Consider the following 1,153,433-nt stretch of genomic DNA (forward strand, 5'->3'; position numbering starts at 1 on the left):
CTGCTCCCTTTTTCCTCAAAGCTTCTGGAAAGACTTGTCTTTACCCGTCTTGAGTTCCTCAATTCCAACTCTCTCCTTGACCCTCTTCAGTCTGGCTTCGGCCCCCTCCAGTCTACTGAGACTGCTCTTATCAAAGTTTTGTATGTGTATTTTTTTAGTGCATAAGAATATTACAAACAGGCTTGAGGTACCCAACGGCATTCTTCAGGCTTAGCATCATGTATTACAGTTGGGTAGTAGATAAAACTTGAACATTTTTTTAATATTAGAAACTGACAAAAATAACTGTACTAGGCTAGCAAACAATGGTTAAACCAATAAATATAAGACAGAGCTTATGCACTTAAGAGTAAGTTTAGCTATGTATATTGGATCGACAGTCAGACAATTAGTTTAACAGATAGCAGGTATTAAGAGTGCAGGAGCTATCCCCTGTAGTGAGTGAGCGAGTCCCCCTTCAGGCTTGCCTTCATCCTATGCCATTTCTGTAGGGTCTTAGGAACCATGTGAGTAGGTCCAGTGAGGTTTGGACCATGCTGATAGCTAATGCATCATGCACTGGGTACCCCTTAGAGTACCGTCCATGTTGTCGCAGTGTCCCTTCGCTAAGTGGGGAACAGAGGCGGGAGCTTACGTCAGTGGTGTGTTCTTTTGCCCAGCTTCGGGTATCTGCTCGTCTCGGCCGTAAGGCAGGAGTGCTGGCGTGAATCCGGACAGTGGGTGGTCTACTTCCTGGCGCACCTGTCTCCCCTCCGGCGAAGTGCCGGTAAACCAGCCGAGACTCTCTTGTTTTGTGACAGGAGGGTGGATTGTGAGATGCCGCGGACCTGGAGCCATATCCTTTGGAGGGAACAGAGGGCTCGGGGGCCGCTCGTGTGGTGAGTTATCGCCTGACTTCTGTGAGGAAGGTGCTTGCAGTTTTGTTTCATCCAGAAATCCTCAAAGATTTTGTCCAGCGTGGTTGCTTGCAAGGTTTGTGTGCTGGGCTGTGCTGCACACATGGCGTCCACCATCTTGGTTAGTTTGCAGTGTGTTCCGTTTTAGGAGGCTGCAGTGCTGTTGTGCCTGTCCCAGCAGGGATGCCTCCTAGACCGGGATATCCCTCCCTGGTCCAGAGGGGGGGATAACGGGGCTCCAGGAGATTTTAGTTGCTATCTGGGTGGTCACCGATGAGAGAATGGCGCTTCTCCAGGGCACACCAGGTCAAAGATTAATCAGTCTGCTCTCCGGGATTGTGTCTGCGCAGGGTAAGTTGCTGTCGCTTAGTTTGGGCTCAGGTGCCGCTAGATAGGGTTAGATGCCTTAGTGGGTTGTTTTTTCGTTGAGTTTTTGGGGCATAAAACCTCAATTTAGTGCCGAAAAGTCCGGAGCTCATTCAAGACACGTCCTTCCAGCATGGCAGTCAGGCCCCGCCTCTGCTTTTATCAAAGTAACTAACAACCAAATCGCAGCTAAATCCAAAGGCTACTACTCCATATTAATTCTTCTTGAACTCTCTGCTGCCTTTAACATCGTTGCTCATGTTCTCCTTCTTCAAACTCTTCAATCACTCAGTCTCCTCTCGTGACACCGTCCTCTCGTGGTTTTCCTCCTATCTATCCCAGCTCTCATTCGGTGTCTCCTTTTCTAATGATACCTCCTCCCTTCGTCCTGTGTTGGTTGGAGTCCCCCAAGGCTCTGTCCTTGGTCCCCTTCTATTTTCTCTTTACACTGCCTCTCTTGGCAAACTTATCACCTCACTTGGATTCCACTACCACCTTCACTCCGATGACACCCAGATATATTTCTTCTCCCCTGCTGTCCTGCAACGTGTCAGTGTTTGCCTTTCTTCCATCTCTGACTGAATGTCCTCCAGCTTTATGAAACTCAATCTATCTAAGACGGAACTCCTTGTCTTTCCTCCTCCTAATACTGATCCTCTTTTGCTCTCCCTTCAAGTTAGTGGTACCCACATCAGTCCATCCTTGCAAGAATGCTGTCTTGGCGTTATACTTGATTCTGGCCTCACCTTTGAGTCTTTGAGTCTCATGAAAAATTCATGCATGTATTTATTGGGGGCATATAAACTAAGCAGTGACTTTATTTTTTTATTCTTTTTTTATGTGTGTATAAAAAATATAATTCAATAAGTCACCTTTCACTCCTAAGTGTTTCCTTTCACTCCAATAAAAAGTTAAATATAATGTAGCGCTTCAGTCACAATAACTATTTAAAGAAACACTGCCCAAAAGGGAGATAAAAAAACAAAACCATAAAGTCACTGCTTAGTTTATATGCCCCCAATAAATACATGCATGATTTTTTCAGGCATGTATTCATTGGGTGTAAATCTTAGAAAAGCTTGAAAAGGCTGCAGATCTTATGAACTGAAGCCTTAGCAAGCACTCCTCTTTTTCCCTGGAAGAGACTTTCAATCTCTTCACAGGGAAATAACCAATCAGGGCTTCTCATTCAGAAGCCTCTGAATTGATGTCCACGTGTGCTCTGGCTCATTTGAGATCTGTGTGGGAGATCTGAGGTCTGAATAAGACCATGCCTGCTCCTTCTGCTAGCTCAGGGGAGCTAGCGGAAGGAGGCTAATAATCTCCCTGGCTGTTTGGTTGACAGTCAGGGGTGGGTGGGAGGAGGGGTATGGGGTGTTCCCTTTAAATCAGTGAAGATATGTACGAAGGGCTAGAATTGTTCAATGCTTTAAAGGTATAGATTAGTACTTTGAATTGACTCTTTTAGGATTCAGGAAGCCAAATGTAAGGACTGACAGAGGGGTGAGGTGTGAGAGGACCAACTGGAGAGGAAAGTCAGTCTGGTGGCAGCATTCATTACAGACTGCAGTGGGGAAATATGGCTTTTGGGAAGACCAATTAGGAGAGGGGTACAATAATCCATGCAAGAGATTACTAGAGCATGGACAAGGGTAGTATCTTGTGTAAGAAAGGGGCGGAATGCGGGCTATGTTTTTAAGGTGAAATCTACAGGATTTGGTAACAGACTGGACGTGAGACTCAAAGGTGAGGCCAGAATCAAGTATAACGCCAAGACAGCACATGGCAGGAGCTAGTTATGGCAGGTCAGGTTACAATTCTGAGCTACATCCTATCGTATGCATTATATTATGAGTTAAACGAGTATCCTCTCATTAACATGCAAAGATGCCTGTTATGCCTCAACAGCAGTGGTAAGCTTGGTCATATCAATATGGTATGCGGTATGGGAGTCTGCTAAATAATAAGCTTGGGTGTCGGAGCAGGCTTGGCGTGTTAAGAATAATGTCGCCAAGGTTGACAGCATAGGGTGTTAGTTGGTTAAGCAGGGTAGAGTTTCCTAGCTACTGTGTGGGCTTAGTTGAGCTAGCATTGGTATTAGGTAGCTGGAGCGTGAGTTGCCTAATCTGGTGAGGCAGTACCTATTGGTAAGTGCTTCATGAGAGTGAGTGGTGCAAGACTGGTGTGGTACAACAGCAGAGAAATCATAGTATTCTACATAGGCTTAAACAATGTGGGAAAGATAATTATAAAGGTAGAATTAACTCTAAGACAGATTAAGTGAACATATCAAATGAGCAAATCAAGTTAAATGAAAGGGTACGGTTGTTGCTCTTGGCGTTTAGTCCCACACTGTGAGCAGGCTGATAACCGGAACGCGAACAGCTGCAAAGCTTCTTCCGATGCCATGGATGTGCTTCAATAGATAGTCTGTTTGATAACTCGGTCTGGCATCTCTGTTCATCCTCCAGCTGGTCTGCGCCCAGTGCCGGTCCTCATGGTGTGCTCTCCAGCCTGATTTGTGTGTGCGGTTCTGTGGTGAGCGGTCGCTCACTGCAAATTTTACACTGTTTTAAAACTTTATTTTAATTTATTTCAGGCAGCAGGGGGACTACCTGTCAATCCAGGCACTCCCCCTGCTGGCACTGCTATGGACGGCTATTCCGTCCATATGATCGTGAGGTCCTCGCAAGGCTTTGTGGGCCGTCTGATTATCGGATCATTCACACATGGCTAATTGAGGGCAGGGTATTTAAACAAACTCAAAGGATTCCCTTTGGCCACTTTGCTCCTGACGACGGTGTCTTAGCACGCTGAACGCGCTTCGAGCTCTTTTATTTTCATTTTGCACTAGGGTAGCACTACGCACGTTAGAATTTTTGTTTTGAGTGTTCAGGGTTACTGGTTCAGGTAGGCATTAGCTCTGTGCGGTGACGAGGTTTATAGGGACAGTGAAGGATTTTTATGAATGAGGAATTTGTAGTACCTTTATCTTTTGTTATTACAGATATCAGTAACTTACTGTACCCCTACCCTCCCCAGCTCACTTTCCTAATGTGTAGCATGGTCGAGGCCACTAACTCTTCTATTAAATGGCCCCTGCAGCATCCATAAAATGTATGCATGTTCAGGTGGGTGCAGCCCTTTTGGTTTCATGTTTCTTGGTTTCTGGGCTTAAATTTGAAATTCACTTTGGCAAATAACCCTGCTAGTCTCATTTAAATTCGCACTGTCTTTAGCCAATTCTCATTCTAATCTACTGTGTTGTACCTTCACCGAAATTCCAACCAAGTCAAAAGATATACTTAGCCACAGAAGGGACTACTTTATCTTATTATTTTTCTTACATTTGCCAAAAGGTGGATCCACCTTCTGTCAAACCCATCAACCTCGGGATTGTACTCTTGTGCATACTGAAGTGCCAGTAGCTGAACAGGACTGGCAAGGCAAGGGCAGCTGCAATTAAATGTAACTCCCCTTCTCCTTCACCCTGAGGCAACCAAACACCCAGCTGCAAAGTCACCATCTAGCGTCTTTACAAATTGTGCAAAGACCCCAGATGGTAACAGTTGATAACTGCTATAAATAGAACATTCAGTTTATTTACTTGTTGTAATGATTAGAATATACCACAAGATGTCTCTGTGTGACTGATCTCACCGCTTCTACACAGGCTTCCGCAACATTTGACCAATTAATTTATCACATATATTTATATAAAAGCATTTAATTATAAGTTGGACAGTAGCATAATTCCCCTTCGTAGCACTTTTGGTCTGTTGACACAGCGTCAGAATCACTACTTTAAGAAAATGACAATTTATGTGTTAGTGTTATTTATTTTATATTTTGTAAAAGCTCTGTCTTTACCCAGTAAACTTCAAGAATGTAAACAAGAGTTTCTTATCAGAGGAAAGCTGAAAGAAAAAATACAATCATCACTCCAACTAATGTAAGCTTACAACAAGAATAAATGCAAAGGGTATTATATCAAGTCCTTGATAATATAGTTGAAGGTAATATGAATAACTTGCTAGTCTTTGGAAACCATCTATTAGTAGCTGCACACTTGTAAATTATGTTGCTGTAGCACACATCTCGTGTTAACAATATTGCATCTTAAATCAAACCGTAAAAACAATATAATGTGCGTAGTGTACTACAGTAACTTTATTTTATAGCATGCTTCAATTAACACCCTTACATTTATTTGGTGAGCCTTAGTTCTACACCCTTTACAATTACAATTATTTATTTAGTGCCAACATATTTCACAGTACTGCACAATATGTAAACTAAGACCAACAATTCTAAAAAAAACACATTTGCTTAGGAACTTTTGGCACGCCAGAATTATTAGAGTGGGCTGGGAATGGGGCCTAGCAGACCGCAGGTAAGAAGTCGAACTGTTCAAAAAGTGAGCTGTAGTGCTTATAAGTGTCTGGCATAGTGGGGCATATATCATTTTCTTACCCAAAATGATGCTGACCATCTAGTACATTATCTTGAAAAAATAAAACCACTGTACATAATAATAATACAGGCAAGCTTGGGGTGCCCCAACAGCAATCCTCAAGCAGATCATCCAGCAGAACATTTTGGGTAATTAAGAAAACATGCACAATTTTTGTAATGTAAACATGAGTATGTAGATATGTCAGTAGACAAACAACATTAAACATAAAGAGAACAAGCTATGCACACTGACATTAAGATTAGATAAAATTATATGATTTCAATGTCATATATGGTCTATGGATGGGTAAATGGTATGATAAGAGCCACCAGGTGTTTATCAGGAGTGCTGGTATGTTAGTTATTGACAAATTAAAGGCAATGCATCACAGAATTAGTTAAGCATAGTGGACATTAGACTCTATGTGAGAATCAGTAACTAAGACGAATCTGCTGTAATAAAGCAATAAGGCTTAACAAAGAAATATAAATAAAAGTAAGTCAGTGCTTCCAAAAGTATAACAAAAGAATTAAGGCTGTACATAAGGGCCTTGAAGATGAACAGCGTCCAGTCTTCAGCCTATACCACACTTAGGATTTAGTGGAGAACCAGCTCGGCCATCAGACAAGGAGTGCTGCATTGCTCCTTCACAGCTTCCGATCCTCTCTTGTGACTCCCACACGACCAAAGTATCGACATGGCAGTGCGCCAACTTCTCCGCTTACCAAGCATGGGCCTGTGTATAAGCCGATGACTTTAAATTACAAAGCCCTCCATCTCCAAAGATAGGGCTAGAGTCCTGCAGGGTGCCTGTAACAGTCCAACAGTGTTATGGACGGCTGAGGGGCATATCGTCCATCTTGGCTCTTGGCCCAGAAGACAAGCAGGTCGGCGAGGCTCCGCTAAAGGATTCCTCAGCTGGAAATAAGGTACTGACTCTGTCGGGATCCGATCCCAGAAGGCTGCGCAGATTGCGTCAAAAGCTGCATTAAATCTGGATTCCCATAGGGAGGTCATATGCTCTGGTGATATGGCGCCCATTTTAGGCATGCTGTGAGGCCTTGCCGATAATTGCTGTAAGTCTCTGTGCTTTTTGGCGTTTGTAAGCGTTCCCTAGGTGGGACTGTGTAGCGGAGGCCTGATCTTTCACACGTTAACTCCACTATAGATCCCAGTGAGGCTCAGGAACAAGTAGTAAAACACCATGGAGTAAGTAGTAATTTCAGCAAATAAAATAATCCACAAATATCCCCATACAGATCCCAATGACTGGATGACACACAGCATCAGGAGTAGAACTAACTTTTAATTCACACAGTCTCCTTTTAAGACATTATCCCATGCAAGGGAGAGATTTGCAATAATTAGGACAGTATCCAATAAAGTGACAGTTACCTCCCACACATTTCCTCCCCTTAGTGTGACACATAATCCCATTAAATGTGCTGTACTTTTCCCCAAAACCTGGATGTACCCTAAAACAAGCAGATGGCCTAATACTTAGGGTACCCCCTGGTAGCCCTGATCTGGGTGACTAACATATCCAAAATTCCCCAAGATCGGACCAGGGGTTCGGGAGTTAGGTGGAGGGTGATGTTTGACCGACCGCACACGAGGTAGTATCCGAAAAAGGCTCCATGTGTTTTGGCCCTGCGGTCGGTCTCCGTTCGGCAGTTAAATCACATAGTAATCCTTGCCATCCACAGCTACTATTACATTTGCCTTTATTCTCCTGTTCGGTACATTGTTTGTACCAAACGGGGGGCTGCCTAGTCCCTCCGTTCGGTAGTTATGGAGCTCTGGAGGTCTCAGCGGTGTTCGGTTGTTCGAGTGTCCGATTTGAGTTCCAGACACTTGCCGACCAAACACTGCTGAGACTTTTATGCGTAAGATGGCCGCCGCGCGTGGTTCGTATGCCGGACGGCGACCACACAGGCACTTAGAATGTATCAATTAGGCTTGCGTTTAGAAAGTGTGAACGCCTAACGAGGCGCACACTTCTCACTGGGGTGGTCTGATGGTTCGGTAGTTTCATTCGTTTGAAAACTACCGAACCCTCATACGAAAATTATACACACTTTTCCTATAGACATAGATACAATTATACAAATGCATTTTTACACTAATATACAGGACAGGCTTAATACAATCCGCTACAGACTGGGATATCCCCCACTGGCCAAAAGAGGGGGAATGGGGTAACTGTTCTCAGACGTGCTGGTGCAATTAGGCTGGGAGATAGGCCGTTTCTCCCCTCCAGGGATCACCCACACATCGTCTAGGCAGGAAATCAAGCTCAGGTCACATGTGCTTTAATAAAGCTGCAGACTTCCACCAAAGAGTACCTCAGCGAGCAAGAACAGTGTAATATAGGGTTGCATCTGTAAAATCAAGGCTGAAAATGAGGGTTAAGCAGCTACATTTGAGGAGCTCAGTCCAGACACATCTGTTCACCATGCTGGCCAGGCCCTGCCTCTCCATATTAAAGGACCACTCTAGTGCCAGGAAAGCATACTCGTTTTCCTGGCACTAGAGTGCCCTGAGGGTGCCCCCACCCTCAGGGACTCCCTCCCGCCCGGCTCTGGAAAGGGGAAAAGGGGTAAAACTTTTTCCAGCGCAGGGCGGGGAGCTCTCCTCCTCCTCTCCGCCTCCGTTCCTCCCCGTCGGCTGAATGCGCATGCGCGGCAAGAGCTGCGCGCGCATTCAGCCGGTCACATAGGAAAGCATTCATAATGCTTTCCTATGGACGCTTGCGTGCTCTCACTGTGATTTTCACAGTGAGAATCACGCAAGCGCCTCTAGCGGCTGTCAGTGAGACAGCCACTAGAGGAAATAGGGAAAGGCTTAACTAATTGATAAACATAGCAGTTTCTCTGAAACTGCTATGTTTATAAAACAATTAGTTAACCCTAGCTGGACCTGGCACCCAGACCACTTCATTAAGCTGAAGTGGTCTGGGTGCCTAGAGTGGTCCTTTAACATTATTATGTGTATGTCATTGCACAGAGTTGACCTTACAGAGCTGGGAAATTCACAAATACCTTGCTCTCAAACAGGTCTAAGGCCTAGATCACAATGCTTATAAGTGGACTAAACTGTCTATAACTTCTCACTTCTTTCTGCAAATTTTTCTAAAGGGTCTCCCCCATCTCTATGGTTTTGGCTACAACAACATAGTTAAAGGGTTAGTACAACATCTATTGCCACTTGCTTTTTGAAGTGGAGGAAGGAATTTGGCTGTGCAGTTTTTCTGCTTGAACCAGAGATACCTGTACTTGTGTGACAGGGTAATTGCAACCACAGCACACGTGACATTGTTCTGGGCTGCCTAATTTAAATTCTGTGCAGGCATTGCATGCTAAGGGAGTCTTATGCTTTCCATCCCACTCTATCCCCTCTATTAAGTTTAATTCAAAGCTGATTGGCCAGGGCTGTGTTTGACTTGTGCTGGCTCTGTCCCTGATCCGCCTCCTTGACAGTCTCAGCCAATCCTATGGGAAAGCATTGTGATTGGCTCAGAACAACACTTATGATGAAGTCAGCCAAGCAGGCAGATCAGGGGCAGAGCCAGCAGCTGCAGACTTAAACAAAAGTAAGATTTTACTATATTTATGGCGGCAAGGGGGGTGGGGAGGCAGATGGTGGTTTTAACACTATAGGGTCAGAAATATAGTTTCCCCTTCTCCAGCCCCTGTTTTAATACAAGTTACCATTTTGAAACACTAATATTTGTGTTCAGCAAAGTCTCCTGAGTAAAACAGTACCTTCCATGTACAGGTTTTATGGTGTTTTGGAAAGTTAGAGAGTCAAATAGAAGGCATGCATTTCATTTTTTTTCACATTAAAATTTGCCAGATTGGTTATGTTGCCTTTTGAGACCGTATGGTAGCCCAGGAATAAGAATTACCCCCATGATGACATACCATTTGCAAAAGTAGACAACCCAACGTATTGCAAACGGGGTATGTTCAGTCATTTTTAGTAGCCACTTACACTGGCCAAATATTAGTTTTTTGCTTTTTTCACACAAAAACAAATATGAACGCTAACTTTGGCCAGTGTTTGTGACTAAGTGGCTACTACAAAAGACTGGACATACCCCACTTGCAATACCTTGGGTAGTCTACTTTTGCAAATGGTATGCCATCATGGGGGTAAATCTCATTCCTCGGCTACCACATGGTCTCAAAGGTAACATTAGTAATCTGGCAAATTTCAATGTGAAAAAAACTGAAAAATGGAATGTGCTATATTTGACCCTTTAACTTTCCAAAACACTGTAAAGACAGTTAATGAGGGCTACTGTTGTACTCGTGAGACTTTGCTGAATCCAAATATGTGTTTTTCTGCAGTAAAAGCTAACAGTATTATGACATTTACAGCTAAAATGTGAGGCGGAACTACAATTTTTTAAATTTATTTACAATTTCTCTGTTTTTTTTTATTTTATTTATAATAAATTATGTTTTATATATAAATATTTGATATGAAATGAAAGCCCTGTTTCTCCTGAAAAAAATTATATATAATAAGTGTGGGTGCATATAATATGAAAGGGGTGAATTACGGTTGAACAGACATACAGCGCAAATTTCAGTTTTTGTTTACATTTTTTTTTTTAATCAGAGCGTGTACTATTGATTCCGTCCTGAAGGGTTTAAAATGGAATGAGGCAAAAAATGTGACTCCTTGTTGAATCCTTTGCGGTAGTATCATCACTGCAAATTTGTGTTTTCTGTGGGAAAAGCAAGTCTTATGGCTTGACCGGTGTGCAGATATTTGTATATACATATACACACACACACACAACACATTTTAATTATATAGAGAGATTGATTTGTTTTAATTTTCATTGGAGTTTTGAGTTTTCCTTAAATTCTAAAATTCACCTTTATTCCATCTCTAGTAAAGTCTTCTCACTGCAGCTTCAATCCTCCTTGTGACAAATTAGATGCCTCTCATGAAGAAGCAATGTTATAAAATATGAATGTTTCTCATAGAGAAGCACTAAAACTAGTGCTCTATGCATGTATGCTTTAGGGATATTAAAGGAACACTTCAGGCAGCTAAACAAGTTAAGCTAAAATTAAAGCGGCACTGTCATGGCCGAATACCGTTTTTTTTTTTTTTAACCCTCCTCCCGACTCCACTACATCGAATCGTTCCCCTGGTCCCAAATGCCCCCCAAACTTTTGCATCTTTATTTCGTGCCGGGACTTAGTCCTGGGCGCCGCCATCTTTGTGTGGGTAGATGAAGTCCCTGTGTGACATCATCTGCCCACACTAGATAGCGCTGTGAAATCCATGCGCATGCCGGTTAAACACTTGAGTATGCGAACGGGAATTTCATCAGAAAGACGAATAAATTAATAGAAATTTCAAACGAATGAACGAAGACCTCTTTGTTCGTTCGGTTTATTACAAGGAGAGAGCTACCGGCGCGCAGCTCGCTCCTTGTAATATGTAAAAATAGAAGCGGCAGGGTAAAGTGCTCCCCGACACTTCATAAACCCCCCAAGTCCTCCCTCACTCTATGGGGGTCAATATGACCCCCATAATAGCATAAGGGAGATTAAAATATCCGAATGCCTCTACTCACTATGCTGTGAGCAGGGGCATGTCTACTAAAAGTGAGCAGCCACTGGCTGTTCACTGTTGTAAAAATAAATAAAAATCTATTAACTAGCAGGGGGGGGGGGGAGGGGGAATAGTGTCCCCCTGAGCCTCAACCCATGCCCCGCAAGTAGGGGCTATGTAACTAAATAGGGGACATAGGGTCCGCCTTTGCCACCACCCATGAGCGGCGGGTTGGGGCCCTAAATGACAATGGGGGCACCTATTGCCCCCCCACGCATGAGCGGCAGATGGGGGCCCTAAATGAAAAGGGGGGGACCTATTGTCCCATCCCCCCCCCCCGTTCCCTGGCATCTGTGTGAGAGACTGGGGGAAGGAGGGAAGCTGCACATGGAGTAGAGTGGCAAAGAGTCACAGTGATATGAACATCTGAAAGGAAGGGGTCAGAAAAGGAAACAAAGAGGCTCTGAGAAGGTAAGGAAACTGGCTTTGACTGAGTTTGATAGTAAAAGGAAAGAGGTGCTTAATATTAAACAAAGGTATTGAAGAAAAGTGGGGAATGAGAATGAAGTTAAAGGTGGGTCTGTGATCAGAAACACCAATTCATAGGTTTTACATGGGATAACAGAAATTTTTACTTACCGTAAATTCTTTTTTTCTTAATATGGTGGCAGTAACCTCTGGGTTTTGCTCCTCCCTGTGGACAAGACCTTTAACAAGCTATTTTAAAAGGATCCTCCCCCTTTAGGTATAAGTACTGAGCCCGCAAAACCTACCCCAGTACTTGACAAGTAAAGAAACCAGACCAAGCAAACATCCAATGCAAAAAATTCTTTAATAAAGAGGGAGGGTAATAATACTGCCACCATATTAAGAAAAAAAGAATTTACGGTAAGTAAAAATTTCTGTTTTTTCTGGCATATGGTGGCAGTAACCTCTGGGATATAGCAAGAATCCCTCTGGGCGGGACCTATGCCACGACGGCTTGTAACACCTTACGCCCAAAAGCAGCTTCAGAGGCAGAGAATATGTCTAGCCGGTAGTGCCTGATAAAGGTGTTGAAGGACGACCAGCATGCCGCCTTGCAAATGACTTCTGGAGATGCAAGAGCTCTTTCTGCCCATGAGGTAGCCATGGCTCGAGTAGAATGGGCCTTGATTGTAGCAGGAGACTGAAGACCTGAGGAAGAATATGCCAAATCGATAGCCTGAATAAGCCAACGAGATATGGTCCCACGGGAAGCTACCTTGCCCTTTAGGTGACCCTGAAAATTAACAAACAGGTGATCCGAAACTCTGAACTCCTTTGTTCTGTTTAAATATATACATAACGCTCTTCTGACGTCCAACTTTTGCCATCTGTGCTCTTGAAGGGATGAGGGCGCACTAAAAAAGGAAGGTAAAATAATAGGTTGATTAACATTTTTTGAAGATAAAGAACCACTTTGTCCTCATGAAAAATGGTGAATTCATCTGAGGAGGATAGGGCGTGAAGTTCTCCCACTCTTTTGGCTGACGTGATGGCTACCAAAAACAATACCTTAAGAGATAAAATTTTTAAAGGAACTTCCTCCAAAGGTTCAAACGGGTTAGTACTAAGGGCCTGAAGGACTAGGGACAAGTCCCACGTCGGAAACACCGATCGTTTAGGAGGTCTCTTGAGGCTGATGGACCTAAAAAATCTTCTGACGAAAACATTGGCTGCCAAATCCTTAATAAGAAAAAAATTCAAAGCTGAGATTTGAACCTTGAGAGTTGAGACTCCCAAGCCTGCGTCAAAGCCGTCTTGCAAAAACTGAAGAATGTTATCTATTGACGGTTGTAATATCGAGACCCGGTGATCCCTACCCCAGTGAAGAAACTTGGACCAAATTCTGAAGTATATCCTAGAAGTTGATCTTCTAGTGGCGTGGAGTAAGACTGTTATTCTCTCATCTTGCAAGCCCTTGTTACGAAGGATCAGCCTTGCAGTAGCCAAGCCGTCAACCTGAACATTTCCAGTACTTTCAAGGGTAGGTTCCTGTTCACAATGAGATGAACTGAAATGGGAAGCTCCCAACAGTTGATAGTCATCTTCTTTAGGGCCGCAAACCAGACTCTGTTTGGCCAATAAGGGATTATCGCCAATATCCTCGCCTTGTCCGTTCGTATCTTGAGGAGGACCTTTGGGATCAGGGGCAGAGGTGGGAAGATGTAAGCCAGCTGAAAATCCCACCTTATCGATAGAGCGTCTATCCAATTGGGTTGATCCTTTCTGAATAGGGAGGCGAAGTGGAAAACCTTCTTGTTTGATTCTCTTGCCATCAAATCTACTTCTGGGACTCCGAATTTCCCAGTCAAGATTCTGAATACGTCTGGGTTTAGAGACCATTCCTTTTGGTCCCACTTCCCTCTGCTCAAATCGTCGGCTATTACATTGTCGCTGCCTCTTATGTAAACCGCTGCGATGTCTTCTAGATTTCTCTGCGCCCATTCCATAACTTCTGTACAAAGACTGTAAAGCCTTCTTGCTCTGGTTCCTCCCTGTCGATTGATATAAGAGACTACCGTGCGATTGTCTGACTGTATCTTGACCGCTCTTTGAAGTAGCCAAGGTCTGAGGTGATGAAGAGCATACAGAACCGCCAATAATTCTTTGAAATTTGTAGATTCCTTTGCTTCCCTGGAAGACCATTTTCCTTGGAACATGGTGGAGCCTAAGTGGGCTCCCCAACCTGAGTTTGAAGCGTCTGTGGTGACTATTAGCCAGACCTTTGGTAGAAAGGATAAACCTTTTAAAAGGCACTCTGAGGTTTTCCACCAATCTAGTTGCGTCTTCACCTGAGGGGACAGCAGGAATATTTCGTCCAGATCTTCCTCCTTCTTTGACCAGGAAGTCAGGATGTTCCACTGTAAGGGTCTGACCTTTGACTGCCGGGAAGGTGGCCGTAAGAAGACCTAACACACTCATGGCCTCTCTGAAGGAACAAGTTTTCATCCTTTGGAGGTTGGAAATCGTTTTTCGGATCTTTTTCCTCTTTCGTTTGGGAAGGAATATTGACATGGAGTCTGAATTGATCTCGAAGCCGAGAAACTCTATAACTCTTGTTGGAACGCAAACTGATTTCTTTAGATTCAAGATCCAGCCATGGTCCTGAAGAAACCTTATAGTGACCTGCAGATCCTTGTGTAGTTGATCCTCGGTATGTGCCACTAGAAGCCAGTCGTCTAAATATGGGATAATTGAAATACCCCTTTCCCTCAAATGAGCAGTTAGAGGAGACAGGATCTTTGTAAAGATTCTTGGAGCGGACGACAGACCGAAAGGCAGGGCCCTGAACTGGAAATGAAGGATGTGACTTCTTCTTCTAATTGCAAATCTTAAATATTTCCTTGAAGCGGTGGCTATCGGAACATGAAGATACGCATCCTTTAAGTCTATCTTTACCATAACGTCGCCTTTTTGTAATAGAGGAAAAATTGATGCGATTGATTCCATACGGAATCTGTGATAGGGGATAAACTGATTTATCTTCTTCAAATCCAGAATGGGCCGAAATGAGTTGTCCGGTTTTGGAACCAGAAATAGTCTCGAATAGACTCCCTGAAATTCCTGTTTTTTTGGAACTCTTTCTATAACCCTTTTGTGTAGAAGCAGCCTGGACTGATAATTTAGAGCTCGAGATTTTTTTGCAGACTGGTAAGTCGATAGTAGAAACCTTGATCTTGGTTTTTCCAGAAAAATAATCTTGTGTCCCTTTCGGATAATCTTTAGAACCCAGGGATCCTCTGTGGTCTGTTCCCACACCGGAAAAAAATATTGGAGCCGTCCTCCCACACCTCTGGCGTCAAAAACGTCTCCCCTTGTCTCTGAAGGATCTTTTGACCTCATTACTTTCAAATTTCCGGCTTTTATCCTTTCTTTGAAAAAAATGTGGTCTCTCTTGAAAGGATCTCCTACCCTTAGATTGGTAATTTCTGTACCCCGGTCTCCAGGAGAATTTTCTATCTTGCGGAAGTGCCTTCTTGGTTTCAGACATCTGTCTTATGATTTCCTCTAAGGGAGCGCCGAATAATTTAGATTTTTCCAGAGGAAGTTCACAAAGGACTGCCTTAGACGCTGTATCTGCCGACCAAGACCTCAACCATAGGGCACGTCTTGCCACAGAAGACAAACCCATGATCCTGGAGGCCAATTTCAGCACCTCAGCCGACATATCCAAAAGGAATTCATTCGCCAAATGCATGTTCTGAAACATGTGACTTAGATCATCGACATGACCAGACGATAAATTTTCATGTACTAAATTTAGCCACACTTCATTTGCTCTGGCTACTGCTGCTCCTGCCAGCAAGGCTTTGCATTGGAAACCGGCTGTCTGATAAGCCCGCCTACACGAGGTTTCGGCTCTTTTATCCATAGGATTCTTTAATGCTGCAGTTTCTCCTATAGGGATAGTGGTTCTCTTGGCAATCTGTGCCACCTGAACATCAACTTTTGGGAGATCTTTCCACATAACGTCGCTAGCCAGCCTGAAGACATCCTTGAAGTGTCTGGAAATAAAGGCACGTTTTTCCGGGTTTTTCCATTCCCTAAATATAAATTCAACTAGGCTCTGTTGCACAGAAAAGCCTTTCTTTGGATTTTCTGATCCCTGAGGTAGGATTGTCAGATTTACTTCTTTAATAAATTTACGGATTGCCTCAGAGGGAAACCCCACTGGTTCACTCGACGAGGAACCGGAATCCACTGATTCGAAAGAAGAAGAACATTCTCCCGAAGATGATTCAGATGAAGAAATTCTTTCTTTTATTAATCTTTTGTTGAATGGGGGCTTCTACCCTTTTAGATTCTTTAATCGTGTCCAAGGTCTGGGACAAATTCTCCTGGAACCAGGATAGGAAAGATTGCATATCCTTTTGCTTATCTCTTTCCAAAGAGTTTGCAGTACACTGACTGCTAATTTTCTTCCTAGACCCGTCTGGGAGAGGAGTTGCACATTCGCTGCAAACAATATGTTTGGACTTCACCGTAACCTTTCTAGGCGTGGGGGTTAGCTTTTCCTTATCCATATCTCAGGTGGACTAGACATATCTGTAAAATATAAATGGAGGCTCTTAGAATATAGACTCTTCTTCAGAAAGTATTTCAAAGTAAAGATTTCTCTATCAATCTTACCTCAAAATACCTCTGAGCCGTGTGGGGGGGCAGGTGACACGGCGTACCACTTCTGACCTGCATCCATGCTGTCAGTGGGTACCAGCACAGCTTTTAAATTCAAATTTCGCGGTTTTTTTTTTTTGTGTGTATATCTTTAAGCTTCCGTTTGCGCATGCGTTTTTGCGCACCCGGAAGCTTAGGTGGAACGCAAACACCACCAGAGCATGCGTTCCACCGCTGTGCGCTTGCTCAGAGCGAGCTCCGCCTCCCGGAAGCATTTTGCCGGAAACCTTCTCGGCATAAATTCAACAGCCTCTGTTCATTCCGTAACAACGGAGCATGGGCCACTCAGCTTACCACCCGGGCAGCTCTCGGACCGGATCCCCCAGACAACATCCCGTGTGCCTCACCAGACGACGAAAGTCCTGTCCATCCCTATCGGGACAAGAAAGAAGACTGGGGTAGGTTTTGAGGGCTCAGTACTTATACCTAAAGGGGGAGGATCCTTTTAAAATAGCTTGTTAAAGGTCTTGTCCACAGGGAGGAGCAAAACCCAGAGGTTACTGCCACCATATGCCAGAAAAAAATTATTTATAATGCCCAGTGTTTGAAATAAGAGCCATTAGTACAGATTTAAAGACCATGATACTAAATACATATAAAAAAACTTTCCCACAATACCATTAAACTATACCTCACGGGGGTGCAGCATCACAGCCTCACAAATTTCCTTAACAAGACTCCCTTCTTGTCATCATACCCCATCAAAAAAAAATCTTAAAGGGTATTTCTAAGGTTTCTGTTCCACTTATCACCACCAGACTACCAATAGATGGGCCTATCTTTAAATTACTCAGCAATCTACTTGATGAATCCCCATTCGATCCCAACATGAACCTGGTGATCAAGTCTGCTATCTATTTAGCTTTTTACGGGTTCCTAAGACCTAGGGAATTTACCGTTGTTTGTCAAGGAGATATCAAACACAGACTCAAAACCTCACAACTCACTAAAGAAGAGGATTACTAATCATTCACTACATCCCACTATCATCCCCCTCTTTCCAACAGATAATGCTTGGTGTCCGGTTAAGGCACTAGACCACCTACGGTCAACTCATAACACGCACTTACCAGACTCTCCGCTCTTACAAGCACAAGGGCACCCACTTACCACAGCTAAATTCATGACGCATGTTAGAATCTTATTGGCAAAACTGGTTTACAACCCGGCTTCGTTCTCTGGGCACTCCTTCTGCATAGGAGCCGCTTCATCAGCCTCTAGTACAAACACCCCCGTCCACATCATCAAGAGACAGGGTTGATGGAAAATCCTCCATATACCATACATACATACCACGACCCGAAATAGAGCTTTGCCAAGCCTTCAGGAACTTAGTTATGTAATAAATGCAATACAGCGTGTTTCTTCAAACTTCTCTTTTGCCCTCTTTTATTTACAGGCCCACTCGGACGTTGGTTTCAGCACACCACAACCAACTTCCATCTCAGACACTATCCATTACTTATTAAATTCCGAGCACAAGTAGAAAGGCCATTAGGCCTGAATTTGTGGGAAGAGTAAGTCCCCTACTTAAACTCCCAGCCCCTACTCACCTCTGACGTTCAAGTTCGAGTGTTCCCACCCACCTGCACCCTTAAAAACAATACAATTCTCCTTGGTGGGCCCTCTTTTATTTACAGGCCCACTCCAACGTTGGTTTCGGCACACCACAACCAACTTTCATCTCAGACACTATCCATTACATATTAAATTCCGAGCACAAATTGATTTTATGCTTTTGTTTTATTTGTTGTTATTTGTTTCAACCCATGATCTCAGCACAGAGTGTAGAGTGTGTGAAATGGAAGTGGAAGTCTATCATGTCATTGTGGGTGCAGGCAGAAGTGCATTGCACTCCAGTATGTGTGAATGTTTAGGCGTATTATATATTAGACTGCATAAATGCTGGGGTATATTTGTTTAGTTTGTGTGCATGAATGCAGGGGTATATGTGTGTGTGATATGTCTGTGTGCATGAATGCAGGGATATTTTTGTACAGTTTGTATGCATGAACATTTGTGTGATGTGTCTGTATGCATGAATGCAGGCATATATTTGTCTGTATGCATGAATGCAGGCGTATATTTGTGAAATTTGTCTTTATGCATAAATGCAGGGGTATATTTGTATAGTTTCTGTGAATGAATGCAGGGGTATGTTTGGGCAGTTTGTATGAATGATGCAGGGGTATATTTGTGTGGTGTGTATGCATGCAGGGGTATATTTGTGTGGTGTGTATGCATGCAGGGGTATATTTGTGTGGTGTGTATGCATGCAGTGGTGTATGGTTAAGAGTATGCTGCCTGTCTGTAAAGAACCTATAACTGTGGTGCAAAATACTACATTACATGACTACCACATTATACACAAACTAAACCATTATCAGTAATATAAAGTATATTTTTTTCTGTTAGAAATTAAATAAATGTGCCCCACCAATAATGAGGCTCTGTCTCTACCTCTGACTGGCAACACTGATACACATGGAGCATACACACACGACTGCACATAAAGATGGCTGCAAACAGACATATACATACGTGTGTAAAAATGTTATCATATTTACAGTATCATGTTTTTTTTTTGACGTTTTTTTGGGGGTGGGTTGGTTTAACCCCTTAAGGACCAAACTTCTGGAATAAAAGGGAATCATGACATGTCACACATGTCATGTGTCCTTAAGGGGTTAAATAAGTACAGAGGGCGGCACTTGCGAATTCTGTACAAAGTACAGATTAAGCAACAGTGCACAAATATTTGTTTTACGTTTTTTTAAGGCTACTTAAAATCACCTATCTTAGCAAACAAATATGGGGATTCAGTTCCACCATATGGCCATATTGTGTTAAACCCACCAATAGGTCACAGCACCCCAATATCGATGGGACCAAAACGAATTCCAAAATGGGAGCTAAACATGCTAACAGCAATACTTACTACTTAAACTGCGTCCAGAGACTCTCAACGTACGCTTTCCTGTGACTACTTAAAATCACCTAACTTAGCAAATAAATATGGTGATTCAGTTACACTATATGGTGCAAGCCACCCATCCATTATAGAGGTGGTAAAAATTGAGGAGAGTCTCTGGAAGTTGTTTAAGCAGTAAGTATTGCAGTTATCTTGTTAATTTCCCATGTTAAAATGAGTGTAGGACCCACTGATATTGGGATACCGTTGCCTTGTAAAATTTTAAACTTACATTTCTTAGATTTTCTGTGTGCGCTGTTCCTTAATCTGTATTTTGCATTTATGCTGGACTTTATGGCAGTACCACTTCTTAGAAATGCATGTTCTGGGTGTGCAGGTCAAAGTGCAGTGTATATAACATTTTTACTAGGTCCATAGGCTCCATAGCTTCCTTGCAGCAGGAGAGTTAAATTATCTGCAATTAAGGTCAGATGGCAGGGCCAGTATGATGGTGGCTGGCTCTCCTCTGTGGCGGACTACTGCAACTGGCACTGGCAGCACAGTCCGACACTTTCTGCTAGCGTGGAATATGTTGCTACACCTCCTCCAGCTTCCCTCGTTTACCTTTCTGTCCATCACTCAGGGGACACTTCTAGAATGGCACTAAGTCCACTGAATGAGCATTCAGGATAGCACGCTCTTCCAATCTACCCAAGCTGCAGTACAATCCCTCTATACAGCAAAACAAACTGTAAACAGTTTTTTTTTTGTAATTTAGGTAATTTTCCTCTTACAAATGTATTTTAAAGGAACAAAGATGTATTTCTAACACTAACATGTTCTTCAGTCCCCACATCCCCCTCCTAGCATTGTTAAGAGTTATATGAATTTTTAAAAATTTATTAAATTTACCCGTATTTATTTATAGTGAAACTGCAGTGTTTTACATTGCAGGACTAAAGGGGGCAGGGACTGCGCACTTAGACAACTTCAGTGAGATGAAGTGGTCTGTGTGCCTATATTGTCTCTTTAATTTGCGCTCACCTTATTCCTTGTGATGGCACGCATATATAATGGAGTAGTTGTAGTTTCGCCAGCGTTCTGTCTAAAATGACAGGACGTTCGGGAATACTGACAGAAAGCATCGCGAGATCACAGAGGAAAGTTAAGAATTGTGGGTAAATGTATCTGACCACAGAAAACTGAGCACACTTTGTTCCTCCGCTGGTCATAGATGGTCAGGCCTAGGAAACCTCCATAAGACAAAATAGTCCATACTTTGTCTTCTGTTTTAACGAAAAATAGAGCAGACAGGAAGAAATAAATAACAGATCCTGACAGAGGGAGAGAAGAGGAATCGATTCGTTCGGCATGACAGTGCCGCTTTAAAGCGAATAAGCTCAAAATACATGTGGTTAGTTCCTCTTTCAATTCTGTGTCGTATTCCTGCAGTGCAGTAAAATGTTTTGGTGTGTTCAGCAGTGTAATTCAGCCTCCTTAGCCACCAACCTCACATTTCAACATGTTCCCGATTCCCAGTCCCTGAAAGAAACATACCTTTTGCAGCCAATGAAAAAAAAGAAAAAAAAGCCATGTCTTATCTAGTGTAAGCAATGTTTACAACACAGACTGCACTGCAGCTACAGCCCATATGTTCTCCTCTCCCTCCCTTTAATGCAAGTACAGATATCCCAAGTCTCCTGGTAGGTCTGGGAGACTCCTGCATATCAAATGAGGTTCCCGGACACCTGCACACCACGTTTAATATCCCGGAAATCCCTCACACAATCTGACATACAATGTGTGTGTGTGTGTGTGTGCGCTTGATTTCCAGGATATTACACATTATAAATGCCCCCTACTCATTACCCACCTGATTGATATTGTTCTTGAACAGGAGCCCAGTCGGGTGCCCCGGCCCTTTAAGGGTCTGACCGGGTCCCTGCCAGCTGGGAGGAAGTAATATGATGTAATTTCCTCACAGCAAATAGACATCCGCGCAGGAGGAAGCTAGATGCAGCACTAGAGCATTGTATGTGTATTTGTGTATGTGCCAGTGTTGTAATATATTATGTGTGACTGTGTGTGGGGGTGCAGTCACCTCCATGAAAGGAGTTTTTGGATGTTGGGATGTCTGCTAGAAATATATTCTGCTCCAGTCCATGTCAGCCAGCCTCCCTACCAGAGGTTGCCTGGCAGGGAAGGTATTATTATTATTGCCATTATATAGCGCCAACAGATTCCATATCACTCCCTGCCAGTCCGCCAGCCAACCTCACTACCCAGTGTGTGCTAACCCCTTCTCCTCCAGCCCCTGTTAATCAACCTCCTGAGAGAGACATAGAGATAACACAAAGCTCTATAGGTATTTATGACTGTCTCTTTACATTTAATTATAATAAACATATGACACCATAAGATAACTAATGTGGTGAGGAAATGTCTGTGTGAGATATGATTTGTAAGTTCTAGGGTCTGAATGCTGAGGGCTCAGAGGAGGCTTGGGCAGACATTGTGGGCATGTGTTGAGCTGAGTGAAGCTCAGGAACACACAAAGGCGTGTCATTACGGATTCTGAGAGAATCACTGGAGCATGGCCATTGTTGGACAGACTGGCTGAAATACAAGAAACAGCGACATACGACATGAAATCAGAAGAGGAGCAGAGAATCTGATCATAATATAGATTAAAACAGGCACTTCTAAAGTTAATTTTTACACTATTGCGGGGGAGGGGGCGCATTTAGTGACGCTAGGTTTGCTGTTGGGGGGGATATGCATTTTTTTTTTTTTTTTTTTTATCTATACAGTTCCTTTAAGTAAATATTTATTGTCATGTAACAAGTAGATATGTCTTTGCATGTGAGTTTATGATTTTGAGAAGAAAAATAAAATAAACAGATTACTTTAACTTTCTCCACATTTTTATTAACCAAAACAGAAACAGAGTACAAAAAAAAGTAGATTTTTTTATTAAAGGCAGCACAACTTAAAGCATCTAGAGAAATTAACATTGCTCATGCAAAACCAGTATTACAGGTGGGAATGGTTAGAAGGTCCAAACCTCAGTATGATGATAGCTAGTAGAAACCTCGTCTAGTCTGTACATTTTAATAAACTGTTCTAGATGAAATAAATTAAATAATTTACAATAAATGTTTTACAGTTATATTAAGGTATAATTTAGCATTTAGTACTTGCATCACATCATACACACATTTTTACACAACTTCAGTGTCATGACAATGAAAACAAAAAGCACAGAACATTATAGTATAGAACAAGGCAGCAGAGATTGCAAATAAAACCATTCTCTGGTCATGGCTAGAACAGTATCCCTTTAATTCCTAAATAATGAAGATGAATATATCTAAGGCAAAATGGATACTGGGCACTTTTATTCAGAAATGTATACTGCATGTAACTCAACATACATTTGTATGATAATATACATATAGTAACACATATGCAAGGACACACTCCTCATAAAAATATGGAATGGATGCCAATTAAAAAAAATGATATATATATATATTTTATAAGCCATCTTTGCAAGAGCAGTTATAGGTTTGACTTGCCCATATTGCATTCTCTGGTTTTCGAGCAACATTAAAACCTTGGAAGAACAGAGCTGTAGGTAATTTTTATAATTTGTATCAAGGTACATACTAAATTAACACTAAAAAGATTGTCTCATTTTGGGATTGAACTGATTAAGCAAACTGTTTAAAGCAGGGCTGGCCAAAAAGATAGATCTTGTAAAACTATAACTCCCATGATGATTTGCATGCCTTTAGAATGACAAAGCATCACAGAAGCTGTCGTTTTAAAACATCTGGGAATCTACCTTTTGGTTATTCCTGTATTTTTCAAAGGCAGAAATCACTGCTTTAATAAAAAAAAAAAAAAAAGATATAGGCAGCATAAGACATTAAAAGACAGCTATTGATGATATAATGTGAGATACAGAAAAATGTTAAGGTGCGATAATGGGGTAGTGGATACAAAATAAATATATTGCTGCACTAATTGGCATATAATCATGGCATTTTGGGAAAACCATGCCCAAAACGATGCTTCATGTGCTTTCTGAACCACTTTAAACAATGTTATCGGCTTATTTTTTCATATTGCCAATTCTTGCGTAGAAGAAAAACTACCAGGCAATCTTGACAATAGATTAAAGAAAGAAAAAAAAAAAAGAAAGAAAAAACTCAATCCCACTGCAGTATAACCTACTTCCAGTTGGATTCAAATAAGGGTTATAAAATTAACAGCAAAAAGTTTGTGTAACTTTTCTTATGAGCTTATATGTATTGAACTGAAGTTTAAAGAGGCAGAAAAATGCAAAGGAAATAGCAACAGGACACAATGTTAAGAGTCAGGAGTAAAGTTCGAGACGTTTTGGATGCATTGCCAATAGCCACAAAACTAAAGGAAACACAGCCGCACTAGGAAAATCAGATTTTCACCAAAAATGTAAAACCTTTATTCTCTCCTTAATTTGGGGTGAAAGAACCTTATGCGTTTTGGGATGAAGAGCACACTACCAGACAAAGAAGTCAAGTAGTGAATAATCATGATGTAGTTACTGCTTGCTCCTGGGTATTTTGGACATTTCGCTGGCTCCTAAACACTTAAACATTTTAGAAATTCTGTGCTAGAGTATAAAACACTTTTAATATGATCTTTGTGGCAAAAACCCAATTTTGTTCTGTAAATATGGTTAATAAAGCACTTGTGCATTCAGTTTTGATTAGGTTATAATCTGTATATTACATAATTCTAGGATTGCCAAATCATAAAGTCAATACCTAATCACTAGCTCTACCCCATACAGAAAAAAGCATGTGTATTTTAAATCTACTTTACATTTAATTACAAACCAATGAATTGCTGATCGATCTACAGCTTACCCATTGAAAGAGATCAATGAATTGTGTCTTTAAAAAGCTGTATTCTGTGAGTTTGAGAGTAGGCAATGTCCATAAAACATAGTACAATCCTGGGGGGGAAGGCAGCTCTAAGCTACGTTATAAGTCAAGGAAGGATGCGATGGTCAAAACAATTACAAGCCAAAAGTAGGACTTCTAAGCTTTGAATAAGTCCTTTTGGATCTTAGAGAGCACAAGTATGGTCAAGGTCTAAATTAGATGTAGCCAAAGATTTAGTACTCAACTTAACATTAACAGACGTAAATATATCAGAGACAGAAACAGAGAAACATAGCACACTAAACTTCACATTGATTATTAAATGTCCTATAGTGCCTCTTCCATTAGCACTAGTAAACAAGAATCACATCTTCACTCAGTTAAATATAGGAAGAAGGTTTTAAAATAATAAATATATATGTATGTATGTTTCAGATCAGAATTATTTTGCACGTACAGGGGCTTGTTTCATCTGACCAATGATACAGAAAAATAAAGTGGCACAAACCAAAACATTTTACTACAAAATGTAAATCTGACAGTTCAAAATATCCTTTTGGTCTTTGTGGGTAATACAGATTTTAGTAAATGGATATTTACATATTTAAAAACACAAGTAAACAGATCCGCACACTACATTATCATGTGGCAAAAACATACTCAACTGCATTAAGGCAAGTGCAATAATCATAGGAGTCTCCAAGACCCACAAAAATAAAAGCAATGCTAATTGCGTGTACATTAGGGAGTGGGGGTACCAAACTTGTAGCACAGAAAAGAAGCAACAACCTTGCTAAACCAGTATTTGTAGTGTTAAAAATAACTATGCATTAGCAACTTTTCAAATGTAAAGATGATCAATTAAACAATTTGCACTGCATTTCTAACGGCCAGTATATAAAATCTACCGACTGATGGACTGATACTACCAGTATGCCTATCAAGAGTAACACCAATAGATATACTAGACACTACATATGCGCAGAGCTTTAATCAAGTTGAGAGAGATTATATAGAGAGATACACAGAGAGAAATAATGGTCATACAACTGGCAATCAAATGACAACCCAGAATTCAAAAATATATGAGATCCAGTACTTCCGTGGCCACAGGAAGTCCCGGTGGATTGAAACTTTGACTATTTGTACTAATAGAGCAGTATTTTGAGTTTGCACAAGACCAGAGAGTGCTCACATAGATATAGAAGAACTAGATATGCACGTAAAGAAGGACCTGGCAATTCTATTCACTCAAAAATTACTTAATTAAAAGATAAACGTCACAGGAACAGACAATAAATTTTGTTAAATGTTTCAAAACCCGGATTACTTTCAATATAATAACCATACATATTTACAGAAGCAACAAGCCCCTAATGAACCCGTAAATCTTGGACCCACATGTTGCTGCCTTGCAAATCATGAATACCTAAAGAGATAAGCCGTTTAGTAGGCAAATGATGTACTTTTACCCAAAGCAATGTACTGTGGTCCTTACAACAGTGCTTCTAGCACTATTCATAACGCTACATTTCTGCAACAGCAAATAGGCATCTGAAGAGGGAGCACGCTTCAAGTTACTGATTAAAGCAATTCTGTCACCTTTGAGCTTTTTGTAAAGACAATCTTTATAAAATGCTCTTTGTTTATCTCTGAAATGCAAACACAATCAAACAGCACACATGAGACAAAGCAAGGACAACTTTGTCTCATAAAACTGCTAATTTTTGTCTACAGGCGGAGTCTCCTCATTTCCCATCAACTACTGTTCAACATGTTGTGCGATGTGCAACATATGCCTATGGCACCTTACTGCGCAGCAAGAGATCAGCTATGGAACATCAAGCAGGAGCTTCCACAGTCCAAAATCTACTGTTCGTGCACATAGGCGAGCACTCTTAATTTTTTTTCAAATTCCACTTTAATACAGAACAAAACAGGCATCAAATATGTTTTGTACAAACAAAAAGCTCCAGTGAGCAGGTTGACGATATTTCTCCAAATACTGACTACTGAAAGAGGTCTCAAAAGTTTACTTATTAATTGGCAGCCCCGTTTTGCTTTTCTGCTCAAGACCAACATTTTTTTTTTTTTAACTGTATGAGATTTGCTATTTTACAAAGAAAACCAGTGAAGGCAAAGGTGTCTGAGAAGAGCACTAAAATGCCCTCAATCCATATAGGATGTGTTGTTCAGTATCCTTTTTCAAATGTGTGTAAAATATAGACGTGTGTGCCACAAATACTGTAAGAGACATATGTCCACCAATGTAATTCATGTATTCTTCAGCATTCTAGTTACACTAAAAATAATTCAAAGAATACATGGCATGTACCACATCACTTGTGCCAAGTACATGGGTTAGAGTGATGAACACAGACACTCTGGTGGGAATAAAACAAAACAAAGTATAGTTAGGACCATTAATTGCAGAAATACAACATTTACTGGCTTTAATTTGTCTTAGCAAAAACACAGTCTAAGATGCATTGTAGATTGTCTCCAAGATATGTTGAAGAGGAAACAATACAACGAGAGTGTGTGATATCTTACATGTACCAAATACAATATTATCCTGTGAGTTTGTTTTATATGAACTTACAATTATTTTTAATTTAATACAGGGATTTGAGATACAAGAGAAATGCATGAGAGTGTACAGGATACGACTTTACCAAGTAGAATACGTGCAAATACACTGCTTTCAAAGAGAAATGACTCACATTTAAGTGGTTTGTATTCAACAAGAAACATTGTTTCCCTTTAAAAATATTTTGGGAGGGTCCAATCCTCATTCTAACTGCACCTCTAATGGGATAGACGAGAACTACAAACCTGATCTGGTTAAATACAAAGAAAGGAAAACAATACACAAATGAAGGATAAATGCTTTTCACTTATACACTATTACTATTCCAGTTCTTACACAAATCTTTGGATTCACAGTTAACATTAGCAGCAATGACGTGCCAGCTTTTTCCCCCAAAATAATTTCTCTACACAATCCAGTCTGAACGCTCCCTCCCCTATGGCACATTAGTATATCCAGTCAGGTAATATTTGATTAGCAATACTTGTAACCATCACAATGTAAGCACTGCACATTAGTTAGCAGGGAACCGTCGCAATTTCTTAAGGCAGATAGTGTAAGCACAAAATTATTAATACAAGTGAGTATTATGGCAAAACTGAAGCGCCTGACAAAACAAATTGCAGGTCCCAGTCAACAGGATGACCTGGAATGTCTGTTTTATCCCATATAGATACCAAACTTGCTCAGAATCTTTGAGAAGCATAAAATGAAAAAAAACAAAAAAAAAAAAACATAGGAAACAATAAGCAATGCCCAGTTTTAAGAATACCTCAAAAGATAAAAAGGTCTGCAGTATCAAAAATGATACAACATAAAAAGAAACACTAGCAAGGATGAAAACGGATCTGCATCCTGTTTTCAAGACAGGACACGTTTAAATGCACTCTTAACACTGGCCTTAAACGGAATGGACATTTGAGACTGAAGGGGCACTAAGAGCTGAATGAGAACATTGTTAAAATGTTATCTGTTTGTTGATTCATTAACAACAGACCTGCCAGATGTTAAAATTCTTCTCAATTCTTCTCAAGCTACATAAAATGAGAGAGTCATCTATACCCCTAAAAGGTATATTTAAAAAAAAAAAAAAATTAATTAAAAAAAAAATCCATGTGCTTTATATTTTCGTATTATCCCTAGGAAAAGTGGCAAACCAGAGGGATGATAAAATAAAAATAGGTGGTATAACAAATAACCACATATGTTTTACGGAATGATGAAACATGGACTTTATACAACTTGCCACAATCAGAAGAGGAAAACAAATCTTGTTCCAAAGGGTCACTAAAGTGAAATTATGAATGACCCCAACTGAAGTTACACTACATGTTGCGGTTTTAGGGAGGTTCTTATCAGTTTGCCAAAAGTTACAGAATTATAATTAAATTCTGTATAGCCCGTACTTTCAGTGGGTGATATTCGGTTTAATACTGGCTCCATATAAAGTATTATTAAACCAATAGGAAACTCGCTGATTAAGGGATGATCAGTTTCCAAGGTTTCCTTTATGGCATCATTCAGCAGCTTACCAATAATTTTGAAAAAGTGTTAAGACAATTATTATTATACAGAAACAGTTCCCTCCTTTGGTGCCCACTGATTATAAAACAAGTTAAAATTCCGAGGAAGAATGGATTTCTTGCGATTTGTAAATACTGCTTTTCCTAGGAGAAATTCGGTAGGCCTAAGAGAGCACCGACAGCTCCAAAATAACCCTAGAAAGAAAATAAAAAAAATAAAAATGATTAAAAAAACACATTAAACAGCATGTTGTGAGGTCTAAATGCATTTCCTTGCAACATGACATTTTAATACACACCTCATGTTCCAAAAATAATGCCTTCAACTGGCCATTGGACCAATAATCCAGGGCATAGGCGAGAAGTTTCATTGAAAGGGTATTCACTCGAAGAAAATTCCCCACAAATATAACTTTGTTTATTTTCTAAAAAGCAAGTGAAAAGAAAAAGGTTACTTTTCATTCTTTGTAATTATCCAAGTTACGTGGATAAGAAATGAATATTAAAAGGAAGAAAGTAAAGGTAATACCAAGATACCCCCAAACACATTTTTATTAGTGGAATCACATATGCCAGGAGTGGATATGAAGCAGATCCATCGATTCCACATATTACATTTAGAGATAACACATTATTAACACAATAAGGAGTAAGCAGGCAGATAGCCGATAACTTACCGATATTCTGTACATTTACCATTTAAAAAAAAAAAAAAAACTAAAGGTAAATGTACAGAATATACATGCCACATGTAGTGGATGCAGTGTGTTTAGACATGTGAACTGTGTGTGTGTTTGTGTAGTGTGTGTGTGTATATAATGAATGCAGAGAGTGTATTTGTGTAGTGTGTGTATATAATGAATGCAGAGTGCGTGTGTTTGTGTAGTGTGTGTGTATATGAATGCAGAGTGCGTGTGTGTGTGTAGTGTGTGTATATAATGAATGCAGAGTGTGTGTTTGTGTAGTGTGCATATAATGAATGCAGGGTGTGTATTTGTGCAGTGTGTTTATATTGTGTGTAGTGTGTATATATGAATGCAGAGTGTTTGTGTAATGTGTGTGTATATATATATATATATATATATATATATATATATATATATAATGCAGAGTGTGTGTGTTCCTGTAGGTATGTAATTTGTGAAAAATGGGGGGAGGGCATTTTTTTGTATTAAATATATATATATAAAAAAAAAAGTTTGCCCCCCCCCCTACTTGTTACCTGGCCGGGGAGGGGGGATATAGCATTCCCTAATGGTCCGGTGGCATGGACTGTGCAGTGGGGGGCCTGCAGCAAGCTATTCCTTACCTTCTCTTCAGCTCCCCTGTTTAAATCTTGCGGGACTCGCAAGATTTACACAGGGGAGCTAAAGGGAGCTGCTGGGAAGGTAAGTAAGAGCTTGGTATGTATTATCGGCATCTTTATTGGCAGATACCAATATTGCCGAAAATACCGAATATCGGCCGATAATATTGTCCAGACCGATAATCGGTCGATTCCTAGTTTTAGTGTCTATAGCGTGTCCTTGCAGGCTTTTTAATGTAATAACTGCAGTTTCAGACAGAAGGCAGTGTTTGCATTGCTGCCTAGTAACACCGCTGGTCATCTAGACTACCACAAGAGGCGATTCCTAATCCAGTGCTGCACAGTGTGTAGCAATGATGTTCAGCGTCTCCACGCACTGCATGGAGACGCTGAATGTTCCCCATAGAGATGCGTTGATTCAACGCATGAGGAGATGCTAATTAGCACACAAGCAATAGTCACCCAATGCTTTGCTATGGGACAGCATAGGCTTGGCTGAGATCATTAAGATTGATTATCGTGGCCATGAAGGTGGGGCTAGCCATGAAGAGACCAGCACAGATATATATCCAGTACAATGTTAAACAAAGATCTGCACACCAGTCAAGCCATAAGACTTTCTTTTCCCACGTAAGTCTCAAATTTGCATTGATGTTACTACTACAAAGGATTCTGGGTGGGCATATGCAAATTAGTTTAACAAAGTCAAATTTGTGTCTCATTATTCCATTTTAAACATGGATTCCTTGGAGTCTGTGTTTGCTGTAAACAAAAGCTTTGAAGCACATCTAAGGAAGAGATGCAAAGCCAGTGAACCACTCATGGACAGCTGTTTTGTTGTTCATGCGACTCATGAGGTTGATTGCTGGCTTGCTATTGAGACTTGATGTTACTTGCAAAGCACAAACCAATAAATACATTTTACAATTATTTCAAGTTTAATCCACCCTGTAGTGGATAGATCAGCTTTCCCAGGGGTCCAGTGGGACTGCTGTAGTCTCTTGCTCTGGCGCAGTTTAGCGATGCAGTTGCAACGTCACATTCCGGCTCCCAGCATCACTGCAGGGTGTGCAAAGGAGCAGAGAGGGTTGAGCTCCCTCCTTCGCCGCCTCTGTCCTGCACAGCTGGCCACCTCCTCTGCTCTCCCACAGGCGACTGGCTCTCTCTGCCAGCCCCTGCAAGCTCCCCCTCATTGCCTAAACTGACCAGTTCACAAATCCCATGCGCCAGGAAAAAAAAAATTCTAGTCACCATGGCGCCCGGGATTTGTCAAGCCCTGACAGAGTCAATTCTAAAGAGGATTTAATGTACTGTCCAAGAGAGTGATTGAATGTTTGTATATACGCTTTCCAACACTGTAGTAACCTTTTGGTCCTTGGATTTTTATAGTGATCAAGTCTAACCAGTCCATTTTGTCCTTAAACAGAGAGTGATGGTTGGTAGGTTGCTACCAGGAACTCTTTGGGTATGGTACTCAGGATAAGTACTTAAATGTCTGCAAATGGTTTGGTAAACTACCCAACGTCCACCAGGCCCTGGTCTTTACATCTTCTGCTGCCAGAAACTGCAGCGCTGAGCTAAACTGACAGTGTAGGATTTAGTTCACCTGTTGCTCAGATGGCTCTCTCAGCTAATGATCTGGTGCTGCATGGCAGGGCTTAACTCAGTGGAGCTAACAGAAGCTCCTAACTGGAGCTTCAGAGATGGTGACTGGCAGACCCTATGTAAGTTGTCAAACAGTTTGTAAACATTGACCTGTTATCCTGGGAGGGTGGCAAGTCCACTCCTGTCACTACAGCAATCTGTACTGGTTATAGTGCAATATAATGCTAGAATACATAAAAAAAATTAAAAAAAATTGATTACATTTTTTCAAATTAAAAACAAATTCAATCAGGAGCATTGTTTGCGGAAAACACCATAAAGTCTCAAAATAGTCGATTTATAACATCAGGAAGAATCCAGAGGCCGCTGTTTAAAACAATGCCCAGAGTACAATGCGTTTTAAGTGAAGATATGACTCACTAACCTAATGACTAGAATACATATTGCCGACTATAAACAAAACAAAAAAAAAAACTTATTGGAGAATGTTTCCAACTGACATTTATACCTAGAATTTTGCAATGTCAATTCATTAAATCACCTCTTGAGAAAACATAAAATGATGGCACCTTATGGTTAGAGACCACGATCCAACACATCCCTTGTTATTGTGGCTGCCCTGGAATGTTGTTGATTTTAAAGGACGGCTGAGACAACAATACACAAAATAACACCATCTTTCACGAGTCTACTCTCAAAACCTTCATAGCCCTGTACAATGCTGCTTGAACCATATGCAACAAGGCAGCACTATAAAGAAGCCGAAGGAAATGAGAAAATCTGTGTCAGGCAGTTTTCTTGTATTATTGCACATCTACATGACTAGACTAAAGAAATAATGGTGACAATAGATGCATGCTAATGTATAGCTTAAAAAAAATTCCATCTCTTATGTGTCAAACACAAAGGGCTAAATGTAGACTTTGTGAAGCTTTTTTTTTTTTTTTTTAACCCGATGAATACATAAATCTTCCTAAATACTAAGCCTTCAAGGTTTACAGAAAGGCTCAAATCATTACTTCCCTTCCAAAAACACTTGTGCCCAGTACTGGTAACTTCATTTAGCTTCTTCCAATAGCTTACCTTTGGAAAATAACACATCATGATTATGTATAGTGCATCTGACACACGTATCTTTACCTAACAATACAAAACCATGGTGACAGCACAGATTGGAAAACCGGTTAAAGGGATACTCCAAGGACCAAAATAATTTTAGCTTAATAAAGCAGTTTTGGTGTACAGACCATGCCACTGCAGTTCTCAGCTCAATTTTCTGCCATGTGAGAGTTAAAGACTCCACACGGTAACCTACTTATCAAATACAAAAAAATCCACTGTTTAGTAGACCTAGTTCCAATTAAATTAATGCCTTCCAATGCATTCTTTAGGGATATATCTTAAAACTGCTTGCAAAAGCTGCAGTACTCAAACTGCAGTCTTTGTAAACCCCAACCCACCTTTTTTTCTTTAGACAAGAAATCAATCCTTGTGCACAGTCTGGGAGGACTTCTGGAGGGGGAGACAGGCATAAAGTAGAGTACATGTGCCACTTATGTTAGCTTAGGGGAGCTAATGGAAGACAAAAGCAAACCTCTAACGGTTTCACAGAGAAGGGGGTACATTATTAGAAAAGTGTGGTTTATGGAATACTTCTCACACATAAAGCACACCAGCAAGCTAAAGTTTCATGAGTGTGGAACGGTTTTAGAAGTCACTTTTGTTTTTGTTTACGCAGTCCTAGCCACACCTCTACTGGCTGTGAGTCACACAGGCTCCACAAAAAAGTTGTCATTTTTAATCAACAACAATCAAACTGTTTTTTTATTTAGCAAGTTCTTATCTCCTATGAACTTTAAAATCACATCCTTCAGCTCCAACAGGCAATTAAAACAGGAGATACGAAATTAAAGGGACATTATAGTCACTCCGATATGATTGAAGTGATCTGGGTGCAATGTCCCTGTCCCCTGGCTGTCAGTATGACAGAGTAAAATTTGGTCACATGATGAGAAACACCCTCCTCATTAAAAAGAATAAAATGATTAAAAAGCATGGAATCAAAGCTTTTCTATGCACTTTAGGTCCCCAATGCTTTTCTATGAGGAGCATTGGACTGGGCCATAGGCAGAAGAATCCTGCCTCATCCGTGATGGCGCTGGAGAAGAAGAGTTTAGCAGTGTTTAGAGAGTCTTGATCCTGGAACAAGGAAAGTTAATGTAGCACGTTGTAGTGTTCCTTAAAAACAGTGTGCAGTAAAGCAAGTTTACAAATTATATTTCTCTTTACAGGAAGTGCATAGGGTTACTGTTTAAGTCACATTTAAGGAAGCTGTGACTAGGGCAGCATAAAGAAAGATTTAACTCCTAAATGGCAGAGACTTGAGCAGTGAGGCTGCAGGGGCATGATCTATACACCCAAAATACTTCATAAAGTTAAAGTAGTTTTGGTGCTTAGAATGTTCCTTTAATGGCAGCCAAAAAGTGACATCAGCTCTTGGCATCTGGAACAGAAGAGTACCAGATGGAAGAGGATGGCAGTGCTCACAATGGTAAGAATAACGTACATTACACTGTCTCCAAAGTCCACAGCACCTCCAGTTAAGAAGTCACTGTTGCGGGTTTTAGCAAAGTATGCAAAGACCCCAGACAGTGACATAGCGGTGTTTAGAAGCATATTTTGGTACATTTGTTGATATTAATAAATTTACCTCATTTACTGCACACATCCTTGCTATGGAGCCAATGTTATTTGTTATGGTTACTAGAGTGGCTCTAGCAAGGTCTTCTTTACTGACAGATTCCCGTTTGTCTTTGTAGATCATGTTCCCAAAACTGAAAAGAGAATGGTTTTGCAATTGTAATGTTACTTATAAAATGCATTGAAAATTCCCCACCCCCGCCCACCCAAAATAAACATTTACCAAAAGAAACATTTTATATTCCCTGGAATTGTTGTATGAGAATGAGTGCAGTGATGTTACTACTGAAAGGGATTCTGGGTGAGCATATGCAAATTACTGAGTAGTGTTTCAAAGCTGTTGTGTACAGCAAACAAACTCCAAGGAATCCATGTTTAAAATCGAATATTGAGGCAAAAAAGGTGATTCTTTGTTGAACTAATTAGCATATCCCCACCCAGAATCCCTTGTATTAGTAACATCACTGCAAATTTGAGCTTTCTGTGGGAATAGTCTTGACCAGTGGGCAGATCTGTGTTTATAATTATTTAATACGCTGTTAAATACACATGTATACATATACACCCCCCTTCTCCACCAATCTGGTTACCCCCATTCTTCTTGTTATACAAAACTCATGCAACAATTCCAGGAAATGTACGTATGCATTGCCAACTAAACAGGCCTTGCATATAACAAACTTTATAATTTGTGCAAGATGTGTTCATATAGGAAATGGTGCAATTACCACAACTGTTACTTTAAACAAAAAAAAAAATATTATTCAACTGTATCTGTCATGAAACACACACACAACCTTAAAAGGAACACTGTAGTCACTTTAGCTGCCTCATCTCACTAAAAAAGTCATAGTATCTGGAATCCTCTAGTACCATTCTTTCGTTCAGCTTTTAAACATTTTAAAAATGTAATGCTAAACAAGAAAGTCCACAGACACAGCTCATTAGCCCATCACCTGTGCTGCTGCTAAGGAAGCATCAGTCTGAGCATCAATAAGCAGGTGTGATTGGCTAATGGAATTACCCATTGCTGGTATGATTTGGTATGTCTAGAAAGAAGTTGGTATCTCTGCACTAGCCATATCTCCAGTAGGGGCCATGGTGTGGCTGTCCAAGAACCTTTATTTAATGTCATATAGCAGCTATGATTGATCCCCTAACAAATGTAGAGTATACGAATAGGGTGACCAATGTCATGATGATCAAACATTAGTACAATGACAATGAAGTCACTGTATCAATCATGCAGGAGGTATACGGAGATGTGGCTCCCGTGGTTCCTGTACATTTCCCGGTATCAACAGTCGGAACAGCTCCTGGACTCCTCCATGACGTAGCTTCGGTAGCGTACCCCACTTGACGCGGATCGACCCATCCTTCCCTTTCTCTCGAACCTAATCCCTCTCACCCCCCCTCCAACTCGCCTAACACTGAACTAATGGGTCCCGGAGCCCGGGGGACTGGGGTCGGGGAGAGGCCTCACTAGCCTTCTGTATGCACATACTTTGCCTCCGGACGGGCACCCATTCTTCATGGGTTACCGATAGTTCCCCGTACTCTTAGAGAGACTTGAGATTGGACTCGATACACGCTCCTACTCCAGACTCCTAGATATGGGAGATGACACACACTTTTAGCATACAGCCCTGCATCTCGTAGACTTACATCATACACACCTCGCACTCCCATCACTACACATGTTACGGATATAAAGGCGAAACCTACACTAGACACTACCACTGTCAGCAACGACAACATGCACCGCTAGACTGGGGCCACCTACGATCCGGGTATCCTGCCGAATTAGCTAGCGCCCTCACCCTTGGCCGAACGCACTACCGAGAAAGGACCGGGGTTGTCCCTCATACGGGCCCACGACCACCGCTTAGAAACGAACCAGCATGACTGTAGCCCTGGTGGGATCTCAACACACACCCCGCTACACAGATGCTTGGTATCACACCGGATGACTGTGACTCTGGCGACGACACCTGTCCCGATCACATCACACTTATCCCACACATTGGAGGACACGTGATCACCCTAGGGTGGATCGAGAACCCGCATACACCGCGGGCCTGTGACCCGCTTCCCTTACAACCACTCCGATTTTGGTTCACCATATACAATTAGGGTATATCCGAGCTGTTCACGTTTTCCCATCATGGAGACTTACAAGTCTCACGGTCACACCCAGATAATTCTTGCATACATCAAACCCAATTCTGATGCTGATAATACTGTACGCAACTCCTGTGCTCATCCACACAAGGCCACTGATTGGTAAGGCCGTATAACTGAAAATGCTCATTCATGCCTCCTAAAGCCGTTTACTATACATCCTTGCTTATAGACGCACTACTTGGCACACGATGCGCAAATAGTGTTCTTAGTATAATGACATGCATGTTGGGGAGTGAAAACACTGTTTCATCACGTAATGATGTGGGTACACGCTTATGCTGTTAACTCTGGGGTAGATGGACACGTTTCTCCCCCCATGACTAATCTACTGTATGTTCTTATGCTTGTTTATGTTACTATGCACACATCATAGAGACCTGCGCGTCTCCTCTACTTGCCAAAAGCTGTTTCAGGTCCTGCGTGACCTATACTCTTGTTATCTTGCATTATTGAAAGGTTTCTTCAATAAAAATATATTTACTAAAAAAATCATGCAGGAGGTGCATTCTCTTTCAGGACATATGTCCTAGTAGAGACCATTGCGTTGCATGGGGTGTGAAATTATTGCATGATAGATTGTAAATAAATATTTTCCCCACGATAATAGAGCCATATGACAACCAAATCAATATCTATACACAAGTATTAATTTTAAGTTTTTGAAAAGGGTATAAAACAAACTTTGTAATTTAGTGAATATATCATGGATAAGCAAGTGCTTTATGATGCTCCTATCTCCTCTATTATAAAAGTTTTACACAAAAGGCAAGAAACCAAGGGGAGGAGGAAAAAAAAAAAAAAAGTTTTCTGACAGATTACTCCTACACAGAATGCTGACAGAGCATACATTACATTGTAAAAGAAAAACTATGGCGTAAATATTTCGGAGTTGGGATGTTATTTGTAGAAAATAATGCTTTCGAGGAGCTGGCACATCTTTCTCTAAGGGTTAAAAGGACACTATAAGACAGTGTTTACTTGACTGCCTAGTAGCACCTCTAGTGGCAGTCAGACAACCACTAGAGGTGCTTCCTGTGTCAGTGCTGCACACTAGCTTTCAGCATCACCACGTTCTGGATGGAGAAGCTAAACATAGAGAGAGTGTCCCTCTGCCCAGCAACCCATTGATTAAAAGTAAGTGAAATATTTTTTCACTTACCTCTTTCCAGCGCTGAGGTCCCTCTATGCTGGATCGATCTCATCCTGCAATGTAAGAGAGCCTAATATCCATGCACCATGTGCACATCAGGCCTTCCCCAAAAGAAAGCATTGAATCAATGCTTTCCTATGGGTATTAAGAAGACGCTAGATGTCCACGTGCAAAGGTTTTAACTCTGTGAATATGCAGGAAGCGTCTAGTGGCGGTTTAGACGACAGCCATTAGAAATTGTCTTAATCCTGCAATGTAAAAATTGCGGTTTATCTGAAACTGCAATGTTTTACACTACAGGGTTAGGAAACACTGCACCCAGAACATTTCAATGAGAATAAGTATTTTGGGTAGCTATACTGTCCCTTTAACAGTTTCATGAAGGGACTCCTTTTGTCTTACGTATTTTTCCTACGCCTGACTTCCTCTGATCAAAGGAGGAGGTTAAGTCAACTCCATTTCCGGGGTCAAGAAGAAGGGCGAGTAATTTCTCTGACATAGGAAATGGAGAGGACAAGCTCCCTTGGCCAAAAAAAGTCATGCATCTGAAAAATACGTAAGTCAAAGTAGTTTCTACTTTGTCTTATGTTTTAAAGAAAACTATTTCAGAAATAGGATGAGCATATTCAGAGAGAGGAGGTTTCCAAAAGGTAAGTTTGGTGTGACACTGCCACTTTAAGCATCTGTTGAATGACAAGTATGATCTTTTTCCTAAACAGATGTTTTCTCATGAGTAGAAATGTCAACTTTTTTATACAAAATATATCCTAGCTTGTATAGTAAAGATTTAGGCCAGCTTTAATTTATAAAAATCTTATTGTCACTGCAATAGCATCTATATCTGTATATATTAAGTGGTACCACTTACGATGCACGCCAAGATGTCTATCATTGCCTATTGTACAATATCTAGAAATATTACATACGGTTATAAATGTATTGTATGAATAAGAAAGAAAAAATAATAATCTAACACTATTAGCACAGTGAATATCAGCCTCAGGCAAATCAATTCCTCACAAGTAAGAAGTTTATCAACCAGCAGCAGCTCAGTCTCCTTCTTATCCCATAAATTCTTGCATAGCAGGAAATCATAAGTAACAGTTCCACACAGTAGGAGAGGAATTACTCTGTAGCTGAATGGAGTTATATTGCGAGTACAATCAATTAGCACACAGCAAGGCTGACTGGGTTTTACCTTAATCAGCAGATTTGGGAGGATCATGAGTCCTTTCAGCACATCTTACATGCAAAAACTGGACAAATCACTGCAGTTATATGACACGCTCTCCTATGAGAGTGGGTCCAGGGTACTCTCTGCACCAACTTTGCAAAAATGTAAAGTTGTATGGTGCTTTAAGCAATGTCTCACAGACACACATACATACACACACACACACACTTCACGAAAGTCAAGGAAACATTTCTATTACCTGGAAGCAACAGCCCAACCAGGAAGTCCAAATCTTTCATAGTCTCCTCCATAGATGTCCTTAACTAGTTTGTCGGCATGGGTGCTATCTCCAGATGAAGCCATTTCTAGAGCTTCTTCAAAGCTCTCACAGCCTGTCAGTAAACTGCAGAGGCCAAGGAATGTACCACCACCTAGGCTACAAAGACAATTAAGGACATTAGTGCAATAAAAACGCTGGCTGGTGTCCTTGTATAAAGATGGTGATTACCCATATTTGAACACTCAAGCATTACACACATTTGACAATTCTTACAAATAATAATTGATGAAAACTCACTACCTTGTTCCACAGACTCTTTTGTAACAATCTTTGGAATGGACTGCAAGTATACTGACTCCAGATCCAATGTTTACAACAAGTAGAGGATAAGGATCATCTAAATTGAAAGGCATCTTCTGGCATCTCTCAGGGTGGGAGGCATTTTCAAAATAGTAACACTCAGCCTGACCATTAAAACTGATAGAGTCAATGTACAACAAGCCTTTAACCAAGGAGTCCAGTTCATCCACTTTGTGCAACTGAAGATTTCCGATCTGCAAAGAAATTAGAATGGGAGTTGGTGGGGGCACATTAAAAGCAAATCAAAATACACCCATTACATTTATAAATACTACAGTATAGACATATGTGAAAAAACTACTGATGTACAAGAATAGGTAACAGTTTAGTAAATTGATTCCTAAAAGGGATACTATAGTCACTAGAACCATTACAGTTTAATTCAGAGGAAAAGGCAGTGTTTACACTGCTGCCAAGTAACACGACGGTCACTTGATGTGCTTTCTATTTTAGTGTGCATTGTGTGCAGTACTTGTATCAGCGTCTCCCAGCTCTGTATGGAGACACTTAACATTCCCCATAGTGATGCACGGATTCAATGCAAATCCACAAGGAAATGCTGATTGGCGCAGGGTGGCGTTTTACCGCACAGATTACCTCAGCCATGGAGACGGGGCCAGATGTGGCAATGGAGAAAAAGTAAACCTATTAACTCAACTCTGAGGGGACCTGGGTAGCTAAATATGTACTCCACCACTATAGTGTTAGTAATGCATGTTTGTATTCCTAACACCATGTTTCTTTAAGACCCACAGTTTCTGAAAGTGTCCAAAATATATAACAAACACAAACCTTAATCAAATACCAATCAGAGTTAAATTGTAAAATATTTACGGTGTTGGAATGTACAGTGCAGGACTCATCACAGAAAAATCATTCTGTATATCTGCACAAATATTTTGGATGCATAATGAGGATGGTGAAACTAAGGCAAGGATGTTCTGATCTTTACTCACAATCTAATAAGGCAAAACCTGTTTAGGAAAAATGGATAGAGATGGTATTTCCCAATAATTGATTCATACATTAATCTGTGTAATATTGCAATTTACACCGTACATTGTGTAAGATGCAGGGTTACTACATTTGACTTAATGACAGTATTGGCACTAAAGCCACTTTACCTTAACAAAATAGTTGTGGTGTGAAGATTATGTCCCTCCAGTTGCACTACTTAATTCTCGGCCACTTAGAAGTTAAATCACTTGACTCAGTTTATACAGCCCTTGCCATAAATCCCCTAGCTCTAACTCACACAGCCACCATAAAAAAAAAAAGTGTTTACTTTAGAAGTTCTTATGTCCAGCTTTAACTTAAATCACAGTAGAAAGCTACTGCAGGCACTCAGGCAATTAGTGGTGCAGGATAAGAAATTCTACATTAAACACAATATGCAATAAGAGAATCTAATTTTTTGAGTAAGTGTGTAGGGAGACAGTCACAGCCGGGGGGGTGTGGCCAGGATTACATATTGATTACATGTGATTTAACTCCTAAATGGAAGAGAAATGAGCAGTGAGACTGCAGTGACATGCTCTATACGCCAAAATGACATAATTAGACTAAAGCTGTTTTGGTGCTTAGCGTACGCCTATAAAGTGAAAAGGTCAAGTGAGAGTTCTGCACAGCTGACTAGTTAAAGGAAGACTTCTGTCCATCAAAGCACTTTAGCATGCTGCATTAAAAGGACCACTCCACACCCCAAACGCACTTCAGCGTGCCACATTTAGAATTCCCAACTGTCAAGCAGAGAGCCAACAAGGTTTCCTGCCTCACTCACTTTAAACTGTTGTCTGTTTCAATGCTTCTCTAAGCATTTTTGGCTAATCGCCGTGATTGCTGCACTTGTGTTGTGCCGATTGGACACAAGTCATAAGTGGTGAAGACTTCACAGGAGGTGGGTCACAGCTGCAGCGAGAAGACTAGCACTAGACTAAAGGTGATTTTTAACACTTATGAAAGATGCTTACATTGAATTGTTGTAAAAGGTATTATAAGAAATTAAAATATGGGTATCAGAAATTTGGCTCAATATAGGCCTTACTTGTAATGTACAGTTATGCCATATCTGTAATTTTATCACTCCAAAAATGCACTTACTTTTCTAAACTGAAGCTTAAACACAAAACTAGATAATATATTTTTGAAATACTAGATGGCAATTCTATACAGAAAAATACAAAAGGCATACCGTCCGAAATTCTTCTTCAAATTTATAAGCACCACCGCCTGTTGCACACAAGACTGTGTGCAAAGTTGAGAAGTTTTTGTCTTTAGCCATGTGAATGAATCTAGGAAGGTCTTGAGTTGGAAATCGAATGAAGTGCATATTACCTCTTCTACCAAAGAGAGTCAAGCCTTTTAATTCCAAATGTACATCTCGAATGCCTGTTGAACCATATGCTACATTTGAAGTTAGGTATTTACGAATGCTCTTTAAACTTTCTACTTCCTCCTGTTCTTCTTCTGCAGTAATGTCAATCGGTTCAAAATAAGCAAGTTTAACCAATGTTCCACCAATGTCCATACCAAACCATGGGAAAGCTGTGGATAGAAAATAAATAGTTAAGTTTCTACAATAAACTATTAGTGTTTATATGTTATAGCAGGGCTTGACAAATTTGCTTTCAATCAAGGAGCCAGCTTAAAAAAAATGAGGACAGTTTTTTTTCAACGTCAAAAATACAATTCTTAAAATGGTACCCTATAGTCACAAGAAACACTACAGCTTAATTTAGTGACTCTGGTGTCTATAACCTGTCCCTGTAGGATTTCCAGAGAAAAGGCAGTGTTTACCTTGCTGCCTAATAACACCTCTAGTGGCAGTCACTCAAAAAGCAACTAAAGTGTCTCCTATCTCATGTGCAGCACCTACATTCAGCGTAGAGGCGGCACTGAACGTTCCACCTAGAGATGCATTGCTTTAATGCTTCACTATGAGGAGATGTTGATTGGTAATTGATCATCTCCGTTACGGAGGCGGGCAAGCTGCAGCGAGACTGGCACGGCGTTGGAAAACAGGCGAGTAAAAACACCATTCCCATGCGATCGGAGGACACACACAGACACATACACTGACAGAGACTGATACACACACGTCCTCACACACTCACAAGATATTTATGATTTGATACACACACACACACAAAGAATCATAGATGTACACAGACAAATACACACACGCAGACAGACACACAAACATCCTCTCACACACAAAGAATCATAGATGCACACAAATACACACACACACACAGACTTACATGCAGGACAGATATACATACACACACACACACAAAAAGTGAATACATATTTTTAGCCACTCTGTTTCCTACCTTTTGGTTGCAGGAGAGTGGCTTCCCTGTGGTCCAGTGGGACTGGGCACAGCAGCAGACAGACTGGTTTGCCTGGCTTCGGCTAATGGTTGTGGGCTGCCGCTGGTCAAGACTCCTCTCCTGCACCAGTCTCAATCTCACGTGCAGCTCACTGTGCGCCTGGAGGAAGTGAAGGGATCTGCAATTACTTCCTCCAGGCGCTGAAGCTGCGCAGGGGAACGATTGTGCGGGCAGGTCTGTGAAATGGGGGCGGGCATTGGTTCTGTGAAATGTGGGCAGGCAGCAAACAGACAGTTTTACAAGTGTCCTGCTAGTTCTCTGTGAGACCGCAGCGCCGGGAGAAAGCAATTACAGATCACTTCCTCCGGGTACACCTGCACACAGAAACCAACGCGGGGATTGAAATACGAGTAGGAGTGAAGGGGCTGACCAATTCCAGGCGCCCAGGCAAAATTATTTGTTGACTACAGAGTGTTTTAGTGGTAATGGTGCCAGGACTTTCCTGGCACTCCAGAACTGCAAGAAGATCGTGTAAAAAGTTAGACTTATGGGGGGTGGAGCCTGACCGCTGATCGGATCAGATGTGCTTCGTATGATCTCCCACATTTGAGCCTGAAAAATCGGCGCTAACTGAGAGCCACAAGCAGACACTGACCCATATCGGTGACCAAAATACTCACCAGCCAACGGTGTACATGGAGATAACGCATATGACCCGGCACGGCATCGAAGCAAACCGATCGAGTCCGGAGGCCTACCAGAGTTTGAGCTGGGACGAGACGGCCGTTCTCCCAGTTCTCCGACAGACTACTCGCCGCCCCATCCCCCCCGGGCCGGTGGGGGATATCCCGGTCCCCGCCGACCTGAGCTGCCACAGCGTAACCCACCCCAGAGGACTCTGTACCACTCCGGACTTGATCGGGAGCGGAGAGAAACAAGATGGCGGACACACAATGCTCCTCTACACGCAACCTGAAATCACCACAGCATGACACAGCGGGCCCCAGCACATTGGCACCAGAGACTTGACAGATTCTGGGCGAAGCACTGCACGTACACTACATACAACTACTACCACTGGGAGCCCAAGATGGCGGCAAAAGGAGGAGTAGGAAACCTCCCAAATGCGCACACTTGTCCCCAGCTTCCACAACCAGCACACGCTGCCCACCTGGGCTGAGAGCCAAGAGGGTTTCCAACCGCAAGTACCGCCCACGCATGTGGAGGGCTACGAGACGCAATAGGAAACCCGCACCGACTAAAAGCAGTGCTCACCGCACCATCACTCACGAGCAGACCCTGGACCTTACAGGACACCAGGTTCATGGCATAAGGGTACCGGCTCTCCCGCAACCCCCGGGGCTGGAAAGGCACCCCCGCCTCTGCAGTCCTACACTGCTCCCCTTTACAGACTAAAACCACAATTGAGAAGCGACTCCCGCAGGGGCACCCTGATAAAAGACCAGAGTAGCGGCCAGAGGAGCCAGCTTGGTTTCCCACAGTCCGTGACTAACCTTCACCACACAGGACTCTGCTCCAAGATACACGGATCGGACGGCACTTCTTCGCAACCTGTCCAATGATCTCACCACGATGTGTGTAATGCCTTACTTTGCCAGACACTAGGTCTGCTATCCTTCACTCTCTTACTCTACCGTACACTAGACTCACTACACTACCTGGACAGGTGGACTTTGCTTAACATAAGCTTACTCTTATCATTATATCCCTATCTGATGTCAGCATAACCAGTCTACTTTTCTGCAATAATGCTCAATGACATACCTATCAATGCTTGTTTCTATTATAAAAATCGTGCTTGTGTCTCATATACCCCATATGTAATGCATATTGAAATGCCTGAGGACTGCTGTTGGGGCACCTCAAGCCTGTCTCTTAACTCCTTATGCACTGCAAGCATACAAAATAAAAAAAATAAAAAGTTAGACTTATAACCTGGGGTTTTCTAGGCACCATACCCAGCCTGCACTACAGCTACAGGAGAGCCAGAAGCTCTTGCTTCTGTTAGCTCTCCAGAGATAAGCCCTGACAGAGAGCTTCCGCATCCCGCATCTCCTAACAGAGAACTATATGCCTACTAACAATGGGAGGGGTTGCGGCGCTTAAAATATTCCTTTACCAACAATAAGTCTATATTATACAATATAAGGGTATATCAAAATCCCTGGGTGATTTGTTAGTGTGTATACATACATATATACACACACACATATATTCATGATGTTAATCAAGTGTCCAACACCAAGTCAGTAACAGACTGCACAAACGGTCCATCTACGGTTTGTAATAATCACTAAGGAGCAACAACAGGTCTACAATTACATTGTCACTTCTCCTGCCTGAACCTAGCATTCTGCAAGTCAAAGATGCCAGCATGGAAGAAATGCAAAAAAAGTACTTTGTCACCACCCACCAACAGCCTAGCATTAAAAGAGGCAATATGAAAGCAAACCTAAGCAACATAACTGATGCACTCCCTCCGGTTACACAATATGTAATATTTTATTGGACTATAAACTGTGTCACTAAAGAATAATTATGTACTGTAGCGGATTGGTACCGGGCTGTCCCACGACATGTATGAGAATAAGTGTATTTGGTCATATGGCTGGTTTAATGTGTATGTACATGTATAGAAAGCATGGTATCCGGGTATAATGACAGTTAAATGTATGTAAAGAATTGTATTCCTCTAGTTGTTCGGTAGAATCATTCAAATAAAACAAGGGAATGAAACTACCGAACAACCAGACCACCCAGGAATGAGTGTGCCTCCAATTACCGTTTGCAACAATGTTGCAAACAGGTAATTGGCAATCAGTGCAGTGTGGTCTTTGTCCTCTGGGTGGCCGCCATTCGGGAAACAAACACGTGGCGGCGGCCATCTTAAACTACCGAACAGCGGTGTTTTGCCGTCGAGTGTCTGGAACTAAAATCGGACACTTGACTAGGCAAACACCGCTGAGACCTCCATACTTCCAGAAATTCGTATGGAAACTACCGAATGACCAGCCGTTCGGTAGAAAGAGCCCCATAAACAAGGGAATTCATTCAAACCCTCTCCAGGCTCTATAACACAGGCAATTCGCCTGTTTTCATTCCCTTGTTTGTGACCGACCGCAGGGCCAAAATGCATGGAACTGTTTTCGGATACTTTACCCATGCGGTCGGTCAAATCTTTGGAACCCCATATCTCACGAACCATTCATCCGAATGGGCTAATTTTTAAGTATGTTGGTCCCCCAGAATAGAGCTATCTGGGGATGTTGGATTTGTGGATGTACCCCAAGTATTTAGGGTACATCCAAAACTCGGGGAAAACTGTGTACACAATAAGGGGATTATGATGCTAGAGGAGGGGAGGAGATCTGTGGGAGGTTACTGCTTAGAGATTGGATAATGTCTTAAGTGATAGAACCTCCTCCCTTGCATGGGAGAGGGCTTTATAAGGAACTGTGGAATAAAGCTTGTGAGACTACTCCTGAAACTGTGTGTCGTCCAGTTATTGGGATTGCGATGGGGATACTGCTGTATTACTTTACCTGCTGGAAACCTTGCCTGTGGACTTAACATCACCTTGTTCCTGAGCCTCACTGGAATCTCTAGTGGAGAATAGCTGTGCAAGATCGGCTCTCCGCTACATTGGTTGGCAGCGCTGGGATCCAAACTCACAGAGGAACAAGCGTAAATGGAGTACGGATGGAGATTGATTTTTCTGCGCTAAAACGCTCCACGCTAAAGGACCTCCTAGAGGCAAGGGGTATACAAGCCAGCAATAAGAAGAAATCAGTACTTGTTACAGAACTCATGGCAGAGTACAGAATGGAGGGCGATTCAGTTCCGGCACAGAGGGAGCCGGGAGGAACACCACAAGGATCGGAATTCCAGAGGCAGGTTCAGTTCAGGCTATCCTTTTATGGGGAAAACCCCCCAACAGAAATTGTTACCAGGACAATGGCCGAGGTACAAGAATTCATCCTAAGGACACAGGCACCAGAACAAAGCTCTGCAATTAATGTGCCACAGGAAGGTAAGCCTAAAATACCATACCAGGCTTTTAAAACATATGTGGAGGCAGAGGAAGATATAGACGCTTTCCTGCAAGACTTTGAAAGACTGTGTGCACTGCATAAAATTAACGCAGAGGACTGGGTACCTATTTTGGCCGGAAGGTTAACCGGGAGGGCAGCAGAGGCATATCGGACTGTACCTAATGACGAAATAAGGAATTACAGTAAAGTGAAAGAAATTATACTCGCCAGGTATGCTATAACACCCGAGGCATACCGGCGGAGGTTCCGGGATCTAAAGAAAACAGAGAAGGACTCGCACGCAGAGTGGGCATGCCGATTACAGGGGGCAGCGCTCGGGTGGGTGCAAGCTAGCAAGGCACGTTCTATGGAGGATGTAATACAAATGTTGCTGATGGAGCAGTTCTATGAGGGAGTAACCAATGAGGTCCAGGAATGGGTAAGGGACAGAAACCCTACTTCCCTTACCGAGGCGGCTAGGAAAGCGGATGACTACCTGGATGCACGCAGGTCACAAAAACCTGCAGCTCCAAAAGCAACCTTTAAAACATTCGGGGGAAACAACTACACCCCAGCTCCACCGAGACCGCTACCACCACCTCCACCACCCGCTGCACAGCCCCGGTTCAGACAACCCACCGCTGGCCCCTGTCATCACTGCCAGAAGTGGGGACATTATAAAAGGGAATGCCCACAGCTACGGGACCGTTCCACCTGGATTCGTCCAGGCCCACCTCCACCCAGGGCGGCCGCAGCCCACCACTACCAGGACCTAGTCACCACCCCATATGGTTCCGCAGTCCCCATTACTACTGTGGAACAATGGGAGGTACTGCACGAGGCAGATCCGGTCCAGGCCAATGTGGATAATCTACGGCACCATCGACAGACGGTATATCTGAATGGTACAGCAGTCCGGGGATTACGAGATTCGGGAGCCACCATCACTTTGGTACAGAGCCACCTGATTTCAGATCAGGCAAAACTGAACAAAACTGTTGCCGTCCGGGTAGCTGGGGGAGCAGTGTACCGGCTACCTACAGCAAGGGTACATTTACATTGGGGAGCGGGGGCAGGGGAAGTGGAGGTGGGGTTGATGCCACATTTACCGGCGGAGGTTTTATTGGGGAACGATCTGGGGAGGCTCACTTCTGCTTTTGAGCCCCAGTCACCCACCACAGGAGAGGTCAACCCTGTAGTCACCCGACAACAGGCCCGCACCCAGGACCACAACACACTGCCGGAGGTCCAGGTAAGCAACCCTACCCCCCCTCTAGAATGTGTCCCCTGGGCTCCACCTAATGAATTTGTAGCTGAAGTCGCAACAGACCCCACGCTTCAGGTGTATAGGGACAAGGTTGGCACGGGTTCCCCCGGGGCGGAGGGAGAGAAGTTTATCTGGGATAAACAACTTTTATACAGGGAAACAACCAAACAGATTACGGGGTTAGACCCGATAGCGAGGAGACAATTAGTGGTACCACAGCGGTACCGGGCTGAATTACTCCGGATAGCGCATGATATTCCGCTATCCGGACATCTAGGGGTTAGTCGCACCAGGTACAGACTAACCCAGAGTTTCTTCTGGCCAGGGATTAGCCAGGAAGTACGCAGATATTGCACGACTTGCGATACCTGCCAGAGAGTGGGAAAAAGGGGGGATCGCAGGAAGGCTAAACTTCACCCCTTACCCATAATAGAGGAACCTTTTAGCCGAATAGCGGTGGATCTGATAGGCCCCCTCAATAAAGTTAGCCCGTCAGGAAAACGGTATATTTTAACGGTCGTAGATTATGCCACCAGGTATCCAGAAGCAGTGGCTCTGACCAACATCCACGCTGAGACGGTCGCGGATGCCCTCATGCGGATATTCTCCCGGATGGGATTACCCAGGGAGATTATCTCGGATCAGGGTACCCAGTTTACCGCAGAATTCACCCAACACCTCTGGAGGATCTGTGGCATTAAGCCTATTATCAGCGCCCCTTACCACCCCCAGACGAACGGGCTCTGCGAACGATTCAATGGTACCTTGAAGCAGATGCTCCGAACCTTCGCAGAGACCCACAAGGACTGGGAACGATTCCTGCCGCACCTCCTATTTGCATACCGGGAGGTGCCGCAGGAATCCACAGGGTTCTCCCCGTTTGAATTATTGTTTGGAAGGAGGGTCCGAGGCCCATTGGATCTTATTAGAGAGCATTGGGAGGGAGACCGGAGCACAGATGGCACTCCCATCCTACCATATGTGTTGGCCTTTCGGGACCGCCTAGAAGCGTTGACCAAGACGGTACGGGAAAACCTTCAGGAGGCCCAGACCCGCCAGCGTACATGGTATGATCGGGGAGCCAGGGACCGTAGCTTTCAGGTCGGGCAGAAGGTACTAATTTTAAAACCTGTCCGACATGATAAGTTACAGGCCGCCTGGCAGGGCCCATATAAGGTGGTGGAGCAAAGATGCGATACCACCTATATTATCGGCCCCTGCACAGGGACTGGGGGGCGACGCATGCTCCATGTGAACATGCTGAAGCCCTACCACGAGCGTACTGAGGAGGTAACCGCCATCTGTGCCCCTAACACGGAAGAGTTTGACAGCTTACCCCTCCCCGATTTGCTGGGGGATGGGCAGCTGTCCGGAGATTTAGGGGAGGTTACGCTGGGAGATCGGCTGAGCCCACAGGAGCGGATCGAGGTACAGCAACTATTGGAAGAGAAACGCGACACGTTCTCTAATGTACCTGGATACACGCCTCTGGCAACTCACCGGGTCGAGACCCCAGGGCAACTACCCATGCGCCAGACGCCATACCGCATTCCAGAAGCGGTACGGGCAAACATGCGTAAGGAGATCGACGAAATGCTCCAACTGGGGGTGATTGAACCCTCAGACAGTCCTTGGGCATCTCCTGTAGTCCTCGTACCAAAGCGAGACGGTACGACCCGCTTCTGCGTGGACTATAGGAGATTGAACGAGAAGACTGTATCTGACGCCTATCCGATGCCCCGGATAGACGAGTTACTGGACAGAATGGCCAGGGGCCAATACCTCACCACTATTGACTTGTGTAAAGGGTATTGGCAAATCCCCCTGGCCCCAGACGCCATCCCGAAGTCGGCCTTTGTCACCCCATTTGGCTTGTACCAGTTTAAGGTCATGCCATTTGGGATGAAAAACGCCCCAGCCACCTTCCAAAGGATGGTGGATCGACTCCTAGATGGATTCCAGGACTATACATGTGCCTACCTGGACGATATTGCTATTTTTAGCAATACGTGGCAGGAACACTTAGCTCACATCGGAGCTGTACTAGATAGGATAAGGGAAGCAGGTCTGACCTTGAAGCCGGCCAAGTGTAGTATCGGCATGGCTGAGGTACAATACCTGGGACATAGAGTAGGGTGCGGTAAACAAAAACCCGAACCCGCCAAAGTAGAGGCTGTAGCCCAGTGGCCCACCCCTAGGACTAAGACCCAGGTTTTAGCGTTTCTAGGGACAGCAGGGTATTACCGGAAGTTTGTTCCCAATTATAGCGCCCTGGCCAAACCCCTCACTGACCTGACCCGTAAGAACCTTCCCCGCCAAGTAAACTGGACCCCGGAGTGTGAGCAGGCATTCCAACAATTGAAAAATGCACTGATAAATGCCCCTGTCTTGGCAGCTCCCAATCCAACTAAACGTTTTCTTGTTCACACAGACGCTTCTATGTTTGGATTGGGGGCAGTACTGAGTCAAGTCGGGGCCGATGGCGGGGAACATCCAGTGGCTTACATCAGTCGCAAACTGTTACCTCGAGAAGTAAGCTACGCCGCCATCGAAAAGGAATGCCTGGCTGTGGTGTGGGCCCTAAAGAAGCTACAACCCTATTTATATGGACAGCCCTTTTCCTTGCTCACGGATCACAACCCGTTAGTCTGGCTGAACCGGGTGGCTGGAGACAACGCCAGGCTGCTGCGCTGGAGTTTGGCGCTACAGCCTTTTGACTTTAATATCCAGTACCGGCCGGGTAAGCAGAATGGAAATGCTGACGGGTTGTCAAGACAAACTGACTTGGAGAAATGATCCGTGAGCCCCCGGACATCCCCAAGCCGATCCGTGTTGGATCAGACTGTGTATGCCGGCTTGTGGGCAAGGGGGAGCAGTGTAGCGGATTGGTACCGGGCTGTCCCACGACATGTATGAGAATAAGTGTATTTGGTCATATGGCTGGTTTAATGTGTATGTACATGTATAGAAAGCATGGTATCCGGGTATAATGACAGTTAAATGTATGTAAAGAATTGTATTCCTCTAGTTGTTCGGTAGAATCATTCAAATAAAACAAGGGAATGAAACTACCGAACAACCAGACCACCCAGGAATGAGTGTGCCTCCAATTACCGTTTGCAACAATGTTGCAAACAGGTAATTGGCAATCAGTGCAGTGTGGTCTTTGTCCTCTGGGTGGCCGCCATTCGGGAAACAAACACGTGGCGGCGGCCATCTTAAACTACCGAACAGCGGTGTTTTGCCGTCGAGTGTCTGGAACTAAAATCGGACACTTGACTAGGCAAACACCGCTGAGACCTCCATACTTCCAGAAATTCGTATGGAAACTACCGAATGACCAGCCGTTCGGTAGAAAGAGCCCCATAAACAAGGGAATTCATTCAAACCCTCTCCAGGCTCTATAACACAGGCAATTCGCCTGTTTTCATTCCCTTGTTTGTGACCGACCGCAGGGCCAAAATGCATGGAACTGTTTTCGGATACTTTACCCATGCGGTCGGTCAAATCTTTGGAACCCCATATCTCACGAACCATTCATCCGAATGGGCTAATTTTTAAGTATGTTGGTCCCCCAGAATAGAGCTATCTGGGGATGTTGGATTTGTGGATGTACCCCAAGTATTTAGGGTACATCCAAAACTCGGGGGAAAACTGTGTACACAATAAGGGGATTATGATGCTAGAGGAGGGGAGGAGATCTGTGGGAGGTTACTGCTTAGAGATTGGATAATGTCTTAAGTGATAGAACCTCCTCCCTTGCATGGGAGAGGGCTTTATAAGGAACTGTGGAATAAAGCTTGTGAGACTACTCCTGAAACTGTGTGTCGTCCAGTTATTGGGATTGCGATGGGGATACTGCTGTATTACTTTACCTGCTGGAAACCTTGCCTGTGGACTTAACATCACCTTGTTCCTGAGCCTCACTGGAATCTCTAGTGGAGAATAGCTGTGCAAGATCGGCTCTCCGCTACATGTACTATGGACAATCAGCATCTCCTCATAGAGATGAATTGAATCAATTAATCTCTATGAGGAAAGTTCAGTGTCTGCATGCAGAGGGAGGAGATACTGAATGTTTGGATGCATTTTAGGCAGCCATGACCCAGGAAGGATCTCTAACAGCTGAGGAGTGGCCAGTGAAGTTATCACCAGGCTGTATTGTAAACACTGCATTTTCTATGAAAAGACAGTGTTTACAACAAAAAGCCTGAAGGCAATGATTCTACACACCAGAACAAATTCAATAAGCTGTAGTTGTTCTGGTGACCATGGTGTCCCTTTAACCCCTTAAGGACACATGACATGTGTGACATGTCATGATTCCCTTTTATTCCAGAAGTTTGGTCCTTAATAGGTTAAAGGGACACTATAGTCACCTGAACAACTTCAGCTTAATGGGGTTGTTCAAGTGAGAACTATAGCTTCCTGCAGCCCCTCTCATGTAAACACTGTATTTTCTCAGAAAATACAGTGTTTACATTGAAAGCTAGGAACACCTTCAGTTGCAGTCACTCAGAGTGAACCAGAGGGATTTCGGAGTTGATGGAGGCATAATATGCCTCCATCCACTCAGATCTGCTGTCAGCAGAGCACAGGGCAGCACTGTGCACAGCATCCTGTGATTCAGTAACTCCTCCCTCTGCATGCAGACACTGAACTTACCTCATATAGATTCATTGATTCAATTCATCTCTATGAGAAGATGCTGATTGGCCAGGGCTGTGTTTGAATCATGCTGTCTCTGCCCCTGATCTGCATCTTTGACCGTCTCAGCCAATCCTATGGGGAAGCACTGTGATCGGATCAGGCTACCACATGTCAGCAGACTGCTTGTTTTTCTGAGTCTAACAGCATGCAGATTTACAGCTTCAGGCTTGAATACAGTAAGATTTTTACTATATTTATGGAGGCATGAGGGGCCCAGATGGTGGTGTTAACACTATAGGGTCAGGAAAACATGTTTGTGTTCCTGACCCTATAGTGATCCTTTAAGGATATTTACAGACATTTCAATGACACAGTGATTGTCTTCTATTTTGAAAGGTCATACAGGTACTGCTGACAAGAAGGCAAATTCCAAGAGTCAGTCGGTCACAACTTGGGAAAAAGAAAGATAGAGGAAAAAAAATAAATAAATAAGGACTTCAATAAAACTTTAAATGGAGAGGTTATGTCCAAAATGTGTGCCTAGTGTCAGAATTCTTCCAAGCCCAGTTTAGAAGCACAAACCCTGGTCCCGTTTCAGCAATGATATTTTGACTATGTTGTTGCGGTTCTTTACCAATATTTTTTGCCCAAGTTGGAAGCTTTAAAAACTGCACGTCGTGACAGTCACTGAAATTCCCACATTGCACAATTTCAGAAAGAGGAATACAAACTGTTCTTTAAAGTTCTGTCCACGCTTGTCAGCTGATAAATGTAAACTCTGTTTTTTCGCAAACTAATGAATGATCTGCATAATCTGATTTCACATGGGACGCAAGATTAATTTAAAGGTACTCATTTGTGTCTTGTTACAGTATAATAGATATGCAAAGATACCATGTTACGCAATATTATAATTCTTGTTTACATTTATTTTTACAAAGCTGTGATTAATACAAATATATGCGGTTTATTTCATCTGTATATCAAAAGATCACCTTGAGTTACACTCTGGTGAGAGTTCTGCCAATCACTAGGTGTATTATGTGTTATTGCAGTAAAATATTCATAAAATTGTTTCAAGAAATTCAGATGTCCTCTACTGAATCTGTACAAAAAAAACTATGCTTTTCACCATGTGAAAACTTAATGTCTATCTTGTACTTGACAATTGCCTTTAACAGTTAAAATAAGAAAAAAATAGGATTAAACCCCAAATTATGGACTTCTATTTTATGTAGTTAACTTCTGGCAAAATGTGGATTTTCAAACAGCTTTCTTCTGCTGCATGTGATCCTTTCCCATCACTCTTAATGGATGAAAACAGAAAGTCTCACTCAATGCACAATAAACACATAGCATGTCATCATGCATGCAGAAAAAGAAATCCTCTTAAATCAGTGGTTTTGGTGCACAGATGCAGTGTTTTTAAAACTGCAATGAAATCAAAATACCTCAAGTGACTGTCACTGGAGCAGCTTCCTCCTTAAAACATTTGAGAGTTTAAAAGGTATCCACAACTGGCATCACTGCACTTAATATCATGATGCTGATTGGTAAAGCAAAGTGTATGGTGCGCATGCTCCACATGTCATTATGATAAACATTGTACTGGATCAGAGATCATCAATGTTACAGATATTAATCTGGGCATATGGGGCTACAAAGAGGAGACTGTCTCTGTGATAGACAACATATTTTTATTTTAAAACACACACACTTACACTTTCTTTTCCCAACTGGAAACCAATAGGCTAAAAAATAAGCCAACAGGTCTCACCAGATCATTTAAGGTCAGGTGCACTTTAAAGCAGACACTACTGACAGCTATGACTCACAGGAGATAGTGCAATTTCACAACCTGTAAGTGTGTAGATGAGTTATAACAACAAAAATTCAGATTCTCCAGCTGTTCTATAATCTTATGAAGCTTAACGCGAAAGAAAGAAACATAACTTTTCCAAGCAAGTTTGGTGAATGGGGAGTCACTGATCAGCAGCGCTCCTGCCGGACAGCACTCTGCACCTCCTTAAAGTGACATTTCAGAAACCCGGGCTGGGGAGTGCGGAGATCACTGCTGGAGCCAACTTTGGAGTTAAACCATTCTAGAATGGTTTCACCCCTTGAGGTAAGAGTGCGCCCGGGTGCCTCCTGTCCCTATAATAACTTAATTTACATGAAGTTGTTTTGGTGCCTGAAGTGTCCCTTTAATATTCAATGGTTGGACCATCAATATAGGACAGCCAATAGACAGGCCCCAGTTATTGTAGTACTAACCCTGGCTGGGCATTATGAGACTTGTAGTTTTACAACAGCTGGGAATCCACATTGTGTTGGCCCCTCCTCTATACCCTGACAGGTGTTTGGCAGAGGATCACTACCTGGTGACAGGTCCCTCTATAAACCTTTTGTTTGCCCTTCCTCCTCTTTCACTAGCCACAGCCCAATCATTAAACAAAGGTGCCATCCACTTACACGGCTTCTTGCCATCCTTGATCTTCATGGTGTCTCAATGGACTCGGTTTCTTGCCTGTGGGAAGAAAAAGAAGATGCTCAGTCACAACCAAGATGGCTCTGAGGCTGGCAGTGTCGGTGGGGGCGGAGGAGGGGTGCGAGCTGAGCGCCGGGAGGGAGGAGAGGCTGGGACGGGGGAGATCCGGGGACGCGCTCTCCTCACACTACACACAGAGTCTCCGAACCAGACACCCGTGTGACTTCACCTCCCTGGAGCCAGCCCCGAGCCCCACCACACATACACCCAGCCCGCACATCATAAACAACCACAGCGCTCCTACTGGATCATACACACACGGAAGTGATCACAGCGCGCAGAGACCACCGGGAGCTGTAGTCTTCAGGAAAAGACACGCCCACCAACACACTGCGAAACGGGCCGGAGGGAGGGGAAATGGCGGACTACAATACCCTTCGTGCTTGGCGGTCGCGCATTACCTAGAGCGCTCGTTGCGGCAGATTTTGTCAGGCAGTGGGCTCCTCTTCGATACCTATCGCTGTATGATTGTAGGCGGTGAATAGAGAGAGAGAGAGACAGCCCTGACAGATCAATGAAGGCGAACGGGTGCTCTGCCGTACGTACCCTGACTGACGGGTCACAGGGGGGCGGGGTCACGCGGCTCACGCCAGGCTGATTTGAGCCAATGAGCGCGACTGGTAGCTGGTGTCAGCCAATCAGAAGTGGTGGAATGACTGGCTGTCGTTACTGTGGTATTGTGTGAAACAACTAGCAGCCATGTGCAATGTGCTCATCATTCCATAGTTACTGTATTACTGAATGTGAGAGCACTGTCATTATATGGTGCATTCTCACCTGGCAGTAATGTCACCAATGGTGCCAAGACATACCTTCACCTCACTTAATTAAATAATGTAAATTTTAATAAGTTACACATGTATTCATTATATACTCCAGCTAATGGTACTCTTTGGCCCCTGCTCTGAGCGGCGGGTGGGGGCCCTAAAGTAAAATAATGGGAGGGGAACCTATTGTCCTGAGCGGTGGGTGGGGGCCCTAAATACTAATTGGGGGTTACCTAATGTCCTCCCCCCTGGCCCCCACCCCCGAGTGTTGGGTGGGGACCTAATGTCCTCCCCCTGGCCCCTTTTAACCTGTCAAAGAGTTCGGAAATAAGTGGTATAGGGTAAGCATTCCATATGGTGTTTTTCTTAAGCGCCCTGTAATCAATACTAGGATGCAGATCAGTAGGTATGTGCATTGGCAAAAAAATTTGTTTCAGTTTGTCATTCCGAAATTCGGTTCGGCACTTCCGAAATTTGGCACTTCGGTTCGGTTCAGCACTTCCAAAATTCGAGAATTCTGCACATATGGTAAGTATAGGGGTAGGGTTAGGGTAAGGCTTAGGGGTAGGTGTTACGGGACCTCTTCCGGTAGCCCGATCTGTTACCTCCCGTTAGTTCCCTTCCTTCAGCTGATCAGGAACTCTTGCATGGTTAGGGGACTTAGCTCTATGCGCTCCCAGGCCGAGATGCCCATGGAAGGGGTTACAGGGTTGAAACCTACATTGCTAGATAGCCCTGGTCCCCATCTCTGATCCCTGGAAAAAGTGGGGTGGTCGGATGTACAGAGCCCGAGATATCAGTGTTGAAAGTCTGGGGCTCGAGGCTCTGTACATTACTGAAATTAGTTCCATGGAGTTGCTTGGTTTAGTCCAGCTAATTCAAACTTCGCACCTAAACCAAGCAACAACTAATCAGCCGAAAGGGCGCGAACCAAATCGCGCTAATCAGCATTCAGGGGAGGAAGGAGTTTCGCTGCCCAATCTGAAGAAAGGGCACGAATCTCGACTGCACCAATCGGTGCTGAAGGAGGAGAGGGACTTCACTGCCGAATCAGAAGGAAGGGGGCTAAACCCCATTTGAACGAGCCCTCCTTCTCCGCTTGGTCGCCTGCACCCTGCAGCGACCAATCAGCACTCACTCGTGCTGACCAACCAGGAGAATGTCGCAAACTCAGTTTGAATGGGCGTTCCCTCTCCCATTGGTCGGCACAAACTTCCATGCGGCCGTGAGACTGACTCACAGCTCCAGACATTCCCTGCTGGCGTGCGTCCCTCTTTCCGGTGGATATCCCCACGCAGGTATCCACCATAGAGGGCGCTCTCCTCGGCAGCCACGAGCCTAGCCTCGTAGCTCCCAGGTAGGGGAAAGGGACTAGTGACTACAGCTCCCTTGAGAGCAAGTAGGAAGGTCCCCGACACAGGGACCAAAGACAGGGTGCGCAGGCCGGTTCGGGATACTAATGCTGCCCCCTGGTGATGTTCGGCTATACGAACCTGCGCCGCTTGTTCCCTTGCGGTCTGTGGTTTTCACACCTCTTCAGCGAGGTGTGAACATTTTAACCACACATTCTAAATGGAGTATCGGGGTGGTCCGGCGCACGAAGCCCCTGCGTGGCTGAAAAGTAAAATGCACTGTACATTGTAAAAATACAAGTGGAAACACACAAATAAAACAATTCCATACAGATACATGGAGAACCATCGAGTACAAGGGGAATTGGTGGGAATAGACACTGGGGACACAAAATACAAGGCAAACACATAGGCATATACAGTGGGCATCATACTTAGTGGCGGTGTCCCGCCACAGTATGGTTAGGAATAGGGTTGGGTTAGGGTTAGGGTTAGGAGTAGGGTTAGGGTTGTGTTAGGAGTAGAGTTAGGGTTAGGTTAGGAGTAGGGTTGGGTTAGCAGTAGGGATAGGGTTGGGTTAGGAGTAGGGGTAGGGTTAGGAGTAAGATTAGGGTTGGGTTAGGAGTAGGGTTGATTTAGGAGTAGGGTTTGGGTTAGGGTTACGAGTAGGGTTAGGTTTTGGTTAGGAGTAAGGTAAGGGTTGGGTTAGGAGTAGGGTTAGGGTTGGGTTAGGAGTAGGGTTAAGGGTAGGGTGAGGAGTAGGGTTAAGGTTGGGTTAGAAGTAGGGTTAGGAGTAGGGTTAGAAGTAGAGTTAGAGTTGGGTTAGGAGTAGGGTTGGGTTAGGAGTAGGGTTACAGTTGGGTTAGGAGTAGGGTTAGGGTTGGGTTAGGTTTAGGGGTAGAGGTACCCTATCCCCACTCCTAACCCTACCCTTAATCCTACTCCTAACCTAACCCTACCTTAACTCTAACCCTATTCCTAGCCCAATCCTACCCCTACCCGTTTTGCCACTTTTCAGAAATCGGAAGCACTTTGGCACTTCCGAAAATTCGGCACTTCAGCAATTCGGTTTGGCACTTCCGAAATTCGGCCACTTTGGACATTCGAACGCCTCCGAATGTCCGAAATTCGTACGTACTTCCATTCGGACCGAACCGAATTGAACATGTCTACAGATCACCCTCTTTTTTAGATACAAAGAAAAACCCTGCTCCTGCTGGGGAAGAGGATCTGCGTATATGACCTTTAGTTAACGCATCCTGTATATAGTCCTTCATGATATTGGAAGTGGAAGTGTATCGGTATGTTCCTTGTTAAACACCTCCTTTACCTCCCCATATTGGGAGGGAACCATAGTGGACAATAGAGAGGCAGTAGAAACATTGATAGTACCCAATTCCTTTGTTATATGCTTTAAACATCCATCACGCCACTTTAGTATCTCCCCTTTCCTCCAATCTATACGTGGATCATGTTTGATTAGCCATGGAAAACCAGGTACAATGGGACAAGAGGTTGAGGAGATAACCTGAAAAGCAATTTGTTCCTTATGCAAGACCACTACTTGGAATGAAACAGATAAGGTCTCATGGGTTATGAGCGGATTCCTAAGAGGTCTACCATCTATGGCCTCAACGGCCAAAGGTGTTGACATCTCCCTTAGAGGTATTTTGTGTGTGGACACAAAGTGTGCATCAAGAAAGTTTTCTGCTGCTCCTGAGTCTAATAGGGTTTTGCAATTGACCTCAAGGTTGTGTAACAGAATGGAAATAGAAAGAAGAAGTCTTGAAAGAGGCATAGTGGGGGACATATACAGGGCCGGCGCGATCATAAGGCCTTTATTCTCTGTCATTTTTTCCCTTTGCCCTGTTTCAGTCTGTCCCACTAACACCCTGACCTCTAGCCCTGTGGCACTGTAGCCCTAATTCCCTCCCCCAGCCCTGTATCACCGTATCCCTTATCCCCTTCCCCTAGCCCTGTGTTACTGTACCCCTAATCCCATCCCCCTTGCCATGTGTCACTGTTCCCCTAATCCGCTCCCCCCAGGCCTGTCACTGTACCCCTAATCCCCTTCCCCCAGGCCTGTGTCACTGTACCCCTAATCCCCTCCACCCAGCCCTGTGCCACTGTACCCCCAATCCCCTCCCCCAGCCCTGTATCTCTGTACCCCTAATCCCACCCAGCCCTGTCACTATACCCCTAATCCTCTTACCCATGTGTCACTGTACCCTTAATCCCCTCCACCTAGCCATGTGTCACTGTACCCCTGTGACGAAGTGCCCTTCGCCACTTTGTCCTGGAGAGGCCTGCTTGCCCGCCTCCTCCCCTGCGACTATGGTCCTGGACTATATTGCACTGCAAACCCTGTATTCCGGCATATGGACTTGTATTAGACTGTCTTTTTCCCTTTATCTATGCTGTAGGTTTGGACTGCTAATATAACCTAACAGCCAGGGGATTTAGGCGAATATATTACATGAGAATGCCATTACTGGAGAATACAGCCGTTCGTATGATTTCATGCGAATTCTTTGTGCTCTGAATAGGTGGCCGCCATTTCGGGACTTTCCACGTGTTCGCGGCCATCTTGTGTGCGAACAGCGGTGTTTGCCTGTGAACGCATGGAACTGAAAACGGATACGCAAACAGGCGAACACCGCTGAATCCTCCAGACCTCCATAAGTTCGTACGGAAACTACCGAACGTCCCCTCGTTCGGTAGTTATATGCAATCATCTATGGGGATTCCAGCGAACCCCGCGATTCGCATGGATGGCCAGAGTATCATACTTTTTTACCGTGCGAACGGAGACCGACCGCAAGGCCAAAACTCATGGAACTAATTTCGGCTAGTTGGTCTGTGCGGTCGGTCAAAACTTTGGAACGTTGTATCTCCCGAACTGTACATCCGAATGGGGTGATTTTTGGATATATTGTCCCCCTGAAGGAGAGCTATCCAGCGCTACCGGATTTAAAGCTGTACCCCCTGTTTTTGGGGTACATCCAGAACTGGTGGAAAAATGTGGACACTTTAATTGGGTTATGTAGTTATCTGAGGGGAGGAGACGTGGGGGTGTTACCATGCATGTGATTGGTCAATTTCATCCTCCCCCTGGGAGTGTCCTGTATGTACCTGATCCTAATAAAAAGCAGGCTGGGTGTTCCAGTCCTGAGACCTCTTCTGACCCTCAATACGTAGCCTTGTCTCGTTATTGGAGGGAACTGCTATATCACACTGGGGATTGCTATGCGCTGCATATTCCCCTGAGCTCTTAATCACTTAGCTCTTTTAAGAGCTTGTTCCAGATACGCTCTCCTGGAGGAGAGGTCTTCCCCACACGGTCCTGGAGGACAGAAGCCGATCCAGGGTGGAAGGAAGACGGCGCGGCTCCAGTTAAGCTACGGCGGTTGTGGAGTCTGCGGTGGTTGTGGTGTCGTCTGCAGTGCTTGGAGTCCTCTGAGAGCGCTAGGAGCATCCATCAACGGAGGGTACTCGGTCGGGGTACACGGAGCTCCGTTACAGTGGTGGCAGCGGTGGGATGGCATCCTAGTGCGAGGAGAAGCAGCTCAGAGACACGGGTAACGTTTGGAGTTACAATTGAGGGCAACGCTAGCCATTGGGCAGCGCCCCTGGCTACAACAGGATGGCTTCCCTAGGGCGAGGAACAGCATCCTGGGAACACCCAGCCAAACTGGACTATTGGTATAGTCACGTACAGTTTGACGCTATGCTGAAGCGGCGGTTGGATATCTACGGGTCCCTTCTAACCGAGGAAATGATACCAAGAATGAGGAGAGAACTGGCGGAGTATCTGCAGATGGAAGCCGAATATCGGGCAGTGAGGGCAAAGTATTCCGTCCCTGCGCCCCAACAACAGCGTGAGTTACAGGGGGCCGAAGGGGCCGTCCCTTCCCCCCAGCAGCCGTGTGTCCTACAGAGAGCAGAGACAGTTGGTCCCTCTCTACAGCAACAGGACAATGGTAAGGGAGTGGAGACAGGCGGTCTCCCTCTCCAGCGGCAGTGTGTACCCCAGGGGGCCGAAGGTGCCGTCCTTCCCCCCCAGCAGCAGTATGTCCTACAGAGAGCAGAGACAGTTGGTCCCTCTCTACAGCAACAGGACCATGGTAAGGGAGCGGAGACAGGCGGTCTCCCTCTCCAGCGGCAGTGTGTACCCCAGGGGGCCGAAGGTGCCGTTCTTCCCCCCCAGCAGCAGTGTGTCCTACAGAGAGCAGAGACAGTTGGTCCCTCTCTACAGCAACAGGACCATGGTAAGGGAGTGGAGACAGGCGGTCTCCCTCTCCAGCGGCAGCCTGTGTTTCCAGGAGAGGAGCACAGCACCCCCTCTCCCCAGCGGCAGCTTCCCCCAACAAGGGGAGACACCAATCCTCCAGACGGCGCAGATGGGACCGTGGTCTCTGTGCCTGACCTACAGGGATGCTGGACAGCCTTTCCAGATCCCCAACTACCCTCACCGGGACACCCAGAGGAGGGGGTAAGTACAAATTCCCCTCCCCAGCTAACTCCTAGCGTGGCACCAGGGTTAACGGAGGCGATGCTAACCCCTCCTGACGTCCATGTTCCCTTGACTACTGAGCCGGACTATGGTCTCAGTACCCCAGCGGAAGAGCTGGCAGCTGGACAGAGCGCAGTCGGCCTCTGCCCTACCTTTGTCCCTGGTCCAGAGCCTGATGTCCTGCAGGCTACCCCAGCGGAAGAGCTGGCAGCTGGACAGAGCGCAGTCGGCCTCTGCCCTACCTTTGTCCCTGATCCAGAGCCTGATGTCCTGCAGGCTACCCCAGCAGAAGAGCTGGCATCTGGGCAGAGTGCAGTTGGCCTCTGCCCTTCAAGTACCCTCGGCATGTGGCCTCATTACCACAGCCAAATACCCAGGTGCAGTAACTGTGTGTTGGGGGTAGGCTGTTCCTGTACTTTGATGTTGTGGGGGGGCCACTCGGACATCTGTTTATTGTGGGTTGGTGGATCGACTAACGGAGGCACTGACCGACAGAAGGTCAGGTGCCTGGTTAGTCTTCCCCCCAAAGGGGAGATGTGTGACGAAGTGCCCTTCGCCACTTTGTCCTGGAGAGGCCTGCTTGCCCGCCTCCTCCCCTGCGACTATGGTCCTGGACTATATTGCACTGCAAACCCTGTATTCCGGCATATGGACTTGTATTAGACTGTCTTTTTCCCTTTATCTATGCTGTAGGTTTGGACTGCTAATATAACCTAACAGCCAGGGGATTTAGGCGAATATATTACATGAGAATGCCATTACTGGAGAATACAGCCGTTCGTATGATTTCATGCGAATTCTTTGTGCTCTGAATAGGTGGCCGCCATTTCGGGACTTTCCACGTGTTCGCGGCCATCTTGTGTGCGAACAGCGGTGTTTGCCTGTGAACGCATGGAACTGAAAACGGATACGCAAACAGGCGAACACCGCTGAATCCTCCAGACCTCCATAAGTTCGTACGGAAACTACCGAACGTCCCCTCGTTCGGTAGTTATATGCAATCATCTATGGGGATTCCAGCGAACCCCGCGATTCGCATGGATGGCCAGAGTATCATACTTTTTTACCGTGCGAACGGAGACCGACCGCAAGGCCAAAACTCATGGAACTAATTTCGGCTAGTTGGTCTGTGCGGTCGGTCAAAACTTTGGAACGTTGTATCTCCCGAACTGTACATCCGAATGGGGTGATTTTTGGATATATTGTCCCCCTGAAGGAGAGCTATCCAGCGCTACCGGATTTAAAGCTGTACCCCCTGTTTTTGGGGTACATCCAGAACTGGTGGAAAAATGTGGACACTTTAATTGGGTTATGTAGTTATCTGAGGGGAGGAGACGTGGGGGTGTTACCATGCATGTGATTGGTCAATTTCATCCTCCCCCTGGGAGTGTCCTGTATGTACCTGATCCTAATAAAAAGCAGGCTGGGTGTTCCAGTCCTGAGACCTCTTCTGACCCTCAATACGTAGCCTTGTCTCGTTATTGGAGGGAACTGCTATATCACACTGGGGATTGCTATGCGCTGCATATTCCCCTGAGCTCTTAATCACTTAGCTCTTTTAAGAGCTTGTTCCAGATACGCTCTCCTGGAGGAGAGGTCTTCCCCACACGGTCCTGGAGGACAGAAGCCGATCCAGGGTGGAAGGAAGACGGCGCGGCTCCAGTTAAGCTACGGCGGTTGTGGAGTCTGCGGTGGTTGTGGTGTCGTCTGCAGTGCTTGGAGTCCTCTGAGAGCGCTAGGAGCATCCATCAACGGAGGGTACTCGGTCGGGGTACACGGAGCTCCGTTACAACCCCTAATCCCCTCCACCTAGCCATCTGTCACTGTACCCCTAATCCCCTCCCCCCAGCCCTGTGTCACTATGTTGCCCTAACCTTGTGTCACTATGTCCCCTTGCCCCCTAGGCCTTTGTCACTGCCTCACCAATCACCTGCCCTCCTAGCCCAGTGTCACTATGTCCCCCTAGCCTTGTGTCACTGAGTCCCCCTACCCCTTGGTCACTGTGTCCCCTAGCCCTGTGTCATTCTGTCCCCTGGCCCTGTGTAACTATATCCTCCTGCCCCCTAGGCCTGTCTCACTACCCCACTAATCCCCTGCCCCCTAGCCCTGTGTCACTATCCCCCTAGTCCATGGTCACTATGTTCCCCTTCCCCCTAGCCCTGCTTCGCTATCCCCCTAGCCCTGTGTCACTCTGTCCCCCTAGGCCTGTGTCACTGCCCCACTAATCCCCTGCCCCCTAGCACTGTGTCACTATGTCCCCCTGCCCCCTAGCCCTGCGACACTATCCCCCTAGCCCTGTGTCACTGCCCCCCATAGCCCTGGGTCACTATGTCCCCTGCCCCCCTAGCCCTGTGTCACTATGTCTCCCTAACCTTGTGTCACTATGTCCCCTTGTCCCCTAGGCCTTTGTCACTGCCCCACTAATCCCATGCCCTCCTAGCCCAGTGTCACTATGTCCCCCTAGCCCTGAGTCACTATGTCCCCCTGTCCCCTAGCCCTGTGTCATTCTGTCTCCTGGCCCTGTGTCACTATGTCCCCCTGCCCCCTAGGCCTGTGTCACTGACCCCCTAATCCCCTGCCCACAGCCCTGTGTCACTCTGTCCCCCAATCCCTTCCCCCTATTACTATGTCACTTTGCCTTCCTGCCTTCCTCTGTGTCACTCTGTCCCCCTGCCTCCTAGCCATGGGTCACTGTCCCCCTAGCCCTGTGTCACTCTGTCCCCTTAATCTCCTGCCCAATAAACCCTGTGTCACTCTGTCCTCCTAATACAGTGTCCTCATAGCCCTGTGCTAATCTGTCCCCCTAATACCCTGCCCTCCTAGTCCTGTGCCACTCTGTCCTTCAAGCCCTTTGTCACTGTCTCCCTAATACCTTGTCCGCCTAGCCCTGTCACTCTGTCCCCCTCATCCCCAACCCCACTATCACTTTGTCACTCTACATCCCTAGCCCTGTATCACTTTACCCCATAATTCCCTTTTACTCTCTGCCCCCAACCCTTTGTTACTCTATCTCCCTTATGTAATTGTAATGCCCCGTCTCTTTTGCATTTTATTCCCTTTGTTTAACATATATTTTTTTCCAATATATTAGAAGTTCACCAATATAATAAATATAAATTGAATTCCTGGTGACCCGTAGGTGGAGAGCATGGTATGCACCTGTGTCTAGTGCAGACTATTATATTGCTGTCTCTTGGTTTTGGTGCCCAGTTATAAAGTCAATGCACTGACAATGGGATTCCTAGCCTGAACTCTTACTCATAACAAGCATTAGACTGGAAGAAGGAGTCTGCAGTGCACCAGTCATAAGTACAGGACATGTGTTTTACCACTGGGCCACCAGTGAATTTAGCTCCCTCCATACAAAAAAAAGTAAACAGGAGTAGAGGTAAAACATCTTTTTATTATATGAATTAAACATTTTCCGTCATTGCAGCACTCCCCTTAAGGACGCTGGACGGAAAATTTCCGTCCAAATTGAAAATTAACCCCTGATTGCCACAATCGCGGCAATCGTGTGGTTAATCTTCCTGTAGTGTGTCTCCATATCGGAGGCACACTACCATGGGCAGTTTCACTGATTCATCCCATGTGATCGCTCTGACCGGGAGTCAGAGCGATCACACATGCTGCAGTGAAACTCGATCTGTTTCCTTGCAGCTCCGTGTGAGCTGTGAACTGCAGAGAGACAGATCGGTGCTAATCTGTCTCTCCCTGCAAGAAAAAAAAGTTAGTTACAAAATCCCACCCCCCCTCACCTCTTTCAAATAAAATGTAACCCATTCCCTGCCCTTTGATCACTGCCTGCAGTGATCAAAATACAGATCACAGTATTTCATTGTGATCTGATTTTTTTTTTCTTTTAACTCCTGAGGGTTAACTTTTATTTTTTTTAATCATCAGGGGTTACATGTATCTAATTCATTAATTTAAATATTTTAAAATATTTATTTATTTAGCTAGGGTGGGTAGAAGTTAGTGGGAAAATTGGGGGATTTACGGTTAGGCTAGTTAGGGGTTAAAAGTAAAAAAAAAAACTATTAAAAGTGAAAAAAAATTTGAAAAGTTTAAACAAAGTTTTAAAATAGTAAAAAAAGTTGTTAAAAGCTAAATAAAACTTTTTAAAAGTTAAAAAAAACTTTTAAAAAGATTAAAAAAAAAATGTTTTAAAAAGGGGGAAAATGCGTATTACCGCTACACTTGGTACAGGTTAGAGAAAAAATTATACCACGCTAAGGTTTCAAATATGCCTTTTGAAACACCGTGGGGTGTCATCTTTAGGAAATCGTATGCCTTTGTGAAGTAATTGGAAAACACAACCTATTAAAAAAATTCCAAAGTGGGGCATGGACCCAGCGTAAAAATTGTAACTTAAATGGCTATGTCTCAAATGTGCCCCTTCAACGTTGTCATATACCTGGTAAAGGTACATACGGGTGTATTGATGTACTCAGATGACATAGCGGAGCAACATATAATGTATTATACTGCTGTTGCACATATAAGGTTTGCTAAATATATATTACAAACTCATTGAGTATGTCAAAAAGGCATAAAAAATGCTTATTACCACTACACTTGGTATAAGCTAGCGGAAAAATTATTTCACGCTAAGTTTCAAAACATGTCTTTTGAAATACCCTAGGGTGTCTTCTTTAAGAAATGGTATGCCTTTATGGTGTAGCTGGAATAATTAACCTACAAAGAAACCTACAAAGTGGGGTATGGACACAGCGTAAAAATTAAAAGTTTGAAAAAACTTAAATGGCTGTGTCTCAAATGTGCCCCTTCAATGTCCGCATATACCTGGCAAAAGTACATATGGGGGTATTGCTGTGCTCAGACGACATAGCTGAGCAAGATATATATACACATGTATTATATAGCCATAGCACACATAAGGTTTGCAAAATACACAGTACAAACTCACTGTGTGTGTCAAAAAAGCAGAACAAATGCTTATTACCACTACACTTGGTACAAGCTAGCAGAAAAATTATCTTCTTTAAGAAATAGTATGCTTTTATGGGATAGTTGGAATATATAGCCTGCTAGAAAACTGTAAAGTGGGGTAACAGCACAGCGTAAAAATTCAAAGTTTGAAAAAAACGGCAATGGCTGTGTCTGAAATGTGCCCCTTCAACGTCCACATATACCTGGCAAAGGTACATACGGGGTTATTGCTGTACTCAGACAGCATAACTGAGCAACATATAAAGTATTACAAAGCCGTAGCACACATAAGGTTTGCAAAATATACAGTACAAACTGTGTCAAAAAGGCAGAAAAAAATGCTTATTGCCACTACATTTGATACAAGCTAACGGAAAAATTATCCCACGCTAAGGTTCAAAATTTGCCTTTTGAAATACCCTCGGCGGTCTTCTTTAAGAAATAGTATGCCTCTTTTGGGTAGTTGGAAAAAGCAGCCTGCTAACATATTTAAAAATAGAATACGGACCCATTAAAACTCTCCATGTAAATTCACACTTAAAAACCTGAACTTGTCACGTCTCTTTCACAGCACTGTAACTTCACAAAATAGTGTCTAGGTCATACATTGGGCTTATTGTTTTACTCAGAAGAGGTAACTGAGCATACTTAGGGGGAATTTATGACAGTGGAACTTATCAAATGTAAGAAATACTCAGCGAAAATGCAACATGTATGTAAAAAAAATAAAAAAAAATTTCTCACCACAAAATTTGAAATAAATTGGTGAAACAATGGTGGCAAGTTAAGGTATAAAATATGCCTAATAACATACCCTGGAGTGTCTGCTTTCTCAAATGGAAGGCCTTTGTGGGGTTATTTGAACAGTCACATGGCTATAATGCCACAAAATCAGACATATGACCATCTATGAAAATTCCAACTATTGAAACTGAAATAGCATGGTCTCCTATATGGCATTGTAGCTTCACAGAATAGGGGCAAATGTATACAATGGGGTTATTGTTTTACTCAGCAGATGTAGCTGAACACAATAGGGGGTTATGTACAGGGATAGCACACACTAGGTTTATGAAATACATATTACAAAAACCTTGTAATATGTGTATATGCCAAAATAGAGAAAAACAAAAATTTTACTCCAATATTTAGCAGAGATTGGTGGTGAAACGGCTACGCAAAAAGTGTCAAACTAACCTTACTTAAATAGCCTGTGATGTCTACTTTATATAAATATATACTTGTGTGTGGCAATTTTGTTTCCTGTAATGGGTATTCTAAAATCGTTTCACATTGAAATCTTATTTTAGACCTTGTAGTTTGTGACCTGTAACTTTCAAAATAAACTGAAATCCTACACATATTATGCACTTTGTAAATCAAGACACATAAATGAATTGATTTTGAATTACTTTTCCTAAGCTGAACATATTATGCACACATTATTATTGCAAAAAATTGGGGGGAAAAGCATTTTTTGTTTTTTTCCACATTATTTTGCATTTTGTTGGTAAAAAATGAGAATTTATATATGTATATGTCACATCAAATTAAAGCCCTTTTTGTTGTCTAAAAAACGGTATATAATATGTGTTGGTACAATAAATGAGAGAGATGCAAATTGCATTTAAACACAAACCGCAAAAATTGCTTGTGTCCTTAAGGGTATGTCCAGCTTCTGAAGCTGTGTCCTTAAGGGGTTAAACACCCACTACACACAGCCAACACACGCACATGAAACATATCACATACAGACCATACACAGCCACCACACATTACATCACATTATTGTGTTTTTTTTTTTTATAGTGGAGCTCTGTGATAGTGTTATACAAAATGCACATTCATTTTATAGGTGTGGAGCTCTGTAATAATCTACTATGCACATTACTGATTTGTGATACACTCAAAAAAGGCATTTCTGTTTGTTTGTTTGTTTGTTTGTTTTGGGTTTTGTTTTTGCTGTGGATATCTGGGATTAACTCATACACAACACACAATACTGTGAATTGTAAGGCCCAAGATAGAGGTAAATGAGAAAAACCTAGTTCAAAGCAATACAGCTCACAGTATTGTGTGGCATGATTGAAAATCAAAAAGCACCAAAGCAATATTTCTTTGTGTTTGTAAGTATCGCCTCTGTATACATGAAGGGGGTGATGGGACGGCAAAATGCATCTCCGCCTGTGTACCTAAAAATTCTTGCACCGGCCCTGAGCACTAGAGAGTACCAGGAAAAAAGATACATTTTTCAGAACAATGTTTTTATTTAATGGCTTCAGTTTTAGACACGCTCAGCTGGAAGGAGGTGATATAGGTTAATTCAGTGCAGACACGATTCATCTCTCATCTATGGCTGAGGATATTTTGTATTTTTTATTATTAGAAAAATACCAAATACAAAAACATTTGGATATGTTGTAAGAACGGCTCAACATTTGTAGCAGCAACAAAACATGTGGAAGCAGGGGGGAGGAGTGATGATGTAACACGTGGTTACGCTAGCGGCAGTAAGAACAAAGGAAGCGAAGGGGAGCATGTAGGAACCGACGAGAAGACTGACAGAACGCGTGGCGTGTGCTCATCCCTTCTCTGGCTTAGGACTGCAGGGAAAAATCTTGTACATTGCAAGTGCAAATTGCAACCAACCTGCAACTAACGCTAAGCATCAAGGAGAGCAGGGAGACTTCATGGAGGTACTGTAATTGAGACATATTATATCTCGAGGGTTGCACCGTTCCTGTGGAACTCTCTTCCCTCCTCCGTTAGATGCTCACCCAGTCTCCACTCCTTCAAAAAATCATTAAAAACCCACTTCTTCATAAAAGCGTATCAATTAAACTCTTAATAGCTCCCAACTGATTCCTCTTCTGCAACTGTCACTAGTCTAATACTATCGTTACCTTTTGTGTCATTTTACCCCACTCCCTCTAGCATGTAAGCTCATTGAGCAGAGCCTTCAACCCCTCTGTTCCTGTGTGTCCAACTTGTCTGGTTACAACTACATGTCTGTTCGTCCACCCATTGTAAAGCGCTGCGGAATTTGACGGTGCTCTATAAATAATATAATAATAATAATAATAATAATAATACTGACCCAGGTTTTACTGGAAGGAGGAAATAACATAGCAGCGTGTGTATAGGAATCAATTACTATATTTTACTATAATAGGAAATATTTTGGATAAGGAGATCCTTCCTTTTTGGGACCTCTTGTGCTATTTTTTTTTATTTTTTTTTTGCATCAAAATTAATATGTGATTAATTAAGTGTTAGTAGTATTTACAGGCAGGGGGTCTCCCTTAACTCTTACAACTTGTTGTCTTTTGCTGTTTTTTCCCTTGTTTAAGATATGTGACTTAAACTAACAGTTAATAAAAGAGGGAGAACAGGGAGGGAAGAAACAAATAAGGAAAGCTAGTTGAAATCAAGCCAAAGTTTGTACTTAATTAAATGAAATTAAGGCTTATAATTAACTAGGCGCAAGTGGAGAAGGGAGTAACCTCCTAGGAATAAATCACCTGTACTTAACAGGAGGAAAGGAGGGAGGAAGAAGGGAGAAAAGGGGGGGGGGGGAGGGGAGGAAAGGAGAAAGACAGGAGTAACTCCAAATAATTGACATAATTATTCAATATAATTAAGATATAACTAAGATATAAAACCCAGGTGCAGGACTTTCTCTGAAATTTTATCAAACATCTAAGAAGAAGCAGAGAGATCGAGGATAGCAGTAGAGAGAGTAAGGGGTAAAGGATTAAGCCAAGCATTTGGTTGTGCTATAAATACCCTTGGACTTAAAGAAAGTGAGCAGAATATATTTGGAAAAGGGAAGATCGCATAAATGGCTACTAAAAAAAAATGCAGATCTAAAAAATGCAATGAAGAGAGATAAAAAACAAGAGAACAAACCAGAAAAACTACTCTCTTTTTTTCTCCCCCCAAACAAACAAATCAATTTTAGAAGGAAACGAATCGGAAGAAAGCATCATAAATATGCAAGATGCACCCCCAAAAAAAATCTTTCATCTAATATAGAAAAAGACCACAACGTTTTTTTGGAAGCTGCATTCGAAAAATGTAAAATTGAAATTAACAACATGAGAAAAGAAATTAAAGATGAACAACACCAAATAAAGATGCAACTCCAAGAATATGAATTGCATATGCTCCAACTGAAAGAAAAATTTCAACAACAAGAGAAACTAATTAAAAAGCAAGAAGAAAAAATGTCCAATATGGATAACAAAATTGCTGAGTTAGAAGATAGAACGAGAAGGAATAACCTAAGACTACGCATTATTCCAGAAAACATTACACATGAGCAACTAGCAAACTATATCTTGGAACTTATAAAAGCTCTTGATATAGATGTATCAGGGTATAACCATATCTTGGAGAGATATCACAGGACATTTAAACCCCCATAAATAAACAGTTCAAAACCATGTGATGTTATTATATGCTGCTTTTTATCCAGACTCAAGGAACAGATCGTGAAAGCGGTGAGAAATATCCATACGATTCCAGCAAACGCACAAATAAAGATCTACCCTGATCTTTCCCACCATACTAGATTAGAAAGAAGACAATATTCTGATTTGACCAAAATACTTCGAAATAAGTATATAAAATATAAGTGGGGTTTCCCCACAAAAATAATTATATCCTATGAATACAGTACAGTACCATTTGACTCTCCAGAAAAATTAGACAAATGGCTTAAAGAAAAAATCCTGCACAATGAAAATGAATAAGAGAAGATCCTAAAGCGTATAAATTACATCTATTCTTTCTTTCTTATAAAAAATTAACGGGTTATGGAATCTTCCCAAAAGGCTCTAGACCCTCTATTATTATATAATGCGGATATAAAAGATCAATAGGAAATCTACATGTGAAAATATCTTGAGCGATATATTTCTCTACAACAACTGACAACGCGATATAAAGAGAAATATGGGAATATAGGGATTTTTATTTATTTATTTATTTATTTATTTTCTCTCCTCATAATCTTAACTTGATGGTTTATGCTGAAAAGTTATGCACACATTTAATTCGAATCACTACTGGTACAAAATAATATTGTAAAGCACAATAGGCAAAGAATAGTATCACACTGAGATACATAGAAATCATAAAGAAGGTATAAAGTTATTAGAAGGGTTTCACTATTAGTCGGAAGGATACATGATAATATAAGAATATAGGATAAGATATCACCCAATACGCTCGAAATAATAGCGGGAATTATTGTAAATAATATATATCACGAAACACAGATGATTTACACAGACCAACAGTATAGATCCCACAACACTAAACACATACAAAATATACACTCTTTATTTATGAGGACAAAACAGAAGATATTAGATAGATAAGAAGGAAGAGAAGAGGACAAAAAGAAAGAGAAAGTCGACAGAGGGAGGCGAGAGAAAATGGAAGGGACAATTTAACCAGATAAGAAAGAACTGATTTAATAAAGATTAGGTAGATGAAGATCATACACTGGTCTTTCATAAACAGGAAATGGAGATGATGGGGAGAAAAGAGAAGAAGGGAAGAAGAATACTAGGTAGATATAGAGCAAGAGAGATGATGATCAGATATAGGGATTTATAAAGGTAGGATGAAAGAATAATTTGCTCCCCAAGCAGTTCTCCGTTCGGGTTGCCATATGCTAATGGCAATTATTAAGGTGCCCCTGGCCTTGGGTAGGGTGCCCACAGGGACATGTAGGTACCCCTATATAGATGGGTTTCTTTTATGTTATATGTGTGTATGTTTGCTCGACCTGCGATGGAATTGGAATTTTGTGTTATGGGCTCGGGGTGGGGGTTCTGATGGTTTGAAGAACGAAACAGTCAGAAAAAAGGAAAATTTGCTTCATACTTACCGTAATTTTCTTTTTCTGATCATTATTCATGGCAGCATTTACTTATGGGTTAGCTCCTCCCCTCACAGCAGAAAGGACAGGAAATAGAACTCTGAAACTGGTATAAATAGATCCTCCCCCTACCCATCAGGCAGTCTTAGTAACTAGCTTCACAACTCTTATAGTATATGGGTGGGACCGTAATGCTGCCATGAATAATGATCAGAAAAAGAAAATTACGGTAAGTATGAAGCAAATTTTCCTTTTTTCCTGACATTATTCATGGCAGCATTTACTCATGGGGAATACCCAAGCAGTATATATAGAGGGAGGGACAGAGTTCAAAAACAGCTAATAGCTATAAAACCATTATTGAGCTGCATACATCTTAGAAGTCTTTAAAAAAGCCAAACAAGGGGGCGGGGCCTGACCAGCAAACTGAACGGCTGCATGGCGGAGGAGCTCCCGCTACAAAAGCTGTTTATACGGACAAACCCGCTGATATAATGCCTCAAACTAGACCGGGGTACGCTACCCAAGCTGGGGGCACCCTGGTGAATCTCCCAATATCAAACTCAAGCATTCCTGAACCCAAGGTAGCAGGCCACGGCCTGCGGTGGACGGAGATAGGGGGAGACGGCCGCTCTCCTCGCCCCTACACCGGAGGTAACGAGCCACTGCATACCCGCTCCCCCCCCTCAGGACCGGCGGGGGTGATCCCGGTCCACCCCATCCAGGAAACAGGGCCACTACAAAAACAGGCGGAGGAGCCCCACAGGCAAACCCTGGCTACTCAGACCTCCATAATGGCGGACGCCACGTGTGGCCAACACTACCACATTGTAACAAGGCTGGAAGCCATACTCGACGCCTTCTGGGCAAAGCTGGCGCACAGAGCACGGCAGCCCAAACCACAGGTACACCCACCCAGCGGAAAACCAGCACGTACTTGCCACAGCCGCGATGACTACTGCCCGACAGGAGAAAAAACATGGTGCAGGCGGCGGAGACCTTTCCCGCGTAAACGCAACCGGACAAGACCGCGCTGCACAGTGATGCCCAACCAAAGGGGCACACAGGCTCCAGCCAGACCCCGCATGAAACCGAGACCCGCAAAGCAACCAAGAGAAGGCAAGTCCCCCTCTCAGCACAGAGCCAACACGCTGACAATGGGAACCCCAAAGACACAGTCAGGGACACTGCTCACCTGCAAGGTCAACACAGGCTCCCACAGCGACAGGCAGAGGGGACAACCACTGGAATCCACAAAGCCGCTTCTTGCTATGCCCCTGCAGGACTTACATGCATCCCTGACACCCTTCCCCATGAGGGGTATAGGCTGAAGGAGAACCTACATGCTGGGAAACGTGGAGGACCAGGCCTGGAGCCTCTGATACAAGGGACGCAAACGAAACCATACAGTAGCCTCCTAAACAGGGACTCGCTAATGTCAAGGGACTCCAACGTAATACCCAGTGTTTAGTGGTTTTATTTTATTTTTGTTATTCAGCCATGCTCTTTAGTTAAGCTTTGTTTAGCACTCTCATAATAGCCTCCCAATAACTGTATAAAACCTCAACACAAGCATCAGTTAAACACTCAGCCTGTAGCCTGCTAAGTTAAAGATGACAAGCCCGCCTGCCTGGTATTATCTATGTTCAGTTAAGTAACTTAGCGCATGGGTTAATCGCATTTACTAATTGACTGACATAATCAATGTTGTTCTCTCATTAGTTTTATTTAATTTTTTTTTTCTCGAACTCGAAAATCAGCATGTTTAAATCATACTTATAAACGTGATTGAGGCAGGCAGGACTAGGCACTGTCTAAACATAAGGTGAAATCTTACTCGCTCTCTAAACATTATGGCAGAATGTATAACCTGATATAATCACTTACCTGCCTTAAGCACGAAGTCTAAGCTAGAGTACAGCACCAGATAGATTAATCCTGCAAAACTTGGCTAATAAGCCTATATCTGTTAAAGTTGTAACTCATCTTCATTCATAAACCAAAAAATGCACTATTGTCAATGCCACTGTTTAGCCTGTTTAATATGCATATATATACGCTGTTGTGGCGTATGTCGTTGTTAATGTAATCAACTGTGCAACAAAAATAAAGAATTTAAAAAAAAAAAAAAAAAAAAAAAAAAAAAAGCCAAACAAGACATTAATAGGATATTGTCATACATTCTGCTCAGACAAGTAAATTAACCTAGAGGCTGCAAGGTCAGCAACCTCCTGGCATTCAATATCTGAAATATCCTGAATAATGATAGAGTCAGAAAGGAATTAAGGCCATGATAGCCTAAGTTAGATAAGGATAATGCCATTTTGATATACAATTTAAAACCAAATTGATGACCTCATCAGATCAGAAGAACCTTGACAAAGGCATAACAGAATGTTGGATGAGAACAGACACACCATGCTATTAAACACGGGGAGAATTACACTGAGAATCCAATTACTTCCTGGATGTAATTATTAAGGATGATTCACACTGCTTCCTCTTGCCTTGTTAACTACTTACCTGTGGATACAGGAAACAAATCAATACCTGCCTGTCAGAAAGAGGCAGAGCCTAGTAGAGAAATAAGTGTTATTAAAACACTGCAATAACGAATATATATATAGCAAAAATCAGACTCACAACAATACCTCACACCGTGGATGAATTGATACAGTCATGATCAGTCACAGGAGAGATATAAACCAATGACATTACTAGGCAAAGGCAAGAAGAATCATATACAGTTTAGTTAAGGATCAATCACGTCAGTACCTACATTCAAAAAAACATATTGTAAATAGTACAGATTATGCCAAACAGTATAATCAAATTTATTAGAGACAGTTGTGTAACATAAGTAGGAGATATGTAATTGGCAGGATACTGATGAGAAGGTGGTAACCAGAGGCACATGATCCATTGTGGCAACCGACACATAATAAGCAGGATAGTAGAAGATATTCAGTTATCCTTATGAGAACAAACAACCGCATACTTACTCTTACCTTATCTTCATATAGTGATGAAATACTAGTGGCAGAGCCTATGGCGATAATAAGCAGTTTGTATTATCTGTAAGATATCAACACCAATACAATTATATAATCCACAAATATTAAATCAATGCAATGTTAGGAGTGACCATAACTTATACCGATCTTGGTACAGAGACCATGAAAAACATATCAGTCAAATGTTTGTCATCAACAAGCTGCATTACATTATATTATGTAGGATGAATCAACCACTTAAAGCCATACATTGGTTGCGAATTCCAGATATAAGGACCCCTAGAAGAATCCCCATGAATATCAGAAGAGAGGACCGTAATGGAGTTACCTGTTAAGGGGTTTCCTCTCTTGTTCTGGTAGCAGGTGAATTTTACCTGAAATAGTAAGCCTGGTAGAATGGCCCGGGGACTAGAAAGACCTTCCAGTGTCAATTAAAATACTTGCAACACAAAGTATCGAAAACTTACCTGAATCATATGAGCCTAAAATAATTCCTCTTCACAACAGGGGAATCTTGTCAGAAATTTCTGAACATTAATTCCTTAAGAACCAAAAGCATGCCACCGCTGACATATCCTAAAGGGATTGCCAAACTCTCAGGACCCCAAGGGATAAAAGAGAATACTGCATATAAAAATTAGTACATTCTCCAAATTATAAAGATTACTCTTTAAGGAAATGTACTCAGTTCTAAAGAATATGTTAAACCAATTCCAGAGAATTGAGCAAAAAAACTGAATAAAAAGCACAAACCAAAAGCGGAAAAATAAAATGATACTGAAGTTAAGACCAGGAGAGAAACAAGCCAATATGAACAGCTTTTAAATCAGGTAATGGCTTCAATGTTACCGACTTATGAGAACGATTAATAGCCCAATTTGTGCTCCTGCAACCAGCATGATCTACTAAGCTGTGCATCAGGAACAGCATATATCTGAAGGTTAAACACTGCCACCAAAATTGAAAAAAACAAAACATTACCTTGATAAGAGAGGAGTGGATACCTGGCAATAGAAAAACTTTTGAGAAATGGTCTCATGTATAAATACATAGGAGTGCACACAAAAAGGCCTTAATTTAGTTAAACAGTACCATGCTCCATTTTGGAAATTCAGGTCTCCTTCTCTCCTGGGAGAGGCACTCAGACAGGTTCAGAAACACATGCAATCCATCTGAAGTGGTAAAATGTGTTAATTGCTTATCCTTAAACACATGTGGGAGAAGGAATCTAATACAAAGCCAAAAGCAGTATGTTTCCTTATCTACTTCATTAAAAAACTGAAATAGAAAATCCACAGTAGGCACTAGTTACTTACCTAGTACAACAGTGCATTTGCTAGAATTGGGCTGTATTACATTTCAGCGCAAAACAGACCTTAGATCATTTGTATATATTAAATCTACCAAGGCTGTGAATAAATTGGGGTTATATAATAATACCAACCTGCATACAGATTATATGAATCACATACATTGTGGATGTTTCTTAACAGCACCTTATGCACAGATATATCAGTTACATATACTGAGTCTGTTTAAACAGTAATCATACATAGCCTACCTCTGCTATATACAGTGACAATGTGCCTGCACCCATATTAAGATTATATGGGAGCGATAAATTGAGGCTGTGTTTTCAACAGAACTTCATGCACATATTATACCACTCACATATACTGAGGTTGTGACTAATAACCCACACATAGAACCATTATTAGAGTGGACTCATATAGGATGTGTCTTATATAATTTACATATATTGTGTTTCCACTAATATATCAAGCATATAGTGAACAGATCCACCGAAGCAATGTCCACACCAACTTACATATAACTCATACATAGACAATATAGTGGATATATATACTGAGGCGGTGTCCTCGCAGTAACTCATACATATCGCCTATAGTAGATACATATACTGAGGCCGTGTCCTCATAGTAATTCATACACAGAGCATATAGTGCATACATAAACTGAGGCTGTGTCTCCATAGTAACTCATATATATATATATATCCTATGGTGGATACCCATAGTGTAGTGTATAGTGTATACATAAACTGAGGCTGTCCCCATAGAAACTCCCACAGAGCATATAGTGGATACATATACTGAGGCTGTGTCTCAATAGAAACTCCTATATATATATATATATATATCATATAGAGGATACTTATACTGAGGCGGTGTACTCACAGTAACTCTTATATAGACCATATAGCGGATACATATACTGAGGCTGTATCCTAGTAACTCCTACATAGAGCATATAGTGGATACATATACTGAGGCCGTGTCCTTATAGTAACCCATACATGGAGCATATACTAGACACACTCTGTTCATACGTTAGAGCATAAAGTGAAAACATACCGATGCTGTACCACCACCAGATTATGTATGGATACTGAGGCCCCGTGGTCTCATATGCAGTATATACTTCCACTTTCTGGAAAAGCCTGCTTATTTGCGATAATGCACAGATAACAGCAATCAATGTCACATATCTTGATAGAAACAAGTGTGTGTGGACTTAGAGTTAGTTTTTTTAAAACCTATCATATACATGTGTGTACGTCAATCAGTCACCCAGGAAAGTTCTCTTACCTTGGATATTTCTCTGTCTTCAGGACTGTGAAATTCCAGCAGACTTTATACAGCCAGGATATCCATTATTAGCACTCTTTTTCACAATGCCTCATTGCTCATAAGCACTCTTTTTTCATAATGCCTCCTTGCATTATCAGCACTCTTTTGCACCAAGCATCCTTTCATGTATAAACTTACCTAAATGCTCACCACACAAACCTCTTAAATGTGACCTATTTGTTAGAAGGAAGCCTAATGTAAGCAGCTGGGAGGGACTGAAAGAACAGAGACCCAGGTGCCTATACTAGTTTTAATCTAAATTACTAATGCACTTACCTGAACAGCTGCAGGCCGGTGTTTCAGCGGCAAAATGGGGATTTGAACAACTGACAGCCTAAACTGTTTAAACTATAGGCTTCCACCTGTACCCCATATGCCGTCCATCATCACCAGTGGGAGGAGGTTTAACCAACCCCATACAAGGTGGAACACATAGAAATGGAATACCCAGGTAGTCACCTTATGGAAGTGCTGTTTACTGGGTCTTCAAGGGTAAAGGCTTAGACTCGGCTGGGCCTCATGTATGCAGTGGACAGCTGTCATCACTTCAGAGAGAGTGAGAGAGAGATAGGTCAGACCCCTGGTTTCTGAAGTAGGTACCCAGGCTGGCAATTCTTACAGATGTGCTGTTTGCTGGGTCTTCAGGGATAAGAGGCTGAACCCTGGCCTGGCTTCATGTAGGCAGTATATCACATTCATCCCTTGAGTGGGTACCCAAGCTGGTCTGTTGCTGGGTCTTCAGAGATAAGAGGCTGAACCCAGGCCTGGTTTCCTGTAGGCAGTATATCACATTTATCCCCTGACGGGGTACCCAAGCTGGCCTGTTGCTGGGTCTTCAAGGATAAGAGGCTGAACCCTGGAATGCAGTGGACCATTTTCATCCCTTAAGGGAGAGGTTGGGTCCGACCCCCGGTCACTAAAGGGGGTACCCAGGGTTGCAGTATTAACAATAGTGCGTTGCTGGGTCTTCAGGAAAAAAGACTGCCTGATGGGAAGGGGGAGGATCTATTTATACCAGTTTCAGAATTCTATTTCCTGTCCTTTCTGCTGTGAGGGGAGGAGCTAACCCATGAGTAAATGCTACCATGAATAATGTCAGGAAAATATGGTTAGATTTGCAACGATAAATACCCAGGGACTTAATTCCCCATTTAAGAGATCAATTTTAATAGAATATCTGAAGAAACAGAAAATAGATGTCTGTGGTGTCCAGGAGACGCATTGGAGGAAAAAAGATAACGTAAATTTAAGATCTAAATTTTACACAACGGTCCTCTCAGCATCTTTTGAACACAATAAAAAAGAGGGGTTGCTATATTGATATCTAGAAAATTGAATTTCAGAAGTATATATACAGAACAAGATATTGAGGGAAGATTTGTCATAATAGTTTGTGAGATAGATAACATTATATATACAATAGTTAATTTGTATGCGCCAAACCAATCTTCACTACCATTTATAGGTAGAGTTTTAAAAAGAATGGAATTGGTGAAACAAGGTATCCCGGTTATCCGGTTATTCTAGGGGATTTTAATGCAGTATGCGACCCACTTATAGATTAAAAAAAAAAAAAATTACGGGACAGATAACAGACAAAGGACTTTTTTTTATTTTTTATTTTTTTAAATTCTTTCTTTTATTTAAGGCATATGAGATGGGGTACAGAAGATAGAGCAGGGGAAATGTATGCATAGGTACATCATGGGGTCAATACATCAATAGCATTAGTGCAACACATTTCTAGGATAGAGATGCCTCTTTTTTAAATTTTGTTGTTTAACAAGGGCGAAACCACAGTAGATTTAGATTAACGAGGGCATCATAGCCCAGTGATGATAACATTAAGTAAACTCATAACACATGCATAGCTATAACGTAGATTTGTCAATGCCTTACGACTGCTATTCTCGTGACAGCACAGTTAGTGTAAGAGTAATATGCTAGGTATAGAAGCAGACTAGTGTGTGTGGACTATATAGTAATTGGGCATGGCTGAAGCACATATTCATCCAGCTGAGTTAGGCTATGTTCTTATGGCCTAGCAGGTAGTAGCGATCAGATTTCTGACCATGAGTCTATGCAAATAACTGCCAGCGGTCTATAGAGCTGTTAGTCATATCATGCTAATATATATGCCGTAACTAGAGTTAAAGAGCATGAGTATTTTCGGCATGCATAGCATTACAGGCATAGCGGGTGATAACTAAACTAAACATGCTATATAATTGAGTCTGAGCATTAGAAGCAAAACTTGTGAGGATCAGGCTAAGTAAATAACAGCAATTCTAACTGCACAAAGCTGGGCTGTTTAGCTCAAACAGGTGAGAGAATCTGGTGCACAACTAGCGTGAAAAATACAAGAAAAGTGTCAGGTATCAGATAGAGGGGGATGCACCGATGTGCGGTGGTTCTAGCAGGCATCAAACTGTACAGGTTGCAAAAAGGACTGGATGGAAAATATGGTACAGAAATGTAAGAATCCTGAAATGAAAGGTTGGATGTGCCAAAGTCCCATGGTAGCCGCGTAACAATAACCCAGGTGATGGTTAGTTACTGAGAGGGGGGACCTGAGTCTTGGTTAACCCTCGCCAGTTCTGGGTAGGTCATAGCCCCTTGGTGTGGTCAGTGTCCAAAGATCCTGCGGCTCAGGCGTGGCGATTTGCCATGGGTGAGTAGGGTGTGCGTTGAGGTGTATTGCCGTGTTCTGCACCTGATGGCTAGGGTTTTCCTTCTGCGATCTGGGATCCGACCTCTGCTTCTGAGGGTGTTGCTGGTTGTGTGGTCTCGGGGTGCCCGCCACTGGGGCCCACTTGAGCCTCCTCCGGTGACTGCTTTGCGTGGGTATAGGGGCTCGCCGAGATTGCGTGGTGCGGCTCTCGCTGGAGAATGCCTGCCTCAGTGTAGAGAGGTGAGCACGTAGAGAGGTGTTTAGAGCTCGGGGAGCGCATCGAGTCACTCACTGGGGTATGCTTTGGGTGCCCTTGGAGGATACTCTCCAGCTTCCTCCAGAATGCTTCAAAGTGACCCTGTATTTTTGTCACCACATCAGGTGCTTCTTCATTGGATCCTTTGCCACAAGCGTTATCTGCCATCTTGTGTGGAGGACCGTTCGCGCCCTCTGCTCCTACTCTCTGTTTCTCTGCCTGCTTTGCATTGTGTCTCTTTATTGGACCGGGAACACCCCCACCGGTCCTAGGGGGGGGGGGAAACAGGGCTTGCCTGGGCCGTGCACAGCGTCCAGGCAGCCCCAGGACGTGGGAGTGGCCGTCTCCCCTGTCCGACGCCTGCCAGGCCGACACCTCATTGAGTCCGACACCTCAATGTCAGCCGCGGCACCAGCGGGTCTCGGTTGGGTCTCGCTTTACCCCACTGCATCACACCCGGTGTGGGGGGCCTGTGGGTGTTCAGGTCGGTTGTTTGTCTCGCTGGAACCAGCTGTATTGTGCTTATCTCGCCAGGTTTATGCGGGAGCCTACGAGAGACACGTCTCTCCGCCATGATGGTTCGACAGAGGACTTTTTAAACGCTCAGAAAAATTTAGACAAATAATTCAAGATTATTCATTATTGGATATCTGGCGGATTTTCCATCCAACAGCAGATTTTACTTGTTTTTCAAAATCTCATTATGCATACTCTCGTATTGATTTAGTATTAGGAGACATTATTAAAATAAATGAGATCACATGGTCAGACCACAATGCAGTTATCCTAGATCTCAAAGATACCTTTGAAATCCCAAGACCAGAATGGAGGCTAAAAAACAATATCCTGTCAAATAAAAAGAATATAGAATTTATAAAGAAGCAGACAGAGTACTATTTTAAAGAAAATCAATCTGATCAAATCTCCCCTTCAGGAATCTGGTGTTCATATAAAGCGGTGGTTAGGGGCGTATTAATTAAATTAGCCTCTGAGAACCGAGATTATAGTGAAAGACAGTTAACTAATTTACAAATTCAACTATATAATCTCTCAAAAGATAACAAAATGGCCCCCAACGAACAGGTGACGAACAGAATTTCTAGTTTACAAGATAAGATTAATGAATTATTGTTAATGAAGGTTAGTAAAACACTTGAAAGATTAAAAGCAACCTTCTACTATAGAGGCAATAGAGCGGACAGATTGTTAACCAATAGACTCAAGAAAGAAATAAAGCAAAAAAAAAAATCTCCAAAATTATATAAAAAGGTGAGACTGAGTTTATCTCCAGAAAGAATAGAAAAGGTTTTTAATGATTACTATCATTCATTATATAACCTACCCCATAACCAATCTGATCCAATAGATTATTTTAAAGATAGAATAATTCCAAAAAATTCAGAAACTCAATTGAAAGAATTGAATGCCCCAATTTCCCTATATGAAATACACAAACCGATAGAGATCCTGGAGCCTAATAAAGCGCCAGGGCCAGATGTATTTACGGGAACCTTCTATAGACTATTTAAAAGGGAATTATCACCATATCTAGAGACTACTTTCAATGAATTTGTAGTAAAAACTAAAATACCACAGGAAATGCTTAAGGGCAAAATAATCCTAATATTAAAACCGGATAAGAACTCAGAGAAAGTAGAAAGCTATCGACCGATCTCTCTTTTAAATGTAGACATCAAGGTGTATGCAGGAATACTGGCTTTAATACATAGAGACCAGGTGGGATTTATTCCGGGACGGCTTTCCACTAACCATATAAGAAACATGATAGGCATATTGGAACAGGCAAGAGAAGAATGTATACCCATGCTGACCCTGTCATTGGATGCTGAAAAAGTTTTCAACAGGGTCAGCTGGGCTTTCGTCAGAGAGTCATTAGTCTCATTTGGATTTTCAGGTGAGATACTTAGTGCAATAATGGCAGTATACAGTGACCCTCAAGGCAGAATAGTGGGTCCCGGAATTAAGTCTAAATGGTTTGGAATCTCAAATGGCACACGCCAGGGCTGCCCTCTATCACCATTATTGTATATTTTATCGATTGAACCTTTGACAGTAGACATAAGATCTAATCAAGGAATAAGGGGGTTTGGAGAAAATAATAACCAAAAAATCAAGCTATATGCTGACCATGTACTGATAACTGTTCAGAAACCAAAAGACTCTATTGACCAAGTAGTCGATACCATCAGAAATGATAGCATTTTTTCTAATTACAAGCTAAATAATGAAAAATCTACAGAATTATATTTAAACACGCCCCAAAATAATATTCATAGTATAGAGAAAAATTATGGATTTAAACAAGCCAAAAGTTATTTTAAATATCTGGGTATAAAAATCTCTAAAACCCCAAAGAAATGGCTAGAGACTAACATTCTTCCTTTAATTAAAGAAACAAACCTTAACTTGAAGAAATGGAAAATTCTGGAAATCTCTTGGTCAGGGAAAATAAACACACTGAAAGCATATATCAAGATCCCATAAAGCTGGCTAGAATTAATTCAAACTTCATTTACCAAATTTATTTAGGAGGCATGAGTATCCCAATTATCCAAGACATTGCACAAGCTAATCTATTAGCGCATGTTCTAGTGATACATAAGGAAGACTCTGTAAATCAACATGACCTTGGGAGATAGGGACTATAGAACCCTCCTATGGTCAATGGACAAAGAAACAAATCAATGTATCAAAAATTCCAAATCATTGATAGTCCAACAAATATTTCCCACCTGGTCTTTATTTAAAAAACAAAAATTGGGCTAAAAAAAGAAAATAATTCCCGGCATAAATTTAAGAATACTGGCAGAAATGATGACAGATATAAATTTAGAAATTTGGATTATACATGGTTTAAAAACGATATCCAACCGTCTGTTAGAAAATAGAGTAAAATCCTTTGAACAACTCCAATCTGAATATAACATACCTAATAACGACTGGCTCAAATAAATTAGGGTAAAATCTTTTTTGAATATATATTTAAGATTTAATCCTCTAGAACCACCAGTTAAGCTTCTATCAGACTGATATGAGCAGTCAGACTATACCCATTTGGTAAATAAATGCCAAATAAGACTCAGAGAAAGTCTATCCCTCGGGCAATTATTAAATTGAATTATGACTTGGATAAGGATATAACCATGAAAGAATGCAACAACTCCCAAAATACGTTATATAAAGTCTGTCACTGTTTAAATATACATGAAACTCATTACAAAATATTAAACAGATGGTACAATACTCCCTACAAAATTGCAAAAATGTATCCAACAGCCCTACCTAATTGCTGGAGATGCAATGAAAGGATTGCAGACTTCAAACATATATGGTGGGACTGCTTGAAAATTAGACCTTTATGGGATGAGTTAAAGCAATATTTATCATCTTTATTAGAAGTAAGGATTGAGTTAACTCCGAGTATGGCTCTATTACATATGGATATGACGGGCATCAATAAAGAATCCAGACCCATTATTTTACATATATTAATGGCTGTTAAAACTTCAATAGCCAGGAATTGGAAATCTCCTATGGTAGATAATTGGGCTAAGATTCAAGCTCAAAGCATTACTCAATGCAAAATGGAAAGGACCATTACTAATTTTGCACCTAATAAGGGATTTCAGTATACATACTGGGATAAATGGATTTTAAAAATGGAGTCTAGGTAGGGAGGCCCCCCTTGCGATGAATTTCCCACGCGTTACATATTGTTTGGGCTCTCTATCTGCTATAGCTGCATGGACCACTTTTTATATAGAGAATTGTCTGGATTCCCCCCCCCCCCCCCCCCCCCCGAGAGCCCAACATGGGAATATATTTTTCTTCTCTCACACCGCGAACTGAGCAAATGTTTTTTTTTTGTGGTTTTTTTTTGTGTGTGTGTGTTCATCATTTAGTTTGTTAGTTTGTAAAAAACTTTGTAATAGTCTCATCTGAGGTTACATCTCATCTGCGTCTCATCTGAGGTTACATCTTTTTCTGAGGTTAGATCTTTTTTTAGATTTTTATTTTTTATGCTCTTCTTTACTTTTTACCCTTCCTTTTCCCTACTCTTACCTTTTCCCTTTCTTTCTCCCTTTCCATTCCCATTTTCTCTTAAAGACATACCAAGAGACATATAAAAATAAGCATAGACTAACAAAATTAACAATGACAAAAAAAATACAAATAAAATATTTTTTGGCAAATTGATGAATTGGCAGATCATGTGCAAACAGATGGTGATAGGTAGATGGGTATATGATATAATTTTAGTGTACGGGAAACTAATTCTCTATATTTTTCCACTTTATGGGAGAACTTTAACTGTGTGTTATATACCACAGGTTCACATCTTTCTTAGGTTAATATTTTTTCCTGACATTATTCATGGCAGCATTTACTCATGGGTTAGCTCCTCCCCTCACAGCAGAAAGGACAGGAAATAGAACTCTGAAACTGGTATATATAGATCCTCTCCCTTCCCATCAGGCAGTCTTTCTAGTCCAATGGGCCATTCTACCAGGTTTACTATTTCTGGTGAAATTCACCTGCTACCAGAACAAGAGAGGTAACCCCTTAACAGGTGACTCCATTACGGTCCTCTCTTCTGATATTTATGGGGATTCTTCTAGGGGTCCTTATATGTGGAATTTGCAACCAATGTATGGCTTTAAGTGGTTGATTCATCCTACATAAAATAATGTAATGCAGCTTGTTGATGACAAACATTTGACTGATATGTTTTTACATGGTCTCTGTACCTAGATTGGTATAAGTTATGGTCACTCCTAACATTGCATTGATTTAATACTTGTGGATTATATACTTGTATTGGTGTTGATATCTTACAGATAATACAAACTGCTTATTATCGCCATAGGCTCTGCCACTAGTATTTCATCACTATATGAAGATAAGGTAAGAGTAAGTAAGCGGTTGTTTATTCTCATAAGGATAACTGAATATCTTCTACTATCCTGCTTATTATGTGTCGGTTGCCACAATGGATCATGTACCTCTGGTTACCACCTTCTCATCAGTATCCTGCCAATTACATATCTCCTACTTATGTTACACAACTGTCTCTAATAAATTTGATTATACTGTTTGGCATAATCTGTACTATTTACAATATGTTTCTTTGAATGTAGGTACTGACGTGATTGATCCTTGACTAATCTGTATATGATTCTTCTTGCCTTTGCCTCGTAATGTCATTGGTTTATACCTCTCCTGTGACTGATCACTACTGTATCAATTCATCCACGGTGTGAGGTATTGTTGTGAGCCTGATTTTTGCTATATATATATATATATATATATGTATATATATATATTCGTTATTGCAGTGTTTTAATAACACTTATTTCTCTACTAGGCTCTGCCTCTTTCTGACAGGCAGGTATTGATTTGTATCCTGTATCCACAGGTAAGTAGTTCACAAGGCAAGAGGAAGCAGTGTGAACCGTCCTTAATAATTACATCCGGGAAGTAATTGGATTCTCAGTGTAATTCTCCCCGTGTTGAAAAGCATGGTGTGTTGTTCTCATCCAACATTCTGTTATGCCTTTGTCAAGGTTCTGATCTGAGGAGGTCATCAATTTGGTTTTAAATTTTATATCAAAATGGCATTATCCATATCTAACTTAGGCTATCATGGCCTTAAGTCCTTTCGGACTCTATCATTATTCAAGTTATTTCAAATATTGAATGCCAGGAGGTTGCTGACCTGGCAGCCTCTAGGTTAATTTACTTGTCTGAGCAGAATGTATGACAATATCCTATGGATGTCTTGTTTGGCTTTTTTAAAGTCTAATACGATTTATGCAGCTCAAGAATGGTTTTATAGCTATTAGCTGTTTTTGATCTCTGTCCCTCCCTCTATATATATTGCTTGGGTATTACCCATGAGTAAATGCTGCCATGAATAATGTCAGGAAAAAAGGAAAATTTGCTTCATACTTACCGTAATTTTCTTTTTCTGATCATTATTCATGGCAGCATTACGTTCCCACCCATATACTATAAGAGTTGTGATGCTAGTTACTAAGACTGCCTGATGGGAAGGGGGAGGATCTATATATACCAGTTTCAGAGTTCTATTTCCTGTCCTTTCTGCTGTGAGGGGAGGGGCTAACCCATGAGTAAATGCTGCCATGAATAATGATCAGAAAAAGAAAATTACGGTAAGTATGAAGCAAATTTTCCTTTATCTAAAATAACTGACTATTCCAGAAATTCAATTCTGACCTATTCCAATTGGATTGACTTATCACACCCCTTTCCATAGCACATCGTAAAAGAATCTGTGTTTTAATCTTCGGCCATGTTGATATTTTGGTTGATAACCAATTTCTTGCTAATAATAATTTGGTTGCTGTCAGAAAATTTAAATGTGGAAGAGCCTTTTCTGGGAGGATTTATTGTATGCTGTTCCAGTTTGACTGCTAGGAGTACAAACCTATTCGCATGGTTTGTCCTATTCGGCTGTATACAGCATTCATATGCTTGAGAGAATTTATATGTTTCTCCGGTTTGATAGTTGTGGTGTCTGCTGCAGTGCTTGGAGTCCTCATGAAGCGCTAGGAGCATCCTTCAATGGAGGTACCCAGTCGGGGTGCCCGTCAATCCGTTACAAAGATGTGTGACAATTGATTCCAATCCGGCCTTAATTCCAAGAGAGTCCACTCCTGACCTTGTCTGTAACAAGAAAGGTGACTGTGTTTTCCATCACAGAGAAAATCCACCTTGGTCCTTGTTTTTTTAAGATGTGTAGGTATGGTGTCCAGCAGGACTTAACTCAGAGAATGTCTTTAATTGCCCTTGTTATTACAAGATTGTGGGGGTAATTTCCGGCAGTCCTTAATTCAGAGAATATCAACTCTGGCCTTTTTGTCTACACTGGACCTGGTTTACAACAAGACACGTTGCAGTGATTTCCAGCCTGCCTTACCTCAGAGAATGGAAAATATTCTTTATTTTTGGCACTTCTATCCAATGCGAAGTCCACTGCTGCCTCGGTTTTTATTCATTATGTGGATTGATTTATTCTCACTTGTGGTGGTCACAACTAATTCAGGCCCATTGAGAGAATGATCTTATAAGGCATTATATTACTGGTTATTGTGACACTCAGCATGTAGGCAAGCAGGTTTAAAGGAGTATATAAGTTTTTTTTAGAATTAAATAGAAATGTTGTTCTCTTAAGATTACCTACCGTATATACTCGTGTATAAGTCGATCTCGTGTATAAGTCGAGTGCAGTTTTGTGACCAACAATTGTGAAATATGCTATGCCTCGTGGATAAGTCGAGGGTAAAACTTGGGCTATGAAATTCTGTGATTTTTATAATTTTGTCAGATTTTACCTAGAATGGAAGATTACCTTATTTGGGATTCTCATAAGTACATGAACTGGTGTGTATGGACAGTCCAGTCTTTAATATTGTCAGCCCAGTTCTTATTAAAGTGAAGGATGGAATATAACCTTTGTTTGGGATTCCCATTAGACTATCTGTATGTCTATCCACTATAACCTCTGTGCATAAACTGGTGTAAATTGTCAGCCCAGTTCTTATTGAAGTGAGGGTAAGTAACTAGATTTGGTGTGAGGCTTTACTTGCAGTATAAGGCATTCTATTTGTCATACCAGAAAGCCTTTGCATGTTGATTGCAGTTTGCAGGACACACCCGGTAACAGAATCTTGCAGTTCTAATTAATTACTTCGGATGCATTGCAGGTGTTACTGGGCCTTGTGAATTGTCCTGACACTAAAAACAGGAGTCTTGAGGTTAATATGGTGGTTTGCTTTCCTGTTATCATTCATGACTTTAAAAAAAACTCATTTGTATTTTTACTTGTATCAATATTTTCCTGAAGTAAGGCTCCATCAGAGAGTTTAATTATCTTGTATGGTGTCCTCAAGTAATTTGAAAATGCAGTATGTATATGTGTGGTGGAATCTCGGTAAAAATAAATTTAGTAGGCCGAGATTACCACGTGGCATGTGTACGTGCATATGCTGACGTATCGATCAGTTGGTTGCACGAGGCAAGATACGATCAGTAGTGTACGGAGCATGTGCAAGAATACAGGATGTAGTATTCCCCTCCTCCATTGTGCTGGACAAGCCATGCGGTCAAGCAGGAAGTTAATTCTTACTTGTATTGATTGGTCAAGAGAATGTGCGGGTGGAGCTTAATATGGGAGGAGTTATGTGCCTATATAAGGAGCCTGCACTATTGTCCGGGGCTCAGAACTTGTGGTATTTTGGTGACGCTAGTCCCTCTGAGTCCCGATCGGTGATCCAATAAAGAATCTCTTCCTTCCTGAAGAAACCTGTGTCCATCTCTCTGTGCTTCGCTTCCGTCAGTTTCTCCGGTATCATTTGGTGCATTGGCCGGGAAGCTCATCGTTCAACGGTAGCTGAGAGGCAGAGGCGTGAGACGGTCTATCTTTGCCCACGTTCTCTACGGCTGCACCCCTGAACTTCTGCGTGGACCTCCCTTTGTCTCGGCGCCACTGGTCTGTTGTCCAGGAGATCATCGGCCTCTACGTGAGAAGTGCTGGGGTGTCCCCGTCGATGAGTGTGAACTCAGGTTCAGGAACGAGGAGGTAAGACAACTGCTGTTTTAGACGGCAGACCCACTAGGGGTATACCGATTGTGCGGTAGGCCCATAAGGGGTTATTTGTGTATGGAATCTGCCCCCTCTGTCGGAGGGAAGGAGCGAAGGCGCACCGCTCAATCGAACGCTCTTTAGTCAGACCGTTTGATTTGGTTAGTCAGGCGGGGTCCTGTGTAAATAGCCCAGCCGGACACCGGTGTCTTGTCTAGACTAGCGTTCTAGGGTGTATATTTTGTTCGCTAGGTCGGAGGGACCGGGAGACTAAGCGGCGCCTGTGTAAATTCGGTTCGCTAGCTCTCAACCTATCTTGGCTAAGTGGGAAGGCGTGTAAATTTGGAACCCACTAGATTTTTGATAGTAATCGACTAAGAGGCGCCTGTGTAAATTCGGTCCTCTAGCTCGCTATATGTGGTGCTTGGGCAGTGTGGCTAACCAAAACGGGTGTATATAGTTTTAGGTAGTCCATCAAGGTACTGGCCAATAGTTTAGTTGGGAATTGTAAATGTGATAAAGATTGTTTAGTAAAGTGTATATCTTGTTAGATAGCTCGAGCTCAGCCGTCTAGCGAGAGTGTTAATAGTGTGTTGCTGTATTATAGTGCACGGTACCATAACCCTGTATATTTACTGACACTGTATATAAGTACTAATCATTGTCGTCCATTGCATGTTTAACACCATAACCACTAATAATTGTATTGTGACCTTAACTTGTGCTTTGACCTATGCTAACCGTACTGTAACCGCTATTTGTAAAAGACGATGTTACTGGGGTGTGTTATAGACGGGTAATTCGTATATAGAGAATTATAGCGTGGGTGACTGTATAGTTTCGCCAAAGGGCATAATATTGATTATCTAGTGACTGGTGTAACAGCTGTGTGTGTACGGGAATTCCCTGAGTGTTTATTGTGTTATTGTATACGTTTCACTTGGTAACCGTACCACGTGGTGCTGTTGCCAGAGGAAACGGGTGTGACTGTTGAATAGTACGCGTGCATAGTATTCGTTGTCAACGACGTTCCATTGATAAGTATGGGCGCGTCGCAGTCAACGATTCCGGATCCCTTAGGTTGTATGGTGAAGAATTTTAAAAAGGGATTCAAAACTTTTGGGGTTAAAATGTCTCCTGTACGTTTGGTCACTTTGTGTACTAGGGAGTGGCCTACTTTGGTTGCGGCATGGCCGCCACGTGGCAGTTTGGATCCAACTCTGGTACAGCGCTTACACGTGGCTGTATCGGGTAGGCCTGAACTTTACGGCCAGTTTCCTTATATTGATTGTTGGAGACAGGCCGTAAATGACTCGCCAAAATGGCTTCAGACATGCCACGAGGAGCAATGTCGCCTCATGGTAGCTAGGACTTGTTTGTCCACTAGGACTGGTGTTAGGCCCATTTTGGACACGCCCCCTGAGTCCGAGATCCCTTTGCCGCCCCCTTACTTTCCGTTAAGAGGAAGTGACGCAAATGCAGGAAGTCCTGCAACCCTTCCCTCATTGCCCTCATCCACTTCCGCTTCCTCCTCCAGTACAGAATCCACCCCCTCTCGTACTAAATCTCCCCTTCCGGAATCAGAGCCAACCCCCATTAGATCCGAATATCCTGATTTGGCGCCACTTCAGACTTCCGGTCAAGCTTCTTCTAGCTCGACTCGAAGTGTTTTATTTACAACCTTTTCCCAAAACCAAGCTCCCACATCCTCATACCCTATTTCTCCCCGACTGGAACCCATAACTGACGCCCCTTCACGTAGCCCCATACAAACCCGACAACTGACCGGTACCCAACAATTAAAACACTATCAGATGCCTCTTCGTCTGAATCCTGGGCCAGCCTATATCGATGCCGCAGGCCAAATGGCACATGCTGACCCAGTCTTCGTATATGTCCCGTTCACGACAACCGATCTCTTAAATTGGAAGACCCACAATTCCTCGTATACTGAGAAACCACAAGCTATGACTGATCTGTTCACCTCAATAGTACAGACACATAACCCGACATGGGCTGATTGCCAGCAGTTATTAATGACTTTGTTCAACAATGAGGAAAGGACAAGAATTAATCAAGCGGCCATTAAAGCGCTAGAGGATAAAGCCCGTACTTTAAACCAAGCCAATCAATCAGCATGGGCCGCAACACATTATCCCAACACCGATCCCGATTGGAATGTAAATGGTGCTGATATGGTTCAACTCAGAGCCTATAGAGACGCTATAATTGCTGGCATGAAAGCCGGAGGAAAGAAAGCCATTAATATGTCGAAGACAGTTGAGGTGATTCAGAAAAGTGATGAAGCGCCCAGTGTCTTTTATGACCGATTATTGGAGGCATACCGCTTGTATACCCCCTTTAATCCGGAAGACGCAGATAATTCCCGAATGGTGAACTCCGCCTTTGTCAGCCAAGCTTCCGGAGATATTAAGCGCAAGCTACAGAAGTTAGAAGGGTTTGCAGGTATGTCCATCACCCAACTAATGGAGGTAGCGAATAAAGTATATATGAATAGGGAAACAGAAAGTAAGAAAGAGGAAGAGCGCAAGATGCGTAGAAAGGCAGACATGTTAGCGGTAGCGATCGCAGGCGTAGATAGACGGGGCCCAGATAGAGGCGATAGTAGATGGAGTAGGGAGCCTTTGAGTAGGAATCAGTGCGCGTATTGCAAGGAAGAAGGGCATTGGAGGAACGAATGTCCACAAAGAGAGCAGTACGAGAGAGACCAACCCAGGGCAGGTTACGGAAACTTTAGAGGCAGAGCGAGAGGTAGAGGAGGCCCCGGAGGGAGTAATGGTAATAGAGGGAGCAATGGGAATAGAGGAAGTGTTAGGGAAGATAGGTATTTCCCAGCAGCGCAAAGGTCCCGCGATAGAGAAGGCAGGGACTTTGTAGGATTGGCTGACACGGTCATGGAGGACTATTGATACCGACCGGGCTCCATCCCCCTTGGTCGAGCGGAGCCTATGGTCGATGTATCAATAGGGGGAAAAAGGAGTGCGTTCATGATCGACACTGGTGCTGAACATTCAGTGGTGACTAATCTAGTTGCTCCTCCATCTGGAAGGACTATTACTGTAATAGGAGCAACTGGAAGAAGTGCTGAAAAACCGGTTCTTAAAAGTCGACTCTGTACATTGGGAGGCCACGTAGTAAAACATAATTCCTTTATATGCCTGAATGTCCAGTCCAATTGCTGGGACGTGATATGCTATCTAAATTACAAGCGCAGATTACGTTCCTACCAAATGGAACAACATCCTTAAAGTTTAATGGACCTTCAGGTATTATGACATTATCCGTACCAAAGGAAGAAGAGTGGCGACTTTATACAGCGTTGACTAGCCAAAACCCTAGGAGTGATGAGTCATTATTCAACATACCAGGAGTTTGCAGAGAACAACCACCAGGACTGGCCCGCAATATTCCACCTATTAAAATTGAACTAAAACTTGTGGTTTATCCAGTGAGCCTAAGACAATATCACATCCCGCAGAAGGCTAAAAAGAACATCCAATCTTATCTGGATAAGTTCATACGGTATGGTATCCTAAAATTCTGTACTTCCCCCTGGAACACCCCATTGCTGCCTGTTCAAAAGCCCGGTACAGATGAGTATCGACCTGTGCAGGACTTGAGAGCAGTCAATGATGCGGTTGTTAGTATACATCCAGTTGTACCCAATCCATATAACCTGCTTGCTTTAATTCCGGGCGGGGCTACTTACTTTACAGTCTTAGACCTCAAAGATGCCTTCTTTTGCCTCCGAATTGCCGCAGAAAGTCAATGTATTTTCGCTTTCCAATGGGAGAACGCTGTAACGGGCTCAAAACGCCAAATGACCTGGACAAGACTGCCCCAAGGGTTTAAAAATTCACCTACCCTATTTGGTTCAGCTCTAAGTCAAGATCTACTGGATTTCGAGTCCATCCCAGGAGAGTGTGTATTGTTACAATATGTAGATGACTTGTTGATAGCAGCAGTTACAAAGGAAATATGTCAGCAAGCAACGCACGATCTACTACACATTCTCTGGAAGGCAGGATACAAGGTGTCTAGAAAGAAGGCTCAGTTGTGTTTGCCAACTGTCAAATATCTGGGATTCCATATCTCTGAAGGTCAAAGAATTATGGGGCCAGAGAGAAAAGAAGGTGTGTGCCAAATACCGATACCCAAGAATAGAAGACAAGTGCGAGAATTCTTGGGGGCAGCAGGCTTCTGTAGGATATGGATTCCCAGCTACGCGATACTGGCAAAACCTCTGTACGCAGCTATCAAAGGTACAGAGCACGACCCCTTCTTATGGACTCAAGAACAGCAAACGGCATTTGAAGATGTGAAGAAGGCTTTGATGAGTGCCCCAGCATTAGGTCTACCTGATCACACACGACCATTCTACCTGTATGTACATGAGCAAAGAAGAATGGCTGTGGGAGTATTGACACAGTACTTGGGATCATGGCAAAGACCTGTTGCCTACATGTCTAAGCAATTGGATGCAGTGGCCAGTGGACTTCCACCTTGTCTAAGAGCCGTAGCTGCAGCCGCCCTGCTAGTAGCTGAAGCCGATAAACTCACTCTGGGTCAAGAACTTTATGTACGAGTTCCACATGCAGTACAGACGTTGTTGGATTACAAAGGAAATCATTGGTTTAGTAACAGCCGTATGACTAAGTATCAAGCAATGTTGTGTGAAAACCCAAGAGTGCATTTAGAGACTGTAAACACCTTAAATCCAGCTACCCTTTTGCCACAACCTACTGAAAGTCAACATGATTGTTTGGAAGTAATGGATGAAGTATTCTCAAGTAGACCAGATCTTCGTGATTTTCCCATCCAGAACCCCGATGTTCAATATTATACCGACGGCAGTAGTTATGTGAAAGAAGGGATCCGCTATGCAGGATATGCAGTAACAACAATAGACAAGGTGATAGAAGCTCGGCCACTGGCGAAAGGAACATCAGCACAAAAGGCAGAATTGATAGCACTGACACGAGCGTTACAATTGGCTGAAGGTTTAAGAGTGAACATCTACACGGACTCCAAATATGCGTTTTTAACCACTCATGCCCACGGAGCTTTGTATAAAGAAAGAGGACTACTGAATTCAGAAGGCAAAGAAATCAAGTACGCAGCTGAAATCCTACAACTATTGGAAGCAGTGTGGGAGCCGAAAGAAGTCGGTATCATACATTGTCGAGCGCATCTGAGAGGAGATGGTGATGTAACCAAAGGAAATCGGATGGCAGATAGTGCAGCTAAGCGTGCTGCTGAATCAGGAAGACAGGACTATGTGGGGCATATAGCTGCTCTTATACCAACTCCACTGTCCCAATGGACTCCAGTTTATACAGCTCAAGAAGAGGAGTGGTTAAAGACTGAACCAGGAAAGTATTTGGAGAACAAGTGGTATCAGCTAGAAGATGGAAGAATAGTCATACCAGCATCACTAGCGGTAGAAATTGTCCAAAATTATCACAACGGGACACATTCTGGGAGAGACAGCACAGAAGAATCTCTCAGAAAACATTTCTACATACCAAGATTGTCCAACTTGACTCAGGCCATTGTACGAAGATGTGTAACGTGTGCTAAAAATAATGCAAGACAAGGACCAGTAAAGCCACCACGAGTCCAGTTTATGGGGGGACTCCCCATGTCCGATTTACAAATTGACTTTACAGTGATGCCTAAATCGGGTGGACATCGTTACCTGCTGGTAATTGTGTGCACCTATTCAGGCTGGGTAGAAGCATGTCCTACTCGTACAGAGAAAGCAGGAGAAGTTGTGAGATTCCTGCTACGAGAAATAATACCCCGATATGGACTACCCTGTTCTATAGGATCGGACAATGGTCCAGCTTTTGTTCATCAGTGCCTACAACAACTGACTCATATGCTTGGTATAAAGTGGAGGCTTCATACGGCATATAGACCCCAGAGTTCTGGTAAGGTAGAGAGAATGAATAAAACTATTAAGAATCAGTTGGCTAAAATGTGTCAGGAAACCCAACTTAAGTGGAACGTTCTCTTACCCATAGCTTTATTGCGAATCCGCAGTACCCCTACCAGAAGGATGGGCCTCTCTCCTTTTGAAATCATGTATGGGCGACCACCTCCCGTACTTGGTAACTTAAGGGGGGACTTGAGTCAGTTGGGAGAAGGAATCACCCGGCAGCAGGTTGTAGAGTTGGGTAAGACTATGGAGGAGGTACAGAAATGGGTACAAGATAGATTACCTGTGAATATTTATCCCCCAGTTCATAGTTATCATCCAGGAGATCAAGTGTGGATTAAAGAGTGGAATAATGTACCGTTAGGGCCCAAGTGGAGAGGTCCTTATGTTGTTCTTTTGTCTACCCCTACAGCGATAAAAGTAGCCGAAGTGACTCCGTGGATACATCACTCCAGGGTTAAACCAGCAGCAGTCGATTCTTGGCAAGTTACAGCAGATCCAGAGAACCCCTGCAAGATCCGGTTAAAACGCACGACTCAGTCGGAGTAACGAGGAACTATTGTGGATTACAAAATTTTATTATTTTGGGGATTTGGTGCGTGAGTGAGAAGGCCATAATAAAGCCTGTCCACCCACCGACGTATAGTATATAAGCCAGGGAAAGTCTCGAAGGGACTCCTGTGAAGACGAGCAGAACTCCATTCCCTGCAGCCCTTACATCCTGGAAGCTGAGGTGCCATCGCACGGATGAAGACTGAGGATGACGGCGAAAGATGTGTTGATGATAATGTTTATTTATGTGTATTTCTATATTCAGGAAGGTAGAGGTACCGACACTCCTAGCTGTGAGGTATGCATTAAGACTACAAGAACAGGTAACCATATTTCCCAAACCCTAATTTGGCATTCACAATACGAGTGTAAAGGAGATGTATCGAGATGTAGATACCTAAATATAGACTATAGTGTGTGCCATTTAGGAATAGGAGAACCTAAGTGCTTCAGTCCAGAGTATCAACCCCGTACAATTTGGTTGACTCTCAGGAATGGAGATCCTCAGGGGACCCTAATTAATAAGACGGTGTTAGAATCCGTACATTCTTCGGGTGTTCTGCTATTTGATGCGTGTAAGGCGATATCAATTGGTAGAAAGCCGTGGAATGTATGTGGGGATCTTAGATGGGAGAGGACATATGGGTCTAATGATAAATATATTTGTCCCAGTAGTAAAAATAAATATGTGAGTCCTAGATGCCCAAATAAAGACTATAACTTTTGCCCATATTGGTCTTGTGTGGGGTGGGCGACTTGGGGACAGACAGTAGACAAAGACATGATAGTGACTAAGTTGCCTACCAGCCCATATTGTAAGTCTATGGAATGCAATCCCATCCATATACTTATAAATAACCCCGATAAGTTCTTAGACAAGTATGGCAATTTATTTGGGTTTCAAATATACGGGACGGGTTTAGATCCTGGGACAGTATTATTTATAGGGATAGAGACTGATACGGTATCCTCCCAAACTCATCAAGTATACCATTCCTTTTATGAAGAGATGAGCATAGATAATAAGATCCCCCATAATGCTAAAAACCTGTTCATTGATTTAGCTGAAAGTATTGCCGGTAGTCTTAATGTTACCAACTGCTATGTGTGTGGAGGTACTAACATGGGAGACCAATGGCCTTGGGAAGCAAAGGAGGTAATGTCCGGTTCTGAGGCAGTTGACCAACTAATATCTACACAAGCCGATTATCATATGAGTGTTAGAGGTAAATCTGAGTGGAGATTAAAGACCTCCATCATAGGTTATGTTTGCATAGCAAGGAAAGGAATAATGTATAATACTTCTGTAGGAGAATTAACTTGTCTAGGGCAAAAAGCTTATGATGATGATACAAAGAATACAACTTGGTGGTCGGCTTCAAATGTCTCAGAACCATCTAACCCGTTTGCTAGATACGCCAATTTAAAGGATGTGTGGTTTGATTTATCCATCACATCTACCTGGAGAGCCCCAGCAAATTTGTACTGGATCTGTGGTAAGAAAGCCTATTCGGAGTTGCCACAGGACTGGGAAGGGGCATGTGTGTTGGGTATGCTCAAACCATCCTTCTTCTTGTTACCGATTGAAACAGGTGAGACTTTAGGTGTTAAAGTGTATGATGTGAATCATAGGAAGAAAAGGGGACCCATAGAGATAGGCGCCTGGGAAGATGATGAATGGCCTCCCCAGCGTATCATAGATTATTATGGGCCAGCCACGTGGGCAGAAGATGGTACCTTTGGTTATAGAACCCCTATTTATATGCTCAACCGTATTATAAGATTACAGGCGGTGGTTGAGATTATTACTAACGAAACATCACAAGCGCTCAATCTTCTAGCGAAGCATAATACCAGGATGAGGACAGCAGTCTACCAAAATAGATTAGCCTTGGATTACCTTTTGGCAGTAGAGGGAGGTGTATGTGGGAAGTTTAACCTGAGCAATTGCTGTCTTCAAATAGATGACGAAGGGCAAGCAATAGCTGAGCTTACTAGCCATATGGTTAAACTAGCGCATGTGCCTACTCAGGTATGGAAAGGGTATAATCCAAGTAGTTGGTTTGGTAGCTGGTATGAGTGGTTTGGAGGGCTTAAGGCAGTGGTAGGTGGAGTCCTACTGATTTTAATGTTGTGTCTACTCCTGCCGTGTCTTATACCCTTAGTAGTTAGGTCTGTGCAAAGCCTGATAGAAAATATAGCAGAGAGGAAGGCTGCTGCACAGATAATGGCAATCTATAAATATGAGGCTCTAGATCAGGGAGAACCAATGCAGGAAGATGAGTGTTGAAGATTCACATCATAAGTTAAGTCTGGTCTGGTTCAGGGTAAACTTGCGGTGTATGCAAACTAAGGTTAAGTGATGCCTCAAGTAATTGTGAAATATCAAGAGGCATCAAAGGGGGGAATGTGGTGGAATCTCGGTAAAAATAAATTTAGTAGGCCGAGATTACCACGTGGCATGTGTACGTGCATATGCTGACGTATCGATCAGTTGGTTGCACGAGGCAAGATACGATCAGTAGTGTACGGATCATGTGCAAGAATACAGGATGTAGTATTCCCCTCCTCCATTGTGCTGGACAAGCCATGCGGTCAAGCAGGAAGTTAATTCTTACTTGTATTGATTGGTCAAGAGAATGTGCGGGTGGAGCTTAATATGGGAGGAGTTATGTGCCTATATAAGGAGCCTGCACTATTGTCCGGGGCTCAGAACTTGTGGTATTTTGGTGACGCTAGTCCCTCTGAGTCCCGATCGGTGATCCAATAAAGAATCTCTTCCTTCCTGAAGAAACCTGTGTCCATCTCTCTGTGCTTCGCTTCCGTCAGTTTCTCCGGTATCATATGTGTATATATATATGTATGTGTATAGCTGTATGTATGTAGTCATTAACTGATTCAATCCCATTAAGGTGGAATATTAGTATTTCTTTATTCTGGCTACAGCTGCACAGCTTGAGATATTGCGTGTACAGTACCTTTCTGTATTATGCTAGTAAATTTTGATATGTAATGGTAAACTCAGGTGGTGTATCCTACCTCAGTGTTAAAGGAGGGCATTGTTTTGTTAAAATGTTATGCACATATGTAGTTAATGTCACACTTTACGCTGTCTATATGTGTGTATTGATATTCATGATTTATTTCTATGCACTTTTTAGGATTGGTGCATTTAGCCCTTTACATTGAGAGAATATTTTCTAATTATAGGAGATCTCTCTGTTTATAGTATTCTATTATGGTGTGTGTGTATATATATATATATATATATATATATAAAAAAAATTCGAAAGGTGCTGCACTCACTGTTTGCTCCAATTGAATGCCCGGTGCTTGATCGGCAGAAATATAGAAGAGAGAATTAACAGCATTCCAAGGACTTCTTCATAAAAAATAACCTTTATTGTTCCAAATAAAAATATCAACGTTTCAGTCTAGCGATTCTAGACTTTCATCAGGACATAATACACATTCACACAACTCCTTCTTAAGTACCCACAGTTAACAATCAGTACACTCACCCCTCCGAGCGTCCCGGATCATTTTCGCGCCGAAAATGTCGGTCGCATTCTGATGACATCATCGTGCGCCATTGCGCATGCGTCATGACGCACGCGTCACTGCGCATGCGTCATTATTACAGCCAGTAGTTTACACTGGGTTACCATGGGGACCAGACGCCGAAACGGCCGAAGGCATAAGCTACAGCCAAACTTCAAAATGTTACATTCTTTCTAGCAATATATATCTATACTACTCACTACCATCATATTTAAAAACAAATTTACACTGTTGGCCAGAGGTTAAACAATCACAGGCTAGTATATTGCTGCCGGATTTGCTTAAAGGGACAGTAACATCCTATATTGTCCCACTATGACTGCTAAACAGCAACAATGGAGCAGAGCAGTCCCAGTTAGCTGCTCAAAACAGACCATATCCTTTGGAGAGTCCAAATGACCATCATAGGCGTGCGCACGGGGTGTGCCGGGTGTGCCTGGGCACACCCTAATCCCCATGGCACGCACTATGTATTGAGTCCTGCAGGAACAGCGTTCCTGCACTTTTATTTGAGCAGGAACGCTGTTCCTGCAGGCACTCAGTGCCCCCCAAATGCCCCCTTCCGGACCCATGTTCCCCCTGTCAAGGGGGGGGGGGGGGCAAGAGGTGATCGACCCCCCCCCCACGTCGGGTGCCTGTCTTCATCTCAGCCGCGGCGAGGGAGCTGTGTGTTCTGTCTGCTTCCTCTCGCCGCGCGCCGTTTGCTGATGCCGGAGCCGGAATATGACGTCATATTCCGGCTCCCAGCTACAGCAGACAGCCCGCGCGGTGAGAGGAAGCAGACAGCACACACAGCTCCCTCGCCGCGGCTGAGATGAAGACAGGCACCCGACCCACTGGACTCCCAGGTAGGGAGGCTGGGTGGACATTTTTTTATTAAAATAAAAATAATTTGTATGTGTGTGTCTGTAAGTGTGCCTGTGAATGTATGTGTGTGTGTCTGTAAGTGTGTCTGTCTGTCTGAGTGTGTGTGTGTCTGTGAATGTATGTGTGTGTGTCTGTCTGAGTGTGTGTGTCTGTAAGTGTCTGTCTGTCTGAGTGTGTGTGTGTGTGTGTGTGTGTAAGTGTGTCTGTCTGTCTGAGTGTGTGTGTCTGTGAGTGTATGTGAGTGCGTCTGCCTGTCTGAGTGTGTGTGTGTCTGTGAATGTGTGTGTGTCTGTGAATGTGTGTGTGTCTGTATGTGTGTGTCTGTGAGTGTGGGAGTATGTGTGTGCACGCGTGTATATATATGTGTGTGTCTGTGTATGTGTGTCAGTATATATATATATATATACACACACACACGTGTATATTATTTTTTTGGGGGTGGGAAAAGAGTTCCCACACTTTATTCCCCAGGACTTCTCCGGAGATCTCCGGATCTCCCCTGTCGGCTCACGCAGAGACGGCACTATCTGAGTGCCGGCTCTGCTCTTAGCCTCCATGGGATGGCGGGGAGATCTACCTCACTAACCCACAGCAACATGGAGGGAGGCAGGAGAGGACCCGGGGAGCTCTAGACAGCAGCTCTGCCAGGTTCCTCTCACAAGATCTGAGCATTGCCACGGCAACACTCAGATCTTGCGAGAGTTAACTCTAGCTCCGCAGGCTAGAGTTCACTCTCCACTGGACCACAAGGGATGGCGCATGGCAGCAAGGATCCCCCCTCCCTACATAAGGTAGGGAGGGGGGATATTTACTAATCTGCCCCCACCTCCACAATCCCTCCAAACATACAGCCCACACACACACAGCACCTAGACACATACAGCACGCTCACACACACAGTACACTAACCGCACCCTCACAAACACACACAGCACCTTTACAAACACACAACACCCTCACACACAGCACACTAACAGCACCCTCAGAAACACACACACACACAAACAGCACCCTCACAAATACAGGACACCCACACACATCACACAAACAGCACCCTCACACACACACAGCACCCTCACACAGCACAGTAACAGGACCCTAACACACACACTAACAGCACCCTCACGCCACCCTCACACAGCACACTAGCAGCACACACACACACACAGCCGTGTATGTGTATATGTATATATATATATATATATATATATATATATATATATACACACATGCGGCGTGTGTTTGTGCTTTAGGGTGCACACCCTAATGCAATAGGCTGCGCACACCTATGATGACCATCCTATCTACGGTCCATGTCCTGTTCTCATTTATAGCCACTATATATTACATATTTACATATTTACAGTTCTACAAATTTCCAAGTGTCACATCCTGTATCTCCAATCAAGTCACAGCTAGTGATGCCTATTATACTAGTCTCCAGAGATCACCATCCTGTGTACTGAGCACGAATCCTCATGGGTATATCAGACGGAAACTATAGTCAAGCCCCAATCTAGTCACTCACATATTTAAGATCCAATCCCCAGGGTTATACTTAATTAATGAAATTACCATAGAAACAAACTCTAGCAAAAACCGTAGAAAAAACCATAGAAAAAACGCCTATTAGTCTAGACGGTGCAACCAGGAACCACTCACTCTGACACCTTATCAGGACTTATACTACAAAAGTTTTTCCTTTAAATGGACCTATCTCTTCCAAGAATTTTATTCCCTTGAGAAAAAACTCATATTCGAGAGTATATACATCTGTGGGTACCATGCATGTAATTCTCAGTTACCCAACCAGGACCATCTACATTCTCCATGTACGGTCAATGGGTCCTTCATCGATAACTTATGGGACCCTTCACATTGGCCTCTCCAGCAAATGTTTTACTCGTCCATCATTAGGGTATTTTAATCCGTCGGCCTGTCTCCATTGTTGCTGTTTAGCAGTCATAGTGGGACAATATAGGATGTTACTGTCCCTTTAAGAAAATCCGGCAGCAATATACTAGCCTGTGATTGTTTAACCTCTGGCCAACAGTGTAAATTTGTTTTTAAATATGATGGTGTGAGTAGTATAGATATATATTGCTAGAAAGAATGAAACATTTTGAAGTTTGGCTGTAGCTTATGCCTTCGGCCTTTTCGGCGTCTGGTCCCCATGGTAACCCAGTGTAAACTACTGGCTGTAATAATGACGCATGCGCAATGGCGCACGATGATGTCATCAGAATGCGACCGACATTTTCGGCGCGAAAATGATCCGGGACGCTCGGAGGGGAGGTCCAGACACAGGAGGGGTGAGTGTACTGATTGCTAAGTGTGGGTACTTAAGAAGGAGTTGTGTGAATGTGTATTATGTCCTGATGAAAGTCTAGAATCGCTAGACTGAAACGTTGATATTTTTATTTGGAACAATAAAGGTTATTTTTTATGAAGAAGTCCTTGGAGTGCTGTCAATTCTCTCTTCTATATATATATATATATATATATATATATATATATATATATATATATATATATATATATGTACTTTCTTCTCTCATTGGAGGTTGTATGATGTTACTTCTTCCTAATTTTTCTTTCCTAGAATATCTGGTGTCTAAATATTTCATCTAGAAAGGGGAAATCTTCTGTATTACACAGGCTAGTGTATCTCTATTTATCTACAATAATTCTGTTTATGTGTGACACATTCTATAATTCTGTCTGTCTAAAGTGTTACTATAATTATGTATTCCTACAGTGTGACACATTCTATAAGTCTGTATATCTACAGTGTGGCATATTCTATAACTCGGTATCTATGAGCAGTATTCCATTCTTTTCATCTTAGATTCATTCATGATGGATACTGTTCCAGAATCGTCGTGTTATGCTTATGTTTCTTGTCCGAAATAAGGTCGGTTTCCTTCTGTACATTGATTCCCCTAATTCCATTCATATTTTTAATCACAAATAATGTAAATGACTCTGATGGGCTTAAAGTTTCTTGTTCTATGCTGCTGGCTAGACTTTAAGATAGTTCTACTGTCTCTGGTAAGTCCTATATAATTTACTAATAAGAAGTTAATCTTCTATCTATTCAAAATATGCTATTATTTATAACAAAGGAATATTTAAAGCAACAGGATATTTTCCAGTGCTGCTTGGTTTAAGTTGTCATACTGTTGAACAATTTAATATCTGGTATTATCCTGCCTGGTTATCCTATGTTGTGGCACAGACCGTGCTAATCTCTATATTCCAGGTTTAGGAGATCCAACGTTACCATATTTCGGATTTAATGTCCAGAGAATTTTCACATTATGTTTTGGATAGATGCAGTATCTGTTCAGACGATGTGTCTGTTTTTGCACTTATTATTTATCTACCTATTTTCATCATGTTTGATTAACTTTTTTCAATTGCGTTTTTTCAACCACTGTTTGACGGTTACCTGATACCTGCTGGTAACCGTATCTTGTCTTACCATTCATAATGGTTTTTGGAACAATCCAAGTATAAAGAGTATCCTCATATTTGCAATGCTTTGATATTTGAACTTAGCGTCATAAGGTATGTCTCACGCAATTTAATTTAACTGAATTGTTGCTGTATTTGTTTTCCAGTAGCAGCCAGTCAGTGTCTCCCTCCTTGAGAGAATGTTCTATTTTTTTTTATTTTTTTTTCAGGAGGTTGTTACAGTCTCTGATCTCTGAGAAACTGGAAGCACTAGCAGCTTCCCTGATGCTGTAGTTGTTCTCAGACTTGAAACTATTCCTGTTTAACCTGGCCTATTCACTCACGGTTGGTTTCTGCCACAGTTCCTTTGCTATTTTATATCTAATACCTTTTCCTCCCATTTTGCAATTAACAGGATGCCAATGCTTAGTTGGGGTAGAGGTCTGATTCCCTGTTCCTCCTATTGAACACTAATTTGGGTACCTCTGCAGTTGTCTTTGTCTGGGGGGGGAAGTGTTTTTTCTTAGTGTACATGATAATCTAAGATTAAAGGACCACTATAGTGCCAGGAAAACATACTCGTTTTCCTGGCACTATAGTGACCTGAGGGTGCCCCCACCCTCAGGGACCCCCTCCCGCCGGGCTCTGGGGAGAGGAATGGGGTTAAAACTTACCTTTCTCCAGCGCCGGGCGGGGAGCTCTTCTCCTCCGATTCTCCTCCTCTCCTCCCATTCGGCTGAATGCGCACGCACAGCAAGAGCTGCGCGCGCATTCAGCCGGTCTCATAGGAAAGCATTATCAATGCTTTCCTATGGACGCTTGCGTGCTCTCACTGTGATTTTCACAGTGAGAATCACGCAAGCGCCTCTAGCGGCTGTCAATGAGACAGCCACTAGAGGATTTGAGGGCTGGATTAACCCATTTATAAACATAGCAGTTTCTCTGAAACTGCTATGTTTATAAAAAAAATGGGTTAACCCTTGCTGGACCTGGCACCCAGACCACTTCATTAAGCTGAAGTGGTCTGGGTGCCAAGAGTGGTCCTTTAATTCCGTAGCCTGGTTTATTTCTCCTGCTCACTTGTTGGTATATCTTTCAGATCTGTATAATTCGATGCTGCTGTCCAGGAATGGACAGGTGTTAGATTCCTGGATATTGTAATTTGCTGATTTCATTATGATTTGGCAATCTAGAAACGGGTGGTTATAGTCATGTGACATCTATGGTATAGCCAGATGACTGTAACCGTTTTTTTGTTCTCTATTCAGATTTCAGAAATTTGGATACTCCAAGAAAGTGGCCTTATTTGACATTTTGGGAAGTTTCCCAGAAACTCTGCAGTCCAGAGTTTGCTTGTTCTTAACTGATTTTACAAATATTGGTGGGTGCTTGTTTACTTCCCTCCCATCAGATGTTGAGCTTGGGTATTACCCTATCGTAATGCTGCCATGAATTAGCCAGGAATAAAGAAAATGTCACCATACTTACCATAATTTTCTTTTCCTGGATATAACCATGGCAGCATTGCATCACTCCCTTCTGTATAAATTTATTTTTTAGGAGCTTGTAACTAGACTGGAGATCCGGTCTGGTAGGAGGAGTATTTATACCTTTATTTCCTGTCCTAAACAGCCAAGTGGGTGGAGCTAACCCTATTGTGATGCTGCCATGGATATATCCAGGAAAAGAAAATTACGGTAAGTATGGTGAAATTTTCTTTATTCTTTTCTCATTGAAATTTGTCAGATTGGTTATGTTGCCTTTGAGAGCGTATGGTAGCCCAGGAGTGAGAATTACCCCCATGATGGCATACCATTTGCAAAAGAAGACAACCCAAGGTATTGCAAACGGGGTATGTTCAGCATTTTTTAGTAGCCACTTAGTAACAAACTCTGGCCAAAGTTAGCATTTCTTGCATTTTTAACACGCAAACAAATATAAATGCTAACTTTGGCCAGTGTTTGTGACTAAGTGGCTACTAAAAAAGACTGTACATACCCCATATTAAATACCCTGGGTTGTCTACTTTAAAAAAAAATATGTACATGTGGGGTGTGATTCAGAGATTTATGACAGATAATAGTGTTACAATGTCACTATTGATACATTTAAAAATATATATATATATACATATTGAAACAGCAATTTCCTACGTGTACTTATAGCCATATAACTTGCAAAAAAAAGCAAAAAAGTACGTAAACACTGGGTGTTTTTAAACTCTGGACAAAATTTTGAATCTATCTAGCCGTTTTTTTCATTAGCTTTTGTAGATAAGTAAAAGATTTTTCAAGTAAAAGTCCAAAAACATGTTTGTTTGTTTGTTTTTTTTCAATTTGTCACCATATTTTTTTTTTTAAGTAAAATATATGACGGCAACAACAGACATAAACGAGCTAAAACCGACTGCTATACTCACATTAGCGGCACAGGGGGACCGGGGACTGATGCAGAGCAACATGCCAAACAAAACTCTACCAGCCATGCGGCCTAAACCTGAGCGAAGCCTGAAACCCGGGGAAGGCGGCCGATCTCCTGGCACGGAAAGAGCTCACAAACGAGAGCACGCTACAGCCCTGCTACCCCCCCCCCCCTCTGGACCGGCGGGGAACATCCCGGTCCTCGCTGGGGACGATTACCCCTATACCACTGCCTGACCAAGCAACAAAACCCTCAGCCAAACGGGACAAACAGGGCCTAGCCAAGATGGCGGCTCAGTCGCAACCCATGACCAAGCGACCGTCTACTCAGCCACCCAAACACATATGGGAGTTTGTTAGACGGCTATGCACCTACCTCTGGGCGAAGTTTACGGATCTACAAGCTAGCGCTGAAGGAGGTGATGGCGTGTATACGCCCGGCTACCCGACGCCACTTGCAAGGAACCCCACCCTGTAACTCCCGAGCGGACTTGCGACGGAGACAAAGCCTAAACTCATCATGGCGGGAACCGGCGCCAGGACCCTCGGATAGCGGCACTCATGACCCCAAGCTTCAGAAGAGGACCCGCCGGTGCACCCGACCAACCTCCTACTCAGCGACTCTATCAACCCTGAACCAGCAAAGCGCCTGGCAGATGCCCAAGACAGGTAAACCCAGCCCGGCACACAGATCGGGAGGCACTATACTCACCAGTCAACACTCAGGAGCTCTACGCTTCCTCGCACCGGGGAGAATGCATGAGCTGCAACTACCAACACTGGGGGCATCCATCCAGCCACAACAAGGCATCGGCTGACCCCAACGTGACCTGGACTAAACGTCGGGCAAAATTCCATTGTCACTCAGTTTCCTACGCCCCAATTGAACGTATGCCGGCTGGCATCTATATTCTATGTTTGACTTTGTTCTCTGGACTGCTCGCACGGGGGATCACAGGGGGGTATCATCTGTAGTCCATCGATTGAATGCTGAGTATACCTATGCTTAGACTAGTCCAGTTTTAAACGAGTACTATACTTTTATGTTAATTTTTTTTTTATACTTTACTTTAGTGCAATCTTACTAATATGCTACTTAGCAGTTAGGTTCCACGAGCTATGTTTAATCTTTGGATTACATACTTAAACTTGCATGCAAGCATTCCCTCCTCACCTTGTCGCCCAGCTTATTCTATCTGTGACATATTATAGAAACATAGAAACATAGAATGTGACGGCAGATAAGAACCATTCGGCCCATCTAGTCTGCCCAGTTTTCTAAATACTTTCATTAGTCCCTGGCATTATCTTATAGTTAGGATAGCCTTATGCCTATCCCACGCATGCTTAAACTCCTTTACTGTGTTAACCTCTACCACTTCAGCTGGAAGGCTATTCCATGCATCCACTACCCTCTCAGTAAAGTAATACTTCCTGATATTATTTTTAAACCTTTGTCCCTCTAATTTAAGTCTATGTCCTCTGGTTGTGGTAGTTTTTCTTCTTTTAAATATAGTCTCCTCCTTTACTGTGTTGATTCCCTTTATGTATTTAAATGTTTCTATCATATCCCCCCTGTCTCGTCTTTCCTCCAAGCTATACATGTTAAGATCCTTTAACCTTTCCTGGTAAGTTTTATCCTGCAATCCATGAACCAGTTTAGTAGCCCTTCTTTGAACTCTCTCTAAGGTATCAATATCCTTCTGAAGATATGGTCTCCAGTACTGTGTACAGTACTCCAAGTGAGGTCTCACCAGTGTTCTGTACAATGGCATGAGCACTTCCCTCTTTCTACTGCTAATACCTCTCCCTATACAACCAAGCATTCTGCTAGCATTTCCTGCTGCTCTATTACATTGTCTGCCTACCTTTAAGTCCTCAGAAATAATCACCCCTAAATTCCTTTCCTCAGATGTTGAGGTTAGGACTCTATCAAATATTCTGTACTCTGCCCTTGGGTTTTTACGTCCAAGATGCATTATCTTGCACTTATCCACATTAAATGTCAGTTGCCACAACTCTGACCATTTTTCTAGTTTACCTAAATCATTTGCCATTTGGCTTATCCCTCCTGGAACATCAACCCTGTTACATATCTTAGTATCATCCGCAAAAAGACACACCTTACCATCAAGACCTTCTGCAATTTCACTAATAAAAATATTAAAGAGAATGGGTCCAAGTACAGATCCCTGAGGTACCCCACTGGTGACAAGCCCAAGCTTCGAATATACTCCATTGACTACAACCCTCTGTTGCCTGTCACTCAGCCACTGCCTTACCCATTCAACAATATTGGAATCCAAACTCAAAGATTGCAGTTTATTGATAAGCCTTCTATGTGCAACAGTGTCAAAAGCCTTACTGAAATCTAGGTAAGCAATGTCTACTGCACCACCCTGATCTATAATTTTAGTTACCCAATCAAAAAAATCAATAAGATTAGTTTGGCATGATCTCCCTGAAGTAAACCCATGTTGTCTCTGATCTTGAAATCCATGTGTTTTTAGATGTTCAACAATCCTATCCTTTAACATGGTTTCCATCACTTTCCCCACTACTGAAGTAAGGCTTACTGGCCTATAGTTGCCCGACTCCTCCTTATTACCTTTCTTGTGAATGGGCACAACATTCGCTAACTTCCAATCTTCTGGGACTACTCCTGTTAACAATGATTGGTTAAATAAATCTGTTAATGGTTTTGCTAGTACACCACTAAGCTCTTTTAATAGCTTTGGGTGTATTCCATCAGGTTCCATTGACTTATTTGTCTTTACTTTTGACAGTTGAAATAGAACCTCTTCCTCTGTAAACTCACATGTAATAAATTACTCATTTATCCTTTTTTTTAACAGAGGTCCCTTTCCTTCATTTTCAGCTGTAAATACCGAACAAAAATATTCATTGAGGCAGTCAGCTAGACCTTTATCCTCATCTACATACCTTCCTTCTTTTGTTTTTAATCTAACTAATCCTTGTTTTACTTTTCTTTTCTCATTTATGTATCTAAAAAAAGTTTTGTCCCCCTTTTTTACTGACTGTGCTATTTTCTCTTCTGTGTGTGATTTGGAAGCTCTTATAACTTGCTTAGCCTCTTTCTGCCTAATCTTATAGGTCATTCTGTCTTCCTCACTCTGGGTTTTTTTATAATTACTAAATGCTAACTTTTTGTTTTTTACTATTTTGGCCACATCTGCGGAGTACCACAGTGGTTTCTTGAATTTTTTGCTTTTACTGACAATCCTAATGCAATTTTCTGTTGCCTTCAGTAGTGCAGCTTTTAAATAATCCCATTTATTTTGGACTCCATTTAAGTTGCTCCAGTCTGATAATGACTCCTTTACACATATTCTAATTTTAGAAAAGTCTGTTTTTCTAAAGTCTAAAACTTTTGTTTTTGTGTGGTGTGACTCAGTCACTGTTCTTATATTAAACCACACTGACTGATGATCACTGGATCCTAAACTTTCACCTACAGTAATATCTGATACCAAATCTCCATTTGTTAACACTAAATCTAGTATGGCCTCTTTACGAGTTGGCTCCTCAACGACTTGTTTTAGAGACAATCCCAGTAGGGAGTTTAGAATATGTGTGCTTCTGGCACAAGTAGCTATTTTTGTTTTCCAATTCACATCAGGAAGATTAAAGTCACCCATGGTGATAACTTCCCCCTTCATTGTCATTTTAGCTATTTCTTCAACTAGTAGATTATCTAACTCTTCAATTTGTCTTGGGGGCCTATAAATCACACCTACACGAACTACTGTGTGATTACCAAATTCTAACGTAACCCAAATGGACTCTATGTTCGTCTCACTAACCTTTATTAGGCTAGATTTTATGCTATCCTTCACATACAGGGCCACCCCTCCCCCTTTCTTGCCTTCCCTGTCTTTTCTATATAAAGAGTACCCTGGTATTGCTATGTCCCAGTCATTTTTTTCATTATACCATGTCTCAGTAACAGCGACTAAATCTACACTATCAGTTGCCATTATTGCCACAAGTTCATGGATCTCATTCCCTAAACTGCGAGCATTTGTAGACATGACTCTAAGCTTATCATTTTTTTAACACACTTGCTACAGGCACCTTCTGTCCTTGTTTTGGGGGACAATTGGATTGATGTTTTATCACCCTTTTGCCCCCCCCCCCTCCTAGTTTAAATACATCTTATTGGGGACTTAAACCTGTTTATAATATGTTTTAAGCTTGTATATGATATGCAAATTAAGTATCCTTATCCGAAACTGAATACATACATGACATGTTAGGGAACTTAAGCCTGTGTATAATATGTTTTTATATGCACATGTATGTTTAGAATCAACCTGTTATCAGTTTAATTTGTTTGTTTTTGTTACTAGCTAGAAACAGCTGAAACTGTCCATGTATAACTGCATAATGTAGAACCTGCCTAACATGTACTTCAACATCTGGCCTGTGCGGTCTTATAGCTACATGGCATGATATGCTGCAACAAGTCACTAAACTAGCCCGTTGAATACTAGCCATGTCTTAATGAATGCACATGTACTGAGAACAGCAGACCATACTGTACTCTAAACAAGTCTGGCGTGACATAGCAAGACAGCAAGGCACTACTTACAATGGTTATGCCACGTTTGACTCGTATCTCACCTCAGCCTGTTTATAAAACGCTAGCCTTAATCGACATACAAAAATAAAAAATGAGGCATTAATTTTTCGGAAATGTAATCACACAACGCTTTCGCTGTATTAACCCTAACCTGTAAATCACACGTGCATTTCCCTTTCTTTATTCTGTACCCATCATATATGCCTTAATAAAAAAGAGATTGACTAAAAAAAATAAATGACATGATACAAATAATGGTATGTAAAAAAAAGCCCTTCTTGTCCTGAAAAAAACAATATATAACTTGTATGGGAACCGTAAATGAGAGAGAGGAAAAGTACAACTAAACACAAACACCACAAGTTTTGAAACCGCTCTGGTCCTTAACGTACAACACCGCAAAAACAGGCCGGTCCTTAAGGGGTTAAATCTATTCCAATTTAGCAAGATATGGTTTAGAGGAGAGTCATTATCACATATGACCAGATGAGATTGGTGTACTTTAAAAGACCAAAATAACAACAACATATCTTGGGTTTCTGTCTCATTTATTTCAACTTTGTATCAGTTAAAGGGACAGTCCGTCCCGAGCGAGCAGCCCGGCGATTACTTACACACTACGCTGGACGCCAGTGAGACCAGCTTAACGGAGACACAGTGTGACAAGCTTAACGGATACACATGTCCAGCAACCAGAAGATAATTCATCTGGTGCACTTCCTGGCTTCTATACAAAGGGACAATTGATGTTACTCTCTACATATTTGAGAACCATTGGACCATTCACAGCTATTGCATAATCCCGTGGTCTAAAGCTTCATTTGGTGAGATCCAACCATCTCTGTATCATATGTACAGTGAACTTTCAAAGTATTCGTAATTTTTCTTTTTTACTTTTTTCCCTTTTCCCATTTTTTCTTTTCTCATTTTTTTGATTGATTTTTTTTTTTTTTTTGCATACTTATATATTTTTTTCAATCTTGTATATACACCTTTTTCAAAAGAGAATTATCAAGGAATGGATCCATCTGAACATTTATTAACTTATACACAGTATATATGTTGTATCTTATTAATGTATATAATTGTACATAGCCTGGGGTGTGTATATATATATATATATATATATATATATATATATATATGAGCTTTTTGTACCATAGATGAATTGTTAAGGAGTTTATTAGAACTCAATAGCGATTTACCTGTGTACCATATATGTAGTGACTAATATAAGAGTGATTTACCTTTTTTGATAAATTGGTTTAGACAACCAGTGAACTGTGAAGGAGATCATCAGAATACAATAGTGATTTATCAGTGTACCATATATGAAGTGACAGATACAATAGTGATTTACATGTTGTTGATGAACTAATTTAAATAACCAGTGTATAATAAATCAATTTCACTTTTTTTGGCATATTGAATAGAGACGCTCTCGTTTTTTTTTATGCATATGTTTATGCATATGAGTGCGGTATTTAATTGATGTTTTTTGTATATATTATTGAGGTCCTTGATGGGAAATACCTCTAATACCTGCACCATCCCAGTAACTGAGTGCCAACACAATCAATAATTTTGTATCAGTTTTCATTTATTGCTCTACTATTTTGCGATGCTATTGCATGTGCCAAGAGAGCTTCATTTCATATTCCTGAATAATTGGGATCCCCAGTTCTCCTTTTATTTTTAATTTTTTGGAAATTGTAAACCTAGTCTTGGTCTTTTTTCTAACCGAATATATTTTGAGAAGGCCATCTGAATAATTTTAAACAATGGAGGGGGTATTAACTGGGGAATAATTTGAAATATGTATGTGAACCTGGGTAATATATATATGCCACCATGAAACTTCAAGTGGTTTCCATATATTAAATAATCTATTGATCTCTTTTATTATAGGGAGTACATTTAATTGCTAGCCACTTAGTAGGGTATATTGATATTTTAATTCCCAAATAACTACAATTACTTGTAGTTTCCCATTTAAAATCATATTTATACTTTATACTGTTTATCTGTACTTCTGACATATTTAAAGGAATAGCAGTTGTTTTTGAGACATTTAATTTATAGTTTGATAAGGTACTATATTCTTTTATACAACTCATAGCATCTTTCGAGGTACAGGGATCTTGTATTGTCCATAAGATATTATCGGCGTATAGTTTCATTATTTGTGGTTTCATATTGGCAAATCATATGTTATTGTGATCTCTAATGTCTCTCACAAGAGGTTCTAGTGAGTGGACATATAGAAGTGGGGATAACAGACACCCTTGATGGGTGCCGTTTGTTAGTGAAAACCAAGCCGATTTTATTCCAGATCCTGTAACTCTACCTGATTGTGTGATGTGACGAGACCAATCTCGCCACATTGCATTGGAGGAGCCTGGTTGCCTGCCTGCTGCCTTTGGACTATGGACCAGACTTTAAAATACTTATTTTCCCTGCAGAAAGGCTGATTCGTGCCTTTTCTGCCGGTGTGTTCGGTAGACTTTATCTACCGAACAAACTACCGATTGCACGACCCCGTGGGAGCTGGAGTGTGCCGCCAATTGACCACCATGAAGTTGCGGTTAACCGCAGCTTAATTGACGAAGGCAGGGTGGTCTTTGTTCGTCAACCAAACACGCGGCGGCCATTTTACAAATCTAAACTATGGAACTATAAACGGACACTTATTTGCACGAACACCGCTGAGCCGTCCGTCTCCTGGTTCCCATTCGTGGGGATGTAGCCGAACAGCCGTACCTTCGGTATTTTTATGTGAACTGTGGTAACCCAGATAGCTATGCCATGGAGCCTATTCGTGTGATTAAAGACTTTGGCTCCATGGCGATTAAACTGTATTCGTGTGGTCTGGGTGCCATTCACCTAATAACTGGGGACATATCTGGGGATATGTAACATGTCTGTGTTTAACCCCTTAAGGACCAAACTTCTGGAATAAAAGGGAATCATGACGTGTCACACATGTCATGTGTCCTTAAGGGGTTAATGTAATAAAAGTAACTTTATATATTTTAAAGCATAATACTCTATTTAGGTCCCCACATGTGTAATGGAGTTTTGTCTTTGTCCTGGGAGATAATTGGATTACTTCTCCAATTATCTCCAGGGCAGAAGGGAGGAAGCCAGGATGCATTGTGGGGATGTTTTACTTCTGTTTGTCCTAAAATGCTAAGTGTCTGTCTTTTGTTACAGTCTTCCATTTGGTCCCCTAGGGGAGTGTCCACCAGGTGGGAGACCTGCATAAATACAGGGGCAGGTAGCCCTCAATAAACAGACCACTGCTTGACCCTCAACACGGAGCCTTGTCTCGTTCTTGGGGGGATTCACTGTATGCTGATAGGGACTGACTGCCAGGAGTGTAAGCTGCTTGGGAGCTTTTCCTGTTCGTCTGCTAGCAGCTATTCGTGAGGTTCCAGTTTGGAGTGCTACCTTATTCCCTTGTATGCCATTCGGGAGTTTGATGCATTCACCTATATCCAATTCGTGAGTTTTGGGTGATTCTGTGCCTGTCTGTGAAAAGGGGATTATCGCCTAAACGGATTTTTACCCCTTTTATGCTGAAACGGTCCGTTACATGTAATATAAAGGACCATAATAGCTTCATAGATATTGTCCTCTAATCCAAATGCCTCTATTGCTACTGCCATATATTCCCAACTGACCTGTCAAATGCCTTTTTGGCAACTAATGACAGGGTCAGAAAGGGAGATCTGTTTTTTTTTTTTTTTGTGTTTGTTGATATATATTCATAAGTGATCGCATATGATTTATTGAATATCTCCCTGAGACAAAGCCAACTTGGTTGTTATGGATCAGTGTTTTTAATACTGGTTTTAATCTTTCAGCTATTATTGCCATGTATAAGTAAATATCTTGATTTAAAATGGATATAAGTCTATAAATGGTGACATCCTCTGGGTTTTTACCTTTACTATATTTCCATGCAGAATCTCTTCGGGTATGTTTCCTCTCTTTGTAAATTCATTAAAGGTCCTTACAAAGTGTGGAGCTAATTCTTTTGCATATATTTTATAAAAGAAAGCACCAAAACCATCCAGACCTGGAGAGTCTTTTTTTTTTTTTGCATTTTTATCATTTTAATCACTTCTACTGAAAAAGTTTTTTTGTTTTTTTTTTAATGTTTCCTTAGAGGGCTTTGGGTATTTTTTTACTTTTAATTTTTTTTTTTATTTTACTCTCTCTGTAGTTGTTGTTGGTAAATTCTACAATAGTTGATAATATTTGTTAAATGTTTGGCCTATATCTTCTGGGTTTAGATGGACTATACCTTTGTATATAATCTTAGAAATGGTTCTCTCTTTTTTTTTAAAGTTTATATGATAAGATTTTATCCGCTTTATTTCCTTTGTAATAACAAGATATTTTCATGGCCTGGATTGTTTTGTTTATTTTTTCAATCAAAATATAATGTATTCTATTTTTCAGATCTAGTATAACTTTTGATATGGAAACTGTTGTTTGGTGTTTTTTTTTAAAACATTTTTATTTAGTTTGATATAATTTTAATATAAAGATCTGTTAGTTTTTCTTCTGAGTTCGTTTTTGCCTGTGCTCCTAATTTTATTAGATGTCCCCTGATAACTGCCTAAGCACACCATATTAATGGATAAGAGAGGTATTCTGTCATCTGCCTTATATGTTCAATATCTTCCTGGCTACACTTAGATCTAAGTTTTTTTAAAACTATATTTCATTTCAAGTTTTACAGAGTTATGGTCTAACCATAAGATTTCTTGTATTGTTGTTTTTTTAGTTTGTTGAACAGCACCTATATTACCAATTATCATATCAATACATGAATATGTACAATGTGAATTTGAAAAATAAGTATAGTCTCTGTCTGTGGTATGGAAAACTCGCCAAATATCTAAAAGGATATGTTTATCCATTAACGATTGTAATTTTTGTGACTGAGAGATAATAATTTTATTATGTCTCCCCTGTTTTAATACTCTTATCGAGTTGGGGGTTTAACACACAGTTAAAGTCTCTCATAACTAGGAGTGAACCTTGTTTTATTTTTTCAATTTCATCCAATATTCTAGAGATCAACTGGGCCAGAGCTTTATTTGGAGCATATATATTGACCCAAGTCATAATTTTATTATCAAACTCTCCTACTAAAATAATATATCACCCTTCCGGGTTCTCTTCTACATACTTAATATTGCTATTGAGTGTACTAGAAAATAGGATTGACACCCCTCTTTTTTTTTTTTTTTCTTTTTTTTGTATTTAATGAGGCCGAGATAAGTAATGGATATTTATGCGATTTTATATATCCATTACTTATCTTGGCCAATATGTCTCTTGGAGACAGCAAATATTGTTTTTCTTCTTTGTTCAAATATCTATATAGCCATGATCTCTTCTGGGGTGAGTTTAGACCTCGTACATTAAGTGTAAGTATTTTCATCATAGATCCTTATACTCATATCTTTCCCTCCCAATGTGTGCCACATGTCCGTCAATAAAAATAAATAATAATAAAAAACTAAAAAAAAAAAAAACACATTATATAAATACACCTAAAACTAACAGCCTTACATATTCCTTACATATTCCATATATGCAAGCCTGGCTCCGCATCTTGTTCCCTCTTGTGTGAATGTTAAGTGCCATAAATACTAATAATAATATTAGTTTTTAGTTTTTGAGCTCCCTTAATTTTTTTAACCCCCTTAAGGACCAAACTTCTGGAATAAAAGGGAATCATGACATGTCACACATGTCATGTGTCCTTAAGGGGTTAAACAGGTATTGGTAGAACAGGGAAAAAAATAATAAAATGAAAATAAATAAATTTGTGTGCCGTTTCTTTTATATAAGGTTGTCTAGCAAAATCTCTGTAGATACCGGAACTACAGGGAGTGCAGAATTATTAGGCAAGTTGTATTTTTGAGGATTAATTTTATTATTGAACAACAGCCATGTTCTCAATGAACCCAAAAAACTCATTAATATCAAAGCTGAATATTTTTGGAAGTAGTTTCTAGTTTGTTTTTAGTTTTAGCTATTTTAGGGGGATATCTGTGTGTGCAGGTGACTATTACTGTGCATAATTATTAGGCAACTTAACAAAAAACAAATATATACCCATTTCAATTATTTATTTTTACCAGTGAAACCAATATAACATCTCAACATTCACAAATATACATTTCTGACATTCAAAAACAAATCAGTGACCAATATAGCCACCTTTCTTTGCAAGTACACTCAAAAGCCTGCCATCCATGGATTCTGTCAGTGTTTTGATCTGTTCACCATCAACATTGCGTGCAGCAGCAACCACAGCCTCCCAGACACTGTTCAGAGAGGTGTACTGTTTTCCCTCCTTGTAAATCTCATGATGATGGACCACAGGTTCTCAATGGGGTTCAGATCAGGTGAACAAGGAGGCCATGTCATTAGATTTTCTTCTTTTATACCCTTTCTTGCCAGCCACGCTGTGGAGTACTTGGACGCATGTGATGGAGCATTGTCCTGCATGAAAATCATGTTTTTCTTGAAGCATGCAGACTTCTTCCTGTACCACTGCTTGAAGAAGGTGTCTTCCAGAAACTGGCAGTAGGACTGGGAGTTGAGCTTGACTCCATCCTCAACCCAAAAAGGCCCCACAAGCTCATCTTTGATGATACCAGCCCAAACCAGTACTCCACCTCCACCTTGCTGGAGTCTGAGTCGGACTGGAGCTCTCTGCCCTTTACCAATCCAGCCATGGGCCCATCCATCTGGCCCATCAAGACTCTCATTTAATCAGTCCATAAAACCTTAGAAAAATCAGTCTTGAGATATTTCTTGGCCCAGTCTTGACGTTTCAGCTTGTGTGTCTTGTTCAGTGGTGGTCGTCTTTCAGCCTTTCTTACCTTGGCCATGTCTCTGAGTATTGCACACCTTGTGCTTTTGGGCACTCCAGTGATGTTGCAGCTCTGAAATATGGCCAAACTGGTGGCAAGTGGCATCTTGGCAGCTGCACGCTTGACTTTTCTCAGTTCATGGGCAGTTATTTTGCGCCTTGGTTTCTCCACACGCTTCTTGCGACCCTGTTGACTATTTTGAATGAAACGCTTGATTGTTTGATGATCACGCTTCAGAAGCTTTGCAATTTTAAGAGTGCTGCATCCCTCTGCAAGATATCTCACTATTTTTGACTTTTCTGAGCCTGTCAAGTCCTTCTTTTGACCCATTTTGCCAAAGGAAAGGAAGTTGCCTAATAATTATGCACACCTGATATAGGGTGTTGATGTCATTAGACCACACCCCTTCTCATTACAGAGATGCACATCACCTAATATGCTTAATTGGTAGTAGGCTTTCGAGCCTATACAGCTTGGAGTAAGACAACATGCATAAAGAGGATGATGTGGTCAAAATACTAATTTGCCTAATAATTCTGCACTCCCTGTAGTTGGCAGGTGTAAGGTGTCTCCCCTGTTTAAGTTAATCGAAAGTGATGATTTCGGAGCCCTGGTACAATTGGTATATCCTCTGCAGGCCGCTCATTCTAAATTTCTGAAATTCCTGGCCGTCATACCTGGGGCAAATGCTCTATTACATTCTATTACGTAAATAAGGTATAAGGGGGAGGGAGAGGACGCTAGACCATATTTCTGCCCATGCCTAAGAGAGTTAATAATTGCTGGGTAGGTGACTAAATCAGGGGTCTGTGTTCCATTCTATTTCCACCCATTTTCTTTCGTCAGGGGAAGAGTGCCACATTGCAACCTGTGTCATTTGTGCCAAAAAGAAATAGAAAAATAAGTTAGGAGGGCCCAGGCCGCCCCTCTTCTTCAGGCATGTCTTGATATCCTATGTCTTTTGTTCTGCCATACAAAGTGACCTATCGCCTGTTGTAGGGGTGTAAGTTGCGCCTTGGTCAGGTGGATCGGCAATGCCTGAAACAGGAATAGGGCTCGTGGCAGGACATTCATTTTTACGGAATGAATCCGCCCTATCCAGGATATTGGTTTATCGGTCCACTGTACCATGTCTTTAATCAACGTGTTCCATAAGGGTACATAATTATAGGTATACAAATTACCTGGGTCAGCAGTTAAGTGAATCCCTAGGTACTTTAGGTAACATTTTTCTACCCGTATGTGATGTACGTCAGGTATCAGCGCTGTGTCAACCACATGCATTCTTATTGGAAGCGCGCTATGTTTCGACATGTTAGCCTTAAATATTTTACCGTATGCCTTGATAACCTCCTCCAAAGCAATCATAGATTCCTTTGGTCTCGTGAGCGTGAGGAGCACATCATCCGCGTATGCAGCCACTAAAAAGTCCCTGACTCCCATCTTTATCCCATGCATGTCTGGGTGCCTTCTAAGTGCTTGTAGGAAGGGTTCCAAAGACAGCAGACAGCCCTGTCTAGTGCCGTTATACAGTTGGAAAGGGGAGGGAGGAGCACCCGAGATCTGCACTTGTGCTCTATGGTTGCTGTACATGATCTTTACTAATGTAAGGTACTCTTCAGGGAATCCCAAGTGCTGCAATAAGGTAAAATGGTAATGCCATTTGATCCTATCAAAGGCCTTTTCGGCATTGATAGAGACTACCAAGGTAGGTGTATTAGTGGCCACCTGCTTACATATGAGGTCGATGTTTCTACGGGTATTTTCAAATAGTTGTCTCCCTGGAATGAAGCCAACCTGGTTGGCGTCAATTAGAGATGTTAAGTATGGTGTAAGTCGATAGTGTTTGCACTTAGGTCGGGGGTGTCGTTAAGTGCAAAGAATTCAACAATTTCATTATGTATTTGTTTCCTGGTCATAGGGTCTCGCAACAATGATGCATTAAGTCTCCATGTCCATGGGGACACCGAGCAAAGGTTCCCCAAGGTAACCGAGACCTCCGCGTGATCGGACCACGTAATGGATCCTACTGCTGAGCCCATGGTACATGCAAGACAGCAGTTGTTTACCAAGAAAAGGTCTATCCTGGAGTACGTATCGTGGAGTACATCGCTCGGATGATGCGCCCTCCACACGTCCACCAGGCCCGTGCCTTTCATAAAGTCATATAATAATTTGTCCTGTCTCCCCCTCCCCTGTGACCGAGACATACCTCTATTCGTGCTTCTATCTACTGCGGGGCTCGGCGCTGCGTTAAAATCCCCACCCACTAGGACCATGCCATGCGGTAAAGCCTGTATCTTGGAATTCTATGTGTCCCAGAACCCGGGATCTGGATGATTAGGGGCATAAACATTAATTAGGTGAATCAAGTGGGAGTATAGGGTCCCAGACACTATGATATTTCACCTGTCTGCATCTATGTCAGTCAAAGTTATTTGCATTGGGCAGCTGTTCTTAATCAAAATCACCACCCCATTGCGTTTACGGTGTGCCTGTGCTTCGTGAGTTACTGCAAAGGTATGATCCCTGAGTTTGAAAACCACATGTTTAGGTAAGTGCGTTTCTTGAATGAAGGCAATATCTGACTTCATCCTTTTCAATTTGCAAAATAGAAGGCGAGCTTTTTGTACGGGGTTAAGGCTTTTCACATTCAGCGAGGTAATGGTTATAGTCATGGGGTCAATCAGATTAAGGTGCTATCAGGTAAGTCAGCCATTGGGCCTGTATAAGTCTTGTCTGTCGGCCACCTCATCCGCAATCCACCCCCCCTGCCTCACCCCTGTCCCCCATCCCACCCACGCTCCCTGGCCCCAGGAAAAAGAGATTAGAAAAGAGTGGAAAGAGATAAAGAAAATTGGTACAGTGAGTTTGAACCATAAAGTGGAGATACCAGTCGCCAGAACTACACGGGGAACATGGTCCTGCTTCTTCACGGCGCACAGCGCTCGTGAGAGATGCGGTTCTATGAGCCAATACCTGTCAACGCTTCAGTGCTAGATTAAAGTTCAAGTCGCTATGTGACATTCAATCGTTTTCAACAAAAGACAGTACCCCAGGAAATAATACGGTATTCCACTACCTCTAATCTACCCTTTAACTTAATCAACTTGGGCATCGTATCTGAGCATGGCAGGCCGTTCGTAATCCATCCACCGGTGGCAGGGAAGAGACAGTTGCGTCCCTGTGGGGGAAGAAGGCAGAAGGGGGCATCCCAGGGATTCCTACGCACCTGCCACCGTGAAAGGGATCAGCAGCCCCTACGTACCCTGCCTCCCTGCAGTGTTTCGTGGTCGAGTTTGCATGCCCAGGACATCAGCCCATTCGGGCGATGCGTTTCCGGTCAAGTGGAGCCTGGGATGGACATTAAGACCCGTGTACAGAAATGGCAGCAGTATGCCAGAGATGCTACGCCAGCTTATATAACAGTAAATGCATTGGTGCTCTGCTTCTCAATGTAGGGCTAGCACCTGACCTCCCCTGATCTCCAGCAGGGGGACTATACTCATCATAGCAGTGGTACATGGGTAGTAGTAATGTAGATCTGATGGAATTAAAATTGTTATAGAGCCTCTTCCGTTAATGGCCCCTCAGGCCACACTGAGATAACAAATGCCCAAGTCCCTCAAGGTGAGGTTCCTCCGTTTTATAAAGGGTTAAGTAGAGTTCCCCCCAAAAAAAGCTTTCACGCCATGTGTGCTCCCAGGGGTATATATTGGCAGACACCCAACCCGGAGAAACACTCCTTCCCAACCTTTTCTTCCCAGTCGCAACTGGGCAAACCTATATCCCCTTCCATTATTGCTGTGGCCCCTCCAACAGATCCCCAGCATCCCCAACAGTCCTGGTGCCCCCACCTCCCCACTCCTCGGTGGTATGCATGCTTGTGCCCGGGGTAGGGACAGGTCTCCCCCCCAGAATACGATACCCTCCGTAGGTTTCAGTGTCCTCAAGTTCCAGTGTTGCGACATTCAGGTGGGAGGGGGCGCAGCTCCTCCGGGGCAACAGGAACAGCAAGCAGACTTAGAGGGGGCGCGAGGCCCAGATCCCCAAAGAAGCGCTGCAGGTCTCGCCCGACTGACAGCTCGTGGACTCTGCCATCTCGGAACATCATCAGATGAAAAGGGAAGCCCCACGCGCAGCTGATCCCCCTCCGTAATGGGCTTCCAATCTCTTCTGTGCTGGAGAGTGCTAGGCGCCAGTTCCTGGTACAAGGTGAGTGTGGCTCCACAGTGTTTGATAGGCCCTTTTTTGCCCTTCCGGAGCAAGGCCTCTTTACTCGGGAAGTGTAAAAACTTGACGATCATGTCCCTTGGTGAGTTGGTATCGGGTCGTCTTGCCCGGAGGGCCCTATGCGCCCTTTCAATATGCCACAGGCTGTCAGGGACGTCCTGCAGCAGAGGTTTAAAGATGGTGATTATTAGGTCATGTAGGGGCCCCTCACCTTCCTTCTCTGGGAGGCCTCTGATCCGAAGATTATTGCGCCGAGACCGGTTAGCAATATCTTCCAGCGCCAGATCTGCTTCGGCCATGCAGGTGGTTAGTCGGTTGACCTGGGTTACAACATCATTATGTGCCCTGGTGGTATCTTCCATGCATTCTTCCAAGCGCCCGGTTCTTGTGCCGAGGGCATGGATTTCAGCCTGCAGGACAGCCTTGGATTTAACTATCTCGCCCGCTAAGTAGGACCGGACCTCGGCTAGCTTCGCCAGGATCTGCGTGGTGTCTCCCTGGGCAGGCTCTGCGACCAAAGCTCCCCGCGGTGAGGCCAGTGAGAGATTGGGGCCTACCTCGGCGCCATCATGGTCTGTCGACAGCCTAGATTTTTGAGCGGTAAATATGTCCATTACTGTGGTTCTCGGCTCTGTACCCTTCTTGAGGTGTTTCCTAGGGTTCCTTTTCTCCATTTGTCAATAAGTGCCAGGCTAGTTTAATAGCTTTTGTATGCTTGATGCAGCATTGTAGGAGCACAACTCGGATGCATCCAGCAGCTCCAATGTTATGCCACGCCACCCTGTAAGTTCATTATTATATCATATTTAATCCCCTGCAGGGAGAGAAGGATAAAGAAAACTTAAGAGGACTAGAGAGGTGGAAGAAAGAGAGAGGAAAAAGAAGAAAAAAAACAACCTATTTCTCCTCTCATCCACCCTCCTTTCCGTCCTCTATTTTTAAATAAAAATAAATTAATTAATAAGAAATACATTATTAGAGAGACATCGTATTTCCAGCGTAAACCTCCCCCCCCCCCCCAATTTTTTTGTCCTCTTCCCCTCTCTTCCCCTTATGTACATCCTCTAATTTACCAGGTGGAAAAGAGAGAGTAAGAGAGAGAGAGAGAGGAGAAGAAGAATAAAAGTCCTTTACAAATTATATTGTATTTATAGGTGACAATTTGTACTTCATATATCCTTGTAAGTTCTTGAGAGAAAAAAAATTATAAGTAAATAGAAATTAAATCTGTTCTTCAATTCTTTCTTCGTTAGTTATCCTCCATCCAAGACTTTTTCCGGAGTATCAAATGATAGTTTTATGTGGTCATGTGTAAATATGACCTTCACAGGAAATCCCCATCTGTATTTAATGTCCTTTTTTCTGAGAATTGCAGTTAAAGATGCAAATGTGCTTCTTTTAAATATAGTAAAATTCGTATTTATTTATATGGCTCTGGTAATGAAACTTTTTTCATAGCTTTTACGATGCTCTCTTTTATTCGTGACGTTATACATTGGATTAATACATCTCTTGGTGGTTCTTCTGCTGAGGTTGGGAATCTTCCCGTCCTATGGCATCTGTCCCATATTTGGGGATGATCTGCTTGAGTGTTAATTAATTTAGCAAAAACCTTTTTTTTTTTTTTTTAAAGGACTCTAGATTCTCATTTGTGATGGATTCAGCAATTCCTCTTATCCTCAAATTAGTCCTTCTGGAACAGTCTTCCAGGTTTGCTGTTTTCTGTTTCATGGACTTTTTTTTCTTATTTGCATCTTTATAATTCAAAATGTGAAACTCCAGTTCCATTTTTTTTCTTAATTTTCTTTGACACTTGAACCTAAGGCCACTAAATATTTTTTTAGATCTTGTATATCAATTTCTATTTACTGTTTCATTTTCTGAAACTGTAAATCAAGTGCAGTAGTTAATTGATGTTGGAGAGCTGATTCTTTCTCTGCAGAAACTGAATTTTCTTTTCTTGTCTCCTCTGTTTCTTGGGGAAAATTCTCTCTTCTGGATCATTTAGTAAAGATTTCTCAATTTCTATATTAGTAGTATGGGGTGAAAAGAAGGACAATCGCTTTTCAATCTTAGTCTCTGTGACAAACTCCCATTTTCACGTGAGTTTGCCTGGAGGAGCCTGTTTGCCAGCCTCCTGCCCACAGACTATGGGCCCTGTAATATGCCTTGTAAAAGTCTACTGTTTGTGTATTTGGACCACCCGGGAGCTTGTTAAGCCTAATTGCTACTTTGTAGCAATTTCCACCGCAGTGTTCTAAGTGTTCGTCTGGGTGGCCGCATTTCCTATGGACGACCATTAGGTGGCGGCCATCTTGTTCGCACGAATGCAGGCAGCGGTGTTTAGTCGTCGAGTTCATGGAACTGAAAACGACACAGAAACTCCCGAACATCGCTGGACTTCCAGCATCCACCTGCGTTCGGTTCTACAACACATAGGAAGACACTGTTCGGTGGAAATGTTCCCCATAAACAAGGGAAACAAGCTCCAGGGTAAGAATGTTGACCATGTTCTGTAGTTTGTTCGGTTTTAATCTTGTGGAACTGTTTTTGGCAGGAGCCTTGTGTGCGGTCCAGGAAATTCCCCAAACCCCTGAACCGATCTGGGTGATTTTTGGATATGTTGGGAACCCAGATCGGAGCTATCAGGGAATGTAACTTTAACCCCTTAAGGACCAAACTTCTGGAATAAAAGGGAATCATGACATGTCAGACACGTCATGTGTCCTTAAGGGGTTAAGGGGGTTGTTATGTATTTTCAAGGTACTTTTTGGGATGTTTGTGAAATTTGTGTTTTTTGTGCCTGGAGATAATGGAGTTTGGTACCATTCCTGACTCCATTATCCCCCAGGCATAGGGGAGGGGTTATCCTGTTTTCTGTGGAAGTGTCATGGGCGTGCTTGTCTGTGTTCAGAAATGTATAAAAGCAGGCCATCTGGCCAGATTAATGGATTCCAGCTTGTACTCCCAGAACTATGTGTCGTCTGGTTACTTGGAGGGGAAAGGGCTAATCACAAATCACTGTTCCAGTGTGGAGGATTCAACGGGGAAAGTCCTTGTAAGGACTAGAGCTCCCAGGACTGAGTGTCGTCCAGTGCCTGGGGGATGCTAGAGCAAGTTCCCCATTCAGCTCCAGGAGGGAGCGGTTCCAGGACCCCAGTCAAGCCATGGCGACTGTGGGCAGAAGTGCTGCGGTTTGTCCCCTGTTTCAGCTAGGAAGCAGTTCTTGGCAGAGGTACCCAGCCAGGGGTACAGGGAGCTCCATTACAGCCTCTTTTTTTTTTTTTTTTTTTTAGCGGTAGGTTTATTTTCAGCCGTCACTTTTCCTCTTCTTTAATTTATTCCAAATCACACCTTACTGCAATTCTGTTTGACACTGACACTAGACTGAGAAAAATATTTTGTTTGTTTTAGATCCTTGCTTCTTTACATGGCAGAGTGGTTGCAAAAAGTTTCTCTTTTCAGGGATACCTACCCACTATTCATAAAAATCTGGGAGCCATGGGAAGACTACACGAACCGCTGACACCCACGAACACCACATCGAGGCCCGAGTTATACCGGATAGAACACACACAGTAAAGCACTCTAGTTACCTGCGGCAAACCCCCATGGGACGGCTGCGATCCCTTCCTGGCCCCCCTCCCCCACCTCCCCTCCTGACCTACTACTATCTCTCGTCTCAACCCTTCTCTCCCTTCCTCCTCAAAACTGGTGACCGATCATGCATGCAATAAACAACCCATTTTAGGGAGCAGTGGACACAAAGAGGTGATCCCTGAAAGCAGCATCACTAAACGCTCAACTAATGAACGCACACGGCATATAGCAGAGACATAGAGACATCACATATTACTGTTAGCGCACTATAACAAGCCATGAGAGCTACGTAACACCCTCTATACACTGCCCCCCCCTTAGTATAAAACGTACTACATGACCGGATCACTAAAGACATAGAAGAGGTAGAGAAAGGCATGTATTACATAGGCATTGAACAGCCACCTGCTCCACTGAGGAGCATGACCACCTCTTGAAACTTGTGTCACTCGAAACATACCATACACGACTTATGAATAATTTTCTCTTACCTTATGTTATGTTCTTATATGTTATTTTATGAAGTATAAAACTGACATAATCAGGAATGTACTCACTGTATAAGATAAGCAAAATATTATAATGCCAAAGTTTGGCTTCTGCGTAAGCCTTATATACATGAGACACAAATGCTACGCACTATGTCACGACCGAGTTTCTCTTTTTTTTTTTTTTAAACTCTTTCTTTCCCTTCTGTCTTTCCTTCCCCTCTTTTTTCTTCCCTTTTTGCTATTCTTTTTTTTGTTTTAAATATGTTTATTGTTATCATGTCTTGAATTCTTACATCAAACAGATTTTCATGAAAGTGAACAGTCGCCTGCGCAGAGGCTTAAGCATCGGTATAGAAGAACAGATGTAAATTGTCACCTGCGCAGAGGCGAATTGATCAGATCATTATATCGTACATAAACTTTGCAGGGGTGCATATGTCTAAGCTTAAATCTAACACATAACCACAGTATTCTGAATTAACGTTTCAACATACATGTCTAGAAGAAAAACAATTAACGACCTGTGTCCGGCTAGTTTCTCAGTTATGGTAGCTGGTGTGTGTGTTCGTGTCATGAGCCGATCACGGTTATCAGTCTACGTGCGACAAAAGTTAGATCTCAGGCCATTGCTTTATCGCGGTATGGATGCTGTTGCGTTAACAGGTCCAAATTGTGTTTTGCAAATAACAGTGTAGGATGGTTCTGAATAGGCCCTTATGAAAATGCAATGTTACAGTGAGGAGCATGTAAAGGCTTAGGTATGCTACCTAAGTGGATAATGAAAGTGCTATGCCTTTGACATTTCGCATAGCTATCCCGAGGATGGTTATGTGTGACTAATGTAATTTTGTTGCGAATATTATTATCAGTATCATGTCATAGGTGTAGTTTACGATTGCATGTACACATTACGGTCGATTGCCTGTGCAGATGCGTGTTTCTCGTTGTATTAATCGGAGCAGTCAGTTGCCTGCGCAGAGGCATTTCATACCTTGCATCTAACAGAGCGTTTAGTTGCCTGCGCAGAGGCGTGTTTCTCAATGCATCTATCATAGCGTTTTATTGCCTGCGCAGAGGCTCATTTCACATTGCAGCAGATGTGACGTTTAGTTGCCTGCGCAGAGGCTGTTCGAGCATGTCAATTGCATCCTTATTAGTTATCATAGTTTGTGTGCTGTGTATGGTTTGATGTGTGTGTGTGTGTGTGTGTTGTTCGGTGAGTGGGGTGCGTATTCCCGGTATCTATAGAGGAGTCTGTCTGCGCCGCGTGCGCATAAAATGTTCTTAGGGCTGTGTGTGGTTCAGTGTTGTACGGGTGTGTGGTGGGAAGGCTTGTTGCGTTTCAGGCATCTGGATTGTTATCGTTCAGACGGCGTTCCCGCGTGTATCGGTCGTGGCTCCTGTCTTATCTATTCTTTTTTTGGTCCTTTTTTATTTTTATTAATTCCTCTGCTACACACTGAACTTGTTCCTTCCACCTTTAGAACTACTTTTAAATCAGCTGTTGTGGCAGCTATTAGAGCAGGCTAATTGAATAGAATGGCGAACTTCATGAGAGAAAATGTTACCAGAGAGAAAAGTAAATTTGATTTGTAAAAAAACTTACTTCAGGGGGAGGTAGTTATTTAGAGAATATGCCCAGTTGTCTTCCTCGTTTAGTTGATTTTCCTTATTCGTTTTCCCTCTCTTTTTTTATCCAACAGTTTTTTTTTTTTTGGAGGGGATTCTTGTCTCCTTCCTTTTTAGGGAGGATTTTTCCTTTAGTCCCTTTAATTCCATTTCTTTGGGACAAACTCTTTAAGGTTTTATCCTCTGTTCAATTAAATTTTATTGATCTGCTCTTGGAGGAAAAATTACATTTTCATCTGCAATTAATGATCCGTCTTTGGTATCCCAGAAATGCATCAAATTATGCAAAAATACTTAAAGGACCACTATAGTGCCCTGAGGGTGCCCCCACCCTCAGGGTCCCACTCCCGCCGGGCTAAAGGGGGAGGAAGGGGGTTAAACACTTACCTTTCTCCAGCGCCGGGCCGGGGACTATCCTCTAGACTATCCGCTGAGACAGCCACTAGAGCAGGGTTGTCCAACCTGCGCCCCCCCAGATGTTGCTGAACTACAACTCCCATGATTCCCTGGTTATCTGTTTCATTGAAAGAATCATGGGAGTTGTAGTTAAAGGGACACTCCAGGCACCCAGACCACTTCTGCTCATTGGAGTGGTCTGGGTGCCAACTCCCACTACCCTTAACCCTGCAACTGTAATTATTGCAGTTTTTCATAAACTGCAATATTTACATTGCAGGGTTAACTCCACCTCTAGTGGCTGTCTATTAGACAGCCACTAGAGGTCACTTCCTGGGTTCTAGCACAGGTTTCCTGTGCTAGAGCGTCGCTGGACGTCCTCACGCTGTGTGAGGACCTCCAGCGTCGCTCAAAACCCCATAGGAAAGCATTGAAATGATTTTTCAATGCTTTCCTATGGGGAGACGTAATGCGCATGCGCGGAATTTCCGCGCATGAGGTCTCCTCGGCCGGTGAGCGAGATTAGTCTCGCCCACCGGCCGACGTAATCACTAGGAGGAGCGTCGCGGAGGCGGAGACAGCGGCGAGGGACATCGCCGCTGTCCCAGGTAAGTCACTGAAGGGGTTTTCACCCCTTCAGTAACCGGGGATTGGTGGGTGGGAGGGAGAGGGACCCTCCAGTGCCAGAAAAACTGATCGTTTTTCTGGCACTCGAGTTTCCCTTTAAGGAACATCTGGGGGGCCGCAGGATGGACAGCCCTGCACTAGAGACTGGATTAACCCTAATGTAAACAGCAGTTTCTCTGAAACTGCTATGTTTACAGCAGGCAGGGTTACCATAGATGGACCTGGCACCCAGACCACTTCATTAAGCTGAAGTGGTCTGGGTGCCTATAGTGGTCCTTTAAGTATGCTCACAATTTTCCAGCCAGAATATATTTATCAATTTGCACTTACCTGGAACTTTGTGTCCCCTGAAGTTGATCAGTCCGTCTTTCTCCTTACGTTTTTTTTTTTTCTCTCTGGCACCTGGGTTCAGTGGCCTTAGTCTATCAAGGTTCTTCCACTTTAGTCTCTCTGCACCCCTTATCAAATTGCCCGCTTGGATGTTGAAACACCTGTTAACAAATAAAGTGCTTCTGCTGTCAGGCAATCACTCAGAGCTCACTTCGGCGTGAGTTCTCTCCGGCACCATCGTCACAATCACAAAGTTTTCATCTCTCCAGCTCCACTTCTTTCATCAATCCACGCCCTCCAACCTACCAGCTGAGGATTTTTTTTATGTGGTTTTATGGTTAATGGTGGAGAAAGCCGTGGTTTTTGCGGCCAAAATATAGGTTTAATGGTTTTATTTTGGATTTGGGTAATGGTATTTGTGGGAGAACAGACTTCTCTAATAAATAATTTTGATTAATTTCAAATTGACTGGATGTTTTATAAGTTTTAATGTTTTTAATTAAGTCATTTATTTATTTAGGCATTATATCCCTTAACCCCTTAAGGACCGGCCTGTTTTTGCGATGTTTGTACGTTAAGGGCCAGAGCAGTTTTAACACTTTTGTGGTGTTTGTGTTTAGCTGTAATTTTCCGCTCTCTCATTTACGGTTCCCATACAAGTTATATATTGTTTTTTTCAGGACAAAAGGGGCTTTCTTTACATACCATTATTTGTATTATGTCATATATTGTATTTAAAAAAAATAATAAAATATGGTGAAAAATGTAAAAAAAATACATGTTTTTGGACTTTTACTTGAAAAATCTTTTACTTATCTACAAAAGCTAATGAAAAAAACTGCTAAATAGATTCAAAATTTTGTCCCGAGTTTAAAAACACCCAGTGTTTACATGCTTTATTGCTTTTTTTTGCAAGTTATAGGCCTATAAATACAAGTAGGAAATTGCTGTTTCAATATATATATATTTTAAATGTATCAATAGTGGCCTTGTAACACCGTTATCTGTCATAAATCCCCAAAACACACCTAACATGTACATATTTTTTTAAAGTAGACAACCCAGGGTATTCAAAATTGGGTATGTCCAGTTTTTTTTAGTAGCCACCTAGTCACAAACACTGGCCAAAGTTAGCATTTATATTTGTTTGTGTGTTAAAAATGCAAGAAACGCTAACTTTGGCCGGTGTTTGTGACTAAGTGGCTACTAAAAAAGGCTGAACATACCTCATTTGCAATACCTTGGGTTGTCTTCTTTTGCAAATGGTATGCCCTCATGGGGGTAATTCTCACTCCTGGGCTACCATACGCTCTCAAAGGCAACCTAGCCAATCCGACAAATTTCAATAAAAAAAAAAAAAGTAATTCAAGCGTTATATTTGACCCTGTAACTTTCACAAACACTATAAAACCTCTACATATGGGGTACTGTTATACTCAGGAGACTTCGCTGAACACAAATATTAGTGTATCAGAACAGTAAAATGTATCACAGCAATAATATCCTCAGTGAAAGTGCTGTTTGTGTGTGAAAAATTCAAAAAACGGGGGGCGGAGCTTGGAGCCGGAGCTGAATGGCCGCCATATCCATTCACTCCTGAGACAGCTGCTGAAAATCCGCAAACATCTCCTTACCATGACACCATCCGACCCTGTAACCGGGAGAACCGGCATCAGGACTCACACCCGCATCGATAGATGCCTTTCTTTCAGAGCCCGAAGACCGGGAGAACGAAACGGCAGACTCGGGCCTACCTCCCAGCGGCTTACCGTGACCTGGATATCCTTCTTGGCGGGACGCCTGAACGGAGCTGCACTGCATCACAGAGCCCACATACCTCTCCCGGCGACAAGACTCCGGTAAATATGGGGTGCCGCACGCAAAAACCACAATCAGGCCCCACAGCTGAGCATCCAGACATTGGAGCCATGCTACAACGGCAACCACAACCCAAGATGGCCGCCGCAGAGGCCCCAGCCACACTATCACAACCCCACTTGGGGGCTCACCCTAATACACAGCCCAGACCGGACCCAGCACAGGTCCAAGTACCCTCACTGGTGACTCCTGATGACAACTCACGAGCCACAAAAAGGGACTTACAAAACTGGATGCTAGACATTCAGAAAATGCTCTCTGCTGACATAGGGACCCTTAAAGCTGACATGCAAAAGGTTACAGTCCGTGTCAAGGCGACAGAGGATCAAATATCGGAAATCCACAATAATATGTCCAATATGAAAGACCACATGCAACACCTGCACGCAGTGCAACAAACCCTCACGTTGCAGATGTCCACCCAGGAAGACCGCGCACGACGCAACCATATTAAAATCCGCGGCATACCGGGTGACATAACTGCGGATGAACTGCCACACTACACCAGGAGACTCCTGGCCACCATTGTGCCCCGGCAACTGCCCGGAAAATCACCTTGGACGGGATATACAGTCTCCCAACTCCACCGACTGCACCCACCAACGATGCCAGAGACGTAATCCTCCGCTGCACCACATCGTACGAGAAGTCTCAAATTATGACAGCACTCCGCGGCAAAACACCCCTCACATTTGAGAACTCACATCTTTCCTTCTTCCAGGACATATCTCGAGCAACACTTCAATGGCGGAAATCTCTGAGCCACCTTACCAATCAGTTACGCACAAAGGGGATACAATACCGCTGGGGACTACCAAGATCCCTCACAATCACTCATGCCGGCAATGTCCACAAGATCACCACAGGGGCGGATGTCCCTGCTCTGATGTCCACACTGGGACTCACACCGACATCTACTGAGTTACCCCAGCAGACTGCCTCCTGGAACCCTGACACCGCAGTGACTTTTGTCCCACGGGCAACAGCATCTCTGGACTCAGCCACATGACTGGACTTAAAGTTGTCCGAACCTGCGGCAGCAACGAGAGCTGCAACACAGTTCCTATTTGTTCACATTTTTTGTTTACAGTTTGAGTTGTCATTTATGCTGTCATCTGTATTATCATTTGATGTTGATGCATGCTCGCACTAACTTGTAACCACCCCAAGCAGCCGTACACATACCATAATAGGTAACCCCCTCCACCCCCCGCTACTCCCTTGGTTAGGAGTACCCACAACCCACAAATGCCCTAGATACCACAAGAATGGTGCTAACAACCTGGGCACCACATATAGAAGCATTTGGGACCCCACACACAAGTGAGACCGCACACATCACCTGAACTCCCCTCTTGGCACATAATGTAACCGGTAGCGAACTACTACCATACACATACAGCCACAAGGTTCCACCCCACACCAGGAACGTGTGCACACACACCGACGTCTAAAGCTCCGAACACTTAACACGCAGCTTTACTCCTCACGATAGTGCCCACATATGGGGTTTTTCTCCAGCAGACAGTCTAACTTGTTTAAATATTGTTTAATTTTTAAGGCCGTAATGTGACATGTGTTTCATGACCGCAGACCTCTATGCTTTTACTAACTTACCATATACGGCGTACCAAACCTGTACCCTACTCCCATAAAAAGAGGCTGAATAGCAAAAGTATGATGTATGAAAAAAAATTTCCGTCAACACATTGTGAAAATTGTAAATATCTCGTGTACCATGCATATACATGATCATATTGTTCACTCAAATGCCTCAAAAATAAAGAGATTTACAAAAAAAAAAGAAAAATGCAAAAAACTTCAGTTTCACTGACAATATCATCGCTGTGATATGTTTTACTGTTTTGAAACACTAATATTTGTGTTCAGCGAAGTCTCCCGAGTAAAACAGTACCCCCATGTACAGGTTTTAGGGTGTCATAGAAAGTTACAGGGTTAAACACAGTGCTAGCAAATTAAATTATCTGGACTTTCGGCCTGGGTTGGCAGGCAGATCCCTCAAATTGCAATCATTAAAATTACTTAATTAGGTAAAAATATTACATAAATACGCACGTAGAATTTTAATATATATACATATTTATATATTTGACGTCTACGTGTATATTTATGAAATTATTTATGTAATTATGTATATGGACATATGTATATTTCGTATTGTTTTTATTTATTTATTTATACATAGATATATATATCATTACATTCTAAGTGTATTTTGATATAAATATATATATATAAATATCAAAATACTGTTAGAATAAAATTGCATATATATATTTTTTTATAATTATTAAAATGTATTTTTATTTTTTGTTATTTATTTTTATTCACATATTATTTGTATTTTATAATAATATATATATATATACCATATATATAGTAATTATATATATTGTATATATTCGTGTGTAATTTTAAATATAAGTGTATTTTTATATTAATATACGTTTTATATATAAAATACACTTAGTATGACATTATATATATGATACATATACATATATTATATATAGGTATATATAGATATAATACATGTGTATATATAGATATAGATATATATATATATATATATATATATATACATACATATTATTATTTTTTTACACTGATTGCTATTATTTTAACTTTATTTTATGATTTTCCACTTGCAGGGAGACTGCCTGTCTACACAGACACCTATTGCGGTCATGTGATCGAGTGATCACATGGCCGTGGGGTCCTGATCTGCCGAGGGGGGACTGCCCGGGCAGACAGGCAGTCCTCCTGGACCGGGTGGAGCACTGATCGCCGCCGTGGGACCGACGGCGATCAGGTAAGTAGCCCCAGACCGTCATGACGGTTCAAGACCGTCAGCGGTCCAAACGCACGTTTTACCGCTGACGGTCCTGAACCGTCAGCGGTCCTGAAGGGGTTAATAAATCAACCACAGCCTTATGACAAAATAATTTATTTATTGTATGCACTGCATATGATATCTCAGTAAATCACAGCAGTTCAACGAGAAGTCTTTACACGGCAGGTGGTCTGGGCAATTGCATGCCTGTTGAGCTTAGCTCCACTGAGCTAACCAAACCAGGAGGTCATAAGCCATTTAGGTCATTTACCAAGGGGCTGTAACAAGATTAATTTATAAAAGTGCCAATTTCTGCTGAAACCTGCTCTTTTTGAAAAACATACTTTTGAAAATACTTTCACACATAAAGTACTTGAACCAACGTAAAGTATTTTAGGGGTCTAAAGTCATGGCTCAAAAAAAGCTCATATGCTGTCTCTTTGCGTGGAATAAAACTTCACTTTGGTGAATTTGTGACATTGGGAGTTGTGCTTCAAATTAATTTTTTCTATGACTGCTTTTCATAATTGTTTAACTTTACAATCATATCTCACCATCAGAGTACATTGAATGTCTGTTATATATCAAAAAGTCAAATAATAGGAAGTCATGTACAGTGAAGAGCGCTGTTTTATCACAGAGAATCATCTGAAAACATCTTTTGCACATTTTGACAAATTATATTTTTATAGTAATATTTCAGATCCTGCGTAAAATATTGAAAGATAAATGATAATGCATACTGTCTATAGCTTTTCATTACCCCAATATTTATATCAGAGATAAATGAATACATAACAAATAAAAATTGTGTACATATTCATAATTACAATTTTGATCTTTTGTCTGAAAAGCAATCTGTACACTAAATTACTTGCATCATATGTTTATGTGCTAGCAGTGCACACCATGTATCAAATAACTAGTACGTTAATGGTTTTTCTGTTTTTTTGTTGTTTTTTTTAATGGTAGCGAAGTTAATTAATTACCCTAGTTTACACAATACTGACTAATGATTCTAGCCATTCCTAGGAAATACCAAACACAATACTCTTAAGCATAGTCTTTCAGCTAAGAGACATGTACGTCTGATGCCATCTAGTGGTCATTCTGCAGAATAACATGGGTACATTTTGAATGGAAGACCATCTCATAATTTGCAAACTATACAGTATTCCACTCCACAGTTAAAGAAACACTCCAAATATATAAAGCACTTTAGCTTCAGATTTCAACAGAAATTGGTACTTATATAAATTAACCTTGTCCTCCTGCCTGTCAATCAGACAACCGGTCCTGTTATTTTCTGGTAGTTTATCTCAGTGAAGCTAAACTCAAAAGGTAGAGCACATGCCTTGCAAAGACATCTCATTGATCTGCATTGAGAAGTCTTTGATTGAACAGCCACAGAAAGTCTGGATTGGGGAAAAAGGGGAGGATTTAAAATGGCTTCAGACACAAGATCTTAAAGGGGCACTATAGGCACCCAGACCACTTCAGCTCATATTTAAGGAACTATTCATTATGAGTAGAACTTTAATGGAAATCTATCTGTGCCTTTTTGCAAGTGATATATTTATTTGTAGTCTGACTAGACCCAGGCCTACCGGAACTGATTTTTTTTTTTTTTTTAATATCTTTTTTTTTAGATTTTTTTTTTATTGAGACATTAAAGGGACACTATAGTCACCCGAACAACTTTAGCTTAAGCAGCAGTTTTGGTGTATAGAACATGCCCCTGCAGTCTCACTGCTCAATCCTCTGCCATTTAGGAGTTAAATCCCTTTGTTTATGAACCCTAGTCACACCTCCCTGCATGTGACTTGCACAGCCTTCCATAAACACTTCCTGTAAAGAGAGCCCTATTTAGGCTTTCTTTATTGCAAGTTCTGTTTAATTAAGATTTTCTTATCCCCTGCTATGTTAATAGCTTGCTAGAACCTGCAGGAGCCTCCTGTATGTGATTCAAGTTCAATTTAGAGATTGAGATACAACTATTTAAGGTAAATTACATCTGTTTGAAAGTGAAACCAGTTTTGTTTTTCATGCAGGCTCTGTCAATCATAGCCAGGGGAGGCGTGGCTAGGGCTGCATAAACAGAAACAAAGTGATTTAACTCATAAATGACAGTGAATTGAGCAGTGAAATTGCAGGGGAATGATCTATACACTAAAACTGCTTTATTTAGCAAAAGTAATTTAGGTGACTATAGTGTTCCTTTAATGAGGACAATCAAGCATTATTTGCAATATAAACAATGGATTGTCAGCACATAAAATATAAACACACAATAGATACTTGTATACATGAAAAACATGTCTTGTTTTTTGATAAGTATATGAAAACAGGAGTGAGGTCTCAGGGGGTTGAACTGACGTAATGAGGGGACCCCCTGATATCATATGCATGAGAATAAATTCTTTCCACTGGGACTGGACTACTGATTAATATACCATTTAGAGAATGGCCCAGTGAGTCACCTTCGTCCGATTCCCAAAGTTGGGTGGCAAATGCAAATGGAGGAGGGTGATGCAGAAGTGGCTTGACAGTATGGAAATGTAAGACTGTATCCGCTGATACGCGGCTGAGAAGGGTTCTCCACCGGCCCCAGGTCTGAGTGAAGGCCAGTATTGTGGATCCATGGACTCCAATGTCTATTGGGGTCAAGTCCTTCCCCATCCAGGGGCAGCAGAGAGTCGTTGTGGTAAATGCCGGTTGTAGCTGGCAATCCTCCACCTGTGTGGCTGATGCATGGAGGCTTTGCCTCGAGAGGCTCTCAACCTAGGTGTGGCATGGTCGCCCAGTGGGGTCGTGCACTTTAAAAACAGTGTGCCTCCCCTGGTTCCATCCATCCTCACACACCTGGCATCGTGTATCCTGTGTTGGAGCTTTAACCATAAGTTGTGAAACAATATATCCAATCTTTGTTGGGTATCTTACCAGAGGTCTCGATGAGGTTCATGAGACAGGCATGAGCCATGTACGTTAAATGGGAAGGCAGCCTCCACCTTATATACTTGCCATCAGTGATGGGACACCAGAGCTCTCTCTAAATAGTATCGACCGATGTAGTCACACGCGGCAGTCCAGTGGGGACCTGGATATCCCCCTTTGGTCTAAAGGGGGGGGCGGGGGTGGGGCAGGAGATCGGCAGTAGCACTGTGTGGTCAGGGGAGTGAGGAGATCGGCTGTCTCTCTCCAGCTGCAACACATGTAGGCTGCTTTGATGTACCCAGGACTCCCAGTTATGTAGAGATCTGAGTAAGAGTTCTTTCAACTCCTCAGAGCATTCCCTGACTTGAGGATGCTCTTTGCTACTCGTGTCTGCTTCGTGACCAGGAATATTCCCAAATAATTGGCAAAAGGTATGGAAGCCCCTGCAGTTTGCGTCTTGTTGGCTTAGCAATGAATAGGTAACATAGCAGTATAAAATGACATGTATTGAGACTTCAGGTCTCAAAGTGAAGGTTATCAGTAAACCTAATAACATGAAACATTTAGAGACCCATAAATTACAGAATGTGAATTATGGCATGAGACACACATGTCTCCTTTTCAAAGCTGGAAATCTCGAATAACAGATGAAAAAACAAACCATATGCAGTTTTCTGATTTTGTATAAAAAGTTAGACATAAAGGTGACAGAGGCAGATTTTAGCCGACCTCGGATGGTGACTGCTGTTCAACACAGCATCCTTTGTACTGTTGCGTATGACATCACAAGTTGCCTTCCCTCCCCTTCTAGTGTTCCCTGTGGCACCCTCAGTGGCGGATCCAGAGCCTGATCTCGGGAGGGGCACTTGTAGATTATTTAACTAAATAATCCAGACACAATAACCACTACAGCTCAGTGTAGTGGTTATAGTGACAATAATGCCAAGACCCCCTCCCAGAGTAAGTACTCAAACTGTTTAAGAACTGTTTGACAACTTACCTGAGGTCCTCTGGGAAATGGGGCTGTAGTAGGGCAGAGGAGCAGTGGTATGTGTGAGTGGTGCAATGTGTGAGGGGTGCAGTGTGTGTGTGTGTGAGGGGGACAGTGTATTAGCAGTGTGTGTGTGAAGGTTGCAGTGTGTACGTGAGGGCGGCAGTATATGTCAGGGGTGCAGTGTGTGTGTGGGTCAGTATGTGTGTGGGGCAATGTATGTGTGTGGGGGCAGTGTGTGTATGTGGGGCAGTGTGTGTATGTGGGGGCAATGTGTTTATGGGGGGCAGGGGCAATGTGTGTGTATATGGGGGGCAGGGGCAATGTGTGTGTATATGGGGGGCAGGGGCAATGTGTGTGTATATGGGGGGCAGGGGCAATGTGTGTGTGTATGGGGGGCAGGGGCAATGTGTGTGTATATGGGGGGCAGGGGCAATGTGTGTGTATGGGGGGCAGGGGCAATGTGTGTGTATGGGGGGCAGGGGCAATGTGTGTATGGGGGGCAGGGGCAATGTGTGTGTGTGTATGGGGGCAGGGGCAATGTGTGTGTGTATGGGGGGCAGGGGCAATGTGTGTGTGTATGGGGGGCAGGGGCAATGTGTGTGTGTGTATGGGGGGCAGGGGTAATGTGTGTGTGTGTGTGTGTATGGGGGGCAGGGCCAATGTGTGTGTGTGTATGGGGGCAGGGGCAATATGTGTGTGTGTGTGTGTATGGGGGCAGCGGCAATGTGTGTGTGTGTATGGGGGCAGGGGCAATGTGTGTGTGTGTGTATGGGGGGCAGAGGCAATGTGTGTGTGTGTGTGTGTATGGGGGGCAGGGGCAATGTGTGTGTGTGTATGGGGGGCAGGGGCAATGTGTGTGTGTATGGGGGGCGGGGGCAATGTGTGTGTGTATGGGGGGCAGGGGCAATGTGTGTGTATATGGGGGGCAGGGGCAATGTGTGTGTGTATGGGGGGCAGGGGCAATGTGTGTGTATGGGGGGCAGGGGCAATGTGTGTGTGTATGGGGGGCAGGGGCAATGTGTGTGTGTATGGGGGGCAGGGGCAATGTGTGTGTGTATGGGGGGCAGGGGTAATGTGTGTGTGTATGGGGGGCAGGGGTAATGTGTGTGTGTATGGGGGGCAGGGGCAATGTGTGTGTGTGAATGGGGGCAAGGGCAATGTGTGTGTGTGTATGGGGGCAGGGGCAATGTGTATGTGTGTATGGGGGGCACGGGCAAAGTGTGTGTGTGTATGGGGGCAGGGGCAATATGTGTGTGTGTGTATGGGGGGCAGGGGCAATGTGTGTGTGTGAATGGGGGCAAGGGCAATGTGTGTGTGTGTATGGGGGCAGGGGCAATGTGTATGTGTGTATGGGGGGCAGGGGCAAAGTGTGTGTGTGTATGGGGGCAGGGGCAATATGTGTGTGTGTGTATGGGGGGCAGGGGCAATGTGTGTGTGTGTGTGTATGGGGGCAGGGGCAATGTGTGTGTGTGTATGGGGGGCAGGGGCAATGTGTGTGTGTGTGTGTATGGGGGCGGGGCAATGTGTGTGTGTGTGTATGGGGGGCAGGGGCAATGTGTGTGTGTGTGTATGGGGGGCAGGGGCAATGTGTGTGTATGGGGGGCAGGGGCAATGTGTGTGTGTATGGGGGGCAGGGGCAATGTGTGTGTTTATGGGGGGCAGGGGCAATGTGTGTGTGTATGGGGGGCAGGGGTAATGTGTGTGTGTATGGGGGGCAGGGCCAATGTGTGTGTGTGTATGGGGGCAGGGGCAAAGTGTGTGTGTGTGTATGGGGGGCAGGGGCAATGTGTGTGTGTGTGTGTATGGGGGGCAGGGGCAATGTGTGTGTGTATGGGGGGCAGGGGCAATGTGTGTGTGTGTGTATGGGGGGCAGGGGCAATGTGTGTGTATGGGGGGCAGGGGCAATGTGTGTGTGTGTGGGGGGGCAGGGGCAATGTGTGTGTGTGTGTATGGGGGGCAGGGGCAATGTGTGTGTGTGTGTATGGGTGGCAGGGGCAATGTGTGTGTGTATGGGGGGCAGGGGCAATGTGTGTGTGTATGGGGGGCAGGGGCAATGTGTGTGTGTGTATGGGGGCAGGGGTAATGTGTGTGTGTGTATGGGGGCAGGGGCAATGTGTGTGTGTGTGTGTGTGTATGGGGGCAGGGGCAGTGTGTGTGTGTGTGTATGGGGGCAGGGGCAATGTGTGTGTGTGTGTGGGGGGCAGGGGCAATGTGTGTGTGTATGGGGGGCAGGGGTAATGTGTGTGTGTGTATGGGGGGCAGGGCCAATGTGTGTGTGTGTGTGTATGGGGGCAGGGGCAATGTGTGTGTGTGTGTGTATGGGGGCAGGGGAAATGTGTGTGTGTGTATGGGGCAGGGGCAATGTGTGTGTGTGTATGGGGGCAGGGGCAATGTGTGTGTGTGTATGGGGGGTCGAGGCAATGTGTGTGTGTGTGTGTGTGTATGGGGGGCAGGGGCAATGTGTGTGTGTGTATGGGGGGCAGGGGCAATGTGTGTGTGTGTGTATGGGGGGCAGGGGCAATGTGTGTGTATGTGTATGGGGGGCAGGGGCAATGTGTGTGTGTATGGGGGGCAGGGGCAATGTGTGTGTATATGGGGGGCAGGGGCAATGTGTGTGTATATGGGGGGCAGGGGCAATGTGTGTGTGTGTATGGGGGGCAGGGGCAATGTGTGTGTATGGGGGGCAGGGGCAATGTGTGTGTGTATATTGGGGCAGGGGCAATGTGTGTGTGTATATTGGGGCAGGGGCAATGTGTGTGTGTGTGGGGGGGCAGGGGCAATGTGTGTGTGTATGGGGGGCAGGGGCAATGTGTGTGTGTATGGGGGGCAGGGGCAATGTGTGTGTGTATATTGGGGCAGGGGCAATGTGTGTGTGTATATTGGGGGCAGGGGCAATGTGTGTGTGTATGGGGGGCAGGGGCAATGTGTGTGTGTATGGGGGGCAGGGGTAATGTGTGTGTGTATGGGGGGCAGGGGCAATGTGTTTGTGTGAATGGGGGCAGGGGCAATGTGTGTGTGTGTATGGGGGCAGGGGCAATGTGTGTGTGTGTATGGGGGGCAGGGGCAAAGTGTGTGTGTGTGTGTATGGGGGGCAGGGGCAATGTGTGTGTGTGTGTATGGGGGGCAGGGGCAATGTGTGTGTGTGTGTATGGGGGGCAGGGGCAATGTGTGTGTGTGTGTGTGTGTATGGGGGGCAGGGGTAATGTGTGTGTGTATGGGGGGCAGGGGCAATGTGTGTGTGTATGGGGGCAGGGGCAATGTGTGTGTGTGTATGGGGGCAGGGGCAATGTGTGTGTGTGTATTGGGGGCAGGGGCAATGTGTGTGTGTGTATTGGGGGCAGGGGCAATGTGTGTATTGGGGGCAGGGGCAATGTGTGTGTGTGTGTATTGGGGCAGGGGCAATGTGTGTGTGTATGGGGGCAGGGGCAATGTGTGTGTGTGTGTGTGTGTGTATTGGGGCAGGGGCAATGTGTGTATGTGTATTGGGGGCAGGGGCAATGTGTGTGTGTATTGGGGGCAGGGGCAATGTGTGTGTGTGTGTGTGTGTATGGGGGGCAGGGGCAATGTGTGTGTGTGTGTGTGTGTATGGGGGGCAGGGGCAATGTGTGTGTGTGTGTATGGGGGCAGGGGCAATGTGTGTGTAGAAGAAGGATAGGGGGGGGCTTTTTTTTTTAATGTGTGTGTGTTTTTTTTTTTACATTTAATTAAAATTAATATATAATTTATGTCCCCCCTCCCTTCTTACCTTTACTGGGAGGAGGGGGGACATCTTTCTTTCCCTGGTGGTCCCAGTGGGGATTCCCTGGTGGTCCCAGTGGTAGGAGTGAACTCTAGCCCGCTCTCCAGGGCTAGAGTTCACTCTCGTGAGATTTGGATTACCACGGCAATGCTCCAAATCTCGCGAGAGGAGGACCCGGAGGAGCTGCTGGTAACAGCTCCCGGGTCCTCTCTCCCTCCCCTGCCGGTCGGCTGTCAGTAATGTGCCTGCGGACCAGGGAGGGAGATCACTGATCTCCCTCCCCGGTCCGCAGGCACATTGCAGGGCTGGCACTTGGTGTCAGCCCTGCATTAGCCGGCAGGGGAGAATTTCGGGGGGGGGCAATTGCCCCGTTGCCCCCCCCCTGGATCCGCCACTGGGCACCCTCTAAAAAGGTGCCAGGCAGCATCTAGGATCTGTTATCAACATGGTTATCTGCTACTTGTCAACTTATGTTGTGTGGAGGAAGAACATCAGAGAGCACAGTGTTTTTCCACTTCAGATAGGGACATTGTGTTTCATTTCAATCAAACCCCTCTTCATCTCCTTATTTAGTCATGAAGAGCATATATAAAACACAATATAACAAATTATATAAAAATCACAACAATTTAAAATATCAGCATCTTTGTCAACATCCAAGACTAGCTGGAAAATGAGTAATAGAATATGGTCAAGCTAACTACACTTAAACAGGAATAGACTATACATGGCCTGGACGTTATGCAACACTCTGAGAGTTCCAATCTCTCTCCTGTGGAGAGACATAAGAGGCTGTGTTATCTTGTGCCACAATGCGGCGGATCGCCCTTTGTCGGTACGGGAGATGCTGTAGGGTGAGTAGAGGCAGAAGCTGCAGGAAGGGCTATGCCCGAAAGAGATCCACTTACCCCCAGGTACTCCACCCAAATTCCTCTCTGAGGCTGTTGTGGGGCTGTTGCCACTCGCTTCTTCAGTTTTGCCCAAAACTGTGTGAAGAGTGCATCCAGCCGATGCAGAGAGACCTCGGCTTTAAGCACCAGAAACCACTGTGATCTACCTGCACTGAGCCACCAGCCAATGCTGTTTTGTTTTGAGGAAATCGGCAGAAAGGTTTGCCTTCACACTCCGGAATCCCTGTTGCGGTGTTCCACACACAACCCAACACCATCAGGCCAGTGACACTGCTACGGAAAACACAGAAAACATTGGCTAGAATGAGCTGAAACACCTATGACATGGCACCATGCTGCAGCGGCACCATGCACAATGTAGGTCGGACCATGAGGTGGGGTCCACCTGCTCAGTTATACTTATGGAGGAGCCCCTGGATTACCAAGCCCATAAGACTGTTACAGTGGTACTTACAGACACTGAGGCAAAGTCCCTGGCTACAAAGTAGGACATTCAAGACCTTCAGCACAACATGAGCTGATGTTTACGGCTTACATTAACATAATCGAGACTGAGATACAAGCAGTGACTGAAGAGTATATAATGGACACATAATGCAATGTCTCTGGCCTAAAAGACACCCTACATCAAGTACAGTCATCTCAGGCTACTAGGGCATTAAGACTAGACCAACTGGACAACCGCAGTAGAGGAGCTAACCTCAAAATAAGAAGTATCCTGTAACTGTTGACTTGGCTCAGATAACTCATTACATTCAACGCCGTGTTTAGCTACTGCCACCTGCCCAAGCTAAGAAAGTTGGATTAACAGATTCTTTAGGATTAATAAATCCTCACAGGCCTCTGCCTCTGCCTCCCTGGATTTGATTGTAAAAATTAAAATAGGTAGGCACACTCAGAAGTGCTGATAAGAAACAGAAGAGGGCTAAACCCAAATAGACAATCTAGTCATGGGTGCTCATATAGGGCTATATTCCCAAAGGCCAAAAATATTCCCAAAGAAGGGGCACACCACAAATATATTTGAAAATATATTTATTAAATGGGTCACAGTAACAGGCTATCTCATTAACTGTATCAATAAATGAAAAAGACATACAATGTCGAATGAGAAATACAATGAAACACCTGCAAATTCTGGGATAGCATATGGACAAAATATCCAATGCATAAATCACTGAATACAAGTCTACAGAGATAGCTGTATGAGATACCAAAACATTTGTTGTAAACCCCAAAATAATTATACATACAAAGAAAAGAAAAGCATACCCGACCTAGTGAGAAGGACAAGAGTCAATCAATAAGCCCCCAACGTTTCGACAAAAAATGCCTTTGTTAAGGGTCCCCGGATTTGATTGTCAGGTGCCAATCACTTTCATCATGGCTGCCATTCAGGACAAAAAACCCTTTGACTTTGAGTCTGCTTATCTTACATTCCATCAGGACTTATCCAGGAGCATGCTGCAATGGAGAAGGACTGTGAATCCTATATCTAACCAATTGAGAATCACAGGTACATCCTACAGGTGTTCTTATGGATGGCTCCTTCTATGTCAGAAGTTACCACCTTCCTTCAAGCCGTGGGGCTCCCGAGACACACACCAAACTCATCATCAGCTACTTCTCACACCTGGGACCTGAGAGAAAAGCGCCTTTCAAGGGTCAAATGTGGTGACCTGAGTTTCCATATAACCTCAAGCACTCTGCTGTTTCTCTGTTTTGTTATGCTCATTTTAGTTATCGGGGGCCCTCTTAGGAGGCAATGTATCTTTAACTAATAAATCACACAAATCTCCTGATAGACTCCTGATGGATAAAGTGCTTGGAGCTGAAAAAGAAAGATGGCAATGCTTTAACCCGAAGTTATGTCCCCTTCAGGAGTCTCTGCAAAATATGTATAATATTTTTAGAATATATTTATTTTTAGCATTTTATCATGGGTTTATACATGCATGCTGCATAGAGATAGTTGATTCAGAGCGACTTGTAAAATAAGATCATTACAAGTTAGCAATACAATTATGCACAAACAACACTAATATAAAGTTAAACTAGTGTATTGATATTTTAGCTAAATAGTTTTTAAACCAAACTGTTTATTTCAAGATTGCTCATTAATATAAATTGCAGTTAAATGAAGCTTGACAATTATTCCACTTCCTGTTTGAAAAAGTGATTATTTTTGTATATGTAATAATAGTTAAAAGGAGCAATCTAATCACCATAAGTTGATGAGCTTATGATGCAAGGATGTCCTCTGTCTCTGCACACAAAGTTTCTTTTAACAGCTACACCAGTAGAAAAAATATGTTTTAGTGCAGGGGTAAGCAACCTATGGCACGTGTGCCATGCACGGCACTCGAGGTATCTTGCCATGCTCGTCATTCAAGGCTGCTAGAGCCAAACAGGCCTCTGTTTGGCCTCTCTGGCCTATCAGGAGTCCCGGTGAAACATCAGATATCTGCTAATACGAAAAGGTGGTGAGGGACAATCCTCAATTTATGCATTGCAGCATGTAGAGTAAGTGATCTGAGATCACTTACTCCCAGCACTTGCAAATGGGAATCCGTACTGGAGTAGAGCAGCCTGCAGCAGCTTTCGCAGTTCCTGCCCTTGACCTGTACCTGGCCAGCACAGTGGACTCAGTGGACACTGGACCCCAGGGAACCCATCCATACTGCTAGATATACACAGAGATGCAGAATAATCCTCCCCTCATACAAATAATACGAACAGCTCACACAAAAACACACACAGTCCGCACAAACACAACACCCCTAACAATCTAAATACACGCACACAACAACACAAGCAGCCTGTCACATGCAATACCCTAAGCAGCCCCACACATACACACCAAACACTAATGTGACATGTCCATCAACACTCAATTGTGCAAGCAGCCCCCATACACAGCCGACATTCCTAGGTATCATACACAATACCACACACTACTCATGAACATATACAATATAGCAGCTCATATACACACAAATTCAACGATACAAAGCAACTGCAGTAAAAATAACACAAGCAAAATACGGCAACATACTTAAATTTAAAAAAAATAGGACTGGCACGCTATGGGATATCAATCTTATTTTGGCACAGTACTGCTAAAAGGTTGCCTACCCCTGTTTTAGTGTGTTCCACAATTCACTGAGGAAATATGTTGAAGAGGTGGGGCCGGAGCGCCGAGCTGGACGGTCACAAGAATGATCAGCTCCTGCAATTTTCTAAACTTTAAGCCTCTAAACCTACGAATTTCAACCTAAAAGCAGACCGATATCAGTGGTCCTTGGCCCAAAGGAGGCACTGGATCCTCCTCGAGCTTCAGTCCCCTGGAGGAGGAATCTTCAAAGCCCCAGATGGGGCCTACTCCGGCGGTGATTGGGGCGGACGGCCGCTGCCCCACTATCCCGCCTTACAATGCCTGACCTGAGGCCCAGAGCAGAGTGGAACTGGCCCTGTTCCCCCCCCCCCCGGACCGGGGGGTGATCCCGGTCCTTGACCTGGGACCCCAACCTCTACAACGCACTCAAGGCCCAGTAAAGAGACCGCCAGGATCGGTCACCTCGGCACCTCGTCCAAAATGGCGGATGCCATGTGCGCTGAAGGCAGAGGAAAGGAATACTCTTCCCCCGCGCTCAAGCCTGACAGCACAGATTTTAAGCACCAGCTGGCCAGGAACCAACAACATCTAGCCACCTGCACGCATTGCAGCGCCTTAGCAGCCCAGAAGCCGGTGAAGGGGGCACAACGAACCAGCACTCACCCCGTGGAAAAGGCAAGCAACACTCCACGGACGAAACCCTACCTTTCTGCCGAGATGGGGAACTGGTCTCCAACATAAAGAGCCACACGCCCCTGACGAAATGCCAGACAACCTTCCCCAGCCAGCCGCGATGCACACCTGACAGCTGGCATGCAACAGTAGCATGAGAAGCACACAGAGGACACTGGCTGAGTAAAACCTTAAGTGAAAGTTTCACCTATGTGCCCCGCCGAACTAAACCCGCACAATATGGGGACTACACAAGCGAGATCCAGCACCCATGATAAACTGACCTCACCAACTGAGCTAGAGCTTGGCCACAAGGGCCATTTTATCTCCCACTGCAAAGATGCAGTTCTGTCCCTAAATCTTTTACTTTTACCAGCCACCTGACAGGATAGAACTGTGGCTTGATGTCTTTATTATTATAACATGGTACAGCTGCAAAAAGTTAGACACCTACAGAACATTGTACCCTCAGTTTAACTCTGCTCAATCAGTATGCCTCTACTAAGCCTCTGTTAGCCACACCAAGTGCCCCAATCATTTCTGCAGCACAGCCTGGTCTCCCAGTGGTAATAACAGCTTGTACTTAACTACACTTTTACTAGCCTATTATTTTAGCCTGTAATAATGCAAGTCCCTAGAAAGCCATGTCTTAGATCTTACCAAAGTGATGCTAAACGCTTGGCCATCTCGACATGGTATAATAAGCATGTAAGTAAACGCTTGCGCTGCAACTAACTCTTGTTTTAAATTTTCAACCAAAAATACTGTGTTTATACTCTAAACCTGTATCATTCATAATGCAACTTAACTATATGTCACCTTCACGCAATGTTTGTTTCCGCTGCACTCCAAAAATAAAGAATATAAAAAAAAAAAAGAAATATGTTGAAAATAGTCGAAATATAATAATTATGCTCTCTCTGCTCACTTATCCGGCACTCCCTCGCCGCACCTACCTGTCATCTTGCGGCAGTGCCTCACCAACGTGCCGCAGGATCTTTGGCATGGCGGACTGTGGGCCGGAATATTTTCGGGAAGTGGAAGCAGTACCGTGACTCTCTCCTCCTTGCTGCGGCCCAGAGTCCATGTGAAATGTCTGCCAGCGTCATGGCCTGAGGTGAAGTCCTTTGTATTCCTGACCCCTGGCCCCTCCTTGCCCCATTAAATATTGTAAATACTTGTAATTATTCAAGAACTGCGCAGGTCCGCTTGTGGTGACACTGCCCCTGAACCACCTCCTTGGCTGAGATAATCAGAGTTGACAATCTCAGCCAATCCAATGCTCTCCCATAGGAAAGCATTGGATTGATTGGCTGAGATTGTCAATTCCAATGATCTCAGCCAAGGAGGTGGGGTGGGGGCAGAGCCAAACGCAACCTGGCCAATCGACATCTCCCTACAGAGATGGATGGAAGCACCTCTAGTTGACAATCTCAGCCAATCCAATGCTCTCCCATAGGAAAGCATTGGATTGATTTGCTGAGCTTGTCAATTCCAATTATCTCAGCCAAGGAGGTGGGGTGGGGGCAGAGCCAAACACAACCTGGCCAATCAACATCTCCCTACAGAGATGGATGGAAGCACCTCTAGTGACCCAGGAAGAACCTCTAGTGGTCATCTGAGTGCCACAGGGGGTGTCCCTAAGCAGTAATGTAAACACTATCTTTTCTTTTGTTTACAGTAAAAAGCCAGTAGGAACAGACTATCCTCACCAGAACATTAGGCTATAGTTGTCCTGATGACTATAGTGTTCCTTTAATCTCCCTCTTTATGCTACCTATGTCTCCGTGCTACCTATGTCCCAATAAAGGATCCAAATTATTTGCAAAACAATAAATATATCACTTTATTAAGACTAAGCAATTACTATTCTGGGTACAAAGTGCTAAATGTGGAGACAGAATATATTGGTTTCCATGACGATTGTTTACTATATAGCACTTTGTCCCACAAAAATAGCACATTTTTGCATTTCGCAACTACTCAGATCAGGTCTATTTTTACGAAATAAACATCAAGACTTGTGGAATGCACACAGGCAATGGTCACAGCGCTACTGCTAGGCAAACTAAAAAGCCACCTAGGACGCACCGGCATCATAACTATAATAATGTTTTTCATACAATGCTCCACATGTCTGTCCTATGTATAGAATTCTTCATGATGGCTGGATGCATTCTGTAAGAGCTCCTTTCTTAGCCACTTATTTTCCCGGGTTTATTACCTCTCAGGGTTTTTGCTCAGCAATTGTTCGAGACTTACTGCTATCCTGCCATGCATGGACTCTCCTGGAGCATTTGAAAATCATGCTTACCTTTGCAATCGACTAGAGCCGGCATACCACTCTGCATAAGCAAATTGACTCTCCTAAGCATCAAAAGCTGAGAGGCGGATTGTCCCAGTAGTTGACACTTACAAACATCGGGGAGAGGGCAGCTGCAACCCGACCAAGATGATGGAAATCATCATACTCCCTGACAATAAGGACTGAATCCAGTCAATCCTCCTGCCTGTGTCCTAAGGGACCGCACGTGGGACATTTCATGCTAACAGGCACGCATGAGGGGTCCTAATGGGCACCATTGGGCATCAACCCAGTAACCTCTCAAGTGGAGTATTGGACTGTATCTATGGTTCAAGCGGGACTGTGAACTGACGTCAGAGGGTATAGACTGAGTTAAAACATCCTACATTTGCTTCACGCTGCAGCTGGGCATTTGCTTTTTTTCTGTTTTTTTTTTTTCTCAATGGATTTAGTATGTCTTACTTGTTTTAACCAGGGGCGCCACTTGGTCGGGGGGCAGAGGGGGCCATGCCCCCCCTACATCATGCAGTGCCCCCCTGGTGTCCCCCCAATTGAAATTGAAGCCAGGAGCACTGAGACTCCCTTCACAAGCTGCAGCAGCAGTGCACAGAGGTTGGTGGAATTCCCACAAGTGACCAGAGGGGGCAGGGTGAGACAGGCAGCTGCTGATGAGTGTGAGTCATTGTGTGTGGTTCAGTCTGTGTGTGTGGGTGTGTGTGGTTCAGTCTGTGTGTGTGGGTGTGGGGGTTCAGTCTGTGTATGTGTGGGGGGGTCCGTCTGTTTGTGTGTGTATTGGCCAGTCTGTGTGTGTGTATTGGTCAGTCTGTGTGTATTGGCCAGTCTGTGTGTGGGGGGTCAGTCTGTGAGGGGCGGGGGTAGTCTGTGTGTATGGGTCATCCTGTGTGTGTGTATTGGTCAGTCTGTGTGTGTGTGTGTGTGTTGGTCAGTCTGTGTGGGGGTGCAGTCTGTGCGTTTATAGATCAGTCTCTGTGTGTGCGTATGGTCACTCTGTGTGGGGTGGTTGTGTATGTATTGGTCTGTGTGTGTGGGGGGGTCAGTCTTTGTATGTATGGGGTCAGTCTGTGTGTGTATGGGTCAGTCTTTGTGTGGGGGGGTAGTGTGTGTGTGTGTGTGTATTGGTCAGTCTGAGTGTGTGTGTGTGTATTGGCCTGTCTGTTTGTGTATTGGCCAGTCTGTGTGTGTATGGGTCAGTCTGTGTGTGTGGGGGTTCAGTCTGTGAGTGGTGGGTGGGCAGCGTGTGTGTGTGGGTCATTCTGTGTGTGTGTGTGAGGGGTCAGTCTCTGTGTGTGTATTGGTCAGTCTGTGTGTGTGGGGGGTCAGTCTTTGTATGTATGGGGTCAGTCTGTGTGTGTATGGGTCAGTCTTTGTGTTGTGGGGTAGTCTGGGGGTGTGTGTGTGTATTGGTTAGTCTGTGTGTGTGTGTGTATGGGTCACTCTGTGTGGGGGATATCTGTGTGTATTGGTCAGTCTGTGTGTGTGTGTGTGTCTGTCTGTGTGGGGGTTCAGTCTGTGTGTTTATGAGTCAGTCTGTGTGGAGGAGCGTCTGTGTGTGTATGGGCTCAGTCTGTGTGTTTGTATGGGTCAATCTGTGTGTGGGGGAACAGTCTGTGTGTGTATGGGTCAGTGGGTTTGGGGGGGGGGTCAGTCTTTTGTATGTATGGTTCAGTCTGTGTGTGTGGGAGGGCAGTCTGTGTGTGTGTATGGGTCAGTCTGTGTATGTGTATGGGTTAATCCCCACATACATACATACATACTTCACCCCATTACACACTGAATCATAAACACATACACACCCCATTATATACACACTTTCACACTACAGCTTCTTGATGAGCGCACAATGCAACCCCAATATAAATACACTCACACTGCAGGCCCTAGATGCATATGCACACACTTTACAAGCCCTCTCAGCACACACACAATCTCAAAAGCTCCTATACGTGAACATGTGCTCACACTACAGCTCCTAGTTGCACATAAACAGACTCCTATATACACACACTTCACCACAGCCCCTTCTAAATGCCATGGAAAATTACAGCACCCTTAGGCACACACAGAGCACCCTCAGACTCAGACTGCACCCTCAGATGCAGGCAGCACCCACACACACACACACACACATATATATATATATATATATATACAGGGCCGGCCTTAGGGGTGTGCGAGCTGTGCGGTCACACAGGGCGCCATGGCAACAGGGGCGCCCTGGCAGCCGACACAATTCAATGTCTGCAGCTTTCATGGGCTGGCTGGGGAGATCAGATCTCCCCAGCCAGCCCACAGCAGTACTTACTGCATGGTAAGCAGGCAGGCAGCAGGGACCCACACTCACTCATTCAATGCTGACCGAGCAGCACTTCCACTCCCTGTACTCAGTGTGACACCTTATCCCCGCCCCCTCCTCACACAGAACAAGCGGTGTGGGAAGCAGGGAGAAGTCTGCTGTGAAGGCAGGGACAGACAGCAGGCGCAGCATGGTAAGACCAAAGGGACAGGAGGTGGAGTAAGAGAAAAATGGACAAGTGGGGTTAGAAGGATAAACCTTTCTAGGAGTGTGGGAGAGAAAAAAAAGAGGTTTGTTAGAGGGAGAGAGGTGAAGTTTATGGAAGAGGGAGAAGCCTAATATGGGGTAGTTTGTGCAATATTCTTGTATGTGAAGGACTCAAGTCAATGTGTATCAGAGAGTGTGCATACTGTCAGTGAATGTCCAGGTTAATGTAGTGTGTGTGTATTTTTTTTTTTTTAATGGGCAGATGCTCAATGCACATGTCTGCTTTTACAAAAGAACTACATATTGCAAGTCTAAGGTGTTTTGAACAAGAACCTACAAACTAGCACCAGCACCTACATTGCCCTGCTTTGGGAAGTGCCCCAAAGCAGGGTAAATCAATCTAGATCTGCAGCTATTGCAAACAGATTTCACACATCCACAAAGAAAACATGCACAAAGAATTGCATGCAAATATTTTCCTTTGGGGGTACATCTACTAAATTGTTAGAAACAATAAACGGCCAGTTCCTTTAACTCCTTTAATGGGACACTATAGTCAGCAGAACAACTACAGCTTTAATGTAGTTGTTCTGGTGAGTATAATAATTTACTTCAGGCATTTTCATGCAAACACTGCCATTTACATTGCCCCCTAGGGACACCTCCAAGTGGCCACTGGAGGTGCTTCCTGGGGCAGACGCTGACATTTTCTAATAGACTCATCATTGAGTCAATGCATCAGAGATGCATTGAGTCAATGCATCTCTATGAGGAGGTACAGATTGGCCAAAACTGCGTTTGGCCCCACCTCTTTGCCAACTTTAGCCAATCCAGTGCTTTCCCTGGGAAAGTTGCAAATTTGCACTATTCTAAAAACTTTTTATGACCAGGAAGGGGCGCGGTGAAGATTTTTCGCACAGGGCGCCTAAAGCCCTAAGGCCGGCACTGCATGTATATATATATATATAATATAAAGAAATAAACTTGGCACTCACCCTTTTCAAAAAAATTTTTCTCAATGTTCTTGCCTGGGTGCCGACCTCAGCGTCAGTATAAATATTCCAATATGATAATAAGGTGCACTCACAGGACTTTTTTCAGTAACTTACTTTATTTTTAAGAAGTGAATTCCATGTGAAAATATCATAAATCGACGTTTCGACCCCTATAGGGTCTTTTTCAAGATCAATCTTACAGTGTAAAACCATGCATATATATAGGTGTTTACTAATAATCACTTACCTAAACGGTGTGTGTGAACGAAGCTCCCGCTCGAAAATCCGAAACCCGGAAGTGATTCTGTGCCACCACGTGACTGCGTGTGATGACGCGTGTGCGTCGTTGCCAGGCAACGGGTAAACAAAACATAGCCTCCAATGGAATACTTATTCCGCGGGCTGCGAACAGCTCTAGGGGGGCTCGATCGTGATCCTAAGTGCCAGTGACTGAGTGGTATCTGCCAATAGTAATTGGCAAGGTCCATCCCTGCTTCCCCATGGAGGATTACTGTAATACATTATCTGAACTGTCCGAGAATTAATCGAGGACTACAAACAAAAGTGACATCACACGTGAAAAATTGTGAAAGTGACAGTGCTGAAACATGAAAAATTAAAAATTCAAACGTCCTACCAAAACATCCTCGGACAGTCCTACTGAACATAGGTCTAGAGATAATATAGTGTTAATTCTTATATAAGATACTAAGTGCATAGATAATTTCACTTTATACACATGTATATTGTATCCTAATATGTAAGTGGAGCGTATAATACGTGCTACTATATGATAACAACTTAATCTACATAATGGTGCCCATCCAAACTTATGGACAAAATATGCACATAACGTGCTGCAAAATGTATACTGATAGCCAGTATAAGGCCATAATGCCCTTCTATTATGGGCCTATTAAAGGTGACAACGTAAACCCAGTTCATCTATGCTGGACACTGTGGTATGCCTGATAAATTCCTTACCTATTGTTTAATTTTAGTACTTAAGATAACGAGTCAATTATTGATTCACTAAATGAATTATAGTGTCCATGAGAAGCTTATTTACAAACATAACCCCAAGGATTACGGTTATTTGGTGACAAAAAGTGTCTCACAGCTAGACTGCCAAAACATGTCTTGAATATATGCCTATAATTCACAAAAACATAGAGTATGTGTTATATTCGTTCAAGCCACGAGGTGTGACAGTGTCCAAGGTAAAAATCCAATATGCTTCTCTTTGAAGCAATATTTTAGATCTGTCCCCACCACGAGGTAAAGGTGGAACATGATCTATCGCCATGAATCTGAGTGTAGGAAGTCTATGTGATGCTGCAAGGTAATGTTTGGCTACCGGTTTATCCGTCTTTTGATCCCTGAAGGCTGTCATAATGCCAGATCTGTGGCCTCGGATACGATCTCGTAGGGTAAGGTCCGTCTTCCCTACATAGGATAATCCACATGGACAGGTTATTAGGTAGATGACGTGATCTGTAGTACACGTGATGTAGTATGGAATTTTAATTCTTTTGCCACTATGAGGGTGGGCAAAGGAGTTGCCAGAGTTCATGTGGCTACACGTGACGCACCCACTGCATCTGTAGCATCCCAATTTCTTCTGTATGACATTTTTCTTATAGCTTTGTATGGGGTCATTCCGAATTAAGATGTCTCGTAAATTCCTATTTCTTTTGTAGCTGATGATGGGTTTCTTGTTGAATATGACAGGTAGTTGTTTGTCCGACTCCAGTATGTCCCAATGTTTTTCTATAGATTGTCGGATTTGTGTAGATCCAGTGTGGTAAGTAAGTGGTAAGTACATTTTGGGTATGTCGCTACTAACTTCCCCTTGTGTTTCTTTAGTCTCCTGTGTCCATTTTTCAAATGCCCGAGTTTTGGCTTTCTCAAGTGTTTTTGGCTGATAGCCTCTTTCTTGAAATCTGTGGGTCATATCATTCAATTGTTTCTCTCGGTTCTTTTCGTCACTGTTGTACCTAAGGACACGCATATATTGAGATATGGGTAGGGAGTCTTTGAAATGCTTCGGATGATAACTGGTGTTGGAGAGTAGTGTGTTTCTGTCGGTTTTCTTGCGATGGAGTGAATATCCAAATTTATTCCCTTCTTTATATATAGTGACATCGAGGAAAGGGATTGCGTCATCACTATGTGTCAGTGTGAACTTAACTGGTGATGTTAATTGATTGATATTGGCTACCATCTCTTCCAATTCTTTAGACGAGCCCTTCCATATCATAAGTACATCGTCGACAAAACGATAATAAGCTAAGATCTTGTCCGAAGATTGATGCAAAATATGTTGATGTTCAAATTGGGACATATAGGCATTGGCATAAGAAGGTGCCATAGCCGCCCCCATTGCAGTTCCAGTCAATTGTAAGTAAAATAAATCTTCGAATTTAAAGTAATTGCAGGTAAGTGCAATGCTTAACAATTCTAAAAGGTACTCTATTGGTGGTCCATGATATTTTTCTGATATTTCAAGTATTTCTCTGAGGGCCTTTATACCCCCCTCGTGGGGTATAATAGTGTACAAACTTTGTACATCTAAAGTGGCCAGTATTATGTTGTCTGGCTCATCCAGCGAGATCCCTTCCAACCTATTAAGTAGGTCTCTGGTGTCACGAATGCACGTCGGTAGTTCTTTAACACTATCTTTGATATGAAAATCCACATATTTTGCTATTGGTTCTAACAAACTCCCTCTGGCTGAGACGATGGGTCTGCCTGGGGGGTTGATGCTGTCTTTGTGGATTTTTGGGATGGTGTAAAGTACAGGATATATCGGGTGGTCCACAAATAAGTACTTGGATGTAAGCACATCCAAATATCCCATCTGTAGTCCCATCGTGATATGTTCCATGATCCTCTTTTGAAACTTAATGGTGGGATCGAACGTGAGTCTTTGGTAAGTGGTGGTGTCAGATAATTGACGCATAATTTCTGTCCTGTATTGATGGTATGACATTATAACGATGGCACCCCCTTTATCCGCAGCTCGAATGATTATATTCGGGTCTTGTTTTAGATCCATAATTGCCTCCCATTCACCTTTTGTTAGATTTTGTCTATGATCCAGGGGTTTCTTGGTAATGTTTTCAGTATCTTTCTTTAATGTTTGCATGAAGGTTTTAATTGAGTTATTTGTTGTCTTTACCTCCTTGATGTATTTCGGTTTAAATGGATTTATTAAATTGCCTGGTCGGATGTCCTTCCGGTGTTCATTATTGATGAGGGTTCGTTGTAATTTATACATCTCTACTTCCATTTTAAACGGCTCTGGTTTGGATACCGGTACAAATGTTAATCCCTTTATGAGTGCAGAATAGTGATCAGCCTTCAGAATTTTTTGAGAGAGATTAAAGACATTAGTTACCTCTTCCGTATGGGTGGTTTGCCCTTGGAACTTATGTGTCTGTCTCCCCTTCTGTCCTCTCCGTGGAATTCTGTTCTTTTTATGCCTCTGGTATCCATTCGGGATGTCCCTGGGGATTCTTGTGGAGCCGGGTCCCTTTCTAAAAAAGGTTCTGATCTTCCCTGATTTTTGTCCTCTCTAGTTTCAGCGTCCGACGCCGACTCTCCTGAACTAATATCGACCGTTTGGAACGAAGGTTTCTTAATCCGATATCTGTATCTGGGAACTTGATCTCTATTTGAAGACTGTGTGCCACTAAGCCACCTATAAACTTGGTGGTATTGATAATCATGATTGACTTTAGCCAATTTTTGCTTTTTAAACCTAACAAGTTCGTTTTTGTATTTATTAATGTCTTCCTGTAGTTTTAACATTTGTGTGGTTGCCGCTGAAGATTGTAAGGGTAATGCATTAGAGATCTCGAACTCCTGTATGGAGTGCTTCACCCCAATTAATTCTTTTCCAACCTCTTCCACCACTATAACCATCCAGTCCAAAGAACATTTGTTCGCAATATTCATCCATTTCTTGCAGAACTCTGGATTCTGTCTACCTATAGTTGGTGCGTTTCTTACTCTAAACCCTCTAGGGATCCTTTTGGCTCTGTAGTAATCGGAGATGAAAATGCCATGTAAATCGAGATCCACCTCCCGTCTCCTTAATTTTATTAAATCATTGTAAAGATCCTTAGCGGTGTTTGTGTGGGTTAATTCACTTGCAGTGAATTATATATATATATAATATACAACAACCCTCAGTGAGTTAACAGACAAAGAAAATTAGAAACATAGAATGTGATGGCAGATAAGAACTCCCACACACACACAGCACCCCTCTTACACACACACATGCTGCACCCTTCACATATACACACAGAATACCCAACACACTGCGCCCCTCACACATACAATACATCCAAATATACACATGCACCATATGCTTTCCTGGCCCTTTTGTCCTCTGGTATCCTACTTATGGAGACACCAGAGACAAATTTAAAGCAAACACAGCGCAAGCATGTTATTAAATTTGCTTGCGCTACGCAGCACAAATACAGGGCCTTTTTCCCTTGCTAGAGCTCTTCAGCGGGGCTCTGCACATTGAACCAACATGCTCTCTTTGAGAGGGGGCGTGCTTATCATTAGTGATGACAAAACACACACTCTATGGCCCCGCCTCCTTCTGAGGGAGCAGCTGTGATTGAAAAATGCCCTGGCCCAATTTTTTCCCAGTCCGGCCCTTAGTGAGCTTAGCGTCCGGCTTTAATGTTTCCTGCGCGGCTCAGCAAAGGTCTGAAAAATCCCAGGTGCCAGGGTGAAATGTTTAGTCGCCATGGCAACCTGGCACCTGTGATTTGTCGAGACCTGTGTGTGTGTATATATATATATATATATATATATATATAGTGTGTTCAGGTAGAGATTGTAGCCATATTAGTCAAAAAAAAAAGGTATTACAAGATACAAATTTTATCTTTTTTTTTACACACACATATATAAAAAAAATACAAATATATATATATATATATATATATATATATAATGTTCATAGGAAAAAGGCTGCACTCTTGGTCTTAGTGGATGGAGAGAGAGTGTGTGTATGTTTACAATATTTACTATTTGTGTGTTTGTATACAAACACTATCTATAGAGATATCTCTATATATAGTGTTTCTATGCAAACACACACATTTTGGGCTGAGGAGGGTTGCCGTAGGAGGGGGGTGGGCATAGACAGCACATGCGTTGGAGAGCACTGAGTTCATTCATAGGGCGGCATTCAATTCCGCTCTCTGAAGAACACGATTGATGCAGAGCACCAGATCGCTATGACGCTTCTCTAAGAGAATAAGAGAAGTGTATGATTGAGCCCTGCTACTTCATCAATTTGATGAAAAAGGGGGTGCGGCCTGCCAAGGAGTTCGGCGCTGGAACGGAGGTAAGTTTGATCTATAATAAGGACTCGAAAATAATTTTTAATAAGGGGAAGTTAATATAAAAGCAAGAAAGAAGGCTAGGGCACCTGTCTTTCTTACTTTTATATGTTGACTATAGTGCTCCTTTAATAAGAGTGAGTTAGTGAGTGTGTGTGGCATTGTGTATATACTTAATGATGGTGTGTGTTAGAGTGTGCCAGTGACATTGTGTATATACTTAATAATAGTGTGTTAATGAGAGTGTCAGTGACATTATGTGTATACGTAATAGTGTGTGTTAGTGAGTGTGTGTGTGTGTGGCATTGCATGTATATTTAATAATAGTGTGTGTTAGTGAGAGTGTCAGTGACATTATGTGTATACTTAATAATAGTGTGTGTTAGTGAGTGTGTGACATTGTGTATATACTTAATAATAGTGTGTGTTAGTGACAATGTGTGACATTGCATGTATACTTCAGTAATAGTGTGTTAGTGAGAGTGTGTAAGTGATATTGTGTGTATACTTAAGTAAGAGTGTGCATGTGACCAATTGTATTGGTAACACATATTACAGATTATATTGAGAATTTTTTTTTACTTACAGTGAACCTGTCAGACAGGTTCACTGTAACATTATTTAAATTAAACCCATTACTATAAATTAAATGTCACAATATTATAAATAAAATCCCACCAACTGAATTAAAACATAATTTATCACAGCTATAAATTATGTATTTAATGTAAAATGTATGCATTGGGCAGTATGTGTATGGATGTATGTATTAGTCACTGTGCGTCTATCGGTGTATGTATTAGGCAATATGTGTGTATGGATGTATGTATTAGGCAGTGTGCGTGTATGTATTGGGTAATATGTGTGTATAGCAAAATCCCCCTGGCTGTCCAGCATATTTCACTTCCATTTGTTTCCCCATAGACTTTCGTGTGAATTAAAACGTTTGTCTAATTGTTCCCCTAAACTGTACTGGAATACGTTATTCACCATACGAACACAAACTACCGAACACCGGACCATCTTGATGCATAAGTGTGCCTTCATTTAACCTCCCTGTTCGCTTCATTGAATTCCCCATTGAAAAGCATGAACTCGTTGTTAAAGTCCCTGGGTGGCTGCCATTTCGGGAGCCGAACACGTGGCGGCGGCAATCTTAAACTCCCGAACAGCAATGTTTTGCCGTTGAGTGTCTGGAACTAAAATCAGACACTCGACTAAGCAAACACCGCTGAGACCTCCAGAGCTATGGAAGAGACTGATAGAAATTTGAATCCCACGAACAAGGGGATTCATCTGAATGCAAACATAGCTCTGGATGACATTGAGTTCGGGACTTTTTAGCCACAGAAAAGAGACCAACCGCAAGGCCAAAACTCATGGAACTGTTTTCGGCTACTGTTGCCTGTGCGGTCGGTCAAAACTTTACACCTCCATAACTCCCGAACCCCTGGTCTGATCTGGGTGATTTTTGAATATGTTGCTCACCCAGATCAGGGGTGTACCTATCATATTTGGGGTACATCCAAGAATTGGGGAAAAATATGTACATTTTAATTGTGTTATCTGTTAAGCTGAGGGGAAGGGAGGAGATGTGTGGGAGGTAACGTCTATGTGATTGGTTACTGTAGTAATTATTGTGGGTGTCGCCCTTGCAGGGGAGAACCGCATAAGAGCAGGGGTTGTGGGATTAAAGATCAGTTCTACTCCTGATACTGTGTGTCGTCCAGTTATTGGGAAAGGTGATGGGATATTACTGGATTACCTTGCTGATTGTGCTTGTTACCCTATTGGATTTACTACTTGTTCCTGAGCCATACTAGGATACCAGCGGAAATAGGCTGTGGGAAACCAGCTCTCCGCTACAGTGTGTGTGTATGGATGTATGTGTTAGGCAGTGTGCGTGTATGGATGTGTATGTATTAGGTAATATGTGTGTAGGAGCAGAGAAGAGGTAGGGCAGAGAAAGCAGAGATGATCAGAGCAAGTAAAGGGGAGCAGAGCAAGCAGAGAGGAGCGGAGCAGAGCATGCAGAGAGGAGCAGAGCAAGCAGAGAGGAGCGGAGCAGAGAAAGCAGAGAGGAGCAGATCATGCAGAGAGGAGCGGAGCAGAGCAAGCAGAGAGGAGCAGAGCATGCAGAGAGGAGCGGAGCAGAGCAAGCAGAGAGAAGCAGAGCAAGCAGAGAGGAGCTGAGCTGGCAGGCAGAGCGGAGCAGGTATTGCAGCAAGTGGCCTGTGCCACATCTAGGTTCTGAGAAAAGTGAATTGATTGCAGTGATTACAGTGAGTGGTGTGAGTGTGACAAAAGTGACTTACCCCTGATTGCAGACAGTGAGTGGTATGACAGTGGCACTTACTCCTGAGATTGCAGACAGTGGTGTGACAGTGTCACCTTACTTACCAGAGATTGCAGACAGTTTGCAGTGCGGCCCCCACATAAAGTGTGAAACCTTACCTACCTGAAAGTGCAATTTGCAGAGGGACTGAGTGAGCGGAGCAGACACTCCAGACAGTGGCATCACTACTGTAAGTAACGTGAACTTTAATTGCAGCTTTTGATTAAATTATATGAATGTATCCAGGATTACATAGTGTGAGCATGAGAATGAAACAAGTAATTTTAGTTTGCGTTGGCATAGAATTCACAAACTAAAGATCAGGGAACAAACCTTAGTGCCAACCAATTGTTACAATGGCATATTTAAAGCAGATTTAACAAGGTTACAGGAAATCTGAATTTTGCTAACTTTTAAATGGTGTGTGTGTGTGTGTATATGTATGTGTGTGTATATATATATATATATATATATATATACACACACACACACACGTTTTATAATTTATAATTGCCCCCCTACTTTTGTCCCTGCCCCCCCTAAATATAAATGCTGGAGACGCCACTGCTCCTAACCTTCATGCCCTCAGGCATGATGTCTTGTTAATTTTGCATGTTTTATTTAAAAAAATTAGTGCAGTGTTTTTGCATGATAGTTGGATAGGCTTTAATGTCAATCTTTACTCCTTGAACTATATTAACAATTTTGTACATTTATCTTTGCACTGCAAAAGTAAAGAACACAAGTTAAAATAAATAAATAAATCTAATCCATGTATTTCCCATAAAACATATAAATGAGCACAGAAATATACCACACATTAAATATACTCTCATTATTTCTCACAGGGTTCTAGTATTAAGAAATAAATCCACCTACCCATTCTCATTCATTTTCTGTGCTCTACTCCTAACTCAGCTTATTTACATTAGGGACCACAGATTTCACAACTCACCTTTTATACCGCACCTCCCATGCCTCCCCTGTCTGTCAGTCCTTACACTGGCTTCCCATAAGATATAGGGCTCAATTAAAATTTCTGGTACTTGCTTACAAATCGCTGCACAACGTTGCTCCTACCTATCCTCACTGATACTCAAGTATGTCCTGTAATCATGCATCTGCTGAGCGGAAACGTCACATTTATTTTTTGGGTGAGGTGGTGAACCCACGAATAAACTTACCTTCGTTATCTTGGAGTGCTGCCTGTGTTCCTCTTCTTTTGATATTGCATTGGTGGATTCAGCGGTGTCCATCTTTTACACAGGGCGCCTCCTTGCTGGAAGGCCGGAGCATTCATGTGGAACTCTAGTGCAGGGTATACGGATTCAAGTATGTCCCGTCCAGGCCCCTACACTCTGCTGAAGATCTGCATCTATTCTCTGTTCCTACTTGCACTGAAGCCCTCCATGACTTCTTCAGGGCGGCACCATTCCTGTGGAACTCCCTTCCCTGTTAGACTCTCACCCAGTCTCCATTCCTTTAATAAATCATAGAAAACCCACTTCTTCAGGATAGCATATCAATTAAACTGTTAATAGCGTTCTCTCCCAGAACCTTGGTAACCCGCCCTGCTTCCTATCTCCTGCAACTATGTCATCCAATAAACTAACCCTTCACTGTAAACTATTCTAGTAACCTGCATCTTCCGTACATGAAATATACCCTTCCCTTACCTCTTGTGCCACCCTTACCTCTGAAAAGTAAGCTAGCTTGAGCAGGGACCTCAATACTCTCGGTTCCAGCTTGTCTTATTGCAAATACATATCTGTTAGACCACCTATTGTACAGTGCTACAGAATTTGTTGGCGCTTTATACATAATAATAATACCTTCCAAGCAAATATTGTGGTCTCATAGCATGGGACAAACGTGGTATGGTGCATTGAGTGTAACAATCAAAACAGATTCATTTTCCTCACATTGAAAACACACTCTATCTGATGCCCAACATTTCCTATCCCTACACTTATTAAACAGTGGAGCACTTTTCACAGACTACATACATATACATATCCAGGGCCATCTTTATCGTGGGGCAAACGGGGCAGGATCCCCGGGCCCAGTTACTCCTGAGGGGCCCGAAGCAGCTGCACCGTGGGCCCCGCTGGCCTCAAGCATTTCTCCCACCCGCCGTGTGCAGCCGCACACTAAGGAGGCCCACCGGGTGGCCGATGCACTAAGGGCTACCCGGTGGGCTCCGGTCAGCAGGGGCCCAGTCTTGCGCTGTGCACTTTAAGAGCGCAACCGGGCTCTCTTGTTTTTCGGCAGCCAGCTGGGAGGAAGTTACGGCCGCAAGTCACTTCCTCCCATAAAGAGAGGAGCTGCATAGGAGGAGGAAGAGGCAGAGCGGAGGGGGTCTGGGCCGAGCAAGCTTGTCATTGTGTGTATCTGTGTGTATCTGTGTATCTGCAAGTGTGTCAGGTGTGTGTATATGTGTGTCTGTGTAACTGCATGTGTGTCAGTGTTTGTATCTTTGTGTATGTCAGGATGTGTGTCTGTACGTGTGTCAGTGTGTATCTGTATGTTATTAGTACGTGTGTCTGTGTATCTGAATGTGTGTCAGGTTGTGTATCTGTGTCAGGTTGTGTATTTGTGTGTATATATCTGTGTGTCTGCATGTGTTTCAGTGTGTGTATATCTACGTGTGTGTTTGTGTGTGTATATGTGCATACATCTTAACATTCACACGCTAACTCTACCCAAAAATACACCCCTGCATTCAAGCTTAAGCACTACATATAAATACACGTCTGTGTTAAACACCAACATTATATGTATACACTATATGTATACACACCCCTGCATTCAAAAACTAGAAATGCTCCCCATAACAATTATCCATCCAATTATCTCCTATGTGGATATTTGTGATTAAAGGGTTTTATTTATTTGTTTTTTATTTACGTTTCGCTATGAAGCAGAGATTGCACTTCCACCAGCACCATAGGTGCGTTACTAGAGTTCCAGACTGACCAGTATCAATTCTGTGCAAAATTGGCATCTAATGCTCCCCTCGTCCCATGCAGCTCTCCACCTCCATTCAGTCCTCCATCCCCATCCCGCAAGGGGCAGTGACCTCAGTGAAGGAAGATTGGGCCGAGGAGGGAACTTGCCCTCTGCGCTGAAAAAAAAGCTAAGTTTATTTTTTCAGTATTTGCGGGGAGGCAGATCACCACAGAACGTGTTAAGGTAAGTATTTGCACTCACACACTGTTAAGTCACTAAGAAGTAAACTCAAACTTATAGGCAGGAATAGAAAGCTCCTCTGTGGTGATACAAGGACTTTCCAGCTTCTTATACCGCTTTACAGAACACCAAATACCAGCAGCAGCTCACAGCAAAAGCATCCAACTTTATTTAAAGCAGCGGTTATCTGTAGACTGGATGCACCTGCTGGAGCAACATGACCTCCTGGGTGGGGATAATACCACCAACGCTCTCCATACCAGAGCAAGTCATGCTCTGGATATTGTAAGTAGGATACCATCTTTTTATTCCTTTTATCTATGCTTGTGCATACTACACCATAAGGTTTTCTATTGTGTCTCCCCATATATACTGGAGGATAAGAACTGCAGATCCATATATATCCACAGACGGGGATTGTACCGTCCAGGCGATTATCAGCAGAGCTCTCCGTAGCTCAATCAATTGTGAGTGCGCACTTTACACACTTTATTTAACTTTAAATATTGCTGCTACATATTGCACTATTTGTGTATATTGTTTCTGTTTTTTTCAAAGATACTTTGGAGTCACAGATGTCATCAGATATATTAGTATATATATATATCTTTGTTTGCACTATCAGCACTGTATATTCACTTTATAGGGCGCGGTTTATCACTCTGTCTACCTATACATATCTTGTGCTATGGCACTCATCTGCTGCCCTTACCTCCCCAAGTAGGCACCACATCAGATTCACACCCTCAGACACCTTTTCCAGCATTTCTGACACCAGGCGTGGCATTGCTCACGCCCACTGACCATTTTGGGAGTGTGGCTATCAAGTGTGGCAAAATACCCCCAGGATTGTAGTTACTTGAGATTTACTTGAGTGTCCTCTTGTGAGTTTGGTTATCGTAGTTATTGATCTTGGTTTGTCTCAACTACTCTGTATCCCTGACCTTTTATATTGTATCTCCATTGCCCTTGACCGTGGCCAGTTATTTGGCATTTCAATCTCTGCACATTAAGCCCAGTAATACGTACTGCTATATACTGTATTTCCTGTACTTCTGTGACCTTATTTTGTGTGTTGGATTACCTATCCTGACAGGGAAAGAATGACAGACCAATAGGAAGGAGGAAAGCAAGAAATTCATAAAGCGAGTGAAAGAGTGTTATATGTGGTGAAATGAATAGGGCAAGGGACATGGGGAAGAAATGAAACCATGTCATAGGTAAGGTATGGGCCAGTCACATTGGGAGGGAGAGAGCAAGACATATAAATACATACTAGCACTCCCCGAAAGCTCAAATCTGCATGCACACTCTTCCTTCTGTGAGCAAACAGTGAATTCAAAACAAAAAAAATCTGTTTACACACACTTGTGGCAGCTTTTAAGCACAGCAATTAGCTCAGTAGTTACAATTTTGAGTTCTGAGAATGGAAAATGTGATTCTAGGGATGCAGCAATTACAAGTGAATTAAAGGCGTAATGGGCTGAAACCAATTGCTTGTTTTACAAGCAAATCTTAATATCACTTATTTTAAGTTGAAACACTTCATTCTGTTAACCCATACATTGTAAGACATAGTAAAACATATACAAATATATATTATGTTGTATTTATTTGCAATACAACTATATGCCAGTGCAATACAGAAATACTTTCGTCATGGGACACTAAAAAATGCATTGAAAGCTCCCAAAATTTCTAAAATCATTTAATACACAAAATGAAGTATTCTATTCCCCAGGAGGATGTATTTTTACAAACTCATTTCAATTTAGCAAATTCAAAATTATAAACCACAGAAAATGTAATGAATAGTTTCCAAGCGTTTCATTTTAATTTCTTCATCAAAATACTCACAATGAAGTACAAACTAGACACACCAGCATAAATTAATGCTTCTCTTTATGTTCCTAACATCTAAAAGTTCTCCTGCATCTTTGTTACAAAACGTTCTCTGTAACAAACACATTCACAGTTAAGAAAATATTTCTTAAGAAAAATATCCAGGGACATGAGTAGTAGTTAGATTCGCAGAATAACCAACGCTGTCAGACTGAGGCACATCCTTAAAAATCAATTATATAAACTTACCAATTATTTATTTTGTTAGGCTATGAATTATGTATTACTTTTTTGGTAGTATTAAAAAACAAATTACAGTAGAAATAACTATATGATACATATATCCAAGTGGTGTGATATTTTTTATATAATAAAGAATGAAAATAGTCACTTTCAATAATAAAAATAAGTTCTATTTTTTGTTTATTTTACAATATAGTAAATATTCTTCTCTTCTTGAGCTTCACTCTGAAAGCACACAGTTCTTTAACTCAATGCAGCATTTGCTTTTTGCTTGTTTGTTTTTTCCTTTGTCGTCTATTTTCCTGATGGTGGGTGATTTCACAAGCATTGTGAGCAGCCACATTCAATATATCGCTCCAGTTCTTCTGAAAAAGTGGATCCATCCAAGCACTGAAACAAATATTTCCGTCTCTTGCTACGCACTGGGACACAGCATTGGCCATTACTGCAGCTGCCGTTGCATTCCATCCTAGGAACTTTGGTGGTGGTGCTACAGGATGTGTAGCCCTGCTGTTTGCGGACTATTTCCCGGACAATCTCACCCTGGCAAAGATTCTCTGTGAAAAAAGAAAATGATCATTTTGTAAAGCCATTGCGACACAAATCAGTCTTAGCAGAATGACATTCTATGATGTTATCACAATCCCGTCATTAAAGAACAGTCTTGCTTCATTAGCTTAATGTGGCTCTGTCAGTTTTGCATTTGAGTATTCCCTAAAGATATATATTTTTTTTAAATACTCATGTTGACTCAATCAAAAGATATCAGAAGATGAAAACACACTACTTTTCTTCTATGCGAGTCCCAGGTTGACAAAACGATAAATGTTGGAGCTTCCGGTTGTGGCAATAGAGTATCTTCTCATGGCTCACAAAAGTTGGTCTTTGGAGTATCCTGCGGGATCGTAGGATCCTCTATTGACCTCATTGTTTTGCGTGCAAGAGTGACACGGCTCCTGTCTAATAGACTGCTTACTATATTACCATTGGGTGACTGTCACCAGCTGACAATGTGGAAGCGAACAGCAGAGATTGGCTGAGCCTACAGCCTAAACAGATACAAGATTGTGATCAATGCACAACATCCAGTATATTCATATGCAACATCCTTTTTAGCTAAATATGGTCTGCAACATAAATTTAATATTTGATTCTACGTAATACGTTTCCATGAAAGGATGAGAAACACTGGTGTAGGACACATCCAGGGAGGTGAGGCTAATGCTGCACAAGCAAAGCAATTTAACTCCTAAATGGCATAGAGACTGCAGGGACAAGATCAATATACAAAAACTACTTCATTAAGCTAAAATTGTTTCGGTGTCTGTAGTGTCACTTTAATTATCTATTACCAATTTCAGATGATAATTTTTAAGACAGAATATAAAAATTCCCATAAAAATAATCAAACGGTTTTACAAGGATGAACAGTTTCACGTCCTGGTAATACTTATAAAATGCCTCCATCATCAGATGGAACAAATTAATCTGCATTTTAGGAAAACAACAAGAGGGGGAAAAAAGCAAACAATTATTTGCTTGTCAAGTGTCCCGTCTGTTGCCTTGCGCAAAACACTTAGTGTTAGCCATTTTATTGTTTTGGCCAGCAACAGTGCCTCCACTCCAATTGGTACTATACAATAGTTTGGCTACAATGTATGATACACAATTCTGTTACATAGATCAAACATTACAAAATCTGCCAAGCATTTTTGCTAACTTTGTTGTGTTCATTATTTCATTTTAATTTAATTAGTTTTACCCTACCCACCAATAACAAATCAGCTACTTAACAAACATTGGAAAAAAGTGAAACAGACTTTCCTATATTTTTGATAACTAGAAATTGATATTGTATATATGGTAAACTTTGTTTTTTTTATGCAAAACTCATTAAGGTCTATGTCTCACCTTTCTCACAATGCTCTCCAATAAATTGTGGCTCACATTCACAGTATGGGTCACCTCTTTCAGAGAGTTTGCACTGGCCATGATTACACTTAAAATTTCGGCAGTAATTCAAAGATTCATTCTTCTTATCACAGTACATCCCTGTGTAGCCTTCACTGCATTTGCAAGTGTACGCACTATTCACCACTACACAGTTCCCATTTACGCACCTGAAAATAAACAGAAAAACTTTAAAAAGATGACAAAAAAAGCTTTATGCACATACTTTGTATTCAAAATGCCTCAATGTACCCCATACCAAAACTTTAACTGTGTCTGTGTTCACTGCAGCGACGTACAGAGAACTCCTATAAAACTTATAGTTTGGTTTCTACTAAATGGAGTCTGTAAGCAGCTTGGGTAGATTTAAATATTTTAGATTTCATCATGACCCTGCTGCCTTCTGCATGAACTAAATTGTTAATCATTATCTTTATTATTTTTATTAGTGATATTGCAGAAGGTCATGATGGTAAGATATGTCTTTTTGCTGAAGATGCTAAGATATGTAACAGGGTTGATGTTCCAGGAGGGATAAGCCGAATGGCAAATGATTTAGGTAAACTAGAAAAATGGTCAGAGTTGTGGCAACTGACATTTAATGTGGATAAGTGCAAGATAATGCATCTTGGACGTAAAAACCCAAGGGCAGCATACAGAATATTTGATAGAGTCCTAACCTCAACATCCGAGGAAAGGGATTTAGGGGTGATTATTTCTGATGACTTTAAGGTAGGCAGACAATGTAATAGAGCAGCAGGAAATGCTAGCAGAATGTTTGGTAGTATCGGTATTAGCAGTAGAAAAAGAGAAGTACTCATGCCATCGTACAGAACCCTGGTGAGACCTCACTTAGAGTATTGTACGCAGTACTGGAGACCGTATCTCCAGAAGGATATTGATACATTATAGAGAGCTCAGAAAAGTGCTTCTAAACTGGTTCATGGATTGCAGGATAAAACTTACCAGCAAAGGTTAAAGGAGCTTAACATTTATAGCTTGGAGGGGGGATATGATAGAAACATTTAAATACATAAAGGGAATCAACACAGTTATGGAGGAGACTATATTTAAAAGAAGAAAAGCTACCACAACAAGAGGACGTAGTCTTAAATTAGAGGGGCAAAGGTTTAAAAATAATATCAGGAAGTATTACTTTACTGAGAGGGTAATGGATGCATGGAATAGCCTTCCAGCTGAAGTGGTAGAGGTTAACACAGTGAAGGAGTTTAAGCATGCGTGGGATATGCATAAGGCTATCCTAACTATAAGATAAGGCCAGGGAATAATATTTAGAAAATTGGGCAGACTAGATGGGCCGAATGGTTCTTATCTGCCGTCACATTCTATGTTTCTATGTAACTGCTCATTGTGTGTGGATTTAAAGAAATACAAAAAAAATCACGTCTTGGATTCCATAGCCTTTGCCATAGTTTGGATATTTTAACAAATTGCTAATTCAGATGGCAGTAGGCTAAGTGCTCCAAACCATCAGTGACAATTGACAGCCTAAAATGGAGTGCAGGAGATCTTATACATAAGCACTCTCAATCATATCTCGTCCTCACTTGTTAATTTAAATAATACTCACTGCCTTCCCATTTCACTCTCCAGCACAATATATTAATAGTTGATGAAGAGCAAATAAAATAAATACAGTGGTTTTGTTATTTTACATTTACTACTGTCTCTGTCTTCCTCCCAGATGTAAGCATCATGAGAGGGAATACGCAAAAAGTAAATTTTAGGATATGCACCTTTGTCAATAACAGTTGTCTAATAATATTACATCCTCCTTTAAAATGAACCCATTTCAAAACATGTCTAATGCCTACACCAGTGGTTCACAAACCTTTTAGGTTCAAGGCGCCCTTAATATTTCTGTATTTTCCAGGGTGCCCCAAGTCAAATTTTCTAGGTTGTATATCTGAACAGCACTGCCGCTATAGTGTTGGTGTTTGAAGGGATGCTTGTATACATTTATTTATTTGTCTTTATGTGATGTTTGCGTTTGATTACAGGGGTGTGTCTGAATGTAATGTTTACTTTTAAATGTGGATGTACATTTGTGTGAAGTATTTGTGTTTAAATGAAGGGGTGTGTTTGTATGTAATATTTGTGTTAAATTGCAGGAGTGTGCTTATATGTTGTGCTGGTGTTTGACTGCTTGGATGTATGCACATACATACTTACACAGATATTCATGCACATTAACTCACAGATACATGTCCGTGTATTGATATGAATCTGTGTGTTAATGTGCATGAATATCATATACACAAATTCATATTGACACCGACACATAAACACATATAGATACACACTAACACATACACACACATAGATACAAACCAACATATACACACATGCACCCTTACACACACAAACATTGATACATGTCCACACCATGATACATATACACACTGGCATAAAAACACACACCATGACACACAGATGCACATAAGCACATTGATATATACATATACACACACAGATACACACACCATGACACACACACACTCACACTCACAGTCATACTTACCCACATACAAACACTCACACTCATACACACTCACTAAAACTAATATAAACAGTCATACACACTCACACACAAGTGGCTTGGAGTCCTGCTGCTGTGGAGGGTGGCTTGGAGTCCTGCTGCTGTGGGAGTGAGAGGTCTGGAGCTCTTTATGCTCCTCTCTCCTCACGCTGTGGCTGCCTCCTCTCTCTCCCGTGCTGTCTCCCTGCAGAATGCTGGGAGAAAGTGACAGGCTGTCCCTTCCTCCCAGCCAGCCGACATTACAGGGTCCCGGTCGCGGTCCTAAAGGACACTGGCACTCAACTGGGTCCCTGTTGAGCACTAATGTTTTCCCGGTGCTATAATTATAGCACCGGGAGGCGCTGCAGCACACAGTTTGGAAACCGCTGGCCTACACAATGAGTGTCAACAGAAAGCGTAGGGATTGAGGTTAATATTAGCCATATTGCTCAGTGAATATATAATACAATTATATTAGAGCATATTAACAAGAGGAATCCTAGGCCTTTCGCAGTCTTGTGATTCTCACGGGCCAGATTTAACACAGATTAACATGCTGTTATGCAACGGGAATAAAGAAGAGTTTTATTTTATTTTTTACATCTAAAAATGCTTACATTATCTATTGCAGTGAGCTTGGCAGTGCACATACATCATGGTATATTTAACTCTTTGTAAGTATTAGCTGTAACAATTTAATGGCGCTACCTGAGCTACAAAGGAATTATATTTCAATCATAACTTCTAATAGCATTCTATTACAAAAACAGCTCAATTCCGCAAGACAAGGTTTATTCTCCCAAAACGTACTTGTGGTTGACACAGACATCTCCGACTTCTTGATCACACAGAGGCCCAGTCCATCCTGGATGGCATTCACAGATGACACTGTTTTTTTCCATTGAGCGACAGGAACCGTGCTTACAAATATTGCAGGACTTGCACCCAGGAAATACACCTATGGAAACCGGAGGCAGGTAACTAAAGTCCTGCAGCTCATTGTTAATCCGGACATCGTGTATACATCCATGGAAACCTATGGGAATACGGTCAGTTCTCTGACGCATGGAAGATACTCCTGATGTTGGTGGGATTCCTTTAGAGAGAAGATGATGCATTACATTTCTAGATATTTTTTCTTCTATTAAATGAGCATGCTTTGTTGTATAACAGAACCAGTAGTTACTAGTTAATTATTAAGAAGAAAGATAATGTTATTTTTAAAGCAACACTCCAAGCATCATAACCACTACAGCTGTAGTAGTCATGGTGCCAGGAGTACCCTGGTGCCGCACCATTTAGGAAGTCGCACCTTTACTACTAATGCCAGAGAGACAGAAGTCCCTAAGGAGGAACATCTGTTAGCTCTCCTGAGCTAAGCTCTGCAATTCAATGCTTAGCTCATTATCTGAGAAGTGATCATCTAGCATTAGTAGGGAGGGAGGAAGGGAGAGGCGCCTCAGGGATTTCTGGCTCCTCCTTCACTCTCCCTGGTTCTGCCTCACTCCATCCTTTCAAGCTCGCTGTCTTGGTGTCATTTTTGATCCTGGCCTCACCTTTGTGCCTCTTGTCCAGTCTGTTGCTAAAACCTGTCAATTCCAGCTTTAAAACATTGCCCACATCCGCCCCTTTCTTACGCAAGATGCTGCCAAGGAGCTTGTTCATGCTCTAATAATCTCTCGGATGGATTACTGTAATTCTCTCCTAATTGGTCTCCCCAGAAGCCGTACTGCCCCCCTACAATCTGTGATGAATGCTGCTGCCAGGCCATCTTTCTCTCCTGTCACTCCTCTCACCCCTCTGTCGATCCTTACATTGGCTTCCTGTACCCTGCAGGTGTCAATTAAAAATACTAACCCTTATCTATAAAGCTCTTACCAACTCTAGCCCCTCTTACATTTCTTCACTAATCATAGGTATGCCCCCTCTTGGTCTCCCCGCTCTACTGGTGATCTTCTCCTGTCTGCTGCTCGCACCCTTACGGCAAATTAACGCCTGCAAGACTTCTCACGGGCGGCTCCTTTTCTTTGGAACAGCCTGCCTACCCCTGTCAGACTCTCCCCTAGTCTTCAATCCTTTAAGAAGTCCCCAGGATTGATTATGGCCTCCAAGAGTAACTTCTATCTCTCAAACCTTCCTCTTGCTTTCTCCTAAAATGCCACACTCCAATCTCACCTCCAGTTCTGTTATCTAATATGACACCTATAAGCTTGGACCTTGGAATCAAAGTAAATTCTTTTACACTACTTTCCCACCATGTCTATTTGCTGCCTCCCTCAATACCCTTCCTATCGTGTTTTTATACTCCACCTCATCTAGATTGTAAGCTCGGATCCTCAACTACCTATTGTTCCTGTTAAATTTTGTTATTGTCTCATTTGGTAAATTTCCCTTTTATTGTAAAGCACTGCGCAATAAGCTGGCGCTATATAAATACCAATAATAATAATAAGGATGGCAAAGTGAATTGGGACATCAAGGGATTACAACAACAGATATTCCTTGTTATTGTACACACTATTAAATAATTTGAAGCAGGAAACAAAGCATTAGTTACTGGGAAACATTTTTCTAAACAAAGAATAAATATGAGTTGCAAGCTGTCTTACAAAGCAGGATAGAATAGTACATTGTATATAAGTAAAATGTATTTACATTCATGTATAATTAATTAATGAATGTTATTTCAATTAATTTGCACAGGGTATTTATTTGCTCTCTAGGTATTTAGTTTAGTAATTTGTGTCTTTTTTTGTGCCCAGTGATGTATAACTCACGGAATTCTGAGTATTCTTACAAATGTTATAGTAGTTAGTAAAAAAAATACGTAATTGCAAAATGTTCCAAATTGAGCACTGTTCCTTAAAATTATAAACATCAACTTTACCTCCAAGATAAAGAGGAGTGTTCTGGTTCAACGATGGCTGTTTCTGCAGCTTCCCAAGGCTTTTAGGAGTTCCTTTATCTACAACTAAGCTAAGGCTCTGATTCAACATCACCAGCTCAACGGTATGAAATAGGCCATCATTGATGGTTTCCACGCTGTAAGATAAACATTGCAAACATACATCAGTATTTATATTTGTTAGGTCAATGGCTTTCTGGTCATTGAGATATATATATATATATATATATATGTGTAATTCAGTACATTTGTTACTCCTAGGTGGTATCAATTAAAATCAACTAATTTATTCACAAACATATAAGTATTCAGAAATGTTGCCTGTGATCACACTTTGGTATGTATCAAATATCATTTAGGTGGATGTTATAATTTACACTATAGTCACCCAGATCACTTCAGCTCATTAAAATGGTCTGGGCTCAGTGTCACTGTCCTCTTTAGTCCTGCAATGTAAAACATTGTAGTTTTAGAGAAGCTGCAATAATTACTTGCATGGCTATCAGACAGCCACTAGAGGCACTTCCTCGATTCTAGTGGACTCAAAGTCCTTTAAACAGCGCTGGATTTGCTCACGCTCTGCATGAGGACATCCAGCGTCCGTGAAACTCCCAAAGTTAAGCATTGAGGCAATGCTTTCCTATGGTGAGGTTTTAATAGACTGTGCAGCACTGCCCCAGGAAGCACCTCTAGTAGCCATTTCATGAGTGGCCAGTGGAAGTATACTCAGGCTGTAATGTAAGCACTGTCTTGTCTCTGTCAGTGCTAGCTGCAAAAAGAATGAAGGGAATGATTATACTTACCAGAACAACTACATTAAGCTGTAGTTGTTTTGGCGACTATATGTCCCTTTGAGCTAAAGTTGTTTTGATACCTGTAGTATTCATTTAATGTATTAGTGAGATAATGAGCTTCTTATGCTAAATCCATAAAAACACTATAGGCTTTAAAAACATATAAAAAAAATATTAAAAGCTGTTCAATTGATGATAGAATCAGCACAAACCAAGCACAGAAGCCTGGAATACGCTGGCATTTCATCCAGACATCTGGAGACAGTGGCTTGGCAACAGGGCAATAGGGAAACCCACAGGCAATTTATTACGTATTTCTTACATAAATCTTGAGTTTTCTCCAAGACAACGTAAACATAATCTTACTATCAAACTGCACAACAATGGGTTAAAGTGGTGTGTACACGTACACTAGCAAAAATAATGCACAAAGTTAGAATGAATGTGAAATTTAGGAAGATACAAATGAAAACCTGCACTGCAATTGTAATATATACATATTTATACAAAGGTGCATTGGAGTCACTATAACTACTTCAGCTCATTGAATTGGTTATGGTGCGTGGAGTCCCCTGGCCCTTTCCCACCATTCAGTATTAAACCATTTTCAAGCAGTTTAACACTGAATGACGGCCCCTGGCAGAGACGTAACTAGAAACCACCGGACCCTGGTGTGAAAATTGCACTCACCCCCCAGCCCCTCCATGTGTCTCTCCAATATCCCATGTGTCTCTCCCAACCCCTCCACTTTTCTTACCCACACCCCAGGCCCCTCTATGTGTCTCTTCCATCCACCCACATTTGTAACAGACATACACAATCACTGACAGACAGACACACACACACACTCACTGAGAGACACACACACTCACTGAAAGACAAACGCACACACTGACAGACACACACTCACTTACAGACTCATTGCCTCTTGGCGCCCCATCCTTTGGGCACCTCATGGTCGCAGGGGTCAGCAGTGCAGCCAGCCCCCCTGGAATGAGTAGTTCTGCCACTGGTTCCTGACTTTCCATAGCCCCGTCCCACTGGCTGTGTAGCGAAGGCAGAGATTACACACTTACTTCTAGCCATACCAATTCATATCACCCATGGGGACTATGAAGGCTGAATGGTAAGCTGACACACCAAGCCAATTACAGCCACCAATTACTGCTTAGGCTAATGCTTCCTAGGGAGAGGAGCTGCTGGGAACTCTCATATAGCATTAAAAAAACAGTTTAACACTGAATGGAAGGACGGCGCAAGAAGACTTTAGACACTGTAGCGACTTCATTGAGACGAAGCAGTAATAGAGCCAACAGTGTCCCTTTAGTTATTACTGATATTTTGTTATTATATGAGATCTGCCTCCCCATATAAACCTTTTGATCTGCACCTGTACAGGGTGTGCCTAGAATTTGAATGATGACCATACAGAAGAGGTACGTCCGTTTATGTGGTAAGATAATTTTAACTGCACCCAGAGAGAGTCCAATATGAAGGTCAGAGGAATAATGAGCAATGCTCGGTAGTTGTGTGCTAAGCAGGCGCCAAAAGGGGTGCTGGAATCTCTGCACCAATTTCCCAACTTCCTTGTGTACCCTGTATTGATGCTGGAGCTGCGACGTCACCCCACCCCCAACATCAGTACAGAGTAGAGGCGAGCTGGGCAATTAGAACAAATTCCAAGGATGAAGTTCTACAACAGCTCTCCCTTTCAATATATAGGATATAAGGTTTGATGATTGAGATGAACAAGAAGCATCCTAAAAGATTTTTAACCCCTTAAGGACACATGACATGTCTGACACGTCATAATTCCCTTTTATTACAGAAGTTTGGTCCTTAAGGGGTTAAAGAAAGCATAAATTCTAGAGTTGCAAGTCAGATATTTATCATAATCAAATATTGAATTGCATCCAATTGCTTCAGCTGTGAACTGAACTCCCAGTAATTTATAGAAATAAATACTTGAGTCAGCTGGCCAAGTAAGGATAATTTAAAAAATGAGTTTGAAAAATTGAACTTTTAGTTCCTAATAAAGGATTTAGTCAGAAAGTTATGGTCAGGATTAGTAAAAGTAACTAGGCTGATTCAGGATAAACAAATAAGAGCATCGAATATGCTGGGCTCTCTTGGTTGTTATATGTTCCCAGGGCCCCCAGATAATATTCCCTATGTAATGTGTTTGTTTATTAATTCATTTGATTCTGTATCAAGACAATGTATTGATTGATTCTTTTTGGGAGTACTTGAGAAATATGAAGGATTACCAAATCAAAGTAGATATTCTAAACTTCTAGAACAGAGAGAAACCAGGTTAAGAAAATGGGGCAAGCAAATTAATGCTCAAAAAGAGGGACATTTCTATAAATATGACACTAATTTTATATTTTATGCTACTACTTGTAGAAATCAGTCTGTATCTGCTGGTTCATTTTACTGTTAAAACCTCTTTAAGTTTAAGTGTTAAAAAGTCTCTTTAAGTTTAAGCCTCTTTGGAAATGTTAACATGAAGCCAGAAGTGTACGGGCACAGAGCCGACAGACAATTGTTTTCCTTCTCCTAAGTATTATTAGTGTCAGGCTGTTTGTTGGCCTTGGGTTGTGAAACTGGTTATAGATACATAAACACGCAAATTATGGTGAAAGTTAAACTGGCAAAACATGCTTTTAGTTTGCTTATTTTGCAATTTAAATGGGAAGGGGTTATTGATTTGTCAAACTCCTGAGAGATATAAGTACAAGTGGCAAATTATATTATAAATAGAAAATGAAAATAAAATCTCATGGAAATTACATTTGTTTTTACAATTGATTTTTCATAACATGTTTCTGCGGTATATTTTCATTAGTACTATCTGATGACTGGTATAACATTTGACATGTATAAATATATATCTTAAACTTGTGTCACCAAGATTGTTCAGAAACATATTACCTGTCAAAAAAAAGTTAAAAATCATAGGAACTAATGCTTTAGAGCAAGATGAGTACGGCATATGTGTAAATCAAGAGATCTATGTGTGACTGGATGGCCATGACACTGACCTTTTAGAATGTGCAGAATTTTGGAATATGTTACTTGATGCAATTTCCAAGAAGACCAGAATTCATAAAAGACATGCTTTGCGTAATTTATGTTTTGTTTTATAGTTCACATATTGGCTCTACATATGCATCTGGGTATATGATGTACAAGATTTATTTAATTTTCAAATACTTAATTTAACAGAATGAATACTGGTTTATAGAGTTGATCAGGGCATAACGTTAGGGGTTGTGTACATGGGGCTAAATGGTCAGATTAAAATTGCAGTGGTAGAGTGTAGGGCCTCACATTCACCAGCCAACACTGCACACACTGTTATATCATGGCTGTATAGTCATTTTGTTAAGTTGCTTTGAGAAATTTGTTAATGATTTGTCCAAGTGGGGGGGAGGGAAGGGGAGGGAAGAGAAAAGGTTTAGCTAGTCCTGATCTCATGCAGCCTAACAGATTTGCCCGTTTGAGTGAATATGTTGTGAGCATCAGCTCAGGAGTAGCTGTACTGCAGGAAGCTGTTCCTGCTAACAGCCGTGGGAACAGCCCCTCTAGTACGGGTGGGGTTGAGAGGGTAAGGAAGTCTAGACAGGTTGTGGTGGTAGGGGACTCTATTATTAAGAGAGTAGATAGGGTAATCTGCCACTCTGATCGACTCAACCGGACAGTTTGCTGTCTCCCTGGTGCTCGGGTCCGGCATGTTGCCGACAGAGTGGAGGGATTATTGGGAGGGGCTGGAGATGACCCAGCTGTCATGGTCCATATTGGTACCAATGACGAAGTCAGATGAAAATGGAAGGTCCTAAAGAATGAGTTCAGGGAACTAGGAAGTAAGCTAAAGAAAAGGACCTCCAAGGTAATTTTTTCCAGAAATATTACCTGTGCCGCGCGCTACAGCAGAAAGGCAGCGGGAGATAAGAGAGGTCAATGCGTGGCTAAAGTCTTGGTGCAGGAAAGAGGGTTTTGGGTTTTTAGAGCACTGGCCCAATTTTGCGCTTGGGTACAACCTGTATAGTCATGATGGATTGCACCTAAACGGAAGAGGGTCTGCTGTGCTGGGGGATAGGATGGCTAGAATGTTGGAGATTTTAAACTAGTGGTAGGGGGGAGGGTCAAAGCAATCTAGAAAATGGAGATAGGATGTAAAGGAGATGGGCTTTAGCTCAGAACAAAGGGGGTGGAGATGGGGGGAGGGGAAAGCTCAGAACAGAGGAGGTATGTAATATTGATAATTACCCAAAAAGTACAAAAGACTCATGATAATATTATATGTATGCTTACTAATGCAAGGAGCCTATATAACAAAATGGGGGAACTAGAGGCAATAGCATACACTAAACAATATGATATAATAGGCATAACAGAAACATGGTGGGATGAGACACATGACTGAGCAGTTAATTTAAATGGGTCCACATTATTTAGGAAGGATAGGAAAAACAAGAAGGGTGGTGGGGTATGTTTATATGTCAACCATGAGTTAAAGTCAAATCTTAGGCATGTGGAGTGTGATGAGGAAAATGTGGAGGCTTTATGGGTAGATATCTGCTTGGGGCAAACACAGGGAAATCAATTATTGGTTGGGATATGTTATAAACCACCTAATGTAAATATTAATGAGGAAGAACTGCTGTTAGAGCAAATTGAGAGAGCTGCAAATCAAGGTAACACGTTAATTATTGGAGATTTTAATTACCCAGACATAAATTGGGATAGAGGGACTAGTACTTCAGCAAGGGGAATCAGGTTTTTTAATGTGTTAAATGACACCTTTATGTCACAACTGGTACAAGCACCAACTATAAAGGATGCTTGTCTGGATCTCGTCATAACAAACAATGTTGATCTTTTAACCAACATTCAAGTAGGGAAGCATTTGGGAAATAGTGATCACAATATGGTAAATTTTGAAATAAACTCAAAAAAAGCAAAAGCAAGTGGGGTATACTAAAACATATAATTTAAAAAAAGCCAATTTCAATAAGATTAGGGCAGCTCTACAACATATCGACTGGCATAAACTCCTTAGTGATAAAAAACACTGAGGATAAATTGAAACTATTCAAACAAATATTAGAAAGGTACATTTCTCAGTATGTACCATTGGGTAATAAATATAAAAGAAACACATTAAAACCAATGTGGCTTAGTATAGAAGTAAAACAAGAGATTAAAAATAAGAAAAGGGCATTTAAAGCATTTAAATCAGACAAATCAGAGGCATCCTATTTAAGATATAAGGAAGCCAATAACGCTTGCAAAAAGGCAATTAAAGTGGCTAAACTAGCAAATGAGAAATTGATGGCTAAAGAATGCAAAACCAACCCCAAACATTTTTTCAAGTACATCAATTCTAAAAAAACTAAAAATGAAAGTGTAGGTACACTGGAAATAGAGTTGGGTTTATTAGCTAATGAAGACCATGAAAAAGCAGAAATTTTAAATAACAATTTTTCTTCAGTATATATTAATGAGGATCCTATGGCAAGAGATATGCAAACGATTGCTGCAAAAAACTTGCAGATAACTTGTGATTAGATAACTCGAGACAAGGTGCTACAGCTATTAAAGAAAATTCATGTAAATAAAGCTCTGGGGCCTGACGGTATTCACCCACAAGTACTTAAGGAGCTAAGTGGGGAAATAAGTGAACCTCTGTATTTAATTTTTCAAGATTCTTTTGTTTCAGGTGTTGTACCGGAGGATTGGAGGAAGGCAGATGTTGTTCCTATATTTAAAAAGGGTTCAAAATCCTTGCCTGGAAATTATAGACCAGTGAGCTTAACTTCTGTAACTGGGAAAATATTTGAAGGGCTATTAAGAGATAATATTCAGGAATTCATTGGGAAGAACTTTGTTATTAGCAATAATCAGCATGGTTGTATGAAACATAGATCATGTCAAACTAACCTAATTGACTACGAAGAAGTAAGTAGAAGTATAGAACAGGGTGTTGCAGTGGATGTGATCTACTTGAATTTTGCCAAGGCATTTGATACGGTTCCTCACAATAGGTTAGTCTTCAAACTAAAAGAAATTGGTCTAGATGAATATTCTTGTTCTTGGGTAGAACATTGGCTTAAGGATAGAGTACAACGAGTTGTAATTAATGGTAAATTTTCAGGCTGGACAAAAGTGGTAAGTGGTGTCCCTCAGGGTTCTGTTTTGGGACCACTTCTATTTAACATATTTATAACTGATCTTGAAATAGGCATTGAAAGCCATGTTTCAGTTTTTGCAGATGACACAAAACTTTGTAAAGTAATAAAATGTGAGCAGGATATTGCTTTGCTGCAGAGGGATTTGGATAGATTGGGGGACTGGGCACTAAAATGGCAGATGAAATTTAACGTAGAGAAATGCAAAGTTATGCACTTCGGGGTTAAGAATGCACAAGAAACTTACACACTAAATGGTAGTGAATTAGGGATAACCACACACGAGAAGGATTTGGGAATTGTTATAGACAACAAATTAGGCAGCAATATGCAATGTCAATCTGCAGTTGCTAAAGCCAGTAAGGTTTTGTCATGTATAAATAGGGGCATAAATTCTCGTGATGAAAATATTATTTTGCCTCTTTATAAATCGCTGGTAAGACCACACCTTGAATATGCTGTGCAATTTTGGGCGCCTGTTCTAAAGAAAGATATCATGGCACTAGAAAAAGTCCAGAGACGAGCTACAAAATTGATAAAAGGAATGGAGCATTTTAATTATGAAGAAAGGTTAAAAAAATTAAATCTGTTTAGTTTGGAAAAACGGCGCCTGAGAGGGGATATGATAACTTCATACAAATATATTCGGGGCCAGTACAAACCATTATCTGGAAATCTATTCATAAACAGGGCTATACATAGGACACGAGGTCACACATTTAGGCTGGAAGAAATGAGATTTCATCTAAGGCAAAGAAAAGGTTTTTATACAGTAAGAGCAATAAGGATATGGAATTCTCTGCCTGAAGAGGTGGTTTTGTCAGTCACTACAGATGTTTAAACTACAATTGGATAAATACTTACAAAAACATACAGGGATATAATTTCTAATTAGTGGGGTAATAGCTGCTTGATCCAAGGAGACATCTGACTGCTATTTTGGGGTCAAGAAGGAATTTTTTCCTAGTTTGTGGCAAAATTGGAAGCGCTTCAGACTAGGTTTTTTGCCTTCTTTTGGATCAACAGCAACAACATATGTGAGGAAGGCTGAACTTGATGGACGCAAGTCTCTTTTCAGCTATGTAACTATGTAAGTGGAAAAGGATCTTAAACCGATTCTATCACCTAAGCAGTGATTAATATGAAATCTAAGAAACTACAAGGCGCTAACGGAACTGCAACCAAATGCAGAGACAAAAACATTTGATATTTATTGAATTTTCTAGTTTTTGTTTCACCACCATCTATGTCAATAATTTCTACTCTTCCATAGTTGGCCTGACACAAGCCATAGCAAAGCTATCAAGATATTTTTATTCTTCATCTCTACATTAGCTTTATTATTTGTCTAACAAACGATATGACTTTTTTAACTGTTTATTCAAAGAAGCCTTTGTTTGTCTGTTTCTAGTGACATTTTTTAGAATGTACAGTTTAGTACAAAACTAATGAATAATAATAATTGATGCCCTTAAAATGTTTACTCTAAATTGTTGTTTCTCTACTAACGATATCTTAATCCCTTTTTACCCTTCCCTTTTAAAGCAATAAAAGATTAGTGTGACAATTCTGAAAAGGCCACCGTATTATGCAGAACCATTCCAAGCCTTACAGATCGCACAGAGCAAAGGTAGCCAATGAGTCATAAATCTTACAGTAATGAGATGTCAGTTCAAATGGAGACCTGCTCCTTGATCAATATGAAGGTCAGAGGAATAATTAACACAGTGTTGCTTTAGGAAGCAGATCCATAATACCCCATGATGAGGAAACTGGTTGCTGTCACTGTGTTATTGTTTAATCGACATCTAAGGGCAAGGGAAATCCTGATCTGTGACTTTGTGGCTATCTCCTGAGGGGCACCCTCCATCAATGGTAATTAGCTGTATGCAGAGGGCCATCATCAGCAGACCTGAACACAGCTCAATTAATTGAAAAAGATTTACATAACACATACACATAAAAAAAACTGGTTCATTTTTTTACAGCTGGTTCATTTTAATGAGCCTTTATAATTACATGGTGATTGCAGATTAGATTTAACCTTTCTCGTATAGAAATTTCAAATTTTACAAAAATTATAACACACACAACACATGTTGTTTTACTTTTTTAAGGATACATCATCTATCTATAAATAATAAGTGGATAATAAAAACATTACATGCATTGATTCCATCCTTTATCCTATACCCAAGATATCTATTTAGGCAGTTCTCCAGCCATTATTATAACAGAAGTTATTTTATTAATGTTGATTTAAGAATATGCATGTTGGTTTACTACATGTATGTTTAGTGTGGTCTATGAATACTTTGTTTCAATGGAATTAAACATACAAGATGAATTAAATACAACTGTATTACAAGACATCAGGTAGCTGAAGTTTTCCTCTAGTGAATGAAATGCCTCAGTGAGGAAGAGCTATCTGGAAAGAGCCAGTGTAACTGAGTATTAGCAGTTGTCCCTGTGCCACGCAGTCCCAATATGTGTGTGATGATACCAAATTAAACATTAGCTATCAATGAGGACAGTCCAGTGGATGTGAGATTACTGGAAGTGATGCCTGGTTGAGAGAGTTCTGATCGTATATGATGCTAATCTTACTCTGTATATCAAAGAATAAAATAGTACAATATAACATGGATCCACTCTTCAAATAAGCAAATGAAAAGTTGTCTACTTTTAAAAGCATGGCCTTTTTATGGGTTTAACTTAAATTGCTAAACTCCAAAAATAACAGCTTTACTTTTTTTTAATTTCCCAAAGGGCCCCTGGCATTCAAGGAAAATTAGAGGCCCAGTCATGTTTGGTGGTCTTATTTTAATTTTTTTTTAAAAGGTGACATCCTCAGTCAAAGTGGCCAAGGGGTGTAGCTGAAAGAGTAATATTTACCTGAAACTGACCCCCACACCCCACCCTGTTTGATTCCATTTTCTTTCTTCAGAGTGATGTAGAGGAGTGTGATTCATGATGTTTTGGTAACAATATCTTCTTTCTTTAGGTCCTGGCCCTTCATCTACAAATAGTTGCATCACTGCTATATTCACACATATGCAAGAATGCAGCAAAGAGGTCTATATAATGCAGCATTAAAGAGGTCTATATAAGAATGCAGCAAAGAGGTCTATAAGAAGCTAGATGGAGGTTGCTATGGTCTTGCGGGTTCTAACCCGCAAGACCATAGCAACCTCCATCTAGCTTCTTATAAAATAATGCAGAGGTTATCAGCGGCTATCTGAATTGACACCATTGACAGAGGACGTTCAGCAACTTCTCAGCTTTTGTCAGCCTGGACGTTGCCCACAAGAAATTTTTTTGTCTTATGATACGTTTAAGGCCGTAAGGCCTGTATTTGTGGGAGGAGTTAAGCGTTCCATATAAACGCTACTCCCCCCCTTCCTACCTGCCGTACGCACGCTGTTCACCTGGCCTGCTCACCTCCCTCTCATCAGCAACTTCCGGGTCCTCAACAGCACGCTTCCGGTCCCATCATTCCTTGCGGCTTTCCCACCGGCTTTCGGCCACACGCTCGCAACTAAAACTAACGAACGCCAGGTAATCAGCGAGAATAGCCGCTTTCGGGCTATTCCCGCCGTTCTTTTTTCCCTACTGTACCTACGATCACACGGACAAGTGAGACTGTAAACAGATGGCAATTCGGCTGTTTGTTCATTTTAATTCATAGGCACTATGACCTACCCAGAACATCCTGTACGTTTCTATGGCAAGAACTTGTTGTACTTACTGCCATATATGTTTGGACGAGGTTGCCTCACTTAAACAAAGGCCATCAGGCCTTAAACAGTCTCTGAGGTCTGTAAGGGCATAAACCAGAATGTACTCCTGTCCTGTCTGGTCTCTTAGCACATTATGGTCACAACAGTCCTTTTGAACGTGTTATAACTCCTTAATCGGTAGTGGTCTGGCTATGAGGTGGTACATTGCATACTGTCAGTGCCTGGTATATAGGTACTCTCTAATGAATAGCCCACTCACTTACAAATTACACCGTGGGCTGCGGGTCTAAGGCTACTTGGCTGGAAGTACTCCTATGCTTCTCAGCAGTGTATCTAATGTAATGTACTTTTCCCCCAGAGGGCTGACACCCCCATGACCCTCATGCTCCAATACCTCTGTGGCTGTCTAAGCTCACAATAATCTGTAGTACCAGGTCCAGCACCCTCCAAACCACCTGCAGACCTACCCTCAGGCTTCACACTGATGGGGAATTAGTCTCTCTATTACCGTTATACATTAGTCTCGCTAATTACTGTTTATGTTACATATTGTCATTTGTTGTCACTAGACAATCACTACTTCGCTATTGTCTAATTAACCATTCCTCGACCATGTTCCTCTCCTCTACAGCCCACGTTGCAGCCCCTTTCGTCAACACCTAGCACTCTGCACAAATACTTATGAATCGTTGGGCACGAACTTCTGTCATCTACTGTCATAATAACTAACTGCATAAAACCTATAAGCCTGAGCAAGCAGGCGATGTATTTATGGTTAATTACGCATAAAGCTGTTAGTGACACTTTAGAAGTAATGGGGCGTTGGCTAGTCACATAAAGTGTCAAGTAGGCCTCTATATCTTGCAATATCATCCTGAACTCCTTTGACACCTTTCATTCCTTCACCATTTTCCCCCCATTAATACTATCACTTTTAAGCACTATAATTTAAGGGTCCCCGTAGGGGAATTACTAATGCCATGTGATACTACTCAATGCCTGACACTATGTATGTACTGTTTTGTTGGGTCGAGTTAATCTAACAGTTAAACGCTGTATATGTTGGATTATTTTATCTCCCAAATTACACTGACGCTTGTGCACCTCCTGTTACACATGTATCGAATTACCTCAGGTCCAGGCGTTACCACCATTTGACATTCCCCGCTAATCACTATTAATGGTGCATACTGCCATTTGTTATTATTAGACTATCGCTAGTTTATTATTGTCGCCTGGTTCTATCAGGTACTATTAAGTCTCGTCCACATTTCAAACAACTGCCTCGTCAAGGCCACGTTGTTACACGATGGGGTATCAAACCAACAAACAACGAACGTTCAGGTAATCGGTGGGAATGGCCTCGTTCGGGCTATTCCCGCCATACAACGCCTGTACAAGTGATGACCTATATTTCATACGCTCAAACTCACTAACGTTCCAACTCATGAATGCTTGAAACTCACAAACTACACGATTCGTATGTGACCGGCAATCAGGTTACATTTCGGCAGACTATTTTGTTTAGTAATTAAATATCAATTATGTCCGTATATTTATGCGAAACTATGATCGTTACAGGTACCACTTCCATAGTTTCTTTCACATTTGCACCTATTACATTGCAACCTTTACACAGTCAGTATAATTGGGATTTCAGCGTTTTCCTTAGCGATTTTTGCAATTTTCTGTAACTATCAGTTTCACTGTTTTAGGCTGCAACCAACCACTGGTGTGGCACATTAATTAACATGGTTTAAACAGGTCAAATGTTTCTATTCATTTATTGTGGTCCTACATTGTAGGTAATTCCGTTAGTGTTTAAATCGCAGTTGCCTCAGACTGATCAACTGACAGTACAATTGCCTGTCTCAATTACGATTACGTAGGTTCGCAAATATTAATGTCATAACTAAGGTTATCTATTATTCAGCCGCTTCACCATGTGGATTACCATTCTTTCACTGTTATTGGACTGCCTGTCCTATCATTCCCAGCTTTGGCTAGGGTAGTAATTTTATGTAATACCCTCGTTGGGGGGACTACTCTGTAAGTTATACTGTGCAGGCAAGACTTTAAGGTAAATGTTTTCATATGTGTTATTGAAGGAAACAATCAAATGTTAGTTTCACAATTACTAGTGTTGTCATCTGCTATCAGTAGACAATTACTGGTTCGCTATTGTCGCCTGTTTCTAACAGGTATAAATGTGTTTTTTCGTTTACATTTCCTACAATTGTTACGCAATTGGCCTTTGGTCAAACGATTGTCACCGGTTTCTATCAGGTTTATTTTCGTTTTGTTTCCAAACAACTGCCTCTACTAGGCCTCGTTGTTACACGATTGGGTTTTGGGGTACGGGGGCTTGATTCCTGCCTTGCCTCATCAGGCCACGGCTCCACTCGACAACTCTTCATTCGTACTCGCTACCCGTAACAATCGTTTTGTTACTCACTACCTTGCTAATTTCACCCTCCTCTCTCCGTCAGCTGCTACAACGTTTTCTTGGCACAACGCCTTCTTTCATCTCCTGTCAGGTTTATTTAGTAACCATCACGAGAATCTTCAGCACCCTCAGGGTCTATCGATACTGTTCTATCAGCTATATCTCCATAGTGCTTCACTGTACGGCACATTATTTTCCTTCCCTCGACTTCAGTTCCTTTCCTCTTCTTTTTTCCTCCTTCCTCTCCCTTCGTTTCCTCTGTCTCTGTCTGGGAATCTCCTGGTACCTATCATTAACCGCAACTTGGGTTACTAAACACGTTGCGTTACCCCCTTATCAAGCCCCCGTCTAGGGTCAGATAACTGGCTATCTAGGGTTAGGAGCTGGCCTCAGCTGTACAACGTAGCTAGTCCCGCGAGGCCAACTCCCCAATCTCAACACGGAGATTTTCGCCCCTCGGCCCAAATCATAGTTAGAGCCTCGCATTCAACCACCTATCGGGTTTATAGTTAGGGCCTCACCTGACACGGCCACACGTTTTTGGATCTTTACGGTCACCGAGAGGCCACCACCCCGCCACCACGCTAGTGGCTCGAGCCCCACGCCCAAATCATAGGTAGAGCCTCTCACCAGCCGCTTGGCTACTAGCAGGGCCTCACTTGTCACGGGGTAGTGAGCTTTTCGCTTCGGCACTAGTTAGCCAGCCAGTTCTATTTTACTTAACCGTATTGTTGTTATTTGAGTTCATTGTTGTTGTCATGTTCTTTTTCAGGATGTCCTACAAAGGCAACGTCGGACGAGGGATTGCAGCATTTTTCGTATCTATTAGGGCCGACTATCCAAGAGTCGCTCAGTCTCGTACCTCACCCAACTCACATCTCAAGCATAATCCGCATTTTAGCATCCCCTTCCGGTCACTCGGCTGTTGGGGCTCGACACGAGTTATCATCTAGAGCATTATTCGTTTGCTCTGAGATACATATAACAGAATCGTGACATTCTTCCAAGAATCAGTGAAGCATGACTCTTCCACAGGCATACTGATCACCCTGTAGTCTTTTCTACATTTTTGCCACCTTTTATTCAAACCTTCATACGCACACGATCGCACTATTCCGAACTGACATACACGTTTCTGACAAGCCTTTCAAACCATACCCCATTTTACACAAGATATCAAAAGATAATTGGTTTATCGCTCTACAGTAACGTACGTACACAGATGGGAATACCGGGCAGTATCAAACTCCCTAAAACAGCAGTCACGCCACACAACCAGGTCTTAAATCTATGTGCCTGCAACCATACAAGGGTTCGGGAACCCTACAACTCCACGATCACAACTAATCAGACAGGTAAGTCATGTCTCCCCAAGGAAAAATTTAAGAAGGTACAAACACTACACCGCGTCACGTCAACATTCGAACCAGACAATCAAGACACTTGACCTACTAATCATTCCCTAACTACTTCTAAATACGATTCTACATTCACACTCCTGTCATTAGAGTAAGTAGGACCACTGGCTCCTATTTTTCACATCCATTCTATAAGCACGACATCCAGTAGCAGTACGCCGGAACAACAATTAGAGGCACTAGGAATCGGCTATATTATACAGGAACATTCCCAACGCATGAGTAGCAAGACAACGGATTTTATATAGTGCTATAAGTGTGTTTTTCTGGCATTTCCTTTTGCCCTCTTTTTCAGGCCTACCCTCTACGTCGGTTCCGGCACACCACACCGACTTAATTCCAATCACAAGGTATTTCACTATACGATATTAACCGACCACAAGTTTAAGGCCGTAAGGCCTGTATTTGTGGGAGGAGTTAAGCGTTCCATATAAACGCTACTCCCCCCCCTTCCTACCTGCCGTACGCATGCTGTTCACCCCACCCACCTCTCCCTCTTATACAATTCATTCAGGGGGGCCCTCTTTTTCAGGCCCACCCTCTACGTCGGTTCCGGCACACCACACCGACTTAAAGCGGCACTGTCATGCCGAATTCCGTTTTTTTTTTAACCCCCCTCCCGCCTCAACTACATCCAATCGACCCCCTAGTCATCCCCAAATGCCCCTATGCCCCCCACATTACCTATTTTTTATTCTTTATTTTCTGCCCCGATCTATATTCAGGGCGCCGCCATCTTTGTGTGGGTAGGTGAAGTCCCTGTGGGACACGTCATATACCCACACTACACAGACTGTGAGATTCCCGCACATGCCCAGTGAAACATCTGGACATGCGAACGGGAATTTCACCTATTCATTCATTCATCAGACAGACGAATGAATGAATAGAAAAATCAGACGAACAAACTAACACTGTGTATCAGTGTTCGTTTGTTTGTTTGTTCGGTTTATTACAAGGAGGGAGCTACCGGCGTGCAGCTCCCTCCTTGTAATATGTAAAGACAGAAGCGGCAGGGAGCAGTGCTCCCCACCACTTCATTAGCCCCCCAGGTCCTCCCCTCACTCTATGGGGGTCAATATGACCCCCATAATAGCACAAGGGAGATTCAAATCTCCCCAATGCCCCTACTCGCTATATCGCGAGTAGGGGCATGTCCACTAAACAGTGAGCAGCCTGTGGCTGCTCACTGTAAAAAAAAAAAAAAAAAAAGGGTAATAAGGGGGGGACGGGGGACCTACTGTCCTCCCCCGCCGGCCCCCACCCCTGGACGGCGGGTGGGGGCCATAATGGGAATGAGGGGGGACCTACTGTCCTCCCCTCAGGCCCCCACCCCTGGGCGGCGGGTGGGGGCCATAATAGTAATAAGGGGGGGGGGGACCTACTGTCCTCCACCCCCCGGCCCCCACCCCTGGGCGGCGGGTGGGGGCCATAATAGTAATAAGGGGGGGGATGGGACCTACTGTCCTCCCCCCCCCGGCCCCCACCCCTGGGCGGCGGGTGGGGGCCATAACAGTAACAAGGGGGGGGGACCTACTGTCCTCCCCCCCGGCCCCCACCCCTGGGCAGCGGGTGGGGGCCATAATAGTAATAAGGGGGGGGGGATCTACTGTCCTCCCCCCCCCCCCCGGCCCCCACCCCTGGGCGGCGGGTGGGGGCCATAACGATAATGGGGGGGGGGACCTACTGTCCTCCCCCCGCCCCCACCCCTGGGCGGCGGGTGGGGGCACTAAGTAAATCCCCCCCCCCCCCATCAAGGTGACTAGGGGTGCCCAAGCCCCTAGTCACCCACCCCCCACCCAAATAAAAAATGCCCCTACCTACCCCCCTCACCCTAAAAAATAGTGAGGGGGGAATAAAATTGCTAACCTGTAAAGTAAAATTAAACTTACCATTCGACGTCTTCTTTTTTCTAAAATCTTCATTTTTCAGCCCCAAAAAAGGCCAAATAAAAAACCATCATAGCCGTCGAACTAAAAATAAAATAAAAAACCCGAGCGCAAAAAAAAAACCCGACGAAAAAGAAAAAACCCGAGCGCACAAAAAAAATAATCCATCTTCACCCATGGAGGGCTCCGCGCAGACTGAGCTCCGCAGGGCTGGGCAAGGCTTATAAAGCCTTGCCCCGCCCTGCAATTAGCCTAAGAACACTCTGATTGGTGGGTTTAAGCCAATCAGAGTGCTCTTTGTCATTTTACAAGCGTGGGAAAGTTCTTTGGAATTTTCCCACGCTTGTAAAATGACACAGAGCACTGTGATTGGATGGCTTGAAATCCATCCAATCACAGTGCTCTGTGTCATTTTACAAGCGTGGGAAAGTTCTTTGGAACTTTCCCACGCTTGTAAAATGACACAGAGCACTGTGATTGGATGGCTTGAAATCCATCCAATCACAGTGCTCTGTGTCATTTTACAAGCGTGGGAAAATTCTTTGGAACTTTCCCACGCTTGTAAAATGACACAGAGCACTGTGATTGGATGGATTTCAAGCCATCCAATCACAGTGCTCTGTGTCATTTTACAAGCGTGGGAAAATTCTTTGGAACTTTCCCACGCTTGTAAAATGACACAGAGCACTGTGATTGGATGGATTTCAAGCCATCCAATCACAGTGCTCTGTGTCATTTTACAAGCGTGGGAAAGTTCCAAAGAATTTTCCCACGCTTGTAAAATGACACAGAGCACTGTGATTGGATGGATTTCAAGCCATCCAATCACAGTGCTCTGTGTCACTTTACAAGCGTGGGAAAATTCCAAAGAACTTTCCCACGCTTGTAAAATGACAAAGAGCACTCTGATTGGCTTAAACCCACCAATCAGAGTGTTCTTAGGCTAATTGCAGGGCGGGGCAAGGCTTTATAAGCCTTGCCCAGCCCTGCGGAGCTCAGTCTGCGCGGAGCCCTCCATGCGTGAAGATGGATTATTTTTTTGTGCGCTCGGGTTTTTTCTTTTTCGTCGGGTTTTTTTTTTTGCGCTCGGGTTTTTTATTTTATTTTTAGTTCGACGGCTATGATGGTTTTTTATTTGGCCTTTTTTGGGGCTGAAAAATGAAGATTTTAGAAAAAAGAAGACGTCGAATGGTAAGTTTAATTTTACTTTACAGGTTAGCAATTTTATTCCCCCCTCACTATTTTTTAGGGTGAGGGGGGTAGGTAGGGGCATTTTTTATTTGGGTGGGGGGTGGGTGACTAGGGGCTTGGGCACCCCTAGTCACCTTGATGGGGGGGGGGGGATTTACTTAGTGCCCCCACCCGCCGCCCAGGGGTGGGGGTCGGGGGGGGGCAGTAGGTCCCCCCCCCTTATTACTATGATGGCCCCCACCCGCCGCCCAGGGGTGGGGGCCGGGGGGGAGGACAGTAGGTCCCCCCCCTACTACTATTATGGCCCCCACCCGCCGCCCAGGGGTGGGGGCCTGGGGGGGGAGGACAGTAGGTCCCCCCCCCCTATTACTATTATGGCCCCCACCCGCCGGCCAGGGGTGGGGGCCGGGGGGGAGGACAGTAGGTCCCCCCCCCTACTACTATTATGGCCCCCACCCGCCGCCCAGGGGTGGGGGCCGGGGGGGGGAGGACAGTAGGTCCCCCCCCCTCTTATTACCATTATGGCCCCCACCCGCCGGCCAGGGGTGGGGGCCGGGGGGGAGGACAGTAGGTCCCCCCCCCTACTACTATTATGGCCCCCACCCGCCGCCCAGGGGTGGGGGCCGGGGGGGAGGACAGTAGGTCCCCCCCCCCCTTATTAACATTATGGCCCCCACCCGCCGCCCAGGGGTGGGGGCCGGGGGGGAGGACAGTAGGTCCCCCCCCTTTATTAACATTATGGCCCCCACCCGCCGCCCAGGGGTGGGGGCCGGGGGGGGGAGGACAGTAGGTCCCCCCCCCTCATTATCTTTATGGCCCCCACCCACCGCTCAGGGGTGGGGGCCGGGGGGGGGGGACAATAGGTCTCCCTCCCTTATTTTACTTAACGGCCCCCACCCGTCATTTAGGGGTGGGGGGCAATATTTTTTTTTTTTTTTTTACAGTGAGCAGCCATAGGCTGCTCACTGCTTACTAGACATGCCCCTACTCGCGGTATAGCGAGTAGGGGCATATTATTTACTAATACCAAGTCATTTTTACTTGGTGTTAGTAAATTTGGCTGAAAGACCAATTCAGGTCTTTCAGCCTTTTAGTAGATAGCTCCCTGATACCGTGGGAATTAGGGAGTTATCTACTAAGCGGCTGTAAGATGCAGCCACAGCAATGAATAGGATCGGAGTTTCATTCATTTGAATGAAATTCCGATCCGAACAAAGTACCGAATTGCATCCTAACACCAATGGAGAAACAGTGCTCATTCTGTTAGGATGCAATTCGGCAGTTTTGCCGGCGTTCTGTCTAAGTGACAGGACTTTCGGCAATACTGACAGGAAGCATTGTGGGAACTGGGAGAAAAGCTAGGGATCATGGGAAAATTGGTCTGACCAGCGGAAATGAAGCACACTTTGCTCCTCCGCTGGTCAGAGCTGGTCAAGCGGAGGAATCCTCCATAAGACAGAGTCCCTACTTTGTCTTATGGTTTTAAAGAAAACTAAAGAAGAATGGAAGAAAAGAATAACAGATCCTGAGAGAGGCGGAGAAGAGGAAGAGATTGAGGAAAGGTAAGTTCGGCATGACAGTGCCGCTTTAATTCCAATCACAAGGTATTTCACTATACGATATTAACCGACCACAACTATTGTTTCCACTGGAATTTAAGTGAAATTCCATCACAGTGATTAAGGGTATTTCAAAAATTGTTTTATTTTAATTGCTTTAAGACCAATGATTCAATGCTTCATCTCATGGGGAAATATATGATGCCAATCACCTGTCATCAAAATGGGTAAGGTAAATTGGAGGAAAGATTTCAGATAGAATGCAAAATCTAAAAATCCAGATATCCCTGAAAATGTTAAACTCTTCAACCATATAAAACCCTTCATATTCCAACATGAATGGCATCATAATGGTACTTATAAGTATTAAAGGAACACTACTAGGTCAAAAACACAAAAATGCACTAGCTAACCCCTCTGCCCCCCATAAATAGCAAAACCTTAGCTTTATTGCAGTCTGCAGCTGCTGGCTCTGCCCCTGATCTGCCTGCCTGGCTGACAACATTAGAATAGGTGTTCTGAGACAATCATAATGCTTTCATATTGGATTAGCTGAGCTTGTCAAGGAGGCAGATCGGGGCAGAGCCAGCACAAGTCAAACACAGCCCTGGCCAATCAGCATATCCTTATAGAGATGCATTGAATCAATACAACTCTATGAGGAAAGTTCAGTGTCTCCATGCACAGGATGAAGACACTGAATGGCAGTGCTGCGCAGTTAGCAGCACTGCCCCAGGAAGTACCTCTGGTAGCCATCTGAGGAGTGGCAGGTGGAGTATCACTAGGCTGTAATGTAAGCATTGCATTTTCTCTGAAAAGACAGTGTTTACAGCAAAAAGCCTGCAGGGAATGATTATACCCACCCGAACAAATAGAATAAGCTGTAGTTGTTCTGGTGAGTACAGTGTCCCTTTTTTTATTATTTACAGTTTTAGGGATTTTTACAGATGGATTATTTTTTAAACTGAAACACCTTGTGCTCCCAAGTACTTATTAAAGATTTTTGTTCTCCTAAATTACGTGCTTTATTCATAAGGTCTACAGGACCACAGTTCAACCCAAACATACCAAAAATGCAGTATGGTGACAAATACATTTGGACAAGCTGAAGAAGAAAACCTGAAATTGAATCCACAGTGACAATATAACGGACAGATAACTCCAAAACCTACGCACAATGCAGCACGATAATGATGTATATTGGGATAATAGTATGTAATTATCATATATTAGAGTTTATAACTAAAATAAGATATATCTGATATATTTCTAAAAGCAACCAGTGAAAATAAATAAACAAAGATAACCACAATTATTCACAATAATTATTTTTCCCTTTTCTTTGCCAGCGAGTATGCCAAAACAAATCAGTGTGGCTGGATAAATATGTTGTAAATAAGGATATTTTACGTAAAAAAGTGCATTTATCTGTGGACAAAATAAATATGAAATCAGATGCCGCCTGGGAAATCTGAGGATTGGCACTGGAGGTTCATATTGGGGTTAAACCGCTCGAGAACAACTTAACCCCTTAAGGTAAGAGTGCGCCTGGGGCCTCCTGGCACTATAACAACTTCATGCTTGTCCATGCTCTAGTAATTTCCTACATTGATCTTCCCACAAGCTGTATTGCCCCGCTACAATCTGTAATGAATGCTGCCACCAGACTGATTTTCCTCTCTAGTCGGTCATCTCACACCTCACCCCTGTGTCAGTCCTTACATTGGCTTTCATATATATATATATATATATATCCTATAGGAGTCAATTTAACCCCTTAAGGACACATGACGTGCGTGACACGTCATGATTCCCTTTTATTCCAGAAGTTTGGTCCTTAAGGGGTTAAAGTGCTAACCAATACCTATAAAGCACTGAACAATTCTAGCACCTCTTATATCTCTTCACAGATCCATAGGTATGCCCCTTCTTGGTCTCTTGGCTCTGCCCGTGACCTTCTCCTGTCCGCTGCTCCACCCGTACAGCCAACTCACGCAGGACTTCTCGCGGGCGGCTCACTTCCTATGGAATAGCCTGCCTACCACTAATAGCCTGCCTACCACTATTAGACTCCCCCTAGTCCTCAATCGTTTAAGAAGTGCCTTAAAACTCATATCTTTAGGAAAGCTTATGGCCTCCCAGAGTAACCTCTACTTCACATACCTGTCTCTTGCTCTCTTCTAAAGCACTTTATTCTCTCCTCCAGCTCTGCTTCACTCCCACCTTATGTGATTGCTATTTCCTATCCTAATGTGTTTTATACTCCACCTCCTATAGACTGTAAGCTCTTTTGATCAGGGTCCTCTTCAACCTATCATTCCTGTAAGTTTTTTTGTAATTGTCCTATTTATAGTTAAATCCTCTCTCTCATGATATTGTAAAGCGCTACGGAATCTGTTAGAGCTTTATCAATAGCAATAATAATACAAATTTAGATTAAATTGTTATGGTGCCTAATCTGTCACTTTAATTCTGTGAAGCAATTGGTCTGACATATCATTGCAACAAGATTTATAGGTTTTCTGCATGGGTTTCAGTATGTAGGCATGATAACATATGCTATTACATTTCTGCATTTTAGATTGTCATCGTATTGACAGAACATACAAAAAAGTGAAATAAATCACTGAATCACCGCCTCTCAACATTAGCAGACTCATTGAAACACACCTCATCTTGACCCTCCAAATTCAGTATACTTGCCGGTTCCATACAGCAGTCTACTTTTCCTTAAAGGGACACTCCAGGCACCCAGACCACTTCTGCCCATTGGAGTGGTCTGGGTGTCAACTCCCACTACTCTTAACCCTGAAAGTGTAATTATTGCAGTTTTTTTATAAACTGCAATAATTACCTTGCAGGGTTAACTCCACCTCTAGTGGCTGTCTACTAGATAGCCACTAGAGGGCACTTCCTGGTTCCTAGCACAGGAAACCTGTCCTAGAGCGTCGCTGGACGTCCTCATGCTGTGTGAGGACCTCCAGCGTCGCTCATTTCCACATAGGAAAGAATTGAAATGCATTTTCAATGCTTTCCTATGAGGAGCGCTAATGCGCATGCACGGCATTGCCGCGCATTGCGCATTAGGTCTCCTTGGCCGGTGGGCGGGTTCAGTCTCGCCCACCGGCCGACGGAGTCAGAAGGAGGAGCGGCGCGGAGGAGGAAGCAGCGACGAGGGACATCGTCGCTGCCTCAGGTAAGTAACTGAAGGGGTTATCACCCCTTCAGCTACCGGGGGATGGGAGGTGGGAGGGAGAGGGGACCTACAGTGCCAGGAAAACGGATGGTTTTCCTGGCACTGGAGTTTCCCTTTAACTAAATTCAAATAACCTGTTTAATCCCATCTTATTCCAAGGATTTGCATATCCTTTGATAATTGCATAATGTTACTTTCTTACTCACTTACTCTTAAGGACTGAATTCTCAATATGTACGTAAACACTTGTATTATTAGCCCTGTTTGATTCCAAAAGATTTTAAGGTTTTAGAATCTTATGGATCAGTTTGTGAACGTGCAGAATTTATATACTGTATTTATTAAAATCTAATGTGCACCTTTTTTGGAAAATAAAGTTTCCAAAAATGTAATGCGCATTAGATTTGATGGCACATTACATTCGGGGCAAAATTCAAAATTTTCCAGCAAATTTTATTTAGGAGAATTAAAACTGGCGAATTCAAACAGGCAAATTTTGTTTCTGAAAGTGGGCTTGACAATTAAAAACATCATTTTCATTACCCCCCTCCCTGCTTACTTTTGCCTGGGAGGGGGACAGTACAAGACAATCCCTGGATATCCGGTGGAGAAGCCCTGTTGGTCCATGTGGTGAGAGTGAACTCTAGCAGCTCCTGAGCTCCCCCTGGTCCTCTCTCCCTCCCTTGCCAGGAGAGGGAGATCTCTAATCTCCCCTTCGGTCCTGCACAGCTGGCAAGGGAGAGGAAGGCACAGTTCTGGATGCTATGATCATAGCACCGGGGAAATATTTTGCGGCTCCCCTGTGTGCCTGTCGCGACGCCCTGGCACACAGTTTGGAAACCGCTGGCTTAGGCCATCTTTATGTAGAGCAACAATTATTTGTTTCTAATCCTTAGAGATTTCTTTGCCATGAGGTGTCATTTTAAACTTCAAGTGACCAGTTTGAGAGAGTGTGAGAGCGATAACACCAAATTTAACACACCTGCTACCCATTCACACCTGAGACCTTGACACAGGGGAGGTAAAATGCCTAATTGGGCCCAATTTGGACATTTCTACTTAGTGGTGTACTCACTTTTGTTACCAACGGTTTAGACATTAATGGCTGTGTTTTGAGTTATTTTGAGGAGACAGCAAATGTACACTGTTACACACGCTGTACACTTACTACTTTACATTGTAGCAGAGTGTCATTTCTTCAGTGTTGTCACATGAAAAGATATAATAAAATATATACAAAAATGTGAGGGGTGTACTCACTTTTGTGAGATATTGTATATTTGCTTAATAGTTTTAACTGGAAACTATGTGAGGGTTGTATATACCTTTACACAGCAGGGTTTTATGTGATACAAACAGATGGATATCTTCCTTTGGGTATCTCTCCAAATCAACTTGTAAGCAAAGACCACAAGATGCAGCATGTATCAATCTAAAAATAAGCCTGAGTGTTTCATGATGCTCGATCATAGGCACACCTGCCTAGTATTTATAGTTAGACAACAAAATGCAAATGGTGCCCTTACTTTTGCAACAACTTACCTATATACGGTATTTGGAGAAGAACTTAAGGAGTCATAGATTAATCTCACATGTCCTTGATACAGCTCCAAAGCTAAGGGATCATTGTCTCCTTTATATAGCAAAATGCCATTGTCTTTATCTGTAGCAACCTGCAAATCAATATCATCAATATTGTATGAATGAACTTACAAACCAGCAATTATCTCCGATGAAACATCAAACACGATAGAAAACTGATCAATAGAAGTGCCACTGGTGAATATGTTAATTAATAAAACAGCAATCATTTCAGCACCACTTTGGAAAATCAAAGACATTTTGAATGGGATCATACCTGAACATGTCTGTATTCAGGCATGAGTCTCACGAGTAAAATAAATCCCTTGTCAAACCTATAAAACGTCTAAAAGACACACACATTGAAATTGTTAAGATGACTCCCATGCAAAATAATGTGGTGATGGATAATGCGGGGGAAAATATGTCAACTACACATTGTAGTCTAAACACACACCGTGTGCCAAAGTACAGCCACATGTTTAATTTGAGTTTCCCAAGGATGTTCTAGTCTGTTTAACAGCATTGCTCGTGCACAGTGCAAATATTTTTATTCCGGGTTAAGGGATTGCTATTTCTCTTTAATAACACCATATTGCAGAGTCAGTGACACTTCCATTAGGACAAATGAGCTATTCTTGATTATTTGTTTTACCTTCTTAACTGATCACTCAAGAATTAAAGTAGTAACCCCCTTGCTTCCTATAAAAATAACACATGCCTCTGGGGGGAAGAAATACATAATACAAATATTAATAAATGACTAAAAAATATTTTAGCCTTTGGAAACAAGATGCAATACTTTTTGTGAAGCAAGGAACTTTTCAAAAGAATTAAGGTTTTAATTGATCTTTTTAAAAAGAAAAATAGGTCAGGAGGTAATGGTGTGGTAGACATTTAATACGCTTTTTTTCATGCATTTTGAAATATCATGGGAATAATTAATCAGGCTCTTAAAATGGTTTTAGTGTTCAGGTAGCTGTGTACTACAAAGCCAGGGCCATACAGACGTTTGCAATGAATGCAGAGAAGCTTTGATTAATGGGAACTTTGATTCAGTGAAATGCTTTATAAAACGTAACCTTTTTATCAAGGGCTGCTACAGTTACTGATTCACATACTATAGTTGTTTGTCAGGAGATAAAGGGAGTCATGCTGCTGTACCTGTGCTTTAATAAACTGAAACAAGCAGAGTGCTTGATGATATCTTTTTTCACGATAAATATAATATCACATTAGCGAGCTGAGATGTTAAGGAGCGCAGAGCTAAGAGAGATGTTTCTCTCTCCTGCACAAAGCAACTCTACAATTTGCAGACAATGTTAGTGCCCCAGGGGTGTCCTCAGTTTTCTGTCATGACCTTGGTAAACTGTATTTTTTGAGGTGGCTACACGCATGCCAGACTGCTAATTTGAGAGAGAGGAATGCCATGGGTAATGGTTAGAACCTCAGACAGACATTTTGAAGTGAAATATTAGAGCTGCCAATCAAGTGGGGAGGGATAGGGGGAACGGACGGAGGTTCTTTGCTCATACCATACTTTTATTGAAGTCTACGTGCCTGCATGGCTCACATTACTCAATATTCTGGTTCATCAAGCATTAAAATGTGCTGTGTGTATATATCACCTATTAGTAGGATTATGAGGAAAATAAATTATATATGTACTTATATAGATGGATAGATGGGTGGAATGTGTACAATATTAAACAATTTATTACACAATTAATATGGATGGGTGATATGGCAGTATTTTTAGATACAGTTTGGGGCTTACATATAAAAAAATAAAATAAAATGCTTTTCTACCTAGTTTGTTGCAAAATTAGAAAGAGCTTCAAACTCTATTTGAAACATCAAGTTTAGAGAGAAAGGCTAAACTTGATGAATGTGTGTCTCTTTTCAGCTATGTAACTATGTAAACACTTTTCCACATATCATTCATTATATATAATGAACTAGACATACCTGAAGGGATATGTTTGCTTGGGGTCGAGCTTTAGAACCAGTTAATTCAACATAGGAGTCCTTGCCAACAAAGTTGACAGTGATGAGCTTTTCACATCTTTGTCCTGCAAAGCCAGCTAAGCAGCGGCAGACCGGCTCCTGCTGCACCACAATGCACTGGGCTCCATTTTGACACTCATAGTTATCGCAGGGGCTTGTCTGAAGTAAAACCATGGGTGGGGAGTTTTCACAAAATAGACCACTGTAGAGGGAAACAAACCAACTAAGGTAAATGAAAGTTTCATTTTACTTTCCTATTAACCATGATTGTTACTATATAATGTTTTTTTTTTTTTAAGTTTGCCTCTTCTTGTTTATCAGGTTTGCCATTATTATTGTAATCAGTAAGCTCCAAATCATTTCCACAAAGTGAATCCCTTAATTCTCAGGTACTCGGATCTATGACTTTGAATTTTTTTACTTTATTTGTACTTTTTGTTAACTTATTTGGGATTTCATCTAGATCACATTACTTATGAGGTCTGTGAGTACTTTCTGTTCCATGTTGCATATTTGTGGAATACTGGAGTACTTTTAAGGATCCACATTGTAGACATGATTTGGAGATTACTGATTACAAAGTGCGGTTCTTTTATGGAATTGTTACGAAGATGGAATATGAAACCATGGAACCAGCACCAGAAGCCTACCAGCTACAGTAAGTAACCGCTGTGTACTTAATTTTTTTCTCCATATTTATATCAGAGTTGCGACATAAAGGCTATTTTTTGTTTGGTTTTATATTCACTATTATTGTAGGTCAGCTTTTCTGAAAAGAATGAACTGTTCCATATTAGGACACCAATGGTTACAACACTATAAAGCAAGGCTCAATGTAATGTATCTGAGAAATATATTACTTTCCTAAATATTTACTAAATTAGTTTCTAAGAACAAATATCCTTTTTAATTTATGGAATAATTGCTAAATTGTCATCTTCACTTTTTAGGTAGGCATTTCATTTTGTCAGTGTATGTTTACCTGAAGCCTTGAGGGCAGACACAAGTATATCCTCCTATGTCATCCATACACTGTGAACCATGTCGGCATTTGTGGTTGATACAATCATCTTCGTTAACATCACAATGTTGGCCTACAAATCCAGGGGAACATTCACATCTGAAACACAAAAACAAATACCATAAGGGAACATTGAAGGAAGATAAGGTCACTCTAACCTTTATAAAAACCATAGATGGATGTGATGCCTAAGAGTATGCCTAAGAGTATCCCTTTAAATATTACACTGATACATATTTTTAAGTAAAACATATTGGTACCAACTTTGTTTTTAATATATTGCCAATGTAATGTAAGAAAGGGCTCACTTGTCTTAAGGCTTTATAGTCACTTTAATGGACCAGAATAAAATATGGAACTGATTTCCCATACTCCATGCTATTAACTTCATTTTGCCCATACAGAAAATAAAAAAAAACACTATGTGATATGATTAATGATATTTAAAGTACTATACCATTTAAACATCAATAATAAAAGTCCAAATATATATTTGTATTTCCTATTCGTCACTTTAAAATAGGCTATTAATATCAGCTGAGAGTAAGATATTGGCTCTGGAAGCACATTTTGGTTTTGTTTCATAGGTGACTGCTGACATTCAAGCATATTAATTGGTTCCTTCTAGGAGTGTTTGTTAGACTGGAGTCAATGAAGCATTTGGAAATGAAGTCAGTTTTCAGTACAGGGGTAATGAAACTGACAGCACACCTGTTTCTAAGAATTCGGCATGTGCCTGCCTGGAAAAAGTACAAACTCAAATTTTTTACACTTTCTATTCTTTCATTATTTTTATGAAGTCAGCCGTGGCCTAAGATAAACCACAATTCTAGCATAACATAAAAAAAAATAGAAGACTTTATTTAGACTTCTGTATCATTTTCTATAACCATGACTCCCTCTTTTTTCCCCCTTTTATGCGTTTCTATAAGTGAGATGAATGAAATTATTCAGTTTGTAAAAAAAAAAAAAGTATGCAAGGCTGAACAAAAACTAATTTGGTGGCAATTTATGGAATGCTGTAGTTGGCAGGCTTAACGATTCTCTGATGAGCACTAGAGTTACAGGTAAAAAAAAAATGAGCAAGTACTAAGCAAAAGTTGATTAGGCCCCAGCAGCCAACATTAACAGATGTAAGTAGCTGTACAGAGGTGGAAATTGGATTTTCTCAATGTGCTAGTTTTGGCAAAAAATTCCATTTTAGATTATGCAAGTCTTATCTCCTTGCACACACTGTCCTGTTTTTGATTATTAAGCAATTTATAGATGTTTAGGGACTACTAACCCTTAAACCTCTAACATAGCAGAGAAACTCCGGATGTCAAACACAGTAGTTCATATGGTTCTGTTTCTTGTAGACGTTCCTCATGAAGCTTCTCAATTTGGAAGCTTCAAATAACTTAACTGGGACTTATCAACTCACTTTTTATACTGATCAATAGTGCCATTAAAAGTGTATAATAGTTGGGGGCGGGGCCGGACCCCCGAGCTGAGCGGTCGCAAGTTTGAGCAGCTCCTGAAACTCACCAACTTCTAAAGCCTAAAAACATGAAATCCGAACTAACCGTAGACCGACAGCACTGGCCCTCAGTGCTAAGGGCACACTGGACCCAGGGCGAGGCCGGCTCTTCGAGTTTCAGTCCCCTGGAGGTGAGGTCTTCGATGTCCCAGTTGGGGCCCTTGCCGGTGGTGAGTGGGGCGGACGGCCGCTGCCCCGCTATCCTGCCTGACAGCGCCCAGCCAGAGGCCCAACACCAGGTGGATCCGGCCCTGTTCCCCCCCCTATGGGCCGGTGGGGGTGATCCCGGTCCTCACCCAGTGGCTAAGAAAAGCAGGCCCAACGACTCCACCGCCCCGATTGGGGGCACGGGCGCAGCACACAAGATGACGGACGCCATATGCGCCGAGGTCGATGTGAACGGCTGCTCTCCCAAAGAGCCCACAGCACTCAGTGAGGGTTCTGAACACCCTACAAAGCAAACCACCCTTACCTGTCCCATCAACGAGTCAAGCAAACCGAGGCACAGCCGAGCCGTCGACAGCCGTGGCACTGGACGGTCAGAACACAGCAAAGCGACTACTCCCGCCAGGGACTTACGACTATGCCGCCAAACAAGGTACTTTCACAGCGGGTCCGACCACATACCCACCGTGCACATGTCCTGCGGCGCAGCAGCCCAGAGAGGGGTTCCACGTGGCAACCGGCAACAAGCTTTCCTAGAGCTAAGCTAACTACTCCAACAGATCCTATCCTCCTGATGCCCAGACTTGGCTGTCTTGGTCCAACACGGCTTTGGCCCACAGGAAACCAGCAAATGGACTTTGCCCGGATCCCTACCCTGGTGGACAATCGCTCCCTGCCATACTGATACGATTGGGTATCGGCTAACCGCAAGTCAGTTCATATCGGCGAGATATCACGCCCGCCATACAGAGGACTCCCAAAGCCTGTACCAGAACGTGCATATTAGACCAGCCAGGGTGACATGCCACAAGCATGGGGCTCAATATACCAGCATTATCTCTTACCACACAAATTAGGCACATCAGGCAAATAAGCAGTTAAACTGGTTACTACCAATTGTTTACTGACACAACTTACAAGCTACTAATCTGTGCACATGCGCAAAATGTCAGCCACCACTGGTTGTTCTTCATGCCTAGCTCTTAGTGTGCCCCACTTTACTTGAGAGAAAAAAGAAAAATGTGTAATGTTTTCTCAATGCCATATCAGTATTGTTGTGTGTTTGTATATGTGCTTGCACCAGCTGTTGTGGCAGTGCAGACATAGATGTTCATTTCATGCACAAATAAAATAAAGAATTAAAAAAAAAAAGTGTATAATAGTTATCACAGGGGCTGGTTTGAATGAAAACCATGGGTGGGGTTTTAAAGGGGCCCGCCCGGCTAGATTCAACTAGCTTTAATAAAATGCATAGATAACGCATTAAACAAAGATACAATATATGATATTAAAAAGGTAAAAATATACTCAACTATGAGTCCAGCAAGTTTGCTGAAAATTTTCATCTTCGGAACTGCACATATCCTAAAAGGCTGGGGTTTACTCTGCTGTCTGAATAGTAATACCTACATTGCCATCTTTAAGAATATTACTATTCACTAAACAGAGTAAACCCTTATTCTACTGAAAAAAAGTCCAGGCCTAAGTATTTTTTGCACAGTCAATAAATTATACGGTGAAGTGTTTTGTCTTAGATTTTTATCTCCCCTCAGTCCCCAATTCCATATATCCCTGCCCCTCCATCAAGGGGAAGTGACATCAGTGGAGGAGAATCAGACTCCAGGGATAACTTGGTGCAACAGCACAATAATTTTACTGTAAGCAAAAACAGTGTTCTATGAAAGTGGTAAACAGCAACTGACACATTGCAGAAATCTAAAGGCTCTGACATTATCGTGATTTCCCATTGCCTGTGTAACATTTATATATATATATATACTAGGAGTATATGCACTTACATGTATCCTTTGTCAACTTGAATACATTTGGAGTCATGCTGACATGGGTTCAGCTCCGGAACACAATGGTTAATCACTTCATCGCAAAGTTCACCTAAGAGAGAGTTCAGCATGGACAAGATTATTATTGTAAATATTTTTACATGCACCAACTTCAATACATGGTATGGGTATTTTCGGTGGTCCTTGAACATTTGCTGTTGTAATGTGGTCATTCTATATTTTGATTTCATTCTGCAAATAGTCATAGGATGTCTTTAGTGTCACTGTAATTGCTTGAGGTGTTACAACTGTACTAGGCTCACTGTCTAGATAAATTGTAGAACTATGAGTATTATCTACTGCTATAATGGATTTAAATACATTTATAAAGAGAACCATGAGTGCACAAGAAGGAATTAAAGGCACAAAAAAAAAATACAAATTAAATTGTCTGGTTTGAAAAAAAACATTTCAGGGTCCCTTATACTCTGGGCAAACTGAAGGCTTGCCAAAATAGCTTACTAAATTGTGAAATAGAGGATATTAGTTATATGTGCATTTTCTGGACCCTTTACTGCAATTCTATTTTTTGGTTGACAGATGGTTATTTGTAAGATAAAAATTCCAAAGTTGCAGGGGGTCTTGTGATCCAACGCAAAAATGCAAAATACCATTTTTAGCATTAGTTATCATCATCATCTGGCTGCACAATGCAAAAATATAAACCTGACAGATTAGAGTTTGAAATGTTGACGTTCACCCTCTGGTAATATGCCTGTAAAACATTGGCCGCTGTTGATAAATTTACCTGTGCTCCTCTGTTTGCACTTGGTAGCTATAAATACACAGAAATTTTAGCCAATCAATACTAATTTAATTCAGTAGAAGTTTAACACCAATAGGCATCAGACAATCAGATTGTGTTTACGTCACAGTAATCTCAAGTTTTTACACCTTGGAACAATCTTTGCAGCTACACACAAAAACAATCCAAGAAAGTCCAAATGACTGTTTGTATATGGTTCTAAAATGATATGGCATAAAATATCAAGCAATATTACATACCATGTAAGGCTAAGATCCAAGAACCACATTTTGTAATACGTAGTCTCAAGTAACCTTTGACATATAGCTGAGGATCATATATCATTATTATTATTTTATTATTTATATAGCGCCATCAGATGCTGAAGCGCTGTACAATGGGTATATTATTATTATATTATTTATATAGCGCCAACACATTCCGTAGCGCTAGTAGCAAAAAAAAAAAAAAACCTTTACATATATATCTATATCTATGCATGTTTTCTACTATATTCATGTTGGTATTGATGAAATGATGTTGCATATATGTGGATGCTGAATGTATTTAAGTATTTATATTCTGAGAAAAAAAGGTAAAAAGTTAGAAAATACCCGGAAACCATCTTGATCTAGGTTCTAGAGCAGGGCTAGGCAACCTTTGGCTCTCCATGTGTTGTTTACTAGATCTCCCATGATGCTTTGACAGCATTATGACTGGAAGAGCTTTCTAGTAGATGTAGTCCACAACATCGGGAGTGCCGAAGGTTGCATGCCCATGTCATAAAGTCTAGGAAATAAAGGAGGAATAGATTGGGGAAATAGAATGACCTTTATCCATCTGGTTAACATTTTCAGCATGCAGTGAATAAAGATGACATAGTGGTGATTTGTCAGACAGACATTTACTGGCTCCCAGCAATCAGTAACCTGAACTATTGTTTGGAGATTTGGGCTGACAAATAAAGCTTTCAATGGCAGCCAAGTGGCAAGGTTAAAGACATCTGATGATGCTTGTGCTAAGTCCTAGCCAAGTCATTCTTATAACATATAATTATCTCTGCCTCATAGATAGAAAGGCAACAACTGAAATACACCATGACATTACACATTTATGCTCCCTCCCAATTTGGGATTAGAAAGTCATTAACCATTGGATGATAATGGAATTAGTACTCTTAAGAGTAAATGCCCAGATTTCATATTAAAATTAATTTGATAAGAATTTTGCATAGGATGGTATACTCTAACTCTATAAATCTGAACAAAAGAATGCAAACCTAGTTACAAACTACCCTGGGTATCAGAAACATTAGTGCAAATGCAAAACCCAGGATGTACACCAGAGCTACTGAAAATATAATCAATACTTTATTTACACAATAAACAAACCATAAACACAGAACAAAAGACACGGTGAAAAGGCTAGAATACGTACATACACCAGTAATAGTAGGGATCGACCGATTATCGATCTGGCATATATTATCAGTCGATATTCTGTATTTTCAGCAATATATATAAGGTATAAGCCAATAAAGATACCGATATTGCCGACAATGCAGACCAGGGCCGCCATTAGGGTCCTGGGGGGCCCAGCACACTCTTACCTTCCCAGTAGCTCCATTCAGGTCCCCTGTCTAACTCTCGCGAGTCCCGCGGCCTTCAGAGTGTTGCACACAGGCTGGGAGAATTAGACAGGGGAGCTAAAGGCAGCTGCTGGGAAGGTAAGAGTGTGCTGGGCCCCCCAGGGAATGCCATATCCCCCTACCCTTGCCAGGTAAGAAGCAGGAAGGGGGAACTAAAACAAAATGAATTTTCTTTTAATATATTTTTTTTTTAAAGTTACAAAAATAAAAATGCCCCCTCCCCCTCCATTTTACACACATTACATACCTACACAAATACTCACTGCACAACACAATCACTCTGCATTTATTATACACACACTACACAAACACACACTGCATTCACTATATACACACTACAAAAACACACACTGCATTCACTATACACATTATACAAACACACACACTGCATCCACTACATTATACAAACACACACACTACACAAACACACTGTATTCACTATACACACACTACACAAAGACACACTCTGCATTCATTATATATACCTTACATAAACGCACACTGCTTTAACTATACACACACTACACAAACACACACTCTGCATTCATTATATACACACTACACAAACACACATATATTCTTGAAAACATTCTGACTGGCATGTATAGTTTGTGCATTTACCTTAATTAAAAAAAAAGATTTGCAAAAAAATAAATAAATGATAAACAGTAGATTTGTGTAGAAATAGTTTATTTTCTTAAACTGGTAAATGTACAGAATATCGGTATCGGTAAGTTATCGGCTATCAACCTGAAAGTTAACAGATTATCGGTATTGGTATCTAAAAAATCATATTGGTCGATCCCTAAGTAATAGTTACCATCAACAGCCTACTAGGGCAGGACACAACACAAGCCACTAAACCATACGTTTCAGAACACTACAGGATGCCTTTCTCAATTCCCTTGTTCTGTCCTGGTAGGCTACTGATGGTAACAGTATTACTGATTTATGTACAGATTCTAGTCTTTTCACCGTGTCTTTTGTTCAGTGTTTATGGTTTGTTTATTATGCTACTATTGCTCTAATAACAAAACAAAGTAACATCCATAACTTTGTATTTGATCTCTTAAAGGATTTTTGGTTATCACAATACCATATTGTGCCATCACATTTATATGTAATACCCTATTTTCATACCTTCTGGCATTTTTATCATCATTTTTATTATCTCTACTCTTAAGAAATTCTAGGTGGGGATCATACCACCAACGCTATCATCATAGAGCAGTGAGCCTGCTCTACTCTTGTGAGTATAATTTTGTATTCATTTTTTACAATTGTATTGTTTTATTGAGAGCACTATTTGTTGCTTTTTTATTCTTTTTTGAGCATCTGGATACTTAATGCTGTGGCGCCCCTCATCATATGCTATAAGTGGGGATTGTACCACTGTATGCGACACACGCTAGAGCTGGCCATAGCTCTTTTTCATGTGAGTGTGACATCGCTACCTTGAATATACCCTTATATTGAGTTCTGACAGTTTGCCTTGTCTTCTTCTATTTACATACGGATACCAAAGAGATTTAGACTTCCCACATCCCCCAAGCACAAAAAAATTCAGCACCTACCGCTGCACTTACCTCTTTACAAGAAGCATCTTTGTATGTGAGAACTTTTATTGTTGGGACAAGACTTTTTAGCACATTCTGTTTAATTACATATTAATTGCTGCTACCGAAATTTAAATGCATTGATTATATTGTCAGTAGCTCTGGTGTGTATACTGATTTTTACATTTGATTGGTGTGTGTGTATGTATATATATATATATATATATATATATATATATATACATATATATATATAAACAGGCATTGCAATCACCATTATTACTCAGTTTAGTATAATAAAAGGAATAGTGAGAAAATAAACAATTATTGGTTATATCAGTGAATGAAGTTACCCAGTATCATATGATCATAAAATGCCTGGTTATTGAATCTATAGATTAGACAATGCATTTTATCTAATTTAACACAACTACTGCTCGAGTTTTTAAAATACCATTCTTCAGCATGCAGAAGGCCAAAATGAGGCTCTATACCAGGGATAGGCAACCTTTGGCACTCCAGATGTTGTGGACTACATCCCCCATAATGCTCTTACACCCATAATGCTGGTGAAGCATCGTGGAAGGTGTAGTCCAAAACATCTGGAGTGCCGAAGGTTGCCTATGCCTGCTCTATACTTTTTGCCAAGCTACAAAGCTCATGAATAGGGCAGAATGGCAGACTGCCAATAAAATGACTGACTGCCAATAAAATGACACCAGTGGTAAAAGAGTAAAAATAATATGGGAAGAACACCCCAGGACATACTTGAAAACGAGAGAAATCTTAATGTATCTTTCCTGGTAAAATAGTTTATAAATAATATTTAAAGATTGAATTAGTGCTTAGATGTGGTTTAGCAAAGTTACCAATAAAAGTAATTTCAACCTTGGGTGAAAATCACAGTGGTTGCAGATCAGAAACAACTAGAGATCTACCTTTTGAGAAGAAATAAAGCAAGAGAAACACCTCCAATGTATCTTTTTATGTGATCACATATGTGAATGGTTGACGTGTGTGAATTTCATCATTCATACCTGTGTAGTTAGGTGGACATAGACACACGTCATACCTGTGTAGTTAGGTGGACATAGACACACGTAGTTGTTAATGCCATCCATACACGTGGCATTATTTTCACAGTCGTTATCTTCACAATCATCCGGGTTTATCTCACATTTCTCTCCTTCGAATCCCAAAGGACAAGAACAACTGCGGGATTAAATGAACAAACATTTATATTAAAGTTCACATTTTATAGTTAATTTGTTTCCATCTATCAATGCAAAGAATTCAGAATTTAGGCTATGAGATAGATCTATTCAATGCATATACAAACTATACTTTTTCTAAGTGCTACTGTTTTTTTATTGTTGAAAGTAAAACATATGCAAAATTTACATTTTCTCATACCAAGTCACCATTAGTGTATTTTGAGTGATACCCCACAAGAGCCAATCGATTAAACATTGTGAATAAAAACTGTACCAAATTGCAATTGCCACAGAGTACTAGCTGCACTATGAAATTCTCCAGGATGCCCCCATATTCTCAAATTGACCCTTCCAGCCTGATTCACATCGTGGTTCAGAAGCCAAATCAGACCTCACAGAAGCAACATATCACATATTTAACAATGTGCCCAGTGATGTGCTTAGACAATTATTGGTTGGAAATCTTTGGCAAAATACAAACAGTTATAAATATTTTTACTTTGCTTTCGGTGTTGCTGTGTTTCCATAGCAACATGTTTTCTATGTCCTAACTTAATCCCAATAAAACTTGGCTATTTCTGATACGTCGTCTTTCCATTTATTTTTCTATTTTCATTTATCTTTATACTACATGTAGACTTTATTGTATAGCAGTCAGATACAGATCTGCTGTAGAGACAAAATAGAATTTCTACACAAGATTTGCAGATCACAAAAAAGGTCTATTTCTATAAGCCCATTCTGAAGATAGAATGGGCACATTTTTTTTAAAACAGGACAATTATTTCATACTGCATCTACAGTCATCCTATATAAAGCCAGGGAAAGTCAAATACAGTATATTTCATATGGCACCACCAAAGAGTTTTTAATAAAGATTGCCATTTACGGATGCTGAAATGACACACCATTTATTAGAAGGTAGCAGCAATACAACTTGTTTACAATGGCAATATTAAGGTAAGGGTGGATGTCAATGCTTAGTGTATCTTTAAAGCTGGGGTTACTGAAGGTTAGCAAGTTTAGGGCTAGGAGGGTTTAGGATTGAAAAAGGAATAAGATTAAGGGGTACCTGAATTCAAGATGCTGTGAACTGTGTTTGTAAGCCAGGCCCAGAGTTTTAGAAGTTACAGACAATCACATGTTACAGGCAGATATCCCTTAAAGGAACACTCAACACCAAAAATGTGTATAGTAGATATACCCCCATGAAAATATTTTTTGTGAATATATTGTGTATATCTAAAAAAAAAAAAAAAAGCTTGCAAACTCTGTAGAACTCCTCACTGCGACCTTTGCTCGCCTATTATTCTTAGCAAGTTCCATGAGCATGCGGTAAGGGCTGAGAGGAAGCTACAGCCTCGAGCAGGACGGACAAACAGATGTGCACATCCTGACACTTCTGTTAGCTCAGTGTAGCTAACGGATGTCGGAAGAAATCCTCTTTGGCTGTCAGACAGGTTTTTCATAAATTATTTACAAAGGGACCAATTTCTCATAGAAATTAGCACTTTTATGTACATTCATTAATATTAGGTACTTCTTACATACAAGCTGAAGTTCATTATGGTTGTGGTCATTTAACTCAAAGCCCCAAATCCTAAACCCCATAACCCTAGATAATCCTAAATAATTCTAAAATGTTTGCACAATGTAAATGTTGCACCAATGTGATTTGAGCACTGGGCACTTCAGTATATCTAATGGTGCAATTACACCAGCCATTATAAACTGCACTATAATGACCCCATGGGCAATATACCATTATAACAACCACTGTAACGACACCATAGGCTATATACTTTTATAAACTGCACTACAACCACATCATAGGCAATATACCATTATAGCAAGCACTGTAACGACTCCATAGGCTATATACTATTATAAACTACACTATAACAACTCCATAGGCTCTGTACTATTATAAACTGCAATATAACAACTCCATAGACAATATACCATTATAACAAGCACTATAACAACTCCATAGGCTATATACCATTGTAACAAGCACTATAACAACACCATAGGCTATATATTATTATAAACTGCACTATAACAACTTCACAGGCTATATATCATTATAAACTGCACTGTAATGACTCCATAGGCTATATACCATTATAAACTGCACTATAACGACTCTATAGGCAATATACCATTATACACTGCACTATAAAGACTCCATAGTCAATATACCATTATGCAACGAACTATAAAGACTCCATAGGCAATATACCATTATACACTGCACTATAACGTCTCCATAGGCAATATATCATTATATACTGCACTATAACGACTTAATTGTCAATATACCATCATACACTGCACTATAACGTCTCCATAGTCTATATACTATTATACACTGCACTATAACGGGTCCATGGGCTATATACCATTACACACTGCACTATAACGTCTCCATAGGCTATATACCATTATACACTGCACTATAACGACTCCATAGGCAATATACCATTATACACTGCACTATAACGTCTCCATAGTCTATATACTATTATACACTGCACTATAACGGGTCCATGGGCTATATACCATTACACACTGCACTATAACGTCTCCATAGGCTATATACCATTATACACTGCACTATAACGACTCCATAGGCAATATACCATTATACACTGCACTATAACGTCTCCATAGTCTATATACTATTATACACTGCACTATAACGGGTCCATGGGCTATATACCATTACACACTGCACTATAACGTCTCCATAGGCTATATACCATTATACACTGCACTATAACGACTCCATAGGCAATATACCATTATACACTGCACTATAACGACTCCATAGGCAATATACCATTATACACTGCACTATAACGTCTCCACAGGCAACATACCATTATAAAATGCACTATAACGACTCCATAGGCTATATACCATTATACACTGCATTATAATGACTCCCTGGGACGGCAACTGCAGGTGCTCCAGATGTTGTGTACTACATTTCCCATGCTCTTACAGCCATAATGCAAAGCACCAAGGGAGATATACACAACATCTGCAGTACTGAAAGTTGCCTACCCCAGCCACATGCTTTTGAATCGCAAAATTTAAATCACAAATTTCAGAGTTTCAGTCCATTATAAGTTGGGGATCTGGTATATGACTGCCCCAAGATATGTTTATACTGCATTTTTAGAGCACAGGAATTCATGGCCATCATAAATTAAAACATAAAGTAAAAAAACACCAAAACACATTTTTCATAATGGATACTCTTTTAAATGGTTCCAGTGTGATGCTGTAGGCACATAAGTAAAAAGTGATTTATATTTCTCCATTAACAGACTTGTTACTATCAGTTTTGCTAAATGATCTCAATTACTTTCTTGTAAACAGAACAGTCTACATAGATTTTACTTTGCAGGAATTTCTCTGCTGTCCATAAATGATTAACAGCTACAATACCTAATTCAATTACACTGTGTACATTATACAAACTTCTTAATGTTTCACAAGGGTTTCTGAGGATTCAATCAAAGAGATTTCTCTAAAGCACATTCTTCTAATTTTCAGAGACCGAGGAAGCTGTAAAATCTAATCACTCAATTTATTTAAGGATTATTTACATTGTCTCAAAACAGTGCTCATGAGATTCAACAAGAACACTTGTTTTTTCTATTTTAACAAAAATGGTATTTTGATATTCTACTGTCAAAACGTGCAATAGGCTTTGATTCAGTCGTATTGGAACATGGTGCTATTGGCACTTTATTATTAATAACACATTTATCATAAATATAATATAGGTTTATATTAAACACAGAAGGAAGGATGATTGAAAGTTTTAACATGATATCCTTTCAGCTTTCTTTCTATTAAAATGTTACAATATAACTCTAAAAATTATTAATACAATACCTAAGGGAAAATTACAAAATACATTTTGCAGACTGAGCCAAAGAAAGTAGGCAAAGAACGGACCTTTCTGTCTGCAAGCTTACAATTTAGATCAGGGATGGGAAAGGTAGATCTCTCATGATGACTCGCTAGCCTTAAAGGTACATTCTAGGCACCAAATCAACTTCATCTTATTAGGTGGCTATAGTGCCTGAGGTTCTCTGGTGCTGTCCCACAGTTCCGTGTTAATCCGTTTTTTACTTGTTTGACAGTGAATAAGCGTTGCTGGGTGTTGGATCCCTATGGCTTAGCCCACCACAGTATGTGTGGCTATGATGGAGAGTAACTCGGTATTAAACATGCCAAGTCACACCAGCAATGGATGGCAGTGATATGCTATGAGAGTTTAGATGATGCTCCCAGCCATTCACTGCCACCCATAGCTGCTCAGGTTAAAGTAGCATTTGCTTTATCAGCAGAGAGAGGCTGAGCTGTGGTTAACAAATGACTCTCCAGTCAAGATTAAATTGATTGAACTAGATTGAAAAAGGTGTAACACATTGGATTAAGCCAGGGGACTCTAACCACCATAAACACCTGAATGAGATGAAGTAGTTATGGTGTCTAGTGCCCCTTTAAGATTGGAAACAATGACAATTGTAGTTCTAAAACAGTAAATCAATCAGCCTCTGGCTACTACTTTCTAGACTCGTGAATACATGCAAATGACCTCAAGAAAAAGGTTAGAGTTTGCCTTTTTTTGCTTACGTTTTTAAAGATATTAGATAAGTACAATCCTCTTTGCGAATACAGCTTAGCTTGCCCTACTCATTTGCTTATTCTTAATAACATATAACTATATATCTCCAAAGGCTGACCTCAGATACTCAAAATGTTAGTACCCCAAGAGAACCAACTCAGTGGGCAACACATTATCCTCTCACCTAGAAGACTTCTTTCTTTTTTCTTCTCGCTTCTAATGTAGATTTATTGAAATTACTGCAATATGTTCCATTCAAGGAAATATATGTATTATATGTATATGCAGTAATGTCAATGATATCTACATTCATTTTTATTTTTTAAAACAGATTAACTAACAAATAATTTGAATTTATAGATGTTAAGGCACAGCCTTTTGACACTGTAATAAATAAGTGACAATACAGACTTCCTACATCCTTATTATGGGTGGCTGGCTCTTCTCCAAGATGTCTAATGCTAACCATTTCTAATGGTGAAAGAGGCATAGAGTGAATACTAAAAGCACTGTAATGTCTATCTCTTCACCAATGAGTAATTAATGAGGTAGCTTTCAGTCCAGAGTCATCATGGGAATATCTTTTTGAAACTTGATGTTTTTCATTTTGCCATTTCTACATATTTTATACATAAAGCAGATGAACAAGAACAAACATAATAATTGCACCCCAGGCATTGCTAAATTACCTGAATCCATCTTTGTCAGCGTCATTAGTATGGCAGGTCCCTCCGTTCTGGCATGGGCTCTGAATACAAGCATTGATGGGAATGTCACAATCTCGCCCCTGAGAAATGAAAACATTTTACTTGGTTTTCTTGGGTAAACAGTCAGAATTGTTTGTCATAATATTTGGAGAATCAGTTTTCTGTACATCTGTACGACTTCGCTGGACAGGGATGAGTAAGCTCCATTTCATACATGTTTGCATTTCTTATATTCAAGCATTGATTTTATATACCAGCAATTGGGTAATAGAACCAATATAAAAATGTCAATAATTTGCATGCCTCTTGAGCTAGCGCTGCTTAGCAGACATGGCATGTGTAACATTAGAAATTTGCCTGCACTTATTTTGTAGTACATTAAGAGAGAATTATACAAAGCCCATGTTTCTATTCAGATATAACTATAGAAGTACAAGGTGGGCAGTAGGCCTTTACTTCTGTACTGCTGGGGTCCTGCATGGAAGGAATGCATTTTTTTATTTTAAACTCCCTTACAGGAACACACCAAACACCTTAGGCACCAGAGTAAAACCATTTTAAGCAGTAAGTAGTAAGCAGTAAAACCATTTTAATTTACTTTCAGCCTTGTGCTTTAGGAGAATCTAGTTAGGTTTACATAGCTAAGAAGGGCCATTTAGGGTGCAGTGTGTAAGGGATGCATTGTGTGTTTCTGTGTACGTGTGCAAGGGATGCATTTTCTTTGTGTATTAGGGTTGCATTGTGTGTGTGGGTGTGTGTGTCTGTAATGCATGCATTGTGTGTTTCTCTGTGTGTAATGGAAGCATGGTGTGTTTCTGTGTGTGTAGGGATGCATTGTGTGTTTCTGTGTACGTATAGGGAAGTATTGTGTGTGTGTGTAGTGTGAAAGATAAATTTTGTGGGGTAGGACAGGGGCTGAGTCCTACCAGCCCCTTTGTGCTTCTCTTTCTCCCCTTCCTCAGCCTCTCTCCCCTCTTGTCCCTTACTGCTCTCCCCTCCCATCCCTTAGAGCTCTCCCCTCCTGTCCCCTAATGATCTCCCCTCCCGTCCCTTAAACCTCTCCCCTGCCCTACTGTCCCTTTGTGAGCTCCCCTGTCCCTAAGTGATTACCATTGCCCCCTTTCGCGTGGTGTGCTCCCCTCCTGTCCCTTATTGCTCTCCCATCCCTTAGAGCTCTCCCCTCCTGTCTCCTAGTGCTCTCTCCTACCCCCCCCATCCATTAGTGCTCTCTCCTACCCCCCTCCACTTAGAGCTCTCCCCTACCCCTGTCCTTTAGAGCTCTCCCCTGCCCCTTAGTGGTCTCTCCTCTCCCCCAACACATTAGTGGTCTCTCCTCTCCTCTCCCTCCCCACCCCCCTTAGTTGTCTCTACTCTCCTCCCCCTTTCCAATAGTGGTCTCTCCTTTCCCAGTCTCCCGCATAGGGGTCTCTGCTCTCCTCTGCCCCCTCCCCAGTGGTCTCTCTTCCCCCCTTTCCATTAGTCATCTCTCCTCTCCCCACCCCTTTCCATTAGTGGTCTCTCCCCTTCTCCCCCCCCCCCTTTCCATTAGTCATCTCTCCTCCTCCTAGTGGTCTCTCCTCTCCCTCCTTGTTGTCTCTCCTCCCTCCCACTCTTAGTGGTCTCTTCTCACCCCCCCCCCCCTAGTGGTCTCTCCTCCACCCCCCCCCCCCCCAGTGGTCTCCCTTCCCCGGTGTGCCTCCTACCTCCCTGTGAGCTTTAATTTCCTGTACCCGGCCAGACTGACAACAGTGTTCTCTCAGTGAGCACTTCCTGTCAGTCCGCCCAGGTACAGGAAACAGATCCTCCTGTACCACTGTCCGCTCTGCTCGGCCATGCTACACTGAGTTACTGGCAGCATGGGGCACAGTGCACTCATCTCCTGCCGGTCACTCTAATCTGGCGCCCCCCGAGCCGGTGTGCCCTAAGGCGGCCACTTGTGCCACCTTATGGACACGCCTGCCCTGGACTCAGGGTTAATAAAGGGTACAAACATCAAAATCTTCGGGAACCATGTTGTGTTAGTAATGTTCTTAAAAATAGAAGAGGTGATTACATTTCACAAGCTGCTGCTGTACCACCATCTAAACGCATAGTACTACTATTATATATAGATTTATATAGATTTATAGTCTCAAGACTTACTGGAAAAATTCATGCCATAAACCTAGTTTGCAGGATCAAGATTATTTCAGTAATCTAATTTGTTGAACCTGCCTTTGCTAATGCTTCAATATCTATGAGAAATGCAGTGCTGTGTGCTCCAAAGACTGGAGGTAGGAATATATGATTGTGACCTTCAAGAGAGTTTATGCCTATATTTTTGCCAAATGTATTACAATTTGTGACACAGAGCAATTTAAGACAATTTATAAAAAGCTATTTTGTGGCAAAGTACAAGTTAATCAATGTAGAGAAACCAATGGAATATTCCTGTTAGTTGCTCCCTAATCATATAACAACAGTTAGCGTAGTTAGTACTAAATCATGACAAGAATTTATATCACAATATAAGGACTATTAAGAGAGATACACTGAACTCTGAATTTTTGTGAATTAAATACGAATGGCAAAATTTAAGCAAAAATCGCCAAGCCACAACTATTTTGCCTACATTATGCGATTCTGGTTTACTTCTTCCCTAATGTTCTTCCTTAAGAATTTTGAAGACCTGTCCTGTGCCTGGTGATGGTGATTGTGGATCACAGCAATGGCAGTGATTGGGGTCATCTGATGTGGCCAGAGATCATCAGTATTGTGAGCAAATCAGGCTATAGTAGGGAATATATCTCAGTACTCCATTACAGATATGTTTTATGACTTTTGTAAATTTGTTTTGTTTTTGAAAAAGAAAAAACAATATTTATGTTTAATACGAGAGTGTTCAATAAAAGAGTGCAGTGCTTTAGATAAATAGGCAGTACAATCCATGTTGCTTTAAAGGGATACTATATTCTTAATGAAGCAGTTTTGGTGTATAGATTATGCCCCTGCATTCTCGCTGCTCAATTATCTGACATTTAGGAGTTAAATCACTTTGTTTATACAGCCTTAGTTACACATACATTGCATGTGACTTGCACAGCCTTCCTAAACACTTCCTGAAAATGTACATATTTTAATTTCCATTACTGTACAGTCTGCTTAATTTAGAATTTCTCATCTCTTGCTTTGAAAATAGTCTTCTAGATAGAGCCTGTATGGGCCTCCTGTGTGTGATTAAAGTTCAATTTACAGAGTAGGAGATAAAAACGTCTAAAGCACGTTACCATCTAATTGAAAATGAAGCCATTTTGTTTTCATGCAGGTTGTGTCAGTCACAGCCAGGGGAGATGTGACTAGGGCTGCATAAAAATAAACAATAGTGATTTAACTCCTAAATGGCAGAGAATGAACAGCGAGACTGCAGGGGCATGATCTATACACCAAAACTGCTTCCTTAAGCTAAAGTTGTTTTGATGCCTATAGTGTCCCTTTAAGTTCTCTAGGGACAAGATTGTATTGTCGGTAAAGTGTAATATTTAACTTGTGGTTAGCTAGATACATAAATATTACAGCTATAACAAAAACTGCAATAGTAGTGCTTAATATCTACTTTAAGACACAGGCATTTTGAGATAGCTTAACTGATGTTATTTAGTATTAGTTGCAACTTTTTCTATTGTGAAGTTTAGAGAACGATCAACCCTTTGTCTTTGCTAGTGGTAATAAAGTGGTAAATACATTGGCATATAACTTGAAATATTTGGCTTCCCAACCAACATCTATAAATACCGTAAGCTTTATTTGGCAATGAAGTCTTGTGATTAGATCGAAAGCTAGTCATTCCCACAAATTTGCAGTCAACAATGTTCTTACCCTGAACTTCTGTTTGCATACTTGTTTTATGAAAGCTAATAATTAAGGTCAGCCAAGTGATATGGGTTTGGGCAGGAGTACATGTAATACAAAAACAAGCAAGAAACACAAAACTCCAAACATATAGAAAAGGAGGTTATGTAATGGACAGGCCGAAACCAAATCACGGCTCTCAGTAGATGAAGATACACATGAAAAACCATATTAAGGACCTGATGGACCTGGTGCTGTAAATTTAAATGGGCCCAAAAGATCCTTTACTTTCCATCCTCACCTCTTAACCATTGTATCCCACTCTATCCTCTTTGCTTTTCCAACATTTTCTCTCGTCATCTCGGATGTGCATACTTTCCTGAACCTATGTCCCATAGCCTTTCTTTCCTTTGCCTCCCCACCTCAAATTGCCTTGAGTGTAAGTGTAAGTATAAAATGTGGATCTTATTTCTCCCCTCCGTTGTACTTTTCTTTTCTTTTTTTTTTTTCAATATATTATTTTATTCGCAACTTATTTTTTCCTGATGAACTAAAACCAAATGAACTTAAACACATGTTTGTACAAAAATTCCATAATTTCTTTACTTTGGCTACCAGTTTGCTAGTTGCTTAAAAGAAAATTCTATTTAGAAAAAAACAATGCTGTTTCTGGAGATGTTCATAAACCGCGTGAAATTTGACATTATATTTCTTTTCAAAATATAACTATACTGACCTATTGCTGCACTTTTATATTTTATCTTTATGGTGTTGTTCCACCTTTTAAAGAGAATAAAAATTATGAATATTTTCTACTACTACTCACCTGGAGTCCTGTGTCCCATTGGCTGCTCGACATTTGCAAAGGATACCAGTATCCCCCCATATTTCCTGGGGAGGCACCTTGAATGCTCTTTTATCTCCACTATCTCGTGAGTGCATCCATTTAAGCGCACTATTCACTGTATATACTGTATCACACTATTGTTTTTCTTTTTGTATGTTCCCTCTATAGACTGTACAGCCGTATCCCATTTCTGCTTGTGGTTCTATACATATATTACGATCGTTTTTGGTTGGATAACGATCTTGGGAGGCTACAGATTGATTGGAGTTAAGTAATTTATATGATATTTAACACTTAACAACGGTGTTGTTTTGTTTTGTTGTATAACTATACTGAACCTTAAATGTAGACTAGAAACAATGAATACTTATTTGTATAATATAAATGTATGATTAGAAATCCATAACTATACATGTCAACACTTTTTTCCTGCTAGTATTAACTAGTACTGACTAATTACTCTTTTTAAAAATCACAACAGATCATGTAAGAAAGCAAACTCTTCTATCTCCAATATAGGTCATTGCCAGAACCGTTACCTGCCCAAATCAAGCTCTGTATACTCTGTACATGAAAGTATACTTTCAGCATTTCTTATAAAAGCTTACAAGTTTGGAACCGAAGGAAAGCATTGTGCTACCACTGTCTCCCATCTTACATTTCAAACCACAAAACCTCCCTACCGCAGTTTCTTTTACTTAAAAAAAATGGTTTAAAGTAAACTGGATGTATTGCATTATATAAAACCCAATTATCCATTTGTTCAATGCCCGAAAAACATTTGGTTCTTGTAATACAGTAGATCTATTTCAACCAGGCACTCAATGCCATTATCTGCTATTATCATTTATGCCAGTGTGACTTTATCTGGCACACGATCAAATAATAACCAAGAACGGCAGCTGTACTTTTTAGTGACTTTCTTGTCCTTGTTAATAAATCATGACTTTCTGCTTGGTAGTAATTTAGCCCTGCTTGGCTCTCTTAAAATCTCATTTTTATTTATATCGAAATGATTTATGGCCACCCGGAGTATAATACATTGTCCTTTCACGTTTTATCTTGTAAAACGGATTTTGGCTGTGCAAGGCAGAATGTTGCTCAGTGATGTCAGCTAATATTAAACACATTCTGGTATAACGGTCTGTGATCTCAAATTGATGGAAAGTCACAAGTAAGGTTCATGATTATGGACAAATTATGGAAAATATCTTTCTGTCTCAAAGGTATTGAGGCTATAAACCTACATCCATAGTGCACAGCAAGAAAAATCATTTCAATGTCTACTTATCTGTAAAACCAATGACAAATTTTAGGTAAAAATAAATGCCTTGTGGGAAAAATTATCTTCCTTGGATCCTGAAAATGAATTATTGATGAAAGAATCCCTTAAAAAACTTGTGTTGCATCTGAAACCAGACCTCCAAAAATAGAGTATTTGAATGCCAATTTTATCCAAGGCCTTCCAATACTATGTTGCCCCTCCCCAGCCCCCTTTTTTGTCTTCTTTTTGATTACAACAATAAAGAGTGGTGTTATAAAAGTTGTACTTAAAGGACTTGAGTCTTTTTTCAACCTAGATTACTCTGTAACGGGCACTGTCCAGAAAGGCTGCAGGACCATTTTCAGCAGGGCCCCATGGTGTCCCCAGGGATACCTACTGGCATGCCCCCTTGTTCTCTCCCAGTCCTCTTTTACTGTCTTCGATTAATTGGAGTTATGAACATTTTTGAAAACTATTGAGCTCAGATCTACATAAGAAAATAATTCTGCTAAACTGGGCCAAAAGAGATTTTTTTTGCTGCTAAACTATAAGAACGATCGAAAAGTGTAAATATAAAATATATACCACGTCTCTTTATTTGAGAAGGATCCACATAAGTAGTACTCAATAAATAAGGAATAACTGTAGATGGTGCACAGTTTAAACATACTCCGTAGATGTAAATTTGTTAGGATTTAGATGATCTTTTTGAAACTAAAGTATTTTTATGAATCAGATATGAATAAAGTAATATATTTAAATATTAAATTTTTATTGGTTTATTGAATTTAAGCTATTTTTCCCCGTGTCCCATTTTTTTTTCCTGTTGAACGCCACGCAATTCATGATAGAGTCCTGTTAACAGTGGATTCCTGAAAAACTTTGTCCTTTCTTACTCCCCTATGAAAATACATCCACAAAATACTCTACAGATACTCTAAAGTACAAATACATAATATCTTAAAGTGAAAACAAAAGAATAAAACATAAGGACTGATTTTATTTTTCTTTAACGTGCAAATTGTTTGGATTTCCGCATCTGGGGTATTGTTTTTCAAATGCCCTTTATCTAAATAGCTATCTGAATTGAATACGAGAAGCTAAAAGAGAAGTAAAGAGCATAATCACCATTTTAAATCAGATACTTACTGGCAGTCTCTATAGACAGTTACTCAGATTCGAGGTCTGGCACACACTGGTGGATGATGTTGAGTGCCAAGAACAGTTTGGTAAAGCTTCTGTTTTTACTGACTTGGCTAGGCCATGTTGGGAAAAACCAAACATTTTTTTTCTTGTTTGTTTATATAACGTATTAAAGCAGTTCAACTTAAAATATAAATTAAATCAGCTTGAAGCAACTTTCATAGGATTCAACATTTTTTTTAACACACTACGCAGCTTCAACAGTACTGAATGATACATTCAGTCATTCTTCTGCATGAAGTTCTAAAATTCTATGATAGCCCCACATGTAATTATGCTTTCAAAAACTAGCTGATAAAGCTAGCCTGCCCAAATGTACCCATATCTCTTCTGAAGCACTCATATAAATAACTCTCAACCATCCCAATTTTGCCAGGACAGTCCCAATTTTGGGGTCCTGTCCTGCGGTCCCAACTTTGTTACCTGGGGTCCCGCTTTTGGGGACACTGTCAGGACTGACCTAACCCTAACTCACAAACATGGGTAGAGAAAGGACCTGAGTGTGTACCAGACCTTGGTGTGCTCTGCAGGCATTGAGAATAAATAACTGTATGTTTTGCAAGCTGACACAGAGTAAACATAAGAAGTCAAGGATAATAGATGTACACAGAATCGTAAGATAAGTTCAGAAAAACAGAGAACAGGAATAATCAAACAAGCTTAGGTCAATAAACAGGAACAAAAAGGACAAGGAAATAAGGATAGCAATAATGTATATGTACCCTACACAGGGTAGTGATTGGATATAGGGCAATGTAATGTTATAATTGTGTGCAGACATAAACAAAACTGCCCTGACATCAGAACAACGCACCACAATATTGGGACATGTGTGGAACGTTTTGCAGCCAAATGCACCAGGAATCTGTCCCCAAAAAGTATAGCAAGAGCGCATCATTAGACACACTCACGCTGCACTCAGGGAACTAGGATACAGTACTCTCTGGATGCTCCATTCAGGAAGGTCTGCCCTCTTTGGGCAGAGCCAGCGACACAGTTGCATCACTGGCCCACCCCTTTACACTCTTCCCAATGCATACAGGAAAAACATCCTAACGATGTGCTCACACTGTTAATTGTGTGGATTTTTCTCTCGTCTCCTCTAAAGTAGGACACCAGAGAATATTCCTGGAACAGGGGGACAGGGGGCTATATTACCAGATCAGTGACAGTGCTGAAATCCTACAGAGACAGTGTCTAATGGTGGTTTACTGTTGCATCATCAGCTGAAACATAATTTACTGGTTTGTTATAAATAGGCCGTGTGAGGTATGCTCCATATTTGCAATATATATGCCCACTGGAAATCTACTTAACTCTTCAGTGACCACTGATGGTCAAGTCATTATAACAGTATGATTCTCAAAGATCCTACTACAAATATGGGATGCCTTACTCATTTACAGTTAGACCCGGAAATGTTTTTAAGTGCAGTCTCTCACCTTTGTTTTTTACGGTTATTCACAGGCAAATTGGAGGAAGGGTTTAGGAATTACAGCTTTTTAATATGTAGCCCAATCAAAGTAATTGGACAATTGACTCAAAAGCTGTTTCCTTTGTTATTTCTTCATCAGCTAAGCAGGTAAAAGCTCTGGAGTTTGTCCAGGCATGGCACTCGTATTTGGATGCTGTTGCTGTGAACCTACAACATGCGGTCAACAGAGTTCTTAAAGCAAGGGAAACAGGCCATCTTTAGGAGTAGTCAAATCAACCGTTTGGTACATTATGAGAACACACTGGTGAGCTCTGCAACACAAAAAGGCCTGGGCGTCCACAGTAAAAAACAGTGGTGGATGATCATGGGATCCTTTCCATGGTAAAGAAAAACCCCTTCACAATATCCATCCCAGTGAAGAACACTCTCCAAGAGGTAGGCATATCATTTTCCAAGTCTACCATAAAAAAAACTTCACAAGACAAATACACAAGGTGCAAACTATTTATAAACCTCAAAAATGGAAAAAAACGGATGAGAATTTGCCAAAACACATGTAAAAAAGCCACAGCATTCTTTGGACAGATGAAACTGAGATCAAAATGCACCAGAATGATGGGAAGAAAAAAAGAATGGAAAAGGCTTGGAATGGCTCATGAGCCGAAGCATTTCACATCATCTGTAAAACACGGTGGAGACAGTGTGATAGTATGGGCATATGTGGCTTCCAATGGCAGTGGGTCACTTCATGATGTGACAGAAGACAGAAGCTACAGGATAAATTCTGAAGTGTATTGGCATAAATTGTCTCCTCGATTCATCCAAAGTCAGCACGGCACTCCACTTTACAGAATAAAACATACTGCGAGAGTAACCCAGGAGTTTTTAAGGCAAAAAAGTGGAATATTCTGCAATGGGCGAGTCAATTGCCGGATCTAAACCAATCGAGCATGCATTTCACTTGCTGAATACAAAAATTAAGGCAGAAAGACCCACGAACAAAGAACAACTGAAGACAGCTGCAGTAAAGGCCTTTGGTGATGTCCATGCGTTCCAGATTTCAAGCAATCATTGCCTGAAAATGATTCTCGACAAAGTATTAGAAATAAACATTTTATTTATGATTGTGTTAATTTATAAATTTACATTTGAGCCCCTCGGTTGCAATTCCTAAGCATTTCATACAATATTTTTGTTCATCCCCTTGAATTAAAGCTGAAAGTCGGCACTTCAATTGTATCTTGGTTTTCATTTTAAATCCATTGTGTTTCTGGACATTAGTGTATGAAGCTATTCACTAAACTTGAAACTGTGGATAATTGACCATGGAATTGCAAATGTAGGGCCAAAATATCTGAAAAAGATAAACAATCTGTAACTAAGATTTCGTACCAGCTTGAATATTTTACTCTAAACTCTTTACCCTTTACTCCAATTCCTGATTTAATAAATATCCTTAATTGTGCCTGAACGTGCTCCATGCAGATGCTGATGGTGAATAAGGAAGACATGGGACAGAATGTAATATTGGCATATAATTTATTGACCCTTTAGAAACTAAAGGGATTAAAAAGAGTTAAATGAATATTTTCCCACTAGACAATGTATGCATTTATCTGTTGGACTCTAGGGATTACAGATGTCCAGACAGCAGACACGGTGACTAACGTTTAAGAACAAACACTTCTTACAAATTATTTTGCAGTGTGGCTCTATGTCAGCTAAACTCTATTCAGAAAATCAGTAGAACATAGTATAATATTGTATAGCCTTATAAGTACTCTTTATGTTTTATTGTTTTTTTCTGAAAGGACAATCACCAGACACTATGGTCTATATATGGTCTGCTAGAATAGTAAATGTGCTTCCATTGCGGACTCAGAAAATTATGACAACATGGGTTAGTTAACGGTACATACAATCCCACGCTTCTTGATTGGTAATGAAAAGGAGTTTATTCAATGAACTGGTACTGTAAGTGTTAAATTGGCTCAATGTGATATGCCTCATGGAACTTAAAAAGGTAGAAGAGTACATCATTTTGTTAATTGATCTCTGAATGAAAGGATGCTATGCCTTTCGGTGACCACAATTACCAGTGAATATTGACAGGATCGAATGGCCTCGCCCCGGATACTTCAAATCACTGTAACTAAATGCTGGCAACTGGGAATACTTCCATGGCAAATCTTGTGGAGAAATGAGACCCCTAGCCATTGTTGTGTCGGGAACAATTGACCCTAACATGGAGGGTAGACAGAGGCTTGTTCACTCACTCACATTTAATACCTCCCACTCGAAGACCAGAGGTAGGGGGTGGGCAATAACATGTCCATACCCAATTGATTATGAAATATCCTCTATAGGTGGGAGCTAAGGAGGCTTGAGGATCCCCTGGTTATTTAGTTAATAGCCCCCACCCACCGTGTATGGATTGAGGCTGGAGGAGGACAGTACCTATTTAATAAATATCCCCCACCCACTGGATAAGGCCCAGCTCCAAACCATTATTTTGCAGGCCCTATTCCCATGGGATTCCCATAGACTTTATTTATTTATTTTTTACACTTTTTAATGTGGTGGCTGGATAGCAAGCGGTCAAATTATCATTTGTTTGCAAAAAGCAGATGAACAATAATTTGCAAATGTGCTGAACATATTCGGTCCCGACTGAGTTTAAAATAGGTGCTCTGTACATATTCAAAATCCTACACATTGTACAGGGTATCATGTGAAAAGCACTCATTTTAAACCAGACACTGAACACTTCTGACCGAGTGGCACAGATTTAGTGGGATTGACCAAATTCTGAAAGGAACTGGTGTTAGTAAATTGCCATTCCGATCTGAATTTGGACATTTTCACCAAATTTTCGACATTCTAACAAAATACAGTGTTTAGTGAATAACCCTGCTGGTATTAGGCCTGGTTGTGATTTTGGCATATTGTAGTGCACAGTAACAACTACTACTATATTACAACAGTATGAAAAAACTCTTACTTTAAATAGCTTAAACAAGCATATAAGTGCCAGTAGATGGCAGACTTGCTCTTTCAAACATACAAGCAGCAGGTAATTGGACTCTGATGTCTTAACTGGATATTATTGCAAAGCTGTCACAGTTTAGCACAAAGACATACACTCCTGTCTCCTTCCAATCACTTCATTTATAACCAGCCATGCACGTTATTTATCCAGAGTGGTAATCATTTGTCTCGTAGAATCCACATATGACCCTATTTATACTTACTTTGTCACAAAACTGACTTGCGGTTTTACAGAACCTAGGAAAGCATTGTGACAGATAGCTCACGGTACGCAAGAAATAATGTGCATTTTTTAAGCTAAAAAAGTGATGTATCACTTAGTAAAGCATGCTGTAAGAGTTTGTTTGCATGCCAGTGTGACATTTAAATAAAAAAATGTATACATATCCAACAGCGAAATGTTATAACCCTAAGGTTCGTATTTCGATGATGGTTATTTGTCATGAGTGGAAACCCTATTCCTGCTTTAGCAAATACACATCTTTGTGTAAAAAAAAAAAAAAAAAAAAAAGAGTCATGGTTATTCACTCAAGTGAGAATTCAAAGTGATTTTCAAATTCAAGCTTATATTAGCTGATCTATAAACATTCTCTAAGTTAACTATGCTTCCAGAGCAGCTGCGTTGGCCTCAAATTTTAAATTCACTTTGATTTCTCACTTTAGTAGATACCCCTGTGAGATCCTACACCGTACACGTTAAGAGTCTAGTAAATTTTAAAAATCAGGTTCTTTAGTTTTGATTTTGGAACTTTTTTGGTGTTCCTGGCTGATGATAGCAACGAGTGACATTTATCTTGCAATTTACATGAAATAGGACTTCTTGCAGTTGTTAGCATCTACAGCCTAATGTCACACAGCTTAATGTTAGAGTCTTTTCCATTTATTGATATACTCCTCCACATAGGTTTTCCCAAAAACGGACATCAAACAAGTAAAAACAAATGCATAGAGGGCAGACTTAGGACAATTTATAAAGGTCTTTGAATCATTTCCATATGGGGAGAATTGCACAAGGCTGTTTGGTGCAAAGGAAGCAAGACATTTTTATTGAATTAACCTGACTCTCTTTGGAGAACAGTTTGGTAGATATAGTATACTCTGCTCATATGGTTTACATCTAGAAGTGACAGTTGTAGTTTTACTCAAACCAGTTTGGTCATGAATTATAGTCCACTGAAGCTTGGTTAGAATGCTCTCTGCTTCTATTTGCAATGCTGTTGGTGTCTCATATTAAATGTGATAGAGAGAAACTATACAAATATATTCATCTTTGGTTTCCCCACTATAGACGTTTGATGCAATGCCAGGGCTACGTATTTTTTTTTTTTTGTGGAGGGGGTCGAGAGGGTCTCTGTGTAGTGTCATTTGTACACGTTGCTGATTGAGAGTTCTTTCTGGATTGGTAATTGAACTGATTACTTCTACAGCGCTTGAACAAAATTATGTCACACCTGAATTTCATTACATTATTAAAAAAATATATAAAAATTAAAAGAAAAAAGTATAGTGTAGATTACTGATATTTATGATGGAGTGTTTGTTACATAGTGTTTTTGGATGTAGATTCTGCCGTCAAAGTGGCACAATAGTTATATCATTGAGACTTCTCTAAGGATGAGGAATTTTAAACCAGTTTTCAAAGCCAGTGATTGGTGCGCTAAACCAACGTTTGACTCAAGTGCTTCAAAACACATTAAAGAGTTTTCATAGTTGTTTAACATGGACAACCTGTTATATAAATGATCACAACTGGTAATATTATATACGTATAACCAACATAGCCAATTTAAAGTGTTCATTTACTAAACAATCAGCTAATGTTGATATTTAAATATACAAAATATAAAAGAATGTTTATAATTAAAAATATTTACATTTATATAATAATATAAACAGTTTGACACCCATTTGATTTTGTTTCTAACTTTAGACTTAAATTTATAATAAAAAAATATAAAACTAATAATTTAGATTTTTAGCATTTGTGGCTAACTTGTTAGCATAAGACACAATTTAAGTCCAGCATGACCTAAAAGTAGTGTCTCCTATCTCTGCTCAGTTTTTTTCAAGGGCAAGGGCCATCAACACAGCTTATTATTTTTTAAACTGCAACTCGCATTAACCTCATCGCATAAAATGCAACTGAGGGCCCTAAGAGTTTTAGTTCAGCAACATTTGGCTCTCCTAGACAATAGCATAGTAACAGTACATTTTAGGGTATACAAAATGAAATACCTTGAAGCCATAAGGACATGTGCAGCGATATGATTCCATTGGGTCACTGTTGCAAGTCCCATTGTTCTTGCATGGGTTTGAAAAGCATGGATTACACTTCGCCACAATATTTATGTCTACTGGACCTGAGATTTAAAAGAGTAATATTAAATTAGGTAAATCACACCTTTGAACAAAAATAGGAATCACTTCCGAGCTGTAATCACATATATTAGATAAAAGGATAACAATCAGAATTGATTAATATGCGTATCGAGATATTTATAGTTGGAGCTTATTCAATAATGAGGAGTTGAAACCCATATATAAAATTAAGGCAAATTTAACAAATTCCAATAACTTAACTATTTGTAACGTTTTTCTCAGCTGATGATTTGGCACAAATTATACAATTTGATTGTGAAGTTGGAGGTCAGTAAATGCATCTCTAAATATTCAGTTGCATTTGAAATATGGGCTATGGTACAAATGTGGGTGAAGATTGTGATTTGTTGTGTTTTTTTTGCCATTTCCACTGTACTCGGTAGCTAGAACCAGTTATTGTCCTTATTACATAATACTAGATGTATCTTAACTTGAAAAAGCACATTCAGGTCTTATTTTGAGGCAGTTGTGGAACCAAAGGTCAGATATTTGAGAAATAATTTGAAATCAACAAAAGATCTTGTACAGTTGTTCATAGCTCCTGATTAATTAATTAAAAGTATAATTCAATGAGTCTCCCATGGTTGGAACAGGCACAGGATATTCATCACCAATGCGCTTAATAGTTGTCAACAATACACTTTTTATAGTAGCAACAGTGCCTTCCTATGTACCAGGGGAACCCTCTTTAACATTAGGAAGATTCTAAAGCAGGTGTCTTAGAGAAATAATTTCGTAACAAATTATACTCAGTGGAAGAATTGGTCACTGACTAATTGTAAAACTGAAGAATGGGTTGTTAAGCCAAAATCTAGTAGTTTGGGTCTCTGTCAAAGATTGTAATTGTCCTCATTGATTAGATGCTGTTTATTCTTGACCCCAGCTATAACTTTGAACCTTTGTACTAATCAATGAACAATTACAACATTACATCCAAACCAATGCGCTAGCATGAGAGGCAGGAAGTAACACATTTTGGGGAATATACCTTTCCACGAATAGGGAGGTTAAAATCTGCTTCATCTGTTTTGGTTTCATTGGTTTTTGTGTAATCTCTTTGTGTTTACATGCCTAATTTTTCTATTTAAAGTGGTTCTGTCACCTTCTGGAACCTTTGCATATTTTGCAAAGACCCCTGATGGTGACATCACCGATTGGTATGTGGTGGCCCAGTGGTTAAGTGCAGGTGATATATACTTACCTGAGGTTGTCTCCCACAAGCGCCACCATCTTTTTTCTTCAGGTCCTTGCAGCTTATCTGTCAGGAGCCCGCAAGATTACAAAACTGATGTCTATGGAGGATCCTGCGAGATGGCAGGTGCCTACAGAGATATTGTCTCGCAATCAGCAAGACAATGTATTTTCCCTACAGTCGTCACCAGTGGCAGCTAGGGCAATTGGGAAAACGTAACTGTGGTGGCTCCACCTTTTGTCAAGTTTTGTTAAGTGAAGGAAACATTCATAAGACAAAGTAGTCTCTACTTTCGTAATATATATTTTTACAGTGCTGAAATTTCAGTGAAATTCCAACAGTCGATGTGACTATGCCTTAAAGATTTATTAAACACGCCAATTTTTTGGGGTGGGGTGGATGCTTTAAAAGATATCAATTAATTGCACAAGGAATGGGTGGGTTTTTCTTCTTAATGGCAACAGATTCAAATGCCATTAAATATAACTGACGTCAACAAGTTCATATCCCTAATAATGGCCATTTGGTGCTTTTGCTGTTATAAAACTGAAGAATACAAAATTGTCATTTTAGCATAACTCTCAGAAGGACAGTTAAATTCTTTAACAGTAGTGACCTCACAAAACCGACATGGGAAGTAAAATAAGATGTTAAAATACTTGTCCTGGATTCTCACCAAAGTAAACCCAATTGATATTTGTTTTTAATCATACACACGTTTAAAAAAAATAAAAAAAATAAATGCATTCACTATCCATGTAATGCGATCCGTGACACATATGGCAACATATAAATGTGTATACAGGATGCTTTCTATTGAACAATTAGTATAATTGAGCTAAAATGGTTGGTTTGAATATTGCTCATGGCCAATCAGGGCACTTGGCAGATTTTGAAATCTAAATATTGTTGCCAAAATGTCAATTTAGCATTGAATATCAAATCAATTTAAAATTAATGTTTAAGTTTGAAACCACACACACACCTATATATATAATTTTAATTGTAAGCATCACATGCTGCCTGGTTAAGACTACTTCCCATATAATGGTTATAATTTGTCACATTACTGCATTAATTGATTGGGATTTTGAGCTATGACACAATAGCAGCACTATTCAAACGGCTCCAGCTGCTCCAATCTGTTCATAAAACCCTAGAAGCTCTGGATGGTTAAGCTAATTCTTTAATCAATACACCCCTAATTTTACACCAAATTATTAAACTTACCAGCAACATTATAATTCTATTAAATGCTATGAGGATTCGCCTTAATCCTCAGAGCACCCCCAAAAGATTCTTATAGAATTGCTTTATCTCTGAAACATTTTTCTTTTTTGTGTTTAATTTAAAAAAACAAACAAAAAAAACCTGCATACTGCATTCTATACTTTATATCAGTTATATATTGACTAACTGTTATTTTTATCTGTCTTTCTGATTTGTATGATGCAAATGCTAATGTCTCCTGGTGATGAACAATAATTTTATTAGCCCTTAATTTTAGTTTGGGACCATGTTGAAAATCAATTGACATACAGATCCAAATTTGGAATTCTTAAAGCCATCCTAGATGAACATACCTTGGATGGCTTGAGGACATCTGGAATTAAAGGGAATCATGACATGTCACACATGTCATGTGTCCTTAAGGGGTTAAGCCCTGGATCACATCAAGCTCATATTGGTTCTGTGACCCTTTTAATCCCTCCTTGCTCTTGTAAGGTAACATTTCCACAAATACAATCTATTAGGGGACTATACTACACACTAGTACAATTTAACAATTAATTATTCTCAGCTTCTGTTATGAGAGGAGTCAAGCCAGCATGGGACATACCAGAGCATGCTGTGATTATCAAACATGGCAAGTAAAGCATGGCTTTATGTCAATGTCTGAGTCTGCAGGCAAATGTTAGGGTCAGATACAGTGAAGGTCTTTGTCTGCATGTATGTGTTAGGAACACATGTTTGCGACTGAATATATGTGCTAGGGACAGAGAGCATGTGTTCATCTACCTAGACTGTAAAGGGTAAGAGAACACGTATGCACATAAAAAGAGGGATTATAAAACACAGGTGAGTAAAAATAGGGGTTAAGTAAAGAGGAGAGGTTAGATAATAATGAAAAAGAGGATGGAAATGGTAAAGAATAAAATGCATGGAGAGAAAACAAGGACAAGGAGTGGGAGGCAATAAAACATGGTGCATTAAAGAAATAGTGACAAACCTTTTAAAGAGAATGCAGAAACAAATGAGAAAAAGTAGGGGGAGAAAACAGAAACATAGCTAGAGGAGTGAAAAGCTACTGCAAAATAGGCAGTATGTGTAAGAATTATATGAGGGGGAGCTACAACATGAAAAAAGGAATAATATGATTTATAAAGAAGGAGATAGGGCAAGTGAGAGGCATGCATTGCAGTTGTGGAACCAGTGGCTGTGCAGCCAGAGTAAGGTCCAATATGTGACCCTCACACTCAGGATTGCCATCAGAGAATTAAAGGGCACTCTATAATCAAGGGCATGGTTAAGTGCCGGTGCCCTTTAACACTACGTGATTCAGCTGGGAATCTAGAAATATCTACCTGGACTGGGCCTCTGCCAGATTGGAAAAGCTTGGTTGTCGCCTTGACACACCGGATTCAGACATCATAGGAATAGGAAAATAGTTCAATTTTGCATGGAATTTTACCATATGCATGAATATTGCAAAATATAAATAAATAAATGGTTTGAATGGTATTTTGAAAAGGTTTATTTTTATTTGATCCGTACAATTTCTGCAAAGGTACCTGGCATGAGATATGTATATATAGAGCTAGATGAAGACTGGGTCTACAATGCAGGTGATAAGTTCAATCTTTCTTTAATTTTAAAAACATATACGGTATGTGTTTACTTAATGAATCTACATTTTTTCGAAGACATAAACGTGTTGCTTTGTGTCACTGTTTAGCACCATGTATTTTTAATTCTGTCTGCTATGCCATTCATAATTAAGTTGGTTTATTTTTTTCAATTTAAATTAATTCCAGGAGGTATTGATGTGAAAATGTATATTTAATAAGATAACAAATGCAGAATGACAAATCTCCTCACATTGTTTAGTGGTTTGTGTTTTAATCCTTATTAAACATTAATATCCCATGGAATTAATCTGTAATTATTCTACCTGTGTAATTTGTTTACATTAAGACAGCGAGAGTACTGTGAAAAGCATAAAATATTTCATTGGAACAGGAACAAAAAGTAATATACACTAGAACAAAAAGTAATATAAATACTAAAGTTGGCACCTCAATGACTAACCACGGGATACTGGTGCTGATTCTATTCATCAAATTATCCAGCCTCAGCTCTGTGCACTTACACAATGCCTGATTTGTCAGCAGGCAAACTATGCAACTGTCTAATGTGTGTTCTAGTGACCAAAACATTCACTCTGCAAAGCCTCCACTGAAATATGGCCTCAACTATCCCTTTTTTTTATTCATTATAGGGTAATCTGGTTGGAGTTCCCACTTACATTTTCATATATTATAGATGTAACATAAGGAGACACTGTCGGCACCCAGACCGCTTCAGCTCATTGAAGTGGTCTGTGTGCAAACTCCCAACACCCTTAACCCTCGAGTGGTAATTATTGCAGTTTTTATAAATTGCAATAATTACCTGCTAGGGTTAACTCCTCCTCTAGTGGCTGTCTACCACCACCATAGTCTGTAAAATCATTTTGGTATGGTTTAACACACTGTCTGGTATAAGAACAATGTGACCAAAAAGACTTGTAGAAATAGTACTGTGATTTTATGGGCTTTTCAGCTAAACCATGTTTTGTGGGTTTGTAATCTAATTTGGTTGGGTAACCTAAGGCTTCCCGTTTATAAATTGCTATTGTTGTGGCAACTTTTAAGGATGCGGGTGTTGTTAAGAGTGCTTTTTTATCACTATTATCAGTCTCATTGAGAAGACTTTGTGCTGGAGCTGCATGCGATTGTGGTTTTTCTAGGTTTCTCAGTGAGTTGTAATACTCTCCTTAGCAGGAGAGAAGTCAGGTCCCTGCGAGCACAGTGAGTGTGCCTGCCATTTCCAATAGCTCTGTGGAGCTAATGAATGCAGTGGAAGACCTCTTCCATTACTACTTAGGAACACCTTTAGTGGCAGTCACTCAGACGTCCACTAGAGGTGCATACTGGGTACTGATGTTGCTCTGCATGGAGATGCCGGTCGCTCCTCATAGAGGTGCATTGATTGAATGCATCTCTGTGAGAAGATGCCATTGACACAGCGCGGCATTTTGCCAATGGTAAATTATTAATGTGACTGAGATAGTCAACTTTGATGATCTCAGCCAAGAAGGTGGAATGGGGCGGATCCAGCAGTGAAAAGCCTTGCGCGGCACTGATAAAAGGTGAGTATAATCACGTATTAGTTTTCTAACATGGTGGCCTGACACCTAAACTATGTTTTTATAGCTATAGTGTCAGAAATACAAGTTAATATTGCTGCTGATTGTAAAGAAGAAACATTTTGATTGTAGTCCATAGTTTCTTCATCTTTTGCTGGATAAAGGATATTACAATGTCAAGTTGTTCAACAGATTTCTAAAAGGGTAACTGCATTGCTCAGATGATTAATATCTATATTCCAGTGTGAGGTCAGATAGCATGATATGGGTGATTATACATTCAAGCAGGAGAATTCAGTGCGGTCACTGAGACAGAAAAATATCATCTTTTTAGTACTACTATATAATCTGCTAAAATGCCCATCAAGAACTGACATTGTCACCCATAGAATCCTATAGAGAAAAAAAATAGTGAGGGCAAGAAAACATAAAATGTAAAACCTTTTCTGAGTCTGAGTTAAAGGGTTACTGCAACCAAAAACCAGTGTTTTGATAACACAATTGTTTTGGTCAGAATAACCCTTTCTAAAACAAATTTCCCAAAAATAAAAACAAAAACAAAAAAACAACCAACGATACTAAAACTTACATTCCATTGGTCAAGTAGCAGTTCTCCCCTAAACTCAATCCTCTGAGTCACTCCACCTCGCCAGAGAGTAAAGGAGATCACGAGGACGGACTGAGGGGAGTAAGAGGAGAACAAGCCTCAGATGTCCAGGCGTCAGATGCCAATTTTGCACAGAATTGAAATTAGTAAGCGCAGAACTTTGGTCTGGACTGTATAATGATGCTGCCAGAGGGGGAGTTATGCCTTCAGCAGCAAAGTTGTTCATCTCAGTATGTGCAGTGTTGCAAAGCAAAATTATGTACATCAGACTCCAGCCACCATGACCACTTAAAAACTGGGCTTGTAACATCCACTTAAAAAACTGGGCTTGTAATCTGCTGCATACCTCAACAACCTCTGAAACAAGTGTAGCAAACTCTGATCCCTCACTTAGCATGATCGAACTGTCTTTTATCCTTGCAGCAGGTCAGCAAACCATGCTTCTCCAAATACACAAAGAAATAAAGCTTACCTAGGACATGTTGTTGGGGATTAAGGCCCCCAGCCCTCTTGTAAAAAAAAACAAAAAACACTCCATTGCCCATGGCTATTGGGTTGGAGATATCCCAGTCCACTGGTCCTAAATTCCTAACCTGCACCCTTAGTCCAAAAAATCTTGCAACCCAACATTGCTTCAGCATGTCACCAGACCCAACTGAATAGTTGGTGACCATACCAAGTGTTGACAAGGTTGCCAAAAAGTTAATGATGCAAGTGTGTGTGATAAAGTCATGCAATTCCACTTGCAATGAATTGGAGAAGGTGTTGCTAACTTTGTCATACATGAAAAGTCCACTAAATGCTGTAATGTGATCTTTGCATTTTTCTCTCAAATATTATTGTATGAAGAAGGTTGAGAACTTCATAATATTTGCATCTTCCAAACCAGTGACCACATTTTCAATCTATTTCTGCTGGTTGAGTCAGTCATTCTGGGACCTCCATTTCCTTTTTATATTGACTTGAAACAAATGGTATTCCCACCTCACTATATTATATATTAAATTTGCAAAATGTGCTACAACACTCAGGGGTTTTAGTGTATTTTAAAATAGTATTAAAATGAGGAGGAACACTTAGCTTTTCAAGGGAAAAATGTCATTGTACTGTAAAATAAAAACATAATAAAGAAATTAGCTTTTCCTCTTTTATTTAAAACTTCTTATATAGTAAATTCCTGCAGGTTAATACTGATGCCGGCATGCCTACAATAATGGGAGCTATAAAAATGATATAGGTTTAGTATATGTGCTACGTGATTTATATGGATTTTATTATTTGTTTAATTAAAATATCAGTGAGTAGTGGCCCAATGTTCCGTGGAACAGGCTACTTCCATTGAATAACCAATGGTGAGACGGCATAGGGCTTCTGTTAAAATAGCTTCTTAAGTGTGAACTCCAGGGAGATGCACTGTATACAGACAAGGTTTTAATTTCCTGCTTTGGCTCGAAAGCCTGATACCATAAAATATGAATGAAGTAATTGCAATTTATTCCTGGGCAAACATTTCGATTACTTTTGTGTAAAAAAATGATTTCAGTTTAATTTCATGAAATGGAGGTAGAAATGTCTCCTGCACTTATGTGCCAGGGTCCCTTGGACTATTTTCATCTACACCAGCTCATTCTGAGCTTCGGATCATAAAGACAATAAAAAAAAAAAAAAAAAATGAGAAAAAAATATATTTGCTAGCTGGAAAAAATTATTACTTTATTTTCATTAAAATATGCAGATTACAAAATGTTTACTCGTATATACATACTCTAAGTTGTGCTTTTTGGGGTTTTGAAGCTCTCAAAAGCAAAATAATCTTCAACAGCAACAAAGAATTTACATGACACATTCAACAAAAAATTGCTGGACTTAATTGCCTCTCCAGACACTTCAGGATGTAATTATAAAATTGTTACAAGTGAAAATTGAAAGTTCACCTTGCAGTCAAAGTCTTAATTTTCCAGTACGTTAACCAAAGGTGAAGTGATGATAAATATAAGAGAGATACAAGCTATGTTAGTTAATTGATTTTGAACCCTAATAATTAAAGCAATACTGGACATTGAAAGGGTGATGATTACAAGAAAAAAAATGTCTAGGACAAGTGGTAGAGGTTAATTACTTATAAGAGCGTGCTTGGGATATATGTAGGACTATCAAGGACATAGCACAAGAGTGTGGACCACACAGGGTTTAATATTCGTAATATAAGAGGTAAACAATAAGGGACAGACAGTTACAGTTTCTTAAAAAATATTTTTGTAATTAAATTACAATTAACTATTATTTTATTAACCCATTCCTAAATACACCAGTACTGATCATCTGACATTTGCTGCCAATTCTTATTTATCCAGATAATGTTACATATTATGTGAATCTCCACTACACTAATCTTCACCTTCACCAAAAATAAAAAAGAGCATAGCTACTATTTTTGCAAAACAATTACCAATGATTTCACACAGTCACAAAATTATAATAATTTTTATTTACCTTGAGTGACAATTATCACACATCTGCACTAAAAAAGTCATCAGTCAAATTGTAAAATGAAACATAAATATAACACTGACTGTTAAACATAAACATTATACCAAGAATAGTCAACAGTTTCTTAAATAACTCCCAAAAGCATTTTGATGTGTCCATATACGTGCAGATTACTTTTTTTTTACTAGAATAGACAGGTATGTCTAAAAAGAATGAAGACTAATCAATTTCTGTGACGTTGTCAGGATCCTGAAAGTCATCAGTGTTTAAGATAACCAACTTTGAGAAGATCTGCTGTATTGCGGTCATTGACATATCCCTGTCACTCTTTACCTTTGCACTGAAATAGCTGAGTTGGAGTGGTTAAGAGCAGCCTATCAGTCATATCATCTGGTCCACTACACCGCGCAATGCCAGGTTCTTTGTATCCTGCTTTTACCCATTCCGATAACCAGCGTACATTGCAGTCACAATACAATGGGTTGGTTCCAAGGGCACTGCAAATAACACACAAGAAAACAGAATATTAATGTATGTATTATGGAATGTTTTTAAAGCATCCAATTGGAAAAACTAATATTCTGATGCCAATAAAAGCAAATAGAAGTGAGTAGAAGAAAAATTTAAATATGTAACATGGAGGCTAAATTATTGTTTAATAAGAATATATATTACAGACCATATGCACTAAGTTATAGAATAAAGGTATTCATTTTATTTCTCAGAACTCACAAACACATATTGTTAAATAAACACTATAGTTGTCAAGAATACAAACATGTATTCCTGACACTATAGTGCTGGTGTGGCTTTTAAGGTTCCTGCCTCCCCATTCATGCAGTGAAAGGGTTAGTGTACTCACCTTTTTTTCCCACGCCACGCCAGTCTTGCTGGGGCTGGCTCTGCCTCCGTGGCTGAGATCATCAAATTTGACAATCTCAGCCAATTTCCATAGGAAAACGCTGGGAGGCTATTGTGCATGCACAGCATAATGTGAATCAATGCATCTCTATGGGGAACGTTTAGCGCCTCCATACAGAACGTGGAGACGCTGAACGTCAGTGCAGTACCATCTGAGTGACTGCCACTAGAGGAGTAACTAGCCAGCAATGAAAAGGCAGTGTTTACAGTGCTAAGGCTGCAGGGACATGCTAAAGGCACCAGAACCACTACATTAAAGGGACCAAATACAAAATAAATAACAATTCCTGTTTAATATTTATACCCTAAATTAAAGCATGCATGCATTTAATTATGCATTTTTTTTTATTGGAATCTAAACACAGCTTGCAAAAACTGCAGATCTCTTGTCTGCTGCCTTTGCAAGCCCTCCTCATCGAACCCCGCCCAGACCCCGCTGCAGTGGTTCTGGTGACTACAGTGTCCCTTTAAATATAGCGATTATGTAAACATACTATACCAGGGATAGGCAACATTCAGCACCCCAGATGTTGTGCACTACATCTCCCTTGATGCTTTGCAAGCATTGTGGCTGCAGGAGCATTATGTGTAATGTAGTCCAAAACATCATCGAAGGATGCCTACCCCTGTACTATACACTATATGGCCAAAGTTACTGTGACACACCTCTTAATTATTGAATTCAGGTGTTTTAATCAGATTAAGTGCCACAGGTATATAAAATCAGACACCCAGCCATTCGGTCAGCATTTACAAAAATTTGTAAAAAAAATGGCTCATATGGAAGTGCTCAATGAATTCAAGCGTGGTACTGTGCCACCTTTGCAAGAAATCTGTTTGTGAAATTTCATCCTTGCAACTGTAAGTGGTATCATTGGAAAGTGGAGGCCTTTAGGAACATCAGCATCAGCAACTCAGCCACGATGTAGAAGACCCTGTAAAGTCACAGAGCAGGATCATCAAGTGCTGAGGTGCATGGTGCGTAAAAGTTTTTTAACCTCTAATTTTAGAGAAATCTAGATATTTGCTAGGAATTCTGCTAGCACAATGGAGAGATGCAATTTTATTCTCTATCATTTATGATCAAGTTGTATTTGTCATAACAGATACCATTTAAAGTTGTCTGTAGACCCTGTTATTTTTGTGAAGCCTTAGTTAGCTATGTAGGGCCCTAGGAAAATGAGTAGTCCGATTACATGAACTTTTAAAATTAGCACAATAATCTCAGCTATATCTGTATCAATGCATACTAATGTGTTTCGATTATACATCAACCATGGTTTTAGGTTTTAAAAGTAAGTTAAAAATTGCATCTAACAAATTCACATTTGGCACAGTCTTGGGAAAATGAATACATCCAGAAAAACTGCAGCAACAATTCATATGTATTGATTTCCCAACAGATTAAATTTTTTACCCTGTAAATCTTGAAAGTTGGTTCTGAAATTACAATCTGCTGTAAATAGACACCTGCATCATTTATTTAATTCTACTTCTTTGAGGAATTATTTTGATCCTTGACGGTACGATTGATAATCTAGAAGTCAACTAAAGGTAATATTGGTCTAATATGGCCTTCTGTATATGATGTCAATATCGCCCTCAATGTAAAAAAAAAAACAAAAAACACAAACCTAATTAGTACTTTGAATTTAATTTATTAAAGGCCCTTTTCACCTATTGTTCCCATATCATGTGTGCGTTGTTACAACTAAATGTTTGTCTTGTTTTCCTATGTTGGTGCTATATAAGGGTAAATTAACTTTTGGTCAAACTTTAGCTGTACGTGAATTGTGCGTATCATTTTTTGATTACACCAAGGACCTGTGCTGTGTTAACAGAATTTGACATAAAGGTCAAGAGTTCAATGTACATCCAGAGCTCACTGACTAACAATAAATTGGTGCAGGGCTGATGTGCGAAAAATACTTGGCCATTAATGTCTAGCATAAGGGAAAATAGCATTGCTGGAACCTGCTCTGGAAAAAAAATTAACCGCACAGCACAGGAGGACTAGAAAAACCACACAGGCTGAAATAATAAATACAACTCAGCAATTTGTATCCCTTCTTGCTCCTAAGCAGTATGATTCACTATAAAAATGGCACAGTTGAAATGGCCAGTACAAAATGACACTGTGATGCGACTGCACTCATAAATGTAGCATCATTACAGTGCCACTCATAAAGGTGCTTATTCATAGAGTGACCACAATGATGGTTTATCCCATAACCCTCTTGAACATTGGTAAATATTGTGTACTGCAACTCCCATTACTTTGTTGCAGGTGTCCCCTGGTGAAGAATGGTATGTGTTATACTATTCAGAATTTTGAGTGAAGGTACTCCATAATGTGGATTATTCTTTAACCCTGAGTGGCCTCAGGCAGTGTCGTTACAAGAAACTACAATATGTTAAATAGCTTCCATCTAAGCTGGCTGCAACTCAATAGTATAAGCTCTGTCCTTTGCACAAGGCAATCAGCATAAAGAAAGCATACAGAGAAGAGGAGAAATACATACAATGTATTTGCAATATTTGTTACAAAAAAACAATACAGAACATCTCATAGAAAAACAAAAATATTAATAGGCTACAGGTGATTTTCAATGTACCATTCAATGGTAAACATGGCAGGTCTCTGAAACTGCAATGTTTTACATCGCAGCACTAGGTGGAAAAGGGACACAGCACCCAGACAACTTCAAAAAACTGAAGTGGTCTGGGTGCCTACAGTATCCCTTTAATGGATACAGAGCAGGATACAAAATATAGACAAAATCTGGATATACACCAAAACAGATATCAAATGTATGTCTAAACTGGTGATTGGATTATTAGCAAGAATATAAAAAACCCTCTCATCGAAGAGGAGAACTAAACTGCATGTGGATTTCATATTTTAATAATCAGGATACTATACTTACAGATGTGATAGTGAGGTCAAGTCAGCAAATGAACCCTCCGGAACAGTCGAGATGTCATTACCATGAAGAGTGCTAAGGTTAGAAAACAAAACAGCAACAAAAATATATGAGTCATCTAACAAACATACTGATAAATGAAGGCTTCTAACAAAGTACAAGAGGGTAAAGGAAGACAAAAAGGGCAGTCATAGCTAGATCAAAACGACAGCAATTGACATTTTAAAGAGGGAACATTTTACTGACAGGAAATACTTCAATACAAAATTGGTTGTGGATACCCAGAAAAGGCTTCTGGCATAGGAGGTATGAATAAAAATGGAATAGTTCAAGACATTTGGTCTTGATAAGCATTTTGCGTGGAGAATGGACAGCCTAGATGGGTCAATTTTACGGTTATCTGCCATCAAAATCAAAGTTGGTATATCTTAGTAAGTTACAAATCCTCCTTTTATAAATATGTATATGAATATTTAGTTATATTCAAGATAGAGTTGCTACAGTCATGCTATTTTCTTGAACCCGTATTTCTTCATGCTGATGGGCACCGCTGGAAAAGTGCTTCAATTCAGCATGCAGCATGTATAGCATGCAGGATTATTCTATGATTGAGGGGATTATAACATGAGAACTCATTGTAGTGGTTACGTTTCAAAAAGTCTTTGGATGCAGTTTCCCTGTTTTTGTTTTCAAGCAGGTTGACAAAAACACTGTGTTCTCACAGCACTGAATGCCCAGTCCACCTGCTGTGCCCCAGACAGTAATATCCCAGTCCACATGCTGTGCCCCAGACAGTAATATCCCAGTCCACATGCTGTGCCCCAGACAGTAATATCCCAGTCCACATGCTGTGCCCCATACAGTAATATGCCAGTCGACCTGCTGTGCCCCAGACAGTAATATCCCAGTCCACATGCTGTGCCCCATACAGTAATATGCCAGTCGACCTGCTGTGCCCCAGACAGTAATATGCCAGTCGACCTTCTGTGCCCCATACAGTAATATGCCAGTCCACCTGCTGTGCCCCAGACAGTAATATGCCAGTCGACCTGCTGTGCCCCATACAGTAATATGCCAGTCCACCTGCTGTGCCCCAGACAGTAATATGCCAGTCCACCTGCTGTGCCCCAGACAGTAATATGCCAGTCGACCTGCTGTGCCCCAGACAGTAATATGCCAGTCCACCTGCTGTGCCCCAGACAGTAATATGCCAGTCCACCTGCTGTGCCCCAGACAGTAATATGCCAGTCAACCTGCTGTGCCCCATACAGTAATATACCAGTCCACCTGCTGTGCCCCATACAGTAATATGCCAGTCCACCTGCTGTGCCCCAGACAGTAATATGCCAGTCGACCTGCTGTGCCCCAGACAGTAATATGCCAGTCCACCTGCTGTGCCCCAGACAGTAATATCCCAGTCCACCTGCTGTGCCCCAGACAGTAATATCCCAGTCCACCTGCTGTGCTCCAGACAGTGATATGCCAGTCCACCTGCTGTGCCCCAGACAGTAATATGCCAGTCCACCTGCTGTGCTCCAGACAGTGATATGCCAGTCCACCTGCTGTGCCCTATACAGTAATATGCCAGTCCACCTGCAGTGCCCCAGACAGTGATATCAAGGCTGATGGGTTTTCCAAGTGCTTATAGCCCATCAATGCTGTCCGAGCTTGGGTGACTTTCTACAGAAAATATGGAGGTGAAAAACTATACTATACCATACTATCTGGGTTGAAGCAAATGGAGTGGGCTCTAGAGGCTAGAAGAGCCTTGCTTTTTACAAGCAACTCAAAAATGATTTGTCATAAAATGAAGAAGCAATCCAAAGCTCCATAATCTTTACAATGAATTAAGGATGTTATGTTGCTTGAACTGTCCCTTTAAAAACTTCTACCTATATGAATACTACAAGACCGTACTTAGTAAAAGTGATATGAGTCCAGGTATACATGGTGAATCTTAATTAACATACAATGAATACTGTATATAAATTAGCAATGTGTCCTGTGTCCTTCTTCAACCTCATCTCTTAGCAGTGTGATTTATGAAATGAGACAAGCAAACAATCATTATGATATATTGATAGTTCACCGCACTGCCTGTAGTAGATTTAAAGGGACACTATAGTCACCAGAACAACTACAGCTTATTGAATTTGTTCTGGTGAGTAGAATTACCTTCAGGCTTTTTGCTGTAAACACTGTATTTTCAGAGAAAATGCAGTGTTTACAATACAGCCTTGTGATAACTTCACTGGCCACTCCTTAGATGGCTGTTAGAGATCCTTCCTGGGTCATGGCTGCCTAAAATGCATCCAAACATTCAGTGTCTCCTCCCTCTGCATGCAGACACTGAACTTTCCTCATAGAGATTCATTGATTCAATTCATCTCTATGAGGAGATGCTGATTGGTAAGGGTTGTGTTTGAATCGGGCTGGCTCTGCCCCTGATCTGCCTCTTTGTCAGTCTCAGCCAATCCTATGGGAAAGCATTGTGATTGGATCAGGCCACCACTTCTGATGATGTCAGCAGACTGCTTTTTTTTTTTTTTTTTTAGGCAAACAGCATGCAGATCTACAGCTTCTGGCTTGAATACAGTAAGATTTTGCTGTATTTATGGAGGCATGAGGGGCTCAGGGGGGCTAGATGGTGGTGTTAACAACGCTATAGGGTCAGGAATACATGTTTGTGTTCCGGACCCTATAGTGATCCTTTAACTTAGGGACAGAGAGAATGGGGTTTGTAATACAGTCTGTACTAGGTGTAGACAGAGGTTCTATACAACCCAGTGTTGTATTTTCCATAGATAGAAGCAAAGAGCACAATGCATTGTACAGTTACCAAAATATACTGGGTTACTCACTGAACCCATGATTTATGCCGAGCTTACAAGGTAATTTTAAGCCATGACAATTGAATTTTAAAGTATCTCCAGCTCGTCTATTGATCACTTTATCAATTATTTGCATTTATTAGTCTAATGGGTAAACTCCTAAAAAGAAAATCACCTTGTCAACAGTAATGACTTTGCTTAATGCACCACAAAAGAGACTTTATTGAAAACAAGCAGGTGTATGTAGAGGTATACATAGAATATATATTATTATGGTCATTACCATAAAAAAAAAAAAAAAAAATAAAGTTCTGCCACGGCCTATTCGAGTGTTTGTTTTGGAAGACCACCTGTGATGATATTAATTGAGCAGGTGGCAGTGTTGCCTAAAACCAAATTGTTCCTTTACTTTTGCAGATTGCTTTACACATATGTGTATTCTATACCCAAAACGCTGAAATTGTTTTGCTGATGCTCTCATTTCCTGACTCCCTTGAGAACACAGATAATGAACAAGTGACAACAACAGATTGCATACTGTCACTCTGAAGCAATTTTCTCCTCTCTTGAGAATTGATTTTTAATAACAGTATAAATGACGTGTGACGGGACTTGTAGCTGACACCACATTCTCCTGGATCAGTATAAATCAAATCATTCTGGTGTGTTTCAGTTTTATAGAAGGGCTTGGTTTCACTAATGTTCCAAAACACAGACAGACGAGGTCTGGGGTTCTCTGCATTCAAGGCTTGGGGCAGCATCGTAGATTAGATAAAGCATGTCTGCTCAAACTCAAGAGACAGCATTAATGTGCCATAAATATCATGTGCACTGGGGTCACGGATTTCCTATTTGCCTCTGACTTCTCTGTCTACATTTAAATGTGACCTACGATACCTTGAGTTATTTTTATTTCAGGCAGAAAAATGTACGCAGCAATAAATTAAAGTTTAGGAACAATTTTATTCATGAGAAAACACATCTCAAGTTTCAGTCGGCATTGATGTTACAAAATCTCCGCTTTAAATGGGGACCAAGGAAAATATGGGGATGATGGCGATCTAGATAATAGCATTAATGAGTGTATAATTATTTACAGATTAATTCATACTCCAGATCCAGAGTGCATTGTGCTAAGTGAAGAATTTGATGAAGTTTGATAAAGATTCGTAACCAAGCTAAATTGGAACTGAAAATGTAAAAAAAAAAAATGATCAATGGTCAAATTTATCTTGCTCATTCATTAACAGATACATTATGCTAAAGGAGTTTCTGCAAAACAAAAAGTGATTTAAATGTACATTTTTTAATCAACTATTAGATGCCATGTTCATAAGGGGGTGTGTCTATGTAAGAACAACAATGGGGGTTATTAAAACAGGACAAGTGTGTAGATGGACCCAAATGAGGAGATTACATTTGTCAGGTCAACCTAAAAAGTTGGTTGGCCTGCTTGGAAAAAGCTTGTGTCAGTCTGGCATGTATTCTTTATAGATATGTTTATGTTGCTCTCATTGGGGATAATTCCCTGGTATTCCCAGATATGGGGCTCCAACCATAAGAAACAAACATGAGACAGAATGACAAAGTCCAAAATTCAAGACCCTGGCCAGCGTAGAAATATGTGATATAGAATGCATATGGTCTTCTGTCTATTTGGCAAACTCTGTGTTTTTCAGGCTTCAAAACGTTCACAATATCACGAGCCAGGAGTTCTGATCAAAATTCCCACTTGTTGCCTTGGTGGGTAGAAACTTGTGGTGAGTATGTCATGTACTCTCCAGACTTCTAATGGCAACTGGACAGTAGGTTTTAGGGCCTTGTGAGTAGCATAGGATTTGATATTTTTACTTGATACGTATTCATATGAACGTATGTATATTTTTCTTTTCTGGTGAAATAGGCTCGCCTTGTATCATATACACATATACATAGGTTCTTCTGAGTCATATAAAAATATAATGTGATCACATTTTCCTGTGTTTTCTTCTATAAACAGATTTATTATTATTGCTTTGTAAATACAAAGTCAGTTCTTAAAACAGCATTGATGGTAAATTGGCCAACAGCTGATGGTATACGTTGGACATTCAGAGTGTGGAGACACTCTGCCTTTGATGTTCTATGCCTCAGTGTCTGTGTCTCATTGTCTCTCCCTTCCACATATAATACCTTCTATGTACACACCATCAAAGTGTGTGTACAAGCATTACAAAGTCAGTTGTTTTGATACCATATTCTTGTAATTCTAATAACTCTATTAAGGCATCCCATGTTCCATGGACACTCAGAGAAAGAAAAGAGATTGCCACACGTATTGTCATCTGTTCATGTCACTCAAGATCAACCATGCCTCAATGCGAAATGCATGTGAGACGCATTTCCAAAAATAGAATATTTTACACAGAGAATTCACAGTTTTTAACCATAACTACCAAACTGGAAAAAAAAATCATCTATTTTCGAACTCGTTTTTTTTTTTGTTCTAATAATGCTATTCCATTGTCCGTTCCCCACAACTCTCAGTTTAATTAATAAACATGTCCTCTGCAACTTATTTTTGCTGTTCATTTAGTCATCATTAAAGATAAGCTAATGTTTAGGTCACAAAGATGGCCTGCTCTGCTCAACAGTCATGTTAAAAGGGTTTGTACGGTGGTCATCAGTCTTCACATGTAAATTGTCAGTCAGACTGCTGAGATTTTGAAAAAAGCATTCATATATCACAACAGACAAATCACATGGAACCTCACAGGCAAACAGTGGTGCCCAGTTCTCTAATTCCCAATGCAAATTATGTACCGTTACAATTTAATGCACCTACACATCAATAAACATTCCAGCAGGATTTCATTAGAACGTTATTTAAAAATAATTATTTAGAAAGCTTGTATTACCTACATTTGAGATAGCTACACTTTAACCTTGTATATGGTCCCGTAGGATCTATTTAAATATGGAAACTGAATATACACAGTAATTATTTCTGTGTTTAGATTTAAATCCTGCTGATATTTGTTTTGTTCGATCTAATTCATGTTGGAACTAACTACGAGAGCAGATCAGTAAATTGTGTAATCCTATTGCTGGATCATGCAGCTAACTATGGGCCATCTGCTCGTTAGGGTGCCGGCTGTCATATAAATATCTCAATAAATTGGAACCCATACAAACAGAACAAAAGATACTTACAGCACTCGAAGAGACTTCAGGCCATTAAACGCATGAACCGGGATGCACCTCAGACGGTTGTAGCTCAATATCCTAGAAAAATTATCAGGATGTGTTTTCAAGATTATAGGTTTTCAATTTATTTTATGAAACAAACATTATAATGAGATAATTATATATACCACAAACTGATTGTGCCCCCCAATGGCACCATTTGTCTCTATGGTTTTGAGACAGAAGTATTTAAAAAACTATTTTGGTTCACTCTCGCTGCTATCCACAGAGTTGTTCTTTAATTGGCACATTAAGTCATCACAGGAAATGTTAACAGGAATGAAACGAAGACCATGTAGCTATACAAGGACTTCAAATAGCATTGCACAGAAAAGTAGCAAACTGGTTAAAAATCTGAAATAAAAATTTGCAGCATTTGTAATAGTATATTCCCCGGATAAAATGTGCTATTAAACTTTAAACATTTAATCAGTACATAGAATATTTCACCCTAGCACCAGGCTGGACACATTTTTCCCCAACAATATTGGGCTAAAAATTCATTGACAGGGGATTAGACTAGTATGTATCTTCCTTAATGCTATAGTTTTATGTATGCACTTCAGGTTTAGTTGATAAAATGTTGATTGTATTTCACTTGATCAGAACTGAACTGCAAAATGCAATTCAATGTAGCAGAGTTTGAAAACTATTTTTTGAGATAATTTAGATGGTAATTTAGTTCACAGACGTACACCACTTTTCAAGCAATGATTTCATCAAAGGAAAATGTGTGTTTAAAAATCATAATAACAGCCAAGTAAGCTTACTCATAGGGTTTTTCAAACTCTAAATGGCAATACTCAGGTTGGTGTGTAGAAATACTACAGCTGAATCTGGGCACACTACTCTTAGTAAAAAGTTGCATCCCAGGCACCCCTAGAAAGGAAACCTTCCTGTGTATCTCCACGTCTTCATTAAGTTATAGGGAAATAAATTAAATAATAAATAAATAGCTTTATTATTTTTAGTAGTGCAATGGTGATAACTGAGCTCAACATACAGAAAACCAGGCATACTTTGACATACAGTGTTCTTCTGGAAATAGGTGGAGATTGCTCAGAGGATGGAGTTTAACAAAAAAAAAAAAAAAACCCAGTGGAGATCCCAATACGCATGAAGTTCTGTACTGTATGGTACTCATCATTGACTGATCTACTGATACACACCTCCCAAGTGTCCCTATTTTGGAGAGGCAGTCACAATTTTGGCCCCAAATCACTCTGGCCATTCTATTATCTCAGAATTCTTGGTATGTCTGAATCTATACTATAGCTTCATAGCAATAATACTCCCAGTCATGTGTCTTTGAACTACCATTTAATGTGTTTAGAAATGAATCTGTGCAAATAAGATTCAATGTTCTTGTTCTAAATCACATTTTAGTTGAATGTTGCTATTAGTAAGTCACCTACATTTTCCCAGAACAACCTCATCCCTGGCCACTCTCTCACCCGTAAAAATGTTGGGAGGTATGCTGATACCTTACTGATTACAGCGAAGGGTCTGAAAGAAACATTTAGCAATTTTCTCTTTAAAACATGGAGAATACACAAAGCCGTTATTGTATAAACTTAAAAATCCTTTGTTATAACTGTAAAATCAGAACAGCATTTTTTTTTTTAAATTGTGAGGATGCAAATTATGTCCCTTGCTTCTATTTAATCCATCTCTCTTGCATCTATTTAAAATCTATTTTAAATTGTGTCTACTCCATTCATGTATTCACACAGTGAATTTTAAATTTGGGAAAAAATTGCTTGGTTTTCAGTTTGGTTGAATTCCTGTTTTTTGTGAATTAACTAGGAAAAAAATCCGGGTAGATATATTCTCTTAAACAACCTATTTTTTGTTTAGAAGGCTATGGTTTCAGCTAATGATTTACAACATGTTAGCCAATGCAGTTTCCAGAGAGAGAGAGAGAGAGATGCTGTTTTAAGGCAGTCAAGGTCCATACCCAATGCCTCTCAAATGTATTTTTTGATTTCTGTCTAAATTCCACCTCTTCTTTGCTAGCAAAGACCATTAAATTATATTTTTAGGGTGTGGGGCGTATATGCATTCATTTTAGGGACTCCAAATATGTTAATTCATGCACTGATGCTAGTCACATGACTATCTCAGCTACATATGCATATCATAGAATGTCCAAACGGATTCATACTTACAGTGTAGATAGCTGGGTCATGTTGCTAAAAGTATAGTTGGCTAGCACACTGATGCTGTTATTGCTCAAGTCACTAGAAAGCCAAACAAACACATGTTAATGTATAATCATTACATAACAAATATTTACAATTACTTTATTACAGGATGATTATTCCAAAAGGACATACTATTTACTACCATTTATATAGGTAATAATATTACACTCAATGATCACTTTATAATCTGTTTAGGAACAGACATAATTTACCAAGGCAGTGATGTAGTGGTGAAACTAACGTAGAGAGGACCCTGGTGCAAGAATTTCACCCCCCCAACCCCCCCATCGCAAGGATGGTAAACGGTAGATCCCCATCTGTCGAACAATGCTCCAAGGCTTTGCCAGCTGGGGATTTACAATTTGTCCGTCCATGCAGGCTTGTATTTCCCATCTTTTGGGTGCATAAGTGTGGTTTCCCTCTGCTGTCAATGTCAAAACAATAGCCTAGGCCCTAGGGTAATGATGTGAATTTATCAAGGAACATAGGTGGGTCAGGGGGCTAGACTAGGGAGATCTCTCTGCATCCCACGGCATAGAAATGGAAAAAATATAAAAGGGGCAACTTTGAAAGTGGACAGGTCTGGCCACAAAAAAATCATAGTAACAGATTGTTCGAAACCAGAGACTTAACTAAATGGCCCTATTCTCACTAGCACATTTGGTTGTCCCCACAGGCCTCTAGACACTAAAACATTTCAACTCATTGAAAAGTGCCTAACGTTCTTAAACACTTTTTGAGCAAACTACCTTCCCCACCCCAGGGTTTGGCTAAAGCAGAGATTACACTCTTCCTTAGCCATATCAATGTTTACCAAAAATAAGTGGCTGTAATAGGCTGAGAGTTGAACAGCTGACTTTTTCTCATTAGCCGAAGAAGCACAGGGAAACAAGGTGCCAGGGAATCTAAGATTAAAAGTATTACAACGTTTACTGATGCAGTTACACTGCCTCGAGTGTCATTTTAAGTGTCACATTTGGCTCTGCTGTGGCAAACCTAAGCATGTAAAGCCATTAAACACATTGCAAATTAAAGTCCTCCGTTTTCCGTTTCTATAAAACTATCTGTGTTCTCATACACACAGATAGTTTTATAGAGACATGTTCAGATTCCTTTTCTTTGTTTTATTTTGCATTAACATTAATATAGTTAAGTGTGATACAAATAAAGCATACTTACATCAGCGTTAGGTGCTTGAATGAAGAAAGCTCTTTTGGCACAGATGTTAAATGATTGCCTTCCAGATATCTAAACAAATTAAAAAAGGACACTTAGAAAAGAGAAGGAAATAATAAGCAATAGTACATAATGTAAAAAACGACAGCAAGCAACAAAAGGAAATTAACAGTCAAGAAAGTGAAAATGCACTTTGAAGTGGAGGCCGAGGGGAATTGGCAAGAAGTGTTGAAAGAAAGGATAGCTAACAATTAGCTTTCATCAATGGGGAAGAAAACACGCTGTATGCCCTGTACTATAGGATGGTGTACTCGGCCAAAGTAAGAACCAAGGGAGAGTGGTTTTGTCTCCATGCCGGGACTGTAATTTTTATTTTGGCTGTCCTAGGTTTTGGACATATCATATTTGCAAATTCAAAGCTATACTGAGGTCTGCGGTTCAACTAACACTAGGCACTATTTCAGCTGAAATGAATGTACGTTTTCAGATTTTTCGCTTTTTATGTCAGTGTTGTGGAAAATAGGAGGAATACGTCTATGGAATGAACTACACTGGAAAAATTGCATCTCCTTAATTTATTACACAACATTTTGAGGATCTGACAAATGCACTCAAACTGTTGGGAAAGATAGTGCATGTGGTCTTGCACAGAGGGCCATGGCAACAAGACATCTGATATTTAACACTTAAGGACCAGGACCATCTAGACAACCATAACAACACGATGTTTAATGATCCTACTCCAAAACTGAATGTCCTACACATTTAATGACAGCAGGGCTGTGCAGAGCTTCTGATGGACATTCTGTGTTAAAATATGGTCTTCATGAATCAGAAGAGTGTGATAGGTCCTTAAAGGGTTAAAATTAACAAGCAACGTAGGTTAGTTAATTACCAAATACTATTAGCATTTCACATTATACAGAATTTTTTTTATGCAAAAAATATCCATGTGGTCAATATAGCAGATATTATTCTTCTTGGTCTAAATTTTGTCATTTGGGTTTCAACTAACAAAAAAGTCATTAGGTTCAAGGCACCTTTTAAAGGAAATTAGCTTCAATTTATGCTTTATTTTGCGACACTAACACAAGAAATGTGCTATTCTTACAGGCCTGTCTTTAACCCCTTAAGGACACAGCTTCAGAAGCTTGTCTTACCCCTATAGGCACAAGCATTTTTTGCTGTTTTGCGTTCAACCGCAATTTGCATCTCTCTCATTTATTGCACCAACACATATTATATACTGTTTTTAAGAGATACAAATACAAGAACTAAAATAAAATTTCAATTTGAAACAATTTTAGAAGTTGATATGTTTGTCTTGTAAGTTTAGTAGCCATCACAAAAAACAAAATTGCCACACAAAAGTATATATTTATCTAAAGTAGACATTGCAGGCTATTTACCTAAGGTTATTTTGACACTTTTTACATAGCCATTTCATCGCCAATCTCTGCTAAATATTGGAGTAAACGAATTGTTTTTAAATATTGTTTTTTTCTCTTTTTTGGCATATACACATATAACAAGATTTTTTTAATGTGTATTTCATAAAACTGGTTTGTGCTATCCCTATACAGAACCCCATATTGTGTTCAGCTACACCTGCTGAGTATAATGATACCCCAATTTTATGCCTTTGGCACTATTCTGTGAAGCTACAATACCATATAAGAGACAAGGCTATTTCAGTTTCTATAGTCTGAATTTTCATAGATGAATTTGATGGGCCTATGTCTCATTTTCGAGTATTATAGCAGTTTGGCTGTTCCAATAATGCCACAAAGGGCTTCCATTTGAGAAAGTAGACACTCCAGGGTATCTTATATGGCGTATATTGTGCCTTAATTTGTCACTATTATTTCACCAATTTATGTCAATATTTGTGGTGAGAAAAACAAATGGCATTTTTAACATACATGTTGCATTTTTGCTGGGTATTTCTTAAACTTGATATGTACCACTTTCATAAAATCCCCCAAATTATGCTCAGTTACATCTTCTGATTAAATCAATACACTCAGTGTATGACCTAGACACTATTTTGTAAAGTTATAGTGCTGTAAAAGAGACATGACAAGTTCAGGTTTTTAAGTGTGATTTTTCATAGATGGTGTTTATGGGTCTGTGTTCCATTTTGGAGCACTTTAGCAGGCGACATATTTCAACTACACCATAAAAGTGTACCATTTCTTAAAGAAGACATCCCAGGGTATTTAAAAATGCATATTTTGAACCTTAGCATGGGATAATTTTTCCGCTAGCTTGTACCAAGTGCAATGGTGGTAAGCATTTTTTTCTGCCTTTTTGACGCACAAAGTGAGTTTGCACGGTATATTTTGCAAACCTTATGCGTGCTACGACAGTATAATACTTCAAAGGTTGATCAGCTATGTCGTCTGAGTACAGCAATACCAACGTATGTACCTTTTTTTTTTTTAAAGGGTGAAGCAGATCACTGCTGATTAAAGTACATAAAGCACATAATTCAGTTCACCAACGCTTCTTTATTCTTTATTTTTTTACCTTAATATCACTTTTCGTGTTACCAAGAAAGAGAAAGTGCAGCGTATCATGATCGCTCATATCTAAAGCTTGTTATTTTCTCTCATGCTGTGTGTCATTACTGAAACATGTATTTCACTCTGCACTTCCAAAAATAAAGAATAATAAAAAAATACAATAAAAATAAATTTGCTATTCTATGGGGAAATGGTTTTCTCCAAATGTTTATTTCCCATTGTTTGTGTCACTTTCTTGGGATAATTTTTGAAAAATAAAAAGTCATAAAATGCCAAACTGAGATAATAGTGGCATCAAATTACACTCCATACAGTTAAATGTCTATGCTTGAAAACAGGCACAAACATACTCACTGAACATAGAATTGTCAGGAATGCAACATGAATTTGAAAATGTTAGGTCGAAATTGCCAAACCAAATACCAAGTTCACATAGCTTCACACTGCTGACAATTCCCACCTTATAACCTTTATTTATAACCCTACATGTACCTACCTATGGCTTTGATGTATTAACGTTTCCAAATGATTCAATATTGTAGAATAACTTTCCTAATGAGCTATCTGAAGAAGTCACCATTGAAAAGTTTATCTAACAGTATTGAATCATTTGAAAAACATATTAAATTAAGGTCTATGGGTATTCATTTATTTATGGCAGTGCATTCATCTCATCAAATACATTTTTATTTATGGTTAGTAATCTTATCTTATGACTTTGCAGAGAGAATCAAGCAAAGTTAAAAGTAAAAAATCTAATGGCATAATGATGGTAATATCTGTTTAAATTATTAGCATGTATATTCACAGCTCAGATTTACATGGACAAATCTACTACATATATCTTCATCATATAAATCTAGTTTCTATTTGTCTCTTGGTAACTTCATAAATAGATTCAAAACAGATCATCACCATCTTTAATCCTTGCTTAAATACTCTCATTAAATTATTCCATTTATTTATTTATTTTTCAAGAATTCCTGGATATATTTTACATGCAGCATTTTTTTTAAATCAAATCAAAGTGAAAACATTTACCGTATTTATCGGCGTATAACACGCACCTCATTTTTAGAAAGAAATTCCAGGAAATTTCCCCCCTCATCCCATAGTATTCCCCCCCCTCATCCCATAGTATTCCCCCCCCTCATCCCATAGTATTCCCCCCTCATCCCATAGTGTCCCCCCTTTCCATAGTATTCTCCCCCCTTTCCATAGTATTCTCCCCCCTCCCATAGTATTCTCCCCCCTCCCCTCCCATAGTATTCTCCCCCCTCCCCTCCCATAGTATTCTCCCCCCCTCCCCTCCCATAGTATTCTCCCCCCCTCCCCTCCCATAGTATTCTCCCCCCCTCCCCTCCCATAGTATTCTCCCCCCCTCCCCTCCCATAGTATTCTCCCCCCCTCCCCTCCCATAGTATTCTCCCCCCCTCCCCTCCCATAGTATATAGTATTCTCCCCCCTCCCATAGTATTCTCCCCCCCCTCCCCTCGTATTCTCCCCCCCCTCCCCTCGTATTCTCCCCCCCTCCCCTCCCATAGTATTCTCCCCCCCTCCCCTCCCATAGTATTCTCCCCTCTCCCCTCCCATAGTATTCTCCCCTCTCCCCTCCCATAGTATTCTCCCCCCTCCCCTCCCATAGTATTCTCCCCCCTCCCCTCCCATAGTATTCTCCCCCCTCCCCTCCCATAGTGTACTTTCCTCCCCCTCCCCTCCCATAGTGTACTTTCCCCCTCCTCCCCTCCCATAGTGTACTTTCCTCCCCCTCCCCTCCCATAGTGTACTTTCCTCCCCCTCCCCTCCCATAGTGTACTTTCCTCCTCCTCCCCCTCCCCTCCCCTCCCCTCCCATAGTGTACTTTCCTCCCCTCCCATAATTACTTACCTGTCCTGAAGCGTGGGCCGGCTTCACAGCGCGCACCGCGGTACAGGAACTTTAATTTAAGGTTCCGGTTTCCGGCGGGACTGAAAGGAAGTGTGCACACTATTGTGCACACTTCCTTTCAGTCCCGCCGGAAACCGGAACCTTAAATTAAAGTTCCTGTACCGCGGTGCGCGCTGTGAAGCCGGCCCACGCTTCAGGACAGGTAAGTAATTATGGGATATCGGCGTATAACACGCACCCACGATTTTTCCCCTATTTTCAGGGGAAAAAAGTGCGTGTTATACGCCGATAAATACGGTAGTTTTCTTCTCCTCATTCTTCTGTTGGTCGTTACATTGGAATTCTTTTATTGCAAAACGGGGGGAAGTGAAATATAAAATGACCTTATACAGCAGAGTAATGACTTCCAGAAATAAGAGCTTTGAAAAAAAATAAAAATAATAAGCACTAGGCCCCCAAGGCTAATTCTTACCAGCAGTTTGTATGCACATCTACACTCACAAACACATTTCAATCCAGAGCTCAAGCCCCAAACAGAAATGATATCATAACATGATCATACACACAGGGAAATCTTGCCAGCCTAGGGATATCATCAGCAAAATTATATATGGCTAAAATGCAGAATTATATATATACACACACACCACTCTCACCCATCCACACAGCGTCTTAAGCATGGATCAATCTGACACACCTGCACAGGGTAAGTGATTTCCTTGTTTTATGCCTTATATAAACTTAGAGTTTATGCTTGTACACATCTTGATAAAGACCTCCTGGGTCGAAACGTTAATTGCTTAAATAATACACAAATACAGCTTTGAAAAATCCATTGAGTGCTCTCTCTTCATTAATTTTTACTATATATATATATATAAACATATATAAAGTAAAATTTTTAAATCAAAAAGAGCGCTAAAGGAGGCATTCAAAAGAGAAAGAAAAAATGTGAAAAAACCCTTCTGAATACAACTATTGTTTGAACAATTATGTATTAATGTAAAAATTCATATAATGGACTGGATATGGTTATTCAGCTACACAATTTAGTGCCTTACACCCCCAGGGTAAAACCCTAGCACATATCAAATCAAGATAAAAAAAAATATGATAAAAAAGTGGAGTGCAAATATATACTTATACAGATGACTATTGCTGAATATTTTTGTTCAGTATTTACAGATGAAAATGAAGGAAAGGGGCCTCAGTTAGGAAAAATGACAAATTAGTAATTTGTTACATGTGAGTTTACAGAGGAAGAGGTTCTATTTCAACTGTCAAAAGTAAAGACAAATAAGTCAATGGGGCCTGATGGGATACACCCAAAAAGAGATTAGTGGTGTATTAGCAAAACCATTAAAACATTTTTTTAACCAATCATTATTAACAGTAGTAGTCCCAGAAGATTGGAAGTTAGTGAATGTTGTGTCCATTCAAAAGAAAGGTAGTAGGAAGAAGTCGGGCAACTATAGGCCAGTAAGCCTTACTTCAATAGTGGGGAAAGTAAAGGAATCCATGTTAAAGGATAGGATTGTTAAACATCTAAAGTCACATGGATTTCAAGATCAGAGACAAAATGGGTTTACTTCAGGGAGATCATGCCAAACTAATCTTATTGATTTTTTTGATTGGGTAACTAAAATATTAGATCAGGGTGGTGCAGTAGACATTGCAGGGTTGATGTTCCAGGAGGGATAAGCCAAATGGCAAATGATTTAGGTAAACTAGAAAAATGGTCAGAGTTGTGGCAACTGACATTTAATGTGGATAAGTGCAAGATAATGCATCTTGGACGTAAAAACCCAAGGGCAGAGTACAGAATATTTGATAGAGTCCTAACCTCAACATCTGAGGAAAGGGATTCAGGGGTGATTTTGTCAGATGACTTAAAGGTAGGCAGACAATGTAAGAGAGGAGCAGGAAATGCTAGCAGACTGCTTGGTTGTATAGGGAGAGGTATCACTAGTAGAAAGAGGGAAGTGCTCATGCCATTGTACAGAACACTTGTGAGACCTCACTTGGAGTATTGCATGCAGTACTGGAGATCATCTATCCAGAAGGATATTGATACTTGAGAGTTCAGAGAAGGGCTACTAAACTGGTTCATGGATTGCAGGATAAAACTTACATGGAAAGGTTAAAGGATCTTAACATGCATAGCTTGGAGGAAATACAAGACAGGGGGGATATGATAGAAACATTTAAATACATAAAGGGAATCAACACAGTAAAGGAGGAGACTATATTTAAAAGAAGAAAAGCTACCACAACAAGAGGACATAGTCTTAAATTAGAGGGACAACGGTTTAAAAACAATATCAGGAAGTATTACTTTACTGAGAGGGTAGTGGATGCATGGAATAGCCTTACAGCTGAAGTGGTAGAGGTTAACACAGTGAAGGAGTTTATGCATGCGTGGGATAGGCATAAAGCTATCCTAGATATAAGATAAGGTCAGGGACTAATGAAAGTATTTAGAAAATTGGCCAGACTAGATGGGCCGAATGGTTCTTATCTGCTGTCACATTCTATGTTTCTATAGTTCCATGAACATGAGTAAAAAGGAAGGAATAAAATACCGAAAGTGTAATTCTATTACAACTTTCACATAAAGTTATATAGCTATATATAATATATATATCAATGCTGTTTATAAAATAAAGCTTGTTAAATTGTTTAAACAGTATAAAACCAGTATGATCAGAGTATAATGCAAATACAATTATATTGCACATAGAATTAGGAAGAATGTGAGAATAGCTGCCTCTTACTGGGGATCGCTGGTGAGCATATGCGGATTATACCGCTACTCACAAAGTATCAGACCTTTTGGAGTTTTTTTTCCCATCAGCCCTGTTTTCCTCACCCATGTCAATGCTTTAGAACTCTCCCTTCCACAAAAGTAAAAGATCCTCACCCACCTCCCATCGAGTAACGGGATGAGAACTGCATTGCCTTTCCTCTGGTTTACAGAAGTGATGACTGTGGGAAAATCCACATTATCTCACTTGAACAGTGAAGCCAGCTTGGGAAAACAAAATCAGACAGAGGAAAAAACTTTGTGAATAACCAAAATCCATGTAACTAAGGATGGATTTAGAGCCTATTGGGTCTATTGCTGACAAGTATGATGGATTCTTATAGACATAAAGCACTAAAAGAGTTATATCACTCAAGTGTACTGTATGTGGTGGAGGTGGTGCCGCAGACAAACTCACAGGATGCATTTCCAAGAATACACATACCCTATGCCAGGGGCTTCCATGTTGTATTTACGTGTGTTTGGATTTTAAATGTGGATGTACATTTGTGTGTAGTATTGGTGTTTGAGTGTTAGTATTGTAATTGTAGAGTTTCAGTTCAGGGGTGTCTTTGTATGTCATGTGTGTGTTTATGTTTACAGGGGTGTGTTTGCATGTTGTGTTGGTGTTTGATTGTTGGGATGTCTGCACATACATACTTACACAGATATACATACATATTAACAAACAGAAACACATTGACACACACACAGTCATATGCACACTGACACACACACACACTAGCACATACACACACTGGCACATACACACACACACACAGATACCCACACTGACAGATACACACCGACACATACACACAGATACACTGGCACATTGTCACAAATATACACACACAGCCACACATATACACACATTGGCACATACAAACACTGACAGATGCACTGACACACAGATACACATTGGCACATACACACACAGAAACACACACCCACTGGCAAAAAGATACACATACTGGCACATACACACACACTCAGATACTCTGACACACATTGGCACATACACAGGGATACACACACTGGCACAAAGATACACACTGATAGATACACTGACACACACTGACAGATAAACACACTGGCACATACACACACTGAGATACACCCACTGACAGATACACTGAAGCACAGATACACACTGGCACATACACACAGTGCTAGGAACATACATATATGTCACATCTGGACACACAGATACACACAGTGACACATGGGTACACACACACACAGATCCTTACACATCTTCAGCTTCCATTGTTAATTAGTTCTTCACAAAATCAAACAGCAAAATCATTTGAAGAGTAATGCAATAAATTAAATATGTTTTTATTTTAATCAATGGACCTTTTCAAGAGCATGGGCCTGGAGCTTTAGCCTCTATGCAAATCTGGCCCTTCATGTAACAGCTAGTAAGCTGCTATTGACATCTTTATTAAATGAGTCACCAATGCATTTAGGCTGACAATTCAGTGCCTGTGCTTTTTCAGAGAAAAAGCATTACATCAAAAGGGATATGATACTGTCCCTTTAAATGGAAGAAATCGAAATAAACTAGTGTGTAATGGAAGAAAAATAAAAAATAATTACAAAACAAATGAGCAAAAAACAAATATAACAGTGTCCAAGTAATTTAGGGTTTTCACAAACGTCCTCTCGCTCACACAGTATAATTACAAACAAGTAGCAGAGAGTAGCTCAAAATAGGCATAAACGTGCCTTAAAGAAAATGAAATTCTTCCAGAGATGTGCATTATCTGCTTTTTCAAAGCAAATAAAAAGATTGCTGTGGACTTTCCATGCAAGGAAATTACATTTGACATTTGATTATTATGTATAATTTATATAATGATCAGTTTTCGCAACATGCTCAATCATTGCAAACACTGTTGGTTTTTCTAACCGCAAAAACATTGCAATTTAAAACAAAAACCTAGCTTCAACCCTCGCTCCTTTACAAATAACTATTTACCTTTCTAGAAATAAATAGGCTGACAGACTGCATTTAAAAGGTGAATCAAAATAGAGTGTTCTATGTGGAACGTATGACCTCACACTGTTTCCTAAAAATGATAGCTCAAAGCAACGATAACAAGCGGCACAATTGCTGCGTTAATTGTAACTCTGGGGCTTATGCACTAAACAATAAATAGTGCCAAGTAAAAAAAAAATGTTTAAGACATTTTGGGCAAATAGAAATTTGGAAAATGGTTCTGCTGTGATATAGCTTTCTCTATGATCCATTGTCATCTTCTAGATTAATATTGAAAATGTAATAACTTGAAATAGGATTCATAGCTCTATTCATAGTTTGAAATTAACCAGATCAGCAGTTGATAAATAGATTATTTTATTCATTGTAGCAGCACTAATTTTCTCTATCTCAAAGTATGGAATCTTAAAGGCAATCTGTCACTTGCCAGGGTTTTTAATATTATGTTTAATTATCCCTATATTTAACAAATCCTTTTTTGTGAAGTGTATACAACAGAATTAAATGTACAAATCCATAGCTCTTTATACTGCAACTGGGCGTCTCCATCTTAGTTTCCTGCCAATCATTCTTACAAGCACTGTCCTTTTCACCTGCACTCATCATATAGAAAGCATACAATGATGAGAAGGAATGAAATAGTTGGAGGTCATTTATCTCAAGTCTTCTGTTCTAAAAAGTGTTGCAAAGCTGTAAAGGGGAAGGAGTCACCAATGAAACGTGCCTGCTGTTTCTACTGGTTTCCATGATAATTGCCACACTTTCAGAACATTTGCAAAGTTTGGCCTCTCTTTGACTGTGCTGATCTGGATTGATTGACATTAATAAAACGTTAGCATCAGTTATAGGTGATTTTTTTATGTTTTACTTCAAATAAAAAAAGTAAAGAAAGAATGGTTAAGCCATCTCCAAAAATAAAGTTGGGTCAATTTATTTAATGCATAGCAAGAAGCACACAAACAGCAATATTTCAGCTCACATATGGGGATATCGTAAGTCTATACAGCACCTCATTTTAGTAAGTGTTCATCAATTTTGTGTTGTACATGGTTCAATTTTTGATGAATTGGCATAAATTTCCACTTACGTTATTAAACCTGCTTGGAATAGAACCTAAAACAAGTTCTACAAATGGTTGGAATTAAATCTGATCAAGTCCTACAAATGGTTGGAATAGAACCTGATCAAGTCATACAAATGGTTGGAATAGAACATGATCAAGTCCTACAAATGGTTGGAATATAACATGATCAAGTCCTACAAATGGTTGGAATAGAACCTGATCAAGTTCTACAAATGGCTGGAAGAACCTGATCAAGTTCTACAAATGGCTGGAAGAACCTGATCAAGTTCTACAAACGGCTGGAAGAACCTGATCAAGTCCTACAAATGGTTGGAATAGAACATGATCAAGTCCTACAAATTGTTGGAATAGAACATGATCAAGTCCTACAAATGGTTGGAATAGAACATGATCAAGTCCTACAAATGGCTGGAAGAACCTGATCAAGTTCTACAAATGGCTGGAAGAACCTGACCAAGTTCTACAAATGGCTGGAAGAACATGATCAAGTTCTACAAATGGTGCATTATAAGGACTCAGATTTACCACCTTTTTCTTGTACTATTTTTGAGTGAGTGTGGCTTGGGGGAGTGGCTAGTAGAGTAACTTTTCATGTGACCGTATTTTTGTAGTGTTTATTTTGCAATAAGGTTGAAAAACAAAATCACAAAACTATTTTTGCAAAGCACTGCAAATCTCCCAGAAACATTTATTTATTTATTTATTTAGACAATATTTTACCAGGATGGATACATTGAGATTTCTCTCTTTTTCAAGTATGTCCTGGGTTCATAAAACATTTCATTGTTACAATAGGATACAATATTAAAAAATATATATATAAAAACAATATATATATATATGATATTATACACACACATATATACATTTAATACATAACAGGTAATAAATATATTCAACCATGACATACTGTTTTTATATATTCGTTGGATACTTACAGTTCTGTTACATCCTTTGGAATGTTTTTAGGGAGGACCCGGAGTCCTTTGTTGCCACAACGAACAACAGAATCCACACAAGTGCATTGTTCAGGACAGCGTAGAACAGGTAGACAGCTACTTTCCTCGTTGCCTTAAAATAAACATGAAAATGTAATCAATATTTACATTTAGAAAAAAATATATATCATATTTATTCTTATGTAAAACAAGTATACTGGAAACATCAGTTATGTATTTGTCAAATATATAATGATGCTGATTCTGAAGAATGTTAAATTAAAAAGTTGAGAAAATAGATGCATGATTTAAAACAGTTTTAATGGAAAAAAAAATCTGTAAAAAACAGCTGTACCTGAGTAAATATTTAATCTGTAATCAGAAGTAAACGGGGCAACAAATATGTTTCACAAATGGGGCTTGTGAGAAATTGGGTTAAAAAAACAAGTACATATAAATGGGACTGGATGAACACTGTAGGCACAACATTTGAAGGCGCCCTCTGCTCCTCCCTCCTCCCCCCCAACGTTAGCATTTAAAGTATAAGGAATTTATTAATTGGACATTGAAGGCCTAAACACATAAAAACATACTCATATTTGAAAATTGCACGCGTATAAAGTATGTATGTGCATATTTCAGATTTCCTTGTAATGTACTGTGTTTAAATATGTGAGTATACTGAGTGTATGGAGCTGTGTAGATAATAATGTTAGAAGTGATTGGGTTAATGGGGTGTCTAAGGTTAGGAGGGGGTTAATATTAGAGTTAGATTACATATTTAGTGTTAAGAAGATTAACAACTTGAAAAGGGTGAAAGTTGTATAAAGGCTGTTTTGGAATATTACGTTTAGGGCTAGATTTGGTTATAACGTAAACAGATAGTGTGTAGGCGCTTCACAATTTAGATAAAAAAAAACCTTATCGTAGCTACAATAGTTAATAGGCAGTGTGACTGATATAATTGTGCTTCCCAAAAAACACTAAACAAAGAAACCAAACAATATATATACTATATCAGTATACACACCAAACCCAGTGAGAGTAGAAATATAAATAATACTACCATATGGAGTATAATAAGATGTTACCTAAAATATAAACATAAAATACAACAAACTCTGCCTCCCCACCTCCCCCCTCCCCCCCTTCTTTCTTTCTCGTCTCTGCACTCTTCATCTCCTCAACTCTTTCTTCTGTCCTTTACTTGTACGCTCAACCTTTTCCTTTTTATTATTTTTATATACTCTTAGTAACACCACAAGCTAGAATATGCTAAGCTGAGTAGTAGGCTACCAACCTACCTAGGCACTGTACACTGTATAAAGCTCACTTTCGAGGTTAACAAAGGTGACACCTTTATTGAGTTCTCCAAGGTTTATTATACGTTAATATGGTAGTACACCTCAACGTAATGTATGATGTTTTTCCAGTTATTGTTTTAAAAAAAAACAAAAACCTTGACACAGAGATAACTTGGGGCTTCACGGATTGATATTTGTAATTCGGAAAGCAGATGGCTGCCTGTGCCGAGCCTACACGGGCTTCTGCGTAAGCCGTGAGGCAAATATGTTTTCTTTAAGTCGGCGTAAGCCGTGATGCAACTGTGTTTATTCATGCTCTATATGTCAAGTGAAAAATAAAGAAAAAAATAAAATAAAAAATAAAATAAAATACAACATAGTGTGAACTGTATATATAGCAAAAATGTATATAGGCGCAGGACTACCACTCACATTTTCCAGAGCTGTACCAGGCTCTTTATAGCAGGCTCAGGGGTGCCAATATAGGCTAACGATTCCACTGGCAGTGAAAATATAAAATAAAATGTAAAAAAAATTGTATTTATCTTTTAGAAGGTTTTATACACATTTATTTGTATTCTATGTTTTATTGCACTGAGACAAAACATTTGTTAGTGTGTATTCACAAGAAGTTTTTGACAAGAGATTTATTAATTCCTGTATTTATATCTTATTCTTTATTTATAATATGAACTGTTTTGAGGCTCTCTCTGATTCCGGAGAGACAAGCCATTGTGAGGATTCACATTAATTGAAGGTCATTACCGGCTGTTAGAACTACATTATGAACACTGGAAGCGGAAGTGACGTCAGACGCGAATACCGGAAATGACGTCCCGTCAATGAGACATCACACACAGGTGATCGGCTAAGAAGAGGTATATAAAAGAAGACACTTGGGACTTAGAAACCAGCACTAGAAGAAGGCTTATCGTCGAAACACGTTTGCTGAATTTGGTTATTATATATTTGTCCTTTTATTTGATTTATTGACTCCTGGTAACTAACTATAGTGGTGAGTGGAACTCCAGCTTTTTTTGCCATATTGTATTTTTATGCCGGGTTCCACCCAGTACCACCAGTACCTTGAGCTGTGTTATATTTTATATTATATTTTCAATAAACCTTTTAAACCTATTTGAAGTCCCATCATCATCCTCTACCACTGCCAGTGGAATCGTTAGCCTGTATTGGCACCCCTGAGCCTGCTATACAGAGCCTGGTCCGGCTCTGGAAAATGTGAGTGGTAGTCCAAGCCTATATACAGTTTTGCTATATATATGTACAGTTCACACTATGTTATAATTTTATGTTTATATCTTAGGTAACATCTTATTGTACTCCATATGGTAGTATTATTTATATTTCTACTCTCACTGGGTTTGGTGTGTGTACTGATATAGTGTATATATTGTTTAGACTTGGATTATATTTAGTATTGGGGTACACGAGGTGTTTAGTTTTTAAGAGGAGTTAAACACAAGAATAAGGTAATGGTTTAATTTAGGCTTTGACTGCTAGAGTTTGAATGGTTATTTGCAAAGTACTCACTCTCCTATATCAATGATTATATTAGAGCTGCAGGAACTGTTCTATACAGTGTGCATCACTGAGAGCTTTCCTGTGACTCTTGCAATTACAAGTGAGCAGCCTCACACACCAACACTTGATTGCTCCAGTGAGAGAGCAGTGAGTTGTGCACACTCTATAATTGTTTCTGCAGGTCTGCTATTAAAGGAACAAACATGTATACACTATACTTTCTGTGTGGCTGTTTAGGTTCTTGGCCCCTCTTTAGATCACTCTGAAAAGGTGCGTTGACTGACCTTTTCTCCTGTGCTACAGTGGCAGTGGCATAGTTGCCAACTATCTCTTTTTGCCTGGACAGTTCCGGCAGGCTGGACTCTGTTCTGGGCAATTCACTCTCCCGGAACAGTCCCGGCAACTTGCATGGCCATGTGCTTTTATTATTTTCCCACGGGCTGTAATAATACAGGTCTGTGAATAATATCCTGGGACAGTCAGTGCTCCCTGTACAGTGCTGCTCTCTGTATAATAAAGGTATGTGTGTATAAATATCCTGGGACAGTCAGTGCTCCCTGTATAGTGCTGCTCTCTGTATAATACAGGTCTGTGTATATAATATCCTGGGACAGTCAGTGCTCCCTATATAATGCTGCTCTCTGTATAATACAGGTCTGTGTATATAATATCCTGGGACAGTCAGTGCTGCCTGTATAGTGCTGCTCTCTATAGAATACAGGTCTGTGTGTATAATATCCTGGGACAGTCAGTGCTCCCTGTATAGTGCTGCTCTCTGTAGAATACAGGTCTGTGCGTATAATATCCTGGGACAGTCAGTGCTCCCTGTATAGTGCTGCTCTCTGTAGAATACAGGTCTGTGCGTATAATATCCTGGGACAGTCAGTGCTCCCTGTATAGTGCTGCTCTCTGTATAATAAAGGTATGTGTGTATAAATATCCTGGGACAGTCAGTGCTCCCTGTATAGTGCTGCTCTCTGTAGAATACAGGTCTGTGTATATAATATCCTGGGACAGTCAGTGCTCCCTATATAATGCTGCTCTCTGTATAATACAGGTCTGTGTATAATATCCTGGGACAGTCAGTGCTCCCTGTATAGTGCTGCTCTCTGTAGAATACAGGTCTGTGTATATAATATCCTGGGACAGTCAGTGCTCCCTGTATAGTGCTGCTCTCTGTAGAACACCCGCAGACTCCAGGAACTAGAAGAATCCGAATCAGTGGAGTGGTGACTGAAGCCTCAATCTAAGACATTATCATGTTGAATTGGTGGCATGAAAAGGGGCTAATGGAATATGTGCAAATGTTTTCCTTTTGCTCCCATTTCTCTAGCTTTCATTTCCTATTTTCAGCTTTTTACTCCCCAATATAATTATTTTTGTGAACTAATGTATGTTCTATGGTGTAGACACAACTCTCTGACTAAAGCACAAGGTCTTCCTATATTTGTACTGACAGTGTCACCACTGATAAAAGTGATAAAATGTACCTGCCAGATATAGATGTTGTGCTGCGAAAGTATCTATCGCACACCATGGATGCATGGTACTGTTGATGGTAACTTGGTGATCTACTCAATAAAGAGAGAATTGCAGGGAATTGTGATGGGAATTTCAAACTTTAGGTCGAAATAGTGCAGCTAAATGGGAGAATTATTCCAACACAACTACTTTGGCCTTCAGTTTAAAATTACCATCCCAATTCCCTGCAATTCTCTCTTTATTGAGTAGACCCTGTAAACTGCACTATAAGTAGGCGGAGATTATTATGTGGGTTGGACATAGTGGGCGCATCTTTGCGGCAGTGGGTTTGGTCAATTTTCAAGGTAGTAATTGATAGCTGTGCTGCAAAGTGTTCCTGGAAATGTTTTTCAAATGTTGGCAACTATGCTACACCTGTCTTGCCCTGGCTGGCATCGCCGCCGAACCTGAGATCATCAGTTTTGATGATCTCAGCCAATCCAATGCTTTCCCATTGGGAGGCTAGTGCACATGCGCAACAAAACGTAGCTTGGCGCCATTCAGCATCTTCTCATACAGATGCTTGGAATCAAACTGTGCAGCACTGACACAGGAAGGACCTCTAATGGCTGTCTAAGTGACTACTACTAGAGGTGTTCATAGGCATTAAGTTGTTCTAGTAACTATAGAGTTCCTTTAAGAACTACAGATGGAAAAGAAAAATATCTACTATTGTGCAAACCAAACTCTGAATGACCCGACTTAGTCTCTAACTGAAGCATCTTTATATGACCAAAATATGTTCTGAATCATGGCCAAATAAATCACCCATAAACTATTTCCTGAGCTTGCTCCGTAAAAGAAAAATTCATAGGCATTAAATTGAATAAAAAAGGATATAAACCTCACGTGGGAACTATAAGACCCCTTAAAAAACATGAGAGTACCAAGACTGGGGTCCCTGGGAACTCTATTTGCCTCAGGATGCAAACACACTCCGGTTCCTTTATCCTTAGTATTTCTGGCATTACCTGACTTAGCTTTGTTTAATTGTTTATTCTGTATTCTGGTATACCTGACCCTTGACTCTGTTATACTTGTTTGTCTGTCTCCAATCCAGGCGTAGGCCTGTACCTGACAATTCTATATCCTATACCTTGTGTATATGTTAAGCCCAGCGATGGCATGTCACAAGAGAGTTCACAAGGGCGTCACATGGTGATGCCAAAATGAGAGCGGTGAAGTGTGTGCGACTTGAGTGAAGAGAGATAGAGGCTGAGCGTTCCGCATCATTGTAGGCATGGGAATCACCAGATCGGGGGAGAACGCCTAGGACCATTGGAGGATGTCTTGCTGGCAGAGCAGGTATGACAATAACCCACAAACGTCCCTTGATGTGTAAAGTCAACCAAACACATCTGTAAAATATTTTTTCTACAAGGAATTTCTTTCAGAGTACATAAGAACAAAATAGGCATTCTCCAAGGTTATTCTGTGCAGTATGAACACACCTAATAATAAGCTTTATAGGGACATTTCCCTGCTGTCCACAGAAGGGAGGACATGATAGGAAACCAAAAAGCCAAGTCTTTCTGGATGTCTTAAAGGAACACTATAGGGTCAGGAACACAAACGCTTATTTGTAATATCTGAGCCTATCACAATGCTTTCCCATTGGCTGAGATTGTCTGTTCAGAGCCAAACACCACCCTGGCCAATCATTCCCTCATAGAGATTAATTCAATCAATGCATCTCTATGAGGAAAGTTCAGCGTCTCCATGCACACTAAACGTCAGTGCTGCACATTATTCTCTGAAAAGGCAGTGTTTACATTGAAAAGCCTGCAAGGATATGTTATAGACACCAGAACAACTACATTAAGCTGTAGTTGTTCTGGTGACTGTAGTGGACGTTTAAGTTTCCTTGATGTTAGTAACATCAGACTGTAGTAAAGTTATTCCCCAGTAGATACATTAAAGGCAAGGAAAATAATGGTAGGGTGTTTCCCCCAAGTTTAGAATCTAAGTGCAGTTTTCAATATTGTCAATATAATTGCCTTTTGTTATGGTGCCAATTTGGTACAATAGTTATTATTGGTTTTTTTTTTGTTTGTTTGTTTTTTTTATTCTTTATTTTTGCTGTGCCGAAAAATACATAGTTGCCTGCAGTGCCACAACACCATATACAAGCTCAAACACATCATAAGTAATGGTATATAGGCATGGCATCTGGAAGGTCAGCACAATTTTTAAATTAATAATTAAGAAGGTAGGCTTGTTGTACTTGAATAGAAACTAAAGCTAGGGTAGGTAGTAGAGAAATCAAGTAGACATGAAATAAACACACGCAGGGAGGCCGCTGGGTTGCCAGTCGCCTTGTTAAAAATGGTTATTTAGTGCGAGAACAAGAAAAAGCATTTATCATCATGGTTATGACAGAAGGTAAGTTAGGATCTTGTTACCCACTATGACCGCTTTTGGTATTGATAGTGACACTAAACCTCAAGCCTAAAATAATATAATATTAGCAAGACATATAATAAAAGCCTATATCTTTTATTCCCAACTGAGAGAGTGTCCGCGGTACATGAGTAGGTCATCAGAAGTAGTCACCCGATTCCACAGGCAGGCAAGAGTAGAGAGTCCAGTTCCCCACCAGAAATCTTATTTCCAATCTTCCTCTCCAAGTGTGTCAGAGCCTGCGTCCTCTCCACTCAGTTCAGGCAGGCCTGGAGTATTTGCGGTCCCTCTGGATCAGGTTGATAGCGCTGAGGTTGAGGAGGGCAAGTGCTCCGCTATCGGTGCGAGTAGTGGCTCTTGCGTGGGTGTTTTAGTTGAAGTGCTGCCAACCTCTGCTTTGGTTTCCTGCGCTTTTTCCCTCCAACCGCCATTTTGGGCTTATTGGTGCGTGGAGCCGGCTGCTTGGGTAAGGGGTGACTGGATTGCTGACGGACTGGTTGAGCTGCCCAGCATTCCAGTGTTCGCCAGAAGGCAGCAAACATAGCGTCCAGCTTGGTCTGGATATCAGCCTGGACAACATGCGGACGGAGGGGACACGTGGCTTCCGCCATGATTGTTGAGTCGCTGGGCTGATTGTTGAGGAGTACAGTTGTGTCCTGTTCCTCTCTCAGGTCGGGGTGGCTTGCCTGAGTGGGACCGTGATCACCCCCAACGGTCCAAGGGGGGTAACAGCGTGCTTGCCTCGCGGGAGTAGTCGATGTGTCGCTCCGGAGCGGGGGATCGGCCTCCTCCCCCGCCCGTTGCCCACAAGCCGAATGCCCCTGTTGGTGTGGCAATAGGGCTCCCAATGAGTTGCCGACTCAGGAGTCTGATAAATTGCTTGTTGCTGCCCAGGTCGTGCTGTATGGGGCTGTGAAATGCTTTTTATTCCAAGATTGTGGAGGAGCTTGAGAGAAACACTTCTCTCCTCCATGACAGTCAGGCCCCGCCCCCAATAGTTATTATTGTTAACAACCTAATGACTTAGCTCACCCCTATGAAGACACAGTATAAATTTAATAAAAATAATGACTTTTTACGTATTCTGAGATCCATTTAATTTATCTCGTAAAAATATTCCAATAGGTAACCAAACCTGTTTGCCTGATTTTCCAAGAAGGATATTTCAAAATAAAGTGAACTTGATTAGAAGAGTAAACTCAAGCTGAGAATAGTAAATTTAAATTGATGAAAGTCATACAGTATACTCTAGATGGAATAACAAATGGCATATACACATGTTTTAACTCTATGGACATATTGAACAAATTAAGGTGTGAAATGCCATTAAGATTTTTCAAAAAGATCATCTGTTTCCATTACATAGAGTTAGAAGTCGGATATCTTGAAAATTATCTAATGGATTTGCTTTTGCATGTCAATTTCATTATTTTAAGGTCACATTTGTTGTGCTTTAAATTGACTGTTAATGTTACAGTGGGCCCAGTCAAATTAAACAATTGCACTGAAGAATTAACATTACCTGCTTTTTACATTTTCATATTCAGGGCAAATGGTAGCAATAGTTATAACAAGAGAGGATATAGACATAAAGCAAACTATCAAAAACAACCAATGTATATTATTTCCCTTACTTTTCTGTAAATTATGTCCTGGGACAAGCACTAGATATTTGGGACTCATGTCCTTCTGACCCATGTTTTATTTATCTTGTCCTACCTTCTGGTAGACACCCGAAATTAGTCAGCCACTATTCGTGTTATTGTGCCATGGAGAATACTTAAATTTTTGGAGTGTCTGCTGCTGTATATCACCGTTAATGTTCAATGCATAGCCTTTGTGCCTCCGTATCTGACTGCCCTCTTTCGTGGCAAGCGACCAATTGCGCCACACAAAGAGACACGTGATCAAAGGGTTACAGAACAATTTTCTCCTTCTAATTTACTGCCTGTTCCCTTACCAACCAATGGCCCTGATCATAGGCGTGCACAGGCTATTGCATTAGGGAACAGGGGCTATAAAAGGGGGGAAGGGGCATAAAATGGGATGGAATAGGCTGTAGAGTGGGAGCATGGGCTGTAGAATAGGGGGTATGGGCTGTAGAGAAGGGGGTATGGGCTGTGGTGGGGGGCACAGGGGCTGTAAAGGGGGCACAAGGGCTATAGAAGGAATGGGCAGGGGTAATAGAAAGGAAGGGCAGGTGCTGTAAAAGGGAGGGCATAGGAGCTATAGAAAGGGTAGGCAGGGGCTGTGAAAGGGGCACAGGGGCTACAGAAGGGGTGGTCAGGGGCTGTAAAAGGGGGCACAGGGGCTCTAGAAATGGAAGCAGGGGCTGTAGAGGGGAGCATGGGCTGACAAAAAATATCCCCCCAACCCTGAGACTTACCTTAGGCCTGGGAGGGGTGGACAGGAGCCTGGACCCAGCACAGAGCAGCCAGGGAAGTCGGCCGGCCTCTCCTGATGATGTCAGGAAGATGGGGCGTGCTCTTCTCCCAGACTCCCCAGCGGAGACAGCAGGTAATTCGGCAGGGGATTCGGATTTTTGTGTCGGCATTGCAGTGCAGCACAGAGCCTCAATTTTGAGGCTTGATTAGGGTGTTCCCAGGCGCACCCGGCACACCCTGTGCGCACGCCTATGGCCCTGATTGTTTGCCTCCTTTCCTGATAGATAGGCATATCTTTTAAAAAATATTCCCTTTTTAATATTCCTAAAGAAATACTATTATCTTACCATCACATGTGAAATCTTGTATAGCCACATCTTGAATTGGAATTTCTTTCAGAAAATAAGGTTTCTGACATCTGGGATTACCACTTACGATCCTCTTCTTTCGCAGCCACTTTCCAAGCCAAGCCAGGTGACAGTTACAATTAAATGGATTAGACAGCAAGTTTCTATGTAAAAGAGAAACATTGATAGAGTGCATCAGAGCATCATGCCAACTTCAGAACACCATGCCAGCAAAAAGCATGCAGGGACAACACAGGGCAAGGACGAACGCAACAGCAAACAGTCTTTTCTACAGAGTGAAATTAAATTACATTTTATAGCCTTTTATTTTGGCTTTGTTTATCACTTGTTATTAATTCAATGTATGTGACTCTGCACCTGCACTGTATTATATCTTTGTCTATTAAACTATTAGCTGGCATTTTACTGCTGATTTATTCCTTCTGTGATGTGTTCTTTAAGTTAAGTGATACCAAGGGAGACTGTGCGATGGTTTTATAACTAAAGTTAAACTTTACAAGACAATAAGAACTAAAGTAATAATATGCAAAGTGAAGCTAGGACTCTCTTCTCAAAGTATGCTCAGTCTATTGTTGTACATACCTGCCGTTTTACAATCCCAGTACACAGATTATTTTTCCACTCATATTCCAATATATTAATACTTTCTTCTTCATGCAAGTAGTTTTGGGATATTCCAACTGAATATCCTAATTTCCTATTTTTTATGGCAATTTTCTTTGAATCACATCCTAGCTGAGGTTTTCTAAGTTTTTACTTTTGGTTGTAGAATTTTATGTTGACTAAACAATGTTTATTTGAAATACTGCTCATGTCTCTCTTATTTGCATGTAATCTACTGGTCTATGAATGTATGCCATTACTGGCAAGATAAATGGTGGGTGGTTTTACATTTTCTGACTTTTATACTCAGAGTTTCTCTGTTTTTTTCTGCCATATGTTTTTCCAATAAAATAATACATTATGCAACTCTACAGACTGCTCCGGGGTCCATTTGAGGATCTGACTTGATGCATCTTTATTCTCAAATATATATAACATTGTTATAGTTTATATATATATATATATATATATATATATATATATATATATATATATATATATATTATATTATACCATTTATTGAGAAAAAAACAATATCATGATATAATTTGGCTAAACACAGTGCAACAATCAGAAAGCAATAAAAGCATTGGATGGACATATATTTGTTCACTTTCTCTGAAGTTCTCTGTCTCACAGTCTTACTGTTTCTGTGGACATTTCACTCATCTCAACCTTTATCAAACTATTTCTTTACTGATTTTATAATGCTAATGCTTGGCACTCTAACATATGCTCCGCTGCCATGTAATCGAATTCTTGCCTTACCCGACTAAGCCCTATAGCAGAGAGTACTTCTGCCATTTCAGATGCTGTGGACAACGGTCCCATGATGCTCTGCAAGCGTGACATATAGTCTAACACCATGATTTTTTCAAGTTACCTCAAAGTGTGACACGAACAGAGCTGTGACAGATTGCACCCAAGGCCAGATTTCTCATTAAAGGGACACTCCAGGCAGCCCTTTTTATTTTTTAAGCTGTAGTTGTTCACGTGACTATTCTGTCCCTTTAAGACCCATATGCTGTAGAGGGTGCCTATTTACATACACTCACTATACTCACAGATTAAAACACAATATATTGCAGGGATACATATGCACATATATACATATGCAGTTATCAAACTTGAATATTTGTTATGCCTTCAATGTCTTCTTAATAAGTTCATTAACTCACTTTATCTTTTTACGGAGGGAGCAGGGGCATCTTGGAATTGTATGCATGCAGGCACCTGACATGTAAATCTGGCCTGGTTGCATGCAGCCTTTAAACTGTGCTGTTTGAGAAGTATCAGCATTGAAATTGTCAATTAATTATCACTAATAGGTTACACGTCTAGAAATAAATCTCTGCATAAATCTCTATTAACATTTCATATAACATTTATAAGCCGCCGAGGAAACTAAAAAGAAAAGAAAATGTAGTTGTGCCTAAGACATTTTTTTTTTTTATTATTAATATGTGCCTTGGTCCAAAACCATTTTGGAATCTCTGGTGTAGCTTCTGATGTGTGACTGCATGCAAACATGACATTTTATTAACAAAAGCCTTAATTAAAGTGTTTGCATTCTTACCGGTAATTGTCTGTTTTTACATGCATCTTTGACAGTCAAGGACAAAATGGAAAATTGTGAGCTAAAGTATATGAAAACTGTCTGTTTCGGAGAAATGGCTCATGTGATGAGAAAAAATACTGTCTTTCCGTGTAAATAGCAGCTATAAAAAATACATTTTATATTTTAACTGTAATTTTCCCCCAGATATATACACCTCATGTCATAGAGCAACGTCTGAAAAAGATCCATAGATAGGCTTGTCAATAAAAATCAAACTACTTGACATTTATTTGGTTAATTGTAGTTTTTTTTCTCGTACACCTTTTTGTGCTATTTCCCATTTAGCTTTTTATCTAATTACAGTGGAATACTTGTGACCGAAAACCTTTTTTCATTGCATTGAAGGCAGTTGTCATAGAAACAGCTTGTGATGAGACAGTTTCTTGGTTTGTAAGGTCAACAGTATCTACAAATCACTTAGCTACCCATGTAGAATTTTATCTTTGGAATGAAATTTCAACTGATAACTAATTTGAGAACACTGTAAAACAAAGGATCAAACACATATAATGATTAAAATACCAATCAGTGCAACACACAAGAGTATCTTTTATAAAGTACATTTGTACAGATTGGAAGGTGAGACACAAACTGGCTTTTGGAATAGTAAATATAGTATCATATGATACAAAAAAACAACCTACACTTTTATTTATAATAAAGTTAGATTTCATTATTTTATTGCAGATAAAAACTAATATGATGTTCTTTTCATTTACAGATATATTAACCTTACTGCCTAAAAAAATATTATATTAGAGATTATGTACATCATATATAGTGTTTTTCTTACTAAACACAAAATTGTTATAATCGAAAAGAAAACTGCAAAATTGAGACAAGAAAAGCCATATTGCAAAAATAACTAAACTGAATACTTTTCCAGATTGTGTGTTTGGACCAATGAGTTCTTATGTTATTATTCCTTTAGACGAGTTTATTGTACCAGAAACAATCTATTTAATAGTCTTTAAAAATATTTTTTAAAAATTTCTAAGTACATAAAGCAAGTGGCATGTTATATATTATAAATTTATTAATCTGTGTGACCTTTTATCATATATAATACATAGACTGTAAGATTTAATTTATAGAAGATACATAGTTACAAAGTTATATGTTTTGACAAAGACTTAGGTCCATCAGGTTCTATTTTTCACATCCCACACATATTATATTGGATGTATTTATGTTGCATAACAGATCAGAATGTAGGCGCAAACTGACACCATCAGAAGACGCTTAACCCAGTCACCAGCACTAATAGGTGAAGCAGCCTTCACACAATTATTGCTGTTACACTGATGCAGTGAGTCACACTTAGTTGCTGGTTCAGTTAAAAAGTGTATATCAGTTTTTACCAACTGGCCAATTTTAAAAGAGCATTTTCTAACATTTGATAAAAAAAAAAAAAACCTCAATAAATGATTTAAAAAAGAGATTAATAAGTACTTACATTGTGGACAAGGAAACCAAAGTGTTGAAAGCTCCTGGAGTAATGGTTGTGATGCGGTTATCATACAACGAGAGTAACCGCACTGAGCTCAAATCAGTAAATGTGTCGTTATTGACACATGTGATCAAATTGCTTCTCATCATCCTACAAAGAAAGGTACAACATTATTAAAATACATTTGTTTAAAGTATAGAACTTGGGGGCTGTATGATGATTTAGAATAATTTAGAAACATTTAACGGAAATAGTGTGATACAACAATATAGGTATAAAAAAATAGCTTCATACATACAATTTTATGTGCTGACCCCATCACTACTGTATTCTTGTTGGTGAAATAAAATTGCACAACAATAACTTGGAATTTGATATAAATACCTAGAAAATTTACAATGGACTAAAGAACACCGACATACCTTAAAAAAATAAATTATGTAATTAAAGGGACACTCCAGGCACCCAGACCACTTCTGCTCATTGGAGTGGTCTGGGTGCCAACTCCCACTACCCTTAACCCTGCAACTGTAATTATTGCAGTTTTTCATAAACTGCAATATTTACATTGCAGGGTTAACTCCACCTCTAGTGGCTGTCTATTAGACAGCCACTAGAGGTCACTTCCTGGGTTCTAGCACAGGTTTCCTGTGCTAGAGCGTCGCTGGACGTCCTCACGCTGTGTGAGGACCTCCAGCGTCGCTCAAAACCCCATAGGAAAGCATTGAAATGATTTTTCAATGCTTTCCTATGGGGAGACGTAATGCGCATGCGCTGCATTTCCGCGCATGCGCATTAGACCTCCTCGGCCGGTGAGCGAGATTAGTCTCGCCCACCGGCCGACGTAATCACTAGGAGGAGCGTCGCGGAGGCGGAGACAGCGGCGAGGGACATCGCCGCTGTCCCAGGTAAGTGACCGAAGGGGTTTTCACCCCTTCAGTAACCGGGGATTGGGGGGTGGGAGGGAGAGGGACCCTCCAGTGCCAGAAAAACGGATCGTTTTTCTGGCACTGGAGTTTCCCTTTAATACAATTGTATTTATTTATTTTTTCATTTATTTGTGCATCCTTTTCAGAAATATTGGGGGACTGAACATAAAGTTTAACACAGCATTCCATACCTTTCAATATATCAGACAAGATAATCTCGCAATATTTCGCAAAGGCTCTGAAATATTAGCAGAGTGGTAGAGACGTGTGCAAACCCTGCTAAGAGTTGCATATGCTACAGGTGGTATAATAAATATTATTAAATGAAAATGGTCAAATAACTTGCTTATGGCTGTTTTTATGGATTAAAAAAAGAACATCAGTAAAAACACTTGTTTATACTATATACACATGTCATTTCAGGTTGTTAATGCCAAACTAATTGCCCATTGTACAGCACTATTGTTGGCGCTTTATAAATAATAAAATAATACTAATAAACACCCTGTGTACACATGGTGTTGGGAGAGAAGAAGGTAAAAAAAAAAAAAAATCTTTCAAATGATGAATCACAGAAGAAAGGGGGAATTCCAGGTCCAAAACTTAGAAGGGCTTGCCCACAATAAATAGGTTCAAAAAGACTAATTCGCTCTAGGACAAATAAAGGAAGTTTCCAGGTATGCTTATTATTGTAACTCCCATCATCTATTCTAAACCATGGTTTGTTTCCTGGTTTATAAACCAGTTATACAAAGATGGAAAGATTTAAAAAGATAGAAAAATAGGAAGCGTAACAGGAAGCTGGGAAATATCACTTTCTCTGCACATGAGACAGGATATTGAAGTTCCTGTGTGTTATTAAACATATCTTACAGATCTTTAAAAAAAAAAATGTAAAGCCATTAATAAAGACAATTTCAAGCATTTTATTTTGTAAATTACTTTTTTCGAATTGCCTGCAGTTAGAACCCCTGTATTGTGCATAACCATTGAGTATAGATATACTAAAATATTTGGACGTTTTAAAAATATCCATTGAGATTTTTTTCCCATAACAACAAATAAATATGGTAGATACATCTGTACTTTTACGAGTTCTTAAAAAACTGAAATTGAAATTAGAGTTGTGCTATTAAAATCGAATTACGTTCTACCTCTTAAAAACATTCTGAGGATGAGCAAAAAAAATATAAATAAAATGTATTTCTTTAGCTTAATATCCAACAGATGGTTCCAAATTGTGAGTGGGAAAATACAGCACAAGGGTTATTACAGCAGAAATGAGCACGGTGACAATAAAAACATAACAATTATATAGCTTTATCACTGCTCTAACTGTAACAAAGTGTACCATTTATTTAAGCGTGTATTTTAACAGGATCTTAAAGGCACAGCCTTGGCGAGTAACATATAAACAAGTAGGATTCAGTCATGCATCACCTTTTTATTAACAAAATCATTTTCAGCCAACAGAATTCACATATGTTTGTATTCTATAAAATACAAAAAAAAAAAGACAAACCCCATGAATACCTCCATATGTTTCACAGAGGATCCCCAAGCACACTGCGGTCTTTCAAACCTTTTTCTATATTCAAGGAAACATTATACTTCTGTTATTTGTTGCATAAAGGATGTTTAGAACAAAGTTAACATTATCCAACTGAGACACATCAACACTCCTTCAACATATATACACATGTTGTACTCACAGCGTCTTGAGTCCTACTAGGCCTCTAAACATTCGTCCTTGTGCATATTCCAGGAGATTTCCTGTCAATATGAGTTCTTGCACCCCAGTAGTTCCATCAAAAGCACCCTCACGGATATCTTTGATCTTATTATTACTCAAGTTTCTGGGTGAGAAATATAAGAGATAGAACATTCTATGAAGCAAACGTTATTAAAAAAATAAATAAAAAAAAAATAAAACTTATTCTAGTCTGATTGCCTGGATCATACAACTGTGTTTCTGATAACTATTTAGGTGCACCATGACATTATACCGTGCATAAAAATAGCTCTCTCTGACGTTATTTTTTACATAAATTATAGTCAATTTTTTTTGTTAATATAGAATAATTTAAAGGGTCATTCTAAGCACCATCACAACTGCATGGTTACAATGTTTTTGATGCATTTAACACTCTGGGTGTACATGGAGCTTTAATGGTGGCTTAGAACTGCAGCAATTTGCAACAATCACTGCAGTTCTAAGACAGCCCCTCAGACCTGTCAATCAGGCAAGCAGAATGCTCAGTTTCTGGCTGCTTGGTGTACATTTTATCCAATTGGGGATTACGGTGTCTTCCTAATATGAGTCTGCCAAGTCAATTCATTTAACAGTAAACTGATAGGAGCGGTTATACAGTGGCCATAGTGAGCATTTTTCCCAAGTGATGAGTGGTATAGCTGCTGATGGATACATACTAATTCAATCAATCCATTAAGTCAGCGACTGGCAACCTTTGACACTTCAGATGCGGATTACATAGATCATTACGGCTGTAAGAGCATTATGGGAGATGTAGTTTACAACATCTGAAGTGTCAAAGGCTGCCTACCCCTAATTTATATAATGGATTAAAAAGGTGTCATTTTCATGTCACACTTTCACTTTAAATAACAATTCTTTAAGGCAAAAGTGTGACCATAATGAAAGCAACAAAGAACAATAGAAATCAGCTGATAACGTTACTGAATAAAAAAAATAAAACAAAGAGCTTAGGAAAAGACAGAAAGCAAAAATATAACTTAGAGGACACTATAGTCACCAGAACCACTACAGCTTAATGTAGTTATTCTGGCGTCTATAGCCTGTCTCTGCAGGCTTTTTAATGTAAACACTGCTTTTTCAAAGAAAAGGCATTGTTTGCATTACGGTCTAGTAACACCTCTAGTGGCAGTCACCCAGACAACCACTAGCTGTGCATCCTGAGTCCTCATGTGCAGCACTGGTGTTCATCGTCTCCAAGCTCTGCATAGAGATACTGAATGTTCCTGAGATTGGCACTCAGCCAAGGAGGCAGAACATGGGTGGTTGAAGCCGCGGCGAGATTGGTGCGGCATGGGAAAAAGGTGAGCAAACTACCCTTTTCACATGGGGAGGGAGGCACTTTTGTATTCCTGACACTATAGCGTTCCTTTAAGCTATTGGACTATACTGGGTAATTAGGATTGAGAAGTTTTTGTAATACTCTATGATTCTACCACTTAGAATGTTTGTTTATAGAGAGGTGCTTGAAGTTGTAAGCATTATTGGAAGAAACCCTGATAACTGGCAAAATAATTTTATGTTAATTGATCTATTTACTGAAAAGAGATACTCGGGCTGTGCAGGAATAGTAGCTAAAGCATCTGGAAGCATGTTCAAAGACAGTAAATTAGCTAACACATCTCCACTTACATTTTCCGAAGGTTTGGCAACTTCTTGAATATTCCTGTAGCTTCTAGAACTGAGATTTCATTGTCATTCAAACGTCTAATAAATAGAAATAGAGAACTCATAAACTTACATGCATTATTCATCATGTATATCAACTCCTAATTCTTTTCATTTTTCCATAGCCTGCCTTTCTCAACAAGCAGTGGGTGGATGGAAATGATATTGTGACAATTCAACACAGACTGTTAATAGGAGAAAGTGTAAAATAAGTCTATAAAATAGACACATCTGCACAATGATTTATTTACAATAAAAGTTGTTTTCACATACTTAAATTAACAGTGAAACTTGCTATTCTATTATCTGGCTCATGGTTATTAGACGTGCATGGTTGAAGGGCATGTGGATTTGGCATATCATCAAATCAAGATACACTGTCTGAGGGATCTTACTTATTGCCTTCTGCAAAATCAAACATAGGTATTTTCTCATTTCAATCAACCATTTCCCATTTTATAGAATTCTGATCACATACGTGCACTATGTACACATTTATCATTTATTTCTTCCCTTGTTAGAAATGTCACAAACATGGTATTTCTACATTTACACAATAAGAACACACTTCTGAGATTGGAATACACAAATTTGGCATTGACTATGCTGAGATAGATGTATTAGCTGTATCTTGTAGCTTTAAAGATCTTTAGCGGGAATAAGAATAAACTCAATCATTCCCTGCAATAATCTTCATACTGTGTCCTGCTAGAAATTGGATCCTCTCATACAGCACTGTATCTAGAACTAGAACCATGTATGTGCCAGCAAGATCCAAGGGTTGTGCATATATGTATCCTGGGAATATCATTGTCTGTGTACCTGTTTGTCTATTTATGGCTACCCATCTCTCTTTCTTCCAATAGCAAAACAATGGTTACAAGTTCAGTAAGTTGCAATGCACTGAATAGGTACCTCCAAAGTGTGCCTATTTACTAGGAACAGTCTCTATTTTTATTTGCCATAATCCCTCTGTCCATATTTTCTATCTTAATGCCCCTCTTTTGTATATAGCATACATTCTTTATTAGATTATATTTAAAAAACAAAACAAAAACAGAAACTTACAGATCTGTAGTGTATTCTGGTAAATAACTGGGTATTCGTGTGAGTTTTTGATTGGAGCAGTCAACAATTGTCCCTTCACAGCGGCACTTTTCAGGACAAACAAGGTCCATAAAACAGTCACCACTGAACTTGCTCCTGTAATCTTCTGAGCCTGTAGAGAATATTCATTGGTTTTAAATTAAGCAGTAGAAATGCACGGTCTGAACTGTTAAAGTGTAGGACAGACAGAGAACGAAGAACCAAAATTGTCTTGTTTTAGTAGAAAATAAGATAAATGAGTAAAGGCAAACATAACACATACTGGTAACAATTTTTATGTTCATTGACCAACATGACAGGTTTAGCCAAGCACTGTGACTGGCCAGTGGTTTAAGAAGTCTTCAAAACTATTCTAAACATAACAGAAGCTTTGATCAAATCTTATTATGAACCAATGTTTGGTTTTATAGTGTGATGTTATAAGGCTTTATTCAACCTATCAAATGTCTATGAATGCTTGTCTACTAAAGCCTATCTCCTATGACCGATCGTCTGTTTAAATTCATTCCCCTTAAGGACACAACTTCAGAAATAAAAGAGAATCATGACTGAATATTTCCGTCATGTATCCTTAAGGGGTTAATACAGTATATATTCAACATTCAGAGAAAAACAACATTTTAATCACATGTAGCTCATTGGAAGCTGGGGCTGCCTGTCAATTGGCTAGCCACTTCACTCCCCGGCAGCGCATCAATCTGTCAAAGTGAACACTGCCTTGTGTGACGGGAGAAGCTACATAGGAATAAATGAAGATACAGCACTTCTTCATTTGCTTCTCTGTAATTTTTAAATTTCAAGTGCCCTGTATGAGTGATCCTGTACTTTTGACAGTGGTTCTCTGTTTACTGTAAGAAGTATGGGAACTCAGTTCCATCACAAATATAGTAAGGGAACTTTGTTTCCATGGGTTCAAACTGCACGAGAGCCTGGTCCCTGGATATACTTTACACAGAGGGTAAGTGAAAAGTCAGGAATCTGCTATATTCCATTAAGATAACTGTACTTTTAATGCACTGACAGCTTTGATCTTATATATAAACCCATTGATCTCTTACAAATTGTTAATGCTGAGGGAGGATTTAACATTAAAAGTCCTACAGAACTTGTATGGTTCCTGACTTTTAATTTACTGCATTTTCTATCTGTGGCACTTACCTCAAACTAGAGAGTATATTTGCCATTGCAAATATCTAGGTGAACAACATGCACACAATTTACATAAATTTAAGGTCAAAATAGCCAAATTAGAAAAATTATTTAAGTCAACTATGTGTCTACTTTGGCCTTAAATATGAAATTCACTTTGAATTCTTACTTTAGTGAATGTGTTTAGGATTTAATACTGTCTAAAAAAAATCCTACTACTCAAGCAGTGGTTATGGCGAACAGGCAGCTCCATATACTACCAGAGTCTTTTGAAGTGAAGCATAAAGAAGACATCATTCACAGGTTTGTGGGATACAAATCATTCAGTCAAAGAATAAAATCACATTTTAAATGCAAATTATACTTTCGTAGCCAGCACACATTGAAACCAGCATATGTGTGCGTACATTTTATTTGAGCAGCCTATCCTAAACTCATCCAAGCATTATATATATATATACGATAATCACCCATAAAGAGATGTTTTAGGTCAGGGAATATCCAATGTCACTTCCCTTCAGCACGGAGGACAGTGCTGACACATTAAATAAAGTGTGGAATATTTAATAGTACTGGCTTTCTCCAGAACCATATAATTGTTGTTGATATGTTTCTAGAGAATTATTTGAAATATGAAACTTAGGATACATTGGATGCAGTATAGATTAAGGCGATCTCTAGAGCTAAATTGTGGCCTGCAATATACAATAGTAATAAAACTCTTTTTAAAATATTTGAAACAAATGGGGTTCACTAAACCACAAACTGACAAGGGAGTTTCAAGGCAAAACAGCCACGCTGGAAAAATAACCGAGTTGGAAATGTTTCTATTGAAAAATTTTGGCCTAAAAATTGCAGTTCCATTGTCAATTTGCCACAATTTTCAGTTTTGTGTATTAACCTCAAATTAATTAACACATGATTGTTCACGCACGTTAAAAGCAAAGTGTTGCGTTTAAAATGATGCAAAATATTCTTATTTTTACTCAAGATTTATTTAAGCTGTCCCATTTTAGATGCTACTAATTATGTTCTTTGGAAGGTATATACCATCAGGTTTGGGAAGGGCTATTGGGGAGGTGTCAATGAGGAGGTTTATCAAAGTGTTCGAAAAACTGTTCGAAAAAGGTGTGCTAAAAGGTAAAAACTGAATGGGTCGACAATGCAATAAGCCTTTTGTTCCTACTGGTTTCCTTGGTTAATGCCCCATTCTTAATACTTTTTAGAGTAGAGAACGTTGAAACATCCCACCCCTCAGACATTGGCTAACAGCCTTGTTGGACAGCCCTCCCATGATTGCTCATGTTCACAACATTGTCTAAAATCTGTCATAATGACAGAAATGCACACAAAGACATGTTCTCTAACATTCAAGGACTTCAAGGAATTCAAGGGCTCTAAATCAGCATTCTCCTGACGCATTCAAGACAGTTGGAAAGTAAGCTCAACATTCTGCTAGCCAAGCAGTTAGAAAATAAATAAATTAGTTGACATTTAACCACTTCAGTTTCCCATTTCATTGACTGGCTTCACAGAAGTTCTGTGCGTTTGTGTTTGTTAAAATTGTCATCATCTAAAACATTTCTTGGATTGCTATGCTCTCTGGGCAGATACAGAGGATGCAGGAGGAAGCACATACAGAACGTCCGTAATAATTGTAAGATGTTTTGTGTATACATTTACTGGTCCAAAAAAATACTGTCAGAGGTATGAACAACCATGGAAACTGTTTGACACCCCAACATTTAGGCTAATTGGCAAGTTTAGTAACATCATGAGTTGAAACAATTATTGACAATTTTTACCAGTTTACATATTTTACCTTTAACCCCTTAAGGACCAAACTTCAGGAATAAAAGGGAATCATGACATGTCACACATGTCATGTGTCCTTAAGGGGTTAAAGGGACACCATAGGCACGCAGACCACTTCAGCTCATTAAAGTGGTCTGGGTGCAGTGTCCCTATTGCAATTAGCGTTGCAATGTAAAACATTGCAGTCCCAGAGAAACTGCAATGTTTACATTACAGCACTAAGTCTGCCTCCAGTGGCTGTCTCCCAGACAACCACTGGAGGGCTTCCTAAATCGTAACGGACCTTTGGTCCGGTAAATGACACTGGACATCCTCACACTCTACATGAGGACATCCAGCATCAGAATTTTCCACATAGGAAGTCATTAATTCAATGCATTCCTATGCGGAGGTCTAATGCACGCACAGCATTTACCGCGCATGCGCATTAGCGGAGCCGCAACCCAGCACTGAGGGGCATCGGCACTGGAATCAGTTAAGTAAATAAAGAGTTTTTAACCATTTATTGACCACCTTGGGGAAAGGAGAGGAAAGAGAAAGGGGGGTGGGGCAGAGGGAGCTATAGTGCTAGGAATACAGCTTTGTATTCCACGCACTTATAATATCCTTTTATATTACAAGTCAACTCTCCACTTCTCGTTGTTTTCTCCCTTGTGTTTTCTATTTTTATAGTAATTTGAAATGGGCTGAGGATGCTGTAGAATAACTAGTTACTAATTTGGTGCATTTGTATCCAGCATGCTTCTCTATATACATTAGTTCTTAATTGAACTACATTTCTAATAGTACATAAAATTAGCAACTAGCTTATCGAATTAATACATCTAGTATACTTTAAATATGAATAATTAATTTTTTTTATTAGTAGATTTTAAATAGGCAGCATGGAAAACCTACATAACTTTAGCTGGAGGGAGGAGGATCTTAAAAAAAACTGTGTAAAAGCCAACTATTTAAAGGCCATATTAGTGTTTAATTTAAAAAGTTCCTTTAATTTTTCAATGTTGTAAAATAAGTTTACTTATCACTGGCATCCTTTCAAAATGTCTGTGAACATAATTTATTTTTTGCTTTTTGACTAAAGTTTCAATCTGTTAGTTTGGCCATGTGACAGGAGAGAACGGCTTGGTTTTGTTTGCTTATCCTACACCTTCCCTATAAAAGACTTTCACTGGCTCGTTCCTCTACGTTCCGCACACAGAATATAGAATGGACATAAGGAAATGTTTTACTGATGTAAAACAATACAATGCATGGCATATGGATCAGCAGCAAGCACATCCATTATTTCACTCACAACCGGTGACAATGTACATTTTATGAAATGTTATTATGCCTGACTTGTTTATTGCAAAGAAATGTCCAATTAAGCACAAAGTAAACACATGAAGTGGGGCTTTGAGTAGTTATATTTTCACTCATCAGTGTAGGGAACACCCAAAAATCCAGGCATTTCGAAAATCTGGTGCACTTACAGAGAACATACTTCAAACCACACACTCTGTACCAAATTGGAAGTTTGTTTGCATGTTATTTTTTCCTTACAGAGGAGTATGTGGGTTTTTAAAATTGGACCAAAAAGAACAACTTTAGATCACTCATAGACTACATAAAAAAATTAGCAATTTCCAAAATACAAAAAAAAAAAATCTAAAGTGTAATTCTTTATCCATAAGGAGTGGAGCTTTTTTTGGGCTCACTCTGGAAGCCTTGCATGGTAAGGGACCATACATCCCCTTTATAGCATGCATAAACACTGGATATTCAATTATTCTTTACAAGTATATATTCTATGTATATTTATAAAAACAATTTTTTTTTTTTTTAAAAACAAACAAAGCATTAAAAATTACTTAAAGAAGTCCAATAATGCTCCAAACAAGATGGCGGTCGCGACGGAAAGCAAGTATGGGACATGTCGGGCTCCCGATCGAAGTGGGAGAGTACACAGGTGTCCCACCTGGCTCCTATATGGTAATTAAAACCCTTTAAAAAAACACAAGTTGACACTGAAGACTTCATCTGATATCTACCAGACCGAGGAAGCTGGATTTGTTAGTAAAATGCATATCAGGAATATGACTGGACTATTATAAGTTACATGCTCTTTGAGTTTTTAAAGTGACACAAAAAGCACAGTGTTGCACTTTGTTTACATGGTAAATATGTGTGTTTATATTTTTAAAAGTGACACTACAAGCACTGCACTGCACTTTATTGTTTGCATATATAAGCGCTGTACTACTCTCTGTCGCATTTGTTTTGTATGTGGAGAAAGATTACATACTGTAGTAGTGTGACAGCAGCTGCTATTTAAAATTTGTATGCAGTAATAAAAATCACAAAGGGAGAAAATTTACTAAATAGCACTTTTGCACGACCACTTTTTTGTGATTTTAATATGATTTATGTGCTAGATTATTCTGCTTTCTAGTGAATATATATATATATATTTAAATAATTTAAACAATTAAGACTGTAAGTCACTGAGCAATATCTCTACATATCAAAAAAACTATGTCTGTCGCCCCTAAGGATTGGAGATTGTCATATATGTTAGAGAGAGTTTCCTAGAAAACAAAACAAGCATCTTAGCATCTATATACCTCTTGGGTATTGAAGTCATTTTGGCACTTCACTCTGAAAGCTTTTTTTTTTTTTTTTTTTAAAAGCATTTTCTCAGCAAGTAAATAAAGCATTAATAAATCATAAGGATTTCCCATAAAATGTATCCGACAGAAATATGGCTGCCTCTTAAGAAAAATTACAGTCGCATGTTACCATATGTCAAGCCTCTAACATAAAATTCTGGTCAAATACCAATGTACAATGTACTGTGGCGCCTTCTATTATGAGATATATGCTACTCCATGGTATAAATCTATATAAAAAATGAAATATGCAATTGCAAAAGATGTGAGTAACCTAGTCTTATTCTCCATATGAATATCTTCTGTCATAGTCACTCATAAAGTAGACGCTGACATATCTCCACAGATTTCCATCCGGCGTGTTATTACAGATGTAAGGAAATATTAGTAAGAGCTAGGTTTTGAAGTAAAATTGGAGATTTTCAAACTTGCAAATATTTCGAGAAACCCACTGCTTACTAAAATATCCTTGTCTATCTGCCACAGTGTCATTTGTGTATGTATTATTAATTTTGCTTTTTTTAAGTGAATTGTGTTTGAATATCCATCCATTCTAGAGTTCATAACCTAGCTGAATTTATTCTTTTTTTTTTTTTTTACGTGAAAGTAAGTTCTGTTTAAACACTGTAAGACGATTAATGGCAACATGAATATATGGTTAGCAAGCTTGATTTTGGGGTTAAAACATTGCTGCTAGACACTGTAGTTCTAATAAAAATGCCTATGTAAGCCTTGAAGTGCCTGGACCTTTCTTTGGTGACTATTAACTATTTCGTGGGCTTTGGTGCTGGCCACAGGTTTAGAAGCACCTAGGCTTTTATTAATGGATTGAGTGCAATTCCACGTTTTGGTTCTTAGTAAATACAGCTATCTCAACCTGCCCTTTAATTCAATTAACACAGTCATTCATATTCCGTGTACAGACCAGTAACAAAGCTAAATGTTACTGATATAAATTTGTAGAAGACCACTCTAGACCCATTTTATAGGATTCGGGAGCAGCTATCAGGGTTACAATGAGAATCGTGTTATGTTTCTTTATATAATAAATAGTTAGCACAGAGATATGGAATTTTTAGAAAAAAAATGGGCAATTCCAGGCCAATACAAAAATAAAACCCCGCAAACTATATCAAGCTTGGAATCTACTTTTAATCTCAAATATCAATCTACTAAAAATGGATTCTGGAACTGGAACTGAGGTTTGACAGGTTGCCTAGCAGATTAAAGATAGCCCAGCTATGTATATGGATAGTTTAAGCTTTTTAATTAAATGTAAGCCAAAATATACTATCTTGTATGTGGCCCAGTTTTAAATCTTTAAGTAGGACTTAGTATCATATCCCTAAGAACGGAAAGGATTTTATCAAAATATATTGCATTTGTAGGAAAAATTGTAAGAAAACCCAGTAACAGAGATATCTCATTTTTGTATTTCTGCATTTCTCTGAAGAAATAAACATTCTGCTCTATCCCAGCACACATCAGCATGCCTTGCCTTCTCATAACAAGATTAACGAGCACCACCATATTTGAGGTTGTACAGGCCACTGCCCACTGTAGAGATAGTGGGTTCTTCCATACTGTCAAAAAATGATATCGCATTGCTTGTTGATTTTCATTATAGCCTGTCATTAAAGTACACTAATACAAGACGGGGCTGGCAACATTTGGCTTTGGCTGTGTAATTCCAAGTGATAAGCTATGTTTCGTGAGCCTCCACGTATTATTATCATTATTGTAGCGTCAACATATTCAGCAGTGCTTTACAGTTTTAGAATGAGGATATTTAGAGGTGAAGACGGCCCTGCTCAAACAAGCTTACAATATGTGAGAAATTGAGGAAGACATTTAAATTCCCAACACTCATACTCTCCCGGAGCCACTTGTAAGGATTTCTACTTCATATATGCTCATTAAGTATGGCAGCACCAAATACTGCACATACTACCATATTATGGGAAATTGTTTAAGGAAAAGGGGATTGTGGACCACCAGCATATGCACAAACCCACTCAGTGTTGGCTACCAAAGGCTCCTGCACGATTCCTGCCTGTTACCACACTGTCTAGCTTCTTTTAATGGTGCTTCGATTCTGCAGCCCACAATTCCTTTATGCCAGTGGACTAGCAGGCAATTGCCCCCCTACAAGTCCTCAACTGCCCTAAACGTATCGGTCAAAAGGATTCTGTATGGATGGAAGTCAAATGATTACAATTGTTCCAAAAAAGATTTTGCCTAACACATGTCAAATCTCATATCCTGTAGCCTGGTGAGAAAACAGCAGGGAGATACGAAATGGATGTTTTCACATGCATGAAAGAGCTTTTGATAAAAAAAAAAAAAAAGTAAAATAATATATTTTTAAGGAAGTCTCCCTTATAAATATGGACAGTGTAACTGCTACTGTATGGTCAAAACAAATAATGAGTTCTGTCTTCCGCAGTCACTGTCAAACCCCATGGGCAAATAAAATCTGGAGTACGTTACCGTAAATAAAACAAGATCACATTGAGCGATGAAGAATCATCAACATTACAACATATTCTTGTCAAGCACTCAAAGTCAACCATTTACTCTAGAAGGGAACGAAAATCACCAGCGTCATGACAAAATTTACAGTTTGATCATAAGCCTTGTAATCACTTAGACAGGTGGCTGGTCTATTAAGTTCTTCTCATCGGGGAAACGAATGTAAAATGCGACCATCTGCTTATAGGAATGGTTAAATGTGTATGTCCACCAGCCTGTGCAATATTTTATCTGTGTTTTACATCTGAGGATTAAACAGTTCATAGGATTCAAGAACCACAATTAAAGATTATGTTGTAATAGGAGTTCTGCCATCAAAAATATATATATAATTAATCTTAATGATGGATAGATAAGGTATTATTGAAAGTTACTGTGCACGCTTTCATTCTAGCTGTTCTGTTTTAGTCTGGTGCAAAATCTTAATAATGTTCATGTATAATTTAAAAGGCATCCAGTGGCCCTACATAGAAAATTGGATTTACTGTTGAAATGGACATTAAATATTCATACAGCATTATCTACTCTGTCCAGCAGTGACTGTAATATTATTCAATGTTAGATGAAGACTTCCACTGTTATGTTTTAAGTACAGTAATTTACAAAAAATTGCATTGAAAGTATACGGTACCATAAGATTATTATTTGAAGGCATATTCACAGCCTAGATATACACCAAAATTAACATGATAGCTCAATAAAATTTTTATTGCGTCTGGGTCAATATTTAAAATGAATTGATTTATTTGAAAAATGAAAGCACAATGGAGCAATTTAAAAAAAAAAAAAAAGATTTATTCAGCTATAAATTAAGGCACTGTCATTAGTACATGACCTTTCAAAGTGCTTTATGGACAACACTTTTATCGTCACATGCTTTCTCAATAGGATGCTGTGACGAAAGCAACTTTGCCACTGGTTTTTGGTGGGGCCTGTTTGCCAGCCTCCTATCCTGGGACTATGGGCCCTGTGATATCCCATGTTCAAAAGCACTGTTTCTGCCCCTTGGACTTTTAACTGGAACAGATTCAAACATGAGGCGGCGGCCATCTTAAATTGTCCAGCAGTGTTTTGTCGTCGAGTGTATGGAACGGTTTTGGGCATGGGACCATGTGCAAGGTGGGGCAAAAATAAGACTTCCAGGAAATTCCTGAACCCCTGCCGATCTGGATGATTTTGGGATATGTTGTTCAGCCAGATCGGGGCTATAAGGGGAATCATTTATCACTATATTTTTGATATGCGTTTTCTGGATTTTTTTGTTTTTTGTTATTCTGTCTCTCACTGTTAAAATACATCTACCATTAAAATTATAGACTGATCATTTCTTTGTCAGTGGACAAACGTTCAAAATCAGCAGGGGATCAAATACTTTTTCCTCTAACTGTAGGTTTTGTTTTGGTTCAGAACGTCTCGGTACTATTTGATGTATTGTAACATAAAAATGCAATAATGTCATTTGAAAACAAAACACAAATTCCAACCACCACAAAAATACCATTTGTTGCTGTTGATCACATAACACAAATATACATAAGGAATGAATATTTAACAATCTCTTTTTTTGGCTAATGTTTTAGTCACAGTATTAGTCTTGTAAAAATTAAATAAGTTTTTGACTATCTTAATTGTTTTCCAAAATTTGAATTTAAATTAAATATATATGGGATTTAATGTTATCGTGCCTAACTATTTTTTTGGGAACGTACGCCGTTTTTCCAGCAATGCAACAAATGTATCAGTCTTTCCTTTGTTCACTTCTTTTTTTCTGTCACAATATATTTGTTGATCTTTGGAAATAGATAGTCCTGTGAAAAATGACTTCAGCTGGAAAAACACACTTTTTTAGACCAGTTTAAGAATAATTTCATCAATGTGAACAGATAATGGACCAAAAATAAAAGGAATTTTTTTTCAGAACACTTTGAGAAATCTCCCCCATTAGGTACAGGTACAAACTAAATTTTACAGACAGCACAGAATGAATACATTATGTTTGAAAGTCTGTGCTCGCATGCTTACAAACTAAACGCAAAGCAAGTAAGACAGATACAATGTGAAATTGTGAATATAAACTGAGAGGAAATTTACACAGTATAATATTTATATATACTAAAAAATATACTTATGGAAACAAGTAAAGGTGTGCTTACAGTACAGTGAGCAGAGATGCAAAAGGACGTTTTATTGTTAAAGGGTAATAGCACAATTAAAAGTGATTACACAACTGAGCTACAGTGGATGTGTGAATAATGGGAAGCAGAATTTCGGTATCATACTTGTTTGATTGGGAATGTAATGATTGAGCTAGGTCAGGGATAGGCAATCTTCGGCTCTCCAGATGTTGTGGACTACATCCCCCATAATGCTCTTACACACATAATGCTGGCAAAGCATCATGGGAGGTGTAGTCCAAAACATCTGGAGAGCCGAAGGTTCCCCACCCCTGAGCAAGGTAATGTGGTTGAATCAGAAGTAGTTTTGCAGACACTGCGCTTCAGATCGCAATAGAAGACAGCTGTAAAGAGGCAGTTGAGATAAAAGGTCGGGTGAACAATTAGGATAAGTGGGGAGATATTTACAGAGTTATTTACTAAAAGGAGAATTCAAAACAAATTCAAAGTGAATTTCAAATTTAAACAGTTATGATAGTATGAAAGCATAGCTGACTTAGATGTTTTCCATTTTAGTTACCTTGACCTTAAAGTTGAAGTTCGCTTACATTTGACCTTGAATTCTCACTTCAGTGAATAACCTTGTAGGTGTTATCACCATATTCGTGAATTTGAAAACTTACATTTAACATGGTGATTGAAATTTCAGGATGTTATAACATTAGCACTGTATGACATTATTAACATTATACACAAAGATAATGAAGGTTCACGGAAAATATAGTAAATACAGAAAAGTATACATACAAAAAACAATCCTTCATAAACAGTTTAAATACAAAATTAACAGTAGACATACTATCTTTTGGTAAATAACAAAACATAATGTTCATTATCGGGCACTAATTTACCACATATCTAAAGCATTGAAATTTACATTGTAGGTTTTTTTTTTTTTAAGGTAACGTTGCTCTTTTTTTTGTAAAGTAAATTAATTTGTAAGAATAATACAGTAAGACAGTCAATGTGTCATTAAGTTGTTATGGAACCATTGGCTGGATTACAAAGCTTGCTCCTTAGGGCAATCTATGATTAGTAAAGTGCCAAGCATCCCATGGATTTCAGAAGAAATTTTCAGAGCTGATTTCTAATAGCAACCTGACTGTATATCAGTGTACATTACACAAGAACGATTAAACTAATGAGCGTTCACGCATTTAAATCATAATTATTCTTAAACAGATTTACATTGGTTTTGCATTTTATCTCTGCATCATTTCAATGCTGAAGAACGTGGTTTCATATTAACCTTGCTTTGAACAAGACACAGAAACAAAACAATAACTTTGTGAAATATAAAAGAATGCTGCGGGTGATCAAGAAATCATTTAGGACAATAGGGCTATGATGCTAATATGGTTGAGTTAAAAGCAGTGAATGAATAGTGATGGTGGGGTGGGTAAAGCTAAATTTGAATATACACTTTTTAACATTTATTAAGAAGATACGTTTAGAATATGGTTGACCAACAGTTATCTTTCCAGTCTGCATTGTGCTATGCCTTCAGTAATGTTCTGCCAGGCACAAGTTGGCAAACCATCAGGGGGATGTTGTTACACTAAAGCTGGTCATTACACGTTACTCTTAAAATTATGTTTTGCTTTCAAAATTTATAAATTTATTTTGACCAACATACAATAAAATCTAAAAATAATCATACATGGAAATTTCTCGCCCTACGTGGGTAAGGAGAAATGCCCTGGCAAAACTGGGCAGGCTAGAAGGAAAATAATTCACATTTGGATGAGCAATCAGGCAATGATGGGTTAGACTACATACTACGTCCTTGCCTAGAGAAACTCAGCTGCCAAGCACAGGGTAGAACACTGGCACATTCTCAGTTATGATACTTAAGTACCTCTGCTGCAATACAATTAATTCTCGTTTCCAGGTTGTTTCGAATGGATTTATGTATAAGTTATATATTTATGTATCTATTATCAAATGTACAATGTTCAATACTGCTGTACTTTCTGAAAACACTATTCCATTTCTAGATATAATAGTTTACCATGATAATGTAAAACGCAAAGCATGGGTTATGGTGTTTTCTGAGTGCAACCTGGAAAAAAAAAGTAGTTTGTGTTTATGCTTAGGGTTAAAATATATGTCTCACCTTCTGATGCTTCTCAAAGTGGAAGATTTCCAGCATGCCATGCGGCAGGATAGTATGTGGCCTTCCATGGTGCTTGACAGAACCATGTTCAATTTGTATTGTTCTACCACATGGTTAGATCAAGCACAAAGGAAAACCCCATTAAGAGTCATAGCCAGTGTTAGGCAAAGAGAGCAGAGCGTTGAGAAAAGAAGCACTGAGAAGCATAAGCTGCAGATTTTAGACAGTTGCTGACCACATCAACCATGCATCAATAGCTGAGATGGTCAATATTTCTGCCCTTTGTGGCAGCACCTTTTAGATTTAGAATCTGTTAGTGTATATGCACAAACAAAATATTCAAAAGCAGACTCTGCAATGGAGGACGGAGTGGTTGTGATTATCATACAACCCAAAACAAAAACTGCGTATTAACATTCACAATGCTAATAAATAGAACAAAACAACAAATATAATTGAAACACGTGAAAATAATTGTTTCACAAAACATTAAATCTGCTTCTGTTTAGAATAAGGACAACTAATCTGGAGTTTCCCAGGTCTTGTGAAAAAACAACTCTAATGACACATGAACAAAGGAAGGTTCACACAGAGCTCTCTGGCTCTCTTTGAGACTCGTTCTTAGATGATAGCTATGTGTGTACCATTCCCTTCATCATACAAATACAAAAAAAAAAGTCCTGTGCTCAAACTCCAATCACTCCCGGGGCGGCAGCAACGACCATAGTACACACAAGCCCCAATACATACAGTAAAAAACAAAGAAAAAAGTTATCTGTGCTCTTCCTAAATCCCTATGCATAGTTAAACAAATGGAGGTTATTTAGTTTCTCCAATGGCCATGAGAGAGATTAGCCCACCTGCAACATCAAGGCAAACCTCTCAGGTGGGTCTTAATCAAGGTGAATAGTGTAGGACCCACCTACACTTTAGCCCACCTGACATGGCAGGTGGGCTAAACTCTCTCATGGACATTGAAGAAACTAAATAACCTCCATTTGTTTAAATATGCATAGGGATTTGGGAAGAGCGCAGGTAACTTTTTTCTTTGGTTTTTACTATGTGTACAACAGTAGCTGTTAACCACTGGCATCACTGCTAACTGTATTGAACTCACATGAAGGCCTTCCCATTATTTTCTACTGCAAAACACAGAATGTACATTTAAAAACAAATGTAGAGATTTAGGTTTCCATTGACTATCGCAAAAAAATTCTTGATGGAAGTCAGCAACTGTTTATTAACGTTTGGTATACTTCGGTTTGTGTGGGTGTAAACCATGCATTTGGCACCGTTTGGCAAACATCTGGTTTATTATTTATATCATTCTCTATCTCAGTGCTTTGCAAATACACTGATGAGTGGGATGGGAATTTGTTTTCTGACTCCCACTAGACGATTACCAGAATTATAGCTCCACCCTTCTTGAAAACTGGAAAATATTCGTTGACATCGTTGACATCAAGGTAATTATGCCTCCTGACTAGTGATAGTTGTTCTGAACTTTGATGAAACTCACTTGTAAAGCACTACATACTCAGATGAATGCTTATTGTTTTGTAGATAGGATGATGTACTTGCTTTAGAATATATACTATATATAAAATAATATATTCTAAATTTCAGACATGCTCTTTAGTTTGTATTCAACATGAAACAGATGTCATAAATCATATGTGAAAATAGATGTATATAAGACAATTGATCTGTGTGTATAAAAAAAAACCACTCCATACACCATAACCACTAAAGTGTGGTTATGGTGCCAGGAGTAATCGTATGCCCCTTCATTGTAAGTAATGTAAGGTACTGCTTCCCGTCTCCACTACTTCCGATCGAGAGCTGTGAGCTCCTTGCTTAGGAGCTTCTGTCAGCTCTCCTGTGCACCACCAGCCTTAGATTATGCAGATAACTGCTGGCTTCAGTGAAGGCACAGAGTAAAAACATTTTTAAATGGTTATATTTGTATTGTTACCTACAATGGGGGGGCGCCAAGGCACTCATGCACTATAACTACTGCAGTAACAGTCTCGCGGGATCCTCCAGAGACCTCAATGCTGCACTCTTGCACATGCACGAGAGTACAGCAGTGACATCGGCTACAGGCACTGAAGCACCAGTAGTTGAAGAGGAGCAGAGAGAGCAAGATGGTGTGTCCGCGAGGGACAGGTTCAGATAAGTAATCTCACCCTTACCTGCAGTTGCGTTTTCGAATTTGACAAAGTCCCCAGACGGCGACAGTGCCACTTTAAGACAATTTTTTTACCGAGATTTGGTGAATTTACCCCAAACCACTGGAACTCAGATACTCATTTGTTACCAAGACAGTTATTTTTCAGAAAAGCTCAGGTAAGGCATTTTTTGTCACTTGTTATACAACATATTTCCTCAGTAAAAATGGAAGCAAAACAATTAAAATGTAAACCAATCTGTTATTTAGATTTCACATGTCTAATTATATACCCAACAATTATTAAATACAAGAGAGTCAAGACTTTGTCGAGGTTCATTGTTTTCCATTATTTTTATTATGTCTTTGAGATACAAATCCATCATCTCTTTCCTAAGCTAACATAACTTGTTGTAAGCTGAAAGGTTTGGTTTAGTACCGGGTTAAGCATAGTTACATAACTTGAGAAAAGATTTGTGTCTTTCAACTTTCTCACATTTTTCGCTACTATCCCAAAACTAGGCAAGAAAAGACAGTTTGAAGCTCTTTCCAAGATTTCAACAATAATTGTTGACTTAGAATGGGAGTCAGATCTCTCCTTGGATCGAAGGTGTTAACCCACATATTAAATATTATATTCCTGAATATTATATTTTTGGCAATAATTCATCCAGTTGATGTTTAAAAACCTGCACAAACTCTGATAAAACCACCGCTTCAAGTATAGAATTCCACATCTTTATTGTTCTTACTGCCTTTGCCTTAGATTAAATCTCCTTTCTTCTAGTCTAAGTGTGTGACCTCATGTCCTATGTATAGTCCTCATTATGTGTAGATTTCAAGACAATGGTTTGCACTTGCCCTGAGTTTATTTGTACAATGTTATCATATCAAATGCTATATCTAGACCCCTCCCTGCACTTTTTTTTCTTGTGTCATAATATCCTTTTTTTGGAACAGGTGCTCAAAAGCACATATCATATTCAAGGTGTGGTGTTACCATTGATTTGTAAACAGGCAAAAATTGCATTTTTCATCCCAAGAATCAATGCCCCTTTTTATACATGACAATACCTCACTGGCCTTAGCAGCTGTGTGTGTGTGTATACAGAATTTAGCACACTCACTCAACCGTAAACTAGCTTCAAAACCACAAAATATATGTTTAACTTATTTTATTTTACAATTAGATTTTCTTGCGGTTAGAGCACTTCTATTAAATTCATGTTCGGACTCTGGATTTTTCTTGTTGGCTTTGCCTTTGGTGTTTAAGGTGGTTTCAGTTTGTCATTGATCGAGTAACAAAGATCTCTACATGCAAGGCTGATAAAGAAAGTATTTTAACATGGATTTTTTTTATGCATCATTACCTAGTAAATGACTTATTGTGCCACAACACTTAGTTTTCCATTAAACAAAAACATTTCAGATAGGCGTATTATATTATTTTTGGCAGCCAACATGAAGTCAATGAATTACGACAAACCACCCATCAGCAGCTGCCGAAATTTATATTCTGAACGCCAAGCAGGAAAATTAATGGGAAAAACAGGTAGTAACGTCAGTCTTGGCATTGCTCACAGATTTTACAACTTTAAAACTGTGTTGATATTTCTATTGAGCATTGTGAACAGTACAAACACTGATGAGGCAGCCTGTCAAGAGGACAAGAATATCTGGGAGGGATATGCACTGAACAAATATACACTGAATTTATATTTGGCCTCTTTTTTTCTTGCAGCACTTCATTTGGCCACTAGGTGCACGCAAGACCCAGCACTATAATAATAAGACTTAAAACAAACAAACAAAAAATGACAACAGAATGCACACAACATTTAAGGGCTATGCAATCTAATTATCATATGTATATTAAAAAAGAATTTCAACATATTCCACAGTACAATCCATACCAATATAGTCCATTTACCTACCTGCTTGTCTAAATGCACTGATATTGAACACTGCTTACACACTTCTCAAAATTCAGTATGTTTATGTGTATGTTAATATTGAATTTTATTGCACATAGCAAATGCAATAAAAACACTGGATATAAGTACTTAATATATTATATTCAAAGGAATATGCAGTGTATAGGGTTATATATGTAAAAGAACCAATGCGATATAATAAGTCTATGTTTATATGGTTTATGTAGAATATGTAAATAGGTACACGTGTATACAACATGTGTATACTTGCCGTGTGTTTATGTATAATACATATACAAAAATACAGCATACTATAATTTATAAAGTGCCACACGTTCCGTAGCATAAATTATACAGAGAAAAGTGTTCAAAATAAAAACACTGAAAAAACAGTCATGTTTTCAAAGATCACTGCACAGGCGCAGACATTTTTAAGGGATTGAACTGTAGATGCACCATCTACAGTTCAAAAGTGGTAGTGCAACAGATGCATAGCTTCGAATTATCACTCATCAGCAAATATAAAGACACAGTTTTTCTAAAATAAAATTGCAACATATTGTGAAAATACAGATATATAGTTTACCTTGAAATATAACTGTAAAGCAAATAAATAAGACAAAACAAATCATACACTGAACAGTGGGTTGAGAACCGAGTTGCAAAATAGAAAATCAGTGAAAATTCTCCAACTTTGAACAACGATAACAAGAATAATTCCCCAGTCAGTTATTTACCCATCAGAGCTGATTAGAGAATAACCAAATATGGATTTGCTTAACTTTTACATTCTAATTGCCCAAAGTGAATAAACATGCTAGTCATTTATTGTAATTCATTATTTCTGACTTTTTCTTAATATATTCAACTGAAATAATGTGAAATACTGTAGAAGACATAGATGCTTAGCAGAGAAAGCAGTAGTTTCTGTTGTTTTGTTTTTTCCATCAGTATAATTGGTTTTGTCTAACCAGATTTGCCAAATGTGATTTAAAAAGCTGCCCTATAATATCCATTACAGAAAACACTGTCTTGCTTATTTGATTAGAGGGCTCTCTGGAATGGATCATATCTGAATAGAAAAGACAGTGCTGACCGAGATAAATTAATTACCTGTACAGCGGAACTTCTTGCTCTTGATTTGGCTGATGCGTTTGTTTGCGAGGCGACGTGGGCTGGTGCAACGGGCGCCGCTGGTCTCTATCGGATTATCTTGCAGGTATTCAGCAAGCCACTTCAAATGGCAGTCGCACACAAATGGGTTCTGAGCTAAATGTCTACAGGAGAGAAGAGATGTTTAGTCAAAGTTGACCTGTGACACTACTCTGCTACACTATATTCTGTCCAGGAGAAATTCTTTAAAAAAAAAAAAAAAAGAAAAAAAGAAAAAAATGGAAAAATAATTTCTGGAGACTCTTAGCCAGACCTTAAATATAAATTTAATTTAAAATACCAGATTTAATTTGTATTTATTTTTTTGTCACTCAGCTATTTTGGGCCTACATTTCCATATCAGTGTAAAATATGCATTATCTTAGTTCCAGTGTTCTGTGTATTTTCAGTTTGCTTCGAAACCTAGAGCATCAGTGGAATTATTACTGCGGCAGCAGCCAAATTCTCAAAAATTATTGCTCTGGTGGAGAACAGGCACCATTCTCCTTAAAAACACAGAGGAAAAAAGCAAAGCCAGGAATATCCCAGTATAGAATCATGACCTAGCATACTAAACCAAACAGTGACTTGTGAGGTGCTTTCTAGTTGCTTACATAAGTCAGGCCATATTAAAAAGCCAATTTAAAATACTTTCCAGCAGAGAAATCTTGAAATTTCAATTTTGAACTTGGGTAGACAAGAAAATGCTATTCAGCAGGCAGGTAGCCCTTATTCTGAATCCCTGTATTTTTTTATTTGTACATTTCGGTATCGTTATAAAATGACAAGTGGGACTTAAAGTAATACGCCTGAATCAATATAGCAAGCCGGCTATTATAATTCACATCCATATCAGGGAGATTTTCTAAGTTTCTCATGCAAGTGGATTCTCCAGCATTCCCATGCAAATGAATGAGTCGAAGATGCCCTTCAGCATGGCTAAGGTGATTTCAAAGCATCAGATACATTTTAATAAAAAGAAGATTGGCAATGTGACCGTTTCGAAGCTCGTAAATCCGGTCAACATCCCATCAATTCTAAAAAACTTTATGGCAAAATTACACATTGCAGTAATATTAGTCATCAAAGAGAATAGTAAAATCATGGAGGTGTATCGAACATAATGAGTGAAATAGTAGCATCACAAGAGATTATATGACTTCGAATAGAAGAGCCATTGTATGTAGATTGAAATGGCGTCTGACGTGCAGGCGGATACGGGGAAAAAAATACTGCACCTTGGAACAAAAAGAGAAGGAGGCATTTCTTCTCCAACAACTGAATAGACAAAGACATATGCAGACATTTTATTACATTTATTTTATTTTGTAAGAAATCTAAAGCACAGACCAATCAATGCTATTACTAACACACACACACACACATACACAAACTTTGTAGAACAATATTCAAAATATCTGATAGAACAGAGGGACATTTTATTATTTTAAAAAGGATTCATATTTCTTACACGCTAAAGTTCTCTATCTACATACAAGTATAATATCTCTTTTAAAAGTCCTTAGCCAAAACTAGTAGACTTACCATCGTTACTGCTAATAAGAGATCTCTCCATAATTATATTTTGCAGCACAAATAATTTAATTGGGAAAATCTTGATTCTGAATAACATGTACATGCCTTATATGCATAGATTTCAGTGGTAGAAAGAGTATACAGGCACTCCAAGTATTTTCAATTTTATTTATTTGGATAAATGAAACACGGGAACGTTTCGACCCCTGAAAGAGTCTTTGTCAAACCTTTCAGGGGTCAAAACATTGCAGTGTCTTACTTATCCTAATAAATACAATTGAAGATACTTGGAGTGCCTGGATCCTCTTTAACCACTGATATCTACTCCCTGTGGCTGGTGCTGGCCCTTGGTCCAGTTTAGCACCCGGATCTTCACGTGATTGGAGTGCGGTTTGTTTTTTTCTCTTTTTTATCTGCACAGATTGTCATAATAAAAATTTAGCTTAGTCACATTATGACAAAAATACTACTTTAAAAAATAAAATAAAATACTACAAAGGTAACAGCTATGTAAGGTAAATCTCTTGGCCCCTTGTGTTAAAAGAAAGAATTATATAGCATTATTTTATTATCTGACATTGTGCACTGTTTTCTACATTAACCTAAACCAGGACCTCTTGTTTATAAGATAACATTGGTTTACTTACAGAGTCTGGATCGATTGAAGAGGAGCAAAGAGACCCTTGCTTATAGTCTGTAGTTTGTTATCGTACAGCGAGAGCAAGTTCAGATTTTGAAGATCTTGAAATGTGTTTACTCTCAAGCAATTGATTTTGTTGGCGTTCAGGAGTCTGTGGAAAGAAAAAAGATTTAGATTAAATCTGTGATATGCATTAAGACAAATTCATTATTTTAATTTGCAGTTAAATGTTTGGAAGGAATTTACAACCTGGATTATGCAATTCAGTATATGTATTTATATATATTTATTTATTTAATTTATTCTTATTACCTATACCTTCTGTTCTTTGCTCTGCTAAATTACCATAACTCTAATTTCTCCCATTAAATTATATTTACAATAATTAAACGTGTCTGCAAATTTTATTGCTGTGATTTTTTTTTTATATATTTACCGGCTGCTGAATCTATTTAAATACAGTAAAACTCCAATAAATAGGATTAGTCTTGCATATATATGATGACACAATGATAAAATCCTATTTTCTACTGGTACATTTATTTTCGGTCTAACGTATTGGTGGCAGCTAAATCTCCACTACTTATTCTGCAATCTATAATTACCATGATTGCTAGAATGCACTTTTTTTTCCTTCAGAAAATAAAAAGTGATTTTCATTAATTTAACAAATTTGTTCAGTATTTTATTCCTTAAAAGCAATTTCCCATAAAGGGATTTCTAACATGCAATGTTGGATTTTACCTTGGTGCAATAATAAAAGCTGGCTTAGTCATTTAATCTTTATCAAATAGAAGTAATATCCTTCCATTCAACCAAAGAATAATTGTATGCGTATTATCCATTTTAAGAAGTTAAAACCATTCAAATAAAGATTATCTTGCAGATTTAGAGATGAAATGTGTAAAGACCATTCATCGCACGACTTTCTTGCAGTGATACGACAAAAGAATGAGCTGCATGTGTTAGACTTGACCTACTGTGTTGTGATTGGCAGACGTCTTGGCAAAAAAAAAGGATTCCAGGGAGTACTTGTAAGTTTGCCATTAAATAAAAAGGCAGGGTGTCCATATTGATTTAATTTATTCAGTGGCCCAAGAGAGTCATAACATTATAATATTGCCTTCTCTACTGAATATACTTGACTAAGGCTAGTTTTTATAGAATTATTTGATCTCTTTATGTCAGTTCAAAATTGATGCTATTAGTTCTCATTTGTTGTGACATGGCACTACTTCTGCAATCTAGTGAGGACTAGAGAAGCTGAACTTCCCATGCTTTTGCTTACTGTTAGAAGTTCAAGATAGATTAATTGCAGCATACTCTTGGCTAGGGTCCACATTAATTCTAAGATTGAGAGAAATTGGCTCTCATCGAGACCATTCTAGTTAAGTAGGAAAACATAACCAACTTGTGCGGAGTGGCAATTTTTTTTTTTTTTTGTGCAGGTGAGTACAAAACAATTTCTAAACGCCACAACAGCATACACATTTATAAACAAGCGAAACAGTGGCAGGAAAAGCTATGCACATTTTTATATTATGACCAAGTTTAGTGTTTTACCATGTCTCAGAGTAAGACAAGCTGGGTATCCGGAGTAAAGAGACATGTGGTCGTTTGGGAGTGGCGATTTTTAACCAAACTTTTAAATAACCAAATATTTAAAAAACATGAAATAGCTTATACATTTGTGAATATAACTTTTAATGACAGCACAGTTAAACATATAACAAAAAAAAGATAATAATTAAAAATAATGCTAACTATGCCGGCTCTAATAACAGCATTCCTAACAGTGTGTTTCCCATTTAATAAGATGAATCCAATCTACAGAGTTGTAAATTCTCGATTAAATCTAATCAGGATGCTTTACTTCCAGTTGTATAACAGCAGGTCGAAGAAAACCAAATGCAGGCTATCTACATTCTTTGCATCTATTCTAGGTCTTTGACATCTGCTCACTAAGAAAAAAAAGAGCATGTTCCTAACATAGGGTGTAGGAGGGGAGCAAAGATGTTCAGTATCCACATCTGTAAATGAAATCAAATGCCATTACAGAAACTAACAGCTTCTTTTCATTAAAAGAGTCAATCAAATCTTACTGACCTTGTCAATGTCACATGCACAGGGGACACATTGTAATCACGCAGAAAGATCTTTCACAGCATGAGATACTATCTGTCCTTACCAACAGAATAGATTGTCATTAAACTTAACACAGGTCACGTATAATGTGTTTGCGTACAATTAAATATCACAATAGAAGCCAGTGTTTTTGTCACTCAGAAATAGCGTTTTATACCATTTACTACCTTTGGGTAGCAAGTGAAGTATCCATAATTAGATGTCTCAGCAGGTTACTAGAGCAATCTTTGTACATTATAGCAGAGAAAGCTCTAGGGTATACTTATAATGTATGAGTGAAGACTAGACAACTCTTAGCAACTGCTGATGACAAGACCAAAAGATGCATGTTGTAAGAAATGAGTTTGATGTATCTAGACCATGGGTCGTCAACCTGGTCCCTACCGCCCACTAGTGGGCGTTTTAGGATTCCAGGTGGGCGGTAGGGATTTCCAGATTTTGACGACCGGGCGGGCGGGTGCGAGCCGGCGGTACTCCTGCGACTGGGTACCGCCGTGACCATTTGCGGCCCCGGCCCGCGCGGCAAACCGCCGGGGCCGCATATGGAGGGGTCCATCGGGTGGCCCATGCTGTCAGGGCCACCCGATGGATGTGGTTTGTGAGGGGGCCCGGTCAGCGCTGGGCGCTTTAACAGCGCAACTGGGCCCCCTGTGATGACATCACAGAGCTGGGAGGAAGTGATTCCCCGGTCACTCCTCCCAGCTAAAACTGAGAGCCGCGCGGGAGGAAGCAGAGGGAGTCAGAGTGGGAACTCTGACTCCCATCCACCTGAGCCACCACTGGACCCCAGGGAAAGTCACCCTCCTGCACCTTAAAGGTAGGAAACAGGAGGGTGACTTAAATATAATGTGTGTGTGTGTCTTTGTAGGTATGTCTTGTGTGTGTGTGTCTTTGTATGTCTTGTGTGTGTGTCTGTCTGTATGTGTCTTTGTATGTATGTCTTGTGTGTGTGTGTCTGTCTGTATATATGTGTGCATGTCTGTGTGTGTCTGTTTGTATGTGTGCCTGTTTGTATGTATGTGTCTTGTGTGTGTGTGTATGTGTGCCTGTCTGTGTCTTTGTGTGTATGTATGTGTGCCTGTCTGTGTCTTTGTGTGTATGTGTGCCTGTCTGTGTGTCTGTATGTGTCTGTATGTGTGTCTTGTGTGTGTGTGTCTTGTATGTCTGTGTGTGTGTCGTATGTGTGTCTGTATGTGTGTATGTCTGTTTCTGTTTTAAATTAAGAAATTCCAATGAATTTCCATTTGAAATAATCACAAACGCATGCCTCGTCTAGAAGTTTTCACAACCTAAAAATGTGAATTATTCCAGCCATATTGTCAACGCCATTCTGATATAAACCTCTTGGATATGTCTGCTTTGCTAGAAATTACATCTTAGAACATTTTTTTGTCATAGATAACCTCTGTGCCTCCATCTGCAGTAAAAGCCCGCCTGCACTTTGGGACAGATAATAACCAGAAGCCTTAAAAGCCATACAAAAACACAGTCATTGAAAATAAAAATGACCAGAGGAGTGCTATCTTTCGATGACGCAATACACAGCCTATCAAAAGTGAAATAATAAAAATAAGTCACCCTCCTGCACCTTAAAGGTAGGAAACAGGAGGGTGACTTAAATATAATGTGTGTGTGTCTTTGTATGTGTGTGTGTCTGTATATATGTGTGTCTTGTGTGTCTGCATGTGTGGGTGTCTATGTATGTCTTGTGTGTGTGCATGTATGTATATGTGTCTTGTATGTGTTTGTATGTGTGTATGTATGTGTGTCGTGTGTGTATGTATGTGTCGTGTGTATGTGTGTCGTGTGTGTGTGTGTGTGCCTGTATGTGTGTGTGTCATGTTTGTGTGTCTGTATGTGTGCCTGTCTGTTATAGTGGGCTACCTAGCTCAGCCTTCCTACTGGGCATTGCTACAAGGAAGGTTAAAAAATAGAAAAAAGGGAAAAAAAAGGTGGGGAGGGGAATTGAGGAGGGAGATGAGCTGACGCACAAATGAGAAATCATATTATGCGCAAACAGAGAAGTCGTCTGAATATCACTGAAAGAGACCTTCGTTTGTTCCTTACGAAAATCGAACCAGATATCAAATATTTAGTCTCGCAGCATCAACCTCAAGGATCTCATTAATTACTAGTAAAGGTAATTTCAATTTACTTTATAAAGTTAAAACCTTATAAACCTGCATTAAGTAGACATAAAAAGATAAATGTACGTACATATTTTTTTTTAAACACCCTCCTTTCTAAAAAATATTCTGCATTTGCGCGAAAACTGGTGGGCGGTAAGGACATTTTTTCAACCAAAAAGATGCATTAGTGGGCGGTAGGTAAAAAAAGGTTGACTACCACTGATCTAGACTTTTTGGGGGGGTACGTCCCAGTAGATTACTGGTATCTCTTTTATATTAAGCCCGGATGCCAATCAACCTAATTCACTGGCATAAAATATATTTGTATCATTTAGCTAGAAATATTTATTCATAATTTTATTATTTTGATCACTGTAATGTGCTGCGCTACTTTGGTTTCCTATGGGAATAAAATTAAAATAACCAATTTTTCCTAAAGATCTTGACCTCGTTATTTGTCCCTTTGTTTCGCAGATGCTCAGGCTAACATCTTGCCTATTCTTCTAAAACATTACATTAATATTATGGAAACTTTTATAATATTATGGATTTACTTTTAATATTATGTCTCCCAAAATTCAGAATAAGAGTTAAGCAGAAGTAGGTGAGCAGGCCTGGATGTCAATATAGTGTTGGTCCACCTGAGAATGGAAAGGGCTAGTCTGAAAAGGCAGCACATCACCATGGTGTCCTGAACCAGTCTTCCCTTAGACTCAGACACAGTGTGAGCATGTTTAATTATGCTCTTCTACAGCTACTGTCTGATGTATGTAGACACTTCCTTGGAGTACCCAGAACCAGGACAACAGGAAACAAATACGGAACAGGACAGGACATACAAACTAAAACTGTCCTTCCTAACCCGGGTTACTAAGGATGTACTATGGATGTGGAACAAAGTAGCATAGATCAGAATATGCTACTATATAGTTTGCCTATATGGATCAGGGGGGGCACAATGGAAATTCCCAGTAAGTGGGCAGAGTAACATACACATTTGGACCACCTGGTGCAACAGCAGTATACTGTTCAGGCAGATAACTTTTTGGCAAAAATAATATAACTGAGGGTCTGAGAGATGTGAGACAAGATTGTTGGGAAAACATATTCTGATTCTTAGATTAAACAATTTGGTACATGTGATCCTTTTTCACAAATATTGTGCCAGTGATGTAAGGACAACATATTAATTTTCAATATTTGTATTCAGTTTCTACTTTTGTTTTATTTTGAGGAACCATTCCAAAACCAGATTGGAACACAGGTAACTTTCATTTTTGCCTATAACAAAAGCCATTTTAAAGATGTTTTCCTTGAGAGTATGTTCCATAAACAAACTATTTTCCAGCGGTAACATCATATACACAATGACAATACTCACAGCAATTGAAGGGATACAAGGCCGTCAAATAGCCCCTTGGGAATTTCAGTGATCTTATTTCCATATAACACTCTGTGAGATGCAAAACAAGCACAAAAAAAGTGTTAGACAGCAGCTGTGTTATGATGTTTCTCCATTCCATATTATCATTTTTATTGATCTTGGGCGCTGTGCTCAGAATCCATGGTTCTACAAGCAGTCTTTCATTTAACAACTAATCTAATATTCATCCAAGGGAAGCAAGCTGTATTAAGTGAAATGTTATGATTCATATGTTGCCTGATGTCGTACACGCATTATAAACAGAGAGACTGATGTATTGCTCTGAGGTCTACTGAGTGCTCTTGGAAAAAAAATCATAAAACAAATGACTGCTGTTATCTATGCTCAAATGTGTCATAGATGATACAGAAAACATACTTTTAAACCCAAAAAACTAAAGTAACTACAAAAATTACATGCACTGTTTTTTTGTTGTGTTTAACTAAGCTTCTGGGCTTCCTATCAGCACATTCGGCTAAGCAGTAGTTGGGAATCTGACATTGAATAAAGTGACATTGCTTTTATTGTATAGGAGCTCTGAAAATATTACATTGCTTTCACGTTTGGTTAGATCACATGTCACCCTGTTGTGTTGGTATTAAAGAACAGATTGATTGCTTCAAGATTCAGAAAAAAAATATGAAATACAAGGCTGCACAATAACAAGACTGACACAGTTTTAATGCCAAATCATTTATCACAGTATTATACCTACAGATTACAAGAGATAAGCTCTGTTGCTATCTCATAACTAGAGTTCCATTACCTATTTTTTTTTGTCCAAGTCAATAAAATAAATATCATCGAGTTGGGTATCAACTATCATAGGACATACTTTGTATGATAGAACACATCAATGTTTAATCCTCAGCAAAGCATTTTATTATTATTATATATTCTGCCAAAGATGCGCACATATACACTACTCTGCTACTATTCATCTGACATTATAAGACCTTACGGCCTGTGGTCAATATTCTCAGGTCTTTTTGGTCAGATGATTTAACCCTAGGTACTAATGTTCTACAAGCTGTCCTGGTTCTAATGGTCTGATAGCAACATGTGCATCAGTAAAATAGCTTCCCATTCCACGTCGAATGAGCCTTTTGGAGATGGATTCTATAACCTATTTCTGTTTAAATGACAGTTACCTCCTTACAGTTAATATCACCTCTAAAGTAATTAACTACTAATCTTAACCTTTAATTAAGGATAGAACAAATACATATCTATAATACAAAATAAACAGATACGTGCCTTTTGTACACTCATTCCAACTCACAGCTGATCCAACTAGATGTGGGTAACTCGCAGCAATGATCTGAGATGCAATTGTTTAATTAATAATCTGTCATTGTGTGAACCATGTTTTTACAGTAAGTAAGAAGAAGTTACGGTTTGATTAATCAATGAGTCCCTTGTTAAGAGAAATAATGACAGACTCACTATGACCTACTTGGTGAAAATGTGTGGCTCGAACCAAATCTTAAAAAAAGATCTTGCCACAGGATTCCAATTCTAAGTGCTTAGTACGCTTAAAATAGGAGCTGGTTACAAGTAATTTTTCTAAATCATTGTTGTGCTTATCTGTCTGTCAGCTGAAACCTGTGCTTCAGCTATTTCATTCTCAGAAAATGCCTGCAGGACATTTTGGCAGTTATGACCCTATCACAAGATGGCAATATAAACCTACGAGTTATTTATTTATAATCCATCCAATTATACATTTCCTAACATGTTGAAGTGATATTGACATGGAAAGGTAAATCTTTAAACCATTAAACTGGTTCCAGCACTCTGAGAGAGACAGGTGGCACTGCCGCAACATGCAGCGACCCCGAAGGCAGCACAGTTACAATGGCGGAGGCCGCGTGCTTCCCAGCCTATCACAAAGCATGATCCAGCACTACAGCCAAACAGGACGCCCACTTTGATGAATTCTGGAGGAAGCTGCACTCCAGCCTCCTCCGGACTGCCTCACCAGCTTTGCTCCCTTGTACACTTGCAAAGGTCATCCAGCACACCCGGAACCAACAAGTGCCTTTGGACTGAATGGCGGCCCGCCTCAGGCGATGCAGACAGCATTGACGAACTCTGGCGAGGGTAAAACACAGGCCTGCATCGGGACAACGTACAAGCAAACATCAGGCAGAGTTGTATGGGTGGGCTGAATGGAGTAAAGGTGCCAAAGGTCCCAAAGCACTCCACATGGACCGAACTGTCCTACTGACTTTTCAGTACCTGTAGCACATGGCACTATACTGGGTGACTGTACCCTGCCACTGACAGGCGTAGGCTGAAACTACCCTATGAAGATATGCGGGCCTATAAGCCTGTCAGGATCGGGACAGGGATCCAACACGCAGAGTACAAAGAGAGGAAAGGTACGTATACCGGGCCTTAGAATGGCCGGACTAACGTACCGAGAGTAATAGAGAATAGTCAGAGACAAGCCGAGGTCGAGGGAACGAGAAGACAGATAAGCGAGAGACAAGCCGGGTCAAGGGATAACAGAGAAGCAGGGTAGTACAACGAGCCGAGTCAAAACCAATAGAGCAAACTAGAATACCAGAGCACTGAGTGACTAGACAAGCTAGAACCACGACAGGGCAATGAGCTGAAGTGAGAAGTAAGCTTAAATACCCTGGATCTGGATGATAATCACGCCTCTGACAAGTACCGATTGGATATCGGACACTTGAGTGACAGGTCGCTCGTGATAGCGTCATGACGTCACGTATTGAGCGTCCTGCTAGAAAAGGACGTGGATTCCTCGCGGCCGGTGTTTAAGTGATTGGATGAACCGCGAGGAACGGAGGAAACAGCTCGCCTGGACGGATAAACCACCAAGTCTCTACCTCCCTTAGAGGTAGAGGCCTCAGGTACCCTGACAGTACCCCCCCTCTCAGATACGCCCACCGGGCGGAATGAACCGGGGCGAGATGGGAAGCGGAGGTGAAATGCTCTGCGAAGGCGAGAAGCATGAACGTCCTCCTGAGGTACCCAACTCCTCTCCTCAGGACCATATCCCCTCCAGTTGACCAGATATTGCAATTTTCCCCTTGAAATTCTGGAGTCAATGATGGAGCTGACCTCGTACTCCTCCCGACCCTCCACCTGAACAGGACGAGGCGAGGAGACCTTAGAGGAGAATTTGTTGCAAATAAGAGGTTTCAACAAGGAGACATGAAAAGAGTTAGGAATGCGTAAGGCAGGTGGCAGAGCAAGGCGATACGCAACCGGATTGATACGAGTGAGAACCCTGTAAGGACCTATGTAGCGAGGAGCAAATTTCATAGATGGAACTTTTAGGCGAATATTCTTAGTACTCAACCATACCCTATCCCCAGGAACAAAAACAGGAGCCGCTCTTCTATGCTTGTCAGCGTGTTTCTTGAACAGCGAGGAACTATGTAATAGAATTTGCCGAGTCTGATCCCATAATTTCTTCAGGTTGGCGACATGATCATCAACCGACGGTATCCCCTGAGAAGAGGAAACCGAAGGAAAAATCGAAGGATGAAAGCCATAATTCATGAAGAAAGGGCTAGAGCGAGTTGAATCGCAAACAAGGTTATTGTGTGCGAACTCCGCCCAAGGAATCAGACCGACCCAATCGTCCTGGTGTTCGGAAACAAAGCAACGCAGATACTGTTCGATCTTTTGATTAGTACGTTCAGCAGCTCCGTTAGACTGAGGGTGATAGGCAGAGGAGAAGTTCAATTTAATGCCCATTTGAGAACAAAAGGATCTCCAGAAACGTGAGACAAATTGAGAACCTCTATCAGAAACAATCTCCGAAGGAATCCCATGTAGGCGAAAAACCTCCCTCGCAAAAATCTCCGCCAATTCAGGAGAAGTCGGAAGTTTAGGTAATGGCACGAAATGGGCCATCTTAGTAAATCTATCCACCACCGTGAGAATAACAGTCTGTCTCTTGGAAGCAGGCAAATCAACAATAAAGTCTATGGACAAACAGGACCAAGGTTTCTCAGGAATGTCCAAGGGGTGTAACAGGCCACATGGAGATGCATGAGGTAGTTTAGTCTTGGCACAAGTCTCACAAGCTGCGACGAACTCCTCAATATCTTTTCGAAGTGAAGGCCACCAGAAATCCTTGGATATCAGAGAGTATGTCTTGCGAATACCAGGATGACCAGCTATTTTACTTTCGTGAAAACATTGTAAGAGTTCCAGTTGAAGTTCAGGAGGAACAAAGTTTCTTCCCTCAGGAGTGTTTCCGGGAGCTAGATGTTGTGACTTCAAGATCTGGTCAAGTAGTGGAGAATGAATTTTGAGACTGGTATTAGCAATAATATTGCATTTGGGTACAATGGAGGACAAAAGTGGTTCAACTGAGGCAGAGGGCTCATATTGGCGAGATAGCGCATCAGCTTTAGAATTCTTTGACCCAGGTCTGTAAGTCAGAACGTAATTGAAATGGGTAAGAAATAACGACCAACGAGCCTGCCTGGAGGAGAGACGCTTGGCCTCTCCGATATAAGACAAGTTTTTGTGGTCTGTCAGAATGGTAACAGGATGTAATGTACCTTCCAATAAATGTCTCCACTCTTTCAAAGCCTTGATAACCGCTAGTAATTCTCTGTCACCAATGTCATACCTGCTTTCAGTACCGGTCAATTTTTTAGAGAAAAATCCACATGGATGTAATGGTTTATCAACACCCAACCTTTGAGATAGGACAGCACCTAAACCAGTCTCTGATGCGTCTACCTCAAGTAAAAAAGGCAGAGAAGTGTCGGGGTGAACTAAAATTGGAGCGGAAGCGAAAAGCTCCTTGAGAGTTTTGAACGCCAGGAGAGCTTCAGTAGTCCAATTCTTAGTATCAGCCCCCTGTTTGGTCATGTTAGTGATAGGTGCGATAATGGAAGAATAGCCCTTAATAAAGCGCCTATAATAATTAGAAAAACCAATAAATCTCTGTACGGCTTTAAGACCTTTGGGTAAAGGCCACTCTAGAATGGATTGGAGCTTATCCGGATCCATCTTAAATCCCTCCCCAGAGATCACATAGCCGAGAAAGGTTACCTGGGTCTGATCAAAGCTACATTTCTCCAACTTGCAGTACAAGCCATGCTGGAGAAGCTTGTGCAAAACCCTCCTGACTTGCTTGTGATGACTCTCAATGTCACTAGAATGAATGAGTATATCATCTAGGTATACAATGACGCAATCTTGCTGAAATTCCCTAAGAACCTCATTTATCAGATCCTGGAATACAGCTGGTGCATTGCATAACCCAAAAGGCATAACAGTATATTCATAGTGACCATATCGAGTATTGAATGCCGTCATCCACTCATGTCCCTGCTGGATTCTCACCAAGTTATATGCCCCTCTGAGGTCTAACTTGGTGAAAATTGTAGAGCCCTTCAAACGATCGAAGAGTTCAGTAATCAAGGGAATCGGGTAGGCATTTTTAATGGTTATCTTATTTAGGCCTCGATAATCAATACAAGGTCTCAAAGAACCATCCTTCTTTTTAACAAAAAAAAATCCAGCCCCGGCAGGGGAGGAGGACCTTCTAATGAATCCCTTGTCTAAATTTTCGTGAATATACTCCTCTAGAACTGAGTTCTCTTTCGTAGATAACGGGTATACATGACCTCTGGGCGGCATGGTACCAGGGAGTAGGTTAATTTTGCAATCAAAGGATCTGTGTGGGGGTAAGGTATCGGCTTTCTTTTTGTCAAATACAGCCTTTAAATCTAGATACTGAGACGGAATTTGTGTCTCTGTAGGATTGTCAGAGTTAGCCGATGTGTTGGTTAAGCCGAGGGGTGAGACTTTCCCCAAGCATTTCTCTTGACAATTCTGTCCCCACGAAACTATCTCCCCTGACTCCCAATTAATAATAGGGTTATGTCTCCTCAACCAGGAGTACCCCAGAACTATGGGAATAGAAGGGGAAGAAATGAGCAGTAAGGATATGTCTTCTCTATGTAGGATGCCAACAGTTAAGTTAATCGGTATGGTCTCATGGAAAATAACAGGCTCAAGTAACGGTCTACCATCGATGGCCTCAACAGCCAGTGGTGTCTCTTTTAACTGGGATGGAATAGCATGCTTGGCAGCAAAACCCTGATCTATAAAGCTCTCAGCAGCTCCAGAATCGATTAGTGCCATAGTCTTAACTACTCCCTTCTCCCACTTTAAAGAAACGGGTAACAGAAGCCTGAGCTCTTTGTAATTGTGAATAGAGGACAAAGTAGAAACACCCAAGGCCTGTCCTCTAGAGGAACTTAGGTGCGAGCGTTTCCCGAACGATTGGGACAGTTTAGGCGTAAATGACCCCTGACTCCACAATACATACATAAGCCCTCCCTTCTCCTGTACTGTCTCTCACTCTCTGTGAGATGAGTACTGCCTATCTGCATAGGTTCAGGAATACGTAAGTCCTCGAACTCAGAAATTTGAAAAGTAGGCGCTAGTTTAAAGGAGGGTCTACGGGTCCTATCTCGAGTGTTCAGCCTCTCTCTTAAGCGTTCATCAATACGAGATATAAAAGAAATTAAATCCTCCAAATTTTCAGGGAGTTCTCTAGTAGCGACCTCGTCAAGAATTACATCTGATAACCCATTCAGAAACACATCTATATAAGCCTGTTCGTTCCACTTAACTTCTGCCGCCAAGGACCTGAACTCTAGTGCATAATCCACAAGTGTTCGATTGTCCTGTCTAAGGCGCAACAGTAATCTAGCTGCATTGACCTTCCTACCAGGGGGGTCAAAAGTTCTTCTAAACGCAGCTACAAAGGCATTATAATTATAGACTAGTGGGTTATCATTCTCCCATAAAGGATTGGCCCATCTCAAAGCTTTTTCAATGAGTAGAGTGATAATAAATCCAACCTTCGCTCTATCAGTAGGATAAGAGCGGGGTTGTAATTCGAAATGGATGCTAATCTGATTTAGAAAGCCACGACACTTCTCCGGTGACCCGCCATAACGTACTGGTGGGGTAATACGGGAAGAAGCACCTACAGTGGCTACCTCTAGACCTGAGACTGCAGGAGAAATAGAAGGAGTACGTGTCTCCTCAGGTGGATTACTAGCACGAGACAAAAGTGCCTGTAGTGCCAAAGCCATCTGATCCATCCTATGCTCCATGGCGTCAAACCTGGGATCCGAAGAACCAAGCTGACTGTTTGTACCTGCAGGATCCATTGGCCCTGTCGTAATGTCAGGATCGGGACAGGGATCCAACACGCAGAGTACAAAGAGAGGAAAGGTACGTATACCGGGCCTTAGAATGGCCGGACTAACGTACCGAGAGTAATAGAGAATAGTCAGAGACAAGCCGAGGTCGAGGGAACGAGAAGACAGATAAGCGAGAGACAAGCCGGGTCAAGGGATAACAGAGAAGCAGGGTAGTACAACGAGCCGAGTCAAAACCAATAGAGCAAACTAGAATACCAGAGCACTGAGTGACTAGACAAGCTAGAACCACGACAGGGCAATGAGCTGAAGTGAGAAGTAAGCTTAAATACCCTGGATCTGGATGATAATCACGCCTCTGACAAGTACCGATTGGATATCGGACACTTGAGTGACAGGTCGCTCGTGATAGCGTCATGACGTCACGTATTGAGCGTCCTGCTAGAAAAGGACGTGGATTCCTCGCGGCCGGTGTTTAAGTGATTGGATGAACCGCGAGGAACGGAGGAAACAGCTCGCCTGGACGGATAAACCACCAAGTCTCTACCTCCCTTAGAGGTAGAGGCCTCAGGTACCCTGACAAAGCCTTAACCACCTTGGGTTTAGAATAGCTTAATTGATCTTACTTCTAATGGGGAGGACTCCCCAACCTATCTCATGGAGGCCTATGGGGTGGAACTCCTGTTGTTAACAGTTATGATTATGCACAACTAGCTAGCTGTTAACGGTTTTATTATTTTAAACTAAAGATCCCTTGACTACTATTCATCCTGTCTAGCTAGTCTAATATGCATTGTCTTCTATTCCAAGTTTAGATAAAAAATATAACGTGCTTCTCTTGCAATCCAAAACTAAATGAAATATGGTGCACTGCTTTCAAACTCAATTGTTCTTCCATAAATACTATTTTGCTTGTTTATGCTGTTGGGGCATTGCAGGCCTGTTATGTACCTTTATGCACTACAAAAATAAAGAATAAAAAAAAAAACACATCCTAGTCCCAGAAGATAATTCCAGTGGATAAACTCTAGGCGGAAACTTGCATTATTTTATCAGCCAATTGCTGGAAGAATATTTCCACATTGCTACGAAGATAACATTCCTTTCTAGAAGAGTAAATACTGAAGAAAAACTCTAGAAGGCTACAAATGATTGACTTATATTGCAATAAATGTATTCAGGTAAATCTAAAACAGCACAGATTGTCTCTGCTTTTGCAAAGTAAAATACAGCGTATATGTCATTTCTAAGACTTCTCGAAAAGATGACACTTTACTGCATCTTATGTAGATGGATGAAGCTATGAATTTACACTGCTTCCCTTTAACCAGTGTTTTATATATGTATGAGATAACAATATGAATGAAGATTGTGAATTAAAATTTAAAATAGTACATCACTTTAACCTGTGTTGGTAGTCCTACATCCAGAAATAACATTATACTGTAATATTACTCACTAAGTCATGGCAAGTGGATGGTGTTATACAGGATCACACTACATTTCTGCATATCTCAAGTATTTGTTAATCCCTCAAGAGTGTTTTCACCTTGGAATGATCTAATTTGATTAATCCGGGCCATTACCAGCAGTTCTGCATGTATTACGTAATCCAGACTATTCTGCAGATGACCACAGAGACCAATTAAAATTTGAGGCAGAAATTAATGGACTGTTTTGTAATTCCTTTATGGGCTATTTATGCAGTCGCTATAGTTAGTACCTGTTTTTGTAGGAATTAGGCATGCTGGGGCAGTTTGTGCACTTCATAAACATAAAATATGTCTGGGATACTGTAAAACGTAATTTTGATTACTATTTTGCTGGACCCATTGTGATATATTTCAGTCTACTCCTATGCTTATTGCTTCTACTTTAAGGCTGTCCCAAAGTCTACGCATTTTATTTTAATACTTGAAGGGTTTAGTCCAAGCACCATGACCACTTCAATCTTGGAGTCTGTATTTTAGCAAGAATTATATCTACATATACATAGATAATTAAATATATACTACTGGATTTGTAACTCCGCCTCTAGCAGCAGCATCAGTCAGCCCAGAATGAGAGTTACATACTGGCTACTGCTAGTTATGTGCATAAAAGATATTTGCCATCAGCACATGTAACGTGTTGGCAACAGATGACCAAAGGCTGCACTCTTCCCTTCAGAGTGTTCTTTGAGTCCCTACTCCTGCAATTTTGTGGAGTGAGGTTACTAGAGGAGAAGTGATCTGCAGGCTGTGGCACTGGATTGCAGTTAAATCTATTTTATTTTATTTTTTTCAAGGGTGGTTGCAGTAGAGTTTTAATAAAACAATTTTAACAAAAATATGTTTTTGGAAAAAATAAATAACTCTTAATGCGTATGAACCAAATAATTATGGATAATACAAATAATATATTAATAAATTAATACATAAATTATAACCTATTTACAATGTTACAAGTTAGGTTTCATTATATTATTTTAAAATGTGGCACATCAAGATTTAGACATAATTTGTGCATTATCACTTAGTTTACTACCCTCCAAATTCAAATCGCAACAACTAGATTTAGATCACCTCTATTTAAATGCCACTTGTTAAAGTTATCCATAAATCTCCTATGTTATATAAATGAGAGAATTTGCACATTCCCCTTCTCTCTTTCAGGTGTAAACATTAACACCAAGGAAAAAGTATCTGATTTTGTTATTTAATAAATGGCTAATAAAAATCTGTGACTCATTTAAAAAGTTGAATTCAGAGTATATATATTCAAAATTGGACTTATTGACAAGACGTTTTACTAAAATTAATACATTTAGTGCTCTCTTATTTTTTAGCATGTCCCAGTGAGCATATACAATATTTTTAAACAACAAGTATGTCTATATTACCAGGCTACATGACACTTACATATATTAAAGAGGTATAATACGTATGTTTTTCCTTGATAGATTGGCTTGAAATATGTTCAGCTTGGACTGATAAACTGTGGCTATACACCCTGTGGAACTATACACTGAATAAAATACACTAAATGCTTAGGCATACTGTGCAGCATTCTGTATCGTATTGCTTAGTGGCTTAGAATTTCAATTAAGATGTTACATTAAGTGCCTCAAACAAGAATGTTAAACTTCTTAAAATTCTAAAGAGCGCAAAAAAGAAAACCAGACATAGGGAGTTAGAGTTGATGCACTGACACCAGAAAAGTCTTTAATCACTAAACAATTTCTAGGTTGTTCGTGTAGAAAGGACTTTAATAGGGTTGTGCCAAGAGTTCTATTTTCAGAGGCCACTGTCTGCATGATCAATTGCTAATTTAATAGAGATTAGTTTGTCTTTAGAGATATGACAATAGCTTGCATAAATGCATGCCTATTTAGAAAGCCATTCAACATTTTTTGTTTTATTTGTAGCTGATACACAATGAGACTTTTAATTACAGAAATACCCATTTATGATACCTACAAATTCCTGAGCCTGATGCCTAATATTCGTGTGTGTGTGTTAGTTAAGAGGGCTTATAAACAATGAAAAGTAGAGAACAGTACTCAAAGAATAGGTCTTTGCAAATAAATGGAATAGTGTCCCCCCACCCCACCACACAGAACAAATATAACATCACAGAAAAAATACAACAGGGGAATTGAACTAAATGCCTTAGATATTTTGGACTGCAGCTCCCATAATTCTCTGCCAACCATAGACTTCAACAGCAGTGTGTAAGTTGTAGTCCAAGAACACCTCAGAGTAAAAACTATACTTAAAAGACCACAAAAGTGATTTTATGTCTGACACAATATGTCTGACACAATAATGGAGAGGCCAAAGCCAGTTCTTATATTCTCGCGTATAACTACTGTATTGAATCCAGATGTTTCAAACAATGCAAAAAAAAATGTTCTGTAGAAGAATTCAGTGGTTTAAAAAACAATCCTAGTCCCAGAAGATAATTCCAGTGGATAAGCTCTAGGCTGAAAACTTGCATTATTTTATCAGCCAATTGCTGGAAGAATATTTCCACATTTCCAATTGTAATTTTTGTCTTGCAATTGAAAACATTGCCATATTCTAGAAACAGCAATGGTTTTTATTGCAGGGCAAACACACCTCTAGTAGTTGTCTTCCTGACATCGACTAAAGGCGCTTCCTCTATGACTAATGAGTTTGATTCCAATTCCAATAATTATAAGAGTTTCTGAAAAGTAAAGTGATACTCTAAGTGACATAACCACAATGACTTCATGTAGTCTTTATAGCACATGGAGTATTTGAGTGCAGTCCATTCATTTTATAAATCATTTAATTGCCTTCAAAATTTGGAACAATTTGTATAGATAACTTTCACATTGTCTTGGTGGCAGCAGAAGCTGTGTTTTTTTTTTTTGAAGCTGCTTGAAAATGGTTTAACAGATAGAATACACCCGAAAACTGCTTGCACCGTAACAATTACGGTAGTTGCAGTGGATGTAGTGCTCAGAGTATACATTTAAATGTAAAAATTAACGTATAAAGCAATTTCACTAGCTCAATGTAGACATTGGATTCTGATCCCTTTTGAGTCATACCAGTTTTGAATGATAGGTTCACGTTTAAAAAGTGCACCTCATTTGAAAAAAACTATAGTCCATTAAGATTCGATCACTCTTCTCACAATAAAAATAAATAAGCACTTCCCCTACAGAAACAGAAACATCAATTTTGTGGCCCATTTCAATTTACCCAGAAAATGTGATATATAATTATGCTAGTTAAACATTGTAATTACACATAAACAAAATTAACATCCTTTTATGTACTTCTTTAAATGAACCAGGTTTTGTTACAGGGTGTCATAAAATGATTCCTCTGTTATTTTTTTATTAATAATCTAAGAGACTGTAAAAAACATTCAACACCACAAACCAAGTGAATTCACAGAATTAAACCATCCAAATCAGTGCATATGCAAGGTACATTCATCCTACAGTATATTCCATAGCCACGATGTAAACATACTTACAGTGAAGTGAGAGATTTCAATCCACCGAATGCATCTGGTGCAATTTCAGATATTTGGTTCTTGCTGATATCTCTGTGGCAAAAATAAACGACGTGATTAGTCACAGATTTCAGAGCACTTGAAAAATAGGTGTTAAGATAGAAAACATATACTTCAAAACTAAACTGATTTTACCTCACTGGTTAGTTAGAAACAACAACACAAAAACAAGACGTTGGATTGCTAATTGGCAATTTTAGCCTAAAAATGTAAATTAGTTTTGAATTTCTGAAAATTCACACATTGGTGACTAGCCATGTAAGTATCCAACTTATTTTATCTAAAATTCTGCAGGTTTGTTGGCAAGTCACAAAGCATAAACCACATTAAAAAAAATAAGACAAATGTAAACATGTTCATGACCAGAAAGTTAAGTCAAAATTGCCTAATTGGAAGAAAATCTCAAACTCAGCTATTTTCCCATCTTGACTACATTGACCTAAATTTTGCAATTCCCCGGTCAGTTCAGAGTTCAGTGAATAACACTGAAGGTGTAGAAATGTTTACGCATATTTGAAAATGTTAAAAGATAAACAGAATGACTTAAGCTAAAGATGACCTCTGACTGAGAAATCAGAAGCCAAACATAACAACAATGATCGTTGGTCACAGAAATATTTTTCTTTTTCAATTTTTAATATTCAACCCTTCATGATTTCCACAGCATGTGTTTTATGTGCTGTAAAACCTAAGGACAAATTTAACGCCAGTCAAGATCACAAGATTAATGCATAGATTGATTTTTCTTTAATTTATTTTTTAGAATCACATTTATACCCATAAGCAAGAAACAACTACACAAAATATTAATGCGTCCACTTCATTATTATGTGAACCATATTGCTGTTTTGGATTGTTTTCTTATATTATGTTGACTTTTTCATTCTAGAGTGCGGCTCATCATTTCAAAGGGAACTTGAGCGATAACTACTATTTCGCTAGCAGTATACTATGACCAAATTGCCCGTTCTAATAGCCTTTCCTAATGACACATGACCATTCTCAGCCCTCTGTCTCAGCATGCCTGAGATGATGTCCTTTTAGTTCATCAATGCTACTTTTCACACTTGGCAGTCTACATTGAACCTGTCTTGTGCTCCTACATTATTGATCTGTATTAGCTGTTCTATTTTATATCCTAAATCAATAGACTAAACAGCTTCCTCAAAGGGCTTGCTTAAAGTGAATCTTTTACGCGCAGTTGGGCCACAATGCAGTTGCCATGAACACTTTACACGTTTGTTTCATGGATTAATTACACGGGTTATTACCCATATTTGCTCTTGTAATAGAAAGCCATCTCTGCATTTTAAAAGAACACAAATATTAAAGGTCCAAAGGCTAAAAAGAATTTCAATGGAGAAAGTACTTTTTTTTTTTTTTACCTCTAACTGCATATGGATTTAAGTGTCTCTATTTTGACTGAGTTACCTTAGCAATAGGTTATAATAGAGATGGTAAGATTTTGAGGAATAAAGTACCGTATAGACTAAAATAAATAAAAATAACGTCAAGTGAGCTTTTCTTGTGCATTCCCAAACGCTTTGATTAGGACCATCTTAATATTTGTAAAATATGGACACTTGATGGCGGTTTGGGGACAACTCACCAAGTTGTTAGATGCAGGCAGAGGTCAAAGCTCTGAGTATTTAATACCTTGAGAATCAAAGATTGAAATCCATCTTGTTATAAAGACCCTGTATACATGGTACTGGGACTGTTAAATGTCCCTTTTAAAGTAAATATATCTTTAATTGTAAAATTACTTATCATACTTAAACAAGTCAGTATTCTTTATGAAAAACATTTACATTTAAAGTTTTGAACTAAATGTGATAAACATTTACTAAATTTTTTTTTAATTTTTATTGCAGTAAAAGAACATACAAACTAAATATTTCATTAGGATACCGCCACTTCAAATCCCTGCCTACAAAGATATATCATTATTGGAAGAAAAGTAAGTGAAAAAAGACTACATGCATTATAATGACATGATTTTCTTATGAAAGCAGGTTGGTAAATATGCCCAGAGGGACGTCAAACACATACATGCTGACACGTTCTTTACTTCTACACAAAGCTTCCTGCTGCTTATGCTCCCCTTGGATATTATCTAATATTATCTTTGACAAACGGTACTTAATAATAACTTAGGTGCAACATGTGAAACATGCCATGTGATAAGAAAAGATACTTGATAATTGGTCCCCATTGAGCATTTTGGTCCAAGTTGGCTCTATTAATTTAACAAAAGAAAATAAATATAGCATATGGTAGGGTTCTGTTTTCTGCATTGAATTGAATGAGTGAAGATAAATTGGTAGTTTTTAAAACTATATTTAACAAAGTTCATGTAGGTGTCACTATTTCAAAAAAGCTATGGTGGAATACACAAGTAGTTTTTAAATAAAGGTTTGATTGGCAAGACAATGCGTTTAATCTCGGCTTCGACAGAGTGTAATTTTAGTCTTCATTGATCTAACAATATTGTTGTCATTTATTCCGATCATGGCAAACGTTATTATGGGATTGGTTATTTGTATGCACGAGAATGCAGTGTCGGTAAAAAGCCAATCGCTATTAACATATAATTGATGTCACCTTAACAAAAAAGCTACACAATTAGCATAATTGTTTATGCCCAATAAACACCCTTTGCATTTATAACATTAAGTAGTCACTGCAGAGTCTAGATTTGTCTGAAAAACAAATAATATGTTTCAGGCACTACTGAAGACACCTCGTGAGGCTAAGCACGAAAAGATTTATTTTACTGTTAAAAGGCAAAATAACTGGCAACAATTCTGAACATTTGTGACATTACATCTTTCTTTCTGTGGGGTTATGGTTTTTTTTTGTTTTTTTTTTAAAGAAAGAACATATGTAGTCTTAATATTTTATATAACTTAATATCTTGCAAAGACACTTTGCTGGTTCCCCAAAAGGCATTTGAGAAAGTACAGCTGTGGATATTTTAAATAAATAATAAGCTGTAGATATTTTAAATAAATAAAATGTATGTTATTATAATCTGCTTAAACTTGCAGGGTATTTAACAAGGAACAAACGTGATTGCACAATGAAAACAGAACCAGGTTTGTCACATCAGTATGTTTATATTTATTTATCTATTTTTAAGAATAAAATATTACTTTGCTCAGTATAAATATATCTATATATGGAGATATATATATATATATATATATATATATATATATATATATATACAAATTTGGCAGAGGAAGCATTGTGGGAATTCAGAAAATGTAGTTCACAGACATCTATGAACCAAATCTACTACTGGAATATGTATATTTTACCAACATATATAAAGCATAAAACTGCCCAAATGCAACATTAAGATTTTCTTTTCATGTCTTTTATAGACTTAAAGGAATACAAAAGCGTTAGGAATACAAACCTGTATTCCTAATGAATTAGGGTCCCTGCCCCTAGTTTTAAAAGTCCCCCTACCTATGTGTGTACGAAATGAAAATTAATAAAAAAATGTTTTACTTATCTTTTTCCAGTGCCAAAAGCACCATTGGTATTTGCTGGCGCAATATAAATAATCAAATAATAATAATAATTACCTCTCCTTCTCCTCTCCTTCTCCTGCAACATCTTTGGTCCAATCCAATGCTCATCATAGAGGAGCTTTGGGGGCCTAATCTGCATGCAGAGCAAGCGCATCCAAGCTTCCCTATAGGAAAGCATTCAATCAATGCTTTTCTATGAAGGCCTCCCGCATTATATGACTAAGTTTTACTTGGTTAGTGCCGTTTGAAACACGTCTGGGGCTGTCATAAAGAGAGCCATTAGAAGTAGATTTAATTTAACCCTGTAATGTAAAAATGTCCGTTTCTAAAATAAAAAACTGCAATGTTCTACATTGCAGGGTTAAAAGGCCATGCACACTGCACCCACACTACTTCATTAAGATGAAGTGGACTGGAAGACTTTAGTGGTCCTTTAAAGATATTTTAATAAAAACATTGCAGTTACATTTCCTACCTTTACTGTATGAAACGTGATAATTGCAAGCATACATATTTTTGCCTCTTCCTCATTGGTTGCTCAATGTGAATATATTATTCTGTTTTATAGTTGGCACAAACAGATGAGTGCGGACACACACACAAATAAGTTGTATAACCTCTTGTAGGTCTTGATTTTTGGATATACATGTGAGATTATCTACATCTGTTATTTAATTAATTAAACTGTGTTTTAAACAGTGACATACAGACATAAACATTTGTGTACAACACCTAAGGCCCAAATTTGTACTTCGTGTAATAAGGGTTCAAATTAGGTTAAATTCCAATATGAAAATAATGTGAATTAATCAAAAGTTAGCCCAGAAAGTATTTGTTTTATGCTCTACCAATAAGTGTAACTTTTCTAAGGTGAAATTCTGTTGCCCATTTTAGTCTTAGGAGAGGGCGCCTTAGTTTACAATATACACTTTATGCATATAAAGAGAGTTGGATGCATGCAAGACTGTTAGGATTTCTCTAATTATTCTATAAACAAGCAATTAACATTGTTTATAAATGAACAATGTGCATTCAGAATTTTAGCCCTCGAGGACTGGAGTCGGACACTCTGGTTCATGTCTCTTTTGAGCAGTGGCACTTGGAAACAAAAATAACATGTCGATTATAATATAAACAAGAATTCATAATGTGCAGTATTACACGGTCATTATTAGGAATACATATGAACTTACATCCTCTTGAGTTTCTTATACTGAGTAAAAGCTCCAGCTGGTATACTCTTGATAGAATTCTGTTCCAGTCGTCTAGAAAAAACAAACAACATCGAAAGAGAAAATGTTAAAATATATTTAGGCATCTAAGGACAATAGTGCCCCCTTGAACCAAGAGCAATTATAAGATGTACAAATGAAGTCTAGAACTTTTTGTCAAACTTGTTTTTACTTATATAGTTAGAAAACAATATTATTTCGCCATCAAACAGGTCACTGGATAGTGTCCTGTGAGCTTTGGCAGAAAAATAAAGGTTTAGGTAATCTTAAGACTATGGCATTTTTTAATGCCATTTTACATGAAAATATAGCTTTGCTACTTCAACCACAAACAGCAGCTGACATTTCCACACTGGTTGCCTGGACAATTCATATTTGACTACTGGTTTTGTTGACATTATCATTAGAAACCGTAGCTTTAAATGTGATGGGAGGGACACTACTGTAAAAAATATTGTTTTTGTTCCCTTTACATAGGTTACATAGCAATACGTGAGTTTAAAATGTAGCTTTTCTTGATATAAAGAATGTGTAGTGTGAGGACTGTTATAAATAACCAGTCAAGTATTGTTTGTTCAGAAAGACAATGTTAAAAGTCTAGGTTAACCTTATTCACCTTCACTCAAGTCTGACCAGCCCAGCCCATTTTAATGGGAGCATACCATGTGTTCTGCCCACTAGCTACCAAAGATCAGCATTCCCTGGCCAAATATGAGCAAGAGTGAGGATAGATTAATTTTCATTTAATTTTCCAAATATTTTAACACCTAGCTCTTATTTACACACAACTCCAAACATCACCTTCCCACACTACAAACAGCCACCTCCGACAGGCACACTACATGCAGCCCACAACACACTAACAACATAAAGCAGAGGCTTCACATTGAAAAGCCTCTAAATCTGTGAACTCATGCATGCATATTTTGGCAAGCACACATATCTGGTCTGAGGTCTGTGGAAGCTTTGGAGTTGCTCAAGAAGCAGGTCTGAGGTCTGTGGGGGAGGAGGCAGGCACATGGAAGGAGTGTCAGTCAGGGAGGGGGGGTGTTTCATAATTCAATTTAAAAAAGCTGATTTCTCATAGAAATCGACACTTTTATTTACTGTGTTTAAAATATGATATTTCTCAGCCATAGAGCACTTTAGCAAGCTGATGTGCTTTATGGTTGTGGAGTGGCCCTTTAAGATAATAGAATCCGCTTCAATAACAGCATCCTAAGTATAGTATATGGAGCAAAAAGCACATTAAAAGAAGAAACTGCAGAGCTCCAAGCCATGGTAAATAATTAAATACTATAAAAGGCAAATAGTGCAGTCAAACTATATAATTTCATCTTTTTAACATTATCACCGCAAGAACAGGACTATAAAACTGCATGAACAGGGGTTTTTTTGTACAGGAGGTAAAAGATAATTATTTTACACTCACAGCCTGAAAGTTTTGTCTTTGGGAAACAAATTAGACTAAAGGACAAAAATAGAGAGAAAATGAATGCCAACTTAAAATTTCACTGCTAGGAAATATTCAGTTCAGCGGGACTTAAATAATTTAACTCCTACATTTTTCCAAGTTATTCACATAATATTACCTGTGTATCTCTAGAGAAAGGAATGACAGAGAAAGCTAATTGTCTAAGTACTAAGTAATGTTCATGGTATAATTATCTGAATGAAGAAAGGCATACCTATATGAATAGCTTATTCAGGTATGCTTAAAGATTGGACAAGGATCTAAAAAATATGTGATCCTGCTGCAGTGAATTATACATGAAGTAATTCTTTGATGAACAAAGTGGTTACAGGGTTATACTGTACATAATTTAAACCAAAATGGTAACAGATATTTTTTCAGAATAAATTCATAAATTTAAATATTTTATAGAAAAGTGCAACAAAACATTTTTAAAAAGAAAACTACACAAGTAGACTCAATTAAGAGTAGATTGATTTATGATGACTAAATTTAAACATCACAAACAAATGGATCAAACTAGACCAAATATTTGATTGATGTAATACAGTTATTTAAACCACTCTGCCAGGCTCTGAGTGCAAGATGACCAAAACCCAGATAATAGCACATTTCCAAGCGATATTTTAAGTGTAAGTAAAAAGTCATAATACAAAATACGTTATGGGGGTTTCTTTTTGTCTAAAATGTGCAATATGGTTTTCAAGTCATAGGCATTCGGAGTTTGTTTTACATCATTATCCCATAACAATGTACTGCCGAGGTCATTAGTTATTTCATTACTATAACATTATATTATAACAAGCATCTTCAACATGTCGTTGGCACGTATTGATTGAATCTGTGTAAAGGATTTGCTTTTAGAACGCACACCATTGCTATTTTATAGATTGCATTGAATTTCACAAGCACCGCTGTACTAGAAAAGCTTATAGCCCCAACAAAAGCTATTCAGTACATTGTGTAACTCCAGTTTAGAAAGCATGAAATAAGGTGTGATAAAAAAAAAACCTGACAAGAGCCTTGTTCTAACTTACAGGTTGGAAGAGATTACAACAAACTTGTTAACCAGAGACTGTGCCAGAAGAATACTAATCAAACCCTTCCTTTCACCCCATAGAGGCATGTGCATCCAAGATAAATATGCTTTTCATGGTACTTAAGGTAAGAATAGGTCAAGACACTGATTTACAATTGTAATGTAACAGCTTTATTTTATAAGTATGTGTGAATGGATGGAAATAAATATCTAAAACAATAGATCGCCACTATTCACTATAATAAAAAAGCCTGACTACACACCAACACATACACTTAAAAGAAAATGATCATAATTTATTGTGTAAAGAAGTACAGTTCAGGGATTTTTTTTTGTTCAAGACAAGAACATAAAAAGGTTCTGCAAGGAGCTAAATAGGAGTATAAATATATGTTATGGCAAAATAACAAGTGTACAAAAAATACTCATATTTGTGAAAATATGCTTTTGTGTTTCCAGGAAAACGGTACTTATTGTAAACATAATATTTCATTTTTTTTAGTTTTATCCTATTGTTTATAAATGGTTATTTGGCTCACTCATGTGTATCTTTGCAAAATAATATAGCAACATATTTTTTAACTATGTTTGCTATATTTGCTGCGATTTGCTGCGATTGTGACATAAAGCAAAATTTTGTAGACTTTATCTGTTGGAGAATCAATCTATATTCCTTAACATATATTCACTATGTGTATAATTCTTCTTTTAAAGCACTTTGGCCAAAGCATTTTTCTGCAAAGTCACAAAAGTATTGGATGATTTAATTTTTTTAATTTTATTTTAATTCTTTATTTTATCATGCACATAATATACAAAGAAGTAAGCAATGCCACAACAGCTCTTGCTCACGTGACGGTCAACGTTTAACATTTGTCTGGCCTATCAAAACTTTGCACATTTTATAATATTTTCAAGATTTGTCATGAGTTAAACTAAGATGTCAGCTTCAGGTTAAGGCATAATAGGAATAATCTCAGGTTGAGCATACTGACATTGAAGAGGATTATGAAAAATAATAAATGAACACGTAAACTGGCATTAGGATTAAGCATATAGATATGTATTATCCTGTGTTGGTGTTCATATGTTCACCGTAGGAGTAGTATCCCCCACTGATCCCCGGAGTGGTAAGTGTATTCGTCTGGTTGTTGAGGCCTGGTGGGTGTAGTTGCGTGGGGTAAGCCTATACACAGCTATAAATCTGCAGAGGTGTGTGTGGTGGACCTTTAAAGGGACACTCCAGGCACCCAGACCACTTCTGCCCATTGGAGTGGTCTGGGTGCCAACTCCCACTACCCTTAACCCTGCAAGTGTAAATATTGCAGTTTTCATAAACTGCAATATTTACATTGCAGGGTTAACTCCTCCTCTAGTGGCTGTCTAGTAGACAGCCACTAGAGGGCACTTCCTGGTTTATAGCACAGATTTAGATCTGTGCTATAGTGTCGCTGGACGTCCTCACGCTATGTGAGGACCTCCAGTGTCGCTGAAATCCCCATAGGAAAGCATGGATTGTTTTCCTGGCACTAGAGTGTCCCTTTAAGATTGTGTGTGGTGTGCATCCGTGTCAGAGGTAATGGCCCCAGAGTCTGTGTGGCTGCCCCAGCATGAAGTCCATCAGCCGATGCCCTGCGGGGTCTCGTAGGCCTCCAGGTGCGATGGTGTGCACTTAGATCCCTGGGGTCCGGTAGTGCAGGAGAGGAGAGTCTCAGTGCGGATAGATGGCCCACTTGGCAGGTAATGTATAGTCCCAGTTGTGAGTCCCACCGTTTGGTGTGGTCGCTGGTTGCGGCTGTTCCGGTGTAGTCGAAATGCCGCTGCCGCCATTTTGTGCCTCGTGTTCCACCGCATTCTCTTTCGATCGTGGAGGGCTTTGCCCCTCCAGGATCTGTGCTGAGTCACTGCTTGTAGGCGAGGCGGCTTTTGCTGCTTTAACGTGGGTGTCCCTTTGACTTTGATTGCGTTTGTCGGGCTATGTCTGCACTTAGTGTGGCTCCAGGCATCTGCTGTCGGGGCAGAACTTCTCTGGTGCTTGCCCGACCTGGGGAAAGAGTCTAGTGAGTTTGCCGTGTCCCTCTCTTGGGCTGACCATGGTGGGCCCTGTGGTGTGCCATTGGGCTGGGTCTCTAGTTCTGGGGCAACGTGAATGCCACCAGCTCTGCCCAGAATGAGCTGAATATGCCATTGAGTCGGATCTCCGTTTCCCTCCAAGCATTGCATAGGACTGCAGTGTGTGGGCTGTCTTCCATTCCTACTGTCAACTACAGCTTATATACCTCAACCACAGCTCCTATCTCCTCCACCACAGCCTTTGTCAACCCACTGGCCCATTTCCCTTCACCACTGCCTCTATTCCCCACTACAGCCACTTGCTCCCTACCTATACCCCTGTTTCCCCAACCACACCACCTCAACACACACTTAACTGCCACTGTCTCCCCCAATACACATAACATCCCTTTCACCTCAAAATGCACACTACAGACCCTATTCCCTGCACACTATTCCCTAGGGGGGAATAACTGGCACTATAACATTAAGAAAATAAGTTTGCATTCCTAATTCTATAGGAGAAATAGAAGATTGTTTCATTTCTGCATTTATCTGTGTGCTTTCTCTATGCTGACTGTAAGGCCAGGTAACAATGATTTACAGATGGAAGTTGCATGACAGATTGCATGATTAAGAAATTTGGATTTCTACATTTAATTTTATTTTTCACAGCTCACAAATAAATAATTAAAATTCGTATTTAAATACATTGATGAGATGTGCTATCACACTTCCACTTCCTTCCCCTACTGTTTTTCCTGATATCTTTTAGTATGGAGACCTTGTCTATAATTAAAGACATACAGGTGACCACAAAGGTCAGTAGACAGTGAGTTGGATGCACATTTGCAAACTGCACAACCTCAGTTCTCTGAATGTGAATGTGAATGTCTCTCAAGCCCTATTAATCCTGACGTACAAATAGTGTCCTTCATTGTATACAGCACATGTCTGGGTTTCACACTACACTAACTGATCTACTTCTTGCTGTGTGTAATGTTCTTTCATAGGCTTTACTTACATAAATAGAATTTACTAAATTCTAACACCCTTTGCCAACTTTAAACCTTGGAAAGCTGATTCATAAAACTGTAATAACGATCTGAGATAGGCATCTGCGTTAATGCTGCTCACATTTCTTTCCTAGTCAATTCAGTGCTACTAGCTCTTCTCTTAAAGTTTAACTACTTCATTCTATAAAGCCATTTAATATAGCCTAAATCATGAGCTAATACTCATTTCCTATAAGAGGAGCACTTTTTACACCCTGTAAGACATTTAGTACTGAAACAATGTATACCCTCCCTTTCATATTCCACACGCATGCCAGGCAGACCGTTCAAATTTCAGAGCGCATGGCACCATGCCCATAAAAAACAATGAAACCATTACAAAAGGCTGTGGATACCTTCCTTCAAACCTCAGTGCGAGCTCCATCAGTATACCTCCCACCTCCTTCGTCCCAACAAGTTGTTCACCAGTGGGAGGGTGTAAAGGGAGCGGGCCAGTGATGCAACCTAGTCACCGGCTCTGCCCAAAGGGGCAGACTTGCCCAGAAAGAGGAGGCATGTCCTCCCAAATTACTGTCATCTAGAGGGCAGACCTTAAAAGGAACACTGTTCTGTCAGTGCTCTCTGCAGGGTCTTAATGCCCTAAACAAAGCACAAGTACATCTAATGATGCACTTGCACTATGCTTGTTGGGGGCATATCCCGGGAAGGCATGTCTGGATCCATAAATTGGGACTGTCCCACAAAAATTCAGATGGTTGGGAAACCTGCAACAGGCCTTCTGGCTACCCACTGCACCATGCACCACATTTTACTCAGTAAACTCTTCCATAAGGCCTTATGAGAGAAAATTCAGCTGTAGCCTCAAAATACAGAAGTACTTTCTAATAGCAATATTAACATGTAATAGTCATTATCCCAAAGGTAGGGAAGCTGCCTTTTATTTATTAAAAAGAAACCAAAACTTTAGAACACTTTATTACATATTTTTTTATATTAAGTACTATTGCCCATTTATGACCACAGTTGTCTGAAATAATCTTTCTTTGTAATCTCTCGGATGTGAAATTTCGGACCTTTTTATTCATCATGTGGGTTTTAGCAGCAAGCTGGACATCACACGATTCACATTTGTGGCGAGAAATAAATTAAAGGGTAATGCCCAAAGCAAGGCAATAAATTCCTTCCTGCAGCACGAGTGACATTATAAACCATAAGACCAATTGTTGCGAGGTTTATCAATGTCAGCGCATCCCTCTGGTGGAAATTACTGCCACCTTTGATTGACACTTTGTTGAATGTTATTTGCTATTGTAAATGTCTACTCCCAAATCTACATTATACAGCTGAAGTTTACTTCATACTTTAAAGTTTAGTGATGGATTTCAGTATGTTATCGGAACTGTAAATCCCACGTTTCCTTCAAGAAACATATGGTCAAATATCTCACAATGCTCACTTTGAGGCTGACTGTGTTCTAAACAATAGGAAATACGTATTGAAATTCCGTTGTAAATGTGCCTTTATTACAGTCAGCAATGTGTTGATTCAAAGCTTGACAACTAGCCATCATAAACACTATATGCCGATATGTTGGCTATGGAGCTATAAGTGGTTATGTGACAGTTATGGTAGGCAGTACGTACCAGCACCCAGTTTTTGCTCAAACTATTTCGAGTGGTTTGACCGAAACTAGGCAAACTAGACTCCAGACACATTTTGAAATCACCAACTTTCATTCAATGGCTTAGCAGTTCAGCAGACATGACCTAATGGCACCATTAACACTACATCTGAATGTAGTGGTTATGGTGTCTATACTTTTGAAGAACTCACATTCATATTAGTCTTAGTAGGGAAAAAAAACCTAGAGCAGATTGAATATATTATCTACTACTGCTAAGATCCTACGGGGAAATCAGAACAAAACACTATAGCGAGCAAAATTATTTTTTAGCAATTAATATTTAAAGACCACCTGACACTCAAAATGGCAAGGGGGCACTTTATAGATAATAAAATGTAATCTGTAAATTTTGCTATCCAAACAGTGAATGTACAGAACATATTTTATTTACTAGTGTTGATTAAAGCTTATACCACAAGCCATACTAGCCTTATGAACGCTCCGAAAATGCTCAAGGCTCAACGCCACAACGGCATTATCCATGTTCACAGCCTAACAATGGGGTATGAGCAATAACCCACTTATTATTCCCCACTTATTATCTCTAATTAACAGCACAATACAATTTGTATTTAGTGAGTTACAACAAAGATTCATATGGATAATTTGAATATAACTTAATAAATCATTCAACCAATGTACTCCTATGTATGACTTTCTGCTCTAGTTTGTATGGTACCTACCACTTAATTACCAGTAATACTTGCCAATGCATAAGTTAATTAATATCCAGTATTATTGTGTTACTTGCACGCTTAGCATTATGCATTATACATATCAAGGTTCTATTCTGTATTATAATGCACGTATAGATGCCACATTGTTTTGCTCTTATGAAACCAAATGACCGAAGCAAAATCTTCAATTTCCCCTACTAATTTTCACTGACCAGTTCTCCAAATCTCTGTCACCGACCATTAATCAAGAGATGACAGAGTTATAACACACCTTGCACATTATGCTAAGTGACTATTTGAAGACAGAAGAGAATATGATTATTACATGGTGAACTTTAACAGGCTAGTACTGATTTCCCTCAAACTTTCCCAACTGGATATTTCAAAACATTTGTATTACTAAATTGATTTGTTTATGCTAAATTGAGAACAATATAGTTCTCAAACATAGTTGTTTCATCAATATGATGAAACCCAACCCCAAAAGTCTTCTTGCTTTTCATAGCAGATAGGTTGGGTTACAGGGTTGACCCCCAAGGGACTGTCATGCCTCCATGTCATTTAAATTGTTGAAGCAAGGGACTCTGGTGACTTTATTTCAGTAACACCATCAGGATTATTCACTGATGTGAGTATTTAAATTGAATTTCAAACTTAAAGGGACGCTATACCGTGTTCCTTTTATGATCAGAATTATCAAACTCTTTAAGTCAGCTTTGCTTTGCATTGGCTACTCTGGCCTTAAATTTGAAATTCAATTGGAATTCTCACTTTGGTAAAAAAAAAATTGCATATGTTACTTTAAAAATAATGTGCATTAACCCCTTAAGAACACATGACATGTGTGACATGTCATGATTCCCTTTTATTCCAAAGGTTTGGTCCTTAAGGGGTTAAATATTTTTATTTATGCATCCACAATAAAAAAAGTTTGACCTTACAGTATTTTAAATATGCTACTCGATAAAATAATGGTACCATTTTACTCTAATGTTAATGAAAAACAGACAACAACAAAAAATACATAAACAGTAGACAACCTTCATATGCATTATTTTCTGCATGTTTTATTTTCTTTATACATAATAAATGTGATGGTTTTCTCTTGCAACAGATGCTTTGTGCAGAGTAAGCTCAGTTTCTTGATAAACTTTTTATTTATACGTTTTATTTCCATAAACTCTTTATGCACTTGAAGTTGCTCGAATATTAAAATTAAATATTTAGTTTGTAGAATGGCTTTAGATCTGCAGAGTTCTCAATCAGAAAAACTACATATCTATTTAACATTTTTCTCCATAACAAACACAAACCTATATCAGCCCTCCACATCCAAACAATTCATCTGAGATTTATTTGATAAGAAATATAACACAGCTTTTACATTTATGGAAATCGCAAAGAAAGTTAAAATACAGCTAAAACATATTTTTCTAAAGAAAAGAACATGTTGTGCTATTCATGAATAAGCATACATCTTTGAAATTGTATGCAATGTTCTTTTTTCCCCCCACTACATCTTACTTCTATTCCCACTATATTCCCACTAAACAAAACAGGATGAGTAAGAGAGAGTTGGATAGCCCGAGAGACAGATATCGAGATAAGTATACAGACAGGTCGGCAGGTAGGTGCGTTGAAAAAATGTATGGACAATAAGAACATGATTTTAATATATATATTAAATGCTTAAATATCTTTAGGGCTCGAGCCAAACTTGGACTAGTGAGCTTCCCATGGAAGGCCATCTACAAAAAAAACGACTTATTTTTGTTCCTTCCAGTCATTCCCCCACTCCCCCACTAGCACCATTTCCTTTTTAGCCTGATCCATATTTTTTGGCTATTTATACAACTTTTGTTTACTATGTGTCTCATCTGGCTGAATATAAAAGTAGCAAATAAAAAGAAAAACAAAACATTATCTCACATGCTACTTATAAATCAAAGGTTGGTTTTAGGAGCCCTGGTGATCTGTTAAGCATGATCCATTGTCATACACTAATGTAGTGGTGTTTGCAATCAAGCCTAGTTTGTTGGACTGAATTATAGACATACATTGTAATACTCCTGTCTGACTAATGCTTTACTTCCACATATAAACAACAATATAACAATATCGAACATATTATTATTATTATTATTATTGGTATTTATTTAGCGCCAACCAATTCCGCCGCGCTTTACAATATTGTGAAAGGGGGAGAGGGGTGATGATGTCAGACGCTGGGAGGAAGTGACTGTCCTGGTCACTCCTCCCAGCAACCACCGGGAGCGGCGCGGGAGGAAGGAGAGGGAATCCGAGTGAGAACAGTGGATCAGTTTTGCACCGAGGCCCCATGGATTGTGTGTACGCAGCTGAGCAGAACTATAACTCCCATGATCCCCTGGGCATCTATTGCACTCAGAGAATTGTGGAAGTTGTAGGTCATCAGTAAGCATAACAACTCTTCCTTGTTGAAATTGAAGATGAGAAATGAAGCTCTGTTGCAAGAATGCGCCTGGCACTAAGCATTAAAATGAAAATTAAAATCAAAATGATGCTTGAAATATCTATTTAAATATATTTAATACTTAATGAATGGTAAAACAAATAAGATCTCATTCAGGCAGATCTCATGTCTCTGTGCTGCATGTGTTAGTTAAATCATTTTTCCATCTAGATATGATTTATGAGAGAAAATGAGATGGACCTATCTTCTTTTCTATAGGCCTTCTTGATTCCAAGCCAAGATAAGGTCATTTATCTTAAAGACTAATGCATGCGGCAAAGGATGAGCAAGATCAGTCTTCTATTTATTTTTCTTCGGCTATCTTCTATTAGTGTGAATGGTTTATTCTTTGTTACCATGTGCACTGAAGGAACAGTTTTTCCAGCAATTTTCCTATTTCAAACAACATCTAATGCATAATGGTTTGTCATGCTCTTCTATAACACAAACAAATCACAGTTGTGAAAAAGAAGTGAGGCATCACCACTGATCATTTTTGGCTGTCAAATGAATAGAGTCTACAAATGAGACAGCCACACTCTATTAACAATGCCTTTGTACTCTGCTTGAGATCTGTCATAAAATGGTCCTTTTTACATTTTCTAGCTTTGGAATTTCTTACTGGAGAGGTTACAACGTATAAACGGAATATTTTTCCATAGAGTCATCACAGCAGTAAAGAGAGAGGTGGCTACCTAGCCTTTTCATTATTTATTAAATATTGAAGTTACACATTATATATTTATATATTAATTCCCCTATTCTATAAAGCAGGGGTGCCCAAAAGGTAGATCCCCAGATGTTGTAGAACTACAAATCCCATGGTGCTTTGCACACCTTTAGAATATTTAAAGGACCACTACAGGCACCCAGACCACTTCAGCTCAATGAAATGGTCTGGGTGCCAGGTCCATCTAGGATTAACCCTGCCTGCTGTAAACATAGCAGTTTCAGAGTTAATCCAGCCTCTAGTTGCTGTCTCCCTGACAGCCACTAGAGGCCGCTTCCGCGATTTACATGGAGTAAATCGCACTTATTTGACGTTGGACGTCCTCACATAGGAAAACACTAAGTGATGCTTTCCTATGGACAAGTTTGAAAGCGCGCGCGCGCCTCTGGCATGTGCATTCGGCTCGACTCGGGAGCTGACATTGATGGAGGAGGAGATTTCACCAGTGCCGAGGGAGCCCAGCGCTGGATTAAGGTAAGCAAATAAATAGTAAATTAACCATTAATTAGCAGCGGAATGGGGCCCTAGTTACCATTTAGGTGACTAGGCCTCTATAGCATTAGAAATACATATTAGTATTCCTAACACTATAGTGTTCCTTTAAAATTACAAAGTATCATGAAAACTGTAGTTTAGAAATATCTGGGGATCTACCTTTTGGGCGCCCCTGCTATCAAGAGTCTAATTTTGTCATTGTTTTACTTGTGAACATAAGCGTGCGCACGGGGTGTGCCGGGTGTGCCTGGGCACACCCTAATCCCCGCGGCACGCCTATGTATTGAGACCGGCAGGGGAGATCTCTGCTCTCAGCCTCCCCTCACCGACTCACAGGCAGTGAGGGAGGCAGGAGAGAACCCGGGGAGCTATTGCCACACACATACAGCACCTATACACATACACAGCACCTATACACATACAGCACCCACACACATGCACAGCACCTACACACATACAGCACCTACACACATACAGCACCTACACACATACAGCACCTACACACATACAGCACCTACACACATACAGCACCTACACACATACAGCACCCACACACATACACAGCACCAACACACATACACAGCACCAACACACAGAGCACCCTCACAAACACACAGCACTCTCACACTCATTACACAAACAGCACCCTCACAAACACAAACAGGACCCTAACAAACACACACACAGCACACTACCAGTACCCTCACACACAAACAGCACCCTCACAAGTGCAAACACACAAACAGCACCCTGACACACAGTACATTCACAGCACCCTCACAAGCACGCACACACAAACACCCTCACCCACATAGTACACTACCAGCACCCTCACACACACACATCACACTAACAGCACCCTCACGCAGCACACACACAGCTTTGTGTGTGTGTATATATATATATATACATACATACATATATATATATATATATATATATATATATATATATATATACATACATACATACATACATACATACATACATATATATATATATATATATATATATATATATATATATATATACGCCGCGTGTGCTTGTGCTTTAGGGTGCACACCCTAATGCAATGGGCTGCGCACGCCTATGCTTGTGAATTTCCCTGTTTGAATGATTATAGGCTTACAAATCTCTTGGTGAGAATAATGAGAATGTTTTCTAGATGAACTATCGTGTTACTGTTATTTATTTTTTATTTCACAGTTTTTTCACTGTAGTATACAAAATCATAGTATTTAATAGACGAAATACAAAAATGTAATAATATTATGTATTTGTTAAATTCATTACACTAACCTATAGTGCAGGCATAGGCAACCTTCGGCACTCCAGATGTTTTGGACTACACCTCCCATAATGCTTTTTCAGCATTATGGGTGTAAGAGCATTATGGGGGATGTAGTCCACAACATCTGGAGTGCCGAAGGTTGCCTATCCCTGCTATAGTGAATATCACCATTTCAGGATCACCCTCCCCCTCCCCCCCCCCCCCCCCCCCCCATGACTACTCTCACTTATGATTTTGCAATCTACAGCATATTGCTATAGGTGTGCAATTTGTAGTAATGTTGGCTCCTCTAAGAAATATATGGCTATTTGCAAAAGTGCAAAGAATCATTGTAAAAGCAAAGAATTAACGTACATATACGTCAAACATGTTTTTAATATTGAACTGCCATTTGTCCATTTTTAAAAGCCATGCCTAAAACTCAAGATCTTAACCATCATTTCTTCTTAAAAGATGTAAGGTCAGTCATCAGTCACTGACATATAAGGTTATGGACCATAGCTGGCTATAGGGAAGATGCCACTAGAGGAAGCTATTAGGAGAGGTGAAGAGTAAATGGGGTTGAAAAGGATATTTCTGGGTATTAAATATGGACATCATGTTTATAATTCAAGGCAGAAGTGTCACTTGCAAGTGCTGCTTTACACAACTTTTGAATGCAAGGTAAATTCAATTTTAAAATACATTCTATTGCGAATTTTTGAACTTTGAAATAAAGAAATTCCTTAAAGGAACACAAGCACCTTAACCCCTACAGCCTGCCATCTGGGTTTTGTTGTCACTGTGAGGATTACCCTGGTGCAATTCCATTGTCTATTCTTTGAATGTTTAAGAAGGTTTAACCTCTTGCCTGGGCACAATGGTGGCGGCCAGGTCCTGTAGTACTGCAGTGCTTGGAGTGTGCCTTTAACCTCCATACACAACATCACCGATTAAGAACAAATAATACAAACGATAAAGCACATTTAAAAGTAGGCATAATAGTTAGGCCAACTGTATTTTCTGTGTTGTCTTTATTACACAAAAGTATAATATGACCACTATAGGCACCCAGACCACTTCAGTTCTGGGTGCCAGGTCCTTCTAGTTTTAACCCTTCAGAGAAACTGATATGTTTACACTAGGGGTAATCCAGCCTCTAGTGGCTGTCTCACTGACAGCCGCTAGAGGCGCTTCTGCGATTCTCACTGTGAAAGTCACAGTGAGAAGACGCTGGACGTCCATCGGAAAGCATTGAGTAATGCTTTCCTATGGGCTGTTTGAACGTGCGCCCAGCTCTTGCCATGCATGTGCATTCGGATCTGATTTCGGCAGAGGGAGGAGAGTTCCCCAGCACAGAGGGAGCCCGGCGCTGGAGAAAGGTAAGTGGGAGGGGTGCCCTGATGGTGGGGGGGGGGGGGGGGGGGAGGGGGGGACCTAATGACCCTATAGTGCCAGGAAAACAAGTTTGTTTTCCTGGCACTATAGTGGTCCTTTAAGAAGAATCTGCTTTAATATGACAAACAGTAGTCAGGAGATTATTATGGGCTAGTTATTTGTCATAAGTTTATTAAATAGCTGGTCATAAAATACCACCAAATAGACAATAGTCTGTTATAGCGTAATTCAGTGGGTGTTTAAGCTAAACAATGTAAGCTAAACAATGTAATTGTTTAAAGTACATATCCTTTAAATCTACATATGCGTAAATCTGTAAATTCTAACCTTCTAATTATTGTGTTTAACAAAGCAACATGAATGACAACTTGAATACCTGGGACCTGTAAAAGCAGACTAGCTGTGCAAACAATAGTTAACAATGCAACCACAAAACTGAAACAAAGCACCTTTCTGACATATGATTTCTGTGACTTTGTGTTTGTGAGTTTAGTTTTCCCGTGATTACGTATCTTGCATGGGAAATGGTGAGAGGCTGTTCTATTGTGTGCTATGCCTTATGTCAATCATTGCAGAGCTAATGACATTGAGATAAAATAATTTCTTACATCTCGATAATGCCTTCTGGTAAATTGGCTGGGATTTCTGTTAAGCCTTTCCCTCGACAGTCCACCACATTGTTGCTGCAGGCGCAGGCAGATGGGCAGCTGACTGCGTTGGCACTGCATGATGGAGGCTCATTTTGGGTTCCTGTAAAATTAAAGATGTGTTACAGTGTTAAATGTAAAATATTAGCATGATAGCACGCATTGCGCATATAAAGGCAGGGCAATACAGACACAGAGCAGGAAATAAACTGGTTATATTGAAGGCATTTTGACAAGAGAAACTCCCGGGATTGGATTTGTAATAAATAAGGATAATCCTGTTTAAACATTATGAAGCTAGTAAGAATGGGAAAATAAGTAAAGAAACCTACAACTATTCACCGAACAGAAAGTATTTGAAGTCATTCTCCTATCCACATGGTACAGTTTTTAACAGTCATCACGGAAACCAATAATATGTTTCAGCAAGATTCCTTCAAAAAGTGGTCCTATCATTTTAACCCTGCAATGCAAAATGTTTAGAAGAAACTGCCATGTTTACATTTCAGGGTTAAATACACCTATAGTGGCTGTTTTCCTAACAGCCATTAGATGCGCTCATTCCTCCAAAAGCAAGTGAAAATATGTAATGGAATCAAATGTTGCTGATAGCAGCATTCAATTAGAGTACTGTGGCATTTGCCATGCATGCCTAATTTAAGTCCATTGGAAGCAATGAATTGGAGGAGATTGTAGGTGATGTAAGTTTGGATGCTGACATCACCGAAGGAGGGGGTGGAAGCTGCAGCACAAGGTAATTGTTATTTAAAGGAATACTATGGAGTCAGGGACACAAACATGTACTTCTGACCCTATAGTATTTAAAACACCATCTAGCCCCCCCCCTGTCCCTCCTAAATATAGCAAAACCTTACCTTATAATTCAGTCTGCTGCTGCTGGCTCTGCCCCTGATCTGCCTGTTTATCTGACATCATCAGATGAGGTGTTCTGAGCCTATCACAATGTTTACCCATAGGAAAGCATTGGATTGGCTGAGCTTGTCAAGGAGGCAGATCAGGGGCAGAGCCAGCACAAGTCAAACACAGCCCTGGCCAATCAGCATCTCCTCATAGAGCTGCATTGAATCAATGCATCTCTATGAGGAAAGTTCAGTGTCTCCGTGCAGCACTGCCCCAGGAAGTAGCTAGTAGCCATCTGAGGAGTGGCCAGTGGAGGTATACCTAGGCTGTAATGTAAACACTGCATTTTCTCTGAAAAGACAGTGTTTTGCTGCAAAAAGCCTGAAGGTAATGATTCTACTAACCAGAACAAACACAAAAAGCTGTAGTTGTTCTGGTAACTATAGTGTCCCTTTAACTTTACTGTACTGAGGAACCGGGAGTGGACAGTTCTAACATAGCTATAAGGGAATATAAAGTCCAAAAATAACAATTGTTTTTTTTTTTGTACCGTATGTTCCCTTGGAATATAAGACTGCTGCTGGTGTTGTACCAAACATTTAAGCCTACTGGAATGATTGAGTTAAGCAAGATTTAATCACCTTGTTGGAAGTAAAAGTTTGCAACAATTTTTGCAGCTTAATTGGTATATTGTTTTCACACGTTTGGTCATTTTTTTTGGAGTGCATTGTCCGTACATATATTGCTGACATTACATACTTCTTACCACATTGTTTATTTATCAGTAACCGTCACTTAGGATTAAAACTGCGATGCAATTCCAAGTAACTGTTGTTTCATTGAAAGCTGTGTGGATTACTACACAGGAGTTATAGAAATATGGATGACAATAAATATTTCTCTGTTGGGATTAATAAAAACTGATTAACAAGAAGACATTTTTTGTGACACTTTAAACAATCGCTGCAGTGCTTTTTTTTATTTTACAAAAGGTGTTTAAGAGTTCCTCTTATTTTCCTTTCATCAATGGCCTCAGGAACTTGAACAAGTAATCGAGATTGCCTCAGGTAAACTCCTTGAGGCCAATAAGCTACGGTTGATCTCTGTGAGTGATAATGTTTTCAAGCAATTTGTCTCCCTCACTACAAGTGGAGGGTTCCAACAGTATATTGATGTGTGAAGGCACACTCTGTGACAGACATTCAAAATCCCCTGTACACTTTATGCCCTGCCAATCAAGCAGTCTGCTATAGTAAAAGCACAGTTAGCATTTTGTCTTGTGAAATACAAACTGCTGCATCTGAGGGTTGCTAAGCAGCAGGCAACAAGAGACATGTTAATAGAAAGGCTTCCTGCTTCATTCAGTAGTACTGTGGGATAACGGATATATAGACTCACTTTCAAAATTCATCTTCAAATAGCAACAGCATCATCAAAATGGAAAGCAGAATCTATACATTCTTCTTTTACAGAAGCACACAGGCTTACTTTTTTTGTTTGTTTTTTTGTTAGTTTTTCTTCTCATTTTTTTAAACATTCAATTAAACTTTTTCTTAAATTATGTATATTACATTTTTTGAGAAAATGTCACTTTTTTATCTGGCTGAGCAGGCACGTCGGGTCAGCTTCCACTTCTATTTTTTTTATTTTTTTGTAATGATTATATTTGTATAAGGCAAAATAACAGAGATGTACAATAGCAGCCAGGTGATATAAGAGGTATAATGTAAAAATAAGACTCGCAGCTTGATTTTTTTTTTTTTTTTTTTTTTTTTAAGAAACAAAAGTTTATGAAGAGTTTTTTTTCTGCTAAACTCTGAATTTGAATTGTAACATTTTTATTCTTATTGTTTTTTAAATATCTATATATGACCCATACATGCCATATCGTTATCTACTAAAGGAAATTTGGCACATTTAGAACTAAACTTAAACATTGCTGAAATAACGAAATATTTAAGCAATGTTTTAAAATATAACTAGCGAAATAGAGTGTGGGTTGCAAAGATACGCCCCTCCTTTCCCATCCCTCATGCTGAGAGGTGAGGGGTTAAATTGTGAAGTAATTGCCATTGGGAGGTAGTTCTGGAATTGGGATGGAATGTTGCTTGTGTGATGATACAGAATGGAACACTATGTTCGATCTTTGTTTTTTTTTTTTTTATGTTATTCATTTAATTGAGGCAACGTTTATTATATTTCCTTTCTATGTGTGCCTATTTGCTATTTCACAGCCTCATGGCCTTTACATGCATGGTATTTTGCATGTTATTTACTTGAGGCATACCCTGCTTGCCTCAATTAAGACCTTAATGGTCTGTTCCCATATAAAAGCTTTTTACACTACAGATTTGAGGTGCACTTTAGGGTTTCCTAGTATTTTATGTAATATCCTTAAAAACTCTCAATTCATGAACTACATTTTGTAAGTTTTTTTAAATCTGTATACATACACACACACACACACACACACACACATATATTTATATATAGTGTGGGCATGATAGAGAGCATGGCTACCCTTCCTAACCATGTATGGGGAAATAGTCCAGAAAACCTCAGTTTAAGATTGTTATGGGCTCTTTCACTTGTACTACAAATGGTTTGTTAACCCCAGAACCACATGCACATGCAGAGAGAAAAGAGGAGTGAGCAAGTTCATATTCCGGCCTCTCTAACTTATTGTTTTTGAGAATTACTAGAATTTTAGTTGTTTTTTTTAGATTTTTATATTGAATACAAAATGTAAATTTCTGAAAAGAAATGCTTAAAATGTTCATCACGATCTAGTGTAAATAAATAAAATGTAAATAATGTAGTGTAAATAAATAGGTAAAGTGCAAATAAAGCAAGCTGTACAGAATTCGAGATTGAGAAATCTAGAATGGCAAGCTGATTTTTGTTGTTGTTAGCGACTGGTCCTGTACATCAAGGGGCAAACTCTCCGGACAAAAGAAAAATAGAATTACTGAAAACCTAGGCCTCAGTTTTGAAAAATGTCAAGATTTCCACTGAGAGTTTGAGACTGTGTGTTTGAATTTCCATTAGCTCAAAGAGATTGCAGCCAATGGCCATTGCTCTTTTCATCTGTCAATATTATGTGAACTAGATGCAAACAGCCAGGGGAAAGAGATAGAGAACCATCACATATGGTTTATTTTTTTAGGACATTTGTGAACGTTAAAAAAAAAAAAGGTTGAACAAATACGTATTTTTATATGTGTATTATCACTTTTTAAATTTGTGTAATATGGCAGAAAAAGCACTGGAAACATTTCATGTATGGTCATACATATGCATTTTGGTTCGACTGCAGTAGACAGCGTGGTGTGAATACCAAACTGAATTGTAAAGATAGGTTATTTCTTGTTCAACTGCAGGGCACATTGTTGCTTAAACTCTGTAAAAAGCATAGTAGCTTAATAGACACACACTCACACACAGACTACCAGACACACAGTAAAACGTCACATTTGCCCATGAAAAGATGTTATTTAAAAACAAGTCAATAAGAATGTGATTTTAACATCTGATTAGCCAAACTTCACTGCTTGATTTGAGATTTTTGTTTACAGCTTAGCAACTATGCTAATAAATAAACATTGAATTGATTATGGTCATGGAATTCATTTGTAGTGACAATGCTTAGGGGGATGTTTACAAAAGGTCCTTGCAGAGAACACAATGGCCATGGGCAGGGTAAGGATGATGGGAGTTGTAGTTCAAAAGCATGTGGAATGACAAAAACTCTAGTTAATCCTCATGAGACTCCATATATAACCATTGTTATTCTATAAAGTGAGTATTGCCAAGAATTTAAAGTGAATTTCACATTTAAGGTCAAAATAAGAAAACTGGAAAAATTCTCCAAGTCACCTATGCATCCAGCTCAGCTACTTTGGCCTTCAATTTGAAATTCGTTTTGGATTCCCAACACTTCTCACTTTAGTGAATCATTTTGCATGTCTCCACATCCTTGCTGTGTTATTTTTCAATAAAGAGAATTAAATTTAAAAAAAAATATGATAGGTTTAATTAAGGCCTTTTACACATGTTTATGAATGTTGCATCTTTAGTTTCAATATATGATTGGAGAGAAAACGCCTCCAATTAGAATATTTCCTTGAAGCCATTGGGGTGTATTAACTACATTGGGAGTTGTTCTGAATTGAAAACTTTATTGCCATATTTGTGTTGCAAACAAAAAAGTTTCAGAAGAAAATGTTTTTTTCAGCCTTAATTGGGCACACATGCCCAGTACAATAATAGCGTCCACAGAGCTTAGCTGACACTGAAGATTTGTGACATGCTGCTGCTGCCAGAAGTTAAGCGAATCTGGTGGGGTTGATGGGGGGGGAATATTGACCAAGATTGTTAGTGACAAAGTTGACAAAGGATGTGGAGCTTGAGCAAAGTCCCACTATTTGTCAACTGCAGTTTACACATAAGGAAAAGTAGTCCCTGTTTTATCCTTATGCAGGGCCTTTGTAATCCTTAAGGCGGTTGAGGCAGAAACCTTAGGTTGCACTGGCTCAGGAAGCAAAATGTCTGGTGTCACGTGTAGCGCTGCCAAGTGGAGCGCGTTAGACGTCTTCTGTATCCTCTACCCGTTTAGATAGGAGATGATTGCTGAGAGCAACTAACAGCTTTCTGTTAGATGTGTAGAGTATACAGAAGATTCTCTACCATGGTATGCACTGCCACGCTACAGAAGGGGAAATGGGAAGGTATCCAGGCACGCAAGCGGGGAATGGGAAAGACACACAAAAGGGTCTGAGGGAAGGGGGCAAAGAGACACACAGAAGCCAGGGAAGGCGACAAAGAGACATACAGAGGGTCTTGGGCAGGGCCGGATTTTCCTATAGGCTAACTAGGCTTCAGCCTAGGGCCTCAAGATCAAGAGGAGCCTACATTCAAATTGGTAGCAAAATTAAAATTACATTATTACACTAAAAACAGTGAACACTAAAACACTGAACCGAAAATAAGGAGAAATTCTACGCATATGATATGACCAGTGGCGTACTAAAGAGGGGGTGGAGCCCCGGGCAGACTGCAATGCCCCTCCTGCCGCGATCGCCGAGACCGGCGGTCTGCAGCTCCGTAATGTGCAGAGCTGCAGACCATGGATCTCGCGTGCACTGCCCAATCAGAGCGTTGCCGCGGGTTACCACGGCAACGCTCTGATTGGGTCTCGCGAGATCCATGGTCTGCAGCTCTGCGGAGCTGCAGACCAGAAATGAGGGCCACCGGACCACCAGGGACCCCACCGGACCACCAGGCAGCCCCCACTGGACCACCAGGGATTTAAGGTAATTTTTTTAGTCACCCCCGCACTCCTCATCACCCCCCCTCCCTCTCACAATCACCCCCTTCTCCTCAACACCCCCCTCCCTCTCACAATCACCCCCCCTCTCCTCATCACCCCCCTCTCACAATCACCTCCTCTCTACTCATCACCCCCTCCCTCTCACAATCACCCCCATCCCTCTCACAATCACCCCCCTCTCCTCATCTCAACTTTTTTTAAATGTATTATCCGTGCCACATTTTTTATAAAGGTTAGTACCAATCACAACATGTTTCATTTAACATTTTGATATATATCACAGTAATGATGTATTTTATTGTCTCATGTAATTTACAAACTTAAAAATGGGAGGTGAGGGGGGCGGGGCCGGACCGCCGAGCTGGTCGGTCGCAAGCAAGAGAAGCTCCTGCAACACAAAACGCGAATTAAACATGCCTTTTCACTTCAAAGCAGACCGACAGCAATTGTGCCCAAGGCATGGGGAATACTGGATCCAGGGAGAGGCTGGCTCACCGAGCTTCAGTGCCCTGGAGGAGAAATCTTTGTTGTTCCAACAGAGGCCTTCTCCGGCGGTGAGTGGGGCGGACGGCCGCAGCCCCACTATCCTGCAACACAGCACCCAGCCAGAGGCACGAACCCGAGCGGAACCCGGCCCTGTTCCCTCCCTCTGGGCTGGTGGGGGTGATCCCGGCCCTCACCCTGTGACCCTGACCGGGCTGCCGCAGACGGGGTCGGAGAGCCGGACAGCTACGCCCAAGATTGCGGGCGCCACGTGCGCGGGAGGCAAGGGGAAGACCAGCTCCCTCCCCGTGCGCACAGTTATCATCGCATCCTGCCTTCCGACCCTGCCACACAGGGAGACGGGACAACCCTCGCCTACCTCCGCAGTGATCCAAACCAGCGACGACAGCGGCTCCACTGAGGGGTGGCACTACACCGCACACCAAACATTCCTGCCTGGAGGGACTGAGCCTACTGCCGACCTCTTACTCACCTCCCAACCAGCGTGCACCGAGGCGACACGGAAACCAGCAAACTCGAGTAGCCGACACCAAACCCCATATCATGGCGGTCACCAGCTCCCGGACGAACAAGAGAGGCAAGCGCAACCAGCTACAGCGGCAACCCGAGGGATTCCAGCAAGCAACCCAAAGCACAACATGGAGGGACTGCACCCTGATGCCTGCTTTGACGGAAAACAGAAACAGCAGAGCCGGTATCGGGTAGTGGCGGGACTCCTCCTGTCTGTGAGGTCTCGGGACCACCATGATGGCAGCCCTCTCCACTGGGGTGGTCCGTCCACTAAAGCAACCTAGACATAGCCTGAATATACTGCTATAATTTCAATGCATTAGCCTGTTAAACTAGATAGAGATGTGTACATGCTCCACTTGGAACGCTAAAAGTCTAGTTTATGCACTGACATAGCCTATGATTTACACCTACTCCTAAAATTGATTGCTTAAGCTTGACTATACCATAAAAATGTGCTTGATAATCCTATGCCCTGCATGTTGAGCGTGGAAATTGCTTGAGGACTGCTTTTGGGGCACCTCTCGCCTGTTTGTACTATCAATCTACACTACAAAAATAAAAAAATTAAGAAAAAATAAAAATGGGAGGTGAAAGGGCCTCATAAGTGGAATAGCCTATGGCCTCTTTTCATCTAAATCCGGCCCTGGTCATGGGAAACGGACAATAAGACACTCAGAAGGGCTCGGGAATGGAACACAGAGACACATTTAGAGGGGCATGTGAAAGGGAAAAAGACATACAAAGGGCTGTTGCGGAGAAAGAGACATACAAAGGGGCTTGTGGGAGAGACACACAAAGGGGCGGAGGAGGGGGAGAAAAAAACACACAAAGGGGCTGGGGCAATAAAGAGTCGTACAGAGCTGTTTGTTAGTGTAAAGGACTTAAGTAATATAGATGTATTTCCTGATTAAATGTATACCTCCAGTTATTTAAAGGGACCACACTATTTTAGACTACCTTTTGGTAATGTATTTGTATGTGTTTGTTTGTTGTGTATGTTCAAATATATTACCTAATAAAGTATATGACTCTTTTAACTGATTATACATTTGCTCTAGGGACCTTCTTTTTTGTACTTGGGGGGAGATGCATTATATATTTTAGTGTGGGGAGGGTAGTAAGAGACACACAAAGGGGCTGGGGGGAAGTAACATACACACAAAGGGGTAAAGGAAGAGACATAAAAGGGAGGGAAGTGGAGTAAGAGACAGATAAGGGCGTTTTAAGAGACACACAAAGGGGGATGTAAGACACACCCAAGAGGGATAAGCTACACGCAAAGCAGTAAGACATTCAAAAGAGAGGATAAGAAATTCATAAGGAGGGTTAAGAGACACAAAAATATGCTTTTTTGTGGGGGTGGGTGGCAAAGTGCAGCCACAAATCCTTGCACTGGCCCGGTCCTTATGTATAACTTTGAAAATTAGTGTCATAAAAAAAAAAAAAGATTAAAAAAACCTACAGAATAAAAAGGGGGAAACCACATACGAATGAAAGGAAAAAAACAAGTGACAGATACGCTTTAACTGAATCCAGCTGGAAACTATTCTTTAAAGTACTTTTTTTTATTAATTCAATGGAAAATCGAGGAGAATTGATAATGGAAATGGAAATGCAAATGTTAGGCCAAAATAGCAGAAGTGTAAAAATGGTCCATCTCGCACTGCAATTTCTTCGCCGCTACCAGTTTATAAAAGATGGGTATTGGGAATTATTGTGAAGTAAGGTGCAGGGATAAAAAAAATGTGTGCATTTATTTTCAATTGTCCTTTAAAAAAAAAACAAAAAAAAAAAAAAAAACATGCATTTTGATTTCTTTTTTTCTATAACATCTTCTCATAAACAAAAGAAAATCTAAAACTTTTGGTTTCCTAAATCATTTTGCAAAGTTAAATTCAGCAAAGATACTAATGCATTCATATAAATTTACCCTTACCAAGACCATTGCTACATAAAGAAAATTATGCAGCATAATTGAATATATATAACTCTTCACAGTTTGAGAAATAAATGAATATGTTGAACATAAGACAATATGTTACAAAAAGGAAACAAAGTGCCCCCCCCCACACCTTAAATTAAACACGTTACAGTCTTTCACCCTTTAGAAATGGTGCCATAAAATTAAATTTATATTAGAATAGGTCTATTACAGAGGGAGTATAAATGAATTTAAATGCCAAAGCCTTGATAATATGTTTTGCAAAACGTGAGCAAGACCAGCAATTAAGTTCTTTATGTTGACAATTACTGCACTTTAATTAAAATACATCTAAATTCTGCCAAGATTTAATTTTTTACTCTCCCATCTGCGTTAATTGCTTTTTATTATTGAAACTGTCCAGAACAACATGATTACCAACAAAGCTAAAAACGCATTAACACAAACGTCAGGATAGCAAATTAACCTGTCAAGGTTATATCTGTTGACAAAATGTTTCCTCACAACAAAGTAACTGCAAACAATCTGCCACAAGCTTGGAGGATCTAGCACCGACGGTGTAAATTTTCACACTTTAATGCACATGCCACAATCTTCGAGTAGTGGACGGGATAACAATTTGTTTATTTGTTTGCATTTTAACAAAAAAGAAATGGACACGCTACAGTGCATGCTTGTTTATTTTTCCTTCTAGCTTTTCTTGAAGAAGAAAACCTTTAAAGGACACAGTTTGAGCACTTTAACAACTCCACTGAAATTAGGTTGTCAGTATGATAAGAGGTCCCTAACATTCAAGAATGGTTTAACCCCAAAGTCAGTTTTCCAGAACCAGATTGCTCTGTCCCCTTCTCCTTCTGCTATCGTAGATAATGGTATGCTTGGGCAGTATCAGGCAGGGACGCCACTCATTGGCTTAGGTCGGTAAGCTGACGCCAAGCTACGCCAATCAATAGCTACCAATTCATAAAAAGAGGTAAGGGCCAGGTGACGGGCCATAGGGCAAACCAGGCAAATGCCCAATGGGCTGATGTAATGCAGACTGGAATGACTTATTATGAATTACTGAAGATGTTAAAAGAATACGCAAACATTAAAAAAATATTTTAATAAATAAATTTAGCGTATGCTAATCCCCACTTTTAAAATGAAAGGCACATTTTTTCTTATTCTTTTATCTCCATCAATTAACCACCTTTCCTCTCCTGAGATAATCCATCTCATTGGTCCTATGATAATCATCTCATTGTACATGCTCGGCAATCACTGCACTCAGGCAACTGGATGCTTCAAACCAATGCTTCTCTATAAGAAGCATTCAAAGAGTTTGGCCACACTTAACATGAAGGTATTCAGTTATGAAGAGGTTTCACTAGGAAGTGCCTGAGTGGCTGTCTAATTTATGGAATGATTGTCTGATTGACAGCCACTAGAAGTATTCTGATTGGCAAACGTAGGCATTGCCGTTTTTCACAAGCAGCATTGTTTACATTTGCCATACTGCAGGTACAGGGCGTATGCACCAAAACCACTACATTAATATCTAGCCCTTTTGGTGCTTAAAGTGTCCTTTAAATATGCTATAGCATGCCTAGAATAGTGCTGAGCTTCAGTGTGTGGTGTCACTACACTACCTACTGAAATGTTGATGGGCCAATGGGCCCTCGGAGGACAGTAAGAAAACAATCTCCAAACAACTGAGTTGGGAGTATGACATGGAGTACTGATAATGACAAAGTTCTAATAATCAAATCTTTATTACTTCACTCTGTATATAGTACAAGGGAATAATAAACACTGCACAGTGAATAAGCAGGTAGCGCATAAGGAAGATGGTAACTGAATGAGTGGAATTGGGTATTAAAAAGATTATTATTATTGTTGACATTTATATAGCACCAACTTATTCCGCAGCGCTTTACAATATTATAAGGAGGGGAATTTAACAATACATGAGACAATAACAAAATGTTACAGGAACAACAGATCTTACAATCTAAAGGATGGCAGGAACAAAGAGAAATGAAGTGAGTGACAGCATTAATGGGTGTTTAGGGAGAAGCATGATATGCATTGTATGCAGAGGGACATAAAAATAGATATGGAAGAGAAGGATGGGCACTGTATAGATGTGGTGGTTGAAAACAGACAGTAAGGAAGAAGTAGCATGCAATGAAGGGCAAGGACAAGACAACCAATGTCTAGGGAGGATGGGCATTATATGTGTGATAAGACTGTCATGATATGGCTGGCTTTACTTGAATATGAGAGGCATGAAATGAATGGCTCCAATAGGATATTACATGTATTGTGGGTTATGGGAGGGCATTAGGCAATTGGCATAGGGACTTGAAATGGAAAGCAAGGAACAAGTGGCATAGGATGGGTGGCAGAGGCATGTAATGTAGGATATAATGGACTATTTCTTGCTCCAGTCTGGCCTTTTTAACCAAGCAATCTATGTACCACAATTACTACATATCAGAGCAGAGGTTATATTGTATTGATTCTGTGGTTGTCCCCAGCGCTTTGTGTATGCCACCTCTAACCCGTCTCCATGTTTCTCTCAGCCTATCAGTACCTTTGGAGGACAGGTTCATCTTCAGATAGGTGTAGTTTTAATCTATACATTGTGCAGACAAAATTAATAGCAAGTGATTTTTTTTTTTTTAAAGAGGTGTTTACATTTATTGTAACTGCTATGGCTTATGAATGCATTTCTGCTCTGAAATTTATTAATATATATTAAAGTGCAAAATATATCCTGGTGCATTAGTCTAATGACATAAAGTAATAAAACTATTTACCATGGCAAACGAAGTCCTTCTTCGCAACATCTACCACATTGACACCTCTAAGGTGCACAGGTAACATGCACAATGTGAACTGGCCAATGGTACGTCTTTGACGAAGCCAATCTGTCAGCCAGGTGAGGTGGCAGTCGCAGTACAGGTTGTTTGAGTGGAGACGTCTGGAAAATAAAAACACACATAGACACTCTATTAGGTGACTTTCATAGTTGCAAAATAAAATTATACATTGAAAAATGTAATTAAATTATTGTACATTTAAAAATGGACGTTCCCTTACAATATTTAGATTCAGTTATGTTTACAACACCACAAACATGCTTAAAGTGATGGGCTTGCAGGAGGTTAAGATGAAAATTACCCTGTAGGCTGCTCTGATTACAGTATTTTGGGCCACACATTGTTGGCTCTTGGCAATTTCCCACATTGTCACAGGAGCATATCACAAGAAAGCTTTTCAAAATTATTCTGTTGAATCCTCTCCATTGCTGTTTTCAAGCTATGCTTCACAACAGATATTTCTCATAAATAAACTTAAACATTATGAAAAGCTGCCCATAAATGAAAATGCTTAAAGAATAAAAAGAGTAAAAAAATCCAAAACAACTAAAAAGCAACAAAAATGCAAATCATCGTAAAAAGATATGCCATAGATAAAGCACTAAAAATGTGGAAACATAGATAAATAAAAAGATACTCTCCACTAAAGGTGCACTCTACGCATTGTACTCACTATGGCCTGCTGTCGTGTTTATAGTACAGTTCTGTGTCAAATCGATTGTGGGTGGTTGGAAACATAGTAAGGATTCCCATTGCACCTGTGGCTGGCAATTCACTTGGCAGAATGCTACTGTAGAAGTTACACTTCCAAATTAACAATGTAATTTCCATTCAAATTGGGAATGCTTTTGTTGGCTGAGAGCACCAGTGGACACACTGAGCCAATATATGCCTTTCAAACATATGAGACATGAGCACTTCCACTTTTAATAGGATCGTTCCACCTTTCAAATAGGTAGCTTTATGCAGCATTTACTTGAGAGATTGAAGAAATCAGATATTCATCATTTCAGGTCTTAGCTAGACCCTTAGCTAGACTATTTGCCTTCTTAGAACTGAATCAATTACCAATACAAATGTTGTATTATTTTCTGTAGTATTTTTGTACTGAAATGTTTCCTTACCGAATTGTTAGAAGAACAATCGTTTTCCTCAATTGCTAGATCTGAGACTCTCATTACATGCCTCCAAACATTTCAAATGGACAAAGAGGGAAACTTTCATTTTAGGGGTGTGACTTAGGCTATCACCGCGGACGGGGCTGTTGTGTAAAATTTTTGGTGATATACTAATTAAAATTAGTCATTACTATAATGTAATTTACAATAAGAACAAGGTATTTTATTTACTAATTTCTAAAGACATTTATTGTAGTTTATGTAACTGTCAGTACTATTGATGTTGAGTTGTGTTGTATACTCAGGCACACTAACATTATGGAGCTGCCAGAAAAGAGGGACTTGAGGATCAAAGAGAATAATAGAGGAATTTGGTCCTCAAAAAAGGGACTGTCCCTTTTTAAAAAACACCACTTCAGAGGTCTGAGATTATACTTACTCAACCTGGCAGTCATATTAAAGGAACACTATAGTCACCTAATTTACTTTAGCTAAATAAAGCAGTTTTAGTGTATAGATCATTCCCCTGCAATTTCACTGCTCAATTCACTGTCATTTAGGAGTTAAATCACTTTGTTTCTGTTTATGCAGCCCTAGCCACACCTCCCCTGGCTATGATTGACAGAGCCTGCATGAAAAAAAAAACTGGTTTCACTTTCAAACAGATGTAATTTACCTTAAATAATTGTATTTCAATCTCTAAATTGAACTTTAATCACATACAGGAGGCTATTGCAGGGTGTAGCAAGCTATTAACATAGCAGGGGATTAGAAAATCTTAATTAAACAGAACTTGCAATAAAGAAAGCCTAAATAGGGCTCTCTTTACAGGAAGTGTTTATGGAAGGCTGTGCAAGTCACATGCAGGGAGGTGTGACTAGGGTTCATAAACAAAGGGATTTACCTCCTAAATGGCAGAGGATTGAGCAGTGAGGCTGCAGGGGCATGTTCTATACACCAAAACTGCTTCATTAAGCTAAAGTTGTTCAGGTGACTATAGTGTCCCTTTAAACTAGTTCAGAACAAACTAGCTTCACTCCATGTTCATTATTTTAACTGTCAAAGTTGTGTCCCCTAATACATTGTCTACCCAATCTTTAGCAAGACTTAGAATACCTAGCCAATATATTCTCCGTAGACAAAGATCTCATTACAGATATGATGTCCATCAACAGATTGTTTGAGTTTGGAAATATCATCTGCCTTCTTACACCGTGAAGCAGGGGAAATAGGACATAGCTACCCTAATAATAAAGGAGAATTCAGTAAACAATGTTCTGACTTCCCTTTAATGTTTAAGAATATTTTCTGAAGAGGAGACTAGGAATGATGGCGTATTTTGGTGTATCTGAATATTTTTAGTGGTTAGCATTATTTATCATACATTGTGGTTACCATGCACCAATGTATCATTGACTGATTTGACCCTGGGGAGTTATGGTCAGAAAGGAATGTGATGTAAGAAACATAGAGGTAACTGTAGGATTAGTTACTGTTGATTAATATGACCCGAGAGAGACTAAAGTCAGAGAAATGGTATTCACAGTCTTTAGAAGTGTGTCTAGTGTCACAGGCAGATGCAGTGAAAAAATATTCTACTAACTTGCCTTTAAACACAGAATGCCAAGATATTGATGGGAGGTATATCCACAGGAAGGATAGTAGGACACGCATACGGACAAAACATAGTCATTTTATATTGGTCAGGAGTCAGCCAAATGGACAATTCAATGAGTGAATAAATGCGTAGAAGCACAGGCATTGAGATGTACATTGATGGATGAATGCACACCTCCCAACTGCCCTATTTAGAAAGGACAGTCCCTATCTTGGGCCCAAATCTCTTGCTCCCTTTTTTCTATCTTAATGTCCCTCCTTTCTAATATTGTTGGTATGTCTGAGTGAATTACAATGCTACACAGAAATACTACTCACATTAATGTGTCTTTAAAGTACAATAAATGTGTTTAGAAATCAGTCTGTGTAATTAAGATACATTGTTCTTATTCTAAATTACATTGCAGCTGCATAAATAATAAGTCACCTAATATTTCTCTGGCAATACCCTTACTCACACCCCTAGAATTAAAGTGCTGCTCTTTGTCCATTTGAAATGTTGGAAGGTATGTGAATACAAAATATTAGACAGACATGTAGATAGTAAGAAAAAAAAAAATATTCATAGTCTGACGACTTCCTCTGCAATAATTTAGTATTTCCCCAATGTAAAGGCAACACCAACTGGCTGCCAAAAACTATGAAACAGTCATGTCATAGCAAATCCATGTATGGAAAGGGTTAAACTGACACAAAATTGTTTTAGAAAGGTTTAATATTTGCTATGTGTAAAGTGTGTTTCTCTGAATCCAATATTACAGCTTTGATTTAAAAGTCCCATTTATGATATCCTGCCTTTGTTTTCTCCTTTAATTACAGCAAAGAGGGATTAGTCATTGAAAGTCTCCAGGGAGCTATCTACAAAGCCATCTCTCCAAAATTAAACTAAACGGAGAATGGCAGCAGACACTCAGCCCTGGAAACAGACAGCCGTGATTGATCGATCTGAGGTAGCAGGATGAATATTATCAACCATTAATGAGAACAAAGGAAGAAATCCTTCAACTTAATCACTTAAATTAATTCTGGCTACTATTAATTCCAATCTTAGAAGAGGAGCGGTGTAAAAGGACATGGATGTAAATATAAATCAGTTGATACCACAGTCTGGGAATAACGAAGTCCGTTCTTTGCAGGTGAATGCTACCTTTGTTGAAGGAACACAGTAGGCACTTTGGCAACTTCAGCTTATTTAAGTTGTAATAGTGCCATCAGTGCGGGTCACCTAGTCCTACCCCCAAAAACCCAATATCAAACTAAATAGAAGGCTTGGAAGCGCGACTTCCAGCCACGCCTCCAAGGCCTCTGGGTATGATAACCTGGTTTTTCATAGGACAACATATTGTGATGCCACGCACATATGGGCACTACTATTGGCCATAAAAAAATATTGAGTACAATGATTGTCTATAGAGGAATTGTAGGCGCATCACGGCAAGCTCTGCACATGCGCCTGGTTCCGTAATGCTCCATCATGAGGCGCAATGGATTGGCCTATTATCCTGAAGGCACGCCTCCAGGATAACATAAACTCAAGGAGACTCGGCACAGAAGAAAAGGGGAGTTTGTTTATTTTTTATTTATTTTTCTGTGGTTTTCCTTATGTATGCTACGTTGTTCCTTTAAGCGTGTTTAAAGTATACTAATAAATATCTAGCAGATCACCATGATTTACATATCAATATCTATCTTCTCTACTTTGACTTATTTAAAAGGTGACTGTGACTTTACAGGATTTTTTTTTTTATATCATTAACAAACATGTATTTGCGTGGTGTGAAAAACAACATTAACATTTTTAAATCAACACCTTTTTATCTTTCAACTTGACATCTCTATCTTGGCTCCTTGTAAATCATTGATATAAGATAGCAGTCAACATCAATAAAGCAAAGGAAGGTAAGAAATTAAACAATGCTTATATTTCTCTTCCTCATTTAAAAGGTGTACCCTGGCTATGCCCCAAAAGAATTAGGTAGAGAGACATGTGTTAATTCTTTAATATAAATGTAAATGAAAAGAGAGCATTGGATGAAAAAACCCATTAACATGAGTTACAGATAATTTTCAATATTTTTTAATGGTATAATTTAGAGAAGTTACAGTTCCCATTTAACGGAACACTGTAGTGTTAGGAATACATACCTGTATTCCTAGCACTACAGTCCTGCTGCCTCTTGTTATTTAGGTTCCCCCATCTATATATTAAAAAAAAAAAATTAAAACAAAAGCAGACCTGCAAAGTCTACTCATACATTGATCTACTACTTTTAATGTCTGAATTGCACACTAGACCTGTGATTCTCATTGTCTAACCATATTACTTTCACGTGCTACCTTTGTGAAAAAAAACGATATTTACAAAAACAAAATAGATAATAATAACTCACCTTTTCTCCAGTTAAGTTTTTTAAGTGCCTACAGTGTCAACTGTAGATTTACTAATAAAAAACTGGGAGCACAACATCTTTTAACCACTCTTCTGTCCCCAGCACACCTCCACTGTGTGGATCAGATTCATATCACTAAACATTGTATTCTGATTGGTTCAAAACCAAACTGTTAAATTTAACGTAACATAGCAAATTGATTCTGCAACTGAGTTAAACATTTTTTTTTCAAAATCATCTATGACTAAACATGGTAATTTGTTTATTGTTTCATTACCATTCATTTAGTCAATGAAATCCCATTCATAATGGTCATTTTTACAGGAAAACGCACTAGTATGCAAATTGTCCTTTTTATAAAAGGTTTTCTGTAACTTTAAGCAATTGAGGAGATTTTAATAATACTGAGAAGACCAAAAAAACCTCTCTACGAAGAGTATAGCCACACTATTATGAATATATATATATATATATATATATACACAACATAATAGTAAAAGTATATTGTTTTCATTAAAAAAAAGATCTATTACATGTTTTCATCTTGCTCAATTTTTTATAGTATCATCAGCATTATTTTGTACATTTTCATTTTCCTACAAAATAATTAAAGGAGACTCCTCCATGTCAGACTTAATGTAGTGTGTCAGCTATTTGCATTGGCATCTTCTTCCTCACACTACTGCCTTACATATGCTAAATTGTAGATCTGTCTTACCCCCACCTATCCAATGCAGTTCGTAGTCTAATTCCTTCGTTCTGGAGGCAGGTGCCCATGGTTTGATGTTATGCAAAAATGCCCTCATTTGAACAACTTATACTGTCTTCATCAGACACTCAGTTGTGTTATATGAAGATTTGGTTCCATTGATCACAATGGTTGGCCCAATAAGCAGAGATCTGTGGATCTGTATCTTCCAGTTCCACTTCTTTACTGGTTTATTGGCAAACAGTTTGCTGAAGACAGCACACTAAGAACATGAATTACTGTAATCATGTCCTGTGGTCTGATAAGACCAAGATAAACGTATTTGGTTCAGATAGTGTCAATTGTGTGGGGCGGCAACCAGGTGAGGAGTACAAGAACAAGTGTGTTTTGCCTACAGTCAAGCATGGTGGTGGGAGTGTCATGGTCTGGGGGTCTGCATGAGTGCTGCCAGCACTAGGGAGCTACAGTTCATTGAGGGAACCATGAATGCCAACATGTACTGTTACATGTTGAAGCAGAGCATGATCCCCTCCCTTCGGAGACTGGGCCACAGAAGCCGTATTCCAACATGATAACGACCCCAAACACACCTCCAAGATGACCACTGCCTTGCTAATTAAGACAAAGGTAAAGGTGATGGACTGGCCAAGCATGTCTCCAGACCTAAACCCTATTGAGCATCTCTGGGGCATCCTCAAATGGAAGGTGTTGGAGCGCAAGGTCTCTAACATCCACCAGCTCCGTGATGTCGTCATGGAGGAGTTGAAGAGGACTCCAGTGGCAACCTGTGAAGCTCTTGTGATCTCCATGCCCATGAAGGTTAGAAAATAATGACTCTGTGGGCCCAATTTGGACATTTCCACTTAGGGGTGTACTCACTTTTGTTGCCAACGGTTTAGACACTATTGGCTGTGTGTTGAGTTTTTTTGAGGGGACAGCAAATTGACACTGTTATAAAGGCTGTACACTTACTACTTTACATTGTAGTAGAGTGTCATTTCTTCAGTGTTGTCACATGAAAAGATATAATAAAATATTTACAAAAATGTGAGGGGTGTACTCACTTTTGTGAGATACTGTATATATGCAGGGTCTTATGAATTAAATGACTTTGTGGAACCTATAGTACCTTTCTGTTTGAAGCCTAGAATGATGATATGACTCAACATAAGCTCTGCTAATGATTGCGTTATATTTCATTGCATTATCACATACATTTGTTTATTACAAATACTTAGACTATATTATATAGTAAACACAGAAAATTATACTTACAGAGTACGAATCTTGGGCATGTGGTTGAAACTTGTAAGTGGGATTCGTGAGATGTTATTGTTGTTAAGAGTACTGAAAGGCAAGAGAGATCAAACTTTATTTAATTTACTCAAACGGATACCTCGATTTAATACATTTGTTCTTTCACAGCAAAGGGCATGAGGTGTTGATAAATCTTTTGAGAACAATTTGTGAATTGTCATGTGAGGCATGTTTATGGCAATGCAGCTGAATATCACATAAATTGGCAGAGATCATTACTTGGCTTGCACACCTCTCAGTAACCCAGTAACAAGTCTAGCAACAAACCCAGTAACAAGTCTAGCAATGATCTGTGAGAATTTATTAGACAAGATGTAAAATTCTGTCCAGTACTGAAAAGCTCAGCTGAGGGATGTGTCAGTAATACACAAATGTGATACAATTGTACAGTTTGATATATTGACATTTTCTTGTATCATTAATATAGAACAAACATAAAAGGCACACTATATGCACCATAACAACTACAGGTACATTGCATAACTGTAAGTTACATTGTTTAAGGGGTCAGTGACCTCCTATGCTACTACCTATCCTACTACCATCTATTTGGCATAATAGGTTCAATAAACATTGCACAGAGAAGTTCACTAACTACGGATTTTAGATTTTTGCCCAAGAGGTATGCTACTCAGTGGAGGCTCGGCCATATGGGCACTTATGGCAGCTACCCACCAGATTTCATCTGGGAAAAAAATGACGTTCAGAAGTTTAGAAACACTAAGATTCTTTTTCTGGAGGGGAAGTTAGTAAGCAAAAAAATGGGGAAAAAATTGTGTCTCTTTAATTTTGTGATAGGTTTCAGTTCTGCGGGGCCCCTCCCAAAAAATGGGGCTGGTTTGCAATCTGGAAGGAATTTCCAGAATTTCCATTGTGTTGCAATTCGGTCAGCAGAGCAACAGCCCAAAAGTGGAGGCATGCTATTTTCCTCTCTATTCAGGGGCCATATGCTGATGGCACCAGAGAGATGGATTACAGTGCCCACTGGAGAGAAGTAAGAGGTCATCTTGGAAGTAACACAGGAATAGCACAGCATCAGCTCCTGGCCCCTGCCAAACTTTAGTGGATAATATTATCTTTGTCTATCCCCCTATAACCCCAATGATTGTCTGAGGGATGATTAAGCAAGGGAATTTACTAAAATGTATCATTATTATATAGAAATGCACTCTGCTGCCTGAAATAACTTCTTGTGCACATACCCACCAACTTCTTAAAGTGCTTAGACACTCTTCATCTGACACCCGATACACTCATGCTGTGGCTAGTTGAAAATTTGTGAAACTTCAAACTGAAGGACTGAGGCTGTGACACTGAGGACTGAGCGGATTCTGATTTCCATCTCTCTGAAACTGCAATTATTGTTGTTGCTTCTGAGACAGTGACTGTCAGTATTTTTGCTGCTTTAACCCTGTGTACGCTGTGTGCTAGGAGTGAGCTAGGAGTAGTTGAAATGGTTGGAGCCTATCAGTATCTTGATGTATTAACCATGTGTCACACTGCGTGCTGAGAACTAATGGAGTAGCTGACATGTTTTACAGAAGCAGCAATTATGAATTGAAAACTAAAGTTATCGTACCAGGAGCACTACTGACTACTACTTACTAAGATGTGATCATGTAAGGGAGAGCTAAGAAATTTATACAAATCTAGAGAGAGATCTAAAGCATTTTACATAGATGTACTGTGTGGGTATCTCTGCAGGGCCGGACTGGGGATACAAAGCAGCCCTGGAAAAAAAAATCTATGCCAGCCCCATAAGTCATTGCGCCATATATTGTCGCATGTAATATGTAAGGCTATGTCTTGCCACCCCAGATGATTGAGTTTATATATATATATATATATATATATATATATATATTGCTTTTTCTAATATAAAATATTGGTCCTTTCAGAGTAAAACATTTAATTATACAGTAAGCATACTCACATGCAGACACAGACAATCTCACTGACACACAAAAGCTCATTGATACACAGCCTCATAGACAAACAATTTCACTAATATACATAAGCTCATTGACATACACAAGCTCACTCACTAGCAGGCACACACACACACATGCAAGCAAGCTAACACACTAGCAGGCGCACACACACACAGCTTAATGTAGTGGTTCTGGTGTCTATAGCCTGTCCCTGCAGGCTTTTGAATGTAAACACTGACTTTTCAGAGAAAAGGCAGTGTTTACATTGCTTCCTAGTGACACCTCTAGTGACAGACACTCAGACGGTCACTAGAGGCGCTTCCTGTGTCAGTGTGGATTGGCTGAGATCATCAAGCTTGATGATCTCAGTCATAGAGGCAGAGACCAGCACGACGTTGGAAAAAAAAAAAGGGTGAGTAAAACACTATTTTTAAAAACACACACAGACACCACGACTGACACACACACACCATGACAGACACACACACACCGTGACACAGACAGACACACACACCATGATACAGACCCCCCGTGACACAGACACACACACACACATGACAGAGACACACACACCATGACACACACACACACACCCTGACACAGACAGACACACACACCATGACACAGACAGACAGACACACACAGAATGACAGACAGACATACACACAGCATGACACAAACAGACAGACACACACACACAGACAGACACACACACAGCATGACACAAACAGACAGACACACACACACACACACACACACACATCATGACACAGACAGACACACACACACAGCATCACACACACACATACACACACACACATAGCATGACACAGACACTTGTTGCTACCTGTGTGGGTGGGTGGGCAGACTGATAGGTGTCCTGCGGCCGCATGGAGAGCTTGGATGGCGGCCGCAGGGGAAGCTCTTCTGGCAGCCGCTGGGGGAGCAGGCTGTTCTGTCTCTGCTCCCCCTCCCTCGCGCGCTACAAATAGACCGGGGCCGGTCATAATCCGGCCCCGGTCTCATTAAGCTGCACGCGAGGGAGGGGGAGCAGAGACAGAACAGCCTGCTCCCCCAGCGGCTGCCAGAAGAGCTTCCCCTGCGGCCGCAATCCAAGCTCTCCATGCGGCCGCAGGACAACCACATGTCTCCCCGGCCCCAGGTGCCGACGGCCCACCGGGAAATTTCCCGGTAGCCCGGTGGGCCAGTCCGGCCCTGTATCTCTGTATTGAAGCTTTGCGTAATCAGGCACAGTGATCCTGGCTTTGTGGTATAGTTATGAGTATCTCCTTATTGTGCTCAGCTGTTTGTTATTTATCTGTATTTACTCAGCTCTATGTATTTTATAGATATCCTTATGCTGGGCCCAATCTGTTTTAATGTATGGAGGAATACATTTTTGTGATGAGTCTGGCACCCCACCATCTTAAAACTTCACCAGCTGCCTTTGATGCTATCTGTACTGTCAAATTTGAGCATCAAAAAATCTGCATTATAATGGTGTATAAAACAATGTTTAATGATTCATCTATCTATACTGTTAACTAACAACTGTTGAAAAACTATAAACTAACTAACAAAGTGGCGATAATGTGAGTGATATGTTGGTAAGATACACTGGTAAGACAGTGCTAAGTAAGTGACAATATGATGCTTAAATGCAATGTGAAAAGTTTAAACTAAGCCGGTTTGTTAAAAGAAAATATGCTGCTATATTCAATTTTCTAATTTTATCTATGCTGCCAAGCTGCATACCCTAAAAAAGACATAGAAGAAAAATGATTTTGAGCACTTTTATTTGGCAAACAGTAGAGTATTATTGTAAATGATGCTTTTGAATTGAAGTCCTTTTTTATTCAAACTTGTTACATGAATGCCTTGTCAGTGTATTCAGTGTGATTTAAATTATCATTAAAGACAATGGATTCTCTAGTCTCTTCTAGAACATATACCATTTATAATATAGGCCTCTATTTAATATAGTGTGTGTGGAGGGAGGGTGGGGGGTTGGGGGGAAGGGGATGCCTGGGCTGTCAGAACGTTGCTGTTGTACTTGCAATTCTCTGATACAGTAGAAGGAGCAGAACACTTAGTCTGTGTGTGGAGGAGGTGTAAACCAAGTTCTCCCTCCCCCTCCTCAGCATCAGGTTGGCCGTGCTGGTCAGGAACATCCTTGATCAACTGGCCTGGAGCCCCCTCTCTGCAGGGACGGCTGGATTATCCACTGATCTCGCTGGCTGGCATTTACACAGTTTGCCTGGTGGCCAGTACGGGCATAAGTTAGAGTAAGTGTTAAGCAGGGGCATTACTTGGTGTCACAAAAACCAAAGACTACAGCCCAAGGGTGAATTTTATGTCTCTTCCAACATATTTTGGCTAAAAATCACTCACAGACTGCCACCCTTGAGAATACCCTATGCACATCCCTAAACATTGATACGTTCAATGAATCACATTATGACACCAAATCTTTCTATGCATTCAGTGTATTAGATTAACATATGTTTTTAAACTGCACACCTCCTGTATTAAAGGATCACTGCACTCTTCCAACCCGCTCCCCAAAAAACCTGTTAGAGTCTTTCAGTCAATTAGAAGCCTCTGACATGGTCCCCAATGTGCACACGCGAGCCGGCTCATGCACACTTGTGCACAGTGACGTGCACTCGCGCATGTTCGTGCACACCCACCGCTTGTGCACTGCTGAAGCTGGTCTGAGGTCTGTTAGGGAGGGAGGGGGAGGCAGGCATGTAGAGCGTGCCTGCCACTTTCGTTAGCTCAGGGGAGTTAACGGAAGTAGGAAAGAATCCTTCCTGGTTGTTTGAAAGACAGCCAGGAGGGAGTTCCCCAGTTAATTTATAAAAGTGCTGATTTCTCATAGTTAAATGAGGGTACTCCTCACCGATAAAGAACTTCATCAAGCTTAAGTGCGTTTGGAGTGTGGAGTGGTACTTTAACAAACACTCATGTTGCAACCATGAACCTACAGCATTAGCACCAAACTTGCAGTATTAAACCTGTATAAACTGCATTAAACACATAGTAATGCTCTAACAGCATTATATATAATTACCTTTGCTTTGTTAATTTAGGAGTTAAACCATTTTTGTTTCTGTTTATGCAGTCCTAGCCACATTTCCCCTGACTGTGATTGGCACTGCCTGCATGAGAAAATGGTTTCATTTCAGATGTTAACATGCTTTAGAAGTTTTAAATCTCCTGCCGTGTAAAATTAAATGAAATGTTATCACAGATGGGAAGCTCCTGCAGGGTCTAGAAAGTTAAGAACAAAGCAGGAGACAAAAAAATCTAAATTAAACAACTCTCTTTACAGGAAGTGTTTAGGAAGACTGTGCAAGTTACATGTAGGGAAGAGTGACTAGGGCTGTATAAACAAAGTGATTTAATTCATAAATGGCAGAGAATTGAGCAGTGAGACTGTAGGAGCATGATCTATACACCAAAACTGCTTCTTTAAGCTAAAGATGTTTTGGTGACAGTAATGTCCCTTTAATGTGACATTAAAGTGGCACTTTCACAAATGCTCTAATTAGAGACAATTATTCTTTCATTATTACAGCGGATGGAGTGCCAAGAAGGTAAAAAATTAAATGTGGCTTTTTAGGATTCCACTTACACTGCAGCCTCAAGATGAGGGTACTTAATATATGTATATATTTATAAGAATCTAATCAAATAATTCTAAAACTTAAGGCAAGATAAAGAGAACAATGTAGTTTTGGTTTAAGATTTATTTTTATTTCATTTGTATTGCTTAAATGTTCCTACATTTATTGTTGAACATTGTCAGTCCACATTACTAAAGGATGCCTCTTTAAGCGTTGTCTTTAAGGTTCTTTAAGAAAGCTTTGTTGTATGTGTAATGTCTTTTTCCTGTTGAATATTTTATTACAGCATGGGGCACCAGGAATAGCAATAGCTTTTCAGCTTGCTTTTAGGTTTCCAATGAACATGACTGCTATGAACATGACATATTTGATTCACTACTCATCCTTGACATTCTTTTACAAATAAAAGAATTAAATATTGCAGAAATACTCCCTAAAACAATGTTATTCTTCAATAAAACCTTATTTTGAAACCAATAACAGTGTGATCATTGTGTGTTAAGAACAAAGGGCATATGAAGTATGCATCAAATATACATACACAGTAATCTATCACAGTGTACAGCGGAATTCTATGAGACAGAAAATCAATTTGTGACCCATATGTAACCATAGAGAATAAAATGTCAAACGTGCATCTCGCTGTTTGTGCGTATATGGGCAGATCTATTTATTTATACATAAACAGCATTTCTTTTTTCAGCACAATGTGTCTATGGTCAAAATGCAACAATTAAAATATAGCCAGTGATAGAAATGAATACCGTAGATCAGACACGTTAAGGAGTGTAACATTCTAAAGGAAATGTGTCTTGATTACTTTTACATTTGCAAATTGTCTCAGCAGGAGACATTTAGGCTGATATGACATACACTATAGTAGGCTTATTTATCTAAGTGATATTTGTCAGGTAATTCAAGGTGGATTTAATGTTTCAGACCTAAATAACAGAATTGGAAGCATAACTGGCTTAGAGTTTTTTTTCCATGTCATCTATTTTGGCCTTAAATTTGAAATTCACTTTGAATTCTCAACAATTCTCACTTTAGTATATAATCCTGTAGGTATTTCTCACCTCTGCTATATACGCTAAGAGTAATTATAAAAGCTTCCTCTGTTATAAACAACTAAGATTATTTAGTATTTCAGTAAGCATGTTTATCGCCCGTATTAACATTAGCGTAGGACCAACCAATATTGGGGTACTGTGATATATTGGTGGGCTTTACAGGATATGGCTATATCGTGTGACCAAATCTCCATATTTGTTTGCTAAGACCGGTGCTTTTGAGTAACCTTAAGTAAGAGTTAAGATGGTATTTTTTGTGCATGCTGTTCCTTAACCCCTTAAGGACCAAACTTCTGGAATAAAAGGGAATCATGACATGTCACACATGTCATGTGTCCTTAAGGGGTTAAAGGAACACTAGAGCGTTAGGAATACAAACATGAATCCCTGACACAACAATGGTGGATTAAATCATAAGGTCCCCAGGTCACTATCTGTTGAGATTAAAGGCCATTTTTTACTTGATGATCTCAGCTGGTCAAATGAAAGCATAGTGGGGCTAAAGTGCATGCGGGGCTAAATGTTGTGCTGCGCCAATCAGCATCTCCTCATAGCGATGAATTTAATCAATGCATCTCTCTGGGGAGCGTTCAACGCCTCCATGCAGAGCACGGAGGCACGGAGCCAAGTGAAGCACTGACCCAGAAAGCACCTGTAGTGACCGTCTGAGTGACTGCACATAAAGGTGTTACTAGTAGGCAATGTAAACACTACCTTTTGTCTGAATAGGCAGTGTTTACAGTACTAACACTGCAGGGACAGACTATACACACCAGAACCACTACATTAGGCTGTAGTGCTTCTGGTGAACACAGTGTCCCCTTAATCTGTATTTTGAAACTTAATCTTTTCACCAAGAAAATGCTTCTGACTGAAGCGGTTCTTTAAGAAGCCGTATAAAATGCAACGCCTTTAGCTATTTACAAAATGGCTAAAGGCGAAATGGTTTCAGAGATGTAAAAAAGCCTTGTTTTTGGCTTTATGAAACACTATGTAGGGTTGACATTATCTCATATATCTATCTCAAATAACAAAGAAGTGAAGCTGTTTGCATCTACAAAATGACATTTTTAGAATTTTACTGCTGCCATTATGCAATCACTGAACTTGCTTTGAGTAAATTTATGTACAGAATCATCTGAGTTATTGTTTTACTTCCAAGTGCAACTTGCAAGTGTAGTTTATCTAGACATGGAACTCGTCATTTTAGATATGCCAGTTTTAACACTGGTTTGTAAAGTAACCTGAATATGAGATTCTGAAATATGTGAAACATTACTTGTATAATTTAAAAGGCATCAATGTGGAATTGAGATGGCAAACAATACATGCATAACTTTACATATTCCTAGCACATCCATCAGCAGTATCTTCACAACTTGCATTTCTGTGGCTGGATTTAAATGCATAGGGAGCTGGTACAGAAATATTATACATGCAAGAAACATACATTTTCTACAGCAATAATACTCACATTCATGTGTCTTTGAACTACAGTAAATGTGTTTAGAAATCCGTCTTTGTAAATAAGTTACATTGTTCTTAATTACATTTTAGTTCTGTAAATTATTAGAAAATCACTCAAAATTGTCCCCTTGCACTGCCCTACTAACCCCCTTAAAATAATGTCCCCTTTGGATCTATTTGAAATGCTGGGAGGTATGCCACTCAGAGTACATAAAAATGCATCTCATCTACAGTTTCTCAATGTACTATTTAAATGTACAAAATAGAAAATAATAAAGTTCCTTTATTATTTAATAGTAACAGCCAAGCCATGAGTAAGATATTCAATTAATGTAGCCAGTGTACATTGGTGACTGAGTTCTTCACACTTTCAGGGGGTAATCAGGGTGCCTTGTATGTTGAATGCAACAACAACCACGATATTCTACAAAGCTAAGAACTCACTCACTACCTCAATTCCAGCCAATATTTAGAGTTATAAATAAACATATGAACATTCTATCTGGAGCCTCTATCTTTTTTAATGTAACTCCTTAACTACCACTTTTTGATAAAAAAAAAATATATATATATTAACGTAACTTGTAAATGAAGCAAGAGACACACAAAATAAATCTATCATGACACAGCCATTTTGTGTATATTTTGCTTCACAGACGGATATAAAATAATGTAATTTACACAATTTTATTTTTCTTATTCATTCAGCTTTGCCTTTCATAAAAATATTTGGGAACTGCTAGGAAAAGCTTCCAGACTGTGTACAGTAACTTGCAATATTTTACACAGTGTCTGAAATGTTAGTATAAAAGAAAATCTGCAATGTTTTTTTACATACAGTGGATATGACATAAATAGTCAAAAACTTTATAGGCAAGTAGCCTGAAGGCATTGCTAGGATTACAGCTTCCAACAAAAGGCATCAGAACATTAAACAAATGTCTGCATTTGAGCACAATACCCACATAAAGTTAATGCAGAAAACTAATATATTTTTTAAAATAAAAGGTGTTTAATACAGACATTAAAAACTTTGTAAATCTCTAGGCTTACATAATGCTAACAGTGAAATGGTAGAGTCATTTCACTCCTTCCCCTCCCTGGCCGTAGGCATCATATGACCTATTGAAACATCCTGTACTATTTGGAAGCAGCTTACATTTTCAGCAAATTTAAAGTTATTACACTTGTGACCAGTGGCTTCTAGTGGGGACATTCTCTTCTCTTCAGTCTGGGAATCATAACTACGGTGACACCATAAAACTTCATTTAAATGCACAAACTGTTTTTAATACAAGCAATTTTAATTTTAGGGCATTACATACTAAGATCTTGATTTATTATTGTTGGATAAGCTTTTCAGATTAGTTAAGATTTTTGAATAACATTTTAAAATTATGAAAAATATTTAGATTGTGTAATATTTAGAATTTTTTTATATATTGAAATAAAAATTATATATACGGAAATATTTTTAATATTTTGAAAAAAACATTCTAAAAGGTTATCCAAAAATATGAAATCATTTCAAAAGCTTATCAGGCTTATCCACTATTTAATCAGGGCTTAAATTTTATATCAAATGGATTGACCAAATAATGCTATAGGATATTTCATGGTCGTAAGATACACTACTTCAGATAAATTGTGGGTGAAGGTAAAACTTGTCTTTAGCCATAATAGAAATGGGATAGAGGAATGTGGTATAAATATTTGCACATAAGTTATATCTTATTTGTAAATGGGGAATGTGTATTATTTTTGGAAATATGTCAGTAATTTGTTTAGAATAAATGCATCTATTAAAGGACCACTCTAGGCACCCAGACCACTTCAGCTTAATGAAGTGGTCTGGGTGCCAGGTCCAGCTAGGGTTAACTAATTGTTTTATAAACATAGCAGTTTCAGAGAAACTGCTATGTTTATCAATTAGTTAAGCCTTCCCCCTAATCCTCTAGTGGCTGTCTCACTGACAGCCGCTAGAGGCGCTTGCGTGATTCTCACTGTGAAAATCACAGTGAGAGCACGCAAGCGTCCATAGGAAAGCATTATGAATGCTTTCCTATGTGACCGGCTGAATGCGCGCGCAGCTCTTGCCGAGCGTGCGCATTCAGCCGACGGGGAGGATCGGAGGCGGAGAGGAGGAGGAGAGCTCCCCGCCCAGCGCTGGAAAAAGGTAAGTTTAACCCCTTTTCCCCTTTCCAGAGCCGGGCGGGAGGGGGTCCCTGAGGGTGGGGGCACCCTCAGGGCACTCTAGTGCCAGGAAAACGAGTATGCTTTCCTGGCACTAGAGTGGTCCTTTAAGAAATAAAATGTTGGGCTTCACATATTGCTATAAATTATGTATTTAGAAGTTTATTAAATACACTGGAGGTTGCAGAGAATTGACAAGGCATCCACAATTTGACTGGAAAAAAATGAGAACTGAAAAATAAAATCTCGAATTTGATTATTACTCAAGCTTAGCTACTTAACTTTAAAGAATAACACTCTTATAATGCTCTATAGTGTCCTTGACAGGTCACACATGCCATATATAAAATTTAAGTCATAAAGAGGAGGAAGACATCAATGTTCCTTTCATAAGGTTAGACATGTCCCTATAAGTTATTTTTCACGTATGCACAATATGTCTGTATCAGTTCAGGATGACTAAGACTTGAAAACACCACTAAACAAAATCATTATCAGCAAAGGATTTTTAACATTTGTTCTTTTTAAGTGTTTTATCAATGGCAAAGGAGCTCAAACTATGGACTACTTCAGATAAGAGCTGCTTGAGTGCAGTCTGGTAAAAATAAATTCAGTGACTCACACTAGTGGCACATTAATATGAATATGGACTTGGAGATGCAAAACATTTCTGCATGTAATTAGAAAAATTAAGTTAAAAGGAAGAATCATCTAAACATATTCTCAACCGTTCTAAGAAATTTAACTTAATTGTATTCCAGCGTTCTAAATTTATTTGTCAATGAAAAATGTGGACAGGTCACGACATTGGTCTTCTTCTATAGACTTTATGTATAATTATTGAGTGTTATATATTCATAATGCTGCAATTTTCAACAATATGAATCATCTGACTAATGAGATTCTCACATTGTGACTTTTTGTACGGAACAGATAATTAAAGATAATTATATCCATAACATTTTTGTAGGTGTACCTTAGTTACATTCGTTGTCTATGTTTGGATTCTTAAACCGTGATTAGATCACTTTTGGCACAACTATCACAAGGGTTTTTGTTTAGTTTTTTTTTTTTTTTTTTTATAAATGAGAATGAACTACCACACATACTTTAACTCTGTGGCAATTTGGATACTTTTGTCAATGAAAAACACTTTTCTACGTCTGCTTCATTGTATCATTAATAGGAATTGCTTTATTTAAATATATCGCCAGAACGCTGAAGGATTAAGGCTCTATTTGTGAAGTTCGATAACAATTAAAATATTTCAAAAATATATATATTCTCTTGTCAATTATGCTCTTGAACAAACATAATTTCATGGTGAACAGTCAATATTTTCCGTTTTACCTACATAGAGAAATATTGACCTCTCCATGGTAAAACTTTGCTAATCAAATTAGTATGCTGTAAAATAGTTTCATAATCTACATTGTAAAAAACTTGGTAAACCCCATTCAGTTTACCAGTCTGCCTACATGCAATATATTTCAGAACATGAGTCGAATATTATTCAAAGGATAAATAAAAAAGTAAACTCACGATTATTTTATCTGTATGCTCGATTACAATTGTTATGCTAAAGAGACTTGGTTAATGCTTCATTACAACAATAGAATATATATTTTTGGTAAACGGAAGAAAATAGACTATTTAAAAATTTATTTTTGTAGTAACATTTTGAGAAAAAAAATTGAAAAATACATTGCTGTAGGACATTAATATATTTATATAACGAAATATATCAAAATAGAAAATATATACAGTTATGGAGATACTAATCACACATTAATTGTAAAAGACACATTCAGTACTATCTGTTCCTCTTTGGGAAAGTTAAATACACATATTATATACAACGTTTTGGAAACGTGTTTTTTTGGGGTGTACCTGCGAATAAAAATGACGCACTATCGCTATCACTTTTCATCTCGATTGCTGCAAAGCTCAGAACAGGGACATCTAACCTAGTTTTATGGTTGGCGTGCAAAATAGTTTGCTAGTGCATTCTAATAACCGCTGGAGGACCAAGGCTGGGCTGGAATAAAACAAATGCTGTGTTAAGCCGGTAGCCAATAACTGATTTGTTTTTAAATTTTGGAGGAATCTAGAAAACATGTTATATACTTGTGTGAAAACTATGCTTGACTACAAGTTTGATAATGCAGTTCAACAGTCCCAACAGTATAGCTCTGTAATTAAACAAACATCGGTGTGAAACACCTAGTTAGAAACTCACATGGTCCAAATGATAAAATAATCTGTTTAATAAATAGTAAATACAAGATCAGGTAATATCTATATTTAATATAGTTACATATACTGAAGTATGATAAAAGTTAAATGTAGATGAATGTTAAATGGTACAATAAAATAAGCTAAAAAGAGAATCCCAGTTAAAAACTTACTAGGATATATTTTTATGTCCTAGAATTAAACCTTGCTACTTTAATTTTCTGGTTAATATTGTACTCTATATATTAAATGCAGAGCAAAAACTGTTAGAAGAAATGTATAGAGTAAAAAGAATAAGTAAAATCAACAATGTTACAGTGTAAAATACTTTCCTATATATTGATAACAGGCCTTGTTAAAATTATCCACACATTTTTAAAGATATACACTAAAAATAATGACTAGTTTCTCATTTAAATCAAGGCTAAAAAAATAAGTTTAGCTATTTATAAAAAGCCATTATACAAATTTCTATTTTTACATTGCTTATATACTACTGTTGGAAAAAATAATTATTTGCTTTGTATGAATTTATATAAAAGCTCTAAGATTTTTAAAGATGAAAAATGTCTAAAATGTTTGCAAATTAAAACATTTTGATAAACTAAAGAAACGAGGTTGACTTTTTCCAGCGGATGTTATATTTTAAATAGATCTAGTCAAATAGATATATATACATAAAAACAGATATAAAATTTTTATTTAAAATATCTAGTAAGTAATGATCTACAATTATTGTAAAAAAAAAAAAAGGACAACCTAAAATAAGCACAATTTAATTTAATTAAAATTTAAAGATTCCCAAGTTGTTACGGCAGATATCTTACTCACCATGGAATGTATCCCATTTGAAAGACTTACTATATTGCTGCGATCACTACATCTTTTTATCTTGGTGCAATACCAGCTATTTAACGTACCAGACTTTTACTGGATTGGGCCATTCTGGGTCACATGTTTCTAAATATTTAAATACTGCCAGCGCATGACCATATTGCTGCTGCATTATGACAATTTCTCGCAAACTGTATCTTTTCCTGGATTTTATGCACTGAATTCTGAATTAACAAGAACCTGCTAATATTAATTTTCAATATGTGTAAGGTAATAAATTTGACATAGTTTATGTTATGCAGACCAATCAAATGTAAGTATTCCTCTGCAGATATATTTCCAGGGAGTCTGTATCAAACCATATCCCTGTAGGAATATCCTTACTTTACTTTATACAAAGTTGTTGTGTTAAATTTTCTCCATTTACCATTAGATAACTATGCTTTAATTTTCATTTTGAGCTTGGGTGCAGTGATACACTAGGAATGCAGAAATCCCATGGGCCTCTGATCTGATTCGATATATTAGTTATTCCATTTAGCACAAAGTTAATTGAAGGCTATAAAAGTAAGAAAATGTATTTTGAGAAGGCACTTTAATCAGATGTATTCCGAGTTGCATGCCAATGGTAGGACACTAAAGATTGACTTCAACCACTGTATCGTTTCTGTACAAATCAACTAAAAGGGTCATACGCTAAGAGGAAGACATTTTTCTCGTGCCTCATTTATTTCCAAGGCATACTGGGAGTGAAACCCACTGCAATGCGGCAAAACTGAGACAAGCGGGGTCTTTCAAGGTTCATCTAGACTGGGACATAAAAGTTTAAGAAACATACAGCTCAAGGTCATCGCTCTAAGCATTAGTAAACCTTACTCAAGCAAGAATTTAGTCATCATTAATGACTGAAGTCAGGTCTAATTGGAGACCTATTTGGAACATCTGGATTAGAATCTATGAATATTAGGCTAACAATACAAAATCTGCGTGACCTCTGGAAGCCCCTACTTTTTAATCTTGTGAAAGTTTCATGAATTAAGACAATTTATTTTGGTTCCTAGATTTTCTTTCACTAAATGGTTCTATAAATATAATTTTTCTTTGTTCTCATATGTCTGAAAGAAAGGGACCCTTTGTGTTTTATCGCCTCAGCTATCTAGGCTTTACAACACAGGTTTAATCAAATTACAGGCTGTTAATCAAAACAAATTATACCCAAGTATAGCACCAAAGTATGTGTGAGCAAAAAATACAAAATAAAATATCCAGTGTCACTGTATTTTGACTGCAATATCTTTTTATTCCAACAAATAAAAGTTTAAAACATATAAAAACCACACGAGAAATAAAATTGCAGTATTTCACATTATTTAAATCAAAAGAAAAAACAAATATCTTAGCTTTGCAGGCTTAAATTTTCAATAACGTAAAACACATTATTATAATATAATATAATATAAACAACAAAAAGGTATAAACAACATCACAGGAGATTAACGCATTAACTGGAACCAAGTCATATGATTTTTGAGAAATATATTTGGGCAGTTATTCTAAAAGAGTTCATATAATAAACTGAAAATTGTGATATACATCTCAGAAGACAAAATAGGAAGAAGCTCTACGACCGCTGGCAATTATGAACATGTGCTTACCTACATTACATCATAAGTTTGAAATTATTTAATCACTAGCGAACATAGTAAATACTTTATTTCTAAAATGGAGATTGTGTGGCTTTTTGGGGAAAGATGAATAGATATGTATTTTTCAGATTGGTGTAGCAGAAAATTTCAGCTTTTTAACATACACTCCACTGACTATTATTTTTTGTCATGACTCTGTAGTTTGATATTAATGCATTCTATAAAATTATTTTGAGGAAAAATATGTAGTCAACACATACTTTTCTTTTGTTTGGTTTGAGAGGTAGCATGTTACATTTACGACTGGTTCAGAATTAAGCTCATGCGATTAGCTCCAAACATAGAATTATCTCAGTGGTTAATTCCTCAATTCTAATACATAAGCCAATTCCGCACACCTTCATTAGACTTTTATTTTCTTAAGGATCTAAATTGTTTTGAAGAAGGCAGCACAAGCTCAGAATCAACCTATTGTGGGTGGTTTCCTGGGACATTCCACATATGTTGCGCTTCTTCAAAAACCAGATGACCCACTGAAAATCGTATGGTGATCTGGCTGTATGTGCCAATCTCAGAGGCAAACTGGGATAATATTATCCATGACTAAATTTGTATCTTACATATACATTAGGAGGATCAACAAAACTTTTTATGTGGCTACGCAAAATCAACCAAATGCACGATTTACAAAATGCTTTATGAAGTAGTAGGTATAAAACCATAGAATATTCTATCAGAAAAAATATAACATGGTAATGTTACAGAAAAATTTTCTATGATTAAGTTGCTATTTCATAGTTTCTGAACACAACAAAGACAAAACCATAAAGCATCAAGATTTAAAAGTAACTAGTTAAACATTATAGAGAGAATAAAACTACATGTGCACTGTGCCCGACAATTTAATTTGAGTTCAACAGAATTAGTTCACATTTAAGCAAAGATTAAGTTATTCTGAATGGCCATTGAAATTACTTAAATTCAGTCATAAGGAAATGATGGAAGCAAGAGTGGTCAGTAAATTTGCCAAAAATAAGAATAAAAGTTTATTAATGTCTAATGTTCCAATGACTACCTGAACCACAATGGTTTAATTTCATGAAAAATGAATGGAAACATAAAACTGATAGCTGCTAATTATTGTTTGACAAGTAAGAACTCGGGAGACCATGGTATTTCTGTTGGCACGCAACAATGCTTTTCTTCAAATGTACTAAGAGGAAAAGAATGTGCTGGATATTTTGTTGACTTATGTCATGTCTTACATTTTAGCGTAATTCAGTTCCAAAAGTAGGTAACCTCAGAGTTTCATCCTAGGCTCCCCTTCCCAAAGCAAAATCAAACATTAAATCAATTAGACATCCATAAATAGCTACATTGTGAGAAACACTATTAAAACGCATATGTTTGAAAGATTGTTTCTCTCAAGGTTTTTAGAAGAAAAGAATTCCTTTTTTCCGTGAAGGCCATCGATAATATATCAACACAAAGAGAAGGACACAGAAAATGTGTTATGTACACAACATATACTCAAAACTAGAATAAACAAACAGCTAGGCATAATACAGACATCATTTTGCATTATGTAAAATAAGAGATTAAATAAGTATTTTTTTAATACATTTTTTATTGGACTAACAGAAATTTGGAATCATACGCTTTCAAGACATTACACTTGAAAAAAGAAAGGATCTCACCAAAGGTTTTTTTTTTTTTTATTATTATTATTACTTGGATTTACAAATCTACATGATTTCCATATATATTAATTGATTAGTAAAGTAAAGGTGGATCGAGATTTGGACATTAAAAATGGGAGACCACAACAATACAAAAAAAAAAACCCACTCTTTTCTATATTTCCTTTACTTTTTTTGGTTTAGCGCGTTTAGCATTCTTACAAAAACTATTTTCTTAATGCATTAAAGACAACAAAATATCTTTGATATAACTTGATGCAGCCTCCGCCATGCCCCCAAAAGGCAATTGAATCTAAGTTTAAATAACCTCTCAGTCTGCACGGTTTGTCCGTGTACGTGCGCAGTTTCTCAATCAGCTGACCGCACCCATTCCCTTTAGAACATTCTGCACAATTTCAAGCTGCACTATGACTGTAAATATGTACAATTTCAGGCGTAGGTAATTGATGGTTTTCTACTTAATTATTTGTATTCTAAATTGAAATTCATAAAAAAAATTCATTGCTCAAAGTTAGGGAGCATTAAAAAGTCACTATTGCTCTCGGCTGCAGAAAATCTTGGCAATTCATTAATGCACCTTGACTGTTGTGTATATAGTCAAATATAATCCACTCCAAAAGCAAATACACCATTATTGTGTTGAACTATTAACGTTCAGCTATCTCTGAATAAAAAAAAAAAAAAATACAACAATACAAATATATCTAATTATGCAATTGGACGTAATATGGTAAAACCATTCTGATCTCAAAGAGACTTCCAACAAGGGCATGTCTATTGTTCGTATTCTTCAAATACTTAAACATTGAGAACATACAGCATATTCATTCTAGTAAATATTTAGATGGTAATCGTGAATCAGATTTTGTATTCTCCCTCTTTCTATATCTATCTATCTATCTATCCATCAATGTATTAATTTATATGAAATAAAAAAAGACAAAGAATATTTAGCTACATATGGATTTACCAATGCCGAATAGAAGGTGGATAAATGGCAAGAGGAAGTCCATTCAAGAAACAAAGAGTTCGGACAGGATTAAGGTGGAACATTATGAAGAAGGTAGGAGATAGGAGATAGAAGAAAGATGTGCTACTCAACATACATTGGCATTACACGTAAAATATACTCTGGAAAAGAGGTTCCTTCAGACCATCTAGTAAATCTCTGTAATGTAGAGTACTTTTCTCAGGAAAATGTATACAATGTTTTTTCAACATATCTTAATAATCTATAGCTTTGCCAGAGAGGGGTATAGTGATCAATAATATTACTTATTGATTGATATTCGTGATATAAAGGGATACAGATAATGCTGAGAATAGAATTCATTTTGATTTCACACTACAAAATGTTTAATTATCAAATTATACTAGCTAGATTATTCAGCATTAAGTCACAAAATAAAAAGGAGCATATTAACATAAAAGTTACTTAAATTGTCGGCTCATCGTTCATCATGAATCCCATCAGTATAATTATATGTTAAAAGACTGATATTTGAGATTATATTGTGTATGTGTGTATAAAGAGAAGAATATGGACAGAGATAGAGAGGGGGACATATTTAGCTGATCTCTAGAATTCATACTATATATTTATAGCTTGCCAAAAATGGGGTAAATGGGCATTGTGGCAGGCTTATGCAATATATAATAATATATTGTAACAAAAAAGTTGCTGTTTAGTGAATGAGTGAGTGCTCTGGAACTTGTGTTGTGTTTTTTGTTTTTTTTACATAAATTGTAAATATAAGAATACACAGAAGATTTCTAAATTCATAAATCATTTAATAATTTTGCTGCACACTGTGTTCCCTAGTTTAGTGAAGTGATTTTTAAAATATATTTACATGTATTGTTGAGAACAACCTGAATCCTTTTGTAAATTTTTACAATAGTATTGAAAATAGAATGTGTATACATGATGAATGAATGGCTTTTAAGAGGAAATGAATGCCATTGAGGGGTTCTAAAGAAATCATTAAAAACACGAGCCCTAAGAAAACACCGAGATGACAGAATTTTCTGCAAATTCACAGATTGCCTGTCTAAATTGTTTTCATTTTTAGGTCAGAATTAGTGCTAAGATAGTGTATGGGTTAATGGTTAGTGTTTGAGGTCTATAGAGTTTAATGGTTTGTGTGAGTATAGTATAGGAGTTAATAGTGTTGGTGTAGTGTAGGGGTTAGTGTAGTGTGTTAGGGTAATGTAGGGATTCATTTGTAGTGGAGTAGAGTGTGTAAGGCTAGTGTAGGCGCTAAGTCCTAGTGTTTTGGTGGCAAGGCTCAAAGGAGAAAAATGTACTTTAAAAGGCAGCTCTGCAAGATAAATACCCTAGTGCTAGCTTAGATCAGTGGAAGTCACAGTGCTTGTGTGTCCTGGTTCTGACCAAGATCAGGGCCCTCAGACTACATGTAGATGATCCATGGCTTACTATCCTTCATTATGGTGAATAATAGCAAGGATACCACCATCGTTAATGCAGTATGAGAGTCTAAAACACAATCTGGAAATAGATGCAAAAGCTTTCAGATCTTCTAGTGTTTAATATGCAATTGTAGCGGAACTCCACAATCATCTGATAGCCAATGACAATTAGCTGTGAGTTCTGTTCTTTAAAAGAAAATATCTGAACCATTTTACTCCCTTAATTTCCATCAAACAATTTTAATATGTTAATTTACATTGTATACCAGGCTCAGTCAGAGTATACCATTGAAATGAACTGTGCATGTATAGTACTACTAAATACGGCATTTCTCTACAGGTTTCTAAGTGCAGAGCCAATGCCTAGAGCTTGGGTAATTATTATTCTTTTAGTTACCACTACTTCATCATGCAGTAAGCATTTACTATTGTACAAAGCACTTGGGAGAGAGAGAGACTAAGGAAATTTCACAAGAAAAAAAGGGGCAATTCCACTTTAAAATAAACTCAGTAACGGATAATGAAACATACATTTCAAAGACCAATTAAATCTTCTAGTTTTGGTGAAAGAGCTAAAAAAAAGTTTTAAAAAAACTGAGTAATGTGAGTTCAGTTTAGTGAGAAGGACTTACTAACTGATTCCTCATCTAGGTTCAAAATATGTCGTTAGGAGCATATGGATTGCATCATACCGCCATCGGAATGAAGGTTGAGTCCTGATGAGTAACTCCCGCTGACTTTTGGGAATACACGCATAAATAGGTTGCTAATTAACGATTGAAACATCACAGCTGAATCGAATCACTGAAGGTTCGTAAAACAGATTACTGAATCTTTCAGAAATTTGCAGTGTGTGCAATTTTCTAATAAATGCAGGTCTGCTTAATTCACTAACAAAAAATTAATTAAATATATCCAGCATTATGCGTGTAGTTATTAGAATTCACTCAGAATGCAAAATATCACCAAATCTAAAGTGTAGCTATATTTTGCGTGCTAAATGCTGGTTATGTAGCATGATCAGAAGATGGAAGAGCTTTGGCCACCATTTTGTGGAGCAAAAGACACAGATCTTATCTAAGTGTTTCTAATATCCTGTTTGTGTAATTATCAGTAAATAGACGTAATCATAGATATATTGAGCTATATGTTCACCTGATTCAGGACTCCAAACATTCTTTTTGTTATTTTTTTCATATTCACAAACATATAAAAAATTCACATCTCTGCCATCTTTTTTGAATTGAATAATTATAATAAACATCTTTACAAAACTGTAATATTGCAACTGTAAGGCACATGGGAGATCATGGGTGGAAAGTCTTTGGGAATCTATCTATTAAGTTATCTTTTTGTCATTTACCAAAGGCATTCTAATACTTTATAATTCGGTTTAAACGTTGAACTACTTATCTAATTTATAAATATACCAATATGATAAACCACGTTAATGCTGGTTTTTAACAATCTTCACAAGAGTTATCGTAAGGGTGGGAACTAGCAAATAGAAAATCTCCACCACGAAGATTGGTCACCTCAAAATGACTAAAATAAAGGCCACTTAAAATAAACCATTGGTAGTACATTAATAAATGTTTAAGACATTTACCACATGGTTCATTAAAGCCACGCCTCTTAAACACTGCAGGAAATGCAGATCTCTTCATCTGAGGAAGTCATTTTACCAGATCTACCCCGTTAATAAGAGCCACATGATCTTATCTTAGAAGATCCTCAAAATCTCCATTATTAGGATGACCTGGGAATCCTGATTTTCTGGACAAGGTATCAAGTAAGTTTTGTTTTCGTTCATTTTTTTTAATCATACTTTTAATTATAATGTTGAGATGCAAAGCATACTTTTTTATAATATTTTAAATTGTATTACTTTTATGTATCGCATTTGTCACTGATATTTTTTTAATGATTCAGTGCCAAGACAATGAGCGGCGCTAAAGCACATTCTATATTTTGGCCTGACTCAAACACTAAACCTAAAATGTAATCTCAAAAATGGCTCTAAGCAAACCGTTTTAATAATCTCGTATTTCTGGTTTAAATTACTCTTGTTTTTGAAACCGTGCTGAAATATATACAGAACATTTTCACAGGGTTACATACTGGCAGGATACTCAGAGGCCTCTTTATATTATTGTATGTAGGTACAATTCAATGGCCAGAATTACAGTACCACATCTATAGTATGTTTGTGGCATTTTGCCACTAGACTAGGATCAGTTCACACTACATTAATGCCAGAGTGTTGGCCACAGACAAGCATATGGAAAATAACTACAACAAAGTGGTCACATCTGTTATGATGATTATGACCAAAGCACACTATTCAATACATTATATCACATTTTACGAGCTGAGCTACACTGATACAACACAATTCTTGCAAGTAATCAATGACTTACCATGCTTTACTATAGGGGTCTACAGAAGGGTTGTCAATCGGCTGTCTACCAATGGTTGTTGGACTACAACTGCCATGAACATCTTTCTGCCACAGATTGGCAAAGAGTTATTAGCGTTGTAGTCCAACAACAGCCTTTAGAGTCACCGTTTGAATGGGGTGTATCTGTCCCTTGCTGCACATAAGAGAACATTCTAGAATGTTGGCCAGAGAGGGATCTGTGATCTTTAAATTGTGCACATATAATACCCATTTTCCAGGCGCTAAGAAGAGGAATTGGGTATGTTTTTTTTTATCAAATTGCTGAGTAGTGTAATTTGTTAGCAGCATTGCAGTCACAATAAAATTGACTGAAAAACAACAACTTGTGTCACAGATATAGGTGAATTTATGATGGCAAAAATGAATAGTTTAGTGTTGTGGCCTGCTCAAAAACATAAAATAAGTTGTATGTGTTCACAAGACATCATTCCTTGCTGTCTACCAAGAAGACTAACAAATTTAAATAATCATAAAATATGGACTAAACAATAGATCCCCTAATTAAGTCAACTGCCTGTTATGGCATGCAAGTAAGTATTCCTTAGTATATTGGAGTTTCACTATTGTCAGTGTTTCGCACCGAGGCCCAAACAGTTCCTTGGCTGCTCCAGGAGCAAATAAAGCTCCAGAAATAATAAATTTATACAATAATAATTATAAAGCAGATATGTCACTTTACAGGTTTTGCTTTTAAATTTATCTTTGCTTCCCCTTTATTTTATTAGTAATATTATTATTGCCATTTATATAGCGCCAACAGATTCCATAGCGTTTTATTTCTACCTGGTATTATTTTGTAATTCTCCTCATTTTATTTAGTTATAGATAGGATAAAGTAGGGACTACTTTTTCTGATGGGGAGCATGATTTTGTCAATTTAGATATATGGGCGGGGCTTAAGCAAAATTCTATTTCAGTTGCTAAGCTAATTTACCCACAATTCATCAAACAAAGGAATTCCACAAAAGGGCAAACTGCAGACATCATGGGCAAAGGAGAACAAAATGGAGGAACCCAGATACTGAGATCTGGCAACAAAGAAAAGATAATAAATATAACTAAAGGCAAGTGGCAATGGAGGGGAATATAATTATTAATATAAAAAGGGCAAAGGCCAAGAAAAAAAAAAACATGACTATGCCACTTCATTTTTTTCATTTCAGGAAGACACTGAAAATTTACCAGTACGTTAGCTTAGGGAGATTTGTGAGAATATGGATCAGTGGCCCTTTGGAATGATCAGACACTTCTGTTTCATAGCAAAGTGTAAACAAGCAAACATACTGCACTGACCTCTAAATAACAATGTCCCATGAAAATCCTACTAGTCCAGACATAAAGGTTATTTTTCCACCCTAGACCTCTCACTTCATTAAAAAACATTAAACATTTTTATATAATTTATGAGATATGTGTAATATGTTCACCAACAGCAAAATTTGAGTAGACACAGTGTACAATTTAAGCTAACATTTCAGATTAACTGGCTTACTACCACATGCCCATACCAGATATACAACTGTATTATTGGCTATGTGCCTGCGTTTAACTCTCCGAGGACTGAGATTGATTTTTCTCCGCAAAGATGTGTTAAGCATTTATTTTCATTTGTAGATATTTTTTCCCCCTGTTAGAGACAATCCACTCATCCTATAGCATGTTCCACATTTTATTCTTCATTCAGGAAATAGTGGAAAGTTAAACGTCCACCAAGAACAATCATTGTACATTTACCAATCTAATACTGCCATTTATTTTGTTCTGGTAAATCATACTGGCAATCCCCTTTAGTTCCGTGAAAGAATGCTGAGTGTACTATAGATGGTATGGGGCATACCCACACAATGCATATTTAAACAGAAAGGTGTCACTTCGGGCTGGATAAACAGCAAGCTGTGTTTAAAGGAACACTCCATTGTGTGTGTGTGTCACAAGAATTAACCCTTTCACTGCACAAGGAATGTGCCCTCCACACAGCATTAGCATTTTTATCTATTCTGATGTACAGAAAAGGGCAATGTAATTGGTCTTTCATATAAAAATGTGACAATATGCAAAAGAGTAATCACCAAGTAAGTAATTATTACTGTAAGTAGACAATGATAAAAATGCATTGTCCTGTACAATTACGGTGGCACTTGCGTGGTACAGTGGCCTCCGCAAAACCTTTTTTTTTTCCTCACGTGTCCAATCCAAGGCCTTGCCAGCTGATTTTTTTTTAATTTTTTTTTGCACATGGTTTTATAGCACACAAAATGCACATTCCACCAATGTGTCTCTATATCCTACTACAACATCATTTGGAGACATAATCTCATTTTAAATAATAGGATTTCCTAAGTTACTAATATTTTCCTTCATGCAGATTTTCACATATAATAAAGACTCAGGACATAAGTTCATAAAGAGGGTACCAATGTTATCATTCGCTGTGAATCATTTAAGCATTATAGCGCCAATCTAACACAATCGTTTAATACAAATATAATAGACAAAAGGCTGTTGCTAGTGTGAAAACATGCATTTAAATTTGAATATTATGTGTGTTCACATAAATCTCCTCTTGCCAGAAGACACAATGCTTAGACAGAAGAAAGAGTAGTTTACTTCTGTCCGGTTTCATATAAAATTCTAGGTCACTCTGGGTGGTAACTGTTATTACACATCTAAGGATATATTCTCAACCTGTCATGTGAGTGCAACGCTTCTAAACAAGGCTCTGACTGTAGATTGCATGCGTTTCATGTGCTGGTGAAATCAATCTGTTTCGCACAGCTACAAATAAGCCATTTTTAAAAAAAGCTCATTCAAACCATTAGAAAGAAAATACTATGATGTGGTTTAATTAGCAGTAACCTCACTCTGTGGGAGGTGAGATAATTCACTTTCCTTGTTGAAATACTTTAAGCAGGGTACAAGAGCATGCAGAGGTGGGGAAAAAAATAAAAATAAAAAGATGTGTGATTTTTTTTTTCTTTCTCCCTGCTCTAGCACTGCAGCATGAACGGACGTGTACACACACCAACACACATATAAATACATACACAGACAAGAAAAGAAATCACAAAGTCAACTCACAGAATTTCCAAGTCACGAAGGGCTCTGAAGACACCATCTTCAATGCAGCTGATCTGGTTGTTGTCTAGTTGCCTGCAGAAAGGGAAGAAAAGTCAAAAGGATGGCTTGGTAACAAAGCTGCCTTGGAGAAACAGGGTCCAGGCATTCTTGTCACTAAAGTGTCCCTCCACCCCCTTTTGCAGTCTTTTGCTCGTCACCCAGGAGGGAGGCTTGGTGTAGACTGCTGCTCTCTCTGTTCATACTGACTGTCTGAGAGAGAGCTGCACACTATAGCACACTGAAGCCTGTCAGGTCTCAGTAAATATTAATTGCACATTTTTTTTAAAGGGAGAAGGGAGTAATTTCATTACATTAGGCCATCCAATCCATTACAAGCTTTTACCATCATGTCACTGAAACAATTTCATTAAGCTAAAGGCCTGTAAATCATGTGAGGTCACTTTCCTGCCCTCGGCGACCTCCCAGAATCCCTTTTTTCCCTTTTACTGGAAGTAGCAGTCCTCTGTCCTGACATAGTAGTAAATTTCAATTCTTTATCTGCACAAGAGCTGCATGGGTGTCTGGGGAATATACCAATACCAAATTAGACTCAACTAATCTCATTTTATAGTCTTTTATTATTCTAAGCACCAAACGTCTGAGGTGGTTCAGGGCCTCTATGTATTGTTGCTTGTCCCATGTGGGATCCTATTCTGTAAAAAAACTGTGAGAACAACAGCATCCTAACAAATGTGTGAAAAGGATGAATATACAATCCTGTGTGTGCATGTTTGTATAAATGTTTATATTTATATATTTATACTGTACATACACAAGCACATATATATATATACACACAAATATATTATTATTATTATTATTATTTATAAAGCTCCAACAAATTCTGCAGCACTGTATAGCTATTATACACACACACGTCTGTATGTATGTATATATCAATTTTGTTTATATATACACACATGTTTTTTTAATATATTATTTAGGAGGTAACCATAATTCTAATTAAATACACTAGTGAAACAGTATAGTGCACCTAACCAAAACAGAAAAAAGGGCTAAAATTCCACTTATACCACTTAAGTTATGTATTATGCATTCTAAATACATCTGAATATTGTAATTTATCTTGGATGTGTTTCTTGAAAAGTCTGTATGCAGAGGTTATTTCTATAAAAGTACCCTAGCTAATGGATAAATCGAGTCATGATGTAATGTTGCATTCTGTTCAGATACTCATGCTTTTGCAAGGTAAAGTGATTTATTCACTAAACATGGTTAGGTTTACATGTTTTACACAGTATTACTATTTTGGGATTTATTTTTCAATTATATCATAAATTATCAGCTTTGTATCTTTGTATCGTGTTTGTATATTCATATTCAGCAAAGCCACTTTCCAGTTCTTACTTATTCAGGTTGGGCAGCATTTCATCGCCTCTCCATTGACCATTGACCACTTTCTTTTTACCATTTCACTTTTTTTTTTTTTTTTAAGTTAAGTTCCTTTCAGTTATATTTCTGAATAAAGGTAGAGTGAGAATGGACACATATGAAAGCATTCATAGAAAAAGGTCAAGGGCCGACAGGCAACTTTTGGTGCAGGGGGAAGTGCCACCCAGAGGCCCATGGTGCTGCAACTTGGCCCCTCATTTAAATAAAAAAACAGAAAAAAAACATGGTGTTTGCATGCAAAGCTGTGTTTGTGTGCAGTGTTGGTGTTTGAATGCAGGGATGTGTGCAGTGTTTGTGTTTGAATCAGAGGCATAACTAGAAATCACGCGGCCCTGGTGCAAAAATTGCCCTGCCTTCCCCAATGTATCTCATCCCCTCTCCAGCCCCCCCACACGTCTCATTCCCTCCCCCATAGCTCCTCCATGTGCCCGGTCTCAGCAGCAATCTCTGCCACCGTGGCAGGTATGGCACTGGTTTGAATACAAGGCTGTATTTGTGTGCAGTGTTGGTGTTTGAATACAGTGCTGTGTTAGTGTGTAGTGTTGGTGGTGGAATGCAGGGCTCTGTTTGTTTGCAGTGTGGGTGGTGAATGCAGGGGCGTATTTGTGTGCATTGGTAGCTAAGAGTTGAAGTGGCTGGTGTGCCTGTTAGTAAATCCCCTTAGGACTCATTTTAGCCCTGCACCCATTCTTCCGCTGACTCCCTAGCTCTTCTTTAAAATGGAGTGCCGCACGCACGTGAGCTCATAGCTCAAAAGCAAAGTCTTCTTAATGATAAGCCACTGATTGGTCATTTACCTGTCACAGACTGGAAGTCGGTTCCCAGGGGGAAATAGGAGAGCTTGCAAAGGCTCCAGGCACAAGATACATGCATGTTTTTATTGGAGGTATATCTACTAAATAGTAATTTATTAAATTTTTTGTCAATGGAGTTTTCCATTAATGTTTAGATGTGATACATTAGTTTGTTGGTGGTGGTGGTGTGTGTGGGGGGGGGGGGGGGAGTTGTTTTTTTTAAAGTGTCAGACTTGTTAAAGGATCACTGTAGTGTCAGGAAAACAAAGCGGTTTTCCTGACACTATAGTGCTATAAGGGTAGCCCCACCCTCAGGGTCCCCCTCCATTGGCGCAGAAGGGGTTAAAACCCCTAAAGCTAGTTACCTTAATCCGGCGCTGGTGACCTCTCCTGCCCCACCGACGTCAGCTCCCGAGTGGAGCGGAATGCGCATGTGCGGCAATTGCCGCACGCGCATTCAAACAGTCCATAGGAAAGCATTTCTCAATGCTTTCCTATGGATGTTCTGCACGCTGGATGCAAATTTCGCACAGTCACTAGAGGATGGATTAACCCAACATGCCAACATGGTAACTCAACATGCCAACTCTCAGGTGGAGTGGGGATGACTGTTGTAAAGTGCAGTACATGTTTAAACATGCTTAGCAAATGGGCAGCACTGATTAGTTGACCTACCAGACACCTTGTCATTCTGGCATGTATGGTTAGTATATAATACATACAGACCATTACTAATGTTAAAACAAACCGACACACTACTACCTTTTCGACTTGTTCACGGAGGAAATATTTGTTTCACAGACCAAGTCATAAAAGTGAAAAGTAACAAACGGGGGGAGCAAAAAAAAAATACCTATATTTATATAGAAATAAATAAATAAATTTTATAGATTTTTTTTTTTTTTACTGGGGCTGTCCCCTAACTATTAATCATGTTTTTCTCCCATCAATAATCTATTTTTTCATGCCATGGTCAGACCTCTAAATCAAGAAACAAACTAAAGTTCGTCTATTATTCATTTAGTTTGTTTCGAAGTTACAGAATTTAGACGACCCACTGAACACCCAAAATTTTGATGAAATGCAATTTATTTGAAACAGAATGCACAAGTCTATTGGTTTTCTCAGAATTTCATTTTTAAAAAATTAAATACCATTGATTTGCATATCTTGCAACACTCCTGATGGACAAAGAGGGACACTTTTACGATTTTAAGGGTGTGAATCTGAGTGACAGGGGCTAGGGCTGGGGTTATTCTAATAACAATTAGGTGACTACCTAATAACAATTTATGCAATTTATGCAACTAAAATGTATATAGACTTATTTCTAAAAAAAAACATTTGTTAAGTTAAAAGGCACATTATATGGAGTTTTCAGACCCAAAATAAGGACTGAACCACCAAAATATATACACACTTGAGAGCTATGGATTTGGTGTTTCCTAAATTATATATCAATAAATAATAAACAATAATATACTGAGCTTGCAGAATGAGCCAGATCATTTGACATCAACTCACAAACTGATTTATTGATTGTATCTCTACAAAGTGTATAGGAGACCATTTCTTGTGTTGACATTTATACAGAGGTCAGTCACCAAAGCAACTTTAGCTTAATTAAGCTGTTTTGGTATATAGATCATGCTTCATGCAGCCTCACTGAATAATTATTTGCCATTTAGGAGTTAAATTACTTTGTTTATGCACCCTAGGCACCCCTTCCCTCATGTGACTTGCACAACCTTCCTAAACACTTCCTGTAAAGAGTCATCTAATGTTTATTCTGACTTTATTGCAAATTCTGCTGTGTTAATAGCTTGCTAGACCATGCAGGAGCCTCCTTTGTGTGATCAAGGATCAATTTACAGAGCAGGAGAAAACATCTGAAGTAAGTTAACAACTGATTTGAAATTAAACCATTTAGTTTCCATGCAGGCTGTGTCAGTCACAGCCAGTGGAGGTGTAGCTAGGGATGCATGGACAGAAACAATCGTAATTGAACTCCTAACTCCTAAATTGCAGAAAATTGAGCAGTGAGATTGCAGAGTTATAGCCAAGGGACGTGTGGCATACACAAAGTGATTTAAAGGAGCACTACAAGCACCATAACAACTACATAGCTCTTCAGTGATTATGGTGCCAGGAGTCCCTTGATGCTACACTACTGAATGCTGGCCAACATTCCCCATCTCCAATACTAACAATGGAAAGCCGTAAACTCTCTGTCTAGCTGTGCAGGGCTTAACTCATTGGCTGACAGTGAATTGCTCTTAGCCAATGAGTCCGTCCTGCATTGCAGATTTTGTCCAGGAGAGCTAACAGAGAAGACGTTGGGATGTACACTTGGCAGATCTAAGATACAAAATTATAAAAACAAAATAGGGTATCACACTATTCTTTTTTACTTTTACCAATTTTTTTCCTAGTTTGTTGCAAATTGGAAGTGCTTCAAACTGTTTTTTTTTTGTGTTTTTTTTGCCTTCTTTTGGATCAACATCAAAAAACACATGTGAGGAACTTGAACTTGATGGATGCAAGTCTCTTTTCAGTTATGTAACTATGTAACTTTATTCCCTTTACATATTTATATATTTAGGGGTTATATACTGTTTTGATAAAAAAAAAAGTGAATGATATGATAAATGTCTAGAAATATGGTAACCCTAACCATGGTGGTGCTTTTCTTGGAAGAAGCTTATCCTAGCCTTTTCCATGATGCTCCCATGTACTGTGCGGTTTCTTTAAACCCTTTAAACCCTGACCAGACTACTTTTCAATTTTCTTACCATTAACCCCTTAAGGACAGACGACGGATATATTCCGTCATGATTCCCTTTTATTCCAGAAGTTGTGTCATTAAGGGGTTAAGGACCAGGGCTGTTTTTACATTTCTGCGGTGTTTGTGTTTAACTGTAATTTTCCTCTTACTCATTTACTGTACCCACACATAGTATATACTGTTTTTCTTACCATTATATGGTCTTTCTAAAGATACCATTATTTTGATCATATCATATAATTTATAAAAAAAATTATATGATGAAAAAACGTAAAAAAAACAAACACTTTTTCGAACTTTGACCCCCAAAATCTGTTACGCATCTACAACCGCCAAAAAAAACCTGTGCTAAATAGTTTCTGCATTTTGTCCTGAGTTTAGAAATACCCAATGTTAACATCTTCTTAGCTTTTTTGGAAAGTTATAGGGCCATAAGTAAAAGTAGCTATTTCCAAACCATTTTTTTCAAAATGAAAGCAAGTTACATTGTAACAGTGATATCTGTCAGGAATCCCTGAATAACTTCACATGTATATATTTTTTAAAAGAAGACAACCTAAGGTATTAAACTTGGGGTATTTTGACTCTTTTCATGCAACCATTTTACCACCAATCTATGCCAAATAAAAAATAAAATAATTGGTGATTTTTTGACACACATAGCAATTCAAGAATACATGTACTGAAAACTTTAAGGGTTACTGCCTCCCTCCAGGCCCCATTAGACTCCATTGTAGTCTCTAATGGGACCTGGAGGAAATTCTTATATAGATTATATCCAATTACTATATGTACTACTATTTTGTTTAATTTATTTTTAAGGATTGAGATAGGAACTTAACTTAAGTCTGTTTTTTCCAACTAGACATTTAGGCGACATTCCCCTTCTCCTCTCTTGTAGTTCTACTTGTTTATAGATACCTACCTTTGATTAACATTTGATTGTTTCAGATATTAGTATAATCTCTGATAGCTACTTTTCTTCAGTCATTTGTTGTACTGAAAAGCAACTCATTCGCTTAACCAGGAATCTATACAACTGTAACAATTTTTTCTCCTTTACATACTAAATTCTCTATAAAGGTACCTATCTTTTGTTACTATTCTCAGTGGTGTATCTTGGTTTTGTGCTGCCCTAGGCAGGACAAAACTCAGACACCCCCCCCCCCCCGCGCGCCACCCCCACCCAACCCTTCCCCCCTGCCCCGCCTTCTAAATACACACACATTCACTGACAGATACGCATACACTAGCTAACAGACACACACAGTCAGACACACACAGTCGGACACACACAGTCGGACACACACAGTCGGACACACACACACACACTAACAAACACACACAGTCGGACACACACACTAACAAACACACACAGTCGGACACACACACACTAACAGACACACACAGTGAGACACACACACTAACAAACACACACAGTCAGACACACACACTAACAAACACACAAAGTCGGACACACACACACTAACAGACACACACAGTGAGACACACACACTAACAAACACACACAGTCGGACACACACACACTAACAGACACACACACTAACAGACACACACTGTCGGACACACACAGTCAGACACACACAGTCAGACACACACAGTCAGACACACACAGTCAGACACACACACTAACAGACACACACACACTAACAGACACACACACACTAACAGACACACACACACTAACACACACACAGTCACAGACACACACTAACAGACACACACACACACACTAACAGACACACACAGTGAGACACACACACTAACAAACACACACAGTCGGACACACACACACTAACAGACACACACTGTCGGACACACACAGTCAGACACACACAGTCAGACACACACAGTCAGACACACACAGTCAGACACACACAGTCAGACACACACACTAACAGACACACACACACTAACAGACACACACACTAACAGACACACACACTAACAGACACACACACTAACAGACACACACACTAACAGACACACACACTAACAGACACACACACTAACAGACACACACACTAACAGACACACACACTAACAGACACACACACTAACAGACACACACACTAACAGACACACACAGTGAGACACACACACTAACAAACACACACAGTCGGACACACACACACTAACAGACACACACACTAACAGACACACACTGTCGGACACACACAGTCAGACACACACAGTCAGACACACACAGTCAGACACACACAGTCAGACACACACAGTCAGACACACACAGTCAGACACACACAGTCAGACACACACAGTCAGACACACACAGTCAGACACACACAGTCAGACACACACAGTCAGACACACACAGTCAGACACACACAGTCAGACACACACAGTCAGACACACACAGTCAGACACACACAGTCAGACACACACAGTCAGACACACACAGTCAGACACACACAGTCAGACACACACAGTCAGACACACACAGTCAGACACACACACACTAACAGACACACACAGTCACAGACACACACTAACACACACAGTCACAGACACACACTAACACACACACACACACACTAACAGACACACACACACACTAACAGACACACACACACACTATCAGACACACACAGTCAGAGACACACACACACACATTAACACATTTTTTTTTTTTATTTACTCCCCCCCCCCCTACCTTTGGGAATGCTGGGGGTGGGGGGGTTCTCCCATTCCCTGGTGGTCCAGTGGCTGCAGGACGGCACTGGCGGGCAGGCTGGGCGGCCGGCGAAGGAGCTCTTCCCCTGAGCTCTCTGCTCAGCTCCCTCGCGCGCCGCCCGCAGAGTGAGGCTGGGAGGCGGAGCCGGAATATGACATCATATTCCGGCTCCCAGTCTCACTCTGCGGGCGGCGCGCGAGGGAGCTGAGCAGAGAGCTCAGGGGAAGAGCTCCCTCGCCGCCCGCCCAGCAACCAGCCCAGCATGTCTGTTAGCCGCAAGGCTAACAAGACATTTGCCTTGGGCATTTGGGGGCGGCGTTTTTTGCCGCCCCCTGGAAAATGCCGCCCAAGGCAAATGCCTTGTTTGCCTCGCGGCTAATACGCCCCTGACTATTCTTCTTGTATATATTTATTCCTGGTATATATTTCTTTAACCCCCTGTATTCCTGTGTCTTTAGGATATGTATTCCTTTTTTAACACATACTGATTAAACGTTATAATTTAGGAATTTACTTTTACTAGGACAGATTATGTTCTCTCGCTCTCTACCATAAAACCTGTACATGGGGCATATTGTTATACTCGGGAGACTTCGCTGAACACAAATATGAGTGTTTAAAAGAGTAAAACTTATCATGACGATGAAATCACCAGTAAAAGTGCAGTTTTCGTGTAAAAAAATTAAAAAAAAACAAATAAAAAGGCTAAGCTTGGCCAGCGTTTGTGACTAAGTGGCTACAACAAAAGACTGGACATACCTCATTTTGAATACTGTGGGTTGTCTACTTTTACAAATAGTATGCCATGATGGGGTTAATTTTCATTCCTGGGCTGCTATACTGTCTCAAAGGCAACATGGGCCCAGCAAACCAATCTGGCAAATGTAAATGTGCAAACATGGAAAAGGGGAAAGCCCTATCTCATTTGTCCCCTGTAAGTTTGCAAAAACCCATAAAACCTGTACACTGGGGGCACTGTTTTTGGCAGTTTTCTTTGCCCCTCCCCTCCCTCTCTCTTTTTAACCCCCCTCCCCTCCCTCTCTCTTTTTAACCCCCCTCCCCTCCCTCTCTCTTTTTAACCCCCCTCCCCTCCCTCTCTCTTTTTATCCCCCCTCCCCTCCCTCTCTCTCTCTTTTTAACCCCCCTCCCCCTCTCTTTTTAACCCCCCTCCCCTCCCCTACCTTCCCCTCCCTCTCTTTTTAACCCCCCTCCCCTCCCTCTCTCTTTTTAACCCCTCCCCTGTAGCGTGGCCGAGCTGCTCGCTGAGTGTTCACCTTCCTGTCTGTCCGGCCGGGTACAGGAAACAGAAACTCCTGTTCCGCGCAGAACAGGAGTTTCTGTTTCATGTGCCCGGCCAGACTGACAGGAAGGTGCACACTCAGTGTGCACCTTCCTATCACTCCGGCCGGGGACCGCGGACCGGCGAGCGCTACAGGGGAGGGGAGGTGAGAAGCTGCAGCCGCCTGAGGCTCTTAAGAGAGCGCTCAGGCGGCTGCAGCATTTAAAGGGGCGGGCGGGCCCCCTGATGGCGGGCCCCCCTCCCGGCCGGGCCCTCGGACCATGTCCAAAGTGCCCGACCGGTCAGTCTGCCCCTGACTATAAATACACTAGCTGAACTATTCCCTAGCGATCCCTCAAAAATCTTGTATATTTATAACATCCGATAATCAAGTGCAAGAAGAGAATCTAAGGTAAGTATAGTAACGGATGAGAGTAGGGAAGGGATGAATGTTGGGTAAGGGAAAGAAAAAGTTGCACAGAGCCCCGACGTGCGTTTCGCTGGTAAGGCAGATCTTCAAGGGGGAGTTTTTATGGAGTTTTGGAAAGTTACAGGGTCAATACCATTTTCAAATGTAGACAACCCAAGGTATTCAAAATGCATCTCCTCATAGAGATGAATTAAATCAATACTCCCACCTCTGATGCTTGCCTTCAAGATTTCTCGAGGGCTGCACCGTTCCTGTGGAACTCGCTTCCCTCCTCCGTTAGATGCTCACCCAGTCTCCACTCCTTCAAAAAATCATTAAAAACACACTTCTTCATAAAAGCGTATCAATTAAACTGTTCATAGCTCCCGACTGATTCCTCTTCTGCAACTGTCACTAGTCTAATACTATCGTTACATTTTTGTGTCATTTTACCCCACTCCCTCTTGCATGTAAGCTCATTGAGCAGGGCCTTCAACCCCTCTGTTCCTGTGTGTCCAACTTGTCTGGTTACAACTACATGACTGTTCGTCCACCCATTGTAAAGCGCTGTGGAATTTGATGGCGCTATATAAACAACATAATAATAATAATAATAATAATAATAAATAATAATAATAATGCATCTCTATGGGGAAACGTTCAGCGCCTCTATGCAGACCGCGGAGACGCTGAATACCACAGTTTGCAGCACTGACTCAGGAAGCACCTCTAGAAGCTGTCTGTAGTAATGTAAACACGGCCTCTTCTTTGAAAAGGCAGTGTTTACATGAAAAAGCCTGCAGGGACAGGTAATAGACACCAAAACAACTACAATAAGCTGTAGTATTCCTTTAAGATAGGTGCCGAGCCATTATGTCATCTTACAGAAGCCACCACCAACATAGATATACAGTGAGGGAAGAAAAATATAGCCTAGGGTCTCTTAATACTGAAACTAATTACAAAATCTATCACATTTCCTTCAAACCAAAGCACAGGCATAGCTTATTTATAACTCTTATGTCTCTCTTTACAGTATTTTCATCACCTCCATTCTGACTCCTTTTAATACACCTCAAGGAAAAATCCACAATGCAACACAAGAAGAGTCAAGCAGTTCTCATTTAGGGACTATATAGCCCAGGAGCTCTAGATTATGATGGACCCAATATTATGGAACTTCGATCAGGACGTAAATTAATGTGGTCCTGCATTTTGCATTATCCCTAAAGAAATTGAAGTAGTTTTGGTGCAAACAGATTGTGGGCACAACCTCTTCTGGTTTGTGCCAAACGATTTTGGAGTGGTTTGAAAAACAAAATTTGTATCTTAGATCTGAGTGCACTGGGGACAGCAGCGAAAACAGATTGTAGGTGCTAGTCTTAAGATTGAGCTGTACTTTCTGACTGCACTGTCTGGGTTATTAACCAAAATGTGTGAACTATCGGGAATTCAAAGAGAATTAAAATGGAAGTTAAAATTTTAGGATAGAATCACTGAATTGGAAAATTCTATTTATCTTTCACTATTTTAAACTAAAATTTTAAATTCACTTTAAATTTACTTTTAAGTTGTGGTAATTCACTCTTTAGCTAATAACCATGTGTGTATTGTAAAAACAAACAAACACATATACCACATATTTATAGGGTTATTCACTAAAATGAGAATTCAAAGATAATTAAAATTTAAGGCCAGAATGGATAAACTGAAAGTGAATTTAACCTTAAATTTAGTAAATAACCATATAAAGTGTGCATTGTTGGAAATTCAAAGTGAATTGAAAATTTTAGGTCATAATAGCTCAATTGGAAATTAGCTATATTTTAGTTTAGCTATTTTAGCTCAACATTTGAAATTCAAATCTCAATCAGTTCCCAATAATTTATACATTAGTTAATAACACTGATGGTATATTCTTTGTGAACTACCGTATTTTTCGCTCCATAAGACACACTTGTTTCCCCCTCAAAAGTGAGGGGAAATGTCTGTGCGTCTTATGGAGCGAATATGAAGCTTTACTTACCTGTCTTGTAGCGTGGGGGCAGCACAGCGCACACCGCGGTACTGGAACTTCAATTTCAGGTTCCGGTTTTCGGCGGGACTGCATGGAAGTGCGCACTCAGTGTGCACACTTCCTTTCAGTCCCGCCGGAAACCGGAACCTGAAATTGAAGTTCCTGTACCACGGTGCACGCTGTTAAGCCGGCCCCCACGCTACAAGACAGGTAAGAATTATGGGACACTATGGGACAAGGGGAGGGGGGGAGAACACTATGGGAAGGGGGGGAGAACACTATGGGAGGAGGGGAGGGGGAAAACACTATGGGAGGAGGGGACGGGGAGAACACTATGGGAGGAGGAGGGGAGAACACTATGGGAGGAGGAGGGGGGAGAACACTATGGGAGGAGGGGAGGGGGGGGAGAACACTATGGGAGGAGGAGGGGGGAGAACACTATGGGAGGAGGAGGGGGGAGAACACTATGGGAGGAGGAGGGGGGAGAACACTATGGGAGGAGGTGAGGGGGAGAACACTATGGGAGGAGGGGAGGGGGAGAACACTATTTGACAAGGGGAGGAGGGGGTTAAAGAACACTTGGACAATGGGATGGGGGTTAAAAGATCTCTATGGGACAGGGGAGGGGGGGGTTAAAGATCATTATGGGACAGGAGAGGGGAGTGGGTGGTAGGGAACACCATGGGACAGGGGAAAAAAAATATTCTGAACAAACTTTCCCATAGCAAGAAACACTATGGGACAGTTTGTTCAAAATATTTTTTTTCCCTGGGTTTCCTCCTCTAAAAACTAGGTGCGTCTTATGGTGTGGTGCGTCTTATGGAGCGAAAAATACGGTATATTATTTCTTTAATAGGCAGATACAATTTTTGCATCATTAATCACAGTTGTGTTTCTATATCAATGTAAAAACGCCACAGCAAATTCAAGCAGCTAGAAATATTTATTGAGGGCTATCTGATCTTCTTTTGCAGAAAAATGCTGGCTTAACATTATAAACAAACCAATAAACTAAATAATAGGTGTTATAAATAATAAACTAAATAATAATGCATTTGTACTTGACTGTGGGTGTAAGTGGTATTTTTTTATTTACTGTAGCTTTAAAATAGTACTAAACTCCATGAACTCTAGTTACCATTTAAAAAGTGTATTTTTCAAAATGGCAAAATATTAAAGTGGTAGATTGTGTAGCCCTGGGGAAATTTGAGGAGTGCTTTAAAGAAAGATAGATCGACCTTGGATTTATCCTTCTGATAAAGAACATTGCAGAAAATAAGGAAATCAGACTTGGAAAGTTTATCCTTCCTGTGCAAAAAAGTTGTGCAAAATTAAAATTTAGTTAGATGTTAATGAAGCAGGAAATTTTGGGGACCGAATATTTTGCCAGGTCTGACTGTAAGCAAACTGGGCAAATGCTCAATGGGCTGGATTGATCGTGAGCCAAGAGTCAAGACACCAAGGGAGCTCTTCAACAGGCCCAATAAATCATGGAAGCATATATACAGCTACCTTTAAAATAGGGGAAAAAATACATTCACAGTAGCTTCCATCCAATTGCTGAAGTGACTCTCATCCTCATTTATTAAATTGAATGGAATTGGCTCATGGCTATATTTCAAGCTCTCCTATCATTTGCAAGATGCATCAAGTGAGCAGTTACTGAGCAGCGGCTACTTTGTAATGCTTGGTAAATTTCAAATAGCGAGCAATTGATGGAGTGGAAATGTCCTTTTTGAGCAGGTGGCGAACAGCAAATCAGAACCTGGGGATACCTGCCAAATGCCCTGAGTTTTGTGGGAACATCTCAAATTTGGGATCCTGTCCCAAATTAGTACCCTAGTATTCTGCACTTAGGGATACCAAAGAAATGTCCACATTTAATGTAGCATTAGTGCATGTATAGATATCCTCATGTGAAGTGCTCATGCTGCACAGTGCATTTTCAAATGCTCTTGCTTAAAGGGATACTAAAGTTACCAGAACAACTACAGCTTAATGTAGTTGTTCTGGTGAGTATAATAGCTCCCTTCATGTATTTTCATGTAAACACAGCCTTTTCAGAGCAAAGGCAGTGTTTACATTGCCCCTAGGGACACCTCCAAGTGGCCACTCCTTAGATGGCCACTGGAGGGGCTTCCTGGCTCAGGGCTGCATAGTAAGCAGCCCATGCCGTTCAACATCCCCACGCTCTGCATGGGGACGCTCAATTTTCCTCCTAGATATGCATTGATTCAATGCATCTCTATGAGGTGGTCCTGATTGGCCAAAATGGCATTTGGCCCCGCCCCGTGCCAATTTTAGCCAATCAAATACTTTCCCTATGGATGTATGGATGCTTTGATGATGTCACAAAGTGGGCAGAGCCAGCGGCAGCAGACTCACGCGGTGCTGGAAATAAGGGGAGTTTTATGGGGGGGGGGGGGTGGGGCAAGTCACCTAAATGGTGGGTTAAACACTATAGGGTCAGGAATACATGTTTGTGTTCATGACCCTATAGTGATCCTTTAAATATGGAAACTTAAGAGGGATGTAAGGGAACAAAACTGGCTGACAACATAGTAGCCAACATTTGAAAAAAATAATCCACTTTGCAGCACAGCTATCAATTATTACTGTGAAAATTTACCACATAGAGTGCCGCAAAGCTCCGCCCACTATGTCCATCCCACATTATTCACCTCCACCTTTTTATAGTGCAGATTACAGGGTCTACACAGTAAAGAGAGAAATACGTAGAAGGAATTGGGATGGTAATTTTAAGCTTAAGGCCAAAGTAGCAGAGTTGGAAAAATTCTCCCATTCAGCTGCACTATTTCGACCTAAAGTTTGAAATTCCCATCACAATTCCCTGCAATTCTCTCTTTATTGAGTAGATCACCAAGTTACCATCAACAGTACCATGCATCCATGGTATGCTATAGATACATTTGCAGCACAACATCTATATCTGGCAGGTACATTGTATCACTTTTATCAGTGTTGACACTGTCAGTACAAATATAGAAATACCTTGTGCTTTAGTCAGAGAGTTGTGTCTACACCATAAAACATACATTAGTTCACAAAAATAATTGTATTTGGGAGTGAATATATATTTTTTTTAAAAAGCTAAAAATAGGAAATGAAAGAAATAGAAGGAGAATTTTGCAGAATGGAATTTATGAGAGAAATGGGAGCAAAAGGAAAACATATGCACATATTCCATTAGCCCCTTTTCATGCCCCCAATCCAACATGTTGAATGTCTCAGATTAAGGCTCCAGTTACCACTTTACTGTTTCTGATTCTTCTAGTTCCTGGAGTCTGATGATATTATACAGAGAGCAGCACTATACAGGGAGCACTGACTGTCCCGGGATATTATACATAGACCTGTACTATACAGAGAGCAGCACTATACAGGGAGCACTGACTGTCCCAGGATATTATACGCACAGACCCGTATTATACAGAGAGTAGCACTATACAGTGAGCACTGACTGTCCCAGGATATTATACAGAGACCTGTATTATACAGAAAGCAGCACTATACAGGGAGCACTGACTGTACCAGGATATTATACACAGACCTGTACTATACAGCGAGCAGCACTATGTATACAGGGAGCACTGACTCTCCTGTGATATTATACACACAGACCTGTATTATACAGAGAGCAGCACTATACAGGGAGCACTGCCTATTCTAGGATATATACTTACACAGACCTGTATTATACAGAGAACAGCACTATACAAGGAGCACTGACTGTCCCAGAATATTATACACACATAGACCTGTATTTTACAGATCAGCACTATACAGGGAGCACTGACTGTTCGAGGATATACACACAGACCTGTACTATACAGAGAACAGCACTATACAGGGAGTACTGACTGTCCAAGGATATTATACACACAGACCTGTACTATACAGAGAGCAGCACTATACAGGGAACACTGACTGTTCCGGGATATTATACAGACACAGACCTGTATTATACAGATACAGGACTATACAGGGATCACTGACTGTCCCATCATTTTATACACACACATACCTGTATTATACAGAGTGCAGCACTATACAGGGAGCACTGACTGTCCTGGGATATTATACACAAACAGACCTGTATTATACAGAGTGCAGCACTATACAGGGGGCACTGAGTCCCAGGATATTATACACACATACCTGTATTATACAGAGAGCAGCACTAGAGTATTATACAGATAGCTGAGCATATAACCCTTTGTTTCAATCTCTAGACTACTAGTACCTGTTAACAGCAGCTCCCAGACGCATGTAACAGGGCTGGGCAATGCAGGCTTAAATGTGCAGCAGCTCACGCATTTGTGATTCGGCGGTAAAGCACACCGGCCCTATAAGTCAAATATATATACACAGGCTCAAAGACAGACAAGCTCAGTGACACACACACGTTTACTACAGGCAAACTCACTGACACACACACGCTCATTAAATACAAGTGCACCGACACACAAAGCTCACTAAATACAAGCTCACTGACACACACAAGCTCACTACAGACAAGCTCACTGACACACACAAGCTCACTACAGACAAGCTCACTGACACACACACACACGCTCATTAATTACAAGCTCACTGACACACACAAGCTCACTACAGACAGGCTCACTGACACACTAGCTCAATATAGACAAGTTCACTGACACACTAGCTCACTACATACAAGCTCACTGACACACACACAAGCTCACTAAATACAAGCACACTGACACACACAAGCTCACTACAGAGAAGCTCACTGACACACAAGTTGTGCCATCTTAACGGCGTTATGGGCCCCCCCGGGCAAAGCAGTGCACTACACAATACAACAATTTTATCGATTATCAATAAAATTAAGCTTATATTTATTGGTACCTCCAACAAATGTAATACATATATACAATACATACACACACACACACAGACTTCTGTATACAGTCACAGACTGCTGAACACATTCACACACAGACTGCTGAATACACACACACTAACTGGTAAATAAACACACACACACCGACTGCAGAGTTCACACACCGACTGCAGAGTTCACACACCGACTGCAGAGTTCACACACCGACTGCAGAGTTCACACACCGACTGCAGAGTTCACACACACCGACTGCTGAATACACGCACACACCGACTGCTAAATATACACATACGGACTGCTGAGTACACACACAGACTACTGAGTACACACACAGACGGCAGAGTACAGACAGACTGCTGAGTACACACACACACATACAGAGTGCATACACACAGTACACTGAATACAGATACAAACACACACAGAGGCTGCTGAATGCACACACAGACTGCTGAATACATACACAGACTGCTGAATACACACAAGCTACGTTATACACACACAGCCTTCTGTATACACACACAGAGACTGCTGAATACACACAGACTGCAAAGAGGGGTGCAGTGTATGTGTTGTGTGTGTGTAGGAGTGTTGTGTGTGTGTGGGGTGCCGTTTTCAATGGGTGCTGTGTGTGGGGGGAGGTGCAGTTTGTGACAAGGGCGGTTTGTGATGGTTGCTGTGTGTGTGTGTTTGTGAGGGGTGCTGTGTATGTGTGTGTGGTGATTTGTGTTAGGGGTGCTGAGTGTGTGTGAGGGGTCCTGTGTATGTGTGTCAGAGGTGCTGTGTGTGTGAGGGGGGCTTTGTGTCAGGGGTGCTGTGTGTGTGTGTGTGTGGTGATTTGTGTGTGAGAGGTGCTGTGTGTTTGAGAGAGGTGCTGTGTGTAAGAGAGGGGTGCAGTGTGTGACGGGAGCTGTGTGTGCGTGAGGGGTGCTAAGTGTGCATGAGGGGTGCAGTGTGTGTGTGTAAGGGGGGTCTGAGGGGTTCTAAATGTGTGTGTGTGTGTGAGAGGTGCTGTATGAGTGAGGGTGCTGTGTGTGTGCTGGGGTGTTTTATGTCAGGGGTGCTGTGCCCTGGTGGTCTACAGAAAAGCTCACTGACACACACACACACACACACACAAAACACAAGCTCACTACAAACAAGCTCACTGACACACACACAAGCTCACTACATAAAAGCTCACTGAGAAACACACAAGCTTTCTTACTAGCAGACACACACACACATCTGAATATATCAAGCCTACCTGGCACTGGAGGCTGTTGCTGGGAAGTCAAGTAGCCATCTTCTGGCCTCTTCCAACTGCAGCAAGGTCTCCTGCTTAACAGTGGGAGTGGAGCTTGTCGACCGCATTGTAGGTGCGGAGCCTGCATCTGTGAGGCAGAGCAGGAGCCTGTGTGCAGGGGAAGCTGCTGGGAAATCCGAAGGGAGACTGTCAGTGCTCCCTCCGGCCCCCAGCAGCCTCAATGCAGCCCCGAGCATCTCTCTATAGCTCCCAGCACCTCTCTACTGATTTCCCTCAGACTGTAACAGGCTGTTACAGTCTGAGGGAAAAAAATAAAAGCACATGGCCAGCAAGTTGCCGGGACTGTCCGGGGGGATGATTTACCTGGGACAGACTCCAGCTTGCCGGGACTGTCCTGGGTAAAACAGGACAGTTGGCAAGTATGTGACAATGAAATTAGTTAAGGTAAAGCAGACTTTGCACACTATGCAAATGCTCTTGTTGCTTCAGTCTCTTTAACAATCTGGCATGGTCCCTTTCTTCTACACTCACTACATATATGTTTTCCCTGTCCCAGATTGTATAACAGGAGTTTCTGCCTGCTCGTATGTTAAGAAGGTTAGGAGAGAAGTGGACCAGTGAGTGCTATGGGGCATTCCTTAGAAAGCGTAGAGCGAGTGCATCATTAGATGTATTTATGACAAGCTCAATGTGTTGTCTGCACAGTATGTCTTGGTTGGTCATCCTGCATGATTGGCAGGCAGCCTGACGTGCATTCATGCCAGGCTAACCATCTAATTCTTCATGCAGACACGTTTCTTTTATGGGCATGTTTGTCCGTTTGGGTGGTTTTGGCTACATAATTTGCCTCAGTGGCCCACCCTTTTACCCCACCCACTAAAATCCGCTTCACCAGACACTGCTGTTAGGGAATATGGATTTACTTGAAAGATGAAAGCGAGAGATTAGTGTAGGGTATGCGTTTTCTGATATCCTGTGAGTCTCCCTCCAGCACCACCTCCATCAGATACATGGAGGTATAACGTTTTTAGTGTTTTCTGTCGATAAAATTCTGTAATTAGGTCCATCATAATTGTCAACACAATGGTCTCCTCAAATAACCCTGCCTGTCAGTCAGTCTGGCGTGCATGCAGCCTTAGCTGGAACATTCTTTTTTCAAGTGGATTTGGGCTGACCTGTCCCTCAGGTATGGTGCCTTAGGACCATACCTCCCATTGTTATGAGGTATCTCTGAGGTTGCTGCAAAACTCACCTACCCAACCACCCTTTGCCTATTATTGCATTCAATGCTGGCCATGGTTTGTATTTGATAATACAAAGGAAGTGTTACTTCTGCATTACCAGACAAGCTGTGAAAAGGGTGTGCTATGTGTAGCAGACAGATATCCAATGTCTTGTCAAACAACTCCCAACTTTGTTTAACAGGAAACTAGAGGAGAGTGTTTACAGCACCACAACCACTACAATGAGCTACAGTGGTTATGGTACTCAGATTGTCACTTTAAATGTTGTTTTATTGAAAAAAAAAAGGCTAAACATTTAGACTTTTCCCTACTTCTTGTTAAATTTATTTTATATAAATGAAGCGATCTATGTCTTTAATCTTTTAAATATATATAAATCACTACTCCTACCCTTTGACCTTCTTTCTGAGGGTTTGATATGTCCTTTTCATTGTGGTTTGACATTTGCTTTGACATCAGCTGGTAGAACAATTGCTATCTGTCTAATTCCACTAAACTCAGCTATTTAGCTAAAGATTCACCTGCTCCCCTTGGCATTATTGTGATATATCTAGAAACCACATGAGGAAAATACATTTTGGGGGAAAGATGTAACCTTTGCATATAAATATACCGTACACTTGAAATGTTTATTTATGTAAATACATTCTGTCTTATGCTATAGGGGTCTGCAGTATATGTAAAGTCTGTCTGGACTACGTGTTGAAATGTTTTTTTATGACCTGTGTAAATTTTATTGTTTTAACAGAGAAAACTGTTTTCAAAAAATAAATAGTAAATACAGTAAAACTAAAAGCCTACGACAGATGTTTCCTCTATATGGACTATAGAATACCTCTCAACTTCTAGTAACTACAGCGGTGTGGCAGGAAAGCATCCTAATATTGGGACTGTTCCGCCAAAAACACGACAGTGGGGAGGCATGCTATAGGACAAAGGAACAAGGATAATGGACAAAATGAATAACCCCAGCTGCTTTTAAACTACAATTCCCATGGTGCTTTGCTATAATACCCACAATGTTTTAAATTAATGCTGCAAGAGCATAATCTGCAAAATGTAGTCACACTGGAAAATTAATTACATAAATACAGATATCACAATCTGAAGAGTAATAAAAAATAAAAAACATTATTGCAGAACATTTTACAAGACTATAATTTTGTACAGAGGCATAACTAGAAACCCACACCACATGTGTCTCATTACCTCCAGCCCCTCCATGCATCTCATCCCCCTCACCTCTCCATGTGTCTCACCCCCCCAGCCCCTCCATTTGTCACATTCCCCCCAGCCCCTTCACGTGTCTCATTCCCCCCAGCCCCTCTATGTCTCTTTTTACCCGCCTAGCCTCTTCATGTGTCTCCTTTCCCCCCCGCCCTTCCATGTGTTTCTTTCCGCCCCCAGCCCTTCCATAAGCCTCATTCCCTCCCCCAAGCTCTTCCATGTGCATCATTTCATCCTCCCCATACCACTCCGTGTGCCTCATGTCCTTCCCCCTCTACACCCTCCCATCCTGTACCTGCTCAGCGTGGTACCCGGTCTGACAGGAAGTGCTCTCTCAGTGAGCACTTCCTGTCAGACCGGTCTGCTCGGCCATGCTACACACAGCGTCAGAAGGGGAGCAACACGTACACCTGGCAACCGCATGCACTGTACCATGGTGGCAGGGGTTGATAGGGCGTCACGGCTGCGATCCTGGTAGTTACACCACTGGTTTTGTAGGTATTATTAACTAAACTGGAAAATGTGAATACTTATGTAGAGAATTACAAGATTTAGACTAATATAGCCAAACTGAAAAACAATATTTCAGTATGACCACTATTCAAGCTAAACAACAATACACCTATATTCTTTATTTATAAAATATCTTACATGTATATTTGCAGAAAGGGACACTCATAAAATGCATTTAACTACATGATTGCTATTTAAATAAATATATAAATGACTTAGAACCTTTTTTATTTGCATAGCCTGCATTATGAAAAGATTTATTATAGTTTACATAGAACAGGTTCAGTAGGGCTGCATAGATCGGGTTCAGTTCTTTTGTCCCAGGTTTGTTCCCTGTTGTACTGAATAAGCCCATTGCATGCTCACCATTAGTGTGTTCAAGGTGAGCTTATCCTCACAGCACTTTTTAAGCATTCTAAGTATATAAAGCCCTAAGTGGGGCCGACCTGGGAGGCTGTCAGTTTTTGGATCAACCAACCCACTTTGGATTTGCCAATGAAGCATATTACATCGCTATCACACCTGTCCATAGGTCTGGCCACCTCTGTTATCACTTCGTATCTCTCAATATTGAGAGGTATGGGTTACATATCTAGTATTAATATATAGTGCTGTCTGTTGTATTACTGTGGAGTTCTAAAACAAATTGAAGCACTCCTCAGAAAGAAGCCCTACATAAGTACTTAGTGCACTGGACAGCTGGGCACTCCTTCACTCACACTATATCAGCTTGACATGACATCAGTCTGCCAGCTAGTATAGCTTGTTAGTATCTTAAACTAATGTGTGTAATGTACCCATTGGTAGTTTGAAGAACACTTAGACGTGCGCACGGGGTGTGCCGGGCGTGCATTGGTACACCCTTATCTAGGGTGCAGGGGTGGACTGAGCAGTATTGGATCAGTTGTGGAGATCGGTAAATCTCCATTAGAGCCCACATTACTAGCTGAGTGCCAGCTACAGGCATCCCAGACTGCACACACACAGCCTCTCACACTGCTTACCCTGCCAGCTGGTACACACGGGAGTGCTCCGTACTGCAGGAACTTCCTGTTTGTATGGGCTCTGGCAGGAACTGACATCAGAGTCCTGCTCACTCCACACACAGCTCCTCCAAGGATCTCAGCAATGTGTGCAGGGAGGATGGAGGACAGGCAGCAGCACCCAGCCACCATGCACAAGGTAAAGGCAAGAACAGAGGGACATGGGGAGAAAGACATAAATGGTGAGGGAGACTAGAGAGCAGAGGGAATTAGGAAGGGAGACATAAGTAGAGACTGGGGAAAAGAGAGAGAGAGAGAGACACACACCAGTGAGAGTTACTAAAGAGAGAGAGCAGACTTATTAAAGAGAGAAAGAGATAGAAGTCAGTTACTAAAAAGAGAAAGTGAGATTTACTAAAGAGAGAGTTACTAAAGAAAGAGAGTTACTAAAGAGAAAAATACAAGTAAGAGCTAAGAAAGAAAGAGAGAAGTGGGTCTGGTAATCAGAAATAAAAGTAGGTAGGTGAATTATTGCAATAGGAAGATTTGAAGTGACAAAAAAAGTGAACTCATACAGTGATGTCCAGTAAAGGCATACTCTAAGCACAGCACTTTGTAGTTGCTGTGGATCGTAGATTAGCTCCCTCTGAATTTACACACACTGTTTTACCTTAAAAACACACCACTGCATTAAAGGGAAACTGTAGTGCCAGGAAAACAAACTTGTTTTCCCCCTCTGTCAAGGCTCCCCCTGTCACTTACCTGGGTCCCTCGGCGCTTGCTCAGGTCCACCCAGCTCCCCCACACTCCTGTGTGTATGTGTGTGTGTGTATTAGGGATCGACCGATTATCGGTTTTACCGATATAATCGGCCGATATTCGGTATTTTCGGCAATATCGGTATCGGCCAATAGGGATACCGATATTGCCGATAATACCTCCCAGGACCGCAGGCTCATTACAAGCCCGGCGGTCCTGGGGGGGCGGGCAGCAAGCGTATACTCACCTCCCAGCAGCTCCCCAGTGTAAATCTCGCGAGACCCGCGGCCAGCTCTGACGGCCGCGGGTCTCGCGAGATTTACACTGGGGAGCTGGAGGAGCTGCTGGGAGGTGAGTAAACGCTTGCTGCCCACCCCACTTCCCTCCCCTCCCCTCCCCCAGATAAGCCAATGCCACTGGACCACCAGGGATTAACATATCCCCCCTCCCTGGCAAGGCAACAAGCAGGGAGGGGGGGCAACAAAAAATAAATGATAATAATTAAATATATATAAAAAAAAATTAATATAAAAATTTAAAAAACATGTTTTAATAAAAAATGCCCCCTCACACACACACTATTATACACATACACTACACAAACACACTGTGTATATAATTCAGTGTGTTTGTATAGTGTGTGTATATATAATGCAGTGTGTTTGTATAGTGTGTATATATAATGCACACTACACAAACACACTGTATTATATACACACACACTATACAAACACACACTGCATTATATACACACTGCATTATATACACACACACTGTATTATATACACACACACTATACAAACACACACTGTATTATATACACACACACTATACAAACACACACTGCATTATACACACACACACTATACAAACACACACTGCATTATATACACACTGCATTATATACACACACACTGTATTATATACACACACACTATACAAACACACACTGTATTATATACACACACATTATACAAACACACACTGTATTATATACACACACACTATACAAACACACACTGCATTATATACACACACACTGTATTATATACACACACACTATACAAACACACACTGTATTATATACACACACACTATACAAACACACACTGCATTATACACACACACACTATACAAACACACACTGCATTATATACACATACACTGCATTATATACACACACACTATACAAACACACACTGCATTATATACACACACACTATACAAACACACACTGCATTATATACACACACACTGCATTATATACACACACACTATACAAACACACTGCATTATATACACACACACTATACAAACACACTGCATTATATACACACACACTATACAAACACACTGCATTATATACACACACACTATACAAACACACTGCATTATATACACACACACTATACAAACACACTGCATTATATACACACACACTATACAAACACACTGCATTATATACACACACACTATACAAACACACTGCATCATATACACACACACACTATACAAACACACTGCATTATATACACACACACTATACAAACACACTGCATTATATACACACACACTATACAAACACACACACTATGCAAACACACTGCATTATATACACACACTATACAAACACACTGCATTATATACACACACACTATACAAACACACACACTATACAAACACACTGCATCCACTACACACACACTGCATCCACTACACACACACTGCATCCACTACACACACATACACAGCTCCTCTGTCTAAACACACTGCATCCACTACACACACTGCATCCACTACACACACTGCATCCACTACACACACACTGCATCCACTACACACACACTGCACAAACACTGCATCCACTACACACACATACACAGCTCCCCTGTCTAAACACACTGCATCCACTACACGTGGCATGTATATTTTGTGCATTTACCTTTAGAAATAGTTTTTTATTTTCCAAAATGGTAAATGTACAGAATATCGGCAAATTATATCGGCTATCGGCCTGAAAGTTCACAGAATATCGGTATCGGTATCGGCTCTAAAAAATCAATATCGGTCGATCCCTAGTGTGTATATATATATATATATAAATATGCGGCGTGTGTGTTTGTGCTTTAGGGTGCACACCCTAATGCAATAGGCTGTGCACGCCTATGGAAGAACACAAGGTAAACATCAAGGCAATTAACCAATATTTTTGGTAACAGTACTGTGTGTCAGTGGTTGATGTACTTTTTGTAGTTAACACTTTAGCAAGATTTTTCCATTACAAATTAAAAAAAGAACAAAGGACTGTTAGACGTCTAAAAAAGTTTACAAAACAAAATTCAACCCAATAAGCAAGGACTGCTTCCAGGTTTTGGCCAGGCAAAGTCTAAGAGCTGCTCAGAACCATGTATAACTTAGCTATGCAAGAAATGATTTTGCCTCTATATTCCATTATTAGAAACACTGCCTATGGATCCTGAAGAAGGGTGACCCAAAGGCAACGAGACAGCCTAGGAAATATAGAATCCCTCAGTGGCCTTAAGTATGGGGCATGACCAGCAGGTATGCAGTTACGTACCCTCTTCTCCACAACTCCTAAAGCAATCAGAAATACAGGGGTGGGCTTTTGCTAATCTAGTTGGATGTAAATACCAGCAGGCTGACATTTTATAACAATTTTCTTTCATCTGGATAGATTGAGTAATATGCATCATGTTAGTAGATTTAAGACCAGTCTCCCGCTTTTAATTCTACTACGTAGTGTGGCTGTGTAGATGGCCCCTAATTAATCCATGGGCCCGTGGCGACTGCTTAAGTTCACCTTATAGCTAATCCTGCTCGGCGTTTCGGGCAGGACAAAGATAGAGAGATAAAGTGGGAACACAGTATAGTTCCCATTTTGTTACGTAACAGTTGTCAGTTGAATATGACCTGGCCCTCCAGGTAATTCATTTAAAAGGACCACACAATGTGGGGTGGCTGACTGGCCTAAAAAAAATTAAAACCGTGGGAGTTGAAACCTGTCCGCCAAGTGCTGTATTGTGACCACAGAATCCTGAACTAACAGGTGGTGAACCTCAGTAATGCTTTTCCTGATCAACCACTAAAAAGCAGATGGGGACACCCCCTGCAGAAATGCTGAGTTATGAAATAGACAATGCAACTTGCTACCCTCCGAGGAGAGACCACCCACCGCCCAAAATTTCCTCCAGAGATGTAAGTAACACCTGACTAAAGTGGAACTGTATGAGAGAGGAATTGGGATGACAAAGAGTTGTCTGTAATGGACCGGTTTAACCCATCTCCTTCTTCATCGTCACCCATCAAGAACTGTTAGTGTTGAAATTTTTTGTGTTTTTGTATAAGTAGCATCATTGTGTTGATGTCAGATAACTTTGTGTCTTCTCTTAAACTGGAGACAAATCTAATAAGTTTCCACAACTTTGGCTATGCTTCTAACTGTGCTGAAAATTCACATAGGTGGTACTGCTGTAAAGATAATGATTATTTTCTAACACACAGCATTTATAAGGATAAAAGAAAGTATGTCATTAAGGTACATATTTGCACACTGTAATCACTTCTTTGTTGATTGATGTACAAGTGGTTGATAGGTTCCCTATTTTGTATATAGCAGCTATCTCCATATTTGCATTTTGCTCTAGCAAAACCTTTGTATTTATGAATCAAATGAATCATATCATGTCATCGCTACCAAAGATTTTCACAGAGAAGTATTAGATTGGCAGAGTGCAGTAATTGCCATGCATAAATCTGAGGTACCCCAGATTCTCTCTGAGAAGCATTCAATTGGACAAAGATCATCAGTAATGATGATCTCATCGGAGGACAAGAGACTGTTGTGCGTAAAACTGTCCTGGCGATTCAAGTTAGATTTATGTCCTTTTAAAAACATGTTCTTTTAAATATTTAAAATAGGGAGCCCAGCATTAATTAAAAAAGGAATCCTCTAATGTTAAAATAAGTATATTTATTTTAAAAAAATCAGTGTTCTTCTAAAGGTAAAGAAATCCACTTAAACGTTTTTATGTTTTTGTTTTGTCTTTGCTTTAGTATGAGTGATTAGTTCATCTTTATTTTATAAAATTAAGACCAGTCTAGCATTGTAATATTACATATGCTTACAACGAATAAGACATCAGTACCAGTGAAAATGTGAATACTATCTATCTATATATATATATATATATATATATATATATATATATATACATACACACACACAAAAAAATAAAAATAAGAACACTACACAAGATTTGCAGGTAGTACAGATATTAATCACATTAAAGGACCACTCTAGGCACCCAGACCACTTCAGCTTAATGAAGTGGTCTGGGTGCCAGGTACCTCTAGGATTAACCCTTTTTCTTATAAACATAGCAGTTTCAGAGAAACTGCTATGTTTATAATGAGGGTTAATCCAGCCTCCAAATCCTCTAGTGGCTGTCTCATTGACAGCCGCTAGAGGCTGTTGCGTCCTTCTCACTGTGAAAATCACAGTGAGAGCACGCAAGCGTCCATAGGAAAGCATTGTAAATGCTTTCCTATGCGACCGGCTGAATGCGAGCGCGGCTCCTGCCCGCGCATGCGCATTCAGCCGATGACGTCGCGATCAAGATGGAGAGGAGGGAGGAAAGCTCCCCGCCCGCGCTGGAAAAAGAGGTAAGTTTAACCCCTTCCTCTCTCCAGAGCCGGCGGGAGGGGGTCCCTGAGGGTGGGGGCACCCTCAGGGTACTCTAGTGCCAGGAAAACGAGTATGTTTTTCCTGGCACTAGAGTGGTCCTTTAATGTAAAAGTTTCAGTCATTAGGATATTGTTAATAATATGGACCAATCTCTACACTCCCACAGAATGCGGGAGTTCTCCTGCTGTATGTTTTTGTGCAAATATTTGCAACTGATACTGCAATGTGGCCAGTAATTTGGAGAGGATCGTTAACTCTTAATGTCTATTAGCCTCCCCCACTCATTCATCTCTCTCACTCTTCTCTCTCTCTCTCTCTCTCTCTCTCTCTCTCTCTCTCTCTCTCTCTTTCTCTCTCTCTCTCTCTCTCTCTCTCTCTCTCTCTCTCTCTCTCTTCTCTCTTCTCTCTCTCTCTCTCTCTCTCTCTCTCTTCTCTCTCTCTCTCTCTCTCTCTCTCTCTCTCTCTCACTCTCTCTCTCTCTCTCTCTCTCTCTCTCTATATATATATATATATATATATATATATATATATATTATATTTCATCATTGGTTTCTCTAATTCAAGTAGGTTTAGGGGGAAAACAAATATCAATAAATATAATGAAAACATGAGAATATAACCGGGCGTTTGAGGAAGTGAAATTCAATAGCACCCCAGAACCCAGTATATTCTTTATGACAGAAATAGCTCACTGGCATCACATTATCCCAAGAGGCAGAACATTTCCATAAAGGTTCAAAGCATGGCAAGAGTATATCATTGAGTGCTGTCATGGCCTCTCAAGGGATTTTCCAGCAATGCTCTGCCCATAAGCTTCTATAAGTTCAGTTGACTGACAGGCAAAATACTTGTCAGCATCATTAACATGAACTTTACTTGAACACTCCGATTGGTCCACAGCCATTGAATATCATTGTTAACAATCAGGAACTTTAGTGGGCACCCCCTGATCAAAGCAGATAGAGTTAGAGGAGGTATCACAGTTGCAGATATATGGAATGGACTTCCAGGTAATAGAGACTAACGTGGTTTGACAAGGTCGAGAAGGCTTAGTTAAACACGCCACTGTAAGAAACAAAATCAATAATAACGCCTGAGCTTTTCAGATACAAAATGGGCTGATTAGATTAGTCAGTTATCTGTCAAATTATATGTGTCTTTGTTTCTAATAATAAAAAAAAACTGCAATTATTTAAATTACATTAGGTCTGTTGTTATTTGTACAAATAACCCAAAACACAAGACAATGTTTAAGTCCACCTCCTGGGAGGATGTCTTCTATATATCCTTCGAGGTAATTGAGTAAAGGCAGACTAAAAGACATATATTTGTATGTATATATCTATCTTCTAATAAAAAAAAAAAAAAAAAAAAAGTGTTCAAAACAAAGTTCCAAAAGTCAATGTGTTATATTAAAAAATGATACAGATATTATTTTAGAACAGTTTACTATGTAGTTTCATGTTTTTTTTTTTTAAACTGATACTATTTGTAACCGCATTACAGTGTAGCCTTTTTCACTTGTATTTGACTTCGCTTTATGTCTTTGTTTATTGAATTGTCACAAATTGTCTTTTTTATAACCCCAGAGGATTGCCATGTATGGCTGGGAAGTCTTGACATATCTATGATTAAATTACTTACTGCAACATTGTCTAAGAGGCTCCATCCAGGGATTTAAAGATTCTGTGACGGTCAATTTAGAAGGGAACAATAGGAATGCTGAGTTACAATAGAGGGATTTTAAGATGCTACTGAAAAAGCATGTCTTAAAAAGTACATTGTTGGAGAATTTCCAGTCACTGTGCAAAACAATAATCTATAAGCATTTCATGGTATGAAATCTCTGAACCTAGTATAAAAATCTCCACATTGACTCGAAGTGTTCCTAAATACCTTGATTATCATTATTGGCATTTATATAGCGTCAACTTATTTCGCAGATCTTTACAATATGATAAAGGAGGGAGACATTTAACAATTAATGAGACAATTACAAAATGTTACAGTAACAATAGGTTAGTGAAGAACCTGCTTGAAATAGCTTACAATGATCAGTACCAAACCATTTTGTGGGGTTTTTTTTTAATTGTGCATCGTATCTGTTGAATATATATATATATATGATATATAGATATGCATTAGATGTACAGACAGACAGAATGTTTTAATTTATTTATTTTTATGTAGGATTTGGCAAGTTCATAATTTCAGGAGAACTAATTATTTCTGTTTGACTTCAGTAAGTATCCTCATGTAAAAATATACATTAAAAAAATATTATTGACTTTATATTAATTATTTTCACAATGGTTTGTGTCCCTGTAAACAGACATTCTGGAAACAATTCCAGTTTGATATGTTTTGATTCATGGTCCCACAATATTTAATAGGGTTGATGTATTGTCCAATAGTATTGTGACATTCACTTTTACATTTGCATTAGTTTTATGCTTGTGTGCCATTTGTTATGCATGAAACTGTTACTCGACCCTTTATACATTTTTTTATTTAGACTTTTTTTTCTGTAGTGCACCATTATAGTCAGACAGTTTATATTTCTGTTTATGAGTTTTGCTTTTTTTCCTGATACTTTTACTACTGATTACATTTATAAAATAAGACAATTTATTAATATGACTAGAAATAAAAAGACGCATTAGGTGTTTGAAGAATTTTTGGCTGAACTTTTTCAGGAAAAAAAAAAGCGAACGCATAACGCTAGTTTATTATATATTTGGAAGCAAAAAACTTGTGGGAAAAAAAATAAAAATAAAATAGGAAGATAAAATGGAAGGATGAGTCATAGTAAGTAATATTTTTTTTCTCTAATAATAGAATAAAGGCACAAACAGGAAAAGTACCAAAAATGGAAAACTACACTTTTTATACATAACCCACAATGCCGTTTGGGCTTTACTGACTCCTGTAAATGTTTGTTCTTTACAAACTTACAGTGTGTGATAAAACTATTATCATTACTGGACATGCACACTAAAAACATGACACATTTCCAAAAGTGTACGTTAGAAAGGCAAAGGATACCTTCAACCCACAAAATTGTAGAACAATGCGGTTTATCTGTAATTATTGGCCAACATTTTATGGGAATATTTTGTTCTGAAAATGTTCTACATAATCATATAAGAGTCAAGAAATAGGCCACTTTACAGAACTTGGCACACCTTAAGATGCAAAGACTGTAGAGGTTAATGTTTAGTGTTAGTGTAGTACTGTATAGGATAATGTAGTGTGAAAGTGTAGTTTCAGAGTTAATGGGAGAATTTTTTTTTTTTTTAAGGGTAGCAATGGGACATACATCCCCAACATATTTAAATAGAGATGGGCAATCCTTTTTCTGGGGACAGCAGATACATTTCTCAAAGAGCAATTATTTATATTTATTTACAAATGTGCACAGCCATTCCAGGGAATGCAAGGGCACTTCGTCAGCATACTACTCACAGAATACGGGAAAATGTAAGCAGACCTGTTTCTCAGAAGCACCTTGGCAATTGATATGCAACACTGTATGAGATGAACGCATTTTTCTTTATTTTAAGTCTTTGCTCAAGTTACAAATTTTGGGGAAAATACATGTGGTTTTCTGTTGCTGAAAATGCATAGCGTTTATAACTATTTTACCAGCCAATATTTAACACGTAGAAGCTGATCTACCATTTGTTGTACAAACAAGACAGATGCAGATGTTCTTCTTGCATAAGCCATTTTTAAATTGAGCTAAGAAATGCCTGCGCTTCCTGCTTAATTTATGTGCATCCATAAATGATTTGGGCAGTTATAAGATAAAGTTGACATTCTGATGCATTGACATAAAGAATTCAATGTAAATGTTTGCTCACTATAGTTAAAGTATGCCTTGTGTTCAGCAGTGATGGAAATTAAGCTCAGTAGCTTTCATTCTGGCCAGCAAAAACATATATTTTATGAAGTAATGACGATAAAGAGAGGAAATATTTTTTTTAGATATTATTAATGTGCTTGTATCTTATTATATACATGAGCAATTTTCCAGAGACGTGACCTTTTTCTTTCTCTTGCTATTGTACTGTGCTCATCAATTCTAAATAAAAAGTAAAGTACAATAATATTAGATGGCTTCATTAAAAAGACTTGTCACTGAGATCTATATATCTAAGGTATTATTTTTGCGGTTACATCCTCATTCCAGGCTTACATATTTATAGAACTAGTGTAACCCCAAGATGACTTGTATAAAATATAAACATGGACCTTGGTTAAATGAAAACCGGTACTTGGAGTCATTAGCAGTTGAAGGTCAAATAAAGGAGAATATTTCGAAGAAGATATGTTTTGCACATCATCTTTTAATATATTTGCTGCAGAAATGATTTCCATAAAATAATTTAGGAGCTCTTATGGAAACTGCCAAACTATTACTTGTAGGATAATTTGAGGTTGATTTAATGCCTCCATTGAATATGTATCATCGGATAAAGCAAGGATGAGTGCCGTGTAAATCATTGAAACATTTAACTGTTGAATAAAATTTGTATAATTGGCACATATACCGCCGCACTGGTTACCTAAAGAGAAGTAATTTGTGATTTTTAGAATGGTTTAAAACATATTGATCGATTTAGATATTCTGGAGTGGTTGCAAAGAAGTGAACACTTATTTTTAGCTGTGTAAATGTATATTTCAATTAAAATGTTAGGCAAACTCAGTTGTTAAGCTATCTCACCATGGAGCTGCTTAATTGCTTTCATCATGCAGTTCGTAGTTGGCGTAGAGTTGTTCAATACCATACAGAGATTCACAGCTTCAGGTTCTCTGTATCCTCCTCAGGTAAATGTACTTTTATCATTATCAAAATTCAGAAGATACTCCTTGCACCGTGCAACAAACCAATGCCTAAACCAGAATTGTGTAGGAGCTTAGAATGCAAAGACATTAAATCCCATGACAAGGGGGAATTGATTGCAGGAATCAATACATAGCAAACATAGAGCTGTATGAGAAATAAACACTAATGTGAAATGAAAAACAGTACACTACTTAAACCACAACTTCCTCATCTTTTAAAGGATTGTGTTTGAAGCAAGAAATTATGGGTCTATACACCTTACATTACTTCTAGAGGTAGTCTGAATATTAAATTAATAATGTGTTTGCTTTTTACATTTGTGCAATTAATTATGTGCTTGTTTTTGTCCCAACAGTCCTGATTTTGCTGTGACAGTCCTGCATTTTGGGGCCTTGTACTGGTAAAAATATGTGGACCTGCCCCACATTCTCAGATCTGCCAGCAGTTAAATCCATGCAGAAGATTTCAGGATGCAAGACTAAATAGGGCACTAGAACTATGCAAAGAGAGCTTCAGCTACGATATATCACGGCTATACTCCCCAACTTCCATACAAGTATAGATCAGAAATAGTAAGACAAAAAGGACGTATTACCGGACCTTAGAATGGCCAGCTTTAACATAAAGAAGAGAACAATTGTAAACATGACACTGGCCAAGATTAGGATACCAGAAATATGAGAATACGATAGAACTAGCCAAGTCAGGATTACAGAGGTCAGGAAGGTCAACAAGCAAGCCAAAATCGAATAACCAAGAAAATCAGAGACTATATAATGCACTAAATGCGAAGCCATGAGAATACTACAACAAGGTAAAGACTATGAAGCTAAAAACGTATTTTAAACACTGAGATGTTCACCCCTGTGACCACAAAAAGTGCAGGAACAGGGTCACAGTGATGACGTGGCACTCCTGGACATGTCATTCTCCCTGCCAGAAGAACCCATAAGCATTTGTATCCCAATCAGCGATTCAGAAGAGGACTGGAAGTGCCAATCAGGGGCACATTTAAAGGCACTTCAATTTTCTGTATTGTACATTTAAACTTTGAATATCACACATGCACAATCAAATGTGCATCTGTGGTGTCAAAGCTTAATAAAGGTTTTACTTTGGAAAACAAAAATGCACCTAGTCTGGGAATAGAATAGCACTACTTTTAACAGTGTGAAAAGTATGATAATCTCTACCCCATGTTTGTGCAGAGCAGGTAGTGTTATAGTTTTACTTTTTATCTTTAACCCCTTAAGGACCAAACTTCTGGAATAAAAGGGAATCATGACAGGTCACACATATCATGTGTCCTTAAGGGGTTAACATTGAAGGAGAAGCTTAAATAACTGTATTGTCTTTTTGATCCCTGTAGATAAAGGAGATGAGACAGGTTGTATTAGATTTTCAAAGCGGAGGGAGTGAGAAGAGTTCCCCGTAAAAACGGGGTCCTTAGTCTCACTACCGCTACCCCCAGTCTTAGTATCAAAACAATAAGAGCAACGAAAATAACAAAAACTTTAATAGAACAACTTTAAGGAAAAAATATAATATCAAAAAACACACCACCTATTAAATCACCCCACTCAGTGAGGGTTAAGAACAAGATAATACGATGCGACTGTAAATGTAGACTGGCGAACCAGTGTGGCTGGGTACCTATTGGACTACCGGTCAGAGTTTTGCACTTTGACCGATAGTTCTTATGCGCTTTGTATTAGATTTTACAGGCAAAACCTATAGGAGATGATCCCTTACACCTCAATTTATCAAATAGATCTGTTTCATGGATGGTGTAGACATTTCTCCTGTTTTATACATTCAGGATAGACAGATTCACACATATTTTTGGTACACCTTTTTTCACAGAATTTACTGTTTTGAGCCAAGCTGAATTAAACGTACATTTCCAATTCCTCATACTCTGTAAAGATTCAAATGTTCTTTTCCTCATAGTGCAAGCTGATGTGACTAGTTTTAGAACAGTGAGCGGATACGTGGCCGTCTCCATAGCAATTTGGGCAGGTTTTCTTGTTTCCCTAGTTACACTTTTGACCGATAACCATCTGTTGTTCTTCTGGACTCTAGGCCCCAGAGAGAAACAATAGATAGAAATGATACAAGATGCATTTTTTATGGGAAGGTGTGAAAAGTGAGATTCAGTTAGCACAAAGCATAAACCGAAATCTACAAAAAAATATATATATTATTTTATATAGAGACACATACAACAAACCCAGAAGTAAAATGTAAAAGGTACAAAGCTGAAATACACTTAATACAGTGTGTATCAAAGTTTGACAGAAAATGTATACTTTAGGTCAGTATGTTACAGTGACCTCTGACTTCATGTCTGTATAGCCATGGAGGAGTGTATGCTGCTTTCTTTGTTACATACACAAACAGACGGACTGCTGACAACCATATATGCATGTTTATTTCTATATACTGCTATCAGCAAGTATATAGAAATTATATCGTTTTCAGTCCAAAAGATCCACTGAAGCTTTATTTGTTAGGTAGTATTTTTGAAGCAACAACCTACAGAAGGTTTTAAAGTTTCAGATTACAGAAAAAGGAAAGATTAATACTTTATTTTACGCAACGTCCCAATTAACAAATTGGGATGTTGCTTCCTGATTGCTACCTGCACTGTAAATCAGTTACATCTAAATGTACTTTCATGATTAGAGCTTGTGTGCCATGCAAGTCTCTATATCCTTTAAGAAGGTCTATGCACATGTGTACTTAAATCTATAAATCTGACTGGAAAAACATAAACAGAGCTCACAAATATATATATTTATTTATATATATATATATATATATATTTTTTTTTTTATTATTTTTTTAAATGCAACTATAGCGTGTCTTGTTTAATTCAGGGAGAGACAGCTCATTTCAATGAAGCTGCCTTTTCTTGAATTGAACTGCAGTACTTGCTGAATTAAATGCCTTATAGACTTTTGCTCAGCTCTGACTTTGAATGCTAGCATTTCAGCTACCACCTGTTGTGGTCATAGTTTCATTCAGCAGCTGCAGATACACAAGCTTGCGATGCATGGGTTTATTTAATTTTTTTTCTTATGTTTTAGGATATTCTCCATATTAATGATTATAAAAAAGGAGTACCACTAAAATTTCCTCCAGCTTAGCTAGTGTCTGCAGGAGATATCCTACAATCAAAACTACAGTTAGGTGGGCCCATTATCCCTGTAAAATTGCGATCAGAACGTTCCCAGCTAGACATTTTAAAGATATTTTATGTTAACTACATTATTATTATTATACTCCATCCCCTACACACCTATACTACTTCACCTATACACATAATTTGTTGTTTACCATTATTACAGTACTGGTGTTATTTTTTCTCTTGAACATTTTTAGTTAAAATATATGGGTATTCTATTCCAAAAATCTATATGCTTTCATATAAAACATTGAAGCGCTCTATTTTGATCAAACCAAATGAAGTTGACCAGTGAACGCACCAAAGTTTGTATCAAGTAAAAATTAAAATTCTTCTTAACATATTTCTGAAAAAACAATACCTTGTTTACTACATGGTAAAAAAAACTATTTTATTTTCTATGCTATATAGATTATATTAAACCACACAAAACATTAACTTGGAATTATTGAAACTATTGTTTATCTATTAATCTATGCATCTACATATGTCTGCTAAATTGATAAGGATACTAATTGACACTGAAAAAATAGAATTATTTGGCCACCCCACAGGCCAGCGAGCAATCTCCAGACATTGTTCATTATATTACATCTAAAATTAACTTAAGTAAACTGCACACTCTGTGAAAATCTATATCCAATTTTATCATGTTATGACTTGACTGCACGGCAACCAGAATGCTATATCTGGCCTCTGGCTGATAACCACTGACGTCTAAAGATATACAGGCTTACAAGTGTTTAACGGTCTTAAAACTCAGGTATTTTAAGGCATCTGAATTAATCTTAATATATCGACATACTTGCCATTGTATTTACTGTCTCTGATGTTGGTTAGATATACAGTGGAACCTCGGAACTCAAACTTAATCCATTCCAGAAGGCTGTTCAAGTTCCGATTTGTTCGAGAACCGAATCAACATTTCCCATAGGAATTAATGTAAATTTGTTTAATCCGTCCCAGACCCCCACAATTACATGGATGGGGATAGGTAACTATTCTTCTGGCATTACATACAAAAGAATATAAAGTGGCTGTATCAGGTTCAAAATATCTAATACCCCTCTTTCCTTTGCTTGTATCCTTATGTCCATAGTTCCTCTTCCCTTACTCGTATCCCTTTGTCCTCTGGTATCCTTCTCCTCATATTTTCCTCTTTCTCCTTGCCTAATAATTCTATCCATATCCCTTCACCCTTTACTTGTGTCCCTCTGCCCTCTGGTTTTCCTCTCCCTATATTCCCCTATATCCCTTTACATAGTCCATCTGCCCATGTTTCCTCATCTCACTTGTATCCTAAAGGAGAAAACAAATATCCTCTGGGATAGAACCCTGAGGATAAGAAAGGAGTCCCTATGGAATCTGTATGTACCTTTTATTTTGGATGACTTCAGAAACAATCAAAATGACCACAAAAAATAATAAATAATAATATTCAAGGTGAGATAAAAAATATATAAAGTAGTGAAAAGATTGAACCCTCTATGCAGAGGTGTAGCCCTTTAAATGAGTAATTGATACACTGGAACCGTGTGCCTGATAATGAATCAAGACTTATCAAGCACTAATGTTCGATAGTACTATATTGCTATCAGGGTACATTCACTACAGAGCGTTGACCTTGTGCCTTAGAGGACCTGTCTGTGTGTATAAACAACACACCATAAGTAGAATCTATCTAGTCGCTTGCTGGACAGATCTAGCCGAACGGGACAAAAATCTCCTACATGATTGTACACCGATCTGGAAGGCAGCTGAGTTAGGATCTGTGAAAAGCCGCGATGACCCGGCTTCATTTATGCTTCGGACAAAGGTGCTTTGGCAGTGCCGAAACGCGCGTCAGGCAGCTTTTCTTTTTTTCCTTTAATCATTCCACTTTTCGTCACCTTCACTATGGTGGGAGGCTTAGTGGGAAGAATTGTATAGGGATGTACCTTCGTTAGAATCGATACCTGAGCCAGTCTAGTAGCTTTAGTTAGCCTTAGTTAGATATGGACCGTTCACCATAGTGACACAATGTATCTGGTTACAGAATATATATTTCAAACAGCAGCAGTGTAAAGGGACCCCTTCAATTTGCCTATAATTATACCACCCGGTTATCGGGTATTAGGGTGGCTCACATCTGTTACAGTGGGGGTACCAGTTATTGTAGATCTATTCACAGATCCTAACTCATTCCTGGGCTACCATAAGGTCTCAAAGGCACCATAACCAATCAGGCAAATTTAAATGTGAAAAAACTGAAACGCATGCCTTACATTTGACTTAGTAACTTTTGAAAATGCCATAAAACCTGTACATGGGGAGTACTGTTACACTCGGGAGACTTTGCTGAAGACAAATAATAGTGTTTCAAAACAGTAAAACGTATCACAACAATATTGTCAGTGAAAGTACAGTTTGTGTGTGAAAAACGCAAAAAAACTGCATTTTCACTGACGATATCATCGTTGTGATATGTCTTAGTGTTTTTAAACACTAATATTTGCGTGGTCAGCGAAGTCTCTCGAGTAAATCAGCACCCCCCATGTACAGGTTTTATGGTGTCCTAGAAAGTTACAAGGTTATATATAGGGCTTGTGAGCCAAATTCTCCGGACTTTCTGCCTGGGTTGTCGGGCAGGTCCCTCAGATTGTAATTAATAAAATGACTTAATTAAAAATATGATATAAATATATTTGTAGAATTTAAATATATATACATATGTATAGATACATATATGTATTTATAACATCATTGTAAATGTATTTTGAACTTAATATATGTGCATATTAATATTAAAATATAGTTAGAACAAAGTAAAACTGGTATATAATTTTTAACAGTTTTTTTATGTTTTTCAATTTATTTTTTGATTAATTTTATTTTATATATATATATATATATATATACACACACATACATGTATATATACATATATATATATATATATATATATATGGGGCGTGGCTTGGCAGCCGAAGAACATGGCCGCTTAAACTTTCCCGCCGCCCGGGTCCCGCCGCCAAAACCGCAACCTACCCGCTACACTGCCGACATGGGGAGACCAAATAGGACCCCACAGACCGGGAAGACCCCAGAGCCCAAAAAGGGACAGCTTACCTCGTCCCTGCGCCAGTTCCTGGTGACCCCTGCAGACCTCGCGACACAGCCGCATGGCGCCGACGGATCAATGGCGTCGGAGGAGTCCGCGCCGTCATCACCGGCATCAGACATGCTCACGGGCGGCACAGAACAGCCCCCGTGGTTAGACCTCCTGAGAGCACTGCCCACCAAAGAAGATCTCCGCTCGGCCACCTCAGAAATGGGAGCTACAATCCGGCAGGACATCCAGGCACTGAGAGCTGACATGCAGGGCCTGTCAGACCGCGTGAGCCACATAGAGGCAGCCTGTGACAGCCTGAGGGAAACACAGAATACACTAGCAGAGGCTGCAGACACCACCTCAGAACAGGTACGTGGCATGGCCCTACATATTGAGGATCTGGACAACAGGGGGCGACGCAATAACTTAAGACTGCGCGGCCTCCCTGAAACTGAGGACTCCCCCCAGCAGCTACAAGAAATCCTCCTGGAAATATTAAATGGGATCCTGGGCCGCGACCGCCTGACACCCATAGAATTTGTAAGAGCTCATAGAGCCCTCCGTCCTAAGGGCACGCCAGATAGCCCACCCAGGGATGTCATATGCTGCCTGGCGAATTTTGCCTTAAAGGAGACTATCCTTAAACAAGCACGAGGCCGGCAATCGCTCACCTACCGGAACCAAGACCTGCAACTCTTTCCAGATTTATCACCGGCTACCCTGACCTACCGACGCGCTCTGAAACCACTCACGAGGGTACTGGTGGCCCAACAGATTCTGTACAGATGGCAGATGCCCACGGGACTGCTCGTCCACACGCCGAGAGGTCCGTTCCTGGTCCGCACACACAGCGACTACATAGCACTGGGCACGGAGCTCCAACTGCCTGCCATCAACATGAGATGGCCTGACCCATTGGACATCTATACCACCGCAAGAAACCCCTACCCGAGACCGGCACTGCCGCAACGCACTAGAGGGGGACGCCAGGAGGCCACTAGGCCCACAGGTACCGCCCGTTAGAGGGCATGACTTTCCCCCCTTCCCCCCCCACAATGCGCCCAACACCAGCCTGACCCCCTCCAGGGCGCTAATAGCCCCGTTCCAGGACATAGACACTGTCCCCAGATACGAACTTAGCCAACCTACCAATTGGACATCCCACATTGGCACCCTGTCTCTCCGCCCCACAGAACTGATCCTTATGCCGGGCGGACAGTTGCTGAGCCACACTTCACCTACAGCCAGGCCGCACAGAAGCGCCACCATGGACACGAGGGCCCTGTCTACCCCGATGGCGTTAGGTGTGGCGGTGGATATGGCCCAGGGGACCGTGGTACCTGACAATGTCCGCCAAGGTTGACACTGGCCCGCTGGGTGCACCTACTGCCCTATGTCTCTGTGGCACACGCGCCCACGCATGCTGCAACTGCCCACCGCTTATGTGCCAGCGCATGCTATAACTATCCACGGCGCTGCATATCATCCGCACGCACAGGTCACAACTACCCCCCCCCCCCGCGCTGCACACCACTGTTTCTGCGCCCGCCATCACTAAAACGGCTCACCGCAGTGCAGGCACCACGGCATAAATGCCCACACCTGCCACAATTGTCTACTGCATTACATTGACCGCTGTAAATGTGCCGGCTGGTGTATAGCCCCATATGCACGCTCGCGCATGCTCAAATTGCCCATTGCATTGTATAGCACATGAGATGTTTTTTCCTAGGAGCTGTTCGCAGGTCCCCCTACTTGTGGGGCTCCCTTTTTGACATGCCCCCCTAGTACCCTGCATTGCTTTATATCTGTACAATATGGTGTTCGCGCCTGCTACTGTTAGACTTGTATACTGCACTACATGAACCAATGTGTATATATTGTGTATTTATGTGAATGTGTATATATATGTGTAGACCTGCCAGGCAGGCTAACGGTACTCCTTGGTGCACATGCCACACTGCGTACACACCCGTACACGCTACTAGCACCATGGGACTGGGTACAACACAAGATATGCCCCTGCATGTCCCACACCTGGCTACTACTTATACCTCAGGTTCGGCGCACGTGCAAGTCCCCAGGGTATAGGGGTTCGCATGCAACATTGGGATAGGTGCCAGACCTCGCTACACCAGGGTACAGTTCTATATGCAATATAGTATGAGCATCTGCGTACACAACCCAGAGACCTGCTGCAACCAGAGCGATGCAACCCACCACCACACAGAAGGGGGAACCCACAAGGGGGTCCGTTAACCGGGATACCCTTCGGGGACACACAGGCTTCCCATACCACTTCCAGGGACGGAGGAATGGCACCACGGGACTACGCTGATGCTCAGAGGGGGAATGGGTTGGGGGAGGGGGGATCCACCAATATCCTAACCACCCGCACTGTAGAAAGGAGGTCACACCCTAGGTAGGCTAGTGCATCTTCCCTTCAGATAGGACAACGTCGGGACCCGGGGGCGAGTCCCTGCAGACACACAACAGGTTACAGTTACAGCCGGAACCCGGCCATACCCTGGGAAACTCGCCCCGGGGGCGCGACAGCAATTTTCACAGGTTTAAGTTACACCCGTTGGTGTTTGTTTTGATACACAACCGCCGCTGTTGGCGAGTTGACAAGGCGCCTTCCACTCCCCGTGAGGTCGGTGTCTACTGTATAGGGGGGCCATCCCCCACTCCGGTCTCCGGGCCGGGGGATCTCTACCCCCCTGACACCGGTGCCTCTGCTCCACTGCGCGGAGATATCCGCTCCCCTGCTCAGCCCTGCGTCCCCCGGACCGGGCTCTACCTACCTAGACCATCACCCGCCCTCACTGACCGGGGCGACTTAGACACCCGTGGGACTTGACATTATGGCGACACCCGCACCCAAATACGCACCGGCCCCACTCACCTTCTTATCCCTAAACGCAAAGGGCTTAAACTCCCTCGAAAAGAGGTCACACGCTCTACACCTCTGTCGGAAAACCAGAGCCCATGTGGTCTACCTCCAAGAAACCCACTTTAAAACCAACGCCGCCCCGAAACTCTGCAACCATATATACACCCAAGGCTTCTACAGCAATAACCCGGAGGGGAAATCTAGGGGGACGGCAATACTCCTACACAAATCCATACCCTTCGTAGCTGACTCGACCATGACTGATAACTGGGGCAGATACGTATTCGTTAGGGGCAAAATCCTGGACGAAACCTACACCTTTGCCAACATCTACGCCCCAAACACGCGACAGGACAGATTCCTCCGGGACGTACTCCGGGCCCTTCACGATTTCACGACGGGCTGTCTGGTCCTGGGTGGGGACTTCAACATCGCTCTACACCCGACGATGGACGCATCCAGGGGCCACTCATCGACACCCCCCCCCACACTGCTTAAAATTCGTAAACTTCTCCACCAGTACAGGCTTACAGATTGTTGGAGGGCGACACACCCGACAGCCAGGGACTACACCTTCTATTCGACCCCGAATGACTGCTACACACGCATCGACTACTTCTTTCTGCCATACTACTATCTACCCAGACTGCGGGACGCTGCCATAGGGGGGACAATGTGGTCCGACCACGCACCACTCACGATCCAACTCACATCGCCACTACACAAACCCAAAACCACGACATGGCGGCTCCACGAAAACCTCCTATCCAACCCACAGGTGGCCCAAGACGTACAACAAGCCCTGACAAACTACTTCGCCGAGAACCTACCACAGGACACATCCCCCCTCTTGACTTGGGAGGCCCACAAGTGTGTGATGAGAGGAATTCTCATCTCACACTCCTCTGCCCTGAAGAAGGCACGGGACCACACGATCCAAGAACTAACTGCCAGGATAGGGACCCTAACACAGGCCCACAAGCAAACACTAGACGACACACTTCTCGGGGAACTTACAGCAGCCCGTGAAGAACTAGCACGGACCCTGCGACAATCGTACACTAGGGCTCTCCAGCGCACTAAATCGTTCTTCTACACAGAGGGAGATAAGTGCGGCAGGTTGTTGGCCAGAATGATTAACAAAAAACGCTCCACGACATATATTGCACGCATGCGCGACGCCGCAGGCCAACTACACCACATGCCAGATCAAATCGCCACAGCCGTAACCCGCTTCTACACGGAACTTTACGCGATCCCCCCCCACACCCCTCTGGCGGACCCTAACGTGGGAACGACCCGCATGAACGCATACCTCTCTAAATACACTAAATCTAAACTCTCCACAGACGCAGCGGAGGCTCTGGAAGCGCCCCTGACAGAAGGGGAACTGGCCCTAGCCATTAAATCCTCAAAGACCGGCACAAGCCCAGGCCCTGACGGCCTCCCCCTCAAATACTATAAAACCTTCCTGGCCACATTGTCCCCCCAATTTATCTCGGCCTTCAACTCTATAACAGAGGGAAATACTATCCCCCAGCAAACACTAGCGGCCAATATTGTCCTGCTGCCAAAGGAGGGGGGAGATACCGAACGGTGCACGGGCTACCGACCGATATCGTTACTTAACTGCGACCTACGCCTATTTGCCAAAATACTAGCTACAAGGTTGAACCCACACATACCAGACTTAATCTCACCTGACCAAGTGGGATTCGTCCCCCACAGGGAAGCCCGGGACAACACGGTCCGGGCCCTCTCCCTGATCCACCACACACAGCGCACCTCGGAGAGCCTTCTCCTCCTCTCTACGGACGCGGAGAAGGCCTTCGACAGGGTGGCGTGGGACTACCTGTTCTCGGTACTGGAGCATGTTGGCATGGGGACCCACATGCGCCAGTGGATAGAGGCCCTCTACTCGTCCCCCACGGCCAGGGTGTGCATAAATGGGGTCTATACAGACGCATTCCCGGTCAGGAATGGCACCAGGCAGGGCTGCCCTCTGTCGCCGCTTTTGTTCATCCTGGCCTTGGAGCCCTTCCTACAAGCGGTAAGGGACAACCCAGATATCTCGGGGGTGGCGGTGGAGGCAGACCACCACAAAATCGCAGCATATGCGGATGATATGCTATTTTTTATAACAAACCCAGAAATCTCCCTCCCAAACCTCATGGCAGAGTTTAAGACATACGGCCACATCGCCAACCTCAAGATCAATTACGCTAAATCCTCTATTCTTAACATTGGCTTCCCCCAGAAGAGGGCAGACCAAATCCGACGAAATTTCCCCTTCCAATGGCAGGACACCGCTATTAAATACCTGGGGGTGAAGCTCACGGACGACCTATCCAAACTCTACCATATGAACTTCACCCCACTGATGGCAACATTACGGAAGAACCTGACAGAATGGGCCACACCTCACTTCTCCTGGCTCGGCAGGGTGGCCATTGCCAAAATGAACATCCTCCCACGGGTACTTTACCTATTCCAGACACTGCCACTTCAACTCCCTACCACCTTCTTCTCCGCACTCCGCACCCTCCTCATTAAATTTATCTGGAAGGGTACCAAACCCAGACTCAAGTATACACAACTCACACTCCCCAAAACAGCAGGAGGCCTGGCCGTTCCTGATTTTAAACTATATTACCAAGCATGCCACATGCAACGGGCCCTGGAATGGGCAAAAGAGGGAATTAGCAAACCCTGGAAGGCCATCGAAACACACCACGCAGGCAGGCCCCTTTCAGCCCTCCTGTGGCTGGACCCATCGATTGGTAGGCGGCTAGTTCGCCAACAGCCCTTCACCACCGCCACCCTAACCGTATGGCACTCACAAGCGAGGAAACTACGCCTCTCCTCCTTCCCGTCCCCGCTACTACCTCTGGCGTACAATCCGGAGTTCGAACCGGGGGTAAGACCGGGGAGCCTCCGCTGCGTCCTCCCTCAAACCATACCCAGACTCCGAGACATGACCGCCAATGGGAAAATTGTGTCCCTACAGACGCTCACGGGCACACCCACCCAGCCTTTCATGACAACATTTAGATACACCCAAATTAGGAACTACATCACCGTTATACCACAACATCCCGACATATATAGGGACCTCACGCCATTCGAACAGCTATGCCAAGACCCGGAGCCCATGCCCCATAGTATTTCGTACCTCTACTCCATGCTACAACGGCAACAGGGACACCCCCCACCTCCCTTCATGTCCAAATGGGAGACTGCCGTAGGGGAAACACTTACCGAGACCCAGTGGCACAAGATCTGCGACCTAGTGCACCATTGCGCAATCGCTAGCAAAACCCAGGAAACGGCCTATAAGGTTCTCACACAATGGTACCTGACCCCAGAACGCTTACAGAGAATGCATTTGGACGCGGACGGCCTCTGCTGGAGGTGCAAGAGAGGGGAAGGATCCTTTCTTCACATATGGTGGGAATGCCCACTCATAGTACCGTTCTGGGAGAAAATAGCTGCCATGGTGGCCATGTTCACGGACAAGGTCCCACCCTTCCAGCCCGCCCCATACCTCCTACACCACACGACAACCCCCACATCACGTTACAAACGCTCCCTGACCATCCGAATTCTTAATGTCGCAAAACACCTAATACCTTTGTACTGGAAAAAAGACACAACCCCAACACTCTCCCTATGGTTTACCAGAATGGAGGAGTTACGAGTCACAGAGGAGATCTGGTATTCAGCCCAAGACCGAACGCAGACATACTTAGACACATGGACACCATGGTTGGCACGGGTGGGTACAGAGGCATTCCGGACTATGCACTTGACCATGGGGGGAGGAACAGACAATCCCCAGGAGAGGACGCTGGGAGACTAGCGGGACGATCCACACCTGGCCCAAACCGTGATGCCTCACTCCCGCCCCACGTCAAAAGGGGGTGGGGCGCTGTCCGGGGGACCCGAGGGGCGGTGCCTGGGCCGACCCCGCGGGGGTGTGCGGGGAAGGCTACGGCGCCTGCTGGGGTGCGACCACATGCGGAGCCCGGGGCGGCCTGCAGCCCCGCTAGCGAGGGGGGTGGAAGTGCGCCAGTTTTGTGAGCTATAGAGCTAATGAGTTTGGAAGGAGTCGTAGGATACCCCTTAGGTTATCCCCATCAGCACAACCTACACCGCTGGGCAGAACCGAACCATACTAAGGTAGGGGGCCAACACCCCACAACACTGCCATCCAGGACCATAGACACAGGGTCACTGGAGGGCTGCACGTCCTGAAGGGACCCTATACAACAGATGGCCACATGCCTCACTACTGCCTAGAGGCTACAGGGTGGGCAGGGGGAATAGACAAACAAAACACAACAGTGGGGCATGCAAAACCACCCAACGTAGAAATGGTGCATATTGAATATAACAGAGTACGAAACACCACCGGGTAACACCGGACCTGCGAGTCCATAATACACATGCTATTTACTCAAGAAAGCGACCTGCGAGTCGCCCAGACACGTACGACATCATATGCCTTCCGATGTATAAGCTTTTGTGAATGACCAGAGGGACCTGGGAGTCCACGTTTCTCTTTTACATGTTGCAAAACCAACAAAAACGAAAGGTTCAATAAGAAGATATTTACAAAAAAAAAAAAAAAAAGAGTACTAAACACCATGTAACACCGGACCTGCGAGTCCACAATACACATACTATTTACTCATGAAAGCGACCTGCGAGTCGCCCAGACACGTACGTCATGACATGCCTTACAATGTATAAGCTTCTGTGAATGACCAGAGGGACCTGCGAGTCCACGTTTCTCTCTTCCATGTTGCAAGTCCAACAAAAACGAAAAGTTTAATAAAAAGATATTTACAAAAAAAAATATATATATATATATATAATTAACGTAATTCTAAGTGTATTTTAATATTAATATATATAATTATAATTATATATATATATATATATATATATATAAAAATTTTAAAATGTACTTAGAATAATGGTTTATGTATGTGTATCTGCATATAAAAGTACATATATATATATATATATATATATATATATATATGATCCAAGTACTTTTATTTATTTTATTAAACTTTTGATTAAGTTTTATTAACTTTTTAAACTTTTTTGCATGCATTAGGGGGACACCCTGAGAGCTCTGGCAGTCGCTCTGCAGGCATTGCATAGGCTGGCTATTCCAGCCATGTGATCACGAGGACCCTGCAATCCTATGGCCGGGGAGAGACGGATTGGGCAGTGGGGGTCTGCCTGAGCTCCCAAGCAGACTCCAGGATCGCAACCAAGGCCGGACTGGCCCACCGGGATACCGGGAAATTTCCCGGTGGGCCGTCGGCACCTGGGGCCGGGGAGACATGTGGGTGTCCTGCGGCCGCATGGAGAGCTTGGATGGCGGCCGCAGGGGAAGCTCTTCTTGCGGCCCCTGGGGCAGCAGGCTGTTCTGTCTCTGCTTTCCCCTCTCTTGCGCGCTAGAAAGAGACCAGGGCCGGAATATGACATCATATTCCGGCCCCGGTCTCATTAAGCTGCACGCGAGGGAGGGGAAGCAGAGACAGAACAGCCTGCTCCCCCAGCGGCCGCAAGAGGAGCTTCCCCTGCGGCCGCCATCCAAGCTCTCCATGAGGCCGCAGGACACCTATCAGTCTGCCCACCCACACAGGTAGCAACAAGTATGTATGTCAGTGGGAGTGTGTGTGTGTCATGCTGTTTGTGTGTCTGTCTGTGTCATGCTGTGTGTGTCTGTCTGTGTCATGCTGTGTGTGTCTGTCTGTGTCATGGTGTGTGTGTCTGTCTGTGTCATGGTGTGTGTGTCTGTCTGTGTCATGCTGTGTGTCTCTGTCTGTCATGGTGTGTGTGTGTGTGTGTGTGTCTGTCTGTCATGGAGTGTGTGTCTGTCTGTGTCATGGTGTGTGTCTGTGTCATGGTGTGTGTGTCTGTGTCATGGTGTGTCTGTGTCATGGTGTGTCTGTATCATGGTGTGTGTGTGTCTGTCTGTGTCACGGTGTGTGTGTGATTGTCTGTCATGGTGTGTGTGTGTCTGTGTCATGGTCTGTGTCATGGTGTGTCTGTCATGGTGTGTGTGTGTCAGTCGTGGTGTGTGTGTCTGTGTCAGTCGTGGTGTCTGTGTGTGTCAATTGTGGTGTCTGTGTGTGTCAGTCGTGGTGTCTGTGTGTCTTTTTAAAAATAGTGTTTTACTGACCTTTTTTTTCCCCAGCGTCATGCTGGTCTCTGCCTCTATGACTGAGATCATCAAGCTTGATGATCTCAGCCAATCTGCACTGACACAGGAAGGGCCTCTAGTGACCGTCTGAGTGTCTGTTACTAGAGGTGTCACTAGGAAGCAATGTAAATACTGCCTTGTTATGACACTCACCGCCAGGGGAACGGAGCCGCCGTTTAGTAGATAATCACCTTTCTCCAGAAATGCAGTTTTAGTCCAACCGATCGTAAAACTCCCGAACGGAGCATACGAATGCGGCAACTCCCGATCAGCAATCCATCCGAAATCCTTCCACAGCTAGAAATAAACGAAAACGCTGTCCCAATAGTAAATCCCTCCACAAACGAGACAAAGCTCCGTCTTGAAGGTCAAACAGGAATGTGTTTAATGGGGGCTACCTGCCCGGTATTTATGCGTGTCTCCACAAGGTGGACCTTGTGGAAGACTGTAAAACATATTGGACAGTAGCCAATCGCAGTGGCTTCAATACAAGCCCTTCCCATTTTACCCATAAATCCTTCTTCTCTATCCCGGAGATAATTAGGAAGAAACCTAATTATCTCCAAGGATAAAGACCGTCGCCATTTTAAAACATAATAAGAAAATTACAATAAAATACATAAAGTCAGAAATACCGATTGCATATGGTTCGTGTAACGTATCCCCAGATAGCCTGGATCTGAGGGCATATTCCTACCGAATAGCGCTCAGATCCGATGTACATTGTTCAATCGCCATGGAGTCAAAGTCTCTCACAAGTCCTTCGGTATACGAATGACTCCATGGGACGGTACCTGGGTAAAGTCCATACGAATGATAGAAACTCCCGAACTGACCGGTGTTCGTACGCCTCAACGAAATAGAAGGTGGGCGGCAGCCTCCAGCGGTGTTCGGCAGATAAAGTATCCGTTTTTAGTTCCATAGGTTTTGCACCGAACACCGCTGATTCTCCTCGTGTCCAAAATGGCCGCCGCCTCGTGGTCGGCATATGAACGACGACCACCCGTACGAATGGAATGGAGAGGTGTCTGCGGTTAACCGCAATGTTCTAATTGTGGTCAAGGTGTTAACAAGCAGCACACTCCTCTCCTGGGTGGCCGTTTGTTTGGTAGTTTCAATCGGTACTAGGGAAAACAGACGAACAAGGGCATATGGACAGGAAAACCATGAAATCAAGGCAAACAGACGAACCAGCAATATAAGTCTATACAGATGGGTTCGTCACATGCCTTTTCTCTGAAAAGTCAGTGTTTACATTCAAAAGCCTGCAGGGACAGGCTATAGACACCAGAACCACTACATTAAGCTGTGTGTGTGTGTGTGCGCCTGCTAGTGAGTGAGCTTGCATGTGTGTGTGTGCCTGCTAGTGAGTGAGCTTGTGTTTTTATGTCAATGAGCTTATGTATATCAGTGAGATTGTTTGTCTATGAGGCTGTGTATCAATGAGCTTGTTTGTGTCAGTGAGATTGTCTGTCTGTTTCTGCATGTGAGTATGCTTACTGTATAATTAAATGTTTTACTCTGAAAGGATCAATATTTTATATTAGAAAAAGCAATATATATATATATATATATATATATATATATATATTACTCAATCATCTGGGGTGGCAAGACATAGCCCTACATATTACATGCGACAATATATGGCGCAATGACTTATGGGGCTGGCATAGATTTTTTTCCAGGGCTGCTTTGTATCCCCAGTCCGGCCCTGATCGCAACCGCCGGCGTGGGATCGGCAGGTTCCTGGTAAGGCCCCTGGACAGCGTGGACGTTCTATGCCACCCCAAAAAGGATGGAATAGAACGCCCGCCATCCTTAAGGGGTTAAACAGACTACTCACTAACTTACCTATGATATTTTAGGTTATTTATTTGTGCAATGCTCTGCTGTACACGTGAATGAGAATCCAAATATCCTTATTCATTCCTACACAATAATAGCACAGTTCCCAAAAACATTCAGTCATGCAGTCTTAATTTGTATAATAATATTTTTATGTAATATCTTTTAGTATTTTGATAAATGTGCACTAATTCTGAAACCTGAGGCATTCATTAAGATGAAGTGCAGCATTCAACATCAACACATGATGTAGTGTCAGGAATGAATGGTAATATTTAACGCTTCCATTATGCCCAACCTCAAGTTAAAAATTATACTGTTTGGCTGTTTTGGCAAAGTTACTACATGCTGACCCTTCTGTGTTCTGTACAGAATAATTCTCAGGCAGAATAATTCTGAACAAAAGGTTTGCATTAAATGTAATGAAGCAAGTGAAAAAATCAATAAACTGGGAAGAGAGCGGCTGTCATAAAAATGATGTAAATTCAAGAGTTCACAATGGTTATGAGCCTGTTTAAAACAGTAATTAAAACCACCACCATTTCTTCAATGATAAAAGCCTTTTTTGACAATCACAAATGCGTACTCAAGAAGATTACTGAGTCTGAACGTATGTTCCAAGAATTACAAAAGGAGTTGTGGGAATCATATTATGAAGCTATATAGAGCTCACAGGCAGGGTCCTCTACCTGTTATATCGGTCTGTTCTTATTGTGTTTGACTTTTCCCAAATGCACAGCGCTGCGGGATTTGTTGGCACTTTATAAGTGCTAGTAATTAATAAATAAATAATATGAGATGAAAAGTACTTTTTCTCTTTAGTTAAAATACCAATATTTGCTTCTTATCAGCTGGATAGAAAACCCTTTCTTTAATCGCACATTTAGTTTGGAAAATAAAAAGCACTAATTATGGTATTTAGAGAAAGATTTATAAAATAGTGACACATATAGTTATTAGTTATGCTATTAATGAATGTAATGTGATTTTGTGTAATAAACAATACTTAAAACTTATAAAAGTCATTTTACGCAGGATGGAATAATCTGTGAAACAAGGGAAGTTGTAATGGCATGTTGCAGGGAAGAAGCCACTTAAAGAATATAGCCGTCATTAGGTCCCCCCACCCAGTCACCACCAGCATCGACTTTTACCATCTTGCGCCCATGGATCTTCTCCTGTACTGCAAGGAAGCGAGGCCAACTGAATAGCAAGCTATGCATATCCAGCTGGACTTAAAGTCTGGGTTATTGGTATCTAATAAGACAGGCACTCATAACATCAATAAGGGGGGGGGGGGGTCTTACTATTTGGAAAAGCACTTACCAATCAGGTCAAGACCTTCTCTAGACGGAAGATTACCATATAGCATGTCTCCAGCCATAAGCTGAAGACCAGGAGATGGCTGTGTCAAAGAGGGAGAATATGTCTCCAGCCATAAGCTGACAACTAGGAGATGGACTTGTGTCAAGGACGGAGTGATAATTTTAATTATATCTATCTTCAACTCTCCCCCAATGTACCACTATGCAAGTAGAAATGCATACGTTAACATGGTATTTTTATGCAACAGATAGATATTTAGAGTTCTAAAAGCTGCTGGGTCAAAGACAAAATAGTTTTCACCCTTATTTTTGCGTTAAACTTTCTTCTTTACAGAGTCAATGTAAGAATCCTGTTTGTTGTTCTGTATTCAGAATATATATGTAAGCTTTTTTGTAAATTCCAATCAGATTCACTATTTGCTCATAAAAGAAAAAGATCATCGACCCCACTGTTTACTGATTTGCAATATTTTATTTACGGCTCCTCAGTTCCTGGGTAGATAGCAAAGATCTCTCAGCCTTTATTCAACTGACATTTTTCTTTGGGAAAAGCGACCAGTGCGATGTTCTCTGGATTGAAATTCATTTCTTAGGGTCAAGAGGTGTGATTCTAGTGAATTGTTGTTGAAAGAATATCTAATGTTTGGCCATGCATGCAGCAAGGACAGGAGTTGCATACTAAATATCACTCTCAGAAAACATTCACTACCATTAACAGTGATCTTACACACAGAGGGAATATCTAACTAGAAATATAGATGTTTAAAATCACGTCAATGGCACGATAAATAAAAGTAAAAAATTTTAACTATAAAAAAACAAACAGTGGACATATTGTAAAACTGTATGTTTTACCGTACAGAAAAAAATATTTTAAAAAAGTTATTTAACTAATCACTAGTATATGTTCCACAGATTGTGAAACTGAAAAGAAAAAAAAAATCTAATAATCGTTTAATTTAAACGCTCTTTGCCTTTCACTTAACAGAATCAGTAAGCAATAATGTTGGTTTGTGAGCTGAAACAAAATATACTTGTTATATTGATTGAAAGTGACCAAATGCTCTTATCCAATTCATCTTCAGTAATGCCTTCTTTGTTTCTTTACAAAGATGAATCAATAAGGTGTATATTAGCACTCAAGACGAACGCTATAACAAACGTTAAAATTGCCACACTTGGATGTTTTATATTTCATGGTGGTTATTCTCTTTATTTAATTTTCAATGGTATCCTATATACTGCAATGTTATTTGTATGGGGAAAAATGGCATAATTTCAACCATGGGACACAATATTAACAAATAAAATTTACAGAAAACAACTATTGCGTGCATTATTTTGGGCTGCAACGTGCATTTTTTATGATGAAAAAAACATAAAGGGTGTACACAGAGATTTTATTTATCAATTCTTCCTTCATTTTTTTAAATTAAAGATTTACTGTATATCAGAGATTATTTATGTCTAGATGTCTTATTTATATAGAGCTTATATAAAATTTGGGTAAAAGCGCAATGAGGAATATTTTGGGTATTCAAATTATTTTAAAAATATCTGAATGCTTATATAAAATACATACATTTGTATAGCTTACTACCATGCATCCATCTGTATTAGCTTTTCCATCCTGCAAACATGCTGTGTAATATCCCCTCAATCTAGCTCTGTTTTACTGTCAAAGTAATAATACCAAAAATATACATATTGAGCTAGAATATTGTATTTTTCACTGTTCAGTACTTCACAACAATAACACACGTTTGCAGCGTCTGCGTAAAATGATAGACAGACAAAACATATTAGTATTTCTGAGTGCCATGTTAAACATATGCTTTCTGGATATTTCCCTAATTAATGTTTTAAATTACCCGTGTCAAATTCCTTTTGTTAAAGTCCATATATACATTACAGATGAATGAAAGAAAGAAAGAAAGAAAGAAAGAACGAAAGAAAGAAAGGAATAGACAATAAGGAAGAAGGAAAGCAAAGAGAGAAATATGAAAAGAATGGAGCATCCAGACGATGAGTTTACTTTGTTCTGAAAGTGTTCTAAAACACCTCTTGTCAGCTGTATAGAGATATATACATGATGCTGATTTATTTCATTTTGGCTATCCACTGGTTCAGGCTGGGGGCCTCTGTCTGTCTGTTTCCAGAAAACAGGGAACTAAACTCTAGATGCATTTAAAAAATGTTTAGTCAGGGATTTATTAGACGTAGATATAGGGATTTGAGCGTAATTAAAGGAGCACTATAGTGACAGGAAAACAAACTTGTTTTCCTGGCACTATGTAGTCCTTAGGTCCCCCCCCCCCCCCCACCCTCGTGGCCCCCCTCCCGCTGGGCTGATTGGGTTAAAACTCCTTCAGCCACTTACCTTTCTCCAGCACCGGGCTCCCTCGGCGCTGGGGAACTTTCCTCCTCTTGCCGGCGTCAGCGCTTTATGAACATGTGCGGCAAGAGCCGCGCACACATTTAAACCGCCCATCGGGTAGCATTACTCAATGCTTTCCTATGGACGTCAGCGTCTTCTCACTGATTTTCACAGTGAGAGTCGCGGAAGCGGCCTCCAGTGGCTGTCAGAGAGACAGCCAATAGAGGATAGCAGTTTTTCTGAAACTGCTATGTTTTCAGCTGCAGGCTTAAAACTAGAGAAACCTGGCACCCAGACCACTTCATTGAGCTGAAGTGGTCTGGATGCCTATAGTGGTCCTTTAACTAACATAGCAGTGAGATTAAAAAGCAACCCACACCCCAACAAGGGAATTGATGGTCTCAAATGATTTAATCAAAATGCATTCCCACCAGATATGAAGCACCATGCCAGCTTCTCATCCACATTTCCAACACTAGTTGGAAACATTGGTGGGGGGGAGCGGAGGAGGAGGTGAGTTGTGCGGTACTGAAACATTAGTTTGTAGTTTGTTTCCTGAATAGTGGAACTAATCGAGGAGTGATGGAGAAGGATAACCATCTTGGACCCTTGTTCCTTAGAGAAACCTCCAAGTCATCTTCCCACCTTTTTGTTAGAATTTTTTTTTAAAATAGCAACTCAACCTATGTCTTTTTTGAAACTTATGATAAAAAAGGCACACAACTTTGCAATTCAACTCAGAGATCTTGTTACTGTAAGTGATAATGTGCATAGTCAGTGTATTTCAACTTGATTCATTACTTACTGCAAAATACAACATGAATTGTATATACTAATGTGCAGCATGACATAGTGCTTTTGTTTTAAAATCTATAACTATTTAATCCATTGCATTATTGTCATCCACCATGCTTTAAAACCAGACACGGCTGATACAATGTATATTGTAGCGGAGTAGAAGTATTAACTGCAATATGTCCGCTGGTAGACTTGATCAGCATTCAAGAGAAACGTAGCGTGGCAATCCCATCCCAATTCCCCAACAACTGCACGATACACAGCTTTGGGAGTTAACTGTTTTTTATTGAGCCACAGCTGGCTTTTATACATTTCCCCATGCAAGGGATTTCTTTAATTGCATTCCAGGGGCTTTCTTCTGGTGGACCTTGTTGGGGACAGGGAACAAAGACACATTTCCCATGATCCCTTTCTGTACTTGGAAGATAATTGCGTAAGGAAAATTAATTAATTAGATTATCTCCCAAGTACAGAAAATTAAACAATATCTTAAATCATCAAACTCCCATAATCTGAATCAGAACTCCAAGACACTTCACCGAATAGCAGGGATCTGAGTGCCCAATCTGTTGAAATACCGCTCAGACCCGTTCGGTATAACAGGAACACCATTCAAGTGAAGTTTAGACCGGTCAGCCACGAGGCGAAGCACCAAAACAGTTCCATGCGGTTGAATGCTTTGACCGGTCTTCTTTCGGGAGTTCTCACGATTTAAATAATGCATATAAGTGTTCATGAACTGGGTAGTCGTGTGCCTGATGTTCGTTCGCTCAATTCAGTGGAATTCAACTTTATCTAGACGAAAGGAAACAAACGTACGAACAAGATGGAAGTTCAGCTGTGTTTGCGAGGTCAAGTGTCCGATTATAGTTCCACGCACTCGACGACCAAACACTGATGGGCGTTCATGCGCAAAGATGGTCATACGAACAGCGACCACCCATCCGACCATATAGAACCTTGCAGTTTTAAGGTGTTACAATACTTAATTGGAGGCACACGACTCCTCTGGGTGGTCTCCCCGTTCGGTGGTTGGTTTGACTGACGAACAATATGTCCATATTCTGTTCGGGAAATCCAAATAGTCGAACCAACTCAGTCTCCTATACAAATAAGTGGCTAGTTTTGCCACATATATAATTTATACTCGACTACAACTCCCAGAACTGTCAACCAGTCTTAGAGAATTATGCAACCAGTAGTCCGAAGACTATTGGAGGGCAGCAGCTGCATATACTTTGCTAGATGTGATACAACGGCAGTCTTTCTCAAGTAGAGACTGTGATGAAGGTTACAACGCATGCTATGTTTTCCCCATATAAGTTTTCAATGAAAGTGCCACTATATTATCTATGACCAACAAACTTAAGTTCACTTCTTAACCTACTAATTAATAACCATGTATACAAAAATAGTAATTTAACGCCTTTAGTGTCAGGATCTTAAGGAGTTAGGTTTCATGAAGACACATTAAAAAACATGTTGATAATCTCATAGACAAACACCCCTCTTCATTGCCATCTATCACGTCTCTGTGATATTTATATGTAAATATCCAAAGTTAATGAACATCATCAATGAGTTAGATATTTTTGGCCAAGCTAAAGATCCATTCTAGATCATTCATTATGCATTGTATTTAATTAAAGTCCTTCAATCTCCAATTTGCTGTACTTTGCAAGCAGTGTCCATCTTTATATTCAAATGAATAATTAACTGCTGTTAAGCAGCACTTGATTTTCTGAAAATCACATCTACTTTGCAGTAGCACTCAAGATGTGGAATTAGAACAGACAACCCTTGTCTTGGTTTAAAGCAATGATCATGGCACAAATTATAGCATCATCACTTTAATGATGAAAAACATTCCACGTAACCTATTTCTTAGTGCTCTCCTTCAATCAACATTACACAGCTTGAAATGTAAACATAAAAAGGGCTTCATTTGGAATTTTAGCTTTATTGATCTATTCCTTTAAGTACTTGAATTATTCCAAACATTTTTCCCATGCATTAAGCATGAGGCATTAATGTAATGTGGATTAGTGTATGATAAATAAGGAACACCATTAGTGAATTACAAAACCCTGCCACATTCCTACTGCTACAACCAAAATGTACAATAAAGTATAATATGACTTAAGTGCTGGTTATATTTAAAAGAAAACATATATTCAAAATAGTGTATTCTATCTATCTATCTATCTATCCACATATACAGAGAGATTGATAATTATAAGAGGATGCTATCACCCATCCATCCATCTACTTACCTACCTATCTACCTACGATTTACAATTTGCCCCACACCTTACTAATATAATTTATAATTTTGTAAACTAAGAAGGGGTTGGCCAAAACAAAACATTTATTCCATGGGCAGATGTTTTCCGTTTTATTCTGTAAATAGCATATCTTATATTTACATATAAATTAACTTACCATTACACATTTGCAGGGCTTGTGAAAAGTGAGATTGAAAATTACGATGAATGAGAACATTAGGCTAGTTTACCAAATGCACACTTTGACTAAGGCATCAATTTCATATTTTTTAATAAGCTCTTCAAATGATTTAATATTTTTGGATACAATTTTAAAATAATTTTCTCTAAAATGTTAAAATATACAACAACAAAAGATCATATAACAAAATATGAATATATCCACTGTGCCCCCTGCTCCCCCATCTACCACCACACTACCCCTGCTCCCCTACCTACCACTACACTGCCCCTGCTCACCTACCATCCTCCACTGTGCCACCTGCTCCCTCACCTACCACTACTGTGCCCCTGCTCCCCCACCCACCACCACTGTGCCCCCTGCTCCCCCCACCCACCACTACACTGCCCCTGCTTCCCCCATTTACCACTACACTGCCCTGCTTCCACCACCTACCACTACACTGCCCTGATTTTACCAGCTACCACTACACTACACCAGCTACCCCTTCTCTCTCACCTACCACCGCTGTGCCCCCTGCTCCACCAGCTACCACCACACTGCCCCTGCTTCCCCACCTACCACTGCTCCCCACACACAGCCAATAAACCCAGCACAAATATAACATACATCCAATACACACACATATCAAACACAGTTAATACAACCATTACAAATATTATACACAGCCAACACATAGCATACATATCACACACAGCCATCATGCCTGTCACACACAGACATCACACACACTACATAAAATTATTATGCAAGGTAACAACAGGGAAGGGGGAATTGATTTCATGTTTTTTAAATAATTATTAATTTTCTAAGTACATACATTATAAAAAAACAAAAAATGAAATTGTAGGTACACTAAAAAGTGGGATGGGGGTGTTAGTTAATGAAGACCAGGAAAAGGCAGAAATTTTAAATAACTATTTCTCCTCCGTATATATTAAGGAAGAGCCCATGGCAATAGATATGCAAATGATTGCTGCTATAAACATGCATACAAATTGTAATTGGCTAACTTAAGACAAGGTGCTGCAGCAACTAAAGAAAGATAATATAAACAAAGCTCCAGGGCCTGACAGTATTCATCCACTAGTACTTAAGGAACTAAGTGTAGAAATAAGTGAACCTCTGTTTTTAATCTTTCAAGATTCTTTTCTTTCAGGAAGTGTTCTAGAGGATTGGATGAAGGCAGATGTGGTTCCTATATTCAAAAAGGGTTCAAAATCCTTGCCTGGAAATTATAGACCTGTGAGCTTAACTTCTGTGGCTGGAAAAGTATTTGAAAGGTTATTAAGGGATAATATTCAAGAATTCCTTGAGCAGAATGTGGTTATCAGCAAAAATCAGCATGGTTTTATGAAGCACATGTCATGTCAAACTAACATGATTGCATTCTATTAAATGTAAGTAGAAGTATAGATCAGGGTGTTGCAAGGAATGTGATCTATTTGGATTTTGCCAAGACATTTGATACAGTCCCACACAACAGATTCATGTTCAAACTCAAAGAAATAGGTCTAGATGAAAATTCTTGTTCTTGGGTAGAACATTGGTTTTAAAAATAAAGTACAAAGAGTTGTCATTAATCGTAATTTTCAAGCTGGATAGAGGTGGTGTCATGATTACCAAGAGAACCCAAACACGCAGACAGATCACAGACACACAGAATTGCGATACTGGTCCTTAGAACGGATGGGCTATGCAAAAGAGATAGAGTAGTCAGGGTACAACCCGAGGTCAAGGATCACAGAAAACAGAGTAAATGAGAAATGAGCCGAAGTCAGTAACCAGAGAATGAACCAATAGACAAACGCGCTATTGGCTATGAAAGACCACAACAGGGCACTGAGGCAAGGAGGAGGTAAACCTATATACACACAGAGTGTGTCTGATGGGCTAACTTCCAATTAGTGTTAATTACAACACGTGGGTGGTGTCTTTTCCCTCTATTGTGATCAGTGAGGTCATCACTGTGTGCTGGGTCACATGACCGGGTCTAACACACATATAAGTAAGCTGTCTTGGAGCGTGCAGCGTCAGAAACACTGTCAGGCTGGGGAGCAGTTGCAGGGACTGCCACAAGCCGTGGACAGGAACCGTAAGACGCCGCTCGCGGTGATGGGGTAAGCAAGGAGCAAGCGAGCAGCATGGGGGCATGGGACCTGACAGGTGGCAAGTGATGTCCCTCAGGGTTCTGTTCTGGGACCTCTTCTATTTAACATGTTTTTAAATGATCTTGAAAAAAAGCATTGAAAGTTACGTTTCAGTGTTTGCAGATGACACAAAACTCTGTAAAGTAGTACAATGTGAGCAACATATTATTAATTTGATGCAGCGGGATTTAGATAGACTGGGGGACTGGGAACTCAAATGGCAGATGAAATTTAATGTTGAAAAATGCTAAATTATGCGCTTCGGTGTAAAGAATGCACAAGCAACTTATACCCTTAATGGAATCGACTTAGGGATAACAACACCCGAATAGGACTTTGGGAATTGTTATAGACAACAAAGTGCAGTTTCAATCAGCAGTGGCTAAGGCCAGTGGTATTGTCATGCATGAAAAAGGGCATTAATTCTTGGATGAGAATATTATTTTGCCTCTTTATAAATCACTGGTAAGACCACACCTTGAATATGCTGTGCAATTTTGGGCACCTGTTCTAAAGAAGGATATTATGGCACTAGAAAAAGTGCAGAGACGGGCTACAAAATTAATAAAAGGAATGGAACATTTCAGCTATGAAGAAAGGTTAACAAATGTAAACATCTTTAGTTCAGAAAAACATTGCCTGAGAGGGGATATTATAATATTATACAAATATATCCGGGGCCAATACAAACCATTGTGTGGAAATCTATTCACAAACCAGACTTTACATAGGACACGAGGTCATGCGTTTAGACTGGAAGAAAGAAGATTTCATCTAAGGCAAAGAAAAGGTATTATCAGAGTCCGTACAGACGTTCACACAGCAACTGGATGCACACTTGCAAAATTAGAATACTCAAGGATATCATTTTTCAGTGTAGGGTGTAATAGCTTCTTGATCCAATGAGTACTCTGACTGCCATTCTGGGGTCAAGAGGATTATTTCCTCCTAGTTTGTTGCAATATTGGAAGTGCTTCAAACTTTTTTTTTTTTGGCTTCTTGATCAACAGCAAAAAAACAAATGTGAGGAAGGCTGAACTTGATGGACGCAAGTCTCTTTTCAGCTATGTAACTTTGTAACTAAATATTATATACAAACACTACGCCTATTGACACACTATACATGGATGATGGGGGGAGTGGGGTGGGGGCACGCTGTGAAGATTTTTGCCTATAGGTTAACATAGGGTGTTTTCACTGCCTGCTTATTCAGAGATGCTCTGAAAATAGACAATACCCAGGGCTTTTAGCTGTAAAATGTAAACATATCCTGTGCTGAAGCCAATAGTTTTTTCCTTCATTATCAAGCAACTGTTAAAACTTTTATAGTGGTGCTTTCAGTGAACATAAGTGGAAAAACACATCGATTGTACTGAGTGTAATATTACACAAGTATTATTTATGTGGACCCGTCATAAGCCTATTTTATTGCTTTCTTGGTTATTAAAACACATAGAATTAGATGAATAAAAATCAAATATATTTAAAACATGTAATAAGGTCATATAGACCAATGGAAAAGACAGAACAAATATATTGTTACAAACTGTATAAAGACAGGTTAAATTAAAATAACTTTAAAGGGACACTATAGGCAGCCAGGCCACTTCAGCTCATTGATGTAGTCTGGGTGCAATGTCCCTGTCCCCCTTAGTCCTGAAAGTAAACCATTGCAGTTTTATAGAAACTAAGACTAAGACTGCATCTAGTGGCTGTCAATCAGGTAGCTACTAGAGACACCTCCTACTTGGTGTCTCTAGTAGCTCTGCACGAGGACATCCAGGGTGCGAGAAATCCCCATAGTAAAGCATAGCTGCAATCCCCCTCACCCCCACGGATGATGTCAGAGGAGGTGAAGCGCCGACCCAATGCTGAGGGAGATCAGCACTGAAATTGGGGGGGAGGGGGGGAGGGGGGGGAGAGGCAGGGCAGAATAGGGAACTATAATGTAAAAAATACAGATTTGTTTCCTTACACTATAGTATCCCTTTAATTATGCATATATTATAAACACACATACACTTAAAGTGGTTGTGAAACAAATGATTTTTTTCCTTCAGTTACTAACAATTGTTTTGTTTTTTTTCCATGAAACATTCTGTGAACATAATATTTCCAAGGCTACACTAACAGTTAGGGTGCATATTATTATTCTTGGATGAACTTATAGGGGCACTCTGGGTACCATTACAATGTTAATGCTTTTCAGAGACTTTGGCCTCATTAAGATACTGTATTTCTGAATGCTCAAATCTTTACACAAAAATATTACATGTTTTACAGAATGCTGCACCGTGAGGCTGCCTCCTTGTTCATGCCCCCTTTTGCCAGAAAGACATCCTCATCAAAAGTATGCACAACTGGCTGCAGACAGTCAGAGGAATTACAAACAGGTAGTGAATATTTTTCTCTGGGTGTCCTCTCCTCATAATTCATGTTGATTTGTAGTTTAGTTCATTCAGTGCCGTCAGTGGCTAAGCTGTGTTCATACAACTGATAAGGAAGTATTTTTCTGGAGTGAGGGGGTGTGGCTGAAGAGGCAGACTTATGGTGCAGCATTCTTCAAATGTCTATTTTTTCTGCAAACACTTGATTAATTTGAGCATGCAAAAAATACAGTATATTTATGTGTCCAAAACCTATCAAATGCATTAAAGCTGTATTATCATATGAGCAGGTCCTTTTAGATCTCTTCCATCAACAGTATTTTTGTCTAGTACTTGTTAAATAGTCTTCTTGTATAATTATAAAATGCTGCAGAAAATGTTGGAGATATGCCACATTGCGTTTGTAGCAAAAATACAATCATTATTAAAGTGCATGCATATTTACAATGTGGGGGAAATGGGACTAAGTATATTCTTGTGTAAATTTTGGTCTACAAAAATGTATGTTTCAAGTTAGACTATTTGCATGTAGTTAATGACTAAGTACTCCCTGATTTTAATGGATCTTATGCAACTCAATAAAAATTAAAGTTGTGCCCTCCAAATTCTGCTTCTAAGGCACTCAGATATTAAGTTACAGTGTTTTAATGACACTTACAGATTCTTAACATCAGTTATCCCACGAAAGGCTTTTCTTGGGAGTCCTTGTATCTGATTTTCACTGAGGTCTCTGAAACAAATAAACACAAGAGAAAAGAGTAAGCTATCACATTTTAGGTGAATCAAATGTTTCACTGTACATACAAAGTACACCCATAAATAAACTCTAAATCTACATTAAACAAATATAGACATTCTTGAAGGGATAGCATAGGTCCTAGTTTCTCAACCTGTGGTACCACGAGCAGGGGGTACTTCAAGAACTGGCTGTCTGGCCATCTAAGCATGCCCCACGAGAGGGTGAGTGAGTGTGTGTCAGAAAGTGTGTCAGAAAGTGTGTTTCAAATCAGTGAGTGTCAAGTCAGAGAGAGTGTGTGTCAGTCAGTGAGTGTGCCAAATCAGTAAGAGTGTGTGCAACTGTGTGTGTAAATATGTATCTGTGTTCTTTGTGTGTAAATGTGTGTGTCAGTGTCCTCTGTGTTTAACTATTATGTGTGTATTATATTTAATTTTGTGATGTTTATACTACATATTAATCATACATACATCTCCTTACATACACAATATTCATATATATTCTTTACTATCTTTAATTAGGATTGTTCTCCAGTATGTGATTAACATAAATCAATAGAAATGAACATAAATCAATAGAAATTACTTTCTTGAGGAAGGGATACTTGGGAATTTTAGACCTGCAGGTGTACTTCTGCATACTCAATTGAGAAACACTGGTCTCAGCAACACAATTATTACAGAAATATTAATGGTTATAAAGCAATCTCACAATTTTTTTCATTTTTTTGGATGTGGGTGCAATTTTTCTATTTTTATCAACACATTTTCAAGTGACACATGAGGCTCCCCTGGCATCTAAACCCAGATCCATCCGTTGCTGCCAAAATAGTGTGGATTTTCACATGGTGCCATCCTTCCACTTTTTTTATGTTTTAATGCTAAACAAGAGTCCTCAGCAGCTCACCCGTGTACGCTGTTTAAGCTTCTGAAGAAGCATAAACATGAGCAGCCACAGATGGCTATGATTGTCTGAGTGTGTCAGTTGACTGCTTTCAGCCTATCAGAGCCCTATTGCTGGTATGAAATGGTATGACTAGAGGGAAGTGTGTAATCTCTGCCATAGCCATTCCTCAAGTAGGGGCCAGGCTATTTCTGTGTTAAACTGATTGAAAATGCTTTAACACTGAAAAGAGTAAACTCCAAGTACTATAACCAATTCAATGAGGTGGAATGGTTATAATGCCTGCAGTATCCCTTCAAGATCCATCATTATATTATTTTAAAAGCAACTGTGTATTATTCTGTAAATAACACTATTATGTTAAAATTGACGCCTTTATGATTATCCGCATGTACAGATCATTATCTCAATTCACGCTCAGCATGTAGGACAGGATTATCTGTTTATCTCTGCAAAATAAACAACAATGAAAAAATTGAAGTAAACATTTTTCATAATTAAGCTTTTCTTTGGTTGTTTGGACTCTACACCATGGGATTTAATCTTGACCTCCAGCTGTTGTTAAACCACAATTCCCATAATTCATTACCATTGGTCAGATATAGTTTAGTTACAATTCCATCAAGTGAAATGTAGCTAATAAACATTAGTGTGCCAAGGTTATATATCCAGATATACAGAGTTATTTCTAATTCATGGCCTCTACTAAATGCTAATATGTTTCATTTCATTAATATTAAATAAATAAGGACCAAATCAAACAGCTTTCCCCTGCTTGGTCTCTCTGAAATAATTGTTTGTGGTTGGGTGTATGATTATCCCAACTCTTCAAACACAGGGAACCAGTTATTACAACATGCTTCAAACATCTATAAAAGCACAAACATACAAGCAAATAAAAATGAGTGGCTTTGTGCTATAATCTCAACGAGGAGATGCTAATTGGTGCAGTGCATGCACAACAGCTTCCCAAAGCTTTGGCTGAGATCATCAAGGTTGATGATCTCAGCCATGGAGGCAGGATCAGCCGCTGTGAGACAAGTGTGGCGAAGTTTAAATACGTTTAAATACCTTTTTACTACACAGAGAGGGGGCCCGGACACCGAAATATTTAGTCCAGCACTATAGTGTTAGGAATACATGTATGTAGTCCTAACACTATAGTGTTCCTTTAACTTGACCCGACCTCTAATAAGAGTAAGAGATTTGGTGTGATTACTTATTTAGATCAAATAACAGAGGTGGAAAAAGAAATTAGCAAATTGCTGATTCACAAGTCACTATTAAGACCCCCAAAGTAATTCAGTACTGTTCTTACATAATCAGCAAGATTAAACTTAAACTTGCATTTCCATACCTTCTTTGCCTTCATGTTTAATAGTACATAAGGTGACAAGAGAATGAGATTTATCAACATTGTGTCAGTGATGTCATTCAAGACCGATGATATTTACAGAGTGACTGTACTTGGGAGCCAGAGCAACAACGCTCATGTTCACGTCTAGAAGGCAAAAGGATGACTGGCCAACCACTAAGTTTTCAAGAATTAATGTTTATTTGAAAGATAATGCTAAAATTCAAGAAAACAGTTTCTCGGGATTTGTTAAAGGGAAAAACAAAGTAATTTATAGGATTTTTTTTCTCACAGGATTTACGGTGTTTGAGCAAACCAGTGACTGTACAAAATCCATCTATTATCCATGACACACTGCTTATAAATGTTATTAATTTTACTTTCTATTGAGACAATGTCCTCTAGCTCACAACACTTCAACCATAAATCTCCAGGACTATATATTGATTTCATAAATACCTCTAGTAGCCTGATCAACTGACAGGTTTAATGGCATTACTGCTGCAGCAAAGACAGAAGTTCAGGTTCTCAAGCTTTATTTCATGTTATGTCCTTTTCTAATTATGAAAATGGCTTTTGCTGCAGAGTTCCCCCTCTTTCATACCCAAATGCTATCTTCCCAGCACCATTAATCTTTGTCGTTTTCTAAAACACTAAATCTAACTTACTGCATAAAAGGGGTTATTTTACTTAATGTAGGCTACTTCAAGAGCTTCAATTTACAAATTTAGCAAACTTATATTAGCGGGTTTACTCACACAACTTTGGGAAAATTTTTAAGAGTTTAGTGAGCGCATCCCTCGGAGATAAGGTAATTAGAACTTTTATAGATGTGGCAGGTTTGCTAAGTGGCCAGCTCAAGTAGAATTATTTGCATATTTTAATAAGAAGAAAAGTGGTCTTCTTGTGCTCTTCTTCTCAATGATCTCAAAGAGGAGCCGCTATCTGTGTAACATGCTTACCTCTACTGCACTTAGCAAAGGTAAATGGCGCTGCCATCATTCCATGTTCTATGCTCACATGAGCAGGAAATAGATTTCCCCCATGATTCCCTGCACAAACAGGTTGCATGCAAGTATTCATGGGACTTTACTTAACTATGAGAAAGTGATTTAACTTCGGAAGTGACAATCCCACATTAATTCCTTTCACCTAAAAAATATATTTTCCTGGCAAAAATGCTTTCTTGCTTCTCATTTGATCCTGTTTACAAAAATTATATTTTTTTGTTTAGGATGTCAGAAAACATGAATTTTAATTTCTGGTCAATTTGTAAGTTAATTTACCATAAATATTGCTGCTTTTTGCCCTGATATATATTATATAGCATCTAGCGCTCTAAAGCTGGAATGATAACTCTAATCGAAATGGGTAATAGGAGAACAGTGAAAATGTAATATTCTAGATATTTTATTTTAAACATTACTTGCAACTAGTACTAATTTAAAAATACATATTATGTTTTCTTTAACTCGTCAGGTCGTGGTCACACTAAATTTATAAATATATGCTGAATTTCTTAGGATCCTAGTAAAAAAAAAAAAAAAAGGACTGTAACTTAACCCACCGCAAACATACTGGTTTTCTTTTAGATATATTCTCAATATAAATCGTTTTTAAATATGTTTTTCAAATTTAGTCTAGCAATTTAACTAATCAAATAAATGAATACACTTTCAAAAAGGTCCTGAAATATAAGGAATAAATATACACATGTTTCTCATAAATGCGGGTCAGACACAGGTTCCACTATTTCAATGTCAATACACATGCTCTATTTTACCTGCAGACCATATCCATTTTAGCGCATATCTTTAATGGCACAGTCCGAAAAGCACTAAACAAAATTAAAAACCCTCAGCAAAATCGCATTAATAGTGGGAATTGATCCCCTGGTACATAGATTTAAAATGTAACAGCAGCTACAGGGGGTTCTACATTTCTTCTACTTTGTGATCCAAACCTTTACTTTCCCAGTATGAATGCTTTTGAAGAATAATTTCATTTTGAAAATAAATAAGTCTATGTGTGCTCTATGCGAAAGCTATAGTTTAAAACAAGGTAGGTAAACAGGGTTCGAGTTACACAACCTGCACAACGGAAAAAAAAAATAATTCAAACTCACTGATCCAATTATATATTTTAAAATAAAAAATTAAAAATTAAGTCCACTGTCGAGACTACAACTATTTGGCTCTTATACTAATATAAAAGAATTTCAGATTATTTGTTAAAAGCAATAGTTTGCGCACATATCTATTTCCCAAGGCACTGAGAGGGTTAAACAGAATGGTCCCACAATATAAATATTTACATGATATAGAGTAGACTATAAACTTATATTCTGAGCATCTCTCGGTTTTGCTATTGCATTATATTGCTGACTTGAAACTGTATTGAACGTCTTTCATAGTTTGATGGTCAAGCCGTGTAATGTTTGGTTTATTTATGCATGTATGTAATATATTCATAAATTACAGGCGAGCAGAACATTTAAAGTAAATCAGCTATTTGCTAAACATCCGTTTGAATCGTATTCAAGGTACTTTTACAAGATAGGAATATCACATGGGATTCTCTAGACCTTGTGACTTAGAGGTAAATGTATTTATTTTAAACATTGGAGCATTCATCTAATACTGGAATGTTCCTTTAGACTTAGATTTAGGGACACCCATCATTTATCTAAAAATAAAAGAAGATATTGCTAATCCAGCGCAAAGACTATCTTCATGACGCAACACCATTCTGCCTTTGAGATTTCATCACTAGTGATGATCTCACAGTCTATCCAATGCTTTTTGCAAGAAGCATTGAGACACAGTGCAGAAGCAGTAATGCACAATCTGTATGAGAAGCATTCACTTTTACTTTCTTGCTTTCAGTGAGTACTCACAGTAAATATGGGGATATGTCACCCAGGATGTCACCAAGGAGAGTTTATAAAAGTGCGTATTTCTCTTTAAATAAGACAAAGGCCACATGCTTTTAATCCCTAAAGTACTCTAGTAAGTCTAAGGGCTGTAGAACTGGAACATTACTTTAGAAAGACTATATGCCTGCTGGAAATCCAATTGGGAATGAATAGATATATTGGACTGGCTGGAATAGTCTAGACCAGAGATAGGCAACCTTCGGCACTCCAGATGTTGTGGACTACATCCCCCATAATGCTCTTATACCTATAATGCTGGCAAAGCATCATGGAAGGTGTAGTCCAAAACAGCTGCAGTGCCGAAGGTTGCCTATGCCTGGTCTAGACTCTAGCCTGTTGCAATGACCTGTAGCATCAAAGCTGAAGAATTAATTTTAAGAAAGCCTCCTTATTTGGAGGACAGAAGATGAAGATATGTATGGGCATGTTGGATAAGTAGATTGGATTTAATAGATCTGTATATAATTGTACAGAAAATGGTTTGTAATGCCATTTTCCATATTTATTAGATCTTGACTACAACTCTCTTAACACTCTTCCAGCCATAGGCATAACTGCAACAACGCCAATAATAGAATAGCACAGGCAATGCAGCATATAGCTGTATATTTTAAACACAATCACATTTTTATTTAATTATATTGTGAATTTATTACATATTTTACACTGTTTCCCTAGCATAGGTTTAGACATTTCGATTGTCTTTCTATGGTCAATACATCACATATATTTGAATTAGTCTCTTGTAAAATATTGATAGATAATACTTTTTCCAAAACACTACATAACTCAATACCTCAAGAATGAATATTACACATCGAGAGGGACTGTCTGACAACCCAAATGTATGTGTTGCTTAAAAAAGAGAGGTTTTAGCTGCCTCAGAAGATGTAACTGGAAGATGCGGATATTCAAGGGGGTATAACCTGAATTTGAAGAGAGGGTAATTTAAAGATATATATTTTTCCCCGAGCAATACTTAGATGCATAGAAGGCTCTTCCTGCAGAACTGTATAGAATAGTACTGAGGAATTGGTCATGACTCAAGAAGCCTTTGAGTAGATATGTATGGAGCTGGAAACAAAATACATATATAATGTAGACTGATTATGTCAGCCGGTTATATGTGCTGAAATTTAGGTTTCCATTAGAAGAAAAACTAATATTTTGTAGTGTTATAGTGTAGTGTCCCTCTACTAATAGCACAACATCTTTATTGCTGATCATTAAAACATTATTAATAAAATGAAAGAGCAGGCATATAAAAAAGAACAACTAACTGCGTAAATAAAAAAAAAAAGGTTATTTCATATTTCCCATTTAAATTATTTGTTTGAGAAAAATATAATAATATAGACTAGAAATACAGGGGAGTCGGGTCATTTCTGAGTCATATCCTGAAAGCATTCAGTCGGCTCACTCCTGCTTAGTAAAAAGGATATCTTTGCCCTTGGGTTCTGAAGCATGAGAAGAATTTCAATGAATTGGTAAAGAATCCTGGGTGCAGAAATTTACCAAAACCTGGCAACAAACATTGCAAGAGCCATACAAACACTCGACAGTTCCCAGCTAGACGAAAAAACGAAAGAATCACTACTTTATTAAAATCATCATTATTATCATTTACAGAACACTAACATTCTGAAAAGTTTCACAATTTTACAATGGAGAAATAAACAGCAAATAATTGACAAACAAAATAATATTAACAGAAATTAAGAGGGTTCTTTTAATTATTACCACGTTTGATATGAAATAAATCTGATGTATATCTATCAGTTTTAAAATAAAGATACATAAAAAAAACACACTCAGAGCTATAAAATATTCCAAATATGATTTTTGTATTTTTTTTAAAAATCTCTTAATTTATAGTTAAGTGTCACGTATGTAAAACATATTTATTTTTACAATACAATAAGAAAAAAGTTCAGCTTTTTTTAGATATGTAGAAAATAATGGTTCAGCTTAACTGACTAACTAATTGATATTATAAAAAGTCAAGCAGTACAAAAGAAAAATCACCCACTCCCCCCAAAATTATGTATTTGACTAAATAAGAGAAGCAATCACACACTCAATAGAATATAGAATTATATAGAAGTATATGAACAGCAGATGTAATTTAAGCTAGATAAATATTGTATGTGAGTGCATATTATAGTGCATGTTATATTGAAAATATTACAGCATATATCATAATATATCAGCAATGCTTTTCTCCAATGTCTGAAGCTGTACAATAGATTGTAGTTCATATATATATATATATATATATATATATATATATATATATTTAGTAAAAAGTATAAAATTCCCTAAATAAAATCTGTTTAAAAATTGTTTCACATGCAGCTTTTAATTGATCATGTTTAAGAATAGCATGTATTAAAATGTATCCATAATACTTTTCTCCAATGTCCAAAACAGTACGATAGTTTACAGGTAATTTATATGGTAACAAAGTGTGACATTCTCTAAAAAGATATGGTTTTGTTTAACATGGTTATATCCAAACCATATATATACATACACTTATATTATACACTGTCTGCAGGTATACGTCAATTAGATAGCATTTTTAAATTCTTTATTTTTCTTGTGCATGGATAGACAGTTAACATTTATTAGCTAGCATTTTAAGCCTTTCACTTATTTTTAAAAATGAAAGATTTCTGGATTTGTTTTTGTTTAGTCACCTATCCATTGACTTTACAGAATTGACTATTTATCCACAATGGACATAGCTTATAGAGAAAGGATGCAGAGAGCTCTATATTGGGGGTATTGCAGTGCTGACTGGATAATTAATAAAATGGTACAATAGATTTATCCATTTCTGGTAGTCAAGCATTTTAAGTTTACCCAGAAGACTCCTTCATTTAATTAACTTAGTGCTTTATTAATATAAATATTCTGCTATTGATCATAAGAGAAGCTGACACGTGTCTGACGCAGGCATACATCAGATCTATTTAATGGACCTTCATTTAGAGTAAAAACTGGCATTAAATCAAGGTAAATGAGAGGAAGTGCTCCTTAGGGATGAGAAGACTTAGCCAGATCCATAACATTTTTACACAGAGAGGTTTTAATTTTTTCTCTCTCCAAAAGAAAGCATATGGAAAATGGTTTAAAAAAAAAAGCCTGATCATGTAGGCATCAATTAAGCGTGTCAATACCTTAATTAAATTGCCCAGCTAATGAGATTTGTGAGTGGAAGCCATTTGTAGCCATAATAGGTTTTTTGGCTAGTGTTCAAAGTACAAGAAAGGAGGAAGCTTGAATAAGCAGCAGATGACATTTTAAAACTAACTCAATATACATTGAACATTGAAAATATATTGGCTTAATGTTTTTCTTTCTGCATTTCTTCCCTGCCACACAGATGAGTAAATGGATGGATAGATGAACAGATTGCTAGACAGATGGTTAGGTAGACTACAATTCTTTATTAAACAGTGACCTAAGAGAAACCATAAAATACTAGACACATACCCTTCTCAAAAATATAAAGAAATAGCATTATTTATATTTTTATAACATCATAATATTGAATATTCTTCACTGAAAGAAGTTTGCAAAATAAAAGCAGTGGGTTTAGGAAAGCCTTATGGAACCATTAAAAAATCTCAATGTATAATCCAATTAAAATAATTATTATAAGGCAAAATATATGAGAAGTTTATTGCATTGCTTAATTTTTCAAAATGCATTAGAAAGAAAGGTTTCCCTCGAATAAATCAATAAATGTATTGGAAATAGCACTATGTATTCAGAGCATGGCTCTTACTGATGATGAACTTGATCTTTGTCTTGAGTTAATGTCATATGTTACTAGGTAGTAAAAAAAAAATGTATAAAATTATGTTGGCTGCTGTAAATGTCAAGACTGCAAAGGAGGATTGACTGATTCTGAAGAATTTGTTTTTGAATATATAATATTTTGATGAATATATTTTCATAGCTATCTTTGTAAATTATATATATAATTTACAAAGATAGCTATGAAAATATATTCATCAAAATATTATACATTCAAAACAAATTTATAAAGAAATATTATATTGCTTGGAAAAATGAACTTAAAATTAAACTTTTACATTAAAAAAGAAATAACAATAAGATACATAGATATTTGATATCATAGGTACTCCAAAATATGCTTGGAGCTGACTACCCCAAAGCACATGACTCAAGGAAAGTGTAAATAACTGGATAACTGTAGATGCCTTAATGGTGCTTTTAAAAATAGAGAAGAGGGTTGCACTCAATCACACAAAAAATAAGCTTAATAAAGACCTGGGTACAGGTCGAAAAGTTGTGGATCCATTAAAGCTGATTTAAACATTCCACAGTGAGTACCTGAGGTTTTTTCTTTAATGGTGCTTTTAGGCATTTTAATAACATAATAGTTTAAATGGTGTTAAAGTATCAAATGCAGTTTCTGTGGCACTTATGAGATAAAAGTGATAGTTCATAAAGGAATACAGAAATCCATTGGAATAGGTAACTTTTATTTTACAATATTATGTAATGAATAATTAAAATGTATCTTTACACATTTGATGATGTAAGTAATTGTTTAAACCTAGTAAAACATTTTAATATCACATTAATGACAATCTATTAGGGAGAAGAGGATGAAAGGAACAAGTCAAACATAGGATGTAGTGTTTCTTTAAAACACATATTGGCAACAGGATTTTATATAGAATTCAAATAAAGAACTAATTATACTTATACATATATCTTGATATACGTATCACTGACTAGCAAGTCTCTACAATGGCTATTCACATGATTTCTTAGTATAGTATTAAAGAGCACAGAAGCCCCACCAAATAGTCTGTCTCATGATGTTCCCATCAGAAGCAGTTTGGAGCTTGGTAGTGAGGGTTGCAATACAAGACAGACACTAGTTTCAGGTCTCAGCATTTAGCAGTACTGATCCATTACTCTGTGGTTTAGCTTTTGTTGCTACTTTGTCACTTTACAAAAACATATACAGTTTAAAAAAAAAAAAAAAAGGATCTACCTGGTCAGAATTAAAGAAGTGAATTAGATTGAAGGTCATTAAACTTCCCAGAGCTCTTAAGACTAGCCCATTCTACTGCCCATGTTGTGAATAAAATTGCATTTCACTTGCCAGCAGGGCGTTAAACAGACAAATCCACAAATTACAAATGTATGCACATATTTTTGATAATTAAGGTTTCATACTTTAAAAGGTATGTATAGATACATACTACACTGTTCCTACTAGAAGGAATGCCACAAGCCATTGTGAAAAATGTGTCAGTGATATCTTGTATCAATATTGTAATTAGGCTAGCTAAAGGCTTTTTTTAAGAACATCTGCCACACATTCTACATTGCACAATTGCTGGAGGCCTTTGTGATAAAATATCTGAATATCATTCAGGCTGTCTATGTATATCTCTGTGCAATGCTCCCTGAATGCTTCAAAGATAGTGGGCTACTATATCATCTTTTGTTCTGCTGGCAGTTGCCAAGATGTCTCTTATACCTAGTCAGCTCCCGTTGCCATAATGGTTATTAAAAATGTGCATTCCAAAAATGTAATTTCGAATTGTATGTATGTGATAAAGATTAATATTATGTTTCATTATACATTGTGCCATCTTTACAATCACATAAATGTTGGTTAACAATGGAAAGAAAACCACACTGGATAACTTAATAGGATTTTTCTTTATTACTGAAGTAAGGAACATTAATATCCTTGAATGGAGAAATAAAAATTAGATTGTTCCAGAGTGACTGTTTTGGTCAAATAATAAGCTTTGAGATGAATCTATTCAGTTGCCTTGAGCCAAAATATTCATTTCGAGCAATTTGTGGTTCAGGCATCATTTGAAATGATAGAAATTTGGCAGCTCTGGTTAGTTTCACAGAATGTAGCCAGAATGAATGAAGTTAATCCAATTTTCCCTTTGCAGTGAAAATGACCTAGTAAATCTTAAGATGTGGCTTTAGAAAGATGCTTCCCACAATGTTCACTGTCTGTGTTTTTTCTAACAAAAATAATTTCACTTGCGCGCAGTTCATGTACACATGTAATTAATGATATTGTGTGACAGACGGCAGAACGACACACGAAATGGTTATTAAGTCTTAAACGACGGTAATGGAAAAATGTAAATGTAGCTAATTTTCGTAGGACAATTTCTTTTTTTTGAAGAAACTCTGAGCCAGTTGTTTAAGCTGTCCATACAGGATATAAAAGACAAAAATGCCCTTGGGAAATGAAAAGGTTAGAAGAAGGAAATATAAAATTTAAATTCTAAAAGAAATACATTCAGATTTTCAGAAAGTTAAATGTTAATAGGGTTATTCACTAAAGTGAGAATTTAACACAAAATAGCTGAAGTGGGAGAATAGCTGAATTAGAGATTTTTTCTAACTCAGGCCTCGATTTAATATTGTTGGGGAAGCTTTTAAAATGTATTTTTTCAATATATTTTTTTATTATGTATGATGTATTTATTATATTTTAGTATGTTGAAAAAATCATTTTAAAAGTTTATCAAAATGTATTAAATCATTTGGAGTGCCTATCCAACAATATTAAATTGAGTTATTTTGGGACTTTATTTTTTTTAATTCACTTTTAATTCCTGACAGTACTCAGCTTAGTAAATAACTCTGACAGTGTATTTAAGACAAGTGTATGTGAGAGTGAGCTGTGTCCAGAGTGACCTTAAGAGCAGTGACCATTATATTTTATCTGTATATATAAACAGGTCTCCTAACTGTCATGATTTCAGTGGGACAGTCCTGATTTTTGGATCTTGTCCCAAGCACCAGTTCTCAACAAGCATAGTTCAAGTGCATCATTAGATGTGCTTGCGCTATGTTCAGGGCCCAATTATTCTGCAGAGAACACAGAAACAGTCTGCCCTCAATAGGATGGCATTACACAATTAGCAGTCAGCCTGGCGTGCATTAACGTCAGGATGATCTGCCAATAATTCGGATGTGGGTCTGCGCTCCTAGGGTGGAGCCATTGATGTGATTGCATCACTGGCAAGCCCCCTTTACCCTCATCCAACTAGCATACCAATTATCTGGTAAAAAATTAAAGAGCAAGGCTTCTTGATTTGAATGAATCCTCTCTATCTAGACAATATTTTTCCGGTTGTATTTAGAGTAGACTAAAATTCTAGATGTCAGCATACCAGAGAATTATGGGAATTTAAGTTCAAGCATGATAGAGGAAATTGTCGATAAAGCAATGCAGAGTTACAGTATCTTATATTGGCAATTTAATTACTAGGAGTAAATGTTAAAGGAAATGGATTTGAATACTTGTAATGCACCGTCCGTAGAGCTAAGGTTTAGGGTCATTGTGTAATATAACCATTTATTGCAGTTCATTGACCCTAGGATTACATTAAGATAATGAAGAAGAAGCTATACACAATCCATCGAGATGCAATTTAAATAAAGAAGTAGCTGTAAAAAAACAAACAGGGTTTAGAAGCACACTACAGGTGCATGTTAGAAATGAATTGCATTAAATGCAGAATAACAGAGTCAAGGCAAAACACTGTATTTGTACTGTGTCCCATTGACATGTCTCTAGTTGGTAAAATAGATTAATACAAATCTTAAGCTCTGGATACATTTAACTATAGGTCCAATATTACATGTGATGTGTTTTAGCTTATCTATAGTAAACACATACCATATTTTATTATCTCTTTCTTAGAATAATGTGACCATTAGTAATTACAGGTAGTGTTCCACTGTTGTAAACTGTAAAAGCAAAAAAAGCTAGGTAGCCGACTGTGACCCTGCAGTTCTTAAGTGGTAAAACGAATTTTAAAAAAAATACTTTTAAATAATATAAAAGGCAAATATACGAAAACATAGAGCCATAGACATGACCACTACCCCTTGACATGGATGCTCCTTAATATAAAAATATAAAACATCTTTCCCACCCCTTCCCAATAGCCCTAAATAGATGTTTAGCCTTTATCTAATACAAAATAAACACTTTGATACAGTAACCCTGACATATTAACAATAATTGGACAGTTTGTTTCATATATATATACCGTATTTATCGGCGTATAACACGCACTTTTTCTCCCTAAAAATAGGGGGAAAATTATAGGTGTGTGTTATACGCCGATATACCATATTTACTTACCTGTCTTGAAGCGTGGGCCGGTGTTCAGCACGCACCGCTGTACTGGAACTTCAATTTCAGGTTCCGGTTTCCGGCGGGACTGAAAGGAAGTGTGTACACTTCCTTTCAGTCCCGCTGGAAATCAGAACCTGAAATTGAAGTTCCAGTACCGCGGTGCGCGCTGTGAAGCCGGCCCACGCTTCAAGACAGGTAAGTAATTATGGGACAAGTGGAGGGAAAGTGCACTAGGGGACACTATGGGGGGGGGGACACTATAGGAGGGGGGGGGACACTATGGGAGGGGGTGGAGAATACTATGGGAGGGGGGGGAAATACAATGGAAGGGGGGGGCACTATGGGATGAGGGGGGGAATACTATGGGAGGGGGGGAAATTTCCTGGAATTTCCTTCTTAAAATGAGGTGCGTGTTTTACGCCGATAAATACGGTATATATTCTGCGTGGTGAAATGTCTTTTAATGTAATGTTTACTTATCCCTATAATTAATAAATATGTGTTTGTGAGGTATGACAAATAAAATGAAATGTAAAACTCCACCTTACTTTGTTTTACAACTGGATGCTTCAATCTTAGCTCTCTGTCAAGCTTTGCTATAAGCTCTGTCCTACTTCTTTCTATAAGATCCCATTGAAGTCAGCATACACAAAGCACACAAACATTTCTCTAACGTTTCTCTTCCTCCTCTTCATTTGCAATACCCCCCGCCCCCAGCTGTGCCTTGCCTGAACTGAATTATGACGTAATTTGCTAAGGAGCAAAACAGAAAACAGTGATTTTCAATGTATTTATTCAATGGTGAGATTTCCAAAAAAGTGGCAATTACTCTTTGAATTAATCAGCAAGTGTTGCAACTGATAAAAGTTTGTACTTTGGAATAATAAAGCATTGCTTTATTATTGTCAGGAAATACTGTCTTATAAAAGCACATCTTATAATTTAATATTCTATTATGTAGCTAACATATCTAAGATGTCACTCATCTTCAAGCTGCAGTGGTTATGGCGTTTAGAGAATCCCTTTATATTCGGCACATTTTTAATTTATTTACTGACCTGATGCCTCTTAAATGTTTTAAGGACTGCAGAGCATATGCTTTGCATATATGATTACATTTTGCTTTAATTTCATGAATAAAAAATAAACAAAAACGTTATATTTATAAAATTAGCATCCACTTACCATTTGCCAACTATGCACTATAGTTTTTAACTGAAGAGCTAGTTATATTTTAGAATATACATACACAAATACACTCACAGACACACACTTTTGTTTCCTCAGTTATTCCTAGAAAGCACAGAAGCCCATAAATGTGTGTAGGTAAATCCATTTTGGTAGAATAAGATATCATTATTCTAGTATATATTATATTATGTTTAGCCCCCAAGGGTTTATTATCCGTAAGGGCTGCTGGCTTGTTAAGCAGATACACAGTAGACAGATGCTCAGATGATATGACATACAACACACAATTTAATGAATTTAGGAGCACAGAGTGCACGCAAAGAGTCTGAAATGAAATCAAGTAGTAGGAGGAAGTAAAAGAGGGGGTGAGGATGTAAGAGTTGGCTGCAATGCATAAAACAAAGAGAAGGGGGGATGTATATGTTTCTCAGTCACTAAACAGCGAATTGGAAACTGAGTTTTTGAACCAAAATAGCCCAAACAGAAGACAAATGTCAGCTTTGGTCGCAGCTGGACCACATAGTTTCTGTTTAGTGGATAAACCTTACAATTCTGACAGGAGAAGGAATGAAAATATGGCATGCGATGTATTCTAGTCTGGCAGATATTACACAGTAATTGTAAAGAGAATAAATATTGTATACATTGTTCTTGCTAACTGTTTAGTAAATGTATAGCTTACACTTTTATTCTGTATAGATGAAGAGCCATCAATTGGCGGGTCTAAACCTGTAAATGCTGACAGCTATACCTGCTCAGATGTCAGGTTTTAATCCTGGCCAGATTAGTGAAGGTTTTCACTAGACAGTCAATCCAACCGACCAGAGTCATGTGATCGCAATGACATGACATCGCAATTACATGACCCAGATGGCTGTATAGAAACATTGGCTGCAGGAGGGCTGACTGCCTGGCTTGTCAAGCAGATCCCCTAATATATAACTAATAAGAATATTATTATTATTATACATAAATAAAATATACATACATTTAAATAATCAGTGAGACATCGCTGAACACAAATGTTAGTGTTTATAGCAGTAAATGTATCATGACGATATTGGTGAAAGTGCAGTTTTGTAAGAAAAAAAGAAAAAACAAATATGAACACTAACGTTGGCCAGAGTTTGGGACTAAGTGGCTACTAAAAAAGACTGGCGTATCCCCTTTATTTTTTTATTTTTTTAAATTCTTTATTTTGGTGATCACAGTTACATAGCGACAAATATTTTTTGGTATCATGTGTTACATATATAATAAGAACAAGTAACGAACAAACATAAGAAACTCAATTAACATATGTCACGTAGTGGTGTTCTATAGGGATGAGTGGTCCGCTTTCCATGTTCCTGTGTGTAAGTGCCGTCTGTGGTTGGGTCTAGTTATACCCTACTGTGTTGTGGTTAGTTTTGTCTCATTGTTGGGTTCATCTCTACTGTGTGAGTTTTCCCCAGCGTTCAGGTGTCGAACTGTTCCCATAATTGGCGTATCCCCTTTTTAATACCCTGGGGGCTGTCTACTTTTGCAAATTGTATGCTATGATGGGAGTAATATACATTCTTGGGCTGCCATATGGTCTCAAAGGCAACATAGGACCAGCAAAGTGTAAATATTTATCTATTTGATCCTGTAACTTTCCAAAACACTGTAATACCTGTACATGGGGGGAGGTCATTATTGTACTCGTGGGGTATCACAGCACACAAATATTCAAAATGTTCTTTTTTTTAGATTTTATTCATATTAAATAATGTTTATATACACATTTGATGTGAAATGAAAGCCCTGTTTCTCCTGAATAAAATGCTAAGTAATAAATATAGGTGCACATAACATAAAAGCTCAAATTCTAGGATTTATTTTGGTTCAGAACTTGCACAATTCTGTCCTTAAGGGGTTAAGGAGCATAAGTATTGAATTTAATTTTTTTTTTAATAAAACATACATTGAATAGCTGTTAGTTACCCTACACCTGCTGGGGCAGGCAAATACACACAGCCTCCTGCTAACAACCTATTGCAGTGAGAAGCATGAGGAAGTTGCAAGCAAGCTTCAGGTAAGTAAATCAGTAATTGCTGGTAGTTTCACTAGCAAGACAGGTAGACATGACACTTTTAGTTGCTTAAAGTTTTTATTGGATGGCAGGTCTAATTTAAAGTAGTAATCCCATATGAAAACAAACTAAACAATAACTCATCCAGATACTTGGTTATTTTATTTTTTTCTAACTATGTATTATGTGGTATTTCTTTATTGAGTTTGTGATGTTACTTGACAGCTGGTAAATTCGACTAATGGCAAAGGGTGCATGGGGAGTACTCAACAATGGCACTGAATATGTAGCAGAAGGATTCCGAGTATGGAGGTACACACCGCACATCCATATGGAAAATAAAGAATGGCCCCAAAGGCACAGCACCAAGAGGAATACTGAGGTATACATTATAGAGGTAAGGTAACATTTACATCATTCCAATCTAAGTAGAGAAATGGCAAACATTGCAGCAGCTTTAAAATTCTATTGAAAGGCCTCGAGGTATGGATCTATTGAGTACTATGTATAAGTTGCACATGGGGATTTCTCAAACTGACTTAAACACAGTTTGATTCATTTGTAAATATGAATAAAATGTATAACGTTATGGGTAATTGAGGATGAACGATGAAAGCCTCTATCAGGGTGCAGGCAAGGGAACATGCTAATATTTTACATACTACTTGCCTTCTTGGATCGTAAAGTGCATGTGTTTACCTTTGTAAGATTATATGATCCACACTACACATCGTACCATTGCTCAATAAAAAGCGCCTTATTTTATCAGTGTGAAAGCTAAACCACCCAGCTCTCTGCTAAGTTGACAGAGACTGCCCTGCATTCATAATCATGGTTAATTTATTAATGTTTCCCAACTGTATTATATGAGGCAATAACTGATGCAATATCTTGGAATATTTTCTATTTTCAATAATAAAGTGCCACGTTTTAACCCACAATTTTGCTTCTTTTTTTTTGCAGCTTTTTATCCCAACAGATAGTATTTTATCTGAAATCTAGTTATTTTATCTGAAATTTAATAGTTTATCTGAAATCTCTTGACTGGTGGCAATGAATATTTTAAACAATGTTTTAGACTTTTAGGATAAAGTATACCTGACATGGATTCAGATGGAAATTCCTGATTTGGGACCCTTTAAGTTTTTTGTTTATTAGATCGACAGACAGAGAGGCACTTTAACAAATTTTAAAGGATCTCTTTGCACTTTGGGCTCAAGACGAAACAAATTTCCTTTAGTTAATTAGGTATAGTTAATGCAGTTTCAACTAAAATGTCTTGTTCAACATTTAAATGTGATTTTAGCAATTAAAGTACTTCTAGCTGAAATGCTGTGCAATTTGCTATATGAACCTATTAGTTCCTGGCTGCTAACTGAAAAAGAAATCAATGATACAGAACCTGTGACATGTTTGATACATGTACCTAGATTATCTTCTGTATAAGGGACATCTAATTGAAACACAAAAGTGATCCCTACCAAACAGAAGCAAAATCATATGGATTTTTAACTGGGCCCATGGGATATGCTAATTATCACAATGTACACTTTGAACAGTTTTGGCAGTGAGTACAACATTTTATCTCTTTTCGCAAATTGAGGTAATTATTATTGAAGGTTTTAACTGAATTCTGTATCTACATAAAAAAAGAACATGATTGTAAAATGGATATAAGAAGAAATCTTTCAATTAAACAAATCTAATCAATTATATCAACATATATTGTACAAATATTCAACTAATTTTAATGCTATTATTTTAATCGGTGATGATGTATGGAATGATATGTCACGTCAGTCTGTCTGTTTGTCTGTCATGGTCAATAACGATTTTTGGGGGCTATTCCCTAGGTTTTTCTGGCAACGCTACTTTGTATGCTGTATTCATATTCTCTAGCTGGAGTAAGTAAGCAGAGTTCCCCCCAAAAAGTTGCCTTTGACCAGAAAATGCACAATTTCAACAGAAAATGCACTGCTATAAACTATTTAACAGATGGCACAGTGGTTCCCCAGTGGTTTTTGCAGTGTGTTTTTTTTTTTGTTTTGTTTTTTATATCCCTGACCAACCATTCATTGTTCAAAGGTGAGTTACGTCAGCCCATCAGAGCAACTAGTACATTTTCCAGATACAGTTTTGAGCTCATTTAAAAAATAACATTGACCTATATGATAACTATGTTCCATCTTTAATTATATGCTAACTAGTAACCCATTTGTCACAATAAGAATTTTTCAAAACTGACTCATTTACTCAATGAAAAGTCTCCTAATTGTGTCAGCTCTAGATGTGATTTTACACCCACCATGTCTGATTATCTACTTTCTATGGAAATTACAGAACAGAAGAGCAATAGTAGGCAGATACTGCTTTCAATCATTAACCAGGGATTTCGAAATGCCACCTGTCTTGGCTTGTAGATAATTTAATTAAATGTCTGAAATATGAAATTCTGAGCTGATTTGTCCAGACATCAGCCCTAAGGTTTGAATATGTATTTCAATGCAATAACCAATAGTTATTTCAACAGCTGAACTAAAAACTTCCAGGTGGCACATTCAGGATCTTTATCACCTGTGGCTCATTTTTTACATTTAAAAAAAAGACAAAAAAAACAACTGTGTCCATTCGAATTTCAGATTGGCCAACAGTATGCCATGTTCTATGGAGGCCATTTTGATTTTGGCAAAAGAGATGCATATAACTTTATTAATGCACATTTTAGATTAAATATTAAGAAATAGGCTATAGTTTCAGACAAATGGAAATAAAGCATGTCTTTAACAGCATCTGTTGGTTGCACTTTTGCTAGCTACTGCCATTGACTTGTTTCATTAAAATAAAGATTTTTTTTTTTTTTAAATTGCAGGGTGCTCTCATGATATATTGGTGATAATTGAATGTATTATATCCCCCCAGGAGAGTTATTTTATGTAGAACATACACTATAAAGAACAACACCTGGCCATGCTGGGGAGTCTACCATTGGAACCGATAGTAATGTTGTCATCCAGGGATACAGAGAAACCCCAGTGCATAAAATAAACACTGTAGCACATTTCATCACTTTTGGAAACACTCATGAAATTACAGAGTATGGGGAAAGCAGAATTTAATAATAAGATATGTAATACATCAGACGTCTGTCATATCTGTACACATACAGTACACTACACACACATTTTATTACACTGACATGGCTGCTCACAAAAGTGACAATTGTCACAAATTCAAAGTGAATTTCACATTTAAGGAAAAAGTAGCCAAATTGGAAGAAACACTGACAGAGTATTTTTCCTTTTTTAGCTATTTTGGTCTTAAATATGAAATTCACTTTTAATTCCCAACAATTCTCACTTTGTTAAATAGCCCTGTGAGAATGTGGCATGTGTCTCCTTTCTGTAAAGTTTACCCTACAGATATACACTTTGACTGAAGTAACCTCAGATATTGGCTGTGTAAAAAGCATGTCCAACGGGTTGAATCGGCCCATTGGTTTTCAAAGCATCACAGGAGTTGTAGTTCTATAACAGCTGATGCTAAATTCTCTTCCTCTTAACAAAAGCATGCAGGCTTATATAAATGTTGGGCTTCATTGAAAAAGACTACAGTAAAGAAATTTCAAGCAGCACCAACGGTGCTTTGAAATTCACTGTAACACAGTACATTAGGACAATGAATCATAGTATTATTGCTGGCATACAGCCACAAAACTTTTATTGGCTTTTAGGGACTGACCTAACAGGCTTATACTCTCCAACGTTGGACCACCCTTCAAGCACCCCATTTCCACCTTCAGAAAAAGGTGAAAACTGTAATCCCAAGTGAAGTCTGGAACATATGTTCTGAATGATTTCCAAAAACTAATATCAGTTATTCCTTCAACTTGTACTTCAATGAACACCCACCGCTAACATTTTAAAACTAATATCCATGCTTCTTTTTGGGGGGCAAAAATGCAACATTTTAAATGGGAAAACCCTCCATATCGCAAACCTAAACATGTATTGCTCTGGAAGGCTGCCTGCTGACTGAATGGAACACCTGTTGTATCACAAATTGCGCATGCGCATTCAAAGCTGACGTCGGGAGAGGGAGGAGAGTTCCCCAGCACAGAGGGAGCCCGGCGCTGGAGAAAGGTAAGTGTTCAACCCCTCCAGCCCAGCAGGAGTGGGACCCTGAGGGTGGGGGGGGGGGGGGGGGGGGGTCGAGGGACCTAAAGACCATATAGTGCCAGGAAAACAACTTTGTTTTCCTGGCACTACAGTTGTCCTTTAAGTTTTAACAACAGATAGAAGAAAGTGGCTTTCTATACACATATATAACTTCAGTCTCAAGCAGTGTTATCAAGTAAAACGGTTATTGTGCAGATTGTTTCTTCGTTAGAACAATAATGCCACAATCTCTGTTTAACAAAAGTACAGAGAAAAAAAAAAGTGGATTTAGAGAGAGCAAAGGAACAATTGGCTCTTTTCAGTTTAATCTTTTATTAAAGGGACACTATAGTCACCTGAACAACTTTAGCTTAATGAAGCAGTTTTGGTGTATAGAACATGCCACTGCAGCCTCACTGCTTAATTCTCTGCCATTTATGAGTTAAATCCCTTTGTTTATGAACCCTAGTCACACCTCCCTGCATGTGACTTGCACAGCCTTCCATAAACATTTCCTGTAAAGAGAGCCCTATTTAGGCTTTCTTTATTGCAAGTTCTGTTTAATTAAGATTTTCTTATGCCCTGCTATGTTAATAGCTTGCTAGACCCTGCAAGGGTCTCCTGTATGTGATTAAAGTTCAATTTAGAGATTGAGATACAATTATTTAAGGTAAATTACATCTGTTTGAAAGTGAAACCAGTTTTTTTCATGCAGGCTCTGTCAATCATAGCCAGGGGAGGTGTGGCTAGGGCTGCATTAACAGAAACAAAGTGATTTAACTCCTAAATGACAGTGAATTGAGCAGTGAAATTGCAGGGTAATGATCTATACACTAAAACTGCTTTATTTAGCTAAAGTAATTTAGGTGACTATAGTGTTCCTTTAATCTTAAAATGTACTTTTTTCCCAGTGTGGTTTGGAGTGTACTATTTGATCTGTACTATCTGATGCCATATTGCATCGTGTCACATCCATGTCTCATTAATTTGTTTCTCTAAAATGTAGGTTTTTATGGATTTTTTACAGGTCTCTAAACAAAGAAAATGTCTGACTATCTGGGGAATTTGCATCTCGTAAGAGTAGGAAGACTCTACGGAGGTACTGTGGCATTGAGAGTTGTGAACAGTCAAAGGTTGCTCATAAGCCAGAGGATTGAATCAGGTGTGTAGCTTGTCACATAAAGCTTCCTATGCCTCAGTAGTTGTAATAGAGGATAAGATAGGTATGAGCAATAGGACTGGTTCCTTTAAGTGACTGGATTTCACGAGAGAGATTCCCAAGAGTATATGTATTTTAAATCACTCAGTCAAAGTGAATGCACTAATGTAGTGTATGTTTAGAGATATGGGGCCCTGTTACCTTACGTGCACATTTACTATTCATGATGGCTGTGTACACTTTGCTATTTTATTGTTTGTTGGATAAAATCAAGCAAGTGTGTTCTGGGTAAAAAAAAGAAAGAGCACATAATGCACATACCGTATTTATCGGCGTATAACACGCACTTTTTCCCCCTGAAAATAGGGGAAAAATCGTGGGTGCGTGTTATACGCCGATATCCCATAATTACTTACCTGTCCTGAAGCGTGGGCCGGCTTCACAGCTTGCACCGCGGTACAGGAACTTTAATTTCATGTTCCGGTTTCCGGCGGGACTGAAAGGAAGTGTGCACAATAGTGTGCACACTTCCTTTCAGTCCCGCCGGAAACCGGAACATGAAATTAAAGTTCCTGTACCGCGGTGCGCGCTGTGAAGCTGGCCCACGCTTCAGGACAGGTAAGTAATTATGGGAGGGGAAGTACACTATGGGAGGGGAGGGGGGGGGAAGTACACTATGGGAGGGGAGGGGGGGGGGAGAAGTATACTATGGGAGGGGAGGGGAGGGTGATGGGAGGGGAGGGGAGGGTGGGGGGAGGGGAGGGGGGGAAGTACACTATGGGAGGGGAGGGGAGGGGAGGGGGGGGGAAGTACTCTATGGGAGGGGAGGGGAGGGGACGGGGGGGAAGTACACTAAGGGAGGGGAGGGGAGGGGAAGTACACTATGGGAGGGGAGGGGAGGGGGGAAGTACACTATGGGAGGGGGGGAAGTACACTATGGGAGGGGAGGGGAGGGGGGGAGAATACTATGGGAGGGGAGGGGGGAGAATACTATGGGAGGGGAGGGGGGGAGAATACTATGGGAGGGGAGGGGGGGGAGAATACTATGGGAGGGGGGGATACTATGGGAGGGGGGGATACTATGGAAAGGGGGGATACTATGGAAAGGGGGGAATACTATGGAAAGGGGGGAATACTATGGGATGAGGGGGGGGGCACTATGGGATGAGGGGGGAATACTATGGGATGAGGGGGGGGGAAATTTCCTGGAATTTCTTTATAAAAATGAGGTGCGTGTTATACGCCGGTGCGTGTTATATGCCGATAAATACGGTATATACAATCCATTCATCTGCTGAAAAAAATACAGCTCATGTCAAAGTGTTACATGTTTAGATGTTGCCTATCTTAAAATCTAGCATCCCATACTACAGTGACTTAATTGAGCGTACACAACACAAAGAGTAATGCAATAATCCATCTAATTCAATCGAACATGCTGCTCCATATTAATAATTCATGTAATTCTACCCTATCGCTATGGGCATCTCAATGCTAACACACAATATCTTTTGTTGCCTTAACTGCCTTCATTGTTTTAAAATGAATCATTGTGTTATTCTTTTAAAACAATGTATTTTTTGTGTGACTGATGTCTTTGTCTATATTATTACGATTTTTTTTTCAACTGCTATATGTTCTTTAAACATTTTTTTTAAAAACAAGATTCAAACAACATTTTTAAAATGCCATCTTATATAGTTACCAGACAAATGAATTTGATTAAGGTGATGCTTTAGGTCGGGGGTGTTAAAGTTAAAGGGAAACTACAGGCACCGAAGCCACCTCAGTTCATGCAGGTCCCTTAACCCTGCAAAGGTAATTATTGCAGGTTTTCTTTATAGAGTTAACTCCACCTCTAGTGGCTTTCTACCAGACAGTCACTAGAGGGACTTCTGCCATGCATGAGGTCTTCCAGCGTTGCCAGACTAATTGGGTCTCCCCAGCTGGCTGCTGTTGGTAAGGGAGGAGTGGAGGCAGAGCCTGAATTACGCCGATGGACACATTGCTGGAATCAGGTAAGTGACACAAGGTGTTTGTTACCCCTTCTGCACCATGGGGTGGAAGAGGGGGCGCAACTTAGGAAGGGCACTAAAGGGAGCTATTTGTTTTCCTGGCACTATAGCTTCCCTTTAAGTCTTTAACCCTTACATATTATGTCTTTCACAATAACAGGGTTGCTCACTGAACTCAAAACTGAATCAAACTGAAATTGAAACGGCAAGATAATTGATAAGATGGCAAAGCCGCGACTACAGCAGAGTTGGAGAATTTTTCCAAATCAGCAAATGTAGCCTGACTTTTGATTTTAATTCACTATTTAAAGTTTAGTATTTACAAAAAAGCTCCACTCACATGGTTACATTTGAGTGGAGCTTTTTCACAAAATATAAACGCTGCTTATCCGTTTATTAATATTGAATTGTGAAAATTGTTTTAGCACCACCTTTTACTTGTTTTTTTTGTACAAAGTTTAGTATTTATCTTGCTCTAAGTCCACATTCAATGAAAGGGGGCAGAGAGGGAACTGAGCAGAGCATTGCTTACGGGGTTGTTTACTGAAGTGAGAATTCAAAGAGAATTTAACATCTCAGGCCAGAGTAGCTAAAATGAAAAGTATAGCAGACTTAGAGATGTTCCCACAGTTCCGGTTTTCCGAGCTGTGAGAACCCAGTGCTGGCATCCACTATGCAAGAAGGCCCAAGAGTGGCAATGAAGATTTTAGATGTTGCCACTGTACTCTAGCAATGCTGGCTGAATAGTAAATTACCTAGCATAATATTGCATGTTCATAATTATCCAGTTTGATAAAAAAAAAAAAGGGGGGGGGGGAGTGAAGTAACTCAAGTCAATTATTTCCAAAAGTATCAATTCCCTTGCAAACGCACAAAAGTTTTTTTTTCTATATTTTATGGGAAAATGTTTAATGCTTTAAACAAACAGTCTAAGTTATAAAAAAGACTTACTATACATTTTTTTGAGTTAGTTGTGGTTTTTCATTTATTTTGATCCTGCTTGCTCTTTGTTATTTTTTTTTTTATTATTAAAAACGCACAATTTTATTCTAGTCCAGAGACAATCCACCCTAAATCATTTTCTCCAATACCTTGATTCTGCTGAATGGAGAATCAATTTATGAAATTAAAAGTTTTACACAACAGACAGACAGAGACACAGACAGACAGACAGAGACACAGACAGACAGAACAATATTCACTCTTGTTACATTATTAGCTAGTATACTTTACCACTCTCGTGTAATTACCTAAACGTCATCTAAAATAAGAATATGAAATGGATTTCATCTTCCTAGAGCAAACAGCTACTCTGCTGGTACTTTCTGGATATTAATTATCTCTTTGTCCCAAATTGTTTGTATACAGACTTTATCTGAAACACTTATTCTAATTACAAAATGTGACAGTGGCAGCTTAAAATGGAAAATAATTCATACACAAAAGCATGCTAATATTAAATATTATATGCAGCACATGCTATCAATTTAGTGATCACAAGCTGTTCTTGAGAAGTGAAGTACGGTTTGTCAGATGGGATCTGCCAGATTCATTTACAGGTGTCTAAATTTTATATTAAAAGGATAACACAAGCTGTGAATCTTTATTAAAACACCTAATATTCTTGTTACGTTGGATTTCTAAGCCTTGCAGTACTAGTGCAGGACAACTTTTACCCTTCCCTGCCAATGCCATGCCAAACCAATAAACCCTTTAAAGGAACACGCTAACGTTAACATTAAATATATTTATTTTTATCACTAGATTATTGGCCCCTCTATTGTCTAAACTTAACTGCAATCCAATGACAGGATAGTTTCCTTGTTGCAGCCTAATCTACCGACATTGATGATCTCTCAAGAAAAAAGAAGCACTGCAGACCAATGGCAATCACTGCACTCTGCCAGTTCAATACTTCACATTTTAAAGTATTGTACCAATGCTTCTCTATGAGAAACATTAGCAGTGTGCTGTGCATGATGATGCCAAATGTACAGAATTTCATTGCAGAAAAATGACACAATTAAGGAGGAAGTTTTTAGGCAAAATGTACACATTGCAATTTCTTAGTTTTACATTTGCAAACATTGCAAGACGAAGCATCTACACTGATCAGCCACAAGATTAAAACCACTGACAGGTGAAGTGAATAACATTGATTATATTGTTACAATGGCAATGGGATGTATTAGGCAGCAAGTGTACAGCTACTTTTTTTATTTCATGTGTTGGAAGCACAACAAATGGGCAAGCAACAGGATCTAGGTAGACGACTGGGTCAGAGCATCTCCAAAACTGCAAGTCTTGTGGGCTGATCCCGGTATGCAGTGGTTAGTCCCTACAAAAAGTAGTGCAAAGGACAACCGGTGAAGTGGCGTCAGTGATGCACGCAGAGAAGAGCTACTGTAGCTCAAAGAGCATTGCATTTGGCTGCGTAGCTGGTCAGAGTGCACATGATGACCCCTATCTACTGCCATCATCAGAACTGGACCATGGAGCAATGGAAGAAGGCTACCTGGACTGATATATCACTGCTTATTTTAGATCAGTCTGATGGCCAGGTGCGTGTGTTTAGTTGACCTGGAATAGAGATGGCAGCATGACGCACTATGGGAAAAAGGCAGGCTGGTGGAAAAATGTTCTGCTGGGAAACCTTGACATTTCACGTAGATGTTACTTTAAAAAACTACTTCCTACCTACAGATTGTTGCAGACCACATGCACCAAGAGTAATGAGCCCTGCAACATTGAACAATTGTTCAAGAATGGTTGGAGGAACATGACAAAGATGTATGATCATATGCTGTAACTAAATCTTCATTACTTTTGCCTGTCACGTGTTGATTTAAAAAAAAAATTTTTTTCGAATTTTGTGAGCTTTGAAGTTGGTATTTAGTGAGTGACTGTGCTGGATCTTGTAGGATATTATATATTTATACACATATGTAAATAAGAATTATGTTTAGAATTTGCTGTGAAAGAATCCATCTATTTTTCCTAGACACATACATATAAATGCCACTTTCCATTCAAAAGCGACTCTTAAAATTGTAGCAATATGAGCGATGGTAACTGACATAATAGGTTCTAAATTTCAATAGCCACAAATAAATGTTTTGTCCTCCTCCATTAGATATATCCACGTTTTCCACAATAATTTGAAAGTAAATTGAACAGGACAGAAATATAGTAGAAGTCAGAAATCGTGTGATTGGCACGTAAAGGGAAAGAGGGATTAGCTAGGATGGTTTCATTTTCTGAAATTGACTTATTGCTGGAATCTCACTTGGAGGAAAAAGCACACACACAAAGGTACTGCTTTAAACTGATTTGGTGATTTCTTTACCCCTTGTTATGGATTGGTCTAAATCCACTTACATTTACAACAGGGCTTGATAATCAGCAGTGCCCATTCACCAAAAGCTTTCGACAAAAACTCTCTCAAAGCCAAGCAAAAACTTGTGCTGAATGAATACTCTGTTCTGCTTTGCTCGCATTCTTGAACTAATCTTTTTATAATGAACGTAATCCAGTTAGCTGCAAAGAATGGCTAAATGTCACAGTAATTGGATAACAGCCTGAGATTCTGTAATTATTTCATTATTCAGGGAACGACTGTTTAAATCTGTGCTCCTACTGCCTGACATCCCACTAGACAATGCAACAATTAGCAGCAGTGCCCAACTTAGCAGAATGAGCCATTGTCTGGGACAAGAGGATAAAAAAAGCCCAACAACCTGCTCTCATAGAGGCATATAAAAAGTGTTCTCTATGGTAAAACCAATAACTAATATATATATACATTAACAAAATGCTTTAAAAATGTATTCCCAATGTTAAGAATTTGTGCTGCCTGAATGTAATGGTGTATGATAAAACAATAAAAAATAGAAGAAATGAGTTGTGTTGAAAACATTATAGTGAATTATGGCCATGGTTTTTAGGGTACTATATGGTGTTTATGAAACAAGCACTATATATAACATATGTCTATGGTTCCACTTTAGATCAGAGGTAGGCAACCTTTGGCACACCTGATATTGCAGACTACATCTCCCATAATGCTATTACAGCCATAATGCTGGTAGCAGGTGAGATTTAGACCACAACATCTGGTGTGGCAAAGCTTGCCCACCTCTGCTTTAGATGGTCCCCATGCAACAATAAAGGCTTTACACTCTATTATGGTAATACATGCTCACAGGTGTATAGGGAAGATTTTACTTGTTTACAGAGCGAAGGCCGAGGCAGTGAGTAGCTAACCATTAGACCACAAGCTCATTTCACTAGTGCACTCACTATGTTTGTTATTGTAAGTCAAACTTGACTTGTTTATTTCACATGCATCATCCACTCATTGTATAGTGCTGAGGAATATGTTGACACTATATTAAAAAAAAAATATATATATATATATTGTTTTTTTACACAACACCACCCATGACATTTTTGGTGATACAGGCAGTGAGTGCTATACTATCTGGAGAAATTACTGGTACCCAATGAATGTGCAGCCCTCAAGGGTCAAGTCTGTGATAGCTGGTGCGTCCTCACCATTAGAAACCTTGTCTGCCATAACATTTGTACCTTCTCGCCCAAAGGTGTACAGATGGTTGCAAGGCAAGAGATTTGAGGTTTGTTTATTAAAGCAATGTGTGTGTATGTACATGCATGCAACTATGTCTATTTAAGTGGGTTTATCATTGGCGTGCACACATGGTATGCCAGGAGTGACCAGATACAGCCTAATGAAGCCAAAGTGCTATGTTCACCACAAACTAGCAGGGAAATCCCCCTTAACACCACTGCACCACTTCTCTTTCATTGTGCATGGCCAGATTGATTCTGGTTGGCCAGCCGTGAGCCGGCAGACAGATCTCCCCGCCAGCTCTTTAAAAATCCTTCCCTGGCATGGTGTAGCTGCATTCCCTAGTGGTGCTGGCACTCTGTGAGGGATTGCAGGTGCCAGGTTTTACAGCCCACGCTCTGATGTCATCACAGAACGCTGGACCGTATGGATAGAAGCTGCACAAGCAGCCCACTGGACCACCAGAGTATCTATTAGCAGCCCAGCAAACCACCAGAACCCAACTGGATCTTAAGGGAATCCACCTGTGGCCTGAAGACCACCAGAGCTCCACTGGACCACTATGGCATCTACCAGCAGCCCACTGACTCATTGCCCCCTTTCCTGCAAAGGAAGTAAGCAGGACGGGGGAAAATGTAATGAAAAATAAATAAATTATAATACTAAAGACATCACTGTGTGTGCAGACTGTGTTTCCCCATATACTATCCCCTATGCACACTCAGTCAATATACACTGTCACTGTCCTGTTACGGAAGGACAGTCCCTATAGGAGCCCAAATAAGATACACTAAACTAAAATGTAATCAAGAACAAGAACACTTGTCTATTAAAATCTTATTTAGCTAGATTTATTTCTAAAGGTATTTATAGTAGTTTATTACAAATAACTGAGTCTGTGCTGGTGAGAGTTAATGTAAATATGTAAAAGAGAGAAAATGGTTAAAAAGAGTTCTTGTTCGTAATTGCCAAGTCTATATTATATTTTGGCAATCATTTTGAGATCATTTTCATATTTGAGAACATTTTAGGATATACTATGTGACCAGCTCGTAATCCCTTTATGCTCGATTACATTCAGTTCATTCATTTCATACGCCACAATTTTTCACAGAAGGAATTTCTGTACTGTGATGCCTGCTTAAACTAGCCACTTAGGGGCACTCACAGTCCTTGTCAAAGGAGCAAGTATTGAAAGACGCAGGTGAAATTTTGCTTTGATGAGAGATTCCTGTGAACCAATATGGAGGAGAATGTGTTGTGCATAATATGGGAAGCTCCTTGTTTAGTAAGGCTTCTGCCTGTGGAGATTGATCTAATTAGCGTAATTAATTGAAAACTAATAAAGAAGGACTGTCTAAATTAATATGAGAGCACAATAAACATATTACTTGCAGTATCAGAATCCACAGCTCTTGTACCATCAGGGGATAGAAGACTTGCATACATTACTGTTATTAGAAGAAGATTAGGCGGATTTGCAGGGAAATAAGGGATGTTTGAAGAAAAGCAACAGTGATACCGATCAGGGCCCTGGTACAGCTTTTGACAGGCTTGAAAGAATTCTTGTAATTAATATATCTGTCAAGCTTGTCTACAGTCATAATGACTTTTCAGGTTTAAAGGGCAATACATGTATGCATTTTAATATTTAATCTGCTTTAATCCGTTTAATTTATTGAAATCCCTATTCAGTGGCTAAATATGTTCATTATGCTTTTTCATACAATAATATAACATTTTCCTTACATTCGCAGGATGCTAGTAGTTATGGTTGCATAAATGATGAGAGCCTCTATAATAAATACTGTGTTTTGCAAAATTATAGATACACTGTATAATGCAAACTGGCATGGGTATATATATATATATATATATATATATATATAATACATTCTGTAGAATGTTGCTTATAGGGGTTATTCGCTAAACTGGAAGTTTCAATTGTAGAATTTTTCCAGTTCAACCAAAAATTGTAATCGCCTAACACAATTTAAAATACTGTGCAATGTACAATGTTTCGATACTCTCGAGCTTAATGGGGTTTAAATTTGTATATGCAGAGTTTGAAAGCAAAACACTGTACAAACCGACTGCAGACACCATGACCACTTCAAATCACTGAAGTGGTCATGGTGTCTGGAATACCTAATGATGTAAGTGCGGAAGGCAGTTTCGGTAAAGCTCAGAGTCTGAGTGGGCCTGACTGTTCTAGTCCCCCTTGTACCACGGGCTGTTGTAAATGCAGTAATTGCATCAGATAGCACAGAATTCTCACTTCTGTATCTTCAACAAGTAGAGAATGACTTTATGTGTCATTGCAATGAACTACAGAATGTGTTGGCACTATAAACAGCAGTTTACAAATACCAGTGATAATAACAATTGCCTTCATCTTTAGAATTGAGTCACAAGAGACATTTGTGTATATCGACGGCACTGAAATGTTACTTGTCTCTTTACCAGATGGTATGCTACAGAAATAAACGGTTTACGGTTCCCCCAAAGTCCTAACCTAGAGGTGATATTAGCATGAATAAGCCATGCCACTTATTATGAGAATATTGTCACTAAAGTTAAAAACAGATGTCCACAGGTAGAGACACATGTAGTAGTGAATACTCCTTTAAAACATATTTTACTAACTCTGTGTGGCATTGTTGTCTGCTGATAGACACTTTATCAGGGGTAGTATTAGGTGTGCGCACTGGTGTGCCGGGTATGCCTGGGCAGACCCTAATCCCTGCGGCCCGCGCTGTCTGCCTCCATGGGCTGGTGAGGGAGATCTTGGATCTCCCTCACCGGCCCACAGGCAGGGAGGAAGGCCGGAGAGGACCCGGGGGGCTCTTGCCAGCAGCTCCACGGGGTTCCTCTTGCGAGATCGGAGCGTTGCCGCGGCAAAGCTGAGATCATGCGAGAGTGAACTTTATCCCTGCAGGCTAGAGTTCACTCACACTAGGACCACCAGGGATCAGGGATGACAGCAAGGATTCCTCCTCCCAGGAAAAAGGTATGAAGGGAGAGGGGCTATTTCCTAATATGTCCCCTTACCCCCACACACAATCCCTCCAAACAAATTCACACACACAGCACCCTCATACACACAGCACCCTTACATACACACAGCACCCTACCAGCACCCTCACACACAGCACCCTACCAGCACCCTCACACACAGCACACAGCACCCTACCAGCACCCTCACACACAGCACACAGCACCCTTACACACACACACACAGCACACTAATAGCACTCTCACACACACACACACACAGCAGTGTATGTTTATATATATATATATATAGATAGATAGATAGATAGATACACATACATATACACGCGGCGTATATGTTTGTGCTTTAGGGTGCACACCCTTATGCAATAGGCTGCGCACGCCTATGGGGGTAGTGCAAGTGTTAATGTAATGTAGGGGTTAAAGGTTACTGTTAGGCTACTGTAAAAGTCAGACTGCACTAAACATACATTGTCACTTCTAAGAGGTAAGTTTAGTGATAGTGTTAATGTATTGTAAAGTTAATGTTCAGTGCTAGAGTATAGATTTAAGGTAATGTAGGAGTTAACATAAAGTGTACCATGTTAGGTTAGTGGGAAGTCTTTACTGTAATGGAAGCACATACAAGTCCCAATGCTGCCTAAGATAAATGAGAGTTACAGTCTTGAGTGGCAACATGCACAGTATAGTCCGGTGTTGCAGAGATTAGGGCTTTGGATTACATGCATTCTCTTTCTTCTCTGGGAATAACTGAATGTATGATGCCACCATTCAACCAGCATGTATAATATAACATTTTAATAAAAGATACGCAAAACATTATATATAAAAAAAGCCTTCCTTATATATTATTCATATTTCTGAATCTGAATGAAAAATGCAATTAATACATTTAATGAAAAACATAAAGGACACTCTTAGCGCCATAATTTCTAACGTTCCTTACATAAGTTATCCGAAGATGCATTCAACATACACCCTGGAATAATTATTATTAATTGATTTTTTTTTTTTTTTGCATTGTTAGGGTTAGTCAAATGATCATGTAACATTTATAACAACATTATATTAGATTATTTTATTAGATCTGCCATTCCATTAAACGTCTTATATTTTCCAATATGGCATATAAGGTTGTGGCTAAATAGTTTTTTATTGATAGAAAATGAAAACGTATGTGATGAAATGTTGTGCTTAAAACAATTTTTATGAGCAGAATCTTTCCCTTACAAATATATTTGAACTTTTAGGCATCTGAAAAGTCTCAAACGAGTACCTTTAAATAGTTTCTCCAATATTTCAATTTTATCAGAGAAAAAAGATATAAGTGCTCATTAATTGAACATCCCAATTATGTTTACAACAGAAGACAGCAAATTCCAACTACTGAGCTTTAAGAAACACCTGCCAGAAATGTAACAATCTCATTTATCTGTTAGAAGTCTATGGAATTCAGTTATGATGCATTGGTTGTCCCTGGTGAAAGAAAATTGGCAATAGTTACGGGACATACATTTATATTTATAACAGTGATAGATAATTTTCCTTTCTTTATAAGTTCAAACAGAGATTACTAAATCCATTTGGAAAATGTCAAACGTAACTAATTATTAATGCTACCAATAATAAATGCTTATCCTTTATATAGAAATCTTTACATAAAATACTCATGATGATTCTTATTTTACAGAACTAACATATTATGCAGAGAAATACATAACAACTAAATGTTGATAAAGATAAAAAAGTTAAAGTTCCTGCTAAAACATGCCTGCAGTTAGTTTAGAGATGGCCAAAGGGCACCCCAACGGTTGTAGAACCACAAATAATGTTCTTACAGCCATAATGGTGGCAATGCACCATGCGAGGTGTAATTACAAGTGCTGGTAACACTCCTGGTCTAAAGGATATGGTAAAACAAGGTTGAGTCTGGGTACCGAGGCACAACTGGATATTACAGAACTACATTTTCCATCATACTTAGGCTTTCTTAAGACCAACAAATAACTTGGTTTTAAATACATATAAAGTACACTATTTATTAATATGGGTTGTAACTTTCCCACAAGAAGAGAACCCTCATGTTGATAGTATACCCACCACATTCCAGATAAGTGGACAATACACCAGGTATTGACCAACCTTGGCATATATAGTATACTTATACTTGGTGATTTGGTTGAGTATATTAACATGCTTGACAAAGACTCATTGTAGGTTCGAAACGTTGCTGTGTACTTGGTTCCAATAAATTTGCCTTGGCATTGTGTGTATGTGCCTGAGAATGTGTGTCTGGCAGTAAGTAATGTATATCTGTGTCCATGTGTATCCATAATTGTGCCTGCAACGCATATCTTTGTCTCTGTGTGTGTGTATCTCTGTGTCTTGTGGTCTTGCTGTATGCATTGCGTTTACAGTGGGGCTGTTATTGTATGTGTGAGGGGTGATTGTGCAAGTATGGGGTTACTGTCTGTGGGGTGGTGCCAGTATGTTTATGACGGTGAGGGTGACAGTGTGGTTGTGACAGGGTGACTGCAACAGAGTGAGTTTGACAGGGTGCCTTTGGCAATGTGACTATGTTGTAATTGTGGGATAGGGTGTTGTAAATGACTGTTACGTGATGACTTAGTGTGAGTGTGCGGTGGTGTGATGTCATGGTGTGAGTATATGTGTGTAGGGGGTGATGTGACAGTGTGAGTGCATAAGTGTGTGTGGGATGGGGTCTTGTGACAGCGTAACTGTATGTGTATGTGTGGCGGTGATGTTCACTTGCTATCTCAGTGGTTGAAAAATGCTTAACAGTTAAAGAGTGTGCTACTGGGGTCACTTTGGAATTAAAGAATGAGCCACTATGGTAATGTCATATATTATATAAACACAACTTCAACCCTAGACATGATAATAGGAAACATAATAAAATGGAGAGTTATGTGGAAATGTTTGCTACATTTACCTATCTATATAGCAAACTCAATACTTTAACAGTAGGAAGTGAGGAAGGCTCAATTTGATGGACACGTGTTTCTTTTCAGCCATCTGTAACTATGTATAACAGATTGGATGAGCCATCCAATAGTCTGGGAGAAAATACTGTAATTTTGCCTTTATTTTTTACACCACTTTGTCGTAAAGTACCCTCCTACATAATGTTTAATATGTTTTTTTTTTTTTAGAATTCAAGGCATCCAAATTTTTATATGGATGGGGAGAGGCATAACGAAATAAAATACAGACCAGAATCTGCTGTTCTGTAAGGGGCAATGCAATATAAAATAACAGATGAAATTAGTATTTTGTAATTTTTTTTTTTTTATTGGACTAACAGATTTTTGTCCAATTAAACAGGTACCACGAGACACTAATTTCATCTGTTATTTTACATCTTCATCACTGGACTAATATGGCCTCTACTCTACTGCCAATTCATTAGTAGGAATGTTGCTGTAAGGTTGATTACATCATCAGTGTTACTTGGAGTATGAGTGAAGTATCTCTGTTTCCGTTATATGTTTCTAGGGGTGCTGTGCTTTAGATATGCATAAGATCAAACACAGGCAATCTTGTACTACATATGGCATTCATTATACACAATCTAAGAACACAATACAAAATACAAAAATGTTCACAATTTTGCCAGCTCCCAATTGTCCCTATTTAGGAGAACAGTACCTATTTTATGTACAAATCTATATTTCCCTCTTTTCTATGCTAATATACCTCTTTTGTAGGAACTCTGTATTCTCAGTGTGTCTGAATTTATATCAGCGTTCCACAGCAACATTGTTCAGATTAATGTGTTTTTTAAACAACAATAAATGTGTTTTGGAATCAGTCTGTGTAAATGATAAACATTGTTCTTGTTCTAAATTACATTTTAAGACAGCTCTAAAATCAAATTGTCCATTTGAAATATTGGAAGGTATGTTTAAAATATAAATAAATCAAAAAAGAAATACATATATACTATTGTAATATACACATTTGGATGTGTCATCCCACTATCTGTGGATTAAGGTAGCCCTTTTGTGGCAACTTAAATATTTGGCAGTGAAATTAAGCATGTTGTTTAAATGTAAAATTTCCAACATATGCATTTATTTATGATGTGTAAATGTAATTATAAATGAAAAGCCCTGTTTCTTTATGTCGTTTAAAATAAAATAAAAAAAGTGGAAAAAAACATTTGATTTGACAAGGACAAAGAGATTCGGAAAGAACCTATGGTTTTTAACTGCCCCTTAAGAAATGTAATGCCACTCAAAACACCGTAAGAAGACATGGGAAATGTATTTGTCTGAAAAACATGTATCCTTCCATTTGTAATACAGATGAGAACACATTTTGGGCAGATGGTCTCCAGATTCTGAGTTGACTAGAAATAAGCCCATCTGCCCACAAGTCAGAAACTGGCAGTCACTTCCACATCGGAGTAATCAACAATCACATCACAACATAATCCAATTGTTGAGCCATTCTCTCTAGAATTACTTCGGAGACAGGATGTGCTTTGCTTGCATGTCTGAAAACCATACAGAAAAGAGAAAAACGTATCCCTGTTGACTTGCGGGTTCTCGTGCTGTGTATGGTCATACTTGCTTACATTTATTTCAGAAACACTTGAAATATTACTGCTGAACCGAAAAAAAGTGTTTTTACTGCCTAGTGATGATTTCTGTGATCCTTATCACATCTGCATCAAGACTAGTCTGTAATTTTATAAGACGTAAGAAACAGGTGGAGAGTCAAATAAATAGAGATATTATTCAGCTTGACACAAATCTGGACTCCCCAAACAGATATTTGCTACACCAAATAAGCAAAGCATTTTCTACTTTAGCCAAACATTTGACATTCCTCCCATGAGACAAAGATAAGTACAGACCAGAGCATGTAATGCTTAGTTACATTAACACAATGGTGATTTAGAATGCAGAGCAGATTTCCATACACGGCTGACAGGGATATGAATTAGATAAATAGTCTGTCTTTCTTCATACTGGTCCCGTCCATTATCCCCCATCAATCCTGCTAATTTACCATTTATTTTTATTCCTCTGGTTTGAAAATAAATGAACACAGCAAAATGCTGTTCTGTTTGTTAACATGTAAAATGTATCCTGGTTTTCAAATCTGCATATCATATTGATTTTGCTTATGAGCCATATTTTGTTGAGAGTATTATTAAACTATATTATGCCAGTAAGTTTGCATCAACGTATAAACATGATAAACTCTCCTTGTGTGCAGTGTGGAACAAACCGAATCTAAAAGTTCCCACAAATATCATAGAACGCAGTCAACATATTTATTATATTTTTGCCACAGATAATTCTTGTAGGAGAAACAAATGTTTTGTTTAGTCTAATATGCATGTGTCTTGACATATCAAATAAGACATTCACACAGGAACATTTAGGTCACCCCATTCACTGACATTTTCAGTGACAGATGTCAGTCACCGACAGTGACACACAGATATCTTCTATGACCGACTCTTAAATTATCAGGAAGGTTTATACGCTAAATGCAGAATCCTAGTTAAAGAGTTTCTCCAACACGTTTTTGCAAATGTTTTTTTTCCTTTATAGTGCCGTGTAAGCACTATATAATAGCTCTATTGTTGCAATACAAACAGCTAAAAATTTGGTTAAAACTTGCAATCCAATCCAATCCAATCCGTGGTAACCACGGCAACGCTCCAAATCTTGCGAGAGGAGGACCCGGAGGAGCTGCAGGCTGAGCTCCCGGGTCCTCTCTCCTCCCTCTCCCTCCCCTGCCGGCTGTCAGCACAGTGCCTGCGGACCGGGGAGGGAGATCACTGATCACCCTCCCCGGTCCGCAGGCACATTGCAGGGCTGGCGCTTGGGCAATGCCAGCCCTGCATTAGCCGGCAGGGGAGAATCTCGGGGGGGGGGGGGGCAATTGCCCCGTTGCCCCCCCCGGATCCGCCAATGCTAGGCTGTAACGTAAACACTGCATTTTCTCTGAAAATACAGTGTTTACAGCAGAAAGCCTGGAGGGAATGATGCCACTCACTAATGCAATAAGCTGTAGTTGTTCTGGTGACTATAGTGTCCCTTTAATAAGAATTATGGTAAAACAATGATAAAAATGGCTAATTTGGAGGGGGGCGGGGCCCGACCGCCATGCTGACCGGTCGCAGGCTGGAGGGGCTCCTGCGGGATTTGGCCTATTTCGAGGATAATACCAACTTTACAGCCTGCCCCGGAGCCGAGACAGTACCTCCCGTGTCCAGGAAGTTGCCGGTGCCACTGTGGTCCCCGAGATCGGGAGTCTAGCAGCCCCAGAGGGTGATGTGAGGCTTCGGGGCCTGCAGCCCATGTGGGTGTAGAACGGGGCGGACGGCCGCCGTCCCGTTTTGGAACCTGGCAGCCGTGAAGCAGCCCAGTGATGCGTCCCGCGGGTCCTGCTCCCCCCCCATGGACCGGGGGGGTTATCCCGGTCCACACTGGAGGGAACTACCCCCAACGTTGGCCCATCGAGCCTGCAGGACACAGTGCATTCCACGCCAGGACGCCAAAATGGCGGCGACGCTACCAACGCTGCCTCCCTTCAAGCAGCTCCGTCCGCAGGATTACAGGCAGCATATACCACAGCCAAAACTTGTAAGCTGGGCACACCGCCCAAGCTACCGACGCCCTGACCGCTGCTGCCGTGGAATTATACCAGGATCTGCTCAAACCCGCATCAAGAGACCGCCATAGCCACCTCTGAGCCGTCCCTCACGCTATCAGTGGCAGACATCTCCTCGTCAAGCGAACATGTCGCCCCTGGCAAGGCACATCTATGCTGGAAAGTTATGTATATCCAATGGGCATAGGCTAACAAGAATAAATTCAATGGACATGTAGTCCGGTCCCCACACTACACATCTCGAGGGACATTGTCACTGTTGGCAGCAAGGCTCCGATACTTACCTCCAGTCCAGTTCATATCTTAGTTTAGCTTACATGTACAAGCATATACCATGCTGTATGATTTTATCTTTGAGTTCTAAGCAACTTATTTCCTCTTGCATTACTTAAGCCTGCATAAGTCTTAATACTCCTCTCTTAGCATGTTTGACCTGTGATTCGCTACCTAACATCATTTACCTTATCCTCTGTAGGCCTAAGCATGATAACCTTGATATTATAAAAAACAAAAAAGTGCATTTACTCAGACATGTCATGTACTCTATCAGTGAATACTTTTTGTGAAACCTTTGCACTGTCTGTGTTTATATGTGAAATTTGCAAAGCACTACAAAAATAAAGAATTTAAAAAAAAAAAAAAAAAAAGGCTAATTTGGAAAAGGTTAACAATAATTGTTTCATAGTACCTAAATTGACATTTTACCTACCCAAACCCCCCCTAGATCCATGAATTTCTTTGAATTAATTAAGAGCATTCTTTATTACATTCACTGTGCAGTGTTTGTTGATGCAATAAAGAAGCAAATGACTTGTTATTACAAACATTTTGGAATTATATTAAATAAAATACTTTAATGCATGTATGCATATCAACTTATCAACAAGGAAATTGGATTTATCATCAGCCACAACAAAAATGATAGATATTAAACAGGTGCAATATGTTGGCGCATTATCAGAATGTTATGCGTAGCAATGTATGAAGCCACTGAGACTAAGCCCGATTAAACAGTAAAAAAGAGAATGTTACTGATATGACATATTTTCATCTCAATCTTTAAACCATGACAATTTAAGTTTTTTATGGGCATCTGCTGATTTTCCCTAATGAACACATTATATTCATTTTTAATAATGCTAACTTACATTTGCTTCTACAAGTGGGTCTATCACTTTTGGGGTCTTTGCATGTTTAACAAAGACCCCCAAAGGTGACATTGTTGCTTGGGTTGCAGTGCTCTGGGTGTGCAAATATACATACCTGAGGCGGTCCCTCAAAACTGCCGCCATCTTCTTCCTGGGGACAGTCTTAAAACTCTTACCACTTCATCTACCAGGAGTTGTGTCACTGCTGTACTCTCATGCATGTGCAAAGTATGTGCAAAGTACAACACTGGGTCTATTGACAATGAATAGTCATTATAGTCTCATGATGATTGAGATGATGCCCAATTCTCAAAGCTGTCACTTGTGACAAACGCTGGGAGTTGACAAAAGTTGATGGCGGAGCTCTGCCTGCCAGTGTGAAGCAATGACATTCAGTATCTCCACTCCCTGCATGGAAGCACTGAACTTTCCTCATAGAGTTGCATTGATTCAATGCATCTCTATGAGGAGATGCTGACTGGCCAGGGCTTTGTTTGGCATGTGCTGGCTGGCTCTGCCCTGATCTGCCTCCTGGAAAAGCTTTGTGATTGGCTCAGATCACAACTTTGGATGATGTCAGCCAAGCAGACAGCTCAGAGGCAGCACCAGCACCAGCAGATTGGAAAAGGGTACACATTCTCTATGTGTAGGGGCAAGGAGGGCTAGGGGGGCTAGATGGTGTTTTGAACACTATAGGGTTTGTGTTCCTGACCTTATCGTGTCACTTTAATATCAGACTGTGTCTATGTAACTTAACAATTTAATTGGATATTTATTTTAACTAAAGTTTTTAACACCTTTACACTATGTATGCCACTTTGGTTAAAAATGTTAACACATTTATTAAAATAAATAATTTTATAGAAGTGACATCAGTGGCGTACACACAACCCATGGGGCCCCGGTGCGAAAACTGATCTGTGGGCCCGTGCGACCCGTGCGACCGCGGTATGTACGCCAGTGCATGCATAAACACATACACTTAAAGGACCACTACAGACACCCAGATCAAATCAGCTCAATGAAGTGGTCTGGGTGCCAGGTCTCTCTAGTTTTAACCCTGCAGCTGAAAACATAGCAGTTTCAGAGAAACTGCTATGTTTCACTGAGGGTTAATCCATCTCTAGTGGCTGTCTCATTGACAGCCACTAGAGGATTTTCTGCGATTCTCACTGTAAAAATCACAGTGAGAAGACGCTGAACGTCCATAGGAAAGCATTGAGTAATGCTTTCCTATATGGGCGGTTTGAATGCGCGCGTGGCTCTTGCCACGCATGTGCATTCGGAGCTGAGAGGCGGATCGGGACGGAGAGATCCCCAGCGCCAAGGGAGCCCGGCGCTGGAGAAAGGTAAGTGCTTTAGACACACACACACACACTCTCATGAACAGACGCACACATTTACTGACAGACACACACTCAGTGACAGACGCACACAAACATACTCAGTAACAGACACACACACTAACACTAACACACTCTAAAACTAACACAATCACTAACACAATCACTCACACTAACACACTCACTAACACACACTCACTAACACACACTCACTAACTAACACACACACAAACTAACACTAACACACACTAACACACTCACTAACACACTCACTAACACAATCACTCACACTAACACACTCACTAACACACTCACTCACACTAACACACTCACACTAACACACTCACACTAACACACTCACACTAACACTAACACACTCTCTCACTAACACACACACACACACACACACTGACACACTCACTAACACTAACACACTCACTAACACTAACACACTCACATTAACACACTCACTAACACACACTCACTCACTCACTAACACACTCACTAACACTAACACACTCACTAACACACTCACTAACACTAACACACTCACATTAACACACTCACTCACACTCTCACTAACACTAACACACTCACTAACACTAACACACTCACTAACACACTCACTAACACACTCACTAACACACTCACTAACACACTCACTAACACACTCACATTAACACACTCACTCACACTAACACACTCACTAACACTAACACACTCACTAACACTCTCACTAACACTCTCACTAACACACTCACTAACACTCTCACTAACACTCTCACTAACACTCTCACTAACACTCTCACTAACACACTCACTCACTAACACACTCACTAACACACTCACTAACACTAACACACACACACTCACTAACACTAACACACACACACTCACTAACACACTCACTAAACACACACACACGTTTTTTCTGTTTTTTTTTTAAATTTAATCCCCCCAGCCTCCTTACCTGTGTGAGAGCTGGGGGGATTCCCTGGGGTCCAGTGGTGTTGCTGGTCCTGCTGTTACCCGGCTGGCGGGCGCGCGAGGGAGCACTGTCCCCTGAGTGCTCCCTCTTCAGCTCCCTCGCGCGCCGCGTACTGATACCGGAGCCGGAAGATGACGTCATCTTCCGGCTCCGGTTTCAGTGCGGCGCGCGAGGGAGCTGAAGAGGGAGCACTCAGGGGACAGTGCTCCCTCGCGCGCCCGCCAGCCGGGTGACAGCAGGGCCAGCCTCGGGGGGCCCGGAGGTGGCCGGCTCCTGGGCCCCCCAGCAGAAGAGGCTGGCCCTGTGGGTACATACCGGGTCGCAGGGGCGGCCGGGCCCCCTGGTGGGCCGGGCCCGGTCGCAGCCGCGACCCCTGCGACCCTGGTATGTACGCCACTGAGTGACATGGTTGTCTTCACTCAGTGAGCCACTCCATTTTATATTATCCTATATCAGAAACCTGGCTTACCTGATCAATGATCAGTGTGCTAGAAAGGTCGCTGTGTGAGATGATGATGTCATGAGTTATGCATGTGTGATTAAAGACAATAAAAACGCAACCCCCCATGAATGCTGTGCTGTGGATTATCTTTTATATTGATTTGTTGTAATGTAAAAATAGAAGGCATATAGTATGTTTGTTCAAATATAAAACAATTATTGAATTCATCAACAGTATTGTTCAATTTACACCAAATTCTTAAACGGACTCTATAGTCTTCATATAAAAGCAAGAAAGACAGGTCCCCCAGCCTTCCTTCTTGCTTTTATATGTACTTTCAAATATAAAAAATCATTTTCGATGCTTTATTATATTAAAAACTTACCTCCGTTCCAGCGCCGAGCTCCCAGCCATGCCGCGCCCCCCTTTTTCGTCAAAATAACGAAATTGCGGGGCCCAATAGGACGCTTCTCTGAGAGAAGCGTCATTGCTCCCTTGTGCGCATGCGCGACTTCGCTGCACATGCGCACAGACTTCAGAGGGTGGCATTCATGCCGCCCTCTGAAGTCCTGAGCGCACTACCGCGCATGCGCGCGGTGTGTGCGGCCGCGAGCTGAGCTGACTGACAGCTCAGGTCGCGGTTTTTGCCCGCCCCCTCTCCTCTCTGACAGGCTGGAGAGAGAAGGCGCGCACAAAGTGCCTTCTCTCTCCTGCACACGTCAGACGTATCTTAATACGTCTGACGTGTACAGGGCCTTTTTAGGGCCGTGCATGATAGGAAGTCCCTCTGGTGGCTGTCTGAGTGTATTTTCTCTGAAAAGACAGTGTTTACATCAGATTGCCTGCAGTGAGCTATAGATCTCACCTGAACAAATACATTAAGCTGTAGTTGTTCAGGTGACTATAGTGTCCCTTTAAATATGGATCAGACCTGTCTGCCAGCTGAAGTAAGTTATGTTTAACACAATTCAGAACCATTATTATATGTTAAATATATCACATCTGTTTTGCAATAGCCGTGTATTAAGATTGGATTCAGGCTATTATTCTGATCTGTTTACTTAGAAAGTGACAGTATATTCCTCAGTGCTGTGAATTCAGCAGATGGTGTTGAATTTAACAACATTACTGTTTCTAGTGTATTACGTGATAGTTCTCCTTTTGGCTATATTGTCTACTGGACACCAACAAAATCTTGGTAAATACTCTCTCAGGTTTTATAACGCTACATCGTTATTTTAACAGCGTTTGGACCACCAACAGAGGCCGTCTTAAAAGTGTTTCCTTTGAGCCTTGTAAAATACATGCGGTTAGTATATTAGGGGTTAAAATAAAACGAATGGGGAAACAAAAATGGAAACCTCACTTGATATAATTTAAAATGACACTCCAAACATCCACTGGCAACTCTTCAAATCCACCTGGATAACAATGATGGTTTCAAAATAATAACACGTCATACAAAAATATTACTTCAACGCATAAAATATCAATGTAAAGGAAAATGATGAGCATGTTAACCTCTTAACTGACATCCACATTTAATACAAGAGACTGTAACTGTAAAATCAGTTAAATGATATTACAAGAGAAGACAAGACACGCAAGACAATTGACGTATATTAGGTACCTGAACACAATTGATGGACTGTTCCTCAATTAAAATCTGCAAGAGCTTAAACATAACTATGTTTTATTTAGTAACAAATCCTGGCTAGGGAACATCGGTGTTATTCTTGATCTCATCTAGAGATAATGGGATGCATTTTTTGTCTTTCTGTTGTACAGTGATTAAAGATAAATTATGGAGCTCACAAAGCAACCATACAGAGTGTAATTGGTGATTAAGCGAATTAAAGAAAGCCAATTTTACAACAAATGTAGGGATATCTCATGCTGCCCTCTGCTGGACAAAATACAACCACAGCTTCAGATTGTAGAACTAAAATATAAACATAACCAAGGAAATATCAAAATGAATTAATTTTCTTTTTTTAAATCACAGTTTCGTAGCTAAAATAGCTCTTTGATTTTCTGAGGCTAGCTATAACTGAAGATTTCAGCATTAGCTGAAGATGACAATATATGCTAGGTGTTAGTGTTCAAACGGACTGGCAGAGCAGCATGGAACCAAGATTATCATAAAAGTGTGAACATAGTACTTTATGTAAAGGATGAGAGATGTCCACAAATGTCATACAGTGGGTGTTCTACCATTTGCGGGGGCAGCCTGGTGGCAATATTTATAGTAATTATCCATTGCGGCTTATGTTAAGGAAAACCTTTCCTATTTACAGTTGCATTAAACAAGTGTATTGCAGGATAACAGTCATGGGAAACCAACCAGGGATCAGCACTCTTTCGGATTCATATGACCAATAAAATTAAGTGACTAAATGAAGGTAATAACAAATTTAATCCATTTCTAGGAAAGGCGGTAGGGATAGGAAGCACCACATGCCCCTAGTCAAAAATTGTTCATGATAAATCTTAAATATACCCATGCTCTATCAGGTCTTCCAACAGCCCCGCTTTTGGCAGAACAGTCTGAGTTTAAGGGACCTGTCCTGCTTCATTTGCCTGGTGTCCCGCATTTAGGTAGAACACGGAACTGCCCTTAGGCAGTACAGCACAAACGCGTTGTTAGCCGCATCACTGGCGATGCCCCCTCCTGGCACTGCCTACCTGTTCTGATTCTCAGCAATCAAATGTTGGGAGGTATGTTTCTGTGTAATGTAATGATCATGAAGGCGTGCGGTCAACTGAAAGGAACAATCTTATAGAACCTGGAGAATCTGTTGTGAGCTGTGTTTGACTGTCACAACTAAATCGAAGCCAATTGGAGATATAATCAGCCCTGTGTGATTTCTACTTGCTTCACACCAGACACTGTTCTCATTTTTTAACGGAGACTTCCAGTAGCTTTTTATTATAGATGATGGATGCTTATTGTAAAATTTGCTTACAACTATACAGATCATCAGTAATTATGAAGTAAATAACTGGTGTTAAGAAGGTTGAGAAAAAAATAATATATAATGGGAATTTTACTCAATGCAGTTAATTTTATGGCTCGGCACTGTAATCTACTGTTACTTACTCCACGGGGAATAATAAATGTCTGCATTATGTATGCATGTGTACAAGCTGCGATGTGCATTCTCATAATTCATCTACAATGTACCAACAAACTCTGCATTGCTGCAATCAGGTCACAAAGACAAATGACACACCACAAACAGAAAGAAGCAATTGATTTGGGGAAAACACAGTCTAAACTGCTTTCAGTATAGTAACATTACTACATTTTTGTAATTGACATATTCACGAGAGATTAAAAAGCACAGTTTAATCCTATCTGGCACTCAGAGTAGATTTATCGGTAAGGTAAATAAGCAAGGATGGCCCAATAGACAGTGGACATCTGGCTGTGGAGGTTTGACCAAAAGCACTCCACCAGATTTAAATTATAATAAAATATATTATTATAATAATCTATTAGCAGTGGTAAGGACTACTAGGATTGTATTTCTGGAGGGAGGGAGAGAGCACGGTAACGTGGAATTTTTTTCCCCAAGTTTTATTTAAAAAAGTACATTTATTTACAATAAGCTTTATAATATGTGTGTGACATTAGTGGCTGCCTATTGAAGCTTTGTTGAGAGCAACTAAGATGGTATAAATCATAGGATGTTTCTAAAATGTGTCCTAGTAGAGCAGATTTTGCACATGCCTAGTCACCTATAAAATTAGGTTTCAGAGGCCAATTTAGTTGCTGTTTGGATGTTTGAACCCGTTTCCATTAATTGATGCATTTAATTGGCATCTATTCAGAGTCATCATTGACTCAGAGCATCAGGGGTGGAATTATACACAGCAGACAAGGAATGAGAAAAGCCATGTTGGAACAGACAGAAGTATATACTGTATGTATATATATATACATACACACACGTGCATGCTGAGTATGACATTTTGTGACAGGCAGCACAGCGTGTGAAACACCAGTTTGTACATTACTATCATTCATGTGCTGACTGTCACTTTTTGATTTGATTTTAATTGTTGTCATGAGTAGGAGGTGCAAAAGGGGGCGTTTTTATACAAGTTAAGATGAATTTTGGGGGCAGTAAAATGCGTCTTTGCCTGTGCACATGCCCTCCAAATTCTAGAGTTAATCATCTATTGACAATGTAAAAACAGGGCTGCCTGGGGAGCTTTTGTGCTGCCAATTGCAATACTCAATTTTTAAAGTAACAGAACAGTACTGTTCTTCCTGCATCATAATCTTGCAATACATGTATGTATCTGTAGGCCATACTGTACACTACGGGAAGACTAGCCCATGTATTCTTTGTCCAAAAACAAATTCTCTGATTTTCGCACATGAACTGGAGCTAATCTAGTTTGCCCCATGTGTAACTCATGTCAGTGAGCTGCTCACAGTAAGTGTAGCTGGTGCAGTATGTGGATGATAGAAAGGGGAAGAAAATGGAAAGGATGTTTTTAACCTCTAGTTTTCTTTGTAAGACAGAGAGAACGAGCCGTATGGTGAGCCACACAGACCTCATTGTGATCATTGCTGCTCCAAGGCACATGGCATTCATGTAGGGACCTTCTGTTGTATCCCCTGCTGTGTTCAATTCCTTCCTTGTGTATGTGTCTAATATACATTCCTTCTGTGAGTGGTCTTATTACATAGGTGTGTCTCAATCCAAAATTTAGATTTTGGTATTTGGTTGTGAGTGTATTTGGGATAGAAGAAATATTTTGATGGAAAAAGTTTTTGGTGCAGGAGAATATATTTACTGCAGAGTAAAGATACTGGGAAGGATACCTGGCATGGGAAATAGGTTGGGTGGTCTGGAGGATATTTAACACGTGGAAGCAAGTGTAGAGGATATATGACATGGGAAACAGGGTTGGTGCTGTAGGGGATATATGACACAGGAAGGATGTGGACATGGGGAACGGGGTTAGTGCTGTAGGGGATATGTGACACGGGGAAGGAATTGGAGAGGATATCTGACATGGGGAACGAGGTTGGTGCTGTAGGGGATATGTGACACGGGGAAGGAAGTGGAGAGTATATCTGACATGGGGAACGAGGTTGGTGCTGTAGGGGTTATGTGACACAGAGAAGGAAGTGGAGAGGATATCTGACATGGGGAACAGGGTTGGTGCTGTAGGGGGTATGGGACACGGGGAAGGAAGTGGAGAAGATATCTGGCATGTAAAAAGGGTTGGGTGCTGTAGAGGATATGTCACACAGGGAATTAAGTGGGGAGGATATCTGGCATGGGGAACGGGGTGGGTGCTGTAGGAGATATTTGATCCGGGGAAGGAAGTGGAGAGGATATCTGGCATAGGAAAAGGGTTGTGTGCTGTAGAGGATATATGACACGGGGAAGGATATTTGGGAGGATATTTGGCATGGGGAACGGGATGGGTGCTGTAGGTGATATGTGACACAGGAAAGGAAGTGGGGAGGATAACTTGTATGGGGAACGTGGTGGGTGCTGTGGAGGATATTTAACACAAGGATGGAAGTGGGGAGGATATCTGGCATGGGAAAAGGGTTGGGTGCTGTAGAGGATATGTGACACAGGGAAGGAAGTGGGGAGGATATCTGGCATGGGGAATGGGGTGGGTCCTGTGGAGGATATTTGACACAAGGATGGAAGTGGAGAAGATATCTGGCATGGACAACGGGGTGGGTGCTGTGGAGGATATTTGACACAAGGATGAAAGTGGAGAGGATATCTGGCATGGGGAACAGGGTGGGTTCTGTGGAGGATATTTGACACTGGGAAGGAATTGGATTGAGCAAATGTTCTAAAATACCCAGGACGATGTTCTAAATTAAAGAATGGTCTTTAAAGTTTTATTTTGGTATCCAATATTTAAGAAAGCTTAAATATTTCTTTAAAAAATGTTTACAAAAAAATAAATAAAATAACATTTCAAGGTTACAATTGATATAATTGTAATTTTCACTGCCCTTAAGCATGCCTTTCTATTCTGTTTTGTTAATAAAAAATAATCTTGTGGAAACCCTGCTGCGAATATACATTCCCTCATCAGTTTGGTACTATTAGAGGTCAATCCTGAATCTGCTAACATGGAAACCATAACACGTATGCAGTATGAAGTGCTCCATATTCTGTGGATTGCAACTCTCATGGCAATCAGCAAAAACAATTACATATGGCTGAATGGATGGATTACTGATGGCTAAACTTTATTGAGGAATTGCAATGCACACTGGAAATTTTTGCATGCTCAACGCATGCACAAAATGCCTGATATTTTTGTTCAAATCAAGCATTAGTCTTTTCCTACATGTATTAAATTTACGCAAAGTGCTATTCTGGTCTGGTATGTCTTAAAGGGTTAATCTACATAAAAAAACCCTGACCATATGTGTTACATATATAATTGGCAGAAATTAAATAAAACAAATAATAAGTTGCACAAATTGTGCCTTGGTGCATGGTTTAATGATTCTATCTGCAGTTGCAATCACAACCCTCCTACAACTGGATGGGATGATCCAATCAGGAGAATTTCATTCTGGTCTTTGGAGACAAGTCGTAAATGGTTACTCCGAAGCATCATAACTGCTACAGCCCACACAGGGCTCTTAGCAAACTTATGAACCTCTGTGCACAGGAAATATAAATAATAAACATTGGCAATACATTCAGACATTTATGGGTGCAGGGCCCTTTCTGCTTTACGAAAGGCATGTTGAAATAAGACACCATTGACCTGCCCTCTCTTTACCTAACCCTTGTTTAACATGGGCTGAGCAACAGAATTCAACTCAAAATCTATTAATCGTGATTTTTCAAGAATATTACACTCTAACTATTAACATAAAACCGTGTAGTGCTTGATCAAGTGTTCTGTTACAATCAACAGCAGGCAACACTTTTGACTAGAAAGACATTAGCGATCAATAACTGATGTTTTCAAAAGCAAAACATTGCATCCTGTTGGCCAGTTTACTCTATTTGATCCAATAATTCCAGTTTTGTGGTTATTGTTTTGATTAACTATATTATAGTTGAACTTGATTGACAAGCCCTATGTTTTCTGGCGCGGTGTTTGAACTTGGGTTTATGTAAACAGCTCTAGTCACCAAGCTCAGCATACCTAGTCATGCACATATTTAAGTAACTAAATTCTGGAATAGGTTTGGAGCAACTTGGCACTTTGTTTTGTAGAAACAAGACTGTTTTCTTAATTTTAGCGTTTGCAAAGCTATTATGTGGTTTACCGTGATCCTGGATGAACATCGCTTTAGAACCTCAGTCTAAGAGTATGTCTGTTACATATTTGGGACACAAAAATATATAATACAAACCGTATTCTCCTTTTTTTTAATATGACTCCTACCTAAATAAGTCTCACTGAATACTGAATATTGATGTTCTAAGAAATGTGCAGGCATTTATATTACTATGCATTGAGTATAAATGATGTGTGCTTATTGAAATGTAAAATAAAGGATCCAATCTGCATAGATTTTGCTCTCTCTGTCTATACCATACACTTAGTCAGCATAATAAATTTAATAAAACACGGTGAGAGATGGATAGTGATTTATAATAACGGAATAGTTTAAACACTCCTGCTTGAATAAATCAGGCAAGCTTAATCATTGTAACATGTAATCTTTGTATACATTGAATGTTTACATCCAGGAAAACATGAATTTCAGTTGTTTGAAGTTACTAAAATTATAGGATTAGCTGGAGGTGGGCAAATTCATGGATTGTCAAGTTAATGTCTTGTCAAGATTTAAAATCTTGTAAACCATATTAGAGAAACATGCAAGTGATTAAGTAGCGTCCCTTTTTTGGGCTTGTTTTCTTATTCCAGATCAGTTAAATAGAGATTGAATTTTTACTAATCTCCTGTATGCTATATAAGCACTTTATTGGATTTCCTCATTGTTCACCTTTACGTATTGTGAAAGAGATGCAGATAATTTTTTTTGGGTGTATAATAACTTTAAGTCATCAGTTTACTGTTCTCATAACACATCAACATGGAGAGTTACATCTTTACTTTCTTAACCCCTTAAGGGCACAGCTTCACAAGTAAAAGGCCACTATGACGGATAATTTCCGTCATGTGTCCTTAAGAGGTTACTATTAGATAGGATTGATTTAACAAGTATAAAGTTACTGCTAAGATAAGTGGCTTAAGATATTTGATCTTTGCGAAATGTTTCCCTCGTCTATTGCTGCTATAATAGCTCCCAACTGATTCCTCTTCTGCAACTGTCACTAGTCTAATACTATCCTTACCTATTTGTGTCATTTTACCCCACTCCCTCTAGCATGTAAGCTCATTGAGCAGGGCCTCAACACTTCTGTTCCTGTGTGTCCAACTTGTCTGGTTACAACTACATGTCTGTTCGTCCACCCATTGTAAAGCGCTGCGGAATTTGATGGCACTATATAAATATCATAATAATAATAATAATAAGACAAATGCATGAATCAGGAGAAACGTATTACATAAATGTAATGGCATTGTTCATTCATTGAACAATGGACATTATTTAGTGCAGAACTGCCTTGTGACCTTGCCAAGGTTGAGTCAAATCTGATGTAAACCTCTGGGTTTAACAGTGAACGGGTCAATAGCATACAACTATGTGCATGTCAAATGTGGTAGACAGAACATCGCCTTCACTAAACGTTGTGGGCCAACACAGCCAATAGATGGATTAAGCAACCTTTCACAGTACTTAACAAATTGTATGCTGGGAACTTAAAATGAAATCTCATTAGTATTTCCAAAAGCGCCAAATTGGCCATCCGTGTAAACACGTAGAGAATATTTGTAAAGTTATTCCAAACAGTTTATGCTTCCTGTCCTTAAAATCTGCCCATGCCTGCTCTTAAATGGTGCAGTCTAAACAATGGAACAAGGCTGTCACAACACACAGGCTATGTTACAGATCCAACAGGGTACTTGCACAATCAATGTTGAAAAAATATTTATAAGACACAAATGCAATGTTACCATGATACCCTTTCACTACTTTTCAAAGGCTAGTCCAGACAAGATTTGCTTTTCCTTTAATTTCAATCAACCTAGGTTAAAACAAATAAATACTTCGCAAACATTTGCCTCATTTCTAGATATTTTATTTACACACGCAAAAAATTAAATAAAACCACCTCCGTTTTTTTTCACAATAAATATGGTGCAGGGTTTCAGTTAAAAAGAAAAATAAAGAAATTGTGTAATACAAGATAAGATAAAATCTTATGCTTTAAAACCAAATGATTTTGGTAACTGCATAGGCTTTGGAAGCATTTTTAAGATCTAAACAACATTATAGATTACACTGATTGTAACAGATCCCAGCACAATATTTTCTTTTAACAACCAAGTAAAACGCTAGTGCACTTAGCCAGTTTAGTTTTTAACCATTTAAGCAGGAATTGTACAAAATGGTTTAAAATTGACCTAGGACCTCCAACCTAGGTCCGATAGCCTTCACCATCTCAAAAGGGATAAGGCCCATGGGCGACAAGGGGATACTAAAAGTAACTACGCAGCTGACACAGCAAAGACATCTAATTACTTAAGGAACATTATGGGGACAGTCACCCAAGAGACATAAGACGAACTTTTCATGACAAACAGACCTTAACGGTGGATCGTCCCAAAGGGATCAGACAAACACACATTACCCAATATACTAGGGCGGAGACACCCTCTAATACCTCCACCGGACACAATAAGACACATTTGGCCAACAAGACCGCACACCTAAGCACACTCGAATACACGAGTACCCACGACCTCTAATAATCTGCACATCCCCCACCAGGCAAAGTCTAATGCCTAAAAGGTCATTATGAACAACTCAAATATGTCGAATTCAGCATACAGCCTATAAGTATGACAATCTATAAGTCGCAACCCTATCGTCCACCTGACTAATTTTGCTTGTTGTACACATTTACTCTAAATACTTGTATAATAGCATACTACTGTTCAAAATGTTGATCATTCAGTTTTTGCCGTGACCTGCATGTCCGTTCTACTTTATTTGACTGTTGCATCCAATAAACAGCTTTGAGAACTAAAATTGACCTAGGTATCATGACAAGACTTTTCAAAATTTGCCAATTAATGTCAAACATTACAAGTAAAATGCTCATTATTTCTCTATGTTCAAAAATGTGCAAATTCGGAAATTACTGCAGGCATCCATCTTGAATATTATAACAAAGCCATAGCATAATTAAACCTGCACAGCCTAGTATTACATTATTTTTGCGGATAATCTACCTTTTTATATTTGATACAGTGTACTAGACGATAGCATTTAGTTGGATCTCTTTTACTTTGATGCAGATCTGTTTTGCTCTGTTGGAACCTTGTAGCCTGAAGCTTAGCATATTCTCAGGTAAAAGAGAACATCGCTTTTCATCTAGAAAGAAAACTCCTTACAAAATACAAACAAAGGCTAAAAGCGGAGTTCATTCTCTATGTGTTGACATTTTCATCTGAGTTACAAATGAATACAGGATTTAAATAAGCAGAATTGGCTATAGATGAAAGGAATTTACGCCTTGTTAGTGATTCCCCATTTTATCTATTTTTAACTTATCCAGACTGAGATATTATGTGGTTATGTTAACTAAATTCACTGGATTCTGACAATACAAATACACATTTGAAGCCAAAACAGCTAAATTGAAAAATAAATAAATTATTCAGTTATTACCTTATTTTTTTTTTGGGGGGGGGGGGGGGGCTAAATTTTTTTTTACTTTTTCAGTTGTCCACAATTCACAGTTAAATGAACAAATGTCTTTAACTCTGTTGTTTTCTCTGAGATATGCAACATCAAATTTAATAATAAGGTTCCATAAAATTAATTTATGCTTTTTAATTTGAACTTTATTGGAATAAAGTAAGAATTGATGTATTTACTTAATGGACTACGTATACAAGGTCTTGAAAATTAATATTTTGGGGAGGAGCCAACACACAATCCTGAATGGACGCCATTTCTCACAGCTCCTCACCAAACTTACCAATTTCACCAAATATCTCCTTCCTAACTCACCATCCACCGTCAGAACTCCAGGCAGTGTTGCCTGGACATCAAGCCGCACCGATCGATGCCTTTCCAGCACACACTGCGGCAAGCCAAGTCCACAACTGGGGCTTACTACACCCTGGCGCCATGAGGCTTTGAGGCACTCCTTGACAGCTTCCTGGGGGCGCAAAGTACAAGCGACTCAAACCTCAACCCGCCGACACTGCAGCCTCTTACCCCGGCAATGGATTGACAGACGCAAAAGCCCGGCAGAGATATCAGAGCTCCAGAGACCTAACGCTTCAAAGAACCCTCCGGTGGAGGCTTTACATCCGGCGACACAGACTACACCCGCAGGGGAGAATAACGACCAGGAGACCTTGCCAGCCTCTGACCCGGAGCAAAATCTGAGTCTGCAACACACTGATAGCTCAGCTCCAACAACGAAGGGAGAGCTTAAAATCCTCCTCTCTGATCTACACAAAATGATAGCGGCAGACCTGGTGCTCATCAGGAGAGAGATTCAGGCCAAAACAGACCGAATCAAGGCCTCAGTGAAAAAGTTAAGTGGCTTAGTACAACAAGTCCACGCTCACCAACATGCCTTGTCCCTGAGACTGCCGTCCATCGAAGACCAGCAACGCCGCAACAACCTAAAGATACGTGGAATCCCGATAACGATTGTGGCTGACGAGCTACCGCATTACATTAGGTTGCTGGCCTCCATTTTACCAGAAGAGTGTGTGGCCAAAAAGCTTACTCTGGAGGGCATATACCGATTTACTAACACGGTCAGACACTCTACAACACGGGACGTTATTGTGCGCTGCACCTCAACCGAAGGCAAAATCACTATCATGGCAGCCTTACGAGGCAAAACACCATTTTCCTTTGAAGACTCCCACCTATGGTTTTTCAAGGACCTTACCGGAACTACTCTACAGTGACGCAGATCCATGGGGCCGGTCACCACTCATCTATTCTCCGATTGTGTGCCTCATCGGTGGGGGAACTCCGGCTCCCTGGTTGCAAGCCACAACGGAACTACCCACACACTCTGCTCACTTGCCGACTCACGTGCCTTCTATGAGGCCCTGGGACTGCCGATGCCGGAATCGCCTGCTGGTTTATACCATATTATGCGACGTTCTCATTTTAATCCCATAGCTTGACACCTCTTGCATATCACAATCCCATTTCTGGGCCGCCCCGAGTGCTTCTAAAACACACCGATTTTAACTTATCACTCTCCACTCCAAGTTGCTTAGGGCCCAGAATGCCTGTTGTAAAAAAAAAATTCAATGCATGTACTCTGTAGTATGATAACATTGTTTACCTTTCTGTTTTTAATGCCTTCTAATGACGACTACAAATAATGTTTACTTTAAGCATTACAAAAATGAAGATTTATGAAAAAAGAAAAGAAAAGAAAATGATACTTGAAACAAACTCATGCTTATCTAAAATATGACCAATATTATTATACTTGTATAAAATTATGAGACAGATTTGTGTGCCTTTTGAGATTATCTTAAAGTCAGTTTAACAAAGAATAAGTATGGATATTAATACATACTTGTCAATACAAAACAATACATATTTTTTTTCAAGAGCCAGTATCATGCTATTATGATAGACATCTGTTTATATCTAATCCCACTGCCTCTTTTGCAAATGGCAAGACGTTGTCTTACAAAATCAACCACTTGCAAAGTTAAGCTTACAGTTCTGTTATTTGGAAGTGTGCATTGAAGTTGCTGCCTTATCCACAAATAGGTGTGAAGTTTATGAGGTGCTTGTAACTGTGAATGAGAAGAAGTGGCTGGGCCGGTGTTGACAGCTGCTCTGTGATATATAATGTGAGACTCTTGAAAGCTCATGTCTATCTCTGGAGAAGCAGTACATTTTACCCTTAATTTATTCCATTTCATGTTATCATCCTTTAATCCGTTTGCAGGGATGTAAACAAGCAAAATCTTGAAAAGCCATGAGTTAACTCACTTAGCAACACAATTTTTACTTTTCATTTCAATGACCTTGTCACAAGAAAACGGTTATATCTGCAAACGCATTAGCTATTTTTTAGGTCAAAAGTCGGTGTTCCTTATGTAATGGCACAAGTGGACAAAATCTTTTTTGAGACTTGAGGGGGGTTAACCAAAAGGCAAGCTACTAAGTGTTCTTATATTCTCTCTTTTTTTTTTTTTATCAATTCATTTACTTAAGGGTGTTCTTAAGGTAAAAGGGTAATCCAGGTGTGTCTAGGAATTACTACACCTCACTGACAAGGCCCAAAGAAAGCCGAAACAATCTTCTGGGGTTTCAGTATCTCTTGTGCAGAGGCAGCTTATTGGCATTTCTGATCTATACATTCCCTATGTGCGTAATCAGTCTGATATGTAAATGGTATAGTTCCTCCCTGTAAAATACCTTTTGCCCATTCTCAATATTCTTGTATTCTCTGTTTTTATTCCTGGGTTTAACCCCAGGACATTTTTGCTCATATGTCATTTATTTCTCAAATGCTCAAATCATATTCATTTCATGCCCAATCCAAAAAGGAATTGGAATATACGTATAATTGAAAAAAAAAAGCAACACAATACAAGAAGATAAATACACAATCCAGTATCGTGCATTGTCTTATTATAAACCACTTTCAAACAATTGTTCCCTTATCAAGTCTAAATAACATCTTTCTATTTGATAAAGGATGAGCTCTAGAATAACTGTTATTCAAGATAATGTTTGTCCAACAAAACACAATTACAGAATTATACTTAAATACACAACATTTTTCCTTTCTTGCACCAGCTTTATACTAACCTAAGGTGCAATATTGTATTGTTTATATACTCACACGCACATGCAAACACACAAACAAAGAAGGTGAGAATCTGTGCCCTTCCATTTACTATGGACGTGTTTAAAACCTTTAATAAACAATTTATTTAATATTGAACATTGTTCCCATTATTCTTAAGAATTATATCACCATATGCTCATTTTAATAATGAATCATTTAGAAGTATATATTTTATTACAATGCATCTATATTTGTCCAAAACCTTAACTTTTTCTGTCTCTTTGCATGACACATGGGTTGAGTGAATAAACCCAGGCCATAGACTATTTTAAACTCAAAGACAAAAACAAATTTTAACAACACTTTCTTTTTTCCAATTAAAGTAGGGGATCGAAAAATCTATGTCTGTAGAGTAATAATGTGGCTTTTTCATCCAGTATAATGTAAAACACAAATAAAAACTGATCTGTAGTAATTTGTAATGGGTAGTGGGTTATGCAATGTTTGTAAAACTCTCCTGCTTTTATTAGAGTATTATTTATTGTTGTACTAAATATTTTATGAAACAAATATTGAAGTAAATATTAATCCACAGCTGTAAATTATGGTTTAAACTAAATGGAGATATACAATACATACAGATGAAACAAACAGGGATAAAAAATAGTAACTGTCCCTTTTTGCAGGTTTTCACATGAACCTGATCTATCTTTTCTGATTTTATTCACCCACAACTGATTTAATAGAAGGATGGATGAATGGATGAACAGATAATAATAGACATACTTGTATTATATCAAATAAAATAAAAATACAACACTAAAAATATACACAAGGTACAAATGCCGGTGTTATTGCAGTCTCTCCAGAAAAGAGCAGATAATCTAGAGACTCGAGTATGCAGGTAAGAGTATACAGGTAAGCTACAAAGGCAGTTCGGTGCCAAGTTTTGTAAGGCAAAATTCATTGTTATGCATTTGTTATGTCTTATATAAAATTAAGGCACCCTTTTCAAAGTAGAGTTATTATCATGGAAACCACCTATGCATAAGTGAATGTTTCCTACTTCTTACCATAGGGGCTGTCCATGGTGAATCAGAAGGTTTTCAGAATAATAGCAGAAGGTTTAACAGTAATAAGTGACGGTATTAATAATACATATTTTATTCATTAATTATTATTCATTATTTCCTTTCAGTTACAAATAGGAACATGGGGGGGAGGGGGGGGGGGCATGGTATTATAAAGGAATGATCATAGTCTGCTTTCAAATAATGCACAAATATTTTAGACCACACTATTTTTTCAACTTTCTAATCCTTTACTTAGAAAGAAAAAAGACTCCTGTTACGAAAATAAACAAACACCTTCAGATGGTGCTTACAGTATTTTTTTTGTATACATTTTAGAATATGATTTAATCACTTGTTTATAGGACTGAACCTAACATCAGTCATTACATCAAATAAAATAATTTGAAAAACTTTTTAATCATATAGTCAGGGCCGGACTGGGAAAAAAATTCGGCCCAGGCATTTTTTTATCACAGCGGCCCACTAAGAAGGGGGCGGGGCAGAGAGAGTGTGTTTTGTCATCATTAATGACAAACACGCCCCCTCTCAAAGTGAGCATGTTGGTTCAATGCTCTTCCAGGGCAGACCATGCGCAGAGCTCTGCTGAAGAGCTCTAGCATGAGAACAAAGCCCTGTATTTGTTCTGCACAGCGCAAGCAAATTTAATAACATGCTTGCACTGTGTTTCCTTGCAACTTGTCTCTGGTGTCTCTATAAATGGATACCAGGAGACAAAAATGCCAGGAAAGAGTATTGTGCATGTTTTTGGAGCCTGCCATTGTGTGTGTGCAGAGTGAGCTGATTGTGGTGTGGTATTGTGTTATAAGGTCGGTTTTAGTCGTGTTGTGTTTGTGGTGTAATGTAATGCATATGTGGCTAGGGGCTGAAGAGAATGTGTGTGTATAGGGGATGTAGCAAGAGTGTGCATACAGGCTATAGTTTGTCTGTGTGAATATTATATATATATATATACTGTATATATATATATACATATATATATTATATAAATATGTTTGGAAGTATTGTGTATGTGTGTGGTGCAGTATGTCGGGGGGGTTCTGTGTGTATGTGAGGTGTGTGAGGGTGCTGAGTGTGAGGGTGCTGTGTGTGATTGATTTGTGTGAGGGTGCTGTGTATTATGTGTGTGAGAGTACTGTGTGTGATGTGTGTGTGTGATGTGTGTGTGAGAGTGCTGTGTGTGAGAGTGCTGTGTGTGTGAGAGTGCTGTGTGTGTGAGAGTGCTGTGTGTGAGAGTGCTGTGTGTGAGAGTGCTGTGTGTGAGAGTGCTGTGTGTGAGAGTGCTGTGTGTGAGAGAGGGCTGTGTGTGAGAGAGGGCTGTGTGTGAGAGAGGGCTGTGTGCGTGAGAGTGCTGTGTGTGTGAGAGTGCTGTGTGTGAGAGTGCTGTGTGTGAGAGTGCTGTGTGTGAGAGAGGGCTGTGTGTGAGAGAGGGCTGTGTGCGTGAGAGTGCTGTGTGTGTGAGAGTGCTGTGTGTGAGAGTGCTGTGTGTGAGAGTGCTGTGTGTGAGAGTGCTGTGTGTGTGTGAGTGCTGTGTGTGTGAGAGTGCTGTGTGTGTGAGAGTGCTGTGTGTGATGTGTATGTTACAGGGCTGTGTGTGATGTGTATGTTAGAGGACTGTGTGTGAGAGTGCTGTGGATGATGGGTGTGAGAGTGCTGTGTGTGATGTGTATGTTAGAGGGCTGTGTGTGAGAGTGCTGTGGAGTGTGGATGATGGTGTGAGAGTGTTGTGTGTGATGTGTATGTTAGAGTGAGAGTGCTGTGTGTGTGAGAGTGCTGTGTGTGAGAGTGCTGTGTGTGAGAGTGCTGTGTGTGAGAGTGCTGTGTGTGTGTGAGTGCTGTGTGTGTGAGAGTGCTGTGTGTGTGAGAGTGCTGTGTGTGTGAGAGTGCTGTGTGTGATGTGTATGTTACAGGGCTGTGTGTGATGTGTATGTTAGAGGACTGTGTGTGAGAGTGCTGTGGATGATGGGTGTGAGAGTGCTGTGTGTGATGTGTATGTTAGAGGGCTGTGTGTGAGAGTGCTGTGGAGTGTGGATGATGGTGTGAGAGTGCTGTGTGTGATGTGTATGTTAGAGTGCTGTGTGTGAGAGTGCTGTGGATGATGGGTGTGAGAGTGCTGTGTGTGAGAGTGCTGTGGATGATGGGTGTGAGAGTGCTGTGTGTGAGAGTGCTGTGGATGATGGGTGTGAGAGTGCTGTGTGTGATGTGTATGTTAGAGTGCTGTGGATGATGGGTGTGAGAGTGGTGTGTGTGTTTGGGAGGGTAGATAAAAACAAAAAACAAGTAGGCATTATGTCCCCCTCTCCCTTCTTACCTTTTAGCCTGGGAGGGGGGGACCGGCATGCTGGTATCTGGGAGGGGGGACCGGCACGGTGACACCATCCCTGGTGGTCCAGTGGGTGAGTGAACTCTAGCCTGCGGGCTAGAGTTCACTCTCGCGAGATCCGGTCGTTGCCATGGCAACGCTCCGGATCTCGCGAGAGGAACCCGGCGGAGCTGCAAGATAGAGCTCCGCCGGGTCCTCTCCTGGCTCCCTCCCTCTCTCCCTGCTGGCGGCCGGAATATACTGTATGTGGGCCGGTGAGGGAGATCTTTGATCTCCCCACCAGCCCATCATTGAAACCAGCGGGGCCGGCGCTCGGATAGCGCTGGCCCTGCAGGGGCCGGCCGGGGAGATCCTGGGACTTCCCCTGCCGGCCTCGGCCCCACGGCCATCGCGGCCCACCGGGCATTTGCCCGGTGTGCCCGATGGCCAGTCCGGGCCTGCATATAGTATTGTAGTCCAGAAAATAATATATTCCATAAAAGCATTTGATATTCAATGAAACTAAATTGTGCACATTGTAAGACTTTTGCACTTAGTAAGTATATTAAACTAGTGTATGATTTAATAATAATAAATAAATCACGGCATGCTAATAAAACAAATGATCTCTTTCCACGTTGTAAATAAATGAAAAATACCATCATTTAAAAATGATAATATACTACTTAGCTCTGAACTGATTTAAAGGACAACTCTCATCACATTTTCACATTTAATCTATTTCTCTGGATCATGGAGAAATGGAAGAAGGTGGCCTGGTTTGAATAATTATGTTTTCTTTTAGATCAAGTGGCTGGATGGGTGCATGGGCATCATTTTCCTGGTGAAGAGAAGGCGGCAGGTTGCACTATGGGAAGAATGCAGGCCGGCAGAGGCAGTGTTATGCTCTGGGTGATGTTCTGCTATGAAACATTAGATTCTAGCATTCTTGTCGATTGTACTTTGACACGTATCACCTACCTAGAGAATGTTGTAGACCACATACACCCTTTCATGGAAATGGTGTTCCCTGAGAGAAGTGGCTATGTCAGCAGCATAATGCACCCTGACACCCTGCCAAAATTGTTCAGGAATTGTTTGAGGAACATGACAAATTGCTCAAGGTGTTGCCTTCAAATTCTCCAGATCTCAAACTGTGTATCTGTGGAATGTGCAGGGATAAAGCATTTTATCCATGGAGGCCCCACCTCGCAACTTGCAGGACTTAAAGTATTGCTGCTAATGTCTTGGTGCCAGATACCACAGGATACATTCACAGGTCCATGCCTCGATACACCAGCACAAGAGGGACCTACACGATATTAAGCAGGTGGTTTTAATGTTGCGGCTGATCAGTGTAGACACTTGTTGAAATTGCAGGTGTGATGATTTGACCACTTCTATGCTATTTGAAGACAATCTCTTCAAATTAAGCCAAGGTCAAACAGGCAAATAAAAAGTCATGACAGGTACAGTGCCACCTATTTGTTGACCATACATGCTACGTAAATAGAAAGTCAACTCAGAATACAGAAAGAATTAGACCTTAAAGGGCTACTCGAACCACAATGACCATGTCAGTGATTTGAAATTGCTTATGGTGGTAGGAGTCTATATGTGCAGCATTTCAGCTTGAAGATATATTCACTTTTTTGCCGGAACCTAGTTACACCCCCACCATACAGGATTTAGGCAACCCTAAGTGCCTAAGTGAATTCTGCACAAAATATACATCTGTCGTCAGTAATGAGCTTGTAATCAGCTTCTCCACTGCAGATAGTGAATGCAAGGGGAAGAGTTTTTTTCCTCTACTTCCGTCTTCCAGTTAAGCACTCCCACTTTCCCATACACTGCACTATTTAAAAAAATAATCATTTGTATTACCACTATCCTTCCACTTACTGGCTCAGAGGGTGCACATGTGCTCTGAGCTAGTTAAACGGTTAAATCAAATACTTCACTGCTGTAACACTAGGTGGGGGAGTCGAAAATTAGATTTCAGGTAAGTTATTCTTTATTTTAGTATTTGTAGGGCATTATACATTTAAAAACAGAACTTTAAAAAAAGGGATGGAGTAACCCTTTTTAATTGGTACTTTAAAACGCTGGGATATGTTACAGCCTAGATATCCTGTTGACAATAAATTGCATTTCAAGTAGAATAAATGTTATGGCAAATTATTTGACATTTGTCAGTTAGAGGCGCAAATGCCAACAGTTGTCTAGCCAAAATACTTCTGGTGACATATGCTGTTTTACTGGAAGATAATAAACAGCTTCTAAAAAAAGCTACACTCAAAATTGTCTCATGCAAAATGTTGTCAGTTATTCCTTATGAATAAATGAGGATACACTTAATTCACATAGATATAATGCTTTTTTTTTTTTCTCTTTCTTTCTTGGCAGCAGATTAGTATAATAAACAGTATCATTCTGGCAAATAAGTAATATGGTATATAAAAAAAATGTTAGACAAAGGAATGATATTGTCAGCATATTTCAGTAGTCCTGACATGTTTCAACTGGCTAACAGTCAAGAGGTCTTGGGATATGAAGTTTTATCCCTTCTACAAATAAACGTGAAACACCTATTAGAACTTCCTTTGTGCATTACCCAGAATGACTTGCTCGGCAGCTGTATAGATTGTTGGCCTTTCTGTTGTGCTTTAGCATGTGAAAGATCCCAGTGATTCAAATAATATATCAAACACATGTAGAAAACATCAGAGACTTAGAAATGCATTAAAGTTAGTTAAAAAACGAAATCCTCAACAATTACATTGTTGTCCGCTGGAAGCCCACAGGCTGGATATGGCCCCTGAAGTGTTCTTGACAGGTCTTCTTTAACTGATTTAGTGTCTTGGATACAAATATATGGTAGACGTATATCTATAGCCAACAGCTACACAGGACAATGTCTAGCAGTCAAGACTTACATTTTGCTTATACCCTACCTGTCAACTTTACCCGATACTCGAATATCAATGTCTCAATTTGTCATTGTTTCTCTGAAAACATTTTGGGGGATGCCTATCGCATTGTCAAATGGTGATCTGGATGCATCTCAATTAGTTTGAAACTGAATGAATATGTCCATTTGTAAATATCACATATTTATTATAAATTTCAAAAGGAATTCATTTTTTTCAGCAACTAGTAAATCATCTTGTTAATGTAAATAGTTTTTTCTCTAGGGAAAGAGATGGGTTAAACCTAAATCCATAAATGTTTTAAATACAGAAAGATACATTTCTTTGGAAGACAACCAAGCAATAACTTAATAATTTGACTGCTGATGGAAGACTGATATTTACTATTTTAAGGATTTTGCTTTCCCATAAGAAAATACAGTGGACCAAACTTGGAAAAATAAAAATGAGAGACTTTATTTGGGTAATTATGTAGATAAGAGATTGGCAACCCCTCTCTCTCTCTCTCTCTCTCTCTCTCTCTCTCTCTCTCTCTCTCTCTCTCTCTCTATATATATATATATATATATATATATAGGGAGTGCAGAATTATTAGGCAAGTTGTATTTTTGAGGATTAATTTGACCATGTTCTCAATGAACCCAAAAAACTCATTAATATCAAAGCTGAATATTTTTGGAAGTAGTTTTTAGTTTGTTTTTAGTTATAGCTATTTTAGGGGGATATCTGTGTGTGCAGGTGACTATTACTGTGCATAATTATTAGGCAACTTAACAAAAAACAAATATATACCCATTTCAATTATTTATTTTTACCAGTGAAACCAATATAACATCTCAACATTCACAAATATACATTTCTGACATTCAAAAACAAATCAGTGACCAATATATCCACCTTTCTTTGCAAGGACACTCAAAAGCCTGCCATCCATGGATTCTGTCAGTGTTTTGATCTGTTCACCATCAACATTGCGTGCAGCAGCAACCACAGCCTCTAAGACACTGTTTAGAGAGGTGTACTGTTTTCCCTCCTTGTAAATCTCACATTTGATGATGGACCACAGGTTCTCAATGGGGTTCAGATCAGGTGAACAAGGAGGCCATGTCATTAGATGGAGCATTGTCCTGCATGAAAATCATGTTTTTCTTGAAGGATGCAGACTTCTTCCTGTACCACTGCTTGAAGAAGGTGTCTTCCAGAAACTGGCAGTAGGACTGGGAGTTGAGCTTGACTCCATCCTCAACCTGAAAAGGCCCCACAAGCTCATCTTTGATGATACCAGCCCAAACCAGTACTCCACCTCCACCTTGCTGGCGTCTGAGTCGTACTGGAGCTCTCTGCCCTTTACCAATCCATCCATCTGGCCCATCAAGACTCACTCTCATTTCATCAGTCCATAAAACCTTAGAAAAATCAGTCTTGAGATATTTCTTGGCCCAGTCTTGACGTTTCAGCTTGTGTGTCTTGTTCAGTGGTGGTCGTCTTTCAGCCTTTCTTACCTTGGCCATGTCTCTGAGTATTGCACACCTTGTGCTTTTGGGCACTCCAGTGATGTTGCAGCTCTGAAATATGGCCAAACTGGTGGCAAGTGGCATCTTGGCAGCTGCACGCTTGACTTTTCTCAGTTCATGGGCAGTTATTTTGCGCCTTGGTTTCTCCACACGCTTCTTGCGACCCTGTTGACTATTTTGAATGAAACGCTTGATTGTTCGATGATCACGCTTCAGAAGCTTTGCAATTTTAAGAGTGCTGCATCCCTCTGCAAGATATCTCACTATTTTTGACTTTTCTGAGCCTGTCAAGTCCTTCTTTTGACCCATTTTGCCAAAGGAAAGGAAGTTGCCTAATAATTATGCACACCTGATATAGGGTGTTGATGTCATTAGACTACACCCCTTCTCATTACAGAGATGCACATCACCTAATATGCTTAATTGGTAGTAGGCTTTCGAGTCTATACAGCTTGGAGTAAGACAACATGCATTAAGAGGATGATGTGGTCAAAATACTCATTTGCCTAATAATTCTGCACTCCCTGTATATTATCTCACATGTATATCCTAGTACTGCCTTTACAATAAAATTCTCCCTTTAAAGTGACACTATAGGCACCCAGAACAACAATTCTCATTGAAGTGAACTGGCAGTGTCACTGTCCCACTTAGTCCTGCATTGTTTGTGCATTTTAGAGAAACTGTAATAATTACATTTCAGGACTAAGACTAAAGGCATTTCCTGGAGGCTAAACGATTTTTAGTTGCCTAACCTTACAGTTCGAATGTAGATTCGAACAGTTCCAGACAAATGCAGAATCCAAGTAGTGTTCTCCACAGCAAGTAGACAGTTACCCAAACATCAGCCTAGACTAGATGAAGGGTACAACAGGAATGATTTTAATGGGTGCCACACTGACTTTTATGCAAATCCCCATGCAAGGCGAACAATGCCCCACAGGGAGAGCACTTAATTGACGGTTCTCTTTAAGGATAATAAGCTAGGGGGGTGGTCGGTGTTTGGTAGTTACAGCTATCGAACCAATAAAACATAAAAGTCCCGAATAACATGGGAGTTTCATCACAATTACCCACTACAATATTCTAACACTAACCTCCACACTTCCTTAACACCAAAACTAACCTTAAACCAAAAGTATCATAACACCTCAGCACCTGACCGCCCCTCACCCCCCCACGAGGTACAAACCCTCAAGAAGAGCCCGAAGGGCCCAGCATCCACCAACTATCCGACGCTCGTCGATAGAGGGCCATCTGATATCCCTGAAGTACCTGCGGAGAAAAGCTGAGCGGAAAGGCTTACTTCCCGACAATCCACACTTCACAGCTAGCAAGAGATGGAGTCCGCGGTTAGCGCCTGAGTATGGGAAGCCACGTCCAGTTAAGTCCAATGCCCGCCACTGCCTTCCTCAGCTGGGGGCCTGAAAGGGGAATACCCTGTTGTCTACCGCACATACTTGGAAGCTACCTTACAGCCCCCCGAGATCTCGCTGATGGAGTGGAGAGCGTCCGGAGTGGTGGGACCTGCACATGGGCTTGTGAGAAGGCCTGGGGCCGGCAGAGTGGCCAAAATTGGTCTACCGGGACACTGTCTTCATCTGACACTAGACTGGTCAGCATAGGTATAGGGTGATAACCTGTGGCATCAAGGCAGAAGGGTCATGCTCACAGTTTAATCTAAATGCTGCCCACCATACTCCAGCATGTTTTGTACCTACCGTCATGTACCTACTTGGCATATCATTAGCACCGCTAGACTATACTGCTCTACTTCTACATACACATAAACATTAGGCAGATTCTCACACTGTTATGCTGCCAAGGCTTGTTTCGCTTAATCTCACTTTAAATGTCTGGTTGATTACTTCTCCTATAATCTACAGATCTGTCTTACGTCTAGCTATAACTCTCTAGCCAGAATATGTTTGTCTCTCCTGATATGCTCCCCACTTTTACTCAGCCTAATGTTGTATAATGTGGCACACACTCTAGATAACTGTATGTGTAGCCTTATATAACCTATTGATTTAAATTGCCTTTATCTAGACAGTTCCTCCTTGTGTCAGAATACGTTATACCTATAAGCCATGTGGTCAAGCCAGCTTTATCTATGATGTTTTAGTTATACTTTTGTAACTGGGCTAGACACAACTACATAGCATGTTTATACTCTTGTGTTACTTAACTAAAAATTAGGCAGTTATTTCTAGGAGTTTATTGTCTTACACTGTGATTCACATTTGTGATGTAATATTCTCTAACTCCTTCTCTTTTTTCTGTTCCAAACAAATCTAAAGTCTCAATAAAAAAGAAAAAAAAAGAAAAGATTGACAAAAAATATTACGTTTTATTTTCTCGAAAATCACTATTATTTTTGAGTAATACAAAAAGAAAAGAAACTTCACATACACACGCATAAGATCTTGGCTATTTTCAGAGAGGAATTGTGAATTAGTGTGTCGACGTTCTAATGTAATACTTAGAAGTCAAAACAGGTTCAAATGATGTCATAGCCGCAATCAGGGTAAGGTTTCCTACAATAATTAAATTGGATGCAAATTAAGCTTTGACATAAATTGAACCATAGGATGTTTTATTATCAGTTGCTGCACCCGTGTGATTAAGTAAAAGGAAATGTGCATTACATTTGAATATATATTATTAATATGTCTAACCCTTGTTCTAACCCAGGTGGTAGTGCTGATATTAACATTTGGCAAATCACTTTATGTGTGAGCGATTTCCTCAGGCATGAAAAGGATATTTTAAAAGGTTCACATCAGTAGTTTATTTTGTAGGCAAATGCTATGTTCAAAATTTCACAAAGAGAGGAACCCCACGTAGGAAAATCCTCCACTTTCTGTCCTCACTCATGTTTTATGTGCATTTTACAATCTTTTATAATGTCCATCTAAGCTAGCTCCCTACATAGGGAGGCGAGAGATCATGGTGATGGGGGAAAAAAACAAATCATGGCTTGCGGTGGGTTATGAGAGCACTCCAAGCGCCATAATCACTGCAGCCCAATGTAGCGGTTAGAGAGCCAGGAGTGCCCTTGCAACATCCAACAGTAAGCAGTCAAACTGCTTTATAATAGTTTTGACAACTTAATTCAGTCTTGCTGTGACCATTTCCAAAACCTCTGCTATCAGTCTTCTCTTTTAGAACAATCCATTAAGCTTTTCGGAGCTATGGAGGGCCATGGGCCAACCGCGCTCAATGGCTGAGAATTAGTGCAGTTCTTTATGTAGCTATGGGCACCAAGCTGCAGAGAATATCATCCATTCTTCATCAAGGCCCATTGTTGCAGTCATACCTCTGCCATTATCCATGCTTACCAGGCAACAGGGGTTCCTGGTTCTGATGGACTTAAAGCCCAATCTACTAGGTTCCTTTCAGGCCCTTGGGTAGCAGCTACTAAGGTGTCTCCTGACATATCTATAAGGCTACCACATGGTCTTCTATTAATGTCTTCATAAGACATTTTCAGTTGAATGTCAGAGCTGCATATGTTAAAACTGTTCTCCTGTCTAAGGATGTTTAGGTGATAATTATCAATTGTTTTCATGTATTTCTGACACTACAGCTCTAATACTGCTGTTTAGGTGGCCGGCCCCACTCTCCCTGGAGTTAAACGATGTTAAACTCACCTTATTTCCAGCGCTGGGCTGGTCCGTCATGGCTGGCTCTGCCCTAGTTCCACCTCCTTGGCTGAGATCGTGCAAATCAATAAATAGAATCCTAATTGGGCCACAATGGCTTGTGACCAAGAAAAGAAAAGTAGGCCCTATTTAACCTTGCACTGCAGAGAGTCCAAGTAGGAAGCATTTCCCAAGTAAGTGGATTAATCTCATAAGAGCAGCCATTAGGTTCCTAGAGTAGGACCTTACAAGAATGGGGTACATTGACGTTGTGGCAGGCTTATGCAATGTATAAACACATACTGTAACCAAACCCCCATTATTTTGCCTAGATTAGGTGTTTATAAAAAACAAAACAACAAAAAATTATTATTAAATACTGTGAGCTTTGAAGTTGCTATTTGGTGAATGAGTGCGCTGGATCTTGTTTTATATATATATACCGACGATATAACCGACGTTTCGACCTCTGCAGGTCTTTTTCAAGGTTTCTGTAACAAGCACAATAATCTCTATATATACATAAATGTAAGTGAACTTACCAATCAATCTCGTTGTGAATCCCTTCACCGAACCCGGAAGTGTGATAGGACCGCCCATGTGACGTCATTCCGTCATTACGTCCGGCGGAATACTAAGTGGTTTCCATAGAAACATATCCACTATACATAGAATCCGTGTCTAAGAAGAAATGTGAGTCCGAGGTTGTGTTAAAAGGATAACAGGATGGAAGATATATACAGCCCTTTAGAGAATATAATAAATTACTATAATAACCAAATAAAGTAATAAGATGCCTACTTAATCCCCATATCACATGTACAACTGTGAGAGTGAAAAAAGGGCTGTATATATCTTCCATCCTGTTGTCCTTTTAACACAACCTCGGACTCACATTTCTTCTTAGACACGGATTCTATGTATAGTGGATATGTTTCTATGGAAACCACTTAGTATTCCGCTGGACGTAATGACGTCACATGGGCGGTCCTATCACACTTCCGGGTTCGGTGAAGGGATTCACAACGAGATTGATTGGTAAGTTCACTTACATTTATGTATATATAGAGATTATTGTGCTTGTTACAGTAACCTTGAAAAAGACCTGCAGAGGTCGAAACGTCGGTTTTGGTTTGTACCTGGATTGAATAAAACTACAGATTTTTTTCACAAAGTCCTGAGTGTGCATCCTACATTCTCTATTTGTCTATATATATATATATATATAGTGAATTAAATCTAAATGTTTAAACTGAGGACTAAGGTTCCGTTAAAGAATTTCCTCAAAATCTGTATTTTTGTTCCTCAATGTTGAGGAAATGTGGATTTAATTTTCTAGAATTTAGTGAATAACCATAACCTGTGCTTAGATGTTAGACTATTCTATATTGTTTTTTCTTACATTGCTGTCGAAAGTGTTGCTTCCTGCATATTTATAATCCTGCTATTTGTACATCCATAAAATGTTGCATCGGCCTTCCTTGCACTCTATTAACATTCCAATATATTTAATTTGCCCTTCTCTCTAGAAATGCCTTTTAAATGGTTTTTAGAAGCCTACTATTCAACCAGCAGGTGGCAGTTGGCTTTAAAAATTGAAAACCAAAAACATCCCTCCTTCATGTGGAACAATTCACGTAATGCCAACTTTGCTAACAAATCTATTCAAAATAAAATTGGTTATGTGTGTTTTGGATCTGCAGCAAGGGACTATATAATTGTTATTTGTTTACCTGAATACTGTGTGTGACTTGAACAATATTACGTCGGAAATGTTTTTTTTTTTTTATTGCTTGTTGTATTAAACTAGCCACGGTTCCTAAAATATCTAAAAGTTAAATAATCAGGAAAACCTTTAACTGGTTTCCATAGTGATAGCTTTCTGTTTAGAATTATGTACTGCTTTTGCTCACAATAAATAAATAATACACTTTAATAATAAACATAACAGTGCACAATTAAACTGAGCTACATAACCCCAGTACACGTGTTTGTGAAGCTAAAAGTGAAATGTTTTTATGTTTAGTTACCTACCAAATGTCTCCCCATTCTGTGAGCATCCATCTTGATCCTATTTGCCATATTTATTCTTCCCCCTTAGCTAGCTCTAATCTCTGGTAGAAACCAAGTGCTGCCAACTTCAGAAAGAGGGGAGGAGGGTGAGGTCATTTGCCATATTTGTTGGAATGTAAACAGCTGCTAATTGGAATTCAGTTATACAGGTTTAAACAATTATATGCATCTGCCATACATAAAGTTGTACATAAAACTCCCACAGTGTAAGCATGAATATGGGATCAGAAGAATGAATGTATAGACTTAATTGGTGTATTTACTAAAGTGAGGATTTCAAATGTAAGGTCAAAATAGCCGAACAGCAACAATTCTTCCAGTTCAGATACTTTGGACTTCAATTTCAAATTCACTGTGAATTCTGACTTTGGTAAATCACAATGTAAATGTTATGTTAGTAGTTTGCTTCTTCCTCGGTGCTGTGGGCAGGTTTGTACTCTCCCACACTGCATAGTGCATAAACCCCCCTTTTAGCTCACATTGAAGCACTATGAGATGTCATACTTACAGGATTATTTAGTGGGTGATATTGGGAATTCAAACTGAATTTAAAATGTATAACTCGTATAGCTAAACTGGAACCATAGCCGACTGGAAATTAAATCTAGTTTGGCAATTCTGGCCTTAATTATGAAATCAGCTGGGAATTCCTAACAATTCTCACTTTAGTTAATACATATGGCTCCCTTTTTTTGGAGTGCAAGGATATGCAAGCATGGCTTGAAGACACCATTCCTATATTTTTTTTCCAAACTGATGAATAAAATCTCCTTTTCAAAGACTAATTCACTTTATTCAAAGCGGAAGCATTCTCTGTTCTGTTCTTAGTTTTTACACACTTACCAACAGTCATGAATTATGGAGGATAGTCCCACTTTTATTTCACTTCCTTATTATTTGGCCAAATGTTTTTATGTACCCATATATTTGAATGCCTAAGCAGGATCTGGATACATCGGATAGCTGTCAACCAATTCAGTGCTAATTAAATGAAGCAGATGCCCATAGCCTCCTTTCACCATAACATTACATTAGCACTTAGCAGGTAGTGGTTTGGGCATTTTAGGTGTCCCCTTAAAGGGACACTCCAGGCACCCAGATCACTTCTGCCCATTGGAGTGGTCTGGGTGCCAACCCTTAACCCTGCAACTGTAAATATTGCAGTTTTCATAAGCTGCAATATTTAACTTGCAAGGTTAACTCCTCCTTTAGTGGCTGTATACTAGACAGCCACTAGAGGGCACTTCCGGGATTATAGCACACATTTAGCGTCGCTGAAATCCCCATAGGAAAGCATTGAAAGCATTTTTCAATGCTTTCCTATGGGGAGGACTAATGCGCGTGCGCCTCATTGCCTTTAGGTCTCCCCCGCCGGTGACCGCGCATGCGCAATAGGTCTCCCCCGCCGGATGACGTCAGCAGGGGAGGAGCGTGGTTGGACCCTGACCAGGGTCGGTGCTTGGATTTTTAGGTACATAGGCGAAGATGCATTTTTTCGCCCCCCCTCCCCCCCAAAAAAAACATCTTCACCTATGTGCCTCTTAACCAGCCCCTCTCCCCTCCCTGACCATTAATGGGCCCTTCCCTGTCCCTTAGTGTTCCTCTTTTCCCTGTCTCTTGGTGTTTCTCTCCCATTCCCTCCCTGTCCCTTGGTGCACCCCACACCCCTTTAGTGGTCACACTCCCCTTCCTGGTGTGTCAGTGTGTACAGAGTGTAGCGGAGCGGAGCGCGGTACAGGAGCTTCAGTTTTCTGTACCCGGCCGAACTGACAGGGAGTGCTCTCTCTGTGAGCACCTCCTGTCAGTCTGGCCAGGTACAGGAAACAGAAGCTCCTGTACCGCGCTCCGCTACACTCTGTACACACTGACAGTCACACACTCAATGACAAACACACAGACGTCACTGACAGACACAGACTCATTGATCTGACACACACTCATTCATTGACACTGACAGACCCACACTGATTGACACTCATTGACAGACACACTGATAGTCACACACAGACTCAATGACAAACATACTCTCACTGATTTGACAGACACACACTCATACACTGACAAACACACTCATCATACACTGACAGACACACTCATACACTCACATGCACACACACAGACGCACTCACACACACACGCTGTCACTCACAGACACATACTGTCACTCACAGACACACACTCTGTCACTCACAGACGCACACACTGTCACTCACAGACGCACACACTCTGTCACTCACAGACGCACACACTCTGTCACTCACAGACGCACACACTCTGTCACTCACAGACGCACACACTCTGTCACTCACAGACGCACACTCTGTCACTCACAGACGCACACTCTGTCACTCACAGACGCACACACTCTGTCACTCACAGATGCACACGCTGTCACTCACAGACGCACACGCTGTCACTCACAGACACACACTCTGTCACTCACAGACGCACACTCTGTCACTCACAGTCACACACTCTGTCACTCACAGACACACACTGTCACTCACAGACACACACTCTGTCACTCACAGACACACACTCTGTCACTCACAGACACATACACTCACACACACACACATAGACACATACACTCACACACATACACTCATCCACACACAGACACATACACTCACACACATACAGACACATACACTCACATACAGACACATACACTCACACACATACACACACTCACACACACACACACACACACAGACACATACACTAACACACATACACTCACACACATACACTCACACACACACTCACACACATACACTCACTAATTATTTTATAAATAAATATTTTCCACCCAGCCTCCCTACCTGGAGAGCTGGTGTGGATGATGAATCCTTCCCTGGGGTCCAGTGGGGCTGCTGGGCGGCGTGCGGCTGTGCTGAGATCAGACGCGGCGAGGGAGCTCTAAACGCTCTGCTCTGCTCCCTCGCGCGCTGCCTGTCTGCTGATACCGCAGGAGCCGGAATATGACGTCATATTCCGGCTCCCGCGGTATCAGCAGACAGGCAGCGCGCGAGGGAGCAGAGCAGAGAGGTTAGAGCTCCCTCGCCGCGTCTGATTACAGCACAGCCGCACGCAGCACCGGGGGCCGAGATGGTGGCCCGGCAGGAGGGAGAGCTTCCCTCCTGCCGGTCACTGAAATCTTGCGCCCCCAGAGTCCGTGCGCCCTAAGGCCCAGAGCCGAGGGACATCGGTGCTGGATACAGGTAAGTCACCGAAGGGGTTTTAACCCCTTCAGCAACTAGGGATGGGGGGTGGGAAGGAGAGGGGACCTGCAGTGCCAGGAAAACGGTTTGTTTTCCTAGCACTGGAGAGTCCCTTTAAATACAATACAGTCTGTACATGTATCAATGCTCTGGCTCTGCTCACCTAACCCACATTGTGTTTCAAAGCACATGATTTAACATCAAAAACAAACTGAAGGGCTCAATGCTCAATACTGATGCATACAAAGGACAGCCTTATTTTTCTGTCTAAATGAACTCTAGAAGGCAAGATACGTTGTTTATGCTCTAGAAATCCGTGCGAAAACAGCTCTACTGATTTGTCAATAAGAAAAAAAGCAAAATAAGTCATCTTATTACAATGCATTCTGTAAAGAGAGACTGTAACTGGATTCCAATGAGTGGGGAAGTTAGGCTGTTGAAAAACGCTACACATTTCTGCGGAAGCATCCTTTTTACACATTACCATGGCAGGAAACAACAACTCTTCACTCAGTTGCCAACACCTCTCCAGCATCCTACAGCCAACATAAACTTTCACAGCAAACACAATAGGAGAGCATTGTTTTAGCATCCACTTCAGAAGGTTTTATGGTGCACATACAATTTCACCTCCACCAGATTTAATTCAAATGGGAAATACATAAAATTGGAAATAAAATGTCTGTTATAATTTGCAAGCCTTTACGTAATGAACTAGATTTATTTATTGCTTACAGTGATAGCAAAGTCAATAAACATAAATAACTCTGCTTCTACACTAAAAACATTTTTAAAAATTACAAATGCCTGCTTCATATGAATGGATAGTCTTAAAAAGGTCCATTACTAAGGGGTTATTCTCTAAATTCTGAATTGTAAAGTAATAATCCAAATGGTAAAAATCTAGATTAGCTACTTTAGCTATATAGATTTTACATTTTTTTGCAATTCTGAGATTACTGGAAAAACCTTCTTTGCTTTTAACCACTGACCATCAGAAGACAACAAGCACAGAATCACTTTGGTGATGGAGTTAAGAAGCAATAGAAGGCAGCTGAGCAAAGATCCGAACATTTGGTTTTATTCCTGGTGCATTAGTGAACAAATGGTCAGTCATGATCTTAAATGGGGCAAGACAGGAGAAATAAGAACTCCTATCTATGAAATAATAATAATGAGCTTTGGATAATAAAACCTTTCTGGGAAGCAATATTTAATATAGCTTTTAGGCTGGGTAAGCATCAACGAGGGTGTACTTCAAAAACTTCAGGAGTACGAAGTGTTAACTATCACTGCTCTACTTGTTAGGCTTGTAGAAAAATAATAATAAAAGAAAAAAAGACAAAACATCTAATGCCTATCAATTTGGAGCAAGACTAGAGTTATTGTAAGTCAATGGATGGGTAATAAGACTCTTTGTGTAAAATGATTTTTCATACACAAAAGTAACAACTAAATGCAGGAAATTATTTATTTTCGGTAGGCAAAAAATATCTAACAGAAAAGTACGCAAATTGTATTTTATATGCACTAGGTGTGCTATACAGAATATTGATTTGATGGGGCTGTCAATAATTTGTGTCAATGAGCCACACTTTGCGATGGTAACCTTCTCCTTATAATTTCCTAATTTTTTATGTTAAGAGCAGTGTTTGTGTTTCTAATGAATTGCTAAGCTTAATAATTATCTAAACCTTTTTAAATGCACCACACAGTGTAATTGAGTTGATGACCCTTGGAGGTGTCAGCCATCATAGTGATAGAATCTGTTACCGCAATTAGTCATTGTCTGTCAATTAGCTGCAGGAAGTCTGAATAAACCCGAAACTTTAACGTACTTTAAGAGAGCACTTAAAATAACATTAACGCGCTTGAAATCACAATGTATTTTGTGGGGTGATTATCAAAATTACAAAGAGGCTTCTACATGAAGTATACACCTTAGATTTCTTGTTAAAATATTGGTGTAAAAACAGACCCTTTATTTTTTAATGCATTTTATTTATAATGTATTAAAACCCATTTAAAAACAAAATGAAATAAATAATAAAAAATACAGTTCAAATCAGGAGCATCTCATTCTGGTCTATAGGAACAATTTATCGGATAGGTAATTTATTCCCTATCATCACATAGGATTATTGGAATGTTTTTATAAACACTAGCTGTGTTTTGCTATTGCGACAGCATGCTCAGTTTGTGGCTCAGTTCTCTCCAGGGAGGTAAATCTGAACTAAATGTTGGCTATACTATATTGGCGCAGAATGATGCGGATATAGCCTATACTCCATTATGTCCACACAAGACATTAGTAAGCATAATGCTGTCTTATTATTGGCATTTATATAGCGCCAACTACCCTATTTTTCGCTCCATAAGACGCACTTTTTTCCCTCCTCAAAAGTAAGGGGAAATGTCTGTGCATCTTATGGAGCGAATGTGTGCAGGGCGCACCGGCTCTGGGGTGCCAAAACTGTCTAGGTGACCGGCAGGAGGTGGGAGCATAGAGTACCCCTCTCCCAACGGTCATTAGCTGCCCAAGTGAATTATTTACCTGGCCGTTTGCTGTGGTGCCATTGTTCCATAAATGTGTCCAGCTCAGAGGGGATGGGAGCATCAGCGAGCAGCGCAGCTGGGATACCTGATGTCATATCCCGTCGGCGAGTGCTTTGGGAGAGAGAAGGGCAGCAACACCTGGCAAGATTTGCATGGAGCAATGATAGGAAACTGTGAGTGTGTATATATGACCCAGTGAGTGAGTGTAATAGCTAGTGTGTATGTAACAGCCAGTGAGTGTGTGTGAAACAGCCAGTGTGTGTTTGTAATAACCAATGTGTGTGTGTAATAGCCTATGTGTGTGTAATAACCAGTGTGTATGTGTGTAACAACCAGTGTATGTAACAGCCAGTGAGTGGATGTGTATTAGCCTCTCAGTGTGTGTGTGTGTGTGTATGTATCTGCCAGTGTGTGTAATTGCCTATGTGTGTAATAACCAGTGTGTATGTATGTAACAGCCAGTGAGAGAGAGAGAGAGTGTGTGTGTGTGTGTGTGTGTGTGTGTATGTATCTGCCAGTGTGTGTAAGTGTGTGTAATTGCCTATGTGTGTAGTAACCAGTGTGTATGTATGTAACAGCCAGTGAGAGAGAGAGAGAGAGAGAGAGAGAGTGTGTGTGTGTGTGATGGTTCTTAATGCCACTGTTGACTGCGGTTCACTTTACATGGTTGAAATATTATTATGATATAGTTTATTAAATAGTTTAGTACACCATTTGATTCAGAATAATTTTTTCTTGTTTTCCTCCTCTAAAAACTAGGTGCGTCTTATGGTCAGGTGCGTCTTATGGAGCGAAAAATACGGTAATTTAGCGGTGCTTTACAATACTCTTCAGTAATTTTGGCTTGGTATTTAAATCCACTATCATGGTTATTCACTAAAGAGAGAATTCAAATGGAATTCATAGTGAATTTCAAATTCAATGTAAAAATATCAAAAATGGAAACATCCTCCAAGTCATGGGTCCTCAAACTCCGGCCCCCCAGATGCTGCTGAACTACAACTCCCATGATTCTCTGGCTATCTATGTCATTCAAAGAATCATGGGAGTTGTCGTTCAGCAACATCTGGGGGGCTGGAGTTTGAGGACCCATGCTCTAAGTCTTCTATGCTTCTACTTCTCAACCTGTAAACATGTATATTACATTTCTAATACAATTTTACAAGCAATAGTTAATTCCTTTGCTTTAAACTATGGATTAAACGAAACTTCACTATCCCATTTGCCACTTGCAATTCTTACAGGTAATGCATGATAGGAATCCTTGCAACAAAACATGCCATTGAAGTACCTTTATTTCTGCAGATAGCACCGACAAGTTGTGCCTGAAATTCATTTTTTTGGCCAAGGGAATAGCTTTGTCTGGCTTTAGGCCTGTGGCTTGTGATTCCTCTGTCAAATCAATCAAGCCAGCTATAAAGATATACACATCAAGCAAGGAACCGTTAGGGAATATCCTTGCATTCTATTGCCAGATACAACAGAAATAAATATAAAACTATTTAATTTCTTTTCTGTAAAAGGAATAAAAGAAATCTTGGGGATTGTTACTGATATATAATGAAAAAGAAACGTGAGCAATATTTTAATAGACCAGATATGACAATCTGAGGCACTGACTGGAGCTTGCATTTTGATTAAATATCTGATTGTGAAAAAGATTACCTGCTTATATTGTGCAAAAGATTATCTGCTTTTATTTAAAGACACGTCACACCTATAACATTCTTGTGCTAAAAAGCAACACTATATTAAAAAAATAAAACACAATCCACGCTTTTCTTATAGGACATATGTTACAACTATTCCATCATTTGGCCCTGTCTCTGGGAAACAAAAACACAAGTTGCTGACACGGCAACAATGCTTTTCCATTTAAGAGCACATATAAATCTTTAAAAGACAAAGTACTATTAAAACAGGAAAATGCTTCAAAACCACATAACAATAAAATTACATGACTGAACTTTTCAGGCTGATATGGGGAAGATCTCTGGATACTGAGCAGACCCCCTTTTCTACAACCCAAGAGTTTGGAAAACAAATGTGGGATGGCACCCATAACCACCAGATATATCTCTATATTAAAGTTATTTTATTATCAGCATAGACACCTCAGCCTATTGTAGTAGTTATGGTGGAATAACTCTTTGAGTGCAGTTTCTTTGGGTGTTAACTATTTTTTTTTTTTTTTAATTGCTTGGCTTGATTGCCTACTGACCTGCTTGTGTAGTTGTTTTGAGCTACTATCCTAGCAAAAACAGGTCCCGCCACCTTTCTGCGTTCTTTCATTATAAAACTTTGCTTTTCAGTATAATTTACATGGAAGATTTACATGAAATGTATGTACTGCCTGTACAGTACTTTCACATACAAATATCTGAATTCTTGGTGTGAGCATGTGCCATACAGATATTTGTACAGTCAAATACAGTGAAGCTTCCTCAAATGAAGTGACTAGCCTGGGGGTGGAGTTACATCTTTAGCGGTGTATAAAAGTAGGCAAACAAAAGGAATATGAAAAATATAACTAAGCAACAAAAGGTGGTTTACTGCAAACATCATAAAAACCTAAATATTTTGGGGGGAATTGTGGTGAAATTAAAGCAAGTTTTAAATAAAATAAATTTCAAATGCAGTCAAACTAGAAAAGAAAAGTCTCCAATTCAAACTATATACCCAACATGAATATTTTGGCTTAAACTGAGATTCGCATTTTAGCCCACCACAATGAACAGTTGAGTGAATAAAATCCATGAATACATAAACCATCATAAAAGAAGTATCTTCATTCCTTACTTATAAAAAGGATTTCTGCATCCCGAGCACATAAAACAGGCATCCTATTACATTACAAAACACAACAAAGCATGTTTCAAAAAGTACATTTAAAACAACTGCCACTATGGATACATCAATTTACAGTCATTTCAGAGCTTTGCATTTAATCAGCATTCGTTCTGGCACTGTTAGGGCTACAGACTATGAGTTAGATTTAAGATAAGGAGATATTGCTTGATACTGGCATCGGAGAAACGTGTTGACCCAATTTGCCCTCTTTCAGTGCAGCAACGTGCTATTGTGGTGTTGTGGTGGATGTTCGCACACCGGACATTGACAAAGAGTAAAGACAAAAAAACGAGCAGCGACGCACATCTTACCATTCGCTATTTATTCTGCTTGTTTTCGCTGTATGGATTGAGTCTATTTTTACAAAATATTTTCTTTCTTCTATACCCTTGATTATTACAACACTGAAACACAGTATATTTGGATTAACCGAGTCCATAAAAATCCATTATTCATCAGCGAGCACTACATGGGAATAAAAACTTTAAATCTCCGCCAACAAAACTAATAATTAAAGTTGATGTAGTTAGCACTTAACAAAGTATTATTTCCACTTTTGCATGACATCGTCTGAGATTTGATTGCTATATTAAATTCCTGTGTTCCATATAGTGTGGAATTAATCCCTGAGAAGATTCCGTTGATTGTTTATTTATGATTAACCTGACCTTGGTAAAAGGGCAACAGGGATTGTAATGTAATAAAATCTAGAGCAGCCCCGAAGCCATATTAACTTGGAGCCAGTGCTAAATATGCTGATTTTTTATTAAGAAACTCATTAAAAATTAAAATGTTTTTAAAAGCGAGATTGGCAGATGCTGAAACCATTATATTTTACTCCTATGTATATCATTCTTGAGTTTGTTCTCTCACTGCCTTATTAATAAGTGTTACAACACAAAAGCATTCCTTTGGTTATTGCTCTCTTTTGCCATTAGAGCAATTACACCAGGAATGCAATGGTCTGGTTTCTATACGGACAGGAAATGGGTTAATAATGAATATATAATTAGAACATGTTGGAAGATATTCCAAACAAAAAATGTAATCCACACTTGTAAAATCTATATTTAGGTTAATTATATAAATTGCAGTGTAGAGTTTGGTGATATACTAACACACTCTCAAAACCATACTTTCAGGGGAGCGCGCTAGTGTATATTAACTTAGTTAATGTAAGCAAAACAGCTACTTAATCCCTCTAACACAGTGGTTCCCAAACCAGTCCTAAAGTACCCCCTAACAGTCCATGATTTAGGGATTACCCAGTTTTTTCTAAGGTGTTTTTAGAAGAAGAAGAAAAAAACACATTTTAGACACAACAGGGTATTCCCTAAATTCTGGACTAGTAGGAGGTACTTGAGGACTGGGTTGGGAACCCCTGCTCTAACAGATCCAGTTCTGGAGTTAAAGGACCACTATAGTGCCAGGAAAACATACTTGTTTTCCTGGCACTATAGTGCCCTGAGGGTGCCGCGGGGCTCTAGGGGGTGGAAGGGGTTAAACCTACCTCTTTCTCCAGCGCCCGGCGGGGGACTCTCCTCCTCCTCTCCTCCTCCTTGGCTGAATGCGCATGCGCGGCAGGCGGCGCGCGCGCATTCAGCCAGTCCATAGGAAAGCATTCACAATGCTTTCTTATGGACGCTGGCATCTTCTCACTGTGAAAATCACAGTGAGAAGTGCAGAAGCGCCTCTAGCGGCTGTCCTATGAGACAGCCACTAGAGGCTGGATTAACCCTATTATAAACATAGCAGTTACTCTGAAACTGCTATGTTTACAGAAAAAAGGGTTAAACCTAGCTGTGCCTGGCACCCAGACCACTTCATTAAGCTGAAGTGGTCTGGGTGCTTATAGTGGTCCTTTAAAGATCCACTTGGCAAAATCTGAAATCTAGGAATCCTGCGAATTTTAGGATCTGAACTGTTCAAATATAATCCCCAAGCATAAATAAAAAATAAAAAAAAACAGCTGGAGAGCAGTGAAAAAAATGGAAAAATTAAGTATACATTTGTAAAAAACAAATCTCCATTAGAACATGGCAACAAACCAGACCATGAATTATGAAAATATATTTATACCCTACATGCCACAAAACTCTGTTCTTATGAGATAACACAACAACACCATTTCACTTATTCTATTTAGTCATCGCTTAATAGAGTACAAAAGCCTATAACTGATTAGACCTGGTAGAGAAATGAAGGTATTACATTGGAGAAAAGTTATGAAATTGGGACCAGCTATGGGTTGAGTTGTGTTCCAAGGATGCAGTTTAGAACATTGGTGATGAATGGCTTGAAACGGCACAAATTCACACTGGGCTACACATGTGTAGAATACTACTGCGCTACCAAAATATGAACAGGTGGGTAATGACATGTTTCATTTTTGAAAATCATTGATTATGCGTTTTTCAACAAGGAAATCAGTAATTCCCTAAGGAAGAACACAACATTTCATACATAGATAGAAGATGGGATGATCAATGTATTAATGATCATTTCTTACAATTAGTCAAGAGCACTATCAATTGCCTTATCATGCCCAAGAAAAGTGGGAAGAAGAGAGGGGCTTTGCAAGAGTAAGATGGTAAAATAAGGAAAAGATCCAAAAATATCCAGTGTTCTAATGAGGTATGCTGGAATGGGGGTGACTTGTGTCAGTGTGACCAAGTTTTTTAAGTTTGGGCTTTACCATTTGTGGGAGTACTTGCCAAGTAGACAAATTTATAAAGAAGCAGAAATTGGGCCATACTGAGCTGTAACCTCAGCAAGAGCAGCTTATAAATCGATATGCTATTTGGAAAGTCCCACCACTTTTCCTCTGGGGTTGGGTGATACACCCATGGTAGGAAGCAGGCAAACAGCCACCACACTCCGGGCCACTGGGAAAACCTTACTATCTTATTAACCTTATTATCAAAGAGTATGTAAAACGGTAAGAGTCAAAAGAAAGTGCCCTTCTACTATAATATGCGAGCTATGATTATCAGACACAGCCTGTTTTGCATCAGAAAAAAATATATAGTTTAGTACATCAGTCATAAAAGTATTTAATGTTTTTTGCTACATTGTTAAATAATTTAACAGACATATCACAGCAGAATCCCTTCTCATTTCAAATAAAGATTCAATACGGTTCAAGAGTGGAAGACGAGGACAAAAAATTAATAGCAGTCATGGAGCTAAACAAAGTATCCTATATCCTAAAATCTTAACTTTCTGCATGCAGATAGTTTGATGTTAAATTTATTATAATTTTGATAATGCTTCATTAAATTTTATTTTATAGCATTTCAAGCTTTGGTTGGCATCATTGCTTAAAAAAAGCCTCAGCCAAGTATTTATTACATGAAAGTCTTCCATCATTCTTAAACAGTGATTTTCTGAAACATTAGTAATTAGCTCTTGGACACACTCCTTGCCCTTTATAGACTGCCAAGCTTGTACTTAATGCTCTGCTGCAGGGAATACAGGCTGGTGACCGTGGTACGGTTGCCAGCACTCGACACAGCACAGAAAATGATTAACTTCTGTCCTGATGCTTTTGGTAATTCCTAAAAGGTGATGTATCATCTTAAAGTGTATAACTAGAAAACTATCAACAAAATTTTCCCCAGGACAGTTTTGTCCCTAGCATTGCACAATTTGCAAAACCAGTAGAACTTAGCTTTTAATACATAGGGTCTATCTGCTAAACTGTGAATTGCATGGAACAAACACAAGGGGGCAGTAAATACTAGGCATACATAATTCTCACAACCTGGTGCTTCCAGTTTGGCTAATTTAGTTTAACATTTACAGTTCTTTTGTCCATTATCTACAATCTTTGATTTAGTTAATAAACACCCTTGGGATTTTTACTACAAATAAGTAAAGATTTAGTCTTCAACTGTGATAATGCTTTGTCAGTGTATTATAAAAACGCAGTCAAAATAAAAAGGGGAGTTCTAAATTCAGTATTATATAAAGCCTTTCATTTGCATCTAATGAAACCATTTCTAACAAATCCATGTATATTTACATATTCAAAAGGAAAGAACATTTGCATAATATTATTGTTGCACATACTCGCTTATTAAAATATGTTAAACAGAAATTGTTGTTTTCGAGAAGATTTAAAAGAAAGCATTTGTCAGCTATTTGTGCAATAATCTCATTAGATTTTTTTAAAATTAGATTTACCCTTTAAGTTGCTGTATTTGATACCTTTTGCGTAACCAAAAGTTTAATACATATTTAGAGCAGGGGTGCCCAAAAGGTAGATCCCCAAATGTTTTAAAACTACAGCTTTGTCATTTTAAGACATTCTAAAGGCATGCAAAGCATCATGGGACATGTAGTTTTACATCTGGGGATCTACCTTTTGGGCAACCCTGATTAAAGGAACACTATAGGGTCAGGAACACAAACATGTATTCCTGACCCAATAGTGTTAAAACCACCATCTAGCCAACCCTTGCCCCCAGCCTTCATCTTAAAGTCTACAGCTGCTGCCTCTGCCCCTGGACTGCCTGCTGTTTGCTGATATCATAAGAAGTGGTGGTCTGAGCCAATCACAATGCTTCCCAAAAAGATTGGCTGAGACTGTCAAGGAGGCACATCAGGGGCAGAGCCAGCACAAGTCAAACACAACCCTGGCCAATCAGCATCTTCTCATAGAGATGAATTAAATCAATGCATCTCAATGAGGAAAGTTCAGTGGCTGCATGCAGAGGGTGGAGATACCGAATGGCAGTGCTGCTCACTTTGCAGCACTGCCCCAGGGAGCACCTCTAGCAGCCATCTGAGGAGTGGCCAATGGAGTTACCACTAGGCTGTAATGTAAACACTGCATATTCTCTGAAAAGACATTGCTTACTGCAAAAAGCCTGAAGGGAATGATTCTACTAGTGTAAAAGAGAGGGTTTGAGGGGTAAGATAGGGACTGAGAGGGGAGCAACTCTTTATTTTTTTTAAAACATTTTCATAGTGCTCTCCCCTCCTGTCAATTATTGATGTCCCCTTCCCTCCTGTCCCTCCGTGTTCTCCCCTTCTGTCCCTTAGTGCTCTCCCTTGGCCCCCTGTCTCTCTGCAGACCCCCTTGGTGGTCTTCTCACTCCCCCCTCTCCCCCTTAGTGGTCCTCCATCCCTCCCCTTAGTGGTCCTCCCTCTCCCAAACCCTTCAGTGGTCCTCCCTCTCCCAAACCCCTTAGTAAACCTTCCCCTCCTCCCCCCACCCCCTTAGTGGTAATCTCCCCCCCCAGTGGTCATTACCCTCTTCCCCCCCCCTTAGTGGTCCTTACCCTCCTCCCCTCTACTTAGTGGTCCTCCCTCCTTACCCCCTTTGGTGGTCCTTCCCCCCCTTAGTGGTCCTCCCTCTCCCAAACCCCTTAGTGGTCCTTACTCCCCCCCACCTCCCCCAGTGGTCCTTACTCCCCACCCCTCCCCTAGTGGTCCTTACCCCCTCCCCTCCCCTAGTAGCCCCTACCCCCTCCCCTCCCCTCCCGGTCCTACCCCTCCCCTCTCCTAGTGGTCCTTACTCCCCCCCTCCCCTAGTGGTCCTTACCTCACCTCCCCTCCCCTAATGGTCCTTACCCCCTCCCCTAATGGTACTTGCTCCCCCCTCCCCTAATGGTCCTTACTCTCCCCCTCCCCTAATGGCCCTTACTCCCCTTCCCCTCACCTCCCCTAATGGTCCTTGCTCTCCCCCCCTCCCCTAATGGTCCTTACTCCTCCCCAATGGTCCTTACCCCCCCTCCCCTCCCCTAATGGTCCTTACTCCCCCCCTCCCCTCCTTTAATGGTCCTTGCTCCCCCCCCCAATGGTCTTTGCTCCCCCCCTCCCCTAATGGTCCTTGCTTTCCCCCCCTCCCCTAATGGTTCTTGCTCCCCCCCTCCCCTAATGGTCCTTACCCTCCTCTTCCTTCCTGCCTATGCAGCGTAGCCGGGCGGCGCGGAACGCAGGACAGGAACTTCTGTTTCCTGTACCCGGCCGCCGGCGGACTGAAGGGAAGTGCACACTGAGTGAGCACTTCCTGTCATTCCGCCGGCGGCCGGGTACAGGAAACAGAGGTTCCTTTCCCGCGTTCCGCGCCGCCCGGCCACGCTACATTGAGAGACCGGCAGGAAGGAGCGCTCTGCGCCTCCCTCCTGCCGGTCACTCAAACCCGGCACAGGGATCCGGCGCCCCCTGCTAAGGTGCGCCCTACGCGGCTGCCTAGGTCGCCTTACAGGTGGCGCGGGCCCTGTCCTTTTGTGTCCATTTCAGATGTTGGCAGGTATAGTATGTGTTGTGTTAGCTGTAATTATTGCATATAACACTGTGTAAGATTCTCAGTTGACTCTAAAATTAAATTACTGAAACCATGCTGAGCAATTACAAAAACACACTTGTGAGATTCTGCTGATCGTTTTATACCAAATACTGGATTTTCTGCAGGAATTTTCATGTTTTATTAATTTACTTTAACTGTAGATAAGTCAATTTACCTAACACCCACACATTTGAAGGAAATAAAGCTGTTGTTGTTTTTTTTTATAGCCAAGAGGCAGGTTTGATGTGGGGCTCCAATGACCTTGTTATATTAATATGTACATGTAAGTGATCTGCAATAGAATTCCACATGATAAATAAACGTTACTTGGAGTCCACACCTGTCAAGGCAAATATTATCACGTAGTGGTGTTTTCAAACTGTTGAATCTTTGGAATGTATTTATTGGTTATAACATTTTCCAACGAACCTAATCGCAGCTAGCATATAAGACTGGTTGAATCTGAAAGAACTCATGTTCTGAGCATTTTTCTCTGTTTTTCAATAAAAATATAATTGAATAATCAATGTCATAATATTGCATATTTTAATATTATTTTGTTTTAAACACAATTTTACATACCTCATGCCTTTTTATACACTGTAGCAAGCAAATCGTGAATCTATGAAAAATGACTTTTCAATATTTACCTCAAGACCTAATTTAAAATCAGAGACCGATAAACTAAAAAAATATCAGTAATATTATTAAAGTTAGCAGACAGAACTAGAATCCAGTACACAAGCAGTAGTCAAGAAACTGAAGGACACCATAGTTGAGGTCCAAAGCATTAGTTGGAGGGTAAGCCAAAGTCTTAACTTGTAGTTCAGCATGAGATCAAAGTCAGGTTTAAAGCCAACGTCAAATATCTAGTAGTTTACTATTACAGTACACAAGTAAGGCAATATACAATAAAAAACTAGGTCTTTATAGGATTGCTTCTGAACCTAGACAGTAAAGCAGCTCTGCTCATCTGAAAGGCAATGCTACTGTTGTCGTAACAACGTTAACAGTTAACAAAGATAATGAAAACCTAGGCAAGTAACTGCGAAAAGTACAAAATGTTTCACAGTGACATATTGGGTTAGTAGAAGGAACTAAAGTGGGGTCCAGAGGTTCACATCCCTCAAAGCCACACACTTTGTTCTTAATAACTGCAATCTAATTCGTTGGCCTCTAAAGGAAAACCTGTTGACCATTGATATTACCCATTTTCAGTCCAGCACAATTTTCGGCTGAGATCCAGTATTTTCTTCTGCGTCCAGAAAAGGAGGAAACTATATATTCTCCAGGGCATTGACCTACGTCTAAATTACAGTTCCAATTTCCGTTTTATGTTTTACAGCCATTCTTTTTGTTTGCATATACATTCATGCACGAACGAACTGCCACAGCCAAGAGTCTAAGTAGTCCCCTTACCACTCCATCTAGAGGTATTTCACGTTGGACCATTTAGTACATTTTAGGTTCAATGATTTAATAGTGACTGGAAAATTTTGGTGATATGCAAGGAGGGAACCTGAAGCTCTACACATTGATCTGGTCACTAGACCATATCAATAGATTCTAAATCATATCAGTAGAAGATCATGAATGTTTGCATCTTCTATCAAGGTTAAATCCCAAGCAGATCTTACTGAATTATTGCGGACTATGCTTAGTTTTATCACTCACAATATTCACACTATAAACCTACCTACCCGTTGTGTTTCCAATATTTTTAGTCATAAATCGACTTTTTTTATTTATTTCACATAATTTAAAATGCTATAAAATGAATAACCCTACTTTAAGCCCTCACAGAGGGTGTGCATATTCAATACTAATTTTTTATTTTATTAGATTTGACAAATTCATGGTTGAAATATAAAACAACATACACAAACCCTGGATGAACTTCCATCAAAACAGCAAATGCTAACTCAGGATCATAAAACAATACTTCATACTTGTTTTGAGAATTGTAGCCTATGTGACAAGCAGAGTAAAAGTGAAATCTTTATACTTTTGGCAGGAAAATCAAAGGATTAAATTGCTTCGACAAGCTGGGAATTCTAAGTTAACATATAGTTATCTACTCTGATAATTCTTTAATTTTTTTTTTGTATTTTAACAAAATAAACCAATGTAATATATTTGGTTTAATGAGTTCAATTTACAGAACCTGAAAGGATAAAAGCTGTCAAATGCTATGTGGTTTATAAACAGAAGAGGTAATATGAAACAAATCAGATGTCTGGTTGATAATGGTACATCCTTTTTTACAATTTTTATTTGCAAGCTGCTGTATGTTTATTGGGACAACACATCTATATCTGCCTAACCGACGGCCCCAACTAGAAAGACAAATGGATTAGGCTATGAGCATTTTAGAGTGGTCAAATATGTTATATAGTCTGCCCCTAAGGTTGGTGGATATTCCGCTTTACATCAATATAGTGATCCAGAGGCGCGAAGGTTGGCAGATATAACATAACAATAGCTATCAACACATTCCAATGTGTAAAATGTCATGTTCATTTAAAATTAATAGCACTACTGACAGTAACTGAATTGGCATTCCATTTTGAATGAGCATCTTTAAAAAAACAACAGATTTATATGAAGCCAATATTATCGTTGGTCCATACATGGTTATAAGCTTGCGTGGTCAGAACAAAATATAAGGAAATATAAGGGCTTAACAGGAACATGTTCTAGGAAAAAAATCAATACCTGTATAATATAACACTTCAAGTATATGGAAATGTATTAAATTTCTATAGATTAAATTGAAATTACAACAGGCATCAGGCATGATTTAAGCATGTAGACTCACTGATGATTTTTACGGAAAATTCATATTTTATAGAAATGATGGCAGATTCCAGAGAAAATGGTAGGAGCAATTACAGTAAATGTATTAAATACGCACAACGGTATCCTGAAGAATAAATAAAGTATAAGCTTTCTGTATCAATAGGAGGATGCCATGACTAATGTGGCAGATTGTTTCTCATCTCTTTATTCCTACAGTAAAGGAGTCATAGGAGGGTCAGTATACATGGGAACTATGGAGATCCCACTGCAACACATTCTATACTTTAAACAACGCCCCAACCTGTCTTCACTCTATAGTCACTGTGGAATTTTGGTTGGCTCTATTCCAATGACTCTGATCATCTCTCTATTCTCACCTTTGTGCTGTAAAAAAAGCTGAGTGTAGTGCGGCCAACAGGATGTATTTCTGACCTCCGACTGCTTCAAAGTTTCGTTTGTTTGGCCGTGTCCAACGTCGGTGGAAAAAAAAGTTATCAGCTTATGGATTAAAAATTAAAAAATGTGAACCGAGTCGATCATGACTCACTCGTCAGAACACGTACAAAGACATTTATTTTAAAGCCTTAAATAAAATTCAAAACGGCATCTGCTTGTTGACCATGTGAGATTGAACAGATAATGTAAACTGTAAAGTGCACCCTGGTGTGAACTGTGATTCCCAAATTATGACTGTTGGAAAAGGGCATTAAGAGCACAGCAAGCCTGTCCCAACTGGGTAGGACATTTCCCAACAGTTCACTCATAACTGGGCAAGTCCACCTTCCAAATATTTAGTAATTACATATTATGCTTTTAGCCTTGTGGCTGTCACCTGTTGCACAGCACGGAGCCCAAAAAAGATCAGTAGGCTACCTACGTAATATATCATTTTCAACTTCCCGATTTAAGGAAAAAAGTAATTTTGATTTATTCTTGTCAGATCTCAGTATGCCAAGCAGGCTCACCCAGAAGAAGGTCTGAGTAAGGTCTTAGGAATTTGTAGTTTGGCACATTGAAAACATTGGCAGATATATAATCTTTACAAAAAATGGTCATGCAACATCATATTGTCTCTTCAAGTTAATACCAACATGCTGCGGTTTTCAATTTTTATTTCACAACCTGCCATGGTGTGAGTAGATGTTATTTTCATATAGACATGGTGCGGTGAACGCAAACCATGACCAAGTCTGGTCGATGACATTCTGCAGTAAATTCACCTGTTTGCCATTAATTCCATATCCTTTTACAAAGACAAGCGACATGTTCTTGGATCTTACAGTTCTATGTCCTGCACTCTGTCCCTGGAACGTATTATGCGTGAACAGTTAACATGTCCAAGATTTTTGGAAAGCTCACAACAATCTGATATTTCAATTAGCCTGTACAACCAAAGACAACTATAACTTTGTTTTGCAAATCTTAAAACACAACTGACATTATTGCGCAAGGAGTATGTTAGGACACGGTTTATACTGCTTCTAACTTGTGCAGTCCAATACTGAAACTGTTACAGAAGACTTGAACCCACAAACTGTGTGGATGATCATAACGTCTTTGAGTATGGATACATTTAAAGGGTCATTTACAAAAGTGAGAATTGTCAGAGATTCAAAGTGAATTTTAAATTTAAGGTCAAAGTAGCCAGACTGGAAGCACATCTGACTTGGAGAAATTGACCAGTTTGATTATTTTGGCCTTAATTTTTTAATTTACTTAGAAATCCTGATAACTCTCACTTTATGGAATAATCCTTCATCAATGTAGAAGCCTCATGTAAGTTTGGCAGCTTTCTGCATTCTACAATTTTTTTGGCATGTGGTCGCTTCCACCCACATGTATTTTAAATAAGGACAACTACAACATGCATTTTAGTGAACAGGCACTCATTTCTTTTAACTATGACTGGGCAAAGAAACTGAATTGGTTAGAGTTAGAATCTAATCAGTAAATTGAAATAGAATATTCTGATGGAACGAAAATTCAAATGGAATTACCCTATGTTAGAAACTGAACCTAATAAATAACATTTATTTGAATCTAATAAATAAACGAAACAAGGGAATAAGTTAAGTCTGGGGAAAGTGGTTTGACGCTAAGCACCTTAGTGACTACAGCTCACTGAAGTGATTATGGTACGAACTTGTGAGCATTTTGGCAAAAATTAGGGCTTTCCCAGAAACCTAAGCACAACACCATTGCAGTGACATGGATAATGTTGAAGTCAACATTCACCAGATCTATTGCATGATAACAACTACAGCAAAAAAGTCTGTTAGGTCCACTAGATAATAAAAATCAAGCTTATTAGTGGAAAGTGTCAGCTGGGCTTAGTTTAGTGGCAGGAACCCAAAGGGGTGCCTGGTGGAATCCGGGTAAGTTGTCAAACCATTCTTAAATGGTTTGGCTACTTTAACTGGGAGTGTGCCAGGGCACTCCAGGCACCATAGCCACTACAGCATGCTTCAATTGCTGGGGGTAAGTTAGCCTAGTGATGGCAGCTTGTCATTTAAGTACTAGGTTGGTGGAAGCATTATCTGAGTCAGGTGTCAGGTGATTCTCACTGATGTCAAAACACTCAAAAATAATTTTAACACAAACTTGGTGGACTGTGCACAATGACTCTCTACGCTATAAACGCTATAATGAGCTGCCATAGTTATGGTGCTTCAAATTACCTTTTATAAAGAGAAAAGGATGCTTAGTTTCATGATTGAGACATTTAATAACACATTTTAGCTATAAAAAATAAGAAAACACACAATCAGTGTTTTTTTTTTTTTAACTAAAAAATAACATGAAGTAATTTACCTACCACTGAAGAACTAGCAGATTAAAATCTATGCATCTATGCACAAACACGATTTTACTGGTTTACAACCAAATGCTGGCACTGTTTTGAAGTGTTCGATGTGGGTGTTTGCTGGATATGAAGTAGGGCCTCATAAATCAAGCGAAGAGATGGCAGATTTCATAAGGTTGATGTTGTCAAATGCAGCAATTTACACAATTTATCATGTACTGCAGGGGATGTAGAAACACAGCACATTCATTTACATTGTTAAGAGTGAGCCTTTACATTGCTAACAATGATTTCTAATTGCTTAAAGATGTTTCCTGGTGAACCGTTGCTCTACTTGGAAATGTCAACCTTCACCAAGGTCTTTCAAGAGCTAAAGCATAAAATAACCAAACAATTTCCTTTGTGAAATGAAAGGGATGCTCCGTTTTATATCAGACTAGCACATATTGTAGATGACAGTGTAAAATCTGTATTAAAATAAGTAAAAAAAAAAAATCTGTGTTCTAGAATAAGAAAGAAAATGTATGAGCACTCACTAACTTTCCAATTGATTTATCCCTTTATTCCTTCATTGTAAGGTTAAAACAGCAGTGTCAATGTCCGTGTCAACGTTTCAGTTCCGGATCGGAACTCTCCTCAGGACAAAATGAAAAATGATATTTCTAACAGCCAGCAATGTGTTTATATAATACAGCCGCCTTAGGGCAAGGTCTATTTGTTTTTTATATATATATTTGTGTTTGGGGCAATATTGCCGTAAGAATTAGATAAAACATGAATCGTAGTAAATACCATAGTTAAATAACACCAGTCGTTTGTGGTGTGCAGGAACCGGCAATGCCTGTAGGCCTGTAGGCCTGTAATAAAGAGAGCCCACCTTAGAGGGTGATGTGTAAAAGAGGGAGTGGTGGGAGGGGCACTTTAATATATGTGTTTATCTCCAGAAGGATATTGATACTTTAGAGAGAGTTCAGAGAAGGGCTACTAAACTGGTTCATGGTTGCAGGATAAAATTTACCAGGAAAGGTTAAAGGATCTTAACATGTATAGCTTGGAGGAAAGATGAGACAGGGGGGATATGATAGAAACATTTAAATACATAAAGGGAATCAACACAGTAAAGGAGGAGACTATATATTTAAAAGAAGAAAAACTACCACAACAAGAGGACAAAGTCTTAAATTAGAGGGACAATGGTTTAAAAATAATATCAGGAAGTATTACTTTACTGAGAGGGTAGTGGATGCATGGAATAGCCTTCCAGCTGAAGTGGTAGAGGTTAACACAGTGAAGGAGTTTAAACATGCGTGGGATAGGTATAAGGCTTCCTAGCTATAAGATAAGGCCAGGGACTAATGAAAGTATTTAGAAAATTGGGCAGATTAGATGGGCCAAATGGTTCTTAGCTGTCTTCACATTCTGTGTTTCTATGATCATGCAAATTTGCAACAGTTTTCAAACTAGCATCAAGTGAATATGTATGTAGCCTTTTAATGCAAATTAGGCAAGACATTACTGTGAATTAACATTGCGTCTTGGCTCAGTTTACAACCAGGTCCAAATCTGGGAGTTTTTCAGCACCTTTAAATGGTTCTGCACCTCACAGATAGCAATAGTACAAATAGGGAGCTCTTCATACACAAATAACTTGGTATCTATAAGAGGATCTCAGATGTCAATATATAGTATGAATTGACTGAATTTTAATAGATATGGATTTTAATGACCTATTTAATATTGCAGATCATTCTTTTTCATAATGGAGAATAAATGAATGGGAAAAGAAGAGAAAATACGATTTGCATGAGCAAACATTGCTGCAGCTTTAATATACATAATGAGGGGAGACGAGAGGATCTCAGGGTATAGTAAACTATCAATGGACTTTAGGCAGTTATGGTGCCTGGAGTGTCCATTCTGGGGGTTATTAACTAAATTGCGGACTCTCATGAAAAGACACTGGAGTTGAAAATAGCCTTCATTAAAATGTAGGCATGATTCTCCAATTCCCCAACTTTACTGATATTCTAATATAATCTACATTATCTACACCAAATCATTGGTAATCTCCCCACTTCACCCTTCATGTTGACATAAAAGTAAGAGTTTCATTATATTTGACATGTTTATTCAATAAAGTATAAACTAATATTGAAATAAAAGTGAATTTCAAATTTAAGGGCAAAAAAAGCCAAAATAGACAAATTATTACATTCTGCTGTCAGCAGTTATTAAATTCCACTTTGGCTTTTAGTTTGCTTATTGTGGCCAACAACTGAAATCTGCCGCCAAATTTAACACTGTTCAGAGGGGCTGTGGAAGGGGCAAAAGAGACAGAGCTTGGGAGTGAGACACCTAAAGGAGCTGAGAGGACACAAAGAGACAGAGAAGCTAGGGAAGGATCAAAAGAGACAGATAGAGGCTTTAAAGGGAAACTCCAGTGCCAGGAGTAGTGGCACAGCAGTAATTATTGCAGTTTATTAAAAACTGCAATAATTACACTTGCAGGGTTAAGGGTAGTGGGAATTGGCACCCAGACCACTCCAATGGGCAGAAATGGTCTGGGTGCCTGGAGTGTCCCTTTAACTAAACTCATTACGTTTTAATTGTGTCGACTAAAATCTAGTGGAGTTTTAGTCGACTACAACAAAAATAATTCAGATGACTAAAATACGACTAAAACTAAAATTGCTTTTTAGTCAAAAGACTGCCTAAAACTAAGTGGAAATTTGCCGCCAGAATTAACACTGACTCTAACTTTAGTAAATATTTCTGTATGTTTATCACAGAGCAGGTACATTGCATACTGTACTTCGCCAACAACATTGACACCATCTCAATTGCACTTTTAAACCACGCAGACCTGTATTTGCAAAAACACCTCAGTATATGACACGGGCATGTAATAATAATTTTTAAAAGCAAGATCAATCCATTAAAATAAATAAGAAAAGTTGTTTATATTTAAATTACGTAGCGCGGCTTGCAAGAGACCAGGTGGATTTCTGAATTTCACACTTCATTTTATCTCGTCATTGTTTGTTGTAATTCAGAAACTTTACAGTGAAAGACCAAAGAGTTTAGCTGTAGATATAAACATTTCAATTCATTAGAATGTTTTACTCATAAATGAAGGATTATTTGACATTTTAAACACTGTAGCTGCTTTTCATAAGTGCCTTGTATGTAACCTACTCAAACGTGAATTAGGTCTTACAACCAGTCTATCGCATGTGAAATCCATAGTTTTACTGCTATATTGCCATAACATTTCATTGTACATCACATATCTATGACAGAAACATGTTGCGGAATATGGGACAATAATGTGCAATTATGTGATTTTACAGGATTGTTATGGTACTTACAGGGACACTGCAGACCTCTAAAGCACTTTAAATTGCAAAGTGCCTTATGTGTAAAGTGTGTGTCCTCTTTTTTTTTGTTTATTTTATTTTATTTTTTGGACAAAAAGTGCAGAATTGGCACCTTTATACATTAACCTTGTTAAAACATTCCCCTGAAAGTGAAACAGTCAACCAATTATGTTACATCCTGGTTTGGTTAGCTCAGCTGAGCTAAACTTAAGAGGCAGCAATTGTCCAGAGCACTTGCCTTGCAAAGACTTCTCATTGAGCTGCATTGGGAAATCTGTCATTAGACAGCCACAGAAAATCTTTGAATTAGAAGGGGGGACATGGGGGGTGGGGGGGGGGAGGGGGAAGGGAGGGGGAGGGAGGAGACAAGATCTGCAACTTTGCAAGCTGTTTTTTTAAAAATATTTCCCAAATGTAAACATGCATAATAATATGCATGTATATTTTTGTGGTATATCTACTAAACTACAACTTTTACTTTTGTATGTGGAGAGGAGTGCCCTTTTAAGCATAAAATACTATTCTGTTGAGACCTAAATGAAGATATTTATACCTACAATGTTTTTTTGTAATAAATATAAGATTTCCCAGCATGCTCTTTTTTGTCATCTCATTTTAGAAATTCTTCACAATGTATATTTTTTATTCTGTATATTATTATTATTTTTAGAGGGTGGAGAGTTGGGGTGGGGCTGGGGGCGGTAACCCTCTGCACTATTACCAACCTGTGTTTCTTGTCTAAAATATTATTATTTTCACAAGAACTCTAGTAATTCCCTGCACAGTATTACAATATTCTAAAATTCTAAAATTTCCAGAAGCATATCAATTGTTGGTATAGTTACAAAAACAAGTTATACATTTCTGAATCCCACACACGGTACAGTGTTTTGCATACACTATTCGCCACACTCAACAGCTCAAACTTAATGTTTTAATAAAGACATTTTAAAATTGTCTTGATTTAAATAATTCTGGCAAAATACTTGGTAATGTGTCTTTGAAGGCCAATCTCCCTTTGACTGAGAGTAAATGTTTTTCAGTGATTTGCCTACAAAGCCAATTATCTGGTAGTCTACACGGAAGATGACAGATTGATATTAAGAAATAATTGATGGTTATGAGATCTGACAGTAAGTTATTCAATCTTGAGTTTCATGGCTAATTTTCCAAATTATAGTTTCAAAGTTAACTATTTCAGCTCACATTTGCCCTCATTTACTGCACTGACCCAAAACAGATATTTCTGGCAAAGTTCCATATTAAATAATGAGTTGCAAGTGGTCTGAACATGTACTCACCTAGATGTGCTCTTGTTGATTGGAAAGCATTAATGGGAGCCTGTCACATTAAATTATTTGGGGGCAGTTTTTACATCATGTTAGAATAATTGCTATACAATGGATAGCTAAATGCAACATATACTAGTTCTAGTCTGTAGGATATTCTCCTTTACACATAAAAACGTCCATATTTTAGCAGTAATCATTTTCCTAATTTTGCCCACTTCCCATCATAATAATTCCACCTATAAATCAATCTACTATTATTTAGACACACGTATACGGCCATCCCATCATCCTGTAATGTCCAGATGTGAAAGATTGACAATTGTTATCTTATACAGTAATGTAACTTCCATTAAAATGTGTTGTTCCATTCTTGCTATATTAATTATTATTATTATTGCCATTTATATAGCGGCAACAGATTCCGCATCGCTTAATTAACTTTTTAAAGCAGGAGATGGAATAGGGTTAGTGGTTTTCACGACTATAAAATGTGAGATCTATTACAAGAACACAAAAACTAAAAGGAATAGATTTATTTTAATGCTGAAGTGTTCCTTAACTTTTAGGAGTATAAGAGTATGTCCTTGCCCCCCTTTAAAAAAAAAAAAAAAAAAACTCGCATTTTACTCACCTTCAATTGAGCATCATGCAGTCTCTGCCAGGGAGTTGCTCCTCCTCTTCTGAGATCATTCCATTCCAATGCTTGTCATAAAGAAGCATTGGTGATCCACTCATGATGTGTGGCACGAAAAGCATTCAAAACTTTCACACTGCCAAGCATTAAAACGTTCAGTTGTCGAAAATCTTCTCAAGGAATTGCCTCTAGTGGTAGCCTGATTGACAGACTGATTGTCAGCCACTATAGGTATTCTGATTGACAAATCTAAACATTGTTATTTCTCACAAGTGTCGATATTTACATTTACCAGACTGCAGGAAAATGGTCTACAATAATATGTAGTGGTTTTGGTGCTTAAAGTATTCTTTAAACAAATTCAGAATTGTATTCACGTTCTAGTTATGTATGATTTCTGCTAACTAGAATGCACAAGCAACTTACACCCTATATGGTAGTGAATTAGGAATTGTTATAGGTAGCAATATGCAATGTCAATCTGCAGTTGCTAAGACCAGTAAGGTTTTGTCATGTATAAATAGGGGCATAAATTCTCAGGATGAAAATATAATTTTCCCTCTTTATAAATACCTAGTAAGACCACACATTAAATATGCTGTGCAATTTTAAGCACCAGTTCTAAAGACGGATATCATGGCACTAGAAAAAGTGTTACGAAGAAAGGTTAACAAAATTTAAATCTCTTTAGAGGGGATATGATAACATTATACAAATATATTCTGGGCCAGTACAAACCATTATCTGGAAATCTATTCATAAACAGGGCTATACATAGGACACGAGGTCACGCATTCAGGCTGGAAAAAAAGGAGATTTAATCTAAGGCAAAGGAAATGTTTTTTTTTTGTTTTTTTTTACAGTTAGAACTATACGGATGTGGAATTCTCTGCCTGAAGAGGTGGTTTTATCAGAGTCCATACAGATTTTTAAACAGCAATTGGATAAATACTTCCAAAAAACATAACATACAGGGATATAATTTCTAATTAGATATCTCACTGCCATTTTGGGGTCAAGAAGGATTTTTTTCCTAGTTTGTTGCAAAATTGGAAGTGCTTCAGACTGGGTTTCTTGCCTTCTTTTGGATCAACAGCAAAAACATATGTGAGGAAGGCTGAACTTGATGGATACGAGTCTCTTTTCAGCTATGTAACTATGTAACTATATTTCCCCACAATAATGTAAAAGAACACTATAGTGTCAGGAATACAAATATGTTCTCCTGACACTATGGTGTTCAACTATTTAGGTGACTGTCGCCCCTCCGATCACATGAGAAATTTGTTTTTACTCTGCCTGGCCCCACAGCCATGGATGAGATCATCAATTTAGAATTCAGTTCATCTCAATGGGGAACGTTTAGCATCTCTATACATAGCTTGGAGATGCTGAATGCAAGTGCTGCACACTGTGCAGCAATGGACTAAGAAGCACACAATACAACAATAGGTTAGCGCTAATTAACAAACAATATATGAGCAGGCAGCAACCCCAGCGAAAGGAACCCCTCAAACTCTTCAACAAATCGAAAAAGCAATAAAAAGAAATGCGGTAGGGCTGCGCCAATATATATAAATAGTCCCAAATAAAAGTATAAAAGTCTCACTAGGACAGCAGTAGAAGGTCAGAAGTACTTGATGGAGTGTAGATGTGTAGATTCTTCTACAGGAATAGGTGCGTTGAAATGTCTCAATATATTCTTATATATGTATGGAGACAAAAGGAGAGACGGAACAACCAATAGTGCAATAAGTCTGAATCCAAGATAAAATATAATGAAAAGTGGTAAAAAAAACCTCACATTTAGAAGAGCTATGACCAGCTCTGGTGTGAAGGGCGTACAGCGGTATAGCCTTGGATAACCAGACTGTGTTGACAGAGCCTTGGATAACCAGACGGTGTTGACAGACTAAGAAGCACCTCTAGTGGCCATTTGAGCGATTAACACTAGATGTGTTCCTAGGCAGCAATGTAAACCCTGCCTATTCTCTGATAAGGTAGAGATTACAGTGTTCAGCCTGAAGGGACTGGATATAGACACCAGAACCACTACATTAAGCTGTGGTGGTTCTGGTGACTACCATGTCCATTTAATGTCCATTTTTCTATTTTCTAAATAGCCCTGACTATAGCTCAATAATTCCAGATGACTTGAGCAGCACTGATCTACGGTAATACTAGGCTTGTATGCCAGTACCTTTACGTTGAACACATTCGCCTGCCTTATTTTGTTTGGTCCATGGGAGTGCCAATTTCTTCAAATAGTTTAATGATCTTAACCTAAACAAATACAGCTTCTTGCTGAGGTCTTCTTCTTTCCTCAAGTATTCTCAATTATTTTCTATCGAAGTGATTACAGTTTGTCTATTTTTTCTTCTCAGTTAGGCATTCAATTACAAATCTGTTTCATGCAATTGCATTCAAATCTTTGATGAGTGCGGTATATGTATATGAAAACATATTTGTTATTGTTTATAGTGTATGTGGGTTTCACTACACAAGGCAATCAAAATGTATGTCTGATCAAGAAATAAAAATATATGAGGTTGTTATAATTGTTTATGGTATGATTTTCCATGATAAGAAACATATCCACACACAGTCGCAAACTACATGATATGCAAACTCTTTGAGACATTTCAACTTGCCAAGGATCAGGAGACACAGAACAGAGCTTTGCTTGCCTCTGTTAAAGAAACATAATGATGGATAAGGAGGCTTGGACATCATGTTTAAATCTGTCCAACAGACTTACAGACCATGTAAGATTCATTGGTCAACTCTTTCCAGAGACCACCCTTATAGTCTTCATGGTCTTCATAGTATTCATGGGATTTTTTTTTTTATGTATCAGTGTGTTTGTTGTAACTTTGTTTCTTATTCAAAATGCATCATGATTTTACATGTTTATATGGCCCACATTCTGCATTTTTATTTTCATTTAAAATATTTATTCCCTTAGGGCCACCTGGTGGAAATTTTCTGTTATGCTAGTATTTTAATTCTGAAGCTGTGTCCATTAAATTATGATGTCTGCATGCTGCAATGCCTGTTCTAAATAATCGAACATATGTGTTGTAATAAAAGTAAAAGATAAAGTACAATAATATCCAGTGCATATATAAAATGACAATAAATCCCAAAAATTGTAAAGAGGTACTGTATGCAAAAGATCACTTGTTATTTGCACAGGCTATGGTTCAAAGACCCCTCGTCTATGTTCTTTCATACAACACAGTATAATCCTACACTTCCCTATGTGCATTCTATACAATTCCATTAAACAATTCCATATACAATTTCCATGACATATTTCTGGTCTCTGCAGAACCAGCAAACTCAAAACAACAGTAAATCAGATGATTCAGAGATGGGAATGAAAGATAAGTATTTTTGGGCCTTTTTAAAATAACCATTATCTTCATAATGGATAGCAAAAGTGAAGATGTAAACCTCGGATGATATGCGAAGATTAAAAATCCTTTGTAAAAGCAGAATGTTAGTCTCTGTGTTTTTTTAGAGATATTCTGTAGTCAGCCTCAAAGTTCAGCAACAAAATGAATCAGCAACGAGTAGCCAAGTTTGACATAATAAAACGAGTATGTCTTGGTCTAAGGCACATGATCACAATTTTGGCCAGACTATGACTTGACAGGTAGTCCACTTGTTGCAAGTACATTTAAGAAATTCAATCCTTGGAACACCAAGTTATTTTAGAGACAAAAATCCATTGGACCAAATGGATTATTTTAATATTTTGCTTCTTGTTTTTACAATAGTGTGAAAAGTAGCAGTAAAATACTTAAGAATGGTATAACACAGAACATCCATTTTCACAATGAGTGGAACAGACTGCTTTGGCAAAGCACTAAACAATATCATATTTTGTACCAGCCTTCTTACGAAGGTTTGTCATCACCAACAAGGAGACAGAAAGTTGGATCATAGTACTAAAGATAAAACTAAAACCCAATAATGTTTTTTTGTGGTTTCATGCATGGTTCCTATTAGAGCAAGCATGCAGCAGTCATTGGAATAAAATAGCTGAATGTGAACATTTATATTAACGCTTCTCGTAAGTGAATAAATGATATATATATTTTATTTTCTGATTATCCTGGGTGTAATTTCCGGGCATAACCAGTGGTGCATTCTAGTTGCTTTAGTTTTTTTTCCATATCGGAGTTACTTGTTGCTTGTCCAAGATGTCCATGCTACAATGACCAGAGGGCACAATGAAATAGCTTTCAATTTAGTTGAAAATGGATTTTAAATATTTAACATAATGCTTAAGTTTTGATGCCTGCACACCATGAAGGACACTTTGGCCTTGCTCTAATATTTTTGAATACACTTTTCAAATGATTCAGTATATTTGGATTCTTTTTTTTTTTAAATGATTTCATAATTTGAAAAAGATATTTTAATACATATTTTTTATATAATTAGATATGTTTGATATTTTAATATTATGAAAATACATTCTAAAAGTTTATCCGAAAATGTTATATCATTTCAAAAACCATACACAAACATAACAAATTGAGGCATAGTCCTGTATGCTTGTGTAGCAGCTAAAAAAAAATATATAAGGTTATACATCAGTTTCTGAATTTGTTCTGAGTGCTCCTATGAAATAAGATGATGGTACACAGAACTCATAGGATTACTTTGCAATACATTGTAAAATACCCATTGCTATTACTAAACGAATACAATTAAATGTGCATTACACACAGGGCCGGCGCGTCCATAAGGCGGCACAGGCGGCCGCCTTAGGGCGCACTGGCTCCGGGGGTGCAAGATTTCAGTGACCGGCAGGAGGGAAGCTCTCCCTCCTGCCAGGCCACCATCTCGACCCCCGGCGCGGCAGTGCTGTGATCAGACACGGCGAGGGAGCTCTAATCTCACCGCTCTGCTCCCTCGCGCGCTGTCTGCTGATGCCGCGGAAGCCGGAATATGACGTCATATTCCGGCTCCCCTGGTATTAGCAGACAGCGCGCGAGGGAGCAGAGCGGTGAGATTAGAGCTCCCTCGCCGTCTGATCACAGCACTGCTGCACGCCGCCCAGCAGCCCCACTGGACCCCAGGGAATGACTCCTCATCCACACCAGCTCTCCAGGTAGGGAGGCTGGGTGGAAAATGTTTATTAAAATAATAAGTGTATGTGATGTGTATGTGTGTGAGTGTCTGTGTGTCTGTGAGTGTCTGTGTGTCTGTGAGTGAGTGAGTGTGTGTGTGTCTGTGTGTCTGTGAGTGAGTGAGTGTGTGTGAGTGTCTGTGTGTCTGTGAGTGAGTGAGTGAGTGTGTGTGTGAGTGTCTGTGAGTGAGTGAGTGTGTGTGTGTGAGTGTCTGTGTGTCTGTGAGTGAGTGAGTGTGTGTGAGTGTCTGTGTGTCTGTGAGTGAGTGTGTGTGTGAGTGTCTGTGTGTCTGTGAGTGAGTGAGTGTGTGTGTGAGTGTCTGTGTGTCAGTGAGTGAATGTGTGTGAGTGTCTGTGTGTCTGTGAGTGAGTGTGTGTGAATGTGTGTGAGTGTCTGTGTGTCTGTGAGTGAGTGTGTATGTGTGTGTGTGAGTGAGTGTGTATGTGTGTCTGTAAGTGAGTGTGTATGTGTGTCTCTGTGTGAGTGAGTGTATGTGTGTCTGTGTGTGAGTGTATGTGTGTCTGTGAGTGACTGTATGTGTGTCTGAGTGACTGTCTGTGAGTGACTGTGAGTGTGTGCGTGAGTGAATGTATGTGTGTCTGTGAGTGAGTGTATGTGTGTGAGCGTGTGTGTCTGTGAGTGATTATATAAGTGTGTGTGTGTGTCTGTGAGTGATTGTATGAGTGTTGCATGTGAGTGTATGAGTCTGTCAGTGTGTGTTTGTGAGTGTCTGTCAAATCAGTGAGAGTATCTTTGTCATTGAGTCTGTGTGTGACTATCAGTGTGTCTGTAAATGAGTGTCAATCAGTGTGTGTGTGTCAATGAATGAGTGTATGTCAGATCAGTGAGTCTGTGTGTTTGTCATTGAGTGTGTGTGACTGTCAGAAGAACACTAAGGGATAGGGAAGGGAGGGGACCAATAATGGACGGGGAGAGGGGCTGGTTAAGAGGCACATAGGTGAAGATGTTATTGGGGGGGAGGAGGTGGAAAAATACATCTTCGTCTATGTACACAAAAATCCTTGCACCGGCCCTGATTACACACAAATTAATTGTAAGCTTCATATACAAATTCCAAATCTTGATTCAACTATGTTAGCTCTAACACAATCACAAAAATCTTAAAGTGCAAAACCTTACTTTTCATATTCTTGGGGAGCAATGTAAAAAAGAAAATAGCTTGGACATCAAACTGTACATTTAACCTTCATTGACATGTAAATGCATTTTCAAGCATGTTGAAGACCATACCTCCCAAAATTTCACATGGACAAAGAGGGATACTTTAATAATATGGAGTGGGTGTGGTGCCAAGTGGCAGGGTTGTCCTGAGAAATTTTAGATGACTTTCACGCTTATTGTATTTTTAAAAATACATCACTGAGTATTATTGCTGTGGAGCTCTGGTGTACATTAAGGCAAAAGAGGGACAATAGGATAGAAAAGAGTATATTGGTGATTTGGGACTGTTCTTCCTAAACAGAGATACTTGGGAGGTATAAAATGCAAAAAAAGACTTAAGGGTCACATCTGGTCCACCATATGACCCTTGTACATCCCTGATACATTCCACTCTCTCCTGCACTGCATAACATGAGTTATGTGATATCTTTAATGCAGGACAACATGAAAACTATATGATGCCTACTCCTGAGCCTATGCACCTTAAACCCATTATTTTCCAAACACTTTTTTTTTTTATGCAATGGGTATTAAAATATCTGTCCACCAGCTGTTTGCAACTCGCTGGCAAAGTTTAATAGAAAGCCGTACAGTGTTTCAAATGCCAGCAAAGGTTCATCATTAACAGCCTGAAGCCCAGTATTTATATTTATAACTCATACACAAACTATTAACATCCTGAACTGCGCTGTCTCTTAACCCTTGAAATGCCAGGATGGTTTATGTAGCACTGATCGGTCCTGTTCAAACGCTCTGAAGATTAAAAACCCTGAAACCCACTCATATCGCATAAATCTATGTACAGATAGACAAAAGATACATTGCAAACTCATTCACCCTCATCCTGCTTCCCTTTTCAGTACTGAAGGTCAAAGATGAAGGTGAGTTCTCAAAGGACTTTTTTTTTTCTACGAGCAGAGAATAAATAACCCCTTCCTGAATAGGGTCTCTCCAGTTAATAGCAGGAAAATTTTCCTGTCACTTTTCCAAGAAACACAAACATAAAATTAAGTAACATGAAGCACTGTAAAAAGCCCAAATTTTGAAAATGCCTTGTGAAACCGATCGCATGTAAGAGACCATTACCATTATTAAGATAAGGTAAGACTCATATTGAAACTTAATAATGTGAGAATGAACTCCATGTTGCATGGGTGAATTGTACTATTTATTTTAAATTCAAAACTAATTTTAAATGTCTATTAGAGTAATGTTAAACATAATAAGGCCCAAGATGACAATCCTCTATTCTTCTGTAGAATAATTGAATATAAAGAACATGTTTCCAGTCATAAATTCAAGTGGTTAAATTGTGTGTAAAGTATTATATTAAGCTGTCTGATGGATTTGTAGATTTGCTATAATGTTTGGTTGTTTGCTATGTAATCCTTTCATGAAATTAAATGGGAATCACAGGAGAAATGGTTTTAATGAATTGTCTGGGAAGGAGAGTGGGGGGGGGGGGGGGGGGAGGGGGGGGGCAGGAGAACATTTATAATAAAGCAATATTTCAAATCCCCATTTGCTAAAAGATGTGCTGTCACTTATTGTGCCTTTTTGCTTTTTTAACCTTAGTTGGTATGCTGGATGTTATCAGGGAATGTGATTGCATTAATACATAGGATGTTTTATTTGACTAGCTATGAATACATTTAAAAATACCTAATAAAAAAAGATATCACTTTTTTAATAACTGTGGATTTTACTCTTACAAAACATTCAGATTTTATTTTCCACAACTTAAGTCATTTTTATAATTTTGCATTTGATTTTTTTTGTTTTGGTTTTCCCGCAGGCAGAATTCATTTCCATGGCTTTTTTCTGTTCTCCTAAATATTTTTCAGATTGTAGCTTGTTAAAGACATCCCTACTATTTATTTACTTATTCATAAAATATTTTACTGGGATAGATACATTGAGATTTCTCCAGTTTTTAGGTATGTCCAGATACATTTATTGGAAAAATTACCAATAGAGTTCTAGGTAGGGAATGTTGGATTAGGGGATGTTTGTGGTTAGGGTAGGGGGGATTTTTAGGGTTAATGCATCTTTAGGGTGTATACTAACCATTAACTAACCCTATACACCCCAGTCCTAAATGCTTCTAAATGCCTAACCTTAAACCATCTGGTGACTGCATAATTTGCAAAGATCCCTGACAGTGATATTGCTGCTTTGGGTCCAGTGGCCGGAGCGGCAGGGGAGGAGAGCAGGCAAAGGTGAGTTTAACGAACCTGAACGTGTCCCTCGCAGGTACTGCCATCTTCTTCCAGGTAGTCCCCTTCTGCACCTGGTGCTTCAGCTCCAGAAGCTGATATAAAATAACGGCCATATACTGCCAAAACCTAACCATTAACCCCTACAAAACCCTTAACACAAACCCTAAGCCTGAACCAAAAACCATGTAGTACATATCGACAAAGTGTATATTAGGAGAAATAATGCAATGTCTTGCTTCTAGAGACAAGCCATTTATTTGCCCATTATACATGGTTCACTGTTATGTACCCTCTACAAAAAAAAAAGGCCTATATGTTATCCAGCTTTCTTCACCAAAGATTTAGCTGCACTACATCACCTAAGCTTTAGGAGAAGTTGTGCTAAGGATTAAGAAAAAGTGGCAGCTGACATTCTCCAGCAGTTGCGAGCTGCAGAACAATCAGGAACAGCTGGTACAGAGTCTGGATGTTCTTGGCTTAACTACTACCTTTAACATTTTACTCACATCCTAAGAAACACTACATGGGGTACTCTGTGATTTGTGGTGTGGCAACTACTATTAAAAAAAACGTCTTTCCATACATGGAAAATACTTGGTCGGCCGCCTTGCACTAAAATGGGATATTGCCTCGAAATAAACATAACACAATATTTATTATATAAAAGTTTGCAAATCAGTAAACCTAAAAAAAACTGTGTCTAAATATGAAGTTCCACTAAGTAGAAGAACATATATTATTAACATGTGCACAAATATATGTAAACTGGTATGCATCGTAATTTATTCAAGAATGTGGCAAAGCTCAGGACATATGATGATATAAAACGAGTGTAAAAGATAAAAGGATGGGTGTGGGGGGCGGGGGGCACACAAGACAACAGGAAATATAAAACAGGGATGACATAAGATAAATGAGCAGATGGAATGAGAAAACAGAACATGGGTGAGGAGGGGTAGTTTTTGATCTAATGGTAGTAATACAGCAGGGATGAATGGCATTTATCAAAGTGTTTGATGGTAACCCGAGGAGGTGAGTTTAATTCTTTAGGACCATGCACACAGTTGGTATTGATTTACGAGCTCAGCCTAAACTTACTGATCTAGTCCACAGTGAAAATAAGGACTACATATTATCAGATACCAGATCACGGGGAAATTGACTAATGATGATCATTTAGAGAGGAAAAGAGAATTAAAAGCAGGAAAAAAAACGCAACTAATTCTAAGTTTTGTCATTGTTTTGTGACTGAGCTAAGAATTACGTCTGTAAGTTAATAGTATTTTCTGCCCTACAGTGACGGCAGATATTTATTATTTTTAGACATACATGCCCATGTAAAGTATGTTATCACAAAATTATAATAAATTACTGCTTATTATCAGCACATAAGAACTACAAAAATGCATCTTAAATCTTTTCTTAAACTGCAGTTTATTCGGTTAAAAAAAATAAAAAATAAAACCTTCCTGGCACTGCAGGACCCCGTAGTGCCCCTCTCCCTCCCACCCTTCATCCCATGTTGCTGAAGGGGTTAAAACCCCTTCAGTGACTTACCGGAATCCAGCGCTGGTCAGGCTCTGCCTACTCTCCTCCCCCGCCGACGTAAGCCGGCGTTGGAGACCTAATGGCCACGCACGCGCATTAGACCTTCCCATAGGAAAGCATTATTCAATGCTTTCATATGGGGATTTTGGCGACGCTGGAGGTTTTTCTGGGGATTTTGGCGACGCGTGAGGATGTCCAGTGTTGCTTAAAACGCTTTTCATGTTCTAAGAACACGGAAGTCCCTCTAGTGGCTGTCTGATAGACAGCCACTAGAGGAGGACTTAACCCTGCAAGGTATATATTGCAGTTTATGTGGGTTAACGGTAGTGGGTGTTGGCACCCAGACCACTCCAATGGGCAGAAGTGGTCTGAGTATCCCTTTAAGTAATCCTACTGATTGCAGTTATTACTATTATTATTATTATTAATAATTTGAATTATAATTTATATAGCGTCATATAGCAGCACATTTTCTTGAGGTACCCTTGCACTGACTGTTTATTTTTTAGAATGCTGTTATTCTTGTTGGTTTCAAATACATAATAAAATACACATTTTGTACAACAACAAATTCTTTATTTTTTTTATTTTTTTTAACAATTAGACCAAGAGGGTTACTCACTAAAGTAGAAACGGTTGGGAACTCAAAACAAATGTCACATTTTAGCCCAAGTTAGCATAGCTGACGTAGAGAATTTTTCCAACATAGAAATTGCTTCAAAATTTTAAATTCAGTTCGATTTTTAAACAATTTAGTGAATATCACCCTGGCTTCAGTAAACACGCTATTACTCCATATAAATTGTCATCTAATTTAACATGAAACACAACATGAGGACATATTTTCCAGTCAAGGAAAAAAACACAATCCTAATTAACCAATCAATTTGTTAATGTCAGGTCAATCTGAAAGAAGACTTCAAACATCAGAAAGCTGGATCACATCAAGTAATACGAGAGGGATTTTAAGTGACACAAAAATGTTGAAATGGTATATAACAGTCAGTATGCAACTAGTATAGCAGACTCTACTACACCATATCTGCTTTACATTCATTATGAAAACGTGCAAATGTATGTTACAGACTCAAATGAAAAATAAAGTAAAACAATAATGTTTCCTCTTGACAATTTGGACAAAATATTCTTCTGAAATGTCTATTTGATCTTTGATAAATAATTATAAAAGTTAAGGGTAAATACACTCCACTAATATCTATATACATGCTCATCTGTAACTGTAATATATACTATATATCTATATATATATATATATATATATATATATATATATATATACACACACACACACACACACACGTCACACATTTAAAACAACTATTTAAAGCTTTGAATCTCTGGACAGAGTTTTTTTCTTTCTTTTCATTTTTAACACAGATGACCTCAAAGCCTTAATTGAACCTTACTCTTTGATGTTGTACTTCAACCATGTAAATTATGCTTAAGATAGAAACATAGAATCTTATGGTTGATAACAACCTCTTAGACCACCTAGTGTTTAAATTTTCCCATAAACTGGAATGTCATAGACCTGATTTGTTGTGAGGCTTCGTTTTGTATTCCACATGCTGTCTTAATTCAGTACATTATTCTGTTAAATCCTTTAGTCTATACGTGGCTACCATGTCACTTGATATGTTCATTGTATCTTCTTATGTGTTTGTGTGTTTTCTGTGTGTCCGAGTATGGCCATTGACATGTAAAAATACATATTTACAAAGCTAAATACACAAGGTGTACGCTAAGTGTGCAATTTATCACAAATACCGGGAGTTAGGAATAATGGCGGATATTAAATAAAACGGGAAGTGCCATTACTCAAACCCACTGACACCTACCTTCTTTCCCACAGTCACCGTAAGGAAAAGAACAGACTGTGCATTTTGTCAATTTCATAAAACAGTTGCATTAATGTTTTGTGGTACATATTGACTGAAAACGTATCTGAAATAATCTTAAATTGTGGTAGAATGGAAGCTCCTCACTCTAGACTTAGCAATAACCAACTATAATTTAATTTGTTTGAATATATCCTCTTTTCAATGACATAACCATAGACATATCCCAAACTAGCTTCACATTTTACGTCCATTGCCACCAAACTCTTTGAAGCCTTTTTCAAATTATTGTTTGCCAATATTTCACAAGTTTACTGTTCAAATACAATCACTTATAACAAGCTTGTTGTAACCAAGGAGAGTTGGCTACTTTAGACCATGTGGCACTCAGTTGTCTCGACTGTAAAGGACACTAAAGTCACCCAGACCAGTCCATCTCAATGAAGTGGTCTGAGTGCAGTGGTCCTGTAATTTTAACCCTTCAATGTTTAACAGTGCCATTTTGTAGTAAAAACAATGTTTACATTGCTGGGTTAAAGGGACACTATAGTCACTAGAACAACTACAGCTTAATGTGGTTGTTCTGGTGAGTATAATCATTACCTGCGGGCATTTTCATGCAAACGCTGTATTTTCAGAGAAAAGGCAGTATTTACATTGCCCCCTTGAAATACCTCCATTGGCCACTCCTCAGAGGGCCACTGGAGGTGCTTCCTGGGGCAGTGCTTTCAACACTATGCATGAACATACTGCACTTATCTATTTAACACATCTCTATGAGGAGGAACTGATTGGAAAAAAATGGAGTTTGGCCCTGCCTATGTCCCACCTCCTTGCCGGTTTCAATAGTAAATTATGATGTCAGCAAGGTGGCGGATTAGGGTGTGGGGCCAGCACTGGCGAACCCGCTTGGAGCTCGAAATAAGGTACTTTTTTACCTTTTAAGGCGGTTGGTGGGGCAAGCCATCTGAATGGTGGTTTTAACACTATAGGGTCAGGAATACATGTTTATGTTCCTTTAAATATATCTCTAGTTGCTGTCTACTGGACAGCTACTAGAGGCGCTTCCACCTTCAGTACAGAGTCAAACTCGGTCCTGAAATCACATGCTGCTCATAGCAATTTGGCCATTCATGCATATCTTGCATTTCTTCATATGCATATCTTCACTAATCAAGTACTGCTAAGTTAAATGTGTAAAATAGGGGGTTGGAGTTGGGGAGAGAAAGATTATACCCTCCAAGTTATGCTTATATGGACTGTTCTGCATGATTAAGGCTCCGCTGAGCCTGCATGGTTCACCTATCGAAAAAATATACCATCCTTACTATTGGAGTGTTGCCTGCGTTTATTCCTTTTGAAGACTTTACCGGTCCAGCAATGTCCGCCTGACGTGGAGCACCACCACTATGGATGGCCGGTGCATTTACACGCTATCAGTGTGCAGGGTTCTTTGTTTATTTTGTTCTGCTGTAAAGACCTTCTTTCATAATATTAGGATAGTTAACATGTTCTATGAGTGAATACATAAAGAATTTTATAACCTTTTTTTATATCCAGTTCCTGTAATACTGAGTGAGATTCTGTAATTGGTGGCTTTGCCCTACACATTTGGATTTGATGCATTTTAAATATAAAATGTTTAAGTTCCAGTTTAAATAGGTTTTTGATGTGAAATCTAGGATCTCTAGGTACTTAGAGTGTTTATACTTTGTCAAGGCCTTAGAAACATAGATTTTAACTATTAGTTGTCCGGTACATTTACAGATTGTAAACATTCCAACATGTCTCTCGCAAAATGTTTCACTGTCAGTTAAGGACATATTGGTGAGATTTAGCAATGTAATTTTGTTAAAAGCACTGCAAAGCTCTAAGAAAGGAGAGTGGACCAATCACCAACAAAATATATATGCTGGTTCCACTGGTTGCCATAGTGATTGCCCCACTTTTAGTGCTTCACACCATTTTTATAACAAGACAACACTTTGGTAAAACACCCCTCATTAGCTCCTGTAAACAAATAGTTAAATGTTCTGCATCTTATAAAATGCTAGCACTGCTATAAAACATTTATAGATGTTGCATATTCATAAAAATAAAATAAAATAAAATAAAACAAAACAAAATAAAATAATAACAGTAAAGAAAGGCTTGTTCAACAACATTTAAACATTAAGATTTTAAATCCCTAGATGTATCTTCTCCCCTCCTACTGTTTGATCATTTAATTTACTGCATGTGGGATGTAAAAAAAAATAAAGATAAATATTTAACCATGCAACATGATTGTGATTAAACGTTCTAATGGATTCTTCATCTGGACCCCAGCTGGTGTAGTATCTTAATTATGCCTTCATTTATGTCCCAAGATATACCATCTTATTGATGTATTAAGTAATATAGGAAGATGCGGAATTACAAAAACGAAACCCTAAAATCTCCACTAAACCTATGGTGACCTCAATCAATTATTACCCCTTAATGAAGGCAGATTAAGTTCATTTGTAAAACTTTAGGAGACCACCCCTTGATAAAATAGTACAACTTCTCAACAAGATTAAGACGTACTTTATCTTCATGGAAAAATAGTTATTTCTAACAAAGGGGGAAATGATGCATTAACATCTGCAAAAGTTTTATTGACTGGCCAGCTAGGTAATTATTAGCTAATGAGAAATTGCCCCTGGACCCAAAATGTATAAAAAGTGAACAAGGGGCAAGGTAAATAATATTATTGCATAGTGAAGAGATCAGGGTCATTTAAAATATTTAAACAGCGACTAAAATATTTGTTTTGTGATCAGAGGGTCATATCATGATTTGCGTCCCCACAGTAACACAGAGGTTTGTTAGCATTTCTTACATACACTGTACCAGCGGACATACTACTGATATTCCTTTGATGCTCAATATTCATCGAGTGAGCAGGAAGGGAAATAAGGTACATTCAAAAGGGTATAATATGAGTTGTAAAGCCAATGCAGTCTAAATATCCCAAACCTTGACCCAAAACTGGCATTGTTTTCCAGGGTGGAATTCTGCAAGACATGTTTTGGTTCTAACGTAATTGAAAAATGTGGGCCAGAGATTAGAACGCATGTAGGCATGCAAGATATATCTTGGAGATAATAGACATAATTAAAATAAATAAACGTTAATTCACATGAAAAGTATACTTCTGGTACTTCTGATCCTGGTACTAGTTAAGTTCTAGATTGGTCTTGCTCCTGGTCTTGTTATTGTCACCAGTCCCTGTTACACTTATTACATGCTGTAATAGTCTTCTGTGTCCTGGACTGACCTATTTTTGTTGACTCCTTGAAATGGACTCCTGTATACTTTGTTATTTCTAGAATTATTTCCACCCACAGAACATTGTCTCCACCATCCAAAGCAAGAGGCTCAAACAAAGGAAGAGGATGGCTGCCACATCTCACGATCCCTGAAATCTTGAGCCCTTACACTGACTCAGACTCTGGATCAGATGACAGATGTTAGAGAATGGCCATCAGTGAACACATACACAAGATAGTAGGGTATAAATACACTTCAACATGAAAAATGACTCTTCTACCAATTCTCCAACATAACTGGGTTATGCAAGTCAGCGTGTATTAGTAAATAATGTTAATATGTGTATGCATTCTCTATTTTCTGTGAAACAGCATTACACATATGCAATGTGCAAATGCCATCACTCAAAGCGTAACTAATGTTTATGTGATCCGAACAGATTTATTTTATTTGCAGTATGTGCAGAGCTTGACTATGTGACTATACCGTTATAATTCTGTTAGAGCCTGACAGATTTTTCAAATGCATTTAACAGAGATACCTAATGACTTTAAGTAACAAATCTAAAATAATAATAATAATAATAATAAAGAACTGTACAACAAATCCTTTGAGAATACATTATGTTTCTTCAAGTCTCTCTTATTACTGTGTTTCAGTAAATTATGCATTCACTTTGTTTTTACTATTTGTGTTATTAGCGAATAGCTCTGAATCTATACATTTTGTACAAACGTTTATATAATCATTTCCATTTTAAAAAAAAAAAAAAGAAAAGAAATGTAAAACCAAAAAATAATGAGTTCAGGGGTAATAGATCACCTCTTGGTTTTGCTAGTCTACATTTTAATGCTGTGATCTAAATCTGTTTTAGAGACAGCATGATATCCGCCCTTCCTATCTGTTTCTTAAATCATGGGAAACTGGAATCCCATTGTCTGCCTGTGTATCATGGAAAACCTAACTCAATAATACCTTGTGTGCAATGTAATTTATAAAAAAAAAATAATTAACATAATATACTTTGATTTTGCACAGGCTATATTTATTTAACCCTTCCTAATAGCAAGAAGCAAGAAGTTAATAAAAACATAAACCAATCAACACTGTATCACACTGGCATGGAAACAGCCCTTCAAGAGCCGGTAGATAGAACTTGATAAGTGCAACAGGTTTATTTTTAATTTGAATGTAATTAAACAATATAATATATTGCCAATTAGTTTGAGTATTATCTCGAAATTCCAATTTGCCTTGTGGACCTTAATGGACTAGGGTAAGATGTGCATTCCATTATGTTCGATTTAACCAGCCAAAAATACTACAGGAGCCCTTACAGTATTTACACAAAATGTAACTGTGTGGATTGTCATCAGTAAGACGTGAGCGGCACCTAAGCAGTCATATGGACAGTGGAGCCTTAGTCAAGGGTGTTTCCAGGTTCCAAAATCTCCTGTGGCTTTGCCCAAAGCAAACCGTGGTGACCCCACCCTTAAGGCCACACCCAATTCCCAATGCTAATCTTTTGACCCTGTTTTTGTTTCTCACACCCTCAATTATACCTCTTGCCGGAAACACTAAACGTGTAAAGGAGAACTAGTGCAGCACCATCATCACTTCCTGTCTGACTGTCCTATGGGGCATTGAACTGCACCTTCTTAGTTACCCAGCAACGTTTCAATATCAACTTTTTTTTCCCCTTTATTTAAAATGACTGCATTACTTAGCACATCTAAAATATAAAAAGATAAGAAAACTACAATCTTGTCACCTGAAGGGATCTGGGGCTTAGGAGCAATACAGCCAAGGCTTTTAGGCCCTAAAACCACACCCTAACAATGCCTTTTCCCTTGGCTAAAATGAGTGAAACATATAAATAGCTTACAATTGAGAACTGTTGGGATTTACATGACTTTTAATTTTTACCAAGTATCCAGTATCTTAAGGGAAGTGCTTTTCCATTCTTTGCCTTAGACAACAGATGCATACTATATAGTATTCTTTTTAAGTATTTACCGCCTTCATCATATTACAGGTGTACATGCCTCGTATTTGCAATATAAATGCTAAAACCTCCTGAGCAGGTACTGATCATAGGGCAATCTATTAAGATTATGTCCGTTCTCAGTGTACATTGAGATATTAGGGCAAAAATACAAAGACAGACTTCACACACAGCTCTAGCAGCTTTTAAACAGTTAACTGGGATTTAATAGAAATCTGATATACTAAAAAGCACTTAGATACCTTTCTTAAGATTAATTTCCTGCATACTGTTACAATTGTACTATCCATTGCAAACAACATATGCTGTTGTTGAAAATATAGTGATTTAGGGAAATCTAAAATTAATTTACCATGTTCACTTGTTCTGAATAACTTAACACCTACTTACTGTTAACTCAACAGGGAACAACTAATATGAAGAAACAAATTTAAAAAAAAAAAAAGGAAAAAGAAATCAGTAGGGTCTGTTTCTGTTCCTATTCATATACAAGCTACACTACATTTCATAATGACATTAAGTGCCTTGCTAAAAGAAATGCAGGGGATAAAGGTCTGGCGTTCAAGTGCAAAAAGAGCTGGTTAATATTAAAGGGGGATATAGAAAAAGTTCTATGGACAAGAAGTGCCTACACAAAGTGAGACCAAGTGAAGTTGTCACTTTATGAGATGTTTTACTGTGTATATATATCACACTATGTATGTGATATTGATGTATATGTTAGCAATAAGAAGTGCACATAAACATACCTGAGAAACTGGTAAAGAATATATCTACACTTAATAATGTACACATTTTCCATTCTTTTAGAAATTCTACAGGTATTCCACAACTTTAATGGTTTCTGGAAGTCATGTCAAATCTAAATGATATTAAAACATGCCCAGGCACGCAACTAGATGATCCAAAGCAGACTTTATTAAGATATAGGGGCTGGCAATATTTTGACTCAACAATCTTTCTTAAGTTGAGTCAAAACGTTGATAATTCTTATGTCCTAATAAAATCTGCTTTGTGAGATTCACCATCAAAAAATGTGTGCAGTGCCTTCTCACTGTTTTCAAACTCAGGATAATAAGTCTGAACTTGGGAATTCGTTCATGGTGCCAGCGATGTATTTTCGGCCAAGTCTATGTACTCTTTCCCCATAGACACTCTACACTAACACCTCAATGCTCCTCTCACTGGCATGTATGAAATGTCCATTAATACAGGCATGCATAAGGATTGTAAAACTAGCATCTTTTCACCAGTAGCATATACTTTATTTTACATTATATTAAGAACCAATAGCAAAAGTGGCATTCTACCACGCAAGTAAGAGAACCTTTACCTATTCTGAAAATCACACAGAAAGTCACAGCAGGGAAAGTCGGCGTACATCCCTTAAAAAAAGTATTTTTTCTGCTGTTCATAATCTGTCTTGTTTTTCATAGAGCATGCCACATACCAGACACGCTTTCAATACTCCAAATAATTAGTAAACCATGGCTGATATAAAACTTCCAGGCACCACTTGCTCAATTTCAACATATTCAGTATCGTTGTTGGTGATTACAATCTCAGTTTTACTGCTACGAGTACATCGCCTTTTTTTTAAATTTTTTTTAAATAAATGCAGGGAGAAGTAGACTTTCTTAATGAAGTCTGATCACGTCCTTCGGTTTCTTTTGGCTGCTCCTGTTGAAATGTAAACTCATCACCCATAATCACATTTTACTTGACTTTCACAATAATGTTCCAAATTATACTAGCCTCTAGTGTGGATAAAAATCTATAAACATACCTTTTGAATTGAAAAGGGAGCAAGCCTTAAATTTCCAAAGTACAGATACCTTAACAACTACTGTCAACAGGCGCAGTAAAGTACACAGGTACATTCACTTACATAGATTAAGCATTTTAGAAGAATTCGGTGTAACTACAATTAAGGAAATGATTATTAAACGTATATCCCTTCTGAATTATTTCAACTCTCTATTCATGACTGAATTATGCTGTAAAAACAGAAATTGTCACAGATTTTAATATCCTCTCACAGCAAAAGATTAATACATTTCAAAGGTTCCAAACCAAACAATCGTCATTTCATCTTACGAGTCCAACAGGTTTTGATGAATACTATTTAATTATCTTGGAAAATATGAATGTGCACAGTTCCAAATACATGTTTCTTCAATTTCAGTCCATGTTTCTTTTATTTGGTGGGTGGCGGAGAAATTAGTCCAATATGTTAATATAAGTATGTTCTCATTGAGGTTTTGCCAAATAAACTAAAAAATATATATTTTTTTATTTTTTTTATTTTAAAGGATATTGCGCAATACTAAAATCCTACTTGTGGGGTAGAAGACAAACTAGACATGATGTAGGGCCATATGTATTAACCGATAAATTTCCACTGCACTTGTGCCTAGGTAACAAAGTACGACTTTAAAATCTATCTGATAAAAATGACGACTGACTTGCGTTGCTGGAATTTTGCTGTCAATAAATCAACAATGAAAAGGTGAGTCATACTGAATTGGTTTAATTGTGAAAAAATATAAAAATAGGAGTCAAATTGGTCATTTGCATGGACCTACTTAAAGTGGTAAGAAGAAACAATTTCTGTTTTCAACAGCCCGGGAACACATATATACGATATAAGAAAAAATATGTTATTTAACAGAATGAAAAATACCCGAAGTCAAGGTTAGTGGATAGCTCAATTTTCTACATTAAAGGGACACTCCAGGCACCCAGACCACTTCGGCTCATTGGAGTGGTCTGGGTGCCAACTCCCACTACCCTTAACCCTGCAAGTGTAATTATTGCAGTTTTTTATAAACTGCAATATATACCTTGCAGGGTTAAGTCCTCCCCTAGTGGCTGTCTATTAGACAGCCACTAGAGGGACTTCCTGCTTCATAGCACAGGTTTTCTGTGCTAGAGCGTCGCTGGACGTCCTCACGCTGTGTGAGGACCTCCAGCGTCGCTCTATTCCCCATAGGGAAGCATTGAAATTCATTTTCAATGCTTTCCTATGGGGTGCGCTAATGCGCATGCGCGGCATTGCCGCGCATGCGTATTAGGTCTCCTCGGCCGGCGGGCGAGATCAGTCTCGCCCACCGGCCGACGTAAGTAGAAGGAGGAGCGGCGGGGGAGGAGGAAGCAGCGACGTGGGACCTGTCGCTGCCCCTGGTAAGTCACTGAAGGGGTTTTCACCCCTTCAGCAACTGGGGATTGGGGGGTGGGAGGGAGAGGGACCCTCCAGTGCCAGGAAAACGGATCGTTTTCCTGGCACTGGAGTTTCCCTTTAAGAGTCCCACTTTCTGTGGAGTGATTGGGTCTAAAACTGAAGAACCCACACCAGACATATAATGGTATAAAAATGTAGACAAATTATATACACCAGATATATAATGATATTATTATTATTATTACTATTTATAAAGCGCCAACTGATTCCGCAGCGCTGTACAATAAGTGGAGAAACGTACAATATACACAGATAAATACAAGAGGTCAGAGAGCCCTGCCCGTAAGCTGATATCTAGCCATTGGAGCTCTTTTATATAAAGTGCTTGTCTAGATGGCCCGTGAGCTTACAATCTAAAGGGTACCATGGGGATTTGATAAAAAGATATCTAATAGTACCATGTCATATTTTAATGATAGTTCAACAACATATCTCATTAACCTTTACTGGACACGAATTTATAACAAACATTGATTTTTCCATGGTTCACCATAATGACGAGGGCATCTTTGTTATCTTATCATTCGTATATTTTTATATAGTATAATTTTTTTAAAGCATTATCTCCTTAAAGGGACACTATAGTCACCCAGACCAGTTCATCTAAATGAGGTGGTCTGGGTGCAGTGCCCATGTCCTTTTAACCCTGCAAACTAAAAGTTTGTTTTTTAATTACACTGCACTGCAGGGTTAAGTCCATCTCAACACTTGTCAGTATGACAGCCACTAGAGGTGCTTCTGCATCACTGTCCAATTCAATGCTACAGCTATAGTGTTCCTTTAATTAAAAATGGGGGTATGCGCAATTAAAGACTGGGGTATCTAAACTGGATCTTTTAGATGCCATAAAAGTACTTCCACAGTTTTCTGTATTGAAAATTGAGGTAAACAAAAAAAACAAAAAAACTGTGAACTTAAAGCTCCATGGATCCTAATTTTCCCCCCAAAAAATGTTGATATATTTTCTAATATAGGCTTCTTCATTCATTATTCCCATTTTTAATGTTAAAATAAATAGATTTATATATATATTGTTTAATTAAAACCATTTAAAAATAAAAAAAAAAGGTATGTGGTGCTTAGAAACACTGCTTGTTCTTTTAGTTTAGCATAATGTTTTGGAGCGAGACAGAAGGTGTATTGAAATGATCTAGTATATGTAGGCTGTGCAAATTAGTCACAGTTTTAAAATAGCCCTTCAGCTATTTACATAATTCAAGACACACTTGCATGCACCATTACTTTTCCTCAACACTTGATCAGCATCTGCATATTAAAATGCACTGGAAAATGTTTACTAAGGGATGCCAGAGCTATTATTAAAGTCGCTCTATGATGGCAGTCATTTATCTTACACACAAACTGGAATTCTTGTCAAGTTAATGAGAAATAGACTTTTGATTCTCGTGAATCACGGTTAATAATAAAATGCTCAATAACAGTTATGGTTCATTTTTTAAAAATTTGTAAAAAAAAAATTTTGTGCACATCGATGTGTGAACCTTTAAAGCTTGTAACTAAGAGAAAGGTAATTTTTTTTATTTGTTTTTAAGAATCAGTTTATTTAAGAATTACAAACCGTCAGAAAATAGAACGCCTGACACATAACAACATTGGCAGACTGACAAGGGGGCCCGGAGGGCAATTGTCCCCTAGTTCATTAGCATATAAGGTTTGTTCAGCCTCAGAGAACTATTCTCCTGCTGATTTAAAGCAACTGGAGGTGCAATGGGATGTTGGTTTGCAAAGTACTGCAGGAGTGAGACAGCTAGCAGAAACTGACCAGACAGGGCATTGTCTAGTACAGCACTGTGTGGGTTTGTGCTTTGGCTGGTAACCCATAATCTCAATTATCTCCAAGGCGGGATTGGTCAAATGGGACATTTCCCAAGAGATAGCAGTATCTAGGATCGTCATACTATGCAAGTATGTGTAAGCAGGGCTGGTGCAACCTTTAGGCGAACTAGGCACCCACTGGGATGTTTCCTGGTGGGCTTCCTGCCCCTGTCTGGGGCCGCAGCGCTGGGCGAGCGGCTCTTATAAAAAGGGGGAGATTTAACAATTACCGAGACAAATACAAAATGCTACAGGAACAATATGTTGATGAGGACCCAGCTCTGCAGTCACTCTAGAGATTATACAAACAAACTTTACAAGAATCACAAATAATAAAGTCCTATAAATTAACTGTAACATTAAGCAAGTATTGAAATTCCCCCAGACCATGTCATAAGTACAAACACCACAAATGTCATAACTGTGCGTGTGTTCCTGATTATAGCACAGCTTGGAATATGTTACAGCTTTATAAATAAAATAAATCTTGAAGAGGCCGACCCTCAAGGCACCTGAAGGTGGGGGTGTCGAGAGGAGCCCTGTTACAAGGGGGCCAGGACGTGGCCATCTGGCCACCCCAGTGTGCGCCTGAAGCTGTGCTAGGTCTGTCAGTGAGAGAGTGTATGTATGTATGGCAGTGAATGTACATGTGTATGTCTGTCAGTGAGTGAGAATGTCTGTCAGTGAGTGAATATATGTCTGTCAGTGAGTGTGTGTGTGTGTGTGTCTGTCTGTCAGTGAGTGAGTGTATGTCAGTGAGTGTCTGTGTGTGTGTGTATGTGTGCCTGTCAGTGAGTGAGTGTATGTATGTCAGTAAGTGTATGTCTGTCAGTGAGTGAATGTATGTATGTCAGTAAGTGTATGTCTGTCAGTGAGTGTGTGTCTGTCAGTGAGTGTGTGTGTCAGTGAGTGTGTGTGTCAGTGAGTGTGTGTGTCTGCCAGTGTGTGTCTGTCAGTTAGTGAGTGACATGAGGGGGCGGCAAGATGGATCTTTGCCTAAGGCGGCGGAAATCTTTGCACCGGCCCTGTGTGGAAGTGGAAGTATTTGCAAGTAGCTCTAGGATGAAGTGAGATATTAATGTTAATAGAGTGAAGAGAAACAACTTCCATCATGTAGGCCTGCACAGATTTCTGTGAATGCTCCATCAAGCTAAGCAGGTCATATATATATTGAGATAGCAGGGATATATTATGTTACACCTAGTGACTCCAGCTGTTTCCATCAGTCAAACTCATAAATGGTTTGCACAGCAACTGCAGAAGTTGGCAGGTCTGTGACAGTATGAGTGAATCACAGAGCTTCACAATGTGTAGTCAGTGTGCTGGAGACAGGGTTTCATGGGCCTGGATCTAAAAAAAATTGATGAGCCTAGTTGGCAAAGTTGAAGATACTTTTCCATGGTCAAACATAACATAAAGTAATTCTACTATTGGTCCACACAATCTCTGCACACTGCCTCCTGTGTGGTTGTGACACTAGTTATCTGCCTTTGCAGCTGATTACTCCCCGTAAAACAAGCCTCCATACAGCTACATAGCAATCTGTGGTGTGGTGTATATGAGTGTATTACAAAGTTCTTAATAAAGTGCAGTGTGTATGAGCGTATTACAAAGCTCTTAGTAAAGTAAAATGTGTATGAGCGTATTACAAAGCTCTTACTAAATTGCAGTGTGTATGAGCGTATTACAAAGCTCTTACTAAAGTGCAGTGTGTGTTAGAGTGTTATAAAGCTCTTAGTACGGTGCAATGTGTATGAGTGTACTACAAAGTTCTTAGTAAAGTGCCATGTGTATTAGTGTATTACAAAGTTCTTAGTAAAGTGCAGTGTGTATGAGTGTATTACAACGCTCTTAGTAACGTGCAGTGTGTGTGAGAGTATTATAAAGCTCTTGGTAAAGTGCAGTGTGTATGATTGTATTACAAAGCTCTTGGTAAAGTGCAGTGTGTATTAGTGTATTACAAAGCTCTTGGTAAAGTGCAGTGTGTATTAATGTATTATAAAGCTCTTGGTAAAGTGCAGTGTGTATTAATGTATTATAAAGCTCTTGGTAAAGTGCAGTGTGTATGAGTGTATTACAAAGCTCTTGGTAAAGTGCAGTGTGTATTAATGTATTATAAAGCTCTTGGTAAAGTGCAGTGTGTATGAGTGTATTACAAAGCTCTTGGTAAAGTGCAGTGTGTATTAGTGTATTACAAAGCTCTTGGTAAAGTGCAGTGTTTATGAGAATTTGTTTGCTGTTAAAAACACTGCTTCACGTGTGTGACTTTAATCATTACATAGATACATAATTTGTGACAGGTTCACTTTAATGCTCCATATTTTTAATTAATCATATAGCCCAATATGTTGATTTTGCTGCGGGTGCAGAATTTGAATGTGCTTGGTGCAGGTTTAATGCAGCAAGTTTGAGATTAATGGGATAGGTATAGGATTAATATAGCATGGTGTGGGAATGATACAACAGGTGTGGTGGTATTTCAGCATGATGTTTGGTTAATAAAGCATTAGTGGAGTAGATAAATATATGCTGATATCATGCAACGAGTTTCATCTTTCCAAAGTTTACAAATGCGCACTATTAAGTTGGGTAATAACGCCTAGACCCTAGGACTTATTTGGAAACTAGCACCAATCTAAATATATCTTTCATTTAATACTTTCATATTATTTCACTTTCAGTCATCGACTTACTACACTATTTCATTGTAAAGCATTGTAAATGTTTTCTAGCTCACACTAATATTTAATACCACCATCTCTAATTCAACAGAGCAGGTTCCTCGATATTTCTGGTTTAAATTTCTAATAATTTACCTGAAATGTTTTGTTCTGCTTACATTCATTTAGTTCAGTGGTTCCCAAACTTTTTAGGCTCAAGGCGCCCTTAATATTTCAGTATTTTTCCAAGGCACCCCAAGTCAAAATTTCTAGGTTGCGTATCTGTACAGCGCTGCGGCATTTACTGGCGCTATAGTGTAATGTACAGTGTTGGTGTTTGAAGGGGTGCTTGTATACATTTACTGTGTTTTAATACAAGGGTGTGCTTGTATGTAATGTTTGAGTTTGATTGCAGGGGTGTGTCTGAATGTAATGTTCACTTTTAAATGCGGATGTACATTTGTGTGAAGTATTTGAGGTGTGTTCGTATATTTTGTTTGTTTGAATGCAGGGGTATGTGTATGTAATATTTGAGTTAGATTGCAGGAGTGTGCTTGTATGCTGTGTTTGGGAACTGCTGATTTAGTTGAATGTGTGCTCATTAGAGATGTTTTTCTAGATAGTTGGTTTTCAGTTTCACAATTCACTGTTTAGAGACACAACTTTAGAGTGATTAACAATAAAGAACACATGATCACATCCCCATATTGATTTAGTGTGGGAGCAGCCAGATATTAACTAAAGCATGTGAGCTCATTTTGTCGAGAACTATGCAATCCCTGCTTATAAACTAGCATCCTGACCTTAGTGACCTTAGTAACCTACCCATCAAAGCAAGCATCACTGCTTGATATAAAAGATTTGAAAATACGCTTTAACAAGCTGTGATTTGCCTGTCACAAGACTAGCATCCAAATGAGGATTTATTGGTCTTATCTATTGACCTTTAACCTCTGACACCTAGAGGGGAGAGCAACTATAACCCTGTAACACACTGCTAATGCCCCCAGCAAGAAAGGCCTCAATTGGGTTAATAGGCCAGCCAACACTTGTCTAACTTGGCAGTATAGGAAATGTCCCAAATTCACAATTGACGTATTCTTTTCGATTTTGAATAATTAAAACAAGATCACGACTAGAATTTAAGACGAGATATTTGCAGTGTTACAGGGGGTGTTAATAAACTCTATACTTTGAAATAACCTCATAATTATAACTGTAATAAAATATTAGAGGAACAGTTTAATTGATTACCATCCCCTCATTCTCCTTTGAACTGAGGGTATTGGGGGAGAAGAACAGCTTAATATTTCCCAGAGTACCAGTCACCATTTAATGCTATCTACCAACTCTTTCTATTTGCTCAGCAAAAAAACAACAACAAATGTAATACAATTAGCAATTCTGACATACCTCTTTGAAACAAGGTACTGACTAACATCAGAGAACAATTAAAATAAACAGTCACACCAAAGACAGTGAGAAAAAAATCAGTTCATGGTTTTGACAACTAAATTAGTTGCATTTATTTTTCTCTCTCTAAAATTATTATCATAGTGCAGAAGAATAATAGAACTTTGAGTCAAAAAATTGGGTCGCTAAATATAAACACTTTAAATGGAAATAAACAATCAAATCCCCATTTGAAATAGTTAGACTTAGGTCAGTCACATTTCACTTTCTTAAAAACCAGATGAATTACGGAATCTGGTCTTTACATTTCAATTTGTGAATTATGGGTAGTTTAAAGGGTTAGCAATCTTAGATTTTCTTGAACTTTTCCAACCAAGAGACTATTAGTAGCAGGTTTTCTCAAGCAAATAAACCTGATATAAGTACAAAAATAATTAATTTAAATGAAAAAGTGAAATAACTGCTTAATACACGTCAACATTTCAGTTTTCCTTTACCAAGTCTTATATGTAACTGTAACAGTGCAAATGCACCAATTTAAAACACTTCAAAAGGTAAATGCCATCCTTCCTATTATTAATACTATTGCCATTTATATAGCGTTTTATACTAATATATTCCGTAGCGCTTTACAAAATTATAAAAAGGGGGAGATTTAACAATTACCGAGACAAATACAAAATGTTACAGGAACAATATGTTGATGAGGACCCAGCTCTGCAGTCACTCTAGAGATTATACATACAAACTTTACAAGAATCACAAATAATAAAGTCCTATAAATTAACTGGAACATTAAGCAAGTATTGAAATTCCCCCAGACCATGTCATAAGTACAAACACCACAAATGTCATAACTGTGCGTGTGTTCCTAATTATAGCACAGCTTGGAATATGTTACAGCTTTATAATTAAAATAAATCTTGAAGAGGTCATTGAACTTGAGAAAAAGATAAATGTTTATAAAACAAAAATAAAAAGGTATAGATAACTGATATTCTACTTCTTAGGTCCCAAACTGTCTACAAAATAATTAGTGGCCTAGGCTATATCTAGATGTGTTCAACATAATTTCTGCCAAATCCTGTGTTTGGTTTTTCCCAGTTGAGTAAAATGAATGAACTAACCACAAACTGTATGGTTTTTATATCGGGGGCTTACATTTGCAAACACACATACATCATCCTATTGTTAAGACAAACACATACATCCTAGCTTCGCACAAAAGCTCTCACGTTTACTATAGCTTCTTGAATGTTGCTGAGAAAAGAGACGGCAAGACATATTACTAGTATTTTACTGAGTTTAACAAAATACTTCTACTGAGGATACAGTATTTTCAACACAGACATCTTTCTGAAAATTTCCAAAATCACAAAACACACTAAGGTCCCATTATTGGAGAGAAGGCCTATTAGAGATTAGCCAAATTGTCAAAGTGGTTGGCAAACTGAGAATAGTCAAAAAATCAGTTAAGGGTCAACATATCAGAAAGCAACACAGTCATTAGCTGACGGTCAAGATCAAAATTACAAACTAAAACTATACCGCAAATGATCATGAAGGTTAGGGAATACAGACATATAAAGGCAGGTGTCACTAATTAAGATTTATCTAAGGGACACCAAGGAATGATTTCCAGTGATTTTACATACAGAAAAATATCTGCACCGTATGGATGGTGCTGGAATCCAAGCAACAAAATGGTGACACTATATGTATGATGCGGAATCTTAATGGCAAGTTGTCAATGCCATCTGGAGGGCACAAATCGAACAGCTAGATAAGAACCAGAATTTAAATATAATGTTTTTGATTATTATTATTAGTTATTAGTTTAGATCTCCATAAATTTGGGAAGCAATATATCATATAATATTTTCTTTCCCTCAGATGTTGGCAATATTTCAATTGAGATAGTGCACAAAAAACTATTGTGGAGAACGTTCTAAAAAAGAGCAACTACCATGGATATTATTGGTCAGTTTTTTTGGATATTTCCAATCAAAAAATTCCCCTGTTATATTATCCCCTCTATATTTAAAACATGTTTTCTCCATGACGTATACACCATACTGTATATGGGTCATCAAGTACAACTTTAGTGATACTTGGCCAGGCTTATAGATGACACATCCATCCTATGCCATTAAGTGGAGAAGTCTTCTACACCGACCTGGAACACATCATGATAAAATCATTCCCACCTGAACTGGCATGAAATGTTTCCCTGTGTGCAAGAACTAGTGAAAGCTCTAGTGAAATGTTTATGTGTGTGATCTCTACCTTGTAAATCTGAATTCCTGTCAAGAGTTTAAACCTGTGAAATGTAAAGGGAATTTAAATAATGATCCAGCCCATGTAGCAGGTGGTCCCCGCAGTGGTGAATGTTCGTCCTGCTGTTAACAGCTTGCATACATATTACAGAAACTGCTAGGAATTTGGAGAAAACATGAAAGGTGTTAACAACTGCCACAATTTATTTCTTTAAGAGGAATATATTAGCTCTGTTTCCTCTCAGCATTAAATTTGAAAAATACAAGAAGGAGGGGGCAAAAAGGAATCAATGTCTTTTATCTGTTATTGGCAATAAAGTGCTCAATCCCCGTCCAGTCCTTCAATCAGGTTGTTAGCGAAGGATAAATGCAGTCTCTGTATCAGGCAGACAGGTAAATATGGAACTAAAATACTGCCCATCTGTGTTTATATGCTGTATGGTAAAGTATGTTTTTTTTACAGAAAAGCTTTCAGGTTAGGAAAATTAAAGTACAACATTTTTTTTTGTAAGTATAAAGAGATATTTCACTCGAAGGGTTTACAAAACAGATAATTACAGGTATATGTAGCTTTTAACTAGTGTAAATGTTAAATGTGAAGTTACGTTTTCACAAACAATACAAATATATAATATCTGATTAAACTGTTCACTAATGAGTAATGTCCAAAAATCATGAAATCGTGATGTTGTGCACCAATTTCTGCACAGGAATTAAAAAAAGAACGGAAAGAAAAAAAAGAAAATCAAGTACATTTTTGGAAAAAAAAGGTGAATATTAATTATGACTTACTGAATGCCATTCCTAAGTTTTGGAGGAGTTCTATCTCTCCCTTAGCTAAAGATTGGATTGCAAAGGTAGAGGGAAAGAGAGCTATGGAAAAACTATTTTTACCTCTCTCATCAATGCTCAGAATATCTGAATGCATGAGCTGACTGGATCAGATTTATTGATTCTCAATGAAATTTCACAGGAATAATACTCACAGCAATGCGTCTTTAAACTACAATAAACGTGTTTAGAAATCAGTCCGTGAAAATAAGATACATTGTTTTTGTTCTAAATTATGTTTTAGTTGCAAAAGTTGTTTGTCACCGAAAATTTCTCAGAATGGCCCTGTTCTGGTCACGCCCCCACTCACACCCCCAAAATAAAGTGTCGCTCTTTGTCTATTTAAAATGCTGGGAGGTACGCTGCTGAAAACATATTTTGGACTTTTGCCTATAATTTCCAATAGTCACTCACTACATAGCACTGCACTGTAGACCTGCTTCCTAAATTTAGAAGAATGTTGATTGTACCATTTTGTTTTTTATTCCTTAGTTGTTAAGACCTCATGACATATATAATGTACAATATTCTTTATAGGTATGACTTAGAATGCATTGGAAACACCGTCTTTTTACTTGTACCACTAAGTTCCAGTGTTTGTACATTTTTCAGTTCACAATAAAAACATTAATACCCCAAACACACACAAAAACTACCAAAATTCCAGTTATTTATATGTGGCACAAAGTCATAAAAAAACAATACAATTAACTGATTAACAAACAGTCATCTGCTTTTCAAACAGCATTACTTATTGCACAGGTACAGTATGTACAGCACATTAGAGGGGGGATTATATCAAGCTTTAATATTCTATCATAATGCAAAACTAGTACTGTTATTGCAATTATAGTTATGTTTCGTTACTGGCTCCAATAAAATCTTGGGCAACTATACGTACAATTCAATCTGAGAAACCCCACAGGTGGTTCCCACCTGGTTTCACTGTTTTGGGCTATATAACCTCACACAGTCCACCCGCGTTAGCCCCCTATGTTTCCTGAAACTACACGTACCCTACGCCCCGTTTCTGTTACCCTCATGCGAGGCACAACCCATAATCAGGAGTGGGTCTCCACATGCCCAACGGGCTAGAGGAGTCCCTTCACTCCCCCCCATAGCACGATACAGGACACGCTCTATTGCCAGCGGGTATTGATGATCATGAACACCTGAATGTTTTCTAGCCAATGATTGTGCTTAGACTGTGTCTCCTTATTACGTGACTCACCAATGCAGTTGTAACTACGCTTGTGGTATATGTTGATACCGTTACCATCACACATGCTACTGTCTACGTCTGGGAGTCTTCCCCAGTACGCCCTATTGGTTCGAGGCATCCTAAGTCTCCCCCACGCAGCACGGTACAGACCTCACGATGGTGTCAACCGCTGGTTACAAATATATATACATGCATGTCTACCAGTTGCTTAGTTTGGTTACTCTTAGGCACCCTATTCATGTCTTTGTTGTGATTTAATCTTGCCGTGTCATTACCACTTATGCCACTCATTTATGTTACGTTTTTTATGTTATTGATGATGAGTACGAGCTATCGCCTGTCCTTGTCGTTCGTTATGTGTAAATTGAAAATTGAAAATAAAGATTGTCAAAAAAAAAAAAAAAAAACTATACGTACAATTTAATCCAGAACAAATGAGAGTCAACTACTGCTCCCTTCTATGTTATGCCTATTCAATTTCAAATATGTGAATGAAAATGAGCAAACAATTACATTTTTCATGACTTTGACATGTGCTATAATTTCCATATAAATTGTGTTCTCCAATTCTTTGGTGGTATAAAACTATTATCATTTGCTGCAAAGTTGTTAGAGTATTTCCCAGTGGAGAAATGTAATATTTATATTTCTCAGTTTTAAATCAAAAGTGACAAAATGTTCCACTTTACTTCCAGTAATATTTTTTTTCCCCCTTTTTCATTGAAGCTGAACATTATCATTACTAGATCATAAATCACATATCCATACATGAAAAAGATTAAGACCTTCTCAAACATAAATATTGAAAGGACTCCTTTCTATGTCACGGATCATTGGATGAGGCTTTATATAGTATGAATGAAAACTGTACGTGGGTTACATAAAAAACAGATCCTAAAGCAATTTCTTTTTTTAGAGAAGAGCATTCACGATGGAAGCCAAAAGAATGTTCCTACTAAAAACGTCCCTTTACCCAACAATGTTTTGCTTCGCTACAGACATCTCATTAATAATTAATTTATCCATGTGAACTATTAGTTAATGTTCATATCATAGAAGCCCAGAAGACATTAGTTATCTGTCCATCCATTGCTATGTTGCCATTCTGTTCTGAATACTCAAAATTTTTGTTCCTGTCAGAGCTGTAGATTTTGGCTGCTTTTCTGAAAAGGCAGGTGAATTAACCCCTTAAGGACTGCAGACGTCAGACAAAAAATGGTCATTAAGGACCGCAGACGTACCTAGTACATCTGTGGCAAATATGAGCGCTGGAAGCGATTGTGATCGCTTCCAGATGCTCTAAGGGTATTGCAGCGATGCCTCCATGTCATAGATCCTGCAATACCTCTCCTGACTGCCGGGCTGCCGAGTGATCGTTTCCCAGGAGCAATCACTTCCGGGTTGCCCTACGTAGCGCCCGGCAGTGTAGCAGAGCATCGGAAGCCATTGGGCAGGCTTTGCCTGAGTGCTGAGTGCCTCAAGGAGTCGAGGCACTCAGTGAAGACTTAAAATGGGACCAAGAGTTGGAGTGTTTGAAGTTAGAAGTTGGCAAAAATCATCAACCAAAATACATAAACAACTCTCACTGATTAACCCACTGGAAACTTCCAGGAAAGATTTTACCCACTGGTACCTTGTTCCCTAAAGAATATCCCAGTTAAACCCATGAACTACGAGCTTGTGCTGAAGAAACTGCAGAATGCCAGGTATGATGCTCTTCATCTGGTGGTTTGGTCTGCTTATCACACAACTGTGGTTCAACATCTCCTTTCTGAAAACCACAACATCTACACAACTTCTGTTTAGCTCAGAAGCTAATTCCAAATTGATTGGTATAACATGGCTCACCGATGAGCACTTAGAATGATGTCTGTGACTTTCAACAACCCAAATAAAACCAAACATAGATAAATCAGCAAGACAGGAGCAACTACCAAATTTCTTACTTGAGATATGCACATTTTGTAGAATACGCACCATTTTGTTTCATAATATGTAATGATGTATATTATTAAAGCTTTGAAAGGAAGTATTGTTGCAAAGTTGTAAAATACATTCATTTGTGCTTAACCCCTTAAGGGCCGTGGACGTACTAGGTACAGGGTGTTCATTGGCAGTAAAACATAACAGGAGCTGATAATCCATGCCTAAAGTACAATGTGTGTGAAAAATAATACAAAAAAATGACTACCCACAAAGACTGATGGTAGAATTAGTGCATGGAAAGTTTTAAAATACCACCATTTGAAATACCCTAGGATTTTTACTTTTCAAAAATATATGGTTTGATGGGGGTAAATTACATTGGCTGGCCTCAAAAATGTCCCAAATAGGACATGGGGGCATGATGACCAGATGTGAAAATTCCAAGTTGGAAAACTGTAATGCGCACCCTCCAAATAAGGTATTTTAGCCCCTAGAGAACCCAACACACCTACACACCTATAAATCTATCACTGTACTCAGGAGATATTGGGGTGTTCTTTGGCAATAACCCTTAAAGTTCTCCGTACATGTATTCTTAAATTGCTATGTGTGTCAAAAAAAATCACCAATTATTTTATTATTTAAAAATTTGGCATAGATTGGTGGAAAAATAGTTGTATAAAAATACCCCAAGTGACCTTAGGTTGTCTTCTTTTAAAAAAAAAAAAATATACATGTGAAGGGTTATTCAGGGATTCCTGACAGATATCAGTGTTACAATGTAACTTGCGTTCATTTTGAAAAAAAAAAATGGTTTGGAAATAGCAAAGTGCTAATAAGAACATGTTAACATTGGGTAGTTCTAAACTCAGGACATAATTTAGAAACTATTTAGCATGGGTGTTTTTTGGCAGTTGTAGATGCGTTACAGATTTTGGGGGTCAAAGTTAGAAAAAGTGTGTTTTTTAAAATGTTTTCATTATATTTTATAATGTTTTAATAGTAAATTATTTGATGAAAATAATGGTATCTTTAGAAAGACCATTTAATGGTGAGACAAACTGTATATAATATGTGTGGGTACAGTAAATGAGTAAGAGAAAAATTACAGCTAAACACAAACACTGCAGAAATGTAAAAACACCCCCGGTCCCAAACAGTAAGAAAATTGATAAACGGTCTGGTCACTAAGGGGTTTATCAAATAGGCCACTTGTAAACTTACCAACTTCAGTACGTGGTCCAACTGTTGGTTGCAGGTTTAATTGGTTGACTTCGATTCTTCTGATATCTTAAAATATTTCATTTTTAACCCCTTAAGGACACACGACATGTGTGACATGTCATAATTCCCTTTTATTCAAGAAGTTTGGTCCATAAGGGGTTAAGAAACAGTGATTGTATTTATGAACAGGCAATTTGGTTAAAAATGAATTACTTTGTAGCTCTTTAGAGTGAATAACATCTTCTCTATATTTTGCACTTGCTCACGCACAATAAAAACGTAATGCCCGATTTGATTTATTTTCTGCAGTAATTAATGTAATTGTTCTACACCATGACATACTCACCATCCAAAGTGCAGCCACAGTGTAGAACATTGGGAAGCATGGGACACTATCTACTCCATGGTAAATGTAGTTTCCTGATCTGGCAATCAAGATAGAACTAGTAATCTCTAGTTAGTATATATTTTAATTTATATTTTTCATGACAATTTTATGGATTACATTAAAAAAGAACCAAAAGAATAAATAGTGCAATGACTATATGAAGGAATCCTTACGTGTAGTCTACAAGCCTGGTTCTATGCATCATAAACACTATATGCCAATGTAGTGGATATGGTGACATCTTGGTCAAACTGTTTGAACATTATGATCAAAACCAGATCAGAATTCTGTGGACTAGTCCAGGGTTTGGCATGTAAACCTTATGATGCAAAGAATATACTCGTAAAAGTGTTGAGTCCCCTTGGGTTATAAATTATTTACAGTTCAAGTATATACCTGAAGAGTGATTATCCCAACTTAAATGTAGGTCCATAGATACATGCAATTCTATTTCCTATAAAAAGTTACCAAGTCATGTTTCTAATGACAGGTGCATATTACAATAACCGAGTACAAAATTAAACACTGTACGAAAAATACAATTAATTCTATTTTATTGAAAAGAGCTTCTACTAATTAACTAAGCTATGCTTATATGAAAATGTATGGCTTTATAGCAAGTTCCCCCCCCCCCCCCCCCTTCCGAACAGATATTCTGCTTTAATTATAGAACTGCCTAGAAATTGATCACTGGGTGCCATAGATCACAACTAAATTTAAACTCTTTAATGTTATGTGATGTTATTAACCTAATAAATTGCAATTTTTATGTCTTGCTTGTTTGATTGTTGAAGGATAATGTGTCTATTTAAATTTGGGGCCCATCAAATCTTAATTGCCTAATTAATGTTTGTTTTTCAACACTGAGCTATAATCAATCACGCCTACGTGAAGAGAAAGACTAATAAATGGAACAAACAATAATACAACCACAACAATAGTTTGGAGGTTAAGTGGAAAGAGGTCATACATGCACAAGCTCACTGCCAAACTGCCAAACTGAGATTTACTATATTTGTATTTAACTCCCTGGCTACCAGGCCATTTCACAAGGCTTTTGCATTCACTGCATTTGGACATCACTCTGCTTCCAAAATGGGATTTTTCTCCTCTGTGTTTTATAAGGGGTGGCAGGTGATAACTGTCACTATGCTGATCGCCTGTGTATTAGAGTGGCATGTGACCCCTCAATTAAAGATGCTAATTCCTCATCCAAATGGGGGAATTTCATGCCTTTTCATGATAAACAGAGAGGGAAGTAAAGTCCCCATCTATCTCCATAAAAGAGGTAGGTGATCACCATTTCTAACAATGATCACCTGCATATTAAGGGGATTAGATGTCACCAAGTTAAAGGGTTACTCCAAGCACAATGAGCACTTCAGTGGTCACAGTGCTTGGCATCTGTATTTGCAGCTTTTCACTATGGAGAACTTGGCCTCGGCACACGATTACATGGACGTTTTGTTCCTTTTTTAAATTATATTTTAAAATAGTTTTAAAGGGGTGGGGCAAGACAATAAGATTACTCTGACTCAAAAACAATGTTTAATTAAAACACTCTTTTGGTTGGATGACTCTTAAACTACCAGAGTAGACGGGGGGAGGGGGGGAGTTTCCCGAACAAGAAGCCGACAAGACGCATAGATGCATTTTGTGGGGCTCCAATATGACCCTGCAAATAAAAAAATGGCAATCCCTACACGACCCTCTTGACGCACCCTCCAGATGACAATATGGGGCGCAAACACAGGCAACACCCACACCCATAGACAACCATACTCCCCGACATCAGGCTCTCTTTCGAGAGGCCTGCACCGCCACCACAAGCTAAAATGGCGCCCGAGGCCCAGCACACCATGGAGACTTCAGAGGACTCTAATGAGGAGGGGGAATCTCCTACCTCTCCTCCTCTCCTCACCCAGGCAGAGATTGACAATCTTGTGAGTCGGAAGACGACTCCTTCACCTTCCACGAAGGGAGATATCAAGAGGCTACTAGTTAAAATGCGGCAGGTCTGGAACTGACCTCCTCAAGACCAAAGCCAATATCAACACTGTGCATAAGAAGGTGCAGGCAACGGAAGAGAGGGAGGCCTCTAGAGACCAACAACTCCTTGAGACCAAAAGTCAAATGGCAAACTTTACACACCAGGTTAATATGCTAAAAAGGTCAGTGGTGACTTTGGAAACACGGCACCACCGCCAAAACATATGATTGAGAAGGGTACCTGAAACTGTGGGCGACGGGAACGTCATGTTAAGGGTCGTAGCCTCCATGGTCCTCAGAGGGAGCTTTGAACCGTCCTGCATGACCCCGGTGTACCGCATGCGGAAATCAGCTACTGCCCCAGCGGCAGCACCAAGAGACGTTATAGATGTGACAAGAGACATAGAAAAAACTGCCATCCTCAACAAATCCAGAGAAATGGGCTCAGTGATCCAGGAGGGGCACCGGATCATGCTATATAACGACCTTCCATTCTCTGTCCTAGCTGAAAAAAAGGCATCTGACTCTGATCGCCAAGAGACTGCAAGAACACTCAGTTAAATATTGGTGGGGAGCAGAGGGATCTCTGCTGATCTCAAGTGGTGACAAATTGCATACACTAACTTCTGCTGGTGATGCAGAGTCACTCTGTCGTAATCTCAATCTCCCAGAGGGACCACAGGCGGCTCCAGAACAAACTGCAGCTCGGTCTGCTCCCTCCCGGACATGAAGGGAGCAGACCGAAATACAACAAGAGACAGAGTGGAAGCTCGATACGCAGAATATCATCCAGGCCTTCATAGGCCGAACGCTGGCAGGCGATCAGAGTCTTTACCATAGTTCAAATCTGTCTCTCAGTCAGTATAGGCTTACCTACGTATTTCCATAACTGTTCCTAGTGTTTACTAGTGTGTTTAGCGAGGAACTTTCAATGTGCATAACAGTGAAAGCCATGTTTGATCTATCATCTGTCTCAACCTTACCTATGTATTTCCATAGCTGTTCCTAGTGTTTACTAGTGTGTTTAGCGAGGAACTTTCAATGTGCATAACAGTGAAAGCCATGTTTGATCTATCATCTGTCTCAACTTTATATGTTACAGGCTGTGTTGCTTGGTGTACATACCCAGGGGTGTATTTACCGCGAGGCTGACACGGCATTTGTCTTGGGCGGCACATTCTGGGGGAGCGGCAAAAAAAAGCCACCCCCTAATCACCCTGGCAAATGCCTTGCCAACTTCTTGTTCTGGGGGGCCCAAGAGCTGGCCGGCTGGCCACCTCAAGGCCCCCAATGGTGGCAGCGGCAGCACTTCCCAGGCTGGGAGGCGAGGGAGCACTGATCCTCCTGTTCAGCTCCCTCGCTCACCGCAGTGATGCTGGAGCCGGAATAGCGCAAGGGAGCTGAACAGGAGGATCAGTGCTCCCGCGCTCCCTCGAAAGAGAGAATCCACCCCAGCACTCCCAAAGGTAGGGAGGCTGGGGGGGTTGAATTTTAAAAAACATAAAAAAGTGCAAGTGTATTTGTGTGTGTCTGTCTGTCTGTTAGTGAGTGTGTGTGTCTGTCAGTGAGTGTGTGTGTGTGTCTGTTAGTGTGTGTGTCTGTTAGTGAGTGTGTTAGTATGTGTGTCTGTTAGTAAGTGTGTATGCGTGTTTGTTAGTGAGAGTTTGTGTCTGTTAGTTAGAGTGCTTGTGTGTGTCTGTTAGTGAGTATGTTGTCTGTTAGTGAGTGTGTATGTGTGTCTGTCAATGAGTGTGTATGTCTGTTAGCTAGTGTATGTGTGTCTGTCAGTGAATGTGTGTGTCTGACAGCTAGTGTATGTGTGTCTGTCAGTGAATGTGTGTGTCTGTCAGTGAGTGTGTATGTATGTGTATTTAGAAGGTGGTGCGGGGTGGGGGGCAGGGGGGGAAGCCTAGGGCAGCACAAAACCAGGATACACCACTGCCCATAACCAACGTAATGTTTCATCGTAATGTTTTGCATCTCCCAGACAATGGAAAAGCTGTATACTATATATACAAATGCTAATAAAATGTAAATTAAAAAAAAAAAAAAACAGAGTTGACAAGGTTATTCACTAATATGAGAATTCAAACTGAATTCAATGAGAATTTAGAATTTAAGATTAAAATAGCCAAACTGAAGTCTGCTACGTTTCCAATTTGAACACTTTGGCCTTAAATGTGAAAAGTACTTTAAATCACGTTGTATTCTCATTTTAGTAAATAACCCTGTAAACAGAGTTAAAACCTTAAAAAAGGGGCTACCTTAGCCACATACACATCTTGCATTCTTGATCCTATATTTCTGCTATGAATCATTGAAGCAAAATGGCCAGTCCAACTCTCTGTGACATCATATAGGAAGCACGGCTTTGCCCAGACCTATACAAGATTTGTGAAATGTATATGCATTTGGTATGCAGTGTCTTAAAGGAACACTATAGATACCTAGACCACTTCATCTCAATTAAGTGGTCTGGGCACCATGTTTCTCGTATTTTGATCCTGCTAGTTAAAACATTGCTATTCTGCAGGCTTTAAATTCCTCTAGTGGCTATCACTCTGACTCCGAAATAACCAAAAGAAACTTGGATATTTCATTTAGATGTTCTCATAGAGACCATCTGATTGGTGCAGCATGATGTTTTGTCAAACGCAAGCCTCCCAATGCCTTCCTATTTAAAAGCATTGGATTGGCTGAGATCATCTAGCTTGATAATCTCAGCCAAGAAGGTGGGGCCAGCTGCAAAGAAGGCACACTGCATGGGATACAAGATAAGTAATACACTTTTAACCCTTGTGGGAAGGAAGGGTTTTTGCCTACAAGATGATTAAGAGACTATAGCGTTAGGAATAAACATTTGTATTCCGAATGCTATAGTGTCCCTTTAACTTACAAGTAACATTACTAAGGTTAGTAAAAAGCTTCGTCAATTTGTCTGCAGGAACTTTTATTAATTTTATTCATTGTTTATTAACAAAATTAATAGAAGTTGTATAATAAGGTTACATTTTAAAATGCAATAAAAGTTAAAAATAGCTGGCAATGCAAATATATTAATCAACTAAACAATTTTGGACTGAACGTTGCAATGCCATAGCCATATTTTGAAGAATAAACATGGAAAAAAAGTCCAAAGAGTTAATTATAAAGAGTGAGATTTGCTATATGGATCCTTGACTTGAAATAGATACGCACTTGTACCATTAATACCAAGTAGTGGATTGGCTCATTGATGCTTGAGTCATAAAACAACAATAATTTTTTTTCCCTGAGCCGAGAAATGCCTACAGCTATTCCTATCATCAGACAGCAAACTGTGCCGAAATATTTAAGAAGGATAATTATTTAGTTATAATCATTGCTAGACACATTTAATCATGATAATGAACTAATGCAGAAGTACTTAAACCAGAGGCATGGTAGGGGAATACATTAAAATTCTAATTAAAACGCAGCCCTAAAAAAGAGTCATGGCTTATTTATCTTTCTATTAGGAAATACACAACTGAACTGTGAAACTAAGAAATGTTCTGCTCTGGAGTTTGCTACGTACTGTTTCCCATCACACTTCTAAATGTACAGTGTATTACGGGTGAAGACATTCCATCCATCCTTAAAACATGTATCACTGGTCTATTTGTTATACTGCATTAACCCTTAAAGACCAATGGTGCATTTCACCACTGTCGCTATAAGTTTACCAAAAGCCTTAAACTAGCTTTGTACTTATTTTTCGAGAATCATTCCATAAAAAAAAAAAAAAAAAGAATCTTTAAAGAAAAGTATGTCACAACAGCACAAACTGTCAATAAGGGGTTAAATTATAAATAATTTATTTATAAAATATTTTACCAGAAAGGATATATTGAGATTTCTCTTATTTTTAAGTTTGTCTTGGGCCCACAAACATTACAATTGGGTACAATATAATATAAAAATAGAAAGAATATTAAACACAGAACAGGTAAGAAATATAATCATACACATGTTAGAGATTTATTTATTTTAATTAAAACAATATTTGAGATCAATCAGCACCTTAACAACAATGGAAATATTGTGTATATTATTTAAATATTTTTTTCAATATAAAGATTACTTGTTGCATCACAATCAACTATTTCGGAATTTGATCCTAATATTTAAAATTAAACAAAATGTACCTTGTCAAGTTCTACAATTTAAAGAAATAAGCAACACATAATCAAATGAAACAAAAACACAATCCAGAAGATTAAGCAAGCAGAGAATGGAGAGATATGAAATCTATAATTTAGTTCTCCTGTGCTGCCTCATTACAACTATTTAGTCCAATGACCTAACCCATTAAATGCAATTTGAGATGTGATAAGGGAGAATCAAGGCCAAATTGATATGTCTTTTTTTTTAAAACTCTCTAATGCCCATTTAAGGTACTCTTGGGGATTAACACATCTGTTCAATGTGTCTTATACCAATTATGTATAAAAAAAAATAATTAATGAAACTTAATATCTTACATCAAAATCACTTTGTATTGCCAATCACAGACTGACATAGAATGATAATTATCTTGCAAAAATATTTTAAAATGCATGGTGAGGTAAAATATGCATGCCATATTTTTTCTTGGAAGTTAAGTTAACACTCATTGAAGCCACTCATCACATTAAACTCCTAAAGAATAAACCACATTCCTTAAGTATAAATGTAAAAAAAAATGCTCAAAAGAAGAGAAAAACCCAGTAGGGAAGGTAACAGACAAGAGTTAAGGGGATAGTCTAGGTACCAAAATGATTTTATGTTAATTAATAAGCTTTGGTGCATAGATGTTGCAACAACATGGACATTTTGAGCCCTGATGTAAAGCATGTTGACAGTGGATGATATTTTTCTATAAGAATCATTGGATTCCCAGATGTTCTGCATATGCTGTGCGTCCTCTATGATTCCCTATTAGAAGCATTTTACTGGATAAAAGTCATCAGGATTAAAGACTTAACAGAAGGCTGTTCGGACTTCAGTGAAGAGACTGATCTGTGGCTTGGTTGCAGGTACGTTTTATGGTGATCTCTTTCTTTTTTTCTATTCATATTGCAGTAATTTCTTGAACTCAACTCCCATCATACTTTGCTTTGTCTAAGTATATAAAGACTAAGGTCTGCCACCTTTGCATAGTTTGCAAACATCAAGATGCAAAAATCTGCCTTATTTCCAGAGTTGTTACTACCTCATCACATTTTCTTTAAACCTTGAGCTTTACCATAAGATAAAGTAGTCTTTACTATGATATCTTTTAACTGCGTTGGGATTCCAGTTAAATTTCAACACAGACAATATGAGTTTGTCAGAAAGATTTCTGATACTCAAAATGTATTAGTGAGGTAGCAGAACAACTTTCACAATTTGACTGCCAAATGCTTGCTCTTTATGGATGTAGAGAGATATAACCCACATTACATTGTTATATATCAACAGGTCCGCCATCAGAAGTTTTTGGGGCCCCTAACTCAGCTCTGGGTCTGGGCCCTCCGTGGTCCGCCTCCAAGCCCGCCCACAGGGACCACCTCTAAATCCCGCCCACAGGAATACACACACAGACACAAACACACACACTGATACAAAAGGACACAGATACATGCACACACAAAGATACATACTAACAGACACACATACTGAAGCAGACATACACGCATATAGGCATACATATGGACACACACATACTGAGACATACACACATATACAGACACACAGGCATACATAGTGACAGACAGACACATACTAATATACATACAGACACACAGACACACACACACACACACACATAAGGACATACAGACACATACATACATACTGACATACATACAGACACTGACATACATACATACATACATGTATACTGACATACATACATACATACAGACATACATGTATACTGACATACATAGATACATACATACATACATACATACAGACATACTGACAGACATACATGTACACTGACATACATACATACATGCATACTGACATACAGACAAACATACATACTGACATACATGCATGCATTCTGACATACAGACATACATATTGACAGACATGCATGCCTACTGACATACAGAAATACATACTGACATACAGACATACATACACACACACTGACATACAGGCATACATACTGACAGACATACAGACTGACACACACAGCTAATTTTTCATCCACCCTCCTGTTTCTGACCTTGTCTTTGCAGGAGGGGGACCGGGGCTGATAGGAGTCGGCATGGCTCTCCCTCTTCAAGGCCTCCACGCTGGCTCTCCTCTCACGCGAAGTGAACTGGGAGGAAATGACCGGCCGTCACTTCCGCCCAGCAGCACTTGCGTTGCAGCTGCATTTTATTTTAAAGGAGCCTGGTTGCGCTTTACACGGCCACAGCGCTGACCAGGCCCCTAAAGATATATTGCCCATCAGGTGGCCCTAAATACGTGGGCCACCCGATGGGCCCCATTAGTGTGCGGGCCCCGGGGCAACTGCACCAACGGCAATTCCGCCGCTACACATGGGACCCGGGCCCCCCCAGGGCCGCCGGGCCCGTGACAACCGTATATCAATGCTGCCTACACTCCAGCGTTCCAATCAATAAGAGAAGATAACTCCTTTCCAATATATCATTTTGTAACGATAACATGCCCGTATACAAATATATAGACAATGTTGTTTGAACATATCATTGTAACGCGTTGGAATGGCAATACTTGGGGAAAAACATATAAGGAAAAGTAGGTCAAGTAGTCAAGGATGGCCAGATGGTCTGCTTTTATAATGCCAAATTATTCTATATTGCCCAGTTGTGGCCAGCAACCGGCACTATTCACAATATGCTCAATATGCTGCAGAACTGTATAAAATGAGAATATGTTGTATGTATGAGAATGAGTATTGGCATGCTTTTCTGGAACACGTCAATGGACTTGGCCAAAGTGTTGGCCCTGGCAAATATTAAACTAGATTAAAAACCAGATGTTTGTAACAAAGTGTATACAAATATTGCTTACAAAGCCATATAATTAATAATTAGCATTGGTTAAAGTAGCAGAGAGCTGCTTCTCATGTTTTTTTCTTTATTGAAATATATAGCTGTATGTGCATCAATACAGTTTGTATGAAAATGTCTAAAAGCAATTAGCTCACACCACAATATTTTTTATCATTATGTTATCACTACATTAATTTCTAAAATGTTAAAGGAAATAATCATAGGACAATATAGATAGGGAGGAACCAGCAATGCCCAGTTATTCTCTGTATAACTATTAAACTTTAATGAAAAGAAAAGAAAAATATGAATTTGCTGTTTAACTAGCAAATTCAAAGGTCCAGTTTTAATAATAATAAAAATAATAATAATGTCAGAATGTGGGAGTATTGCATTATTATATTACAGTAAGCCATGGCCTAACCATTTATTCTTCCTGCTGGAGTTCAGTAAGGTCTTTGTCTAGCTAAACGCAGCCATAGCTGAGACAAAGTCCACTTGGATCTAGTATGACTTTAAAATGTCAAGTGTCTGCTGATACATGTGGCATAGCTCCAGCCAATTTTTAATTCATGTGCACTTCACATAATCTTCAAAACAGTGTCTGCATGCAGCCAGTGAAGGGAAGGGGGGTTGGTGAAAAATATGCAGTCAAATTGGAGCCAACGAATTTCGAACACAGGGGCTTTGGTCTATAAATTCTTTATTGTTATTATAATGGTTTGCCCTTGGAATTTGTTCAGCCCACACAGCACTTGAGTTGGCATTATTCTTAAAAAATGTAATTCACCGCCTCTTCATTTCCTCCAATGACCTTGTTCACTTCGCCCTTTTGATCACTTTTCCTTACCACTTCAAATAAAAAGCACGATGAGCATCGTACTTACATCTGATTAACTTTCCCAAAAATAAATCATACCAACCACATCAGTTTAAAGTTTGTACTGCTTTATCCAATGACAGTACTACACAAAAACAAACAAACAAATGAACCCACAAAGAACAAATATAATTAATTTAGTTAGCCAACAAGTCAAGAAAAACAAAATGATTTGCTTTTATTTAATTGGATTATGATACATACCCTCGGTATGATTGACAACAGTTAGTACTCACAATATAATGCAGTACTTTACTTCAGAAAGACTATATAGTGCCAGAGGTAGTCATCAATGGATGTATACCTTTTGGCAAAACAATTTTTAGGTGGTTGAAAATTTATGTGCTAAAATTGTTGCTTGGAAGCACAGCAGATTTAAAAAAGGTGGACATTTCTATGGATTTTTTTACACAAGTGGTGTGCATACATCCCAGCTTCTAGAATTATGGAAATGGGATGGGGACAACAGAGATGTCAGACACAAGAGAGCAAACCATGAACAGCAGGACAGAATTTGAGTGACTGTCACACTGCTGGAAGGTATGGGAGTGTGATAGTGAATACAAAAGGAGATAAAAGTTTTGTATATCTGCTTAGAGAAAAAAAGAATGTGTTATATTATGACTTAAAAGAGTTAGGTAAACCTTTATTGTGTCCCTAGAAAAGAGATTGGACCGTAAAGTAGATAGGAGGGTAGAAGGGGGAGTGTAGGGTATTTTGGAAGTTGTTGAGTGTTCAGACGCGTAGCTAATACAGCACATATCACATCTGCACTATATAAGGACACAACAGGCCCCTGCACACCTTAAATGAACACAAATTACTTAAACGTATAATACTAGATGCTTTACATGCGTTACTTATTCAGAAAATACAAGTAAAAAAAATAATAATAAAAGAAATGAAAGAGACTACAGCACAACACGTCATATACTAATAGATAATATATTCTGAATAACTGTAACCTAATTCACAAGTTATTGCCCAACTCTTGATTAGGCTTCATTCATTTATTTCATAAACTACATATAGCAAATCAGAGGGTTATTCACCAATGTACACTGCATGTCAATACACATATGCACACTTCATTTTAAGTATTTATGCAGAAGACAAAGTGCATCATGCATGTGACAATGTTTTACCTCGTATAAACGTGTCTTAAATATTTGAGATTGAATATGTTAAATTCTTTACAATGAAAAAAAAACAAAAAATAAAAGCAAATAAATGCTTAAAATCAAGAATTTACCCCATCCAAGATTGTTCAAAATATCTTGCCTTTATTTAACAATGGCTGCATAAACATGAGGCATTTGGATTAGCACTTCCAGCAGGAAATCACCTTTCCAGCTGTCGGACGTTTGCCAAGTGGTTGCGCTTGCCATGGGTTCACCAACTCTATCGCAGGCAAAGCAACCACAGATTGTGATATTGCCTCCCACGTATTCAACAGTAGAAACCACACATGTAGCACCACACATATGTTGAAGCACTGAGCTTCCAAATATTGCATTTGAAATCTTGACTTTGAAATGCTGGTATATCACCTTAGCAATGAGTTGTTACAGCTACATCAATATCAGTGCCATAGGATTAGCAGTAAATCATGGCCCATTGATTATATTGAGTGAGTGTGTGTGTGTGTATATATATATATATATATGTAATTTGGTATATTCTACTAGGTGATATTAATGCGTAACTCATATTTGAATTTCACACAATTCCTTTTGTGCATGTAAAATCACTACTTTTATTCACTAATCTAGATTTAGAAACAAGCATGTACTTGATTTTAAATGTATTGTATATGTCCTGTGGGTACAGGAGAACACAACTGGATGCTAAATGCCAAACAATATCTCTAAATCAAATAACTGCACCTGACCTTTAATGGACCTCAGGCTTCTACCTTACCGTTCCCATTAAATTTACAGGCCATAAACATACCCTGCTTTCATACCCAAGGTGCGATGAACTCTAGTTTAGTGACAACTTGCTAACTGCCACAGGCAGAGACAACATAAAAACATAAAACATATAGTACAGACAACAGCATAACATGATGGGGTCAACCAGGTGTTGTTGTTTGACATATATTCAGGTATGTACACATGTATTTATATTCAATTCTTCTCCGGAGGATTCGACATGACATATTTTACAATCTGTGTAGCTAATCCATAGCAAAAACCACACAAGACTAGTCTGAATATGAATCCTATGTCAATTATACTATTACTCTATAGATCTGCATAATATATTTGGCACTGTAGATATACAAGTAATAATAATAAAACTCACCTGGACATATATTAAAATGGTGTATGCAGGCTATGAATGATGCCAGTGGTTAACTGTAGCAATACATATGCGTTCTAAATAAAATCTACATTTCAAGATTAACTAGACAATCCCAATTTTACATACATAGACGTTAATATTGTATTGAAGGCAGAAGCATGCAAATTTCAGCACAGGAGGGCAAAATAACCAATTTTTGGGGGGAATATGGCTGCATAATACCACATCTGGCTAACAGACTAAGAAAATATGTCGGTGTATGCTGGGCTGTCCTGTTTAAACACATTATAATTCTGAAAAGGGCACTGTATAAATAGGTCATCTATTGAGCTTATAAATGTATCAGACAGTGGATAAATACTGCCCGAGGTTCTGGTTGCATACTATTACAGATGCCCTTTGTGAAAATATGCTTGTCTATATACCACGATATAGCACTGCAAAAAACAGCTGGACCTTTGCATTGACCATTAGTAATCTGTTCAATAGTTAACAAAATATCAACACATGACTTTTTAGGTATCTGTTGCTTCTTTTGGGCTCAATGGGCACCCAACATTATGAAGAAGGTTCTATTTCCTGTACGGCATAATGCTTTGTGCTGCACTACAAACTATAGTTTCAGATTGTCTTGTGATAATTATTGCTCTGTGCAGGATATAAGTGATTGGAACTCCCCAAGCACCATTACTACTACAGCACGGGTATCCGAAAAGTGGATCCGTAGATTTTTAAAACCACAGCTTCCATGATGCTTTGTCATTCTAAAGGTTTGCAAAGCATCAAGGGAGTTGTAGTCCTACAACATCTGGGGATCTAACTTTTGGACACTCTGTACTACAGTATCCTTTAGTGGCTTAAGAATCAGGAGTGCACCGCCAAGTGTAAGAAGTCAAACATTGATGTTTGGTTTCACAAATTACATGGTGTCCCCTAGGGCCGACTGCCGTCACATCCTCTGCCACCAGAAGATCCTGCTCTAACGAAAGCTCGGGGAGTTCTCACTGGCTGAGAGTGTTTAGCTGATGTTCTCAGCCAATGAGACAGCTTTGCTCTAACAGGAGCTTCTGGTATCATTGCATGCATAAAAAAGTAGTTTTTTTCTCCAAATTTTGAAGTCAGTAAAATTAATGGTTAAAAGTCAAGAACAAAATTAAGATTATGTCTTGTCGTTTAACGAGACAGAGCATTTATCAGTTTATTTTATAGATGGCCAGGTAACAAAATACATGCAGGATATTACATGGTTACATACTAAATTACAATTTCACTGATTTTCTAACACTGTGAAAAGATATACATTATACATAGCAGGGACTACTGGGCAAACATTGGAAAAGACAGAGCTTTAATAAGCTTGCCTTGTCTTTTCCCATCAGCCTGTCAACACTTATGAATGCTGATAGCGTAGACATGTTCCTGCACATTATATTGTAGAGGTGTATGCATCTCACTGTACGTGTCTGAGATGATCTACAGAGAATCCCATGCTCTTGCAGGATTTTCCATAAACCACTGTTTTGTAATCGCATACTAAGATATCACTCTTGGCAACTTCATCTGGTTGTAACTGAAGAACGGAAAACTGGGGTGCAAATAGAGAGCTTTGAGTAAAAAAAAAATCTCCCTCTTCTTCTAATTCCAGGTGCCACCATACAGCAGCAACAAAGGAAACGTCATGGTAAACCAAAAAAATTGCATCAATTTTTTCATTACATTTTTATTTCCATAAGGATAATTATACCTAACAAGGCACACAAATACATCCAAGGTGTATATAAATCCGGATTTATTTTTCAGACTATTTCTGTTTACAAAGAACATGTGAAATAATAAAGTGACAAAATTCAAAGATTTTAATATTTAAGCAAAATATAGGACATCATTTCTGACTATCCAGCACTTACTTTCCGTATAAATGGCAAAATGAATTCATAACCTAAGCACTATACATGGAACCGGATCAACTGCATTGAATGCATACAGTATTATGCACAACAGGCACAAAGGATATTCAAAATGATTTGCAAAGGCTGCTGAAACACAGTTACACAGTGAATATTTCTAACTGCACACTAAATCACTCCGTAATCCACAAACTCTGCTATATTTTCCATTTCATCTATACACTGTGCCCGTAAATCAAAATTAAATGCATAGTTTGCAAAATTATTCAGGTACTGATTTTTCAACCTCTCTAACCTTTAGTGGGTAAAATACTAAATATGGTACCTCTGGCCCCAAATGACACATATGGAATCCCAGAAATCTTAAAATGCTTGTAAATGAGGCATTTGTGCAGTTTTTTTCCCCTCAAAGGACCACTATAGGCACCCAGACCACTTGCTCAATGTCAATGTCAATGTTTTCCATAAGGAAAATATTAGATTGGCTGAAATCGGCAAGGAGGCAGGACAGGGACGGAGCCAAACACTGTTTTGGCCAATCAGCACATCCTCATAGAGATGCATTGAATCAATGCATTTTATTACTGGATTATTACTTTACTATAATGATGCTACTATTGTTACGTGTAGTTTACTACTGTAATAGTTTGTACTTGCTGCTACATGTAGTTATTAATAATCTGTCTGTTAGGGTTTTAGTTGGTAAATATTTAATTGCTTATAACAAATGGCTAGCCTGCTCCGTTCCTCCTCCCTCCGCTCGCCACTCCCAGCTGTAAATTCCTTTTAAGTAACTGTCTTATCTCTCTTCTTTAGGCCCAAACCCACATCCATCCCTGCAACAAGAAGGCCATTTAATTTTACTCCGCTCTACCCACCCACCCTCTACTCCTCCCACCCTGGTTCCTCCTAACTTGCAGGCTTCCCCAAACTCCAGCCCTCCAGATGTTGCTGAACTTCAACTCCCATGATTCTCAGTCTATCTATTTCATTCATAGAATCATGTGAGTTCAGCAACATCTGGAGGGCCGGAGTTTGGGGAAGCCTGCTATATAGCATGCACCTCCAGCTGTTTGAAACCACAATCAATCACCTCCTCATTCCCTTCACATGTTATCAGCTGCTGCAGTTATATTAATTATCTCTGCCATCACATACAAATTCCTCTGCTACCTCCTGTCTCATCTCCCCATTTAAATTTTTAGATTGTAAGCTTATGGGCTTACCGGTTGTATCGGTCTGTTTTTATTATGTTTTTCTTTTTCCCAATTGTAGAGCACTGCGAAATATGTTGGCGCTTTATAAATGCTAGTAATAAATAAATAAATAAATACATCTCTATGAGGCAAATTCAGTGTCTCCAAGCTGAACAGCAGTGCAGCACTGCCCCAGAAAGCACTTCTAGTGGCCATCTGAGGAGCGGCCACTGGTGGTGTTACTAGAGGACAATGTAAACACTGCCATTTCTCTGAAAGGCAGTGTTTTCATGAAAATGACTGAGGGTAATGATTATACTCACCAGAACAAGTACATTAAGCTGTAGTTGTTCTGGTGACTATCGTGTCTCTTTAAGCATTGCTTCATCTTTCCTGGACGAGATGGATAAAATGTCCTTCAGTAACCACTATTTTTAAGTACACTGTTCTATTGCTGTGTAGGACTTAATTTTGCCCCTAACCCCTTAGCATAATAAAATATTTTTTTACATGGATTCAACAAGGTGCTGGATAAATTCATTAGAGATTTTGGTCCATACTGATAAGATAACATCATATAGCTGTTTAAGATTCTGCAGACTCAAAATACAATACTCTTATTCTACCAGATACTAAATGTTACTTGTATTGGACAAAGATCTGTACTGGAGTACACTGAACCCATTATATGCGTGTGAAACCATCATGAAATGATGTGTATTTTGTGACAAACTCATTTCTTTCAAACGAGTCCAGTAAACTTGAAATTGTTATGTTTAGTTTATTTGTTCTCAACACATAAGGATACCTCAGTTTGTCTGGACACCCATGGAAAGTCTATGTTGAAACAGGCATCACATTGTATAAATAGTCAAAACATGGACACTTTCCTACGTCAACGGGTATGATATTTTTTTAACATAGTTGTCTAGGTCGACAAAAAACTAAAATCCATCAAATTTAACCATGTTTAAATAAACAATTAAACCCAAGACATGCAAATAAAACTGGCATTCCAAGTATGGGATGAAGAAAAGCACATTGGACATAAACAAACAACAAAAGATTTCAACATTTATTGCCATAAGCCATATGAAATAACATGGATGCAATTACTACCACAATGGTCAAGGTAACAAGTGGATTCATAGAACATGTATAGTCAGAAATGTCTAAATATTAGAGCAGAAATATATCAGCATTATGGACAGGAGAAAATGATTTTGTCTTTAAATGTTGAAAGTGTTGCATTGGATATTCATATTATGTTAATTTAATGTACTTACTGTATGATGCAAGGGAGATTTATTTTGTCGGAGATTACTGGGACCTGCACTGGACCTAGTTGTGTCTAGTTGATCTAACTGACATTCTACCTTCACAAATCAATATCTGTGATGTAATTGGAACGGGAGTTTATCATTAAGGCATATTTTAATATGAATCTTTATGCCTCTAGACCTGAAAATAAAGCATACTTACAATTTAGTAATCTTCATTTTCATACACACCAAATGTATCTTTATATCAAATGAAGATTAGTTCTTCAAAAAAAACAGTGTCCTCTAAAATGTGATTAAGTATGCTATTGCATTAATTATTCCCAAATGTTCCAGTCAAGTGGGTCTGTCCTAATTTTGGAGTTCTGTCCTGTCATCCTTCTTCCAGGGACACAGTTCACCTTACGTTTAATTTCATACCTCCCAGTGTTGAGGGGTATGCTATTGATAATTAATTATTTATTTAGCCAGTATATTTTATATTTTCTTCTTAAGTTACGAGTAAGCAAATAAAAAATAAAATGTTAAATCCTGGTGAACTGTTAAATTAGTCCTGTTTGTCTAAACAAATTGTGTTACCATAGCAATGTCATCAACGCCATGTTTAAACATGAAATTCAAGCAATATATATTTTTTTGAATTTGACCATTTTTATTTTGCAATAAAGAGGTAGGGGAAGAGGGTACAGAAGGCAAAAGGGGCTCAGGTTATGCCAAAGAAAAAATTTGTCACACGAAATGTCATGGTTACCGTGGAATAACACGGGTATAATACAGAGACAAGATAATACAAGATAATACAAGATAATACAGGATAATACAAGATAATACAGAGACCCGATGACACAGCATGCCGGAAACACTCAAGGCTCCATAACATCAGAACTTTGGCATGTGTTCGTGGGTAATGTACATCCACATCGGGTTGGATATAACTTGGGCGTACGGGTCAACACTACTTGTGTAGTATGTCTTGTTCAAGTAAAGGGTAAGGGTGGTCGGGTCTGGGGTCGAGGGAAGGGTAGTATGCATGTGAGTGGAATGGGTTGGTGTGGGGGTGTATGTGTAGCAGGGCGTGTGTTGTGCAGGCATGTAGGTGTGGCGCAGGTATTTAAGTAAGTGCAAGCCAGCCAATGTGAGTGTAGTGTCTTTCGTGTTACCTCCAATCAGGGAGGTGTGTCATCCGGGTCAGGTAGCGTGTTGTTGTCGGCTCAGCGTGATTTATTGCTATCCCATATGGCCCATGCTGTGGCCCAATAGGAGTCGTTCTGTCTTGGTTTCCGTGCTGCAGTTTCATAAGTCTTAGTTGTTTCGTTGGAGCAGTTGTTTGTTTCCATTGTCTACTTATGACGGTGAGGGCCGCCATATAACAGATATTTGGTATGAGTGTGAGGCGTTCGAGGGAGCAGAAGTAGCAGGAACAGTTCCGGTAGCAGGGATATGTGCATGTGGGTGCACCGTATTGCTAGGTCCAGGACTTGTGACCAGTATTGTTCTAGAAGTAGGCATTGCCACCATACGTGTATGAAGGTGCCTTGGTCCCCCTGACAACGTCAGCATGTATCAGGCGCGTTAGGGTAGCTGCGTTTAAGTCTCGAGGGGAATAGGTACCACCGGTATAGTAGTTTGCGTGAGAGTTCTCTATGGGATGAACAGAGGGTCAGTTTTTTATTGGCACGGAATATGTCTATCCATTGCTCGTTCGTGAGTTTGTGCCCTAGATCGTGTTCCCATGCTACCTTGAAGGACGGTGGCTTTGCATGAGCGTCCGTGCTTTCAGAAGTGTAGATTAGTGAAATGAGTTTTGTTGCCGGCTTCATCTTCGTACAAATCTCTGTTATTCTAAGCCAGTATGGGTCAGGTGAGCTTCCGGTTGTCGCGGTTTATGGAGGTTTACCCAGGATTGCAGTTGGATGTAGGAGAAGGTCGCTGTTGTAGGCAATTTGAATTCATTGCAGAGATCAGGGAAGGGTTTGAGGTTGTCGCCCTGCAGTGCTTGCGATACTGTGAAAATGCCATGCCTGAGCCAGAGTTTATGATTGAAGTCTGGGATAAATTGTCTGATCGCTTCTATTGGGGTTGCTGGTGCAAGGGACGTTGTTGCCCCCCTCTTCTTGCGGTAGTTGTCCCATGTGGAGAGGGTTAGTGCAGTTGTTGGTAGTAATTCCGACGGTTTGGGTCTTTGGTTCACCGGTAGCCAGGCTAGAGTAGGGAGCGAGAGGCCCCCGGCATGGGCTCTCTCAATTTCAACCCATGTCGAGGGGGTCCTGTGATGAGAAGCCGCGATAATTGGGGCAATCTGCGCTGCCCTGTAGTATCTTTTTATGTCTGGCAAGCCCATCCCGCCTTGGGCACAAGTTTTAAACATCGTGCTTAGAGCCACTCTTGTTTTTTCATAGTCCCATATGTATTCGTTTATGGTACGTTGTAGATCCCCTAAGTATTTGTTGGAGACTTTGAGTGGGAGCGTGCGGAACAAGTATTGGATTTTAGGTAGGATCACCATCTTAACTGAAGCTATCCGGCCAGTCCAGGATACATATTTACCCTTCCAGCGATGCAGTAGAGCTCTAATTTCTGTGAAGAGTTTGGCGTAATTTGCTTTGTATAGTGCGGCCGTGGAGGGAGTAAAGAGGATACCTAAGAATTTGATGTGATCATGTTTCCAATCGTAGTGAAAATTAGCTTTGAGGGTAGTCATTTCCTGGATCGGGACATTAATACCTAGGGCGAGGGTTTTAGAGATGTTCAATTTATAGTAGGAGCAGGCGCTAAATCGGGAAGGGATTTTGTGGAAATTGGGTAGAGATATATGCGGTTGTTCCAAGGTAAGTAGGATATCATCCGCAAACAAGGACAATTTGTATTCCCAACTCTTGGCTTTAAAATTCAAGCAATATATAACGTCTAGAATATATTTTATAATAACAACCTAATTCAGGTATTTCTTAACAAGAATAATGTTTGGCAAAGTATCTTACAAAAATATCAGCCTATTTTCCCACAGTCTCTGAACTAATAAGGACATTTCAAATAGCCCACAGTCAGACCTGTTTTATCAGCAGTAAATTCAAAAAGGCCAGATAGGACAATATCATTTTTCTAAAATGATATTCTTCATTTGCTTTATAAATCAGACCATAAATAAGGAATGGACAGGGATTCTAGACAGAATGTTATCAGGACTGTGAGGTTTTATGAATATATCTTAGCTGTAACAGAATGTGAATCATCGTGCCAAGAATAAGTTGTTATTCTTCTGTTGTCCTTAAACTCCAGGGTACATGAACACATATTTTTTTTCTTTAATTAAAATGGAATCTAGGTTATACCTCTGTTAGAATATTATTTTATATACCCTGTGACAGATTCCAATGGTTAAACAAAATCTTTAAAGGAACACTATAGGGTCAGGAACACACACATGTGTTCCTGACACTATTGTGTTTTTTTTTTTATTCTTTATTTTTTATTGTGCAATGAGATAATGACATACAAGCTCGTGGTGCCCCAATAGCAGTCCTTGAGCGTATTTTCATGTGTTACAGTAGGAGCAATGGGTTAATCGGCACAATGTTTTATAATATAATAACTGTAGCATAACCATCATATTTATTAAGCAAAATAATTGGTATGGATAGTCTTTTAGTGGTTCTCGCTAACCTTGCAGCAGATTATATCACGGTAACACAGTAAGACTAATAGAAGTCACGTTTGCGCTAAGCTATACTTTACAGCCACTTTGCTTGCTAAGACATTGCTAAGTTACAAACTATATCATGCTTATTTGTAAATATTAGGCTACGAGCTTTACGTTGGGAAATGACATCTAGTATACAGTTCTAGCAGATTAGAGCAGTAGGAGAAACCGGCTAAGTTAGAACTGATGAAACAAACTTTATATCTTGTTACCCCTCCTGACCGTCCGTTTTCACAAGGTGAGTGTGTCTGCTGTGTAAATGCGGACAGTTGGGGTAGAGCAGGGCACCTGTGGCGTCGGTCAGCCAATGCCCTGCAGGATCTTAGAGTCCTCCCGGTGGGGCGGTCTGCGCCCTCCCTTGGAGCCCCTGAGCAGGGTGCCGCTGTGCTGGGAGCCAGCTCCAATGGTGTCTTGAGGGGTATGCGGCTTCCTGATCTCTGTGTCTGCGTTGCGGGTGGCAGGGAGTTGGGCCATGCCGTGCCAGACACTGAGAAGCTGGTTTGGTGAAAGCTTTTTAGGTGCTGCTTGTGTGGAGGTATCGCTGTAGTGTGGTTGCGGGTAGGTGCTTGCGCCGGAGGAGCGTGGCATCTTTTCCCGCCTTGGGGACTGCAGGAATCTGCACTGCCGGGTGTCCGTTTTTGAGGCTCGCGGTGTGCATCTGTAATGGCAGCACCGCACTGCTGGACGGATCCACGAGGCCACCAGGATTTCTGCTTGGAGGTAGGTCACACCTCGACTGTGCAGTGCATCCGTGAAACATTTGCAGAGTCAGTCAAAGGTCCCCTTTAGTGGCGGTGACGACTTGCTGTGGGCGCTCCGCTCTGGAGGTCTGTGTTGGGCAGTCATCTTGGCTCTGTTGTGGAGGCCTGTCACCCCTGTTTGCCATGTGGCTGGTTTGTCTGCTTTCGGGATATCCCCCACCGGTCAAGGGGGGGGGGGTTGGAGGTAAGTCGCTTGGGGGCCTCTCCGTCGAGGAGAGCGGCCGTCTCTCCCCCCGCTCCAGCCCCAGTCGGCCGCGCTTGGGTCTCCGCGCTCCTGGCCCCGGCGGGTGTCCGGGGTAGTGTCTATCGCGTCAGCGGGGCACCCCCAATGTGGGTGGTGCACCGGGGAGGGCCTTGGGTCATATTTTCCCCACTTTTGCCCTGTTTTTTGCCCGCTTGGCAGGAGCTCGTGCTAGACACGTCTGCTCGGCTTGGTGTCCAAGCACCGCCCCGGACACTATTGTGTTCAACCCACCATTTAGGTGGCTTGCCCCACCTTATCCCCTTATAAAAGTATAAAACCCACCTTATTTCAAGCAGTGTGCAGGTCCGCCGGTGCAGGCTTCGCCCCTTTTGTGACATCAAAATGGCCTTTTTTTTAGCCAATCCAATGTTTTCGCATAGGGAAAGCATTGGATTGGCCAAAATCAGCACAGGGGCGGGGCCAAATGCCATTTTGGCCAATCAGGACCTCCTCATAGAGATGCACTGAATCAATGTATCTCTATGAGGAACATTCAGCGTCTCCATGCAGAGCACGGGGACGCTGAACGTTAGGGCTGCTTTTTTGGGCAGCAGTGACCCTGGAAGCACCTCCAGTGGCCATGTAAGGAGTGGCCACTTGAAGGTGTCCCTAGAGGCAATATAAACATTGCCTTTTCTCTGAAAAGGCAGTGTTTGCATGAAAAAAGCTTTAAGGGAACTATTATACTCACCAGAACAACTACATTAAGCTGTATTTGTTCTGGTGACTATAGTGTCCCTTTAAGTAATGGTAAATGACGCAGTTAGTTATCCAAGACATTATGAAGAACAAGCTTAAATGAGCTTACACTCTACAGGAACTAGAACATATAACATAAATGTAAAAGTACAGAGTATACAGAAGATGTGATTGTTACCTATAAAACCTATTTCATACTATATACATTATTTGTATTGTGTTACATATACAGTAAAGACTAAATAGGTATAATTAGGAGGGTTAAGTGAAGATGGTGGTCAACAAATAGTTTGATGCAGACAATAAATAAGTGCAGAAAGGCGAGGAGTTTAAAGAACACTTTATTGGCCAAATAAAATAATGGAAAAAGAAAATCACTAGTTAATAAAAATACCTGCAATGAAAACATGCATGCATTTAATTATGCATTTTTTGCATTGGGGTATTGCGGTACATCTCCTGTCTACAGTATTTGCAAGCCCTACCCTTCTTCCCCAGACCAGACTTTCTGTGGCTGTCTAATTACAGACTTCCCAAATGCAGCTGAATGATACCTTTTTTTAAAAGCAGGTGCTCTGGGCAATTGCCTACCTCTCCAGATTAGCTCCACCGAGCTAAACAACCAGGAAGTAACAGAACTGGTTGTCTGATTGAAATCCGCACTTTTTGTAAAATGGGGAAAAAAAGGAGGACACACTCTAAATGTCTCAACAAAAGAGGTAGAGAGATCTTTCACTTTTCAGGTTTGTTTTTTTTAATATTATGTGTTCTTATCCCTACATTTAAAAAAATAAATGATTGTAGAAATCCACACTTCTTTACCTGAAAATGGGTGCCTCCAATTCAACTACCTGTCAATCATTGTTCTTTGTACCTGGCAGTCAGCACAGAGAAAGAAAACTGATCTGCAATGTTTGCCCTGGCTTTGCCTTGTCTAAACTGGATGTTGATGTAGTCTGCTGAATCTTTAATATTAATTTAAAAGACAATGGAGCATCTCGTGAAATGAAGGCCAACACAAGTCACATGTTCTATGTTTTATGTAATGGTGTAAATTCGAGAGATGTAGAGAAGTGACAACTCTTTTTAAATAATTAGCATAACTGAAAAAACAAACATCCAGAATGGTACACAATCCAGCACGTTGTACTTAAAAATCCCTATAAAATCAATTATCTCATGTAAGGATGATTAAAATCAAAGTTTACAAGCGAGATTCACAAACAAAAGTCTTAGTGTTTTGTATGAAAACCAACATACTCTGTTAAGACAAAAGGAATTAGGGAATTAATATCTGTTTGCCTATATGTGGCACTGGAATTCAAAGAACTATAATAATGAGAGATAACACATACACACAAGTATAATTTTCCATTAAACATCTCTTGGACAGCAAAAAGTACAGTATTTGACCCATTTCCTTCATGATTCAAATGGCACTAAATTCATATTAAAAAAATATTTAAGCACAGATAAATCTTAAGACTCTTTGATCTCGATGTTAATTATAATTCTAAACCGTATAGGTTCAACCATAATACAAATCAGACAAAAAATAAAAGAATTGTAAATCTTTAAGTTCAATGGCAGTTACAATATAAAGTTTAATAACAAATGGAACTTGCCTACATGTAAAAGTGCATGTACTATGACTGCACCCAAAATAGTAGTTAGCATTCAAAAATGAGAGAGAAACCCCCGTAATTTCTCATGTGTGCCCTTTTATTAAGGTGACCAATGCTATTGTATTCCACCATAATAAAGAAACACAAGTCAGGATCTACAGATCTCCAAATTAAGATAGCTAACTGGAGTTTTACCCTGCATTACCGTATTAGGGTTAAGAAAGGTATCATAAATGAATTGGATCCATTACACACAACTGCCCACTTAGACTCCCAATTTGTTTCTTATTTATACAGCTTATTTAATCGGACAATATATTCTGGGCCACCGAATATGAAGCCTAAAAGTGAGGCTATGTCCTTACTCCACGGTTTAGTTCCATTCATGTGAGTACTAGAATGTCTTGATTGCAGAGCCTGCAAACCCCTAATTGAACTAGTGAAATGGTAGCTGGCAGAAACTCGCTGCTGGCATGCCAAGAAAGGAATATGGCAAGTTTCCAGGCCAATTCTCCCAATTAGGCAGTTAGTAAAACATTACCCAGCCTGACATAAAGTTGTTGAAATTGGTGTTTTCCCCTGCCTCCCTAGATTTCTAGTTTTATAAATACTATCAAGTGTGTAGCATCTATCAAAAACACAGACTGCTGCAAATTCCAAGGGACATAGGATCCTCTAATAAACAAATCAACTAATACAATTCAGACCGGATCTGGCACAGTCAGTTGGTTTTCTTGGTTTTCAGAGACATTCTGTTGTTTCTCAAGTTTTAAATCAGACAATACAAATACATTATAAAATTACAAGCAAGTCAATTTTGACTCCGGTTCAGGACATGGAAGCACCTTCTAGTGGTTGTCAGGAAGGCAGCCACTAGAGGTGTGTTCATCCCTGCAATGAAAGCATTGCTATAACTTCAAAATGGCAATGTTTTACATTGCAGGATCCAAACACCAGGTGAACTGCACCCAGACCACTTCATTTAGATGAAGAGATCCCGGTGCCTATAGTGCCCCTTTAATACAAGTTTAAAGTTAGTTGTGAGTGATTTGACAATATCATTTTTGAGTCTATTAAAAAACGCAATTCCATGACAAATCTCAGTTTAGTGAATAGCTCTGTTAGTGTTTACAAATGAAACTGTGAGTAACACAATTCTTAACTATTTTTTTTCAGCATGGGGTTTATGGACTCTAGGTTGATTGTAAAATACTGATTTGATTTTTTTCATAAACCATTTTATCTGTTAATTTACACTTTATCAAAATACCAAATGTGCCAATGTAGCTCTAAGATAGTTCTGACTAATATTATGTGTAAAGCATCAGCAAATTCTGGACTACCAATCATGTAGTTGTAACACGACAAGTTGGACATGCGGGAACAGAAGGTGCTGGTGGCCCTGTTCAAACTAATGTTTCTGAAGAATTCCCAAACACATTCCCCACCGAGACATTTACTTGCATTCAGTCATCATTCTAAATATTTGCACAGTAATCTTCTTCATGCTGAGACTATATGTATTCGGTATTAACCTAAACATTAAAATGAGGGGGGAACATGTGTGGAAACATATAGTAAGAACAAAGCAATAGGATATCACTTTGAATGTCCATGACTAATGCTGGACATGAAGACACATAAAATAAAAACATACCTATTTCGGAGTTTAGAGAGCTTGACCAGTAGGATTTATATAATGAGAGACATTGATGAATAACTATAAATCACACATGGCTTTGCTCGTAATTCCAAATTTGAGGTTTGTGTTGAAAGAAAACCAGAATTCAGTTTTTAGAAACACAAAACCGTAATTAATCTGCATCACAGAAGAGGTAGCCCATGTCATAGCATTTTCCGTAAGAACTTCAAAGCAGAATCTTCACCTGAAACTAATATTCTACTTCCTATATCATTAAAACCAGAGGGGAATTTCAAGCTCTTGAACGATAGAGGGAATGTAAAAAGTGTGAAAGCAATAAGTTGCTTGTAACCTTCCCTACACATGCATGCCCCCTCTGCTAAGACTAAGAAACCTCCTCAATAAGTATTGAAATTATGTGGCTCATGCGTGGAACTGTTAGATATCTATGCAGGGCAGATTAATATACATATTAGGTATTTGAAAACCATAGGTAATATCTCCATATCATTTGCCTGGCAATCCAATGGGCGAGGATAAGCTCCTTCTGCACAGATATTTTGACATATCCCCCCATAGTTATAATGTTATTGAGACAATATAAGGGATAAGGTCACACCAAGAGTGAATAATGGAACATTGTGATGGATATTTTGTATCAGATGAGGCATGGCTCTCCAATCCCTCATGAGTCAGTGAGGCAGAAAACATAAAGGAGCAACTATAAAACCTCATCCACAACTCCCATGGGTTAGAATGCATACCAAATTCACCACGAACTGAGCAGCTCAAAGTTCTTTGAGCTATATTTGCCAAATACATTGACTTCAAAGGGAGATAAGGAACTCAGCAATCAACTTGTAATATGTTATTACAAAATTCATCAAGAGGAAAGTCTTTGCCACATCAGCCATGTATTTTCGCATATCAATAGGGACTTCAAAACACCAGGTGCAGTTTCTGTTAAAGTACAGACTTTCAGCTTTAATTCAAGAGGTTGAACAAAAATATTGTATGAAAACTCCCGCGTTGCTTTAGCAGTATGTTTTGGGTCAATATCCATCTGTAAAGTGAAGCACTGTCCAATCAACTTTGCTGAATTTGGCTGAATCTGAGCAGACAATATATCCCTATACACTTCAGAATTTGCTTCTGTCTTCTGTCACATCATCAATAGAGTCTAGTGACCCATGGCCATTGGTAGCCATGCATGCCCATGCCATCACACTGCCTCCACCATGTTTACATATGATGTGGTATGCTTCAGTTAATGAGCAGTCGCAAGCCTTCCCCATACTTTTTTCTTCTCAACATTCTGGTATAGGTTAATCTTAGTTTCATCTGTACAAGGAATGCTGTTCCAGAACTGGGCTGGCTTTTTTTAGATGCTTTGGCAAAGTCTAATCTGGCCTTTCTATTCTTGAGGCTTATGAGTGGTTTGCACCTTGTGGTGAACACGTTGTATGAGCTCTCATGAAGTCTTCTCTTTATGGTAGACTTGGATAATGATATGCCTACTTCCTGGAGAGTGTTCTTCACTTAGCTAGATGTTGTGAAAGGATCCTGCGATCATCAATCACTGTGGTTTTCCGTGGCTGTCCAGACCTTTTTGTGTTGCATAGCTCACCAGTGCATTCTTCTTTTTCTCAGAATGTACCAAACTGTTGATTTGATGGGTTTTTCTTTGCAGCTTAAGGATGGCCTGTTTCACTTGCAGTGAGAGCTCCTTTGATTGCATGTTGAGGGTACACTGCAACAGCTTTCAACTGTGAATGCCACACCTGGAATCAACTCCAGACCTTTTACTTGCTTAATTGATGAATAAATAAGGAAAAAATAGCATACACCTGCCCATTGTCCATGAAACAGCTTTTGAGTCAATTGTCCAATTATTTCTGGTCCCTTGAAAAAGAGGGAGCTACATATTAAAGAACTGTAATTCCTAAACCCTTCCTCCAATTTGGATGTGAATACATTCAAATTAAAGCAGAGAGACTGCACTTTAATTCGATATTCATTATTTAACCGAAACTTTAATTTATTTTGGTAAACAGACGAAATAACAAAACTTGTGTCAGTGTCCAAATATTTCTAGACCCAACTGTAAATAAAGCCATATAAATATAACAATACTTTTAAATAATAAATTGGTAGAAGAAACAAAAACTATTTGTGAGACCTTGTTTTATATCATCCAAGCCAAAGTATGCATCATTTTTGCACAAACACTAATAATAAGGTAATTACGCTGGCATTTCACCATAAATCATGAAATATAGTATTTCCTCCCCACCCATTTTAATAAAACTGTCAGTATGTAGTGCAAATTATATCTAGCATGCCTCTGACAGTTTGAAATAAAAAGAAATGCCTTAAATTATGTGTGAAAAAAGAGAACATATGTTCACACTTATTTTTTTTAAATGTCCCTCTAATGTTTTACAATTCAGATAAACCTTTCAGTGCTCTTAAAACCAAGGTGTTATGAAAAGGTTAACATTCCAAGTCAAACACTTTAAAAGCCGTGATTATTTTTTCTACATGGAAACGCCATATGATATTCTATGCCAATACTTGCATTGCTGTACATTAATCTTTAGTCATGCTTAGATTATAACAACCAAATATACTGCTACTGTATCTAGGTAATTAGTGGCTTATCTCCCGGAGATATCTAACAAGTTGTACAGCCCATCCTTCTGTTCAGTTACTATGGTTTGAGGTTTCAGATCAAGTTACGGATTACTTTCCAGGAAGAAGGGAAAATAGCGCTTAGAAAGATTTTTTTTTTTCATATTGTGGTTATATATATTTTTTTCTTTTGTGCTTTAATGTATAAAAAGCATTAGCAATCTGAACAGAAAACAACGTTTTTTAGAAGTATAATTTTGTTTTGTGCACAATCGTATTTTGTTACGACTACATTCTACAAAAGCAGTTTTCTCCGACCGCAATCTTGCATGCTGAACTCAGAGTACCTATTTTGTTCGTCTTTAGGCTGTTATTATTTCCAACCTCTGAAATTAAAACATGCAGGCTAAGTCACAGAGACTATTTCAGTATACTTAGAAATTCACAGTCAGCTTGACTCACACTGTTTCTTCCAAAGTCTAACAAACTGGCCTAGTGTAGAATTACACTGAATATCAGAGCATAATAGCCTCTCTTATGGTAAAACTTCCTATAGAGTTAAGGGTTATCATGTTGCCGTCCCAGTAATTCGTATTTTTGTGCTATTGTTGCTATACACAAAAATGAATGAATGTATACCTCTGTATGTCACTTGTCATGCGTCCTTTGGTTTGGATATATTCTATAACTTTGCAATGGATTTTGGATATTAATAAAAGTTGTTTCAAAAGTGTGAATGGATATATACTTTTATATCACTTGTTTAATTTGAAAGTAAACATTTTGATGAATCACAACTTGAAATCAAATAAATATAATGAAATTGTATCACGGCATTGATGAATATATCTATGGGAGCATGAAGATATAAGAAATATATGATAATAATCCCGTATTCCCCAAAACAGACTGTTTAAATTGAGTCAATTATTTAATGATATTCTATATTAATCTTTAGTCATGCTTAGATTGGAACAGCCAAATATATTGCTACTGTATATATACAAATCCTCAGATTTATAAAAAGAAAAAAAAATGACAACAAAATTATAGTATCTATACCAAACCAATCTTCACCAAACTTGATGTTGAGAAGTACATAAAGATCTAGTCATGAAGGGGTATATGCATTTGACCCTCACATGTCTTCAATTTTACTTTTGTCTCAGGCTGAATAGAAATATGGAAGCTATTTGAGAGTATTGCTTCTTTTGTTGCATAATGGCTAGTGATTTAATGCATTGAATACCACACTTAAAGTGGCACACAAAGCACCAAAACAGCTTTAGCTTAATGAAGTGGTTTAGGTGTATAGATTATGCCCTGCAGTCTCATTGGTCAATTGTCTGCCATTTAGAAGTTATATCACTTTATTTATGCAGACCAATCACACCACCCATGGCTGTTATTCACACAACCTCCCTACACTAGAGATGTCCTGAATAGTTCGCTGGCGAATAGTTCATGGCGAACATAGCTTGTACGCGTTCGCCACGGCGGGCGAACATATGCAATGTTCGGTCCCCCCCTATTCGTCATCATTGAGTAAACTTTGACCCTGTACCTCACAGTCAGCAGACACATTCCAGCCAATCAGCAGCAGACCCTCCCTCCCAGACCTTCCCACCTCCTGGACAGCATCCATTTTAGATTAATTCGGAAGCTGCATTCTTAGTGAGAGGAGGGACAGTGTAGGGACAGTGTCCACTACAGTCCTGAAGGACTCATCTGATCTCTGCTGTAAGGACAGCACCCCAAAAAGCCCTTTTTAGGGCTAGAACATTTTTTTTCTGTGTAATCTAATTGCAGTTGCCTGCCTGCCAGTGTGTGTGTCAGGCTCACAGCGTATACTGTACCCACTTGCCCAGTGCCACCACTCATATCTGGTGTCACAATAGCTTGCATTTAAAAAAAAACAAAAAACTTTTTTGACTGTAATATAATAGCAGTCAGTTTCCTTCACACGTGTGCGTTTCAGGGCCTGCCAGGGCACAATGTCACACCAGTGCAACTCATATCTGGTGTAAGAGTAGTGTACATTTAAAAAAAAAAAACACTTTTTTGACTGTGACTTTTGACTTTTTTGACTGACAGTGGGTGATACATTCGACTAAAAAAGGTCTGATGAGGGGGACGTAACAGGGATTAAACTGATAAGAATAGTATTACTTAACACACCACTCCTATCTGGTGGCACATTAGATTGCACGCGCAGTGCCCCAAATTTGAAGTAGGAGGACCGACCAAGCATCTTTTTCCATCTCCCGGTTCCTAAAATCGATGCCATATACACGTCTCCTGATAGAGGACATAACAGGGATTAAACTGATAAGAATAGTACTACTTAACACACCACTCCTATCTGGTGGCACATTAGATTACACGCGCAGTGCCCCAAATTTGAAGTAGGAGGACCGACCAAGCATCTTTTTCCATCTCCCGGTTACTAAAATCGATGCCATATACACGTCCCCTGATAGGGGACTTAACAAGGATTAAACTGATAGGAATAGTAATACTTAACACACCTTATAATAACACAGAGAGAGGCAATGCAGAGAGAGGAGTCTGAAGAAGAGGAGTCAGAGGAGGAAGGTGGCTTTGAGGAGGTGGAAGACCAAACACAGCAGGTGTCCCAGGGGGCTTGTTGTCACCTTTCGGGGACCCTTGGTGTTGTACGTGTATGGGTGGAGGAAGAGACCTTCAATGACATCAGTGAGGACAAGGAACGGGACATGGCTAGCTTGGTATCCAACCTTGTGCAAATGGGGAGTTTGTGGTTGTGCAAATAGACTGTTTGTGGTTGTTTGCGGTGCGTTAAACGGGGAGTTTGGTCTGTCACTGTGAAGCTGGCGTAACCCTTACACTACCTGATCGATACAACATCATACCTGATGTTTTAAAGCACGTTATTCCAAACAATTTAGGAATGTTAGGTGATTTATGCCCTTTATGGATTAAAACCAGACTCTGCATCAACTATGTAATTTTCCATGGGAGTTTTGCCATGGATCCCCCTCCGGCATGCCACAGTCCAGGTGTTAGTCCCCTTGAAACAACTTTTCCATCACTATTGTGGCCAGAAAGAGTCCCTGTAGGTTTTAAAATTCGCCTGCCTATTGAAGTCTATGGCGGTTCGCCCGGTTCGCCCATTCGCGAACATTTGCGGAAATTCGCGTTCACCATTCGTGAACGGAAAATTTTATGTTCGCAACATCTCTACCCTACAGACTTCCTTAAAAAGAGTCACTTTTTGTGTTTCACTTATTGCACAGTGTGTTTAATTAAGAATTTCTTGTTGTTTAGTAATGTTTATACACAAAAAGTGACAATTACCAAGAAACATCCTCAGACTTTTAGATATGAAAATCTCCAAAGTTTTAAGGCTTCTTCTATATATCAATATTATACAAACATGTTGCACTATACTTTATTACATATATTTATAGTGGTGACATAAACTACACTAAAAATAAAGCAGTCTGATGAAGCCGTAACCACAGAGAGATGCGCCATCATGTACATGCAGGAAGTACTGCAAGTGACACAGACTGATAGGGAGCTGGACACTAAGCTGAGGATTTCAAGGACACTGTAGAGGTTAAGGTGCCTGAGTTTCACCATTTGATTTCTTAGCTGGAGGCCACTGGGCATCCCTCTCTGCTTCCATTACCAATGGATGAGAGGTAGAAGTTCCTGAGTAGGAACTTCTGTTAACTCTCCTGAATTAAGTTCTGCAATACAGGGCTTAGCTCAGGAGATCTAATAAACTGTATCTATACCCAACCTAACTTATAAAGTATAAATAAATAAAAACATGAAGTACTAAATATGACATTATGACAGCATCCACTTACATTTGCTATAATGAGCAGCAACATTAAAAGGGGAAAGGTCTCCTTACTACTAGACTGGGAAATACATTGAACCCCAAGTTTAGGTAAAAAATTCAGAGGGGTGAAGGTTGTCACAAAAATGGAGTCCCAGATGCAGATACTTGAAGTCACACTATCCCCATGTGTGACATATGAAATGAACACAGGTCTTCTGATCACAAAATCACTGTGGGTCTCTCATATCATGTCAGGAATATTATAGTAAAGTCCCGTGTTAGAGTAGTTTACATTGCTTAAACATGCCAGTGCTACACTTGGGAGTGAAATACATAGTACTGCAGCTAATAAGCGAGCACTTCAGCAGCACTTAGCTTCTTAAGGGCCACAGTTCACTCCAGTCAGGCACATCATCAGCGATACGTATTGCACACACAGTGAACCCACACCTGTCGGCTTAACCCTCCCACTTCTAATCTCAGACGTGCCAAACTACACAGAGCTGCAGAAGTTCCGTTTACTTCAGATAGCACTCCTTATAATAAGCTTAGTTCAGTCATCACTTTGCAAAACAATGGCCGGTTTTAAACCGCAAGTTTGTGTACAACCACTTTGCAGTAAACCTTTCTCAAGCTGCAAAGACAGACCTGTTACATGTAAACAGGATATGAAACCCTTGAGCAACAGGCTGGAGTTCAAGATGACAAATATTAATAGCTATGATTAATACTGTAATTATGAAAAGTATTTCACTTTATGTCACATAAGAACCTGACAAGAGACTGTTGGCAAATTTGCAGAAATGTCCGGGTTTGCATGACTTAATAACTGTAAACATTCATTAAGAGAAAAGCTAGGCATGTCCACAACATACCAGGGCCTATATTTGTTCAGAGAAACTTCACAGCTGTAACCGACCAAAGAAATTTGTGTTGTTAGATTTAAAACTTAAACAAAATGTACATGTTTTTTGGGAAGAGATGCATGATGGGAGTACAGAGAGAATTCTTTCCATACCGCTCTGTCAACTGCAGTAATTAGGCTAAAGCATGCATCGGACATTCTTAAACATACTTTGTAGCTGCCATAAGTGTATATGGAGTAAGGTATCTTATAACAAAATATACGCCTACACCACTCTGGATAAAATAACTAGATAATTAAATGTTTTTCACTGTTCAAAGAGGGAGGATAAAAAAATAAAATAAAACTTAGTATACCAACCTTGTTTTATATATCTAACCCCTAATTTTTACTATTGGTTTTTGTAAACTAAGATGATCACTTGTATTAGACAGAAACAGTCCAATACAGTAGTTCCCAAACTTTTTAGGTTTAAGGCGCCCTTAATATTTCAATATTTTTCCAAGGCACCCCAGGTCAAAACAATTTTCTAGGTTGTATATATGTACAGCACTGCGGCATATACTGGGCCCCTAATCTTGGGAATGGCACTGGTAGATTACGGTATTTAAAGAAATAATCCAGGCACACTAACCACTGCATTACATTGTAGTGGTTATGGTGTCATTAGTGCCATAGTACCCTCCCAGGGTAAGTTGTCAAACTACGGGATAGGGTCTGTAGTGTGTGTGTGTGTGAGGGATGCAGTGTGTGTGTGTACAGGGGTGCAGTATGCGTGTGTGTGTGGGATGCAGTGTGTGTACAGGAGTTCATTTTGTTTGTGAAGGATGTAGTTTGTGTGTGTGTGTGAGGGGAGCAGTGTGTGTGTATGTGGGGCAGTTTGTGCATGAGGGGTACAATGTGTGTGTATGTGGGACAGTTTGTGTATGTGGGGGTGCAGTGTGTGTGGGGGGTGCAGTGTGGTGACAATGAACTCTAGAAGTGGTAACCACGGCAACGCTCCAAGCTCGCGAAAGGAGAACACGGCGGGGCTGCATGTTAGAGCTCCCCCGGGTTCTCTCTCTCCCTCCCCTGTGGCAGGGGAGACACAGTTCCCGGTGCTATCATCATAGCACCGGGAAAATAACTTGCGGCTCCTCTGTGTGCCCATTGGCACACAGTTTGTGAACCGCTGGTCTAATATATCAGATATATTTCTGATAACATAGATATATGCAAAATTAGGATACAGCTGTAGATCTACAAAGAATAAAATAAAACAATAGTGCAACACTGTATGATAAAATATGAGTGTGCACTCATATTTTATCATACAGTGTTGCAGTATTGTTTTATTTGATACTTTGTAGATCTACAGCTGTATCCTCATTTTGCATATATCTATTCTATATTGGAGGGATTATTGCTGGGATATCCCTGGAGGAAGCTGTCACCTCTGTCTACTAAGATAAGTGTTGTATATTCATCTTTTTGTTTTAAGGGCAAAAAGTGATTATTCTTTTGTATTATATACATGTTTCTGATAATACCATGATGCTAAAAAGTGCCATATGAGTCATTAATCTATTATGTTTTATATAGAAACGTGTTTTAGAAATATTTTGGTTACTGTAGGATACAAATTCAGGAGCACAGAGACAAGTTCAAGCATCTATTGCTATAGTGAAATTGCTGATGCAAGGGATTGTGAACCCTTTAAGCTTGTTAATGGCTCTTTGACGAATGATTTCACATGGCAATGAGATAAAATTTTAACACAATTATCTTTAATATCCCATTTAATTCCTGTAGTCTAAAATCTCTATCCAGCATTAATACTTAATAGAAAAGATGAGTGCATAAAGTGAAACTTAAAGGGACAATATAGGCATCCAGACCACTCCACTGAGATGAAGTGGTCTGGGCGCCATTTCCCTCCCATTCCACCATTTTAACACTGCAGCTGAAAACACTGCCTTTCTGCACAACGGCAATGTTTTTATTGCACGTTTTAAAAGACTAAAAGAGTGGTTATCATTTAGACTACCAGAGTAAAACTATTTGTTTCAGATGGTCTCAGAGAGACGCCTTTTTCCCGTACATCCGATCATCGCTGCAAGGAAGAAAAGGCAAATAAAATAAATTTTTATTCCCTGCAGGCAAAGGGACCGTTGATCTAAACTGCCAAAATGACACTATATTGTTAGGAATAAACATCTGTAATTGTAATACTCTTGTGTTGCTTTAAGATGATATCCTCAGCACCCTAATATTCCAAATCAAATCGTTACACTGAAATGTAGATTACTTTGAATGCAACATACTTACCATTCACTGTACGCGAAGACGTTATAATACCGCTCTGTACAGTAAAGTTCAATAGAAACTCTATATATTTGTCATCATTAACCGTGAAATCACCTTCCCATTCAGTGCCGTCTCTTGCACGAGTGGACATCTCCTGAAAATGTAATTACTTAGCAGTCTCAAATGGCAGCATCAAGAAGTCTGTGTCATGTAAGATCACACTAATCCTTTTGTGACAAACGAAAGGCAAAGACAGTGGATGTGGAAGTTAACCCATTGAATGCCGAAAAGGAAGAAAATGAAAAGCAAACACAAGTTCACTTAAGTCCCCTTACAAGAGCCACCTTTGTGTTTTAGCACTCCAGATTCTCTGGTAGTCCTTGCAAGGCTTAATTAAAAGTATAATATGAGGCTAGTTGACGAAATGACAACCAAATGCATTGTCATCAGTAAGTTATCATTTTTAGCTTCTCCTTTATACCCTTTCCTTTTCATAGTTCTGTTTGCATATCATTTGCAACTTGGGTGGTATACTGGCATTAGGATACATTCACATGACAAACTTGTTAATAAGAGATGTTAATTTGAGAACATTCGATTTCACAAAACATGAAGTTATAGAATAAAAAAAAAAAACAATTCTTAACAGTTCGAAACAGTATTTCTAAGTAATTACAATAATAGTTTTGTAGGAGCAGTAAAGCACCGCTGCACACTTTTGTGGAAAATAAACAGATTTTTAGTAATTTCTGTTATCGCCATGGGATGTTATGGCATTTCTGAGAAAATTGCTACATGGCTGGCTCTATCCCACTTACTTCGAAAAGCTGGCTGACAGTATTTGTTTCTTCAGCAGAGGCAGCCTGATGCTTAGGTTTAATGATGTTTAACCCCTTAACCCCTTAAGGACCAAACTTCTGGAATAAAAGGGAATCATAACATGTCACACATGTCATGTGTCCTTAAGGGGTTAAGGACACATGACATGTGTGACATGTCATGATTCCCTTTTATTCCAGAAGTTTGGTCCTTAAGGGGTTAAAAGAATATTGCAAGCACTGTTACCATTACAGTGTGCTGCAGTGGTTATGGTGTTAGGAGAGCCTTATGTGCCAGGTTTTGCTCCCTACCTTAGAGAGCTACCTCATTGGCTGAGAGTGATCAGTCGATGCTCTCAGCATATATTTTTTTTTTACAGAAAATTCAGGTTTACATAAATTACAAAAAAAAAAGTAGACAGCACAATCTCTAAAAGTGCCAGCAATTTAAAGTGTGACAAAATGAATAAACAAGCAAACACAGAACGGCACCTTGCTGTGATCAGAACACGCATTTGGAAAGGTTTCAAACACACTGCAGTTATTGGTACCATTTTTGCCAAAAGACTATTGATTAAGTAGTGAAGTATTTTATTTCCAATGAGAGTGTTTTGCTTGTTAATTAAATAGCTAACTGATGTTAGTTTTTTCTTGATTTCGCAAGCTGCAGGCTATTGTCTGATGTCCATGCACATTATTAAACAGGAATGAATGCTAAAAAAATATATGTGGTTTTAGGGTGGAAGAAGTGTGAATACATATAATTATTGCACTGAGTTAAGTAGATGGCAACCACAGGCAGATACATAATTGGTAGCAGACTTTAATAAGCAGCTTTCAATTGACAGTTTGTGTTTCCACGGTATAAGTAATGCTTTGTTTCCTTGGTTGCAAACTGGCACCTTGGCATAAACCGGCTGCGTGATTTTATAAAAAGATTTATAGATTGTAAATTTGCAAGAAGAGTAGCCTTAATTCCTCCTGTACCAGTATGTACCTATGCATGTTTTGTAATTAATGCTATGCGCAGCCCCCAGATGCCGCGGCCCACCGGGAAATTTCCCGGTATCCCGGTGGGCCAGTCCGGCCCTGGCTATGGCTCACTAGATGGCATATTGTTATAATTCTGTTATATTTTGCATCACTGTAGCATGTACTGGATATTTATTAAATAATAATTGTAAGAAAAAAAGTTGGGCAATATTTTATAAAAAATCATAAAAATGCTTTTAAAGCATGCAGTGCAATGAAAATGGATTTGAAAATAAAACATGAAATGTATATTAACTGTAGTTGATATAATTAAAGGAACCTAACAAAATAAAAATAACAACCATTTTTTCTTTAAGTTCCCTTCTTTTATTCTGACCTCTGTCCTAACGTAAAATGTGTTACAAAATGAAGAATACTTACCTTGTTTCCAGCGCCATGACACCTCCGCTGCTGCTGCCTGCTCTGCCTCCATGTCTATCTGCATGCTTGCTGACTTTCCTGCGATCTCGTCTAATATAATCCTTCTGGTAGCTCATACCCAATCAAATGATGTGGAGGTGGGCAGCGACTAGAGGTACATTTGGCCCTTCAATGTACATTGTACAATATATAAAATGGCAATGTTTTATATGGAATGGTTAAAACGACAGGACCACTGCACCCAGACCACTGCAGTGAGATGAAGTGGTCTGTGTACCTCTAGTAGTCTTTTTTTTTTTTTTTTTTTATTCTTTATTTTTGACGTGCATGGTATAACAACAGGCTTGGTCAGCCACGATAGCAGGCACCAGCAGTAATATAACGAACAGTTAAAACATAATGTGGCATATCAGTATACAGCACAATTTTAGTTTTATAAGAGTAAAAACATATGAAACAAGCTATTTCGATAGCGATGCCTATCTGGGTAGGCTGTTAATGAGAAATGCTAAACAATACAGTAGCTTAGGTACACATTTTGTAGTCACATTGCGAGGTCGTAGCAGAGGTTAGCCTAAGGTATCAGTATTATGCAAGCTAACAAAATTAGGCTCAGGCTTAAAAAAAATAAAGAAATAACTATTGAACTATGCTAGTAACCATCCTGACTTGGTGAGATGCTATTATATTAGTTTAATCACGAGTGAGCTTTGATTGAATGTTGAGACATAAGTCCCTGCATAGAAGACAAAGTATTGGAGCATATTGGAGCTGGTGTGTGAGTGAACCAGTCCCCTTCAGCGTCTAGTACGGCATGGATTCTGGGGAGACCAGATGAACATAACCCCAAAAGAAAGTAAATGAAAATATAAGTATGCTAGCCTGACTATTTGATATTAGATGGTGTCTCTGAGTGTTGACCAGATGAGTGGAAAAAAGCAAACAGTCATGTCAGCTAATAGTTAGCCTTTAGGATATAGGGGCCATCCGCTGGAGTGATTAGGAAAGTCCCCCTGCAGGCCTGGCTTCATCCGATGCCGCTTCTGTATCTCAGGTGCCTTGTGTACATGTCCATCAGGATCAGGAGCAAACTGAGGTCAAAGGTGTTGGGTGGTGGGTACCCCCCAGGGGGCAGTAGTCTCCCTTCTCTACATGGGAAAGAAAGAGGAGAGTTTGCGGCAGAGGTGTGTTCCGTTGCCGGCTTCCAATTGCCGTTCCCGGCCGGGTGGCCAGAGTGTTCGTTTGTTCTCGGACAGTGGGTGTTCGGCGTTTTGGTGAGCTGTTACGGGGTGAGTTGCGCCTGAGATTGCGAGGCCTTCTGGCAGGGCGTCGCTTCCCAGCTGGGGCTGTATGCTTGAGAGTGGAGCGGCGAGGGGGTAGCCCTGGTTTTTGTGGAGGCTTTAGGTGACTCACCATTGGGCGAGGATTAAGGTGCTGGAGCTTGCCTCTGGTTTCCCGCCTCTCTCTCCCCGCCGTCCAGGTCACTCTCAGGGCCCATGTTGGTGCTGTGGGCTTCCTTGAGACTGATGTCGGTAGGACTACATCTGTGGTGTCTCTGCGTTGACAAATCTTCGCCCAGAAGTCTCCGAATATGCGGTCTAGCCGCTCAAACAATGGGGGCAGACAGGGCTTAGGTGCTGGTGTCCACGTGGCTCCCGCCATGTTATGTGCCAGCGGTCCTGCAGTTCTACTGATCTGAGGTCGGTGCCTCCGTTCTGGACTGCATGCTTTAATTGCCGGGATATCCCTCACCGGCAGGGGGGGGGGGGAGAGGGTGATCCGAGGAGACCTATAGTAGAATAGGCTGTAGTCGGCTGAGGGATCGGCCGCCTCCCCCATGCCTCCCGAGTAGGCCGCAAGTAGGCCTCAGGTCTGTCCCCTGGATGCGGTCGCCTGTGTTGGTCATGGACCCCGTTTAGACTCTTCTCCATATTAAGCCTCTGTCTCCGAGGCTGAAACGCAGGCAATATATAGCTTGGTGCCATAAATTTGGCTGATTTTGGGCTGTTATGCCCGGAGCTCATCTGCAGTGCGACCGCTCAGCTTGGCTGTCAAGCTCCGCCCCCCCTCTAGTAGTCTTTTAAGAAAAAAAAAAAAAGAAAAAAAAAAGAAAACTCCATATGATCACTTGTCTAGAAAATAACATCATTAAAATTGGCTTCTCGACTATGCTGTGTGCATGAAAATCATTGCACATCTTCTCACACTAGGCAAAAGTTTCTTGTATCCATCATGTGCTACCATCATTTGAGCTTAAAACATACTTTTTCTAGCCAAGATGTTGCATTGCATGCTTTAATAAATCTGATTCTGGACTTTTATCCAGTTTTTTACCTGCTGGTCTGCTTCTTGTTTTTTTATTTGTTTGTTTTGATTTTGCTGCAGTAGAGCTGACCTGCTCTGGACTGGATGCAATTGGATTGTCCTAATATTTATGTGTGCATTCCCCTTTCTTCTATATCGGAAATAACTGGCAATCATGGTAGACATCTCTTCCTTAGCCATAGTGCCATTGTTTCAAAAATGGTGAGCTAGATATAAAGTGTTTTGCATTAAAATTTGCCCAAGACTTTTTTTCCCTCTCCTCCTTATTTCTTCTGTTGTGTGATGGAGACACAGTTTTAAAATCTAATAAAGTTTATATGTTTTAGTACAATCGTGAATTAAGTCTGGCTTCTTTAACATTTAAATATTTGCTTACTTTGCTGTATATGGTGGAGGAGTATAGACTGCTGCTGTTAAAACAGGTAGAATTTGGGGGGCCTGACCATCATGGTGGTTAGACGTGCCTGAACCAAGCTCTCACACAATCCTGCCAATTAAAGTCTATTTCAGCCTATTTAAGTGAGACCTGAGACAACATGAGCTGCCCACTTGATCCTTACCACAGAGGATACGCTGTGGGCACGATAACAGAATTTATCGAGGCTCACATACAGTTTGTTGAATCATGCAGACTGGTGCACTTCAGGAGAAGAGGCGGACGATCTTCCAAACTGGAGGCACCCCAAAGCTGTCAACACAAGCACTTGCCGTTAACCCCCCTTTTGTACTGGTGGGGGGGATCCCGGTCCACCCAGGGAAGGCTACCCCTGTACTGCAAACATCTAGGATGAAGCAAAGAGAGCAGGATGGCGGTCACAGCACAGCTTATCTTGACTGCGGTACGCTAAATGTCCTCACAAAACTGGACCAACTCTTTGATGATTTATGGTGCAAGCTGGAACACAGGCTACACACACCAGTTCTGATTTCTCCCTCAGTGGACCATCTCCGCACCCCATTGGAAAACTCTTCCTTAGGCTGTCCACAAGGCCTCAACACAAGGACCAAATGTTGGCAAAGTAAATATGCAGCTCCAGTAACGCGCCTCACATAAGCGGAAGCAGGCACAGACGCATGCAACCACTCAGACCCATAAAGAAACGCATCGGAAAACAGAGGTGCCATGGTGAACTCTAAAACTTGCTGAAGACTTGACTAACCGGCTTTCCTCTGGGCTCCATGGCGTATGCTTTCTTGAAGTGGGAATGTACCCTGACCTTGGAGGGCATAGGCTGAGCATAGGTTTCTGGGACTGAGCTGTGTCCTTAGTCATTCCTTCTGCCTAAATAAGTGGATCTGTATTTGCTTATTGTCAAAGTTTTTCATTCCTTTGATTTCTTGGCTTCCAGTCTTGCAAATTCTTAATATATATAATCCCATTTAACCAACTGGGGGCCTCCTAGGGGAATTATTATGTTATCTTTATTATGATTTTCTCTTGTGTTACACTTCTAACCTCTGTGCCTAAAATGCATAATGCCAAATGTTGAGACATGAATGACTAACCTGACTATAGACCTTATGTTTTATTTATACAAAAATGTGCAATCTCTAAGCCATGGCTATGTATAACCCTATCAGACATTAGGACACTCGCTAAGACTGTTGTGGCACTGCAAGTCTGTTTGTTATCATTTGCACAAAAAATTTAAATTAAAAAAAAGCAGGTAGAATTCTTCTAGATTCAGTTTTGTCAAACCATGAAATCTCCACTATTTTATTGTTTTAGGTATAAGTTTGAGACTGGTCAAATAAAACTCACGTGTTAACTCGTGTGTCTGGAATTGTTAAGGAATGTGAAATTCTAATAGATTTATAATAAATAGAACAAGGATCAGGAGAGAAACGTAATTACTTTGAAGAAAGAAGCACACACTATAACAAGAGGTTGATCCACTAACCATAATAATAGGGTAGACGCAGCTTAGCCATGAACAGGTAATTTTAAAGATTATAAATCCAGTGATGATGCTATTTATGTACCTTCCTCTTTTAAAGTAAAGAAAGATGACTCCAAGAATATAATAGTGTCAATAAGCTCAGTAATATTGAGGTGATACGTGAAAGACGTATTTACTAAACTCCAAATTGTAGTGAATAGGAAACTGAATGAAAGAATTTAAGCTAAATCAGTCAAACATGTACATTTTGACTAAATTTCGTTACCTGATTTTAAATAAATAAACTTCAAAGTATAAAAACAGCAGTACACTTTTACAAAGCCTAAATATTTTTGAAGAGTGTAGTTTAATAGCAATGGCTTATCTATCCATTATTCTTAGATGCACAATGCATATATAGTTAGACATAATCCTGAGTTTAAAGGAACGCTAACTAGAAATCTATAAAAAAAAAAAAAAAGAAAAAAAGAAAAGCTTTTTCCTAAATAGTTTTAAAAATATATATCAAAACTGCAATAACATTTTACTGTAATTCACAGCTAGAAAAGTCTCCTTACTGCAGTTCGCTCTACCCTTGCTGAAGTCATCAATCACCATGACTTAAGTCCAATTAGATACTTCTCATAAAGAAGCATTATGGACAGATGGTGCATGCGTGGCAACTGTCCTGAACCACCAATCCAATGATTTGCCAATGCACAGCATCCACATGATTTGACACTGGACATTAAACAGAGAAAGCCCCTATTGTCTCTGTCTTCGAGCTATTACTACATAAAGGTACGGCCAATTTAAACAGTGTGGTTTATACTAATTTCATTTGCAAGGCTGCAGGTGAGGTATTCATGCAATAAATTCATTAACATGAAGACATTTTGGTGCTTAGATTTTCCCTTTAACAGGTTAGTCCAGGCAGATTGACTACGTTAGTGTTTTGCAGTGGTCATGGTGTAAGCATTTAAATATGAAACACTGCACACACAGTTACTTAATGTTGCTACCAGGCATATATCTCTTGCTTTGGATTTGCTAACATTAATTACGTGTGTTTTCCATGTACAGGAACTCATTCATTGGCCAAATAGCAGTATCTGCATTACTGGAGGCGTTGAGCCCCGTCATTGTAAAACAGTTTGCCCTATTATCTTAGCACAGTGCCAGCACAGTTCTAGGCACCACAACCACTACAGTGGTAGTGATTATGATGCTTGGCTTGGACTGGATCAAAGAGGAAGTATAGAAAAACAACAGTGAAAAAAAGGCCCTAACTCATTAAAACAAAATTAGGTCTGCTAACCATTAACAAATAATATATTTATGCCAAAAAGGAAGAGCTTTGTAATTCATTTCAGAGAACTTGAAACTACATTTGCAACTTTCTGCACACAATCATTTGGTTTTGATTATTTGTGTTAAGATGGGTGATTGGCAAGAGAAGATACCATCATATGAAATAGGTGTAGAAGTCTTAGTTAAAACAAACATAACTGTCAGAGCGCTCTGACATTTTAACATTAGAACACTTAGCTTTTGGTCCTCTAGACCTAACATGAAAACAGGAGGTTTCAAAAGGTTAGGATTTATTTGACGGATAGGAATAACTGAATACGACTTTTTCATTTCTTATACTCCCATACATATATATATATATATTGCCTTGAAATCCAGATTTGTGAAGTGCAACATAACGGAATAAATCTACCACTTTTCCTAATCCAGGTTCTCCATCATGTGATTTAATGTTAAAGATGCAATATCAAACCAAATTGCTCTATACGTCATGAATAAGACATTTATACATAAGTGAATCCTTATTTTAAATTGTAAGTCTCACATTATGTTTGTTTTGTTCTGCAAACCCCCGGCCACCCCCCCCCCCCCAAAAAAAAATACATGAATGATTTACACGTTACCCTAATTAAAGTAGGTTTATTTCTTATTTAAAATACCGAAATAATGACATTTTAGGTAACTTTAAAGTGGATACTCCAATGCACCATAACAACTACAACTGATTTTTTTCGTCAAACAATTTTAAGTGATTTGCTAAAAACTAGGGGATTCCAAGTACCCAAAGTCTACCTTAATAACTTGTGATGTCCTCATTATTGATACAAGATTTAAATTGTGTGAACATGCATTGGGTGCTTACACCATACAATGATTGGTTTTAAGTAAAGATTTTAGACTGTGCAAAACAAATTTTACTTTTATTTCTGTGAATATAGTGTATTTACAAATAACAAAAAAGATAGTTAGTAAACAAATTAGACATAGAATAAAAAAGACTAAACAAAAGGATTTAGATCCAGTTTGCTTCTAACGAGAGACATGTGCAAACTACAGGGCAATGTGTAAATCATTATACTATGTGTGATCGGGATAAGCAATTCTAAGTGCTGTTCTGGAACAGTTGAAAAAGTTCAGAGTTTTCTTTTGATATATGACAAAAAGACAATATGTGATATTTTTCTGGTGATGCAATATCTGAGACATGAAGGCTATTGCTTACTTATCCATTCCCGGTAATATCCAGTTTAATACTTCACTTCCCATGAGCCAGCATGCTTCGTTCTCCCACGTAAGACAGAATTCCAAAAGATGACAGAAGGCAGCATTGTCGAAAGCATGAATTCTGGCCAAAACAACACCGAAGGCTGCATATGGACTGACTCGCTTCCAGCTGTCCCTATACTTTACTTAAATGAAGGCTGTGAATCCTTCTAAAAGCTATTTAAGTCTTGTTTTTGCAACATTTAATATCTTCTGACATTTTTTCAAAAACATATTTCACTTAACTTGAGAAACCAAAGCATTCCATGGATAACTTAAATCCATACAATAATAAATAATACATTGTGCTACAATTAAAATCAGTTGGTTCCCATTTTTTTTTTTTTTTTTTTTGCATATTTCAGTCCTTTCTTCCCATCTAACCCTCCCTTACAAATTGGACATGGACAATACAGGACCTATGTAGTAAACAGAGGGTTCCGATGACGTCCAAAATTGAGTTATAATATGTAGACTGGCAACATGATTATTTTTGTTGTTCACTGCTAATGAAATAAATCTCTAGATGTAGCACTAAATAATAAAATTACGTCATAATGATTAAATATTGTATTATGAAATAATTCATCAAAATAGATTTACAGACGACCTTAGTTTATTGTGCATTCAAATACCAACTTCTAAATCGTTAGTTTCAGAAGAAAAGTTACCATTATTCTCAGTTCTACCTGATTAAACATTAATTATTATGCAGCATGGAAAGGTTTGAAATAAAATACCTGGTATTTTCCCAATATTCCCAAACAATGTATCCCAATGTTTCCATACATTACTTGCAGATGTTTTCCACACTAAATGAAATATTCAATGGTATTGTACCTTGTTTAAACAAGTCAGCCAATGGGAAGAAGTGAAGACTTAGGCAAGCATTAAATGCCAGATTTGAAGGTTAGTGGGATTCTGGTTAGTGTACTCAGCTGCAAGCATCAAATCCCTGCTTAGAGAGAGTGGCTAAATATTTGATTTCCTTTCTTTTTCTTTGGATTTTAAATTGATTGAGTGGAAATAAGCTGGGCATATATTGTTCCACTGCAGCTGACAAACACACCAGCATTTGATGTAGCAACAAATTAAAACCGGCTTTTAACCCCAGGCAGATGTCTTGCAAAGACCATCATGATTTATAGGCATTTGCCTAACAACTTATAATGAAGGGGTTAACTTGTCTAAGGATGGATACTGTTTATTCTGTTAGAGACATGTGGGGGTTATGTATAAAGAGTCATTTTGAAAACAAGATCTAAATGGGAGCAGTCACCCTGGAAACCAATAGAATGTTACTGTTAACTCTTTACACTAGAAATAAATCCTATTGAAATATTTCTGTAAGTTAGGCCTGTTCATTTAAGCTACCACAAATAGCAAAAAAAGAAGAAAAACAAGAACAGAAGGAAAAAACACAGTTTAATTCTCAAATGAGAAAAATAAACTTTAGACAATCTTTCATTCAAGATTCCGTCGAAAAACAGCTTTCACAGATTTTATTGCTTATAAGTTAGTTTGTTATGTATATATAACTAGACTGCAGAAATTACAAGATGGACACCACAAGATCAGTTTATCAAGCCAGGTGCAAAAATAAAATGGTGACTGTAGGCCACAAACAAGAGCCAACATGAACAGTACCTCAGCATCAGTCTAATGTATGAAAAAGAGAGGGATTTAGTTGATGTTTCAGGATGGCTGAAAACACCCTCTTCTTTTTTTAAATTCTTTATTTTGGTTGTGCAGGTGGTTACAATATTTCAATAAGCGCCACAACAGCGTATTTCAGTTTTCAAACAAGCCAAACAGTGGCATGATAGTCTGCACATTTTTTTTTTTTGTATTCAACATGCTTAACTAAACAGTTGATTTCTCAGAATACAGGTAGATGAAATAAAATGAAGTAGATGAAAGTTACTGGATGCTTAACTTTGCAGGGCCGCCTATGCTATAGTAGAGATTGCATGAGCACGTTTAAAACAGAGCAGTATCTGGCTACAAAGTACAGAAAAGTAATGGCTGACAGTACATGCAATGAAGAGTTCAATATACAATATATGTAGGCACCGCTTGGTAGAGTGGGAACGATTAGCCGTACCTTAGTATTTGTATTAATAAAACAACATTAAGCAGAAACACCCTCTTCTAAGCACGGAAATGTAAAAAAAAAAAAACACGTGTGCATATATTATTAAAGGTTCAACACATTCCGTGTAGAGCTTATGTTATGTCTGCAAACTTGACATCACAAATCAGTTTACTATGTTCAAAAAGTAAACTAAAAATACATTTGGGGTATTTGATATGCTGTTTAGATTATGGCAATAGTGGTTTCCAATGCATGCTTAGGCATTACTCTACTCAAGTGGTTTGAGATGTGGCTGAAGGCCAGTGAAATTTTATTCCAAAAATTGCAATTTTTACAGATATTTCTAACTTTGCTAAGGTATTGATTCTTAACAACTTGCCTAGATTTTATACACCATACCTCATTGCCTAGATTTTATACACCATGTCTCGAGTAAACTGTACAAAATGCGCAACATTTAATGCATTATTTGTATTTGTTAGTTTTAAAACCAACATTTTTGTCATTTGTTTAAAGGTTTCATTGTGTGCAGACTGAAGTAAATGATGTGGAAATAATGGCACAAACTGATTCAAGTTCAACAAATGAAACAAATATAATGTGAAATATTCTATTCATTTTGCGATGGGATGAGAAAAGGACAAAGCTACACACACAACTGTAATGAAAAAAAATGAACAATTGGATTTAATTTATGAAAAAGAAAATATATATAGTATTCTAAAATGTACTACCCAGATGGAATATTGTAAATGCCAAGCAAACTGTAAAAAGTGTAGCACAAGCTGTTAGAACTTACTTCTTGAGTTCCAGATTTGAAGCGTAATGTTTCACTAATGATATAGTCAATTTAGCACCATACTGAACGTCTGTTATGGTGTCTGTGTATTTTGGACTTTGGACAAGTGTAGTACCGTTTTTTGTATGCTCATTATATTAATCTTCCAGGATAACTGCAAAAAGAATGTGTTTGTGTCACATTTCCCTCTCTGTGTCTATTTAACAAACGAATCTTATTTAAAAATCTTAATTAAATGTATACGCAATGCAGAATAAGAATGGCCAAACTGGATAAACAAATCTCCAACTCACTTCTGGGACTACATTTTGAAATTGCCTTGTCAATTTAAAGGCCCCTTTAAATGTTACACATGTGAAGTGTGGTGCAGTGCCCTCTAGAGGTATGTGCAAAAAGTGACAAGTTTGCAGTTATTAATATGTACATATATATTTGATTAAACAACATGGCTTCCATCTTTTAGCTTGCAGGACTTCTGAAAACCCTACATCGGCCTTTATTTAATTCTCTTTTTGAGGAAGATTGCAGCAAATATATAATTGTATGCTCTGGTAGGTCAGTATGTGATTAAAAGAACACTCTGGGTTTATACATAAAAATATACATTTAATTATAATGTAGGAGAGTGGTGGAGTCTCCTTACTTCGCCACACAAATACAGTAAAAATGAAGGGATTAGTTACCTCAAATCCAAAGGCAAGATGTCTACTTGTGCAGTTTCACTCCACCACCAGGGACATCATCAGTAATCAGATGATCACTCGGGCCAATAGAATGCTTTTCTTAGAGAAGCACTGGAATGCAAGTCTCCTGAACTGCTCTGCTTTGCCGGAAATGCTTCTTGTTGACCAGCACTGCCTCACCACAAAGCAAACTGGAAGACCACCTGCCCGGCTGTCTGATACTTTACAAAATTGCATCTGTCTGTTCCTTTAATCGATATACAACTTTTACATATTCAGAAGAAATAAAATTCACCCCTCGTTCATGTTTTATATGACACTACCAGATTAAAATGTAGAAGTATCTTTCTCAAATGCAAGAAAATTATACGGAGTACGTATGGGTTTTCTAGTTGCTTACATGGTATATCAATGAAAAGATCTTTGGATCTACTGGTAGATATAACATCGTGAACCTGAACCTAACAGAAGCAATCAATTTACGGTACAATTGTTAATCAATTAACAAGGGCAGAGCCAGCACAAAAAGATTTATTATTGTCTTGGGATGTTCACAGCCAACTCTGAGGCTGAAGTCACTGGAAAGCTTTTGACATTTTTGGATGAGTTCCACACAAACTGCATTGATAACTTTCTCAAGTGCTTAACAGAAAACAAACTGCCAACACTGTTTCAGTTATATTCTACTAAGCTCAGCTAGAGAGCGCAGCTCTGCTCCAAATGAAAAGAATAGAAGCTTAAGCTTATGCACTTTGGGAAATCCTTGGCCAGCAGTAGATCTGCATTTCTCTAAATAAGGTGCACATGAGCTGGCTCAAAGTAGCAGCAGGTTTCTTAACAAACCCTTCAAAAGATTTATGGATTAATATCCATCTCGGATATTCGCGAGAATATTTTTATGCCCACATCTGCCTCTCTACCTGCCTTAAGGTCATCCAAAAAAAAATAAAAAAATTATATATATATATATATATGTATGTATATATATACATATATACATATATATATATATATATATATATATAAAAGGATTTTGATATCCATTTTATGTTATCATTTTAAGTTTATTAAATGCCACACGCATGGAAGCATTTTGTGTGAGCGGAAACTGCAAGTAAAACACTTGGTTGATGCGTTTCACTGCAAATAGCATGGAATAAAGTATTCACGATGGGAACAACCCATCTATTAATGATGATTAGCAAAGAATATTGATGGATCAGTTATTTTAAAGTCTCTTTGTTCTTCAACTCACTGAAGATGAAGTAATCATGGAAGATGGGAAGTGCTAAGAATGAATGGATCCAGGCTTTCACGGAGGCCTGGGGCCGGAGGAGAGCCTTGCTAAGCTGCGTATCAACAGATACTGTCTTACAACTCCATGTTGTCAAGCCATACCTAGAGACTGCCAGTATGCTATGGCCTGCTTGGGGAGTTGGATAATTCCTGTTTGCTGATATTTAAGTTTCCCAATCTCATTTGCGCTATAAGCATTACAGAGTTCCATTCATACATTTAAGTGCTTTATTTTGGTTCAGCAATATGCCCTGTTTTTCTTAATACTCAGTGATTTTACAAAGCTTTATGGTACACACCAAGCCTGCTTTCAAACACACTTTTGTAGCATACCCATGTTACCTTGACACACTTATGCTAAACCTTAAACTTATCTAAATACTACAGTCAAGACATGCTTGACTGAGCCTGTTGTTTCTTAATATTACTAAAAAAAAATTAAAAAGTGCTGTACTTTTTTTTTTTTTTTTTTAATTCTTTATTTTTATTGTGCAATATGGGTTACAAACATGCCCGTTATGCCATGACAGCAGTCACAGGATTATAAACGTAAACATTGTCATGACAGGATTAAGCTGCACATTTTTATAAGTAGATATGAGGATTAATAGGCGAATACATGCGATCAATGTTAAAGGTATGCAAGTTGCTCAAAAGTTAGGCTTATTAACATGTGGTTGTTGCTTTATGTTTGGCACATTTTAGTCATTATTACACTTAAGTAGTTATTAAACGATAGGCAAGTCACAGTGACATTTTATGAAAAGCATATAAGCTAGAGAAGTACTGTGCTAGTGGGTTAACTGTATGAAGCATGAGGTGAAAGCACTGATTTGAAAAGTAAAAGTAAAACCACCTAGCTACTTTAAAATCTTTAGCTTAATATGGGGACCTCAACGTTGGCTATGGGTGATGGGAGTTTGAAAAGGAAAAACACTGAATTGGCAGTAGGCTGACATAACGAGATGAGAAGTAAGTGCTTAGTGTCAGCAGTCCAGGTAGGGTTTGCTGCATGTCAGTTAAACAAATTAAAATGCATAAAATAAAGCAGTAACTGAAATATTGAATGACTGAAAAGTTCACCCTATCCCCAGTTTCGTCTTCCATCCTCCTTGGCTGGTGAATGTCCCATTGATCCGTAACTTGGCACTCTGTCTGCTCCAGGCTTAAGTGGGAACCCGGTACAAGCTTGTCAGGCTGCGTGCATCTCCGATATCGGTGTGTCGATGCGGTTTGGTGTTTGCTGGGACTTGCAGTTTCTCCCTCCGTAGGTGCGCTATGTGCTTTGGGGAAAACCCCCTTGATGCTCTCAGCTTCGTTTTGGTGCGGTAAGGGAGCAAGTGTGGTTGGGGTCGAGTGGTCGTGCCTCTGGGCCTAGATAGTGTCTCCCGTGGAGAGGTGGGTGTCTTCTTGAGGTCGGGGGTGGTTTTCCGCGGTTTCCTCCTGCTCGGCGCTCTGCACAAGAGGGGTGCGTGCTTACTTCGCCGTAGAGTGGTTTTAGGCCCCGTCTTGGCTGCAAGCTGGTGCTGAGGGCCGGGTGGCGTTTGTCGAGGTGGGCGGCGTACAGTGAGTGATCGCGGGGTGCCTTGTTGCAGCCTGTGTTCGAGCTTGAGCCAGAAGTTTAGGAATATCCTGTCTATGCTGGACAGGGAGCTTAGTGGTGTCTCATGGCTGTCTGCTGGCCGCGTGGTCTCCGCCATTTTAGGGTGGCCGCTCACCTCTCCGGCCCGTGTCACTGTTGTCTCCATCGTGTTGGAGGGGACCCTCATGGGTGGTCCGGGATCACCCCCACCGGACCAAAGGGGGGGGTTGCGGGGTATCCGCTCGTGGCAGGTGGTCTCCAGTTGGTTCCAGGCTGGGAGATCGGCCGACTCTCCCACCCGGTGCTCGCCAGGCCACATGTCCTCACGGGTGCTTTCTGCCATCTGTAGTCCGCTCACAGGCCGCATCACCGGTTTCCTGTAAGGGTAGAGGACTACTAGGTCGCTTGGGGTCCCGTGGTGCGGTTTGTAGCAGGATAGGGGTGCCCTTTCAACCATTTTTCCAGGATTAGTGTGGAGCTCTTGTTAGGCACGACTTCCCTCCATGGCAGTCAGGCCCCGCCCCCAAAAGTGCTGTACTTTTGATTGCTATTTACTGGTTACCTATGTACATTGATTATCTTGCTACTTCTGTTGGGGCATAGTGAGATTGTTTGTTCCTTCTGAAGCACAACAAAAATAAAGATTGACCAAAAAATGTATTAAAAAATGAGTGGATCAGGGTCCAGAGTGAGTAAAATAAGGTTAGGACTGGGCAGGAAAGGCTGAATAGAGAAAGGTACAAAGTGGGGAGTAAGTGGAGCAGCAGCAACTGGGAAAGACCCGGTCACAAAATCGCAGTCTCCAAGGTGCATGTAATGCCACAGTAGATGTAGAATTGGGTGAATTCAGGAAAATAAATTTAACATCTATAAATCTAAACCCAATTACAGATAGTCAATTCAATTTTAAAATGCTATATTTCATTCTAGGGTCACTGTCACAGAGTGACATTATATAATTTGATCTTATATATCTCTTGACCTTATTTATAAAATGCAAAGTTTTATTAAATTTATAAAAAATATTATTTGACTTGAATGGCGCCCATGAATGTACATTTGAATTCAGATAGCCAAAAATAGAAACATATTGACGGGAGAATAAATTATTGTCCGTTATTCTTCCAGTTTTGCTGACACTGAATCTTAATTCTGTTTTTGTTAGCTTCGGCTTTGATTTTTTTTTTTTTTCACACTCCACAAAGAGAGAATTCAAGATCATATTATACTTTATATTCGTTTAAAACCTGAGTAGAAGTACAAAGAAGGCAGTCACCTTTTTAAAACATTCAAGCAGTGAAATTACACAGCTGAACAATAGGATTTACCAATTCGTACAATGCTAAAAAAATTAACTCGGAATCAACATGCAAACAATCTAGCTCACATTTAGTTTCCTTTTCAACAATGCAAGTTGAATGTTAAAATGTTAACAGTGAATAATATATTTGTGTTGCATGTATCACTTGAAATCTAGCACAGTACGTAGCTCTCACTATTTAACATTTGAAGCAATCTTTCTAATAAAGGCCTTAATTTAGCTTTTCATGAAATTTTTTGAATATTTAAAAATGTTGATAACTTTTGATATATTGATATTTTTTTATAGATATTTTATATTGATATTTTTGGGAATAATCATTTTTAAAGTACTTAAAACTTAAAGTATTTGAATAACTTATCCCCAAAAAAATTAAATTGAGGTCCAAATCATCTTTTTAGAGTAAGGTCTTGCTTTCCCAAAAGTGTATGAAAGGGTAGATAAAAACACAACGACTACTTCATCTCAATGAAGTGGTCTGTGTGCAGTGGCCCTGTTCTTTTAACCCCGCAAAGTAAAACAATGCAAAACAATATATGTTTAAAATGTTTAAGTTCACCTTTAGTGGCTATCTTCCTGACAGCACTGATTGATTAAATCTCAACATGTGACGCATAAGCTCATGGTAAGGCACTGAATACAATGGATTTTTATAGGGAAGCTTAAATGTGAGAGTGAGGCTTGTCGTGCAAGTACACCAGTCCCCAATGCTCCTCCATGAGAGACAGAAATGTCTCTTCAATTATGTTGGGGGAGGCTGAGATGTGATGTTGGGAAAAGGTTAGTAGAACTTTTGATTTATTATTTTTTTATAGTGGGGTGGACTGTGTAAAGCTAGGGACGGGAACCCTATAGCATTAGGAAGACAGGTTTGTATTTCTAACACTATAGTCTTCCTTAAAGAGAAATCAGAGATTTTGATGAATTAATTTTTGCATTTGTGCTGGGCATGTTGCGTTTTCATGAAACTCAAAAACAAGTTCTTGGGACAGAGTCCTTTAATGCACTGGTGACTCTTGATGGCAATGTCCATTACTAGCTAAAAGCCTTTCCCCCATGATCCACTAACTAGCCCTCTTTACCATATCCAAATTCGATGGACATAACCGCCAAACTGGTTAAATAATGATAAGTGAGAGTATTTCAGATCCAGGATTTGTAAACATTTCTAAAATAAATCACAAAAGCGACATTTGACTGGGACTTTTATTAAATTCTTAGAAGTATATCAGCAAACGGATCCCAGTTTCAGGCTATCCCAAGGAAGTTCATTTAAACATAACATAAACAACATTTTAGTTTAGTATGAGCATTCATCAATACATACATTGGCTGGGTGTCTGGTCATAGGTATACAACCTACTGTAGAATTTAACCACCCCAGACTATGTGACACTGGGCTTTCTTGTCTGATTGATAAACATTTGTAATCTGTTATCATTTGTTTAATGGGTTCTTGACTTGCATGCTGGTTGTTATTATTATTTATAAGGTGCCTACATATTCTGCAGAGTCATACAATAGGTAGTATGAACACTCTATACAACAGAGCTTTAAAGTCAAATAGTTTTCTGTTGAGTAAGGACCCCTTTCGACCATGTAGAACTGCTTTTATCGGTCTCAGTACTTCACCTTCCATCAGCTCAGCCAACTCTCCAATGTAGGGTCAAGGTAATTTATGTGGTTCCAGAGAAATATAATTTGACTGTAAATAGCCTGTTCCGAGCAGCCAATACACGGTTCAAATGGCACCTGTCTTTTATTTGTTTCCTGATTACAGGTTCTTTTCACAGATATTTTCTTGCTAATTAGCAATTTTCATGAAGCAGGTGCAGCCATACAGCACAACTAGACATTATTATTTTCATTATCAATTTTGAAATGGTAGCATACGTGCAAGGAATAGAAGGCTATTTAGCAGAACAAATCATAAAACAGGTGTAAAAGTGAAATGAAAACATGAGTGCGCAAGGGATTAGGTTTAAAACTGTAGCATGTACACGCTTGCTGAAAAAAATTGTTAAATATTTATTATATTTTAACCTACAGGTTGAAAACAGACTCAAAGCCGTTAAAATGCAATCTTTTTACACATCTCTTGTTTTTGTTTATCAAAAAGAAGTAAAAACATCAAATTTGAAGCAATTTTATATGGCTCTTGCTGGTCCAAAAATTACTTTCTAATTGTGACTAAAAAAATTATTCTTGATTGAAAAGTGGCATTTAAATGTCCATCATACTCAGCACAAGCTATTAGTAATAGTATGGATCTAGAATACCTTTTTTTTTTTTTTAAATCTATTGTATGTCATAGCACAACGTCTGTAGACAGTGAATGTCATACATTTATTGGTCTCACATCAAAGAATGTCCGCTCTCCTCAAGTCTTAGTGGATGACCTCTTGTCCTTTGAACAATCCTATTGCGGAACAGATTACCAGGGAGCAATGTATATATTTTAGACATGTCCAATTCGTGTCGGTCTGAATTGAAATTCTGACGAATTTCGGACATTCGGATGCTTCTGAATTGCCGAAGAGCCGAACCGAATTTCCGAATTTCGGAAGTGTCGAACCGAACCAAATTGCCAAAGTGACAAATTTCTAAAGTGCTGGATTTCTGTAAATAGTGGAAAAACAGGAGTGGGAGGGAAAATGAAGAGAATGAGGACAGGAATCTAACGATAACCCTACCCCTACCCCTACCCCTAACCCAACCCCTACCCCTAACAATACCCATAACCCTAGTAGGGTTAAGGGTTAGGGGTAGGGTTAGGATTAGGGGTTAGGTTAGGGGTAGGGGTTAGGTTAGGTTAGGGGTAGGGTTAGGATTAGGGGTAGGGAATTGCCAAAGTCCCAAATTCCCGAAGTCCCGAATTGTCAAAGTGCCGAATTGCCAAAGTCCCAAATTTCGGAAGTGCTGAACCGAATTGCCGAAGTCCCGAATTTCGGAAGTGCTGAACCAAATTTTTTGCCCATGCACATCCCTAATATATTTGTGTAATGCTATCATACTCTTTTTTTCAAAAGTACTCATTGATACCCATTAATATACAAAAATCCACTCTATATTTTCTATATTATATTTTAAAATGTATGTACTAATTAATTCTTCTGTTTTTCATGACAATGCCTTATTGGCCTTTAAAGTGACTAACTAACATTGTATATAATTCCAATGTACATTGTTTACTTATTTCAACATGCTACTAAGAAAAAAAAGCACTGATTGGTGCTATGCTGTGTAATCATTTCATTGCATTCAATAGTGGTTATGGTGCCAGGACTGCCCTTATTCCCTCGCACTGAAAGTAGTCAAACTGGATTGTTTTTTACCTGGGATTCACTGGGCACCATTCCCCGCTTTGATTACTTCGGACAGAGAGCCAGAAGCTTCTGCCTTTGGTCTAGGACAGGGATAGGCAACTTTCAGCACTCCAGATGTTGTGTACTACATCTCCCAGAATGCTCTTACAGCCATAATGCTGGCAAAGCATGATCACTCTCTGCCAATGAGCTAAGCCCTGGCTTCACTTACCCACAAAGCTTCTGGTTGTAGTGGAGGAAGAGAGTAGTGCCTAATAGACACCAGGTAGTCAAAGTGTTTTAATTACTTACAATGGGAGGGCGCCAGTGTCTCATAACCACTACAATGTACTGTTTCTTTAAATTCTTCTTATATTTTACGATTGTTCTCTAATTTAAGAGTCAGAGGGAAGTGTCTTACTAAAGAGATTTGCTACATTTGACATCAGGACCTTACTGTCAAGTTTTTGTCTAAGGTCAGTAAATGTTCAGAAAATAACAGCTTTAACCTTCCTTACTTAAACTGTACTAGTTCCCATTGAGGGTGAGATAAAGTTAAAGAAAACAAGAGACAGCCGTCTTTACTTTGAGGCCAGGAAAATATTTAATTGAAAAATATGTTAAAGAAATACTGGATGATAAAAGAAACAAATAATAACCATGTACTTTACAGCCATTCCGAAAACTAGTCTTTTAAAATATTTTTGGATAAAAAAAAAAAGTATCGGTCAGCTGGTTTTTGAACTCTACAGTTTTAATAATTGTAGTATATTTCAGTTATACACATTTGTTAAAGGATTTCTAAATACAGACTATGTACGTAGAAAAGTAGCTAAAAAATGCCATAAACCGAATAATTTTACCCAAGGTTAGTGAAGCAAATGAGGGCTTTTTGGAGATGTGGAATGGATTTAGGAAAAATATCTTATGCATATTGATTTATTACATCGAAAGACACTTTTTACTCTAATTGTGTTGCTGAACACAACATTAATAACCCCTTAGTGACCAGACCACTTTTCAATTTTCTTACCGCTTTCGACCAGGGCTGTTTTTACATTTCTGCGGTGTTTGTGTTTAGCTGTAATTTTCCTCTTACTAATTTACTGTATCCACACATTATATACCGTTTTTCTCGCCATTAAATGGTCTTTCTAAAGATACCATTATTTTCATCATATCATATCATATAATTTACTATAAAAAAATTATAAAATATGATGAAAAAATTAAAAAACACAAGTTTTCGAACTTTGACCCCCAAAATCTGTTACGCATCTACAACCGCCAAAAAACACCCATGCTAAATAGTTTCTAAATTTTGTTCTGAGTGTAGAAATACCCAATGTTAACATGTTCTAACGTGATTTTTGCAAATTATAGGGCAATAAGTACAAGTAGCACTTTGCTATTTCGAAACCATTGTTTCCCCCCCAAAATTAACGCAAGTTACACTTTAACACTGATATTTGTCAGGAATCCCTGAATAACCATTCACATGTATATATTTTTTAAAACAAGGCAAAATAAGGTATCAAACTTGGGGTATTTTCACTCTTTTCATGCAACCATTTCACCACCAATCTATGCCAAATAAAAAAAAAACTAAAAAAGAATTGGTGATTTTTTTTGACACACATAGCAATTTAACAATACATGTACTGAGAACTTTAAGGGTTACTGCCAAAGGACACCCCAATATGTGTTCAGCAACACTTTTCATGCACTAATTCTACCTCCAGTCTTTGTCAACTTTTTGGGTAGTCATTTTGTGTTATTTTTCACACACATTGTACTTTAGGCATAGATTCTCAGCTCCTGTTATGTATTACTGCTAAAGAACACCCCAATATGTGTTCAGCAACATCTCCTGAGTACAGTGATACCCCCATGTATAGGTATGTCGGGTTATCTGTGGGCCAAAATACCTTATTTGGAGGGTGCACATTCCAGTTTTCCAACTTGGAATTTTCACAGCTGGTCATCATGCACCCATGTCCTATTTGGGACATAAGTGTACACTTATAATGAAATCATATATATGTATAATATATTATAAAATGCTTTAATTATTTTTTACAATATATATATACACAATATATATATTACAATATATATATACAATATATATATATTATATATATATATATACACGTGTGCAATTTTACATTCATATATGTATATATTAATAAAAGAAGTACACTTAGTATGACGTTATATAATATATATATACATGCATATTATATATAGATATAATATATGTGTATGTGTATATATATATATATATATTATTTTTTTGTATTTATTTTTTTACATTTATTAACTTCATTTAAATTTTGTAAAACTTTTTTTTCAAACTTTTTCCACCAGCAGGGGGACTACCTGTCAGTTCAGACAGTCCTCCTGCTGGCAGTACTGTGGACACCTATTGCGGCCATGTGACCGCTCTCTTAGAGAGTCTGTTATATTTGTAATAGTTTAGGAACCTGCAGATTTCATCAGAAATCAGAGCTACTATGATTGGAGGCTGAGTGACAGCCACAACCGAGTTAACAATTGCAGCCGGTGTACTAGAGCTGTACTAGAGCTGCTTGAGAAGCATAGGAAAGCTGCAATCACAAACACATGCAAGCTTTAGAAGCCTCTGCTTACTGTACTTCCCAGCACAGACGGAAAGTCTGGGACTTGCAAATAGGGGAGAGCTTGCTAGGACTGCAGATAGCACATAGCATATAGCCGCCAAAAAAAACAAATGCATGCATGTTTTCTTTGTGGGTATGTATATTAAATTGTTAAATCAATTTTTTTTTTAAATCAATAGTGTTCTTTAAACATTAAATGAGAATATACCATCTTATAGAACACTTAATTATTAAGATACAGTACAGTAAAAACAAGTTGTCTGAGATTGATTGATTGATTGGACGTTACTGCTGTATAATAATAAAAAAGCTAACCAAAAAGCTAGCGCGTTAGCAACACTTTCTGCTTGACCTAGAACAAGTGACATGTAGCATTTAAACCTTCAGGGGAATGTATAACTGGTTCTACCTCCCCAGCACAGAAAGATTTAAAAATACCATATATCATCTCATCTGGGAGGTCTGGATGAACTGTATGAATTGTGACAGAGTGCTTCGATTCGTACATCGGGCACATTGCAAAACTAAATAAGCAAGGTTTAGCATGCATCCGACTATGTGTTGAATAAATTGCTGCCAAGTATTTTGCTAGGCAAATATTGATATTTTAACCACAGATCAAGTACTCTGAGCTCTGAGTGCAGTAAATATGGCTTGTAGTAAATTGTTTTTCCTGGATCGCTGCCATTTCAGGCGTTGTCCCTTGTTAATGTAAAAAAAAAAAAAAAAAAAAAAGAATAGACTTGTCCGTATCAGAGTGCGATGTTACAAACGACATAGCGCCGTTAGACTGCTTCTGCTGAAGTGCTTCCCTTGATACTTGTGACATTGATACACTATGTTCATGTCTATAATTAGAATGGAAAGGAAAATTCTGATAGTGACCTATTTGTAAGTGGCAGTGGCTTAATTTTACAGTGTTTTAAAGAGTGTTAAGGACTGAACATATACTTGCCATATCTTCCAGATACACAGAGACAAATGTTAGTCTTGGCAGTTTGTACTAGTGTTCATGTATCAAAACATATCGACCCTAGATTTTAAAAGTTTGAGTTTAATTATATATTGTATGTGAAATTTAAAGCAAAGCCTGTCCAAGATTAGTGTGAAATACACCCTTCAGACTAAGACTCCTTTCTAGGGTTGCCACCTTTTTTTGAAAAAAAAATACCGGCCATGCTAATTTGCATAAATAATTATATATGCATGACATCACAGCACACGGCGTACATAAAAGAACGAGAACATTTGGAAGCAGACAATTCCCTAAATCACTAATAAAATACAATGTTTGTACTTTGTCTGACTGTGTGTATGTAACATGTTCATCCTCACCTTGCGGCATCTGCAGTGGTTCCCCTGCTAATGGACGCGGTGGTGCCGTTCGGCGCCTGCAGCATGTTGATGGATGCCAGCCACTGCAGATCAACATTAATTTGTCACCCCCACGTCCGCCCACGGCATTGACAACGTCAGCGTGAGACATCCCCTAAAGGACGCGCACGCCCGTTCTGGGGTCAGAGGTCGGGTGCGGTCAATCGGATCTGAGAAAGGCTTATTTAAACTCTTTTTGCCTTTTCCTCATTGCCCTGTCGTGGTTTCCCTGTCGTGGTTGTCCAAGAGTGTGTTTCTGAGCGTTTATTTCTGGTTACTGACTTTGGCTTTGTTTTGACTTCCCTGTATTCTGGTATCCTTGACTTTTGGCTTTCCCTTATCGTTGTGTCTCATTCTGTGTCCCCGACCTCGGCAAGTATTCTGACTATTCTCTGGTACGTTAAGTCCGGCCATTCTAAGGCCCAGTAAGATGTTACCTTTAGTCCTAAGTGTGATACAGTTCTGCATGCTGGATCAACTAGTAATCCTGGCAGTGTGTAGTATTGTGTATGTGAGGCAGTGTGTGTATATACTGTGGATGAGCGTATGTGTGTGTATAGCAGTTTGTCGTCGTCTAAATGTGTATTAACAAACACACACGCATCCTGCTAAATACACATACATATGCAGACTGATGAATACATGTACACAGACTGCTAAATATGCAGAGACTGCTGAATACACATACACAGACAGACTGATGAGTATACACACACACAGACTGCTAAATACACACACATATGCAGACTGATGAATACACATACACAGACAGACTGCTGAGTACACACACACAAAGACTGCTAAATATGCAGAGACCACTGAATACACGCACAGACTGCTAAATATGCAGAGACTGCTGAATACACAGACTGCTGAGTACACACACACAGAGAATAGAAGAATTTGAATGGTAACTAATTTTAGTACTTGGGGCTTGTTTTCCAGGTACCTGAAAACTTTGTGTAGGTAAGGGTTCTTTACAAAGACTTTCTGTAGATTGTATGACATATTCCTCCTATTATCCTTCATGTTTGGTAAATTTCACTATTGGATGCCACAGTGTTTTTTTTCCTATGCTGGTAGCGATTATTCTCATGATTTCTTTTTTTGTGATACTTTTTATTGAACTTTTACATAGCAGCAGCTACTTGCTTTTATTGAACTTTTTAACAGACTGCTGAATACACACAGACTCCTGAGTACACACACAGACTGCTGAATACATACTCACACAGACTGCTGAACACACACACCATGCCATGCTTCCACCTCCTTGTCCTATAGTTCCTCTTCTTCCCACTCCTCCTATGCAGATTCTGGAGATTCTGGAGATGGTAGGGACATGCAGCGACATCCCATCTCAGCCCTCTCCACACAGCTCAAGCACCAATTTTCCTGGCACGGCCTTAGAGCACTGCACACTCAAGGTGGCCGGTTCATATTGCAGCACATTCTCTTCAAAGAAAAATACCGGCAATTGTATTGTCGGTATTTTTGCAATACCGGGAAACAGGCCCCACAGCTTCAAATACTGGCTGTGCTGGTAACATACCGGCCAGGTGGCAACCCTACTCCTTGCTCATGGTGCCTAGAGGGGTATCCTCACTGATGAGGCCTAACAAGGCTAAAAAAATCATCTGGGACTGCTGATCTCTTGTGTGGAAAGAGCCAGCCTGCATTTTAGATCTGGACCGCCTTTTTGGGTAGGATCAGTCTGTTATGCAAATAGCCAAGGTTCTCTTTGTAACGAGCTAAAACTAGCTTGAGACCTGAGCCGAATCCCACCAAAAAGGAAGTTACAAATTCCAATGCATCAGTTATCTACCCTGATATTCCTGCAGAGAGGCTGGGGACAAAGGGTGGGGATTCTCTTTCTCCGGCTCCATTCAGCATATCATGGGGTGAGGAGGAATTAGAAATAGTAGCTGCTTCCCATTACTGTACTCCCAAAAATCTCAGGCAGACTGTTACTTGTACATTTTAAGATTATAAGAACTCTAGCTCTAAGCCCAACATAAAAAATATACACAGTAAAAGATGCATAATGCTCTAAGTGTGTATTAAGGAAAAATAATTCTGGAGACTTTATACATGACTTCAACCTAGGTCTTAGTTTATTATGACGTCTTCAGAGCCTGGCATTATTTTCCTATAATACCTTTTTTAGCGTTTTGTTGTAATATGAAGTTGTAGCTCTTATTCTGTTCTGTAAGTTATTACTTGGATGTTTAGTTGTAGTGTTTTGCCAGAAGCTCAAGGAAGCAAGGTGAATAGTCACTGTAGGACCCACCTAAGTGGTTTGCCTTGATGTGGCAGGTGGACTTCCCCTGTGGTCATTGGAGTAACTAAATAACCTCCATTTGTTTACATTTGCATAGGGATTTGGGAAGAGCTCATGTAACTTTTTTTTCTTTAGTTGCCATGTGTCAACTAAAAATAAAAGACACAAAAACAAAATTATCCAAATAAACATGTTGATTGTTAAGAGGCCAAAATCTTTACATTTTAATATGAGATAAATATACTACTAAAATGAGTGAATATATAAAAAGAAATCAAGATGTTTAATTTGAACTACAGCATGGCATATATATATATATATACAAAAATAATTTGTTTAATCAAACTGAATTCACTTGAATGCTTTTTTGTAGTAGTCAACATTGGCTGCAGGCAATGTATACACACTGTGATTTGTTTTACTCTAGTTATTTTGTATTATTGACATTTTGTTTACATTTGTACATGTATTAGATCAGTGGTGCACAAAAGGTAGATCCCCAAATATTGTACAACTACAATTCCCATGATGCTTTGCATGCCCTTATAAAAATCTGGAGATCTACTTTTTAGGCACCCCTGCATTAGATAATAAGCATCAGTATTTCAAAGGCCTTCTGAATATACATAGCTCAGTCAATGATTGATCAGTGTGGGCTGAACTGCTGGCATGACACTGCAACACAGCCACTGTCCTCTGATCTCTTATTATCTGGCCTCTTTCCTATTAGCATGGCTTTAAATGCTATAAAGATAATAAGGGGGTAGTGATTGGCTGAGGGGCTGAACTTTTGTGAAAAGACGAGGTGTGGCTAAGTGGGGAGATTTACACTGAGGAAAGTAACGTTTTTTGGTTTGTTTTTTAACAAAAACTATTGAATATGATACACATTGCTCCTTTATCTTTGTAAATTACTTGCAGCTATCATACAGCTCACATGCGTGTATTGTTTAGATTTTCAAGATACTGAAAAGCCATTCAATGAGCCGGTCAAATTAATTTATTAAATAGTTGAAGATCTATTATGAACAACCTTGCTTACATATAAATAGGGTAATTGCAACCACCAGCCTTTTTTCAATTGATGTCCTGTCATGTCTACAAATCATGATAAATAATTCACAGTAATAAAAAGAAAAAATAGAAAATAAAAAAAATAAAGCAGGTTCATGTAAGTATGGATGAAGCCTGATTCACTGTCACACTGCTATTTTACAGAGGACATTACCCCATATAACATAAGTGTAGGAGCAGATTGATAATGCCCGCAATTCTTTCTGACAGAGCACAAGCTGCCTTGTGATTAGTAAACAGCCCTGACATGCTAGTCATATGCCATCATTTCACAAAATCAAATTTAAATTGCTTCATTAGTTAGAAAGGTCACAGTCAGTACCTAGAGACTTCGCAGTTAGTATGGAGTCCATTGCTCACTGTACATAATATCAATTTAATATCCTTAATTTAAATGAAAAATGCTCCCTGCATTTAATGTATTATAAGCTGAAATGCCATTCAATCATATTCTCCTAGAAAACAAGTGTAAGAGGACAATATGTGTAGTATAAAGAGAGTTTCTAAAGAATAGTGGTACTGGCTATGATTCTGGATCTGATATAAAGAGGATTATCATCCTTTTTTTTTTTTTTACAATCTTTACTTCTGCAGCAATTCACATACACAAAAAATATCACAAATTGACTAGCAGGAAATTTTTTTTTATAAAATCACAATGTGTATGGAAATAAAGTCATTGTTAGTATCTTAAAGGTAGATGTGTTTGAAAATGAATCAGAAAATGCAGGAAAGATTTAATGCATGAATACAGCTTATAATGTTTAACTACGGAGGTTTGCCAGTGGTGTACCAAAACTAGTTTGATCTGAATGACCTTGGAACAGTGCTACTTCAAGGACATTTCACCCCCTCCATCTTCATGCTAGTTAGGAGATGGAGTGGAGCAAACGATACAGCCTAGTAATGCTATAACATGATATGCTAAAAGAAAAAAATAAGTTAGAACACAAATAATTCTGTAAAACGATTGAGATTTTGATATTGAGCTTATCAGAGTGAGGAGAGTTTACCAATAATATCCTGCTCTCTTTCAAGATTAGACCAAAGACCGTACGGGTAGATCTCAGACTTAACAGAGGAATCTTATTGACATTCAATTAGCACAAAGCCCAAGAGGTAGATTGTGTGCTAGAGGCTGCAGTAGGGGGTTAGGGGCTGTATTGGGGGACTTGGGTAGTAGCAAGAGTTTAGGTGCTGTAGTTGGGGATTGGAGCTGTAATGGGGTATAAGGGCAGTAGTATGGGATAGGAGATGTAGAGGAAAAAAGTCACTGTAGTGGGAGAATACAGGCTGAAGTGGTGATTTAGAAGATGTAATGTGGGTTAGGGATAGCAGTAGTGGTGTATGTAGGCAGAAGTGGGTAGTTAGGGGCTGTTGTGGGGGGTGGGGGCGGGAGCTGAAGAGGGGTCAGAAGATGGCAATAGTGGTTGGTTTAGGAGCAATAGCAACAGTTAGGAGATGTAGTAGGAGGCTAGCGGATATAGTGTGGGGCTAGGGGATATAGTGTTGAGTTAGGGAGAGTAGTGGGTGGTTAAGTAATGTAGTGGGATTAGAGGCTTTAGTGGGGGTTTAGAGGACGTAGTGGGGGTTTTAGGTGATCTATTGGGGTTTGTAAGGGACTTTAAAATAAAAAAAATAAAAAAGCCCCCTCCCTGAGGCTTACCTTTGTCCAGGGAGTAGGGTATCCTGATCCCTGGTGGTTCGGTTGAAGCATGTCAAGAGTGCTCAATGAATGAAGGTTGCCTGGCAGAGGCTCAGCCCATCCTAAAAACTGTTCATAGCTGCGCTGTGTGAATCAGGGATATGACACGTGTGTTATGTCCTGTGCACTCCACACAGCCTCAGACAGCCAAAGGCTAGGCTGAGTGAAGGTGCTGTGACTTGGCTATGCTACAGTAAGGGTAAGGGAGAAGAGCAGAGACATCGGCATGCTGGGGATTGTTATTAGTCCAGATTGCCCTGTTCTGGCCAGACAAAGAAAAGGGTGCTTGGGGCTAATAATATTAAATGGCACATTTTAGACCCAGGACTTTTCGGGGGTACACTTGGGGCTCTAGCCCAGGTCAGCTCCTCTGCCGATGCCCCTGGCAACCAGTTTCTGCCTCAGCTCTTTGGCATCTGGGCACAGTGTACCCTGTGCACCTGCCCAGGATCAGCCATGGTGCAATGGCACTCACTAACATTTGCATTAGTGATGCCTCTAGACCAGAGTGGTTCTTTCTCAACATATCAACTTTCTTCAAAATCATAACATAGAAATGTCCTTGCTACTCAGTAGATAAATGATGCTCTTGAAAGATCTTTGTGCGGGGTATGTGGTTTCTCTACATGCCTGTGCCACTAAGTAGTGGAGGAACTATAGGTGCTGAAGAAAGCCTAGTTATATCTTTGATTAAACCAATATAACATTTTTAGACAAATAAACTGGATACGGCACCCACCGACGCAATGAATTGAAGTTGTTATGGTGCATAGAACACACCTTTATCTCTACGTGTAATGAACGGTGAAAAGATGACACGATGTACCATCTTCTAAAGTGTTCTAAAGGGGAATGAGTAACCAACTTGGAATATAGATCATATATTATCACAAAAGGTGGACAAGATAGTTTCTAGTCAACTCAATTATTACCTATTTCTAGTTATCTGAGTTTCAATTCACTCCATTCAGTTATTTACCTCTTGGCCATTGTAACTGCTTCATGTTTTAGCCAGTTCCAAAACTAGGCAAGCAAGCCAATGTCCAGAGAGCAGAACACTAAGCTTCACAAAGATGTTTTGAGTTATGTTTATACTTAATACTATAGACATACAAAGCATCTATCATGGAAAATCTTGAATTTCATTTTTACACCATTCATTGTGATTAGTTAAAAGTGTGCTTAATATACTTTAGGTGATTACATTAAATTACTGCCTTTTGTCCTTAGGATATAATTATCAATGTTCCGCTGTGCAATCTGTATTTAATTAGACATAATGAAAATATCCCGCAATTAGACAGCCTGGACAGAAAGGCAAAAATGGATGTTAATTTAACAGTTTGGAGTCTTTCTTAACGGAAATTCCAATGCAATAAAATTGCATTCTGTGAGGGGTTTGTATGTATTATATTACAATTAATCAGCAATTGACTAAAGTGTGTGCATTTGTTGAGGGAGACGGATATTTAACTTTCTAAAATTAACGTTTAATTGCCATGTGTGAGATTCAACAGAGATCAGTATATAAATATCACAGTCTGAGATCAGGATCAGAGATTTCTGCCTTTCCAGCTTTGTATTTATTGTTTTTTTTTTTCTTAGTTTTATCCAGAAGAAAATTCCTGTCGTTTTTATTGTGTCATAGAGAGCAGTTACTCTCTAATACAGAAATGGAGTGATAAAATGTTTCATATTGGTAGGATTCCAACTGCAACAACTACTATAAACTGCAGCTGAGGCTCATGAACTATACAAGTACTATTGATTACTCAGGGAGTGAATGTGAGTGAATTAACTTTTATTTTATTTTACCAAGTAGATGCATTATACTGCTGCACACCAATATTTATTTATTTTAGGGGGTGGGGGGAGGGGATGTGGGTGTAAATTTGTGCTTTTTGAGTAGACAATTAAAGGGTTACCCCGATCAAATACTTGTGTTTTAAAGGTTACATAAATCCCTCCAAAATGTTACAATGAATGAATGAATAAATAAATAAAGTAGGAACTTAGCTGCCTTGCAGCACCAAGACTAAGTTCTCCCCTCAACCCAATTCTCCTCTGCTGCTGTCATAGGGACGTAGGGGGAGGACAGGCTCTGGGGAGAACATGCTGATGTCAGATTAGAGTTTATATAAATCAGCCAGGAGCTTTTCCGTGCTTGCTAATGATGCACCAATGATGCTGCATTGGAGTTACTCCTCGAGCAGCAGTGGGTTTAAACTCCATATGTGCTGTGTTTCATAGCGAAATGTTGCACATACAGACTCCAAGCAACAGTACTAGTAACCTTTTAAGACTTTACCCTCCTCTCCAGTACTTGTGAAAAGCAGATGATCCACCATTATGAACTAGACAGTAAGTTGTGTGATTTGCCAACCTTAAGAATACCAAATTCTACAAGATGGAAATTCCATTATCTTGGTCTAAATTCTGCAATGCAAGTTCATCTGCTGTCTGAAATACTTTATTAGAGCAGAGACACAATAACAACTTCATGACAAAAAAGTTGTTGTGGTGCGATGAGGCCCAGGGCACTGTCTTACAATAAGGTTCTTCTGGTTCCCAAAGTGGTCCTTTAATATCACTAACCAAACTGCTTTAATAAAACACCATCAAAACAATTTGCCTTCAGACTTGACCAGTTTTAAGGAACAATAGATGTAATCTCTGAAAATGTAATAAAATGTTACTATAACCAAAAAAGAACCTCGGACAGCAGAGTGGGGAAAATGATACTCAGACATTCCATTTGAACCTTGAACAAAAAAAGAGGTATCAAAAATCTATGTAAAGAATATATTAACAAAAAACAAACTGAATAGAGCCATATGTGGCGTTATATAGAAATTACGCCACAGATGTCACAAGCATTATATTGATACATACAGTGTGGCAGTTGGTGTAGCATTCATGAAAAATTAATTAGGCTATCAAATCACCAGCATATCGCACACCCAACTGTCCATGTTCATAATGGAAAACATTGTGACATACAGTCAAATAAGCAAAAGGAAACCTCACTTTTAATTACAAAAAAAAATAAAATTAGTACTTAAATGTAAAATAGCAGCTACTAAACATAGGACATAGGTTTGAATGGATATACTGTTTCCATTACATGGAAATGTAGACTTATTTAAAAAAATATATGCTTTGTTCACTAAAGATTGAAAGTAACATAAAGTATTGGTGGCTGTACTTTTTTGGAAGGTATCAGAGTCGTACACTACAGGCACACAGACTACTTCAGCTCATTGAAGTGGTTTGGGTGCAGCTATCCTGTTTCCTTATTCCTGCAATATAAAACATTGCAGGTTTAGAGGAAAGGCAAAGTTTATATTGCAGGGTAACAACGTTTAACAAAGCTGGACGTCCTCACATTATGCACAAGGATGTCCATCATCTTGCAAATCCCCATTAAAAAAAAGCATTGATCCAATGCGTGTGTGATGCTTGTAACACATGCGCTGATGCGCCTTTGATGCTAACAACGCATGCGCATTACATGGTCCCTCGTGCTGACGTCATAGGAGGCACATGTTTCATCTGAAAAATATAATAAAACTCTGCCCTACAGCACACAGAATAGAAAAAGGGGTAACAAGACCCTAAGTCCATTCTGGTTAACAAAGAGTCCCAGAGCCTCCCTGAATTTTATTTTTTCTTTCCCAACAGTGGTGTGCATCCTGGGTAGGATATAGATGCACCATTTCACTTGACTCCTGGTTTGGCAAAGAACCTAAGAATTATTTTTTTTATCTGTTAGTCTGCCAGAAGATGTAATTTTCCATAAATCTCTGTTAGTGCTGATGGGCTGCTCTCTCACAAGTGACCATCAAACCAGCTATCAAGAACAATACTTGGCAGCCTTAAAGGACAACTATCACCTCAAACCCATTTTTTTAAATATAATAATCCTTTCATTATGTTTTGAAAGGATTTTTTTCTAAATAAAGCATACATGAAAATTATTTTTTGCCTTTTTTTCTTACATACACTTCCTTTAAAAAATCTATTTCCTTTCAAAACTTCGTGAAAAGATTATATTATTATATATTGAAACTTGTTTTTAGGTAACAGTTGTCCTTTAAGATTAAGGGGACCGTAATGATACAGGCATTTTTAAGGGTTGCTTTTTTCACCTATAACTAGTTACTAAGGGACATTATAGGCACTTAGACCGCTTCAGCTCATTGGAGTGATCTGAGTGCAGTGTCCATGTCCTACTTTGTCCAGCAATGTAAGTAATTGAAGTTTTAGATAAACTGCAACGATTACCTTGCATGCAGTGGTGGAACTACCACAGTCGCAAGGGCGACCGGGCCCATCACTCTAGGTGGCCCGGCTGCCCTGCTGACCCCTGCAACCGTGGCCCGCCGAGAGAAGAACTGTGACAGGGTCACCCCCGAATTGCCACATAGACATTGAGGCAGAGTAGGCACCTGCTTACCATGATGGCAGGAACCTAGTCTGCCGATACATACTGAGGGGAGGACAGGAGGCAGGCAGCATTCGGCAGCAGCAAGGGAGCACTGATCTGACAGTTACTTTCTCCTCCCTTGCGCGCCCTCTGTGATACTGGGATCTGGAATATAGTGTAATTTCGGCCCCAGCATGCTAAACAGCACGCAGGAGGAGAAACTGTCACAGCACAGCCCAATGGAGAGGACCCAGACCAACTCTCCCAAAGGCAGGGAGGCTGAATGGGCCTCAAAAAAGTAAAATTAATTTGTGAGAATATGCATGAATGTGTTAGTGTCTGTCAGTGTGTGTACGTGTGTCTGTCAGCGTATGTGTGGCTGTTAAAATCTGTATCTGTCTGTCAGTGTGTGTGTGTCTGTCAGTGTATGTGTGTCTGTTAGTGTGTCTCTATGTCTGTCTGTGTGTGTCTGTCTGTCAGTTTGTGTTTATGTGTGTGTGTCTGTCTTTGTGTGTGTCTGCCATTGTAGTGTCTGTCAGTTTGTGTGTGTGTGTGTGTCAGCATATGTGTGGCTGTAAGTGTTTGTCTGTCAGTGTATGTATCTGTGTCTGTCAATTTGGGTGTGTGTGTCTGTCAGTGAGTGTTTGTGTCTGTCAGTTTGTGTGTAGGTGTTTGTCAGTGTGTGTCTGTATGTGTCTGTCAGTGAGTATGTGTCTGTCAGTGTCAAACACATGAGTGGGAGAGACACATGGAGGAGGCAAAGACACATGGGGAGGTGGGGGAGACACATGGAGGGACTAGGAGTTGGAGGGTTGGAGAGACACATGGAGGGGCTGAGGGGGATGAGACATGTGGAGGGACTAGGGGGAGAATGAGACATGTGGAGGAATTGGGGGGGAAAGAGACACGTGAAGAGGCTGGCAGGAGGAATGAAGACAGTGGAGGGACAGGCGGGGGATGGAGAGGTTAGTGGGGGGGAGAATGAGTGGCGGGGGGCTGAGGCACAATGGGGGGCCCCAGGGCAATTTTCGCACGGGGCACAGTGGTTTCTAGTTAGGCCTCTGCTTGCATGACTAAGACTGCCTCTTATGGCTGTCAATCAGACTAACCAACTTTTTGAAGTCTAACTGATGGTGGACGTCCTCACGTTCTGCATGAGGACATCCAGGGTCAGTAAAATCCCCTTAGGAAAGCATTGAAGCAATGCTTTCCTCTGGGGATGGCCCAATGCGCTTAAAGCACTCGCTGCGCATTAGCCCCCCCTGGCAGATGGCATTGGAGGAGGTAGACACACATCCAGTGCCGAGGGACATCGGCGCTGGTATCGGGTAAGTGACTACAGGGTTTTAACCCTTTCCATGTTCGGAATGGATGGGGGAGGCGTGAGGAAGGCCGGGGGCCAGAGGCAACTATAGTGTAGGGAATACAATTTTGTATTCCTTACACTATAGCATCCCTTCAATGAATAGTGTGAGGATCAAATAAACTATCATGATACTACCCCATGCAACTACCTCTGTTTTAAACCTTTGTTAACCTCTCCAAAGAGACCGCTAAATTTCTTCATCATGGAAAATAAAATAGTTATATGACTCTGTACTGGAAGGATTATAATGTAGTATTTAACAGAAGATTTGTATTGCTGTACAAATAGGAAAACACAAAATGTTCACAAGTGAGATCATATCAACAGTGATAAAAAGGGAATGTTAGAAAAGAGAGCCCATTTTTAAGTAATTGCATCTTGATAGGTGGCATATATGTTGATGGAAACCAAACCACACACTATTTTGTCATTGTTTAGGATAAAACCTAATGACTATATAAATGAGATGTATTATACAAGCTTTTCCTTTTCTATTGAAGAATTTTAATACCCTCTGATCTAAAAACAACATTACCTACCGCATATTGAAAAAACAGAACAAGGATTCAGCCCTTCCAACCTCAGACATGTGTACTTCAGTTAAACAGCACTCGAGGTTCTGTTGTCTGGAGTTGCCAAACATAGCAACTGTCAGAAGCCTTGTGTTTAATCACACATTTGTTTATTTAGTTTAGATATATATCTAAGACATTTTAAGCATTGCTCAGTGCATATTAATCTGGCAAGCAGGAATGAAGAATGATTATACTGATGCAACTATATTTCTTTATATGAAATTAAAAGCAAGGTGTCTGCCATATCTATATACATGAATTGCAACATAACTGCACCAAAAACAAAAAACACTGAGCCATCATACTTTCAGTAGCGTAAACTGAGAAAATTTGGAATTAGACTACAGAGATTATATCAATTTAAACACATATTCTACTACCGACAATTTTAAATATTTGCAAGGATTTCTATAATTTCACAAATTCTAATTTCTAGCACTTCTGTTGTACACTATATATAGTATATATGCTATACAGTATATTAGCTCAGAGAGATTTTGATTACTAAATTAAAGTGGTATCATACTGAAGAGCCAGACATGGCTGGACAGTGTTTTATTCAGTCCCTACCTCATTTTGATCAGGGAGTCAAAAGAACTATCTATCTATCTTACTATTGTATATCAAATGTATACAAACTACCTAAAAAGGATACAAAGGATACAAAAACATCTATATCACCAAGCATTTATCTCAAATATAACTTTCTTGAATCCCTTACCTCGGTGTCAGTTACCATATATTGCATAAACCACTAAGGCCTCCATATAACAAGCTTCACAAATGATATAATACTTTAAGTAAAGTTTCCAAGTAATTTATCTACAGAAGTCATCATTAAAGTTTACGGTTTTTCTAACCGTATTGACTTATTTGGAAAGCGTATTAAATCAAGGCCTAAATTCTAGTAATAATCTCAAATCTGTGTAATTCAGAGATTATTATAAATGTGTAAAGTGAAATGTAGAAAAAGTCACGTTTTTCAAAGTAATTAACACACTGTAATTATTAAAAGTATCAGTATTTGCTCTACTTAAAATATTGCACTTCAAATAACACCTCAAAAATAGGACTATATGACAAGGGTAAAAAAAAATGCACTGTAGAATAAAGACATATAAAACTGTAAACGTTTAAAGGGGGGTGCAAGATTTTTATTCTTATGTTTAGTTATCCTCTATAAATTATATGAGATGTCTGAAAACATAAATTAAATGTTAAAATCATTATAACAGTACTTACTATTACCCTTAAAGGGATTTTATAGTGACAGGAAAACAAACCCATTTTCCTGGCACTATAGGGCTAATAGGTCCCCCCTCCCTCGGGCCCCTCGTCTCGCAGGGCTGAAGAGGTTACAACCACTTCAGCCACTTATCTGAATCCAGCGCCGATGTCCCCCGGCGCTGTGTCAGGCTCCGCCCACGCTCCTCCCCTGCCGACGTCAGCCGGTGGGGGAGACATAATGCGCATGGCCGCGCGCGCATTAGACCTCCCCGTAGGAAAGCATTATTCAATGCTTTCCTATGAGGAAAATCTGATGCTGGAGGTCCGTAAGGACGCTCAGCATCAGATAACGGACCAAAAGTCCGTTTGGATTCCGGAAGCCCTCTAGTGGCTGTCTGGTAGACAGCCACAGAGGGCAGACTTAAAGCTGCAATGTAAACATTGCAGTTCTCTGGAACTGTCCCTTTAATGTACAGCCAGTGACAGGATGAAAGTTCAGCCAATCACTGGAGTGGCCAGAGGAAGGTTTAACCACTAACGATAAGGCTGCATGCACCTATACATACATTCCAGTCCCTTTATTGAGAAGTTGTTATGGTGTGGAAGTGTTCCTTTAATATATATTTAAAGGGAAAGCGGAGCATCACATGTAAAAAGGTTACCACAAGTTACATATTACTTTCAATGATTTATTAAATTGAGTCATTTTGGAGAGAAGTGAAAGTTCCCCTTTAGGGTTCTCAACGGAGATGCAATGGCTTCTATCTCCATGACAGAAAAAAAAAATATGCCATGGTTAATATACTTTAATGGATAATTGAGACTGGGTGTTACTTCTAGCCAAACTGTAGAACATTGAGATCAACCTAAATTCAGACTAAATGCAGTTTACTTATAGTAATTTAAATATGTTTTTTTTGCGGAAGCTTTAAGCAAATTAACCGCAGTAATTTAAACTCTGACATTGTTAAACTAGTGCTGTGCAAAGCAGAGGAAATCCTCAAATCCACATAGAATCCTTTAGTTATTGAAGCTATATTGGGATCATTCATGATCGTTCAAAAAAGGATGGTTTAATTGTACACGTTCTTACAATTACAGAGAAGAAAAGTGTAATTTTGACAATAATAAACAATGAATGTAAAGGGGCAAATGAGGAAGAGATCAAAGTTATTAACAATTAAGCATGTAAGCTTGCTTGCTACAAAATCAGGAATACAAATTCTAGCAAAGTAAAAGCTCTATAAAGATTTTTTTTTTTTCTTCACCCAAAGCTGGGTACAAAGTACAACAGAGTTTTTGGGATTAACTGGTTTATAGGTGAACTGAAAATAATAGGGAGAGATGCTGGCAAGACTAGACGTAGGTGAATGTGTAGATATTATAAGAGGAGCCAACTGCAGATACTTTTCCAGAAAATGAGTTAGAAAAGTGAAGTTAAAAGGGCATTTGGCATCTGTGAGCATAGCACAACCACTTAACTGGAAAGCATGCCAAGACATACATAATGAAGACTTAAAGTTTCATGGCATCTAGACTCACGCGAAGCCTAAAATGACACCTGTTTGGAGGGCCTAAGTGTCTGAGATGGAACTGCATACATTTCCAGTGCAATTCAAGCAGTGGTTGGTCCAAAGAATTAAACCCAAAACATGTTTTTTTTTTTTACTGATAAAACTACTGTCAATAGAGCCCTCAAGATAAATTATAGCTAGGCTCTGTGTTTTAGTTTATTGAGACAAAAAAAAGATATATTGATCAATGTTCTCATATAATATAAAAAATCTGAAAGAAATTTTTTTTTAAGTAAGCTCAGCTTTTTCTGAAACACGGAGAAATTTTAGACATGTGTTTGTGGAATATACTGGAGAGCAGTACATTAATGGGTTGTTAATATTAACAAAAAGTATTTCAAATGTAAAATGTCACAGTATTTCCATTTTTAAACAGAACCTCACATCTTCCCACCAGTAGAATTAGCATTAAAAGAGACACTACTGTCACTAGAATAACTACAGCTTATGGTTCTGGTTAGTATCCTCAGTCCCTGCAGAGATAAGGCAGTGTTTACATTGCTCCCTAGGGACACCTCCAGTGGCAGTCACTCAGATGGCCACTACAGGTGCTTCCTGGGTCATTGCAGCACAACGTGCATCGCTGTCGTTCAGCATCTTCACGCTCTGCATTAAGGAACCTTACCCATAGAGCTGCAATGATTAAATGTATCTCTATGAGTAAATGCTGAATGTCCAGTATGGTGTTTGGCCCCGCCCCCGCACCACCTCCTTGGCTGAGATCATCAGAATAGACCATCTCAGCCAATCCAATGCTTTCCTACATATTTAAGGCACCAGAGGCTAAACAGTGTTTTTAACACTATAGTGGTCAGAAATACACATTTGCATTCCTGACCCTTTAGTGTTCCTTTTAAATATATTTGCAACATACCATCTACTTACTTAATTTGAAGAAAGGAAAAAAATCTGGAAAACAAGACTGGTGATTTTTTGTTTTCCAGGGAGGGCGGCTGGAGAAACACACAATGGGTAAAGGTTGAGGGAGGGTGGATACTCAAACAGAAGGAACTGAAACTGGAGACACACAACAGGGTGAAGGGGGCTGGAGAGACACATATGGGGTAGGAAGGGTGGTTAAAGAAAAACTGGAGCATTTCACACTGCACATACAGACTCCCAGCACCAAATCACTGAAGTGGTTATGGTGCTTGGAGTAACCATTTAAGTAATCTAATTGATCCAACATTATTTATCTATTTATTCATAGGCTGAGCATCAAGATGGAATATGACAGGAATGCCCTGAATGACTGATTTCAAGATTTGTTCAGAAGTAAGTCATAGAATCCAAGTTGTATTTTTTTTTTTTTATCTGACTAGAACCGATGCAGGTAACATAAGCAAAATGAAACAGGTGGCTTGGCAAACATTTTTTTCTTGAATAAATACAAATATTGTAGAATTCCCCAGAAATTGGAAAATTCACCTGGCATTGTGCAAATCAGTTGCACGGTTGATTTAAGTCATCAGTTAACAAACAGAACCATGAAAAAAACATTCAAACCAATAAAATATAAGATAAAATAAAAAATGCAACCAATAATATAGGTAATTTTCAACATTGTGTATCGTCCCCAATACAAAGCATGACATTTCTATAGAGAAAAGGGATCAAATACACTATAATCTCATCTATAGTAAATAACTTTTTCCCTGCTCTCAAGGTAATTTAGGAGTTATGAAATATAATAATTTGGTTTATAACCAAGGGGCTTCTATGTTTGGTTTCAGACATAATTCTGCTTTGCTATTGCAGAATATCGAATATCAACTTAAGGGTGTTATCCATCATTTTTACACAACATAATTTCTCAAAATTGCCCCTAAATAGATGCTAATTGACTTGCCCATATCAAAACAAATTAAATAAGCGCGGTTTCAAATTGCTAGTTGTAACTAGGGTCTCTAGACATTTTAAAAACAGGTCATGAATAAGATGCACAGACTTTGAGAAATCAATAAAATACATGTTTTTTTTCACACTGCCTCCAGGCGTTTACATTATATCATTATTATAGTGCATGTAGCATTGTGCATTCGGAAATAAATGCGCTTGTGGCTTGTTTGTTAAAAATTATTAGAAATAGAGTGAAAAAAAACATACATGGTTTAGCATTTAATATACTTTTCTAACTGTCTTTTCTCTTACAGTTAAAATGTTAAGATCAATAGACAGCAATTAAATAGTCTGCTCTTTTGAGAACAATGAAATATGGCAACAATTTGGCACACAACCAAAGGGTTGCCCTCCTGAACCCTGGCATTGACCCAGGGGATTTTCACTCTGCTGCTAATCAAATAGTTGACTATGGCCATTTCCCATGACATAGCTGAAATTCTCTTACTGCTAACCCTCTTGGCTTTAGTTACCAAGCCATACTGAAGCTATTTGCTATATTCCTAACTGTCAATCACATTGCCCTTCATGGAGACACTCCTCTGCAATCCAGCAGTCTCATAAATGCCACCATGGGGGGCAGAAACCTTCAGCGTGCTTTTATTGCTGACCCAGAGCTAGCAATGAAAATCCACTCAGATTAGTTAGGGTTTTTTTTTTTCTTTTTTGCATATATTACACAATCCAACATGAACTTTATAGAGCCTCTTAAGAGCTCCCAAACATTCCATATATTATTTACATACATTTTCTACAAATTTAGCATTTTATTCACATGACAAGCATACGCAAGGGTAATGCCAGATCATAATGGTGTAGCTCTAGTCATATCAAAGGGTGCAGTGAGTGCTCTATGGATCTGAAGGCTCTCAAACTCCCAAAACACATATTTCCAAGATATCTCAGAGGGACACACTAACCTAGTGAATATGAACACACCCAGTACCCATATACTACACAGTAGAGCAGTATGAACCATTAAGAGACCTTAGGCGGTCAGCAAGGGCCCAAGAGTTTAGGCAGGTGACCCAACACCATTAAAGGGATTCTATAGTGCCAGGAAAACAAAGCACTATAGAATCCTACAGTACCACCCTCCCTCGTGCCCCCCTTCCATGGCGCTGAAGGGATTAAAACCCTTTAGTGACCTACCTGAATCCAGCGCTGCTGACCTTCGGCGCTGGGTCAGGCTCCGCCCATGCTCCTCCCCCACCGACATCAGCTGGCGGGGAAGACCTAATGCGCATGCGCGGCAATTGCCACGCTCGCATTACGATTTCCCCATAATAAAGCATTATTCAAAGCTTTCCTTTGAGGAAAAATCTGACGCTGGAGGTCCTCATGCAGAGCGTGAGGAAGTCCAGCGCAAGATAACGGACAAAAGGTCCATTTCAAACCAGGAAACCCTCTAGTGGCTGTCTAGTGGAGTTAACCCTGGATTGTAATTATTGCAGTTTCAAAATAACTGCAATAATTACTATTGCAGGGTTAAGGGACATTGGGCATTGCACCCAGACCACTTCAGTGATCTATAGTGGTCTGGGTGCCTACAGTGTCCCTTTAATATGCTTGGCCTCATTCACCATACCTATAAGAAGAATGAAGGAGTGGGGGGAAACTGGTAAGCTAGCTAAGGGCCTAGGAAATCCCCCCCAAAAATAAAAAAATCATTATTTAGTAAATATACCCCAATGCATACATACTTTTAGTTTTACACTTTTTTTTTATTGGGGTTATATTTAAAATCAGCTTGCAAAGTCTGCAGATCTCTTCATGTCCTGTCCCACCTTAGTCCCCTGGTGTCATGCTATTAAAGGGACGCTGTAGTCACCTGAACAACTTTAGCTTAATGAAGCAGTTTTGGTGTATAGAACAAGCCCCTGCAGTCTCACTGCTCAATTCTCTGCCATTTAGGAGTTAAATCCCTTTGTTTATGAACCCTAGTCACACCTCCCTGCATGTGACTTGCACAGCCTTCCATAAACACTTCCTGTAAAGAGAGGCCTATTTAGGCTTTCTTTATTGTTCTGTTTAATTAAGATTTTCTTATGCCCTGCTATGTTAATAGCATGCTAGACCCTGCAAGAGCCTCATGTATGTGATTAAAGTTCAATTTAGAGATTGAGATACAATTATTTAAGGTAAATTACATCTGTTTGAAAGTGAAACCAGTTTTTTTTTTCATGCAGGCTCTGTCAATCATAGCCAGGGGAGGTGTGGCTAGGGCTGCATAAAGAGAAACAAAGTGATTTAACTCCTAAATGACAGTGAATTGAGCAGTGAAATTGCAGAGGAATGATCTATACACTAAAACTGCTTTATTTAGCTAAAGTAATTTAGGTGACTATAGTGTTCCTTTAAGGACACAAAGGAACTGTCACAACAATCAAGACACATTTGCGCTATGTTCAAGGCACTAGGACCCAGCAGGGAGCATTGAAACAGTGTTCCCTGCAGGGTCAGACCTCAGTGGGTAAAGGAGCTGACCGGTAGCCTAGTTCTCACCTGCAAGTAATGCAGCTGGACACATCCCACTCCCAGGCAGGTCTGCCCCGCTTCCATGAAGGCATGCATCCTTTTGGGTGGAGCCATGTGATCACAATACTGGCCCTCCCCGTTACACTCTCCCATCAGTGTCCTGATGTTGGTAGGTATGTTTTAGGTGTTCGGAGTTTAGGTGTGATCCTTTAATCCTTCCTTCTCTGTTGCACAGAACAGAAGAAAAGAGATGGGATATAACTGTCATGCCGAACTTAACTTTCGATCGATTCCTCTTCTCTTCCTCTCTCAGGATCTCTTCTTCATTTCTTCCTGTCTGCTCTAGTTTTCTTAAAAACATAAGACAAAATAGGGACTATTTGTCTTATGGAGGTTTCCTACGCCTAACCATCTCTGACCAGCAGAGGAGCAAAGTGTGCTTCATTTCCGGTGGTCAGAGCAATTTTCCCACAATTCTCACCTTTCCACCGTGTTCCTGCGAAGCCTCCTTTCACTTCTCCTGAACGTCCTGTTATTTAGACAGAACGCTGGCGAAACTACCGAATTACATCCTAACAGAATGAGAACAGTTTCTCCATTCGTGTTAAGACGCAATTTGAATTAATGAAACTCCGATCCTATTCGTGCTGCAGCTGCATCTTGCAGCCGTATAGTAGATAACTCCCTAATTAGAGTTCCATTCATGTTAGGATGCAATTCGGGACTTTGTTCGGATCGGAATTTCATTCGAATGAATGAAACTCCAATCCTATCCGTGCCGCGGCTGCATGATTAGAATTAGGGAGTTATCTACTAAACGGTTGCAAGATGCGTCCTAACACAAATGGAGAAACTGTTTTGATTCTGTTAGGGCGCAATTTAGTAGTTTCGCCGGCATCTGTCTAAATGCTCCTCTGCTGGTCAGAGATAGTCAGGCGTAGGAAGCCTCCATAAGACAAATAGTCCCTACTTTGTCTTATGTTTTAAAGAAAAATAGAGGAGACAGGAAGAAATGAAGAACAGATCCTGAGAGAGGAAGAGAAGAGGAATCGATTAAAGAAAGGTAAGTTTGGCATGGCAGTGCCGCTTTAAATATTCTTACTCAATGACCCTGGTTCATAATTTAGGAGTTCTTAGAGTCCAAATGCACAGGTCTGCCTGTCAGATACTAATCAGCTTGCACTAACTTGAAAAAATAAACATAAATTAGAAAAGCTCTTAGAGACTACAAAAACTTGCATGAAAGGTACATCAAATTAAGCGTGTTTCTTTCATATGTTTGAAAATAAATTCTGATTGGTTGTGAAAACACAAACAAACAAAAAACTTTTTTGTAACATTTGTAACTTCAACTAGAACTACACCAGTAACTGATTGAGCTTGGGTATAAATCCTTTTAAGAAGGAAAAGTAAAAGATGGAAAAGTGCATGTGGCTCAGATTTCTGAGTCATTTATCATATATTTAAAAGATTACTCAACCAAAGCCTGATGATAAGCCATTCCTGGGCAGCTCTGTGAAATTTAGATATGCCTTAAATTCCAGAGCCTTAGGCCAACTGTGGAATCTTTAGTTTGTCAAAGTTTTAGACACACCCAGGACATTTCTATCATTCTAGACGCACACCTTTTACCTTACTCATTCCCAACATTATCAACAGCATATAACCAAAATGCAGAAAGGGAACAGCCACAGAGAATTCCACTTGTATTGCTCACTCTTTCCAAAAGCATTTATGGACCTTTTCACACATTATCTCCACAGTAATTGAGGAAGAAAACGAACATAGCAAATATCAGAACATGAATAGCATCTACAGGGAAGGTTTTTTTATTTATGGTTTTTTTTTTTTTTTTTTTTGCTGCATTTTGTATAGAACCAGTTTGCTTGTAAGAAGAACTAAAGAGTATAAAATAAGCTAATTTAAGAAACTCTACCATATTCCACAGTTAACAATATATTTCTACTGACAGAAAATGAAGTAAAAATTGTTAAGCAGAAGTGTATTCTCCAATTACCAAAAAGGAAATAACATTATTATGGAAGGGAAATGTCAAAACTTGTCTTTTATTTAATACATATATATATTGTATTTAACCCTTTTACTATTGACCATTTGAAACAAAATATAGCAAATGCAATAATAATTAATTGACTTGTGGAATGCTTGACAATATTTTAAATTAGGACATACACGCTATGATATATATATATACACACACACACACACACACACACACACATATATATATATATATATATATATATATATATATATATATATATATATATTGGAACTCAGGGATATCTGTACAAAGATAAATTATATATGTTTACAATTCTGATTACCGTAATTTGTCAATTGTTTAGAAAAACTGTGAAGCAGAAGAAGCATTAAGATAGTATTGCTTCATACAGATTTTGAATTGTATCTACAAATGCACATATAGTACAAACAAAAACATCAGTATATGCTGCTAAGTGTAAGGAAATAGATGGAATTTTTGGGAATACAGATTCGTCTAGAGCACCGACCACACAAGCGGAGGAGCACAAGACGCCGACTTCGGCACAAACCTTGTAAAGCCATCCACCATTTCCTCTTAAAGGCAGAGAGATCTCGAGTTGGCTGCAACGTGATACAGGCTCTGGAGCAGGCCTGGGGCACGGGGAATACCCCTCCCTCACACTGCAGTGGACCCCACCTCAGTGGACTGTGCAGGCATGGAAGGCGAGTGCCCTGTCAGAGCATTGGCTAGCTCTCAGGCCCAGCTCCTCATACATGTCCTCATAACATGTTTAATTACCGTATATACTCGAGTATAAGCCGACCCGAATATAAGCCGAGGCCCCTAATTTTATCCCAAAAAACTGGGAAAACTTATTGACTCGAGTATAAGACTAGGGTGGGAAATGCAGCAGCTACTGGTACATTTCTAAATAAAATTAGATCCTAAAAAAAATATATTAATTGAATATTTATTTACAGTGTGTGTATAATGAATGCAGTGTGTGCGTATGTGTGTGAGTGCAGCGTGTGTGTATGAGTGCAGTGTGTGTGTGCATGAATGCAGTGTGTGTGTGCATGAATGCAGTGTGTGTGTGCATGAATGCAGTGTGTGAATGCAGTGTGTGCAGGGCCGGTGCAAGGATATTTGCCGCCGTAGGCAAAAAAAATTTTGCCGCCCCCTCCCCCCCCATATGTCCTGACTTCCCCTCCTCCTCCCTCAGTGGTCCTTACCTCCCCACCCCCGTGTTCCTTCACTCCCCCCCCCAGTGGTCCTGACTCACCCCTCCCCTAGTGGTCCTTACCCTCCCCTCCCCTAGTGGTCCTTACTTCCCCCTCCCCTCCCATAGTGGTCCTTATCCCACCCCCTCCCTCTCATAGTGGTCCTTATCCCCCTTCTCCCTCCCATAGTGTTCCTTATCCCCCCCCCATCCCTCCCATAGTGGTCCATATACCCCCCCCCCTCCCTCCCATAATGGTCCTTATACCCCCCCTCCCTCCCATAGTGGTCCTTATCCCCCCCCCTCCCTCCCATAGTGGTCCTTACCCCCCCCCCCCTCCCTCCCATAGTGGTCCTTATACCCCCCTCCCTCCCATAGCGGTCCTTATACCCCCCTCCCTCCCATAGTGGTCCTTAACCCACCCCCTCCCTCCCATAGTGGTCCTTATACCCCCCCCCCCTCCCATAGTGGTCCTTATACCTCTTTTTTTTTATTATTAATTTTTTTTTATTATTTTATTTCTTTTTTTTTTTTTTTTCGTCCCCCCTCCCTGCTTGATATATGGCAGGGAGGGGGGCTCTCCTTCCCTGGTGGTCCAGTGGCAGTTCAGTGGGGGGGAGAGGGGGGCTGGCAGAGCTGTACTTACCTTTCCTGCAGCTCCTGTCAACTCTCTCCTCCTCTGCGCCGTCCGTTCTGCTCTTCTGTCAGCTCCCAGTGTAAATCTCGCGAGAGCCGCGGCTCTCGCGAGATTTACACTGGGAGCTGACCGAGGTGCTGAACGGACCGGCGGAGGAGGAGAGAGCTGACAGGAGCTGCAGGAAAGGTAAGTACAGCTCTGCCAGCCCCCCTCTCCCCCCAGTCTGTATTATGGCAATGCAAATTGCCATAATACAGACTCTGACTCGAGTATAAGCCGAGTTGGGGTTTCTCAGCCCAAAAAATGGGCTGAAAAACTCGGCTTATACTCGAGTATATACGGTATATCATATGTCTCCATTGAACAAACACTTGCTACATTATATACACGATACATCTTATTGCTTAACATGTCTAGCAAGCAGGGCTTAGTGCAGTCAGGTTATATGGGTTGGTGTCCCAGTGGTTTGTTTGTTGTTTTGTTTTTCCTTTTTCTTTCTTTTTCTTATGATATTAATGATCAATCAGTACACGTCAATACATTCTGTGAATATATTAACTTCTGCTTATAGCCTAGACGCGAATGACACCTTGCACATAAATGCTCCTGTTTATTACTCTTATGCCTACACTTACGCTATGTTCATAAGATATGGTTAGTTATGTCTAAGGTTGGGATATGCCTGCATAGCCTGCAGGTACACCAGTCTAGCAAATGTAGGCTTAGCCTGTTTCTCTTGTCCTACAACATTTTATTTCATAAAAATGTGCAGTATAATCAAATGCCATACCACTGTCTTTCTATGTCTTGAAATGCTTGCCCTAGCTGTTGTGGCATTGTAAGCCTGTGTGTTATATCTATGCACAACTAAAATAAAGAATTTATAAAAATGCACTGAAGAAAATAAAGACTGTGAACTCAGCATAAAGTCTACTGATTACATTCCTAAAGTATTTTTATAAAATCAGCCATCTTTGATTCTAATCCAAGTTACTGTGAACCTCTACTAGCTATATTGCTGCTGACATGGATTTAGAAAAGAGCGCTGCGCCTTTTCTGTGGAACTCCCTTCCATTCTGTTCCTGTGCGTCCGTTTGTTTGGTTACAATTATGTGTCTGTTAGTCCACCCATTGTACAGCGCTATCGAATTTTGCTGGCGCTATATAAATAATAAAATAATAATAATAATAATTATGAAACATGAATTATTTAGCTTCTTTTTACTCGTGATTTAAAGGAGCACTAAAGTCACCAGATCACTTCATTATAATGAACTATTCTGGGTGCAGTGTCCCTATCCTTTTAAACCAATAACTTTGTAAAGTAATAAAATGTGAGCAGGATATTGCTTTGCTGCATAGGGATTTGAATAGATTGGGGGACTGGGCACTAAAATGGCAGATGAAATTTAATGTAGAGAAATGCAAAGTTATGTACTTCAGGGTCAGGAGTGCACAAGCAACTTACACCCTAAATGGTAGTGAATTAAGGATAACCACACACGAGAAGGATTTGGGAATTGTTATAGACAACAAATTAGGCAGCAATATGCAATGTCAATCTGCAGTTGCTAAGGCCAGTAAGGTTTTGTCATGTATAAATAGAGGCATAAATTCTCGGGATAAAAATATAATTTTGCCTCTTTATAAATCGCTGTAAAACCACACCTTGAATATGCTGTGCAATTTTGGGCACCTGTTCTAAAGAAGGATATCATGGCACTAGAAAAAGTGCAGAGACGAGCTACAAAATTGATAAAAGGAATGGAGCATTTTAGTTATGAAGAAAGGTTAAAAAATGTAAATCTCTTTAGTTTGGACAAACGGCGCCTCAGAGGGGATATGATAACATTATACAAATATATTCGGGTCCAGTACAAGCCATTATCTGGAAATCTATTCATAAACAGGGCTATACTTAGGACACGAGGTCACACATTCAGGCTGGAAGAAAGGAGATTTCAACTAAGGCAAAGAAATTATTTATTTTTTTTACAGTAAGAGCAATAAGGATATGGAATTCTCTGCCTGAAGAGGTGGTTTTATCAGAGTCCAAACAGATGTTTAAACTGCAATTGGATAAATACTTGCAAAAACATAACATACAGGGATATCATTTCTAATTAGTGGGGTGATAGCTGCTTGATCTAAGGAGACATCTGACTGCTATTTTGAGGTCAAGAAGGAATTTATTCCTAGTTTGGTAGAAAATTGGAAGCGCTTCAGACTAGGTTTTTTTGCCTTCTTTTGGATCAACAGCAAAAACATATGTGATGAAGGCTGAATTTTTTTAAAAAAAAATGTATTCTTTATTTTGCAGTGCATTATCAATCGTACAAACTTTTATGAGTATGCCACAACAGCGACTGTATGTAATATAACATTTGTCTGAGCGTCTTGCTGCTGGGGTGGGGGGAATCTGTGCACATTTTTGTTGTTGTTATGGTCTATGTAGTTTTATCGAGTTAGTCTCCTATGTCAGAGGTGTGCGGGTATAAACTAAAGTCATGTCAGTAAACTAGTGTCATGTCAGTAAATCTAAACCACAGAATTGTGGCACTGGCATAGGTTTGATGCTGGACAGCCTCCTGTCCCTTATTGCTATGTGCCATACTTTGAATTGTGCGTTGAGGTAAGGGCTAGGTGTGAAATAGTCGTCTATGTGTGAGCTAGGTGCCCTTTGGAGCCTGGGTGTTTGTGCCTTTGCAGGGCTCAGTTTGTTGTGGTTGGGAAGTGGGGCTGTGTGGCACTAGTGGGCTAGTACAACATAAGTGGGTGGATGCTCCATTGTTTGCTATGCCCGTTGACCCTTGGGGCATTGGGGGGGGGGGGTGTCTTGGAGCCCTAGCGCCAGTCAACCAGGAGATGCGGCTTGGGCCAAACATGTCTGTTTGCGGGGCTAGGTGCCTCAGGTACAATGGGGTATCGGTGGGTAGCTTTTGTAAATAAAACATGCCTAACAGGTAACATGAACATTGATAACATTAACATTTGAAGCTCGGTTCAGGATTTAGGTCGCAGGTCCCGGGTGCAGGGTGTCTGGTCCCGTGGTATAATCGGAAAGTCCCAATGTGTTCAGCAGGGCTGGGCCTTCTTCTACGGTGGTGTTTTTGTAGTGTTGTTCGCCTTTAGTCAACCATAGTGTTCTTGGGGTCGCCCATCTGTATTTGAGTCCCGCCGTTTGCAGGGTGGTGGTTACTGGTTGCAGGCTCTTGCGCCATAATAGCATGTCCCTGCTTAGGTCCTGGAAAAAGGAGAGTCGGTGCGCTTAAAAATTACAAGGCATCTTTCCTTTTATGGCTGCCATGAGGGCTATTTTGTCCGTCAGGGTTTGGCAACAAAAAATAATGTCCCGTGGGGCCGCTTTCGGTGCTTGTTGCGGCTTGGCAATGCGGTATATGCCGTCAAACGTAAAGTGTTTAGCTTGTTTTGTTGGGGATTAACGAGGTCACTAGGCGCCTGATAAAGTGAGGTAATTCCTCTAGTGGCACTGCGTCGGATACCCCCCTGATCTTTACATTTTTCCTCCTTCCCCTGTCATCCAATACATTGACTTGCCTGATAATGTTTGCCTGTTCTGTTCACATTGAGTGTAGGTCCTGGCGCAGATCGCTTACACGGGCGGACACCACCTGCACCTCCGCTGCTAACCCCTTCAGGTCTGCCTGCCACATTTGTTGGAGGTTTCTTTGCAGTCCAGCTAGCATAGCCTGGACGTCCTGCTTAGTTGCTGGAGCTAGATCATCTGTGGTTTGAGTGTGCGGTCTGTCAGCCGCTGACATGCTGTGCAGAGAATCCTCATCATCGGATCTCCCTTGTGTGACTGCCGTGGCGGCTCTGGTTCGTGCGGGTAAGGGATTTTGCAGCATACTGCCTATATCTTGATGTGAGACATTTGTGGATTAAGTGGGATTGTGGGACTTCCTTCCCATGTCGTCCGTGAAGTAGGGGTCTGCAGAGGTAAGCTGCGGGCCCGCTCCCAGCCACGATATGAGCTCCCTGGCGAGATTTTGGTTGCGTGTGCGGTAGGCCCCAGATCCCTTGGCGCGGCGTTTAGTGCCCGGTGTATGAAAGAAAGGCATCTGCGGATTCGGCAGGATGCCTAGAGTCTGTGCCTGTATCCCGTTTTCGTCGATGGGCCGTGGGTTATCCGTTATCGCTCGTTTTTGCCACTGGCTGGCCGGAGCTGTTAGAAATGGCGACTGCCTCGGTGCGCCGTTGGCTCCGACCCCCATGAAGGCTGAATTTGAGGTAAAAAAATTTAACATTTTTTTTTAGAAACTGCAATGTTTCCATTCCTTCCTATGAGTGAGCTTGGCTGCGAACATAGCAAGCATAGCAGGTCCCCAGTGCACCTCCAGGGGAAGCACTGGATTGGACAATGCAGGAGGAAGCCATAACTCCTCAATGACATCATTGGAGGTGGAGAGGTAAGCAGTGCCGAGGAACCTTCGAAGCTGAAAACTCGGGGACCTAATAGAACTAAATACACTATAGTGTTAGGAATACAGGTTATATTAGAGTGTTCCTTTAACCTGTTAATAGAAAAATCACAATCAAAAGTTGTATTAATCTGTTTTGTCAAAACAACCAACATGGATTATGTTCTTATTGGCTAAAAAATAAATAAAGAACCAAACAAAATACAGTAAATCATTCAAACTGAGCATTTACTGAGCATTTGTACAAAGCTACTTCACATTATAAAATTAGGATTTTTATTTTGGCATCAGGTGAGGAAAGCTTTCCAGATCATTTAAAATCACTTAAAATTACTGTTCTATTCGATGTAGTAATTTCCCAATAAGTGGAAGGTCTCTCCCTAGGATATTTCCCTTCTACAATGGACACATGAATAAGTGCATACGTTATCGTGTGTATACTTGCACTGACCCTTTTAAGCACAGAGTGGTTTGCTTCCTGCAGTGCTAAAGTATTTGCAAACCGAGCCACTGGAGAAGAACTCGCACTGTAGTTCTGACAAAACGATTTCCTCTTTTTATGAGCAGCTTAAACCAGCAGTGTATAGCTAAGCCAGCTCACAGAGAGAGCCATACATTTATTAACTGGATTTATTTAAACCTTTAAACCATTCTACATTTCTTTATTCCCCCATCTTCTGAAATCGTATTTGTTCTGCTGCTCCTTTGGTGTTTGGCCAAAGGGATTAGAAAATTCTTGCATGATATTTGCAGTTAAGACATTAACATCCACGGTACTAGAATGACTGTCTAAAAGGTTTATCAAGGATGAATTGTAGAGAATTGACAAGGGAATTGCAACATGTAGGAAAAATTCTTCTCCACTAAGCAATTTCTCAATCTTTTTTTTTTTTTTGGCCACATTTTTTCAATTCCCCTGGCAATCCACAAAACTTAATAGTTTGGTGAATACAGCCCCGGATGTAAAACAGTGCCCACTAATATTTAAGTGCTCTTTTTTTGATGGTATCAGAGAACTTTAGGCAAGGGTGATCAGTTGCTGTAGTTTGTAATTCAGAGTTGATCTGCAATATGAATTTTCATTAAACAATGAAAAACAAAGGTTAAAACAGCCAAACTAGTTTTTAGTTTGTCACTATTAGCCTTTTAGTGAACAGATGTTACAGGTATTACATTTTTACACTATATGTTGTTTCTTTTTTATTTCTGCGGGAGTGATCTAATGAAAAGCATGTGTTTTTGTGATATACTTTATTAGATAAATGCTGGTCTTTCCATCACATTTTTAGATTATTTTCTACGGATCATGTTTGAAACTGCATTAAAAAGTACTATAATATTGCATTGTCCCAAACTTTTGATTAGTTCTTAAAAGGGATACTCAGAGGACCAACAAAACCGTGCATTTTGTAGATTTTGGCCTCATATTAATACTGTATTTTTTCCATGTTCAAATCTTTTTTCTTTTGCAGCTTGAGTTTTTGTAACCTAACCACTACCTTAGAAGACATGCCTTCCTTTTCCCAAAACACTTCCCTGACAGGCTGCTACTTAAGCTTACCTGCCCAGCTCAGCCAATAAGAGATCAGTGTGAGCTGAGCTGCTATCATGACTTTGCCCTACAGCCAATCACTGTCCTCTTATTTATATAGTATCTCAAGGCCACTCTAAAGAGAAAGGGGTTAGAGAGTAAGAGGATGTGGGGCAGAGTTATCTGCTGACATAGATATTTCATTGACTTAACTGTGTACATTCACTGCATATTTTCAATCAGGGAGATGTTTTGCCAAAATGAGAGATGTGGCTGAAGCTGATGGGTAATGTTGCAATAAGCTGCAAAATAGCCTTTCTTAAGCCAAATTAACAAGATTTAAATGTGGGGAACTACAGCATTAATATATTAGGCCAGATCCCAATAACTGCATTTTGTGTTGCCCAGAGTGTGCTGAGAGTGGTGTCCTTTTCAGGTCCAGGTAAATGTCAATAAATATGAGTTTATCTAGAAATACAGAAAACGGAAATACAAAATGTTGTCTAAAACTGGCAAAGTTTGAGTTTCAGAAAATTTCTGAATCATTAACTTTGGCTTAAATCCAGTCAATTCAGAATAGCATTATATCCTTTGTTAGGAAACTTACTTACTCAGTAAACTGAGAATTGTGTGGAGTCAACAAAGAATTTGCTTATTTTACTCCAAAATACATGAATTATGGTCAAATATTTTTCTCCAGTTCTTTTTTTTCTTTAAAGTGTTTTAACCTCCCTCCTCCTTTCTCTTTAATCATTTGGGGGAGGGACGGGGGAGGGTCTCTTGTTTAGGGTATCTGTTGATACTATTGCTTTTACTGCATTTAAACTCTCAATAAAAAATGTTAGTAAATTAAAAAAATATAATTCTGCAGCTCCATTACTGATTGGTCTGTCAGTTCCCTTGTCCCTTATACAGTATTCCAAGGTTTGTGAATAACACACATAGGTGTTTGAGTCACTGCACTGGGAGTAGCAGAGAGCTTCTACTGGCTTGCAAAATTAAGATCAAACTAACATTTATATATATTGTAAGTGTGTCAGGGAGAGTGGACATATGTAAATGTACTTTGAATTGTAGATGTCTGGCTAAATCCAAGCAACTACACCCAATGAATCTGGCACTTTGCCAAATACAAGACATCAAGCAAACTCACTATTTTTGTACTATATGACCTTGACATCATTTTTTACACTTTGCTGGCATTTTGGAAATAGGCATTAAACATTCCCAATTAGATGGATTAGGGTATCAACCAATCTCTCAAAAGGACCCATGGCATGAACAAATAGATAAAATAATACATAAAAAGCATTGTTTGTGAGATTGCATTTGATCTTTTTTTATTTGGTACCCCAGTCTAGGACCAGTTCCTTATTTAATTTAATAAGATTTTCGTTTTTTATTTTGTAGTTTTTATGTTTTACTTGGATAAGACTAGATAATGAGGGTGTTCACATCATAATACAAACAGGTATGCAGATGTAAATGTGTTTGTCTATGAAAATTCCACCTTTCAAACATCTGGATGAATTTAAGTAGCAAAAAAGTGTTGGTTTATGTCAGCCTTTGAGGCCTGCTTGAGACTGGCCTGGGGCAAAATGTTCAAGTAGGCATGGTATGCACCTGTCGAGAGACATATATATGAGGGACCTACACAGGTACTATTTAACGTGCCATTAAAATTTGTTCCCCCCCATAATCTTCTCCATCTCTTGTACTATAGTAGATGGGTTCAGCAAATTGTAAAGTTGGTGCCAGGTATTTAGACAAGTGGGAACCTCCTGGTTATATTGGTTATGACAAGTCAAAAAGCCATCATAAACATCATTATGGATGGCTTCCAGACAATGCCCAACTCAAGTCAATAATAACAAAAACCTGCAGCCTTTAGTATAAAACTCTATGGATGTTTGATTCTTTTTAACTTTATATGGTGGAATGTAAGTTGAATATAACTGCCTGTAGAAGACATGTAGCAAATACATTATTAAATACACACATACACGTAATACTAAAGATATATATTTAAAGAAAAAAAAATGCAATGGTATTTTCAACTATTCCCGGTTCAACATAATATTCAACATTCAAGTTATTAATTTACAAGGTTATTTATTATAGTGTAAATTATTGGAAAATCAAAGATGTTTAACCATGAATAAATTATTTAGGCCTAAATAATTCAAATTCGTTTTTAGTTTGACTATTTTAGCCTAAAATGTGACATTCACTTTAAATTCACACTTTAGTTAATATACCGATTTTAAAAATGTGTTATTCATTTTGTTAGCATTCACTGATGACCGTGAAACCTAAGTTCGATTACGTGACATACAGTGTAACAAATATAAATTTGTAAGAAAAAAATGTTTTATCAGGGTTGAAATTGAAATGTAATGGTAATAAAATAGAAACAGTTTTAAGCAAATTGAACTTGTTAACTTTCACTAAAATACTAAAATGGGGTATACGTTACCATTTTGCTGATGACATTTATGATGCAGGAAGTTTTAGGTTTTATAGATACTGATGCAATTTTAAATTACTTTCAGCTGTACCTTAGATGCCTGAAAGGTACGGTGTTTTAAAATTACACAGTAACAGAGATAATTCACATATTAATGACACAATAACCTCTAAAAGAAATGCTGCACAAATGAAGACATTGAATGCAAACATCTGTGAGTCTGTTACCAGATACTTCTTTACACAAAAACAGAATCTAACATGCATTACATATAGTAGAAAGTGTACATCAGATGCTAAAATGTGCCAGGGCATTAAGGCATGCTATTTCTATAAAAAGAAATGTTCAAAATAATATATATTATAAAATTCAATAAATTGTGGAAATATAGCTTAAAGGACCACTATGATGCCAGCAAAACAAACTTGTTTTCCTGGCACTATATATATAGTCCTTAGGTTCCCCCCCACCCTCAGGGACCCCCTCCTGCTGGGCTGAAGGGGTTAAAACTCCTTTCGCCACTTACCTTAATCTAGTGCCGGGCTCCCTTGGCGCTGGTGACTCCTCCTCCGCCTCCGACATCAGCTCCTGAGTGGAGCCGAATGCGCATGCGGGGGCAGAGCCGCGCGCGCATTCAATCCGCCCATGGGAAAGCATCACTCAATGCTTACGTATGGACGTTCTACGTGCTCAATGCGATTTTTGCATTGAGCGTCGCAGAAGCGCCTCTAGCGGCCTCTCTGAAACTGCTATGTTTACAGCTGCAGGGTTAAAACCTGGGGGATCTGGCACCCAGACCACTTCATTGAGCTAAAGTGGTATGGGTGACTATAGTGGTCCTTTAAAGGGAAACTATTAGGAACCATAATAATGATTGCTTAATGGAGTGATTTTAGTGTGTAGATCGGGCCCTTGCAGTCTCACTGCTCAATTCTCTAACATTTAGGAGTTAATTCACTTTGCTTATGCAGCCCTAGCCACACCTCCTTGCATGTTGCTTACAAAGCTTTCCTTAACACGTCCTGCAAAGAGAGGCCTAATGTTTAAATTTCCTAGATTGGACATTCTGATTAATTGACAATTTCATCATCTGTTGCTCTTCACCTGCAGGAGCCTCTTCTGTGTGTGATTCAACTTCAATTTACAGAGAAGGAGATAAAAACTTCTAAAGTAAGTTTAAAAAATAATAATTATTATTATTTTATATATTCTTTTAATTTATTATTTTACATTGACAAAAAAGATTGCCATAAAAGACAAAAGCATATACTCCAATGGTAATGCACATTTCTACTAAGGAGACTAGAGGAATCAATATTCTGTATTGTATGCATTATACAAATATCAATTTCAAACAAAGAAAACCAAAAAGAAAAAGAAAAAGAAAAGACAAAAAAAAGAAAAAAAAAGGCGGTCAGAGCTCACAGATTACCATTTAAATATCCTTATTTTGATTTTCAGTGGAAATAATAATTAAGAATTATTTTTAATCATCTACTCAGGGAAGTGGGGACCATTGTTCTATATAGCGAGACCATCTTTATAGCTTATTAATTATTTTTGCAAAAGGGGAGGTTATATAGGTATATTTCTTCTCCATGTTCATTTGCAAGATAATTTTTTTTTTTTTTTTACATGTGCCCATGAAAAAACTATTGGGTCTTTCCATGAACGAGCAATCAATACTTTAATCACAATAAAACAATGGATAATTAGGCATTGGTCTAGTTGTTCCAGAATGGGCCAGTCAAGATATAGCAAAGCTACAGTTGGAGATGTAAAAAGTTTAATACCCATATCTTCTAATAAAGCAAATATCCAGTTTCATATTCTTTTTATATCCTGACATCTCCCCCAGATATGTTCATATGTACCCACCTCTAGGTTACATCTCCAACAAACCTCAGAATATGTTAGATAGATCTTATGCAACCTATCTGGGGCATAATACCACATATTGGTTACTTTATACAATGTTTCTACATAATTTAAACAATGTATATTTTTGGTGACATAATGAAGAGCCTTATCCCAACTCTCCTTGTCAATATTACAACCTAATTCTTTTTTCCCCATTTAGATATTGCTGAAGGAACAGGGATTGGGTAGGTTGATCTCATACAATCTATGGCTTCGGAAATTGACCTTTTGACATCCTTATAATTAAACAATCCTAATAAAGGGGAACCATGAACCAAAGAAGGTCTCAAAACATAGATATACAAAATTTTTGAGTCTTACATAGGTAAATAATTCTTGGCTTGGTAAAGACAATTCCTCTTGAAGTTGGCGGAAAGTTTTGATATTGTTTCCTTGAATCAATAGAATTGGTTGGTAAATCCATCGGGACCAGTCTTGTACTGATAAAAATATCCTCTTTAACTTGCTCCATTTTATCCAAAATATTTTTTAATGTTCTAGTCGAAGTAATATTTAGGAGATAAACATCCACCAGGTATATTTAATTTCATTGATTAGACATATAACAATCAGATAGCGTCCCTCTTCATCTAAGTATTGATAAAGTATGTCTACTTGCAGTCTTTCTGAGAAGCATTTCCAAAATCATTCTACCGCAATCCCTCCAGTGAGTTTCCTGAATGAAAGTCTACCCTTTCTTTTGTCAGATGTGTTAAGACTATAGACCTTTTATGAGGTGAATTTAGCCCTTGTGCATTGACTGATAACACTTTAACCATTGAAATCAATTTTTACTCTGTGAGCTCTGCTGCCAAACAATACAAAAACACTAAAGGACATCCAACTACCAAAAACAAAAAAGAATCCACATCTGATCCACCATCTGCTTTAAAAACTTTAGAGCAGATGGCCCTAAGTTCGATCCCCTTAAAGGAAACCCATTACAAAAAAAGCATCTCATTCTAGGATGCAAAGCGTGGGGCGGAGCATTAATAGATACCAAGAGGGGATTGGATATATTATATATTTGTAAAAATAAATAAAGGAATATATTAAATAGATAAGAAAACAAATAAATATTACTAACGTGATATCTATATGTATATACCCACACATTCATACATGTTCAATATGTGCGTAAATACCCAAGCCTCTTTACGTATGATCTGTGCTATTCGGTTGGAATTAGTTTCTGTCTTGAATAGGAGTTTTATAACTGTATAAATATTTTATGAATCTATAATTAATGCTTTAATAACAACAGATATGTTAGCACACATAAAAACACATAAGCTCCTTACTATTACAAATAGTGTAATAATAATAATAATTGAATTTGTGCAAAAACTAATTATTTAAAGTGCATCTTATTAATTATACCGCATAATATAAGCATAAATACTTGCAACTCTCCGTGAGTTAGTGTTAGATAGATTATTCCCATCTTAGGAAGGACTTTTATAAATATATAAATAGTGCTTTGTAATAGCTTATTTTGTGTATAAACAATGGTTCTGTGAAGTGCATCTTATTATTTGGACCATGCGTTCTTTGTAGTAAGGGGGAAAAAAATAAACAAATTTGAGTGTCATATTAAAGCGCATTAGTATGCGCCTAGATACTTAAAACTCTCTATATGTGAACTGTGCTATCAGAGTAGAATAAATTATTCCTATCTTAAAGAAGAATTTTATAAATGTATAAATAGTGATTTAAGGATAGCTTTTAAAGCTAATTTGTATATAATTGTTGGTTCTATCAAGTGTCTTTTTATTTAAAACATGAAAATACATTTTTTTTTTAATTCCACACATACATGTGCACTCATACAGTCATAGACATATATAACTCCTTGATAACCAAGTAAATAGTGGATCAATAATGGCAGATTATATGCGTATAGAAAATTATTTAAAATGGCTCTTATAGATAGATCACAACTTCTTTAAAAAATAAAAAGTCCTTTTCTTTTTATATTCCTCCCTCTTTTTTTTCTGCCGGTATATATATTTTTCTTCTTCTTATACATTAATCCCAATTCTTCTCTCTTATCCAGTTATTCAATTTTCCAGCTTAATCAAAGACTTCCCATGTCCCATTCAGGCAGACTCTCAGAAGGGGAGGAGAACCCAGACAAAACTTAATGTTGTGAGATTTTAGGCAATTAATCTCTGCCGAGAAACTTTTTCTTTTTAGTCTGGTAGTGTATAAAAAGTCCTGCAAGACGAGTAGATTGGAAAAGCTAGGATCTAGTTTATTTGAAGTTCTTAGCCGCTTGAAGACTTGTTCCCTCATTTGATATGAGATGAAATTAACTATGACTGTCATTTCACAGCATTTTTAATATTATGTTCGCTTATGCCTACATTTCACAAATATTTGCTTCCAAGGTATGAAAGATAAAATGAAATATAGAAATCCACAATTTTTTATGCAGCAACTGGGCTCATCTACTTTAGCTCCTTGTCAGTCATCATTATAAACTATGTCCTATGTCCTTGGTAGTCAACCTAAAGAAAGCGCTTAAAGAGGAGGAGGAATTAAACTATGTTTCATTTGCACTTTGTGCCCTGGCTGTAGCTGGACATAATGGAATTGTGATGTCATTTGTTACATTTTTTATTTAATTTTCAAAGAAAAATAAACATCATGTGAAAATTATTAACAAATATTGTACGTGATTTTCATTGTTTTATTCAATGGTGTACTTTCCAGAAAAGTGACTGTATCCCTTTAATTAATGTGTCACCAAATATGAAAGTTGATAGCAGCCAAAGGAGGCACGAAGAATCAATAACCGGGATCACAAAAATTAAGACCATCACGCACTTTAAATGTGAACGAATGAGAAATAGCCTTCTGCTGTTGTCATTTAATATGTGTCTAGGTTAAGAGTGGCTTGTGCGGCAGAGCAGGAAGTCGTTCCACTATTACAAACACCATCTATTTTTCACTCTAATGTATATGATCTAATTTTCCTAACTAGAAACTGACAACACATACATATGTCTAAAAGAAGGGCTTACACATGAAAATTCAACACTCAGGTGTCATTAAACGTACAAATATTTCCAATTTTCACATGTAGACTCCCTATTAGCCAATGGTGTTAAATAAAAACACATATTTTATTACTGAGCAAGAAACAAAATTGTAACAGAGCTTTGCAATAAGACAAACAGCCAAGAAAGAAATGTAATACCAAGCTCATTAAATATTTATATTAAACATTAAATATCAAAAACAGATTTAGCCAAAACGAGCCGTTTTTTAGCTAACAAATTTTTCTAAAGAGATCGCTATGTTTCTCTAATACATGACGGATGCAGTGTTAGTGTTAGATCATGCCCCTGCAGTCGCTCAGTTCAGTTCTTTGTCATTTAGCAGTTAAAGGAACACTATAGGGTCAGGAATACAAATGTTTATTCCTGACCGGTTAGTGTTACAAACACTATTTAAATGGCAGGCCCCCCTCACCCCACTTAAAAAGGGTTAAATCTTACAATTTTCCAAGTGCCGTCATCAGATTGACGATATAACTTAATCCATTGTTGTGCAGCACTTATCCAGGAAGCACCGTTAGTGGTCTTCTTAGTGACTGCCACTGGAGGTGTCCCTAGGCAGCAATGCAAACACTGACTTTTCTCTGAAGAGTTTACATGAAAATACCTGCAGGGACTTACTATACACACCAGAACAACTACATTTAGCTATAGTTGTTCTTGTGACTATAGTGTCCCTTTAAATCACTATTTACGCACTATTTATGTCCCTTTAATTTCTATTTATGCGGCCCTAGCCACACCTCCCTTGGCTGCATCTGACACAGCCTGCATGAAATAATTGCTTAAAATCTTTCTTACTTTAGAAGTTTTTATCTTCTGCTCTGTAAATTGAACTTTAATCACGCACAGGAGACTCCTGCAGGGTCTAGTAGGTTATTAACAGTGCAAGAAATAAGAAAGTGTAACTTAAACAGACTGTGTAATAAAGGAAGTTTAAACATTAGATATTTTCTTACAGGAAGTGTTTAGGAAGGTTGTTTATGCAGCCATTTCCTGTGACTTACACAAAGTGATTTAACTCTTAAATGGCAGGGAAATTAACTGCTAAAGCATTTTTGGGGGGAGTTGTTTGGCATGGTCAGGCTATATGCAAACATGCCTTCAAAGTCTTGCACTAGTCAGAAAGAAGCTATGAAATCACAAAATAGGCGGGTGGGGATGTAGTTCACGGAATAGAAGGTAATGAACTATATAGCTAGTGGTAGGAACTACATGGTCAATACCTTATGCAAGAAACGTAACTGAATAAAATTAAGTTGTTAACTAAAATGATTTCCCCGGCTGTGCTGCACTCGCCTCATGCCCTCTTTCCTGTGCTGGCTATGATGAACAAATGGTCTTAGCAAATCCATTGCAAACTCATTGGGAAGCATTGGTAGGCAAGTGTGCATGTGTGACATTCACTATAGTGAATCAATCAGCATATCCTCAAAAAGATGTATTGATTCAACGCATCTCTACGGATACATTCTGCTGAATGTTGCTCCTGCAATCTTTACAGGACCACATCCAGGAAGTCCCTCTACTGGATGTGTGACAGCAACTAGAGGTGGCTTTAGATACCCGGAACCACTACATTAATTTGTAGAAGTTCTGGTGTCTAGAGTATCTCTTTAAAGTTAACCAGCAAGAATTTAAAAAATAATCACATTAAATCACCTGTCTTCAAGTAGGTAAGCATTTAAAGCACACTACAAAGGAAATCACAAATTGAGAAAGTCATGCATCATTAAATTAGTTTACAATGAAATGGTGTTAGCTTCTGAAATTTAAATCCCAAGATTTGGACTAGTTACCCTGTGCACCTGGTATTGGAGTAAACCCAAGATTTTTATATAAGTAAATACTACGTTACTTTTTTAACAAGGATTGCCAACTATGCTTGCAGCTCGCCTCGAGAATTATTTTCACATTCTGGGAATATTATATAAGAAACAGCACTGAGCTTTATTATTACAAATCTCTAAAGGACTACAAAGTAAGACAGACAGGTCAGTAATAAAACCATACAATATACCATTTATTAGCAATCTTTTATAAGTCAAGGGAGAATCTTTAAGGTTGATGGATTGCACATTACCATCCCCTTGTGCAAAATAAATATTGCTTACCACGTAAATTAAAATGCACCTGTCATATATTTATGTCCTTATGTGTTGATGTGGAAGGGAATGTGATTAATTATTAGCCTAGAAACAGAGCATTGACTCTCTTGAAGAAAACTGATTTTCAATGAAACCCTGTGTTAGGTGATTCGGTAAGGGGTTTATTTACTAAACATTAGTCATCAACAGTGAAACTGTTTTAAATATCATTGTTTCCTTATTGGATATTAACCAATTAAACACATCTACACAATTTAATGACAAAGAAAAAAGACCTCCCAAAATGTTTGGATATGTAAATTGAGTTTGGTTCGTTCATTCTGCCTAATCCTATGTCTCTATATATATGTAACCATAATGGCATAGTATATAATATATACTACGGTAGAGACATCATGATGAACAACAAGACAACAGACAATATATTTTTTTTTATTTCATTTTTTTTTTATTATGGTTAGGGCTACAGTTAAGAGTAGTGCTAGGGTTTCTTTAAGATTCAAAGTTAAACTTTGGTTGAATTGTCCCCTAATACATTGAAAACATCACATATCGAAGAGATACATGATGTATTCAATGTAAAATAGTGAGATGATCATTTCCTCATCTTCATGGGACACCCACCCACAGTCTGTATTTGGCTCCTCATCTGAACTTCTTTATTTACCCTGCTTGGAACGCAGAGCAAACCTCCTCAGTGATGCCTTGCCTCATGGCAGCATACCACCATCTGAATAAAGTGACGTCATTTCGTCACCTGTTCTACACCTTCTAGCCAGCACTTGCAGTGCTGGCTAGGGAGTTTCCATAGCAACCGCAGCGCATGTGTTGTTGATTGGAGGAGTGAGGCGCTAGCCCCACACGCGCTTCTTGTACACAATGCTACTCTTTGACAAGTATTTGATTGGATAAGAAGTCAAAGAGGAGATAAGACAAAACAGAGTCTCACTGTTGGGAAATAGTAAGAATTATTTTGATTACATTTTTACACATAAAATTGAGGTATCCATGGGTCACAATTAAGCAAATAAACTCATTCAATAAAGAAAATGTAATATTTTAGTTACAACAGTTTCCCTTTAATAGACAGATTCTCAAAGTTGCCATCTACTGATGAGAATTGCTACCTAGCACTCACTAAGTAATTGATCTGACTTAAAGGGAAATTCTGTGTCCAAGCATGTATATATATTTTTAAAATGCATATAATTAATATTGGCTAGTTTATTTCCCAAGCCTTAAAAACATGTTTGCATTGCCTGCAGTACTGGACACTGCTGCTAGTGAAGAGTCACTTTGTTTTTCCTCAGCAGTTCTTTAACTACTGGTAATGGACATTGTCCAATCAAGTGCTGTATATATAGAGCATCATTTAAGACAAATCTCTAGTCCTGAGCTTCGCGTAGAGATGGGTGGCAATATGTTTTTAGATTTGGAGATTCATATACTCTAGGGTACTACTCATTCAATTGCCATTTTAAAAATACAGTTTTATATGCTTATTAAAATGGTGGCCAATCACTGAACCACCTTCTTTAATATATATATATATTTATATATTAAATTCCCCTAGCTACAGTCAAATTCTCACTGAGCATAGTAGGAGTGGCAGTCCAGTAGAGACAGACTACCTCTTAATTTGACAGAGCTTGTGTTTTTTGTTTTTTTCCTCTGACCTCTGCACCTAGGAGTGTCAGAAGTCAAAAAAAAAATAGAATCAATCTATATTTTTCCTTCTTTATCAGGGAGTTAAAGAGTTAATTATGCAAGACATGGTCAGCATGAGTTTGTAAAATATTAAGACTTTTCCTAAACTCTGAATTAAATCTAAATGGCAGAAAAGAAGGAAAATAGCCATGCCGTGACAAGCTTAGGTGAAGAAAGTTCCCAAATGAGTTATTTTAGCATTAATTGTGTCATATGTATTTAATTCCCTTAAATTCGGAGTTTAGTGAATAAGTCTGTTTGTGTGTAAAATATACACTGTAGATCCACATAAAAAGAAAATGCTATTTCTAATATCTGGGTTTCTAATCTGGAATAGTGTGTATTATTATAAATTACATACAAAAATGTACAATCATTTTAAAGAGGAAACTAAATTCCCTAAAGTGTCATTTTCATGAGCAGTATGAATTTATTATTTCACAAATACAAGAAAAGAAAACATTTATGAGCTGATATTTCTCCCATAAACTACTTTTACTGAATTACTGTTTTAATAATTATATGACTTCATGTAATTGACTGCTACGTCCAGAATACGAGAAATCCAAATAAGCAGCTTTCCAGCTGAGCAATGGAAACACAGATTCACACATTATGGAGTGTCTGTTCCTTATCTGTCATTCTGAAGGCATCTGCGCTGTGGATGTTTCTTTTACTTCAGGAAGAGATTGAGCAGAATAGACGGGGGAAAGCAGATTTAAACTTAAATTAAAAAATGTGAATAAATCTCCAACGTAGCAATTTCTTCATATTTTCAGTGTTAAATTTATCGACTAACAATTTTAGTCAAATTTTAATCGACTAGAACTAAAAAAATTCCGATGACTAAAATACAACTGAAAATAAAATGGCATTTTAGTAATAAAAATATGACTAAAACCAAATTGAAATTTGCCGCCAAAATTAACACTGCACAGAGGGGCTGTGAAAGGGGTAAAAGAGACAGACCAGGGCTTGGGAGAGAGGCACATAGAAGGGTTGGGAGGACACAAAGAGACACAGAGGGACTGGGGAAGGGGCAAAAGAGACAGACCAGGGCTTGGGAGAGAGGCACATAGAAGGGTTGGGAGGACACAAAAAGACACAGAGGGGCTGGGGAGGGGGCAAAAGAGACAGAGGCTTTAACTAAACCCATTAGATTTTAGTCGTCTATCTATTGGGGATTTAGTCAACTAAAACTAAAACCATTCAGATGACTAAAACACAACTAAAACTAAAATGTTTTTTTAATCAAAAGATAATGACTAAAACGAAATTGAAATTTGCCGCCAAAATTCACACTGGTAGTAAATCAAGTTTAAAGACCACGCATCCACCAACAATTCTTATATGTCACTATTAATTTACTAAAGCCTTAAAGCATCAAAGATAAATACTTTTTAGCACAAGAGTTTGTTTTTTTTAATTAAAAAGATCAACTTAAAATAATAACAGTAACCATGTATAACACATATTACGATGACTTAATGAATACATTACATTGCAATATGCATTACGTATTAGCTTTGATCTGATTGTGAAGGGATGGATTGCAAGCACAGTCAACAATGGTTCGTATAAATGATTTCCATATATTGGAATTATGTCGAAATTGATTGATTTAAGGCCAGCAATGCAAAACATGGGAGCCACTGACAATGTATTGATCTTAACAAATGGGAGGATTTAAGTGGGTCAGAAGTGCATTCTTGAACATACCTTACGTGGCTTTCTTGATGTATTTTACATTGGTGAGCATATTGCTAAGTTTCCAGAGAAGAAGTTCAACCATTAATAAAATTCTCAGTGGAACCCTCTAGTAGAGATCATTTTACAAAATGCATAATTTGCCTTTACTATGTATCTGCAAGGCTTCTGACATGATATCTATGGTGGAAAAAAACAAAACAAATCGGGACTGTCTGCAATCACATGGACAATGTTGCTGGCACTTTAAAAGTTAGGCGTAGGATATATATTTATATATTTTATAATGAACATATTTCATATAATAAATTACATTATATGTGCATGCATAAGTATGGCACCTTGTAAAAATGCATGCATGGAATTTCACAGCTAGTGTCTGGGAGCACATGGAGCATTTTAGAGGGCTTGGCATCACCACATATTGAAGTGCTGTGGAGGTAAGTGGTAAGTGCTGTGGAGGTACTTACCTCTGCTGAACCCCTCACTGGAAAATTAGTCAATAACGTTTGGAGGGATGAGTGAATAAAGTACACATAAGTAATTTACTATCAAGGAAAATTAAGAAAGTCAGGAGAAATGCATCGAAAGAATACAATCTAAAGAAAAGAAAAATAGCCAAAACTCTAAATACCGTTAAAGGGATTCTCCAGTGCCAGGAAAACATTTTCATTTTCCTGGCACTGCAGGACCCTCAAGTGCCCCTCTACCTCCCAACCCCCATCCCAAGTTGCCGAAGGGGTTAAAACCCCTTTAGTGACTTACCAGAGTCCAGCACCGATGTCCCTTGGCGCTGGGTCAAGCTCTGCCTACGCTCCTACCCCACCGACTTCAGCTGGCGGGGGAGACCTAATGCGCATGCGTGGCCGTTGGCGGGGGAGACCTAATGCGCATGTGCGGCAATGGCCGCGCACGCGTATTAGACCTCCCCATAGGAAAGAATTGAATAATGCTTTCAATTCTTTCCTATGGGGATTTCGGCGACGCTGGAGGTCCTCACATATCGTGAGGACGTCCAGCATCGTTTTAAACCACTTTCCGTGTTCTATGAACACAGAAGTCTCCTTAGAGGAGGACTTAACCCTGCAAGGTAATTATTGCAGTTTATGAAAACTGCAATAATTACACTTGCAGGGTTAAGGGTAATGGGAGTTGGCACCCAGACCACTCCAATAGGCAGAAGTGGTCTGGGTGCCTGGAGTGTCCCTTTAACCCCTTAAGGACCAAACTTCTGGAATAAAAGGGAATCATGACATGTCACACATGTCATGTGTCCTTAAGGGGTTAAATATTTTTTGATAAATAAGAAATGTTCATTTAATCTTAGTGACATGATAACCTCCAAATTAAAATGTAAACATATTTAACACCTTAAGGACACAACTTCTGGAATAAAAGGGAATCATGACGGAATATATCCGTCATCTGTCCTTAAGGGGTTAAATGTTCAAGAGAAGGATAACAACATACACAGATCAAGTTAAACAATAGCATGTACATGCTCTGCGTTGATGTGAGCTATACTGCACACATCTTCCAAAACTGTCATTTCTAACAAGTTGTCATGTCTCTGTCACCTGGTGTGCTGTTCTACAGTTGTTACACTGGTCGGTAAGGTACATAATTAGAATTCCTACCACGGTCCCAACAGATTCTTCATGATTATCAAATTTAGTCTAATTATACACAACCAATGACCTAGAGGTGAGCTAAAATTGTACTTTGACTGCTGATAGATTTACCTATGGTTGCACAGCTGGCTCACTTCTGCTTGACTTAATTGTATGCTAGACAACTGAATTATCGCTAATGAATTTGTGTAATTTTGTTTTACTTAAATAATTGACTAAAGTAATAGGAGCCAGAGAATAAATCCAGTTTCCGTCAAGTGTGGGTAGTTGTATCAATATTCAGCATTAAGGTAAAAAATAAAATAAAAAAAATAAAGTTTAGATAATTACAGTGATACATATATTTTTTAAATATCATATTTTATTTGTGTGTTCTTTCTTTTTCCAAGACTTTGAGTATAAATAAACATATAGCAGAAATTAAGACCAGTTGACTGACCATAGTGTTCCTTAATCCGGAATTGAATTTGATACCTGATAAGACATACTACTCAACTCTTTCCTGCAGAGCTAAATTAGGGGATACGCTAAGAGTACAGCTACCTTAATTATCATGGCAATTTTGTACTCCAAACTAAAGCCTTCTTAATTAGCCCTATGGGAACAGGCAAGTTAAATGGCAAAGAAGTAAAAAATAAAAAGGATAAAAAGAAAGGTACATATTATTCTTTACTGAGTTTGCCAAAATTAAATGTATTTTCCTATGGTTCTACTGTAATTAAACTTAAATTTTTATTTACCCCAAAAAATGATATTATTTACTAAAAACTGATTACAAAGGATGTTTTAATTTATAAAAACTGATTCCAAAATATAATCTACAACAAACTGTTTACAATGTATGTATTCCACTAGAAACTCATTACAACTCATTTCAGTATAAATAAATATAACCTACACCAAGATAGTTCCTTTTACAGAAGATCATCGTAAACCAACTTTGGACAGTAACAGAATTAAAAAAGTTTACAAAATAAAAAAATGTAAAATATATTTCACTTTATTATTTTATTTTTGATGCCATGAATGTGGCCATTTTGTCAACATATTTGGCACAACTCCCCATGTTTGCAGGCACAACCCCATTTTGGATTCCTACTCAGGCAAAAATGGTTCCCAGGATCAATAGAGAGTTAAAATAAGGGCACAATCAATTTTAAGATAGAGGGTGCATTCATTTTCAGCCTAATTGCAACTAAGGGTCACCCAAATTCTAGAACACCCAAATTCCAGCACATTTCATAAAAAATAGGGGATCAGTAAATATAAATTTAAAAATAAAATTGAGATGTGACAATTCTATTTCAATGGAGCGTCCCACTGTGATCACCTTCTCCCTGTCCTGTTTTTGAGGTTATTACTAGTGGAATCATTAGATTTGTGGTTTATGAGCACTAGTTTCTATATATACTTGTCATCTAAAACAAATAATAAACATGAATGATAAAATGGTCAGATTGTCTAGTTCAACTATAACTACAGGGGTACATCAAGTAATTCTAGATACTTCAGTTGATTATTACCAAAGCATTTACTGTGAATATGTAACGTTTGTATATCATTAACATCAGTCAGTTTTTCAACAGGGAAAGGGGGTCTCTGTAAACTTTGCTGATATTTTATTCCCAAACTAGTCATTCAATATATGGATTGAGCTAAGTAAAATATCCAGCATGTATTAGTAGCAAAGTATAATGGCATTCAATACATTCTGCAGTAAACACCTTGTATTTGTTTTAAGAGGCAAAAGACTAAAGTATTTCGAAACTTCAATTATTTCAAACTGGCATTGATTTTATTTGTTTTCATCAAAATCACATACCTTGTGTCAAGTCTGTAAGTGTGTTTTAAATAGTAAGATTATTTTAATGGATTTTGTCTTTAAACCATTGCGTGTTTTGCTTAGTTTGGACCAGGTGTTACTGGCAATGCCATTTTCAGGCAAACCCACGAGAATAAAGAGTAAATTGTAAACGACTGATGTTTGACAAAACAAAATATTTAAAAGCGTCAAAATTCGTCAATGTACACATCTGTAAAGTAAATGCGACCATTAAAATATCTCTGTAAATACTTAATATTGTAACACACGAACATTTCCAATGCAAATGGTGTCAGAGTTAACACACACACAAACTCTCTCTCTCTCTGTTGTACCAAACTCTCTCTCTCTCTGTTGCATCATGGGTCATGGGAGTTATGGTTCCAACACAATTGACATCTATTAACCTCTGAAGTGGCATTTTATTTCAAATTAAAGTAAGAAGGTAATCTTATGATGCTGAAGTTGGTGAATACCACCACAAAAAAATGGAAATTGAAAACCACGTTGCAGGATGCTAGCCTAGCAATAGATGTATAAATTACAGTTTGGCAGTTAAATCTTGCCTAGAGCACACAATATGAAATAATTCTACTGATTAACTTGGATCAGAGGGGCAAAGTTCTAGCTAGAGAGCTCTCTATTTAAAAGGTGGAAAAAAAACTTTCCTGTGTAAAAAAAAAGAAAAAAGGTTTAAGAAAACTGTTGATAAAGTGCAAGTAGTTCCATATAATAAATATTTACTGTGTGGGGTTATTAGTCCATTTTTAAAACTTAGGTAATGGGTTTAACTTAATCATAATTGTACTGTACAAGGGCATATATAAATAGAAATTCAGCTATACAAATCAAGAGGGCATATATTCAGAATGGGGCACAAAATACACTTTTCAAAAGTGTAGTTTTGGGTCAGAGGATGTTCTCTTTGTCAATTCATAGCTTTACATATCATAAAAAAGTGCTGTTTCTTAAAAAATGGAGAAATTTAGAAACTTCATGGCAGGGTAAAATCAATATTATAAACTCATACATTTTACCTAAATGGCTATATTTGTTCTCCATGATACCACTTAAAGTCCCTGTACCCTGGTTGGCAATGATTCAATCTAGTTTTAACAATTTTATCTGGAACTATAAAAAACCCAGAATTACTCAAAAGATCCTAACTAAAAAGTTGAGCAATGGCGGTCTAAATTTCCCTAGCATTGTATATAGTTACCAAGCGAATATTATCAGGCATATTTATCTTCTCCAGGATCCTAAACAGGTTTCTGAGCCCTGGTATATTATAGAATCCAAAGTGGCTCATTTGGATAAATTACAACATTCTTTGTGGACAACTACAAAGACTTCCCTTAAAAACTCTCCTCTAACTAGCTCGTTGATATTATCCCAGATGCTGGGAGAATGGCTAAACATTAAGAAAAAACTAAGCATAAATAATTCCATACCGAAAACATGTACGCTTGACATATTGGAAATACTGATAGAAGATTTCTCGTTAAAGCACTGGAATAATGTTGACAAACTGAGGATTGCAGACATTATGCAGGGAGATAAGATCGTACCTTTCCAAAGCATTATAGATACTCGTCATATTCCAGGCGGAGAAATCTTTACTTATCTTCGCTTAAAAAATTTCATCCACAAAAATGTTATTAAATCATCTAATATATTTGCAAAGAAATTGGAATTTATTTTTCGAAGCCAAGCCATTAGAAAGATTTCGTCTGTGGCAGCGTCCTTGTTGGAGCTGCTTAAAGAATCCCCTCACAGATTGATTAAAAGGTGGGAACTAGAATTAGATTTGCAGATTTCTGTAGAGGAGTGGAACTCCTCTCTAACTATGGTAAATAAATATATACACTGCCTTAACCTGTCTGAGTGCCATTTTAAAGTTTTATATAGATGGTACTATACTCCAGCCAGACTGGCCAGAATATATGATTCTACTGATCCAACGTGTTGGAGATGTGGAAGTCAGCCAGGTACTTATACACATATATGGTGGACCTGTCCTGCGGTTAAATATTTATGGTTATGGGCGTTTAATATTTTTACAGCCATGACGACAAATAGAATTGAGGAGAATGCCGCTGCGGCCCTCTTACATTTAAACCTGACTTTCAATTCCCAGAAGGATGTTTGTTTTGCCATTCATTGCCTAGTCGCTGTTAAAATCATTATTGCGCGACATTGGAAATCATCAAAGCCGTTTGACAAGCAACTATTGATTGATCAGATCATGTTCCAAATGTCAATGGAATATGAGCTGATCAACAATTCGACTTTTATGTCGAAGAAGCAACAATGGTACAAAGATTGGTTAAAAAAATACAAGGGCTTATTTGGACACTCTTCTAGCTAGATAGTTTATTATATTTGTATTTTATTGTGAAGTATTTGTTGGCCTTACTAAGGGATAAATCAAATAGAATATAAAATAGATGTGGATCTAAATAAATGACTATATGCTCTAAATTATCTGCTCCAAAATTTGGTGATGGTTTTTTTTATTTTATTTATTTTATTTTTGTTATTTATGCTGGTTCCTATGGGATCATTGTGACACTATCTTTCTGTACAATGTCAAATAATGTGTAATAATTTATTCAAATATTTATTTGTTTGTAACACTGTACATGAATTGAATCTCTTAAGACCCAACATAATTGTCTTTTATTGTGAAAAAGGAAAATGTTTCAATAAAAATTTATTACAAAAAAAAAAAAAAGTGCTGTTTCTTGTTTTTTTTTTTTTTTTTTACACTTTTTGGAGACTGATGGATGAAGTATGCATAACACCATCCATTGATGGGTTACGTTGGCAGCACACAATCCACTGACAGATTATTATTATTACTGGTATTTATATAGCGCCAACCTATTCCGCAGCACTTTACAAAATTATACATTTATTAACAACCTCAAACAAGCTTACAGTCTAGGTTTAAGAATACACTTCACTAATAGGCTGAGTTTTCAGAATACATCTAAAACTTAAACTAGGCGACATGAATGGAAATGTTAACCCTTTAAGACTCTGCAGAAGGGGTACCACTCATTGCTTTAACACCACAAGACTTATGTGGATAATTACGTGCTAACAAGAGAAGTCTCAAAACCCTGGCCTGTAATCTTTCCTGTAACACTGAGCTAGGCACTCATGTTAAAAATCCATTGTGACTTGCTAATGGCAAGAGCTCTAGCTTTGGTTTAAACTTCCAGATGTGCAAGTTTGCAAATGGTTAAGTCTCTCCACACTCACTCAACTTATTGTTGTAAGATTTTTGTATGTCAGCCAGAAAACAGTCACAGCATCTGTTTTTTTCTTCTTTCCTTTAAGTGTGGTTTTGCCACTTACCAATGTTGCAGATCTGTTGAAGCAGAAATAGTCATGTGGATTGACAAAACATGGTCAAACTCAATAATGCATTTTGCAACATACTGGAAATGCATTCCAGACTTTAATGTGTAGATTGAGTTCCGAACATAACAACTGCAAGCCAACATCTGGCATAAAATAGCACAAACATCTGGCCCAAAATAGATGCAAAAGAACTCAGATAAATCTTACAGCATGCATTATACATTGGAGTTTAGACTATTGTTGGTGGTTTTGTGTATTTTAGAATTTTGCTGGTGGCGGTTTAGAAACTGAAATTGGATATGAAGCTACCTTGGGATTTTATTGCAGTTAGCGTTATTATTAATATTATTATATTTTGACAGGAAAAATCATTTGATAAGAATTCTGCTCAAGCATCTTGGACATTAAATAGATCGCTATTTAATTGCAGTCACAAGCCCTATTTGCTATACTTTTCCAAATTCCTTGATCCCCCAGAGATGTATATTTTTTCCTTCATCCTATACCATTAAACGCGTGAAACGCGTTTGCACTTTACTGGACTTTTTACTGGGACTTTCATTTGGCGGTATTGTTATTTTGTGTATATGCTGTGGTGCTTTGCTGCTTTTAATTTTGGCCATTATTGCAGTACCATACCACGCTGTATTTTATACATATATCTGCCTATTTTTGTCCTATATTATTAATATTTTAATATAATATTTTATCAATTAATAAACCCTTATTTACTCTTGAATTCGTGGAGTCTGGGTCTTCAACTGAAAATTATCGAAAGCCTGAATAGGCACCCGAGAGCGAAGTACATAGAGCCTAAGAGGCTCCATCCTTGTGAGTTCAATCCTCATATGATACAATTGTTTGTTTTTACCTATATGGAAAACACTATGTATGTCTCATTTGTTTTACAGATGTAACCACCATATCTATATCTGCAATAGGTGGTATATCCCTTTTACTCTGTATATTTTTCTAAGTGGGTGTGAATTATTTTAATTGTTTCACTTTACCTTTAGGTGTTAAGGGATTACACCTTTCTGTCACACTTACTTTTATTGTCTATTTTAAGTTGGAAGCGCCTACACAACTATACACCTTGTGTATATTTTGTTTGCAATACCATTAGTAACTGTCCCATTCTTCTTCACTTTCATCTCAACTCAGTAATCTATTGTCTGTGTCATTTCTACAGATTAGCCTAGTTGGCCATATCTCTCTTCTAGTCCATAGAATTCCTTTAATTTCCAATCCATTCTTCTCTCAACTCACTGACTGAGTTTCATCTCCTCTGTCCCATGTGCTTAAGCAGCACATCACTAACTTCCAAAATGATTATTTAGTAGAACACAGTGTACTGTGGCTGTCTATGAATAGACAAGGATTAACATATATACAAACATTTGTGTAGACCAGGGGTGCCCAAAAGGTAGATTTCCAGATGTTTTAAAACTACAACTTCCATGATTCCTTGTCATTCTAAAGGCATGCAAAAACATGCAACACATCATGGGAGTTGTAGTTCTACAATATCTGGGGATCTACCTTTTGGGGACCCTTGGTATAGACTAAGGTTCCTTATAGAACTTGAGCAATAGAGATCTAAAATTGCAATTTGAAGTACTGGATTTGAACCCACAATTGAAACTACAGAATTATCCCTGGATATTTACAATTTGATGTAGCCAAAAGTGACAGGGATATTTACTAATGTGAGACTGGTCAAGACTTCAAAGTGAATGTCGAATTTTAGTCCAAGATAGCTGGACATGAAGCATTGCTGATTTGGATTTTATTTCCTGTTTTGTCTTTTTTGGCCTTACATTTGAAATTCACTTTGAATTCCTGGCAATTCTAACTTTAGTGATTAAATCTGCAAAAAAAAAAAAAAAAAATCACAAAATTTCAGCTTAAAAACCCTCCAAACATTTGTAATAACTTAATGTTATAATAGCAAGCAAGGAAGGAAGGAAAAAAAGTTAAGTATTATAGTATGATTGGTATATGTCAGCAAAAACTGTAACGTTTTTCACAAACATCTCTCATCATAAAGCGCACCTCGGGACACTGGCTTGAGAACACTGAAGAAGAATTGGCACGTGTCTATGGAAATATGACTCAAAACTCACTTGACCTGTGTTTCCAAAAAGGCGGTAACGATTAAGCCAGAATGCCCCAAGTCAGATGCAAGGTGGTCTAAATTTCACACAGTAAAACTGAGCTGAGCCAACATGAGGCAAGGAAAGGCTTAACTTTAATACAAACTGGTTTCCTCATTGCAAACAGAAAATCAAACAAATCTTTTAAATAGTTTCCAAATGCAGTGTAATAACTATGTTGCTCAATTAGAACTGCCAATGAATTCATGGGTAAAGATCTTTGTCATGAATTCACTATTTGAAATACTGCAGTGGTATTATTCACAATATCTAATAAAGTTTGTTTTTTTTAATGTATTTTACAATTGTTTAGTTTGCTTAGATGGTTAATCTGCATGCTGCGGGCTACCAACAAAATATGAGGAAAGTGAATGTCGGATTAAGGCCTTGTGATAGTTTCACAAGGCCTTAATTCAGCTATTTGATGCCAAGAATTGAGGTGAATATCCTTTAATCTCAGATTTGCTAACAACTAAACCGCGATCATGAACTCTCGGTTTCGTTTGATAAGAGTTAATTAACCAAATTAAAAAATAAAATACAAAATAAATCTGATCTTTAGCATAACACCATTAAAAAAAGACTAGACATTCATTACAGAATGAGCAATTACAAGAGAAAATCTACTACAATAAAAGTGATATTTGTAAAATGATGTGAACACTGGTGTCTAAAGAGTAAGGATTAGTCCACTAAACAGGGATATCGAAAACATAGATTTAACTAGGGATCTATGTTCTAATCACCCATAAACAAACAAGTGAATTACAATATATTGAAAAAAGTAATTGCAAAATGAATGTCGAAATGGTCAAAGTTCTGAAAATACAGTTTCAAAGGCAGAACTTGATGGATGCAGGTCTTTTTTCAGCCTATATAACTATGTAAATTCACTGCTCACTAATTACCCTCAATAATTAATTAACAGGTTCTGCTTGTATTGCAAATGTCCTTTTTCTATGGATGGAATGCATGTATTTTTCAGATAGGATGACTGCATGTTCAATGATGTCTGATCTTGACACTGACTAGTATAGAAAAAGAAAGAATGTTTCTCACCAAATGAAAAAGCAAAGATAAAAAGTGTCAGTAGGGCTTTAATGTTTTAATTAATAAAATTAAAAACAAAATGCATTCATGAAAACATCTTATCTTTTGCCATATGCAGAATATTTATTCTTACGTTTGTCACTTATAGGGACACTATAGTCACTAGTGATGTCCCGAACTGTTCGCCGAACTGTTCGCGAACTGTCCGCCGGCGAACAATAGCGTGTTCGCGTTGGGCGAACATATGCGATTTCCGGTCCGCCCCCTATTCGTCATCATTGAGTAAACTTTGACCCGGAACCTCACAGTCAGCAGACACATTCTGGGAGGGAGGGTCTGCTGCTGATTGGCTGGAATGTGTCTGCTGACTGTGAGGTTCCGGGCCAAAGTTTACTCAATGATGACGAATAGGGGGCGGACCGGAAATCGCATATGTTCGCCCAACGCGAACACGCTATTGTTCGCCGGCGGACAGTTTGGCGAACAGTTTGGCAAACAGTTCGGGACATCACTAATAGTCACCAAAACAACTTTAGCTTAACAAAGCAGTTATAGCATGTAGATCATGCACCTGCAGTCTCACTGCTCAATTCTATCCCAATTAGGAGTTAAATCACTTTGGGTTCTGTTTATGCCACCATAGCCACATCTCCCCTGGCTGTGACTCAATGGTTTCTCTTCCGATCAGATGTCATTTACTTTAAAAGTTTTTATCTCCTGCTCTGTAAATATAACTTTATTTACACACAGGAGGCTCCTGCAGGGTCTACGAGCTATTGACAGAGCAGGAAATCAGACATTGTAAATTAACCCCTTAAGGACCAAACTTCTGGAATAAAAGGGAATCATGACATGTCACATATGTCATGTGTCCTTAAAGGGTTAAACAGAATTTACAATAAAGGAAGTTTAAATATTAGATGATTCTTTACAGGAAGTGCTTAGGAAGGTTGTGCAAGCCACATGCATGGAAGTGTGCCTAGGGATGCATAAACAAAGGGCTTTAACTCCTAAATGACAGTGAATTGAGCAGTGAAACTACAGGGTCATGAGCTATACACCAAAACTGCTGTATAACGCCAAGTTGTTGTGATGACTATAGTGTCCATTTGAAGCTTTTGAGAGGGGGACCTTTTATAGTCAAGTGGAGTTCTTCCTCTGGTGCACCGTCAAATAAAACAATGATCCAGACCAGACCACAATCCGTCTTCTCACTTTATAAAAAAAGAAGATAGTCCCATACTCAAAACAGTTCCCTTTTAATCCATCCAACTAATGAGGCTGCTTCAGATGTTTCATATGTTTGCTTATGCCAATCCACAGCATATACTCATATTTTCCACTACAGATTTAGCCAAGTATCATACATCAGTTTCCAAATGTGACATGGTATATAGTAGTATGCATAATTATTTAATTATATATACACATGAGCAATAAAAACACACATCTGCAGGGTAGCATCTCAAATATGAAAACCTTTAACATATTCAAGCTATGAGATAATTTTTCAGAATTTCACAATGCATTGTCAATTTCTTCATCATTTCTTCACCACACCAGCACCAACTAATTGAAATATATCTGGTTTGTATGTGAGAACAGAGAGCATTGTACTTTTAAATGCTTTTGGAGAGGGATCCAGATGAAATACATGGCATTAGTTTGGAGACTCATTTTTAACTTGCAAAATTATCTCAATTGTAATATAACAAAATAAATTATATAAAACTACATCATTACTTGCATCTATGACAATGGAACTCTCACGAGCTATGAAAACTGTGGACTGATTATTATTTTTGCTTTCCTTAACGTAATGTTTTCAATCCAACTGCATGTTCATGGACTAATGGTTTTATGTATGTGGGACAATGTTATTGCACTATGTATCTCTTTATACTGCTTCCACGTGCCTGTGGTTACCTCACCTTGTTTATAAATAAAGAATTTAAAAAAAAAAAAACTACATCATTAGACTCTTCCCGATGTCTAAAATGTATTTTTAATAAATGGGGCATAACTGTGCTGCTACAGTAGACATGCAGTTGCCCAGGTTATTTGTTCTGACGATTGACGCCACACTGAAACCGGATAGAATTTCCGGTCCTGACCTCAGGGTTAAGAACCACTGCTTTAATTGAATGTTGACACTGATAAAACAAACAATTAATGGAAAAACAAAAATGTCATAACAACATTATATCAGAATTAGTTTTTTACGACTTGTCTATAAAACATCAATAAATTGACATAATATAAAACAATACATTTTTCTGGGCAAAAACAAAAACAGACTTCAACCACAAAATCATGATTTAACGAGTACTTACAGTCGGGTCAGTTTAGGTGTATTTTGGAACAGCAACTCCGGAAGAACTTGTAGTTTATTCTTGTTTAGGCGCCTGTAGGAAATAAAAAAAATGAATAGATGTAACAAAGTAAATAGTTAAATTGTTTATCCAAGAGAGACAACAGATCAGAAGCTCAATCTGAAAATGCCTTTGCCCTATTTTTGCATTTAGTTTAACTTTTTAAAGAAAAGCTTGTGTGTGATTTTTCTTCACTTTACTGTCTTCTTTCTGCTCTATTTCCCCTTCAAAGCATGTTGTCATTGTTATTCTTGACATTTTAAATCTTGAACATAATAAATGTTTCTTTACACTCATTTATGTCTATGTAGTAAAAGCTTTGCATAACATTTAAAGGGAAACTCAGGCTCAAGTTGACCCTTATGTTTAAGGAATTATAGCAATAACCATAAACATATATACAAACATAAATAAAATAAATGTATATGTTTCAGAGTAGGCTGATTAATATTATCTAAACTTCCTGTAGAAACCTTAACACAGGCTAGAAGGTAGTTGACACCTGCCTAGATATCCAATGTAAAGCTAAATGCTGAGCATATTGAAAGAGTTTATAAGAATTTTAGCTAAGCAATTAGTAGCAATTTCATTAAAAGAACACTCCAAACACCTAACTCACTTTAATTTGCTTAAAGAGAAGATATCCATACAAAATTTGTATGTTTATATATTAGTTATGTTACACCTTCTGGCTGTCGATCAGACAACAGGTCCTATTATTTCCTGGTTGTTTAGGTCAGTGGAGCAAAACTCAAGAAGCAGGAGATTGCTCAGAGCACTTGCCTTGCAAAATGACTTCTCAGTTATATGCGTGGGAAGTCTGTGATTGGACAGCCACAGAAAGTCTGGGCGGGGTTAGAAGAGGAGGTCTTGCAAACGCTGCAGACAAGACACCTGCAGCTTTTTCAAGCTGTTTGTAGATATATGCCCAGTGGCACAGCTAGCATCATTTTGCCAAAAGCTACATTCATGTTTGTGAATGGATCTACAAATGTGATGTTGCATGCTAGATACCTAATTGTACAATGAGGACATATGAGGAGGTTTGACAGATACCCACATACTGGCAATAATACGAATCCCTGCTATAAGAATGTGGAAAGCTATGTTTCGGCTGGCAGTGGAAATGTACTCTATAAAACACATGAGAATCTTGCATTGAGGGGTAAATGGGATATCCTCTCCGGTAACGGAATAAATTAAGGAGTTAACATTCTTCCAATAGGGAGCCACTACCTCATGTCCACCAAATATGGTACACAGAGCTTGTTGCTTGAGAGCACCCCTAACATTTGGAAGACAATTTAGGTCTAATTGAGCTAATTTAGATGGGACCATATACCTGTTATAGAGGATTTTTCAGTGCTGTTCTACATGTGTGACACAATGAGACACCCTTCTTTGAAAATATACATGCCCATATTTCCTCATATATTGTAGTATTGAGGACTTTAGACAAAGGAATATGCTTCCACCAGGGGGAATGATTGAAGCAATTTATAAAGGATGGATATTTGGCTCATTAGTGGGGACCTACCCAAACAGATAAGTTAAAATATTGTCATCCTGAGCATGTTACCCCTCATGCGGTTGGGCATATAGGAAGTGTTCAGTAAATGAAACATTTTAAAATAGCTTTCATTTTATGCTGACATAGGTATAGAATAGTTATGTTAGAGTTACAAAAATGAAAGTAGTACATTAGAGGAATCTTAAAAAAAAGAAAAAAGAAAATAATGGTTGAATGTTGAAGTTGGGGATTATTAAAACAGCATTTTTATAGGAGTAAACATATAGTAAAGTGTGGTAGAAATAAGTGATTTGTTATGTTGGTCCCATGTAAACAATAAAATGTGTGTAGTCTGGAAGCTACTGGGGCAGGACTGTCTAAGATGTTTGGATACCCAACATTGTGCCACCAAAGGTGTATTATTATCCCATCGGGAGAGTCGAAAGTACGTCCAGAGTTGCTGATTTATAGTATAAATAAGCATCAGGGAAGTTAATACCGGCGTCCCCACATTGTCTATGCAGGACATTAATCGCTACTCTAGATTTCTTAGCCTTCCATATAAAAAAATAACACTTTTTGAAAATGATGAAAACAGTTATCTGGGGATCGGAATGGTGAAGGAGCGGAATAACAAATTGGACATGTGGTATGCTGCCACTCTACCCAGCTAGCATATATTTTTACTTTGTAAGGATCTCAGTTTTCTTTATCAAGTTCCAAGTCCTCAGTTAATTCTTAGGGAACAGGTCTGCTGGGTCTTTAGTTATAGTTATGTTATGTAGTCCTAAGTACTCTATTTATGACTCCTGCCAATCAAATTCGCTGTAAAAATGTATTTTAACTGTGCAAAAGGACAGTAACTCCAAAGTGAAGAAATGAACAGACTTTATTGCCAGGGAAATATCCAGATTTTCTTGTTCTTCCCCTCACTAAAGTGACTGTATTTCCCTGAACAGTGTTTAAAAAGCAACAGCCTGGTATGTCAAGAAATTGCATTACGTAACATTCTGCTTTGATTACTCAGACATGACTTTGCAGTGTGCATTTTAAGACTACTTAAAAAAAAAAAAAAGAAACATGAAATATTTTAAGGTTTTCCAGAAAGAAGAAACTACTTCACATAGTTAAATTATTATTTTAAATATGTCATTTATTTATTATTATTATTATTATTATTGCAATTTATATAGCTCCAACAGATTCCGTAGCGCTTTACAATATTATGAGAGGGGATTTAACTATAAATAGGACAATTACAAATAAACTTACAGGAACAATAGGTTGAAGAGGACCGACCCTGCTCGATCGAGCTTACATTCTATAGGAGGTGGGGTGTAAAACACATTAGGACAGGAATTTGCAATCAAATAAGGTGGATTGCTCTTTAGGAGTGGGCAAGAGACAGGTATGTGAGGTATTGGTTAGTCTTGGAGGCCATAAGCTTTCCTAAAGAGATGGGTTTTAAGGCACTTCTTAAAAGATGCAAGACTAGGGGAGAGTCTGATGGCGGTAGGCAGGCTATTCCATAGGAAGGGAGCTGCCCGCGAGAAGTCCTGCAAGCGCGAGTTGGCCGTACGAGTGCGGACAACGGACAGGAGGTGGTCACGGGCAGAGCGGAGAGACCGAGAAGGGACATACCTATGGATCTGTGAGGAGATATAAGAGGGGCTAGAGTTGTTCAGCGCTTTATAGGTGTGAGTTAGTACCTTGAATTGACTCCTATAGCATACAGGAAGCCAATGTAAGGACTGGCAGAGGGGTGAGGTGTGAGAGAAACGACTAGAGAGGAAAATCAGTCTAGCAGCAGCGTTCATTACCGACTGTAGGGGTGCAGTACGGCTTTTGGGAAGACCAATCAGGAGAGGGTTACAGTAATCCATGCGGGAAATTACTAGAGCATGGACAAGCTCCTTGGAAGTATCTAGTGCAAGAAAGGGGCAGATGCGGGCTATGTTTTTAAGATGGAATCTACAGGATTTGACAACATGCTGGATGTGAGGCTCAACGGTGAGACCAGAGTCAAGTATGACGCCAAGACAGCGCGCTTGCAAGGATGGACTGATGTTGGTACCACAAACTTGAAGGGAGAGCGAAAGAGGAGGATCAGTATTAGGAGGAGGAAAGACAAGGAGCTCAGTTTTAGAGAGATTGAGTTTCAGAAAGCGGGAGGACATCCAGTCAGAGATTGAAGAAAGGCAAGCAGTGACACGTTGCAGGACGGCAGGGGAGAGGTCCGGGGAGGAGAGATATAGCTGGGTGTCATCAGCGTACAGGTGGTAGTGGAATCCAAAAGAGGTAATAAGTTTGCCAAGAGAGGCAGTATAAAGAGAAAATAGAAGGGGACCAAGGACGGAGCCTTGGGGGACTCCAACCGAGACAGGGCGAGGGGAGGAGGTATCTGTTACAAATCGCTATTTGTAACTGGCCCTTTAAATGAGAAATTGCCCTGCTTCCCTGGATTGTGGAGAAGCATGTTTGCCAGCCTCCTGCCTCATGACTATGGCCCCTGGAAGATTGTGCCCCTGAAAACTTATTAACATTTATTGGGTGTGTATGGACCTTTAAGAACCGTCTGGGGACATATTGTGACTTTGCTGAACAATGTCCCTTTAAGACTATGTCCCCAGACCTGTAAAATAACTTGCCCCTGGCTTTCTCCCACTTGGTTCAGTAAATAGGGCTTACTGAACCAAGTACCACACAGGCGGACCACCCAGAAGCTAAAGTGTGCAGGCAATTTACCTCCCAGGCTGTGAGGTTACTGCAGGTTAATTGCCGAGCGCTGGGTGGCCGCCATTCGGCAGCCGAACACGTGGCGGCGGCCATTTTAGTCATTCGAATGCGGTCAGCGGTGTATGCTAAAGATTCTGTGGAACCAAAATCGGCTACACATTTTGCTGAACACCGCTGACCCTTACCTTCTCCCATACTGAACTTGCAGCTCCAGAGACTAAGTCCCGTTCGAAATGGGACTTAGTCGTTTTTCGGCATGAAATTGACCGGCCGCACAGCCCAAATCTATGGAACTGTTTTGGGCAGGAAATTGTGCTTGCGGTCGGTCATAAAGGACTTCCAGCTAACTTTTGATCCACTGGAGGGATTTGGCTGATTTTTGGAAGTGTTTATGTTTGATGTATGCTGAGTCTGAATATGCAACTTTTAAATTGGATGTATGGTTTTAAAGTTACAGTGTGTGTGTAAAAACTGTAGTTTTATTGTATGTAATAATTGGTTTAACTGTTTATCTGAGGGGAGGGAATTTGTGGGCTGCACCAGATGTGTGATTGGTGATTTTATGCCTCCCCCTGGGAGTGTCCTATTTGCATGTAACCTCAATAAAAGCCAGGCTGGGTGTTCCAGCATCTCAGACCTCTTCTGACCCTCAATACGTAGCCTTGTCTCGTTATTGGAGGGAACCGCTATATCACACTGGGGATTGCTATGCTCTGCATATTCCCCTGAGCTTTCAATCACTTAGCTCTTTTAAGAGCCTGTTCCTGTTACGCTCTCCTGGAGGAGAGGTCTTCCCCACACGGTCCTGGAGGACAGAAGCCGATCCAGGGTGGAAGGAAGACGGCGCGGCTCCAGTTAAGCTACGGCGGTTGTGGAGCCTGCGGTGGCTGTGGTGTCCGGTGCGGTGCTTGTGGTCCTCGGCGCAAGCTAGGAAGCGTCCATCAACGGAGGGTACTCGGTCGGAGTACACGGAGCTCCGTTACAGTATCATTAGAAAAGGAGACACTGAATGAGCGTTGGGAGAGATAAGAGGAAAACCACGAGAGGACAGAGTCACAGAGACCAAGCGATTGAAGAGTTTGAAGAAGGAGAGCATGATCAATGGTGTCAAAGGCCGCTGAGAGGTCAAGAAGAATTAGTATGGAGTAGTGGCCTTTGGATTTAGCTGCGATTAGGTCGTTAGTGACTTTGATAAGGGCAGTCTCTGTAGAGTGGAGAGGGCGGAAGCCAGATTGAAGGGGGTCAAGGAGAGAGTTGGAATTGAGGAAATGAGACACACGGGTAAAGACAAGTCTTTCCAGAAGCTTTGAGGAAAAAGGGAGCAGGGATATGGGACGGTTGTTAGAGAGGGTGGATGGGTCGAGGGATGGTTTTTTTAGTATAGGTACTACAGTGGCATGTTTAAGGTCAGCAGGGACGATGCCAGAAGAGAGCGAGCAGTTGAAGATGTGTGTTAGAGAAGGCACGAGACAAGTGGAGAGAGATCTGATAAGGTGAGATGGGACAGGATCGAGTGGGCAAGTGGTGGGGCGAGACGAGCAAAGAAGAGCAGCCACCTCTTAGTCAGTAGCTGGGGAGAATGTCTGAAGGGTAGGAAAGGCATGAACTATGTGTGATTGAGAAACAGAAAGGCAAGGAGGGGAGAATTCTTTCCTTAGCTGTTCAATCTTGTCAGTGAAGTAACATGCGAAGTTATCAGAAGTAAGGTTAGTTTTGGGGGTGGCCACAGCAGGGCGAAGAAGAGAATTAAAGGTGTCAAAGAGACGCCTGGGGTTGCGGGAACATGAACTAATGAGAGAGGAAAAATAGGACTGTTTGGCAAGGGCAAGGGCTGCACTGTATGAACACAATATGAATCTATAATGGAGAAAGTCTGATTGGGTACGAGACTTCCTATTTGGTGGTAGGTGTCGTTTAAAGTAGTTATTGATTATTGTATAAAACTAAACATAGGAGGGGATGGTACACATTACCATAACTACCATCACAAGGTGATATGTGTTCAAAATACAAAGTAAGGGGGGGCGGAGCCTGGCACTCAGGCTGAGCGGCTGTGTTTCACTTCAGCTCCTGCTACTTACTGAACTTCGAGGGGGTAAACCCCAAAAAACACGGCACAGTCGCCCACCTGAGATGAGAGATCATGTCGGGAGCACCCGGGAGAATCACCCGACACCAAATACAAGACCCTACCACACCGGGAACCCATAAGGGAGTCCTGAGGCCTACCGGAGATCGGGCGCCGGGGAGACGGCCGCTTCCCGCGCTGACTGACCTGGTCGGATATACCTCGGGGACACCACCTCTTACCCCCCCCCCTCTGGACCGATGGGGGTCATCTCGGTCCGCAACAAGCGACTGGACAAGCGGCAACAAGCTGAGCCTACAATATGGGGCAATACAGCAACAGGATCGGCGAACACGAGGCGCTACTAAAATGGCGACAGTGAAAGCACCAGGCGAGCTACATGAACGCCACTCAGTCATGCCAGACTACGAAGCCAGACTCCCCGCTCTCTTCGATGCCTTCTGGGCACAACTAGAGCGCCGGGCAGGGCTGAATACACAGGGCACATGCCAGAGCCAGGAGCCCTTACAGCAACATAACTGCCGACGCCTCACTCCTAAACGGCACAGGGCCCCAAGATGGCGCCGCAGGAGGAGAGATCCTCAGCCTGCAGGCATAATCATAAAGAAGAAACAAGCATCGGAACACAGCGGCAGAACGCGGGGGACCCCCCGTACACCCAAGTGTGCACCCAAGAGCTCTCCCCATTCTTCTTCCGAGCTGGGAGCCCACCTGAGGGTTACTCCTCATCGCCACCCATACACCCAAGGGAACAACCGGACTCCGGCAAAGCCTTGGGCCCACGACCCTGGAGATGGGGTCAATGGACTTGTGGCAAGGGCCTCCGATAAGGCCTCGGGCCGAAGACAAGGGACACTCAAGCGGCAACGCACTAGGAGTAACACCGGGGGCACCTTAACCCAGAGAGCTAAGCACCCAGCGGGTCAAAATACCCACTATAGAGAAACGGACCCGGGCCTCCATGGAGCGGTGGATCAAATAGGCAGCCCCCCACAACCAAGTGGACTAGACCGCACGTACTACAACACAACTCCTCCATGTGGGGTGGGCTGAATAACAGCATGGACACCTGCTACGCTCGAGGCCTTGGACTGTTCCAAGTAACCGCAAGAGACACACTGTTATACCCTGAGGGTTTTACCCGTAAAGACTTACATGCTCCGTAATGTTTAATTTTTCTTTTTACAGTTAATACTTTATGACTGCCAGCTAACAGATAGATACATGATATGTCACCAGCCTGCCTTAGCAATTTCAATCGTACCTGTTAGGTCTAACTCCCAATGCTGCGCGCCTCTTGGTAACTAAGACGCAACGGCTCGGCAGGCCTAGCATTTAAGCTCTATTTGACCGATAGCATTGTGCACCTTGAGTATCTATGCAAAACTAGTTCCTTGATATACCTCCTAATGTGATAGCTTGCCTTACTACGCTTGAACGGGCATGTCTGTAAACTCTTATCTTACTGCAACTCCTGTATACTTATCCCCGTGCACTTACCCACAGGCCTAGGCCACACTTCCTCACACATAGGTGTTCCCACCCCCGTACATATGCTGTCAATCTCACCCACAACTCCTTCAGCGTGTCTTAAAGTGTCCAGCATAATGCTATTTATATTGCTCTACCTTACTTTAGTAAGCACTCATGGGTGAAATTCCGTGGCACACGCGCACAGCTCTTGGGTGAAATAGTATTTTACTGTGTACTTATAGAAAAATGCAACATACCCTGCCAAGCTACTCACACACATGAATAAGCCTGTTAGCTAATTGCTTTCCCCATAGCGTATCTAAGTTTCAACGTTCTCGTATAGCCACACAAGTTTCAGTGATCCATACTGACCGCTTAATGTGTATTATTATTTGTATAAGACGTGCATGCCTATGATGGGCCCTAGCTATTTCGTTAACAAAATGCGAGACCATAATTGCCTTTATTTGCCTTCAACAATGCGCCTACTCTTTGCTATAGTAATTAGCCTGCATGCTACCATTCGGATCATAAGATCCATATCTAGTACTCTCAGCTCTAGGCCAACGACAAAACTTTAAATAACAACAACCTGTCTAGCTTATATAGTACTACTGTTGTAACGTTTATAAAATGAGGCTGTCATACTAGGGATTGCATGTAACCATTGTACAATCAGTTATACATGTCATACGTCTTCCATGCATTAACCCCTTGTTTTTCTTTCTGTACCGAACCATCATATGCCTCAATAAAAAAAAAGATTGACAAAAAAGATTGACAAAATACAAAGTAAATAAACATTGTGAATAAAGATTTTCTTTTACACAGGATAGAACTGGAATAATAGTAATAATAACAATAACATTGTTTGATTCAATGTTTCCAGTGGTAGTGAGTATTCTTGTTAGGGAGTTCTTTATTTAACAACTTTAACTTTCACTCTCACATTTTGGGTTCGAACAAATGATTGGTCGACTAATCAATGTAATGTCCCCCACAGTTTATTTTGTTACATAGGAGTCTGATGATGTAACCCTAGATTTTGAGCTATATGTCTGTTCAACCATAATTTACCCCTTTCATATTCAATAGTGTGCACTCACGCTCATTATATATAATTTTGTTCAGGAGAAACAGGGCTTTCATTTTACATCAAATATTAATATCTGTAGGGCAGCATAGCAGGCCCTAACATTGGGAAATTATTAATTTAGCTTAAATTCATTTTGCTTAGTCCTGCCAAATCTACCTAAAATATTATTCAAGAATGTCCATTTTTAACCTTGGGTCCAATTTTATTACCAATTCATTATCTGATTATGTCCTATCAATAGCCTTCTTCTCTGTTATTCACTCACCAGACTATAACAACAATAATATATTCAAAAATATGCCCCTAGACTCGAGTCATATCCCTTACCCATTTATTCCTCATTATTTACACACACACAAAAATAATTCTGACCAGTACATACAAAGATGTACGTAACACTCTCTTTATTATGTAACCAAATCAGCCCCCTCATCTTCTTTCATGACCTACAGTTCCGCTACCCACCTTCATATACCTCATTTATCATTTTCCAGATCTCTACCATTTCATTTCAAGATAGCTACCCAATATTTATGAAATGTCTCCTTCACTATTTTTACACTAAACATGTCCCTTGATCACTATAATCATTACCACTTATAGAATGCATAAATCATTAACTAGATAAAAATGGCATTAGCCTGGTTCCATATTAAATGCTTGCATACCCCTTATTTTTGTATATAGTGTTACTTTCCCAGTAACAGCACTTTGTGTTTTTTTTTTCATTTTCTCATGTCCTGTCTATGAAATTAAATAGGAACATGCTATAGAAAATATGAATGTATTTTATTTTTATTTTTGATGTGCAAAAGAGATACAGACAGGCTTAATGAATGTATGTTAGAATCTTCTATAAATGTTAAAGCGGCTAACAGAGCATTTCATAAAGATAAAATCTTTTGAAAATGCTCATAAAGACTGTGTTGGAATGTCACTTAAATTCCAACCCAGTCATCAGATATCATAAGACAAAGTAAGGACTAGTTTATCTTATGTATTTTGTCTGTGCGTGCCAAAAAGGCTGAGCTACTGCTCCGCCATCACTAGTGCCACCACTGCTTACTACGCATCAGGTGGAAATCGCATAGCTACTATGCATAGATACTATGTTTTTCAACAGACATCCCTACAGTGTTTTTGTGATTTGATCTCAAGGTACCATTGTTGGAGGCTTGTATTTTATGAGAGAATTTATTTGCGTGACTTTACTCACAAATAGATGGATCTCTATTTATTGCTGCTTTAATTAATTTTATAAGAGAGACTGCTAGTGATTAAAGGATCACTCCAAGCATCATATTACAGGTCCTTGTAGTGCGTATGGTGCCATGAGTGCCCTGGCACAATCCTAGAGTGGTATGTCAAACCGTTTTGGAGGTTTGACAGCTTAACTGAATCCCGCTAGGGGCCATTGCGCTATTTGTCTCATCCAATCTTCTACATGCGAAGCTAGATGTCTCTCTAAAGCAAAGCAGGAAAATGTAGGACTGCAATCATTGGCTGAGACTATAAACTAAGCACTCTAAGACAGTGACGGCCATGGCTATGCGACTTTTCCTGCTGGAGAAGACTAAACGCATTATGGGTGTCTTGCTAGATCCAGGTAAGTTGTCAAGTCATGCTAAAAAGGATTGACTCTTACAATAGGACAGCACCACGGCATTACTTGACCATAACCGCTACAGTCAGCAGTAGTCAGCAGTTATAGCGTTTGGAGTGTTTCTTTAAGTGATTAGCATTTCTTTCTGAGATATGTTTATTTCACTGTTCCATTCCACTTGCAAATGAGGATGGCTAGGCAATCTGTTCTGTATGTATGTATGCTAACAGCTCTTTAACACTGTTCCATCAGTCCTAATTATAGGAGTGACATATACAAATTGTGACTGTGTCTTGTAATTTATGTTCTTATTATGTTGTTTTTGTTGCCTTAGTGTACACAGATTTTTGATTGTATTTATTATATTCATTTCTATACTTAAAAAAAAAAAGGAAGAACAAATACAGACATACAGCGAAAAACCTGGCAACAAGGTTAGAATGTTCAGAGCAGTGGAAGTATTGTGAATATTTTAGAATAGAATCAGGCTTTAAAATGTCATGATACAAATGACGACTGGTCCTTGAACATGTCAAACTCTTTCTACACTTGAGAAGCCAGATAATTTTTCAAATCATGCAAGGCATCTGGCTCTTCCACTTGACCAAAAAACGATTTTAAATAATGATGCATTCCCCTATACTTTTTGAAAATTATATGTATTTTGTTTACAAATTCTAATGTAAAATAAATAAAACATCAAGTGTTATTAAAATAAAAATAATAAAAAAAATTATATATATATATACACTGAAAAGAAGAGTTTATCAAAATGTAGAATAAAATAAAGCAGAAAATCTTCAGCGCTGATTAAAACTACATCACTTGAGTCCAGATGTAATACAAAAAAAGCTAGAACAGTAATCATTAAGCGGATTATAATTTATGAGAGTTATTCCATGTTCTACACAGTGCATATTGGCAATATCATTTATGAACTACTTCTATAAAAGTTGCTATATTACAGAAATTAAAACTAATTTTAAAGGAACACTGTTACACTTTTTTTTTTTTTCAAATTTATATTTTATTGTTTTCAGCATATAGGTGGGGTACAGAAGAGAAAAGGGGATGGGTTAATGGGGGAGTACAAGTGACAAGTTATACAAGATGATTTGTAAGCATTGGAGCTCACTATATGGTTACATACATTCTTGCTGGTACAGTGGGTTAGCTATCAGCATGAAGTTATTACAAGAGTCTCATTTATTTCCTCTATTGCATCTACTATTCAAAGCAGAATACCGGCCGGGTTGGGTGCGTCTTCACGGCCCAGTTGGCGTATCTAAAGACCCTACTCGGTGTTATCCGCTATTGTCTACGACACTCTAGGGAGGAGCAGTTGCCCAGCGTGGCCGGGAGGTCTTTATCGTTGAGCTTGAGATGTGTCACAGATTGGCACCTCTCTTTAAACTAATTGGTGCATCAGTGGGTATTCCCCATAGTGGGCAAGAACTGGGCGTAAGGTAATGGTAAAGCAAGGATAGGTTGAATGGTGGGGGTGGGGGCGAGAAATGGGGCAGGGGAGAGGTAGGTAGAGTGTGTCAACACCCGCGTATATATTATGCTCTCAGTTAGGTTCTGGTAGGACTAAATCTAGGGAACATTTGCCTGGGGCCACAGTGTCAGCTCATTTCGTCTTATTATTTCACACTAGTCGTTTCTGTTTCATCAATCTCGTCCAACACCCCGTCCCAGCCCTCCCAGCATTTGTCAAACTCGAGTTTCTTGAGCGGAGACGTGATAGCCATCCGTTCGTAAATTTTGTACTGGGTGATTTTGGTTCGGAGTTGGGCTAAAGACGGGCAAATTGTTGATTTCCAGTGTGATGCTAATAGGTTTCTCGCTGCCAGTATGGTGAGGGCTGTGCTCTGCTTTTGTCCAGGGGTTAGGGTATCTGGGAGTATTAGCAGGAGGCACGAGGTTTTGGTTAGGTGGAACTGGGGGATGTCGAGTTGTTTCAGCGTCTTGGTTACGGCAGCCCAAAGTGGCAGGATATCGCCGCATGACCACCACAGGTGCTCCAATGTTCCCACAGTTGCTCCGCATCTCCAACAAGTCTGGGGTGCGTTAGGGTATATTCGGTGGAGTCTCTGTGGGGTCATGTACCAGCGGTAAAGGAGCTTTCTATGGGCTTCAATGTGTGTGTAGCATTTGGTCCACCTGGAAAGGCCATTAAGGGCCCGCAACCAATCTTCGTCAGTCAGGGTTATCCCACAGTCCGTTTCCCAGTGTGTTTTATAGGGATTTGTTTTGGTCGTAGTGAGCTCTTGCCATGCTTTGTAGCATAGTGTGAGCATTTTAGGTCTTGTGGGCGATGTCCAGCATCTGTCTATGACTAGACTTGAAATAATTCTGTCGGGGTTTTGTGTTTTGCGTATTGATGGTGCGTGTGCCTGCAGGACACTCTTCAATTGTAGGAAGGAGAAAATTGCTCTGTTTGGCACTCCCCATCTCTGTTGTAACTCTGGGAAGGGGGTTATGCCCCCAGTGTCAAGTAGTTGTGAAATTTCTGTAATTCCCGCTTCGGTCCAGTCTCTGAGGGGGATATTAGGTACTAATACCTTTAAGACCGAAATCGGTGATCTAGCATGTAGGGTGTCTTTATGGCCTATAGCGTCCATGTAAGCATCCCACAGTGTGAGTGTTAACTGTGTTGTCGGGAATAGGTCTGTACGTTTAGGTTTGAGTTTCTTAGGTGTCCATAGGTAGTCAGTCAGGGTCGTGTCTTTGAATTGCGCTCTTTCCATGTCAACCCACTGTAGTGTGCCCGGTTTGGCGTGGAGGAGTATGCCAGTTGAGAGTATCGCCGCCCTGTGATATTGCTGAATGTTAGGGAGTCCTACACCGCCTTGCCGTGGTGCCGTTTGTAGGAGCGCCAAGGATATTCTGGGTCGTTTGTTGCTCCAGACAAAGGAGCCACATAGTTTTTGTAAAGCTTTACAGTATTGGGATGTGACTCCTAGGGGTATCATTCGGAAGGTGTAGAGGATACGCGGGAGGATCATCATTTTGTATGTATTAATTTTGCCTAGCCAGGAAAGCTTTGTGTGGTGCCATTTGTGCATTTCTGATTTACATAACGTCAGGAGAGGTTTGTAATTTAATCGGGAGGTAGCTAGTATGGTAGGTGCTATTTTTACCCCCAGGTATGTAATGGAGTTCGATTTCCAGTCAAACTGGTACGAGGCACGGAGTGTGTCTCTGAGGGTTTTAGGTAGGTTTAAGGGTAGGGCCTGGGTCTTGTCTTGGTTTAGACGGTAGTAGGAGATGGTACCAAATTGTTGTAGTAAATTTAGTAGGGGGCCAAGGGATCGTTCCGGATCTGACAATGCTATGAAGATGTCATCCGCGAATAAGGCTAGGCTGTACATCTGATTGTGGATATGAATGCCTGGGATCTCAGGGTGTGATCGAATCTTTTGAGCTAGGGGTTCCAGGGCAAGAATGTATAGGAGGGGTGATAGGGGGCATCCTTGGCGGGTCCCGTTCGTGATAGAGAAGGGTGTGGAGAGGAACCCTCCATGTGAGACCTTTGCTGCCGGGTGTTGGTATAATGCCATGATGTTGGCTATGGTGGATGCGGGAAAATTAAATCGTGATAAGACTTTGGTCATGTAGGTCCAGTTCAGGCGGTCGAAGGCCTTCTCTGCATCTAGAGCTAAGAGAAGGCCAGTCGATTTTGTGGATTCTATTGCGGATAATATGTTTAGGATTTTTCTAGTGTTGTCGGCGCCCTGGCGTCCCCTTATGAACCCAGATTGGTCATTGTGGATTAGTTTGTGTAGAAGGGGTGCGAGGCGGTTACTTATCAGTTTTGCGTATAATTTGGCATCCCCGTTGAGGAGAGAGATGGGTCGAAAGTTTTTACATTGGGTGGGAGGTTTGCCTGGCTTGGGAAGCGTGGAAATGTGTGCCATAAGCATTTCTTGTGGCAGTGCGCCATCCGCGGCGCATTTGTTCACTAGTTGGAGGAATAGTGGTGCTATGGTAGGTGAGAAGGTTTTGTAATATTCATTCGGCAGACCGTCAGGTCCAGGGGATTTGTGTGTTGGGAGTTGTGAGATTGCTGCTGTGAGTTCGTCGAGGGAGAATGGCCGAGTCAGGGATGCTATGTCCTTCTCTGAGAGTTTGGGGAGGTTTAGGTCGGATAGGAATTCATCTATTTCGTTTGGGGATGGAGTGTGAGTCTGTGGGTCGTGCTTAAGGTTGTATAATTCGCCGTAATAATGGGCAAAGTGGTCGACAATGTCCTGGGGGTTTGTTATTTTTTTTACCATTGGAGTCGTTTAGGAAGGCAATCCTGGAGGCGACATTTCTTTGTTTTAACTGTGATGCTAAAATGGCACCAGCTTTGTTGCCACTCATAAAAAAATTATGTTTGCTTTTTCTAAGTAGGTATGTTGTTTTAGCTAGCTCCATGTTTTTGAGTTTATTGTGAAGAGTTAGGAGTCTTGTTTTCGTGGGGGTTTGCGGGTCATGTTTGTTAGAGTGTGTTAGAGTTTTGATTTCTTCTAGGAGTTCGGTATATTCCGCCTTCCTTCGTTTGTTGGCATAGCTTGCATGCTTAATAAAGCTGCCCCTAATGACCGCTTTGTGTGCTAGCCATATTTGTTCTATTGGGGAGTCCCCTGTCGTGTTCTCCCTGATGTAGTGTTGTAGATCTGTGGTTATCTGGGAGACTATAGATGGGTCTGTAAGGAGGGAGTCATTAAGTCTCCAGGAGCCCGATCCCTTATTGGTGAATGACTCTGTAATACTGATTGTGATGGGGGCATGGTCTGACCATGTCATTGTCCCTATCGTGGCATCTTCTATTCGGGGCAGTAGGTTGGAGGGGATGAGGAATCTATCTATACGTGAGTAGCAGTTATGTGCCGCTGAATAGCAGGTGTAATCTGTTTCTGCAGGATGCAATATGCGCCATGGGTCTAGCATGTGAGCTGCTGTCAGAGCAAAGCATATTCTATTTGACAGTGCAGTTCTCTGTTTGAGTGTGCAACTTGCAACCTGTGTGGTAGAGGAGGAGTCAATTTTGCTGTCTAATAGAAAGTTGGTGTCGCCTCCAATGATTACCTCCCCGTATTTGTACATATCCGCCATTGCTAAAATTGTCTGCATAAATTCATATTGGTTTTCGTTCGGACTATACACATTGATTAAGGTATAAGGCATATTATTAATTAAACATTGTAAAATTAAATAACGGCCTTTCTTGTCACCGATTTTCCTAACCAGTGAAAACACTACCCCTTTACTTATCAAGGTGGAAACCCCTCTTTTCTTTGCGGTATAGCATGTATGAAAATCAATCGGATACCACTTGGAGGTGAATTTGGGCTTGGAATGCCATTTGAAGTGTGTCTCCTGGAAAAAAGCTACCTGGGCCCCACTTCTTTTCGCTTCCTGTATGGCTAGTCGCCGTTTGTTGGGCGAGTTGAGCCCCTTGGCGTTCAGTGACATAATTTTAAGTACCATTTGATCGTCGTGTGGTATGCTGTGATATGAGATGTTGGATTTTAACAATTATAGCAGCCTTGATGTCAAGCCAAGGCCGGGCGGCAGTAGGAGACACCTTAGTTTTAGGTATGATAGGCGCTGGGTGGCCCAGTGTGGCAAGCATGTTACAGGTATCAGACACATTCTTTAGGGGGGTGGGGTGGGAGGGGGGGGGGGTAAACAGGGGAAAAACTATATACAATATTCCGTAAGTCACCCTTCAGTGACATTCAATTGCCTTAGGCAACGGAAAAGTAAGAAGGGCTATTTGAGCCCAAGGGGGTGGTTGATCAGGATTGGAGTATCAGGATCCCTCTTGCGAGATCCACAACAGTCCAATTCCGAGCACGTGCGTCCGGGTAGTGTTCACCCGCCGCGGCTTGGTTTGTGGTCTATTTACAAACCTTTCAGTGCGTCTTAAAGTAAACATCAGTTAAACTCAAACATAAACCATAAACAGAATAAACCTGAACTTCACGTCCATTAGGGAAGTGGTGTTTCGATGTAAGTTCGTATATCTTTCAGGTCGGTGCTGTTTTATTGTTCATGTCTTGTGATGTCCCGGGCATTCTTGACCAGTTTTTTGCGAGCTTCTGTGGTGCTTGTGCCGGTGTTGGTTGTTTCTGGCGGTCGGTGGCAAGGAGTGGTATATTCCATTCCCGTAATAGTCTTTTGCCATCTTCCGGATTCGTTATGGATTTGTCAACGCCATTTCTTTTGACGAGTAGTTTCGTAGGAAAGCCCCACTTGTAGGGGATGTTTGCGGTTCTGAGTGCTTCTGTGATCGTTGCAAAGGTCCGCCGTTTGAGCATAGTTGCCGAGGAGAGATCAGTGAATAGCTTGATTTTGTCGTACGCCTCGGGCCATTTGGTGGTAGTTCTGGCCACTTGCATGAGTCTATCTTTGACGGTAAAATGATGCACTCTAGTGATGGTGTCTCGTGCAATGTCAGGCGGGAGATGTTTAGGCTTGGGTAGCCGGTGCGTTCTGTCTAGGATCAGATCGAATTCAGACAGGGAGGGGATCAGTGCTTTGAACAGGTCTTTGACATACCTGGGGAGGTCCTGCTGTGAGACAGTCTCAGGGATACCTCTGATGCGGATGTTGTTCCTCCTGCTCCTATCTTCCTGATCTGCCACCTTTTCTTCCAGTGTTTTTAATTTGTGTTCCAGGACAGTGTAGGCTTCTGCTATAGAGTTATGTGCTTCTACTAATTCTTCAGTTTTATCCTCCAGACGTGCAGTGCGTTCCCCCATGCTGTGAATGTCAGCTTTGATGTCTGCTGTCATTTGTAGGAGGTCTGCTTTGAATGAGGCTTGAAGTTCTTGCATGATTATTCTGATGGACGAATTTGTGGCAGGGCAATTATGTTCAGAGTGACTGTCTCCTGCCTCAGAGTCTTGGGAGGGAGAGTGCCGTCCGTCGGCGCCATCTTGGATTTTCGGCTCTGTGTTCTGGGACCTCTCTAGGTGAGAGTTTAACGTTTTCTGTTTAAGTTTTTTTGCAGCCATGTTGTGCCTGAATGTTTACCCGTCGGGATGAGTTGGTTTCGCACGTTTTGTGCGGTTTGTTATGTTGTAATCGCCGGTTTATTGCCGCTGGTCGGGAGAGCTCCGGTATCGTGCGTCTGATCACATGCGCGGTCCGGACACGCCCCCCCGTTACACTTTTTTAATACTTTTTGTTATCATCTTTATGTTATTGAAAACAATATATATGTTTTCACACATTTTGATATTTTTTTAACAAATCAATTGCCTACTTTTCCCTCTACTTGTCTATGACAGCTATCTTTATGCATTTTGGGTCACACTCAGTCATCCCACCCAAAGCTCACTATTTTGCAGCTGTCCAGTGCTTTACACAACCACCTGACAAAAAATGCTGCAGGCAGAAGCAGCACATGATGTGGAAAAGCAAAGGTCAATTGCAAAACAGTGAGCACTGAGTCCGATAACTGACATTAGGACTGAAGGTGCATAAAGATGGCTGTCAGAAACAGGGAGTGGGAAAGGTAGGCAAGTAATTACGTCACACATTTCAATACCCATGAATTTAAAATAAAATAAAAAAAATATGTTGGTATATTAAAACATAAAGATTATATTAAGATAGTAAAATGTTGCTTATAGTGTCCCTTTAAATATTTTGAAATGCCCATATACAGCAATCCGTTTTATGATCTGTATGTGTATTTATAATATCAAATGCAATGTTTTATTAATTTCTCTAACTTTGAGTGAGTAATTTCATTTCTTCATATATTTTCGCTAGCACTGAAACTTTTATTGACCCCAAATGAACAGGAATATGGACCATTTTAAATTGCTTAGCTCTAGATGTTTATGCAATCATTTATATAGATTTTCCAATGGTATTATAACACATTCTAAAAAAACATAAGCAACACTGGTTGACAACGGCTCCAAAACAATATTATTAAGAGTTGGTTTTTGAAACATTTTTATTTTCAAAAATAACTTGAGAATTTTATATAAAAAAAGCTGAATTGAAAATACTTTCTATGTCACCTGTGCTTTCATATCTGCTACTCTGGCCTTAAATTAGAAATTCACTTTCACTTCTTTAGTTAATAATCTTGTATAGGTGAGATGTGCCGTTATGTAACAGGTCAAAATGATTCTTAATTTATTGTGATTAAATACAATAAATATTTATTTTATTTAAAAATATATTTGTTTCTGCTGCCCAAAACCATATTCGCGAGGTAGAACATTTACTACTAGACTATTTGAATGCATATTGTAAGTCAAATTATAATGTTGAAAATTGACATTCCATGGAGAAAGATGCTGCCTTTCATTGTGGCTTGACATTGACACTAAGAGCATTTTATATGTCAGAGGGCATTAAAGAAACCTAGGGCTCTGTAGGATCTTAATCCTTTTCTGAGTATGCACATAAGGTGCACATATTAGATATAACCTTTGTGTCTGCAGAACTTGAAATGGTATATTTGGCAGTCAAGGTAAAAAGGTGACATATAGAAATGGGTAAGATAAAGAAGACATAACAAGTAAAACACATTGCCTAATGTTTTAACCCAAGTCCATCTTTCCCTAACACTTTAACTTTTATTGAAAGGTGTACATAAGAAAGGAATAAATAACTATGTAAACTACACAGAAATACAAGAATCATGCTCATAAATATACTTGGCTGCATATGGTTTCTATTGACTTGTCTTCCGTGCTTTAAGGAATTTTTTCCACAACATATCTGCTTTTCATCATTCTTTCGCAGCATGCCATGAGTGGTCAACAGTGGACCTAAGGACTCAAACATCCTGAAATCATTTTCCTCATGTACACATGTGGAAGAGTGTGTCCTTATCTTTACAGGGGGGATACACTCATATCTCATCAACCAGGACACAGTACTAAAATATGGGACGTAGATTTAATATGCTACACCTTAGGCCATCTAGTAGTCATTTAAGGTAACAGGAACACTAAATAAAAAAAATCCAGGGATTGGCAGGAGTATTTCTGCCACCAGGGCTAAGGAAACATGTTTTATCTTTCATCCAATGTGAATTACTACACTGCTTTAAGGAGGTAACCCTGGCACTTTAGATGACTTATCCTAAAACAATACTTTTAAAGTTAATAGTACTCTATCATTTTAGGTTTTTCGATATCCAAACCATGTCACCTATTCCTACATTTTTAGTCCTTAGTCTAAAACTATTTTTCCTTTCTCATTCTATGCCATAAAACTATTACATTCATGAGAATTATATATCTTCCTTGTTTCATTCCCATTACTAGGGTACAATCTGCATTTTAGACCAGATAACAGTCTTACTGTACATATATTTATAAAGTTACAAACTTGCTTGATTACCTAAAGCAGTGGTTCCCAACAAAATCCATAAGGTACTATGAACTCGCTTCCCATTTTGTTTCCACTTTTTACTGACCAGCTGCTATTGCTTGTCACTATTGTTAGCGAGTAGTGACAGTTTACTTGTGACAAAATTTTACCTGTCGCCCCGAGGAGTTACCAACAATGCTGAAAGCCAGTCGCTAACGGCCAACATTATGTTCCGTGGGAGCTATTAACCACTGCTTAGCGAGTGAATTTCATATGGATCGAACTTGACGCTACTTATTACCAGCAACGACTAACCCTCTGGTGCAAACAAGTTAAATAAAACTAAATCCTTATACATCTTTACTTTGAAAACCTAAAGCACACATCAAAACTTAAGATATACTCTTCTAGGGATAATGACAAAACCTGAATTATTGGTGTTCCCTGAGGAACAACTGTTCTAAAGCATCAACTATTAATGATTCAGAGTGAATTCAAATTAACCCCTTAAGGACACATGACATGTGTGACGTGTCATGATTCCCTTTTATTCCAGAAGTTTGGTCCTTAAGGGGTTAAAGTTCAAAATTTTGGACAGGATAGACAAAGTGAAAACATGGCTGGCTTGGAGAGTTTTTTTTAATTCATCAATTTTGGACAAAAAATTGAAATATACTTTGAACTCCCAACAATTCCTTTTACAAATAAATAAAAAAAATACCAGCCCTTTTTTCTTCCATAAAAGCAATTATTTAAAATCAAAACAATATGGCATTTTCTGGGTGAGCAGTTGCTTCAAGTTTGGAAAGTTCATGGTGTGTTCACTTGAATGGTTTTGTAAGCTGTCTTTTCATGGTGTAGATATGCTTTGGCACCATAACATTAATAAATATGGGTTGGAATGTAAAATAAGTACTTTGAAGAAGTTACGAAGAAGGTAGCATGGTATAATGAACAACCATTTATTTAAACATGTTTTACACATAGGCTATTCTCAGAAATAATGTGCTTCTGAAATATGGTGGTATTCAATTTACATACAAGAGAATATAAAATGTACCCTGTTGCACGTTAGTATAGTCCAGAATATACATAATGAAGCTTTGCTAATGATATCAAAACAATTTCCAATTCTAACAAATGATGAAGCTCGTGGAATATTACACATACACTTAGAGCAGAATCCCTCCAGTTTCTAATGAAAAATGTATTAATTAATAATGAAAAGAAAATTACTGGCAATGGTAAGGACTACTGAGATTTTCATTCCTGCAGTATAACGTAACATCTGTCTCTTAAAGGGATTCTATAGTGCTAGGAATACAAACATGTATTCCTAGCACTATGGCTCCCTATGACCACCACACTGTAAGGGTTAATAAACCCTTACTGTACTCACCCAATTCCAAAACTCACATCACCCAAAGGGGTGGGCAGGAGGGGAGGCGTTAATGCGCGGCAAGTGCTTTAGGCCATCCTCATAGGAAAGCATTGCTGCAATGCTTTCACATGGCGATTTTACTGACGCTAGATGTCCTCATAGAGAGCATGAGGATGTCGAGTGTCAATTAGGCGCGACCACTAGAGGCAGTCTTACTCCTGCAATGTGAGAAACTGCAATAATTAACACTGCAGGGAAAAGGGGACATAGTCACTGCACCCAGACCACTTCAATGAGATGAAGTAGTCTGGGTGCCTGTAGTGTCCCTTTAATAACAGGTGGGTGGGTCAGGGGTGGAGTAGTTAGGTTTAAGTGGGCAGAGTCAAAGTTCAGGAGGTGGTGCTTACAGGAATTGAGGAGGGGCCTGATTCCAGGGATTTGATCTACCACCAAACCACTTTAAATTTGCACCAGCTGCCACTGCATGAAAGGACAATCTAAGTGAGTGCCACACTGGTAATCTCATCAAGGTGAAACAGTTTCTGTGGCTAAGCATGTGGTTGATTTAGATATCTATTGGATGAGAAGCTGTTTCTCAAACAGGCTCTGGAAAATTATAGACATATGAGCCGCAACTTTACACTACTATTTAGAGAAAGGCGGATTTTGCAGTTAGTAAATATGCCATGTGTTATAATCTGTTAGAAATTAGTCAATTTGAAATCTAAATTGAATTAGAGAGTTTGCATCATTTTGAACAAAAGCATTTCTGTTGAAGCTCACATTGATCCTTTTGGATATAACTTTACCAGGATGTCCTGTTTAGCAGTTTTTCTATTGTTATCTACTTTAAAAAATCAAATTAGAAAATGACACAACCTATCTATTTGAACAGTAATTATTTATGTATAGATTCCATGGTAACATACTCATTGGTGACTATGTAAACTTGTGCTTGCCAACCGAGACAAATGTTATAATTGATGTTCTCTTTTTTGTAGCATTAGCATTGGCTATAGAAATTATTCAGCTCCTTGTAACACTTACTTCTTTCTGACTTGTTACAAAGGGCAGGAACCAGGACTATTAGGAGAAACCAGATCTCTCTAATCACTAAGTGAGAGTATGACAATTATTCATTACCTTTTAATCAAAGGGTTTGTGTTGCAGACAGCAGATGAAAAGAATGCCGGGGAAGGGGTCCATGTTTTCATAAAAATTAATTTCACCCTTTTTAGAATGTTGGCCTCAGGCCTAGAAGCAAATTACAGCCCTTTATAAGAGGGCACATGCATGATTGCTTCCAATTACTATTCTGCCAATATTTACTTAGTGTCATGTACAAAATCACTGTCTTTTGTCCTCACCTCCTTCACTACTGAAAAGCATCATAACATTAGAGACAGGCACATGGTAGTACAAAGATGCACGTCCAACGACTGTTGTTCAGAAATGGGTAATGAACCTTGAGAATTTTGTTTGAAAATAAATAACACAGGCACATTTAATGCAGTGATCACAATGACATTATGTAAAACGGCATGCTACCTTTACATTTGTAGTTGTGAAATAATATATCAAAGCAATACACATACATTATAGCTATAGTCTGAATGCAGGAACAAAATAAAGGAAAATGATTTTGAAACACTAATACCCTTCAGTACCCTTCCTGTTGTAACCAAAGTGTGAAGGCACGAAGAAAATGAAAATTAAAAGCAGACCAAAATATTTTTTGGAAATATACATTTTAGGGTTACATATGAAAAAATATATGCAATAGGCCTCAATTAAATTATATTGGCCGAAAACAGTGTATAATTGTCAACTTTTGTCAGACAGTTTATTAATTGAATTCAGTTAAAACTCAAGAAGCTGGACTTGATAAACGGGTTAGCTTCTTGAGATAAAACTGCTATTAGATGTGCACCGGAAGCACATTTAACAGCCTTTTTAATGATTAACCCTGTTGCAAACTCATTCTGTGCGAAGACAAACATACAAAATTAAGTCCTGCGGTCAAACTCCGACTACTGCTGGAGGCAGCAATAAATATTATTGTTAGTGTAGGACTCACCCAATAGGTTTTGCCTTGATGTGGCAGGTGAGCGTACACTTTAATGGCCATTGGAGTATATTACAACTTAAGTTGTTGACTCTAATGAGGCCATTAATCGGGCATTATCAAAAACTGTGACTCCATTATCTCTCATTTACAGGGAAACACCCCAAAAGTATCCCAAATATTAACAGGAACCCCACAAGTGTCATAGCCCCAGATAGCCCTGATCTAAGCGCCCAAGTTGGCCAAATAGCGGTCAGATCTGTTTGGTAGAATGGAATCACCACCGGGGTAAAGTTCTGAATGGCCTGCCACAAAGTGAAAGCCCAAAACAGTTCCAGAGAATTGGTAGCAAAGGTCGGTCTCTGTTCGGGGGTTTCTGTGTGAACACCTTACAAGATAATAACTTGCTTTCAGGGAGCGAATGCTCCCCCCAGTCGGTACATACTATCTCTCGAATGACTTTGTGTAGTCGGGAAGTGGGATGGGCAAAATTCCAGACACTCGATGACCAAGTACCGCTGCCTGCATTCGGGTGACAAAATGGCTGCCATTCTTTTGTTGACCAGGGGAAGCACTCATTAGTTATTTCCCTTGGATAGTTGGATACTTGTAACTCCAATGATCTTATGGGTCATTCTAAGGTTCTAATGAGTTGTCGGGTGGTCCACGTTCAGGAGTCAAGCGGAGAGTGTTCGGTTCCAACAGCTCCCAAACGTACGGGAATTAAGCAATTTGAATAGGACGGTAGGTTCCTCCACAATTAGTTACATATAGTTACATGTCATAATACTGTTTGTTTTTACTGCAATAAAATAAACATATTTGTGTACAAGTTTTAATGGGTTTTAGAAAGTTACAGGGTTAAACATAGGGCTTTCCCTTAACAGTTTATACACATTGAAAATTGCCAGATTGGTTTGCTGGGCCCATGTTGCCTTTGAGATCGTATGGCAGCCATTTGTGAACACAGTGTCATCACAATCACATGACTTGGATCTGTGGGATTTACTGAGGTGGAGTGTCTTGGTTGTCAGGCAGCCCCCCCAGATCAGGCGAGGAGGGTAATAATTTCTGCTGCAAAGGTGTATGAGCTATGACACATCTCACTCATGTTTTGGTGATTGGCGTTGTAATCCAACAGCAGCACAAAAGCCATTCCCATACTTAACCATTAACCAAACCAGTGATATATATTTATTTATATATTTTTTTCATTCTAAGTAATTAGAAATTCTAAATATTCTTTAGTTTAATTATTAGGATTTGAGAAATCTAAAATGGATGACTTCTGTAAAAAGAGTTAAATATTTATAAAAATTAAAAGATTTAACATGAAAAGCTACACTTCCCACCAGTACACTCTTACACGTTATAAATTATGGATGGGCAATTAGCAGAGTCAACATACCAGCCCTCCCAAGGATAGGCTTTCATGAGTTATCATGTTTTAAAAAAAAGTTTCCCCAAAAACCTTAAACATTAAACCAGAAACTCTTCAAAATACCCACATGGGAAGAAGCTGAATTCAATTAAAGAAAATCCATACTGACTGAAATGCCATTAATTCTGCTGGTGGCTTCTATCTGTGACAGCATGTGGTATCTACAGCTCCTGCTGCCATACAGCAATTAGGTGACAAGAGAGATTGTGTTAATGGGCAAATTCAGTAAGCAAACATTGGCAAGAGAGTGTCACTGTTGAAGCAAGCTCCTGTTTACTTAAATGTCTTGTTTTAAACCCATGCAAACAGAGTATTGCATGGGGTCTAGCTAGAATCTCTCAGCTTAGTGTTTTACTTCCCTCTTACTGCCCCCACATTAAAGGTGCTATGGGATGAGAGACTTTACAGCTGTAGTGACAAATACGTTTACAATACAGTAAAGGGAACCCCCCTGTTGACTCTTTGTATATGCTGTCACTTGCTTTCTTTACTTAATCTCCGAATTAGAGCTTGAGTTACACTGAATAGCAAATGTGGTTACTTTCTAAATCGTTCTGTAAATTTTATAAACTTAATTTAAAGTGCCTGGTTCATTTATTAAGATTTTTTTCAAGAATAAACACACACACACACACACACACACATGTTTGTGGGTTTCTGGAAGAACATGTGGTCCCTTTACTGTAAGGAATTTCTAAATTGCCCCTTAAATACCATGCATTGATGTTTATGATAATGGCAGCGACCGATTTGCATACCACACTGCTATGTCATTTGTGTATAATCTAGCAGCATGCACAGCTCTCCCACTCACAGGATGTGACTGTCGCAGTAAACTACACAAGAAGTTTAGATTATGTTAAGAATATTGAATGATGTGTCGACACATCTGCATGTTAGCACTCAAGAACAGAGGGAGCACACATAGGCCACATGGAAGATAGGGATTATGGAATGGAATGCTCTACCTGAGCAGATATAAATGCCACCAAGCCATGTTTGATTCCTTTTGATTGCCCTGAACTTTTTTTTTTTTTTCAATAATTTTACAGACAGTTTTGTCTCAGTGTTGCTCCCTTTCATGTACCTGCAGCAGGACCTGGGCAAGAGGAAGAACATTGACAACAGTTGTGCTTTAGGCAGTTGCTTATTCTGTATCGCAGAAGAGATGATCCAAAGTTGATCTAATGTTGAAAGGATAAAGATAGTGCTTTGTAAAGCAAACTAGATTTACAGCTTTGGTACAGATCATATATTTTCTGATTTTGTTCAGCAGCAGACCAATATGGCATGAATTATTCTCATATCTCCTCACTATCACTACTTTTTAAAGTAAAATGCTTGCCTTTGTACCATAATTTACATGTAGGGAGACCTCCAGGTTAATCATGGGGGTCTTAGTTCAATCAAGGGAGTAGGCAGATTCATGTTTTTAGTGGTAAAGATTGATCTTTTCCTGTGCTGTCATGCATCTCGGTTCACTTTATGCTTCTGGAGGGTTCTCTAAATCCTGGCCCTCCAGATGTTGCTGAACTACAACTCCCATGGAACTACAACTCCCATGATTCTATGGCTATTTAATTCAAAGAATTGTGGGTATTGCAGTTCAGCAATGTCCTGGAGGGCTAGAGTTTGTGGAAACCTGCCTTAGAACATTAAAGGCTCTCAGTTGCATACTTATATTGAATACCAAGGACTATGCCACTATATGATAACGATCTCTTTTGGTGCCTTGATAAAGATATTTTAAAGATTGGATTAAGTACAAAAGAACCACCACTAAGTTGTTTGTGCTTAGGGTCTAATTATAGCTACACCATGTAGAATTATGCCATTGGACATATTAGAGTTCTATCATCTACAGCGAGTTCTCTCATTATTAATAGACCATGATGCAAAGATGTAATGCCGTATCTGAGATCTATGTACATAGCAATCTGAATATTTGAAATAAAATAGATGTAACATGAGAAATATAGGCTTAGATGTTCGGCTTTGTATTGTAATGTTAACTCTTTTTGTTTTATGAGGTTTTGATAAATTCTCTACAACGAACCATTCTACATCTATATTTTTTATATCACAATTCAAATGCTCCTTTCTTTATTGATGAAAATTACAAAATGTTTCCTGGACCACACTGCCAGAAAAAATGGAAAACTCTCTACCTGCCAAACTCCAACCTTTTTAACTTCCAATAGAGGCTTTCTGTTAGCAAAGGGATGAAAGAGTAACAAAGCTAAATACTGTGAGTGTAGGCTTAAAATGCACTACCAGCTCCAAAGACAAATAGACAGAACCAGTGTATGGCACAGAAATGGACTAACAAAACACTCCCTGTAAGTTGGTATAAGTGTAATGGAGTTTTGACTGATTCAGTGTCTCTCTTTGGCTACAAGTTCCCTATAACATACATGTTGATGACGCATGTATCTCCCATGAGACTGCTCAAGCGAAGAAGTGGAGATCATGCATTGACCTTCTGGGTGCTGGCTTGGATTAACAGGAATAATGGTCTCTTTTTTGCGTGTTGCACTAATATGATACATGATCATTTTCTGGATGCCAGAAGTTCTAGTAATACTGGAGGCCTGTTTACGCTGATTATAATAAGCGAAATGTGGCATTAGGGGTAACTCTGAAAGATATTGATTGTATATGTTGCAGACAGGAGTGGAAGTCTAGTACAGGTGGGGAGCTTTGGGGAGTCTACTTTACATAGAATGGCTTTGGTTTGGATGTTGCTCTGAATTGATAAAACGTAGCAAATTCATAAATAATCCAGGGACATCTCCATCCTTGACTCATTATGATAGCAAGGTGCAGGGTCACATTGCTAAATGTATTCTCTAGCATCCTGGTCCTCTTTGGATAGAACTTGTGTCTGTTGCTCCTCAAGTGAAAGGGAATCACAAAGAAAAAAGTGTAAGACTTGGAAGACACCCTTGATAAAGAAAAATGCTGTTTGAAACATGTAGAGACTCCTGGAAATGTCTGTACCTCAAACTACAAAAACTGTGGCATATTCACGTGGGCAAGGAGGGGCTGGAAGGGGGATCAGATCCTCAGATCTCTTGTGTGCTTCTGACCTTTTTATTTGCTAAAATATTTGTTACATCTAAGAGAGAGAGAGAATACAATTGTGTAATATGTGAAAATAATACCATCTCAGGGCATTGTATTACATGGTTTTTAAATGTCACCAGAACCATGCGATGGCATTATTTTCCCTCAATACACCCTTTGGCATTATGCAACATGCATATTGCATGACAATTACAGGTTTGCATTGGTAAAAGATATACTGGTATATGGTTTATTGTTACGTGTAGTGTTAAGGTTAATCTCTAGTGTTCACGTAGTGAAGGGGGTAAATGTTTACTGTAGTGCAGAGTAGTGTACTGTAGTTCAGGAGGTTAATGTTTAGCGTAATGTACTGTAGGGGGTTAATGTTTATGGTAGAGTACTGTAGAGATTAATGTTTAAGGTAATGTACTGTAGGGGTTAAAATTTAAGGTAATGTACTGTAGGGGTTAATGTTTAAGGTAATGTATTGTATGGGTTAAGGGAAGAAGTAATTATGAGGGCAGCACAGAAATATACATAAGTACTACTGGAAATGAGTGAAACATGCGCTATTTTTTATGTCTTCTTAAAGGGGATGGCAGCAAGGATGTAACTTCTACTCATTCTGGGGATGTATACACACAAAAAGAGTTGTGGTGGGGAAAAAATTGTGGATCAAAACCCCTTCCACCTGAAGTAACTGGATAGTTAATACATTGCTAAACATAAATACACACACCAGTCAAGCCATAAGCCACCAGTGTTTCACTGGCCTTGCTCCTCTTCCTGAAATGTGTTTCAAAGCTGTTGTATACAGCAGACAGATGCTCAAGGAATCCATGTATAAAGTGGAATTATGCGGCAAAAATATGGTTCTTTGTTGAATTCATTTGAATATGCATACCCAGAATCCCTTGCAGTAGTGAGAGCACTGTTAAACTGAGATTTCTGTGGGGAAAGCAAAGCTCATAGCTTGACTGGTGTGTGTGCTTGTGTTTAGCAATGTATGAACGAGAGAGATTGAGAGAGAGAGAGACAGAGACAGAGACAGAGACAGAGAGAGAGAGAGTTAAACATACATATATACACACCGACCTAAAAACTCAAAACTCTGTAAACCATAGGTTCAAAAAATGACTGGTAAGATTAATAGGAACAAAAAAAACAAACTGATTTATATAAAACACTTTCATTTTCAGATGATGCATGCACTTCTATCTATTGAACTGCCTTCACATAACACAGAGGAGAAGATCTAATGTTATTCTGCTAATCTGATGGCCACTTACATAAATTCTCTTTTGAGAACATGAGTGTCAGGCTTTGATTTGCTCTCCTTTATGATAAGATCAATACCTAGGGTGCTATGGATTCCTGCATCAGGCATGCATGTGTCACTTCTAAAATAATTAACGGTTTAGGAAACATGACTAGGAATTCAATATGGTCAATGCCAGAGGGCACTACAAAAATGTAGAGAACCAAGGTATTTTTCTGTAATGTGAGCTGTGAGAAAAGAACCCTAAGATGGACTAGTGCTAAAGATATTGTCATAGAAGAAATCACTTTGGTGAGTTTGTGGAGTTCAATTCAACATTTTGCTATCACATCTGCACTTCATTTCAAGAAACATAGTTAGTTTGGGTAAATGTTGTGAAGTTTGTTTTTTGTTCAGATGTGAAGCCCCACACTAAAATCTGGGGGGCAACTCTGAAAAAAGAAGTTCCTAACGTCAATGGTTCTGCATGCCTAAAGAGGAGACATGCTGTAATCTTGGGTATACGCAACAAGAATTTTCAAAGGATGCGACTGAAATTATTCCAGAAAATCCAATTAGACACCGTATGGGAATGAAAGGAATGTACTGTTTATATAAATAATTTGAAGCCTTTAAAGTTGTTAAACTTTTTTAATCATTTCACTTCCATGGAGCACATCTAAAACATGTTAACATGTGTTTTCCTTGAGTACAGTAACCTCTGCCCCACCTCATCCCGCTGTATGAAGTTAGCAGAAATGTTGTAAACGGTGACCTCTGTCACAGACTTTACATCCATGGAGAACTGATCATTGTGAGGTCAGTAAGTGCCTGTAATCCAGGAGCCCTCATGGGCACAGACAGAATTTAAAGGAATGTAGAGGTGCATATACCCTTAGGATGATCTGTTAAAAAATTTGCCCTCCAGCAAACTCTGTTCACTTTGCAATTCTTCATATTGCCACAGGGTGCCTATATAGCTTCCACTTAGTCTCTTAGTCGCTATCAAAAAGCTACTACAGTGAACCCTCTAAACTTCTAGTCAGTTTAAATTTCTACTTTGGAAGACCAAGCTGTTTATAATGACATATGTGAAAAATGTTATTTGTAAATAGACAGGTGTATTTAAAAAAAAAAAAAAAAAAAAAAAAAAAAAATGAATAGTATCTTAATTATTTCAGCACTGGGTTTCATATTTCAGGAAGAATGGCTGGTAGGCTGACCAAGAAACATCATTTGTTTAGATCATGGGTCGTCAACCTGGTCCCTACCGCCCACTAGTGGGCGTTTTAGGATTTCAGGTGGGCGGTAGGGATTTCCAGGTTTTGACGACCTGACGACCGGGCGGACGGGCGGGTGGGTGCGAGCCGGCGGTACCCCTGCGACTGGGTACCGCCGTGACAAATTGCGGCTCCGGCCCGCGCGGCAAACCGCCGGGGCTGCATATGGAGGGGTCCATCGGGTGGCCCATGCTGTCAGGGCCACCCGATGGATGTGGATTGTGAGGGGGCCCGGTCAGCGCTGGGCGCTTTAACAGCGCGACCGGGCCCCCTGTGATGACATCGCAGAGCTGGGAGGAAGTGACTGCACATCACTCCTCCCAGCTAACCCTGAGAGCCGCGCGGGAGGAAGACCAGGGAGTCAGAGTGGGAACTCTGACTCCCATCCACCTGAGCCACCACTGGACCCCAGGGAAAGTCACCCTCCTGAATCTAAAAGGTAGGAAACAGGAGGGTGACTTAAATATAATGTGTGTGTGTGTGTGTGTGTGTGTGTGTCTGTATATATGTGTGTCTTGTGTGTGTGTGTATGTATGTGTGACTGTCTGTATATATGTGTGTCTTGTGTGTGTGTGTATGTATGTGTGACTGTCTGTTGGTATGTGTGTCTTGTGTGTGTCTGTATGTATGTGTCTTGTGTGTATGTGTGTCTGTCTTCCTGTATGTGTCGTGTGTGTCTTGTGTATGTGTATGTGTGTGTATGTATGTGTGTCTGTGTGTCTGTGTGTGTGTATGTGTCGTGTGTGTGTGTGTGTATCTGTCTGTATTTGTGTCTGTATGTGTGTTGTGTGTGTGTCTGTATGTGTGTCGTGTGTGTCTGTATGTGTCGTGTGTGTCTGTATGTGTCGTGTGTGTCTGTATGTGTCGTGTGTGTCTGTATGTGTCGTGTGTGTCTGTATGTGTCGTGTGTGTCTGTATGTGTCATGTGTGTCTGTATGTGTCATGTGTGTCTGTATGTGTCGTGTATGTATGTGTGTCTGTATGTGTCGTGTGTGTGTATGTATGTATGTATGTATGTGTGTGTATGTATGTGTGTCGTGTGTGTGTGTCGTGTGTGTCTGTATGTGTTGTGTGTGTCTGTATGTGTCGTGTCGTGTATGTATGTGTCTGTATGTGTCGTGTCGTGTATGTATGTGTCTGTATGTGTCGTGTATGTATGTGTCGTGTGTGTGTGTGTATGTATGTGTCGTGTGTGTGTGTGTATGTATGTGTCGTGTGTGTGTGTGTGTATGTATGTGTCGTGTGTGTGTGTATGTATGTGTCGTGTGTGTGTGTGTGTGTGTATGTATGTGTCGTGTGTGTGTGTGTGTGTGTATGTATGTGTCGTGTGTGTGTGTGTGTATGTGTCTGTATTTGTGTATCTATGTGTCTGTATGTGTGTCTGTATGTGTCTGTATGTGTGTCTGTATGTATGTCGTGTGTGTGTATGTGTCGTGTGTGTGTATGTATGTGTCGTGTGTGTATGTATGTGTCGTGTGTGTGTATGTATGTGTATGTGTGTGTGTATGTGTCGTGTGTGTGTGTGTATTTGTCGTTCGTGTGTATGTGTGTCGTGTGTGTGTCTGTATGTGTGTCGTGTGTGTGTCTGTATGTATGTGTGTCTTGTACGTGTGTCTTGTACGTGTGTCTTGTACGTGTGTCTTGTACGTGTGTCTTGTACGTGTGTCTGTCTGTTATAGTGGACTATATAGTAAGTGGGCTACCTAGCTCAGCCTTCCTACTGGGCATTGCTACAAGGAAGGTTAAAAAATAGAAAAAAGGGGAAAAAAGGTGGGGAGGGGAATTGAGGAGGGAGAGGAGATGAGCTGACGCACAAGAAAAATCATAGAGAGATAATATGAGAAATCATATTATGCGCAAACAGAGAAGTCGTCTGAATATCACTGAAAGAGACCTTCGTTTGTTCCTTACGAAAATCGAACCAGATATCAAATATTTAGTCTCGCAGCATCAACCTCAAGGATCTCATTAATCACTAGTAAAGGTAATTTCAATTTACTTTATTGTTTTCTCATTAAACTTTATAAAGTTAAAAACCTTATAAACCTGCATTAAGTAGAAATAAAAAGATAAATGTACGTACATTTATTTTTTGTAAAACACCCTCCTTTCTAAAAAATATTCCGCATTTGCGTGAAAACTGGTGGGCGGTAAGGAAATTTTTTCAGCCAAAAAGTTGCATTAGTGGGCGGTAGGTAAAAAAAGGTTGACTACCACTGGTTTAGATGATCTGGTCCAAATTTTTGGACCAAAATACTGCCATTCATTTGATAGCTGAACAAAACCTAACTGACCAAAATGCAGAGGGATTAACATTTTCTATACTGTACTGGCTATAGCGTCAGTAATTGGCTTAAGTAGAGTCCATACTTTAACTTCTTTAAATATCTCACCAATATTACAAGCCAATGCCTGCCAAGTTAACTTCACACTAGCTTGATCACATTTTGGATACAAACACCAAAAACTAGATTTCTTCTTAGCACATATCAGTACAGCACTCCTTGGTAAGCTAATAACAAGACAGTATTTAAAGGATTACTCCAAACACCATAATCACTTCATTGATTTGATGTGGTCTTACGTGCTTGGAGTCTGTATGTGCAGCGTTTTGCTATGAAACGCTGCACATATCAGGTGTAACCCCTTTGCTTCCAGAGGTGTAGCCCCCTTTGGTGGGATCAATGGGGCATCATGACAGAAAGCCAACGATGTTATAGCATATATTCTGTCCGTGCTTCCCCTGTCCTCCCCTCTGCCTATTCTCCCTGATATTTTGCGTGGTGTGGATCAAGATAGGATTGGTAACCTAACCAAAAACAGTGTTTTCTTAAAACATTGTTTTTTGCTTGCAGTAACTCTTTAAAAGGGGTCTTTTTAAATTGGTAAATTGAGGATAGTAATTTGAATATATAAACAGAGAACATGGTTGATTTATTATTAAAGTGCACATATCAAGCAAAAATGATGAGGTGGCACTTCATAGTATAACATTCTGGTACAAAGCTACTAGCTTTGGGTAATCATTAATAAAAATATACTTGAAAGAATCTGTAAGCATATACCTGTAAGCAGTGGTGTTTTCTGGTTTTGTAATTCCCTAGGCATGGCAAAACTCAGGCAGTTCCCCCCACCTTCCAAATTTCTCTTCCTGACAGACACACGCCCTCACTGATGCATGCACATACATACACTCACAGATACACAGTCATTGTCACACACAATGTTTAACCAACACACACTTTTACTGAAACATACACATTTACAGACATACACACTCACTCATTCACAGTTACACTCACAGTTACACACACACTAACATTCATCGACTCACATATACACTAACTGAGAGCTATGCATTCACCAACAGACACATAGACTCACACTGACAAACACACACACACAATCACTAACAAACACATATACACTCTCAGTGACAGACACACTCACTAACATATACACACTCCAACAGACACACACTAACACTCACTAACAGACACACACACTAACACTCACTAACAGACATACTCACTAAAACACACTAACACTCACTAACAGACACACTAAAACTCACAGACACACACTAACACTCACTAAAAGACACACACACGCACACACACACACTAACACTCACTAACAGACACACACTAACACTCACTAACAGACACACTAAAACTCACAGACATACACACACTCTCACTAACAGACACACACTCACCAAGACACACACACACACACACTAACAATTAAAAAAAATAAAATAAGTTTCAATCCACCCAGCGTCCTACCTTTGGGAGTGCTGCAGTGGATTTTTCCCTGGGGTCCAGTTGGGCTGGCTGCAGCTTGGCAGGCAGTCGGGAGGTCTGGCAGACAGGTGAGGGGGGAAGCAGGTGGTGAGGGAGCTCTGATCTCTCTGGTCTTAGTGATGCCGGGACTGAAGTGACGTCATATTCCGGCTCCAGCATCACTGTGGTGCACGCGAGTGAGCTGAGCAGGGAAGAGCTCAGGGGAGAATGCTGAAACATCAGCGAATGCCAGCCTCAGGGGGGCCTTAAGGTAGCTAGCCGGCTAGCTTCTGGGCACCCCAAAACAAGAGACTGTCAAAGCATTTGCCAGGGTGATTGGGAGCGTCTTTTTCTGTCACCCCCTAAAAGTGCCGCCCAAGGCAAATGCTTTGACAGCCTCACAGTAAATACACCGCTGCCTGTAAGTATATATTTTGAGGAGTACATTTTTTTTGTGTCCATATTATTTACATTGCAGCACTATGTCTGCCTGCACAGCCTCTGTAAGCACTTCCTGGATCCAAACGGACCTTTGTTCTGGTAACTGACGCTGGACATACTCACGCTCTGCACAAGGACATCCAGGATCAGATTTTTCCCCATAGGAAAGCATTGATTCAATGCTTTCCTATAGGGATGTCTAATATGCACGCAACATTTGCAGCGCATGCTCATTAGCGGCTGCTCGTCTCTGGACGCCGCAGGAGGAGGAGCGACCCCTCACATCACCGCTAGGGTAAGGTAAATAAAGGGGGGAAGCAGAGGTGAGGGGATGCAAAGGGAGTTATAGTGCAAGGAATACAACTTTGTATTCCTGGCACTTATAGTTTCCCTTTAATTGCAAACTTTTAAAAAAAGAAATTCAAAAAAGGTGTCAATCTAAGCAGCTTTTTCTGAAAGCATCATACTAAGAAGTCATTGTATAATCCATCATAAAACGTAATTTTCAGAAAATTAAATACTTATAGAGACGTTTTCTCAACACAGATTCAAAATTAATAGCAATAACTGTGAAACAAGGGCGGCAGCTGAATGATTTATTGAAAAAGATTGGTAGCATAAAATGGATTTATCTACAACATAGATAACTTACTTACAACAGAATAATACTGTTTATATAATAATGTCAATATCGCAAAGCCAATTATTTAACTCTCAGCTCCAGGCTCTGCATATCCAGTCCACTGACCACTTTATATTCACTTTTCAGTATCTGAAATATTCTAATTGTTGGTTAGCACTTATCTGAATATATAAAAACTATTTAATAAGCAAATGTGCTGTTTTCTTAATCCTCATGTGTGTTTTATTTACTTATGAGAAGAAACTGCACTGCAATAAATGGGTGTTTCTTATATTTTCTTTGTAACTCAATATTTAGCCAGCTGCATGATAATTTCTGAGCAATTACATCATTATGAAAGGGCATGCCGAGCTTATGTTGATTAGTAATTTACCATCACTACTTGCCTTAAGCAGCCTGAGATTGCTAGGGTCATATCAGCAGAGCTAATAAGTAATCATTATAAAATCATACAAGCACTTGATACGCACAATCTAACAGAGAAATTACTCACAGTTAAATGTGAATTGTGCCCGTTAAAAAGACAATCCAGGCACAAAGAGATGAGCTATGCAATTTATATTAATTTCCCCCCCCAAAAAAAATAAACATGATTATTTTAATCACTTACACTGCATGTCCCAACAACTTGTATTTACTTTTTGCAGGAATCACAGTTCGGTAAGTTCTGTACTATCATAAATGGCTACATTTCATACATTTTTAGCTTCTCCGAGCATTCACTATGAGCTTCGGTCATTAAAAAAAATATAAAACAAAAAAACAACTTGAATGAATAAATATGCAAGTTCATATGCAGTTAGCTTTATTCATTGTTTTTTTTTTTTTTTTTTTTAATGAAGTTAACTGCATTCACCTCTCGGGCTGTACAGCTTTCAGTACCAAACGGACATCTGAACTACAAATCCCATAATTCCCAGCACACCAGGTCTAGGCTGGTGGAGCCATTTTAGCCTTATTGTAGTCTGGCGAGAGGTCTCCGTATCTGTATTTTTGCATGCTTTTATGATACATTATCAAATTCATTTAGTACATTGAAAAAGTGGAGGCCATCACTGGTTTGACGCGTCCCTTTATACAGCTTATTTAAAAAGACATGGAAGAATATAGAAGGCTTTATTTGGTTTATAAAAAATATATATATATCTGGATCACAGAAATGCAAGCTCAGGAGGTCAGAGTTAAAATGATTTCCTGCTGAATAAAATCGCACAACAAAAATTTAGCAGACATGTGGAGAACTATATGGATATTGAAGCATGTGTGGTGTTTTCTTCTGGCTGCCCTTTGCTTCTCCTCCATTACTGAAATCCTTGTAGAAAAACCTGTTGACAGAGTGGCTAATAGTTTCCTTTCCAGAGGTTCAGGAAAGAACAGAGGGCAGGCAGGCTTAAAAGCAAAAATGGTCTAGCATATATTTACACACACAGGAGCTACCATGTTTCTTTTCACATGATATAGATCAAATGTTATCACCATGATTTTACACAGTATTTATTGCATTCTGGTTTTTTTTTTTTTGTGTGTGTGATAAAGTTACACATTATAGTATGGGGAGTCTCATTTTTTTGGCAAATGAAAAACATGCAAATATAGGTTCCTGCTTAAACAGCCACAATGGACTGTCACACATGGAACAAGCTGTTGTCATGAGATTTGGGGTCATGTTGTAGGGGCAAGTCAAGAAAATTCACAGATAATGTTACAGTTATGCATGAATCAATATATATTTGGTGTATACCTATATGGTGAGGGTGACACAAGTGAGCGTGAAGTCCCAGTGGCCTTTAAAGTTCTAAATGTCAAACATGGTGATGAGAGATATCACAAAATGGAGGTAATGGCAGAGAGTGAATTGAATTATACACGGTTGTATCAAGGAAGGTTTGGCAAGGGGAACAGGGGCAGGGGCGTGGGGGGGATTTGCCACAAGCAGAGATGTTTGTTGGCTGCTGCCTCACAACTGAATAAATTATGGCTTTGATTTCATAGTATGGATGAGCTTTTCAAATGAGTTAAATATTTTTTGCATAAACGTTACAATTTTTTTATTCAATATATTAAAATACCCCCCAAAAAATATGTCATAAATAAAAATATATCAATAGATAAAATATATACAAATATTTTTTTTTCTAAAAACTTTAAATAACTATAAAGGTTTATCCAAAAAAAAAAAAAATGAAGCTTGAGTAACTATGTTCTTTTCTCATAAAGCCCACTTAATTATTTTATGATTATTGTAGTATTAGTTTAAAGTATTTGTTATAACATTTTGGACACATTTTACTTGGTTGCTTTGCTAAAGTTATGCTGATCAAGTATGGGTGCATGTTAAGCGATGCAAAAGATAGTTCAATCTTAATGTTTACCAAGTTAACAAGAGTTGTAGGCTGCTTTCTCCTAATGCCATGTCATGGTTTGTTTTATCTCCTTTACTGTAATAAAGTTTCATGGTTATACTGTGCCCTGGGAGATGGCTCACAGGATATTTCACAACACAATCAAGTCGAATACTCAGTGGAGCCAAGTCTTGGCAGGTGGTCTGTCTGTTTCCACACCAATTCCCTACCCATTAGTTATTTAACCCCTTAAGGACTGGACTTTTTTTGCGATGTTGTACATTTGCGACCAGGCATCTTTTTGACACTTTTGTGGTGTTTGTGTTTAGCTGTAATTTTCCGCTCTCTCATTTACTGTTCCCATACAAATTATATATTGTTTTTTTCAGGACAAAAGGGGCTTTCTTTACATACCATTATTTATATAATCTCATCTAATTTAATTTAAAAAAAATGAAAAAATATGATGAAAAATTGAAAAAAATACACGTTTTTTGAATTTTATGTGAAAAATCTTTTACTCATCTACAAAAGCGAATGAAAAAAACTGCTAAATAGATTCAAAATGTTGTCCTGAGTTCAAAAATACCCAGTGTTTACATGCTTTTTGCTTTTTTTTTGCATGTTATAGGGCTATAAGTACAAGTAGGATATTGCGGTTTCAAAACATACATTTTTAAAATGTATCAATAGTGACATTGTAACACTGTTATCTGTCATAAATTGCTAAATAACACCCCACATGTACATATTTTTTTAAAAGTAGACAACCCAGGGTATTCAATATGGGGTATGTCCAGACTTTTTTAGTAGCCACTTAGTCGCAAACACTGGCCAAAGTTAGCGTTCATATTTGTTTGTGTGTGAAAAAAGTAAAAAACTAAATTGAACGCTAATTTTGGCCAGTGTTTGTGACTAAGTGGTTACTAAAAACGGCTGGACTTACCCCATTTGCAATACCTTGGGTTGTCTTCTTTTGCAAATGGTATGCCATCATGGGGGTAATTCTCATTCCTGGGCTACCATATGCTCTCAAAGGCAACGTAACCAACCTGGCCATTTTCAATGTAAAAATATTTGACCTATATATTTGACCCTGTAACTTTCAAAAACGCTATAAAACCTGTACATGGGGGGTCCTGTTCTACTCAGGAGACTTTGCTGAACACAAATATTAGTGTTTCAAAACTGGAAAATGTATCACAACAATTATATCATCAGTAAAAGTGCTGTTTGTGTGTGAAAAATGCAAAAAAAGTCACTTTCACTGACAATATCATCGCTGTGATATGTTTTACTGTTTTGAATCACTAATATTTGTGTTCAGCGAAGTCTCCAGAGTAAAACAGTACCCCCCATGTACATGTTTTAGGGTGTCGTAGAACGTTACAGGGTAAAATACAGTGATAGCAAATTAAATTCTCTGGTCTTTCGGCCTGGGTTGGCAGGCAGGTCCCTTAAATTGCAATCAATAAAATAACTTAATTATGTCAAAATATTACCTAAATACGCACGTAGAATTTAAATATATATGCATATTTATATATTTGAAGTCTACGTGTATATTTATATAATTATTTATGTAATTTTGTATATCGACATATGAATAGTTCGCATTCTTTTTATTTATTTAAATATACATAGATATATATACAATTTCATTCTAAGTGTATTTTGATATAAATATATATATATTAATATCAAAATACAGTTAGAATAAAATTTCGTATAGATATATAATTTTTTTTCAATTTTTTATTATTATTTTTAATTTTTTTAATTTAATTTAAATTATTTATTATTCGTATTTTATAATAATATATATATACAATATATATAGTTATTATATATATTATATATATACGTGTGCAAATTAATTATAAGTGTATTTTTATATTAATATATGTACATATTAATATAAAAATACACTTAGCATGACATTATATATATGATATATAGACATATATTATATAGGTATAATATATGTCTATATATCATATATATACACATATATAATAATATATTTTTTTTTTATTAACTATAACTTTAATTTTTTTTATGATTTTACAGCAGCAGGGAGACTGCCTGTCAGCACAGACAGTCCCCCTGCAGGCAGACACATGGACACCTATTGTGACCATGTGGTCGCCCTGTTGGGCGATCACATGGCCCCAGGGGTCCTAAACCGCCATGGGGAGACTGTCTGGGCTGCAGGCAGTCTCCCCACACCGGGAGCACCGCCGATCGCCGCCGGGGGAACGACGGCGATCGGGTAAGTACATTTTAAATTTAGGACGGTTCAGGACCGTCGTCGGTCGGCAACGCAAAAATGCCGATGACGGTCCTGAACCGTCCTGCGTCCTCAAGGGGTTAATGGTACACTGTATACAATTTGTTACTGTTGCAATACTTCTGTTATCCTACCTAGTTTCATTGTATAGACTACTAAAAGCAATTAATCCTGTCTTTATGGCTAAAAGGAAACTGGATTGCAAAACAGTTACCTAAGTCAGTATATTTTTGTTCTTATTCATTAAGACAAAGGTATGTCTTAAGCTTATTGACTTAATTCTATCTTTTGCACTAATCCTAATCTAATCACGGGTATTGTATATATTTATGTGTTACTATAGTACCTTTGTAAAGAACATAATATGTTGGGCGTGGAAATAAGATCTATAATGTAGTCTCTACCAATTATAGTTTTTATTAATTCCAAAAAGAGTATTAACACGCAGTACAACACAGTTGAATAGCACATTTTCCCCATTGTATTATAACACTGCCTTTTATATCATTCATTAATATTGTAATCATTACATTATAACATTGCCTTAGTATTGTTCATTAACATTGTAATCATTTATATTCATCTTATATTCCTATTATAAAAAAAAAAGAAGAAAAGAAGAGAAAAATGAATGCCTTCTTTCTGGTTTATCTTTTTCTCATCTATCTTACAATTGTAATATACTCCCTTTAATTTGTTGCAGTATCAATTACCAATTAATTTACATTTTTTTAATTTCCTTAACTAAACAACATCCAAGAAAAAACAAACAAACAAACAAACACAAAAAAAAAAAAAAAAAAAAAAAAAAAAAAAACCCTCACCACCATTCCCCCCGCCCAACCCTGGTTAGTCACCCATTACCTTTATGTACTCTATTTAATCCCTCTATATCTATATAAAGAGCATAGTTCAGTCGTTTTTTATCCAACTGTACCATTCTTTTTTATACTTGTCGAGACATCCATTAACTTCACTGGCCATTTTTTCATATGAGCTAATCTTGTTCATTTTAGCATATACTGCCTCATCTGAAGGAATAGCTTTCTGCTTCCAGTTGCCTGCTAGGGCTATTTTTGCTGCCGTAAGGATATTTAAAATTACCTTTCTGTGAGCATGTGTATTAATCCCAGGAATAATATGAAGTACGAGTTTCTCCGCATGCAATGGAATCAAAAGCTTTGTTTTTTCATATATTAAATTCTGAATTCGCTTCCAAAACTCTCTTAAATATAGACACTCCCAAAAAATATGCAGCATAGAACCATCTTCTTTCTCACACCTCCAACACAGCCTTGATGAGTCAGCATACATATGTGCTAATCTTTGCGGTACCAAGTACCACCTCATTGTCACCTTACAGTACGCCTCCCATAACGATAAGCTACGTGAGGCTTGCTTGGTGCTAAACATAGCTAAGTGCCAATCTCTCCTTGAAAATTGCTTTCCAATTTCATTCTCCCATTTAATCATATACTTTAATTTTTCTGGTGCCTCGCTTTCAATCAGTGCATTATAACACCAAGAAAATGGTTTAATAGACTTACGTGACAAAATAAATTCTGGTGAGGGTAAGATATTTGCCTCATTATCTGGATTATCCATAGCATATGCCTTTATCATATTCTTAATCCTTAAGTATACGAACATCTCTTTAGCATCTAAGTTAAATTCTTTTTGAAGATTAGGAAATAATTTTACTTGTGGCCCGATCATTAAATTGCCTATTTGTCTTACCCCCTTCTCTAGCCACCTTCTCATCTGAAGGTCCAAAGAAAGAGCTGCTAACGCCATTATTGGTGCAGCTTTAAACATCAAATTAAGATTTATTACACATGGACACCATTTTTTCCATATTCTTAGTAAGAGTTCTGTGCTTTGTAACATGGGTTTTAAAGGAGACTGGGGAACCGAGCCTGTCCATAAGTAGTATGTTATATTATTTGCATCTAAGCATGCATTTTCAAATGTTAGCCAAATTGGGTATTGAGAGGTTTTTCTCATTCTAAGTAGTCTAAACCCTTCTGCTAAAAAGAATGCTCTATAATATATTTTAATGTCTGGCATTCCCAGGCCCCCTATAATGTAGTCTCAAGGTATCCTATCTGATAAAACTTGATTATAAATTAGCCAAAAAAACAAAAGTGAACATGCCTTCTTTTCCACGGCAATGCAGATAAAAATCCCAGACACTTTATAATTACTCTACCACTCTTTCTTCTACTATGAGAGAGTACTATGAGTACTGATACCTTTCTCCCCTACCCTCACACGCACAGAAAAATTGAAAGACAGTCACACATAGATGACTATACTTCCCAGGTACTGTAATAGCAGTTTTTATGACCTGTCGATCTCAGGCAGAGTATTTGACCTGACGAAGACCTTAAATTGTCTGGAATTCACTGATTGGAAATGTACTGTAATTTGTAGTGCTATCTGACACTGTAAGTATTGTGTAAATTGCAGGTATGTTTTTAGACAAATTAGGCAGGGGAACTACATTGATAATTTGTATAACTAAACACATTCTGCATGCTTAAAGGATCACTATAGTCACCCAGATACCTCTTCATCTTAAAGGACCACTATAGGCACCCAGACCACTTCAGCTTAACTGCTATGTTTATAATAGGGCTAATCCAGCCTCTAGTGGCTGTCTCATTGACAGCCGCTAGAGAGCAACCGCGCTTCTCACTGTGATTTTCACAGTGAGAAGACGCCAACGTCCATAGGAAAGCATTGTGAATGCTTTCCTATGGACTGGCTGAATGCGTGCGCGGCTCTTGCCGCGAATGCGCATTCAGCCGGTGACGGAAGAAGAGGGAGGAGAGCTCCCCGCCCGGCGCTGGAGAAAGAGGTAAGTTTAACCCCTTCCTCCCCCCAGAGCCCGGCGAGTATGTTTTCCTGGCTCTATAGTGGTCCTTTAATGAAGTGATCTGGGTGTAGTGAGAAACTGCAATGTTTAAGTTTCTCACTACACCCAGTCCACCTGTAGCGGCAGACCACACCCAGTCCACCTGTAGCGGTGGACTTAGCCACCTGTAGCGGCATCAGTATGTGGTGCTGAATCCTCATAGGAGAGCATTGATTCAATGCTTTTCTTTGGGAAAGTTTGTATGCAGGAAGGGCTCTCAGTGCTCATGCACATTAGGTCCTTAATGCTCCTCTATGAGGAACATTGGATTGTACATCGGCTGAGGAGGCCATGCCTCCTCTGTGATGTCGCAAAAGGCAGATAAATGAGCAGACAACAAGGGAGATACGTAAATGTTCTTTTTTTCTAATTTTACTACAGGTCGACAACTAAATACAGGTAGGGAGAGGGGCGCAGTTTAAGATTTGTATTCCTAACGCTACAGTGTACCTTTAATTGTGAGGCAACTAATTATTTAAGAAAGAATGCACCATGTGTACCTGTACCATGTGTACCTGCAAAGATTACACACGTGTAAGATTTTGTTAAATGCCTCATGAAAACTACCACAACTATTAACTGAAAAATCCTACTTTATTAATGTAAAAATATATACAAATACATAGCAGGGAGGAGATATGTAAAATTATTTTACAAGTAGGGTTTCTAGTCAATAAAATGTATACTGCTATATTCCAGGAATTACTGAAATATGATGTGTTTATATTTTTTTCCATAATGAACTCAAGGCACTTAAAGATACACTATAAACATAAACACTACATATAATTTATTTATTTATAAAATATTTTACCAGGAAGGATGTATTGAGATTTATCTTGTTTTCAAGTATTTCATTTATGGTGTAAAGAGGCTATACACACAATTATGAGGGGGCAGGCTATATTTCTTTGTAAAACAGAATGGTTTGCCAAAAAAAAAAAAAAGTATGATAGTGCCCTGTAGTGGTTATGGTGTTTGGAGTGCTTTTGGGAATATAAAGTTTTTTTGTTTTTTTTATCATGGGACGTATTAGTATATAAATTATGTGCTAACTTTTCCTAGTGACTACATCAATAATGTAGGAACTATATACAATTATGAATAATACTTTCTACTAAAAGTTTAAAGAAATGGCATACAGAATAGAAATAGATCAAGTGTAACCTCCTGCTTAAGTCACTTGATCATTTGAAGTTTCAGTGGCCAAGGAATTTGAGGCATGCAGCCACCATAAATACATTGTGATGAATGTCTTCATGGTAAAAGTAAGTATATATTTTCATGGCAATGATAGGTCAGCTTTATGTATTGGGTGTTAAAAGGTTAGTGCTTTGAATGGCTCAATAATCAGATGTCATTATTAGTTATACAAGTAACACTTTAGTTAGAAATGTAGCAGTAATAAAAATAATAAACAGTTTGGTTATCAGTGTACATATAATTAACTCAAACTGTGGAATAAACAATATAAATTAAACTACTTTAAGTAACTGGGCAGGAACATTTCTTCCACGTTATATATTGCACATTCTGCTTCACTGACAATATATTTTAGTATCTGTTCAGACCAACAATTACTATAATAAATGTGTTATCATGTTTATGCATACAAAGTAAAGTAGACTTTAATATTTAAAATAAGTGTACTACATTACAGTATCGCACGCACGTTATGGGTTCAACAACATGCCCTTATGCTAGCTTCAAAAGATGCTTCCCTGGCTGTGTTGAACAGTTGGACATTGTAACATGAAGGTCGTTTAAGTAAAACTGAAATCCTGATGCTTGTATTTGACTACTAATTGTAAGCCAAGACAACAGAGCCTATTCAATGCATGGAATAACTACAAATAACACACTTACACTCAGCATTTGACAACTTGACACACATTTGAGCTTAAAGGAAACAGCACACAAGTGCAGTATTTGTTGTTTACTCATGGCTTTTTTACATCTAAAAAACTGTCGTCACTTTGGCTGTTTGAGTTTGGGTCATTATGAAAAGAAAGGAAAAAAAAATTGCGACAGAGTAGAGGGGACCTAAGGATCTCAATTAACTTTGTAACTGTAGACACCATGATTCAAGACTTCTTGCCTGTGTTTTAAACAGTACCACATTGTGAGCAGGAAAAAGGCACATCCTTACTTGGATGGGGTGTACATGCAAAAATGGAATTCATTGAATTAACAGGATTACCATAAGCAAACTCAAATAGCCCTACTGCTGTAATAATTTTATACTTACTTCATCATAAAGAGACCGTTTATCGGGTTTGCACTGCATAACGTTTTCAATTAACTTCAGTAAAATAGCAGACTGTTTTGGATAGAGGCAAACTTGCAGCCAACATCACATTTGAAAAATTACCTCTGATTCACCATAAGGGTTTATACAATTTTCAAGTTAAGACACAGCGTTTTTTTGCACCTGCTCAAAAGTAGTACGAGTTTCTGTCAATTTATCTATCTTTGTTTTTTGTTTTTTTATTCTTGATCTGTATGTCGGGAACAGGGCCACTCTCATATCTAGTCGTGTAATCTAAAAAAAATCTTCAGTGACATCAGATACTTTAGATTGGTTTTAGAATAGCTGGTTTATCATACAAAGATCAACCTTTTCTACAGAGATAATAACCAACTTTAATATCTCCTTTTATCAAAAATAAAATGATCGTGCGATGTGTGTGTTGTCTAATGCCACCTGAAATGTTGTTACCTGCAGTAATCATTCACCCTAAAATTAGTGAAAAAATATTTTGTACAGGACCCTTCTGGCCTTTTCAAAATGCAAATTGAATGGGCCACACAACGAAGTCTCTCTCTCTCTCTCTGTCTCTCTCTTTCTATATATATACACATATATACACGTCACTCTTGAGAGGGCTGACTCTTGAAGTACGTGGTCCTGCTGTGGCATTTAAACCCAAGACGGAAGCAGAAATAAACCCACATAAAGAAAGTATTGAAGAACTTACATTAAGGGGACTCTTAATATTTATTTTAATACAAGTATAGTTTGCAGTGCAGACCGAGGACTTGATTCTTTTCTTATAGTTAGCCACTTGATCTCAGACTTCCTGAATGCAGATTACTTAAGATTGCCTTTTAAGCACACTTATTGCCTGGGTGTGCACTTTTTCCACAATCAGCATTTGCCTCTTCTTATGACTGAAGGAGCTTGAATGATATAATCTAATTATATAATCCAGCTGATTTCTCTGTTAAATCAATAATGGAACTCCGTACAATGGGCGATGCTAAGCAACAAGCTAAATTGGGTTACATGGACTAAAATAAACTGCTCTTTGTAATGTCGTGTCTGCTATGTATAACAGAGAATTTGAAGTGACAGAGCTTACATATTACATCTATTTATCTATTTATTATCATATATATGCAAACACAAATGGCCCTACTGCTGTAATAATTGATATATGTTATAAAATATAATATATATATATATATATATACACACACACACACCAAAAAGGTACTCTAGATTTGAGAACAAAGACATCTAGTGAACTGTCGAATAAAAAGACATGTCTCATAGAAACGTGTCATAGTAAGAAATTATATACAAAAAAGGAAATTGCTTTGTATGTTTGCTATTCAAAAAGAAATGTTCAAGAGCAAAGACAGCAGATGCCAAACAATGCAAATAAAGGCAACGTTTCCTAAGGGAACATTAGGTAATAAAATTCAGTTATCTAAAGTTCCCATGGAAAACTATAAACTGAGTTGACAGAATACAATTCTACCCATTTATAGTATAAGGCCAAACATTTGACCTTTTATTTACTGCAGTGCTGCTTAGAATATTTATCATTATATGAAGTAGAAGCTCCACTGGGTAAAACTTAGAACCGATGGTTTGAAACTTTCCATGTTTTAAGATTTTAAACAGTGTGGTTTGCTAATGTGACTTCACAAAAAAAGTCAATTTAAAATTGCATAGCTTAAAAAGACCGGCCTATATTTGTTTCCGCGTGAACTTGTTCCTCCCACTTTTTATAAAACACGCATGCACAAGCAGACTTGTTTACTAAAGTGAGAATTCAAACTGAAGGCCAAAGTAGCCAAACTGAAAGCATAGCTGACTTGTTTGCAGTTCAGTTATTTTGTAATTAAATGTCAAGTTTACTTTGAATATTCACTTCTGTGAATAACCCTGAGAGTGTATAATATATTATATATGAATAACTTGGTGAATAGAAAGCTAGGTAAACAATAATACATGGTATTCCCAATGAATGCAAATCATGTCGTGTTTTTTTACCCATAGTGATCACTGAGAAACATTTTCAATATTGTCCAAGAATAAAATTGAAATAGAATAGCAGAAAATAATTAAACTAATTTTCATGCCAGAGGTGAGTGTAATGAAATAGCTTAATAGGTACATCCAGAAATAATTGAAATATCATTCTCCAGACACATTAAGTGTAATAATATTGGCAAACTGTTTCAAGTGTCTGTTCTTCCAAACATGCTACTTGCATATTTGAAGGTTAATTTGTTTAGAATATATTCATTGGGTCTCGCTCTGGAGCAAGGTTGGCCAAACTCCCACAATGCATTGCTAGCTTGGGATCTACCATTGGCGATCCTTGCAGTGTTGTATTTGTGGGAAGTGTTTCTTTTCTGGGGTCCAGTGGGATTTGGCTGCTGACTGAGGCTTATGAGAGTATGGACCATGCTATCTTCATAGACTCTCTCTGTAAACTGGAAGAAAGTGACCTGAACTCACTACTTCCTAGCACTGCCGGTCTCACAGCAGCCAATTTTACCACATGACAGGAGGCTTCATATTTTGTATTGACTTTCTTTACTTAAAACTTCAGCAGCAACAAGTCAATCAAAAAACAACAGTCATCACAGACATAAGGTAGGACAGCCCCCAATTCTCCCTCTTTGTTTGCTGCTCCTGCAGGTACAGGTCAGGGTATATGCTTCTTAGCTTGTCACTCTTATATAATCCTAATTTGACTGTATTATGTACTGTTATTTACTTCAAACTGTCTCTTTACGGTTGGTTAACCTATTCTTTTGGCTTGTACTCCCTGTACTTACTATCTAACAACCTTATAAAGTTGTGATGAGTCAAAAAAAAACTATAATGATGTGCAGGAACTTAATATCACATCAGACATTGTACTGTGTTCCTAACACTCATCTAGAATTCCATGTGTTATATGTACATAAATACATACATCATTGTCAGTTTTTGTCTACAGTCTCTTTTCACTATTGCCTACTGTTTGTTATTTTTTAAAAAAAAAAAATTTAACCAAAGCTTATTAAAGGGATTTCTCAGGAAATTATATTCATTTTCCTGGCACTGCAGGACTCTGCAGTGCCCCTCTCTCTCCCACCCCATGTTGCTGAAGGGATTAAAACCCCTTCAGTGACTTACCTAAATCCAGCGCCGATGTCCCTCGGTGCTGTGTCAGGCTCCGCCCATGCCCCTCCCCCGCCGACATCAGCCGGCGGGGGAGACCGTGCGCATTAGACCTCCCCATAAGAAAGCATTATTCAATGCTTTCCTATAGTAATTCCAGCGACGCTGGAGGTCCTCATGCATAGCGTGAGGACGTCCAGCGTCGTTTAAAACACTTTTTCGTGTTCTAAGAAGGAGGACTTGCAAGGTAATTATTATTTCTAAAAACTGCAATAATTACACTTGAAGGGTTAAGGGTGGTGTGAGTTGGCACCCAGACCACTCCAATGGGCAGAAGTGGTCTGGGTGCCTGAAGTGTCCCTTTAAGCTATCAAATAATGATCTAATGTTAATGCAGGGAGTATTTGGGGGGGGGGGCTTTATGGGTTATTAGCAATGCTCCAGCTTTATTCCCATGTTTTTTGATCTCTCTGACAGTACAAAGCTACCTGTTAAAGGTAGGGTGAGAAAAAACTTACAGTGAATGAAAATATTAACTTGCCTGAAATCGCACCCATGTACATTGAATAAACCATATATCATAGATACATTGTGTATTCATTATAAAAGTGACGTAGGCATGCTGGCTTCACTGGCAGCATTTTGGCGTCGGAACAGAGCCCATTTACGGCATTTCCATAGCAGCTGCAGTACATGTGCTATGGTTGCAATGGGTGGAGAGCAGAGGGACCTCCTGTGGAAGGTCTTTTCTGCTCTCCCTTATCAATCAGTGCTAAGGAATTGACTGAGAGTTGGGAAAAATATATATTATTAAATAGAGTTATCTAATCTACACATTTGCAAGCAAGACAGCTAGCACAAGGTATATATAGAATATTATACTCCATCTAACTAGCATAAGTTGTTTGGGGAATGACAGGTGCCCTTTAAGCAGATTCACAAACATACTGCGGTACAGCATCTATATATCATAAAGCTGGTTTACAAAAAAGAAAAAAAAAACATACATACATAGTTTTTCACCATGCATTATAAATATAAACCACACAAAACTAGAAAGCCTGAAATTCTTCTTTTAAATTTCTCTTTAATGAGTGCTATACATGGTCATGTTGAATATCTCTTCTGCTCAGAAGTACAGAACTACATGCCACAGGGATTACTGAAAAAGGACCTGTCGTCTGCTAGCTTTATGTTGTCTGCAATCATTTCATGGGCTGGCCTTTTGATTGTTTGAACCTGAATTACTAAAGCATTTGTTATGTTTATAATTTCACAGTAAACATGTATATTAATTCAAAATAGAAATTCATGTAACTTTTAAGAACAATTGGGATATGCTATTGTAAACGATGTAATTGATCTAAATTGGTAGCATTCTTGGCAAGTTTTCAAGTGATTGATAACTTTTTGGACAGTACATTTTGCTCAATGTATGTAAAATATGGAGAGCCCAATGCACACAACAATCAACATCAACATACAAACAAACATATAACCAGTGCATGAATACAGTTAATGTGTTCCTAACACTCATCTAGAATTCCATGCTGTTACACTAGCTGTTATATTCGCTACAGTGTGATCTACTGGGATTTTACAGCATATATTAAGCCATAACATTTAAACTAAAACATAGACTTTTTCCAAATCAGCCATCGTGGCCTAATATTTGGAATGCACTTTAAATTCATGAAAATTCAACTTTAATAAATAATTCTGCAAGAAACATCACAATGAAATCGCAGTCTCAGATAACATTATAGACACAGTTTAAAGGTTTGTTAATAGGGATTCCACATGAGTATTAAGCTATCAGACAATAAAAGTCCAATTTAGCATTAAAAGTAATGGCTTGCTAGCATGGTGATAAGCATAATCTACTTAAGGAGAATCAAATCCTTTTCATAGTGCTCGTTCTCTGAATTAAAATGGTTCTTTATGAAAAACCTAATAGAGAATTGCTTTGTAATGCTCCTAATTCCATATATACAGTGTGCTAGCTCTATGGCTTGCAAATGTATAGAGAAAAAGCTAATTTTAAAGGCTCCAAGCACCCATAATACTATAACTCGCTGTATTGTTTATGATACCAGGAGTGCCATGGTTTCCCTCCATTGTAAGAAGTCAAACCATTTTATTACCCGGGTCTGCCAGGTGCTGCTCTCCACCTCCACTAATAACACCAGAGAGCCAGTGGGTCTGCATTGCAAAGCTTTACTCATTGGCTGAGAGTGTCAGCCTATCAATGCGCTCTACCCTGCATTTAGGAACTTCCAGCTATCCAGTGGTAGAAATGGAGGTAGGGAGTAGCACTTAGCAAACCCCATGTAAGAAGTCAAACTGTTCATAAATGGTTTGACTACTGGGACTTTGGGCAGGCCTGGCACCATAACTACTACAGTGAGATGTAACGATTATGGTGCTTGGATTGTTCATTTTAATACTTTGTGCCATACTTCAAGGTTCCAACATCCCATTCCTACAAAGATGGTCACTGCAAGAGCTGTACCCCCAGTAATTTGCCTTTAATTGAAGTGATTCACACATTGTACAATTTTATATTAATGAGCAGTAGTTGCTATGAGAACCACTTTAAGGAGGGCTCTCCAGTCTCCCCTGTCAGTGAAGTGACAGCATACAACTTCTTACTGACTCTATGATGAAGAATCAATTGGCAGGTAGAGGAAAGGTCCATTTTTATTATTATTTTCCAGTCTACAGATTTGCTAGCAATTCTGCAAGCACAATCTATAGATTAAATGTAATATACGCTTAACTGCACCAAATCTGTAGCTGATAAACAGATGCTACTATTAGTTAACTTAATGGGACAGATTTGATCACTAACACTTTTGAATCCTTCTTTTGTCACAGATCAATAGATTAAAAAAAATGAAAAAAACATGCACACACAATTAGCTACATAGCACATACCAATACTTATAAACACTAAATTTTCCATAGATAAGCGTTCACATCTGAATGATATCTATTGGGTTCAGTTCACTCGAAAGAGTTAATTTTATCTTCCAGCAACAAGTGTTTTATAGCAACATACACCATATCAAAATAGGTGCTTATATCCTAAAAGCCATACCTCCTAGCAAACATTACTCAAGGAAAAATAAAGTGATAAGGCTAGACACCAGCATGACGCAATTGTAAATACCAGTATGATTTACCTGCGCATACCAGCATATCTAGAAAACAGATCTTGTTTGTTGATACAGCCAGAGGCTAGAATTTGGAATTTAATGAATCTATGTGGGAGATGCCATGGAATTTTAAATGTCTCTGTGTATGATAATATTTTTCCTTATACATTATGTTTCCTCTAGTGCTGGAAATATTTATATGTGTACATCACGCTGAATGGGAAGGCAAAGTTTGTCTACCTTTAAAAAGGCCTATGATAATAGTACTAGCACAGTACTATGGACAGGTAGCAGATAATTAACAAATTAATAATAGCTATTCGTAATAAAATAAATGGCGAGTGGAAGTGAGAATGCAGCTATTTTCTTAAGCTAAAAGTTTGATTTTAGCGAATGACTTTTAAAAAAACAAAATCCATCAAACGTTTCTTTGGAAGAATACAAACAAGGATTGCTCATAAATGGTGAATTTTATAAACTATCAGTCTATTTTTTTTATTTATTTATAGGAAGGAAAGTAATGAAATGTATATCTATGTACATTATCCTCAATTAGTCATTCTCCAACTCAGTAATGTGGTAAGCATACTTATCTATACGTGCTAAATCGTATAACCAAAACACTCCATATTGTGCTTATATAGGTGGCACAAACTTTAACAAGGATAGTGTAACGGATCACCTGGCACCCCGACTGGGTACCTCCGTTGAAAGATGCTCCTAGCGCTTCCAGAGGACTCCAAGCACTCCACCAGACACCATAAGCACTGCAGGCTGCAGCTATCTCCCTTCAGAACGAAGCAGGAACAAGCTCTTACAAGAGCTCACTGATTATAGCAAGGGAATATGCCTAGCATAGCAATCCCTTGTAGCAGATTCCCCCAATAAGACACAGGACTCAAGTTGAGGGTAAAACAGGAACTCTGGACTGGCTCATCCAGCCTGGCTTTTATTTCCAACTCACACATACAGGCCACACCCAGGGGGAGGCATAAAAGAACCAATGACATAGATGTTACCTCCCACACATCCCCTCCCCTTAGTGTGACACATAATCCCATTATGCATACAGTGTAAAATATACTTTTACACAACTTTCATAACTTTAAAACCATACATCACATTCACATAAAAATACATATCCACAATCAATCCATTCAGGGGAACAACATATTAAAAAATGGCATGGATCAGACCAGGGGTTCAAAAGTTACTAAAAGTATATTTTGTCCCTTTCTGGCTGGCAGAAAAACACCCCCCCAATGCACCCTGGTTTCCTCCCTTCTGCCCTGGAGTTAATTGGAGAAGTAATCCAATTACCCAGGACTAAAGGCAGACTCCATTAACCACATGGTTGCAAAACAACATAAAACACTTTAAAATACATAAAGTCACATTTACACATAACACACAGACATTTCACCTATCCCCAGATAGCTGGGATCTGCACGCACAAAACTACCGAATAGCGCGCAGATCCTACTCACACAGTACAATTGCCATGGAGCTAAAGTCTTTCCCATAGTCTTTCATTATATGAATAGGCTCCATGGTATGGCTATCTGGGGTATCACATTCCCATAAAGTCTGGTCCATAGTCCAAAGGCAAGAGGCGGGCAATCAGCCCCCTCCAAGGCCACGTGGCGAGGTCGGTTTCGCCACACTTCTCCCCTTTACCCCCCAGACTAACAGGGTACTTGACCTCCTGCCGGTCAGTGCCCTTGTTAGTCCAGCAGCCCACCCACAAGACAGAAACAGCAGAGCAGCCCACCCACAATAAACCGTTACTACACCTGGGTGAGGGAGAATCTTGTCCAGGTTCAGGTGCCTCACCACGGCTGTGTGGGGGACTGGTAGGCTGCCTTGGTAGGTTGCTGAGGGGGCAGAGACCAGCGGTACTCTGTCCTGTTGCCAGCACTACCACGGGAGTAGTCTGGTTGGAGCCTGGTTGCTGGAGACCGACTGTCTCCCCTTTAAATACACCGCTCTGCTGCTGGAGACCGACTGTCTCCCCTTGAGTTACACCGCTCTGCCGCTGGAGACCGACTGTCTCCCCTTGAGTTACACAGCTCTGCTGCTGGAGACCGACTGTCTCCCCTTTAGTTACACAGCTCTGCTGCTGGAGACCGACTGTCTCCCCTTGAGTTACACAACTCTGCTGCTGGAGACCGACTGTCTCCCCTTTAGTTACACAGCTCTGCTGCTGGAGACAGACTGTCTCCCCTTTGGCTAAACAGCCCTGTTGTGGGGGGGCAGGACCGACCGTCCCTACCCCCTGTGCTGGAAGTGCAGAGACCACGGTCCCATCTGCACAGGTGTGGGGCTTACAGTCTCCCCCTGGTACATTAAGCTGCCGCTGGGGAGAGGTGGTAACCAGCTCCTCTCCCATTAGAACACTCTGCCGCTGGGGAATGGAGACTGGGCTCTCTATTACCTGTACATTAATGATCCGCCGCTGGGGAGAGGTGGTAACAATCTCCTCTCCCATACATACTTTCCGCCTTTGTGGAGGGAGACTGACTGTCTCTCCTCCCAATACAGTGCCCTGCTGCTGGGGAAAGGAGACTGGGCTCCCTATTCCCTGCACATCAATGATCCGCTGCTGGGGAGAGGTGGTAGCAAGCTCCTCTCCCATACATACTTTCCGCCTTTGTGGAGGGAGACTGACTGTCTCTCCTCCCAATACATTGTCCTGCTGCTGGGGGGGGAGGTTGATGCTCTCCACTTTCTGTAACTCCAGCTCTAGTTGGGGATCTGGGCCGGTTGCCCAGCATCCCTGTAGGGCCGGTGGAGAGATCTCGGTCCCATCTCCACCTGCCTGCAGGGGGTCCTCCCAGGACCAGTCTATGAGGTCCTCTACCTCGGGTACCTCTGGTTGCTGTTGGGGAGGGAGACCGGTTGTCTCTTCCTCCAATAACCCATTCTGCCGCTGAGGAGTGAGACCGACTGTCTCCCCTCCCTGTAAAACATACTGCCGCTGGGGATCTGGGCCGTGTGCCCAGCATCCCTGTAGGGCCGGTAGAGAGACCTCGGTCCCATCTCCACCGGCCACTTCGGTTTCTTCCTCGTCCCACTCTACCTGTGGCTGGAGTTTCTCCCAACGTGCCCACTGGCCTTCCCTCAACGCCCTGTGTTGTAGGTTCCGGGTCACCATGTCCCACACGAACCGCACGTATTTCTCCTCTGGATTGGGTCCGTAAAACTTCAGGCGCAACCCTACCATCGTGCCAAACTCTAGTACGGAGTAGCTATACGCCATGCTTGCTGTAGCCACTGCTGGTTCCATTATGTTGCTGAAGATAGGGACGCTGCACAACTCCACACGTTACCGGTGTCTCTGAGCTGCTTCTCCTCGCACTAGGACGCCATCCCACCGCTTGCCACCAATGTAACGGATCACCTGGCACCCCGACTGGGTACCTCCGTTGAAAGATGCTCCTAGCGCTTCCAGAGGACTCCAAGCACTCCACCAGACACCATAAGCACTGCAGGCTGCAGCTATCTCCCTTCAGAACGAAGCAGGAACAAGCTCTTACAAGAGCTCACTGATTATAGCAAGGGAATATGCCTAGCATAGCAATCCCTTGTAGCAGATTCCCCCAATAAGACACAGGACTCAAGTTGAGGGTAAAACAGGAACTCTGGACTGGCTCATCCAGCCTGGCTTTTATTTCCAACTCACACATACAGGCCACACCCAGGGGGAGGCATAAAAGAACCAATGACATAGATGTTACCTCCCACACATCCCCTCCCCTTAGTGTGACACATAATCCCATTATGCATACAGTGTAAAATATACTTTTACACAACTTTCATAACTTTAAAACCATACATCACATTCACATAAAAATACATATCCACAATCAATCCATTCAGGGGAACAACATATTAAAAAATGGCATGGATCAGACCAGGGGTTCAAAAGTTACTAAAAGTATATTTTGTCCCTTTCTGGCTGGCAGAAAAACACCCCCCCAATGCACCCTGGTTTCCTCCCTTCTGCCCTGGAGTTAATTGGAGAAGTAATCCAATTACCCAGGACTAAAGGCAGACTCCATTAACCACATGGTTGCAAAACAACATAAAACACTTTAAAATACATAAAGTCACATTTACACATAACACACAGACATTTCACCTATCCCCAGATAGCTGGGATCTGCACGCACAAAACTACCGAATAGCGCGCAGATCCTACTCACACAGTACAATTGCCATGGAGCTAAAGTCTTTCCCATAGTCTTTCATTATATGAATAGGCTCCATGGTATGGCTATCTGGGGTATCACATTCCCATAAAGTCTGGTCCATAGTCCAAAGGCAAGAGGCGGGCAATCAGCCCCCTCCAAGGACACGTGGCGAGGTCGGTTTCGCCACAGATAGCAAGTGTAATCTTTATTCTATGCAGCTCAGACATTTGTCAAGGTGATTGAGAACTATAATCATGGCTCCTTTATAGTTTGTGAATGTGGGTACATTTTAAAGGACACTGTACTAAGACTATGCATTATACTAAGTTGTATTTTTAAACCAAATTCTCCATGTGGTGTCTTTCATTTACCCCAAAGCACTATCTTCAATCCTTCAAGGGACACTGTAAGCACCAGAACCAATACAGCTTAATGTAGGGGTTCTGGTGCAAAGAGATTGTCTCTGAGTCTGACAAACTTTTTTGTGTGAAAGGCGGTATTTACATTTGTCTCTAAGAACACACGCAGTGGTTGTCACTCAAGCAGTCACTAGAGGTTCTGGCGTCTCTTTACGCTCTGCATGAAGACCCGGAACTCTCCTATAGAGGTGCTTTGGTTTAATGCACCACAATAAAAAATATGCAGATTGGTGTAGAGTGGCAATTGCTACTAATGTGCAGTAGGCCTTTCAACGATTCTCTGTGAAGATAATTTGGATTGGTTGAGATCTCAGTCAGAGAGAAGGCCATGGCGAGACCAGCATGAAGTGGGATACAAGGGTAATCTTCTTTATTTTATAGTTCATGATTGTGCTTCCAGAAGATGCATATGAAAGGCAAAAAGGAACAAAGGTATGTCCTCCTCTATAGACTGTAAGGTCTTCCCTGGACAAGTAATAGAGCCTTGAATAATTGTAGAGGTTCCACTTTCAGATCTCCCGATCAGGGGTGATCAGCAGCAGCATGTATGTAAAAGAACAAAACATAGTGATCTCCATCAACAAAACTGGCCTTACATTCCAAAGAGGAGGACATCCCATATATCCTCAGGTAGGGATTGTTCCGCCAAGGCACAAAATCTCTGAGCTGCTATAAAGCTATACTGAATGTAAGTGGCTCTCCAAATATTTTCAAGTCCGCCATTGAATTTTCGTTTGTTCTTTTTTGTCTTTCATATACATCTACTGGAAGTGCAACCATCCACCTACTGTGAACTATTATCAATTCTTTAGCTAGGAAGAGAGACGCTTGGGAGGATTGTTGCTGCTATATATCTACAGAACTGATCTAGCGATTGATCCACTGTTTGTATAAGTTCTTTATTTTATGGTGACAAAGGGGCTTGTAAATCTAAATAGTTAAGAGATACCCCTGATGTGAGAAACACATGTTTGTATCCCTGACATTAGGATACTCCTCTCAGCAACCATAGTCTTCTGTTTCATATCAAACAAAGTCTGTGTCAGAACATGAGAAAAGACATACATCACACCTCAATGCTGTCAGAAGTGGAGTTGACACACACCACAGATTATATATGATGCAGATATCTAGGCAATTAAAATATCTAAGTTACTGTAATATACCAAAACCAGGCTTGCCATTGCTACATTTGAAAACGTGGTAGAGAAAACAAAATGTTTAACCTCTTAAAGGGTGAGTCCAAGCAACACAGTTAGGCTATCACCATTATACTAAAATGTAACTATGGCAGAATCCTCAGAAAGCATATTCTAATCTTATTGCAAGCCTCGTCAAATAAATGGTCCAGTGACCACTATCATCTAGAGTTAAGTTACAAATGAGCACCTCCAAACACCAGACCCATATTACAGTTGCCATACATGGATCCCTTCCCTGATAATTGAAATAAAACTTGTATAAACAACCTGTTTTATGCTCTTTGTGTCATTGTTGTCAATGGTGGTTATCTTCTTGAAATGCTGATTGTTAAGCATTGCAAATCATAATTGTGCGTTTCAGATATTGAGTTGAAAATTGCAATGCATTTAATTAAGTAAAGTGAAATTCAAGCACTATTTGTATTATTGCAGAGGCTGAAAAACAATGATGGTACTTGTTTGACTATACCTCCTGTGTTAAGGTTAAGATTAGAGTTAAATAAGTTATTATTTATATTATTAGGTTTAAAGAGTTATATATAAAGGTCTGAAATGCAATTAAATGGACATTCCAAACCCCTAAAGCAATTTAGCTTGTTGAAGTGTATGTCTTTTTTTTCATTTTATGAAAAGTGGAGATTTCAATAGAAATAGGATTTTTTAAAATAAATTCATCTTGTTACGCTATTCTGCCTGTTAATCAAAGAACCTGTCCTGTTCTTGGAGTAATTAAATACAGTAGTAAATTAATAAACTAGCTGTAGTCTTTTTTTTTCAAGACTTAAAATGATGAAACCGGTCTAGTCTCAAACTGCTCTAATTTTTTGTGACGAAAAAACCTATACATAATAATAAATAGATTTGTTTTAGGCTTGAAGTCTTTTGCAAGAAGATAAATGTAACTAAATGAAATGAAGAGCAGCTCTCCCGTTGATATCTATGAGGTAATTGATTTTCAATTACTAGAGATATGCTTATGCCTTATAATAGTATCTAACCCTTGTCATGAGATAAGCCTATCTCTCCTACTTGAGTAGCATTTGTTCTATTGAGGGCTGGATTCTATTATCTGAGATATACTTAGCACTGGTAATAAAAAAAAAAAGCAGGAAGCGGGAGGCAAGGGTGAGACTAATGGACAAGCTAAAGATATTGCATTATGGGACAAGTGATAGAGAATTCTGAGTGCCTCCCTGGCAAATTATCTTTATAACTGAAAATCTATACATTTTTAAACTATTCAGCCACATACTTTTTTTTGTTTTTAAGATTGGACAGTATCTATATGCCATAGATTTAATACAGAATTTTATTATTTTAAAACAAATTTTACTTCCTTTTCTTGGCGTAAAATAACTAAACTGAGCAAAAGCAATATTTATTTCCTAAGCGTCCAAACAGACAATTCACACATTAAGTATTTTGAATGGTGACAGACAAAAGGGCTAAGAGCGTTTTAAGTTCTGTCATATAACAATTTATGTTTAAGGTGGGGACTTTAGAAATAATAATTGCTTCTAAAATTACTCTTAAAAGGTTGTAGTCACGTTGAGATGTATTTGATTTGGATGTTTAAATACTAGATGTCAATTATATTAAGCTACTTAATCTTTAAATAAATTACATTTATCAAATGATGGCGCACATTTACTGGACGGACAAATAACTCATTAGATGTGTTAATACTTTTACAACTAGATGAGAGCTGCATGTAATGATTTCCAAAATTTAAAGGAAAAAACATGGGCCTGTCACTTTAAAATGCATGTGCGTAAACGAAAACATTCACCCCCTAGGCAGTATAAAAAGGAAGTTAACTTTTACCATTAGCACAGCAGGGGTGAATTAAGCCCATGTGTAGTTTAGGAGACATTAGCTAATATCTGACAGAGGATTGTGCTGTTTATTCGCTAAACAGTGAGCATGTCTTGATGTAATAACTACAGGGTTTATCCTCCAAACACAGAATTGCAGCAAATTCAACAGCTCATCTGGAAAAAAAATCTGCAACTCATAATTTAGATTAAAATAGTTAAGCTAAAAGAAGACCATTTATTCTTCCATGTAGGTTATTTTGAATCATGCATTTGAATAATGATATATGTAAGGTTTAAAATTAATATCCATGGCTTAAAATCATTAATTACCCAAAGCAGAGGTAGGCCATGTCTTTCCCCAGAACTAGAATGTTGCTTGGAGGTCTTTTTGTAAGAGGCTATAATCTTGTCACCATGGAATTCTCTGCACAATGCAAAGCAGAAGACAACAGCAGATAACTGTCTAGGACTGATAGGGACATATCAATCGCTCTCCCAGCTATCAGTCTGTTATGTGTTTAGATTTGACACACAGAGCAGATAGGCATTTACCTGGCCTGGCATTTGACAATAACAATATGGACAAACTAGTTCACTAATTAAACAAAACTTTCAGCTTTCAGATGAAGTAGGGTGGGATAAGTAAACATCACAATACATGTGGTGTTCTGCATTAAAGGGATAATAAATATAGTGTAAGGAACACAAAACTGTATTTCTTACACTATAGTTCCCTCTGTGAAAGAGGGATAGGCACACACTTACAGATAGACCGATAGATAGAGAGAGAGAGACAGACATATAATAAATTTTCCATAATAATACAAATCGAACTTTACAGTTGGTTGTGAGCGTAAAATTAATAGCCAAATGTGCTGAGAATAATGAACCACAATAATCAATTTGTGCAATAAACTAATCCATACCCAGGCAGGGCTATTGACGAAATTGAACATTGAACATTTTCCCAATACATCTATTTTCTAAATTCTGCTATATTGACCTACAATTTATACTCGGTTTCCATTTCCATTCAGTTCTCAGCAATTCCCACTCTAGTGAATAACCCTGTTGGTAGCATACATAACATTAGGATGTTGTTTGTGGTGCTGTATCAACATCAGGCAAGGGGTGGTCCACATAAAGACAAAATAAATACCTATGCGTGCTTTACATGTTGGTTTCCTACAACACTACCATACAAAACAGTACAGCAGAGTTAATAGCATATGTGTGCGTTAAGAAGATACAATCTGTTTGTGTAAAAGGTCTCCAAGATTATGTCGAAAAATATGCAAAACAAATTAGTTAAGGGTAAGAGGTCCTCTGGTTTAACAAACTCTGAGGTGGTCTTGAAGTTCTAGTGGGTGGCATCCCAAAGCACGCAAAAGATTGTGTATTGTGTCTTGCACTCTTTGCTTGAAGTCTACATTACAGAGCAAATATTCCAATCACGTTATGTTAGTACTTTACAATACATTTTCATTAACGATAATATTCAACAGGTCATGGGATCTAAAACCATAACTACTTCCTAAATTGTCCCATGCTTCACTCCTGATGTAAATTGAAGTCCACTTCTACATTAGTCAAGCCAAATCAAAAGGGCAACACTTTAGGTAATTTTTTTATGAATGGCGAGCTATTGATTGGCTTAGAGAGTCAGTTGACCTCTCTAGCCAATCAGTCACGCCCTGCCCAGCGGCACTCCGCGCTTCCTTTAACTCAGATTCAGAAGCCTAATGCTTCCTGAGGATCCTGGAGATCGGAGTTGGAGGCACTCTCTGGGGTTAAACCAACCTGTTAAGGCAGTAGCGTACTAAGGGGGGGGAGGAGTGGGCGGTCCACCCCGGGTGCCACTCACTAGGGGGGTGCCCGGGGCAGACTGTGTCGGGTCCTGGGTCACTGACCGAGGACCCGACACCAGAAGGGGGCCCGGCGGCTTGCTCGATATGCTGCCGGGTGAGATGCCCCTCCTGCGCCCATCTTAGACACCGGTCTGCAGACCAGATATTATGGCTGCCGGACAACTATACAAACACACACTTCATTCACTATACAAACACACATACACACACACACACACACACGTATACATGTGTGTCTGTGTATCTATATGTCTGTATCTGTATGTGTGTTGGTATATAGATATAGGTGTGTGTATGTGTATCTGTATGTGTGTCTGTGTATCGGTTTGTGTGTCTGTGTTTGTATCAGTGTGTCTATCTGTATGTGCATCTGTGCCTGTGTGTCTCTCTCTGTGTGTCTGTATGTGTGTTTGTCAGTGTTTGTCTGTATCTGTGTATGACTGTTTCTGTGTAACTGCATGTGTGTACCTATGTGTCTGTGTATGTGTGCCAGCATGTGCATATGTGAGTATATGTGCATTTTGCCTACACTACACACAAATACAACCCGGCATCCAAATGTCAACACTACATAAAAACACACCACCATATTAAAAAAACACACTACAGAAAAATGCACGCCTACATTCAAATGCCAATACGTGTAAACACACCAGTACATTCACTCACGCATACTCCATACAAAAACATGCTTACATTCAAACACACAAACACTGCTCGGTGCTAAATACATTAAAAACATTTGCAGTGTTTTTTTTACATTTTTAAGCTAGGATCCGCTCCGGGTGCCAAATGCTCCAGTTACGACCCTGCGTTAAGGTAACAGTGCACCCAGTAGCCTGCTGAAATCATAACTTGTACATTAAGATGAAGTTGTTATGGGGAATGGAGTGTCCCTTTAATCTTCCACAGCCCCATATATATTCCCCCAACACAGCCCTATACACATTCCCAGTCCACAGCCTCATACACATTCCTGCACCACAGACTCCATACACATTACCCCTCCTCACAGGCGCCTTACACATTAATCCTATACAGTCCCCATAAACATTATCCTTTAACAGCTTCCATCTACAGTTCCCTTGCACACCCTTGAGTATCCTCCCTCCACAGCCACATATACATTAATTCTCCACAGTCCCCTTGCCCATATCTGCATATATCCCCATCACTGCGTCAAATACATCCTCCACATGCACCAACTGCACTCAAAAGCCCCATATACACATTCCCCTTCCACAGTTACCATATACATAACACCTCCACACCCCTCCACAGCTTCCTCAACAGCTCCCTTACACACACCTCAACAGTTCCCTTATAAACACCCAATCCACAGCCCCCTGCACATACACTCTCTATTGCATCCAATAGCTCTTCCACAAGCACCAGCTCAGGCTTTGAGGATAGAGTGGCTCAGAAACAGCTCCTGGGACCAGCCCCATCACTGAAGCTCCGGCACGTGATTGCACAGTGCCAGAACTTCAAAATACATTCTAAGCTGGGGAAGCACTGAGCATAATAACTTTGTATAAATTTAATTGATGAACTGTATACCTACTTTTGGGTCACCCTGTATATAAAATGTGACGTGACAGCAGATAAGAACCATTCGACCCATCTAGTCTGCCCAATTCTCCTAACACTCTCATTCATTAGTCCCTGGCCTCATCTCACAGCTAGGATAGCCTTATGCACATCCCACGCATGCTTAAACACCCTCACTGTGCCAACCTCTACCACTTCAGCTGGAAGGCTATTCCATGCATCCACTACCCTCTCAGTAAAGTAATAATTCCTGATATTATTTTTAAACCTTGGCCCCTCTAATTTAAGACTATGTTCTCCTGTTGTGGTAGTTTTTTCTTCTTTTAAATATGGTCTCCTCCTTTACTGTGTTGATTCCCTTTATGTATTTAAATGTCTCTATCATATCCCCCCCTGACTTGTCTTTCCTCCAAGCTATACATGTTAAGTTCCTTTAATCATTCCTTGTAAGTTTTATCCTGCAATCCATGAAATATGTTCCCCCAACTAGCCGCCTTAGTCCTTATAACTGTTTGCCTGACTGTGTACTGCATGAAATCATTAAACCTCCAACACGGTTTCATACAGTGTTTCAGTGTTTTCATACACTATTTACATCCTACCTGTTAGGTGACTGATAATGGACACGGGGCTAGTAGTTTACATAAGGACAATAAGCACTTTCCAAGAGCCCACTCCCTGCTGCTGACGTTCCTGCGTTATGACCATAGATTGTTTTACTGCTAAATGAGAGCACTCCCACAGCTGGGAACACCTTATTCATAAATTATTATAAATCACACATATATGTTAAAGTGACAGTGGATGTTGCCTTTCTTTAGCTATTGTTTTGGAATTCAAGATATTTTGTGAGTGACAGGTACACCAATAAGCAAAATATTTCTACATTATGCACAATAGCAAAAGAGAGGGTGGAACAACACCCAGCCAAATCCAATCCAATCCAAACTACTTAGATCATCTTGATTAAAAAAAAAAAAAAAAAAAAAAAAATTGTTGCAAACTATGGATATTCATCAGGATAACATAAACAAACAAATAACTTTCAATATTTGATACTTTGGCAATTTGTTTCTGATGTTATTTCATTCTTCTGTCAAGCTGTATTGGCTTTGTGCTTAACCACTCTGCTCACCCTGGTGGCTACTTGGTTATTTTCTACATAGTCCTGTTTGCGTTGCACAGGACGGTTTTGTGTACTATTTCTATGGTGGGGTCTCTCTTTCATGCTACGCATGTACTGCCCGAGTATTTAAAGGAATTATTTGTTTGTTTAGGTTATCCTGCCCGAAACACTAATGTACCTGTATTTTTGAGAACAAAAATTTGTGTGAATTAAATAAGTCCACTGAGTGCACTTCTTTGTGGAATATTATATTAGTTGGCTGGAGGTGCATCTTGGTGAGTGAATTGTATATAATTTATCTTTGTCTTCTGTAGTATGTGTTTTGTGTAATGAATCAATTTTTCGCTGTAATAGTTTGAAACATATTTGGCTTACTTTATTTAGCCATTTAGTGTGGCACTGTATAAATAAAATGATGATCTATTTGCAATCTAGAAAGAATAAGGAAAATACAGTCATTTTTGAAATGATATCGCACATTTATTTAATAATCATGTCATACGGACAAGATCAAGTAATACTTACATCCGTTCCAGTTGTTTTAGATCTTGAAATGCCCCTCTCTCTATGATGCTAATTTGGTTATCTTCCAAATGCCTGCAACCAGACATAAGTCTAATTACTCACATATTAAATAACAAAAATTAGTGTGTGATGAATTTAAAGGCATAGCAATTAAATGAGTTACAGACCATTAAAGTGTATGGGATGGTGGGTTTACATTTTTTACAAATCTAAAAATATTATATTAAAAATTAGAGTCTATTTTAAGTCACTTTGATAATATAAAGTATTATTGTTACTTCTATGTTGCCTGAGCATTTTTATGTCAGATCTTTATTCTGGTAAATAATGCCGTATTGAATCTAATGCGCACATCAATTTTTGAAACCTGGAAGCCAATTTGCTCATAAAGTCAGCCTGGCATGGTATATAGATATATATAATTGCTGTTTCAGCCCACCCCTCTGCAGCTGTCCCTGCTTAGGAAAACTACCCCAAGCAGAATCAATCAATCTCACCTATTATGCTGTTACTTTTGGATGCAATGCCACTGCATTTGTTAGATTCAACTTACATGCTACTACTAGCTGGGGTGAAATTTGCAGGTGCAAAATTTGCAACACAACAAAGATGCAAGGTACAACTTTACTGTACACAGAAAACAAGTCTTGCATCCCTGTCACAGCGATGCAAATTTCGCCCTGGCATATTTGGTCCCCCGAATGTAATGCACCATCGAATATACTGCCCATACTGGAAACTTTACTTTGTCAAAAAAGATGCACATTAGATTCCAGTAAATATGGTATATCTAGGCCTCAGAGAGCTCTGCCTTTTGTGACCCCTGTTTTCTAGGTTATAGTGATTAGGCTGAAGTGATATTAACGTGACAAAACAATTGATAAGATTGCCTAGGCACAAGCTTGAGATGACATTTTTGGAGACAGATCAGAGAATTTGCTTGCTTATAGTGTTATATGCTTGATTATAGTTATCGACAATACTCCCTGTTTGCAGTGTCTACTGAATATGACAGTGTTTTAATCAGAGCCAGACCACCCATTCAGTATCCAAAGTGTATGGGATGTTGAGACAAGAGGGGTTAGGAGAGTCGAAATACCAGAGACCAGTTTGAAATTCTGCGGGTTTAAACACACACAGGGTTTTTTACTTAAGTAAGAATTCAAAGTGGATTTCAAATGTAAGTCCAGTGTAGCCAAACTGAAAGCTTAGTTGACTTATATATTTCCAGTATTCTGACCTTACATTTGAAATTAATTTTAAATTTCCCTGTGTGTGTTTAAACCCACACAGAGGAAAGGGTGTGCACATGCAGGGACACGTATTTGAGAAAGGGGTTTGGTGATGGGTAAGGAACTATAAGTGAAGGGGAAAGTGTCTGGGAGGAGAGTAATAAAAGGGTAGTTAGACAGGGTAGAAGATATAAGTAGGGAAACATTCTCAAGGAAACCCAGATGTGGAGTATTCAGGTATCATGATCTAAGCCAATAGTTGGAAAGAAAGATTAGTAAGACAGAACTGAAAAATTGTTAAAAAAAAAAGTTTGCTTAAATAATATAAACTAGACTTATAAATGTGTAATTCAATTATATGAAAGGCTATCTATAAGGTCCTTCAGCCACATTCCCAAAATCAAAATATCCCTGTTCAGCCGTTTGTGACATTAGCAGTGTTAATTGTATATGTTTGTATTGCTTCTTGTGTCAGTGCATAGATTTTGGAAATGATTTGCTAAGTATTTTTTTTTAATGAATTGAAAATTCCAATGCAAGGTTTAGGTCTCACTATTCTTCCCTAAATTTGTTAGTTCAATTGTCCACTTGTGTCCGCTTACCATAATGCTCTCTAAGGCAATTTCAATGTAATGTGTTTAAGCAAAGTGTTCATGGTCCTTTTTTTTCCATGTGCTATCATTTAATAACTCCATACTGAAAAAAATGCATTGTAAACTTACAGCACTCGAAGGTTTTTCAGGCCAGCAAAATCTGTTTTTGTGATCCTCGTAATGTTATTCTTGTCAAGATCCCTGAAATAGATAGAAAATGCAGGATAAATAAATATATAATAAAATGTTACTTTTTGTACAATCAAATTACTGCCTAGCCATTTCCCCTGGCATGTGTATACATTCTCTTAAACAGATCACAAAATAGCATACAAACATTATTTTGTAGGAACATTTAGGCAATTCTCTAGGAGTGTGCATGTAGGAACAAATGATTTCACAGTGGATTTCCTGGCAAAGTAACTTTAAAGAAGGTAATTAGTGTATCAGTATGAAATGGACAGCCACAGTAGATAATAACAGTGTTATTTGACACAGTGCTGATGATGCTGTACTGCTAACTTCCGAGGTATAATCCCAACCGCATAACGTTTACAAGCAAACAAGATTATATTGAGGGAGCCAACTTGTTTTCTTGATGATAATGAATATTTGAATATGAATAACATGCTCATATCTAAAGGATATAACCAGAATATTTTAAAACAACAAAAAAATAGAATTATTCTCATCTGTAACAGGGACAAACAGGGACAATCCAGGTTGAAGATAACACCAATTTTGTAACGTACTATATAGCAAAATATAAATAAATAAAAAAGATACCACCTTTAAAATTACAGTATGTGCAGTAAATCCCCAGTGAGTTCTGCACAGATTAGAAAGTAGTTGCCATCTGTCAACCAACCATATCCTTCTCGTTTTCTATACTAAGCACAGGCTTATGTTTTAAGAAGTTCACAAAATGTGAATGAAACTGCAGCCCAAGCTGTTAGCAGCCACACGGTAACTGCTCTCAGCTTACCAACAGCTCCAGTCACTGTTTTCTGAGAATATCTATAGATGACACAGGAATGCAGCTACTGCTCAAGCTTCATCACAGGAACCTGTGCTGTGGACCCTGTTAGAGGAAGCAGAGACTTATATAGTATTCACCCAAATAACAGACAAAAGTACAAGTAACAGATTGGACAGGTGAGGTTTAAAAAGTTGTGGCATTTTTTTTTTGTGTGTGCAAATCTCTGCAGTTATTGGTGTCTGTTTGCAGGGACTCTCTTTCAATGGATATCCTTGCACTATCATTCATGCAAGGAACACACGTTTCTCTACTATATGTTAATATGCCTCATTTGGAAACACAAGAAAAAACAGATAAACAAAATAGACCAAAAAACAAACTAACATTATAAAACATACATCGCTGTTAAACTTCAAAGTTGAGGGACATTTTAATTGTTTTTATTTATTTTCTATAATGATAGTGCCATTGGCGGAAATGTAGCCATATGAAATAAAAGTACATGGGAAAAGGCTCCAGGAACATAAGATTATCCAGAAAGAAATGTGTAGAGACCTAACCCTGTGATTACAGCCTTAGGGTAGCAACAGGCTGCGTTCCAGGTACCGCAGCTACAATTTTACCCAACTTGGCTTCCTCTGTCTTTCTGAAGCTCAACTTAAAGAATTAAAAATTGTATCTGATAATAGTTTACAATGTAAATGTGCTAATATGTTGTGCTTATCTTCTTTTTGAGACTATGAACACAGAGTCATGTTGAGAAATCTGTAGTGTTAATTTTGAAAGTGATCTTAACAAAAGGAGCTACAGATGCTTCTGATGCAGTTCTTAAACTTTCAGAATCTAGCTGCTCCACAAGAAATGTCAGAGAATGTCTAAAAGCAACAGAGGACTGTTGGAAAGAAAAACACCTCTGGTTACAAAATTCACAACTAATTGCACTGCATTATTGAATTGCTCACACATGGAAACCACATCTATATATAATAGAAAGCCAGAAACATCTTTTTATCTATCTATCCATTTACAGACTTGGAAAACGAATCCTTATAATTTCATAATATTACTTTTTCCTCAAGAATGTTCCCTGCAGCAGGAGAACGATTTAAAGGAACACTCCAGCACTATAAATAAATATTTGTATTTTAACACTAGAGCATAGTCTTATAAGATTCTGGGCCCCTCATTCATCTAAAAATAAAGTCGCTACTTATCTCTAATACAGTCACGAGATGGGCTCTTTGCTGCAGCTATGGTATACTCCTGGGAGATACTCACTTGTGAGAATTTCCTGGGCAAATCCAATGGTTCTCATAGAGCACATGAACAACAGTTGCAGCACTGTATCAATAGAATGTGTCCCATAGAGAAGCAAGGATTCTACTGTTTGAGTGCTTGATCAAAGCAGATATGAGGGATACTTATAGACAAAGTGAGGCAGTTGATTGATTGATTGATTGATTGATTGTGCCTTAGCACATTTATAGAAGTGATGGTTTATAAAATATGCCAAAGTGTACCCCCATTTTACACATAAAGCACATCAGTAAGTTGCTTTAAGTGATAACAGTGTACATTTAAAAAGATTGTTTGCGGGGGCAGGGCTTGACCGCCATACTGATCAGTCGCACAAGTCGAACAGAGCACAAGCTCCACAAAAATCTCTCTCAAATCACAATTTGGAAGGAGCTGCCCACCCTTCCTGAAACGGTGCTAACACAAAGCACATTCTGGGCACAACAGATGCTGATCCTGAATCCTGCTGCCCTCAGATTCTGAGAAGCTACGGCCTCCTGCTTGTTCTGACCTGGCATGGTCCCGCGGTGGGAGTAGTAGTCGATCTCTACACCCTTTGGACCAGTGGGGGATATCCCAGTCCCCACTGGGAAAGCTTCTTCCCTCAACACCCCACATGGTCCACATAGAACCGAGCAACATAATCAAGATGGCTGCCTCGTCGGAGTCTCTACTCTTTCAAGTGGATCTGGATAGCCAGAGAAGGAAAGCCCTCTTAACACCAGATTTGACGCAATATGTGAGAAATTCTCTCTCCAAATTGCTAGCCGAACTTCAATACGTAAAGCTCCGGCGGCTCAGAAGTCCCACGCTGCAGGCTCTGCAAACTGTCCCTCTCCTGGGCTGGAGGCCCATTCGGAGTTACCTCCCAGTCACAGTCCATATACCCGGAGGGTCATCCATGTAGCCACGAGCCTGTACGCTCCAGATCTCTCCACTTGGAAGTGGAGGACCCAAGGGGTCTCAAGGGGGTTGAAGCCTGTGGCACAACAGCCTAATTCTTGACAACCAGGGGTACTCAAGCAAATCCATGCCGGTAATGAGAGGGAGACAGAGCGCAGAAAACCTGCTCGCTCACTATGCCTGCCGACAGTGGGAATTGGTTAAAGCTACATTCATTGGATTTGGAAGGTTCATCTATGGCATGATTGATCCATAAGGCCTAGGATTATTTATGATGACCTGTTGTCTTTTAGTTTTACTGTCTTTCTTTTCTTAGGCTTATTGTGTCTCATAGACCTTAACTGCAGTTCCAGTGGTAATTTACTATGCAATATGTCTTAAGTATAATTATTAAAGTATTCCTTGCCTGCATTCTCTAACATATAAAATGTACTATTTTCTCTGCCATGTCATTGATTGCTATTGAATTGCTTGCATCTGCTGTTGTGGCGCTACAAGATAGTTTGCATTGTTCTAAAAAAGTAGCAATCAGCATAGACACTACACTTTTATAACTTTTAGTCACTATTTCCCTCTACATTTTAAGGAAGGAAGCTGATCCTTCAAACAGTTGATCCTTCAAACATCCCCTTCTAGCATGAATAGGGCTAAGAATGTAAGAAAGGCTAGAAAGTTTGTAGTGGTTATTATTAAAAGAGGGTGATCTGTCGCTCTGATCATGTCCGGACAATTTTCTGTCTCCCGGGTACTCGGGGGTGGCATGTTGCTGACAGAGTGGATGGATTATTGGGAAGGGCTGAGGATAACCTGGCTGTCATGGTTCATATTGGTACCAATGACAAAGTCAAAGGAAAATGGAGGGTCCTAAAGAATGAGTTCAGATAATTAGGAAGTAAACTGAAGAAACGGATATCCAAGGTAGTATTTTCAGAAATATTACCTGTGCCATTTGCTGCAGTAGAAATGCAGCAGGAGATTAGAGGGGTCAATGCGTGGCTGAAATCTTGGTATAGGAAGGAGGATTTTGGCTTAGTGGAGCACTGGGCAGATTTTGCAAATGGCTACAATCTTTATAGTCATAATGAATTGCACCTAAACTGAAGAGGGTCTGCTGTGCTGGGAAATAAGATGGCTAGAAGGTTGGAGGAGATGTTAAACAGGTGGGAAATTGGGAGATAGGACAGAAAGGAGATGGGATTTTGCACAGCACAAAGGGGGTGGATGATGGCAAGATCAGAACAAAGGATGAATGTAATAGTTATAAATATTCACATAATGTACAAGTGACTCATGATATTATTAAGTGTATGCACACTAAAGCAAAACCAAAAATATATAAAAAAATTTAAAAAAAAATGTAGGTACACTGAAATCAGCAATGGATGTGTTAGTTATAAAGATCAGAAAAGGCAGAAAATGTAAATAACTATTTTTCCTCAGTATATTTTAAGGAGGAACCTATGGAAAGAAATATGCACATGATTGCAAAACACTTGTGAAAAATTGTGATTGGATGACTCAAGACAAGGTAAAGAAAGTTAATGTAAAAAAACTTTTGGGGCCTGACAGTATTCACCCACCAGTACTTAAGAAGCTAAGTGTGCAAATAAGTGAACCTCTGTTTTTGTTTTCTTTAATTTGACAATTTTTATTAAGATAAACATGTGGGTGGCATTTACATATATAAACCCTATGAACTTGGCACAGAAATTGTAGAGGAAAATAATTGACCCTGCTGTTAGCTGAAAACAATAATTTATATGGCTAATAAGAGGAAAATAATTGACCCTGCTGTTAGCTGAAAACAATAATTTATATGGCTAATATGTCTCCTTTGCAGACTGAGATAATTATATCGCAATACATAGTACATTACATGATACAGTGCCCAGGACACTGAGCTGGTTTAATGGTAAAACAAACCATTACACTGGGGTTTTCTTCTACACAACCCATTTTCTCCCAATGTAGGAGATATTTTGTTTGTATGCGGAAGGATAGGCCAAATTAGTTTTATAAGATTTTTTCCTAGATACCATAGATATCACCTTTTCTGTTGAAGCTATGTTAGTTGATTTCCAAAGTTGTTCTATTAGGCACAGGAATGAGATAAGCACATGGAAAAAGATCACTTTGTACTCAATGGGAGTGCTATCTGGGAATGGGAAGGAATCTGGGTAGACAAGAATCATTCAGGTGTAAAGGGACATTTTATACAGTATCTTCCTGCTCAATTCTATGGGATGTGCAGTGAGAAACCACAATAAAATAATTTTTTCCCTGGTTCTGATGAGTGCCTGCAGCCCTTCTGATATACATTGATATGTTAAAGTGGTTGTAAATATATAAACAGATTAGCTTAGCATTACAAACCAGAGTTATATCTATCCCAATACACATTTCCTTCTTTCACACATAAAAAATAAAAGTGTATTCCATTAGAACTGGTTCTATAAATGACAGTCACTATGTAACACACCAGCTACCTTGTCAGTATTATTGCTGTATCCATTTGACTTGAAGAAAAATCTGATTGAATTACTGGTTTTACAAGTGCAGCTAATGCAGCATAAATTCTGCAAATCATATGTGCAAAATCATATGTTTGTATGCTTAATTGAATCTATGAAATTCTAATGGAAATCCACTGAACCATTGCGTGACCACCTTTATGTTACAAACTATAGCCTAATTTGGCATTTTGTTTTTTTATTGTCAATTTTGAAAATACGCTTAATTTCTCTTTGTCCCTGAAGGCTTGATGAATGCTGAAAAAGGGATGTTGTAAGAATTTAAAGCTTCTTTGAACAGTGCTAGTCTGAGATTACAATCAGTGGCCTTACAAATAGGCTGATTGTTTCAAAGGTATTAAGATTCACATGTACTGGATCTTAACTTGAATAGCATTGACCAATCCCCACTCACCTTTGGCACTACAGCTGCTCTAGACTGCATTTCCCATGAGGCTTAGCCATGGCGAACATAAAATGTATTCCACCTGACATAAGTGTGCTTCCTTCACATGTGAAACAACTTTGAGCACTACACAATATAAAAGTATGCTTAAACATTTAACATTCTGAGAGATATTGTTTTAATTTAAGAGTTTGTGTTCAAGAGGGCATTTTAGCTATGGAAATGTTTTTACAGATTTTGTAAAATCTGCAGATCTTTACAACTTTCACATTTTTGTTTTCATAAGTGCATTTAGTGTTCTTAGTTTGGATTTGAGAGCCTTGTGTAAATATACTGGGATAGGATGATGGAAAACAGTATCACTTAGTGAAGTTACATGGAATGCCAGCTCTGTGGAAATAGGAAAAAAACGAGCAGCAGATTGTAATGATTTCATCAAGAATATAAACAGGAATTAAAGGCATGGGCAGGCTGTGTATCTAATACAAACACAATGTTACGTTTAGAATGTTTTGCGGAAGTAAATACAAATTAGTACTCAGATATTGCAGAATAACAACTCATTGTGTGCCCAGTTTTGTAATAAGCATATCATTCATTAAAGGCACACATGTAATATAGCCTTGATATTGCATACTTGCCATTTTGTTTTTAATCCAGAGTGAAAATCCAGATTTCGAGCCCCTGATACATCATCCTGTGTTTTTGATGACACAAGAAAAAAGTCCCCAGTACGAATAGTATAGTTATAACAATAACTCTTCATTATGCAAAGCATTGCTGCCCATGCAATAACACACTCCAGCAGTGCTCTACATATAGTCAGAATACGATTTATCAGAATGCCCTGCAAGGTTGATTGACAAATATATTCACATACACAGTGGGGTTTCACAACCCATTTGATTCATGCCCTCTCTACCCTGCCTCCTTCCATCCAGGGTAAGGCATTTCCTTTATGTAAGATCTGCATGAATTTTAACTGGTGGCTACTCAAAAGGACAACAGTTGGGCCACAAGGACATCCAGAAAAAAACCAAACAAGGATTCAAAGCTACATCTTGGGCAGATATAGCATAAGAGAGAATCTGATGTACAAACCAGGGCCATATTTAACTGGAGGCAGGGAAGGGCACCTAATGTCTGCTAGGGGTACTAACCCTGGTACTATAAAAGTGCAAAACAGGCAAAACTATTTTATGTTTCTTCCAGAGGTGCATTCAGCAGCCTTGTGATACAAATATGGCCCTGTTTGTAGCTCTTCAACATTTGAATATGGGAAGATTAATGTAAAAGTTAACATATTAAATTGAGTTCTGTTCCAATTCATTCCAGGTTCATTTTGTACAACAGCTGTTACTCTTAAATTACGTAATGCAGATTAAATGCTTACCTCTTCCCTAACAGACCTGCTTTTGGTTATTGACATTGCCCAATTTTACACTCATCCATTTCTAATTAAATGTTGCCAGTGTAACAGGTAGTCTGACACCTTGTGCTTCAGTATTCATATCACAGGCCATTATACACAAGAACTGTAGTTTTGCTTGTGAGCGTCTCTGCGAGTGACAAGCAGCAGTGCCAATATGAAGACTGACAATAATTTTATCTTTTGATGACCCCATGCATTCAGTGCAAAGTCACATGCTCCATTGGGATATCACATTTACTGCAGAATACTAAATTGATGATATTCGGATGTTTACTTGGCACAGAAAGATGGATAGGAACTCTGAATGAATGGCTGCACTAAGTACCACTATGTCTATATGTTAGTTAAACAAATATAAAAGAATGGATATCATCTATCTCTCCTTAAATCCACTATCTGAGGTCATAAAATAGATGGGATGTGGAAACAAAAACATCTCATGAAATAAATCCTGAGAACAGGTTGTGCTCAGATACAGTTGATTTGCAGCAAATCTTGCATCCTTTTCAGTGCCAAGACTTGTGGAATACACTAAAGTAATCTTCATACCCTGGAACCCAAAATGTTAGAGAGGCAATCTCAAAACCATAACTTTTATAGCCTGCTGTAGTGGTTATGGTGCCAGCAGTCTTCTGGCACTGTCCACCTGTTTTGACCCAAATTTGACCCAAACCAAGGGTCTTACATGTGACTCTGGCCAGGTCTCTTGTTTGCTATATTGCTAATGTGGAACTTATACCATTAGTAATATCTATTTAATCCATAAATGCATGTCATTGATTGGCTGAGAGAGCCAGATGACATGCTCTGCCTATCTTACATATCCTTCAAATTTCATGCATATTCCTAAAGAACATCTTAAAAGCTTTGTGGAGACCAATGGGCACTCCAGACACTTGGATTTAAAAAGTAGCTCTCTACAAAACAATGTATGTTCCAAAAGCAAATTACAGATTTTCTGTTTACTGAAGTAGCAAAAATATATGCACAATTAGATGAAAGTTAGTTTACAAAATTTACTTTGTGATTACTGTTCAAATTCTTAATTCCTGTGCCTAACATGGTTTAGTAATTATTGATGAAAGGATGTTTGTTTATCTGTGCGGTTATAAAAGCCCATCATTTTATACCCCATCATTCCTCCCCACAGAGCGGTTACTTGGAATAATCAGATCATTTGCGTTCTATAATTGATTCCTCCCAGTATGGCCACAGCATATCACAGCACCAACGAGTCCCTGCTTTGAAATCTGTGCACTCATTGTAACAGAAAATATAGGATTGGAACATGTGTGCTTTATGTTAATATGGGCAAATAAAATATTATGAGATTACATGATCAGCTACACACTCTTTCCTTTCTTTATTCTCTGAGATGATGTGAAGAAAAAAAAGTCATAATATCCTATACAGGCCATAACCAGAAAGTGACACCTTGCAGAGTCACCTTGTCACCTTGCAAGTGCAGCAGCTTTTTCAATAAAGCACATAAATGTCTGATTTGTCTTAGTCACCTGTTCATAAATTGACAATTTGTTTTGATATATTAGGTTCCCATGACTCTATAGTATACTGAAATGTTTAGCTCTGAGTTTATCATCAAGTCCACAATTTCCTCTAATATCCCAGGTTTAGCTGCATATCCAAAGTTCCACTTCCAAACAGTGTTTATGTTATGGTTTACAAAAAAATAAATCTGAAAATGAATCAGGTGAAGGCTGAAAGGGGCACGCCAAATAACACGCTTGCTAAGGAGACGTTAGCAGTTTAAACATAATTACCCATGTCTAATACATTTGAAAATGCTGTCAATCACCCCTACATTGAACCTATTACACATCACTAATGGGAGCTAATTCTTATGCTGTAAGAGAAGTCACATGATAATCATGTTGAATACAGCAGAAGGTTTACACTGTATAATGCTTTATTGTCAATCATACAGATACCTGGTATATATTATTAACTGTACTATATTAAACAGTATTTCATAGAAAAGAAGCACACGCTGTTGAAGGTCCATTTTTTTTTTAAAACTTAACATAATATGAAAGTGGTCAGGTTACTCCGATGTCCTCGATAGATAGAACTCGCGTTTGTCTCCCTAGAGTATCATGTTATCGTCTCCTCCCATTGTCATCCAAAACTTTCACTTATAGTTTTATGCCAGTCAAAGACACGCTGTCCTACTTTTTGTAATGGTTCCTGTGCTGTCTCATCCAAGGAAATGATACATTACACTAAATGGCTAACTCACTAAGCAGTGCATTGCAGCAAATTGACATCTAAATTTCTGTCCTAATAGTCAATTTGAAATTTTACCAATCTACCTATAATGGCCTAAATTTTAGTAATTTAGTGAATACACTGCACGGCATATTTCAAAATCATTTTAGCATTTATTATCTTGTGTGTCAATTTTCCTTAAAATGTTAGTTTTTGGTAAGAATGAGCAAACCACAAAGGAAACAGACTCTCTAATATTTCTTTCATTGGTACATGCAGTGAAACCACAAGACCCAATTTTCAGGGATTTTCATTAATTTATCCCACAAGCTGTGGTTTGTGAGGTGATAAACCAGCCCACATTATCTTTCACTAAAGTTTGTTTATACATATGTTTATTTAAAAGATACAAGTGTTCTGTTTTAAACATTCTTTCCAGTATTATGGTAACTAGACAGGCAAAAACATATAGAGGTAAGTGTGCTGTGGGAACAGGTAGCAAACGATAATTAAAGTTACAATTTTATTTTATGAATGTTACTAAGGACGTGCAATGTCAAAATCCTATCATTCTATGAGAGAAGCTCCTTAATGTTTATCAATTTCCTCAGTTACTTTAAGAAGTCAATGTTAAAACGTTTTAACATGTATAGCCACTCTAAATGTATTACTCTTACTTCCAAAGTGAATTTTAAATGTAATACAATTAGAATATTATTGTAACGTTTATGATGCTGAGAGTACCTTAACCAATTCTCATCACTGAGAGTGGCTTACAACTACAGTGTTTATTAAAAACCACTGCAGTTATAAGACAACCCCAGAGCAATCAATCAGGAAATATGAAATATTGGCTGCATATTTTAATTTTGTCCAAGGTGTGTGTGCACTGCTCACACAAGAACATAGCTGAGCATATGTGTGGTCACTGGCTCTGCTGCTCACAGAGCAACACTATTTGCAGCCTTGATTTCTTCCATTTAAGAGCTGGAAACCATCTGTAAACACACACAGCAAGGTGAGTCTTTCAAGAGGGGATAATATTGCACCCACTTGCTATCCCTGAGCTTGTCAAAGCTCTACTTCACGTGAGTGCAACATTCCGTCATAGATTTCAAATATACCATACTTGTGTTACAAGGAATTTTTAGCTGTGATGTAAGTTGGAATATTTGCTGTGTAACATTCAGAAATATATTCATTCATTTCAGTAATATAATTTCCTACAGTCTCACTGCTCAGTTTTCTGCCATTTAATAGTTGAATCCCGTTTTTATTTTTATGTAGTCTTAGCTACACCTGTGACTCACAAAGCTTCCTAGAAAAAAACCTAGTTTCCAAAAAGTTATATATATCTATAGTTAATACAATGTTAAACACAAATCTGCACACCAGTCAAGCCATAAGACTTGCTTTTCCCACAGAAATGTTACAACCGCAAAGGATTCTGGGTGGGCATATGCAAATTAGTTTAACAGAGAATAAATTTTTTGCCTCATTCCATTCTAAACATGGATTCCTTTTAATCTGTGTTTGTAGTATACAACTGCTTGGAACACAATTTAGGAAAAGATGCAAAACCAGTGAACCACTCATGTATATATGTGTGTGTATGGAGGCTGTGTGAGTCAGGGGAGTTGTGGCTATGGCTGCATATACAAAGTGATTTAACAATACAGGAAGTGTGTAAGGAGTGATGATCTATGCCATCACATACCTCCTAGTATATCAAATAGGCTTTGAGGAATACTTTTACTTTATCAGTGTGAGTGTGGATATGGATAAGGATGGGTTCGTTCTGAAAAATGTTAGGCAACGTACTATTAGCAGTCTATGTAACTAAAATGTAATTTAATGCAAGGGCAATGTATTTACACAGACTCATTTTAAACATATTGCTTGTAGTCTAAAGACACACCGCTATGAGTATTATTGATATTGAGCTATGTTATGCACTCAGACACACTATGAGATATGGATATGGAACTTCTAGAAAGGAGGGAAAGAGTTTTGGGCCCAAAATATGGACTGTGCATCCTTAATAGGGATACTTAGTAGGTTTGAAATTATAACACCTTGTTTCATCAAGATTATATTGAATTGAACTGCATTACTTTCTGTTCCAATCTATAGTCAAAGCTAACAAAGCAAATCATTCCATCTTAGCAAAGGTATTATTGGGACAAGACAGTAATGAAAGTATACTATCGCATCTGTCTTTCATGAGGTTAAACATTTTCAAGTGTGTATACTTGTTGGTATAATAAAGAGTATGTTTATATGCATACATCATTGCTAGATAATTATACTGCTTTTCAGTCATGGAGCCTCAGTGAAGCTCATCTAAAGTAAATTCTGGAAGTTATTAACAAATAAGTTTTCATATAAAAGGAAAGACTTTCTTTTGTGGTCGAAAAGTTTAGGTTTCAGAAAAAAAAAGGTTCCTGGATCTCATTACGAAAATATTTGGTCTTGCATACAAAAATAAATAAAACTGATCCTTTACTTTGTGAACAAAAATGCTCTGTTTAGCAGAATAAAAAAAATAGACTTATCAAATCAACTGATTGGGATTTTCTAATATTAGCTAGAAGAAAATAAATATTACTTTTCCTCGCACAAAGCATTGCTTACTTACGGAGTGTAAAAAACAATGTCTACAATTTAAATAATACATAAAATATCTGTTATGCTTTTTGAACAACTGTTCACATTTTTAAATGGAGCTGACAGCTGAAGAATTACTTCTAAATTATAATAATTATGACAAACACATAGTGGCATTATGTAGGAAAAAGAAGCTAATGTTCTAAAAAGAGTATAAATCGAATGATGTCTCACTTCAGGTAATCATTAATAAAGAAATATGACAAAATGGTGAAATTACTTCCCTACTCCTAAGGGATACTACAGAAACAATCTTTTAAGGAACACTGCAGTGATAGGAATACAAAAACAATACAAACATGTATTCCTGTCACTATAGTTATGAAAGCACATTTTAGGCCCCTGGCCCCCTGTTAGCTAGGTAAAAATGTGATTTACTCACCTTTCTTCCAGCGCTGAGCAGATCCGTGCTGGCTGGCCCTGCCTAAAATCATCAATACAACCCAATGCTTTCCCATAAGAAAGCATTGGAAGGCTATTGTACATGTGCGGCAATCAGCATCAATCGATGCCTCTCTACGGGGAGCGTTCATCGCATCCACGCAGAGTTTGGAGACGCTGAGCATTAGTACCGCACATTGTGCAGCACTGACCCAGAGAGAATCTCTAGTATCTCTCTGAGTTACTGCCACTAGAGGTGTTGCTAGGCGTTGCTTATATCTGAAAAGGCTATACCATAAGATTGTAAATTTGTTTGGTAAGGGCGATTTTCACCTACTGTTCCCGAATGTCATACATGTTTTGTAATAATTAAATGTTTGTTTTGTTTACTTATTGTACAGAACTGCGGAATATGACGGTGCTATATAAATAATTGAAATTGTATGCAGCCTTGCCATTATGAACACTCCATTTTCATAATCTTTAAAGAATAATCTGTAATTACACAGTTATTCTGTCACTGGTTATTAATGGGCTAATGCAAGAAGACCATAAAACATGGAAAGTATAAGATATACATGCATAATGTGCCTTGAATAAAAGGAAGAACTGCTGCAGCACTAACACATGGCTCTGTTGGTAGGCCTAAAATCCAGAATCACTTTACATGCAGATCATTAGTGACCTTTCGTGACCTTTAGATCTTAAAACTTAAAGGAGCACTCCACTCTGAATTGCATATGTATATAGAGTATCTCTTTAAAATGTTTTTTTTTTTTATCTTGTGTTTATTTAAATTTGTGTGTTGATTACAACGGTCATTATAAATATGATGATAGAGCATCAAATAAATAGGATACAGAAAAGAAAAAACAGGGGGAGGGGGGGAACATACCATAGCATTTTTTGCCACGTACATATACAATTATAAACATTAGCATCATATACTGTATCGTTTATCTCTCTTACATTTAATGTAGTCCCCCCCCCCCAAAAAAAAAGAAAGAAAGAAAAAAGGTCTATGTGACAGTGTTTATAATTAAAGGACCACTATAGTGCCAAGAAAACATACTCTTTTCCTGGCACTATAGGGTCTATAGGTCCCCCCCACCCTTAGGCTCTAGGGTGAGGAAGGGGTTAAACACATACCTTTTCTCCACCGCAGGGCTCCCTCGGCGGTGGGTACTCACCGCCTCATTTCCCCGTCATCGGATAAATGCGCATGCGCGGCATGAGCCGCGCGCGCGCGCATTCAGCCAGTTCACAGGAAAGCATTCTCAATGCTTTCCTATGGACGCTGGCGTCTCCTCACTGTGAAAATCACAGTGAGAAGCGCGGAAGCGCCTCTAGCGGCTGTCAATGAGACAGCCACTAGAGGCTGGATTAACCCATAGGTAAACATAGCAGTTTCTCTGAAACTGCTATGTTTACAGCAGAAAGGGTTAATCCTAGATGGACCTGGCACCCAGACCACTTCATTAAGCTGAAGTGGTCTGGGTGCCTATAGTGGTCCTTTAACACATACTGATCTCTTATCTCCAGCCACTGATGCCATCTTCGTTTGTATAATTCCTCTCTACCCTTTACTCTGCTTGACATTTTTTCATAAAAACTAAAGGAATCAAATCTGCTCAAAACCTCTGATATTGTAGGTGCTTGTGTTTGTTTCCATTTATGAGCGATGGTAATTTTTGTCGCTGTTTTAAACTATACCCCCAATAACTACATACATAAAAATGTGCATGCATGTATTCATTAGGGGTATATCTACTAAACTGTGGGGATTTTTTCTCTTCCCCCTCCCCAAGTATGTAGTGGTCCTTTAAAACAACGTTTTAGAAGTCTTGAAGGTAATAAAAATATGCTGGTTTTAAAGTGTTTCTTATTTACAGGGGATATGATATGATATGTCAGTCCATACACATTTATTTATAGTTTGAGCAATTATATGCATTATAAAGCTATGTCTCACACCTACTTGAACAACTATGTCTGCTTTAATCAATAAATAGTGATGGATGGCTCATTGTGTAAACCAAACTAAAACAAACAAATAGAAAGCAGCCTTTACCTGTTGGTACAGTAGGGTTTAGTGTGTCGTCGCTACCACAGCCCAACCCCTCAAAAAAATACTATATTTTAGTAGCTAAACAGTTGAAGTGAAAGCAGTGTAAGTCAAAAGAGCCAACGTTTGCATAGATTTTATTTAAAAAATCACAATGAGCAACACAATTATGTCCTTATATAAGGTTTTATAAACACAAGGATACTCTATAATGGGAATTGTGTATTACGGGAAAATAGAGACATCATAATAAACCACAAGACAAGACTGGACAAGACAAGGGGTTTTAATTGTCTCTCACACCATGAGATGGCATGTTTTCCTAATATACTCTTCACCATTATCAGGGTTATTTACTAAAATAAGAATACAAAGAGTGTGGCGGAACCAACCTCGCCACTGGGAAGCCTGTTTGCCCGCCTCCTGCCTGCTGACTATGGCCCCTGGGAGATTTGACCCTTTAAATACAGGATTTGGACATGTTGTATTGTATTATGCTGCTACTGGCCCTTTAAGAACCATCAGGGGACATACTGTGGAGTTACTGGGTGGATACCATTTCATGTATCAGAGGCACATGGTGAGAACAATGGATGAAGCACATGGTGAGAACAATGGATGGCGGCCATTTTAACTCACAGACACTGTTGTGACTTTTCTACACGGTGCCATCTCGCCGGTATTTGGTGCACAAAGACATCGTGCAGTAGTTTTAAACTATACAACAGGGGACACATTATACAGTAATCATTTTTTATATAATCTGTATATGTTCTGCGGAATCTGTATTAAACTGTATCTTCCAAACTACGGAACGGATCTGGGTTAATTTTGGATATGTGGTTCACCCAGATCCCCCGGTTATATGGGGTTATTGCATGTTTGGGGATCCCTGTGATATGTTTTATAAAACTGTATTTCTCTATCTGTGATAATTATATTACCCATTGTGTTCAGTAATCATATCACAGGCAGAGGGGAGGATTTTGTGTGGGAGTGTCTGTGTTTATTGTACGTATTGATTGGTTGTTCTGTAAAACCCTGGATTGGGAATAAAAGAGGCTGTATGTGCCAGTACAGTCAGTTCTGCTTGACCTCAAAACGAAGTGTCTTCTCATTATTGGGGGAATTGGATTGTATGCTGATTGCCAGGAGTGTAAGCTGATTGTATGCTTTTCTTGTTCAGCTGTTTACAGCATTCATATGCTTGAGAGCATTCATATGCTTCTCCGGTTCGGTGGTTGTGGTGTCTGCTGCAGTGCTTGGAGTCCACAGGAAGCGCTAGGAGCATCCTTCAATGGAGGTACCCAGTCGGGGTGCCTGTTGATCTGTTACAAAGAGAATCTAAATTTTAAAGCCAGAGTAGCCGAACTAGAAACATTCTCAGTCAACTATGCTTTGAGTTTAGCTAGTTTCAACTTTAATATGAAATTCGGTTTGAATTCACCTTGAATTCTCACTTCAGTGAATAACCCTGCATATATATCTTTTATTTTGTGCCTTTTTTTTTTTTTAAGGAACAGGGTTAGTGTTTAAATTACTTTTAGGATTCATCTAATCTTAGGTCAACTGGCAATTCAAGTTCTGGTTTGCCCTAATATTGTTGGGAGATACCATCATGTGTGGTGCCTGCTGATTGCCAGGAGATGGCTGATTTAAAATGTCAGCAGCTGAACATAGCAAGACTAACATGTCCCAGAAAAGGTGTACAGAACTTGAAATCTTAATAAATGATATCAGTTTAATTTATTTAAGTTTATTAGAACCATTAAAGGGACACAGCAAACCCCTAAAGCACTTCAGCTTGCTCGATTCCTTTATGTGTAAAGAGAGGGTCCTCTTTCTTTCATTTTGGAAAAAGTGCAGATTTCATTAGAAATTGACACTTTTATAAATTATACCGGCTACACCCCCTGCCTTTTCAAGCAGATAACAAGTCCTGATACTTCTTGGTGTGGTTAGCTTACTAGCACTAAACCCAAGAAGCAGGCAACGGACCAGAGCACCTGCCTCTCAAAGACTTCTCATTGAGCTGCATTGGGAAGTCTGTGATTGAACAACCATAGAAAGTCTGGGTGGAGATTGAAGGGGAGGGCTTGCAAAGGCAGCAGACTCGTATTGTAAAGTATTATACTACTCACTGTAATATATCAGTATGTTTTGTACCCTTATAAAAAATTAGTTTATTTTAGTTAATGCACAGTGCATAACTGTAGTAAACTCCTAGACACCTGCATTAAGAGAACAATAACTGGCTTTAATTGACAAAAAGCATACCACTGCTAAAGACAACAGAAAAGAAAACTACAAGGTTACATATGTAAAAAATATCAGCTAGTGTGGACAATCGAGAAAGCAAGAAGAAATGGCTCATTAAAGAAGGACAATGCACAAATAATTCTATAGATAATGTACCTCACCTCTCCTATAAATCTGGCTGTTTGTTGTGGGTACAAAACAAACATTTACAATACTTAGCACAGACCCCAGACAGTACATCAACCACATATAAGTAGAGCCAGTAGAGCAGGGCTTTACAAATCCCAGAAATTTCGCCCTGGCATCTGGGATTTGTCAGCCCTTTACCCTTTACTGGCTGGGCAAACAATGGGGCCGGGGAGCATGGAGCCGGCCGGCTCATGGAGCGTAGTAGCTGGCCAGCCGCCCACCCTGGGCTGCATGGAGGCGGCAGGCTGGGGCAGCTCGCCAGGGAGCAGTAGTCTACCTGCAGCTCCTCTCTGCTCCCTCGCGCTATATAGTGATGCTGGGAGCCGGAATATGACATCATTCCAGCCCTGGCATCAGTAAGATTACTGCTCCCTCGTGCGCAGGAACAGAGCAGCCCCACTGGACCCAAGGGAAAAATCCACTCAGCTCTCCCAAAGGTAGGGAGGCTGGGTGGATTAACCCCTTAAGGACACATGACGTGTGTGACACGTCATGATTCCCTTTTATTCCAGAAGTTTGGTCCTTAAGGGGTTAAAATGTAAAAAATAAATTTGTGAGAGTGTGAGAAAATGTGTGTATGTCAGTGTGTGCATGTCTCTGTCAGTGTGTACATGTCCTGTCAGTGTGTGTGTGTGTGTCTGTCAGTGTCTGCATGTCTCTGTCAGTGTGTGTGTGTCTCTATCAGTGTGTGCGTGTATGTCTCTTTCAGTGTCTGCGTGTATGACTCTTTCAGTGTCTGCGTGTATGTCTGTCAGTGTTTGTGTGTGTGTGTGTGTATGTCCCTGTGAGTGAGTGTGTGTCAGTGTATGTTTGCCTCTGTCCGTGTGTGTGTGTGTGTGTGTGTGTGTGTGTATGTCTGTCTCTGTCAGTGTGCGTGTGTGTATGTCTGTCAGTGTTTGTGTATGTCTGTCAGTGTTTGTGTGTGCCTGTCAGATTGTATGTGTCTGTTTAGGTACCTACCCCCCTCCAATCACATGAGAGGTGTTTTTACTCACCTTTCTTCCAATGCTGTGCCGATTTCGCTGCAGCTTGTACTGCTTGTCTTAATAGGCAGCAAAGTAAACACTGCCTTTTCTCTGAAAATGCTGCGTTTACATTGAAAAGGCTACAGGGACAGGCTATAGGTACCAGAACAACTACATTAATCTGTAGTGGTTCTGGTGACTATAGTTTCCCTTAAAAAAAACTGGTTCCTAACTTTTTTAGCTGGCTCCTAGATTCCAAACAAATTTGTCAAACCCTGCAGTAGAGAGTGTGTGAGAGGCTGTGTGCAAGCTTTACTGAATACCTTCTATGCTTGTGTATTTTCCATCTTAAGGCACGTTAGCAAGAGTTATACGAAGAGTTCAAATTTTAGTGGTACGACCATCATCACATGGGTTTTCTACCTCCAACTTTGACAAATTAGACTTTTTTTTATATTGTTGAACTCAAGATTTTTAATCAGACAATTCTCCAATGCTTCATGATGGTTTATTTTTATTCTGTGATTGCAGAGAAAAATATCCCTTTTTGACATTTTAAAAATGTGCCCCTTCTAGACTCATGATATCTGGCACATAATAAGCAAATATTTGAAATTTAAACATCTCCCAGATATACACTGAAGGTTTTCTACATTCTTTCCAATCCATATTTCCCAAGTAAACACATTTATGCTTTCATATTTTGCAGCCGGTGGAAATCATTAAAATTACATGTTAAAAAAAATTATGTTAAAATAGTACTTTAAGCACTACAGCTCACTGTCCCCCAGTTTGCTTCAAACTGTCTGAGAGATTTGCCAAAAACTGGGATCTCCAAGTACCTAATGTACCAAAGTACCTAACCACTTTTCTGTGGCTTTTTATACATAAGTTAATATTAGCCAATCTGGAATTAGACAGCAATGAGTGGCCAAGAGTGGTGGATTTGTGCCACCCAAAGTTGTGAGGGTTAATGTGGATGAACGCTTCTGGATAAACTAAGACATTGCTGAGGGACCAGGCTGTAAGAAGCATCATGAAAAGTGGAGTTTTATCCAGTCACTGAGTTTGACACAAAATGGTGGCTTCTGGAGACTCTTTGTGCCATAGGCACTTCAATGAGCTTTAGGTTTAGTTTTTTTTGTAATTGTTTATTTTTGCAGTGCATGGAAAATTCACAGTAAAGCAATTGTCTGCACCATGTAATAGTAGAGTAACAACATAAGAAAAGAGAATGCATGACAGAATACGTGCACTAATCTTTTAGTATACATTGTTATAAAGGTAAATCAGGCAAATTTTCATGTTGGTCAATCCTGTCCTCATGCTGGCCATAACCAATGCTACATAAACTTATAGTGAGAAAAAGGACATAAGGCGGATTTTGTATATGAAAAAATGGAATGTGAAAACACTTGTTAAATACAGAACATTTGTTCTCAGATGCAGGTGATCTATATTATGGTAGCTATCAAACAAAAGCAGTGAGGCCATATTACTAGATGCTATATTTCTCCTAGAGAGGTGAAGGATTAGGCCTTTGAGCCTAAAACCAATCAATAACGTAAAGAAAAATGAAAGAAAAGCTACCAAAATAAATTATGGGAGCTAAAAATGTGTGCAACTGAGATGGTAAATGCAGGGCCGGTGCAAGGATTTTTGGCTACACAGGCGAAGATGAATTTTGCCGCCCCCCCACACACAAATAAGATGTATCTTTAGCGGTGTCTCATATCCAGCCTTTTGAAATCCCCATGTAGTGTATTGTACCCCCCTTTAGTGTGTCTTACACCCCCTTGTATGTCTCTTACAACCCCCATGTGTATCTCCTCCCCCCCCCCCCAACCCCTTTGTGTGTCTTTCTTTCCCACAGCCCTTTTCTGTGGGTCTCTCCCCTCAGCCTGTTTTTTGTGTGTCCCTCTTCCCCTCAGGCTCCTTTGTGTAACTTTTCCCTCCCAAGCCATATAGACATAGATATATAGCTACACACACACATACAGGCACATAGTCACAGAAATATGCAGGCACACAATCAAACAAACACAGCCATACAGACACACAGTCATACAATCAACACATACAGGTACACAGACATACAGTCATACAGACACACACACACACAGACATGCAGTCACTGGCATATAGATAAATAAAAACACAGTTATACAAACACAGACATACAGAGACATGAAGATGCAGGCATACAGAGACATAACGAACAATGCATACAGAGACATATATACACAGACAGTCACACAAAGATATACAGAACAAGGCATACAGAGACATATGGATACAGTCATACAGCGACATACAGGCATACAGGGACATTCAGAAACACACGGACACAGTCATATAGAGACATACAGACACAGACAGACAGTCATACAGAGACATGCAGACAGGTATACAGAGCAGGGGCAGATCCAGAACCTAATCTTGGGTGGGGGGGAGGGGGGGAGGTGGTAGTGAGTTTTAGTGGGGTAATAGGGGCTCTAATTAAGGAGTTAATGGCTGTCGTAGGGGGACAGGGGCTGTAGTTGAGAGTTAGGGGCTGTAATTGGGGGCTTAGGAAATGTAGTGGGGAATTGGGGCTGTAGTAGGGGGTTAGGGACTGAAGTAGGTTGATGGCTGCAAGTGGGAACAGGGGCTGTAGTGTGGGGGATATGGGCAGCAATTTGGGGGAGAGGGGCTGTAGTGGGGGTAAGGACTGTAGTAAGGGAATAGGGGCTGTACTGGAGCTATGGGGTAAAAGGGAGTGGAAGGGATGTGAAGTAAGGGAGTTAGAGGCTGTAGAAGGGAGTATAGGGGCTGTGGTGGGAGCAAAGGGGCAATGTGGTTGGAAATGGGCAGTAGAGGGGGGACACAGGGGCAGTAGAGGGGGACACAGGGGCAGTATGGTGTGGGCACAGGCTGTAACGAGGGACACTGAGGCAATAAAGTGGTGTCACAGGGACAGTATGGTAGGGGGTAAATGGGAAGTAGAGGGGGGGACAGGGGCTGTTGAGGCGGGTAGAGGGGGGAGACAGGGGCAGTAGAGGCGTGTGAAAGGGGGGCAGAGGCAGGGGGCAGGGGCTGTAGAGGGAAATAGAAGTGCTGTAGAGGGGCACATGGGGCAGTAGAGGGGGCAGGGGCTATTGAGGGGCTGTAAAGGGGGCAGGGGTAGTATGATGGGGCAGGGGCTATAGAGGTGGCAGGGGTAGTATGGTGGGGGCAGGGGCTATAGAGGTGGCAGGGGTAGTATGGTGGGGCAGGGGGGAGTATGGTGGGGGCAGGGGGGAGTATGGTGGGGCAGGGGGGAGTATGGTGGGGCAGGGGGGAGTATGGTGGGGCAGGGGGGAGTATGGTGGGGGCAGGGGGGAGTATGGTGGGGGCAGGGGGGAGTATGGTGGGGCAGGGGTAGTATGGTGGGGGCAGGGGGAGTATGGTGGGGGCAGGGGGAGTATAGTGGGGGCAGGGGGAGTATAGTGGGGGCAGGGGGGGTATAGTGGGGGCAGGGGGAGTATAGTGGGGGCAGGGGCTGTAAAGGGGGCAATATGGTGGGGGCAGGGTCTATAGAGGGAAATAGAAGTGCTGTAGAGGGGCACATGGGGCAGTAGAGGGGGCAGAGGCACTATGGTGGGGCAGGGGCTATAGAGGGGCTGTAAAGGGGGCAGGGGTAGTATGGTGGGGCAGTTTGGAGGGGTAGGGGCTGTAGAGGGGGCAGGGGCTATAGAGGTGTCAGGGGTAGTATGGTGGGGCAGGGGCTATAGAGGTGGCAGGGGAGTATAGTGGGGGCAGGGGCCGTATGGTGGGGGCAGGGGCCGTATGGTGGGGGCAGGGGGCCGTATGGTGGGGGCAGGGGGAGTATAGTGGGGCAGGGGGAGTATAGTGGGGCAGGGGGAGTATAGTGGGGGCAGGGGCCGTATAGTGGGGGCAGGGGGTGTATGGTGGGGGCAGGGATAGTATGGTGGGGGCAGGGATAGTATGGTGGGGGCAGGGGGAGTATAGTGGGGGAAGGGGGAGCAGGGGGAGTATAGTGGGGGCAGGGGCAGTATAGTGGGGGCAGGGGCAGTATAGTGGGGGCAGGGGCAGTATAGTGGGGGCAGGGGCAGTATAGTGGGGGCAGGGGCAGTATAGTGGGGGCAGGGGCAGTATAGTGGGGGCAGGGATAGTATAGTGGGGGCAGGGATAGTATAGTGGGGGCAGGGATAGTATAGTGGGGGCAGGGGGAGTATGGTGGGGGCAGGGAGAGTATGGTGGGGGCAGGGGGAGTATGGTGGGGGCAGGGGGAGTATGGTGGGGGGCAGGGGGGAGTATGGTGGGGCAGGGGGGAGTATGGTGGGGGCAGGGGGAGTATGGTGGGGGGGCAGGGGGAGTATGGTGGGGGGCAGGGGGAGTATGGTGGGGGCAGGGGGGAGTATGGTGGGGGCAGGGGCTGAAGAAAGGGGCTGAAAAAAAAAAACTTTTGATTTAAAAAAAAAAAAATGCTACAAGTTCTTCCCCCACCCCCTCCCAGAGACTTACCTTGGTCCAGGAGGGAGAACCTTACCCCTGGTGGTCGGATGGGATGGGCAGCTGGGCTGCACTGGAGGCTGGAGGCTGGAGCTGCAATCAGGACCGCTGGGGAGTCTGGGAGCAGTAGAAGTCCCGCCCCCTTCTGACATCATCAGAGGAGGACGGCTGACTTCACTGCCAGGCTCCTGTGTGCTGGCTGCAGGGAGAGAGGTGAGATTAAAAATCCGAGTCTCCAGCCAGAGGCAGGGGATTCGGATTTTTGCGCCCCCCTTCTCTGGCGCCCTAAGGCGGCCGCCTGTGCCGCCTTATGGACGCGCCGGCCCTGGGTAAATGTTGGTGTTCCAGTTTCAGCCAATACTACAGTTATCGTCTAGTTGGGCTCAGGTTTTGCTGTTTAGTACGGGGTGCTGAACGGTTCCTCCACGGTGTGTAAGCTAATGCATTGTCACCACATGACCCCCGATATTCAGTAGCAGGGCGGAGATCCTGCAGGTCTCCTGAAGTAGTCCCACAGGGTTGTCGCTGGCACATGGGCGTAGCGGGCATCTTGGCTCTCGGACTAGAAGATGAGCAGGGCATTGATGCACCGCTGGCACTTTCTACAGGTGCAGATGGGCTAAGTGGCTGCTGCTCCTGTCGGGTCTTAATCCGGGCCCAGAAGGCAGAGCAGAGTGCGTCGAAGGCTGCTGTAAACTTGGATTCCCAGCTCTCTTGCACATGCTTTTGTGGTATGGCGGCCATCTTAGAAATGCTGTGAAGCTTTGTCAGGTAAGGGAAATAGTAGCCCCTAGGCTGCTCAAAGTTCGTGAAATGTCCCGGGTGAGATAAACCCCGCTGGTTTAAAGGGGGAGGGGCAGAGGTAACAGCTAAAAGTGCCAGGAATGCCGGAGCAACCAGGCTGGTAGATCAGCCGTTTCTCCTTACCAAGGCTCGTCCGCAGCGTCTAGGTTACAGGTCTGGTTCAGTCAGCAGGTTTCTCAGAAGTGCTGCAAACTCTCTCAGAGGGTCACAATTAGCTTTAGTTGAGAATTAGGAGTCTTAGAGTGCAAATTTAAGTGGCACATTTTTACAAAGATCAAAATTTACATAACATATATTTGATTATATTCTTTACCATAAGGTATATGTGTTACATCTAATAGTTTTAAATGAACCTATTAAGTATTACGACATAGAACAAAAAAGGGTATGTCTCAGTCTGTTAATCTATGCATACCTCAAAATTACATATAGACTCTACTGAACCTTAAAGTGAAGACAGAGTGTCGCCTGCAAACAGAAAAAATAAAAATAAAAGATCAAGAGAACCACCAATGTAGCAGTTCAGGATTCCTAAACACCATCAGTGTGTATCAATCTTCATGAACAAAACTGCCCGGAAACATTTGTAACCTTAAAATAGCTATGAATGAATTAAATAAATTAGCTATAGCCATAGCTATTTTAAATAATTAATTCATATAGCATAATGCCAGTTAAGTTTAATATATATATATATATATATGTATATATATATATATATATATATATATATATATATACATATATATATATATATATTAGTGTAGATTGAATTATTAGCCGTATTAGTCCAGTCTTTGGTGTGTGTGTTTATATATAATATGCTCTCCCTCCTAATATGCTCTACATAATCACGCATTTCTTTCCAGAATTCTCTCTGAAGCAAGGGTTGTTTTTTTTTTATGGACATGCTGGTCTCTGCCATGGGAAGCTTAGTATGGTAGAATTGCTTTTAACAGTTTTATAAATGTGATGCATCTGGCATCGGGAAAAAAAATATCAGTATGTTTTTTATATAGTATTCCTAATAGAATACCCAAAACTTTGATTTTGGACAGGACTCCATTGCTGACCTGAAAGTTTTCAGTAGTCAGTGTGAGAACCCACACTGAGGTCATTTGGGGCACCTCGAGAAAGAAAAACCTATCAACAAAAATATGAACTTTATGAGCTTAAATTTATAGGAACGCTAAAAATACATTTAGAACTTTGCACATTGCACATTTAAAATATGTGCAGTATGTGTATGTATATGACTCACCCCCTGTTAGTTTCCAATATTTAGAAATCATTTTAATGAAGGTATTTTAAGGTGAAGAGTCCTTTTGCTCTGCCTTATCTCAGGTTAAACTCTTTTTGAAAGGCTTAACCTTGATGGTGGGTAGCCGACGCATATCGCCCTGTCTCTTGCAGTCCTCAACAAGGCCCACGCACTTCTTCCTATTCTCTCAGCCCATCACTGGCCACCCACTGAAAGGTACAGTGTATAATGTAACTCTCTGTGGGCTAATCACAGCCCAAGCAGAAGAAGAGGAATGCATGAGATAGGGACAATTGGTACTGGGAATCTGAATTTGGATTTTATAACAAGACACGGAGGCTCATATTGCATATCCCTTTCTTTACTGTTGACAAATAGCAGCAAAGGAAACATACAGAATGAAAAAAGAATGAACATGTGATAACCTAGGCCCCTCCCCCTCAGGTCCCAGTATAACAGGCAGCACTTCCCTTCCATTTCCCTCTTTCTTTGCTGCTCTGACACAAAGATAAGTACATGCCATATTTTCTCTTATATACTATTCATTGATAATTTAATGGATTTTTATTTAATTTGTATTTATTTAGTCTTTTATTTCTAAGGTTAGTAATTGTGTCGTTATACACTAGCCTCAGGGCCCAGACCTCCCCTGCTTATGTAACCTTGTCTGTTTCTTCTGCTCGAGCGCCTCTCTGCGCACTTCTTCTTGTTTCATTATTCCTCCGCGTAGCTTGCGGGTGCCGCGAATCCCACGAGATTCCCGGCGGCCATTTTCTGTCATTCTGTCCCTACCTCTTAGTGTGTCGCTGGTCTGGGCCCTGGTGAGAGCGTTTTTTCCTTTGCTTAGTTTGTTTGGGTGACTAACCCATACGTCCTTGATCATGCCTAAACCCAGACTATCTACTGGGTCCGCTCACTCTGGGGAGTCGGATTCCCCAGTAATCAGAACTGAGGTCCCTGTCACCTCAGATATTTCGCCTTCTATGGCGGATGGGACTACCCAACCCGGTGGACCACAGTTTCTGGCGCTACAGCGCTCAGTGACAGACGCCATTATGGCTGCTATGGGGTCTATGTCCTCCACCCTCTCCCACACCATTTCACAAGCCCTCTTGCCCCGTCCTTCAGACGAGCAACTCTCGGGCACCTCGACACCCCAGGGAGAGGTATCTAAAGGGGACTTCAAAAAGGCTGCCCGTAAATCTAAACACTCCTCTGCCTCCAGAAACACCATGACTGGCGTACCTTCGGTCGCCCCAGAAAGCGTGTCCCATCCACGCAAAAGAGCCTTTCCGCGCCAGGCAGAACGGGCGCGGCTTTGGAAATGTGCTAGAGCACAGATTGAGAGTGGCACCGACTCAGAAATCGGGTCAAATGAGGAGGCTATGAACGAGTCAGATTCCGACTCTGATGCGGATTCCGCCGATGGCGCTCTCGACCTCCTTTCCTCTGCTCAGGCAGAGATGCCCGGAGGCGAGACGGGGACCAGGAACCCTGCGGCTGCGGGGCCATCCCTCGTGGATCCTTCGGGGGTCCCACTCTTCGACCCGGATGACCTTCATCATCCGAGGTCGGCGGAGTGGCTCCCAGCCGACCACGTTGCCACATATCTGGGAAATTGGGTCAGAAAACCCTTAAGCAAGGCGGCCCGCAACAAATTGAGGGCGGAGTGTCCTAGGCCTCTGGTGCCCAACAAGGTGTGTGACACCCCAGAGGTTGATCCAAAAATGACCCAGTTCCTCACTAAACTGGGCTGGAACCCCCGTAAAGGACTAGAGTCCGCTTTGAAGTCCTGCCAGGACAAGCACCTGGACATATTCGGGCCTTTGGCCAAATTATTTGACTTGGCGGAAGACGCCAGAGCGGAGAACCGCATGGTCGACCCTGAAGACCTTAGAGGTTGGGTCCAGAGAGCAATTTGTATTGCTGGGAGCGTAAATACCTCCCTGTCTATTGAAAGGCGTAAAGCCATATTGTTCAAAATTGAGCCAAAACTAGCCAACCTCGCCCTTACGGAGGCGGGCAAAGACGCCCAAGGACTCCTCTTCGGAGACTCCTTCATCAAAGACTTGGGGCGTTTTGTGGGGGCATTCACGGCTCTAGACAAGGCCCAGGCCTCCATGAGGCGAGTATTCCAGGGGCGGGTCTCTACCAGGGCCGGCAGAAGCAGGAGCCGTCTGTCCGGCCGCAACTATCCCCAATCCCGTGGCACGGGAAGAGGCTCCTTTCAACAGTATCACCAATACCAGGAGACCTCCCGCCCCATGTTTTTTCCATCCCGTGGACGTCAATGGCGATCCAGAGGCCTTCGGAGTAACCCAAACTCCAGACGACCATACGGTGAGTTGCCTTCTACCACACATTTCTTCTCCGGGTTACATAGGGGGCAGACTCCAACATTTTTTCCCAGCCTGGTCACAAATCACTTCAGATCCCTGGGTACTGGCCACTATTCAGGGCTTCCATATAGAACTCACCTGCCGCCCTACACACATTCCCCCTCCTCGACCGATCCGCTTTTCCATCCAGGATCGCGGTCGGATCGACGAAGAACTTTCATCCCTCCAGTTCAAAGGGGCTATCGAACTAGCACCCCCCAGCCCTGCGGGCGTAATAAGCAATATCTTCCTAGTGGAAAAGAAAGGCGGCCAATCGAGGCCAGTCATAAATTTGCGCCCCCTCAATGCCGTAGTCAGGTACCGCCATTTCAAGATGGAGGGTATTCACCTGCTAAGGGATCTCCTCCTCCACGGAGACTGGCTAGCGAAACTAGACCTAAAAGACGCGTACCTGACAGTGCCAATAGCGGAGGCCTCTCGGGACCTCCTACGCTTTTACTGGCGACACGAAATATGGCGATTCACCTGTCTGCCCTTTGGCCTATCCTCAGCCCCGTGGTGTTTCACAAAACTTCTACGGCCCGTTATGGCCTGGCTACGCAGTCGAGGAGTTCGGCTAATCGTCTACCTAGACGATATTCTACTCATGGCTCAGGAGCGCTCCACCCTCCTCTCACACCTACGACTAGCCATAAACCTCCTGTCACGCTTAGGTTTCATAATCAACTGGGAGAAGTCATGCCTGACCCCCGCCACCCGCTTGGAATTCCTAGGTTTCCAAGTGGATTCGGGGGCAGCGACGCTGAGTCTCCCGATATCCAAGATTCGTTCCATCCGCAAAGAATTGCGCAGGGCCCTTATCCGACCCCAGCTCACCTTACGCCAATTGGCACGCCTCATAGGCCTACTGGCCTCTTCAATCCAGGCCGTGTTCCCAGGCCCACTCCACTACCGAGCGCTACAGCGCCTAAAAATCGCTCACCTAAGAGCCGGGGCATCCTACGCAGACCTAGTCTCCCTGGACAACGAGACGAAAGACGAGTTGCGATGGTGGATTCTCAACCTGTCTGCGTGGAATGGCAAAGCCATCTTCGGCTTAACGCCGGAATTCACGATCGACTCGGATGCGAGTCTACACGGTTGGGGAGCCCACTGCGAGGGCATCTCAACTGGGGGCCGGTGGTCGGAGTCCGAAGCCCGACTACATATCAATGCCCTGGAGCTCCTGGCAGGCTCCTTCGCCATCCGCAGCTTCGCCAAGGACCGTGCCCTATCATGTATTCGGCTCCGCATGGACAATGTTTCGGCGGTGAGATATGTCAACCACCTGGGTGGTACACAGTCGGCGGTCCTGGCCAGGCTGGCGAAAGATTTTTGGGAATTCTGCCTGGAACGGAACCTTATGGTCTACGCAGAGTACTTACCTGGCCTGCACAACGTCCAAGCGGACTGGGGTTCACGTTATCTTTCAGACACCAGCGACTGGAGATTAGCCAGGAAGGTGTTCTCCAACATATCATCTCTTTGGGGACCATTTACCATAGACCTTTTCGCCTCCCGGCTCAATACTCAACTCCCACGCTTCTTCAGCTGGAGGCCGGACCCAATGGCGGAGGCAGTGGATGCCTTCCTACAAGAGTGGAAGGGAGGCCTCCTCTATGCCTTTCCCCCATTTTCCATGATCCCTCGCTCACTCCTGCAGACCCGCAAACACCGGGCGGAGCTAGTCATGGTCACCCCATTCTGGGAGACGCAGTCTTGGTTTCCCCAAATGCTCGAGATGACGTTGGACTATCCTCGACTCCTGCCGGGTCGCCACGACCTGCTACAAGACCCGACGGGTCGCTATCATCCCCTCCGGCTGGAGGGCTCTCTCCCACTTCTGGCGTGGCGAATCTCCGGGGACCCTGGGAAATCCAAGGAGTTTCGGACGCAACTAGACTCTTATTGGCTGCAGCATGGGCTCCCGGCACTAGACGGGCATATGGGTCAGCTTGGCGAGCTTGGGCTAGCTGGTGCATGGCTCGGAACGAGGATCCCGTTTCGGCCCCTGTAACAACGATCCTGCAGTTCCTGACGTCTCTCTTCGAAGCCGGTAAGGCTTACAGGACCATTAACCTTTACCGCTCCGCTATCTCGGCGATTCACCAAGGCTTCGAGGGCCGCCCCGCGGGACAACACCCTCTAGTGTGCCGACTCGTCAAGGGCTCTAGATTTTCAAGGCCACCCAGGCCCCGCTACTCCACGACCTGGGATGTTTCAGTTGTATTGGCTTTCCTCTCATCCTGGCCCGCTAACGCAGGACTCTCCCTCAAACAGCTGTCGGCCAAATTGGTGTGCCTGCTCTGTCTCATCTCATGCAAGAGAGTCTCGGATGTCAGTGCACTGGACGTCGATGCCAAGTCATACACCCCGGACGGGGTAACTTTTAACATCAGCAGACGCACTAAGACTTCCATCAAGGCGGTATCCTACCCTAGTTTCCCTGCCTCTCCTTCGCTATGCCCAGTGACCTGCCTTCGTGAATACGAATCTCGCACCGAACCACACCGATCTACTGCCTCCCGTCAGTTGTTCTTATCTTTCCGCCCCCCTTTTCACCCAGTTTCCAGCACTACCTTATCACGCTGGGTGAAATGGCTGCTGGCCCAAGCGGGCATTGACACTACAGTGTTCGGCGCCCACTCAGTACGAGGGGCTTCGGCCTCTTCTATGATGTCTGCGGGCGCCCGCCTAGAAGACATTATGAGAACAGCTGATTGGTCTAGGGAATCTACCTTCCGAGAATTCTACTTTCGGCCGGCCCCACACACATTCGCTGTTATAATGGATCAGCTTTAAACTTGCAATATGAGCCTCCGTGTCTTGTTATAAAATTGCATGATTTTGCTATTACATGACGAAAAGTCATGATTTTATTAAAGACACGGAGGCGAGTATTGCCCCACCCTTTTTTGTTACTCTCACGCTGGTAAGTATATATCTCCCCACCCATATTACTCATACCACGATACACCACATGTTATAGTTTGGGACGGTAAGTGGGGCCGTCCTTATACTTGTTGTTTTTCAATATTACTGGATATGTTAACATTGATTGTTTTGTGGGATTGTATATACAAGGGTCTTTGTTCCCACTGGTGTAACCTTGTACTAGTTACAAGTATCGACTTTAACCTGTTGGCTCCTGTCCTTTATGTCTCCACAGCTTAATCTGGCAAGACGTCTAGCAAGGGTCCGGTTTATTGGTCTCCTCCCGCTGTCCTCCATCGGTCCTATGGATTCTACGGCCACACTTCCCAGTTTGTGATGTTATACCTCCTCGGTTTTTTCTGTTATTACCTTGGGACTTTATTCTCGCATTACTCTAGTTATGGACATTGTTCTTTGGTCGCATCTGCAGAAAGAGGGAAATGGAAGGGAAGTGCTGCCTGTTATACTGGGACCTGAGGGGGAGGGGCCTAGGTTATCACATGTTCATTCTTTTTTCATTCTGTATGTTTCCTTTGCTGCTATTTGTCAACAGTAAAGAAAGGGATATGCAATACTCGCCTCCGTGTCTTTAATAAAATCATGACTTTTCGTCATGTAATAGCAAAATCATGCAATTAATTTGTTCAAAAAACTGTTTACATCTTTAGACACACAGTACCCAGGGACTATGCACTTTAAAACAACTTCATTAATACGAAGTTGGTTTGAGGGAGAAGAGTCCCTATAAATTTGAAAAGTAAATTGATTGCTCATACACCTTGTAACGGAGCTCCGCGTACTCCGACCGAGTACCCTCCGTTGATGGACGCTTCCTAGCTTGCGCCGAGGACCACAAGCACCGCACCGGACACCACAGCCACCGCAGACTCCACAACCGCCGAAGCTTAACTGGAGCCTCGCCGTCTTCCTTCCACCCTGGATCGGCTTCTGTCCTCCAGGACCGTGTGGGGAAGACCTCTCCTCCAGGAGAGCGTATCCAGAACAAGCTCTTAAAAGAGCTAAGTGATTAAAGCTCAAGGGAATATGCAGAGCATAGCAATCCCCAGTGTGATATAGCAGTTCCCTCCAATAACGAGACAAGACTACGTATTGAGGGTCAGAAGAGGTCTGAGGTGCTGGAACACCCAGCCTGGTTTTTATTACGGTTGTGCACATACAGGACACACCCAGGGGGAGGCATAAAATAACCAATCAAATAACAGTACAACCCACACATCCCCTCCCCTCAGATAAGCAGTTAACATAATTATTACATACAGTAAAAATACAGTTTTCACACATACTCTGTAACTTTAAATCCATACATTCAATCTCCATAAAATAGATTACATATTTAGACTCAGCATACATCAAACATAAACACTTCCAAAAATCAGCCAAATCCCTCCAGTGGATCAAAAGTTAGCTGGAGGTCCCTTTATGACCGACCGCAAGCACAATTTCCTGCCCAAAACAGTTCCATAGATTTGGGCTGTGCGGTCGGTCAATTTCATGCAGAAAAAACGACTAAGTCCCATCTTCGAACGGGACTTAGTCTCTGGAGCTGCAAGTTCCGTATGGGAGAAGGTAAGGGTCAGCGGTGTTCGTGGATTTGCGCATCCGATTTTAGTTCCACAGAATCTTTAGCATACACCGCTGACCACGTTCGAATGAACTAAGATGGCAATTAACCGGCAGTAACCTCACAGCCTGGGAGGTAAATTGCCTGCACACTTTAACTTCTGGGTGGTCCGCCTGTGTGGTACTTCTTTCAGTAAGCCCTATTTACTGAACCAAGTGGGAGAAAGCCAGGGGCAAGTTATTTTGCCATACACACCCAATAAAGGGCCATACACACCCAATAACAGTTAATAAGTTTTCAGGGGCACAATCTTCCAGGGGCCATAGTCATGAGGAAGGAGGCTGGCAAATAGGCTTCTCCACAATCCAGGGAAGCAGGGCAATTTTCCATTTAAAGGGCCAGTTACAAATAGCGATTTGTAACACACCTATTTAAAGAAAATTAATACCCCAAAAAATATTTTATTGAACAACAAAATACTGAATCCATATTCATTTCAATACATAAATATTACATTGAGAACAATCCTGAAAATGATCACAGCTTTCATAACGTTAGGTCATCCAAGGACCATCTGAGTATTATTTTTCCCAACCCAGACTTTTATTTCTTCAAAAGAATATTTGCAAAGGGGTTGTAATAACGCCCTAGTATTAATAATGCACTATAAAACTGTTTATAGACTCAGTTAATGAAGTCATATGATTTACATGTAATACTGGTAAACTCCTGGCAATTAATGACAGGAAAACATGTGTAGTATGCCAAGGCAATAATCCTAAAGAAAGAAGAATTTGGATCATTTATTTAAAGTTTGCAACCCACATATTTTGGAAGAAAATTCATTTTATCTTGCTGGAGTGAGATCGATTTCATTGTTAAGTTTTAAAGGGTATTGAATACCAATGAAAGTGGCTCTAAAAGTACAGGGGGCGGATTGTTGATTTATTGATGTTAAAGTAGTATAGCTCCTAACCAAACTAGAACTAAATACCAGTAATTTTCTCTTTGGCCTTCTAACCACTACATTTTCAATTCAACTATTTTAGTGTTTATACCTAAATAACAGTTTATTAATAAGTCTTCAGTCATCACCAATTGACCTTTAGTATCTCCCTGGACTGAAAAGGAAGGGAGGGCATGACTGCAGGCCAGCAGTAAGGGGGGTGGGGGTGGCTATATTGGATACTTTGTTGCAATATTAAATATAAAGCAGTGCAGAGGAGGGGCCATATCAGTTTCTCAGTAAAGTGAGGAGTGAGAACGTACTAATTTCCCACCCACCCTCCCTATAGTGTTTTGACTGTGTATTGCGCTTGTTCTGGTATGTTTCTTGGTTCTGGTTTGTTCTTTCTTCTCGCTGTCACAGCTGCAGCGGTGTTCCTGGCCAGTGCATTGGAAATTGAAAGAAACTGATGAGTCAACTTGGGGAGTCGCAGCCTGCCGAGGGCTGATGGCGGTAGGCAGGCTGATATGAACTCATGGACAAAGAAGTGGTATCTGCCTGTTGGGAGAAGTCTCTCAACAGCTGGCAGTTGGATGGAAAGCTGGTCTGTGTCAAAATGTAATAAAGCTGTGGCCGTTGCCCTTACCCATAACTATTGTGTGGTGTTATTATTTACGGAGGGCAACGGGAGGTGGGGTTTTTCTGGATCAGCAGTCAAGCCTTACATTTATACATTTAAAGGGACACTATGGTCACCAGAATAACTCCAGCTCATTGTATTTGTTCTGGTGAGTAGAATCAGTCCCTCCAGGCTTTTTGCAGTAAACACTGTCTTTTTCAGAGAAAATGTACTGTTTACATCACAGCCTAGGGATAACTTTACTGGCCACTCCTCAGATGGCTGCTAGAGGTGCTTCCTGGGTAATTGCTGCACACTGTGCAACACTGCCATTCAGTGTCTCCACCCTCTGCATGCAGACACTGAACTTTACTCAAAGAGATGCATTTATTTAATCTATCTCTATGAGGAGATGCTGATTGGCCAGGACTGTGTTTGACTTGTGCTGGCTCTGCCCCTGATCTGCCTTCTTGACAGTCTCGGCCAATCCTATGGGAAAGCATTGTTATTGACTCACAAAATCGGTTCTGATGTTGTCAGGCATGCAAGCAGGTCAGTTGCAGAGGCAGCCGCTGCAGATCTGAATACAAGTAAGATTTTACCATTTTTAGGAGGCAAGGGGGGCCAGGAGGGGCTATATGGTGGTCTTAACACTTTGTTTGTTAATGCATGTTTTTGTTCCTGACCCTATAGTGTTACTTTAAATTTAGCACTTTTATTTCCCTAACTCTAACTGTATTCCGAAAATTAGGATTAAGCATGGTGAAATAATGATGGCAAATGCATGTGCTGCAATAAATATATGCTCAGTTGCTCAAATAATTTAAACACCATCATGCAGTTTTTGGGTTTATTGCAATGCATTAGCTGTAGCTTCAGATCCAATAGCCCCTATATTAATCTGGCATGTACACAAAACACATACTCTCATTTTATGTGTGCAAGGGTTGTGCTAGGTGTGCCTAGGCACTCCTTAGTGCAGGACTAAATTGTCCGCCCAGTCCCCTGTTGAGTACATTTGCATTATTTTCAATTAGTTCGTTATCTGGTTATGACAAAAGGAACACATATTGGCTATATTTCTATACACCTTATTATCACAAAAATTTTCTATGATGCATCATATTTATTTTATTAAAGAAAGTAATCTTCTCTCAGCAACAACCTTATTTAGTAGGCTATGTACGCCTACATCTCTCACATTATATTTCTAAGTCTTTCCACTGTAACTTAGTTGATTTTTCAAATGTCTCTTAACATTACATTGATTTATAAAAATATGTTATGCACAAGCAACTCATTAGATGGAAAATATGTTTTTTTTTTCTGGCAGCATCAATTGCCAAAAAAATAAGAGAGATTAAAAACATACATAATAAATAAAATACATTTCCTATGCCTAAATTACTCTTTTTTATTAATAAATATATACATAAATATTTATGATTGTATATTTTTCAAGCTTGCTGGGTTGCATTGGTCGGCGTGTCCTGGTTGCTATTGAGACGCAAAGGAGCGCTTGTCAGCAGGTGGGCGTTCCTACCGCAGTTATGTGGAGTGTGTATAACCCCGGCACCCGTACGCATGTAAGAAACCAACTGTATTTCGGTTTCCCTGGTGATATACTGATTGGAAGTCAAGCTGGCTAATTAAAGTCTACATGAAATCACCTATCTCAAGAACATCAGAATTAACCATAAACTGACCCTAAGGCTGGGGTATGAAACCTTCAGCATTCCAGATATTGTAAATTGGAGTTCTGAAAGTTGCCTACCCCTGCCTTAGGCACCCACCTATGGCCCAAAGGTAAGGCAGGGAGCGTAGAACCTTTAATATGTTTGGCCACATTCACTATCCCTATGTCAAACATGTATTCCTGATCCTTTAGTGTTTAACCCACCATTTAGGTGGCTTTCACCCCCCCCCAGTCCCCCTTCAGAAGTTTAAAACTCACCTTATTTCCAGTGTCACGCGGGTCCGCCAGCGCTTGCTCTGCCCCCTTTGTGACTTCATCAAAATGGAGGATTTTTATCCAATCCAATGCTTTCCAATTGGGAAAGCATTGGGTTGGCTAAAATCGGCACGGGGCGGGGCCACATGCCATTTTGGCCAATCAGGACCTCCTCATAGAGATGCATTGAACCATCTAAGGAGTGGCCACTTGGAGGTGTCCCTAGAGGCAATGTAAACACTGCCTTTTCGCATGAAAAAAGTCTGAAGGGAACTATTATACTCACCAGAACAGCTACATTAAGCTGTAGTTGTTCTGGTGACTATAGTGTCCCTTTAAAATTCACACTCAGCCTGTTTGCACAATAACTACTTCGAAATGCACAGTGGTCACTGTGCTTAAAATAACCCTTTAATTTCTAATCTGATTTTATCTTTGATTTATTCCTATTTTCAATATTTTTAATTCTGTAATCTTTTTCATTTTTCCATTTGTATAATCACACAATTTAAACAGTAAAACGTTTCTTAGAGAAATCTTCATCTTCACATATAACAAATTTTTGATTTATTATGATAAGGTTTTATTTACAAAACGGATTACATTTTCTGAAAAGAAAAAAAAAGAAAAGAATAAAAAACAAAACTTCTACAAGTGTATTTCTAGTTTTTGTATAAACAATTTCGGTACTGCACATACTGAATCTTGATTCCCAACTGCACTTACATTTGGCAAAGGATGTTATCTTAACCAATGGCTTATGAATAAGTGTCGTTCAATAACTCTTTGTTCTTCAGAAACGCCTCTGACAAGTCAACCAGAGACATTTTTTGAGAAAGTCAACTTTTGTTTAGAAGTAAAATCAATGCTTCAAAGAAAATCACTATAATCTGGGCATATTCAACAAACTACTGAGCGCTACGTGAGGAGTGACAAAACAATGTTTATAAAATGCTTCTTAAATAAGGTCGTTGTTCCATGCACAGATAAACATGGCTTTAATAAAACGCAGAACTTGCTTCGTGCTTGCCAGCAAGACATGTGGACACTTTAAATCATGTTTTGCTATCTGTTTTGAAGTCAATGCTCTCCCAAGAATGTCTATGGGTTAGTTTTTTTATTATTTTTATTTTGGTACATACATTGATTAACCCCTTAAGGACCAAACTTCTGGAATAAAAGGGAATCAGGACATGTCACACATGTCATGTGTCCTTAAGGGGTTAAACTACTGTGTGTTCTTTGATATAATGCAGTAAATTATCTGCTCTTGTTCCATGTTTACTATTTGAATATTTGAATCGTATCCAACATCACAAAAAATGTTTTTATTTTTTTTGTTTTGTGCTATTTTGTTATTGTCAACCTTATTCACTAAGTTCTGAGTTTTAGTAAATTAAATGGAAAAATTTAGGCATAAATAGCTGAATTATAAATAAATGTAATCCAAAGTATAACTGGTGTATAAAACCTCTCCCTTTATGCCTTTTGATAACAGCCACCAGTGCCCAAGTTAAAGGAACAATATTGGGTCAGGAACACAAACATGTATTCCTGACACTATAGTGTTAAAAATACTGTCTAGCCTCCCTGCCCCTCTCCCCTTGCCTTCCTAAATATAGTAAAATCTTACCTTTATGTGCTGATGATGGCTCTGCCCCTGAACTGCCTCTCTATACGGAAAGTTCAGTGTGTCCATGCAGCACTCCCCCCAGGAAGCACCTCTAGTAGCCATCCAAGGAGTGGTCAATGGAGGCATCCCTATTCTGTAATGTATTCTCTGAAAAAACAGTGTATAATGCAAAAAGCCTGTACGGACTGACTATACTCACCAGGACAACTACAATAAGCTGTAGTTGTTCTGTTGACTATAGTGCCACTATACTGTCAAATTGTATGACACTTTGAGTCCAACTAGAAAAGAGAACATCTATAAAGTGCTGAAATGTAAAGCAGAACTATCTCTGACTTATTTGAATAACCCAATAACTAATCAAGATTGAGCTTTGTGTTTCTTCCCTCCAAACTGACCATTTAAAAAAAAAAAAAAAAAAATCTTTTAATTTGCATTGTGTGCCTTGCTGGCCTGGTACAGTCAGATCAAGGGAAAGTTATTTAATTTAAACCACAGAGGGTCATAAGCGTGGGTGCATGAACATATACGGCACTACTAAAGGAGTGCCTGAGCACACATGTTTTTCCCTAAAGACCTGCTGACATTGAATACGTCTGCTGCACTCATTTTTGTGCCTCAGCTGCACTACCTACCCTGTCAAATGCTACTACAGGGTCAATATTAACCAAACTGGACAATTTTCTAAGACAGCTTTGCTTTCAGTTCAGAAACTCTGGTCTTAAATTTGAAATCCACTTTTAATTCACCTAAAATTGTCCCCTAAGTAAATAATCCTGTTTAGTGAATCACACTGATAAGTGTTTACAACATTTCCTCTTTAATTATGCCATGCATCTTTGACATTTAGAAATGGTTAAGCTAATGCCGCACAAACTGCAAAATGCCAAGCCTTAGATGGGCATTGCTACTGTATACATGCTTGCATTCTAACCGGGACAAATAACACTTCCAATTATGCATAAGAATACGCCTTAGTTTAATACTCCTATCATACGTTCGTCCTCATTTGTAAACTTTAGATCTTTTAGAACATTCTGTATTCTGTTCATTTAGTTACTTAGTATTATTACAGATGCCATCGTACCCTCTTGGTTTCATTTCCACTTCTCTTATTCATTCAGGCAACAAAACACTTAAGTCAGATTTAAGGGATTCACAGCAGCTGGATCATAATCCATTAAATGTGACATTTTTGATACATAAATAGGCACTATGTAAAGTATAACACTTCAAAGCCAACTTTGCACTTGTTTCCTTGATAAATCTATCCTTGCATGTTTGTCCTTCCTTATCTAATAACTATTGTAATATATTTGCATTAGAAGATTTAGTATTGTGCAAATGAGAATTAGCCTTTGCCTTTGTCATTCAACCAGCCCCCTTTACTTTTCTGTGGTTTTCTATTAAGCCACAATCTGTCGGCGTACAATAACATAAAAACGGCTTTCTTTTAATGGCAACGATGTGATATATTTGCAGTATTTAGGCACGGTAAACAATGAGCATGATCTAAATTAAAACTCTTTGCAAAACATCGTCAGACATGAATAAGTGAAGAAACACAAACATACAATTAAAATACTTACATTTTAATAGATAACTGTCACTAATGATCTACATATTTATAGTGGTGCTATAGAACAAAACTGGGTTTAAAAATATAAAATGCATATAACTAGATAAGAAAGTGTTACATGATTGAACATGAATGATGTTAGGCAACCTTCTGCACTCCAGATGTTATGGACTACAACTCCCGTAATGCTCTAATAGCCATAATGTAAAGCAACAGGGAAGATGTAGTTCACAACATCTAGTGTTGCCTACCCCTGACTATAAGAAAAGATTTAAAGAAGGGAGGAAAGAGAATTTGGATACAGAATTTAGGTAATAATGACATGATGCAAGAGTGGAGAAGTAAGAGAATTTATGAAGCATATATGATTGTGATAATGAGAGGTGATTTCTGCAAAAAGTGGCAGTAATAGTACAACATGAAGAGGGACATAAAACTGACCCTTGGACTTCAGCTAAAAGAGGGTGTAAATGTAAATGCATTAAAGTGAGAGTTTTTTAAAATAAAAGCAAATAGACTACACAAAAAGCAGCAGAAAAGTCAATGAGACCTAGTAGAGTGCAGGACCAAACTGGTCCACTGGAATACCAAGAAATGTCCCGGTGGGTGGCATACCTTCACAGTCTGTGCAACCATTATGTGGCACAGGCAGCTGGCTGCCTTGGGTGCACACACTTGGCAGTCGCAATTGCCAGGGGGCCCGCAGGACGGGAGCACACAGCACTCCTCCTCCTGCCAGTCGCTGCATGTAGCATGGATGAGCTGTATCCTCTACCCGTTCTGACAGAAAGCGCTCACTGATAGCAATGAGCATCTTTATGTTAGACTGGATAGGGGATACAGAAGATCCTTCACCACGGTCCATTTGGCTACACTACACAGGGGAGGTCAACAGGCACAGGAGGGGAGAGAGACCACAAGGGGGAGGTAGCGATGGTGGAGAGACACATAGAGGGGAAATCAGAAACATAGTGGGGCTGGGGAGGGATGAGACACACAAAGGTTCACATAGAGGTGCTAGGAGGAATGAGAAATATAGATGGGCTGGGGGGAATGAGACACATAGAGGGGCTGGAGAGGAATGAGACACAGAGGGGCTGGATGGGAAATAAGACACATAGAGGGGCCGGGGAAATGAAAAATATATAGGTGCTGTGAGGGGAAGAAAGAGACACACAGAGGGGCTGGAAGGAAAAGAGATACACAGAGAGACTGGGGGAAAATAGACACACAGAGGGGCTATGGGGGAGATGGAGACACACAAAAGGGTCTGTGAGTGAGAAAGACACACAGAGGGGCTGGGAAAGGGGAAATGGAGACACATAGATGGGCTGTGGGCAAGAGAGATACATAGAGGTGCTGGGGTGGATAATAGACACACACAGGGGGCTGGGCAAGGGGAAAAGAGGGTATGTGGAGGAAGAGACACACAGAATGGCTGGAGAGTGGAAGAGAGAGGCAAATGGGTCTGTGACTAGCAGCACCACTCCCTACCCTGTCACAGCCCCCCTACCACTCCCTACCCTGTCACAGCCCCCCTACCATCTCCTACACTGTCACAGCTCCCCCACCACCCTCTGCCCTGTTACAGCCCCCCTACCACCTCCTGCTCTGTCACAGCCCCCCTACCACCTCCTACCCTGTCACAGCACCCCCACCAACCCCTGCCCTGTCATAGCTCCCCCACCAACCCCAGCCCTGTCACAGCTCCCCCACCATCCACTGCCCTGTCACAGCGCCCCCACCACTCCCTGTCACAGCTCCCCCACCACCCCCTAACCAGTCACAGCTCCCCCACCACCCCCTGTCCTGATTTTATCTTTATGAAATGCTTTTTTTTGGGGGGGGGGAGGGAGGAGAAGAGGGAGAGAGATGTTGTCAGAGCCACTATAAGTTGTCTCTTTAAGAAAGGTTGTTGTATTTTCTGACAACTGCATGGGACACTGTAGGCACCCAGACCACTTCAGCTAATTGAAGTAGTCTGGGTGCTGTGACCCTTATGCACTTAGTGCTGCAATATTAAACATTGCAGTTCCAGAGAACCACAATGTTTACATTGCAGCTCTAAGTCTGCCCCCAGTGGCTAGACAGCCACTGGAGGCGCTTCTGGAAACATAACGGACCTTTGGTCTGTTATACTGACCTCTAGCACCAGCCTGACGGGAGGGGGCCCCGAGGAAGGGGGAAGACCTATTAACCCTATAGTGTGTATAAGGGCATACTATGCAGACAGCACCCTGAGCTTGGTATAAATGCATCTAATGATGCGCTCACTCAACACTTTCTAAGGACTGTCCCCTAGCACTCGCTGGTCCACTTGTCTCCTTACCTTCTTACTAGCAGGCAGAAGCTCCTGGTATATAATCTGAGACAGAGAAAAGGTGTATGTAGTGAGTGTAGAAGAAAGGGAACATGCCACAGTGTTAGAGAGACCAAAGTCAGCATTACCTTAAAGGATCACTATAGGGTCAGGAACGCAAACATGAATTCCTGACCCTATAGTGTTAACACCAACATCTAGCCCCCCTGGGCCCCTCATGCCTCCATAAATATAGTAAAAATCTTACTGTATTCAAGCCTGAAGCTGTAACTCTGCATGCTGTTGGACTCTGCATGCTGTTGGACTGCATGCTGTTGGAAAAACAAGCAGTCTGCTTACATTATTAGAAGTGGTAGCCTGATCCAATCACATTGCTTCCCCATAGGATTGGCTGAGACTGACAAAGAGGCAGATCAGGGGCAGAGCCAGCATGATTCAAACACAGCCCTGGTCAATCAGTATCTCCTCATAGAGATAAATTGAATCAATGAATCTCTATGAGGAAAGTTCAGTGTCTGCATGCAGAGGGAGGAGACACTGAATGTTTGGATGCATTTTAGGCAGCCATGACCCAGGAAGAATCTCTAACAGCCATCTAAGGAGTGGCCAGTGAACTTATCACTAGACTGTAATGTAAAGACTGCATTTTCTCTGAAAAGACAGTGTTTACAGCAAAAAGCCTGAAGGTAATGATTCTACTCACCAGAACAATTTCAATAAGCTGTAGTTGTTCTGGTGACTATAGTGTCCCTTTAACTATATTCATTGTCATGCATCCCTCTTAAGTTTCCATACTTAAGTAAGAGTATGTGAAAAGTAGTTAGGGTTGCCACCTTTCTTGGAAAACATACCGGCCTTACTAATTTGCATAATTAAATATGTATGGGTGACATCACATAATGTAAATCACAAGCAGTGACATAAGATAAAATGCTGTAAAATCAGCAAAAAACTACTTAGTTTGATTAGGATGTATAGATGGATTCCTCCCAGTGCCCCCATGTCTCCCAGTGCCCTCATGACTCAGTGCCCCCATGTGTCAATTACTCCAGGTCTCAGTTTTCCTATGTATCAGTGTCTCAGTGCCCCATGTCTCCCAGTGTCCCCTAGTGTCATGTCCCCAGGTCTCCCAGTGACCCTATGTATCACTGTGTCCCTATGTATCACAGTGTCTCAATGTATCATAGTGTCTCAATGCCCCATGTCTCCCTGTGTCCTTCAGTATTCCCATGTGTCTATGTCCCCATGTATCCCAGGGTCCCCATGTCACTAGGAAGACAGGGAGACCTAGGGGACACTGGCTGGGACACATGGGGACACTGGGAAAATAGGGTACACTTGAAGACATGGGGACACAGACACCAGGGGCACAAACACTAGAGATACTGGCTGGGTACATTGAGACATGGGGGCACTGGGATACATGGGGACACAGACACTAGGGACACTAGCTTGGAGACATTGAGACACTTGAGGCACTGGGAGACATGGAAGCACTAGGAGACATGGGGACAGTGAGACACTGGCAGACTGGGGGCACTGGGAGACTGGGGGTCACTGGGAGACTAGGGGGCATTGAGACACCAGGGACACTGTGTCCCCATGTGTCTGTGTTATAATGTCTCCCAATGTCCCTTAGTGTCTCAGTGTCTGCCATAATGTCTCACAGTGCCCCTTAGTGTCTCAGTGTATGTCTCCTTGCAGCCTTTCCCCCATCCCTCACTTCACTGAGCTGTAGGCTGTCTCTGCAGGGTGGGAATTGCTGTCTGGACTCTCTGTAGCTGCTCCCTTGTGGATTAGTGAGTAGAGCTAGGCAGTGAGGGATATGCTGTAACTTCCTATTCCTGCCTCTCTCCACACACAGTGACCCCTACTGGCCAGTGCTGGTATTGTATAGTAATCTCTTGTTTATACTGAGAAAAATACCAGCATTTGTATTGCCAGTATCACTGCAATATTGGCACCAGCCAGGCAACCTCAAATACTGGCTGTGCCAATAAAATAAAAGCCAGGTGGGATCTCCAAGAGTAGTGAGTGAAAAAAAAAATGTAAAAAAAAAAAGTATATATATATATATATATTTTTTTTTTTAAATCAATGGGCCTATTCCATGGACCTGGGCCTGGGCCTGGAGCTGCAGCTCCATCAGCCCCTATGTTAATCCGGCCCTGCCGTGATGGCACTGTGCATGCACGCGTGAAGTCACAGTATGTTGCGGTATGAGAGCTGAAAAGAAAGATCCCCAGCTCTCAAACCGAGATGGCTTGGACACTTGGCTTAAAGCTGTGCCTCCAAGCTTTCCATTTACTATAATATTGGGTTTTGGGGGGCAGGACTGCAGGAACACCTCATCTTCAATAAGATGTTGTTAAAGTTACTTCAGTGTCCTTTTAAGGGAAGGCCCTACATCTAAAAAGAGAGAAAGGTACTCTAACGTTGGGAATATATTTGTGTATTGTAAGTGTTCCTTTATCAGTTGCGTCACAAACGAAAATATTGATGCTTTATCAAGATTTGTCGATTAACTGTTAAGCCACAATTAATTAACATACATATTTTCTCAAAGTTCTACTTCACATTGGAATGTTAAAATGCCAACATTTAGAACCAACTTACGTTGAATCTTGATGATTCTTCCCACTTTCTAGTTTAGTGAATAAATTACAATGGGTCACATTCTGAATATATTTTTATGAAAAGCTCAAAATTTAGAGCAATTACCTGAACAATAAATATAATGTCCATGAGTTCTCCAAGTTTGTCACTTGGCCACAGAGTTCCTCCTCATATACATGGTCAAGAAGTTATCATTAAAACATTAAATGTTTTTGGATAAGATTTGCAAAGATTTAATATTTTTGGATTTAATTTTTACATTATTTTCAAAATATCAAATTAATATTCAAATATTAAAAAATATATATATATCACATATAAAAAATATATCAGTAAATCAACAAATTATCAAAATCCACAAATATTAAATAATTTGTAAAACTTATCCAAAAATATGAAATCAATGCCATCATTCCCAGAACAGGTTAACAAGCTTTTATAGAACAATACCCATGAATTTCTAGGGAAGTCGGTCCTAGACGCTTACTACTGGCCACTGATGGGCACACTTGTGGATATCTTCAAATCTCACTCTTTTGATACTACACAGAGGACATTGGTTTTGTTGCAGAGTCACTGTGATATATTATGTCAAATGTTTTAGATGAGAATGGTTTTCTTAGGTGAGACGATATGACTGTCACTACCCCTTGTAATTTTAAAACGCTGGCGACATTAATTATTAAACAGAGAATAAAACACTGTTGAAAGAATAGATTTAGAATTCTGTTTTAATGAAATGGAACACACACGGGCTATTTAGACCCTCTTGTTGATTTGACTTGATCATTGTAAAAACATTTCCTGTGTATCATAATTTTTACTGTAAGTCTACAATGAAACACTTTTTACTGACATCCATGTAGAGCAGCTCAAGCAGTATTAAATTAGCATTCTTTTCTGCCAGTGCTTATTAGTTACAGAACTAGTAATATTGTGTACATATATCTCCAGTGATATTTAGTTGCACAAAAACGTAATCAGGTTTCATATTTTCTTTAAATCCAAAAGCTTACAAAAGGCTGTATGATTTCACTGTGTGTGCAACGTACTGTCAGCACAGACAATGAAAACAAACTGGCCTCGTTACATACAAATACTCATCTATTCTCACTTTGCATTCATTCATAATTCCTGGTATTACTGGAACAACAACTCCAGCCACTTTTAGTAAGCAGCTCAATATGAGACTGAAAGAAATACATTCTCAGCATTGTTTATTGTCTGCAGAGAAGACGGGTTGTGTGCAGTTCTGAGAACTATGCAATGGGTGTAGCAACAGTCGTGAAAAATATCCAAAATGCATTTATTAAAAACCCCTGTGATTAAATCAGGTGTGGACAAAATCCAAATCATGGAACCAGTCTTGTGTCCTTACAAACCACACGTGGGTGTATTGATAAAGGTATCTACCAAGAACTCTGAGTCTTTTGAAAAATATCCAGTTTGCACATAATTGGTCTCTTTAATCCCTTGAACATCGAAGGAGTCAGTAATACATTCTTCACCCATTTGTCACACAAACAGTTAAATTGTGGAGAAATCACCAGCCCCATGTGACTTTCAGTGAGGTGGTGATAATACGTTATTGTTAGCAAAGAGAACATTATGTGCATGATCCGATTTCAGTCACATCACTACGGTAATCACATGATGGCAGTCTGACAATTTAAAAAAAAAATAATAAATTATATATATATATATATATATATATAAAATATACTGTGGTAAGAAAAAGTTTCAATTATTTATTATTTCAAGTAAGAGAAAGACGCTAGACAAATTATTCAAAATTAAATTGTGGAATTGTTTGATGTTGCCAAAACATAATGCACTGCTTTTGCGGGTATCATTTTTAATGTATACTAATTATGCCTCTGGCAATTAAACCGTATCTCTCAGTAATCATGGTCATTACACACTAATTGCAGACAAGAGGCTTGCGTAAAACAGCATAATAAGTTTTCCCTTAGCATAGTTCTTGGAAAACCATTTAATTCTTAATACACAACTGCTAAATAGCTGGCTTTTCATAACATTGTTTTAAATGAAAAAGTGGATGTGGAAGACGCATCATAGAAAAAAAAAAAACAGGAAATTTGTGGCCTGTACAATTAAAGTGACATAGAACATCTGGTGTAAAAGCTGTAATTGTAAACATATGGCTTTGAGCTCACCTACAGTCGCACAGTTATTTATATTATCTGTGTAGTTATGCTACAAGGATAATGCAGTGTTCATCAATTGGAAGGACAACCATTACATCTTATAATGCCATGAAGTTCTGTCCCACCTGTTATCTTTTTTCAAACTCTTTAAAAAAAATTTTTTTTTTTATTTTTCTAAATTTTAATGTGCTCACAGACACGTTGGCTTAACTGTCAGTGTTTGTGAACAGAGTGGCATCATCAAATGCCATGCCTTTGTCAAGCATGGGCCAGGGAATAACCTCATCAGCTATAGGTCATTGCCTTGCATGAGTTGTAGGTGCTGTTAAAGAGAGCAGGAGAATTGCATGGAGAATGGAGAATGGTTCTCCTGATCTCACAAATAGATTTGTTTTCAACTTGCAAGGCTATACCATTGGTATATCTGTTAATCAAAAGAACTGATAGATAGGGATGGGGGACATGACAATTATTCCCAGGGCCGGCCTTAGGGGTGTGCGAGCTGTGCGGCCGCACAGGGCGCCATGGTGCAGGGGGCGCCCTGCGGCCGCATAGCTCACACGGCATGTCTGTTAGCCGCAATGCTAACAAGGCATTTGCCTTGGGCGGCATTTTCCAGGGGGCGGCAAAAAAAGCCGCCCCCAAATGCCCAAGTCAAATGTCTTGTTAGCCTTGCGGCTAACAGACATGCTGGGCTGCTGGGCGGCGCTGGCGGGCGGCTGGCGAGGGAGCACTTCCTCTGAGCTGTCTGCTCAGCTCCCTCGCGCGCCGCAGAGTGAGGCTGGGAGCCGGAATATGACGTCATATTCCGGCTCCCAGCCTCACTCTGCGGCGCGCGAGGGAGCTGAGCAAACAGCTCAGAGGAAGTGCTCCCTCGCCAGCCGCCCGCCAGCGCTGCCCGCCCAGCCCAGCAGCCACTGGACCACCAGGGAGGAAGAGACCCCCCCCCAGCATTCCCAAAGGTAAGGAGGCTGGGGGGGGGGGTGTCTAAATAAATTTTAAAAAATGTGTTAATGTGTGTGTGTGTGTGTGTGTGTGTGTGTGTCTGTTAGTGTGTGTCTGTGTCTGTTAGTGTGTGTCTGTGTATGTTAGTGTGTGTCTGTGTATGTTAGTGTGTGTCTGTGTCTGTTAGTGTGTGTCTGTGTCTGTTAGTGTGTGTGTGTCTGTGAGTGTGTTTGTCTGTTAGTGAGTGTGTGTGTGTCTGACTGTGTGTGTGTGGCTGTCTGCCTGTGTGTGTGTGAGACTGTCTGCGCGTGTGTGACTGCGCGTGTGTGTGTGACTGTCTGCGCGTGTGTTTGTGTGACTGTCTACGCGTGTGTGTGTGTGACTGTCTACGCGTGTGTGTGTCTGTCTACGCGTGTGTGTGTGACTGTCTGCGTGTGTGTGTGTGACTGTCTGCGTGTGTGTGTGACTGTCTACGCGTGTGTGTGTGTGACTGTCTACGCATGTGTGTGTGTGACTGTCTACGCGTGTGTGTGTGTGTGTGTGTGTGTGACTGTCTGCGTGTGTGTGTGTGACTGTCTGCGTGTGTGTGTGTGACTGTCTGCCAGTGTGTGTGTGTGTGTGTCTGTCTGTCTGTGTGTGACTGTGTGTGTGTGGCTGTCTGACAGTGTGTGTTTGACTGTTTGTCTGTGTGTGTTTGACTGTGTGTGTGTGTGTGGCTGTTTGCCTCTGTGTGTTTGTGTGTGTGGCTGTCTGCCTGTGTGTGTGTGTGTGTGTGACAGGGTGTGTGGGAAGGGGTAAGGAGTGGGGGAGGGGGGGGCGCTGTGAATTTTTTTTGCACAGGGCGCCCAAATGCCTAAGGCCGGCCCTGATTATTCCTGACCTTTTTTAAATCTATGTATTTGATAACAGTTAGGCTAGTACTATGTACTCTTCAAATGTTTTGCTCCTTAGCATGATACCAGGTAATTTTAGCTTTAGATATATGTTCTTGGCATCCATACTCTGGCCAGACTTTCTTTTTGCTCTTCCATGAGGTACATGGACAAACGTGGAATTAGTCTCCAGTACATTGCAAAATATTTTATATGAATTTCATGATTTCCCTATTTTTTAAAAATTTGATTTATTTGCCACAAAATGATCTATTCTCTAAATGTCAAGTTGTTGCAAGAGGAGAAACAAAAATGATAGCCAGTCACGTGGACACCTGCTCAACTAAAATCTTATTCAACAGTCATTGGTATAGAAATAGATATCCCTTCTGCTGTTAGAACAGTCTCCATTTTTGTGGTAATGCATTTCAGTAGATGTTGGAACCTTGATTTCCACTCACTGAACCGCAAGAACTGTAGTGAGATTGGGCACTGCCTTTGAGGAAATACTCCTAGCTCACAGTCAGCATTTTATTTAATTGAAAAAGTGTTTAGTGGGGTTGAGGTTAATGATATATGCATGCCAGCCAAGTCTTCCAGACCAGTCATGACACACTCTTGACAAAAGCAGCAAGTTTGATATGATTCCAAAGAAAGTCTAGTATTATATATAATGAACTTTGGCTTGTATGTTACTACTCATCAAATTAAATAACCTCTTGAAGAACAGGTCTAGTCCTACTGGAAAATGCAATTAAAAGCAGATGATTTGTACATACTACATGCCTTATCTGCCTTATCACTCGATGGTCCCATATAGTGTGACCACCACTTCAACGAAGCTGCTGTTGCTCCAAGAAGTTTCCTCTGCACAACAACATCATCAGCAGGAGATACATTCAGAAAATGACTAGATGTAAATGTGATGTTGTATGAGACTACCACAATGGAAATCACCAAGCTTCTTTCAAGATGACACTTAATAATAGATAATGAACATTTATTGTGTTATTGTAATGTGTATGTTGATTTAAATGTCTGATACCTATGTGCTTTTGTCCATATAGAGTAGAATAAGCAGAATGTTCACAAAAATTGGACTGTATTTAAGAAAGAGAATAGAACTAGTGACATACTCCTAAATGTCTACTTTAGTCTGATCATCCACATTTATCTAAGCTGCATGGTTTCTTAATTTATTTTACTCATTTGATTAAAGTTCCTTGGACGCCTTCAGGAGTAGTTTAGAATTTTAGAGTCAGCCCAGGTGAATGTGTTTGCTGTATACAGTACAGGATTTTAAACATTTTTGAGTCCAAAAAAATGATGACTGCTCAAGAATAAAACCCACGGCAGTTTGCAATCCTCTTCATCTAATGTTACAATGGCCTATCTATCCCACCCATACTCCTCACAAGATAAGCTCAATGAAATAATATCCCACCCTCATATTGTATAACTGCTCCTTTTTATAAATGTATTTGAACATTTAGTTCCATTATACGTTACTAGTAAAGTGTCACTCAAATAACCTCAGATTACTCCAAAAGACTATTTGGGCATAACAACATACTGCTACATGATGAAAAAATATTCCTTATAGGAACACTCCAACGTTATAAATAAATAAATTTCTTTATAATGTTGGAGTGCTAGGCAGTCTCCTATGCCCCCTACCCAAACCCTATGCTCTCAATAAAGAGTTAACTTACCTCTAATCCGGTAGCAAGATGGGTCCTTGCCACAGCTTTGCTCCCAGCAAAATTGATGTATCTCATAGAGAAGCATTGGCATGCAGGGTATATGCTTTACAATTAATGCACACCAGCACAAAGCAACCAGGAAAAGCACTCTGACTGACACCTGGAATGGTGCAACCATGTGAATTTATAAAAGTACTTGTATCTCTTGCACTTTTATAAAGTAACAAGGAGGGGACCCTAAACTGAAGTGCTTCAAGGGTTTGGAGTATTATTTTTAAACCATTCTTTTAAATTATCAATATGTAATTTATACTTTAGTTACCTGTGTAAGTCAAATATAGCATGATGCTCAATCTCACTGATTAGCTGTGTAGAGGGCTCCAAGTTAGCACTGTACTAAAGTACTGTGTTCAGCCACACACCAGTGATAGAACCAATGATGTTACCTGGTATAAGTGGGCATTAGGTTCATGGCTCTTCAATGCATTTGCTTGGGCCCTCCCTAAGTTAAAAGGTTAAAAGGACTCTCCAGTGCAGGGAAAACAAACCTGTTTTCCTGGCACTGCAGAATCCTGCAGTGCCCCCCTTCCTCACGCCCCCATCCCATATTGTTAAAGGAGTTAAAACCCATTCATCTACTTACCTGAATCCAGCGCTGATGTCCCTTGGCTCTGGGTCAGGCTCCACCCACGTACTTCCCCCACCGTCATCAGCCGGCGGGGGAGACCTAATGCACATGTTCGGCAATAGCCGCGCATTAGACCTCCCCATAGGAAAGCATTATTCAATGCTTTCCTATGGTGAAAATCTGACGCTGGAGGTCCGTGAGGTCGGTTTGGATTCCGGAAGCCCTCACAGCCACAGAGTTCTAAGTGCAATAGGGCTACATTTAGCTTCTTTGGCCAAAGAAGGCCAAAACAATCGTTTGTTTCTGTAACTCTTGTGTAGACAGAATTGTGTAGACAGAATTTGCCAGAATTTTGGATCTGTACTGCATTTGTGGGCGGGATCAGTCTGAAATGCAAATGGTATGAGTTCACTCTTTAATGGCAGAAATCAACAAAAACTATTTTGAGACCTGAGAGATTTACCGAAGGGTAAGCTTTTGAGTTTCTCTAAGCTTCTGTCTATTCTCATATTCTCTGTTTCTGCTTTGATGAAATAAACAGCAGAAATTCAACATGCCAGTAAAAACGCAAACAAAACTATATAACACCACAAACTCTGAAAGAAATTTGTGACAACATGCCCTCTCAGTGCTCAATACAAATGATGTAATATCCTGGGAGACTGTCTTCGCAAAAGGCAAGCCTATATGAAATAATTAGAATTTGTGAGCTGTAAATATGTCCAAATCCAGTATGAATATTCTAAATGGAAAAAAATTATAATTTGGAAAAATCTTAGGAGCACATATTAAAGGGATTATATATTTACCAGAACCACTACAGCTTAATCTAACTGGTGTCTATAGCATGTAACTGCATGCTTAGCATTGTAAACACTGCATTATCAGAGAAAAGGTAGGATTTACATTGCTGGTTAGTTACGCCTCTAGTGGCAGCCACTAAGATGACCACCAGAAGTGCTTCCTGTGTCAGTGGTGCAAAGTGTGCAGCACTGGCGTTCAGTGTCTCCACAGTCTGCATGGGAGCGCGGAACATTTCCCAGATAGATCTATTGATTCAATGCATCTCTATGATGAGATGCTTATTGGCGCAGTATATTGCTGTGCATGCGCAATAGCCTACAAATGCTTCATGATGATCTCAGCCATGGAGACAGAACCGAGCGAAAAAGGTAAGTTAACTCACCTTTCTCATGCAATCCGAGTGGAGCTGGGGACCTAAATAGTTTGTTTAATACTCTAGTGTCAGGAAAACATGATTGTACTTCTGACACTATAGTGCTCTTTAATTTAATGAAACTTAGAGTAAAAATAAAATGTAGTGTGTGTGTCTCAAACCATGTACTTAATAACAACATTTACCTGTGTGTGGCAGTTTGGCTACCTGTGACCCTTTGTATTTGATACATTTGCCAAACTGACTACATCTCTCATAATCCATTTACAGCCATAATACTGGCAAAACATCAGAACATATGTAGTCCAGAACATCTGGAGTGCCAAAGGTTGCCTATCTCTACACTATAGCTTGAAACGGACGCTTGTTGCTATACCTACAATCCGTGTCAGTCAAAGAGCCAGGAATTACACTTACTGACTTGCATACCGATGAGTTGATATATCAGCAGTGACATATGGAGGTATTTGTCTGCTCCTCACCTCAATACAAACATAACATATACTATAAATATCAAAATAATATTGCACTCATTGTAACCTGTGACCTGTAATACCAAGAACCGATTGATTGCCATATATAAAGAGTGCTGCATGCAACATAAGTAAGAATACCTTTAGCTTATCTTTTCTGCCCTTCTGGATAATCTGTGCTGCCATCTCCCAAACATTCTACACATTTATGCAAGCCAATCATGATGCTCTGCACACACACGAAAAGAAAATATGGGCAGACAATCATGGCACAGCTGGTATTAGCATTAAATGCCAGGCAATGCCAAACATAATAATAAAACAAAATTTATTTTTATTAAAAAAAAACACAACATATAGCAAACTATTAGTTAGCTATTGGAATGTTCCTTTTTTTTTCTAAAGTGACACTTCTTGCCACAGGCACCATTTGTGAACATAGATTCTCCAAACTAAAACTAGTACTATGGTACCCAGTGAAGTAGAACTCAAATCATTTGCCATAAAGCATGAAAATCATGTTGTTCCTTCAGGTAAGGGCATTTTGAAGTGGATTAATAAGGGATTACAGGGCTTCAGAAATGTTTGATCCTCCGTAAAAAGCATGGATTATCTCAAGAGCCAATCATAGCCACAAAACTTAGGCTGCGCTCTAAGGCAAATACACTGGCCTTTATTTTTGATCATAATTTCCCTTTAGTTCCCAGGATTAACAGGACTTTCAAAAGGGACTTTCTTCCAGTTTCAAAGGTCAAATATTTTAACTCCTTTTCAGTTTTAACAAATAACAGCCAACGGCAACAAGTCATATGAACCAGAGGTGAACGACAAAACAAAGCTGAAAGATTGACCACCAAACTAATATAAAGCCAGCAACATTACATTATCAGGAGATTGAATTTCTAGACCTGTAACTGTTTATATTTAAAACTTTTGGCATAAATATGATTGTATTACAAATCTTGGAAACAATATAAACACCAATATAATTAAATTTTCTCCTATATCTAATTAAATGCAAAATAAGGCTCAACGGCAGCATTACAACTGTCTCTGAATGTAATTTTAACACTGTGAGTGGAAAGAGTGACTGTCCGAATTTGTTTATTAAAAGGAAAAGATTGCAAGGGCCAGATCTGATCACATTTCAGAAAAGAATTACTGCTTTGACTTCTTTTAGCAAGAATAACATTTTATTCTGACACCACAATCTGCATCCATCATAGCCAAGAGGACTGATGGGATGGTGAATAAAAGCCACAAGGAAATATTAGCTACAATTAGCATACTCAACTTGCAGCACAAGGAACATAATGGTTTTAGAGGGCTTGGCTGAAGGGAACAGGCAGACTTCTGGTTAAGGAGACAAGCACCAGAAGTCATGCACCAGTGCTCAAAAGTAGTTTGGCTACCTACGTTAACAAATAAATACATATATATATATATATATATATATATATATATATATATATATCTCGTTTAAAACAGGGGTGCCCAAAAGGTAGATCCCCAGATGTTGCATAGCTATAGCTTCCATGATGCTTTGTTATCCTAAAGCATTCTAAAGGCATGCAAAGCATCATGGGAGCTGTAGTTTTACAACATCTGGGGATCTACTTTTTGGGCACCCCTGACTTAAACTATAGTTACTTATTTAACAAGCTATTCAAATATCTAAAAACTGTGTTTCTCTTACATATTCATAAAACACTTCAGGACACAGACTAGGGTAAATTGGTAAGATTGGTAAAATATAGAATACCAATATTCTATAACAAGGATGCTTAGGGTATCTATTTTTCAAAATTCAAAAAGTAGTGTAATCATAATAACTATTTAATTGGATTCCACAGCAGCTACTTCCCTTTTAATCTAATAATATAGAATAAAATAATTACCATTCGAGTACATTCGACCAATCACTTTCATTCCCATTCCGTTTTTAGGGGATCTGTGCAGGACCGGGGAAGGCATTTGTCATGAGCAGCTTGGGATTTAGTTCAATCAAGGGTTAAAAAGTACACAGTTGGAGAAGACGTGTTAAGCACAAGCTCCGTGCAAATCCACACCCAATCCAGCTTTTAGGCATCCAATCTTAGGCAAAACCGACTACAAAAGCTTCCACATACGCGTCTCACAATGGGGAAACGCTCACAAAAGAGACATAATATCTTGGGACGCTGCTCCCAAGATATCAGAGACTTGCTGGTCCGGGGAGCGCTGCATGCAGCACCAAAGATGGCCGACGCAGCCGTGGAGACTTCCTCCTATGAGGAGCCTTCACTAGATACCCCTGATGAGCTGCCTCAGAGGTTTGCACCACACTTCCTCAGATGAAGACGATGATACACCGGCTACCAAATGGAATATTAAGTCACCGCTGAAGGACATTCGCTCCCTGTTCCAAGCAGACCTGGCAATAGTGCAGAAAGATGTGCACTCCCTTACAGGCAGCATAAAGCTGACAGAGGAGGAGGTCACAGCCCTACAAACCAAACAGGCCACTATGCGAGAGGTCCAGGACAAAACTATCCGAGCACACAAAGGCATGGCAGCGAAGCTGGCGGACCAGGAGGACAAATGCCGCAGCAACAACATCAAGCTCAGGGATGGTGCCAGAAGAGGTGGCCACGGCGGAGTTACCCCAATATCGGCGCCGCTTGTTCCACCACCTGCTACCACCTAAATAAGCAAAGGCCATCATATTGAATGGTTGTTACCACATTCCCAAACCACCAAATGGCCAGGAACCCTCCACAAGGGACCTCATAGTCCAATTTGTGTCCTCTCTGGACAAAGTGGCAGTACTGGCTGCAGTTCGCGACTAATCCGCATGCGAACTTGAATCATACACGCTCACTTTCTACTCCAATCTGTCTCGGGCCACTCTGCTGTGGAGACGCTCCCTGCGTTTGGCCACATCGTTTTTTACGTGGGCCTTCTCCCCCATCTCCTAGAAAGTGCTCCACGAGCACAATACACTCCGATGACCGATGTATAAGAAAGATTATCAAAGGTGTCATTTTCACTATATTCAATTTTATTGTCAATTTATATATTTAGCATGTTACCATTACTATTCTTGAGGTTACCCACCTAATAGAGATAAGGCATGATATCACCCCTGAGGTGGACACCTCCATGATTGCATAACCAAGGCATATTCAAATTCTAAAAACCCAGGCTCCTACCAAAATCTCCCCCTCCCCCTCCCCTAAATAGCAGCTTACCCCTAACCCTGCACGAGAGCCAAACCACTAAATTGGGCTACAAAGCTCTGTATCATGCTACAATACTCAGCCAGGCCCCAGCGAACAGCATTATATTACACTCAACGCTTTAGCTAGGACTAGCACATGTTTATTCCTCCATATTACCTACTATTTGCACATGCCTGTGCAAGATACTCTTACTTATCTTTTTATTGTTACTACTTAAAATGTGGGTACTGATTGCCAAAGCATTTGCTTGCAAATGTATGCTGAACTCCACAACAAAAATAAAGAATAATAAAAACAAAAAAGTACACAGGTTTTTTTTCTGTTAAACTTGGAATGATTCTAAAAATGACAAGTGTGTTTTTATGTGTATGTGATAAATGGCACTTCTAATTTCCAAATCAGAGCCTCATTAAGGGGAAGTGTCAAACAATACCAAAAATTACAAGGCTTGTCGTAAAAAATTAACAGTCCCGGTTATGTAAGAGAGAGAGAGATAAAAAATGTATTCAAATTGATTTCATTTGCAATGAATTTCCAGAGTAAAACAGAGGTTGCTTTTTCTGATAGTCTACATCTGTTATTTGGGGAAATAAACTTGAACTGTATATTTTTCTTGCGTGACATAGATATGTGTAAGAGGCTATGACATTCTCTTTCATTAGGTATGACATTCTCTTTCAAACATAAAATAAAATAATAAAAGGGGAATTTGATAACAACAGATGCAAAAAATAACCTAGTCTTCCAGGAGAGCAAACCTCTCTTCCAGGAGAGCAAGATGGACACATGCTTTTTTTTTATGCATATAAGCAAATTTCAGTGTGTAAATGTCACAAACTTCTTTTACACAAATGGAACAACCCCTATTAACTTAAATGGTTACTCCATTTAACACCATCACCACATCAGTGATTGAAAGTGGTCATGGTTCTTGAAACCTGTATGTAAGGCTAGGTTCTGGAGGTATAACTCCACGGATTGCAGCAACATTAACCAGGTGTAATGAGAGTTCTGGTCTGGATAATGTAATTTCTGTACATATTTCTTGCATACAGGGTCAATCACTGGCTGAGAGTACTTAGCTGACACTTGCTTGGCTTGCAATATCAGCATCTGGCTTCTAAATGTGCGTAACCCAGCATATTAGGAGGCACAGTACTCAAAGAGACCTGGCAAAGAGGTCAAACCATTGCAAAATCACTCTTGGTACCATAACCACTACAGGGGCTGTAGTAGTTGTGATGCATGAACTAACCTTTAAAAGTTCACTCGCATGTCTATAGTGTCTCGGTCATCTCAAACGTACCTTTCTCATATTGTTTCACTTCTCTTTCAGAATCGGTTCTTCTTTTCTTCATTTCTAATCTAGTCCTCTTTAAAACATAAGACAAAGTAGGGATGTTTCCTACACTTGGCAATCTTGACAAAGGGTGGGGCTTTGTTAGCTTGACAAAGGAAATGGAGCTTGCCTTAAGCTTAGTCACATGTGTCAGGTGTAGGAAAAATACATAAGATAAAGTAGTCCCTATTGTATTTGATGTTTTAAAGATAAATAGATCTGAAATTAAGAAAATAACAGATTCTGAAAGAGAAAAAGAAGAGGAAATAATAGAAAGTAAAGTTTGAGGTGACCGCGCCGCTTTCAACACTGATTTAAAATACATGGTAAAAGAGCAGCATACAGTACTAATGCTGTGTTTGCATCTCCTTTTAACAGGACCATTTTCTGTGGGTTAGCTGGGAGCCTACCATGATTTTTTTACTGAATCATCAACACAATCCCCAAAGTAATGAGAGTGAGTCTACCAAAGCCACTCATCCATCCTTACTTGTCTACGTGCCTCTGTAACGCCCAAGTCTAGCTTTCCAGTTTGTATTCCTGGTTTAGTTTAAAAACAAAAACATGGGGAAAAAGTATCCTCTGTTTTACTGCACATTCTTATAATGCTCTCATATGACATGTTATAAAACAATTTATTTTAAGGAATGCACTGATATTTGTTCAGATCCATCTTGATAATTAATTATTGGACATTGCACAATGTACAATTGTTTTCTTAGGGGCAACAGAATGGACAACAGTTCAAGTAGCACACCCTGCGGGGCCCCATTCAGTTCTCAAGCTGTTTTTAGCTCAGCTTGTGCCATTACACAGAAAACCTAAATTATTTGCATATCAGACTTATCCCCTTTCAAAAAGGCAGTACAGATCTAAAATACAGGCCAGCTCTCTATACGTGAGAGATGCAGAAACCACAGATGATCGTTTCAGCCTTATTGGGCTTCACCCATTGTACAGCGCCACGGAATTTGCTGGCGCTATATAAATAATGAAATAATAATAATAATTGATGAGGTATAGCCAATATACCCATAGACCAACATTTCAAATGTGGGTGTGGCCAAAGACAGTGTGTCGGTTACAAATTTTAGTTGACTTACTAATAACAATTTCCACAATTACAATGTGGGAGGGATGGATTTGTGCCTGATATAGGGACACTTGGGAGGTATGGAGATTGCTAATGGTTACTGTGGGAGTAGTGGGTATTGCTAAGAAGGAGATGCATGGATTTTTGGGGAATATCTTATTGAGGGTAGAAGGGAAAGAGTTAGTAATAGCTGAAGAGATGTCATTTATAGATGGGGATCTGTTTAAGCAGGAGGTCAGAATTATTTCAGAACTAAGGTACCAGAAGGTGCATGCATTTGTAAAAGACCACGACAGCACTGGACCTATTGAGTTTTAGTCATATATATTAACTATGGAATAATGCATGATAACAACCAAAACATGCCCTGATTGTATATCTGCTGGGGCCTGCATTTTGCTTATTTTGCTTTCTTTTTCCTATCATCGTATAGTCAGGGTTGCTTGTCCATTTGATTTACTTGTATTAGAGCATTGATTATTTTCTCTCTGTCTTTTTGCATTCTTTTTCACCTCCAATGCCTGCATTTCATTTTCCGCCCATTTTGAGATTGAATTTTCTCAAGAGAAGTCAAACATACAGTCCAAAATATAAGACTTTGAACAATTACGAAGACCATTTTTTTTAAAAACGATTTCTTGCAATTAATTTGCCAATCCAGCACTATTCCCTGTAGTTGTCAGCCCAAGATTTGTGAGAGTTCCATTTCAAACAGCAGTTGCTGCCATTTTAATAACAGTGGCTGAGGTAACTGCTTCCAATGGCTGCAACAGCAAATAAACTTACTGGATCGTGTATAACTCATTATTGACCTCACAGTAATGTCTTCCCTTTAAGCCTTGCAATACACTATCACTAAGCATTTACCCCTGCACTACACTACCACTATGTGTAAACCCTACACTACTCTTTAGATTGTAAGCTCACAGGCTAACTCAACACTTTGTATAAAAGGGCTACAATGACTAGATCTCAGCTCCTTTTGTATTGGTCTGTGTACATTGTAATGCACCCTCCCCCTGCCATCGCCCCTCCCCCCCTCCATTGTACAGCGCTGCAGAATATGTTTCCGCTTTATAGATGCCAGTAATAAAATTAATGCCCTGACTCTGACCATTAGCTTATCTAACTCTAACCCTCAAAATGACAACCCCTAACTATCTTAGCACTAACCATTATCTAAATATATCATATATTTTAAAAAAATAAAATAAATAGATGACAGTGAAGTGTGTATAAGGGTAAAATGCATTCATTGGGTTCTGGAGATATTTATAAAGCACTTGACCTTCATCTTTTGATTTATTAAAATGTTCCCGTACTCTTTGATGTGAATATTTGCCCATAATAGACAATATATTGCTATGCACAGTCCATAGCCCAGCTCTCTAGCCTATGAGGAGAAAGCTTGTAAACCAAGTTGTGTGTGCACCATGCTGAGACCACATGCAAATGTTGGATCAACATGATAAGGCCATACCAGAAAGCTCACTATTGGCTGATTGACAAGAGCTGGAAGTGGAGTTACACCTGGCTAAAAACCCTCTCAATATCTGGACTGGCAATGTTTCTAACAGAAACGTTGCAAAGACTGGATCCCTGCACCATATCATCACCAGCAACTGTTTTACATTAAAAGGATGATGTAGCAAAATAACTCCAGATACTGCAGGTTATCAAGTTTACTAGACATATGCTTGAAGAAACATGTAGGCTAATAAATACATTGTTTAATGGTCATAAACAGGGCTGCCATCAGAAATTTCCATGCCCCTTACACAGCTTCAACCCTTTGATGGCCGATGGCTAGAGAGAGTTGGAGAATGGTGCTGCCGAAAGCTGAAGATTCCGTTTGCTTGCCCCTTCTTCAATATGCAGACATCAAGGGGCACATATATTCCGATTGTGCACATTGATATTGTGGGGCCAGGGCCTTCCAGGTGGCCCAAGCCATGTACAACCTAACCGGCTGTACCGCCTTGATGGGGGCCCTGGTCATGAATAATGCATTTTTTTTTTTAAATCAAAACATCTGCAATATTTTTTCATAAAGGGTTTTCCGAAGTCCTTAGAAACTTACCTTGCATTAGCTGATATTCCCGTTTGTTTCCCAGCAGGAAGTGGTAGTGTTAAATCAATTGTTTCATATATATATATATATATATATATATATATATATATATATATATATATATTGTAATATAATATATACAGTATCTCAAAAAAAGTGAGTACACCATTCACATTTTTGTATATATTTTATTATATATTTTCATGTGACAACTCTGAAGAAATGACACTCTACTACAATGTAAAGTAGTCAGTGTACAGCCTGTATAACAGTGTAAATTTGCTGTCTCCTTAAAAAACACACAGCCATTAATGTCTAAACCGTTGGCAACAAAAGTGAGTACACCCCTAAGTGGAAATGTCCAAATTGGGCCCAAAGTGTCAATATTTTGTGTGGCCACCATTATTTTCCAGCACTGCCTTAGAGATCTTGCGCTCCCCCACCTTCCATTTGGGATGCCCCACAGATGCTTAATAGGGTTTAGGTCTGGAGACATGCTTGGCCAGTCCATCACCTTTACCTTCAGCTTCTTTAGCAAGACAGTGGTCGTCTTAGAGGTGTGTTTGGGGTTATCATGTTGGAATACTGCCCTGCGGCCCAGTCTCCGAATGTAGGGGATCATGCTCTGCTTCAGTATGTCACAGTACATGTTGGCATTCATGGTTCCCTCAATGAACTGTAGCTCCCCAGTCCCGGCAACAGTCATGCAGGCCCAGACCATGACACTCCCACCACCATGCTTGACTGTAGGCAAGATACACATGTCTTTGTACTCGTCACCTGGTTGCTGCCACACACGCCTGACCCTATCTGAACCAAATCAGTTTATCTTGGTCTCATCGGACCACAGGACATGGTTTCAGTAATTCATGTCCTTAGCCTGCTTGTCTTCAGCAACTGTTTGCAGGCTTTCTTGTGCATCATCTTTAGAAGAGACTTCCTTCTGGGATGACAGCCATGCAGACCAATTTGATGCAGTGTGCGGCGTATAGTCTGAGCACTGACAGGCTGTCCCCCCACCATTTCAACCTCTGCAGCAATGCTGGCAGCACTCATATGTCTATTTCCCAAAGACATGGCGAGGCCTGTTCTGAGTGGAACCTCTCTTGTGAAACTGCTGTATGGTCTTGCCCACCATGCTGCAGCTCAGTTTCAGGGTCTTGGCAATCTTCCTATAGCCTAGGCCATCTTTATGTAGAGCAACAATTATTTTTTCAGATCCTCAGAGAGTTATTTGCCATGAGGTGCCATGTTGAACTTCCAGTGACCATTTTGAGAGAGTGTGAGAGCGATAACACCAAATCTAACACACCTGCTCCCCATTTAAACCTGAGACCTTGCAACACTAACGTGTCACATGAGACTGGGGAGGGAAAATGGCTAACTGGGCCCAATTTGGACATTTCCACATAGGGGTGTACTCACTTTTGTTACCAACGGTTTAGACATCAATGGCTCTGTGTTGAGTTATTTTGAGGGGACATCAAATATACACTGGTATGCAGGCTGTACACTTACTACTTTACATTGTGTTCAGTGTTGTCACATGAAAAGATATAATAAAATATTTACAAACATGTGAGGGCTGTACTCACTTTTGTGAGATACTGTATATACACATACACACACAGCCGTGGGCAAGAGAGATCAAACATCTCCTTCTCCGGGTCATTGCAGGTTTGTAGCAGGGGGCAGAGAGTCTCTGAGCCTTCACCTCCACTGGCTCCTCTCTCTTGCGCACAAACCCAATCCTGTCAAAGAGTTGATGCAGGTTACTACAGGCCCTATACACACACATGCTAGCTACATCCCTAATACACATAAGATACACAGGAGTTTTGTTTCATATTATACATTTCTAGAAAAAGTACATGGCTGCTCTTATATTATATTATATTATATTATATCTTATGTTCTGAAAATTAATTCTACTGCTGTAGATCTGTGTTACTCTGCTGGCTCCATGGCCTTGTGGCAGCAGGTATGGAACACAGCTCCAAGTGCCTATGACATGGAGTGGGTGGACTCGGGTGCAGGTTCGGGCCTTGGCCTTGAGCTGTGTAAAAGAGGCGCATGGCAGAAATTCTGACAACAGATGCTAAATTATGCAGAATTTCAGAATAGTTCTCTGCTTCTATGCTGAAAGATTTCAGTTGCCAGAAGTGAAGTTACACACCATAACTACTTCATCAACCATGCATGTTTATGGTTCTTAAGAGGATCCCTTTAGGATGATCAAGGTTTAGCTCAGTGATACTGAACGATCCACCTCTGCTCTGTAAAGAATATCATGTGAAGTTACATTCTGAGGAAAAGATATGAGCGTGAAGATGCACTAAGTATCTTTTCTTAAACCATGCCTTAACATCATGAATGTTAATTAAAACAGCTGACATGTTTATGGTTAAAGCCTTCCAAAAGGAAACATGTTCATCTAATTTCCTGGCTATAAAACATTTTCATATTATAAACATAAAGTTTATTAATTGAGCCAGGTGCTACATGTTTACATCAAATGTGTGACCGTGTTAATTCTCAGTTCCTTAATAAAGCACCAAATCACTATGTATATACGTAAATCCAAGTTTTAATAAAGAGATTATTAAAAAGTTATTGACGCCTTAATATAAATGGCTGGACACTGTCCAATCAGAGGTTTCTCATTTAAAAATCTTGTGTACAAATCGAACATATATGTAACCGGCCACTCATATAATTTTCAAGGAGCTGTATCACATCTCACTGAGAAGTATACAATGACCACACAAAAGCATAATAATTCCAGCAGGATCCATTTTAAAGCAATTTATTGGTGTCAATGTTTCTGTCTTGTGAGTTTTCCTTAGAGTTCTAAAGTGTATGAGAGCCAAGCTCTGGAAACTGTGCAAACGTGGTTGCTTAATATAGTGTTTGTTTGCTCGAACTTTCCCTCACTTCAACTTTCATCTATACATTATAGCACATAAGACAGAAAACCCTGAAGATGACATGTTCCTTTATGATAAACTAATGCCATCTTGGAGTCTTGAAGACACTGATAAACCACTCAACATTCAGTCTTGTTGTTTATGATGTCTCCACAAACCCTCAATGGAATTAATTTGCTATAATACACATAATTGTGAGTCATAATGCATACATCTCAGCATTTCAAATGGACAAAGAGAGACATTGTAATTTTAGGGGTGTGGCCAGGGCAGAGTGTTCAGAGAAATTTTAGGTGACAATTTATGATAGTAAAATGTAATTTATAACAAAACAATGTATCATAGTTACACAGTCTGATTTATAGACACATTTATTGTAGTTTAAACACACATTACTGTGCATTTTATTGATGTGGAGATCTGATATACACATCAGACACACCAACATTAGGATTACACAGAGAGACAAAAGGGATTGGGGTTCAAAATAAGGACTGCCCTGCAAAACAGGGATACTTTGGAGGTATGATATTGCTTTTCATTCACAATGTATCCCATCCTCATTATATTTAAGAACTGTATATGGCCTATAGCGAATTAAAGTTAAAATGGTAAACATTGGACATTATTTTTTCACATCAACTATTTCAGCCTTATTTTGCCCTCCAGGTTTCAATTGCCTACAAATCAGAGTATAGTGAATAATCTGTTTAAATTCACGTTAGATTTCTACCAATTCATACTTAAAAGGACTCTCCAGTGCCAGGAAAACATATCCGTCTTCCTGGCATTGGAAGACCCTGTAGTGCCCCTCTCCCTCCCACCCCCCATCCCATGTTGCTGAAGGGGTTAAAACCCCTTCAGTGATTTACCTGAACCCAGCCCCGATGTCCCTTGGCACTGGGTCAGGCTCCGCCCACTGACGTCGGCAGGGGGAGACCTAATGAGCATGCGCGGCAATGGCCGTGCCTGCGCATTAGACCACCCCATAGGAGATAATTATTCAGTACTTTCCTATGGCGATTCGAGCTGATGGACAGCCACTAGAGGAGAACTTAACCCTGCAAGGTAATTATTGCAGTTTTTATAAAAAGGTAGTGGGAGTTGGTACCCAGACCACTCCAATGGGCAGAAGGGGTCTGGGTGCTTGGAGTGTCCCTTAAGTGATTACACAAATTTACTATTTGGAAAGAAAGCTTTAGTTAAAATCCCTTTATTTGAAGAGAATTGTCAGTGGAAACGGAAGGCTAAAAAAGCCAAATTATTAAAAAAAACTAAATTGCACCTTGGGATTTTTTCTAGGGCAGATATTTTGACCAAATTTTTTTTTCTCTAATTTCTCTAATTAAAATAAACTACTTTGAAAAAAAAAATGTTAACGATAATAATAATAATAATAATATATATTTATTCTCAAAAACAAGGTATCTTCCAAAAAAAATAACAAACAAATGCCACTACAGTCAAGACTTACACTGCAGATAAAAACGTTTAATAAAGAAAAATCGTAAAGTAGAACTTTAATATTGACAGTATTTTTTAATAAGAACTAAGATATTGTAATCGTAAAAGTATAATAATTCAGGAGATTTAAGAAGAAAAAAAAAAAAAGAGTCCTGCAGAACTGCTACAATATACATATGACCACACATTAAAGCTTAGGATTTCACTATTCTTTGGTAAAACAGGAAATGTTTATTTAGGTACTGCTTTCTGAAACATTTCTTTCCTCAAAGCTGCATAGCAAAAGTCCATTCTTGCTTCAGCTGTGCTGCTAATTGTTTATTTAGACTTGCCCCCTCTCCTCCCACCCACCCCTATCCTTATGTGCCTAGTAGTACAGGTGGAGAAAAAAAAAAATAGAAAAAGTCAATTAAATACACATACTGTTGAACCACAAGATTTAAACTTGACGTGTACAAATTATACTAAGTATAAGTGCAAGAAAACAGTGATGACAAATATGTGGTCTATGCAGGCATAAAGAAGCAACACTGTATTGATGTACAATTTTTGCAAATGCCTCTAAGTTTTATTGATTATGATAATAATGCCTAGGCTATTATATTGGTGCTTTGCTGGTGCTGGTGATGGTGCTGGTGATTTGAAGCTTAGAAAATAAAGAGTCTCAGATGTGCGGCTTCCATGCTTCGATTATGCTTTGTCATTCAAAAAATTGGTAAAGCATCAAGGGATTTGTAGTTCTGCAACATATGGGGATCTAATGTTTGGGTACCTCTGCTCTACAGTAATTGATGTATGTTAGAAACAATGTCTACCAGCTCTCTGTATTACTCACTAAACAAACCATGCTCATTAACCGCCTATGGACCAGAAGCTAAAATTTCCTCACAATCTTAGGACCTTAAGTTAGTATGGAATTTTCTGCTTACTTACTGCTCACAATCCCAATTCAGCCCTGCAATCTTCAAATGTGTGAAGCAATCAATAATAATTACGGCTAATAAAAATAATAGTAATAATGATAGTATACTGTCTTAACTGTCCTTATGACAGTGAAGGCCATAACTGTTGCCCTATAAATTACGAGTAGAAACAAGTAAATACTAGTTTTCTTTTTTGTTTCAAAACATATGGCAAAGTAGGTGTGTAGCTTCAGGCAAAGGCCAAATGGTTTTAGGGCACCATTCTGGGAAAAGTTTAAGGTAAACAAAAGCTGTGTTAATTGATCCACTGCTGTGATTGAGCTAAATTTATGGCTCTATGTTGGAAAGAAAAAAAAAATTGCAAGGCTCTTTGCCTTAGGGCAGATTACAGGTAAACACTACCCTCTATTCAGGAGAATGACAGAACTGTTGCATTTTCTTCTGTCTAGAAGTCGAAAAATACAAACCTTTAAATGTGATGACAAGTCAATAGGTATGTAAGGGAAACACATCACCATACAAAGGTATTTGTCTTTTCCTGACGTTATTAACTGAGCAATCGTTAGAGGCTAAAACTAGCACACAACCATTGAGGCCACCATTAAGAGTTCAAGGTCAGGACTAAGGGAAGGAATATGTCTGGGCCAGTTCGTTTTATCGTGATTTAATGCAATAAACAATTATGTCCTCCTCCTCCTGCTGGTGTTGCCTTAGTTTGTGACAAGTATTATTGATGCTGCAGGGTCTGTCTCACACTTTCAGAACAGGGGATAATAGTTACAATTATGTACTCTCCTATCAGCTAGAAATCAGGAGAGATCCATACCAACTGCTAGCTCAGGATGTTTAATAACAGCTTACAAAAATAACTAAAAATGTAAAACTTAGAATTAAGAACTCGCTGATTTAATATACACCATTCCAATTACACGGCAATTATAGCGCATACGTGCATTTTTAAAGCGGTCACTAGAAATATTACAAAAAATAAAAAACATTTCTAAAATGCAAGAAAAGTAAGAAACATAATAAGTAATAAGAAAAAAAATACAGTATTACAAAAAGTACAATGTAAAAATTACAGCAAGCCTGTTTTTCATTATATAAAGCACAGCTGTCCAACTGCAGGCAAGCAATCAAAAAAATACCAACCACATTGACAAATTATACCTCCATTCTACTATGATCATATCATTCATATGTTCTATTCTATTACGTCACTGAGTTTCGACACTGCATATATTATGTACATCTATACTTTAACTTGAATGTTCATTGAAAGTAGGTATGCATGATTTTCCTAATGCCATACCCCTTTGCAGTGGAGGATGTGTCAGTCAAAAGGGCTGTGAATATTTAATACAAAGCACTCAAGTGGTCATGGTGGTTGGTGTAAGTCTATATCAAAGGCTTACACCAACCACCATGACCACTTGAGTGCTTTGAAGTGGCTATGGTGGTATGGATCTAGATGTACAGTGTGTCAGCTAAAAACACTGCACATCTAGAGTTTTTTTTAATTGTGTGCTAGGGGCTAGTTGCATCCCCAGCACATGTGACTTAGTATTCTGGGCTGCCAAATGTCTATTCTGTGCAAATTTTACGTCTGTCGTCAGTATGCACTGTACGCTGCTGACAGACATAAAAATCTTCCCACTTGCAGGCAGAGAACTTGCAGGGTGAAGATAGCATTCTCCTCTCTCCCTCCTTCCTGCCTCCATCCTTACTTCCTACCTTTGTGACTTAAATAGCGTTCTTTTTTAAAAAATTAAAATACTCCTCCCACCCTTCCTCCCAATTTCACTTCCCCCTGCCCTCGTTGGCTCAAATTGCGTGCTGTGATTGGTCTGTGTGAGTATCAGGTGGTGTGGAAGAGCCCCCCCCGCGCCACCCCCACCCAACCCTTCCCCCCTGCCCCGCCTTCTAAATACACACACACATTCACTGACAGATATGCATGCACTAGCTAACACACACACACACACACTAACAGACACACACACACTAACAGACAAACACACTCACACTAACAGACACACACTCACTCACTAACAGACACACACAGACACACAGACACACACTCACTCACATTAACACACTCACTTTTTTTTTTATTTAACCCCCCAGCCTCCTTACCTTTGGGAATGCTGGGGGGGGTGGGGGGGCGGGGTAGGTTCTCCGTCTCCCTGGGGTCTTTTGGGGCTGCTGGGCGGTCGGTCGGGCGGTGCTGGCGTCATATTCCGGCTCCCGGCATCACTCTGCAGCGCGCGAGGGAGCTGAGCAGAGCACTCAGGGGAAAGTGCTCCCTCGCCAGTGCCGCCTGACCGACCGGATTGTTAGTTAGCCGCAAGGCTAACAAGACATTTGCCCTGGGCTTTTGGGGGTGGCATTTTTTGCCGCCCCCTGGAAAGTGCTGCCCAAGGCAAATGCCTTGTTTGCCTCGTGGCTAATATGTCCCTGGTCGTTGTCTTGGGGCCCCAGGCCAGCTCGGGGCCCCAAGCAATTGCTTGGTTTGCTTGCCTTGTCGCGACGGGCCTGTTTGTATGTATTTACATTTTTAAACTGGCAACGTTGAAATGCTAATGGACTTTTTCACTATATAGATCTTCAAGTCTGGATAATAGGGAGATGTGAAGTGGTATCTTCATCTTGACTCTCCAAGACTTGATTTACAAATCATGTGCAAGTTAAGTTTAGGTGATTGCTGGTTTTAATTGATATACAGTTGATAGTATAGATATTTGAAATAATAGATTTTGTTTAACTGTACCAGTTTTGAATAAATCTAGGCAGTGTGAGCCCAATTGCAGTAGGCGACTTTCTGTCATGCTTTCACTAAATGTCTGCATAACTTTCCCACATTTTAAACTTTTTCCAACTTTGAGCATGTTCGTATGTAGTACATAGAATATGGTAATGTGGAATACAATGTGCCACACTCCTCATGGCTAGTGGGGAGTCTGATTGCTATCTACTGTCCTATTGTGTTTTATACCCCACCTCCTTTACTCTGTAAGATTGTTTGAGCAGGGTCCTTTTCATCATATTGTTCCTGTAAGTTTTTGTAATTGTCTCATTTATTGTTAATTATGTCCCTTCAATAATATTGTAAAGTGCTACGGAATTTGTTGGCACTATATAAATGCCAATAATAATATTAATAATAATATTGTAGCTGTTCTCAAGTTGGACTTTTATAAATTGACCCAAAAGTCCCAAACCTGCTTCCTCAACGAATGTATATTTCTGTAGGTTTGACTACAAAACAAATCTGTGTAATTTATTACAAAATTCAGCTGTAACGGAGGCCAGGCTAGATTATTCTAATTCAGTACTAGATCTGTAAGCAATTCAGTGGCATATCATTTATCTTTGCATTCACAGGGTAATTAGATACAAAGGATGGCTATTAAAAAAGCAAACAAATATACATGATGGATTCTAGCATTCCAAATTCCTCTTTACCGCTTAGACTTCCGATTACTACTTTTTCATTGTAAACATTTAAAGTCTGTTTTTTATATACATCTAATATAACTCAGAAAGCTAAAATAAATAAAATAAACCTTGGAGGGAGTCAAACAAAAATAATAACACTAGGACAAAATCATGCTACAAAACACATTAGGACAAAAAAATGTATTTATACGATAATCACATAGTCACTTGTGAAGGGTATAAGTTTCTTAATAACATATAACCAATACAAAAATCCAAACCGAGCAAGAATTAGTTTAGAGAGCAATTATTACTCCATTAAATGTTCTGCCAAAGTTTTGCAAAACCAGTAATGTAATACGTTTCATTCCTATTGCAAGGAAAGTGTTAATTAAAGATTTTGACATAAAACCATAATCTTTTATGTTATATCTGGTATATCTTTTTGGCCCTTTTATACTAAGTATTTTTATTTTACCATGCTGCTACTTATAATCCCATCTACGAAATAATAAAAAAAAAAAACAAAAAACTGACTAGCGTTATACACATAAAATAAAGCACATCTCCCACCTGTGTATAGATAGTTATGGAGGTTGACAAACTGTGAATAAAGGTTATGGAAGCTGTTCTGATTAGACACGTTAGTAGAAGTTGGTGGAGACAACAAGACGTGGAATCGTTCCCTGTAAACATTTGTTCCAATTCACAAAAGTGATATGTGTAAAAAAACAACCGTCAGTATGTATAATCTGAAGTGAAACAGTCATAGTATAACCCAACATAATAGATTTGATGAAGATAAAAATGTTTCCTGCATCAATAACATTTCGAGGGCTACCATTATTTTTTAGGTACTACTGAAATTAAACCGTGGAGTTGAAATCATATATACCCTCAACTTAAAAACACTTTTATTCCATTGGTTACAATAAAATATAGAGAAAGAAGACGATGGACAAAAACAAAGAAAACATAACGCATTGTCACGGGACGTCCTAGGGATTTTATGCATCTGTGTTTTTATATGGGTTCCACTGGAAACCCTATGCTTACCACCTCTCCCAAAAAAAAACACACACAAAAAATCTAAACACAGAAACATGTGCAAATTGTCTCGCGATAACCCGATTAGGAAGAGGGAAAGAAAATTCCAGATGAGGAGAAATCAAAGTTAATGGTTTTCAGGCCTGAAGATCACATACTGAGAATTATTAAAAGTATATATTTCATAAAGGGTCAAGATTTTATGTTAATGCATTTTTCCCATTATTTAATTTTAAAAAAGCCATGACTACAAGGAGGTGGAAAAATACTGGATACTGAACAGGACGTCTGGCATGTATAGTAAATACATAATGAATAGCTACAAAACAGATATTACACCATGAATCCAGGCCAGAAACTAACCATCTAATCTCTAAAAATGTGCTGAGATCAGGCCAGTGGACTAAATATATATTAGATATGAAGAAAAAATAAAAAATAAAAAAAAAATATATATATATATATTTCCATATATAATGATATATATTTATTTTATTTTTTTAAAGAAAATTTTAAATGAATGGCGTCATGCCACTGTAATATGCTGCCTCGTGTAAATGGCAAATGTGTCAAACTGCAAGTCTATGCTATAAGTTCATTGACTACTCAGTGAACCGTGATAAACTAAGGATAGGGCAACAAAAGCAGATTTTTTTTTTACTCTGAGCTTTTTGGGCCTAAATACTGCAATATTGTGACCAAGATATAGCAATTAATTAACAAACAGACCACATACTGAACTGTAATTTCCGTTCCATGAATGATTAGATTGTTTAATAGCTAAAACTCACACTGTATAAAATATTAAAAAGGGATACCCCAACCATCATGAAACTAGTCAAAGCCATGTCAAACATGTCTAATTCACCAGTAGGGGAGTTATTTTTATTATTATTTATAAAGCGCCATCAGACTCCATAGCGCTGTACATATTAATATGATATTCTGCATTTTGTTTACTATCTACAACTATTACAATTTAAAGGCCAAAACACTACTTATACCATTTTTAAAGATACACAAACACTTTTATGTGATTTTGTTAAATGTCACAATTCAACTAGACAGCAAATACAAAGATCTTTAAAAGTGATGCTTTAGTAAACACACCTTAATATTTCAAGGGGGCTATATATATATATATATATATTTTTTTTTTACATCTAACATATTAAAAGTGATTACTATACATATTTCTAGATAATATGGATCTTAGGATCCACCTCAGAGTGAATACTATTTTGTGCATACATTAATCCAGTTTATGCAAAACGAAGGAATATGTCCGGAATTGAGTCTATGAATTTTATGTGGATATTTTGTAATTATTCAATATTGTGGACCAGGAGGCCCATTTCACGTTTCTTTCTGATTCTAAATCGGGTTGTTTATTTAAGCCAAGGGTCCAACCACTAATTACTGGTATGTTTACAGTTTCCTTAAATAATTTCATCCAGAAGTAAAATGCAGCACAACCATTGCTACAATTACTGCTATGGTGGTAGAAAGTAAGTGACATCATCATTTTAACCAAAGGAAGAACTTAAAGGGAACATGTGTTTCAAAGAAAGAGGATTCTAATTGATACTATGTTGGGACTTGATTGAAAGTTATATCATGTTAATGATAAGAAGCCTAGCAGACAAATGATAAAGGGTTTGAAATGGACATAGAAAAGCCATCTTTATGACATTACGATAACCTTAAATACTGGTCTTAAAATACACCCGTTCTTTTTAAGACATATATTGAAATATTTTCCATATGAGGGCAAACATCTATTTTGAGCACATTTATTCGATCAATTATAAAGACTTAAATTAATTTCAGTATTTTAACTGTTTCTTAATGGTTAATATTTAATGTTTTCTCATACTAGCATTTAAGATAGCGCACTACATTTATATATATATATATATATATAAAAAAATTTTGTTTTTTTAAATTAATGATTAAAACCAATCCAACAAAAATCTTAGTGAATACTCTGCAGAACACGTGACATAGTAGTACTCTAATGCAGAAACCCATGACAGTATTGGAGCAGGGCTGTCACAAATTATGTGGCAATGTGCAAGAGATTTAGCATCAGTGGGCACTCATAAGGAGGCTTAGTAATTAAATTATCATTTAAGACATAGAACATAGCCAATCACATGCAGTTGTGAGAGAGGTGCTATTTTGTTTTTAACACACAATAACAAAAGTAAAAAATAAAAAAATTATATATATATATATATATATATGAAATTTTTTATCGCTTTAAACATTCATGTTTATTTTCATGATTAAATATATACACAATGAAAAATTAATCATAAAATGATTAACTGCACACTCTTATCACATGAAATTGTGGATGGAAAAATGAGCAGTTCTCTCCGACAAATACTTGAAGATCTTAAGATCCAAAATATATTGTTATATTGTCTGGATAACCATACTGCCCATTGACCCAGGTTAATTTGTAAAACCCTGCTGTTGCCAACAGCTTGGTCATCAGTGTCTATATAATCCACTGTATCTGGAATTGAGCAAAAACTCTAATAAAGTATAACAGTGCCAGGTAGGTCTACATTCAAAGTGGTCCTACTGCAGCTGTGGCTGGACAAGAGATCTTCTGTGGTGGCCCAAACCATTTCCTCTACTTCAGTAATTACCTCTCCTGTCTCTACTATACTAGTGTCTTCTATCCCACTGTTTATAATCTCCAATATATATATATATATATATATATATATATATATATATATATATATATATATATATATATATATTTCCAGTTTATATACTCCAGTCCACAAGTACCAATACTATTATATTCACTACCATTGCTTGAGCACAGTACTGTAACAGCTTGGGTTTAAAGACTGTCTCTGCCTCAACACAGTATTGCAACACCTTAGCTTTGGAGACTATCACTGTCTGTCTGAGCATAATGATGTTATATTGTGAGTCAATTAATTAAATCAAACCTACCCATCTTCCTAATGTTTCAATTCCCCTGTGTAAAATGAACACTCATTGAAACTCTCATAGGGTTAAAATCTGGAATCATAGAGTTGATAAGAAAAAAATCGATTCACAGATTTTCCGAACATAAATCTTTATTTTTAACAAGGAATCCCAAAGACAAATGCTTCACCCCAACTACCATTAACTAGAATGAATCGGGCACTAAGGTACCCCCTGACTAGAACTGTCATTATACATACACCACATGTTGGGAAACTCTGTGAAGTATACATGTTTATGTGACACATAGTGTAACTGCAACTATATTAACAACGTGCACAGATCCAGACTTAGATTGCCTTTTGTATGCATGCACAATGATCCTAATTAAATCTAGTATAATAAACTCAACATGTGATGTATACTTACAGCCTCTCTGCATTCCTTGGGATCCCCTTTGGAACACTCTTTAATCCAAGCCCATGACAATCCACATTAGGACCCGTGCAAGTACACTTGCTGGGACAGCTATCAACCAGGGTAAAAGTGATCAAACTCCAAACCCCAAGGAACAGCACCAAAGGAACATATCCACCTCTCAATTCTGGCAGCATGGTCATCTGAGGGACTTGTCTCTAGTCTCCCCTTCTTCTTCAGCCCAGTAAGTGAGATTGGATCAGATCAGTATACTCCACAGTGATGTAATGATACCAGTCTCATCCTTGCATCCCCATGCAACAGCAGATCTGCACCCTCAACAAACTGCAGCCTAAGTTTGTTTTGTTTTTTTTTGCAAATAATTATATTATATATAGACAACTATAATTAAAAAAACAATTAAAGTTGCTTTAGTCTCCAAGTAGTTTGAATAAACAAGCAGATCAGGAAATGGTGTTAAATAAAACTTGTTTTTTCTGTGATATTTTTTCTCCAAAACCTAGACAGGTACAGGCAAAAAAAAAATCATTGAGATTCAAACAAGCCAGGAGCAAAATATGCATGTGAATCAAGACTGGGCTGCAAATTTATCATCAGCGCAGAGCAATGCTATATATGTTGACTGTTCACGCGAGCGCTGCCCCCTGGCGGCGAGTCATGGTCATTATCCTGGTTTCTAAAGCGCTATGCCAGGTATGAAGTTCTTAGTTCGAGTTATAGAATGACAAGTGATACTTAGTAGCAGAAGTTCCACTCAGGGGTTCTTTAGAATGTAGCAGACTGGGAGTAGGGACAGGCTGGGAGTCTCAAAGCAGGAGATGGTATAGAAGTGCAGCAGCCACCAGTGACGGGGAGCTGTGTAAAATGCCTTACACTTCATTCACTCTCCGGAGAGAGCTAACCCAAATCAAGTTACTCCGGCCCCCTCCAAAATCCAGACAGCGCTTCCTATTGGCTGACATTGCGGTGACGTCGACATTCTTCAGAGTGAGAGTTTTAAGGGAAGGTGTAGGGGCCAGAGGGCGGGAAGAGTGGAATGCCATCACATTACTGGGAAATAGCAATACAAAAAGCCAAACTTTTCACTTTATTAACCTTTTATGGGATTTAAATTGAATTCTTGTTGAGCTCATTTAAGTTCAAAACAATGCAATTTAGTTGCAAAAGAATGCAATTATAGTGTACACAAACAAGTTAATATGTAAAATATATATTTAAGTATATTTATTTCTATTTTATATTTATTCCCCATGTTCTTTATTAGTAAAGCTTAATAAGTAATTTTAACAATGACATTTTTTTTTTACAGTAGAATGTGGGAATTTATTTACCACACAATACATACAAGACAACAAAAAACGTAAAATGTATAAGTCCATAGATGGCAAAAATGTGAAAATAATTTATTAGATATACAGTATATACTTCACAAAAGTAAGTGCTATAGAAAATCTTCACTGCTTTACTTCATTTAAAAGTAGGATATCACATAGACATAGACTTGGACATTTAAGTCACACACAGGAGACGTTTATCATGTCCTGAGGAGAGTCTCCTGTATGAGACCGAAATGTTGAAGTCTATGTGATATCCTTGATATCCTGCTTGTACATGAAACTAAGCAGTGAATATTTTTTAATTTATTAATTGGAGTATTTTTATCCGTGATACTCCGAAAGAGGCTCTAGCTATAATGAATACTTTAAAGAAGCGATATCGACTCTGTCCATTTTTCCAGATCTCGATGGCCAACCCGATACCTTGTTTTCTTTGTTGTATGTCTTTTTAGGTAGTTTTGTGTATATTGTAATGTAATATTTATATTTTGTGTTTATCTTATGACACGATTATTTTTTTTTAATACTTGTTTAATTTGCAAATTATATATATATATATTCATTGGATATTTCATTGGATCTTTATAAAGACCCAAACAGGTCAAAACGTCGATCAGGACAGATGTAATTTTTCCATTTAAATAAATATCACCATTAAGGAAGACCAGTGTGCATTATTTTCGTATTTAAGGAAACTGCTGGTTTGTTTAAGCATTTATTTGCAGTGCTTACGGTTCCCCTACTTACCTTACCCCCTCATTGTTCCTTTGACTGCACTGTAACAGTGAGCCTCTTGCAGATAGAAGTAGGACTAACAGGAGCAGCACCAGATAAACATGTTTCTCAGTTAGATGAGCATATGCATTGAACCAGATATAAAGGGACACTACAGGCTGGGTGCCATGTTCCTCTAGTTGTAACCATGCAATATACAACTTTGCCATTCTGCAGGAGTGACAATGTTGACATTGAAGGGGTTTGGAAGAAAAATCTTAGTAAAACTTGGCTATTTCTATCAGGACTCATAGAGAACAAATTTATTTCTGGTGGAAAAGGAACCTACCGAGAGGAATGAGAGGAAATGCCCAGTGAACCACCAATGACCAAAAGGAATTAGCCCTATATAAGGGGACTTGAGGGGGGAGGTTGTTAGGCTGTACATTTACTAAACAAGTGTTTTTTTACCATTTAGTTTTCTCAATCATAACTATACTATAACGATGTGATGTTTAGTATTTTCTTTTATGAATCCCAAATCGATGTATAAATATATATAGAGATATATATATATATATATATATATATATATATATATATATATATATATATACTGGATTTGCATCTTTTCCCAAGTTGTGTTCAAAGCTGTTGTATACAGCAAACACAGACTCAAAGGAATCCATGTTTAAAATAGAATGAGGCAAAAATGTGATTCTTTGTTGAACCAATTTGCATATGCCCACCCAGAATCCTTTGCGGTAGTAACATCACTGTAAATGTTTGATTTCTGTGGGAAAAGCAAGTCTTATGGCTTGACTATTGTGCAGATTTTTTGTTTAACATTGTATTAACTATCCACAGACTACATATATATATATATATGAATCATATATATATATGAATCATCAATAAAGGTGCACTCCTGGACTTAAAATAAAACGGTTTATTGTGCAAAGAAAATGTTGATCAATGTTTCGACCTCTGCATTTCTTTCTCAAGATCTTGAGAAAGAGCTTTAGAGGCAGTGATGGATCCGGGGGGAGGAGGGAGGAGAGGGGGAAGAAATGGGGCAATTGCCCCCCCCTCCTGAGAAAACTGAGGGTCTCCCTCTCCCCTGCCAGCACATGCAGGCGCCGGCCCTGTTATGCGCCTTCATGGACCGTAGGGGAGATCTGAGAGACTCAGGCAGGCCCCGGCAGGGAAGGGAGAGAGGACCCGGGAGCTCAGCCTGCAGCTCCTCTGGGTCCTTCTCTCGCGAGCACGGAGCATTGCCGCGGTTACCACGGCAACGCTCCGGATCTCGCGAGAGTGAACTCTAGCCCTGGAGCTACTGGCTAGAGTTCACTCTCACCACTGGGACCACCAAGTCTTCCCCACCGGACCACCAGGGATCGAGAAATGTACCCCCTCCTCCCAGTAAAGGTAAGTAGGGAGGGGGGGACATATTGTATATTTGTTTTAATTAAATTAAAAAAATATATATAAGAATGGTAGGGAGGCTTTTTTAATTAAATTTAGTTAATATGTATGTATGGGGCAGTGTATGTGTGTGGGGGCAATGTGTGTGATAAGAAGGGTAGGAGGGCATTTTTTTATAATCACACACACATTTCCCCCCTCCCCCCACACACACTCATACACTACCCCCCATACACACACACACTGCGCCCCATACACACACACTGCGCCCCATACACACACACACTGTGCCCCATACACACACTGTCCCTATACACACAAATTGCCCCCACACACATACACTACCCCATACACAAATTGCCCCAAACACACTGCCCTCCATACAGACACACTGCCCCATACACACATTGCCCTCCATACAGACACACTGCCCCCATACACACATTGCCCCCCACACACACATAAACTGCATTCCTCACACACACACACACACTGCAACTGTCACACACACATACTGACCCACACATACACTGCCTCCCTAACACACACACACTGCACCCCTGACATACACTGCCGCCCTCACTCACACTTTGCAACCTTCACACACACACACTGCTCAAACACTGTCTCCCCCTCCCCCCACACACACATACACTGCACCCCTTACACATTGCACCACTCCCACACACACCGCTGCTCCTATGCCCTACTACAGCCCCATTTCCCAGCAGACCTCAGGTAAACTGTCAAACTGTTCTTAAATGGTTTGACTACTTACTCTGGGAGGGGGTCCCGGCACTATTGACATAATAACCACTACACTGAGCTGTAGTGGTTATTGTGTCTGGATTATTTCTTTAAATAATCGACAAGTGCCCCTCCCGAGATCAGGCTCTGGATCCGCCACTGTGTAGATGTCGAAAGTCAATCAACATTTTCTTTGCACAATAAACCAGTTATATTTTTTCAAGTCCAGGAGTTAACCTTTATTGATGATTCTATATATACCGTGGGTTTGCACCCTGGCAGAGTCTATTTTTGGTTTTATGTCACTGGGAAGAGTGCCAAACTTGCCATTGGTATATATATATATATATATATATATATATATATATATATATAAACATATATATGTCCTGATGAAAGTCCACAACGGTGGACTGAAACGTCGACCTCTCGATCTATTGGATTAAAAAGGTCTTCTTACCTTTGCAACACAAAAGTCCTTGAGTGCTGGCTTTCTTTGAATTCTATATATATATATATATATATATATATATATATATATATATATGGTGTAGGGAGGATAGTAGGTGCAAAGGAGGTATATGGGTTATAGTTGGTTCGGGAGAGTGGGGGCATTATTTATTTATTTATTACTGGCATTTACCGCAGTGCTGTACAATTGGGAAAAGGACGTCACAATATAAACAGACCAAAGCAAGAGGTAAAGGGCTCTGCCAGTGAACTTAGAACATAAAGGTTAAAATGGGGAGTTAAGACAAGAGGTAGCAGAGGAATTTGGAGGTGATGGCAGAGAGAATTAATAGTATATTTGCAGTAACTGGTAACATATGAAGGGAATGAGGAGATGATTGACTGTGATGCCAAACAGCTGGAAAAGCATGCTATATACAGTTGCAATCAAAATTATTCAACCCGCATTGAAAATCTGGACAGATTTTGAGGTGTTTACAATAAACAATTTAATCAAAAGCAATTGAAATAGCTCAACACAACAAATAGTCCAAGTGGTTTGCCCAAAGTCTACAGAAAATGCAACTTATAATGACTTCTCCAGTCTCAAAATTATTCAACCCGTTCATGGCAAGAATCTTTAGTACTTAGTAGAGCACCCTTTTGCTGTTATGACCTGCTGCAAATGAAATGCATAGCCAGCTCCTGACAGCATTCCTAAAGAATCTTAGCCCATTGCTTATGAGCAATTGCCTCCAGTTCAGTAATATTCTGTCACGGCACAAGGGGCTATGATGCGTCAATAAAAGTAAGTCCCTGATCGGCGCGGCCGCATTTGAACAGGGCGGTCACGCCGAAAAGGAAAAAAATAACTTACCTGAATCGCAGCGGAGTGCTGCCCGATCCTCAATGAAGACGGGTCCCGGCTGGTGCAGCGTTCAAAGGGCCGCCGGCTGCTGCGGTCCCGTTCTCCATGTTAAAGGGTGCACTGCCAACATTAAAGATGGCGCCAGCGTGCGTGTGATGTCACGATATCGACGCACACATGCGTTTTGGGGTCAAGGGCCCTGTAATAACCAATCATTACACTGAGAGGCATATTTAAACCCTGTAATTCCTTTTCTCAGTGCCCTGTCGTGGTTTCCACTTTTGTTGTCAGAGAGCGTGTGCTTGGTATTGTATTTCTGTTTTTTGACTTTGGCTTATGTTTTTGACTTTCCCTACTTCTGGTATCCTGACCTTTGGCTACTTTATTCGTATTGTCTCATTCTGTATTCCCGACCTTGGCTTGTTATTTTGATCATTCTCTTTAATGTTAAGTCCGGCCATTCTAAGGTCCCGTATACGTTGTTTGTGTTAATATAGTTTTGCGTGTTGGGTCACTTAGTAATCGTGACATATTCTTGGGTTTGTGTGCTGCAACTGCCTTCTTCAAATCCCACCAGACATTTTCTATGGGGCACAAGTCAGGTAACTCTAGGAACTTTCAGTGGCTTCACTATATTTTTGTATCCTTCGATGATCTTTTCTCTTAACTTTGAGGACCATTCTTTTGACTTAGGCATATTTCTAACATGCAGTCAAATGTGACACTCAACAAACCCCTAGCCAGGGGAAACCACTTGAAACAATTATTGTGTTGAGCTATTTCAATTACTTTTGTTTAACTTGTTCATTGCAAACAGCTCAAAGTCTGTACATTTTGACAAAATCCTGATTTTCAATTGGAGTTTAATTATTTTGATTACAACTGTAGTTAGAAGGAACTAAGGTGGGTAGTGCTGAGTAGAAATTAAGTGGTTTAGTTTCAGATGGTTTGTAGAATTGGGCCTATGGAGCAGATATACACAGTTATTTGAAAGAATTTACAACTATGAGGGGAACGCAATAGTTAAGTGGGAGGACTGGTAGAGCAATGTAGACATTTGTTGTATACAATTTAAATATTTGCCAACCAAATTCTAGCAGCCAGAATATTAATAAATATATGTAACTGCAAGTACAAAATATTACAGTAGTAAACTATTGGTAAAAATTGTAGCATTGTTATAATAAATTAAAAAAGTAAAAGAGGTGAAATAAATCTTGTGGAGTTTTCCGAATTTCAGTCCTTACCATAAAGTACAAAATTCATATTTGTGTGAAGGGTGGAATGCTGGTCCCTGGTGGTCTGATAATTTGTTCTCCACCCCTGGCAGGTGCAGACCACTTATCTTTTCCCGCTGCAATGCTCTAATATACTTGTAGGAGCCATCTTGGTTCCTATGTCTGGGCTGGCCGGATCTTTGATCACCGGCTATGGAATGAGCTTTTTAGTGTCAGCCCTGAATGGGCTAGCAGGGGGAGATCCTATGATCTCCCCTGTCAGCCTTGACCAGTTGCTGTTGTGCCCTACAGGGTTTGGCCAATCTGAGTTTGTCAGGTTAGTCAGATGGCCACAAGGCTCCAGTGAGCACAAGGCCTTAGGAAGCCAGCTAACTTGCCTAATTAGAGACCTGCCTCTACTCATACTAGAACTTTTTAGAAAATGCAAATGGTGCACAAGAATACCAATGAGGATGCATGCATAGTCAGTAAATCATAATATCACAAATTAATGCTGGTCAAAACACAAATGGCATACATTATGAGGCAAGTCAGGTGAGCCAACTAAGTCAACAATTAAAAAGAGGCATGGCAAGTCAGGGCTGAGTAGCGTTTGAGTACAAAGCAGGCTGTAGTGGTCAAAATGCTTCCATTTCAATTGTCAAGCTGATTTATCCACAATCCCTTAGTCATACGAATCCCTCAAGGGGTGAAATGCAGACATCAGGTATCGAGATAAATGTACATAAAGGCAAGTGGCAATTAAAATGAAATTAAAATACAAGGGGCACAAGCAAGAGAAAACTGGGCTTAAAAAACTTGAAACTGCCAAATTAATTGGCAGCTCTGAAAAATTTAGGGAGTTCTCTAATGATAACATTTATATCTCCCTCTAAAGTGTAAACTAATTAACATTTTTTTTAATCAATGTCTTAATTAATATTTATATTTGTGTAAGTAATTATATTGTATTAATAGTATCTGTATAGAATGTATGCGCAAATATTGTGTTCCGTTCTTTTCCTCTAAAAAAAAAAAAGTAATTTTCAGATGCTGAAATTAGAGGAAAATAGGTATTTGGAAAGTAATAAAGTAAGTTCATAAATGCTTCTTCTCTGCTGTATTTTTATGTTACTCATATTTTAATAGTTTTTTTGCAAGCTGATGCAGCAAAAAAGTGATTTTGAGTATGTCAGTATGATTGCACATGTAATTATTTTTTTTGCAATAATTATTCATTGGAGATAAATGAACATGAAATCATTTTTGACTGAAATGGAATTCATGACAATTGTGAAATCTGCAGACAGATCAAGAAATTTGGTCAGGTGGAAAAACAGATATTAAAAACAAAGCACAGTATACATGTTTAAGGTCAGAGTAGGAGTCTACAGTCCATAATAGTTAAAACGTTCCTCCTTCGCTGCCAATTGTAGCCAGATCCACTGTTGCTCTATACAGTGACTCACTGTGATCCAAGAGAGGAAAAGAGAAATGACTTCAGTTACTGGCATTTTGTTCATTGAGAAAGGCCATACTGCCTTAAACACTGATATATTTTCATGTAAAAACAGAAAAAAACTAAATAGGGGTATGGGATTGAACAGATGAGCTATTATTGTGAACCTCACCATAACCTTACTTAACAAAGATAAAAACAATACTTATACTGAATATAAGAAATAGAGCTCCACATGAAAGAGAATAAATACCATCTGAAATTTCAATATCTATGGAAGAAAAAAACTATACATAGCGTTATACAGTATAGACAAAATAAATAGGAAGAGGGGGAGGGAGGAAGTGAGAAAAATCACAAGACGTCTGGTAATTCAAGCTTGTCTCTCCACAATAAGGGGTTATGTATGGAATGGTACTTCAGCTGACCACTGTAAACAATAAAAGAAAGCCAAATAGCGTAATATAGTAAAAGTAGACACCTTAATGCTTAAAATTGTACTTACAAGAGGGGAATGAATTCAGGCTTGTCTCCACACAAAGTGGACCTGGAGCAATGCACTGCAAAAGGTAGGCGGAACAGCAACCAGCAGCCCAGCAACAGGAACAAATAAAAAAACTTATACAAAAAAAGGGGGACAATAAAAACAAATAAAAGTCCCACAATTGAATATCCAACGCGTTTCATCCGATCCACGGACTTCGTCAGGGATGTGAGAGCTTCATTCTCTGCCTCCATTTAAATATGCTTCCTGATTTCAGACCTTCCGATCAGCTGGCGTTTCCTGTGTAACGATGTCACTTCCGGTTCGCGGCTGCCCATCAAGCACACAGAAAAAATAACAGACGCGTGGGTGCAGGTGTGATCGGGCATGCGCGCCCATGGTTAGAACAGCAAGAATATCAGGATAACAATTATGTGGGCAGTGTTGCTAATAAAATGTTGAACTTAAAGAACAGACTTCCAGTATATTGGTAACAGGATCAGGGGCAGACTGAGAACCCTCAGGGCCCCTGGGCAAAATAAATCAAGGGCTCCCTTACAGGCCCCACCCATACTCCGCAGCAAGCGCCACCCATGTCCCGCCTCCATGCACCGCCTCCAGCCACACCCTACACAATCTTTAGACACAAGGAACAAAAGTGCAATAATCCCTTCAAGGCCCCAGTAGAGACTACAATTGAGGGCTAATGGGCCATGGAGGGGGGTCTTTCTAGCAGAGGCTATCTCAGTGTCCTTTAGAGAGTGTGTTAGAAAGAATCCCATCCAGGCCCTATTAGAGACTACAATGGAGTTTAATAGGCTTGGAAGGGGGTCTTTCTAACAGAGGCCATCTCAGTGTCCCTGCTGGAAACAGTCGCCTCCAGGCCCCAGTAGAGACTACAATTGAGGGCTAATGGGCCATGGAGGGTGGGGAGCATTCTAGCAGAGGCTATCTCAGTGTCCTTTAGAGAGTGTGTTAGAAAGAATTTCCTCCATGTCCCATTAGAGACTACAATGGAGTCTAATGGGGCTTGGAGGGGGGTCTCTCCAACACTCTGGTTCCTATTCACAATATAGCAACACAACATAGCTCGCTGATACCTAGGCCAAGTTGGCTCCTCTTACCTTAATTACTGTGGCTGGCTGGCAGTCTGTGGGCTTGCTGGAAGGCTGTGGGCTTACTGGCTGCGGCTGGCAGGCTGTGGGCTTGCTGGCAGGCTGTGGGCTTGCTGGCTACTGCCGGCAGGCTGTGGGCTTGCTGGCTGCGGCTGGCAGTCTGTGGGCTTGCTGGCTGCGGCTGGCAGGCTGTTGGCTTGCTGGCTGTGGCTTGCTGGCTGGCAGGCTGTGGCTTGCTGGCTGCGGTTGGCAGGCTGTGGGCTTGCTGGCTGTAAGCCTAACTGGTGGCCTGTGGGCTGGCTTGCTGGCTACTGGCCAGCCTGTGGGCTGACTGGCTGGCCGGCCTGTGGGCTGGCTGGCCAGTGGGCTGGCTGGCTTGCTGGCTACTGGGGCACTTGTAGATTATTTAAAGAAATAATCCATGCACAATAACCACTACTGCTCTGTGTAGTCGTTATGGTGCCAGGAGGGCCGGGCCCCCCTCCCAGAGTAAGTAGTCAAACCGTTTAAGAACGGGGTCTGCTGGGATATGAGGCTGTAGTAGGGTATAGGAGCAGTGGTGCAATGTGTAAGGGGTGCAGTGTGTGTGAAAGGTTCAGTGTGTGTGAGGGGGTGTAGTGTGTGAATGTGTAGGGTGTGTGGGGCAATGTGTGTATGAGGGGGCTGTGTATGTGTGTGGCAATGTTAGTATGGGGGCTGTGTGTGTATGGGTGGGCAGTGTATGTGTGTGTGTGTGTGTGAGACAATGTGTGTAAATGTGTATGGTGTGTGTGTGGGGGCAGTGTGTGTGTATGGGGGGGCAGTGTGTGAATGTGTATGGTGTGTGGGGGCAGTGTGTTTATGGGGCTAGAGTTCACTCTCACCACTGCGACCACCAGGAATCCCTGGTGGTCACAGTGTTGAGAGTGAACGCTAGCCCGTAGCTCCAGGGCTAGAGTTTACTCTCGCAAAAGCCGTAACGTTGCCGTGGTAACCACGGCAACGATCTGTGCTCGCGCAAGAAGGACCCAGAGGAGCTGCAGGCTGAGCTCCCGGGTCCTCTCTTCCTCCCTCCCCTGCCGGCTGCCCGCACGGTGCATGCGGACAGGGGAGGGGGCAATTGCCCTCCTCTTACTCCCCCCTCCCCCTCTTCTTACCCCCCTCCCCCTCTTCTTACCCTCTTCTTACTCCCACCCTCTTCTTACTCCCCCCTCACTCTCTTCTTACCACCCTTCTTACTCTCCCCCTCTTCTTACTCCCCCTCCCCCTCTTCTTACTACCCCTTCTTACTCTCCCCCTCTTCTTACTCCCCCTCCCCCTCTTCTTCCTCCCACCTCTTCTTTCTCCTCCCTCTTCTTACTCCCCCCTCTTCTTACCCCCTCCCCCTCTTCTTACCCCCCTCCCCCCTCTTTTTACTCCCCCCTTCCTCTTTTTACTCCCCCCTCCCCCTCTTCTTACTCCCCCCTCCCCCTCTTCTTACCCCCTTCTTACTCCCCTCCTCTTCTTACTCCCCCCTCTTCTTACTCCCCCCTCTTCTTACTCCCCCTCTTCTTACTCCCCCTCCCTCTCTTCTTACTCCCCCCTCTTCTTACCCCCTCCCCCCTCTTCTTACTCTTCCCTCCCCCATCTTCTTACTCCCCCCCCCTCTTCTTACTCCCCCCTTCCTCTTTTTACTCCCCCCCTCCCCCCTTTCTTACTCCCCCTCCCTTCTTACTCCCCCCTCCCCCTCTTCTTACCCCCTTCTTACTCCCCCCTCTCTTCTTACTCCCCCTTCCTCTCTTCTTACCCCCTCTCGCTCTTCTTACTCCCCCCTTCTCTCTTTTTACCCCCTCTCTCTTCTTACCCCCTCGCTCTTCTTACCCCCTCCTCTCTCTTCTTACCCCTCCCTCTCGTCTTACCCTCCCTCCCTCTCTTTTCTTACCCCCTCCCTCTTTTTACCCCCTCCCTCTCTCTTCTTACCCCCTCCTCCCTCTCTTCTTATGACGCCCCCCTCCCTCTCTCTTCTTACCCCCTCCCTCTTCTTACCCCCCTCCCTTTCTCTTCTTACCCCCCTCTCTTTCTCTTCTTACTCCCCCCTCTTCTTACTCTTCCCTCCCCCTCTTCTTACTCCCTCCTCCCCCCTTCTTACTCCCCCTTCCTCTTTTTACTCCCCCCTCCCCCTCTTCTTACACCCCCTCCCTTCTTACTCCCCCCTCTTCTTACCCCCTTCTTACTCCCCCCTCTCTTCTTACCCCCCTCCTCTCTTCTTACCCCCCTCTCTCTCTTCTTACTCCCCCTTCTCTCTTTTTACCCCCTCTCTCTTCTTACCCTCTACCTCTCTTCTTACCCCCTCCCTCTCTCTTCTTACCCCCTCTCTCTTCTTACCCCCTCCCTCTTCTTACCCCCTCCCTCTCTCTTCTTACCCCCTCCCTCTCTTTTTACCCCCCTCTCTCTTCTTACCCTCCTCCCTCTCTTCTTACCCCCTCCCTCTCTCTTCTTACCCCCCGCTCTTCTTACCCCCCTCCTCTCTCTTCTTACCCCCTCCCTCTCTTCTTACCCCCCCTCTCTCTTCTTACCCCCTCCCTCTTCTTACCCCCTCCCTCTCTCTTCTTACCCCCCTCCCTCTCTTCTTACCCCCATCCCTCTCTCTTCTTACCCCCCTCCCTCTCTCTTCTTATGCCCCCCTCCCTCTCTCTTCTTATCCCCCTCCCTATTCTTACCCCCCTCTATCTTCTTACCCCCCTCCCTTTCTCTTCTTACCCCCCTCTCTTTCTCTTCTTACCCCCTTTCTCTTCTTACCCCCATTCCTCTCTCTTCTTACCCCCCTCCCTCTCTCTTCTTACCCCCCCTCCCTCTCTCTTTTTACCCCCCCTTCTTACCCCCCCTCCCTCTCTCTTTTTACCTCCCCTCCCTCTCTCTTTTTACCCCCCTCCCTCTCTCTTTTTACCCCCCTCTCTCTTTTTACACCCCCTCTCTTTTTACTTCCACCCCCTCTCTCTTTTTACCCCCCTCCCTCTCTCTTTTTACCCCCTCCCTTTTTACCCCTCTCTCTTTTTACCCCCCTCTCTTTTTACCCCCCATCCCTCTCTCTTTTTACCCCCTCTCTCTTCCCCCTCTCTCTTTTTACCCCCTCTCTTTTTACCTCCCCTCTCTTTTTACCCCCTCTCTTTTTACCCCCACTCCCTCTCTCTTTTTACCCCCCTCCCTCTCTCTTTTTACACCCCCTCCCTCTCTCTTTTTACCCCCCTCCCTCTCTCTTTTTACCCCCTCTATCTTTTTACCCCCTCCCTCTCTCTTTTTACCCCCCTCTCTTTTTACCCCCTCTCTCTTTTTACCCCCCTCCCTCTCTCTTTTTTACCCCCCTCCCTCTCTCTTTTACCCCCCTCCATCTCTCTTTTTACCCACCCCCCTCCCTCTCTCTTTTTACCCCCCCTCCCTCTCTCTTTTTACCCCCCCTCCCTCCCTCTTTTTACCCCCTCCCCTGTAGCGTGGCCGAGCTGCTCTCCGGTCCGCGGTGCCCGGCCGGAGTGATAGGAAGGTGCACACTGAAGGTGCGCGGAACAGGAGTTTCTGTTTCCTGTACCCGGCCGGACTGACAGGAAGGTGCACACTCAGTAGTGTGCACCTTCCTATCACTCCGGCCGGGCACCGTGGACAGGAGAGCAGCTCGGCCACGCTACAGGGGAGAGGAGGTGAGAAGCTGCAGCCGCCTGAGGCTCTTAAGAGAGCGCTCAGGCGGCTGCAGCATTTAAAGGGGCGTCCGGCCCCCTCAGAGTGTGCCGGCGGGCCCCCTGATGGCGGGCCCCCCTCCCGGCCGAGCCCTCGGACCATGTCCGAAGTGCCCGACCGGTCAGTCTGCCCCTAAACAGGATACATATTTTGTGGATGTATATATTTTTGTTCCTGCAATAAACAGTGGGACTTTTGAATCAGGTTAAGGAGGAGGAAATGTCACTTTGGAACTCATACCATTAAATAAAACGTTGAAAATCACACGGAACTTGTGTTAACATTTTTTTCCATGATATGTTCTATTTTCTTCTAAATTTAGCAAATAACATCATAATCCAATTCAGACAATGCACAGCCAGGGCCAACACTGCACTACCATTAGCAGTCACAGTTACACTGCCTGGGTGTTCTCTTTGGTTCCAACCTTTCTTTTTCTAACCCTCACATCCAGTCAATTACAAAAGCCTGATGCTTCCATCTCAAAAATGTTCTTTGCAGCCAAGGTGCTCATCCGTGCTGCTATCATCTCCCAACTTGACAACTGCTAGCAATCTTCATTGGTCTTACTCACTCCCAGCTCACCACGCTACAGTCTATAATAAATACTGCAGTCAGGCTCATCTACCGGTCCTCCTGCACTTCCCATGCTACCCCACTAAGTCAGTCCTTACATTGGCGTCCAATAAGATATAGGGCTCATTTTAAAATTCTGGTCCTTGTTTACAAAGTCCCATCCAGGCCCCTACACTCTGTTGAAGACCTGAGTCTATCTTCTGTTCATATTCACACCTCTGACTTTCATCCTTCAAGATTTCTCTAGGGCTTCACCATTCTTATGGAACTGCATAACAAAAATAATTATAATAATACAATGAGGAGGTGAAACAGAAATTGTTTAATTTCTCCTCTCCTCGGTATGCTATTTATATGCTGACTCCCAGGAGGAAAGGACAGAGCTTATAGCAATGATTGAAAGGGAACTAAGATAGAGGCACCTGATTTCAGGATAAAGAGGTGTGGATTTCTACATTTATTTTTGTTTTTCACAAATCACAAATGCATATTTGACAAATATAGGGAGAAGTAAGCATATTATTCAAAACCAGCTCCCCTTTAACCCTATTGCAAGCATACTTATAAAAAGTGATTATGAACAGTGCTGTCTCATATTTGATGGAGCTATGGCCTTTAGATAATAAGATATTCAATAACGACATATTTCAAACAGGGCAAGAAAGAGACAGTCGTTTAAAATTTAAAAAAAATACCAAATAACTGAACTGACTAGCTTCATCCTTCTCTTGTTTCAATAGATCAAGTAGGGTTAAATATTCTGTAATCTTATCTTTTTGCTCTTCCAAGTCTGTCTACATTCCTCAGCTTAATTAAAGGGAATCTATCATGGACTATTTCTTTTTGCTATGCATTTTAAATTCATATGTCTACCATACCATATGTGTTCAGTTTTGTTGCAATTTAGTACTTTCCCTTTATAATGAAAGGTTTATTGACCTATCATTCCCGTACCTTAGTAAGGTTTATTTTTAAGCACTTCACAGTTAATTAATAATGAGAGTAATAATAATGACAAAAATGAAAACTGGCGGTATGATAAAATGAACATTAGAGTAAAAACGCAAAGACTATATAAATGAATTAATATAATTATAACTTAATATACATTAGGCAAAATAATTATATTAAAACAGTGAAAGCTGGACACTTGAATATTGTTGGTAGATCATCATATTACTATATAAAGTGATAAATACCAATGTTTTTTTATGCATACTTTCAAATGGTTATAACTTGTCTTATTAGGATAAGAATGCATGTTTTAAATGGAGTACTCTAGGTGCCTTAAATGAACATTCCAGGCATTAACACACATATACCAATGAAGTGATTATGGTACTAGGATTTCCCAAGTTGTGTCTTACATAGAGATGCCAATCTGCTGCCACTCTTTCTATGTTTTGTCTAAAGCAGAAGCATTAGCTTGAGCGGCAAAGGGGCGGCATTATTAGAGTCAGTGCATTCATTTTTGCTGTCAGTCAATCAATGGCCACCCATCATGAAAACAGGCTAAACTGTACATACTTTACTAGTTATGGGCAATAGTGATTGGCTTATACCATAAACAGAGTGTCAGCTTATCACCTATCATTATCACATCCCCATTAGAGATGCAGCAGTGAAGACCCTGTTGACACTTCTTTAGTGTTAATACAGTAGAATGGTTCAAGGGGACATCAGGAAACATATAAACTTCACTGATTTAGTTCAATTTGGCCATTGGACAAACTTGGCAAATTCCCAGTGAGCTGTGATTGCCATGGGTCTAGGCTGATATGTTAACTCAAAGGATCCAACAAAGTATATGATGATGGCACTCAGCAGGAAAATAGGTGCAGGTATTGAAGTCACCCTATAACCAAAACCTCCAAAAATATAATCAAATAATGAATGGAATACCACACTCAGAATAATGCAAAAAAGTAATATATTAGAAGTTTTATATATATATATATATATATATATATATATATATATATATATATATATATATATATAATGGAAGGGGGAAAAAACAGTTACTATGTACACTCATAAAGACCATAAGTCAACAAGTATCTACCTATAGTACATAATGCCCAGTGGCCACTGAGTAGAAGTGCATGCAATAAAGCATAAGCCAGTCAATACTTGTAGGTAATGCCTCCAGTGGATCAACTCCCTAACTCTCAAAAATAGGAGCATACATGTTTAAATATAAAAAATATACATACATGTACAAATATATATATATATAAAAAAAAAAAAATATATATATATATATATATATATATATACTCTTCCAGCTACAGACAAAATGGTAAACATGGAAAATAATATATCAGTCTTTAGTCCACTGATGGGAATGGGTATCAATAATACATATGGTTAATGATAAAAAACAAACAAAAAAAAAACAAACGTGTACAGCAAAATAATGAGAAAAAAAATAATAATGAGAATTAAAAAATAGAAAAATGAAAACATGGATGAAATGGTTAGATCTCACTACTCTGTTAGGTAAATCAGTCCTGATCTGGTGAGTAAGTCCATGGGGGATAGATGCTGGAGAAAGTAACTGGATAATCTTTTAGAGGATCTCTGGAGTATGGCACCGGTCCTAGCTTCGGGCACCAGATCAGGACTGATGTACCTAACAGAGTGGTGAGATCTAACCATTTCATTAATTTTTCTATTTTTTCATTTTCATAATTATTTCTTTATCATTATTTTACTGTATACAGTTTTTTTTTATCATAAACCATATGGATTACTGATATTCATTCACAGTTGACTAAAGACTGTTATATTCTTTTCCATTTTTACCATTTTTTCTGTAGCTGGACGAGTATATATATATATATATATATATTTTTTTTTTTTTTGCATATTTTTTCTTTTCATTTAAACATATATGCTCCTATTTTTCAGAGCTAGGGGGTGGATCCACTGGAGGCATTATCTGTTATTATTTTTCTGCTTTGTATGTATTACCTACAAGTATTGACAGACTTATGCTTTCTTGCATGCACTACTACTCAGTGGCCACTGGGCATTATGTACTATAGGTAGAGACTTGTTGACTTATGGTCTTATGAGTGTACATGTTAACTGTTTTTTCCCCCTGCCATTATATTGGAAATATTGGTTTTGATTTTCTTTTGCACAAACTTCTAATATATTACTTTTTTACATCAAATGATCTCCCTGTAGCAGAATGGAGACCTCCAGATACCTTTATAGTGTGTATATATATATTTATATACTTTCCCCTTGTATTCGCCTGTTTCATCCTTTTCCGTTCGGGAGAACAGAATTCTTTCTTCTCCCGAACGAGGACCTCCCCTGTACCCCATTAGAACGTTGACACCGACAACTTAAGTGTGAAAAAATAAGGGAAGTAATTAATGTGGGCAGCGGTACTTGGTCGTCGAGTGCCTGGAACTCCTTTCAGCTAGGCACTAGCGCGAACGCCGCCTGTTCTATTTCCAGACCACCTACACAAGCGATGTTCGGGAGATATGAACTACCGTACAGGGGGAGCATTCGTATCATGAAATGAAATTCCTTTGCATGGTGTTCGCACTGGAATCTCACGAACGGAGACCACCTATTTCCCTGGAACTGTTTTGGGCTAGCGCCTTGTGCCTGGCCGGTCAAAACATTACCTCAATGGCATTTCCGTTTCAGCGAACCGATCTGAGTGATTCTTGGATATGTTATACACATTTAGATCGGGGATACTGGGGAATTTACTTTTTGTGGGGTTCCTATGTATGGTGGGGGTACTTTTGGGGTTCAGTATATTTTGTTGGATTTCCTGTAACTGAGAGATAATTAAATTAGAGTTTTTTTCTCACGCAATTATCTCTCAGGCACTGAGGATCCTGGGATTAAAACCCTTGTATTATTGTATGGAAAACCCCATTGCATGAGATTGGGCATAAAAGCCGTGTGTGTGACAATAAATGTCAGTTGTACTCCCAGAACTGTGTGTCCCCCACTTGCTGGGGAGGAGGTGGGGTATTTCTTTGGGTATTTTACTTGTTCCTGATTTTACTTTTGTGGATCTAGTGGAGAAGAGTCCCTGCTAGGACTAGGGCTCCGCTACACTCTCCAGCTGACCACGGCAGTGCTAATGCTATTACAGCTCCAGCACAGAGAATGAGCTTCATAGCCAGTGGAGATATCAAAGATCAAGGCTCATTGATGCACGAGGAGAGCAAGTGTGACAAATGCCTTGTGGTCTGGTCGTTTGCCACGAGCTCCTGGAGGAGCCTGCCAGGATTATGGGCCATACAAAATACCCTGCCAACTACTCTGTTTGTGTGATTTGAGATTATATTGTTCGGGAACCGAACAACCGCACGAACCAGAGACCACCCGGGAGCTTGTTAAGCCCAATTGACACCTTGTTACTAGTTTCACCACAGTGTTCTAATTGTTTGTCTGGGTGACCGCATTCCGTATGAACGACCACGAGGTGGTGGCCATCTTGTTTCCACAAACGCAGGCAGCAGTGTTTGGGCATCAATCTCTTGGAACTGAAATCGGACACTGAAACTCCCGAACACCGTTGAACTTCCATCATCGCCTGCGTTCGGTTCTATACGACTTAGAAGGGCACTGTTCGGTGGAAACTTTGCCACGAACAAGGTGAACAAGCTCCGGGGTAGAACTATGGATTCCATTCAGTAGTTGTTCATTTTTTAAACTACAGAACTTGACCGACCATTAGCACTGATTCATGGAACAGTTTCTGGCTTAGGACCATGTGCACGGTCGGTCAAAATTATGACTTCCATGGAAATCCCGAACCCCTGAACAGATCTGGGTGATTTTTTGATATGTTGGTCACCCAGACCGGGGCTATCAGGGGATGTAAAATATGTGGGGGTTTTGTGTGTTTTGGGGGTATTTTTTTTTTGTATTGCCTGTTTCTGTACTGAGAGATAATTCAATTATATGTTTGTGTGCTCAGGTAATTATCTCTCAGGCACAGTGGAGGAATATTTTAGATGTTTGCTTGAAACTAGTCTCCTCTCAGGTCCAGGGAGAGGGATTATCCTGATTTATGTGGGAGTGTTATGGGCGTGTTTGATCGTGTCTAAATTGTATAAAAGCAGGCCATCTGGCCAGATTAATGGATTCCAGGTTGTACTCCCAGAACTATGTGTTGTCTGGTTACTGGGAGGGGAAAGGGCTAATCACTGTTCCAGTGTGGAGGATTCAAAGGGGGAAAGTCCTTGTAAGGACTAGAACTCCCAGGACTGAGTGTCGTCCAGTGCCTGGAGGTGGATATAGCAAATTCCCCATTTGGCTCCAGGAGGGAGCGGTTCCAGGGCCTGAGTCAAGCCATAGTGACTCTGGACAGAGGTGCTGCGGTTTGTCCCCTGTTCTAGTTAGGAAGGGGTCCTTGGTGGAGGTACCAAGCAATGGGTACAGGGAGCTCTGTTACACAAGGGCTAGCCAATCTGGTCCAATCACACAGAAGAGCTACTGTAGCTCAAATTTCTGAAATACTTAATGCTGGCCATGATAGAATGGTACCAAAACACACAGTGCATTGCAGGTTGCCACGTATGGGGCTGTGTGGCCGCAAACTGGTCAAAGTGCCTATGATGACCCCTGTCCACTGCTGAAAGCACCTCCAATGGGGACTTGAGTCTCGGAACTGGACTATGGAGAAATGATAGATGGTTACCTGGTCTGATGAGTGATGTTTTCTTTTAGGTCAGATGGATGGTCGGGTGCATGGATGCACTATGGGAAGAAGGCAGGCCGGAGGAGTGTTATGCTCTGGGTAATGTTCTGCCAGGAAACCTTGGGTCCTGGTTTTCTTGTGGATGTTACTTTGACATGTACCACAACCTAGAGATTGTTGAAGACCATGTACACCCCTTCATGGCAATGGTGTTACCTGATGGCAGTGGAATCTTTCAGTAGTGTAGCTGAGAGGGGGTTGTAAGAAAAACTATGGGACAGGGGTGGTGGTAAGGAAGAACACTATGGGACAGTGGAGGAGGGGAAAGAACACTATGGCAAAGGGGAGGGTGGACTCTGGAAAGAATACTATGGGACAGGGGATGGGGAGGAAAGAACACTATGGGACAGGGGATGGGGAGGAAAGAACACTATGGGACAGGGGAGGAGGAGAAGAACACTATGGGACAGGGGAGGAGGAGAAGAACACTATGGGACAGTGGAGGAGGGGAAAGAACACTATGGCAAAGGGGAGGGTGGACTCTGGAAAGAATACTATGGGACAGGGGATGGGGAGGAAAGAACACTATGGGACAGGGGATGGGGAGGAAAGAACACTATGGGACAGGGGAGGAGGAGAAGAACACTATGGGACTGGGGATGGGGGAGAACACTATGGGGGAAGAGAACACTATGGGGAGGTGGTGGAGAAAGAACACTATAGGAGGGGGAAGAGAACACTGAAAAAGAGGGAGGGGAGAGGAACACTAAGGGGGGAGAGAGAGGAACATTAAGGGGGCACTAAGGTACAGGGGAGGGAAGGGAAAAGGAACGCTGGGGTAGGGGGGACTAAAAGAGAAGGGAGAGGAACATTAAGGGGAATGAGGGGCACTAAGAGAGGAACACTAATGGACATTGAGGTGTGAAGGTTCACAGAGGGTCTGGGGATGAAAGCGACACACAGAAGGACCTGGGGTGGAAATACAAAGGGGCTGGGGGTGAAAGAGACACAGAGGGGCTGGAGAAGAAGAAAAGGAGACAAAGAGGGGCTGGGGGGAGATAGACAGGCTGGTGGTAAAAGAGAAACATACAAAAGAGCTGATAAGAGTAAAAGACACAAAGGGGCTGGGAGAGAAGGAGACAGACAAAAGGGGCTGGGGGGAGTAAGATACACAACGGGGCTTGTAAGAGATACACAAAGGAGGTGTAAGACATACAATAAGGAAAAATAGGGTATAAGATATACTAAAGGTGGTGAGACATTTAAGGATAAGAAACAAAAGGAGGGTTAAGAGTAAAGTAAAGGGGAGAGAGATAGAGAGGAAAACACCAGCAGGTGTGGGCACTGCTCTAATACATTTCCCCAAAAAATTATTTTTTTTACAGAATTTTGAATATTTTGGACAGGGGTGTTTAAAATAACTTTAACTACCACTGTAATGTTTTTCAGCAGTCAATGCTGTGTTTTGAAATAACTGAATTACTTTTCCAGTAGATTGCGATGAGAGTGATGTTAATTTTATTTTTGCACTTCTTTAATAGATAGGAAATAAAATTGACTTTTTGTAAAAAAAAAAAAAAGAAAAGAAAATTTGCTATACTTTGGAAAATATGTAACCACCATATGCCACAAAAATAAAAACGTAGAATTAAAGAACTCTAATTTTCTTACAATATTATTTTGCTCTAAATAATTGCATAACATTAATAAGTTCACAGTAAAAAAATATGAAATATTTTAGAGACTTAGAGAAGATTGAATATATAATAGTTTTTTTAATTATGGAAATATTATGTAACTTTGCTGCTTTATATGGTAACGAAACTTGGAAAGAACCATATAGTCATTAATAAAAGTAGTAAATAGATGTACTTTCTTTCGCCTTAGTTAAACTTTTATTTTTATACACAGCATTACTATTTAATTATAACAAATATGCTGCCCTCTGGTGTAAATGAATGGTAATTTATTTCAACACTAATTTTAAGGAAAGCTTTTCAATCAACATTCTCACTTAGTACAATAGGAGATTCCTCTTCATAAAGTGAATACCTAAACACAGAAAATGCCCACAACATTGGGTCCAATTGTTTTGTTTACATCAACTTTGATTCCCAATTGTAAATACAAGATGAATCTGAAATACCTGAGATGCAGAAGAGTCTTTAAAAAAAAAAAAAAAAAAAAAAATCAATTTAGATAATTAAAGACTCTTGGTTAATATTACACTTGTGCACAAATGTTTCAGTTTGGTTTAACAAACCACATTTATTTTAATCTACCACCAAACAAATAGATCCGTCCGTGATATACTTGTGGAGTCTTATTCAGCGACTAAGACTCCATAGGTAAATCCCGGACCAATTGATTCGTTCAGACGTAGATTAATAGAAATTTGAATCGTTCAACCCAGCTGAAACACATTTGTGCACAAGTCTAGTTAATATAATTTTCTTTAAAGGGACACTCCAGGAACCACTTCTGCTCATTGGAGTGGTCTGGGTGCCAACTCCCACTACTCCTAACCCTGCCAGTGTAATTATTGCAGTTTTTTATAAACTGCAATAATTACCTTGCAGGGTTAACTCCACCTCTAGTGGCTGTCTATTAGAGAGCCACTAGAGGGAACTTCCTGCTCTATAGCACAGGAAACCTGTGCTAGAGCGTCGCTGGACATCCTCACGCTGTGTGAGGACCTCCAGAGTCGCTCAAATCCCCATAGGAAAGCATTGAAATTCGTTTTCAATGCTTTCCTATGGAGAGACATAATGCGCATGCGCGGCATTGCCGCCCATGCGCATTAGGTCTCCTCGGCCGGTGGGCGGGATCAGTCTCGCCCACCGGCCGACGGAAGAACAGGGAGGAGCGTCGCGGAGGAGACAGCGGCGAGGGACATCGCCGCTGCCTCAGGTAAGTGACTGAAAGGGTTTTCACCCCTTCAGTAACTGAGGATTGGTGGGTGGGAGGGAGAGGGACCCTCCAGTGCCAGGAAAATGGATCGTTTTCCTGGCACTGGAGTTTCCCTTTAAATAAAATGTTAGTGTAGTTTCTTCCATATATAGCAACTGTGAGTACCAGCTAGTTAGGTAATCAAATCTACACCACAGGACATAATTTAAAAAAGAGAGAACATCTCATCTGTCCTGGTAACACACTTTGATTATTTTATTGATTTTTCTTTCACCTCTTAGCAAGCTACAGAAAATGTCTATTTCATTTCTATTTTGTGGACTGTAGTGCTGTCACAGATCAAGAAGAAGCACACCTTCAACAAATGTAATGTCCTGTTGTTTTAGAGTGTTTCTAAGAGTTGAGGTGAAAGAAGAATAGTCCATTTTTTTTTTGTTTGACAGTTTTTTGATTATTTTAATTCACCCAGTGAATGCTACTGAAGCATTTACAGGTAAATAATTTGTATCGGTAGGTAGAAACAAATTTACCTTTGCTGCAGGTTGTATAATTTATTTCCAGCGATTTCCTTGCAAAGGCTCGGCCACAGAAAATGCTAAATCGGGACATTTTACATTTTAGCTATTTGATGCAACTGTTAAATAAAGACAAAAAGAAAAAGAAAATCAATGAATAGAAAACGTTTAGTTTACTACAATGTTTCTGTTACAGACTGTCAACTTTTAAACAATACGTTTTCTAATTCCCCCCTGCCCGACTCATTTTGTTAAACTAGAATTGTTGGTCACTGCTCTCAGACATGATGAAAAAGCAACACAACTCAAAAGCTGGAGGGGTGGAAATTACCTACAGTCTTGTAATGTAATTGCCAAAGATCTTAATCCCCTCGGTAGCTGCTAGATTTACTGCAAGGTAGAAATAAGCATGGCCAATAGTTTTTGTGGTCATGCTTTTGCATTTGATTTGTGCTAGGAGATTTCAAAGCAAAAATTTAGACAGAGAGCCGTGTAAGCTTTTATTTTTCTTAATATACTATCTGTCCCTTACTTACGCCATAAGAATTATCATCTGTGAAGGGTGTTTAATTTGTGCATGAATATAATGAATGCAATCGCTAAATTAAACAAAGGAAACATTTGTTTCACTTATGTAAGTGTGTTTTTACTTACCTATATTGATTTTATACACTAATCTTCCTTGATAAAAAAGTTGTTTATTTCAACAGATCTCCTGGACTTACCTTGATCTTTTCCACTGGAGCCTGGATACATGTTTCCTTGGGAAAAACATAACACCTAAGCGCTGTGGATTGAGCAAAACCATACTTTTGCTCTTCCCTTATGACTACCCCTCCAATTTTCTTTCAGTATTTTATGGTTTTTAGCAGTGAGCACTACATTTTTACATTTGTAGTTATCTGCATAAACCATCAAGACATTTGCAGGTCCTTCGTTAAACCAACCTACCTACCTGAAGAATAGACCAGTTATCCTCAACTACAGCTACCTTTGAGAATGCTCTAAGGGGCATTATCCCCTTTCTGCTACATGCATTTTCTCTTGGACCAGAATAGAGAGACTTTGGTTTGAGTGTTTTAGCTGCCTGGCTGTTTTAACTATACGCACTAGAAACTTATATTGAAAACTACAAAAAGATGGTGTGGGAGAACCCACTCCTAGAGAGTAGGTAAAACTCCACCTAAAAGAACCTCCTTAAAATTAAAATCTCATATTTGTAATGTAATCTTTATTAAGCCGCATGGTACATAAAAAACACAATAAACGAAATAAACAGTGTATGTGAACCCCACTAACTGTGTGTAAATACAAAAAAAAGTGTGATACACTTAAAAATCTGGGTAAGTAAGTCCCCAACGCCACATTAGGTAGTAGAAGATCCAAAATTCAAAAATAGTTATCCTTGGATGGATTGAGTAGATTTGAAATGGATGGACCTCTATACTACCAGTATAGAGAGATAGTATAGATCCTGCAAATGCAATAAAAAACCTGGTAAAACCTATAGAGACTATAGATATACGTAATAAATACCCTACATTGGATATATAAATGACTCTAGGTATAAATACAGTGATTGCAATTGGTCCAGTTACTATACAAGCTATTTATTAAGCTAGTACATGAGAGACACTTAGTATCAGATCAACTCCATAACATTGTGAGGAGTAGATCAGAGTGTTGCAACCAAAAGGCAACAGTCATTGAAAAGTACCTAGTTTAGGTCTATAAGCCAAATTGATGGACTCAAATAGTATATATATATATATATATATATATATATATATATATATATATATATATATATATATATATATATATATATATATATATATATATATATAGAAAATGATCGCATGGGCGTCTCAGCAGACTGATTTCTTCATGGTATAGTGCAATTCCAGAAGGTTTAGAGCTCCTAATGCCCTAAACAAGTAGCAAGTCACCCAGATAAAACTCAGACCCAATAAACGGCTGTCACCCCAGAGAAAAACAAAGTGGTAGACTGCTATGGCTGCAGAGCTAGTAGGCAAACCTAATATAAAATTAAAAGAAAAAAGGAAGTTTAGTTTTTTTCAAGTGAATCTGTTATGACAATTAAATATTTCTTACATGTGCTGCAAGACACATCTCCCCTGCATACTCCTGTTTTAACATGTTAAAAGTCCCCAATACTTTATATTGGCTTTATCAGATAGCCTGTTAAAAGCTCCTGCAATAAATCATTCTGTCTCTTTCTCTCCGTGCTGCTGTTCACACTAAGAGCCTGCCCCTCCTCCCTACTTCTCCTTGAAGGTATTGCTTTCCCTTAGGCTGAAGGCAAGCAGGAGAGACACCTGGAGGAGCCTTTTCCTGATAACAAATGTGCAGAGCACAGCCTTCTTATCTCTATGCAGACAGAATTGACTGACAGGATGGGGAAAATGTTTTGTATCTTTGATTTTAGAGACATTTAAATATTTGCCAGTAATTCTGCACAATGTATAAATCGAATGTGATTATCTATCATTAAAGATGATGTTGTGTTTGTCATGACCGGTATCTCTTAACTGGTCAAGATTACATTTAACATTTTCAGTGTTGTTAATATCATCTCTAGTGCACCGTATTGTGCATGTTTTGTAATGTCATTCATTTGAACCTTTTGGCATGGCAATACAGTTCAGTAAAAAAGGTTTTACATGGAATTGCAGACATGTATTCACTGTATTCTAGCACGTGAATAAATCCATTTCTCTTATTTCTAAGTTTTATGGTGTTGGCTCCAAATACCAAAACCAATCGAGTGAGAAAAAAAGAGTTGTAGCCAGTGCCTTCAGTAATTGTATAACATAAAATATGTGGAAAACAATTATTGTTATATTTAGGAAAAAAATAAAAATGTTCACGTAATTTTTCATTTCTGGAAAGAAATATTGGCAAAGTGTTTGACGTTGGCATTAACAGATTTCCTAAACTTCACTCCATGCACATAAAATACCAACATTTGATAGCCTGAGAGGAGACTGTTTTATGTTTTTTTTAGTTTCTAATATTGTTCTGTTTGTTATATGCCTTGGCTAATTTTAGTGTAACTTCTTGAAGACTTGAAATGGCAGGATACAGTAATACATGTAAGAGAGCAGTCGTTTCAGCTGAATGAAAGCGGCTTTGTGTTTCTGGTTCGGAATAAATGTGCTGGGAAATGGACCTTACTGATCGAAAATGTGTTTTCTTTGTAGATTTTTGAAAGATTTTACTATCCATCCATTCATTCCTTCGTCTATCTGTGTTGTATAATTTATTATCAAACATATTCTTTGCAAAACTGCAACATTGTGGATGTTACTGTGTATGCAACACCAGAGCCTCCAAGAATGGAACACCAGTCCCCTTGGCACCAATGGGTAACACAAAATAAAATTAATGCTCTACTTTCACCAATAGCCCTAAATATATGATTATGTGGCACCTTCTATAACCCGGTTAAAACCAGCATTAACAAATGATGTATACAGCGCCTTGCAAAAGAATTCACCCCCTTTGACTGTTTACCAATTTTGTTACATTACAGCCTTAAGTTCAATGTTTTATTAATCTGAATTTTATGTGATGGATCAGAACAATAGTTTAAGTTGGTGAAGTGAAATGAGAAAAATATATACACAAAGGGTTAAAGTAGGGGAATTAAATAGTTTGTTAGAGAAGGGTTTATTGAGTGCTTGGTAGGTCATTTTTGACAGTTGCAGGAAAGGAGTCATGGGGTGGGGGATGAGAAGCCTGCTGACAGTTTAATTGATACGCTTTAATGATGAAGTGAGTTTTCAAATATTTTTTGAAGGAGTGGAGGCTGGGTGAAAGTCTGATTGAGGAGGGAAGGGAGTTCCACAGAATAGGTGCAGCCCTAGAGAAGTCTTGAAGGCGAGCGTCAGAGGTGGGGATCCGGGCAGAGGATAGGCGTAGGTCTTGGGATGAGCGCAGGGGTCTCGACGGGACATACTTGTGTATGAGGGAGGATAGGTATGTTGGAGCAGCATTATGTAGGGATTTGTAAGCAAGCGCCAGAATTTTGAATTGGGCCCTATATCTAACTGGAAGCCAATGCAGGGACTGACAGAGCGTGGATGCGTGGGAGGTGCGACCGGACAGGAAAATAAGCCTCACAGCTGCATTCATTATAGATTGCAGCGGTGCAAGCTGGGAACATGTAAGACCAGTGAGAAGGGGATTGCAGTAGTCGAGGCGAGAGAGAACAACAGCATGAACCAGTATCTTAGCCGCGTCTGGCGTTAGATATGGGCGGATGCACGCTATGTTCTTGAGTTGGAAGCGACAGGATTTGACTATCGATTGGACATGGGGAGTAAAAGAGAGGTCAGAATCGAAAAGAACCGCTAGGCAGCGAGCCTGCGAGGTAGAGGTGATAGTAGCGCCGTTGACTTGGATGGAGACAACAGGAGTAGCAGCACTTGAGGGAGGAAGAACTAGAAGTTTTTTTTTTAAGGAAGTGAGTAGCCATCCAGTTGGAAATAGCAGAGAGGCAGTCAGAAACACTAGTCAAGGTGGGCGGAGAGAGATCAGGGGAGGACAGGTAGATTTGCGTGTCATCTGCATATAAATGATATTGGAAACCAAAGGAGCTGATGAGTTTACCAAGGGAGGCAGTATAGATAGAGAACAATAGGGGGCCGAGGACAGAACCTATATTTGAATGTGAGTATATGATTGCATGATTATGTATGTATACATGTGCAAGAAAAGACAAGAAGTAAAGGTTGGGGGGGGGGGGTTTAAGAAATACACAAGATGTAGCATTGGTTAAGAAAAACACAAGAGGATGAAAAGGATTAAGATACACACAGGGTTGAAAGGGGGGGGATTGGGAGAAACACACAAAGGGATGAGTGGATGCATAGTGACATACAGAAGTATAAAACTCAGTGGGGCTGATGCAAACAAACATTTTTGCTCCAGGTGCCAAGTGATCTAAGTACGCCTCTGAGTGAGGGAGCGTTTTGAGCCCTGTGTATCCTTATTTACTCCTCATTGTGACAAGAATGTTTTATAAAACAGGTTCCCTTAGTAGGAGTCAACCAATCACAGGAGAGCAGGATGTACACAAGGCAATGTGACCTTATCATTCCCTCTTTCTTTATTGCTCCATCAAGCAGACAGGTCAGAGTATTATTCTCCTCCATTACTTGATGTTTACAGTGCCTCTTTGAGGTTGTTTCTGTATTATATATTTGTATATACTTTGCTGTATGTTCTTGCTGTGCTTCTGTACTATGTGCAGCTGTGTTTTTTCTATGTTATTTCATAGATATTATGTAGATTTAATGTTATCCTTATTTCATAACCTTTAGTTGTGATTAATATCACTTGTAATTTATCAGTTTTATAGGTATTTCATCCTTTGTTTTGATAAGTATTATATGCACTTTATATGTATTTAATAGATGTCATATGTATTTTATAACATGGATTTAATAGGTGTTAGTTGTAAATTTTATTATTGACTTGATAGGTTTTATGTGTAGATGTACTTTATACCATATGTATCATGACTTTTCTGGTGATTTTCCTGGCCTTCTATACCTGGGGCATCTGGGGACCCTCTTTCCCCCCTTTCCTCCTTCCCCCCAGGGTCTCATGGGGAATCTGGGTCTGGTTGAGGCTTAACCCCTTCCCTACCACGGTTCCTGTCGGCTCCCACTGGCTCCCGGGCATTAACCCCTTCTTCCGGGAGACGGCCGGACTCACTGCCCTCGCTCTCTCAGGCTGCCCCATAACGTACACCCGGTAATGTGCTGGATGCTTTCCAACATCCACTACCTTGGTGCAGGGCAGTCTGTGGGGCGACCGAGCATGACGCGGCGGCCATCTTTGATCCTGCGTCTACCGAGACTCCAGGGACCATGTTCCCTCTCCTTTACCCTTGGCGGCCATCTTTAATCTTGCGTCTCGCGAGATTATTGGCGTCCGTTTTGCTACTCTTGCCCACCACGATTTCAGCGCTCGAGAGTAACATATACCTGGGCTGTCAGTTAGCCTTGCTGCTCACGATTCTCTGACACAGATTTTGGACCCCAGGGTCCCAAGTTCGAATCCAGGCAAAGGTAAGTATTCTAACTGGCCTATTATTTACAGATTTGAGTTGTTCTCATGTATAGTGGTTCGAGGTACTGGAACCTTAAAGGGATATCACCCCCAAAAAATCCCTTAAAGGGATAGCACCCTCAAATTCCTTAAATATACCATTCTTGGACCGTTAGAGGAAACTCCTTAAAAGGATACAACTCTGGAACTACTTAAAAGGGATACCAAATCCTTAAAGGGATATCACCCTTGAATTCCTTAAAGGGATAGCACCCTTGGACACGGAGTATCAAGATGGTACTGTATAAATACATATCAGTGATGGGAGATTTGAAGGGATATCACCTGGATCAGGGTTCAGGAATCTACAGCAAGACTCTATGTCTGGTAATGGATGGTCAAAGGGATGACCCCTATCACTTAAGACTACTTGTCAGAACATGACAGACGACGGAGCTTAGAGCTAGTGTTATATCCTATTATCCCTCAGAGGTCAGTCACTTTTGTCTCATTACTGCCATATTAGGCACTAAAGGGCTTATTACCCTGTGCCTGCCTGGGGTGCTGCCCCTATTACCGTGCTGCTTTTTGGAGGTCGCCCTGTGGCCACCTCTGTGATCCTGGGTGAGGCCCAGTTATACAAATCCCAATAATGTGGTTTGCCCTGCTGGGACAATTTGACAACACTAAGTGGTTATTACACCTTACTGTCATTTATTCAGACCCTGCTGGGGTCCACTGGCATTATTTATGCTACAACAGATACCCTGCTGGGATACCCCATATCACACACCCTGCTGGGGTTGTTTGGTACTTTGAGACAATAAATTGCACACAATAAGTGCACACTACTGCATATCACACACCCTGCTGGGGTTGTTTTGATACTTTGATACAATAAATTGCACACAATAAATTACACACTACTACACCCTGCTGGGGTCTGCATGGTGCATTGCACACAATGAAACAGATTGTGCTCTCATCCAGTCTGTTTTATTTGGCTGCGACCTACGCTGGACGGGTACATACCCCACGCACCTGAGGTGATCTCTGACTAGGTATAAGCCAATCTATTCAGCAAAAAAGGGGACAGAGTCGCAAGCTTCAGCGCAGAATATCCCCCATGGCAGTGCATTAATTATTGATAGAGCTGTAGGACACTCTCTATCAGGCTGATGGCCAGCACTGACGGGTTCATACCCTGTGCAACCGGGGTGAGCCCCCTACAGCACTGCTGCTTCTACTCCTACCCCTCTCAACAGCGAGATCGAGGATTGAAAATCCGAACTTCGGATCTGGGACCAGCACTTACAGGTTCAGACCCGGTGCTCTTGGGGTGAGATCCCTACGATAGGCGAGTCACACTACCCGACCGAAGGAAATCTTACGGCAACAGCCTCTACCTACAGCTGAAGGAATACCTCCATTGATAATGAATCATCATACGGTACGGGTTTGTGCCCTGTACCTATTCTGCAGCCTGCAGTTAAAGGCCCAAGCCCTATGCACCGGACCTGGCTAGGCGTGCACTGCACTAAAATGCCGAACAGAGGCATGCGGTTACAACCGCTGAACAGGAGTTCCGAGCCGCCTACTTAACCATATATATTCCCCTTGAAGTGAATTTAATAATGGAAGAGGTGACTGACACTCTCTATCAGGGCGATGGCCAGCACTTAAGGGTTCATACCCTTTGCACCCGGGTTGAGCCCCCACTATACGTGCGCTGCACGGTGCTGCTGAGCGGAGGCAATGCTATGGCAACCTCTATGTACTGGGTGAGCCCAGTCTGTTTTATTTGGCCACGATTCGGAATAGACCCACAAGGGTTTCCGTGAACACTGCCTACTGTCATAGTAGACTGATCTGTTTGCCCTGCATCCTGTGCCTGAATACTGGTTTGTGCCTTACACAGGAGTATACCTTACTACGATAAACCTACTTGACAACGTTATGCACTGGTGGCTTGGCAGCCTCTTGCTTAGAATATCCATATCCGTTGACGGTCGGACAAACCCATGCCCTTCCATGCCGGTCAGAACGGCTCAGACGACTATAGTGACCAATGGAGAAGGTCTTTCAGGATTCACGACCTTACCATGGGCGATGCTGGACGCCGCCAAACATCGTCCAGGAACGGGCATACAACTTGGGTATATGGACTCAAAAAACTGTTTCTGCTCCTCGCAGGAAACCCCAGTGTTGGCCTCTCCCATAGGATGCCCATAGCAGCACTCCGCACTGATGGATGGTTGGTGGTACTGGGTGCCAAGATAGTCGGAACCCCAGGCACAAGGCACAAAGTTCTGAAGGGAACTTATTAGACATGCAAGGGTCCCACGGCTTTCATAAGGGCCCAAACCCCCTAAGAAGGAGGTGTTATGCAATTACCTTTACAAAGGATTCTTTGGAACCGGTTGGCAACAGAGCCGGTCGTCGACCACTTCGGGACATCTGACCCGAGATCCGCTACCGCTAGCTCTATTACCCATATAGAGCGAGAGTCAACCAATGGTGCTCCAGATAAGCGGACAGAGAACACGGTACACACAGATACCATCAATATACCTCCTATTACATCCACAGGGGATTTCACCACATCTAGGTGAAAGGCACTCAATCCTGGGGAAGACCACTTTCACGTAGTCAACCGACTTGCCTTCAGGACCTAAAGACACGTCAGGACGGTCTTCTTGCTTCCCGCTCGACCACCTTACCCAGTTTTCAGGGGACATCCTCTCCTTCCCGATCCAGTAGCTCGGAGCCTGGTGGGCCCTGATAAACTACCGAAAGAAGTAATGAATACAGGCGGGGAAGACGAGACACTCTCTTCCGGGAGAACCTCATTCATATCACTCCAGGGAACTGAAAACTCGTCAACACCCACGTTCATCTGAGAACCGGCTGGAACCTCTTGTAGAAGACTATTCGCTCAGAGGATTCGTAGACTCTTCCACAACTTGGGAATATTTGTACGACTCTCCGCGGCACCACCGTGACCCTGTATGTTGTATACCTAGACTTCTTGGTCCTATACTTCACAAAGAAGTACTAGATCGGTTGCACCCTACTGCAGGTAACCACAGATTAGGCGGTCAGGTTTCACATCCACCGGGATGGACCAACTCACGTTTATCAGACAACATGTAGGCTCCTTCGATCCCCGCCTTCTTCACAGAAGATCAACCCGTCTCCCGGGGGAGACACATCTCATAGGGGCCGACTGATTTGGATATTACCACTCGTCACAGTATAAGTCGAGGCACGATGGTGATCGCGCTTCGTCCGACCTGACCTCCCCGGAGGACTTATGCTTCTCATACTTACAAGGTCTACAGTAATTCTCGAGTAGGCAAGGATCTTCTCCCGCTACATTCATGGCAAACAATTCCTCACGGAGCCGTAGGGTACTCACATCTTCTATCCCAGGAGGGTCGGCTACCTGAGGACCTGGACCCGCTTTAGGGGTTTCTTGGCAGGATGCGATGACCCTACCCCTACATCTGGACATTTCCAGCCTGTCTGGTTCGGTCCTGCACCTTGATCCCTTATGTGAGGATGGAGACGGAACTGCAGCCCGTATCACTACCTGAGGATGCCCAATGGACTAGGATCCTCTAGGATACCAACTACCCAATGTCATACCTCTCCAGCTTATGAGTTGTGGAGGTCGTTCTCCTTTCACTCTACGGGACTAAACATCCTGCTGACAAACGGTCAGACTTGGTCTCGTATAATTTCCCGTTAGATGGTGTATACGTGGGCGCTCAACGGGGAAGACCTCCCCACAACACCGAATACTGGGTCTCTCGGCACACCGTAGGACTCCTATTTAGTTCTATACTCTTGTCTCAGCGTTAAAAATGTAAAATACGAAGTCTCCTGTCATGTGGTAAAATTGAAGATTATGCTAGCTTTAGTGTACTAATAATCTCAATTTTAATAATGACAGGAGGCGAGTATTTCCCCCCCCCCCTGCTTCGCTGCCCACCCTTTCTATTCATTTGCTTTGCAGATATCAGGTGCTACGGTAGGTTTGCCTCTCACATTGGTGCTTATATGATATGTTCGTATTCCATCAATATGGAATCCTCATTAGAGTTCTCATTACAATTACTCAGTTATCAGATTATAGTTACTATATTCTCCAATGGGATGTTAGGTGGTACTTTAATTGGAGTTACATGTTCGTGACTATGTCTAAACCTGTCACACATTCTCTTTTCAGTATGATTCGTCTCTGAAGATAATTGGCAGTTCACGTGAAACTATTGGAGATTTTATCCTTCGGATTTGTCTCAACCCTTAACTCTTTTTCGTTGTTCGTATAGAATTCTTTGGAAGTTTGCTCCTTCGCACATGGGAACTTGGAGTTATTATTAGTTTTATTGTTTGCTATATATTTACTTCTGCTTGTTGTCGCTTTCTGAAAGAGGAAATGATACGGTCACATTGCCGTGTGTACATCCTGCTCTCCTGTGATTGGTTCTTTTTTCTGTGTTTCTTTACTGCTGTATGGAGTTAGTAAAGAGAGATATGCAAAATACTCGCCTCCTGTCATTATTAAAATTAAGATTATTAGTACACTAAAGCTAGCATAATCTTCAATTTTATTTTAAACCCTATCCCATAGACTAGGATTAGCAATGCTGTAAGAAACCTTTGGTTAGCATGATGCAGTGATGATTTCAAGATGCTTATGTGAAACGAGGAGAAAAGTCTGTGAGTTTATAAAATAAAACCTTGGAGCTACAATATGCTATTGATTTATTTCTATTATTCATAACAACTGTGTTTAATTTGTTTCCTTAAAAATACACCTTGTTCGTTAGTTGTTTGATCAGCAAAACGTATTCAACGGTGAATATTTATTCCATATGAGTAGAAAAGTATGTATGATATTGTTTAAAAAACAGTCGATGAATACAGTCAATGTCATAATATGTAATACTTAAAGGGACACTAAAAGCACCCAGACCACTTGAATTGGCCTGCATGCCAGTTCCCCTCTGTTTTAACCCTGCAGCTGAAAGCCTGCAGAACAGCATTCTTGTCATTGTAGAGTTTAAGTGCCACTAGTGGCTGTCACTAAGACATCCACTTGAGTCACTTCAGAGGAAATAGCAGAGTAAAACTCTGCTATTTCTATAGCCTCCCAATACTTTTCTATCATGATGATCTAAAAATATGCCAGAAGGACTGAGACTCGAGGAAGAAAAAGTAAGAAAAGTACAATTTCTTCTCCCTGCAGGCGTGGGTTGGTTACCTAAGCCGCCACCAGGGCACTATAGTGTTAGGAATACCCATATCCTTTAAACATAGAAAATATAGAAAACATCCTAAACATGTACAATAATAAAAAATTAAAAAAAATAATCATGTAAGCAAGCCGTGTGAAAAAACATGTTACAGTTTGCCTAATCCACCCTCAGCATGTCAATGCTGTTATACAGTTGTGTGATTTGCCAGCTGGGATACATTTCTCTAAGATGCCTGTATCTTTTTTATCTTTTTTTTTTTAAAGCGGCACTGTCATGCAAACTTTTTTTTTTCCTATTGTTTTCTCTTCTCTTCCTCTCCCAGAATCTGTTCTTCTTTTCTTTATCTGATCTAGTTTTCTTTAACCCCTTCAGGACGGAGTCAATAGTGCACGTTCTGATCAAAACAAAACGTAAACAAAAACTGGAATTTGCGCTATATGTCTGTTCAACCGTAGTTCCCCTCTTTCAAATTATATGCACCCACACTTATTATATATCATTTTGTTCAGGAGAAACAGGGCTTTAATCTATCATTCACTATTCATATATGGAACATAATTTATTATGAACAAAATTGAAAAAAATGTGAGAAAATAAGATTTTTTTTTAAATTTGCATTTCCGTCTGACATTTTAACTGTGAATGTCATAATACTGTTAGGTTTTACTGCAAATAAATGCACATATTTGTAATCAGCGATGTCTCACGAGTACAACAGTATCCCCCATTAACAGGTTTTATGTTGTTTTGGAAAGTTACAGGGTCAAATATAGAACATTCCATTTTTAAATTGAAATTTTCCAGATTAGTAATGTTACCTTTGAGACGGTGTGGTAGCCAGGAATGAGAATTACCTCCATAATGGCATAGCATTTGAAAAAGTAGACAAGCCAAGGTATTGAAAGTGGGGTATGTTTAGTCTTTTTTAGTAGCCACTTAGTCACAAACACTGGCCAAAGTTAGCGTTCATATTTGTTTTTGTGTGAAAAAAAGCAAAAAACGAATCTTTGGCCAGTGTTTGTGACTAAGTGGCTACTAAGAAAGACTGGACATACCCCACTTGCAATACCTCGGGTTGTCTACTTTTGCAAATGGTATGCCATCATGGGGGTAATTCTCATTCCTGGGCTACCATACGCTCTCAAAGGCAACATAACCAATCTGGCAAATTTCAATGTGAAAAAAATGAAATGCAAGCCTTATATGTGACTCTCTAACTTTCCAAAACACCATAAAACCTGTACATGGGGGCTACTGTTATTCTCGGGAGACTTCACTAAACACAAATATTAATGTTTTAAAACAGTAAAACATATTACAACAATAATATAGACCATAAAAGTGCAGATCGCTTGTAAAAAATGCAAAAAAAGTCACTTTTACTTAAAATATCATCGTTGTAATACAATTTACCAGTTTGAAACATTAATATTTGAGTTCAGCGAAGTCTCCCGAGTAAAACTGTACCCCCTATGTACAGGTTTTATGTTGTCTTGGAGAGTTACAGGGTCAAATATAGTGCTTGCGAATTAAATTCTCTGCACTTTCTCCCTGTGTTGTCAGGCATGTCAATCAAATTTTAATTAATCAAATCACATAATTACGTTAAACGGTTATTTAAATATACACGTTGAATTTTAATATATATGCATTTAAAGGTATTTAAATTCTACGTGTATACTAATGTAATTTTTTATGTAATTATATGTATTTATCTATATATATTTGCGGTTATTTGTATTTTATATATAGATAGATATATATAGAATGTCATTCTAAGTGTATTTTGTTACCGATATATATATATTAATAACAAAATACAGTTAGAATGAAATTACATATGCATATATAATTTATATTAAATTTTGTTTCAATATTTTATTTATTTATTTTATTATTTTATTTATTTATTATTTTAATTATACGTATTTATATATAATATATATATATGTACATCTATTATATATATATATAATATATATACATATATATATGTAACGTCATTCTAAGTGTATTTTAATATTAATATATATACTTATATTAATATTAAAATACACTTTGTATGACGTTACATATATATAATATGTATATATATTATATATATAATATATATACATATTATATATATATAAAATTATATTTATTTTATTTTTACACGTCTAATTTTTTTTTTTACACCTCCTACCAGCAGGGGGACTGTCTGATATTTCAAACAGTCCCCCTGCTGGCAGATCCATAGCCAGCTATAGGGGGCCATGTGATCGCTCTTTGAGAGCGATCACATGGCCCCCGGGGGCCTCATTTGCCGGAAGGGGGCTGCCTGGGCTGTCAGGCAGTCCCCCAGAAGAGGATCGCGGCGGAGGTAAGTAAATCATACCTCCTGGGGCTGCAAGCCGTTACGGCGTACCATGCCGTCGCAACGGCTTTAAAGCCCATTTATTGCGTGACGGCATGGTACGTCGTAACGGCGGGAAGGGGTTAAAACATTAGACAAAGCAGGGATATTTTGTCTCGTGTATTTTTCCCATGTTTGATCTTCTTTGGCCAAAGGAGGGGCTTACGTCAGTTCCATTTCCGGTGTCAGAGAAAGTACTTACCCTTCTCCTTGACACAGGAAATGGAGCTGGCTTAAGTTCCTCCTTTGGTCAAAGAAGGCCAAAGTAGGAAAAATACATGAGACAAATTTGTCCCTATTTTGTCTTATGTTTCATTTCTTAAAACAAAATGTATTTGTTTGTATAGGATCTAACTAATTTGTGATTAATTGCTATAGGCAATTAATACATTTTTACTTAGCTAAAAGCTGGCTTGAAGTGCTTCAAAACATTTCCAAAATGAGTTTGCAATGTTGACAAAATGTTCAAGGAATGCTGAAAAATGTTCACGGAAAAATATGTATGAGAAGGTTATGTATGTAGTTTTATTTTTGTCTCAACATAAAATTTGCTTACAAGTAGTGCCAAAAATGTGATTACATAAACTACAAACACATTTCCATGTAAAAAAAAAATGAACTTTTGACTCTATTATTAACTTCAGTATGATAAAATAGAGATAAGTGATTGCTGATTGTTTTTATTTTTCCTGTAGTTACTAGACTTAATTTATAAAAATTGTATCAAATCTTTTTGGTTTCGTGTTATTCCTACAGAAAGGGTGGGTGGTGGGGAACCAATAAGCTTGCTTAATTTTATTTGTTAACAAAATGAGAAACTTCATATTATCCCCTTGACCTTCAAAGGGTAACAAATTGTCTTAAATTATTCCCTAATAACATAAAACTTAAAAAAGATATTCGGACAAGTTTGCGTCTGACAAGTTTCTCCTCATCCTCTGGACCATGGATAGCCTGAGAAAAGGTACCATTGGTAAAAAAAAATAAGGCATACTGACCAGGTGAAACACAAAATATTTGTACATTTAGCACTATTAGCAAGAGCCCTTGCTTTTGGTTGAAAAACATCTGCCCTCCACACACTAGAAGTTATACGACATTAATGCAGGAGATCCCTATAGTACACATATATAATGTGGTTTCTATGATTTTTTTTTTTTTTTTTTTTTTTCTTTCTTGATATTATATTTTTCTAAATGCTAATCTACTGGCAACTAATATACAGTGTGTGGATTAATAGTGACTATTATATGTACACATTTCATGGTAATACTAACAATTTTTACAAGACCACCATATCGCTACTTGTCCACAGGTGACTAACCTATGTCTAATCGACTTAATAAGGTACACTTCTGGAATGAGGTGCCCCAGTGGGGACCTTTGTACACTGGTTCAACACCTACACTACTATAATCCAGACTACTGTCGTCACAGCGGGGATGACTACCTCGACACAAAAATAAGAGGTCCGTTGCACTAGGGGACACTTTGTATCCAGGCCATACTGCCGGAGAGTCACTCAGCTCCCTATAATGGAGCGATTACACCCCCTGCTTGACGATATAACAGACTTTATACTTCTGTCTCAATGATCCCCGTTGATTTTGACTGACTCTGTACCCATTTACTGAGTCATAGACATGATTTATGCACTATGGACACTGTGCAACACTTTGTGTTTTCACAGTTTAAACCATTGGTAATCATTCCCCTTTAGGGATATAAGGGCCCTGCACCAGTTTAGCAGTGATGCCCCCTTTTTTCCAAACACGCCCACCGACCCCTCCAGGATTGGCCTGGAGAGGGAGTGGGTGGCGAAATCCACTTAAACGCAAGTAAGTACGGATTGGATGATTACCAAGGAGGGGAGGGGTTAGACCCCCCTTATAAACAGGTCCGGGAACTCACACTGAGTAGCTCTTGAGAAAGGCGTCCAGTAACGCCGAAACGCGCGTCGAGCTTGCGGGCTTGCTCTTTGCTGATGCATTCACTCTGAAGTCTTGACCCACCTGGGCTCCCACTATGTCTATGCCGACTCTAGCATATTATTTTGAGGGATACCATTAGGCTGCCTCGAAGCAGCAGTTGAGTTTGCTACAAGGTAGTCAGTTAGTTCAGGGCGTATTTATAGGCAGTTCACTTTGTATCCGCTGGGATCTTTATTCTCCTATACGTCCATACTAGTAACAACTGTACTTACCTCTCCGCTACTCTCTATCTGCCGCTAGCCGCTGGTCCCACTATTTAAGTTTTGAGGGATAGCAAGAGGCTGCCTTGAAGCAGCAGCTGTTGTGGATGTGAGCTGGATATTTGGTTAAGGACATTGAAACAGAGGTATTTCTCACTAAGTGTATGCTGGTAGGACTGTTCACTCCCCCATGGTGTTACTCATCACACGGAGGAATAGTTGAACAGATCCGAGACATTTTAACAGCTAAACAGAACGTGAGAAAGATTTGTTCACATTTTTCTGTACATTTATGTTAAGTAAATACGTTAAGTACCAGTTCCTTATACCTTTACCGCCGCTTTCGCAGCATTTATCCGCTCTCCATTACTTTTACTGCTCTGTATTGCTAGAATCTGACTATTAGCTCTACCCGATATAGGGGAGGTGTATGCTGGTTATTCTGATCCTTTTTTCAGGTCTCTGTACTCCTACCCATCCCTGTCCCCTATAACATATATGGGTACCTACATGGGAACATTTCCAGGCTTTTAATAGATGTTTTTGCATCTTCCACCTTAAAACACTTTTGTTAGGGTGTGTTCAATATTATTTATTATCTTTATATTTTTTTCGGGTGAATTTGTTCACCAATCACTTTAACACTTCTGCTAGGGTATATCTATTATCCTTTTTAAACATTAAAATTAAAGTTCAATATGTATTTTTGTTAGGTAAACCTGTTTACCCATTACTAGAAATAAAGATTTATTACCATATTTTTGTGACCCTATACTTAAGGGAGTAGTTAGAAGTGGGAATGGACTCCACCCATCTTTAATGGGTGGTTCTCCTTTTTCCCATTTTCTTTCCTTTTGCCCAAATTTTTGTCTAACCGGGGTTAAGCCCCTACTACTCCCCGTAACCTCGCTGAAACTTAGATGTGATTCATCTTACATTCTAAGTCTCTTCCTCTTCTTTTGGTTTCTATGATGTTAACCCCTTATGACAAAATATACATTTTACTCCTTTCACCACGACTGTCCTGGTAAATTAGCTGTGAAGGATTTCAGTTTGTGATCTTAAAAGTGGCTTTTCCATCAGTTTGCGGTTGCTCTCAGGGAAATATTTCTTTCTTCAGCTAAAAAATGATATACAGTGAGGGAAAAAGTATTTGATCCCCTGTTGATTTTGTCTGCTGACAAAGAAATGATCAGTCTATAATTTTAATGGTAGGTGTATTTTAACAGTGAGAGACAGAATAACAACCTCCCCCCACCCCCCAAAAGTTATAAATTGATTTTCATGTCAATGAGTGAAATAAGTATTTGATCCCCTATCAATCAGCAAGAGTTCTGGCTCCCAGGTGTCTTTTATACAGATAACAAACTGAGATTAGGAGCACTCTCTCCTAGGTAGTAGGAGTTAGTGCTCCTAATCTCAGCTGTTTACCTGTATAAATGACACCTGTCCACAGAAGCAATCAATCAGATTCCAAACTCTCTACCATGGCCAAGACCAAAGAGCTGTCCAAGGATGTCAGGGACAAGATTGTTGACCTACACAAGGCTGGAATGGGCTACAAGACAATCGCCAAGCAGCTTGGTGAGAAGGTGACAACAGTTGGTGCGATTAGTCGCAAATGGAAGAAACACAAAATAACTGTCAGTCTCCCTCGGTCTGGTGCTCCATGCAAGATCTCACCTCGTGGAGTTTTAATGATCATGAGAACGGTGAGGAATCAGCCCTGAACTACACGGGAGGATCTTGTTAATGATCTCAAAGCAGCTGGCACCATAGTCACCAAGAAAACAATTGGTAACACACTATGGCGTGAAGGACTGAAAGAGGAGAACTGTGTGAAAGTGTTGTGGTCAGATGAGACCAAAATCGAGCTCTTTGGCATCAACTTAACTAGCCGTGTTTGGAGGAGGAGGAATGCCGCCTATTACCCTAAGAACACCATCCCCACCGTCAAACATGGAGGTGGAAACATTATGCTTTGGGGGTGTTTTTCTACTAAGGGGACAGGACAACTGCACCGCATCAAAGGGACGATGGATGGGGCCATGTACCGTCAAATCTTGGGTGAAACCTCCTTCCCTCAGCCAGGGCATTGAAAATGGGTTGTGGATGGGTATTACAGCATGACAATTACCCTAAACACACAGCCGAGGCAACAAAAGAGTGGCTCATGAAGAAGCACATTAAGGTCCTGGAGTGTCCTAACCAGTCTTCAGACCTTAATCTCATAGAAAATCTTTAGAGGGAGCTGAAGGTTCGAGTGGCCAAACGTCAGCCTTGAAACCTTAATGACTTGGAGAGGATCTGCAAAGAGGAGTTGGACAAAATCCCTCCTGAGATGTGTGCAAACCTGGTGGCCAACTACAAGAAATGTCTGACCTCTGTGATTGTCAACAAGGGTTTTGCCACCAAGTACTAAGTCAAAGGGGTCAAATACTTATTTCACTCATTGACATGCAAAACAATTATATATATTTTTTGTTATTCTGTCTCTCACTGTTGAAATACACTTACCATTAAAATTATAGACTGATCATTTTTTTGTCAGTGGGCAAATGTTCAAAATCAGCAGGGGATCAAATACTTTTTCCCCTCACTATAATAGGATGGAATTTGAAAGAGTGTTCTTGCCACTTTTCAGTATTACAAGCCATGCGACTTCAAAAGTTGGCCAGTATAATGATATATTTCTTTGTGGGTATCAATGTACCTGAACATATTTCTGTTTAGAATGCAGTACAGCTTTATATGTGATGTTCTTAGTGTTATAATGTTATTGGAAGTTACAAATAACTTTATTTATTGAATCATTAGTTTGCTTTGCTTAACCCCTTAAGGACCAAACCTTTGGAATAAAAGGGAATCATGACATGTCACACATGTCATGTGTCCTTAAGGAGGGACAGTATAGTCACCAGAACAACTACAGCTTATTGTATTTGTTCTAGTGAGTAGAATCATTCCCTTCAGGCTTTTTGCTGTAAACACTGTCTTTTCAGAGAAAATGCAGTGTTTACATTACAGCCTAGTGATGACTCCATTGGCCACTCCTCAGATGGCTTCTAGAGGTGCTTCCTTGGGCAGTCCTGCCGAGTATGCATCACAACATTCAACGTCTCCACCCTCTGCATGCAGACACTGAACTTTCCTCATAGAGATGCATTGATTCAATTCATCTCTATGAGGAGATGCTTATTGTCCAGGGCTGTGTTTGGCTTGTGCTGGCTCTGTGTCAGGATCGGGACAGGGATCCAACACGCAGAGTACAAACAGTAGCCAGATACGTATACCGGACCTTAGAATGGCCAGACTAACGTAAGTAGTACAGTATAGAATGGTCAAAGACAAGCCGAGGTCGAGGGTAACAGAAGACAGGTAAGCGAGAGACAAGCCGAATCAAGGGTAACAGAGATAAGCAGAGTAAGGTAAACAAGCCGGGTCAAAACCAAAAGGGATAATAGAATACACAAGCACTGAGTGACTAGAACAAGCTAGAACCACGACAGGGCAATGAGCTAATGAAAGAAACTCTGTTAAATACCCTGTTCAGAGCAGTAACCACGCCTCCGAGGCTTCCTGATTGGTCCTGCAGCAATTGAGTGACAGGTCGTTCCGGAGGAGTGTCCTGATGACAACTTCCTGCCTAGATGCTGTAAAAGGCAGTCACTCCCTCGCGGCCGGCCTTGCATGACCGAATAGACCGTGGGGAAGGGAGCCATCAGGCTGTCTGGATGGAGGAACAGCTAAGTCTCTACCTCTTTCAGAGGTAGAGACCACAGGTACCCTGACAGTACCCCCCCTCTCAGATACGCCCACCGGGCGGAATACACCAGGGCGAGAAGGGAATCGAGAGTGAAACGCCCTGCGGAGACGGGGAGCATGCACCTCCTCCTGAGGTACCCAACTTCTCTCCTCAGGACCATAACCCTTCCAATCGACCAGATATTGCAGTCTCCCCCGGGAGATTCGAGAATCAACGATGGAATTGACCTCATACTCCTCCTGACCCTCCACCTGAACTGAGCGGGGAGGGGCGATCGTGGAGGAGAACCTGTTACATATCAATGGTTTTAGCAAGGAAACATGAAATGAATTAGGAATGCGTAAGGCATTAGGCAACGCTAAACGATACGCAACTGGGTTAATTTGAGACAGTACCCTGTAAGGTCCAATATATCGAGGAGCAAACTTCATGGACGGCACTTTTAACCGAATGTTTCTAGTACTTAACCATACTCTATCGCCTGGAACAAACACCGGTGCTGCCTTTCTACATTTGTCAGCGTGTTTTTTAACCAGCGTAGAATTGTGCAGAAGGATTTGTCGAGTTTGATCCCACAACTCTCTTAAATTGGCAACATGAACATCCACCGACGGTATCCCTTGAGAAGAAGACTCCGAAGGAAGGATGGAAGGATGAAAGCCATAATTCAAGAAAAAAGGGCTAGAATGCGTAGAATCACAAATGAGATTGTTATGTGCAAACTCCGCCCAAGGAATCAAACCGACCCAATCGTCCTGGTGTTCTGAAACGAAACAACGTAAATATTGTTCAACTTTTTGGTTAGTGCGTTCAGCAGCTCCATTGGACTGAGGATGATAGGCAGAGGAGAAATTGAATTTGATGCCTAGTTGAGAGCAGAATGATCTCCAAAAACGGGAAACAAATTGGGAGCCTCTGTCAGAGACAATCTGGGAAGGTATCCCATGCAAACGGAAAATCTCCCTGGCGAATATCTCCGCTAATTCGGGCGAAGATGGGAGTTTAGGTAAGGGAATGAAGTGAGCCATTTTAGTAAATCTGTCTACCACAGTGAGGATGACAGTCTGCTTTTTAGAGATAGGCAAATCAACAATGAAGTCCATTGCCAGGCAGGACCAAGGCTTTTCAGGAACCTCTAAAGGGTGTAGAAATCCGCATGGAAGCGAATGGGGTAGCTTGGTCTTGGTACAAACTTCACATGCCCCGATGAATTCTTTAATATCCTTGCGTAAGTCAGGCCACCAAAAATCTTTAGAGACCAGCGCATAAGTCTTGCGGATGCCAGGATGCCCAGCCACCCTACTGTTATGGAGACAGCGTAGCACCTCCAGTTGGAGAGCGGCAGGAACGAAGTGTCGATCCCCAGGGGTCTGTTTGGGTGCCAAATGCTGAAACTTCATGATCTCCGAAAGCAATGGAGAGTGAATCCTGAGATTCGTGTTCGCGATGACATTCCCCTTAGGAACTATGGAGGACAGAAGTGGTTCAGTTATAGTGGATGGTTCATATTGACGAGACAATGCATCGGCTTTAGAGTTCTTAGAACCAGGTCTATACGCAAGTACATAATTAAAGTGAGTGAGGAACAAGGCCCAGCGAGCCTGCCTGGCGGACAAGCGCTTCGCCTCCCCAATATAAGACAAGTTCTTATGATCCGTTAGAATAGTAACAGGGTGTAGTGTCCCTTCCAGTAAATGTCTCCACTCCTTTAAAGCCTTAATGACCGCTAACAATTCCCTCTCCCCGATGTCATATCTGCTCTCAGGCCCAGAAAATTTTTTAGAGAAGAAACCACAAGGGTGTAACGGTTTATCCACCCCTAACCTTTGAGACAGAACAGCCCCAACTCCTGTCTCAGAAGCATCGACCTCGAGCAAGAAAGGCAGAGTCGTATCAGGATGAACTAGAATGGGAGCTGAGGCAAAAAGTTCCTTGAGAGTCTTAAAAGCACCAAGAGCTTCCTCAGACCAGAACTTAGTATCAGCCCCTTGTTCGGTCATATTGGTAATAGGCGCAATGATAGAGGAGTAACCCTTAATGAAGCGCCTATAGTAGTTGGAAAACCCAATAAACCTTTGGATAGCCTTGAGTCCTTTGGGCAAAGGCCAGTCTAAAATAGATTGGAGTTTTACAGGATCCATTTTAAAACCTTCCCCAGAAATCACGTACCCAAGAAAGTTTACCTGAGCCTGATCAAAACTGCACTTCTCCAATTTGCAGTATAGACCATGTTGCAGAAGTTTGTGTAACACCTTTCTGACCTGTCTATGGTGAGTCTCAATCTCCTTAGAGTGTATTAGTATGTCGTCCAGGTAAACAATAACACAATCATGCTGAAACTCCCTAAGTACCTCATTAATCAAATCTTGAAATACTGCAGGAGCATTGCATAGTCCAAATGGCATAACCGTGTATTCGTAATGGCCATACCGGGTATTGAATGCCGTCATCCACTCGTGACCTTGCTGGATTCTCACCAAATTGTAAGCCCCTCTGAGATCTAACTTGGTGAAGATTTTGGAGCCCTTAAGACGATCAAATAACTCGGTAATCAGTGGGATAGGATAGGCATTTCTGACAGTTATTTTATTCAAGCCTCGGTAATCGATACAAGGTCTCAGCGTGCCATCCTTCTTCTTAATGAAAAAGAACCCCGCCCCGGCCGGAGAAGAAGACCTCCTGATAAATCCCTTTTCTTAATTCTCCTGAATATACTCCTCTAGAACCGAGTTTTCCTGAACAGACAAAGGATATACATGGCCCCTCGGAGGCATAGTCCCGGGTAGAAGCTTAATTTTACAGTCAAATGACCTGTGTGGCGGCAAAGAATCGGCATTCTTCTTGTCAAACACTGCCCTTAAGTCTAGGTAAAGGTCTGGTATTTGTCTCTCTGTGGACTGAGTAGGATTCTCCTGTATGTTAATATTAGCTAATGGAGAAACCTTGCACAGACACCGATCCTGGCAGCCCTGGCCCCACGAGAGTATCTCCCCTAACTCCCAATCGATAATAGGGTTATGTTCTTTCAACCATGGGTACCCCAGAACTATGGGAACGGAAGGAGACGAAATGAGCAGAAGAGATAAATTCTCCACGTGTATGACACCAACACCTAACTCAATGGGTATGGTCTCACGAAAGATCACAGGGTCTAGTAGTGGTCTACCATCTATGGCCTCAACGGCCAAGGGTGTCTCCCTTAGCTGGGATGGGAAATTGTTTTTACTAGCAAAGGCTTGGTCGATAAAATTCTCAGCAGCACCGGAATCTATCAAAGCCATAGCCCTTACTACTTCCCTCCCGCAAGTTAAGGAAACTGGTAGCAGAAGCCTGTGATCTTTATAATTAGGAGTAGAGGACAAAATAGAAACACCCAAGGCCTGTCCTCTAGAGAGACTTAGGTGCGAGCGTTTCCCGGGCGGTTAGAACAGTTCGAGAGTAAATGACCCTTAACTCCACAATACATACACAAACCCTCTCTTCTCCTGTACTGTCTTTCCTCCTCAGAGAGGCGGGTATACCCTATCTGCATAGGTTCAGGAAGCAAAGATACCGTGGAGTCAGGACTTGGAAAAGCGGGGGCTAACCTAAAAGAAGGTCTCCGGTTCCTCTCTCGAGTGTTCTGTATCTCTCTTAAACGTTCATCTATACGAGAGATGAACGAAATTAAATCCTCTAAATTCTCAGGGAGTTCTCTGGTAGCAACCTCATCAAGGATTACTTCAGATAAGCCATTCAAAAATACATCCATATACGCCTGCTCATTCCACTTGACCTCCGACGCCAGAGACCTGAACTCTAGTGCATAATCCACCAGTGTTTGGTTCTCCTGTTTCAGACGCAACAGTAATCTGGCGGCATTAACCTTTCTACCTGGAGGGTCAAATGTTCTTCTAAAAGCAGTTACAAAGGCGTTATAGTTATAAACTAATGGGTTATCATTCTCCCATAATGGGTTGGCCCATCTCAGAGCTTTCTCAATAAGTAGGGTGATAATAAATCCTACCTTTGCCCTATCTGTAGGATAAGAGCGAGGTTGCAATTCAAAGTGGATACTAATTTGGTTTAAAAAACCACAACACTTCTCAGGAGCCCCACCATAGCGTACTGGGGGGGTAATGCGAGAAGAAGCACCCACTGTGGCTACCTCTAGACCTGAACCGACAGGAGAAACAGGGGTATTACGTATCTCCTCTGGTGGGTTATTGGCACGAGATAATAGAGCCTGTAGCGCAAGCGCCATCTGATCCATTCTGTGATCCATGGCTTCAAACCTAGGATCAGGAGAAGCCAGCTGACTGTTTGTACTTGCAGGATCCATTGGCCCTGTCGTAATGTCAGGATCGGGACAGGGATCCAACACGCAGAGTACAAACAGTAGCCAGATACATATACCGGACCTTAGAATGGCCGGACTAACGTAAGTAGTACAGTATAGAATGGTCAAAGACAAGCCGAGGTCGAGGGTAACAGAAGACAGGTAAGCGAGAGACAAGCCGAATCAAGGGTAACAGAGATAAGCAGAGTAAGGTAAACAAGCCGGGTCAAAACCAAAAGGGATAATAGAATACACAAGCACTGAGTGACTAGAACAAGCTAGAACCACGACAGGGCAATGAGCTAATGAAAGAAACTCTGTTAAATACCCTGTTCAGAGCAGTAACCACGCCTCCGAGGCTTCCTGATTGGTCCTGCAGCAATTGAGTGACAGGTCGTTCCGGAGGAGTGTCCTGATGACAACTTCCTGCCTAGATGCTGTAAAAGGCAGTCACTCCCTCGCGGCCGGCCTTGCATGACCGAATAGACCGTGGGGAAGGGAGCCATCAGGCCGTCTGGATGGAGGAACAGCTAAGTCTCTACCTCTTTCAGAGGTAGAGACCACAGGTACCCTGACACTCTGCCCCTGATCTGCCTCCTTGACAGTCTCAGCCAATCCTATGGGGATGCATTGTGGTTGGCTTAGACCACCACTTGATGTCAGAGGTCAGATGCAGTTCAGAGGCAGCAGCTCCAGACTGAAATAAAAGTAAGATTTTACTATATTTAGGGAGGCAAGAGGGGGCCAGGAGGGCTTGATGGTTGTTTTAACACTATAGGGTCAGGAATACATGTTTGTGTTCCCGACCCTATAGTTATCATTTAATGAATTTTAGCTAGCTGAAAAGCTTTATGTGTCCAATGTTTTCCATTTTGGAATTGGTGTAGATTTCAATTGAAATTGACACTTTCATAAATTAACCTGGCTACACCCCCCTAGCTTTTTAAGCAGACAAGAGGTCCTGTTGCTTCCTGGTTTGGCTAGCTTATTTGCACTGAACTCAAGAGGCAGCAAATGATCATAGCCCCTGCCTTGCAATGACTTCTCATTGAGCTTCATTGGGAAGTCTGTGATTGGACAACCACATAAAGCCTGGGCAGGTTTAGAAGGGGAGAGCTTGCAAAGGCAGCACACAAGAGAACTGCAGTTTCTGCAAGCTGTTTTTAGATATAACTCGTGAAATGTGTAATTAAATACATGCACGGTTTCATTTGGGCTATATCTACTAAACAATGTTTTTTATTTACGGTACTTTGTATTTGTGCAGTGGAGTGTCCCTTTAAATTGCTCTTTTCCCCTTTTGGGTTCTATGCATATTTTGCAGAGATCTCCAATGGTGACATTGCCACTTGCTGCTTGGGGGTGCAGTGAAAGGTAGGTTTTACTTATCTGAAGCTATCCCTCATGGCAGCTACCATCTTCTTCCTTGACGTCCTCTTTAGCTCCTGACACATCATTTGCCAGGAGCCCACATCAGTGCGCATCAGTGAGAGTACACAACTGATGTCTATGGAGGTTACCTCAAGAATAATGGTTTTTGTGTCACAACAAGATGAGAGGCATTATATGCAAAATCTGTGCAAAGGAAGACTAATAAAACATTTATTGTATTGTTATTTTTTAAATCGGTTTCAGGGACACAGGTACATATCTTCGTGAAAGGGTGTTGCTAAGTTTTCAGTGTTTACACTGTTGACTGTCAGACTGGGTTTTTTGCCTTCTTTTGGATCAACAGCAAAAGCATATGTGAGGAAGGCTGAACTTGATGGACGCAAGTCTCTTTTCAGCTATGTAACTATGTAACTATATAACTATGTCTGCTATTGCCTCAAGTGTTCATATTTTTCAATATTCCCGAAAATGATGTTGGCACGTCAATATTCTATTTTACTTTTAAAATGTCTTATTGCAAATCAAGATATAACACTTATTTTTCAAAGTAAACAAAATATACCACAAAATGGTGTTCTTTTTTACATTCTATTTATTAAAGTCTTGTTTATTTAAGTCTTTCATTTTAAAGCTGTACAACAAAGAATAACATCCTCAAGGAAACCAGTGGGGGTTTCTTATTTGATAAATGACCCTAATCTTCATGGCATGTTTTTCTTTAGCCTTAAGACTTTGATGAATGGTACCAAAGTGTTTTACTTCAAATTGATTCATTAAATTAACCTTATGTACTTAATCCAACACAAATGTTCTCCAAGGATTTTGTCTTTTGTCTCATGTCAGACTACCATTTTAGTGCCCATCACTGTAGCTTACTTACATTGGCATAAACAAAGCAGTTAATGGGGATCAAAGAGAAATTAGAAAAAACAGCATTGATCTAATGTTATTCACAATTATTGAGAAGTTATTTATCAAAAAAGGAAACTAAAGAAATATTTACTTTGGTTGTCTAAAATGAAAGGAACTTCAAGCACCATAACCACTACAGCCCACTGTAATTGCTATGGTGCCAGAACTGCCTTAATGCCATGCCATCACCTTAAGTAATCAAACAGGTTTAGTATGGTTTCACAACTTACCTGGGTTCCACTGGGCACCTGCATGAACATCTGGCTGGTTAGCTCTACTGATCTACCTAGGGTCATGTAGGACTGCATTAATTATCTGAGAACATCAGCTGAGTACTCTTAGGTGAAGAGCATGATCTGAGGTTAGCTGTGCTTTATGCTAATGAGACATATGGCAGTTGTCAAACTGTATTCAAAATAATTTGATTACTATTTGTGGTATAGCCCCAGTGCATTCCTGATATCTTAACCACTACAATAGCCTGAAGTGGTTGTGGAGCAAAGAGTGTTCCTTTATTAAACTACACTGCTCAAAAAAATAAAGGGAACACAAAAATTACACATCCTAGATCTGAATGAATTAAATATTCTTCTGAAATACTTTGTTCTTTACATAGTTGAATGTCCTGACAACAAAATCACACAAAAATAAAAAATGGAAATCACATTTTTAAACCCATGGAGGTCTGGATTTGGAGTCACACTCAAAATTAAAGTCCAAAAACACACTACAGGCTGATCCAACTTTGATGTAATGTCCTTAAAACAAGTCAAAATGAGGCTCAGTAGTGTGTGTGGCCTCCACGTGCCTGTATGACCTCCCTACAATGCCTGTGCATTCTCCTAATGAGGTGGCAGATGGTCTCCTGAGGGATCTCCTCCCAGATCTGGACTAAAGCATCTGCCATCTCCTGGACAGTCTGTGGTGCAACGTGACGTTGGTGGATGGAGCGAGACATGATGTCCCAGATGTGCTCAATTGGATTCAGGTCTGGGGAACGGGCGGGCCAGTCCATAACATCAATTCCTTCGTCTTGCAGGAACTGCTGCCACATGAGGTCTAGCATTGTCTTGCATTAGGAGGAACCCAGGGCCAACCGCACCAGCATATGGTCTCACAAGGGGTCTGGCGAGCACATGGAGGGCTGTGCGGCCCCCCAAAGAAATGTCACCCCACACCATTACTGACCCACTGCCAAACCGGTCATGCTGGAGGATGTTGAAGGCAGCAGAACATTCTCCACAGTGTCTCCAGACTCTGTCACGTCTGTCACATGTGCTCAGTGTGAACCTGCTTTCATCTGTGAAGAGCACAGGGCACCAGTGGCGAATTTGCCAATCTTGGTGTTCTCTGGCAAATGCCAAACGTGCTGCACGGTGTTGGGCTCATACCAATCTAATGGAGTCTGTTTCTGACCGTTTGAGCAGACACATGCACATTTGTGGCCTGCTGGAGGTCATTTTGCAGGGCTCTGGCCGTGCTCCTGCTGTTCCTCCTTGCACAAAGGTGTAGGTAGCGGTCTTGCTGCTGGGTTGTTGCCCTCCTACGGCCTCCTCCATGTCTCCTGATGTACTGGCCTGTCTCCTGGTAGCACCTCCATGCTCTGGACACTACGCTGACAGACACAGCAAACCTTCTTGCCACAGCTCGCATTCAGGGCCGGCCTTAGGCATTTAGACGCCCTGTGCGAAAAATCTTCACAGCGCCCACCCCCCCCGTCATCCATGTATGCTGTAATGTTTGTGTTGTCTGTGTATGTGATAGTAGGTGTGATGACTGTGTGTGATATGTATGCTATGTGTGATATTTGTAATGGGTGTATTAACAGTGTGTGATATGCGTGTATTGGTTGTATGTGACACACACACACACACACACAGAGTCAGACGGCCATACACACACACAGGAAGACATCCACACACACACACAGGCAGTCAGTCAGTCATACACACAGACACAGCCAGTAATACACACAGACACACACAGAGGCAGACAGTAATCCACACAGACACACACAGAGGCAGACAGTCACACACACACACACGCAGACAGTCATACACACAGACACACACGCAGACAGTCATACACACAGACACACACAGGCAGACAGTCATACACACAGACACACAGAGGCAGACAGCCATACACACAGACACACAGAGGCAGACAGCCATACACACAGGCAGTCATACACACAGAAGCAGTCATACACACAATCACACACACAGAGGCAGACAGTAATACACACACACAGAGGCAGACAGTAATACACACACACACACAGACACACAGTGGCATACAGTCATACACACACACACACAGACACACAGAGGCAGACAGTCATACACACAGAGGCAGACAGTCATACACACAGAGGCAGACAGTCATACACACAGAGGCAGACAGTCATACACACAGACACACACACAGAGGCAGACAGTAATACACACAGACACACAGTTGCAGACAGTCATATACACACACACACACACACATAGGCAGACAGTCTCACACACACACACAGACACACACACACAGGCAGACAGTCAGTCATACACACAGACACAGACAGTAATACACACAGACACACACAGAGGCAGACAGTCATACACACAGACAGTAATACACACAGGCAGACAGTCATACACAGACAGACAGTAATACACACACACAGGCAGAGAGTCACACTCACCTGGCAATCACACAGTTACCTGTGGAGTTCATTGTGGAGGCAGTGCAGCTCCTGGTGACTGTTTGGTGGGGAAGCAGGGACTCCTTCCTGCTTCCCCTGCAGCAGTTTTCCGGCGCTATTAGCTCCGCCCCCGCCGCACGGTAAGCTCCGCCCCCGCTGCAAATTTAAAAAAAAAAAAATTTTTTTTTTTTTTTTTTTTTTTAAATCCTGTGCGGCCGCACGGCGCCCCCTGCACCATGGCGCCCTGTGCGGCCGCACAGCTCGCACACCCCTAAGGCTGGCCCTGCTCGCATTGATGTGCCATCCTGGATGAGCTGCACTACCTGAGCCACTTGTGTGGGTTGTAGACTCTGTCTCATGCTAACACTAGAGTGAAAGCACCGCCAGCATTCAAAAGTGACCAAAACATCAGCCAGGAAGCATAGGAACTGAGAAGTGGTCTCTGGTCACCACCTGTCGAATCACTCCTTTATTGGGGGTGTCTTGCTAATTGCCTATAATTTCCACCTGTTGTCTATCCCATTTGCATAACAGCATGTGAAATTAATTGTCACTCAGTGTTGCTTCCTAAGTGCACAGTTTGATTTCACAGAAGTGTGATTGACTTGGAGTTACATTGTGTTGTTTAAGTGTTCCCTTTTATTTTTTTGAACAGTGTATTTAGGCTTAATGGTTGGAAATTGCATCCTGCTGTAAAAATTAAAACACATTTGTTACTATCTGTGCTCCCATGTTTTTAGATATTTTCTTAACCTCCCTGGCGGTATTCCCGAGCATGACTCTGGGTTAATTTTCGCTGCCAGAAGCGGTAACCCCGAGTCACGCTCGGGGTAGATAACAGAGCCCCCAGAGGTAAGATGTACTTACCTCCGCCGCGATCCGCTTCGGGAGGACTGCCTCACAGCCCAGGCAGCCCTCCCACGGCAAATCAGGCCCCCGGGGGCCATGTGATCGCTCTCAAAGAGCGATCACATGGCCCTCTATAGCTGGCTGTGGATCTGCCAGCAGGGGGACTGTTTGAAATATTAGACAGTCCCCCTGCTGGTGGGAAGTATAAAAAAAAAAAAAAAAGACAAGTGTAAAAATAAATTAAATATATTTTTATATATATATATATAATATGTATATATATTATATATATAATATATATACATATTATATATATGTAACGTCATACAAAGTGTATTTTAATATTAATATAAGTATATATATTAATATTAAAATACACTTAGAATGATGTTACATATATATAATATGTATATATATTATATATATAATAGATGTACATATATATATATTATATATAAAAACGTATAATTAAAATAATAAATAAATAAAATAATAAAATAAATAAATAAAATATTGAAAAAAATTTAATATAAATTATATATGCATATGTAATTTCATTCTAACTGTATTTTGTTATTAATATATATATATATATATCGGTAACAAAATACACTTAGAATGACATTCTATATATATCTATATATATATAAAATACAAATAACCGCAAATATATATATATATAGATAAATACATATAATTACATAAAAGATTACATTAGTATACACGTAGAATTTAAATACCTATAAATGCATATATATTAAAATTCTACATGTATATTTAAATAATCTTTTAACGTAATTATGTGATTTGATTAATTAAAATTTGATTGACATGCCTGACATGGGGGCGGAACTGGGCGGGTAATTCAAATGCAAAAAAATGGTACCGCTTTTGGTACAAAATTCCTGACATAATCATACCGCCAGGGAGGTTAAAGAGTAAAATTTTTCTTTTTACTTTTTTAAAAAAATGTATGCTATTAAACGGAGATCATTAAGGTGAGAATAATACCACCTGAAACCTTCTATCTGATCACAGTTAACCACTTCGCACATTATAGAGTACATACTTGTATAGTACTACTGAGCTATAGTCTATAGCAGAGGTAGGCAACTTTCAGCACTCCAGATGATGTGGACAGTGGCGAAAGTAGGTGGTTGCAGCTGTGACCGGGCCCATCACTCCAGGAAGTCTGGCTGTTCTGTCAGCCTCTGCTGTCAGGACTTGCAAAACCGTTAATTAGAATATTGCCAATTCGGCAGGAAGCCTAAGGCCCCCCAAAAGCCTGTTGCACCCTGCAGTAGCGGCACAGAGGAACAAGGTGTCAGGATCGGGTCAGGGATCCAACACGCAGAGTACAAAGAGTAGCTGATACGTATACCGGTCCTTAGAATGGCCGGACTAACGTATAACTACAATAGAATGGTCAGAGACAAGCCGAGGTCGAGGATAACAGAGGACAGGTAAGCGAGAGACAAGCCGGGTCAAGGATAACAGAAAGGCAGGAGAGTAAACAACAAAGCCGGGTCAGAACCAAAAGACAAGTGAATAATAAAGCACTGTGTGACTAGGCGGACTAGAACCACGACAGGGCAATGAGTGAATGAGAGAACCACCGTTAAGTATCCTGGCTAGGGAGAGGAGACACGCCTCCGGCGAGTCCTGATTCGTCTCCCGAGATTTGAGTGGCAGGATGTTTCGGGTTAGCGTCATGACGTCTACCTCCGGTCCTTCTGTTATAAAAGGAAGTGACTCCCTCGCGGCCGGCGTTAGCAAGACCGAGTGAACCGCGGGAGACCGAGGAGACATGGCGTCCGGACGGATAACCTTCTAAGTCTCTACCTCTCTCAAAGGTAGAGACTCCAGGTACCCTGACAGTACCCCCCCCCTCAGATACGCCCACCGGGCGGAAGGAGCCGGGGCGAGATGGAAAGCGGGAGTGAAATGCCCTGCGAAGACGAGGAGCATGAACATCCTCTTGTGGTACCCAACTCCTCTCCTCAGGACCATATCCCTTCCAGTCAACTAAATATTGTACTCGTCCCCGGGAGACACGAGAATCAATAATGGAGTTAACCTCATATTCCTCCTGACCCTCCACCTGAACAGGGCGCGGAGGGGCGATTGTGGAGGAGAATCTGTTACAGATTAGAGGTTTCAACAATGACACGTGAAAGGAGTTCGGGATGCGTAAAGTAGCTGGAAGAGCTAGACGATATGCCACTGGGTTAATTCGAGTCAAGATCCTGTAGGGACCAATATAACGAGGAGCGAATTTCATGGAAGGAACTTTAAGACGAATATTCCTAGTGCTCAACCACACTCTATCGCCTGGAACAAAATTCGGAGCCGCCCTTCTACGTTTGTCAGCATGTTTCTTTACCAGTACAGAATTGTGTAGAAGAATCTGTCGAGTCTGATCCCACAACTTCCTCAAGTTGGCCACATGGACATCAACCGACGGCACTCCTTGGGAAGGAGAAACCGGGGGAAGAATGGATGGATGAAAGCCATAGTTCATGAAGAAGGGACTTGAATGCGTGGAGTCACAAACTAGATTGTTGTGCGCAAACTCTGCCCAAGGAATCAAACCGACCCAATCGTCCTGGTGTTCGGAAACAAAACAACGTAAGTATTGCTCAATCTTCTGGTTAGTTCGTTCAGCAGCTCCGTTAGACTGAGGATGATAGGCGGACGAAAAATTCAATTTGATGCCTAATTGAGAACAGAACGACCTCCAAAAACGTGAAACAAATTGGGAGCCTCTATCAGAAGTGATCTCAGAAGGAATCCCATGTAAACGAAAAATCTCTTTAGCAAAGACCTCCGCCAATTCAGGAGAAGTCGGGAGTTTAGGCAAAGGTACGAAATGTGCCATCTTGGTAAACCTATCGACTACGGTGAGGATAACAGTGTGTTTTTTAGAAACCGGCAGATCCACAATAAAGTCCATTGCCACACAGGACCAAGGTTTGTCAGGAATTTCCAGCGGTTGTAGAAGGCCACAAGGAAGCGTATGCGGTAGTTTGGTTTTAGTACAGACCACACAAACCCCGATAAAATCCTTAATATCCTTCCGTAACGACGGCCACCAGAAATCCTTGGAGATCAAAGAATACGTCTTGCGGACACCCGGATGACCAGCCACCTTACTCTCGTGAAGACACTGTAAGAGCTCCAATTGAAGTTCAGGAGGAACGAAAAGTCTGGAAACCGGAGTCAGTCTAGGTGCCAGATGCTGCAAGTTCCTTATCTGATCAAGTAGCGGGGAATGAACTTTGAGAGTAGTGTTAGCGATAATGTTACACTTGGGTACTATAGAGGACAAAACCGGCTCAGATACGGCAGCAGGTTCATATTGGCGAGATAAGGCGTCGGCTTTAGAATTCTTAGAACCTGGCCTATATGTGAGTACGTAGTTGAAGTGAGTGAGAAATATGGACCAACGAACCTGTCTAGATGATAGTCGTTTAGCCTCCCCAATATAGGATAAGTTTTTATGATCCGTCAAAATAGTAACAGGATGCAAAGTACCCTCCAATAAATGTCTCCACTCCTTCAAGGCCATTATAACCGCTAGTAGTTCCCTGTCACCAATGTCATATCTGCTTTCAGTACCGGACAATTTTTTGGAAAAGTATCCACAAGGATGTAATGGTTTATCTACACCCAACCTTTGGGACAGAACAGCACCTATACCTGTCTCAGAAGCGTCTACTTCGAGTAGGAAAGGTAGAGTAGTATCAGGGTGAACTAAAATTGGTGCGGAAGCAAACAGCTCTTTGAGTGTCTCAAAAGCCCGAAGAGCTTCAGTAGACCAATTCTTAGTCTCAGCCCCTTGTTTGGTCATGTTAGTGATGGGAGCAATGATAGAGGAGTATCCCTTAATGAAACGTCTGTAGTAATTAGAGAAACCAATGAATCTCTGGATAGCCTTGAGACCCTGAGGTAAAGGCCAGTCTAGTATGGATTGGAGCTTCTCCGGATCCATTTCAAACCCTTCCCCAGAAATCACATAACCAAGAAACGTAGTTTGGGATTGGTCAAAGCTGCATTTCTCTAGTTTGCAGTACAAGCCATGCTGAAGAAGTTTGTGTAAAACCCTCCTGACTTGCCTGTGGTGAGTCTCAATATCCCTGGAATGTATAAGAATATCATCAAGGTATACAATTACACAGTCATCTTGAAACTCCCTAAGAACCTCATTAATAAGGTCCTGAAATACTGCCGGAGCATTGCAGAGACCAAAAGGCATTACAGTATACTCATAGTGCCCATATCGAGTATTGAATGCAGTTTTCCACTCGTCACCGTCGTGGATTCTCACCAAATTATAAGCACCTCTAAGGTCTAACTTAGTGAAAATTTTAGAACTTTTTAATCGGTCAAAAAGCTCGGTGATCAAGGGAATCGGATAAACATTTCTGATGGTTATCTTGTTAAGACCTCGGTAGTCAATGCAAGGTCTTAAAGAACCATCCTTCTTTTTAACAAAAAAGAATCCAGCCCCAGCAGGAGAGGAGGATCTTCTAATGAACCCCTTGTCTAGGTTTTCACGAATATACTCTTCTAGAACTAAGTTTTCATTCGTGGACAAAGGATATACATGACCCCTGGGGGGCATGGTACCAGAAAGTAAATTAATTTTGCAATCAAAAGGCCTATGTGGTGGTAAGGTATCAGCCTTTCTTTTGTCAAATACTGCCTTTAAATCTTGATACAAGGACGGTATCTGTACTTTGGTAGAGTCAGTAGCGTTATTAAGTGGGTTGACACTACAAAGAGGTGACACTTTCTTTAAACAACTCTCTTGACAATTCTGGCCCCAAGAAACTATTTCCCCTGATCTCCAATCTATAACGGGGTTATGTTTCTTAAGCCAGGAGTATCCCAGGACTATGGGAACAGAAGGGGATGAAATGAGTAGTAGGGATATTTCCTCCTTGTGTAGAATACCAATAGTTAAGTAAAGAGGTGTGGTCTCCCGGGAAATCACAGGCTCAACTAAAGGTCTACCATCAATGGCTTCAACAGCCAAGGGTGTCTTCCTTAACTGGGATGGGATAGTGTGTTTGGTGAGAAACTTTTGGTCGATAAAACTCTCAGCAGCGCCGGAGTCTATCAATGCCATAGTTTCTAAAGTTCCCTTCTCCCAAGTTAAAGAGACCGGTAATAGGAGTCTATGTTCTTTGTAGTTATGAGTAGAGGACAAAATCGAAACACCCAAGGTCTGTCCTCTAGAGAAACTTAGGTGCGAGCGTTTCCCGGACGGCTGGGACAGCTCAAACGTACATGACCTCTGAACCCACAATACATACACAGTCCCTCTCTTCTCCTGTACTGTCTCTCCTCCTCTGAGAGACGAGTAAGGCCTAACTGCATAGGTTCTGAAACCTGTGGATCTTTGGTTTCAGCAACTTGAAATGATGGTACTAGTCTAGAGAAAGATTTAGCGGTTCTATCTCGAGTATTCTGTCTCTCCCTTAGGCGTTCGTCAATACGGGAGATAAAGGAAATTAAGTCCTCCAGATTCTCGGGAAGTTCTCTTGTAGCTACCTCATCAAGTATTACATCAGATAATCCATTTAAGAATACGTCTATATAGGCCTGTTCATTCCATTTTACCTCTGCCGCCAAAGACCTGAACTCTAGTGCATAATCCACAAGTGTTTGGTTGTCTTGTCTAAGGCGCAACAGTAATCTGGCTGCATTGGCCTTCCTGCCAGGAGGGTCAAAAGTTCTTTTAAAAGCAGCTACAAAGGAATTATAGTTATAGACTAATGGATTATCATTCTCCCACAACGGATTCGCCCATCTCAGAGCTTTCTCAATGAGTAAGGTAATAATAAATCCCACCTTTGCCCTATCAGTAGGGTATGAACGGGGCTGTAGCTCGAAATGAATACTGATCTGGTTCAAAAAGCCACGACACCTCTCAGGGGAACCAGCATAACGTACAGGTGGGGTAACTCGGGAAGAAGCACCTACAGTAGCTACCTCTAACCCTGAACCCACAGAAGAAGCAGAAGTGTTACGCCTCTCCTCAGGTGGATTAATAGGGCGAGACAGCAGCGCCTGTAGTGCCAGAGCCATCTGATCCATCCTATGATCCATGGCGTCAAACCTAGGATCAGGAGAACCAAGCTGACAATTTGTACCTGCAGGATCCATGGCCCTGTCGTAATGTCAGGATCGGGTCAGGGATCCAACACGCAGAGTACAAAGAGTAGCTGATACGTATACCGGTCCTTAGAATGGCCGGACTAACGTATAACTACAATAGAATGGTCAGAGACAAGCCGAGGTCGAGGATAACAGAGGACAGGTAAGCGAGAGACAAGCCGGGTCAAGGATAACAGAAAGGCAGGAGAGTAAACAACAAAGCCGGGTCAGAACCAAAAGACAAGTGAATAATAAAGCACTGTGTGACTAGGCGGACTAGAACCACGACAGGGCAATGAGTGAATGAGAGAACCACCGTTAAGTATCCTGGCTAGGGAGAGGAGACACGCCTCCGGCGAGTCCTGATTCGTCTCCCGAGATTTGAGTGGCAGGATGTTTCGGGTTAGCGTCATGACGTCTACCTCCGGTCCTTCTGTTATAAAAGGAAGTGACTCCCTCGCGGCCGGCGTTAGCAAGACCGAGTGAACCGCGGGAGACCGAGGAGACATGGCGTCCGGACGGATAACCTTCTAAGTCTCTACCTCTCTCAAAGGTAGAGACTCCAGGTACCCTGACACAAGGTGAGTGAAATGTGGTACCTCACCTCTCCCTGCACACATATGAGGCTGTCTCTTCCTGGCTACTTATTTCCATGTGTCTCACTTCCTCTCTGCCTCTCTCTAGTTTTCTAGCTGCCTCAAGCTCTCCTTTCCTTGTGTCTCTCCCTCTCTATTTCTTAACCTGTATATCAATGTCTCCCTTTGTCTCTATTTCTTTGTCTCTCTTTCTTTGTCTGTCTCTGACTCTCCTCTCTCCTCTCTCTGGAAAATGCCAGACAGTATCAGCAACAAGTTGACTTAAATAAGATGGTGGCACAGTTAGAAGCATATGGCCTAAAGTTGAGCATCAATAACAGAAACTATAACTTTTATGTGTATAGAGCCAATGCCGAGTTGTGGATAATCAGCTTGGTTATTCATCTAATGCCTGTCAGGATTACTAGTTGATCAAGCACGTAGAATTGTGTCATACAGATGACTAATAGGTAACGTATTACCGGGCCTTAGACTGACCGGACTTAACGTACCAAAGAGTAGTCAGGATACTTGCCGGGGTCAGGGGATACAGAAAGAGACACAACGATAAGGGAAAGCCAGAAGTCAGGGATACCAGAATACAGGGAAGTCAAAATAAAGCCAAAGTCAATAACCAGAAGAAACTTGAATCAGGAATGCGCTCTCGGACAACCACTAGGGAAACCACAACAGGGCACTGAACAGGATGAGATGAAGGTGGTGAGGTGCCAAATCCACTCCCCTCACACCCTCTCCCCAGATTCCTTCCTAAAAGACACTAGACATTTGCAAAACCTGCTGAAAAAAACAGCTCCCTTTTAAACATGTCACGTAAGCTTCTCCAAAACAGCTACCAATAAGGAGGGTGGGGGGCTGCAGAACTGAAACCTATTGCAGAATTAAAGAGACACTAACTTTTTCACATATATTTTTGGCTTCTCCCTGTTTATTTGTCCCTGCTTCGCTGCTGCCCTTCTATCTACACCACTTGTAGCTGGAAGCGCAACCGCTGAACTAGTCTCTGCCCCCTCATGCCAGTTTCTGCCCCCTTTTAAGCTTCATCCCTCACTCTGATCCTTTCCTCTGCGGTTGCTGGAAGGGACTGAATGGTTGCAGACAAAGCAGCACATTCACCACCGGACCAACAGGGGACAGGATTCCCCTTCCCTGACCCAAGGTAAGCCTCAGGGAGGGGGAAATAAACTAGTTTTATTTTCTACAGCCCCCCCATTTACAGCCCTTATACCCTAATACACCCCTAACTCCACACACAGCCCTAACCACCCCTACTAAAGCCCCTTACTACAGCCCCTAACCTCCCAATTGTAGCCCTTAACCCTTCAACTGCACTCCCTTTGCCCTACAGCCCTAAGATCCCTACTATAGCCCCTTATCCCCACTGCTGCTTCTACCCCTACTACAGTCACTACCCCCCTAATGCAGCTCATATCTCCCCACTACAACCCCTTTCCCCCACTACAGCCCATAAAACCTATACTACAGCCAGAAACCTTCTACTATAAACCCTTACCTCCCACTACAGCCCCTATCCAACACTACAGTCCCCACCCCCAATATGCAGTGCTTAATGGGGGTGGGGACTGTAGTACACTACAGACTGGAATAAAGGTAAAATTATACTATATTTAGAGGGGTAAGGGGTACTAAATGGTGTTTTTAACACTATATTGTCAGGAATACATATTTGTGTTCCTGACCCCCTAGTGTTCCTTTAAGCACGACCACTCTAAAGGAGCTGTAATACATTTTCTTGTACAATAGTATAGTCTTAACCATGAGGTTTGCTTAGTGGCAGACTTAATGTAGATAGGGCCCTGATACAAGAAAACTTTTGAGCTTCCCATTAGCACAAGGTTGGCCAAAAGGTAAACCATCAATTGTTGTACAATTGTTGTAGGGGTTTAGAAAAAATACCCCTCTCTGTCTGAGACATTTATTTGCCTGAAGCTCAAGGAAGAATTAATCAAATTCACTAGGGGATGGGGTACTGTGAGAAAAAAATCTGCGCATAATTAACATTAGCCAACCAGATTCTATAAATACACACACAATCACAGACATACACCCACATAACCACAGATAACACACAAAAATCACATTTATACACACATTTAGTAATTAAGAGGTCCATCCAACAATCCTACCTTGGGAGGGCTGAAGTGGATCGTCCCCCTGTTGACTAGCGGTTTCTGCTCGGCTGGGATCTCTGTGCTCTTCTTGCACAGCTCACTCACACTCCCAGTAGTGATGTTGATGCCAGGATGACATATCCTGGCTACCGGTGCGCACAAACTCCTATGTGGTCCATAAAGAATGTTTAATCTCACTGCCTCCCACTATATATCTGTCCTTGTCCCGTGTTTGAAAATGTGTGTTTGTGACAGCGTATGTACTGCATATGTAATCTGTGAATTTGAGCCTGTGTGTCATGTATCTATGTGACAGCGGGGGAACAGTTGTATGTGCTTGGGTGGGTCGGAGTAGATTGGGGTCTGGGACTTAGTGTGTGATATTGCATGGGGAAACGTGAGGATGTGGAGGTATATGTAAGTATGTATTACCAGCAGAAGAAGGGTATATGCCAGAGAGGGTATTATGACAAGGTGGGGGTGTAAATGGCAGGGAGGGTATTATAGCAGAGTGGGTATTATATGACATGTTGAGGGGTATATGCCAGGGTGAGAATTATGACCAGGTGGAGGATTTATGACAGGCAGAATATTATGACAAGGCCGGGGTGTATATGGCAGGGGAGGGTATTATGATAAGGTGGGTTTGGAGATATATGGCAGGGATGGTGTTGGTATAATGTCAGGGATGGTGTTGGTATATTGGCAGGGATGGTGGGGGTATAATGGCAGGGAGGATATTATGACAAGGTAGGGATTTGGGGTATAATAGCAGGGAGGGTGGGCATAGAATAATCAACCCCCTCTGTTCCTGTACGTCCAGTGGTCTGATCTCAATTATGTGTCTGTTAGTCCACCCACTGTACAGCGCTACGGAATTTGTTGGCGCTATATAAATAATAAAATAATAATAATAATAATAGCAGGTAGGGTGGGGGTATAATAGCAAGGAGTGTGGGGGGTATAGGGCAGGGAGGGTGGGGGTATAGTAGCAGGGAGTGTGGGGGTATAGAACAGAGAGCATTGGGGTATAGGGCAGGAAGGATATTATATATGAGGAGGGGGGATGTCTCAGTGTGAATTTACAAGTGCAGTATAATATTATTCACTCACCATTCAGGGAGTGCATGATCACTGGCTGTCTCAGCTCTTTCAGCCTCCAACCAGCTCCTTCCCAGGATCAGGTAGTGCAGCAGGTGCAGGCAAGAGATCTAGACAGGCTGACTCTGATCCCCTGCATGTTCAGAGTGGCCATGCAGGGGAGAAACCTGGCTTTGCACCCCCTGCTGGTACACTCCATAATAACCTCTGTGGTGCTCCATGATGACTCAGTACACAGGCTGGGAATCCCCTCCCCGTTCTCTGACTCTGTTACTGAGCGCCGGAGCCGGGAGGAAGAGATTATTATACAGGTGATACTCGAAAAATTAGAATATCGTGCAAAAGTTCATTTATTTCAGTAATGCAACGTAAAAGGGGAAACTAATATATGAGATAGACGCATTACATGCAAAGCAAAATAGTTCAAGCCGTGATTTGTCATAAGTGCGATGATTATGGCTTACAGCTCATGAAAACCCCAAATCCACAATCTCAGTAAATTAGAAAAGTGCATGCAATCAATAAAACAAGGAGTGTACATAGAACAATATCGGACCTCTGAAAAGTATAAGCATGCATATGAACTCAGTACTTTGGGCCACTTTTGCAGCAATTACTGCCTCATTGCGGCGTGGCATGGAAGCTATCAGCCTGTGGCACTGCTGAGGTGTTATGGAAGACCAGGATGCTTCAATAGCAGCCTTCAGCTCTTCTGCATTGTTCGGTCTCATGTCTCTCATCTTTCTCTTGGCAATGCCCCATAGATTCACTATGGGGTTCAGGTCAGGCGAGTTTGCTGGCCAATCTAGCACAGTAATCCCACGGTCATTGAACCAGGATTTGGTGGTTTTGGCAGTGTGGGCCAAGTCCTTCTGGAAAATGAAGTCAGCATCCCCATAAAGCTCATCTGCGCAAGGATGAAGTGCTCCAAAATCTCCTGGTAGACGGCTGCGTTGACCCTGCACTTAATGAAGCACAGTGGACCAACACCAGCAGATGATATGGCTCCCAAAGCAACACAGACTGTGGAAACTTCACATTGGACTTCAAGCATCTTGCAGTGTGTGCCTCTCCATTCTTCCTCCTTTGTTTCCAAATGAGATGCAAAAGTTGCTCTCATCAGAAAAGAGGACATTGGACCACTGAGCAACAGACCAGGTCTGTTTTTCTTTAGCCCAGGTAAAATGCTTCTGACGTTGTTTGTTGTTCAGGAGCGGCTTGACAAGAGGAATACGACATCTGAAGCCCATGTCCAGGATCCGTCTGTGTATGGTGGCTCTTGATGCACTGACTCCAGCCTTAGTCCACTCCTTGTAAAAGTCCCCAACACTTTAGAATGGCCTTTTCCTGACAATCCTCTCCAGGCTGTGGTCATCCCTGCTGCTTGTGCACCTTTTTCTTCCACACTTTTCCCTTCCACATAACTTTCTTTGTGCTTTGATACAGCATTTTGGGAACATCCAACTTCCTTCGCAATTACCTTCTGTGGCTTTCCCTCCTTATGGAAGGTGTCAATGATGGTTTTCTGCACAACTGTCAGGTCAGCAGTCTTCCCCATGATTGTGATTCCTACTGAACCAGACTGAGAGACCATTTAAAGGCTCATAAACCCTTTGCAGGTGTTATGGCTTACTTAGCTGATTAGAGTGGGACACTGTGAGCCTAGAATATTGCACCTTTTCACAATATCCTAATTTACTGATATTGTGAATTTGGGGTTTTCATGAACTGTAAACCATAATTATCACACTTATGACAAATCACGGCTTGAACTATCTTGCTTTGCATGGAATGCGTCCATCTCATATATTAGTTTCCCCTTTAAGTTGCATTACTGAAATAAATGAACTTTTGCATGATATTCTAATTTTTTAAGTATCACCTGTAGCTGAAGCAGCAGGAGGTAGAGAGCGTGGCACCCCCCTACTGAGTGACAGCCGGGGGGAAACTGGAAAACACACATTTTGACACAGCTATATATACACACTGTCACACACAGAAACATACACTTTCTGACACAGAAACACATACACACTGACATATATATATATATATATATATATATATATACACATTTTGACACATACACACTAACACACACATTATGAAACAGATACAGTTAGATACTGACACAAACATTCTTTCACAGACACACACACACACACATACACACACACAAACACAGGACACAAAAACACAAGCTGACAAATTATAGATATGGCATCTGGCTGATGGGAGTATGGCCCAGGATCTCTCAGTCTGCTTCATCTCTCCCCCTTCTCTCTCTTGGTCCTCCGCTACATCCCCATGTGGTGCTGTGTGAACTGGGAGGAAGTTACCTGACCTCACTTCCTCCAAAGACAGCTGATATGATATGGACTGGTTGAGCTGTTAAAGGGCCCTGGTACCTGACTGGGCCCCTGATCATAGAGGCCCATGGGGTGTCTATGTCTCTAAGAGTAAAAGAAGAAATCCACTAATGTAGCCAGCAGCAATCATACCATACCTTTGATTTCATACTTTTAATATGCAGGAGGGTTCTCCTCTTTAAATTTATACCCCTGCAAATTTTCCCTTCACTGAATAAAGTAATATTGATTTTTACAATAAGCTGCAGTGCTATTTTCTTTTGGATGAACCTGTTTTGAGTCCCCAGGTATGCTTGCAAAACATCTTCAGACTTCAGGTTTAGTCCCCCATGATTGTCAGAAGCTACAGAAGTCATTGAAAGTAGGGATCTGAGCATGCAGGAGGTTGCACTACAAGAGGAAATTTGCAATGGAGAGTTACATTTCAATGGACACGCTAAGCACCAAAACCACTAAATCTGAATGTAGTAGTTCTGGTGCAATGCTACTATCCTGTCAATACCCTCTGAGAAAAGGCATTGTTTATGTTGCATCCTTGTGACAACCTATAGTGGCTCACAAACGGAGGATGCCACACTCACACTTAGGGATCCAGGTGCTTATCAGGGCCAGGGTTGGCAAATCTCAGTTTAGTAGATAAAATAAATTGAGCCCAGGTATTCAGGACTGCTGCAGGAAGGCAGGTTTATTGCAGCAAAAACTGCAATGTTTCGGCCTACATAGAGGCCTTTATAAAGCTAGCGTATAATAATTTTAACCTATGGTGGCTTTCACTCAGACAGCTACTAGAGAGTCTTCCTGATTGCTTAGAGATGCTGAGTGCTCCCCATAAAGATGCAGTGAGTATATGCATCTCTATGAGGAAATGCTGATTGGTGCAGTGCGGCAATTGCTGAGTATGCGCACTAGCCCTCCAGTGCTTTACCATTGGGCTAATGTAATAGTCCAATGCATGCAATTTGACTAAGCGTGCTATGATTGGTTGACTGACAAGTAAGTTGCAAGATTTACCTGTCAGAGCTCTCTGATAGTCTGACTTAAGTCAACCAATCAGAAGGCTTCCCCGCCCTGCACGCTCAGTCTGCATGACGCTTTCGCAGGTGAAGTTGGATTATTTTATTGTCTGGATTTATTTATTTTTGGCTTTTTTTTTGGTCCATTCTTCAATTATTACTTAGGGTCCCAACCTGACGCCAAGGGGTGGGGGTTGGGGGGGGGGGGGGAGTAATAACTCCACAACCCCATTTTATTACTTAGAGCCCCCACCCAGCTCTCCCTGTTTATTTTAATAGCCCCCACTCACGGGGTACAGGCTGGGGCAATAACTTCCCAGTTGCTAGTCTTTTCTTATTAGTGCAAGCAGTCACTGGCTCTAGACATTCCCCTCTAGGAGGGAGGATTTTTAATCTCCCTTATACTTATTGACCACCATAGTGTGAGGGCGTATGGGGGGATTTAGGAAGCAGTGGGAAACATTGTTCCTCGCTGCTTCTGTTTTAAATATTATAAGGAGGCCGCCTGCAGGTGTATCCCTCCTTATACTGATATTAATTTGTATTTGTTAATTTGTCTATCGGACGAATAGCCGAATTTCTGAATTTCAGATTTTCAGACAAAACCAATTGTCCAAGTCTACTAGTGAATACTAGTCAATATTATGATATTCTATAACAAAATATTAAATAATGAAAGTATTTCACTTTATGCTTTCTCATATAACATTAGTTTGGCTCCCCAAAAAAGGAATAGTATAAATTCTACATGTCTTTTTAAATTATTATTTTTTTTTTAAAGTAAACATTTACAGCTGACAATTAGAAAATTGAATGCATTATTTTCTGATATTTTGTACAATTGTACAGTTTTGTAATGTATGCAAAAACACATAGGAATAAAATATCTAACCATAACAATATTAGATAGGTTTTAAATTATGGATATACTAGATAACTTGTGTTTACCATTACCAAGACAATAACCTGAAGATTAGGGGAGCATGTGAAACTTTGCTCAAAAGACATATGTCCCAATTTTTAAACGAGGACTCTGTGTTACTCTAAGATTAAACACAAATGGATACACACTGCAGGTTGAAATAAATTGTTAACTTGAAAGCTTTATTTTCTTTTTTTTATATTCAGATTATAGAATATATAGTGAATTTCTACCAAACTGAAGGCTTCAATTTATCTTGAACGTCATTACTGAGCTTTTACTAATTAACACATGTACTTCATTTTATGTCAAAAAGGCTTTATTGTTTTTTTGGCTAAGGCTATAATAAATCATTGAAAGAAAAACATGTTACTATTGTTCATCTTATAATATACGTTATCCGATAGAAAAACAAGTCTGCATATTTCACTACTGAATGAGCAGATGTCTTGTTTTCTAGATATGTAGGGATTTGTACATTTCAGAATTACAGGGAGTGCAGAATTATTAGGCAAGTTGTATTTTTGAGGATTAATTTTATTATTGAACAACAACCATGTTCTCAATGAACCCAAAAAACTCATTAATATCAAAGCTGAATATTTTTGGAAGTAGTTTTTAGTTTGTTTTTAGTTATAGCTATTTTAGGGGGATATCTGTGTGTGCAGGTGACTATTACTGTGCATAATTATTAGGCAACTTAACAAAAAACAAATATATACCCATTTCAATTATTTATTTTTACCAGTGAAACCAATATAATATCTCAACATTCACAAATATACATTTCTGACATTCAAAAACATAACAAAAACAAATCAGTGACCAATATAGCCACCTTTCTTTGCAAGGACACTCAAAAGCCTGCCATCCATGGATTATGTCAGTGTTTTGATCTGTTCACCATCAACATTGCGTGCAGCAGCAACCACAGCCTCCCAGACACTGTTCAGAGAGGTGTACTGTTTTCCCTCCTTGTAAATCTCACATTTGATGATGGACCACAGGTTCTCAATGGGGTTCAGATCAGGTGAACAAGGAGGCCATGTCATTAGATTTTCTTCTTTTATACCCTTTCTTGCCAGCCACGCTGTGGAGTACTTGGACGCATGTGATGGAGCACTGTCCTGCATGAAAATCATGTTTTTCTTGAAGGATGCAGACTTCTTCCTGTACTACTGCTTGAAGAAGGTGTCTTCCAGAAACTGGGAGTTGAGCTTGACTCCATCCTCAATCCGAAAAGGCCCCACAAGCTCATCTTTGATGATACCAGCCCAAACCAGTACTCCACCTCCACCTTGCTGGCGTCTGAGTCGGACTGGAGCACTCTGCCCTTTACCAATCCATCCATCTGGCCCATCAAGACTCACTCTCATTTCATCAGTCCATAAAACCTTAGAAAAATCAGTCTTGAGATATTTCTTGGCCCAGTCTTGACGTTTCAGCTTGTGTGTCTTGTTCAGTGGTGGTCGTCTTTCAGCCTTTCTTACCTTGGCCATGTCTCTGAGTATTGCACACCTTGTGCTTTCGGGCACTCCAGTGATGTTGCAGCTCTGAAATATGGCCAAACTGGTGGCAAGTGGCATCTTGGCAGCTGCACGCTTGACTTTTCTCAGTTCATGGGCAGTTATTTTGCGCCTTGGTTTCTCCACACGCTTCTTGCGACCCTGTTGACTATTTTGAATGAAACGCTTGATTGTTCGATGATCACGCTTCAGAAGCTTTGCAATTTTAAGAGTGCTGCATCCCTCTGCAAGATATCTCACTATTTTTTACTTTTCTGAGCCTGTCAAGTCCTTCTTTTGACCCATTTTGCCAAAGGAAAGGAGGTTGCCTAATAATTATGCACACCTGATATAGGGTGTTGATGTCATTAGACCACACCCCTTCTCATTACAGAGATGCACATCACCTAATATGCTTAATTGGTAGTAGCCTTTCAAGCCTATACAGCTTGGAGTAAGACAACATGCATAAAGAGGATGATGTGGTCAAAATACTCATTTGCCTAATAATTCTGCACGCAGTGTATGTATAGCGAACACAACTTCAGCTTAGTTGGTCTCAACATAAAAGTGGCAATATGGAAAGTATTCATGCAATAATTTTATTTCAAATGTTTTTGAAAAAGTGACACTGAATGATTACTTACAATAGCGGACAAGTTTAATATCTCTATCTAAATGGATTTGCTACACTATGAGCACTACCAAAATTGTATTAAAACTCCGTAATGTTTCTTAAAATGAAAAACTATTATTTTACTACATGCGATAAAATTTTATAAAACGACCACACACGGCTCTTTATTAAAGTGAGAATTGGAAACATGGAAACATAGAAACATAGAATGTGACAGCAATTAAGAGCCATTTGTCCAATCTAGTCTGCCCAATAAATTTAACGAGATTTTAAATTTAAGGCCACAGTAGCTAAACTGAAAGCATAGCTGAATATATTAAAGAATATATCCAGTTCAGCTATTTCGAACTTAAATTTGAAATTCACTTTGAATTCTCTCTTTAGTGAATAACTCTGCAATATAGATGTCCATTGGTATTTATTACATTTATTAAACATCATACTTTTATCAACCACTACATGACAGTTTTTTGTGCTTTTGCCTTGAAAATTTTGGCTATGTTGCCTTTGGGTAATCTAAAAAAAAGTTTTCTTATGCATTTGTCTACGATCCAATGTTTGCTTTGGCTAAATATTACTGTTTATTGAGGGAGAAATGCATTGCAGAGTCATTTAACAATTTCATAATAGCATCAAATGTGACAGGGAAAAGTATTATAGATGATAAGAAGGTCATTTATCAGAGTCGCTTGGCTGCAAATCTGTGCTTAAAGAACTGTGCCAGATTTATTAAGCAAAACATTATAATTGAAACCATTGGGATTGCATGGTCATTGAATTCCTGAAGTTAACGTGTACCTAATTTTCTTTTATTATTCTCATAAATGCAAGTCCAGAAATTATTACCGTATTTATCGGCGTATAACACGCACTTTTTTCCCCTGAAAATAGGGGAAAAATCGTGGGTGCGTGTTATACGCCGATATCCCATAATTACTTACCTGTCCTGAAGCGTGGGCCGGCTTCACAGCTTGCACCGCGGTACAGGAACTTTAATTTCATGTTCCGGTTTCCGGCGGGACTGAAAGGAAGTGTGCACAATAGTGTGCACACTTCCTTTCAGTCCCGCCGGAAACCGGAACATGAAATTAAAGTTCCTGTACCGCGGTGCAAGCTGTGAAGCCGGCCCACGCTTCAGGACAGGTAAGTAATTATGGGAGGGGAAGTACACTATGGGAGGGGAGGGGGAAGTACACTATGGGAGGGGAGGGGGAAGTACACTATGGGAGGGGAGGGGGGGGGGGAAGTACACTATGGGAGGGGAGGGGGGGGGAGTACACTATGGGGGGGGAAGTACACTATGGGAGGGGGGAGAAGTACACTATGGGGGGGGGGAAGTACACTATGGGAGGGGAGGGGGGGAAGTACACGAGGGGAGGGGAGGGGGGAAGTACACTATGGGAGGGGAGGGGGGGAGAATGGGAGGGGAGGGGGAGAATAATATGGGAGGGGAGGGGGAGAATACTATGGGAGGGGAGGGGGGAGAATACTATGGGAGGGGAGGGGGAGAATACTATGGGAGAGGAGGGGGGGAGAATACTATGGGAGGGGAGGGGGGGAGAATACTATGGGAGGGGAGAATACTATGGGAGGGGAGGGGAGAATACTATGGGAGGGGAGGGGAGAATACTATGGGAGGGGAGGGGAGAATACTATGGGAGGGGGGGAGAATACTATGGGAGGGGGGGAGAATACTATGGGAGGGGAGGGGGGAGAATACTATGGGAGGGGGGGAACACTATGGGATGAGGGGGGAATACTATGGGATGAGGGGGGGGATACTATGGGATGAGGGGGGGGGGATACTATGGGAGGGGGGAAATTTCCTGGAATTTCTTTCTAAAAATGAGGTGCGTGTTATATGCCGGTGCGTGTTATACGCCGATAAATACGGTATATCTGTTTTGCATTGGATGCAATGAGATTGCTGTAGGCTGTGTTGATCGTCTCAGTTTCAGATCACAACAGAAAAGCAATTGGCTGTTATTTTTTTCTCATTTACAGATCTCATTTAATTTTTGCGAAACCTTGTTCCTGAAAGAGATAAAGTGTTACTTTAGCAATAGCAACTTAGGCAAAAAGTAAACATATTGCTGAATTGACTGAAAGAAAAGACAAGAAAACTGTTGTGCTATTATATTATATTAAGGTGGTTACATGTGGCTTTAATGTGCTACCTGGGGTAAATAAAGGGGGATTGCCCCCATAAGATTATTCATTGCCGCCCCATGTGCACCCCATTCTAGTGCACCCTCCGCTAACTGTTCTTGGCAGAGTAGGCACCCTGCTCTGACAAAATATAAAAGTGTCTAGTCTGGGGATGGGGTAAAGGTGTCAAGGGAGCTACTTATTGTGCTCTGCCAGGACAGCTCATTTGTGTGCCCCTGGCACTCAAGATATGACATCATCCCAACATCACTACAGGGTGTACATGCGACCTGTGCAAGGAGAGTATAGTGATCCTACTGGCAACCACTGGCCACAAGGGAAAGGATCCACTTCAGCCCTCCCAGAGAAAGGTAAGGAGGTTGGGTGGACCTCTTAATAAATACATTGAAAAAATGTGTGTGTGTATGAATGTGTCTAATTGTGTGTGAATGTCTGGGATTGTGTGTGTATATCTGTGATTATGTGTGTATGTCTGGTATTGTATGTGTGTGCATAAAATGTGTATGTGTTTAGTAGATAGCTACCTTATTTGGTGTTCTTAAATATGGCAATCCCACATAAAGATCACAAATAGCAAATAATTTTAGCAAACAGTTGAAAGCTCAACATGAAAGGGATACTAAAGGCATCAAAACTATCACTGAGACTCCTTGAAGGCAATGACTTGATAATCTGCAGTATGGGTTCAAAGCCTAGCACTACAAAATGTCCTACTTGGGGACAATTATTTTCTCAAATCACAGGATGAAATAAAAGACATGATATTGATACAGCTTAATTTTTCAGCGACTATCAATATTTTATAACACAAGATAAATGCATATCATCTCTCCATAATGGTTGTTCATAGAAAGCAAGATTTGATCTGTATAAAAGAGAACATTCAAATACCACGATCGGAAGCACCAGCAATGGAACAGCTGCCAAGTACAAAAAATTCACCTGAATTAGCCTCAAGCTATTCTTCAACCATATAAACCTATATGTTGTTGTGTGTCTCAACAAGTCACCAGTTTCCCTTCATTCAAAAAACACACAGATCTATCCAGAACAATCATCAATCTTAACAGCCTTCCTTGTGGGCATACATAATTGAATATCTACAAATCTATGATAACTGAGAGCCTTATGCTAGAATCCAGAGACTCGTCTGCTCCTAAACGCATCGAGTCACCTGACAAATTTCACACAATCCCCAGCAATACAGTCTCTCCACCAGTGGGTCTAAAACTAAATTCCACGTAGAAGAAAAAAAAAACCACATTAATTTTCATACAATGACTCGTGGGGAATGATGACATATAAATGCTATTGCACTCCATTCACTATATGTCGGGATTCCAGAATATCTATTTGCATTTTAAAACACAGCAGCCAGACTCAGTATCAAATGGAATTTGATACAATCACAGATCATTCACTAAAGGCCACCCAATTCTTTCCCCACAAATTATGGGAACATTTTCCTATTCCACTCTCCCTCAAGGTAAGGTCTCTCAGCTGTTAAATAAGAATAGATGATTTCAACTCATCCCCCAGTTTCTCACAGGAAGGGTTGCTTCTAAATCAATGCTAGCATAACAGTTATTATTATTATTATTATTATTATTATTATTATTAATGGCATTTATATAGCGCCAACAGATTCTGCAGTGCTTTACAATATTATGAGAGGGGGGGGGGGATTTAACTATAAATAGGACAATTACAATAACACTTACAGGAACAATAGGTTGAAGAGGACCCTGCTCAAACGAGCTTACAGTCTATTGGAGGTAGGGTATAAAACACATTAGGACAGGAAATAGCAGTCAAATAAGGTGGGAGTGGAGCAGAGCTGGAGGAGAGTGTAAAGTGCTGCCCTTTGAGAGAGAGCAAGAGACAGGTATGTGAGGTAGAGGTTACTCTGGGAGTCCATAAACTCTTCTAAAGAAATGGGTTTGAAAGCACTTCATAAAAAATGCAAGACTAGGGGAGAGTCTGATGGCGGTAGGCAGGCTATTCCATAGGAAGGGAGCCGCCCGCGAGAAGTCCTGCAAGCGTGAGTTGGCCGTACGGGTGTGAGCTGCGGACAGGAGAAGGTCACGGGCAGAGCGGAGAGTCCGAGAAGGGGCATACCTATGGATCTGTGAAGAGATATAATAGGGGCTAGAATTGTTCAGTGCTTTATATGTATGGGTTAGCACTTTGAAATGACTTCTATAGATTACAGGAAGCCAATGTAAGGACTGACAGAAGGGTGAGGTATGAGAGGTCCGACTAGGGAGGAAAATCAGTCTGGCGGCAGCATTCATTACAGTAGCGGGGCAATACGGCTTTTGGGAAGACCAATTAGGAGAGGGTTACAATAATCCATGCGGGAAATTACTAGAGCATGGACAAGCTTTTTGGTAGCATCTTGAGTAAGAAAAGGGCGGATGCGGGCTATGTTTTTAAGATAGAATCTACAGGATTTGGCAACATACTGGATGTGAGGCTCAAAGGTGAGGGCAGTTTTCCAGAGATTATACCTCTGCTTAGGCGATTCTGCAGAGCTTGCTTTCCTGTGAGTACTGGGTGTTGCTAATCAATGCTGTTTTATTGGGGCCCAGTCTGAAATATAAAGTCTGGGATTAGAATTTTTTTTCTAATAAACACAACATTATGCGTGGGAAGACATGGAGATATTGAGGTAATTAGAGATGAAAAACCAGAGGAGATAACATTTGGGATAAAAAGATATGAAGGATCAGATAGGTGAGAGTCATAAACAGTGAACATAAATTTACAAGACTATCAAGGAAAGAAGTAACTCTAGCTAAACAAACAACAAAAAGTCATAAAGAATGAACATAAAATAACAAGACTATAAATACACCAACTTAAAAAAACTCAGAAGATCAGGATGGGAGATTTAATAATTATCAATTAAGTAGTGAGAATATAGGGAGGCAGGTGGAATAGAACACAATTCTAAATTAAGAAATAAAGGGAAAAAATAAGAAGTACAGGCATTTTTGAATAGTTAATAGTGTGCAAAAAGTGGAGCGCTACTTAATTTCCTAAGGAGGAGGGTATATATAATAGGAAACCTGACAACCTATTGAGTAAATGATATGCAAAATAAGTGAAAAGTATACCCTTTGCCTCTAGAAAAATACACAAATAAAACGTCAATAAAATTACTCATGTAATAAATGCAACAGACTAAATAATAAAGTCCAATAATAGTCTGTGCAGGTCCCTTTGTTCCCGATGTTTTCTGGTGTTACTCCATGATCAAATAAATATGAAAATGCAAAGAAAAAAAAGGGGTAAATTAGTGATACACTATTTCACTACAAAAAGGGAATCCTTTGTACAAATAAAGATATTAATAAATTGACTTTATTTGAATCTTAGCTGGAAGCTAAGTATCAATGTAAAAAAACTTCACATAAATTAAAATTGGAATTAAAACAAACTCCAGATATCTTTAAATGAATAATAGTAAGGCTTCGTTACGGTATGCCTACTAGTTAGTACAGAAAGTGCTGGGTGCAGACCTTATGCTGTTCTCGGCGTCCCGAAATCAGCAGTTCAGATGTTGGTTTGCTGGTAACAGTGAAGGTGAATGCTCCCCAGGCGCTGGCTTTCTGTGATGTGAGTTGTGTCCCTCCAAACGCGTTTCTCCGTTCCAACGGCTTTATCAATGGATGCGGACTTTTCAGATAATTGCCGCTTTTATAGCGGACTCTGATTTTCATTTAACACTTAATCAAAAACGGTGTTTAAAACTTCTGGAATTCCATAACAGTCATTAATAATACAATGTGAATAGTCTAACAAATATTTTCAAATTCTTATTTGCGATCGTGCTCACAATGTTACATTTTTGTTACTATGTGTCGCCATGGTTACTCCCGCTGGATACAAATTCAAACGTAACTGTCTTTCTTTCGACTTTCAATATATAGACATAATTCACAGGGCATTTCTACAATATACAGTCATGTATCGGTACACTTTTTATTGTTAGTGCTTTCTAACCAAGGGAGTAATACCAGTGCACTAAAAATTAAATGTATAAAAATAAATGTATTTAAAAATAAATGTATTAAAAATGGTATTCACAATCCGATGTTTTGCAGTGAATACTATACAAGTAGGTATAACTCTCTTCCAATTGCTAATATTAATTCACAACAATATAGTTCCACAGAATACAAAAAATGCTCAACAATAAAATAATAATCATAAAAATAATGCTAATATGAGAAAGAGAAATAGTTTACTAGATACAATTACGAATCTGTATTCTCTGATTTAAAGGTGTATACATATTGGAAAGTTGTGTTTTGCCACTGGAATGCGGAATGGGGTTATAAAGTGAGATCACCTATCACATAGGGAATCTAACAGCTTATAAAACTAAAGATCATGGAAAATAGATAGAGCTATGCCATAATTAATGCAAAAGGATAAATTGCATGAGGGGAGATAAGTATGATGTTGTACCTCTTAATTATATATTATTATTATACTCCTATGAGGCACTATCATTATTATCATGATTCGAGATAAATACAATTATGGATCAGTGAGTGACCGAATTACTATTCTTTAGGAAGTGATAGGTTATTATCTATCGCTATTTATCCTAAAAAATGGCATAATTCAAATTCTGCATTCAAGCCATTTGGTTGTAGTGTATTTAAATTATATATCCATTTCATCTCTTGTATGCCTAGCTGTTTCGTGTGGTCTCCACCTCTCCAGTGTTTCTTTACTTTGCATATGGCTTTAAAGTTCAAGAGGCTCATATCTGCTCCATGATACTGTGCAAAATGTGCCGATACTGTATGTTGCATAAATTTCTTTTTGATATTTAGCATATGCTCTCTGATTCTTATATACAACTGTCTTTTTGTTCTGCCCACGTACTGGAGTCCACATGGGCATTCCAGTACGTAGATTAAATTCACACTTTGACACGTAATGAAGTCCTTAATTTTAAATACTTCATTACGATTATTGACTTTTCTGTTAGAGATTTCATGTACTCCTTTCAATGTAGTGTTTCTGCTGGTTTTGCAAGCAATACACTCATTGCAGTAGAAGAAACCCTTTTTTGTTCTTTTTCCTTCCTTCTTGTTTCCTTTCAGATGATTATTTGTTAATTTGTTTTTGAGGTTCCTAACTCCTCTAAATATTATCCTGGGTTTTTCGGGTATGGTACTAGTCAAAGATCTGTCTCTTTTTAGTAGGTGCCAGTGTTTCATCAGGATCTTTTTGAGTTGTATATTCTCTTTGCTATAATCCAGAATGATGGGTGGAAAAAGGTTAGTTTGCTGTGGTGTTACTCTGTCATTTCTTTCCTTTTCTCTTAGCAGATTACTGCGTTCTATATCCTTCACTCTCAGTAAGTCATGTTCTACTTCCTTAGGATCATAGTTTTTAGCCAGAAAATTTTCTTTTATTTTCTCTGCCTGTTCTATATATACTTGTTGGTCTGTACAATTGCGCCTTAATCTTCTAAATTCATTGTATGGTACATTTTTCAGCCATGCTGGAAGATGGCAACTTTCCTTTAAGATGAAACTGTTGACATCAACTTCCTTGAAATGTGTCCTTGTTTTCAGGATACCTGACTCAATATAGATGGTAAGATCAAGGAAATCCACAGATGTAGTGCTGTGGATTGTATTGAGTGCTACTCCCCAGGTATTATTGTTGATGTATGCAAGAAATTTATCCAGTTCTTCTATGCTCCCTTCCCATACAAGAAAGATGTCGTCAATATACCTCTTGTACCTATGGATATTTTTATTCCATGAATGGGTGTTCCAGATATAATTGTTTTCCCATTCGCCCATGAATATATTGGCAAAACTGGGAGCAAATTTTGTCCCCATTGTAGTCCCTCTCTTCTGTAGGAAAAATTGGTCTTCAAAAAGGAAATAATTGTTCTTAAGTATAAATTCAATGCTTTCGATGATAAACGTGATTTGTGACTCTTCTAGATCTCCAATCCTCCTCAGGGTGTTCTTAACTGAATTGCACCCTAATTCATGTTCGATTATGGTATAAAGTGATGTTACATCCATGGATACCAGGATGAGATTTTCCTTCCATACCACAGAAGCCAGTTCCCGAATCATCTGCGTTGTGTCTTTTAGATGTGATTTCACTCCAAATACATATGGTTGTAAGAAATGGTCAATGTACTGAGACAAGTTTGAAGTGATGGAATTAATGCCAGAAATAATAGGTCTGCCTGGTGGTGTTCTCAGGTTTTTATGTATCTTTGGTAAGAAGTAGAATGTTGGAGTTTTCGGAAAATTTATATCCAGGAATTTGTGTTCTGACGCTTTTAGGATTCCTACCTCTTCAGCCTGTATAAGCATATTTTTCAGTGCTCTTTGTATCTTTTCCAATGGATCCTTGGGTAGCTTTTCATAAGTTTCCCCATCTCCTAATAATCTATATGCTTCTTTTAAATAATTTTCTTTAGTCATAATCACGATTCCTCCACCTTTATCCGCCGGTTTAATGCATATCTCTTTGTTATTCGATAGGTTCTCCAACGCTTCTATTTCTTTTCTCGTAAGATTATTTCTTTGGTAGTTATTTTTCTTGATCTTTCTTATGTCTTCTGTGACAAGTTCCTCAAACATTTCCATTCCAGCTGAAACTTGGTTATAGGGGTAGAAAGTTGAGGTGGGTTTCAAATTGCTGTGTTTGAAGACATCCACTGTTTCTTCTTTTTTAGGTATGTCTTGAATTTGTGCAAAATGCTTCTTAATGCTGACTTTCCTAATGAATCTCTTAATGTCGATCATGGTATTGAATTTGTCGACATGCGCTGTTGGAGCGAATTTCAAACCTTTATTCAATGCTGAGATATGCGAAGGGGATAGCGTGATTTCTGCAAGGTTGAAGATGCCTATTGCAGGAAATAAACAGAAAAAGAAACAAGAAGAACAGCCAATAGGCATCTTCAACCTTGCAGAAATCACGCTATCCCCTTCGCATATCTCAGCATTGAATAAAGGTTTGAAATTCGCTCCAACAGCGCATGTTGACAAATTCAATACCATGATCGACATTAAGAGATTCATTAGGAAAGTCAGCATTAAGAAGCATTTTGCACAAATTCAAGACATACCTAAAAAAGAAGAAACAGTGGATGTCTTCAAACACAGCAATTTGAAACCCACCTCAACTTTCTACCCCTATAACCAAGTTTCAGCTGGAATGGAAATGTTTGAGGAACTTGTCACAGAAGACATAAGAAAGATCAAGAAAAATAACTACCAAAGAAATAATCTTACGAGAAAAGAAATAGAAGCGTTGGAGAACCTATCGAATAACGAAGAGATATGCATTAAACCGGCGGATAAAGGTGGATGAATCGTGATTATGACTAAAGAAAATTATTTAAAAGAAGCATATAGATTATTAGGAGATGGGGAAACTTATGAAAAGCTACCCAAGGATCCATTGGAAAAGATACAAAGAGCACTGAAAAATATGCTTATACAGGCTGAAGAGGTAGGAATCCTAAAAGCGTCAGAACACAAATTCCTGGATATAAATTTTCCGAAAACTCCAACATTCTACTTCTTACCAAAGATACATAAAAACCTGAGAACACCACCAGGCAGACCTATTATTTCTGGCATTAATTCCATCACTTCAAACTTGTCTCAGTACATTGACCATTTCTTACAACCATATGTATTTGGAGTGAAATCACATCTAAAAGACACAACGCAGATGATTCGGGAACTGGCTTCTGTGGTATGGAAGGAAAATCTCATCCTGGTATCCATGGATGTAACATCACTTTATACCATAATCGAACATGAATTAGGGTGCAATTCAGTTAAGAACACCCTGAGGAGGATTGGAGATCTAGAAGAGTCACAAATCACGTTTATCATCGAAAGCATTGAATTTATACTTAAGAACAATTATTTCCTTTTTGAAGACCAATTTTTCCTACAGAAGAGAGGGACTGCAATGGGGACAAAATTTGCTCCCAGTTTTGCCAATATATTCATGGGCGAATGGGAAAACAATTATATCTGGAACACCCATTCATGGAATAAAAATATCCATAGGTACAAGAGGTATATTGACGACATCTTTCTTGTATGGGAAGGGAGCATAGAAGAACTGGATAAATTTCTTGCATACATCAACAATAATACCTGGGGAGTAGCACTCAATACAATCCACAGCACTACATCTGTGGATTTCCTTGATCTTACCATCTATATTGAGTCAGGTATCCTGAAAACAAGGACACATTTCAAGGAAGTTGATGTCAACAGTTTCATCTTAAAGGAAAGTTGCCATCTTCCAGCATGGCTGAAAAATGTACCATACAATGAATTTAGAAGATTAAGGCGCAATTGTACAGACCAACAAGTATATATAGAACAGGCAGAGAAAATAAAAGAAAATTTTCTGGCTAAAAACTATGATCCTAAGGAAGTAGAACATGACTTACTGAGAGTGAAGGATATAGAACGCAGTAATCTGCTAAGAGAAAAGGAAAGAAATGACAGAGTAACACCACAGCAAACTAACCTTTTTCCACCCATCATTCTGGATTATAGCAAAGAGAATATACAACTCAAAAAGATCCTGATGAAACACTGGCACCTACTAAAAAGAGACAGATCTTTGACTAGTACCATACCCGAAAAACCCAGGATAATATTTAGAGGAGTTAGGAACCTCAAAAACAAATTAACAAATAATCATCTGAAAGGAAACAAGAAGGAAGGAAAAAGAACAAAAAAGGGTTTCTTCTACTGCAATGAGTGTATTGCTTGCAAAACCAGCAGAAACACTACATTGAAAGGAGTACATGAAATCTCTAACAGAAAAGTCAATAATCGTAATGAAGTATTTAAAATTAAGGACTTCATTACGTGTCAAAGTGTGAATTTAATCTACGTACTGGAATGCCCATGTGGACTCCAGTACGTGGGCAGAACAAAAAGACAGTTGTATATAAGAATCAGAGAGCATATGCTAAATATCAAAAAGAAATTTATGCAACATACAGTATCGGCACATTTTGCACAGTATCATGGAGCAGATATGAGCCTCTTGAACTTTAAAGCCATATGCAAAGTAAAGAAACACTGGAGAGGTGGAGACCACACGAAACAGCTAGGCATACAAGAGATGAAATGGATATATAATTTAAATACACTACAACCAAATGGCTTGAATGCAGAATTTGAATTATGCCATTTTTTAGGATAAATAGCGATAGATAATAACCTATCACTTCCTAAAGAATAGTAATTCGGTCACTCACTGATCCATAATTGTATTTATCTCGAATCATGATAATAATGATAGTGCCTCATAGGAGTATAATAATAATATATAATTAAGAGGTACAACATCATACTTATCTCCCCTCATGCAATTTATCCTTTTGCATTAATTATGGCATAGCTCTATCTATTTTCCATGATCTTTAGTTTTATAAGCTGTTAGATTCCCTATGTGATAGGTGATCTCACTTTATAACCCCATTCCGCATTCCAGTGGCAAAACACAACTTTCCAATATGTATACACCTTTAAATCAGAGAATACAGATTCGTAATTGTATCTAGTAAACTATTTCTCTTTCTCATATTAGCATTATTTTTATGATTATTATTTTATTGTTGAGCATTTTTTGTATTCTGTGGAACTATATTGTTGTGAATTAATATTAGCAATTGGAAGAGAGTTATACCTACTTGTATAGTATTCACTGCAAAACATCGGATTGTGAATACCCTTTTTAATACATTTATTTTTAAATACATTTATTTTTATACATTTAATTTTTAGTGCACTGGTATTACTCCCTTGGTTAGAAAGCACTAACAATAAAAAGTGTACCGATACATGACTGTATATTGTAGAAATGCCCTGTGAATTATGTCTATATATTGAAAGTCGAAAGAAAGACAGTTACGTTTGAATTTGTATCCAGCGGGAGTAACCATGGCGACACATAGTAACAAAAATGTAACATTGTGAGCACGATCGCAAATAAGAATTTGAAAATATGTGTTAGACTATTCACATTGTATTATTAATGACTGTTATGGAATTCCAGAAGTTTTAAACACCGTTTTTGATTAAGTGTTAAATGAAAATCAGAGTCCGCTATAAAAGCGGCAATTATCTGAAAAGTCCGCATCCATTGATAAAGCCGTTGGAACGGAGAAACGCGTTTGGAGGGACACAACTCACATCACAGAAAGCCAGCGCCTGGGGAGCATTCACCTTCACTGTTACCAGCAAACCAACATCTGAACTGCTGATTTCGGGACGCCGAGAACAGCATAAGGTCTGCACCCAGCACTTTCTGTACTAACTAGTAGGCATACCGTAACGAAGCCTTACTATTATTCATTTAAAGATATCTGGAGTTTGTTTTAATTCCAATTTTAATTTATGTGAAGTTTTTTTACATTGATACTTAGCTTCCAGCTAAGATTCAAATAAAGTCAATTTATTAATATCTTTATTTGTACAAAGGATTCCCTTTTTGTAGTGAAATAGTGTATCACTAATTTACCCCTTTTTTTTCTTTGCATTTTCATATTTATTTGATCATGGAGTAACACCAGAAAACATCGGGAACAAAGGGACCTGCACAGACTATTATTGGACTTTATTATTTAGTCTGTTGCATTTATTACATGAGTAATTTTATTGACGTTTTATTTGTGTATTTTTCTAGAGGCAAAGGGTATACTTTTCACTTATTTTGCATATTTTTGAATAGTTAAATAGTTCCTTTTAGTCAGAGGTTCCACATACAGCCCCATGTGTTGGTTTGAATCCAGAAAAGCTTGATGGGAAGGAATAATAGTAATGAGGATTTTGTGATCTTCTCCAGAACGTTGTTTGCTGGAAAACCATTGTTATCCTCATTCTAGAAGGATAAGCAGGCATTACTTTTTAGTAGGGATCAACCGATATTGATATTTTAGAGCCGATACCGATAACCTGTGAACTTTAAGGCCGATAGCTGATAACTTACCAATACTGATATTCTCTACATTTACCATTTTGAAAAAATAAACCATTTCTACATTAATGTACTGTTAACTGAACATGTTTATTATTATTAATTTATTTTTGCAAATCTTGTTTTTTTATTACCGTATATACTCGAGTATAAGCCGAGTTTTTCAGCCCATTTTTTGGGCTGAAAAACCCCAACTCGGCTTATACTCGAGTCAAGGTCTGTATTATGGCAATTTGCATTGCCATAATACAGACTGGGGGAGAGGGGGGCTGGCAGAGCTGTAACTTACCTGTTCTGCAGCTCCTGTCAGCTCTCTCCTCCTCTGCGCCGTCCGTTCAGCACCTCGGTCAGCTCCCAGTGTAAGTCTCGCGAGAGCCGCGGCTCTCGCGTGACTTACAGTGTAAGCTGACAGAAGAGCAGAACGGACGGCGCAGAGGAGGAGAGAGCTGACAGGAGCTGCAGAACAGGTGAGTTACAGCTCTGCCAGCCCCCCTCTCCCCCCCACTGAACTGCCACTGGACCACCAGGGAAGGAGAGCCCCCCTTCCTGCCATATATCAAGCAGGGAGGGGGGACGAAAAAAAAATATATAAATAAAAAGAAATAATAATTAAAAAAAATTAATAATAAAAAAAGGGGTATAAGGACCACTATGGGAGGGGGGGGGTATAAGGACCACTATGGGAGGGAGGGGGTGGGTTAAGGACCACTATGGGAGGGAGGGGGGTATAAGGACCACTATGGGAGGGAGGGGGGGTATAAGGACCACTATGGGAGGGAGGGGGGGATAAGGACCACTATGGGAGGGAGGGGGGGTATAAGGACCACTATGGGAGGGAGGGGGGGGGTATAAGGACCACTATGGGAGGGAGGGGGGGTATATGGACCACTATGGGAGGGAGGGGGGGTATATGGACCACTATGGGAGGGATGGGGGGGGATAAGGAACACTATGGGAGGGAGAAGGGGGATAAGGACCACTATGAGAGGGAGGGGGTGGGATAAGGACCACCATGGGAGGGGAGGGGAGGGTAAGGACCACTAGGGGAGGGGTGAGTCAGGACCACTGGGGGGGGGTGAAGGAACACAGGGGTGGGGAGGTAAGGACCACTAAGGGAGGAGAAGTCAGGACATATGGGGGGGGGGAGGGGGCGGCAAATATCCTTGCACCGGCCCTGAACACACTGCATTCGCACACTGCATTCATACACACACACACTGCATTCATGCACACACACACTGCATTCATGCACACACACACACTGAATTCATGCACACACACACTGCATTCATGCACACACTGCACTCATACACACACGCTGCACTCATACACACACGCTGCACTCATACACACACACATACGCACACACTGCATTCATTATACACACACTGTAAATAAATATTCAATTAATATATTTTTTTTAGGATCTAATTTTATTTAGAAATTTACCAGTAGCTGCTGCATTTCCCACCCTAGTCTTATACTCGAGTCAATAAGTTTTCCCAGTTTTTTGGGATAAAATTAGGGGCCTCGGCTTATATTCGGGTCGGCTTATACTCGAGTATCTACGGTAAGTGGTAAATGCACAAAATATATATGCCAGTAAGATTTGTGTTTTCAAGAAAATTTTGTGTTCCTCTCCCTTCCCTGTCCCTTAGTTTACCTCTCCCGTCCCCTCCCCTCCCTTCCCTTCCCCTCTCCTCCCTGTCACTTAGTGTACCTCTCCCCTTCCTGTCCCTTAGTGTACCTCTTCCCTCCCCTCCTCTTCCTGTCAGTCCAGCCGGGTACAGGATACTGAAGCTCCTGTACCGCAGTCCGTTCCGCTCCACTCCGTTCCACTACACTGAGTGACTGGTAGGGGGAGCACTGTGCTCTTCCTTCCTGATGGTCACTCGATTCTTGCGCCTCCAGAGCTGGTGCACCCTAATGTGGCCGCGTGTTCCCCCTTATGGACGCGCCGGCCTTGTGTGCGCTGGCCCACTGCCGCCTCTCCCATTATCGGTATCAATAGTGGCTGATACCGATATTTGCCAAAATCCGTAATATTTGCCGATAATATCGGTCAAACTGATATTCGGTCTATCCCTACTTTTTAGTCTGGTACTTGCATTCCATGACAGGAAAGAGCATAATATATATGCCTATCCAGAGTTTCATAACTTGCATGACAAAATAATATTTAGTAAAGGTGGATCCTATTATGTGGGTGGTTACATCTCTATATCTAGAAGGTAGTTGATTTTGCCAGAAGGCTCAATGAAGTTCTAGTGGAAAGACATGTTCATTAATTTATAAAATGCAAGTACAAGTTTTACTCTTCAGACCCTTTCATCCACTGTAAATACAATTTAATACAAGGACAAGCTGAAGCATGAGAGCATTGTGCCCCACAACCATATACATCTGATTTAAAGTGACTCTGCCATCCACGCTCAAAAAAGTGAGCATTTCACAAAGATGATCTTGAGATAATATCTACATCAGATCCTCCATAAACATCAGTGTTGTAGTTTCATGCATGAGGGAGCATATAGCACTGACGTGAGCTCCAGGCTGATGAAACTCCAGGTGCTGAAGAAGGACGGAGAAAGGACAGCATCAGGTAAGTATAACTTACCTCCACTTCTCAGGAGTTATTCCACATGGCCAGGCTTGGAAACAGGCTGTCAGTTATTGAAAATTAATTATTAATAGGTTATCAATTATTGAAAATATGGTTTAAAATAACATTAAAATATATTTACTGGAAAACCATATTTACTCTTTATTATTATCAAAATGGTTAAAGTGAGTTAACATTAAATTAGATTTTAGTATAGATGTTGTTATTGCCCCTATGAGTTTTTAATTACTCTAAATAGCGACTTTTCCTGCTATCTACCTGCTTGCAATTGAATTGATTACTCAATAAATTGGTAATGTATTGTCACCACTTGATACCAATGGACACTAATACTGGAAAGGCATTCCACCTACAAAATCAGTAGGATCTAGGAGATATAGAAACACGTCTGTTCACTAGATTTCAAATTGTAGTGAATTGAAATATGAATAGAAATATCAAGGGAGGGACAGTTTTCCATTTTCTCTTTTTTACCCTATATTTTGCCACTCAAATTTACATTTGTCACAGTTGATAGCTTAGCGAAGAGCACTGTCTGTAATAAAAAGTGTTATGTTTGAAAGCATATACAGGCTTATTCAATAAATGACAATTAAAAGTAAATTTCAAATTTAAGACCAATATAGCCAACTAGAACATTTCTCTAGTCCAGTCACCCTCCCAGTTTGGCTATTTGGGCCTTAAATTTAAAGTCACTTTCCATTCACTTTATTCACTTTATGATTGTGTTGCATATACTAGTTTTATATAACTCATATTTTTGGGAGCTGTTTATCTTTGAAAAACAAAAAAACTAAATAGGGCTTGTTGCAATTTAATACATTAGTGAATTTCTGCAAAATAAGTGCTCTTCAAATGTGGACTGCATTTATGGCCTAAAGATTATATATATATAATGCCGATAGAGAAGCCAGCACTCGAGGACTTTTTCAAAAGGTAATATGTTTAATATGGTCAACGTTTCAGTTCACATATTTGAACTTTCTTCAGGACATATACATATATATATATATAAAAATATAAATACACACACACACACACACAAAAAAAAAAAACAGGAATCCTTGCACTCAGGCTAAACATAATATTTTCTTTAAGTTACCGGGTGCCTTTGGTACCTTTTGGGCCTCTTTTATCCAAGGGTAACAGAAGTAGGGCTGCACTCACAGTCTTTCATCAATTATGTATCTTTATTCAAATTGCATAAAATCCATAGATCAAAGTTTCAGGCCTCTCTGGGACTTTCATCAGGATCAGAAATTCCAATAAAAAAGGTATAATTGCATACTGCAATACGATGGTATTTTGGCATCTTATATATTGCAGAGTATTGCTTATATATATATGCAATACTCTGCTATACTCTGGTATTCCAATAAAAAAGGTATCATTGCATACTGCAATACCCAGAGTATTGCATTATGCAATGATACCTTTTTTATTGGACTAACATAATATTTCAAAAACAAGTTTTCAAGAGTGTTCCTCTCTTCCTCGGGTCTCAAGCAATAATGATCAATCTGATAGAGTTTAACACTTAAAACAAGTGATGTTAGAGAAGTAGAGGGAGGGGGGCTGAGTGGGGTGTCATAAATAACAGTAGATGTGCCTGAAAGTGAAAGGTGCAGGTCTGGCTGAGAATAGCCAGAAAAAGTAAATAAATAGAGGAGAGTCAATAAGCCAGTTGAAAAGAAAACATAAAAAACCCCAAGAAAACAGCAGAGCAGGGCATGCAAGTATACCTGCATATATGTATGTATACAAATTGATTCAATAAAGGTGAAGTGAGAATATTGAAAAAGAACTATATAAGACATTAAGATGTATGTTTATATAAGGTTTGGCAGTGTGAGAAAAAGCTACATTAAGTCCTTCATTTCTGGTGTTGGAACGTGTGATCATTTTCATCTCAAATGTCTTTCGTTCGTGAGAGTCTTTGAAATTCCCTTTAAGAACTTTAATCCTGAGGTTTTCAATCGAGTGACCAGTCTGGGTGAAGTGATGACCAACAGGGGTACAATATCCATTTTCCTTGTGGTTCTTGATTGAGTGTCTGTGTAGATGCATTCTGAGATGCAGCTTAAAGGACCACTCTAGGCACCCAGACGACTTCAGCTTAATGAAGTGGTCTGGGTGCCAGGTACCTCTAGGATTAACCCTTTTTTTTATAAACATAGCAGTTTCAGAGAAACTGCTATGTTTATAATGAGGGTTAATCCAGCCTCCAAATCCTCTAGTGGCTGTCTCATTGACAGCCGCTAGAGGCGCTTGCGTGCTTCTCACTGTGAAAATCACAGTGAGAGCACGCAAGCGTCCATAGGAAAGCATTGTAAATGCTTTCCTATGCGACCGGCTGAATGCGAGCGCGGCTCCTGCCGCGCATGCGCATTCAGCCGATGACGTCGCGATCAAGATGGAGAGGAGGAGGAAAGCTCCCCGCCCGGCGCTGGAAAAAGAGGTAAGTTTAACCCCTTCCTCTCTCCAGAGCCCGGCGGGAGGGGGTCCCTGAGGGTGGGGGCACCCTCAGGGTACTCTAGTGCCAGGAAAACGAGTATGTTTTCCTGGCACTAGAGTGGTCCTTTAAGGCCAGTTTCTCCAATGTAGCAACCTTTGTCACACACTGCACACTGTATCATGTACACCAAATTCGCAGATGTGCACAAATACGATCCCTTAATGTTGTATGATTTGTTATTGTGTCTGGCTGTGTTATTGCCACATATATGTTGACACAGTTTGCAGAATGATTTGTTGCATCATACAATGCCATTCTGTGTATGGAGTGCCCTGGATATGAGAGCCAATGTGATTGTGTAATTGTTTATACTGTGGTTTACTCTCAGGTCCATGGGGGAGTGCCCCTTGCATGGGGACTTGCATATAAGGCCAGTTGTGGCTGCCATTAAACGAGTTCCTGCTTACTCTCAATATGAGAGTGTCATCTCGTGTGTGGGGGAAACGGCTGTATCTACCCTGGTGATTGCTATATCACTATACTCCCCTGGGATTATAATAACTTGCTCTTGTAAGAGCAGCCTGGCTTGCTCTCTGGACTAGGAGAGGTCTAACCACTGGAAGCTGGATCCTGGTCTTGGGTCCAGGGTGGGTGGAGGATAGCGAGACCCCAACCAAGCTGTAACTTGTTGTCTGGTGGAGTGCTGGAAGCACTCAGCGAGCACTAGGAGCATCGATTGACGGAGGCACCTGGTCGGGGTGCCAGGCGGTCCGTCACAACTGGTGGCAAGCAGTGGGATGGCTTTCTACTGCGAGGAGAAGCATTCTGGATACACCGTTCTTGGATTTATAATTGAGGGCAACGCTAGTACCCATAAAGTGCCCCTTGCTACAGCAGTATAGAACCAGCTAGTTCCTGGACAGTGTTCCTATACGAGGAGGAGGATGACCCAGACTGGAGGGATGCAGCACGGAAAGAAGTCTGGTATGAGGCCCTGGAGGCTATACAGTATCGGCGGGGCGAGAGTCTCCCCAGCGAGGAGCAACGGCTACAGAGGAGCAGCCTCTGGAGGAGTGGGTGACAGAGCTTGAGAGCTTGGTATGGAAGGAGCTTTGGATGGATGATGCATACCAGGCGCTTTGGTGGTACACGGTTCGGATGGCTGAGCACGACAGACCCGAAGGGGAGGATTACAATGGCCCTGGCCTGTTGTGGGAGTCCTTCACAGAACCGGAGTTTAGAAGTACTGGAGAGTCCCATTTCTGGGACATCTATGATTACAGGGAGGGCATGCATGATTGGGCGGATGCTAACAAGGGGAGACAAGACCTGACATATCTGGCGACAATGGAGTGGGAGCTGGAGCAGGATTATCAACACCTGTTTAGCTCAATTTGGACCCAATCTACCCTGCAGGGAGAGCTGGGTGGCAGACCCAGACCTGTCAGCCAACAGCTGGGAAGACCCGGCTGAGGTATCCCTTGCTTCACTACCAACTGCCGAAGTAGGGGACCTCATAGACTGGTCCTGGGAAGACCACCAGGTGGCAGGTGGAGATGGACCGAGGTCTCTCCACCAGCCCTAAAGGGATGCTGGGCAGCCGGCCCAGATCCCCATCTGTAGCCATAAGTACCGGGAGTAGGGGCAGTGTACCATGCAAGGAGAGGAGACAACTGGTCTCTCTCCCTAGCGGCAGCCAGAGTTACAGGGAGAGGAGATGATCGGTCCCTCTACCCTACAGTAGAAAGCATCCTGGGGAGTTGAGGCAACCGGCCTCACCCTCCAGCAATAGCCGGAGATACCGGGAAAGGAGACAACTGGTTCCTCTCCCCAACTACAGAGGGACAGCACCCCTGACCCCAATGGTGCAGATGGGACCTTGGTCTCTAAACCAGACCTACATGGATACTGGACAGCCAACCCACATCCCCAACAGCCAAAGCAGGAATACCAGGGGGAGGAAGTAGGCAATTTCCCCATTTAGCAGCAGATTCCCAACCAGGTCCTATGGGTAGTGGAGGGGGCAGCCATCTCCAGAAGCGCTGGCATCTGGGCAGAGTGAAGTTGGCCTCTGCCCTCTCCTTTTCCTTTGTCCAGGGTCTGACATTACTCAGGCCATCCCAGCAGAAGAGCTGGCATCAGGGCAGAGCGCAGCTGGCCTCTGCCCTACCTGTCCCTGTATGGTTGAGCCTGATACCCAGCAGGCTCCTGCAGCAGAAGCAATACCTACAGGATGGAGCAGCACTGGCCTCTGCCCTACCGGTCCATGTGTTCTGGGTCCAGATGACCCACTGTCCTACCCAGCTGTAATGCTGGCTACGGGGCAGAGTGCCGCTAGCCTCTGCCCACCAAATAACCACAATGCTATAACTGGGAGTACTAGAGAGACCGGGGGTGACGGACACCCATTCAGCAGCCTTGGATCTGTAGGACAGAGCCTGGCACTGGAGGCTACCCGGCCAACTAATTGTTTTTGGGTGGGTTGCCCGACTAACTCAGGTACCGACCGGCAGCAGGTCAGGTTCCTGGTTAGTATTCCCTTGGGGGGGAAGATGTGTGGCAGAAATGCCTCTGCCACGTGTTCTTGGAGGAACCTGCTTGCCAGCCTCCTGCCAAAAGACTATGGTTCTTTTAAAAACTTATGTGATTTCTGTACTTTTGTACTCCATAAGGAGAGACCGACCATTGGCCCTAATTCCCTGGAACTGTTTTGGGTATAGGACCATATGCACGGTCGGTCAAGATGATAACTTCCATGGAAATCCCGAACCCCTAATCCGATCTGGGTGATATTTGGATATGTTGGTCCCCCAGATCAGGGCTGTGTGTTTTAGGGGTACTTTTGGGGTATTACATGTTTTTCTGTGCTTGGAGATAATTTGATTAGATTAGTACAGTTGCTGATCCAATTATCTCCCAGGTACAGAGGAGGGATTATCTTATTATGTATGGGAGTGTCCTGGATCTGAGAGCCAATTTGATTGTGTAATTGTTTATACTGTGGATTACTCTCAGGTCCAGGGGGGAGTGCCCCTTGCATGGGGACTTGCATATAAAGCCAGTTGTGGCTGCCATTAAAAAAGTTCCTGCTTACCCTCAACAGAGAGTCTCATCTCATGAGTGGGGGAAATGTCTGGATGTAATGCTGAAAGTGGGCACTAGAGTGCTGATGGTGTCTGGGGGAGTGCTGGAAGTACTCGGTGAGCACTAGGAGCATCGATTGGCGGAGGCACCCAGTTGGGGTGCCAGGCGGTCCATCACAGTAATTATAAGGTTTTTAAGGAGACTCACATGGGTAGCGGCCACTTGCCAATTTTTATCACCTGTATTCACATTCCGGGGGTCACAAATATATCAGCTGACCACTTGTCTCGGTTTCTCTTTCAGGCCTTCCTCCAGACTCTGCCCACTGCTTCCCGGCTGGCTTCCCCTGCCCCTTCATTCCAAGATATGCTCCTGGATTAGACGTTTTATTGACTCATGCACATAATCTTTCCCACCTTGCACTTTCGGTTAACTCTATGAAAACCTATGGTAGGGCTTTTCACATTTTCACCAAGTTCATAGCGGAATTTCAAGTTCAGGACATGTTTGCTTTGGAGACTATATTGGGGTTCACTTCTTTTTGCCACCTTAACTTAAAATTATCTTTTAACACAAACAAACTTTATCTAACGAGCATTCAACACCACGTGCTTTTACAACACCCTAATAAAACAGGATTCCTTTCATCATACCAGATTAAAACTTTGCTGAAGGGAATCCAAAAACCAGATACACATCTACCCCCTCAAAGACTACCCATCCACAATAAAATATTCCAACCAAATATTATCCAATTTGTTAGATACAGCTCCTTTCGAACATATGACCAATATGGTACTTTAAACAGTCATTTTATGGATTCTTACGTCCAAGGGAATTCACCACCAGTAATGTAACGGCCACAGACTACATTAAAATAACCAATATCCACAAATCCATAGACCATTACCTTCTTTCACTTTACCACTCTAAAACTAGCCAGATGGGACGCACGGTTGACATACCTTTTTTCCCTGCCTATAATAAATGGTGCCCTGTTAAGATTTTGGATACATATTTCAACACTTTCCACAAACAACCACACCAACCACTATTAGAACTACACGGTTCTATTCTCACTACTGCTAAATTTATGCTCTATGTCTGTATGCTATTGACTAGACTTGGCCTAAATGCAAATCATTACTCTTTCCGCATAGGGGCAGCATCATCTGCTTCCTCCAACCACATTCCAGCTCATATAATCAAAGCTCTGGGACACTGGAATCATCTGCTTACACACTATACATGCCAAACCCAGTTAAAGAGTTACGGCAAGCATTTTGTGATTTGTCCAAATAATTTATGGTTGTAGTATAAATAAATGTTGTATGGTACACTTCTTTTTGCCCTCTTTATTACAGGCCTACTGCATTGTTGGTTCTGGCACACCACAACCGACTGTCTGGTATCAACTATGTTTTATTGTATACAAATTATATGTTATCTTACCATTACGGCAATATTGCCCTGACCACAAATTTAAGGCTGGGCCTGTAGTTGTAGGAGGGGCTTGGGTCTCCTTTATAAGGGCTTCCAATCCTCTCCCACTTTACCGTTGTTGGTCTGGCGAGTTACCCCTCCCACCACTCCCTTTATTTACATCACCCTCTAAGGGAGACCCTCTTTATTACAGGCCTACTGCATTGTCGGTTCCGGCACACCACAACCGACTAGTGTTATTATACAAATTATATCTTATCCTACCATCATGGCAATATTGCCCTGACCTCAAATATATCTATACCTATCACACACACTTTTGTGTTCAAATACTGGAAAGCCCAAAGGCTAACATCACAGCATACATTAAAAGATATATTCTGACATGCTCAAGATTTGTGGGAGTTACACTGCTTGTCTGATATTTGTAAACGCAGATGCCTTCATTAATTCAGCCTCTTTTCTAAAATTGATGTGCTTGGAGAAAGGCTGACTAGACAGAGACAGAGTGATTATCTCTCCACATATGCTCTCCCAGTAGGTAAAGAGGTCAAGCCTGGTGTTGCCATAAGATTGTAGGAACCTTAGTTTTGCCTTAACCCTACCCCTAACCCTAATTCTAATGTTTAAAAAAAATCATGTACTATAAAAAATACATAATGTCCAAATGTACATTAGGATAAAATAATGCCATCTCGTGGGTACTGGAGATGCTCAGAAATCACTAATTCTTCAGTGATTTATTATAATGTCTCCAGAACCTCGAAATGGCTTTATTTTCCCATCATATACACTTCACAATTATGTATCATTCAAAATAAGTACACTTGACAGCAGACGAGCAGACAAAAGATGAAGTTAAGTTGTTAGAGAGAGAGGAAGAACAAGTGTTAATGACATGCACACTATCTAAATATGGCAGACTCAAAAACAATGACACTAATGGATGTTGGCACCGAACATATACATGATAGAAAGATATACAACAAAGGACCAGAACGGCAGGGTAATTCCAGAGGTGACTGAAGATTGTTCTTTTGTTGCTATTGCTGCAATCCATCCTGGTTCACTCTAGTTTGGCTCAAATTGCACTCAATCCCTACTTTCCCACAGACTGATTGCCACTTATCTGCTCTGAATTCAATAAAGGCGAAGATAAATTGTGCTTAATTTAAAATGGAACAAGAGTATTTAGCACATCGTCGTAGACACCAAATCCTTACATTCAAAAAGAAGATTATTTACTAAGCAGTGATTTGAGGTGCACTGCCAACAGAAATTCAAAATCCAGTTCAAAGTAGATAATTTGCAAAAATAGCTGAGTTAGAGGATGCTTTCATTTGGTTATTTTGGTTGACATATTGCAATTCCGTTGTCAGTTCTTAATTTTTTTGTGTGTGATAATTAACCCCTTAAGGGCACATGCTATTCCAGAAGTTTGGTCCTTAAGGGGTTAAAGACATTTATAACAGTTAACATAAATGTTGACTTCAAATGATTAGTTTCATCATCATTAGATATTCATATGAATTTTTTGTGTGTTTACCTAGGTAATGTATAGGTTCAAGATGTATTTCTAAATGTCATGGAGCTGGAGTAGCCAGTGGGCTGCCAGGTTCACCCTTTTCTAGTGATTTAGCGATTTTGCATGCAGTTATGCAGTACACAAAATCTGCTTCCCGGCTCCCATGATTGTAATTGGATAGGTCCTATTTTTTTTTACAAATTAAAGCTTTTATAGAGGAATGAAAAAATAGACATATAGACAAAGTATTCAATTATAGCATGGAAACACAGGTCCAAGTGTAAACACCATCTCATACATGCAAGAGGGAAATAGTGGTGGAAATGTACATATTTGTCATTCCCGAACATCTCAATGACAGTTCAGAAATGCAATGAAATTATCATAGGAAGCTAGTTTCACACTTTGCTCGCAATTAAAGCTGAATGTGGAAATACATGGGTGCAAGCATATTTGACACATGTATACATGCACGTGCATAAAGGTTGAAGCAATCAAATAAAGTATATCCACAACCATAGTTGAATGACCAGTAGTGAAGAATCACAGAATAAGTGGCATAAAACCCTGATTCCTTGCAATACAATATCCCAATAGAAGGAAAGAAAAGATTAAGAGAAATAAAGTAAAAGAGAAAGATAAAGGAGAAGAAAGAAAGAAGAATTAAGTTAAGGGGGTAGAAGAGAAGCCAGGCTTTGCGTCCCAGGTAAGGCTTATAAGCAGCATCGAATTAGACAAGAGGGAAAGGGCATTCCCCTCTATGGGTTACAAAATAACTTCTGTATTCCTATTCTTGAGCTGTATTGTAAGATTCAGTTAGAGGGAACATTAGACAGCCCTGCAGAAGAAAGTTGCAGGTAGCAAATTATGTGAAAATAAGAGACATCTAAACCCCCCTAGGCCCAAGCCTAGGCGTTGCACGTCTGTAGTAAGCATGTATGTGTGTGTCAGTGAGCATGTCTGTAGTAAACATGTATGTGTGTGTCAGTGAGTATGTCTGACACACACATACATGCTTACTACAGACGTGCAATGCCTGGGCTCGGGCCTAGGGTGGTTTAGATGTCTCTCAACTTCACATAATTTGCTACCCACAACTTTCTTGTGCAGGGCTGTCTACTGTTACCGCTAACTGAATCTTACAATACAGCTCAAGATCTTTATGTCAGTAAGCTTGTAATGAGCATGTGTGTGTCAGTGAGCTTGTCTGTAGTGAGCATGTGTGTCAGTGAGTTTGTCTCTAGTAACACGTGTGTCAGTGAGTTTGTCTGTAGAAAGCTTGTGTGTGTCAGAGAGTTTGTCTGTACTAAGTTTGTGTGTACCTGTAGCTTGTCTGCGTTTGTCAATGATCTTGTGTATGTCAGTGAGATTAACTGTCTGTGAGCCTGTTTTACCAGTGAACTTGTGTACTTGTGTCAATTAGATTGTCTGTGCCTGCATGTGAGTATGCTTATTTTTTACTAATATTTATAATTAAAAAAGGAACATACCAATAATAAGTATATATTTATATATCCTTTAGTGAGAATGTTAAATATCCCTTTATAACATTTAAAATATTGCTACGTCTTGCTACCCCAGATTGAGTAATTCTAATTCATAAACTATATATATATAAAGAAAGTAACCTTGGCATTCACCCTTAACCAATCAATAACGAAAAATTTCTTGCCTGGGTGCAAACCTCAGCGTTTGTATATAAAGCAAAAATAGATGATATGTGCTCTCACAGGTCTTGTTCCAAAGTTTCTTTTATTTACTTGTGCAAATTACATGTGCAAAATTAAATTATTTAATTTTGCACATGTAATTTGCACAAGTAAATAAAAGAAACTTTGGAACAAGACCTGTGAGTGTACCTATCATCTATGTTTGCTTTATTTATATATATATATATATATATATATATATATATATATATATATATATATATATATACACACACATACACACACATTATATATATATATATATATATATATATAAAATCTATGGAAAAAATGTATGCCACAGATACACAGACACAGACACACACACACACATACACTCAGACCGTGGCACAGTGACTTATGGGGCTGGCATACATTTTTTTCCATGGCTGCTTTGCATTCCCAGTCCGGCCCTGACCATGGCAATGCTGATACCGTGCTGTGCTCGCTGGAGGACAGGAGAGTCAGCCTGCAGCCAGAGGAGCTGCAGGCTAAAGTGAACATGCCACCACTGGACCACCAGGGCTTGCAGCTTTATATCCCCACTCCCTGGTGAAAGGGAAGAAGAAGGGAGAGGGAGACATTAAGATAGATTTTCCCAATAAATAAAAATAAATAAGGCTCCTTAGCCGGATGGATTTGTTGATTATTTCTATAAAATATATACGAAATTTCTCCTTCAGAGACTCGCGGAATGTTGTAATTCAGCCATGTTTATGGGGGAGATGCCAAAAGAGATGCTTGTAGCTAACATTGTCCCTATACTCAAACAAAATATAAACCCAGAAGAAATAGCCAGTTATAGACCAATTGCATTGCTGAATACCGACTATAAAATCTATGCCTTATGTCTTATCTAAAATAATACAAAATGTTATTTCCACTCTAATTTCAGAAGATCAACTTGGCTTCGTTCTGGGGAGAATGTAGCTCAACCATATTAGGAAAATTTTAAACATATATGCGAAAGTCCATGCCACAAAAATTCCCTTTCTCACTATGGCTCTCGATGGTGAGAAAGCTTTTGATCGAGTTAGATGGGACTTTATGAGAACAACTTTAGAGTTTTTTGTTTTTTCAGGATGGATTATTTCAGCAATCATGGCCCTTTATTCCTCTCCATCGAGCAGAATAGTGGGAGGGAGAATTAGGTCTGAATGGTTTGATATCTCAAAGGCATCCGTCAAGGCTGTCCACTTTCTCCACTCCTTTCTATCCTAGTGGCCAAACCATTAGCATATGAAATATGTTCAAATTAAAAAATAAAGGGATTTTAAATAAGTGAAATTATTTAAGATTAACCAATATGCGGATGACACTTTATTAACTTTCACGAACCTTATTTCATCAGTACCAGAAGTAATGAATATAATAGAGCAATACAGTCTTCTTACAAATGACAAACTTAATGTTCAAAAAATGTTGTATTACCCATGTATATAAAAGAAAAAGATTATCTTTTCTTAAATAAACATTATACCTTTAAATGGGAAAAGAAGGGTTTTAAATATCTTGGCATAAATATTGTATACGACCCCTCTAGCATAATGAAGGCCAATTTAATTCCATTAATAAGAGAAATTACTCACCTTTTAAAACAATGGAGTACACTAGAAATATAACGGTGGGGCAGAGTTAACTTATAAAAGCGTACATCTTTCCTAAGATAATCTATTTATTAAGAATGATCCCAATGCCTATACAGCCTTCATGGCTGACTCTTATAAATAAAATCTTTAGAAATTATATATGGCTTAATAAGAAACCCAGAATAGGGACTGGTCTTTTATATTTAAAACATAAACAAGGGGGTTTTGGAATATGTTTTTGAAACATTTTTTTTATATCATCAAACGGCTCTTTTAATGCATACGATTACCACAATTAAGCAAGAAAATAATATCCAAAATTGGTTTGAAATTGAATCGGATGATTTCAAGATGCCATATAACGTATTTAATTTATTCTGGTCAACAAGAATGAACACTCAAATTAAAAGTAGGATAGGTCAAACTGACAATTTGATACTAAAACATCTAATTAAATTCTGGACTCATTTTAAAAAACAAGTAAATTTAAAAGATAAAATCTTACCGGCATTACCATTTACACATTTAAATAGATGGATCGACAATCTGGATATAAGGGAGTGGACACGACAGGGCATTAAGACAATTTCAGATCTTTTCTGGGAGTCAAATATCATGTCCTTTGCTAATTTACTTAGTGCTTTTGGGCTCTCTGTAACACAGAATTTTAACTTTATTAGAATAAAATGTTTTCTATATAGCTCTACATATTATCTGAATGGGACATCTTCAGTCTTCAAATTAAATGAGCTAATTAAAAATGATAAATCTGCAAAGTTATTAACTAAATGTGTAGATATTATAAGAATGGCTAAAATTTTGATTCTTCCCCCTGCTAAATGCAGATGGGCAAAAGACTTACATATTAGAATTGATATGAAAGAGTGGAATGCAGCCTTACAATCTGTATATTCTTCAGTCCACTGTTTAAATATAATGGAGGCACATTATAAATTGGTGAATAGGTGGTATTTAACCCCCCAAGTTAGGTAAATTCTCTAATTACTCAGAAGTGCTGGAGGTGTGGATCAGAAGGGGCAGATGAGATACACATGGTGGAATTGCTTCCCGATTAGGAGAGCTTGGGACTGAATTTTATTAGAAATTAACATGCTATTGGGTATTACATAACATTGGACACCTGAAACAATATTGTTACATCTAAAACTACCCCAAATATCAAAAGAGAAGAAATGTTTTTTGATTCACGCATCGATGGCTTTTAAAATATCCATAGCCAGAAATTGGAAAAAGACAACAATAGATACCTGGCCGCAAGTTAAGGAGGTTATTAGATTCCAATGCAAAATGGAAAGAGGCATTTCCTCGCAATTTTGTATTATTCCGTATAGATACAACATTTGGGGAAAATGGATTAAGATTCTCGATATGCCCACTATTGATTAAACCCGAATATCCCCACTGTTTGGTCAGATCCTGTCACAGGGGAATATCCTGACTCGGAATAACGTGAAAAGAAAGACACAAACTTGCTCACTGAAAATAGAAGTGTAAAGGATTTGTTTTGTGTATATATGTTGGTTGTATTGTTAATTGTTATACATGTCGATATATGTACTAATAATACAATGAAATAGATAAATGTAGGGACAATGGATAATTGTTAATGAAAAAAAAGATATAATAAATTATTAAAACAAACAAAAATAAAAAAAATTGATTTTCCAATCTCACCCACCTACACAGAGCATAGACCCTATGCAGCCTTTACAAACAAACACTACACCCCTAACACACACACACACTTCCCCCTTTACATACGCACTGCACCCTTCACACATGCACCGCCCCCCTCAGACACTGCACCCTTCACACTCAATGCCCCCTCACATACACTACACCCTACACGCAAACACACACACACACACACTACACCCTTTACATACAAACACACACACACACAGCACCCTTCACACATAGATAAAAAAAATTATAGAAAATGGAAAAAAATTGAAAAAAGGGGGTGAAATGTAACCCCCCCCGAAAAAAAACCATTGCACTTGCGCTATAAAATTAGTTACTGCTGAAATTTTACCATCGACAAAGATACAAAAGTGGGAGGTAGGTATTAAAAGGTTTACTACCTAAACATATCATATTACAGATGACTACAGGGATGTGAAAAATGCCATTGATTTGGCATAATAAGGGATCATTTGATAATGGTACAAGATTCTCGGGAGGATGTTCATTTTTATGACAGTGATCAAACTGATCACTAGATTACATAGTTACAAAAAGTTTAGGTCTTGTATGTGACTATAAGTATTAGAAATAAATACAATAAACATGGTATGTTGGAAACATGGTTTTATGAACTGAAAATGCCAATGAGTAGCACAGACTATATAAGCAGAAATTAATAAAATGTGGCATTTTTGTAAATGCTATTTCATGTGAAAGGATGAGGTTCTAATCTTAATTAATTAATTACTTTGTGGCTGTCTACCCAGACATATGAGGAACAGGTTCATAAAAGTTTCCTATTGTTCCCTTTAAAAAATAATATTACAGATGCTGAAAATGGGACTGCAATATTTTTAAAATATAAATAATTATAGTTGTCCTATTGATATGTTGATGACACTGTCCAATTACAGTTAATGCTGTTCTAATTTAGATGCTATGTTTTTCTGTTATTGTTACATTACATAACTGCAATGCTAGTTGTAAATTCACAAATTCACAAAGTATTTCTTCACTAGACAATGAGCAGCCAAATAAAAATGTAGGGTAATATAGTTTAGTCCGAAAATCTCAAACTCATCACTTTTTCACAACTATTTTGGTCTAAATTTTGCAGCTTTTATCTCACCACAATGAACTGTTTATTGAATAAACCCAAAGGCATGTAAATACTCCCTAGACTACTATTACTTATTTGGGGGTACTTTCATCTTACTATAAACACAGTTGCATAGTTTTTATTCTAAATGACCCATGTGGTTTTTATTTATATAGCTTCCATAAATGTTGTGACAAACTTCAAGCCCATGGCATTTGAGCACACACAAAAATACAAACACACATTTTTAAACACAAACCCTCCTATAGTTGAATTGCCAAGACTTAGGATATGAAGGGGCTAATGTGATATAATTGTACTTGTAACCACCATGAAATAATGCATTGACTATTGTCTGTGATATGCAAAGAAATAAACTGACCAATTCACAGACTAAATTACCAAAAAGTCAGTTGGTGTGCCCTATAGCCTTGTTTTAGCTGTTCACACATGGAGATCAAGCTACTATAGAAAACAAGATTAACAGTGGATAAACAATACATAAACTGTAATGTTCAACATTTTTTATTTAACTATGCACTATTATTTTCACTTCAGATTATATATGTAATGCCTCAGGATTTGTGTGGAACAGTTACAAAAGTAAAGTTTAATTATCTAAATGAATATTTCTGTGTTGCATGGTAAAAGATTGTAACAAAAAACACTCATACATTTGTATCCTAAAAGCTGGCTTAGCCAATGACACATCCTTCAAACAAATGGGGTTCTGGACCAATATAGTCCTCATCCACGCACAGTTATGACTTTTTTTTATTGAATTTTTTCATTAATTATCTTTAGTCTTATTATTTAAATTCAGGGGGAGGAGGGAAGAGGGAGGATCCACTGTGGTGATCATTTAGTGAGATGAAGTATGTTCATAACGTTCAATGAGGAAATAGTCTTGCCATGGATTCCACGTCTTTTGAAATTATGTAAGTGTATTGTAAACCATTGCAGTCAGTATATCCATTCAAAGAATATCTTGAATTTTGGTCCTAAGCTCCCTCACGATGTGCCCAATCATGATGAGGCCAAGGCAACTCTAGCCACTAGAATGTGGTTTTATTAAAACTTTTTAGTGCCCTTCTTGGAAAGTCCTCTAGAGAGTGGGATAGAAGAAATAGCCAAGGCGAATGACTTTTGGAAAACAGACGCCAACAGGTCCTCTACTAATAAATAGTTCTGTATGACTTTTGAAATTTCAGCAACCACCTCCTGATCTTTCAATGTAGCCGAATTTTATTGCCTGGACAGATATAAAGTTCCAGGTCTCACTCGCTGACAGACTGACCCAAGGCCAAAACCACTAGACATACAGAGAAAGGAGAATGCCCCTGATCTGAGCATGAGAACAGCAGGTATGCAAATCATCAAGGGAGAGGTAGTTCTACAACATCTGAGGGTCTACCATTTGGGCACCCTAGGGTTAATATACTGGCAAACATCTCACAGACTCCAGTATAAATATATAGAATATATTTTATTTTTGTTTCTCTGTTACAGCTGCAAACAGACACAATTTCACTATATTTCAAAATGATTTTTATTTCTCTTGGTGCAGTGCAAAAAGGAACACCATAACTTAAAAACCCTACACTCTGAAATTTGCCTTTGAGTATTTATAATAAATATCTTGAATCCTGGACTTACAATCATACTTTTTTTTTTTAGATCTCCTGTTATTATTATTATTACTATTTAAGCATGAGGTGAGATGTTAGGCGAAATAATGTGAAACTGTTATAGTAAACACCCATGCACACCCACAATCAAAAGAACGCTTCAAGCACCACGACCACTATGGCACACTACAGGTGGTTATGGTTCTAGGAGTGCTTTACTGTCTTCACCATTGTAAGTAGTAAAATCATTTGCTAATAGGTGCCGAAAACTGCTCCCTCAGCCAGAAGTGAGATCTGGAAGCTCCTGATAGGATCTTACTTCCACTCTCCTGAGCTTAGCCTTATTGTGCAGGGGCAGTTCATTATCACCTGATTTCTCTCAACCAATGAGGTCCTTGACTTGTCTCGGTTGGGACTGTTGTGTATGAACTCAGTGCAAGAAGGTGCTGCTTGCTGGTGAATGTGCATATATATAAATAGGAAATGTGTGTTTGTGCAACACGTTTATTTGGATATACATAATGTAATTTACACCTCTAAACCCAGCTGCTATACATCAAATGTGCACTCCTGTCTCCTCTTCTAAGCAGTGTTATCTAGCTCCACAAATATGAACATCCGTAAAGTAAAATTATTTTCATGTCTTCTATACTGTAATATATTTCATATTTAGTTGCTGATCAGTGCGTGATTTGATTACCATTGTCTGGATTATAAAAAAATGTGATAGGCTGTTTTCCTTAACCCCTTAAGGACACATGACATGTCTGACACGTCATGATTCCATTTTATTCCAGAAGCTTGGTCCTTAAGGGGTTAAAGCTTGCACAAAAGATACATTAGTGTATATCAGTCCAATATGTGTCTAGATAGGCCAATTTTTTCTTACCATCAACCGTGCTGAGACGAGTTTTATCTGATTTAAAAAAAATCAGACAAAACTTGAGTTTTGTCTGATTTGAATAAAAGACTTAAAAAAAGTAAAAATGTGAAACACTTAAGTAAAACACGCTCTAGTAAGTAGACCCTATGAGTTAGTCAGGTGGTAAGACAAAATGGTCTTCTACCCTCTGTGTGGGGTGAAAGCAAAACACAAGATTTATCGTGAGCGGGGACGCTCAAAATCCACAAGAAAGAAAAACATTATTAATGATGAAATATAACAGTTGTATGAAATACAAGCTCTAAAAGCTTTCACAGACTCTTAGAAGTTTTACAAATTAAATGCGATAAAATTGCTCCTAGTTGTGTCCCTTTAATGTAATCCGATCTTAACATGTGACACATGAACAGTTTTCCCCAGCTGCTTGTTACATTTTTCCTCTTCTATGTATATTTTAGCTTTTACACACAATGTCATTTGTTTAAACTTTGAATTGGCAAATAGCACAAGGGGAAATTAAAGTTTGCACTGAAGATCACACCACCCACATTCAATGGCCGTACAACACATTGTTTAGCATCAGAATATACTCTAGGAAGGGTGGTGGGACAGTAAACATGACAATGTTTGCAATGACCAGATAATCACTCTAAAGCAAAGATCACTGATTTAATTAAATTTGCCTTAAACTGGACATTCACTGGGCAATTTCATTGGTATGTTTATCCGTTGTAACAGCTAAGTCAACATGGCAACAGGACAGTAGATGTTTAAGAAATTAAATAATCACTGTAGATATCAAATTAAAAAAAAAAAGTTTTAAGCTTCTGCTGTTTTTGTGCCCCTTCTTTTATCATTACTTGATTTTTTTTTCAAGGTTTCGCTCAATCCTAAAGGCTGTTTTTAATTTTATCGTATTATATGGTATCAATAAAACAGAAAGTATAAGTTATGCTATGCGTGTAGTCATTCTTTGTACATATTTTTTGCGCTGCAACTAGATCTGGCCCTTGGATCACTTATGACATATAAGAAAAAGAAAAAAAAGGTTGCGTACTGCACCCATGTTGTAACTTATTTATTACAAAATAGGTCTTCTCACTGTATCAAGCTTAGTTTACTAAATAGTGAGGAGTGGTGAATAGATAACCAGTTTACAATAGCTAAGCCAACCTAAACACTTCCCGTGTTATTCTTGTGGTTCTTGTTATTCTTGAGTACAAGTCACGTTCTCCCAGCTAAACACTAGAGCTGCTTGGGAGAGATAGGAGAACCAGAGAGGAGGGATATTCTAGACCAGACTCCCAGCCACCCCCTGCTTACATACATTTTTGGTGCAGAAGGGTGGCATCCCCCAGGGTTAAAAATATGTAATTTGATCTTCGTATGTGTTATCTATGTGTATGTGTGATTTGTGTGCATGTATTTTTTGTGTGTTGGTGTTATGTCTGTGTGTGTATCTTAACTGCACCACTGTATTTGTATCCGTCTGTGTGTCTGTGTGTCTGTATGTGTATATTTGTGTCACTGTGTCCCTGTGTATCTGTATGTGTGTCAGTGTTTGTGTCTATTTGTCTGTGCATCTGCATGTATGTCATTGGGAGTGTCTGTGTATCTGCATATGTGCATGTGTGTATGTGTATGTACCCGGATATGTTATTGTGTGTCTGCATATGTGTGTGTATGTGTATTTGTGTGTGTGTGGCAGTGTATTTGTGCATACATCTCAGCTTTCAAACTGCAACATTACACACAATTGTACCCCTGAATTCAAACATCAACACTACATACCTACACACTCCTACATTCAAAAGCAAACACTACACATAAGTAATTGCTTTTAAATGGCAACAGTACATAAAACAGACAACACTACACACACATACACCCCTACATTAAAACACACATAGAAAACATATTTACAGCTCAATGCTAAATACAACTCTGCAAGAATGAGCAAATGGTAGATCTCCAGCTGGCAAAGCATTGTGGGAGTTGTACGACAGAAAGGGATCTTCCTTTCAGGACATATCTATCATAGTACCATAAGTCCAAGTAATGCAATAACCTGTGCTTTACAGTAAGCTGTCACAATGGCAAACATTGGGGGTGTATTTTTTTAATTCTCTGAATTTAGCTTTTCTGTAATGGCTTCTAGTGATTCCTATCCATGTTGTATTTATTGCTGAGCACTTTTTCCCCCTGGTCATGCGTGCACACAGACAGGGCCGGAATTGGAAGGCAAAGCAGCCCTGGAAAAAAAATGCATGTCTATAAGTCATTGTGCATGGCAGTGTTTCTGTGTATTTGTATGTGTGTATGTATATATATATATATATAGACATAGCAGAAATGACGGCACTCCAAGGACTTTATAGAGATTTTCAAATAAAATTTAACGTTTATTCAATCCATTTAAAAAGTCGATGATCCTTGCCAGACCAGCACCGGGCACCACAGGATTACACCAGGGGTGCAAGCCCTTGTTATTTATATATAGATATATATACACACACACACACACACACACACACATACATACTACCATGGCACAATGACTTATAGGATCATTATACATTCTTTTTCCATACATTTCATATATATAAAGATATAACCATGTTTTAAATATTATAAAGTGAAATTTACCATTATCACTGAAGTTTTTAATTCAAAATAATGGTTCTTTCAGGGCTTTTCACTGAAGTTTTTAATTCGAAATAGTGGTCCTTTTAGGGTACTCATATGCAGGCAGAGACAATCTCACTGACACAAGTTCACTGGTACACAGGCTCACAGACAGACATACAATCTCACTGACACACACAGGCAAGCTTGTAGGTACATACACACACACCTAGTACAGACAAACTCTCTGACACACACAGAAGCTTACAACAGACAAGCTCACTGACACATGCTCACTACAGACAAGCTCACTGACATCCAATCATGCTCACTACAGACAAGCTCAATGACATACATACACACATGCTCACTATAGACAAGCTCACTGACACACACATGCTCACTACAGACAAGATCACTGAAACACACATACAAGCTCATTCACTAGCAGTCACACACACAGATCACTCTCACTCATTAGCTGCAGTGTATTTTAAACCTACCTGACACTGAAGTCTGTGGAAGTCCTGGAAGGTGAAGATTCAATTTCCTGTCCTCTTCCCTCTTCCTGCCGACGAGGTCAGCAGTTTGCGGCTGGGGGCAGAGCTTGAGTGCGGAGATGGGGCTTATAAAAACTGTAATAATTACACTTGCAGGGTTAAGGTTGGTGGGAGTTGGCACCCAGACCACTCCAATGGGCAGAAGTGGTCTGGGTGCCTGGAGTGTCCCTTTAATCCTGATATGTGAAATATTCACTTTCTGGTACTGTTTATAATTGTTTAAAAAAAAAAATATCACTAGCGTTGAATAAAAAAAAAAAAAAAAAGGGGGATAGAGCCTAGCTTCTGAGCTGAGTGGACGTGCAGATCCTGAGCTCCTGAAATATAAGCAGATTTTAGGGTATCTTACACTGCTACCCGGAACAAAAACGTACCAAAGAGCAATATAAGAGTCTGGGGTTCCCAGAGGACTGACCAGAGGAATCGCCTGAACCCTTAACAGGCTGGTGAACTGGAAAACTAGGCTGTTGCCTACTGAATAACTGAAGACTGAACCAGGTAGAAGCGGCCAATCTCCTTGCCCTCAGGTTTGGGATCACTACACTCCTATCCCCTCCCCCCCGGACCGGTGGGGGTTATACCAGTCCCCACTGAACACTCTTGGGCTATTCACCCCGTCCTCACCTCGCGCTCAGTAGTCTCCAAGTGCCGTGCGCAAAAATGGCGTCCTACCCTCATCCCCTAGAATGGATCCCGAGTCCCTCTCGAGATACTCACCACTACTCTCTAGAGCGATCATTACGAAAGCTTGATGAAATCTTCCAGAGCTTCTGGACGAAGATACGCGAAAGAGCTGCAATGCAGGGAACACAGAATGAAAGCATGGGAAGCATGCCGTCTGACCGACAAGGACCTCTGCAGGGCGATCCTCTTGTGCCTGCACAACCTCACCATGCTGTCCACTCTACTGGGCCGAGAGCCCCACGAGGCAGAGCGTCCTCGCATCGACCATGTCTGTGGAGGACTTGGTACATGGAATGGTCCATGGAAAACTGATGCCAGCTCTCACACAGGCCTGGAGCTGGAGGAGAACCCTTCCCAGGCGTTGCTCTGTTGACACTCACTGGGATTTTGCCTATAGTCTGTCGGCCTTGCTGCCTGATGGTATTGGTTAAACCTGGAATAGGTCTGCAGCTGGCTGAAAAGCACCAGCCGCCTTCCTGCATAGGGACTTCGATGCAAGGGGACATTAACTGTCTTGAGGCCTACCACCTTAGCTCTAGTGTTGTAGCCTAATAATGACCAGTCTCAAGATCTATTGTTTCTATTTTCTTTTAACACGTTGACTTATGATTTGTCTTTTCTATGTATATGCCCTGGAGCGCTCCCAGATAGTTTTAATGGTACATAATCTGCCTATAAGGAACACTCAAGTCTAGTTTAATTGAGAATCAGCTCTTCTCTCTAGTATGTTTTTGCAGACCTAGACCGTGTGACTCACCAGTCTTAATCATGTTATGCCTATTGTCTCTGTAGAATATCTTCAGTCAATGTTACCAGTTTTTCATATTGTAAAATATGCATGTTACCTAGCTTGAATCTACTTACAAAAAAAAAAATTGTGCCGTTTTGCTCAATGACATGATATTGTTTACTCTATAATCTTTTCTCATTAGATGGAACCTGCTGTTGTGGCAATACCAGCCTGTTTGTTACTCTATGCACAGAAAAAAAATAAAATAAAAAAAAAATTACAAATATAATAAAGTCCAAAATCCTAAAAGAATTAAAACAGAAAATAGCACATCTTTGAATTGAAGGGAGTTTGGGGAAATTGCTTTATGATATGTTCAGCTAAGCATAGGAATACATTTAAAAAAACAAACCAAATAAAAATCCCATTCTTGCCTTGTAAATGCTTAGGGTATGTAAGCAACTTTTGTTTAATTCTCACAGCTCTGAATATAGACGATAAACATTTTATGTCTCCTTTTAATGCTATTGAATACACACCGGAAACCTGTCTGTCATTCACAATGTTTTCAAAACACTGCACAAGATCACCTTAGCAATTCAGAATAAGATTACTAACAGGCAGTAGACTATAATAACTAAATAGAACTAAAGTAGTAAAAAAACATATTACTCAGATATATTGATCAGTGAATTGGAAAATAAATTAGCAAAATGTAAGAGTTGGGAATATAAGTTATTTGGAGAAAGTTCTTCCCCTGGACATATAAGTTTTTTCAGTTGTCAAGAGTGGTCAGCCTCCACATTTTTGGCCGGTTTTAAAAGTAAAGTTGTAGTGTTTTACACTTGTAGAGTTTGTGAGTAGGCTTAATTCCTTGCAGTTGACATGTGCATTTGACATGTGCATTTGTTTTCGTACGAATAAAATTTCGGCCGAAAATGTGGGTTTTTTCGTATGCATTTACTAAAGCGTAAACGAAAGCCCTACAAACGAAATATAAACGAAACAAAAGGGTAAATGCTGAATACATTAGCGTTTTGTTAGTTTAACCCCTTAAGGACACATGACATGTCTGACATGTCATGATTCCCTTTTATTCCAGAAGTTTGGTCCTTAAGGGGTTAATAGACTCTGTGCTGCAGGGGAATTAACCCCCACAGCACAGAGAAATAACACTGCGCATGTGCAAATAAAAATAAAAAAGGAGGGAGCCCGCAGCGCTACCAGCTCCCTACTTGTAATAAATAACTATTCCTACCCCCTCACACATTAAAAGCTATGGGGGTCACTATGACCCCCATATTAATAAAAGGGAGGTTAAATCCTCCCGCATGCCCCTAATTGTGGTATGCCTTGAATAGGGGCATGTCGCCTAAACAGCAGCATTGTTAGAAGGATCAGTAGTGAGGCAATCATGAGTGTGAGTGATACAAAGATAAGGAGAGAGAGAGTCATGAATAAACCCCACACTGATTTATATCAAGTGTTAAATGACGCATACCGCGAGTAGGAGCATGCGGGAGGATTTAATCATAGGGACCCCCATAGGTTTTAATGCAGGAGGGAGGGGTGGTAGGATTAGTTAGTAACAAGTTATTTTTGTTGCGCATGAGCAGTGCTGTTTGTGGCGGAACCAACCTCGCCACTGTGCACTGGAGAAGCCTGGTTGCTAGCCTCCTGCCCTGCGACTATGGCCCTGGGGTGTATTAACCCTTTAAGAACTATATTTGGGCACAATGGATTTTTGTATGCTATTCCTGGCCCTTTAAATACTTTGGAGCAGTGTTACAACTTTTAAACTGGCACTTCGAATGCAATCGAAGTGCCGAAATCGTTGAAGTGCTGAAGTCGTCGAAGTGGGCGCCATTCGACAAATTAACATGTGGTGGCGGCCATTTTAACTTATTTGAACGCGGTCAGCGGTGTGTGCAGCCAAATCTATGGAACTGTTTGCGGCTACCCAATTGCATGAACACTGCTGACCCGTACCTTCTTCGACACCGCGGCTGGAGACTAAGTCCCGTTCGAAGATTCGAACGCTCGTTCGAATGGGACTTAGTCATTTTCTCGGTGTAAAATAGACTGACTGCACAGCCCAAATCCATGGAACTGTTTTGGGCAGGAAAATGTGCTTGCGGTCGGTCATAAAGGACTTCCAGCTAACTCTTTAACCCCTGGATGGAATTGGCTGAATGTTGGACATGTTTGTAAGTAAAGTGTGCTGATTAATAATATGTGATTTATAATGTTATTTATTAATATTGGATGTATAGTTTTGGAGTTATAAAAATGCATAAAATGTATACATTTTAGCTTGGAGATAATTGAGTAGATACAGTAAGAAACTCAATTATCTGCCAAGCAGAGGGGAGGGAATCTGTGGGATGTAACCGTTATCTGGTTGGTTAATGCCTAATTGCATGTGGGCGTCTGCCTTGCAGGGGAGCACTGCATAAAAGCAGAGTACCTTCCATTAAACTGAGTTCTACTTCACCCTCAATTTGGAGTGCCGTCTCTTATTGGGGGAATCTGCTACAAGGGATTGCTATGCTTGTCATACTACCTTGCTAAATCACTGCTAAGCTCTTGTAAGCGCTGGTTCCTGTTTTGCTCTCTGGAGGAGTCTACGGTGGTTATGGTGTCTGTTGCAGTGCTTTGAGTCCTCAGGAAGCACTAGGTACCCAGTCCGGGTGCCAGGCGATCCGTTACATTGGTGGCAGCGGCAGGATGGCGTCCTAGTGCGAGGAGAAGCTGCGCAGAGGCACCGGTTACGTTTGGAATTACAATTTGAGGGCAACGCTAGTATTCGTACAGCGCCCCTGTTCACAGAAAACATGACCTATCGCTTTGAGGGCGACGCTTACAGGGACGAGGTCATGAGGTGGTTAACCAGATATGGCCCGAATCCTCCGACAGAGACGATTCTGGCAACCGTGCGCAAGTTGGATGCGGAGAATCGAGCGGCATTGGAATGCGAGTGCCGATTGCGGAGATTGGGGCTGTGGCCAATTGGTCTCTCTGCCCAGCGGCAGTGTGTATCCCAGGGAGCTGAAGGTGTCGTCCTTCCTCCCCAGCGGCAGTGTGAGTACCAGGGAGCCGAAGGTGTCGTTCTTCCTCCCCAGCGGCAGTGTGTATCCCAGGGAGTTAAAGGTGTTGTCCTTCCTCCCCAGTGGCAGTATGTATCCCAGGGAGCTGAAGGTGTCGTCCTTCCTCCTCAGCGGCAGTGTGTATCCCAGGGAGCTGAAGGTGCTGTCCTTCCTCCCCAGCGGCAGTGTGTGTCACAGGGAGCTGAAGGTGTCGTCCTTCCTCCCCAGCGGCAGTGTGTATCCCAGGGAGCTGAAGGTGTCGTCCTCCCTCCCCAGCGGCTGAAAGTGTTCCAGGGAGAGGAATCGGTGAACACCTCTCCCCAGCGGCAGCTTAGTTTACAAAGGGTCACAGGGAGCTGATGGTGGGGCAGCTGAGGCAGGTGGTATCGGCCCCCAGCAGCAGGACGAAATATTGAAAGGGGAGACAGTCGGTCCCCCCCTCAACCGGCAGAAAGTGGGTAAGGGAGATGAACTCGTTACCCCCTCTCCCCAGCGGCAGTCTAGCCCACCAAGGGGAGATGATAAGCCCCACACACATGCAGATGGTCTCTGCACATGCCTCACGGGGCTAGGGACGGTCGGTCCTGTCCCCCGGCAGCAGGGAGGTTCATCCAAGGGGGAGACAGTCTGTCATGCCCTCCAGCAGCAGTACCGGGTCCAGAGTGAAGAGCCACCTACGACATTTCCTCAACTGGGCTCCAACCAGGCTACTCCCATGGTAGCGCTGGCAGCAGGGCAGAGTACCGCTGGTCTCTGCCCACTCAGCAACCCACCGATCCAAAGCGCCAGTAACCCCCAGAGCCGAAGTGGAGTTCCTGGACATGGACAAGCTACCCACTACCCCAGGTGTAGTAACTTTTCATTGTGGGTGGGCTGCACTACTGATTATGTTTTGTGGGTGGGTTGCTGGACTAACCAGGGCACTGACCGACAAGAGGTCAGATACCCTGTTAGTCTGGATGGTAAAGGGGAGAAATGTGTCTGAACCAACCTCACCACTGTGCACTGGATAAGCCTGGTTGCTAGCCTCCTGCCCTGCGACTATGGCCCTGGGGTGTATTAACCCTTTAAGTACTATATTTGGGCACAATGGATTTTTGTATGCTGTTCCTGGCCCTTTAAATACTTTGGAGCAGTGTTACAACTTTTAAACTGGCACTTCGAATGTTATTTATTAATATTGGATGTATAGTTTTGGAGTTATAAAAATGCATAAAAATGTATAAGTTTTAGCTTGGAGATAATTGAGTAGATACAGTAAGAAACTCAATTATCTCCCAAGCAGAGGGGAGGGAATCTGTGGGATGTAACCGTTATCTGGTTGGTTAATGCCTAATTGCCTGTGGGCATCTCCCTTGCAGGGGAGCACTGCATAAAAACAGAGTACCTGCCATTAAACAGGAGTTCTACTTCACCCTCAATTTGGAGTGCCTTCTCTTATTGGGGGAGTCTGCTACAAGGGATTGCTATGCTTGTCATACTCCCTTGCTAAATCACTGCTAAGCTCTTGTAAGTGCTGGTTCCTGTTTTGCTCTCTGGAGGAGTCTACGGTGTCTGCTGCAGTGCTTGGAGTCCTCAGGAAGCGCTAGGAGCATCCTTCAACGGAGGTGCCCAGTCGGGGTGCCCGTCGATCCATTGCACAGTTTTCGTCCTAATGGATTTTTTTTTTTTAAACGAATGGTTTGCGGCTGAAATTCGAGATGACGAATGGAATTTTTATTTAGTATGAAATCATTTGTACGAAACGAAAATTTCACTGGTGCACATGTCTACCTTGCAGTACATGTCTAGCATTCAATATACTTATTCTCCTTTTTTCAGGTATAAATGATTCATTGAGGAAAAGAGACAACAAGATTTGAAAACACAATAAAGTATTGATAACATCTTCCACATTGTACAAACATTAGTGAATAACAAAACTTGTGACAAAATAATATTTACTTATCTACTGCACATATACCACCAGCAGTAGGCAGCAATATTGTAATTATTAATTTGAAGCATGTTATTAAATGAAAACAGTAAATTATCTCCTCCTCTCCCATTCATGACTCTCTCTCTCTCTTTATCTTCGTATCACTCCCACTAATGATTGCCTCACTACTGATCCTCCTAACAATACCGCCCATACCTCTCTGACTTCCCTTCCTCCCGTCACTCCAACCATCCCCTTGACTTAAAATTATCCCATCAACCTCACCCACCCATCACTCCTTCACTCCCCATAACATCCAACCAATGCCTCCTTTACTCCCCATCCACTCCTACACATCCCTTCCCCTCCACATACTCATATCACACCCATCCATATCTTTACTTTCAATACTCATAATCATTCCTACCCATCCCTCTCCATATTACTTGCACCTGCCTTCTTTTTTTTGTACAACAAATGTATATAAAATGTTGTATTCTTAAATATTTGCACAGTTTTACAAGTTGGCCAATCCATATGAAAACCAGTGGAACCTATAAGAACATTCCATTATTGACTCCTTTTACATCTTGTCCCACTTTCTAGAACAGGACACTTTCATTAATCTTCTCCATGACTTACTCTCTCTGGACAAGCCCGCCTCATTTCTGGGGTCCATTCTGGACCATTCTGGGTGTCACTTGTGATTTAAGCTGCATAAATGGCAAGGCCCCCACCAAGCTTGATCACATAACTTACTTACTTAATTTAACAAGTTTTCCAAAAGATTCAATACTGTTAGAAAAACATTGACTTTATTTGGTGAAATAAATCATTTGGAAAGTTTTTCTAACAGTATTGATTCATTTGGAAAGCCTATTGAATTGAGGTCAAAGTTGGTAGATATTGAATTCCCCAGTGCACACACACTGTACTGTCCTATCCAACTTTGGATTCTCTTTTGATTCATAGGGCATTAAAGAAACACTATGGCATTAGGAATACAAACCTGCATCCCAACACTACAGTACCTCAATCCCTTTAGGGACTAATTTCTGTTGGTCATTAAAATGTATAAAAATAAAAAAGCTTTTCCCTGAAGCCAACTCACTTTCGACATTCGACTTATTTTGAAAATATGCAACTCCGAAGCTTTGCAGAAACACCTAGCATCCAACAGGCAGGCAAATCGCCGCTCACCAACTTTGAAAAGCCAAATCTTAGACATATCTTAGACATATACCTCACGATCGCAACACACACAACCCATATCTCTTTCCCATACATAGCCGCATGGGAGAAAGACTTGGGACTTGGGACACCTGAGGACGCGGGAGACTGGTCAGAAATTTGGGAGGCCATATTCACCCATACAATTTACATGACACACAAAGAGCAGGCCTACAATATGTTATTCCGATGGTACCTGACATCCCAAAAACTGACCATTATGCACAAAATATCCACAAATCTTTGCTGGAAACAATGCGGAACTGTGGGAACATTCCTCTATTGTTGGTGGACATGCCCCAAAATCAAACCAATATGGCAATCCATCACATCACTCCTCACAAGACTACTGACCAACCCTTGCCCCTTAGACCCATGGGCACTACTCCTCTCCAAACCACTGGACACATTCAGCAGAGCAGAAAATAAGCTGATAGCAAGAGTAGCCCTGGCTACGCGCACAGCAATAGGAGAGGTCTGGTCTTCCACGCACATTCCCACACAAACGGTGATACTCAAGAAACTACAGGACCACATAGACATGGACAGACTCACAGCCCAAATCCATGAGACCCCCAAAACATTCCACAAGATATGGGATACCTGGCTAGAAGGAGACACATCACTTCCTTGGTAATTGCAAACCACCACCGCAAGACAAGCTGCCATGACATCCACATAAGCTAGACACCCAAATACCCTTTCCGCTAGCTCTTCTCTATTACCCAACCACAACTCACCAAACCCAACTCACCCAGCCCCTGGTCACTCAACCCCTTCTCAAAACCTAACCACCCTATTAGGGACCTACGACATACACGCCCTACTCCAACTTACTCCCAATACAAGACTACAGACAGCATGCCCCGAGAAACAGCCTCCACAGACAGAACTAGGGACACAACCCACTACATAAGAATGGACAGACGGGAGCATACCCGCCAAGGTGCGGCTAAAGGGTTGAACCCTCCCCCAGAGGGGATGAAACATGGAGTCCTTACACTAGCATTCCTCAAAAGCCCACCCTCATAGACTGGAGAGGACCGGACTTCACAAAGGGCACCTATAGATTATGATACGGCGACCCCTGTGACCGCGGTATTTACGCCAGTGCATGCAGATACACGTACACTTAAAGGATCACTATAGGCACTCAGATCACTTCAGCTCAATGAAGTGGTCTGGGTGCCAAATCCTTCTAGTTTTAACCCTGCAGCTGAAAACATATCAGTTTCTTTGAAACTGCTATGTTTCACTGAGGGTTGATCCAGCCTCTAATGGCTGTCTCACTGACAGCCGCTAGAGGAGCTTCCGCGATTCTCACTGTGAAAATCCCAGTGAGAAGATGCCTGACGTCCATAGGAAAGTATTGAGTAATGCTTTCCTATGGGCGGTTTGAGTGTGCGTGCTGCTCTTGCCGCACATGCGCATTCGGAGATGAGAGGCAGATTGGGGCGGAGAGATCCCCTGCGCCAAGGGAGCTCGGCACTGGTGAAAGGTGAGTGCTGAAGGGGTTTTAACCACACACACTCTCACGAACAGATGCATACACACTAGCTAACAGACACAGGGTTGACAGTGTCACTTTACATTTTAACTTGAATTCTCACTTTGGTGAATAACCCTGTAAATTTGAGGATAGTCTTGGTATTCTTGGTATTCCTGTATTAAAATTCTTAATGAGTAGATGTTAATCTATTTTGACAGAGGGTGTAACATACTGTATATACCACAGATTAATGACATATCCTTGTAGTTATGTGGAAGTGAGGTAGAGGGAAATTAAACCAAAGTTACCAGGAGAACAATGTAAAAGTTCATGTTTGAATTTAGTTGACAACTTAATGCTATAATATTTGGAGGTTTTATGACCTGACTGACTAGAAATATAAAAAAAATAAAAATAAAAATCTGTACCTATTCTAAGTAGCACTATAGCACCATATACATTGGAGTTGGATCTATATTCTGTATAAATTCCTGATTGGGTTGATTGATTCTGTGTTTGACTATGTGCATAGATGTTTTGGATAGAAATGCATTCTTTGTGGAATAACATATGCTGCTTAAATGGAAAACCAATCATGCTTGAAAATGTTTTACACATCCTAGAAACTGCAATAATAAATACATCATCAACATCTTAATAGCTTGTCGTATTAAATGCCTTTCTGCTTAAGAATATATAGCTATAAACATGATTCATATGTGAATTCCTTTTGTGATTGCTGTGGAAACTAGAACATTTGTCATAGAGGTTAGGCTAAATATTTTGGAATATTACAAGCAAAACAATTATGAAAGGACATATTGGGATACAATAGTCACTTTAACTGTTGCTGCACTTCTGAGAATTAATATTGGAAAAAAACTCAAATATCATAATGTTATTGTAATCTGCCTGCTCTTCAGTTCACCTACACCTCCCTGTGTGAATTTAAAAAAAATGTAGTATTTATTTTCTCCATTGCAGTAGTGTTGTCTCAGAGGCCACCTCACCACCATGGATGAGATCATCAATCCAATAGGGAAGCATTCGGAGGCTAATGTACATGCGCAGCAAACCACAGCACTGCATCAGCTAAACAATGCTCTAGGAGCAGCTTTTGATTGAGAGCTGAGTTTGACTCATTTCTCAAAAGGAGAAATGCAATGAAAACACTGGGTGCAGTCCTTTACTATAAATTGCTTCGAAAGTCTGAATTGTGTGGCATGGGTCCTTGTAAGTGTATCAGTTTTTAACACGAAGGTCTTTAAAAGTGACAATTAAGGGATGGGACTATATTTGTGAATTTTTGTGGTTAGGATCATGCTTTTTTTTTGTAGTGCAGGATTCTGAATTTTAGGCAGCGCTGGCGAATACATGTTACACTCACATATTGATGCCATTAATTCAGCCCATCTTTTGGAACAAATATACCAGCAGAACATCTGGGAAGATAAAAGATAGAAGCAGTTTAATGCTTTTCCCCCAGCTCCTCTCCCTGCATATTGCTATTAGGGTAGGTGATTTATTTATACACAGGAGCTGCAAATAGAGTGTACAACCAACAATCACAGACAGACTGAGAAATATATGTCCTCATACTGCCCACTGAGTAAAAAAGCTCTGATCTGAATATAATTATAAAATAGTTATACATATCACTAAAGTGTGAACTTTTGCCATCTCACATAAACATTGATTTGTTTATATCAAAGGGTATTTTACTTATGCTACATATAAATTACCCCAACTTCCTATGTAGCGGTGCAATGAAATAATCATTTTTTTCTGCCCACAAAACCACACACATCTAATGGAACCACTAAAGAAAATGAAATTATATACATAATTGTAGGCATCATGTGGCTCAAAGATCAAACTCTGTTTTTCTTCTAATCTGTCCTGGTTCCCTAGTGCATCATATGTCAAGAATGACGTTGCCTTTTCCTATTTCCCTTTGGGTTCTTTTTCCTTTAACAATCTTTCATCAGTCTAGATTATATTAGCAAGTGTTAAGTGAGCATCTTGCTGGTGGATTTGCAATTTTATATTCCTAGTTTTAGTGCGTTTACTTGTCCAGGCCAGCAAGATGATTTCCATGCTTGTGTCGAAACTTAGCATCTACACTCTTCTGATCTGGGTCCTGTAAAGCAGGGCTCCACAACCAGTGTGCCGCAGCACTGTTCTAGGTGTGCCGCCAGATGTGCCACCCTTGCAACGTCCCAACCCACTTTTTTTTGCATTTTTTTTTTGTAGTTGCCTTGTGCTGCTCCATCATGGAATACCATGCAAACTAATTTGGGAGGGGAGCCCACTCTCTGAGCCACAGAGCAGCACGTGTCATGTGACAACACAACACTCAGAGTTACGTATGACATTGATAGCCCCCACCTTTGTGAGAGGTAAAAAAGCAGGGAGGGGGGCACAAATCTATGTGAGTTTATATGTGTGTGTATCTGTGTTTGCCTGTGAGTGTGTGTTTCTGTATAAGTACAAACACCTTGTATTACATTGTCCATGCTCTAGTAATTTCCCGCATGGATTATTGTAACCCTCTCCTGATTGGTCTTCCCAAAAACCGTACTGCACCCCTACAGTCCATAATGAACGCTGCTGCTAGACTGATTTTCCTCTCTAATCGTTTCTCTCACACCTCACCCCTCTGCCAGTCCTTACATTGGCTTCCTATATGCTATAGGAGTCAATTCAAGGTACTAACTCACACCTATAAAGCACTGAACAACTCTAGCCCCTCTTATATCTCCTCACAGATCCATAGGTATGTCCCTTCTCGGTCTCTCCGCTCTGCCCGTGACCACCTCCTGTCCGTTGTCCGCACCCGTACAGCCAACTCGTGCTTGAAGGACTTCTCGCGGGCGGCTCCCTTCCTATGGAATAGCCTGCCTACCGCCATCAGACTCTTCCCTAGTCTTGCATCTTTTAAGAAGTGCCTTAAAACCCATCTCTTTAGGAGAGATTATGGCCTCCAAGATTAACCCCTACCTCACATACCTGTCTCCTGCTCTCTCCTAAAGGGCAGCCCACCTCATCTGACTGCAAATTCCTGTCCTAATGTGTTTTACACCCCACCTCCTATAGAATGTAAGCTCGATTGAGCAGGGTCCTCTTCAACCTATTGTTCCCGTAAGTTTATTTGTAATTGTCCTATTTATAGTTAAATCCCCTCTCATAATATTGTAAAGCGCTACGGAATCTGTTATTTTACAGCGAGTGCATATTTATTATAAGTATAATGTATGCATCTAGTACTTATATTAGGTAAATCAAAAAACAAACAAAAAAAACATATCTCTGTGTATGCACTTTATTACTCCTATTTTTTTTTACATATATTTTTACTTGAGCTGTGCTGTGGAACTCTGAAAAGAGCATCGGTGTGTATTGGGGCAAAAATGGACTATTACTGAGTATTTTATGAACATTACTTGTGACCCGAGGACATTCACTAAACCTTTGGCTCCTATATTGTTCTACAAAAATAAGGTTAATGTCTGTGGTCAAGATCTTCCTGGTTTAGACTCCTTTCTGTAACAGACAACCAAGAGATATTTGAAATGGATTGCATGTTCACCCTGCTTTGAAAATATGACATTATGTATTAACAAATAAGTGACAATAGCAAGAGAGAAACTGGAACTCAATGTCGGTTCTTTTAGAAATAACATCTAGGAAAGTTGAAAATTCTGAGATATACCCTTTTGTGCAGACTGACAGTCAGTTGTTGAATGTTGATGGCCATTTGATGAGGCTTTCAGTTAATCACTGAAGCCACCTTACTATATAGTGCATCTGTCTAACTGTCAATCTGTCCCACGGTGAATCTGGCAGTGCCGAATCGGTGAGTGCACCAGTGATCACAATTAGTGACCATCTTCCTGTCACTATGCTAAGTTTGCAATCGTGAATGGATATAAAGAATAGACTCCATGATTTAAATTGTGATATGGTTATCCTAAATATCTTTTTGTAAGAGAATTGGATAAATTATCATGCTATCCTGGGCAAGAGTTAAGGGAAGCATTTGGAAGGAAGACAAGTCCACTTAAACTCAAAATATAAACCTCTCCATGCGGTGGATGACATAAAGTCTAGACAGATAAACCATGCTCTCCAAAGAAAACATGGTCATTGTACAGCTAGCCATACACTTTCTATAATTTGTCCCACTGAGTGCTAGTTACACAGGTCACTATGTTAATAATTCCAACATTGTATATACTGCTGAAATGTGGAACATCAATTACGGTATGTTATTGCAATGGCAAAAGGTTATCTAACCGTAATGACTTTTTTTCAAAAGGTATAACATATATGGAAAAATGTCCACTAATGACTACCAAATTTTAAACCAATGTATTTTCTACGACAAACCAGTGTACTCAGAAATAATGGCCATTTATATGTAATCCCTGCAATCATGAACATTAGAAAAGAATATGCTGTTTATAAGACTGTATTATGTGCCTTCTCTGTGCAAAACTATTATTGAATGTCCAGAAAGTAACATTAGACTCAAAAACCTCAATCCAAAGGAATTGTGTCTGGATAATATTTGTGGTTTTCTGTCAACAAATAATGACAGTTAAATATCTTCTTGTTTATTAAAAAAAAAGCAGAAAAAGAAGAGACAAAAAGTACATTTGTTCTTCCACTAAACAATGTTGAGTAATGTAAGGAGATGGCTTATATCTATCAGCAGTTTCATCATTAGGAAAAACGAAGGAATATGCAGGAACTGGCCCTGCTTTTTAATATATTACACAAATAAAGCATTACAACTCATTAAATATATACTTGAAAACATGCCATAAAAATGGCCACCTCTCATACTACTCCCTAAACACTTCAAAAACCCAAGCCATGGGAATAGGCCTCCCCTCCTCCCTAATACAAACACTGAGCAAGTCATATCCATTTGAATGGAGAAAAGACCATATAAAATACCTGGGACTCCACTTTACCAGGAAAGCCACATACATAATAGCAGGGAACTATATCAGAGTGTGGAATGAATGTAAACTAACCTTGAAGAACTGGGGCCCCCTCTTCCTTACATGGACTGAAAGGATAGTAGCAGTAAAGATGTCTGTACTCCTACGGTTACAGTATGTTTTTAGGACTCTGCCGTTGCGCATACCCCAATCATACTTCAAAATGATTCAAATTGACATAAGTAAATTGACCCTAAGCACTGAAACTCTTGAAGGCGCCACTGAGAGCGGGTGGTCTGGCAGTCCCAGATGTTCGCACCTACTACCACACATCCATCCTTGCGTCCGCATTGCCGCATTTTCTAGATCAACATCCCCCACAATGGGTGAGACTGGAAAAACAGCTGATGGAGCAGTAAGATATCCCACACATACTATGGCTACCCAAACAACTTAGACCGTCCGTACATAATATGCCAACCCAAATGTCCTTATTACTGCACATATGGGATTTGCATAGACCTAAACTGAGCAATAGCTCCCAGATTTCCCAGGCCACAACAACATGGGCCCTCACATACTGCATCCCCACCTTCCATGCTAAACCTTGGCAGGAGAAAGGCCTCACACACCTGACCCACATCTACACAGGGACAACACATAAATACTTCACCACCCTCACACTTTTCCTATAGACAACTGCAATCCTTTCTGTATAAACATGAACCCCAAGGCCCCATACAGCAACCAACAGGCATACAAACCCTTACTATATGGGAGAAAACATGTATTAACCAACATCTACCAATGTCATGCAGACCGCTCTCCATGTGTTACAGGCTGCTCTTAGACTACACACCACTACCAGACGCAACAGCTGCGAAACAGTGGGCGCGGGAACTTGAAGCGGAGATTTCCCTACAACAGTGGGAGGACATAGTTGTCTCCCCCCAAAAAACTTGTCAAGTCTGCCACACTCTTAGTACAACATATGAAAACGATATACTGATGGTACTTAGTACCAATAAGACTGCATCAACTCTTCCCTTCTAGCTTCCCGACATGCTGGAGATGCACCTCACACATTGAATCCGTACTTAATATATGGTGGCAATGCCCGCGGATCCAACCCTTCTGGGAGGCCATAAGAACAGTGCTACTGGAACTCACACATACCGAACTGACTTATGACCCACTCAGTTACTCCTTTCAATCCCTCCCAAGATACCTCAACATATTCGAAAAATCACTTATATCATTCTTCTAACGGCTCAACGTGTAATTTCATGAACGTGGAAATCTCACAGTACCCAGGGATGGTTCTCTCAGAGTTAGACAACCAAAAAATATATGAACAACGCTTCAACAACATATGCCCCCCTACCAAGACAACCTTAGCAGCCTGGAGGGCTTGGGACACATGGAGACTGGCACACCATAAATGAGTGCTTTGTAGCTCACCCTGTACTGATGCTGTAGTTCTTTATCTACAGTGCTTATTAAAACAATGAAGTAAAAAAAATCACTGCATTACCAGTACTTACTGTGAATATGATACATCGGTCGATACTTACCCCCCCCCCCCCACCTTAACACTTCCCTTCTTTCTTCTGTACCCACTCCCCTCCTACCACCTGTTGTGTATTGTCAAAAACCAATAATAAATTGTCAAAGTAAAAAAAAAAAAAACATGCCATAAAATATGCTCAAGGTTTCTGAAAGCAGCACTTGCATATACTTCACCAAGACCAGTAAGAGCATCCTCTAATCTGGATCTTCTCATTCTGGTCTATGGGATATTTTCTTGTCCAGCCTATGGGATATTTTCTTTGGCCATCAGGGATTTAAGGGATCAGTGGTTCAGTTTCAAACTATAGTTGCACTCACCAGATCTTATAACATAGGATGAATGAAACTCATAAACAGGTTTATAGCAACCTTACTGTGACTTATAACAGTCTACTCATAGAGAGCAGGATATTCTCTTTGAATGATACAAAGCTATTGTGATCCTTATTATTATTATTTTATTATTTATATAGCGCCATCAGATTCCGTAGCGCTGTACAATGGGTGGACTAACAGACATGCAATTGTAACCAGACAACTGGACGTACAGGAACAGAGAGGTGGAGGGCCCTGCTCAATGAACTTACATTCTAGAGGGAGTGGGGTATAGTGACACAAAAGGTAAATTAAACGTTACAAAGTAGGTTGTTAGAAAAGTATTCACTGAGGGCTTAGTAGGTAATTTTTGACAGTTGCAGGAGTCATGGGGGGGAGGTAGGGATAAAAACAGTTTAATTAATATGCTTTCTTGAAGAAGTGAGTTTTCAATTATTTTTTGAATGAGTGGAGACTGGGTGAAAGTCTTACGGAGAAGGGAAGGGAGTTCCACAGAAGAGATGCAGCCCTGGAGAAATCTTGGAGGTGAACATTAGAGGTGGGAGTATGGACGGAGGATATACGTAGGTCTTTGGCAGAGCATAGGGGCCTTGATGGGACATACTTGTGTATTAGGGAGGATAGGTAGGTTGGAGCAGTATTATGTAGGGTCTTGTAAAGAAGCACCAGAATTTAAAATTGAGTCCTATATCTGGCTGGAAGCCAATGCAGGGACTGGCAGACCGTAAGGTGTGGGAGTTACGAGCGGCCAGGAAAATTAGCCTTGCCACCAAATTCATTATAGATTGCAGCAGTGCAATCTGGGAACATGTAAGACCACTGAGAAGGGTATTGCAGTAGTCAAGGCGAGAGAGAACAACAGCATGGACCAGCTCATTAGCCGCATCCGACATTAAATAGGGGCGGGTGCGCGCTATGTTTTTGAGATGGAAACAACAGGATTTGGTGATTGATTGGACATGAGGGGTGAAGGAGAGGTTGGAGTCAAAAAGAGCACCCAGGCAGCGAGCCTGCGAGGTAGAGGTGATAGTAACACCATTGACTTGGAGTAAGACAGAAACGGGAGTAATAACACTTGAGGGAGGAAAGACCAGAAGTTCTGTTTCGGACAGGTTGGGTTTAAGGAAGTGAGCAGCCATCCAGTTGTAAATCGCAGAGAGACAGTCAGAGACACAAGTCAAAATCAGGAGAGGACAGGGAGATTTGCGTATCATCCACATAGAAATGATAACTGAAGCCAAAGGAGCTGATGAGTTTACCAAGGGAGGCAGTATAGATCGAGAAAAGTAGGGTCCAACTACAGAACCTTGGGGGACGACAACAGAGAGTGGTTGGGGGGAAGAGGCAGAGTCAGAAACACTGAAAGAGCGCTGGGAGAGGTAGGAGGAGCACCAAGATTGAGCAGTATCCCGGAAACCAAAATTACGGAGAATGTGAATGTGAGAATGTGAAGCCAGCCAGCCATCAACACTGGATGTAGCCGAGAGGAGGCTGAAACACCCGCCCGAGAAAGCATCCCGACCGGGCCCACAGAGACCTGGGCGCACACAGAGTTTGCTCCATCACTGGCAAGCACTCCTGAAGGACTTTACTACAGAGTCAGAGGAGAAAGGGTGGAGAGCTGACCATGAGAGGCCGTTCTGGACCGCTCAAGCGGACTTGGGCACAGCTGGCGCTGGATGGACCCCTTGTGGCGACTGCCTGCCCGCTGGAGGTGTGAGTGCCCTAGCCCATGGGTATGTGGGTCCCCAGAGGGCCGAGTCCCCGATGCCGTGAGCCCGGTGGGGCCTGCGCGGCCCCTCCGGCGGACCGGTGGCCGGGGGGGGGGTGCGCGCCGGCTCCAAGTAAGCGGCCGGCACCGGGAGAGACAGAGGGCAGCGCCCACCTCTGAGTCTGGGGCAATTGGTGGTATTGGGGAGGTGCAGGGAGAGGGGGGCCCATGGACTCTAGGTGTGGGAGTCGGATGGATAGCCCCTGCTCCCGAGTGCCCACAAAGCTGCAGAAGGCCCCGGAGACAGATGGGGACCCGGCGGCCTAAGAACTGCAGGGAGGTTCTGCAATGAGCAGCTCCCATTGCGGTTGACAGTACCAGAGTCCTTAATATTATATTATGTGCCTACTGAACTGCATTGAAAACAGCATGTCATACTATATGTTACACTAGTTAATATTACTGCCCCCAGCGGCCAGAGATTACTACCACTTATTACTGCATGCATAGCAAATAAGCAAGTACTGCACTTATCGACCATTTGATACTCAGCACCCACATACAAAGTGCACAACTATTAATCATAATTCAGCTTCTCTGTTGTCAGTTCTAATGCTATAGTTCTCTAGGTTTTATCCGAAGCAAAAACTATTCTCGCAAAGTTACTGTAAACTTAATTTACTTGCCTGCATGTTCATTTAACTACGTATAAGACTAGAGATTAATGCCACTTATTACTGCATGCATGGTAAATAAGCTAGTACTGCACTCATTGACCATTTCATACTCAGCACCCGCATACACCGTGCACAACTCTTAATCATAATTAAGCTTCTTTTCTGTCCGTCCTATGGATATAGTTTTTTCGGTTTTATCCGAAGCAAAAACTAATCTCGCAAAGTTACTGCATACTTAATTCACTTGCCTGCATGCTCATTTAATTACGTATAAGACTACCCATGCGGAAAGCGCCATCACACGCATAGTTGGACATGGGAATGGCCCAGATAACTACATAATGCATTATTATGCCTGTTAAATGCCCTTGTTTTACTTCATTGCATGTCTCATCTGACTTATATGCATCTGCGCAGGCAACTAAATGCTCTTTTTCGCAATTCAAAAAATGTCTGCCTACGCTTCGTTGCGACTCTAATAAACATATTCAAAACAAAGTTTGTGGCAGACAAGGTGGTAGAAGGAGGGGGAGTAAAAGGGCGAAGAAGAGCATCAAAAGTGTGAAATAGGTGTTTGGGTTGATGGGACAGTGTGTTAAAGTAATTAAAGTGGCACTGTCATGCCGAATCCCGTTTTTTTTTAACCCCCCTCCCGCCTCCACTACATCCAATTGACCCCTTAGTCACCCCCAAATGATCCTAAGCCCCCCATATTACCTCTTTTTTAATCTTTATTTTCTGCCCCAATCTTTATTCAGGGCTCTGCCATCTTTGTGTGGGTAGGTGAAGTCCCTGTGGGACATGTCATCTGCCCACACTGGATAGTGCTGTGAGATTCCCGCACATGCCCTGTGAAACACCTGGACATGCGAACGGGAATTTCATCCATTCATTCATTCGTCAGACAGACGAATGAATGAATAGAAAAATCAGACGAACAAACTAACACCGAATATCAATGTTTATTTGTTCTTCAGTTTGTTACAAGGAGGGAGCTACCGGCATGCAGCTCCCTCCTTGTAATATGTAAAGACAGAGGCGGCAGGGAGCAGTGCTCCCCGCCACTTCCTAAGCCCCCCAGGTCCCCCTCTCACTCTATGGGGGTCAATATGACCCCCATAATAGCACAAGGGAGATTAAAATCTCCCGAATGCCCCTACTCGCTATACCGCGAGTAGGGGCATGTCTACTAAACAGTGAGCAGCCTGTGCGGTGGGTGGGGGCCATAATGATAATGAGGGAGGGGGGACCTAATGTCCTCTCCCCCCCCCGGCCCCCACCCTTGGCGACGGATGGGGGCCATAATGAAAATAAGGGGGGACCTACTGTCCTCCCCCTCTTCCGGCCCCTACCCTGGGCGGCGGGTGGGGGCCATAATGATAATGAGGGGGGGGACCTACTGTCCTTCCCCCCCTCCCGGCCCCCACCCTGGACAGCGGGTGGGGCCCAAAGTCAAATTCCCCCCATCAAAGGTGACTAGGGGTCCCCAAGCCCCTAGTCACCCACCTCCCCACCCAAATAAAAAGGCCCCTACCTACCCCCCTCACCCTAAAAAATAGTGAGGGGGAATAAAATAAAACTAACCTGTAAAGTAAAATTAAACTTACCATTCGACGTCTTCTTTTTTCTAAAATCTTTATTTTTCAGCCCCAAAAAAGGCCAAATAAAAAACTATCATACCCGCCGAACATAAAATAAAATAAAAAACCCGAGCGCAAAAAAAAAAAACCTGACGAAAAAGAAAAAACATGAGCGCAAAAAAATAATCCATCTTCACCCATGGAGGGCTCCGCGCAGACTGAGCTCCGCAGGGCGGGGGAAGGCTTATAAAGCCTTGCCCCGCCCTGCAATTAGGCTTAGAACAATCTGATTGGTTGGTTTAAGAATTTTCCCACGCTGTGTAAAATGACACAGAGCACGGTGATTGGATGGATTTCAAGCCATCCAATCACAGTGCTCTGTGTCATTTTACACAGTGTGGGAAAGTTCTTTGGAATTTTCCCACGCTTAAACCAACCAATCAGAGTGTTCTAAGCCTAATTGCAAGGCTTTTTATTTTTTGTCAGGATTTTTTTTTGGCGCTCGTTTTTTTTTATCTTATTTTAAGTTCGACGGGTATGATGGCTTTTTATTTGGCCTTTTTGGGGCTGAAAAATGAAGATTTTAGAAAAAAGAAGACGTCAAATGGTAAGTTTAATTTTTCTTTACAGGTTAGTTATTTTATTCCCCCCTCACTATTTTTAGGGTGAGGGGGTTAGGTAGGGGATAGTTTGATTTGGGTGGGGGGTGGGGGGGTGACTAGGGGCTTGGGACCCCTAATCAACTTGATTGGGGGTTTTCATTTAGGGCCCCCACCTGCCGCTCAGGGTTGGGGCTGGGGGGGGCAGTAGGTCCCCCCACCATTCTTATCTAGGGCCCCCACCCACCGCTCAGAGGTGGGGGCCGGGGGGAGGACAGTAGGTCCCCGCTCCTAACTTTATTTAGGGCCCTCACCCTCCGCTCACGGGTGGGGGACAGGGGGGAGGACAGTAGGTCCCCCCCTTATTGTTTTTTTAGGGCCCCCACTCACCGCTCAGTGGTGGGGGCCAGGGGGGAGGACGGTAGGTCCCCCCCACCATTCTTATCTAGGGCCCCACCCACCGCTCAGGGGTGGGGGCCGCGGGGGAGGACAGTAGGTCCCCCCCACCATATCTTTATTTAGGGCCCCCACCCCTGGGGGAGAGGACAGTAGGTCCCCCCTTATTGTTTTTTATGGCCCCCACCCACTGCTCGGGGTGGGGGGATGGTAGGTCCCCCCCACCATTCTTATCTAGGGCCCCCACCCACCACTCACGGGTGCGGGCCGGGTGGGAGGACAGTAGGTTCCCCCCATATCTTTATTTAGGGTCCCCACCCACCGCTCAGGGGTGGGGGCCAGGGGGGGGAGGACAGTAGGTCTCCCCCTTATTGTTATTTAGGGGGCCCCCACCAGCTGCGCAAGGGGGGGGGCGGTTATTAGTTTTGTTTGTTTTGGTTTTGTTTTTTTAGTGAGCAGCCACAGGCCGCTCATTGCTTACTAGAAATGCCCCTACTCGCGGTATAGCGAGTAGGGGCATATTATTTACTAATACTAAGTAATCTTTACTTAGTATTCGTAAATGTGGCTGAAATACCAATTAAGGTCTTTCAGCCTTTTAGTAGATAGCTCCCTGATACCGTGTGAATTAGGGAGTTATCTACTAAGCGGCTGCAAGATGCAGCCGCGGCAATGAATAGGATCGGAGTTTAATTCATTAGAATGAAATTCCGATACGAACAAAGTGCTGAATTGCATTCTAAAAGAAACAAACATACTGTTCTCATTCAGTTAGAACACAATTCGGCAGTTTCGTCTAAAATTACAGGAAGCATCGTGGGAACACAGAGGAAAGGTAAGAATTATGGGAAAATTGCTCTGACCAGCGGAAATGAAGCACACTTTGCTCCTCCGCTGGTCAGAGCTGGTCAAGCGGAGGAAACCTCCATAAGGCAAAGAGTCCCTACTTTGTCTTATGATTTTAAAGAAAACTAAAGAAGACAGGAAGAAAAGAAGAACAGATCCCGAGAGAAGGGGAGAAGAGGAAGAGATTGAGGAAAGGTAAGTTCAGCATGACAGTGCCGCTTTAACTTTTGTGGTGGAAAGAGCCATGCTGTAGGAACGCAGCATAGATTTATCGTAGAGGAAGTCAGATACAAAGTGAGACTTTCTCCATCAGCGTTCAGCAGTTCTAGAACATTTTTTGAGGTAACGGGTCAGCTTGGTGTGCCATTGTTGTAATTAGGGGTGCTTGCTGCGTTTAATTGTAGGAGGTGCCATGATGTTGATTTGAGAGGAGAGAGTTGAGTTGTAGAGTGAGGTTGCAGAGTTAGGGCAAGTTAGATTTGAGATGGATAAAAGGAGAGTTTGGAGTTTGGTGAAGAAATGCTGGAGATCAAGGCAGTTGAGGTTTCTGCGAGATTGGAGAGTTAAGGGTGGTGAAATTTGGGTATGGGGTATGCTTATGTCAAATGTTAGCAGTTGGTGGTCAGACAAAGGAAATGGAACAGTGGAGAGATTAGAGGTGGTACAGAGACTGGTGAAGATGAGGTCAAGAGTGTTTGCTGTATAAGTTGCTGAAGTAGACAACTGCGTGAGGCCAAAGAGAGCAGACGGGAGGCATCAGGACAGTTGAGTATGTTGATTGGGATGTTAAAGTCCCCAAGTATGAGGGAGGGAATGCTAAGGGAGAGAACACTCCTGGGTAGCCAGGAAGAAAAGTGTTCAATGAATAGTCTAGAATGACTGGGGGTGGAGGAAGGGGGGGCAATAGATGATGGCAATTCTTAAAGGTTTGGAATTCAAAAGGCGGACAATGTGAACTTCAAAGGAAGTAAAGGAAAGGGCAGGGGCAGGGACATTGAGGCGGATTAGAGGGAATCTTTAATGCTATATGTGTGTCAGGATTACAGTACCCCTACACGCAGAGCCTAGGTCAGAGCATAGAGAAATAGCACAGAGCGTATTACTGGACATTAGAGTGATCAGGCTTAATGCAGGTAAAGTGAAAAATAAAACCGTAGAAGCCAAAGAAAGGATTAAGGAAGTATGGAATGTCAAGTAAAATAGCCAGTTCAGCGTTACAGAGGTAAACGGGTCAAGAAACTAGCCACGGTCAATAACAGAGAATCACAGAACAAAATAATAATGCACAGATAGGGAATTAAATGGAAACCATGACAGGGCAATGGTCAGTTCTAGAGGAGGGGTTTCAATAGGTAAAAAAAAAACTGCCTATTGCAGTTAGCGTCATTCCTGTAATGCCAGGATATGTGATATCTGCGTTGCAAAAATTAACTTGTCTCAACTATTTTGCATTAGGGCAACATGTGCACACAATGTGGCAAAGCCTGATGGATATGTCATTGCAATGGCATTACCCCTAAAAAATAATATAGTTTTAAAAAAAATATACAGAGTAAATTGTAAGACAATAATGAGGATCCTGTCAGTACCATATTAACCCCTTAAGGACACATGACATGTGTGACATGTCATGATTCCCTTTTATTCCAGAGGTTTGGTCCTTAAGGGGTTAAAGGGACACTATAGTCACCAGAACAACTACAGCTTAATGTAGTTGTTCTGGTGAGTATAATAGCTCCCTTCAGGCATTTTCATGTAAACACAGCCTTTTCAAAGAAAAGGCAGTTTTTACATTGCCCCTAGAGACACCTCCAAGAGGCCACTCCTTAGATGGCTACTGAAGGGTCTTCCTGGTTTAGGGCTGCACAGTAAGCAGCCCTGCCGTTCTGCGTCTGCACGCTCTGCATGGAGACGCTGAATTTTCCTCATAGAGATGCATTAATTCAATGCATCTCTACGAGAAGGTCCTCATTGGCCAAAATGACATTTGGCCTCGCCCCCGTGCCGATTTTAGCCAATCCAATTCTTTTACTATGGGAAAGCATTGGATTGGCTAAAAATCAGCCATTTTGTCAAAAAGGGAGGCTTAAAGGGGGGCAAGTCACCTATATGGTGAGTTTAGCACTATAGGATCAGGAATACATGTTTGTGTTCCTGAACCTATAGCGATCCTTTAATATAATGTTTCAGCAGTAAAATCTTCTTTGTATTAGGGAATTAAAAAAAAGAAACGTATCCGATTTCTTCTTGAATTAAATGTGTGGCTTATTCAGTAAATTAACTGTGTAGCATTTTAAAACAAGCATCCATGTATCCTTGTAAGATTCTATCCCAAGCTGACTTTTCATGACTACATTATTTATAGTGTTTTAAAGTCAAGGATGCAGACAAAAAAATGGTGCCTTATCTATACATATGAGAAAGAAAAGAGAAAATCACAGGATGTTATTATCTACGTTGTTGTCAATTTAGCAAGCAACTCAACTAAACAAAACTGGTTCTTATACAAAAGTAAGAATTAAAACACACGGCCTGATTTAGGTCTGTAAGTGATTTTCATTCAATCTGCATTTTGCTTGCTTTTTAAATTCCATGTGGAAGTATCACAGATGTTGCTTGGGATTTAGTTTTGCAAGTTGCGTGGTGTTTAAATAAATACATTTTAAATTATTTCCATGAACAGCACATTGCATTACATTGTGAGTGCCTTTATCAAGAAAATATGTGAATTTTGCTACTGTGAAAATAAATATATAAATACAACATTGCAGAATGAACACCACTTGTTATTGATTTACCCTTTCAGGAGTTCACTCACAGAATGTAGAGCATCTAATAGCTCATGAAATGCACACATATTTCTCCAACCCAGGAACCAGGCTTCTTCATTATTTTTATTATTATTAAAATGATTTAATATTATGGAAATATTGTAATTTTGTGATTTTTTTATATATATATTTTAATCATACTTATTAGACTGTAAGCTCATTTGAACAGGGTACTCTTCAACCTATCATTCCTGTACGTTTTCTTGTAATTGTCCTATTTATATTTAAACCCCCCCCACTCATAATATTGTAAAGTGCTATGGAATCTGTTGGCACTATATAAATGGCGCTAATAATAATATCTTTTTTCTATACTATATATTTTGGAATATTTTTATATGCTGACCTTTTTTTAAAAAGCTTACACAGAATATGAAATCATTTGGAAAGCTTATCCAGCAGAAATACATTGAGGCTGTAGTTGGCAGCACTTTACAGTTATACATTAGGGATTTAAAAGTACTGAGGTAGAAAGTAGTGATACAAGAGACAAGAGACAAGAGGTGAAGAGGACCCTTAATCTAAGAGTGTATACATATGTATAATACACATCTGAACATAAAGATAGAGCACTCCATGATGTAACTTTAAAATACAGTATTTTGTCTAATTAAAATGCACATTAAGGATAAAACAAATAAATTACATTAAACCGCAGTTATTGTTACTAGTGCCCCATAGATTTGAAAGAAATACATTGTCACACTGATGGTTATTTCTCTAAATGTGTTCCTTACGGCATTAACTGTTCAAAAGTGTGCAAGGTCTTCTCCACAATGCATTTAATTGGAAGTCAGCTTCATCAAGTAAATCCATTAAATAGCCAACAGCAGGGCACCACATTCATCCTACACTTAAAATAGACTGTCAACAGTAACAAAAACAAAGAATATGAGAACTCTGAGAGCGGACAAAAGCTTAGAGAAACTCAGTAGATTTCCCTTCTGTCAATACCCGCTCAGGGTATTTGGCCCTGCAGAGAAGCTGTTGAAATCAGCTAAGTCGGTTCAGGGGCTGCTAAAGCACTCTCCTCTTAGTACACCGTGACTTCATTTTGCAGAGAATCTTGATTAATAAGCCCAATATCACAGCAAAATTGAGAAGCCTCCTCAACTCGCATACTGCTTGCTTGGCAGTCATGCCCAGCCCCCTTCGTCACCAATTCCTAACAAATTAAGCAACGATACGTTTTGCAGTGTTTGTGATTTGGGAATCACAGAACATGGGATCCTATAGGCCAATTTAGGTCTATTGCTGGACTGCCTCACTTCCCAGGTATCCAGCAATAATTCGGCACATGTCTATGTTGGAATGGATTGGTTGAAGCATCACCATCAACTAAAGCTCTGATCACAGCCTGGCTAACGGCAGGATCAGCCTCAAATAAATGCTAGACTGTCTGATTCCTGAGTCATCCATCATTACCCTGGCACATACTGTGACCAGCAAGTACAGGACTCCCATATGCCACATACTAAGCTACTGCTTTGGCATGTTGTCAAAGCTATCAGGGGCTACTGTGTACAGCTATTGCTTAAGTGCAGAAATAACAGGGTCTGTTGCAATCAGACGTCCATCCAGTGACCTAGAACTCTCCTGGTGAATTTTTATGTATGTAGCCATGTGCATATCTTAGATTCCACATAAAAGCCAGCTTACTACCTGCTGTTGGTACTGATATATACAGCCTTCTCCCCAGGTTATAAAAGGTTAAGGGTTGTGTAGTGGATGCCATCTTGGATCACTTGCATAGGTAGGTATTATCATTTCTGTTCAAAGTCTGACATAAATTTAAATTTTCAAACTTTTATTAGAGACACTTTGAACACTAAAACCACCTGTGCCTGTTAGCTCTTTGCTAATTACTTTCTATTAGGTAGTAAGGAAACAGACGACTAATCTATTCACTTGAAACATAGTTTGATTCATGAATTAAATTACAGGTGGCTACTGAGTATATATTCAAAATAATTCTGCAGGGTAGGATATGAGCAATGTTCACATCAAGAACAATGTCCAGAGAAAACAAAAGGGGTGCAGGCACTCAACTTTCCAAATATGACAACTATTTAATATCACCAGGTTTGCAAGGTCACCAAACACGATCTTTATGATGCAGTGGCTTGATAATGAGCAAAGTTCAGTGCCTCTACTCCTTTTCTCTTGTCTGGACATTGTGACCAGTGGTAAAGGCCTACCCCGGGTTCCGGAGCACCACATCCATGTTCGGTGCCACTGAAAATTAAGGATATATCATATGAGAGGAGTGTAGTCCTCTCCATAAGTGGTTTGTACCCATCAAGAACAATGTGAAGACCAGTAGAAATGTTATGTCCGGAGAAAGGCATACTTTATTTGGACAGGGGGAATATTAGCTTCTTCTTTTGATATCACACAGTGAAAAGATGGTAAGCAGACAGAAATGTAAGTTTTGCAAATATAAAAAAAAGAAATACAAAACAGTATGACGGGAGCTTTCTATGGGAGCTTTCCTCTGCAGGTACACCACTAATGCTGTATGTATGAGTGCAGAGTGCGTAAGTAATAAAACTAAGTGCGATATTTATTATATATAAGTGTATGTGGTTTATTACAATATCCAGAGGAAGAGTACTCAAAGTAAAGTATTTAGAGTGGGTCTATATCTGAGATTGGTTGAGTAAATGTTTTTTTTCACCACCTAGGAATCCTGATATTAAAGCTAAATTCTACCTAGAACTCGATTCATACATTTACTCTTTACTGTATAAACTGTCTATTGAAATATAGGAAGTTCAGCTTAGAATCACTATAGGAAATCAGCCTGTTCACGTAAGAAGATAATAAGAGATCAGTCCTAGCCTGGACAGCAAAGCTCGTGGATGCACTGAGCCTATAAAGATAACAAGAACAGTGTGCATGTATAGTTTAGAGATAAACCATATACAGGTTTTCTAAGGATTATCTATGACTTAAATCATTACCCATAATGTTGCTTACTATTGTAATTTGACAGAGCAGTATCCTAGTGAAGGCCTAGTCGTGCTGGTAGGTCTCACTGTTCTATGTTCGAATGTGCATGTATTGACTTTGTGTGAGATAAAGAGACAGAAATCTGATTATCTTCATATGCCATTCACACAAAACACACCAAGGTCAATGCAAAGATTTTTTTTTCCAAGTTTTATAAAATATAAACAGCAATACATCACCCTTATAACAGCTTGTACACAAAAAGCAGATAGTATGTGTTTATTAAGACATATTTGCACTTCTAATCAGATAAGCGTCTGGTGGGAATTATGACTTCAATCATGTATCAAACAGTTGCATAAGGGTTTCAGTTTAGAGGGAAAATACATTTGTTAAATTAAAACAATAACAAACAAGACAAATTGGTCACATATAAAAACACAATTAGTGCTTTTTTGGATCTGGACACTAGTGAACAGTATATTGTCCTCAGAGGAGAGCTGATTGAATGAGGGCTACCTCCCCTTTCCTAGGACTTGAGAGAAGTAAAATAGGCTTCCAAGTTTTTGGATATCCATCCGCTTTCACAAGGAAGACCTGTATACTTCTTCCAATGCCCAGTACTCTCGACTCCAGTGTAGGAATGTAGGAATGGCAATCTTTCTAATGTAGGAATGGCAATTTGTCTCCAATATAAGGATATTAGGGAGTTAGCTTCTCCCATCGAATCCCAAAAAACCTTGCTGAACATTTCTACCAGCTAGTAGGCTAGGCCTCCGCAATAAAATTTGAGATGGGGTATATGAGTGTGTAAATTTGAGTATAGGTCTTAACCATGAAAGGATCTCATTCCAAAAGGGCCAATATGTTCTATTGTCCCTTCCTCAACTTAACATCTCTAACAGAAGTTACTGTTTTGGGGGTTTATATAATGAAGCAAAATGAAGGTCTCTTGCCTACTAATGCTGACAGATGAGAATAAAATCTTTCTGAAGACACATTTCCAATCCATGGCCCTAACTGAATACGTAATGCTGCTTCCCATTTCAATATAACTTTGGCATTGCCTCTCGGGTAGCTGTTTAGACAAAGGAATACAGTTTACATAATGGTCTCTTAAGTTCCCCACGCAAAAAGCATATTTTCTCAAAGGTGGTTATTTCTCTAGGTTGCCATTTAGGGAGGACTTCAGAGTGCAGAAAGGGTTACAATTGCTCCCCTCCACAGAACTGCCAGAGAAAGTCTGCCACTGAAGATTGAGTGGTGTTTGGAGGGGTGAAGGGGTGGAAAGGGGGGACGGGGGAAGGTGCAAAGTCTTCAGACAAAAGATCTGCAACTTTTGCTAGCTACTTTTAGATACTAGATATTTGTGTAAAATGCATAAATAAATTAATTAAATGCATGCATGTTTTCATATGATGGTATATCCAATAAACAATCATTTAATTTGATGTACTTCTTGTATTTGGGCAGTGAACTGTCCCTGTAATTTATGGATTTATGGAAAAATTCAGTTGTGATTTTTGAGACGAGTATGATTTTTTTTCAACTTTTTTGCACAATCGGAATCATGTTATTTTGGAACTCTTTTGATTCAACAATAGAAACAGAAACAGTTATTACACGTAACTGTGTAAAATGTGCTAAACTAAAAAAGGTATGTAATTCTACAAAACACAACATATATCAAGAATCAATCGCTCAATGATTTTTGAGGGTGTATTATCTTATCTTATCACAAAATTGCCGTGTTTCTAACTATCTTTGCTTGGGCATAGAATAGGTTAAAACAAGCTTACATAAAAAAGTATTTTGATGACCAGAAAAAACAACATTCTTCAAAGAATAATAATACAAAAACAAGAGTCTACAGTCAAAAGAAAAACCCCTTTTTTTCATGTTTTCAATGCTGACATGGTCTCAATGATTAGAATTCTAACGTTTGTATTATATCAGGTTGACATGAGGGATTTAATTCTAATTCTTGCATAACATCAGATTGTGGATTTTCATGGTTACCAATTATCTATGACCTTTGTAGAGCTCTTTAGAAGCTCCGCAAATGTTAGATAAATCTTCAAACCTGTTGTAACATTTATACTTTCTTTCTGATCCCATTGAGGAAGGAAAGGAAATAGGTGTCAGACTTACATAAAACAGTATCTTTACATGATGTTCACTTCCAGATCACTGTAATCTTTAATTCACTATGTTTAAGCTAACTGCTTTAATTTCAGATACATGTCTTAGAAGAACAATAGGTTATTTTTTTGATGGCTTACAGCCTCTTATTCACAAATATCAGGTTTCTGTCTGCCACCTGTCTTTAAAGGGATCTCTTTTCTTATGTGTTTTCTTCAGTGCCTTAAGCACTGTCTGCTCTTTGCGTATGTCCTTTATAAAACACTAGGAATTATAATACTTCAATGTGATTTTGTTTAGCTAAAACAGTGCACATTTCCAAAAAACAATTTAGGTGGAATTCATGTGTAAGCATTTTGGGGGTTGGGTAAAGAAAACTGGGCGTTTATTCACTAACCAGTGAATAATGATGAGTTGACAGATGACTTTAACATGGACAAACATTTAAAGGGACACTTTCAGAAGTTTAGGATTAAAGGAACACTATAGTCACCTAAATTACGTTAGCTAAATAAAGCAGTTTTAGTGTATTGATCATTCCCCTGCAATTTCACTGCTCAATTCACTGTCATTTAGGAGTTAAATCATTTTGTTTCTCTTTGTGCAGCCCTAGCCACACCTCCCCTGGCTATGATTGACAGAGCCTGCATAAAAAAAATGGTTTCAATTTCAAACAGATGTAATTTACCTTAAATAATTGTATCTAAATCTCTAAATTGAACTTTAATCACATACAGGAAGCTCTTGCAGGTTCTAGCAAGCTATTAACCTAGCAGGGGATAAGAAAATCTTAATTAAACAGAACTTGCAATAAAGAAAGCCTAAATAGGGCTCTCTTTACAGGAAGTGTTTATGGAAGGCTGTGCAAGTCACATGCAGGGAGGTGTGACTAGGGTTCATTAACAAAGGGATTTAACTCCTAAATGGCAGAGGATTGAGCAGTGAAGCTGCAGGGGCATGTTCTATACACCAAAACTGCTTCATTAAGCTAAAGTTGTTCAGGTGACTATAGTGTCCTTTTAAATATAATTTAATGACCAATAACAATAAACACATGCATCAGACATATTATTATTTTGCACCCATTTTATTTGACTCTTTATTGGACACCTATAGTGTGTGTCACAACAGCTTTTTCCAAAGGGGTGTCTATCAATGACATTATAAGAAGCCCATTTCCATCAGCTCAACCCAATCTACCTATGAACGACACCTATCTCACATAATCCATAAAATTGCCTAAGCATGATTGCCAATTATCCTGGTCTTTGCTCTTTGACTTTTGGCCCTTCTTCCATCATGTTCATTGGTTATTGGTCCCTACTAAATCACACTCCTCCGGTCAACCCAGTCTTCTTATTCAACTTAAACAGTGAAATGAAATTGTTGGTTGCATTTAGTAGTGATAAAGCTTTTGTGATCCTGATAGGATTATTATGTTTCCCATCTACATTTTGGCTAACTAAATACTTATAGTAATAAATTAATGTTCCAGAACTGCTGAACGCTGTTTGAGAAAGTCTCACTCTGCACGGGACTCCCTCCACTATAAATTTATGCTGCACTGCTACACTCTGGCTCCTTCTTCTGCAAATGTAAATTACTTCAACACCCTCATAAGCAGACTGGCTTGCCAACCCAAATGCCTATTTCACACTTTTAAAGCTCTCCTTCGCCCTGTTGCTCCCCCTCCCCTACCACCCAGTCCTCCTCAAAATTTGCAACTCACGTCAGTGAGAAGATTTCTACAATCAGGGAAGAGATCTCTATTCTCTCTCCCTCCCCTTCCAATACATCACCCAACCCCACTCACTTCACTGTTCAATGCTCATTTGCACCTACTACAAGGGAAGAGGTTTCTGCTCTGCTCTGGTCCTCCCACCCCACCACCTGTTCCCTTGATCCTATTCCCTCATATCTCATGTGCACTCAGTATCCCTCTCTTACTCTTCCTCTCACTAAAATTTTCAATCTCTCCCTTTCCTCCGGCACATTTCCTTCACCCTTAAAGCATGCAACTATAACGCCGATTCTGAAAGCTCAACCTTGACCACAACTCCCCATCCAACTACCGCCCTATATCGTTACTGCCATTTGCCTCCAAGATCCTTGAGAAAGTTGTGTATGCGAGATTGACAAACTTCCTTGAATCCAACTCTCTGCTTGACCCGCTTCGGTCTGGATTTTGCGCTCGTCACTCTGTTGAAACAGCTTTTACCGAAGTATCCAACTATTTAATCGCTGCTAAATCTCACAGTCATTACTCTATCCTAATTCTCCTTGATCTTTCTGCTGCCTTTGACACTGTTGATCATCAACAGCTTCTTCTCATTCTCATTAATCTCGGTCTATGAGATACTGCTCTCTCCTGATGCTCCTCCTTCCTCTCCCAGCGCTTTTTCAGTGTTTCTTTCTCTGGCTTTGCCTCTTCTCCCCAACCCCTCTCTGTTGGTGTTTCCCAAGGTTCTGTCCTTGGTCCCCTATTGTTCTCAGTCTACACTGCCTCCTTTGGTAAATTCATCAGCTCCTCTGGCTCCTCTGGCTTCCATTATCATTGTATGCAGTCTACCTGCCCTCTCCTGATCTCTCTCAGCCCATCTTGACTTGTGTCTCTGACTGCCTCTCCGCTATTTCCAACTGGATGGCTGCTCACTTCCTTAAACTCAACCTGTCCAAAACAGAACTTCTGGTCTTTCCTCTCTCAAGTGTTGCTACTCCTGTGTCTGTCTCCCTCCAAGTCAATGGCGCCACTACCACCTCTACCTCCCAGGCTCACAGCCTAGGTGTTCTCTGACCTCTCCTTCACCCCTCATGTCCAGTGGATCGACAAATCCTGCTGCTTCCATTTCAAAAACATAGCTCACATCCGCCCCTATTTAACACCAGATGTGGCAAAGGTGCTGGTCCATGCCGTTGGTCTTTGCTTGACTACTGCAATCCCCTTCTTAGTGGTCTTACATGTTTCCAGATATATAATGAATGCGGCGGTGAGGCTCATTTTTCTGTCTGCATGCACCTCCCACGCTCCCCCCTTCTGTCAGTCCCTACATTGGCTTCCAGTTAGGTATAGGGCTCAATTTAAGATTCTGGTGCTCGTTTACAAGTCCCTACATAATGCTGCTCCAACCTACCTATCGTCACTAATACACAAGCATGTCCCGTCAAGGTCCCTGCGCTCTGCTGAAGATCTACGTCTATCCTCTGTCCGTACTCCCACATCTGAGGCTCGCCTGCAAGACTTCTCCAGGGCTGCACCTTTGCTATGGAACCCCTTCCCTTCTCTGTTAGACTTTCACCCAGTCTCCACTCCTTCAAAAAAGTATTGTAACAAAATATGACAGAAACAAGTTGTATAAGCTTACATGATTTGTGAAAACAAGCAGATTATCTAAAAGTATGTATTCAACAGTAAATATTATATATTTTGTGCCTGAAAATGATTATATGGATTACCTACTTAGAGACCAAATCCGACCCATGGAAGTCCCACCTCGCAACCTGCAGGACTTAAATGATCTGCTGCTAATGTCTTTGCTGCCAGACACCAGCAAAGATGCATTGTGGGCCCAATGCCTCGATGCATCAGAGCTGTTTTGGCAACACAAAGAAGACCTACATAATATTAGGCAGGTGCTTTTAATGTTGTGTCTGATTATTGTATGTTCTGCTTAGTAATATATACACTTGTACAAGGTGGAATCACTTCAGCTGATTTTTTTTTTTTTCTTTTGGGATGCCAGAATTTAGTACGTGTAGCTGTTTTTCTCAGTAGACTTCCAGTACTGGACTAAATATGGGAAGACAATTCAGGCATTCAAAAGAGCAGGTACCTATGGCTATGCTTAGAAAAACATGGGATTTGGGGACACACCTGGAACATATACATGTATGACTTGGAGGACAGACAAGACAGGAAGGATATGATAGAAACATTTAAATTCATCAAGGTAATCAACACAGAAAAGGAGGAGACTATATTTAAAAGACTCACTAACAGACACACACACATTCACTGACACACTCACTGACAGACACGCACCTACTGGCAGATACACACTGACAGTCACACACACATTCAATGACAAACACACAGACGTCACTGTCAGACACAGACTCTCACTGATTTGACACACATACATTCACTGACAGACATACACACACACACACACACACTCACACATTCAGTAACAGACACACAAACATTCTCTCACACACATTCACAAATTTACTAATATTATTTTTTAAATGTGTCCACCCAGCCTCCCTACCTTTGGGAGAGCTGGAGTGTATCTAAACCTGGGGTCCAGTGGGGCTGCTGTGAGTTAAAGGCACTGTTTTTCTAAACTAAACAGATTAAAATTGGTTAACCTTTCTTCATCACTAAAATTATCTATTCCTTTTATGAATTGTGAAGCCTGCCTCTGCACTTATTAATAACATTCTTCTTTAGAGCAGTTACTTAAAATTGCACAGCATAGTCAAGTGTGATCTTACCATTAATTTATAAAGAGACAAAATTACATTTTCATCTTGAGAAATAATGCCCCATTTTATAAATGACAATACTTTAATGGCCTTAGCAAATGCTGATTGACATTGCACGTTGTTGCCTGGTTTGTTGTCTATAACAATTCCTAAATCTTTTTCGTTTGTTGTTATTACTAGTTCACTAATGTTTAGAGTGCAAGTTACTCGTGCATTCTTTACCCCGAAGTGCTTTTATCTACATTAAATGTAATCTGCCATTTTTTTTCAATGTTTGGATTTTTATTGAAAATTTTTCAAAATAACTGACAGTGGGGATACAGAAAGGAAGAGGGAATGGGGTGAAGATGCAATATATACATATATATAAACACAGGACAGCATTATCTTACAGTTATACAGAACATATACAAATAAATTCAAATAAATTCAAAGGCATTTTGTGGTCGCACTTCAACAGCAAGCAGATTAAAATATGTATAATGGAACATATGGGAGCATGTGTGTGCGTCACTAAAAATAGTATATCAACAGTCATTAGAATACATAGATTACAATACGTAGAATGCATGGCATACTATGTTGATAAGTGCGATGTAAATAAGGCCGTATTATCCTGTGGTTGTACAGAACATATACAAATGTTTGCAGCATAGGCGTGCGCAGCCTATTGCATTAGGGTGTGCACCCTAAAGCACAAACACACGGCGCATGTGTATATATGTAATATATATTTATATATATATATATATATATATATATATATATATATATATATATACATACATACATACACACATATACACACACACACATACACTGCTGTGTATGTGTGTGCTGCTCGTGTGCTGTGTGAGGGTGGTGTGAGGCTCGTGTGCTGTGTGAGGGTGGTGTGAGGGTGCTGGTAGTGTGCTATGTGGGTGAGGGTGTTTGTGTGTGTGTGTTTGTTAGGGTCCTGTTACTGTGCTGTGTGAGGGTACTGTGCTGTGTGAGGGTGCTGTTTGTGTGATGTGTGCGTGTGATGGTGCCGTTTGTGTGATGTGTGTGGGTGGTGTATTTGTGAGGGTGCTGTTTGTGTGTGTTTGTGAGGGTGCTGTTAGTGTGCTGTGTGTGAGGGTGTTGTGTGTTTGTGAGGGTGCGGTTAGTGTACTGTGTGTGTGAGCGTGCGGGCTGTATGTTTGGAGGGATTGTGGAGGTGGGGGCAGATTAGTAAATATCCCCCCTCCCTACCTTATATAGGGAGGGGGGATCCTTGCTGCCATGTGCCATCCCTGGTGGTCCAGTGGAGATTGAACTCTAGCCTGCGGGGCTAGAGTTAACTCTCGCGAGATCTGAGTGTTGCCGTGGCAATGCTCAGATCTCGTGAGAGGAACCTGGCGGAGCTGCTGTCTAGAGCTCCCTGGGTCCTCTACTGCCTCCCTCCATGTTGCTTTGATCTCCCCGCCAGCCCATGGAGGCTTAGAGCAGAGCCGGCACTCAGATAGCGCCGACTCTGCGTGAGCCGACAGGGGAGATCCGGAGATCTCCGGTGAAGTCCTGGGGAATAAAGTGTGGGAACTCTTTTCCCACCTCCCAAAAAAAATAATATACACGTATGTGTGTGTGTGTGTATGTATATATATATATATGCGTGCACACACAGACTGACACATACACAGAACACATATATACGCGTGCACACACACATTCATAGACACCCACACACCTACACACACACACATTCAGACACACACACTGTAAGATACACACCTACATTCACAGACACACATACATACATTCACAGACACACTCACTCACAGACACACACACACAGACACACACACATACATACATTCACAGACACACTCACTCACAGACACACAGACACATACACACATTCACTCACAGACACATACACACAGACACACACACATTCACAGACACACTCACTCACAGACATATACACACAGACACACACACACATACATACATTCACAGACACAATCACTCACAGATACATACACACAGACACACAGACACACAGACACATACATACAAATTAGTATTTTTTAATTAAAAAATGTCCACCCAGCCTCCCTACCTGGAGTGCTGGCGTGGACTTGTCCCTGGGGTCCAGTGGGTCGGTCAGGCGCCGGTCTCTACTCAGCCGCGGCGAGGGAGCTGTGTGCTCTCTGCTTCCTCTCACCGCGCGGGCTGTCTGCTGTAGCTGGGAGCCGGAATATGACGTCATATTCCGGCTCCTAGCATCAGCAAACAGCGCGCGGCGAGAGGAAGCAGAGAGCACACAGCTCCCTCGCCGCGGCTGAGTGGAGACCGGCGCCTGACCGGGGGGTGGGGGTCCTTCATCACCTGCTCCCCCCCCCCAGGAACATAGGGTGAGGAAGGGGGAGCTGAGTGCCTGCAGGAACAGCGTTCCTGCTCAAATAAAAGTGCAGGAACGCTGTTCCTGCAGGACTCAATACATAGGCGTGCCACGGGGATTAGGGTGTGCCCAGGCACACCCGGCACACCCCGTGCGCACGCCTATGGTTTGCAGAGACATATTGTGGCCGCACTGTAGCATCACACAGATAATAATAAGCAGTATTATGAGCTGTATGTGTGAACTTTATGGAAGCATACATGTGCGTCTTCTGTAAGTAGTATAGCAACAATCGTGTGTCTCAATAATATATTATATATAATGATCGATATAAGGTGTATAGCATAGTATGACCATGCCTGTGCGGCCTCGTAATGCGTCCCGTGTGGTGGGAGAACGTAACAACAGCCCAATTAGAAATAAAGTGTAGATGGCAACAACCCTCGACGTCTTATGAGTTAGACTTATAGTGTGAGACTCAAGTCTAGAGGATATGGTATGTCTATATGGGTGGTCTACCCTTTGTGATAAAGTAAGCAGCTGTAAAAGGAGCGTGGGCTACAATGAAGCGGCAGACTACTATCTGTTGGTCTAAATTTGCCTGTTGTAAGATCTCGTTGCGCACATGATGTGGAACATCTATGTACTTGTGCCCTGGTGTTGATAGGCCGCTCCTTCGTTTGTGAAGAGTTTGTGGGGAATCAGCCAACTTGGAGTAAACTACTGATAAACGTTTAAATGACTTGTTATTTATGATATGGATGTGAGTCATTTCCACTATTCTAGAGGGTTGTAAACATAGTTAGTTGCTGAGCTGCAAGCATCTTCAAGTAAATGATGTTGTATGGGTGAACGAGGGAATAAGGGTAAAGGAGTATGGTGTAATATGAGGATAGAGAAGGGAAGAGGGGAGGAGTGGGGGTAAGTTAGGAAGCCACCAGTATTTATGACATTCAGATATAAGACATAATCTGTGTATTATAGAGTATCACATCAGTTTAACAAATTGTTTGTAAGTGGAATCCCAGTTTTTCCATTGTTCATCACCTCTCTTGGCCCATTCCCTTTCGTGACAATAAACGGTGTTAACTCTGTTGATTAATTTTTGTAGAGAGGGGATATTATTGCTTTTCCAGTGAGTTACAATGCAGAGTTTGGCTGCTATTAAGATATTAATAATCGCTACTTTTAAGGGGGTACAGAGCAATTCAGGTAATAGGTGGAGTAAACAACCTGCTGGACTTAAAGATAACCGCATGCCATATAGTGAGCATATAACATTCTTCACATAGTTCCAAAAGGTTCGAAGTTTCGGGCAATCCCAAAAAATGTGTAGGATTGAACCTTTTTCCTTGTTACATCTCCAACATGTGGAGGTAGTGTCAGGATAAATTTTATTCAATCTACTGGGAACTAAGTACCACCTCATCAAAACTTTGAAATATGCTTCCCATAGAGTGACGCATTTAGTGGACCTTTTAGTGAATGATATAGCCGCTAGCCAATCTTTTATAGGAAATTCTTCACCCAAGTCTTGTTCCCATCTTAGCATGTAGGGAAGCTTGACAGATGTGTGGTCTGCTGAATGTGCTAAATAGCATAGTTTGAGAAATTTCTGTGGGAGACGGGATTTGGCAGACATTTGGCAGTTGTGACCTATCATGCTAAGTGACAATAGATCTAAATGTGAGAGAGCAGCAGTATTTAATATATGTTTTACTCTTAAGTAAAGGAAAATATCTCGATGCGGTAGGTTGTATGAGGTCTGTAAGTCCGGAAAAATACGAAGGACTTTGGAGTCATATAGAGAATATACATGGGTTAGACCGTGTAGAGGCCAGTGTTGTATGGATAGGTCTGGTGAAATTGCTGTAAGAGCTTTCAGTGGAGCTAGGTAGAGTAGTTCTTCTTTGGGACAAAGTGTCGCGCTCCATGAGTTCCAGGAACGCAGAAGAAATTTCGTGCTAGGGAGTAGGGACGAGGAGGTGTGATTTACCTTTGACCACAATATGTCGGTCAGGGATTGGAATTTTCCGCAAGCTTGTTCTAGTTTAAGCCAGATTGGATTGGTTTTCCTTGTCATGATGTCCAAGCGTTGTGCTAGTGAAGAGGCCCTGTAGTAGTTGCTAATATTGGGGACACTTAAGCCTCCTTGATGGATGGGGCGCCATAAGGAACGGAATGTGACTCTTGGAGGTTTTCTTCTCCAAATATGTGCGTTTATTGCGGTTTGAAATTTGGTAAGGATGGAATTCGGGATGGAGATGGGAAGCGTACAAAATAAGTAAAGTATATGAGGCAATGCCATCATTTTGATCGAATTTATTCTGCCTATCCAAGAGGTGTTCAAATTATCCCACGATTTTAATTGAGTTGATATTTTGGTTAGGACTGCTTCATGGTTTTCTTTTATGGTTTGCGATTTGGATTGGGTTAATTTAATGCCCAAGTAGGTGATGGAGGTTTTCAAAGTATCTATAGTTTGATGGTTTAAATTCAGGGGAAGTGTTTGAGTTTTATTAGTGTTGTTTTTGTAAAAGGAGACCATGCCATATGCATTGAGAGTACTTAAGAGGTGGGGTATGGAGGAGGATGGGTGCCCCAGAAAGAGTATAATATCATCCGCAAATATAGCGAGTTTTTTCTCTCCTGCAGGGGTGTTGAGACCCGGAAGTAAGGGATCTTTTTTGATTAAGCGAATAAGTGGCTCCAGGCAAAGAATGAATATCAATGGGGATAAGGGACATCCCTGCCTTGTTCCATTGGATATTTTGAAACTAGTGGATGAGAAGCCTGCATTAAAAACTTTTGCTGAAGGCGATGAGTAAAGGGCCAATATGCTCGTGAGGAAGAGATCTGGAAAACCAAAGGCTTTCAGAGTGGCCTTCATGTAAGACCAATTGAGGCGATTGAAGGCCTTTTCTGCGTCAAGGCCCATTAGGACTCCGGATTGATGATGGCGAGTAGTCCAATCTTTTAAATCCATGCAGAATCTGGTGTTATCCCCCACCTGTTTGCCTGGTACGAAACCCGCTTGTTCTTCGGAGACCAGATTTGGTAGTAAAGATTTTAATCTGTTAGCTATAAGTTTTGCATATAATTTCACATCTGCGTTTAGCAGAGATATTGGCCGTAGATTGCCGCAAGACGTAGGTGGTTTGTTCGGTTTGGGCAGGGTGATACTGTACGCTTCTAGCATTTCCCTCGGGAAACTGCCTGTTTTCTGTATTGTGTTAAAAAGTTTTGTGATATGCGGGGTAAGTTGTGGTTCCATCTTAATATAGTAATAATTGGAAAGTCCATCTGGGCCCGGGGCTTTATGTTTAGGTAGGGACCTGATGGCTACAGCCACTTCATGTTCTGTAAATGGAGTGGTCAGTTGATCATTTTGTTGTGGTGTAACCTGTGGAAGTGATATATTTTGCAAAAAAGTCAGTATATCTTGATCAATCGGAGTGTATGTGTTGTCATTTTTATCTAAATTGTATAGATCGTTATAAAATGATGACAATTCGTTGACTATATCTGTGGGGTTGAATAATTTAGTGTTTGATTTGGAGAGAATGTACGGTATTTTTGTCTGAAGGAATTTGGATTTTAGCTGGTTGGCTAAAAATTTGCCGGCCTTATTGTTCAAATTGTAGTATTTTTGTTGAAGTTTTGTCGCTTTGATAGTAAATTCCTCAACTCTAAGGTTTAGTATTTGTTCTCGTAGTAATGTGATTTGTTTTGTTGTGGTGTGGGATGTGGACGATTTGTTTGAGTTTTCCAATAATTCAAGTTGTTGGTGGAGCGAATCATTTAAGGTGCGGGCTATTTTCTTTTTAGTTGAACCTATTTTTATAAATGCTCCTCTAATTACGACTTTATGCGCCAACCATTGTGTTTCTGTGGAAGTGTCGTTCGTAGTGTTAGTGGCAAAGTAATCTTGTATCTCAAGGGCAATTTTTCGTAAACTTTCAGGTGAATCCAGAATGGATTCATTTAATCGCCAGGTGCCGCGGCCTTTTGCAGGATAGGGCACTGCTATTGTGATAGTTATCGGAGCATGGTCGGACCATGTCCGTTGACCTATGGATTGGTCCAAGAGATGGGGCAAAGTTGATTTGTCAAGTAGACATAAGTCTATTTGTGTATATGTTAAGTGAACCGGAGAGAAATATGTAAAGTCTTTGGCTGTAGGGAATACGTTTCTCCAGGTGTCATAGAGATCATGCGAGAAAATAAGATTGGAGAACAATTTGCTGTTGTGAACAGTAAGTTTGTTAGGTTTTTGATTGTTGATGCGCTGTATATCCAATGAGGGGTCGAGAGTGCAATTGCAGTCTCCGCATATTATAACATGACCTTGTTTTAGGGTGGATATTTTTTTAATAGCCTTATTGAGAATTGAGCATCATTTGGAGCGTAAAGGGATGAGATCGTTACCTGGATTCCATTAAGTTCTCCGATTAAGATTAGTAATCTACCAGTTGGGTCAACATATTGTCTGGTGGGGGTGAACACCCAGTCCGCATGGAATAAGATAGCTACACCTTTGGATTTATTTGGTGCATATGCATGGTACGCTATAGGGTATTTAGATGATCTCAGTTGGGGCGGGTTGTTTTTACAAAAGTGGGTTTCTTGGAGGCATACTATGGCAGTATCGGCATTATGCATGTGTCACGATTCCGGGGAACCCAACACGCTAACACACACACAGACACACACACAGAAAGTGTGCAGTACCGGTCCTTAGAGTGGCCGGGCTAAGCACACACAGAATAGTCAGGAGACAAGCCGAGTAAGGGGAACCAGAAAACAGAATAACGAGAAACAAGCCGAGGTCAAAGGGTAGGAGAAAGTCAGAAAGTCAGTATAACAAGCCAGAGAGTACGTAACCAGAAAGCACACGTTCACAATCAATACTATGAAGCAAAGACCACAACAGGGCACAGAAAGACAGGAAAGGTAAGTATTTAAATCCTAGCCTGAATCCTGATTGGCTAACCACCAATCAGTATTAACAAACACACGTGGGGGATATCTATACCCCCCACTGTGTTTGTTGCACTGTAGCTTTAAGGCCGGGTCACGTGAGTGACCCCGGGGCTTAGATAATAGTGCCGGCTCCCAGCGTGCAGCGTTAGACATGCTGCCGCTGGGAGGAGGAGAGGAGGACGCGAGCGGCGTGTCAAGAGGAGAGGACGCCGCTCGCTTATCGGTAAGGGGAGAGCCCTGACAGCATGTCCTTTAACACTTGTCTCCTTTTATATGGACTGTTCAGACATTTTACATTGAGGGATAGGATTTTCAGTGTATTAGTCATTGTGATAGGTATTTACGACGTGCAGATAAAAAGTATGATCGCTCTTTAGTAAAGGGAATGTGCTGAATCTTCGGGTTATGCTGAACGTGGTGAGGATTCTCCATGTTGAGAGCTGGAGGTTCATGTGAGGGAGTGAGTCGTGGCTCCTAAGAGGTAATTCTTGGCGCATGGGTGGAATGCAAGGGGGGAAGAGGGGAGGGATAACAACATTAACATGGTAACAATATACACAATCGTTTTCTTTGAATGGAAAACGTGATGTGGCCATATTAAGAACACTAGGGTGTCTTAAGTGGTGACCGGGGGGGGGGGGGGGGGGTGGTAGAGCTCCATTAACCTGATAAAAGCGGTAGTAGAGTGAAGGATTGCGCAGAGGTTAGGGAGAGTATCAGGGCAGTCAATTATAAGTGCTTCTATGAACCATGAGAAAGATGTACTGTAGTGTTTAGTTTAGACACTCGAGTGAGTGCGAATCTGCCGAGATCATTAGTTTGCTGCTTATGGAATTCGATCTTATCAACTTTAAACAGCATAGGCTCCTGAAATCTATAGAGTTTAGCGAGATGATTCCCAACTTTAAAAGTTTGGATTGAAATTTAGGCGGAAAGGTAGGGGAAGTTGTTTCGTTGGCTAGTGGGCATGGAAGTTGCGCGACAGATGTGTGTTTCAGGGGGTCTTTAGGTGTAGCATAGTGTGGGGTATATTCCTTTTTAGAATTATGGGTAAAGATTAGCACATAGAATAGCACATGTAATACGAGTGCAACATTCTCCATAAACATAGTTCCAAAAATGATAAATAATAAAACAATAATAAAACAGAACCTTAATCGGTTATCAATAGTGATGTACCGAACTGTCCGCCGGCGAACAGTTCCCGGCGAACTTAGCGTGTTCGCGTTCGCCACGGCGGGCGGACACATGCGCAGTTCGATCCGCCCCCTATTCGTCATCATTGGGCAAACTTGACCCTGTGCCTCTCGGTCAGCAGACACATTCCACCCAATCAGCAGCACTCCCTCCCTTCCACACCCTCCAACCTCCCTCCCAGCATCCATTTTCGATTCATTCTGAAGCTGCATGCTTAGTGAGAGGAGGGAAAGTTTAGCTGCTGCTGATTAGATAGGGAAATTGATAGCTAGGCTAGGGTATTCAGTGTCCACTACAATCCTGAAGGACTCATCTGATCTCTGCTGTAAGGACAGCACCCCAAAAAGCCCTTTTTAGGGCTATAACATCAGGCTGCTTTGCAGGTGCCTGCCTGCCAGCTTCTGTGTGAGGTTCACATTGGATACTGTGCCTACTTGCCCAGTGCCACTACTCATATCTGTTTTAACAATAGGTTAAGCTTTAGATTTAAAAGAAATAATTTTTTTTCACTGTAATAGAAGAGCAGTTGCCTGCCTGCCAGCTTCTGTGTCAGGTTGGATGCCTTGCCCATTTGCACAGTCAGTGCCACCACTCATATCTGTTTTAACAATAGGTTAAGCTTTAGATTTAAAAGAATTAATTTTTTTTCACTGTAATAGAAGAGCAGTTGCCTGCCTGCCAGCTTCTGTGTCAGGTTGGATGCCTTGCCCATTTGCACAGTCAGTGCCACCACTCATATCTGTTTTAACAATAGGTTAAGCTTTAGATTTAAAAGAAATATTTTTTTTTCACTGTAATAGAAGAGCAGTTGCCTGCCTGCCAGCTTCTGTGTCAGGTTGGATGCCTTGCCCATTTGCACAGTCAGTGCCACCACTCATATCTGTTTTAACAATAGGTTAGGCTTTAGATTTAAAAGAAATAATTTTTTTTCACTGTAATAGAAGAGCAGTTGCCTGCCTGTCAGCTTCTGTGTCAGGTTGGATGCCTTGCCCATTTGCACAGTCAGTGCCACCACTCATATCTGTTTTAACAATAGGTTAAGCTTTAGATTTAAAATAAATAATTTTTTTTCACTGTAATAGAAGAGCAGTTGCCTGCCTGCCAGCTTCTGTGTCAGGTTGGATGCCTTGCCCATTTGCACAGTCAGTGCCACCACTCATATCTGTTTTAACAATAGGTTAAGCTTTAGATTTAAAAGAAATAATTTTTTTTCGCTGTAATAGAAGAGCAGTTGCCTGCCTGCCAGCTTCTGTGTCAGGTTGGATGCCTTGCCCATTTGCACAGTCAGTGCCACCACTCATATCTGTTTTTACAATAGGTTAAGCTTTAGATTTAAAAGAAATAATTTTTTTTCACTGTAATAGAAGAGCAGTTAGTTGTCTGCAAGCGTCTGGGTGTCAGGCCTACTTCAGCGTGTGCTCTGCAGACCTGTGCCAGCGTGCTTTGACAGTTGCCAATCATATCTGGTGTCTCTTTAGTGTGCTTTTACAAAGAAAAAAGGTTTCCAGTGTAAACTAATAGCAGCCAGTCAGTGTCCTTCAAGTGGCTCTGTCAGGCCTTCCTTCAGCGTGTGCCCTGCACAACCCTGCCAGCGTGCTTTGACAGTTGCCACTCATATCTGGTGTCTCTATAGCGTGCTTTTACAAAGAAAAAAGGTTTCCAGTGTAAGCTAATAGCAGCCAGTCAGTGTCCTTCAAGCGGCTCTGTCAGGCCTTCCTTCAGCGTGTGCCCTGCACAACACTGCCAGCGTGCTTTGACAGTTGCCAATCATATCTGGTGTCTCTTTAACGTGCTTTTACAAAGAAAAAAGGTTTCCAGTGTAAGCTAATAGCAGCCAGTCAGTGTCCTTCAAGCGGCTCTGTCAGGCCTTCCTTCAGCGTGTGCCCTGCACAACCCTGCCAGCGTACTTTGACAGTTGCCACTCATATCTGGTGTCTCTATAGCGTGCTTTTACAACCAAAATTTTGTTTCCACTGTAATAGAAGAGCAGTTGCCTGCCTGCCAGCTTCTGTGTGAGGTTCACAGTGGATACTGTGCCCTCTTGCCCAGTGCCACCACTCATATCTGTTTTTACAATAGCTTAAGCTTTAGATTTAAAATAAATATTTTTTTTTCACTGTAATAGAAGAGCAGTTAGTTGTCTGCAAGCGTCTGGGTGTCAGGCCTACTTCAGCGTGTGCTCTGCAGACCTGTGCCAGCGTGCTTTGACAGTTGCCAATCATATTTGGTGTCTCTTTAGCGTGCTTTTACAAAGAAAAAAGGTTTCTAGTGTAAGCTAATAGCAGCCAGTCAGTGTCCTTCAAGCGGCTCTGTCAGTCCTTCCTTCAGCGTGTGCTCTCCAGAACTGTTCCAGTGCACATTGCCAATCATATCTGGTGTCTCTATAGCGTGCTTTTAAAAACAATTTTTTTTTTCACTGTTATAGATTGAATAGCAGTTACTTGTCTTCAAGCGGGTGTGTCAGGCCTACAGTGTGTGCTCTGCAGAACTGTTCAAGTGCACATTGCCAATCATATCTGGTGTCTCTATAGCGTGCTTTTACAAAGAAAAAAGGTTTCTAGTGTAAGCTAATAGCAGCCAGTCAGTGTCCTACAAGCGGCTCTGTCAGTCCTTCCGTCAGCGTGTGCTCTCCAGAACTGTTCCAGTGCACATTGCCAATCATATCTGGTGTCTCTATAGCGTGCTTTTAAAAACAATTTTTTTTTCACTGTTATAGATTGAATAGCAGTTACTTGTCTTCAAGCGGGTGTGTCAGGCCTACAGTGTGTGCTCTGCAGAACTGTTCCAGTGCACATTGCCAATCATATCTGGTGTCTCTATAGCGTGCTTTTACAAACAAAATTTGTTTTTCACTGTTATAGATTGAATAGCAGTTACTTGTCTTCAAGCGGGTGTGTCAGGCCTACAGTGTGTGCTCTGCAGAACTGTTACAGTTCACATTGCCAATCATATCTGGTCTCACAGTAGCTTGCACGCATAGTACCACTAATCCCCCAAAAAATTACAGGCAGAGGCAGGCCACCCCGCAGGGGCCGTCGTGGTCGTGGTGCTGTGATTCCCTTTTGCCCTAGAATAATGCCCAGTTTTCAGAAGCCACGTACCCTGAACTTGAAAAGTTCTGAGGACATAGTTGACTGGCTAACACAGGACACCCAATCTTGTACAGCCTCCGCTCGGAACCTTGACGCACCATCCTCCTCCAGCTTAGCTTCAGGCACCTCTCAAGATACCACTCACCCGCCTGCCGCCACCACCAAAACTAGCACCACAGCCGCTTTACTTGGTATGTCAGAGGAGTTATTCACACACCCGTTTGAAGAAATGAGTGATGCGCAACCATTATTGCTAGAGGATGTAGATAACAGGGATATGTCTCAGGCAGGCAGCATTAAACACATGGAGGTACGGTGTGATGATGATGATGTTGTACCCGCTGCTGCTTCCTTTTCTGAGTTGTCAGATACAAGAGAAGCGGTTGATGATGACGATGCGTCCATGGATGTCACGTGGGTGCCCGCTCGGCAAGAAGAAGAACAGGGCGAAAGTTCAGATGGGGAGACAGAGAGGAGGAGGAGACGAGTTGGAAACAGGGGGGGGTCGTCGCAAGGAGCTAGTGGCACAGTCAGACAGCATGCATTGGCACCCGGGGTCAGCCCGACAGCACGCCAATCAACGCATGCTGTGTCCACCACCAGAATGCCGTCATTGAAGAGCTCAGCAGTGTGGCATTTTTTTTGTGTGTCTGCCTCGGACAACAGCGATGCCATTTGCAACCTGTGCCAAAGGAAACTGAGTCGTGGGAGGTCCAACACCCACCTAGGTACAACTGCTTTGCGTAGGCACATGATCTCACATCACAAACCCCTATGGGATCAACACATGAGTACAAGCAGCACGCCTACTCTAAGCCGCCATCCTCCTCCTGGTCTAGCATCTTCAGCCACGTCAACCACTGCTGTCCTTCTTGCCCCCTCTCAACCATCCGCCACTCCGTCTCCCGCCTTGAGCAGTTCCCGCTCATCTGCCCACAGTCATGTGTCTGTCAAGGACATGTTTGATCGTAAGAAGCCAATGTCACCAAGTCACCCCCTTGCCCAGCGTCTGACAGCTGGCTTGTCCGAACTATTAGCCCGCCAGCTTTTACCATACAATCTGGTTGAGTCTGAGGCGTTCAAAAAATTTGTAGCTATTGGGACACCGCAGTGGAAGGAACCCGGCCGGAATTTCTTTTCACAAAAGGCAATCCCCAACTTGTACTCGATTGTGCAAAAGGAAGTCATGGCATGTCTGGCACACAGTGTTGGGGCAAGGGTCCATCTGACCACTGATACCTGGTCTGCAAAGCATGGTCAGGGCAGGTATATCACCTACACTGCGCATTGGGTAAACCTGCTGACGGCTGACAATCAAGGAATGCGTGGCATTGCAGAGGAGTTGGTGACACCACCACGAATTGCAGGCAGTCCTGCTGCCACCTCCTCTACTCCTCCTACTCCATCCTCTTCCATAACCTCCTCGGCTGAGTCCTCTTGTGCTGCTGCATCTTGCTCCACATCAACGGCACCCCCCCAGCTCCCCAGGTACTATTCCACATCCCAGATACGGCAGTGTCACGCCGTCTTGGGTTTGACTTGCTTGAAAGCAGAGAGTCACACCGGACAAGCACTCCTGTCCGCCCTGAACGCACAGGTGGAAAAGTGGCTGACTCCGCAGCAACTGGATATCGGCAAAGTGGTGTGTGACAACGGAAAAAATTTGATAGCGGCATTGAAGTTGGGCAAGTTGACACATGTGCCGTGCATGGCACATGTGTGTAATCTGATCGTACAACGCTTTGTGCATAAGTACACAGGCTTACAGGACGTCCTGAAGCAGGCCAGGAAGGTGTGTGGCCATTTAAGGCGTTCCTACACGGCCATGGCTCACTTTGCCGATATCCAGCGGCGAAACAACATGCCAGTGAGGCGCTTGATTTGCGACAGCCCTACACGTTGGAATTCAACACTCCTAATGTTCGACCGCCTGCTCCAACAAGAAAAAGCTATTAATGAATATTTGTATGACCGGGGTGCTAGGACAGCCTCTGGGGAGCTGGGAATTTTTTTGCCACGTTACTGGACGCAATGCCTGTAGGCTCATGCGTCCTTTTGAGGAGGTGACAAACCTAGTCAGTTGCAACGAAGGCACCATCAGCGACATCATACCATTTGTTTTCTTCCTGGAGCGTGCCCTGCGAAGAGTGCTGGATCAGGCTGTAGATGAGCGTGAAGAGGAAGAGGAAGAGTTGTGGTCACCATCACCACCAGAAACAGCCTTATCAGCATCGCTTGCTGGACCTGCGGCAACGCTGGAAGAGGATTGTGAGGAAGAGGAGTCAGAGGAGGATTGTAGCTTTGAGGAGGAGGAGCAAGACCAAACACAACAGGCATCCCAGGGTGCTCGTTGTCACCTATCTGGTACCCGTGGTGTTGTACGTGGCTGGGGGGAAGAACATACCTTCAATGACATCAGTGAGGAGGAGGAACGGGAAATGAGTAGCTCGGCATCCAACCTTGTGCAAATGGGGTCTTTCATGCTGTCCTGCCTGTTGAGGGACCCTCGTATAAAAAGGCTGAAGGAGAACGACCTGTACTGGGTGTCCACGCTACTAGACCCCCGGTATAAGCAGAAAGTGGCGGAAATGTTACCGAATTACAACAAGTCGGAAAGGATGCAGCATTTGCAAAATAAATTAAAAAGTATGCTTTACACAGCGTATAAGGGTGATGTCACAGCACAACGGGAATCTAACAGGGGGAGAGGTGGAAGTCATCCTCCTCCTCCTCCTCCCACGACCACGCCGGCAAGGACAGGACGCTTTAAAGACGTGTTGTTGATGGAGGACATGCGGACCTTTTTAAGTCCTATGCATCGCCACAGCCCTTCGGGATCCACCCTCAGAGAGCGACTCGACCGACAGGTAGCAGACTACCTCGCCTTAACTGCAGATATCGACACTCTGAGGAGCGATGAACCCCTTGACTACTGGGTGTGCAGGCTTGACCTGTGGCCTGAGCTATCCCAATTTGTGATAGAACTTCTGGCCTGCCCCGCTTCAAGTGTCCTGTCAGAAAGGACCTTCAGTGCAGCAGGAGGTATTGTCACTGAGAAGAGAAGTCGCCTAGGTCAAAAAAGTCTAGATTACCTCACCTTTATTAAGATGAATGAGGGATGGATCCCGAAGGGACTGACACTGGGCGATACATTCGATTAAAAAAGGCCTGATGAGATGAGCTGCCTTGGGCTAAAAATGGTCCACACGCTGCTGTATTTTAGCTCTGAATGACGTTTGACTTGCGTGACTTATCCGCCACCAACTAGGGTTCAAGCCGCCATGTTTTAGGGCATTTTCTGCCTGTGAAACAAACATCAATTTTTCTGGCCGCTGCTACAGCAGCAGCTGCAACAATACAAAATTTTTCAGGCATGTGTACATGCCTAATTTTTAGGCCCACTGGTGCAGCACTGTGGCTTCAAAAACGAAACCAAAAAAAATCCTCCAAGATGGCACCAATATACCAGTGGTCTAAGCATCTTCCCACCTTGGCCTAAAAAGGGGAGGTGATTCAACAATTAAAAATCTCTGCCATTTACACGTCCACTGATAGGAGACGCGGAAGGTATTAAACTGATATGAACAATACTAAACTCACCACTCCTATCTGGTGGCACATTAGCTTGCCCGCGCAGTGCCCCAAATTTCAAGTAAGAGGACCGACCAAGCATCTTCTTCCATCTCCCTGTTACATAAATCAATGCTATATCCATAGAAATTGTAGAGAATATCCAGGATAGTTTTACAGGGCCAAATCATGTCGCCTGTTGAAAGAGGTGACCTTGCTCGGGTCCCAGGTGTGCGGTTCCTAAAATGGCTGCCATATACATGTCCTCTGATAGGAGACGCGGAAGGTATTAAACTGATATGAACAATACTAAACTCACCACTCCTATCTGGTGGCACATTAGCTTGCCCGCGCAGTGCCCCAAATTTCAAGTAAGAGGACCGACCAAGCATCTTCTTCCATCTCCCTGTTACATAAATCAATGCCATATCCATAGAAATTGTAGAGAATATCCAGGATAGTTTTACAGGGCCAAATCATGTCGCCTGTTGAAAGAGGTGACCTTGCTCGGGTCCCAGGTGTGCGGTTCCTAAAATGGCTGCCATATACATGTCCTCTGATAGGAGACGCGGAAGGTATTAAACTGATATGAACAATACTAAACTCACCACTCCTATCTGGTGGCACATTAGCTTGCCCGCGCAGTGCCCCAAATTTCAAGTAAGAGGACCGACCAAGCATCTTCTTCCATCTCCCTGTTACATAAATCAATGCTATATCCATAGAAATTGTAGAGAATATCCAGGATAGTTTTACAGGGCCAAATCATGTCGCCTGTTGAAAGAGGTGACCTTGCTCGGGTCCCAGGTGTGCGGTTCCTAAAATGGCTGCCATATACATGTCCTCTGATAGGAGACGCGGAAGGTATTAAACTGATATGAACAATACTAAACTCACCACTCCTATCTGGTGGCACATTAGCTTGCCCGCGCAGTGCCCCAAATTTCAAGTAAGAGGACCGACCAAGCATCTTCTTCCATCTCCCTGTTACATAAATCAATGCCATATCCATAGAAATTGTAGAGAATATCCAGGATAGTTTTACAGGGCCAAATCATGTCGCCTGTTGAAAGAGGTGACCTTGCTCGGGTCCCAGGTGTGCGGTTCCTAAAATGGCTGCCATATACATGTCCTCTGATAGGAGACGCGGAAGGTATTAAACTGATATGAACAATACTAAACTCACCACTCCTATCTGGTGGCACATTAGCTTGCCCGCGCAGTGCCCCAAATTTCAAGTAAGAGGACCGACCAAGCATCTTCTTCCATCTCCCTGTTACATAAATCAATGCCATATCCATAGAAATTGTAGAGAATATTCAGGATAGTTTTACAGGGCCAAATCATGTCGCCTGTTGAAAGAGGTGACCTTGCTCGGGTCCCAGGTGTGCGGTTCCTAAAATGGCTGCCATATACATGTCCTCTGATAGGAGACGCGGAAGGTATTAAACTGATATGAACAATACTAAACTCACCACTCCTATTTGGTGGCACATTAGCTTGCCCGCGCAGTGCCCCAAATTTCAAGTAAGAGGACCGACCAAGCATCTTCTTCCATCTCCCTGTTACATAAATCAATGCCATATCCATAGAAATTGTAGAGAATATCCAGGATAGTTTTACAGGGCCAAATCATGTCACCTGTTGAAAGAGGTGACCTTGCTCGGGTCCCAGGTGTGCGGTTCCTAAAATGGCTGCCATATACACGTCCACTGATAGGAGACGCGGAAGGTATTAAACTGATATGAACATTTACTAAACTCACCACTCCGAGTGCTGTTATTTATTTAATTTTTTTGTGGTGAGGCTTTACAGGACAGAGTGCTTCTCCACGGGACATGTTAACTCACGGGCAGCTGGCTCATCAAGTAACCAGAGCAGCTTGAACGAGGTGACCTTGCTCGGGTCCCAGGTGTGCGAATCCTAAAATGGCTGCCATATACACGTCCACTGATAGGAGACGCGGAAGCTATTAAACTGATATGAACAATACTCCACTCCTATCAGTAGGTCCGTCCCATTGTGATTTATGCCCCCCACCCACCGCGCAGGGATGGGGGCCGGGGGGAGGAAAGTAGGCCCCCCCATTGTGATTTATGGCCCCCACCCACCGCGCAGGGGTGGGGGCCGAGGGGGGGGGACAGTAGGTCCCCCCATTGTGATTTATGGCCCCCACCCACCGCGCAGGGGTTGGGGAGGACAGTAGCTCCCCCCAGTGTGTATCATGGGCTTTGAGGACAGGTGTCAATCCATACCTGCCAAGTGACCCTATGTAGGGGTAACAGTCCCTATTCTGCTCTGTGTCAGTGTGTATCATGGTCTCTGTGGACGGGGAACAGTCTCTATTCTGCTCTGTGTCAGTGTGTATCATGGTCTCTGTGGACGGGGAACAGTCTCTATTCTGCTCTGTGTCAGTGTGTATCATGGACTCTGTGGACAGGTTACAGTCTCTATTCTGCTCTGTGTCAGTGTGTATCATGGTCTCTGTGGACGGGGAACAGTCTCTATTCTGCTCTGTGTCAGTGTGTATCAGGGGTTTTGAGGACAGGTGTCAATCCATATCTGCCAAGTGACCCTATGTAGGGGGAACAGTCCCTATTCTGCTCTGTGTCAGTGTGTATCAGGGGTTTTGAGGACAGGTGTCAATCCATATCTGCCAAGTGACCCTATGTAGGGGTAACAGTCTCTATTCTGCTCTGTGTCAGTGTGTATCATGGTCTCTGAGGACGGGGAACAGTCTCTATTCTGCTCTGTGTCAGTGTGTATCAGGGGCTTTGAGGACAGGTGTCAATGTTAGGTGATTTCTGCCCTTTATGGATTAAAAGCAGACTCTGCATCAACTATGTAATTTTCCATGGGAGTTTTGCCATGGATCCCCCTCCGGCATGCCACAGTCCAGGTGTTAGTCCCCTTGAAACAACTTTTCCATCACTTTTGTGGCCAGAAAGAGTCCCTGTTGGTTTTAAAATTCGCCTGCCCATTGAAGTCAATGGCGGTTCGCGAACATTTGCGGAAGTTCGCTTTCGCCGTTCGCGAACCGAAAATTTCGGGTTCGCGACAACACTAGTTATCAATATAAGCAATTACCAAACTGTATTTACCTTAATTGACATTAATAAGAGATCTATTACTGGAGCCGTTACTGTGAGTATGAATTTTAAGCTAAGATTATAACGAGGTAATGATGCTATATAAATTCAAATTAAGGACAATGTGTGTGGTAATGAATGGAACTTCGTAAAATAGTATATCCACGGAGATGTGGAGCAATATGGGTCATGAATATAACACCTTATGATTGCATGCATGCATAACGTGCTGATCATAGTATGTGTAGGGAGTATAAAGTTCACGTATGTAACACCTGCCATGTGTGCCTTGTAGCTAAGTAGAAGTATGATGTAGTGGCCAATAATTAGTATGGGGCATCGAGAGGAAACATTTATTTATTCTCTGTTATCGGCCATTAGACAATCCATTTTTAGACAAAAGTAATGATAAGCCATATTGCATGGAACAATGCCTTGTAGCTCAAGTAATTAGTGTTAGGAAGCTGAAGTTAGGATAATGTTAGTCTTGGTGGTGACAAGTAGGGTTACGGCAAAAATATGTGCTAGATTACAAAGGGCTTAGAGGCCAGTTCAATTGCTGATTGCTACTTAACAGCACCATAAGAGCATTTCTGCTCATCAATTTGGTAGGTTATGCCGACTTTGAACAGATATATGGATTGCAAGAAAATGCATGATGTTCGGTGAATTCTATGTACTGCTTTACTCGGCGGCCCTCTTAATTGGAATTGTGGGCCAGGGTAATACATGCTTATGTTAACATAAGAGAACCTTGTACTGGGAAGGGTAGTCCATTTGTGTAAGGTTATGTATCTCTAGGGTGGACCAACCGATAGATGACAAATGCTGGGAACATAAACACAGATACTAAGACCTCAGTTAACAATGTAGGGGGTCGGGAAGAATCCCCTGTCGCTGCGTATGGTATACATGCCGCAAGAGGGATTAGCCCCGACCTAGCAAAGGGTTAGAAAGGAAAACTCTTTACATCTGAGTACAGGTGATGAGGTCAATCGAGCAGAATATAGAGAACACTTAATACATAGCATTTGTGAGAATTCATACCCATACCGCCAACACGGCCAAGACTAGGACTTAACGTGAAAAGTCTATTTTTTCTTATTCAGAGCACCAGCCATCTGCCACTTTTTTTCGGTGAAACTTCAGTAGTGGTGTCTTGATGGTTTCCTGTGTCATGCCAGAGATTCCATTCGGATAGTAGTTTCATGCCGTCTTCGGGTTCAGCTATCACTCGTGTCTTGCCTTGTCGCCACACTATCAGCTTGGTCGGGTAGCCCCATTTGTAGGCCACGTTGTGATTGCGCAAAGTTTTAGTGATAGTAATAAATTCTTTACGCCTTGCCATGGTAGTCGCTGAGAGGTCTGCGAACAAAGCAATCTTCGTATGCGGATCTGGAAGCACTGGGGTTTTTCTTGCAGCTGATAGCAAGGAATCTTTGTGGGAGTAGTAGTGAAATTTAACGATCACGTCTCTAGGAGTGTCGCTTGTCAGCCGGGCCGGTTTGGGGAGTCTATGCATCCTATCGTACGCCGAAGCGGAGTCAGGCAAATCGGGAACTAACGAATTGCATAGGGACAATATGTAGGCTGGAAGGGCATCGTTGGAAATATCTTCAGGGATTCCTCTGAAGCGAATATTTTGTCTCCTCGATCTGTCCTCCACATCAGCCAGTTTCATTTTTAAAGCAGTGTTTTCTTCTGCTAGATTCTGAAGTTTATCCACAACTTCATTATGAGCATTGCATAATTCCGCCGTTTTGTTCTCAAGGTGACTGGTTCTTTCGCCCACACTTGCAATTTCGCGCCTGAGATCACCATCAATGCGCTGAAAATCCGCTTTTATCGTGGCTCTCAGATCTTGTAGCATTTTGTGAAGGCTTCTTTCTGTAACAGGGGAGTCAGAGTATTTGGAGGATATAGATTTTGGGTCGGAGAGGCCCTCTGATAAGTTTTCCAAATCTTCGTCGCCATCTTGGTTTGCTTTACGGCGGTCTTTTTTTTTTCATTTTCATCAAGTCTTGTAGTTTGAGTTGCTTGGGAGGTGACATCTCGCTGCTCTCCTGGGTACAGGGTACACAGATGTAGTAATTCTCTGTGGATCAAGTGAGATAATTGCTTGAATTGTAGCTTGTCAGGTCATATAACTGACGGAGCTCCTAAGCAATGTGTCCAGCCGCACCGGAAGCCAGACACGCCCCCCGTAATCTGCCATTTGAGCGCCCAGTCCCTCAATCTATCTAAATCCCGAAGCAGTGATGTGATATCCTGCTCACATTATATTACATTACAGAGGTTTGTGTCACCTGCAAACACTGAAACATGACTTCCGATGCCGACTTCCAGATCATTTATTAATATGTTGAAAAGAAGCAGAACAGAACTCTGAGGGACACCACCAGTACAGAACTCTGAAGGACACCACTTACCACTTTCGTCCACCTTGAAAATGTACCATTAATGACAACACTCTATAGTCTATCTTTAAGCCCATGAAACCCAAGAACAAGAATTTTCATCTAGATCAATTTCTTTGAGTTGAACACTAACCTGTTATGCGGAACCATATTGAATGCCAAGTAGATCACATCCACTGCAACACCCTGATCTATATGCCTACTTACAATTAAGTTAGTTTGACATGACCCGTGTTTCATAAAACTATGCTGATTATAAAACTATGCTGATTGGCGGCGGAGCCTAACCAGCGAACTGGCAAGACGTGTACAGCAGGAGCTCCTGCAACACGGGCGCTGTAAATGCCCACCTGCCGAGCTACAGAGCTCAAATACTCCTGCCAATGTGCCCATGACACGGAGGAAGCCTGCCGGAACACACAGCTACCAAACACGACGCCCGGGATGACCGAGCACCGCAACGGCAGAGAGGGGCCTAGCTCGAGAGGAGGCGAGGAAAGACGGCCGCTTTCCCGCCAAAAGCAAACAGCCGCAAGCGACTACGAGTTCTTACCCCCCCCCCTATGGACCGGTGGGGGAGATCCCGGTCCCTGCCGGGCGGGGAGCCCCATGCTCGACACCATATGACTATACCTGCAACTCCATCGAGTAAGGTGGGAGCGGGGGCACCCAAGATGGCGGACATAAGCGCATCCAGCACGAAAAGCAAGCAGCCACCCACCAAACAAGTCCACAACACACTGGTAAGAGACTCAATCAGTGGAAAACCGCAGGTGGACCCCTGGGCCACGCGGCCTATAGAGACACAAAGTAAACGAGGCGCTTCTGAGATGGCGGCCCAACACAGGCCCCAAGCAAGAGACACATACACCAAACGATCGACACAGCCCATGGAGGCGTTAGACTGGCTATATAAAAGCTTCTGTGCAGTACTCCACATACTACCAAGCATTGAAAGCAGTGGCCCTCTGGATGCGCCCAGCAACCAGGCGCCGCCATTATGACGCACTGCCGAGGGCCCCAAGAGCAACCATCCAGCGGTGTCATTACAATTCACCAGAAAGGCGGGACACGACTACTAGACAGGCAGGTACAAGCACCCGTTCCCATACAAGCAAGGACAGGAATACCATACAAGTCCCACATATACTCACCTCACCGAACCCAAGATCCAGAAATCAATGCAGCCCACGGCAGCCCCATACAGCCCCAACTGTCGGCCGGACCATTGTACAGAGGGTCACCCCACCGTCCACCGCTGGAACCGAAACTGAGCACAAAGGCGCTGGTGAACCCGCCTGTCCACACAGACTGATCCCACGGCGATGCCTTGACCCACTCTGCCTACGTGCCCTTGAGGTCTGCCTACCCCGAACGGGCATGGGCTGAATGAGACTGATTTGCGGACACATAACCCTCTCTAAATCTAACCTTGCTTTTTATATTCTCAATGTTTAAATGTTTGAATGTTTAGCCTCTCAGTATAGCCTGCACCATATAGAGTCAAAAAGCTGCAGCATTTATGATACCCGAGACCGACCTTCCCTTTTTCTTTCTTTCCTTTCTTTTAAGCATGCCTTTCACTAAGAACGGCCTCAACGTAAACGGAGAATTAACTGTAACTACACTCTAACAAATATAACCCAAGCTCTGTATTATACCGGGTTTAACGCCTAGAATAGGGCAGGAGTTATACTAGAATGTATTTTGACACGCTAGCTTACTTTACGCCCATACTAAAACAAGCGATATAACGAGGTTAAAAAGTTTTAAAAAGTTTAGCATGTCTGTTTATTATTTTTATCCAAGCCTCTCTTGAAAAATAACGGTTTAAGTACACGATAGGTTAGACTACGCTGGGGACACCCTAAGTTACCCAAATATAGTTGTCCAGATATATCAGCGAAGATACCTTTCGACCAAGTAACGGAATTACCTGTCGGTACCTCTAAGGTACGCTGAAGCAGACGAGTTATTTAGCAATCTATTTATCATAGTTCATCATTATGTTCGTCAAAAAAAAAAAAAAAATTCTGTGCAATTTCTCTCTGCCACTGTTTTACCCATATATGTTTCAATATAAATGCACGCTGTTGTGGCGTATGTAATTCATATGTAATCACCTGCACACCAAAAATAAAGAATTTAAAAAAAAAAAAAAACTATGCTGATTGTTGCTAATAACAATGTTCCTCCTAATGAATTCCTGAAACTGATCCCTTAATAACCCTTCAAATACTTTTCCAGCCACAGCAATTACGCTCACACTATAACTTCCAGGCAAATATTTGGAACTCTTTTTGAATATAGGTACCATATCTGCCTTTCTCAAATCCTCCTGTACAATTCCTGAGAGAAAAGAATCCTGGAAGATTAAAAACAGAGGTTTATATTTCCACACTTCAATCATCTTTTATTCTGCCTCTTGATTGCAAAGGAGATACAGCCCACATAACTGGACAGAACTCTTATCCACCATGGCTAACTAAATAGCCTATTTGTCACCACCAAAACAAAAACACACACACACAAAAAAGAAAAAACACGCCTCTTCACGCATCCTCTAGCATGGGTTTTCAAACCAAAACTGTTAAGGGTTTAGGGATTTCCCATTTCTGTACTAGTGAGGATATCGATAATATCTTAAACCATTTGAGACAAACACACACACACACACTCAAACATACACACACACACACATTTTTTAATCATACTCTTTCTGCAAATATAATATGAGCCCTTCAGACTTTAGAATATGTCAAATAATGCAAGTAAATATGTATTCTGCACTATAAGAAATATATAGGATATATGATCAGAAGTTACACTTTGGCTTTCATTGCTGCTCTATAAAAATACAATTGCAAGCTGACCTACTTAAGAAACCTATATACAGATTTATGTGTAGATTGATGTATCAAAAGTAGCTTCATGCACTAAAAAGTTGACAGTATCTTTCAGCGAAAGATAATTTATAATGCCATTGAGCATTAAGTACTTAGCTAAGTGGTCACAGTGACATTGTGACATTAACACTGCATGTAATATGTGCTTACTGTAAGTATTCTGTGTGCAGAACATCACATTAAACCTACTTCAAGACATCTTGCCATAGTATTAGTCAGCAGTTCAAATGACAAAGTCTGTCATTCCCTCGGTTTTTGTTTCTAAAATACAACATCTGTTGCCTTTCAAATCCATTTTATAAGATAGCAGAGCATTTCTATGTTATGGGAATATATCTTCAATTTCCTTGCTTTTGGATAGCTAACCTTCTCCTAGTGATGACATACTTGGAGCAAGAATGGCACATATCTATATAGGAATTATACAGTAATTCCTTTACAATTAAATAAGCTACAAGTCAAACATAAATCAGCTTTATCCACATGGTAGGAATGTTAGATATAGAGACATTGCATACCCACTCTAGCTTAAAGGTATACTATACACATCAAAACAACTTTAGCTTAATGAAACAGTTTGGGTGTATAGATTATTCACCTGCAGTCTCACTGCTCAATCCCTTTTGTGTTTATGCAGGGCCATCTTTTTTTTTTTTTTTACATTATTTCTTTTTGTAGTGCAAGGCCGAGCAAGCACGTTTAAGCATACATTTAATTCTGCACTTTTTTGTTTTTCATCGTATAGAAACAGTATGAATAGTAAGCTGTTGCATAAAAACTGTATTGTTAGAGGTACTTAGTGTTAGCTAACAAGGCAAAATTAACAAGGCGCATAGATTGAGACTTGCTTTGAATCATAGTCTCATCAGTTTGCATGAATCCCTTCCCGACCACGGACGTATCAGGTATGTCCGACAAAAAACAGTCCTTAAGGGACGTACCTGATACGTCTGCTGAACATTTTAGTGCTGGAAGCGATTGTGATTGCTTCCAGCCGCTCTATGGGTATTGAACGATGCCTCGATGTCAAGGCATCGTACAATACCCCCCTCACTGCCGGGCAGCCATCAGACAGGTTTCCAATGCTCTGCCTGTACTGAGTGCCTCGAGGGGTTGAGGCACTCAGTAAAAAAAAAAAAAAAAAAGTTATTTAAAAAAAATTAATTAACCCCTACCCTCTCTCCATCCCCATGTACTTGGCTTAGCCCAGGCAGTCCTCCCTTGGCAAATTAGGACTCCCTGGGGCCATGTGACCGCTCTGAAAGAGCCGCAATAGGTGTCCATAGTATTGCCAGCAGGGGGACTGCCTGAACTGACAGGCAGTCCCCTGCTGGTGAAAAAAGTAAATAAAAGTAAAAAAAAAAAAAAAGTTCATAAATTAAAAAAATATATATATATGTATTTATGATATATATATATATATATATATATATATATATATAAATATATATAATATAACTATATATTGTATATATAATTATAAAAATAAATATTAATTACAAATAAATAAAAAACTAAAAATCATTAAAAAATTATATATATATATATATATATATATATATGTAATTTTATTCTTACTGTATTTTGATATATATTTATATCAAAATACACTTAGATATATATATATATATATAATTTTAATATATGGTAAGTATAGAGATTGAGATGGATAGTAGAGGCCTAGAATATGTACAAGGACGGGGAAAGAGCATAAACTGAAACGCATAGGCACTCTGGTAACTTTACAATTAAATGAATAAAACTAACTGAAATAAACTAAACCTAGCTGCAAGCTAGTCAGACTGGACCTGTGGAATGACCCCCTTGGGTGCGATTAGTCCCTGGAGCGGTCCATGCATCTCACCCCACGCCAGCTCTAAAGGCATATTGTATGGACCCAGGGTAAGGGCTAAGAAGGAGCCATTGCTGGACACTGCCGAGCTGCAAGGTTTCCACCATGTTCCAGCCGCCATCACTCTGGTTGCTTGTGCAGGTGGTTGGTCTGGAACGTCCCCCTGAAGGATCCACTCTTTGCTGCCGCCTGTTCTTTCTGTTGTGGATGTGATGCAGGGCTGATTGATTTCTGCTTCTTTGCGGTTGTCTTCTAGTCAGGCCCACCCTGGAGGATTTTGCAGTGTAGCCAGGCTGAGGGGAAGTAGGTTTCTGTCGTCTTGTCCCCCCTCCGACATCAACCTCCAGATTCTTCTGCAATCGCTGCCAGAACAAATCACAGATCAAATCACTGCTTGCTAGCAGCTTATTACACAGACAAGTGAGGTCAGCTTGGCACACAGGAGCTACTGCAGAGCAGGCAGCCGCCATCTTGATGGATGATTTGCAGTATTTTCTGGTACTTATGCCCGAATGTCGGAACTCCGGAGCCTTGTAGCAGTGCTGTGGTGGACCGGGATGACCCCCACCAGTCCAAAAGGGAGGGGGAGAGTTTGCAAGGTCTGCAGGATGTCGAGGAAGGGGGATCGGCTGTGTCACCCCTCTGTATCAGCCATTAGGCCGCAAGACAGACCGGCCACTACGGATGCAGGAGGAGAGTCGATGTTGCCCCAACTCCGTTCCCGAGGGAGCACCCCGTCCCGAGGGTGAGTTAGGCACCCGGTCAGCACGGCTTTGGACAAAGATATTTAACTTAAAGGTGGATATTCACTCGGAGTTCCGGGTGCATGTGACTTCTCTGCATGGCGGTCAGGCTCCACCCCCCAATGCAGGGCCATCTAAACAGCAATATAGGCCCCTGTGCAAAGCAGTGTACTGGGATCCTACCTACACAATCACTCACAGTAATACAAATGTAAATTATCAAAAAAATTAAGCTTATGTTTATTGGTACCTCCAATAAATGCAATACATACATACAATACATACATACAGGCTGCTGAATATACACACACCAGGGGCGGATCCAGAACCTAATCTTGGGAGGGATACTGGTAGATTATTTAAAGGAATAATCCAAGCACAATAACCAGTACAGCTCATTGTAGTTGTTATGGTGCTAGAAGTGCTGTGGCGCCCTCCCAGAGTAAGTAGTCAAACAGTTTAAGAACAGTTTGACAACTTTCCTGGGGTCTGCAAGGATGGGAGCTTTAGCAGGTATAGGGCCTGTAGTAGTGCAATGTGTGTGAGTGAGGGGTGTAATGTGTGTGTGAGTAAGGGGTGCAGTCTGTGTATGTGTGAGAGGTACAGTGTCTGTGTGTGATGCAGTGTGTGTGTGAGGGGTGCAGGGTGTGTGTTAGGGGTGCAATGTGTGTGTGTGTGTAAGTGAAGGGTACAGTTTTGTTTGCGCAAGTTCTGCCGGGATAGGGACTGTAGTAGGGATAGGGTCTGTAGTAGGGGATGTGTGTGTGTGAGGGCTACACTGTGTGTGTGCAATGTGTGATGGGTGCAATACGTGTGAGTGATGAAGTGTGTGTGTGTGTGTGAGGGGCGCGATATCTGTGTGTGGGGGGTGCAGTATGTGTGTGTGTGTGTGTGTGTGAGAGAGAGAGGGGTGCAGTGTTTGTGGGGTGCAGTGTGTGCTCGCAAGGGTTGCAGAGTGTGTGAGGGGTGCAGTCTGTGTGTGTCAAAGAGGGGTACAGTGTGTGTGTGTGAGGGGTTCAGTGTGTGTGTGAGGGGTGCAGTGTGTTTAAGGTGTACAGTGTGAGTAAGGTGTTAAGTGTGGGTATGTGTGAGGGGGTTCAACATTTGTGTGTGTGAGTGAGGGGTGCAGTGTTTGTGGGGTGCAGTGTGTGTGAGTGGCGAGGGTTGCAGAGTGTTTGAGGGGTGCAGTCTGCGTGTGTGTGTGTGTGTGTATGTGTGTGTGAGGGGTACAGTGTGTGTGTGTGAGGGGTGCAATGTGTTTAAGGTGTACAGTGTGAGTAAGGTGTTAAGTGTGGGTATGTGTGAGGGGTTCAACATTTGTGTGTGAGGGGTGCAGTGTGTGTGTGTGTGTGTTTCAGGGTTGCAGTGTTTGTGTGTGAGGGGTGCAATGTGTGTATGGGTGGGCAGTGTGTGTGGGTTGCAGTGTGTACATGTGCAGGGATTTATTGTGTGTAAGTGGGTAGAGGGGCAGATTGATAAATATATGAATATGTTTTCTTAAATAAAAATAAATGATATCTATGTCCCTCTTCCCTTCATACCTCTGCCCAGGAATGGGGTACATTAAAAGGCGATCCCTGGTGTTCCTTGTGGGGAGTAAACTCTAGCCTGCAGCCTCCCTTCCTTTGCTGCAGCAAAGTGCCAGTGGATCTTTGAGGGAGGGTGAGGCCGGCTCTGCATGGGGTGGCAGGGAAGATGAATGGATCTGTCCTGTTGTTCTTGTTCTATTGACATCACGGTGGGGCCCCTATGCAACTGCCCAGCATGCCGATGTGAAAGATATGTGTTTATGCAGCCTTAGCCTCACCACTCCTGGATGCGACTCACACAGTCTGCATGCAAATAAAATGATTTTATTTTGAGCAATTCTTCAGTCATTTTTCAGATCATTCAATAACAAGTAATAAGCTTATCAGATCTAATAGAATCAGACTTTGAGATGGTAACGTATACATTAAATGGACATTCTAGACTCTGAAGTGTATGTCTTGAATGATAAGTGTATGGGCATAATGAACTGCTCATTCAGAGAGATTCTTTGTTATACTCTCAAGAGCTGGTAAACCAGAATATTTACAAATATTGATAAACCCGCTTGACGAAAAGGATCACTTCTGATGACCGGTTGCACAGCCTCCAGTGTTTGAGATAATAATCAGTAATGGGAAACGTGTTCCCATTGGGCTTATTGTTTCTAATGAGGCCTGCCACAGCTGTGTGATATCTGCTAACGCAGATTATCTACCCAGATCTCTGATGTAAGGTTTCACCTTTTAAACATAAACACAGAAATCGCAGTGAAGTTATAACATGTCTGTTATTGTATTTAGAGCTGAGACTTACTTAATCCACTTTACAACTAGTTTCATCTTATTTCTGTGAAGAGACACACATGGCAGGGACTGATTTAAATGATTTATATACTAACAGACAAAATGGTTCAATTACTGGTGGAAATGATTTGCATAGTGATTTATTTGCCTTTATATGAGACAGTTTTATTTTAAATTAGAATAATCACTATTAAACTAGAATATTAATGACTTACAATATAACATAAATATGCAGCTTATAAGAAGTTTTGCTCTCCATCTGTCACCTATCTCCTTTCATTAATTTTATTCATTTTTAACAGTGAGCATTATATTCTGTTCTATTTTCATTACAGATATTTGTACCAGTGATTTTCTGTTATCACATTACTGAACTTCCAAACGCCCAAAAGTAGGGTCCGCATCTACAGACACCTGTCATCAGAAGCCACCTACTGGCCCTAAAAATCCTTCACCACAAGATCAAAACAGCAAGTTTATCCACAGGAGGGCATTGTACCGCCCAGGCACATACACTTGGAGCAGAATAAAGACTCCAAAAAAATTGTAAGTGTATTTCTTTTATATACTTCAATGAAAATATCAAAAACCTGAAACATTTTCTCTTTCCTGTTTTTTTCATATTTTCCCACTCTGACTTCCATCTGAGTACATCTTTAAGGCACGGCTTCCCTGTATCTTTCCACACAATGCTCTTGTGCTTGTAGAGTTCTAAAATGTACTTGCCAAAATCACGCTTCTCCTATAATGTACTTGCTAATATGCATTTAAAGGGACACTATAGGCACCCACACCTCTTCAGCTCATTGAAGTGATCTGGGTGCAGTGTCCAAGGTTACTTAACAATGAGCAGGTAATTACAAAGAGACCGTTACCTGCGCTCTGGCCTAAATCCCTATGTACATTTAAACAAAATGGAGTCTCTTTAGTTTTATTCCAATGGCCATCTGAATATATAAGCTCACCTGCCACGTCAAGGCAAGCCCCATTAGATTTGCTGATATCAGCCAAGAATCTCCAATGAGACAGGAAGGGGTATTTAATAAACCCTTTCACATTTAACCCTTTATAGGGCTTCTACACATACAATAAACTTTGCTGGTATCAGACAAAGTATAAATATCTCTAATGAGACATGAAGGGGTGTTTTATAAACACCTACATACTTATTAACCCTAAATGGGGCTATAAAGGGCTATAAAACTTACAAATCACCTTGCCGGTATCAGCTAAAAGGCAAATTTCTCTGTTGAGACAGGAAGGGCTGCTGCCCCTACATACTTATAAACTCTTAATAAGAGTGGGGATATTCAGCGTCACTCAAAACCCCATAGGAATACATTGTACATGCTTTTCTATGGGGTATCCATAATGCGGGCTCAGCGCATGCGCATTAGGTCTCCCCCACCAGCTGACTTCAGAGGGGGAGTACAAAGGTGGAGCCCAAAATGCACTCAGGTAAGTGTAAGAAGTGTTTTGGGTCACCAGATGGGGGGGGGAGGGGGGGGTACTATAGGGCAGTGTTTCCCAACCCAGTCCTCAAGGCACACCTACCAGTCCAGGATTTAAGGATTACCCAGTTTTGTCTAAGGTGTTTTTAGAAAAAAAAGAAAAAACACCTTAGACAAAACTGGGTAAACCTTAAATCCTGGACTGGTAGGTGTGCCTTGAGGACTGGGTTGGGAAACACCGCTATAGGGAGCTACAATTAAAACAACTATATTTTCCTGGTACTTTAGTTTTCCTTTAAGCATTATTTATTAACATTTCTATAAATCTCAGAGACGCCAAAATAATAACCTGGGACAGATTTGGGTTCCATATCAATATAATCACTCTGGATCTGGGAAATTTAGTAAACATGATTTAATTTAGATATTGGTTACAGTATACTTTTAACATGTTCATTTTTATGCCTTGGTCCTTTTTTTGTCAATTCTCTATCTGTGATCTGGTTAGCAGCCATTACAGCCAATTGGTTCATGCAAAAAATTACTACCTTTATCTTTTTCCTTTAAGAATAAGATAATTTACAGTTAAATATTGTAAAATAGGTTGTACACATATATGCTAGCAGAGTACATTGAACAAGTAGATCATGAAATAAATAGTTTGAATATAGTAAACTGTTAAAAAAAATTACACAAATATTTTTGCTAAATAGCATTTGTTGTACATGAATAAAGGCATCAAAAGTGAAGGTTTGAGAGGGGAGAAGGTGAGCAATAATTGAGAAGAAGTGTGACTATTTTACACACACACACTACATCCACTATATACACACACATTACATCCTCTACACAAACACTCACATTACATCCTCTACACAAACACACACTCTGCATCCACTACACACACACACACACTATATCCACTATATACCAAATATACCAACACTACCACCTGATACATTTTACTGCTCTGAAGCGCTCACATTTCTGGTTAGTGATGTCTCATGAGTACAACCAGGGCCGGCCATAGGCCTGAGCGAAAAATCTTTGCAGCGCCACCCTCCCCCACCCCATCATTCTTTTTATAGTGTATTAAATAAATAATGATTTAAAAACAAATATTAATTCCTCCTTTCCTATTGTTACCTAGTTGGGAGAGGGGCATGCTGATCTGAATCTGGTCTGCCCCTCCACTATCTTGCCCCTCCACTATCTTGCACACTTGTCCCGTGGCAATCTGCGGCAGTGCTCTGATTGGCCAGAGCTAGGAAGACAGCTACTTATGGTCTGCAGCAAACAGAAGTGCATACCAGATGTGTCAGACTGCAGAGTCACATGCACACAGTCCCACAGTCAGATGCACACAGTTATACATATACACTGTCAAATACACAGGATCAGGCAGAAACACACAGGTACAGGCAGTTACACACATAAACAGTTACAGGAAGATAAACACACTCACACAGTTACAGGCAAACAGTCACATGCACACACAATTACAATCAGACAGTAACACACAGTTACAGGCAGACAATGACAAACACACACACAATTATAATCAGACAGTAACACACACATACACACACACAGTTACAGGCAGACAATGACAAACTGTCACGTCTAAACATTTGTTATGAAGGAACACAACTGCAGATTTCGTATAGTTTGAATATTTATTAAAGAAAGTAAAAGGTAAAGACTTTAATTCCAATTTACAGGTACTGTTGTTTTAAGTAATAAACGATAACTGAAGTCCACAATTATAAGCACTGTAGCTTTAAGTAGTAAATGATAACTGAAGTCCACAATTACAGGCACTGTAGCTTTAAGTAGTAAATGATAACTGAAGTCCACAATTACAGGCACTGTAGCTTTAAGGAGTAAACGATAGTAAATTGCAGACACTGAATCAATAAAGAGTCTCTTAGTAGAATCAACGGTTTAGGTGATAAGCAGTCACAATAGCTGTTCCATAGACTTTAACCAAAGCAAGACAGATGCAGCTAACTGAGATAAAGTATGAGTTGAAGTTAGCTGTAACGGAATTGTTTTTACCGAAGGACTTTTGGAGACAGGTAATAACAGCTTTTAGATGAAACTCTTATCACATTGGTTTTACTTAGCTTCCGGCACATAGAACACTGGTTTCCCGAGATCTCCTCAGAGGCGTATGAAGAGTGTTTAATCTTTAGTCGTGGATGAGGAGAGGTGAAGGGAACTTTGCAGAGTCTTTCAGCCCGGTCTGGTAGCAGAGGCTTTCACAACGAAGTTGTAGCCGGGTTGTGAGTAAGGAACGTAGTTCAATAATCCAGCCTTGATCAGCTGGTGCAGTCATTTTAAATAGGCAGACCGTGTCATACAGGGGTGTGGCTAGGCTCCGTGGAACCAGGAAGTAAGAGGATACCATAGTTAAGGCATTACAGTACCCCCTCTCTAATGAGCAACCTCTGGGTGCTATTGAGTTGGCTTAGAAGGGTTATGCTTGTGAAATTTGGAAATCAATTTATTAGCATGAACAACAGAGGAGTTTTCCCATGTATCTTCCTCAACTCCATATCCTTTCCATCTGATGAGGTATTGTAAGGAGCCACGATGGATCCTTGAATCCAGTATACTTTGAATTTCGTATTCTTCTTCACCCTGGACCAATATGGGATCAGGAGAAGTAGTGACATTTCTTTGGAAAGGGTCAGGATGATAAGGCTTTAGCAATGACACATGTTTGGATCTTTGGCATACAGAACAGGAATTGACATAAGATTCAATAGTTTGGTCTTGACGAGGCCACCAATAGTATCTTTTAGACAATTCAAGGGTCTTTTTCATACCTGGATGACCTGCCAGAGGAGAATCATGAATAATTTCAAGTACTTTAATTCTGAAAGAGGGAGGTACATAAATCCGGTCTTTAAAATAGTAGAGACCGTTTTTCTTGGATAATTTACTTGATTTAGGAAGTTCAAGAGCGTCTTCACTGAGACCTTTAACATCGTCGATAAGAGAAGATAGGATTCCAATGACTGTAGGAGGAGGAGACTCCAGTTCGGTGTCAGAACAACATGAGGTTTTAGCTGGTTCTTTCGTAGACTGGAGAATTGGAATACGTTGCAAGCATGTTTTCTTGCAATAATCAGAATCAAATGCAAGAGAGAAGGGAAACCATGAGATTTGAGGGTTGTGGTTCCTTAACCAGTTGATCCCTAATATAATAGGAAATAATGGTGAGGAGATGACATCAAATATAAGACTTTCCGTATGAGTATGATTGATGGTTACTTTTAGAGGGATGGATTCATGAAGTATTGGTCCCGATGAGATGAGGGACCCGTCAATCACTTTAACAGGTACAGAAGTTCTTTTACGAACACAAGGAATTTTATTCTTTGTTACAAAGGCTGAGTCGATGAATACTCCATTTGCACCGGAATCGATAACAGCCTTGGTTATAATTCTTTTATTGTCCCACTGTAATACAAGAACGATAGGGGACATTTGAGTATTTGCTGTAGAGGGAAGTACACTTAGGATGGAAGAGGCATGAGACTGCCTTCTGCCTTTTATCCGTTTCAATGAAGGACAATCAGAGACTAAATGAACTTGAGAGGCACAATACATGCATAGGTTTAATTGACGTCTTTGATTTTTCTCTTCAGGAGTGAGGGGACTTCTTATTATCCCTATTTCCATAGGTTCACTTGGTATGGAAGTCTTATCTGGAGCTTTTGAGGGAGTGAAAGGTTTGCGGTCTTTTGAATGTGAAAGGGCTTTTTCGGCATTTCTTTCTCTTAATCTTCTGTCAATGCTGATTGATAGGCGAATTAGAGCGTTCAAATTAGTAGGGAGTTCTGTTCTAGATAATTCATCTTTTACAGCTTCCGATAAACCAATTCGAAATTGGTTGCGCAATGTGATGTCATTCCATTGCGTTTCTATAGCCCATCTTTTGAATTCAGCAATGTAATCTTCAACGGGTCTATTTCTTTGCTGTAGTGTTGTGATTGTTAAATCAGCTGTAGCTTGTTTGTTAGGATCTTCATAGAGAAGAGACATGGCTTCAAAAAATTCATCCAGTGAATCTAAAATGGGGTCATCGTTTTCCAGAAAGGAATGAGCCCATGACATAGGTTCACCTCTTAGAAAGGAAATAACCGAACAAACTTTAGTTCTTTCTGTAGGATAGGATCTAGGTTTCAAAGCAATTAAAAGTTTACAAGAGTTGAGGAACTCCCTGTATCTGGAACGATCTCCATAGAACTTTTCAGGGTTACACACAGCAGGATCACTAGCCGAGTGCAGAGTAGTATGAGGAGTATGAGTTTGTAAATCTCTGATATAAGTGAGAAGTCTTTCATTAGTAACTTGCAGGTCTTGCACACTTTGGGCTAGTGCATTAACTCTTTGATTCAGCGTAGCTATAGTAGAATCGAAATCTGCTGGATCCATTACAATGGCTGGATTATTCTGTCACGTCTAAACATTTGTTATGAAGGAACACAACTGCAGATTTCGTATAGTTTGAATATTTATTAAAGAAAGTAAAAGGTAAAGACTTTAATTCCAATTTACAGGTACTGTTGTTTTAAGTAATAAACGATAACTGAAGTCCACAATTATAAGCACTGTAGCTTTAAGTAGTAAATGATAACTGAAGTCCACAATTACAGGCACTGTAGCTTTAAGTAGTAAATGATAACTGAAGTCCACAATTACAGGCACTGTAGCTTTAAGGAGTAAACGATAGTAAATTGCAGACACTGAATCAATAAAGAGTCTCTTAGTAGAATCAACGGTTTAGGTGATAAGCAGTCACAATAGCTGTTCCATAGACTTTAACCAAAGCAAGACAGATGCAGCTAACTGAGATAAAGTATGAGTTGAAGTTAGCTGTAACGGAATTGTTTTTACCGAAGGACTTTTGGAGACAGGTAATAACAGCTTTTAGATGAAACTCTTATCACATTGGTTTTACTTAGCTTCCGGCACATAGAACACTGGTTTCCCGAGATCTCCTCAGAGGCGTATGAAGAGTGTTTAATCTTTAGTCGTGGATGAGGAGAGGTGAAGGGAACTTTGCAGAGTCTTTCAGTCCGGTCTGGTAGCAGAGGCTTTCACAACGAAGTTGTAGCCGGGTTGTGAGTAAGGAACGTAGTTCAATAATCCAGCCTTGATCAGCTGGTGCAGTCATTTTAAATAGGCAGACCGTGTCATACAGGGGTGTGGCTAGGCTCCGTGGAACCAGGAAGTAAGAGGATACCATAGTTAAGGCATTACACAAACACACACACAGGTACAGAAAGACAGTCACATACATACAGCCACACATACAGTCTCTCTCTCACACACACACACACACAGTTACATGCAGACAGTCACATACACAGAGGCAGACAGTCACACACACACACACACACACACACACAGACAGCTTTACACACAGACAGTCACACAGGCAGAGGCAGACAGCCACACACACACAGGTACTCACACACACAGAGGCAGGCAGACAGCCACACACACACATACACATACACACACACAGGCAGACAGTCACACGCACACAGGCAGACACACACACATACACAGGCAGACAGCCACACACACACACAGACAGCCGCACACACACACAGACAGCCGCACACACAGGCAGACAGTCACACACACACACACACACACACAGGCAGACAGCCATACACACACACATCCACACAGGCAGAAAGTCACACACAGGCAGACATTCACACACACACACACACACACATGCAGACAGTTACACACGCAGACAGTTACACACACACACACACACACACACACACACACACACACACACACAGGCAGACAGTCACACACACACACACACACACACACACACAGGCAGACAGCCTCACACAGGTACTCACACACACACAGGCAGACAGTTGCACATAGTCACACACACTCACAAACAGACAGTCATACATGGTTACCTCTGTCCTTTATGGTCTGGGAGGAGTGAAGGCAGTGCAGCTCCTGGGTTCTGGTTGTTGGGGAAGCAGGGACTCCTTCCTGCTTCCAATGCAGCCGGCACTTTTAGCTCTGCCCCCATCACAATGCTGGGAGTTTTTTTTCTAAGCCTGTGTGGAGAATAATGTAATCCTTCACCCGGGTAGCTGGCCATGTGCAAGCTGTCGGCCACATGGCGCCCCCTGCTCAATGGCGCCCTGTGCGGCCGCACATCTCGCACACCCCTATGGCCAGCCCTGAGTACAACAGTACCCCCCATGTATATGTTTTATGGTGTTTTGGAAAGTTACATTGTCCAATATAGGGCTTGTCCATTTGTTTTTACACGTACAAACTTGGTAAATTGGTTTGCTGGGCCTATGTTGACTTTGAGACCGTATGGCAACCCAAAAATGAAAATTACCCCCATTATGGCATACCATTTGAAAAAGTAAACATCCCAGGGTATTCAAAATGGGTTATGTCCAGTCTTTTGTAATAGTCAATTAGTCACAAACAGTAGCCAAAGTTGGTGTTCAGATTAATTTTTTTTTGCATTTTTCACATAAAAACTGTACTTTCAGTGATGATATCGTTCCTATACATTTTACTGCTCTGAAACACTCACATTTCTGGTCAGTGATGTCTCACGTGTGCAATGGTACCCCTATGTATACGTTTTATGGGGTTTTGGAACGTTATAGGGTCTAATATACATCTTATCAATTTATGTTTTTACACACTGACATTTGGCAAAGTGATTTTCTGGGGCTATGTCACCTTTGAGAGAGTATGGCAGCCTGGGTAATAATTCCACTATTATGGCATACCATTTTCAAAAGTAGGCAACCCAGAGAATTCTAAATGGTGTGTATTGATATGTTTGCCCTAACCAGTTTATCAGAAATGCAGGGCCCATATAGCAATTATAGTTGTATTTGTGCTTTTTCAAACACATTAACTCAATTTCCACAGGGTATTTTATATTCCTGATATGGGTTACTGCAATTGAGCCTCGGTATTTTGATTACACATTGTTTCACGAATATAACAGTTCCCCCACGTACCATTATTTCAATTTGTTTCGGTAACTCACAGGGCCAAATATATTAGATGCCCTTTTCAGCTTGTAAGTTTGAAAATGTGTAACTTTTGACAATGTGTCACTTTTGAGAAAGTATGGCAGCCCAGGAGAGAAAATTACACCCATGATGGCCTAGCATTTTTAAAAGCAGGCAGCCCGGGGTATTCCAAATGGCATAATTTGAGTTGTTTGGTCTAGCCCCTTTTAACAGACATGCAGTGCCAATGTAGCGATTTATACTTTTATTTGTGTTTTTTTACACACATGTTCCATTTTTACAGGAAATTTCATAATCTTGATATTAGTAAGTGCAATAAAACATCAGTATTTTTTATTTAAAATCATCTCCTGAGGGGGGGGGGGCTTGGTCACGGAGCGAGCTGGATGCGTTTGCTTGAAGCTCTGCTCAGACCACACCGTAGAAAGCTAACAAAAGCGTGCAAATACACGGGAAACAACGCATAACGACTCCCACTGAAGCCGGGGGACATGGAGAAAAGACTGGTCATAAAACAACCTAAAAAAGGAGCGAAGGCAGGAGCCTCAGTCGTGGAATACTTTGCGGCGCCACATGGCTGGCTCGCAGGCTCACAAAAGGGCGGGGACAACAACATGGACACTGCAGACCAGCAACAGACACAGCACAAATTTTGCAAACCCTAGCCGAAGTCAAGTCCTACCTGGCCGGGGAAATAGACCGATCCGCAAAGGTCTTGCGAGAGGAAATTCAGGCAATCGGCGACCGCACATCCAGAATAGAAACCAGATTGGAAGCCACAACCTCAGCGCATAATGCAGCGATCCACCACGTGAATCAACTATCCACCAGAATGGCGGTAGCTGAACTGGCCATAGAAGACATGGCTAATAGGTCACGCCACAATAACCTGCGCCTCAGAGGCCTCCTAAAAAAATCCGGGGAAGGCACAATGGCGAAAGTGGTGACAGAGATACTTAGGCCACTGCTACCGGGCCTACCCGATCATATGTGGCATATCGAGAGGGCTCATAGAGCACTGCAAGCTCGAAGAATGGATACGAATGCCCAATCAGACATAATCATTCGATTCCTGCACTTTCCAACCAAAGAGGCTCTCCTCCACAGAGCACGAGAGGGCCCAATCAAATATCAAGGCACTGATCTCACACTATTCCAAGATCTGGCCCCGGCTACGCTCCACCGCAGAAGGGAATGGAAGCGCATCACGGAGGCGTTAAGAGCTGCAAACATCCGTTACGCGTGGGGATACCCCTTCAAATTGATGACATTCCACAAGGGCAGGACCCACATGCTACTACCTGGAGACGACGCCAACATACTATTCATGGACCTGGGGATCATGGCACTACCGAGACTTCCACCCACGCTGATTGGCATGGCTGACCTGCAACCCCTACCTGGAGAGTGGCAGACCATAGGGGAATAAGGTACTGGGGACTAATAACATGGAAAGACAGACCCAGATGAGGGAGGGTGTTTCCTACCTTTGGGGCGGAGGGCATGGGGGACCAGAATAACCGAGGTATAACTCATGGGGCATCACTTATCCCCATCGACAGCACAGAGAGACGCTGAACGCGACCACAGGAAGATCCCACTGAAGCGGGGGACTTGGGTGGGGGAGCAAGGGGGGTGGGGCGCAGAAAGAGAACAATGGGCACGGCCTGACTGGCAAACCCGAGGATGGGGGGGGGGCCTGAACGATCGACCACGAACCAAGGCAGCACTAGGCGGACACAGCATCTACCCTTATCCCGGGCATATATAATAGGGGTAAAGGACTAACCTTTGAGCATTCTAGGCTGCTAATGTCAGTTCTGTGCATAGATTACATCCATTTTCAGCATGCTTAACATTCTGGCAATGGACGACCAATGGCAGCACAGACTTCTCTCTGTGGCACCCAAGTCCTCCCTTAGCCCGGCTTGTGTGATGTACCTACCCTGCAGTAAGAGGGAGTGATTCGGTGGTATGGGCTGCAGGAAGTGCTTGGCATCTGCATAGGATTGCAGGTAAGAATAGCCTTTTTTCTTTCTTTCATTTTTTTTTTTTTTTATAATGGGTTGGGCTGTGCCAGCAAAGATTACTTACAATCAAATATCACAATTTCATTAAAACACTGCTTTTGTTGTAGTAACCATTTAAAGGGTGGCATGTCATGACTTTAGGAATCGCCTGAAAAGCAGCTTCATAAATCATTGGTCTTGGAGGAAAATACTTAATGGCTATTTTACAGCACTATAATACAAATAAGATATCTATTACATGTCTTGGGAAATTTCTTATTGTGATTACAGTTATTTTCACCACTTCAATCGATGAAACAATTCTGTGAGAACCAGTAATGGAATGGTTTATTTCAACAGCATAGCTTTTTTTTTTTTTTTACTAAATATTGTTTTTAAGATCACAGTTTATGTTCTGTTTCATTGTATACTTTATCAACTCATCAAAAACAAATGCATAGGAATCTATAGTTTTCTACATGTGCCTTTAATTTTGGAAGTGGTGGCTATTTCACATATTAATTTTGAAGAATATGTTGACATAGAACATTTCATAATATCGGTTTATTCTAATTTTTGTTCTTTACTAACTTGGCATTTCTTTAATACATTAATACCTGTTTGTACTGCTTATGAATAACCCCAATGTTTTCATACACATATGCCCCAAAATATTAAGACCATTTTCCAGACAAAACAAACAGTCCATTGTTTAACTATAATCTATTAGAAGATCTTATAAATCAGGTTGTATCACAGATAAGCATCTAGTTCCTATGAATGTTTTTACAAAAGAAGAGTTCCTCTAAGAAGGCAGTGGCTGAGTGACAGGCAACAGAGGGTTGTAGTCAATGGAGTATATTCGAAGCTTGGGCTTGTCACCAGTGGGGTACCTCAGGGATCTGTACTTGGACCCATTCTCTTTAATATTTTTATTAGTGATATTGCAGAAGGTCTTGATGGTAAGGTGTGTCTTTTTGCGGATGATACTAAGATATGTAACAGGGTTGATGTTCCAGGAGGGATAAGCCAAATGGCAAATGATTTAGGTAAACTAGAAAAATGGTCAGAGTTGTGGCAACTGACATTTAATGTGGATAAGTGCAAGATAATGCATCTTGGACGTAAAAACCCAAGGGCAGAGTACAGAATATTTGATAGAGTCCTAACCTCAACATCTGAGGAAAGGGATTTAGGGGTGATTATTTCTGAGGACTTAAATGTAGGCAGACAATGTAATAGAGCAGCAGGAAATGCTAGCAGAATGCTTGGTTGTATAGGGAGAGGTATTAGCAGTAGAAAGAGGGAAGTGCTCATGCCATTGTACAGGACACTGGTGAGACCTCACTTGGAGTACTGTACACAGTACTGGAGACCCTATCTTCAGAAGGATATTGATACCTTAGAGAGAGTTCAAAGAAGGCCTACTAAACTGGTTCATGGATTGCAGGATAAAACTTACCAAGAAAGGTTAAAGGATCTTAACATGTATAGCTTGGAGGAAAGACGAGACAGGGGGGATATGATAGAAACATTTAAATACATAAAGGGAATCAACACAGTAAAGGAGGAGACTATATTTAAAAGAAGAAAAACTACCACAACCAGAGGACATAGTCTTAAATTAGAGGGACAAAGGTTTAAAAATAATATCAGGAAGTATTACTTTACTGAGAGGGTAGTGGATGCATGGAATAGCCTTCCAGCTGAAGTGGTAGAGGTTAACACAGTAAAGGAGTTTAAGCATGCGTGGGATAGGCATAAGGCTATCCTAACTATAAGATAATGCCAGGGACTAATGAAAGTATTTAGAAAACTGGGCAGACTAGATGGGCCGAATGGTTCTTATCTGCCGTCACATTCTATGTTTCTATGTTTCTATGTAAGAACTGGTGGTAATAAAATAAATATTTTGTGTGTGTATTAATCTTGGAATAGCCTACAACACCCTCTCACTATAGGTGACAAAGCAAATAATGAGCAGGTGGACCCATAGATGCCTTTTTGTGCAATTTTATATTAAATAAATTGGGATCATCAAGAATCTCTGTAAATTAGGGGGTGATAGGACCTCCCAAGCCCACACATTGCATGTTCTCATGTTTTGCAAGAGCTGCGTATGGAAGGGCAAGCAGCTTCTCCCACACCTGCTCCAATCCAATGGTAAGCTGAAGTGACTTCAGGAGTTCACAGGACCCCTTATTGACCAGGAAGGATCCCCCAGCTCCTATCTCTTCACACAATGTGCTATAGGCAAGAGGTTAAATATTAATTGGGGATGGGGTCCTCTTGATGTTTGATAAGAAGGAAAGAGTGGTTACTGTGCATTCCCCATATATTCTTGAAAAGTGTTTCCTCTTTCATGTGAAAGAGAAGTTGGTTTATGCCAAAAGGAGTCACATGTGGCTTCTCTTTCTATACACATGAAAAAAGTGAATAAAAACCACAGTTTGCAGTTTGGCATTGACTTGAATGTGAACGTACGGTGCAAGCACACCAATAACATCATTCTATGTGCAAGTTCAGTATATCTCCAACAGAAAGCTGTAGTATGACCACTTTTGTTGTCATGAGATGTCTTCCATTACCTAGTTAAAGAAGACGTTGCCGTCAATAGAATAGGAATTTGCTGCAGAAGAGGAATATTTAAAGGTGATTTTATTTTTTGAGATTCAAAGTTTTTTTTAATTTTGTTGTTGTTGTGCAGTACAGAAAGACAGAGGGAAAGAGTAGAAAAAGATACAGAGTAAAATAAGAACATAAGATACATGGGTATCCCTATGTTAAAATTGCTGAGTAGCAGATACATACTGGCTAGTAATATATATCTGTAGGGATATGAAGCAACAAATAGGAATCAGAAAAAAATACTGAAAATGAGTAGCATCTAGCTGGAGAGAACTCAACACTGTTTGTGAGCTGCCTTCATAAAAGAGGACTGGTCCAATGATCATGCTTTATTGGAGACAGAGGAACTAGCAATAGAGGCTGGTCCATATGGGAAGGTGGTCCATATGGCACTCCCTACCCCCAAATTTTGGTGTAAACAAGAGATTGCATCTATTGGCATGGTACGGACTGATAATATTTGTATGTTGGAAACACATGTTGTGTCTTTATTGATCATATCTGTAGTTTTCTATCATCTTGATTGATGACTGGAGATCCAACTAGAGGATGAACAACTAATCATGTTAAGATTTTAGAGATAATATGTTGGGTTATAGACCACTCACATAGGCTTTTCATGAGGTCCTATAATACAGTCTTATTGTCTAAGTGTTATTGTGTAATGGCACCAGGTGGTGGATTGAGACCTCTTTAACCCCTTAAGGACACATGACATGTGTGACATGTCATGATTCCCTTTTATTCCAGAAGTTTGGTCCTTAAGGGGTTAACCCCTTAAGGACACATGACATTAAAGTTGGACATGATGGAAAGATGTCAGGACATACAGTGCAGTGTGTTTTGCTAAGTATGCGGGGGTATCTGCAGACAGGTCATAGGGCCCACCGCAGAAAGCACGTTCAATAGGGATGTGAAGAAGGTTTCCCTATCTGATGAATCACATTTTTGTTTAGATCAGGTGCATGTGGGTCATTTAATTGGGCATGAGATGGCAGCAGGATGCACTATGAGAATAAAGCAGTCCTTTTTCCCAAAGATGCCCAAATGCATCTTCATAAAGACGGTGCCAGGAGTAGGCATAGACATTGCTTCCTACCTGAGTGATAGGAGCGGGCAGAAAGATCTATTCCTGTGTGAAGACTGTTGGGTTCCCTGGTGCTGGAGGAGAGGGGACTGATAACATAGTGGGACGGTTCTGAATCCTAAGTTGAATACCAGTCACCCTGGTTCCCATCCCACTGGACATGGATAGATTTCTCTAGATAACTAATAATAGAAAGACTACTATATTTTGATAGATTCTAGCCTTTTCTATAGTTTTCTACACAGCTGCAAGTGAAACAATAATCACAAAAATAAATGGTGGAAAGAAATAAATCTCACTTATGACTGTTTGTTTGCACTTTAATAACCTAAAATCAATATAGCAATTATAAATCCTCTATTGTGAGAAATAGTGACCAAAATGCACGTTGAAAATACAAGTTCCAAGAAATAGCATTCTGAGAGAAAATGTTACCTTTTATCATGAGATCAGCTACAGCTCTAAAATACTTAGTGCCGTGTGAATAATTTTATATATTGTACTGTCCCTCTGCTGAATTCGTAGTCTATTAATAGGTCTAGGTGCAATCAAAGTCATCATTATTTAACATACCACACTATATTGTCAATCAGATATTATTTGCTACGTCAATTAATTATTTATAATTTTAAGTAATATATATGTACATATTCCAACCAAACCTGAATAAAATACGTTGTTACGTATTGTAGTTTTTCCAAAGAACATGTTAAATTATTTCCATTCTTTTCTTGGAACTCCTTCCTCTATAACGTAATCACAAACTCCTGGCGATCTGTACATCTGCACAACGTTTCTGCATGGTAGACTGCTGTTTGTAGTAGATCCCCTACTGAGTTCAGTGTGACAAGCTTGTGTTTTGCATGAGGAACTCTGCATACACCCTAACAGCCCACAATCTGCCAATAAAAATGTATTGCCTGGCAGTGCTGGTCATGTTTAGTCTACTTTCTCAGGGCTTAGATCTGTTTAAGTGTATAGTTTAATATCAAGTTCTTCTCTGTGTGTAAGGATCACACTCAAGCATTACTATCGGCATAGTCACATAATAAAATGTAATCCTCTATAAAATAAGCTCCATCCGCAAAAGTTACACTGTGTTATTCTGAACAGCTCCGGAGACATTGTACCAACTTTGTGTATTATTATTGTAATATAAATAATATTTGAAATTAGATTAAAACAGCTGATGAGTAGAACAAAAATAGAGAAATGTTTTATATTTAAGTTGCCATGGTTTTTTTTTGTTTTTTTTTTAGTAAATGAATATATTTTCTATCTCAGCATTGACAATTTAAAGAAATAATCATTGCTAACATTTGTTATATTACATGTGACATCCTTTATTTATTTATTTCGTAATCTTTTAATAATATTTTGAGTGATTTCTCCAATTGCGTAGATTTAAATGTCAAATTGCGAACTGGAATATTAAAATGCCATTAGACAATAAAGGGGCATATGAAAATCTTGCTCCCAATAAAGTCAGAACTAAAAATAATTGGAACGTGTGTAGATCTTGGCTTTCGGTTTAGTCTGAACAATCATAATTGGAGTAACTGATGTTGGCATAAACACCTGATTGTAAAAGAATGGATGCTCCATCAATTTAAATTTAAAAAAAAAGGTTATCACAAAACTGTCAAAGAAAATGGATGTTGAGTAATCAGACAATAAGTGCCAGCCTCCCTGCCCTGTGGCAAATTGGCAAGAACTAGATAAGCTGGCACAGTATCATTCCAAGAACAATCACCGCACTGATATTTGTTCGTTCGTTAAGTATTATGTCCCTTAAATTCTATATACTTTTAAAGTGTAATATATCAGTTCTGGCAGGCAACTATTTTCAAAGCCACACACTGTTTGGATCCACTGCAGCCTGCAGTATAATTTTCTTTAATTTTATATCCCAGTGAATTCTGGAATGCAAGTTCAAATTTCTGGTCTTGGAGCAAGCTGAATAATGGATTCTCTCCACAAAACCTTAAGGAGGAAAGAAAGAATTTAGTATCTGTTTACTGTTTCATTTGTGAATATAAGATCTCAAAGTTGATAGAACTCTCCCTATTCCGTAATATAAAATAAGGCTTTAGACCATTGAGCCATCACATCAGATATGTAGAAAATAGAGTGTCTATTCAGTTTTTGGATATATTAGAGTTTACAATATATATTCTGATCACGGAAACTTACTGCCAATTTTCACTGGTGCGTGAAACTCTAAAGAGTTTAACCTCTGTGTATGAATTGAAGATAATCTAATATTAACATGTAGCTGTGTTCTTTAACCAATATTTATCTATTCAATAGATTTTTTTTCTATTATTTTAGTGATCTAGAAAAAATTACAAATGACATCCTAGTTAAATGTTACTTCTTTCAATATGTGGTTGTGTGGCACATGCATATTTGCCCATGCTAAAAGTTGTAGTTTACCAATGTAAGTCGCAGGATAAATGGTCATTCTTTATGTTAAAACGTTGTATTATCTCAGAGTATTTCATACCGTAAATTGTTGGGAATTGATCTGGGAATTAAAAAAATTAGGCAAAAACAGTAGATTTGCAAAAATTATTTATTTTGATTTCATATTTGAAATTTGTTTACACCTATAACTTTTAGAGTTTGATTTCATATAAATGACTCATAAAATTCTCATTTGAAGAACTCTTACATTTTTATTAACTATTATTGGTATACCCTCTCGAGGATGGGTTACTACCACCTGTGGTTGCCCTTTCCTGGTTGTGCCCAGCCCTAGAGGGATTATAGCTGCTAGCCAGTGATTATAGTCGCTTGCAGAAGGGCAATCGTAGCATCACCCAAAAACTAGTCGAGACTTAGTGAAGGGTGAAGAAGAACTCTTTATTGCAGGCAAGATACACAGTATTTATGCAGAGACCCCCACAAAGGGTCTCCATTTACAGCAATACAAAACATAAGCCCGCCTCGGCGTCGCTATGTCTGGGAGACACAAAATCCCCCAAAATACACACCATACAATAATGCTCCTCCACATGCCATACATCCCCAAATAGCTCCTGGTCTGAGCTATGATCCCAAATTGCGGAGATTTCAGATGTACAGAGCTTAAGAAATCATCGTACAAAGTTTGGGCTTGAGGCTCTGTACATACCCGAAAATAGCTCCACAGAATCACTTGGTTTCAGTCGGTGATTCCTATTTCCTTGTGGCGGCCAATCAGGAAAAAGGGTGCGAACCAATTTACACCAATCGGTGCTCAGGGAGAGAAGGTGTTTCGCCAGCCAATCAGGAGAAAGGGCGCAAAACCAGTTTAAATGGTAGCCCTTATCCTATTTGCTGGCATGGACTTCCAGGCGGAGTCATAGTTCCATGAGGCTCGCATCTCTCTCCGGTGGATTTCTCCACGTGGGTAGCACCAGAGAGAGCGCTCTTGGGCGATTAGCCCACCACAATGCATAAACACTTAAAGGAATACTAAAATCACCAAAACAACGGTAGCTTAATGAAGCAGTTTTTGTGTATTGGTCATGCCTCTGAAGTTTTACTGCTCAATTCACTGCCATTTATGAGTTAAATCACTTTTGTGTCTGTTTATGCAGCCCTAGTCACACCTTCTCTGGCTGTGACTGACACAGTCTGCATGAAAACAAAATGGTTTCATTTTCAATCAGATGTAACTTACTTTAAAGGTTTTTATCTCCTGCTCTGTAATTTAAACTTAAATCCAACACAGGAGATCCCTGCAAGTTCTAGAAAGCTATTAACAGTTTGTATCAGACCGATTGCTATATGTGGCCATTTCTGATAGCGCCTCCCTTTTACAGTCATGCCGGTGGTGTTCCCCAAGACTCCATACTCGGCCCCTGCTATTCACATTATTTATAAATTATTTGCCTAACGTCTGCAAGTCCTCAACTGTACACATGTATGCAGACGTCACTGTAATCTACGCTGGTAAACCCAATCTAACGCAGCTTGAGGCTGTGCTCCAAAACCAATTCACAGAGGTAGAAAAGTGGATAGCGGTTAACAAACTCTTCCTAAACACTGACAAAACTGTTACAATGATCTTTGGAACTGTACCTAAATGACATTAACTACAACTATGTATCAGAACAAATTCAAATAGCACACGGACAGCAGTCTTTTCTTTCAAATATCTAGGTATGTTGCTAGACCACAATCTATACTTTGGCCTTCACATTGAAAAAAGCTCTTAAAACTTTACCCAAAACTAGGTGCCCTGTACAGAAACAAATCCTGCCCAAGTCCTGCAGTAAGGAAACAGATGCTTGTGATGGTAATTGATTATGGGGATGTAGTGTATGCTCCTGAATCGCAAACCCGCCTTCATAAACTTAATACATTCTATAATTAATTCTGCCGCTTTGTACTAGAATGTAATTACTCTACCCACCACTGTAACATGTTAAAAGAGCTAAACTGGCTGTCGCTGGAATCCCAACGCACTCTTCATCTTTGCAGCCTTCTGCAAAAGAGCATTTCTGCAAAGCTCCCACCCTACCTGAGTAGAATGCTCTCCCCAGTTGTTCCCACCTCGTATTACCTCCGATCCAGTACTAGCATGATATTTGGATGTGGAGACAGACTCAGGCACTGAGGGTAGTGGTGTTGTGGAGACAGGCTTGGAGACTATGGTGAGGCCTAATAGAAAGCAGTTGTTGTTGGGGGATTCTATCATAGGAGGTGTGGAGATGGACAATGGTGGTCTTGTGAGATGTCTTCCCCGAGCTACTGCTCACAGGAGACAGGAGACGTATTTGTAATATTGTTAAGCGAGCAAAGCAGGAAGGGGAATTGGATGTACTTGTCCATCTAGGGACAAATGACTTGGCTTGCAATGAGGTTTCAGAGGTTAAGGAAGTTTTTAGTGTTTTTGCCAATGATATATGGCAGGTTGCTTCCACACTGTCATTCTCTGAAGTTCTGCCTGTGCATAACACTCAGGCGGATGCGTATTAGGGACTTTAACTTGTGGCTTGGTGAATGGTGTCGGGAGCAAGGATTTGGCTTTATTTGTCATGGTAACTCTGTTTGGAATGGAAATAAACTGTACAAAAAATATGGTTTGCATCTTTCTCAAAAGGGAGCAAATGTTCTCAGTGAGCTCAGAGGTTTTGCTAGGATGTATTTAAACTAGGAGGGGGGGGGGGGCAAAAGGGTGATAAAACATCAATCTAATTGCCCCCCAAAACAAGGACAGAAGGTGCCTGTAGCAAGGGTGTTAAAAAACGGGTCATGTCTACAAATGCTCGCAGTTTAGGGAATAAAATCCATGAACTTGTGGCAATAATGGCAACTGATAATGTAGATTTAGTCGCTTTTACTGAGTAATGGTATAATGAGAAAAATGACTGGGGCATAGCAATACCAGGGTACTCTTAATATAGAAAAGACAGGGAAGGCAAGAAAGGGGGAGGGGTTGCCCTGTATGTGAAATATAGAATAAAATCTAGCCTAATAAAAGGTAGTGAGGCGAACATAGAGTCCGTTTGGGTTACGTTAGAATTTGGTAATCACACAGTAACTCATGTAGGTGTGATTTATAGGCCCCCAGGACAAATAGAAGAGTTAGATAATCTGCTAGTTGAGGAAATAGCTAAAATGACAATGAAGGGGGAAGTTATCATCATGGGTGACTTTAATCTTCCTGATGTGAATTGGAAAACAAAAATAGCTGTGCCAGGAGCACACATATTCTAAACTCCCTACTGGGATTGTCTCTAAAACAAGTCGTTGAGGAGCCAATTCGTAAAGAGGCCATACTAGATTTAGTGTTAACAAATGGAGATTTGGTATCAGATATTACTGTAGGTGAAAGTTTAGGATCCAGTGATCATCAGTCAGTGTGGTTTAATATAAGAACAGTGACTGAGTCACACCACACAAAAACAAAAGTTTTAGACTTTAAAAAAACAGACTTTTCTAAAATTAGAATATGTGTAAAGGAGTCATCAGACTGGAGCAATTTTAATGGAGTCCAAGAGAAATTGGATTATTTAAAAGTTGCACTGCTGAAGGCAACAGAAAATTGCATTAGGCTTGTCAGTAAAAGCAAAAAATTCAAGAAACCACTGTGGTACTCTGCAGACGTGGCCAAAATAGTAAAAAACAAAAAGTTAGCATTTAGTAATTGTAAAAATCCCAGAGTGAGGAAGACAGAATGATATATAAGATTAGGCAAAAAGAGGCTAAGCAAGTTATAAGAGCTTCCAAATCACACACAGAAGAGAAAATAGCACAGTCAGTAAAAAAGGGGACAAAACATATTTTAGATACATAAATGAGAAAAGGGAAGTAAAACAATGATTAGTTAGATTAAAAACAAAAGAAGAAAGGTATGTAGAAGAGGATAGAGGTCAAGCTGATTGCCTCAATGAATATTTTTGCTCAGTATTTACAGATGAAAATGAAGGAAAGGGGCCTAAGTTAGGAAAAAAGGACAAATTAGTAATTTATTACATGTGAGTTTACAGAGGAAGAGGTTCTATTTCAACTGTCAAAAGTAAAGACAAATAAGTCAATGGGACCTGATAGAATACACTCAAAGTTATTAAAAAAGCTTAGTGGTGTACAAGCAAAACCATTAACAGATTTATTTAACCAATCATTGTTAACAGGAGTAGTCACAGAAGATTGGAAATTAGCGGATATTGTGCCCATTCACAAGAAAGGTAGTAGGGAGGAGTCGGGCAACTATAGGCCAGTAAGCCTTACTTCAGTAGTGGGGAAAGTAATGGAAATCATGTTAAAGGATCGGATTGTTGAACATCTAAAAACACATGGATTTCAAGATCAGTGACAACATGGCTTTACTTCAGGGAGATCATGGGTAAGAAAGAAATGAGTTCGATTCCCAGCAAGGGGAAAAGACTTCATGTGTGTCCGGGGGCGACCAGACCAGGGGGTAACCCTTACACAATTGTATGAAAAATAGAGAAGCAGACCTGGTGGGTCAGAAAAAATTGGGTTCACCCAGACATGTGTGCCACCGTTGTTGGTCCTATGATTTCCCACATCACGAACTAATTCTTCTACGATATGGTTTTGGCACTCGAGGGGTTAATCAGGCCTCATTAGCATAACCCAATTATATCTCAGCACGTCATGAGGGGGAGGGGCTTGTCTGAATCTGGCCCTTTTGGCGCGGACACTACAGTACACGCCCACAGGTTATGGGCTATTTAAGGAGCCCCCTGAGCTCGCATACCTTTTTGGTTAAGCCTCCGAAGAAGGCGCAGATAGCGGCGCCGAAACACGTGTCAGGCAGGCAGGGAGGTTATCCGGTGTCATTGCTCTCGGCAAAGATTTAGTTAGCAAACAAGGTCATTCCACGAGTGATACTAGTAATCTGCATTGTGAGATAGTCACCTTAGAGGCAGTAAGAGGGAAGGGACGTATGGGGTTGGGGTGGGGAACTCTGTTCAGCACAGTTGATTCTCTCTCTCCCACAGTTCTGTTCCCCTGGCCACTGGAGGCTAGGCTCCAATAACCAGATCGCTGTCTCAGCTACATTGTATATATCCTGGACAGTGTGTTATCACATAAGTATACATACCTCGTTTTGTTATTTCCTATTGCCACAGTTCTCTCCTGAGTATGCAGGTTTTTGCTACTCTATCCACCCTCATTGATCCCGGTTTGTTGGGTTCGATTTTTGGGTACTGACTGGAGGGTGCTATATAGTATAACTGCATCGAGTTACCAGTGCACTTGAGAGCTATTTTTACACGTTGGGGGGTCAATTGAAGTATCCTCCAGGGAAACTTATTTTAGGACACTTCACCCCATCCAACGTGTTCTCTCTATTATAACCTCCTATATATTTGTTTTCTTTTTTCTTTTTTGTTTATCGCTTATTTGCGATCCTATTATAGGTTACTATACCTTTTTATACAGCATTCATTAAAGGTTATGTTTTACCCTCTGTATATATGCATGGATCTCCACTAGGGGGCGCCCAATTTTTTCTGACCCACCAGGTCTGCTTCTCTATTTTTCAGGGAGATCATGCCAAACTAATCTTATTGATTTTTTTGATTGGGTAACTAAAATAATAGATCAGGGTGGTGCAGTACACATTGCTTACCTAGATTTCAGTAATGCTTTTGACACTGTTGCACATAGAAGGCTTATCAATAAACTGCAATCTTCAAGTTTGGATTCCAATATTGTTTAATGGGTAAGGCAGTGGCTGAGTGACAGGCAACAGAGGGTTGTAGTCAATGGAGTAAATTCGAAGCTTGGGCTTGTCACCAGTGGGGTACCTCAGGGATCTGTACTTGGACCCATTCTCTTTAATATTTTTATGAGTGATATTACAGAAGGTCTTGATGGTAAGGTATGTATTTTTGCTGATGATAAGATATGTAACAGGGTTGATGTTCCAGGAGGAATAAGCCAAATGGCAAATGATTTAGGTAAACTAGAAAAATGGTCAGAGTTGTGGCAACTGACATTTAATGTGGATAAGTGCAAGATAATGCATCTTGGACGTAAAAACCCATGGGCAGAGTACAGAATATTTGATAGACAACTTCTGAGTAAAGGGATTTAGTGGTGATTATTTCTGATGACTTAAAGGTAGGCAGACAATGTAATAGAGCAGCAGGAAATGCTAGCAGAATGCTTGGTTGTATAGGGAGAGGTATTCGCAGCAGAAAGAGGGGAGTGCTCGTGCCATTGTACAGAACACTGGTGAGACCTCACTTGGAGTATTGTACACAGTACTGGAGACCGTATCTTCAGAAGGATATTGATACTTTAGAGAGAGTTCAGAGAAGGGCTACTAAACTGGTTAATGGATTGCAGGATAAAACTTACCAGGAAAGGTTAAAGGATCTTAACATGTATAGCTTGGAGGAAAGACGAGACAGGGGGGATATGATAGAAACATTTAAATACATAAAGGGAATCAACACAGTAAAGGAGGAGACCATATTTAAAAGAATAAAAACTACCACAACAAGAGGACACAGTCTTAAATTAGAGGGGCAAAGGTTTCAAAATAATATCAGGAATTATTACTTTACTGAGAGGGTAGGGGATGCATGAAATAGCCTTCCAGCTGAAGTGGTAGAGGTTAAAACAGTAAAGGAGTTTAAGCATGCATGGGATAGGCATAACAGAGAAACTGATTGTCATGATTCTGAGCAGGTCAGAGAGGAGACTTATGCCAGGGTTGACTTCAGGTACTTTATTTGTGATCTTAGACATAGTATAGGATATCTTATAATAGAAATTTATAGGAAAGAGAGAGACACTGATTCTGAGTATTTCTACTGATGCTCTTCATCCAGGACAGTATTATCTGTAATTTATCACACAGGTTGATCATCTGTCACAGATTATTAATAGGATTTGATGAAATAAAGATTACCATGAAGTGTTATTTATGCAATGTAAGCCTATTTTAATTTAATGCAATGCCTTAGTTTGTCTCATATTTGCACGGGTCTTTTGGTTTGCTCAATCATTGTTCTTCGTCAACACATTTTTATCAAATAAATGGTTTTAAGAATATATTTCCAAGGTAAGGTATGGTTTATATTAGCTACATATTTGTTTGATTAATGGATTCCTTCCTGTTAGGGAGAAAAGAGATTAAAGAACATCTGTAAGAAACACATTTCAAATAAGCATCACTCTCAAAACACCTAGAGAATCTTGTAAAACACAAATGATCTGTTCAATCCCCAAATACGGTAATATTACAGTATGTGGCAGGAGTAGGCAATCTTTGGCACTTCAAATGGTTTGTACTGAATTGCCTGTATGCCCTTATAGTCATAAGGCTGGCAAAGCAACATGGGAGATGTATTTCACAACATCGGGAGTACCAAAGGTTGTCTACCCCTGGTATATGGCTTCTAGAAATAACATGCTATAACTTACAATGACCTTGAAAGGAACATTTTAAGATAAGCATTTTAGATATTGAGTGTGTCTCAGCTGTTTTACATCAATAATTCTAAATTAATTAATCACAGACCATACATCAACATTTACATTATTCTCATTTTCTTCGCATAGTTCAATTTTCTATTATCTAAATGTAAAACATTTTTTGTAATAACTATTAATAAACAAAAACCTATATTATTATAGAATGAATGTTTTTTTTTATGATGTCCTGTTACTCCCCTGTATATTGGAACATTTCAGTTATTCACAGGTTTAATTAATTACATTTCAGACCTTGAACCAATTTACAAAAGAGAAAACTAGCTTAATTGATTTTCTCAAAACAACATGGAGTTTAATTACGCAAATGCAAGTTGTGATGAATTGAAAACGAAATTTGCTAAATTAAGGCCAAAATGACTGAGTTGGACAAATTCCACAAATCAACTACATTCCTTGCTTAGTTATTTTGTATAAAAGTTTGCATATTTGGTTTTTTCAATTAATCACAATTCAGTGTTATGACATACATGTAATAAAATGAATTAGATGGAATAGGTAATTGGGAAATAGTGATCACAATATGGTGTCTTTTGAAGAAAAAAAAAATCAAATTCAGATGGGGTATACTAAAACATATAATTTTAAAAAGACTATTTCCAACATGATAAGGGCAGCTTTACAACATATCGACTGGCATAAACTCTTTGGTTAAAGAACTTAGTAACGTCTGTGGCTAAGGAAGTATTTGAAGGGTTATTAAGGGAACATTTTTAGAAATGAATTGGTGAGTTCTTAGCAGCATGGTTTTATTACACTTACACCATGTCAAACTAACTTCTACAAAGAAGTAAGATGAAGTATAGATCAGGGTGTTTGCAGAGGATGTGATCTATGTGGATTTTGCCAAGGCTTTTGATATGATACCACACAATAGATTAGTTTCAAACTAAAAGAAAGTGGTTTAGATGAAAATGCTGGTTCTTGTGTAAAACATTGGCTTAAAGATTGAGTACAGAGAGTTGTCATTAATTGTACATTTTCAAGCTGGACAAAAGTGGTAAGTGATGTCCCTCAGAATTCTGCTCTCGGACCGATTCTATTTGACATATTTATAAATTATCTTGAAATAGGCATTGGAAGTAATGTTAACATAAAATAATGTGAGCAGGATATTATTTAGCTGAAAAGGAATTTAGATAGATCGGGAGGACTGGACACTCAAAAGGCAGATTACATTTAATGTAGAGAAATGCAAAGTTTTGCACTTCGGGGCAAAGAATGCACAAGCAATACCTTAAATGGTAGTAATTTAGGGATAACCACATCTGAGAAGGATGTGGGAATTGTTATGGAAAACAAACTAGGCAACAGTGTGCAATGTCCATCAGCAGGTAATATATATATATATATGGAATATAATTAATATAATGTGCAATTAGGGATTATTCTAGCTTTAGTGACTGAATAATCTAAATTGTATTAACGACAGGAGGCGAATATTTGCTTTATCTTTCTTTACTGAACCTCCCAGCAGCAAAGGAACAGTTAAAAGTAATGTAAAAAGTTCAACCAATCAGATCGTATAACAGTATTATATGATGTCATCAAACTCCTCCCATATCCTCTTTCTTGCTGTGGTTGATGATATGTCTGTGTCAACCGTGTAAACTGTAACGATGAACTGCGGACTAAGTTGGAGTCCTGAAGTAGTCAACATGTGGAATCTTCAGCGTGCTTGAAGGAGCCGTATATACAAAGGTAGGTATTTTTCACACTAAGGGAATAGAGAAGAGACGTGAGAGTATAGGTTCTCATACTAGGTGAATGCAATTTATGGCATGTATGTTAAGAACAAATTGTAGTTACTCTTTGAATATAATATTGAATATTTCAAACACTAGATTAGAAGTGTTATGGTGTGAACCTATGGCAGATGGTGTATAAAGTGTGTGTAACCAGTAGACTGGAATGCATAGTAACTTACCTGGGCGGGTGTTAAAAAGTGAAAATAAAGAAGGGGGGGAAAATATTCGCCTCCTGTCGTTAATAAAATTTAGATTATTCAGTCACTAAAGCTAGAATAATCCCTAATTTTATGGCAAGACAGGAGGCTTCATATTTGCTGTTTTAACGCTCCTATATGATAGAAGATGCAGCATGTGTCATAGGTTTGAAATAAAATGTACGGAATGTGGACTCTCTGGACCAATCTGCAGATGACAAAATGTCTGAGAGGAAGCTTCCCGCGCGAAAGGCTGAGGATGTGGCTGCTCCTCTGACTGAATATGCGCCAAAATTTGAGTCAATACCTGCTTGCGCTAGTATCCATCTGATCCACCGTGCGACGGTGGGTGCGGATACCGGTTTGTGTGGTTTTACATAAGACACGAGGAGGGGTCCCGTAGGGGGGCGTAGAGTGGTGGTGGCATCTAAATAATGCCTTACGCAGAGTGCCACGCAGAGTGACTCTCTATTAGGAAAGTAAGGTAGAATACGGAGGAAGAATTAGTTTTGTTCGCTAATTTTCATTAGCGGTCCAGAATTCTAAAAGGGAAAAGACTTGAGTGATATCCCAGAAACAGGAGTATTTAGGAAGAGGGGGTCTGGCTAACCTGATCCCTCGTAAAAGTCTACAGACTGAAGGATGTTTCCCTATTGACGCATTGTCAATGGGATTATGGGCCGCAGAGATAGTGGATCTATAGACATTAATTGATCGATAGGATTTACCTTGATCAAACAGGGTAGACAGAAAATTTAGGATGATCGTCAGAGGTGCTGAAAAACACCAGCTGACCCAGTCTGGGTTCTCCTTAGTGGAGTGACAATGACTATCGTCACTATTAGGGCTTTGACCCGGTAGAGGGTGCGTTGGATCATGGAGAAAGGTGGGAACGCATAGGCTCCTGTCTCCGGCCAAGGATGTAGAAAGGCGTCGACTGCCCATGACTGGGGTCTGGGAGCCAGCTGATAAAGGCTTCCGTCTGGCGGTTCAGACGGGATGCAAACAGGTCCAGTGTAAGGGGCCCGCGAAGGCAATTAATTTGGTGGAACACGCGGGGGTCTAATTGCCAGTCGCTTACATCCCTCCAATGGCGAGAGAACCAATCCGCGACTAGGTTGTCCGTGCCCGGAAGATATTCTGCTCTGATAGATAAGTTCCGTTCTAGACAGAATTGGTAAAGATCTTTGGTCAGATCGGATAGTAGCTTGGATCGGAGCCTCCTAACCGATTCACATAGCGCACTGCAGAGACATTGTCCATGCGCAGTACTACAGTTGAAACAGTCTTTCGTGAAACTGCGAATTGCGAAAGATCCTGTAATCAATTCCAAACAATTGATGTGCAGTGCTTGTTCGGATGGGGACCAAAGTCCCCCTGTGGACCCTTGGGCGCATGTGGTGCCCCATCCCAGGAGACTGGCATCGGATTCCAGAATGAAATCTGGTTGTGATCCGAAGATGGCTTTGCCATTCCAGGCTTCCATATTGTGAAGCCACCAGTGAAGTTCTATACGAACTTCGTCTGTCAGTTGGATGTACTGATCGTAGGAGGTGGAACGGTGTAGGTAGTATGTCTTGAGCCGTTGCATGGCTCGGTAGTGTAAAGGTCCTGGGTAAATGGCTTGGATAGAGGCGGACAGTAGGCCTATAGTATGGGCCAGATCGCGTAAGCGAATCTGATGGGTTGATAACAATTTGCGAATGTCTTGTGCCATTATCAGGATGTCATCCAAATATATGATGGATCAAATCCCTTGTGATCGGAGTAGCGCCATCTCTGGTTTCATCAGTTTCGTGAAACATCATGGTGCGGAGCATAGTCAGAACGGGAGGCATGTGAATTGCCAGATTTCCTCTTGCCAGAGGAATTGAAGGAAAGCTCGATGGTTGCGAGCAATAGGAACTGTGAGGTATGCGTCTTTGAGATCGAAGCTGGAGAACCAATCTCCCACGCAAAGAAGGTCCCTGAGTAGATGGATGCCCTCCATCTTGAAGTGGCGATACCTGACAAAGTGATTCAGGTTTTTTTTTTTTTTTTTTTTTTTTTAAGTTGATTATTGGGCGTAGATCTCCAGTTTTTTGTGGCCAAAAAAAAATGTTGCTTAGAAAAGTATGCGGAAAGGGGATTTCTCTATTGGCTCTTTTTTTACTAGCTTGCGCAGTTCGGTTTGTAGTGTCAGGTTGTCTGCTGCAGACATCTGCAGTGGTGTAGGTGGGGTGTCCTGGAAGGGGTGGAAAGGAAATCTATTTGAACACTGTTGGAAAAACTGGTTAATCAACCTGCTATAGGTACATTGAAAGAAGGGAGATTTATTACCTGGAGCAGCTCTTCCGCGTAGGAAGGCAGATCCACGTCCCCGGATAGACCCTCTATTAGTGAATAGTTGCCTGTGGTAGGGTCGGGGTTGTCCCGATTGCCAATAGTTTTCAGAGGGGCGAGGCCTGTAGCCTGTGAAGGTGATTCTGCTGTTCGTTCAGCCTCTATAACGTCCAGCTCTCCCAGAAAAACGGCCTGACTGAGAACGAAAAACCCTGCGCAAGGAGGATTGAGCCTTATTTAGGGTGGTGAACACCACTACATGTTTGTAAAGGTCTTTCATGAACGAGTCCCCAAACAGTAATCCATTGCCTCTGGTCCCAGTTCTCGGGAGCTCAGATCGGCTAATTTTGCATCCAGTTTGTACAGTGCCGCCTAGCGTCTCTCAGTGGACATGGCCACATTAGCGTTGCCTAGTAAGCATAAGGCTCTCTGGGCCCACTCTCTAACTGTGTTTGGGTCAAATCTGGCGTGAGAGCTACCTTGTTTGGAATGGTCGGTCGAGGGCACTCGGCTCTGAGTTTTGCCCTAATTTCTTTGTCCAGTGGTTTGCATAACCACATTTTACAAAAGTTGGAAATGTGCTCTGGTGGAGCCCATTCTGCCGACCGTGGGTGTCTGATGACCCTGGGGTCAAATGAAGGATCACCCGAAGCATCCAGAAGGATGTCTGAATCGGGTCCTTTTGATTAGGTAGTATAGCATCTAGATCTTTATGTGTGAGAAAGGTTTCCTTGACAAATTCCGATGGGGTATCCCCTAGCGCATTCGCCGAGGGGTCCTCACCAGAATATCCAAGGAAATAATTGTCAACCCCGTCTAACGTGTGGGATGTAGACCCTCTAAGGGGTTAAAGTTAGCTTGAACGGGGCGAGTGGCAATCAATTTTTGGGACTTGGCAGGAGCCTTGCCCTTGCCCGCAGACCTACTCTCCCCTTTCCAGGGGCGTTTGCGTGTAACCTCCTGATCCGAGAGTTGAGAGTCCTCGGAATCAGAGAGTTGACGTGCAGTAGGGGTGACTTCGGCCGAAGTCTTCTCATGAAAGGCTGCTAATGCCTTGGGGATGGAATCTGCAATGGTTGAAACCAACCAGGCTCTGAGTACCTGGGATATAGCGGGCTCATTATTGTCAGACATGGTATGTCTTAGAGCGGTTGCCAAACAGTTAAGTATATTAATTTGAAAGAATGGAGTTGAATGGGGTTCACCCAAAATTATTTCAGAGTATAGATGGGTGTCACCCAAAATATTTGTGTAGTTTAATACGTAGGCGGCACTCAATATTTAGTGGGGTTGTCCACTGAAATATACACAAGTGGGTTGTACCACTATGATAGTAAACAGTGGGGTTAACCACTTAATTATAACCATAGACAGTGGGGTTCACCACTGAGTAGTAATAAAGTGTTGTATCACTTAATTATAGTGTATTTGTATAAGGGGGTCACCCTTAACAGTAATATTGGTGTTAAAACACCTTAAGAATTGATATTAAAGTGTTGTATCACTTATTATAGTGCATTTGTATAAGGGGGTCACCCTTAACAGTAATATTGGTGTTAAAACACCTTAAGAATTGATATTAAAGTGTTGTATCACTTTAATTATAGTGCATTTGTATAAGGGGGTCACCCTGAACAGTAATATTGGTGTTAAAACACCTTAAGAATTGATATTAAAGTGTTGTATCACTTTAATTATAGTGCATTTGTATAAGGGGGTCACCCTGAACAGTAATATTGGTGTTAAAACACCTTAAGAATTGATATTAAAGTGTTGTATCACTTTAATTATAGTGCATTTGTATAAGGGGATCACCCTTAACAGTAATATTGGTGTAAAACACCTTAAGAATTGATATTAAAGTGTTGTATCACTGTAATTATAGTGTATTTGTAGACAGTAATATTGGTGTTAAAACACCTTAAGAATTGATATTAAAGTGTTGTATCACTTTAATTATAGTGCATTTGTATAAGGGGGTCACCCTGAACAGTAATATTGGTGTTAAAAACACCTTAAGAATTGATATTAAAGACACTCAATATAATGAAGTGGCAGATAATAAAATGGTGGGGGTCACCCACAAAGCCTTCCTTTATTTAGTAACAACAATGATAATACAGCAGGTGTTGGAAAAAATCCTGAGAAGGAAATAAAAGGGGGGAAAAAATCACTAAAAGAAATTCAGGTATTAGCACTTTAAGGTGCTATAAACAGAAGAGGAAAATGGTACTTACCAGATCCGAAGTCAGGCGAGTTGATCGCTGCTCTGGTGACTGGAATGCGAATAAAATGGCCGCCGCCAGCAAAAGGGCGGGAAACAATGCACTTGCTAAGTGCTGATGCGAACGGGCGGGGTAACGCGAGGGTGCGAAACTGAGAATAGTAAAAAGCAGTAATGAGTCGCAGGAGGAAAAACCTCCTGCGATTTAAAGGGGAAACCTAAATAAAGTTTAATAGGAAATTGACAAAGTAGTCCAAGATTGAATAGAATGAAATTAAAATAAATAGAGCATAAATGTTTCCACAGAAAGTGTTGTTAAAGTGATAAGTGAATAAAGTGTTAAAGGTATATGACCATTGTAATACATTTTTTAGTTGAAATATTGTATTAAAGGTTAAATGATACTGCAATATAATTGGAGTAGACTCACCTGGGAGGCAAGCAGCAAAGAAAGAGGATATGGGAGGAGTTTGATGACATCATATAATACTGTTATACGATCTGATTGGTTGAACTTTTTACATTACTTTTAACTGTTCCTTTGCTGCTGGGAGGTTCAGTAAAGAAAGATAAAGCAAATATGAAGCCTCCTGTCTTGCCATAAAATTTGTGGCACCTGTTCTTAAGAAGGATATTATGGAACTAGCAAACGTGCAGAGGCGGGCTAAAAAATTAATAAAAGGAATCCAAGATTTTAGTTATGAAGAAAGGTTAAATTAACGGCACCTCAGAGGAGCTATGATAGCATTAAACACATATACTTTGGACCAACACAAACCATTGTCTTGAAATCCATTCATAAACAGGACTATACAATGGACAGATGTCATGCATTTAGACTGGAAGAAAGGAGATTTAGTCTAAGGCAAAGGAAAGGAATTTTCACAGTAAGAACAACAGGGATGCGGAATTCTCTGCCTGAAGAGGCTTTATCAGAGTCTGTATAGATGTTTAAACAGCAACTGGATAAATCCTTTCAAAAACATGATATACAGAGATGTAATTTTTCATTAGCTGGGTAATAGCTTCTTGGCTTCTTGATTGAAGGAGAGATCTGACTGCCATTCCATTCTGCGGTCAAGACATTTTTTTTACCTATTTTTTCGCAAAACTGAAAAGGGCTTTGAGATTTGTTTTGCCTTCTTTTGGTTCAGCAGAAAAAACGGATGTGAGAAAGGCTGATCTTGATGGCACTAGTGATGTACCGAATGGTTCGCTGGCGAATAGTTCCTGGCGAACATAGCGTGTTCTCGTTCGCCACGGCGGGCGAACATATGCGCGGTTTGATCCGCCCCCTATTCATCATCATTGAGTAAACTTTGACCCTGTGCCTCACAGTCAGCAGACACATTCCAGGCAATCAGCAGCAGACCCTCCCTTCCAGACCCTCCCACCTCCTGTACAGCATCCATTTTAGATTCATTCTGAAGCTGCATTCTTAGTGAGAGGAGGGAAAGTGTAGCTGCTGCTGATTTGATAGGGAAATGGATAGCTAGGCTAGTATATTCAGTGTCCCCTACAGTCCTGAAGGACTCATCTGATCTCTGCTGTAAGGACAGCACCCCAAAAAGCCCTTTTTAGGGCTAGAACATCAGTCTGCTTTTTTTTCCTGTGTAATATAATTGCAGTTGCCTGCCTGCCAGCTTCTGTGTCAGGCTCACAGTGGATACTGTGCCCACTTGCCCAGTGCCACCACTCATATCTGGTGTCACAATAGCTTGCATTTAAAAACAATTTTTTTTTTCACTGTAATAGATTGAATAGCAGTTGGTTGTCTGCAAGCGTCTGTGTATCAGGCCTACAGCGTGTACTCTGCCAACCTCTGCCAGTGCACAGTGCCACTCATATCTTTTGTCACAATAGCTTGCATTTAAAAACAAAAAACGTTTTTCACTGTTATAGATTGAATAGCAGTTAGTTGTCTTCAAGCGTGTGTGTCAGGCCTACAGCGTCTACTCTGCCAACCTCTGCCAGTGCACAGTGCCACTCATATCTGGTGTCACAAAAGCGTGCATTTAAAATAAAAAAAATGTTTTTGACTGTAATATAATAGCAGTCAGTGTCCTTCATAAGTGTGTGTCAGGCCTACAGCGTGTACTCTGCCAACCTCTGCCAGTGCACAGTGCCACTCTTATCTGGTGTCGCAATAGATTGCATTTAAAAAACCCAAAACTTTTTTCACCGTTATAGATTGAATAGCAGTTATTTGTCTGCAAGTGGGTGTCAGACCTACAGCGTGTACTCTGCCAACCTCTGCCAGTGCACAGTGCCACTCTTATCTGGTGTCGCAATAGATTGCATTTAAAAACCCCAAAACTTTTTTCACCGTTATAGATTGAATAGCAGTTAGTTGTCTGCAAGTGGGTGTCAGACCTACAGCGTGTACTCTGCCAACCTCTGCCAGTGCACAGTGCCACTCATATCTGGTGTCACAATAGCTTGCATTTAAAAACAAAAAAGTTTTTGACTGTAATATAATAGCAGTTGGTGTCCTTCAAGCGGGTGTCAGGCCTACAGCGTCTACTCTGCCAACCTCTGCCAGTGCACATTGCCACTCATATCTGGTGTCAGAATAGCGTGCATTTAAAACCAAACATTTTTTTTACACTGTTATAGATTGAATAGCAGTTAGTTGTCTGCAAGCGGGTTTCAGGCCTACAGCGTGTACTCTGCCAACCTCTGCCAGTGCACAGTGCCACTCATATCTGGTGTCACAATAGCGTGCATTTAAACACCCAAAAACTTTTTTCACTGTTATAGATTGAATAGCCGTTAGTAGTCTTCAAGCGGGTGTCAGGCCTACAGCGTGTACTCTGCCAACCTTTGCCAGTGCACATTGCCACTCATATCTGGTGTCACAATAACGTGCATTTAAAAACAAAAAACTTTTTTCACTGTTATAGATTGAATAGCAGTTAGTTGTCTTCAAGCGGGTGTGTCAGGCCTACAGCATGTACTCTGCCAACCTCTGCCAATGCACAGTGCCACTCATATCTGGTGATCGATACAACATCATACAGTAGGTCCCCCCTAATTAATTTTATGGCCCACACTCACCGCTCACGGGTGGGGGCGGGCGGGAAGACAGTAGGTCCCCCCATTGTGATTTATGTCAGTGTGTATCAGGGTCTCTGAGGACAGGTGTCAATCCATATCTGCCAAGTGACCCTATGTAGGAGGAACAGTCCTTTTTCTGCTCTGTGTCAGTGTGTATCAGGGTCCCTGAGGACAGGTGTCAATACATATCTGCCAAGTGACCCTATGTAGGGGGAACAGTCCCTATTCTGCTCTGTGTCAGTGTGTATCAGGGTCCCTGAGGACAGGTGTCAATCCATATCTGCCAAGTGACCCTATGTAGGGGGAACAGTCCCTATTCTGCTCTGTGTCAGTGTGTATCAGGGTCTCTGAGGACAGGTGTCAATACATATCTTCCAAGTGACCCTATGTAGGGGGAACAGTCCCTATTCTGCTCTGTGTCAGTGTGTATCAGGGTCCCTGAGGACAGGTGTCAATCCATATCTGGCAAGTGACCCTATGTAGGGGGAACAGTCCCCATTCTGCTCTGTGTCAGTGTGTTTCAGGGTCTCTGAGGACAGGTGTCAATCCATATGCCAAGGTGTCAATATGTCATATGTCAGGTGTCAATCCATATCCATTGTGATTTAGGAATGTTAGGTGATTTATGCCCTTTATTGATTAAAACCAGACTCTGCATCAACTGTGTAATTTTCCATGGGAGTTTTGCCATGGATCCCCCTCCGGCATGCCACAGTCCAGGTGTTAGTCCCCTTGAAACAACTTTTCCATCACTATTGTGGCCAGAAAGAGTCCCTGTTGTTTTTAAAATTCGCCTGCCCATTGAAGTCTATGGCGGTTCGCTCGGTTCGCTCGGTTCGCCGGTTCGCGAACATTTGCGGAAGTTCGCGTTCGCCGTTCGCGAACCGAAAATTTTATGTTCGCGACATCACTAGATGGCACATGTCTATTTTCAGCAATGTAACTTTGTAATATGTGCAACAAAACCAGATAATGTAAGCACAATACAATATATGTAACTAAACTCCAATTATTTTTGCCTAGAATAGGTAAAATCAAAAAAATCTGTGAGCTTTGAAATTGATGTTTAGTGGATGAGTGAGTGCGCTGAATCTTGTGTATTTTATATATATATATATATATATATATATATATACCCACATATGTTTGTGTTAGGGGCACAAAGACCGTATATGGAGTATGAGATAAGAGTAGTTAGAATATAAGGGCAAGTTAGTTGTGGTGTGCCGGAACCGACGACGTGGTAGGGCCTGTAAAAAAAAAAAGAGGGCACAAATAGATTTGTGCAATTTACTACAGACAACAATATACATATCTTATCCAGACATTCTTTAAAGGCATTGCGTATTTCTTGAACTGATTTTGGATAAACCTGCTTGAACCCATGGAAGTGGCCCCTAAAGAGTGACCAGACTAATGGAAACATAGAAACATAGAAACATAGAATGTGACGGCAGATAAGAACCATTCGGCCCATCTAGTCTGCCCAGTTTTCTAAATACTTTCATTAGTCCCTGGCCTTATCTTATAGTTAGGATAGCCTTATGCCTATCCCACGCATGCTTAAACTCCTTTACTGTGTTAACCTCTACCACTTCAGCTGGAAGGCTATTCCATGCATCCACTACCCTCTCAGTAAAGTAATACTTCCTGATATTATTTTTAAACCTTTGTCCCTCTAATTTAAGACTATGTCCTCTTGTTGTGGTAGTTTTTCTTCTTTTAAATATAGTCTCCTCCTTTACTGTGTTGATTCCCTTTATGTATTTAAATGTTTCTATCATATCCCCCCTGTCTCGTCTTTCCTCCATGCTATACATGTTAAGATCCTTTAACCTTTCTTGGTAAGTTTTATCCTGCAATCCATGAACCAGTTTAGTAGCCCTTCTTTGAACTCTCTCTAAGGTATCAATATCCTTCTGAAGATAGGGTCTCCAGTACTGTGTACAGTACTCCAAGTGAGGTCTCACCAGTGTTCTGTACAATGGCATGAGCACTTCCCTCTTTCTACTGCTAATACCTCTCCCTATACAACCAAGCATTCTGCTAGCATTTCCTGCTGCTCTATTACATTGTCTGCCTACCTTTAAGTCATCAGAAATAATCACCCCTAAATCCCTTTCCTCAGATGTTGAGGTTAGGACTCTATCAAATATTCTGTACTCTGCCCTTGGGTTTTTACGTCCAAGATGCATTATCTTGCACTTATCCACATTAAATGTCAGTTGCCACAACTCTGACCATTTTTCTAGTCTACCTAAATCATTTTCCATTTGGCTTATCCCTCCTGGAACATCAACCCTGTTACATATCTTAGTATCATCCGCAAAAAGACACACCTTACCATCAAGACCTTCTGCAATATCACTAATAAAAATATTAAAGAGAATGGGTCCAAGTACAGATCCCTGAGGTACCCCACTGGTGACAAGCCCAAGCTTTGAATATACTCCATTGACTACAACCCTCTGTTTCCTGTCACTCAGCCACTGCCTTACCCATTCAACAATATTGGAATCCAAACTCAAAGATTGTAGTTTGTTGATAAGCCTTCTATGTGCAACAGTGTCAAAAGCCTTACTGAAATCGAGGTAAGCAATGTCTACTGCACCACCCTGATCTATAATTTTAGTTACCCAATCAAAAAAATCAATAAGATTAGTTTGGCATGATCTCCCTGAAGTAAACCCATGTTGTCTCTGATCTTGAAATCCGTGTGTTTTTAGATGTTCAACAATCCTATCCTTTAACATGGTTTCCATCACTTTCCCCACTACTGAAGTTAGGCTTACTGGCCTATAGTTGCCCGACTCCTCCCTATTACCTTTCTTGTGAATGGGCACAACATTCGCTAACTTCCAATCTTCTGGGACTACTCCTGTTATCAATGATTGGTTAAATAAATCTGTTAATGGTTTTGCTAGTACACCACTAAGCTCTTTTAATAGCTTTGGGTGTATTCCATCAGGTCCCATTGACTTATTTGTCTTTACTTTTGACAGTTGAAATAGAACCTCTTCCTCTGTAAACTCACGTGTAATAAATGACTCATTTATCCTTTTTCTTAACTGAGGTCCCTTTCCTTCATTTTCATCTGTAAATACCGAACAAAAATATTCATTGAGGCAGTCAGCTAGACCTTTATCCTCATCTACATACCTTCCTTCTTTTGTTTTTAATCTAACTAATCCTTGTTTTACTTTTCTTTTCTCATTTATGTATCTAAAAAAGGTTTTGTCCCCCTTTTTTACTGACTGTGCTATTTTCTCTTCTGTGTGTGATTTGGAAGCTCTTATAACTTGCTTAGCCTCTTTCTGCCTAATCTTATAGGTCATTCTGTCTTCCTCACTCTGGTTTTTTTTATAATTACTAAATGCTAACTTTTTGTTTTTTACTATCTTGGCTACATCTGTGGAGTACCACAGTGGTTTCTTGAATTTTTTGCTTTTACTGACAAGCCTAATGCAATTTTCTGTTGCCTTCAGTAGTGCAACTTTTAAATAATCCCATTTCTTTTGGACTCCATTTAAATTGCTCCAGTCTGATAATGACTCCTTTACACATATTCTAATTTTGGAAAAGTCTGTTTTTCTAAAGTCTAAAACTTTTGTTTTTGTGTGGTGTGACTCAGTCACTGTTCTTATATTAAACCACACTGACTGATGATCACTGGATCCTAAACTTTCACCTACAGTAATATCTGATACCAAATCTCCATTTGTTAACACTAAATCTAGTATGGCCTCTTTACGAGTTGGCTCCTCAACGACTTGTTTTAGAGACAATCCCAGTAGGGAGTTTAGAATATGTGTGCTCCTGGCACAAGTAGCTATTTTTGTTTTCCAATTTATATCAGGAAGATTAAAGTCACCCATGATGATAACTTCCCCCTTCATTGTCATTTTAGCTATTTCTTCAACTAGTAGATTATCTAACTCTTCAATTTGTCCTGGGGGCCTATAAATCACACCTACACGAGTTACTGTGTGATTACCAAATTCTAACGTAACCCAAACTGACTCTATGTTCGCCTCACTAACCTTTATTAGACTAGATTTTATGCTATTCTTTACATACAGGGCCACCCCTCCCCCTTTCTTGCCTTCCCTGTCTTTTCTATATAAAGAGTACCCTGGTATTGCTATGTCCCAGTCATTTTTCTCATTATACCATGTCTCAGTAACAGCGACTAAATCTACACTATCAGTTGCCATTATTGCCACAAGTTCATGGATCTTATTCCCTAAACTGCGAGCATTTGTAGACATGACTCTAAGCTTATCATTTTTTAACACACTTGCTACAGGCACCTTCTGTCCTTGTTTTGGGGGACAATTGGATTGATGTTTTATCACCCTTTTGCCCCCCCCTCCTAGTTTAAATACATCCTAGCAAAACCTCTGAACTGCTCACTGAGAACATTTGTTCCCTTTTGAGAAAGATGCAAACCATCTTTTTTGTACAGTTTATTTCCATTCCAAACAGAGCTACCATGAGCAATAAAGCCAAATCCTTGCTCCCGACACCATTCACCAAGCCACAAGTTAAAGTCCCTAATACGCATCCGCCTGTCATTCTGAGTGTTATGCACAGGCAGAACTTCAGAGAATGACAATGTGGAAGCAACCTGCCGTATATCATTGGCAAAAACACTAAAAACTTCCTTAACCTCTGAAACCTCATTGCAAGCCAAGTCATTTGTCCCTAAATGGACAAGTACATCCAATTCCCCTTCCTGCTTTGCTTGCTTAACAATATTACCGATACGTCTCCTGTCTCTGTGAGCAGTAGCTCCGGGAAGACACCTCACAAGACCACCATTGTCCATCTCCACACCTCTTATGATGGAATCCCCCACCAACAACTGCTTTCTATTAGGCCTCACCAAGCCTCTCTGCACAACACCACTAGCCTCAGTGCCTCTCTGCACAACACCACTAGCCTCAATGCCTCTCTTCACAACACCACTAGCCTCAGTGCCTCTCTTCACAACACCACTAGCCTCAGTGCCTCTCTTCACAACACCACTAGCCTCAGTGCCTCTCTGCACAACACCACTAGCCTCAGTGCCTCTCTGCACAACACCACTAGCCTCAGTGCCTCTCTGCACAACACCACTAGCCTCAGTGCCTCTCTGCACAACACCACTAGCCTCAGTGCCTCTCTGCACAACACCACTAGCCTCAGTGCCTCTCTGCACAACACCACTAGCCTCAGTGCCTCTCTGCACAACACCACTAGCCTCAGTGCCTCTCTGCGCAACACCACTAGCCTCAGTGCCTCTCTGCACAACACCACTAGCCTCAGTGCCTCTCTGCACAACACCACTAGCCTCAGTGCTTCTCTGCACAACACCACTAGCCTCAGTGCCTCTCTGCACAACACCACTAGCCTCAGTGCCTCTCTGCACAACACCACTAGCCTCAGTGTCTCTCTGCACAACACCACTACACTCTGAAAGTGCAGAAAATGAATTCTGTAGAGCAACAGACTGTGCAATATGCCTTTTATCCACAACTCCAAGTCTACCAGATCCTACAGTAATCCATCTGCCATTCCTAGTATTACTCTGCGACAGTGGCTTTGCAGCAGTTCCAGCCTGAGTTTGTTTACCAGATAATTTACAAATCTCAGACTTCAAAAATACAATCTCCTGCCGCAAAATAGAGAACTGTCTACAGATTAGACAACAACCAAATCTCCAAAAAGTGGAACGTGAAACAAATGCAAAGCAACTATTACACTGAACTAAGTCTGCCATTCCTGCCAGGTGAATAATTGAAATCAAACAACCCTTAACTTTTTATTTATCCTCCTGAATACCTCGGATTACCTCCAGCTTATCTCCAGAATATCTCCAACCACACACACACTTAGAAGCAACACTTAGATGAAGCAACCAAGCTCTATTAGCCAAGCTAATTGCTTAATAATAAGCAATCAATAGCAAGTAGCTACCTAATCCAATCAAATGCCTTATAATTACCAACAGGAAATCAAACCTTGTGCAGTCAGTAACCTTTTCCTACAGATGAATCTTACCTGTAACAGTAAAAAAGAACTCTTAGCACAGCTCTTAGACAGTTGAAGCTTCTGTAAAACTCTCCAGAATATCTCCAACCACACACACACTTAGAAGCAACACTTAGATGAAGCAACCAAGACCAAGGGTAAAGGCGTGGTCTTCTTGATTAATGTTCTGACATATTATCATGAATGAGATATATATGTGTTTGTGTAATAATTTAGTTTAAGGTAGCAAAAGTAAACCGTAGTAACGAAATTATAGCAAATGTCATTAATGTGCTTTTCTAATACTCGGCCAGAAAATACGTAAGCAAAAGGGGCGTAGATGAGCCTGTATCGTAATTGAAGGAAAACGGTAGAATGTATACATAGGGTGGACCATGCACGGGTCAAACATAAAGAGTCAAGCCTTGTTGGCCCATGTATCGTTAAATAAACGAGGAAATGTAGGTTTTGTGTTCCCCGATTAGGAGTGATAAGGCTGAGTGATACCTGTCGACTAACCTGTCGTGGTAAACATAGAGGCAACGAAGGACCACTTTCCTGTGACCTGAAATTAGTAATGAGCAGAGAGACTTAGGTGACAGCAATCACTGCGAGTCCAAACTTGAAATACCTTATAACATGGAGATGGAATACCGTGTATGATTGATAATCTGGAATCTGCCATACCCGTGCGCCATACAATGACTAAGGTAATGTAGTAAATATCAGAAACTAAACAAATATATACCTTGCACAATTGAGGGGTTAATACTGTAGCTGACTGGGGGAATACCGTAGGACAAGATTAATATAAGCAATTAGACTAAACAAGGGTCATATAACATTGCAGTGATTCATGATGAACATAGCAAGGGTCACGTTGATAAAACCAACACATAAATGGGAGAAATAACTGCGAGTAGAATAGGTGGAGCAACGGAAGAGTAGCAATATATGGAATAACCAGAAATGTTAAGTAACGTGGGTCAGTATCAAGCAAAATATTTGATGAACATAGTTTACATAAACAATAACAATTGGACAGTTAACCCCTTCAGGACGGAGTCAATAGTGCACGTTCTGATCAAAACAAAACGTAAACAAAAACTGGAATTTGCGCTATATGCCTGTTCAACCGTAATTCACTGCTGTCACATTAAGTGCACCCACACTTATTATATATCATTTTGTTCAGGAGAAACAGGGCTTTCATTTCATATAAAATATTTATATATGAAACAATTTATTATGAATAAAATAAAAAAAAACTGTAAGAAATTAGAATTTTTTTTTTTAATTTGTAGTTCCGCCTCACATTTTAGCTGTAAATGTCATAATACTGTTAGGTTTTACTGCAACAAAATGCACATATTTGTAATCAGCGATGTCTCACGAGTACAACAGTACCCCCCATTAACAGGTTTTATGGTGTTTTGGAAAGTTACAGGGTCAAATATAGATCGTTCCATTTTCAAATTGAAATTTGCCAGATTAGTAATGTTACCTTTGAGACGGTGTGGTAGCCCAGGAATGAGAATTACCCCCATAATGGCATACCATTTGAAAAAGTAGACAACCCAAGGTATTGAACGTGGGGTATGTTTAGTCTTTTTTAGTAGCCACTTAGTCACAAACACTGGCCAAAGTTAGCGTTCATATTTGTTTTTGTGTGAAAAAAGCAAAAAACTAATATTTGGCCAGTGTTTGTGACTAAGTGGCTACTAAAAATGACTGGACATACCCCATTTGCAATACCTTGGGTTGTCTACTTTTGCAAATGGTATGCCATCATGGGGGTAATTCTTATTCCTGGGCTACCATACGGTCTCAAAGGCAACATAACTAATCTGGCAAATTTCAATGTCAAAAAAATGAAATGCGAGCCTTATATGTGACTCTCTAACTTTCCAAAAAAACATAAAACCTGTACATGGGGGGTACTGTTATTCTCGGGAGATTTCACTAAACACAAATATTAGTGTTTTAAAACAGTAAAACATATTACAACAATAATATAGTCCATAAAAGTGCCGTTTGTTTGTAAAAAATGCAAAAAACGTCACTTTTACTTAAAATATCATCGTTGTAATACAATTTACCAGTTTTAAACACTAATATTTGAGTTCAGCGAAGTCTCCCGAGTAAAACAGTACCCCCTATATACAGGTTTTATGGTGTCTTGGAGAGTTACAGGGTCAAATATAGTGCTTGCGAATTAAATTCTCTGCACTTTCTCCCTGTGTTGTCAGGCATGTCAATCAAATTTTAATTAATTAAATGACATAATTATGTTAAAAAATTACTTAAATATACACGGAGAATTTTAATATATATGCATTTATAGGTATTTAAATTCTACGTGTATACTAATGTAATCTTTCATGTAATTATATGTATTTATCTATCTATATATATTTGCGGTTATTTGTATTTTATATATAGATAGATATATATAGAATGTCATTCTAAGTGTATTCTGTTTCCAATATATATATATTAATAACAAAATACAGTTAGAATGAAATTACATATGAATATATAATTTATTTTAAATTTTGTTTCAATATTTTATTTATTTATTTTATTATTTTATTTATTTATTATTGTAATTATACGTATATATATATAATATATATATGTAGATCTATTATATATATAATATATATATATATTAATATTAATATTAAAATACATTACGTATGACGTTACATATATATAATATGTATATATATTATATATATAATATATATACATATATTATATATATATAAATACTTGTATTTTATTTTAACATGTGTATTTAATTTTTTTTTTACACTACCTACCAGCAGGGGGACTCTCTAATATTTTAGACAGTCCCCCTGCTGGCAGATCCATAGCCAGCTATAGGGGACCATGTGATCGCTCTTTGAGAGCGATCACATGGCCCCCGGGGGCCTCATTTGCGGGAGGGGGGCTGTCTGGGCTCTCAGGCAGACCCCCAGAAGAGGATCGCGGCGGAGGTAAGTATAGCTTACCTCCTGGGGGCTTCAGCCGTTACGGCGTTCTATGCCGCCGCAACGGCTTTAAAGCCCTTTAAAGCCGCGACGGCATAGAACGCCGTAACGGCGTTAAGGGGTTAATTCAGTAGAATTGTAATTGAGCTAACAAGTGTTTTGGAAGCTAACCATCAGCTGAATATATGGGTAATGAATTACCCTGAATGATCAAAACATAGTTGTAGAAACAGTTAACTATGCCACGGTTGGCCAGTCATAGTGGCTTCTATGAGTATGAGGAGAAGTGGCTTAATTTAATAATGACATGCTAGCGTAACAATTATGATAATATAACAATGAAACTGATAATCATGGTATCGCAACTTGTTTGTATGTGCATTCACTTATAGATGTAACACTGCTGAAAAAGACACATAGTAGGATACCTTGAACATACCAGAACACGTACTTAATATTGACTTATGTAACGTATGCTCAAATGCATATTGAGGACCTAGCGAGGGTCAGCGTAAATACACAAGCCCCTTGGAAAGTAAAGGGTTTTTTTGTTTTCTTTTACACCCAATGACTTAATACATAGTACTATAACGGAAGGAACTTACCTTTACCTCATAGTACCTACCACAATACTGCTTTAAACGTATAATTGTGCAGGCATCACAGATTAACGCTCAGCTCTTTAAACCTGTATTATAGAATAGTGATATACCGAACTGTCCGCCGGCGAACTTAGCGTGTTCGCGTTCGCCGCCGCGGGCGAACACATGGGCGGTTCGATCCGCCCCCTATTCGTCATCATTGGGCAAACTTTGACCCTGTGCCTCTCGGTCAGCAGACACATTCCAGCCAATCAGCAGCACTCCCTCCCTTCCACACCCTCCAACCTCCCTCCCAGCAACCATTTTCGATTCATTCTGAAGCTGCATGCTTAGTGAGAGGAGGGAAAGTTTAGCTGCTGCTGATTAGATAGGGAAATTGATAGCTAGGCTAGGGTATTCAGTGTCCACTACAATCCTGAAGGACTCATCTGATCTCTGCTGTAAGGACAACACCCCAAAAAGCCCTTTTTAGGGCTATAACATCAGGCTGCTTTTTTTTTTTTTCCTGTGTAATGTAATTGCAGGTGCCTGCCTGCCAGCTTCTGTGTGAGGTTCACATTGGATACTGTGCCTACTTGCCCAGTGCCACCACTCATATCTGTTTTAACAATTGGTTAAGCTTTAGATTTAAAATAAATAATTTGTTTTCACTGTAATAGAAGAGCAGTTGCCTGCCTGCCAGCTTCTGTGTCAGGTTGGATGCCTTGCCCATTTGCACAGTCAGTGCCACCACTCATATCTGTTTTAACAATTGGTTAAGCTTTAGATTTTAAATAAATATTTTTTTTTTTTCACTGTAATAGAAGAGCAGTTGCCTGCCTGCCAGCTTCTGTGTCAGGTTGGATGCCTTGCCCATTTGCACAGTCAGTGCCACCACTCATATCTGTTTTAACAATAGCTTAAGCTTTAGATTTTAAAGAAATCATTTTTTTTCACTGTAATAGAAGATCAGTTAGTTGTCTGCAAGCGTCTGGGTGTCAGGCCTACTTCAGCGTGTGCTCTGCAGACCTGTGCCAGCGTGCTTTGACAGTTGCCAATCATATCTGGTGTCTCTTTAGCGTGCTTTTACAAAGAAAAAAGGTTTCCAGTGTAAGCTAATAGCAGCCAGTCAGTGTCCTTCAAGCGGCTCTGTCAGGCCTTCCTTCAGCGTGTGCCCCGCACAACCCTTCCAGCGTACTTTGACAATTGCCACTCATATCTGGTGTCTCTATAGCGTGCTTTTTCAAAGAAAAAAAGGTTTCCAGTGTAAGCTAATAGCAGCCAGTCAGTGTCCTTCAAGCGGCTCTGTCAGGCCTTCCTTCAGCGTGTGCCCTGCACAACCCTGCCAGCGTACTTTGACAGTTGCCACTCATATCTGGTGTCTCTATAGCGTGCTTTTACAACCAAAATATTGTTTCCACTGTAATAGAAGAGCAGTTGCCTGCCTTCCTGCCAGCTTCTGTGTGAGGTTCACAGTGGATACTGTGCCCTCTTGCCCAGTGCCACCACTCATATCTGTTTTTACAATAGCTTAAGCTTTAGATTTAAAAGAAATAATTTTTTTTCACTGTAATAGAAGAGCAGTTAGTTGTCTGCAAGCGTCTGGGTGTCAGGCCTACTTCAGCGTGTGCTCTGTAGACCTGTTCCAGCGTGCTTTGACAGTTGCCAATCATATTTGGTGTCTCTTTAGCGTGCTTTTACAAAGAAAAAAGGTTTCTAGTGTAAGATAATAGCAGCCAGTCAGTGTCCTTCAAGCGGCTCTGTCAGTCCTTCCTTCAGCGTGTGCTCTCCAGAACTGTTCCAGTGCACATTGCCAATCATATCTGGTGTCTCTATAGCGTGCTTTTAAAACCAAATTTTTTTTTTCACTGTTATAGATTGAACAGCAGTTACTTGTCTTCAAGCGGGTGTGTCAGGCCTACAGTGTGTGCTCTGCAGAACTGTTCCAGTGCACATTGCCAATCATATCTGGTGTCTCTATAGCGTGCTTTTAAAACCAAAATTAGTTTTTCACTGTTATAGATTGAATAGCAGTTACTTGTCTTCAAGCGGGTGTCTCAGGCCTACAGTGTGTGCTCTGCAGAACTCTTACAGTTCACATTGCCAATCATATCTGGTCTCACAGTAGCTTGCACTTATAGTACCACTAATCCCCAAAAAAATGACAGGCAGAGGCAGGCCACCCCGCAGGGGCTGTCGTGGTCGTGGTGCTGTGATTCCCTTTTGCCCTAGAATAATGCCCAGTTTTCAGAAGCCACGTACCCTGAACTTGAAAAGTTCTGAGGACATAGTTGACTGGCTAACACAGGACACCCAATCTTGTACAGCCTCCGCTCGGAACCTTGACGCACCATCCTCCTCCAGCTTAGCTTCAGGCACCTCTCAAGATACCACTCACCCACCTGCCGCCACCACCAAAACTAGCACCACAGACGCTTTACTTGGTATGTCAGAGGAGTTATTCACACACCTGTTTGAAGAAATGAGTGATGCGCAACCATTATTGCTAGAGGATGTAGATAACAGGGATATGTATCAGGCAGGCAGCATTAAACACATGGAGGTACGGTGTGATGATGATGATGTTGTACCCGCTGCTGCTTCCTTTTCTGAGTTGTCAGATACAAGCGAAGCGGTTGATGATGACGATGCGTCCATGGATGTCACGTGGGTGCCCGCTCGGCAAGAAGAAGAACAGGGCGAAAGTTCAGATGGGGAGACAGAGAGGAGGAGGAGACGAGTTGGAAGCAGGGGGGGTCGTCGCAAGGAGCTAGTGGCACAGTCAGACAGCATGCATTGGCACCCGGGGTCAGCCCGACAGCACGCCAATCAACGCATGCTGTGTCCACCACCAGAATGCCGTCATTGCAGAGCTCAGCAGTGTGGCATTTTTTTTGTGTGTCTGCCTCGGACAACAGCGATGCCATTTGCAACCTGTGCCAAAGGAAACTGAGTCGTGGGAGGTCCAACACCCACCTAGGTACAACTGCTTTGCGTAGGCACATGATCTCACATCACAAACGCCTATGGGATCAACACATGAGTACAAGCAGCACGCCTACTCTAAGCCGCCATCCTCCTCCTGGTCTAGCATCTTCAGCCACGTCAACCACTGCTGTCCTTCTTGCCCCCTCTCGAGCATCCGCCACTCCGTCTCCCGCCTTGAGCAGTTCCCGCTCATCTGCCCACAGTCATGTGTCTGTCAAGGACATGTTTGAGCGTAAGAAGCCAATGTCACCAAGTCACCCCCTTGCCCAGCGTCTGACAGCTGGCTTATCCGAACTATTAGCCCGCCAGCTTTTACCATACAATCTGGTTGAGTCTGAGGCGTTCAAAAATTTGTAGCTATTGGGACAACGCAGTGGAAGGTACCCGGCCGGAATTTCTTTTCACAAAAGGCAATCCCCAACTTGTACTCGATTGTGCAAAAGGAAGTCATGGCATGTCTGGCACACAGTGTTGGGGCAAGGGTCCATCTGACCACTGATACCTGGTCTGCAAAGCATGGTCAGGGCAGGTATATCACCTACACTGCGCATTGGGTAAACCTGCTGACGGCTGACAAGCAAGGAATGCGTGGCATTGCAGAGGAGTTGGTGACACCGCCACGAATTGCAGGCAGTCCTGCTGCCACCTCCTCTACTCCTCCTACTCCATCCTCTTCCATAACCTCCTCTTGTGCTGCTGCGTCTTGCTCCACATCAACGGCACCCTCCCAGCTCCCCAGGTACTATTCCACATCCCGGATACGGCAGTGTCACGCCGTCTTGGGTTTGACTTGCTTGAAAGCAGAGAGTCACACCGGACAAGCACTCCTGTCCGCCCTGAACGCACAGGTGGAAAAGTGGCTGACTCCGCAGCAACTGGATATCGGCAAAGTGGTGTGTGACAACGGAAAGAATTTGATAGCGGCATTGAAGTTGGGCAAGTTGACACATGTGCCGTGCATGGCACATGTGTGTAATCTGATCGTACAACGCTTTGTGCATAAGTACACAGGCTTACAGGACGTCCTGAAGCAGGCCAGGAAGGTGTGTGGCCATTTCAGGCGTTCCTACACGGCCATGGCTCACTTTGCCGATATCCAGCGGCGAAACAATATGCCAGTGAGGCGCTTGATTTGCGACAGCCCTACACGTTGGAATTCCACACTCCTAATGTTCGACCGCCTGCTCCAACAAGAAAAAGCTGTTAATGAATATTTGTATGACCGGGGTGCTAGGACAGCCTCTGGGGAGCTGGGAATTTTTTTGCCACGTTACTGTACGCTCATGCGCAATGCCTGTAGGCTCATGCGTCCTTTTGAGGAGGTGACAAACCTAGTCAGTCGCAACGAAGGCACCATCAGCGACATCATACCATTTGTTTTCTTCCTGGAGCGTGCCCTGCGAAGAGTGCTGGATCAGGCTGTAGATGAGCGTGAAGAGGAAGAGGAAGAGTTGTGGTCACCATCACCACCAGAAACAGCCTTATCAGCATCGCTTGCTGGACCTGCGGCAACGCTGGAAGAGGATTGTGAGGAAGAGGAGTCAGAGGAGGAATGTAGCTTTGAGGAGGAGGAGGAGGAGGAGCAAGACCAAACACAACAGGCATCCCAGGGTGCTCGTTGTCACCTATCTGGTACCCGTTGTGTTGTACGTGGCTGGGGGGAAGAACATACCTTCAATGACATCAGTGAGGAGGAGGAACGGGAAATGAGTAGCTCGGCATCCAACCTTGTGCAAATGGGGTCTTTCATGCTGTCCTGCCTGTTGAGGGACCCTCGTATAAAAAGGCTGAAGGAGAACGACCTGTACTGGGTGTCCATGCTACTAGACCCCAGTTATACGCAGAAAGTGGCAGAAATGTTACCGAATTACAACAAGTCGGAAAGGATGCAGCATTTGCAAAGTAAATTAAAAAGTATGCTTTACACAGCGTATAAGGGTGATGTCACAGCACAACGGGAATCTAACAGGGGGAGAGGTGGAAGTCATCCTCCTCCTCCTCCCACGACCACGCCGGCAAGGACAGGATGCTTTAAAGACGTGTTGTTGATGGAGGACATGCGGACCTTTTTAAGTCCTATGCATCGCCACAGCCCTTCGGGATCCACCCTCAGAGAGCGACTCGACCGACAGGTAGCAGACTACCTCGCCTTAACTGCAGATATCGACACTCTGAGGAGCGATGAACCCCTTGTCTACTGGGTGTGCAGGCTTGACCTGTGACCTGAGCTATCCCAATTTGCGATAGAACTTCTGGCCTGCCCCGCTACAAGTGTCCTGTCAGAAAGGACCTTCAGTGCAGCAGGAGGTATTGTCACTGAGAAGAGAAGTCGCCTAGGTCAAAAAAGTCTAGATTACCTCACCTTTATTAAGATGAATGAGGGATGGATCCCGAAGGGACTGACACTGGGCGATACATTCGCTTAAAAAAGGCCTGATGAGATGAGCTGCCTTGGGCTAAAAATGGTCCACACGCTGCTGTATTTTAGCTCTGAATGACGTTTGACTTGCGTGACTTATCCGCCACCAACTAGGGTTCAAGCCGCCATGTTTTAGGGCACTTTCTGCCTGTGAAACAAACATCAATTTTTCTGGCCGCTGCTACAGCAGCGGCTGCAACAATACCAAATTTTTCAGGCATGTGTACATGCCTAATTTTTAGGCCCACTGGTGCAGCACTGTGGCTTCAAAAACCAAACCAAAAAAAAATCCTCCAAGATGGCACCAATATACCAGTGGTCTAAGCATCTTCCCACCTTGGCCTAAAAAGGGGAGGTGATTCAACAATTAAAAAACTCTGCCATTTACACGTCCACTGATAGGAGACGCGGAAGGTATTAAACTGATATGAACAATACTAAACTCACCACTCCTATCTGGTGGCACATTAGCTTGCCCGCGCAGTGCCACAAATTTCAAGTAAGAGGACCGACCAAGCATCTTCTTCCATCTCCCTGTTACATAAATCAATGCCATATCCATAGAAATTGTACATAATATCCAGGAGAGTTTTACAGGGCCATATCTTGTCGCCTGTTGAAAGAGGTGACCTTGCTCGGGTCCCAGGTGTGCGGTTCCTAAAATGGCTGCCATATACACGTCAACTGATAGGAGACGCGGAAGGTATTAAACTGATATGAACAATACTCCACTCCTATCTGTAGGTCCGTCCCATTGTGATTTATGCCCCCCACCCACCGCGCAGGGATGGGGGCCGAGGGGGGGGAGGACAGTAGGTCCCCCCATTGTGATTTATGGCCCCCACCCACCGCGCAGTGGTTGGGGAGGACAGTAGCTCCCCCCAGTGTGTATCATGGGCTTTGAGGACAGGTGTTAATCCATACCTGCCAAGTGACCCTATGTAGGGGGAACAGTCCCTATTCTGCTCTGTGTCAGTGTGTATCATGGTCTCTGTGGACGGGGAACAGTCTCTATTCTGCTCTGTGTCAGTGTGTATCATGGTCTCTGTGGACGGTGAACAGTTTCTTTTCTGCTCTGTGTCAGTGTGTATCATGGTCTCTGTGGACAGGGAACAGTCTCTATTCTGCTCTGTGTCAGTGTATATCAGGGGCTTTAAGGACAGGTGTCAATCCATACCTGCCAAGTGACCCTATGTAGGGGGGGCAGTCTCTATTCTGCTCTGTGTCAGTGTGTATCATGGTCTCTGTGGACGGGGAACAGTCTCTATTCTGCTCTGTGTCAGTGTGTATCATGGTCTCTGAGGACAGGTGTCAATCCATATCTGCCAAGTGACCCTATGTAGGGGGAACAGTCTCTATTCTGCTCTGTGTCAGTGTATATCAGGGGTTTTGAGGACAGGTGTCAATCCATATCTGCCAAGTGACCCTATGTAGGGGGAACAGTCTCTATTCCGCTCTGTGTCAGTGTGTATCAGGGATTTGACTATCTTTATTCAGATTAAAAAATTACAATTCCAGGAAAAATTTAACAAACATTTACAAGAACATGTTATGCACATCATAGAAACAACGTGAACCTCTTTAAAGCCACAAACTTAAGACAAAAAGTATGTACACACAATGTGTAAGGGTTTGAAAGAATATTCTGAATCCTTACATGTTTACTTTATCGTTTGTTTGATTTTTGTGAACCATATATAAACTACAAGCAGCGTGAAAACTATAAAAACTCAAGTGGCCATGCTGATCAAATTAAATAGTATGCTTTACACAGCGTATAAGGGTGATGTCACAGCACAACGGGAATCTAACAGGGGAAGAGGTGAAAGTCATCCTCCCCCTCCCACGACCCCGCCATATCTGCCAAGTGACCCTATGTAGGGGTAACAGTCTCTATTCTGCTCTGTGTCAGTGTGTATCAGGGGCTTTGAGGACAGGTGTCAATGTTATGTGATTTCTGCCCTTTATGGATTAAAAGCAGACTCTGCATCAACTGTGTAATTTTCCATGGGAGTTTTGCCATGGATCCCCCTCCGGCATGCCACAGTCCAGGTGTTAGTCCGCTTGAAACAACTTTTCCATCACTTTTGTGGCCAGAAAGAGTCCCTGTTGGTTTTAAAATTCGCCTGCCCATTGAAGTCAATGGCGGTTCGCGCGGTTCGCGAACATTTGAGGAGGTTCGCGTTTGCCGTTCGCGAACCGAAAATTTCGGGTTCGCGACAACACTATTATAGAATAATAAATAACTGGACAGATTATTTCCCAAATTCTAGACACAATTTTAATTCTAAGAGGATGCTTACTTTCAAGAAGCCTGTTTTGCGGTACGTATGTACACTGTGTGCAGAATTATTAGGCAAATTAGTATTTTGACCACATCATCCTCTTTATGCATGCTGTCTTACTCCAAGCTGTATAGGCTCGAAAGCCTACTACCAATTAAGCATATTAGGTGATGTGCATCTCTGTAATGAGAAGGGGTGTGGTCTAATGACATCAACACCCTATATCAGGTGTGCATAATTATTAGGCAACTTCCTTTCCTTTGGCAAAATGGGTCAAAAGAAGGACTTGACAGGCTCAGAAAAGTCAAAAATAGTGAGATATCTTGCAGAGGGATGCAGCACTCTTAAAATTGCAAAGCTTCTGAAGCGTGATCATCGAACAATCAAGCGTTTCATTCAAAATAGTCAACAGGGTCGCAAGAAGCGTGTGGAGAAACCAAGGCGCAAAATAACTGCCCATGAACTGAGAAAAGTCAAGCGTGCAGATGCCAAGATGCCACTTGCCACCAGTTTGGCCATATTTCAGAGCTGCAACATCACTGGAGTGCCCGAAAGCACAAGGTGTGCAATACTCAGAGACATGGCCAAGGTAAGAAAGGCTGAAAGACGACCACCACTGAACAAGACACACAAGCTGAAATGTCAAGACTGGGCCAAGAAATATCTCAAGACTGATTTTTCTAAGGTTTTATGGACTGATGAAATGAGAGTGAGTCTTGATGGGCCAGATGGATGGATTGGTAAAGGGCAGAGAGCTCCAGTCCGACTCAGACGCCAGCAAGGTGGAGGTGGAGTACTGGTTTGGGCTGGTATCATCAAAGATGAGCTTGTGGGGCCTTTTCGGGTTGAGGATGGAGTCAAGCTCAACTCCCAGTTTCTGGAAGACACCTTCTTCAAGCAGTGGTACAGGAAGAAGTCTGCATCCTTCAAGAAAAACATGATTTTCATGCAGGACAATGCTCCATCACACTCGTCCAAGTACTCCACAGTGTGGCTGGCAAGAAAGGGTATAAAAGAAGAAAATCTAATGACATGGCCTCCTTGTTCAACTGATCTGAACCCCATTGAGAACCTGTGGTCCATCATCAAATGTGAGATTTACAAGGAGGGAAAACAGTACACCTCTCTGAACAGTGTCTGGGAGGCTGTGGTTGCTGCTGCACGCAATGTTGATGGTGAACAGATCAAAACACTGACAGAATCCATGGATGTCAGGCTTTTGAGTGTCCTTGCAAAGAAAGGTGGCTATATTGGTCACTGATTTGTTTTTGTTATGTTTTTGAATGTCAGAAATGTATATTTGTGAATGTTGAGATGTTATATTGGTTTCACTGGTAAAAATAAATAATTGAAATGGGTATATATTCTTTTTTTGTTAAGTTGCCTAATAATTATGCACAGTAATAGTCACCTGCACACACAGATATCCCCCTAAAATAGCTATAACTAAAAACAAACTAAAAACTACTTCCAAAAATATTCAGCTTTGATATTAATGAGTTTTTTGGGTTCATTGAGAACATGGTTGTTGTTCAATAATAAAATTAATCCTCAAAAATACAACTTGCCTAATAATTCTGCACTCCCTGTATATATATGATTGGGTAATTTAGTTATCTAGCTGTTGGTACCGTATGTGCCTTATAACCATTCGGCTGTGATGTGGGGAATAGTCCAAGATCTAATAGAAGTAGGGCTAGCTATGACCCCTTGCGTGAAGGTGTATCGTACCTAGCAGGAGTGCCGGGCAGGCCCAAGTCTTTCCACCTTCATCTTTGCCATATCTTTGCCAGAAGCTCAAGGAAGCAGGCTGAAGGGTCAGTGTTAGGACCCGCTTAGGGGGGTCTGCCTTGACGTTGGCAGGCGGGCATTCCCTCCAATGGCCATTGGAGCAACTAAATGACCTCCATTTGTCTAAATATACATAGGGATTAAGGAGAAAGCGCAAGTAACATTTTCTTTTCTTTGGTTTTTACTATATATTGGGGCTGATGTGTATTGTAGTCATTGCTGCTGGCCCAGCAGTAATGGGACTAAGCGCAGGACTTCTCTTTTTGTCTTTCCACCTTCTTGTTGTCAAGACATGTTTAAATAACCAAGTAATTCATGTATACAATCATGACGTACTAGCTAATGCAAAGAGACAAACTGTTTAAACTTGGTTGGTGACTAGTGTAGATTCCCTAAACCTGAGCACCCTGTAGCCTGTAATTAAACATAGTATGAGTAATGCTACAATTATCCTATAACACAAACGGATACAAGTGAAAGCAGTAGTCCTAAATTATGAATCTAGTGGTATGATGAAATATACGAGGAGGATGTGAGTGGTCACTGAGCTTGTGCTCAGTGTTGTGCTGGCGCCCAGTGGCCTGTGTTTGTGCTGGAACCCGGCGGCCCTGTGTTTGTGCTGGAGCCGAGGCGGCCCTGCCTCTGTAACATATAATACTGCATTATTAAAGTTGTCTGAGCCCATATGTGGCCAATGACCTGGGACCTTCTTGAGGGTAAGAAACAGATTCAAGATAAAACAGTAGGCTAACAGGAGCCAAACCTTAGTAATTAACGAGGATATACGCCAAGTCGAGAATTTTCGATAATGTACTATACCAAACTAGTAATAGCGTCTCATCACTAGTTAAGTGTCCAAGACCCGGATCACCCTGAAAATAGAAACATACACAAGGCACAGTATTCCAATATTAGAAATGGAATAGTAGTAACATCAGTGCAAAAAGCCTAGAACATACGGTGTTGACCCTGGTGAAGCAGTGTGGGAAATTGGCCTGCAGGTGATTAGGTTAAAGAACCGAGACTTAGTATTATGAGTATGGGAATACGCCAGGTGAGCCTTAGAGGAGTAATTGAGTGAAATCTTCATATAGAAAACACGTTTATCTAAGAGAACATATTAGGAGAATGAAGGGTAATGTAATGGATATTGAAATTGAGGCCCCAAACGAATGAGGGGGACCAATACAAGAAGAACAATTCCTAGCATCGGGAATATGTACATCATAAGAGAACAATGTTACATGACATTCAAGCATAAACCCAGGGTGAGGTAGTATAGAATTGAGGGTGTAAGTGATTCATAAAACAGACATTTGTTTATAGGCTAGGCCTACACCAGAAGAGTGTTTCAGAGGTGTATTTGGAAACCTGGAAGCTAAATAATGAAAACAAAACAGCAAGTCGGAAGTATGATACATAATCGTGGGGTCACCCATGGACCCTATCCCTAATATTATCCCGTCCAAGTGTAAGAGCAAAATTGCCCTGTAACCTGGTGGCTAATCCCAGAGTTTTTTACAGATGCAGATAAATAACCCATGATCTATGAAAATTACAGGACTAACGGTGTAGAGAGCATAGAATATGCTATAAGATGTTAGTAAAATAGTGTAGAAATTAGATTGAGGTGTTCCCAGAAAACAATATTATATGAATAGGAAAAATAAATGCTAGACAGATCCCATTAGCAGATTGGTGTTGTATCATGAGAAAAATATTTATGTAAATCGAGATACATTTGCCGGAGGGGCGGGGCCGGGCGGCCATGCCAGCAGGCTGCAAGTTAATACAGCTCCAGGGAAACTCATCTTAAAAAGGGTAAAACACCCATGAAACTCAGCTTGGAACCCCCTGAGAGTGCGAGATACCTGGTCCTGGAGTGTCCCGGTGTAGCTGGAACCCCTGATATCGGGTGGACCGGGTCCTGGTGAGATGCTCCGGGGCTGGGAGGACTGAGGCCTAGCCGGGTGGGGAGGGGGACGGACGGCCGCTGCCCCGCTCTCCTTCCTGGCAACGACTGAGAACCGCTTCAAACCCGGGGTCCCCGGCCCTGCCTACCCCCCCCCTCTGGGCCGGCGGGGGTTATCCCGGCCCCCACCGGGCAGGCGACCTCATGGCAGTGCTAATGGGCGACTCAGCGCCAGCAGCTACCAAGCGGCCCTGGAAAAATGGCCGACAGATGCACCTACCAGCAAACCGCCAAAGACGGCGCGCTGAGTGAGAGCCCCCACGAACAGAGCCACGACCACCCAGGGCACTTTAATGCGACCACGATGGGGCAGCGGCAGAGACCTGTGATTCTGCCATCTACCAGACTGCAAGCAGACCTCCTCACCAGCAGAAGACCCAGCACCTACATTGACTGAGCCACCTCACTAGAGCTTCCTATCGCAGTAAAGCTACCGCAGACCAACACCGAGGCAGTGTCCAAATAACCAATTACAACGTGACCACACCTGATTACCGAGACCTGCAAAACATCATACCCACACTCGCATACCGGCAGAGGAATAAATCCCATAGGAGGATTGTGTATATGCTGGAGCAAAGGACACTGACCACCACAGTCCCTGATGTCAAAACCGACAGGTACCCCAGCTCCTTATGACAGACGGTACCTAAAGCAGCATCCGCTGGACCTGTCGCTGACAGCCTCCTCAACATGAATCCTGGCTGTGGGTACTCCCAAATGGACATATCCGTTACTGGTACTAAAATGGAGGCTGTAGTTACTATTGGTCTGATGCCATAGAGCAGTTAACAACCTAGCTAGCCACAACCTGTCTGGTGGTATAATATATATATTTTGAATACTCGACTTAAAATAAGCTACTGTTTTATACAGGTGTATGCCTTCTTTTAGTATTATTGTTAAGGCGTAATATGGGCATACATTTAAACGACTAGTCTGCCTCACATGATGCACTGTTACCTCTACTAGCTTCACATCTAATTAACTGACTCATGGTGTTCTTAATGCCTATATATCACACTACACCTAAATTACATACTTATCACCTTAAGCGCAGCTAGATATGTACATAGCATGTTATACCACAAAAGCGATGTCTAATAGTCTGATACCTTCATTTAATATAAAAATGTGCCGTATAAACTGTCACACCTTGATATGTCATGGAAATGCGTGAAGATGCTGTTGTGGCTCTGCACGCTTGATGTCAATCTATACACAAGAAAAATAAAGAATTAAAAAAAAAAAAAAGAGATACATTTGCCTGCTATAGCAATCTGCTGATCATTGTTTAATTTAACCCCTTAAGGACACATGACATGTGTGAAATGTCATGATTCCCTTTTATTCCAGAAGTTTGGTCCTTAAGGGGTTAAAAGCTATCTATCCAGATAAAACATTGATTAATATGTAAGTTTAACAATTGTACCTAATACGAGAAAAAACGCTAGGGGTAGGTACTGTAGATGATTCAAACTGCAAGCTGTAACTTCAAGCGAACCTGTGCATGAAAGCACTCTGTCATAGGCTTTCGTGTGGATTAACCGAGGGATTGACCCCCGTTCGGGCGTTTGAAATGAACGCTGGAACCATACATGAAAATGCGAAACAAAAATAGAAACGAACCTCGTTCGGGAGATTGCACGAAATGTACCAGTAAAAACAGTGTATTGTAAGAAATATGCGAATAACGTATCAAGATAAACCTGACCCGTGATAACGCCGTGGGACTGCGACCGTGGCGTGACGGGTAGGACAGTAGCTTACGGTTTTGATGAGTTCCTTGCTCTGTCCTCTGAGTTGTCTGTTTGGAGGGAGCTTTTTGGACGCAAAAGCCGCAGCCCGTGACAGGAACGAGCAGGAACAGGTGAACCACGTGGAACAGGTAAGTTTTGCAAGATGGCGACTTGCATGTGACCCTGGAGTAGTCGCATGCAAATCGCTAGACCATGGACAGTGTGGAGTAAGGTAAGGGTTCCCTTTAAGTAGGAAAATACATGCCCCTCCCACAATTACAGGCCAAACGGCCTTAATACATACATATATATATAATTTTATATATATATATATATATATATATATATATATATATATATATATATATATATATATATCATAAAATGTGCTGTTCCTGAACACTACATTTTTTTTTTGCCTGCCTCCTCATGCTTCATAATTAAGATTTGTTTGAAATGTAGGGTTTCCATATGTATACTTTTATAGACAGAAATGGAAATTGGAAGGAAGCCTGACATTTCTTTGATCAATAAAGAACGCATTCTTCTGGGGGTGGCTGTTTATATTACATAGAGAATATAATTCTCCACTTTTCTAAGCTAGAAACTCAAGATGTGGATGTTACAAGAACTCTTGATTGGCCTTGACAAAATCCACTATTTCTGCCACACAAAGTGACAGTTACATAATGATTGTCTGTCTAAATCTGTATTGCCCCTGATATTTTTTCCAATTATGCTAAATTTACTAACCTATCTAGTAACATTTATTTATTCTGACACATAACATTTAGTATTTTCATACTTTTCTCACATACAACTTAAAATCGGGTGGATTGATTTTATATTTGTTTTAAAAACATAATCACTATTTTAAAATCGCTTACGGTAGTTTTTTTGGGGGGGGAAATCTGTATTTTAATGTCTGTAAAAACAAAACAAAAAACAACATATAGAAAGTTACAGGAAGGTCGGTAAACACATACATGTAATTGCAAAGTTAATATTCACAGTAACAGTATATCACAACATGTATCAATTGGACCATTATTACCGCTCTGGAGCTCAAACTAGGAATGATCCATATTCGCAACATATTTTTGTAAATTAAATTGCGTACACATAATTACCATAAAAAGATAATAACATATATTTGTTGTTTGTAGTTTTAGCTCACCTGAACTGGTTATATATATATAAACACACATGATCACAATGAGTGGAAAAACAATTGAGGTAAGGCGTTAACAGTTGTGCTTAGCAGGATTATTTCTTCGTTGCCTATTTGTCCTGGAAAAGTATATTATAATCAAACAAAAAAAATGTTCAAGCTCAGTTAGGTTGGAAATCCACTTTGCCCAAAGTCATTGGTTGCATTATGTTTACAGGTCAATTCATTTTTTTAGTTAACATCAGCTAAAGCATTTCCCAGATAAAGCATGTTACATTTTGGTGCCATCAGATTAGGTAATAGTTTCCATGTTTGTTGTATGTTCCATAAATGGAACTTAAATTATTGGTAATATCAGTTCTAAGGACAATTACCCCCATTTATGTTGTGGGACACTTTCTTACTTTATTATACAGCTTTCGCCACAGAGATTTGAGGTTGGGACTTACTGATTGAATAAGCTCACAACACATATTCACAAATGACAGGATACTAATTTTCTTTAAATAGTTAGCTTTTAAAGAACCTAGAGGAATACGGATCTTGAGAAAGAAAGCCATGATGTTTAAGATTTTGACAAATGATTAATTCCATTCATAGGGCATTTGCAAAAAATCTATAGTAAACATATGTAATCTGTGGAGTTTTTAAAACTTTTCAGAATTTTTTTGTTACAGTGTTGGTTGTGCATGGGATAGTGATGCACTAAATACACGTAATCAGAAGATAATCTAAACTATAACAATCTTGTCTCTATCCAGACTTAATAAATCAAGCCCCTGTTGTTGTTATGGATATTTGCATTAGTCTCCTTTGTTTAACTCGGTTTAAACTTTTACCTGATATGAAAGATACCAGTCATTGCTTTTCTCCTGTGTGCTTCTACACTTGTCCAATCCTCTGACCTCAACTTTGGCTAGCCTCCTCTGAAAGAAGAAATAACACAAATCTCAATCAAACTTCCTATAAGGAACATGCTTTCCTAGATTTACTTGCTTTGTATGTCTATTTGAATTTTATAAACTGATCCTTAGAAGGAACACTAGCATTAGAAATAAATGTGAAAACATCTTATACCACTTATCTGTTATCCAGTGCTAGGATAATCTCCTCAGTGCAGCCGCTCCACCTCCAGTAATGACAACTTTTGTACAATGCAATGGTTTTCATTGAGAATTGAGTGCTTCTCAATGAGAAACATTGGACACCTCCAATGTTATTTGGTGTGCGTAAGGATGTTGAAACTTTGACCTTTAATTTTAGAAGATCTGGAGGATGAATAGCCATTAGTGGCTGTCAGTCAGCAGAGGAGTGGTTGTCATCTCTCAGAAAATCTCTAAGTTCATTTCAAATAACTTCAGAGGTCTTCATAAAGATACAAATACACCAAAATAAGTCCTGCGCTCAGACTTCCACTACTTGTGGGCGGCAGCAATGACAATAGTACACATCAGCCCCAAAACATACAATAAAACTAAGAAAAGCGTAACCTGCACACTACCATTTGTATTTGCTTTTGTATCACACAGCCATGTTACATGCTGCGGCCACGCCCATGTGTTCCCTATTAAGAGTTAATTAGTATGTAGGGGTTTAGAAAAATACTCCTCTCTGTCTCATTAGATATTTTTTTGCCTGAAGCCTGGAGGAAGCAAGGTGAATTGTTAGTGTAAGAGGTTTGCCTTGACGTGGCAGGCGGACTAACATCTAATGGCCATTGGAGTGAAAAAAAAACCTCCATTCATCTAAATATGCATAGGGATTTGTGGTAGTGCGCAGGTAACTCTTTTCTTTTGTATTCCTAAAGATGTATCATTATAACAAATACTTACCTAGTTACCAGAGTTACCATATAGTTACCTATAACAAATATACACATACTCTCTATCACCAGAGATGTATAGTCTGCAAATATACTCATTCCAGTTCTGCATGTGTTTTCCACAAGATGTCAGTATATCTCACTTGGAAAGACCACTCCCTGTTGTCTGTTATTGGTGTTATAATTCATCTTAATCCAACCACAGTGGCATTCTTTAGAAATACCTTTTTACATTTAGGTTTGCCCTTGGTGTTTGTAGTGAGGCTGGCCTGATTCCAACTTTAAATATTTAATTAGGTAATCATGGAACCTCAATAACAACAACATTAATAAATCTTGATACACCAATGAAGATTATGTGGTATTATCACATAAGCAATATTATCAAAACACATCATAATTATGCAATGATAATTGTGTGAGTTACACTTATGACAATAAATAAATACTTTCTTTTTTCGTACAATTAGATCTTGAAGTACAGGGTGGGCCAAATTTCAGAATAGGTAAATAACAGATTTTTTTTGCAGATGCATATTATAACGGAATCTTGGGAGATTCATCATGGGTATTTCCCAAAGGAACAACAAGCAAAAATAGTGGAATTTTATTTTCAAAACTGAGACAACTGTTTGGCGAGTGGATAATTTGAAGACATTCCCAGAGTAAGGGCCACCATGCAGGGCTGGATTTTGGGGTACATAGGCAAAGATGCATTTTTCCTCCCCCTCCTGCCCCCTCCACCCCCCAAAAAAATAACATCTTCACATGTGTCCCTCTTAACCTCCCTTTTGTGTTTCTTGTCCCCTCTTTTAAATGTCTTACTCCCTTTAGTGTATCTCATCTCCTATTTTTCCCCATTATGTGTCTTACACCTCCCTTGTGTGTCTCTTACAACCCCCCTTGTGTGTCTCTTATCTCCCCTCTTTGTATGACTCTTACATCCTCCCACATTTTGTGTGCCTTACTCCTCTCAGCCCCTTTGTGTGACTCCTTCTCTCCAAGCTCTATTGTGTCTTTTACTCTTCCCATCTCCTTTGTGTGTGTCTCTTTCACCCCCAGACCATCTGTTCCCCTCAGACCCTCTGTGTGTCTCTTTTCCCCCTTCTTAAGCCCCGCTGTGTGTTTCTTTCTCATCCAGCCCCTCTCCCTTCCCTGTCCCTTACTGTTGCTCTCCCCTTCCCCTCCTTTCCCTGTGCCTTTCCCTTCCCTTTCCCTGTGCCTTTCCCTTCCCTGTGCCTTGGTGCACCTCCCACCCCCTTAGTGGTCCCCACCACTACACTTAGTGGTTTATACACACTGACAGTCACACACACTCAATGACAATCACACAGATGTCACTGACAGACACAGGCTCACTGATTTGACAAACACACATTCTCCAACAGACACACACTGGCAGATACACACTGACAGTCACACACACACACACACACACAATCACAAACATACAGATGTCACTGACAGGCACAGACTCACTGATCTGACACAGACTCATTCATTGACAAACACACACACGCACACTGACAGACATACACACTGACAGACACACAAACAATGACAGACTAATTGACAGACATGTCACACACAGACTCAATGATAAGCAGACACTCACTGATTTGACAGACACTCACAAGTACACACTGACACACACACACATTGACAGACACACTCATACACTCACAGACACAAACATACACACACATACACTCACTAATTATTAATATTATTATAATTCAAATATTTTCCCCCAACCTCTCTACCTGGAGAGCTGGCATGTGTATGTTGGTGGGGTTCCAGTGGGGCTGCAGTGAGGCTGGCTGCTGTGAGGCGTGCCGCTGTGGTAGAATCCGAGACGGGGAGGGAGCACTGATCTCCTCGTGTCTCGTGGGCTGCTACTGATGCCGGGAGCTGGAATATGACATCATATTCTGGCTCCTGCGGCATCAGCAAATGGCACGCAAGGGAGCAGAGCAGGGAAATCGGAGCTCCCTCGCTGCCTCGGATTCTACCGCACGCCGCGCCGGGGTTCCAGAACGTGACCTGGTAGGAGGGAGCACTCCTCTCCTGCTGATCACTGGAATCTTGCACCCCCAGAGCCGGTGCGCCCTAAGGACACACAGACACTGCCGCCATGTTTGTCAGCCCCCTATTACTTACTGTGGGAATATCTGAAAGAGCGGGTGTATGTAAACAGTTCACATACACTTGAGCAGCTCAAGGAGAATATCCATGCAGAAATCTGATTGTCAGAGCCTCAAACATTAACTAATATTATTGTAACAAACCACTGGGGTCGTTTTCAGTCCTGGAACTCAGGTGCAGTAACAGCTCTCCCTTACAAACACGATCCACAGAGATCCTGAGGTTGAGAACATGATTCTGTTGGTTCAGTGATGGCACGGGGGCTTTAATAAAATAACAGAAATATCCAAGGCAAGGTATCTGAAGATGGGTCAGTGTAACGAGTATATACCCCTACACGCAGGATCCAGCCAAACAGAAGACAGCACAGAGGAGAGATACGTCTACCGGACCTTAGAGTGGCCGGACTCGACGTAATAGGAGAAGACAGAGTCAGGAACGATCCGAGGTCAAGGGCACAAAGAGACAGCGTAAACGAAAACTAGCCGGGGTCTGGTACACAGGAATCAGCAAGCCGGCAAACAGCACAGACAAGGATAAAGCGAAAACGAAGTCAGAATACAAAGCCAAGGTCAAATACGGAGAAACACAACTGAACACAACAAGCACTAAAGGGAACTGTAGCAGAAACCACGATAGGGCAAGGAACTAAGGGAAAAGGATGAGTATAAGTAGCCTTCAAACTAATGTGATTGGCTCCTGTCACTTCCACACCCCCAACAGGTAAGTGTATGAGGTGATTGGCATGACAGGAGCCAATGGGAGCCTTTTTGCAATTTAGGCTCCCACTGTCTCTTTAAGAGCGCGCCCGAGACTCGCGGCGCGCTCTTAGCTGCAGGCGGGACACGTGACCGCATCTCGCGGTCACTGCCTGTCTTCCTGTTAGGAGAGTCGGATGAGCCGCACGCGGCTCGTGCAGCCGCAGGACCGTGCGCGGCTTGAAGAGAGGACCGCGGCCGGCCCCCGGATAAGGTAAGTACCGCTACAGTACCCCCCCCTGAGGACACGCCCTCCGGGTGGGCAGGACCAGGCCTGGCAGGAAAATGCGAATGGAAAGAACGTACAAGGCGGGGAGCATGAACAGCATCCGCAGAAATCCAACTGTGCTCCTCAGGCCCATAACCCTTCCAATGTACCAAGTACTGAAGCCGACCCCTAAGGAAACGAGAGTCAATAACAGCAGACACTTCGAACTCCTCATGACCCTCCACAGAAACAGGAGGGGGAGGGGGAGTATGCCGGGTATAGCGGTTGCGTACGTAAGGCTTCAACAACGAGGTGTGAAATACATTAGGTATACGCAGATTCTTAGGCAGACCCAAGGCATAAGAAACGGGATTAACCTTATGTATAATGCGATAAGGACCAATGAAGCGGGGAGCCAATTTCATAGAAGGCACCCGGAGGCGAATATTCCGTGTGGAAAGCAAAACCCTGTCCCCCACAACATAGGAAGGAGCCGCTCTGCGATGCCTGTCAGCCTGAGCCTTCTGGCGGGCAGCAGAGTCCACCAAAGAACGCTGAACCTGCTCCCAAGTATTACGCAAACCAGCCAAATGCTCATCCAGAACTGGCATGCCCTGTGAGGAGAATGCAGCCGGAAGAACCACGGGATGCTGGCCATAGACAACGTAAAAAGGGCTTTTGCCGGAAGAATCATGAGTGGCGTTATTCCGAGCAAATTCAGCCCAAGGAAGCAGGTCAGACCAATTGTCCTGATGGTGAGACACAAAACAACGGAGGTACTGCTCCAGAGACTGGTTGGTACGTTCAGCAGCTCCATTAGACTGGGGATGGTAAGCGGAAGAAAATGAGAGAGAAATACCCATCTCCGAACAAAAGGCTTTCCAGAACCTGGAAATAAATTGGCTACCCCTATCGGATACAATAGATAAGGGAATACCATGTAATCGAAACACTTCTCTAGCGAAGATAAGAGCCAGTTCCTTGGAAGTGGGCAACTTGCGAAGAGACACAAAGTGAGCCATTTTGGAAAACTGATCTACTATCATTAGGATGACTGTGTTACCATTCGAAGGGGGTAATGCAACAATAAAATCCATAGATAGATTAGACCAAGGTCTCTCGGGAACGGGTAATGGATGCAACAGCCCACAAGGAACTCTACGAGAGGATTTCATACATGCACAAGTAGTACAAGCACTTATATAGTCAGTAACATCCTTACGTAAGGTATCCCACCAGAAATACCGCGAAACGGCTGACACCGTTTTGGAAATACCAGGATGTCCAGCAGTCTTAGTATCGTGATACAGTGACAGAATATCCCGTCTCTCGGGAACGTCAACGAACAATTTATCATTAGGCCTCTCGCTAGGTGCCATGCTTTGTTTCGCTTGTATGGCCTGCAAGAGGGACAAGGAAATAGACAATATAGTAGTTGCTATTATCCTGTCTGGGGGAATGACAGGAGTGACATCAATCTCCTGTTTGTCAATAGTCTTGAATTGTCTGGACAGAGCGTCCGCTTTAGTGTTCCGATCACCTGGCCTATAGGTGATTATATAATTAAAATGAGACAAGAACAGTGACCACCTAGCCTGCCTTGAAGACAATCTTTTAGCTTCGCTAAGGTAGGATAGGTTCTTATGATCCGTAAATATGAGGATAGGATCCTTAGTGCCCTCTAACAAATGTCTCCATTCTTTGAGTGCTAAAATGATAGCAAGGAGTTCGCGATTACCCACATCATAATTCCTTTCTGCTTTGGACATTTGTTTAGAAAAGAAGCCACAAGGATGCAATGGCTTGTCAGGAGACTCTCTTTGGGATAAGACAGCACCTACCCCTATATCGGAAGCATCAACCTCAAGTATATATGGCAATGAGGGGACAGGATGCTGTAAAATAGATGCAGAGGCGAACGTAGTCTTAAGAAAGTCAAAAGCCTGAAGAGCCTCGGTAGACCAGGCACGTGTATTGCCATCCTTTTTAGTCATACGAGTAATAGGTGCTACGATAGACGAAAAACCTTTGATGAAACGTCTATAATAATTAGAGAAACCCAGAAAACGCTGGATGGCTTTCAGACCTTGCGGCAGAGGCCATTCTATGACCGCAGCGAGCTTCTGGGGATCCATCCGAAAACCCTTAGCGGAAATCAAATACCCTAAAAACTGGACCTCGGATTGGTCGAATAGACATTTTTCTAGTTTGCAATAAAGACCATTAGCAAGAAGGGTCTTTAGAACTGTCGTAACATGTCTGTGATGAGTGTGTAAGTCTGTAGAATATATTAAAATGTCATCCAAGTACACAATAACAAATGAGTGAATAAAGTCTCTTAAGACATCATTAATAAATTCTTGGAATACTGCTGGGGCATTGCAAAGCCCAAATGGCATGACGGTATACTCATAATGACCTGACAGTGTTAAAGGCTGTCTTCCATTCGTGGTCCTTTTTTATACGTATCAAATTGTATGCTCCTCTAAGATCTAATTTGGTGAATACCGTAGCATGTTTGAGCCTGTCAAACAATTCTGTTATTAATGGTATAAGGTAAGCATTTTTGATGGTGATTTTATTAAGACCTCTATAATCAATGCAAGGTCTTAAATCACCTTCTTTCTTTGATACAAAGAAAAACCCCGCTCCAGCCGGAGAAGAGGATCTCCTAATAAATCTCTTGTCTAATGATTCTTTAATGTACTCCTCCATGACACGGTTTTCTTGAACCGATAGAGGGTACACCCTGCCCTTGGGAGGTATAGTGCCAGGCAACAAGTCAATAGCACAATCGTAGGGTCTGTGAGGTGGTAATTTGTCAGCCTCTCTTTTATCAAAGACAGTCTTTAAAAATAAATACTGAGAGGGTATAGCCGTAGACAAAGGAGGAATGGTAGGAACATTAATAGAATTCACAGGCGTGACTTCAATAGTACATGACTCATGGCAGGCTTCACTCCATGATTTTATCTGCCCTGTCTCCCAGTCAAAAATGGGATTGTGGGCACGTAACCATGGATACCCTAACACCAACTGTGAAGAGGGAGAGGTGATGACCTGGAACCGAATGGTTTCATAGTGTAGAACCCCTGTGTACATGTGTAGCGGTGCAGTCTCGTGAGTAACAACTGGAGATATCAATGGTCTACCATCTATGGCCTCAACGGCCAAGGGTATCTCCTTCTCCCTGATGGGAATGTTGTTTTTCTTTACAAAACCAGAGTCTATAAAATTCTCACTGCCCCAGAGTCAACCAGGGCGTATATATTTTCAACTATACAACTCTCTCCCATATGTAAAGAAACAGGGAGAAGCAGTCGGTTAGGAGGCAATGTAGGAGACTTAGAAATCACACCCAAGGCCAGTCCCCTATAAGGTCTTAGGTGCGAGAGTTTTCCGGGAGCATATGGTCTCTCCTACCTCTTTACCATATGGTCTCTCCTACCACAATATAGGCAGAGTCCCTCCCTTCTCCTATGTAATTTTTCATTATCAGAGAGTTTGGCAACCCCTAATTGCATGGGTTCCTCTTCAGATACTTTTACACTCTCCGGTGTATTAACTCTGGGGTGAATAGGTGTAACAAAACGTCTATTCCCATTCTTGGTATAGAGCCTGTCACGAATCCTATTATCTATATCGATGAGGTAGTCAATAAGGTCCTCTATGGCAACAGGAAGCTCCTTAGCTGCTACCTCATCCAATATAGAGTCTGATAAGCCTTCCATGAAGGCAGTAGTTAACCCATTGTTGGTCCAATCGACCTGTGAGGCAAGGGTACGAAACTGTATAGCGTAATCAGCCACAGACCTAGAACCCTGTTTAACCCTCATTAATGCTCTCGCGGCATTCTTAGACCTTTTCATAGTATCAAAAGTTCTGCGAAAAGCTGTAAGGAAACTGTGAAAGTCATGCACCATAGGTCCATTAGCCTCCCAAATAGGGTTTGCCCATTCAAGTGCTTTGTCGGTAAGTTGGTGCATAAAGAACCCCACTTTAGACCTCTCTGTGGGAAATGAACGTGGACACATCTCAAAATGAAACTCTATTTGGTTAATGAACCCTCTGCATGTCTTAGAATCCCCTCCATACCTAGGAGGAGGCGTTAAATGGGCCGTAGCATTAGGCACAGTCGATACTTCAGGAAGCAGGGGTGTAGGAGGGTTAGGTGCGGTTGCTGGAATGGTTCTAGCTAAGAGCGTCTGGAGAGCCTGAGCTATCTGATCCATACGGTGATCCTGCTCTACAAAATCTAGCCTCATGGGACGCCATCTGTTGAGCTAAATCTGCGGGGTCCAGGGCCCTATCGTAATGTAACGAGTATATACCCCTACACGCAGGATCCAGCCAAACAGAAGACAGCACAGAGGAGAGATACGTCTACCGGACCTTAGAGTGGCCGGACTCGACGTAATAGGAGAAGACAGAGTCAGGAACGATCCGAGGTCAAGGGCACAAAGAGACAGCGTAAACGAAAACTAGCCGGGGTCTGGTACACAGGAATCAGCAAGCCGGCAAACAGCACAGACAAGGATAAAGCGAAAACAAAGTCAGAATACAAAGCCAAGGTCAAATACGGAGAAACACAACTGAACACAACAAGCACTAAAGGGAACTGTAGCAGAAACCACGATAGGGCAAGGAACTAAGGGAAAAGGGTAAGTATAAGTAGCCTTCAAACTAATGTGATTGGCTCCTGTCACTTCCACACCCCCAACAGGTAAGTGTATGGGGTGATTGGCATGACAGGAGCCAATGGGAGCCTTTTTGCAATTTAGGCTCCCACTGTCTCTTTAAGAGCGCGCCCGAGACTCGCGGCGCGCTCTTAGCTGCAGGCAGGGCAAAGTGATCGCATCTCGTGGTCACTGCCCGTCTTCCTGTTAGGAGAGTCGGATGAGCCGCGCGCGACTCGTGCAGCCGCAGGACCGCGCGCGGCTTGAAGAGAGGACCGCGGCCGGCCCCCGGATAAGGTAAGTACCGCTACAGTCAGGCAGAAATCAGAGTAAGATGGTCCAGAGGTCAGGGAGGGCGGCAATCAGCAAAATCCAGAGAGCAGTCAATGTCAGGAAACCAGCAAGGACAGGAAACACAGGAAAAACAAATGCTAGGAGTTCTGAGCCAAGCAACAAAACAACCAGGCACTGACTGAAAGGTGTGCTCTGCTTATAAAGGAGTGGCTCAATCACCAACCATCTCACCTGTAGGAGGGGTTACCCAAGGTCAATGTGACTGACTGTGGGACTCAGCCCCATCTTGGATGCATCATTGTTCTGGCTCTGCCACACATCCTTCAACCTCTGACCTGCAGACTAGTCTCCTCATGCAGTGGCTGCCATCTTGGAATGCTGGAGCAATCACTCTGAGAGCCACAGGCACTATAACCGCTGCACACTGACCTCCAGGGCGTTGTGGCCACCCTGGGATAGATGAATACCATCGGCTAATGTGACAATTATGAACAATGCAACTGAAAGAGCCCAACTTTGTGAGGCAGCAAATGAAGCTCATTTAAAAGATGTAATCTTCTGTACCTAGTCAAACAAATCTAAATACTTTAAGCAATCATATGTAATAAAATTGAAAATGGTTCATTAATGAAAAAGGTATTGACTCCTCAATCCCTACTCTAAATTTTGGCCCACTCAGTATAGAGGTCTTTGGTTCCTGGCACATACAAAGCTATGAATGGAGTCCTTTGGTTAGGTGCACATACAAGTCCAGTACATTTCTCTATTTCTAAGCCTAAGATCCAAATTTTTTTATCCTCTCCTCCTTTTTGTTTCCTCTATTGGTTACTTTTTCTCACTTCAGCTGTGAATTATATGATGCGTAAATGTACTGTAAAATAGTTATACTATGTATATATTTTGCAGTACGCTCACTGGCCCCATATTACACCCTTTTCCCCTCATCTGATTATTTTTACCCAAATATTTTTTCATTAACCCCTTAAGACCGGAGGGCGTACAATTACGTGCTTTTTTAAGCGGCTCTAAACGCCGCCGGGGCGTAATTGTACTTTTTTTGTAATTGTCATTTTTTTCTTACCCGGTTGCCGGCGATCCCACGCCGGCGATCGCAGTTGGGGGGACTCCCAGGGAGCCCCCCGCGGCACGTCCGCCCTCTTCAGCCCCCCCGGGCCATGTGAGAGTGAGGTCCTTGCGAGGACCTCACAATCACATGGCCGGGATAGCTGGCAGCAGCAATGCCAGCAGGGGGACTAACTGTAATGACAGTTAGTCCCCCTGCAGGCTGGAAATCAAATTAAAATAAGTGTAAAATTAAAATAAGTGTAAAAAAAAATATATATATATATATATACTTAGATCATATGTTTTAAGTATATATATACACATATACATACACACACATACACTGTCTAGGTGTATTTTACTATTAATATATATATAATTATTTATATATATTAATATCAAATTACAAGTAGACTGATACTGATTAAATATATATATATATATATAATTATTGTTATATATATATTTATATATATAAAAAAATCTGTAAATATGTAAAAAAATTAAATTAAAAAAATTATTAAAAAAAATTATTAAAAAATATATAGATGTGTGTTATTTCGTTCTAACTGTATTGTGATATTAATATATATATATATATATATATATATATATATATATATATATATTTATATCAAAATACACGTAGAACAAAATAATATATATATCTATATACATAAATATATACGTATATATCACTATATATATATATACCTATATATAAATAAAAATATTAAAAAAATATATATATACATATATTCTACACATATATTTATGTAATATTTTTTACATAATTAGGTATCCTAATTAATTACAATTAGCGGGACCTGCCTGACAACCCATGCCGAAAGTATAGGGAATTTAATTTGCTAGCACTATATTTAACCCTATAACTTTCCAAGACACCATAAAACCTGTTTTACTCGAGAGACTTCGCTGAACACAAATATTAGTGTTTCAAAACAGTAAAATGTATTATAATGATTATATCGCCAGTAAGAGTGATGTTTTTTGCATTTTTCACGCACAAACTGCACTTAAACGGACTATATTATTGTTGCAATACTTTTTACTGCTTTGAAACACAAATATTTGTGTTCAGCGAAGTCTCCCAAGTACAACAGTACCCCTCATGTACAGGTTTTATGGTGTTTTCAAAAGTTACAGCGTCAAATATAAGGCTTGTGTTTCATTTTTTTCACATTCAAATTCGCCAGATTGCTTACGTTTCCTTTGTGACCCTATGGTAGCCCAAGAATGAAAATTACCCCTATGATGGCATACCATTTGCAATAGTATACAACCCAAGGTATTGCAAATGGGGTATGTCCAGTCTTTTTTAGTAGCCACTTGGTCACAAACACTGGCCAAAATTGGCGTTTTTTGCATTTTTCACACACAAACAAATACTAACGCTAACTTTGGCCAGTGTTTGTGACCAAATGGCTACTAACAAAGACTGGACATACCCCATTTGCAATACCTTGGGTTGTCTACTATTGCAAATGGTATGCCATTATGGGTGTAAATTTAATTTCTGGGCTACTATACAGTCTCAAAGGCAACGTAACCAATCTGGCGAATTTCAATTTCAAATGTAACGTGCTATATTTGACCCTGTAACTTCCCAAAACACCATAAAACCTGTACATAGGGGGTACTGTTTTACACGTGAGACTTTGCTGAATACAAATATGTGTATTTTATTGCAGTAAAAGCAAACAGTATTATGACATTGACAGTTAAAATGTCATGTAGAACTAAAAAAAATAAAAAAAATTCTTATTTTCTCCCATTTTTTTCATATTAAATTATGTTTCATAGCTAAATATTTGATATTAAATGAAAGCCCTGTTTCCCCTGAATAAAATGATATGAAACATTTTATATGAAAGAGGTGAATTACGGTTGGACAGACATATAGCGCAACTGCCAGGTTTTGTTTACGTTTTGTTTTGTTCACAACTTGTACATTTGGCTCAGTCCTTAAGGGGTTAACAAAATTCGGTAAGCCAAACCACCATATGGCAGAAATTCAGTTGTCCTGAAAAATGTTTTTTTTTTTTGCAGAAGTGAAAATGTTTTTGGCTCAATTTTGCCACCATGCACAAGTCTACCTGACACTAACATACAAAGCCCTCAATAATTCCACTTCTCCTTACATTACCTCATTAAATCACAAATGCTCTCTTTCATGATGTAAGCTTTGCTACTGTACTTATTTCCTCCCCTTTTCTCACGTTGCTAACTCTCACCTGATCAGCAAGTATGGCCACTTCTGTAGAGTTAAAAAGGGAAAAAGGCTTGCTTACATAACTTAAACTTTAGAAAATGGGAATATTATTCAATTTATGCTGAAGGTTTCTTGATATATCTGGTAAATTAGGTATAATTTTTTTATGATGTGATTAAGTATCACTTTCTAGAGCTTCTTTCCTTAAAACAACCTTCAGTCTGAATGGAATGGCATTACATCTGGTTCATTATTTAACATTTTATATCAGTACATAATAAGCTGCAGAAAAAATGAGTATTCGTCTGAAGCATTTATGTCAGAGAAACTGCTATGTTTACACTAGGGTTAATCCAGCCTCTAGTGGCTGTCTCATTGACAGCCGCTAGAGGCGCTTCCGCGCTTCTCACTGTGAAAATCACAGTGAGAAGACACCAGCGTCCATAGGAAAGCATTGAGAATGCTTTCCTATGAGACTGGCTGAATGTGCGACAGAAGAGGGAGGAGAGTCCTAGCGACGAGGGAGCCCAGCGCTCGGAAAAAGGTAAGGGATTAACCCCTTCCTCACCCTTCAGTGCCACGGGAGTGGGGGCACACTCAGGGCACTATAGTGCCAGGAAAATTAGTTTGTTTTCCTGGCACTATAGTGGTTAAAGAGTCCCAGCAAAAAAAGTCTGTTTTGGAGATAAGAACCTTTTTAGGATAGTGCTTTTTTTGAGGTCAGTCTGGTATCCTCCTTGATGTTCAAGTAGACAAAACTTTAGTGCAGATGAGGAATTTTGTTGTTGGTGTCTCATATGAAATAAAACACAAAAGAAACCACCAGTAGTGTAATCCAGTATATACAATAGTCCTAGGTAAAATTAGGATAAAATACACTCACAAGGAGAGAGCTTACAATCATCTCTTAGATAGGGCTCTGAGCAGTACAATCACTGCTCAAGGATAAATCTGGAGCTGTCCTCCTTTTTTATTATTATATCTTATTTATTGAGGTATTGATGTTTACACAAAAATACATTATTAAAATAAATAATTTAATAACAGTTTCACCACATCAAATATTTTAAATTTAAACCCAAATACATTAAAGTAGTCATTTATACTGCATCCAACATTCTAATACTTTCAAGCTTATTAGCATAGGAAGATGTTTGCCATTTAACATATTTCTTTAATAGAAATTCATTTGGTTATTTATGAAAAAGTAACCTTTCTCAATTGAGCATTGGTAATTTATCTGGTTTATAATTTCATTCCAGTTTTTATTCCCCTGCTTTTTCCAGTTTCTTGCTATACATAATTTCATGGCCAGCATACTGTGTATTATTAGGTAGGATAGAGATTTCTCCACTTCAGCAAAATCTAGATGGAAAAGAAGGAGTTGTGGGGTCAGTGGGAACAGTTTCCCTAAAATGTCCAAGTGGAGACGTTTGAGGTTACTTTTTAACTAATCTAAACTAGAACATGCCCACCAAATGTGGAAATGAGATCCTTTGGCTTTGTTGCATCTACAACATTGGTCAGAATAAACACTATTCATTTTGTTTAATTGTGTTGGAACCATATACCACCTATATAAAACTTTGTAGTACAACTCAATTAAGTTTACACCGTGTGTACTGTGTTTGACCCGCTTTATACTCTGTTTCCAGGTTTGAGTCTCAAAAGATTTGTTAAAGTCTAGTTACCATTTTGTTAACAAAGACTTCATATATATTAAGAAATTTAAGTGAACGAGAAATTCTCTTGTTAGGGTTATAGTTCTAAATAAAATCAATGGTGTTGTTATGTTCTAAAATTTGTTTAGTAGATAAATAGTTTTTTAATCTCAAATACATAACTGCACTTGAAGCATGGGAATAAGTATACTGCAAAAGTTTAAAGGGGATTACACCACCATTGGAGAAAATATTCGAAACCTGATTAATCCCACATCTTCTCCAATTACTTAAATCCAAATCTCTTACATTAATTTCCAATAAATCTAATGGAGAGGGTATTGAAATTCCATTTGTTTGATTAAATCTTTTCCTCGTATTTTTAGCCGTGGTCAAGGCTGCCTTGATTATTGGGTTCTTGTAATTTTACCTAATGGACATTTTTTGTCTATTCAAAAACAATCGTATAAAATGTCTGATTTAAACTCTTGAGTTTAAATACCTTCCATAAATTAATCATTTTAATATTTTTATCCCATGCTAAGTAATGGGATAACATACAAGCTTCATGTAAACCATATACATCTGGAAATCCCAGGCCTCCCTTTTTCCTGATTTCTTGAGAGATTCTAGGTTTATTTGCCCAGATAAACTTGGAGATAGCAGCTTGAAAACAGCTCAAGAGTTTATTGCTGACCATAACTGGGATCGTTCTAAACAGGTACATTAACTTTGATAGCAAATAAGCTTTGCATGTTTCTATTTTACCTAGCCAGGACAGTTTGATCTTACTCCATTTCTTGAAGAAAGATTTAAAATCTTCTAGGAGGCTTAAGTAATTTGAATTACCGTATATACTCGAGTATAAGCCGACCCGAATATAAGCCGAGGCCCCTAATTTTATCCAAAAAAACTGGGAAAACTTAATGACTCGAGTATAAGACTAGGGTGGGAAATGCAGCAGCTACTGGTAAATTTCTAAATAAAATTAGATCCTAAAAAAAATATATTAATTGAATATTTATTTACAGTGTGTGTATAATGAATGCAGTGTGTGCGTATGTGTGTGTGTATGAGTGCAGCGTGTGTGTATGAGTGCAGCGTGTGTGTATGAGTGCAGCGTGTGTGTATGAGTGCAGTGTGTGTGTGTATGAATGCAGTGTGTGAATGCAGTGTGTGCAGGGCCGGTGCAAGGATATTTGCCGCCGTAGGCAAAAAAATTTTTGCCGCCCCCTCCCCCCCCCATATGTCCTGACTTCCCCTCCTCCTCCCTCAGTGGTCCTTACCTCCCCACCCCCGTGTTCCTTCACCCCCCCCCCCGTGGTCCTGACTCACCCCTCCCCTAGTGGTCCTTACCCTCCCCTCCCCTAGTGGTCCTTACCCTCCCCTCCCCTAGTGGTCCTTACTTCCCCCTCCCCTCCCATAGTGGTCCTTATCCCACCCCCTCCCTCTCATAGTGGCCCTCATCCCCCTTCTCCCTCCCATAATGATCCTTATCCCCCCCCATCCCTCCCATAGTGGTCCATATACCCCCCCCCCTCCCTCCCATAGTGGTCCTTATACCCCCCTCCCTCCCATAGTGGTCCTTATACCCCCCTCCCTCCCATAGTGGTCCTTATCCCACCCCCTCCCATAGTGGTCCTTATACCCCCCCTCCCTCCCATAGTGGTCCTTATACCCCCCTCCCTCTAATAGTGGTCCTTATCCCCCCCCTCCCTCCCATAGTGGTCCTTATCCCCCTTTTTTTTGTTATTAATTTTTTTTTTTATTATTTTTTTTTTAATTTTATTTATATATTTATTTTTTTTCGTCCCCCCTCCCTGCTTGATATATGGCAGGGAGGGGGGCTCCTTCCCTGGTGGTCCAGTGGCAGTTCAGTGGGGGGGAGAGGGGGGCTGGCAGAGCTGTAACTTACCTGTTCTGCAGCTCCTGTCAGCTCTCTCCTCCTCTGCGCCGTCCGTGCAGCTCCTTCTATCAGCTCACACTGTAAGTCTCGCGAGAGCCGCGGCTCTCGCGAGACTTACACTGGGAGCTGACCGAGGTGCTGAACGGACGGCGCAGAGGAGGAGAGAGCTGACAGGAGCTGCAGAACAGGTAAGTTACAGCTCTGCCAGCCCCCCTCTCCCCCGGTCTGTATTATGGCAATGCAAATTGCCATAATACAGACAGTGACTCGAGTATAAGCCGAGTTGGGGTTTTTCAGCCCAAAAAATGGGCTGAAAAACTCGGCTTATACTCGAGTATATACGGTAATCAAATCCTCAAAAGATTGAGTGATCTTCACCCCAAGATAATTAATAAATTTGCGATCCCAGTTAAACTGATACTTTTCTCTAAGTTGGTCCAGCTCTGTGGTATGTAACCCAATAATTTGAGGTTAATTTGAGGTTAGATAATTCACCATACTCCGTTATCAAATCCATCACAACTGTATGGATACAAGGAGGTTTGTTTCAGAAGAGCATCATCCGCAAACAGGATGATCTTATGCTCCACTTGGCCAATCAAAATTCCCTGAGCCATTCCTTCTTTTATGATTAGAGCCACTAAAGGCTCCATAGCCAATGGACCCAAAGGGCAGCTCTGCCGAATTCCATTTGTAATATAAAAATACTTTGACTCCATGGCCAGGCCAATGACCTTTGCTGTTGGGTTTGTGTAGAGAATTATAAAACTATCTTTAAAGGAACACTATAGGGTCGGGAACACAAACATGTATTCCTGACCATATAATGTTAAAACGACCACCTAGCCCCCCTGGGCCCCTCATGCCTCCATAAACATAGCAAAATCTTACTTGTATTCAAGCCTGAAGCTGTAGCTCTGTATGCTGTTTGCCTCAGAAAAACAAGCTGTCTGCTGACATCATCAGAAGTGGTGGCCTGATCCAATCACAATGCTTCCCCATAGGATTGGCTGAGACCGACAAGGAGGCAAATCAGGGGCAGAGCCAGCACAATTCAAACACAGCCCTGGCCAATCAATTGAATTGAATCAATGAATCTCTATGAGGAAAGTTCAGTGTCTGCATGCAGAGGGAGGAGACATTGAATGTTTGGATGCATTTTAGGCAGCCATGACCCAGGAAGGATCTCTAACAGCTATCTGAGGAGTGGCCAGTGAAGTTATCACTAGGCTGTAATATGCATTTTCTCTGAAAAGACAGTGTTTACAGCAAAAGCCTGAAGGTAATGATTCTACTCACCAGAACAAATTCAAAAAGCTGTAGTTGTTCTGGTGACTATAGTGTCTCTTTGGGGTTTTTTTGTTTGGTTTTTCCCCCTTGTAACCAGTTCCAAAATTTCAATGCCCCTTTTAATATTTCTATTTTTTTCTTTTAGCTGAACATCTATATTACAAATTTGTAAAATTACGTAAATTTATCTTTACTAACTATTCGTGTCTTATTCCCTTATTTCATAATTTTAGAATTAGTATCCCGTGCATGTCAATCATTTTTCGTGTGCTGTGCTTTTTGTGAGGTCATTATTTAATAGTGTTACGAAACTATCAATCCTAAAATTGCTTGGGTTTTCCTTCCTTTTTGATTGTCCGTGTCTTTATCTCTTACTACAAAGTTTAGATATATCCTCTTGTGTTTGTCATTCAATTTTCATTTCGTATACTTACTATTGTAATCCCTTAGTAACTACGTTTTCAAAAATGTTTATATTCTTGTATCTGTTGCCCTACCTTTTCTACTACATAGTTATTAACTCTTGTGATCTATGTTTTAGGTCTTTGCAATGTCATATTCATTTTAGTCTCATATTTATTACTTACTATCTGTGCTGAGAGTACTTCTGTAACTCCTTACAGGAGAATTCATCTCTTTTATTTTCTATTAACCCACCAGTGACAAAAAATAAAATTCTCATTCCAATATTCCCTAAATCCTTTCTCCTTCTTCTACTCTCTCTGTAATTTAACCTTTTAGTAGTTATGACCTGTATCCCTTTCAAGTCTTATTTTATATTTTTGGTTATCATCCTTAAGTATCATTTTCTTTGCACAGTCCCATTTTCACCAATTTCTGACGTGCTTGGGAGAGATCCTTAAAACATCAAGGTGAAGTTACCATGTTGGATAATTAGAGCTACTGGAAATACCCATCTGTACCCAATGTGGTTTTCTCTCAATATTCTTGTACAGTCCATGAAATTCCTTCTGGCTTGTCTGGTAGCATAAGAAATATCCGCAAATATTCTCAGATTATATTGTTCCAACTTTGGTAATTTTTTTTCTTGCCGCTTGTGATTAAATTTTTGGTATAATAATAAGAAAATCACATTATTACTTCTCTTGGCAGATGCTCAACAACTCCTTTAGGTTTTGACAAACGGTGATATCTTTCAAAGGAAATTGCTCCAGATTATGTGAGGAAATTAATAAGGAGCATAGGTCCAGTAAAAAATGTCTAGTTTTTATTTTGTATGATCTTCTGATAGACCTCTTATGCTTATGTTTTTCCTGCAAGCTCTGTCTTCCATTTCTATGATTTTAGCTTCCAGATCTTTCAGTTTGTTTTCTAGATTTTCATGTTTAATTGCTAGTGATTTGTAATTTTCTTGCAGATTTTTTATTGTATCAGCCTCTCTTCTTTAAATGTTTCCATGAGACATGTCATATCTTGTTTAATTTTCTTATGCAAGTTATCCATCAGTTATATTTGGATATGACACTCATAATATAGATATAAATCAAGGGAATATAGAATAATGAGAAAAAAAAAAAAGTATGATGAGCAATGTAAGGAAATGTCAAATATAAATATATAATAAAAAATAGAATAAAAGTAATTTAACATAAATATACACAATCTAAAAATTAAAAAAAAAATCTAATATAAGAGTGCAAAGTAAGTTATACATGGGTTCAAATGGAGGGGAGAGGACCAAAAAGTAACGGAGGAGAAAAAAATACATTTTTGTTTTTCTTTTTTAAAAAAATTTATTTAAAGAAAATTGATGAACTCAAAGTCCACATTAAGTCCTTTAGGGGACAGAATATCTATATTGAAGATCCGTCTGCTCTCGATTTTGCTCAACTTCTTAAAATTGCCCTCTCCTCTCTGTCACGTTCTGTTCCTGGTTGCGGATCATTCTGGTAATGGCTTCTGGTATCCAGTACTCCTTTTGCTATTCTTGTTTAATATTTCTTGGTTTTTGGTTTTCTATTCTGTGTCTGGTTTTCTTTATGCTGGGATTTCTGGGTTCATTCCTATAGTTCGTCCCTGGATTTCCCAGTCTCCAGGTTTCCTTTAAATGTTTGTTTTATGTGCCACACCCTTATGTTTCCAGCTTTCATTATGTGTTGGAGTTCCTGCAGGCAGCGGCTCAAAGCTTCTGTCCTTTCTTGCAGGTAAGTGCTATATATGTGTTCTTAATCTGTGGTTGTTTTAGCATACATTAGGCAGTGTAGGACCTGCCAGATATGGGGTACATTAGCGTTGTTGGCAGGCTTATGCAATGTATGATCATATAGTGTGACTAAACCCCCATGATTTCCATATGTAGTACTTAGTTATTTCTCCTCTTGTTTTGCCTATGTTATCTTGTCGTGTCTTAGTTTGTATATACCTGTCCATGTTCAGCCCTGTCCCGTCATGCCCATGTTTAGTTAATGTTCCCTTATGTATTGTGTCATGTTCTGGGTTTAGCTTCCTATCCTTCTCTGGTTCTGGGTTCTACTAGTTATGTCTTGTTTTCATGTTTGGTGCCTGTTCTAGCTTTGTCTTGTTTCTAGTACTGGATACACCCTTGCTGCAGAGCCTCCCTATACAGCTCCTGGGAGGTCTGCTTATTTCCTAGCTCCTAGTTCCTTGGATCAGCAAAAGCTGAATCAGGGTTCTGGTTGTGGCTGCACAAACGCTGGTGCTCAACACCAGGGGGCGTGCGGTTACCCTGCACCAGACCCTGCTAATCCACCTCCACGCTGAAGACTCCCACTTCATCAGGCATTATGGGTCCCGGTCCATGCCCCGCCACCTGGACACTGTGTCTGGGTTCCGGGCACCGGACTACCACCATGACATATGGCCGTAAGTACAATGGAGTTCGTGGAGTGGACCCTGCAGCTTTCCTGATCTGTTCTATCTGTGTCATGTCTTGCCTGGATTTCGCAGCATCAAGAGTACCTGTATCCGCAGTGGTTGTCTTGCCCTGCTTTCCTGGCCTGGCCTGACTGTATCCTGTTCAGTCTGGATTATGCAGCATTCAAGGGTACCTGTATCTGCAGGTTTCATCTTGTTCTGCTTTTGTTCCTGTTTTTCCGGCATGCAAGAGATTCTGTATCTGGACCAGTCTGCTGGAGATGACTTCCTCATTCCTGTTTTCTGTTTTGGAGGGGGTCGATCTGCTAAGCTGTTCGTTGGTCGATTCTGGTGTTCTCTTGTGATGCCTCGTTCCTGTTTGCTGACATACTCCTTTTCTGGTGGTGATCTTCATTCATTGCTGGAGGCTCTTTTGCAGGAGGCCTTTCCGGTGGGGGATGCTTGCCTCCGTGGAAGTCAAGAGGACTTCGTTGCAGTATCCGCTCACCATTCCTGGTCTCTGCCTGAGAGCTGTTGGGAGCATCCGGACATTCCTTTCTGGTGGTTCCTATGCAGGAGACCTTTTGGTTGGGGGATCCTTGCCTTCGTGGAAGTCAAGAGGACTTCGTTGCAGGATCCGCTTTTGTTCTTGGTCTCTGCCTGGGAGCTGTTTGGAGCGTCCGGAGTTCGCTCCTTAAGAGGGGAGTTATGTCACGTTCTGTTCCTGGTTGCGGATCATTCTGGTAATGGCTTCTGGTATCCAGTACTCCTTTTGCTATTCTTGTTTAATATTTCTTGGTTTTTGGTTTTCTATTCTGTGTCTGGTTTTCTTTATGCTGGGATTTCTGGGTTCATTCCTATAGTTCGTCCCTGGATTTCCCAGTCTCCAGGTTTCCTTTAAATGTTTGTTTTATGTGCCACACCCTTATGTTTCCAGCTTTCATTATGTGTTGGAGTTCCTGCAGGCAGCGGCTCAAAGCTTCTGTCCTTTCTTGCAGGTAAGTGCTATATATGTGTTCTTAATCTGTGGTTGTTTTAGCATACATTAGGCAGTGTAGGACCTGCCAGATATGGGGTACATTAGCGTTGTTGGCAGGCTTATGCAATGTATGATCATATAGTGTGACTAAACCCCCATGATTTCCATATGTAGTACTTAGTTATTTCTCCTCTTGTTTTGCCTATGTTATCTTGTCGTGTCTTAGTTTGTATATACCTGTCCATGTTCAGCCCTGTCCCGTCATGCCCATGTTTAGTTAATGTTCCCTTATGTATTGTGTCATGTTCTGGGTTTAGCTTCCTATCCTTCTCTGGTTCTGGGTTCTACTAGTTATGTCTTGTTTTCATGTTTGGTGCCTGTTCTAGCTTTGTCTTGTTTCTAGTACTGGATACACCCTTGCTGCAGAGCCTCCCTATACAGCTCCTGGGAGGTCTGCTTATTTCCTAGCTCCTAGTTCCTTGGATCCGCAAAAGCTGAATCAGGGTTCTGGTTGTGGCTGCACAAACGCTGGTGCTCAACACCAGGGGGCGTGCGGTTACCCTGCACCAGACCCTGCTAATCCACCTCCACGCTGAAGACTCCCACTTCATCAGGCATTATGGGTCCCGGTCCATGCCCCGCCACCTGGACACTGTGTCTGGGTTCCGGGCACCGGACTACCACCATGACACTCTCCAATTAAACTATTTTTGATAAAAAGTTATAAAACCTAAGAGGGGAGGATAACTATTATGTTTTTCGAGAAAGTGTGCAGATACACTATGCTTTGTGTACCCTCTCTGGATGTTTCCCATGTGCTCCAACACATGGGTCTTCAAACTCCTAGTAGTCATTCCCATGTATTGGAGCCCACAGGAACACCAGAGGAGGTACACCCCATTATTAGAATGACATGTTAAAGTGCTCTTTATATTGAAGGTTTCTCCTGATACATATAACTTAAACATAGTGTGTAATTTTCTTTTTATCGCTAGTTCTCTTACAAGCTAAACACTTTTTACAGTAATAGAAACCCGATTTTTGTTTTAAAAAATTCTTATCGTTATTGATCTTTTCTTGTTTAATAAAACTATTAACTAGGTTCTCCTTCAAACTTTTCACTCCTCTAAATATGACATTGGGTTTATCAGCAATTATCCCATTTAAATTACTGTCAGTTTTTAAAATGTGCCAGTATTTATTTAAAATATATTTTATTTGTTTCTAATTTTTATTAAAATCTAAAAATTATGGGGATATTTGAATCGTTCTTTAAATGCTCATTCTTAGGTTTAACTCTATATTGTAAAACGTCATTTCTGTTCATAGATTTGACTTCCAATAGTTGTTCATCTAAAATGCTAAGATCATACTTTTTTTCTTTAAAAAAAATGTGTTAAAATATCGGTCTATAGATTAAATTGGTGTGAATCACTACAATGTCTTAAAATTAAATTGCCCTTTAGGAATATTTCATAACCAAGGTATATAGTGGCAACTAGTTGTGTCAATGTAACTGGTTTTTTTTTTTTATAAATTCTTTATTTTTTCTGTGCATGGAGATGACAAAGAAGAGTAAAGTGCCACAACAGCACGCATACAGTATGTTTCAATATTCACAACTTGGCATTACAGTTCTGCACAATTTTTTTTTTTTTAGTGATGTTGTTAACAGTTAGGTACAAGTTATTTACTTTCAAAAGCATGAGTTTTGCACATTTTATGACATTTACCACAATATCGCTGGCAACAATCTTATAAGCTAAGTCCTTTCTCCGTAGCATGGGCATACGAGGAATACTGTATCTTTGGCTATACTCAGGTAGTTAGAGTGTGTGTTGAATCGTGCCTTGAGTTAGTGTAAGCCTATAGGAGGTAGGTGTTACTCCGTGTAGGTTACATGCTATGCCTATTGGTGGTCTGTTAGCAATGTCATTGTGCTGCGTCACGGTGTTATTAGGTCATGAGTATCAGGAGGGTAGTGGGACGATAGGAAGAAAGCTTTAGTGATTATGTTTCCCTCGTTTCTCTGGGTGTTATGTGGGGGTAGGACTGGTGCGTGTCTTTATCAGGCGGACCCATATGTGTATGTTGGGTTTAACAGGTGTAAGGGTCGCTGAAGTCGTGTGACAGGTAGCGTCAGGAGCAGACGTGTGTCCGGTTAGAGTGGGCATCGTGTGTAAGAAAAGATCAATTGAAACTTAAACTAAATGGCTTCTACTGAAGTCGTTTGCAAACATGTTCACAAGTGGTGTAACAGTATAAAACAAAACATTGCGCCTTCTTGTTTGGGGTGCCTGGTGCACGTGATGCTACGTTCAAGTGGCAGTGTCCCGTTCCCCTCCGGGGACGAAAGGAGGTATGTCAACGTCCTATATCCTTTGAGGTTGTGTCACCGGATCCGGCCCTGGCAGGCCTAGGTCTCTAAGGAGTTGCAGGCCTTCAGAAGGGTTTGTAGCTTTGTAGGTTTTGCCTTCCTTTGTGCACATCAGTGCTCTTGAGTTAGTCCACCGGTAAGGGAGGCCAGCCTTTTGTAGTTGCTGTGTGGTTGGACGCATCGTTTTCCGCCACAGGAGCGTAGCTTTGCTAAGATCCTGGTAGAATGTGAGTGAATGAGACTCAAACTGCAATGGGGTATTCCCCCGCAGCGCTTGTAATAATCTTTGTTTGTCCGCAAAGGACCTGCAGCATAAGATCACATCTCTAGGTTGAGAATTTGGTGTTTGCAGGGGCGTCGCGATGCGGTAAAGTCCGTCATGGGCAAACAATTTAGCGTGCTTGGTTGGGAGAATAGCTGTTATGAGTCGCCTGATGAGGTGAGGCAGTTCTTCAGCTGGTACAGTGTCCTCTATTCCCCGAATTTTGACATTGTTTTGTCTGCTTTTGTCTTCCAGTGCGTCCAGTCTAGCTGCGATTTGGGAGTGAGAGGTTTGTAGCTGCTTAAGTGCTTCCCCCTGTGTGGCCATGTCTCGTTTCGTGTCTGCAGAATCCTCCTCAGATGCTCGGAGGCGTTCTGTTATGGCCTGCATTTCGGCTTTCACCAGGTTTAGTTCCGCAAAGAACATGTCCTGGAAGTGTGCCAAGAGGTCGTGAATGTCCCGCTTTGTAACCGGTGGTTCTGGGTCGGGTGTTACCTTAGTGCTTTTCTTGAGTGTAGTGTCCACCACTGGGCATGGTGTAGGATCCCGTATGGGAGACGTAGGCTCCCTTGTGCGGGGTGTCGAAGTTAGCATCTGGCTGATGTCATGATTGGAGGCTGTGGCGGCGGCCGGAGTCGGTTTTTGGGACTTGCGGCCCATCAGGGATTCTGTTGTGGTCCCGGTCTCAACCGCTGACTGGGGGAACGAGTCCCAGAAGTCTCCGTCCCCGTAGTCTCCGTCCCAGTAGGTGATGCGTGGCAGTTGCGGGATTCCCGCTCGGTAGGCCCGAGGTTCCTTGCGCCGGCTTTTTGCGCCCGTCGGGCATAAAAAAGGCATCCACAGGTCCGGAATGGTGTCCCCTGTACGAGGGTGCCAGTGTTAGCTTTGATTGCCCGGTAGTTTGCCGTTTTTTGGCCGATTTTCTGGCGACGGTCGAGGAGCTGGATGAAATGGCGTCTGCTCCTGCACGCCGTTGGCTCCGCCCCCGTCAATGTAACTGTTAACATCAACTTGTAAAAAAAAGTTTTAGTTTTTATGCAAACATTTTCAACATAAATTTCTAAGTCTAAAAAAATGTACCTTGGAATGGCTGTGTTCACATGTAAGAACTATATTCCTACATCTCCCTTCCAGATAAAAAACATGTCATCAATGTACCTGCGATAGAGGACCAAGTTCGCACCCCAGCCATGGTTATCTAGGAGAAAAGACTTCTCCCAAAAAGACTTAAAAAGATTTGCATAGCTGGGCATGAACTTCGTCCACATCGCGTTGCCAACTAATTGTAAGAAATAGGATCCCTCAAACCAAAAGAAATTGTTATGCAAAATTAATTGTATACTTTCCTAAATAAAATCTCCTTGATTATGCAGTATTGAACTCAGAAATAAAAAATGTTTCACTGCCTCACAGTCCAATTGGTGGGAGATGATTGTATACAAGCTACTCACATAGCATGGAGCCAAGATACACCCATCTTCCCATACCACCTCCTCCAACTCTCTAATAAGTTGAGTTGAATCTTTCTTACTAGGATTTTAAAAACCTGCATGTTGGAGCACATGGAAAACATCAAAAGAGGGTGCACAAAACATAGTGTATCTATACACTTTCTCAAAAAACATAATAGTGAACATTCCCTCTTAGGTTTTATGGCTTTTTATAAAAAGGAGTTTCATTGGAGAGGACAATTTTAAGGAGTTGAGCAAAATCGAGAGCAGATGGATCTTTAATATAGATACTCTGTACCCTATAGGACTTAATGTGGACTTTGAGTTCATCCATTTTATTAATAATTAAAAAAAAAAGGAAAACAAACAACACATTTCCTTACATTGCTTATCATACTTTAATTTTTCTCATTATTTTATATTCCCTTGATTTATATCCATGAGTTTCATATCCTATATATTTTTATTATATTTGATGTATATATATTTTTTATAGTACTTTTCATATATTTTGTGTATATATTTTTTATGTACATAAGACACTTATAGTTCCTTTCTTTGCTTCTTTTTTTATTTCTTCTTTATTTGTTTTTTTTTTAAGTTCTGACCTGCAAAGAGTCCCAGAAGGAAGTATTTAAGTAAGTGGGTTAATCTCATAAGGGCAGGCATTAAGCTGCTAGGGTAGTACCTGCCAAGAATGGGGTACATTGACGTTGTGTCAGGCTTATGCAATGTATGATCATATAATGCAACTGAACCCCCATTATTTTTTGCCTAGGTGTGAGGTGTTTTTTAAAAAAAAAACCTATTACAATCTGTGAGATTTGAAATCATTGTTTAGTGAATAAGTGAATGTGCTGGATTGTGTATTTTGTATGTGTGTGTGTATATATATATATATATATATATATATATATATATATATATATATATAATAAGAAAGCTTGGCACTCCTACCTTAAAGTAAAAATCAATATTCTGATGCCTAGGTGCAATCCTGCATTAATCCAGAATAGTGACAATATGTATGAAAAATAATAATTATCTTACCAATGAGGTGATCAGACAGTCAACAGACTGATAGAACCCGGAAGTGAGGAAATCTAAGTGGGAACGTGTACGTGACGTGAATGGCGTGGTTGCTAGGCAGTCTGCCGAGGAAACAATCTAAAGGTACCTAGGCAACTAGTGTACTAGGAAACAATCCTTACAGGTACGGGGCATGGAGGAGATTAAACCAAAATATAACTAGACCGAGTGGAGGAAAGAAGTGCAGTGTTAAATGTGTGCCAAAGTGATTATAAAACAAGGTCAAGTGAAAAAAGTGTGTATATCTAGCGTGAGTAATAAGTGATATTCCAACCTCTCGGTCACAACAAAGTTATACAATAAAACAAGGGAAGTGAATGGCGCTTACACAGAAAAAAACAAAGCACAGTACTGGAGTGAGAAAGGTGTTCCTCAACACCCTAAAGTCAAAATGTACAGAAGGTATTAAAAGCAACAAGTGCCAAAATACACACAACACTCCCTGTGTATAAACGTATAAAACAATACTTATGCATGTACAGGTATATATGAGGGATGTCCCATGTAGTCAGTACCTACAATAATAAAAAAGGTACATAGTATAGACTGTACATACAATGAGAGAAAAATACGGAGGTAATTGGATACACTCACGGATTGCAGAGCCGTACCAGGCTCTGTATTTAGTGCCCAAGGGTGCCTCAAAAGGCTTTGCTGGAGAATCCTGAATGATATCCCCCAGAGGTAGAAGGAACAGCAGCAGAGTGATGGTAAAAAATGTAGATTTATTATAAATATAAATTAAAATAATAACTGTGCAGGTCCCATATGGTGACTCACGAAATCACAGTCATGCAGACGCGTTTCAACTCAGTCCGAGTTTTCATCAGTGCATAAAATCATCCGGTTGCTGTTCCGTTTTAAATACACAGCTATTTTGATTGCCGGTCACATGGGCGGAAGTTCGGGTGGCCGGCGTCTGACATCACTTCCGGTCTTTCGGCGCTCATTTTCCAGCTTGATTGTGTTTAGTGCGATTGCCCATTCGAGGCTGGGAACTCCATCTTGTGAAAGGGCATCTCTTGTGGTTCTTAGCATACTCGCACAACAAAGTTATGTCTAGCTATGAATGTCATGCTATCAAAATTAGACTATAAGGAATACAAAATAAAATATAAGGGATAATTGGAACAACATCTTATCCCATGTGGAATCGAATATACAAAGCAAGTTATTATGTGGGCTTAAAACTTAAGCCGTAGTACCGGTGCATTTTAAGAAACATATCTAGTATTACATATGTATCTAAGGGCTCTATCAAAGCATGCCTTAAAGAGTGAAAATACTGGAAAGTAAGAGACCAAGCCAAGGTGTTCACGTATATCTAAATTTGATAATATGAATGCCACAGAGGGACACAAGGACACCAGGAATATAATACCCAATAGCTCATGCACAGAATCATATGAAATGTTAAGATTTTAACAATGTACAAGGGACTATATCTCAAGAGCTAGAAAAATAATATTAGCAATTATATTAGTTTAAAGAAACATTGAGTAATTCAATTTTCATTAAGTCCCTTTCGAGTCACGGTATTCAAATGATGGATCCAGTAGGCTTCTTCTGCAGAAGTAATTTTGATCTATCACCTCCTCTCGGTGATATGGGGACATGGTCGATAGCAATAAAACGAAGAGTAGGCAAATGTTGTTGAGCTGTGAGGAAATGTTTTGCTACGGGTTTGTCTGTTTTTGTCTGTTTGTAACTAAGTGGCTACTAAAATAGAATGGACATATCCCATTTTGAATACAGTGGCTTATCTACTTTTGCAAATGGTATGCCATGATGGGGGTAATTTTAAAATGTTCATTCCTGAGCTGTCATACGGTCTCAAAAGCAACATGGGTCCAACAAATCAATCTTGAATATTTCAATGTGTATAAACTGAAAAGGGGAAGATCTATATTGACACTAACATTCCAAAACCCCATAAAACCTGTTCATGGGGAGCAGTGTTGATCTTGTGAGACATCTCTGAACACAAATATGTTTGTTTAATTGCAGTAAATGCTAACAGTATTATGACATTCACAGTTAAAATACCATGCAGAAGTTGGAAAATAACATTTCTTCATTCTCACACTTTATAAGATTTGATTAATTTTAAATAGCTTCATATATAAATATTTGATGTGAAATTATAGCCCCATTTCTCCTATGTTGATGCACTTAATATGAAAGCGATAAGTTATGGTTGAACAAACATATAGCTCAAATTTCAGGTTTGGTTTTGGTTTTGTACCAAAACTTGTACTAGAAAACTTTATTTTTTTTTTGTCCATCAATAAAACCTAAATCTGCCTACCATTTTCCTCTAAATAATGACACATCACAACTAAACCACTACAACTCTTAAAGTCATTCATTAATGACTACAAATGGACAATAATGACAAACGATAATGCCATAGTTATTTAATTCTTTTAAAGCGTCTCTCTTTACCAGTTGGCTGTTGCCAATGTGTGTAGGTCAAATGGAACATGTGTTCATACTTATAAACTGATGTTGCAATTGGGTCCTTTCACATTATATATTTTATAGCAACATAAATGCAAAACATTAATAGATTTAAACATTGATCATACAAATGAAGTCATTCAGTAAGGGCAAAAGATCAACACTGCAAAAGAACACATGACTGTTTGAATTCTGAACAAGTCAACATGGATTAAACTGACAGCATATAAAATAATGATTGGAGTTGTGACATCTTCAATGACTGAAATTGCTGTAGATTGGGTAAATTAGATTATTAATTTAATGTTTCATTATATAGATTTTTGGCTGACTATTAGCTAAAATATATAGTGTAAAACATTACTTAGATAATTATGTCTGAATCTTACACTGAGATAATTTAGTAATTGTAACTACAAAATGTGTGTGGTTTTTTTTAATGTCACTGTATAAAATTAGAGGGAATGTTCCTTTTCAATATTTCGACCTTGGATATTTTCTTCTTTATACAAATGGGTAGTATATTTATGCACCTAATATCTAGATTTGATTGGTTTTACAAGGCTAACATTTTGCTGAGTGCCAATAATTCTATTTAATTTTCTTGGGAACAAAAATGTTTGCTTGCCACTGTAGTTATATAAAAAAAAAACATTCTGACACCAATAGTTCTAGATATTGCTAGACAATATGACTTTTTAAAAAAAAAAAAAATTTAGGTAAATGTATACACTAGTCATACTATTGTAGTACATCGCAGTTTCACAGAATCTCACGCTGTGCATAAGGATGTCCACCGTTTTGCAAAATCCCAAATGAAGTATTGAGTCAATAGTTTCCTATAAGGAAGGCCTAATTGGGTTCCCGGGTTGCGCAGACATTATAGTTACATAGTTAGATAGCTGAAAAGAGACTTGCGTCCATCAAGTTCAGCCTTCCTCACACCTGTTTTTTGCTGTTGATCCAAAAGAGAGAAAAAAAAAAAAAAAAAAAAAAAAAAAAAAAGGCATTTGAGGCCAATCAGGTAAGTGCTTAAAGGTTGTTTAAGAGGTAGAGGGACACTATAGTGCTAGGAATACAGTGTTTGTATTCCAACACTATTGTGGTCCTTTAATATGAAGACTTCTATTTTTGATAAAGCGGACATCTTATGCTGGATTTACTCGGCTTCCTGCATAGCAATATATACATAGACAATGAAGGAATTGCTATTCAGTAAGAAGTGTAAACTCTTACTCTACTAAGAGAATCAACATTTCTTTCACAAATCTATAAAGGTAATGCAACAGATATAGTACAGAGTTAACACAGGTTATCTGTGCCTTTGAATGACCTATAGAGCTCTACTGAATCAAATTGTCATGATGAGCTTCTTTTGAAAAAAATAAAACATCTTTTCAAATGTTTTTTCTTCTTTCATATTTCTCTTACTTTATATTATCACTGTATCAAATTGAGCAAACTCTTTATATATATATATATATATATATATATATATATATATATATATATATATATATATATACAGGGAGTGCAGAATTATTAGGCAAATGAGTATTTTGACCACATCATCATCTTTATGCATGTTGTCTTACTCCAAGCTGTATAGGCTCGAAAGCCTACTACCAATTAAGCATATTAGGTGATGTGCATCAATAATGAGAAGGGGTGTGGTCTAATGACATCAACACCCTATATCAGGTGTGCATAATTATTAGGCAACTTCCTTTCCTTTGGCAAAATGGGTCAAAAGAAGGACTTGACAGGCTCAGAAAAGTCAAAAATAGTGAGATATCTTGCAGAGGGATGCAGCACTCTTAAAATTGCAAAGCTTCTGAAGCGTGATCATCGAACAATCAAGCGTTTCATTCAAAATAGTCAACAGGGTCGCAAGAAGCGTGTGGAAACACCAAGGAGCAAAATAACTGCCCATGAACTGAGAAAAGTCAAGCGTGCAGCTGCCAAGATGCCACTTGCCACCAGTTTGGCCATATTTCAGAGCTGCAACATCACTGGAGTGCCCAAAAGCACAAGGTGTGCAATACTCAGAGACATGGCCAAGGTAAGAAAGGCTGAAAGACGACCACCACTGAACAAGACACACAAGCTGAAACGTCAAGACTGGGCCAAGAAATATCTCAAGACTGATTTTTCTAAGGTTTTATGGACTGATGAAATGAGCGTGAGTCTTGATGGGCCAGATGGATGGGCCCGTGGCTGGATTGGTAAAGGGCAGAGAGCTCCAGTCCGACTCAGACGCCAGCAAGGTGGAGGTGGAGTACTGGTTTGGGCTGGTATCATCAAAGATGAGCTTGTGGGGCCTTTTCGGGTTGAGGATGGAGTCAAGCTCAACTCCCAGTCCTACTGCCAGTTTCTGGAAGACATCTTCTTCAAGCAGTGGTACAGGAAGAAGTCTGCATCCTTCAAGAAAAACATGATTTTCATGCAGGACAATGCTCCATCACACGCGTCCAAGTACTCCACAGCGTGGCTGGCAAGAAAGGGTATAAAAGAAGAAAATCTAATGACATGGCCTCCTTGTTCACCTGATCTGAACCCCATTGAGAACCTGTGGTCCATCATCAAATGTGAGATTTACAAGGAGGGAAAACAGTACACCTCTCTGAACAGTGTCTGGGAGGCTGTGGTTGCTTCTGCACGCAATGTTGATGGTGAACAGATCAAAACACTGACAGAATCCATGGATGGCAGGCTTTTGAGTGTCCTTGCAAAGAAAGGTGGCTATATTGGTCACTGATTTGTTTTTGTTTTGTTTTTGAATGTCAGAAATGTATATTTGTGAATGTTGAGATGTTATATTGGTTTCACTGGTAAAAATAAATAATTGAAATGGGTATATATTTGTTTTTTGTTAAGTTGCCTAATAATTATGCACAGTAATAGTCACCTGCACACACAGATATCCACCTAAAATAGCTAAAACTAAAAACAAACTAGAAACTACTTCCAAAAATATTCAGCTTTGATATTAATGATTTTTTTGGGTTCATTGAGAACATGGTTGTTGTTCAAAAATAAAATTAATCCTCAAAAATACAACTTGCCTAATAATTCTGCACTCCCTGTATATATATATATATATATATATATATATATATATATATATATATATATATATACTTACATATAAAAAGAAAAAACATATATTATTATAGTTGTGGGGAGACCAAAAGGTTTGTCTGATATTTGGGTTTTCCCTCTTTACCAAAATGAAATGCTCCCAAAATGCTTGATTAACTGTGTGTGGTGCTCAACTTTGGGACTTATCTATACCACATTGACATCATCAATGTTACTGGGTTGTCCCCCAATGAGAAAGAAGCATGTGAATATATCTCTTGCTGCAACTGCATAATGCAGAGTGTTCTGTAACGTTTACAGTTGGACAATCGTTCAGCTGGTGTCATCGAAGACCATCTGGTGGAATCTTTCCTCAGACAGCAGAAGGCTAAGCATACGGTCACTAATGAGCACGTTTGATAGGCCAACCCCCGGAGTGGATAAGGAGGGGGAGCATGACTGCTGCCCGGAGAGGTTGCCATGGTGACAAAAATTGATACAATGTTTGGGATGAACTTGGACCGGGGTCACTGGGAAATACTTACCAGACCACTGGAGAGCACGCTGAGGGAACCTAGCAGTGCTGTTTCTGGTCACCATAAAAAAAAAACAAAAAAAAAAACAAACTGCTGTTAGTGTTTTAAAACTGCTGTTCCAGAATTTTGCCACTGCAGTTAATAACCTAACATCATGGCTCATGTCCCTGACATGCCCAGAGAGGCTCTACTCACGATTTTGCAGGCCTTTCAGAGGACACACGGCGCAGAGTCCTATGCTGCACTGCTTCACAGCGTCCAAAACACCCAGGAGTCTCAAGAGAGGTCGGGGCCCACCAGAGGACGTCGTACCCGCCGTTCCAGGCCGCCATCCAGATTGTCTCCCAGTCCGGTGAGGAGAGCCAGGGCTGTGCCACCAACTACTACCAGTCCAGGGCCGAGTGAGGCTGGCCCCCTGCGGAGGAATCCGGTTTCCGGAAGAAGAAGGAGCGGGGAGAGGTGTTCCACGCGTCGGATGGCCCGGTCGGGGCCTGGCCATCAAGATGGCGGATCCCAAGATGGCGCTGTGGGAGAGGTGAGGTCGCGCAGTCCTCACCCTTCTCTTCCGGCTGCAGCGGATGTGACGTCAGGGCTTGGGACTGCACGCCGGAAGAGGCGGGGCGCCGCACGCCGGAACGCTGGTGGCGCGTACGTGACGTCTGCGGGTCAAGGAGCGCAGACGTCACAGGCCACTGCCGAACCCGGAAGTCCGGGTGAAGATGGATCCGGGGATTCCGGAACGGAGCACCGCTGGCCCCCCGAAAGTGGAGATGGCTAGCGGGTGCAGGCAGGCCGGCGGAGGAACTCGCCAGGGCATCTTGGGACCACCAGGGAGAGGAGAGGGACGCAGGATTCCCCTCTTCTTCATCACCCCAGGAGACCTGAACGTGCTTCTGCAGCCACAGGAGGGAGGGACGCAGGATTCCCCTCCACACACCCACCCCAGAAGATCTGGAGCTACCATGGGGGTGAGCCGCCAGCCCCCTGGAGGGCAGCCTGGCAGGCTGGCCACAGGACCTGTATTGACGGATGGATCGGATGTGGAGCTGATGGAGAGACCCCTGCTCCAGAACCGTGAGTTGGAGTGCGCACGCGCTTGGTTAGGGGCAGAGGGGGTCTCTGGGCTGGAACAAGGGAATACTGGGGAAGTCATAAAATTGCTGCGCTTAGTATTAGATCGCTTAGGGCAGGTTGGCTTAACTGCGCAGGACGCTTCGCTTCCCACGGGGCCCCCTCCGTTGGGTTCTATGGAGGGTACTGCAGGGGGGCCGGTGTGTGACATAGCCCCCCTGGGGATGCATGTGTCGCTGGAGGTGAAGGAGAAAATATTGAAGGGTGAGTATGTGGACCTCATATCGTTAGTACCTTTTGATAGGGAATCTGCTGATAGACCGCGACGTGGTGAGGCGACGGAGATTGGAAAAGGTAAGGAGCTCCCCCGTACCTTCTGTAATTGGTTGCAAGGATTTGCAACTTACGCTAGTATTTTGTCGACGAGGTTTCCAGAGCGGGCCCCGTCTTTGTTTTCTTATTTGGATTTAATTTGGGGGGCTTATAAAGTTTATGGGGGTCAATGCTGGTTTAAATACGACCAGCAATTTAGACAAAAAATGGCGGTTCGACCGCACATGCATTTTGGCATGCAAGATGGTAACCTTTGGTTACTTCTCATGACTCCGTGCCGTCCAGCCTCATCGTCCTTTCCTTCGGCCGCCGGCGCTCCTGGTGGAGCGTCGGCCGGGATCAAGAAGGGCATCTGCTGGCTCTTCAATGAGAGTCAGTGCAGGTGGTACAACAGTTGTCGATTTAAACATGAGTGTTCCCACTGTGGTGGGGCTCACCCGGCGGTTCAGTGTTTTAGAAGAGGAAAACCCCTCCCCAGGACGGCATCTAAGGATGACGCTCCTCGGGGGGAGGACCCCGGTACGGGCGGAAAAACTGCTTCCGTGGCTCGCACGGTACCCCAGGCATAGGGATGCGCGGGTGCTTTGGGAAGGTTTCACCGACGGTTTTAGGATCCCATTTACTCCGTCTGGGGAGGCGTCGTTTGCGCACAATTTGTCATCGATTCGTGGTAGGGAAGGGATTCTGGCGGCTAAGCTGCAAAAAGAAGTGGACTTGGGACGGATGGCGGGTCCATTTTCCTTTCCTCCGTTTGATAATTTGCGGGTGTCCCCATTGGGCCTCATTCCTACGAAGGAACCGGGGGTGTTTCGGTTGATTCATCACCTGTCTTTTCCAGCGGGGGCTTCGGTTAATGACGGGATTGCGAAGGAGGATAGTCGGGTCCGATACGCTTCTTTTGATCGGGCTCTGGATCTCGTTCGGGAAGCAGGGCCTAGGGCCCTGATGGCTAAGTCTGATATTCAATCGGCCTTTCGGTTGCTCCCAGTTCACCCTTCCTGTTTTCATTTGTTGGGATGTCAGTTTCAGGGGGAATTTTTCTACGATATGTGCCTCCCCATGGGTTGCTCGATTTCTTGTTATTATTTTGAAGTTTTTAGCTCATTGCTGGAATGGATCGTATCGGAGGTGTCAGGTTTTTCTTCCCTCTTGCATTATCTTGACGATTTTCTGTTCGTCGGTCCGGTTCACTCTTCGCAATGTGAATACTTGTTGGGACAGTTTAAGGCAGTTATGCGAGATTTAGGGGTTCCAGTGGCAGAGGACAAGACAGAGGGCCCGAAGGCGGTTATTTCCTTCCTGGGTATAGAGATTGACTCCATCGGTTTGGTCTTTCGTTTGCCCAGTGATAAATTGGGGACCCTTACGACCATGGTTGATCGGGTGAAGGGTGCGCGGAAGGTGCAGCTTCGTCAGATGCAATCCCTGTTGGGCCACTTGAACTTTGCATGTCGGATCATGCCTATGGGTCGGGTGTTTAGTAGACGGCTGTCTCTGGCTACTGTCGGCATTAGCCTTCCCCATCATTTTATTCGGGTCACCCAGCGGCTCAAGGACGATTTGAATGTCTGGAGTGAGTTCCTCGCAGGGTACAATGGTCGGACAATTTGGCGTCGAGAAGCGATATCTAACGTGGCCCTGGAGTTGTTTACGGATGCCTCCGGCTCCCTGGGCTTCGGGGCATTTTTTCGGGGACGTTGGTGTGCGGAGCCTTGGCCTGCTGTATGGCGCGAGGCGGACCTGATACGTAACTTGACTTTTCTCGAGCTTTTCCCTATTGTGGTAGCAGTGGAATTGTGGGGGGAGGAGCTTGCGAACAGGCAGGTGGTTTTCCGCACGGACAACATGAGCGTGGTCCATGTGGTGAATCGTTTATCATCTGGCTCGGTTCCAGTATTGGCTTTGTTACGCCGGTTGGTTCTGCGTTGTTTGGAATTTAACATTTGGTTCCGAGCAATCCATGTTCCTGGAGTGTCTAATGTCATTGCCGACTCTCTTTCTCGCTTTCAGTGGGATCGTTTTCGGGAGGTCGCTCCAGGAGCCGAGGAAGCCGGTCTGGTATGTCCCACGTGCTTATGGACCCTGCTGGCTCCCGCTTCGTGGTCTGCCTATCGGGCAGTGTGGGATCGGTGGCTGGTCTTTGCGAGAGATTTCGGTTTGTACTCCTCTGAGGGTAGGTTGCTGTCTACTTTGGCTTTCATGTCCTCCTTACGGGAGCGCGCAGCTTCGGTGTCATCGGTGGAACGCAGTTTAGGGGCTCTTTCTTTCCTGATGCGTTGTATGGGGTGGGAGGACCTTTCAAAAGAGTTCGTGGTCCAGAGGGTTCTTCGGGGATGGAGGAAAGAAAGGGTTCCTGATTGTAGACGGCCGGTGTCCGTCCACTTATTGGATGATCTCTGTGGGGTTCTCTCTGCGGTGTGCTTCTCCCCCTTCGAGGCGCTGCTTTTCAGGGTGGCCTTTTCTCTGTGTTTTTACGCTGCGCTGCGGATAGGTGAGTTGGTGGCCGCGTCGGCTAGGGCTCTGGCATCTCTTCGAAGGGGGGACGTTCGCATAGGGCAGAGTGGAGTGGAGGTTTTCATTCGGAAGTCCAAAACAGATCAGTTAGGTCGGGGGAGGTCGGTTAGCATTGGTGCTACTGGGGGTAGGTGGTGTCCTGTGGCGCTGGTAGGTCAATACGCGCGCTTACGGCCGGAGGCTGCAGAGTCCTTTTTGCTTCACGCAGATGGGTCAGTCTTAACCCGGTCTCAGTTCTCCAGTGTTTTTAAGACTAGTTTGCGGGCTTTGGGCATAGAGGATAAGGGATATTCTCCCCACTCCTTCCGGATTGGTGCAGCAACTCAGGCGCGACAGGTAGGGTTGTCCGATGCTGCAATTCAGCGCATGGGTCGATGGGATTCTCGCAGGTTTCAACTGTATATACGTCCTCATCTGTTATAGTCTGTTGGTAGTTATGATGTGTTGTTTTCTTCACAGGTTCCCCCCGGTATGTTTGGATCATCGGTCACTCCTTTATTTATTGGGCGGCTAGGCGCGCTGAGAACAGACCATACGGCCGGAATCTAGGGCTCCCGCATGAGCAGGTTAGGGTTCGATGGCGGGGGATACGGGGTTTGGAGTGGCACCAAGTGTATCCGGAGTGCGTCGCGCTCCGGCGCTTCGTGACCGGGTCAGTGGTTCTGGTACTTCATGCCGGGGGGAATGACTTGGGACGGTGCCGAGCTGTGGATTTAATTTACGCGTGCAAGCACGACTTGGCCCGCTGTATGGCGCTTTTCAGCGAGGTCACACTGGTGTGGTCCGAAGTTATTCCTCGACCGGCTTGGGGGGCGCTGCCACACGCCAGGGCGGTGGAGCGCGGCAGGCGTCGTTTCAACATGACGATTTCACGTTTTGTGCGTAGGCTGGGTGGCTTTGTGGCACGTCATGTGGAGCTGGAAGGGAACAACGCAAACATAATGAGGGCTGATGGGGTCCACCTAAACGAAATTGGGCTGGATATATTTAATTTGGGATTACAGTCAGCCATTGAACAGGCGCTGGCTTCGGGGGGACGCAGTCCTCTCCAGGGATAGGGGAGAGGCTGCGGTGGCGGTTTGTCCTTCGCCAGCAAGTGGAACTGAGAGCAGTGCCCGGACGGGCTTGGGGAGTCGCAGCCTGGTCTGGTTGAGGACGGACTTCAGGCTGAAGAGGCTCTGGAAGATTTGTTGTGTTAGCTGTCTGCTGGGAAAACCCAGCAGCTGACAGTTGGTTTAAATTATGCTGGCTTAATAATAAAAGCTGTGGCCGTTGCCCTTACCCACAATTTGGTTGTCTGTGTTTTATTGGGGGGAAGGGTAACGGAAGATAAAAAGGGAGAGGGTCAGCAGTCATGTAAAAATATTAGAATAACATTTATTTGAAGCAACAAATGCATAGCTAGTATAAACATATATCATAAGACAGAAATATTGTGTATAATTTGCTTTGAAGAGAAACTAAAACATTTAAATTGAGTAAATTTATAAAAGTTAAATTTTTCACATCCTTTAGAAAAAATAGTTGGGAAATAAAAAGCTTTAGACAGCATACATTGGCATGTATCTTGCAATAGTTCATACATTGTCTAAAATGTTAGTATGAATGAGTGTGACAAAACTATATAAATAAAAATGGTCAAATATATTGCTTACATGGGTCTGCAAGGACCCTAAAAGCATTACTTGCAGTGCAGCTTACTGAAAATTGCAACAGTCTTGGATCTCCACAGTTTGTGGAAGGGGCAGGTGCAGGGCTGATGTTACCCTCTCTGCTACCTCAAGGTCAGGAACATCTGTGCGCCCCGGCCCTTTATACATACATATATGCAAAATTCTCTGTATGTGACTGGATGAATATGATTAGTTTGGGGTATGGATGGATAGTTAACATGACTAGGTTTGTGGTTGGATGGCAATAAGTGACTGGGTGGGTGGAGGTAGTTTTCCGTGTGTGTGAATGTGACAGTGTGGGTGTATAACTGGTAGGTGAGATGGGGTGGGCAGCAGACTGATTCCCAGTATGTAGCTAGATTGGTAGCTGAATGGTGTATGACTGAATGGAAGTTGTAAGTTATGTTTAAATGTTTCAGGATGAAGGATTTAAATGGGTAGGTAATGGAGGTATGTAACATGGAGTTCAGGTGCAAGTGATTTGGAAGTGAGGTGAACAGGTGAAAGTGACTGGTGCTGTATGTGTGTGTGTAACTGGAGGGGAGGATGGAGTTTTGTGGCTTGGCTTGTGTTTTTGTGTAAGTGAGAAATGAGGTGGGAGTGACACGTTGTGTGTATAGGTTTTTAATTACTGGGATATGAGCTGTAAATGTGTGACATGCTCTGAATATTAAAAAAGAGTGACCCTGTCCCTTGTCTCTGCCAGTGGAAATTGTAAAGGGCTTCATGTTGTGCATTAGCAAGCGCCATATTAATGCCAAGTTGAATAGCTTTTATTTTTCAACTTTTCTTCTTTAAAGAATTAATGGAGTATCAGTGTGCGTGTGAATATAGCGCTATATTTGTGTGTAATGTTAGTGTGTGAATGCTGTTGTGCATTTTTGCATGCCATTGTGTGCATTCATGAGTGTATTTGTGTGAAGCGTTAGTGTGCATGTATGCAGGTGGTGTTTGCATTGTGTTTCTATTAATTTGTTTTTCCCTCAGATTTGTTCCGCTCCTGTATTCCTTATTTGTGGTCCTCTCTCCATATCATTACTTTACCCCCCCCCCCCGCTCCATACTTTTAATTACCCTTTCCTTTACATGTTCCTTTCTTCTTATACCATCATTCCATACTTATTACTCATTACCTCTGTGGCCTTATGGGAAACCCGGCCTTGAGCAGGTGGATATTAATATTTGTTTTTGTTTCATTTTTCATTTTAAATCTGGTAGCTGCTTCTCAATGCAATTCTCAATTTTTATAGCTGCTGTTAGAAAAAATAAAGATTAGTAGCACAGTGCTTGACCAGACCACTTATGAGGAGAGGTAATATCCCCCATGTAACTACCAGGAAGGTGTTCTGGGGTACATAAATTTACTGCACACCCTTCATTGGATAGGTAGCATGGTGGGATTACATTGAATACCTGACTGTCCAGAATATGCCTGTTTCTGGACATGCTTTCAATGAGATCCCAGAGAGCACCAACAGCACACTATTCATGGTTTTAAAGGATAGCACATAACATAGAGAGACAAGGATATGTCATGAACTATCGCTACCTCTCTGTCAGTCTAGGGGTCATTCAGTTTTCTTTTTGGTTTAAGCCTTTAGGTGTTTCTGGAACCTAGCAATGCTGCTGTCATCAAGAATGTTAGATATCCTCCAACTTTTAAAGACATACCCACCTGGTCAGAATATCAGTAAGAGAAGGGCTTTCATTAAAGACGAATCTTGGAGTGATGTACGGACCTTGCGAAAACAAAATAATAATAATAAAAGCAGTAAGCACAATATACATCACTAGGTGTGGGAAGTGTAATTACATGTAACAATGTCTTATAATGAGAAAAATAATAAATATAACATATTGGAACATAACAATCAGATTGTGGAGATGATTAATTTGATTTGTGTTGTATTTTCCCATTCATGTATATATCATTTTTCTATAAAGATTATTTGCAACACATTTTATTGTACATTTATGTGTTTTGTGATTTGACTTATTTCAAGTGCTGCAAGAGATTGGATTACTTTGAAGCAACATAATGCACAATACATTTACATTTGGTTCAGTATATTTCTGCCACTGCAGTTCTGTTCTACAAGTAGGCATGCACAAAGCATAATTTAAAATATATATTTTATTTATTTACATCCATGTTTATAGATGGGAAAATAAGCTCAGAAACAGTTACTTGAACAATGACTCTAGAAATAGATGACACAGGCTGACTATTGTCCTATGTTTCAGAGGAACAGTAAATAAAAATAATTCACTTACACAGGACATGACTTTTATTCTATTGCTTGTATAGATATATTTGTAATAAAACATCACTGATTGCATACTGCTGCTGATCTGTTTCACAGAAATTGGATTATCTTCTTTAAGTGTATATCCCCTGCAAAAAAAAAACAAAAAAAAATCTTTCTTGCTTTACAATTTTTACATTGCATTTTCCAGTTTACAAATCAAACACTGAATGAGGCAGGATACTTAAAACTGGAGAATATTGTGAACTGATTAATGAATTTAATATTTTAGAAAAAATATAGTAAATCTGGAATATCGAATAGGAGGATTTCACCAACATGGCTATTTTTGACTAAAATGTAAACTTTCTAAAAATCATTAATATATTTCCCTGAGTGTGTATTGATAAGGTAATTGCTAAATTACAGCCAAATTGTCTATTGTAAATAAAATAACACTTTCAGCATGTACAGCACTATTGAAGGGACAACTGACTGGATGTACACTTGGATTGTATTTATCTGTAGATTCATGAAGGTAATGAGCGTGCCTGATGCATCATGGGTTAGTGAAATAATCTTGAAGACAGATGTACGATAGAGGTAAGTATATATTTTTTTAACTTACATTAAAATATTATTCACTTCAGTTAATGTTTCAACAGCACGCAATAAAGTGAAGGAATGAGGAACTGACACTCACAAAAACATAACAGTTCCACTATAAATTCCTATGTCAGTTCACTACAATTAGGACAGACATCAAAATATGTTGTACGCTCCACTACTTTATGCTCTGTAGCAGTTGTCCCAGTGAAACAATGCATTGTACAAATGCATTCGAATTACACACTAGCACCCACAGCACATAATATACATTAGCACCAAACACCCAACATGGCACTCACATATCACACAATGCTTTTACATCATAGTCTGCGCTCATGTGACACCAATATCAACCATGTGTGTAGGTGGAAGGCACATTACACACATAAGACATCACATGCATAGCACATACATCACACACATGGCACAAACCGGTGGTTGTGGTTCCATTGCAGCAAAAGTATTTTAAATTTATTTTTGTTATTTTTGATTTTCATTAAAGGAACACTATAGGGCCAGGAACACGAACATGTATTCCTGATGCTATAGCGTTAAAAACACCATCTAGATCCCCTACTCCCTCCTCTCCCCCCGCTCCCTCTCCCCCATAGGAAAGCATTAGATTGGGTGAGAGTGCCTCTAGTACCATCTGAGGAGTGGCCAGTGGAGGTATCCCATAGGCTGTAATGTAAACATTGCCTTTTCCCTGAAAATACAGTGTTTACTGCAAAAATCTTGAAGGGACTGATTCTACCCACCAGAACAAATACAATACGTTGTAGTTGTTCTGGTGACTACACTGTCCCTTTAAGCAGACTCAATAAATGATACAGAGAGAAACAAATGATCATATACTGTGTACTTTTGCACATTTTTCCATGGAAGAGGAAAGAGTGGAAATGATAGAGGAGGAAAAATAAAATTGAGTAATCAATTAACCTGATATCAAGAGCAGATATTGGGCATAACCAGATGCCTGAGCCTATATCTAGATCAGGGGTAGGCAGCCTTCAGCCCTCCAGATTTTCTAGACTACACTTCCCATAATGCTATTATATATCCGGAGCTAGATGGAAACCAAATGGGGTTTATACAATCTTTAATGTATCTTTACTATATGAACAAAAACAAAAAAAAAACAATGGAGAGGAACGGAAGGCATTATTATCCTGTTTCCCATGGAGGGATTAAAGGAGTAAAACCTACTGTAAGAATGTATACTGTTTAATTCCTTAAGAGCTAAAGAATCCAGATTAGAGTTTGTGTGAACATCAAGCTTACCATGGAAAGATATTTATGAGAATCCCCAATATGCCCATGTACAATATTCGATTAGTGGATTGTCATCCCTGCATATTCCGCACACATTGTCATGTCAAATGCATAGAGTAAACCAAAATCTTGTGCAGCACCCTTTTTAAAGCATATGCATATTGGAGTCTGTGTTCCAAAATAAAGCATGAGTATGCTACAAACCCTACCATTGCATTACTGAGCAACAATTGTAATGTTTTAACATTATTGTTAACCCAATCTTGCCATTACAGCAATCTAATCCGTCATGCATATTAATGAGCTTTAAAGTCATTGCAACGGCCTAGAACGCTGTAATAGCTTTGAGCCCCACAGCTCCCGGAATACTCACTTTTACCGGTAATATGCTTCAGGGGGGTTGCCTGACAGCCCAGGCAGTCCCCCTCCAGGGAATCAGTACTCTGGGGGCCATGTGATCACTCTAGCTATAGTTTTACAAATGGCGTGTTACATTTTTTGAAAGAGTTTGTGAACATGTCATATTAGGACATTTTAATTTTTTTATTTTGTAATTTTATTTTATATTTCATCTCTGAGTTCTTGTTGACCTTGTCCTGCAAATATAAGGTTGAATTGGTAAATTATATCTATCAAACACATTAGTAACACTAAGCTTAATCTCTTTAATGGAAACCAAAATCTCAGCCATGCTTAAAGTGATAATAATTGATTAAATTGCACCTTCACAAAATGGTATTGAATTTCAAAGTTGTAGGAACCTTCATTTTACTTTAAACATTCTTTCTAACCTTTGTTGCTTGAACTCTAATTTATGGTCTTTTAAGTTCACTTTAAATTGTTCTTGTTATTTCAACATTGTTTACTTTAGCAAATTAATGAAATATGTACATGTAATTCACAGTGGCAGAAAGTATGGTTAACATTATGTAATATTAAAGTCTTATAGTCTGGATATTGCTGGTAACTTTAAAAGGCAATTACATACTATGAAAAAAACAAAACAATACAAAGTGAAATAATATAAGTAAACTTCAAAGGATCTGAACTGCAGATTATGCGGTATATTCGCATTGAAAATATATTCATTGTATTCTTTATAAATACCTTGTTATTACTCAAGTATACTATTTCATGTTTTGAATTAATATATTTGTGTTTGCTTAGCTTCCGTCTGAGTATGTATTCATTTATAACTGTCTAATAAAATTGCAAAAGACAAATTTAGCAAATCCTATTACACCCAGTTGACTTAATATATAGATATGGTTTTACAAATCTTAGCTACAGAATAAATGTAGCTGGAAGTATCCATGAGATCAGATGCAAATAAAATAATATAGTTTTCTTTATGCAATAGAAGTCGTTCACAGTCAAATCTTATTTGTAACAACTATGGTCATGTTAGTCCTCACTTTTATTGGAAGATGAAGTCTGTCTTTTAACCCCTTAGTGACCAGACCGTTTTTCAATTTTCTTACCATTAAGGACCAGGGCTGTTTTTACATTTCTGCGGTGTTTGTGTTTAGCTGTAATTTTCCTCTTACTCATTTACTGTAACCATACATAGTATATATTGTTTTTCTTGCCATTAAATGGCCTTTCTAAAGATACCATTATTTCCATGATATTTAATTTACTATAAGCAAATTATAAAATATGATAACTAATAAAAAAAAAAACACTTTTTCTAACTCTGACCCCCAAAATATGTTACACATCTACAACCGCCAAAAAACACCCATGCTAAATAGTTTCTAAATTTTATCCTGAGTTTAGAAATACCCAATGTTAACATTTTCTTAGATTTTGTTTGCAAATTGTAGGGCTATAAATACAAGTAGGACATTGCTTTTTTAAAATATATATTTTTAAAATGTATCAATAGTGACATTTTAACACTGTTATCTGTCATAAATCTCTGAATCACACCTCACATGTACATATTTTTTTTTTAAGTAGACAAATCAGGGTATTTGATATGAGGTATGTACAGTCTTTTTTAGTAACCACTTAGTCACAAACACTGACCAAAGTTCGCATTTATATTTGCTTGTGTGTTAAAAATGCAAAAAACAATTATGAACACTAAATTTGGCCAGTGTTTGTGACTAAGTGGCTACTAAAATAGACTAAACATACCCCATTTGCAATAACTTGGGTTGTCTTCTTTTGCAAATGGTATGCAGTGGTAATTCTCATTTCTGGGTTACCATACGCTCTCAAAGGCAACATAACCAATTTGGCAAATTTCAATGTGAAAAAATGGAAAATCAAGCCTTATATTTGACCCTGTAACTTTCAAAAATACTATAAAACCTGTACATGGGGGGTACTGTTATACTCGGGAGACTTTGCTGAACACAAATCTTAGTGTTTCAAAACAGTAAAACCTATAACAACAACAATATCATCAGTAAAATTGCTGTTTGTGTGTGAAAAAAGCCAAAAAAAAAAAAAGAGTTTCACTTACAATATTATCGCTGTGATATGTTTTACTGTTTTGAAACACTAATATTTCTGTTCAGCAAAGTCTTCCGAGTAAAACAGTACCACCCACAGGTTTTAGATTGTCATGGAAAGATACAGGGTTAAATACAGTGCTAGCAAATTCTATGGACTTACGGCCTGGGTTGTCAGGCAGGTCCTTCAAATTGCTATCAATAAAATGACTTAATTATGTAAAAATATTGCATAAATATGCACATAGAATTTAAATATATATATATATATATATATATATATATATATATATATATATATATATATATATATAAACAATAAAGGGAGCACACTAGGTCTTAGTAATAGTGCAAAATTATTTACTGCATTCCAAAGAATACATCGCTGTGGTATACAAATAAATCAACGTTTCGACCCTGCTGGGTCTTAATCCAGATATATTGCAGTCTACGTGTATATTTATGAAATTATTTATGTAATTATGTATATGGATATATATATATATATATATATATATATATATATATATATATATATATATATATAATTTCTTATTATTATTTATTTATTTATATATCTATTGATATATATACACACACACATATATATATATATATATATATATATATATATATATATACTGTATATATTTATATATATCTTGATGGACAGCACTCAAAGGACTCAAAATGTATTTCAAATTGTGCTTTTTATTTAAGCATCAAATCTTTGGATACAGAGTGTTAATGTTTCAGTCCCACTGGACTTTTATCAAGACAATTAAACCATGTGAAACATCTTATTTAAATATGCATTGCTACAAAATCGTTGGAGCGTGAAAAATGATACGAGATTAAGTGATGTCATCCATGTTGTGTTTCATTTAAAAAAAAACATCATCAGTGTGAGGGAGTGGGTAATTAGAAAGTAAAAAGATTTAAAGTACAAGTACATTATATACATATATACAATTATATACAGAGTATCGGGGTCGTTATGGTGATATAATCAAGGCATACTAAGAAAATGACTCTTAGATAAATGACTGTAAATAGCTATGTATAAAGCGGTCTGATTAATAAATGTCTATTAACACCACAACAGCCAGTTCTATTAAGCACATAACATTGGTGATATGGTACATTATAAGTTAGTACACTACTGAGATTTATAATGAAATAAGATGTTTTACACGGTTTAATTGTCTTGATAAAAGTACAGTGGGACTAAAACGTCGACACTCTGTATCCAAAGATTTGATGCTTAAATAAAAAGCACTATTTGAAATACATTTTGAGTCCTTTGAGTGCTCTCCATCAAGATATCATACATATTTAAGACAGGGGTTGCACCAAGGCAACAACAAGACCGGGAACTGTGAGTGCGGGACACGTGGATTTGTATGTATATATATATATATATATTTTTTTTTTTATTCTTTATTTTTGTAGTGCAGAAAAAATACATACAATTTTGTCATGCCCCAACGGCCAATGACAATAGATTCACAAAAGATAGCTTACATGTAGTAGGGCAATGAGAAAGACATGCACAAGTTTTAAAAAGGTATAACAACAGGGTTAATGACTTGCTTTGTACATTTTGTATGATTATAGGCATTATATAGATATTTCGGCAGGAGTATGCAACCTATGAGACAAAGCTTTGCTTAAAATGTCACATGAGCTGCACTATTTTATACGTTAACAGGTTGGTGCTATGAATGCCAGAAGATAAGCAAGTGTGATTAGTAATAAAAGTCATGCTAATTTATAATAGTCAAACAGTAATGGTAATAACGTGCTTCAACTTTTAGATGCGAGCGTTTCAATAACATAACCTTTTTGTGGCAGATCAAAACAGCACATTTTATAAGAGTAGTAAGTAGCAGTTGGAGACAGGAGTAAATCCCTAGGGATGCCCCAGGCCGGTGACCCATAGAGCTTGGGACAGTAGTGCTATGCTATGCAGGCTTCAGCAAAGAGGGTTAACTTGAAAGCAATAAGCCACATGTCTAGAGGTGCATTTACTGAGCAGCCTTATGGTAGCCTTCTGTCAGGATTCACACCGTGACCTCCAGACTGCCAGACGGGGTCGCCCCTTTATTGCCCGAAGAGGGATTTGAACCTGTGTACTTGGCAGTTCTGAACCTGCTCTATTACCTCTGAACCATTTCAGGACTTTAGATAACTCCCGTCTAATCTTGAATTGCCTGCAGCACTAGGGGGCTGGACTTCACCTGGCTCAGACCTGTCAGTTACTCTCCAGCTGAATCTGTTTCCTAATCAACAAGGTATAAGACACTGCCCCTCCCTAAGGGCAGTGTCAGTTCAATGACTCTGGTTAGAGAATTGCTATTCCACGTTCCAGTATTGTCCTGACCTTGGATTGCTACTCGTTTTGTACCCTGACCTCTGGCATACCTTGACCTCGGCTCGCTACTCGTATCTCCAGATTTCTGGCATCCTCTGACCATTGGCTTACCTACGACTATTCTCCTGGATTCCCTTTTCTGTACTGCGACTTCAACCATTCACCTGCACAGCCCCCGTGCACAGATTCACAGGCCAGGTGAGTTCTACCTTGACCACCTTGGCCTGTGTCTAATTGCAAGGGTGAGCATTTATCTCTGCATGTTGGACTCCCAGCAAGGTAAGCCTGACAGATTGAACTGACCCTTATGGAGTCCACATAGTTAATGCTCACCTCCCTTGCTGGGCAAGTGTCCAGCCTGACCCAGACTGTTTTGGAGCTACAGCAGGAAGTTTTATTTCTTAAAGGCACAGTACGCCCAGTCCCAGAACCGGTTACAGTTATGCACTCAGCTAGCGACCCTGCTGTCTGTAATCCTGAAAAGTTTTCTGGAGATAGATCCAAATACAGGGAGTTTCTTAATTCCTGCAAGTTATTAATTTCTCTAAAACCTCGATCTTATCCCACTGAAAGATCTAAGGTTTGTTCAGTTATCTCCTTCCTAAGAGGTGAACCTATGGCCTGGGCCCACTCCTTTTTGGAAAATGATGATCCCATCTTAGACTCATTGGACGAGTTCTTTGAAGCTATGTCTCTTCTTTATGAAGATCCTAACAAACAGTCTACTGCTGATTTAACCATCAGAACCCTTCAGCAAAAACATAGACCTGTCGAAGATTACATTGCTGAGTTTAAAAGATGGGCAATAGAAACTCAATGGAACGATATAACCCTGCGCAACCAATTTCGAATTGGGTTATCCGAAGGAGTAAAGGATGAACTTTCTAGAACTGAACTTCCTACTACATTAAACGCGCTGATTCAACTATCAATCAGCATTGACCGAAGGCTTAGAGAAAGAAAGGCCGAAAAAGCTCTCTCGGGTTCATCATGGGAAAAACCATCGTTACCAATTGAACCTATGGATAGCAAGACCGCTGTGCCTAAACCAGCACCACGTCCCAGAGGATCACAGATTCCCAGAAACAAAGGGAATCTGTACCAATACCACAAAACCGTGTTGCCTCGTTTTGCTCCTGTTCCTAGGAAGGCCCCAGAGGAATCTTACCTTCCTCTTGACTCAGATGAGCCTATGGAAATAGGATTGGTCCAGCCCAAAGTGACTAGCGAAGAAAGAGACCGGCGGAGAAATCATGGCCTTTGTTTTTACTGTGGTGAAAGGGGGCACTTTATCTCATTCTGCCCAATACGCCCTCATCGACCAGAAACTGTTCAAGTTGGGGTTATGCATACCCATCCGGCCAACTCTGCACCTCTGCCTGAGAAACACCAAAGTCGCTGTCAGTCTGGTCCACGCTCCGTGACACATAAGAGTACTCAGACCACGGTAATTAATACAACCTGTGTTTCTTTAGAATCAGCTACCGGTACCCCTGAAAAATCTCTACCTCCTGCTCCAGACACATCTGTACCTCTTCTTGATGAATCTACTATTCAAGAAAGAGCAAGCACCTCCACCACTTCCTACCTACCCAAAGGAGAACCACCTCCAGAGGACTCACCTCAGGAAAAAGTTTCAGATAAAATGGCTCCTGGGACAAAGGTTATTTCCGCCTGCACCAAGCCTCTGAATGGCCCAGACCTCTCTCCATCAGTACCCGACACTGCTACCCCAAAGTCCCCGACTGAGGGTCTCCGCTCTGGAAACTTTGACTACAAGGACTTCTTAAGTGATACAGAGTCTGAAGACGAGGATTACAGTTCCCAAAATGAATCTGTTCACGCCCGGAGCGCGTTCTTAAGGGGAGGGTACTGTCAGGATTCACACCGTGACCTCCAGACTGCCAGACGGGGTCGCCCCTTTATTGCCCGAAGAGGGATTTGAACCTGTGTAGTCGGCAGTTCTGAACCTGCTCTATTACCTCTGAACCATTTCAGGACTTTAGATAACTCCCGTCTAATCTTGAATTGCCTGCAGCACTAGGGGGCTGGACTTCACCTTGCTCAGACCTGTCAGTTACTCTCCAGCTGAATCTGTTTCCTAATCAACAAGGTATAAGACACTGCCCCTCCCTAAGGGCAGTGTCAGTTCAATGACTCTGGTTAGAGAATTGCTATTCCACGTTCCAGTATTGTCCTGACCTTGGATTGCTACTCGTTTTGTACCCTGACCTCTGGCATACCTTGACCTCGGCTCGCTACTCGTATCTCCTGATTTCTGGCATCCTCTGACCATTGGCTTACCTACGACTATTCTCCTGGATTCCCTTTTCTGTACTGCGACTTCAAGCATTCACCTGCACAGCCCCCGTGCACAGATTCACAGGCCAGGTGAGTTCTACCTTGACCACCTTGGCCTGTGTCTAATTGCAAGGGTGAGCATTTATCTCTGCATGTTGGACTCCCAGCAAGGTAAGCCTGACACCTTCAGGGAACGATCAAGTAAGCTACCCTCGCCTCTGTTTGAAACCAAATAGTAGCGTTATCCTGTATTGTGGCCAAGACGTGTGTCGACAATGAGCTATATATGTATATATATATATATTACTATCAAAATACAGTTAGAATAAAATTACATGTATATACACTTTAAAAAACCTGTCATTTTTATTTTTAATGAATTATTTTTCTTATAATAACATATATACAATATTTATAGTTATTATATATATTATATATGTGTGTGTAATTTTACCCTAAGTGTATTTTTATATTAACATATGTATATATTAATAAAAAATACACTTAGTATGACGTTATATATAATATATCTAAATACATAGATACTCTTGTAGTGTCAGTACGAAGAGTAAGGGAGGTAATGGGCAGCCCTGCAGGGTGCAATTACTCAGGGGGAAGGATGTGCTAGTGGAGCCTGCAATCTTTATTTGCGCAGTAACATTAGTGATAGTGCCTGTACTTTTGTTATAAAGGAGGGGGGAATCCTAAGTAGTGGAGGAGTTCGAACATATATGGCCTATTTCACCCTATTAAACACCTTCTCTGTGTCGAGGGACAAATAAGTGAAGGCGTGTGAGTAGAGGCCAGGTTCCATATGATGTTGATATTTTGTGGGTATTTTCAAAGAGTTGTCTGCCTGGGACAAAACTGACTTGGTTTGCATGGATTAGTTTACTGAGGTATGGATTTAGTCTGTCGGCTAAGATTTTTGCTAGGATTTTCATGTCTTGGTTCATAAGTGAGATGGACCGACAGGCCTCTGGCCTTGAGGTGTCTTTCCCTTCTTTTGGGATGAGAACTATATCAGCTAGGGACATGTCTCTGTCAGGTGTGCCCCCGGTTGTGAGGTCATTGAAAAGGGATTCTACATGAGGCATTAGTTAATTTCGAAATGTTTTATAGTAGCCTCCCTTGTAACCAATGCTATGCCTCTCTCACCAGATTTGTACTAGATCACTATGAGATTAAGGTTATTGATTGAGGTATGAATATAACAAACTACTTTGTTTGGGATATGAAAACACACACACAAACACACACATACAAAAATTCTGAAATGGATCAATGAGCACGGATTTCTATGTTATATATGGCATGTATAGCAGCACCTGGTTTATATACTGGCACCCCAGGGGTTAGTTAAGCATGGGGGTGGGGCTGGAAGGCATGGTTTCCTGGGTCAACACAACGTTCACAATATAGAGGTTAGCTTCAAAGGGTCTGTTACACAAGTACAAATGTATATATCATAGCACACCATAGATATAAAATGGCAATCTTTATTCTTATATAATGTCCCAAAAATACCCAAATATGCAGTCTGTCTTTATTTCAAAAAATAGTTTCAAATACTTTTTATATACACAATCTTTTAAAGAATTATCCCATCATCCAAAACCCAAAAAGTCTTAACTTCACAGTATACTGGCATAATGGAGGTTGGCTACCCCACTGTTTTAGTAAGATGTCTTTCTTAACCCCTTCAGGACCGAGGACTTACCCGATCGCCGTCGTTCCCCCGGCAGCGATCGGCGGTGCTCCCGGTGTGGGGAGACTGCCTGCAGCTCAGACAGTCTCCCCATGGTGAATTAGGACCCCGGGGGCCATGTGATCGCTCAACAGAGCGATCACATGGTAACAATAGGTGTCCATGTGTCTGCCTGCAGGGGGACTGCCTGTGCTGACAGGCAGTCTCCCTGCTAGTGTAAAATCAGAAAGAAAAAAAAATTAAAGTTAATGTTAATAAAAAAATAATAATTATATATGTGTATATATATGTTATATAGACATATATTATATCTATATAATATATGTCTATATACCATATATATAATGTCATACTAAGTGTATTTTTATATTAATATGTACATATATTAATATAAAAATACACTTATAATTAAATTACACATGTGTGTATATATATATATAATATATATATAATAACTATATATATATTGTGTATATATAGATTATAAAATACAAATAATTAGTAAATAACATGAAATACATTTTTTTTAAATAATAAAAAAATTATATATCTATATGAAATTTTATTCTAACTGTATTTTGATATTAAAATATATATATTTATATCAAAATACACTTAGAATGAAATTGTATCTATATCTATGTATATATAAATAAATAAAAATAATATGAAATATCTAAATGTCCATATCCAAAATTACATAAATTATTATATAAATATACATGTAGACTTCAAATATATAAATATGCATATATATTTAAATTCTACGTGCGTATTTCTGTAATATTTTTACAAAATTAAGTAATTTTATTAATTGCAATTTGAGAGACCTGCCTGCCAACCCAGGCCAAAAGTCCAGAGAATTTAATTTGCTATCACTGTATTTTACCCTGTAACTTTCTATGACCCCCTATAACCTGTACATGGGGGTACTGTTTTACTCGGGAGACTTCGCTGAACACAAATATTAGTGATTCAAAATAGTAAAACATATCACAGCGATGATATTGTCAGTAAAAGTTACTTTTTTTGCATTTTTCACACACAAACAGCACTTTTACTGATGATATAATTGTTGTGATACGTTTTCCTGTTTTGAAACACTAATATTTGTGTTCAACAAAGTCTCCTCAGTATAACAGTACCTCCCATGTACAGATTTTATAGCGTTTTTGAAAATTACAGGGTCAAATATATGGGTCAAATATTTTTACATTGAAAATGGCCAGGTTGGTTACGTTGCCTTTGAAAGCGTATAGTAGCCCAGGAGTGAGAATTACCCCCATGATGGCATACCATTTGCAAAAGAAGACAACCCAAGGTATTGCAAATGGGGTATGTCCAGTCTTTTTTAGTAGCCACTTAGTCACAAGCACTGGCCAAAATTAGTGTTCAATTTAGTTTTTTACTTTTTTTCACACACAAACAAATATGAACGCTAACTTTGGCCAGTGTTATTCAGAGATTTATGACAGATAATAGTGTTACAATGTCACTATAGATAAATTTTTAAAATTTATGTTTTGAAACCGCAATATCCTACTTGTACCTATAGCACTATAACTTGCAAAAAAAAGCACGTAAACACTGGGTATTTTAAAACTCAGGACAACATTTTGAATCTATATAGCAGTTTTTTTCATTCGCTTTTGTAGATGAGTAAAAGATTTTTCAAGTAAAAGTAAAAAATACAAGTATTTTTTTAATTTTTCATCATTTTTTTATTTTTTTAAATTAAATTACATGTGATTATATAAATAATGGTATGTAAAGAAAGCCGTTTTTGTCCTGAAAAAAACAATATGTAATTTGTATAGGAACAGTAAATGAGAGAGCGGAAAATTACAGATAAACACAAACACCACAAAAGTGTAAAAAGAGGCCTGGTCGCAAATGTACAACATCGCAAAAACATTCCAGTCCTTAAGGGGTTAGATGGTTTTCTTAGATGTACAATAAAGCCAATCACATTATAAAGAAATAAAACCAAAAATCATTTTTGTTGTTTGTATCATTGTAATGTTTACCATACTGAACAAAATTGTTTAAATGCAAATTTGAGATGTACATTAGACATAACATGTTAACTATGCAAATGTAACTATGAACTTTGTTTAAAATATCAATATACAGATTGTTAAAAAAAGAGAAAATTCTAAATTTCACAAGGATTTCATAAACTGTGACTTCTGTATTGTCATGCATTCTTCTTGTTTGTTATCGATGACTTTAGACAGACAGCCATAATGCCCAAAGACACCAAAAAGATGTCTACCCCACTAGAGTAAATCTGACACTTCCTTCTTCTATCATAGCCCCAAACGAAAATTTAAATTTCATTTAGAATTGTATTCATAATTTCAAAAAAACTAAACCTAGTCTCATGCTTAAATCAGTGACCCAGCTTATCTCCCACTCCAACACAGGCACTGCTGGTCTATCTCTCTCAGTAGCCACAGTGACTTTGTCTAGAGGAATTGTGCTTTAAAGTATAGTTGCTTTATAGCTCTTCCCATAGTTCCCCTCAATTGGTCAATTCACTTGAACTGTGAAAAAAATCATATAGTGGTTGTACCCTAGCCATCAATCATTGTATTGCTATCTCTTGATTGGATAGAAGATCCTGTCCACATGATTGGAAAGACCTCTTGTCCATCATGGGAAACTAAAGTGCTTACCAAAATGGGTTTAATGCTGTGAGGTCTGAAATGAACCTCCACATCAAATAAATAGTATAATTACTCAGAGTGTGGCCAGGCTGTTAGCCCTTGCTTAATTTGTTATCCTATGATGTATGTCATTGTGCCTTTGAGGCAGCATCTGACTGCTACTATAAAACTTTCACTTGTCTATTTTTGACAGGTCCTAACCTTATAATTGAACTTATGCTAATGTTCTGCTCTCTTGGTCCCAGAGTTCTCAAATCAATCTTCATGCACATCAAGGATTCAGGTAGTTCAGTTCTGGATGGAATACTCATAGAACCTGCATTGTGGAAGGTATATGAGGAAGAGATCCAACAAAAATGCATTTAACCAACATTAAATAATTTAAATAACGTCATACATCCTACAGAAATAATCACAGATTTGTACATTTCAGTAAAACAAGGGAACAAAGCTCTTTTTGTAAACATATGTTTATAAACATGGAATATTAATGCCAACTTTTTAGTATACATTTTTAATTTTAATGCACTATTTCATGTGCCTCTCATCACTTTTTTAGTTTTTTTTTACAAATTGTGTTTTATATTTTCTGATCATTATTTATCTATACTGTATCTTAAATGGCTACCCAGACTGTATCTTGAGTACTGCCTGAATTGCTGCTAAGGTTTGATCTCCTCCTCTGCCACAGTAAACAACATTCTAATTCTTTTTCTTGGCATTTTATATAATTATAATTATAACCTTGATGTTTTATTTGCAATTTATGAAACCTTAACCTTGATTTAAACACCTACAAAATAGCTATTGTAACATTTAAATTTATTGCACAGTAAAACACAAGTATATTGTATCTGTGACAATGTGACACTGTGGAATGCAAGAAATTGGCTTATCTGTACGAGTCTCTAAAGTTATTTCTTTGCTTTCATTAAATAACATTTATATGTCTTGAGAGTATTTAAATCCTTTGCCTGATTGTATCTTGCTGAGGAGCTTTGACTTTAAGTTCCAAAGAAGTTAGCTAAAACAGGCTAACAACTGCTCACTCTATTACATTTGCTCATACTTTTTTAAGTCCAATTAATTGTTTCCTGTTAAGTCCTAAGCCCTTCAAGGAAATGCCAATAAACTGGCTTTCCTTTTGTCCTACATGTCTGTTTAGTTATTGCAAGCTTTTTTTGCTCATGACACTGTGCTGATGTGAGATCCTTGCAGTTAATAAAAAAAGGTATGTTCTATTGTAAAACTATTTACCAGTGGGTAACAGAGCATCAGAACTGAATAAGAACAAAATTGTTCTCACACCCTAAATTCTTTTGATGTTGACATGCCCTTCATGCCTTACTTACTTATAATACACAGCATGCCGAACTAACTGACTGTCTCTTTCAAAGCATTGCAAATCAAAATTATTTGCATACTTCCTAGTTTCTCTTTAAACTTAGATTACTATTATTCCCTTTTCTTTTTTCGGTTCTTGTATATATGCTATGAAGAGATGGCATGGTTTGATCACTAGTGCTTTGTATCAACAACACAGAAAAAAAGAGAAAGGCCCACAGAAGACATAATCATGCTGCACATTTTGCTTAGGGTGGTTATACACATCTGTGTTGTTTCACACTAGACATATGAGCAGACGTATAAACATTCCTTTTCTAAAACATGTTAGTGATTGCTGTCAGTGTGCGTAATTAAATATAAAAGAGCTTACATTTTCAAGTCCTACACTACTAGGTATCCCTTAACATTTACTAGCCACTGCAAGCCTGGTCCGTGGTTCTGTGGCATACTCACCAGGAGTGACACAAATTAGATGTTAAATTTTATTACTCCGAGATATAAATATTTTAGCATGTTGGCTAATGCACATTTATGTTCTATTAACACCTTATTTTGCAAAGGTCATGTTTCTTATGCAAGATAACTATTTATAATTTTCCATGGTTTGGCTATTATATTTCTGTTTTGGCTACTGGGTGTTAAAAAAAATAGAAATGAAAAAGAAAAAGACGAAATGACAATCTTCATTGCAAGTTGTTTTTTCATACACAATTCATTACATTTTCTATCACATATCTTTAGTATATGCATCCTCATATATAAGATGTGAGTGCCTTTGTCACAATAAAACTAATTTTATAGTTGTATAATAAAATGGTAAAATGTTGTTGCATAATATAAAAAAATAACATTATTATGTACAAATGTGTATAGCTGGTACCATGGAAACAGCTGTAGAGACATTAATTGCATCTCATATTGTACCTGATCATGAACTTTTTTGAATTCTTCAAATATATCTTATGTTGTATATAACTGTATCTACTACCCATTTATCCATCTATGACTTACTTACTTTCTTTCTTTGTCTGTCTCTGTCTGCATGTGTCTGTCTGTCTATCTATCTAGATTACAGTTCCCACTAGATGCATAGTCATTGTATCTAGGTTTATATGTTGGTCATTCATGAGAACGTAAAATGGTACGGGCCCCCCCTGTTGCTGATCACTTGTACCAGCTTCAGGAGGACAGTGTATTTATGCATAAGCTGTAGGTGTATGCCATGCTTACCATGTTATATCAAAAGCAAGACTCAGATTGCATTTCCATCAATTCTGTGTAAATTGGATTGAGAGAGCAAAATAGGCATTATATAGTTGAGCATGCCTTTTACAAAGGAAGGTTAAAGGAACTTATCATGTACAGCTTGGAGAGGGTAGTGGATGCATGGAATAGCCTTCCAGGTGAAGTGGTAGAGGTTAACACAGTAAAGGAGTTTAAGCATGCGTGGGATAGGCATAAGGCTATCCTAGATATAAAATAAGGCCAGGGACTACTGAAAGTATTTAGAAAATTGGGCTCCTCCGTGATTCGACCCTCAACAGTGATTAAATCAGCAAGTCTGCGCTATACCCACCGCAAAACACCGTACGAAACAGATACTACAGTCATGACATCGAAATCAGCCAAAAAACCAAGGCACAAAAACTCTGCTACATGTCCAGGAGCTCTCCTCGCCGCACACGCAGGCCCAAGATGGCGCCGGACCGCCGAGATCCCCAGCGGCATGCTCAGATAACAGCGACCTCACCTCGGTCTCTGAGCCGGCGGCTGCCCCAGCTACAGATCTCTCGATACACAAAATGTTGCAGGCCATGCAGGCTTCCCTGCAAACCGAAATGTCCAAAATGGCGCGGGAGATTAGATCCGACATACATGCCCTGGGGGACAGAACGTCCCGCCTGGAAGAAAAGTCGGAAGAAATTATATCTGTCCACAACACCCTGGCTGATGCGTACACCGCAATGAAAGAACAGCTACAACGACTGACAGAGAAGGTAGCGGATCATGAGGATAGGGACAGGCGCAGTAACATACGCCTCCGCGGCATTCCGGAGGAAATTTTGCCTCAGGATCTCCAGGCCTACGCCACGAGTCTCTTTCAGCATCTAGTCCCAGACCTCACTCAGAGGAACTTCCTCATTGACCGCATTCACAGGCTGCCTAAGCCGAAATCTCTGCCAGCAGCAGTCCCGAGGGACACTATTGCAAAGCTGCATTACTATACAACCAAAGACAGCATTATGAAGGCTTCCAGGCGCACACAAGACCTACCGGAGAAATCCGCGGCAATCCAGCTCTTCACAGACCTCTCTGCATCCACGCTGTCCAAACGAAGTGTCCGTAGTGTGCCATTGTCCCTAGTATCTCAGTGTTTCCAAGTCTCCCAAAGTCCCCTAGTATCCCAGTGACTCAGTGTCCCAATGTCTCCCAGTGTCCCCATGTCTCCTAGTGTTTCAGTGTCCCCTAGTATAAAAGAAAAAATCTCAGGCACTCACTGTGATAGATTTAAGCAGGTTTATTGGACACCGCAACGTTTCGACCTGTACCCAAGTCTTTATCAAGTCTCCAGTGTCCCCTATGTATCACAGTGTCCCCTATGTATCAGAGTGTCTCAGTGCCCCATGTCTCTCAGTGCCCCATGTCTCCCAGTGTCCCTGGTGTCTCCCAGTGGTTGTCCGTAGTGTCTCAGTGTCCCCTAGTCTCTCAGAATCCCCTAGTCTCCCAGTGTCCCCATTTCTCACAGTGCCCCCAAGTGCCTCAGTGTCCCCTAGTATAAAATAAAACAAATCTCAGGCATTCACGGTGATAGATTTAAGCAGGTTTATTGGACAGCGCAATGTTTTGACCTATACCCAGGTCTTTATCAAGTCTCCAGTGTCCCCTATGTATCACAGGGTCTCAGTGTCCCATGTCTCCCAGTGTCCCCTCATTTCTCAAAGCCACCCAGTGTCCCCATGTCTCCCAGTGTCCCCAAGAGTCTCAGTGTCCCTAGGTCTCCCAGTGTTCCCTAGTATCTCGGTGTCCCCATGTCTCCCAGTGTCCCAATGTCTCTCAATGTCCCCTAGTGTAATGAATGGCTGGATAGCACAGTGGCAAAAGAGCAGGATTCAAGAAACCAAAGTCCAGGGTTCAAATCCCCTGCTGGGCACTCTTGGGGTGACCTCGTCTGGCAGACTAGATGTCGCGGTGAGAACCGTGACAATACCCTTTATACCAGGAAGTATTACTTTACTGAGAGGGTAGTGGATGCATGGAATAGCCTTCCAGCTGAAGTGGTAGAGGTTAACACAGTAAAGGAGTTTAAGCATGCGTGGGATAGGCTATCCTAACTATAAGATAAGGCCAGAGACTAATGAAAGTATTTAGAAAATTGGGCAGACTAGATGGGCCGAATGGTTCTTATCTGCTGTCACATTCTATGTTTTTATGTTTCTATGTAGTGTCCTAGTGACATGGGGACACTGGGAGTTCTTATCTGGAGTTCTTATCTGTTCTTATTCTATGTTTCTCTGTTTCTATGTAGTGACATGGGGACACTGGGAGACATAGGGACACAGACACTAAGGGACTGGGAGACATGGGGACACAGACATGCCCCCTTTCTGTGTATGTTCGCCCCTTTCGGCAGTTCTGGTTATGTAATTTGTGTCAGTGGCCCACCCTTTTACCCCATCCATAGTGGTCTGGGTGCCTATAGTGTCCCTTTAAATAGTTTACTGGTAGCATGTTTCAAGATTCTTTGCATGATTATTTGTTTAATGTTATCTATATCATAATTTACTTGTTTGATGTTCATTAGTATACTATTGAATTATTTTTTTGTCCAGTGGTGTTCTGATTTTTTTAATGTATCTGTATAGCAGGGAATAACAGGGGGCGGGGCCGAACCAGCAAGCAGGGAAGCTCTGCAAGGGCTCCTGCTCAGCGGGCACAAAAACTGCAATTAAATCGGGCTGAAGTGCCTCTAACCTCCGGCAAATAGGCCCACTGGACAGGGAAGATCAGCTCAAACCCAGCAATACTGAACTTGCCACCCGGGGTAACCGGGCACCGCAACAGCAGCATGGGGCCTACTGCAGGAGGCAGCGGAGAAAGGCGTCCGCTTTCCCGCCAGCAGCACACAGCCATACACGAGCCTGGAACACTCCCTCCCCCGCTATGGACCGGTGGGGGACATCCCGGTCCCTGCCCGATGGAGGACCTCACGCCCGGCACCCTCCGACTACGCCCGCGACCTCACCAAGCAAGGCGGGTGTGGGGGCCCCCAATATGGCGGACACACGAGATTCAGCCCCACGAAAAGCACACAAACCTGCCTGGACAGACACTATACACTGGGCCCCACCTGGAGAGCAGGCTCATGCACGACCAAGGGGGCAAACTACAAGCACAGGCCTGCAGAACCACAGCCATTCCAATATGGAGGAGGAAGCATGGCTCCCATACTCCAGGGACATACATAAGCCCCCTACATCCAGCTACCGCTCGGGTCGAACCAGGCGGCCATGAAAGGCACAGGGCTCCTCCTCAGGCTGGACACTGGCAACGCCACGGAAAAACCGGCAGACACCACCTGGAGCAGTAATGATCCGTGACCCACTAGCTGACCCCTGCTATTGCGGAACTGTGGACCTGACACAGAGAACGCGGGCCTGGTGTGCCCCCCACATACTGCTAACTGGACATGACCACATAAGCACCAAGGGCTGGCGATGCTCCCTCCTTCGGGAAGAAAGACTCAGGTTTCTCAGGTTTGGCGGGTTGCAATTAGTGGGCATCGGTTAAGCCGCCTCAGGCTATGGCTGCACGACATTTACTTTACAGCTTATCCTTACCGACCTGTTTGCCCGACACATGGCCTAGAGTTACCCATTGAAACCGGCAATTAGCCTCCAAGTCAGCCGACCTGCACAAATGTATTGTATAACGTGTTATTTAGCACCATTAGTCCCTAGCATCATGAGGGCTATCCCGGGTCACCGTAAATTTAAGTACCCAGCGGCAACCAAGCATCAGACCTCACCTAGCTAGCTTATTTTGTTAGTTACCTATTCTAATTAATTAACAATCTTCATGTCTGTAGTTCTTACACTTGAACCTCCTGCCTTGTTTTTCAAGCAGATGTGTATACTCCAGCATTCAATATACTGCAGTAGTCTCCTGCAAAGTAAACCTAACCCACACACATACTAAACTACTGTGCAGTTACTCTCTGCTAATGTTAAATGTTTTATTGAGCTTATTAATACTTAAAAATGTGCACACACTCATGCCACTGTTAAGCCTGTATGACTATAAATGTACGCTGTTGTGGCGTTTGTCAATGACATGTATCTACCTGCAAAATAAAGAATATAAAAAATATATATATATATAAAACAATATATCTATCAATCGTTTTCATTTATTTAACATACCTTAATAAGATGTTTCATATTCCCATTCATTAAATTAATTTGAGTAAATCTCAGTAAGAACAGACACGTGTCACAAATTGGAACTGCATTGCAATTCTCATATTACACGTTTCCAAATGTTACATTCAATGCAATATGATTTCATTCATGTAATTCCACATTATTTGCTTTCTATTAATTAAGCCACATAACCTTAATTGTATATTATAATGCATTAAGTTATCATTTAATTTACGTTTAATCGAGAAATAACCTCTTACGTGATTCACATATACTGAATATTCAAATACAATAGAAAGATATGTATTGCTTAGGAAGTAGCATGTTTTTATCAAGTGTTCAATAATGCCCTGTTTCCACTGAGTGGTACGGTTCAGGTTGGTATGGTCTAGTACGCTATTTTAAGTGTTTCCATTATGAAAGTGGCCCATACAACTGAACCAAAGTGCACCATTCCTGGGCTCCCTTCAAATGTAGGTCCATAGGAAATGGTACGGTACGGTTAGGGCGGAGCTACTGACGTCACACTCTACAACCCATTGAATGGCGGACAGGAAAATGTCAATGCTCACGACAAATGACACCAGGCATTTGGTCCAGGGGCGTACCTAGAGCATGTGGCACCCAGGACGGGTCTCGAGTTTGGCACCCCCCTCCAAAATGTTTTTTTTTTTTTTTTAAACACCAACTAAATTTTTCAAATGTGTTCTTTTTTTTTTTTTTTTACATTTTTAAAAAAAAATGTATTGCCCAAATTTGTAAACTTTTTTAAACCCCTGCCCCCTTCCACAAAATCCCAATCTCACATACAGTTACAGGAAGACAGTCACACGCACACAGTCCCATGCAGACAGTCACACATATAGTTACAGGCAGTCATACACACAGTTACAGGTAGAGAGTTACACACACACACAGTCAGTTACAAGCAGTAACACAAAGTCGCGCACATTGTTACAGGCAGACAGTAACATATACAGTCACACAGACTGTCACAGGCAAGCAGTCATACACATTGCTACAGTCACAAACACACAGTTACAGGCATCATCACACAGTCACAGGCAGACAGTCACACACACACAGTTACAGACAGTCACACACAGTTATAGGCAGACAGTTACACACACACACACACACAGTCAGTTACAGGTAGTCACGCACACAGTTATATGCAGACAACCACACACACACAAACAGTCACAGGCACACAGTCACAGGCAGACTGTCACACACAGTCACAGTCAGGTACACACAGTCACATGCAGTCACACACACACAGTTACAGGCATGCAGTCACACACACACATACACACAGTTACAGACATGCAGTCACACACACACGCACACACAGTTATAGGCAGACAGTTACACGCATACACACAGTTACAGGAAAACAGATACACACACACAGAGTTACAGGCAGACAGTTACACACACACACACACACACACAGTTACAGGCAGGCCGTTACACACACAGACACTCACAGTTACAGGCGAAGCATTACACACACACACACATACACACATACACACAGTAGTTACAGGTAGTTACACACACACATTTGCAGGCAGGCAGTTACACAAACACAGTTACAGGCAGACAGTTACACACACACACACACACACAGTTACAGGCAGACAATTACACACACACACATACACTCTTACATACAGACAGTGTGGGCTGGAGGAGTGGATTCACTGAAGTCCTTCCCTGGAGCCTGTTAGGTGGAGGAGTAGGGATTTCTTCTTGCTACACCTCCATGTGCAGCAGCGGGTAAGGGCTGTGTTAAGCCCCGCCCCCACTGTCAATTTGGCTCTGCCCCAAATGTTCACAGCTCTGCCCCCTCCTTCCCTCCGTGCAGCCAGTTCATGGTAATTTATAGTCTCTGCGTGTGAGCTGTGCGGAACTCCAGCTGCCATGGGGCGTAGCTCACACATCCCCCTTTGGCCCTCACACCAGGGTCATGGCACCCCCCTACCTGGTGGCACCTGGGGCGGACTGCCCCCTCCGCCCCCTCCGTACAGTGGAAACGAGACATAAGTGTGTTTCATTTTTGCATGCATCTGAATTGTTAAAATGTCATTTAATTCAAGGTAGATAAATGCAGGCATTAGATTGAATGAACAATAAAGATAACTAATCAGTGCAATTTCTTCCACTATGTCAGGATATACTATGATTTAACACACTGTGTCTTAGTAAATCTCTATATTCTTTAGAAATATAAGTATTACCGGGCCTTAGAGTGACCGGACTTAATGTAAATATAGAATGTTCAAAAATAAGCCAAGGTCAGGGATACAGAATGAGACAGGAGTAAGTAGACAGGCCAATAGATCGAGAATTGGTATTCTCTGAGATATTACCTGTCCCACGCGCTACAGTGAAAAGGCAGCGGGAGATTAGAGAGGTCAATGCGTGGCTGAAGTCTTAGTGCAGGAAGGAGGGTTTTGGGTTCTTAGAACACTGGACCAACTTTGCGCTTGGGTACAACCTTTATAGTAGTGATAGGCTGAACCTAAACGGGAGAGGGTCTGCAGTGATAGAAGGATGGCTAGAAGGTTGGAGGAGATTTTAAACAAGGGGGGGAGGGTCATAGCAATCTACAAAATGGAGATAGGACAGAAAGGAAATGGGCTTTAGCTCAGTATAAGGGGGGTGGAGATGGGGGGAGGGGCAGACTCAGAACAGAGAAGGTATGTAATGTTGATAATTCACGAAAAAAAGTGCAAGTTACTCATGATATTAAATGTATGCTTACTAATGCAAGGAGCCTAAATAACAAAATGGGGAAACTTGAGGCAATAGCATACACTAAACAATATGACATAATAGGCATAACTGAAACATGGTGGGATGAGACACATGACTGGGCAGTTAACTTAAATGGGTACATGTTATTTAGGAAGGATAGGAAAAACAAGAAGGGTGGTGGGTATGTTTGTATGCCAACTATGAGTTAAAGCCAAATCTTAAGCAAGTGGAATGTGATGAGGAAAATGTGGAAGCAGAAGCTTTATGGGTAAATATCTGCTTGGGGCTGTAGCGTTACTTACCTTATCCGGAGGCCAGCTGCGGTCCTCTCTTCAAGCCGCGCGCGGTCCTGCGGCTCATCCGACTCTTCTAACAGGAAGGCGGGCAGTGACCGCGAGATGCGGTCACGTGTCCCGCCTGAATCTAAGAGCGCGCCACGAGTCTCGGGCGCGCTCTTAAAGAGACAGTGTGAGCCTAAATTGCAAAAAGGCTCCCATTGGCCCCTGTCATGCCACTCACCCCATACACTTACCTTTTGGGGGGTGGAAGCGACAGGAGCCAATCACATTAGTTTGGAAGCTACTTATACTTACCCTTTTCCCATAGTTCCTTGCCCTATCGTGGTTTCTGTTTCAGTTCCCTTTAGCGCTTGTTGTGTTCAGTTGTGTTTCTCCGTACTTGACCTTGGCTTTGTATTCTGACTTCGTTTTCGCTTTATCCTTGTCTGTTCTGTTTGCCGGCTTGCTGTTTCCTGTGTACCAGACCCCGGCTAGTCCTCGTTTACGCTGTCTCTTTGTGCCCTTGACCTCGGATCGTTCCTGACTCTGTACTTCTCCTATATACGTCGAGTCCGGCCATTCTAAGGTCTGGTAGACGTATCTCTCCTCTGTGCTGTCTTCTGTTTAGCTGGATCCTGCGTGTAGGGGTATATTCTCGTTACAGGGGCAAAAGAAGGAAAATCAACTATTGGTTGGGATATGTTATAAACCACCTAATGTTAATATTGGCAAGGAACAACAGCTGTTGTTCAAATTAGGAAAGCTGCAATTCTGGGCAACACCTTAATTATTGTAGATTTTAATTACCCGGACATAAATTGGAACAGAGGGACTAGTAGCTCAGCAAAGGGAATTTGGTTTTTGAACTTGTCAAATGACATCTGCATGTCACAACTTGTACAAGCACCAACTAGAAAGGATGCTTGTCTGGACCTGGTTTTAACAAACAATGTTGATCTTTTGACCAATATTCAAGTAGGTGAGCACTTCGAAAATAGTGATCACAATATAGTGTCCTTTGAAATAAACTCAAAAAAAACAAAAGCACATGGGGTATACTAAACATATCATTTTAAAAAGGCCAATTTCTATAAGTTATACCCTTAATGGAATTGAATTAGGGATAACAACACACAACAAGGATTTGGGAATTGTTATAGACAACAATCTATGCAACAATGTGCAATGTCAATCAGCAGTGGCTAAGGCCAGTAAGGTATTGTCATGCATGAAAAAGAGCATTCATTCTCGAGATGAGAATATCATCTTGCCTCTTTATAAATCACTTGTTTTATCACATATTGAATATGCTGTGCAATTTTGGGCACCTTTTCTAAAGAAGGATATTATGGCACTAGAAAAAGTGCAGAGGTGGGCTACAAAATTAATAAAAGGAATGGAACATATCAGCTATGAAGAAAGGTTAACAAATTAAAACCTCTTTAGTTTAGAAAAACGTCGCCTGAGAGGGGATATGATAGCATTATACAAATATATTCGGGGTCAATACAAACCATTGTGTGGAAATCTATTCATAAACCGGACTTTACATAGGACACAAGGTCATGCGTTTAGACTGGAAGAAAGAGGATTTTGTCTAAGGCACAAGAAAGGTTTTTTTTTTTACTGTAAGAACAATAAGGATGTGGAATTCTCTGCCTGAAGAAGTGGTTTTATCAGAGTCCATACAGATGTTGAAACAGCAACTAGATGCATACTTGCAAAAACAGAATATTCAAGGATATAATTCTTCAATTTAGGGTAATAACTGCTTGATCCAAGGATAAATCTAACTGACATTCTGGGGTCAAGAAGATTTTTTTCCTAGCTTGTTGCTAAATTGGAAGTGCTTCAAACTGTTTTTTTTTTTTGCCTTCTTTTGGATCAAAAGCAAAAAACAAATGTGAGGAAGGCTGAACTTGATGGACGCAAGTCTCTTTTCAACTATGTAACTATTTCATGAGAATACAAGAAATAAAAATAGTCAATGAAAAGCCGAGGTCAAAATGCCAAACAGAAATACAAGATAAACACACTCTCTGATTACCAGTAAATGGAAACCATGACAGGGCACTGATAAAAACCTAAAATGGATTTTAACATCCACACTGTGGAGCACTGACCCAGGAAACACCTCTAGTGACTGTCTGTGTGACTGTCGTGTTTTGTTTGCAGCAAAAAGCCTGCAGGGACAGACTATATACTCACAACAACAACTACATTAAGCTGTAGTTGTTCTGGTGACTATAGTGTGACTTTCAGTATAAAGATCGATTATATGAAAGTATAGTTTGAAATATTGTAAAAGAAAGAAACAGTGGGGTCATTTGGAAAATAGAAATAGAAAAGACAACCACGAATACCCTCTTTTTTTATAAAGGTTGGTGAAGATGGAACTAAATCCTTTGTTTAAGGAGGTAACTTTAGTTGACTGGTCTTGGAAAGACAGACCAGATTGATGTTGTTACCTGCATACTGGAAGAATGGTGATCAGCAAAATTTAGTAAGTTGAAGATAACATAATGCATTTTCGACCATTCAGGTGGTTCAGTGGGTGTGATGCGGTGAGCCCTTTCAAATCTTAACATAGAAAACTTGTCAGTGAGTGACCAAATTTAAACAAAAGGGAAGATCAATTCAGAGATTTAATCAGAAATGATTTCTTCTGCTCCTACTTACCAGATTAATTTTATCATGAAGCATCGATTCTTGCAATTTTTGGTAATTCTTTGAGCTTTCTTTGATATTGCCTGGATGCTACTCAACCTAGTTTATTGCTGTTGTGTTGAATTGAATGTGTTCCTATTTAACAATATTTTTAAACTTAGTACTTTAGAGTGAGCTTGAACAAAAGAATTTCAAGGTCTATATAAATAATGATTTTTCAATTTACAACATAATATTTTCTATTCGGCGCTGGAATATTAGTATCTGGTATAAAAGAGGAACATTAAAACTCTGTACTTGAAAATGACCTTACCCAGGCTGGTTTTGAATGCTGGAAAATAAAAGAGACACAGAATGAACCTTCTGCTCAGCCTTCTGTGACTGCTTTCAATTAAGCCAGACAAGCTCTCTATTACTATAGAGACAATACAAAGAGGAAAAATGTTTAAAGTGGATTTAGAGGACTCTAGTTTTAGATCACGAGGCTTACCTGTACTTTGTGCACTTACTTTGGTCAACTTTAATTTTAATGAAAGAAAATTGCCGGTATAAGTCCTTAGCAAGTAAGGAAACAAATATTTTAGTTTAGTGTGTATGTGAATTACAGTTGGGTGCTGATTAAGGTTATGCATCTGTTACCTCTTAAAGGTCCTTTTCATAAAAAAAAAGGTTTATTTATTACATTCCTAAATTAAATGACCAACTTTTTTCATTTAAAAAAAAAAAAGTAATTGCACATCTTTAGAATGAATTTTCCTAAAATTCCATTCATGCTTTACTTAGGGTTGACTATGTTCTTATTATTTTACAATTTTAAAATGTTTTTTCGCAAAGTATTTTGGTTTCTGTGCATGGTTATTTCTAGTGAGCAAGAAGCCACAAGTATACAAAAGGAAATAATTAACAAAAAAATATTATCAGCTGCAAGGTTTAGTTTGGAATACACTCAAATATCAATGATTATATTACATACTGTGCTTAAACAGTTTACACTACCATATTCTGATTCGATGATCTCATTACTGCAATAATTGTCCAGCATATCTTGATGGTAGCTAGTGATTTTTTTTTCATATACTATACAATATATATTTTTCCATCAAGGAATTAAAAACTACAGTATAGCACACACTTGTTTATGTACTAGTTATGCTGTTAATATTACATTTCTGGAGAGAATCAATCTCAAAACTCGTGCCATTTTCAACGAATTACCCAGTAAGATAGTAAAAAAATAATTTTGCTGAAACACTCTCTGAATGGTCCACGTGTCTTTCACAGTATAAGCATGTCTAAAGATGTGCACTGTGCTGCCCAATGACAGTTCCTGGTGTCCCTGGATGCACAGTCATTCTGTATATGCTATGAGAGAGGATATGAGCCACACCTGATTATTGTATCAACTATTGCATTTCCTTCCTCTGACAAAAAAGTGAAATCCTACCTTGGGGCTGGAAGGAAATTGATCCATTAAATATTACTTTTATATTCCCTTCTGATGTGCGATTGATGAATATAAAGCATTAACATCCAAACCCAACCATATGTAATTTCTTTTCTGGAAAACAACTTACAGGTGGTTGGGTTTGAATGTTAGTGCTTTATATTCATCAATCCCACATTGTAAGGGAATCCGAATGATAGAAAGTCTTTCGTTTTTGTTAACTCGTGATTTTTTTCAAGTTGATGGGGTTTGATATCTCTAAAAGCATGGCGCAACAATTGGAAGTAATTTTGTGTTCTCATATGCAAATATCTATATGGTTATGTGGGAACTTTGCTACGCCTTTGGCAATGCCATTCTCTATTTAGCATTGTATGTTATGGAAGATACATTGATGATCTCCTTCTAATCTGGTATGGTGATGAGAAATCTTGCTCAGATTTTGGATAATGAAGAATGGAATCTAACATTCACAAAAAATATCAATAATTCTGAGACAAATGTTTTGAGTTTACAGCTGCAGGGTGACCCAAAGAAAGAGGTTGTCATTAACTCTGGTTACAGAAAAAGAACAGCAGGCAATACATTTTTAAATGCAGATAGAAGCCACCCTTCGTATACTTTTATTTTCTTCCAAATATCAATTTTATTGTGAATGTCAGATGGAGATGATACATAATGTACAATATCATTCTTCGAAAAAATGTCAATAATGAGCAATTATACAGTTGACATAACAAAGGTAATAGGGTACATCTACATTTTTTTCTTTTCATAGGTAACAAAACAAAAAAAAAAACCAGAAGAAAAGTAATGTAACAAAAAGTAGGCAATGTTTACGTCCAGTTCCCTTAGATAGATAATATACAGTTTGTATGATAAGTACTGTAGTTATATCTGGTTAGGGTTTGTCATTTAGTAACATGTGAATAGGTAAGACAGCGTGTCCGCTAAAGATCTAACTTTGTATGTTGTCAGTTTCAGCTTTTGGAAGTGATTGACTAGACTTGGTGTATCTAAACAAAAATAGAAAAACTAAAGTAACTGAATTAACTGGACGCTGGTTTATTCCACCATCCTCCCAATTTCAAGGATGCTTCTAGTTTTGGCTACCATAAATGTTTAACGAGGTGTTATTTGTAAAGGGTCTCGACCCGTCAACCACCTTTGCCGAGAACCATGTAGTGTATTCCAGGGTATTTCTCACTTTGGTTTTAAAAGAATCATCCAATGTAAGTATATGCGATCTCCAGGTCAGGATACATTTCCTGGCAAGTTCTTTGTTGGTTAGTGTCACCAACCAATCCGTTTTTTGCTAGCATTTCGGTTCTGGTCTCCCCTTATAGGTGGAATCAGTCTGTTGTGCAGTGGTATAGGTCACTTTGTAATGTCACAAGTGAGCAATAACTATTTTGAGACCTGAGCAAGGATTTACCAAATGGCAAGCTATTGAGTTGCTCTAAGCTTTTCTCCATTTTTAGAGTTATTATATTCTCGTTTTTTGTGAAAGATGAAAATATTAACTATGATACTAATAAGTCACTTTACTCTACTATATATTGACATTTGCTTAAATCTGACAAGTTGTCAAGTTTGCAAGTAATACATGTATTCTTGAGACAGAAAAAAGTGTGGCATCTCTGGCATAAGCTGATTGACCTATGTTCAGTATTGTTTAACTATTATGTCAGTACAAGCCTGTATGTATAAAGCTGCATTGCAAAAATAAAGAATGTTACAAAAAAAAAAAAAAAAAAAATACGTTTGCCAAACTAAACATAATATAATAAAAAGAAGGATGTATTAGAATGGAACCTGCAAAACAAACCTTAGTATCTAAGTATTTTTGCTCGTATGTAGGAAAAATTTGGCATTTTTACATTTCAAGACATACAGAAATGTAGCTTAGGACCAAGAGGAGACAACCTACACATTTTTTTATAAATGAATTAAATTAAATATATGTATATTATCCTTATATTTGGCATTTTGGCATATTGGGCATATGTTTTTCACTGGGACCCTATGGGATGTTAGGTCATTTTGAATTAATTTTTTTTACGTAATCATTTATGGTAATAATGGATTTTAAATATACAGAAATTCCAATTTATAGTTCAAAAACATAATACCTAAAAATACATGAATGATTCAAAAGGAAAAAAATATATATATAAACATTTTATAACTGTTTGAGATTTAATGCAGTAAGTAGTTACATCAAAAATTGCAATGAAAGTAGTAAAAGCATAGGCGTGCGCACGGGGTGTGCCGGGTGTGCCTGGGCACACCCTAATCCCTGCGGCACGCCTATGTATTGAGACCGGCAGGGGAGATCTCAGGATCTCCCCTGCCGGCTCATGCAGAGCCGGCGCTATCCGAGCGCCGGCTCTGCTTTCAGCCTCCCCTCACCGGCTCACAGGCAGCGAGGGAGGCAGGAGAGGACTGGCGGAGCTCTTGCCAGCAGCTCCGCCGGGTTCCTCTCGCGAGATCTGAGCGGCAACACTCAGATCTCGCGTGAGTGAACTCTAGCCCTGTGGGGCTAGAGTTCACTCTCCACTGGACTACCAGGGATGGATGGCAGCCGCAGGATCCCCCCTCCCAGGCATAAGGTAAGAAGGGAGGGGGGATAACTGATCTGCCCCCACCTCCACTGGACCACCAGGGAAGGCAGCAAGGAAAGATCCCCCCTCCCTACATAAAGTAAGAAGGGAGGGGGGATATTAAGTAATGTACCGGCACCTCCACCCCCCACAATCACCCACACACACACATACACAGCACCAACACACATACAGCACCCACACACATACACAGCACACACAGATATACACAGCACCCATAGACATACACAGCACCCACAGACATACACAGCACCCACAGACATACACAGCACCCATAGACATACACAGCACCCACAGACATACACAGCACCCACAGACATACACATCACTCACACACATACACAGCACCAACACACACAGCACTCTCACACTCATTACACAAACAGCACCCTCACAAACACAAACAGGACCCTAACAAACACACACACAGCACTCTACCAGTATCCTCACACACAAACAGCACCCTCACACACAGTACATTTACAGCACCCTCACAAGTGCACACACACACACAAACAGCACCCTGACACACAGTACATTCACAGCACCCTCACAAGCACGCACACACAAACACCCTCACCCACATAGTACACTACCAGCACCCTCACACACACATCGCACTAACAGCACCCTCACACAGCACACATACAGCTTTGTGTGTGTGTTTGTATATATATATATATATCTATCTATATATATATATATATATATCTATATATACACACATATATATATATATATATATATATATATATATACATATATATATATATATACACGCCGCGTGTGCTTGTGCTTTAGGGTGCACACCCTAATGCAATGGGCTGCGTACGCCTATGAGTAAAAGTAAAGTATACTGTAAAACACTCAAATTTATAATGTTCTCTTAAGAATTTAGAATTATTTGAGAATTGATATTGAGATTGGTAACTTTAAAAACTGCAATAATAAGGAGCAAAAGTGAATTATTTGATATAGTATTTAAGTTTGGTAACATTTGCATACATATGACTTGTGTGGAAGCAAGTGCGATGTTAAACATTTTGGATATTAATAACTTGTATCAAAATGTTCCCGTTAACTTTAAATAATGGATGATTTCAATAGATTATCCATACTTGCATTGTAGTCCACTAATAAACAATAAGCTCCATGCATAAATATGATATGGGAATGTTGCTAGGAAAGTTACAAATGTATACACATTAGCTTTGTTTTATCATGATGTTAAAATGTTGAAAACACCATGTATTTAGTGGATACTTATGATCTTCAAGCAATTATTTTTTTATTATGATTGTGATTATCTTGTTACTTCTAGGTGCAACCCTCATTATCTTTTCACTCTGGTAGCAGCCAATAGTGATGTACCGAACTGTCCGCCGGCGAACAGTTCCCGGCGAAATTAGCGTGTTCGCGTTCGCCACGGCGGGCAGACACATGCGCAGTTCGATCCGCCCCCTATTCGTCATCATTGAGCAAACTTTGACCCTGTGCCTCTCGGTCAGCAGACACATTCCAGCCAATCAGCAGCACTCCCTCCCTTCCACACCCTCCAACCTCCCTCCCAGCATCCATTTTCGATTCATTCGGAAGATGCATGCTTAGTGAGAGGAGGGAAAGTTTAGCTGCTGCTGATTAGATAGGGAAATTGATAGCTAGGCTAGGGTATTCAGTGTCCACTACAATCCTGAAGGACTCATCTGATCTCTGCTGTAAGGACAGCACCCCAAAAAGCCCTTTTTAGGGCTATAACATCAGGCTGCTTTTTTTTTTTCCTGTGTAATGTAATTGCAGGTGCCTGCCTGCCAGCTTCTGTGTGAGGTTCACATTGGATACTGTGCCTACTTGCCCAGTGCCACCACTCATATCTGTTTTAACAATTGGTTAAGCTTTAGATTTAAAATAAATATTTTTTTTTCACTGTAATAGAAGAGCAGTTGCCTGCCTGCCAGCTTCTGTGTGAGGTTCACATTGGATACTGTGCCCACTTGCCCAGTGCCACCACTCATATCTGTTTTAACAATTGGTTAAGCTTTAGATTTAAAATAAATAAAAATTTTTCACTGTAATAGAAGAGCAGTTGCCTGCCTGCCAGCTTCTGTGTCAGGTTGGATGCCTTGCCCATTTGCACAGTCAGTGCCACCACTAGTGTTGTCGCGAACCCGGAATTTTCGGTTCGCGAACGGCGAACGCGAACTTCCGCAAATGTTCGCGAACCGGCGAACCGCGCGAACCGCCATTGACTTCAATGGGCAGGCGAATTTTAAAAACAACAGGGACTCTTTCTGGCCACAATAGTGATGGAAAAGTTGTTTCAAGGGGACTAACACCTGGACTGTGGCATGCCAGAGGGGGATCCATGGCAAAACTCCCATGGAAAATTGCACAGTTGATGCAGAGTCTGCTTTTAATCCATAAAGGGCAGAAATCACCTAACATTGACACCTGTCCTCAAAGCCCAGCCCTGATACACACTGACACAGAGCAGAATAGAGACTGTTCCCCCTACATAGGGTCACTTGGCAGATATGGATTGACACCTGTCCTCAAAACCCCTGATACACACTGACACAGAGCAGAATAGGGACTGTTCCCCCTACATAGGGTCACTTGGCAGATATGGATTGACACCTGTCCTCAAAACCCCTGATACACACTGACACAGAGCAGAATAGGGACTGTTCCCCCTACATAGGGTCACTTGGCAGATATGGATTGACACCTGTCCTCAAAACCCCTGATACACACTGACACAGAGCAGAATAGAGACTGTTCCCTGTCCACAGAGACCATGATACACACTGACACAGAGCAGAATAGAGACTGTTCACCGTCCACAGAGACCAAGATACACACTGACACAGAGCAGAATAGGGACTGTTCCCCCTACATAGGGTCACTTGGCAGATATGGATTGACACCTGTCCTCAAAGCCCCTGATACACACTGACTCAGAGCAGAATAACTACATAGGGTCACTTGGCAGATATGGATTGACACCTGTCCTCAAACCCGCTGATACACACTGACACAGAGCAGAATAGGGACTGTTCCCCCTACATAGGGTCACTTGGCAGATATGGATTGACACCTGTCCTCAAAACCCCTGATACACACTGACACAGAGCAGAATAGAGACTGTTCCCTGTCCACAGAGACCATGATACACACTGACACAGAGCAGAATAGAGACTGTTCACCGTCCACAGAGACCATGATACACACTGACACAGAGCAGAATAGAGACTGTTCACCGTCCACAGAGACCATGATACACACTGACACAGAGCAAAATAGGGACTGTTACCCCTACATAGGGTCACTTGGCAGATATGGATTGACACCTGTCCTAAAACCCCTGATACACACTGACACAGAGCAGAATAGAGACTGTTCCCTGTCCACAGAGACCATGATACACACTGACACAGAGCAGAATAGAGACTGTTCACCGTCCACAGAGACCATGATACACACTGACACAGAGCAGAATAGGGACTGTACCCCCTACATAGGGTCACTTGGCAGATATGGATTGACACCTGTCCTCAAAACCCCTGATACACACTGACACAGAGCAGAATAGAGACTGTTCCCTGTCCACAGAGACCATGATACACACTGACACAGAGCAGAATAGGGACTGTTCCCCCTACATAGGGTCACTTGGCAGATATGGATTGACACCTGTCCTCAAAACCCCTGATACACACTGACACAGAGCAGAATAGAGACTGTTCCCTGTCCACAGAGACCATGATACACACTGACACAGAGCAGACTAGAGACTGTTCCCTGTCCACAGAGACCATGATACACACTGACACAGAGCAGAATAGGGACTGTTCACCGTCCACAGAGACAATGATACACACTGACACAGAGCAGAATAGGGACTGTACCCCCTACATAGGGTCACTTGGCAGATATGGATTGACACCTGTCCTCAAAACACCTGATACACACTGACACAGAGCAGAATAGTGACTGTTCCCTGTCCACAGAGACCATGATACACACTGACACAGAGCAGAATAGGGACTGTTCCCCCTACATAGGGTCACTTGGCAGATATGGATTGACACCTGTCCTCAAAACCCCTGATACACACTGACACAGAGCAGAATAGAGACTGTTCCCTGTCCACAGAGACCATGATACACACTGACACAGAGCAGAATAGAGACTGTTCACCGTCCACAGAGACCATGATACACACTGACACAGAGCAGAATAGAGACTGTTCACCGTCCACAGAGACCATGATACACACTGACACAGAGCAGAATAGGGACTGTTACCCCTACATAGGGTCACTTGGCAGATATGGATTGACACCTGTCCTCAAAACCCCTGATACACACTGACACAGAGCAGAATAGAGACTGTTCCCTGTCCACAGAGACCATGATACACACTGACACAGAGCAGAATAGAGACTGTTCACCGTCCACAGAGACCATGATACACACTGACACAGAGCAGAATAGGGACTGTACCCCCTACATAGGGTCACTTGGCAGATATGGATTGACACCTGTCCTCAAAACCCCTGATACACACTGACACAGAGCAGAATAGAGACTGTTCCCTGTCCACAGAGACCATGATACACACTGACACAGAGCAGAATAGGGACTGTTCCCCCTACATAGGGTCACTTGGCAGATATGGATTGACACCTGTCCTCAAAACCCCTGATACACACTGACACAGAGCAGAATAGAGACTGTTCCCTGTCCACAGAGACCATGATACACACTGACACAGAGCAGAATAGAGACTGTTCACCGTCCACAGAGACCATGATACACACTGACACAGAGCAGAATAGAGACTGTTCACCGTCCACAGAGACCATGATACACACTGACACAGAGCAGAATAGGGACTGTTACCCCTACATAGGGTCACTTGGCAGATATGGATTGACACCTGTCCTCAAAACCCCTGATACACACTGACACAGAGCAGAATAGAGACTGTTCCCTGTCCACAGAGACCATGATACACACTGACACAGAGCAGAATAGAGACTGTTCACCGTCCACAGAGACCATGATACACACTGACACAGAGCAGAATAGGGACTGTACCCCCTACATAGGGTCACTTGGCAGATATGGATTGACACCTGTCCTCAAAACCCCTGATACACACTGACACAGAGCAGAATAGAGACTGTTCCCTGTCCACAGAGACCATGATACACACTGACACAGAGCAGAATAGGGACTGTTCCCCCTACATAGGGTCACTTGGCAGATATGGATTGACACATGTCCTCAAAACCACTGATACACACTGACACAGAGCAGAATAGAGACTGTTCCCTGTCCACAGAGACCATGATACACACTGACACAGAGCAGACTAGAGACTGTTCCCTGTCCACAGAGACCATGATACACACTGACACAGAGCAGAATAGGGACTGTTCCCCCTACATAGGGTCACTTGGCAGATATGGATTGACACCTGTCCTCAAAACCCCTGATACACACTGACACAGAGCAGAATAGAGACTGTTCCCTGTCCACAGAGACCATGATACACACTGACACAGAGTGTCCGCGTGAAATAGGGCCATGAGTAATGACGTCACGGGTAGCCTGCTCATAGTATAGCATAGGGTGGAAGAGCTGATAGGACATCTGAAACGTATTGGGATGGAGATGCTTAATTGTTCTCCAAAATGCTTGACACCACCCCATAGTGAATCTCTGCAAACTTTAATACCATCAGAGGAGGAAGAATGTGGCAGCCCACTGGGATTATTCGAAAAATTTCAAATTGATGATTTTCCAGACCCTGGGGTTGACATTAGTCCAGATTTACATCTTGTGACCCATGAGGATGTTCCAGGCACTACTTGTGAAATAAAGACAGATAATAAAGTGAATGATCCTTCTCCTTGGGACTTGCACCCTGTCGTTGAAGGTGGAGTAGGCAATGGCAAGAGCATGCTGTGGGTAGTCAGTGCAAACACTCTCTTCCCGGTGAATATTGAGGAGACTAACTATGATGACGTTATTTGCGTTGAAAGTAATGATGCCAGAGATCTTTTGAAACCATATGGAAGGAACAAATTGGTTAAAAGAAAGGCAAGAGACCACCTGCATATAGACAAGAATACGCATAAGAGAAAGAAGAGAACAGGTGAAAAAGAGAAGCTGCAGACTGCCTATCTGCAAATAGTTGAGTTATGTCCTGAAGATGTCCGTGTTACCACAGTGCAGACTCTGTTTGATACACTACTGAGGAGAGTCAGAGAAACCCCAGATCTTCACGTATTGGATGAGTCGGTGCGTGGAGTTGCAGAGAACGTAGAACAAGAAATATTTAAACTTTTCCTGTGTACTGACAGCAGATATAAGAATAAATACCGGATCCTCCTTTTCAATTTGAAGGACCCTAAAAATCAGATCCTGTTCCGTCGTGTGGTCCTTGGTGAAATCACCCCACAGTGTTTGGTTCTAATGAGTGCAACGTAAATTGGCAATGTGCACTGGAACAGTTCTGCAGAGCACACGCTGAAGGAAGGACTGACAGAGCCGCTTGAAGACAAGTAACTGCTATTCAATCTATAACAGTGAAAAACAAATTTTGGTTTTAAAAGCACGCTATAGAGACACCAAATATGATTGGCAACTGTCAAAGCACGCTGGAACAGGTCTACAGAGCACACGCTGAAGTAGGCCTGACACCGAGATGCTTGCAGACAACTAACTGATCTTCTATTACAGTGAAAAAAAATGATTTCTTTAAAATGTAAAGCTTAACCAATTGTTAAAACAGATATGAGTGGTGGCACTGGGCAAGTAGGCACAGTATCCAATATGAACCTCACACAGAAGCTGGCAGGCAGGCAACTGCTCTTCTATTACAGTGGAAACAAAATGTTGGTTGTAAAAGCACGCTATAGAGACACAAGATATGAGTGGCAACTGTCAAAGCACGCTGGCACAGGTCTGCAGAGCACACGCTGAAGTAGGCCTGACACCCAGACGCTTGCAGACAACTAACTGCTCTTCTATTACAGTGAAAAAAAAATATTTATTTTAAATGTAAAGCTTAACCAATTGTTAAAACAGATATGAGTGGTGGCACTGGGCAAGCAGGCACAGTATCCAATGTGAACCTCACACAATAGCTGGCAGGCAGGCAACTGCTCTTCTATTACAGTGGAAACAAAATTTTGGTTGTAAAAGCACGCTATAGAGACACCAGATATGAGTGGCAACTGTCAAAGTACGCTGGCAGGGGTGTGCAGGGCACACGCTGAAGGAAGGCCTGACAGAGCCGCTTGAAGGACACTGACTGTCTGCTATTAGCTTACACTGGAAACCTTTTTTCTTTGTAAAAGCACGCTAAAGAGACACCAGATATGATTGGCAACTGTCAAAGCACGCTGGCACAGGTCTGCAGAGCACACGCTGAAGTAGGCCTGACACGCAGACGCTTGCAGACAACTAACTGCTCTTCTATTACAGTGAAAAAAAAATATTTATTTTAAATGTAAAGCTTAACCAATTGTTAAAACAGATATGAGTGGTGGCACTGGGCAAGTAGGCACAGTATCCAATGTGAACCTCACACAGAAGCTGGCAGGCAGGCAACTGCTCTTCTATTACAGTGGAAACAAAATGTTGGTTGTAAAAGCACGCTATAGAGACACAAGATATGAGTGGCAACTGTCAAAGCACGCTGGCACAGGTCTGCAGAGCACACGCTGAAGTAGGCCTGACACCCAGACGCTTGCAGACAACTAACTGCTCTTCTATTACAGTGAAAAAAAAATATTTATTTTAAATGTAAAGCTTAACCAATTGTTAAAACAGATATGAGTGGTGGCACTGGGCAAGCAGGCACAGTATCCAATGTGAACCTCACACAGAAGCTGGCAGGCAGGCAACTGCTCTTCTATTACAGTGGAAACAAAATTTTGGTTGTAAAAGCACGCTATAGACACCAGATATGAGTGGCAACTGTCAAAGTACGCTGGCAGGGGTGTGCAGGGCACACGCTGAAGGAAGGCCTGACAGAGCCGCTTGAAGGACACTGACTGTCTGCTATTAGCTTACACTGGAAACCTTTTTTCTTTGTAAAAGCACGCTAAAGAGACACCAGATATGATTGGCAACTGTCAAAGCATGCTGGCACAGGTCTGCAGAGCACACGCTGAAGTAGGCCTGACACCCAGACGCTTGCAGACAACTAACTGCTCTTCTATTACAGTGAAAAAAAAATATTTATTTTAAATGTAAAGCTTAACCAATTGTTAAAACAGATATGAGTGGTGGCACTGGGCAAGTAGGCACAGTATCCAATGTAAACCTCACACAGAAGCTGGCAGGCAGGCAACTGCTCTTCTATTACAGTGGAAACAAAATTTTGGTTGTAAAAGCACGCTATAGAGACACAAGATATGAGTGGCAACTGTCAAAGCACGCTGGCACAGGTCTGCAGAGCACACGCTGAAGTAGGCCTGACACCCAGACGCTTGCAGACAACTAACTGCTCTTCTATTACAGTGAAAAAAAAATATTTATTTTAAATGTAAAGCTTAACCAATTGTTAAAACAGATATGAGTGGTGGCACTGGGCAAGTAGGCACAGTATCCAATGTGAACCTCACACAGAAGCTGGCAGGCAGGCAACTGCTCTTCTATTACAGTGGAAACAAAATTTTGGTTGTAAACGCACGCTATAGAGACACCAGATATGAGTGGCAACTGTCAAAGTACGCTGGCAGGGTTGTGCAGGGCACACGCTGAAGGAAGGCCTGACAGAGCCGCTTGAAGGACACTGACTGTCTACTATTAGCTTACACTGGAAACCTTTTTTCTTTGTAAAAGCACGCTAAAGAGACACCAGATATGATTGGCAACTGTCAAAGCACGCTGGCACAGGTCTGCAGAGCACACGCTGAAGTAGGCCTGACACCCAGACGCTTGCAGACAACTAACTGCTCTTCTATTACAGTGAAAAAAAAATATTTATTTTAAATGTAAAGCTTAACCAATTGTTAAAACAGATATGAGTGGTGGCACTGGGCAAGTAGGCACAGTATCCAATGTGAACCTCACACAGAAGCTGGCAGGCAGGCAACTGCTCTTCTATTACAGTGGAAACAAAATTTTGGTTGTAAACGCACGCTATAGAGACACCAGATATGAGTGGCAACTGTCAAAGTACGCTGGCAGGGTTGTGCAGGGCACACGCTGAAGGAAGGCCTGACAGAGCCGCTTGAAGGACACTGACTGTCTACTATTAGCTTACACTGGAAACCTTTTTTCTTTGTAAAAGCACGCTAAAGAGACACCAGATATGATTGGCAACTGTCAAAGCACGCTGGCACAGGTCTACAGAGCACACGCTGAAGTAGGCCTGACACCCAGATGCTTGCAGACAACTAACTGATCTTCTATTACAGTGAAAAAAAATGATTTCTTTAAAATCTAAAGCTTAAGCTATTGTTAAAACAGATATGAGTGGTGGCACTGACTGTGCAAATGGGCAAGGCATCCAACCTGACACAGAAGCTGGCAGGCAGGCAACTGCTCTTCTATTACAGTGAAATTTTTTTATTTATTTTAAATCTAAAGCTTAACCAATTGTTAAAACAGATATGAGTGGTGGCACTGGGCAAGTGGGCACAGTATCCAATGTGAACCTCACACAGAAGCTGGCAGGCAGGCAACTGCTCTTCTATTACAGTGAAAAAAAAATATTTTAAATGTAAAGCTTAACCTATTGTTAAAACAGATATGAGTGGTGGCACTGGGCAAGTAGGCACAGTATCCAATGTGAACCTCACACAGAAGCTCGCAGGCAGGCACCTGCAATTACATTACACAGGAAAAAAAAAAAAAAAAGCAGCCTGATGTTATAGCCCTAAAAAGGGCTTTTTGGGGTGCTGTCCTTACAGCAGAGATCAGATGAGTCCTTCAGGATTGTAGTGGACACTGAATACCCTAGCCTAGCTATCAATTTCCCTATCTAATCAGCAGCAGCTAAACTTTCCCTCCTCTCACTAAGCATGCATCTTCCGAATGAATCGAAAATGGATGCTGGGAGGGAGGTTGGAGGGTGTGGAAGGGAGGGAGTGCTGCTGATTGGCTGGAATGTGTCTGCTGACCGAGAGGCACAGGGTCAAAGTTTGCCCAATGATGACGAATAGGGGGCGGATCGAACTGCGCATGTGTCCGCCCGCCGCGGCGAACGCGAACACGCTAATTTCGCCAGGAACTGTTCGCCGGCGGACAGTTCGGTACATCACTAGCCACCACTCTTATCTGTTTTAACAATTGGTTAAGCTTTAGATTTTAAATAAATATTTTTTTTCACTGTAATAGAAGAGCAGTTGCCTGCCTGCCAGCTTCTGTGTGAGGTTCACATTGGATACTGTGCCCACTAGCCCAGTGCCACCAATTGGTTAAGCTTTAGATTTAAAATAAATAATTTTTTTTCACTGTAATAGAAGAGCAGTTGCCTGCCTGCCAGCTTCTGTGTCAGGTTGGATGCCTTGCCCATTTGCACAGTCAGTGCCACCACTCATACTCATTTGCACAGTCAGTGCCGTACTTTGACAGTTGCCACTCATATCTGGTGTCTCTATAGTGTGCTTTTACAACTAAAATTTTGTTTCCACTGTAATAGAAGAGCAGTTGCCTGCCTGCCAGCTTCTGTGTGAGGTTCACATTGGATACTGTGCCTACTTGCCCAGTGCCACCACTCATATATGTTTTAACAATTGGTTAAGCTTTACATTTAAAATAAATATTTTTTTTTCACTGTAATAGAAGAGCAGTTAGTTGTCTGCAAGCGTCTGGGTGTCAGGCCTACTTCAGCGTGTGCTCTGCAGACCTGTGTCAGCGTGCTTTGACAGTTGCCACTCATATCTTGTGTCTCTATAGCGTGCTTTTACAACCAAAATGTTGTTTCCACTGTAATAGAAGAGCAGTTGCCTGCCTGCCAGCTTCTGTGTGAGGTTCACATTGGATACTGTGCCTACTTGCCCAGTGCCACCACTCATATCTGTTTTAACAATTGGTTAAGCTTTACATTTAAAATAAATATTTTTTTTTCACTGTAATAGAAGAGCAGTTAGTTGTCTGCAAGCGTCTGGGTGTCAGGCCTACTTCAGCGTGTGCTCTGCAGACCTGTGCCAGCGTGCTTTGACAGTTGCCACTCATATCTTGTGTCTCTATAGCGTGCTTTTACAACCAAAATTTTGTTTCCACTGTAATAGAAGAGCAGTTGCCTGCCTGCCAGCTTCTGTGTGAGGTTCACATTGGATACTGTGCCTACTTGCCCAGTGCCACCACTCATATCTGTTTTAACAATTGGTTAAGCTTTACATTTAAAATAAATATTTTTTTTTCACTGTAATAGAAGAGCAGTTAGTTGTCTGCAAGCGTCTGGGTGTCAGGCCTACTTCAGCGTGTGCTCTGCAGACCTGTGTCAGCGTGCTTTGACAGTTGCCACTCATATCTTGTGTCTCTATAGCGTGCTTTTACAACCAAAATTTTGTTTCCACTGTAATAGAAGAGCAGTTGCCTGCCTGCCAACTTCTGTGTGAGGTTCACATTGGATACTGTGCCTACTTGCCCAGTGCCACCACTCATATCTGTTTTAACAATTGGTTAAGCTTTACATTTAAAATAAATATTTTTTTTTCACTGTAATAGAAGAGCAGTTAGTTGTCTGCAAGCGTCTGGGTGTCAGGCCTACTTCAGCGTGTGCTCTGCAGACCTGTGCCAGCGTGCTTTGACAGTTGCCACTCATATCTTGTGTCTCTATAGCGTGCTTTTACAACCAAAATTTTGTTTCCACTGTAATAGAAGAGCAGTTGCCTGCCTGCCAGCTTCTGTGTGAGGTTCACATTGGATACTGTGCCTACTTGCCCAGTGCCACCACTCATATCTGTTTTAACAATTGGTTAAGCTTTACATTTAAAATAAATAATTTGTTTTCACTGTAATAGAAGAGCAGTTGCCTGCCTGCCAGCTTCTGTGTCAGGTTGGATGCCTTGCCCATTTGCACAGTCAGTGCCACCACTCATATCTGTTTTAACAATAGCTTAAGCTTTAGATTTTAAAGAAATCATTTTTTTTCACTGTAATAGAAGATCAGTTAGTTGTCTGCAAGCGTCTGGGTGTCAGGCCTACTTCAGCGTGTGCTCTGTAGACCTGTTCCAGCGTGCTTTGACAGTTGCCAATCATATTTGTTGTCTCTATAGCGTGCTTTTAAAACCAAAATTTGTTTTTCACTGTTATAGATTGAATAGCAGTTACTTGTCTTCAAGCGGCTCTGTCAGTCCTTCCTTCAGCGTGTGCTCTGCAGAACTGTTCCAGTGCACATTGCCAATCATTTCTGGTCTCACAGTAGCTTGCACGCATAGTACCACTAATCCCCAAAAAAATGACAGGCAGAGGCAGGCCACCCCGCAGGGGCCGTCGTGGTCGTGGTGCTGTGATTCCCCTTTGCCCTAGAATAATGCCCAGTTTTCAGAAGCCACGTACCCTGAACTTGAAAAGTTCTGAGGACTTAGTTGACTGGCTAACACAGGACACCCAATCTTGTACAGCCTCCGCTCGGAACCTTGACGCACCATCCTCCTCCAGCTTAGCTTCAGGCACCTCTCAAGATAGCACTCACCCGCCTGCCGCCACCACCAAAACTAGCACCACAGCCGCTTTACTTGGTATGTCAGAGGAGTTATTCACACACCCGTTTGAAGAAATGAGTGATGCGCAACCATTATTGCTAGAGGATGTAGATAACAGGGATATGTCTCAGGCAGGCAGCATTAAACACATGGAGGTACGGTGTGATGATGATGATGTTGTACCCGCTGCTGCTTCCTTTTCTGAGTTGTCAGATACAAGCGAAGCGGTTGATGATGACGATGCGTCCATGGATGTCACGTGGGTGCCCGCTCGGCAAGAAGAAGAACAGGGCGAAAGTTCAGATGGGGAGACAGAGAGGAGGAGGAGATGAGTTGGAAGCAGGGGGGGGTCATCGCAAGGAGCTAGTGGCACAGTCAGACAGCATGCATCGGCACCCGGGGTCAGCCCGACAGCACGCCAATCAACGCATGATGTGTCCACCACCAGAATGCCGTCATTGCAGAGCTCAGCAGTGTGGCATTTTTTTTGTGTGTCTGCCTCTGACAACAGCGATGCCATTTGCAACCTGTGCCAAAGGAAACTGAGTCGTGGGAGGTCCAACACCCACCTAGGTATAACTGCTTTGCGTAGGCACATGATCTCACATCAGAAACGCCTATGGGATCAACACATGAGTACAAGCAGCACGCCTACTCTAAGCCGCCATCCTCCTCCTGGTCCAGCATCTTCAGCCACGTCAACCACTGCTGTCCTTCTTGCCCCCTCTCAACCATCCGCCACTCCGTCTCCCGCCTTGAGCAGTTCCCGCTCATCTGCCCACAGTCATGTGTCTGTCAAGGACATGTTTGAGCGTAAGAAGCCAATGTCACCAAGTCACACCCTTGCCCAGCGTCTGACAGCTGGCTTGTCCGAACTATTAGCCCGCCAGCTTTTACCATACAATCTGGTTGAGTCTGAGGCGTTCAAAAAATTTGTAGCTATTGGGACACCGCAGTGGAAGGTACCCGGCCGGAATTTCTTTTCACAAAAGGCAATCCCCAACTTGTACTCGATTGTGCAAAAGGAAGTCATGGCATGTCTGGCACACAGTGTTGGGGCAAGGGTCCATCTGACCACTGATACCTGGTCTGCAAAGCATGGTCAGGGCAGGTATATCACCTACACTGCGCATTGGGTAAACCTGCTGACGGCTGACAAGCAAGGAATGCGTGGCATTGCAGAGGAGTTGGTGACACCGCCACGAATTGCAGGCAGTCCTGCTGCCACCTCCTCTACTCCTCCTACTCCATCCTCTTCCATAACCTCCTCGGCTGAGTCCTCTTGTGCCGCTGCTTCTTGCTCCACATCAACGGCACCCCCCCAGCTCCCCAGGTAGTATTCCACATCCCGGATACGGCAGTGTCACGCCGTCTTGGGTTTGACTTGCTTGAAAGCAGAGAGTCACACCGGACAAGCACTCCTGTCCGCCCTGAACGCACAGGTGGAAAAGTGGCTGACTCCGCAGCAACTGGATATCGGCAAAGTGGTGTGTGACAACGGAAAAAATTTGATAGCGGCATTGAAGTTGGGCAAGTTGACACATGTGCCGTGCATGGCACATGTGTGTAATCTGATTGTACAACGCTTTGTGCATAAGTACACAGGCTTACAGGACATCCTGAAGCAGGCCAGGAAGGTGTGTGGCCATTTCAGGCGTTCCTACACGGCCATGGCTCACTTTGCCGATATCCAGCGGCGAAACAACATGCCAGTGAGGCGCTTGATTTGCGACAGCCCTACACATTGGAATTCAACACTCCTAATGTTCGACCGCCTGCTCCAACAAGAAAAAGCTGTTATTGAATATTTGTATGACCGGGGTGCTAGGACAGCCTCTGGGGAGCTGGGAATTTTTTTGCCACGTTACTGGACGCTCATGCGCAATGCCTGTAGGCTCATGCGTCCTTTTGAGGAGGTGACAAACCTAGTCAGTCGCAGTTGTGTGTGTGCGTGTGTATGGCTGTCTGCCTGTGTGTGTGTGTGTGACAGGGTGAAGATTTCTTGCACATGGGTGTGACAGGGTGAAGATTTCTTGCACAGGGCGCCCAAAGGCCTAAGGCTGGCCCTGCGCATGGGTCAGTGGCTCTGCACCAGACTTCCCTCCAATTGATCAAAGTTAAAGGATTTCAAGTGGACTGATTACAATTACAGGGCCTCTAAAGAGTCCTGTATTGTTATTTGTCGTCACTACCTTCCCGCGTCGGGAGTGGGTCATTTGCGCCCCTGCTGCCTTCCTTGCATGTGGTAGCTGTTTGCCAGGGATTTGTCAATCCATATCTGCCAAGTGACCCTATGTAGGGGTAACAGTCCCTATTCTGCTCTGTGTCAGTGTGTATCATGGTCTCTGTGGACAGGGAACAGTCTCTATTCTGCTCTGTGTCAGTGTGTATCAGGGGTTTTGAGGACAGGTGTCAATCCATATCTGCCAAGTGACCCTATGTAGGGGGAACAGTCCCTATTCTGCTCTGTGTCAGTGTGTATCATGGTCTCTGTGGACGGTGAACAGTCTCTATTCTGCTCTGTGTCAGTGTGTATCATGGTCTCTGTGGACAGGGAACAGTCTCTATTCTGCTCTGTGTCAGTGTGTATCAGGGGTTTTGAGGACAGGTGTCAATCCATATCTGCCAAGTGACCCTATGTAGGAGGAACAGTCCCTATTCTGCTCTGTGTCAGTGTGTATCAGGGGCTTTGAGGACAGGTGTCAATCCATACCTGCCAAGTGACCCTATGTAGGGGGGACAGTCTCTATTCTGCTCTGTGTCAGTGTGTATCATGGTCTCTGTGGACGGTGAACAGTCTCTATTCTGCTCTGTGTCAGTGTGTATCATGGTCTCTGTGGACAGGGAACAGTCTCTATTCTGCTCTGTGTCAGTGTGTATCATGGTCTCTGTGGACGGTGAACAGTCTCTATTCTGCTCTGTGTCAGTGTGTATCATGGTCTCTGTGGACAGGGAACAGTCTCTATTCTGCTCTGTGTCAGTGTGTATCAGGGGTTTTGAGGACAGGTGTCAATCCATATCTGCCAAGTGACCCTATGTAGGGGTAACAGTCCCTATTCTGCTCTGTGTCAGTGTGTATCATGGTCTCTGTGGACGGTGAACAGTCTCTATTCTGCTCTGTGTCAGTGTGTATCATGGTCTCTGTGGACAGGGAACAGTCTCTATTCTGCTCTGTGTCAGTGTGTATCAGGGGTTTTGAGGACAGGTGTCAATCCATATCTGCCAAGTGACCCTATGTAGGGGGAACAGTCCCTATTCTGCTCTGTGTCAGTGTGTATCATGGTCTCTGTGGACAGGGAACAGTCTCTATTCTGCTCTGTGTCAGTGTGAATCAGGGGTTTTGAGGACAGGTGTCAATCCATATCTGCCAAGTGACCCTATGTAGGGGTAACAGTCCCTATTCTGCTCTGTGTCAGTGTGTATCATGGTCTCTGTGGACGGTGAACAGTCTCTATTCTGCTCTGTGTCAGTGTGTATCATGGTCTCTGTGGACAGGGAACAGTCTCTATTCTGCTCTGTGTCAGTGTGTATCAGGGGTTTTGAGGACAGGTGTCAATCCATATCTGCCAAGTGACCCTATGTAGGGGGAACAGTCCCTATTCTGCTCTGTGTCAGTGTGTATCAGGGGTTTTGAGGACAGGTGTCAATCCATATCTGCCAAGTGACCCTATGTAGGGGGAACAGTCTCTATTCTGCTCTGTGTCAGTGTGTATCAGGGCTGGGCTTTGAGGACAGGTGTCAATGTTAGGTGATTTCTGCCCTTTATGGATTAAAAGCAGACTCTGCATCAACTGTGCAATTTTCCATGGGAGTTTTGCCATGGATCCCCCTCTGGCATGCCACAGTCCAGGTGTTAGTCCCCTTGAAACAACTTTTCCATCACTATTGTGGCCAGAAAGAGTCCCTGTTGTTTTTAAAATTCGCCTGCCCATTGAAGTCAATGGCGGTTCGCCGGTTCGCGAACATTTGCGGAAGTTCGCGTTCGCCGTTCGCGAACCGAAAATTCCGGGTTCGCGACAACACTACTGATGTAGAATTATTAAAAAATCTTATTGTATTTACATTGAATTGCTGCTCTAACTCTGTATTAACCTGATACTGTGACAAATCCTCCATTTTGTCCTCATAACCTGACTTCTTCATATGAAAACTACATTACATGACAGTATTTCTCAGCACATCTAATACAATAGACAAGGACAGTATTCTCCATAAGGATATGACTAACCCAGGAACTGTTGAATTTCCCCTAACTCGCAACAAAGTATAATTTAAAGGCCACGAGAACACAGTAGTAATGAAATGTTCTATTCATAAGAGACCTTGCACCTAACCACGAGATTTGACATCACCGACCGAGTAAAATGACGCTTAAGACCCCTTGTCCCCCACCCGTGTCCGAAAAAGTACCACCTCTTGGTGGGTGGACACGGAACTAACCACTTAGCTTTTGATCCAATTAATCATATTGATAGGTGGACACTAACCCAGACACTTAACAATTAATCCAATTAATGATGTTTATTCACTGATATCTTGATAATCAATGATGACGAAAATGTCTCTTAAAAGGGCCTGCGCGCCCGCTGATTCTGCACTTGCCAATAAATTTCCTCGAAGTTATTTTAACCTGAACTCCGTGTGTCAGACTGAATTACTTCAGCGTATATACGCAATTCAATTCTCTTTAATTTGGACAGGAACAGATAGACACTTAAACATTTTGGTTTACTGAAAAAGTACCTTAACAACTTTGGCGCCCGAACAGGGACTCCGGGCTATGTCTGGCCGGTGAGCCGTCCTAAGGAAGACAAGGGTGGACGGAGGAATCCAGGGGGAAGGAAAGGGAGACTGATCACCTCCAGTTACACGGTAGAGACTTCTGCAGAGCCACCGGTACGTTCCGGCCCCTTTGATTGACCCGTCCACGTGTCTGTGACTGCTTCCCGGGAGGACATCAAAGACAGGTAATATCTTGCCCGGAGTCTTATTACCCATTTGTTACCTGCATTTAGTCTATCTGTTGCCTGGGTGTGTCTAGTTTGGTTGCCCGGGCTGAATGTTTATTTGTTTCCCCTTTTTGGGATAAAGGGGGGGGGAGTGGACCCGTGGTAGTCTGCTTGAGGGTCCTGTGTTTGTCTGTTTTCCCTTTTTTGGGATAAAGGGGAGGGTGGACCCGGGGGGTTTGCCTGGAGTCCTGTTGCCTGTTTTACTCCTTTTAGGAGCCACGTGTTTGTGGCTGTAGGGAAAAAGGGGGGTTGACCTGTGGATGTGTTCCTGGGGGTCTTCTTTGCCTGTTTACTTCTTTTAGGAGCCTCGTGGCTGTGGCTGTAAGGAAAAAGAAGTTTGTGGAATTGTGGGATCTGTGTAGAATCATAGTTTCCTGTGATCCAATTTTGTGTCACTTTGATAGCCTAGCTAGCTTCACTGTGCGCTTTCGGACCATCCAGCTCTAGTTGAGTTGGGGACGTCCTGACCCGGACCATCCAGCTCTAGTTGAGTTGGGGACGTCCTGACCCGGACCCTTCGGCTCTAGTTGAGTTGAAGGTCCACTGATTATTTTAACTGTGGTAGGAGACTTAGCCTTGTGGCAGGGGACTCAGTTTCCTGGGGGGATTCAGGCAGGCATTGCTTGTTTTCCGCATCACGTGGTAGTGAGACTTATAGAGTGGGTTCTATAAGGGCACTACGGGAGTGAGGGTGGCGTGGCCACTTTAAGTGGACTGCTGTAACGAGGGAGGCTAGAAAGGATTTCGGACCGGTGTTAGCTGTTATCCTTGGCCGCTGGTAGTGAGACTTGAGGAAGTCATTCTCCGAGCGGGGACACTACGAGGTTGAGAAAGGTGACTTTGGAGTAAGCACATGTAGAAGGAAAGGGATTACTGTTGATTTCATTTGAACTGTGATGCATGCACTGTATTTCAATTGTATTGTTGTCTTGTTTGTTTAATGTGGAGTCATTTAAACTCCTGTATCTGTCTCTAAGGATTTTCCTTCCCTTACTCTTTACCTTTTCTACACTTCCTGTACTATTGTACTATCCACTCCCATTCCTCTTAATAGAGAAGTGATTGGTCACACACTTCTCACCTCGCTCCAATCCGTGTCTACCACCCCGGGTAGGCGGATTCAGTGACTAGTCTACGTTTTGGGAAGACGCACTTGAGAAAGACCCACGATTCTCAGGTGGCAGTCGAGCATTGTAGACGTTCTGGTTCAATTTTCCTTATCTTTCCCTATATCTGGGACGCTGGTGTAGGGGAGAAGGGATTATGGGGCAGGATTTAGGTAAGCCCAGTAAGGGCTGGTTAGCATGTGATTTAGTTGATGACAGAGAGGGTGAGGAGATGGTTAAAGGTGTTGAAAAGATTGCAAAAGTTTGTAAAATTGCTGTGCCGACATGTGGTAGATTACAACCAGAAAGCTGGCGTAGATTGTTGATGGAAAAGAAAGGCAAGCTTGCAAATTATAATTTATTAAAAACAGCTGAAGCATGGTACAGAGTAGCAAAGGCTATTCAGCAAGAAGGTTGGGTTGAGGAAGAAATAATTCACAAGGGTGTGAAATTGTTTGTGTACCATAATAATTGTGTTGCTGGGGCTCTTCCTCAGCCAGCGCCCCAAAATAGCGCCCGGGGGATGTCTATCCCAAAGGTCCAGTCAGCAATGGGAGATTGCCAGCTGACTATGTATCCCACTCCCAATCCTCCCAATCCCCATCCCGTCACCTCTCCCGTTTGCCCGGTCCTAAATTCTGATGGATCCTACTTTTCCCCTTCTCCTTCCCTAACATTCCCATCATCCTCATCCATCCCCAAGCCACCTTCTGTGTCTAATGCTAACATCTCATCTGCCATTCCTTCCTCACACTTTGTCTCCGTAGATAATCCTACCCTCCCATCTGCATCTGCCCAGTTCACTAACCCCTCCTCTCCTGCCACTGTCAATCTTGCTGATCCCACTCCGGCTCCTCCTTCTTCACCCGCCTCTACTGACTCTTCTCCACCCTCTCCCTCGCCCGCCCCGACCACAGCCCAGGTTCCCACCCCCTCTGCTAATCCCTCCCCAACCTCACTGCCCACTCCAGGTTCCGCCCCAACTCCCACCCAAATGGCCTGGCCATACCCCTTCCCATACCCCTATCCTCACTGGCCATACCCCTTTCCCCAAGCCACTCCCCAGGTTCCGGTCATGCCCAGTCCGGTTCAGTCTGCCCCGGATGTGCCCACATCCAACATGGCCGCCACGTCTTCCCTTAACCCCAATGCAACTTCCTTCCCCGCCTCCAATATGGCGGCCCCCAGCCATTCAGCACCCCTGATGCCGGTGCTTCCCGGTGATTACCGGTCCCAAGATTATGACCCAATGGCAACTCCCGCCTCCGGAGCTCCCTCCTATCCCCCGGCCCTGTCTCCTCAGGTGATCCCCTCACGCAGAAGGTCCCAGATAATAGAGCTAGATGAGGGAGAGGATGACAGGCTGTCCCAGGTTTCAATGGAGGCTGCGAGAGCCCACCGTTCTATTGAAGATCCCTTCGGCCATCAGGGTCGGGGAGAACAGGCCCCTCCTAAATATGTCGCTTTTAACCCCACACAAGCTAGTGCTTTAATGAAATCTCTCCCTGACCCAGAGAAACAGCCTATGCCTTTTTACCGAGGGATAGTTCAGATACAAAAGACTTATTCCGCCGCCTGGCGTGACCTACTGAGCATTTGTGCTATTAAAGCAGGGGATGCATATTGGCCCAGCATGGCCCGCCACCTCAGTACAGATCTACTTACAAGTGATGTTGATTATCCCTCCGGAGTAACCTTTTGCAATCAATTGAGAGATTGGGCTAAGGATAAACTTGCAGATCAAGCTGCTGGCCTTACTGATGTTGTGCAAGACAAAGGAGAATCAGTGGAAAGGTTTCATGCAAGATTATATCAAATGTTTACAGATTTGGGATTTGATCTCACTGACAAAATTCATTCACAAATGCTATCAGGTGCGTTTGTCCAAGGTGTTAAAGATTCCATACGCAAGGGAATCATTGCTGCACGCCCTGAATACAAGGTTGTTCCCCTTGATACGTTACTCCTAGTTGCTAGAGGTTTGGAATCTGCCCAAACCCCCAGAAGACCCAATTCAGCTCCTCTCATGGTGGCCCGTGCCACCCCCATCACCCCTGGCACCAAGGGTGTCAAGTTAGAGGACGTATCATGTTTCAATTGTGGGGCTAAGGGACACTACAGAAGTGACTGTCCAGAACCCAAAAGGGAACCGGGGGAGCCCAAAAAGTTTCCTACAGGGGAGCCCAAAAAGTTTCCCAAGCCTGCCCCGGCCCCTAAGACCATGAAAACGGTTCCAATTGTTGAGGAACCAGATGATGATTAGGAAATTGGCAAACCTGTGTCATTAACCCCTGTCATGGCAGTGTTTACAGGGGATAAGGGGGGGGGGGCCACTTGCCACAGTAACTTTACCCATTGAAGGCCAACCTACCACATTTCTTATTGACACAGGCGCAGCCCGAAGTGTTCTCAGAGAACAAGACCTGCCAGACCCATCTTTCTTGTCAAGTATTGATGTCTCCTGTGTTGGAGTGGATGGCCAACCGAGACACAGTCCTCTAACAACCCCTCTGCGGGTTGGCACAAGCTTACTTGCTCGTTTTGTAGTTTCCTCCACATGCCCAATTAACCTGTTAGGCGCTGATGTCCTTTCACGCCTACAGGCGTCTATAACCTTCACTCCAGATGGACAGGTAGAAATGTCTACACCTCTATCTGTTTCTGACACTTCAGCCCTGTGCTCCATACCTTTGATGCTGCAATTAGATATATCCAATGAGCAAGCAGCAGAACCTAAGTCCAATTTCCCAGATGAGTTAAAAACTCAGGTACCTGCTAAGTTATGGTCCTCAGGCCCAGAGGATATAGGTCATCTAAATGTCCCACCTGTGGTGGTTAAGCTTATCCCAGGAGCTAAGTTACCAAGGAAACCACAATATCCTCTAAAACCAGCACAGGCTGCAGCCATTTCTATTCACATCAAAGCGCTCCTGGAAAAGGGTGCTTTAGTGGAGTGTAAATCAGAATGTAATACTCCATTATTTCCTGTGAAGAAGAAGACTCTAAAAGGTGAGCCAGTAAAGTACAGGATGGTTCAGGATCTCCGTGCAGTCAATGAAGCCACTGTCCTGGACACCCCTCTTGTACCAAACCCCCATACCCTGCTCTCTGGCGTCCCACCTTCTGCAAAGTATTTCACAGTCATTGATCTAGCTAATGCCTTTTTCAGTGTTCCACTGGATCCATCCTGTCAATACCTGTTCGCTTTCACCCATGAAATGCAACAATATACATGGACTGTCATGCCCCAAGGGGCACAAAATTCTCCAAGTCAATTTGCCAAAGCCATGTGTACTATTCTTGACCCATGGCAAGCTGAACACCCAGAAGTTGTTTTACTCCAGTATGTGGATGATTTGTTGCTCTGTGGAGATGATATACCCACTACTGAAGAATGTTCAATTAGTCTGCTTTGCTATTTGGCAGAACAAGGATGTAAAGCTTCGCTTCTCAAGCTGCAATTCTGTCAACCTTCTGTGATTTTCCTTGGACATTGCCTATCTCAAGGTACCAGACATCTCACTCGGGACCGAGTCAGAACAATTCTGGACATTCAACCCCCAAGGACTTCAAAATCTCTTCATGCCTTCTTAGGCCTCATTTCCTACTGCAGAGCATGGATCCCAGAGGCCTCTCTGCTTATGCAACCTCTCTACGATGCACTCAAGTCAGATCCATTCGGCCTGACCAACGAAGCTCTGGACAATTTCAAATCTCTTAAGCGTGCCATTGCTTCTGCTCCTGCCTTGGGCCTACCTGATTACTCCAAACCTTTCAAATTATTTGTCTCTGAAAGACAAGGCCACGCAACAGGGGTTCTCACCCAAACTAATGACTTAAGAGGCCGCCAGAGGCCTATTGGATATTTCTCATGTCAACTGGACATTGTGGCCAGAGGGACCCCTTCCTGTCTCAGGGCTGTTTTTGCTGCAAGAGAGCTCATAGAAAGAACCTCAGACCTGGTCCTTGGCCACCCCCTGGTTGTTTTGGCCCCTCATGACATTTCTGCCATCATCAACCAAGTCCAGCTCAAGCACGTGTCTCCAGCCAGACACCTACGCCTGCAGTGCCATCTTCTTCTACCTGACAACATTTCCATCCAAAGATGTCAAGTTCTTAACCCATCCACTCTTCTTCCACTCCCTGAGGGGGGTATCTATTATGGATTTATCACAGATGAAACCTACATTTACCTGCTTTGTGGATGTATCAAGAAAGTCATGCATCCACATTTGACATTTTATGAAGATGAAAAGCCTCTCTGTGAAGGCCCAGATTACGCCTTCTGTACCATGTGGTACAAACCAGACATTACTCCCGAGCCTTGCTATGAAGATGAGCTCTACCATTGGACTGATGTTAAGCTCACTGCTCAAGATTTCTATTGTGACTCTGAAGGCAATAGCATGGTCTTGGTCCAATTACCTCAACAACTTAACTACCTTTACCGCCATTGGGATACTGCTATCCCACATATTCCTGTTACCAAATTGAAGACAAAGTCATGGAATGATCTTGGGCCCATGGCAAAGTTATGGGCCACCATGGATGAAGAACAGCTACAGGAAAATGGTATTGTCAAATACCCAACAACTGACCTTCTGGAAGCATGGCCACGCCACTTCCTAGAAAAAGAATTTAAAGACCTAGTTATAACAAATGACTATGACCCAGAAACTCCTCATGACTGTTTCGAACAGATGAAAATGGAAACAGTACACTTACCAACTGTGCATGAGAATCCATTACCGGATCCGGATTTTACTCTGTTTGTGGACGGTTCAAGGTATGCTGATGAAGAAGGAAAATACCATACAGGATATGCCGTAACCACAACAGGGGAAGTTCTCAAGTCATCACCTTTACCGCCAGCAATGTCTGCGCAAGAAGCTGAATTGCAAGCCCTGACTTCAGCATGCAAGATTTCCAAGGGAAAGCGTGCCAACATCTATACAGATTCAAGATATGCCCTGGGTGTGGCACATGACTTCGGCCTCATTTGGAAGACAAGAGGATTTCTTACCACTGCCGGTACACCAGTCAAACACAGCTCTGCAATCAAGGAACTAATGGATGCCCTCCTACTCCCTGAAGAAGTGGCCGTTTTGAAAGTAAAGGCACATGGGAAATTGGATTCAGATGAAGCAAAGGGCAACCATTTGGCTGATCAGGCTGCTAAGCAAGCAGCCAGAGATTTGCAGGAAGTGGATGAAGAAGTGTCCGGTCAAGAAGAAGAAGTTCCTATCTTTACCTTACAAACTCTTCCTACTGACCTAAGAATTCTACGAGAACAACAAGCTAAAATTACCCCTGAAGAAATCCAGAAATGGAAGAAGAAAGGAGCTGTCCTAAAGGACGGAATTTACTACAACAATTCTAAATTTTGCCTTCCAAGAAGCTTATACCCAGCAGTTGTCCAATGGGCCCATGGGCCTGCACATCTGTCAAAAGACCTAATGGCCGCCCTCATTCAAAAATATTATGAAGCACCTGGAATCACAACCCTGATCAACAGCTTCTGCAGGGCCTGTGTCATTTGTGCAAAATGTAATCCAGGAAGACCAATCAAGGTGCCTGCAAAACACCTGGCAAAGCCCATGTACCCCTTCCAGCGAATCCAAATTGACCACATCCAAATGCCCAAGAGTGGGCCCCATGAATATGCACTAGTCATAGTGGACATGTTCTCAGGCTGGCCAGAAGCCTACCCTGTAGCCAATATCACTGCAAAAACAACCGCAAGACGCCTACTTACAGACATTGTATGTAGATTTGGACTTCCAGAAGTCATTGAAAGTGATCAAGGCCCAGCCTTTACAGCAACAGTGACTAAAGAAATTTGGACTGCTCTGGGAGTGACCCTAGCCTTCCACACCCCTTACCACCCACAAAGTAGTGGTAAAGTAGAGCGCATGAATGGCACTCTAAAAGCCAGAATGTTAAAAATGTCACAAGAAACAAAAATGCCCTGGCCAGAAAGTCTGTCAATAGCTTTGTTCAGCGTTAGGCACACACCTAGAGGGAAATACTCGTTATCCCCATATGAAATTCTATTTGGGACAGCACCCAGGCTAGGTTGTTATTATCCACAGCAGTTACAGCTTCAATCAGATGTTTTAATAGACTATGTAACTGAACTTGCAAGTGCCTTGAACAAAATACATGCCCAAGTTTTCTCTTCAATTCCAGATCCTGATCTGAACACAGGTACCCATAACCTGCTTCCCGGAGATTGGGTTCTGGTTAAGAAGTTCGTGCGGAAAAGCTCCCTGGAACCAAGATTTGACGGGCCATTCCAAGTTCTCCTGATCACCGCAACTTCTGTCAAATTGGCCGGCAGGCCACATTGGATCCACGCTTCCCACTGCAAGAAGTCTCCTGCCCCAGAGGAAGCAGATACCGCACAACCATGTACCTCTGGTACATTGTCTCCTTAATTAGTTTAATTAAGGCCCAGCAAGTAGCCATCACTAAAGATGCTAGTGGGTACACCTTCTGGTATAATTCATCATGTACCCGTGTGGCTACCTATACCTTTGATTATTGTGACATCGTAGAATGCCCATTCACTACAACACAAATCCAGAATATCTATAGAGATATCCCTCATGTAAAAGATCCATATGTTTGTGTAGTTGACAAACAATGGGGGCATGATTGTGGCCATTGGGGGGCGGCGGGATGGAATACCGGGCCTTCCTGGGGCTACAAGCCAAAAAGTGCCTTATCTAAAGTAGATGATCATGGTAGGTCCCTCCTTCAAAGAATGACTCTGAGAAAGCCTGGAGGAGGCACACCAATGAAATTAATTCTTAATGTTGAGCATCCAAGCCCAACAGATGCAGACCAGTATGTATTGGGAATGTACTGGAAAAAGGGCCACTATACTAAATTAGGGCATTTCTACCTTAAAGATATGTGTAATTCCCCTGAGTGGCGAGGAGCTACTCATATGGTCACAAACCCATTAAAACCACACATCCAGTCCTTTAAGGACATGATGGCCATTGCTAACCCCACCTTTGAAGATACTATGGCCGCTGAAACAGGTTTTAATGATGTTAACCTATGGTTAGAATGGATGAAATATAATGCCAACAAACATAACCGAACCGCATGCTATGTGTGTGGTGGTGCCCGGCCTCATCTGGGCACTGTACCTTTAACCCTGCCAGTAGATGATGAAAAATGCATTTTAAGTCTTTTTGCCTACCAATATAATTTCAACAGGTCTCAATGTCAAGCATGGACATCGGAGTATCCTCTTATAGCCAAAAATGTAAGACCTCCTCATGGTGTTACCGTATATAAAGGTAATTACACTTGCTATGTCAAACATGATGGGATTGGTAAATTTGTGGGTAACTTTCCCGCAGGTTATTGTACTACGTATAGAACTGTTCCTGTACGTTTGCTGCAGCAGCACACTAGGTCACTAGGAGATATTTACTGGTTGTGTGGGGATTTACAGTTAAGATCCAGAATGGACACAGAGTGGTGGGGGGAGTGTACATTGGCCAAGGCCATTATGCCTATACACATTATTTCTGACACACACACCAACACCCATGAGTCCAGCCACACTAAGGCTAAGCGTGAAGCCCCAGTAAAAGGAAGTTTTGACCCTCACATTTACATTGATGCCATTGGGGTGCCTAGGGGGGTACCCAATGAATTTAAAGCAAGAGATGAAGTTGCTGCAGGATTTGAATCAATTTTTACCATAGTTACTGCAAACAAGAACTTAAATTGGATAAACTACATTTATTACAATCAACAGCGTTTCGTTAATTACACTAGAGATGCCCTCCAGGGATTAGCCGAACAGTTGCAGGCAACATCCCAAATGGCCTTCCAAAATAGAATAGCCCTGGATATGATCCTAGCCGAAAAAGGAGGGGTATGTAAAATTTTGCCCGACACCATGACATGTTGTACCTACATCCCAGAAAACACAGGTCCTAATGGTAAAGTTACATTAGCCATAGCAAAATTAAATGACCTCTCAGAAGAATTAAAAAGGAATTCTGGGATAAAAGATCCCTGGGACAGATGGTTTGGTTGGATGACAGGTTGGAAAAAGGCTTTAATGCATATTGGTATGGCAATACTAATTTCTCTTTTTATCTTTGCTCTTCTCTTTTGTTGTGTCTTCCCCTGCCTAAGGAAAGCTCTCACGAAGACTATTGACCAAGCGGCACCCACTTTCACACTACTTGATGTTGATGACCAAGATTTCCAGGATCTCAACTCACCCTGTTTGCCGCTGCAATCCATCCCTTTTGATGATAAAGTGCGAGAGTTCTAGGAAGGGACTAGATTAGGGACAGCATCTGTCGGTGAATGGTAAAGGCCCCATGTGGAGAAGTGGTGGGTTAGCTGCCATGGGATACCCTTGGGTGTGAAGTGTTCGAGAGCCATACTGACAGATGAGCTAGCCTAGTAGGGTCAGAAAATAGGGACAGACTTGCACTTTGCATTAACACCTAGCTAGCGGCCACGGGGTTTCTGTGCCTTTGGGCTAACACGTCTTCTGGTATTAACAAATAAAGTTTTTATCTCTTAGAATCTAACATTTCATAGGGGGGACTGATGTAGAATTATTAAAAAATCTTATTGTATTTACATTGAATTGCTGCTCTAACTCTGTATTAACCTGATACTGTGACAAATCCTCCATTTTGTCCTCATAACCTGACTTCTTCATATGAAAACTACATTACATGACAGTATTTCTCAGCACATCTAATACAATAGACAAGGACAGTATTCTCCATAAGGATATGACTAACCCAGGAACTGTTGAATTTCCCCTAACTCGCAACAAAGTATAATTTAAAGGCCACGAGAACACAGTAGTAATGAAATGTTCTATTCATAAGAGACCTTGCACCTAACCACGAGATTTGACATCACCGACCGAGTAAAATGACGCTTAAGACCCCTTGTCCCCCACCCGTGTCCGAAAAAGTACCACCTCTTGGTGGGTGGACACGGAACTAACCACTTAGCTTTTGATCCAATTAATCATATTGATAGGTGGACACTAACCCAGACACTTAACAATTAATCCAATTAATGATGTTTATTCACTGATATCTTGATAATCAATGATGACGAAAATGTCTCTTAAAAGGGCCTGCGCGCCCGCTGATTCTGCACTTGCCAATAAATTTCCTCGAAGTTATTTTAACCTGAACTCCGTGTGTCAGACTGAATTACTTCAGCGTATATACGCAATTCAATTCTCTTTAATTTGGACAGGAACAGATAGACACTTAAACATTTTGGTTTACTGAAAAAGTACCTTAACACTAGCAGCCAATATCTTCTATTAAAGGAACACTATAGTCACCTAAATTACTTTAGCTAAATAAAGCAGTTTTAGTGTATAGATCATTCCCCTGCAATTTCACTGCTCAATTCACTGTCTTTTAGGAGTTAAATCACTTTGTTTCTGTTTATGCAGCCCTAGCCACACCTCCCCTGGCTATGATTGACAGAGCCTGCATGAAAAAAAAAACTGGTTTCACTTTCAAACAGATGTAATTTACCTTAAATAATTGTATCTCAATCTCTAAATTGAACTTTAATCACAAACAGGAGGCTCTTGCATGGTCTAGCAAGCTATTAACATAGCAGGGGATAGGAAAATCTTAATTAAACAGAACTTGCAATAAAGAAAGCCTAAATAGGGCTCTCTTTGCAGGAAGTGTTTATGGAAGGCTGTGCAAGTCACATGCAGGGAGGTGTGACTAGGGTTCATAAACAAAGGGATTTAACTCCTAAATGGCAGATGATTGAGCAGTGAGGCTGCAGGGGCATGTTCTATACACCAAAACTGCGTCATTAAGCTAAAGTTGTTCAGGTGACTATAGTGTCCCTTTAAAGATCACTCTATAGAACAATGTGTTGAAACTATTTAAATCTGAGGTTAGTAGTTAAAATCTTTTCTTGGAACTAGTTCAAATTAGAAGCTATGCCCCTATTAGAGAGGGAAGTACTTCTGTTGGCATGGTTAGAGGCTCTTAAAGGGAATCTCCAGTGCCAGGAAAACAATCAATTTGTTCCTCTCCCTCCCACCCCCTAATCCCCGGTTACTGAAGGGGTGAAAACCCCTTCAGTCACTTACCTGAGGCAGTAGCGATGTCGCTCCTCCTATCCATTGCGTTGGCCGGTGGGTGAGACTGATCTCGCCCACCGGCCGAGGGGACCTAATGCGCATGCGCGGCAGTGCCGCGCATGCGCATTACGTCTCCCCATAGGAAAGCATTGAAAAATCATTTCAATGTTTTCCTATGGGGTTTTGAGCGACGCTGGAGGTCCTCACACAGCGTGAGGACGTCCAGCGACGCTCTAGCACAGGTTGCCTGTGCTAGAAACCAGGAAGTTCCCTCTAGTGGCTGTCTAATAGACAGCCACTAGAGGTGGAGTTAACCCTGCAAGGTAATTATTGCAGTTTATAAAAAACTGCAATAATTACACTTGCAGGGTTAAGAGTAGTGGGAGTTGGCACCCAGACCACTCCAATGAGCAGAAGTGGTCTGGGTGCCTAGAGTGTCCCTTTAAATAGATAATCGCAACCAATATAAATCTTCCTGGTTGGATGATTATAAATAGACAATTAGTTTTCTCATTTTGTATGTGTTGATAATTCTCTAATTTATTTCTATGTAAACATCCATTCAATTAAGATCCCTCCAGGAATTAATTGGTGAAGGTGGGAGTTAATATACATTTATAATCATCTGATGAGAAAAATCTTTTGCATTTATATTTTATTATGTAGTTGCTTCTTAATTTTGAAATATAGGTGGCTTGATCTTGATAACTGAGATCTCATCAATATCTGTTCCTTGCTTAATATTGGTATTTTTCCAAGTGGTCATTATTTCCAGTGATCGTTGCAGTATATTTTTGCACTTAAAAGGTGCAGTGATTTAACTAATACAATTAAGCTAAGGTGTCTCCCCTTTCTTTACAGCCTTTTAAATTCATGGATAGTTCATTTTATTTATATTGATTGTGTTAGACACAAAACGTTTCCACTATCCCTCTACATTTTTGTTTTGTTTTTTCTTTCTCCCTCCGTCTTCTATTTTCAGTATTTTCTTTTTTGGCATATATGGCTTTGTGGATTTTCTTCAGATTCATTTAGATTTTGAGTGTGCTTTTGTATTCCTGCTGTCTGCAATTAAGCTTTCTGCCTCAGCAAGCATACAGCAGATGATGGACAGCCTTGTTGAAAAAATAGGTGTATTTCATATACCAGTACAATTCTTGGTTTAGTGAATTGACCCCTGTTCATATAGTGTGATGGCATGTGCATGGATACGTGCGTGAGTGTGTATATATTAAAGGGTATGTGCTTTTTTCTACTGTTGTAGCAGGGCCAGAATAAAATTGAGCAGGGGTCAAGTCCTGGGGGAAAAAGTGTGGGAACTCACCCAAGATTCCCCTCCCCCCCCCCCCCCCCCATCTCCTAGTGCAGTGTGTGTATAATGAATGTAGTGTGTTTGTAGTAAATGCAGAGTATGAATAATAAATGTAGTGTGTTTGTAGTGAGTGCAAAGTGTGTATAATGAAAGCAGTGTGTTTGTAGTGAGTGCAGTGTGTATAATACATGTACTGTGTTTGTAGTGAGTGCAGTGTGTATAATAAATGTAATGTGTAGTGAGTGCAGAGTGTGTATAATGAATGTAGTGTGTTTATAGTGAGTATAATAAATGTAGTGTGTTTGTAGTGAGTGCAGAGTGTGTATAGTGAATGTAGTGAGTGCAGAGTGTGTATAGTGAATGTAGTGTGTGTAGTGAGTGCAGAGTGTGCATAATGAATGCAGAGTGTGTATTGTGAATGTAGTGAGTGCAGAGTGTGTATAGTGAAAGTAGTGTGTTTGTAGTGAGTGCAGAGTGTGTAGTGAGTGCAGAGTGTGTATATTGAATTTACTGTGTTTGTAATGAGTGCAGTGTGTGTAGTGAATGTAGTGTGTTTGTAGTGAGTGCAGAGTGTGCATAATGAATGCAGAGTTTGCATTGTGAATGTAGTGAGTGCAGAGTGTGTATAGTGAATGTAGTGTGTTTGTAGTGAGTGCAGAGTGTGTAGTGAGTGCAGAGTGTGTATATTGAATGTACTGTGTTTGTAATGAGTGCAGAGTGTGTAAAATGAATGTAGTGTGTTTGTAGTAAGTACAGATTGTGTGTAATGAATGCAGTGTGTGTGTGCTGAATGATGTGTGTGTGTGCTGGATGAAGTGTGTGTGTGTGTGCTGGATGATAGGGGGGGGAAGCATTTTTTTTTTTTTTTAATTTGTGTTTATATTCTTACCTTGCCAGGGAGGGGGAAGATCGCCTGGTTGTCCGGTGGTATGGTGGAGAGAGCCAGCCGCTGCACACGGGGGCCCAGCAAACTCTGTGTTCCCTCTCCAGGCCCTTTGTATATCTCTTTCTTCCTACCTTTGTGTTTCTCTTACTTCCTCATCAGCCCCTTTTGTGTGTCTCTTTTCTCCTCACAGCCCTTTTGTGTCTCTTTCTTCCCCTCAGCCCCTTTGTGTGTCTCTTTCTTTCCCCCCGGCCACTTTCTGTGTCTCTTTCTCCCCTTAGACCCTTTCTGTGTCTGTTTCTCCCACCACGAGCCTCTTTGCCTGGCTTTTTCCTCCCAAACCATACAGACATAGATATACAGGTACAAATACATACATGCACAAAGGCACAACCATACAGGCACGTAGTCATAAAAGGAACACAAACAAACACAGTCATACAAGCAACCAGTCATGCACAGACACACACAGTCATACACAGACATACAGGCAACCGGTCATACAGAGACACGCAGACGGTCATACAGAGACACGCAGACAGTCATACAGAGACACGCAGACAGTCATACAGAGACACGCAGACAGTCATACAGAGACACGCAGACAGTCATACAGAGACACGCAGACAGTCATACAGAGACACGCAGACAGTCATACAGAGACACGCAGACAGTCATACAGAGACACGCAGACAGTCATACAGAGACACGCAGACAGTCATACAGAGACACGCAGACAGTCATACAGAGACACGCAGACAGTCATACAGAGACACGCAGACAGTCATACAGAGACACGCAGACAGTCATACAGAGACACGCAGACAGTCATACAGAGACATGAAGACACAGTCATACAGTGACAAAGATACAGTCATACAGTGACATACAGAACAAGGCATACAGACACAGTCATACAGAGATTTACACACAGTCATAAAGAGACAAACAGACGAAAGGCATACAGAGACATACATAAACAGACATATACTGCTAGTGATGAGAGGAGGAGAGGGATGGCTGCTAGTGATGGGAGGGAGAGAGGGGGATGGCTGCAAGTGATGGGAGGGAGAGATGATGATAGCTACTAGTAACAGAGAGAGGAGGATTGCTGTTAGTGATAGGGGTGAGAGTAATGGCGGCTAATGATGGGGAGAATGTGTGGCTGCTAGTAATAGGGGAGAAGGGGATGGCTGCTAGTAATAGGGGTGAGTGAGGTATTGCTGCTAGTGATGGGGAGAAGGGGATGGCTGCTAGTGATAGGGGTGAGTGAGGTATTGCTGCTAGTGATGAGGGAGAGGCGGATGGCTGCTAATGATAGGGGAGAGGAGGATGGCTGCTAGTGATGGGCGAAAGGGGATGGCTGCTAGTGATGGGGGAGAGGGGATGGCTGCTAGTGATGGGGGAGAGGGGATGGCTGCTAGTGATGGGGGAGAGGGGATGGCTGCTAGTGATGGGGGAAAGGGGATGGCTGCTAGTGATTGGGAATAAGGGGATAGCTGCTAGTGATGGGGGGAAGGTGATGGCTGCTAGTGATAGGGGTGAGTGAGGGATGGCTGCTAGTGATGGGAAGAAGGAGGATGGCTGCTGGTGGGGAGAAGGGGTGGCTGCTAATGATAGGGGGAGGAGGATGACTGTTAGTGATGGGGGAAAGAGGATGGCTGCTAGTGATGAGGGAAAGGGGATGGCTGCTAGTCATGTAGAGAAGGAGATGGCTTCTAGTGATAGGGGTGAGAGAGGGGTGGCTGCTAGTGATGGGAGAAGGGGATGGCTGCTAGTGATGGGAAGAAAGGGATGGCTGCTAGTGATAGGGGTGAGTGAGGGATGGCTGCTAGTGATGGGGAGAAATGGATGGATGCTAGTGATAGGGGTGAGTGAGGGATGGCTGCTAGTGATGTGGGAGAGGAGGATGGCTGCTAGTGATAGGGGATGGGTGGCTGCTAGTGATGGTGAGATTGGATGGCTGCTAGTGATTAGGGTGAGAGAAAGCATAAGAGTAATAGAAGTGAGGTGGCACTGTTGGACCAATAAAACACAGATTTAGCTCTGTGGGGCTCTGTGCTAGGTACATTATTATTGCATGAAAAAATAAATAAAACATTGCTGCTTACCGTTGGTGGTGTAAGTAGCTGAAGAGAGATGTTCTTCCTCCTCCCTGCTCGGTAATCCTCTAGCAGGGCCTGACAGGAAGTGAAGTTAAACGCCCCGCCCACTGCAGGCTTCACTCCTCAGTAAACTACCGCGGGGGAGAGTAGTGTGAGCAGGCACATCTCCTGCATCTTGACAGCCATCAGACCACCAACAGCAGACAGTGCATTGTGCTGTGTACGGGGAGAAATGAGCACAGCGACATTGCGCCCCCTGGGCAGGTCCTGCAGGATCACTAGCGGGAACGGCGTTCCTGCTTTGGAAAAAGTGCAGGAACGCCGTTCCCATGCGTTCCTGCAG

The 1,153,433-nt window shown here is 40.4% G+C and overlaps 2 protein-coding genes across 6 annotated transcripts; both read right to left on the reverse strand.

Annotated features, from left to right (window-relative positions):
* Positions 1–23,609: 23,609 nt before the first annotated feature.
* Positions 23,610–55,617, reverse strand: PANK3 (pantothenate kinase 3). 4 transcript variants are annotated; one of them, XM_063447444.1, is made up of 8 exons: positions 55,462–55,617; positions 54,985–55,039; positions 41,403–41,755; positions 39,152–39,405; positions 38,831–39,007; positions 34,074–34,197; positions 28,752–28,877; positions 23,610–28,647 (listed from the first exon to the last, which is right to left on the reverse strand). In XM_063447444.1, exons 2-8 carry the CDS (start codon positions 55,010–55,012, stop codon positions 28,597–28,599), a joined length of 1,113 nt encoding a protein of 370 aa, XP_063303514.1. In that variant the 5' UTR covers positions 55,013–55,039; positions 55,462–55,617; the 3' UTR covers positions 23,610–28,596. The 4 variants fall into 4 exon arrangements, with proteins under 4 accessions (XP_063303514.1, XP_063303513.1, XP_063303516.1 ...); XM_063447443.1 differs by lacking the exon at positions 55,462–55,617 and having other exon boundaries at positions 54,985–55,308; XM_063447446.1 differs by lacking the exons at positions 41,403–41,755; positions 54,985–55,039; positions 55,462–55,617 and adding an exon at positions 40,992–41,388.
* A 109,391-nt stretch (positions 55,618–165,008) lies between these two features.
* On the reverse strand, positions 165,009–823,800 carry SLIT3 (slit guidance ligand 3). 2 transcript variants are annotated; one of them, XM_063447448.1, is made up of 36 exons: positions 822,899–823,800; positions 750,760–750,831; positions 748,806–748,877; positions 684,752–684,823; positions 442,280–442,351; positions 381,010–381,081; positions 356,294–356,365; positions 349,122–349,285; positions 337,130–337,271; positions 322,157–322,228; positions 317,383–317,454; positions 305,171–305,242; positions 299,523–299,666; positions 297,301–297,464; positions 279,608–279,758; positions 278,504–278,578; positions 276,810–276,953; positions 274,175–274,318; positions 270,477–270,640; positions 260,979–261,111; positions 249,740–249,808; positions 248,525–248,596; positions 246,324–246,395; positions 240,304–240,375; positions 236,789–236,952; positions 227,615–227,739; positions 213,737–213,834; positions 208,258–208,397; positions 203,195–203,288; positions 199,673–199,810; positions 198,652–198,892; positions 196,645–196,775; positions 172,658–172,812; positions 170,581–170,866; positions 167,193–167,401; positions 165,009–165,838 (listed from the first exon to the last, which is right to left on the reverse strand). In XM_063447448.1, exons 1-36 carry the CDS (start codon positions 823,087–823,089, stop codon positions 165,600–165,602), a joined length of 4,569 nt encoding a protein of 1,522 aa, XP_063303518.1. In that variant the 5' UTR covers positions 823,090–823,800; the 3' UTR covers positions 165,009–165,599. The 2 variants fall into 2 exon arrangements, with proteins under 2 accessions (XP_063303518.1, XP_063303519.1); XM_063447449.1 differs by lacking the exon at positions 442,280–442,351.
* Positions 823,801–1,153,433: the final 329,633 nt, after the last annotated feature.

Source organism: Pelobates fuscus, chromosome 3 (assembly GCF_036172605.1).
Source record: "Pelobates fuscus isolate aPelFus1 chromosome 3, aPelFus1.pri, whole genome shotgun sequence".
Classification (NCBI taxonomy): domain Eukaryota; kingdom Metazoa; phylum Chordata; class Amphibia; order Anura; family Pelobatidae; genus Pelobates; species Pelobates fuscus.

Coding starts and splice junctions, on each gene's coding strand:
- SLIT3 (XM_063447448.1), bottom strand. CDS start 823,089: ATGACCATGCTGCCAGAATTGAGAGGTGGATATGTTCCTTTGGTGCTG. Junction 317,455..322,156: donor TATAAGAAACTCAAGAGGAT/GTAAGTTCATAT, acceptor TTTTTGCCACAG/AGATATCAGCAAGAACCAAA. Junction 167,402..170,580: donor GATGTCTGTGTCAACCACAA/GTACGTTTTGGG, acceptor GTTTATTTTCAG/GTGCGTAAATGGGAACTGTG.
- PANK3 (XM_063447444.1), bottom strand. CDS start 55,012: ATGAAGATCAAGGATGGCAAGAAGCCGT. Junction 41,756..54,984: donor CAAGGATGGCAAGAAGCCGT/GTAAGTGGATGG, acceptor TTCTATCCACAG/CTTTCCCATGGTTTGGTATG. Junction 34,198..38,830: donor GGTTGGGCTGTTGCTTCCAG/GTAATAGAAATG, acceptor TTCTCTTTTCAG/TTTTGGGAACATGATCTACA.